Source organism: Bufo gargarizans, chromosome 2 (assembly GCF_014858855.1).
Source record: "Bufo gargarizans isolate SCDJY-AF-19 chromosome 2, ASM1485885v1, whole genome shotgun sequence".
Lineage (NCBI taxonomy): Eukaryota > Metazoa > Chordata > Amphibia > Anura > Bufonidae > Bufo > Bufo gargarizans.
In genome coordinates this window covers 196402800-197556232 of record NC_058081.1, presented here as the reverse complement: position 1 = coordinate 197556232, position 1153433 = coordinate 196402800, and the positions used below count along the sequence as shown (strand labels likewise).

Sequence of the window (1153433 nt, the reverse complement as noted above, 5' to 3'; positions counted from 1 at the left end):
TGTCCTGGTTCATGGTGGATGTAGTTTTTACCGTATTTATTTCCCTCATTTGGGCATAGTAGTTGTTCCCTTTTGCGTGTTTTCGCTAATTGGATACCCCTTTTTATCTGCCTGTTGCTGTACCCTCTTTCTTTGAATCGATTTTAAAATTTTTCGGATTCCTCAAGGTAGTTCGTTTCATTAGAGCATATTCTTTTACGTCGTATGAACTGACCTTTTGGAATTCCGTCAATTGTTGATCTTGGATGCGCGGAGTTGGCATGCAAAAGTGAATTTACGGCAGTTGTTTTTCTATAAATCTCGGTCAGCAATTTTCCTTCATAATCCGCTTTGATCTTTCTATCCCAAAAATTGATTTCACGTCCTGCTTTAAAGGAGAGCTTGATATTAGATGTATTGTTGTTTAATGTCATCATAAATTTATTGAGATCTTCCATGGTGCCCTCCCATATGAACAGTATATCATCAATATATCGAATCCAATTATGGACTCTATCGATATGTTCAGGGAGGCCACCATGGAAGATCTCTCTCTCCCAAGCTCCCAATAACAGATTTGCGTACAATGGGTCACAAGTGGCCCCCATCGCAACGCCCTGAATCTGCAGATAAAATCTGTCTTTGAAGACAAAGAAATTATGATGTAAAAAAAAAATGCAATAATTGTAACAGCAATAGGTTCAAAGAGGGTTCCAGGTTATTACTTTTTAAGAAGTCCGATATGGCACGCAGGCCGTCCTCATGGCGTATACTTGTATAAAGGGATTCTACATCCGCCGTCTCTAAGATCATCTCATCAGTGAGCTGTATGCCTTCAAGTGGATTTAATACAGCTGTAGTATCCTGTACAAAGGAAGGTAGACAAATCACCAGCTGTTGTAAATAAAAATCCACAAACCTGCAGATATTTTCACTTAGGCTGTCTACCTGCCACAATGGGTCGCCCGGGTGGATCAGTGCTATTCTTGTGAATTTTAGGAATTATATAGAAGGTTGCCACTTTTGCGTGCTGAATCATAAGACTGTCTTTGATCTTTTTGGGGATGACATCCTTTTTCAACTGCTGAGTTCAAAATTGCCTCAAGTTTATTCTGAAAACAGATAAGGGGATTGTCAGGTAGGGCCCTATAGCAATTCCTGTCTTTAAGTAATTTAAATGCTTGACATTTCTAATAGCCAAACCACAAAATCCCCCCCCCCCCCTTTTTTTAGGTGACAAATAGCACACCGCCACAGAGCTATAGCAGGGTATAAGGGACCGGACTGAGCTGTGGCTCTCACCACTCAACCTAGAACCAGGCATGGTTGTATCTGATAATGCCCGAAACCTGGTGGCAGCTTTGGAGCTCGGCAAGCTCACACATATACCATACCTAGACCACGTGTTGAACTTAGTGGTTCAGCGGTTTCTCAAAACCTACCCCAATTTGCCTCAGCTACTGGTGAAGTTGTGCCCATTTCCGAAAGTCATCTACAGCTGCCGCCTGTCTGGCAACGCTGCAGCAGTGCTTGCAATTGCCAGTTCACCGACTGTTTTGCGATGTGAGCAATCTCTGGAACTCTAGGTTCCACATGTTGGCCAGGCTTTGTGAGCAGCAGAGGGCAGTAGTGGAATACCAGCTACAACATGGTCGTCGCCTTTCCAGTCAGCTTCCGCTATTCACAAGCAACGCATGGGCATGGATGTCTGAACTCTGTGAGGATTTACGCAACTTTGAGGAATCAACACAGATGGTGGGCGGCGATGCCACTATTATCAGATTAACCATCCCACTTCTGTGTCTACTGAAACGCTCGTTGCTTACAATGAAGGAGGACGCTTTGCATGTGGAAGAGGTGGAAATGGGTTAAGACAGTAAACAGGGTGATAGCCAGACCACGCTGCATTCGTCTTCTCAGCGCAAATTGGATGATGAGGAGGAGGAGCAGGGGGCAGTTGCCTCCGCTACAGAGGGTAGTACCCACATCAGGTTTATTCCATTTGTTCAGCGTGGATAGGCCGAAGAGGAGGAAGATGATGAGGAGATTGAGAGTCATCCTCATGATGAGGACAGCGAAGTCTTGTCTGTTGGGACTCTGGCACACATCGCTGACTTTATGTTAGGCTGCCTTACCCTCATGTTATACGCATTTTGGCCAACACCGATTACTGGTTGTTCACCCTTCTTGACCCCCACTAGAAAGAGAACTTCTCATCTCTCATTTTTGTGATGGAGAAAACTAGCAAAATGGTGCAATACCAGAAGGTCCTTGTGGAAAAATTGCTCCAAAAATTTCCAGCTGACAACGCTGGCAGTAGAGTACGTAGTTCCTTGGGCAACCGGAGGAGGGGAGACGAGGGAAACACACACCAGTTCCAACAGAAGCAAGGCAACACTCTCCAAGGCCTGGGACAGTTTCATGACACCCCACCAACAACCTCACCCTGATGTGTGGCCTAGTGTCACAAGGAGAGAAAAGTTTTGGGAGATGGTAAAGGAGTACGTAGCAGACAGTGTCAGCGTCCTCAGTGATCCCTCTGTGCATTACAACTATTGGGTGTCCAAGCTGGACACGTGGCACAAACTGGGGCTCTATGCCTTGGAGGTGCTGGCCTGCCCTGCCGCCAGCGTTTTGTCAGAGCGGGTATTTAGTGCTGCTGGGGGCATAATAACTGCTAAGCGCATCCGACTGTCAACTGAAAATGCTGACAGGTTAACTCTTATCAAAATGAACAAGGCCTGGATTACCCCTGACTTCTCTACACCAGAGGAAAGAGGCTGAACATAAAGGCACTTTAAATGTGGCTTTTATGGTGTATTGAATACACTGTATTCCCATGCACCCCTTCCACCACAAAAAAAGTGTATATGGTTCAATCTTCCTTTTCTCGTCCTCCTCCCCCTCCATCATATCAACATGCTTATTAGGCTGCCCTTGTTCCTAATGTTTTAGAGCAGGGGTGTCAAACTCAAATTCATCGGGGGCCGCATCAGCAGTTTGGTCACCCTCAAAGGGCCGGGGGCCGGCATCTGCTTTTATAATGACAGCGGGGCCCGTGCAGTGACTGTATTCTACTACACGGGCCCCGCTCACTGTATAATCGTATCTCTAATAGTTAATGGTTACCGTATGTATATAATCGCATAAGGAGCGCTGTGTATTACCGGTACTTACAACTACAATCGCTCGCCGGCAGGAGGCAGGCCGGGAGGACAGGCGCTGGCAGCGTGAGTCATACGTCATGCGCCCACGCCGCCTGCTTCATTCATAAAGTGAGCGGCGCAGGCGCGTGACGTATGACTCACAGACTGCCAGCGCCCGTCCTCCCAGCCTGCCTCCTCCCTCCTCTCGGCGAGCGTTTGTAGTTGTAAGTACTCCGCTCATTATGCGATTATGTACATAACTATTTACTATTAGACATACGATTATACAGTGAGCGGGGCCCGTGTAGTAGAATAGTCACTGCACGGGCCCCGCTGTCATTATAAAAGCAGACGCCGGCCCCCAGCCCCTCCTCCCTCACAGCTGATACACCCGCCGCGCGGCATCGCGGCGGGTGTATCATTGAAAATCGCAAAAAAATTCGCGCAAAAAATCGCACGGAAATTCGCAAATCGCAAAATAAGCTGCATTCGCCGTATAAGACGCACTGCTATTTTCCCCCCACTTTTGGGGGGGAAAAAGTGCGTCTTATACGGCGAAAAATACGGGTATGTTTTTAGGAGAATCTACTGAACCAAAATGATATATAACATTATGTATTGATAAATCGCAGTTAAGGATTATAAGTAGCCAAAAAAAAATATAAAAGACTTTAGTGGGGTGACACTGTTACAATACACTTCAAATGTTTTATATTTATACCTTTTTAGAAAAAACACTGCTGCACTGTCTGCAGGCAGGGCACAGTGGGCACTGGGCTGGGCACTACTTGGGCGCTGGAGCTGGACTGGAGAGGAGAAGAATGATTTCAATTCTCCCTCCCTGCCTCTCTCTCTGATGTCACTTCCTGTATGGACCTGACTTCCTTATCAGAGAGGAGGAGGGAGGGACTAGTCTGGGAGGAGCGAGGAGGAGCAAAGACTGGAGACCGGAGACTGAACACAGTGAGTGAGCAGCTGCGCTGCCTGGAATCATTCACTGTGTAGTGACTGTGTAGACTAGAGGAGGGAGGGAGGGGAGGGACTCGGGGAGGCTTGGGAGGAGCGCTGGCTGCGCTCAGCTGACACCCGGCCCCAGCTGCCGCAGTGAGTGACGGCGGCTAGCTTATTTTGTGTAGACTAGAGGAGGGAGGGGAGGGACTCGGGGAGGCTTGGGAGGAGCGCTGGCTGCGCTCAGCTGACACCCGGCCCCAGCTGCCGCAGTGAGTGACGGCGGCTAGCTTATTTTGTGTAGACTAGAGGAGGGAGGGGAGGGACTCGGTGAGGCTTGGGAGGAGCGCTGGCTGCGCTCAGCTGATCACCCGGCCCGGCTGCCGCAGTGAGTGACAGCAGCTAAGCTTAGGTCGGACAAACACTGTCTGCTACGCGGGCCACATGACGAGGTCTGGCGGGCCGGATTCGGCCCGCGGGCCTTGTGTTTGACACCCGTGTTTTAGAGGGTCAGTTCAGCAGCAGGCCCTCAACCATAATTTTTTCAATGGTCAGCTCAGCAGCAGGCCCTCAACCATAATTTTTTCCATGGTCAGATCAGCAGCAGGCCCTCAACCATAATTTTTTTGATGTTCAGCTCAGCAGAAGGCCTTCAACCATAATTTTTTTCGATGGTTAGCTCAGCAGTGGGCCCTCACCCCTAATGTTTTAGATGGTCAGCTCAGCAGCAGACCCTCACCCCTAATGTTTTAGATGGTCAGATCATCAGCAGGCCCTTGCTCCTACTGTTTTTGAGGATCACCAGCAGGCCAGCAATCATAATTTTTCAAGGGTGTGTATGATGCCCTCCTTTATGTGTAATAAAGGGTGTATTGGGGTGGCGGTCCCTTGTAATTTTTGGCAGCCCTATCACTTAGTGCATAGGCTTTATGAGTGTAGGAGTCCCACTTCCTGAAAAATTGTGTGGTAATGTAAATGAGGCCCTCCTTTATGTGATATACAGGTTGTATCGGAGTGCCTCTTCCTTGTAATTTTTGGCAGCATATGCACTTTATATACAAGTTAATATACAGGAAAGACTGTTTCCTAACAATTTTTCCTCTAAAATCTATTTTATCTTTGGTTTTGTGCGTATCATTGTCAGTCTGTAAAATTGGCATACTAGTCGGAGAGCATCGTTCCCAGCAGCAACCTAGGAGTCCAAGATGCATCCAGACATCCTCACCATGCTGTTCCCGAACCATTTCAGCGGTGTTTCCTTCAATTTCTGACCTTTTCATGAGAACCAGACACCCTCTTCTCTTCAGAGCAGGGGGTGCCTGGTTTAATACTCGGGTTCTTCCATTGACTTCCATTGTGCTCGGGTACTCGGTAGAGCACTCAAACATCCCGAGGTGTTATACTCGAGCACCCGAGCATTTTAGTGCTCGATCAACACTACTCTGTACCCCAGGTAGCTGCTTACTCCACCTATCCCTTTTTCTTGGACCTGTGATTATCCACTGCTGACACCTTGGTATACTGCTGCTCTCTAAGCTGCTTCCTTGGCAGATTCCTATATTGTCACCCGCACAAAGTTCTATTATTCCATTAGAAACTGAATTAAATATGAAACAGTAATATATGCACACAAATATATATATACAGTTGTGTTCAAAATATTAGCAGTCAGACATCACTAACCTGATCAATCACTGTTTTTGGTAGAAATGATATTACTACATGGCAAATAATTTACTAGCAGGTATAGTAGAGTAATAGAAATCCAACAGACCCAACAGTCATGCCATGCATGCTGATAATTCTCTGTAATTCAATCACTTATTGAAAGAGGCATGTTCAAAATAATAGCAGTGTCGAGTTGAATGAGTGAGGTCATTCATTCTTTGAAAAACAGGTGGCAATTATTGTGCTTATTTAAGGAAGGAAGGCAGTAAATGTTGTAAATGCTGGTTACAGTACATTTCTCAATGGGTCGTTCCAGACATTGTTCAGAAGAACAGTCTACCTTGATTAAAAAGTTGATTGGAGAGGGGAAAACATAAAGAAGTGCAGAAAATGATAGGCTGTTCAGCTAAAATAATCACAAATGCTTTAAAATTGCAACCAAAACCTGAAAGACATGGAAGAAAGCGGAAAAACTACCATTCGAATGGATAGAGGAATAGCCAAAATGGCAAGGACTCAGCCAACAATCAGCTCCAGGAAGATCAAAGAAGGTCTATACACCTAAGGGAAGCCAAGTTATCTGCAAGAAGCCCCCCACAAACTCCAAATGTTGAAAAAAACATATCTGCTGCAGAGGTTACAATTTGCCAAAGAGCACATTGACTGGCCTAAAGAGAAATGGCGCAACATTTTGTTGACTGATGAAAGTAAGATTGTTCTTTTTGGATCTAGTAGCCAGAAACAGTTTGTCAGACGACCCCCAAACACTGAATTCAAGCCACAGTACACTTTGAAGACAGTGGAAGCATGGTGGCGCAAGCATGATGATATGGGGATGTTTCTCATACTACGGTGTTGGGCCTATTTATCGCATACCAGGGATCATGGATCAGTTTGAATACATCAGAATACTTGGAGGTTATGCTGCCTTATGCTGAAGAGGAAATGCCCTTGAAATGGATGTTCCAACAAGACAACGACCTCAAGCACACCAGTAAACGTGCAATATCTTGGTTCCAGACCAACAAGATTGACGTTATGGAGTGGTCAGCCCAATCCCTGGATCTTAATCCAATAGAAAACTTGTGGGGTGACATAAAAAATTCAGTTTCTAAAGCAAAACCAAGAAACAGAGAAGAACTGTAGAATGTAGTCCAATCATCCTGGGCTGGAATACCCATGCAACACAGATGTACAGCAGTTATCAGAAACAGTGGTTATACAACTAAATATTAGTTAAGTGGGGCTGGGCCTGACGGTGTATGGAGTAAGACGCGGGTCTCCAGTGCTCCAGTCACGATCCTGGCATAAATCACTCTACAGCTGTTCCTAACAAGCAGCATAAACACAGACCTCCCTAAAAGCTTCCGGGACAGTGATTTACTTACCGCGGGGACCAACATGCCAGGGAAAAGAGGCAAAACACTGCTCAGACCTGAGCGAGAGGAGCGGATCCAAGATGGCGCCGGGGAAGAAGACGCGGCTGACATGCTGACCGCGGTAAGCCAGGGAGCAGTGGCGCGGCTGGAAAGATTTGCCCACAAGCCTCAGAAGTCCCTAAGGGGCACATGGGGAGATACAGAGGGGTCCTATTTGGCCACAGAGGAGAAGATCACAACACCGGAGGGCTACTTCGAGGAGGAACAGCAACCTCTGTCCCCACATGATGCAGTGCCTGGCCATCAAAGTAAAAGCTCTGTGAAGTGCAGTCCTGTGACTGAGGTAGCAGAGCCAACATTAAAAGATATAATGGCAGTGATCGCAAGCTGCAACGCCACGCTTAAGACCATGAATATACATATTGGGAGCCTAAAAGAGGACATAGCGATAATTCGCCATGACCTACACAAAGTGGCGGACAGAACTACAGAGGTGGAACGGAGGGTTTCGGATCTATAATATGGCGCCAAAATGCTGCATGATACCGGTAAAGCAACAGTAAAAGATATAGCGGCGCTGTATGCCAAAACCGACGATCTTGAAAATCGCTCACGTTGAAACAATATTCGGCTAGTGGGGGTGCCGGAGAAAACAGAGGGTCAGAACCCCACAGAATTTATAGAAAAGTGGATTGCTGAGAAATTCCAAGACAAAGGCCTCTCTGCACTATATGCAGTTGAACGAGCACACCGTGTTCCAACCCGACCACTACTGCCCGGTCGCCCACCTCGTCCGATACTTGCTAAGATCTTACACTATAGGGACAGAGACACTGTACTTAGAGCCTCTAGAACCCATCCTGACCTGAAGTTCAATGGGGTACAGATCTATATTTTTCCTGATTATTCACCGGAGGTACAGAAAAAGAGGGCCCGCTTTGTGGATATAAAGAGGAGACACCGTGACTTACAAGTCCAGTATTCTATGATGTTCCCAGCCAAGCTGAGAGTGGTGGCTTATGGTTCTGCAGTATTTTTTGAAGACCCAGATGCGGCACTGAAGTGGTTGGACCAGAATGAACGTGGACTGAGGAACCAGAACGTGGACACTTGAAGCATATACCCACTACCAGGCAGTATGTGATGTTTAAGTGGGAAGGTCTGCATATTATATATATATATATACAGCTGTTGATTAAGTTCAGTTGTCTCGGGCCTGTTGCTGGAGACGTACACTGGGTTGAGCGTGCGATAGACCGAAGCTCCCCGGTATTATGGCAGTCCTAAGTGCTGGGGTGTACGGGACTGTACGTTGTTGTGGACACTGTTGGGCCAGGTTTCTTCTATTGGCCCCAGGTTACAGAGGATATTTTGGTTCAAGATATACAATTTATATGTGTTATCTGCACATGGGTAAAGAGGTGGGGGGGAGGGGGTTACACGGTGTTGGTGATCTGCAACAGGTAAATGTACAACGCTATACACTCACCTAAAGAATTATTAGGAACACCTGTTCTATTTCTCATTAATGTGATTATCTAGTCAACCAATCACATGGCAGTTGCTTCAATGCATGTAGGGTTGTGGTCCTGGTCAAGACAATCTCCTGAACTCCAAACTCAATGTCAGAATGGGAAAGAAAAGTGATTTAAGCAATTTTGAGCGTGGCATGGTTGTTGGTGCCAGGCGGGCCAGTCTGAGTATTTCACAATCTGCTCAGTTACTGGGATTTTCACGCACAACCATTTCTAGGGTTTACAAAGAATGGTGTGAAAAGGGAAAAACATCCAGTATGCAGCAGTCCTGTGGGTGAAAATGCCTTGTTGATGCTAGAGGTCAGAGGAGAATGGGCCGACTGATTCAAGCTGATAGAAGAGCAACGTTGACTGAAATAACCACTCGTTACAACCGAGGTATGCAGCAAAGCATTTGTGAAGCCGCAACACGCACAACCTTGAGGCGGATGGGCTACAACAGCAGAAGACCCCACCGGGTACACTCATCTCCACTACAAATAGGAAAAAGAGGCTACAATTTGCACGAGCTCACCAAAATTGGACTGTTGAAGACTGGAAAAATGTTGCCTGGTCTGATGAGTCTCGATTTCTGTTGAGACATTCAAATGGTACAGTCCGAATTTGGCGTAAACAGAATGAGAACATGTATCCATCATGCCTTGCTACCACTGTGCAGGCTGGTGGTGGTGGTGTAATGGTGTGGGGGATGTTTTCTGGGAACACTTTAGGCCCCTTAGTGCCAATTGGCCATTGTTTAAATGCCACGGGCTACCTGAGCATTGTTTCTGACCATGTCCATCATGTACCCATCCTCTGATGGCTACTTCCAGCAGGATAATGCACCATGTCACAAAGTTCGAATCATTTCAAATTGGTTTCTTGAACATGACAATGAGTTCACTGTACTAAAATGGCCCCCACAGTCACCAGATCTCAACCCAATAGAGCATCTTTGGGATGTGGTGGAACGGGAGCTTTGTGCCCTGGATGTGCATCCATCCATCAACTGCAAGATGCTATCCTATCAATATGGGCCAACATTTCTAAAGAATGCTATCAGCACCTTGTTGAATCAATGCCACGTAGAAATAAAGCAGTTCTGAAGGCAAAAGGGGGTCCAACACCGTATTAGTATGGTGTTCCTAATAATTCTTTAGGTGAGTGTATTTCAGCAGGAGAGGGGGCGGGTTCTGTTTATGGACTGCTTTTCCTTTACCGGATGAGGGCAATAAGGCATCTGCTTAGACAGTTATATAATCGAATAAAATGTGATGGGGCCGGCCATAAGGGTACTTAGTTGGAATGTGAGGGGAATGGCGGATGCCACCAAACAAAAGGGTATTATTCAATGTTTGTCAAGGTTTCAACCTGCGATCTGCTGTCTACAGGAGACACACATTACCAAGCAAAGAATACATTTAATGAATAAGGCATGGATGGGGTACTCTGTGCATTCCGTCTTCTCCTCATATTTCAGGGGGGTTAGTATTTTGGTCAATAGAAATGTGAAATTTGAGTGTCTGAAAGAATGTGTAGATTCAGAATGTAGATTTATAGGAGTTCACTGTAATTTGCAGGGAGTGAGAATGGTACTAGCGACAATCTACATACCTCCTCCCTACTCTTTGGTACCTCTGAGATTGTTGCTGGAGTTTTTGGCAGACTATCCAGAAATTCCAGTGCTGATAGTCGGAGATTTCAACAATGTATTAAGCAAAACTTTAGACAGATGCCATGTATCAGTAAGAGATGGAATTAATAACGAAACTCCCTTTGGTAGGCTAATAAAGGAAGTAGGGCTAACAGATGTGTGGAGAGAGGCACACCCTGCAGACAGACAGTATTCGTGTTGCTCATCGACCTATAACTCCCTGTCGAGAATAGATATTGGTTTATCGAAAGCCCACATGTACCCACTTGTCCGGAAATCGGAGTATCTAGCCAGGACCTTATCAGACCATTCTATATTTAGTGTAGAAATTGATATTTCTGGGGAAGCCAGACTGGGGATAAAGTACTGGCGTATGAACGCTTTTTGGTTGACACTGATAGGGGATACTACCGATATAGCACAATCCCTGAGGGAATATTTTGAATATAATGAAGCTTCGGCCTCTATACATACAATATGGGAGGCTATGAAAGCCTTTCTTAGATGAACTCTGATTAAGACCATTAGTAGGATTAAATCCTAATCTAAAGAAAAAGATATACAAGTACATGCAGATATAAGGCTGGCAGAGGAAGCCTTTGTAAATGCACCTTCCACAGAGACGAACAATCAGTTAAAAGCCAAGCAGGAGGATTTAAGGTGTCATCTCCTGCAGGTGGCCGAGAGGAAGCGTCTCCTCTATAAACAACAATTTAATGCTGAAAGATAGAAAGTGGGACATAGGCTCTCAATGATCGCCAAAGCGCAGCATGGTTCTCTGTGTATTACAGGTCTGGTTGACTCTAATGGAATCTTAAGAAGAGATACTGGGAGTGTTCTGAATATATTGGGAGACTTTTACTCTTCCCTATATTCATCTAAGACAGCATGTACTGACTCTGATATTGATGGGGTTTTGCAGCGTTTGGATCTTTCTCAGCTGTCGCAGGAGGATAGGTCGTTACTGGATGCCCCGATTGAATTGGAGGAATTAAAGGTAGCAATGGGTTCCATGGCCAATGATAAAGCGCCGGGACTTGACGGTCTCCCTGTGGAGCTATACAAGGCTTTCGCAGACACATTGCTCCCTGAGTTGTTGAAAGTATTAAACCACTCTTTAGAAGTGGGTGAGCTACTGTCCTCCATGCAGGAGGCGTTGATTGTGGTCATTCTCAAGCCAGACAAGGACCATTCGCTGCCAGACTATAGGCCGATTTTATTATTATCGACAGATGTTAAGATGCTGGCGAAGGTCTTGGCCAATCGTCTCTCTAAAGTTATATAATCTATTATACACCCAGACCAGACTGTTTTTATGCCCCAAAAATCGACTTTAATTAATATAAGAAGAGTCTTTACTAGTCTACAAATACCCACTGATAATGTGGGGGACAGGGCTATATTTTCTATGGACGCGGCCAAGGCCTTCGACAGTATAGAGTGGCAGTTCCTGTGGCGTACTCTAGAGCATATTGGATTTGGGGGCAAGTTCATTTCATGGGTGAAAGTGTTATATTCTAACCCCAAAACGAGTATTAGGGCGAATGGAGGTGTGTCCGCGAAATTCCATTTGAGGAGGGGCACCCACTGTTGCCCCTATTATTTGCAGTGGCGATAGAACCTTTGGCAGCGGCAATACGCAAATCCCCTAATATTCAGGGCTTTAGTTATGGGGAGGTACATAACAAAGTGGCGATGTACGCGGATGATACTCTGCTATTTTTGGGAGACACTGAATCCTCTCTGGTTACAGTTATGTCTATCATTGACCAGTATGGCAAACTGTCTGGCTTGACCATAAACTGGCATAAATCTGCGCTAATGCTCATTGATGGGCAGGCTAAGTTGCGTGTGATAACAGACAGGAACATCCCCTGCGTGGAATCTTTTAAATACTTAGGAATATATATACAGTCATGTGAAAAAATTAGGACACCCTTTGAAAGCATGTGGTTTTTTGTAACATTTTTAATAAAAGGTTATTTCATCTCCGTTTCAACAATACAGAGAGATTAAAGTAATCCGACTAAACAAAGAAAACTGAAGAAAAGTCTTTTCAAGATCTTCTGTAAATGTCATTCTACAAAAATGCCTATTCTAACTGAGGAAAAAGATAGGACACCCTTGCCCCTAATAGCGAGTGTTACCTCCTTTGGCTGAAATAACTGCAGTGAGACGGTTCTTGTAGCCATCTACCAGTCTTCGACATCGGTCTGAGGAAATTTTACCCCACTCCTCAATGCAGAACTTTTTCAGCTGTGAGATGTTTGAGGGGTTTCTTGCACGTACAGCCCTTTTCAAGTCACCCCACAGCATCTCAATGGGATTCAAATCTGGACTTTGACTTGGCCATTCCAGGACTCTCCATTTCTTCTTTTTCAGCCAATCTTTGGTTGATTTACTAGTATGTTTTGGGTCATTGTCATGTTGCATGGTCCAGTTCCGCTTCAGCTTTAATTTTCTAACTGATGGTCTCACATGTTCTTCAAGCACCTTCTGATACACAGTAGAATTCATCGTGGATTCTATGATGGCGAGCTGACCAGGTCCTGCTGCAGCAAAGCAGCCCCAAACCATGACACTTCCACCTCCATGCTTCACAGTTGGTATGAGGTTCTTTTCTTGGAATGCTGTGTTTGGTGTACGCCAAACATGTCCTCTGCTGTTGTGTCCAAATAATTCAATTTTGGACTCATCTGTCCAAAGAACATTATTCCAGAAGTCCTGGTCTTTGTCAACTTTATCTCTGGCAAATGTCAGTCTGGCCTCGATGTTTCTCTTGGAAAGCAAAGGTTTCCTCCTTGCACACCTCCCATGCAAGTTAAACTTGTACAGTCTCTTTCTGATTGTAGAGGCATGTACTTCTACATCAACAGTAGCCAGAGCCTGCTGTAGTTCTCGAGATGACACTTTAGGGTTTTTGGAGACCTCTTTTAGCATCTTGCGGTCTGCTCTTGGGGTGAACTTGCTGGGGCGACCAGTCCTGGGCATGTTGGCAGTTGTTTTGAAAGCCCTCCACTTGTAGACTATCTTCCGGACAGTGGAATGGCTGATTTCAAAATCTTTTGAGATCTTTTTAAATCCCTTCCCAGACTCATAGGCTGCTACAATCTTTTTTCTGAAGTCCTCTGACAGCTCTTTTGCTCTCACCATGGTGCTCACTCTCACTTCAACAGTCAGGAGCACACCAAACTAAATGTCTGAGGTTTAAATAGGGCAAGCCTCATTCAACATGCAGAGTAACGATCTACTAATTATGTGCACCTGGTGTGATATACCTGTGTGAGATCTGAGCCAATTTAAGAGGGAATACATGTGAGGGTGTCCTATCTTTTTCCTCAGTTAGAATAGGCATTTTTGTAGAATGACATTTACAGAAGATCTTGAAAAGACTTTTCTTCAGTTTTCTTTGTTTAGTTGGATTACTTTAATCTCTCTGTATTGTTGAAACGGAGATGAAATAACCTTTTATTAAAAATGTTACAAAAAACCACATGCTTTCAAAGGGTGTCCTAATTTTTTCACATGACTGTATGTCTCCCAAGATTAAGGAATTTGAGCGACTCAATTTTGAACCTCTGCTGCTTAAATTTCGGAACAAAATTAAGGCATGGTGCAAACTATATTTATCAGTGGCGGGAAGGACAAATCTTCTTAAGATGGTACTAATGCCTCAATTGCTATATATTTTGCAAAACTCTCCGGTATGGCTTCCAAAGGATAGATTTGACAGGATTGACTCCATTTTTCAGGAGCTCATTTGGCGCAAGGGCCAACCTAGGATTAAACTGGAAACGCTGCAGTACGCTAACTCAGAGGGGGGACTGGCGGTGCCAAATCCCTGGTTATATTATTTGGCTGCTCAGAGTCAACACTTCAAGGGATGGTTAGACCACGAGTCTAGGGATGTGACTAGTCAGATAATTCAATATCAACTGAAAAGTCGAGACCTTTTGTTGCTCCTGGAAGTGGCAGAAATAGGTCAGGGAGGAACAATGGGTGCCTTAGGCTACACAATGTATAAAACTTGGAGTAAGATAAAACTGTTAACCTCCCTGGCGGTATGATTATGTCAGGAATTTTGTACCAAAAGTGGTACAATTGTTTGCATGAAATTTGGTGTTATGTATTGTAGGCTTGCAATTTTTAGTAATTACTTACTTAAACCTGACCAAACAAGACTTTAGTAGACATCCCAGATGTGATAAAGTTTCAAACACAAAATCATGAATTATAATCTAATAAATAATATAATTTTATTTAATAATGTAATAAAAATAATGAAATTTGTCAAACACAGAAAATCCAATAAACATCCTGAGTGTGATAAATTTTGAAACATGGGACTGCACAAAGTCCGACGTCACAATCAGGACAATGGAACCTGGTTTCTTTTCGGACTTTCTTTCTATTGCCATCTCTCTTTCAGCAGAAAACCACGCACATCCTGGTAGGTGCTGCCTTTTTTGCGGTTGGCGGGATGAAGTCGATAAAGTGACGACCAGTCAGGCGTTCTGGGTTGACAACGTCAACAGCACGACGTCCAGGTCTGTTCACAGCTACTGATGGCGTCTGGTGGTTGACAAATCCGCTCAACCACCTTCCATATAAACTCAGAATGAACAAGAGGCTTGTCACTCTTTGCAGGATATATGCATTCCAAAGGCATTGTTCCAGAAGATGCCTGAAGATCTTCTTATAATATTTTTTTTGCTGTTTGCGCATAGCCGGATAAAATGTCATTGCCTGATCGGCTCTGTCGACACCTCTCATGGTATTATAATAGTCTATCACGACTTGCGGCTTCAGCACATCTTTCCCACCTTTTGTGTGGACCATGGCAGTAGAGGTATTGTGCACAGTACTCATGAGACACACGTCCTTCTTGTCTCGCCATCGCATTGCCATCATCTTACCCTTCTGCCAGGCAACCATTTCTCCGGTTTTGAGTTTTTTCTTGGCAAACATAGATGGCATGTCACCTCGGTTAGGCCTAACGGTACCATATGCATCAGTCTTGTTTTGTAGCAAAACCTCATACAGTTCCGGAGAGGTGTAGAAATTGTCCGTGGTCACACAATATCCCTGGTTCAGCAATGGCTCCAGCAGTGTAAGGACAGATGATGTGGCCATCCCATAGCCGCTGTACCTGAGGCTGAACTTCGTGCCTTTACCGGTGTAAATGACCGAATTCCAGATGTACCCAGTGGATGACTCGCAAAGCATGTAGGATTTGATGCCAAACCGCACTCTTTTGGATGCAATGTACTGTATCCAGCTTAGGCGTCCCTTGTAGGCCATCAGACTTTCATCTACGCTGACGTCCCTTTCTGGCACGTAGGTCTGCTGGAAATTGGTCACAATAATTTGCCATACCTCCGAGATTTTTTTTTAGTTTGGGCGCAGGATGCGTGGCCTCATCAAATTCTTCATTGTTCATGAAGTGGAAATACTTCATGATGAGGGGAAACCGGTATTCTGACATCACGGTGCCAAAAAATGGAATGGCCAGTAACATATTGGTGGTCCAGTACCATTTCTGGAGCGGTTTCCCCATCACTCCCTGAAGAATGATGAGTCCCAGAAACTGCCACATGTCCTCTTTGGTCACCGGTTCCCACTTTCTGCTTCTGGAAAAGGTGGCATGTAGCGTAGCGGATTTCTGCTCTTGGTAGCGATTTGTCTCCGTGAATTTTTTTTCAATTACCTCCTCAGTGAGGAATAATTGCAGGTATGCCAGAGGGTTATCACGCTCAACATCTACCTTCATCCCAGTGAAAAGGAGGGGGGGGCGCTACCTGGTCCGTATCGCAGTCAATAGGGCACCAAGTGCGTACATGGCTGAGGTCAGTTGCAGGATCATCGCTGTTGTCACTTGCCAGATCAGTGTCAGACGACAAATCTCCCCACGACACACTATCGCTCAGTTCTGCGAGCACCTCCCTGTCACTGTCGCTGTCACTCAACTGGTCCAAAACCGCTTTTGAAGTAAAGTTGCGCTTTTTTGATGCCATGTTATAAATTTATTTTATGGGCACAAATGATAGTAAAATGGCAGGCAAGGGGCACAGTACAGTAATTAAATGTCAGATCTGAGGTTATACAGTGCAATCCTCTCAGATTACAATGTATAACATATTTTATGTGTGTGTGTGTCACTTTGTGTTTATATTTATTTGAATTTCCCGCCCAGTTCGGCCCCCATGAGCAGCTGCTGCTCGCAGGGAATGGAAACAGGAAGTCAGATGCTGGCCGGCGCTCGCAGCGGAGGACATCACCGGATCGCCGGCAGAAGGTGAGGGGGGACTCTGTAATGTTTCCCCGAGCGTGACTCGGGGTTACCGCTCCTGGCAGCAACAATTAACCCCGAGTCACGCTCGGGAATACCGCCAAGGAGGTTAAGAAAGGTTGAAGGAACTACGGAATACACTCCTTTATGGGGTAACCCAGCGTTGCCCGAATTTGTCTCCTTAGAAGGATTTGGAAATTGGAGACGAAAAGGGATTCTAAGAATAGGCCATTTACTAGAGGGGGAAGCCTTTGCATCTTTTACTAAACTGCAGGAATTGTATGGTATACCTAGAGGCCAATTTTACAAATATCTCCAAATACGCCACGTGTATAACACGAGATTCAAAAACAATGTTAGAGTGTCAAAGAGGGATGTGGTTTTGCACCACGTTATCTCCAAAGGGTTGAGGAGAGGGATGATATCCATGACATATAAACTACTGCTAGATAATTATCTGATGTCTTACCCTTTGTCCAGGATGCGCAAGTGGGAACAGGATGTAGGGACTATCTCTAATGACCAATGGTCAGACATTCTGGAAGCGATACCGTTATCCTCCTTAAGTGAAGGGGGTAAGCTCTCGCAGATGTTTATTGTCCACAGAGTCTATAAGACACCAGTCTTTTTGCATCGCTTGGGGTACAGACTCAATGCTGATTGTCCTCGGTGCTCTGTGGACTCTGCAGATCTTATACAAATGCTGTGGAGCTGCGAGAAACTGAGGAGGTACTGGAGAAAGGTACTGAAGGTCATACATGATGTATATAAGGTGCAAATACCGTATGATCCCAAGGTGTGCGTTCTTGGCTATGTGTCAGAGATTGCAACTGAACACATGTATAAAGTAGCAGTGGGTCGGTTATTATACAGTCCTGATCAAAAGTTTAAGACCACTTGAAAAATTGCAAAAAAAATACATATTTTACATTGTTAGATCTTAACAAGGTTCCAAGTAGAGCTTCAACATGCAACAAGAAGAAATGAGAGTGAGACAAAACATTTTTTGAGCATTCAATTCATTTTAAAAAAACTATTAAACTGAAACAGGCTGTTTTTCAGCTGATCAAAATTTTAGGACCACATGCCTTTAAAAGGCCAAATCTGTGCAAAGATGTGGATTCATTGTCATTTTCTGTCAGGTACTCACACGTTGTGATGGCAAAGGCAAAAAAAATCCCTTTTTGAAAGTGGTCGGGTTTTTGAACTGCATAAGCAGGGTCTCTCACAGCGCGCCATCACTGCTGAAGTGGGACGCAGTAGGACAGTAATTTGGAATTTCTTAAATGATCCTGAGGGTTACGGAACAAAAGTCAAGTGGAAGACCCCCAAAAAAATTAATCAGCACTGAGCCGGAGGATCCAGTTGGCTGTCTGTCAAGACACTGGACGATACTCGACCCAAATTAAAGCCCTTACTGGTGCTGACTGCAGCCCCATAACCATCAGACGGCATCGGAGACTGAAGGGCTTCAAAAACAAAAAACGTCTTCAAAGACCTTGTTTCCTTGAAAGCCACAGAACTGCTCGTTTGGACTTTGCAAGAGAGCACCAAACATGGGACATTCAAAGGTGGAAGAAAGTTTTATTCTCTGATGAGAAAAAAATTTAACCTTGATGGTCCTGATGGTTTCCAACGTTACTGGCATGACAAGCAGATCCCACCTGAGATGTTTTCTACGCGCGACAGTGGTCTGGGGTGCTTTTTCCTTCAGTGGAACAATGGAGCTTCAGGAAGTGCAGGGGCGTCAAAAGGCCGCTGGCTATGTCCAGATGTTGCAGAGAGCATTCCTCATGACTGAGGGCCCTCGTCTGTGTGGTAATGACTGGGTTTTTCAACAGGACAATGCTACAGTACACACTGCCCGCAGGACAAGGGACTTCTTCCAGGAGAATAACATCACTCTTTTGGCCCATCCTGCGTGTTCCCCTGATCTAAATCCAATTGAGAACCTTTGGGGATGGATGGCAAGGGAAGTTTACAAAAATGGACAACAGTTCCAGACAGTAGATGGTCTTCGTGCGGCCGTCTTCACCACTTGGAGAAATGTTCCCAGTCACCTCATGGAAACGCTTGCATCAAGCATGCCAAAACAAATTTTTGAAGTGATAAACAAAAACGGCGGAGCTACTCATTATGGAGTTCATGTTTGGAAGTTGGATTTCTGTTTTGGGGGGATTTAGTTTTTTTGGGAAGGTGTGGTCCTAAACTTTTGATCAGCTGAAAAACAGCCTGTTTCAGTTTATTTGTTGTTTTCATTAAATTGAATGCTCAAAAAATGTTTTGTCTCACTCCCATTTCTTCTTGTTGCATGTTGAAGCTCTACTTGGAACCTTGTTAAGATCCAGCCATGCTAAATATAATTTTTTGCCATTTTTCAAGTGGTCCTAAACTTTTGATCCGGACTGTATGTGGCAAGAAAGCTGTTAGCCTTGCACTGGATACAGGCAGAACCTCCATCCCTTAGAGAATTTATACGCAAAGTTGACACAATGTTTGTTTATGAAGAGGCTATATTTCAGAAAAGGGGGTGTCCCACAAAATTTGAAAAGCTTTGGGACTCCTGGCTTTTGTTTAGGCGTTTGAATAACAATATTTGGTAAGGATCACCAACACCAATAGGAAGGGAGGGGGGGGGGGGGCTAAAAGTTATATCATGATATATGCTAAGGGTCTGAGTACAGACCAAGTTTGTATGTGTTATTAGGAAAACATGTCATTGCTATACTCTGCTGTAGGACTGTATTATTACGCTATTTGGCGATGTTAATAAAAAGGATCTGGTTTAAAAAAACATAATATTAGTTAAGTGATTCAAAGGGACGCAAAATTTTCAAAAAATTTTCAGTTTAAATAGTGAATGTTTGAGTTTGTAAAGAAGAATACAAACACTGCAATTTTTTTGAACAGTCCAATATTCACTTTTCTTAAATTTTAGAGGAACAACACAAATGTGATTTTTTTTTTTTCATGTTTTGATTTGGAATAGAATGTATAGTTTTTCCAATGCATTTGTGTGTATGGAAATATAAGCTATTAGAAGGGTTTTGAGCTTTATTCACAATTTTTTCAACACACTGCTATTATTTTGAATACAGATTTTTTTATTATATTCAGTATATACATATATTCAGTACCATAGAACTGCTTATATTCAGTGTTTACAGGGATTTTTTGTATACTGCTACAGTATATAAAGAATGATGCATTTTTTATGTATTTTGGATCTAATTTGATTCTGTGGCACTCAGCTGACAATCTAGTGACTTTCCATTTGTGCAGCTTTTTTTGTATGTGTGGCTGCTTAGGACAGAACACTGAATGTCACGCTCCAGTGGCTAAGTTCACGCAGATGGGGATCTCCCGGAACACAATCTGAAAATAGCAGCTTGGTCCTGACAGACACTACGCCAAATTAGAGAAACCCTCCGGGAACTGCACTTACATTTACCAACATCCTTGTGTGTTGCAAACACTTTAAACGCCACTTAATGTATATATGTAATTATGCTCACTGCAATCCATAGAATAAAATAACTACAAATCATAGATAAAGTTTGGCATATAGTCATGCTGATTTCCTTAGCTATTATTTTATATAACTGTGCAAAATTAGATATTTTAGATTAAATATGCTATAACCATAAAATAGATTCGTTTCAGTGTGTAAACAGGTTAATAAGTAAAATCAAATAGATAACGGTAATTAAATATTACATTTATGATAAGAATAAAATAGTGCATTTCTTCTCTATTACTCACCACATTAAGCAACACTTATTCAGTTCTTTCCCCAGAGAGATCCAGTGTGATATACATTGGTGTTGTAACATGGCATATTCACTCTACCATATACTCACTAGATTTGCAGCCAAGTATTTCTGGTGTAAAGGAAATCGGGGAATACAGTATGTCAATAGCTGCCTCCACAAACAAGCATAACATTAAATTATTAATTTACTACCTTTGCTGTTTTATTACCTTTTTTAAGTATTCATCTGTCATGGTAATATTATTACAAATATATCTGTATCTAGTCTCTCTTCTCTCTCACCATATATGTAATAGGTTCTTGTTTAGAAACACCGAGGACAGCATAAAATAGTGACAGAAATGCTGATGTCAGCGGTGTGTCACTCATGAGCTAAAAGTAAGTGGTTAATGAGAACCAGCATCATGATCACTGCAGCCCAGGCCTTGAAAAGAGTCAAATCTACCTGAGAAGAGTCAGAGTTATTCATAAGCTCCTGCTCTCCTGCCCACCTGCTGATGATTGACAGTTCTCTCCTAGAGAGAAGAGTAAGGAGAAGACTCAATCATCAGCAAATGTGCGGGGAGAGCAGGAGGTTATGAATAACCAGGACTCTTCTCAGGTAGATTTGACTCTTTTCAGGGCCTGGGCTCCAATGATTATGATGCTGGTTCTCGGCAACCACTTACTTTTAGCTCATGAGTGATACACCGCTGACATCAGCATTTCTGTCACTATTTTATGCTGCTCTGAGTGAGGGCAGCATAAAGTTGATGACAGGTTCCCTTTAAGTGGTTTATCCACCCTAGCTGGCACATGCATAGAGCTACAGTCAGGTCCATAAATATTGGGACATTGACACAATTCTAACATTTTTGGCTCTATATACCACCACAATGGATTTGAAATGAAACAAACAAGGTGTGCTTTAACAGCAGACTGTCAACTTTAATTTGAGGGCATCATCCAAATCAGGTGAACGGTGTAGGAATTACAACAGTTTGCATATGTGCCACCCACTTGTTAAGGAACCAAAAGTAATGGGACAGAATAATAATCATAAATCAAACTTTCACTTTTTAATACTTGGTTGCAAATCCTTTGCAGTCAATTACAGCCTGAAGTCTGGAACGCATAGACATCACCAGACTCTGGGTTTCATCCATGGTGATGCTCTGCCAGGCCTTCACTGCAACTGTCTTCAGTTCCTGCTTGTTCTTGGGGCATTTTCCCTTCAGTTTTGTCTTCAGCAAGTGAAATGCATGCTCAATCAGATTCAGGTCAGTTGATTGACTTGGCCATTGCATAACATTCCACTTCTTTCCCTTAAAAAACTCTTCGGTTGCTTATGCAGTATGCTTTGGGTCATTGTCCATCTGCACTGTGAAGCGCTGTCCAATGAGTTCTGAGGCTTTTTGCTTAATATGAGCAGATAATATTGCCCGAAACACTTCAGAATTCATCCTGCTGCTTTTGTCAGCAGTCACATCATTAATCAATACAAGAGAACCAGTTCCATTGGCAGCCATATATGCCCATGCCATGACACTACCACCACCATGCTTCACTAATGAGGTGGTATGCTTAGGATCATGAGCAGTTCCTTTCCATACTCTTCTTTTTCCATCACTCTGGTACAAGTTGATCTTGGTCTCATCTGTCCATAGGATGTTGTTCCAGCACTGTGAAGGCATTATGCAAACTCTAATCTGGCCTTCCTGTTTTTGAGGCTCACCAATGGTTTACATCTTGTGGTGAACCCTCTGTATTCACTCTGAAGTCTTCTCTTGATTGTTGACTTTGACACACATACACCTACCTCCTGGAGAGTGTTCTTGATCTGGCCAACTGTTGTGAAGGGTGTTTTCTTTACCAGGGAAAGAATTCTTCGGTCATCCACCACAGTTGTTTTCCGTGGTCTTCCAGGTCTTTTGGTGTTGCTGAGCTCACCGATGCGTTCCTTCTTTTTAAGAATCTTCCAAACACTTGTTTTGGCCACGCCTAATGTTTCTGTTATCTCTGATGGGTTTGTTTTGTTTTTTCAGCCTAATGATGGCTTGATCAACTGCTCATGCTTCTAAGCATACCACCTCATCAGTGAAGCATGGTGGTGGTAGTGTCATGGCGTGGGCATGTATGGCTGCCAATGGAACTGGTTCTCTTGTATTTATTGATGATGTGACTGCTGACAAAAGCAGCAGGATGAATTCTGAAGTGTTTCGGGCAATATTATCTGCTCATATTCCGCCAAATGCTTCAGAACTCATTGGAAAGCGCTTCACAGTGCAGATGGACAATGACCCAAAGCATACTGCAAAAGCAACCAAAGCGTTTTTTTAAGGGAAAGAAGTGGAATGTCATGCAATGGCCAAGTCAATCGCCTGACCAGAATCTGATTGAGCATGCATTTTAATTGCTGAAGACAAAATTGAAGGGAAAATGCCCCAAGAACAAGCAGGAACTGAAGACAGTTGCAGTAGAGGCCTGGCAGAGCATCACCAGGGATGAAACCCAGCGTCTGGTGATGTCTATGTGTTCCAGACTTCAGGCTGTAATTGACTGCAAAGGATTTGCAAACAAGTATTAAAAAGTGAAAGTTTGATTTATGATTATTATTCTGTCCCATTACTTTTGGTTCCTTAACAAGTGGGAGGCACATATGCAAACTGTTGTAATTCCTACACCGTTCACCTGATGTGGATGTAAATACCCTCAAATTAAAGCTGACAGTCTGCAGTTAAATCAAATTTTTACATTTGAAATCCATTGTGGTGGTGTGTATAGAGCCAAAAATGTTAGAATTGTGTTGATATCCCAATATTTATGAACCTGACTTTATATACTGAAGAGATAAATAAATTGTAGATGTTATGTACTTTTTCTTCTGAGACTAATGCTCGTTAAGAAATAGAAAACATGGGACTATTTTCTGACAAGGTGGGAATCAGAACATGGAGAAAGCAGCACTTGTATGAAGTCATCAAAGGGAGAAAAGCTTTAATCCACAGTGATTCAGTGCAGTAGATACAATGTTTCAGCTACAAAGAGCCTTTTTCAAGCATGCATACACAGTGTAACAAAGAAATATAAATAGAGAGGGTGATGTCATAGCTGTGAAACAGGATGTGAAAATCAATAGCCACAGGTCACCCATAAAAATTGGATAAATACACATAAATGTAATGCAAACTAGATATCTACGATATTAATCACATTGACAAACCGCTTACCCTAGTAGTGTACATCATTATAATAGCAATCATCAAACTAACAAATTACTAAGCAGTTTCACTAGTCCGCATGCATATACAAATTAACAAAGATGAATGAAGGTCATACAGCTCAACACTAAACCAAGGTCCAAAACCCCAGGGGAAGCCACACCAGAAACGGTCTGATAGTGGTAAGAGATATCCCGCACTGTGTCTCGATAAAACAATTATTTTTGGGTCTGAAACATGTAGCATGTGAATTCGCACTTTATGGATCTTTTTAAGAAGTGACCAATAAAGAATCATTTTACTGAGAGGGACCAGTGCTGGATTTCTCTTATCAGCGCATACATATAGTTCTTCATCTACTGTATGTGCCAGTTTGATGATTGTTGTTATAATGATGTACACCACTATGGTAAGCTATCAGGTGTTTAAGGACATATATATCTAGTTTGCTTTACATTTATATGTATTTATCCAGTGTTAAAGGGTGACCTATGGCTATTGATTTTCACTCTGTGTCCCAACTATGACATCACCCACTGTGGGGTATTATGTTAGACTGTGTATGCATGTCTGAAAAAAATGTCTCTTTGTAGACAAAACGATGCATCTACTTTTAATACATTTAATTACTATGACGTAAAGGGGTTATCCAACCCCTATAATTCTCCCTCTAATGCCCGGGCCCCTCATACAGATTGTACTTACCCTGCTCCCTGGCACCCACGTCGCTTCTGATGCCCACACAGCCGCCGCTGCATCAAAACATCCGGCAACGGGGTTGGGGGTGGGTGGGTGGTCGGGTCAGCCAATAGCAGGCCGTGACAGGAACGAGGCTCATTTCCCATTGCAGCTCACTTCTGCCTACTCATGTTGCCCCACCTTCTGTCAATTTGAACCTACCTACAACATGGGGCCACTTTTAGGTTTTCTTTTCAGGGACACTTTAAGTTACCAGTCCACCTCTGTGTCAAAGTACCACACAGGTTAAAAAATATGATCTGACATAGATGTGGATCACCTGGCGGACCCTTAACTTATCTCTTTTTACAATGCCCTAGGTTGGAAGTCCAGTCCCTTATTTTCCAAGTTCTCAACATTTGACTTTCCCTAAACTCCCTGCTTTATCGCCTTAATGTCCCTTCGACCTGAATGTCACATCAGACTGACAGGCTGCGTGTTATGGTTACCTGCACAATTGCTTGTAGAGGTTACTCGAAGAGGGGAAGAAGTCCAATGGCAGCGACACAGGAACAGGGGAGCATGGAAGTGGAATGGATGAATGATCCCGATATGCAGGAATGGTGGTGGCTCAATGGACCCGATAAGGTCCACGTGGTAGATGAGTGCCGAAGAACGAGGAAGGCAAGAGAGTAGTCAGGCAGTCCTGGGTTGGTACACAGGATGGCGGGTACAAGGATTCAGGATGAGGTAGGAGAGTAGTCAATGGAGGCAGAGTTCAGTACATGAGATGGCAGGTACAAGGATTCAGGATGGGGTAGGAGAGTAGTCGATGGAGGCAGAGTTCAGTACACGGGCAGGTTAGCAGACAAATACTGAGAGGCTGAAGCAAGACTATGGCTGAGATAGCTCAATAATCTGGCAAGGGAGGAAGTGACATGGTCTTTCTTAAATAGGACGTACACAGATCTGATTGGTCAAACCAAAAGCAGGAAAATTCAGGTCAAGGAGGTGGTTCAAAAAAGTAACAGAAACTGTCCAGGAAGCTCTGTGGTCTAGTGAGCAAGGCTACAGCCTAGGACGCCGGAGTCTGACAGTACTCCCCCTCCCCTCCTTCACGATGATCTCCGGGCATAACCCTTCCAAAGGATCAAATACTGCAGTTTTCTTCGACAAATTCTAGAGTCCAGGATCTTTTCCACAATGAACTCCTCTTCTCCATGCACCCCCGCCCTGACTGCAGCAAAAAGCGATCAGGGAAAGTATTCTCGACAAATGGTTTCAAGAACAATGGAACACCAGATGTATCCTGAGCGAATCCGGGAGTTTGAGTTTAAATGTGACATCATTAATTTGAGCCGAAATCTGATATGGTCCAATGTATCTTTGACCCAGTTTTTGAGAAGGGACTCTCAGCTTAATATTTTTTGTAGACAGCCACACTTTGTCCCCAATATGAAAAACTGGTGCTGGTCTACGGTCTTTGTCCGCAGCTTGTTTGGAGCGTTTTTGGGCCTCGTGTAAATTCTCCATGATTTTTTCCCGTACCTCTTCCAGGTTAGTTAACCGTTTGGTTACTGCTGGAAGGGCCGTGGTGATTGGCAGATGGGGAATGAAGACTGGATGGAGGCCTGTGTTTGCGTAGAACGGGCTGAAAGAAGTTGGACTGTGTTCCAAGTTATTGTACGCAAATTCTGCAGTGGAGAGATGTTCAATCCAGTCATCTTGTAAATGGGTAATAAAACAGCATAGATACTGTTCGAGGGTTTGATTAGTTCTTTCAGTTTGACCATTAGATTGTGGATGAAAAGCTGATGACAAATTTACTTTGATTCCAAGGGCAGAACAGAAGTTTTTCCAGAATTTGGACGTGAACTGTACCCTGCGATCAGAGACCACCTTGTCTGGAATCCCGTGTAGCCGGAACACTTCACGGATCATGAGTTCTGCTGTCTGTTTTGCAGATGGTATTCCTTTGAAAGGGATAAGGTGTGCCATCTTGGTAAGACGGTCTATGATGACAAGGATAGTGTTCATTCCTTGAGAATGAGGTAAATCGACCACGAAGTCCATAGAGACTGAACCCCAAGGGGAAGTACGTGGCGTCTTCTAGTGTGCACAGGTCAAACATGAAGAAACCTACCTCTTCACATCCCCTTTACAATTATGCCCAAGTATACAGCCAACTTGGAATCATGGGCCAGTTTAAGGACTTCAGGTCGAGCTATTTCGGGAACATATAGTTGATGATCCGGTTTGATCCAATAACCATCCTTGAAGTGAAGGTTAACCTCACTAGTGGGGTGGCTAAGAAAAGAGTCACTCTGATATCTGTCTTTAATTAGTTTCCATAAATCCCCGAATGGGTGGCCCCCAAGAAGTTTCTTTCAGGTAGGATCGTGGTTTGATTCTTATTTTCTTGGGAGGAGTCAGATAACATTCTGGACAGCGCGTCTGCTTTGCCGTTCTTAGAACCTGGACGGTAGGTAATAATAAAGTTAAAATGAGAAAAGAATAGGCGTTATGCAGAAACTCAAGGTTCTTGTGATCAGTCAAGACGGTTACGGGAATGGTGGCCCCCTCCAAAAGGTGTCTCCCTTCCGAGAAAGCTTCCTTGATTGCAAGGTTCCTTATTCCCGATGTCGTATTTTTTTTCGGCTGGGTGCATTTGACGAGAAAAATAGGCACAAGGATGAAGCAACTCTTTATCTCCTGCACGTTGTGACAAAACCGCCCCCATTGCTGAATCAGATGCATCCACTTCTACTGTGAATGGTAGTTCTGGATCTGGATGGATTAGTATTGGTGCGCCTGTGAACAGAGTCTTTAGTTGACTAAATGCGTCTTGTGCCTCGGGAGTCCAGGTAAAGTGTACGGTTTTCTTTGTGAGTTGTGTGATTGGTTTGATGACCCTGGAGAAATTCCGGATGAATTTCTTGGAGAAATTGGCAAAACCGATGAATCTTTGTATGTTTTCTACATTTCTGGGAGTAGGCCACTCCGTTACAGCTCTAATCTTGCTGGGGTCCATCTCTAGACGCTTCGGAGAAATGATGTATCCCAAAAACTGAACAGTTGTTTTTTCAAATTCGCATTTCTCGAGTTTAATGTAGAGTTTGTGTTCCCGAAGTCTCTGTAGAACATTGCAGACGTCCATACGATGTTGCTCCACACTTTCAGAAAAAATTAGAATGTCGTCCAAGTATATTATTACGAACTGATCCAACATGTCCCGGAACACATCGTTAACAAAGTGTTGAAATGTAGCTGGCGCATTACACAGTCCGAAAGGCATAACGAGGTATTCAAAATGCCCATACCGAGTTCGGAAAGCAGTCTTCCATTCGTCACCCGGACAAATACGGACCAGGTTATATGCTCCTCTGAGATCGAGTTTCGTAAATATTCTGGCAGTGTGCAGTCTTTCGAGAAGTTCAGATATTAAAGGAAGTGGATACCGATTTTTTACAGTGATACTATTAAGTTTCCAGTAGTCTATACAGGGGCGTAAAGAAGAATATTTATTTTCCACAAAGAAAAAAGGAGCACCAGCTGGAGAGGTAGAGGGTCAGATAAACCCCTTTTTTAGATCTTCATATAGATATTTTTTCAAAGCCTTCAATTCAGGATCAGAAAGCAGATAAATGCAGCCAAACGGTATTTCCGCTCCCGGTAATAGTTCAAATCGGACAGTCGTAAGAACGGTGAGGAGGAAGCTTATCTGCATTTTTATTGTCGCCAACATCCTGAAAATTCTTGTATGGCAGAGGTAATAACTCACTTGTAGACTGTTCCGGAACCAGAGGGATTGCTGGAGCCGAAGACTGAGGGTCTTACAGGCAATTACACTGACAGAAATCCGACGGGAAGTGTAGTACATGATTTTCCCAGTCAATGGATGGATTATGAATCGCATGGGATCCTCAAGATTATGGGAAATTTGGGTGAAGAGAGCAAAGAAAAATGGATGTCCGCAAGGTGATCCGTGTTGATGCGTATTTGGAGCTTTACCGTTTCTTGCGTAACTGGATCTGAGGAAAGAGTTGAGCCGTCCACAGTGTCCATATCCAATGGTGTTTATGGTGTCTTTAATAGTGGGATATGGTTTTTATGTGCGAATGTTAAGTCCATAAAATTGCCCCCGGCCCCAGCATAGCAGAGCAGGAGATTTCGAGTTCAGAGGTGAAGATCTGAATGGGTACCATGAAATGAGATTCGGGGATAGTAGTTTGGTCTTTCTTCCAAGCAATAGGGGAAATAGAGTTTATTTCAGGGTGTATGGAGTATGGAATTTCTGATTCCAATTGTTCTTCTATCTCTCTGACCGCGTTTATTTTACAGACCCTTATAGGGCAGTGGATAGCATAATGTCCCAGTTTTCCACAGTAGAGACAAAGATCTTCTGAGATGCGTCTTTCCTTTTCCGCTACAGTTATGGATCTCTGTAATGCATCCATTTGCATAGGTTCTGATGCAGGCTCAGGATTACGGGGAGCCGATGGTCTGAAAAAATAGGTGGGTCGGTTTTCCTGCGCCCATGCTTTCTCCCTTCTTCTTTCAGTAAGTCTCTGAACGACTCTGATACAAAGTTGAATGAAGTCTTCAAAGTCCTCTGGAATATCTGTCCCAGCAAGTTCATCTTTCATTTGTTCAAACATCCTCCGCCGGAACTGACTCTTTTGGGCGGCATGATTCCATGTGGTGTCGGTCACCCAGCGGCGGAATTCGGCTGTGTAAATGGCCACTGAATGGTTTCCTTGGCGTAGATTATGTAGTTTTAGTTCCGCAGTAGCACAACAATTGGGATCATCAAACACCTGACTTATGGCAGAGATGAAGGTCTCCAGATCCCGCAAAAGCCTGCTGTCCGTCTCCACATAAGGCGATGTCCATGCGAGAGCCTCATCAGACAGAAGATTGATGATGAACAATACCTTCATCTTTCCAGTAGTGAACCGGTCTGGATTCATTTTGAAATAGATTTAAAAAAACCTCGGAATTGGCGTCGATCTCCATTAAACCTTGCTTGGAGCGGTATGCGCATATCTCCAGCTGGGGCCTGCCCCTCCAGGAGTTGTCTCTGTAGGGCGATTATTACCCCTTGTTGATCTTGTACCACACTTTGTAACTGGGAAAACTTTTCCTGATAAGTGGTTCTGAATTCTTGTAGCTCTATAACTTGTTTTTTCAGGAGCGTCACCGCGGACTCCATTTTTTAGGCCAGATTATTCTGTTATGGTTACCTGCACAATTGCTTGTAGAGGTTACTCGAAAAGGGGAAAAAGTCCAATGGCAGCGACACAGGAACAGGGGAGCACGGAAACGGAATGGATGAATGATCCCGATATGCAGGAATGGCGGTGGCTCAATGAACCCGATAAGGTCCACATGGTAGATGAGTGACGAAGAACGAGGAAGGCAAGAGAGTAGTCAGGCAGTCCTGGGTCGGTACATGGGATGGCAGGTACAAGGATTCAGGATGAGGCTGGAGAGTAGTCAATGGAGGCAGAGTTCGGTAGACGAGATTGCAGGTACAAGGATTCAGGATGAGGTAGGAGAGTAGTCGATGGAGGCAGAGTTCGGTACATGAGCAGGTTAGCAGACAAATACTGAGAGGCTGAAGCAAGACTACGACTGAGATAGCTCAATAATCTGGCAAGGGAGGAAGTGACACGGTCTTCTTTAAATAGGGCGTACACAGATCTGATTGGTCAAACCAAAAGCAGGAAAATTCAGGTCAAAGAGGTGGTTCAAAAAAATAACAGAAACTGTCCAGGAAGCTCTGTGTTCTAGTGAGCAAGGCTACAGCCTAGGACGCCGGAGTCTCCCGGTTCAATCCCTGAATTAGAGGCAATCTTTTTCCTCTTTTAAGTTAGTCATCTACTCGTTTTCTTCAATGTAGTTTGGACCCCTTTTGGGCACCCAATGAATTCTCTGAGGGTCCCAGTACTGCAGTGGTTCATTTTTATTTTAGATGTGTAAGATCTCCCTCTGTTCCTATATACAATATTCTCACTCTTATTAATACTTCCCCTGTCACCTTCATGTGATCTCTGTCTTGTAATAGTTATTGCCCCCACTAATTACTGCCCCAAATAGATTGTGCAGAATACTGGCTTATTCTGCATTTAATCAACTATATGATTCCCTTTTCATATTTGAATTGATGTAGTATTATTTTGGTAGATACAATATGCCCCTTGTAATATTTGCATCTACTAACCATGAGTCTTCTAACACTGTTTGCTTGTTGCATTTATTTCATTTGAATATCTACATGTAATTTGTGTTGAAAATTGTTCAACAAAAAATATAGTAAAACTAAAAACTAAAAAAAAACAAAAAAGTAGACAGATGTTTGACCAACATAACTCTTTGCCTAGGGATATAGTATGTGAGCATTTTTTTCTAAAGCCTTTGGTATATTCAATCCCTGGCATTCCCTTACACTGATATTACAGTGCTTTAGTCAGTTTTACTGGTTTCAATCAGCTGTGATTCAGCGCTTATATATTAGTGCCCCCGTGCCTCTCAGCAGGTCTGCTGATGTCTCTGTGTCACATTGTAGATACAGCTGAAGGTGTTAATTGTATCATCATCACAAGGTTCTTGCTATAATTCACACTAATAACCTGTCAGTGGCAGGCTTACCGTAGGTGTGAAGGTATCTTGTTCAGGGTATTTCTCTGCTGACATTAACCCTTTTATTGATGATATGTAACAGGTGGAGCATGTGGCCCTGTGATTTATCTGTAAACATGCTGAGCTATTTTTGGACTAACATGAGGTTTGAGAGGTGGAGAATAACAGGATTTGAAGGGTTTCGAGCTAAAGGGAATAGATGTGTGTCTCTTAGTTCCTAAACGTGGGATCACCCTACTAGATATGTGAACAGATTGGAGAGGATGAGTGACTTTACTACAGCCAATGGCTGCAGTGATGTAATCCAGACTCAACAGAAGGGGCTGATCGTGTTTTGAGATCTCATGCTAGATGTGACTGTAGTTTCCCTCCCTCCCTGCTAAGTCTCAGAATGAAAGGCATTGAGTAGGTTTGACTAGGAGCTGTCCAGGACTGTGGTGCTGAGACATACTGGGAGCTGTCCATGATTGTGGTGCTGAGACATACTGGGAGCTGTCCATTACTGTGGCGCTGAGACATACTGGGAGCTGTCCATTACTGTGGTGCTGAGACATACTGGGAGCTGTCCAGGACTGTGGTGCTGAGACATACTGGGAGCTGTCCAGGGCTGTGGCGCTGAGACACACTGGGAGCTGTCCAGGACTGTGGTGCTGAAACATGATATTGGGAGCTGTCCAGGACTGTGGTGCTGAAACATTATATTAGGAGCTGTCCAGGACTGTGGCTCTGAAACATTATACTGGGAGCTGGTCAGGATTGAGGAACTGAAATATTTAACTGCACATTTTCCTTGCGGTAATGGTAAAATGCTAACTGGGAGCTCTGCAGGTATGTGGTGCTCACTCAATGTTTAGATGGGAGCTATCCAGGACTGTGGTGCTAGAAGTGCTGAATGAAGCATGCAGCAGTGACACTTCTCTAGACATAAGAAGCTAAAATTCGAAGACATTTTGGACAATCCTCGCTTCTGATCTTATCTGCAGGATTTAACTCAACATGACTGAGAAAATCCATTGAACTAATTAAACTGATCGTACCTGAACCTACAAGCTCTATGCTGAGCACAACACACTGCCCTTGCAAACTTAGTGCTGAGAGGCTGTGAGGTGATTTAAGCAGCTCCTTGCAACATTTTACAGATATTTAGTTGGTTTATTAAACTGACCAAATCTTTAGGTTTTCAATAGCCATGGCTTTTATGGTGAAGACTATGGTGGGTGGTCAACTGAAGAACCTCACTGGAGGTCTGGGGGGCAAAGAAGAGAAAGGCGAGGGAGAGAAATCACCAGCTGAAGCACAAGGGATGACGAGGGAAGAATATGAAGAATATCAAAAGCAGCTTCTGGAGGAAAAGTAAGATTTTTGTTACTTATTTATAATGTATTTTTCTGCAACAAATTGTGAAAAATGGCAGCCATGCCTCTACATATATCACTAGTGACACATTTAAGCAACATTGTAATACTTGTGGTTCAAATACTAAATGCTAAAGTGTTACTTAAAACCATTAAATGTGTAGACCATAGACATCACATAGTAGACGCTGTTCTAGCAGTGAGAAATGTGGTGGTCTGTGATTTTTATGTGTAAATTTGCTAAATATACAGGTCAAACCTATACAATAGTAATCTAGCTGCATTAAATGTGTCATTAATGATATGATCTTTCTGTAAATTCAATAATGATGGCAAATCGACTCATTTACTATTTGTATTTCTGTTTATTGTGTTTGCAAATAAAGTGAATGATATAAAAATGGCAGGAGAAAATGTGTGTATTATATGTACATAGGGCAGATTTATCAAAAGCGGTGTCAAGGAAAACTGTCTTAGTTGCCCTTGACAACAAATCAGATTTTGCCCAAAGGAGCTCTGAAAAATGAAAGATGGAATCTGTTTGTTATGAGCAACTAAGCCAGTTTTCATAAATCTCCCCCACAGTATACAAGTTATCTGTAGGTACTAGTTGTGCACCTGCTTGTATTTCTATCCAAATAAAATGGGCTTTTAAGAGTCCAGTATAACAGAAGGTCCTTCAATAATTTGCATATTGTCCAAGGTCCATCAATAACATATAGTGTAGCTGTGGTCTGTTACCTTTTCCATATAACTTGACTTTTCTTATACCTATTTCTTTACCAAACATGAGCATACTCCCTTTAAAGACCCTTCATTAATGTAGTAGTACCATCATTTTACAATCCACTTGTTCATCAGATAAAGTCAGGTTATGTAGTATATATAGGCAGGATATAAAATGGTGATAAAGAAGATTTGCCATTTAAAGAGAATATCAAGTGCCATGTGCAGACCTGTATTTACTTTCTTGATTGGGGGTTTATAATGTCTTGTCAAGGTCTGCGATTTAAAGCCCCTACACAAGTGAAAGAAACTGTAAATGATCACGCTCTAATCCATACTAAACATAATATATGAATGGGGAAGCATGGTGTCTTCATGTCATAGTAAACAATAACCATAAGAGATAAAGCATCTGACTAAACTGCTGCCAGCAGTAATAACTGTTCTTAGAATTGGCATCCAGATTTTACGGTAAAACATTAGCCATTTTTATGATTGTGACCCTAATATACATTGATGCTCACATGTATTGTTTACATCTGGCTTTGCACAGACGTTGAGCTGTAGTCCACTTAGTATATAATTAGAACATTTATTTTACCTTTATGTACTAATAAAAGGTATACTCATTGCAGTACCCTGTACTCAATGGAGGAACCTGTCCCCAAATCTGTCCCAATGTGCCAAAATTCTGTCTCCAGAGTGCAATTTTGTCCAACAAGAACTTTAAACCAACTTTCAAATTGGTCTACTCTGCCTCACTTTTACTTGCCAGAATCGTGGATTTCAGCTTCACTGACAAAAGCTGGCCATTGTCACATTCTATTTTGAAACCAGAAAATGTTGAGGATGTCAGAGAAAGTTATTCATTTTTTGGCGCAACTGAATAATATTTGTGTCTAAAATGAGGTGTGGCAGAATTTGGGTGCAAACAATGTCAAGAAAGTAGTGAACTTATCATAGTAAATGCGGGACACAGTGTCCATATAAATCAATGGACTGTCCATGTAATGCATGCACGTGCTGTGCCCTCCAGAGAATCTTTGTAGCCTCTCTCCACACTAGCTAATTGATGGACATCCTGAAAAGTGGCCACCTCACGATGGTTTCAGAATTACTTAAAGGGTATTTAAAAATATGTTTCTTAGGCAGCCCCTTTGATATTGAATCAGTCTCTATTTTGCTGCTATAACAGGGCTTTCACTAAATTTGGGTCTTTTTAGAGCTTTGAGGATTTGTGTTAATTCAACCACCAGGGTATTGGTGAGGTGGGACAATGGAAATGGACTGCTAAGCCTGGCTTGCCAGGTGGAGTTCCAGTTAATCTTACAGGTTTATGAGGAAGCATATACAGGTGAAACTCGAAAAATTAGAATATCGTGCAAAGTTCATTTATTTCAGTAATGCAACTTAAAAGGTGAAACTAACATATGAGATAGACTCATTACATGCAAAGCGAGATATTTCAAGCCTTTATTTGGTATAATTTGGATGATTATGGCTTACAGCTCATGAAACCCCAAAGTCACAATCTCAGGTACCCTTTGCTCAGGGGATATGGATGAATTAGCTGACTAGAGTGTGACACTTTGAGCCCAGAATATTGAACCTTTTCTCAAAATTTTAATTTTAAGCTAAATTAATGCAATTCCTTTTAAGTTGCATTACGGAAATAAATACTAAAACGACTTTTGCACGATATTCAAATTTTTCGAGTTTCACCTGTATATAGACTCTTTGCAAGAAAGTAAAGTTATTTTCTTGCAAACTTGGCAATTTTTTTCTGGGTTTTGCTTTGTGCGTAGGGTTATTCTATCACTCAAACAGGAAATTTCCCCAGAAAGATTTTCCCCAAACCAGAAAGACTTTCTCAAACTACTTTTGCAAAGCTGAAAAGACACACAGTTCTTCAAGATCATTGAATGTTGTTGCATTAAGGTTTATCTTCACTTGAACTGATTGACAGATCCCAAACTTGGCACTGCTCATTTAGGCAAGCATTATTCTCCTGGCATCTGCCAACTCATAATCGGATTACTAGATGGTGAAGCATGATTCATCACTTCGGATAATGAGTCTGATGGCTCTAATCTTCACACCATTACAGCTAAAGCTTTCCATTGTGCTTGATAAATTCAGGTGGACATGCAGCTGCCTGGCCATGGAAATCATATCCAGAAATTTCCCAAAGAACAGAACGTTGCTGATGCTGCCACATCACAACACCACATGAGTTCCTGTCCCATTTTGTGACTGGCTTGTTGCTTTATGGCTAGGCTAACAATTCCACTTCATGATAACAGCACTTACAGGTGAATGGGACATACAACATCTAGTTGAGCAGCAACCCAACGCAGAAACTGCACCACTCTAGTACCACCACTCTTAGTAACCCAACCCAAAAACTGCACTCTTGTATATGAACAGTGTGTGGCATTACCAGTCAAGCTCAAACCTTCAACCTCCTTAAAGGGGTTTTGTCAACTCAAGCATTGGTGGCACATTGCTAGGATATGCCACCAATGTCTCATAGGTGCTGGACCTGCACATATCTAGCGAATATAGCCTGCAAAGTGAAAGAGAGTAGACCGCACATGCTTGGCTGTCCTCCATTTATTTCTATGTGACTGCCAAAAAAAGTCAAGTGTTGGTTCGGCTATTTCCGTCAGCCCCATTGAAGCGAATGGAGTGCTGGCCGCGCTTGCACCATGCGCCTTATAGTCAATACTATGGGACTTCAGAAACTAGACAGAGCTCAGCTATTTTCCGAAGTGAATGGAGGGTGGCCACTTTGCAGGCTCCATTTTAGAGACAGCTGCAGGTCCCAGAGATGGGATGCTTGAGATGACACAACCCCTTTAAGAAAAAAGCACACTAGAAGAAATTAAAAATCTCTTTTATTTCAAAATGACTGTTCAATATTAGAAAATTATCATATATTCTGATTATTTCTAATGCTATACTGTTATTATATTCCTTCCTTGAACATTGATTGAAAGTTGTAGCATGGTCTATAGCTTTCTGATGAGATTATCACAGACAATATGCATTTCTGCCAGCTGCACTGATCTGTTAGAGGTGCTGTTCGCACATGTCTCCAGATATGTCCTGTAAAGGAAGCCCGTGATACAGCTTTGGTAGTAACTATGTAACAACAGTTTCAGTCAAGATACTTTTCTGTAACCTATACACAACTGGCATGCATTTTTCTACCTAATGGTGACCATTTTGTACGTACTTATACATCTTATTTTCCATGGAAAAACAAGAGAATCTGCAAGAAAATTATGCCATACTCCAGGACATGCCATATTATACAAGTATAAGCACTGATTGAAAGAAAACTGTGCCTTAGTAATATGGGGCCCTATGTAGGGACCCTATGTGCTACTATACAATGTCCATGCACATAGCAGTGATGCAACCCACAGGCAAAACATATAGGGGGAGATTTATCAAAAAAAGTGGCTTAGTTGCCCATAGCAACCAATCAGATTCTACCTTTCATTTTTGACAGCTCCTTTGGAAAATGAAAGGTGGACTGTGATTGGTTGTTTTGGGGAACTAAGCCAGATCTCCCCTACAGTTTGTTTGAAAGAGAAGTCTATGCAATGTCTTTCTAATGCAAAATGAACAATTATTTACTCTTTCATGACTACCTGCCCATTCACTATAGTCTATTCACACTAGTATGCCTATGTTGCTTTGCTCACTCGTGTTGTTCTTTAACTTCAGTGGCACATGATAAGGAATGGAATATATTGGGCAGCAAGTAAATATTCTGGGGTCATTTATTAAGGGTCTATTCACACTTCCGCAAAATGGGTCCACATCCGTTCCGCAATTTTGCGGAACAGGTGCGGACCCATTCATTTTCAATGGGGCCGGAATGTGCTCTCCGCATTCGCATTTGCGGATCCGTACTTCCGGATCCCGCAATTCCATTCCGCAAAAAAATAAAACATGTCCTATTCTTGTCCGCAATTGCGGACAAGAAAAGGCATTTTCTATGAAAGTGCTGGCGATGTGCGGCCCGCAAAATGTGGAACGCACATTACCAGTGTCCGTGTTTTGCGGATCCGCGTGTGAATGGACCCTAAGACCGACATTTTAGACACTGGTCTTAATAACCTATAGCTGGAGGTGGATCTGCCGAAGTTATAAAGAGGCACCGGCCTCTCCATAACTTTGGCGCATCTAGTGCCAGTTTAAATGTAAGCCAGCTTCCTTGCTGTCTTGCATTTTGACCATTTTCTACACCTAAAACTGGCATAGAAAATGATAACTGAGAAGGGTCTACCGGCCCATTCCCTCCCCTGCCCCCTTTCTTAGACCTGGCGTGGGTGGGCAAAAGTCCCAGATTGTGGCTTAAATAACCTTTGCGCCGCAATCTGCGACATAAATACGCGTTATATTATAGTATAGTATTTCTGGATAGTAAATTACCCCCTTAGTGCCTAAATTTGATGTCTTGAAAGCAGGAAAAACTGCCAAGTGTAAGAATCTGAGTGACTTTGAAAATGGCCAAAATAAGGTGGCTAAATAACTGGGTCAGAACATCTCTAAAATGGCAGGTCTGTGAGGTGTTCCTGGCATGGGGTGGTTTACACTTAATAAAAGTGGTCTGAGGAATGGTACTACCATAGGTATCCAGGGCTTACTGATGCACATGGGAAACAAAGACCAGCCCATTTAGTCTGATCCCATAAAAGAACTACTGTAGCACAAATTGCTGAAAAAGTTAATGATGGCTATGATAGAAAGGTGTCAGAAAACATGGTATATTGCATCTTGTGCATATGAAGCTGTAGCTGCAAAACGTAACAGTTGGCACGTGAACATCAGAACTGGACCATGGAACAATGGAAGTGTCACATCCAGTAAGATTGTGCAGCCCTAACTTTAACCTGCACCACTCTCCCTACTTCCTTGCAAGATTCATTCTAAAGGGCGGCCCCCAACTGGTTGACGGTCCCTGACTTAACTAAATGCATAGGAGCAAAAGGGAAGTCAGTTGCAAATAGGTCAGCAACAAGAGATGCCCAAATTAGATAACTTCACAGCAGACCAATACAAGCCAAAGTCAAACCAGGAGGGATACATCAGGTACAAAACAGAGAACAAGAGCAAGGCCTAAATGCCAGGCAAGGGTCAAAACCACGAGAATATGTCAAGATCCAATATACAAAACAGAAGAGTAGTCATGGTGCATGCCAAGAGTTCATAAATCCAGAATCTACCATACAAGTCGAAATACTAAATAAGCAAAGAAGACCAATTCACAGGCATCTGGATAGAATTCCTGGTTAAATATGTTGCTCAGATCAGTGTGAGATGCTGGCAAGCCGGTGCGGTGCCTCAAATGTTCCATAGTGACATCAACATGCATGGATGCCGAGCTTGAGTGGCTTGGTGCTCCTACATGCTAATAGGCCAAATTGTCCTAATAATACTGGCAACACGGCGGCTCTGCAGTGATAAAGCCTGCCTCCATGTAGGAGTGCGGATAGGTTAGTACATGATAGGAAGAAGGTGGTCTGATTCAAGGGAAGAAGGCAAGCCAGGAGAGGCAGTGTGATGTTCTGGGCAATGTTCTGCTGGGAAACCTTGGTTGCTGGCATTCATGAATGTGAGTGTTATTTTGACAAAAACCACATACCTAAACTTTGTTTCAGACCAAGTATACCCCACCATTGTAACAGTATTTCCTATTGGCATTGGCATATTTCAGCAGGATAATTTGCCATGCCACACTGCAAACATTGTTCAGGAATGACGAGGAGATCAGGGTGTGGTTTTAGTTTCCAAATCAACCAGATCTCAATTGAGCACCTGTGGGATGTGTTGGAAAACAGGTTCAATCCAAATAGCTTGCAATATACAGGGCTTAGAGCATCTGATTCCTTGGCTTATCTATAACAGTATGCTACAGTATTTTTTCAATGTTAAAGTTCATACAGAGGTAAATTTTATAATGCAACTTTTTTCCTCCACTTTCTTTACATGGGTTAATTTTCCTCATCCCAGCACAATTCTATATTGTTGTCATAAGCCACAACTGTCCCTAAACATAATCCTCCCATCTGCTAAAAGCTGCTCCTCCAGAGTACATGCACCTCGCTGTCAGCAGGATTACAGAGATAGGACAGATAGGGAGATCAGATATTTTCTCAGTATATCAGGTTGAAAAGAAGCTGCCACAGGAGTCAATGCTGCATCACACAGCACGTTGTGAACAGAAAGAATAATAGCAGTAACACATACTGGAGGAACAGCAGATATGACAGACACTTGGTCATAAGAAAGGCAAAACAATGCAATCACCTCCACGGTATGGGGGCGAGTCATGGCCCTCCTGCATTCAACTATGTTCCACATCTCACCTCTTAAGAACCCTGCTCCATATATTTATCAGAGACAACTGGAGGAGGAGGAGAGAAATTGACCTCTATTGATGGCCAACTCAGAGGGACAGCTTTTGGGGCAATATATTGTGTGGCACTGTGGTATGTGGTATTTTGGACTATGGTTTTGATGACCCCCTACTTTTATTGCTCTGCCACCTGTTTATTTAGACCCTCCTACAATATGGGGCCAGTTTTAGGTATTTGTTTCCAGGGCCACTTTAGCTTCCCAATCCACCCCCACCCCCATGTACATGTATACACACTTACACAGAGAATGTTATCAATCACTAATAACCCCCCCCCCCCCCCCTCCCCGGTGTACAGCTGTCAGTGACTGACAGCTATCTATTTATACACACTTGCACAGAGAATACTGTCAATCACTATTGACACCTCCCCCGTGTACAGTTATCAGTGACTGACAGCTATCTGTGTATACACACTTACACAGAGAATGCTATCAATCATTGATAACACCTCCCCGTGTACAGCTATCAGTGAATGACAGCTATTTCTGTATACACACACCTTCTCCATGTACAAATATCAGTGACTGACAGCTATCTATGTATACACACTTTCAAAAATAATGCTGTCAATCACTGATAACACCTCCCCCATGTACATATATCAGTGACTGACAGTTATCTCTGTATACACACTTACACAGAGAATGCTATCATTCACTGATAACACCTCCCAAGTGTACAGCTATTGCTGTATATACAATTACACAGAAAATGCTATCAATCACTGATATTGCCACCCCCATGAACAGCTATCTCTATATACACACTTACACAGAGAATGCTATCAATCACGGGTAACGCCTTCATGTACAGCTATGTTAGGGATACAATGATTACGGATCAAGACAGATCAATGGTAATGTGGAACTACTATGCCGAGTAACCGGTTTGACGTTGGGCCAAACCCTAAGGGTGTTATTTTGGCGCTTCTGCAGTATTTACCCTTTAACCCCTATACAGGGATGTGGACTTCACTGCGGGCTAGCAACCAGACTGCTACCTTCTGGGATGGTCCCGGTTTACTTTGCAGCTGACCCTTGGACTCATAAACAGAGGCAGAATCAGAAAACACACAATAGCACAGGCACAGTCTGAACAGGAACCAAGACTAGAATACAGGACTCTGGAACACCACAAAAGGAAGACTGGAACAAGAGCAGGGTAACACAGACCACAGCAGGAACTCAGGCAGGAACAGGTCAGGCATGATAACGGACACAGATCAGACATACGGACTGGACAGAGAACAGAGCAATTACAGACTACTACTACAGACAGATATAGGAACTATTGGTTTCGCTCACCCAAGGGGCAGGATACACAGACAGAAAATATGGCTGAGCTCATTAATCCAAAGCACCCACAGGTGCACACAAACAAAAAGAGGGATTAACCTCTACATGGAACATAGTCACAGTTCAGTTCACACCCACAAGAATCCACGGCCAGTACGCACAGAACAGAGGCAGATTTATGCACTGGCATACTGACACATGGCCCTAGATACACATCACCAGCATCTGGCAACCAGCCCACACAGAAACAATGGCACACAGTGAATTGACATGTAACAGTACTTAACTCCTGACGCCCTCCCTCCAGAGAACAGACACATATAAGCCTCCAATTCACAGAAGGCAAGAAGCATGCTACACCCTCTTACCGAAGGCCATGATTCAGATAGAGCAGATTTGGAAGCAACATACCTTTGGGGTCAAAAAAGACTTAGCAGATTCCAGACACAAACTACAGACAGACGTCTTGGAATGGCTGTCGGTTTCCATGGCTGAGGAAACTGTTACTCATCCACTGATTACGGACCAAGACAGATCAATGTTAATTTGAAGCCACTATGCCAAGTAACCGTTTTGGCATTGGGCCAAACCCGAAGGATGTTATTCTGGCACCAATCCGGTATTCACACTTTAGGGATGTGGACTTCACTGCGGGTTAGCGACCAGACCCCAACTCCTAGGATGGTCCATGTGTAATAGACAGTTAACCCTCAGATTCAGGAACGCAGACAGGATCAGGAAATGCATAAAACCACAAGGACAGGACCCAAAACTAGAACACAGGACCCTGGAACATCACAACAGGCAGACTAGAACAAGGGCAGAGTAAGGCTTTATTCACACATCAGTGTTTGATCAGTCATTTTAATCAGTGATTGTCGGCTAAAACCAGGACTGAAGCCTCCACAGACATAAGATACATGGGAAAGATCTGCACTTGTTCTGTGTGTAGACCCGCACCTGGTTTTGGCTCACAATCACTGATGGAAATCACTGACTGAACACTAATTGTCTGAATAAGGCATAATTCAGACAGAACACAGCAGGAACAGTCCAGACATAACATCGGACACAGATCAGACATACAGACTGAGCAGAGGAACAGAACTACAGTACATACTCAGCTACAAGAATTGTTGCTCACCCAAACGGCAGGATACACAGGCAGAACATATAGCTTAGCTTGTTAACCCAAAAACACCCACAGATGCACACAAACAGAAAGAGGGATTAACCTCTACATGGAACACAGAACAAGCAAGGGCAATTAACCCCTGCTTTTCTGAACAGAACAGAGAGGAGAGATATACACAATTGACAAGTTCACACCACAAAGTGTCCTTGGAGGGACGCACAACACAAAAGTGAATATGCACTGCCACAACGACACACGGCCCTAGATACACACCACAAGTATCCGGCAACCAGCCCACACGGCAAACAATGGACCACATAAACAGATGTTGTATTAGGCTATCTGTGTATACACTCTTACACAGAGAATACGATCAATTACTGATAACACCTCCCCTGTGGACAGCTATCAGTGACTGACAGCTATCTCTGTATACACACTTACACAGAGAATGCTATCAATCACTGATAACACCTCCCCCCATGTATAGCTATTAGTGACTGACAGCTATCTCTGTATACACACTTACTCAAAGAATAACATCTATCATGATAACACCCCCCAATCTACAATTTTCAGCGACTGTCAACTATCTTTGTATACACACTTACACAGAGGATGCTATCAATCACTGATAACACCTCCCCTGTGTACAGCTATCAGTGACTGACAGCTATTTCTGTATACACAGGTCCTATTCACACAGCCATATGAACTGGTCTGCACCCATTCATTTGAATAGGGCAACAAAAGATGAGGACAGCACACCAGGTGCTGTCCGCATCTGTAGTTCTGTTCTGCGGCCCTGCAATTGAGGGCAAGATCAGGCATTTTCTGTGACAGAGCCGGCCATGTCAGGTTTGCAAATAGTGGAATGCACATGGGCCGGCAACACTGCGGTTGTCTGAATGAGCCCTTACAGAATGCTATCAATCACTAATAACAACTCCCCATGTACAGCTATCAGTGACTGACAGCTATGTATACACACTTACACAGAGAATGCTATTAATCACTGATAACACCTCCTGTCACGGCCTTTGGTGTACGCTGTGACACTGTTGCCACACTTGCGGTTGCCCACGGCAACGTGTTGCTGTGAGAGCATGCGGTGGCAGTGTCTCGGTCTTCTGGGTGATTTCCGTGACATGGTTGCCACGCATGCTGTTGCCGGTGGTTATGTGTTTGGCATGCTTGTGTGTGCACTTCCCCTTTAAGTTGTAGCCTCCCTCTGTCTGATGCTGTAAGGGTTAACTCCCTGACTGGGTGTGGTCACTTGACTTATATCTTCTGTGGTTTACTGGCTGGAGTGAGTGGTACTTCAGCTGTTGTTGGTGCTGGAGCTCTGCTCCAGTCCAGGGTGTTCCATCTGTCCAGTGAGGGCCACCCTTGTGGTCATCAATGTCATCCCGGTGTCTCCTTATCTTCCTGTCCCTATCTGTATGGAGTGGGTTATAGTCAGGGTGTTTGTATGTCTAGTTTGGTGTTACATGTATGGTGGTGATTGGTGTCCAGCATGTTTACTAGACATTCCCCTGTCTCATGTTTATTGCAGCTGTGGTTGTCCTGGGTCCCTGCGTGGTTTGTGGTGTGTGCTGTGTCCTTATGTTGGTGTGGACACCAGCACTTGTGCACGGGTTCCAGTCAATGTGTCTGTGGCAGGTAAGTGTGCTATGGGTTTCGCTTACCTGCCATCTCCACATGCTGTATGTGTTCCCCTCTTCTTTCAGCCTGGCCTCAGATAGAGACTCCTGTTCCTCCATTACTGGGATGAACAGGTCGTCTCTTCCCTGCTCCTTGGTGAGGGATTACCAGGGCGACTTAGGGTTTCTAGGATTCCTGAGTATGAGTCGTCCTACCATCGGGGTCCGCTCATATGGTGAGCAGTCAGGGAGAGGATTAGGGATGCTGTAGGAGGTGACCTGCTCCCTTATTACTCCTTTTGGCCAGGCTGATCCCCTTTTACCCTTTGACACCGCACGGTTGGGGGTTTGCCCCACTCCCCACCGTGACACCTCCCCTGTGTACAACTATTAGTAACTAACTGCTATCTCTGTATACATCTAATTCCAGCAGAATCAATATACATTGATATAGTGGGGGTAAATATATCACATAATTTCCAGCCTTGAAGAATTTAAACCCCTAAAAGTTACTTTATTGGTATACGTTAAAAGGATCCTATAAGGGTCCACTAGATACACACTAATTAGTATACAAAAAAAACAAAAAACAATTAAGTGACCAATAACCACATCCAGATAAAAAATTATTATTAACCTGGGGTATGGGAGAATTTGTCCCTAAATCTACCCCTATCCTGAAACCTCAGCCCAGGTAGGGCTCCTGATGGTGGAGGCCCCCTGTCCGCGTACCTATACTGCTAACCCTTCCTGTTCCCTATGGGGGTGTCACCGATACAATAAATAATTATCCCAGGTGTGAGGTATGGATAAAGAATTACCAACTATATGAGTACACTGGATGGGAAAAAAAGGAAAAAGAAACACAAAACATAGTACATACAGACATGAAAATACACTTAGTCAGGGTTGACATTATAGTAATACGCCTCAGTTACCTCGACACGTTTCACCCACGTAAATACGGTGGGATCATCAGGAGGTGTAATTTAAACAGTTAATCTATATAGTGTTTTATATGTGACTAGATAGGTACCGGTACAAGACCGGGTCACATAAGAGAAGTGCTCCAAGATATGTGCCGGCTGAAAAGCCAGATCGCACTCGTGAGATAAAAGCTCTACATATGGTTAAAATAGAGAGAAATTGAGACAGGGGGATATGTCAATGATACTTATGTTTGCTTTGGACTCCATCCAGTGCAGATAATGTTATCCACATCGGTTCAGTAGATAGAGGGGGCCACAGTTAGTTAATTCTCTGCTATTCCCCTGCCATGGTTACTAGACAGACCCCACAATGTTGGAGTCTCCCCTATGCTCAATGTCCCCCTGGTAGGCTGATACCATCCAGTATACTCATATAGTTGGTAATTCTTTATCCATACCTCACACCTGGGATAATTATTTATCGTATCGGCGACACCCCCATAGGGAACAGGAAGGGTTAGCAGTATAGGTACGCGGACAGGGGGCCTCCACCATCAGGAGCCCTACCTGGGCTGAGGTTTCAGGATAGGGGTAGATTTAGGGACAAATTCTCCCATACCCCAGGTTAATAATAATTTTTTATCTGGATGTGGTTATTGGTCACTTAATTTTTTTTTTTTTTTTGTATACTAATTAGTGTGTATCTAGTGGACCCTTATAGGATCCTTTTAACGTATACCAATAAAGTAACTTTTAGGGGTTTAAATTCTTCAAGGCTGGAAATTATCTCTGTATACACACTTACACAGAGAATGCTACCAATCCCTGATAACACCTCCCCCATGTATAGCTATCAGTAACTGACAGCTGTCTCTGTATACACACTTACACAGAGAATTCCATCAATCACTTATAACACCTCCCCTGTGTACAACTAGTAGTAACTAACTGCTATCTCTGTATACACACTTACACAGAGAATGCTATCAATCACTGATAACACCTCCGCCATGTACAGCTATCAATGACTGACAGCTACGTATACACACTCACACAGAGAATGCTGTCAATCACTAATAACACCTCCCCTGTGTACAACTATTAGTAACTAACTGCTAGCTCTGTATACACACTTACACAGAGAATGCTATCACTGATAACACCTCCCCCTTGAACAGCTATTAGTGACATACATCTATGTATACACACTTACGACTGATTTACACAACCCAATTTTTGGGCCGAATGTTGAGACCAAACATTCGTACAAATTCCTGATAATCAGCTCATGTAACGGTGCCACAGATAAGATCATTGGTGCGGACACCTCAATTATCATTTCTGGCCAGCAGATCGTCCTGTGTAAACAACGATCTTCTGCCCAGAAACAATTAACTTCAATGAGGATGAGCTTTAGTGGTAGCCATTGCTCATCCCCATACAACAGAGGCAGCTCTTCACCTCCACTAATGAGCAGGCAATTGTCAGGAAGGAACGCTTCCTTCACAATAATTGTCTGCTCCTCAGGGCAGTGTAAATGCGCCTTTACGCAGAGAATGCTATCAATCAGTGATTGTGTACAAATGAAGTCAGAAACAGCAAAGATTTAAATGTATGTTACAAGTTCTTTTCAAGTAAAACTATATATTAATCCGCTCAGCTCTTCCTGCTCTATAACATGGTGCTTGAAGATTGCACTGCATTTTGTGTTGACAGGTCCTCTTTAACTCTGATCAGGCAATTCTAGACTCTGTGTAGGGCTTTAGTACTTCAATGCAATACCTATGAATGGCAAAAAGTTAAGAAGGGTTAAATCCAATTTTAACGGTTGTTATGAGATGTGTAGATAATCTTGCCACAGGGTCACAGCTTAATTTAGCACTCAACTGAGTTATCGACTTAAAGGAACGTTACAAACACGGTGACATTGACTGATTTTTGTGAATGATTATTAGCAGTACTACGTTGTACAGGAAGTCAGGATATTTTCCATGTACGCAGAGACGAGGATGACATATAAACAGCACGTTTCTATGTGTGATCACAGCTTATAAATACATATTCACTCCAGCACTATGATGACGCGATGTCTTTAAATTTTCCACACCTCCAAAACATGGAAATAATATTAGTCACTTTCTCTCCTCATTTCTGGAGGGTGGGTTCAGCCACAGCAGAAAATAATCCACTACAGATTTGCCACAAATCTGGAGTGACTGCGGCACAAAGCTATAATTGACATGCCAGACTGCAATTATTTTGTTTTTCAATTCTCTTTTTATTGAAATAATTTTGGATATTTTTAGTTTTTACCAATACAGCATATATATACACAATTAATATTTTTGGGGGACACATACAAACAAAGGTGGACATGCAGGTCCCTTCAGTGGTGATGACAAATAATCTTAAGAAACATACAGGGTAACACAACTACTATTCAAATGAACAGTAAATCAAACATAGAATACAATAAATGGAAATAATATGAGTGAACAACTCTGGTAGACCTCAGGGGGTTAAAAGGAATAGTAAAGTCTGGAATATAGGCTGTATTAGGCTACTTTCACACTAGCATTAAAGTTTTCCGGTATTGAGCTCAGTCATAGGGTCTCAATACTGGGGAAAAAAAGGCTATAGTTTTGTCCCCATTCATTGTTAATGGGGACAAAACTGAACTGAACCGAACGGAATCCTCCAAAATGCATTCCATTCTGTTCAGTTGCGTTCCCAGACTGGAGAGCAAATCACAACATGTTGTATTTTACTTTCAGTCCTGGGGATGCAGACCAAAACAGATCATAACCCCAATACAAGTCAATGGGGATGGATTTATTTTCTCTGGCACAATCTGCCACAACAGAAAACAGTTCAGTTCCCCATAGACTTTTCGGATCTGTTTTGGCAATGTTACAAATATGTTAATAATACAACCGGATCCGTTCAGACTTTGTACAATTGTCATGGGCAGTGTGTTGATATGGGTATGAATTAAAAAGTTAAATCGTGATTTTAAATATTATCATCACCCTTAGACCCTGCCAGATCCAGCAAAAACGCTAGTGTGAAAGTAGCCTTACACCAACAGATTATCTGACAGATTTGCTGACCTATAATTGGTCAGCAGCCCCTTTACACACACAGATCTTTTGTTATACACATCAACTATTGGTCTGATTGGACAGAAATTGTTCAGATAATCTGTTGGTGTAATACAGCCCTAAGTGATGAAATTTAAGTAAAGATTAGAGCTCATGCAAACGACCGTGTGCTGCCCGTGGTCGTATTGCGGCCCGCATACGGCGGGTCCGCAATACACGGGCACCGGCCGTGTGCATCCCGCATTACAGATCACGGACCCATTCACTTCAATGGGTCCGCAATCCGGGAGATGCGGAACGGAGGCATGGAACGGAAGCCCACAGAAGCACTACGGAGTGCTTCCATGGGTTTTCTGTCCATGCCTCCGCACCACAAAAAAGTAGTGCATGCACTACTTTTTTGCGGTGCGGACAGATCACGAACCCATTCAAGTTGAATGGGTCTGGATCTGTCTGCGGCTGCCGCACGGATGTTACCGTGCATTGGGGACCGCAAATTGCGGTCCCCAATGCACAGAACGGCCAGCACACGGTCGTGTGCATGAGCCCTAAGAGAGAGACTCCAGTGTTATGGGTATTAGTTGCTAAAATGTTGGTCTTTTCAATAAGACCATGGATCCTAAGTATTCAGAAGGTCAGGTCAGGTCTGGAATGATTTTCCAGGCCAGTAATTTATGAAATCTACAGAGCTCATTGATGTTCAATATCAATTGCTGGATAGTAGGAGGGTCCTGGGATCCCCAAAGATAGATACATGTTCATTTACTACAATTCAATTTTATTATTGCAGATTTCAAAAGTGGAATTCATAATGAAAAGCTGCTACAAATCTGCCACATCTAATTATACCTCCAACCCCTAAGGGCTGTTTCACATGAGCGGATGCCGTGCGTGACATCGGCTGCGTGAATGACAGCCAAGACCCGATGCGGACAGCAGAAGCACGGAGCAGTAACATGACTGATAATGCTCCGTGCCTCTCTCTGATCTCTTTACTACGAAATCACAGTGAGATAAAGTTGTCACTGTGATTTCATAGTAAAGAGATCACAGAGAGGCACGGAGCATTATCAGTCATGTTACTGCTCCGTGTCTCTGCAGTCTGCATCGGGTCTTGGCTGTCATTCACGGAGCGGATGTCACACACGGCATCCGCTCATGTGAAACAGCCCTAAAGGGGTTATCCCAAGAAATACAATTATCACCTGACCACAGGATACCTGATAAATGCACGATTGCTGGAGCCATTTCTTCAGCTCTTCTTCAGGTCTATAGTACAGCACTTGACTATCTCTGTTAATTCAATAGACACTGAATGAGGCTCCCTTTAAAAGTTAGGTTCATACATGTTACTATGACATACACTCCAAAAAGCCTTTGTACAATTGTCATGAGCAGTATGTTGATATGGGTATGAATTAAAAAGTTAAATCGTGATTTTAAATCTTATCCTCACCCTTAGACACTGCTGTTCTGTAAATTTATGAATCACATACTGTTTGTAAGCTCAAGTTCTCAGTCTGCAATATCTGGTAAAATCTGTATATAGACTCCTCATGCAAGTATCTAGACAAAATAATTCCACTGGTTTCCCTCCAAAGAGCTACCATGATTGATTTCAGATGTCATCTTATGAAGACATAGAAGTTCTTGTAACAACAGTTGGCAAAATCTGGTTAATTTAAACCCCCTGCAGTAGAGGTTAACACTCAGGACTTTTTCTATAAATTAAAGAAGTTTCTGGAGGACGGGGCAAAAAAAACTTTTTTAAATGTTCTGTCTATGTGTGATTCTTTTCATGACCTGTCATATACTCTTACTCCTGGAGAAATTATAATAATTTGGAGTATCACAGATAATTGGTTGGATTCCTTGTTCAGGGATCATAGCACAAATTCTACCACAATAATGTTAAAACCTATGTATTTTTGAATACATTGCGTGAGATAAAAAATATATACATTTTAGTAAAACAAGTCAGCTATACTCAAATTATTAAAGCAAAGCAATGAAGTTATGGCAATTCACTAATAAACTAAGAATATATGTACACAGTCCACTTATTCTTCTATTGTAAAGAGATAGTTCCATGGGCGAAGCTATAGGGTGCCGAGGTAGCAGTCGCTACTGGCCGAGAGCGGTCCGTGGTAACCCCGCCAGGATTCCTGCTGACAGCAGGAGCGCACAGCGTCATTGGTTGCTATGACGCCGTGCGCTTCATGCCGCCGCTGCACTACAGTAATACATTCGTATAGATCATACCAGTGTATTACTGTAGTGCAGCGGCGGCATGAAGCGCACGGCGTCATAGCAACCAATGACGCCGTGCGCTCCTGCTGTCAGCAGAAATCCCGGCCGGGTTACCACGGACCGCTCTCGCCCGTGTGCATGAGGCCTTACAGTTCAATATGTGACATACAAATCACTAGATGAATACATGGCAGATTAGCTAGATGGAAAGCATTGCTAATAACCAGGTTTTCAACTACCCTTCGCTTGTATCTCCGGCTTTTCGATAAAAAAGAGTCACTGATCGCCTGATTATTTGACCAATTGCTATCATTACATTGGAAAATAAAGTCTGCTCAATTTTGGAACTTAAAAAAAATATATATAAGTATGATGGCAGAGAGAAAAACAGATCTATGGAATAATGGCCACTGACAACAAGGGATATTTTTCGGCCGTGAATGAATGTATACACTACAGGAATGAAATTATGCCTTGTTCAATACATACATGGCTGGAACATCTCGTTCCAGGTGAGGGAAGAGTGGATAAATGACATACTGGAAGACAAAATTAGAGATTACAGGAGAGAAGGGAACAGAGCTATTGAGGAGGCGATGAGACCACGTTAATTGATAAGGAAAGAAAACAGAAGACAAGGAGTGCTGCTCCATAGCTTGAACTCTCCTGCGTCTCACACAGCGAGAAAAAAAGAGCCCCAAGTTATGATGATGTCAGCAGCAGACAGTACAATAAATAAGCTAAAAATAAAAGATTAAAACCCTTTTTGCCATGTGCGTAATCCTTCTCTTAACATTATTGCTTTTAGTTGTACTGCTTACTAAGGAGCTTTGTGAAGCACGCCTTGCACACATGGTGCATTAAATTAGTAGAGTGAGGGAGACAGGGATTAAACAATGTATACTGACAGGGAAAATACAGGCCACGGTTAGGATCTGTAACCCTTCCACATCCAGAAAAAAGGTGATAACACTGTGATCCGGAAAACGATAGTAATCCTATTTAGGGCAGAGACACCTAAACCTTTGAAGGTGGCCAGACACCTTAAAACAAGAGGAATGATGGTGTTAAGTCATACTGAATAGTAAAGATACAGGGCCAGATTTATCATTTGGTCAAGTCAGAATAATGGAGTGAAAAAGTCGCCAAATTTTGCGCAATCGCTTAAACTGCGCAAAATGTTGCAACTTTTATTGGCTCTGCGCTTTGCTCGGCTGTTTTCTGAAAGTGGGCGTGTTTTCTTATGTAAATGAATCTCTAGACAGATTTACTATTGCGACAATTTAAAATGTCGCAAAAAAAAAAATCGCTAAAATCACTCCAGTGAGGACCATGCTTATCTTATGCGACTTTTTAAAAGAACATGCAACTTTTTCGTAAAGACATGCGACTTTTGTAAAGCTGCTTACTGACGGATAAACTGCTACCGTCAAACCACATTTATTACAGTCTTAACCACCTCCCAACCGCCTAACGCAGGGATGCTTAGATAAATATGTACTCTGCACACCTGGGATACAGTGTGGGTGCCTGTGAGAGTGGTTTAGATAGTATAAGTTTAATCCACGGCACTCTGAAAGTTTTTTGCTAAATAATATCATTAATGTACATCCAGTGCAATTTATTTACATATTGTAAGTATTATGCCATATCAGATAGATAATTCCCGAACGTTTCAGTCTGTGCAACCTTCTTCAGCGGGGTCTGTAGCCAGGGTGAAGAGGCAGGCGCTGGTGAAGAGTGCCGTGGATTAAACTTATAACACAGGGATGCGTCCTGCGGGCAGCCGGGTTATTCCTCTTTCACGCATCTACGCGTCTTCTCGCGAGAGCCGAGATTTCGCGTGAATGCGCGCGCGCTCACAGCGCCAGAGAAATATCTCTGTAAAATGACAACTTTGTATAAAACAATGGGAAAAGAGATTTACAGAGATATTTCTCACACACAGTATGGGTATATGTAAAAATACACCCCAAAACACATTGCCCTACTTCTCCTGAGTACGGCGATACCACATGTGTGACACTTTTTTGCAGCCTAGGTGCGCAAAGGGGCCCAAATTCCAATGAGTACCTTTTAGGAGGGCATTTTTAGACATTTGGATTCCAGACTTCTTCTCACGCTTTAGGGCCCCTAAAATGCCAGGGTAGTATAAATGCCCCACAAGTGACCCCATTTGGGAAAGAAGACACCTCAAGGTATTCCGTGAGGGGCATGGCGAGTTCATGTAAAAAAAAAATGTGGTCACAAGTTAGTGGAATATGAGACTTTGTAAGAAAAAAATTAATCTATTTCCGCTAACTTGTGCAAAAAAAAAAAAACTTCTATGAACTCGCCATGCCCCTCACGGAATACCTTGGGGTGTCTTCTTTCCAAAATGGGGTCACTTGTGGGGTATTTATAGCAGCATTGCCGTTTAGCTGTATCCTAAAAGGGAGAAGCCCATTAAAGATATGGCCTTTGACCTAGTGTACACTGCGAACGATACGGTTTGACTCTGGTACCAACTTATAGTAATGCTATAGCGCAGGAGTATCTGTAGCTGTCAACATATGCAGAAGGCCAAGAATCATATGTTGTTCCTGAGCCACTGGTTGAGTAACACTGATATAGGACCAAAACCGTGACCAGGTCAGGTGTTTAGGAACAACACAGTCTGAATACCTGCAAAGGAGAGGCCTTTAGACATAAAGCCCTCATGCTGCCACCAACATCCATTGTGAAGGTGCTTATTCACAGTAATTGAATCAACTATCTAATATGTATATGTAGTTCCAACTTTCCTGGCTTTGGAGCATTCAATTCCCCACATACACGCTTGGCAAACATGCACGTGTATAGGAAAATCGATTAGAGGTTAAAGAGGTTGTCTGACTACAGCAAATGTCATTTATCATGTAGAGAAAGTTAATACAAGGCACTTACTAATGTATTGTGATTGTCCATATTGCTTCCTTTGCTGGCCGGATTCATTTTTCCATCACATTATACACTGCACTATAAGAAAAAGCACCAGCCTCTCTGGTGGCCTAGGAGTGCGCATAGGCACACATGCGAAGCAGCTTCTGTCCCGGCCACCTGGTATCTGCTCTGCAGCGGTGGTCGTCAGCCTTGGAAACGAGCAGTGTATAATTTTTCTTATAGTGCAGTGTACAATGTGATGGAATTAATAATCCGGCCAGCAAAGGATACAATATGGACAATCACAATACATTAGTAAGTGCCTTGTATTAACTTTCTCTAGAGAAAGACAACACCAATGAAAGCTCTAAACGTATGTAGGCTTAAACAGCACTCCAATATCAATCAGCAAATAAGCCCCCCAGGGGGAGAGTGTCAGTATCTGAAACATTAAATTTTAATTCAATATGCAACGAAAACACACCACTGTGATGCAATATCTAAAAAACAACAACAAGGGGGGTCCAAGCCTGGTACCCCAGCACTGGTAGAGTAAATATAAAAACCTGCTTCACCTGTTGAAAGGTTTGAGCAGTCTTACCAGACCAATAGAGACAATGGGATCAGCGAAGGTGTCCAGGTAGATATGTTCAAGGACCGGATAGGAAGTCGCAGTATTGGGTGGCGTCTGTATAGTCAATGCAGAGCTGTGCCCTATAAAACCCTGCCTATCTATACAGAGCACTCGCCCCGATAGGGGCGACCCCGTCCGAATACCTGTCCCTACTTCAGGCCTGATCCCTAAATCTAATCGTAAGTGTGACCAGTTAATGCATTCCTAATGACCTCCCGACGTGGCACATTTCTGTCCGTGTTGACTTCGGGGGAATAAGTACAAAAAGGAAAAAAGGACAAAGAAAAAGAGGCTGGTGTGTAACTGATCAAGTAAATAAACTTGTGTTTATGATAATCCTATATATGGCAGATCCCCTATGGTTGGGGGAAAAAATAAATCTACCAGCCGCGATAATACACCCAACCAGTGGGATTTAAATACTACATAGCGGGAAATTTGGGAGTGGGTAATTTGCGAGCCCCACTCATATCATATCCTCCTGACCGACCAACATTGGATCACCATCTCCTTTGCAGATTTGCACCCCATCACCCTGGGGTGGCAAACACAAGTTTATTTCCCTCTGTATAGATAGGCAGAATGAAACCAGTCCCCTTCCTCATGTATAGGGTTTTATAGGGCACAGCTCTGCATTGACTATACAGATGCCACCCAATACTGCGACTTCCCATCCGGTCCTTGAACATATCTACCTGGACACCTTCGCTGATCCCATTGTCTCTAGTGGTCTGGTAAGACTGCTCAAACCTTTCACCAGGTGGAGCAGGTTTTTATATTTACTCTACCAGTGCTGGGGTACCAGGCTTGGACCCCCCCTTGTTGTTGATTTTTAGATATTGCATCACAGTGGTGTGTTTTAGTTGCATACTGAATTAAAAGTTATGTTTTAGATACTGAAACTCTCCCCCTTGGGGGCTTATTTGCTTATTAACTTTCTCTACATGATAAATGCCACTTGCTGTAGTGACAACCCCCTTTAATGAAAGCAGTGCTGCAGTAGCCAGCTCCGTTCACTGCACAACAGACAGAGCTGTGTAGTTTCTGGAGTCGGAGTTACTGTAGAACAACTGATCGGAGGGGTGCAGGATGTAAGACCCCCCCACCGATCACATAGTGATGGCTTATGCTGGGAATAGATAGAAGGCACGCAGGTAAACATTGAAGAGGAGGCAGGGCTTGCACAGATCATCATTGAACAACCCATTTAATTGTTGGTGGTTTAAAAGGGAATTTCCATCTCAACATTTTTGGCATATCCACAGGGAATCATGTAATGTCCGATAGGTGTGGGTCCCACGCATGGCCCCATCTTGCGTTCCTTGTGAATGGAGAAGTGGCTGTGGATGTGCAGCTCTCTCCACCCCTATGGAAGTTTCAAAAATAGGCAAGTAAGCATGCACGGCCATCTCTCTATTCACATTGGCCTCAAGATCCTGTGGATAGGCCATAAAAGTCAAGACACACCTACAGACTATGACTAAAGATTGTATCTGAGACACCAGTGGCATATCTGTAATGGAGGCAGACCAGCTCCAGTATAGAATCCCTATCAGCAGTGGAGAAAGCTGAAGGACCTATGATGATGTCATCACAGGTCCTATACATCTAGTAATAGAACTGCACAGAGAATGGTGTAGTTCCCAGGTTACAAAGGTGCATCTTCCAGGACCTGTGATGACATCATCTTCAGCATCGCAGATCCTGTACATCTAGTAAAGGAACTGCACAGTAGTGTAGTTCCCAGTTCCCTGTGACGTCACACCTCATTTTACCCACTCCATTCAATCTTCTTCCTAAAGGCTATTTCCCTCTAACTGTAGCCTCACTGCTCATGTCCAGCAAATCTCAAATAGAGGTGAGACATTTAAATGGGGACAATGCTGCTGCCAGTGGGGGTGGGGTCATGAGGGTACAGTAATGCTGATATTTTGTACTTCATGGTTGTATTTATTTGGCACTGTTGGGAAGACATTTTTGTACTGCAATGTTATATTTATATGGTGAAGCTGGTGGTGGGGGAAATTTGGCAATGCACTCTGGTGTCATGCGCTGCTGTGGAGGTATTTTGGTTTTATCATCACCCTCCCTAACAGCAACACATATAATGCACAGTATGTCCCCGACCACGTGATTAGGCATTTTTGTGTTCCACTTTTATTTCCTTTTTTGCATTGATGGTTTACATAGGGGCATGACCAAGTAAAGTGAAATTTACCTCCGCGGTGTGCATTGTGCCCCAGTATTTTTATGCAGTATCATATGTGGGCCTGGTGGCACGCTATATCACAAGCAAAAGAAAGAAGATTTCGTGGAGCAATGGGAGGGGCCAGGAACGGGTAGTGGGAAGGGCTTATGATTTCTATGTATGCCCCTGTGAGACACGAAAGTCAAGCTGCACAGAATTTGATAGTTCTATAGATATAATAACATGCTCCTATTGTTATAACTAAAAGAATGGCATTATTATGCATTAGTATTTGTAGTACTTTTCATTTTAAACCTGGGGTCCATTTAATCCCTTGAAATACACAACTAGGATTCTTGAAATATGAAGTTTAATCAATTGTTCTTAACAGTTGTAAAATGATATATCCTATCTTGTGTATACAGATCATATGCAGACCCATGTATTTCCAGGGTTACAGACTCCAAACCCTGTATGTAGCCTGATCCTGCAGTCATGTGTTACCACAATGAGGCAGACAGAAAGGACCAGCACCTGAAAATGTGTAGTCTATACAGTACATTTAGGTTTGCATAGGAGCTATATCCACAAAAAAAACATATGATACTTTAATGAAGATTATTTGGAAGTTTCTTCATTTTCTTTTTCATTTTGCATACATTGGAAAGCATATACCATACAGGCTACCTGCTAGGTTTATCACATATATAATCAAAATGTGAAAGTTTACCAGATCCCTTTTTGACTGTAGTATAGAAAGATGTGTTCCATTACAGTTTTTTTCACCTTTTTAAGATCATAAAATACAGAAAATATATGAATAAATGCATAGTATTAACATAATTTGGTTTCATACAGGATGGAACGAGAGGCAATGTATACTCAACGCAAAGCCGAAAGAGCCACACTCCGGACTCATTTCCGAGACAAGTACCGCTTACCCAAGGTAAAACCACATGTATTTGTGGTAATTGGTACAAAAGGAAACTGTAGACAGCAAGGCCAGGGCAATCCCCCCAATGGTCACTGCCTTATTTCACATATCTCCATTTCTAGTACCGTCCTGACGGTGAATTACTGTGACCTCCTCCACCGGCAGGCCTTTACTGCTGTAAGCATTCTACTTTATATTCAGGGGCTCTTTAAAGCTTGGTCAAGCAAAGCATTTTTTCTTGTAGCCCTGAATCTCCAAATACATGAGTCACTATAGTTGTCCACGGATCAGCAACCTCCGGCATGCCAGCTGTTCTGAAACTACAACTCCCAGAATCTTCCTTTTACTTCTATGGGGGGGGGGGGGGGGGGGAGACACAGCCAAGCAAAGGTGCATGCTGGGAGTTATAATTTCACAGCAGCTAGAGTTTCGAAGGTTGCTGACCCGGGCTCAAGGGTCTTTCCTTGTGTCCTCTAAATGTGGGAAAAAAACACTGCCTTGGGAGCGCAATATACCACCTTCTACAATGGTTTAACAGCAACACATTTTTCAATTGATGTTAACAAATAACTTCCAATATCTTGGCCAAAGACAAACCATCTCAGATACAGTAATGACTTGTTGAGTCTTGTATCCATGATACAAGGTAGTTCTTGATCATGTAGTCAATAGAGTTGAGCATATGAGATAATAGAAATGGTATTTGATTGTATATATTGAGGTTCAATACATATACAGTATGTAATCTCGTACCCAGAAGGTCATTACAAGACCTGTACAAAGGCTCATGGAGTCTCTGGAGCTCTGTACTATGGCACAGTGTGTCTCTTAGAACACCATATTACTGAGATATTCTTACCTGACATCAATGGGAGCATAAGACCATTTTAATACAGCATCTGATGAAGCATGATATTTTTCTGTATAATTCTGTATAAAGCCAAAAGGGAAAACCACATTATGCCTCTGTGTGAAAACCAGAGTTATAGTAGGGCACCATAGACTTCCATGTATGACTCATTATTCTTATCATAAGCTTTATCTAGTGTTAAGTGGTGACATGTTCATTCACAGATCTATAAGAATGTGTAACGCAAGTATATCTCTCTCCCTTTCTAGAGTGACGTTGATGAGACACAAATCCAGTTAGCTGGTGGAGATGTTGAGCTACCTAAAGAGTTGGCCAAAATGATTGAAGAGGATAATGAAGAAGAAGAAGGAAGATTATCTGTCATTGGCCAAATCAGCAATATCCAGAATATTGACTTGGACTCAATTAAAGGGAAAGCCCAGTCTACACTGGATGACCTGAAGCAGTCAGCTGAAAAATGCACTCTCATGTGACTTTATCCAAACTATCTAAGTTTGCCGACAGCCATCTTAAAGATCCTAAAATCCCCAAACTGGTTAATAGTCATAAATATTGTTGAGACAATACAATATGCAATGTTTGCTCCCACCAAGTCCTTTTATTTGAAGTTGATGAGTCTTGTATCCATGAGACAAGGTAGTTGAGCATATGAGATAATAGGAATGGTATTTGATTGTATATATAGAGGTTCAACCCATATATATGTAATCGGGTACCCAGAAGGCAATTCTCTAGCCAAGTGAAACTAAAAAAATATTATTTTGGGATCTATTACTGGATAGTAGATCTTATTCCTGTGTTGCTGACAAAGAAGCTAATGTACAGGGTGGGCCATTTATATGGATACACCTTAATAAAATGGGAATGGTTGGTGATATTAACTTCCTGTTTGTGGCACATTAGTATATGTGAGGGGGGAAACTTTTCAAGATGGGTGGTGACCATGGCGGCCATTTTGAATCCAACTTTTGTTTTTTTAATAGAAAGAGGGTCATGTGACACATCAAACTTATTGGGAATTTCACAAGAAAGACAATGGTGTGCTTGGTGTTAACGTAACTGTATTTCATGAGTTTTTTTAAGTTTCTGACCACTTATAAAATGTGTTCAATGTGCTGCCCATTGTGTTGGATTGTCAATGCAACCCTCTTCTCCCACTCTTCACACACTGATAGCAACACCGCAGGAGAAATGCTAGCACAGGCTTCCAATATCCGTAGTTTCAGGTGCTGCACATCTCGTATCTATGCTGTCACATGACCCTCTTCCTATTGAAAAAACGTTCAAAAAAGTTGGATTCAAAATGGCCGCAATGGTCACCACCCATCTTGAAAAGTTTCCCCCTTCACATATACTAATGTGCCACAAACAGGAAGTTAATATCACCAACCATTCCCATTTTATTAAGGTGTATCCATATAAATGGCCCACCCTGTACACATCCTCCTTTAGGGCTTGACGTTACTGAATTGATCATCTGACTGTGTTGTGTTGTGGTATGTATATGTCTAAATTATTTGGGAAGAACACTAAACGGTTTAATTCTAGAAGTTTGAGCATTAGTGAGATGAAATTCAATGTTTTTGTGGTGCACCAAAACATATGCAGCATCTGAAGTGAGGTTTTGGTAATGTTACATCTACACGAGGGTAACTATCATTTCATAAAACTTGACAGTCAGAACTTAGGATTGGTGGGGGTTTGGGTGCTGAGATCCCTATCAATCACTAAAACAAAGAGGCAGAGGAGCTCTGCTGAGTGCTTTGCTGGTCAGCTCTCTTAGGTCAGGGGGGCAAGCAGTGAACATGCTCATAGAAGGTCTCTTAATCTTTACACTGTTCACTCAACTTCACAAGGAGAGCAGATCAAAACCAAATGAGCACAGTGCTTAGCAGAACACTTCTGTCTTATTTTAGCTATCAGTGGTGGTCTCAGTACCTAGACCTCCATTAATGAAAACATCTGACATGCCACTATAATATATCAAAGTCTTATAAAAGGACAGCTATACTTGTACCCATGCCCTATAATTTCAGGTTTAGTTAAACTAAACAGAGGACATATAACTACTTAAAATAATGTTATGTAAAGATGCTAAACCTGAAGCAGTATGTCTATTAACTACAGAGCCTATGTTAAATCGGTTATGAGACCAGGAAAATATGGCTGCTTTCTTTCAGAACCACTGTTGTCCATAGGTTGTGTCTTTAATGTAGTAGAAGAGCACAGCTACTGTATGGATGCTGGATTCATTCCCTCTTTTGAGTAAGCGCGTAACACATTTTAGAACTAAGTTATTCAAAACTCACCCATTGGAAAAGTAATTTCTAGTTTAACTAAACACTTTCTAAAATTTCATGTCAGTCATTCACATTACAAAAACGGATTCATTTAGACTTAGTGGTGGATTCTAATGTATCTGCATTTCATCTGGTGGCTTAGCTATTTTCAGGGAAAGACTGGGAACTTAAAGTGGCCCAATTTTGTAGCCCAGATTGACAGAAGGAAGGGCCACACAGATAGGCAGGGCCAGTAATACAATAATGCGGCACAAAATACCACCCCGGCAGAGCCAAATACCATAGTACATCACAAAATGCTGCCTTAGAAGCACATAATATCTCCCAAAAACTGCCCCTGTGTAGTGGCCAGCTGCCACATTCTGTCCTCCTACTCCACTTGTTTCAAGATGCCAACACAGCTAAATTCTGAAGTCGGTATGCATCAGATGAGTACTTACCATGGCTCGCGGTATGGGCGGACTGGCCATGACCCTGCAGGGAAATCTCCCAGCGGACCAATGCTCAGAGGGTTGCCTAAGCCCTCCTCTGGGCTGACAGCCAGAAACAAAGATTTGATGCTCTCAGCATTAGTTACTGTAGGAGCATCAGGCACTTATGCACCTTACCAGGTGCCCTCCTGAATTCAACTATGTTGCCATCCTCAGGACAATGATACAGTTTCATACTGTTGCGCAGCGGTAGTATTTCGTGCTGCACTGTGGTATCCGTTTCTGCTGAGGCAGTATTTTGTGCTGCATTGTGCTATCGGGTTCTGTTGGGGCTTGTGCTACATTGTGGTATTTGGTTCTGCTGAGACAGTATTTTGTAATGCACTGTGGTATTTGGTTCTGCTGAGGCAGCGTTTTGTGCCGCACTGTGGTATTTGGTTCTACCGGGGTGGTATTAATTTCTGCACTACAGTATTGCTGGCCTTGCCTACTTTTGTTACCCCACCTTCTGTCAGTTTGGATCTGCCTACAACATGGGGCCACTTTAGTTTTTTTTTTTTCCAGGGCCACTTTAAGTTCCCAGTCCACCTCTGGCTAATGGCCATGAGGATGGCTCAGGTGGTCCCCTGGGCATCAGCCTACCCGGAAGTTTCCCTGTAGGGTCTATGGCAAATCCGCCCCTGGCTATTTTAAAGGAGCTGTAACGCATCCCCACACCACACATACCACGTTTCATTGTTGGTATTATGGTTCTTACTGTGAAATCCCTTCACCTTCTGATCTTTTGGGGGCAAGGGTTTTTCTTCAAAGGGAATATGTCATCTATAATTGTCTTTCTGCCAGTTAAAAACAGTGACATCTCCTTTTTTCTAATGTTTTATCTTACGATTGTAGATTTTTTAAAATTCTGTCTACTGAACATGATTATGGGGGCTGCCATCTTGCCTGCTGTTAACAGAATTTAGAGATGCTTTACAGCAACCACAATGGACTTATATGGGATCGTTTTCTAGGCATACTCTAGGACCTCTGCAGACGTAATTTTATAAGGAAGGGGTAGATGAGCTTTGAGAATCACTATTGTGTATGGTGGCATCCGTCATTGTAATCCTGCCTGTATGAGATGACTACTGAAAATGGATCTGTACAGACCAAGTCTATTTTTAGGCCATTTAAAACTGTAGGATTTTTTATTTTATTTTTTTAATATAGACACAGAAAATTAATCCACCGAAAAAAATATGCTTAACGTAAAAATTAGATTTTAACACTGTCATTTTCTGATGATGCATTCCCTTTAAGCATAGGACATGGATCGTATCTTTACCATTTTCTTATTAATCAGCCATTGAAAATCAACAGGCTAAGGGGGCTTCCTAGATGAGTTACCACGGTGCCCTTGGAGTAATCACCACTGTCTTGTTTTAGATATAATGGAGTTCCAAAGCCTTTGCCATCGTCCAAATGCTTTTTAAGCTAATAACTATTCCTCTTGACTCCCTGCCACACACTTGCATGCTCATCTTGGTTGTGTATGTGTTATGCATGGGGAGACCCGCTGCCAAAGACCTCTGGTAGCTTATCTCCCCTTATACAAAAGGAATGGGCATGCTGAAATTCAACAGCCTGATCCTTCAGGGGAACATAAAAATAAAGCCATACAGATGGTCTGCCGGTCCTAATGAAAACCTTGATTTCCGCTGACATTACTCTAATGTGCATGGCCACCCTTAGACCCCTTGCAGACGACCGTGTGTCACGCTGCGAGTCCGCAACGCAGCCTCCCGGCCTGGACTCCCTGCACTGACAGGGTCACATAGCATTATATTGATTTATGATGCTATGTAACCCTTACAGTTCTGCAATGTATTGGATAACACTGGCAGCATTATGTCATTGTTATCCAATACATTGCAGAACTGTAAGGGTTACATAGCATCATAAATCTATATAATGCTATGTGACCCACGGCAGTGCTGGGAGTTCAGGCGAGGAGCTGCGCTGCGGACGCTGGTCGGCAAGGGGCCCTAGGCTGCGGCTACATGGCAACACATGTCCCGTGAAATGAAGATCACAATGTTGCACTGCAAAATTGCATCTATGGGGTCCCCCATGCAACATGCCACAAGATCCAACAGCTAAAAGGTCACGGACGGATATCTGTATTTTTGGCGGATTGAAAAATGTATATGGTCGTGTAGATGAGCCCTAACAATTCATTTTGTTTACAGATGAGACAAAATATGGAACAGCTGGAAAGGAACCAATGCTTTTTCAAAGTACTATATGCAGAATAACGCAATACATATGGAAAGCAACAGAAAATACAATGACTAGGCCCTGGTTGGTAGATCACGGCACAGCAAAACACAGAGCCAGTAACTGAAGAGAACGCCTGGGTTAGGATGCCTCACTCTGCGCTGTCTCAACATGTGTAGTGGTTGTGAACGTTTTGTTTAGATCTGTGAGTCCTTGTACAAGTGGTTTCTACTAGTAACTACATTTCTAATACCTTGTTATTAAAAGAATTATTTGGAAAATGTTGTGTTTTTTTGCTTTCTTTTGGAGTTTTATGATATATGAGATTTATAGAGGATCGCGTTCTGTCCATTTATGAATAACCTATTGTATTTGCATTCACATATAGTATAGTTTCTCATTCTTGTAATCCATCTGCTTTCCTAGAGGCTCTGCTCTCTTTTCCACCGCTGCCCCCCTCTGCACTTTAACTGACAAGGCCGGGCATTATAGACATCATCACACTTGGCCCTGTCAAGTGCAGAAGTTGCAGAGACAGCAGAGCCTCTAGGTCAGGGGTGTCCCAACTTTTTTTTCGAAGAGTGCCAGATTTGATTAAGTGAACATGTGCTAGGGCCGATCATTTTGCCTGACATTCTTTAAACCATTAAAATTAAATGCAAATTAACTATTTCATGCAAAGTTTATTGAAAACGGCATACTTTTCATTTTGTGACTTGGATGACAAGTCTAAACAGGTGTTAAATCACTCTGCCTTTAATATAAAAAAAAAAACACATAACAGGCAGACAATAGTAATTAGTGTTGAGCGAACTTGTTTTTTAAGTTCGGCGTCTAAGCGTTCGGGTCATCGAAGAATCGCGTTATGGATTCTAAGTTCCGTTATGGTCCGTAGTAGCGGAATCCATAGCGCAATTCTTCAATAACCCGAACTTTAGAAGCCGAACTTAAAACACAAGTTCGCTCAACACTAATAGTAACACATCAGATAATGGAATTATAGCACAGTGACGGACAGCCAGGGGTTAATGAAGGGTATGAGAGCTTGCTATAACAGATTCCTATATGCTCCCTTTTCTGCTTTATACATGTATCCTTAGCCCGTCAGTGTGTTGTCTGTGCAGTTACTGCTCCTTGTCAAGGTGTTTGGTAGGCAGAAGTTTTTCTTCTTCTTCAATAGCCCTTAATGGTCGCCCTTGTGGCTGTGTGTGGAGGCGCAGGGAGAAGGAAAACCCAAATCTCGCGAGATCTCAGACGTCGCAAGATTTGGGCTTTCCTTCTACCTGCATCGGCTGATGACGTCAAGTCCCGCGGCGAGAGAGACCCGGAGTCCTGAGCGGCGCTCGGGGACTCACTGGGGGGTGGGGTTGGGGGGGGCCGTAAGATCTATATTTGGGCAACTTATCTGTGGGGCCTTATCAGTCCGGAACGGGAGCTGGACTTTGGACATGCCTGCTCTAGGTGTAACGGCTACACCCCCGTTGCTCTTAGAGGCTCATTTGCATATAATAAAACATCATTTTTCTCAGCAAGGTGGGCACATATGAACATGGGACCAACACAGATGCCTTCAGCTGCCAAGTGCACATGTAACAGGTCAGCCAGTTCCATAGGTACAAATCTGCTGACAGATGCCCATTTAAGGGAGAACTGTATGAGATAGAGGCAGGAGGAATAGCTGTTGGCTGAAAAAGCTGTCTATAGTGTATGGCCAGCTTAAAGGGTTATTCCAGGATTTTCATATAAATGGCCTATTCTCAGGATAGGACGTGATCATCAGCTGCTCCTGAGTAGCTCTGTTGCTGGAACAACACCGCTCCGATCCACTTTAATGGGACTAGTGCTGCAGTAATCATCTCTGTCCACTACATGCTGTTCTAGGAGATGGGAAGATACAACTGGTTAAGGGTATCCCAGGATTTTAATATTGATACCTGAGGGCTGAGGATAGGCTAAGTTCACAGATTATTTCCCCGCTGCCAGAACTGGCTGTACCTTCTGGTGCTGCACAGTAAACTCAAAAGGGGGCTGCATGTTAAATACGTCTTGTTGAAATAATATGCACATTCACCTTAGCAGTAGGTGGTGGAAGCGTAACTGATTTATTCAGCAATCTTTCAAGTGTAGGTTGTGGAGATACAGGAAAAATAATCAACCAGAGATTGGAAAATAATTTAATTTACACATAATATTACTAAGACAAATAACCATATGTAGAGATTTCTGTTCAGGTTAGTGTCCCAAATTGTGGGGCTACTGCAAAGAGCACGCTGAAAAAGAGTAAGAGGAAGGCATTTCAGATATTGCACAGTGATGCTCTGCCTCTATTACAGCATTATTATCCTATATTTCATATGACATTTCCATTTCATGGTATCTATTATTTATTTTAAAAGAAGGTGGAAAAGTAAAAGGTTTGTAGACTCACAGCTTCGCACAGACTCCGATAGCATCTCCTGCCCGAGAGATTCAGACTTCCAATCAGACGTTTTCATCTGCATAAAAGAGATCACCACATTTTGAGATCCTAAAGACCAAAACCAATTCTCTCACATGTAGATGATGTGCCATTTTTTGTACTCTACTTACCTGTTCCTTTAAAAATTCTGCTCTCTTCATGAGTGCCTGAATCTGCAGGATAAACACATCTATATTACCAGAGAGAAGAGAGCTGCAGCTCAAGAACACAATGCCACAATGGGAAACTAACTATAGATCATGGTCTTAAAAGGAATGTACAGTCAGAAAATGATTTATTGTTTAAATCAAGCTTTTACATTGAACGTATTTTTTTTATAATTTTTTATGGTGTTATTTTTAATTTCCCATGCAATTATCTATATTTAAACAAAAACTATCAATTCCTGCAGTTTTCCACTGGCCACTAAGCCTAATAATAGAGGCCACTTCTTGATTTATATAGATCACTTTATTGGGGGAAACTACTTTCCTGAGCATTTAAAAAAAATTGCTTTACGGCATCCCCATCGGCCATAGACACATTGGTCAGGAGGGGACCTCATTGACTTACGGGGCATTTACACAAATGCACACGGTAGCACACAGCATCATAGGTTACAATTAGGAATGAGCGAATAGACTTCGGATGAAACATCCAAAGTCGATTTGCATAAAACTTCGTTCTAACACTGTACGGAGCAGGAGCTTCGTACAGTATTAAAATGTATTGGCTCAGATGAGCTGAAGTTATTGCTTCGCGAAGTCTCACGAGACTTTTGGTAATAACTTCATAAATTAATTTGTACTGTAAAAAAAACATTTCCCAAACTCAGGTTCGGTTCCAAGGTACCACTTGGAACCGAACCCTAATTACAATGATGCTGTTCACGTTGGGCTGCCCGCAGGACTATTGTTCCGCGCTAATATGATCTTATGAGTGGGGGACAATAGGCCCGCAGGCGGCTCGATGTGCAGAGCATCATTGTAATCTATGATGCTGTGTGCTCCCGTGCGCATGGTCAATGCCGCTCCGGGACATATGGCCCGCATGTCTCAGAGGGCATACGGTTGTGTGCAATGGCCCTTACATACGACAGTTTTCTATCCAGGTCATTGTACAAGGAAAGAATAGATAAGCAATTTAAAATGACAAAAATACATGGTCTCAAATGCAGTTGTGCATTTATACTCGGGGGAAAAGATACTGCGCTTGTGGTCTGTTGCTAAGGGTGATCCCCAGCAAAAAATGCATACAGTGGAGGAAGCACACAGCGGACCACAAGTACCACAGATAAATCCTACACCAGATGGCAAAATGTGTGGATGTGGAATTATATATAGAATAAATAAATTACAAGAATAGGTGCACTACTGTGGTGGATGCAAACAGTAACATCTGACTAAACCCTCACACTGATGTTAAAAATGAGACTTTAGCCAGTATATCGTTATATTAAGGATATACCTGAGCCTGCGCACCATGCCAAGGTTTCTCAAGTGGCACAGGACCTAATGCTAAACCTACCTGTACCATATGGGGAGTACCAGGAGCCAGTGGGGAAATTACAGCAGCGTAAGGTGCGACTCACAGCAAACAGCTTAGTGCATGTGGCGGTTTAATGGTCCTAACTTTTTTTTATTTGTTGGGTAACCAAAGTAATATGTTTGTTCTTTCTTACATAATACCTAGGGATCTAATAAAAAAAAATTCTAGAGTTTTTTTTATAATTTTATTTGGGGAAGAGTGTGAAAAAAATCAATTTTGAATTATTATTCTTTAAATATGCACCTGATAAAAAATAAATATATGGCTTCCCTATTTATCTTGGCCATTTTGATATATAATGGGGGTCATTTATCATTCTGAAATACGCCAGGTCTAAATAAGTGGGTGTGGCGTGGGTGGGGAACCACCACCAGCACAGGGCTTTATTACCACCGGAATCTAAACATTGGTCTTAATAAATGTGTATATGCATCGTTTTTCATGAACGGGCGACTATGATGACGGTCAGTTTAAAAAAAAAAATTCTCTTATTTGTATTATAATCTATTTCTTGACTTAATTTTTAGATATATTTGGCACATTATTTTTTTCCCCCCTTTTCCACCTTAATTGGGACATCCAAGTGCCATACATGGTTATGGTTAAATGGTACAGACAACTTGAGATCCTTTTTTTCATGACTGATTCACATGCATTTTGGACAAAAAAAAAAAAATGTATATGGCTTTTACTATAATGTTCGCACCTTTGGCTTCTGCAGCTTCTACGTTTCAAAGTAGATAGCAGCTGCCGAAAACTGTTGTGTGATAAAGCAGACAGGCCATTCGACAGATCCTTCTCCAGCCCTTCTCTCTCATCTACTGGACAATCCTCTAAGCTGATTTGTGATCTTTGATTTGGTCATAAATCAGCTTAGAAGTTCCTTCAGGAGGATTCAGAAGGAGTTGGAGAACAAACCTGATATATTTATCATAGAACAGTTTTCTGCAGTTGCTATGTACTGTGAAACACAGAGGCTGAAGACACCAAATAGTGCATAAGGTTTAATAAAAACCTATTACAGAAATGTTATTTTAGCCCAAAATACATGTAAATTAATAATTGAAAAAGTGCCTGGTGTTTGTGGATTTTCAATAAAACTGAGATATATTTACGTGAGCATATAGAAAACCATTTATAAATAACTATAAAAGTAAACTTTGGGGTGCAATATACTGGAAATATGTACCCTACTATATTTCCTTCAGTTTACGCTTATTTTAAGAGAATACTATAATTCCATCACTGTCTTCTCCGTTGCACTTACTTCAGCATGTAGCAGCTCCCGTCTTCTTCCAGCTAGTTCAGCTACAAAAAACAGAATGAAAAGAAAATCAACTTATGTATTAAATTCCACATACTGCAAGTAGTGAAAAGTTTTCCTTTGCACACAATCATTGTTTTCTCTAATTATTTGTACTAGGAATACCAATGATGTGTCTTTTGTACGAAGACTAGAGAGTATGGCAGATACACAACTGAGGAGACTTATGCTGGCACAATAACTGCTAGGAACAGAATACGGATTGTGGTCGTCACAAACCAGTATCATCATCACTACTGTCAAGCTAGTGTGTACTGTGCTCCTCCCACCAGTATCATCATCACTGCTAGGGATGAGCGAATTTCATATTTTGAAGTTCGTGTGCAGGTTCGTGTTGTGGTATTTACTGAATTGTGTTAGAGGACTCCAGCATAACGTAAACAGGACGAATCCGTTATGCAGGCCATAAACTTCTATTATGACAATGAATAACGGAATGCCTCTAAAAGGCATTCAGTTATGCATTCCGTCATGGAATTGTGTTATGGTCCGGAGTAACGGGATCCATAACGAAATTCAGTAAATACCACAACACGAACTTCAAAATTAGAAATTCGCTCATCCCTAATCACTGCTATTAAGCTAGTGTGTACTGTGCTCCTCCCACCAATATTGCTACCAGGCTAGTGTGTACTGTGCTCCTCCCACCAATATTGCTACCAGGCTAGTGTGTACTGTGCTCCTCCCACCAATATTGCTACCAGGCTAGTGTGTACTGTGCTCCTCCCACCAATATTGCTACCAGGCTAGTGTGTACTGTGCTCCTCCCACCAATATTGCTACCAGGCTAGTGTGTACTGTGCTCCTCCCATCAGTATTGCTACCAAGCTAGTGTGTACTGTGCTCATCCCACCAGTATCATCTTTGTGTCTTGTTGGACCTGATCCAGAGGGAATAGTTTTCTGGTGTAAATGAAGACAGGAATCTGCAGCAGCTCAAAGTCCAGAGACTGCCAGAGGAGGCACCTAATTTATGACGAAACTTGTCATAAATTAGGTGCATCCTCAGGCAGCGCAGAAGATTCCCCCCAAAATCCTTACTAACGCTGGACAGGATGAGGAGTTTACCTTACAGTATGCCCTTTACTGTACAGTAGTGATGCCCTCTTAGTGCCCCCTTTAGGCCTCATGCACACGACCGTTGTGTGCATCCGTGGCCGTTGTGCCGTTTTCTGTTTTTTTTCGCGGACCCATTGACTTTCAATGGGGCAGTGGAAAAATCGGAAAATGCACCGTTTTGCAGCCGAGACCGTGATCCGTGTATCCTGTCCGTAAAAAAAATATGACCTGTCCTATTTTTTTGACGGACAACAGTTCACGGACCCATTCAAGATTGGCATCTTGTCCGTGATCCGTGGCCATAGGTTACTTTCATACAGACGGATCCGAAGATCCGTCTGCATAAAAGCTTTTTCAGAGCGGGGGCGGGGGGGCGCACACTGCCACCAATGTATTAAAACAATAGAGGGAGGAAGGGGGGGGGGCGGGGGGGCGCACACGGCCACCAATGTATAAAAACAATAGGGAGGGGGCCCACACTGTGCCACCAATGCTATTATTACAATAGAGGGAGGGAGGGGGGCGGGGGGGCGCACACTGGCCACCAATGCTATTATTACAATAGAGGGAGGGAGGGGGTGCGGCGCACTGGCCACCAATGATATTCAAACTGGGGAGGGGGGAGGTCTGCCCCCTGCTGCCTGGCAGCCCTGATCTCTTACAGGGGGCTATGATACGCACAATTAACCCCTTCAGGAGCGGCACCTGAGGGGTTAATTGTGCTGATCACGGCCCCCTGTAAGAGATCGGGTGCTGCCAGGCAGCAGTCATGTACACAGTTTGTAGTATATTCTAACTAGAAGCGTCCCCATCACCATGGGAACGCCTCTGTGTTAGAATATACTGTCGGATATGAGTTTTCACGATGTAACTCATATCCAACAGTATATTCTAACAGAAGCGTTCCCATGGTGATGGGGACACTTCAAGTTAAAATATACCATTGGATTGGAGAAAACTCCGATCAGATGGTATAAAGGGACTCCAGACTTTACATTGAAAGTCAATGGGGGACGGATCCATTTGCAATTGCACCATATTGTGTCAACGTCAAACGGATCCGTCCCCATTGACTTGCATTGTAATTCAGGACGGATCCGTTTGGCTCCGCACGGCCAGGCGGACACCAAAACGACTTTTTTTTTCCTGTCCGTGGATCCTCCAAAAATCAAGGAAGACCCACGGACGAAAAAACGGTCACGGATCACGGACCAACGGAACCCCGTTTTGCGGACAGTGAAAAAATACTGTCGTGTGCATGAGGCCTTAGAAGAACTTTTAGTTATGGTAGTGAAAGGGATTTTTCATAATCTTACTTTTGATACATCACAGATAAGACATATATTATACAAGCCTCATCTCTTGTGGAATGCAGTACCTCAAATTAACATATCTCACAACCTCTGGACACAATAGCAGCCTGCCTGAACAAAAGGCTATTTAACATCTCACCTCACATACAATGACAGCAACTTATTTAACTTATTAGCATGTAGAGAAAACCTGCTCAATGTAAAATAACCCTTTCCATGTATTGTATATAGCAGATACCAGTATTGTTTAACAAAGTTTCAACTGTATCTTGACAAACATGTTTCCCAAGGCCTGCTAAGAACTACCAGGATTGTTCCAATTGGATCTTGAGAGACAATATGCACCCACCCCCCAATAAGCCCTAAAAATATGTGCTGGGAAATAAAGATATCACATATTTAACAACCTAAGTTAAGTCTGGGCTGATATTTATCTCCTGATCAGAAGCAAAATGGATATTCATTGCACAGGGAAATATTCACGGGTTGGAGGTCTGATGCCTCATCATATAACTATCATAAACCTGCCTGAGAAAAAACGCTAACAGGTAGAAAAATGGAAATTTTACTTTTCAGATTTCGTTTTAGGGCTCATTCAGATGGCTGTATGCCATCTGCAAAAATGCGGATCCGTTTTTTTGTGGATTAGATGCTGACCCATTCACTTCTATGGGGTCCTTTTCTATTCCACAGTTCCGCAAAACAAATGGAACATGTCCTATACTTGTCCGTGAAAATCAGGACATAGCCCCATTGAAGTCTATGGGTCTGTAAAAATACTGAATGCTATCCGTTTTTTTGTGGCTCTGCATAAAAACGGATAGCATTCAGTATTTTTTGCGGACAGCATACGGCAGTCTGAATGAGCCATTATGGTAAGAGTTCCATTTTCTGCCATAAACAAAATTTAAAGTACAGGGAGTGCAGAATTATTAGGCAAGTTGTATTTTTGAGAATTAATTTTATTATTGAACAACAACCATGTTCTCAATGAACCCAAAAAACTCATTAATATCAAAGCTGAATATTTTTGGAAGTAGTTTTGTTTGTTTTTAGTTTTAGCTATTTTAGGGGGATATCTGTGTGTGCAGGTGACTATTACTGTGCATAATTATTAGGCAACTTAACAAAAAACAAATATATACCCATTTCAATTATTTATTTTTACCAGTGAAACCAATATAACATCTCAACATTCACAAATATACATTTCTGACATTCAAAAACAAAACAAAAACAAATCAGTGACCAATATAGCCACCTTTCTTTGCAAGGACACTCAAAAGCCTGCCATCCATGGATTCTGTCAGTGTTTTGATCTGTTCACCATCAACATTGCGTGCAGCAGCAACCACAGCCTCCCAGACACTGTTCAGAGAGGTGGACTGTTTTCCCTCCTTGTAAATCTCACATTTGATGATGGACCACAGGTTCTCAATGGGGTTCAGATCAGGTGAACAAGGAGGCCATGTCATTAGATTTTCTTCTTTTATACCCTTTCTTGCCAGCCACGCTGTGGAGTACTTGGACGCGTGTGATGGAGCATTGTCCTGCATGAAAATCATGTTTTTCTTGAAGGATGCAGACTTCTTCCTGTACCACTGCTTGAAGAAGGTGTCTTCCAGAAACTGGCAGTAGGACTGGGAGTTCAGCTTGACTCCATCCTCAACCCGAAAAGGCCCCACAAGCTCATCTTTGATGATACCAGCCCAAACCAGTACTCCACCTCCACCTTGCTGGCGTCTGAGTCAGACTGGAGCTCTCTGCCCTTTACCAATCCAGCCACGGGCCCATCCATCTGGCCCATCAAGACTCACTCTCATTTCATCAGTCCATAAAACCTTAGAAAAATCAGTCTTGAGATATTTCTTGGCCCAGTCTTGACGTTTCAGCTTGTGTGTCTTGTTCAGTGGTGGTCGTCTTTCAGCCTTTCTTACCTTGGCCATGTCTCTGAGTATTGCACACCTTGTGCTTTTGGGCACTCCAGTGATGTTGCAGCTCTGAAATATGGCCAAACTGGTGGCAAGTGGCATCTTGGCAGCTGCACGCTTGACTTTTCTCAGTTCATGGGCAGTTATTTTGCGCCTTGGTTTTTCCATACGCTTCTTGCGACCCTGTTGACTATTTTGAATGAAACGCTTGATTGTTCGATGATCACGCTTCAGAAGCTTTGCAATTTTAAGAGTGCTGCATCCCTCTGCAAGATATCTCACTATTTTTGACTTTTCTGAGCCTGTCAAGTCCTTCTTTTGGACCCATTTTGCCAAAGGAAAGGAAGTTGCCTAATAATTATGCACACCTGATATAGGGTGTTGATGTCATTAGACCACACCCCTTCTCATTACAGAGATGCACATCACCTAATATGCTTAATTGGTAGTAGGCTTTCGAGCCTATACAGCTTGGAGTAAGACAACATGCATAAAGAGGATGATGTGGTCAAAATACTCATTTGCCTAATAATTCTGCACTCCCTGTATTCTGCCTTAAACTTTACAACAACAAAAAAATATCACCTTACATATCCCCCTTTGGGAACTAAACCTCAGACCCACTGCATGCCAGACAGTAAAGTTACCGTTACACCATAGAGATTCTGTGCTATAAAAGAGGATTTTCATTTGTGCTTATAAAGCAACAGTAGTGCTATACTACAGTATATTATATGCAATAATATCAGGCTACATTATAGCTTCTGTAGTGTAGTGGTAGGTTTGCTGTTTGTCATCCAGTAGGTCTGGGGTTCCTTTTCCTCCAGGACATGTAAGGTAATTTTTTTTTTTACATGTTATGGTAGAAAAATGGAAATTTTACTGTTTCGCTTTTGTTTTATGGTAAAGGGTTACAGTTTTCTGCCATAATCTTCACAACAACAAAAAATAAAAAAAAGTCTACTTCCCCTCTGGGAATTGCACCCCAGACCTGTTGCATGCTAGAAAGCAAAGGTACCAATACACCATAGAGCCTCACTGCCATAAAATATATATTTTTTTTATGCTTAAAAAGCAACAGTAATACTATATTAAATTATAATGCAACTTTTCTGAAAGTACTCTTTTTCTGCCTGGAAGGAATGGACGGAAGGGCAATGGGTACTGGAACAATAATATTAGCACAAAAAATTGACAAATATACTTGTAAGGTGCATCTCTGCTGTGGGGTCTGGTGCAGACTTCGGCTATAACTTACGTCAGTTTCTGGCGTAAGTTATAGTAAATTCGGCAGGCTGTGTGAAGCCCCGCCCCCTCTTCTCGGCACTTCTGAAAAGCGTCGATAAGCTTTAAAAGTCGCAAAATTATGGTGTACATACAGTGTGCGCCAAAAATTGAAAAAAAATTTATGACATAATAATGGCGTAAAGAGTTTAGTAAATGACCCTCAATATGTAATTGCAAAAATACTTGAATGCACAGGCTCGTTACAATGGGCTAGCATTAATAACTTGGTGCCACCCCTTTAAAAGCGAATGCTTCGTGTGTAAATAAATTAATTGCTTTCCAAAGGAAAAAAAATAAAAAAAATAACAAAGACTTTACCTTACATATAGCTAGTGGGTTACATTTCAACCTCACTGCTGAGAATTTTATACTTTTAAATGTTGCATAAAAAATTGCAATAAGATACATAAATATGATGCAAAGAAAACTGTAAAGTGTTCCTAAGGCGGGTTCTAAATCTCAGATCTGTGGTAAAGAAAAGTCCTTATGCCATTAGCTTTAATACAGGACACATATGTCACCGATGGCTGCCAATATATGGGATGATTACCCCCAAGTTATTCTTTATCAGCTCACTGATCCAAACCATTCAGTCCTTAAAGCAGAGCCTATATAACGGACATCATTTGTGCAGTTTTACATACACAGCTTCAGCTGGAACCAGTGGCTTCATGCTCTAGCTCTATGTAAAAATGTACAGTAAATCAGAGTCTGCTGAGACTGTTATTAGCACTTGAATGCACAACTTTACAGACAACCGGGATCAGCACATTAGGTTCTCTACTGTTTTCATGGCCGTCTGCTCACAATCTGTTGCTTTTCAAGTGCAGTGATATAAAGATCAATGTACATTGTGCAAAGCATTATATGTGCACACACCTAAATGGATCCATGGTCCGAGCAGCAGTAAAAAAAAAAACATATACCACGCAGTATATCATTTTATTTTTACAATGGGAGTCAATGGCTGACATGTCATGGTATGCCTACACACACACAGGCACATGTTTGGAGGCTTCCGTCACTGGTATATGTCAGAGAATACTCTTGATGTATACCTCTGACGGAATAATAGAAAACAAATGTGTACAGACCTTAGCAAGACATGACAACTTTACCTCCAAAGTTCTAGATAGAAATGATAGTAATCACGTACTATAAAAAGTCAGTAAAAGTGTCTTTCGCATTCAAATAACACAGAATAACTCCACGTACCAGACAGCATTAGTATCAATTCCCCTAGACTCTGCTGGTACAGATCCAGGGCATCTGCGGTCATGCCATCTTCATCCTGCATTGATATTGACAATAGAAGGGATGTAAGAAGTTCTAGCAGATGATCTCGCTTTCCACTACTTGTTCTGATGACTTCATACCTTCGCTACTGCAGCCGAGGCCACTTCCAAAGCAGCAAACAGACGTGGCTTGTTCTGGGACATCTCTTCGTTAAAATAGATGTTGATTCGTTTTAGCCAAATATACACATATTAGTATGAAACAACATAGCAATGATAATGTATGAAAACAATATGAATTTCTGTACTGTCCGTGGTTTCTTCAAGATCTCTGTCCATTTACAGCATTTTGAAAACAGCTATTAGACTAACAAGAAATAAAGGCCGAATATTTGGCCTGAGATAAATCCATTACATTCTTTGTAGTACTGCTTCTAGGTAAGAAACCCACTCATAGGCAAGCTACAGTATGCAGAGAGTACAGTAAACTAACAACTCCCTGGCTAAGAGCGGTGCGCTCCGATTGGATGCGCTTCTCCCTGGCTAAGAGCGGTGCGCTCTGATTGGATGCGCTCACAGCCAGGGAGAAGAGAACCGCCCCCAGCTAAACTGCGAGTCTCCGCCTAGTCCACTCATTATAATTTAAGGCGCCAAAATCAACGGGGCCCAAGAGCGCACAAACGGGGGAGTCTTTGGAAAAAATAAATAAAAAAATGCCATGGCATCAGAGGGGCCGCCCTATAAAGGAAAGACCATAATTAGACTAGGGGTAAACTGATGAAAGGTCCTCTTTTAAAGGGCCACTGAGCTTTTAAAGGGTTTCTGTCACCAGAAATATCTAAAATTCTGTCACCAGAAATAAACCTAAACTGGCTGACAGAGGCTCCGTTCTCCCACCTCTGTCACCTCCCTCCAAGTCTTGATTGATGGCTAGGCAGCGCTCGCATCCTCCTGCTGGCCCTGAGTGCATGGTAAATCTTGCACCTGCGCCGTGCATCAATCGGTGGGGGTCTTGGCATTCAGACCCTCATCAATTTTTGATATGTTGCCATGACATATCAAACATTTTTGGAAAGCTTAGTGACCCTTTAAATTCTGCATCATTATTGCTGCCCCTACTGCTGTAGTGTGCAGTTATTTCCTAGTTTTCTTGTCTGTCATTTACTATTATACATTACAAATACATGACTAAAAAGGTCATGGCAAACAAAACAAGAAACTTGTATAAAACAAAATCTGTTCTGAGCTGCCCTTCAAAAGGTTCTGGATCTCACCTTTCAAGAGTTCCCGAGATGATATAGTCTGTTGCAGCAGGCTCTTATTGTTAGATGACACCAGGAACTTTAGCTCCTCAGCTCTGGACACATACTGACAAACCTGTAACATGTGCACATTAGAACTTTAGTCCTAAACAGGCAAGACTGAAAACTCACTTTTCTCATTCGTATCATTGGGGGACACAGTCTTAAACTTGGTTATAGCTATTGCCACTAGGAGGCGACACTAAGCAAAAAAAGTGTTAGCTCCTCCTCTCAGCTATATCCCTCCTGCAGACACTGAGCTAATCAGTGTTAGCTTAGTGTCCGTAGGAGGCAGACCTCCCTGCTTTGCAGGTCTGCTGAATTTTTTCTTTTCATTCTTTAACATTTTTCTCTTTCTTACCTTTAGCTGGGATGATGGCAGTCTCCAAGCTGACTGCATTCCCACCCAGGAGACGGGAGATCAGCTGCTAACCCCTTCCTTGCCTCAGTGCTACTGTGCTGAGGAAAGCACTTCTAGGCTCTCTGCTGAGACTTGCAGTGTCGGTTATTAGTACAGATGGATGTGGGTGCAGTTCCCTTAGGTTAGGTCAGTTTGGTTAGAATTGAGAGATTATATATATATATATATATATATATATATATATATATATATATATATATATATATATATATATATATATATTACACTCATATTACACTCACCGGTAATCCGGTTTCCTGGAAGTCTCCATGACAGCACAACCTGAGATTGACAGGAAAAAACCCAGAGAGGTTAAGAACCCCACCCCTTCCCCTCATCTCCAGTGTATTTTTAACAGAACCAGGAAAGGGGAAAGGAACTATTAAAGGAGTCTGAAAACAATAAAGAAAAAAGGGTGGGATATGTGTGCTGTCATGGAGACTTCCAGGAAACCGGATTACCTCTCTGTTTTTCCTGTCCTATCAGAGGAAGTCAATATCAGGCTGTGCTGTCATGGAGACGACTGGGGAAATATATATTATAATAAAAAAAAAAAGTATTTATATATTATTCACCCTTGGAGCTATTTGGTCTGTCTACGCCTAGTTCCTATGCCATTCTGTAGGCAGAATTTTTTTAAACTACTGCTGGATACATACGTCCTATAGCGCAAGCGGAATCCTGGTTCTACCGCCAGATACCGCACTCCCTGTAGCTTGCCCTCTTTCTCTAGGCGGAGTAGTTACATGGTAGCATTCCCTCCTTCCATAGGCGGAGGTATTGCATGTGCTCTGGATGCTGTACAGCTTGTAGCATACCCTCCTTCCACAAAAGGGGGAGTAATTGCACTTGCACTGGATACCTACAGCCTGTAGCATTACCCTCCTTCCACAAAAGGCGGAGTAATTGCACTTGCACTGGATACTGTCATTCTGTAGAATTACCCTCCTTCCATAAAAAAGGCAAAGTAATTGCACTTCCAATGAATACTGTACATTCTGTAGCATTACCCTCCTTCCATAAAAGGCAGAGTAACTGCACTTACACTGGATGCGGTACTGCCTGTAGCATTACCTCTTTCCATAGGCGGAGTACTTGCACTTCCATTGGGTACTGTATAGCCTGTACCATTACCCTTCTTCCATAAACAGGGTGATAGCACTTCCATGGGGTACCATACAGTCCGTTTCATTATTCTCTTTCCATAGGGGAGTAGTGCCACTAACTCTGGACGCGGTACAACCGGTAGCTTTACCCTCCTCCCCATGGGCGGAGTAATTGCAATTCCAGTGGGTGCCGTTCGGCCGGTAGCATTACCCTCCTTTTTTAAAGGACGGAGTGTCTTCACATTTCTTAGGCCTCATGCACACGACCGTTCTGTTTTTTGCAGTCCGCAAATTGCGGATCCGCAAAACACGGAAGCCGCCCATGTGCCTTCCGCAATTTGCAGAACGGAGCAGGCAGCCCATTGTAGAAATGCCTATTCTTGTTCGCAAAACGGACAAGAATAGGACATGTTATATTTTTTTGTGGGGCTATGTAACGGAGCAAAGGATGCAAACAGCACACGGAGTGCTGTCTGCATCTTTTGCGACCCCATTGAAGTGAATAGGTCCGCATCCGAGCCGCAAAAAGGATGCGGTCCAGAACAACAGGTCTTGTGCATGAGGCCTTAGGCAGAGTATTGGCACCTTCGGTGGGCTCCTGTACATCAGGTTGCATTGTTCTCCTTCCATAGGCAGACTATTTACACTACCACAGAAGTCCTGTAGCACTACCCTCCTTCCATGGCGGAGTAGTTGCACTATCACTGGATCCTATGCTTCCGCTAGCATTCCTCTCCTTCCGTAAGAGTATTTGCACTTACTCCGTATACCTTACATTTTGTGGTATTACCCTCTTTGTATAGAGTGGTTGCTCTACCACTGGTTCCTATACAGGCTATTACATTACCCTCCTTCATTGGGCGGGTAACTGAACTTCCGCTGGGTACCATACGCCCTGTTGCATTACACCCTCCGCAGGCGGAGTAATTGCACTTATACTGGTCTCCTTTCGGCTTATCCCCTTCTATAGGTGGATTAGTGGCACCACAATTGCCACGTAGTTCCGGTAGCATTGCCCTCCTTCTATTGGTGGAGTAGATGCACAACCAGTAGTGCTTACACTACCCGTGGATTAATAAGTTAGAGATACTTGGCAAAACGATTTGCCAAGTATCTCTAACTTATTAGTTCAGCATTTGATATTATGATGCAATTTTGTACTTTATTTGGTTTGCAGTGAGCTGTTGCATTGCTTGTTTTGTTTAACAGTCTTGTTCTCAGCCATAGCAACCTGCCCCTGCGCTTTGGGATGTGCTGACTGACCCCCTTTTTCACTACCCGTGGATTGTGTCGGGTTTCCCTCTTCAGTCAGCGGAGTGATGCTCTATCGCATTTTCCATCTTTCTTAGATGGGACAGTAGCTGACAGGATGTGGACTCAACACGATCGACATCCATTCTCTGTCAGTAGGTGGAACAGATGCGCTGCTTGTCAGTTTCCTTGCTCCTCAAGTGGAGGATGGCGCTAGCACCATGTTCTGGGTGTTTACTGCTGTTTGGCCTCATTCTCAGGGGGAGCCTCTCCTGTGGTCCTGGAAATCATAGTTGGGCTATGGCCTCCCCACTATGAGGCAGCCTTGCGCTGGCCATAGATTTTATGGCTACTCTTGTTCCGTGCCCCTACTGTGGGACTCTGTTTCAGGGGTAGTATTTCTGTTCATAGTCCCCCTTCTAGGGGGTAAAAACCTTCTCGCTAGTTGTAGCTGTGATACTGCCTACATTTCCTTATCACAGCTGGCACTGTGCTCATGTTCTGCCATTACCGGGTGTGATAGCTCCTCCAGGCCTTATATGTATAGGGTTCCTGAGGCGCTGGCTGTCAGGTACTCTTATACTCTTATTCCCTATAGTATGTTCATCTGCCCATACCAGGACAGGTTTCAGCTGGTGGGTTTGCTCACTTCTCATGGATATTAGTACAGCTTTCGGTGCATGGTATAACCTGCCGATTTCTAGGGCGTGGGCTTCAAGCCTTTACAGGTAGTGCATTGCCTCTACCTTCTACTACGGTGACAGCCTAGATGCTGGTTCCCTACTGAGCTGCATCAGCCTTTTCTACTTCTCCCCTTTCGCAGGGAGAGTAGTTGCACTTTCTCCACATAATGTTACTGCCTGCTCGGCTAGCCATTGGGGTCTCGTATGCCCACTTTCTGCTGTGGGGTGCCTGCGCAGGTGTTGTTGGTACAAACTGATTAGCTCAGTGTCTGCAGGAGGGATATAGCAAATAGGAGGAGATAACACTTTTTTTGCTTAGTGTCGCCTCCTATTGTCAATAGTTATAACCAACAGATTTTACGACAAGTACAGAAATCTATTTTTTTTAGTAATATTGCATAATGCATCCTAAAGCGAGATTGCATTTTATCATTCTTTGATAAGCACAATAGGAATGCACTAAGATAAGGCAATGGGCACAGAGGACAAACCTTAGAACGGATGGCTTCTTTTCGCCGAACATCTGTTTCATCTACAAAAAAATAATACAGTAGTTAAGATATATATTTTTTTTATCAGATACAACTTCACTGAATAAAAAAAATTAAATACTATATTAAAAAGAGAACCCGTCATCAGAACAGACCTATTAACTATTTACTGTACATGCCCCCCTATACCAGCTGCACTCTTTCAGAAACTACTTTGGTTGAAGCTCACAAATATGGCGTTTTTTGTGAAAAATCCACTTTGAAAATGTATCTGACGTCATCAAAACCTACTTGCTGGAGTAATTGGGGCGTATCGCTGGATGCAGGGAGTCATGGAGTCATTCCCTTTATCCTGCCCACCTCACTCTCACAGGCCTCCCCTTTCCTCTTTGATGTCAGCGCCTGGCTGTGTGAAATCTCGTGCAGGAGAGGAAATTTGTTCCGCCAATGGGATTCTTGCATGTGCTGTAAGTGGAGGTGTATACAACTCAGCCTCAAGTGCTCACTGTCTTCCACCAGTCTAATAGTCATGTTCAATCTATATATAAATTCTCATACATAAGATGACTCTTTATCGAGCCACAGAACCACTATTACCTTTCTAGCTTGATAGCGAATGCGTTTCAACACAATTTAGATATCTTCCACTAAAGTGAGATTATACACCCACCATACAATACAGGTCAATGGAATCAAAGGAATACGCACGACATACTAAATACAAGACATCATTCCAAAACCGTCCTAATGGAATACCCAAAACATATAAAGTCAGATGGATCCAACCAACATGTAGGACACTGAGCTTCCAGATACATCCAAATCGGGTACAAGAATAAAGGTGTCCAATAAATTTGACTAACAAATACAACTAAGAGAGTTTATGAGCCTCACTGTTATGGTACCTTTATATGGGACGATGATCTAGCAGATTGTTGGGAAGGAAGTGTTCCTTCCCGACAATCTGCTGATCGCTAGCAGAGGAGATAAAAATGCCTATTCTTGTCAGCAATTGCTCTCCGCATCCATTTCATCCCCATAGAGAATGAATGGGTCTACACCTGTTCTGCAATTTGCGGAACGGATGCGGAACCATTATTACGGACGTGTGAATGGAGCCTAAGGCCTCTTGAACACGTTTTTTGTAAAAAAAAAATAAATAAATAAAAAAACACCTATATTCAATGCCAATAAAGCCAAGAGACAGGGACTCACCTGATAATGATGGGGTGTTGTACCAACCAGGATGGCGCTACCCCGATGTGCGTTTCGGCGTGCCCCCGGACGAAGGCACGCCGAAACGCGCGTCAGGGTAGTGCCATCCTGGTTGGTACAGCACACCATAATTATCAGGCGAGTCCCCGTCTCTTGGCTTTATTGGCATTGGATATAGGTGTTTTTTTCGACAACTGGTCATTATTGTGGATTGCCTCCGGTTTGGACATTATAGCACTTTTTCCATATTCTCCTTATATGAACTATTTTCTAATAGTTGTCAATTATATTACATCTGGATACGTTTGTTATTCATTATTATATCTCCTTTTGATACGTGTGCAGCACCAGGATGGCGCCTTCTCGGTCACTCTCCTTCATTTTTTAAACGGCATATTATATATATATATTACCGTATTTTTCGCCGTATAAGACGCACCGGCGTATAAGACGCACCTAGGTTTTTGGGGAGGAAAATAAGAAAAAAAATATTTTTAACCAAAAGGTGTGCTGTGGGTTTGGAACTAGGTGGTCTGTGGATGGCACTGGGGATCTGTGGATGACGGACACTGTTATGGGGGGATCTGTGGATGACGGACACTGTTATGGGGGGATCTGTAGATGACGGACACTGTTATGGGGGGATCTGTGGATGACTGACACTGTTATGGGGGGATCTGTGGATGACGGACACTTATGGGGGGATCTGTGGATGACGGACACTGTTATGGGGGGAACTGTGGATGACGGACACTGTTAGGGGGGAACTGTGGATGACAGACACTGTTATGGGGGGATCTGTGGCTTTCACTGTTACAGGGGGATCTGTGGCTGGCACTGTTACAGGGGGGGATCTGTGGATGGCACTGTTATACATGTGTCATCCACAGACCCTCCCAGCCCATAACTGTGCCATCCACAGATCCCCCGCCGCTCCTGTATACTAATATAATATGTCTTATTCAATTAATAGTTATTAAATATGCCTCTTTATTCCTAAAAGTACCTTAAATCCGAAGCGCTTCAGTACAATGCCGGCAGGCCGGGCAGCCGGCGCGGCGCGTCACTCACTGACGTCACTTGCCTGCGCCGCCTGCTTCATTCATAAAGTAGGCGGCGCAGGCACGTGACATCAGGGAGTTACGCTGCCGCCCGCCCAGCCTGCATACTACTGAAGCGCTAAGGATTTAAGGTACTATTAGGCATAAAGGGGCATATTTAATAACCATTCATTGAATATGACATATTTTATTAGTACACCGGAGCGGCGGGGCGGGCCTTTAGTACAGTGACTGCACCGCCCCGCCGCTATTGCCGGCCCCAGCTCCTCCTCCCAGTCCCTCCCCGAGTCCTCGCTCTCTTTACATCGCTGCCAGCAATGTAAAACTGACTGCATTCGCCGTATAAGACGCAGGGGCATTTCTCCCCCATTTTGGGGGAAGAAAAAGTGCGTCTTATACGGCGAAAAATACGGTATATTTTAATTATAATAAAAATCATATTTTTACATACGGTATTATGAGCTCCGTTCTTTGTTTATTTGCTTGTTTCACTCGGGAGCTAATACCGAGTTATTTGCATAGGTGACCTATTGTTCTGTTGGGTGGACATTGTTTCCACTCCAACCATTTGGCCACCTCTGGTCTCTTTTTCTTACCATAAATGAGGGCAACATATGACAGAAGGAGAAAAGCTGAGCTCTGTGATATAGAGCTTTATATGATTTGGAGAAGGAATAAAATGCAAGAGTAAATCCTGCCAGGACTCTCATGAGAGACAGTTAGAGTCCTGATGACCCCATCCACAAAGGACGATTGACAGCTTTCTCTGTATCAGTGTGTGCACACAGAAGCAATTGCTCTGCTTCTGCAACTACAACCTAAGTTGATTTTAGTAGAAAAAAATAATTGTAAAAGAAATACTTACAGTGTAGGGCAGGGATGAAGTATTCTAGAGCTCGGCAGTACAATGTGAGGGCAGCTGAATGCTCTCCTGCTCCATCTTTCTCTACTGCTTCCACTACAAAGGCAGCCTGTAAATAAAATAAATAATAACAGCTAAAAGTAAAAAGGGACAAATGTATTTTTTAATTGAAATAAACTATATGTATAAAACGATTACATAGTATAGTATTACATAGAATAACCTCCATATATTTGGTATCAGAGGGGCAAACTGTACTACAAATATATACAACTTGCCCTTAAGAAAACAAGACCTAATGTGCTTGTTTAAAAAAAAAAAATGCCATCATGGAAAAATTTAACATTGGGTCTCCCCTTTTAGAACATAAATGGCTGAGTCCAAATGGGGTTAGTTGTTCTTAAAAAAAAAAACGTAAAAGAAAAAATCAAGGATACTTACAGCTTTCTGCAAAGATTCTGCGCATGGCATGTGCGCCAAGTCCACAAATGGGTGGTTGAAGAAGTCTGGGAATGAAATTCGGAGATCTGGGTCTCTTACCAACAGCCGCTGGAGCAAATCACGACATTCTGGGGAAACCCGTGGTCTTGTTGGAAGCTACACAAGTAGAAACAAAAATGAGGTTCAGAAAGCTGTCAGTCTCAGAGGTGTGTATTGGATTATGTCCTGAGAGAGGCACACAAAGTTGGATTACTGTAAAGCTGGTCTCATGCAAGATTATCCACGCCAAAGGGATCCATGGAAACTTAATAAGCAAGGCTGCTTTCACATATGCGATTTCCTTTCCGGGTTTGAGATCCGGCAGAGAATTTCAAAACCGGAGAAAAACGCTTCGGTTTTGTCCCCATTCATCATCAATGGGGAGACAAAACTGAACAAACTAGAATGAAATGCATCAGAATGCATTCCGTTCCGGTTTATTGTGTTCTGTGACCAGACACAAAACTGCTGTCCGGCATGGGAAAATGAACAAGCTGGATCCGGAACAAAAACCCATGTAAGTCAATGGTGCCGAATATTTTTTGGACACTAAAAAGATCTTAGTTTTCGATATAATACAACCGGATACGTTCTGAACGGATGCAACCGGTTGTATTAATCGAATGGAAGTGTTTTACTGTGCTTTTTCTATATGCAGCCACACTTGGCTCAACAGAGCGTGCATGTGTCCTAAACCGGTAGAGTGGAGTAAACTTATCCCATGTACAAAAAGATTAGGTATTTTAAAATCCAATGTGCCTGATCCTTCTTCCTCCACAAGATCTACTGTCAGGGAAGATTCAGGCGGCCCCCAAACATATTAGGAGGTATATAGGTAATGTTATAAATGGTAATGTTTCCTGCATATGATGTGATTTAATAAAGAGGAAGATTTTATGGGAAGAAAAATTAGTGCCGGAATAGTCTTTTTCAATTTCATATTAGGAGGTAAGCTCATCCTGCTGAAATCCATCTAGTGTGTAAGACCAGCTTAAAGGGGTTCTCTAGGTCTAGTATTTAACAACTCACCTATGCCTAAGATAGGTCATCAATATCATGTCTCTGGGGTCTGACACTCCGCACTCCCGACAATCAACTGTTTGGGAATAAAACAGCTCTTTTCAATGTGTAGTGGATGGAGCTGGTTATTGCAGTACTGCTCCCATTCACTGCACTGGGTGCAGCGCTGCAGTATCCAGCTCCGTCCACTACACAGGAGCTGTGCATTTCTAGGGCTTATTTCTCATCTGTCTCATGAAGAAGGGGGGACAGGCTTTGACCATGGATTATAGCTGTTGCCACTAGGAGGCGGACACTAAGCACACAAAGTGTAAGCTTCTCCCTCTTCAGATAAACCCTTCCTACAAGGACCAAGCTAAATCAGCTACAAAAGGTAGCCCTCCCGTTCGGCCTGGCCACGGCTCCCAGGGTCTTTACGAAGGTTATGGCGGCAGTCATGGCCCTGCTCCATGCTAGGGGGATCATAGCCATCCCTTACTTAGACAACATCCTGTAAGGGATGGCTATGATCCCCCTAGCATGGATCTAGTAATCCTCCTCATGCCTACTTATTAAGTTATGAGGCTATACATGTTATATGACCGTTATCTCCCCCGACTCTCTCTTAAAAATGCACAGGCCAAGCATGCATGTTTATTTCAGTGGGGAATAAGCTAATGTCAGATTCTTCTTTCTACCAACATATGCCATCCAGGGGACGGCGGACAGCTTGAACATGGTTCTAGACACCCTGTAGCGCTTCGGATGGATCCTGAACAGGCAGAAGTGTTGTCTTTATCCATCGCAGTGGTTGACTTATCTGGGTATGGTACTGGACACTTGTCAGGCCAAGGTGCTCTTGCCTCCAGAAAAACTATCCGTTCTCAGTCTTCAGATTCTCCCCTTGTTACAGCCAGCTCCGGTTCCCATTCGTCGCTGCATGTGGGCTCTGGGGCACATGGTCTCTGCCTTCGAAGCAGTTCCCTATGCTTAATTCCATACCAGAACGCTTCCGTGAGCCATTCTGTACAGCTGGGATCGCTCCCCAGCCTCCTTGGATCGGCCAATGCGTCTCCTTGCCCCAGTGCGCCGGGCCCTCAGATAGTTGACGTTGGGTTGCTCGTTCCTCCCTCTCCGTTGGAAGGTGTTAACAATGGACAATGGACACAAGCCTCAGGGGTTGGAGGGGGGTGGGGGGGACGTGTTGGAAAATCTCTTGTTCAGGGAGTATGGTCACGCGAGGAGCGCTCCCTTCCAATCAATGTTCTGGAGTTGAGGGCAATACGTCTCTCTCTGCGACATTAAGCCGACCATCACAGGGGTTGTCCGGTGCGGGTTCAGTCTGACAACTCCACGGCGGTGGCATACATCAATCACCAGGGCGACACCCGGAGCCCGGCAATCATGGGGGAGACGGCGCCGATTCTCAGCTGGGCGGAGAAACATGTTCCGGCACTGTCGGCAGTTCACATACCCGGCGTCGACAACTGGATCGCAGACTTCCTCAGCTGGGAGTGTCTCGATCCTTTTTCTGATGGATTTGTTTGGCTATTGTGGAAGCGCACTGTGTTAAGGACCAGGCCCCTTCCGGGTGACTGCTCATTCAGCTCGGGCAGTGGGGGCCTCTTGGGCAATGCATCACGGGGCTTCAACCCTTCGGATGTGCAAGGCGGCTACTTAGTTGTCTTTGCATACTTTTTCCAAGTTTAATAGAATAGAATGCACACCTTTGTGTCTGCCGACGTGTCTCTGGGGTGTAGAGTTTTGCAGATGGCAGTTCTTTGATTGACGGGAGGGTTGCTTGTTATGCCCACGCTTGGGGACGGCTCTGTAACGTCCCATGGTCAAAGCCTGTGTCCCCCAATGAGATGGATGAGAAAACTAGATTTTTGCACATACGGTAAAATCTGTTTCTCTTCCGTTCATTGGAGGACACAGCTCCCACCCATTCTTTTGTTTAAGGGCCTTTTAAGGCCTGTGTGGTTCTGAGTTTGTACATAGTATGATTTTCTTGTGTGGCTTCTCCTACTGCTTTTGCACTTAGGCTGGGTTCACACCTGAGCGTTTTACAGCGCGTTCAAACGCGCTGTAAAACGCTCAACACATGAAAACCAATGCTTCCCTATGGCCCTGGTTCACACTTGAACGTTTTGTCGCGCGTTCCCGTACATAGACTTTCGGGAACGCGCGACAATGGGAGTTCGCTTGTCTCTGTATGCGCGATTGTAAACGTTGGTACAATCGCGCATACAGAGCGCTCCTTACAGAACGCTCAGGTGTGAACCCAGCCTAACTGATCTAGCTTGGTCCCTGCAGGAAGGGTATAGCTGAAGAGGGAGGAGCTTACACTTTGTGTGCTTAGTGTTCGCCTCCTAGCGGCAACAGCTATACCCATGGTCAAAGCCTGTGTCCACCAATGAACGGAAGAGAAACTGATTTTACGGCAAGTACAAAAATCTAGCTTTCTGTCACGGGAGTTACTTCCAAACAGCTGATAGATGGGGGAGCAGGTTGTCGGATCTCCGATGATCTAATATTGATGGCCGATCCTAGCGATAAAGAAGCCAGAGTACAGGATATCAGGCAGTATAAATTTCAAAGTTCTGAACCCTGCGTATCTGCTATAATGTGCCTGAAACCTGGTAATTACACTGCTTCTATTGTGCAGACACACACAAAACATGAACACAATGATACAAAAGGCAATCAACAGTACTACATGTAGGGTTATGTTGAATGGCACCACCACACTAGTATTATGGGTGTATTACACAGCCAATTTAACAGGCAATTGTCGGGAAGGAAGAGCTCCTTCCTGGTAATCGTCTGCTCGCAAGCAGAGGAGACTGCCGCTATAACATGCAGGCAATCTTCTCCTCAGTATAGGGAGGAGCGATTGTTATGCCATCGCTCTTCCCTACACTGAATCATTCTTTGCCAGCAGCAGATCGTAATTAGACACCACGATCTGCTGCCCGCAAACGGCAATTTTTTTTAACATGGCAAAAGATTTGGATTGCCCGATGAAAAAGAGTTTGCTCATTCATCGGCAGCAGTATTACACTGCCAGATGATTGCTAACAAGCATTACTAGGAATGCTCATTAGCAGTCATCTGCCGATGTAATACACCCTTTAGAGTGCTGTATAGTCTCTTTACATGTCTTACCTCAATACTTTGGTTGCTTCTTATTTTTTCTTCCAGTTCTGAGAATGACCTAGATGCAAAAGGTGCTCTCCCAAATAAAGCCTCTAATGTGAAAGAGAAGTGACTAATGACATCCACAGAGCACACATGAAAACAAGAGATATATCTAGAACAAACACTTCATTCTCCAGCTACTATGGAATTCTTAGCACACCATCTTAAGGCAATCATAATTTTACATCAATAAACAGCATGTTGAGAAAGAATGAATACGTCTAGTTTTAAAGGGGTTGTCCAGGACCGTAGAGATGAGTAAATTGATCAGTACAATTTGTCTCATCAACAAGAATTTTTCACTTATGAGGGTTTGTTCCAGCTAGTGGCACATGAACATCTGCTGCTGCTCCCCACTTGCTCCGCTACTCAGGGCAGAGTTGCACAAAGGCCATGTGACTGATGGTTAAGACCAGAAAACAGGCTGAAGAAGAGGATGCAGAGCCACTGCCCAGTCCAACAACTGAGAATCAGATAGACCCCCCCCCCCCTTTAATTCAGGTGGTGCCTAGACAGTAGTACAACATAAATCAGTTTACTTAAAGGGGTTCTGCAGTTTTTTTAGACTGATGATCTATCCTCCGGGACTCCTGCCGATCAGCTGTTTGAGAAGGCAGTAGCGTCGCGGCCTTCTCGCTGTTTACCGCTGGCCCAGTGATGTCACGACTATTATCACTGGTCTGGGTGGGGCTAAGCTCTGTTCACTTGAATGGAGCTTAGCCCCGCTCAGGCTAGTTGATACTAGTTGTGACGTCCCTGGGACTGCGGTAAAAAGCAAGAAGGCCGCGGCACTACTGCCAGCGCTGCTGCCTTCTCAAACAGATGATCGGCAGGGGTTCCGGGTGTCGGACCCCCGCCGATCAGATGCTGATCTATCCAGAGGATAGATCATCAGTTTGAAAAAACTGCAGAACCCCTTTAAAGCTAATGAATTCCTACTCATCTGAGGTCTATTACTATGTTTGAAAAAGAAAATCAACAAAATAGAAACTGTGAATAAAACTGTATATTGCACAAGTTATAAATGTACATAAATGTCAGATACAGAGATAGTATAAAATCAGCATGACAAAATGGGCTGCATTATTAGCCTGAGATTTCTTACCATACAGAATAACCCCAACAGACCAGAGGTCTACTCGAGCGTCATAGTGTTTCCTGCATACAATCTCAGGAGCCATATACAGAGGAGATCCTCGTAGTGACTGAGGCTCATCCTGGCATGTCATGTGCTGGGCAAACCCAAAATCTACAGGAAAGATTAATCATTTATTACCAAATCAAAAATTACTAATTCAACAGCATAGGCTAAATAATGACAACTTGTAATACTGTAGCAGAATTCATCTAGTAATCCTCCTCATGCCTACTTATTAAGTTATGAGGCTATACATGTTATATGACCGTTATCTCCCCCGACTCTCTCTTAAAAATGCACAGGCCAAGCATGCATGTTTATTTCAGTGGGGAATAAGCTAATGTCAGATTCTTCTTTCTACCAACATATGCCATCTGGGGAGAGTTGGGTAGAGAATGAGCTTACTCACCAGCAAGCTTAAGGTGCGGCCTATCAAGACTACTAAGAAGAATATTTTGAGGCTTAAGGTCCAAGTGTGAAATATTTTTCTCATAAAGAAATCTCAAAGCGCTTGCTGAAAAAAAAGGAGAAAAGAAAAGATGAGTTACTTTATATTTTAATCAATCCTGCCTGCCGTTAGTATATTATCAGAAACTAGTCCAGGTCCTGCCTGCCATTAGTATATTATCAGAAACTAGTCCAGGTCCTGCCTGCCATTAGTATATTATCAGAAACTAGTCCAGGTCCTGCCTGCCGTTAGTATATTATCAGAAACTAGTCCAGGTCCTGCCTGCCGTTAGTATATTATCAGAAACTAGTCCAGGTCCTGCCTGCCGTTAGTATATTATCAGAAACTAGTCCAGGTCCTGCCTGCCGTTAGTATATTATCAGAAACTAGTCCAGGTCCTGCCTGCCGTTAGTATATTATCAGAAACTAGTCCAGGTCCTGCCTGCCGTTAGTATATTATCAGAAACTAGTCCAGGTCCTGCCTGCCGTTAGTATATTATCAGAAACTAGTCCAGGTCCTGCCTGCCGTTAGTATATTATCAGAAACTAGTCCAGGTCCTGCCTGCCGTTAGTATATTATCAGAAACTAGTCCAGGTCCTGCCTGCCGTTAGTATATTATCAGAAACTAGTCCAGGTCCTGCCTGCCATTAGTATATTATCAGAAACTGGTCCAGGTCCTGCCTGCCATTAGTATATCATCAGAAACTAGTCCAGGTCCTGCCTGCCGTTAGTATATGAACTTCTGCTCTATCAGTTTTAGGGCCTCTACATTTTACTCCATAAGCTTTATATTTCTATACTGGATGTGGTTTTGCCATCACCATCAAGCTCATGATCCAAAGCCAGAGTTTTTCATGGATCCAATCTGCCAAAGGACACAGCTGTCACCTGCCGCTTGCCCTGGATCCTAACATCTTCGTCGGCTCCAGTGCAGTCCCTAGGCCTCATTGCTCATACCAAGAGGCCGGATCAAGTCTGCAAAGAAGCAGATGCACCCAAGGACAGCTTAGGAAGCCAGGTTACTGCCATTTTTGCAACTTTCGATTTGCTGGTTTGTATTAATATTTTAACCTGCTTTACGTTTCAGCCAGTTTCTAGGTCCTCTGCACCATGATAGGCTCCATGTTTTGGGTGGAAAACCCATGATCAGTCAGTCATATCTATCTTCATATATCTGTTTGGAATTATGGGAAATATAAAATCCAATGCACCATATTTCTATAAGTCACTGCTTACAGTAGGTACAGTTCAGCTAATAAAAGTATATTATGGACCCGCACATAACGCAGGTCTGTAATGTAAGAACTTGTGTGTCCTCTAAGGTGGCGCCAAAGACTACACTAGGATCTGAATAGTTGATAGAAGCAAAAACAGCTTCCTCGTTTGCTTGATCTTCACCTACCTAGTTGCTGAAGGAAAAGTTTAGTAACTTTCTCTGGAAGAATACGCCGGGTCCGGATAAATCGAGAAAGGTCTCCCCCAGCACAGTACTCTGTGATCAGAAATATGTAGTCTCGGTCCCACTGTGCTCAGCAATCCATCCAGCACATGTAAGAAAATAACGGCAAGTGAACACACAATATTTCTCTACAATACATCTCACCTTCAGTAGAATAGGGTGCTTTTCCCCTGCTTTGCTGGTTTTTTTCTTTGGCTTAAAAGGGGTTGTCACAATAAAAAAAACAAGATTTTTGTATAACTTACCAGTAAAATCTCTTTCTCGCTCTTCCTTGGGGGACACAGGAGACCTTGGGTATAGCTCAGCTCCCTAGGAGGCGTGACACTAAGTGAAAACTGTTAAGCCCCTCCTCCAGCAGCTATACCCTCAGCCTGGAGAGAGAGACTGCCAGTTGTGTGTCCAAGTAGTGAGAAAAGGCAATGACAAACAATGTGGAACCAACCAGCCAACTACCCAACGGGGTAAACAAAGTCTGTAACCATGTAGAAAAAACAAATGAATGGGTGGGTGCTGTGTCCCCAAAGGAAGAGCGAGAAAGAGATTTTACTGGTAAATTATCTTGTTTTCTCGCCCATTTTCCTTGGGGGATACAGGAGACCTTGGAACGTTCGAGAGCAGTCCAAGAGGGGAGGAACCACAGCTCCAAGAACCGCCGTCTGCAAAAATCAGGCGGCCCAAGGCAGCATCCGCCGATGCACGAGTATGCACCCTGTAGAACTTGGTAAAGGCATGCAAGAAAGACCAGTGGCCTCCGTGCACAATTGTTCGGGTGAAGCCCGATGTCTATGGGCACAAGAGGCACCGACCGCTCTGGTGGAATGAGCGGCGACCCCGAAAGACGGAACCTTGCCCCGATGCGGTAACCAATTGATGAAGCGGCCGAAAGCCACCTTGGAGGCCAGCAACCCTATGTGCGGACCTTCCGTTACCACAAAAAGAGTCCGAGCGTCGAAAGGAGCCGATGATCTCCAAGGAAATCTTCAAGGCCCGAACAACGTTCAAGCAGCGCAGTGTCCGTTCCCAGGGGTGGAAAGGACGATGGCCTCGTTGAGAAGAAAGGCAGATACCACCGTCAGAAGGAAGGAAGAAAACGGGCTGGAGAACAGCCTTGTCGTGGGGAAGAACCGAAAGGCTCGGAACAAGAAAAAAAGGCCGCTAATTCAGACACCCGTCTGAGAGACATGATGGCCACAAGGAACAGGACCTACAGGACAGAAGGCGTAGAGAGTAGAGATGAGCGAACTTCTGTTTTAAGTTCGGCGTCTAAAGTTCGGCTTCCGGTTAGCGGAGAATCCCGATCTGGAACCGGATATGGATTCCGACTTCCGTTGTGGTCCGTGGTAGCGGAATCAATAATCGGCCATTATTGATTCCGCTACCACGGACCACAACGGAAGTCGGAATCCATATCCGGTTCCAGATCGGGATTCTCCGCTAACCGGAAGCCGAACTTTAGACGCCGAACTTAAAACAGAAGTTCGCTCATCTCTAGTAGAGAGATCTTCTGTAACGGCTCGAAGGGGGAAGCTTTGAGCGCCGAGAGCACAATATATTGTGCCCAGGACGGTACCGAGGAACCAATGACCCTTCAAGGAACAGAGTCCCAGTCCTAGGCCGACTGGAGAAGGGACCGACCCGTGGGGAGAGAAAGGCGGAGTGGGGGGGAACGCCCCGCTTCCCACAGAAACTCAGGTAAGATCTCCAAGACCGACAATAGATCCTGGATGAAGCACGGCCGAGAACGAAAACTAGCGAGCCCGCTGGAAATCGCCTAGGCAAGCAAGAAAAAAACCGACCTGATCAGGCGCAGACCAGTAGCACGGGCGGAAGAGTCCGGCAAAGCTGGTCAATCGGCCCATGAGCAACTTCGTCCCGTAGCCACCCGGAGTGGGGGAGCAGGAGAGCGGACGGAAGGAACCGAAAGGGGTCCGTCCAGTAGCCGACAGATGCCAGGACAAGTCAGGCTAAAGTTCTATGTCGATGGTGCCACCGGAGGAAGGGAATCTTCCATTCCGGTGAGGGAGATTTAAGGACAATCATTGACCGAAGAGTAGTCCTCAAGCAGGGACAACAGCAGGAAGGGATGAAGATGGCCTTGCTGTAGAAACGCAATGCGGCTACCCCCAGTACAACAGGAAGATGGTAGTCGCGGAACAAAATAAAAACGGCAGGTAAGGCAGAGGCAACTAACCTCGATACGGATGAGGTATAATTGAGGGCATCATCGCTACCTCAGACTCGAGCGAACGGACTACCAGTCCAGTGAGTGAGAGACGACGGCCTACCATTTAAGGGCCAATATGGCAAGGAATAGAAGGTAAGTGCCGGAAGCGCTACCGTTACCACTGTAGAGACCCAGATTCAAGCCTAGGGGTCAACTTACCGAGAAGGTAAGTTTACAGCAGGACCCCCGCTTAGAACGGAAAAACGCAATCTGTCACCTAAGCGTGAGGACAGAACGCGGAAGGCACGGCAAGTGGGCACAGCTAGTGTGAGCGAGGGAGACCGAGGTCACAACAGGAACTCCGGAACCATTCAAGTCAACAACCATACTCTCCCGAGGAGAGGGCTGTGAAGGAACAGCCTCTGAAGCCTGACCAGGGCAGAAGCCACATCAGAGGGATATGCTCTGAGCAGGAGCCAAAACAGAGTCGGCGAGAAGAAGCAGTCGAGCAGGAGGAGTGGGTAACAGAGTAGTCAGAGTAGGACAGCTCAAAGGCAGAACACCCGATACTCTGTGTGTCGCCCGGCTCACCGCCTCGCAGAAGGCGAACACCCTGAAGAACCCAAGGTGGAGGTCCCCGGACCTGGCATAACCGAAGCACCCAAGAAAAGTTGGGTGACCTTTCAAAGGAGAGCAACCTAAACCTGGCAGCAGAGCAGCACTAAAGTGCAGAGGGCGCCCAAAGGAAGGACTGATACCACACCACATCCGAAGAGGAGGGAATGGTAGTATGTGAGGGAACCGTAGTCCCGCCAGAGCCAACTTAGAATTCGAAGGGCGCTGCAGACAGCCCTCTCGTCTATGAGACCGCTTGCGCAGGGAAGCAAAGCAGCAGGAGGATGCAATGGGTACACATCCAGCAGCCATGAACACTCCACGGGTGGAAGGGCCAACGAGCATGGTCGATACTGCCACAAGCAGAACCGCAAAATACTGTCCAAACCCGAGAATGAGCACCGCCTAGCTCGGTGCAGGCAGATAGAAAGTAGACAGCGCCCGGACCAGGTGGAAGAAGAATGATCTCTCCGGAGAAGAGAGTAAGGCATGCGGCTAGCATCGTAACCCAAGGGAAACACGTATGTTGCGAAAGGAAGGGGGACATACGTAGGGTCAGCCACGTAATCGGTGAGAATGCCAACCCACCTACGGAAGGAGAAGGCATACACGGCCCATACAATGCACAGAACGCGCATGAATGTTCACCCACTGTAAATATTCACTCTGGGAAGGGGGCCATCGACAGAGCCCCACAGTATCTACAGAAGTGCAATATGCCGCCTGCAAGGGAGTCCTGCACAAGACTAATACAGTATGCGATGTAACGCAAACAGTCCGCCTAGAAAAGGGAGATATGCACCTGGCAGTCACTGCATTCGGCAAGAGTGTAAAGGCCCGTCTAAGAAGGGGGTGATGCTCAAGACCAGTACCGATTTCATCGAAGTAGGGCATACCATATTCCGCCCAGAAGGGGGGGTCATGCACTTGGCCGCACTGAATCCAGTAGGAACACAGGAAGTCCACCTAGGGAAGGGGGACATGCGCATGGATACCATCGCATTAAGTGATGGTGTAATAATCCACCTAACACCGTATCCCGTGAGAGTGCAACTACCCCACCAATGAAGGGGGACATGCACGAGGCCAGCACAGAATGTACAAGGTCAGCCTTGAGTCCCACGAGTGCGCAAAATTCCGCCTATGGAATGAGGGGCGGTCATGCATATGGCCAGCACCGCATCCAGTGGGAGTGCAAGTCCAGTGAGAGTGCAAGCACCCCGCCGAGGGAAGGGGGTCATGCCATTGCCAGCAACGTACCGGCGAGAGAACAACTACAGGAAGTGAGAGCGAATTATGCCGCCGAAGGAAAGGAGGCATGCACATGGCTGACAGCGAATCCAGTGAGTGCGCATAATTCCGCCTATGGAAGGAGGTTACACACGTGGCCAGCACCTCCAGTGAGAGTGCAGTATTCCGCCTATGGAAGGGGGGGCATGCACATGGCCGTCAGCAGATCCCGTGAGAGTGCCGAATTCCACCTATGGAAATCGTGTACATGGCCAGCACCGTAGCCGGTGAAAGTGCAGTATTCCGCCTAAGGAAGGGGGTCACGCACATGGCCAGCCCGCAGCCAGCGAGAGTGCAGTAGTCCGCCTAGGAAGGGGGGAGTCATGCACAAGGCCAGTACAGTAACCGGTGAGTGCGGAATTCCGCCTATAGAAAGGGGACATGCACCCGGTCGACACTGTACTCTGTGGCGGGGTGCAAGATTCCGCCCATGGAAGTGGGCAGGTACTTTAGCCAGTGCCGTGTCCGGGCAGCGCAACATGCCGCCTATGGAAGGGGATCATGCACATGGCCAGCTCTACCGAGATCAGGCTGCAGCATCCAGCGCAGCCAACAAGAATGCCATAGCGTACAAACTTGATACGTTTTTTTTTTTAAGGGCACAGATTCTGAGAGGTAGGAAGGGGCCACCATATAGGCCTATGAGGAAGGCCCAGATCTCAGAGGGCCTCCTCTATATGGGAGCCGGCCCATGGAGATGGTCGGTTCCATAACAGGTTAATTGAGATCCCGCCTGGGGGCGGCGCAGCGATCCCCTGGGGGGAGGAGGAACCTCCAGGTGGGAAGAATTCGCGCCTGGGAGACGTTTGCTCGCCCTGCAATTAAGGCAGGAGTCGCGGCCTAGTAGGCCGCGAAGCTGGGGCTTAAAGTTGCGGTGCCCAGTTGACTGGGAAGTACCGGCGGTCGACCGGGGCCTGGAGAGACCCGGAGCGGCGCAAAGGCGTTCGCATGTGCAAACCGGCCACGGGCCCGGAAGAGTCAGGGGGCCCGGAGAAGAAGGGTCGGAATTGTGGCCTGGTAGGCCGCAAAGCCGGGGCCTAAATTTGCGGCGCCCGGCCGACCGGAATGTACAGGCGGTCGGCCTGGACCTAGAGAGACACGGAGCAGCGCGAAGGCTTCCGCATGTACAAGCCGACCGCGGGTGCCCACCCCGCGGGTCGGAAAAGTCGGGGGGCCCGAAGAAGAGAGGCCGGAATTGCGGCCTAGTACTAGGCTGCAAAGCTGGGGCCTAAATTTGTAGCGGGGGGTACCCGGAGCGGTGCAAAGGCGCCCACATGTACATGCTGGCCGCGAGAGCTCACCCCGCGGCCGAAAGAGTCAGGCGACCGGGAGCCCGTGAATCCCCATAGCAGGGTCTGGCAGAGGAGGGTTTGGGGGTAGTTTGGCGCGGGCCTCCCGGCCCTGCCACAGGAAGAGAGGCAGAGCGGCTATACCATGGCTGCCAATGCCCAAGACCGGAGGAGCGTTGAGGTGACCGCCAATGTCCCATGGAGGTAGGGGGCAGGAGGGGAGGGAAGCTAGGAGCATGGATTGCAGCCCTTGGACACCCCAGGAGCCAGCCATTATCAGCCATTTCAGGGAGAGGATGATTGTAGGACAGGAGACACCCAGGAGCCAGCCTGCCCGAGCATGGGGGTCAGTCACGTAGGAGACAGGGGGGGGGGGGGGACGTAGGGCTGGAGAAGCCACTCTCTCACCATCAGCCGTCTTCACCCTCAGTCCGTTCCAGCAGGGTCGCCCCTTCAGCTACTGGCACCGTAGTGGCAGGACGCTGGAAGAGGGACTTGGCATGCGGGCGACCCTTGCGCTGGCGGGATGCAGGGGAATTAGGCTGCCCTGGTCCACGTTTGCCTTCTGTGGGGGAGGCAGCAGTGCGGATGACTGGCACTGGCGCAGCGACCCCGGGAGAAACAGAGAAGTCTAGTGCGTCTCTGTTGTTCCTGAAGAGAAGAAGAAAAAATAAAAGAAAAAATTATAATGAGAGAAAAAAAACAGCCCTGCAGAGCAGGGAGTGTCTTGCCTCCTTGGACACTAAGCAAAAACTGGCAGTCTCTCTCTCCAAGCTGAGGGTATAGCTGTGGAGGAGGGGCTTAGCAGTTTTCACTTAGTGTCACGCCTCCTAGGGAGATGGGCTATACCCAAGGTCTCCTGTGTCCCCCAAGGAAAATGGGCGAGAAAAAAACAAAACAAAAAAAAAAAAAAAAACTTTGCAGAGTCATTTAGCCCCCTACTGTAAACACTACACTGTATAGCCATTGTACTACCTGGACATCCATCTTAACCCCTTCAGCATCCTGAGATTTTACATCTTCGCATTTATTTATTTTTACTTCCTGGTTTCCCAGAGCCATAACTTTTTTTGATTTTTCCGTTCAGATATGGGGACTTATTTTTTGTGGGACAAATTGTATTTTCTAAAGGCACCATTTAATGTTGCATGAAATGTAGTGGGAAGCTGGAATGAGGTGGAATTGGAAAAAGGCGTAATTCCACCCAAATTTTAGGGGTTTTATCCCTATGCGATAAAACTGAGCTGTTCGCTTCATTCTCTGGGTCAGTACAATTACAACAATACCACATTTAAATAGTTTTTCTGGTGTTTTAATACTGAAAGAAAAGTGGGGGTGGGTTATGTACAGTGGAGAATCGGAGAGGGTTATTGGATGTAGTATCACCCACACCAGCCTGGGGGAATAAACTGATCGCTTGTGGATCTCTGTTAGGCCCCTTTCACACGGGCGAGTATTCCACGCGGATGCGATGCGCGAGTTGAACGCATTGCACCCACACCGAATCCCAACCCATTCATTTCTATGGGGATGTTCACATGAGCGGTGATTTTCACGCATTACTTGTGCCTTGCGTGAAAATCGCAGCATGCTCTATTTTGTGCGTTTTTCACGTAACGCAGGCCCCATAGAAGTGAATGGGGTTGTGTGAAAATCGCAAGCATCCGCAAGCAAGTGCGGATGCGGTGCGATTTTCACGCACGGTTGCTAGGAGACGATCGGGATGGAGACCAGATCATTATTATTTTCCCTTATAACATGGTTATAAGGGAAAATAATAGCATTCTGAATACAGAATGCATAGTACAATAGCGCTGGAGGGGTTAAAAATAAAAAAATGAACTCACCTTAATCTACTTGATCGCGCAGCCCGGCATCTCTTCTGTCTGTCTTCTGTGTGGAGGAACAGGACTTGTGGTGACATCACTCCGGTCATCACATGATCCATCACCAGGGTAAAAGATCATGTGATGACCGGAGTGACGTCACCACAGGTCCTGTTGCTGCACACAGCTAAGATAAAGACAGAAGGAGATGCCGGGCTTCGCGATCAAGTGGACTAAGGTGAGTTAAATTTTTTATTTTTTTAACCCCTACAGTGCTATTTTACTATCCATTCTGTATTCAGAATGTATTATTTTCCCTTATAACATGGTTATAAGGGAAAATAATAGCAATCTACAGAACACCGATCCCAAGCCCGAACTTCTGTGAACAAGTTCGGGTTTGGGTACCAAACATGCGTGATGAGGCCTGCAAATTGCGGGCCGGAATGCAAAAAACAAAACAAAACTAAAAAAAACCTTGGGGCAGCCGCAGCGGATCGTGGACCCATTCACTTTAATGGGTCCACGATCCGCTCGTTCCACAGAAAGACAAAGACATGTTCTATCTTTTTGCGGAACTGAAGTATGGGACGAAACCCCACAGAAGCACTCTGTAATGATTCCGTAGGGTTCCGTTCTTCCGTTCCGCACATTCCGCATCTCCGGACCCATTGAAGTGATGCGGAATGCCCACGGAACGCATATGCGGTCCGCAGCATGGGCAAGGGACACCTACGCGCAATAGGCCTTAGAAAACAGGTTGGCTAGTTTGGCTAACCCCTTAAACAACTTCTTATCCATTATTAGGCCACCATTTATTCCTATTTAGGCTACTTTCACACTTGCGGCAGGACGGATCCGACAGGCTGTTCACCATGTCGGATCCGTCCTTCCGCTATTTCGCCGTGCCGCCGCTCCGTCACCATTGACTATAATGGGGACGGGGACGGAGCTCCGGCGCAGCACGGCGAAAGCCGCCGGGCTAAAAAGTCCTGCATGTCCGACTTTTTAGTCCGGTGGCTTTCGCCGTGCACCGCCATGCTGCGCCGGAGCTCCACCCCCGTCCCCATTATAGTCATTATGGCGGTCTGGCGGCACGGCGAAATAGCGGAAGAACGGATCCGACATGGTGAACAGCCTGTCGGATCCGTCCTGCCGCAAGTGTGAAAGTAGCCTAAAAGAAGTTTTGCAAGACTAAAATACTGATGACCTATCCTCAGGATACCTGATGAATGTCTGATCTTCCTGACTTCTGGAACCCCCGATCAGCTGTGTGAAAAGGCAGTGGCGCTACAGTGAGCAGTATAGCCTCTGCACAGCAAACCCTTAGGACTCATGCACACGACTGTATGTATTTTGCGGCCCGCAAACAATACGGATGAAGTCCATGTGCATTCCGTATTTTGCAGAACGGAACAGCTGGACCTTAATAGAACAGTACTATCCTTGTCCGTAATGCAGACAAGAATAGGACATGTTCTATTTTTTTGGCGGAACAGAAATACGAACATACAGAATGCACATGGAGTACCTTCCATTTTTTTTTGCGGACCCATTGAAATGAATGTTTCCGTATACGGTCCGCAAAAAAAAAGGAGCGGTCACGGAAAGAAAATACGTTCATGTGCATGAGCCCTTAAAGTCGATGTACCCTGTACACGGCAAGCAAGAACATTCACATGGAAGGCCATAGAAGACAGCAGTGGCTGACCTGGAAGTCCTTCAGCTCAAGGATATGTGGATGACGGACAGTTTTCAGGATCTCAATTTCTGTTAGTAGGTTCTCCACAGAAGCTTTATTGAGGCTTTTTTTGCTCACACATTTAATGGCTACTACTTCACGTGTGTTGTGCTAAAAAGGAAAAAAAAAAAAGGATCTGTAACAATACGCAAGTCATGTATGAGCGCCCCTTTAAGTCCCAAGCAGGTGAGAGAAACACCATAAACGACACACTGACTGTAGCGCGTTTCACAGTTTCCTTCTAACTTACAGCTAACGTCTGGTCATGGCAAGTGGAAAATGTGCAGCAGACCAGCCATGTGCGGCACTACCTTATGGGGGTATTCTCCCGTAGAAGCACTGCTTATAGGATAGAATATGATGCCTCATCACTGGTGCTAGGACCAATCCAAAAATGATTGGACAGTCAGACACATCCACTGCTGGTTACACCCAGCAGGACCTTTACTGCAGACTGCTGGCAATTCCTTCATAAGGCCCCTTTCACACGAGCAAGTTTTCCACGCGGGTGCAATGCGAACGCATTGTGCCTGCACCTTTCACACAACTCTGGCCCCATAGAAGTGAATAGGGCTGCGTGAAAAACGCATCGCACCCGCAAGCAAGTGTGGATGCGATGCGTTTTTCACAGATGGTTGCTAAGAGATGTTGTTTGCAAACAATCCGTTTTTTTGTCGCACGCGTGAAAAACGCATCAATGCGCATTTCACCTGTGCGGAAAAAAAAATGAACCACTGAACGCAATCGTAGACAAAACTGACTGAACTTGCTTGCGAAATGGTGCGAGTTTTCCTGAACGCATCCGGACCTAATCCGTATCGTTCGTGTGAAAGGGGCCTAACTTCTAACAGGAATAATTCAAATAATAGATGCTCCAGAACAGTTATTAACCCCTTAGTGACCACCCATGTCTCCTTTTTATGGTGGCCCACACTAAGCGATGCCGATGGGTCTCACATGAGTTAATGAAAGTTATGTGCACCCCAATATGGCGCCATTAAAAACTACAACTGGTCCTGCAAAAAAAAAAAAAAAAAAAAGCCCTCATAAAGCTATATAGATAGAAAAATAAAAAAGTTATAGCTCTTGGAATGTGACGATGAAAAAAGGAAGAAAAACGTTTGGTCAGTAAGGCCCAAAACAGGCTAGTCACTAAGGGGTTAAATGGGCAATGCAAGTAGTTACTAAAATTTGCATGTCAGGTCCCCTTTAAAAAGGTTGTTCTAACGTTTAAAAAAGGGGGGGGGGGGCGGCAATAATATTGTAAAATATAAAAAAAAAACAAAAAAAAACAGCGCTCACCTCATCAGGTGCCGTCAGTAGATGCCTCCTGAGCCGTCAGTCCCCCGTGGGTCTTTGTTTTCTGCCTGCCAGCCATGTATTACAATACTGTACCGTACTGATTGGCATCGCTGCACTGGATCCGTGGGGGATTATAGTGGTGAGTATTTTTATTTATTTTTTTGCTATTTTAGAACATTTGCTGCTCCTCCTCTTTTTTCACACTAAAGAATTGCTGTTGATCGTTACTTCATATTCAGCCTCCTGGAGCATCGTTCCTTACCGGGTCACATGGGATGCCTACAGGGACGATTTAACCAGAAGGCAAATAGTGCTGGCATACGGGGCCCCTAATAGTGGCACCATTCAGCCCAAGGCTCCTCCTGAGGTGGAAAAGATGTGAAGAGGGACAGCTCAGCTCTGACACTATGGGGGAGATTTACCAAATTGGTGTAAAGTAGAACTGGTTTAGTTGCCCATAGCAACCAATTAGATTCCACCTTTCATTTTTCAGAGCCCTTTGGAAAAGGGTTGCTATGGGCAACTAAGCCAGTTTCCTTTACACCAGTTTGATAAATCTCCCCCATAACTTTCTAGACCTTACTGAATATCTGCTGGTAGCAGCCTGTAGCCGTGAAAAACCGCGTGATAATATTGTAGCCGGCAGAGGATCAGGCTACCGGAGTATAGGGGGATACAGCTACACACTATAATGGGATCCCATGGGCTTTTCAGCATATATCTGTAGGCTTTTGGCCACACAAATGCTGCTGCTATGCAGGATACGGTAAATTTCGGAAGTCTGTTCCTCTGCCAGAAGCTAGGTCATTTCTGCTGCTGCTGCAAAAAAAAAAATAAAATCACAGCTGTTTTGCTGCACCAATATTAAATGTTTTTCTGTCCAGGTGGATCACGGTTCCATCACCTCCGTGTGTGAACAATGTTCAAGAGAATCAGAACCATGCCTTCTTCTGGACCACAAATCATGCGTTTATCAGACCACTCATATTCAAAGGGGTTCTCTGCTTCCCTCCAAATTTTAGAGGGAATTGCCCCCTTTCTCATACGTAACAGACAGGATCCTCCCCAACTCACATCGACACGCCCCTAAACTAAGATAGGGAGAGAGCTGCAGCAGAAAGGATACTCCCCATGAGAAAGGACACTCCCTTTAAGCGCTCAGCTTGATCTGAACGTGGAGATCTCTGGATCCATGTGAGGTACAGGGCTGGTTCTAGCTTTGTTAGAGACTGTCATGTACTATATGGTGTCTGGTTTTATTAAAGGATAACCCCTTTACGTTTTGTGTCACTTGTGACAAGATGGCCAAGGAATTCCTTGATATGCAACTATAGCTACATGATTTCTAGATACAGGGAGACCATACATGTTACCTGTAGCTATGATAGGAACTCCCTCCAGCTCAGCCTGAACCTCATAGGCCTGTGCACATTCTACACCATACCGTGCGGTACCGCAGACACACAGGGGGCATGGGGACAATACTGCAGTTACCTTCCTGTAGGCCTTATATACGGTGGCATAGGTGCCGCTGCCCAGTTTATCAGTCAGAATGAAGTCATTCAGCCGAGGGGGAGCCCAGCTAGCCATGTAGCCTCCACCTGAGGCAGGCTCAGTCCGTGCACCGCGGTCTACGTGCCCCCCTCCGGGCACAGGGCTGCCTGACACGCCGGGCACCACCAGGTTGTTGTGGAACTGTCATCCTACAGTACACTTCCTTATTGCTGGGGAAGGAACAGGAAGCGGCGCACAGCAGACTAGCGCCATCGTGTGGAGGAAAAGCTGAACTGCTGACAGGAATCTCCATACAGCAAGCTAAGGAATGCAGCTACTGTAGGTATAGTGTGCTTCCTGTGTGTACATGAGTCACATAGATGGGGTGGTTCATACAAGGCACTGCATGCGCCACTATTCTGCATTAACTTCAAAAGCAGAACAGTAGGAACAGTTCCTACTTTTGACCCAAATCCCATTGTTTCTTGATTTCATCCCAAGTGTTGACATGCTGTATACAGCCAGCTCTAGAAAGCTGTTCCAAACTTCTTCCATTTATGAATTATGGAGGCCACTGTGCTCTTGGGAACTTTCAGTGCAGCAGAAATTGTGTCTCCTTCTCCAGATCTGTGCCTTCACACAATCCCGTCTCTGAGCTCTACAGGCAGTTCTTTCCTCCTCCTCATGGCTTGGTTTTTGCTCTGATATACATTCTTAGCTGTGAGACCTTAGGCCGAATGCACACGGCCGAGAGCAGTCCGTGGTAACCCGGCCTGGATTCCTGCTGACAGCAGGAGCGCACGGCGTCATTAGTTGCTATGACGCCGTGCGCTTCATGCCGCCGCTGCACTACAGTAATACACTCGTATGATCTATACAAGTGTATTACTGTAGTGCAGCGGAGGCATGAAGCGCACGGCGTCATAGCAACCAATGACACCGTGCGCTCCTGCTGTCAGCAGGATGCCAGGCCCGGATACCACGGACCGCTCACGGCCGTGTGCATGAGGCCTTATATAGATGGGGGCGTCTTTCCAAATCATGTCCAATCAGCTGAATTTACCACAACTGGACTCCAATCAAGGTGTAGAAACATCTGAAGGACGATCAAGAGAAATGGGAGGCTCCAGAGCAAAATGGGAAGTGTTTTAGCATAGGAACTGAATACTTACATCCATGACGAAATTTTCACTTTTCCTTTTTAATAAATATGCAAACATTTCAAAAATTCTATTTTCACTTTCTCATTATGGGGCATTGAGTGCAGGTGGATGGGGAAACGTGATTTATTTAAAACATTTTTAATTTTAGCATAAGGCCGCAACATAACAAAATGTGAAAAAAGTGAAAGGGTCAGACACATTGCACATTTCTAGCCTGAGGCCCAGTACGGCACACCGGAAGAGAGTTTATGCCACAAAGGTATTTAATATTTGTCTGTAGAGGGCCTGCCATTTCATGGTCAGTAAATGCAAGTGTGCCAGAACGTCTGTATGGCGGTGTATTTGTGACCTCTGAGTACAGTACATACAGAGGGCGTGTGTTGTGTCTCTACCCCAGCGAATTGCTCATAGTAGAGCTGGGACAGCATGCTTTGGGTTGCAGAAACAATGTTTCTTTTACTCAATCTTGAAGGAATTTAAACTTTTATATAGAGTCCTTGGCCATAGACCCTACAGGGAAATTTCCCGGTGGGCCGATGCCCAGAGGGCCACCCAAGCCCTCCTCTTGGCCGCTGGGTACATAATGATTTGATGCTTTCAGCATTAATTAGGGTCTATTCACACGTCAGTGGAATGGGTCCGGAACGGGTGAGGACCCTTTCATTCTCAATTGGGCAGGAATGGATGCAGAGAGCACACTATGTGCTCTCCACATTTCTGGAGCGTGTCCCCGATCATCCGGTCCACATCTCCGGGAAAAAAATAGAACATGTTCTATTCTTGTCTGCAATTGCAGATAGGCCATCAACATCAGATCGGCGTGGATCCAACACCCCACTGATTAGGTGTTCAGGAGTAGCTCTAGTGTCGGTTGTAGGCGTCAGAACTACATGGCTCTGTCCATTGTGTAGTGAATGAGGCTGATCACTGCAGGGCAGCTTCTATTCACTTCAATGGAAACCGCAATGCAGTAACCCAGCTCACACAGGGCTATGGAGTTCTGGGAACAGACGATCGGCGGCGGTAAGTAGAGTTGGACTCCCACAGATCTGATATTGATGGCCTATCCTGAGGAAAGGTCATCAACATTATACTCCTGAAAACCCCTTTAGGTCGAACAGGCGATTGTGTTGCATTCCTACCTAAGATATGATCTGATTTCATCACCTTTCATTTTGTTCTGTTCCTGTTGTATACACACTAGCAGTCAGTCGGCTGTATATACTCCATGTGGTCTAATGCACTGTATGTGGACACAAACCAGATTTTAGAGTTCAGGTAAAATAAGGCACATGGACGTGCATTCTCCACAGGCAAAAACAGATCGCAGTATGGGTCGTACTGAGAGTGCAGTGTTATACGTGGCCTTGTCACAGGACAATACGTTTGCCACAAGTCACATCTATAAGTGCTGTCAAGCAAAGTTTTAATTGGTACTTTCCCCTTTAATTCCTTGTAACATAGTTGGTTAGTGAGGTCTATACCTGACCGAATTCGTGCAGTATGAAGTAACTGTACATGCGTACTGACCTTTAGGTGGGTCTAGAAAACATTTAGCGTTGTAACAAAGAGCTTGCCTCCATTGAAGACATCATCAGGGTAAGATGCGCCTTGCTCCCATCACCGCTCTTTGCATTATATGGGAGTAGGCCAAGTGCCATGTTGGGCGCTGGTCTTAGTGGAGCTAGCCCATTTGTTTTCATGACTGTTACTTTATCTTTGTATACCTTATACTTTAGTAAACTGTTTATGCATGCGTCAAGTTAATTTGTCCCCAAACCTTCAGATCCTATGATAATACAGTCCTATTATTGAAGTGGAAAGACAAACAGCTCAGCCATGAAGCCATAGATCACACAGACTGGCAGAGCAGGGCCGCCAAGTGCTGAAGAGTAAGAGAAAAAAAATATATGGGGATGGACTGAGTGCTGAGTAACTAAAAATCAAAATGTATTGATAAAATACTCAAAGAACATATGGGCAAAGTGTGACGTGTTTTGAGGGTGTCCCACCTACTTCCCCAGGCACTCATACAAACAAGAATATATGGATTTGATATAAACTAAAAACAAAGCATTTCCCGTAAATTAAAAGGGTTCTTTCACAATTCAGTTAAAAATTAAGATACACACATCTCAGTTGGTAAAAGTTAAAATTGAGTAAAAATTATTTAATATGAAGATACAAGGTCAATATACCCTTTGGACAGTATTGGTGTATATGCAGGATGGATTTTAGTCAGTCTGAATTATTACGCACCAATTTCAAGGAAAAGGGTTCGATTTCCTCTGCATTTTCCAAGGCTAAATCACTCACACAGTGGATTGTTTAGAAAAAAATAAAATAAAAGACCCCGAGAAGTGAATTTATTCACTCAATTCAATAAAGCCCATGCACCATTCATAAGCATTGGTCCATTCTTATGAATGATCCCATTCTGAAAAAAATTACTACTGGCTCAAATAGGATGTAAGTTTAGAAAAAACTATTATTGCCCCTAATGACCTACATCCAATCTAATTATTTGTAGATCATCCTTCCTATTGCACCCCTCCTAACCTAGTTGGATGTTTTAAATGTGGGAATAAGGCCTCATGCACACAACTGTTGTGCAGCCGTTCCGTGCATTGGGGACCACAGCGGGCAACATCTGTACGGCAGCCGGGACGGATCGAGACTCATTCAACGTTTTCTATTTTTTAGCGGTGCGGAGGCACGGACAAAATCACCACTGAAGCAAGACGCAGTACCCATAGATGGAACCCCATTCACAGGGCGTCAAGTCATTTTGATCAGGTGCACAATAGAAAAGTATCTGTTCTGCAGTTGATGAGTCTAGTGCCACTTCCGGAGTTGAGGAGGAACGGAGTGGGATTTCTGAGTAATCAAATCATTTTGGATTTACAAAATTAAAACACATTACAACCAGGGGGACTCAATAGGGCAACATTCAATGTTAAGAATTATTGAGACCCGTCTCATGTATTTATATATATATATTTTATATACATTTAGGGGGACATTTATTGAGACCAGCGGTTTCCACGCCCATCTCAACTCCCTCTGCGATTCTAAATAAGTTTGGCTCTTAGTCTGTGCGACAGACTTAATTGTATGCCAGCCCTCTTGCTGGTGAAGCAGCAAGCCATTTTTCATGCCAAAAGACAGCATGCAAAATTTTGTTAGCCAGGTCTGCCAGCCCGCCCGCTTCCCCACCACACCCCCTTTTTCTCACCACTTCTCAAGTGGCGTGAAGTGGGAAAGTCAGATTTTTCACATAAATTGCACGCAACAAAATCTGCGACTTTAATATGCCACTATTGTGCCATCCATCACTTAAAGAACTCCCACAAACATTTTTATTCTATGTCATGTGACCAGCAATCCGACTTTCCAAAGAACACAGGATCTTATGGGAGGACATGAAGTCAGTTTCTCTATGGATTCCTACGGGAGCCTCAATGTCAGTCTCATAGGAAGGAATAGAGAAGTGACAGACTTCCTGTCCTGTGTCAGTTGGAGATCAGAGAGTTGGTCACATGACACAGCTGAGGATCAGAAGGGAGGGGATAGCTCACAAATAGTCACTGGTGAGAAGATTACATTAATTCCAGATTACATCATGTACCTTTCTAACTGCTCAGAGAATAAAAATGTTTGCGGGAGTTCTTTGTTAAATGCATGTCCCCCTTAATTATGAAATTATTTTATTGACAGTGCTTTCTATACATTGGAGCACTGCAATTAGGTTTTACACATTCACTATATCTACTTTTACATTTTAGTAATGGAACCTTTTTCACTCACACTTCCAGTAAGTTAACCCCATTCAGTCACACACAGGTGAAATATCTCATTCTATTGTTCTTTTCAGGCCCACATACACTAATCACTATTCAGAGGCACTCTGGATGTTGATTCATTAAGAAACCAATTTTTAGCAGTCCTTGTGGTTTGAATTTTTGAGGTAACGTGCCTTTACTTCATGCCAATCATTCCTTCCCTCGACATTACTTTTATCTTCATTTGCTTTTATACATATTATATAATTTTTGGTAAATAATCTACCAACTGACATGTGGCTGAATGTGTATCTGTTCCTGTTCATATAATGTTTAATTGAATTGTAAAAGAACCCTTTCATTTTCGGGTTATGCTTTATTTTTACTTCATATCGAACGCAAATATTCAGCTTTGAATGAGTGTCTGAGAAAGACGGTCCTCGAAACAAGTGGACTGTTCCCCATATGTACTTTATGTGTATTTTATCAATACACTTTCAGGTACTCCATTGGAAGGGCTTGGTTTATCCATATATATATCTTTCTGTAACTTATATCCTGGTATGTGGTTTGCCTGAGCCGGGTGGGGACATACAGCAGCCATAGCAAACATCCATGCGAACCCCAGAGATGTGCCTGTGCCAGTACATCTCTTCGCGGTAAGAATGGTCTGTGGCAATTCTCATCCCTTGAGGTTTTTCACATGAGAACACCAGGTTTTGTCTTTTCATTCTAAAGACTGGGTCATGCAACAGTAAATGTAATTTTATGTGCCATATTTCCAAAGTGCCCCTACAAGTGACATCAGCACTGTATGAACGGGGTTGCTATAGAAGAGCTGCTGTATAGAAGCCTAACATCCCAATGCCAGGCATCAGCTGAAGTGATGTAAAGCTTGCTGCTGCTGTAGCTGTGGAAACGTTCTTTAGGCTACTTTCACACTAGCGTTCGTCGGTCCGCTCGTGAGCTCCGTTTGAAGGAGCTCACGAGCAGACCCGAACGCAGCCGTCCAGCCCTGATGCAGTCTGAATGGAGCGGATCCGCTCAGACTGCATCAGTCTGGCGGCGTTCAGCCTCCGCTCCGCTCGCCTCCGCACGGACAGGCGGACAGCTGAACGCTGCTTGCAGCGTTCGGGTGTCCACCTGGCCGTGCAGATCAGTCCAGACTTACAATGTAAGTCAATGGGGATGGATCCGTTTGAAGATGCCACAATATGGCTCAATCTTCAGGCGGATCCGTCCCCCATTGACTTTACATTGAAAGTCTGGACGGATCCGTACGAGGCTATTTTCACACTTAGCTGTTATATGCTAAAATAATGCAGACGGATCCGTTCTGAACGGAGCCTCCGTCTGCATTATTATGATCGGATCCGTTCAGAACGGATCCGATCGAACGCTAGTGTGAAAGTAGCCTTAAAGTGATTAATCACGTTTCATCTGGCAAACTGATCATTTTTGTTTTGTGGATTCACGGGGAAAAATGCCTAATGAAATGCATAGAGCCTACTGTAAAATTTGGCACAGGAGACCAAAACAGCAAAGGGCTATATTTAAGGGTTGACCCCTATTTCTAGTGAAAGGTAATGTTAATGATACAGCTTACAGCCAGCACCACTCCTGCGAGTACAATAATGTCTCAAATCCTACTTATCACAATCAACTACCTTATGTGTCACCCTTAATTCCTCATAGATTGTAAGCTCTTGCGAGCGGGGCGCTGACTCCTAGTGCTTCAGTTGCAAATTAGCCAATTAGTTTTGTTTCGTACATGAACCCTATGAATTTGTAAAGCGCTGCGGAATAGGTGGCGCTATATAAATACATTTTATTATTAGTTATTATAACAAAAGACATTCTAGACAATAGTAACTTCCAACTTTGGTGCAACAGTTTGGGGAAGAGCCTTTACTGCTTCAGCATGCCGTGTACACCAAACAAGGTTCATAAAGACATGGTTTGACGAGTTTGTTGTGGAGGAAGTTGAGTGGATTCACAACACCCTAATCTCAATCTCATTGAACACTTACAATGCAACCAGAAAGTCTTCAGACCCTTTACATTTTTTATTTTTTTTATTTTTTTACATAGTCATTAGGGATGAGCGAATCAACTTTGGATGACACATCAGACATCGATTTACATAAAACTTTGTTCCAATACTGTACGAAGCAGGAGCTCCGTATAGTATTAGAATGTATTGGCTCCGATGAGCCAAGTTATTCCTTCACGAAGCTTCGCAATACTTTCGGTAATAATTTCATAAAATTTGTACTGTAAAAAACATTTCCCAAACTTGGGTTTGGTTTCAAAGCAACACTTGGAACTGAACCAGAGTTCAAAAAATTTTCCCCATCAATCTGCACTCTGTGCCCCATAATGAGAAAGTGGAAACAGAATTTTAGAATTTTTTGCAAATATATTAAACCTTTGCTATGACACTTGAAATTTAGCTCTGGTGGCTTCTACACCTTGACAAGTCCTCCTGTGGTAAATTCAGTTGATTGGACAGGATTTGGAAAGGCAGACCTCTGTTTATATAAGATCTCACAGATGACAATGTATATCAGAGCAAAGCCAAACCCTGAGAAGGAAAGAACTGCCTGTAGAGCTCAGAGACAGGATTGTGTGGACATTTATGTCAATGCAAAATTTTAGCTTTTCCGTTTTAATAAATTAGCAAAGATTTCAGGCATTCTGTTCTCACTTTGTCATTATGGGCTACTGAGTGCAGAATGATTGGGAAAACTTGAATTTTATTTTAGAACAAAGCCGCAACATAAAATGTGAAAAAAGTGAAAGGATTTGAAGACTTTCCGAATGCAATGTAAGGCTACGTTCACATCAGCATTCAGGAGATCCGGATGCCTGATCTGGCCAATGGGTATCCAGCGGAGATGTGAACTAAGCCCTCTCATCCAACATCAGTGTCTGATCTCACAAATACCCTTGACTGAATAGGCACAAATTGCCAGAGACACACTAAAATCTAACCATAGTTTTGGAATGAGCTGTCCAACAAGTACATAGTGAACAAACATGAAGTATCCGTAATCATCATAGAAAATAGATTTATTTAGATTTTCACTCATTAGGCACTGTAGGGTGACAAAAGTTTACATTGTACAAAGCTGGCAGTCAATTTTTGCATACAGAACAGAAGTTTAGTTTGTTTGTATCTTCAAAAAGCCATCCACTGCCCAGGCCTTCACATCTCTACGTTAAGAAAACCTTGTAAATTAATAATAACAACGTGTCTTTAAATGTTTAAAAAGTATCATTCTTGGATCAGCCAAATGGTTATAATAAATCTGAACCGCCATCATGTAGCCGGTGGTAGAAGAAACACTGGTACATAAAATGGCTTCTGCAGAAATCATAGAAATACAATGACAGGAAACATGTACAGGAGGATAAAGAGGAGTCTACATATTTTACATCTCAGGATGTGTCTGCATAGACCAAGCAATTCATTACCACAGACTTTTGTATTTTACAGACACATCATTCATTCCCCCTTTGCAAGTAAAAATAAAATAAAAAAAATATTCACCCACAAAAAAAAAAAAAAGAAAAAGTCAAGCATTAAGTAAATCCGTTTTCTCATGTGTAAATATATATATTTATGTACATATATATGTAGAATTTCACAGTCCCTTGGTGGAAGTGGCATTATGTGGAGTGCTGGGTACATCCACCAGAGGCAAATTGTTTTAGAGACAATAGATTTCCTCATTGGAGAAGACAAAAATAATAAGCGAAATAGTCAGAAGTGTAAAAAATGGAGAAGTAATGGGATTAAGATGCTCAGTTTTCCTGGAATGCCCCCCTGGCCGCGGCTGTTGCAGCTCCGGAAGCTGCGTTTTGAACCGTGCGGTTGGAAAAGATGCCTTGTGAAAACTCTTCCTGTGCTCTCTGGAAATTTGCACCTGTTCTGCGATACAGCGAGTGAACCTGCGAGAAACAAATACAATGAAAGAAGAGAAAACCCAAACAATATGGCATTATTTTTAGAACTCCAAGGGGGACTTCAACATGGGATCGTAGATCACTTCTACCATATACTGCAATGGTTTACCATTGCAATCCATGGGAACATTGATGTGTTCCTACCGAGTCCTGCCTAAAGCAGGACTCAATAGGAGCTTTGCTTTGGCAAGTCTGGGTACCGTCAACCAAACTGCTCCCGCAATCACATTGTGGAAGCATTCAGTTAAATGATACCTCAGATGCCATGGTTGAAATTAACCACAGCATCTGAGGGGTAAAATGTCTGTAATTGGAGTTGCCCCCCAATGAACAATGACGGCACGTGTCTGCTGTGTAACACAGCAGTCAAATGGGTGCAGTCTGCCATACATGTACTGCGGATTTTGGGAGGGGGTTAGAGGGGACCTATTCTGCCAGTCTTAATAAATGTGCCCCCTAGTGTTTATTTTTCAAAAAATTTTAAAAAAAAATGTGATAAAACCAAGACAACTGCTCAGCAACCCACAAATTAGTTGTGCAAGAGGACTGTTTGGGCAACTTCTTCATCAATCTATCCATTCAGATGCCTTGCATGGTTGCTATTGCCTGATGCATCTGAGGATTTAAACGGCTGGGATTGGAGTTGTCTAATCCCAGCTGCTGGAGGCAGGTGTCACCTGTATAACACAGCTATCACCCACGTGCATAGAGTGGGCTCAGTTTCAATGTAACCAATGACTTGCATGTATGTCATTAGTTAAGAGGTTAAACCAGTCATAGTTATTAGAACTTTAACAATTTACCATCTACAGTAGCTTCCCAGGCACTTGTGATCTGCTTGTGTCAATGGAAACCTAGACTGTATAGAATGTTTTTTGCATCTTGTTAAACACAGTTCTAAACAGTACACCAGAATACCACCAAGAATAGCCCATCAGTGGTGGCGAACCTATGGTACTGGTGCCAGAGGCAGCACTCCGAGCCTTCTCTGTGGGCACCCCCACGCTGGAAAAAGTCTAAGGTGTACCAATATGACTTTTCCTGCCATTCATCAGCGCAGGGCGCACTATGAACAGCACAGGCAGCAGACTGAAAGTAGGCATGCCATTATAGCTAAATGATAAAGTACATCCAAAGATATACTATATTGGACTGTAGTATTTAGGTTAAATTGCCATAGTGGCACTTTGCGATAAATAAGTAGGTTTTTGGTTGCAGCTTGGGCACTCTGTAAAAGGTTCACCATCACTGGTCTATATTAGTGTCAACAAATTCCAAATCAAGTCCAACCAAGGGATAGGAGGGGACAGGAATCCCAGAAGGGAGACTCATTTTCATTAACATTAATGTCAATTACTTAAAAGAATTCACCTAGGCTAAACCATTTTTAAAAAACTGTCCACTGTTCCTGCTCTGACCACATCCTGAAAAGTTTTTTTCACAGATTCAGTTATTACAGTAAAGAAGCTTTGACGTTTCTGGAGACTGAACTTTTTCTTCTCCAGTCAGAGGCAGTGCCCCTTGTCTTTTGAGCACATTTTACATGGAACAGCTTTTCACCATATTTTTTGTATGACCCATTTATAGATTTGTATGTCCCCCTTTAGACGTCTCTTCCCAAGACTAAATAAATTTAATGAATTCACTTTTTTCATGACCAAGACCCTCCATGCCTCTTATCAGTTTAGTCGCTCTCCTCTGAACTTTTTCCAGCTGTAGAGCTTCCTTTTTATGGACTGGTGCTCAGAACTGACCTGCATATTCCAGATGAGGCCGCACCAACGCTTTATAAAGTGGTAATATTACATCCCTGCCCCGCGAGTCCATGCCTCGTTAAAGCATGACAATATCCCGGTAGCCTTAGAAGCAGCTGATTGACATTGTATGCTGTTATTTAATCTACCATCTACAAGGACACCCAAATCCTTCTCTATAAGTGAGTCTCCCAGTTTTACATCCCCTAGGACATATGAAGCACAGAGATTATTACTACCAAAATGCAAAACTTTACATTTGTCCACATTGAACCTCATTTGCCAAGTTGATGCCCAATCACTTAGTGTTCAAATTAGCTTGTAGTTTATGGACATCTTCCATAGACTGTACAGTACTACACAGCTTAGTGTCATCTTCAGAAATAGAAATGGTGCTATTAATCCTGTCCTTGATATCATTAATAGACAAATTAAATAATAGAGGACCCAGCACTGAACCTTGGGGTACACCACTTATAACCTGGGACCATTCTGAATAGGAATCATTGACCACAACTCTCTGGACATGGTCCTTCAGCCAGTTTTCAATCCAATTACAAACTATACTTTCCAATCCTATAGACCTTCCATACCCATTAAACGTCTATGAGGGACAGAATCAAAAGTCTTTGCAAAATAAAGAAACACTACATCCACAGCCGCCCCTCTGTCCAGGCTACTACTCACCTCCTCACAAACAAAATCAGGTTAGTCTGACAACTTCTGTCCTTGGTAAACCCATGCTGGTTATCACTTATATTATTTACAGTCACATACTCCTGTATATAGTCCTTTAAGAGTCCTTCAAACATTTTTCCCACAACAGAAGTTAAACTGGTCTGTAATTAACTGTGGAGGACCTAGATCCTTTTTAGAATATGGGCACGACATTTGCCTTGCGCCAAGTAGTGACATATCTCAGCATTGTGTCACTCATGAGCTAAAATTCTGTGGTTAATGAGAACTAGCTTTATAAATCATTTCAGCTGGAACCTGGAAGAGTCATGGCTGCCTCAGCAGAGTCATGGTGATCCATCATCTCCTGCTCCCCCAGCCCACCTACTGATGGCCATTTTTTTGTTAGTTTTTTGTTAAAGAGAAAACTGGCAATTAGCAGATGGGCAGGGAAAGCAGGAGAACAGCTGTGATTTTTCTTAGGCAGCCATGGCTTTGGTTCCGCATCCAAGGCGCATTTTTTGTGGCTCAGATGCGGACCCATTCACTTCAATGGGGCCGCAAAAGATGCGGACAGCACTGACCGCATCCATTGCTCCGTTCCGTGGCACCGTAAAGATTATAGATCATGTTCTATTCTTGTCCGTTTTGCAGACAAGAATAGGCATTTCTATAATGGGCCGCCCGTTCCGCAAATTGCAGAAGGCACACGAGCAGCATCCATGTTTTGCGGATCCGCAATTTGTGGACCGCAAAACACAGCACAGCCCTTATACTGCTCTCTATGAGGGCAGCATGCAGTTAATGTCTGGTTCCTCTTAAATCTACATATATGCAGGGGATGTTGCTGGCTGATTGCTTCTTTCATCAGTAGCACCTCTTATCCTGTGTAATCAGGGATGTGCTGCCGATAACCAATACAAATAAATGGGGAGAAACACTGTATAGCAACAGTTGTCCGTCCGTCCCCCCCCTCATGATTTTCATCGGCCAGTGAAATAGGCCAATGCAGAGGGATGCCAATCAACACGTTTGTCGATTGCTGCTCGACCTGCCCAAACATCAGGCAGTGTAACAGACTGATGCAAAAAAGCATTGATCGGCGCTCATTCTGCCTGAGCATCGGGCAGTCTCCGTATGTAATATATCGCACACTCACCTTCTTCAGCAGGAACAGAGATAAGACAGCACACACTGTGAAGAATATGGCCACAATCATCATTATCACAGCAACAGCAATGTTCGGTTTGATCATGGTTAAAGCAATTATCCAGCCGCTGCAATGAAGCAGGAAGAGGAGCATAAGATAAAAGTATGAAAAATGGCATTAAGGAAGATAAGCACAAGGACTTCGCTCTCACCTGGTTCCCCAGTGAGGGATGCCAACTGCTTGAATGATGTAAATCGCGATTTGACAGAAGAAGATGATGAAGAAGAAAAAGAAATTGAAGGAGCTGTCAGACCTGTAAAAAAATAAATAAAATATACGGTGTCAGGCTCAGACATAACAGCTTTCAACAACACACGGCACAACTTTGCATCATTCTACCTGTTGAAATCTTCACATCAAATACTGATCATGAGGACTGTGGATAGGAGACAAAAGTGCTGCAGCACCGTTCTGGTTGCCCCCGGGCGACCACCTGATTTACTATATAGTACTAAGCACAATATATGCTGGAGGCAGAAGTGGAAATAAACCACTCCTATTTAGTCCGCAGAGTCTGAAAGGCAGGCACCTGAACTGTCTCTGCTAGACTGCAGGAATTGTAAAACAGCAGTGCCAAGACATGGCTGCAGCCGGTAGGGGCCCTCAATATTTGTGCGGCAGCTAGGTTTTCCTGCCCGTTTCAGTCACAATGCCAGACACTGTACTTCTAGACATGGAGAATAATGCCAGGTCCCATTACCTGAATGCTTTGTAGATTGGCCGGTACCAGCACAAAAAGGCACAAGGTGTGAACAAAACAAACCACAGGATGGACAGGCCAAAATCCACACCACCAGTGTCACTTGCAGAGATGAAATAGGCCAAGCAAGCCAGAAAATTAAGTAGAAGTGTGACTGTGTGCACTAAGGAAAAAAAAGCACAGTATGAATTCAGACATATATTGACACTTTTCTGCTCATAGGTATATTATGCTACATTTCTGCAGACAGCATATAAATTGAACATCTGTAATAAAATAAACTGTCATATGTAAAAAGGATAATTTGCAGTACCCAGTACCAGTTTAAAAGAAGCATCAAAATATGCAAAAATGACGACAAGAAAAATGCAACGCATGCGTAGGTTTCTCAAAACTCCATCCATTAGCACTGTACATTTGAACTGTGTAAAAAATAATAGTGGAAAGAAATAAAATAAAATAAAAAGTGCTGTGTGACCTAAGAGATCAGGATATTTTCTCAAGAGAAGGCTGTAAGGCTGGCCATACACACAGACCGCCACCTCTCCTAAAACACCACACATGCATACTCAGCGTGGTGAAAAGTATATGTTCAATGGGGAGAAGAGTGTAAGCCTCTAGCTTCAACGATGCCTAATCATCTCTGGGAACTTAAAAGGGGTTGTCTAACTTCAGAAAATAGAATTATGTACAGAAAATTTATATAAGCCACTTACTAATGTATTATTATCCATATTGCCTCCTCTGCTGGCTGGATTCACATTATACACTGCTCGCTTTCCATGGTTACAACCACCCAGCAATCCATCAGCTGTGGCTGTGCTTGCACACAATAGGAAAAAGCACTAGCCTATGTGCTGCCCCACGGTCCCGGCCACCAGAGAAAGTGGTGCTTTTTCCTATAGTGTGCAAGCACGACCACCACTGCTGGATTGCAGGATGGTCATAACCGTGAAATAAGCAGTGTATAATGTGCTGGAAGAATGAATCCAGCCAGCAAAGGAAGCAATATGGATAACAATACATTAGTAAGTGGCTTGCATTAACTTCCTCTACATGATAAATGCCACTTGCTGAAGTCAGACAACCCTTTTAAGGATTAGGCATGTTGAAATCCAGCAACTCGATACTTCCCTTTGATGGGTGCATGCTTGGCTAACATTAACTGGATTTTCCCTCTAACACTTATCCCCGATCCACACGATAGAAGATAAGTGCCCGATTCCTGGAGGTCCAACTGCTGTGACCCCCAGTGAACGTGACAATGGAGGTCCCGGACTCCTATTAGAATGGTGCACAAGCATGGCCACAGCGCCATTCACTTCTATGTGACTGCTGGGGATAGCACCAAGCACTGTACTCAGCAGTCCCATTGGACTGAATAAAATTTTGGTCACCCATACTCATCATGGCTCCATTCTTATAGAGGACTCCGGGCCTCATCGGTCAGATTTAATAATGTAGATAGATGATGTGTTATTAGATTTAATTACTTTTTGCGTTTTAACAAGTATAGGCATCTTAACGATAATAATCTGTGCTCCTCAGATACATTAGATAATGGGGAACCCGCAGAATTCTATATGTAACTTTAGACGGGATAAAGCAGTTATTTAACTTTTTAGTTAGACTTTAAAAGAAGACTGATAAATTATGCTTTAAGCAGACATGAATCCCTTCTGAGGCAGTCATTAGGGTCAAATATAAGCATGTATGTGTCAATCTAAATTTCCAAAAATGCAGTGGACATGCAGATACTTACACATCCATAGGTAGTAGAGCATTTTACAGGCGCGCTGATAATCAGCTGGAATGTCTGCTGAGAAGTCCTGGTAGAAGCACGGCTTGATGGGACACTTGGGAGGAAGAGGCGGCCAGTTATTCTGCCTTACTGTAAAAGGAGAAAAAGTAAGTCCAGCAGAATGTATTGCTTAAAGGAGATTACTATGGTTTTTAACAGATACGCTATTGTAGTTGCTTACACCTCATGTACTTTGCCAACCCGTTTTCACCCTGATTACTCTAGCTCCATCCTGTATGTAGCACTTCCTGTTGCTCTATCTAAGGCTACTTTCACACTTGCGCTTGATCGGATCCATTCTGAACTGATCCGATCATATTAATGCAGACGGAGGCTCCGTTCAGTACGGATCCGTCTGCATTAATAACTTAGAAACATTTCTAAGTGCGCAAGATGCCTGAGCGGATCCGTTCAGACTTTCAATGTAAAGTCAATGGGGGACGGATCCGCTTGAAGATTGAGCCATATGGTGTCATCTTCAAGCGGATCCGTTCCCATTGACTTACATTGCAAGTCTGAACGGATCCGCTCGCCTCCGCACGGCCAGGCGGACAGCTGAACGCTGCAAGCAGCGTTCAGCTGTCCGCCTGGCCGTGCGGAGGCGAGCAGAGCGGAGGCTGAACGCCGCCAGACTGATGCAGTCTGAGCGGATCCGCTCCATTCAGACTGCATCAGGGCAGGACGGAGGCGTTCGGGTCCGCTCGTGAGCTCCTTCAAACGGAGCTCACGAGCGGACCGACGAACGCAAGTGTGAAAGTAGCCTAACTAAACCCATGATGCACTTCTTTCTCTGCCACCGCTCCAGCACTTTTGTAGTTGCATAATCAATTATTTTGTATAGCACCGAGCCATTTAATAAAATGTATCTCTGTAGTGCCACCTGCTGTTTGTGCTTTTCCTTACTTCTCCACCCACCTCACTGAAGAGGTCGCACATGCTCATTTTAAATTTTCAACTGCCATAGCCAGAAGCTGTGGCAGCTACAGGGAAAGAGCTGTGGAAGAAAGGACACATCCTCTGGAAAAACACGCTTCCTGAGCAGACAGCCTGCAGAGAATCTATCAGAGCAATTAATGGGGAGATGTCTGGATCCGTGTGGCCATGTTAGAAATCTCTGCTGTTGTGAGCTGAATAGCCAAATGGATTGCCTTATCGGTGACTGACAGCCATCTTTGCATACACATTTACACAGAGTGAAGTATATTTACCTGCTCTGTGGGTCCACCACTGTCCTTTCTGTGCTACAATCCCTGCAAGTAAACTTCTGGCATGCGCAGAGTCACATGTGCCAACTCAGCCAATGTTTGACAGCATGTCTCCAAGTGGCATGCATCTCTTGGGGACACATCAGTGCTGCATCCAGCCATTGACTGCAGCAAGGAACATGACTCTGTCCATGCTGGATGTTTACATGCGGAGACAGAGGTGCAGTAAAATCAGCAGTGGACCGACGAAGCTGGAAATTGGTGTCAGGGCAGGTAACTATGCTTCCTTTGAATGGGGACAGTAAAAAAAATCTATATGAAGTTGGACAACAAAGGGGTTGTATCATCTGTCTGATAGGTGGGGGTCCCACCTCTAGGACCTAGAGATCTGCTCCCTAATGTCTGAGATGGTACTACTGCTTTAAGGAGAACTTCCCCTAAAATCAAAGACACCAGCAAACTTATTTTTTCTGCCTGTAGTTTATAAAACTTTTTTCCCCCAATTGTTTCTGATTCAGGGTATTTGCTTTTACGTGGTATCAGATAATTCACAGATCTCTAGTAAGAGTGTTTCCAGCAAAGAACGGCAATATAATCTCTCAAGACCAGAAGCCCCGATATAGAATATACGGGTATGAGAAGGAAATAAGCACACACCCCGAGAGCTCCGTGTACTCACAGTTAATATTTACATTCCTCGTCTCCTTTTCTTTCCGCTCAATCTCAGCAGCTTTCCTGTCCAGCTCCTCTTGTTGCTGCAGAAGACTCGCTTGTGCTGCCGCTACTACTGCCTATAAGAACAAGGACAAAAGGAGTGAAAAACAAACACTTCACCCTCTGAAAAACTATTACCAGAAAACCTGATATGCATTTATGTACCCGCTGCAGACTGAATGTTACCAAGAGCCGTTACACACAAGCAACCAATGGTGAAGAGAAAAGACTAAGGCCTCTTTCACACGGGCGTGAGTTTTTTTGCCCGGATAAGAGCCGGGTGCGTTGCGGGAAAATGCGCAATTTTTTCTGCGCGAGTGCCAAACATTGTCATGCGTTGCACTCGCGTGAGAAAAATCGCGCATGTTTGGTACCCAAACCCGAACTTCTTCATAGAAGTTCGGGCTTGGGATTGATGTTCTGAAGACTATTATTTTCCCTTATAACATGGTTATAAGGGAAAATAATAGCATTCTGAATACAGAATGCATAGTAAAACAGCGCTACAGGGGTTAAAAAAATAATAATTTAACTCACCTTAGGCCACTTGCTCGCGAAGCCCGGCATCTCCTTGTGTCTCCGCTGCTGATGAACAGGACCTGGGGTGAGCTGCTCCATTAAATACAGGTTAAGGACCTTCGATGCCGTCACTCCGGTCATCACATGGTACGTCACATGATCTTTTACCATGGTGATTCACCATGGTAAAAGACCATGTGATGACCGGAGTGACGTCATCGAAGGTCCTTAACCTGTATTTAATGGAGCAGCTCATCCCAGGTCCTGTTCATCAGCAGAGGAGGCACAAGGAGATGCCGGGCTTCGCGAGCAAGTGGCCTAAGGTGAGTTAAATTATTTTTTATATTTTTTTTAACTCCTCTAGCGCTGTTTTACTATGCATTCTGTATTCAGAATGCTATTATTTTCCCTTATAACCATGTTATAAGGGAAAATAATAATGATCGGGTCTCCATCCCGATCGTCTCCTAGCAACCGTGGGTGCAAATCGCATGGCATCCGTACTTGCTTGCGGATGCCATCCGATTTTCACACACCCCATTCATTTCTATGGGGCCTGCGTCACGTCGAAATCGGACAATATAGAGCATGCTGCGATTTCAACTGAACGCACAAGTGATGCGTTAAAAAAATCGCTCATGTGCACAGCCCCATAGAAATGAATGGGTCAGGATTTAGTGCGGGTGCCATACGTTCGCCGCACGGATCGCACCCGCACGGAAAACTCGCCCGTGTGAATGGGGCCTAACAGTTCATGTCGGCGATGCCCAGTCAGTTTTCTCCTGTTATGGGGGAACCTGTGGTATCCTCAGCAATTGTCATATATACGAATATATCCATATATGGGCTTACTGGATTTACCCATGTAATTTCCACTTCCTTTATTAGTGTAGTTTGCCAAGCAATGGTCTTTTCCACTTACACAGGGTCATTGTAATACTGGTTTTCCCTCTGAAAAGCTGATGGTCGGGAGTCTTACTGCTGGGTGACACTTTACTCATCTGCTTGAATAAGGGTGGTTGACGGTCTGTACTGCCATCTCCATCAGTTCCACAAACTTTGAATAAAGCGGCAGGGCACATGCATAACCACCATTCCCCATTCATAAGCCTTGAGAACAGTGTTCTAGTGCCTGGACACCCACTGGTCATACATAGGTGGTAAACGTCTAAAAACATGGTGCAGCATTCACTGAAATCAATGCTAATCCTTGGGCACTATGGGAATAGTTACGTAGCTTACTTAAAGGGAACCCGTCACCAGTTTTATGGTGTCCTAACTAAGGGCAACATAAATAAGTGACTGATTCTCTAAGCAAAATGCTGGGTCACTTTCTTTAATTGACCCAGCCAATCTGCCAACATCTTGTATTGAAAAGCTCCAGCTGATCATGATGAGTCCTGCATATTCATGAGCTCCTGACTCTCCCCGCCCACCTGCTGCTGAGTGACAGTTATTTTCCATATGAATCAGCAGCAGATGGGGAGGGGAGTGGCTATAGCTCAATTAAATATACGCCGGACTCAATTACATCACGCTGGACTCGAATCAGCTCATTAGCATGCGGCATCTTTGTGTGTATATTATGAGGTAACCATCTGTCACACCAGTAAGTGAATACATCTAAGGCACTTTTTAGTAGTTAATGATTGTATATAATTAGTTAGATTATAATCAAATATCCACATGACAGGTTCCCTTTAAAGGGGCTGTCTAGTCAGCTAAATGAACTGGGAATCAATTGTCTGCTCGCTTTTCTCATAATGATAACTAGGGATGAGCGAATTGACTTCGGATGAAACATCCAAAGTAGATTTGCATAAAACTTCGTTCTAATACTGTACGGAGCAGAAGCTCCGTACAGTATTAGAATGTATGGGCTCCAATGAGCCAAAGTTATTGCTACCACTTGGAACCGAACCAGAGTTCAGGAAATGGCCTTTACAGTACAAATTCATTTATGAAGTTATTGCGTGAAGTCTCGTGGGACTTTGTGAAGCAATAACTTCGGCTCATCGGAGCCAATACATTCAGATACTGTACGGAGCCCCTGCTCCGTACAGTATTAGAACGAAGTTTTATGTGAATAGACTTCTATGTGAAGTCGATTCGCTCATCCCTAATGACCCATTCTCAGTATATAGGTTAATAATATTGTATCAGTGGGGTCTCACTCCCGGCACACTCACCAATCCGCTGTTTCCAAAGGACAGTGCTGCGTTCTATTCAATGTTAACCTGCTCACTGTCGACAATGCAGAGCTGGAGCAGTGTAATTACATTTGCTCTGTCCCAGTCATTTGAATGGGACAGAGGAGCTGTACATACACATGTATATGCTCGGCACAATTGAGTGTGCTGGTGTTCTCAATAGGGAGAGGGGAATAAGCCTCTGCCAGCAGCTTGAATCCACTGAGGACATTTTGAAATCTACAGTCAGAGAAAGGCAGGACACCCCTGATACACTTCTGATAGTCATTCGGTCCTTCCAAAATGGCCAGGTTTGGCCCCTTAACTTGTGACCCGAGATGTGTACAAAGCTTAAAAGTGACAGTGACCACTGATGTAATTTTCCATTCCAATTTGCATCTTCAATGGGACTAATCCACAAGCTGATACCCACCACGGTTTTCTGTCCTTTCTTGGAGTGGTCTGGAAAATGTATGAAAATAAACTGTACTGCATGAATGGCTGTGTGGAGTCTTATTGAAAACTATGGGAGGCACTTTCCACGTGGCTGCCACACAGCTTTTGGTGTAGAATTAGTGTTAAAATCTGTGTATAATTATATATATATATATATATATATATATATATATATATATATATATATATAAAACGTGGACAAGAGGCTCACAAATGCCACTTGCAGCATACACTAGAGATCCACATATGACTACTAGTGGTGTAGCTGTCATCTTTCTGTCTCTACAAGTACAAATATGGGGGCGACACTCTATAAAGTCTTTAAATTTAACCAGAGCTCCCAAAACGTACCTGCGGAGACGGATCTATGGAAGGCTGCAGAACAGCAGGCTGAGAAGGCAACACCGGCTGTATCGGCACCGTTTTCTGATTCGTTGTCTGCAAGCAAGCAATATAGAGGTATGAAATCAAATAAATGAATGGTTGCTTTCAGGAAGGGACAAGTGACCTCAGCAGAGATGACATTTTTCACTTGTCTTGCTGTATACGTAGAGGAAACTTATATATCACATGTGACCAGTTAGGTAGTGGAAATGGATCATATGGTGTGAAATGTCAGACCGTGCATGGCTGATTGATACAAGTACATAATTACTGCTGACAACACGCATGGAGCACAGGAAAGTAATAAAGTGAATACATGGAACCAGCGCGGTGGGAATGGACAGTCTAATATGGTTTATACGCACCAAGCGGGAATTTTCAGAGAAAGGATTGAATTCTTCTATGTTCCCATGGCTGCCGCTTGTGATTTGTGTGACTGCAGGATCCTATAAAAAGAACAGGAAATACGTCAAATGTTATGGATGGAGAGATGCATAACCAAATGACAGTGCATTGACAAAAACATTTCTATGTCAGTGGTAACGCATCAAGCGCTCTTTAGGCTAAATGCACATGATCAGGATTGCGTGCGGAAAATCCGCACGGTAGGTCATGTACATTTTATTCTATGAGAATTTGAAATTCTCAGTGCACACGATGCAGTATTTTTCCTCGCGAATTTTGACCTGCGGTGTGGATTTTAAAATCCGCAGCATGTCAATTTTATTTTTCCTGATCTGATTTTCTTAATCCGCATGCGGAAAATCCGCACCAAATCGACACCAATTAATGCGGATTGACCGCACAGATTTGCCTGCGAACACCTGCGGATTTCAGTGCGGATGCTCCGCACATGAATCCTGAACGTGTGCATGTACCCTAAGGCCTCTTTCACACAAGCCAGAAGTGATGCGTGCAGAGAACGCACAAAATCTGAACTGAACCCTGACCCATTTATTTAAAATGGGTCTGTGTACAGGAGTATCGTTTTTCATGCATCATCTTTGCTTTTCTGTGGTGGGGTGGGGGGTCTTGGTAAATTGCAGCATGTTCTATATTGTGTATTTTTCACGCAACCCTGGCCACATAGAAGTGAATAGGACTGCAAGAAAAATGGATGGCATCCGAATGCTATGCATTTTTCACCGAATGCTGCTAGGAGATGTAGATTGCATACATTTTTCACGCACGCAAAGAATAACAATCTGGGTGGGGATAAAATATATAAAAGCGTAAACTTGCATGCAAAACTATCAGTTTTTCCTGAACAAATCCGACACAATCCGTATTACTTTTGTGAAAGAGGCCTTATTATGTGAATATATGAACAATACCAAAATAGCTCACACCCCCAATGTCAACAAGCAGTATATGGAAGGCAGCGATGCAAAAGACACATGATGATTAAACCAGCTAAGCTGCCACTGCTACTGTGGTTACATACCCTAGCTGTCAATCACAAGAAGGGGTCAGATTGACCTTTTAGGCCAAGATCACATCTGCGTTGGAGGCAGATTCCATTAAAAATATCGGACAGAGAAGTCCTGTATGCAGTACTATTTTGGGTGTGGGTCTGCCCAACGTTGTGGATGCTGGATCTAACAATTGCTTTATTTTCACTGTTCTGCTCCTATAAGGCCAGGCAAAATCCACTGCAGAACGTGTCGAGGTTACTGCAGTAGATTTTTCAAATTGTGAGGACCAGCTCACTGTGCAAACCGACTCCTGCAGCGGCCTCCAGGGATAAGCGGATTCCGTGCTGCTGCAGCTGGATTTTTGTTGCAGGATATTCACCAAAATCACCATGTGAAAAAGGCCTAACTGAGCAGAACAAAAAAATATTAGTGCAAATGTAAGTGCAACCTTACAGCGGCCTTAGCAGCTACATTTACTGTACTTTAGCAGGCCTAGAGAGTATGAGCCGATAGCCGACCATATCAGATGAGGAAAAATAGTAACTCCCTTGGTATATGCAGAACTACTACTTTATGTAAGGTCTCTCCACCTAAAAGGGTTTTTAGTAAAATCTGATTAAAGATCACAGCCTGACATGTGCCAATCCAGCTAAGGCTAATGCTACAATGGCTGTGTGACACCTGTTGTGGCCAGGATCACTGTGTAGAGGTGACCCTATTCATTTCTATGGGATCACTGCTACACCCCTGCAATCCTGGCCACAGCCAGTGTCGCCATGTAGTTGTACCCTAAGGGTCCGTTCATACAAAAAGTCTAAAGACAATACACATCCCATGCATGTGAACGGGATTTCTGCAACGCTGTTCATATGCCACAGAAAATTACCACTTCGGTTTTTGTTAGCACCGTGGATTCTGTGCGGCAGAGGATCAGCCCCACTAAATAACAAAAACGAGGATCATCCTTGTGCAGATTCTGATCAACTATAGATTACTTCCGCAATACACATCAGATATATTGCCAACATGTGAACACAGCCCAAGGCTAGTGCCTTTCATCAGATTTTTGCTACACTTCTACTGTTATTCTATACTCTTATAATTAGGCTACATGCACACGACCGTATGTGTTTTGCGGTCCGCAAACTCTGGATCCGAGAAAAAAAAATAAAAAAATAAAAAAATAGTGCATGTCCTACTTTTTTCACATTTGCGGCAAAGGATAGGCATTTATTACAAGGGATCTGTGGGGGGAAAAAACGGATCCTCAAAAAAAAAAAAAAAAAAAAAAAGAGAAGATGCCGCATCTGTTTTTTGTGCGAAAGCACAATTTGCGGACGCAAAAAACAAGTCGTGTGCATGAGGCCTTACGCAGACGGGGTGACCAAACAGCAAACGCTGAAGTAGAGGAGCATGTTCTGTCTGTATGCACTAGAAAGCAGCCACTCCCTGCATGTTACTAGAACAGGCTTGTCCAGTGCATGAATCACAGGTGACCTAGTGACATGATGCCGGATGAAAGCCACAGCTAATGCTGCCCTGCCTGTGGCCCACTCACTCATTCTGCTTTTATTTTTTTGTATCAGACACAAATTTAAAATGAGTCGCCATTATTTTATTTAATAATTGTATAATACAATTCCATTATCCGTCATTGCACTCTCTATACACACAAGACCTAGTCCACTTTAAATTTTCTTTTTCTTCCTATTTTATAACATTTTCTTTGGCCAGATTTTAAAGGGGGTTTCAAAAGTGAAAATTAAATAAAAATATAATAATTAAAAAATACATTAATAATCCAACGTGGCAAATTTCGTAAATATAAAATAAATTATTTGCATGAAAAATCCCCCGCTGCACTTCGGCGCTCATGTGCTGGACACTGCTGGGGCCAGTGATTCACTGCAGCAGTCATGTGAGTAGACAGGTGGAGCAGTGAGGGATCCATCAGGTCTCTTACGTTGGTTATTTTATGGTATTTTGCGCCCCTTTAGCCAATTTTTTTCTGATCTCTGAAAGCCACTGGAAATGACGGACAACCACATTAATATTACCCTTCAGCAGAACTAAGCCTAGGGGTACATCTACGTCATGATTTAGGTATTTTGTTCTAGCATAGGAACAAAATACAGAACCGCCATATGCCGACACTGCCAGGGCCCTAACAGATCCTATTCACAATAATACTGGCATTTTTCCACGCAAGATACCGCCTGCTAGATTCTGCAACAGAGGCTTCTTCCGGACTCTTCGCTGCAGATGTGAACCTAGCGTAACGAGTCCAGCCTAAACTAGGATCAACACCGGCAACTAGATGGCAAACAAACACAGATCTGTGCTGTAACCTGCTACATAGTTAAGGGCGGTTCTCCACTACGTCAGAGTGCAATGGGCGTGCATGTTTGCACGACAGGTGTGGATGATGTGCCAGAGGCAGTTGGAAACTTCATAGCACTTGCCGTCAGAGCACTAGAAATTCCTATGTACTAAAGCACCCAGTGATCCTGTTGCACGAGTTTGTGTAGCTTACCAACGTGTGGACAGGTGACTGTTACTCCAAGAGGTTTCCACTTCACAATAAGCATTCCTAGACTGTGTTCACACTGGATTTTTTATTTATTTTTTATAAAATCCACAGCAGAAAATTGCAGGTGAAACTGATTTATGCCATGTAATGGCCAGTGGATTAACCCTGTTGTAATTTAATAACGGCAAGTCATGAATGAACATACTATATTGCAGTATGTTCATCTAGGGGGTAAACAACTAAAAAACCTCCAGTCATTAGCATTGCTGAAGGAATTCTGCCAGGATTCTGGCATGGAATCTGTGACAAGATCCGAACAGAATCCTGAATGTGTGAACACTGCCTTTTTGATGACAGAGGCAGCTCTTGCAGGAAAGGAGACCACGCTGTCCATCACTGCACTCTTCAGTCATTGCTGCATAATAATTAGAGGGGAAGTGAACGAAACCAGGTCGAACTTTATCTGGGGCGCATATTTTACAATAAAACGTACACAACCCGTGAATACGGTTTCAAGCTATACTTCCATTCTGTAACTGGACTATGAAAAACAATTTTGTTAGATCAGAGTTCAGACTCTGCTCGATGACCTTATCATGCCATATCATGTTTACTCAGTTGGGTGACAGTGTGACGACTTCATGTGCCAAACCTAGATGGCTGGTTATATATACTCCTCCAAGGAGAAATGTGTGTTGCAATAGTTATCCGATTGCTTGCATATCTTTACTTCCTTTGGAGATCATTACCTTATACTAGATTTGGTTTAAAGGGAAACTCTGTTGGATACAGCTCCCCAAATTACACGGTGTACCTGTTTATTCAGCTCCTCACATCCCCCATGGATGTCCTTAATTGCCTTGACCAGCTCACTCCTTCAAAAATTCACTTTAATACCTGCATGCGCTGTATTCAAATAAGAGTTTGAGTCAGGGAGGTAGAGACCTGCAGACTCAAAGTCAGCCTTGCCAGCCCCAAATCCCACCTCATCCGTCTTTCCAGACATCCCTGTAGGCAGCAAACATCTCGACTCCATTTGGGCGCCGCAAGCCTGACTTTGAGAATGAAAGTCTCCACCTCTGACTACAAACTGCATACTTGAAAACAGCACGAACAGTAACTAAAGTGAATTTTTAGAGCAATGAGCCCTTTAAGAGAAGTGTAATATAGCTGACACCCACCCCCAATGACCAGAATCAGGGATAACTGATCCTGACCTATTGCTGTAACTGTACTGACCTACAGTCATGCAACTGTAAGGACACAGTGAAAGTAAAAACTAAAATAAAAATAAGGCATATTTTTGCAATTTTACCCTATACATTTTTACTCACTTTTCAATACAAAATATGAAAAATTAAAATGGTGCCGTTAAAATTGTCCATAAAAATAAAAAAAAGGGTCAAGTAGGGCAGTTTGAGGGGCTATATACAGATGAATAGGTTTATGGGCTGCCCATTCTGAATATGGAGCAGGTTGGAGCATGGGAGGAAGCCATGACCGACATGCATTTACCATGATGGATGAGATATTGAAGCTGGTATCATTGACATGGATATCAGTGCGAAGAGGCTGACTAGGATATCACTTGGGGTGATATCAAAAGCTACCTTCCATTAATATGGGTTTGATGACTTCTATTTTTGATATGTACGATTTGCTAAATCGGTATTTCCTGTGGTGATATATAAATACATGACACTTTGGCGCTATTGCTTGAGAAAAGCTCGCCATGAGCTAAAACATTGGCCAATAAAATGATCTTCACTGGAGAGCTGCCTGGATCTGTATTAGCTGGCATCTTAACGGGTTGTCCTATCATAAGAACCTACTACATATCCAGAGGATAGGCGATAAGTATGTGACTGGAGAAAGTCCGACCACTGGGACCCGCACCGATCACAAGAATGTGGTTTTGGGGGTAAGAGTCAGACATGTGTACTAACGCTCCAATCATCTTTATGGGACTGCGCTGATAAGCGCTGTACTTGGCTTCTCTTTCCACGGAGAAGAACGATTGAAGTTCTGTTCACTTGGGGCGAAGCTGGCACACCATTCATTACAAGTGCTCATTTACACATAAATTTTATTATCTGGTTTGGTTATGATACACTCCTCAACATTGAAACACCTATTCAGTACAAAGTATAAGCGTAATGCACAAAAATACATGCACTTACATGCCTTGGCATGCTATCAATGGTTGTCTGAGCAATGTTCTGGCACGTTGAATGTACTTGGGCATGCAAATCAGCAAGATCTGCTGCTGGTAGCTACCCTTGCAACTGCCAACCAATGACATCCCAGGTGTGCTAAATGGTAGATAAGGTTAGAGATGCAGCAGGCTACGTTAGGACTTTAACCCTGGTTTCACACCTAAGCGTTTCTCAAACGCGCGTTTCTATGCGCGTTTTTGTCGCGCGTTTTTATGCGCGTTTTTTGTAATAGTAAACGCGCGTTTGACGCGCGTTTGGGTGATTGACAGCAGTGTTATCCAAAGAGTCTATGGCCCAAACGCGCGTCAAACGCGCCAAAAAAAGCTCCTGTACTTGTTTGAGCGTCAGGCGTTTTACAGCGCGTTCAAACGCGCTGTAAAACGCGAAAATGAGAACCAGCCCCATAGGGAAGCATTGGTTTTCATGTGTTGCGCGTTTTACAGCACGTAGGAACGCGCTGTAAAACGCTCAAGTGTGAACCCAGGGTTAGGCCAAGCAGGCTGCTCGCAGAACCACAATCAACATGCGTCCTGCCATTGTCCTTTTGAGCAGTAGGACACTTTGTAGAAATGACCATACCACTGGTTTGACAACCAAATCAATGCAACACCTGAAATAAAGACTAGAGGGGTCCAGCCATTGTACTTTATGCCATCCTACTCCATAATCCTGGGAGAAGGACTGGTGTCACATTCCCTTGTGAAGGCCTGAAGGCCTCTTCATGGTGTTGCCCATGTGGTCTCCAGACCAATCTCCAGCTATAATTGCATCCAAGACAAAAGCCGGACTCCTGAAGAGGACAGATCTTCATTGCCATCTTGCTGTATATCATAACCTTCGAGAGCTGTGGTATGAGGTCAATGGAGTAGCTATAGCTGGAAGTCTGGCACATAACCCAGTGTTGTGCAAAAGCCTTCTGATTGTTTGTGTAGACACCCTAGATTTCACTAGCAGTATAGAGTGGACCACTATGTGCCATTCTTCTAATCAGATTTTAATGTTAAAATTTAAGGCCAAGTGAAGTGAATAAAAACAGCAGCATGGAGTTGTAACACCGCATCCGTAACTTCTATAGGGACCCCACTGTGTACATGGCAGATTTATTACATCAGGTTCAAGTTGAAAAAAATAAATAAAATGGTGACCTACGGCATTGGATGCTGTATTACAGAGGTATTTTCCTTTAGAAGTGTATTGCGTTGTATGCTGTGTGCATGAGGTCATGGGATGTGGGATCCATCGGTGCAGGAGGGACACAAGAGGCCAAAGCATTGCCCAGCTGACATATTAGTATGAGGAGGTCTGCAACTACAAGAAGGGTTACACAACACTGGCATGCACTGTATAAAACCTAGCCGTGATGGTTCATTACTAACATGTACAGTAAGTGGGGGTCCTGCTGGAAGGTGGTAAGGCTGTGGAGACACTGGAGGGGCACTAGGTCATCCACTGCCCTTACACTTACTTACCAACTCAAAATAAATCGCAGCGCCTGGAAGTGCTCTGGGTCTGAAGAAAAGCCTAGCGGTGAGCTTTAGTAGACTGACGAAGAATCTCCTGCCGAGGTGTGACAAGTAAATACTAGCAGCTCATGTGGCACTGTCACATAATACCAGGCGGCAATTCTGCTGAGGCATCCTTTCACAACCAAGTGTTTCATTAGAGTGGTGGAAGGAAGACTAATTTGCTTTCTGACCCAGAGATTCTGCAGAGCAGCCTTCTGTCAGGTCAGCAGCCTCTTTAGCCTGCTGCTAACATGTCTTCTTGTCCAGCAAACTGGACCTGCTGGCCTCCCTTTGCCTTCAGCAGCGGGTCCAGCCGCCAGAACGCCATGTGCATCCTGCTGCGTTGCCTGCATGTAGAGCACACGCTTCCCACAGCTCTTTAACCAACTGGAGCACCCCTTTAAAGTTATCCCCTAACCACAGGATAGGGGATAGCTATTAGATCAGTGGGGTCCTAGCACAGGGACCACCACCGGTCTCGCCCGTACCCCCTGCAGTTCCCCTGAAATGACCGAAGCGGCTGGTCAATTCATTTCTATGGGAGCCCCGGAACTCCCATATATTGTATATGAATGAAGCGGCCACGCACGTGTGTGACCGGCTACTCCAGTCATTTCAGGGAAGCTGCAGGGGGTATGGGGCCCCTGTTCTTGTGATCAGTGGGGGTCCCAGTGGTAGGACTCCCACTGACCTAATCGCTATCCCCTATCCTGTGGATACGGAATACCCCTTTAAGTGCTAGCACACATGAACCCTGGCCACCTCAGGGTACTTAAAGGGAACCTGACCTCTCCATACACCAGCACTCAACCGCCCGCAGTAATGTAAAGCTGAAATCATCTCGTCTCCAATGCTGTATTTTGTTCTGTCAGCTAAAGGCCAAGTTTGCAGAAAATAGACTTTCTTCCCCCGGCTCGGCACATGTAAATGAGGCAGCAGTCTAAGTCAGGCTTGTCGTGCCCCCTTCACATTTCCACAGCTTTTTTTCTTCAGGCACAGTACACCCGATATCTGGCGCTTACACTGTCCTATTTCTCTCAGCGCCTGTGCAGTGCACTCAGCTGCAGTGTACTGAGGCTCACTTACTCTTCCTGGATCTCATATCTATCAGCACCCCGGCTATAAAGGCTCATGTGTATACCTGGATTACATGGATGCACAGGGAAGAATTCCAGACACATGCCTCCGACAGAAGGCTGAAACGTATATCATAGTGTAGGTATACAAGGGCATCACCACCGGGCTACCATGTTTTCTAAGATTATACACCGCACATGGTTCTGCATATACCTCTGTACAGAAGAGCATACTCAACTACTGTTTTCTATAAAAGGTGAAGAAAAGATATTGCATTCCAGCCTGGTAGATTTGGGGGAAGAGGAGGGGGGGGGGACACATTCTTGGTATCAGGCGGCTGGAAAGGAAGGTAGTGCTGAGGTATAGTGTGAACAGTTTCATTTATTTTAGTTCCTTCTCTTTTGATAGCGAGATAATGATTTATTATGTTATGGTTATTTCCCAAGTAACAGGGCGATCTACGTGTCACTTGTACATGCGGTCAGGCTGTGGGACTATGCACCCTACATGGCAGGAGGCTACATTTAATGCTCTGGAAGATACCGCCAGTGCTTTGGCCTGGCACCTTTTTTTTTTCTTTTTTTTTTTAAGGAGGGTGTCCCCTCTTCTAACAGGTCTATTTTAGCAATTACTAGACTTTCAAATATAACTATTCTAGAGCAGCTTTTGTTAGAGCCCTGTATTGTGCTGTTCCTCTATCATTCCTCCTAGAAATGCATGAATAAATTGAGAACTGGGTGTTACCATTACCACTGTCAAAGGAGCATGTCCCTAAATAGTCCGATTCCATCCCCATGGAGACTTACATAAAAACTTGTTTTCTCTTTTATTTAAACCCTTCAGAACCCTGCCATTTTTCACCTAAGGCCCCATTCACACGTCCATAGCGTGTTTTGCGGATCCATTGATCCGCAAAACACTGATACTGGCAAGGTGTGCTCCACATTTTGCTGACCGCAACATCGCCGACACTAATAGATTATGCCCATTCTTGTCCGCAATTGCAGACAAGAATAAAACATGTTCTATTCCCCCCCCCCCTTCGGGAACGGAATTGCGGTCCCGGAAGTGCGGGTCCACAATTCTGTATCCGGGCAGCACATCGTGCGGCCCCATAGAGATGAATGAATGAAATTGCGGACGTGTGAATGGGGCCTTAAAGGGGTTCTCCAGCTCTTTTAAACTGATGATCTATCCTCTGGACAGATCAGCATCTATTTCAGCAGGGGTCCAACACCCGGGACCCCTGCCACAGCTGTTTGAGAAGGCAGCAGCACTCCAGGAGCGCCGCCGCCTTCTCTCAGGCCCAGTGACATCACGAGCAGCATCACTGGGCCTGCAGTAAACAGTGAGAGGGCCGCAGCGCTACTGCCAGCGGCGCTTGCTTTTCAAACAGCTGATCAGCGGGGATCCCGGGTGTCGGACCCTGGCCCATCAGATGCTGATGACCTATCCAGAGGATAGATCATCAATTTACAAGAACTGCAGAACACCTTTAAGGACCAGGCTATTTTTTGGAAATCCGACATGTGTCACTTTATGTAGTAATTACTTTGGAACGCTTTTACTTATCCAAGCCATTCCGAGACAGTTTTCTCGTGACACATTGTACTTCAGAATAGTGGTAAATTTTAGTCCATTTTTTTTTCATTTAAAAAATATAAAAATACTAAATTTACAAAACAAAATTGGAAAAATTCACAACTTTCCAAATTTAAATGTCTCTGCTTTTAAAATAGATAGTGATACCTCATACAGTTATTACTTTAAATTTCCCATATGTTTGAATCATTTTGTGAATTTTATTTTTTGAGGATGTTAGAAAGCTTAGAAGCAAATCTTGAACTTTCAGAAAATTTTCAAAACCCACTCTTTAAGGACCAGTTTAGGTCTGAAGTCACTTTGTGAGGCTTACATTATAGAAGAAAACACCCATAAATGGCCCCATTTTAGAAACGGCACCCCTCAAGGTATTTAAAACTGAATTGACAAACTTTGTTAACCCTTTGGCCTCATGCACACGACCGTTTTTTTTTTAAGGTCCGCAAAAATGGGGTCCGTAGGTCCGTGATCCGTGACCGTTTTTTCGTCCGTGGGTCTTCCTTGTTTTTTGGAGGATCCACGGACATGAAAAATGAAAAAAAAAATCTAAGTCAAGTTTGCCATTGAAATGATAGGAAAAAACGGACACGGATCACAATCTTGTGTGCATCCGTGATTTTTCACGGACCCATTGGCCGTGAAAAAAATAGGACAGGTCATATTTTTTTCACGGCCAGGAAAAACGGATCACGGATGCGGCTGCCAAACGGTGCATTTTCCGATTTTTCCACGGACCAATTGAAAGTCAATGGGTCCGTGAAAAAAAACGGAAAACGGCACAACGGCCACGGATGCACACAACGGTCGTGTGCATGAGGCCTTTAGGTGTTCCACAAGAATTAATAGAAAATGTAGGTGACATTTTGAGAATTTCCCTTTTTTTTTTAGCAGATTTTCAATTTTAATTTATTTTTTCCCCACTAACAAAGCAAGGGTTAACAGCCAAAGAAAACTCAATATTTATTACCCCGATTCTGTAGTTTACAGAAACACCCCATATGTGGGCATAAACTGCTGAATGGCCACACAGCAGGGCGCAGAAGTAAAGGAGCGCCATGTGGTTTTTTGAGGGCAGATTTCACTGGGATAATTTTGAGTTGCCATGTCACATTTGAACACCCCCTTGTGCACCCCTAGAGTAGAAACTCCAAAAAAAAAAAGGTGACCCCATTTTGAAAACTATGGGATCAGGTGGCAGTTTTGTTGGTACCATTTTAGGGTACAGATGATTCGTTGCTCTATATTACACTTTTTGGGAGGCAAAGTAAAAGAAATAGCTGTGTACTACATGCCATGGGCTATTTTTATAGAGCAGGTTGTTACAATACAAAATATGACTTTTTTTGGTTGTTTCAGTTTTACATAAAGCATTTTTTATTGTCTCCATATTCTGAAAGCCATAGTTTTTTTGGGGGGCTATTGTCTTAGGTAGGGTCTCATTTTTTGCAGGATGAGATGACCGTTTGGTACTATTTAGGGGTGCGTATGACTTTTTGATCGCTTAGTATTACACTTTGTGTGAAACTGAAGAGTTAGGTCTTGTGATATTTTAATAGACCTGGTTGTTACGGACACAGCGATACCCAATGTCTACTTTTTTTTAATTTTTTCCCTTTTAAACACAATAAAAGCATTTCTGAAACAAAACAAAAACTAAAAAAAAAAAAATCATGTTTTAGCGTCTCCAAATTCTGAGAGCCATATTTTTTGCCCGATTGTTATGTAAGGGCTAATTTTTAGCGGGATGAGGTGACGGTAAGCTCCCGCGCCCGCCCAATCAGCCCACCGTACATGTATGGCGCTGGTCCTCTATGGGTTAACCCACAATAAAAGTCTATACAATAATAATAAATATTGAGAACAGTGTTTTTTCTTAGAAACCTGTTACTGGTTTATTCACAGACAATATATGATTATAAACAATCCAGTAGTAATTATTACTGTAGCTTTCTAAAAATCATTATTCTTAAAGGGTTTCTGTCATCAGAAAAATCGTTATGTAGTTAACTGACTAGCGATGTGCTAATGTCAGCAGAACATAACTGACATATCTTCCTGCCTGCCAGCGTTCGCGCTAGATAATGACTTAATATGCAAATGAGCATCTAGGTGCTAGCGGGGCGTTGGTGCAGCACCTAGAGGCTCCGTCCTCTCACCCTTTGACACGCCCATGTCCAGTTCTTTGACGCCCTAGTTCTCCTCAGTGCCCCGTACCGTTTAGTATTCGGCGCAGGCGCAGCGAGTGAAGGACGCTCTCCTGTTGCCGGCTTCCCTAACTGCGCCGAATACTAAACGGGACAGCGCAGGATTTACAGGGCACTGAGGAGAACTAGGAAGTCAATCAACTGGACATGGGTGTGTCAAAGGGTGAGTGGACCGGGCATCTAGGTGCTGCAGCAACGCCCCAGTAGCATATTATACATGTCATTATTTAGCGTGAACGGCAGCAGGCAGGCAGTATAAAGCCCACTGGTATGTACTGCTGACATTAGCACATCGCTAGTCAGTCAGCTACATAAAGGGTTTGTCATGAGAAATAACGTTAATATAATAAGGACATAGACTTTTATTAGAGCTTAAAGAGGACCTTTCACTAGTTTAGAAAGTAAAAACGAACTATATCAGTGGGCAGAGCGGCGCCCAGGGGTCCCCCTGCACTTACTAGTATGTCTGGACGCCGCTCCGTTCGCTCGGTATAGGCTCTAGTGAAAGGTCCTCTTTAAATAAAAAAAAAATTAAAAAAGTATCTGGAGTGGATTGTAAATGCCAGTTCTCCATGGATTTTGCATTTTAGCCTATGCATTGCAAAGGGTAATGTGTACAGTAATAACATGCAGTGTACATATACAAGATACAACCACATCACCCCTGTTCTCTCAAAAACACCAAACAGCCTATAAAACATGCTGATAACATCCTAAGGCTTACTAAATAAAAGGTGGGCACTTGTAGTCATGCCAACACAGTATAATCCTATGAAGACCATTCAGCTGCACTCGCAGAGCGAGCGGTCCACGTGTGCTGTGGGCAGAGCTGGGTGTAAATTCAGGCTTGAGGGTTCCTGAACAAGTTTTTCCTGTACAGCCATTTGTAGTCTGTGGGCCCATGTACTTTTTTCCCTTTTAGTTGATCACGCTGCCATTTTCAACTACAGAACAGGATTATTATTCCCTTTATTCTTTCACACGCAGTAATATTGCTTAAACTGGTTTTCCTCTTTTCTCCTGCTGCACAATCGCTTGGACCTCTGCATACAGCTGACCTGGGGGGGTTCCGGGAGTAAGACCACCACTAATCTGATATTAATGGCCTATCCCTAGGACAGGTCATCAATATGGGAAAATCTGAAAACCATTTTAAATGGGTTGTCCGATAGGATTATATATTTTTTTTAACCCTCACCAATCCCCCATTACTGTTGGTCTGCTCTCAGCTTCCTGGTTCATTGTCGACACAGGAAATGGCAAGACGTTTCTGCTCAGCCAATCACTGGCTGAGGCGGGTCACCACTGCCGGCATTAACTGGCTGAGCGGGCATTTCTTGCCATTTCCTCTGTGTTGAGACATGACCAGGAGGTGAAGACCACTGGGAGATCGGTATGCAGATTAATGCAATTTTTAAACCCATGCAACTGCTTTTCTAAAAAGGATATCCTGACGGACATCCTGTTAATACCGAATGTGACAGATGGTACATTGTGATAGATAGGCCATCATAATTGAATGTGACATAACCTGAAAATATCTATACAGATGAATAATATATGTCTGATTGCCTCATTTTGTCATTTGCAGACACTTTGTAAAATACAGCTAGAGCGCCCAACAGCCGGGTGTGCCTGTACCCGCTTTGTTTTCTAGTTGCAGAGCGTAGGTGCAACACGGCAATTAGCAGTAGCCGGGGTGTGGTACCCGCACATATGGTGTAATAGCACCCTAAGGCCCCTTTCACATGAGTGAGTTTTCTGCGCATGTGCAATGCGTGATGTGAACGCATAGCACCCTCACTGAATCCTGACCCATTCATTTCAATGGGTCTGTGTACATGAGCGTTGTTTTCACACATCATTTCTGCGTTGTGTGAAAAACTCAGCATGTTCTATATTCAGCGTTTTTCACACAGCCCTGGCCCCATAGGAGTGAATAGGGCTTCAGTGACAAACACATTGCATCCGGAAGCAAGTGCGGACGCATATCACGCTCATGTGAAAGAGGCCTAAGGCCGAATGCACACGGCCGTGAGCGGTCCGTGGTATCCCAGCCCGGCATCCTGCTGACCGCAGGTTGCTATGACGCCGTGCGCTTCATGCCGCCGCACTACAGTAATACACTTGTATAGATCATACGAGTGTATTATTGTAGTGCAGTGGCAGCATGAAGCGCACGGCGTCAAAGCAACTAATGACACCGTGCGCTCGGCCTAAGGCTGATGCATGAAAAAATAAAATGTACGCAGGATTCAGTGCAGGTACTATACGCTCGCGTCACGCATTGCACCCGCGCAGAAAACTCGCTCGTGTGAAAGGGGCCTAAGGGCATGACCACAAGCAGCATAAACCCATAGGAATTTGCACATTACCACAGTCAGACAGAGGCACAGTACTATGGCTAGACACAACAGATCTGTAACTGGGTGCCTGTGTGGGCCCATAGGCTTTTTTCACATGCACCAATTTTTCCAGTCAAAAAAAAAAAAGAAAAAAAAAAAAAAAAAAACATACCACAAAACAGTTCACAAATAAAGAAAAGGAAGACTACATATACCTAAATTTACTTATGGTCTACAGACATGATTTGGGGGACCATAATTGTACATCCTACTTGCCAACAAAAGCTGCACCACTCCTAGTTAAGGCTGTATTCACAGGGCCAGATTTATCATTAGCTCAAGTCAGAATAATGGCGTGAAAAAGTCGCAGATTTTTGCACAATCGCTAAAACTGCACAAAAATTAGCAACTTTTTTCTGCTCTGCACTATACTCGCCAGTTTTCACATTGTTATAAAGGGAAAATAATAGCATTCCGAATACAGAATGCATAGTACAATAGCGCTGGAGGGGTTAAAAATAAATAATTTAACTCCCCTTAATCCACTTGATCGCGCAGCCCGGCTTCTTCTTTCTTTTTTTTTTGCTGTGTGCAGGAAAAGGACCTGTGGTGACGTCACTCCGGTCATCACATGATCTTTTACCCTGGTGATGGATCATGTGATGACCGGAGTGACGTCACCACAGGTCCTTTTCCTGCACACAGCAAAAAAAAAAAAAAGACAGAAGAAGCCGGGCTGCGCGATCAAGTGGATTAAGGGGAGTTTAATTATATATATTTTTTAACCCCTCCAGCGCTGTATTCAGAATGCTATTATTTTCCCTTATAACAATGTTATAAGGGAAAATAATGATCGGGTCTCCATCCTGATCGTCTCCTAGCAACCGTCCGCGAAAATCGCACCGCATCCGCTCTTGCTTGCACAAAGAGGAGCATGCTGCAATTTTCACACAATGCACAAGTGATGCGTGAAAATCACCGCCCTATAAAAATGAATGGGTCAGGATTCAGTGCGGGTGCAATGCGTTCAACTCACGCATTGCATCCGTGCGGAATACTCGCCCGTGTGAAAGGGGCCTTAGAGTGTTATGTCCCGGCCTGAACTCTTGTGTCAGCCATAAATCGTTGAAGTATCATGAGGTCCTATGTGTGTCCCTGCCTGACATCACAGCATTATGTCAGTACAATTCATTACAGGTGATGTCGAGCAGGGACATACAGCATAAGGCTACTTTCACATCTGCTTTTTGCTGGATCTGGCAGGGATCATCAAAAACACTTTTGTTAGGAGAATACAACCGTCTGCATCGGTTATGAACGGTTGTATTCTCTAAAATAGCAAAGATGGATCCAGCACTAAAACCACTGTAAGTCAATTGAGGACGGATTTTTTTTTTGCGTATCCGAGAAAATGGATCCGGCACCATTGACTTACACTGTGCTTCTTGACTGATCCGTCTTGCTCTGCATTCCATGCTGGACAGAAAAATGCTGCTTGCAGCGTTTTTCTGTCTGCAATGGGAACACAACCAAATGGAACAGAATGCATTCTGGTGCACTCCATTCAGTTCATTCTTGTCCCCATTGACAATAAATGAGGACAAAACTAAAGTGTTTTCTGCTGGGTTTGAGATCCCCTGCCGGATCTCAATAGCGAAAAGGAAAACTGGGATGGGAAAGTAGCCTTATAACGTTGTGGGGTCCTGTCAAGGAGCAGAGTTCAGGCCGGGGCATAATGCCCACACACAGAGCATGTTTCCTGGGGTGCACACTTGTCTGAAACTGGCTTAAAGTCTAAAGCAAATTAGTGGAAAGTCTACATACAAAGTTTTGAATGGAGCAGTTTTTTCCCTCTCTGCTTTTCTGTAGCACAGGGAAAAAACAAAACAAAAAAAAAAAAAAAAGCATGTTTTGAAGCGTTACAAAATAAAAAATAAAAAATATGTAAATCAGATCTAAAAGAGAACTGGACAATCAGCGTGTCCCTGATGCTTGTGGAACTAGCAAGAGCCATACAAAGAACTTCCTACCATTCACAAGCACTTATCATAATTTGGTGTGCACAAAGCCCAAGTCTCCGTAATTTATCATATAGGATTTTGGTGGCAAGAAGCAGTAATCTAGGAGGTAAAGGGGTTGTCTCAGACAATGATGGGATATCACCAACACATCCCATCAATGTCATACAGGTAGGGGTACCAGAGGTGGGACCCCGACCCATCTGCGCAGTGAGCGGACAGCCTCCATCCATTTATTTCTAGGTCTGTTCTGAGAACAGTTGAGCGCTGGCTCGGCTATTTGACAGTCCCATAGAAGTGAATGGAGCGGTGGCCATGCTTGTGCACTGAGCTCTCCATGCACTTTTATGGGACTGTCAGAAATAGACGACTGCTGTTGGCCATTTTCCGAACTTCCATAAAAAATAAGGGGGCCTGTTTTAGAGACCGGTATGGGTCTAAGAGGTGGGACCTGAACCTGACTTTGTCTGGCGGCACTTTTTCTTCTTCCTGAGAGGCCTGTTGATTTGGGTTTTGTTGCTAAATGAAGGCATGCACCATTTATGCAATTAATGGACTTTAAAAAGGGGCCAAATAGTGGTAATTTGAGAAGCTACATTGTCCAATGGACAAGAAGTTTCTTAGGTGCATTGGTGGTGTCAACGTGGTCAGAAGAGCGCACTCACACACAGATGGATTTGGATAGTCAATAGTAGTAGTCAATATAGTAATAGTAGTAGTCAATATAGTAATAGTTATAAAAAAAAAAAAAAAAGGAAGAAGAAGTTAAAAAACAACATCAAAGTACTAAAAGTTTAAAATAGTCCCCTTTAAAAAAGTCACCTCGTCTCTTTTGGTATCGTGACAACCCTAGAGGGCACCCGGTATTAATGGGACCCTGCCTCAATATACTGTATATCCTGCTGCAAAACCCAAATTAAAAAGGGTGCACCGCCTTGGTTATGTGATCATGAACCAAGCATCACTAGTGGTTTATACAGTTTAGGGGTTCTGTCTTCATTTTCTGTATTTTATCCCAAGAACAGATGTAGTAGGAGATTCATTATAACACTAACCTTCATTTTCAGTCCCTGGACTACAGAACAATGAATCCATGTCATGCACCAGAATAGAAATAGGACAGACACTGATTAGATTGCACACCCGGGCCGTGTGTCACAGGATTGGGTGCAGCTGCATCACGCATTTCAGTTTAGTTTACTAACAGGCATTCATTTCCACTGCCTCAAGTCATATAATAAAATGGACTGTGATCCAGGCACATGACAGTGACATACTAACACCTGATAAAGAAAACCACCGAGCTGGGGCTTCTGACGGCTTAGATTCATAACATTATATAACACTATGGAGATACACCTTTATTTTTCACCGTGACAAAATAAGAAAAGCAGAAATGCAGTGTTCACCTCCTTAAAGCCTATACTGTGTGGAGCCACCTTCTGCTGGACTCAGATACGGCTCTCTTGGGGTATGCCCCCATTAGCTCAGCACATCTGGACACTGGGATTTCCGTCCTTTCTTCCAGTCAGATGGGTAACGTGGTGACAGCAGTCTCCACGTCATAGCACAGATTCTTCATTGGACTGAGGTCTGGGCTTTGATTAGGCCATTCCAAGACATTCACGTCTCTCCTTACACCTCTCCAGTGTAGCTTCATCACTATGTTTAAGTCATTGTCCTGCTGGAAGGGGAACCTCCATTCCAGTTTCATTGTGGGAATGGTGTTCTTACTGTGATGGGAAGAGCTGGGTTTGCACCAAACATAGCATTTACTATAATGGCCAAAAAGTCCACTTTTAGTCTCTCCTGATCAGAGAACCTTATTCCATGTGTTTGGGAAGCCCACCACATTCTGTTTGGCAAATTCCAAACTTGCTTTTTAGGCCTGTTTCACACTGCCGACAGGAGTTTCCAGCAAAGAACAACCTGCCAAAGCTCTCTGGATGTTACCAGAATGCCCGCCGGCCCCACTGACTATAACGTGTCCCCCATCAGGTGACTTACAACTACCACATTGATAATGACGACAATGTCCCTACTGGACCGGTGTAATACGTCTCCAGGCACCTCCTGGATGACATGCCGTACATTGTGCACATAATCCAGGCCTGGCTACAACCCACAATATAGGTGGGTTGCACCTTTACAGTTAGGCAGCTTCCGATGCCGACTGTGCAGGTGCAACCCGCATACATTGTAGGTTGTAGCCAGCCCTGAATCACATGCACAATGTACGGCATGCCATCCAGGAAGCTCCGGGAGCCTAATTACAGCCGGAGCCCAGCGCTGACCCTATCAACCTGCCAGAACAGAAATATGTGCCATGTCCAGCAGAACCCGTAGCACTGCCTCTAGGGGTAAGCACAGCTCCAAGGAAGGCTTGTGCAGGATAGAAGATGGGCCTGGGGCATATGCCTATCTCATAAACGCCCCATAACAAAACTTTAAAAGGGTCTGTGCCACGAAAAATGTTCTATATTTTAAAAACCAGCCCCTGGATCTGAATACTTTTTTTAAAGGGAACCCGTCACCAGGATTTTGTGTATAGAGCTGAGGACATGGGTTGCTTGATTGCCGCTATCACATCCGCAATATCCAGTCCTCATAGCTATGAGTGCTTTTATTGTGTAAAAAAATAAAATAAAAAAGATTTTAAACATATGCAAATTAACTTGACTCATCTCAGGTTAATTTGCATATGTATACAATATTTTTTATTTTTATTTTCACAATAAAAGCACACAGAGCTATGAGGACTGGATATTGTGGCTTTGCTAGCGGCCTACTAGAAACCCATGTCCTCAGCTCTATACACAAAATCCTGGTGACAGGTTCCATTTAACTGCAAGTAATAAAAAAAAAAAAATTTATTATTACAGCTATTGAGCTATTCAATAAAATGTATCTGCATAGCGCCACCTGCTGTTTGTTCTTTTCTTTATTTCTCCATCCATCTCACTGAGGTGGTCGCACGTGCCCATTTTCGTAAATTGATGACCTATTCTCAGGGGATGGGGTCTGACTCTCGGCATCCCCACTGATCAGCAGTTTGAAGAGAACACAGCGCTCCTGCAAGTGCTGCATTTTCCTCATTGTTCACCCACCATCACATCAACGAGCAGGTATAATTGCAGCTCATCTGTCTGATCCACCTCAATGGGAAGGAGCAGACTAATTTATCTTCTGTTGCAAGCTGTGGCACTTACAGCTACAGTAGAAAGAACACCCCAACTGAGCTGCCAGCCAGAAATAAATCTGCCAGAACAATCGGAGCAATGAATGGTGAGCTCTCTGGATCCATGTGAGGTACAGGGCTGGTGCTAGAAAGGGATTGTCATGTACTATATTAGGTCTGATTTTAATTTTTTACATCAATCACTGCATAGCCGCTTTAAGTGAAGGATATTATCGATTTTAAAAAAAAGTGTGCTCTGCTTCACCAACGTCACCTGACTTCTATGTGAGAGAAGGAGGAACATGTGCTCTACAAATATGGCGCTCAAGGTACTTACTTTAGACTACTGGCAAAAATACACTGATTAATCCCCTCCCAACAGCTCCATGTCTCCCCTCACACACTATATAATAAAGCTAGCTGCCTGTAGCCACCCCTGGAAAAGCACCGTGTATAGGAATTTATATTTACCACTGAACTCAGTGGAAACTGTAAAAACTCTTTGGCCTAGGCTCCTCTTTGTGGCAGCTGCTAGAAACACGATGTGGATTTATGTTGAGAATGGACAAAGGAGTTTGCATTTATGGAAAGCCAGCCTATAACACAGGCACAACATCCCAATGGTCTGACTGGCTGCAGCGGTAACATAACCGGAGGAACACAATTCCAGACTATGAAATCATGTCCCTAATGTCAAACTGTTCCAAGAAATACATAATATGATAAAGCCTAGAGCAGATCCCCGCGCCGAGATTAGAAGTGACAGCTTCCGCCGCCTAAACGCTTATCTCTGCCCCCTGTCTGTCAACAGAGCTGCACAGAGGCGGCTGATAAGACCCCATATTCATACAGTACAGGGACATTCTGCTACATCTGAAGCATATTTATATATTTAAAAAAAAAAAAAAAAAAACACACCACACACACACACAATCAGAACTTCATTTTCTCTTAGACCCACGTGGGAAACTCAAGGATCACTCTTTTTGAGATATGGTCATCCTGCCAGGCTTCCTCATGACACAGAACTCTGCCCTACTCAGAAGTCCTGGCGCGTTTCACACAAAACAGTGAAAAGTGAGCCTGGAACAGTCAACAGAAGTGTGAGCCGTGCAAGTCTACTTGATTGGTCCCTGTTTGAGTACAGGGAGAGAGCTGTCAGTCAGGTGGAGCAGGGTGAGGCGGAGGCAGCACCGAAGACCCTGCTGCCTGATCCTGGCTCCTTTTTAAGGGTCCATTCACACGTCCATGTTTTGCGGCTCCGCAAAACACGGACACCAGTAATTTGTGTTCCGCATTTTGCAGACCGCACATCACCGGCACTCTCATAGAAAATGCCTTTTCTTGTCCGCAATTGCAGACAAGAATAGGACATGTTCTATTTTTGGGCGTAACGGCACATTCCGGCCCCATTGAAAATAAATGGGTCCGCACCAGTTTAAGTTCTGCATTTGGATCCCTAATAGAACAGTCCTATCCTTGTCCGAAAAAAAAAAAAAAAAACGGAATGGACAAAAAAATAAAGTTCATGTGTATGAGCCCAAATTATACAGCCCACCGATTTCAATGGGTGCTGTGTAATGGTTTATTTTCCCTGTAGAGGCGCTGCAGAGAATCTGAACACTCAGGACCATGTTTCCTTGAACATTACTGCTAATTGCTGGGGGTCCCAGCAGGGGGACACTTACCAACTTGGTGTTAAAGGATTTCTGACAAACGGAAGATGCCCAAAGAAGAGAGCCCTATTAAAAGGATTGTTTCACTTCAGCAAATGGCATTTATCATGAAGAGAAAGTTAATACAAGGCACTTACTAATGTATTGTCCATATTGGCTCCTTTGCTGGCTGGATTCATTTTTCCATCGCATTATACACTGCTTGTTTCCATGGTTACAAGTTACAACCACCCTACAATCCATCAGCAGTGGCGGTCGTGCATGCATACTATAGGAAAAAGTGCTGGACTACGTGCACTCCCACAGTCCCAACCGCAAGAGAGGCTGCTGCCAGGGCCGGTGCAAGGATTTTTGCCAACACAAGCGAAGCTACATTTTGGTGCCCCCCCCCCCCCCACTCTTCTCCTCTCTGTGGTCCTGGTATCTTCTCTCTGCTTCAGACAATGGCTGGTTTAAGGACCATATTTTTTGCCCTCTAAGACACACCTAGGTTTTAGAGGAGGATTACCCCCAATGTTAATCAGACCTCAGATCAGAACCCCATGTCAGACATCATCCCCCAGCCATCAGCCCCCAATGTCAGCCATCAGACCCCCATGTCACATTTTTCCCCCTCCATGTCACATTTTTCCGCCCTCCCCAAGGGTGCGCCCTAAGGCGGCCGCTTGGTCTGCCTTATGGTAGCACCGGCCCTGGCTGCTGCCTTTTCCAATAGTGTGCAAGGATGGCCACCACTGCTGGATTGCAGGGTGGTCGCAACCATGGAAAGCCGTAATTAGCCTTACCGGTAATTCTGTTTCCTTGAATCCACCATGACGGCTACAGATGAGATTGACCCCTTGACCTGTGTGGGGGCAGGAATGCACAGAGAGAGAGTTTAAAAGCCCCACCCAATCTCTCCCTTCAGTGTTTACAAATTACCTAAGTGGGTGCTATCCAGTATTAACCCTTTCAGCCACAGGCCAGCTTTCACCTTCCTGCCAGGCCATTTTTTACAAATCTGACATGTGTCACTTTATGTGGTAATAACTTTAAAACGATTTTACTTATCCAGGCCATCCTGAGATTGCTTTCTTGTCACATATTGTACTTCATGACAGCGGTAAAATTGAGTAAAAAAAAAAAAAAATAAAAAAAAATAATGATTTTTTTTTTTATTTAGAAAAAAAAATAAAAAATTGCAAATTACAATTTCTATACTTTTATAATAAATAGTAATAACTCCAAAAATAATTACTTTACATTCCCCATATGTCTACTTCATGTTTGGGTCATTTTGGTAATGCCATTTTATTTTGAGGACATTAGAAGGCTTAGAAGTTTAGAAGCAAATCTTGAAATTTCTGAAAAATTTCCCAAACCCACTTTTTAAGGACCAGTTCAGGTCTAAAGTCACTTTGCGAGGCTTACACAATAGAAACCACCCAAAAACGACCCCATTTTATTAACTACACCCCTCAAGGTATTCAAAACAGATTTTTACAAACGTTGTTAACCCTTTAGGTGTTCCACAAGAATTAATGGAAAATGGAGATGAAATTTCAGAATTTCCCTTTTTTTGGCAATTTCCATTTGAATAATTTTTTCCGCTAACAAAGCAAGGGTTAACAGCCAAACTAAACTCAATATTTATTACCTTGATTCTGTAGTTAACAGAAACAACCCATATGTGGTCGTAAACTGCTGTACGGGCACACGGTATTGCGCAGAAGGGAAGGAATGCCATATGGTTTTTGGAGTGCAGATTTCACTGGGATCATTTTTAACTTGCCATGTCACATTTGAAGACCCCCTGATGCACCCAAAGAGTAGAAACTACAAAAGAAAGTGACCCCATTTTCGAAACTATGGGATAAGGTGGCAGTTTTGATGGTACTATTTTAGGGTACAGATGATGTTTTTGTGAGGCAAGGCAACAAAAAAAATAGCTGTTTTGGCACTGTTTTTAATTTTTTGCTATTTACAACGTTCATCTGTCAGGTTAGATCATGAGCTATTTTTATAGAGCAGGTTGTTACGGACACAATACCAAATATGACTTTTTTGGGTTGTTTGTTTCAGTTTTACATAAAGCATTCTTGAAAAAAAAGAATTTTTTAGTGTCTCCATATTCTGAAAGCCATTGTTTTTTTTCATTTTTTGGGCGAATGTCTTATGTAGGGGCTTATTTTTTTCAGTATGAGATGACGGTTTGATTTGTACAATTTTGGGGTGCGTATGACTTTTTGATCGCTTGCTATTACACTTTGTGATGCAAGGTGACAAAAAAAAAAAAAAAAAAAAGATTTTTTGACACTTTTTACGGTGTTCATCTGAGGGGTTAGGTCATGTGGTATTTTTATAGAGCAGGTTTTTACAGACGTGGCGATACCTAATATGTATACATTTTTTTGTTTTACATTAAACACAAAAGCATTTTTGAAACAAAAAAATAATATATAATAAATCATGTTTTAGTGTCTCCATAGCCAGCCATATTTTTTTTATTGTTTGGGCGACTGTTTCATGTAAAGGCTAATTTTTTGCAGGATTAGGCGACGGTTAGATTGGTACTATTTTTAGGGGCATAAGCTTTTTTGATCGCTTGGTGTTGCACTTTTAGTGATGCAAGGTGACAAAAATAGCTTTTTTTAACACAATTTTTATTTTTTAATGGTGTCTATTGGACGGGGTGGATGTGATATTTATAGAGGCGGTCCTTACGGACGTGGCGATATCCAATATGTGTGGGGTTTTGTTCTCAATTTTTTTTATTATACAATCGGGAAAGGGGCGTTTTTTTCTTTTAACTTCAATTTTTTTATTGAAAGCATATTTTTACTTTTTTTTTTAACTTTATTTCTGTCCCTCTCTGGGACTTTACCTTTGGGGGGGTCTGATCCCCTCTGCAATGCACTACAATACATCTGTATTGTAATGCATTGCCCTTTAGTGTATGACACTGAGTAGTACACAAACAGGTTGCCTAGGTAGAGACTTAGCCTGTGGCTGGATCTCCTCTGCGCCAGTCGAAGGCAGGTCCCGATGCTGTGCAGGGCATTGGGCAGCCTTTGCACGGCATCGGGCTGCCTTGTCACGCATTGAGTCCCCGCCACAGCAGCGCGAGGACTCGATGGGCTCCCTCAACCACAAACAACGTCTATGTCGCGGTCAGCACGGACCGTGGCCTAGAAGGGGTTAATTTGCCGGCATCGGCAGATACAGCAGGGGCCTGTCTACCAGGGACTGCTGGACCCCTGCAGTGATCGGGCGCCCACCGCTCCGGTGCCCGCCCGATCATCCCGTCGTGCATGTACAGCAGAATGCATTCCGTACATGCATGGCTTTTTGGGTTAAGGGGTTAACAGATCACTACTGCAAGATTTGCATTTTCTTTTTGTAACTTTTTGGGAGTTTTAGCACAAGTTGCACATTTAATATATTTTGATTTGATTTTAGTTTCTTTCACTCCCTAAGAAGAGACGAGCAACCAGGAATCATAAAAGTAAAAATAAAATTTAAAAAAATTAGATTCCCCACAGGGGAACTCATGGAAGGAGCAGCCGCGCATGCCTGCACTGTCCATGGGGGTCCCAGGAGCCTCTGGAGCTGAAATGCTGCTAGAGTCGGTGGACACAGCATCGTCAGAATCGCCTGCTCTTTTTCACATTGAGCAGTGTCTGACGTCATCAGCCGGCCCACTCTCATAGGTCTGCTTCCTCACCAAAAGGAAGGGAGATCATGCAGCAAGGGGCGAGAACAGGCCCCCGATCTCAGGGACGAGAATAACCCTAATTTCCTCTGCGCAGCTTTAGCAGCAGCTGCGGGAGGGCAGAGGAGAAGATTGGTAAGCCAACCTCCGTTATATTTAAAGGAAAAAATATTTAAAAATTATAAAACTAAAAACTCTTCACCTCCCTTCTGGGAGGCCTCTGTGTAATGCCCCCATAGGGACAGGAAACGCTGAACGGAAAGAGTGTGGGGCTTTTAAACTCCATCTCTGTGCATTCCTGCCCCTACAGAGGTCAATCTCATCTGTAGCCATCATGGTGGATGAAATGTCAACAAGCAGTGTATAATGTGATGGAAAAATGAATCCAGCCAGCAGAGGAGGCAATATAGATAATAACAATACATTAGGAAGTACTTGTACAACCTTAGTCTACATAGTAAGTGCCACATGCTGAAGTGAGACAACCTCGTCATGGACAATGGGGGCATATCGCTAGGATATGCCCCCATTGTCTTATAGGTGCAGGTCCCAGCGTACCTATATGGAGAACGGAGCCCCGCAAGTGAAGGAGGACACAGTGAATTCAGTGCTGGCTCGGCTATTTCCATCAGCCCCATAGAAATGAATGGGAGAGGGGGCCGCGCATGCGCAGTACACTCCCATTCACTTCAATGGGGAGCCAGCTTGGTGGTGGCTGGACCGGAGTCCTCAAGCCACCACTTTGCTCCGTTCTTGATATAGGTGCAGGTCCCAGTGGTGGGAAGTGCACTTATGAAACAATGAGATCGTCCATGAAGAGACAACCCCCTTTAAGTTCTCATGCATGTGGCACTGCACTGACCAATGCGCCACTGTACAGTACCTCCAAAATTCTCCTCCAGAAGCAGAGCTATTAGGGGAAAAGCCCTCCATCACGCAGCATGTGATGGAACTGGCTCCAATCAGACGCGGTACGGGCCTTAAGCGGGCGATGGATGCCATAGTACAGAGCCATACTACAAGGTAATAGGGCCATCTAGTAAGCAAAGATGCTTGTAGGCAAGATTCCCATCAGGCCAGGACAACCTCGGACACATTACTACACCTACAGCTTTCAAGAATACCTTTCTGATGACAGAAGGCAGACTCACACCAGCATGAAGGATAAAAGGGCTCCAACCCCTTCAGCACTGCTGAGATAATAGAACACTTCCTGGAACAGAAATCTCTGAGCCAAGTCGAAGAGGTTTAAAGGAATTTTCCAAGACCTCCATAAAAATGACCTGAAGGACGGTTAGAAAGTAGAAGACGACTTAGGCTACGTTCACATGTGCGTTTTGGTTTCATGTTTTGAGATCCGGCAGAGGATCTCAATCTCAAGACCTGACCAAAGCATATCCGTTTTGCTTACACATCAGGATGCATCCGTTCTGTTCGGATGCGGTTGTGGGAAATCCAAACAGAACAAACCGGATCCGTCACAACTGCCTTATATTGTTGTTAGTGATGGATCCGGTTTGTTCTGTTTCAGTGACCGGACACAACTCTGCAGCAGTATTGAGTCCAGTTACAAAACGGAACAGAAGACATCCTGATATGTCCGGAATGGATCTCTTTCCATTCAGAACGCATTAGGACTAAACGGAAACATTTTTTAAAAAGGTTCCCCTGCCTGATCTCAGGCCAAAACGCATGTGTGTAAGTAGCCTTACCTGACCAAGCCCCACTTGTTCCTATGACGACGCTCCTGGCGGTCTTTGTTTCCTGCATTGCAGTGATGATGTGCCCAGCAGCGGTCATGTGGAGTAGCTGGGCACATCACGAAAGCAGTGCCATGAACACAGACCGCCCAGGAGACCCAGCACTAGAACGGCGGGGCACTGCGCAGGCGAGTCAGGCTTGTATCGCTTTAGAACACTCCCAGCCACCTGCTCAAGTTTCAGGAGTCTCGATAAGGGTCTGTTCACACAGCGGCTTCTGTTGCAGTTTTTCAATAGGCCCAGGACGCACTGACTGGAGCTAACCTGCACCCAGTGGCATCTGTCCGGACACAGCACCATGAAGCCTCCTACTGAATATAATGGGAGCCATGTGAACGGGCCCCAAGTACTCTCTCATTCTGGAGCTCCCAGGTGTCACCCATGTCATCATCTCACATGAACCTGGGACGGGTGCTCTGACTGGACTCCCCCCACGGGCAGGCCCTGAGCATGGCGAGCTGCGCTCACTGCAGCAGCCAGAGCGCCCCACCAGCCCCGGCGGATGCACTGCCGCCACATCACACCCTGCAGGCTCCGCCCACGTCCACCTGCCGAGCCCCGGCTCCCCTTCCTGACAGGCAGCCTACGTGTGACTTTCTTCCACCGTCTACGGGGATAGTTCGTTTGTTGTCTTTACCTGGAAAGGGTTAACGTCCACCGGGTCCGCAAACGGGTTGGTATCGAAACCGGCCATGGCTCCTTCTGCAAGGGTCAAAGTGTGGAGCTGACTCCTCAGCCGGGACTCCTCCTCGGACAGGTACCCTCCTGGATGTGACGGGGCAGCGTCTGCAGGGCGGGGCTCCTGTCTGCGACATCTGTGCGGAAGCCAATAGGCAAGCCGCTTAATAGCCAATCATTTAGCGAGTTGCTCCACGAAGAGGCGGGACTTAGACCGTAAACTACAGAGGCGCGAGAAAGGGGCGGGGTTAGTATTGGCCAATATATTTCTGATATCCGGGATGGGCGTGCCCTATCGGTTAGCCCGGTAACGTTTACAACAGGTGAGGCCCCGTGACTTCCCGGTTGCTGTGGTTTCGGTGACAATAAAACGTTATGGTAATTACATGATGTGTCTGTTATAAGCTGGGACCGCCGCAGCGGCACCGAATCTCGTACCGCCCGACAATCCCGAACCCTAATCTTTACTTGGCAAAATTGTAGCCATAACGTCAGCGGCTGAAGGCGGACTACAGCTCCCGGCGTGCTGTGCGGTGTGGCTGCGCACTGTAAACTGGGACGAGGTGGCATCGGCGAATGATGGCTGAACCCAGAGGTGAGCGGAGGGCGGAAGGACATGAAGCCGCACACAGCGGCCTGATCGGGGCAGTAGGGCGTGCTGGGAGATGTAGTCCGACAGCGTGTATCGGTCCAGCAGTAGGTTCTGTGCAGAAGAGCGCTGTACTACTTGGGCTTGTTCACACGACCATTGCCCCTCCGTGCCCGTGCTGTGGAGCGCAAATTGCAGCCGCAAGCACCGTGGGTTCCGTGCCCCCGCACCGCAAAAAGATAGAACTTGGGCTTGGCACACATTCCGCATCGCCGATGTGGACCCATTCACTTCAATGTCCTATCTTTTTGCGGAATGGCCGGACTCATTGCCTCGGCTACATGCACACGGACGTTGTTTGTGTCCGTTCTGTTTTTTTTTTTTTGTGGCTCGGATGCGGACCCATTCACTTCAATGGGGCCGCAAAAGATGTGGACAGCACTCCATGTGCTGTCCACATCTGTGGCTCTGGTCTGCGGCCCCGCAAAAAAAATATAACATGTCCTATTCTTGTCCGCGCTTTGCGGACAAGAATAGGCATTTATATTGCCGACTTCCGTTCCGCAAATTGCGGAAGGCAACACGGACGGTTTCCGTTTTTTGCGGGGAAAAATGCAAAAAAAGGTACAGTCGTGTGCATGAGGCCTAACTCGCACCATTTTGTCAGCTTTGTCTGTGATTCAGTTTTTTCAGTGCGGGTGCGATGCGTTTTTCACACGCATGATAAAATACTGAAGGTTCACAAACAACCTCTCCTAGCAACCATCAGTGAAAAATGCATTGTATCCGCACTTCCGGATGCAATGCGGTTGTCACTGAAGCCCCATTCACTTCTATGGGGCCAGGGCTGTGTGAAAAACGCTGAATATAGAACCTGCTGCGTTTTTCACACAATGCAGAACTGATGAGTGAAAAAAACGCTCATGTACACAGTCCCATTGAAATGAATGTGTCCGGATTCAGTGTGGGTGCTATGTGTTCACGTCACGCATTGCACCCGCGTGAAAAACTCGCTCGTGTGAAAGGGGTTCTCCGGGAGTGATTTAAAATGGCCGCCAGCAACTTGTCCTAGAATGTGAGCAGGACTTTTTGCCTCCACCTGCAGAGCTGCCTAGACGGGTTTGTGGGGTGGGCCTCACACTACGCTCCAGCTCTTGCATATACTACATATTGGTGAGTTATCCTGTCAGGCTGCTCAGCCATGATGACATATCGTAGGTAGGATCACTTCATTACCATCTACTGTAGAGCGATGTAGTGAGGCTCCACCCCCTAGGCAGCTCTGAAGCTGGTCCTTCTCACATTCTAGGACAGGCTGCTGGTGGCCATTTCAAATCATTCCCGGAGAATTCCTTTAAGAGCACTATTCTGATGCCAAATAATTCTATACACCGACAGGAAGCACGAATCAATAAAAGGGTTAAGAATTGCAACACATAAAGCTGTACAGCCCTTCATTGTACAATGATTAGCTTTATTTGCACAAGGTTAAAGGGTTTGGCCAGGATTTTGTCACCAGCTCCTTTCACTATACAATGGATGGAGATGTGTAGTCCTGGCACTGGAGCCACAGCTAAACATCTGATCATTGGGGGCCCCTGCTACGGCCTATCCTGAGGACAACCCTGGGTTTGGCCAGGATTTTGTCACCAGCTCCTTTCACTACACAATGGATGGAGATGTGTAGTTCTGGCACTGGAGCCACAGCTAAACACCTGATCATTGGGGGCCCCTGCTACGGCCTATCCTGAGGACAACCCCTATCAACAGGATAGAGCATAACTAACTGATCTGTGGGGGTCTGACAATGGAAACCCCCTGATCCAAACAACAAGGGTCCCATGTTCCTGTCCTGAGGAAGCAGCCGACCTACCCCTGTATTCCTTCTTTATGGACTGTGGGAAATGGCTGAGCTCTGTACTCCGCTACCCACAGCAGGGCACATGATTGGCCTGGAGCTCCATCAGTACTGGAACATCAGATCCTCGTTCTTGGGATCGGTCCAGGTTGACGATCGGTTAGTTATTCCCTATCCTGTGGGTGACTGTCATACTTGGCACAGTCCTTTTCAGAGTACAGCTATACGCATACAGGTGAAACTCGAAAAATTCGAATATCGTGCAAAAGTTCATTTACTTCAGTAATGCAACTTAAAAGGTGAAACTAACATATGAGATAGACTCATTACATGCAAAGCGAGATATTCCAAGCCTTTATTTGGTATAATTGGGATGATTCTCGATTACAGCCTATGAAACCCCAAAGTCACAATCTCAGAAAATTAGAATATTACATGAAATCAATAAAAAAAAGGATGTTAAATAGAAAAACGTAGGAGCTCTGAAAAGTCTAATCATGCATATGTACTCAGTACTTGGTTTGGGCCCCTCAATGCCGCGTGGCACGGATGCTATCAGCCTATGGCACTGCTGAGGTGTTATGGTAGACCAGGATGCTTCAATAACCGCCTTCAGCTCTTCTGCATGGTTCGGTCTCATGTCTCTCCTCTTTCTCTTGGCAATGCCCCATAGATTCTCTATGGCAGGCATCCTCAAACTGCGGCCCTCCAGCTGTTGTAAAACTACAACTCCCACAATGCCCTGCTGTAGGCTGATACCCGTAGGCTGTTTGGGCATGCTGGGAGTTGTAGTTTTGCAACAGCTGGAGGGCCGCAGTTTGAGGATGCCTGCTCTATGGGGTTCAGGTCAGGCAAGTCTGCTGGCCAATCAAGCACAGTAATCCCATGGTCATTGAACCAGGTTTTGGTACTTTTGGCAGTGTGGGAAGATGCCAAGTCCTGCTGGAAAATGAAGTCACCCTCTCCATAAAGCTCGTCTGAGGAAGGAAGCATGAAGTGCTCCAAAATCTCCTGGTAGACGGACCAACACCAGCAGATGACGTGGCTCCCCAAATCAACACAGACTGTGGAAACTTCACACTGGACCTCAAGCATCTTGCATTGTGTGCCTCGCCATTCTTCCTCCAGACTCCGGGTCCTTGGTTTCCAAATGAGATGGAAAACTTGCTCTCATCAGAAAAGAGGACTTTGGACCACTGAGCAACAGACCAGTTCTTTTTTTCTTTAGCCCAGGTAAGGGTGGGTTCACACTAGCGTTAGGGATTCCGTTATGGCTTTCCGTTATAACATGGTTACAACGGAAAATAACGGAATCCATAAGACCGAAGGACAGATCCTTTCTTCTGCCTATAGACCTGTATTATGACGGAATGCAAAACGGAGGCCTTTAAAAGGTATTCTGTTTGCTTTCCGTCCTAATAGAAGTCTATGGGAATCAAACCGGATCCGTCTGGGAAAGTCCTGTCGACAGGACTTTGTTTTTTGTCTTGCATAATGGGACCCAGACGGATCCGTTATACTTTCCTATAGACTTCTATTAGGACGGAAAGCAAACGGAATACCTTTTAAGGGCTTCCGTTTTGCATTCTGTCTGGGAATTCCGTTATTTTCCGTTATAACCATGTTATAACGAAAAGCCATAACAGAATCCCTAACACTAGTGTGAGCCCACCCTAAGACGCTTCTGACGATGTTTGTTGTTCAGGAGAGGCTTGACAAGAGGAATCTGACATTTGAAGCTCATGTCCGGGCTCTTGATGCATTAACTCCAGCCTCAGTCCTCTCCTTGTGAAAGTCCCCAACACTTTTGAATGGCCTTTTCCTGACCATCCTCTCCAGGCTGCGGTCATCCCTGCTGCTTGTGCACCTTTGTCTTCCACACTTGTCCTTTCCACATAACCTTCTATTAATATGTAGAGATGAGCGAACTTCTGTTTTAAGTTCGGCGTCTAAAGTTCGGGGGCGGGTTAGCGGAGAATCCCGATATGGATTCCGACTTCCGTTGTGGTCCGTGGTAGCGGAATCAATAATGGCCGATTATTGATTCCGCTACCACGGACCACAACGGAAGTCGGAATCCATATCCGGATCCATATCGGGATTCTCCGCTAACCCGCCCCCGAACTTTAGACGCCGAACTTAAAACAGAAGTTCGCTCATCTCTATTAATATGCTTTGATACGGCACTTTGAGAACATGCAACTTCTTTTGCAATTGCCTTTTGAGGCCTTCCCTCCTTATGGAGGTGTCAGTGATGGTTTTCTGCACAACCGTCATGTCAGCAGTTTTTCCAATGTCTGTGATTCCTACTGAACCAGACTGAGACAATTTAAAGGCTCAGGTACCCTTTGCTCAGGGGGTATGGATTAATTAGCTGACTAGAGTGTGACACTTTGAGCCTAGAATATTGGACCTATTCACAATATTCTAGTGAGCTGCAGTACCAAGCACGACCACTATACCTATCCTGGGGATAGGACATCAATATTGTACTCCAGAAAACCTCTTTACAGCTGGCCATACATATTAAGTCTATGTCGGCCAAACCTGCTGATTTTGACAGGTTCAGCCAACGGTCTCGCAATTATCCCCCAAGAGCAGATGTTGGAGGAGATAAGGATCAGGAAAGTTACATTTCAATTGCCCAATTTTTTTTGTCAGCGGGGAGATAAGCTTCCGCCAGATGTGTCTGGGCAGCAGCCTTCTGCCCTGTCCTTGGCCGAGCATGCATTGTATGGGAAGATCAGTCAATTTATCTGATTTTCAAGTCGGAGAAGGAGTTTGGATCCCACTGAGGACGCGGTGCAGATCATGTACAGCATGCAAAAAGGCTATTGGTGCAGAAAATCCCAGCTCCTCATCAAGAGGACTCAGAAGTGATGTTAAAGGGGTTGTCCGCTTTTTTACTATTGATGATCAATCCTCAGGATAGGTCATCAATATCAGATTGCCGGGGTCTGACTGATGAGCACTGCTTTCTCTCCTCTGTTTACCTGCTCACCGCAGCAATTGCACTGGTGAGCAGCAGTAATTGCAAGTATGGTGTTCCCATTCACTTCTATGGGACGGCTCTGTCTGCTCAAGTGAATTAGGCTACTTTCACACTAGTGTTTTTGCTGGATCCGTCATGGATCAGCAAAAACGCTTTCGTTCTGATAATACAACCGCCTGCATCCGTTATGAACGGATCGGGTTGTATTATTTTTAACATATAGAAGACGGATCCGTCATGAACTCCATTGAAAGTCAATGGGGGACGGATCCGTTTTCTATTGTGTGAGAGAAAACGGATCCGTCCCCATTTACTTACATTGTATGTTAGGATGGATCCGTCTTGCTCTGCACCACATCGCGGACAGAAAAACGCTGCTTGCAGCAAGTGTGAAAGTAGCCTTACAGTCCATTCACACGTCCATAGAGTATTGCGGATCGGCAATACACCGGGCCGTCACCCCTATAGAAATGCCTATTCTTGTCCGGTATTGCGGACAAGAATAGGACATGTTCTATTTTTTTCAGGAGCTGCAGACCGGAAGTGTGAATGGACTGTCCACATCCTTTCCGTCCCCATTGAGAATGAATGGGTTCGCACCCGTTCCGCAGAATTGCCCGAACGGATGTGGACCCGTTCTACGGACGTGTGAATGGACCCTAAGAAGGAGCCATCCCATAGAAGTGATAGGTCATCAATAGTAAAAAGCTACAAACCGCTTCATATATACTGCACAGCTTTTGATACATTTGATAATTATAATTATTATATTTTATTTACTATTATTACACACACATCTATTAATTTTGTGGCCGTTTGTGTCTTTTCCATTCCTTAGATTTTATACGTTTAGGCCCCTTTCACACGAGCGAGTTTTCTGCGCGGGTGCAATGCGTGACGTGAACGCATAGCACCCGCACTGAATCCTGACCCATTCATTTCACTGATGGTTGCGTTTTTCACTGATGGTTGCTAAGAGATGCTGTTTGTAAACCTTCCGTTTTTTTATCACGCGCGTGAAAAATGCATCAAAACGCATTGCACCCGCGAGGAAAAACTGAACAACTGAACGCAATTGCAGACAAAACTGACTCAACTTGCTTGCAAAATGGTGCGAGTTTAACTGAACGCATCCGGACCTAATCCGTCACGCTCGTGTGAAAGAGGCCTTAGGCTGGTTTCACACGGGCGTTGCGGATTGGGGCCGGATGCGTTCAGAGTGCGTTCAGTGAAACTCGCACTATTTTGCAAGCAAGTTCAGTCAGTTTTGTCTGCGATTGCGTTTAGTTGTTCAGTTTTTTCCACGCGGGTGCAATGCGTTTTGATGCGTTTTTCACGCGCGTGATAAAAAACGGAAGGTTTACAAACATCTCTTAGCAACCATCAGTGAAAAACGCATCGCACTCGCACTTGCTTGCGGATGCAATGCGTTTTTCACGCAGCCCCATTCACTTCTATGGAGCCAGGGCTGTGTGAAAAACGCTGAATATAGAACATGCTGCGATTTTCACGCAACGCAGAACTGATGCATGAAAAACAATGCTCATGTGCACAGACCCATTGAAATGAATGGGTCAGGATTCAGTGCGGGTGCTATGCGTTCATGTCACGCATTGCACCCGCGCGGAAAACTCGCTCGTGTGAAAGGGACCTTAGAGTTGTGAGTGAATTTGGCTGTAGAGTTCATAACAATCTGCAGAAAAAGGAACAGACATCAGGAATTCTATGGAAATACATACTGTACCTGTCCACACGTTTGAAGCTCAGTAGAGGGGTTGTCTTCCCTAAAGATTGTGTGGTTGTGTATTGAGTGGCATGCTTCACCCTGAGTCCTCTTCTCTCATATGCAGTTTTTCTTCTGTCCTGTGTGGTGCAAGACTATGCATGGGGCAAGCTGGGCAGTGACAGCGAGGTAGCGCAACTATGGGCTAGTGGGGACTCTGGCCGGAAGATCGAGCCAAATAAACCATATGCAGAGGTAAGAGAGAAAGTACACTGTATATCCGTCACATGCACTATATACTGTATTAATGCAAATACCGAAATATTGCAGTCCTGGTCATTGCGCTTAAAGTGTAACCATTTCAGGTAATTTTTGGTACTTGAGGAATATACAGTGTCTGGAATTTCTAGCAGGTTTCCCTCTACAATCTCTCTGGAATTCTCTGTAACGAGCAGAGATTAGCTGGAATTATATCTGTCCATACACAGGGTATTAAGAAACATGGGGTCCTACTCCCTAACTGTATATAGCACACCCTCCGAAGCAGCAGCAGTAATGGAGGGCACTATACAACAGACCTGAGCAGCTTAATTCTAAATCCAGTAATTCACAAACCAGCAGCAGTCTTTATGTCAGTCTCTCTACCTCTGCCTGTCTCCGTCAGCCCCGCCCCTTCTCCTCCTCCTCCTCCTCCTTCTTCTCTCCTTAGATTTCAATGTAATCTGATCCTTCACTGAGCCAGATCTGAGCAGCTAACTGAGAGTAAGGCCTAAGGCTACATGCACACGAACGTTAAAAACGGATACGCTAGTGCAATATAGGTGCCTTCTAGGGGTTAAAAAAAATGATCTCATCCATTTGCACATGCAGAGGCAGTTGCTCCTCTCTTGACTGTGAAGGACCTGCACTCAGCGTGATGACGTCACCATGCGATCATGCTGGGAGAGCGCGGTGACGTCATCACGCTTAGCGCAGGTTCTTCGGCAAGCAAGAGAGGAGCGACTTTGCGTGTACAAATGGATGTGGTCAGCAATATTTTTTTTTTTTTTTTTTTTTTTTTTCTGCTAAAAAAACTAAAAAACATTACAGCTGAGGGTCACGTGGCGGGACCAGTCCCAGTGAAGTATAGAAGGAATCCCTGCACTCACTCTCTGCAGTCAATTAATCTCTTTTATTGTTCATAAATAATGTTATAACGGGGAGGCGTTTCAGCCCATCCTGAGCCTTCATCAACCATAACATAAATGAATTAAATCACACAATATACAGGTATTTACGGCACCTCCTAGATGACGTAGGACGTCCTCGTCTGGGTAACCTTAGTAAACAAGGAAAAAGGGTTCCTCTATCTTGTTATTTCTGCCCAGTCTAAAAAGTAATAAAGCATCAGTAAGCATGCAAAGTTAGGTAAGAATTATAGGTATTAGAAGTATCAATATGTCATAAATAACATCACACAATTCAACTTAAAGGGAACCTGTCACCGGGATTTTGTGTATAGAGCTGAGGACATGGGCTGCTAGATGGCCGCTAGCACATCCGCAATACCCAGTCCCCATAGCTCTGTGTGCTTTTATTGTGTAAAAAAACGATTTGATACGAGTCAGGGACAGGACTCGTCTCAGGTTAATTTGCATATGTATCAAATCGTTTTTTTTACACAATAAAAGCACACAGAGCTATGGGGACTGGGTATTGCGGATGTGCTAGCAGCCATCTAGCAGCCCATGTCCTCAGCTCTATACCCAAAATCCAGGTGACAGGTTCCCTTTAAAGCTAAATGAGCAACTTTATATTCCCTGTTTAACCCCTTGGGTTCCAGGGTCTGCAGTGTATGTATCCCTGCCTAAAGCACCCCATTCTCTGTGTGCTTAAAACTCACTTCTCTGTCCACCTCTGACTGCTCAGCAGAGTACAGAGTACACATTTTATTAATGGGGCCGCAGCAACAGCGCTGTGAGTACTGTGTGCTCCTGCCTGTGCACCCAGGAGGATTACTAACTCCTGGCACCCATGTACTATGCCAGGAGGGTGCACAGGCAGGAGCCTGACATGCAGTTCTCTTATCTTAGCAGAGCAGGAGCCCGCTCCGCTCAGCTTATCCAACTGCGGACAAGAATAGGCATTTCTATAGGGGTGCCGGGCGGGTGTGTTGTGGATCCGCAATTTGCGGGTCTGCAACACACCACGGACGTGTGAATGGAGCCTAACAGTGACACTGTCCTTGTACACATTAGACAATACTTACAAACCCCAGGTGGTCCATAGGAAGATGGCCTGTAAAAGATCAGTTTGCCATAGGGTAGAAAAGAGTCTTTCCTAGCCCCCTTCTGCCAATAGGACTAATCTCTGGATCATCATTATATTTTTTCATCATCTTATTTTTTCCCTTAATAGTTGTGGATGGGAACTCACCCCAAAGGTGATGCTCTGATCACAGAGAACCGTGTTGACCAGAAGACTTTGGGACAATGGATTGCAGCACATCCAGATTGTCTGGGGGCTAAGGTCAGAGAAGTGTTCCAGGACCAGCTGCCTTTTCTGTTTAAAGTTCTATCCGTGAGGCTCGCACTGTCCATCCAAGCTCATCCAGACAAGGTAACAAGAACTGAATCCAACAAAGGGTCCTTTTAGATTTTATACCCGAAATGAGCGCCAATCAACAATACACTAAGTCCATTGTCATCATCCGTACGTTAGGTGCCCAAACAATCGTTCTTACAGTCGTTTTGCTCAAACACTTTCATTATTTATTTTATGCACTTACACTCACCTAAAGAATTATTAGGAACACCTGTTCTATTTCTCATTAATGCGATTATCTAGTCAACCAATCACATGGCAGTTGCTTCAATGCATGTAGGGTTGTGGTCCTGGTCAAGACGATCTCCTGAACTCCAAACTGAATGTCAGAATGGGAAAGAAAGGTGGGCTACAACAGCAGAAGACTCCACCGGGTACCACTCATCTCCACTACAAATAGGAAAAAGAGGCTACAATTTGCATGAGCTCACCAAAATTGGACTGTTGAAGACTGGAAAAATGTTGCCTGGTCTGATGAGTCTCGATTTCTGTTGAGACATTCAAATGGTAGAGTCCGAATTTGGCGTAAACAGAATGAGAACATGTATCGATCATGCCTTGTTACCACTGTGCAGGCTGGTGGTGGTGTAATGGTGTGGGGGATGTTTTCTGGGCACACTTTAGGCCCCATAGTGCCAATTGGTCATCGTTTAAATGCCACGGGCTACCTGAGCATTGTTTCTGACCATGTCCATCCCTTCATGACCACCATCTACCCATCCTCTGATGGCTACTTCCAGCAGGATAATGCACCATGTCACAAAGCTCGAATCATTTCAAATTGGTTTCTTGAACATGACAATGAGTTCACTGTACTAAAATGGCCCCCACAGTCACCAGATCTCAACCCAATAGACCATCTTTGGGATGTGGTGGAACGGAAGCTCCGTGCCCTGGATGTGCATCCCTCAAATCTCCATTAACTGCAAGATGCTATCTTATCAATATGGGCCAACATTTCTAAAGAATGCTATCAGCACCTTGTTGAATCAATGCCACGTAGAATTAAGGCAGTTCTGAAGGCAAAAGGGGGGTCCAACACCGTATTAGTATGGTGTTCCTAATAATTCTTTAGGTGAGTGTATATAGCTCTGCTATATTCCGCAGCACTTTACAGTCATTAGCATCACACTGTCACCAATGGGGCTCACAATCTAAGGTCCCTGTCAGGAATTGTCTGTATAAAATATGCAGTCACCTGCGAAATGAGCATTTTCTCATTTGTCCAGTGATCTGTGGCACGTTCACATAGAGCAATGATTGAGAGAACGGATGTTTGTAGGAATGTTCATTCCTGATCATTGGCTTATGTAAAAGGCCGCTAATTACCCCAGTAAGCCTTGTGCATATGGATGTCAAAGAAAGGTTCCTCTTGGGAAGATCCTCTATTAATCGGAGTGGTAAGCCAAGGAACCTCCGCTCTAGGAGACTCAAATTGGCCATCATGGTTGCCCATTCTTTTGAAAGAGTGCTATGTAGTACTACATATATTTATGGTGGTTTTTTATTATATCCGCTGATTGTCGAGGGTTTCAACAGCATAAACCGAAGATAATTATTGGATGCAGTCTTGAGTTTGATGTTAACTCCAGACAGGTATCTGTTAAAAATGTTATCTGCCATATTCTTTTTTTTTTTTATTGATACACGGTTGAAATTTTACATTTGAACATATACGTTATTAATATTCGTTGTGCAGCCTCCAGCGTGGTTTATTTTATTTTCTTACCTGCGTCAGAGGCTCCGTCCACCAAAAATACCGGACAAAAACATACTGCGTGCAGCAGGACTCTTTTTGTCCAGTAAAAAAAAAAAAAAAAAAGGTTCCCGATTGGAGTCTGTTCTGCTTGGTGTCTTGGGCTACTTTCAGAACTATGTACAATTGATGGCTGGCACTCTACGGAGTATAATATTTTCTTCGGTGCTCAGTGATGGATGTTATCCCCAGAACAATATTATTAGAATCAGTATGAATAAAGTAAACGGTTTTATTTGTTTTGCCACCACTGGCCAACGTTTCGGTCCTCCCGGACCTTGTTCACGGCCTGTTAATTTATAATAACAATGAATCAATATGTGACAAGAGAAATACATAAACATAAGAATTGCATAAGCAAATGCAACCATATGAAGGGAAATCTATAGATATATATACATATATACACAGTATACTCAATTACAGTCTGCATATACATATAGAAAAAGATACATATTCTGGTCATGGGCTAGTCATCACAGAACTACATTCTAGAGATAACAGATAGAAAGACACACATTAAAGAAACACACATTGGGGTTACAAGAGATAATCAGGAAACATCATCATCATCAAGAGAATCTTTTGTCAAGATATATAACCAGATTATGACCTTAATATGCAGGTGGGGAAGCAGCCAGATATTAAATAATGAACCTCAACAGAGATTAGTTCCAAAAAACAGTATGTATCCACACCAGTGTTTTTGCTGGATCCATCATGGATCAGCAAAAACGCTTCTGTCACAATAATACAACCATCTGCATCCGTTCTGAACAGTTCCGGTTGTATTCTCTTTAAAACAGCTATGACGGATGCGTCATGAACAACATTGAAAGTCAGTGGGGGACGGATCCGTTTTCTATTGTGTCCGAGAAAATCCGTCCCCATTGACTTTCATTGTGTGTCAGGACGGAACCATCTTGCTCCGCACCACATCGCGGATAGAAAAATGCTGCTTGCAGTGTTATTCTGTCCGCGATGGGGACGCAACCAAACGGAACAGAATGCATTCTGGTGCACTCAGTTTCGTTCAGTTCAGTCCAGTCCCCCTTGACAATGAATGGGGACAAAATAGAAGCGTTTTCCCCCCGCTATTGAAATCCATCATAGGAAAGAGAAAGCGCAGATGTGAAAGTAGCCTTAGGGCTCTTTCACACTTGCGTTGTCCGGATCCGGCGTGTACTCCACTTGCCGGAATTACACGCCGGATCCGGAAAAACGCAAGTGAACTGAAAGCATTTGAAGACTGATCCGTCTTCATAATGCGTTCAGTGTTACTATGGCAGCCAGGACGCTATTAAAGTCCTGGTTGCCATAGTAAGAGCGGGAGCGGTATACTTACAGTCCGTGCGGCTCCCGGGGCGCTCCAGAATGACGTCAGAGCGCCCCATGCGCATGGATGACGTGCCATGTGATCACGTCATCCATGCGCTTGGGGCGCCCTGACGTCACTCTGGAGCGCCCAGGGAGCCGCACAGACGGTAAGTATACTGCTCCCCACTACACTTTACCATGGCTGCCAGGACTTTAGCGTCCCAGCAGCCATGGTAACCATTCAGAAAAAGCTAAACGTCGGATCCGGCAATGCGCCGAAACAACGTTTAGCTTAAGGCCGGATCCGGATTAATGCCTTTCAATGGGCATTAATTCCGGATCCGGCCTTGCGGCAAGTCTTCAGGATTTTTGGCCGGAGCAAAAAGCGCAGCATGCTGCGGTATTTTCTCCGGCCAAAAAACGTTCCGGTCCTGAACTGAAGACATCCTGATGCATCCTGAACGGATTTCTCTCCATTCAGAATGCATTAGGCTAAAACTGATCCGGATTCTTCCAGCATAGAGCCCCGACGACGGAACTCTATGCCGGAAGAAAAGAACGCAGGTGTGAAAGAGCCCTAAGTTATGTGCTGGCACTTCAGTTATTTTCATTGGCCCTTGGAGCAAAACAACAGAAATTATTAGCAATGATGTGAACTCGCCCCAAGATAGTAACATATGTTTGAAAAAAGACCTACCGTATGTCCAACCAGTTCAGCCTATTACCTTGCAAGGCGATTCAGAGATTCAGAGGAAGGCAAAAAATAAAAAACACTCATATGGTGGAAGGAAACTTTCCTCAATGACGGCCATACGAAATGTAACCTAAAAGTTCTCCAAACTACCTTAGATGGTATCGTGTACATGTTCATAGCAATTGTGAGCGGGTAAAAAGCTGCTGCAAAACCCCTCTGGCAGAGTGGACGTGTTGAATGAGCTCTAACATACCCAATGCTGCTTTCCGCTGATATCTGTTGCCAGAGAAGAATAGGTGGCACCATACACGTTAGTTTGTTGGCCAATGTTGCCAGCAGTAAGATTAATGGGCACAGACTCTATTAAAGCTCATCTACATTTAATTAAATCTTCGTGTTTTTTTTTTTTTGTATCTTGACCACATTCACATCAGTGTTATGGGAGGAATGGAATGGACATGAACGGTACCAACGGGCCCCGTTTACAAGATGAAGTCCATTGAGTTTCCGTCATGTAACCTGGCATCTTACCAGGCAACATAGCACAGCATGCTGACAGAGTCTCTAGCAGATCCTACAACTCCGATGTGAACGTGATCCTACCCTGTTTTCCTTTTTTCACTCTTCTCTCTCTGATTCATTATTTGTTGTTCTAACACCTCGGACATCTTTTTTTTTTGTTCTCATTATCTTCTTACCTAGGCACTGGCCAAGAAGCTGCATGCTCTGTTTCCTCAGCATTATCCTGATGACAACCACAAGCCAGAGATGGCCATTGCTCTCACCCCTTTTCGAGGGCTTTGTGGATTCAGACCTATATCTGAGATTGTAGGATTCTTGAAGGGTATGCATCATACACACACCAATCACCACAACACTGGGCACATACATGGGATGCCCTGTTATTCTCATAACTCTAATACAGATTTCCCTGTGCAGGGATTCAGAGATTTGGGCGTCGTAGTATTCAGTTGTACAGGCCAGAATTAGCAGCTCAGAAACTGAGGGTCACTTTGCTAATGATAGACCTGGCTGACAGAAGGACTGCTGGCGTTCTTCTTCTGAGGAGCTAATATGGCTGTACCTCCTGTCACGTTTGTAAAAATGGCTGCCAAAACTCAATAGCAAAATGCCAAAATGTGAGAGAATTGACAATCTTTTTGGTTATTACAGTAGTCCCAGATTTCCTAACACATGGCAATTTTGTGTTAGATATTAGTCTCACCTCTAGGACCCACACCAATCTCCAGAACCGGGGTCCCCAGATCCCCCTCCTGCCTGTGCTTCTGCTGTGTCTATGACTCCCAAAGAAGTGAATGGAGAGAGCGATGGATGTTGGGACCTCTTCACCAGGCAGGTCTGGGATCTCCGTTCTGGAGATGTGTGCAGACTTGCATCCATCATATATTTATGGCATGTCCTTTGGTTGTGCCAAAAATACCCTTTTAAAGCATACATAACCTTTTAACAAACTCTGCATTAATCAGTAGTGCAGTGTGTGTATTTCTGGCCACTATATAACTTGTATCTGGCATTTTGTAGCAGTTTTCCTCTGTACATGCTGAATATCTGCTTTGCAGATCTCTCGGACATGGTTGGTGTTATCTAGCTGACATCCACTGCACACACAGAAAGTAGAGGAGGGGCTGCTTCCTAACCTTCTTTTAGGCCTCTTTCACATGGGCGTGTGCACCCCGTTGCCGTATTGCGGACCGCATTTACTTCAATGGGTCCTCAAATCCGGAGATGCGGAACGGAACCCTACGGAAGCACTACGGAGTGCTTCCGTGGGGTTTCGTCCCGTACTTCCGTTCCGCAAAAAGATAGGACATGTTCTATCTTTTTGCAATCCACTGCGGCTGCCCCACGGACTGTGCTCGTGCATTGCGGCCCGCATTTCGCGGGGCGCACAGCCCGTGTGAAAGAGGCCTTAATCATTCAGAACTAGTCCCAGGATCATGAAGAACATTACAGAAAAGTACTGAATTTAGCACTTGTGCTGAGATATAAATCTCCCATGTAGCTGTGCAGTCTCTTTGAGTCCAGTCTCACTCTTTTGCACTGTTGCTGCTCACTCCTCCCCCTCCTCTCTCCATAGACTTCTATTGACATGTGTACTATGATACTTCAGCATCGCTGGTCTGTCTTGAGAGGCAATTCAAAGCATTTTTCAACCTGAAAAGCAATTAGCAAGGGGGAGAGGAGAGATAAACAGCTGATAACATGAGAACTAGACATTTCTCAGTGATAAAATATATCACAAAGTTTCCTGTAGTTGCTACTTGCTTGTACTATTGATTTATGTAAAGTTGTGTGAAAGTACAGTGACTCTTTAACTGTACAGCTGCCATTCTGCATAAGTACTTTAAACCAAGTGTTAAGACAACAGGGATAGAATATGCAAAAAATCCACCAAAAATCATAAGCAAAACATGAAAACTGCATTTTCACATTGAAGGAGACGGTATATCAGTTTAAAAGGTGTCCCTCCATTATTTCCTAGCCATTCCAGAATTCCGTGCACTTATTGGTCAGGAGGCGGCACAACTGCTGGAGTCCAGTGCAGAAGATCCCAGTAAGGAGGCAGAGCAGCGGAAGGTGCTGCAGCAGTGCTTCACCTGCATGATGCAGAGCGGCAAGAAAGAGTTGGCAGAACAACTGAATTTACTGGTGCAGCGTGTAACGCAGCAAGGTACCGTACAGGAGTATGGCTAGGGATGGGTAAACACGTCGAGCAGCCTTTATTCTAGCATGTTACTGTACTTTTTTATTTTTATATTTTATTGTCTTTTTGTATGGTACAGGCAATATACACTCAAAGTTTATCTCTGCTCTCTTTAAAGGGATCTGTCACTGCCCCTGACATGTGTGATTTAGTAAGTGCTTGCATCCCCCATGTATCTGGAGCATCTACCCTTATGATTATTTCCAGCAGTCTGCAATAAAGGTCCGGATGGGTGTTACCCAGTTAGGGGGGTGTCTCTGCACAGTCTGACACTGGCAGCACTAATTGGATAATGCGCAGGCACACAACCCCTAACATCCATTTGGACCTTCATTGCAGATGGCTGGAAATAATTTAACAGTGACTGCCACAGTACCCTGCCCCCTTAATAGTGACCTCCACAGCGGGCGCCCCTTTATTAGTGAACTACACAGTACACCGTCTCGGTAAAGTGTATCTATCATTTGACAAACTTACCTCTATACACTACTTTCTACGATGTTCATCCTTTTCTTCCTATTCATTTCGATCCCATGCATTTCAAACCCCTTTTTTTTTTTTTTACGTCTCAATTCAGAGTTTCCGTTACTCCGTCTTCGCAATATCTACATTTCTGCTCTAAGGGGGCGGGACTGTAGTGTAGCCGTTGCCCATACGCAGCGCTCTTCTGACGTTGCCCTCACTTCCCATAATTCTGTACTGCAACTCATCACCAGCAAGGGGGAAACTGGCTAATGAGAGCGCTCTTCGGACAGTGCGGGAGCGCACATTGCTTAACCAACACGTATGCAGTGAGTCAGTCTACGGATTATGCCTGACAACAGAAGACATTTTCAATGTTTGTGAGTAAGACGATTGTAGCAACTGCAAAAGTGAGGACACATATAGAGTATTTTTTAACTACTTTTAAATAGACAATATATTATACATTTGAAGGTTAACATGACAGCTACTGAATTAAGAAAAAAAGATTGAAATGATAGGTACACTTTACCAGTGATTTCCACAATAACCCTCCCCTTAACAGTGACCTCCACAGAGCTCCATTCTGTTAAAATGTGACCTCCACAACACGCCACCCCCTTAACCGTGGCCTCGACAACACCCCGCCCCTAACACTGACCTCCATACCAGACCTCCCCTTAACTATGACCTCCCCCGTTCCCTGCCCCCTTAACAGAGACCTCCACAGCGCCTGCCCCTTTAATAGTGACCTCCACAGTACCCCATCTCCTTAACAGTGATTTCCACAACACCCCGTCCCCTTAACAGTGGCCCCTTAACACTGACCTCCATAGCAGACTGTCCCCTTAACTGTGACCTCCACAGCAGCCTGCCCCTAGAGTGGCCAGAGGTCCAGTTTTAGGCCGGACGGTCTGGCTTTCAGACACAGGGATGTCCTTTTGAACAGCTCACTCTTAGACAGCAGCACTGTGTTGAGTGTGAGCTGCAGGGAGAAAGTCACCCTCCCTCTCACTCCTGCAGCTGACAGAAGTTGATTTTTACCTTAATTTTTTAAATCCCCGTCGGCTGTGGAGTGGGAGGGGGTGTGGCCTAACTTGGTCAGGGCGTGGCTTAGCGGGACCTAGGGGAGGGGTTTTTAAGTCCGTCTTTTGAGGGCAGCCTGAATGGCCACCCTACCTGCCCCCTTAACTGTGACCTCCACAGCATTCTGATCCCTTAACAGTGTCATCCACAGGGCCCTGCCCCTTTAAAGCTGACCTACAGCAGTGAAGAAAAATGGCTGGAAACCTGGTGTAAAACTGTGTGTATGTGGAGACTAAGGGCCTGCAGAGCTTCTATTGGCTGATAAGGGTCATGTGACCAGACTTCTTTTGGCTAATGCATTTTTTGGGAATATCTTGGGAATGGTACGTGCTAGAGAGCTGAGATCTGATGTACCTGTGTGCCAAATTTCGTGATTGTAAATGCGACAGTGCGGATTCCTTTAGCAGACATACATACACCCACATACACTTAGCTTTATATATGATGGGGATCTGTCACATTATACTATAATCGACTCATTTCTTGTTACCTGTTTTTATTTCAGTTGAAAGGGCAGAAGATGTGTCGTACTGTATCGGAGATCTGCTCCTCACACTGCACTCACAGTTCCCTGGAGATATAGGTTGCTTTGCTATCTATTTCCTCAATGTGGTGACTCTTCAGCCTGGAGAGGCCATGTATCTAGGAGCCAATGAACCCCATGCATATTTGGAGGGAGGTAAGTGTAGAATCTGGTGAAACAAAGTCTTTATGCCATAGAAAGCAGTCTTGGAATATCTTACTTATTTATTGCCATTCTGCTAAATAGTATTAAAGGGAGTCTGTCACCTCCATATGGCCATATGCAGTGATTACATTGTCCTATATCACACCTATACATAAATTTAATAGTACCATCGCACTGCGATGCCCATTGTGGGCACGGTATTGCTTTAACTACTGCGCCGGAGAACGGCACGAAACCAGCGGCAAGGAGGCGTTCGCCGGCGCATGCGCAGTAGTTAAAGCGATGCCGTACCCACAATAGGCACCACAGTGCGCACACCCCAGCCAGATGGGGCAGTGCGCAGGCGCGGGATCTCGGCCAGACCGAAGGATGACACAAGGGAATAGGAGGGCAGGCAGAGGCTGGGGCGGGGAAACGATGAAATGAGGCAGAGCAACCTGGGCTCCTACACACTGAACGCCTCCGCTGGGAACTTGCGAGTGCTCATTTGCATATGAATTGAACTTAGTTTTTCAAGCTTCTGCATGTCTAAAGACAAATGTACTATTACATTCATGTATAGGTGTGCTCTAGGACAATGTAAGCACTGTATATGGTCATATGGTGGTGACGGACTCCCTTTAAAATAGTGATGGCTAGACAATAGTACACTTTCCAGTAGGACGACAGTTTATAATGTTGGGGACATCTCTCTCAGAGATTCTGAGTGACATTAATCAATAGTGTTGTGAGATGCATGAACGTAGGAGTCCGTGACAATGGTGCCAATTGCCAACAGATTTGTCAGAACTAGGGCTCATACATACGAATGTATTTTATTTCCTTGTCCGTTCCGTTTTTTGTTTTTTGGCTTCCAAAACTGCATCAGAAAACCTGACCGTGTGGCCATACCCTAATGGCTCTATTGCATGATTTTGTGCCAGTTATCAGGAATACAAGCATTTGTTCCTAATAATAGGCTTGTACATATAATCAAGTAGCTAATCAACGATCCTATGATCCTTAGGCCCCTTTCACACGGGCGAGTTTTCCGTGCGGGTGCGATGCGTGCGGTGAACGCATTGCACCCGCACTGAATCCTGACCCATTCATTTCTATGAGACTGTGCACACGAGCGGTGATTTTCACGCATCACTTGTGCGTTGCGTGAAAATCGCAGCATGCTCCTCTTTGTGCGTTTTTCACGTAACGCAGGCCCTATAGAAATGAATGGGGTTGCGTGAAAATCGCATGCATCCGCAAGCAAGTGCGGATGCGGTGCGATTTTCACGCATGGGTTCTAGGTGACAGTCTATTCACTGTATTATTTTCCCTTATAACATGGTTATAAGGGAAAATAATAGCATTCTGAATACAGAATGCTTTGTATAATAGTGCTGGAAGGGTTAAAAATAATAAAAAAGTTAACTCACCTTCTCCTCTTGTTAGCGCAGATGCCGGTCTGTTCTTTATCTGTGGGCTAAAGGACCTTTGATGACGTCAGATCACATGCTCCATCACCATGGTGATGGACCATGTGATTGGAGCATGTGATCTGACGTCACCTCAGGTCATTCAGTCCACAGCTAAAGAACAGAGTGGCATCTGCGCGAACAAGAGGAGAAGGTGAGTTAACTTTTTTATTATTTTTAACCCTTCCAGCACTATTATACTAAGCATTCTGTATTCAGAATGCTATTATTTTCCCTTATAACCATGTTATAAGGGAAAATAATACAATCTTCAGAACATCAATCCCAAGCCCGAACTTCTGTGAAGAAGTTCGGGTCTGGGTACCAAACATGCGCGATTTTTCTCACGCGAGTGCAAAACGCATGACAATGTTTTGCACTCGCGCAGAAAAATCGCGCATTTTCCCGCAACGCACCCGCCTCTTATCCGGGCAAAAAACATGACGCCCGTGTGAAAGAGGCCTTAGGCCTCATGCACACGGCCGTTGTTTTGGTCCGCATCTGAGTCGCAGTTTTGGAGGCTCTGTTGCGGACCCATTCACTTCAATGGGGCCACAAAAGATGCGGACAGCACTCTGTGTGCTGTCCGCATCCGTTGCTCCGTTCCGTGGTCCTCAAAAAAAAAATATAACCTGTCCTATTCTTGTCCGCGTTTTGTGTACAAGAATAGGCAGTTATATTAAAGGCTGTCCGTGCCGTTCCGAAAATTGCGGAAAGCACACGGACGCCATCCGTGTTTTGCGGACCGCAAAACACACAACGATCGTGTGCATGTAGCCTTAGGCTCCAAGTCTACAATTTGCAGTGTGACCGCAGAGGAAACCATCCATGAAGCGTTGCTGTAAATTTACAGCATAGTGCTATGATTTACAATGGATGGAGAATATCCTAAAAAAAAAAAAAGAGTCAAAAGTGCAGCATTTTATTTGTAAAACAGTGGTGTAACTAAACATAGACTGCTTAAAGGGGTTGTCCAGAGAGCAAAAAGCTTTACAACGGCTCAGCATGGTTTAGATGAGTAAAAAAAATTGTAAACCACCAATAAATATTTCCCTTATACTCACTATATTAATGACCCAATATCACTATTATTAGAACCAAAACCTAGATATATAGATCAAAACAATCATAACTCCACCACTAAGTATATTTAAATAATTATCAATTTTATTAGGTATCTCTGGAGTTACAAAATCTGGCCTCACATAAATTAAGAACATTTAAAATCTATCTCAGACTTTTTCAAGGGGTTATGATTTATAACCCCTTGAAAAAGCTGACGGCGAAACGCGCGTCGGGGCACAGTATGACGGCGTTGTGGTAAATACTTGGGTCAGTATGCTATGTTTTCTGCTAACTATATGATATTGATGTATGGCAGTGTGCTTTGTAATGTCTGTGAGATTTAGGGTCGGAAATTTGGCTCTGTGACCTCCGTATATTGTGGACAGGACAGCACTTTTTGCATGCACTGATTATATTATTCTATATGTACCGTATATATTTTTTTGCACTAAGCACTTTATATGTATGAATTGTAAGTACCATACCCCCGAAGTCTGAGATAGATTTTAAATGTTCTTACTTTATGTGAGGCCAGATTTTGTAACTCCAGAGATACCTAATAAAATTGATAATTATTTAAATATACTTAGTGGTGGAGTTATGATTTATGATTGTTTTGATCTATATATCTAAGTTTTGGTTCCAAAAAAAATTGTATGCTCACCCCACTAAACCCCTTCCCAAGGCTGCCCATTCCTTGATGTTCTCTACGTCCTGCTCCAGCGAGGATGTCCCGACCCAGGCACATGTCACCAGTGATGATAATTTTCTTTCCTGCTGGACAACCCCTTTAATAATGTTCCTAAGACATTATGCACATATAAACTTTTTATTTTTTAATACAGACTGCGTGGAATGCATGGCTTGTTCTGATAACACCGTCCGAGCTGGACTCACTCCTAAATTTATCGATGTGGATACACTGTGTGCAATGCTGACCTACATACCAGCACCAGCCGCTGACAAGCTGTTTACCCCAACACCAGTTAGTGGAGACCCCTACGCCCTCCTCTACAACCCTCCCGTCCCTGATTTCTCAGTCATCAAAATTGAGGTAAATTAGCTCCATGCTTTACTCTTTTCTTCACCTTGGAAGGGTTACTCACAAGACTTTTACTATGTCATAGTGACCCATCAAAGGCTTTGATCGCTGGAAGTCTGAGTGCTGAAATCCCCAGCAGTTGCTAGGTCAAGGAGAGCGGAGCTCTCGCATAATCGGGCTCTTTCTCCTCACTGCGAAGAGGAAGCAAGACAGACTCAGTAGGAAGTCTATAGGCCTGTCTTGATTCCCGCAGTTGAGGAAAGAGTGCAATATGTGAGCGCTTTTCTCTACTCGTTCTAGCAATCTCCCAGTGATCAAAAGTCTCTATGAGCATCTGTCATCCGGATCAAAGCTAGCAAACCAGGCATACTGCCTAGGAGGGTTCATCGTGCTGAGTGGAACGACACCTCAGTTGCAGCAATCAGAGGTGTCGTTTTAGGAAATATATACTTTTATATTTATGTTAATGAGGTGCTCGGAGCACCAAGGGGCTGACCTAGCTCCTCGCATCACTGCTTCACCACTTCCTCCTTCTGGCCCTGAAATCTTGCAAATACAAGAGTACAGTCGGTGTCCCCGCTCTGAGAGCTGAACTGCGCATGCGCTGACTGTACTTCCAGTGCGGAAGCAGAAGTGGCGACGTGGTGCTCAGAGCATCTCAGCATGATCAACCCTAACAGGCAGTATACATGTCTTACTGGGGTTAATCATGCTCTTTAAATCATTGTTTTTTGTCACTACTGTATATTTAAAAAGGAAAATCACACTGGCTTCTAGGCCTAATAATATGTCAAGACTTCCTGCTCTGTATCTGGACAGGTTACTTTTTAGTAGTCATTATAGACAAAATTACGATGACAACTGTCACCTCTGTATAGATAACGCAGCATTCACATAGGTGATATCACAGCTTTCTACTCTATCCTGACCTCTGCACAGGTCACAGAGCATGCCTAGAAAAATCCCATCCCCTATCCCAAGTCAATGAGGTCCTCTCCTATTCAATGTGTCCATGGCCTACATAGATGCTGTCAAAGAACAGGAAGATTGACATATTTTAGACCCACTTGCCAATGGTAAATCTGCATGATTATTTTTAAATTTAGACATACAAAAATAAAATAAAATCAACAAATTAGAAAAAAATATATTTAACATAAAAACTTAGGGGGAGATTTATCAAACTGGTGTAGAACTGGCTTAGTAGCCCATAGCAATCAGATTCCACCTTCCATTTTCCAAAGAAGATCTTATTTACACCAGTTTGATAAATCTCCCCCTTATTTAAAAAATTAAATTTTTCTAATTACGCATTCCCTTTAGGCCTCCATGACCGGGCTGCTGACCGCATACAGCGTTTCCGCAATACACGGGTCACTAGCCGTGTGCATTCCGCATTACGGATGCGGACCCATTCACTTGAATGGGTCCGCAAATCCGGAGGTGCGGAACGGAAGCATGGAATGGAAGCACTACGTAGTGCTTCCGTGGAGTTCAGTTTCGTGCTTCCGTTGCGCAAAAAAATAGAACTTGTTCTATCTTTTTGCGGAATGGACGGATTGCGGACTCCATTCAAGTGAAAAGGTCTGCGATCCGCATGCTGCTGCCCCATAGTCGGTGCCCGTGCATTGCGGATCGCAATTTGCGGTCCGCAGAACGGGCACGGAGCCCTTACGTTCGTGGACAAGAGGCCTTAAAGGGAATCCGTCACCTACTCTGAGCATTTTAGACCTCTCAAATTGCCTTATAGAATATTTTCCCCCCCTTTAAAATCGCACCTCTCTTGTGCCTGTAGAGATTCTGAAAAAAAGTACTTTATTAAAGGGGTTGTCCGTGTTCAGAGCTGAACCCGGACATCCCTCCATTTTCCCCCTGACAGGAGTATCGGAGTAGTTTATGCTCCGATGCTCTCCTTTGCCCTGCGCTAAATCGCGCAGGGCAAAGGCATTTTTTGGAGATCTGGTGACGTACTGGGGCTCTCCATGGGGCTGACAGGAACCCCGGTGACGTCACCGGCACTGATGGGCAGGATCTAGCGCTGCTCTAGCCAGTAAAACAGCTAGGGCAGTGTTAAAGCCCGCCCATCAGAGCCGGTGACATCACCGAACACACTGCCGGGCGGAAGTTTCCACCCGGCAGTGTGTTATTGAAAACAAAAGAGCCTGTGCCCTGCGCGATCTAGCGCAGGGCAAGGGAGTACATCGGAGCATGAGCTGCTCCTATGCTAGCCTCAGGGGGACGGGCTGGGTGAAAAAAAAGGGTATGTCTGGGTTCAGCTCTGAACCCGGACATCCCCTTTTAAGTTATGCAAGTTAGCTGTCGCAAGTGCCCAGGGGCGGAGTTACGGCCGCAAGTGTCGGTTACTGCCGGGCCTGTGCACCGCTAAGATCAGTGCCTCTGCCGATAGTGTGAGATCTCCAAGCCAGAGAAGGAGGACGAAGTAGGAGAGGAGCAGTTATCTGGGGCCTGGGCACTTGCGACAGCTTATTTGCATAACTTTATAAAGTAATTTTTTCAGGATCTCTACGTGGGACAGACACAAGGGAGGTACGATTTTAATGGGGGGCAAACGTTCTATAACACGATCTGAGCGGTCTAAAACGCCCAGAGTAGGTGACAGACTCCCTTTAATGTATCGCCCAACTGTATGTGAACAGAGCCTCAAGGTAGTTATACACATTAGATGAATGACAGCTAACCCCCCGATTTCGGCATGGCCAGCCCACCATCCAACATGCTTTCTGCTCATTGTAGATAAGCTGAAGTGTCTGGCAGGGTATAATTTATTGAGAACAGGCATTTGCTGCATTGTATTACTGGGCTCTCCATACTGTTGGCTGCTAATGATGAATAGTAGAGGCCTGAAGGGATGGTGAAATAATTGGCAATAATTTAAAAAAAATTAAGAATTATATTGTATTTACTCCGAGTATGACTTATTATGGACTTTTCTGTACTTTTATCGTTGCAGGTTCCATCTTCCACATCACAGTACCAGGTCACACCATTAGATTCTGCAAGCATACTACTTCTGATCCGGGGCCAGGCCTCAAGCCAAGGAATCCATGGGAAAATCAGTCTTCATCCAGGCTCGGTTCTCTTCATGTCTGCTAATGAAAGTATAACCCTGACGGTGGACCCATCCCAAAATCTCCTTCTATTCAGGGCTTGTTGTATGTTGTAATGATAAGATCTAAGGGCGAGTTCACACATCGCATATTTGTCCTGGAATTTCAGTTGCAAAATTCTGCAGCAAAGTACCGTACTGAATGGGGTTTTAACGAGCGCCATTCACTCACAGTGTAAAAAATCCACCGCGGATCCAAGGCATGCTGAAGGTTTTTAAAACCGCAACTTGCCCTACCTGTTGTGGAGATGCTGCAAAGTTTCACTGTGGATTTTATACATTGCCATGCAATAAGTGTAATCCACGGCTCGATCTTCATCAAAATCCACATGCGACAAGCTGATTTTATTGTGGATTTTAATACGGATTTGGTTCCACAAAAATGACGCGTTGTGTGAACCCACCCTATTGCTGTTACACAATCCCACTCCTGCACAGAGTTGAGATTAATGAAGTTTTACATATTCAAGGATCAGGGATATTTCTGGAATCTTATTTCTAGGTCTTACTTATGTGGTGCGAGTGCAAAATAAAAATCATTGATTGCTATGAGATTCTTACAGTGTCTTACTCTAAGGCTGGTTTCACACGGGCGTTGCGGGAAAAGGTGCGGGTGCATTGCGGGAACATGCACGATTTTTCCGCGCGAGTGCAAACATTGTAATGCGTTTTGCACTCGCGTGAAAAAAATCGGCATGTTTGGTACCCAAACCCGAACTTCTTCACAGAAGTTCGGGCTTGGGATCAGTGTTCTGTAGATTGTATTATTTTCCCTTATAATATGGTTATAAGGGAAAATAATAGCATTCTGAATACAGAATGCATAGTACAATAGTGCTGGAGGGGTTAAAAAAATTAAATAAAAATTAAACTCACCTTAATCCACTTGCTCGCGTAGCCAGCATCTCTCCAGTCTCTTTCTTTGCTGATTGCAGTCAAAGGACCTGTGGTGACATCACTCCGGTGATCACATGGTCCGTCACATGATCTTTTACCATGGCGATGGATCATGTGATGACCAGAGTGACGTCACCACAGGTCCTTTGACTGCAATGAGCAAAGAAAGAGACAGGAGAGATGCCGGCTATGCGAGCAAGTGGATTAAGGTGAGTAAAAAAAGCGCAATTTTATTCTGTATTCAGAATGCTATTATTTCCCCTTATAACCATGTTATAAGGGAAAATAATAAAATGATCGGGTCTCCATCCCGATCGTCTCCTAGCAACCGTGCGTGAAAATCGCACCGCATCCACACTTGCTTGCAGATGCTTGCGATTTTCACGCAGCCCCATTTATTTCTATGGGGCCTGCGTTGCGTGGATTATCACACCGCAACGCACAATATAGAACATGCTGCGATTTTCACGCAACGCATAGGTGATGCGTGAAAATCACTGCTCGTGTGCACAGCCCTATAGAAATGAATGGGTCCAGATTCAGTGCGGGTGCAATGCGTTCACATCACACATTGCACTCGCACGGAATACTCGCTCGTGTGAAAGAGGCCTAATAGTTTCTAATAAGTTGTATGGCATTTCTGGTTGATAAAAGCAAGTGGACAACAATACTGGACGTGGTTTGTCTTCTTATCTATTCTTCTTTTTTTTTTCCACCATGTGGTCACTTTCCCGTTTGTAGTCTAGTATTATATTACCGTCTTCATGGAAGCCATAAGTTAAATTGTTAAAGATGTCATAGCCAGATGTATTGCTTAAAGGGGTTGTATCACTTCAGCAAATGGCATTTATCATGTAGATAAAGTTACTACAAGGCACTTACTAATGTACTGTGATTGTCTCCTTTGGCTTCATGCACCCTGGCATATTCACATGGATTCTACTGCTTATTAATACCTTTCAATGGGAGCAGACATGTACAGGCGGATCATATAGTGGGTTTTTCTTTCCTCCCCATTTCAGTGCTTTTAGAGTAAACATGGTGCATTATATCCTAAAAAGTATGGAACAGCACATTACGTGGTTGCATATTATGGACTGTGCCTGGGGGCTAAAGGACCTTTAATGGATGATAAACTATAGAACGCCTCCCCAGTCATATTATTAGTGCTTGAATTCACACATTCATGTCCGTGCTTAAATCCGTGAAAAGGTGGTCAGTGAAGCTGCCCGTAAAAGGATCTGTGTGTCCATTTTTTGCTGTCCGTGTTTCAGCACAGCTGAAAAATAATTTCTTATTGCATTTCTTCTTAATGATCCGTGAAACACGGATGGCATCCGTGGTTTTCACTGACCCACAGCCTATAACTGACAAAATAAAGCATGCATCCGTGCTAAAAATACGGACTCACGGTTAAAATTAATGGGTACATGTGCTGTCCGTGGAAACACGAACACCGACATGTGAATGAGGCTTAGGAGGGCAGCTTCACTGCCTATTTCCCCGTGATAACACTTCTTGCTCTTGTGCTCTGACTGTTCAGTGTAATCATAGGCTCACTAGACTCCATCACTGTATAGTACCTGACAGCAGCCGGAATGCCCCCCACTATTCAGACTGCAAAAAGAGAATCCTAACCCCCCACCCCTCAGCTAAAAATGTGTCACAGAGGCAGCGGCAATTCTCAGTCGGAAGCCTGATGATCATCTGAGGGTAATTTTGATAACTTGATATTGCTATTACATCAGTTACAAGTATGTACAGCATGGAAAGATTCATACAGTATTATATACAGTCATGTGAAAAAATTAGGACACCCTTTGAAAGCATGTGGTTTTTTGTAACATTTTTAATAAAAGGTTATTTCATCTCCGTTTCAACAATACAGAGAGATTAAAGTAATCCAACTAAACAAAGAAAACTGAAGAAAAGTCTTTTCAAGATCTTCTGTAAATGTCATTCTACAAAAATGCCTATTCTAACTGAGGAAAAAGATAGGACACCCTTGCCCCTAATAGCGAGTGTTACCTCCTTTGGCTGAAATAACTGCAGTGAGACGGTTCTTGTAGCCATCTACCAGTCTTCGACATCGGTCTGAGGAAATTTTACCCCACTCCTCAATGCAGAACTTTTTCAGCTGTGAGATGTTTGAGGGGTTTCTTGCACGTACAGCCCTTTTCAAGTCACCCCACAGCATCTCAATGGGATTCAAATCTGGACTTTGACTTGGCCATTCCAGGACTCTCCATTTCTTCTTTTTCAGCCAATCTTTGGTTGATTTACTAGTATGTTTTGGGTCATTGTCATGTTGCATGGTCCAGTTCCGCTTCAGCTTTAATTTTCTAACTGATGGTCTCACATGTTCTTCAAGCACCTTCTGATACACAGTAGAATTCATCGTGGATTCTATGATGGTGAGCTGACCAGGTCCTGCTGCAGCAAAGCAGCCCCAAACCATGACACTTCCACCTCCATGCTTCACAGTTGGTATGAGGTTCTTTTCTTGGAATGCTGTGTTTGGTTTACGCCAAACATGTCCTCTGCTGTTGTGTCCAAATAATTCAATTTTGGACTCATCTGTCCAAAGAACATTATTCCAGAAGTCCTGGTCTTTGTCAACTTTATCTCTGGCAAATGTCAGTCTGGCCTCGATGTTTCTCTTGGAAAGCAAAGGTTTCCTCCTTGCACACCTCCCATGCAAGTTAAACTTGTACAGTCTCTTTCTGATTGTAGAGGCATGTACTTCTACATCAACAGTAGCCAGAGCCTGCTGTAGTTCTCGAGATGACACTTTAGGGTTTTTGGAGACCTCTTTTAGCATCTTGCGGTCTGCTCTTGGGGTGAACTTGCTGGGGCGACCAGTCCTGGGCATGTTGGCAGTTGTTTTGAAAGCCCTCCACTTGTAGACTATCTTCCGGACAGTGGAATGGCTGATTTCAAAATCTTTTGAGATCTTTTTAAATCCCTTCCCAGACTCATAGGCTGCTACAATCTTTTTTCTGAAGTCCTCTGACAGCTCTTTTGCTCTCACCATGGTGCTCACTCTCACTTCAACAGTCAGGAGCACACCAAACTAAATGTCTGAGGTTTAAATAGGGCAAGCCTCATTCAACATGCAGAGTAACGATCTACTAATTATGTGCACCTGGTGTGATATACCTGTGTGAGATCTGAGCCAATTTAAGAGGGAATACATGTGAGGGTGTCCTATCTTTTTCCTCAGTTAGAATAGGCATTTTTGTAGAATGACATTTACAGAAGATCTTGAAAAGACTTTTCTTCAGTTTTCTTTGTTTAGTTGGATTACTTTAATCTCTCTGTATTGTTGAAACGGAGATGAAATAACCTTTTATTAAAAATGTTACAAAAAACCACATGCTTTCAAAGGGTGTCCTAATTTTTTCACATGACTGTACTTCTTTAAGCCTCATGCACACGAACGTATTTTGTTTACGTGTCCGTTTTTTTTGCGGATAGGATGCAGACTCATTCATATCAATGGGTCCGCAAAAAACACTGTGTGCCATCCGCATCAGTATGTCCGTTCTGTTGCCCTGCAAAAAAAAAAAATAGTGCATGTCCTATTTTTTTTCTAGTTTGCGGACAAGGAAAGGCATTATTACAATGAATCTGCAATCTGCAAAAAAAAAAAAAAAGACGCCATGAGGAACATCATCCGTTTTTTGGGCAGATCCGCAATTTGTGGACCGCAAAACACATACGGTCGTGTGCATGTAGCCTGAGGCTACTTTCGCATCTGCGTTTTTAATTCAGGCTTTGAGATCCGGCAGAGGGTCTCAAAACCTGAATTGGGGTACTTTCACACTAGTGTTTTCGTTTTCTGGTATTAAGATCCATCAAAGGGGCTCAATATAGGAAAAAACGCTTCCGTTTTGACCCCATTCATTGTCAATTGGGACAAAACTTCTCCAAAATGCATTCCATTCTGTTTAGTTGCGTTTCCAGACCGGAGAGCAAACCGCAGCATGTTGTACTTTGCTTTCCGTCCTGAAATGGGGAGAAAGACTGATCCAGCCTTACCCCCAACGCAAGTCAATGGGGACAGATCCGTTTTCTCTGACACAATGAAAAGTGGATCCGTCCCCCATTGACTTTCAATGGAGTTCATGACAGATCCGTCTTGGGTATGTTAAAGATAATACAACCGGATCCGTTCATAACAGATGCAGATTGTATTATCAGTAACGGAAGCGTTTTTGCTGAACCCTGCCAGATCTAGCAAAAACTCTAGTGTGAAAGTAACCTTAGGTTCCATTCACCCGTCTGTAAAATAGGTCCGCATCCATTCTGAAATTTAGCGGAACAGGTGCAGACCCATTCATTTTTAATGGGGCTAAAATGTGCTGTCTGAATCCGCACTTCCGTTCCGTAAAAAAATATAACATGTCCTATTCTTGTCCGCAATTGTGGACAACAAAAGGCATTTTCTATGAGAGTGCCGGCACCAGCAATGTGCGCTTAATTTTGCGGATCCGCAAAACACATACGGATATGTGAATGGACCCTTAGGGTTCTTTCACACTAGCGTTGTTGGATTCCGTCCGGCAGTTCCATTGCTGAAAATGCCTGCCGGATCCGTCAAACCGCATACAAACGGATAGTCTCCCCCCCCCCCCCACCCCCGGATCAGTTAGTCTGTTACCGGAAATACCTGACAGATCCGGCAAACCGAATGTAAACAGAGTTCTTTTTTTACCGGATCTGGTGAAATAATGGATCTGTCATCCGTTATCATCCGGTTTCAAACGGAATAACGGATCCGGTGTTAAAATTTTCAAAGATCAAAAGAAACAATTTCATATGCAAATTGTACAGTGGCTATAAAAGACAACCGAAGGTCACATACCCCTCAGATGCTGCCTCAGAAGATAGCAAAGATGATGCCAGACCACGCACGCTTTGGATTTCAGGCTCTAATCCTTGTTTTCCGCTGGAGAAGACGTCTTCGAGCCAGACGGCGCCGTCGCTATTGGGTGCATCCGATTACTTCTGCCAGAATAAGAAGGGGAGCATTTGAAGTTCTGTATCCCGAACTGTGGAATTATCTGGAAAAGTTTCATAACTACATACGGATAAGCGTCGATAGTTTTGACGATCTGCTACAAAGGGTGTCACATCGCATCGAAAGACAGGACACCACTTTCCGTCAAAGTGTTTCACCTGCAGAACGCCTAATGCTTACCATAAGGTAATTTTTATTTTTTTTTAAATATTTTTCTATTTTAGTTTTGTATAACTTTTTAACGTTGCTTTTCCTGGTTCAAAGCTGAAATCAGACATATTTCCTTACCCCATGTTACGAAAATTTTCTTTACTTGATACCACAGTAGTCTACCTAGCGCAGCTCTTGATTGCACAGGCCAAAGGCTTTGGAGGCCCTGCATTAGTATTGTTCACTATGACTTCAAAGGCTCCTATGGTCAGGATTTAACCCATATCGCGACCGTTAGAGATGTTGACAGCACTGTGAGCAATGCTAGTCAGAAGCATACGCCTATCGTTCTCCATGGAGAGCCCGTTCCATCACTGGATTTCCAAAAAATGTCATTTGACCTGTGAAAATGACCACAGAACAAAGGAAAACATTTTTGAGCATTTAACGGTGGTATGTCCAGTGTACGGTCCCAAACAAGGCCATCCAAATTATATAGCTTGTATTTAGTTTTTTTGGGTAATTTATTTTACATATTTGCTCATTTTTATTTACACTTTTATTTATTTATTTTTCTTCTGACAATTTCTGGCAACAGGAGAAAGTTTGACGTCCCTCCATTATCAGTTTCGTCTTGGAATATCCACAGTTTCCTCGATTGTTAAGGATACATTCTGTGTTTTGTGGGAGCAGTTGCATGTAGAATTTATTTCACATCCAGGTAGGCAACAGTGGATTGAAATTTCAGAATTTTTTTGGGAGGTGTGCCAGTTTCCCAACTGACTTGGGGCAGTAGACGGGAAACATATCTTTCCTTTACGTCCTACCAGCAGCACAGATGGGGTAAACCAATCCCCGTGGACTGGTAGGACCGGCGGAATGTTTAATAAGCCCAAGCTTAATAACTTAACAATTAAGTATCCCCTTAAAAGGAGGGAGTCAACCCCCAGCCCACTGTGTTCTTTTCTGTCCTCCCAGACAGGTGGACTAGGCGGTTGATCCCCCATTCCCCTTTCTCTTGAAAGGGCGGGGATCCGCAGGTTTTCTTATGTACCTCGTTAGTTGGCCGGCTTATCTGCTGCCAGGACCCGCGCTGTTGCTCCTGGCTGAGGTAGGTTGGCCACATCCTCGTTCCAGGTTTTCGGTCCCTGGGCGCCGCCATCTTCCGGAAGTGATGCAGGGATTCTCTGTTGCGTCACTTCCGGGTATTTCGTTCAACGTGATTTTTTTTCGCACATTTTATTCATTTATTTCACATGTTTCCTACTGTTGGAGGATTTTCAGTGACCTCTGCTTCTGTAGGGATTTTTAGTTAAATCTATAGATTTTTCCTCTGGGGGCAGGGGGGGGGGGGGGGGGGGGTTGGCTGAGCCCTCCCCTTCCTCTATTTAAGGAAGCAGTGTGCACCAGTTCGGTCTCTGGTTGCACATGCTTTTCAAGCCAGCTACCAGAGTCCTGAAGTTGGTGTTGTTCCACTTGTCGTGTCTTTTTTCCTCCGGTCCTTATTCGCAGTTGCCTCCGGTCTGTTTTTCTACCTTTCTAGCTGAGATAGGTAATTTACAAATGTCTTATTTGTCCCTTTTTTTTCCCACAGTGATGTGTTCTCCGCGGGATTCGGAAGGCAGGAAAGTGAGTTCCAAGAGGAAGCATCTATCCTGCTACGATTGCAGCGCCCTGCTGGAGGACAGCTGTCCCTACTCCAGATGTGGAAGCTGCCATTCGAGGGTTCAGAACTCTAGTGAACCTACGATGCAGGAGATGTATCAGTGGGTGAAGACTTATGTGGATGAGCCATAGAGCCTATTAAGGGAGTCATAGGCCTCCTATGCCTGCTCAGGCCCCTATGGAGACCTCTGTCCCGGTGGAGAGACCTTCTGTGGTCTCCTTAGGTTCTTCCTCCTTGGATGAAGAGGAGCCGACAGTGTTTTTCCCCCCCTGAAAAGACACAGAAATTGCTCAAGTCCATCAGGTCGGGGGAGCATGATGTTAACCCTGGGGAGCCTTCCGATCCTGCTAGTCGGGCACCTGGTGTCTTCAAAGCAGATGAGACCCTCCTCTCTGTCATGCGTACAGAGTGGAAAAAACAGGAGAAAGGTCCAGTTTTAACAAAGTTAAACCCTTCGTGGATTCATGGGGCTCCATTTCCAAGGTGGACATGGCTATTGCCAAGTTGTCCAAGCGCACTCTGGTTCCTGGAGACGATGGGTCTAGTCTGCAGGATCCCCTTAACAGGAGAGCAGAGTGCACCCTAAGACGGGGTTTTACGGCAGCTGCGGCTTCCGCTTTCACAGCCATAGCGGCTTCTGAGGTCTCTACGTTCCTCCAGTCTCGCCTGAATCAAATCCAAGTTGACGTGGACCAGAAGGTTTCCCAGGACGACATACTGGCTGCCTTCAAGACCATCAACCTGGCTACGGACTTCTTGTGCGATACGGCACGGCTCCAGTTGAAGTTAGCTGCCAAATCCATGGCCCTGGTGTCGGCGGCCCGTAGGCCTTTATGGCTTAAGCCTTGGATCGCTGACAATTCCTCAAACTACAGCTTATGTGGCCTTCCATTTGAGCCCAACCGTTTGTTCGGTTCGGAGCGGGATAAAATCATAGAGGGCCTTTCAGACAAGAAGGGGAAGAGCCTTCCCCAGCAGTCCTTTCAAGGGAGGGGCATACAAGACCGTGGAGGTAGGTCTGGCCAGCAAGCAAGCTCTCGAAGGGACTCGAAAGTGCAGCAAAGGGGTTTGAGGCGCTCTCGTGGAGGAGCCAAAGATGGAAAATCCACCTCCTGACTACGGGCCTCTTCGAGGCTCTTGGATAAGTCCCGTTACTCCTGCTGTCCTGCCAGTAAGCTTCCCCATTCCTATGTTTCATGTACCTGTCGGGGGTAGTCTCTCCCAGTTCAGGGAAGAGTGGATCAGAGAGATCTCAGATCCCTGGGTCCTGAACATCATTTCCGAGGTATATTTAATCAACCTCACCTCCAGGGGTCAAGTCCTGGGAAAAAAAGTGTGGGAACTCACCCAAGATCCACTGCAACCCCCCCCCCCCCTCCAAAAAATAAAAAAGCACAGAAAATCTAGCATGCTGTAATTTGTGTCGCTGCGGACTAAAAAATAAATTAAAAAAATAGCACTTTTAGAAAAGTTTGTCCTGGGATTCGATCTCATGACCTCTACACAGCAGAAGCAAGGCATATGCCCTCACAGCTATGAAAGCTGTCTAGCTTGCTACTTAAAAAAAATATATATATAAGACTTCTACTGTAGGTAACTTTGCCCACTGTGTATGGATGTAGCAGAGCTGGGTGTGTTGGGGCAGCTGTCATGTGTATGGTTGTACACTAGGTATCAGTACACAAGGTATCAGTAGAAGTATCAGAAAAAGAAAAAAAAACACTTTTAGTTTGTCCTGGGATTCGAACTCATGACCTCTACACATTACAGGCAAGGCATTTACCCTCACAGCCATAAAAGCTGTTGAGGTAGTTGCTTAAAAAAAAAAAATAAGACTTCTACTTATACCTAGTGTACTGATACCTAGTGTACAACCATACACATGACAGCTGCCCCAACACACCCAGCTCTGCTACATCCATACACAGTGGGCAGCTGTCATGTGTATGGTTGTACACTTGGTATCAGTAGAAGTCTTATAAAAAAAAAAAAAACACTTTTAGAAAAGTTTGTCCTGGGATTCGAACTCATGACCTCTACACATTACAGGCAAGGCATTTACCCTCACAGCCATAAAAGCTGTTGAGGTAGTTGCTTAAAAAAAAAAACTAAGACTTCTACTTATACCTAGTGTACTGATACCTAGTGTACAACCATACACATGACAGCTGCCCCAACACACCCAGCTCTGCTACATCCATACACAGTGGGCAGCTGTCATGTGTATGGTTGTACACTAGATATCAGTACACTAGGTATAATTAGAAGTCTTATTTTTTTTTTTTTTTTTTAAGCATTTACCTAGACGGCTTTCATGGCTGTGAGGGTAAATGCCTTCCTCTGATGTGTAGAGGTCGTGAGTTCGAATCCCAGGACAAACTTTTCTAAAAGACATTCTAAATGATCTCGTAGTGAAGGAGATGATGTCATTAGGGGGCGGGGCGCCATGAGAGGAGTCGCAGGCAGCGGCACCGCACAGACAGCTTCCTCTCAACTGAAGCCGCCCCTCCTCCCTTAACCTGCCCTGCACAGTGCGCTCCGTCTCCCCCTGTGAATCTGATTCAGCCGTGTTCTCCTGGCTTGAGGCTGAAAGGGAACGGCGTTCCTGCCATGAAAAAAGTGCAGGAACGCTGTTCCCATGCGTTCCCCCTCCACTCGACCCCTGCTCACCTCTATTCATCTTGAATTTGTCAAGACCAACCTTCTACAAGCTACCAGGCAGGTGATCCTGGAGTCCTACATTCAGGACTACATCTGCAAGGGGGCTCTGGAGGAGGTTTCGGCAGGAGAACGTGGCCTAGTGATCTATTCACCAGTTTTTCTGGTTCCCAAAGCTTCAGGAGATCTCCGGATGATTATCGATCTGAGGTATTTCAATTGGTTCATAAGGAAGGTGAAGTTTCGCATGGAAACTATCAGGTCAGTAGTTCACGTCCTCAATCCTGGGGACGTTATGGCAACCCTAGACCTCAAGGATGCATATCTGCACATCCCGATCCATCCTGCTTCCAGGAAGTATCTCAGGGTCGCGGTCCAGGTTTCCCTTGGGTATTTCTTCTGCCCCTCACACTTTTACCAAGGTGGTGGTAGCTTTGAGACTTCAAGGACTGGCCATGATTCCTTATCTGGACAACAGGCTTTTGAAAGCCTCTTCTCTAGCGCAGTGTTACCGTACCAGTGTGCCTCTAGCTGTTGCAAAACTACAACTCCCAGCATGCCTGCACAGCCAAAGGCTGTCTGGGCATGCTGGGAGTTGTAGTTTTGCAACAGCTGGAGGCACGCTGGTTGGGAAACACTGCTCTAGCGGTCCTAACTCAACATCTTCAGGTAGCAATCTCCTTTCTGTTCCGCCTAGGTTGGATTGTCAACTGGCAGAAGTCGAACGTGAGCCTGTCAACTTCAGTAAGATATCTAGGCTTCATAATTGACTCCGCTGGGATGCCTCTCCAGTTGAACCCAGAAAGAAGATCCCGGATTCACAACACGGCAGAGTTCCTTTCCGTTCCCTGGCGAGTCCCAATCCGGACTCTCATGAAGATGTTAGGGCTCATGTCAGCGTCTGCGGAAGCAGTCCCTTGGGCTCTATGCCACCTCCATCCTCTCGGAGTTCCTCTCCAAATGGGATGGCAGCCCTGCCGGGCTAAACTCCCTGTCTTGGCGAACTTTGTATTCCCTCAGATGGTGGTGCCATCTTTTAGACGGGAAGTCTATGACCCAGCCAACCTGGATCATATTTACTACGAATGCGTCCCAAGTAGGCTGGGGCATTCACCTAGATGACACTCCAGTTCATGGAACCTGGTCTCCTCTGGATATGCTTCTCTCATCCAATCTCCGCGAGATTTGAGCAATCCGGCTAGCCCTCCTTCACTTCGCCCCTCAGATTCGGGGCAAATCTGTGAAAGTCCAGTCAGACAATATGACTGCGGTACTTTACATAAACAAGCAGGGATGCCCAAGATCACTTCCCCTCCTATCAGAGATCTGGGTGATTCTGGATTGGGCAGATTCAAACCTTTCCCACTTATCTGCGATCCACATTCGAGGTTCCCTCAATACGATAGCGGATCGGCTGAGCCGCGGTTTTCCGATGGTGGAGTGGTCTTTACATCCGGAGCTATTCAAGCAGATAGTCCTCAAGTGGGGTATGCCAGAGGTGGATCTCATGGCAACAAGGTTCAACGCCAAGGTGGAGAGGTTTTGCTCCCTTTACAGGGAGGACAACCCCCTGGCGATAGACGCTCTGTCAATATCCTGGAGGTTCAGGCTGGCTTACATCTTCCCTCCGTTTTCCATGATTCCGAGGGTATTGATGAAAATCCATCAGGATCAGGCCTCTGTGATCCTGGTTTACCCAGCTCACCCAGATGAGTCGAGGACAATATTGGTGGCTCCCCCCGCAGCAGACCCTGGTGTCGTGGGACACTCACCTCTGCTCAGATCTACACAGATTCAACCTGACAGCCTGGAGGTTGATCAGTCCCTTCCCGGAGTAGAAGGGCTTTCAGAGTCTGTCCTGAGAACGCTGTCTTATTCTAGAGCGGACTCTACCAAGAGAGCCTACTCTCGTATTATGAGGATATTCTAATCCTGGTGTACCTCAAAGGAGGTGGCGTCTGCAGATCCGCCCCTCTCTGCTATCCTTCAGTTCCTGCAAGACGGCCTTGATAGAGGCCTTGCCCCTTCTACTCTGAGGGTTCAAGTTTCAGCCATCTCAGCTTTCCTCAACAGGCCTTTTTCTCAGGACCCGCTCATCAAACGGTTCCTTAAAGGAGCTGAAAGATTAAAGCCTACAGTACGGAGACCCATTCCTCAGTAGTTCTCAGGGGGTTAGCAATATCCCCCCCCTTTGAACTGTTAGAGGAGTATGATTTCAAGTTCGTCACTTGGAAGCTTGTGTTTCTCCTTGCAGTGACTTCGGCCAAGAGAGTCTCTGAGCTTCAAGCTCTCTCAGCACATGAGCCCTATACTATCTTCTTACATGACCGGGTCCTTCTTAGATGTCTCTCGGTTCTGTCGACATCTTCCACCTCCTCCGGGGAACCTGCTAGACATCCTCTGGAGGTCTCGAGATGTCTCCGGATCTATATGGATAGATCAAAGTAGTTCAGGAAAGATGAAAATCTTCTACTTCAAATTGTTTTTTATTGTTTCTTAGCGATATTGAATATATACTGAAATTCAATAAAAGAGTCGCATTGAGAATGTCTTAGATACATCAGCATGCTTAAGTGACAATCATTACATCTGATACAATGATATTAATAACATCAGTAGATCGCTTCATCAGGCATAACATAACACAACTGTGGGGGATGAACATCCTCCAGAGGGGATGGGATGGGGAGGGGGAAAGATGGGGGTGAGGAAAGTCCAAGGGGAAGAGGGTAAAGGTACAGTAGAGGCACGATAGAACTTCGTGTCCCAGTTATATTTCTAGGCATGGTATATCTCCTTATCACAATTATGTCACTAACTGAACTATTTCTATAGACCTTGTCATAACCATCAGGGGGTACCATCTTAGTCAGTAAATCCCCTAAACTCCTTCTACGGCCTCCATATATCTGCAAAACGTTGGGGTGTCCTGGAATCCCAGTGAGCTAACTGTTCCATTCTATAAATTTGGTCACACTTCAGATACCAATGTTGCATAGATGGGGGTTCGGGTTTCTTCCAATATACCGCCACAAGAATACGTGCAGCAGCTAGTAATATTTTACACAAGATGTTATTCTCCTTCAATCTTTTACCAGCTACTTCTCCTAGTAAACTAAAAAGACATAACTTGGGCGACGCCCGGACTGGTACTCTACTTATACGGGATAAATCCCCACAGATCATTTGCCAATAAGTTTGTATTTTAGTACATGACCACCAAATATGACTCTGAGTCCCGACATCATGATCACATCTCCAGCAAATGGGGCTAACCTCTGGGAACATAGCATGTAAACGTTGTGGTGTATAATACCAATGCGTAAGAACTTTGTAGCTGTTTTCCTGCAGCTTTACACACCGAGATACTTTTCCTGGAGCTAATAAAACCCTCTGCAATTCCCCTTTATCAAACTTTATAGCTAGTTCCTCCTCCCATTTATCAATGAATCTACATCTAGCCGTAATAGTGAAGGAATTAATTGAAGTGTATAACTGTGAGATCTTCTTTTTAGGTTCCAGTTTTTGCAAGGCCATTTTTTCAAATTTCGTATGTTGCGTGCCCCATATTGGAGCTCTAGTCAAGATGAAAATCTTCTAATCCTGTTTGCCGGTAAGTTTAAAGGCTGTAAGGCATCTAAACCTTCCATCAGTCGGTGGATTAAGGAGGCTATTAGGGAATCCTTTGTTTCCCAATCTATGGACCCTCTGGAGTTTGTGAAGGCCCACTCTACTAGAGCTGTGGCTACTTCTTTTGCCGAGAGGAGTCTTCTGCCTCTCGACATGATTTGTAAAGCTGCCTCCTGGATCTCTGAATCGACATTCATCTCTCATTATAGACTAGATGCCAGACTAGCTGAGTTTTCAGCCTTTGGGCAAACTATTCTTAGTTCTGCCAGGCAGGAGGGCCCTCCCTAGGGTTTTTTTCTTGCTATCTCCCCATCTGTGTAGCTGGTAGGACATAAGGGAATCGTTAATTTTTTACGATTATTTGTTTTCCCTTAGTCCTAACAGCAGCACACAAATATCCCACCCTAGTAAGTCTATTTTTTTCTTGCTGGGCTGGGTGTTGACTCCCTACTTTTAAGGGGATACCCAATTGTTAAATTGAGTTTTTATGCTTGGGCTCATTAAACATTCTGCCGGTCCTACCAGTCCACGGGGGGTGGTTAACCCCATCTGTGCTGCTGTTAGGACTAAGGGAAAACAAATTATCGTTAGAAATTAACAAGTATTATCAAGCCCCAAGGCACTGGTTCAGAGTATTTTAACTACAAAAAAATATTTCTCTGTCATATTAATGGCCATCACTGATGCCCAATACCGTTTTGTGGCAATCGATGTGGGGGATTACGGCCGAACCAATGAGTCCATGGGCTTTAAAAATTCTGACATGGGGCAAAGGCTATACAATAGACAATTTGATTTTCCACCACCTCAACCACTACCAGGTACAAATGCTCCTCCCCATGCTCTTTGTGTTAGTTGCTGATGATGCATTTCAGATGTGTGGCAACCTAATTAAACCGTATTCCAGCCGCGGGTTAAACTGGAGCAAACGCGTATTTAACTACCGCCTGACCAGTGCTCGAAGAATGGTTGAATGCACATTTGGGATTCTGCTGGCCAAATGGCAAATTTTCATCAAACCAATTCAACTGAAAATATAAACTGTCGATGAGGTAGTAAAGATCCGCTACATGTCAAGCAGATACCTGAAGACAGCGAGTTGGCCAGTATTGAAAGTTTTGGACCGAGGACCACTGTAGAAGTTTCAGAGACTCCTTTGCTGAATATTTCTGCTCCGATGCAGGAAGAGTGGACTGGCAGGACCAAATGATTTAAATGATTTGTGGGGGGGTTTTCAGGAAAAAATGATCTAATTTGAATGTATTCTTGTTGCAGTTTGGTTGTGTGGTTATGTGGGTGGATACAGTAGTGTGTATTGATTTTCAAAACCTGTTTTGTAAAATTATTTTGTTTCTTAAACTTTTTTTAAAACCATACATTGAGTCTTGTTGCATATATTGATCTCCCCACACTGGAGTAGCGACAAATATGTGTGTCGCTCTGCCAGAGCTGGGAGATTATGTCAGGCCTCTCTTCTGCGCACTACTCCTTGTCAACTTAATGTCTCCCAGTGCTGGCGGAGCGACACAAGTATATGTCGCTCCTCCAGCGTGGGGAGATTAAGGGTTCAAAAATAACCCATTTTGAATCCACTTGTTTAAAAACCCTTTAAACAAAAGACAAAAACAAATACATTTTCAATACAAACATTTATTAAGAATAAATAAAATTTTTAAATAAATATATTCCAAAAAACAGGATTGAGGATTGGGCAGGAGATGGACTTTACCGAGCTAGAGTAGAGGGAGTGGTGAAAGAGGTTGGAGGATAGTAATGAGGAGGAGAGGGAGAAACGTGGTGAGAAAATGGCTTGGGGGTTTGGGACTGGGATAGGGCTGGGGCGGGGGAAGGGATGTGGGGCGGTGTTGCACTTGCCACAAGACGCAGTCCACTTGTCTTCTGGCCTCAAACAGCTGGTCGGGCGTGAACGGTTCCCATCACGGGGAGTAACAATATCAAATATTGATGCACCAGACTCCTTTGCGTCGCCAAAGGGCACAGGTAGGGGAACATTGAGGTCCTGACCAGTTACTTGAGCTGGACGAGAGGGACCCGCGGTGGCCGGCTCCTGGGGAACTTCGGGCGCCCAAGTACTGCTTACTGTTCTGTTAAGCAAAAAAAAAAAAAAAAAAAAAAAAAAAAAAACACAATTAGCAATTGTATTTCAGTGGAGAACCTCTGAATAGAGGTGAGCAAAACGACTTCTGATGCTACATAGCATGCTCCTGAGCATGCCATTAAACTGTTGGGCGAGCTGGCGGCGTCACTAAAGGCTTCTGCCGCTAGCCCGCGCTTCCTTAACAAGACTGCACCAGGGATGGGCGGGCTGGCAGCTTCACTTACTGTGCTCCGCTGCTGCCAGCCCACCCGCTATTATAATAAACTGAACTGAATTTTCTCCTGGTACGGAGATTTCAGAGACTTCTACTTCTGTTTTACCTCTTCTATCTCTTGAATCAGTAACTCTGGGCTTGTCTCCTCCCTTTTGACAATGTCCGCTTCTTGTATGAATTCAGGAAGGAAGAGGAAGGAAGCTCAGGACTTGCTGCTAGCTGCACAGCATCTTCTGCTTTCTGCGTCGCTACTGAATTCATACAAGAAGCGGACATTGTCAAAAGGCAGGAGAGAAGCCAAGAATTACTGGTTCAAGAGGTAGAAGAGGTAAAACAGAAGAGGAAGTCTCTGAAATCTCCGTACCAGGAGATGGTGAATGCAGTTGAACAGATATTACAGTAAACCGTTGGGCAGGCTGGCAGCTTCAATGAATGAGCTCTGCTGCCGCCAGCCTACACTTCTTTAGTCCTGCTAATTAGTGGCAAGCGCAGTGGTGCTGCCCTCACCTCTATCAGCTTCCTTCCAATTTCCTGTTGTACCAGCTCTGCTCCTGCTGTGTACAGCGGTTTTGTGTACCCAGTCCCCGGGAGAGTGGAGCTCAGGGCAATATAAAATTTACTGTAAATGTGTTATATGACTACAACCCCCCCCTCCCTCATCCATAGTTATCCACCCAGGTACTGCAGTATATGAGTGGATTCCTATGGATGAGGGGGGTTATAGTCATAATTAATATAAGCACTGTCCAGAGACTGTTCTGTAATTGGTATGTGTTTATATTAAATATGACGATAACCCCTCTCATCAATAGGAATCTACACGTACTGCAGTATATGAGTGGATTCCTATGGATGAGGGGGGTTATAGTCATAATTAATATAAGCACTGTCCAGAGACTGTTCTGTAATTGGTATGTGTTTATATTAAATATGACGATAACCCCTCTCATCCATAGGAATCTACACATGTACTGCAGTATATGAGTGGATTCCTATGGATGAGGGGGGTTATAGTCATATTTAATATAAACACATGCCAATTACAGAACAGTCCCTGGATAGTGTTTATATTTAATTTGACTATAACTCCCCTCATCCTTGAGAATACACCAATGTACAGTACCTACAGTACACTAGTGTATTCTTAGGATGATGTGCGTATAGTCACATAAGTGTAATCCACAGATCCCCTCCATAACAGTGTCATCCACTGACCACCATTAGTTCAACCCCCCCCCAAAATCACACCTTGGTTAAAAAAAATTTTTTTTCTCATTTTCCTTCTCAAAAACCTAGGTGTGCATCTTATAAACAGGTGCGTCTTATAAAGTGAAAAATACGGTAACTTCAGAGGTATAATCTAAAGCACGCCTCGCTCATCTCTAGACCACAAAATACTATGTGGATGTCCAAGATAGAGTGCCAAATGACAGTTTGCTTGGGCCATACAAAGAATTTGATTGAAAATACTCACATGACCCCAACCGCCACATGCTCCCCAAATTCCTCTGGCAGAGGCTCAACAACCTCTCCGAGAGGCAACGGGACTGTAAAATACAAAAAAGAAATTATAATTTAAGAACATACAATAACCTGTATATTTGAGGGCAATTTTTTTTTTTTTAACACCTACTGTTTGCTGTCCTCCACCCTCGACTTTCTCCTCTGTAGTCCTTTCTTGGCAGGGATGCATCTCCTCCAGAGAAGAAGATGACTGAGAATAAAAAGATTTGAATAATGACACAATATTACAGTTGGGAATGCTACCCAACTTGACATACCGTATCATGTCGGCGAAGAAAGAGAGCTCCCGGCCTAACTTGAATATATGCCTATATAAAAAAATTATAATCATATTTGCACTTTACAGAAGACAACAGACCTATGAAAATACACTGCCTGTCCCAAAAATAAAGTCGCCACCTGGATTTAACTAAGCAAATAGGTATGAGCCTCCTATTGGATAATTACTGCATGGGCGATTATCTTTCAGCTGGCAATAAGTTATTTAACCCCAACTGGTGCAATGAGTTGCTTCTCATTTCTTAAACAACCATGTCAAAAGACACATCACATGGTCGTGGAAAAGATGTTAGTCTGTTTGAGAAGGGTCAAATCATTGGCATGCATCAAGCAGAGAAAACATCTAAGGAGATTGCAGAAACTACTAAAATTGGGTTAAGAACTGTCCAACGCATTATTAAAAACTGGAAGGATAGTTGGAACCCATCGTATTCGAGGAAGAAATGTGGCGGGGAAAAAATTCTGAATGATCGTGATCGGCGATCACTTAAACGTTTTGTGAAATCAAATCGAAGAAAAACCAACAGTAGAACTCAGGGCTATGTTTAATAGTGAAAGTAAGAGCATTTCCATATGAACAATGCGATGGGAACTCAAGGGATTGGGACTGAACTACTGTGTAGCTGTAAGAAAACCACTAATCAGTGAGGCAAACCAGAAAAAAAAGGCTTCAATTTGCTAGGGAGCATAAAGATTGGACTCTGTAGCAATGGAAGAAGGTCATGTGGTCTGATGAGTCCAGAATTACCCAGTTTCAGAGTGATGGGTGCATCAGGGTAAGAAGATAGGCAGATGAAGTGATGCACCCATCATGCCTAGTGCCTACTGTACAAGCCTGTGGGGGCAGTGCTATGATCTGGGTTTGCTGCAGTTGGTCAGGTCTAGGTTCAGCAACAGTATGTGCTCCAAGAATGAGGTCAGCCGACTACCTGAGCACACTGAATGACCAGGTTATTCCATCAATGGATTTTTTCTTCCCTGATGGCATGGGCATATTCCAAGATGACAATGCCAGGATTCATGGGGGTCAAATTGTGAGAGTGGTTCAGGGAGCATGAGACATCATTTTCACACATGGATTGGCCACCACAGAGTCCAGACCTTAACCCCATTAAGAATCTTTGGGATGTCCTGGAGAAGGCTTTGCGCAGCAGTCAGACTCTACCATCATCAATGCAAGATCTAGGTGAAAAATTCATGCAACACTGGATGGAAATAAATCTTGTAACATTGCAGAAGCTTATCGAAACAATGCCACAGTGAATGCATGCCGTAATCAAAGCTAAAGGCGGTCCAACTAAATATTAGAGTGTGTGACTTTTTTTTTTGGGACGGGTAGTGTATTACCGTCTTGTCATTTTTGTAAAATACATTGGGGGAAAGCTGGCGGGCGGTCGATCTTGTGACAGGCTGGCTTTTATTTTTGTTTTTATTTTTTTTCTAAAACATTTATAAAAGGAGTGGTAGTCATAATCTTGTACGCAAGACTACTACTCCAGGCATCCACCTTGTACTTATACTACCTGCAGTCCCTATGCAAAAGTACATAGGGACTGCAGGTAGTATAGGTAAATAGTGGATGCTAGGAGTAGCACTACCTAGGACTACTACTCTTACCATCCTCCATGTTCTTATAATACCTGCAGTCCCTATGTACTTTTGCATAGGGACTGCAGGTAGTATAAGTACATAGTGGTTTCAAGGAGTAGTAGTACCTAGGTACTACTACTCATAGCATAGCATCACCATGACTTATAACATACAGCTCCTATGTATAAGTACATAGGAACTGCTTATATACATTTTTTCTATAGTTGCACCACACACAAAAACTTTATACTCACCTTGTAATGGCGTGCTTCCTTCTCCCTCGCAGGTTGGATCAAAGAGACAAACAGGAAGCTGCACAACCAGCTCCTCAATGCGGCAATTTCCGGAACATTTGGTACCGAATCTGGCATTGATACATTTCAATGCAAATTAATGCCGGATCCGGCATTCCGGCAAATTTTGGCCGGAGAAAAAGACTGCAGCATGCTGCAGTATTTTCTCCGGCCAAAAGACGCAAAGGGATGGAACGGAAGATATCCTAATGCATACTGAACTGATTGCTTTCCATTCAGAATGCATTAGGAGAAACTGATGCTTTTTTTCCCCTGGTATTGAGCCCCTATGACGGAAATTTAATACCGGTGTTAGGGTTAAGACTCCATGTTGTGTCCTCAGCCTCCATGTTTGCATTTCATACTGTCATTTGTTGTGTAATGTACTGTGAGCTTCTTGTGGAAAGTTACTGTAACTTAAAGGTCACTCCTAACCCCCACTAACGCTTGTTAGAAAGGAATCTTAACAAGTGTCGGGAGTACAGGAAAGTGGCTAGCACCCACAGTTAAGATTAAGGAGACGTTCTAGGCGTATAGCCAAAAAGATGCTCATTACAAATTGTGTTTTTAATTGAGTTAATGACGTAAATGTTTGACTACGTCTTCAGTTGGAAATGATCCAGAAAAATCGCTTTATTAACCTCCGTTTTCTTTAATAAAGTTTGATACACGGCTCTATGCCTGTGTTGGTTTTTCTCTATGGATATCCATAACTTCTAATTCAGAGTCCACCGCTCATCTGGCATTGGGGTTTTTGCCCCAACAACGGAAAACTTTAACCCTAGTGTGAAAGTACCCTGATCAATTTTTACTGTAACGAAAAAAAAACTTAGACTTACCAGTAATTCTGTTTTCTTGAGTCCACCATGACGGCTATACTATGAGATTGACCCTTGACCTCTGTAGGGGCAGGAACACACAGAGTTTAAAAGGCCACCACCCACTCTCACCCTCAAAGTGGGTGCAGCCTTAATTTAGGCAATATATACCTACATATTTATTTTTATTTTTTACACATATATATAGTACAGACCAAAAGTTTGGACACACCTTCTCATTCAAAGAGTTTTCTTTATTTTCATGACTATGAAAACTGTAGATTCACACTGAAGGCATCAAAACTATGAATTAACACGTGTGGAATTATATACTTATCAAAAAAGTATGAAACAACTGAAAATATGTCAGTTTAGGTTCTTCAAAGTAGCCACCTTTTGGGGTACTTTGCTGGTGACACTGTTAGGGATTTATTCAAAATTGAAGGCATACTGAACCAGCATGGCTACCACAGCATCTTGCAGCGGCATGCTATTCCATCCAGTTTGCGTTTAGTTGGACCATCATTTATTTTTCAACAGGATAATGACCCCAAACACACCTCCAGGCTGTGTAAGGGCTATTTGACCATGAAGGAGAGTGATGGGGTGCTGCGCCAAATGACCTGGCCTCCACAGTCACTGGACCTCAACCCAATCAAGATGGTTTGGGGTGAGCTGGACCGCAGAGTGAGGCAAAAGGGCCAACAAGTGCTAAGCATCTCTGGGAACTCCTTCAAGACTGTTGGAAGACCATTTCAGGTGACTACCTCTTGAAGCTCATCAAGAGAATGCCAACAGTGTGCAAAGCAGTAATCAAAGCGAAAGGTGGCTACTTTGAAGAACCTAGAATATGACATTTTCAGTTGTTTCATACTTTTTTGATAAGTATATAATTCCACATGTGTTAATTCATAGTTTTGATACCTTCAGTGTGAATATACAATTTTCATAGTCATGAAAATAAAGAAAACTCTTTGAATGAGAAGGTGTGTCTAAACTTTTGGTCTCTACTGTGTGTATATATATATATATATATATATAAATATATTAGGGTTGTTGCGGGTATCGAAATTTCGATACCCAATCGATACTTTTGTCCTGGTATCGATACGATACCGGGATTTCCGTTTTTTCTATACTGGGCTGCGCTTCTGCGCAGTCTAGTATCTCTGAACATGAGCGCGCTGCTATCGGCGCGCTCATGTTCTCTCTCAGCAGCACGGGGAGAAGGAAGCTGTCCTCCCTCCCCCTGTGCTGCTGCCGCTGCCACCAATGAGAAGAGAGGGGCGGAGGAGGGGCGGCAATGAGAAGAGAGGGGCGGAGGAGGGGCGGCAATGAGAAGAGAGGGGCGGAGGAGGGGCGGGCGCACTGCGCCACCAATGATAGGATTATTTCCACACAGAGCGGCGCCCAGCGATGTCCCAGCACTCACCATTAGTCCTGGGCGCCGCTCCGTTCGCCTGCAGTGCCCCATTACTGTCTCCTCTCCTGCTCCACATGCTGCTGATTACTATCGGAGCGATGGGAGGAGACATCAGCTTCACTAGTGGGCGTTCCTTCTCCCTGCGCTGCGATTGGACAGCGCTACAGCCAGGGAGAAGGAACGCCCACTAGTGAATCTGATGTCTCCTCCCATCGCTCCGATAGTAATCAGCAGCATGTGGAGCAGGAGAGGAGACAGTAATGGAGCACTGCAGGCGAACGGAGCGGCGCCCAGGACTAATGGTGAGTGCTGAGACATCGCTGGGCGCCGCTCTGTGTGGCCTGATAGTGAAAGTCTGGACTCATATACAGTAGTCAGTCTTTAACACATACAGGAGGCGGGTGCCGGCAGCAGAATCGCATTGCCGGCACCCTGCCTCTGACAGGGAGCTGCGATCAGCGGCAGTTAACTGCCGCTGATCTGCCAGTACCCGCCTCCTGTATAAAGGGGTAGTTATCATTGGTGGTGCAGTGTGCCCCCCCCCCTCAACCCCCCCATCCCATTAAAATCATTGGTGGCACAGTGCGCCGGCCCCTCTCAACCCCCCAGTATTAAAATCATTGGTGGCAGTGGCCACAGGGACCTCTCCCCTCCCCCTCATTGGTGGTGCAGTGGCAGCTTCTGATCGGAGCCCCAGCTGTGTAAGCCTGGGGCTCCGATCGGTTACCATGGCAGCCAGGACGCTACAGAAGCCCTGGTTGCCATGGTAACATCCCTGATGCTGTGTGCACAAAGCACAGAGCAGCAGGGACAGTGTGGAGTCCTATTCACCCTGATAGAGATCTATCAGGCTGAATAGGAAAAGGGATGAAAGATCCCAGGTTCTAGCCCCTAAGGGGGAAATAGTTATTAAATAAAAAGTGTAAAAAAAAACAAAAAAAAAACACTAAAATATGAAGTATAAATCACCCCCTTTTCCCAATTTCACATATAAAATAATAAACATATTACATCGCCACGTCAGAAAAGTCCAAACTATTAAAATATATTAAAAAAATCTAGGTGGTGAATGCCGGAACAGAAAAAAAAATAAAAAAACTGCGTGATTCGCCATTTTTAAAAATGAGGAATGCACGTGGCTTTTTTTGTTTATTTTTTTTAGCGTGGTATCGAATGGTATCGAGTATCGCAATACTTTTTCATGGTATCGAAACCGAATCAAAAAATTGGTATATATATATATATATATATATATATATTATATATATATATATATATATACACACATACACACATACACACATACACATACACACACATACACACACCAGATTATTAAATAGGGTGGGCAACTGCTTGCAGAACCTTCTGACCGAAGGTTAAGTTTGCAGAAGCCGAAACATTGATTCGGTAATGTTTGATAAAGGTATTTATACTCAACCAGGTGGCCGCTCTACAAATTTTGTCTAAGGAGACACCCCCGTTCTCTGCCCACGAAGAAGCCATAGCTCTTGTAGAGTGAGCTTTTATATTTGTGGGGCTGTTTAGACCCGACTTCTGATAGCAACAAATAATGGTAGATCTAATCCATCTTCCAATGGTGGCTTTGGATGCTTTTTTCCCCTTGTTTGGACCTGCGTATTAAACAAAAAGATTATCAGCCTTCCTAAATTCTTTTGTTGAATCTCGGTACTGTATGATAGTATCCCGAACATCCAGGAGCTGGAACTGATCTTGTGATGGACAATCTTTGGGAAAGGATGGAAGGATAATTTCCTGATCTCTGTGAAAGTCCGATACCACCTTCAGGAATAAAACCCGGATCCAAACTTAAAACTATTCTGTCTGGGAAGATAGTAAGGTATGGTTTCCTGCAGGACAGTGCCTGGATTTCACCCAGTCATCTGGCTGAAGTAATGGCCACTAGGAAAACTGCTTTTAATGATAGGTGTTTGAGTGAGATATCCTGGATAGGAGAAAATGGTGAACTTGTAAGACTTCTCAGGACCAAGTTAAGTCCCATTGAGGCGTCCTAGGGGTTAAGGATGGCCTTAATCTGGAGGCAGCTCTTATAAATCTCCTTATCCACCTATGGCTGGCTAGGTCCGTATCATAGCAAGCTCCCAGGGCCGAGACCTGTACTTTAAGAGTACTTGGTCTGAGGCCCAGATCTAAACCTTGTTGGAGAAAATCTAGTACTTTCTCAATATTTGGGGAAGAGTTTACCGGAGTGCTCTGGCCCAGCCAACTACAGTATTTCTTCCATATTTTAAGATATATCGCAGAGGTGACTTCTTTCCTGCTAGATTTAAGGGTGTTTATAACTTTCTCTGATAGCCCCCTGCTCTTTAGGACCAGGATCCAGGCTGATAATTTGAACAGACCTGGATTCTGGTGAAGAATTGGGGCCTGAGAAATAATGTTCTCCTGTGGGGGGATTCTCCAGGGTTCTTCCAGAGCTAGCTCCTTTAGTACTGGGAACCAATTTATTTTTGTCCAGTATGGGACAACCAGTATTACTGTTACTGGGTCTGACCTTATTTTCTGCAGCAGTATTAGCGGCCAAGGGGAAAAGGCATAGGCTAGATCCTAAGTCCACCTGATTGAGAATGCATCTGTTGCCCAAGGGTCGTCCCTTGGGTTCAGGGAGCAGAAAAGATGGACCTTTGTGTTTTTTCTTGACGCAAATAGGTCTATCTGGGGCGTCTGAGTTTAGGGCCCATTCTCCCGGATCTATGGTCATCCTTCCTGAGGAAGTCCGCCCGTATGTTTTCTGTACCCTTTAAATGGATAGCTGTGATGGAGAGAACATTCTTTTCGGCCCAGGAGAATATTTTTTCCGCCAGTTCTTTTAAGCTCGTTATCTTGTGCCCCCTTGATGTTTCAGATATGCGACAGCTGTTACATTGTCCGAAAAGATTTTCAGGTGTTTTCCAGAGACCTTGTCTTGTGATACCTTCAGCACCTCCCAGATCACCCTCAGTTCTGTTTAGTTTGATGATCTTTTTGTCATGGTGCCTGACCAAGTGCCCTGGTGATTTAGCGAGCCTATTTTTGCTCCCTATCCTGTACCACTTGCATCCGTGTTTATTTGTATCTCTGGATTTTTTACCCAGGGTATCCCTTTTAGCAGGTTTCTCTCTTTCGTCCACCAGTTTAAAACTGATCTTCCGTGATTTGGAATGGGGATTCTTTTTTCTAGAGAGCACCGTCTCTTGTCCCAATTTCTCAGGATCCACGACTGGACAACCCTGGTGTGAGCCTGAGACCAAGATACTGCTGTTATACATGAAGTCATCATACCCTGGAGGTTCATGGCACTGCGAATGGAGCACTGAGATTGTTTTTTGGGTTTTGTCCACAAAGGATGTTACTTTCTCCTGAGGGAGGGATGTAACCTGGGAGACTGAATCCAGGATCACTCCCAGAAATTTCATTTTGGTTGAAGGGACTATACATGATTTTTTCAGGTTTATTACCCAACCTAGGTCAGAAAATCTGCGCATCAGATCTTTGGTAATGCTGGTTGTTTCCCGCTTTGAAGGTCCTAGGACCAGAAAACCGTCCAAGTATGGGAATATTTTTATTCCTTCTGCTCTCAGGGGGGATATCATTTCTACTACGAGTTTCGCGATTACCCTTAGGGCAGATGAGATCCCAAAGGGTAACACGGTGAACTGGAAGTGTTTTACTGCTCCTAAACTGTCCACTAGGGCGAATCTGAGGAATTTTTGAGATGACTTGTTTATGGGGACGTGATAGTACACGTCCTTTAAGTCTATAGACGTCAGGAAGTCTCCTGCTTTGATCAAGGGAATGATGGATGTTATGATGTATGTGACCGCTTTGTTTAGTCCCTTTAAATTTATAATGGTGCGGAAGGTACCATCTGGTTTTTGCACCAGAAATAAACTGAAATAGTAACCCCTTCCTCTTTCCATACTTGGGACTTCGGTCACTACCCCTGAGTCTATTAGCTGCAGGACCCCTTGCCAGATTTTCCCTATAATTTTTGGGCTGTGTGAAGTTATTCTGAACTTTTTTGGAGGGGCTGAGAATTCTATCCGGTAGCCATCCCGTATGAGGTTTACGGCCCATGGATTTTTGGTGATGGATTCCCACCGGGACAGAAAATTCCCCATTCTTCCCCCCACTCTGGCGTCATTGTTTATCTGACTGCTTATTCTGGGGGTTAAGAAGGAACCCTCCACCTACCCCCCTTTCCTTTGCCCCTATAGGGTATAGTCGGGGAATTGAAGGAACGAAAGGGCTTCTTTTTAGTTTCTTCCGGAAACCCCTTTTTATCGGCAGCCTTTTCCAGGATGAAGTCTAATACTGGTCCAAAGACGTATTCCCCAGAAAAAGCTATAGAGCATAGCTTGGCTTTTGATGCTTTATCCCCTCCCCAGGCTTTCATCCACAATGCCCTTCTAGCAGAATTGGTGAGGGCCGCATCCTTAGTGGCGAACCTCACTGACTCTGCCGCGGCATCCGCCAAAAAGGCCGTGGGGTAGAGTTTAATATTGCCTCTCTAGGGGTTTTGTTTTTGATATGTTCTTCTAAATCGTTAAGCCAAAAACACATAGATCTAGCAACCGACGTTGCGGCTATGTTGGTTTTAACCCCAAACATAGATGCCTCCCAGGATTTTTTAGGAGAGAGTCGGCCTTCCTTTCCATTGGGTCCTGTAGCTGTGAGGAGTCCTCAAATTGGAGGGAAGTCTTTTTAACTACTTTTGCTACCTGGATGTCAATTTTGGGGGTTTCGTTAAATAGTTTGACGTCCGCTGGATCAAATAACAGCCTATTTCTAAATTCTCTGGATACCCCCAGCCTTCTCTCGGGGTCAGTCCATTCATCCAGTATCATATCTTTTAGGTTCTCATTCATAGGGAAAACTTTTAATTTTTTGGCTCTGAGTCCCCCAAACATTTCATCCAAGACGGATCTTGGTTTTTTTCACCTCCTTAATCCCCATGGTTTCTCTAACAGCTCCCAATAGCATCTCCATATCCTTGGAAGAAAATAAGTATTTTTTTTTTTTTACTCTTCAATATATTTATTAATGATCTTGTAGAAGGCTTGCATAGTAAAATATCAATTTTTGCAGATGACACTAAACTGTGTAAAGTAATTAACACTGAAGAGGACAGTATACTACTACAGAGGGATCTGGATAGACTGGAGGCTTGGGCAGAGAAGTGGCAGATGAGGTTTAACACTGACAAATGTAAAGTTATGCACATGGGAAGGAATAATGCAAGTCACCCGTACTTATTAAATGCTAAAACACTCGGTAACACTGACATGGAAAAAGATCTAGGAATTTTAATAAACAGCAAACTAAGCTGCAAAAACCAGTGTCAGGCAGCTGCTGCCAAGGCCAATAAGATAATGGGTTGCATCAAAAGGGGCATAGATGCCCGTGATGAGAACATAGTCCTACCACTTTACAAATCATTAGTCAGACCACACATGGAGTACTGTGTACAGTTCTGGGCTCCAGTGAACAAAGCAGACATAGCAGAGCTGGAGAGGGTCCAGAGGAGGGCAACTAAAGTAATAACTGGAATGGGGCAACTACAGTACCCTGAAAGATTATCAAAATTAGGGTTATTCACTTTAGAAAAAAGACGACTGAGAGGAGATCTAATTAATATGTATAAATATATCAGGGGTCAGTACAGAGATCTATCCCGTCATCTATTTATTCCCAGGACGGTGACTGTGACGAGGGGGCATCCTCTGCGTCTGGAGGAAAGAAGGTTTGTACACAAACATAGAAGAGGATTCTTTACGGTAAGAGCAGTGAGACTATGGAACTCTCTGCCTGAGGAGGTGGTGATGGTGAGTACAATAAAGGAATTCAAAAGGGGCCTGGATGTATTTCTGGAGCGTAATAATATTACAGGCTATAGCTACTAGAGAGATATCGTTGATCCAGGGATTTATTCTGATTGCCTGATTGGAGTCGGGAAGGAATTTTTATTCCCCTAAAGTGAGGAAAATTGGCTACTACCTCACAGGGTTTTTTTGCCTTCCTCTGGATCAACTTGCAGGATGACAGGCCGAACTGGATGGACAAATGTCTTTTTTCGGCCTTATGTACTATGTTACTATCTTCCATAATTTCACCCTTTGATAGAGCGTCAAGATCAACATTCCGTCTAGAGGTGGAGGCCTCCTCGTCCACATCCTCTGAAATAGAAGAGGATGGGACTGACAATCTAGGTTTCTTCGCCGGAGGTGTAGGCCGGATTGGTCTGAGGGAGGCCAGAGAAGACTTAATTTCATTTTGAATTAGTGATTTGACCTCTGACAAAATAGACGGTTGCTCCTCTTTTATAAGATCATTTATGCAACCTTGGAGGGCTTCTTTTTATAATTCTCAGGAAGCCTCTTGCTACAAGTCGCACATCTCTGAACTTTAGTTTTTGTTCTAGGCTTTTTAACTCCCTATAAGAGAGGAGCAGCCAGGTATCAAATAGACAAGATAATTAAACAAGTCAAGAAAAAAATGATACAACATTTGTCCTCTCCCCACAGGGGAACTCACTGTTGGAGTAGCCGAGGGGGCTTCAGGGGCAGACATCAGTGTGTGCCACTGCTTGTTTGAAACTGCCGCTTCAAATAGTCAGCACGTTGTCTGACGTCATCACAGTGCACTCCGATCCAAGCTCCGCCCCTTCCGCCGGCCCAGAGCAGAGTGTAGTGCTGAGGCTTCCTACAGGAGTCGGCGTGCAGCATGCTTCTGCTTTCGTGCGGTCAGCTTCCTCAATGTAGGGAAGGGGGACCGACGCTGTGGGAGAGATACAGGCTCCTGCTGACAGGAACGAGATCGGCTCCACATGTATCCTCTGCCCAGCTTTGGACTGGACCGCAGCAGGGCAGAGGAAGAGGACGCAAATCCTCAGGTATTTTGAAAATAACAAAACGTTCTTCACCTCCATCAGGAGGGCCCTCTGTGAGTTGACCCCGTAGGGACAGGAAACACTGAGGGTGAGAGTGGGTGGTGGCCTTTTAAACTCTGTGTGTTCCTGCCCCTACAAAGGTCAAGGGTCAATCTCATAGTATAGCCGTCATGGTGGAGGAAATGGAAAAAAAACGGATCAGGCACCATTAACTTTCTTGCCTGATCAGGTTTGTTTTGTTTTTCAAACTGGACACAAAAATGCAGCTTGCATCAGCCCCAAAATGCAACCGATGCATCCTGATCAGTTTTGTCCCCATTGACAATGAATGGGGACAAAACTGATCCATTTAATTCAGGTTTTGAGATCCTCTGCCGGATTAAAAACGCAGATGTGAAAGTAGCCTTACATAGGGAGAAGGAGAATCTCCTATTAATGAAAGCACAGTGTACATAAAACAGAAAGAGAGTTTATTAAAGATACTTATTTTCAGCTAAACATTTGTATTAGAGTTACTTGTGTCTGTAAGCGCTTGCACATGGCAATGTTTGGTCCGTGTGACAGACGAATTTCCTGGACTGACCTCTGCATATCTGAGCTAAACTCACTAAAGTGTAGTGATCAATGATGCGGTGAGTTCCAGCTCAATCACTGGTGTACTGTCCCATACACAAATGATGCTGCGAGTACAGGACAGTAGACCCCCTGTCGGGCAGAACTCAAGGCATCGTTTGAGTACGGGACAGTAGAGCCATAGTTGGACAGGAACTCACAGCATCATTCAGTGTGATGCAGCTAGTTCAGCTCAAATGAGCCATAGTTGGTCTAGGAACTGTTGCCGTTGCCCGGACCAAGCACGACCGTGTGCACGCAGCCTTAAAGTTAGTTCTTGCTTGTTTTGCAGAGCATTCTTGCTAAAGATATATAAACGCAACACTTCAACGTCTTACATTATAAGCCTATTTCATTGTAAAGGAAGTGTTACTTTACAGTACGTAAACATTCACGTCCACCCTACTTGCACTTACTCAATATAATGTGATGTGGACATTTCCTAAAACTGTAACAGAAGGAACCAATGAAAGATCTGGCTAGACAAATTTCTCAGTTTCTTCAACTGAATCCCATCCGCTTTAACATTACTTAATGTATCACAACTCCCACTGTCCGTATTCAGTAACTCAGTGAATGACCTGTTTCCATGATGTAACAGAGGACAGATCAGAGCATTAACACAGTATGGTGTAGTACATAGCATCAGCCAAACAGACTGTCCCATTGAGAATACAAGAAGGGCATCAAACCCATGAGACTCATGTTCATCAATGCTGATGTCCCCCTTCTTTGGAATCACTGTTAGCTTTCTTTGTACCATTTTAAAAGCACCATAGATAACATCTTTGGAAATGATTGTCACAAGGTATATAGCAGTTTCTTCTATGTTACTTCAAGCTAAAGTATCTGGCCATGAATAGTGTTCTTAGGTGCATGTAACAAAGCCAGGCTTTTCATAGAGGCGTTCTGTATCAAGAGGGCCTATACATGCCAGGTGTAGGTCGTCTATCCATACATGTCAGTTCTGTAGACTGCCTGATCAGTGACCTCCCAAGATTAGAGAAAGCTGAGGTGGCAGCTAGTGGATAGAAGTTGGGACAACATATATTTTTCCCATATTTGATCACTGGATGCAGCACGCCCAAGATTCCCCCAAGCAGCATGAACAGGGGAATGAACGTACAGGCTTGGGGGGAATCAAATCTAGATCTTCATCATCTGGAATCTCATCTAAGCGATAGCCGTCCTGGAGAAGTTGCCTGTTAAGGTCTTGTGAGACCTGCTATAAAAAGAGAAACATGAACCAAATTATAACCTGGATCAAAATGCACTTCCCTTCCTGAAACAAACGCTATGCAATACTAATTACATTTAAAGGTGGCCATACATTTGAGATAATGATCGGCCGCATTGCAAACGATCAGTCATCCATGGGATTGTTCGTACGAACGATCCCACCAACTAAACTGCCCGACCAGGGAGTAATTTGTTTTGTAAAAAAAACAGACTTCCTGGTGCCCGAGCACAAGGCCATCAACATGCAGTTTCAGCCCATGAACGGCAAAAGTTTTGCAGTATGGCGGACTGCATTTTTGGCAGACAAGAGTCTGGCGCCAGAGATTGAAAAACGAGCGCGAACGGTCATCCGCAAACGACAGTCGGCTGACTTTAATCTTATGTGTATGGCAACCTTAAAAAAGTCAATCACAGTTTGCAGTGCATGGTATAGGGGTTCTGATGGTAGACCTGGGAAGCCTTGGAGAATTTAGGTTCCCATTGCCTCCCTGGCAGTCTGTTTAATGGTTATACTGCTGACAGATTCACAGAGCTCTGGGGAGGTTTTAATGGCAGGAATACACTACGTGCAGAATTATTAGGCAAATGAGTATTTTGACCACATCATCCTCTTTATGCATGTTGTCTTACTCCAAGCTGTATAGGCTCGAAAGCCTACTACCAATTAAGCATATTAGGTGATGTGCATCTCTGTAATGAGAAGGGGTGTGGTCTAATGACATCAACACCCTATATCAGGTGTACATAATTATTAGGCAACTTCCTTTCCTTTGGCAAAATGGGTCAAAAGAAGGACTTGACAGGCTCAGAAAAGGCAAAAATAGTGAGATATCTTGCAGAGGGATGCAGCACTCTTAAAATTGCAAAGCTTCTGAAGCGTGATCATCGAACAATCAAGCGTTTCATTCAAAATAGTCAACAGGGTCGCAAGAAGCGTGTGGAAAAACCAAGGTGCAAAATAACTGCCCATGAACTGAGAAAAGTCAAGCGTGCAGCTGCCAAGATGCCACTTGCCACCAGTTTGGCCATATTTCAGAACTGCAACATCACTGGAGTGCCCAAAAGCACAAGGTGTGCAATACTCAGAGACATGGCCAAGGTAAGAAAGGCTGAAAGACGACCACCACTGAACAAGACACACAAGCTGAAACGTCAAGACTGGGCCAAGAAATATCTCAAGACTGATTTTTCTAAGGTTTTATGGACTGATGAAATGAGAGTGAGTCTTGATGGGCCAGATGGCTGGATTGGTAAAGGGCAGAGAGCTCCAGTCCGACTCAGACGCCAGCAAGGTGGAGGTGGAGTACTGGTTTGGGCTGGTATCATCAAAGATGAGCTTGTGGGGCCTTTTTGGGTTGAGGATGGAGTCAAGCTCAACTCCCAGTCCTACTGCCAGTTTCTGGAAGACACCTTCTTCAAGCAGTGGTACAGGAAGAAGTCTGCAAGGTAAGAAAAACATGATTTTCATGCAGGACAATGCTCCATCACACGCGTCCAAGTATTCCACAACGTGGCTGGCAAGAAAGGGTATAAAAGAAGAAAATCTAATGACATGGCCTCCTTGTTCACCTGATCTGAACCCCATTGAGAACCTGTGGTCCATCATCAAATGTGAGATTTACAAGGAGAGAAAACAGTACACCTCTCTGAACAGTGTCTGGGAGGCTGTGGTTGCTGCTGCACGCAATGTTGATGGTGAACAGATCAAAACACTGACAGAATCCATGGATGGCAGGCTTTTGAGTGTCCTTGCAAAGAAAGGTGGCTATATTGGTCACTGATTTGTTTTTGTTTTGTTTTTGAATGTCAGAAATGTATATTTGTGAATGTTGAGATGTTATATTGGTTTCACTGGTAAAAATAAATAATTGAAATGGGTATATATTTGTTTTTTGTTAAGTTGCCTAATAATTATGCACAGTAATAGTCACCTGCACACACAGATATCCCCCTAAAATAGCTAAAACTAAAAACAAACTAAAAACTACTTCCAAAAATATTCAGCTTTGATATTAATGAGTTTTTTGGGTTCATTGAGAACATGGTTGTTGTTCAATAATAAAATTAATCCTCAAAAATACAACTTGCCTAATAATTCTGCACTCCCTGTACAAGTACACCCAGCCTATTGTAATATATGGAAAAATGCAAAAAGCACCTTTGTGGATTTCAGCAGAATCAACCCTATCAAACCAGGCATAATACCTGGTAGGACTGACCCAGATGATCAAAGGGGTTGTTCTCTCCTAAAAACAGCACATCTGTCTGTAGGTTGTGTCTGGTACTACTGCTCAGCTCCAATGAAGTGAATAGGGATGAACTGCAATACCACACACACAAGTGGACAAGTGTGGGGCTGTTTTTGGAAGAAAGCAGCCATATTTTTTATGATCCTGGACAAACCCTTTAAAATCAAAACTGGCCCTAGCCACTTGATGCACCTTAGCACCTCCAGTTGGCACTGCACTCCACTTGAATGACAGGGCTTGGCATCAGAAGTGTCTTTTTGCCTGACCCTGTCACCCTGTGCCATAAAGCACACCCACACTGCATGCGCAGTGGTCTTATATGTAGTGGGACAAAGAGAATCAGATCTACTGTGCATGTGTCAAGGGTGTACTTTGCGGCACAGGATGACAGGGCCAGGCGAGAAGACTCTTCTGATGCCTGGTCCTGTCAAACAAGTGGAGGGGAGAGTGTCCAGCGATGCTGAGCAAAGGAGTTAAGGTGCTCACCCTCTGAGCACTTGAGCCTTACTGTGCATAAAATTTAAAAACAAGGATTGCTCAATAACTGCATAACATATCGTATGGTAATCAGCCGGGTCATCCCTACCAGGCATTATGCCTAGTTTAATAGGATTCATCCTGAAAGAGCGATAGAGGAACATTTACTAAGCGCTTTACGCATGAAAGAAATTGGCGTAAGTTATGGTTAAAGTCTGCACCAGGCCTCTCACGCCAGCGCAGTGAGATTAAGACTGGCATGTGGGTACGCCAGTCTTGAGAATTCCCCCCCACCCACCCTTTCAATGATGCTCGTAAGTGGATCTGTCACCACTGTTATCACAGTGGCTTAGGTTGTATGATAAATCTGGTGCATCTATAAACTTCTGGTCCAAAAATTTAAGCTATATTGTAGTTGGCTTAGTTTACATTTTTTCGTCATAAATTTTGGAGAAAAAAAAGTCATTGTGTTGTAAAATAAATAAATAAAACAAGAGCCAAAATGGACCTGTAGTAAAAAGGACATCTATCCTAGTTTTTATTGGTGTACAATTGCTGGTGCAGTTTTTATCTTAGATCTTTTATGCAATGTAGAAAGAATCCATTGTTACTTTAAGACCCGGAATATCAAGGGGGATGTATTTCTTCAATATAAACTTACCTCTGCTGAGGAATATCCAGAGGAGCATCTAGATTCCAACTCTACATCACTACAGCAGGGAGGAAATCAGGACAGGAATCGGGAGTTAAAGTCAGCAGGGTGTAGACAGGAAATGGAAAAGATGGGGAAAAAGGAAAACATTTCATTTAGCTCTCTCCATCTAAAATAGACCTTTTAAAACTGCAAATCACAACATAACATTATCGCTAAAAAGCTTTTATAGGAACGCCCATTAGCGACAACCTGCTGGTGTAAATGTGCCGCCGATTACCCGATGTGGTAACCTAATTTATCATTTGCCGGCAGCAGATTGTGCTGTCTAAACAGCCTCTGCTGTCGGCAAACTGTTTCTATAGGATGACGAACGATGGCATTAGTGATCACTCCTTTCCATACTGTGGAGGAGATCGCTGCATGAAAATGCTGTGATCTTCTTCACCGATGAGCAGGAGATTGTCGCGATGGAATGCTTTGATCTGCATTTTCCATCAGTATTTGTAAGCCAATGCCAGGCCATAAATATTTCACCTTTTCTCTTTTAGTCCGACTCCTGGTTTTCACTTATAAAATTCCCTTTAGGGTCCATTCACACGTCCGCAGCGTATTGCAGATCCGCAATACACCCGGCCGGCACCCCCATAGAACTGCCTATTCTTGTCCGCAATTGTGGACAAGAATAGAACATGTTCTATTTTTTGCAGAGCCGCGGACCGGAAGATCGGGGCCACGCTCAAGAAATGCGGATGCGGACAGCACACTGTGTGCTGTCCACATCCATTCCGGCCCCATAGAGAATGAATGGGTCTGGATTAGTTCTGCAACGTTGCAGAACAAATCCAGACCCAATTCTACAAACGTGTGAATGGACCTTAATTAAAAGGAATTCCCAGTACTTACTATCCTTAAGTAGGGATGACCGAACTTGTGTTTTCAAGTTTGGCGTACAAGGTTCTAAGAATTCCGTTACCACGGACCATAACTCATCAATATCAAAATCTGTGGTAGAGATGAGTGAATGATTCATCTCATCAGCAGGGATTCTTGACCTGCGGGGAACTGTCACCCTGACCCTAATAATTTCTTGACCTGCGGGGAATTGTCTCCGCAGAAGTACACAGCTCCGGACACTACGTATTAGCCATGCCCACTTACTGCAGCACTGCCCTTTAAGTGATTGCTGTGCTGACTGGAGTATTGCTCCCAACTACACAATGTACAGAGCTGTGTAGTTTCGGCACGGCAACTCCTCAAAACAGCAGTCAGTGGCTCGGGGCCAAAAATGTGTGATTCCAAGCGATCAAAAATACATATGTACCCCAAAATAGTACCAAACAGTCATCTCATCCCACAAAAAAAAAATAAAAAAAAAAATTTATATATATATATTTATTTATATATATATATATGACCCTACCTAAGACAAACACCTAAAAAAAAAAATCTAAAAACTATGGCTCTCAGAATATGGAGACACTAAAACTTTTTTTTTTGTTTCAAAAATATTGTTATTGTGTAAAACCTGCTCTATAAAAATACCACATGATCTAACCTGTCAGATAAAAATTGTAAATAAAAACGGTGCCAAAACAGCTATTTTTTGTTCCTTGCCTCACGAAAAAGTGTAATATAGAGCATCCAATAATCATATGTACCCTAAAAAAGTACCAACAAAAGTGCCACCTTATCCCGTAGTTTCCAAAATGGGGTCTTTTTTTGGAGTTTCTACTCTAGGGGTGCATCAGGGGGGTCTTCAAATGTGACATGGCAACTTAAAATTATCCCAGTGAAATCTAGCCTACAAAAACCATATGGCGTTCCTTTCCTTCTGCCCCCTGCCATGTGCCTTTAATCCAGTTTACGACAACATATGGGGTGTTTTTGTAAACTACAGAATCAGGGCAATAAGTATTGAGTTTTGCTTGTCTGTTAACCCTTGCTTTGTTAGCGGAAAAAAATGGATTAAAATGGAAAATCTGCCAAAAAAGTTAAATTCTGAAATTTCATCTACATTTTCCTTTAATTCTTGTGGAACACCTACAGGGTTAAGAAAGTTAGTAAAATCAGTTTTTTAATACCTTGAGGGGTCTAGTTTCTAAAATGGGGTCATTTTTGGGTGGTTTCTATTATGTAAGCCTCACAAAGTGACTTCAGACCTGAACTGGTCCTTAAAAATTGGGTTTTGGAAATTTTCAGAAAAATTTCAAGATTTGCTTTTAAACTTCTAAGGCTACTTTCACACTTGCGTTCGGAGCGGATCCGCTCCTATAATGCAAACGATGGTATCCGTTCAGACGGATCCGTCCAGACTTTACATTGAAAGTCTATGGGGGACGGATCCGTTTGAAAAATGCACCAAATTGTGTCACCTTCGAACAGATCCGCCCCCATTGACTTCCATTGTAACTCTGGACAGATCCGTTTGCCTCCACGTGGCCAGGCGGACACCCGAACGCTGCAAGCAGCGTTCGGGTGTCCGCCTGATGAGCGGAGCGGAGGACAGACGGTGCCAGACTGAGGCATTCTGAGCGGATCCGCATCCACTCAGAATGCATTAGGGCTGGACGGATCCGTTCGGGACCGCTTGTGAGAGCCTTCAAACGGAACTCACAAGCGAAGCCTCGAACGCTAATGTGAAAGTAGCCTAAGCCTTCTAACGTCTCAAAAAAAGAAAATGTATATTACAAAATGATCCAAACATGAAGTAGACCTATGGGAAATGTAAAGTAATAACTATTTTAGGAGGTATCACTTTCTGTTTTAAAAGCAGAGAAATTGACATTTTGAAAATTGCTAATTTTTCTAAATGTTTGGTAAATTTGGTATTTTTTGTATAAATAAAAATGAAATATTTTGACTCAATTTTACCACTGTCATGGAAAAAAATATGTGACGAGAAAACAATCTCAGAATGGACAGGTAAAAGGGTTTTAAAGTTATTACCACATAAAGTGACACTGGTCAGATTTGCAAAATTAGTCTGTGTCCTGAAGGTGAAAATTGGCCTGAAGGGGTTAAGCCACTGCACAACCCCTTTAAAACTGATATGCAAACTGTAACTATATAATGGCTTTAACACAAACTGAAACTTTTGTCCCTTTCACTTCGCCTAATTCACCCCCACCCTAGACTGTAATGTTTGTCTACCATCAATCATTAACCCTGCACTGAAACCAATGGCCTGTCCCTGCAGCTTTATCTCCCATATAAAAATGTTGTTATCTTCACTCAAAGCTAAAAACCACATTAAGGCGTAGTCTCACACAGTTTTTAGTGGCAGTTTTTGATGAAGGTTTTTGAGCCAAAGCCAGAAGTGGGTTGGAAGGAGTGAGAAATATAAGGGAAGGACTTAAAACTTCTCCTTCCTGCTGAATCCACTTCTGGCTTTGGCTTAAAAAAAAAACTGCATCAAAAACTGTGTGCAACACCGCCCTTAAAGGGAAGTCCCATCTGCGACTAAAATGTCCCAGATGAAATGTAACTGTACCTTAGAAATACATTGCTTTACTGGTTTTGGATCAGTTTCTAGTAATTTCATAGTGTTCTCTATACACACTGGGTGTGTTCATACAGTGCAGTCATATCACATTTTTTGCAAAATTGTATCAAAAGAAAGTGGTCTTTTGTAAAAATGCCGATGTCACTGCACTGTGCGACTATAACCGATATAGAGCTGCTTTGCAAACTTGATAAAAAGGGTGGTCTGGAAGGATTATATTTGATAATTAGATAAAGGTGCAACAAAAAACAAAACAAAACATTATTCATCTCACTGATCTGATCCTTCTGATGCTAATGGACCACTGCTACCTGGTCCAGAGTCAACGCCCAGGAAACTGCTGGAGACAGCTAATCGACTAAGGGCCCTTTCACACCTGCGTTCTTGTCTTCAAAGAGTTCCGTCGTCGGGGCTCTATGCCGGAAGAATCCTGATCAGTTTTATCCTAATGCATTCTGAATGGAGTGAAATCCGTTCAGGATGCATCAGGATGTCTTCAGTTCCGGAACGGAACGTTTTTTGGCCGGAGAAAATACTGCAGCATGCTGCGCTTTTTGCTCCGGCCAAAAATCCTGAAGACTTGCCGCAAGGCCGGATCCGGAATGAATTCCCATTGAAAGGCATTGATCCGGATCCGGCCTTAAGCTAAACGTCGTTTCGGCACATTGCTGCTTCTGGGGCTCTCCAGTCGTACTTTGATTAGGGCATAACTCTGCTTAGGCTACTTTCACACTTGCGGCAGAGTGATCCGGCAAGCTGTTTTGTTGCCGAGACTGCCAGCTAGATCCGGCAATCTGCATGAAATCCGGATCAATCTTAAATTGCGCAGACCGGAAGGACGGATCCGGCATTGCGGTATTTTTAATGCACTAATACTTTTTAATGTAAATTAATGCCAGATCCGGCAACTAATCCGGAATTTTGGACGGAGATAATACCGCCGTTCAAAACGCAGTTCAGTGACTGAACTGAAGACATCCTGAACGGATTATTCTCCATTCAGAATGCATTAGGATAAAACTGATCCGTTCTTTTCCAGTATTGAGCCCCTAGGACAGAACTCAATGCTGAAAAAGAAAACCGCTAGTGTGAAAGTACCCTAAGAAGATGAGAGGCTGGAGAACAAGCTGTTAGAAAGTCAGACGGAGTTTTCACAGAATGGCAATTTGCAGCTGCTATGTTCTGTGAATCACAGACGCTGCAGAAGCCAAATGGTGAATATTTTTTTTTTGTAAAAGCTATTGCAAAACAGTTTTTTAGCCCACAATAAATGTAAATTAATAATTAAAGAAGTCTCAGAAGGCATCCCATAGCCTTTGATACTCAAACACAGAGACATAAAAAAAAAAAAAAAAGGTCACCTGTCAGACTCCAAGGATACTAGCGTTTCGTCAGATGCCTGGCTGAGGGCTGCATATCCCCTGTTAAACTTTACTGACCTGCAATACAGAAAAGGTATTACTACAATACACACATACGACCAGCACACCTCGTATTGTTCAGTAGGCCCTACCTTTTAGGTGCTGCCTTCATTTTTCCTGTTCCTCCAAGCATTCCTTTCTTTCTGAGAGTGGCCCGTGCCATGTCTCGCTGCCTCTCTGAAAGGACAGAAGCTTGGCATTATGCCCTGCACACAAGAGAAGTGCAGCAAGTATTTCTAGTAGTGCCCATTACAATCTGAAAACCTAACACCTGCTCCTTTCCCGTGAACCTGCTCTTGCACAAGTGCAACAAGCCTAAGGCGGTCAGAGTGTAATCCCTGACAGACCAGTTCCTATAACCTGTCTGACATAAAGCAACCCAGAACATTGCAAAACCAATATGGGAGTTGTCATTTGCTGCATCGGATCGGTATATTGTTAAAGTGACCTGTATTTTACTATAAACTGACCTGTATTTTACTATAAACTATGTGCCAGAACGCGGAGGCATCCATTCACTTCCATTGTGTATCAGATCTGCATGAGGATGACCCCAATGGGGCTTCTTGCATAAAATAGGCAGAATGCTACTTATCTGCACAGCAGATTATTTTTCCCATGACATAGCCAAAAAGCCCAGAAATGTTCTGCTGCAGGTGAACAGGTTTACAGGTGAACTCCATTGACAAGGGTGAGCCACGGCTTGCTGATGGATAGGAATCTACGTTAAAATCCTTGTCAAATCTGACACATCTGAACAGACCCCAGGGCTCTGTGCTTCCTACATCAGAGCTCATGTCTGGCACATCCGCCCAGTGGGGGCCCAAAAAGTGTCAGGCCAGTATACATGGATATATTGTGTGTTCTACCGTATAGGAAAGCACAGCAGAATTATCTAGTGGGCTACTGCTTTTATTTAAAATATTGTGGCCAACGGATGATGTATACCAGTGAATGGCAATACGCTAGAGCCTTCCACTGGAGCTGTACATAAGGAAATCTACCTTTAATGGCTTGAATGCAGTGTGCACAGAGCCTTACATGGTCCAAGATATGGCCTTTTTTTTTTTTAAAGAGATCCCACCAATCATAAAAGGGATGGGCTAACATTAATATTTATGGGGATTGGCTGGGCAGATGACTACGGCCAGCTATAGTATTTCACACAATCTGTTACAGCTAACATGTTTATATTACTGATATAGGGTCATACTTTTTAAAGGGAACCGGTCACTGGGATTTTGTGTATAGAGCTGCGGACATGGGTTGCTAGATGGCCGCTAGCACATCCGCAATACCCAGTCCCCATAGCTCTGTGTGCTTTTATTGTGTAAAAAAACAATTTGATACATATGCAAACTAACCTGAGATGAGTCAGGGACAGGACACATCTCAGGTTAATTTGAATATGTATCAAATCAGTGTTTTTACACAATAAAAGCACACAGAGCTATGGGGACTGGGTATTGCAGATGTGCTAGCAGCCCATGTCCTCAGCTCTATACCCAAAATCCGGGTGACAGGTTCCCTTTAAAGACATCTACATTGCCCTGTTGCCTGTAGAAATGTGCCCTACAAAGGTCACAAACATCTGCTGTGGAATGCACTTCATGCACAGGGTGCAGTGTGTAAGGGAGAGGCACCGGCCCGCTAGACCTTGGGATTGCAGTTACACACTGCTCCGCTATAGCTGATCACAATGTACGATACATTGTTTGATATCTGCCTTTCAGGAGATTCTCTGTAGAACATACCCACATAATGCACTGTACTGAAGACCATGAATGGGGGCCAGAAGTGGCTAGTAATGCAATGCTCACGTACATACTAAAAAATCTAGTAAATCTGTACAGACAGTAGTCCTCATGTGGAAAAGGTGTTTTTGAGGCCTCTAGTGTTTATGGGGGCCTCCCAGCACCTTGCCTGATGTCAGGAAGAGAGGAAACAGCTTTTGGATTTCAACATGTCCAACTACCCCTTCAGAATACATGCATACTCAGCTGAGAGTGCATGTGTATGGGGATCGCAGTCAGGATAGTCATCAACCGAAAGAGTGTATAGCTAGATGTAACTTTCCTTGGCGAGAACAAATGATTTCCCAGGGTAAGCGAGGCCCACAGCAGCCAACTTTGCATTTATATTAAAACTACTGATATTTTCTACATGCACTGCCGCCTTGTATTCACTAACAGAGATGACCCCCATCACCCTTTCTGGCTCAAACCATCAAAGAGCTTGGTTCCCTGAAGGCGCATTTACACATACAGAGCCTTCCTTCCTGACAGTCGGCTGCTCGTTCAGTGGAGGAGAACTCTGCATTTACATGCAGTGATCACCTCCACAGTATGAAGACGAGGGATCACTATTGCTATCACTCATCCTCATACAGCTGCATTGTGTCAGGGTGGCAGATCGCTGTTTAGACCGCACAATCTGCTGGCCAGAAAGGATAATTATGGTGCCGCACTAACGATCATTTCACCCATTCAAAAGATGATCTGCGGGACCTTTACATGGGCAGATTCAGGAACGATCGTTCCGGATTATCTGAACGTCTAAATCCCCCTTTACCCTTTTTTTTCCCAACTCATGTACAAGAGAAGGGCAAGATAAAACTTGAAAGAGTGACTCACACCTTGCTTGGTATTCTAGGGGTAAAATCCCACGCTCACAGAGAATGAATAAAGCGGCAGCACACATTCTCAACCAGCCGCTCCATTTGGATGTGGAAATGGGACCTGCGGCAATCATACCCCCACCAATTGAATAGCAATCTCCTATTCTGTGGACAGGGGATAGCTGCATTAGCCTGATTACCACTTTGAGGTAGATCCCTGTGCAGGAACACATGAGAAAGGCTACATGCACACAACAGTATGTGTTTTGAGGTCCACAAATTGCGGATCCGCAAAAAAAAAAACGGATGACGTTCCGTATGGCATCCGTTTTTTTAGTGGATCCATTGTAATAATGCCTATCCTTGTCCGCAAACTAGAAAAAAATAGGACATGCACTATTTTTTTTTGCGGAGCAACGGAACGGATATACTGATGCGGACAGCACACGGTGTGCTGTCTGCGTTTTTTGCGGACCCATTGAAATGAATGGGTCTGCATTCTATCCGCCAAAAAAAACGGATCGGACACGGAAACAAAATACGGTCGTGTGCATGAGGCCTAAAGAGGATAGGGGTTATCCTGAGGTCTTTTATTAATCAATAATTTCAAGCAAGTCACTTAGAAGCCATCGAATCAATGGGAAAATTAAATTGTCCAGACCCAAACTTACCAAAGTGATCTATTTAAAAAAAAATAAAAAATAAAAAAATTTAATCAAATTTTAAAACCCAATTAACATTAAAAGGGGGCAAAAACCCTGGCAAGGTGTCATTTATGGTTGAGGCATGTGGCTGTATTACTTACTCCATGCCTGTTTCCATACTATTGGACCTTGAAAGCACTTCCCAAATTAACAGAACACATCTGACCTTGCTCTAGGCCAGGGGTCAGCAACCTGTAGCACTCCAGATGTTGTGAAACTACAATTCCCAGCATGCTCTATTCATTTCTATGAGAGTTCTTAGAAAATCAGAGGAAGTATGCATGCTGAGAGTTGTAGCTTCACAACAGCTGGCGTGCTGGGCCTGGAGGTTGCCAAACCCTACCATGGGCTCTAAATGTATGGTTCCCACACACAGCCAAAAGGCCACGCTACCCTTTTACTGAGCCCTGTTAGTATTTTGTTTGGCCATTTCTTGGTGTTACTGGGAAAGCTGGGGGACAAACAAGATGGTCGCCATTAAAGATCTTCATGGGGGGGGGGCTCAGCTAGGTTTCACAGCCTCCTGAACAACAAATGTGGCTAACTATGCAGCTAGATACAGTAAGGGGAGGTAGGAGTAGACATGCCATCCAGGAGGCTGGTAAGCTGGGTAGGGCCCCATTCACACATCCGCAATTTCGTTCCGCATTTTGCGCAACGGAATTGCGGACCCATTCATTTCTATGGGGCAGCACGATGTGCTGCCCGGATACGAAATTGCGGACCCGCACTTCCGGGTCCGCAATTCTGTTCCCGAAAAAAATAGAACATGTCCTATTCTTGTCCGCAATTGCGGACAAGAATAGGCATATTCTATTAGTGCCGGCAATTTGTGGTCCGCAAATGCAGAACGCACATTGGTGCTGTCCATTTTGCGGATCCGCAAAACACACCCGCCCGGATGTGTGAATGGACCCTAAAGGTGCATTTACATGTGCTGAGCTAAAGCCGATTGTCTGGAAGGAAGCATTTCTTCCTGACAGTCAGCTGCTCGTTCAGTGGGGGTGATTTACATGCAGTGATCACCTCCACAGTATGAGGATGTGTGATCACTATTGCCATCGCTCATCCTCATACAGCTGCATGGTTTCTGGGCAGCAGATCCCTGTTTAGACCGCACAATCTGCTGCCCAGAAAGGATCATTTAAGTGCCTGCACTAACAATCTGCATTTTTGCAGCCCTGTAGAAATGAATGGCTCTACATGCAGATCCAATATACGGTCGTGTGCATGAGGCCTAAATAAAACACATAGACAAAGAGTTTGCTGGATTTCATGTATAATTCTATATCCTACAGGTCACACTCCCTGGGAATACTCACGTAACTTGGCCTGGATGGTAGGACCCTTGCTCATCAGATATGGTCCCTTTTTCTCCACACCAGCCCCCTTGGACTCCGTCGTCCATCCCTGTCAAGGAGAATTATTACAATCACAAGGAATGGTAATGAAATAAAGCAATCTCATTGGAAGAGCTGCCATATAGATGCATCTGACATGATAAGTCCTCTGTGCAGCACTTACTTACAATGGAGCTTTTGTATTCAGTTATCAGACCCCTGCAGGCACCATGAATACCCCCCTGTCAGTGATTACCAATGCCGACCACACACATAGTATCGCTGGAATGGCGGGGCAATCACCTGTCCATCAGATTGTCCTCCCCCCCATCAAACGCTTCCATTACATCTCCTATACTGGTTGTCAGCTGCCCTATAGTTATTGGCAATGCACAGCTACCCATCTGACAACACAAGGACTTATGTTAAGAAGAGATTTTTCCAGTCCACATATATGTTGTACCCATTTACTGTATACATTCACACATGCCAAGGATGGGCAATGTGGGCTTTAGAAAAAGAGACAAGGAGGAAGTGAGTCAGTAACAAGTGGCAGCCGCTGGGTAATGCCAGCTGATACATCCTAGTACCCCAGCCCTAACACATACAGGAGTAACTGTGACGTTAGTAACTATTCACACTACACCCTGACGTAACACGTGACGACAACAGCCCCGTTACCTGCGCGCTGTCCCCGGCAGAGGAGCGGTGGCCGGTGTCACTCCAACTACCAGGCTCCATCTGTCTCAGGCCGGGCGCTTACAACACCCATGTAAAGGACTGTGCGCGTCTGGGCCAACAGGAAGCTGCCGTTGTGGTCACGTGACCTGCTGTCACGCCTTCTGGGAAAAAATGACGTTTTGGAAGCCGTCAGGGAGTCACGTGACGCCATGCGCTGCGTCTGAGTGTATCGGAGGGTGAGGGCGGTGGTCACAACCTCCAGGGCTCCATGGTAACAGTGATAGATGACATATGAGGTCCGCCATAGAGGGAGAGTCAAGTCTTATTCCAGGAAGAATGATATGTTTATTGTAATAAAGCACCAAAAAATGTATTCATCCCCCCACCACAAGAGCCCATTTGCTTTTCCATGAGGTATCTTTATGAGGGGTGAGGCAGGAGTTGTATTTTTAATTGCATATTGTGGGGTACATATTGCGTATTGTAATTTATTATAAACTTTTTTTAAAATTTGTTTTTAGGGGAAGAAACCCACAAATAGGCAATATTTTGGGTTCTTTGTGTAGTATAAATTATGTTAACTTTAAGTTTTATAGTATTTTGCGCTTTATTAGTATCTGATTGGTGGGGTCCGAGACCCCCACCGATCAGCTGTTTGAGAAGGCACCGGTTCTCACAGTAGCGCCGCGGCCGTCTCCGTGCTCACCAAGCACAGCGCCGTACATTGTATAACGTATGTGCTCAGTATTGCTGGTCAGCCCCATTCACTTTTATGGGGCCGAGCTGTGCCATGTGATCGATGAACGTGACATCTCATAGCTGTGATAGGTGCCGATGCCTTCTCAAACCGCTGAACGACGAGGTCGGACCCCCACCGATCAGTTAAAATATTTCAGAAAACCCCTAAAGGGGTTGTCCAAAACCAGGGACGTAGCTAAAAGCTCATGGATCCTGGTGCAAGGGTTCTGCTCGGGCCCCCCTTCCCTCAGTACTTTGTTGCCAGGGAAGCACATAGACTTCGTGCTGCCTGAGGCAAAAATTTAAACGGCACCTCCCCATGCCAAATCCTTAACCTAACCCCTTCCCACCAGCCGAGGTGTAACTTGACCAGCATGCACTTTCTATAATACCAGTGTCTTATGTGGCACAAGGGTTTTTGGGGCCCCTCAGGCTCCTGGGCCCGGTAGCGACTGCTACCTCTGCACCCCCTATAGCTACGCCCCTCTCCATGACTAATACAGACCTCCAGAGCGGCCAACCAGCGGTGGTGATCATACATACCTGGTCTCTACCACTGGGTTTGGACCACAGGACGCAGCAGTGACCTGCCCCTCTTGCATCACATGACCAGCTGTCGTAACGCAAGGGGCGCCAGGTCCATGTGAAAGCACAGTATTGGAATAAGAACATATAGTCACTGTCGCATACCGCCATCACTTCAGCACCTCCAATCCTGCCTGCCACTGCATTTCTAGAGCTGCAATGACATACCTATATGACATGGGACTGTTGAGGCTGGTGATTGGCTGCCGCAGTGGTGTGTGGGATACGGGCATGTCACCATCAGGAAGACAAAGTCTGACAGGAAGAACAGAGCAGTGATGCTTGGAGGGAGAGGGGTTTGGGATGATGAATATAGAGTTTTTTCATATGAACAGCATCCCTCCCTTTTTTTTTATTGGCTCAGATAACCACCTCTTTAAAGGGATATTCCAGGATTGGGTCTCTTAAGTGCGCTCCCCCCTAGTATGTGGCACCTAGGGAAAGACTCATACTCACCAGCTCTGGTCCTGTGCCCCGTTCAACAATCTTCTGGCTGCTTACCGCACACCAGCAATAGCTGAGATGGTGGCGCTGCCATTATAGATCCCCTCCATACAGTCCTTGGGTGACTGGCACGGCGCTGAATGTCCTTAGGTCCAGCAGCCCACCCAGATTGATTAATTGGCTGTCAGATGCAGCCTCCCTATTTACTGCCAGTAAGGATCTTTGCTGTGGCAACCGTGTTGGGCATCAGCAGTACCAATGTATAAAATTGTCTGTACAAGCATTAGGCCTCATGCACACGAACGTATATTCTTTTTGTGTCAGTTCCGTTTTTATTGAGGACCGTATTCGGAACCAATCATTTCAATGGGTCCGCAAAAAAAAAACGGAAGTTACTCCGTGTGCATTCCGTTTCCGTATGTCCGTTCCGCAAAATAATAGAACATGTCCTATTAGGTTCCATTCACACGTCCGCAATTTCGTTCCGCAATTTGCGGAACGGAATTGTGGACCCATTCATTCCAATGGGGCAGCATTATGTGCTGTCCGGACACGGAATTGCAGGCCCGCACTTCCGTTCCCGAAAAAAATAGAACATGTCCTATTCTTGTCCGCAATTGGACAAAAATAGGCATATTCTATAGTGCCGGCAATGTGCGGACTGCAAAATGCGGAACGCACATTGCCGCTTTCCGTGTTTTGCGGAACTGCGGCTCCGTGGATCCGCAAAACACGTTGCGGACGTGTGAATGGAGCCTTATTGTCCAGATTACGGACAAGGATAGGACTGTTCTATCAGGGGCCAGCTGTTCCGTTCCGCAAAATACAGAATGCACGCGGTCGTCATCTGTATTTCTTGCTGATCCGTTTTTTGCGGACCACAAAATACATACGGTCGTGTGCATGAGGCCTTATTCTAAGTTCTGGCGCCCAGGCAGTGGTCATCTCCAGCTGCACACAACATATTGGGTTCATATCCCACTCCTGCATTCCTGTGGATTAGAGATGGCCAAACTTGAAATTTGTTGTCTACGATTCGTGGAGTTTTTTGAAAATGTGTGTCCAAATCGATTCTACACAAATCAAACATGCTCCAATTGTATTGAAAACATTCCTATAATAACCCTGCATCCATTAAAGGGATTGTCTCATCATGTACAATGGGGGACTATCACTAGGATATGCCCCCATTGTCTTATAGGTGGGGGTCCCACCGCTTGGACCCACACTTATATCGAGAATGGAGCCCTGCAAGTGAAGGAGGGAGCACTGCGCATGTGCAGCCGCCCTCCATTCATTTTCTATGGGGCTGGCGAAAATAGCCAAGCGCTGGCTCGGCTATTTCCGGCAGCCCCATAGAAATGAATGGGAGCGGGGGCTGCGCATGTGCGGTATGCTCCCATTCACTTCTATGGGGAGCCAGCTTAGTGGTGGCCGGACCGGAGTCCTCCAGCCACCACCTTGCGGGGCTCCATTCTCGATATAGGTGCGGGTCCAGCACCTATAAGAAAATGGGGGCATATCCTAGCGATATGCCCCCATTATCCATGATGAGACAACCCCTTTAATGTCCGTTCAGTGTTCTATTCACACACTGCCACCTAGTGGTACTGTGTCTATATTTCATCCTTAAAGGGTTTCTGTCACCACAATTTTTGCTATTAAACAGGCTGACATTATACATGTGCAAATGTCACCTGAATTTAACTCTTCTATTCTTTTTTTTCAGTGTGGCCCCGTTTTTGTGCAATAATAACTTTGATGATATGCAAATTAACCTATAGGAGCAGGGGGCATTGCTCCTGCTCCTAGAGGCTCAGTTCGCCCACCTCATTCCATGCCCTTCTACTCTTGATTGACAGGGCATTGGTCTCCTGCTGCCGGCCCTGTCTGCCGGGGAAATCTTGCGTCTGCGCCGTCCCATTCAGTATTCGGCGTAGGCGCTGTGAGGCAGCCGGCGAGCATCCTTCCCTCACTGTGTGACTAGAATGCACTGGGGAACATTTATTAATCTCTATACACCAGAAAAGTAGTGATAAAAAGTCAAAATGTTTGGCCCACACCAGTATACACTATTCACAAAAAGTTTGACTTTCGGGTGAAATTTATGGAAAACGTAAAAAGTTCACACTACAGTAAAGTAGGGCATCTAAGTAGAAGCATGCAATGGTGATTTCCTTATCTCAAACAATTTATTAAAACACAAGCCAACAACAGTGGTGGGTATAGCCCCACAAAAATGTCAGTCACAATAACTTGTCACGTGGCCTTAAGCAATTGACAATGAAGTCTCATGCTGTTCACAATCCGACTTGTCTGCCGAGGAATGGCATGGCATCCCACTCTTCTTGAAGGGTGGCCCTCAGGTCTTTGAGGTTCTGGGGTACAGAGTTATGAGCCTCTACATGGCAACTCAGCTGATCCCATAGGTTTTCAATGGGATTCAAGCCTTTTACTAATGATGCGACCTCGATGAGCTGGCGCATTATCATCTATAAAGATGATTTTAGGCCTGTGTTGTTCATGCAGAGGCACAAGGACTGGATTAATGATTTTATTTAAGTAGTATGGGCTTGTCACTGTACCATTAACAAAGTATAGGGCAGTTCTGTATTGACTAGACACACCTGCCCACTCTAACACCACCACCACCACCAAAGGCTTGTCTGGTGACCACAGTGGCTGATGCATAGTGCTCTGCTTGACGTCTCCAACATCATTGGCGGCCATCATTTCTGCTCAGCGTGAATCAACTTTCATCAGTGAACAGCACTCAGGTCCACTGGTCCCTCGTCCAGTGTAGATGCTTTCTGGCCCAGGCAAGTCGATGACGCCTGAGCCTGGTGGTGTGGTCAGGTACCATTGCAGGTCGTCTACCACGCATACCACGCATACCACGCTAATGTAAACGGTTGCGAATGGTCTTACTTGACACTTGGGTGCCTCTCACTTCCCTTAAATGTGCTGGAGTTGTGTTGTTCACAATGAAGTGGTCCTCAGTGTTGGATGTGGCCAAAGGATGTCCACTTCTATGCCTTTGGCAGCTTTGAGATGAGCGAGTTGTACACTCCGGACTCGCAGGGAGAGTATGCAGCAACTCCCATCCTGAACTTCCAGGGTTGCATAGCATTATATTGGTTTATGATGCTATGTAACTGTTAGAGGTCTGGACTGTATTGGATAACACTGACATAATACGGTCAGTGTTATTCAATACATTCCAGAACTAAGGGTTACATAGCATCATAAATTAATATAATGCTATGCAACCCCGGCAGTGCTGGAAGTTCAGGACGGGTGCTGCGCTTCAATTCCAGAGAGGGAATTGAAACAGTAATTACACTTACCGGTTATTGTATTTTCTGGAAGTCTCCACGACGGCACCCATGAGCTTATCCCCGCCCTATCAGGGACAGGTAAAACATGTAGAGAGATTAAATTGCCCCCCCTACCTAACTCCTCAGTGAATCACAAAGAACTCCTTTGGAGAAATACATAAAAATTGTTGTTTTTTTCACATTCCAATAAATATATCTCCACTTCTATTGCCTTCTATAAATGTTTTATATATGCATATACAGTCAGGTCCATAAATATTGGGATAGACACAATTCTAACATTTTTGGCTCTATACACCACCACAATGGATTTGAAATGAAGCGAACAAGATGTGCTTTAACTGCAGACTGTCAGCTTTAATTGAGGGTATTTACATTCAAATCAGGTGAACAGTGTAGGTATTACAACAGTTTGCATATGTGCCTCCTACTTGTTACCGGACCAAAAGTAATGGGACAATTGGCTTCTCAGCTGTTCCATGGCCAGGTGTGTGTTATTCTCTCATTATCCCAATTACAATGAGCAGATAAAAGGTCCAGAGTTCATTTCAAGTGTGCTATTTGCATTTGGAATCTGTTGCTGTCAACTCTCAAGATGAGATCCAAAGAGCTGTCACTATCAGTGAAGCAAGCCATCATTAGGCTGAAAAAGCAAAACAAACCCATCAGAGAGATAGCAAAAAAACTAGGCGTGGCCAAAACTGTTTGGAATATTCTTAAAAAGAAGGAACATACCGGTGAGCTCAGCAACATCAAAAGACCTGGAAGACCACAGAAAACTGTGGTGGATGACCGAAAAATTCATTCTTTCCCTGGTGAAGAAAACACCCTTCACAACAGTTGGCCAGATCAAGAACACCCTCCAGGAGGTAGGTGTATGTGTGTCAAAGACAATCAAGAGAAAACTTCAGAGTGAATACCGAGGGTTCACCACAAGATGTAAACCATTGGTGAGCCTTAACAACAGGAAGGCCAGATTAGAGTTTGCCAAACAACATCTAAAAAGCTTTCACAGTTCTGGAACAACATCCTATGGACAGATGAGACCAAGATCAACTTGTACTAGAGTAATGGGAAGAGAAGAATATGGAGAAGGAAAGGAACTGCTCATGATCCTAAGCAGTGAAGCATGGGGGTGGTAGTGTCATGGCATGGGCATGTATATCTGCCAATGGAACTAGTTCTCTTGTATTTATTGACGATGTGACTGCTGACAAAAGCAGCAGGATGAATTCTGAAGTGTTTCGGGCAATATTATCTGCTCATATTCAGCCAAATGCTTCAGAACTCATTGGACGGCACTTCACAGTGCTGATGGACAATGACCCAAAGCATACAGCAAAAGCAACCAAAGAGTTTAAGGGAAAGAAGTGGAATGTTATGCAATGGCCAAGTCAATCACCTGACCTGAATCCGATGGAGCATGCATTTAATTTGCTGAAGACAAAACTGAAGGGAAAATTCCCCAAGAACAAGCAGGAACTGAAGACAGTTGCAGTAGAGGCCTGGCAGAGCATCACCAGGGATGAAACCCAGCATCTGGTAATGTCTATGCATTCCAGACTTTAGGCTATAATTGACTGCAAAGGATTTGCAACAAAGTATTAAAAAGTGAAAGTTTGATTTATGATTATTGTGTCCCATTACTCTTGGTTCCTTAACAAGTGGGAGGCACATATGCAAACTGTTGTAATTCCTACACCGTTCACCTGATTTGGATGTAAATACCCTCAAATTAAAGCTGACAGTCTGCAGTTAAAGCACATCTTGTTTGTTTTATTTCAAATCCATTTTGGTGGTGTATAGAGCCAAAAATGTTACAATTGTGTCCATGTCCCAATATTTATGGACCTGACTGTATGTATGTATTTTCTTTTTTTTTGGGGGGGGGGGGCAACAGGGCGCCGTCGTGGAGACTTCCAGGAAATACAATTACCGCTAAGTGTAATTACCGTTTCCCCTAGTCGTCTCCACGATAGCACCCATGAGATCTAACAGAGATGAAGAAATTAGCGAGGCACCGCTGCCTGGAGGACTTTACGTCCAAAAGCCAAATCTTTTGCGGAAAAAACATCTACCCTATAATGACGAGTAAAGGTGTGAACAGATTTCCAGGTAGCAGCCTTACAAATGCTTTCTAGAGAAGCTGAGGCTGTTTGAGCACATGAGGTGGAATGGGCTTCAATACCTATAGGAGAAGGCTTACCCGAGACGCTGTAAGTCTCCGCTATAGTTTGTCTAATCCATCTATATATGGAACTTGCTGTCGCCTTGTTACCTTTGTTAGGCCCTGAAAATTGAATAAAAAGATTTCTATCCTTCCTCAATGATTCAGTTTTTGGGAGATAAAGGAGAACAGATCTTCTGATGTCTAACTTATGAAACTTTTCCTTATTACTGTGTTGATCACAAAAAGAGGGAAAAATTATGTTCTGGGATCTATGAAAAGATGACACTACCTTTGGGAGAAACAAGGGTTCCAATTTGAAAACAAGCCAGTCTTCAAAGGATTAAAAACACTGGAAAACAGTAGACAGTGCCTGTAACTCACATACCCTTCTGGCAGAAGTAATGGCTCATCAAAAATATAGTCTTCAAAGTTAAAAAATCTTAATGAAATTTCATCAATGGGCTCAAAGGGGGGCCCCATTAAAGCAGTCAGGACCAGCTTGTCTTATAGATACCTTTTATCCAACCTCTGAAGTATTTGAGCATCTGGATTAAGTTTTCTACCTTCTCCAGAGGAAGAAAGTTTTTTTGTCTCGCTGAGGGCTTGTTCACACGACCATGCCGCCCATGTTCCTTCGGTCCGCAAAACAGACAAGAATAGGACATGTCTCAACATCTTTTGCGGACCCATTCAAATGCAAAAACGTCCCGTATAGGGAACGCAAAAAACATTTGTGTGAACGAGCCCTGAATCTAGAATCATTTCCAGGAATTTTTTTCTTTTTGGAGATAGAAAGATCAGAAGTTTTCCAATTTATGATCAAACCTAGATTCTTTGGGATTCTAATAGATCGTCCAAATAGGCCAAAACTAGAACCCCCTCCAATCTGAGAAAAGCCACTACTTCCGCCATGATTTTTGTAAACAGTCTGGGGGCGGAAGATATTCCGAAGGGAAGACAAGTAAACTGGTAATGTCTTATACCTCCCCTTTCTGGGACAGCAAATCTGAGAAATTTCCAATGGTCAGTATGTATCGGGATATGGAAATAAGCGTCCTTTAGGTCTATCGTGACCATTCTTGGAAATCAGAGGAATTGCCGTTTAGGCTGGGTTCACACGGGCGTTGCGGGAAAAGATGCAGGTGCATTGCGGGAACATGCGATTTTTCCCCGCGAGTGCAAAGCATTTTAATGGGTTTTGCATGCTCGTGAGAAAAATCAGCATGTTTGGTACCCAGACCCGAACTTCACAGAAGTTCGGGTTTGGTGTTCTGTATATTTTATTATTTTTCCTTATAACATGGTTATTAGGGAAAATAGCATTCTTCATACAGAATGCTTAGTAAAATAGCGATAGAGGGGTTAAAAAAAATATAATTTTTTTTTTTAACTCACCTTAATCCACATGTTCGCGCAACCCAGCTTCTTTTTGAGGAAAAGGACCTGTGGTGATGTCACTGCGCACAATGGTGATGGATCTTGCGACGGACCATGTGATGAGCGCAGTGACGTCACCACAGGTCCTTTTCCTCCTGGACAGCTAAGACGACAACAGAAGAGAAGCTGGGCTGCGCGAACAGGTGGATGAGGAGAGTTAAATATATATTTTTTTTAACCCCTCCAGCCCTATTTTACTAAGCATTCTGTATTAAGGGAACATGGTTATAAGGGAAAATAATGGTTGGGTCCCCATCCCAATCATCTCCTAGCAACCATGTGTGAAAATAACAGCATCCGCACTTGCTTGCGATTTTCACGCAACCCCATTCACTTCTATGGGGCCTGCGTTGCGTGAAAAACGCACAATATTGAGCATGCTGCAATTTTCACGCAACGCACAAGTGATGCGTGAAAATCACCACTCATGTGCAGAGCCCCATAGAAATGAATGGGTCCGGATTCAGTGGGGGTGCAATGCGTTCACCTCACGCATTGCACCAGCGCGGAAATCTTGCCCATGTGAAAGAGGCCTTAGAGTTCATCTTGAACTTCCTGTATATAATAGATTTGTTCAGAGGTTTGAGATTTCTAATTGTTATGTGGGAACCATTGGGATTTTTGACTAGAAATAGACGAGAGTAATGTCCTAAGTATCTCTCTGGAACCGACTGACTCCTATAGTTTTTACCCCTTTATACAGATTTTTTTTAAAAAATCTGGAGGAAAGGACGCAAGACAATTTTTGAGGAGAATCCAAAAATTTGATTTTGAATCCGTTCAGTAGAACCTGAACAATCCAACTGTTGATGACGAGCTGCCATTGATGTAAAAAAAAAAAAAAATTGGGTAAGGAAAGATCAGCTTTTTCCTCCCTTTCTGTAACTCCACCTCCCAGATTTTGCTTCATCTGATCTGTTTTGGCTCTAAAAATTATGCCGATATAGGGTCCATCGTTGCAAAATGTATAATCCTCATCGGATGCTTTTTCTAATATTTTATCCAGATCGGGCCCAACACATTTTCCATGGAAGGGTATGGAACATAATTTTTAGATGTTACATTCCCTTTCCACAATCTCAGCCATAAAGCTAAAACTGAAGTTCATGCTGCCATAGAAACTGCTTCAGCTGAAGAATCTGCTAAAAACCCTGCAGCCATCTTAAGAATTGGGATAGAAGATAGGCTCTGATCTCTAGGGTTTTTTCCTTTTATGTGAAATTCTAATTGTTGTAACCAGATACAGAGCACTCTCGCGACACAGGTTGCTGACACACTGGGACAGAACAACAAAGTAGCCATTTGCCATGTTTTCTTGATCAACCCTTCTGCTTTTTATTTTATCCATAGGGTCTTTAAGTTTTACATCAAGACACGGAGGCTCCTATTGCTATCTCTTCCTTTACTGTTCCACCAATAGCAGCAAAGAAAATTTACATACTGAACATTGTAACCATGACAACCGTAGTCCCACCCCCAGACAGCCCCTATAACAGGCAACTCCTCCTCTGGGTCTTCCTCTTTCTTTGCTGCTGCCACCAGATAAGTGCTGTTAATTTTACCTTGTGTGCTTTGCATCTTTTTGTAGTGTTTTCTCCTATTATTGATTTATTTCATGCGTTTTTCCTAACTATTGTCCCTCTGCATACGTAGTGGGTTTTGTTTGCACCTGTTTCTCTGGGGCTTCGGCCCTTATGGTTTATATGGGGGGTTTATTTTACCCGGTTTGCGCATTGTGGGGGTTCTTCCCCTGTCTGTCTTGTTGTGGTTCCCTATTGTTTTCCCTTGTTAGCGCCGTCGCGCTTCTTTCACCACCCCGCCGGGTTATTGCCCTTTTCCCCCCCCTCTCTTTTTTACCTTTGCTTGCGTTCTTGCCGGGGATCCTTGCGCTTCCCGCGGCCGGATCTTGTTTCGCGCTCTGCCGGGCTAGCGCGTAGTCTCGCGAGATCCCGGCGGCCATCTTGGTCCTCTATTATCGCGGGATCTCGGCGGCCATCTTAGTCCCCGCCTGCTCTCCGTCCGGATCGGTCGCATCCCTCTGCGCTCCCTCTGCCGCGCTCGCTCCTGCCTCATCGCGCCTGGGTGATTAACCCTTGCGCTCTAATTAGGTATTTTGGCCCATATTAGACCTTTATTATCCCGGCCCTCGCGTGACTTATTGTCACATTATGTCCACTACCGATTTGCCCTCCAGCCAGGCCTGCCCTGCGCCTGCTGAGGAGATGGAGGTTGAGAGGGATGACTCTTGTACTCTGGCAATTCAGCAATCGGTCTCAAGTGCCATATTATCCGCTATGGGATCCATGTCCACTATGCTGGCTACAACCATCTCACAGGCCCTAGCTGCACACCCCCCTCGGGAGTCCCTGCAGCCTGCCCCTGCTATAGTGACGCCGTCTGATGCCATTGATGCTCCTGTTTCACAGGATGATAGAATTGGTGTGCGTGCGGCCACCCATGAGAGCGTGCAACGTTCACGCAAGAGAGCCTTACCGCGCCAGGCAGAAAAGGCGCACACATGGAAATGTGCCAGAGTACAACCAGGTGCCGATTCAGATTCGGATCACGGCTCAGACTTAGAGGCGTTGGAGGATCTGGAGTACCCCTCTGATGAGGAGACCCAGGATCAGACTCCCACTGCTAGGGGCCCCATCCCTTCCACTTCCTTTGCGGTCGGCTCTGCTCCTCCAGCGGTCGATTTGACGTCTGCATTAGCGGACCCTTCCGGCGAACTTATGTTCGACCCTGATACACTCCATCACCCTAGGTCAGCGGAATGGCTCCCATCTGACCATGTGGGTAAATACCTGGAAGCTCGGGTTCGCCACCCGTTAAGTAAGGATGCTCGTAATAAGCTCCGTGCTGAATGCCCTAGGCCCCTGGTCCCTAATAAGGTCTGCGATACCCCGGTGGCCGACCCCAAGATGACCCAGTTTTTGGCCAAAACGGGCTGGAACCCACGTAAAGGGTTGGACTCCGCCTTGAGGAGCTGCCAGGACAAGCTCCTGGATGTGTTTGGGCCCCTCACCAAATTATTGGAGTTGGCAGAAGCTGCCAGAGCAGATGGCTCAAGTATTGATCCCGAGGAGCTTCGGGGTTGGGCTCAAAGAGCGATTTGTGTCGCCGGTAATGTCAACACGTCCCTATCTATTGAACGGCGTAAGGCCATTCTCTTCAAGATTGACCCTAAGCTGGCTAATCTTGCCCTGACCGAGGCAGGTAAGGAGGCACAGGGACTGTTATTCGGCGACTCCTTTATTAAGGATCTTGGCCGTTATGTTGGCGCATTCACTGCATTGGATAAGGCCCAGTCCTCTATGCGCAGAGTGTTTCAGGGACGGGTCTCCAACCGGTCTCCTGTCCGGCCGATCTACCTTCCACGCTCGTGGCGTGGGCCGAGGCTCCTTTCACCAAAGACCTCCTTTCCAAGATCAGAGGGGCTCCTCGACTTTCTTCCCGGCCAGAGGCGGCAATTGGCGTTCCAGGTCCTTCCGTGGGAACCCCAACTCAAGACGACCTTTCGGTAAGTTTTCCCCTAACGGGGGTTTCTTTCCCCATTTACATAGGGGGCAGACTCCGACATTTTTTCCGTGCTTGGTCGGAGATTACTTCAGACCCGTGGATATTGTCCACCGTCAGGGGTTTCATGATCGAACTAGTAGACTCCCCTTTCCGGCTCCCCCCTCCCTCCCCTTTTCTGCTTTCCAGGCCGGATCGATCCTTGGTGGATTTAGAACTGAGGTCACTTTTCCAAAAGGGTGCGATAAAACGGGCTCCTCCGTCCTCTGGGAGAGTCGTCAGCAATATCTTTCTGGTCCAAAAGGGCGGACAAATGCGCCCAGTGATAAATCTTCGGTCATTGAACTCCATAGTGCGCTATCGCCACTTCAAGATGGAGGGGTTTCACCTTCTCAGGGATCTGCTCCTTTCGAGGGACTGGATGGTGAAATTGGACCTAAAGGACGCTTACCTGACGGTTCCCATCGATCCTTCGTCCAGGGACCTTCTCTGTTTTCTATGGGGGGGGGGGGAAGGAGACATGGCGCTTCACTTGCCTCCCATTCGGTCTGTCCTCGGCTCCTTGGTGCTTCACCAAACTAATGCGACCAGCCATGGCCTGGCTCCGCAGTCGGGGTGTTCGTCTGATCATATATCTGGACGACATCCTTATCATGCATCATTCCAGATCGACCTTGCTGGACCATCTACGCTGGACATCGGATCTGTTGTCACACCTCGGTTTTCTTCTGAATCAGGAGAAGTCGTGCTTGACCCCTCTGCAGAGGATGGATTTTCTGGGATTCACGGTGGAGTCACCGTCCGAGTCCCTCAGCCTCCCTTCAGCCAAACTGCGGGCCATTCGGAAGGAATTGAGGCACGCCCTGTCGTCCCCTCAGTTAACCTTACACCACCTTGCCCGCATCATCGGCCTGCTGGCCTCTTCCATCCAGGCAGTGTTTCCGGCCCCGTTGCACTATCGTGCCCTTCAGCGACTCAAGATTGCGCACCTCCGTTCCGGTGCGGCCTTTGCGGACGCAGTGACGCTGGATTCGGAAGCCAGGGAGGAGCTTCATTGGTGGATCACCAACTTAGAGGCGTGGAATGGCAAGGTGATCTTCGGTCTCCAGCCAGAGTTTACGGTGGAGTCGGATGCGAGCCTGCAGGGCTGGGGCGCCCACTGCAATGGCGTTTCCACGGGCAGTCGCTGGACATCGGAAGAATCGAGATTGCACATCAACGCGTTGGAACTATTGGCGGGGTCCTTTGCCATTCAGAGTTTTACCAACGGGATGGCTCATGCTTGCATTCTTTTGCGTATGGACAACGTTTCGGCAGTCCGCTACGTCAACCGATTGGGTGGTACCCGGTCGGCGACGCTGGCTCGTCTTGCGAAGGATTTTTGGTCCTACTGCCCCTCCAAGGACATTGTGGTCCAGGCGGAATACCTTCCCGGTCTCCACAACACTCGAGCGGATCAGAGTTCTCGTTGTTTCTCGGACGGCAGCGATTGGAGGTTGGCCCTGAGGATATTCTCCGCGATTTCAGACGTCTGGGGCCCCTTTGCGGTGGACCTATTTGCGCCCGGATCCGGGGGCGGAAGCGGTGAATGCCTTCCTGCAGGATTGGTCGAGATCGCTTCTGTATGCGTTTCCCCCGTTCGCAATGATTCCGAGGATGCTTCTGCAGGTTCGCCGCCAGACGGCCGAATTGGTAGCGGTGGTCCCCTTTTGGGGGACTCCGAGTTGGTTCCCGTCTCTCTTGGAGCTCCTGGTGGACGTACCATTTCTTCTCCCGGACCTCGCGGATCTTCTTTGCGACCCCAGAGGATTGTGCCACCCCCTTCTACTGGACGGGTCTCTCCAACTGCTGGCGTGTCGGGTCTCCGGATCCCTGGAGAGGTCGAGGGCATTTCGGAATCAGCTAGACGACTCCTGGACAATGCATGGGCTCCCGGCACCAGAAAATCTTATCGGGCAGCTTGGGGATCTTGGTCTAGTTGGTGCATTGCACGGGACTTGGATCCCATTTCGGCACCTGTGAGTGATCTTTTGCAATTTCTTACCTCTTTGTTTGAGGCCGGTAAGGCTTATAGGACGATCAATCTTTTTCGTTCGGCCATTTCCTCTACTCACCAGGGGTTCGAGGGTACCCCTGCGGGCCAACACCCTTTGGTTTGCCGCCTCCTGCGTGGCTCTCGCCGTACTCGCCCTCGGTTTACTACCACTTGGGACATCTCTTTGGTCTTGTCATTTTTGGCGGCTTGGCCCGACAATTCGGATCTTTCTTTACGTCAGTTGTCTGCTAAGTTGCTAGTGCTCTTCTGTCTTATTTCTTGTAAGCGGGTTTCGGATGTGCGGGCGTTGGATCACGACGCCAGATCCTTCACGCCTGAGGGGGTCTCCTTTAATATTTCGAGACGCACCAAGACCCATATCACCACAGTGTCTTATCCTTGTTTCCCGTCTTCTCCGGCTCTTTGTCCCGTGGCTTGTTTGCGGGAATACAAATCTAGGACTAGGGCCTACCGCTCTCCTGCGGTCCCACAGCTTTTCCTCTATTAGTCATCCCTTCGGTCCGGTCTCTAGTCCGACTTTGGCTCGCTGGATGAAGTGGGTTATGTCCCTGGCGGGGATCGATACTTCTGTTTTTACGGCGCATTCGGCCAGGGGCGCATCTGCCACCTCTTTGGCCATTTCAGGGGCTCGTATGGAGGATATCTTACGTCTGGCGGACTGGTCTAGGGTCACGACCTTCAGGGAGTATTATTTTCGCCCTCCTCCTCATTTGTTCGCTTCCGTGATTGTGCAGCTTTGAACTAGCAATAGGAGCCTCCGTGTCTTGATGTAAAACTTATTGATTTTCCTAGTCTACGACGTAAAGTCATAGTTTTATTAAAGACACGGAGGCGAGTGTTGCCCGCCCAGGTGTGTTTTCTCTATTTTCGGAGGAGGTGTGGTTTTTGCTGTTTTACATGCCGGCTCTTATTTATTATTATTATTGATATGCTTATTATTAATGATAATGTTCTTTATTGTCGTATTTGTTTTTTGGTCTCTTGACGGTTTCTCTGCCATTTTCGAACTGCCGCCTTGTGGGTCTGGTCTGTTATTTACGCTTGCCATATTCTTTGTTTCTTCTAGGTTGAGCGACCACTGAAGTGTGGGATCTACGTCCTTCTGTTTTCTCCTCAGGAGTGTTAGCCCGGTTGGCTTCGTTGGTGGAGTTCGCTTGGAGCGGTGCGGTTTCGCTTCCAGTTCCGGTTTCTTGTTGGGCGGTTCCGGTTGAGGTCCGATGTTAGTGTCAGGTCCAAAGAAAGAGGAAGACCCAGAGGAGGAGTTGCCTGTTATAGGGGCTGTCTGGGGGTGGGACTACGGTTGTCATGGTTACAATGTTCAGTATGTAAATTTTCTTTGCTGCTATTGGTGGAACAGTAAAGGAAGAGATAGCAATAGGAGCCTCCGTGTCTTTAATAAAACTATGACTTTATGTCGTAGACTAGGAAAATCAATAAGTTGTGCTGCATCCTTAAAGGGGCACCAAGGCAGCCATCATCGGTACAGAGTCCCAATTTTCTATCCGATTCATTAAAAGGGTATCTGAGACCCTTAGGGAAAATTGATCTTTTATCCGGAGTATTCCATTCCTTATTTATTAGGCCATGAGTATTTTCATGAATTGGAAAAACTATTTTGTTTCTTGCCAAGACCTCAGAACATCGTATCCCGAATAGATTTTGCCTTCTTTACTTGCTCAATTTCCATGGTATTACATATGGCTCTGATTAATGGGTCTAAATCCTCAGAGAAAAAGAAAAACTTTGTTTTCCTCTTCAGAAGATGAATCTCTAAGGCCTCTTTCGCACAAACTATACAGATTAGGTCCAGGGTGCATTCAGTGAAACTCACCATTTAGCAAGCAAGGTCAGTCAGTTTTGTCTGCGATTGCGTTGTTTCCACGCAAATGCAATGCATTTCAATGAGTTGTTCACACGCGTGATAAAAAACTGAAGGTTTACAAACATCTCCTAGCAACCATCAGTGAAAACTGCATTGCATCCGCATTTGCTTCCAGATGCAATGCGTTTTTCCACTGAAGCCCCATTCACTTCTATGGGGACAGGGCTGCGTGAAAAACACAATACAGAACATGCTTCCTTTTTTAACGCAACGCAGAACTGATCTGTGTGTGGGGGGAGGGAACCCACACTTGTGTCACAGACCCATTGAAATGAATGGGTCAGGATTCAGTGCGGGTGCTATGCGTTCACGTCACACATTGCACCCAGATGGAAAATTTGCTCGTGTGAAAGGGGCTTAAGTGTTCGCCTTCCTGTCTATTAAAAAAAAACACATCAGATGAATCTTCTGAATCAGAATCTCTCTAATCCTCTTTAGATTTCTTAGACAATGATGTGGATAAACAAGACATAGCGGACTGTATTTCCTCCTTAACCATAGATCTTATATCATTCATCAAAACAGGAGATTCATCCTGCACAATCTTTGATATACAAGGACACAGGCTTTTTATTTGCTGGATCCTGCTTTCTGTTGCAAATAGCACATTTAACTCACCAAATACTTGAAAACACATCTTCATCCTTTATTGATAAAATGTCATACAACACAACATCTGACATAGTTTATAGACTAGCAGCAATACAGGACAATGCTGTGACAGAAATGCTGTGCACCTGATTTATCACTGGGGCTCAGGCTTGTTCAACTCCTGACGATTGGTTGGCTTATTTTGAGACCATTGTTACGCCAGAATTGGGGTGAAAATTTGGCACAAAATGTTGCATCTTAGGCCTTGCCCCATCCGCAGGCTAGGCACAGAAACTCTATAAACCACATCTGGCACAATTACACCAACATCTAGGTGAATTCACATTAGTAAACGTGTTAAAAGGGTTAACCTAAATTGCCACAACATTTCCACAGGACGGGTAATAAGTGGCTGATCAGTAGGGTCCAACCAATGAGATCCTCACAAGAACAGGACACCCATCTCTCCTATTTCAATGGAGCAGCGGTCATCTAACCAAAAAAGACCTTGTGTTTGGCAGTACTAAAGAAAGGGCTTCTTAGGGTCTTTGTACAGAAGCAGGCATACCAGGCTGAAACGCTGGCCATTTATAGTACATTTGGATAGTGTTTAAAACCTTAGCTTTGCCTAGGCTCCCCATTCACACAGAATGGATCTCTGCAGCTGTGATCTTCGTTTTTTTTATGCTGCATTTATTTCAAAGAAAATTCACTGCATAAACTGTACTGTTGACCCATAGTGTGTCTTAGGTTTACTGCTGCCAGACCTTTCAATTATACCACAGGAGCAAATGACCCAGACATCTCTCAGGCTTATTTCCCTTCCTCTTATAGCAATAAACATGCACCCGCCTCAGCTGATCTGAGCATGCATGTGTATGGAGGAGTTTAAGGAGCGCCATAGACTGATGTAAAGACTAAAAGAAAAAACAGTAACTCAACAATGGCTTAAACAACATCCCTTTATTAAGCCCAATATAATATTACACAAACTGGGACTCAAAAGAGCAGTGTTGCATTTTTACCAAATAAAGATAATAGGTTAACGTCTTTGTATTTCTGGATGGCTGTGTACAATCAAGTAGCATTGATGATAAAACATTTGGATGGATAATCTGTGGGAAGACAGAAGACAGTTATTCTCAGGCATATATTTGCCAAACAGATCAAATGCAATAAATAAAAAGATTATATATAAAAGTGCATTGCACAACACTGGTCTATATTAACCACATTAGCCAACATACAGACAATAACACGGATTACATATGTAAGGGACCCCTTTACATTTTTGGCAGCCCTGCACACATTGCTGTTCTTGCCATCAAAACCAGAAACTCGAACCCATTATCTGTCAATTGTGTTCAAAAGAAATTGCTTGAATCCACCGTGTGATACATCAGGCCCATCTGCAGCAGCCAATGGCTGCATGATTTTGAAGGCAATTCGACTTTATCCACAAAACTGGGCAGCATTTGGCCACAGCATGTAAGCCAATCGTATACGGAAGTCACAATGCATGTTTTACCAGAAACTAAGGGCCTTCTATATCAATCTGATATTGATGAACTATCAAGAGGATAGGTCAAATGTCTGTAGCCCGGCGAGCTCCTTAAAGGGAACCTGTCACGTGGATATTTAATTATAATCTAATTATATACAATCATTAACTACTAAAAAGTACCTTAGATGTATTCACTTACTGGTGTGACAGATGGTTACCTCATAATATACACACAAAGATGCCGCATGCTAATGAGCTGATTGGAGTCCAGTGTATAATTCAGAGCTATAGCCACTCCCCTGCCCACCTGCTGCTGATTCATATGGAAGAAAAAAAAAAACTCATTCAGCAGCAGGTGGGCGGGGAGAGTCAGGGGCTCATAAATATTCATGACTCATCATTATCAGCTGGAGCTTTTCAATACAAGATGTTGGCAGATTGACTGGGTCAATTAAAGAAAGTGACCCAGCATTTCGCTAAGAGAATCAGTCAATTATGTTGTCCTTAGTTAGGACACCATAAAACTGGTGACAGGTTCCCTTTAAGTTACACTACAATGGATATAACTTAAAGGGGTTTTCCCATTTAGACAACTTATCGCCTATCCAGAGTATAGGCGTCTGATAGTCAGGAGCCCCATTCTCATCAGGAGTTGTTCCCCTAACCAAACTTATCCACAATCCGCTTTAAGCAAACTCCACTGAAGTGTAGCCGAACAACCCCTTTAAAGAGGGCCTTTTCTGACATGCATGTTTCAGGAAACACTTGTATTTCTCATGATACAACTCTAGAGCTTCCTGGAACTTTGCATTATGCCATTCCTCCTATAAAACGTACAGTATAAACAAACAAACACTTAACATTTGTTAAAGAAGTGTCCCTACACAGTTCGGTGAGCACCAACTCTATATCGGACTGCCGGCACCCAGTCTCAATGACTGGGATCCTGCCGAACCCCGTCAACCCTCGGGTGCTGCACCTGAGGGGTTAATTGACAGGCAACTGCAATCCCACCGCACCCCATCATTGAGGCCAGGTGTTGGCTCACCCTAAGCATTTTCATTGGTGGCAGCTTCCGATCAGAGCCCCGGCAGTAAAATCGTGTGGCTCCAATCTGTTACCATGACGCTACTAAAGCCATCCTTGGCTGCACAAAGCACGGGGCAGCGTAGTGTAAACTCCTATTAGGACCTTTGATGACATCACTACACTCATCACATGGTCAGTCACCATGGTGACGGACCATGTGATGAGCGTAGAGACGTCAAAGGTCCTTTCCCTCACAGATGAGGGCAGGAGAGATGCCGGCTGCGCGAACAAGTGGATTAAGGCGAGTTAAAAAAAAATTTTTAACCTCTCCAGACCTATTTTACTATGCATTTTGTATTCAGAATGCCATTTTCCCTTATAACCATGTTATAAGGGAAAATAATGATGATCGGGTCACCATCCTGATCATCACCTAGCAACCGTGCGTGAAAATTGCACCGCATCAGCACTTACTTGCGGATGCTTGCGATTTTCACGCAACCCCATTCATTTCTATGGGGCCTGCGTTACGTGAAAAACGCACAAAGAGGAGCATGCTGCGATTTTCAAGCAACACACAAGTGATGCGTGAAAATCACCACTCATGTGCACAGTCCCATAGAAATGAATGGGTCCGGATTCAGTGCGGGTGCAATGCGTTCAACTCATGCATTGCACCCGGAAATCTTGCCCGTGTGAAAGGGTCCTTAGAGTAAAAGATTCCTAGACCTTATTGATATAAGGCTCAATGCATTATAACTTGCCTTCTCATGCTTTATCCAAGCCCAGCTCTTCTGGGGTGGAAATACCAAGCTCATCTAAAGTCGGTCGGAGTTCCTGAATGACATAGGGGTAGATTTCCTTATGAGGTCCGGCTTTATCCTGGGAAAAGACAAAAATGCAGGAAAAAAATAAATAAAAATAAATCATAAAACCATTCACCTACAATGTAAAGAGAAAGCAGAGATAGTAGTGGGTGAGCACCAGGTCAGTTACCAACCAATATGGGTTTTATACACGAGCTTCAAACCATTGTTTATTTGTCATTTTCATATTTTAGTCTATATTTTATTTAGAACTGGATTTACTAGACAAATTAACTGCAAGATAAAAACTGCAAAAAAAATAAGGCAGGTAAATTCCCCACAAAGCCATTATCCAACAAACAGCATTTACCACAGATCCATAGGATAGCTGATAGAAACATAGAATGTGTCGGCAGATAAGAACCATTTGGCCCATCTAGTCTGCCCAATATACTAAGTACTATGGATAGCCCCATGCCCCATCTTATATGAGGGATGGCCTTATGCCTATCCCATGCATGCTTAAACTCCTCCACTGTATTTGCAGCTACCACTTCTGCAGGAAGGCTATTCCATGCATCCACTACTCTCAGTAAAGTAATACTTCCTGATATTACTTTTAAACCTTTGCCCCGCTAATTTAAAACTATGTCCTCTTGTAGCAGTTTTTCTTCTTTTAAATATTCTCTCCTCTTTTACCGAGTTGATTCCCTTTATGTATTTAAAAGTTTCTATCACATCCCCTCTGTCTCGTCTTTCTTCCAAGCTATACATGTTAAGGTCCTTTAATCTTTCCTGGTAAGTTTTATCCTGCAATCCATGTACCAGTTTAGTAGCTCTTCTCTGAACTCTCTCCAAAGTATCAATATCCTTCTGGAGATATGGTCTCCTCTCCAGTACTGATAAATGTACGATCGTTGGGCGGTCAAGCACATGGAACCTGGTGTCACCAAGAATTGTTTGTCCGAAGCTGTAGTACATGTCAGTCTACCACTCCATTCACTTATATGGGATTCATGTACGGTAGGCAGCAATCCATCAGTTCCATAGAAGTGAACGTATCCATGGATCAACATTCTTATTACTGCTCCATTCAAACATGTGACCACCTGAGTGGTGAGTGTCAGGGGACGGGGTGTCGACCCTGACAAATATACCAAGATTTATGCCTGGTAACTACTCCAGTCAGGGACTAGTCTAGTTTTCACACTAGGTGCACAGACTGCCGAAGGTGTGCCTAATTTATGAGGAGGCGCATGCTTTGTCAAATTATCGGCATCCTCTAGCACCACAAAAGGGAAAAAAAGACTGGTGCAAAAAGCTGGTCTTTGTAAATGACCCCCCATGAGTGCACCGAAATGATATGGGCATATCCAACTCACCTTCACTGCTTCCAAAATACGGACACTACTTGCAAAGTCATTTAACCGTCTGCAAGCACGCAATGCAGCATCAAGGATTTTTGGTTCTGGAACTAAATCATAACCGATGAGTGTGTTCACACCTGGTTGGAAAGGGGGGAAAAAAAAAAATTATATATAGAATTTACAGAAAAATATACCAGTATTATATACAGTAGTCAGTGTTGGCCTAAAACCATATTTCTCCAATCTTCTATTACCTTGTGAGCACCATTCTAACCTGGTGGGGGCTTTAGTATATGGTATTGAGCCCCCCCATGTCCAGACCTGTGTGGGGTATATATTCACATTGTCTGCCTCCACAGTAATCAAGACTCTATAGACAGGATACATGAGATCATAAGACTGTCCAAAAAAATACTGCATCAATTTGTCATCCTACAGCCAAGCACAACGCTCCTATCCAGATAAGCTCCTTGCCATGAGGATGGGCCATCAACATCAAAATCCTGGAAACCCCTTTAAAGGGGTTCTTCATTCCCTGGCATTATTTTGGCAGACCCACTCCCCTCCTGGCCAGACCTGTGGAGGGAAACATACTTTCCTGCCGCTAGGTGCCAGCTTTTTAACTTCCCTGCCGGCGCCGCAAACTTTTTTTTTGCATTGTGGTGACCAGCGGCCAGGCACATGGGATGTTGACAGTCGGGAACCCGAGCGCTGCAGCATGAAGGAGCTGGGACCCAGTGGTGGGGGAGCAGGTATCCATGCTTCCCTCCACAAGTTCAGCCACACTGCCAGAAGATCCCCAGAAGCTAAACAATCCCTTTAAGAAACCAGGGATTCTTTATTTTGCAGTATTATGCTAACTTTTTTTTTAAAACTATTTAACCATTTATATACATATTTTAAGGTCCAGTTTAAGTGAAAAGTTATTTAGTATAACAATTATGGGTTGTTAGTAGTGAAAAAAAAAAAAAAAAATCCTATAAAATGGTGTAAACTTAGACAGGATACATGCGAACGTCTAGGACAGGTTTGTTCAACTCCTGGCCATTGGTTGGCTTACTTTGAGACAGAATTTTTACACCAGAATTGTGGTGAAAATTTGGCACAAAATGTTGCATCTTAGGCCTTGCCCCATCCCCAGGCTAGGCACATACACTCAACCTAGATGCGCTAAATTGTTCCACATCTGGCACAATTACGCCGACCTTTAGGCGCATTCACCTTAGTAAACTTGTTAAAAAAGGGTTTACCTAAATTGACAACATCTACACAGGACGGGTAGTAAGTAGCTGGTCAGTGGGGTCCAACAGATGAGATCCTCAGTCACAAGAACAGGACACCCATCTCTCCCATTTTAATGGAGCAGCGGTCGAGCATGCACAGTGCTGCACTATTCGGTATTAATGGGACTAACAAAATTAGGTGAAGTACAGTGCACACTGGACCTCTGCTCCATTAATACGGAGATATGGGGCCTAGGGTTGGGCGATATCAAAAACATTCCCACGATATTAAGAAAAGTATCACGATAATATATATCATTTAGAGGGGAAAAAAAAAACTCAACACATGTACTTGTGTTTCCTTGTTGCCCCCATACATTATAATGTCTCCTTGATGCCTCCAAGAAGTAATCTTAGTTGCCCACCAAGAACGGGGTCAACATTCCCCCCAAATCTGATGAAGCGGCCGTGCCCCCTGTGGCTCCATTCATTCAGAGTGTGCCCACCATAGGTGCACATTGTCAGGAAGGGCACCTTGGCATTTCAATCAAAAACATTGGGGGCCATTTACTAAGGGTCTTAGTCTATTAGGGTGCATAGGATCTCACATGGTCCCTGCTATCCTGTGCTTTGTGCACACGGCAGCAGGGAGATTACCATGGCAGCCATGGATGGCTTCAGTAGCGTCCTGGCTGCCATTGTAACCGATCAGAGCCCTGAGATTTCACTGCTGGGGCTCCGATCAGAAGCTACCACCGCACCACCAGTGAATAGGGGAGGGGACCCTGTGGCCACTGCCACCAATGATTATAATACTGGGGGGCACTGTGCCACCAATGAATGTAATTAACCCCATAATACAAATAGACGCTGGGTGCCAGCAATATTTCACAGTCGGCACTCAGCCTCAATGACAGATCCCACCAAACCGTGCCAGTTAACCCTCAGGTGCCCGAGACCGGGTATGTGACACGGCCAGCACCCGCAGTCTATTTGTATTGAGTGTAATTCTCATTGGTGGCGCAGAGGCCACAGCCCCTCCCCTTCTCATTGGTGGCGCAGCGACAGTCGGATCACAATGGGGGGGGGACGGGGGGACGACACTCTCCCTTCTCCACTGTGCGCTGGACGTTTTAGAGTCATTCAGCACTGTGACGTGTGTCTGCCCCTATGATGTCACTAAAATACCACGGTAATTAAGAAATGGCCATATCGCCATTTCTTAATACCGCAGTATATAGTTGATAGTTAATACCGGTTTATTGCCCAACCCTAATGGGAGCCCGGTCTCATGATCAGTGGGGATAACTGCAGTTGGATGCCACTGATCAGACATGTATCACCTATTTCATAGTGTAAGTGTTAACACAACAGCTTTAATTTCATGCTGTATGTTAACATTTAAGGAAGTGTCAGATATTTAAAGTTTAAAAGGGGTTGTCTGAGTTACATAAAAACGTGGGCAACACCTGTAAATTGTCTAAAACGACAAATTAATGTTTGCACGTTTTCTCCCGTTTCTTCAAGCTCTGGTCCTTCCTTTTTTTTTTCACATCTTCCTGACTGCAGCAGTGACATCTCTACCGAGGCCAGTGATCGGCCGCAGTGGTGACTTAAACGCACAGGTTACCACTGCTGCAGTCAGGAAAAAAAAAGTAGCGGTGAGGACCAAAACTCAACAGGGGAGAAAACGGGTGAGAATCCCCTTAATTTTTTTATTTTAGGCCATTTACAGGGGTTGCTCAGACAATCCCTTAAAGGCCTGGGCACACTTAATAAGTTACATATATACATTGTAAGATGGTTAAAATGACAGATAAAATAAAAAATTATTTAAAAAGGGATTCTGTCAGCTAGTCTGAGTGCTTTTATTCAGTCAAAAAAACAATTATATATATGCAAATGAGGCTAGTAGGGAGCCCAAGGGGCTGTTACCAACGTTCCAGGAGCCCAGCCACGCTCACTGTGAAGGAACCCAGCACCGCCTGCATCCTCCTTGCTCTCCAGACGTTGCAGTTAGAGCACTGTAATCTTGTGCATGCGCGAGTACACAGCATGTCAGTACAGACAGTGTTCCTTCCCTGTGCTGGCATCAGCCTCAAGGAACAAACTGCACATGCGCAAGATTAGAGCACTCTGACGTCAGGACGTATAGGACTGTTACCAATATTCTGCTCCCCTGACTAGTCAGCTTTTGCCATAAAATTACCCAACTGGAGCTTGTTTTCTCATGACTGCCTTGTGCGGTTTCTCTGCTATTCTTATATGACTAGAATGTGAACTGGGACGCATGCCTACATTCTGACAAGGACCGGACAGTGTCTTTCTGTGCAGGTACACCCCCTAACTGGTTACCACCCCTCTGTACCCTTACTGCAGAGTGCTAGCAATTCATTCATAAAGTCAAGTAGAAATAAAGGAATGGCACAACACAGAGCCATGAGAATAGATGTCCCAGAACTATTACATGGGGAATGCACGAAGCTATTAAAAGACATGTCGGGAGTGGTGACAGGTCCTCTTTAACCCTTTCATGACCAAGGGTCATTGATGCCCCAGTGTCCAGGTCAAAATTTTCAAATCTGACATGCTGTCACTTTATGTGGTAATAGCTTTGGAACACTTTTACTTATCCACGCCATTCTGAGATTGTTTTCTCGTGACACATTGTACTTCATGATAGTCATATATTTGAGTCAATATATTTCACCTTTATTTATGAAAAAATCCCAAATTTACCAAAAATTAGGAAAAATTCACAATTTTCCAAATTTCAATTTCTCTGCGTCTAAAACAGAAAGTGATACCTAATAAAATATTTATTACTTAACATTCCCCATATGTCTACTTTATGTTGGCATCATTTTGGAAATGTCATTTTATTTTTTTAGGGCGTTAGAAGACTTAGAAGTTTAGAAGCAATTCTTAAAATTTTTAAGAAAATTTCCAAAACCCACTTTTTAAGGACCAGTTCAGGTCTGAAGTCACTTTGTGGGGCTTACATAGTGGAAACCCCCATAAATGACCCCATTGTAGAAACTACACCCCTCAAGTTACTCAAAACTGATTTTACAAACTTTGTTAACCCTTTAGGCATTCCACAAGAATTAAGGGAAAATGGAGATGAAATTTAAAAATTTCACTTTTTTGGCAGATTTTCCATTTTATATATTTTTTTTCTTTAACACATTGAGGGTTAACAGCCAAACAAAACTCAATATTTATTACCCTGATTCCGCGGTTTACAGAAACACCCCACATGTGGTCGTAAACTGCTGTACGGGCACACGGCAGGGCGAAGAAGGAAAGGAATGCCATACGGTTTTTGGAAGGCAGATTGTGCTGGATTGGTTTTCTGAACGCCATATGTTTTTTATTTTTCTGCCGATAGTCTTGTGCAGGGGCTCGTTTTTTGCAGAAAGTGTTGAGGTTTTTATTGGTACCATTTTTGGGTACATAGGATTTTTTGATCATTCATTATTACACTTTATAGGGCAAGGTGACCCAAAAATTGGCTGTTTTGGAACAGTTTTCATTTATTTATTTTTACAGAGTTCATCTGAGGAGTTAGGTCATGTGATAGTTTTATAGAGAAGATCGTTACGGACGTGGCAATACCTAATATGTATACTTTTTCTTATTTATTTAAGTTTTACACAATAATAGTATTTCTGAAACCAAAAAAATGATGTTTTAGTGTCTCTATAGTCTGAGAGCCATAGCTTTTTTATTTTTTGGGCGATTGTCTTAAATAGGGTATCATTTTTTGCGGGACGAAGTGACGGTTTGATTGGTACTATTTTGGGGGTCATAAGCCTTTTTGATCGCTTGCTGTTGCACTTTTTGTGATGTAAGGTGACAAAAATAGCTTTTTTGGCACTGTTTTTTTATTTTATTTTTATGGTGTTTATCGGACAGGGTCCATCACGTGATATATTTATAGAGACGGTCATTACGGACGCGGTGACACCTAATATGTGTATTTTATTTTATTTTTTCATTTTTTTATAGGAAAAGGCAGTCTTTTTTTTATTTACATTTTTATTTATTTATTGATTTATTTTTACTTTTATTATTTTCACTTTTTTTTTTATCAGTTCCCTCTTGGATCTTGAAGATCCAGTGGGGCTGATAGTTGTACTATACTTTGCAATGCTCTTGCATTGCAAAGTATAATACTTCCAGACTGCCTGTAGGTGGCAGCACTGGACGCCTTTGCCATGGCAACCGGACGCTTTTGCAAAGCGTCCGGTTGCCATGGCAACCATCGGGCGCTGCGATCACAGCGCTGCAGCCCCGATGGTGGAGAGGGAGCCCCCTCCCTCTGTTAACCCGATGGATGCCGCAACCGCAGCATCTATCGGGTTACAGGAGAGTGTCAGCATAGAGCTGACACTCTGCTGATGGCGGCGGCTCAGGAATGGAGCCGCCGCCATCACACACACAGAATGGGGAATCGGGGGGTAGGGACAATATTGAGGGAGGCTGGGGCAGGAGGGGCGGCCAGAAAATTAATGCAGGGGGCGGGGAGGGGGCGGACCGCATGCCAATCAGGGCAGGAGGAAGCACATGAGCGCCGGCTGGGAACAGATCAGCGAGGCACAGATCGGGGTAGGGGGGGACCACAGAGGGGCACCAAAGGCTTGGAGGATCGGGGGGCATGAGGAACACTATCGGCTTTCAGGCTCTGATCTGCAGAGCGCAGATCAGAGCCTGAAACCGGCATTTTTTCACTGCCGCGATCCGATTGGTTAGTCTGTACAGACTAACCAATCGGATCGATTGCCGGCAAGGGGCCACTCCGATTGGTCCCTTGCCGGCATTACTGCACTGTATGCTGTCCGTGACAGCATACAGGGCAGGGGCAGAAGCTTTAATCCAAGCGTTTTGCAGCGCTTGGATTAAAGAGCTGCCAGAACGTTTATATACGTGGTAGCTGCACGGGGTATGTGCAGCTATCACGTATATATACAGATTGCGGTCGTGAAAGGGTTAAGAGAAATAAGCAGATCACCAAGACAGATAAAGCAAATCCTCACATATAACAGTCAGGAATAGAAGCTGGGATCTGTTAATCACTTGCTAGGATGAGGACTGAGGCTTCTTCAGGGTCCTGTATAGCACACAGTGTACCAGAAAATTGAGGAGCTACTAGATAGCAGAAACTGGTATTACCAGAGAAATGGCCATGTCATTTGGTTGGATCTGAGTCAGAGGCATTGTATGTCGAGTCTAGTCTCAGCTTACGATGGTCCAGGAAAGACCACTGTAAGTTTAAAATATTCCATCCCGAGGCCACTGAACTGTCAGGGACCACCGTACACGTCCCTTAGACCACTTACCTTTTCGCAGCTCCCAGGCATCAATGTCGGGCTTGTTGAAGTAGGTCACCCAACGAGCATCAAACTCTTCATCTGACTCCTGTTTGGCGTGAGAATAGCAACGAGCAGCAACTGCAAGTGTGAGAAAATACACGAGATTAAGGTATGGGAAAATTAAACAGAGCTCAGGAAAGCCATGGAGGATACTTCACCTGCTTGCGCATGGCGTTCCATAATAGAGAGCAAGGCTAAAGCTACATAACAGTGGAAAAAAAAAAAATATAAAAAAAAAAAAAAAATCAGTTAAAAACTGATAAACTGTCCATTTTTAACTGACTTTCCACTGATGCATTACTGGGAAATGGACATTAAAAACTTACCCATGCAAGTGTAAGGTGGCTGTCAGTGAAAAACTGATGAGAACATTTTCTATTTTTTGACGTCCGTTATTCACTGGCTGTCATGCAAACTGCCATGTGAATAGCCCCATAGACTACTATTAGTCTTAAAACGGGCGTGTAATGGTTGTTAAAAAATAAAATATCCATCTCATGTCTGTTTTTCACGTGGCCTAAAGTCTACTAAACATGTGGACATAGCAGTCCTGGGATGGGGTGCTTCATTCTTCCTGGCAGTCTCCCCTTTGTCCACATACAGTACCGGCCAGCAGCGCCTCCTAGCCCGACAAGCCTGCTGCTAGGCAGCCGCCAACATCCCGACGTACATTATTCATTAGGTCAGGGCTACATGGCAACGCGTGGCACTGTGGTATCGCACTGCAACATCGCATCTGATTATTAAAGGAGTATTCCCATCTGTGACAATGGGGCTTATCTCTAGGATGTGTCCCCATTGTCCTATAGGTGTGGGTCCATGCATAGAGAACAGAGCAGGAAAGGTGGTGGCCGGAGGACTCCGGGTTTCACAGGGTCCAGCCATCACCAAGCACTCTCCGGATAGTACTTAATAGGAGCGCACTGCGCTTGCACGGCCACCGCTCCCATTCATTTCTATGGGGCCGAAGGAAACAGCCAAGCCAGCGCTCGGTTATTTTGCGACCTCCATTCTCAGGGTACGTTCAATATGCCCCCATTGTCTGAGATGGGAATACTCCATTAATGGTGTCATACTACAGCACACGACATCCCGTGACTAAGTCACATGTGAGTGTCATCACTGACCACAATGCATGTCTGTGACCGGCCTGCTACTTTTCTGAGGCTTTATAATTCCACAGCACTTCACGCAGATTTGCTGTGGATCGTGTATATTCTGTGGGGTTTGCTGAAGATTCCCACTCCCCAGTGAAAAGGGATAAAATCAGGGTGTAGATAGACACTTTGCTGGTATTAAAATACACTGGATTTTCCCCATACACATCTTCTGCAGAAAACATGCACTGTATATTAGGGATGTCCCAATACCATTTTTTTAAGACCGAGTACCGATACTTTTATTTAAGTACTCACCGATACCAATTACCGATACTACCAATTATAACAATTAAATAACACATTTATTTTGTGACCACTGACCAACCAAAAGTCCAAATAAAATCCCCCAGCCTCTCCCTCTCATCAGCCCCCTCTGGTAACTCAACCCCCTAGTATTAGTGGCCACAGGCCACACCCCCCCCCCCCCCCCCCATCATCATTGGTGGCAGTGGGCAGTTCCGATCAGAGTCCCAGCAGTGTAACGCTACAGAAGTCCTAGCTGCCATGGTATGTCAGTGAGCAGCATTATACTCACGTGCGCGGTGGCCGCCCCTTCTGTCTGTGCGGCGCATTGCTAATGCTTATAGCTCACGTGCGCAGTGGCCGCCGGGCGCTCCTTCTGTCTGTGCGGCGCATTGCTAATGCTTATAGCATTAGCAATGCACCGCACAGACCTATGAGAAGGAGCGCCCGGCGGCCATGGCGCACATGAGTATAATGCTGCTCACTAACATACAATGATTAATACTGTGGAGGGGGGGGGGGGCGCACTGCCCACTGCCACCAATGCAGAGACTGAAGAAGATTACCGGCACCTGACCTCAGAGGACGCTGCGATCCGCGCAATTAACCCCTCAGGTGCCACACCTGAGGGGTTAATTGTGCGGATCACAGCGTCCTCTGAGGTCGGGTGCCGGTAATGCGAGTCACAGAATTCCTTCCCCCACGCCAAACTGCTGAGAGGCCGCCGCAAGCGGCCAGCAGGTATTGGCAGTGGTATCGGGGACATTTGCACGAGTACAAGTACTCTGCAAATGTCCAGTATCGGTCCCGATACTGGTATCGGGACATCCCTACCGTGTATGCCATGTCAGGAACACACCCTAGACGGACATAATAGAATTAAAAAAGGTTTTTCCAGGATTTCATACTGATGACCTATCCTCAGGATAGGTCATCAGTATCTGATCGCGGGGGGTCCGACACCCCTGCTGATCAGCTGTTGGAGAAGGGACGGGTGCTCCTGTGAGCGCCACTGGCTGCTCGCAGCTCACCAAGAATAGCGCTGTACATTATATAGCGGCTGAGCTTCGTATCACGCTCAGCCCCATCCACTTGAATAGGGCTGAGCTGTTTCTAGGCCACGTGACTGATGAAGGTGTCACTCTGCCTAAAAAAAAAAAAAAAAAAAAAACAGAAAGACACAGCGCTCACAGGAGCCGATCGGTGGGGGACCGGGAGTTGGACTCCTACTGATCACCTATCCAGAGGTTAGTCATCAGGATTAAAAACTCAGAAAATCCCTTTAAAAGGATAACTGTCATTTTCATCAAAAAAATCTATTTTAGCATATGTTACTGTTGCAGCAGCGTTGTGCATAAAGCAATATTTAGTTTCTTCACATACCACTGTTTTCCTTGAGTTTTCCCCTTAGTTACAGCTGTTTTGAATCCTACATTATGAGTATCTTCTCAAGATGGTTCCTCTGCCAGTTCTGAGGCCAAAACTGCATTCCCACAGGTCACATACAAACAGTTTCCTGCCAGCCAATCAGATTGGATTACTGAGACACACCTCCTCACTCTGAAGCCTAATGCAGGACATGCAGCTGTGAAGGACCGCCCCTCTGTCTTCCTAGCCGGAGACAGATGAGCCCTAGTAATGGTCTTTTAAGGGAGCAGTGGAAAGGGACAGAGGACATTAATGAAAGCTGTTATTACAGATTTTTTGGCAATCAGTTGACAGACTAACTCAGGTATACATGCCTAGCTCTAATAAACTAGCAAATAAAAATGATGAAAGCCATCCTTTAAAGTTGGGTATATAGGGAGGGGTGTGTATTTTTAATTTATTTTAGGCGGCAATTTCAGAAAACAGCAGCTGAATCACAGCTCCAACTCGTGACCACAGAGTAAAAAAGGCCACACTTGTTTACGTTTTTTTCCCAGTTTCTTGAAGCAATTTAATTTATATTATTTTTAAACTAAAACCAGAAATGTATTAAAAATCCACACTGGATTTTGACTTCAAAATCAGATTTTTTTTTAAAAAGTGAGCATAACCTGCAAATGTGACAGCACCCTGATAAGCGTCAGCTTACGGCCGTGGGGCTGGCAAACCATCCTCATCCATACATTTACAGCAGGAGTAATGTTCTACCAGAAGACACCTAGAGGTCAGTTTAGTTCACCATGAAGTTTTAATGGCCACTAGACAAAGCTTGTGGGTATAAAAGGGTTCCTAGCAGAGTCTGACTGTGGGGGGAAGCATTTCCCTGTGAAGCACACTTCCTGTCCAGAGGTGAAGGACACAGCAGTCAGCGACTTGCCAATATGAAAATGGGGGCATTAGACGACACTGCCAAGTACGGGTGTATGTAAGAGCAGGAAAGTCAAACTCGTGGCCCTCCAGCTGCTGCAAAACTACAACTTCCACCGTGTCCAGACAGCCTACAGCTTCCAAGGCATGCAGTGAGTTATAGTTTTGCAACAGCTGGAGGGCCTTGTGTTTGACTTCCCTGACCTATAGGAAACATACGAGACCATGACAGGGTAGCATATCCTACAACCTAAGAGGGAGAGGAATCTGCCGCAAGACCAGATTAGTGCCACATATTTGGGGTTCTGCAGCCTCTCAATATGGAGCTTTATGAAATAACCCCCCCTTCCCCCCCCCAAAAAAAAACTATGAATAAGCCTCAGCAGCAGGTGACGCACCCCTGTTGGTTTTAGATAAGGTTAGCCGCTGCAGGACTTTGTTATAATCTAAGCCACAGTTCAGTGCCAGGCTGATCAGACCTTGGGCACAATACAGAGCATAGCAGAAATTGTAGCGAATGCCCCAAGTCCCTGAAGAGGGGGCGATGGCCGTCACTGTACACACCAGTCAATGTCACCTTGCTTCCGGGATGTACAGCCCCATCAGCTGCTCTGCCGAGCTCACGTCCCACTGGTTAAAGGGACAGTAAACCGGTTACATGGCATGGATGCCACAGTGAAGATGGCAGCAAAAGGTGCACTTAGGATTTACTACAATACAGGTTGGCACAGCCACACACACTGCAGATCTACTGTAAATCCGCACCCATCAGTGCCCAACTGGCTGCATCCAATCACCTTGGTGGCAGATAGAAGGATGACATGAGATGACATCTGCCTGGAAAATCCACACTACAAAGCCCATTGACAGCAGGAAATGAATGAGCAGGCCACTACGGCAGGGTGCAGACAGTGCGGCTCCTGCACTGCAGGGGGAAGGCCCCGAGCCTGTGCCGGGTCACCACAAGGGCACCAGCCAGCGGAGATCACCGGGGGCATGCACCCCTGCCCACAGCCGGAGGAACCCCACACTGCACACAGCCCATTCACCAGAGCGGTCAGGAGCCGGCTAGTCTCCGCTGCCATCCATGTTCCCGCTACATCCCACGTCAAGGACACAATGGCGAAACGTTTGAAAGCTCACCTTGGGAGCAGGCTAGCTGAGGACGGCAGCGAGGAAGGCTACGAAGGCCAGAAGACACGCAGCGCCTGAGAGCAGCTCCCAACATGGCGGCAGCCTGAGCGGTGTGTGAGGTGAGTGGAGCAGTGGCGGCGGATCCGGACCGGAAGAAAGAGGCACGCGCACACTGCACGCTCAATCCGGACGGACACACAAGGGTAAAAGGGGGCGTGTTCTGGGACGTCGGCACACCATAGAGCTGCCCGCTCAGAGTAGAACGAGCGCCACCTGCTGTTGAGCCTTCCACGTGTTCATGTCTCCTTTCTATAGAGACTGCCTGCCCTTATATAGACAGCGTGATGGCACTCCAGCTGTGGTAAAACTGCAACTCCCAAGATGCCCCGCTTGCTTGGCTGCTCTCAGAACTCTATAGAAATAAATGGAGCATGCTGGGAGTCGTAGTTTCACCACAGCTGGAGATCGGATATTACACAGTATTGTACTGGGGTTTCCGTTCTGTGCCGCTTTCTGCCCCAGCATTGCAAAATGCGAACATGACTCTTGAGACCTGACGGTTTTATTAGTTATGGGGGGAGCATTGCATAAAGTCTTTATTTATTAGTATTTATTTTTTTGCAGTATTTCCATTGATTTTGCAGATTTTAAACTATGAAGCAGTGCATGCTCTAATATTTAGAACTTGCATCAAATTTAGACAACCCTCAAAAGCTTCCTGAATTAGATTTTTTTTAGCTGTGGGGTTTTATGGAATGGCCCCCAATGCGAGAATGGAAAATGCGAGATGGGCTCGTGCCGCAGTGGGCTGCCCGATCCAGAGGCGTTACTAAGCCAAAATATCAAATGCAGTGACCGCCGCAGATACCACTGTGTCTCTGTCCTCAGAACGCCAGTACGGTTGTGTGGCGAGGCACAGGAGCCAGTGGTTCCCTGCCCCTCCATAAATCATTCAGTCAGAGACCACCAGGCCTGAAGCCTATGAGGCAGCGCAGGCAGGCACGTCATCGCACTAGGACACAGGAGGCACAATGACTTCAGGGCAACCGGCAACATAGATGTAAGCATGGAGCAGGACTCAGGTGGGGACTAGTACAGGGGGTATTAAAGGGAGACATTATAAGTACGGGGGGATGCAAGTGGAAATTATAACTATTAGGGAGACATTTTAAATACTGGGGACAGTGTAACTACTGGGGGCCCTACATGGGTGTAGTATACCTATTTGGGCACTATAGAGGTTATTGTAATTATTGGGGCACTTTAGACAGCATTATAACTACTGGGGAAACTGTAGGCCAGTGGTGTTGAACCTTTTACAGACCGAGTGCCCAAACTATAACTATAACTATAACCCACTTTATTTATCGCAAAGTGCCAACACAGCAATTTAACCTGAATACTACAGTCCAATATAGTATACATTCCATGTACTTTATCACTTAGCTATAATAGCCTGCATGCATTCAATGCAGTGCCTGTGCTGTACATAGTGCACCCTGCGCTCATGAATGACAGGAAAAGTCAAAATGCTGTGCAACACAGATACCGAGTGCCCAAACTGCAACCCAAAACCCACATGGTAATGTAACCTAAATACCAATATAGTATATCTTCCATGTACTTTATCATTTAGCTATAATATCCTGCCTACACTCAGTGCGCTGCCTGTGCTGTTTATAGTGCGCCCTGCGCTGATGAATTGCAGGAAAAGCCTAAGGCATATTGGTACACCATAGACTTTTTCCAGGGTGCGGGTGCCCATAGACAGGGCTCTGAGTGCCACCTCTGACACCCGTACCATAGGTTCACCACCACTGATATAGGGGGACATTATAACTACCGGTGCACTGCAGGGGTGCACTATAACTACTAGGCAACTATACAGTTTTTTTTTTTTTACGGCTGGGGCACTATAAATGGGCTTTATTATTACTGTACCAACTTTAGGGGACTTTATTACTACTGGAGGCTATACAGAGGCCTTTTGGAGGGGGCTATATTACTACTGAGGGCACTTAAGGGGGCACGATTAGTAATGAGGACACTCTGGAAGAGAATTATAATTGTCAGGACTTTTGGGAGCACTATTAGTATGGGGAACTATCTGTATGGTACTGTTATTTTGTCAGTATAATATTGGGGAGCACAGTGGGTACAGTATTGAGAGTAGCAGCAGGATAACACTATTGGGGCACCGGGAAGGAGGGGGGTTGATGGAAAATGAGGAAACTAAGGATATGGCTGAAAAAAGTCATCATGGCATTCAGGATCGAATGGAGAAGATTAGCAAAGAGAACTTGCATAATCAGAGGATACAGCACTGCAGTAATAGGTAGATAGGGGGAGATTTATAAAACTGGATAAAGTAGAACTGGCTTAGTTGCCCATAGCAACCGATCAGATTTCACTGTTCATTTTTCAGAGCTCCTTTGGAAAATGAAAGGTGGAAACTGATAGTGTATACTCCTGTATGTTTTGTAGTGCTCAGAGGAGACATCACTGCACGTAATAGGTATGTAGTGTATACTCCTGTAAGTTTAGTAGTGCTGAATGTAATTTTCATGCAAATATGCCATTGGCACTGGGGGAAGTGCACAAACATATTTCATATTCACCTCACATTTACCACACAGCAAGTGGACCTGTCTTTTTTTTATTTTTATGCCAGGGCTAAATTTCAGTCCCAGTCTGGCACTTACTGTCTCCATACATATTATACACTCACCTAAAGAATTATTAGGAACACCATACTAATACGGTGTTGGACCCCCTTTTGCCTTCAGAACTGCCTTAATTCTACGTGGCATTGATTCAACAAGGTGCTGATAGCATTCTTTAGAAATATTGGCCCATATTGATAGGCTAGCATCTTGCAGTTGATGGAGATTTGAGGGATGCACATCCAGGGCACGAAGCTCCCGTTCCACCACATCCCAAAGATGATCTATTGGGTTGAGATCTGGTGACTGTGGGGGCCATTTTAGTACAGTGAATTGCCATGTTCAAAAAAACATTTTTCCAGTCTTCAACAGTCCAATCTTGGTGAGCTCGTGCAAATTGTAGCCTCTTTTTCCTATTTGTAGTGGAGATGAGTGGTACCCGGTGGGGTCTTCTGCTGTTGTAGCTCATCCGCCTCAAGGTTGTGCGTGTTGTGGCTTCACAAATGCTTTGCTGCATACCTCGGTTGTAACGAGTGGTTATTTCAGTCAACGTTGCTCTTCTATCAGCTTGAATCAGTCGGCCCATTCTCCTCTGACCTCTAGCATCAACAAGGCATTTTCGCCCACAGGACTGCCGCACACTGGATGTTTTTCCCTTTTCACACCATTCTTTGTAAGCCCTAGAAATGGTTGTGCGTGAAAATCCAAATAACTGAGCAGATTGTGAAATACTCAGACCGGCCCGTCTGGTACCAACAACCATGCCACGCTCAAAATTGCTTAAATCACCTTTCTTTCCCATTCTGACATTCAGTTTGGAGTTCAGGAGATTGTCTTGACCAGGACCACAACCCTACATGCATTGAAGCAACTGCCATGTGATTGGTTGACTAGATAATCGCATTAATGAGAAATAGAACAGGTGTTCCTAATAATTCTTTAGGTGAGTGTATATTGGTGGCGGATCTAATGAGTATGGCCAGTTTTATTAGTATAGGTTATGAAACAGGTTGACAGTTGTTATTATTAATAATTATAAAGTGCCATTAATTCCTGGGAGCAGTGCATCTGTACGAGGGTTGGAAATTAGCCGTGTACCTCTTACAATACAAACTGTATCCTTTACAGTAACTGTTGCTATGGTTTACCATTTTACCCTGTTGTGGCAATACCCCCTAGTTGATCTGTAATGTGACTGTTGCTAGAACATGCCAGCATTGCTATAATTCTGAGTTTATGCATGCTGTGTATATCTCTCAGCACATGAATGTGACATGCACCCATAATGATATACCATGGGGAAGATTTATCATGAAGGGAATTTTATAGTTAATTTTGCACTAGTCTTTGTTTCCAGAAGTTGCACCTAATTTATCAAGTGATACACAATGTTTGATAAATGTGGTGTAGCTTTAAGTCTAGCCCTTCTGTATTGAGATGTTACTCCACTTTCTTGGAGTAAGATTGCAATAATTTTTGCAACTTTCTAAACAGTCAGTAACTCAGCAGGCTTACTCTGCCCACTGCCCACCCACTTTAAAAACTTGAAAAGTGGTGTAAAAATGCTAAATTGTTTTGCACAAATAAGTAGAAAAAGTCTCAAAGCTTTCCTGTTTTTTGGAATTCTGAACATGTGATGATATCTGTTCTGCCATGTACTGTGCTGTGAAACACCAGTACATTTAAGTGGCATTACCGTGCCCTGTAAGTTTTGAGACCATGGTGGGAATGTATAGCGATGATGTCCTGGCCAGACCAAGATGACACTGTAAGAAAGTCATGTACCTTGTACAGGATGTGATGGACATTGTAGAGACCACAGTGGAGATAGTGGAAAACACCCCGTGGATATATAGGTGTATCTCAATAAATTAGAATATCATCAAAAAGTTCAAAAAAGGACTTACACTGTTGCTTAGTGGTCCAAAGTCCTGTTTTCAGATGAAAGTAAATTTTGCATTTTATTTGGTAATCAAGGTCCCAGAATCTGGGAGGAAGAGTGGAGAAGTGCACATTCTAAGTGTCTTGAGGTCCAGTGTGAGGTTTCCACAGTCAGTGATGGTTTGGGGAGCCATGTCATCTGCTGGTGTTGGTCCACTGTTATATATAAAGTCAGCACAGCCGTCTACCAGTAGTTGTAGAGCACTTCATGCTTCCCTCTGCTGACAAGCTTTATGGAGATACTAATTTCATTTTTTATCAGGACTTGGCACCTGCCCACACTACCAAAAGTACCAACACCTGGTTTAATAATCACGGTATCACTGTGCTTGACTCGCCAGCAAACTCGCCTAACCTAAATCCCATAGAGAATCAATGTAGTATTGTCAAGAGGAAAATGAGAGAAACCAGACCCAACAATGCAGATGAGCTGAGAGAGGACCTTTTATGGGTTTGTAGCAAGTGAGATAAATATCTGTACCTGCGGAGAACCCCCCCCCCCCCCCACTGATGCTGCCACCCTGCCTGGTTTTTTAAAACAGCGCTCCTGCTCCCCGTTATGACCCCCCGCAAATTTCTCGCTCAGTATGGGAGCAAGAGCCAGGAAGTATACAGCCAGGGAGAAGGAGACGCCCACGGAGAAAGACTGTGTCTGGGTGGCAGCATCAGCGGGGGGGTACCCCGCAGGTACAGATATTTATCTCACTTACTACAAACCCATGAATGGTCCTCTTGAAGGTCTCTATCAAATAAACCTGGGCTTCCATAACACCTCAGCAACACCACAGGCTAATTGCCTCCCTGCCACGCTTCATTGATGCAGTAATTCATGCAAAAAGAGTCCTGATCAAGTATTGAGAGTATATATAGTACAAACTTTTCAGTAAGCCAACATTTCTGTATTAATCATATTTTTTATTTTGTCTTATATAATAATCAAATTTTCTGAGATACTAACTTTTCAGTTTGAATGGCTGTAAGCCATAATCATCAACATTAATAGAAATAAACACTTGAAATAGATCACTCTGTGTGTAATGAATCCATATAATATATGCGTTTTAACTTTTTGAATTGAATTAGTGAAAAAAGTTAACTTTTCGATATTCTGATTTATTGAGATGCACCTACAGTCTGTACTGTAGTATATAATGTAATTGTGTATAATTAGAACCAACACGTACCTCAGATATAACAAAGAAAAAATGAAAAGGGCCTAGACTTATATAATACTCCTCCTACAACAGCACTCACTAATAGCCCCTAATAAATGGGAAAATAGTCGCATATATATGCGACTATTTTCATATTCATTAGGGGCTATTAGTAATGTAATTGTGTATACTATAAATGTGTGTTGGGAACAGCACTGATGTTATACTGACATCTACTGGCCAATTGTATTATTACTGATGGATAATATCTCTGGGTTTAGATACCTTTTGGAACATGTAACTTAATCGCTACGTACGCCTTTGGGGGCAGTTTTTTTATTATTGCTCCTTTTGAGCTAAAAATCATTTTCAATTGGTCTTTATTAAAAATATTGAACCACTGTCTTAGTGCAACCTTGAGTTTATCTAGTAGTAGCATCTGAATTTTCACTATGTTCCGTCAAGCAGCTCACCTGACGGCTCCTTATCTTTGACCTTATAAACACTCGTTATAGCTCAATCCTTATCTTACTGATAAGAATGTGGCTTAGATAAGTGTTTATGACCTTTTAGTAATTTAGAGGTAAAGTTTATTAGCTGACCAGCACAAAGTGAAAATAAAGACCAATTGAAAAAATGATTTTAGCCCAAAATGAGTAAAATGCAATTATAAAAAAGAAATTGCCCTCTAAGGTGTACATAGCCTTTAATTTGCATTAGTTCCTTCGGTAGTAAGAGAACTGAGAGCATAAATAGTAGTGCTCTGCAGAAGTCTTGGTCAGTAGCAGGTAGAAGATGGAAAAGTGAGACAGGTGCTGCTGCTGGAAACCAATCCAACATTTATTCCTGTGTGTAAATAGATAGCTAAGTGGAGGTGATTGCTACTGAGACCAGCTGAGGTATTGAGGCCAGCACTGAGGGTTAGAGAGAAGCCGGCTAGTCCATGTATCCTAACAGCCAAGACCGGTATAAGAGATAGCACTGTAACAACGACCAACCAGCCTGTATTCTATACTGTGAGAGAGACTGTGTGCAAAACTATGCATTGCATGAAAGGGCATACTGTGACCGAGGAGAGTGAGCCCAGAGGTTGTGAAGTCAGAGATACCGCCACCTGGGAGTGCTTGTTAGAGACTATGAGTATAGTGTGTTACTTCGCCACGTGGAAAGGATGCCGTGGCCTTACATGCAGATGCAACCATCTTTGTTGCTGCCACTCTGAGAACAAAAGTGTTGACACCCACACAAGCAACGCAAGCCAGATGAAAAGTGAGTTATAACTTTTTACATGGACAGTGTCATATTTGTTCCCTCTGACTAAGCCTGTGCCCTCATAGAGAGAATATATACACTAAGCCTGGGGTCTAACAAAGACTGTTGTAACTGTGCGCTCGTTGTCCCACTTGACTAAAGACCGACATAAAGAAACAGATGTGTGGAAGAATACAGGGTCACCATCAGCATTGGACTGAAATTCCTTTGGCCCACCAGAGGAAATTTGAGGGCCCTCTGTGTATACCTGACATGTTCCCACTTTTAAGTAATTCTTGTTATCATTGCACAAGCAGGACTTATTGTCTATAAGGTTTAATAAGATCTGCGGTTCCCAGGCCAGCTCCAAGTGTAACTGTCTTCTGCTAGACCTTAGGTGCCCTGTTTTATTAGGGTTCCATTATTGTGTCAGAGTTTGGGCCTACTGGAGGATCCTCTGGTACTCTGGTGAGCCATTCCTAACCTGGTCACGATCTGGGTCCATGGCCAGTAAACTGAAAATCTTCTCCCCATCTTCCTTCACCACTCCAGTTAGTAGATCTAAGGCTAGCCCTAGGTGTTTACCAGAACCAGCTGCAAGGTCAGTTGTACATGGATACTAGGGACTCAGGTCATGTTTGGGAATAAGGAGGCAGAAAACAGGTGTGAGCTCACATGTAGCAGACCTATTAGATGGCAAGGAATAGCAGGAGCAAAAACAAAAGAGTCAACAGAAACCAAAGCAGACAGGGGGTTAAACCAGAAACAAGCTTAGGAATCAATGCCAGGAGAAACATTCAAATCCTAATCTGTAGACAAGGTGTTAATCCAAAAACAAGTGAGGTCAGTACACAGGAAGGCCCAATAGAAATGCAGCACTGTTCTGAGCAGAATTAACATGAGCCAGGACAAAATTACAGGCAAAACAAACAGACAAACAAGACTTTATTCCCCCACCTAGCTTTGGGATTGGACGCAGAGTCAAGAATCTGATAGGCTTGGGGTGCAGTCTCATAGATAGGTTGGCCAGCTGGGGCTAGGCTGCTCAACACAGCAACCCTCCTAGAATTCTTGGAAACTGCCTCGTTTAAAGGGGTTGTCCGGGTTCAGAGCTGAACCCGGACATATCCCCATTTTCATCCAGGCAGCCCCCCTGACTTGAGCATCGGAGCAGTTCATGCTCCAATGCTCTCATTTGCCCTGCGCTGGATCGCACAGGCCAAAGGCATTTTCTGGATTTCCGGTGACGAACCGGGCTCTCCTTAGGGCTGCCAGGCGGAGGCTTCCGCCCAGCAGTGTGTTCGGTGACATCACCGGCTCTGATGGGCGGGCTATAGCGCTGCCCTAGCCGTTTTACAGGCTAGGGCAGCATTAATGCCCACCCATCAGTGCCGGTGATGTCACCGGGCTCACTGCTGGGCGGAAGCCTCCGCCTGGCAGCCCTAAGGAGAGCCCGATTCGTCACCGGAACTTCAGAAAATGCCTGTGCCCTGCGTGATATAGCCTTTGCCCTGCTCCAATGCACAAGTTAGGGGGGCTACCTGGATGAAAATGGGTATATGTCCGGGTTCAGCTCTGAACTCGGACAACCCCTTTAACCTGTTCCGGACACATGACGTAACGGTACAGCATGATGTCCCGGTACTTAAGGACACATGACGTACCGGTACGTCATGTGTAGTTCCGATCACCAATGCCCGGCGGGCGGTGATCGGAACAAGGTGCCTGCTAAAATCATTGAGCAGGCACCTTCCTTAGGCATCGCACTGCCCACCGGTGACGAGCCTGTGAGATCCAGCCCCCTGGATCTCACAGGCTGGAAGCTCTATGAGTAATACACACTGTATTACTCATACAGCTAATGCATTCCAATACAGAAGTATTGGAATGCATTGTAAAGGGGATTAGACCCCCAAAAGTTTAAGTCCCAAAGTGGGACAAAAAATAAATTGAAATAAAAAGTTGAAAATATAGTCCCCCCCCAAAAAAATTTAAAGTTTCAAGTAAAAATAAACAAAAACTTCATTTTCCCGTATCGACCAGCTCTATAAACAGATAACATGACCTAACCCGTCAGACATTGTGTAAATGTTAATGTTGTAAATAACAAAAAATAAAAACGGTGCCAAAACAGCTATTTCTTGTTACCTTGCCTCACAAAAAGTGTAATATAGAGCAACCAAAAATCATATGTACCCTAAACTAGTATCAATAAAACTGCCACCCTATGCCGTAGTTTCTAAAATGGGGTCACTTTTTTGGAGTTTCTACTCTAGGGGTGCATCAGGGGGGCTTCAAATGGGACATGGTGTAAAAAAAAATCAGTCCAGCAAAATCTGCCTTCCAAAAAACATATGGCATTCCTTTCCTTCTGCGCCCTGCCGTGTGCCCGTACGGCGGTTTTCGACCACATATGGGGTGTTTCTGTAAACTACAGAATCAGGGCCATAAATATAGAGTTTTGTTTGGCTGTTAACCCTTGCTTTGTAACTGGAAAAAAATTATTAAAATGGAAAATCTGCCAAAGAAGTGAAATTTTGAAATTTTATCTCTATTTTCCATTAATTCTTGTGGAACACCTAAAGGGTTAACAAAGTTTGTAAAATCAGTTTTGAATACCTTGAGGGGTGTAGTTTCTAGAATTGGGTCATTTTGGGGTGGTTTCTATTATGTAAGCCTCACAAAGTGACTTCAGACCTGAACTGGTCCTTTAAAAGCTGTTTTTTGATTTTTTAAAGATTTGCTTCTAAACTTCTAAGCCTTGTAATGTCCCCCAAAAATAAAATGTCATTCCCAAAATGATCCTAACATTAAGTAGACATATGGGGAATGTAAAGTAATAACTATTTCTGTAGGTATTACTATGTATTATAGAAGTAGAGAAATTGAAACTTGGAAATTTGCAAATTGTTCCACATTTTTGGCATATTTGGTATTTTTTTTATAAATAAAAATGAATTTTTTGACTCCATTTTACCAGTGTCATGAAGTACAATATGTGATGAAAAAACATTCCCTGAATGGCCTGGATAAGTCAAAGCGTTTTAAAGTTATCACCACATAAAGTGACACTGGTCAGATTTGCAAAAAATGGCCTGGTCCTTAAGGTGAAAATGAGCCCGGTCCCTAAGGGGTTAAGTTACAACTGTCTCCTGATTCTTTCAGACATCCTAAAGTGGGGAGTCAAGCATACCATTCAGGGCCAAAAAGATCATTCCTTAAGGGTCAGAACCCCTTACACATATAAATGAGGGGAGCCTGTAGTTAAAGGAGTTCTTCGCCCTCCTCTATACTATGCTGCTCTGAGATACAGGGCCCAGAGGATAAGGGTGCCCACCGAGCTCCTGCAGTGGTCTCTAACTTGTGCAAAGCTACACCTCCCATAATGTCCTGACAAAATGAGAGATTTTTTTTGCAACAGTTGGAGAACACTGCTCTGCTGCAACAATGGGTTTAGTTGATCATCCCTGAATACTGAGTTCACACTACAGGGAAGCCAAATATTGTACCAATCAGGGTGTGTGACATTATTATTTAGCATTTGAACTCTAGGGCTGGGCTCACATCTGCGTTGTGAACTCTGGCAGTCTGTTCTGGCGGAGGAACAGACTGCTGGAGTTCACCGTATCCGGCATAGACAGATGCCACCATGCACCAGCCACTTTCTGACATATATGCTGACTTTCAGCCAGAAAACAATGTCCGACTAAAAGCCGGTATGTACCCAGGATACAGTGCCAGAGTTCACAACACAGATTTTAGGTGGTCATATCTCAAACAGGCTTTGCTGTATATCTACTCACATAACCCCCTTTTGTTTACATCCAAAGGCTGAAAGCTGATTATGTCAGCTGACACTGGATCAGTCTGGTGTTAAAGGGTCACAAACGTTTCCAATCCTTAGAACTAGGGAAGAGAAGTGTGCGGATAGCACGCTTTCTCTCCTCGCTGCACAAGATGGGCTCCGTAGAAGTCTATGAGCCTGTCTCGATTCTGTCCTCAGCAGCAAGGAGAGCGCGATACGTGCACTCTTTTATCCTTTAATAGAACAGCACTATCCGTGTCTGTAATACAGACAATAATAGGACATGTTCTATTTTTTGGCATAACGGAAATACGGAAATGTAATGCACACGGGGTACCTTCCGTTTTTTTTGTGGACCCATTGAAATGAATGGTTCCGTATACGGTCCGCAAAAAAACCTGAACGGAAACAGAATGAAAATACGTTTGTGTGCAAGAAGCCTTCAGAGGAGAATCGGTAGGCCCCCAGAAACATGTCATTGCTGGTTCCGCTGAAATCAGCTTTGGTCAACATTAACTTAATGTGTGCAGTCAGTTTTACTCCATTCAGTCTACCTCCTCTTCTTAGTAACCTACATAACCTACGTATAATAGAAAGGAACAGATATAAGATAGTAATGCATGACTATGAGAGCAGACTACACACACAGGTTTTGTTTGTAGTCTGTAACCATGGAGACATAGGTGTCATGCCCTGCTCAAGCTATGTGCGGAGGTCTGCCAGGTTAGCAGCACGTGTGTAGCCTTTTTGTTTTTGTTTTGGAATTGAGCTTTATCCGCCTCCCTTCAGGTGCACTGGGTGGGGTCATTGGTTTGAGTTTAAATTACGCCCACTCCCAGTGTCCTGTGCGGGTTATAGCTTCTGTCTGGCTCAGAGGAAGGAAGGAAGGATTTGCTGTTCCTGCTCAGTACAAGATAAGTTGGTTTTGTTTTCTTGTGGTTGTCTATCTAGGCTGTTAGAGAGACGCCTGCTCCCTCCAGGTCCCGAGGGAGCAGGCTGCCTCTTTCCCCCTTTCACCATCTTAGGGATTTTAGGGAATCTTCAGCTTAGGCACGAGGACACGTTCATTCCCACCTTCAGGGTCTGAATGTGGTCATAGAAGTCTAGGGAGAGCTGGTAGGGATTTGTCAGGAGGTGACCTCTATCCCCAGCTTCTTGCCTAGACACTTGTTTGTTTATATCCTGTCTGCCGTGACAATAGGTTAGTATAGGAGCTATTTAAACACATACTGTATACATATATAATAGACTGATTGCAAGGTTGTTTATTTTTATTTTATTATTTTATTGGCATAATAAGAAATGGTGGTTGAAAACGTGTATGTAGATGCTATAAGCAACAGTGAGTGAAGGAAATATCCCTCTCCTCTGCCTCAGTAGTGATTGATTGTTTGCTTTGCTATACAGGGAAAAAAAATCACACAAAAATTCTAATTTTACAGTCATTTTACAGCATTGCAGCAAAAAATTCTTATGCAAGAGCACTAATGTTATCCCATTATCAATAAAGAGGGTTAATTTGATCTTTAAGCATCTAGGCTATAAATTATTGGAAGTCCTGAAGGAATTCCAATATAATCTATGTTATGCAGCTCCTTCTATCTTCATTTTTTGAAGACACTGAGGTATTGTATGCCTGCAATATCCTTCGGGGCTTGGCACATAATAAAACACAGGGGCTGATCAGGAATCGGATTAAAATCTCTATCCTCCTATCTCTGTATTGCAGCTGTGAACTGGGAAACATTCTCCAATAGGCAATTGTCTTCTGGTGTAATAATCCAGTCCTTGTAATCTCTTATCTTTATTTCCTGAAAAATGCACTTCTTACAGTTTTATGGAAAGAAGAAGCAACAGCAGAATGCTGCAGTACATAGAGGCGGTATTTACAATACACAGGGCATATAATGCCGCCTATCTGTCATACAATCACAGTCCTTGTCTACGTATACAGATTTTTACTCACTGTAAACTGGTATTTAAATAATTGCAAGAAGATGTAACTGTGATTGCGCTCTTGTTCTCGTACGCATTGAAAGAACTAAAGCAAAAATAACCTTTCAGAGACTAAACACTTTTCTTATTGCTGTTTTCTCTCTTTTGTTACATAGGCAAATCAGGGTTGCCAACCTGAGTTTTTCCTTTTTCTAGACAACTTATTAAAAAATCACAGGCGGCCAACATTTATTACAAGCAAATTGGAAAACCAGATATGGTGAATGAATGATATGAATGATAAAGTTTATAAGTAATACATACTGATATTAAGGCATGAGTAGTCTGTAGTCTGAGCCCTAAAATGATGATAATTACAATCATAATGACCTGCTCGAGTAACGCTAGGGGGATGCTGAAAAAGTGTCCTATTTTTATGGACTATCCAGGGATATCTGGAGCGTTGTCAACCCTGAGGCAAATATTGGTGTTAAAAATGCTTGAATGGACTTCGGTCTATTAAGGACGATAGATTCAACTTAGAGGTTATAGGAGTTTTCCTTATTAGTAAAAACATCATGTATACATCCTAAGGGCCTCCTGCTCCATCCATTCTCTTCTCACTCATGCGCATCTATCCTATGTGACCAATGAAAGTGACATCACTGACCTAGTAGGAAAGGATGCCAAATCCCCCAAAGGATGCTTGTAGGAAAGGAAGTTCTGGTCAGGCGCAAAATCACTGGTGAAACAGGTCTTTGAAGATCAAATCTTCTTTATTTTCATAGATACTATATGTACATAAAACAACACGTTTCGGGGCTCAAAGTGTCCCCTTCCTCAGGTTATTAGGTAATTACCGTTGTTTTATGTACATATGGTATCTATAAAAACAAAAAAGATTTGATCTTCAAAGACCTGTTTCACCAGTGATTTTGCACCTGAACAGAACTTCCTTTCCTACAAGCATTCTTTGGGGGATTGGGCATCCGATCCCAAAGAAACTTCTTCTGCGGCTGCATTCCTGGACAAAAAGGGTCTATATAGTCTTACAAGTCTACAATAGTGTTGTGCCTATTTTTAGCACAACCCTAAAAGGTGAGCACCTTTTTCCTTCAATCAATTGATACTTGTGTTGAACGTACTATCCTATTGTGCGCTCCCCATCCCTCTTGTTTTCTCTATTCCCCTCATGACCGAGTGGAATTTAGATTCGCCTGTGGTTTCAAGATCACTGACCTTCCTAGGAAAAGGCCGAGGCTCTCATGAAGCACCATGGTCTCTTCAAACAGCTGATCGGCGGGGGTCCTAGGTGTCGGACCCCCACTGATCAAATACTGATGACCTATCCTGAGGATAGCTTATCAATATTAAACACTTGGAAAACCCATTTAACACCAGCCACAGTTATCAATCAGTGCAGGGAAGATAGTGGAGCTGCCATCTAATGACAGAAGGATGCGGCTGTCCTTTGAGAGCTTTGAGGCAATTTATTAAACGCTACAGGCAATCTGGATCAAGCTGCTCACACATGATTTTGTCAGGACCTACCAGCCATCTAATATGTATGGAGACCTCAGATGAGAAAAAAAGGACGAAGAAGATCGATTTTAATATGCCTGATCCTTTTATCTTAGGGCATACAAGCTGCCACCAGAGGTGTATGGCAGTGGCTCCCACTATCCCCATTTAGAAAGCCTTCATGGTTGGCCAGGCTGGGCTTGCATGTGTCTGAGGAAGTATGAAGAGCTGTCATTCAAACAAGTGTTCCTAAAATGTATGGCCAGGTTTTGATCTTCTTCTTGAACATGATTTGAATCAATCATATTTTAATTAACTCCTTATAATCTGCTGCACTCCAAATCTGCTTGACATTTATGAAGACTTTATCAATTACATTGCCAAGTTCATATCCAATAACCAGTATTCCATTGTGGCTTTTCTGAAGCTACTGCAAGAGTCTGCTTCATGAAATGAAGGAAATGATTTGTGAACCTGTTTACGCTCACAAAGCCCACGTAGGAAGGTTAACTATAAATGTAGCTGGTGGCCAGAGGGCAGGTTTAGCGAGGAAATCTGTGAGACAGAGCCCAACTGACACCCTCATCAATAACACTGACAGAAGCTCTGCCACTGAGCTGGAAGTCACAGCTCCAGTAATAAAGTACTGTGGGCCACAGGCTCTTAGTGAACTCAAGCGTCTAATTCCTCGCACAGTTGTAATGATTGTAGCCTGAAAAGTACTTTTCCACTCTGGTAAAACCTTTTCAGTGACTGAGAAAGGTTAAGCTCAAATAGGATTCTGACAGTTTTAATATTCTCTGAATGTATTCATCTTCCTTCCCATTCAGTGTTGAGGATTTATGTGATATTTAGCGTTTCCTTCAGAGACTTTGTCTCTTGTTACAGAAGAAATGACCTTTTATACAGTTGTGTATCGGTTGTCATGTAGCCAAAAATGTCGTGCCTAACCTGCAGATTGTGTTTTTTCCCACCCTCATGCATCTTTTACCATTTTCTCCATAACTGCTGAGTGGACGGCTCTTCCTGGTGTGGAGCTGGAGAGCTGTGCTGTGTCCATTGACCAATAAGATGTCTTCACAGGCGGAGGTAGAGAGACGGCAGTATCGGCCCCTTCTTCCCTCTCCTAACCTGTGTCTTCACTTAGGCTACTTTCACACCAGTGTTTTTGCTGGATCCATCATGAATCAGCAAAAACGCTTCCATCATGATAATACCACCGTCTGCATCCGCTATGAACCGATCCGGTTGTATTATCTCTAAAATAGCCATGACTGATCCGTCTCTAAAACCATTGTAAGTCAAAGAGGAAACGGATCTGTCACCATTGACTTACATTGTGAGTCATGACGGATCCGTCTTGCTCCGCATCCCAGCATACACTCAAAAACGCTGCTTGCAGCCCTTTTGTGTGCGGCATGGGAACGCAATGAAATAGAACGGAATGCATTCTGCATTCTGTATGACGGATCTCAATAGCGAAAAGGGAGAGCGTAGGTGTGAACACAAACTTTTTAGTGACTGGGGAGATTTTTGACAATTAACACAGACAAGTAAAGATTGATTGCAGACTGCTAGAAGATAAGGCATATGTCACTTCCCTTAATAAGATGTGTTACAAAGTTTCTTATATTCACCCGTACTGCTGATTAATGGCAAGCACATTTTAAAAATTGCAATTTGGGAATTCTATTAGAGAAGATAATGTACTTTCCAAGTGGATTCTCTAAATTAACCACCTCTCTAAAGCTTTGTAGAATACTACAGCTGATTTTTCTCCCCACCAAACTAAGGGGCACGTTTATTAAGACCGGCGTTGTAGACACTGTTCTTAATAAAGCCCTAAGCTGGCGGACAGCGACACGACTAGCCATTGCGCCGCCATCTGTGCCTGAAATACGTACTAATATAGGCGTATTTCAGTATAATAAATGACCTCCTAAATATCAATCTGCTCAGCTCCTATCTGTGCTGCCTGCAGGTCAAACTCTAGATTCACTGTGACGGGTTCCATTCAACATGTGGCCACACAGTTTATTTCTAAGCCCATGCCTGTTTGCAGAAGCTTGCTTTGACATACATTATATTTTGTATTTAATATATACAACAGAACATATATCTTACTAAAATTGTCAAAGCATTTCTTCAGCTGCCAAGGTACCATTTTTTTTTTTTAACAAATGCAATAGTTCAATGATAATTTTGATGACCTTTAGAATGATTTAGTATAATCTACAGTAACACTGTACTGATATCCAAATGTAATCTAGATTAAGATTGTTTTATGTACATATTGCATAGTAAAAGCTGGAATAAAATCAATGATTAAAAAACACACAATGGACACAATGTATAACCAGGATTTTGTGCTTCTAGAACCATTACATTGCATACTACTTGGTGTTATTTATCGTAAATTGTACTAGTTACTGACGCAGCCCAAGGCATTCTAATCCTTTCATTTGCAGATAGATCTATATTTATATTGCATGGAACCTCATGAGATATTACTCTTACATCATGTCCCTGCAAGTTCCATGAACCTTCGCCTTCAGTGCTCGCATTTATTTTTCTCTTTTTGGAATCTGATGAACCATGTGATTCTAGTGTTCTCTTTCCGATCTCTTCTGTAGGAAGGTTCTGAGGAGGTTGGTAACCATCCTCTTGTGGATCCAAAGGATACTTGGACAGTAGTATATAGATAGAAGGGCAATTTTTGTAAACAGTTAAACATGGGGCTGGGTTTTTAATGACTGGCCCCTTCTGCTCCCATACTTCTTGCAAAGTTTTGTACTGTATCTTGGTGATTTGGTGTAGACCACCTATTTGCCTCTTCAATATTTCCACACAGGTAATGGCTTTAGTAACAGCCCGACCATAAGCTCCAAAGATTATCTGCTCAGTTCCCTCTGACTCCATATAAGATAATGCATATCCAACTAAATTACGGATTTTACTGCCCTCCTTTACTCTCATCTGTGCCACATGCGGATGAAGGTCCTTGAATGGTAGAGGATTCCCCTCATCTTCAACCATACTTCGCACCCGATGTAAGTTTTCCATTCTAAACAAGAAGACAGGATATATTTTTTAAATCATTTCTGGACAAAGAATGAAATGAACAACAGCAGAAATAATTTGTTTTTTAAAGAAAGAGGTCACCTCTTGACTTGAATATCTACTGAACCTCAGCTGGAAGATGAATGACAGCTGCTAAGAAAGCTCAGTGGGAATATAGACTAACAACGCATGAATGCTAACCATTCTAAGTAAATGTATGCATAATGTTCAAATGTCCAGCCAAGTAAAGATGATAACTATTGAGAACATGCAAAACCAAGGCAAATAGAAAGATTAGAATGGAAATAAGACTGAATATGTGGATTTTTAGGATTATCACATTCAAGTGAATTTCTACATTTCTGAATGTCAAATTCTATATGGAGTTACCGTAAAGTCATGAATATGGTAGTTTCATCTGTAAAATAAGTGTTTGCAACCGGTGAAATGTGACATTGCGGTGTATTTAGTTGTACCAGATTAAAGGGGTATTCCTATATTAGATAGTTATGGCATAGAGGTGGGACCCGCATCTATCAAACATTTACAGTATGGCATATTCTGAGGGTATGCAAGAAATGTCTTTGATGGGGGTACCCCTTTAAAGTACTGCAAGACCAATAACATTTTGGAGGTTCTCTATAGTAAGCTGGTGACTCAGTGGGTAGCACTGCTGTCTAGCACTGGAGTCCTGGGTTTGAATCTAACCAGGGTAACAGCTCCATACAGCTAATATGGTACCCATCTGCTTGTGTAGGCACCTCTAGTTTCTTCTTACACTCCAGAAATACGCTGCTATGGCACCCTATGAAATGGGCACAGCTGTGCGTGAGTACATGTTAACTTGGGCTACATGATTTAGATCCTGATTCCCAATGGAGACATGGGCTTTTGTGAGAGCGTCCATGGGTGACAAAGAATAAAATATGTACTTACTGGGTTCTTTTGGCTCCTTATATTCCTGAGAAGAGATCTCTTCAGTGAATTTCTGGCTGTCAGGAGGATGAGGGGGGACATACGACTTCACAGAAAGTTGCCTGGAGCTGTTCAAGTATTCAGAGCATTTCAGCTCTTTAATTTCTTAACTTCTGCTTTTCCTTAATGAGTTCCCTGTCCATCCTTGTCTTTCCAGTTTCTGTTGACTAGCCCCTACCGAGCGGAGGGATTTGTGGTCTTTCTACTATCCTCTAGCATTATCAGCAAATGGGAGGTGTGGAGCTCCTGTCACTTCTCCTTCTGTGCTCCTCGCTCTGTGAACCTCACTGCTGTGTCTGATGCACTTAGTGAGAGACCCTCCTCCCTCTTCTACCCTATACTGTTCTCTTCAATAGTGGCTGCGAGGGGAAGAAGCATCAGGGCTGTTACTTCTATCCAACCACTTTGCTAGTGGAATGGAAGAGCATAGAGATTATTATCTTTAATTATACCCCTAGTATATAGACAGGCTTAGCCGAACTGTATAATCATCTTGTCTAAGTTGCATTTTCGCTACCTTCTTTTCAGCATCGCTGTCTGCCTGTTTTATATTCTCAAAGCTGCCTGTTCCTAAATCTGCTCTTCCATCTCACAGCTAAATGACTCTCCTCTAAAGCCGCCTTCTCTCTTTATGCACATTACTTTCAGCACTTTTTTGTCCACATCTTCACTACCCTATTCCTTCTGTATAAGTTCTCCTCTTTCTTTTTTCTGTTGGAAGAATACATCAGGAAGATTTCCGAACATATACTTCTGATGCCACTGTGTAGCCATACAGTAGCATCTGTCGCCCATGTAAAAAACGTATACCACGCAGTATATCATTTTTACTGGATGCCTCTATTATTTACAGCAAAAAACAAAAATAGTCCCAACAGAGGCCAAATGGACATTTGTTTGACCCCCATATGGTGAATGGGGCCTATTAATACATCTTACATATGTGCCAGGAGCATAGGGCACACAGACACTGCAACCCCTTGGTTGTCTTCACATCAACGCTAATTGTTTCCTCTGTTCTACTCCGTTATTGGATCTGGCACATAACTGAAACTAATGGTGCCAGATGGATCTCATTGACTGTAACGGGTCCGTTGGGTTTCCATTGGGAGTTTGGCATTTTACCAGACATAATAGTCCTGCATGCATTTTGTCTGGTATAACTTTGCATAATCTGTGACGCAGGCCCCTAACGGAGCCTCTAATGCAGATGTGAACACAGGCTTATTCGTCTTTGGTGCTAGCCTAGTCAAATTCCAATGTTAGGCAGATATTTGCATGCTAAAAATTTGGCATCATAATTTAGCATGACTGCTGCTGCCATTCATGCGTTATAGGGAAAATTAACATTTGCATCTTAAAATGGAAATGTTATTTTTGAGAGATTACTGAAGACTTTTCTATACTATTATATTGCCTTGTAAGGCATCACATATCTTCAATACTTGAAATTTCCCAGGAAATTAAAACCTCCAGACCAGTGGCATAGCTAGAAATGACTGGTCCCCACAGAAATTTTTTGAATGAGGCCCCCCTCCCCCAGTAATTTTTTCGCAACCCCTTCCTTTCATGCCGCCCCCATTCCTGTGGCTAGTAAAGATCGCTTTCTCAGACCAGGGCCGACAGCTGTTCCATCCGTCTATACCAGTGATGGCGAACCTATGGCACGGGTGCCAGAGGCGGCACTCAGAGCCCTCTCTGTGGGCACCCGCACCCTGGAAAAATCTATGGTGTACCAATATGCCTTAGAGTTTTCCTGCCATTCATCAGCACAGGGCGCACCATGAACAGCACAGGCAGCGCACTGAATGCAGGCAGGATATTATAGCTAAATGATAAAGTACATGGAAGATACACTGTATTGGACTGTAGTATTCAGGTTACATTGCCGTGTTGGCACTTTGCGATAAATAAGTGGGTTTTGGGTTGCAGTTTGGGCACTCGGTCTGTAAAAGGTTCGCCATCACTGGTCTATACTGTCACTGTATATAATTTCATTGTGTAATACTGTTGAGGGGGTCCTGACAAAATATTTTAGTCCTCCTCCTCCTGGATGGGCCCTTTCTGGGTCAGGGCCCCAAAACAGCGCTTCCCCTATAGTTACGCCCCTGCTCCAGACCTTATACCTGTGATGGCTAACCTCCGTCACTCCAGCAGTGGTAAAACTACAACTCCCAAGATGCACACTTGCTTGGCTGTTCTCAGAACTCCATAGAAATGAATGGAGCATACTGGGAGTCGTACTTTCACCACAGCTTAAGTGCCGGAGGTTAGCCATCACTGCCTAACATGTTCTGCTCCTGATAGGTGGGCTGTAAAGCCATCAATTTTAATTTCCTGCCGGATAGGAACAATGGGTCCCGCATAAGCATCCATTGACCCCCCTTTTTTTTTATTTAATGAGCTTATTACTGGGGCGAATAACTGTATCCTCCGTATCACTGGCCACTACTACTATTGAAGATGTATTGTTCCTCCAGTATTTTTTCATTTATTTTGTGTAGTCATACATATGTAATGCAGGGATATAGTAAACTGCTTATTTCCTATTTATGCTCTCAATAGGAGATCAGTAGTGGAGTAACTTTGAAGATCTTTGTCCCCATTTCTTCTTCTTTCCATCTCAAGGCCTCACACTTAGGGTCCATTCACAGGTCCGCCATTTCGTTCCTTATTTTGCGGACCCATTCATTTCTATGGGGCCGCACAATGTGCGGCCCGGCTTCGGAAATGCGGACCCGCACTTCCGGGTCCGCATTTCCGTTCCCGAAAAAAATAGAACATGTCCTATTCTTGTCTGCAATTGCGGACAAGAATAGGCATGTTCTATTAGTGCCGGCATTTTGCGGTCCGCAAAACTCGGAACGCACATTGCCGCTGTCTGTGTTTTGAGGATCTGCGGATCCGTAAAACACGTTACGGACGTGTGAATGGACCCTTACCCTGAGCATCATTTATATAATCGCTATTTTCCTAAAATACTGCTGTTTTCCATTCCCTGGGTGACACTGCTACATGTGCATCTGCTATAGCTATACTGCCGGACATCAGAACTGTATTTTTGAAATGGATTAAGCTTTTTATATGAGTCAAAGTAAACTTTATCCAGTTACATTAATAAATGCAAGAAATAGGTACGAAATCCAGCTCTTGACAAACAAGTGTTTTTTTATTTGCGGTGCAGTAAAAACTTCCAACAGACAAACGCAAAAGTACATCTACGCGTTTCAGACCAGTTCTAATACAGCCGTGTCCAGGCTGTAATCTGAGCTCACAACAGGTGGAACAGGTGAGAGCTGCTTTTTCCTGTGTTATTAATAAATGCAAGTATAGAAAACATTGGAGGAGATTTATCAAAACTGGTGTAAAGGAAACTTCCTTAGTTGTCCATGGCAATGCATCAGATTCCACCCAGCTCTTCAGAGCTCCTTGGTTGTTATGTGCAACTAAGGCTCCTTTCACACTAGCGTTCGCTGGTCCGCTCGTGAGCTCCGTTTAAAGGAGCTCACGAGCGGACCCGAACGCAGCCGTCCAGCCCTGATGCAGTCTGAATGGAGCGGATCCGCTCAGACTGCATCAGTCTGGCGGCGTTCAGCCTCCGCTCCGCTCGCCTCCGCACGGACAGGCGGACAGCTGAACGCTGCTTGCAGCGTGCGGATCCGTCCAGACTTACAATGTAAGTCAATGGGAACGGATCCGTTTGAAGATGCCACAATGTGGCTCAATCTTCAAGCGGATCCGTCCCCCATTGACTTTACATTGAAAGTCTGGACGGATCCGTCCGAGGCTATTTTCACACTTAGCTTTTTTTTTGCCATTTTAATGCAGACGGATCCGTTCTGAACGGAGCCTCCGTCTGCATTATTATGAGCGGATCCGTTCAGAACGGATCCGCCCGAACGCTAGTGTGAAAGTAGCCTAAGTCAGTTTCCGTTTGCAGCTGTTTTGATAAATCTCCTCCATTACCCCATAAACATTAAAAGTGGTGGAGATGCCATTCTAAACGCAATGCAATTGAACCTAAATGAATATAGAAATAAGCTGTTCATCGCAGCAAAATCGATGCCACCAGACACAAAAATTACCTCATAGGAAAGTACAAAATCAGTTGTGTCATCAGTTCTCTAGTGTTTTACTCCAATGCATAGGGAAAAAAGACTAGTGGGCTGAACAAATGTGAATGGGGCTTCAAGAGGTTTTCTGGGACTACAGATATGCTCATGTAGTTGCTTACCTCATGTACATCTTCCCCATGCTTTTCTTATTCACTTTGAGCTCTCCTAACCCGTTTCCACCATTTAAACTAATGACTTTAGTTTGTTTCCATCCTGTATGTAGCACTTCCTATTGCTCTATCCAACCAAACCCATGATGCATTTCTTTCTCTGCCACCGCTCCAGCACCGCTCCTAATGCCCAGCTAGTTTATAGCTCCTCCCACCCATCATCTAGTTACATAGACACTCCCCTGATACCACCCACCTAGTTTTTAGCTCCTCCCATCATCTAGTTACATAGACACTCCCCTATCACTGCCCCACCCATGGACATAACATCACAGGAAATAAGAAAGAGCTGCATGGACACGGTCATGTGACCACAGAACCAAAGATAGGAGCAATAAAGGTAAAAGAAATATATCACAAAATTGCAGCCACCTTCCTAAATGATTATTTTACAGGATGCCGAAGCAAAGGAATCTCGAGTAGATAAAAGAGGTCAAGGAATAAAGAAAGCTCAACAGGTCAGGTAATTATACAATTTTCTCAGCTTTTCATGGAATAACCCTAGTAAGCACTGGCCAGAGATGGCCGTAGTTACAGAAACATCTCAGCCAGCTCCTCTCCGCTGTTTCCTTAGCTCCCATTAACTGCTATGGGAGTTATGGAAAAAGCAGAGCCCAACCCAGCCAGCACATAGTAAGGTTATTCCTATATGAAAAGCTCACAAAAGACTGAGCTAGAAACAACCATTTAAAGGGGGAAATCAAATATTATTTTTTTTCATTTTTGTGCATTTTTTTTTTTGTTTAGTGCTTATTTTAAGGGCAGCACAACCTATAAATGCAAGCTTTTTTATTTGCGGCACATACAGTGCCCACAAAGTTATTGTCCTGGCAATTACTTATATGGCACATGGTCCCAGTAGCAATGATTGATGGAATAGATTTCTTTCCCTCCGAAGTAATTGAATTGCTTTGTTACCATAGATGCAAAGATTATAGATGCACAAGGTTTATCGACCACGTGAAGTGAAGAATCTTCCCCTCTCTGTATCTATTATAGTTCCATGTGAAGGGTTTTTACTTGGATGGTGTAAAATATTTTCACATGCTCTACAGACATGGTAAAATATGGCCTCCTGGCCAATGCTGGGCAGGATGGTAAGAATTGACAATCTTTGACAGGCTTTCCACACGACAGGGCTTTTATGATGGGTTTTTTTTTGGTTGTGTCTAACATTCAATGCTTGAGACACTGTTGACCATCCATAAACGGATCGGTTGCTTTATAATGCACGCCATGGATGGTTTTACAGTTCTGCTATTCCATCTGTATAGAGCTGTTTCGTGTATACTAGACCCATGGGGCTGCATGATAAAGAAACAACGCTATTTCAAGCAGGTCCAGAATGCAGACACAGTATTAACTCCAATTCTCTTTCCTCTTTTTTAGATTCGTTCAAGGACACCCACTTTCTATTAAGCCTGCTGTATCAGCACAGCTATCTGACACAGCCCAGTAAGTCTGCCTGTCCTGGCCCAGCAGAAGGCAATTTATTATACTGTCAGAACTCCGCCGAGCCTGTGTACACAGATTGTGACATATCCTAGTCTTCAGATGACAGGGGAAGATGCTTTTTGTTGTTCATACTCAATGTGAGAAACATTCCATTATTGTATACAAATTAACCAATTCAACAAAGATCAAGCAGGAAACAGGGTAAGCTCCAGGATCAGAACTCCTATCATGTCATGTAGGGTATAGAACTGTACAGAATAGGAACTTTCAGAACTGACCTCATCAGCTTCACCACGAATAAATGACAATTCATTAACTTGAGTAACATAGATTATATTGAAAGGGATGTTTAATACTCTACTAGACAAGAAGTTAAATGGCAAGAGTCAACATCAAGAGTAAATTATACTTGTTATGCTATGAAAGGGACACACATGCACCAGATGCAAATGCAGTGCTGAGAATGCTTGAATAGGTTTATTTTCAATGCCGCTATAAAAGAAGAAGAAGATTTTGTGTACCATAGACCAGGGATGCAACCATCACATGATATCATTGTACATATCTGCTTCATTGGTGAGAAGATTATTATTATTATTTTTTTTGCTGCAACATTTTTTCCAGGTCATTAGTGATGAACACTACAATAGAAACATTTACTTAAAGGGGTTGTCTCACTTCAGCAAATAGCATTTATTATGTAGAGAAAGTTACTACAAGGCACTTACTAATGTATTGTGATTGTCCATATTGTCTCCTTTGCTGGCTGGATTCATTTTTCCATCACATTATACACTGCTCACAACCATCCTGTGGTCGTGCTTCTGGCAAAAAAGTCTTGTCAGAAAAGTGGAAGCTGTTTTACGGTACTTTCACACTTGCGTTATTCTTTTCTGGCTCTGAGTTCCGTCCTAGGGGCTCTATACTGGAAAAGAACTGATCAGTTTTATCCCTATGCATTCTAAATGGAGAGAAATCCGTTCAGGATGCATAAGGATGTTTTCAGTTCAGTAACTGAACGGCGATTAGGACGGAGGAAATACCGGAGCATGCTGTGGAATTATCTCCGTCCAAAATTCCGGATCAGTTGCCGGAATGCCGGCATTAATTTACGTTGAAATGTACAAACCGGATTCCAAAAAAGTTGGGACACTATACGAATCGTGAATAAAAACTGAATGCAATGATGTGGAGGTGCCAACTTCTAATATTTTATGCAGAATAGAACATAAATCACGGAACAAAAGTTTAAACTGAGAAAATGTACCATTTTAAGGGAAAAATATGTTGAATCAGAATTTCATGGTGTCAACAAATCCCCAAAAAGTTGGGACAAGGCCATTTTCACCACTGTGTGGCATCTCCCCTTCTTCTTACAACACTCAACAGACGTCTGGGGACCGAGGAGACCAGTTTCTCAAGTTTAGAAATAGGAATGCTCTCCCATTCTTGTCTAATACAGGCCTCTAACTGTTCAATCGTCTTGGGCCTTCTTTGTTGCACCTTCCTCTTTATGATGCGCCAAATGTTCTCTATAGGTGAAAGATCTGGACTGCAGACTGGCCATTTCAGTACCCGGATCCTTCTCCTACGCAGCCATGATGTTGTGATTGATGCAGAATGTGGTCTGGCATTATCTTGTTGAAAAATGCAGGGTCTTCCCTGAAAGAGATGACGTCTGGATGGGAGCACATGTTGTTCTAGAACCTGAATATATTTTTCTGCATTGATGGTGCCTTTCCAGACATGCAAGCTGCCCATGCCACACGCACTCATGCAACCCCATACCATCAGAGATGCAGGCTTCTGAACTGAGCGTTGATAACAACTTGGGTTGTCCTTGTCCTCTTTGGTCCGGATGACATGGCGTCCCAGACTTCCAAAAAGAACTTTGAATCGTGACTCGTCTGACCACAGAACAGTCTTCCATTTTAAATGATCCCTGGCCCAGTGAAAACGCCTGAGCTTGTGGATCTTGCTTAGAAATGGCTTCTTCTTTGCACTGTAGTTTCAGCTGGCAACGGCGGATGGCACGGTGGATTGCGTTCACTGACAATGGTTTCTGGAAGTATTCCTGAGCCCATTCTGTGATTTCCTTTACCGTAGCATTCCTGTTTGTGGTGCAGTGTCGTTTAAGGGCCCAGAGATCACGGGCATCCAGTATGGTTTTACGGCCTTGACCCTTACGCACAGAGATTGTTCCAGATTCTCTGAATCTTCGGATGATGTTATGCACAGTTGATGATGATAGATGCAAAGTATTTGCAATTTTTCGCTGGGTAACACCTTTCTGATATTGCTCCACTATCTTTCTGCGCAACATTGTGGGAATTGGTGATCCTCTACCCATCTTGGCTTCTGAGAGACACTGCCACTCTGAGAAGCTCTTTTTTTACCCAATCATGTTGCCAATTGACCTAATTAGTGTTAATTGGTCTTCCAGCTCTTCGTTATGCTCAAATTTACTTTTTCCAGCCTCTTATTGCTACTTGTCCCAACTTTTTGGGGATTTGTTGACACTGTGAAAATTTGAATCAACATATTTTTCCTTTAAAATGATACATTTACTCGGATTAAACATTTGATCTGTCATCTACGTTCTATTACAAATAAAATATTGACATTTGCCATCTCCACATCATTGCATTCAGTTTTTATTCACAATTTGTTTAGTGTCCCAACTTTTTTGGAATCCGGTTTGTATGAGTGCCGGAACCAGCATTAAAAATACTTCTGCTCAGACCGGTAAAAATGTGAAAAAAAATTAGAAACGGATCTGTTTCTCCGTATGACAAACGGAGAGACGGATCTGTTCTTGCAATGCATTTGTAGACGGATCCGCATCCGGATCCGTTTACAAATGCTGTCCGTTTGCATGCAGATTGCCTGATCCGGCAGGCAGTTCCAGCGACTGAACTTTTTGCCGGATCACTCTGCAGCAAGTGTGAAAGTAGCCTTAGCTGCCAAGGCACCAACTCCATATTAATGCCTATGGATTTAGGATAGCGTGTTATAAAAGCTCCTGTAGGTGTCCCAATACTTTGGATTAACAGATCCATCTATCTATCTAGAGGTGAACCTCTGCACAGATGGATTGTCTGGTTGGAAGATTGGCTCGTAGTGACCCATTCTGTGCTGCAAGTAAAATTGGACTTCACATTCCAATCAGTGTCTACACAACCCATCAGAAGGTGTTTGCACAACACTGGGCTATGAGCCAGATGTCCAGATACAGGTTTACCATTGACCTCATGCCTATGCTCTCAAACACTGTCAGTGTCGGACTGGGGTGGCTAGGGGCCACCTGTAAAATTCATTCAGAGGGCCCACTATACTGATACATGCAAATATTACCTGTTCACATAGAAACAGACAGCAGCAAGACGTTACAAGGTGATTGATTATAGGGGTCCCTGCAGCGACTTCAAGGAGGCGAGTCCCTAGGAAATAACAATACTGGCTGGCCTGCCTCATTGTCTAGAAGTCATCTCAGCCACCCGATCCATCCATAATAATAAACTGTTAAATAATCTACAGAGTTTTTGATATGAACATAGGCTTGTTGAGATGCTGTACTCTGCCTATCTATATGTAGCACAGTTACTCTACCATTTGTGCACAGGGTGGGACATTATGGACCCACCAATGATTCCCCTGTACCCGTGTAGGCCAGTCTGAGCCTGAACAATATCATGCTGCACAGCAAGAAGGCAATGTCCGCTTTTGTCTTGGACACATAGCCGGAGACCTTTAGAGAGGCCTTCAAAAGGGATTGTCAAATTGGTCCTACTCCCAGGATCATGGTGTGGGGTAGCATAATGTAAGGTAGCCATAACTCTCTAGCCTTCATTTCAGGTACACTAACAGCTCGACATTGCATTGATTTGGTCGTAGAACTAGTGGGAAGACCATTTCTCCAAAGTGTCCCAGGAGCTGTTTGTCAACAGGACAACGCCAGGCCATATTTGGCACTGGCTATTGTGAGCAGCCTGGAAAGCCTAAATGTGCTACCATGGCAGGGTCTCTGGACTTGTCTCCCATTAAGGACATCTTGAACATCATTGGTTGGCAATTACAAAGTGAGCAGCCAGCAGCAGATCTTGATGATTTGTGTGCCCAAGTGCTTTCAGAGTGGCAGATCATTCCTCAGACAATCATTATTATTACCCTAATTGATAGCATGCCAAGGTATGTAAGTGCATGTGTTTCTGTGTGTGGTGCTCATACTTAATATTTAATAAATCAAGATGTTTTGAATATTTAGTTTCCATTTTTTAATCCTATTACATATCAACATATCTCAACCCTGTGATTTCCATAACGCTACGAACGGTGTTGCAATTTCAATATTGAGGTATATAGTTACATAATTGAAAAAAAGAAACATGTTTAACCTTTCTCAGATCAATTATAGAACATTAATTGTTAGATCAGTTATACCTATGAATACTGTTTACTATTAGATAAGCATCTAGCCCTCTTGGTGTAGGACATTCCATAGTTTGACTACTTTAACTGTAAAAAAACCTTTCCTGTATTGATGTCGAAATTGCCTTTCATTCTCACATAATGAATGTCCCCTGGTCCTTTGTAATGTTATTAGAATGAATAAATCATGTACCAGTTCTTTGCATTGACCGCACATTTATACATATAAGGCTACTTTCACACTAGCGTTTTTTTTTGCGGATCCGTTATGGATAATACATGGTTATGGATAATCCATTACAATAATACAACCGCTTGCATCCGTCATTAACGGATCCAGTTATATTATGTCTTCTATAACCATGACGGATTCTTCTTGAACACTATTGAAACCCAATGGGGGACGGATCCGTTTTCTATTGTGCCAGATTGTGTCAGAGAAAACAGATCTGTCCCCCTTGACTTACATTGTGTGCGAAGGAGGGATCCATATGGCTCTGCTTCGTCAGGCGGACAGCAAAACCCTGCAGGCAGCGTTTTAACCACTTCAACCCCGCTAGCTGAAACCCCCTTAATGACCAGGCCACTTTTTACACTTCTGCACTACACTACTTTCACCGTTTATTGCTCGGTCATGCAACTTACCACCCAAATGAATTTTACCTCCTTTCATTTGGTGGTATTTCATTGCTGCTGACATTTTTACTTTTTTTGTTATTAATCGAAATGTAACGATTTTTTTGCAAAAAAAATGACATTTTTCACTTTCAGTTGTAAAATTTTGCAAAAAAACGACATCCATATATAAATTTTTCGCTAAATCTATTGTTCTACATGTCTTTGATAAAAAAAAAATGTTTGGGTAAAAAAAAATGGTTTGGGTAAAAGTTATAGCGTTTACAAACTATGGTACAAAAATGTGAATTTCCACTTTTTGAAACAGCTATGACTTTCTGAGCACCTGTTATGTTTCCTGAGGTTCTACAATGCCCAGACAGTACAAACACCCCACAAATGACCCCATTTCGGAAAGTAGACACCCTAAGGTATTCACTGATGGGCATAGTGAGTTCATAGAACTTTTTATTTTTTGTCACAAGTTAGCGGAAAATTATGATTTATTTTTTATTTTATTTTTTTCTTACAAAGTCTCAAATTCCACTAACTTGTGACAAAAAATAAAAAATTCTAGGAACTCGCCATGCCCCTCACGGAATACCCTGAGGTGTCTTCTTTCCAAAATGGGGTCACTTGTGGGGTAGTTATACTGCCCTGGCATTTTAGGGGCCCATATGTGTGAGAAGTAGTTTGCAATCAAAATCTGTAAAAAATGACCGGTGAAATCCAAAAGGTGCTCTTTGGAATGTGTGCCCCTTTGCCCACCTAGGCTGCAAAAAAGTGTCACACATGTGGTATCGCCGTACTCAGGAGAAGTTGGGGAATGTGTTTTGGGGTGTCATTTTACATATACCCATGCTGGGTGAGATAAATATCTTGGTCAAATGTCAACTTTGTATAAAAAAATGGGAAATGTTGTCTTATACCAAGATATTTCACTCACCCAGCATGGGTATATGTAAAATGACACGCCAAAACACATTCCCCAACTTCTCCCGAGTACGGCGATACCAGATGTGTGACACTTTTTTGCAGCCTAGGTGGGCAAAGGGGCACACATTCCAAAGAGCACCTTTCGGATTTCACCGGTCATTTTTTACAGATTTTGATTGCAAACTACTTCTCACGCATATGGGCCCCTAGAATGCCAGGGCAGTATAACTACCCCACAAGTGACACTGTTTTGGAAAGAAGACACCCCAGGGTGTTCCATGAGGGGCATGGCGAGTTCCTAGAATTTTTTATTTTTTGTCACAAGTTAGTGGAATATGAGACTTTGTAAGAAAAAATAAAATAAAATAATTCATCATTTTCCGCTAACTTGTGACACAAAATTAAAAATTCTAGGAACTCGCCATGCCCCTCACGGAATACCTTGGGGTGTCTTCTTTCTAAAATAGGGTCACTTGTGGGGTAGTTATACTGCCCTGGCATTCTAGGGGCCCTAATGTGTGGTAAGTAGTTTGAAATCAAAATGTGTAAAAAATGACCTGTAAAATCCTAAAGGTGCTCTTTGGAATGTGTGCCCCTTTGCCCACCTAGGCGGCAAAAAAGTGTCACACATGTGGTATCGCCATACTCAGGAAAAGTTGGGGAATGTATTTTGGGGTGTCATTTTGCATATACCCATGCTGGGTGAGAGAAATATCTTGGCAAAAGACAACTTTTCCCATTTTTTTATACAAAGTTGGCATTTGACCAAGATATTTATCTCACCCGGCATGGGTATATGTAAAATGACACCCCAAAACACATTCCCCAACTTCTTCTGAGTACGGCGATACCACATGTGTGACACTTTTTTGCAGCCTAGATGCGCAAAGCGGCCCAAATTCCTTTTAGGAGGGCATTTTTAGACATTTGGATCCCAGACTTCTTCTCACGCTTTAGGGCCCCTAAAAAGCCAGGGCAGTATAAATACCCCACATGTGACCCCATTTTGGAAATAAGACACCCCAAGGTATTCAATGAGGGGCATGGAGAGTTCATAGAATTTTTTTTTCGGGGCACAAGTTAGCGGAAATTGATTTTTTTTTGTTTTTTCTCACAAAGTCTCCCTTTCCGCTAACTTGGGACAAAAATTGAAATCTTTCATGGACTCAATATGCCCCTCACGGAATACCTTGGGGTGTCTTATTTCCGAAATGGGGTCACATGTGGGGTATTTATACTGCCCTGGCATTTTAGGGGCCCTAAAGCGTGAGAAGAAGTCTGGAATATAAATGTCTAAAAATTTTTACGCATTTGGATTCCGTGAGGGGTATGGTAAGTTCATGTGAGATTTTATTTTTTGACACAAGTTAGTGGAATATGAGACTTTGTAAGGAAAAAAAAAAAAAACAATTTCCGCTAACTTGGGCCAAAAAAATGTCTGAATGGAGCCTTACAGGGGGGTGATCAATGACAGGGGGGTGATCACCCATATAGACTCCCTGATCACCCCCCGATACATGGATCACCCCCCTGTCATTGATCACCCCCCTGTAAGGCTCCATTCAGACGTCCGTATGCGTTTTGCGGATCCGATCCATGTATCCGTGGATCCGTAAAAATCATACGGACGTCTGAATGGAGCCTTACAGGGGGGTGATCAATGACGGGGGTGATCAGGGAGTCTATATGGGTGATCACCCCTCTGTCATTGATCACCCCCCTGTAAGGCTCCATTCAGACGTCCATATGCGTTTTGCGGATCCGATCCATGTATCCGTGGATCCGTAAAAATCCTACGGACGTCTGAATGGAGCCTTACAGGGGGGTGATCAATGACGGGGGTGATCAGGGAGTCTATATGGGTGATCACCCCTCTGTCATTGATCACCCCCCTGTAAGGCTCCATTCAGACGTCCGTATGCGTTTTGCGGATCCGATCCATGTATCCATGGATCCGTAAAAATCATACGGACCTCTGAATGGAGCCTTACAGGGGGGTGATCAATGACAGGGGGTGATCAATGACAGGGGGGTGATCAGGGGTTCATAAGGGGTTAATAAGTGACGGGGGGGGGTGTAGTGTAGTGGTGTTTGGTGCTACTTTACTGAGCTGCCTGTGTCCTCTGGTGGTCGATCCAAGCAAAAGGGACCACCAGAGGACCAGGTAGCAGGTATATTAGACGCTGTTATCAAAACAGCGTCTAATATACCTGTTAGGGGTTAAAAAAATCAATCACATCTCCAGCCTGCCAGCGAACGATCGCCGCTGGCAGGCTGGAGATCCACTCGCTTACCTTCCGTTCCTGTGAACGCGCGCGCCTGTGTGCGCGCGTTCACAGGAAATCTCGGCTATCGCGAGATGACGCACGGATGCGTCCAGGAGGAATGAATCAACCACCTTCCGGACGCATCCGTGCGTTAGGCGGTCCGGAGGTGGTTAATGTCCGCCTCCAGAGTGGAATGGAGGCTGAACGGGGGCAAACTGATGCATTCTGAGGGGATCCTTTAACATTCAGAATGCATTAGGGCAAAACTGATCGGTTTTGGACCGCTTTTGAGAGCCCTAAACGGATCTCGCAAATGGAAAGCCAAAACACTAGTGTGAAAGTAGCTGTCACGGCCTATGGTGTGCGTAGTGACATTTTCCTTCACTTGGTTGCCCGTGACTACGTTTGGTGTTGTATGCATGTGGAGGCAGTGTCTCGGCCTTCTGGCTGATCCCCAGGACATAGTTGCCACGCATGCCGTTGCCCGCAGCAACAGGTGAAGTGTGTGTTTATGTGTGTACTTCCCCTTTATGTGGCCGTCTTCCCTTGCCTTGTGTTGGAAGGGTTAACTTCCTTCCTAGTGTGTATGCACTGGGTGTGTCTGTGTGCGGGTGTGGCTACATGGGCTATAAAGCCTCAGTTAAGATCAGTAGTCAGAGGGGTACTTTAGCCATGGTTAGCTGGAGTCAGCCTCCTGTGTTATACCATCTGCCAGTGGGGGCCACCCTTGTGGTCATAGGTTCATGTATGGTGTTATGAAGATGTTTCTTTGGTCTCTTTATTTATTGCAGCTTATGGTTTCCTGGGTTCCCGTGTGATGTGTGGTGTGTGCTGTGTCCTTTGTGTTGTTGTGGACAGCAGCACTTGTGCATGGGTTCCAGGTTGTGTGTCTGTGGCAGGTAGGTGTGGTACTAGTTTCACTTACCTGCCATTGCCATATGTCTGTTTATGTTTCCCCTTTCTTTATATAGCTTGGCCAGTGAGACTCCTGTTCGTACGTATCTAGGAGGAACAGGTAGTCTTACCCTGCTCCTAGTCCAGGGCCACCCTGAGGGCTAGCAGGAATATCAGGTACCGGAGTATGAGCCCTCCTACCATCAGGGTCGGCTCATACGCCTAGGAGACAGGGTCAGAATTAGGGATTGATAGGAAGTGACCTGCTCCCTGATTCCTGTCCTGGCCTTCCATCGACCATCCATCTTCTGGCATCGCACGGCTGAGGGTTTTCCCCATCCTCAGCCGTGACAGTAGCCTAAATGAGATCACGTCTAAGACATTTATTAAGGCTTTCATTATTAGAGAGACCTTTCTACCCATTTAATAATCTGGTGTCGGCTGCATCTGATCTCTTCCTAGCTCTCCTATATCACTTATGGTATATAAAGCCCAAAACAGATCCCATATTCGAGATGTATCCTTACGAGGGATTTATAAAAGCGTATAGTATAGATAGATTTGATAGGTAGATAACATTCTCATTGTGCTGGGCTGAAAAATTACAGAATGGGTGAATGAAGGAAGTCTGGCACAAGGACCATCAGAGTCAGAAATCAATACTTTAGCCATAGCATACGTTCTGCCTATATAGGCAGTGTAATACACTACAGGGAAGATGTTTACAAGCTAACACAGACAAATGAGCCACCTTTACCAAGTGCATCTAGACCTTGCCATAAATAACACCAAAATCTGGTGCAAATTGGCACAATTTGGTACATCTAATTTTAGAAATATACACTGTGTCTAGCTAGCCAATGAGACATGGCTTAGTGTGGAAAGGGGTGAGGCTCTATGGGAAAGGGGCAATGTCTGGGATACAACATTTTGTGCCAAAATAGAACCACAACTCTACCGTAGAATTCTGCCATGAAGTTAGCCAACTAATAGTTGGTATAAAGCTTGACAAATGTGTCCATCACTGCACCACACTTATCATCCAGCCTGATACACTTTAATCACTTTGATCAATTTGGTGACATGTCAAGATGGCCTGTCTAAATTCACAATGCCTCCAGGATGAGTAAATCTGTCCCAGTTTCAGCGTCCACTTGACAAATTATATTTAGTGTAGATAAATGTACAGTCATGCATCTGGGGCTAATTATCTGCATGCACCATATGTCCTTACAAACTAAACTGGGAAATCACTAATGGAGAATTATCTGTATGCACTTGGAGAGCACAAAGTAAATAACAGCTTGCAATGCCAGTCTGCTGCTTCTAAGGCCAGCAGGATATTAATATGTATTAAAGGAAACTTAGACTACAGTGTCAGGGACATAAACCTATTTACCAACGTATATTGCATTAGTGTGACCTCATCATGAACATGTAGTTCAATTCTGGACACCAGTACATAAACAATATGTCCCATAGAGTTCATCAAAGTTCATAGTTGTGAAAGACAGCTGCAAAGTTGTAGAACAGCCCATCTATAAAAACTGCTTCAAAATGATTTGGGTTTTGGACATAAACATTTTCAGACAGGCCTTTATGTCTACAATGTTGTCATTATATACAATGTTAGACTACTGTCACACTCGCGTTTGGTGAGGATCCGTCATGGATAATACAGCCATCTGCATTCATTCAGATTGGATCCGTTTGTATTATCTTTAACATAGCGAAGACAGATCCATCTTAAACACCATTGAAAGTCAATGGAGGACGGATCTGTTCTCTATTGTACCAGATTCTGTCATAGAAAACCGTCCCCATTGACTTACATTGTGTGTCAGACTGGATCCGTTTGGCTCCGTTTTGTCAGACGGACACCAAAACGCTGCAGAGCGGAATGGAGACTGATCGGAGGCAAACTGATGCATTCTGAGCGGATCCTTTTCCATTCAGAATGCATTAGGGCAAAACTGATCCGTTTTGGACCGCTTGTGAGAGCCCTGAACGGATCTCACAAACGGAAAGCCAAAACACTAGTGTGAAAGTAGCCTTACCTACATGGTTTAGATCCCCCAAAACAAATTGAGCTGCTGCAGAATGACATGTTCCCTGAACTACAGCAGAAAGGCCACTTGTCTTGAGCGCCCAGCTTCCTGCTAGCGGAGCAGTTGGAGGAATGATTGGGAATATCTCTGGATTAGTGTTGATCGAGCACCAAAGTGCTCGGGTGTTCAAGCAGAACACTTTGGGATGCCTCCCCCGCTGTACTGCTGTCCTCGCTCGGCTTGCCACCTTCCCAGGTTGGGTCAGAGAGTTCATTGTACATCACCTCCTCTACCACTTCCTCACTCTAGTCATTCTCCTGACTTGTTGACCTAACAACAACCTCACTTATTGAAAACTGTGTCTCATCCTCATCATGAACCTCTTGAGACACTAATTGCGGTTTACTTATTGACAACTATGTCTCATCATCATCATCCACCTCGTGAAACACGAATTGCTGTTCCCCATCGTCATCTTTTTCTGACTGTGGATGCTCAAGAGTTTGGGAATCCGTGCACAGGATCTCCTCATGTCCCTCTTCAAGCGGCCTTGGCTAGAGGGCCAAATCAAGGAATGGTGATGAAAAGAGCTCCTCGGAATATTCGAGTGTGGGATCACTTGTTTGCCAAGACTCTCCATGGTGAGAAGAAGGAGGATCAGGGTGAGGATTGTGTTGACCAGACTCTTGGCTACTGAGACTGGACTTTGTGGAAGACAGGGTGGTGCTTAACCGTCTGGAAGCATTATCTGCTGCAATCCAACCGACCACCTGGTCGCACTGGTCTGACTTCGAGAGTGGTGTCCTGCTCCGCCCTGCAAACTGGAAAATGAAGCTAGGTATCGTGGATGAGTGTGTTTCTTGTGCTCTGGCAGTGGGTACAGTTTCACCGCGCCCAGGGCCACGGCCTCTGCGTGCACCATCAGCATCACAGCCACTTCACCGTCTCTTACTGCTCGCCTTGAGCATAATAAATGGTATATATGCTTGCAAGTATGTCACACGTACAGTAGCGCAGGTTTTGTAAGTGTGTGCACAAATAAATTAAACTGAATGTCATTGATATTTAGGATGTGCAAATGTTATACAGGGGATGTAGCGCAGGTAATGTCGCTGTCACCAGCAGCTAACGTTATACAAGAGATGTAGCGCAGGCAATGTCGCTGCTGTCACCAGCAACCAAACAATTGCACACAATTTAGTGCACGTTGCGGGGAGGAGACTCGAGCGAAAAAGGTGTTCGGCCGAGCATGCTCGCCCAACACTACTCTGGATCCATTTTCTGTTTTTTATTTTTTACATTAGTCATTTGATAACCTCTTTAAAGCTGCCTTGATGTTCAAGCCATGTAGGCGTACTTATTTTTTAATCCCGACATATAGTAGAGGACAACATCTGACCTACGTGGGGGCCCTACGGGACACACATTTACAGTACGTCCATCTTGTACAATTCCCTTTACTTCCTGATCATTATATAATACAGGTAAGTATTTTATTGGTACATATTTGTGAATATTCTAAACTGTAGGATGTGGAAATAAATTTGATTAAAGGGAACCTGTCACCTCTAAAAACCATCCCAAGCCACCAGCAGTACCTGACAGTAGCAGCAGCGTGTTTCCGCCCCCTCCCCTGCCCCTTTGCTGTGACTGACAGCGCTTATGCAGAGAGTTCGACAAAGCCAGCAAAACTGACAGCTGTCAGTCACAGCAAAAGGGCAGGGAAGGGGGCGTGGCTATCTTGACTGGAAGCAAGGAGGCCGCTGCCCGCTTGACTTAAAGCATGACTAGAGAAGCGCACCGGGCAGGGGATAAAAGAGCGTTTTCTGAGCTTTAGCCGCATTGGCCTTCAGGAAGAAAATTATCGTTGGAAACACGCTGCTGGCTACTGTCAGGTACTGCTGGGGACTTGGGATGGTTTTTGGAGGTGACAGGTACCCTTTAATGTCTGCACCATTGGATTTACTGGATACCCTAAAGAAAATGTTGTTTTATGGAAGCTGGAATCATCACTTTTGTTTATATCCTTCAGTTTTGACTCATTGAGACATATTTTTGGTTACAGACAGAATATGGCTGATGCTATGCTGCATGACTGCACATAAACATAGCTATCAATCACTGGATAGGTCCACCCACATGACTCCTAAGCTCAGAATGAGAAGATTTAGGCCTCTTGCACACGACCGAATGTATTTTGCAGTCCGCAAAAAACGGATCCGCAAAAAATACGGATGACATCCGTGTGCATTCCGCATTTTGCGGAACAGAACAACTGGCCCCTAACATAACAGTACTATCCTTGTTCGTAATGCAGACAGCAATAGGACATGTTCAATTTTTTGCAGAACGGAAATGGAATGCACACGGAGTACCTTCCGTTTTTTTTGCGAATCCATTGAAATGAATGGTTCAGTATACCGTCCTCCCAAAAACCGGAACGGACACGGAAAGAAAATATGTTCGTCTGTAAGAGACCTGTGCTGGAAGTTTAAATGCGGTGATCAAACAACAGTGTAGATATTAGGTGGAATCGAGAGATGGGGAGCAGGTAAGTATACTACCATTCACAGGTCCTGCTTGGTGGGTGTGGATGTGTGTGTGTGAAGTTATTTAAAAAACACTTGGAAGTTGTACAACCCCTTAAGGTAGGTATAGGCAAAACCAATATGTTGCATCTCTACTTTCTGTATATGGAATCTAAGTGGAAGGCATGTAGATATATGATGTTACAAAATGGTTTTGGGTCATAGATTATGTATAATGTGCTATGGCTACAAACACCAGGCTGATGACTAGAAGAAGACTATGCAAAGCTATAACATGTTCCCAAGATAAAATTTGAAAAGAAAAGTTTCTCCTGACGCTCACTAAGCTATATCGACCAGCAAATGAACAGCTATTGAAAACCACTGGAAGAGCACATTTGTGCAGCATGTACCATTGATTTGATGTCAAGTGTGTCAGCTATATGCAGTATCAATGAGAAAAACTTAATAGGGTCTTATGCAACAAGGCTATATTGCTGCCACCATGACAGGTCACTTACAATAGTCACATTATCAGCTTTATCCCTTTCCTCCATTCATATTGGGGATCACAAGCCTGTGGGTCTTTGCCTGGTCAGTTCCTATGTAGTATCACTTGTATATATTATTGGTATATGGGAACACTCTTTGCACTGAATGCATTAGAGATGCAAACCACATAACTGCAAGTATTAAAATCTCACACATTCAGCCTGTGCCCATAATTGAGATAACACGTGGTACTGTGTTTTTAAAGGGACACTGACAGCCCCAATTAGCATATTTAGGTATATATACGTGAGTACAGGTCTTATAAAGTCTATTAAAATGATCTAAGTATCCCTCCTGTCCACCTTCTAAGTACCAAAATATAAAGTTATATAACCTGCTTGTCCGGTCACCAATCTGCCCAAGGGGCGGCGTTTCATCACAAAATGCGCCCAGCCAGCCGCTCCCAACTGCCAGTCTGAAGCCCCGCCCAGCTCATCAATATTCACTTAGCTGGGTGGCGGCTACAACTCTCCGGACTCAAGTGCTGCAGCCTCTGCTTTAGGCCTCATGCACATGACCGTTGTGTGCATCCGTGGCCGTTGTGCCGTTTTCCATTTTTTTTTCGCTGACCCATTGACTTTCAATGGGTCCGTGGAAAAATCGGAAAATGCACCGTTTTGCAGCCGAGGCCATGATCCGTGTATCCTGTCCGTCAAAAAAATATGACCTGTCCTATTTTTTTGACGGACAACGGTTCACGGACCCATTCAAGTCAATGGGTCCGTGAAAGAGCACGGATGCACACAAGATTGGCATCCGTGTCCGTGATCCGTGGCCGTAGGTTGCTTTCATACAGACGGATCCGAAGATCCGTCTGCATAAAAGCTTTTTCTGATCTAAGTTTTCACTTCGTGAAAACTCATATCCGACAGTATATTCTAACACAGAAGCGTTCCCATGGTGATGGGGACGCTTCTAGTTAGAATACACTGCAAACTTTGTACAAGACTGCCCCCTGCTGCCTGTTAGCACCCGATCTCTTACAGGGGGATATGATAGCACAATTAACCCCTTCAGGTGCGGCACCTAAAGGGGTTAATTGTACTATCATATTCCCCTGTAAGAGATCAGGGCTGCCAGGCAGCAGGGGGCAGACCCCCCCTCCCCAGTTTGAATATCGTTGGTGGCACAGTGTGCGCCCACCATCGCCCCCCCTCCCTCCCTCTATTGTAATAAATCGTTGGTGGCACAGTGTGCGCCCACCATCGCCCCCCCTCCCTCCCTCTATTGTAATAAATCGTTGGTGGCACAGTGTGCCAACCACCATCGGCCCCCCTCCCTCTATAGCAGTAACAACATTGGTGGCAGTGTGCGGCCTCCCATTCCCCCCCCATCATTGGTGGCAGCGGAGTTCCGATCGGAGTCCCAGTTAAATCGCTGGGGCTCCGATCGGTAACCATGGCAACCAGGAAGCTACTGCAGCCCTGGTTGCCATGGTTACTTAGCAATAGTACAACAGTATAAGATTAATACTTACCTGCTTGCTGCTGCGATGTCTGTGAACGGCTGGGAGCTCCTCCTACTGGTAAGTGACAGTTCTTTAGCAATGCGCCGCACAGACCTTTCACTTACCAGTAGGAGGAGCTCCCGGCCGTTCACAGACATCGCAGCAGCAAGCAGGTAAGTATGAATCTTCTACTGTTGTACTATTGCTAAGTAACCATGGCAACCAGGACTGCAGTAGCGTCCTGGTTGCCATGGTTACCGATCGGAGCCCCAGCGATTAAACTGGGACTCCGATCGGAACTCCGCTGCCACCAATGATGGGGAGGGGGGGGGGTCTTGGATCACGGACCCACGGACCCCGTTTTTGCGGACCGTGAAAAAAACCTGTCGTGTGCATGAGGCCTTATGCGCATGCGCCGGGCACTTGAGTCGGGAGAGTTGTAGCCGCCGCCCAGCTAAGTGAATATTGATGAGCTGGGCGGGGCTTCAGAACGGCAGTTAGGAGCGGCTGGCTGGGCGCATTTTGTGATGAAACGCCGCCCCTTGGGCAGATTGGTGACCGGACAAGCAGGTTATATAACTTTATATTTTGGTACTTATAAGGTGGACAGGGGGGATACTTAGATCATTTTAATAGACTTTATAAGACCTGTACTCACGTATATATACCTAAATATGCTAATTGGGGCTGTCAGTGTCCCTTTAAGATTTAATGTAAATTTAATGTCAGTGTAGAGGAAAATGCATATCTGATGTTATTTTCTTATAGGTGTATGTCTGGTGTATTTTCAAAAGCTTTGCTGCATTGCATATTGTGTCAAGAAGATGATGCCAGCTCCATCTGAGAATCCAAAAATACTGTATGATAGAAAGAGGTCACTTCAGGCAAAGAAAGCATGTATGCTGAGCAGCATAGAAGGGTTGTACATATAATACATGGCCAGTATGTGGACACCGGACCATAACCCCATTGATGAGCTTGTTGGATATCCCATTCCAAAACCAGGAACCTTGAATAATGTAAAAAATGAAAATCAGACATCATATAGTCCAGGCATGCTCAACCTGCGGCCCTCCAGCTGTTGTAAAACTACAACTCCCAGCATGTCTGAACTGAGGGTAGCAGCAGGATGGACAATTTCTGTAGGTTTGGGGTAGAGTAGTTACTGTAAAATCAAAGAGCCAAAAATGTCTGGTCACGAAACTCTGCAGACACAGAAGAATGGAGGAAGTCTCTATGGTGGTGGTCAGGGTCATATCGGAAAAGTTACCAACTCCAATCAGAGAAGACGTTATCTGCGAGCCATTGGCGAGCACAGCCGTTTTAGAGCACTTCGTGCTTCTCTCTGCTGACAAGCTTTATGGAGATGCTCATTTAATTTTCCAGCAGCACTTGTCCACACTGCTAAAAGTACCAATACCTAATTTAACTTCATGCGGACACAGGGCGTACCTCTACGCCCTGATGTCCGAGTCCTTAAGGACACAGGGCGTACAGGTACACCCTGTGTATTTACGATCACCGCTGCGTGGCGGGTGGTGATCGGAACAGAGTGCCTGTTGAAGTTATTCAGCAGGCACTCTGTGACAATGCCATATCGGTGATCGCAGGAAACCGCAGGTCAATTCAGACCTGCGGTTTGCTGTGTTTCCAGGTCATTTGGGTCTCCGGTGACCTGATAACCCGGAATAGGATGGTGATCAGTGGTGTGATAATACACCACCAATCACCATCCTTAGATCCTGAGAGGTGGCGGTGACATCACCTCTCAGGATCGCTTCCTATTGCTGGACCTCTCACATTGCTTCCGTGGAGAGAGGAGCATCCGTCCACCTGAGCCCAGCACCCCTAGCACCTCCAGCACCCCCACATGAGCCACTCAAAGTTCGCAGGGAAAGGTTAGATTAGGCAGGGATAATTTTAGGGAAAATAAAAAGTTTGATTTTTGGGCTTCACCCTGATCGGGTGTCTGGGGTCCACAGCACACTCAGCTTTTTTGTGTGTGTGTGTGCGTTGACTCTTAGCGTCCAGCCACTGTTAGCGCATCGCCCACCCCACCGCTGATCAGCTTCGGGCCGCTGATCAGCAAGTTTGAATAATTTTTTATATTTTTTTTCACATTTTTATTTAGTTATATATTTTTTTTCTGTTAGGTTTAGGGTAGTGAACGTGAACACCCGTCCCGCCACACACACGCACACACACACACGCACACACACACACTCCCCTATGGCCCGCCAGACGTTCTCGGCCAAGGAGGCATACGCCCTGCTTGCCTCCGACTCCGAGAGCCCCAGTAAGGACGAGGATGACCCCACTTTCCTCTTGTCATCCACGTCCTCCTCATCATCTAGTGATGATAATGAGCCCCCAAGGTGGCGGAGAAAGGGGACCCCCATGCCAGGGACCCTGTGACCCACACTAGTATGAGCCGCCCTGGGGCTTGTACTAGTTTTCCGGCCCACCAGATAAGTCCACCTGAGCCCCCTACCGGTGAACTTGTCTGGTGTACCCCAGAGGATTTTAAGCCCGTGATTCCTGACTTTGTTGGCCAACCAGGAATCCAGATTCGCACAGTGGGCTTCACTGAATATGACTTTTTTAGTTTTTTTTTCAGTGACCACTTTGTGAATCTGATGGTGGAGCAAACGAACTTGTTCGCCCAACAGTTCATAGCGCAACACCCGGGCTCCTTTTTGGCTAGGTCCGGTGGCTGGACTCTGGTCAGTGCAGCCGAGATTCGGACGATAATGCAGCATGTCCCCCCCCCCCCCGAGGTGATCCTGCCTATGACCGCCTGTACAAAATCATGCCGGTCATCGATCATTTAGGGGGCAAATGTTTGGAGGCCTATGTACCTGGAAGGGAGGTTGCTGTTCATTAGTCTCTCATTGCTTTCAAGGGGAGACTCATTTTCCGCCAGTATGTTCCCTCTAAGCGGGCGAGGTATGGAGTGAAGCTGTACAAACTTTGTGAGAGTACCTCAGGGTACACTTACAAGTTTTGTGTGTATGAGGGGCGAGATTACCGTATTGAACCCCCAGAATGTCCCCCCACTCTAGGTGTTAGCGGGAAACTTGTGTGGGACCTTATGCACCCACTGCTAGATAAAGGTAAGGTAACAAAAATTTAAATTCGGAAATTTCATCTCCATTTGCCAATAACTCTTGTGGAACACCTAAGGGGTTAACAAAGTTTGTAAAATCAGTTTTGAATACCTTGAGGGATGTGGTTTCCAAAATGGGGTCACTTTATTGGAGTTTCTACTCTAGGGGTGCATCAAATGGGACATGGTGTAAATAAACCAGTCCAGCAAAATCTGCCTTCCAGAAACCATATGGTGTTCCTTTCCTTCTGCGCCCCCTGCTATGTGCCCGTACAGTAGTTTACGACCACATATGGGGTGTTTCTATAAACTACAGAATCAGGGCAATAAATATTGAGTTTTGTTTGGCTGTTAGCCCTTGCTTTGTTACTGGAAAAAATTGATTAAAATGGAAAATTTGCCCAAAAATTCAAATTCTGAAATTTCATCTCCATTTGCCAATAACTCTTTTGGAACACCTAAAGGGTTAACACAGTTTGTAAAATCAGTTTTGAATACCTTTAGGGTTTTTCTTTCCAAAATGAGGTCACTTTTTTGGAGTTTCTACTCTAGTGGTGCATCAGGGGGGCTTCAAATGGGACATGGTGTAAATAAACCAGTCCAGTAAAATCTGCCTTCCAGAAACCATATGGTGTTCCTTTCCTTTTGCGCTCTGCCGTGTGCCCGTACAGTAGTTTACGACCACATATGGGGTGTTTCTATAAACTTTAAATAGTGTAACAGGGCACTCAAGAAATCCTGACCATGTGGTACAATTTAATATCTTTATTACTATTGTGAATAATGTTGCCCAAACCAATCAATTGTAATAATCAATAGATGAATCAATAAAATATTTCATATCATTGAATAAAATATTTGATAATATTGAATAAAAATAATCGATTCACACAAGGGCTCAGAACAATATAGTGCAAATATCGACCATCATAAAATAAAATAAAATCTCAAATTCAATTATTCAGTCCAAATTTGGTATAAACATCTGGGTATTGGTGCAGTCCAATCGAATATTATTATGTCCCACTTCCAATTACAGCAGCGTCCCGCTGAACATGAAGTGGATAGCGGAGTACCGCTATAAAATTACTTGCAAGTAAGATTTACCTTATATCAACCGAAGGTTCTCCAGACTTTAAACTTTGGGTCCTCTCCTCTCCTCAGAAGTGTCTGTGACACAATGTATCAAGAGGTTTACCTAGACGACTCTGTGTTTCTGTTGAATTGAACTGCCAAGTCCACCAGATCTCAATCTCACAGAAACTGCAGTGATGTTTGTAGCAGAGATATTTCGTCAAAGGAGGCTTCCAAGTATAGTCTGTAAGTCGGTCGGTTTGGGGTACTTTGTTCCTTCAGTATACAGATGGGGGGTGTAGCACCAGACACGTTTCGGGGTCCAAGTTATTGCCCCTTCCTCAGTGGTACCACTGAGGAAGGGGCAATAACTTGATACCACTGAGGAAGGGGCAATAACTTGGACCCCGAAACGCGTCTGGTGCTACACCCCCCATCTGTATACTAAAGGAACAAAGTACCCCAAACCGACCGACTTACAGACTACACTTGGAAGCCTCCTTTGACGAAATATCTCTGCTACAAACATCACTGCAGTTTCTCCACCAACAGATTGAGATCTGGTGGACTTGGCAGTTCAATTCAACAGAAACACAGAGTCGTCTAGGTAAACCTCTTGATACATTGTGTCACAGACACTTCTGAGGAGAGGAGAGGACCCAAAGTTTAAAGTCTGGAGAACCTTCGGTTGATATAAGGTAAAACTTACTTGCAAGTAATTTTATAGCGGGACGCCGCTATCCACTTCATGTTCAGCTGGACGCTGCTGTAATTGGAAGTGGGACATAATAATATTTGATTGGACTGCACCAATACCCAGATGTTTATACCAAATTTGGACTGAATAATTGAATTTGAGATTTTATTTTATGATTGTCGATATTTGCACTATATTGTTCTGAGCCCTTGTGTAAATCGATTATTTTTATTCAATATTATCAAATATTTTATTCAATGATATGAAATATTTTATTGATTCATCTATTGATTATTACAATTGATTGGTTTGAGCAACATTATTCACAATAGTAATAAAGATATTAAATTGTACCACATGGTCAGGATTTCTTGAGTGCCCTGTTACACTATTTAATATTTACCTATTGCATTGAGTGAGTGGTCTCAATACACAGGTGCACCGATTTGGGGTCCATTTATTCGAGTGCGACATCTTATTTAATTTTTGTTTCTATAAACTACAGAATCAGGGCAGTAAATAGAGTTTTGTTTGGCTGTTAACCCGTGCTTTGTTACTGAAAAAAAATGGATTAAAATGGAAAATTTGCCAATAACTCTTGTGGAACACCTAAAGGGTTAACAAAGTTTGTAAAATCAGTTTTGAATACCTTGAGGGGTGTAGTTTCCAAACTGGGGTAATTTTTGGGTGGTTTATATTAGGTAAGCCTCAGAAAGTGACTTCAGACCTGAACTGGTCCTTAAAAGTGGGTTTTGGAAAATTTCAGAAAAATTTCAAGATTTGCTTCTAAACTTCTAAGCTTTGTAACGTCCTAAAAAATAAAATGACATTCCCAAAATAATCCAAACATGAAGTAGGCATATGGGTAATGTAAATTAATAACTATTTTTGGAGGTATTACGATGTATTATAGAAGTAGAGAAATTGAAACTTGGAAATTTGCAAATTTTTCAAAATTTTGGGTAAATTTGGTATTTTTTTTATAAATAAAAATGATTTTTTTTACTCCATTTTACCAGTGTCATGAAGTACAATATGTGATGAAAAAACAATTTCAGAATGGCCTGGATAAGTCAAAGCGTTTTAAAGGTATTCACACATAAAGTGACACTGGTCAGATTTGCAAAAAATGGCCTGGTCCTTAAGGTGAAAATGAGCCCGGTCCTCAAGGGGTTAATAACCCCTTGAAGAAGATACCAGAGACACCAGACCAACAATGCTGATGGGCTAAAGGTGGCAATCAAAGCAACCTGGGCTTCCATAACACCTCAAAGTGCCACAGGCTGATCGTCTCCATGCCAAGCCCCAACCAAGTATTGAGTGTATATACTGTACAGACTTTTCCGTGGTCCTGAAAGGTGCAAGATAAGTGCTGGAGCTGGGGTGTATGGTTCCTACAGGATGGAGGACTGGATGGGCCGGGTCTCATAAGTTATATGCAGCAAGGGTGGAGTCTGAATGGGTCTATCTATCTTTCTATCTATGTATCTTGTGTATCTATCTATCTATCTAATATCTATCTATCTATCCATCTATATCTATCTATCTATCTATCTATCTATCTAATATCTATCTATATATCTATCTCTCTTATCTATCTCATATCTATCTCATATCTATCTATCTATCTAGCTCATAGCTATCTATCTATATCTATCTACCCCCCTGGGACCACATACCTGCCCCTATTTACCGTTTGATTTGTGATTTGAGACAGCACAGGAAAGAAGATTACGGCTAGTCTCATGGTTATTTGATGGACTTGAATTACAGTGAATGGTGTTGGACTACTTCAGATTTCCTCCTCTTCCATTGTATTATCCTGCTCCATAGGAGAAAAGTTGTTACTTTTGTTGATGTGATATAGGAATAGCTAGAAAACGCACCCTATCATGGGTCCCTGGTGATTATGTTTGTCTTTTTTGCCCCTGGGTACAACAGATGTACATTGCAACAGCTGCGGTGAATTCATTCGTAACAAAAAGACAACAAATGGCAGAATAAAATCCTGCAGGCAATGAGAAACAGCAAGAGTATAATGAATTTATGCACATACTATCCTTAAATACTAAGCACTTCTATTCGATGCATACAATCTGTTTTGTCTTTGTCGACAGGAATGAAAAGTCATTCTCCATCCAGGCACGAGATTGCAAATCTGGTTACTAAGGAAAATGTCTAATTTGTATCTTTTTATAACACAATGCAAGCAAATAAAATTTACATAGATATAAAACATGTTTTCAAATTTGGACTGCAAACACAAGAAATTATCTGCTGCAGTGTCAGGGGCGTAACTACCATAGCAGCAGACCATGCGACTGCTATGGGGCCCAAGGCAAGAGGGGCCCCAGTTGGGATCCTCTTCTACTTGGGGTGAAAACTTGGTCTGGACTAGTGATGAGCAGCAGGGGCAATATTCGAATTTGTGATATTTTGTAAATATTTAGTAGAATATTCGTCATATATTTGCGAATTCGAGATTATTTTCTTGATCGCGAAAAATCGGCAATGTAATATTCGCGTAATGAGCGTGAAATACAGGCGTGGGTCACTATAGCTACATTTTTCAAGCTGCTAGAAGTTTCCTGAGACTGGAGAAAATGGTTGGCTGTCACGGCTGAGGATGGGGAAAACCCTCAGCTGTGCGATGCCCGATGATGTTGTGGCTGCTCGGCCAGGAGAACAGGATAGGGAGCAGGTCACCTCCTCAAGCATCCCTAACCTGACCCTAACTCCTACTTGCATGGGCCGACCTTTAAGGTAGGAGGACCCATGCGCAGGAACCTCGGAGCCCTGACTTACCCTCTGCAGATCCCAGAGCTAGGAGCTGGGTAAGACGACCTACTCCTCCAAGGTACGGAGGAGCAGGAGTCTCAATGGCCAAGCTGCTGGGAAAAAGGGGAACCGAAACAGACTAATGGAAATGGCAGGTGAACTAAGGAGTTCCACCAACCTGCCACAGCCTTGCTGACTGGATCCCTGAGCACACACAGAATCCAGAACCATTAGCTGCACAAACCAAACAAACCAAAGTCCCAACAGTACATCACATACAACATGACATAATACATAAAGTGACATTCTCTTTATGACCACAGGGGTGGCTCTCACTGGCAGGTAATATGCACAGGAGGCTGCTCCAGCCAAGCATGACTGAAGCAACCTACTGAGCCATGCCAAACACCAAGGCTATATAGGCCAAGAAACTGCACCCCACAGTCGGACACACCCAGTGACATCACACACACACTGGGAAGGGAGTTAACCCTTCCAGCACCACAGAAGGGAAACATCAAATAGGAAAAGTGTCCAACAGTAGCAATACACTGTGGTTGTTGCCGCTGGCAACGACATGGGTGGCAACCGTGTCCTGGGAGATAGCCCGGAGGCCGGGACATTGCCACCACATGTACAGACAGCCAAACGTTGTCACGGGCAACCACAGTGCAGGAAGAGTGTCAGTACACACCACACATACTACACAGAGTGCACACAGACATACAAACAGTGAACACAATACACACACCTAACATAGAGGTTGCTAGGTGCAACCGCATGCACAGCAGGAAAGCTGCCACATACATACGTTGTCAGCGGCAACCACAGGTGAGGCAAATACCATTGCCCTCACCTGTGATTGACAACAAAACCAAACCGCTGACCATCGCATGCGGTTGAAGTGTCACGGTCATAGCCATGGCCGTGACATTGGCACGGCAGAACATTAGAATAGCTTTATATGCAGATAGAGTGCTCCAATATATTAGTGATTGCGAAATTGGCACTAATGATGGGAATATTTTAACAGGTCTCACTACTTATTAGTGATTGGTGCACTAAGTATTGTTGTGAACTTGTGACATCACAGCACTATGTCTGTATGTATTCTAGAATACATACATACATAAAGCATTATGTCTGTAGCATGTATGTATGGGCAGCAGAACCTATCAGCTACACTATATCACTATCTAACCTACACTGACGATCTCCCACTAACTATCTGTATTATATATATAAGCTAACTATCTAATGTAATGACACAGGAAAGCAGAGAGCACAGATAACACTGCTGTCTCTCTCAGATCTGTAAAATACTGCATACAATGGCTGCTGGGGAGGTTCTTATATAGTAAGGGGTAGGCAACTTTTGCTAGGAATGTTGCTAAGCTCAGACAAAAACATTGCAGCCTTCTCATTGGCCCACAAGCAAGAAGGGAGGTTACTGATGAAAAAAAAAATCTAGAATATTCGAAATTACGAATATATAGCACTATATTCTAAATATTCGCAAATTCTCGAAGTGCCGATATGTTCACGATTAATATTCGCTATTTGAATATTCGCACCCAACACTAGTCTGGACTCCACCCTCTAAAGAAATGACGTTTAGCAAATTAGGCAGTGGAAAAAATGGCCCAAGGGTCATTGAAAGGGGTTTAGGCAGAAACCCTTCTGTCGTGTATGGGGGGCCTAGTTTGATCCTTGCTATGGGGCCCTTACTTCTCTATGTACGCCACTAGTGGCGTAACCATTTTGGGATGCCACGTACAAATGTTAACAAGATACTTCTATCCGTGCAAAAACTGAACAAATTATTGCAATAAAATACTGCAGTCCTTAAAAGGGTTGTCCGGGATTTTCATAGTAATATCCTATCCTCAGGGTAGGTCATCAATATCAGATCATAAAGAGTCCGACACCTTGCACCCCTGCCCATCAGCTGTTTCATAGTAGCATGTGAAGTGAGTGGGAGTAACACTGAAGTTACAAGCTCTGCCCACTGCGCAGTGGACAAAGCTGGGTATTTCCAGTGCCGACTTTCAGTGTCAGAGCTACGTATTCTGAAACAACTGACTGGTAAGGGTGTGGGGTGTCAGACCTCTGCTGATTATGTATTGATGGCCTATCCCGAGGAGACATCAATGTTAAAATCCTTAAATACCCCTTCAACCTTTTGCTTACTGCTGCACGATATATACAGTATGTTGTGGCAGTAAGCTCTTATCCGTAACCCAACGGGTGACATTATGATCCGATGCCGCCCAGTGGCTCTGCAGATATCTGTCACCAAGCTGTTGTTAGACAGCTGCGGTCTCAGTAAGTATCCCGGAGACTAGCCAAAGTGGCTCCCTGTGTGGTATCACTATAACATGGTGTTACAGTGTTCCAGCGCACTGTAAAGTCAAAAAGCCATCTTGATGTGAGAACGCAACCCGCTGGCTGTAAAATGAATTGTGAACCCGCAGTCCGTGAAATAATTTCTTCCTGCCTTCACTGGGCCAGGAAACTGTTAATTTAATTTTTTCATAAAAAATAAAAAAAGTAAAAATAATAAAAAGTGAAATGAAACTAAAAAAGAAAATAAAAAAGTTATAGCTATAGTTACTAGTTTTAGCAATCGTATAGCAGACTATTGGGATAATTTATCAAACTGGTGTAAACTGATGTAAAGTAGAACTGGCTTAGTTGCCCATAGCAACCAATTAGATTGCACCTTTCATTTTCCAAAGGAGCTGACAAAAATTGAAAGGTAGTATCTGATTGGTTGCTTTGGGCAACTAAGCCAGTTCTACTTTACACCAGTTTGATAAATGACCCCATAGGTACATACACTCACCCTTTTTCATTCCTAAAAAATAAAAATATATATTTATTAGTTTTAAAAATAGTATAGTGCACTTTGTGTGTGTAAAATATACAAACTCACACAGATTTTCTTTTCTTTTAGGTTTCATTTTTTTTTAAATAAAGGCATTTTCCTTTTTTTTTAAAGCCAAAAGCTTAAAATGTCCAAAGTTCCCCAAGATGAATACCTTAGTGGGTCAATAGCAACACAAAAAGCTGCAACAACAATGTATTGTCCCTGGTGCTGAACACAGAACTTAGAACTTTAAAAGTTTTGAAATTTCTGTATTGATAACTTTTGAACCACAAGACATATTGAAAATCTAGTCTTCTTTGATATGCTATATAACCCCCTTCCCATTGGAAACAAATTCCCTTGATCCAATATAGCAGCTTTCAAGATGGCGGCCATGTTCCGGAAATAGCCTAATAGATAGGCCCCTCACCCATTAATTACTGGGGTAGTCATATATTTCATTTTCCCTTTAATTTCTTAAATAAAAGGATGTCCTTCGACTATTAACTCACCCTGTATATCCACAAAACTATACCAAACCACATGCCATAGTGAAAGAATCCACACACCACAAAATGCGTTTCGGACACTGATTCATCAGGGGATGCTGGGTGGTATGTTAAGCCCCATTGCAACTAATTATACTTAACTTAATCATGCTGTGTATCTGTAAAGGAGCCCATATAATACAGATGAGCCCTTATGCAGCTTACTCCCGAACAAACAGCCGATAATCCATAATAAAGCGAATAGAAGATCCCAGTCCCCCAAACATGCGCCGAGACTACATGAAGGGGTAAAATCAGTGACCCTTTATTAGCAGTTGAATCATTTCTTTTATGCCCTGCTCCCATGCAAGGGAGACACTCACAACAAATATACATTAACCAATAACACAAAGGCTACAACCCACATAGAATCCTCCCCTCTGCCTGTGATATAATCATGGTACACCATGGTTAACATAATCATCACAGGCAGGAGAATACACAATGTCCTCTGTCCTGGAGACAACCGAGTTGTAATTTAATTATCTCTCAGGACAGAGGGCAATCGCCAATACACACAGAGAGACAATGGAACAGACCTCCCTACTCAACGTATACAATGTCCCACCCTTTACAATACACATAGATATTTAACATCCCAACATAGCACAAATTAGTTGTAAAAGTCTCTTGGGCCTGGCTGTACTCATGGCTTTTCTGTCCAATACCGGTTCTACACAGTCTTTTGTCCTGGAGACAATTGAGAAGTGATCCACTTATCTCCCAAGGACAGAGGCCAGACTCCATTAGCCACATGGTAGCAATAGCAAGGCAGGAACTCACAAACTGAGTTAAATTTGCATAGGACAAGTAAAAGTAAGCAGAAACCTCCCTTTCTCCACATAGCTCCCCCTTAGTTCCATGGGACGACATACCCGCCTAGACCCTAGAGGGTTGGCTTGGGGATGTCCGGTTTTAAACGTAGTTTTTCCAGTTCTGTTTGCCGAGATAGCCCATCTGCATTGGCATTCTGCTTCCCTAGGCGGTACTGCATTGTCAAATTATAGGGTTGCAGTGCCAATCTCCATCTAAGCAGTCTGGGGTTATCTCCGGCCACCCTGTTGAGCCAGATGAGGGGGTTATGATCCATCATAACGGTGAAAGATCGTCCGTATAAATAAGGCTGTAATTTCTTGAGGGCCCAGACCAATGCTAGACATTCTTTCTCAACGGTGGCATAACTGACCTCTCTGGGTATAAGTTTTCTGCTCAGATATGCCACCGGATGCTCCAGTCCATCATCCCCCACTTGGCTTAGCATGGTTCCCAGTCCAAACATTGAGGCATCTGTGTGAACTAGAAATCTTTTAGCGTGATCCGGTACCGCCAATACAGGGGTTTTACTTAATGCAAGCTTGAGTTTCTGGAAAGCTTCCTCACTCTGGAGACCATACTACCTGCCTAGGTAAGGACTTTTTGGTAAGGTCGGTCAGGGGTTTGGCTATGGTGCTATAATCTGACACAAATTTCCTATAATAGCCAGCGGCCCCTAAGAAAGCCATAACCTGAGTCTTGGTGCATGGTTGAGGCCATTGAGTGATAGCCTCAATTTTAGCGGGTTCAGGCCTCTGCTTTCCTGACCCTACCCTATGGCCTAGATATTGGACCTCCGCCATGCCCACATGACACTTTTCTGGTTTCAAGGTTAATCCGGCCTCTTGAATTCTCTTGAGTATTAATGAAATGTGCTCCAGGTGGGCCTCCCACGTGCTGCTGTAGATGGCTATGTAATCTAAATAAGCACAGGCAAAGCCCTGAAATCCCTCTAGAAGCCGGTCTGCCATCCTTTGAAAAGTGGCGGGGGCATTCTTCATCCCAAATGGCATGACCTTAAATTGGTACAAGCCAAATGGGGTGACGAATGCCGACTTAGGAATAGCATCAGGCTCCAAGGGGACTTGCTAATAACCCTTGCACAAGTCAACAGTGGTCAAGTAATTCCCTCCTGCCATACGGTCTAATAGTTCATCTACCCTGGGCATGGGGTAGGCATCCGTAACTGTTCAGTCATTAAGCCTGCGGTAATCCACGCAAAACCGTGTGGTACCGTCTTTCTTTGGTACTAACACCACTGGGGAGGCCCAGGGGCTCTGAGAGGGTTTTATAACCCTTAGGTCTAGCATCTCCTGAATTTCCTTTAGCATGCTATCTCTAACTGCCTCAGGAATACTGTACGGTTGCTGAATCAAAGGTACCTGACCTGGGGTCTCTACCCGGTGTACAGCCTGGAAGAGCAGAGAACATATCTCAAAGTTCCTGCAATAGCTGGGTAGCCTGTGCCCTTTCCTCTGGCCCCCCGTGGGTTCTTTGTGGAGCAAATTGGGTAAGGGTATACCCTCACTATCCTCAAACTCCAGAGCGCATACTGCAGTGACTTCCTCTGGTCTCTCTAAGTAGGGTTTTAACATATTGACATGAAATGACCTGCAAATCCTTTCATTGTTACAATCTGTTACTATGTATGTGGTATCGCTGACCCTGGCTAATACTTTGTAGGGCCCTTGCCCTTGAGGACTAGCACCTTTTGATCTGTCTCTAGGATACGATCTCTAGCTCCCCTATCGTACCAGTGTTTTTGTCGCTGTTGAGCCGCCTGCAGGTTTTCTCTTACCGATTGAGTAAGGGCCTGCAGTTGGTCTCTCAACTCCAAAACAAATGGTACTATAGGCGTGCCTGATTCCCCATATCCCCTTCCCAGTGTTCGCGGACCAGGTCCAGAGGTCCTCGGACTCTCCTTCCATATAATAGTTCGAAAGGAGAGAATCTGGTGGATGCCTGGGGTACTTCCCGGTAGGCGAACAGTAGGTGGGGAAGGAATTTTTCCCAGTTCGACAGGTCTCTGTGAACATGATTAGCATCTGTTTCAGAGTGCCATTAAAACGTTCGCAGAGCCCGTTCGTTTGGGAATGATATGGAGAACTTAGTATGGGTTTTACTCCGCAGCTCTGCCAGAGCTGCTGAGTAACTACCGCCGTGAATTGGGCCCCTTGGTCAGATACTATTTCCCTAAGGAACCCCACTCTAGTGAATACCTGGATGAGAGCTTCAGCTACGGTTTCAGCAGTGATATTAGGTAGGGCTATAGCTTCCGGATAGCGAATAGCATAGTCCACCACTGTAAGAATATATAAAAAAGGAAGATTTGTCCAGCTTGTCTTGATGGTAATCCAAAGGCACTTTATTCGATATTCAGTATAAAAACATCCAGGTACAGAATGCAAAGTCTACGCGTTTCGGGCAGAAAGCAATTTTAGCCCTTACTCATGATTGTTTCAAATACACTGCAAGATTTACCTTTATAGGAGGGAGGAGGAGTCCCACCTGAGGCAATCAGGTTGGAGAAAAACTCCTCCCTTCCATGAAGGTGTACAAAGATAAAAACATACTAAAGGTAACTTATATAATTGATTTAAATAGATCAAAGAAGTAGGGAAAAATAGATGCTAGTATTGTAAGATTAAGTCCAGTCTTTTATTCAAACCTTGGGGCTGGAGACTTTCTAACTGGAAAATTCAATATGATTCTCTATTTAAGAGTTTCCTTTTTCTGTCACCACCTCTCACTGGTCTCTTAACCTTTTCAATACCTTGTACTGACATGTCCGAGGTATCGCCACCATGGACCATTGCAAAATGAAGGTTTGCCACAGATATATTGCGGTTTTTATGGTGCGGTATGTCTGATATGTGTTTTCTGATTCGTGATTTTATTGCATTGTTTGTGCAACCTACATATTGCAACATACATTTTGTACAGGTTATTAAATAGATGGCATAAGTAGTGTTACAATTCAAAAAGGATTTTATCATAAAAACCTGACCATTAGTGCTAGATTCAAAAGTTTGAGAAATTTTCATATGTCTACAGCAAGTACATATAGAGTGCCCACATTTATAATTTCCTTTTGTCGACAGCCATGTACCTTGTGACATTTGGCACTTCTTACTTTGATAGAGACTCGGGCTCACAGAACTGGCTATGGTAGGTGCCTTCCATGCTGCACATTTAATACCATTCTGTGCTATTGTTGCCCATTTTTTGTCACATGCTAGCACTGGGAAGTGCTTTTTAACAATGTTACAAATTTGTATATATTCATTACTATATTGTGTGACAAAAACATATATTTGCTGTTCTCATCCCTTTTTTGTCCCTTTATTTTCACATGTGTAGCAAGCAATGCATCTCTATTCATACTTAGGACATTTTTGTTGCATTTTGTCATAGTTTTTTTCAGAGTACGCTCTGTGTGTCAGTCTCCTGATGATATCTTGCGCCTCTGTTTCATAGGTTGATTTTTCACTGCAGTTTCTTCTAGCCCTGATGAATTCCCCTTTGGGTATGTTCCTAATAGTGTGAGTGGGATGGCATGACCTCGCATGTAATAATGTATTACCCGATGTAGATTTTCTGTGGGTACTAGTGTATATGGAGGCTGTGGAGGAGTCCCCCCGGAGGCGCAAATCAAGGAACTCGATGTTCGTGGCATTGTGTTGAACAGTAAATTGGATGCTGTTCACACATGCGTTAAGATATTCCGCAAAAGACAGTATGGCCGCCAAATCGCCAGACCAAATAAAAATCAGGTCATCGATGTAACGGCCATACCATCTTATGCTGTTAAAATGTAAGAATATACTTCTTACCTGATGGACTAGGCTTACTAAGGGGTCCTACCAAATCTACTGCTACTCTGAAGAAAGGTTCCTCTATTATGGGTAGTGGGCGCAGTTTCACTCTGGGGTGGTCACCCCTCTTTCCTACTTTCTGACATACATCGCAGGTTCTACAATAATTTAGCAAATCTCGGGTAACACCTGGCCCAAAAAAATGTCTGGGTCAACCTATCCCGGGTTTTCTTGATCCCTAAATGTGCTGCTAACGGTATGTCATGGCTAATCCGTAATAGCTCTGCCCTATATTTGCGGGGTACCACTAACTGCTTCTTTATTACCTGTCGGGCTCCTCCCCCTGCCCCCTCTGTTAACTGATATAGTAAACCTTTCTCCCAATGGAACTTTTCCTGTTCTATGTCTCCCTGAGGATTATCCGCCTCCCTCCTGTACCCACTTAACGTGCTATCCTCCCTCTGCGCTTGCCCAAAGTCAGTAGGGGTGCCCCAATACATGTTAGGACTAGAATTTACAGCAGCATTATCAGTGCCTACCTGGTCATCCGAGAAGTGTGAGGTACCCATAGCGCGTGCATCTGCTGGTAACTCTGGCATGATGCCCACCTCCACAGCCTTAGCCCCAGTACCCCAGTCCATGTGTAACATGGTGGTGGGTAACTTCTGAATAGCCCCTCCCGCCGCCCTTACAGCCACAGATCACCCGGTATGTTGGGACGGCTTAACACGGTGAGGTTGTACTAGGGTGATCGTAGCTCCAGTGTCTCTCAGTCCTCTGGCTTCCTGCCCATTAAGGGTCACAGTCTGTCGATGGTGTGCCCGGTTGTCATCTGCTGCTTGCACTGGATTGACCTCATGTAGCATGGACCAATTCTCAGACGGATTGCGGTCCCCCCCTTGTGTAGAATAGTTGTAATCCTCTTGCACACAATGAGCAGCTGCTCTCGTTGGAGGGGTTGGTGCTCGCCCCCATCGATCATTATTACGGTGGGGACAATTAGGTATGATGTGTCTCACTTGCTTACACCCAAAACACATCGGTGCAGTTTTCTGAACCCCAGTGGCGGTAGGTTGACTCACCGGTGGTACTGGTTTCGGTTGCTGTGTTGGGGCAGGAGTGTGATACTGTGGTCGAAATCCTGAGGCTCCCCGGTTGTTATCTGCCCATCTGCTTTAGTAAAATTCGTCTGCTAAACGTGTGGCTTCTTCTACTGACAGTGGTTTTCTGTCCTTGACCCAATCCCTGGTATCTGTAGGAGTGTGGTCAAAAAACTGCTCCAACAATATTAACTGTAATGCATCCTCCAGTGTAGTCGTCTGGCATCCCTGCATCCAATTACTGGATGCATGCGGAATGCCCACTCTGTGTAAGAGTCTTTGCCCTGTTTCTGGAGGGACCGAAATTTTCTCCGGTGTGCCTCTGGGGTAACTGCATAACGGGCCAGCAATATCTCCTTCACTTTCTCATAATTTTGCATGTCTGCATCAGGAACCGCTCTAAAGGCTACTGCTGCTCTGCCTGAAGGCTTGCTGCTCAATATCGCAGCCCAATTAGTGTTATCCACATCTTCTAATACACACTGTCTTTCAAAGTCCTGCAGATAATTGTCAATATCCATTTCACTTTCTATGAAACTTTTAAAAGCAGCATAATTTATCTTATGTGACCGCCCCATAGATGATCCTGGTAGTGACAATACATCCATTTGTGGTGATCTTTCTCTGGCCTCTCGTGCTTCCCGGCGGCTTTCTGCTTCCGAAGCTTGTGCCATAATCTGTACCACAATTTCTGGTGTAGGATTCGGTCCTACCAAACTGAGTCTCCATCTCACATCTTTCTGAAACTCAGTTTCCTCTGTGTGACATGTTGAATGATATATGCCTGCTGGGATTACTTGCATATTGATTGTGGGGATCGCTCCTTCCCGTGCGGAGCGGACAATGGATCGAGTGTTGTTGGACTGTATATAAAATACTAAAAGGTCACACACACTTATTTAAGCCACATTCCTATCAGTGATATAAGAACTGAGCTATAATCATTACAACCAATAAATCATGCTTTTCCAGGACGTATTTTAGCCCGTCCAGCCTTTCTCAAGTTAAGAAAGGCTGGACGGGGTGAAACACGTAGAAAACCATGATTTATTGGCTGTAATAAAAAATACACTGTGTTGAATGATATACGCCTGCTGAGATTACTTGCACTTTTAGTATTTTAGAGATAAGGTTTATTAGATGATGGGCACAAAATGAAAGTACAGTTCATACAGCTAGACAAACAGGTAACCCTTTGTGACAGGCTAAATATTTTTTAGAAAGACCAATTGAAAGTTTTAACCCAAAATAAGTAAAATGCAATCATAAAAAATGTCCCCCGAATGGGCTTTATATATCTGCTGTGCACATTGATCCTCTGACAAAGCAGTGTGCGAAATGCCTGTTATGGTGCTGGTCAGTGTATGGAGTTTTTCATTATGTGTTGGGTATAGTTTCTGGATATGTATTATGGTATTCTTTAGTGGGTAATTTTGTCCAGTGGTTGCTGGGGAGAAGATTTGTTACACCAGTGCTTCATATACTACAAGAAAATTTAGACTAGCACATTCATATACATAGTCACAGGTGCATATCCATCAAGCAAACCTGGTTGCTAAAAAAATGGCTGCACAACATTTCACATGTAAACAATAGAGCTGAGAAATGGGGATCATTCTAAATTAAAGTGGTATTATACCTATACCTCTTTGCACACATTTTTTGATCAAACGTGTGTCAGGCCCATCTACCAGGCATCAAGGTGGCTTCCGCAGATAGGTACCTAACACTAATATACCGCCTCACGTTTGATCAAAAATGTGCGCAAAGAAGTTCTATTTTTCCACAATGCAGTCAGGCAGGTAATGTTCTTCTGTCATTCACCAATCCCAGACTCATCCATCAGACTGCCAGATAGAGAAGTGTGATTTGTCACTCCATGTTTCCACTGTTCCAGAGCCCAGTGATGCCGGGCTTTACACCACTCCATCCTATGCTTAGCATTGTGCTTGGTGATATAAGGCTTGCTTGCACTGCATGCAGTCATGCAAAAGGGGAGCATGAGGGTGGAGAGCATGGGAGTAGTGGCTGAGGCAATGAGGGTGGTTGTAGTCCTCACAGTGATTAATCCAGACTCTAGTGCTCTCCTGGACTGCACAGGGAGTGAATGGAGAAGCTCAACCCTTCTTCTCCTGGGGTCATAACCTGGACTTTTAAGGTCTCCTGTCTGGTGGTGGCTTGGGTGCCCTTGATGTTAAGGAAGAAAAAACAGTGGGTGCAAGGCAGGAGGACAGGAGTAATATAGAGAGATGGAGAGGATCGGGTATTGAGACCTTAGACCAGGTCGGCTTGATTAGAGCAAAATAAAGTCCTGAAGTATTTTATAGAATAGGTCCTTCTCAAAAGGCTGCGTACAGAAGGTGGCTATTATGATGGTAATCCACCCTAAGTCTCTCTCTCTCTGTAGTGACCCCTCTGATTTACTCAGGAAATACGTCCTTACATGAGGAGTGAAAAGAGTGTTTTCCATTAGACATCACATTAATCATGTAATTTAGTGGGCCCTTCAAAAAATCATTAAGGCTCATTCATGACTGTGTCCTGTCTGTTTAACACTTGAAGAAGAAGTAATTGCTCCCATGAACCTATGCCTGCTAGAGTATGACCATGTAAATGTTGAATTAGTGCTCAATTCTCCTTGTACAGAATGGATCCAGCAAAAGTTAGGGAAAATTTTTGCAACGATTTCTTGGAAAAGTATGCAAAATAGCTCTCCTCCCATGTAATAAAAGGTAAAAGCTGGAGAACCTGAAAGAACATATTACAGTAAATACTTGGATTTAAGGATATTGTGGATGGCAATATGTGTGTTGCTGAAGTACAGATGAGGTCAGATGAATTATTCTGGCAGAAGCAATTAGTGTGACATGGAGGGGAATAGACAGCTAAATGTCATGCCAGCTTGAAAGGGGCATACATTAGCGCACTGATTTCAGAGTACTGTAGGCCTCCAATTACTGTTAATTTGTTGTACACATAATCTCTAGAATGCAGACCTGGTCCGAAATTTGCATACTTTTTTTCAATATTTTTATATGTGAAAATATTAAAGCGTGTTGACTTATCACAGTTGGACTTGGTTTAATGTATAGAAATTATATTGTCACACAAATGAATTGCTCTCAAAATCAGTGGTTGTCATCTGGGCCTATTGTGGGGGCCTCAAATGCAGGCCTTGACTCCAATAGAAGGCTGCACAACACATCCCTACCGCTTCAAAGCAATTACATCATAGATTTAATTACTGATCATAGCAACTGTATCAGCTTCTATTCCTTTTCCTTCCTGAATGCCCTTCTTGAATGCCTAAGGTATGAACATTAGATTGTAAGCTCTGCATGAGCAGGGACAGAATACAATTTCTCTATGTAATGGTAAAGATTTTTTAAGCACGGTATTTAATGGATTGTACACTTAAAGGGAACCTGTCACCAGTTTTATGGTGTCCTAACTAAGGGCAACATAAATAAGTGACTGATTCTCTTAGCAAAATGCTGGGTCACTTTCTTTAATTGACCCAGTCAATCTGCCAACATCTTGTATTGAAAAGCTCTAGCTCATAATGATGAGTCTTTAATATTCATGAGCTCCTGACTCTCCCTGTCCACCTGCTGCTGATTGACAGTTATTTTCCATATGAATCAGCAGCAGGTGGGCAGGGGAGTGGCTATAGCTCTGAATTAAATATACGCTGGACTCAATGACATCACGCTGGACTCAAATCAGCTCATTAGCATGCGGCATCTTTGTGTGTATATTATGAGGTAACCATCTGTCACACCAGTAAGTGAATACATCTAAGGCACTTTTTAGTAGTTAATGATTGTATATATAATTAGTTAGATTATAATCAAATATCCACATGACAGGTTCCCTTTAAGGCCCCATTCACACATCCGCAATTTAGTTCCGCATTTTGCGGAACGGAATTGCGGACCCATTCATTTCTATGGGGCCGCACGATGTTCGCCCCCGACTCCGGAAATGCGGACCCACACTTCCGGGCCCGCATTTCCGTTCCCGAAAAAAATAGAACATTCGCAATTGTGGACAAGAATAGGCATATTCTATTAGTGTCGGCTATGTGCGGTACGCAAAATGCGGACCGCACAATGCCATGTCTGCATTCCGTGGATGTGTGAATGGAGCCTAAAAGGGATGTCCAAGTTAAATAAAAACTCGGACAACCCTTGGAAATGGTCTAAAATACCAATATAATTGATGCTCCTCCCTTTTCTCCCCAGCTTCTTCCTGCTCTGAGCTCAGATCCACCCTGCCACTCTTTGTTTTCCTGGCTACAGTAGTTATGTTCTGTGTACAAAGGAAACCATTAACCCCTTCAGGACCCTGCCATTTTTCACCTTAAGGGCCAGGCCATTTTTAGCAAATCTGACATGTGTCACTTTATGTGGTGATAACTTTAAAACACTTTTACTTATCCGGGCTATTCTGAGAATGTTTCTCGTCACATATTGTACTTCATGACAGTGGTAAATTTGAGTCAAAATATTTCATTTTTATTTATAAAAAATACTAAATTTACAATTTTTATTTTACAAATTTGCAAATTTCAATTTCTCTACTTTTAAAATAGATAGTAATACCTCCAAAATAGTATTTACTTTACATTTCCCATATGTCTACTTCATGTTTAGACCATTTTGAAAATGACATTTTATTTTTTTGTAAAACACTTGTTAAAGGATTTCAAAGCACACATTTGTGAAAATGAAAATTACTAGCAGACCCCAATTTTTCACTTTCACAAGGGGTTAAATAAGAAAATGCACCCCAGTATATGTTCCCCATTTTCTCTCCATTCAGGAAACACCCCACATGTGCTTGTAGCCTGCTGTATGGACGCACAGCAGGCAAACAGAAAAATATGGATTTTGCTTGCAGGCCTGAATTTGCAGACATGGATTTTAGGTGCCATGTCGCATTTAAAAAATACTGAGGTCCCCATTTTGGAAAGTGCACCCCCGTACAAACATTTTAAGTGGTGGAAAGGGCACTTTTGGCCTAACAGGTGTTTTACAGAAATGGATATGTAGTGGTTGGTTAAAAGTGGATCATGCAGACTAAATCAAAGATATAAGGTGGTAAAACTACAGGGTACATGATGGATGAAATTAAATTAATACTCCATGGATAAGTGGTAGATTTTAAAACACTTATGCATGCACAGGATATGTTTTTCAGGGCAGGTTTCGCAGTGGTAAATGGTGTCTTTCCTTATTCCCCTTTTGGAACACATCATGCATCTTTTTTGGGTCCTTCCCTTCCTTCCTGTCTGGGGGACTTGACCTGGAAAATGTTGCCCTGGTACGACACTGGCACCGTGATTTCCTAAAGTACTGGGACCCTCCCCGACCAGGCTTAGAAAAATTAGGGCCTTGATAACCACCTCTTGGAACTAAAGGAAAGTTCCTCTGTGGCCTGCATATTGAAATAGCACGTACGCATTGCCATCTGTACAATGTGAAGCTTTTTGTACCACACTTTCATTTTTCATGTGGCACTGTAGGGCTTCAGAAGTTGATCTGAATGATGATCCACCCCTCCCATGTGCCTGTTGTAGTCCAGGATACAAACTGGTTTGGAGGTAGTGGTTGTGGTACTTCGTACATGAGCAAGGGAGCTGGCGTTAGTGTGAATGTTGGTCAGTACAAGGACGTCCCTCTTGTCCTTGTGCTTAACCACCAGCATGTTCTCATGGAGGAGAACCCTACTTTCACCCATTCTCAGTGGTTGCCCTACCAGGGATCTAGGGAGGCCTCTCTGAATTTTGTGCACTGTGCTGCCCTTATTTAAGGAAGGAAGGCAGCAAATGTTGTACATGCTCGTTACAGTGCATTTCTCTCTGAAATTCAGAGGAAATTGGGTCGTTCCAGACATTGTTCAGAAGAACAGCGTACCTTGATTAAAAAGTTGATTGGAAAGGGGAAAACATATAAAGAAGTGCAGAAAATGATAGGCTGCTCAGCTAAAATGATCGCAAATGCTTTAAAATGGCAACCAAAACCTGAAAGACGTGGAAGAAAGCGAAAAACTACCTTTCGAATGGATAGAAGAATAGCCAAAATGGCAAGGACTCAGCCAACAATCAGCTTCAGGAAGTTCAAAGAAGGTCTAAAGTTACCTGTGAGTACTGTTACAATAAGAAGACGCCTATGTAAAGTCAAGCTATCTGCAAGAAGCCCCCGCAAATACCCACTGTTGAAAAAAGACAGTTTTTTTCAAGGTTTTTTTTTGAAGAGGTTACAATTTGCCAAAGAGCACATTGACCGCCCTAAAGAGAAATGGCACAACATTTTGTGGACTTAGTAAGTAAGATAGTTCTTTTTGGGTCTAGTGGCCGGAGACAGTTTGTCAGACGACCCCCAAACACTGAATTCAAGCCACAGTACACTGTGAAGACAGTGAATCATGGTGGCGCAAGCATCATGATATGGGGATGTTTCTCATACTATGGTGTTGGGCATATTTATAGCATACCAGGGATCATGGATCAGTTTGAATGCATCAGAATACTTGAAGAGGTCATGCTGCCTTATGCTGAAGAGGAAATGCCCTTGAAATGGGTGTTCCAACAAGACAACGACCCCAAACACACCAGTAAACGTGCAACATCTTGGTTCCAGACCAACAAGATTGACGTTATGGAGTGGTCAGCCCAATCCCCGGATCTTAATCCAATAGAAAACTTGTGGGGTGACATAAAAAATGCAGTTTCTGAGGCAAATCCAAGAAATAGAGAAGAACTGTAGAATGTAATCCAATCATCCTGGGCTGGAATACCTGTTCACAGGGGCCAGAAGTTGGTTGACTCCATGAAAACACAGATGTACAGCAGTTCTCAGAAACAGTGGTTATATAACTAAATATGAGTTAAGTGATTCAAAGGGACGCAAAATCTTCAAACATTTTTCCGTTTATAGTGAATATTTGAGTTTGTAAAGAAGAATACAAACACAGTCTAATATTCACTTTTCTTCATTTTTTTAGACGAACAAAACAAATTTGATATATTTTTCTTCATGTTTTAATTTGAAATAGAATGTGTAGTGTTCCCTATGAATGTGTGTATGGAAATAAACGCTATTAGAAGGATTTTAAACTTTATTCACTTTTTTAAACACACTGCTATTATTTTGAACACAACTGTAGCTCTTAGCTTACATGTATGAGTGAGGAAAAATTGCTACTCACTTTTTATGAAGTGCTTGCACTTTCAGTCCTTTATTTGCCAAACATTGAAAGCAGTTTCTAGGCTCGCAGGCCTGTGTTTCTGAGACACTGAGTTGTAACCTACTCGATCATGTGCGACGTTTCGGGGGTCACGCCCCCTTACTTATGCATGGCTATCAGGTGCAACCAGACAACTCAAATACTCTTAGTTCTCATGTCTCAAACATTAACTTTATTAAAAACATATGGTTACGCAAAAGCTGATTCACAAAAATACCCTAAAACTACATATGTCATTTCACCCCTTTGGTTTGAGTGTTTCCATCTTTGTGATCCATCTTGTTTCATGTTGTAATAGGTTACATTTATTTTCTTCTGGAGTTTGTCCAGGGTTCACATATTATAATACTACCCATTTTAACTCGTTCCCTTTGTCTTTTCTTTCGCTGCAGTGTTGCAGTAGTGTAGTCTTCTCATTTTTATTTTTACTTTCTTTCTTACTTTCTTTTTTATCCGCATCATCCATAAATCTTTTTATGCTTGATCTATGCTCGTTAAGCCTTATTCGGATTTCTCTTTTTGCCTGTCGTATGTACCACATGCTGCAAGGACATCTAATGCCATAAATGAATTTTTTTGTCAAAAATGTAGCTGTAACGATAGGTGAGGGAAGGGAAGCAAACCAAACACAACAAAATTAAACAAAACAGCAGGCTAGGCCCCACAGCTAGGGAACAGGGAAAGGTCACCTCCTGACAATCCCTGAGCCTTTCCCTGACTGCTACCAACATGAACAAATCTCGATGGTAGAAGTGTTCATGCACACCAACCTAAGCCCTGCTGCAACTGACACAAACCCTCAGCTAGGGATCAGGCGAAAGACAACCGATTCCTTGCACAAGATGAAGGAACCAGCGTCTACCTAAGGCCTAGCCAGTACAAACAACAGAAGGGAAGGAAGGAGAACTTAATTGAAGACGAACTGGGAGCAGGAGATCCACCAAACACCAGCAGAGATCTCCAGGAGAAACTATATACCACAAGGGCTATAGTGAGAGGCAGAAATAAATAGCATCACTATCTAACTAATGAGCAGAACCTGTGAGGGGGTGGGATCCTGCCCAAAGTCACAACAAAGAAATCTGTGGCGTAGCTAGAAATGACTGGGCCCCACAGCAAATTTTTGAATAGGGCCCCCCTCTTCCAGTAATTTTTTTCGCAACCCCTTCCTTTCCTGCCGCCCCCATTCCTGTGGCTAGTAAAGATCGCTCTCTCAGACCAGGCCCAGCAGCTGTTCCATCCGTTTTCTACACTGTCTATACTGTCACTGTATATAATTTCATTGTGTAATACTGTTGAGGGGGCCCTGACAAAATCTTTTAGTCCTCCTCCTCCTGGATGGGCCCCTTCTGGGTCAGGGCGCCAAAGCAGCCGCTTCCCCTGCTTCCCCTATAGCTACGCCCCTGTGTCAGATAGATTCACGTGCAGCAAGTCTGACAGATCTTCTCAGATCACTCACAGGGCAGGGCGTGACAGTAGCATAATGGTACATAGGTATATTGTATCCTTTTCTAGGATGATTTATTGTATTTCGTTTTATGATCTGATTGCAATTCATACAGGATAAACATGGAAACATCCCTTTTTGCTTGTGGCTAAAAAAGTCTGTTGATCTTTCTTTTGTATTTTTATGTCACCTTTGATTAATCTATTACCTATTGATTTCCATTTTCTATATGAAGAATCCGTTTTTTGTTTAAGGAATTTTCCATATTTTTTATCATGTTGTAGTAAATCCCAATATTTATTCATAGTTTTTTTTAATCAAAGGTGCATGACTGTCATAAGTTCCTATATACATTGGGCGATCATCATTTTTTATTTATTTTTCTAGTCAGAAGGGAATCTCTGGGAATTAAATCTACTTCTTTTTCTATATTACTAACCATTTTTTTTGCTTCTCATAGTCATGATTCGTTTGAGTTATCCGTTTTTTACTAATTAATTGACTTTTAGGTATACTTTTAAAGATATGTGGAGCATGATGACTTGAATATAATAATAAATTATTCCGATCTGTGGGTTTAGAGTATAGTACAGTATCGAACCCTCCTTTGTCGTTTTCCATAACTTCTATGTCCAAGAATTTAATAATCATTGGATGATATTGCAACTGAAATTTGATAGTTTCATGGCATGAATTCAAATATTCAATAAATATTTTCAGTCATTCAGTATGATGTAATTTTCCCTGTCCGAAAATGAATTTTTCTTCATATACAGCCATTAAAATATTTGCGAAACTTGAGGCTGCAGAGGATCCCATCGAAGTCCCCCGCAGCTGCAAGTAATATGTATCATCGAATCTGGTTCTGGTTTCTGGTTAAAACAAATTCCAATAACGTAGTCAGAAAAGCAATGGTGTTATTATCTAATGCAGCGTCTTGCATAGGTGTATCTTTGGCGCATAAAAGGCCTTCATGTTAGGGGATCTTAGTACGGTATATAGACTCTGTACATCCAGTGTGCATAAATATGTGACTCCCTCACTTGTTTCTTTGTCTAAACGTTGCATAAAATCTGTGGTGTCTAATAGATATCTGTTTAATTTTTTTACTTTCTTTTGTAGGAAGGAGTCTACATATATACAAACTAGCTGTAGAAGAGATCCTACACATGAAACAATAGGGCGCCCTGGGGGGTTCTTCTTGTCCTTATGAATTTTGGGTAGCAAATATAGGATCGACACTTTAGTTTGTTCACATAGTAACGCTTGTGCGTTTTTTTATTATTTATAACTGAAGACAGACAAAAAGAGAAATCCGAATAAGGCTTAACGAGCATAGATCAAGCATAAAAAGATTTATGGAGGATGTGGATAAAAGAGATGAGGAGACTATGCTGTAGCGAAAGAAAACACAAATGGAACGAGTTAAAATGGGTAGTATTAAAATATGTGAACCCTGGACAAACTCCAGAAGAAAATAAGAGTATTTAAGTTGTCTGGTTGCACCTGATGACCATGCATGAGTAAGGGGGCGTGACCCCCGAAACGTCGCACATGATGGAGTAGGTTACAACTTGACGTCTCAAAAACACAGGCCTGCGAGCCTAGAAACTGCTTTTAAAGTTTTGCGACTAAAAGTGCAAACACTTCATAAAACGTGAGTAGCAATTTTTCCTCACTCATACATGTAAGCTAAGAGCTATATACAACTGAATTGTATTGAAAGTAAAGAGATACTTTTCTATTTTCTACAACTGGCCTGGTTACTGACTCCAGTACCATTCGCCGGCTACAGCAACTACCTATCTCTTACCTTTAACCTATAGTAAACTTATAACACCAAGGGCACCCCAACTACAATCAGACAGGAGCCCCAACATCAGGGTGTGCCCTGAGGAAAGAAAAGGTGCTTTGGTGTGAGGACTACCACTGGGATTTATATGATTTATTACTACTCCCATCCTCCGCTCCTCCTGAGCTTCTGGCATATTCTACTATAATTAGAAATCCAATTAGATGGATATATTTTATATGTAATTATTAGTTAGGTTATCAGCTACCAACATGGAGGCTCAGGACCAGCACAAGAGATAAGAAATAAGAAATAAGCACCTTGTTTTATGATGACTCAGATTGAAATTTTTTTAACTATATTTTTGAAATATTTTCAATCTATACCTCTTCTTCATCATGATTAATATCCACACAGGGATTGTCAGTACAGTTCTCACATCTAGGATCCTACCCCTTTTAATCTTGTGTTTTTGTAGAGTTCATTCAGTCATCATCACTCCCCCCCCCACTGGCTTGATCTTTGTCTCTGCAGTTGCGCAGTTGTAATAGATTTCATTATTAGCAACTCTATTGCTAATTACCATCCAGAGCTATTCGTTAAGCTGTCAGATTCTTAGCTCGAGGAAATCATACCACGCTGTCTGAATGTGCTTAACCACTTCATTGCATCATGATTGCTTTTGTATCCAACATCATTTAGATCACCACTGTGTAACCATTCAGATGCTGAATACATGGGTTTTAAATGTTTTGCTTGGGTGATCACAGTTATATAATGAATGTGTTTTAGTATGTGTTAGCTTGGTCAGGGACATGTTTCTGAGTCTGAAGGCAGTAATATTCCAGTAGATTATATAGGACCAAGTACTTTTTTGCAGGATCCTTACTGGCAAATGTCCTCTTTACATTCTGTTTTGGGGCCCACAGTTGAAGCAAATATGTAGACTATGGAAAAAATTTGGTATTCATCTCACACAGGTCCCAAATAAGGCCTCATTTACATGGTCCGAGAAAACCCGTCCTGCTGAGTACATGAGTGCATGGCATCATGGCAACCAATGACGCTGTGCGCCTGCACTAATCAGAATGGCAGGCTGGGTTTTCACCGACCGCACTCCGTGAAAATCCACGTACAGTATGTATGAATGAGGCCTAAGAAGTCACTGCATTTCAGTAGGGCTATGCCTTATAATTGTGAAGTTTGTTAGGGTCCATTCACACATCCGTGTGTGTTTTGCGGATCCACGGGTAAGTAGATCCCCAAAACATGGACACCGGCAATGTACGTTCCGCATTTTGCGGACCGCACATCGCCGGCACTATAATATAAAATGCCTAATCGTCCACAAGAATAGGACATGTTCTATTTTTGGGGGAATGGAAATGCGGACCCTGAAGCGCGGGCCTGCATTTCCGGATCCGGGCAGCACATCATGCGGCCCCATAGAAATAAATGGGTCCACAATTCCGTTCCGCAAAATGTGTGAATGGACCCTTAAACATAAATTCTAGAGGAAGACTTGGGATCCAGTGTCTCAATTCACTTAGGGGTCTGGTCTGGGTTCAGAATTTATTTAAGGGTCCATTCACACGTCTGCATGAATGGGTCCACATCCGTTCCGCAATTTTGCGGAACGGGTGTGGAGCCTTTCATTTCAATGGAGCCGCAAAAGATGCGGACAGCGCACGTTCCACAGGCCCGCAAAAAATAGAGCATGTCCTATTCTTGTCCATGGACAAGAATAGGCATTTTTATCATAGTGCCAGCAATGTGCAGCCCGCAAAATGCGGAATGCACATGGCCGGGGGCTGTGTTTTGCGGATCTGCAATTGGCGAACCACAAAACACTTGCGGACGTTTGAATAGACCCTATGGTTGTGGTCTTGGATCTGCATTATTTAAGGGATGCGGTCTGGGGTCTGAATTTATTTATGGGTCTGGTCTGAGGTTTGTGTTGCTGTTAAAACTAGAGATGGTTGCAGAAGCAAAGAACTAAAGATTCTTCAGCAAGATACTGTTCAGTCATGAAAAGTCTGCTTATAGAAAGAAGACAGTGTCACCTGTGAGTCTGGGTTTAAAGGGGTTCTGCACTTTCAATTAACTGATGATCTATCCTCTGGATAGATCATCAGCTTCTGATCGGCGGGGGTCCGACACCCGGGACCCCCGCCGATCAGCTGTTTGAGAAGGCAGCGGCGCTCCAGCAGCGCCGCGGCCTTCTCACTGTTTACCGCCGGGCCGCCCGCCCACTGACGTCACGACTTGTATCAACTAGAGTGGGCGCGGCTAAGCTCCATTCAAGTGAACAGAGCTTAGCCGCGCCCACTCTAGTTGATACAAGTCGTGACGTCAGTGGGCGGGCGGGCCCGGCGGTAAACAGTGAGAAGGCCGCGGCGCTGCTGGAGCGCCGCTGCCTTCTCAAACAGCTGATCGGCGGGGGTCCCGGGTGTCGGACCCCCGCCGATCAGAAGCTGATGATCTATCCAGAGGATAGATCATCAGTTAATTGAAAGTGCAGAACCCCTTTAACCATTAAACCCAGACTCACATTTAACCCCTTCACGACATCTGCCGTACATGTATGGCGGATGTCGGGTATTTGAAGATGGTGCCTGCTCTGGGGTGGAGCGAGCTCCATGGCTAGTGGGTTCCTGCTGTTTCATACAGCAGACACCCATGGCTAATGTTCGTGATTGCATTACCGCAATTGACATTTAACCCCTCAGGTGTCATGGTCAAACGAGAGACCGGAAACCTTGAAGTGTGCGCTTCATGGGCAGGAATGCCTCCCCTGGGCGGATATCAGGGAGGCGTTCCTTGTAAGTAATGAGCCTGAGCCTGTACTAGACTTCCAGGCTCATTATTTGTATATTACAATTCAGGCCAGCAGGTGGCAGCACTGAATTGTAATATAGTGATCTATGTATAAGGTAATAGAGAATATTCCGTTACTCTATACAAATTGTTATACGATGATTGCATATTTTGATCCATTTGGGGATCTAAAAAAAAGTTAAAAAAATATAAAAAAAATATCTAAAAATGTAAATCACCCCCTTTCCCCAAAATAAAATAAAAATACTTAAGCAATAAAAAACATCAACATCATGGGCAGATCGTCCTGATCTCCATAGGCATAATTATAAAAAAGTTATAGGGGTCAGAATATGGCGATGAAAATGAAATTTTTTTCAGTACTAAAAAAGGCAAGAAAATCTATACATATGTGGTATCGCCGTAATCGTACTGACCTGGGTAAGGAACATAACTGGGGAGGATGACAGGCCTGGGTGAACCAGCAGACAGAGGTAGGTGTGAGCCTGAGCGATCCAGGAGGCAGAGGTAGATGTGAGTCTGGGCAAACCAGGAGACAGAGATAGGTGCGAGCCTAGGCGATCCAGGAGGCAGAGGTAGGTATGAGCCTGGGCGAACCAGGAGACAGAGGTAGGTGCAAGCCTGGGTGATCCAGGAGGCAGAGGTAGGTGTGAGCCTGGGCGAACCAGGAGACAGAGGTAGGTGCGAGCCTGGGCGATCCAGGAGGCAGAGGTAGGTATCAGCCTGGGCGATCCAGGAGACAGAGGTAGGAGTGAGCCTGGGCGATCCAGGAGACAGAGGTAGGAGTGAGCCTGGGCGATCCAGGAGACAGAGGTAGGTATGAGCCTGGGCGATCCAGGAGACAGAAGTAGTTGCGAGCCTGGGCGATCCAGGAGGCAGAGGTAGGTGTGAGCCTGGGCGATCCAGGAGACAGAGGTAGATGAGAGCCTGGGCGAACCAGTAGAGCAGGGAGACAGCAGCATATAACGTGAAAGCACATATATATATCATGTGGCCCTGTCGCCACCATAGGACAGATGACTGCAGTGAGCGTTTAGTGACCGCTGGTCGCGTATGGCGTGTGATAACGACCTAGCATACTCGTGGTGATACCCCCAGCTCTCTGTGACCGCCGCACGGAAACTAGTGCCCTTCCAGCCCAACGGGGATCCGGGAGCCCTCCCCCTATATGAGGGAACCGAGGATGACTTTGTCTTCCTCCCACCTGGCGCTGCGTGGCACGGCGGGAGCGCGTATGAGATGGCTGGTTGTTGGATAATCCTGCTGAGGTTTTTTTTTTTTTGCTGTTTGTAGACATGGGCTGTTGTTGCCCAGGGGCTAGATACCCCTATTTACTTCGTATATGGCCTGTTTTGACGTGCGTTCCACCCTGGAACGCACCGCCATCTAGCCCCGGAAGTAGATGGTTCGTAATGGAAATGTGCAGGGGGGTGACCGGGTGGACTGGGGGACAAGGCCCACCCGTCCCGAGTAGTAAGTGGGGCTGGGGACCCGGGTGTGAAGCAAGAATCGGCGTGTGTTCACTCCAAAACCTCGCTGATCCGGACCCCGGAAGTTTGGAACATGGGGCCCGGGCCGGAGGCGCAAGTACTAATCTGTAAAATATAAATAAACAAAAGAAAACTTCTGAAAGGTGTGCCATGGAAAATAGTATCAGATGGCCGTATGACCTACCAATGTCGATGACAATTGTGAAATCCTCTAAGCCAAGAGCCACTCCAGCGAGTCTCTTATGGCGGGAGCCATGCGTGCGAGTCCCTTATGGCGGGAGCCATGCGTGCGAGTCCCTTATGGCGGGAGCCATGCGTGCGAGTCCCTTATGGCGGGAGCCATGCGTGCGGGTCCCTTATGGCGGGAGCCATGCGTGCGAGTCCCTTATGGCGGGAGCCATGCGTGCGAGTCCCTTATGGCGGGAGCCATGAGTGCGAGTCCCTTATGGCGGGAGTCATGCGTGCGAGTCCCTTATGGCGGGAGCCATGCGTGCGAGTCCCTTATGGCGGAAAAAGTATCAGATGGCCGTGTGAACTGCGAATGGCGATGCCAGTCGTGAGGTCCTATATACGAACAGCCACTCGTGCGAGTCTTTATGGGAGGAGCCATGCATGCGAGTCTCTTATGGCGGAAAAAGTATGAGATGGCCGTGCGAACTACAAGTGTCGGTGCCAATCGTGAGGTCCTATAAGCGAAGAGCCACTCGGGCTAGCCTCTTATGTTTTTTTTTTTTTTAAACCACTTATGCAGTACCAGAATGCCTTGGAGACTCGCATAACCATGACCCCCTCCAACAGCAAACCTGGGACACTAACCAGCCTACAACCATGTCGTACCCCTAACAAACAAAACAAAACATGAAAAACGGTCAAGGGGCCCCCGGAGCCATGAGGCCGGATCAGTCATAGGGCCCCCGAAGCCAGAGGCCCCCGAAGCCAGAACGATGACGTTGCGGTGACGATAAGTAATTAAAACGTAAGCCGGACCTGAAGGGATTTGCAGAGACTTGAATGATTGGATTGGCTAGAAGGTGGCCTAAGGAACATAACTGCCAACAGGCGTTGAAAATATAGACATTAGTAATCCGAAGCACGTGCATACATAAAACACTAACCACCGCGAACCATAAAACGTAAACATGAAGGCAGAGACTTATTCTAACAACAAAACATGACATCTAGCGTAGTATCAGCAGCGGCTGAACCTGACGGTCCAGTTGTCACCCAACATTTAGCTTGTCCTGGGCGATCCAGGTAACAAGACAAATGACATAACATGGTATCTGCAGTAGCTGAACCTGGGCGATCCAGGTGACATACAACATGTAACTCGGCCTGGGCGATCCAGGTGACATACAACATTTAACTCAGCCTGGGCGATCCAGGTGACATACAACATTTAACTCGGCCTGGGCGATCCAGGTAACACATAACATGTAACTCAGGCCTGGGCGATCCAGATGAACACATAACATGTAACTTCGGCCTGGGCGATCCAGGTAACACATAACATGTAACTCGGCCTGGGCGATCCAGGTAACACATAACATGTAACTCGGCCTGGGCGATCCAGGTAACACATAACATGTAACTCGGCCTGGGCGATCCAGGTAACACATAACATGTAACTCGGTCTGGGCGATCCAGGTAACAAGACAAAAACATAAAGTATAGTATCAGCCGTGGCTGAACCTGGACAAACGAGGTAACATGCGGCCTGTGCACCTGAGAACACAGCAAAAGTATGAAAAGAAGCGCCCTGAGGAGCTGGGGGCTGGAGCTTAAGAAGGTAAGATGCCCCTCCCACAAATTCAGGCTGACTTTTCAGCCTTCCACCTGTAAAACAAAGCATGCAATGCAACAGCTCTCTGCAAACCAAATAAAGTACAAAAATGCATAATAATTGCTAATGCTATACTTATAAATTAGAGATGCTTGGCAAATACATTTTGTACAAAATTATTTGAGCCCATCTACCGCATGTCAAGGTGATCTCTGTAAGACGGGTTCCTAACACTAAATTCTACCTGTTATGTGCCATGACGGCTACCATACAATTCAGGGACTGTAGGTTCCACATGCATGCTGGGCCTGCTTTAATTTCTGTAATTTTTTAAAAATAAATAGAATAATTATAATACCTGATAATTATTATAATTATTCTATTTATAAAAAAAAAAAAGCTAAGTAATATAATCGCATAGCAAATTAAACTTAGCTGTCTCTATAGTCAACTTTCCTATATGATTGCTAGAATTCGCAAAGTTGATGAATAGGTAGCTAAAACGAAGATGGAGAATATCTTCGTTTTGTGGAATATGACGAATACATTCGTATATTCGTTTTGTGGAATATGACGAATACATTCGTCATATTCGCTAATTCTACCAAGCCATTGAAGCCAACCATAGTAAACCAGGTCCAAATTGAAATCGCAATGCGATTAATATAACTCGAAGTAATCGCATTGCGATTTCAACTTAGCACTGCTATATTCCATATTAGGCTAGAATTAACGAATATGGAATATAGCAGTGTTAAGTTGAAATCGCATTTCGATTATTATAACTTGAAATAATCCAATTGCGATTTCAACGTAATTCTCAAATTCGACAGTACATTCTAGGATATGGAGACGTTCCCATAGTGATGGGGACACTCCATGAGCACGGAAGTCGGCAGAAGCGCCAACAGGCACTGACTGGAGCATAAAAAAAAAAAATAAAAAAAAAATTCGATTTCGCGAATATATAGCACTATATTCTAAATATTCGCGAAATCTCAAGATCGCGATATTCGAGAAAAAAATTCGCAATTCGAATATTCGCGCTCAACACTAATAATCATATGTATTTTAAATTTGGCAACTAACATTTTCATTTGTCACCTGCAGTTCTATGTAACAGCCCAGATAACAGTGATAACTCTGTGTGCAGCCTCTTTGCTCCTTACCAAGCACTGCGCTGTCCATTTGATAGCACTGCGCTTGGTATTGCAGCTCAGCCCCAATCACCCAGATGGGACTGAGCTGCACCTAGGCCATGAGAACGGTGAATGTGACATCATATGGCCTAGGAAGAGACTGTGGCGCTCACGAAGCACCGCAGCCTCTTCATACAGAAAAAATAAATGTAACTTAAACTAAAATGGAAGGAGGGGCCCGAGTTGGGTAGACAGCCCCGGGCCTATCATGCACTTAATCCGCCCCTGGAGCCCACTGTATATAGTGCCTGGTTCTGTGCCCCTGTATATAGTGCTTCTTCTTCTGTGCCCCTATAATGCCTATTCTGTGCTTCCTATATAGTGCATCATGCTCTGTGACCCCTATGGTGTACCTCATACTATAGCCATTCTCACCTGTCCCTGGTCCCAAGATGTCATGCAGATCTTTCCTCTTCTGGCCAGACTTGCATCTGCAGATCATCGCACACACCACCAGCAACACAAAAAAGGTCAAAATGGTGGGGCATCTGCAGAACATTTCAGCGAAGGTGTGTGCCTGCATTAGAAAATAATTGCTGAATGGCAGGGCAGGGAACTAGTAGTTCCCTTGTCCCACCAGTACTGAGGCAAATGCTCAATTATATCTGCGTCTTGTGTACGCAGACACAATTCAGTGCAGGGGCACCTAGAAATCGGGTAATTCACCTAGGTTATTGGGTGCCCAGTAAAAGGGGCCATCTGGCGCCCTCTTCAGGAGTCCAGGGTAATGTGCCCTTGCAGTTTTCTGGTGTACCAAGTTGTCACATTCCCCCGTCTGTTTTACTTGATAGGCATTTTGTATTTTGCTTATTTCAGGGTTGACACAAGGGATTTAACATTAACAGTATAGTACAATAAAATTATGAAAGTGTTTCCAAAGCAAACCCCAAATGTAGGCCTCCTTCACACATAATCTTTGTTTGGCACGTTTAGTCCCAAAAATGCAGAATGTATAATTAAGAGGGCCAGGCAGCCCATGCACCAGAAAGTCAAATACCATATTTACTATTTGTAAAAAAAAATGCCATGGACCCAAAAAATGCCACACAAGAGAAGAAAAAGACTTCAATTTTTATTTATTTTTTGGAAAAAAACAACACAAATTACTTATGTGTGAAACCAGCCTTCGATGTCTCTAGAGCTGCTCTTTCAAGACTTTAAGTTAACACACAATGCTCTATGATATTAATGGTGATGAAATAGAAGCATGTTCTGTACCAGCTTCCCATCCTAATCTTCATCTCTGAAAGGCAATAGTGCCCTCTCTGGGTCATTTACATGAACTTCCAGTTCCAATCAGTTTTTCTACAAATATTGTAATTCATACCTCATAATCAGGACTGATCAGATTCTGTATTAGCAATCAGAGATAACTGCCAATCCAAGTATACTTGATTTTAGTATACACCATTTTTTTTACAATACATTTTCCTGCTGTTTAGAAGAGCAGGAATGGGAAAAATATGTAAAAACAGCAGCTCAGATTTACTAATCCTATAGATGCTATAAACTTAGACAGGCTGTGTAGACCTGCACCAGATTTATCACAGGGGCTCAGGTTGGATGATAAATGTGGTGCAGGGAGAGATACGTTTCTCTGACTCTATACCAACCATTGTTTGGCTTACTTTGAGACAGATTTTTACGCCAGAATTGTGGAAGAATTTTGGTGCAAAATGGTTCATCTTAAGTCCTTCCCCTTTCCATGAAGCACAGCTCCCTTCCACTAAGGCCTCATGCACACGACCGTTGTGTGCATCCGTGGCCGTAGTTCCGTTTTCTGTGATTTTCTGCGGACCCATTGACTTTCAATGGGTCCGTTGAAAACTCGGAAAATGCACCGTTGTTCATCAGCGGCTGTGATCCGTGTTTCCTGTCCGTCAAAAAAATATGACCTGTCCTATTTTTTTTGACGGACAACGGTTCACGGACCCATTCAAGTCAATGGGTCCGTGAAAGAACACGGATGCACACAAGATTGGCATCTGCGTCCGTGGCCGTAGGTTACTTTCATACAGACGGATCCGAAGAGCCGTCTGCATAAAAGCTTTTTCAGAGCTGAGTTTTCACTTTGTGAAAACTCAGATCCGACAGTATATTCTAACACAGAGGCGTTCCCATAGTGATGGGTACGCTTCTAGTTAGAATATACTACGAACTGTGTACATGACTGCCCCCTGCTGAATGGCAGCACCCGATTTCTTACAGGGGGCTGTGATCCGCACAATTAACCCCTCAGGTGCCGCACCTGAGGGGTTAATTGTGCATATCATAGCCCCCTGTGAGAGATCAGGGACTGCCAGGCAGCAGGGGGCAGACCCCCCTCCCTCTCCAGTTTTAATTTCATTGGTGGACAGTGCGGCCCCCCCCCTCCCTCCCTCTATTGTATTAGTTTCATTGGTGGCACCTGAGGGGTTAATTGTGCATATCATAGCCCCCTGTAAGAGATCAGGGACTGCCAGGCAGCAGGGGGCAGACCCCCCTCCTTCTCCAGTTTTAATTTCATTGGTGGCCAGTGCGGCCCCCCCTCCCTCCCTCTATTGTATTAGTTTTATTGGTGGCCAGTGTGCGCCCCCCCGGCCCCCCCCTCCCTCTATTGTATTAGTTTCATTGGTGGCCAGTGTGCGGCCCCACTCCCTCTATTGTATTAGTTTCATTGGTGGCCAGTAGGCGCCCCTCCCTCCCTCTATTGTATTAGTTTCATTGGTGGCACAGTGTGCGGCCTCCCCCCCCCCCCGATCATTGGTGGCAGCGGAGAGTTCCGATCAGAGTCCCAGTTAAATCGCTGTGGCTCCGATCGGTAACCATGGCAACCAGGACGCTACTGCAGTCCTGGTTGCCATGGTTACTTAGCAATATTAGAAGCATCATACTTACCTGCTGCGCTGTCTGTGACCGTCCGGGAGCTCCTCCTACTGGCAAGTGACAGATCATTAAGCAATGCGCCGCACAGACCTGTCACTTACAAGTAGGAGGCGCTCCCGGCCGGTCACTGGCCACCAATGAAATTAAAACTGGGGAGGGAGGGGGGGGGGAAGAGGGGAGGCCGCACACTGTGCCACCAATTAAACTAATACAATAGAGGGAGGGAGGGGCGCATACTGGCCACCAATGAAACTAATACAATAGAGGGAGGGGGGCCGCACACTGGCCACCAATGAAACTAATACAATAGAGGGAGGGGGGCCGGGGGGCGCACACTGGCCACAAATGAAACTAATACAATAGAGGGAGGGAGGGAGGGGGGGGGCCGCACTGGCCACCAATGAAATTAAAACTGGAGAAGGAGGGGGTCTGCCCCCTGCTGCCTGGCAGTCCCTGATCTCTTACAGGGGGCTATGATATGCACAATTAACCCCTCAGGTGCCACCAATGAAACTAATACAATAGAGCACGGGTGTCAAACACAAGGCCCGCGGGCCGAATCCGGCCCGCCAGACCTTGTCATGTGGCCCGCGTAGCCGCCGCCGGCCGCCAGCCTTCACCTTTTTATTATCATTATCACTTACACCCGATACAGGAGCCGGGAGGATCAGCTGTGAGGGAGGCGGTACTTACATCTACAAGCGCTCGCCGAGAGGAGGGAGGAGGCAGGCTGGGAGGATGGGCGCTGGCAGCGTGAGTCATACGTCACGCGCCTGCGCCGCCCACTTTATGAATGAAGCAGGCGGCGTGGGCGCATGTTGTATGACTCACGCTGCCAGCGCCTGTCCTCCCGGCCTGCCTCCTGCCTCCTCTCGGCGAGCGCTTGTAGATGTAAGTACCGCCTCCCTCACAGCTGATTCTCCCGGCTCCTGTATCGGGTGTAAGTGATAATGATAATAAAAAGGTGAAGGCTGGTGATTGTGAAACTTGAAAGGGGGGAAAGACCGTATGTGAATGGCTACTGGGCTGGCGCTGCTGAAAGGGGTTAATTATAACTACTGTGGGAGCAAAGGGGGGAATAATTAGCTACACTGAAGAGGGGACTGAAAGGGGTTAATAAATACTGTGAATGGGGGACTGCTGAAAAAGAGGTTAATAACTACTGTGAAGCCCCTTCACAGTAGTTAACCCCTTTCAGCAGTCTTCACAGTATTTATTAAACTCAGCAGTCCCCCTTCAGTGAAGGGGGGACTGCTGGGGTTAATAACTACTGTGAAGGGGGACTGCTGAAAGGGGGAAATAACTATGAAGAGGGGGCTGCTGAAAGGGGTTAATAACTACTGTGAAGGGGGACTGCTGAAAGGGGTTAATAACTACTGTGAAGCCCCTTCACAGTAGTTATTAATCTCTTTCAGCAGTCCCTCCTTAACAGTATTTATTAACCCCTTTCAGTCCCCTCTTCAGTGTAGTTATTTATTCCCTCTTTTGCTCCCACAGTAGTTATAATTAACCCCTTTCAGCAGTCCCAGCAGGGGACTGCTAAAAGGGGTTAATAACTACTAGGGGGGTGACACCATTTTCTACTGCACCGGGTGACACCAGCCCTAGCAACGCCACTGTCAGCGCTCCTTATGCGATTATATACATACGGTAACCATTAACTATTAGAGATACGATTATACAGTGAGTGGACGCATAGTCCTACAGATACAACCGGCTCTTTGAGGGTGACCAAACTGCTGATGCGGCCCCTGATGCATTTGAGTTTGACACCCCTGCAATAGAGGGAGGGAGGGGGGGACCGGGGGGCCGCACACTGGCCACCAATGAAACTAATACAATAGAGGGAGGGAGAGGGGCCGGGGGGGGGCGCACACTGGCCACCAATGAAACTAATACAATGATACAGTTTGATACGCACAATTAACCCCCCTCAGGTGCGGCACCTGAGGGGTTAATTGTGCTGATCACAGCCTCCTGTAAGAGATCGGGTGCTGCCAGGCAGCAGGGGGCAGTCATGTACACAGTTCTTAGTATATTCTAACTTGAAGCGTCCCCATCACCATGGGAACGCCTCTGTGTTAGAATATACTGTCGGATATGAGTTTCACGATCTAACTCTTATCCGACAGTATATTCTAACATAGAGGCGTTCCCATGGGGATGCTTCAAGTTAAAATATGCCATCGAATTGGAGAAATCTCAGATCCAATGGTATAATAGGGACTCCTGACTTTACATTGAAAGTCAATGGGGGACGGATCCGTTTGCAACTGCACCATATTGTGTCAACGTCAAACGGATCCGTCCCCATTGACTTGCATTGTAAGTCAGGACGGATCCGTTTGGGTCCGCACGGCCAGGTGGACACCAAAACGATTTTTTCTTCATGTCCGTGGATCCTCCAAAAATCAAGAAAGACCCACGGAAGAAAAAACGGACACGGATCACGGACCTACGGACCCCGTTTTTGCGGAGTCTTAAAAAAAAACGGTCGTGTGCATGAGACCTAAGCCTTCCATGTCAAGCATGTTGCAAAATGTGTAGAAATCCTAGATGTGCCAAATCCACTTTTTAGACAGATTTTTGCAGGCACATTCATTAATCTAGCCAGCATTTTCACTGTACTCCTGTAGGAGCAGATTACAAGACATTTCCTAGAACTACTGTATGACATGAAAAAAAGCAATTAAGGTAAGGTAATAAAACAATAAGGCAACAGCATAAATTGTGCTTTCTGTTGTTTTTATAAATTGTTTTTTGCTGCTTGACCTAAGGATTTATGCCTATGGCAAAGTGTGTGCAAGAAGCATATACAGCAGCACATGAAATCCCTACATCATCAAATCACAAAGTTGTAGACTCTTTAGAGACATTTATGAAATGTATTATGCAATTCTGTTGGTGCAAGTTTTTAGTTGTGCAAAATGTTGCAACTTTTACGCTGGGTTCAGACCTGAGCGTTCACGATGGAGCGCTCTGTATGCGCGATTGTACCGGCGTTTGCAATCGCGCATACAGAGACAAGCGAACGCCCATTGTCGCGCGTTCCCGGAAGTCTATGTATGGGAACGCGTGACAAGACGCCCCAAAGAAGCTCATGTACTTCTTGGGGCGTCGGGCGATTCACAACGCGATCGTACGCGCTGTTAAACGCCCAGGTGAGAACCATTCCCATAGGGAATCATTGGTTCTTGCCTGTTGAGCGTTTTACAGCGCGTAGGAACGCGCTGTAAAACGCTCAGGTGTGAACCCAGCCTTAGGGCTATTCACACCTGCGTTCTTATCTTCCGGCATAGAGTTCCGTCGTCGGGGCTCTATGCCGGAAGAATCCTGATCAGTTTTATCCTAATGCATTCTGAATGGAGTGAAATCCGTTCAGGATGCATCAGGATGTCTTCAGTTCCGGAACGGAACATTTTTTGGCCAGAGAAAATACCGCAGCATGCTGCGCTTTTTGCTCCGGCCAAAAATCCTGAAGACTTGCCGCAAGGCCGGATCTGGAATTAATGCCCATTGAAAGGCATTGATCCGGATCCGGCCTTAAGCTAAACGTCGTTTCGGCGCATTGCCGTATCCGACGTTTAGCTTTTTCTCAATGGTTACCATGGCTGCCGGGACGCTAAAGTCCTGGCAGCCATGGTAAAGTGTAGCGGGGAGCAGCATACTTACCGTCCGTGCGGCTCCCGGGGCGCTCCAGAGTGACGTCAGGGCGCCCCACGCGCATGGATGACTTGATCGCATGGCACGTCATCCATGCGCATGGGCGCTCTGACGTCACTCTGGAGCGCCCCGGGAGCCGCGCGGACTGTAAGTATACCGCTCCCCCGCTCCCCTCTCCTACTATGGCAACCAGGACTTTAATAGCGTCCTGGCTGCCATAGTAACACTGAAAGCATTTTGAAGACGGATCCGTCTTCAAATGCTTTCAGTACACTTGCGTTTTTCCGGATCCGGCTTGTAATTCCGGCAAGTAGAGTACACGCCGGATCCGGACAACGCAAGTGTGAAAGAGGCCTTAGCCCGACGGCATCACCCCACACTACTTTTAAAAGTGGAGTGGACTTTAGACCAAGTTTGTTTTGTAGATTCCTTTGACCCGTATGTGTACGGAAGATGTCGGGTCTTTAAAAAGATGGTGCCCGCTGGAGTGAGCGCTTTAGCTACCGGGTGCCTGCTATTTCACACAACAGACACCCGTGCCAAATGTCTGCAATTGGTGATAATGCCTATTGCAGACATTTAACTCCTCTGATGCCATGATAAAATGTGACCACGCCATCTGAAAGGGCAACAACTCAGAAGCTCGTCCTTCCCAGGCAGGAAATTGGGGAAGGTGTTCCATTAAAGTAATAAGCCAGAAACTGTACTGGGCTTCTAGGATTATTACTGGCATATTCCAATTCAGGCCTGCAGGTGGCAGCACTGAATTGGAATACACAGATCTTTGTATATTGTAATCGAAAAAATTCCATTACTTTATACAAATTGCAATCTAACGATTGCATGTTGGAGTCCACTTGGGGGCCTAAAGAAATAGAAAAAAGTAAAAACTTTTTTTTATTTAAAAAAGTAAAAAAATTCAAATCAGTCCCCTTTCCCCAAAATTTTAATAAAATAATGAATGAAATAAACAATGAAAAAAATAAACATCACAGGCATCGCCACATCCGAAAACAACTGTACTATTAAAATATTATTATATTTTTTTTATAAATTTGGCGCAACTGCGAACAGCAACTGAAAACTAAACACTGACTAGAAGCCCCCTTATAATGCAAGCAGAGAAGTTCTCTTGATATCAATATCAGATCTTTTATTCAGTGATATGCATCTTCACTGAATACTGCCAATATTGATGTAGTACTAACACTATATGTCCGCAATAAGCGGGAATTGGCTAAGTATCAAGCCAATTAATTTATATCAATACTACATATAACAAAAATATACATTTCCCAAAGCTCAAGTGATGTGCAGAGTCTCGGGGAAGTCATCTCTCTGAATGTTCTGAAAATTGGGATTTTCTTCCCGGCCTCTTTTCTTTGATCCTGTCATGGTCTTACCTCCTTGCTGTTCTCCTTCGTTTGACATGTGCTGGCGGCCATCTTGGTTTCTGGGTTTCTTGTAGCCTCCCACCCTGCGGCTCCTCCTTCCCACTGGGAGGAGCTGGATGCCTAGCTCATATATATAGAAGGTCTGTGGCTTCAGTTCCCTGCTTGGTCCTCCTGTGCTCACATGCTTCTAAGACTGCTGCTGCTTCTGGTTCCTGATCCTGGCTTCGTCTGACTACCCTGCTGATTCCTGATCCTGGCTTCGTCTGACTACCCTGTTGGTTCCTGATCCTGGCTTCATCTGACTACCCTTCTGGTTCCTGATCTCTGGTTTCGCAAGACCCTGCTTCGGTTTAGCCATCCGTTTGGACTTTTGCCTTACAGCTTTATTTTCAATAAAGCCTTCTTATTTCCACTCATCTCTTGTTGTACGTCTGGTTCATGGTTCCATGACATTAGGACCAAGCCATGAATTCTGACAATACAGGGCCATCCTCGCTACCTACGCTGGTTGCCAGACTTGATCAGCAGGATCACCTGTTGGGTCGGTTCGCTGTGGCGTTGCAAACCCTGCTTGAACGCACGGCTCATTTAGCTTCCGTTGCCGATGGGTCGGTTGTCGCTCCTGGGCCCGCTCCTACTGCCGCTCCGGTTGTTGCGCCAGAGTCTACCCCGACTCCTGTTGCTGCGCCTGCGGTGTTTCGGGGTATGACCGGTTCTTCCTCCCTTCCACAGCGCTTTGGGGGAGAGCCAACTCAGTGCCGAGGTTTCCTTAACCAGGTGGGCATTTACTTCGAGTTGCTGCCACATGCCTTTCCTACTGAGAGATCAAAGGTGGGCTTCTTGATCTCGCTGCTCTCGGACAAGGCCTTGGCCTGGGCCAGCCCTTTATGGGAGAACAACAATCCGGTGGTTGCCGAGTTTTCCGGTTTTGTTGCTTCTCTTCGGAAGGTATTCGATGTGCCGGCTCGTGCTGCCTCTGCTGCGAAGCTCCTTATGTCCATCAGACAGGGTTCACGATCCGTAGCTGAATACGCCATTGAGTTTCGTACCCTGGCAGCAGAGGTGGGCTGGAATAATGAGGCTCTGGTCGCTGCTTTCTCTCATGGTCTCTCGGATGCCTTGAAGGATGAGGTTGCAGCTAAGGACCTACCTGTGGAGCTCGAGTCTCTTATTTCTTTCCTGATTTTGATTGACACCAGACTCAGGGAGAGACCTTCCTTTCAGGAGAGCCTGCGGAGGCCTTCTAACAGATTGGCGCCTACGTTTGCTGTCCCACCCGTGCCTCCCTCTCCTCCCACGCCTCCTGGGGATGACTTGTCTGGGGGTGAACCCATGCAGCTGGGGTTTGCTCGCCTGTCCGAGGGGGAGAGGGTACTCCGGAGACGCGAGGGCCGATGCATGTACTGTGGTCTCGGTGGGCATTTTCGGTTGGCATGCCCGAACCGTCCGGGAAACGCTCGCACCTGAGATCCTGTCGGGGGCAGATCTTGGGTGGAGTCTCCTCGTCCCCGGTTTCCCGTGTTGACAAACCACTGATTACTGTTGTCCTCTCCTGGGTCGGGGGCTCGGTGACGACCCAGGCGTTGGTGGACTCTGGTGCTGGTGGTTTGTTCATTGATGGTGTGTTCGCTGCCGCCAATTCCATTCCTCTGCAGCCTCGAGGTTCCCCACTGGCTCTTGAGGCGATAGACGGCAGACCCCTTCTGCCGCCACACGTGACTCATGAGACCCTTCCAGTGGGGATGGCCATTGGTGCCGTTCACAGAGAGTCGGTCTGTCTCCAGGTTATTTCGTCTCCACACTACTCGGTGGTCTTGGGGTACCCCTGGCCCCAGAAGCATAATCCGACTTTCGATTGGAAATCGGCCGAGATCCTCTCGTGGTCACCGCAGTGTGGGGCTAGTTGCATCCATGGGCCTGTCAAGTTGCTGTGTACTTCCTCGGACTCTCTGTTGCCTCCTGAATACGAGGAGTACCGGGATGTATTCGATAAGGTGCGTGCGGTTGCCCTACCTCCGCACCGCCCATACGATTGTGCCATAGAGTTACAATCTGGTGCCGTTCCTCCTCGTGGCAAAGTCTATCCACTGTCGGTAGCGGAGAATGAGGCCATGGAGGAGTACGTGAGGGAGGCGCTTTCACGCGGACACATTCGCAAATCCTCGTCCCCGGCAGGGGCTGGATTTTTCTTTGTGAAAAAGAAGGGCGGTGAGTTGAGGCCTTGCATCGATTACAGGGGTCTCAATCGCATCACGATCAAGAACGCTTACCCGATACCCTTGATTTCCGAGCTGTTCGATCGCCTCAAAGGGGCCACGGTCTTTACCAAACTCGACCTGAGGGCGGCATATAACCTGGTAAGGATCAAGGCGGGCGATGAGTGGAAGACCGCGTTTAACACCAGGACCGGTCATTATGAATCCTTGGTTATGCCCTTTGGGTTGTGCAATGCGCCCGCAGTCTTCCAGGAATTCATCAACGATGTTTTCCGTGACCTGTTGCAGCAGTGTGTGGTGGTCTATTTGGATGACATCTTGGTATATTCTGAATCCATGGAGGCCCACATTCTGGATGTCAGACGAGTGTTGCAACGGTTACGAGAGAACAAGCTGTTCGGTAAGCTTGAGAAATGCGAATACCTTGAGAAGAGGTAAGGAATTTATTCAGGTGTTTGCTATTGTGCGTTTGCTAATGAGCCTGGCTCATTGAGGTGTTACATTTGTTGCTGGGGGAGGAGCTTGTGAAGGAGTGTGTGTATATATAGAGACAGACTCATTAGCTGGCCTAATTCATTAGCTGCAAGTTCTACCTTCAAGTACTACATTAAGTACAGTGAAGAGATATTGCAGGAGACTGAAGAGATATTGCAAGAGATTGGCTTGGAGTTTGCAACTGGCTCATCTGTGTGTTCTTTTGCTAACCATTGCTTGAGAAGAGGTAAGGAATTTATTCAGGTGTTTGCTATTGTGCAAAGAGTATAGGTTAGAGAGGGCTCACCTACTAGTCAAAAATGATATGGGTGCTCCTACAAGAGGATTCACCCACTCCTCTGAAATTTATGACAAGAAATATAAAAATAGTAGGGCACACCAGCACCTGGATTTCACACGGAGAGTTTAGATACAATAATATGTATTTATTAAACACAAAAAACAATCTATTCCGACATATTATAATGCATAGATAAAATCTATAAAAGACATAGATACAGTGGGTATGTGAATATAAAAATATAAAATATAATATAAAACAGAAATAAAAATTCCTTATATTGACCTATGGGTCAGAGTCTTTTGAGACAAAAGGACTTCACGTGCTCGGCAATAAATTGTTGCTGCAAAGTCAGTAAAATAAATTCACTATTGGTAATAGAATAGATAGGTCGCAGTTGTTTTACTCACTGTTTCGACACTGACGATTTAATTATAACACTGGTGGCGTCCCACTAGTGATACTATTCTTAATGCGTTACGGTGTAATAGGAATTTCCACCGAGTCTATGTGAATATCAGGTCCGGGATCTTCAGTGATGTAAGAAGCTGTGCTGTCGTAGAAGCCGCTCAGTGGTATCTTAATGCTGCGCTGTTTGTTTATATCACGCAAGCTGTAGAGTCACCAAATGCGCTTCCCATAAGTTACCGACAGGTGTCCAGCTTTCCTTTATGAAAGTATATTCTCACCGATCCCTTGGCTGTTGGTTCCTTTTCTTTAAGCGCTTTAATCTTCTAATTCTGTGTCTTATTTCATGGGATTTACCATACGCGTTTCAGAGTGCTCCGACTCCTTCCTCAGTGGCTAAATTTCCCATAGAAATGACCCATTTTTATATCCACCTACACAGGTGCAGTCTGAATTAATTAGCTTCCATTGTGTGCAGGAAATGACGTGAATGGTTGGATTTCACAATATGCCGCATCTTGGATTTCACAATATAAGAACATATATAGCTAGTTTTAATCTATATTAAAAACTTATTAAATAAACAGGTGAATAGATATATCACTAAAAAATTCAATTAATATATGCAATGTCGGAAATGACCTTATATTATACATTTAGTGGGATAGAGTAGGAGAGCTGGATTGAAACCGCATCGCTTACTAGGCGATAATTCTACATTTTACACACTGCGGTTTTCAATGTCTACTTGCGTTTTTACTATAATTCAGCTATTACAATGTAGCAAGACTAAATCAGATATATAGCGTCTTTCCCAAAGGCTTACTACATATACAAAAATACATACACAAATGTAGTATATGTAATTTTTCTTTTTCTTTTCCAAAATAATACGTAAAGGTATAATAATATGTTCACACAGGTGTTCGGGCAAATCTTTGAAGATAGATTAAAACTAGCTATATATGTTCTTATATTGTGAAATCCAAGATGCGGCATATTGTGAAATCCAACCATTCACGTCATTTCCTGCACACAATGGAAGCTAATTAATTCAGACTGCACCTGTGTAGGTGGATATAAAAATGGGTCATTTCTATGGGAAATTTAGCCACTGAGGAAGGAGTCGGAGCACTCTGAAACGCGTATGGTAAATCCCATGAAATAAGACACAGAATTAGAAGATTAAAGCGCTTAAAGAAAAGGAACCAACAGCCAAGGGATCGGTGAGAATATACTTTCATAAAGGAAAGCTGGACACCTGTCGGTAACTTATGGGAAGCGCATTTGGTGACTCTACAGCTTGCGTGATATAAACAAACAGCGCAGCATTAAGATACCACTGAGCGGCTTCTACGACAGCACAGCTTCTTACATCACTGAAGATCCCGGACCTGATATTCACATAGACTCGGTGGAAATTCCTATTACACCGTAACGCATTAAGAATAGTATCACTAGTGGGACGCCACCAGTGTTATAATTAAATCGTCAGTGTCGAAACAGTGAGTAAAACAACTGCGACCTATCTATTCTATTACCAATAGTGAATTTATTTTACTGACTTTGCAGCAACAATTTATTGCCGAGCACGTGAAGTCCTTTTGTCTCAAAAGACTCTGACCCATAGGTCAATATAAGGAATTTTTATTTCTGTTTTATATTATATTTTATATTTTTATATTCACATACCCACTGTATCTATGTCTTTTATAGATTTTATCTATGCATTATAATATGTCGGAATAGATTGTTTTTTGTGTTTAATAAATACATATTATTGTATCTAAACTCTCCGTGTGAAATCCAGGTGCTGGTGTGCCCTACTATTTTTATGTTTGCTATTGTGCGTTTGCTAATGAGCCTGGCTCATTGAGGTGTTACATTTGTTGCTGGGGGAGGAGCTTGTGAAGGAGTGTGTGTATATATAGAGACAGACTCATTAGCTGGCCTAATTCATTAGCTGCAAGTTCTACCTTCAAGTACTACATTAAGTACAGTGAAGAGATATTGCAGGAGACTGAAGAGATATTGCAAGAGATTGGCTTGGAGTTTGCAACTGGCTCATCTGTGTGTTCTTTTGCTAACCATTGCTTGAGAAGAGGTAAGGAATTTATTCAGGTGTTTGCTATTGTGCATTTGCTAATGAGCCTAGCTCATTGAGGTGTTACATTTGTTGCTGGGGGAGGAGCTTGTGAAGGAGTGTGTGTATATATAGAGACAGACTCATTAGCTGGCCTAATTCATTAGCTGCAAGTTCTACCTTCAAGTACTACATTAAGTACAGTGAAGAGATATTGCAGGAGACTGAAGAGATATTGCAGGAGACTGAAGAGATATTGCAGGAGACTGAAGAGATATTGCAGGAGATAGTCAGGAGGTAGGCTGGAAGGTGGAAACAATACAAAAAGAAGGTAAGATTTGTTTGATTTAAATTTACCAATTTTTATTTCTTTTTTTTCTCCTCTTTAAAATGGCAGACTTGGTTCAGTGCAGGAATTGTTGTGCATTTATTTCATGTTCCACTCTTTGGCGATTCGGATGCTGTCAGATCTGTAGACAGTTCTCCTTACTGCAGCAGGAAATTGCATTTTTGAAATCTAAGATATTTACATTATCTGTTAAACAAACTCCAGCTAGGACTGATGCAATGCCACTGCCACAGAGGACCCCCAGAAATGGCAGATGGGTTACTGTAGGTTCTGGAAGACTTAGAGTGGTGGATAGAAGACATGTCCCACAGTCGGTGATTCTCCATAATTCATTTGCAGCACTCTCAGAATGTAAGGACAACATGAATATGGACTCAAGCACAGAGGGTGAGAAACCATCGACTCCTGTGTCTAATGTATGCAAGACTGCAGCCAAGGACAAAAAAGATAAAGTGAAGTCTCAAAGGAAGCAGCTGTTGCTGGGTGATTCAATCATAAGAAGTGTGGAGCTTAAAGAAAATGGTTTTGTGAGATGTCTCCCTGGGGCTACTGCTAGAAGAGATAGAAGACGTATTATTAATATTGTTAAGCAAGCAAAGCAGGAAGGGGACGTGGATGTTCTTGTCCATCTAGGGACAAATGACCTGGCTTGCAATGAAGTGTCAGAGGTGAAAAAATCTTTCATCACACTTGGTAATGATGTACAGGATTTTGCATCCACCATTTCATTTTCTGAAGTTCTGCCTGTGCATAATGTTCAGAATGATAGGCAGAGGCGCATAAAGGAGTTCAACATATGGCTTGGTAAATGGTGTCAAGAGCAAGGATTTGGCTTTGTTTCTCAAAATAGCTCTACTTGGAATAGAAAGGAACTGTACAAAAAAGATGGTTTGCATCTTTCTCTCAAAGGAACAAATGTACTTAGTGAACAACGCCAAGAATTTGCAAAAGAGTATTTAAACTAGGAAGGGGGGGCAAAAGAGTGAAAATAAAAGAGTCCAATTGCCCCCCGAAACAATGCCAGAACAGGTCAGAAGCACAGAGGGTAAGAAATGATAAGCTCCGAGTCCTCTCTACAAATGCTCGCAGTTTAGGTAAAAAAATCAATGAACTTGGGTTAATAATGGCATCTGAGAATGTAGATTTAGTGGCTGTTACGGAGACATGGTTTAATGAAAGAAATGACTGGGACATAACCATACCAGGGTACTCTTTATACAGCAGAGACAGAGAAGGCAAGAAAGGAGGAGGAGTGGCCCTGTATGTGAAAGATAGCATTAAATCTAACCTAATACAAGTTGGTGAGGCCAACATAGAGTCCGTTTGGGTTACGTTGCAGTTTGCTAATCATGCAGTAACTCGTGTAGGTGTGATATATAGACCACCTGATCAAGTTAAAGAACTAGATGATCTACTAGTTGAAGAAATAGCTAAAATGACAATGAAAGGAGAAGTTATCATTATGGGAGATTTCAATCTTCCAGATATAAACTGGAAAACCAAAATAGCAAGTTCTACCAGGAGTACAGATATTCTAAATTCCCTACTGGGGTTATCCCTACAACAAATGGTTGAGGAGCCAACCCGGAGGGAGGCCATTTTGGATTTGATATTCACAAATGGGGATTCGGTATATGATGTCATTGTAGGCGAAACCTTGGGATCTAGTGATCACCAGTCAGTGTGGTTTAATATAAGAACTGTGAAAGAGTCCCACCACACAAAAACAAAAGTTTTAGATTTTAGAAAAACAGACTTTTCAAAAATGAAATTAGTCATAAATGAGTCCTTATCAGACTGGAACGGATTACATGGAGTCCAGGAGAAATGGGACTACTTAAAAGGTGCATTATTGAAGGCAACAGAAAATTGCATTAGACTTGTCAGTAAAAGCAAAAAAAGGAAGAGACCACTGTGGTACTCAGCAGAAGTGGCCCAAATCATTAAAAATAAAAAGCTAGCATTTTGTAATTATAAAAAAACCCAGAGCAATGAAGATAAGGAAATCTACAAGATTAGGCAGAAAGAGGCCAAGCAAGTTATAAGAACTTCTAAAGCTCAGGCAGAAGAAAAACTAGCTCAGTCTATGAAAAAAGGGGATAAGACATTCTTCAGATATATAAATGAAAAAAGGAAATTAAAACAAGGAATAACTAAATTAAAAATAAAGGACGGAAGATATGTAGAAGAGAATAAAGGGCTAGCCGACTGCCTTAATGAATACTTCTGTTCAGTTTTTACAAAAGAAAAAGAAGGAGAAGGACCTCCACTAGAAAGCCTGACTATTAAATCGTTTGGTGCATGTGTCTTTACAGAGGAAGATGTTCTAAGTTTGCTGTCTAAAGTGAAGACAAATAAGTCACAGGGGCCTGATGAGATACACCCAAAATTATTAAAAGAGCTTAGTGGTGAGCTGGCAAAACCGTTAACAGATTTATTTAACCAATCATTAGTAACAGGAGTCGTCCCGGAAGATTGGAAATTGGCAAATGTCGTGCCCATTCACAAGAAAGGTAGTAAGGAGGAATCGAGCAACTATAGACCAGTGAGTCTGACATCAATAGTAGGCAAATTAATGGAAACCCTATTAAAGGATAGGATTGTGGAACATCTAAAATCCCATGGATTGCAAGATGAAAAACAGCATGGGTTTACTTCAGGGAGATCATGTCAAACAAATCTTATAGATTTTTTTGACTGGGTGACTAAAATAATAGACGGTGGAGGTGCAGTAGACATCGCATATCTAGATTTTAGTAAGGCTTTTGACACTGTCCCACATAGAAGACTTATCAATAAACTGCAGTCATTGAGCATGGACTCCCATATTGTTGAGTGGATTAGGCAGTGGCTGAGTGACAGACAACAGAGGGTTGTAGTCAATGGAGAACATTCAAAACAAGGTCATGTTACCAGTGGGATTCCACAGGGATCTGTACTGGGACCAATTTTGTTTAATATCTTCATAAGTGATATTGCAAAAGGCCTCGATGGTAAGGTTTGTCTTTTTGCTGATGACACAAAGATATGTAACAGGGTTGATGTTCCTGGAGGGAAACGCCAAATGGAAAAGGATTTAGGAAAACTAGAAGAATGGTCAGAACTCTGGCAACTGAAATTTAATGTGGATAAGTGCAAGATAATGCACCTGGGGCGTAAAAACCCAAGGGCAGAATATAGAATATTTGACACAGTCCTGACCTCAGTATCTGAGGAAAGGGATTTAGGAGTAATTATTTCAGAAGACTTAAAGGTGGGAAGACAATGTAATAAAGCAGCACGAAATGCCAGCAGAATGCTTGGATGTATAGGGAGAGGTATAAGCAGTAGAAAGAGTGAAGTGCTTATGCCGCTGTACAGAACACTGGTGAGACCTCACTTGGAGTATTGTGCGCAGTACTGGAGGCCATATCTCCAGAAGGATATAGATACTCTAGAGAGAGTTCAGAGAAGAGCTACTAAACTGGTCCATGGATTGCAGGATAAAACTTACCAGGAAAGGTTAAAAGACCTTAATATGTATAGCTTGGAAGAAAGAAGAGACCGAGGGGATATGATAGAAACTTTTAAATACATAAAGGGAATCAACTCGGTAAAAGAGGAGAGCATATTTAAAAGAAGAAAAACTACCACAAGAGGACACAGTTTTAAATTAGAAGGGCAAAGGTTTAAAAGTAATATAAGGAAGTATTACTTTACTGAGAGAGTAGTGGATGCATGGAATAGCCTTCCTGCAGAAGTGGTAGCGGCAAATACAGTGAAGGAGTTTAAGCATGCATGGGATAGACATAAGGCTATCCTTCATATAAGATAGGGCCAGGGACTATTCATAGGATTCAGATATATTGGGCAGACTAGATGGGCCAAATGGTTCTTTTCTGCCGACACATTCTATGTTTCTATCACGGCAGTACTCCGAGCTGTCCGGGGAGGAGTCGATTCCGACTTCAGTCATACCTCCGAATCAGATCCTGGCCGCCATTCGCACCAGCCTGACCTCTCCCCTGGGTGAGCAGATTTTGGCGGCTCAATCTGGTGCTCCCTCTGGGAGACCCAACGGCAGGTGTTTTGTGCCTGAGGAGTTGCGCACTCGGTTGTTGCGAACCTACCATAACTCCAAGGCCGCGGGGCATCCTGGAAAGAATCAGCTGTCCTGGGCTGTTTCACATCTGTTCTGGTGGCCTTCTCTACGTTCCGACATCGCCGCATATGTAGCGGCATGCTCCGTTTGTGCCCAGAGTAAGTCCCCTCGGCACCTTCCGTTGGGCCTTTTGCAACACATAGCCACCGGGGAGCGTCCATGGTCACACCTGGGGATGGATTTCATTGTGGACCTCCCTGCCTCCCGAGGCCATACGGTCATTCTCATGATAGTGGATCGGTTTTCCAAAATGTGCCACTGTGTACCTCTCAAGAAGTTACCCTCTGCACAAGAGTTGGCCTCGATTTTTGCCAGGGAGGTCTTCCGGTTGCACGGTTTGCCCAAGGAGATTGTGTCGGATCGGGGGAGTCAGTTTGTGTCCAGGTTCTGGCGCGCCTTTTGCTCCCAGTTGGGGATTCATCTCTCTTTCTCATCGGCCTACCACCCTCAGTCCAATGGGGCCGCAGAACGATCCAATCAGGCCTTGGAGCAATTCCTTCGTTGCTATGTCTCCGATCACCAAGACAATTGGGTTGACCTTCTGCCTTGGGCTGAGTTTGCCAGGAACACGGCGGTGAACTCTTCCTCTGGGACGTCTCCCTTCATGGCCAATTATGGGTTCCAACCTGCCGTGTTACCGGAGGTATTCTCTCCCCAGGATATTCCGGCTGTGGAGGATCACCTTTCCGTCCTACGTGCTTCTTGGGTACAGATCCAGAGGTCCCTTGAGGTCTCTGCGCAGCGCCAGAGTCTCCAGGCTGATCGCAGATGAGCGCCCGCTCCTTCCTACCAGGTCGGAGACCGCGTATGGTTGTCCACCCGCAACCTCAACCTTCGAGTGCCCACTCCCAAGCTGGCGCCTCGCTTTGTTGGTCCCTTCCGAGTGCTTCGCAGGGTAAACCCGGTAGCCTATGCCCTTGCGCTTCCTCCTGGCATGCGGATCTCCAACGTGTTTCATGTCTCCCTCTTGAAGCCACTGGTGTGTAATCGTTTCACTTCCTCGATTCCTCGGCCTCGTCCGGTCCAAGTGGGCAATCGTGAGGAGTATGAGGTGAGCAATATCCTGGACTCACGCCTGGTCCGCGGCCGGGTGCAGTTTTTGGTCCATTGGCGTGGTTATGGTCCAGAGGAGCGTTCCTGGGTTCCCTCCGCAGATGTCCATGCCCCTGCCTTGCTCCGAGCCTTCCACGCACGCTTCCCTCAGAAACCGTTCCTTACTCCGCGGAGGAGGGGCCCTTGAGGGGGAGGTACTGTCATGGTCTTACCTCCTTGCTGTTCTCCTTCGTTTGACATGTGCTGGCGGCCATCTTGGTTTCTGGGTTTCTTGTAGCCTCCCACCCTGCGGCTCCTCCTTCCCACTGGGAGGAGCTGGATGCCTAGCTCATATATATAGAAGGTCTGTGGCTTCAGTTCCCTGCTTGGTCCTCCTGTGCTCACATGCTTCTAAGACTGCTGCTGCTTCTGGTTCCTGATCCTGGCTTCGTCTGACTACCCTGCTGATTCCTGATCCTGGCTTCGTCTGACTGCCCTGTTGGTTCCTGATCCTGGCTTCATCTGACTACCCTTCTGGTTCCTGATCTCTGGTTTCGCAAGACCCTGCTTCGGTTTAGCCATCCGTTTGGACTTTTGCCTTACAGCTTTATTTTCAATAAAGCCTTCTTATTTCCACTCATCTCTTGTTGTACGTCTGGTTCATGGTTCCATGACAGATCCTTTTTTTTTTCTACCTCCTCTATGTGGGTTATTATCCACAAACTTATCAGTTAGACACACCTTCCTAGTTTGCAACTTTTCAATCACTGTCGCATAGGCGTGTACATGTGATAAGGGTGGTGATGTCACTACATCACCCAGAATGCACTTCTGCTCCTGTTGTAATGTCGCCTACTCATACCTAGGTGGCATTGTTGTATAAGCTATTAGCATCATACTATAAAGAGTTAACTACGCAAGTCTGACTTCATCTTGCATTCTATACATTTGACATCTAGAACCTAAATCAAAGCAAGAGGGATTAATTCTGACACTTCTTACCAATTAAGGACAGACTTCTAGGTGCCCCTTTGAATGTTTCTCACACTCCTACATTTATGTTATAGATAATAAAATGATGAGCTTGTTTTCTCAGAGAGATATCTGTGCCTTCTCTGATATACCAACGGTTAGGCTACTTTCACACCTGCGTTTAGGTGCGGATCCATCTGGTATCTGCACAGACGGATCCGCACCTACAATGCAAACGCTTAGATCCGTTCAGAACGGATCTGTTTGCATTACCATTAACAAAAAAAATTGAAAGTCAATGGGGGACGGATCCGTTTGAAAATTGAGCCATACTGTGTCAACTTCAAACGGATCCGTCCCCATTGACTTACATTGTAAGTCTGGACGGATCCGTTTGCCTCCGCACGGCCAGGCGTTCGGGTGTCCACGGTGCCAGACTGATGCATTCTGAGCGGATCCGCATCCACTCAGAATGCATTAGGGCTGGACAGATCCGTTCGGGGCCGCTTGTGAGAGCCTTTAAACGGAACTCACAAGCGGGGCCCCGAACGCAAGTGTGAAAGTAGCCTTAATTGATTGTGAGTACAAAAACCACATATTTACAGATACTCATTAACAAAGTCCATACCCAAACTCTCTTCATCATATAATAGGAATATATGTGTTCCTAAGAATATGTATACGATAGCAAATACATAAATGTCCTTAATAAGATGTAACAATATAAAACAATACATATGTCTTATTGATTTTCTTATACAAAACTAAGGCTGATTATAAGTGTATATAGGTACTGCAGATATTCTGCCTCATTAATAGATACCAAACTGTAGATGTAATTAGCACCAGCTGCTTCTAGAGCTTACTCTTATCTCAGCCATAAATTTATATGGAGACAAGAAGGCCTCTTTTCAGACTGGTACATCCAAGAGAAGAAATTATCTGAACCGTCCTTCCTATGAACTTCTATTCCACTCTACATGAAGATTCACACAAGATGGTGAATATAATCCAACATGGCTTCTTATAGATATATATAATTAAATCCACTATAACTAGGATAAATGTTTTATACACAACATAATGCCTGCCAGTAAAAAAATACCTCTTTATTATGTGAGCCAGTGCAAAAAATATCCCATTATAATGTGCGCCAGTTCAAAAAGTACGCCCGTTGTAATGTGTGTCAGTGCAAAAAATACCCCTTTTAATGTGAGCCAGTACAAAAAACTTCCTATTGTAATGTGTGCCAGTACAAAAAAATACCTCCTCTTAGTGCCCCTAGTAGGGCCAATGTCCCCATACTGCCCCCATAATGTGTGTGAGTACAAAAATATGCCCCTTTATGTGTTCCAGAACAAAAGGCTCCTTTTAGTGCCCCCAGTAGAAGCAATGCCCCCATATTACTACCCCAGTTTTAATAATGTCCCCCCTTGTGGCCCAACAGCCTGGTGACAAATAAAAATAATAAACACAGATACTTACTTCCATGCAGCTGTGAGTGATGTGGTGTAGGCCAATTATGGCCTGTGTCCCGAGCTGTATGCTATTGCATTATGATGATGATGTCATCATCACACTGCCTGGGCTGGCCTCTGATAGGCTACAGGTACAAGGGCCTGAAGCCTATCAGAGGGAATGGCAGCTCAGGTAGACATCGCTCCAGTGCCCCAGAACAGCATTCCACTGTATTGCCATCCTGAGGATAGCGATACAGTTGAATATGTAGAGATGAGCGCATTCCATCAGAAGTTTGTCTGTGCGCCAAAAACTTTTTCTATCCATCAAAAAATGTGCCCAAGCACCAAAAAACTGTCTAGTCTAAGTCTATGCCAACTATAAGTTGCCGAAGTTTCACTCCAAAAATGCACCAAAATTTTGGCAGATTTTTGGTGCACAGAGGTACATTTAGGCCATGTCCTTTTGTAGTGAAGCCACACCCCTTTCTTGTGAAGCCCAACACCCCCTTATCAGACGAGGCATAAAATAGAGTGGAAAAGAGTGGAAAAATAAATGTGATGCAAAGCATGCACACCATTTTTTGGTGCAGAATACACAAAAAAAACTGGCGCATTTTAAATAGTTAAAAATTAGATTGCATGAAGCTGCACCAATGTGCAGCGGGACGCCGCTCACTCATACGAACAGTTTTTAGAATCTTTACTACACCAATAATCATACGTGTTCAATACGAACGTATTATCTATATGTATGGCCACATACGAATAATTGGTTTACTCTTATCTCTTGAAGACTGCCTCTATGTACCATTGGAGAAATTTTAATACAGCGCATACGATTTTTTTTGCATTTAGTGATATACTGTATGGTTTGGAAGGACCCTTGTTCCTGACCACTGCCGAATTGCTGCTACCTCTCTCAATTGTGCATATTTTCGAACTGCCTTCATATATTTTTGTTGATTTGTTAAGACCTCTTTTTCCTTACCATTGGAGGTTTTACAATATAGGATTGCTGCTACCACTAGTACTAATTGCACATATCATCTTTATTGTTTTTAATTGTATCTATTATATTTAATTTTATTTGTATCAATAAATTGCTTTCAATTGACACATATGTCAGTGAGTGCCCAGATGTTATTTTTATATGCATTTTCAATAGTAATTCTGCCCCATTATGTTTCTTATATTCACCTGTACTGTTGATTGATGCAAAGTTTGTTGAAAGGGAAGAGACCATTTAAACATAGTGGTTTTACTGCTCTCATGTGGTGCAACATTATAGTTGTTACAGTCTTTTGCCAGGCAAAGAGCTTAGTGGTTAAAGTCTTTCAATGAGGGCACCGGCTAAGTTAGAGGCAATAGGTTAATTAGGTACACTGTCTTTTTAAGTAAATAGCTCCATCTCCCTGTGACATGTGTTGCACCCAGCTCCCTGGGTATTGGCATTCTTGCTCTGGTCTCCTCAGAGTGATGGCAATGAAGATTATCATAGTTATCATCACATGGTGCAGTACTACATGATATCAGTCACAGAATACCATAACTCTCAAACGTCCCGGATCCGGTGGGACAGTCCTGGATTTCAGTGGCTGTCCTGCGGATCCGGAACAGCCGCGGCATGTCCCGCTCTCAGCTGATTGTAATAGTGAATCAGGGAGCCGTCCGCTCCCCGCTCCACCATTCAGCTGCTGCCTGGCGCTCCCCAGAAGGAGCACAGTGCTGTCACACGTTGCGCTGATAGTCGGAGGAACCAGGTGTGTATTTGCTGTTTTTTTTTTTCTTCCTGTGAAGGGGGCACATGTGGGCATGACTACTCTGAGGGGACACATCTTGGCATATCTACTGTGAAGGAGGAACAAATCTGGGCATAACTATTGTGAGGGGGCACATATCTGGGCATAACTACTGTGAGGGGGCACATATCTAGGGCATAGCCACTGTAAAGTGGCACATATATGAGCATAACTATTGTGAGGGGGCACATATCTAGGGCATAACTACTGTGAGAGGGCACATCTAGGCATAACTGCTGTGAGGGGGCACATATCTAGGGCATAGCTACTGGGAGGAAGCACATATCTAGGGCATAACTACTGTGAGGGGGCACATCTGGGCATAACTGCTGTGAGGGTAGCACATAACTGGCCATAACTATTGTGAAGGGGGCACATGTGAGCGTTACTACTGTGAAAGGGACATATATCTAGGGCATAACTACTATGAGGGGGCACATATCTAGGGCATAACTACTGTGAAGGGGCACATCTGGGCATAATTACTATGAGGGGCACAATGTGGCCATTACTACTGTGAAGGGGGCACAGTGTGGGCATTATTACTGTGAAAAGGGCACAATGTGGGCATAACTACCATGAGCAGCACATGTGGGAATTACTACTGTGAATGGGGCACAGTGTGGGCATTACTACTATGTGCTGGTACAAAGGGAATAATTACTATATTGGAGCATTAAAGGGGCTCCTCAATACTATAAATATGTCCCTCATATGCCGGGCCTCTCACAGTCCCGGGTGTTGCTAGGGAGGTTCATCCCTGTCCCCGCCTGCCATTGGCTGCTCCCCCGACACCGGATGTTTTCATGGGAAGAAGCAGCGGCGGTGCGGGAACCAGGAACAGTGCAGGGAGTGGGGAGCCAGGTAAGTATATTCATTGTGAGGGGCCCGGCATATGGGGAACATATTTATAGTTTTGGATTACCCCTTTAAGGGGACTGGGTGTGTATAGTTATGCTTTAGGCAGAGTTAGAGGCATGGCCTAGTATGAAAAAAATATGAAAAATCGATAGATGCTCCTAGTGCTTTCAGAGAACTCCAAGCACTCCACTTGACACCGTACGCACTGCAGACCCCACGAACTGCCGAAGCTTGGTTGAGGTCTCACCGTCTCCTACCCACCCTGGACCTATGACAGGGCTCCAGGCTCCAGTGGGTGAACCTCTCCTAAATCCCGAGAGCAGGAACAGCTCTTACAAGAGCTAGTAGTTGCCAGGGGAGTATAGCAAATCTTCAGCGTATAGCAATCCCCCAGTTTTGATTAGTTATCCAAACACCAGCCTCAACATGATGAAGGATAAAACAGGAACTCCCTGTACTTGCACGTACAGCCTCCTTTTATTCACAAACCACAAACATAGTACTGCCCACAGGGTTTTGAAATACAACCAATCAATATATTACAACACATACAATGTAAGTACAGCAACCAATCGTTCACGCCCCTAGGGGACCAGAAGGGAGACTGCGACACAGGACAGATATGTAGCAATTCAGGATACAGACACAACACATCCCCACAATGCATCATGGTTTCCTCCTCTCTGCCCTGGAGACACCCGAGGAGCAATCCAATTATCTCTCAGGACAAAGGGAAATCGCCAATACACATGTGGAGACAACAGGACAGACATCACCATTTAAACACACAATGGGACAATGGCACAATGGGACAATAGAAACACACCCAGCATATTCCTCCCCTCTGTCTAGGAGACAGTGGAGTCAATTTCTGTATCACCCAACTATCTCCTAAGCTGAAAAGTTACACCTCTCATAAATTGCCACAACTTTGTGAGCCTACATTGTACATACACATAACCCACATCAACCCAACCAGTATAACTTGGGGACAAACCCATCCAAAATTCACTTGAATAGGTTCAGGGGTTTTAAAAGTTAGTAAAAGTATCTCAAAGGGCTGTAATCCTGGGGCAGGAGGCTGGCAAACAGCCCCCTCCAAAACACCGTGGCGAGGTTGGTTTCGTCACACACCCCATATTCGAATATACTTTCATTATCTTTTTTTGACTGTATTGTCCACTGGGTATTCCAATCATGTGACACTGTCTACTCTGAAAGCTGTTACTCAGAGTTGGGTCACATCTAGTGTTGATCACGAATATATGGATTGCGAATTTTTATTGCGAATATCGACACCTTGAGAATTCGCAAATATTTAGAATATATGGATATATATATTTGCAATTTCGAATAGTCGAGATTTTTTTAAAACCAGTACACATGATCCCTCCCTGCTTCTAGCTTGTGGGCCAATGAGAAGGCTGCAATATCTTTGACTTTAGGAGTAGTGTTGATTGTGAATTTTGTAATGAGAATCAAAGAGATCGTGAAAACTCAGATCTGATGGTATATTCTAACACCCAGGCGTTCCCATGGTGAGGGGGACGCTTGTCGGGGAGGAGTATGCCAAAGTGGAACAACTGTACAGATAAAAAAAAAAAAAAGACTATTATTCTAAAAAATGAATATATTCGTTTTTTACAATATTCGTAATATTCTAAAACAAGAATATATAGCAATATAGCGAATATTTGAAAAAAATAACGAATGTAGAACAATTTAGCTAATATAGTGCTATAATCTTTTTTTAATAGTTGTAATTTTTTCCAATCTGAATTTCAGATGAGAAACAAATTACAACTATTAGACAAAGAAAATTATAGCACTATATTAGCTAAATTGCTCTATATTCTTTTTTTTTCCGAATATTTGCTATATTGCTATATATTAGTTTTTTAGAATATTCGTAATATTCTAAAACAAGAATATATAGCAATATAGCAAACTTTCGAGATTTTTTTTTAAATCAGTACACATGATCCCTCCCTGCTTCTAGCTTGTGGGCCAATGAGAAGGCTGCAATATCTTTGACTTTAGAAGTAGTGTTGATAGTGAATTTTCGTAATGCAAATTTTTGTAATGAGAATCAAAGAGATCATGAAAACTCCCAGGTGTTCCCATGGTGACGGGGCTGCTTGTTGGGGAGGAGTATGCCAAAGTGGAACCATTTATATTATTGTAATATAATAATTCGCTATATTGCTATATACGGCACTAATGATAATGTATTGCACTGCATGATATGGAATTGCATTGTGATTATGTGTGTTGTAAACAACACTGAGGTTATGCTGCCATTTATATTATTACTGTTGGGTAATATGTGTGGGTGCAAATGGACCTCTTTGAATACGTCATTTGAATGGAAATAGGAGGATTCCTAGAATGGTCCTTTAGGTGCTTTTTTTATTTTTAACATTCATGTGTCTTTTACTGAGGAAAGATTTCTTTCTAGTCACTCTACCATAAAGCCCAGATTGGTGGAATGCTGCAGTGATGGTTGACCTGGAAGATTTTTCCATCTGCAACAGGATCTTTGGAGTTCAGCCAGAGCGACTATTGGGTCCTTGGTCACCTATCTTACTAAGGTCCCTTTCCCCTGATTACTTAGTTTGGTGGGGCAGCCAGTGTCCTTGTTGTTCCAAACTTCTTCCATTTAAAAATTATGGAGGCCACTGTTCTGTGAACTTTCAGTGCAGCAGATGTTTTTCTACCCTTCTCCAGATCTGTGCCTCCGCACAATCCCGTCTCTTAGCTCTACAGGCAGTTCTTCCTTCCTCATGGCTTGGTTTTTGCTCTGATTATATAGACAGAGGTGTCTTTCCAAATCATGTCCAATCAACTGAATTTATCACAGGTGGACTCTGTAGAAACATTGCAAAGATGAGCAAGAGAAATGGGAGGCCTCCAGAGCTATATGTCAAGTGTCATATTAAAGACTGAATATTTTTGCAAGCAAAATTTTTGTTTTACCTTTTTAATAAATTTGCTAACATTTTTAAAATTCTGTTTCCACTTTCTCATTATGGGGTTTTGAATGCAGATTGAGATTTTTTATTTTATTTTAGCACAAGGACACAACATACCAAAATGTGAAAAAAGTGAAAGGGTCTGACTTTCCGAATGTTTGATATCTCTATATAAATGGTAACTATGATTATAATCCCGCCTGTGATGATAATGAGATGACTGCTGAAAGGTGATCACTACAGAACAGGATGCATCAGTCTACAATTAGGCTTAGTGGCCAGTTTAAAAGTTAAAATAAAACTAAATCACAAAATATTCTTGAAAATATACTTAAAGGGGCTGTCCCACAAAAAATATTCTTCAGTTTTCAAACCAGCAACTGGATCTGGATACTTTATTGATTGCATGTAATTCAAAATTTAGCATAGCCACTAAGTTATTCACTGCAATCTATCTGTATAGCGCCACCTGCTTTTTTTTGTTTCTCAATTTCTTTGTCAAGTTCCCTAAAATCGCCACATATGCTCAGTTTCATCCTTCAACGGCCTCCTGAGTTGTGATTGGTAGTGAGCTACAGCAGAATGGACACGCCCCCTGAGCTGCAGCAGAGAAGACCCTCCCCTTGAGCTGTCAGCTTGATATAAATCTAGCAGAGCAATGAATGGGGAGATCTCTGGACCCATGTGAGGTACAGGGCTGGTTCTAGCTTTGTTAGAAAGAGATTGTCATGTACGGTACTATATGATCTCTGATTATCACTTTTTATATTAGTCATGACATAAGCCCTTTAAAGGGATTGTCTCACATCAGCAAATGGCATTTATCATGTAGAGAAGGGTAATACAAAGCCCTTACTAATGTATCATGATTGTCCATATTGTCTCCTTTGCTGGCTGGATTCATTTTTCCTTCTCCATGGATACAACCACTCTGCAATCCAGCAGTGATGGTTGTGCTTGCACACAATAGGTGGACGGGACCATGGGAGTGCGTATAGTCCAGAACTTTTTCCTACAGTGTGCAGGCACGGCCACCACTGATGGCTTGCAGGGCAGTCGTAACCATGGAAACGAGCAATGTATAATGTGATGGACAAATGAATAAAGCCAGTAAAGGAAGCAATATGGACAATCACTATACATTAGTAAGTGCCTTGTATTAACTTTCTCTACATGATAAATGCTATTTGCTCAAGTGAGACAACCCTTTTAACATCAATAAGTGATTTGAACAATAGGTAATTTTCTGATGACACATTCACTTTAAAAAACTGAATGATTTAGACTCTGTTTAGACTAGCAACAGACTTTCTATTTATAATAGAACCATGACTGCTGAATATGTTTTGAAATGGATTTCAACAGATCTGGATTGACTTTAATTGGTTTATTGGGCTTCTGGGATTTTTAAAGGTAGAATTACACAAAGTAGACGCCAACCTCAACTAACCCACCTAAAGGGGTTATCCCATGACTAATGTAAAAAATTAAAATCAGACATCATATAGTACATGGCACATGTCCTGTACCTCACATGGATCCAGCGATCTCCTCGTTCATTGATTTATTTGACGCTGACAGCTGAGGAGTGTATTTTCTGCTGCACCTCAGGGGGCGTGTCCATGCTGCTGCAGCTCTCTCCCTATCACAGCTCAGGAGGCAAGGATAAAAACTGAGCATGTGCGGCCATCTCAGTGATCAGGACAAAGAAATAAAAATAACAAACAGTAGGTGGCGCTATACAGATACATTTTATTGAATAACTCATTGGCTATGCTAAATTTTTTATTACATGCAATTACAAAAGAACTCAGATCCAGGTGCTGGTTTTACAACTGTAGAATTTTTTTTGTGGGACAACCCCTTTAACATAAACGTGAACATACTGTTGTCTGCTGTGGATTCTATTTGTGTAAAAACACAATCAATTCACAGAAAAATCACAGGTAAGTCGCAGTCTTACAAAACTTGAATTATGGTCTATGAGAACAAAGTCACATACAACTTGACGCAACAAATACATCGTTATGGCATGTTGTGTGTTGCATGACAATCATTAGATGTGATGATGACGTGTAGCCCCAGCTTTATCCGCATCTTGCTGCCACATGACTATCTTAAAGCTGTGATTTGTCTGTGGAAACTGTTGCAGGTGTGGTGTGTCATCTGTTACATTGACATTTAGATGAGATATCTCAATCTTTATGTTACTAGACACATGTTGCTGTATAGCCCTAGCCTAAGGCCTCATGCACACAACCATATTTTTTTGGGCTGCATCCAATCCGCTTTTTATGCACATCAGATGTGGACCTATTCATTACTATGCGGCTGCAAAATATGCCGGCAACACACCATCTGCATCCGTATGTCCGTTCCGCTCCTCCACAAAAAAAATAGAACATATCCTATTCTTGTTCATATTGCGGACAAGAATAGGCATTTCTGCAATAGTGCTGGACATGTGAAATGGGAAAGTGCGGGGTGCAAACAGCTGTAGTCCATGTTTTGCGTATACGGTTGTGTGCATGAGGCCTAATGTACAGTGTCCAAATAGTGGTTTTCTTGCCAGTCACCACTAATGGCAAGGTGTTTTATGCCCCAGAAAAGAAACTTATCAAAGGCTCAGTGACCTAACTACAAGGGGCAAACCCAACTATCTCATCCAGGTTAAAAATCTCGGTGAGACACACCCTCCCTCCAGTTTTTTTTTTTTTTTGTGTGTACAATATATATATACTGGATTCTTCGCCCTATAACATGCCCCAGCCTATAAGACGCACCTAGGTTTTAGAGGAGGACAATAATAAACATTTTTTTTTATTAGACCTCAGATCAGCAATCAGACCTCCAATGTTAATCAGACCTAAGTTCACAGCCCCAATCATATTCCCAGTGTTAATAAGATCTCAGATTAGACCCCAGTGTGAATGACCCCCAATCAGACCTCAGATCAGAGCCCATTATAAAACAGACCCCCAATCAGACCTCAGATGAAACCCATTGCCTCATATCAGCCCCCAGTCATATAATCAGCCCCAAGTCTTAATTAGCCCCCAGCCATATGTGAGCAGCCCCCAGCCAAAATTCAGCCTCAGATCACAAAAATAAAAAAAACACTTACCTCTCCTGCTCCTGGACGCCGCCGCTCTTCACATCTCGATCCTCTTCCTCCTGCTGTCGGCTGTGCTGTGAACTGGCGCGCACAGCGTGAGGTCACAGTGTGCTCTCATGCTGTGCGCAGCCCTGCACAGCCGACAGCCGAGGACCAGGAAGCGGTCAGTACAGAGCCTTCACTGCTTCCTGGTTCTCCGTTACTAATGAGCGCTTCCATAATGGAAGTATTAGTATTTGACCTACAAGACACAGGCATTTTTCCCCCACTTTGGTCTTATGGGGCGAAAAATACGATATATATATATATATATATATATATATATATACACACACATCTATTCACGCTATGTTGGCACCTTCTTAACGGGTGAGAATTTTGACACCATGGCAAGTAATGTATGCTACTTTTGATACAGATGATATTTTTTCACGGTAAAGCTATTTTTCCACACTTAATACTGTAAGAAGTTTGTGTATGGGGGAGACATTTTAACTCCAGAAGGAGCAGAGTTAACCTCCTACAGACCAACCCCTGGAAGCAACCAAAGGTAAATTATTCAATGAGTGAGAATTACAAAGCAGATAAACTTGTACCACCATCTGCCACTTGCTTGGAAGGAAGGCAGAACTAACTTGGAAAGCTCCTGCTAATATCTATCTTTCATGAACATTTGCTTGCTCTTTTTGCAAGTTTTCTGCTGATTAATTATTTACACATAAAAGAGTGGTGCATTAGACATTAGCTGAATCCTTGCAGAACCGAAATAAGATGACATATGTGTATGACGGATTTCAATAAGGGTTACTTGGGTGTTTACTGCTATTCTATTATCACATTTGTCACCAAGATTTAAAAGAACAGTAAACTAAAAGAACTTATGAAAATGTAAAGGTTTCTGTGGTTATCTGGAGAAATATATGAAGGCATCATGGGAACAGACATTTTTCCTGGGCTAAAGTACAGTTGTCTATTGTAAGCCGAAATATCTCTTAACGAATTTACTCAATATTAGATAAAACTTAATTAAAGGGGTTGTTTAGTTTAAAAAACCAATTTCCATCCCTTGGCCAGAGGGTGAGGAGTTGAAAAGATCGTCTCTGACTCTGGAGGACCTGGCATGTCCTGCACTTCATAGGCATCCTATTGATTTGAATGGGCACTGTGTAATGCTTCATTTTCCCTGTGGTGGCAGTACAGAGATTGAACACATACTACCAGGTTTCGACACAGATGACAACTAATGGCTGAAATTCTATGGTAGACTTTAATACAGAGGAGCCTAGAATTTTTTTTCAGAGCATTTAACTAACAGTCAGGATATATAATTATTAAAGGGGTTCTGCACTTTGTTTTAACTGATGATCTATCCTCTGGATAGATTATCAGCATCTGATCAGCGGGGGGTCTGACACCCGGGACCACCGCCAATCAGCTGTTTGAGAAGGCAGCGACGCTCCAGCAGTGCCGCGGCCTTCTCACTGTTTACTGCCGGCCCAGTGACGTTACGACTAGTATCAATTTGCCTGGGCGGGGCTAAGCTCCATTCACGTAAACAGAGCTTAGCCCCGCCCAGGCAAGTTGATACTAGTCGTGACGGCACTGGGCCGGCGGTAAACAGTGAGAAGGCCACAGCGCTGCTGGAGCGCCGCTGCCTTCTCAAACAGCTGATCTGCAGGGGTCAAAGGTGTCGGACCCCCACCGATCAGAAGCTGATATCTATCCAGAGGATAGATCATCAGTTTAAACAAAGTGCAGAACCCCTTTAAGTTTTAGAAAGCAAGGGTGTCATGAAGATTTGGGGTAATAGGAAAGAAAGTCTCTAATTGGCAGGTAAGTGCCATTAATATGTTACATGTATTATTATATAAACTGAACCAATTCACTGAAAGTGCAATAAAAATTAACCTTTATTGTTACATCTAAAATACTATTTTAAATATATAACAAACATGGGCCCAAACATGATAACATCAAATCAAAAAGTGAATAAAACAATGTATAGCAGTGTCTGAATTGACATCAGCATATCAATTAAATTTCAGTGACTTGTATTACATAAGCTGACCCAACATGTGATAGGGATTTTAAAAGTAAACTTCTGTATATTTGCCTCCCACCCCCGACCAACTGATTGTATTATTTGATTAGCTCTGTCTGGATGTTATTCTGTACTTCTCACCAGTGGCCAGCAGATGGCTCTGCATCTATTTGCAATGCTCTATCCCAAGCATCCTATTCAAGTCAGGAGGAACAGCTGCATCACAGGCTTGAGACCAGCCTGGCTTGCTGGCTATTTTTCTCCAGGCCCTTTCTACCCATGTAGAACATAAATCTTTTCTTCACCATGCTAACGTAGACAATAGATTCCTCCCCCTGTGCCCACATCATGACCAGGCAGCTTATGCCTCAAAGGAAAACGTAGGATTTTACCAGTTTTCCAAATCACAGCGGCAAAAATAAAATTTCTATTTAACTTTTATTTATTTATTTTATTTATTCCCAAATACCTTTCATTAGTTATAATTGCTCGTTTTATCTACGGAGCAATCATTAGAAGAAAAAAAATGGCCCCCATCCTATTAGTACTAGTGCAGTGCAGTTTCTAGGTAAAATTTCTCTCAGGGCGAGTGTCAAAAAAACTCCCCCCCCATCAAAACTTCTCGATGAAATCATATCAGAACAGTACTTGCAACCGTCTCACCATATTTTTTTTTTTATAATTTTTTTTTTATGCTTAACACAAGATTTATTGAGAGCAAAAGAAAATCATAAATTACTGCTTAAACTGCTAAAAGTTGCAGGCAGAGTGGTACAGGAGAACTGCAGTATAAAGGAAGGCAATACCCTTAGAAGAGTAGTCATGAAATACAATCAATAATGTGCAAAACCAAAAAACTGTCATGTTAGCATTTAATAACTAACTAAAACCCAATCACAGCAGGTCTCAACTAGCACACGCAAGTAAATGTACAAAAACCAAGTAACATATAAAACCAGATTCAAAGCATAGATGGCAAGGCGGATTACTGTATACTGTACATAAAATGTATGGAGGTTAGACCATGCCGGACAATATAACCTCTGTGCCATGCTGTACAATAAACAGTATAACCCCTACACAGAGTAGCGGTATACTGTATATTGTGTGCACAGTGTCGATGTATACTGTATATTGTGTGCACAGTGTAGAGGTATACTGTATATTGTGTGGCACAGTGTAGAGGTATACTGTATATTGTGTGCACAGTGTAGAGGTATACTGTATATTGTGTGCACAGTGTAGAGGTATACTGTATATTGTGTGCACAGTGTAGAGGTATACTGTATATTGTGTGGCACAGTGTAGCGGTATACTGTATATTGTGTGGCACAGTGTAGCAGTATACTGTATATTGTGTGGCACAGTGTAGAGGTATACTGTATATTGTGTGGCACAGTGTATGCTATATGTGTATAACATAAATATACTCCACATGAAAACTTACAATTACTTGGCTTGGCCCTTGGGGATCTCAGACGCCACTTCAACACTTTGGCCAGGGGCTCGGTGGAGCTGATGTTGTGTTTTATCCTAATGAGAAAGATTTCATAATAGGAATTTGGAGAAGGGGCAGAGGGGTCACAGAGCAGGGAGAGGCTGGTGCTGTTACTAGGGGGTCATACCATGGGGGAGTAATAAAGCCCACCATAATACCCCCCAGTAGAAATAATTATCCTTATAATGTGCAAAACATACCCCTTGTAATTCCCCCAGTTGAGCTAATGTTCCCATAATGTGCCAGTATAAAATACCCCTTCTCAGTGCCCCCGAAGATGACCCAATAGTGCTCCTCTCCCCTCTTCCCCATAGTACCCACCATAATGTGTCCCAGTATAAAATGCCCCTATACAGACCCCCCATATAAAATACTCTTTCTTTTTAGCCTCAGTAGATGCCCCTATAGAGCCACCCAATAATGTGCCAGTAATAAGTGCCCCAATAGATGCCCCCGAATCATGTGCCAGTAAGATGTGCTGCCATAGATGCCCCCTAATCATGTGCCAATAAGATGTGCCCCCATCGATGCCCCCCAATCATGTGCCAGTAATAAGAGCCCCCCCACCATCATGTGCCAGTAGCCAGAATGCCCCCTATCATGTGCCAGTAGCCCCCTTATGTGCCAGTAGCCCACCTTATGTGCCAGTAGTCCCCCTTATGTGCCAGCAGCCCCCCTTATGTACAAGTATCCCCCCATCATGTGCCAGTAGTCCCCCTTATGTGCCAGTAGCCCCCTATTATGTGCCAGCAGACCCCCTTATGTGCCAGCAGCCCCCCTTATGTGCCAGTTGCCCCCCTTATGTGCCAGTAGTCCCCCTTATGTGCCAGTAGCCCCCCTTATGTGCCAGTAGTCCCCCTTATGTGCCAGTAGCATAGTGCCCTCTCCCCCCAATGTGCCAGTATCATAGTGCCATCTTCCCCCAATGTGCCAGTATCAAGTGCCTCTCTCCTTCTCACCCACCCCTCCATGTGCCAGTATCATAGTGCCATCTTCCCCCAATATGCCACTATCATAGTGCCAACCCCCCATGTGCCAGTATCGAGTGCCTCTCTCCTTCCCACCCCTCCATGTGCCAGTATCATAGTGCTATCCCCCCCAATGTGCCAGTATTAAGTGCCTCTCTCCTTCCCACCCCCACCCCCACATGTGCCAGTATCATAGTGCCATCTCCCCCCCAATGTGCCAGTATCAAGTGCCTCTCTCATTCCCACCCTTCCATGTGCCAGTATCATAGTGCCATCTCCCCCTTCCAATGTGCAGTGCCTCTCTCCTCCCTCCACCCACATGTGCCAGTATCAAGTGCCTCCCGCTCCCCCCATGTGGCAGTAACAGTCTGGTATTTTAAAACAAAACCACTTATACTTACCTCCATGTCCGATGCAGCCTCTTCCGGCCTGTGTCCCGCGCTGTATGTCCATATATGGAGTCCGTGCTTGTGTATTCTAATTTAGCCTGTATTTCAAAAAGGTTTCTGCTGGGATTCGAACTCACGACCTTCTATATCAGAGGCAAGGCACTTAACCACACAGCTATAAGAACTGCATAGCCACTGACAGCTGTCCCAGCACACTCAGCTCTACTATATCTATATGATAGCTGCCCCAGCACACCCAGCTCTGCTATATCTATACACATAACAGAAGCCCCAGCACACCCAGCTCTGCTACATCTATATACATGACAACTGCCCCAGCACACTCAGCTCTGCTATATATGATAGCTGCACCAGCACACCCAGCTCTGCTACATCTATACACATAACAGCTGCCCCAGCACACCCAGCTCTGCTACATATATACACATGACAGCTGCCCCAGCACACTGGGCGAAGTGCGCAGACAGCTAGTTCGCTGAGGCTGCTGCCAGGACATCGCGCGGGCGCTGACCAGTGGATTTAGGGCGCATGCGCAAGATTACGGCGCACCGTCGGCGATGAGAGGAGTGCATAAATAGCAGTGGGGCGGCGCTGGGCTACGAGATAAGGGGTGCGGCTGGGCAAAAACGGCCGGAGGGACAGCCCCTTGGGCACACTAGTAAGGTAATTAGCATATTAATAAAACCTATTTTTATCCAAAATGATAGGACAGGTGGGAGTAAAACTAGTATATTTTTTATTAGATAATGGAGACTGAGAAGATGATATGAACCCCTCCATATCGAAAATCTTGATCACAGAATCCCTTTAACAAAACTTAAATTGTGGAATCTTGGATAGGGAGATTGCAGGGAATGTGTAGGGAGATCATAGAGAGAGTTTTTACACACTGTAGCGAGAGCATAGGGAGACTGCAGGGACAATGTAGGGAGATCATAGAGAGAGTATCTACACACTGTAGCGAGAGCATAGGGAGAGTATAAAGAGACTGCAGGCAAAGGACAGGCTGTGTAATCCGAAGCTGAAAAGATCCATAGAAGACAGATCAGTTTGCATCAATCCCTGCACAGAACTATCTAATTGAACAGTGTCCACTTTGTTTAATAGATAAGCAATTCTATCACTCATTGCTTCTCAAATTGGAATGAATAGTGTAATTTTACTGTTATTGGGGTACCCACCTTGTTTAATAGATACGCAGCTCTATTATGCCTTGATTCTCAAACTGGGGCGAATAATCTGTCTATTTTTGCTGTTATTGGGGTGCCCACCTTGTTTCTTAGATAAGCAATCCCATAAGGGCCTTGATTCTCAAATTAGGATGAATAAGCTGTATAATACTACTGTTTAGTGGGGTGTCCACATTGACATTGAACAACTTACTTTACATATATAGTTACTGTTACTGTACAGTATGTCCAACAGACTGGTGCCAGAGCCCTCTAAGGGAACAGGCAGTAGCAAAAATGGGTAGTGGTAGCAGCATACGCAGCAGCAGGCCAGAGCTTGAGCAGACCAGTAATCCAGCTGTTCTTGAGTGGTTGACTTGGTCTTCAGCATAATCTTAACTGACATCAGACACCTTCCTCTGACACTTAGTTGGCATGGCCCAGGAACAAGCTCTGTGCCATCACCTGTCCTCAACCTGCCTCTTTTCTTTTCCACCTCTTCTGCTCAGGAAGTACTGTATGCTGCTGACTCTGCTGTGCTTTTCACTAAGGACAAGCTTATTGAGGACAGTCAGCAGCTACTGCCCAGCCCACATTTGTAGGAGAGGTCTGCTGCTTCCTCCTGTAGGTGTTCAAGTAGCGACAATGAGTCGTGTGGGAGCAGGTGTTGCGAGTGGTCAGGGACGCGGCCATGAGACTGGTGAGGGTGACACAATTGAGGAGCAGACAGTAGTGGATGATAATGTAACCGATCACATGTGGGAGCCGGGTGAAGAGGGGACTTCATCATCATCATCAGGGTGGGTTCATAGAGGCAGCGCAGGCTGTCAGCACGTAGTGTGGTGGGGGTAAAATGCCATACTTGCCACTGTGAGAATTTTTCATGAAGTTGCCGGAGGATGTCAACATGGCCATATGTAGGATCTGTGGGCAGAGGGTGAAGTGTGGACAGGGTACCAATTTTGGCACAACGGCCCTGCGTCAACCCATGGAGCATCACCATAAAGTGGCCTGGGAAAACCGTGGTGCTAATGTAGTGGTACAGCCTGACGCAGCAACCGCTGTGTCTCCCAGTTGCCTGCACCCCTTCTCCAGCACTTCAGTTGAAGGTAGCTGTGTTTCCTTCCCATTGTCTACTGGTCCTGATACTCCTGCTCCTACTTCTCGTCACGCATTTTGCCAGCAATTGATCACTGAGTCGATTGCAAAAAGACAACAGTATGTGTGCACTTGTCACGAACCAGCGGGTGTGAACCCATTGTGCCACGTGTCCTACCTCCTCTAAGGGCATTGTCTAAGTGAAACTCTCGATCTTCACAGTACCCCTGATGGTGGGGATAGATTTCCCGAGGGGAACACAAGGACGCTACCTCTTGAGGAGGATTGGCACATAAGGCAGCTGGTCCAGGCGGACAAGGAGGTACCTGGGCAAGGTACCAGAGGTACAGGCATAACCAAGTGAGTCGTAAACAAGATCAACAGTGCAGGACCGAAGGATGAGGAAGAGGCAAATTCAAACAGGCAACAGGTCAGGGCAGTCGGCACAGGTATAGGTCAGGCAATCCAGATCGGCAACAGGAGAGTCAATGCAAGCAGGCAGGGATCAAACAGGTAGCAGAGTCCAGGAATACAAGTATGAGTCGGGAACACAGGAACATGGCGCCCGGTACCACGGTGGTAAGCAGGGGAACAGCGGCACAGAGGTGCTGCCGATTTGAGAGAACTGATGGCTTGTGCCGAGCCAAGGTGGAGAGTCCCAAGCCATCGGTGGGCCAGTCCTTGAGCCTGTCTGTGTCTGCTACAGTTCATGGCAGCACCAACATGGGGAGCTGTAACTATGGTCAAGGACAATATATGTCCTTTAGGGCCCACTGGGTGAATGTAGTTTCTGTCGAGGCACACCATCAACTTGGCAAGTTGATGGCAATGCCGCCTCTGCGTTCTCATGCTGTGATTCTGGCAGCAATGTCCTCCTCTGCCTCCTTATCCTCCACCTTGTCCTCAGCCTCCACTGTAGGCAGAGTTCTGAGTGGTCCTCCAGCATACCACCTATGCACAGCGGCGTCACGCTGTTTCTGCACCTGGCCAGCCTGGGCCAACGGAGTCACACTGGGGAGGAACTGCTCATCAACCTAAGAAATTGAATTTTGACTGTCTCCTCACCAACAGAAGATCGGAACCATGGTCACCCATAACAGGAAAAACATTCTATCCACACTGTGTCAAGGAGGGCTGACACATGTGCCCTGCATGGCGCACGTCTTTAATCTGGTTGCGACCCGGTTCTTGAAGTCTTCCACCCAACTGCAAGACATCTTGAAAATGGCCATGGTCAGTCAGTCATGGCCATGGCCATGGTCAGTCACTTGTACCGTGCAAAACATGCCCTATTGAGCTGCAAAGGCAGAAGGTTGTTCCCCCAACATCGCCTCATATGCAACATTTCCCCATGTTGGAACTCCACCCTCCACATGTTGGACCGACTATATGAGCAGACTTCTTGATGATGCAGGCGGACAGAGGTACTCCCCTGTGTAACTTTGACATTATCCAGTAGTACCTCATGCGTGACACCTGCCGTTTGCTTACGCCCTTTGAGGAGGCCACTTTATTTGTCAGTTGTCAGGACTACGGAATAAATAATTTCATTCCACTCCTTCATGTCCTGGAGCAGGTGCTGATAAATCTGGCTGGCCAGGGGACAGGAGATGTGGTGCCTAGAACTAGGTATTTTATCTGCACAAGTGACAAATGAGGAGAAGGAGTAGCAGGAGGAACTAGAGGGTTATGAGGAAGACCAGGCAGATGACCCTAACAGACCGTGGCAGTATGCAGTGGTGATGGAGGCAGGGAATCCCTCCGACTCCCTTGCACAAATGGCCAGATGCATGCTGAGTTGCTTGCGTAGTGACAGTCGCATTATGACCATTCTGCAGATGGATGACTACTGGCTCTCCACAATGTTAGACCCTCGCTACCAGGCCAAAATGGGGGCCATTTGTACACCTGCTGAGAGGGAGGATAAACTCAACTATTATAGAGACATCCCATGCAGTCAGTTGGTGTGCTCCATCACCCATTCTCATAAAGGTCTGACTGGGGGGACCCTCTGCGCTTACTGCCATGAATTCTGAAGGGGGTGGGGGGGGTCAGAAGCAGCACTAGCTCCCTCAGAAGTAGCTTGAGTCTCCAGTCTCTGATGAGCACGTTTCGTCACCCACCTACTGAAGAAACCAGCCAGCAGCAAAAAAAAAATAATAAACTCACATACTTAAGTCCATCAGGCTGGCAGCAATGCGATGCAGGCCTTTTCCGGGCCTGTGTCCCGTGCCTGCACCGGCCTCTGATAGGCTGCAGGCCTAGTGCCTGCCCCGCAGCATCCATCTGTATCGCTGTGCGGCGGTGCGGCCCTGGTTACATTAAATAAATTTGGTGGCAATTACTCCAATGCAGACTCAAGCAAAACTGACTTCAAATATCACCCTCTTCATAAATTCCCCCTTTCCCCAATCTTAAACCTGCACTTGTTTTACCACAGCAGCTGATGATGATAAATCTGGTACACCTTTAGACTGTCTAGTCTAACTTTACACCACCTATTTGTTGGCTAAGGCTAGTTTCACTTAGTTTACAGATCCAACACTGGCATCTGGCCCCATTAACTATAATGGGGTCTGGTGGAGATCCGGCCACAACCTGGCAAATATGCAGAGAATCGGCCACAAAAATGCAGCATTTTTTGTCTGGCTGATTCCCGGCATACCATGCCAGAACAGCCTGCCAGAAGGCTGTGCCCCCAGTGTTAAACTAGCATAAAGTGCGTACAATGTTGCACTTAAATCATATGCCCCCCTTTCCGCTTCATACCCCCCCTCCTTCGTACCCCCCCCACCTTTCCTTTAAGTCACATTACCCTTGTTGGAGGAGGTGCAAAAGTGTCTAAAATGTCTAAAATGGTTAAAAATTTGACATGTATGCCAGTTTAGCAATTTGTTTCAATGGTAAATTTGCCACATTATATTTTAAAATTTTAAGTTAAATAAAGTTAAAATCTGTAGAACAGAATGATGTTTGTAGTGTCAGCAAAGATCTTTGCTTGGGTAGGTGTCTAATACTAGAGCGTATTATTTTACCAAACCACCACCCTACATAATGTGACAAATCTACCAAAACACATGCAATATTCAAGCATCCAAGATGTGCATAGGAGGAAAAATGTGACTCTTTTAGCCTTCTGCGTGTCTTGCGTTTACCAGTCATGGGTACCATGATCACTGTCCAGATCACTTTACCAGTCATAAAGGGTGATAATAAGTTACAGCAGAAAAATCTGAAATTATTGAACAAGATGTTATGTAAAAGCTCTTCTTGAAAACTTTATTTGTAGCATATATCTGTGAGCCTTGGCAAATTGAATGTCTTACAAAATTGTCATCCAGAAATTTCAGACAGCTTGTTGCTAAAACCAAAGCCTTGTAAAAAGTAAGGTACCATTTTGCCAATTATTGTTTGTCTACATGATTCGGAAAGGGATTGAAACTCAGCTCTTGGCTACCTCTCTCTTAAGAAGGGCAATAATTAGGAGCCATCTGTTACCTGTTAAATTTTTTAACTGTCTCTCTTTGTTTTAGTTCTTACTTAGTCCTTAAGAAGGGACTGCCACAGAGACAAGCCATCTGCCCTTTCATATCAAGTCCAACTAATGCTGGTAGAAAGTACAATCTTCTCAATACAGGTTTCTGAAAATGTACATTCTGCAACTTTCCCACAAAATAGTAACAATACTGAGACAAAAATGCAATAAATTAGTCTATAATGAGGCACTGATTGTCTTTTACTTCTGAGAGGTGAGTGATAGCCAAGTTAGCCAAAGTCAGGACCACAAGACCAATGGCAACGACTAGTCAAAGATTCATTGATTGGTATGACCCATTTCCATATACTGCAGATGTTCAGGAAGCAGGGGCATAGTTGTTAGTGTAGAGATAAAAATTACACCCAGGCTCTGGTGTATCTGCGGACCCAATAGCCCACATAAGAAGATGCTAGTGTTTTAAATGGGACATGGTAGGTGAGGGAAGGACTAGAGCTTCATATTATGCCACTAACATGAACATTTGTGGGAAGCAAAGTTAAAGGACACAGGGTAAGTAGCATAAAACAACACTTCACGTATGCCACCACCTGCTGGTTCAGGTTTTGTTCCATGTCCTGCTGTCTTCTCCTATCAGACACCTGCTCCTACGGCCCAACTCTACTGCCACCCTCCAGTACACTAACCTCATTTGAAGTACACTCTGTTCACATCTACTCTCCCTCCAACCTTCAAGTTGCCATAATTTACTGCCCCCCAGGCCCAGCCACCATCTTTCTTGACCACTTCAACACCTGGGCTACTACACTTTCTTTCTGCCGACATCCCCACTATCATCATGGGTGACTTCAACATCCCTATTGACACCTGCCACTCGGCCGCCTCTAAACTCCTGTCACTCTCTTCTTCCTTTGGCCTATCACAGTGGTCTTCAGCTCCCACCCACAGAGATGGTCACACTCTGGATCTTATCTTTACCCGCCTCTGCTCCCTATCTAACCTTTCTAATTCACCTCTCCCCCTATCTGACCACAACCTACTCACCTTCTTCATTGGTCTCTTCTGCTGCTCCCCCGGTCCACAAACTAGCACCCCCCCCCCCCCCCCGCAGGAACCTTAAACATCTCGACTTTTGCTTGCTTTCTGACTCTCTTCTCCCACTCTCTACCATCTGTTCCCTCCATGACCCAGATGCTGCCACCACCCTATATAACACCACAATAAGTACATCTCTGGACACTGTTGCCCCCCTCACACACAACAAAACCCAAAAAGTTAACAGACAACCCTGGCACACCAACCTGACCAAAAAACTCAGACAAGCTTCCAGGGCTGCTGAGCAGCGATGGAAGAAATCCCATTCTAAAGATCACTTCACCGCATACAAGCAATCCCTCCTCATATTCAAATTTCACTCGCTGATGCAAAGCAGGCCTACTTCTCATCTCTCATATATTCCCTGGCTCACAGCCCTAAACAAGTTTTTAACACTTTTAACTCCCTTCTCCGTCCCCTAGTGCCCCCACCCTCTCCTCTCATCTCAGCTGAGGACTTTGCCAAATACTTCAAACAAAAGATAGTCAACATCAGAGAAAGCTTCAGTACACAGTCCCCACAGACCCTCCACACAACTGCTCGGTCCTCTTCTCCCAAAACCTGCTTCTCCACCATTACAGAAGAAAAACTCTCCACTCTACTCTCCAGATCACATCTCACCACCTGTGCACTTGACCCAATCCCATCCCACCTCATCCCTAACCTCACAACAGTGTTTATCCCAGCCCTATCTCATCTCTTCAACTTATCACTAACCTCTGGGCTCTTCCCCTCTGCTTTTAAACATGCTGCCATTACACCCATCCTCAAAAAGCCTTCCCTTGACCCATCTTCTTTGTCCAGTTATCGCCCTATATCACTTCTTCCGTATGCCTCAAAGCTACTTGAACAGCATGTCCATTCTGAACTGTCCTCTCACCTCTCTTCCTGCTCCCTCTTTGACCGCCTACAATCTGGCTTCCGACCCCACCACTCGACTGAGACTGCCCTTACCAAAGTCACCAATGACCTACCAACAGCCAAAACCAAGAAACAATACTCTGTCCTCCTTCTCCTTGACCTGTCCTCTGCCTTTGACACTGTTGACCACTCCCTTCTGTTGCAAACTCTCTCATCTCTTGGCATCACTGACCTGGGCCTCTCCTGGATCACATCATACCTCACAGAACGGACATTTTGCGTCTCCCACTCCCGCACCACCTCCTCGTCTCATTCCCTCTCTGTTGGTGTCCCACAAGGCTCTGTCCTAGGACCCCTGCTCTTCTCTATCTACACTTTTGGCCTGGGACAGTGCATAGAGTCCCATGGCTTTCAGTATCACTCTTATGCTGATGACACACAAATCTACCTCTCTGGTCCAGACATCACCACCTTACTATCCAGAATCCCACAATGCCTATCTTCCATATCATTATTTTTTCGCCTCTCGCTTTCTAAAACTTAACATGGATATAACAGAACTCATCATCTTTCCCCCATCTTGCTCAACCCCACCAACAGACCTGTCTATCATGATCAATGGCTGCACACTATCCCCGGTCAACCAAGTCCGCTGCCTTGGAGTGACCTTGGATTCTGACCTATCCTTCTGACCACACATCCAAGCCCTTTCTACCACCTGCCGCCTCCAACTCAAAAACATCTCCCAAATCCGCGCTTTCCTCAACTTTGAATCTGCGAAAATGCTTGTACATGCCCTCATCATCTCCCGCCTGGACTACTGCAACATTCTCCTCTGTGGCCTCCCATCTAGCACTCTCTCACCCCTCCAATCTATCCTCAACTCTGCTGCCTGACTAATCCACCTCTCACCCTATTACTCCTCTGCCTCTATGCTTTGCCAATCCCCTTACTGGCTCCCCATTGCCCAGCGAATTCACTTCAAAGTACTAACAAATACATACAAGGCAGTCCATAACCTGTCCCCTCCCTATATCTCTGAGCTACTTTCCAGATACATCCTCATACGCACTCTCGGATCCTCACAAGACCTCCTTCTCTCCTCTCTTCTTATCACCTCTTCTCACAATCGCCTCTAGGATTTCTCCCGTGCATCCCTTAAACTCTGGAACTCGCTACCCCAACATATCAGACTCTCACCAACAGTGGAATCCTTCAAAAGAAACCTGAAAACCCACCTCTGCAGACTAGCCTACAACCAGTGACCCTGCTGCCTCTATACCGCCATGACCAGCTTCACCCTCATCTACTGTGTCCTTCCCCTATACCAGTGAAGGTGAACCTTTTAGAGATCGAGTGCCCAAACTGCAACCCCGAACCCACTTATTTATCTTAAAGTGGCAACACTGCAATTTAACCTAAATACTACAGTCAAATATAATATATCTTCTATGTAGTTTATCATTTAGCTATAATAGCCTACCTGCATTCAATGCGCTGCCTGTGCTGTTCATAGTGTGCCCTGTGCTGATGAATGGCAGGAAAAGTCTAAGGCATATTGGTACACCATAGACTTTTTCCAGGGTGCGGGTGCCCACAGACAGGGCTCTGAGCGCTGCCTCTGGCACCCCTGCCATAGGTTCGCCATCACTGCCCTATACCATGTAGACTGTAAGCCCTCATGGGCAGGGCCCTCTCTCCTTCTGTACCAGTTTGTAACTCGTCTTGTTTATGATTAGTGCAATTGTCTGTATTATGTATGTATACCCCTTTTCATATGTACAGCGCTATGGAATGTATGGTGCTTTAATAATAAATAATAATAATAATAACAATAATAATAATAATAATGTTCACTAACAAATCTCTAAGGCCTTCACAGAACAGCTGTGGTTATACTGAGAATATATTACACACATGGGGACTCAATTTACTATTTAGGAGACTTTTGAAGGCAATTGGTCACACAGTTATTTTTAGGGGTTGAATACAAATGCATGCAACACTTTTTGGGATTTTAAAAAAAATAGAAAGATAAAATCCCAATAGAATACATTTACGTTTCAGGGTGTAACGTAAAACAATTTGGAAGTTCAAGGGGTATGAATACTTTTTCAAAGCACTGGATAACGATGATTATACATAATGATATGATGAAACTAAAACACCAACATAGATAAGAAATACAAGTAAGGGTGGATTTTTAGTGACATTTTTCAGCAATTTTGTATTTTTGTTGAGCAAATTTGTGTGTGAAGGAAGCCTAAAAGTGTATTTAATTTTGCCTTAATATGCATTTGTATAATCATTTCAAGCAAGTTCTATTATGCAATGACATATATCATTTTCTTTTCCACACTGCTTTGTTCCCTATCTTAAGCCTCTGCCTCTTCTCAGCAAATGGCACTTTGCCTGACACATATTTTCTCAGCCTGACTTAAGATTAACGAGCTTGGGGCTCTATGAGACTTTCTCGTACTTGCCAGTGGCTTCCAAAATAGCAAACTATATTTCATACTAGGGGCGCCGGGAGTTACAGTTCAATGCAGCAGGTGCATTACTAACTCCTGTATGCAGAGATGGGGACAGATCCATCTCCTTCCCTCCTACACATGGATGGATGAAGCAGATTACTCTCCAGCGGGGCTGGAGATCACATATGTTGGCTTAAGACATAAGTATGTGATCTATATACAGGACGAGATATGTCTAATAAATAAAAATGGAGGTTATACACATGAAGTCATCATAAGAACATCTCTCTCTGTGTCTCTAGAGGGAACAAGATAATCATGTAGAAAACCTCAATGAAGTTAGCGGAGCCAGCAACAAATACTACAAAAATACACGCTGCAAAGCTAAATGCTGTGAAACTCTCTTAGCTCCACTGGAACCAATGTATTGCTGGACTGGGTTTTTCCATTTTGTCTCTATGAAGCTTAATTGTTTTGGGCCTTTTTTGTTTTTAATTCATTTTTCTATTTAACATGTGGATGAGGTCTAGGTGGAGTGGTAGATGCAGTCTATGGGGGTCATTTATTAAGACCAGCGATTTAGCTGCCGGTCTTAATAAGGCTACATGCACACAACAGTGACAAAAAATGTCTGCTAAAAACTGACATTTTTAACGGACGTTTATTTCACTGATGTCTTTCTGAGAACAGAAGTTAAAAATGGACCCATTCAATTGTATGGGGGCAGTCTGTCTACAGTAGTGAAAAACAGACAAGATAGAACATGTTCTATTTTTCTACGTCCATTTTTCACTGACAGTGAAAAAAACTGGCGTGTGAATAATCCCATAGACTACCATTGGTCTTAAAACATGTGACATGTGATGGCCGTTAAAAAAATGTACATCACATGTCCGTTTTTCACTGTCGTGTGAATGTAACCTAAGGCCCTGTGCTAGCGGTGGATCAGCTGAATTTATGTTGGGACACTGGCCTCTACATAACTGGCAGATCTACCGCTTCTAAATCTATGCCAGCTCCGTTGATTTAGACCATTTTCTACGCCTAAAACAGGCGTAGAAAATAATGAATGAGATGGATCTGCCGGACCATCCCCTTTCACTGCCTACACCATGCCCACTTTTTTATACCTAGCCTGAGCGGGGAAAAGTCGCTAAAATACACAGTTTTTGTGCCCAATCTGCACCAGAAATACTCCTAATATAGACGTATTTCTAGTAGTAAATAACCCCCTATGTCTCTTGTTAGACATTTTTATTCAGTACGGTATATTCACTTAAAGGGGTTTTCCAGTACTTACAGTGCATTCAGAAAGTCTTCAGACCTTTTCACTTTTTTGACTTTTTGTTGAAAATGAAAAAAGTTCAAATATTTCCCCCATCATTCTGCACTCTGTGAGGAATATGGATCATTATTTACTGGCAGCCATGATTTTCATCTAATTCACCTTGGCCAGTGTACATGCAAAATAAGTTCTCACTTCAACCCTCAGCTTGTCAGATAGCAGAGGTAGTGAACTCCACAGGGGTCCTGGCTTCAAGCAAGCCACTTGTTTACAAATTCGCACATCCTCCAGTCAGCCAGGAACCGAGATGATGTGACAGGAAGAATCTCTCAGCATGAGGTCTAAGCCATTCCCCAGTTCAATCCAATCTAGCAGACAGCATGTAACCGGTGATTTATAAGGAATTATGATTCGCCCGGCCATCACAGGCGCAAACCAGATACATGTTTGTGTCCCTGAAGCCCGTGGTCTTAGTCTGGCGGTGGGATGCCAGGGAAGGAAGATATACATATCTCCCCACAGACACTAAATAATGGTACCATGTTTGGACTCCACTTGTAGCCGGAACCCAGGCAGGTCTGTTGGTCCCAGAACCATCTCAGAACCATCCCAGGTACATAGCTCCCAACATAGTCTGGAGCTATGAACCCTAAAGGGTTTTGTGGGTCATTTGCTGCCAGCCCAGAAGAGGGCGAGTGGACCCTTCCCAGAGGCAGGAAGAGGAGGGGCCGGCTACAGTTTAAAAGGCTTGTGCCAGCAAGCAGGCGTGTCTTTCTCTGAAGGAGGGTCACATCATGCCATGTGTTTAGAGGGATCTGCAACCAGCTGACATCACTGCCTTCCATGTGACTACAGCAAAGGACTAATCATAACCCAAAGAAACATTCATCTACCCGGTAACTAACTTGTACTCTGTGTAATCCTGTTTGTACTATATTACCAGTATTTGTAACCTCAGACCACTGTATATATTCCTTGTGTGTATAGTGTTATATCTAGTGCACCCTTAAGGCGATTAAATATATAATTTAATCTTGTGCTGTCTTGTATCTCGATCACGAATCCCCATGTCCGTGTTTCAGCCTAGTTATAAGCTACCGCGGGTTGGTTTCTCACCCTATATAATCCCATTAGCGGACCGGGCTTATATCAAACGAGAAGCTGGTGGCAGTATACCCGGGCTGCTGTTTTACTGTGGCAGTGAAAAGGCTCTCTCAGCTTGTTGCCTCTCTGTGCTTGCGTGGACAGGAGGTGTCTGTGTAAACTGTACCAAGCTGATCTTACATGCTCCTCCGGGAGGGCGTAACGTCACGTCTTGGTAACCAGTGACCATACCGTATCAACGTAGTTAACGTCAGAAGGGCACGAGGGGTGGTATCCCTCACACACTCAATCCCCCATAATGACAAAGTGAAAACAGAATTTTATAAATCTTTGCTAATTTATTGAAAAGGAAAAACTAAAATCTTGAATTGATGTAAGTATTCAGACCCTTTACTCAGGACTTAGTTGAAGCACTTTTGGCAGTGATTACAGCCTTGAGTCTTCTTGTGTATGATACCACAAGGTTTGCACCTGGATTTAGGGATTTTCTGCCATTCTTCTCTGCGGGTCCTCAAGCTCTAGTCAGGTTGGGTGGGGACTGTCGGTGGACAGCCATTTTCAGCCAGAAGCCCAACATGACATGTGCAGTGTGTCACTTTTATTTCACACTTGCCCCTTACACCACCAATCCTACACGGTTTGCCAGGTCAGAAATGTTTTACTGCATACTGTAGTATGGTAGAGGTCCATACTCACATATGTCATGCAGCATTTTTGTGAATTTGGTGCATACCACATAAAACTTGTTCCATTTTGTAAAAAAAAAAAAAAAGAAACTCATGTCAAAATTATACCATTTTGTAAATATACCCTATTGAATATCCAGACTTTTCTGGGGACTTGCTGGACCAGTAGACTTCTGCCCCATGGACTGCCTGCAGAAAGGGCATTTAAGGCTACTTTCACACTAGCGTTTTTGCTGTATCCGCCAGGGTTCCGCAAAAACTCTTCCGTTACTGATAATACAACCATCTGCATCCGTTCTGAACAGATCCAGTTGTATTATCTTTAACATTGCCATGACGTTTCCGTCATCAACTCCATTGAAAGTCAATAGGGGGACGGATCAGTTTTCTATTGTGTCAGAGAAAACGGATCCGTCCCCATTGACTTTCATTATGGGTCATGACGGATCTGTTTTGATCCGCACCCCAGGACGGAAAGCAAACTGCAGCATGCTGCATTTTAGAGCATTCTGTTCTGTTCAATTACGTTTTGTCCCTATTGACAATGAATGGGGACAAAACGGAAGTGTTTTTTTCCTGTATTGAGACCCAATGACAGATCTTAATACCGGAAAGTATTAACGCTAGTATGAAAGTAGCCTAACCGCCTAATAATTGAGGTGCAGGAAGAAGAACAGAAGGCATCTTCAGTCCTAAATATTTCTTATGACATAGCAGACAAAGTTCTCCAGACAGATGCTTCAATGATACTAATTGTTACTGACAAGGATACATTTATAAATAGCTCTTAAGTGGGCTGTGCACAGTCTTCTATGAGACACTGCAATATGGCATTTGTATATCAAAATGGAAGCTCAGACATAAAAGATCAGTTTTCTCTTCAGGATACCAATTTTATTTTTCTTCTCCGTGTTTATAGCTGGCCATTAGAGATAGATATTTGTTGGCAGATCCAGCTAATTTTAGTGTGAACTACTCTGTAATGTTTATTGTGTGCGGTTTTCCAGGAATGGAAATACTGATGACCTATCCTCAGGATAGGTCATCAGTATCTCATTGTTGGGGGTCCAACTCCCGGCACCCCTGCCGATCAGCTCTTTGAAGGCGCCTGGGCAGCAATACCAATCACAGCCATGGCCTCTTCAAACAGCTGATCATCAGGGGTACCAGGATTTGGACCCCACAATCAGATATTCATGACCTATTATGAGGATACGTCATCAATATTCCACTCCAGATAAATCTTTTAAATATTCATGACCTTTCAGCATTAATAGTTAAAGTGATTTTCCACTTTCTAACTCAATTTTCAATAAAGTCAGCCCATAAATGAATTGGTTTCTGGCCCAGGGCCTATGCATTGCCATTAGCCTGTTAATTTACGTGGCGCAAACAGGAAATGGATTAAATGTGATGATCGCATAGTCCATACCATGAGGTGCATCCATGTAATGAGTGTTCTAGAAACAAAGCTAGAGAGGCTTAACATCTTGTTTTTTGGGTATGTGCTTGAAGTGAGCTGTGCAGTTAAGGGCGCATTCACATCATCGTTTTGTTTTCCATTGTTCTGATCCGTCAGAAGAACAGAAAAATGAAAAAAATAAAATAAATATATAGATCTGTTAATTTGAGCATCCGTTATGATGAGTTTGCATCCGTTTCTGTCAGTTCCCTTAGGGTAAGGCCACATAATCATTAATTTGAGCATCAGTTATGATGAGTTTGCATCCGTTTCTGTCAGTTCCCTTAGGGTAAGGCCACATAATCAGGTTTCCTGATGCAGTTTTGGAAGCCAAAATCATAAGAAGACAAAAAGTATAAAGGGCAGATATGACTACTCTTCTTGACCGTGTGGCCGTACCCTTAAGAGATCCATTATTTTAGATAGGAAATAAAAAGTCCTCCTTGTAGGAATGAGGCAAGGAACTGATGCAAACTTATCAAAAAAGATGGATCAGTTATTTTAGTGCAAACTGATTCTGAGCCCAATGGATGCTCAGAATAACGGATCAGAAGAACAGAAAACAGAACCGTGAATGTGAATGCACCGTAATTCAAACGCAGAAAGTATGGAACAATTCTTCTAATCCTTATAAAAAATGCAATGAAGGCAAGAACATGTTAGGCTAGTTTCACACTAGTGTTAGGAGATCTGGCAGGCTGTTACTGCAGGGAGCAGCCTGTCGAAGCTCTTACCACTAGTGGGAAACTAGTCTTTATGTTCTCTGTGCTTATATATGCAGAACAATCCCATATTTGCTATCTTTCAGGTCTGTTAAATCCACTCTGTCACCACATAATCAGGAAGGCAGGTGGCTGTGCTTGCAGGTAGCTACTGAAACACTCAAGAGGACAAGCAGCAGTATATGTTCAGTGGGGAAGTGGAGCAACTTAAAATGAAAACAATGTAATATTATAGGCATGATGACATAGAGTAGAGTAAGAACCACTTAGCAGTCAGCCTTGTCCTTACCACTGAAGCTCTCGCCTTCTACAAGCATCTAGGAGAACTACATTTGTGAAATAACTTGCAAATGAAATTGTTTGATAGAATTACAAAATGCCTTTATCTATTAACACCATGAAGTTCAGACAGGGTTGTCTAAACAAATTCCATGTTGTAGTAACAAAAATTTCCAGATCAAGTCTTGGGCAGCCATATTGCCAAGGTTCCATACCTACTTTTAAAGAGGCTGTCCATTCATATGACACATATGCTACAATATTATCAACTTGCAAAAATGTTGCATATTGACATTTTAGCCGCACTGAAAACCTTAAAAGGGTTGTCTCACTTCAGTAAGTGGCACTTATCATGTAGATAAAGTTAATACAAGCCGCTTACCAATGTACTTAATTTTTCCATCACATTATACACTGCTCGTTTCCATGGTTACAGACCACCCTGCAATCCATCAGCGGTGGTCGTGCTCGCACACTATAGGAAAAAGCGTCAGCCTCTCTGGTGACCTGGGAGTGCACATAGGCTAGTGCTTTTTCCTATATTATTGTCACGGCTGAGGATGGGGAAAACCCTCAGCCGTGCGATGCCAGAAGATGGAGTCGCTGCAAGGCCAGGACAGGAATCAGGGAGCAGGTCACCTCTTATCATATCCCTAACTCTGACCCTGACTCCTAGCTGTATGAGCCGACCCTGATGGTAGGAGGGCTCATACTCCGGAACCTCGAAGTCCCTACTAGCCCTCAGGGTTGCCCTCAACTAGGAGCAGGGTAAGACGACCTGTTCCTCCTAGGCATGGAGGAACAGGAGTCTCACAGGCCAGGCTACAATAAAGGGGAAACATAAACAACTTATGGCAATGGCAGGTAAATGCAACAAATATAGCACCTATCTGACACAGACACAAAGCCTGGAACCCATGCAGATGCGCTGCTGTCCAAAGAACACACACGGACACAGCACACACCACACAACACACAGTAACACAGGACCATAAGCTGCAATAAACAAGCATACCAAAAACACACCTTCATAACATCATGTGTGACATAACTTATGACCACAAGGGTGGCCCCCACTGGCAGATTGTGAATTACCAGGAGGATGTCTCCTGCAAAGCATGGCTTAAGAACCCCTCAGCTTCAGGTCTCCAAAGAGGCTTTATAGCCCAAAGTGGCCACACCCACACAGACACACACAGGAAAGGGAATTAACCCCTCCAACACCAACCAGGGAAGTGAAACCACTTAAAGGGGAATACACACAACCATGTCCTGGGAGTCAGCCAAAAGGCCGAGACACTGCCACCACATGTACAATATAGAACACGTTGCCACGGGCAGCCACCAGTGAAGGGAAGTGTCACAGTGCACACACCTAAACCTCGTGCACACCAAACACATAAAAGGCCCACCTACAAAGACAGGTAGCCAGGGGCAACCGCATACACAAACAGCAAGCTGCCACATAAAAATGTTGCCAACGGCAACCACAGGTGAGGCACAATACTTCAGCCCTCACCTGTGATTGACAACACAACCAAGACCGCAGGGAACTGCATGCGGTTACAGGAGTCACGACCATGACCATGGTTCGTGACAATTATGCAAGCACGACCACCACTGATGGATTGCAGGGTGGTCTGTAACCATGGAAACGAGCAGTGTATAATGTGATGGATAAATTAATCCAGCCAGCAAAGGAAGCAATATGGACAATCACAATACATTAGTAAGTAAGTAGTAAGGGGCATTTAATAAACTCACTTTAGGATTCAGTGTTTTACAAGGGACATCGCCATATGTTTAGCTCATAGGACCAATTTCTCATGACAGAATCCCTTTAAAATTAGCATTTTTTATAGGTGTAGATTGAGAGTGTGGCCCATTTTTCAGGGGTGTTGATGGTATATATCCAAGGTCTAGAAAACTGCTGCTTTCATGGGAGACTTGCCCACCCAGGGCCAAATGCCATTCCATAGTAGAGACATATATTAAGTTATCATAGACTATCACCAGGGGCATACAGAGAAATAATGGAGCCCCAGAGCAAAGGTAAGAGTTGGGCTCCACCTATACAGCTACCCTTGTATATTTACATTTTTATTACAGTTGAAACCAAGACTTGCTGTATGAGAAACAGAAGCCTTTCCAGTTGAGCCTCAGGCTTAACTGTAGGCAGTTAAGTAAAAACCTTAACAGTATTCTTCCCATGCATAACGTACTGGTATCTAGAGATATATCTGTGTATACATCAGTGCATTGTATGGGTTGTTTAAAGGAAAACAGCAAAACTATCAAGGCACTCTGATTTGGGCGTGATGGGCCTTTCAGGGTACCCCTGTATATTTAACTTATATTACTATTTTTCAAGATTGTCATTGCAGGGTCTTAGACCCAGGTCCTGCTGTACTGGGGGCAGAAATCTAACCAATTAAGCCGCAGACTTAACTATAGACAATGGAAGGATTTTCTCTGATTAAAAAGCTAAAGGTTTTTAGCCAGAGAAAATCCTTCTATTGATTATAAGGCCGTACAACAGGTCCTGGGTTCAAGACCCTGCAGTGATACTCTGAAACTAACAATAATAAAAGTTAGGCTGTAGGCTTACAAAAGAGCAGGGACTCCTTACAATGTCCCAGCCAAGCCACCAAACCCCATGGGCTCCATAGCAACTGTGTGGTCTGCCTCCATTGACAGTATGCAACTGTATATCCCCATATTCTTCTGCCAACACAATTGCATTCATGTCGCATGGTTTGTAGATGATAGGGTTACCCAGCTGGTAAGCCTATAAGGCAATGCTCCCTGAGAGCAAAATAGCTTTCAGAAGGAAGAAAACGGTCCTACTGGTGCCATTTTACCACATTGTTATGTTATAAACTGAAGAAATGTTATGGCACAAAGTATGGTCCACAATGAGATTAGTGTCTTCACTGCTCTGCTGAAATAGCACTGAACCTGAATACGAGAAGCTCAGTGTAGTACTCATTGGCTGAAGCCTCTCAGCAAGTGTTACAGTCAAAGTTCAGGTACCAGCTGGTTTATGACTAGGGTTGAGCGAACCCGAACTTTGCGAGTTCGGGTACCCAGACCCGAACCCGGACTTTTTCACTAAAGTTTGGGTTCAGTGTTCGGGTGATTATATTGTTGACCAAGTGGGTGAGTTTTTTAAAATTATTTTTAACCCCTCCATGGTCATTTTATTTAGCATTCTGTCTTGTTATAACTGGGGTCTGGGATCGGGGTCAAGTTCGGGTCCCAAACCCAAACTTTGACCTGAAGTTCGTCCGAACCCGGTGAACCCGAACTTCCACAGGTTTGTTCATCCCTATTTATGACCCATTTTAAATTCAGAACCAAATGCTAAATGATGCAGTCAGAATCCAGTCACTTAATTCATGTCTTAGGCTACTTTCACACTTGTGTTGTTAATTCCAGTATTGAGATCCGGCAGAGTATCTCAATACCGCAACTAAACGGATCAGTTTTCATTTTGCAGATCAGGATGCATCCTTTCTGTTAGAATGCGGTTATGTGAAATCAAAATGGATAAAAAATGATCCACTAAATACTTTAAAAATCAATGGTGACGGATCTGATTTTTTAAGCTCCTAAAAATACGGATCCATCTCCGTTGATTTACATTGTTTTCAGTGATGGATCAGTTTTTTTTTTTTCATTTTTATGACCAAACACAAAACTGCAGCTTGCAGCGGTTTTGTGTCCGGTCACAAACCGGAATGCTGACGAAACGGATACCATTCAGAATGCATGAGGACTAAACGGATATATGTTTTTCCAGTATTGAGATCCTCTGCCGCAAGTGTGAAACAGGCTTTACCATTCCATAAAGCAGAGTACAGTATGGGGAAAGTAAAGGGTGTGACCTTCATTATGTTACCTTGCTCCCTTACTTGTTACCATGTTGATGCCTTTGAGGAGGCGAGTGGTCTGTATGATGGCATATACACTGACTATAATCTGCCACTGATTCAGAAAACAAGTGTTTTCCGCTGCTAAATCCAAATTCAAAACTCCCCATTTTCCCCATTCACTTCAATTTAAAAAAAACCTCAACCATGTGCACACTACAAAAATGCGTGAGAAGTGACATTTTACTTCTTTGAAGCAGATTTGAGTGTGGATTCCATGGAAGTCAAATGGGAATCAGAAAACCCTCAACTAAAAACTCTTATAAAATACTGTAAAAATTCATCTGAAACCACCACCAAAAATACTAATCTGCCACAAAAACGGCCCGTTTTCAGCTAGTAATCTGCTACTGATTTTTCTGCTATGGATTTTAGCAGTGTGAACATACTTTCACACTGAATGGTAGAATTCCAAATTCATGGTCCCTGAAGAGAAATGTGACTGATCTTTTTCCTGCTCTAAATATGTAAAGAATTGTTATAACATCTCACCCACGCACGTTTCAAGTTCCCCCGCTGTGAGTTAGGTTCACTTATGTGTCCCAGGACAGATTCTGGGAATCCCCCAGAACTAGTACAAACATTCTTGCCTTTTTCAGGGTCATTCGGCACAACTGAGTACATTCTTATATGTGACTGATTAAAACCTATTCTTTTTGCTTACTGCACGTACACATACCATATAAGGATGTTCCGGTAGTATGTATATGAGCACCAATGTTTATCTCTATGATTGGTTTAACGCTGTTGTTAAGCAAACTTTTCTACTGCCTATATAAGGCCAAGAGATAGCATAATAAAGTTAGAGTATTTCTCAGTGATACCTGTGTGTGTGTCATGTTATTGCCGACTGAGAAATATCTCTCCTGACGTTAGTGACATCAAACCAAGGTGGTCGTAGAGGTCCAGAAAGGTCCAAATCCTTTCAGTCCCCAAAGCATGCAAACAGTCCCTGAAGGATGGGATATACTTTTGAGTTGTCTGCCAAGGGCAGAAGGGAAACACAGTAAAACATGGTCCCTTATGTAGATTTATATTAGTAGTGGTTTTACAGGGAAACATACATTTTCCTTTTCGACTATAAGCCATCCGGAATTCTAGATGACATTTCCTAAGAGCCACTCACCTTCAACATACACTTTTTGCTGTCCCTTAGAATGAAATGAAGACTGATATGTTACCTGCAGTATATTATTTTCTTTATTCTCCATAAAATAATTACTAATTTCCAGGATCCAGGAAATAATCTTCAGTCAGGTTACATTCTCACCTGAAAAATCTCATTAACATCATTTTCCTCTCTTACACACTTAACTGATCTCATCCAGTTTTAGGCTGAAGGACAAATGAGGTGACCCTGATGATATCTGGTACTGGAGGCAACAGATAGCATATCTTGTCCTCTACCTGGACGTTCTGCCTCATTGCTCTATGACAGATCCCATTAGGAGACTAATAAATAACAGATGGACCAAAGTAAAAGCTTCTCTCGATCCAATCTCTCTGGCCAGGTTTAATGGGAACTTTGTGAAAGTTGCAAAACATGGATAACGTGTAGTATATGAATATACAGTAAAAGTGAAGACTTGTATATATGGAGAATACATACATATGCTGTACCTATGTTTGTATACTGATCAGCCGTACAACCTCTGACAGGAAATGTGAATAACATGAATTAACATATGGCAATGGCATCCGTTAAGTCAGTTCCTAAAGTTGATGTTTTGAAAGTAGGGAAATTGGGCAAGCGTAAGGATGTCAGTAAGGGTGGGTTCCCATGCGTTATATATTCTGTTATACCGTTCCGTTATAACAGGGTTTTAATGGAATATAACAGAATTTAAGGACAGAATGCAAAATGGAACCCTTTAGAGGCATTCCGTTTTGATCCATCCTAATAGAGTTATATGGGCACAAATAATGGTTCCGTCTTCCGTTATGTAAGATGGAAAAAATAAGTCCTGTCGACAGGAAAATCTTCATAAAGATATGAGCAGAAAATCTGCATAAATTACAGTACCCTGTGCATATACCCTATCACTTCTTCCTCTACAGATGTGAATTATCAACAACTAAGGGCCGGTTCACATCATCATTATGGATAACATGGTTATAACGGAAAATAACGGAATCCATAAGACGGAAGTCAAAACGGAAGCCTTTAAGAGGCATTCCAGTTTGGTCCTTCATAATACAAGTCTATGGGCAGCATAACAGATCCATAACGGAAACCAGGACGGATCCGTTGACGGAATGCAAAACAGAAGCCTTTAAAAGGCATTATGTTTTGCTTTCTGTCATAATAGAAATCTATGGGAATCATAACGGATCCGTCTGGTTTTAATTAAGCAGAATGGAGAAAAAAAGTCCCGTCGACAGGACTTTGTTTTCTGTCTTGCATAACGGGAACCAGACAGATCCGTTATGATTCCCATAGTCTTCTATTATGATAGATCAAAACGGAATGCCTCTTAAAGGATAACTGTCACATTTAGACCCTAATTTAAATTTTCATATATGTAGTTACTAATAGCATGATATTCCAGAATCAGTTACTATTAGACTGACTTACCCCATATTTAATAAGATTCAGCCCTTAGCCACCAGTCTGCATAAAACTGCAATTTCACTATTCAGTTAAGATGACCGCCACTGCCCTCCCCCTGAGGCTAATCCCGCCTGCCCTCACTAGCCAGTAACAATAGCCCCCCAAAAGTGTCAGTAACCAGAGCCCTCCCCCTAAAGGGTTAATCTCCTGCAGTACAAAGGGGTCCTCTTACCACATGTTGCTTTCATTTATACACTGAGCAGATGGCAGATCTCCCTTCTCTGGTCTGCGCTGCTTCAACTCTGCATTGTCCCAGTCTGCTAAGTGAGGGAGCGTCTGCCAAGTGCAGGGACAGGGAGAAGTGCACACAGCCCAGGCACTGTTATCAGCTGCTGGGGAGGACCAGGCTTTAATCATTTACTTACAGTCCCTGGCTGTCTGTAATCTGACCTTGCACGCAGCATGCTTCTGTGTCCTCCGTCCTTCAACACATAGACGGACCCTGCATAGCAACCTGATTTTAAGCACAGGTAAAAATAGGCAGTACAGGGAACAAAAATGTGGAATTAAGGGGTAATTGAATAAACAGTGAAAAGTTTAAATAGGGCCACCAAGGTGATATTAATCACCACAATCCAATACACCCAAAAAAATATATACGACAGTTATACTTTAAGGCCTTTGTTTTGACTTCCGTCTTATGGATTCCATTATTTTCCATTATGACCATGTTATAACGGAAAAAAAAAACGGAATCCATAACGTTGATGTGAACCCATCCTAAGAGGAGTGTTGCTCAGGTGCCTATCTGTTCTGACGGCTGGAAACCTGACTGGCGCTGCCCTGTTCTTGATGTAGCTATGATTCTGGTGAGATGTCTCTTTATAATAAATCCCCTTTAACCATAATGCTGTACATGTACAACATTATGTGCCCACATTTGTATGGTAGGGGCCTCTGCAGTGAGCCCCATCCATACTCTGCAGGTGCCAGCTGCATGATACAGCCAGCACCCGGCCGCAATGATGAGGAACCCTGATCACACCACCCCTGTCATTTAACCCCTCAGTTAACATAATCAAAGCTGATCCCAGGCACCTGTGGAGTTAGGCAGAAGGATGCGGCTCCCTCTGCCTTCCAATCGGAGTCCCTGCAGTGAAATCTCGGGGGTCTGATCAGTTGCCATGACAGCCTGGATGCTGCTGAAGCCTTCCAGGCCTGCCACGGCAATCTCCATGCTGAGCTATGCACGAGGCATAGCTCAGCAGGGACAGTGCACAAAATCCTATTCACCCTATTAGGGTGACTAGGATAAGGAATCCAAAGATCCCATGTACTAGCCCCCTAATGAGACTAATAGTTATTAAATAAAAAGTGAAAAAAGTTAAAAAACAAAAACAAAAAAACACCAATATAATAAAAGCTTAAATTGTCCCCCTTTACCAATTTTACATATAAAACGTGGTGAGGAAAAATCCAAAATGCATAAATGAAAATAGGCCTGGTCTTTAAGAGGTTAATGACTGCAGTAAAAGGTATGGTCACCAAAAAGCAGCAACAACAAAGCCCCAAATACGAAAAATATACCTTTTATTAGAAGAAGCAGCACTCTAAAATCTTCAATGACACACAGTGAGGAACTGAAATATTGCTGTAACATAGTACATAAGGCCGAAAAAAGACATTTGTCCATCCAGTTCGGCCTGTCATCCTGCAAGTTGATCCAGAGGAAGGTAAAAAAAAAAAAACTGTGAGGTAGAAGCCAATTTTCCCCACTTTAGGGGAATAAAAAATTCCTTCCTGACTCCAATCAGGCAATCAGAATAACTCCCTGGATCAACGACCCCTCTCTAGTAGCTATAGCCTGTAATATTATTACACTCCAGAAATACATCCAGGCCCCTCTTGAATTCCTTTATTGTACTCACCATCACCACCTCCTCAGGCAGAGAGTTCCATAATCTCACTGCTCTTACCGTAAAGAATCCTTTTCTATGTTTGTGTACAAACCTTCTTTCCTCCAGACGCAGAGGATGTTCCCTCGTCACAGTCACAGTCCTGGGGATAAATAGATGATGGGATAGATCTCTGTACTGACCCCTGATATATTTATACATATTAATTAGATCTCCCCTCAGTCGTAATTTTGATAATCTTTCAGGGTACTGTAGTTGCCCCATTCCAGTTATTACTTTAGTTGCCCTCCTCTGGACCTTCTCCAGCTCTGCTATGTCTGCCTTGTTTACAGGAGCCCAGAATGTACACAGTACTCCATGTGTGGTCTGACTAGCGATTTGTAAAGTGGTAGGACTATGTTGTTATCACGGGCATCTATGCCCCTTCTGATGCAACCCATTATTTTATTGGCCTTGGCAGAAGCTGCCTGACACTGGTTTCTGCAACTTAGTTTGCTGTTTATTAAAATTCCTAGATCCTTTTCCATGTCAGTGTTACCGAGTGTTTTATCATTTAGTATGTACGGGTGACTTGCATTATTCCTTCCTATGTGCATAACTTTACATTTGTCAGTGTTAAACCTCATCTGCCACTTATCTGCCCAAGCCTCTAATCTATCCAGATCCCTCTGTAGTAGTATACTGTCCTCTTCAGTTTAAATTAATTTACACAGTTTAGTGTCATCTGCAAAAATTGATACTTTACTATGCAAGCCTTCTACAAGATCATTAATAAATATATTGAAGAGAATAGGGCCCAATACTGACCCCTGAGGTACTCCACTAGTGACAGTGACCCAATCTGAGTAAGTACCGTTAATAACCACCCTCTGTTTTCTGTCATTGAGCCAGTTACTTACCCACTTACAGACGTTTTCTCCCAGTCCGAGCATTCTCATTTTATATACTAACCTTTTATGTGGTACAGTGTCAAATGCTTTAGAGAAGTCCAGATATACGATATCCATTGATTCGCCGCTGTCAAGTCTAGAACTTACCTCCTCATAGAAACTAATTAAATTAGTTTGGCATGACCGATCCCTCACGATACCATGCTGATATGGCGTTATTTGTTTATTTCTGTTGAGATACTCTAGGATAGAATCTCTCAGAAAACCTTCAAACAGTTTACCCACAACAGATGTTAAACTTACTGGCCTATAGTTTCCAGGCTCTGTTTTTGGACCCTTTTTGAATATTGGCACCACATTTGCCATGCGCCAATACTGTGGGACATTCCCTGTCAGTATAGAGTCCGCAAATATCAGAAATAAGGGTCTGGCTATGGCATTACTTAATTCCCTTAGGATATGGGGGTGTATGCCATCCGGTCCTGGCGATTTGTCTATTTTAATCTTTTTAAGTCGCTGTTGTTCTTCTTCCTGGGTCAGACAGGACACTTAATGGGGAATTTCTTTTTACATTCTGCATGTTATTTTCCTCAGTGAATACATTGGAGAAAAAAATATTTAACAGCTTTGCTTTCTCCTCGTCGCTCTCTGCGACTCCCCCCTCATTACTCTTTAGAGGGCCGACACCTTCAGATTTATACTTTTTAACATTTATATAATTGAAGAACATTTTAGGGTTAGTTTTACTCTCTTTGGCAATTAATCTCTCGATCTCTAGTTTGGACGCTTTTATTTGTTTTTTACATGTTCAATTTTTTTCCTTATAGTTTTTCAGTGCTTCCGTGCTACCCTCCTGTTTTAGTGATTTATATGCTTTCTTTTTGTCATTTATTGCTTTCTTTACAGTTCTATTTATCCACATTGATTTCTTTTTGTTCCTTAACCTTTTATTCCCATACGGTATGTACCTCTCACAATGAGATTTTAGGATGTTTTTAAAGATATCCCATTTTGTGGCTGTATTTTTATTTTTGAGGACTTTGTCCCAGTTATGGCCTCTTAGTTAGCTAAATTTAGCTTTTTTGAAGTTTGGTATTTTTGTTGCCCCCTGTAGAAACGCTCCTTTGAATGATAATTGGAAGGTTATTACTTTATGGTCACTATTTCCCAGGTGTCCACCAACCTGCACATCTGTTGTTCTGTCAGGCCTATTGGTTAATACTAAGTACAGTATGGCCGTCCCTCTAGTCGGGTACCTGAACCAGTTGGGAGAGGTAATTGTCTTTGGTTATTGCCAAGAACCTGTTTCCCTTATGAGATATACAAGTTTCAGTTTCCCAGTCTATATAAACACTCCTCCCACCTTCTAGCCATCTTTCTCCCCAGCACAGCTGCCCCTTCCCCATTGAGGTGCAGCCCATCCCTACGATAGAGCCTGTAGCCGATAGAGAAGCCGGCCCAGTTCTCCAGGAACCCAAACCCCTCCTTCCTACACCAGTTCTTGAGCCACTTGTTAATCTCCCTAATCTCCCACTGCCTTTCTTGTGTGGCTCGCGGTACAGGCAGCATTTCGGAAAATACTACCTTTGAGGTCCTTGCCCTAAGCTTTTGACCTAAATCCCTGAAATCATTTTTAAGGACTTTCCACCTACCTCAACTTTGTGTTTCCGATCAGGGCTAGCCTCCCTGACACTCTTCCCTGTACCCCGCTTTCTGTTACCCAGCTAGCTACCTCACTTTCCTCAGCCTCCTCTCTGTCACCCTCCCCCTCATCTACCCCAAAGAGTGCTTGCTCGGTGAGAAGCAAACTCTTTTGCAAATTGTCAATGCCTCTCAGTGTTGCAACTTGCCCATTTAGAGACTCGATTTGCGATTCCAAATGGGTAATTTTCTCACATCTTGAGCAAAGATATACACCCTTGAACGGCTGTTCCAGGACTGCATACATCATGCAAGATGTGCACTGGACTGTGTTGTCAATTGTGCAACACATACTAATGGGGACTAACTGGGGATTACAACAGTAAAAAAGTAAAACAGTAAATGGGATTTAGAATTAGACCCTGTCTGCTGTAGTTGAAGGACTACCTAGAATTAAGCCAACAACACACAAGGAAATTATATCCAACCTTAGTTTCCAACTCCTTTTCTTAAACTCCTTTTTTTTTACTCCACTTAATAAGAAGCACACTTAGTAGAGCAAGCCTCAGGAAGAGCAAGCTCTAGAGAGTCTAGTGGTTCAATTTATAGTACCTGGTTGCCCAGGCCACTCCCCTTAATCAAGCAGAGAGAAAAAAAGTTTTAAATGGCAGTACTAAAATGCAAAAACTTAACTTTCAAGGAAATAAATACTTCACGTTTCATTGAAGATTTTGAAGTGCTGACTCTTCTCTGCTTTTTATGGTCTTTATGATGATCCTTGATTCGGGTCCTATGTAGCGTTGCACCTATCCTTCGGATATAACTAGGGATGAGCAAATTTCATATTTTGAAATTCGTTTTCTCTTCGTGTTGTGACATTTACTGAATTGCGTTATGGATTCCGTTACCACGGATCATAATGCAATTCCATAACAGAATGCATAACGGAATGCCTTTAGAGGCATTCCGTTATTCATTCTGTCATAATAGAAGTCTATGGCCTGCATATCTGATCCGTCCGTTTTTCGTTATGCTGAAGTCCTCTCCTCTCCGTCATGGAATTGCGTTATGGTCTGTGGTCACGGAATCCATACCACAATTCAGTTTTTCCAGAACACGAAGCGAAAACGAATTTCAAAATATGAAATTCGTTCATCCCTAGATATAACCTACAGTATATCACAATACTGTCCTAGTTAGGCTGCTTTCACACTAGCGTTCGCTGGTCCGTTCGTGAGCTCCGTTTGAAGGGGCTCACGAGCGGACCCGAACGCAGCCGTCCAGCCCTGATGCAGTCTGAATGGAGCGGATCCGCTCAGACTGCATCAGTCTGGCGGCGTTCAGCCTCCGCTCCGCTCGCCTCCGCACGGACAGGCGGACAGCTGAACGCTGCTTGCAGCGTTCGGGTGTCCGCCTGGCCGTGCGGAGGCGTGCGGATCCGTGCGGATCCGTCCAGACTTACAATGTAAGTCAATGGGGACGGATCCGTTTGAAGATGTCACCCTGTGGCTCAATCTTCAGGCGGATCTGTCCCCCATTGACTTTACATTGAAAGTCTGGACGGATCCGTCCGAGGCTATTTTCACACTTAGCTTTTTTTAGCTAATATAATGCAGACGGATCCGTTCTGAACGGAGCCTCCGTCTGCATTATTATGAGCGGATCCGTTCAGAACGGATCCGCCCGAACGCTAGTGTGAAAGTAGCCTTACTGGTGTAGCCACGATCTATCCCTCCAAAATCCTGTCAAACTGGTTGTCAGTCTGAACAGGAATGAATGAGTAATATGCAGTGTTTCGTCCCTATCCCCCCCATATGCAGGTGTTGAGCAATATGCAACCCATCCTATTTACACTATAGAACATGTTTCTGACATAGGATAGTGGCCTTTCTAAAAAAAACATCTTTGAGTTCCCTGTAGACAAAAGGAAAACTTTTTGCTAATTCAAAGTATTTAGGGCTTTATTGATGCATTTTTTTTTCTATTCCGATAGAACCCCTTTAACTAAAGACCAACCACTATATGTTTTCAGTAGGCCATCCAGGTCTCTAAGGCCCATGCCATAGTGTATTTATGGAGTGGGCTTTAACCAGCCACCTAAGCAATCAGACATTTCGGGTCACCCGCTGTCAAAGACTGCAGGGGACTTGAGAGAAGAAAGAAGTAGTTCTCATTGCTCCTGAAAACTCTATTGTCTCGTACACAGCACTTAATGAGCTCTGTGTATAGAATAGAGGCAATGGCGCTGGGTAAATTTCAATGACCTGGAGGAGGAACACGGACCATGGCTTCACTTGGTGTGATCTTTGTGAGAGAATATTATGCCAGTTATTAAAATATATTTATAGTTTCTGTTGATGGTATTCATTTTAGAAAATCCTATATGTCCCATTTGTATATTTTATGAACACTCTAATGGGTCTCATTAGTTTCTACTGAAAGTAGAAATTGGTAACACTGGCAACCTTTCTCAGCATCCTTCTGACATTGATTCATAATGTCTTCTGTATATTTAAATCAGCACAGTGCAAGGTCTTGTCAAGCTTCCTCGTTCCCGTCTGCAATATTAACTGATGTTTCCACAGACATTCAGTAAATGTCAGACAGGAGGAATAACGCAGGACGCCTGCAGCTCAAGCTACAGAGACAGCAAAAGCGAGAAAGACAGATGATACAATCCAAATTAAAATACAACAACTGTACTTGAGGGCTGGCTTCCCTACTCAATAGTATTTAGGGAAAAGACGATAAGAGTCTTTCATGGATCTGTAGGATGGTTGAATGTAAGCCCTTATCAAATATCCTTACCAATGTTTTAATATACAGAAATATTTGTGTAAAAATACCTATGCAATATAATGGGTTTTTTAATGCCACATGTCATCAGTTTAGGAGGGTAAACCTCATATTTCCTGCTTACAATAAAAAAGTGTGTATTTTTATTGTTGTTGCTACCATAATGTGCTCCCACTTTGTGCACTTGTTGGACCAGGGATGTTAACAGGAATCTGTCACCAGTTTAATGGTGTCCTAACCATGGGCAACATAAAGTAGTGACAGATCCCCCTAGCAAAATGCTGGATCACTTTCTTTAACCGACCCAGCCGTTTTGCCAAAATCCTCTATTGAACATCTCCAGTGAATAATGATGAGTCCCGAATATTCATGAGCTCCTGGCTCTCCTCGCCCACCTGCTGCTGATTCATATGGAAAAAAATCTGTGAATCAGAGGAAATTGGGCGGGAGAGCCAGGACCTCATGAATATGGGGACTCATTGGCAGGGCCGGCCTTTGGGGTGTGCGAGCTGTGCAGCCGCACAGGGCGCCTTGGCAACAGGGGCGCCCAGCGGCCGACACAGTTCGCAGTCGGTCTCTTACAGCAGGCCGGCCCGAGATTGTGTGAGACGAGCCTGGCGAGCTGAGCCGCTGCAGCTGCCAGGTCAGGTTCTGGAGCGTGGAGGAGGAGCTTAGGGGAGCAGGTGCAGCATCCAAGTGCTGCGCCTTCACAGAGAGCCGCAGAAGGATCCACTCAATGTGTGAGGGCGGCGGCCGGTGCTCGGCAGACAGAGAGGGAGCAGAAGACTTCAACTAGTGAGTGCCTGTTCTTATAGTTTTTTTTTTTTTTTAACCAAATATCTTTCATTAAATGGGGCAGGGTCTAATTAAGGGGGGCAGAGGACTGGATAAGGGTGATAGACACTGGGTATGATTAAGGGCGCAGGGGACTGGATAAGGGTGACAGACACTTGGTATGATTAAGGGGGCAGGGTACTGGATAAGGGTGACACTGGGTATGATTAAGGGACAGGGGACTGGCTTTGGTTGAAACTGGGTATGATTAAGGGGGCAGCAGTGTCTCCTGCCCCCCTTAATCATACCCTGTCACCTTTGCCCAGTCCCCTGCCCCCCTTAATCAAACCCTGTCACCTTTACCCAGTCCCCTGCCCTTCTTAATCATACCCAGTGTCACCCTCACCCAGTCCCCTGCCCCCTCAATTAGACCCTGCCCCCCTTAATCATACCCAGTGTCACCCATAGCCAGTCCCCTGCCCCCTTTAATCATACCCTATCACCTTTACCCAGTCCCCTGCCCCCTTAATCATACCCAGTGTCTGTCACCCTTAATTTAAGGGGGCAGGGTCTAATTGAGGGGGCAGGGGACTGGGTAAGGGTGACACTGGGTATGATTAAGAAGGGAAGGGGACTGGTTAAAGGTAACAGGGTATGATTAAGGGGGGCAGGGGACTGGCTCTGGGTGACACTGGGTATGATTAAGGGGGGCAGTGGACTGGCTCTGGATGACACTGGGTTTGATTAAGGGGGACAGGGGACTGGGCAAAAGTGACAGGGTATGATTAAGAGGGGCAGGAGACTGGCTATGGGTGACACTGGGTATGATTGTACTTGTTTGCACTTGCACTTAAATTATCTGTAATAAAGATTGTTTTCCTCTTTGTGTATGTTTAGGTGAACCGGGGGGGGGGGGGGGGGGGCACCACATGATTAGCTCGCACAGGGCGCCTGAACACCTAAGGCCAGCCCTGCTCATTGGCATGGGCTGGAGGGTTAGGATTTAAAAGTGAGGGTAGCAGAAAACTGGTGACAGATTTCTGCTAATGGGTGGCAGCTGTCACGCTTCGGTGTGGGAGGGAAACCCACGCCGAATGTAGGAGGGAAAGGGGTGAGAGGAAAAGGTCTGGAAACTAGGGAAAGGAGCAGGTCCTCTCCTAGAGAAACCCTAATTAAAGTCCTGACTGACTGCAAGTATAAACTGACCCCATAGGTAGGTGAGTTCATACAAAGTAACCTATCGTCCTAACTCACCCTGTAGGACCCTGGTACTAATGTCAGGACAAGAGACAACATGTTCCTTCAAACGGTAGGACGAACAGGAGTCTCCCTCAGGCCTAAACACAAATGGCAGGGAAAAGAGCAACACAAGAAAACCCAAACAATAAAACAGGGGAAGGAGACACTTAACTTCAAATGGCTATGGAAGCACAGGAACTCCGCCGAGATCCAAATACTAGCAATCCATAACAAGACTGAATCTATAAAATGACCACATAAGCAACACCTGAGGAAAGGGGTGTGGCCATTTCCAGAAACAACACAGACAAGAATTGATCCACAAGGAACCTTTCATATCAAACCACATGTTGCCAGTCTCACTGATCTGGTACCTGTCACAGGGACGTCCGTGACAGAGCCAGGAGCGTTTGCTTAAGATAGAGTTCTGGTTGGCCGAAGGAAGAAACAAATGTATTCTGCCACCAATACATAGAAATAGTCTCTGATGAGTGTGAGTGGTAATCTCTTGTACAAGCAATGGAAAATATTGAACGCGCTATAATCATTCCCCTAGTGACACCATTTTCATGTAGAATTCCAATGAGGGAGATAAAATGGAGATATGTCTTTTGGTAATTTATTGAATGTACCTTGATAAATAATGATAGGGGTCAAAGGAAAATCCTCTCTCCAGCTCCTTGATGCATGTCTTGAAACAGGAAAAGACTGAAGGAAGCAAGATATGAGCTCACAGAGGAGGAGAAGTTACAGGATGATTGACATAATGAAATTATATACACAACTTCATGAAAACAAATAAAAGAATGGCCATGATACCCAGGGAAAGGCATGCACATTCATATCCAGTGGGGAGATTAGGCAGGTATAACCAAACCAGGATTGTAGCAAGTTCACTAAACACTTGGAAGATTAGGCAAGCAGCAGAGAAAACAACCTTATCTACAAGTAAAGTTTATGGCACTGTAAATGCTTATGAGGCTTTTCTCTATCAAATCTTGCAAGTAGGAGGCAATGAAGAGCAATGTGTCAATATATGATTACAGACAGGGTCAATCACGACAGATAATCATTGAAAGAACTCATCTATAGTATGGTGTCTTATTGTATGGTCACTTATGTAAAGCAGAAATCATATCTTCAGCAGCGAAGGACATAGTGAGGAACAAGGAAGTTGATGGATTTGATACAACGCATTTGGAAAACCTTCAGACCCTTTCACATTTTCACATTTTGTTATTTTGTGACCTTGTGCTCAAATAAAAATAATCTTTTTTATCTCCCATTGTTCTTCACTCAGTACCCAATAATGACAAAGTGAAAACAGAATGTTATAAATCTTTGCAAAATTATTGAAGAGGGAAAACTAAAATATTGCATTGAGATAAATATTCAGACCCTATACTCAGGACTTATTTGAAGCACCTTTGGCAGCCTCCAGTCTTGGGTATGAGGCCACAATGTTTGCACTAGAGATGAGGGAAGTTCTCAAAAATTCGATTAGGCTGCTTCGCCGAATTGTAAAAAAACATTTGCTTCGTGATTAATTACTTTGTCACAAAGCGCATTTCTTTGTGAATAGTGGGTGCAATTAGAGGGAACAGCAATTGAGCAACCCCCCGTCATTGAATGCCTCAGATGCTACGTTCATTGCTGATCGCGGCATCTGAGATAATATTAAAGCATTTTAGTGTTTGCAATAAAATAAAAAAATGAATTGTACCTATCCCATCTGATTGATCGCGAAGAGGCCGCCAGGGCCATCTTCGTCATACGTCACCTTGCACGGGATTTCGCTCAGTATCTTCAAGCAAGATGACTGCTCCAGGCGCGTCTTCTCGCTCAAACGGATGACGTAAGTATGATTTTATTTTTTTCACTGTCATTTCAGGTAAAATCGACTCGTTACTAGTGTTGGTCGAGCACCAAAGTGCTCGGGTGCTCGAGTAGAACACCTCGGGATGCTATGGAAGTCAATGGGAGAACCCGAGCATTAAACCAGGCACCCCCTGCTCTGAAGAGGGGAGGGTGTCTGGTAATAGTAAAAGGACAGAAATTGATGGAAACACCACTGAAATGGTTTGGGAACAGCATGGGGAGGATGTCTGGATGCATCTTGGACTCCCAGGTCGCTGCTGGGAACGATGTTGTCCGAGTAGTACGCCACTTTTACAGACTGACAATAATACGCACCAAACCTAAGATAAAAATCGATTTTAGACGGAGGAAAAATGGTTAGGAAACATTCTTTCCTGTATACTTACTTGTATATAAAGTGCAAGTGCTGCCAAAAATTACAAGGACGAGGCACTCTGATACAACCTGTGTATCATATAAAGCAAGACATCATTCACATTGCGATACAATTGTTCACGTAGTGGGACTCCTAAAGCCTATGCACTAAGGGAAAGGGCTTCCAAAAATTACAAGGAACCGGTACTCCAATACACCCTTTATTACACATAAAGGAGGGCATCATACACACCCTTGAAAAATTATGATTGCTGGCCTGCTGGTGACCCTCAAAAACATTAGGAGCAAGGGCCTGCTGGTGACCCTCTAAAATATTAGGGGCTAGGGCCTGCTGCTGATCTAACTATCTAAAACATTAGGGGTGAGGGTCTGCTGCTGAGCTGACCATCTAAAACATTAGGGGTGAGGGCCTGTTGCCGAGTTGACCATCAAAAAAATGTTGTGGGCGAGGGCCTGCTGCCGAGTTGACCATCTAAAAAAAATTGTGGGCGAGGGCCTGCTGCTGAGCTGACCATCTAAAAATGTATGGATGGTAAGGGTCTGCTGCTGAGCTGACCCTCTAAAACATTATGGTTGAGGGTCTGCTGGTGACCCTCAAAAACATTATGGGTAAGGGCCTGCTGGTGACCCTCAAAAACATTATGGGTGAGGGCCCGCCGCTGAGCTGACCCTCTAAAACATTAGGAGCGAGGGCAGCCTAATAAGCATGTTGATATGATAGAGGAGGACAAGAAAAGGGAGATTGAACTATATACCCTTTTTAGTGGTTCAAGGGGTGCATGGGAATACAGTGTATTCAATACACCATAAAATCCACATTTAAAGTGCCTTTATGTTTAGCCGCTTTCCTCTGATGGAGTAGAGAAGTCAGGGGCAATCCAGGCCTTGTTCATTTTTATAAGAGTCAACCGGTCAGCATTTTCAGTTGACAGGCGGATGCGCTCTGACAAAGCGCCGGCGGCGGGGCAGGCCAGCACCTCCAAGGTGTAGTGCGCCAGTTCGTGCCACGTATCCAGCTTAGACACTCAATAGTAGTAAGGCATACAGGGATCACTAAGGATGCTGACACTACGTACTCGCTCATCAACTTCCAATATTTTTCCCTCCTTGTGACACTAGGCCGTTGAGGGTGCTGGCGGGGTGTCATAAAATGGTCCCAGGCCTTGGATAGTGTTGCACTGCCTGTGTTGGAACTGATGGGTGTTCCCTTCCTCGGTTGGCCAAGGAACTACATACTTTGCAGCCAGCGTGTCAGCTGGAATTTTTTGGAGCAATTTTTCCACAAGGACCTTCTGGTATTGCAGCATTTTGCTTGTCCTCTCCACCACAGGAATGAGAGATGAGAAGTTCTCTTTGTAGCGGAGCTCGAGAAGGGTGAACAACCAGTAATCAGTGTTGGCCAAAATGCATACAATGCTAGGGTCACTGGAAAGGCAGCCTAACATAAAGTCAGCCATAGTTGCCAGAGTCCCAACAGACAAGACTTCGCTGTCCTCATCAGGAGGATGACTCCCAATCTCCTCTTCCTCCTCTTCTACCCATCCACCCTGAACCGATGGAATAAAACTTCCATGGGTACAACCCTCTGTAGCGGAGGCAACCGTCTACTGCTCCTCCTCCTCATCATCCAATTTGTGCTAAGAAGACGAACTAAAGGTCGTCTGGCTATCACCCTGTGTACTTTCTTCCCCCATTTCCACCTCTTCCACATGCAAAGCGTCTGCCTTAATTGTGAGCAGCGAGCGTTTGAGTAGACACAGAAGTGGGATGGTTACGCAGATAATAGCATTATCGCCGCTCACCATCTGTGTTGATTCCTCAAAGTTGCGTAAAACCTCACAGAGGTCAGACATTGTTGAGGAAGGGTTGAGACGTATGCATATATATCCATGCATGCCTGCAAACACGTGCGGGCATGTATGGTATATATGTGCATACATTAACCACAGCATCATGGGACGATGTGCGCAGATGTGCCCAGCATCTGCGCACGTCTGCCCATGGTGATCCCCAGGGGCTCATGGTGACCCCTGTGGGAAATATGTGCCCCCTGGAAGCTGTGCCCCCTTATAATGTAGGGGCCGTGACCGTGCCCCTTATAATGTAGGGGCTGTGACCGTGCCCCTTATAATGTAGGGGCCGTGACCGTGCCTCTTATAATGTAGGGGCCATGACCGTGCCCCTTATTATATATATTGCTGTGGCCCCTTATTATATATAATATATAAATATGCCCCTTATATGTCCTATATACACATATATATATATATATATATATATGTATTCCCCCTCCCTATACCTGAAACCAGGTGCATCGGTGTGAATGTGCCCCAAGCATTCACACAGATGCAATCTGGTTGATTGCATCAGAATGACCGGACTAAGGTCCGGTCATCCTGAAGACTACAAAGAACTCAGATTCAACAGAATCTGAGTCCTTTGTTGTAATTATCTCCAGCACCGCTGGAGATAATTATACATGATAGAAGAAGGGGAGAAGCCTCCCCTCCTTCCTATTATGCGCATTCCGACAGTGCGATTACTATCGCACTGTCCGGAATGCTAGGTGCTGCAGACGGGAGATCAAAGGCTTCTCCCGCCTGTCTGCTAGAAGCGGGTCCCCGATGTGGGCACGCAGGCCGGCGCAGTGACGTAATATCACTGCGCCGGCCCTCGTGGCTCAGATGGGCGTGCGCCCCCTGGTGGGCGGTGCGGCGCGGGAGTGCGGGCCGCCGGGGATAAATGTCCGGCGGCCCCGGCACTCAGGTTAGTTAGGGTCGGGACCCCCACCTTGAGGAGAGCGCCTCCTGCGCTCTGGAGAAGAGAAGGACCGGACCCCCCTTTGGAGAGCGCATCCTGCGCTCGAGTTAGGGGTCAGGGCCCCCACCTTGAGAGCGCAATCGGTGCTCAGTACAAAGCGGCTCCCCCCCCCCTCCGGCTGAAGAGCCCGACTGGACCCTCTGAAGAAGAGCGCAATCGGCGCTCAGGAGCGACTTCCCTCTGGAAGGACTAAGTATCCCCCCCACTATCCCACCAACGAATTAACCCTTTACCCTGCCCTACTGAGTATCCCCTATCCCACCAACGATCGTGACCCCCTACTGCACTACCTCCCCTGATTAACCCCTACACCCCTGGCATATCCATACCCCTAAACCCCTGATCTGATTTCCCTGATTTCCCTAGTGGCCCTGATTAACCCCTGGTGGCAAACCCCTGCCCTGCCACACACACACACACACACCCTTACTGTAACCATTGCTGCTGTCCTTAACCCCTGCTCTGCTGCCACCGTACAGAGCGTTAACCTCTTCAGTGCTCTGTTCTCTGTAGAGCATGCCTCTGCTCTGCAAACAATCCTTTAACCCTGTATTACCTTGGCCTGCAGTTATTAACCCCTGCAGAGCCACTGTTGTGTTTAACCCCTTGTACCCCGTAGGGACAGTGCAGACGGGTGGGTTATTGTTAATATACTTGTATGTGTGAACTGTATAGTTAATTTATGGGTGGAATTTGGGAACGTATAGTGTAGTTTAGGCTGTGTATTTACTGTATATCGTGTGCGTCAGGTGTTAATAAATACTGTTATATTTGTACCCTTTTGTGTAGCGTGTACTTGTTAGCGGTAGTGAGTTAGTTAGGCGCATGCAGCTAGCGTAGTGATTAGTGTAAAGTATAGCGAAAGTATTGTTATTGTTATATAAAGGTATAAATAGGCGGAGTCATCAATAGATGGCTCCTCCTATTTATGAATATTAATTATCGATATTCGCATAATATTGGTGAATAATATTCCCCCCTTTACAGACATCAATGCCCATTCATCGCTTGTGAAGAGCGGAAGCTGACTGGAAAGGCGACGACCATGTTGCAGCTGGTATTCCACTACTTCCCTCTGCTGCTCACAAAGCCTGGCCAACATGTGGAACGTGGAGTTCCAGCACCTTCTCACGTCGCACAACAGTTGGTGAGCTGGTAATTGCAAGCGCTGCTGCAGATTGCTATGGTCTGTGGGTGGGTGGCTAGGTATTTGCGCTTTCATTCAAAGGCCTGTGGTACAGACATCTGTATGCTGCGCTGGGATACAGAAGTGGATGTGCTAGCTGATGGTGCTTGCGAAGGTCCAGATGCATGGCAGGAGGCATCCGGGCCTGCGTCTTGGACAGGGGATTGGCCAGCATGTAACACAGGGCAAGAGGAGGCAGTGGTGTGACCCGTAGACACTGATTGTGGACCCAGGCGTTCAGCCCACCTATTAGGGTGCTTTGATGCCATGTGGCAGATCATGCTGGTGGTGGTGAGGTTGCTAGTGTTCACGCCCCTGCACATTTTAATATGGCACAAGTTGCCAATGACAACTCTTTTATCGTCCGCACTTTCCTCAAAAAAGTGCCAGACTGTGGAACACCTACCCCTTGGCAAGGGAGATTGCTGCAAGTTGGTGCTCCGGGTACAGTTGCGGGCCTGTTTGGTGTGGCCCGCCTTCTCCCTTTTGCCACCCCGCTGCCTCTTCCAGTCTGTTGCGGTGCTGCGGATCCCTCCCCCTCTGTACTGCTGTCCTCGCTCAGCTTGCCACCTTCTAGGTTGGGTCAGTGACTTCATCGTCCAGCACCTCCTCTTCCACTTCCTCACTCTGGTCATCCTCCTGACTTGACCTAACAACAATCTCAGTTATTGACAACTGTGTCTCAGCCTTATCATGAACCTCTTGGGACACTAATTGCGGTTGACTTATTGGCAACTGTGTCTCATCATCATCATCCACCTTGTGAAACACTAATTGCCGTTCCCCACCGTCATCTTCTTCTGACAGTGGATGCTCCAGAGTTTAGGAATCAGGGCACAAGATCTCCTCATGTCCCTCTTCAAGTCTTCAAGCGGGCTTGGCGAGAGGCCCAAATTAAGGAATGGCGATGAAAACAGCTCATCGGAATATCCGAGTGTGGGATAACTTGTTTGCCAAGACTCTCCATGGTGGGAGGAAGGAGGATCAGGGTGAGGAATATGTTGACCAGACTCTTGGCTACTAAGACTAGACTTTGTGGAAGACAAGGTGGTTCTTAACCGACTGGAAGCATTAACTGCTGCAATCCAACTGACCACCTGGTCGCCCTGGTCTGAGAGTGGTGTCCTGCGCCGCCCTGCAAACTGGGACATGAAGCTAGGCATCGTTTCTTGTGCTCTGGCAGCAGGCACAATTTCACTGCGCCCAGGGCCATGGCCTCTGCGTGCACCATCAGCAGTACGGCCACTTCCCCATCCCTTACTGCTCGCCTTGTGCATATTAAATGGTATATAAGCTTGCAAGTATGTCACACGTACAGTAGCGCAGGTTTTGTAAGTGTATGCGCAAATAAAGTACACAGAATGTCACAGATATTTTTAGGATGCGCACACGTTAAACAGGAGGTATAGCGCAAGTAATGTCGCTGTCACCACCGCCTAATAAAAAAATGACACTAAATGAATGTCACTGATATTTAGGGTGCACACACGTTAAACAGGAGGTATAGGGCAAGTAATGTTGCTGTCACCAGCGGCTAATAAAAAATTACACTGAATTAATGTCAGTGATATTTCAGATGGGCAAACGTTATCCAGGAGATGTAGCGCAGGTAATATCGCTGCCATCAGCAGCAAAAAAATGTGCCTGAATTAATGTCACTGATATTTCGGATACGCAAACGTTATACAGGAGATGTAGTGCAGTTAATGTAACTGTCCACAGCGGACGCCATCTACCGAAAAATTACACTGGATGTCACAGATATTTTTAGGCTGCGCACAAGTTACACAGGAGATGTAGCACAGGCAATGTCGCTGCCACCAGCAGCAAAAAATATTTGCTTAATGTCACTGATATTTCGGATACCCAAACGTTATACAGGAGATGTAGCACAGGTAATGTACCTATCCGCAGCGGACACTGTATACGGAAAAAGTACACTGGATGTCAAGGATATTTTTAGGCTGCGCACACGTTAAACAGGAGATGTAGCGCAGATAATGTTGCTGTCTGCAGCGGCCAAACAATTGCAAACAGGTTACGCTAAAAATATATATTGCTGCCAGATACAACTATAGTCCTTAAAAGTACTTTTGGGTCTCTAACAAGTTTTAGCATTTAGCGCAGGTAGCACTAAAAATATATATTGCTGCCACACACAATAGTCCTTAAAAGTACTTTAGGGTCTTTAACAAGTTTTAGCAATTTAGTGCAGGTTGCGCTAAAAATATATATTGCTGCCACACACAATAGTCCTTAAAAGGACTTTTGGGTCTATAACAAGTATGAAAATTAAAATATTGCTATTTCAATCCCTACACTATCTCTCCCTTCTGCTCTCCAGCTCTTCCTGACTAATACTGAGCCGAACATGTGTCATTGTGTGCTATATAGCACCCGATGACACGTTCCGGCCAGCCAATCACTGTAATGCCAGTAGCCAACATGGCTAGGGCATTACAGTAAATGGCAGCACTTACCTGCACGTTTATTAGCTGCGTAGCAGCCGACAAATGTGCGGGGAGGAAACTCGAGCATCACACTCGAGCACACGCGGTATTTGGTCGAACACTGCGATGTGCCGAGCATTGCGATGCTTGAGCCGAACACTACTCGTTACCATGAAGCACAAGGAAATTCGGCTTTGTGGAAAATCATATTTTTCCTGAAATTCAGATCAATGTCCACTTTGTGAACTTCATTTCACTTAAAACTAGTTGCTTATTGCAAAGGCTAACCTTTGTCCCAGTCTGAGGTCTAGATCAAGTTTTCATTAAGAACATCTCTGTACTTTGCTACATTCAACCTTCCCTCAACCCTGACCAGTCTTCCTGTCCCAGCCACCAAAAAACATCTTCATAGCATGATGCTATGGAGCATTTTTGCAAACTCCACGACGGCTTTCATGTGTCTTTTATTGAAAAAGTTAAATCTTGGTTTTATCAGACCAGAGAATCTTGTTTCTCACAGTGAGTCCTTTAGATGCTTTTTTTTGCAACTCTAGGAGGACTTTCATGTGTCTTTTACTGAGGAGCAGCTTCTTTCTGGCCACTCTGCAATAAAGCTTAGATTGGTGGAGTGCTCCAGTGATGGTTGACCTTTTTGAGGTTTCTCCCATGTGCACACAGGATCTTGGAGCTCAGCTATTGGGTTCTTGGTCACCTCTCTTACCAAGGCCCTTCTCCCCCAAATACTTAGTCTCATAGAAACATAGAAACATAGAATGTGTCGGCAGATAAGAACCATTTGGCCCATCTAGTCTGCCCAATATATCTGAATCCTATGAATAGTCCCTGGCCCTATCTTATATGAAGGATAGCCTTATGCCTATCCCATGCATGCTACCACTTCTGCAGGAAGGCTATTCCATGCATCCACTACTCTCTCAGTAAAGTAATAGTTCCTTATATTACTTTTAAACCTTTGCCCCTCTAATTTAAAACTGTGTCCTCTTGTGGTAGTTTTTCTTCTTTTAAATATGCTCTCCTCCTTTACCGAGTTGATTCCCTTTATGTATTTAAAAGTTTCTATCATATCCCCTCGGTCTCTTCTTTCTTCCAAGCTATACATATTAAGGTCTTTTAACCTTTCCTGGTAAGTTTTATCATGTGGTAGCCAGTTCTAGTAAGAGTCCTGGTTGTTCCAAACATCTTACATTTAAGAATTATATAGGCTATTTGAGTGCAGCAGCTTTTTTTTTTTTTTTTTCCTTTTCCAGATCTGCTGTGCCTCCACAATCCTGTCTCTGAGCTCTACAGGTAGTTCTTTCCTGCTCATGGCTTAGTCTTTGCTCTGATATGGATTGTCAGCTGTGAGACCTGATATAGACTGCTTCTTTCTAAATCATGTCCAATCAACTGAATTTACCACTTCAAGTCCATGTAAAACTTATTTTTTTGCAAAAATTTCTAAAATTCTGTTTTCACTTTCTCATTATGGGGTATTGGGTATAGAGGGAAATTCATTTTTTTTTTATTTTACCACAAAAGGCTGTGAGGTACATTTATCAAAACTGGTGTACAGAACAGACATGACCTGCTCAGGAAGTAGTCTCTATCTCTGTGTGCGCAGTCTGCACTTAATGAAGCCTGACTACTTGACTACCAAGACATCCTGTCTACAAGACTGCCTTTAGTTAAAGGGTTCAAAATGTATGGCTGCAACTGAGGTGGGATAAAACTAATTGCAATGCTGGAATATTCCCGGCAAGTTAGCTTAGGTAACTGTTGAGTTAGTTACATGTCCAGAAAAAAATTCCTAAATTGCTTCCTTAACCAGTGTGACATTGCCTCTGTTGTAGCTTCTGTTATTGCTGCTGTTATTGTTGCTACTACTATGCAAGTTGCGTTAAAGGGAACCTGTCACCCAAAAATCGCCTATTAAGCTGTTTACAGTACCTTATAGTGCTGTATAGTCGTTTCCTGATGCACTTTTGTTAGTTTTGCAGCATGTATGCTCAGTCAGAAATCGATGTTATATTCAGCTGCTGCCCCGTGCTTCAAGTCAGGCTTGAAGTCACGGGGGCAGCGGCCTCGGCGTCTTACATGGCCCTCTCCCCGCCCCCTGCCTCTGTGACTGACAGCCGAAATCCGATTCCGGGACCGCGCTCAACGGCCGCATGCGCAGTAAAGGGCGGCAGGAGCGCGGTCCCGGCTGCCGCGCGTACTACGCGCCGTCTTACTTTCGCCGCACTGCGCATGCGCCCGACATCCTGTATCAAACGCGCCCGCGCCCGGCACGTTTGATACAGGATGTCGGGCGCATGCGCAGTGCGGCGAAAGTAAGACGGCGCGTAGTACGCGCGGCAGCCGGGACCGCGCTCCTGCCGCCCTTTACTGCGCATGCGGCCGTTGAGCGCGGTCCCGGAATCGGATTTCGGCTGTCAGTCACAGAGGCAGGGGGCGGGGAGAGGGCCATGTAAGACGCCGAGGCCGCTGCCCCCGTGACTTCAAGCCTGACTTGAAGCACGGGGCAGCAGCTGAATATAACATCGATTTCTGACTGAGCATACATGCTGCAAAACTAACAAAAAGTGCATCAGGAAACGACTATACAGCACTATAAGGTACTGTAAACAGCTTAATAGGCGATTTTTGGGTGACAGGTTCCCTTTAAGGAGTCCTTGAAGAGATGGTGCATCCTTCACAGAATCTTGAACTGTGTAAGTCACCTGGTGCTTTGAGACTACTCTCATGCTTTGAGTATTAACTGCATGCTCACAGCCTTGGGAAGTCAAGCAGTCTTTGTGAGGTAGTAGCAGGTGGTGTAGCAGCCACGGGTAACCACAGATTAGGGTGGGGACGTGGTTTCACCAGACCCATGGTAGTAAAGGTAGATGGGCAAAAGCTGACAGTTACATTAAATTCAACCCTACTGTAGTGAACCTGTAGGAATACCTCACAGTCAGTAAGGTATTGGTTATACCGCCACACGGTAGTGAGTGTGTAGCAGTATAAAATCACACCCAAATTAATGCAGAATTTATATGTGACGCAGGTCCCTACTTCACTTCCGGTGAGCCTACACCACATGATCCCTGCTTCCAGTCTGGTGGAACGCACGCGAGCGGCGCGCGTTCCACAGGCAGTCACAGGCACTCGTGCCGCTACAGACAGGTGAGGCAGGTGATCAGGGGGGGCCTAAACCCACTGGGAGTGGAGTAATAAAAGGAGGGGGGGTACCGACTACTAGTTGCTCACCCAAATCACCACTATTTGAGGTAAGACACAGGCCGTTATGGGACACTTCCCATGATATGGCATGGATATGACTTACTCACTATCCATATTGAAAGCACGAAGGTAAACCACCTTCATCTTTCAGTAAGTAATTCATCTGAGTTTCTCTTTTGCTGATTAACATCTGGCACTCAGTAATATATATGTGACCAATACTTAGTGTATGCTTGTAATCTTGTTTCTAGCTATCCCTGAATACTTTGTGAAGTCCCCTGATGATGTCTGACAAACAAGACTGAAACATGCATGTAGGGCTTTGTAATTAGGGTTAAGTGCAGTACTAGGCCCATACTGAGGGAAAGGTTCCGTATGGGGTCGCCCCTGTCGGGGCGGGTGCTCTGTGTCTGTTAGGTAGGTGTCCAGAACAACCCCTAGCCCTCCTATAGGTAGGGAATTCAACAATAGGGCACACTAGGAGTTCCATTTATGCCACCAGACACAAGCACCGTGGTCACTTTGGTTCCGGTTTAAACTAACTACCAGGGCCTTCCTCCACTGGATGTGGAACCCACAAGACGTGGTAAGATCCACCCTTTTTCTTCACTTTTATGTGATTCTGAAACAGTGGAGTTGAGTATTTTTGTTGTTTCTCACCTAGTGGTACTATATATTTATTTTAAATAATTTAGTAAAAGCTATGTTTTAAGATACCCAGTTCACATATAAATTCCGCATTAATTTGGGTGTGATTTTATACTGCTACACACTCACTACCGTGTGGCGGTATAACCAATACCTTACTTATTGAGTAATTCTTGGATATGGCAGGATTTCTGAGTACAGGCTTTGACTCCGATAGTTGGCTGACAGAAGCCAAGGAGGTTTTCTCGGACAGAACCTTCTGTCAGAAAAAATACACTCCATCATTTGGTGCAGCTTTTAAGGAGCTGGAGAAAGTATATAAAGAGCAGATTGTTTCCTGGTGGGAAGTCCAAAGTCTAGAACACTATTTGGAGCACAATATAGTGCCTCAAGGTTTACAAATTACCCTGACTCCTGCAACCCGCTGTAGGAATGCCTCTTTGATGAGCAAATGGGAATTGGATGCTACAAACAGCTCCTTACGGTTCATGAAATTACTGATTGAGCAGGAACGGCAGACTTTGGCAGGATTAGATACCAAATTGAAAGACCAAATAACTATTACTCAGTATTTTTCACAGGAGACGGATTTTGGGGCAAAGGAGAAAAAACTTGAGGCCTCCTTAGAAAAATTTCAATATCATCTAAAGGAGCGTAAACATAAACAATTCACACGTGACTTGGCTGACTTTAAAGAAAATAAGGTATATGTACAAATAAGTGAAAGAATGAGGGTGACCGAAAGAGACACAGATATTTCATCAACAGAGACAGATCAGTCTGAATCCGATAAAGAACAATACACAGGGAACCGAAAAAGCTCAGCTAGAGGTAGAGGCCGAGGTAGAAGAAACTACCGAGGGGGGTCTTATAATAGGGGTGCACAAGCTTTTTTAGACCAGAACCCCATATACCCCCTAAGGAACCGAGTACAGCAACAATCCCAGGGAGTAGGAGCTATTCTGGTCCCAAAATAATTAATCTGTCGTCCCATACCTTAACAAAGAAATAAGGGTCCTTGAGAAGGGTCTCTCCTTTGTCCCAACACCCAAGTATAATCCTTTTAAGACTGTAGTAGACCTGAATCTCTTTGCTAGCAAATTACGATGGTATAAATATTTTTGCAATATTGAGAAAAAACAAAGTTCAGAGATGGGTGTTCCTAGAGATATGGTTTCGGACGTGAAATTGCTACAAAGTTTGACTGCCACAAATAAACCGGTCTTGGGTGAGGGGCCTTTTTTGCATCTCTTAAAAATAAGAGATACCCCCCATAGGTGAGACCAATTGTGTGGACATGTTTTTGAAACTGGTCAGTACAGACCTGGAAACTACCCATCTTTATTCGGCACCACAAAATTGTACTCAAGATGAACTGTGTGCACTTGATGATTTGTCCCATAACAAAAACTACCCATCTTTATTCGGCACCGCAAAATTGTACTCAGGATGAACTGTGTGCACTTGATGATTTGTCCCATAACAAAAACATTGGACAAAGGTGGTAACACAGTCATCTTGAGTACAAATAACTATGAAATTATGTGTGAAAACCTATTGGCCCCCCGGGACTGCTATGAAATTCTTAATAGTGATATCCCACCATGATATACAAGAATTAATTAAAATGCATTTTAGACAGGGCAAAATTTGCCAAACTAATTAACCAAGAAGAACTGGATTTTCTCTACCCACAGTGTCCCCAAATTGCCACATTCTATAGCCTCCCACAGGTACACAAAGGGTATGAGCCTCTAAAAGGGCGCCCGATTGTATCAGGCGTGGATACCCTAAGCCAAAACCTATATAGACAAAATTTTGGCACCCTTTGTGTTATCTCTTTCCTCCCATGTAAAAGATACCGGTGACCTCCTTAAACAACTGGAGGGGATTCATCTTGACAGTGGATGTATATTAGGGAGTGTGGCCGTGGAGGCCCTATACTCGTCTATCCTACACGAGTGGGGATTACATGCAGTGTCTTACTTTCTATCCACAAGGGGGAGACACTTTCAGGCACATAATGCCTTTGTGCTTGAATTACTTGAGTTCTCATTGAAAAGGAACTACTTCCTATTTAATGGCCATTTCTACCACCAGCTCAGGGGCACCGCGATGGGGAGTCCCTGTGCCCCATCGTATGCAAATCTGTTCCTGGGCTGGTGGGAGAATACTCTAGTATTCAGAGACGAATCCACACTTGAGCTGCTGTCACGGACGGTGTACAGGAAACAAGGCAAAGCAACATGTATAAACGACTCGCTGGATCCAAAAACTAAGGAACCAAGGGAGACCCCTGCAGAAGACCTGGCACTTTCCCTGGCTGCTCAGCCTATGCAAAGATCCGAATGGTGGAGGTTTGCATATCCACGAACCTTGACTATAAAGCCCTGAGCACCCTACAATAGTGAGGGGACACGACCACCGGCTCCCTACACAAGATACGGAGGGAGTCAGGGTCACCTGGGATCCAGCAAACAGATAATAACAGATAAAGGTACAGCACTTAGCTTTGAAGCAAACAGGAGGACAGAGTCAGCGTGCACACACACTCCAGGAAGTAGTATAAGCCGCCCAGAAAAGCCTTCTGGGGAAGAATTTAAAGGGAAGCAATTAGTCCAACACATGACAGCTGAGAGAGGCTGACGAGAGGAGGAGCTGAATACCACAACACAGAAACTCAAGGAGGAGGTTCTGAAAGGCCTCTGTCAGAGCTTCTCAGCTGTCTGGTTGTGACAGTACCCCTCCCTCTACGAGTGGACTCCGGACACTCAGAACCCACCTTCTCAGGATGGGACCTATGGAAAGCCCTGATGAGACGAGAGGCCTTAATGTCCGTCACTGGGACCCACATCCTCTCCTCAGGACCATACCCCTCCCACTGAACAAGGTACTGAAGAGAACCGCGGACAAGACGAGAATCCACAATCCTAGAGACCTGAAATTCAAGATTCCCATCAACCATAATCGGAGGAGGAGGCAAAGGCGAGGGTACAATGGGTTGAACATAAGGTTTCAATAAGGACTTATGAAAAACATTATGGATCTTCCAAGTCTGAGGAAGATCAAGACGGTATGCAACAGGATTGATGACAGACAGGATTTTGTAAGGCCCAATAAACCTAGGACCCAACTTCCAGGAGGGAACCTTCAATTTGATATTCTTGGTAGACAACCACACCAGATCACCAACATTCAGGTCCGGACCAAGCACACGTCTCTTATCAGCCACACGCTTATATCTCTCACTCATGCTCTTTAGATTATCTTGAATCTTTTGCCAAATAGATGACAAAGACGAGGAGAATCTGTCCTCATCAGGTAAACCAGAAGACCCCTCTCCCGAGAAAGTCCCAAACTGTGGATGAAACCCATATGCACCAAAAAATGGTGACTTATCAGAGGACTCCTGACGACGGTTATTTAAAGCAAACTCAGCAAGGGACAAAAAAGAACACCAATCCTCTTGATTCTCTGCCACAAAACAACGCAGATATGTCTCCAGATTCTGATTGACGCGCTCTGTCTGGCCATTCGACTGCGGGTGGAAAGCAGAAGAGAATGACAACCGAACCCCCAAGCGAGAACAGAAAGCCTTCCAGAATCTGGAAACAAACTGCGTGCCCCTATCAGAGACTATGTCTGAAGGAATACCGTGCAATTTGGCAATGTGATCAACAAATGCCTGCGCCAGCGTCTTAGCATTGGGCAAACCAGGAAAAGGGATGAAATGCACCATTTTGCTAAAACGGTCCACCACCACCAGAATCACAGTCTTCCCCGAGGAACGAGGCAGGTCCGTTATGAAGTCCATGGACAGATGTGTCCAAGGACGGGAAGGAATGGGTAAGGGAAGGAGAGGACCTGATGGCCGTGAATGAGGGACTTTGGCACGAGCGCAAGTCTCGCAGGCTGCCACAAAACCCTCAACCGACTTACGAAGCGCAGGCCACCAGAATCTCCGAGCGATGAGATCCAGTGTGGCTCTTACCCCTGGGTGCCCAGCAAGGACCGTATTGTGGTGTTCTTTAAAAATCTTGTGTCTTAAAGCGAGAGGCACAAACAACCTCCCAGGAGGACAAAGATCAGGAGCCTCTGACTGGGCTGCCTGCACCTCTGCCTCCAATTCAGGAAAAAGAGCAGAGACCACCACACCTTCAGCCAAAATGGGACCCGGGTCTTCAAAATTCCCGCCTCCCGGAAAACAACGTGACAGGGCATCTGCCTTCACATTCTTAACTCCAGGGCGGAACGTGACAACAAAATTAAACCTAGAAAAGAACAACGACCATCTGGCCTGTCTCGGGTTCAGACGCTTGGCTGACTCCAAGTAGGCCAGATTTTTATGGTCAGTAAATACGGTAATAGGGTGTCTGGCTCCCTCTAGCCAATGGCGCCATTCCTCAAAAGCCAACTTGATGGCCAACAATTCCCTATCTCCCACATCGTAATTTCTCTCTGCGGAGGAGAGTTTTCTTGAGAAAAAGGCACACGGTCGCCATTTGGCAGGAGAGGAACCCTGAGACAAGACCGCCCCCACACCCACCTCAGAAGCATCAACCTCAACTATGAAGGGTAAAGAAACATCAGGTTGCACCAAGATGGGAGCGGAAGCAAAACTCTCCTTGATATCAGAAAAAGCCTTACGCGCCTCTACTGACCAAGAAGAAAAATCTACCCCCTTTCTGGTCATATCAGTGAGTGGTTTAACAATAGAAGAATAATTCAAAATGAACTTCCTGTAATAATTGGCAAAGCCCAAAAAACGCATCAGTGCCTTTTGATTCTCAGGAAGCTCCCACTCAAGCACAGCGCGGACCTTCTCGGGGTCCATGCGAAAACCAGAAGCGGAGAGAAGAAACCCCAGAAATTGAACTTCTGGAACCGCAAACACACATTTTTCCAGTTTCGCATACAATTTATTCTCCCGCAGGATGAGCAAGACCTGACGTAAATGTTCCTTATGAGTTTTGAAATCGGGAGAAAAAATCAAAATGTCATCCAAATACACCAATACAAATTTTCCCATCAAATGATAAAAAATGCTGTTCACGAAATGCTGAAAAACGGCTGGGGCATTCATCAAACCAAAAGGCATAACCAAATTTTCAAAATGGCCCTCAGGGGTATTGAAGGCCGTCTTCCATTCGTCCCCTTCTCTGACCCTGACCAGGTTGTATGCCCCTCTTAAATCTAATTTGGAAAAGACTTTAGCCCCAACAACCTGGTTAAATAGGTCCGGGATCAGAGGAAGCGGATAAGGGTCACGAATTGTGATATTGTTCAGCTCCCTGAAATCCAGACAAGGTCTTAAAGAACCATCTTTTTTCTTAACAAAGAAAAAACCAGCGGCAACAGGTGACTTCGAGGGTCGTATGTGTCCTTTTCTCAGACTCTCAGAGATATAAGCACGCATAGCGATCCTCTCAGGTTGGGAAAGATTGTATAAACGAGATTTAGGCAGCTTGGCGTCTGGGATGAGATTAATAGGGCAATCGTACTCCCTGTGCGGGGGCAAATCCTGAACTCCACTCTCAGAGAAGACATCCGAAAATTCAGAGAGAAAAGATGGTACAGTCTTAGTAGCAACCTCAGAAACAGATGTCATGAGGCAATTCTCTCTGCAAAAGTCACTCCAACCATTTATTTGCCTCGCTTGCCAATCAATGGTGGGGTTATGCTTAGTGAGCCAGGGCAGCCCCAACACCAGAGGGGTGGGTAAACCGCTAAGGACGAAACATGACACATCCTCAATATGAGCATCACTCACAATTAAACGGATATTGTGAACTATGCCCTTTAATGATTTTTGAGAAAGTGGAGCGGAATCGATAGCAAAAACAGGAATATCCTTTCCCAAAGTGCGCACCTGGAAACCATGAGTTATCGCAAATTGATTATCAATGAGATTAACCGCTGCTCCACTATCCACAAAAAATGTTCTTGCTCTCTAGCGCCACCCTAGCCGGCAGGACAAAACGGGAACTACAAGCAAATGGAAAACCTTCAATTTCCGCCTCAACCCTGCCAATAGTAACAGACGGAACATTTTTAAAAGATTTTTTCCTGTTTGTTTCTTTATTACTCCCAGAAAACTGCCTGAATCTCCTAGAGGGACAAATATTTGCCAAATGATTTATACCTCCACAACAAAAACAAACCCTCCCATGCGAGCTGAATCTTCTATTGTCAGAAGCAATCAACCCCAGCTGCATGGGCTCCTGCTCAGAAGGGGCTGACGGCGACTGAGACCCCTGCGCACAGAGCGGGACCGCTGCACTGTCCTGGGACTGCGTATGACAGGAAGGAGACATCTCTCCTCTCTCTCTAAGACGCCTGTCAATACGAACGGCCTGAGACATAGCAGAGTCCAAAGAAATAGGCCTCTCATGAAAGGCAAATGCATCTTTCAATCTCTCTGAAAGACCATGGCAAAATTGACTTCGGAGCGCAGCATCATTCCAACCAGTATCAACTGCCCATCTCCGAAATTCTGAGCAGTATATTTCTGCGGATTGTTTACCCTGGCATAATAGACGTAGTTTAGACTCAGCCAGAGCAATACGATCCGGATCATCATATATCTGACCCAGGGCGAAAAAGAATTCATCCACTGAACGGAGAGGCCGTGCCCCCTCCGGCAGCGAAAAGGCCCAGGACTGAGCGTTACCTCTGAGCAGCGATATAATGATCCCCACCCTCCGTTCCTCATCACCAGAGGAGTGGGGAAGAAGGCGAAAATGGAGTTTGCAAGCCTCTCTAAAACGCACAAAATTCTCACTACCCCCGGAGAACGTATCCGTGAGCGAGATCTTAGGCTCAGAACAAACTCCATGAACGCAAGCTGAACCGGTCACTTGAAGCTGAGAAAAAGTCTTACGGAGATCAGCTACCTCCAATGAAAGACCCTGGAAGCGTTCAGCCAAAAGTGAAACCGGATCCATGCTTGAGACGGTTATGGCGGCTTATAATGTCACGGACGGTGTACAGGAAACAAGGCAAAGCAACATGTATAAACGACTCGCTGGATCCAAAAACTAAGGAACCAAGGGAGACCCCTGCAGAAGACCTGGCACTTTCCCTGGCTGCTCAGCCTATGCAAAGATCCGAATGGTGGAGGTTTGCATATCCACGAACCTTGACTATAAAGCCCTGAGCACCCTACAATAGTGAGGGGACACGACCACCGGCTCCCTACACAAGATACGGAGGGAGTCAGGGTCACCTGGGATCCAGCAAACAGATAATAACAGATAAAGGTACAACACTCAGCTTTGAGGCAAACAGGAGGACAGAGTCAGCGTGCACACACACTCCAGGAAGTAGTATAAGCCGCCCAGAAAAGCCTTCTGGGGAAGAATTTAAAGGGAAGCAATTAGTCCAACACATGACAGCTGAGAGAGGCTGACGAGAGGAGGAGCTGAATACCACAACACAGAAACTCAAGGAGGAGGTTCTGAAAGGCCTCTGTCAGAGCTTCTCAGCTGTCTGGTTGTGACAGCTGCAGTGTGTACAAAAATGGGCACGCTTTATAGATGACGTGTTTGTCATTTGGAAGGGGAGCATGGAGACTTTCTCTGCTTGGGTCCAAGAACTAAATAAGAATGAGATAGGCCTTCACAGAATGTCACCCAACAAAACTCCCCTTCCTTGACATCTGTGTCATCCTAAATCAAAGTGGTACCCTGGAGACATCCATCTATCGGAAGCCAACCTACACTAACTCTCTCTTGAGGTGGGAGAGCAGTCACCCATACCCCCTCAAGAAAGGGATCCCGCGGGGTCAATACCTGCGACTAAAGAGGAATTGTTCCAAACGCTCTGACTTTATACAACAAGCCGAGGATCTAAGAACCAGATTCCTGGAGCGGGGGTACCCGGCGGGCATACTGACACCAGCCTACCAGGCGACCCTCAACAGGGACCGAGTGTCCCTCCTTACCCCTCAAAAAGAAGTCCCCAGTGTGGATAAGTCAGAGGATAATAGAGAGATTCGCCTTATCAGCACTTATAATGGCTGCTCCGCTGCAATCAGAGATATAATTTCTAAACACTGGCATGTATTACGGATGGATCCAGATATCTGTAAGGTCATAAAGGAATGCCCCAGCATTACCTACAGGCGGGGTAGGAGTGTCCGTGACCTCACGGTGCATAGCCATTATGCACCATCTGTCACCAAAAAAACATGGCTTGAAAGAGGAATTCAAGGCAACTTCAGATGTGGAGGATGCGTGACATGTCCCTTTTTTGACCAAGGCAAAAACCTTCAGGAGTAATAACACCGGAAAAATATACACAGTCAACGATTTTATTAATTGCAAAACCATGGGAGTAGTTTATAAGATCACATGTGACTGTGGAAAAGAATATGTGGGAAAAACAATCAGAGAACTTAGGAGGAGGATAGGAGAACATTTGGGTGACATAAAAAATGGTAGAGACACACCCGTGTCTCGACATGTGATCACTAAACATGGAGGGAGGCCTGAGTGTCTTTCCTTCATGGGGATTGAAAGGATCAAGTCAGGAATGAGACGGGGGGATGTTGATAAGAGGATCCTCCAATGTGAGGCGAAGTGGATCTTCTATCTGAAGACTGTCCACCCCTCTGGATTAAATGAGCAACAGAATTATAGTTGCTTCATATGAAGACAGATTGTGATGGCACCCTACAGTTATAAGTAATGCATGGTGACCTGGTGTTGTACCACCATGCACGAGTGCACTGACTACAAATCTATCTATTTCCATTTACAAGCGTTATGACCATTGTATTTCCCTGTATGCTCACCTATTCATAGATGTACATGAGCAGGGGAACTATAATGGATACTTCCTAAAATAGACAGATAACTAGTAATTGAGGGTGTGGATATAGGTTTACATATGATGTGGCTCACCCAGAATGAATAGGGAAGATGAGCCCCACCGTAATACCTCCCTGGTCACTCTGGGTGCTACTATGTCTGGCGTCTTTTAATGTACCTGGCGATCCTGCCAAACTAAATCCAATATGCGATTCAGCATTCGTTGAACAGCAGGCAAAATATCATTTCCAGCACTAATGGGCCGAGCGTGTGTGAGCTTGGATGTTGCCATGCAACGGGCGACCCTCAGACGCAGGTCCCTACTTCACTTCCGGTGAGCCTACACCACATGATCCCTGCTTCCGGTCTGGTGGAACGCACGCGAGCGACGTGCGTTCCACAGGCAGTGACAGGCACTCGTGCTGCTACAGACAGGTGAGGCAGGTGATCAGGGGGGCGTAAACCCACTGGGAGTGGAGTAATAAAAGGAGGGGGGGTACCGACTACTAGTTGCTCACCCAAATCACCACTATTTGAGGTGAGACACAGGCCGTTATGGGACACTTCCCAGGATATGGCATGGATACGACTTACTCACTATCCATATTGAAAGCACGAAGGTAAACCACCTTCATCTTTCAGTAAGTAATTCATCTGAGTTTCTCTTTTGCTGATTAACAACTGGCACTCAGTAATATATATGTGACCAATACTTAGTGTATGTTTGTAATCTTGTTTCTAGCTATCCCTGAATACTTTGTGAAGTCCCCTGATGATGTCTGACAAACAAGACTGAAACATGCATGTAGGGCTTTGTAATTAGGGTTAAGTGCAGTACTAGGCCCATACTGAGGGAAAGGTTCCGTATGGGGTCGCCCCTGTCGGGGCGGGTGCTATGTGTCTGTTAGGCAGGTGTCCAGAACAGCCCCTAGCCCTCCTATAGGTAGGGAATTCAACAATAGGGCACACTAGGAGTTCCATTTATGCCACCAGACACAAGCACCGTGGTCACTTTGGTTCTGGTTTAAACCAACTGCCAGGACCTTCCTCCACTGGATGTGGAACCCACAAGACGTGGTAAGATCCACCCTTTTTCTTCACTTTTATGTGATTCTGAAACAGTGGAGTTGAGTATTTTTGTTGTTTCTCACCTAGTGGTACTATATATTTATTTTAAATAATTTAGTAAAAGCTATGTTTTAAGATACCCAGTTCACATATAAATTACGAATACCTCACAGTCCCCAAGGACACAGACAAGAGGAGCTAACCCTACAAGTTGGCCTCTGTTCCATCAGGTAAAGTTTTTTTTTTTTTTTTTTCTGGGGGGGGGGGGGGGGGGGAGATTAGGCAGAATAGTGCAACCTCTTATAACGTTCTACTCAGTAAAGCCTCATTCACACGTTAGTGTTTTGGTCAGTGATTTCCATCAGTGATTGTGAGCCAAAACTAGGATTGGAGCCTCCACAGACATAAGTATAAGGGAAAGATCTGCACCTGTTCTGTGTTTAGAGCCGCACCTGGTTTTGGCTCACAGTCACAGATGGAAATCACTGACCAAACAGTGACATGTGAATGAAGCATAAGGCTCTATTCTAAGGATCTAATTTGTTATCTTTTGCTATTCTGCTTAATGGTTCTTACGCAAAAACGTTTGTAATAGCCATATTGATTTTAACTGGATTTTTCTGTCAGGTGCCATTAGTTGTCATTTTTTAAGTTTTTTCCTGGACAGAACAGCAGTACTCCCCTTAGCAATAAAAAAACATTGAAGGCAATTAGTAATGAGCAAATTGTCTGAAATTTGTTTCGGATTCAATTTGGCCAAACTGGTCGGGGCCTAAATAAATGACTGAAATCAAAGGAGCCCCTATCGCCCTTGCATGGCTGCTGGTGGTATCTGTTTTAAGGCAGACTGCACTGTGTGATATTTTTTTTATTGTGATTTTTTTTTTACTTTTTGGTGTCTTCTGTCTTCTAATTTTAAAAATGAATGCCTATGTTTTGAAAAAATCTCCTGAATCGAATTGCAAAAAAAAATTGGATTTGGTTTCAACCAGATTTTTTTCTTTTTATTCGGGTTAAATATGATTAGAACCAAGTCAATTCTCTCTCCTCTAAAGGCAATGACTGAAATAGCATAATGTAATGTGTGTCATATGTATAAGGGATCACAGGTCACTGCTGAATAGATAATGGTTTCTGATTTACTATATGGAGTATTTCAGTTGTCATTTGTATTGTGCAGGTGTTACTGTGGATTTCACTCAGACATTTTTCCTGTATGATGGAGAGAACAAGCCCAGAAGATTTACAGCCTGTTATCTTCTATGCCTTGTTATTGCTACTACTGAATTATAAGAAGCATGATGGAACTTGCCGTTCAGATCAGAACACAAGGCTGCGATTCTTTATAACTTGAGGAACGTCGGACAATAATAAAACGTACTATCATTTGCTTAAACAAAACAAGCGAAACAAAACAATCAGCAGGCTTTTATTTCCTTACATCTAGAAAAAGTTACCGTATTTTTCGCCCTATATGACGCACCGGCCCATAAGACGCACCTAGGTTTTTGAGGAGGAAAATAAGAAAAAAAAAAATTTGAACCAAAAGGTGTGCTTTTGGTGGGCTTTGAACTAATGGTAGCCTGTGAATTACACTATTATGGGGGATCTGTAGACGACGCACTGTTATGGGTGATCTGTTGATGACACTGTTATGGGGGTCTGTGGATGGCACTGTTATGGGGGTCTGTGGCTGACACTGTTATGAGCGTCTGTGGATGGCATTGTTATGGGGGTCTGTGGATGGCACTGTTATGGGGGTCTGTGGCTGACACTGTTATGAGCGTCTGTGGATGGCACTGTTATGGAGGTCTGTGGATGGCACTGTTATGGGGTCTGTGAATGGCACTGTTATGGGGGCTCTGTGGATGGCACTGTTATGGAGGCCTCTGTGGATGGCACTGTTATGGAGGCCTCTGTGGATGGCACTGTTATGGAGGCCTCTGTGGATGGCATGACACTGCTATGGGGGGGATCTGTGGATGACAGATAAATAGCATCTTATGCTATTTGTCATCCACAGATCCCCCCCCCCCCATAACAGTGTCAGCCACTGTAAATGACCCCCAATACAGGGGGCAGGGGCTGGCATCTACACTAGTTTTTTTTATGGCAGTGCAGTCATTGTATTTTATTTCTAACTACACAAAATGAACAAAGGGACACACATAAAATTATCGCAAATTTTATTACATAATTGACATTACAAAAAACATAAAGAAATAGTAATAGCAGCAGCAATGCAGGCTAGTGCTGCGACAAGCAGCTCATTTGCCGAGCAAGGAGTACACCCGATCCCAATATAGGGGAGACTCCAAAAAGAACATAGGTGGCGCATAAAGCAGGCAATATTCGAACAGCCCCCAATAAGATGTGAAAAATCCTACTCAGGTAACAGAGACTACACTAATATAAGCAAATGTGAGGGCTAGATACAAAGCACCTCAGAGGAAAAGACCATAGACAGTGTTAGAGACAACAGTAATAGTAATGACTGGAATAGTAAATACTAAAACATATTACCTAAAGTTTAGTAGGACCACAAAAAGGATCGGACACTGGACCGGCAAAGAGCGCACCCCGACACGACTCCGCTTTTTCAAGGGCTATGGGCCCCTTTTTCTCACACATTTGATTCATCTTGTTGATGATTAAGTAGGTTGTACATTGTATTCTATTGCATCGGGCCCCGCTCACTGTACTAATCGTATCTACGGTAACTGCAGGCAATGTTTAACTATAGAATATGTTCGATCCAGCAGCCTTTACTTACGACTATAGCAGGCATGAGGCAGGAGGCTGGGCGGGCGGGCGGGCACTGGCAGCGTAACTCACTGCGTCACATGCCCGCGCCGCCTGCTTCATTCATAAAGTGGGGGGAGCAGGCATGTGACGTAGGAAGTTACGCTGCCAATGTCCACCTGCCCAGCCTCCTGCCTCCTGTCTGCTTTAGTCGTAAGTACAGGCTGCTGGATCGAACATATTCTATAGTTAAACATTGCCTCCAGTTACCGTAGATACGATTAGTATAGTGAGCGGGGCCCGGTGCAATAGAATACAGTGACTGCATCGGGCCCCGCTGCCATTACAAAACTAGATGCCGGCCCCCAGCCCTTCCTCCCCACTGATACACCGCCGGCCGCGCTGTGCATCATGCGGTCGGCGGTGTATCAGTGTAAACAGCAGCATTCGCCTCATAAGACGCACTGCCATTTTCCTCCCACTTTTGGGGGCTGAGTACGTCTTATAGGGTAAAAAAAACGGTATGTTGTTCCAATTGTATTTTCTAAAAAGGAGATTCTAAATAAAACACATAAGAAAAAAAACAGAATGAGGGTGATTTATTTTTGCAACAGGCAGGGGCGTTGCTAGGTTAAAACATTCAGGGCCTGGGCCCCTGATGTTTTGTCCCAGGCCCTGAATGTCTTGCCTGCCTGCTAGATACAACTGTATTGCTGTCCTCAGGACAGCAATACAATTGAATCGAATCTAATGCACTGCAAGAGCTGAAGGACCTGTGGTGACATCACAGGTCATGTGATCAGTTCTAAATGCAGTAGCTGAAAAGGACCTGGGATGATGTTACCATCATGTGACCAGTGCAGGAGAGGATGGCTCAGCAGTGAAGAGAAGCCCTGGGACGAGGCTGATGTGAGGTCTGCTACATGAGGAGAGATAAGTGAAGATTACTTAGTGTGAGAAGCAGAGCAATGTTGGGAGTTGTAGTTATTTAACTGGGACTGTATGTTAGTGCTGAAGGAATGGAAGTTATTTACATGGGACAGTGAGGTGGAGTGATGTTAATTACATGGGACTGAAATTTGGAAGTGGCTGGGGTAGGGTGATGTTATTTACATGGGACTGTATGTTGAGGGGTAATGTTACTTATATGGGACTGCATGTCGAAGACAGCTGTGGGAGGGAGTGATATTATTTACATGGGATTGAATGTTAAAGGGGTTGTCAGAGTTTAGAGCTGAACCCGGACATACCCCCATTTTCACCCCGGCAGCCCCCCTGACAGGAGCATCGGAGCAGTTCATGCTCCGATGCTCTCCTTTGCCCTGCGTTACATCGCGCAGGGCAAAGGCATTTTTTGGAGATCCGGTGACGTACCAGGGCTCTCCATAGGGCTGCCAGTAAAACAGCTAGGGCAGTGCTAAAGCCCGCCCATCAGAGCCGGTGACGTCACCGAACACACTGCCGGGCGGAAGTTTCTGCCCGGCAGTGTGTTATTGAAAACAAAAGACACATTGCCCTGCACGATTTAGCCTCAGGGAGGCTAGTCTCAGGGGAGCTGCCTGGGTGAAAATAAGGATATGTCCGGGGTAATGTTATTTACATGGGACTGCATGTTGGAGGAGGCTGGGGAGGGGGTGATTTGATTTACATGGGACTGTATGTTGAAGGTGTCTCGGGGAGGGAGTGATGTTATTTACAGTACAGACCAAAAGTTTGGACACACCTTCTCATTCAAAGAGTTTTCTTTATTTTCATGACTATCAAAATTGTAGATTGTTGGCCCTTTTGCCTTCACTCTGCGGTCCAGCTCACCCCAAACCATCTTGATTGGGTTCAGGTCCGGTGACTGTGGAGGCCAGGTCATCTGGCGCAGCACCCCATCACTCTCCTTCATGGTCAAATAGCCCTTACACAGCCTGGAGGTGTGTTTGGGGTCATTCTCCTGTTGAAAAATAAATGATGGTCCAACTAAACGCAAACCGGATGGAATAGCATGCCGCTGCAAGATGCTGTGGTAGCCATGCTGGTTCAGTATGCCTTCAATTTTGAATAAATCCCCAACAGTGTCACCAGCAAAGCACTCCCACACCATCACACCTCCTCCTGCATGCTTCACGGTGGGAACCAGGCATGTAGAGTCCATCCGTTCACCTTTTCTGCGTCGCACAAAGACACGGTGGTTGGAACCATAGATCTCAAATTTGGACTCATCAGACCAAAGCACAGATTTCCACTGGTGTAATGTCCATTCCTTGTGTTGTTTAGCCCAAACAAGTCTCTTCTGCTTGTTGCCTGTCCTTAGCAGTGGTTTCCTAGCAGATATTCTACCATGAAGGCCTGATTCACACAGTCTCCTCTTAACAGTTGTTCTAGAGATGTGTCTGCTGCTAGAACTCTGTGTGGCATTGACCTGGTCTCTAATCTGAGCTGCTGTTAACCTGCAATTTCTGAGGCTGGTGACTCGGATGAACTTATCCTCCGCAGCAGAGGTGACTCTTGGTCTTCCTTTCCTGGGGCGGTCCGCATGTGAGCCAGTTTCTTTGTAGCGCTTGATGGTTTTTGTGACTGCACTTGGGGACACTTTCAAAGTTTTCCCAATTTTTCGGACTGACTGACCGACCTTCATTTCTTAAAGTACTGATGGCCACTCGTTTTTCTTTACTCAGCTGCTTTTTTCTTGCCATAATACAAATTCTAACAGTCTATTTAGTAGGACTATCAGCTGTGTATCCACCTGACTTCTCCACAACGCAACTGATGGTCCCAACCCCATTTATAAGGCAAGAAATCCCACTTATTAAACCTGACAGGGCACACCTGTGAAGTGAAAACCATTTCAGGTGACTACCTCTTGAAGCTCATCAAGAGAATGCCAAGAGTGTGCAAAGCAGTAATCAAAGCAAAAGGTGGCTACTTTGAAGAACCTAGAATATGACATATTTTCAGTTGTTTCACACTTTTTTGTTATGTATATAATTCCTCATGTGTTAATTCATAGTTTTGATGCCTTCAGTGTGACTCTACAATTTTCATAGTCATAATAATAAAGAAAACTCTTTGAATGAGAAGGTGTGTCCAAACTTTTGGTCTGTACTGTATATGGGACTGAATATTGAGGAGGTTATGTTATTTACATGGAACTGTATGTTGAAGCCGGCTGGAGAGCGGGTGATGTTATTTACATGGGACTGTATATTGGAAGGGGCAGGAGAAATGGTGTGATATTATTTACATGGGACTGTATTTTAGAGGGGGCTGGAGGGATGGTGTGATGGTATTTATATGAGACTCTATGGCGGAGGGAGGGAAATAGTGTTATTTACATGGGACTGTATGGCGGAGGTGCTGAGGAATTATAATTTCTGAGGACACTAAACGGAGAAATATAACTACAGGGGGCACTGCAGGCGGCATTATAAATATTGAGGCGCTTCAGGGCGAGCATTATAACAGTAGGGGGCAATATAAATACTGGGGGCACTGTGGGGGCATTTTAAATCCAGGGGACATTGGTCATTCTTATTACTACTGGGGGCTCTATAGGAGGGACTTATAGATCCACCTTATTTCTACTAAGAGCACTATGGGGGCCTTATTACTACTGAGGGGTCTGTAGAGAGCTTTATTACCACTGGGGGAATAAAAGGGGGCCTTATTTCTACTGGGGGCTCTGTGAGGGTATTATTAATACTGAAGGACTCTTCTACTAATGGAGGCACTATGAGAAGCGTTATCACGGTTAGGGGCACTGTAGGGGGCAGTATTACTAATGAGGGCACTCTTGTGGAGCATTATCACTGTTGGGTCCAGTAGGGGGCAGTATTACTAATGACAGCATTCTAGAAGGGAATTACTATTGGTGGGACTATGAGGAGTACTGTTACTATGGGGGCACTTATTTTTCTTCAGAATAGTATTTGGGGTTACAGAAAAGTGAGGAAGCTAAGATGTCTGTGTGTCACACTCTGCAGAGACGAGGCGGCTGAGAGAAGTGTCTACATCAGAGGAGACGTCACCTGCGAGGCCTTGGATGTGAGAGGTATGTGCTGCTGTATAGCAAGTACAGTAAAATGTCTTCAGTGCTAGTGTTTGCTGGAGGGGGATGCGGTTGTTCAACTTAGAGCAGGGATGCTCAACCTGCGGCCCTCCAGCTGTTGTAAAACTACAACTCCCACCATGCCCTGTTGTAGGCTGATAGCTGTACGCTGTGTCGGAATGCTGGAAGTTGTAGTTTTGCAACAGCTGGAGGGCCGCAGGTTGAGCATGCCTGACTTAGAGATTTGGGCCATATGCATTGGTGCTTGGGCCCCTGATCTTTTGAGACCCTAGCAACAGGTGATAATTGCCATGAATTAATTCATTAGTGTTGGTCGAACATCAAAGTGCTTGTGTGCTCTGTTGCTACAGAGCACCCGAGCACAATGGAAGTCAATGGGAGAACCCAAGCATTAAACCAGGCACCCCCTACTCTGAAGAGAGATGGTGTGAAGGGTGTCGGAATTCTAGTTCGGCTTAGGAGTCCCTGCTCTGACTCCATATATAGCTATGTCCATATATGGAGTCAGTGCTTGGGGGCACCCAGTGTATTTAAATCTAATTTAGCATCTATTTCTGAAATGTTTCTGGCAGGATTCAAACTCACAACCTTCTACATTACAGCCAAGAATCGCAACCACTACACTATAGAGCTGCACAGCCAGTTAGTTAAAAAAAAAAATTTTTAATAAAATTTAATTAAATATGAGACTTCTGCTGTAGAGGAATACTTACTAGTAGTAAGTATTCCTATACAGCAGAAGTCTCATATTTTATTTATTTTTAGCAACTGGCCATACAGCTCTATAGTGTAGGGGTTAACATTTGGGCTGTAATGTAGAAGGTTGTGAATTTGAATCCCTTTAGAAATAGAGGTTCAATTTAATTTAAACATATATATAAGTTTTTGGCCATAATATATTTGCATATATTATTATATATTTAGAATATATAATATATTATAATATATGTAAATATATTATGGCTAAAACATCAGTAGTAGTTTCCCACATATTATGCATTCATATATATCAGAAGTATTATATATATATCTATATATATATATATACACACATATATATTTTAGTAATTACACATTTTTTACAATTACAAAAAAAATATAAATATATAAATTTTATTTAGCCTCTATTTCTGACAGGATTCGAACTCACAACCTTCTACATTACAGCCCAGAATGTTAACCACTACACTATAGAGCTGCATGGCCAGTTAATAAAAAAATAATAATAATAATAAAATAAAATATGAGGCTTCTGCTGTATAGGAATACTTACTACTGCTACTTACTACTACTTACTACTGTCCGACAAAGGAGGACTTACTACTACTTACTACCATCCTAAAAAGGAGGACTTCTGGACATCCGTCCGTGCCATCTGATCGCTGCACTCTGATGCTATATCAGTCTTCTATCACATCTCTGGTGATCGGCATCTAGGTAGAGCAGGGGTCAGCAACCTTTGGCACCCCAGGTGTGGTGAAACTGCAACTCCCAGCATGCACACTCAGAACTCCCATAGACGTGAGTGGAGCATGCTGGGAGTTATAATTTCACAACAGTTGGAGTGCCGGAGGTTGCTGATCCCTGTGGTAGAGAACATCCTGCCAGAGTTCACTAATCCACCACTGCTGGTTTCTGCCCTTCACCAGTAGAACAGTTTTTATCAGGACGAAACCCTGCTGGTCGTCTGCCATACTCAATGGCAGGAAAGCTCAACCTGCAGCCCTCCAGCTGTTACAAAACTACAACTCCCAGCATGCCCTAATAGCTTTAGGTTGTCCAGGCATGCTGGGAGTTGTAGTTTTGCAACAGCTGGAGGGTGCTGGTTGGGCATCCCTGGAGAATGGCAGAATCTAGCAATGCTGGATCCAGTCAACTCTGGCAGGATGTTCTCTGTTGGAACGGCCTGCTGGATACAGTCACCTGAGATATGAATGAAGACTAAGGGTCCATTCAGGCGTCAGTAGTGCATAGCGGATTCGGCACCCCCATTGAACTGCCTATTCTTATCCGCAATTGCGGACAAGAATAGGACATGTTTTGTTTTTTTCCGGAGCTGCGGACCGGAAGATCGGGGCCCCCCTCCGGAAATGCGGATGCAGAGAGCACATAGTGTGCTCTCCGCATCCATTCTGTTCCCATAGAGAATTAATGGGTCTGCACCCGTTCCGCAATTTGAGGAAAGGATGCGGACCCATTATACGGACGTGTGAATGAAGTCTTAGGCTGGGTTCACATCACTGTTCCGTTTTCCGTTCTTCTGATCCGTCAGAAGAAGAGATAAATAAACAAAACACTGATCCTGTTTTTTAAGCATCCGTTATGCTCAGTTACACGCATTTTGCAGCCTCTTTAGCAATTTCCGTCTGATATCTGTTTTTTGTAAAAAAAAGTTCTACACAAAGTATTTTTTTCATACCGTCTATAGAATAACGTATCTCAGACAGAAATGGCTAAAATTGATGCAAAATGTGTATAAATGAGCATAACAGATGCTTAAAATACAGGATCTGTATTATTCCTTTTTTTCTTCTTCTGACAGATCTTCTGACAGATCAGAAGAACGGAAAACTAACAGTAATGTGAAGGTGGGCTTGGATGGTAGTGCTATATAGTACATTATACCTACTAATGTCACCCTATGTGTACATGTTGTTTCATAAGCAGTAGTAATGTGTAATGTAGCACCAATGTACCTACAGTTCATGGGTGAGGGAGGGGATGGGCTGGGGTAGAAGGTTGGAGGGACCAGGGATGGTTAGTCAGCGGGGCTTGGAAAGGACCATGAGGGCCCAATTCAGATTCCTGCTATGGGGCCCAATGAATTCTAGGTACTCCCCTGCTTGTCTGTAATGCCGACAATAATAGGACATGCTTTATAATTTTGCGGAACGGACATGTGGACATACAGACACGGAATGCACATGCAGCAGTCATTTCCATTTTTTTTTTGCGACCCCACTGAAGTGAATGGTTTCACATACAGGCCACAAAAAACTAAAATGTTAAGGACACAGAAAAAAAATAAGTTTGTGGGCCCCCAGAATCAGTTACACTGGTGGGCCCTAAGTATCTCAGTCCAACACTGCTTAAAGGTATCTGTCATCAGTGACCTCCCTATGAAAAGACGCACAGTCCCCAACAGGTATTGCTAACCTGATTCTAATGCAGCTCTTATTTTCATGATCCATGGCTCCATTAAACAGAAAATTCGTTATTTATAAATATGCAAATGAGGCACCATTGTTGCTGTTGTTGCGCACAAGCTCCACTCCTTTCTCTGGCCAGCACTTCCCTCTGACTGACAGAGCCAGGTAGTTGTGCAGAAATCCAGCCTGGCTCTGTATTCTTACATATGCACTGTTCAGGTGATTTTTGGTGCATGCGCAGGGCAGCCTGATGTCTCTCCGGGATGTGAAACAAGTCACAGAGCATGTGCCGAAATGCGATTTGACAGCATGTACTCAAAATACAGAATCAGCGAAAGGAGTGGAGCTTATGTGTACCAAGAGCAACTTTGCTGCCCTCATTGTACTTATGCCCTCCTTTGCTTTTTATAAAAAAAAAGCATTTTCTCCAGGGATCGAGCATTAGAATGAGGTGAGCAATACCTTTTGGGGACTGTGCTTTGTTTGTAGGGAGACTCCCATGCCTGTATTTATTGGAATATCATTGTTTATAATTCTTTAGATTTTGCCATTGTCTATTATTCTTGTTAGGTAAACTATACCCAGAAATCTCAGATTTCCAGAAGCTTAGTTGCAAACTGAAGTAATTTGCACAGAAAATATTCTTTTCCTTCTCATCTTTAAACACGTGACTAACGTCTCAGTAGTAACTTCATTTATCTCTAGAGAATTTTGTATATTCCCTGCAGAGCGTGGTTTTGAAACGTCGCTCCGTGGGGTCTTAAAGTTATTAATGGCAGTGAATTAATTGCGTTAGCAGCGTGTTATTTGGAATTGGTATTTATAAGGGAATAAAAAGGAAGCCTTTGCAGAGCGATCTGTGACAGGGAGGCTCCGTCTGATTGATACACTTAATAACAGCTACTTTGCATAGAGTAAAGCACTTTCTACTCACACTGACACGGAATATTTGTGTCCTCCTTTACTCTAGCAGGAACTTTAGTAATTATCAGTGACTGCAGACGAGAGGGGTGTCTGCTTATTTTTAGAAGCTACAAAGAATATTAGCACCATTCAGGCATTTGCAAGAAGTAAAAAGAAATCCTTTTTAATAATAACCATTTAATATTAAAGAGAAGCTCAACTTTTGGGAAACATCTGAGAAACTCGGAGCATAAAAGTCAAAAGCAAATTGCTGATGGCAGCACAGCTGGATTAAGGTTGGTGAAAGGCCCTGGGACTCATGTGCCCCCTATAATCCAGCCCAGGGGAGGACACAGACGGTGTAGACTCCTGGGCAAGGACAGTGGATGGGTCACTCAACAACATGAATAATAATAAATGTATACACTGTAGAAAGAAATATGCTGTTTGCTGGAAATCTCCAGCATGCTGAACAATTTTGTCATGCATTTTTTATGGAATCTATGATGGAGGTTACTAACTGAGCCTCCAACGCAGATGTGAACATGGCATAAGATATCCTGTATACAACATTGAAAATGCAACAACAAGAAAGAAAAGTTGTGGAGTTATGGAAATCATAAATGCATATGATTAAAAAATGGAAACAAAATATTCAGCATCAGAAATAACTGCACTTACATGCCTTGGCATGCTATCAACTAGGTTATTAATGGTTGTCTGAGGAACGATCTGCCACACTTTGGGTACACAAATCATGAAGATCCTCTGCCAGCAGTTTCCTTTCCAATTGTGAGACAATTATGTCCCAGATTTGCTCAAAGGGAGACAGGTCCAAAGATGCTATAGGCCCTCATAGCGCTGTCCTGTTGAAAAAAGTCTGAGAAATTGCTGTACCACTGGTTCCACAACCAAATCAATGTAATGCCATACTGCTAGTGTACCTGAAATGAAGACTAGAGGTGTGTGGATACATTATGCCACCCTACACCATAATCCTTTTTTGATTATACTGACCAACTGTACATTTTATGCTATTCTGTACAGGAATAAAAGGAAAAGTAACTTTAAGGGTGGTGCCATACTATGTTATTTTTCTGGATTTTTGGCATTTTTGGGGAGGCATTTTTTAGTCATACGTTTTTGTTGCCTTTTTTCACACATATTTCCCCTGTAGAGAAAAGTGAACACCAATTAGGCAAAATAAATAAATATCATTCACACATCAGTGATTTACAGAAGTGCGCTGTACATGTTCTTCACAGACAGCACACATACCCATGCATTTTAATGTGTGTATTCAGACATCCGTGTTTTGGCATGGTATGTGGGTCTGTGGTTTTAGCACGGATACATGCTCTATTTTGTGTTCACAGATCCATCATGCCCATTGCCCGGATGCAACACGGATGCCATCCATGTTTCCTCTATGTTTCATGGACCATTACCTTTCAGCTTTACAGTATCCGTGAAAAACAGATGACACATGGAGGGCAAAAAACGGACACATGAACCAAAGACAGATGTTTCACAGACATCTTCAGGGATGCATCACTGACCATCTTATCATGGATTTCATTACGGACATGTGAATGAGGCACTTTTGTCTAGAAAAGCGACTCCAGTTTTCCTACTTCACCCTCCTACTGGAGTGAGGTTGAAAACTATTTTCGCGACTTTTCAAAAAGTCACAGTGACAAATATGGAGTGAAACTCATTAACGTAGCTAACCACGACCACTTTCCCACCCAATTTGAAAACAGGAGTGAGTGGTGTAAAAATACAAAACCTCCCTAAATTTTTTTCATGTGAGCCCAAAAAGTCGCTAAAGACCCCTTTTGTGACTTTTTGAAGCCTGGATTCTAAGGTGAAGGTATGATAAATCAGGGCCAATGTATGTAGGGCATTTTACAGTCTACTACTGGCCAACCCGCAATATCTGGACACAGCGTTCTTCACTGCAAAAAAAGTGCACAGAAAAATGTGATAAAAAATGTTAAAAATACAGCATTCATGAAAAAAGACATAGAGTGAAACCACTATTATATATACTTTTTTCTCATACAATGAAAGTCATATTTATTCCTATGTAGTCCTGTAGATATCATGGCGGAGGGTGTTGGTCAATCCCTATCCAATCCCTAAAATGCCTCCCCATACACCCCGGCCCCTCACAGAGGTTGTACTTACCTGGCTCCCCATACTTGCGCTGCTTCTGATGCCCTCGCGGCCTCCGTTGCATCTCCCTGACGCGCGGATGAAAACATCCAGCTTCCGGGGAAGGGGGGCAGCCAATAGCAGTCCGCGAGGGGCTTAGCCTGATCAGAGAGCATAGAAAATTGCATCTGAAAAAGGAGAGATGTGTGAAGTTGGTGCACTACAGGTTTTAACATACCCAGATAAGTTTAAATCTTGCTGTTAATATGCAATCTTCATGTTCTGGGGCTACATAGCAGAACCAAGTTAGCTTTTATCTTTCCTCGGCGTGCTGGGACTGATATTGCACAAGCTACACTAACAGACCCAGAGCAACTAGACCTAATTTCGGTGCAAGTCAGACCTATATTTACATTTATACAATTATTTTGTGGTTCTCCTAACTTGTGCCCATAAAAAAAAAAAAAAAAAACTTAAAAAAAAATTGTCAAAACCTGTCTGCAGTTCCTCTGTTCCTGTGCAACTGCCTTATTCATTGCTGCTTCTGGTTCCCACTGAACTGGATGTGGCTTAGCCCCGTAAACGCTGTGGACAAGCACTGACCTGAGCGGTCACATGTGCTAGCACATCTCTGGACACAATGCATTTTATTAATCTGCTGTCCAATCCGTACGAGAGGTGAGTGAAGCAATTTAACACTAATCAAATTTGTTACTAATTTTCGAAAAGATTCTAATTTTGACTAATCCAACACTTATTTGACCTGCACAAACCACTTAAAATGGCAGACACCATTTTACAGGTCAGAACTTAGACAGAGAAGAACGCATCTGCCACCAGCGGTGTTTGCACTAGTTTTTGTACGGCCGCGTATCCCTGTTCTCATGCTGGAAACCAGCCGGATCCCCACAAGGTCACATTATACATTCACTCTGCGGTGAATGGCAGTATCCAGTTATGCCAGATATGGTGAACTCCGGCAGGCTGTCCCTCTGCTGCAATAGCCTGTTGGATAGTATAAAAACATACTGTATGTCAAGGGCGTAGCTATAGGGGAAGCAGGGTCCCATCCAGGAGGAGGACTAAAAGATTTTGTCAGGGCCCCCTAAACAGCATTACACAATTAAATTATATACAGTGACAGTATAGACAGTGTAGAAAACGTATGGAACAGCTGCTGGGCCTGGTCTGAGAGAGCGATCTTTACTAGCCACAGGAATGGGGGCGGCATGAAAGGAAGGGGTTGCGAAAAAATTACTGGGGGGGGGGGGGGCATTCAAAAATTTGCTGTGGGGCCCAGTCATTTCTAGCTATGCCACTGCTGTATGTGATAGTATACTTAGCAAGTGGGATCCAGTGGTGTTCATAAATTAGCGCACTGCTGTGAGGACCTATGTAGAGGTAAGAGCAACAACACCTGCAGTAGAAGGGCATGTGGAGCAGGGTAGCTGACTATAGTGCTTCCTAGCCCTTGCACATGCGAGCATTCAGAGGACCTATTATTCAGATGTCCCCAGTTTAGAAGGAACAGATTGGCCAGCTTGCTGCAGTAAGAAAAAAACCTATGTACGTAGATAGCAGCATACCAAACTGTAATAGTAAGACAGGGAGGTTGCAGAGTACTATGATGTTTATAGAGTCTTTGTACCCTTCAAGCCTGTTGCCTAAAAAGAGACTCTTTGCAACTACTAAGCCTGTTGCCTCTTGTAAGAACTGTCACCATTAAGCCAGTTGCCTCTCCTCTGAGATTTTTATAAATCTGTTCAGTAAAGACACTGTTACAGCTGTGTCCACTTGATTTCTTCCACTCTCTTTGTGGGGAGATGTATTATTCATTGGCCAAAAAGACAAAGTAAGGTCTGTCTTCTTACAAGTGCATCAGAATACAATAAATAGGTATAAGAAAAAGGGCACAGTTATGTCCTTCATGATTTTTTTTACACAGTACAGTGTGGATAGTGTGGAGATTTTATGCAAGTTGTATAGCTTTTTGATGGATACCTTATATAGCTTTGAATGATATACTGGGGTTTAAAAAGAGTATCAAAATTGCCATTGAAAATATTATGCAGAGAAAGCAGTATCTGCTTTAGCTCTTGAGCCTGGGGGGGGGGGCCTAAAGGTTTGTCTGCCATGTAAGAAGACGCCATAAATGGCACATGGTAGCCAGGTGCAGAGCATCCAAATGTACAGTGTGCATCAGATGAGAAGTGGTGCGGCCATCTTGGATGGCAGAAGAGGAGCCTGGGAAATGACAGATCTGCAGCTAAAAAGATGAAAAGGAGATGACCATGTAAGTGTACTGTTGGTTCCCCAGTTAAAGTTGGTTTAAAGGCATCTGTCAGCAGATTTGTATCTATGACACTGACTGACTTGTTACATGTGCACTTGGCAGCTGAAGGTATCTGTGTTAGGCCTCTTTCACACGACCGTATGGCTATTTCAGTGTTTTGTGGTCCGTTTTTCACGGATCAATTGTTCAGTTTTTTTGCTTCCATTGTGTTTCCGTTCTGTTTTTCCGTATGGCATATACAGTATACAGTAATTACATAGAAAAAATTGGGCTGAGCATAACATTTTCAATAGATGGTTCCGCAAAAACGGAACGGATACGGAAGACATACGGATGCATTTCTGTATGTGTTCCGTTTTTTTTGCGGACCCATTGACTTGAATGGAGCCACGGAACGTGATTTGCGGGCAATAATAGGACATGTTCTATCTTTCAACGGAACGGAAAAATAGAAATACGGAAACGGTATGCATACGGAGTACATTCCGTTTTTTTTGCGGAACCATTGAAATGAATAGTTCCGTATACGGACCGTATACGGAACACAAAATATGGCCTCAAAACGGAAAAAAAACGGTAGTGTGAAAGAGGCCTTAGTCCCATGTTCCTATGTGGCCTCATTGCTGAGAAAAATGATGCTTTAATATATGCAAATGAGCCTCTCTGCTCTCTCTGCATTTGCCGCATTTGATTGACAGGGCCAGACAGGTGTGAGGGCGCAGCAGTTGTAGAGAGAGCTGAGCCTCTAGGAGCAACAATTGTTTACAATGCTTTGTCCCTGTCAATCAAAGTGGAGTGGGGGTAGGAGTTGCAGAGAGAGCAGAGCCTCTAGGTGTAACGGCAACGCCCCCGTTGCTCTTAGAGGCTCATTTGCATATATTAAAACACATTATTTTTCTTAGCAACGAGGGCACGTATGAACATGAGACCAACACAGATGTCTACAAGTGCACATGTAACAGGTCAGCTGGAATCATAGGTGCAGATATGCTAACAGATGCCCTTTAAACTAACCCTTCAGTCGCTTTAATTAGAGAAAAAACTGAAGACTTACATGGTGACCTCCTTTTTACCTTTTTAGCTGCAGATCTGTCATTTCCCAGGCTCCTCTTCTGCCATCCAAGATAGCCGCATCGCTTCTCACACTGCCTGATACATACTGTACATTTGGTTGCCCCAAACACTTCCTTCTGCCCTTAGATTGGCTATCCCTGCTCATGTGAACAGTGCTGGCCAATCCAAGAGCAGGGCTGGACAAGGAGCAAATGTCTTAGAATACCGATGCCTAGGTGCATCAGTCTGAGAAAATCTTAAAGAGGACCTGTCACCAAAAAATGCTGTGCAATCTGACAGCACTATGTTATAGAGCAGGAGGAGCTGAGTGGAATGATATATATTTTTATGGGAAAATATTCAATAAAACTTGTAAACTTTACATTTATATCTGCAGCCCTGTGAACAGCTATCGGTACAGGAGGGAGGAGTTATCAGTGACTGACAGCATTGTGTGTATGTGTGCATACAGAGATAGCTGTCAATCACTGATAACCCCTCCCTCCTGTACTGATAGCTGTTCACAGGGCTGCAGATATAAATGTAAAGTTTACAAGTTTTACTGAATCTTTTCCCACAAAAATATATATCAACCTGCTCAGCTTCTCCTGCTCTATAACATAGTGCTTTCAAATTGCCTTGCATTTTTTGGTGACAGGTCCTCTTTAAATAGCAAATAGGAGCCCGGTAAATGATGGATCTGCAGATAAAAAGATGAAAAGGAGGTCGACAGGTAAGTGTTCGCTTCCCAGTTAATGTCCTTTTTTTTGGAAAAGGTTGCTTAAAATGTACATGCGATAGGAGTCAAATGTGGTTGAATAAGGGTGTGAAGAATATTCTGCATATGTAAATGCAGAGCTATATGAAAAAGTATGTGGTACGGTTGATGGATCTGCAGATAAAAAGATGAAAAGGAGGGCGACAGGTAAGTGTTCGCTTCCCAGTTAATGTCCTTTTTTTTTTTTTTCTTGAACCTAAAGGTCATGTTAAAGTTACTCCTGTGGCAGGGTCTTATTGTATTGCACAGAACTCTACTTTATAACAGATGGAAATGCTGCGCTGTAAAATAGCAACCGTACCACATACTTTTTCATATAGCTCTGCATTTACATATGCAGAATATTCTTCACACCCTTATTTAACCACATTTGACTCCGGTCGCATGTACATTTTAAGCAACCTTTTCCAGGTTTGATGTAAAACTGGCCTATGAAATGCCGATATAGTAAAGTCTGGGCAACAATGCATGGATCCAGACATCAAAGGGTCAACCGTTGTGCATTGAGAATCCACTTCATGTTATCTAAGCTGATAGGGCTGACCTAATCCTGTCTGGGCTTTTCATATCACACATGCAGCAAAGAAGCAGGTGGAGAATTAAAACCTAGAGAAGAATGAGCAGTGGTCCTACAGGAAGCAGGAAGATGGTATGAATTTCATCAGGCAGACAAGAGTGATTCAGAATGACAGTCCTCTCGCAAGTAAACAGCTGACAATACTAAGCAATAGCTGCAGGTGCATAACACGTAGTAGAGCTCCACTCATCTGCGGGATGGATTACATTGTGCTTGTCAATGTTCTGCGAGAATACTGTAAGGGTGTAGTTTACCACAAGGTGGCGCCGCGCCTGCCAGCATAAGAGTTTACTGTCCGCATTCAGATTTTTGTCTCTCATTCATATTAAATAAATAAAAATACTGAGACTGGTTTGTAAAAGAAAGGTAAGTGGAAATGTTGCCCGTCACATGCAGATTTTTGGAAACAGAATCTTTATAAATGAACCCCTGTTACTTTTGCTTGTTCTTTGACTGTTGCATATGCAAAAACCCCCATATTTGCTAGTTGAGAGTAGTCTGCGAATAGATTAGAGAAATTGATTTGTGTATTACATGCTTAAAGGGGTTGTCCATGACAGGAAAAGGATTTCTATGGAGCCGAACACAATGTAAAATTAAAAAGAAAAACACTCACCTGTTCAGGTCCAGCACCGAGCTCCTGTCTCAGCTGCTTCTGGTCCCAACCATTCCTGCTTCTGGTCCATCCCATTCCAGGGACTGGAATAAGTAAAGACGAGAGTTTGGTGCTGGACCTGGAACAGTAGAAACAGTTTTTTAATTTTTTTTTATTTCCAACTGTGCCCCTTTAAAGGGGTGTCTACTCTCCTGAGCAGAGAGTGGCTACATGGACAGTCTGTTAATATAAAAGGAAACTGTGTACGGGTATATACATGTGCTGCAAATTTGCTGAAGCAACTTCTGTGACTAAAATTCAGCTTCATAGATATTATTGAGGTTGTTTTGGAAAAAAAAAAAAACTGGGAACATGCCGTGGGAATCATATTGATTTTCTATGCGGATTTGTGCATAGAAAATCCACAGAGAAATAGAGTACCAGCAAAGCAGATCAAAATTTAGCAAATCTCATCCATATGCTGCAAAAAATTTCAGCACAGATTTTGACCTGTGGAGCAATTTTTTTTTTTTTTTACATTCGCACATTCGCAGTATGTCAAATTCTGCTATGGATTTCCACAGCAGATTTAATCTCTTTCAATATAAAATGTTGAAATCTGCTGTGAAATCCACTGAACAGGAGTAGCTTAGCAGATTGATATATAGTTTTATGGGAAAAGATTCATTAAAATGAATAATAATTTATTTATCTATATCTTTATTTATCTATAGCTTTTTGTATTATGAGGGAAATAATAGGGGCATTTATTTTGTTGATGCATTCATTTCATATCGACCTAAGGCCTATTGCACACGGCCGGTTTTTTTTCCCGTTTACTGGCCGTTTTTTGCGTTCCGTATACGGTCCGTATACGGTACTATTGATTTCAATGGTTCCGCAAAAAAAACTGAATGTACTCCCTATGCATTCCGTTTCCGTATTTCCGTTTTTCCATTATGTTTTAACATAGAACATGTCCTATTATTGCCCGCAAATCACAGTCCGTGGCTCCATTCAAGTCAATGGATCCGCAAAAAAAACGGAACACATACGGAAATGCATCCATATGTCTTCCGTTTCCGTTCAGTTTTTTCCTGAACCATCTATTGAAAATGTTATGCCCAGCCCAATTTTATCTATGTAATTACTGTATACTGTATATGCCATACGGAAAAACGGAACGGAAAAACGGAACGGAAAAACGGAACAGAAACGGAAACAAAAAACGGAACAACGGATCCATGAAAAACAGACCGCAAAACACTGAAAAAGCCATACGGTCGTGTGCAATAGGCCTAACACATGTACTTAGGGTACTTTCACACTTGCGGCAGAGGATTCCGGCAGGCAGTTCCGTCGCCGGAAAACTGATGGCATTTGTCAAACGGATCAGGATCCTGATCAGTCTGACAAATGTATTGAAATGCCATATCCGTCTCTCTGGTGTCATCCAGAAAAAAGGGCATCCGGCATATATTTTTTTCACATTTCTTGCGGTCTGAGCATGTGCAGACCGCAAAAATGGATTTGTTCTGCCGGAACACTCGGGGCCGGCACTAATGCATTTCAATGGGAAAAAATGCCGGATCCGGCATTCTGGCAAGTGTTCCTGAATTTTTCAACGGAGATAAGCATGGGAGAAAAGAGTACAAATTCCACAGTGAGCCCCTCATGCTAATCCTTGCATTTTTGTTACCTCTAACTAGACATAGTAACTCAAGTTTTTGTCTCCACTATTACACTTCTACTGCTATTTTTAATCTTTGATAAGATGTGTGTGTGTGTATATATATATATATTCACTGTCATTACGAGGAACGCATCTTGTATGTGTCTCTGTGTCGTGACCTCTGGCTGGTTCACTTAACAGAACTTTTAGGACACCACATCACATCAGAAGGTCGATTTCAACCACAGAAAATTGGCACCTAAACAGGGACAGGACATCTAGTAAGGCCATTCGTATCAACAACGGCATGTCCTCCACCGAAATGGGCAGACCATAACGCAGCTGCACGGTAAGAAATTTAATCTTACAAAATGACACTCTGTCTGTCCCTATGTTGACTGTTAAGATCTGGGTGAGTTTTAAATGTTATAAATTGTCCTGTCCAAAGAACTGTTATATGTACAGTACAGACCAAAAGTTTGGACACACCTTCTCATTCAAAGAGTTTTCTTTATTTTCATGACTATGAAAATTGTAGATTCACACTGAAGGCATCAAAACTATGAATTAACACATATGGAATTATATACATAACAAAAAAGTGTGAAACAACTGAAAATATGTCATATTCTAGGTTCTTCAAAGTAGCCACCTTTTGCTTTGATTACTGCTTTGCACACTCTTGGCATTCTCTTGATGAACTTCAAGAGGTAGTCACCTGAAATGGTTTTCACTTCACAGGTGTGCCCTGTCAGGTTTAATAAGTGGGATTTCTTGCCTTATAAATGGGGTTGGGACCATCAGTTGTGTTGTGGAGAAGTCAGGTGGATACACAGCTGATAGTCCTACTGAATAGACTGTTAGAATTTGTATTATGGCAAGAAAAAGCAGATAAGTAAAGAAAAACGAGTGGCCATCATTACTTTAAGAAATTAAGGTCAGTCAGTCCGAAAAATTGGGAAAACTTTGAAAGTGTCCCCAAGTGCAGTCACAAAAATCATCAAGCGCTACAAAGAAACTGGCTCACATGCAGACCGCCCCAGGAAAGGAAGACCAAGAGTCACCTCTGCTGCGGAGGATAAGTTCATCCGAGTCACCAGCCTCAGAAATTGCAGGTTAACAGCAGCTTAGATTAGAGACCAGGTCAATGCCACACAAAGTTCTAGCAGCAGACACATCTCTAGAACAACTGTTAAGAGGAGACTGTGTGAATCAGGCCTTCATGGTAGAATATCTGCTAGGAAACCACTGCTAAGGACAGGCAACAAGCAGAAGAGACTTGTTTGGGCTAAAGAACATAAGGAATGGACATTAGACCAGTGGAAATCTGTGCTTTGGTCTGATGAGTCCAAATTTGAGATCTTTGGTTCCAACCAACGTGCCTTTGTGCGACGCAGAAAAGGTGAACGGATGGACTCTACATGCCTGGTTCCCACCGTGAAGCATGGAGGAGAAGGTGTGATGGTGTGGGGGTGCTTTGCTGGTGACACTGTTGGGGATTTATTCAAAATTGAAGGCATACTGAACCAGCATGGCTACCACAGCACCTTGCAGCGGCATGCTATTCTATCCGGTTTGCGTTTAGTTGGACCATCATTTATTTTTCAACAGGACAATGACCCCAAACACACCTCCAGGCTGTGTAAGGGCTATTTGACCATGAAGGAGAGTAATGGGGTGCTGCGCCAGATGACCTAGCCTCCACAGTCACCGGACCTGAACCCAATCGAGATGGTTTGGGGTGAGATGGACCGCAGAGTGAAGGCAAAAGGGCCAACAAGTGCTAAGCATCTCTGGGAACTCCTTCAAAACTGTTGGAAGACCATTTCAGGTGACTACCTCTTGAAGCTCATCAAGAGAATGCCAAGAGTGTGCAAAGCAGTAATCAAAGCAAAAGGTGGCTACTTTGAAGAACCTAGAATATGACATATTTTCAGTTGTTTCACACTTTTTTGTTATGTATATAATTCCACATGTGTTAATTCATAGTTTTGATGTCTTCAGTGTGAATCTACAATTTTCATAGTCATGAAAATAAAGAAAACTCTTTGAATGAGAAGGTGTGTCCAAACGTTTGGTCTGTACTGTATGTGATGCTGGTTTAATGTTATGCTGCTAATGTGGACTTGAAACAGTCTCAACAGACCGGGGTATGTCGCAGGCAACCGGTATCGTGTCTCACAACTGTTTTTTGGTAAGCGGATTGGGGCGCCCCACAAGTGTAACGAGGAGCGCCCCAATGTTGTGTAGCAACATTGTTAAGTCTAGAGTTAAGACAATCTACAGACACTAGCGTTAACTTTTGAGTAACCAGTCTGCGTGTCTCACGGCTATGTTTTGGTAAGTGGCTCTGGGCGCTCCCAGAGTGCAGTGAGCATTGTAGCCCCATAACAAAATTAACAACCAAACTGTATGAATTATACATTTTTGTGAGTTTTGTCAAATATCTGTTAGGGCTACATACAGTAATGTATGTAGCCCTAACAGATAAGGACCGCCTCTATGTTGATTTTTTTTTTGACTAGGTGTACCAGAAAGACTTTTTGTCTGAGGGAGGAGGACCTAGACTAGGTATACCAGAAGGACTGTTGTCCGAGGGAGGAAGACCTAGAGGAAGTCCAGTCGGCAAATTATGTAATTTAGGATTTGGGGTGTGAAGTGCCTTGTGAGCCAAAACCAAATCCTGCGATTTGACTGAGATGGACCATGGGGACCGCACCAAGTAAGTCCAGGGATCAAAAGAGGAAAACTGCCAGGCAAATAGTGAAAATAGTGAGCGAGAGTGAGTAGGAAAGGATGTCCTAAAAGGATGTGATAAACTTTAAAAAAAAAAAAAAGAAGCTGACTTGTTCAAGGATGAATATCTGGATCTTGAAATGGGAAGTGGTACTGTTGGTCATAGTAGGTTGTGCAAATTGGTTTGACTTTGTTATTTGTCTGGCTTGAAAATCTGATAGGAGCAGCAAAAAGGCAAGTGATGGTCGGGTTAAGGCAATTTTTCTGCAATTTTTTCCCCATAGACTGTTCTAAAGCAGGTGAAAAACACCACAAAAAAAACATATTTACTGTAAACTGTTTTAAGATAAACACCTTTAACACTTTGGTGACGCAGGACAAGTAAACTAGTAGGTAGGAGGATTCTCATCCTGCAGTTAGCCCCCTTTCCCACAGGCGCTGTTGCAATTACCGGCTGTATCAGCCAGCATCGATGAAAACAAAGATGCCGGTGGATTAACCCCCTATATGCTGGGATCAACGCTGACTGCATACAGGAATGGACTCTCTCTCTCCCCATCGGGTCCTGATGGTTACCTTGCAAAGGCCTTAGGGCCTGGCAGCTACGGAGGCCTATGAGGCCCAGCCCCCAGGCTGAATCTGATAGGCAAACTGTCAATGTCATACACTGGCAGTCAATGCAGCATGTATTGTACTGCATTAAAACACAGATCAGACCCTGAAATGTTGGTCCCATAATGGGACATAAACAAAAAGTAAAAAAAGTATTCTTTAATGTAACGGCATACAAGAGGATGCTCCAAACTCCCGAACGGAACCTCACGAATAGCTGCTAGCAGACGATTAGGAAATGCACCCAAGCGGCTTACACTCCTAGCAATCAGTCTCTAACAGCATACAGTGAATCCCCCCAAGAACGAGACAAGGCTCTGTGTTGAGGGTCAAGCAGTGGACAGTTAGAGCTGTGCTTATTTTTCTTATATAACATTGTTACACACTAGTACCACCCACAGGGTTTTGTAAAAACAACCAATAAACACGTACAATACAGTAAAACACTCCCACACAAAATCCTCCCCTCTGCCTGTGATACAATTACCTTACACAATGGGTTGATGTAATTATCATAGGCAGGAGAATACATAGTTTTAAACAATGTCTTCTGTCCTGGAGTCAACCGAGGAGTAATTCAATTATCTCTCAGGACAAATGGAAATCGCCAATACACACGTTGAGACAATAGGACAGACATCACTACTCAAATATACAATGTCACAACCATTACAGTAAACATAGACATTTTACATATCCAAAAATGGCACGAATTAGACCAGGGGTTCAAAAGTTAGTAAAAGACCTTTATGAACAAAGGAAGCATGGCTTTTCTGCCCAAAACCAGTTTTTACAGAGTTAGGCCTCATGCACACGACAGTTTTTTTTCACGGTCCGCAAAAACGGGGTCCGTAGGTCCGTGATCCGTGACCGTTTTTTTGTCGGTGGGTCTTCCTTGATTTTTGGAGGATCCACGGACATGAAAAAAAAGTCGTTTTGGTGTCCGCCTGGCCGTGCGGAGCCAAACGGATCCGTCCTGAATTACAATGCAAGTCAATGGGGACGGATCCGTTTGACGTTGACACAATATGGTGCAATTGCAAACGGATCCGTCCCCATTGACTTTCAATGTAAAGTCTGGAGTCTCTTTTATACCATCGGATCGGAGTTTTCTCCAATCCGATGGTATATTTTTAACTTGAAGCGTCCCCATCACCATGGGAACGCCTCTATGTTAGAATATACTGTCGGATATGAGTTACATCGTGAAAATGGGGACGCTTCTAGTTAGAATATACTACAAACTGTGAACATGACTGCCCCCTGCTGCCTGGCAGCACCCGATCTCTTACAGGAGGCCGTGATCAGCACAATTAACCCCTCAGGTGCCACACCTGAAGGGGTTAATTGTGCGTATCATAGCCCCCTGTAAGAGATCAGGGGCTGCCAGGCATCAGGGGGCAGACCCCCCCTCCCCAGTTTGAATATCATTGGTGGCCAGTGTGCGGCCTCCTCCGGCCCCCCTCCCTCCCTCTATTACATTAATAACATTGGTGGCAGTGTGCGGCCTCCCCCGCCCCCCCCTCCCTCCCTCTATTGCATTATTAACATTGGTGGCAGTGTGCCCCCGGCCCCCCCTCCCTCCCTCTATTGCATTATTAACATTGGTGGCAGTGTGCGGCCTCCCCTCTCCCCCCCCCCCATCACTGGTGGCAGCGGAGTTCCGATTGGAGTCCCAGTTTAATCGCTGGGGCTCCGATCGGTAACCATGGCAACTTAAGGACGCTACTGCAGTCTTGGTTGCCATGGTTACTTAGCAATAGTAGAAGCATCATGCTTACCTGCTGGCTGCTGCGATGTCTGTGTCTGGCCGGGAGCTCCTCCTACTGGTAAGTAACAGGTCTGGTCGGCGCATTGCTGTCACTTACCAGTAGGAGGAGCTCCTGGCCGGACACAGACATCGCAGCAGCCAGCAGGTAAGTATGATGCTTCTACTATTGCTAAGTAACCATGGCAACCAAGACTGCAGTAGCGTCCTGGGGTTGCCATGGTTACCGATCGGAGCCCCAGCGATTAAACTGGGACTCCGATCGGAACTCCGCTGCCACCAATGATGGGGGGGGGGAGAGGGGAGGCCGCACACTGCCACCAATGTTAATAATGCAATAGAGGGAGGGAGGGGGAAGGGGGGGGGGCGCACACTGCCACCAATGTTATTATTACAATAGAGGGAGGGAGGGGGGGCACGCACTGGCCACCAATGAAATTTAAACTGGGGAGGGAGGGGGGTCTGCCCCCTGCTGCCTGGCAGCCCCGGATCTCTTACAGGGGGCTATGATAAGCACAATTAACCCCTTCAGGTGCAGCAGCTGAGGGGTTAATTGTACGGATCACAGCCCTCTGTAAGAGATCGGGTGCTGCCAGGCAGCAGGGGGCAGTCATGTACACAGTTTGTTGTATATTCTAACTAGAAGCGTCCCCATCAGTGGCGTACCTACCAGGGAAGCAGGGGAAGCAGCTGCTTCGGGGCCCGGGCTGACAAGGGGCCCGGAGCAGTAGTAAACAGTCAGACTGGCCACACCCCCTCTACACTCACTTCACTGCTGCTTGGAATATCCTCGGAGCAGAGCAGGGAGCTAAGCCCCGCCCATCAGCACAGACCATTAATAGAGGAGCCTGGCTGCTTAATAGTGCAGCCAGGGCTCAGGACAGTGTGCTACAGGGAGATCCTGTCTCCCCTCCCTCTCCTGACTATTAGTACAGCCCAGCTTCTGCTACAGAGAGTGCTCTGTAGTCGGCAGTAACAGGAGGGAGAGGGGAGACTGAATAGTGACAGGAAGTGCTGCAGAATGAAGATGCTGTGTCACTATCAGGAGCCCATACATTCCAGGCTTATGCCTGCCAACCCTAGCTGTCCTGCATCTCATGTAGCCTCCCCAGCTGCATTCATCTGCTGTCCTTTCAGAAGCCCCCCCCCCCCCCCAGTTCTGTCCTGTGGGCCCCCTACTTATCTGATGCCCTGACCTCTAGGCCCCCTATCCATCTGATGCCACACTCCTCTGGGCGCCCATGTGCAGCTTGGGGACACCAGTATGAGGCCAGAATGGGGACTGGAAGATCACGGAGCGGCGTAGAGCAGGCGAGTATGGTTTTTTCCACAACTGTACAATGCACCACTAGTTCACATCACATTTTTGTCCAACATTTAAAGGGGTTGTCCGGGTTCAGAGCTGAACCCGGACATATCCTTATTTTCACCCAGACAGCCCCCCTGAGGCTAGCATCGGAGCATCTTATGCTCCGATGCACTCCTTTGCTCTGTGCTAAATCGCGCAGGGCACGGGCTCTTTTGTTTCCGCCCGGCAGTGTGTTCGGTGACGTCACCGGCTCTGAGGGGCGGGCTTTCGCTCTGCCCTAGCCATTTTACTGGCTAGGGCAGAGCTAAGTCCAGCCCATCAGTGCCAGTGACGTCACCGGGGTTCCTGGCAGCCCCATGGAGAGCCCCGGTACGTCACCAGATCTCCAAAAAATGCCTTTGCCCTGCACAATTTAGCGCAGGGCAAAGGAGAGCATCAGAGCATGAACTGCTGCGATGCTCATGTCAGGGGGGGCTGCCGGGGTGAAAATGGAGGTATGTCCGGGTTCAGCTCTGAACCCAGACAACCCCTTTAAGGCTGGGTTCACATCACGTTTTTCCCATCCGTTTAACGTATACAAAAAAACATATTCGGATGCCTCATACTGATGCCATGACAGTGACATCCGTTCACCATAGAGTTTCATTGTAAAAAAATAAATAAATAAATAAATATATATAAAACATTTTTTTTACCGGATTGTGCAGAATACAAGAACGTGGAGTACTGCATTTTTGTATTGTGTACGTCATAGTCCAGTAAAAACACATGTATGTTAAAGAATCAAATGCCACTGTATGACGCCTGCCTGCCCGTTTAAAAATTTGCTGTGGGGCCCAGTCATTTCTAGCTACTCGACTGGTTACCAGGGGCTCAGACCATGGGGACAGACTACAGTCGATGTCAGCCCTGCAGCAATACATAGAATGGGTGCCTATGCTACAGCAGGGGTCATACTGTACATACAGTGTAGTGTGATGTCATGTTCACCTCTCTGGGTATATTACCCAGGAAAGCACAATTCTGCAAAAAGGACATGTTCTATCTTTTGGTGGAACGGAAGTGCGGAATGGAACTCCACGGAAGCCCTGCGTAGTGCTTACATAGTGTTCCGTTCCGTGATTCCGTTTCGCACCCTTCTGCATCTCTGGATTTGCGGACCCATTAAAGTGAATAGGTCCGCATCCGTGATGCGGAATGCACACGGAAGGGTGCCCATTTATTGCTGATCCGCATATGCGGTCATCAATACGGGAATGGCTGGCCCCTTTCACACAAACGATACGGGTTGGCTCCAGATGCGTTCAGGGTGCATTCAGTGAAACTCGCACCATTTTTCAAGAAAGTTCAGTCAGTTTTGTCTAAGATTGCTTTCAGTTTTTTCTGCGCAGGTGCAATGCGTTTTGATGCGTTTTTCATGCACATGATAAAAAACTAAAAGTTTACAAACAATATCTCCTTGCAACCTGGTGGTGACGTCGGCGCAGGTCCTGCTGAATGAAGATAGAAGATTACTATCTTCATTCAGCAGGACCTGCTCCGACGTCACCACGCTCACCACGTTGTGAGCGCGGTGACGTCACTAAAGGTACTTTTCCTGCCAGGTCCTGAAAGAAGACGAGCCGGGCTGCGCGATCAAGTGGATGAGGTGAATAATTAATTATTTTATTATTTTTTAACCCCTCAAGCCACATGTTACTTAGCATTCTGTATTAAGAATGCTATTATTTTCCCTTATAACCATGTTATAAGGGAAAATAATAAAGTTCGGGTCCCTATCATCTCCTAGCAACCATCCGTGAAAATCGCATTGCATCCGCAATGCTTGCGGATGCAATGCAATTTTCAAGCAGCCCCATTCACTTCTGTGGTGCCTGCGCTACGTGAAAAACGCAGAATATAGAGCATGCTGCGATTTTTACGCAACGCACAAGTCATGCGTGAAAATCACTGATCATGTACACAGCCCCATTGAAGTGAATGGGTCCGGATTCAGTGTGGGTGCAATGCGTTCACATCACACATTGCACCCGCGCGGAAAACTCGCCCGTGTGAAAGGGGCCTAAGACTTTGACACGGCCCCCACAACAGTATGATAGAATGACACTACATGACAGATAGGGTGTGTGTGTATGTATATAATATATATAATAGGAAAAGGATGGCATGGCAGCCTAGTCTGGTTTAGATCGTGACTAGCCAAATTTGCTGTGGGGCCCACTTACCTCTAGTTACGCCCCTGGTCCCCATCACCATGGGAACGCCTCTGTGTTAGAATATACTGTCGGATCTGAGTTTTTACGAAGTGAAAACTCAGCTCTGAAAAAGCTTTTATGCAGACGGATCTTCGGATCCGTCTGTATGAAAGTAACCTACGGCCACGGATCACGGACACGGATGCCAATCTTGTGTGCATCCGTGTTCTTTCACGGACCCATTGACTTGAATGGGTCCGTGAACCGTTGTCCGTCAAAAAAATAGGACAGGTCATATTTTTTTGACGGATAGGATACACGGATCACGGTCTCGGCTGCATTTTCCGATTTTTCCACGGACCCATTGAAAGTCAGGGGGTCCGCGAAAAAAAACTGAAAACGGCACAACGGCCACGGATGCACACAACGGTCGTGTGCATGAGGCCTAAGGCTGTGTAAGATAATTGGCTTAACTGGGTGTGGTAAGCCAACTAGGTACAGAAAATACCTCTATTCACAACAGCAAAACTACACATAAATACATAACTCCTATCAAACTGAACAGAACCCCCACATTCAACTTATCCCCAGATGGCTTGGATCTGAGCGCTCAATATATCCGAACAGCGCTCAGATGCCACAGATGCTCAGATGTTTAAGTTTAGCATGGGCTGATGAGAGGGCCCATAATCCTGGGCAAGAGGCTGGCAACCAGGCTTCTCCAGTACCCAGTGGCGAGGTTCATTTTGCCACATTTAACAATAAAAAAAAAGTTTAAAGTTAAAAAAGTGCCCTTTCCCATAATCAACCCATGTACAATTAAAAAAAAGAAAAAAAATATATATTACATATCTCCGCGTCCATAACAACTGGCTCTATGCAAATATCACATGATCACAAATCAAATAAAAATGGTGCCCAAAAAATACAAAACAAAATAACAAAAAATATGTAACACAAAAACTGTTTTTTTTTTAAATAAATGCTTTTATTGTATAATATTGCATTGCATTACATTGCATTACAAAAAGTGTAATAGAGTGTGATCAAAAAGTAATATGTACCCCAAAATAGTAGCAGTGAAAATGTCAACTGGTATCGCAAAAAACGAGCCCCCAAACAAGACGGCCAGACAAAAAATAAAAATAATAGAGCTCGGTAAGATGTAAAAAAAAAACTGTATAAAATTGGTATCTCTGTAATTGTACTGACCAGCAGAATAAAGATAATGTCATTTTTCCAGCACTGTGTTCGCAGCAATAACAAAACCCCAAAATAATTGCTGTCTTTTGTTTATCCTGCTTCTAAAAAGCTAAAAATAAAGTCATCAAAAAGTTGTTTGTGCCCAAAAATAGTACCAATGATAATGGCAACTCACCTTCCCCCCTCTGTCGAGAGAATTTTTTTTGTTATGGTTCTCAGAGAACTACCCCAGAGGCTGTTTAATAGCAACATGGCGCCTGTAAACCAATCCATCAAAATCTGCGCTGCCAAATGGTGGTCTTTCCCTTCTGAACCCTACAGTCTACCCAAACAGCTGTTTACATCTACATTTAAATTATTTCAGAAACCAGTAGAACCCATCTAACATTTTAAAGGGCCCAGCGTGTCTCAGATGGTACACACTGGGCACAGCATATTGGGAACTGAAATGTGAAATCTGTGGAAAACTCGCAATTTTCACTTTGTATGGTCCGCTGTGCATTAATTTCTGCAGAATATCTGTGACATCAAAATGCTCACTCCACTTCTCAATAAATACATTAGGGGGTGTAGTTTCCAAGATGGGGTCACTTCTCTGGGTAATTTCACCCCAGAGCCTCTACAGTTGTCAGGACAAGGTACGTAAATCACCACAATGCTCCTCAAATGCACTTGGCACTCTTTTACTCCTAAGCCCTATGGTATGTCCAGGAAAAAGTGTAGTGTCACATGTAGGGTCCTTATAAAACCAGGAAGCAAGGCATAATAATAAAGGGGCATGCATTGCACACTACCATGCATATCTGTTTAAAAATTGAAATTTTCACTTTGCACCATCTGCTGTGAATTAATTTGCAGAACATCGGTTGTGTCAAAATGTTCACGACACCCCTTTGTACATACTGTGAGGGGTACGGTTTCTAAAATGGGTCACTTCTTGGTGTTTTCTTTTTTATTTCACCTAAGAGCCTCTGCTGTTGTCGGTCAGTGCTGTATAAATCACCAAGCTAGGTCTCAAATGCACATCACACTCTTTCTCTTCTGAGCCCTCCTACAGCAGTTTATGACCACATGTGAGGTGTTTCCATATTCAGGAAGAAATGGGTAACAAATTGTGGGGTCCTTTTTTTCCTGTAGCCCCTTAAAAATGAAAAATCTGAGCCTAACGCAGCATTTTCTTGTAAAACAAAGTGTTTCTAAAGTCTATGAAACACTTATTAGGTCAAAGTGCTCACTACACCCATTGATAAATTCATTGGGGTGTAGTTTCCAAAACGGGGTCACTTTTTGGGGGTTTCCACAGTAGGGATACCATTACAGCAAAATCTTCCCTCCAAAAGCATATTGCGCTATTTCCCTTCTGAGTCCTGGGGTGTGCCTATACAGCAGTTTATAGAGTTAATTGGACGGCATTCCTCGGTTCTTCAGTACACGGTGCTCAATGGTAATTGTGATAAATATAGTGAGAATCAACCACGGCACTCGTTATTTAAAGTTGAATCAATTATGCTTTTTTATTTTTTATCCATCCAGAAATTAATTATGAAAACTGGCCAACATTTTGGTCTTACCACAAGACCTTGCTCACGGCCTTAGTTTAGTAGACATACTGTGTGTTGGGGTGTCATTTCCAAAATAGGGTCTTTTTGGGGGGTTTCCACTCTCTGGGTAACTTACAGTCTCTTCAAAACTGACGTGGTGCCCAAAAACCATTCCAGCAAAATCTGCACTCGAAGATACATATGGTGCTCCTGCCCTTCTGTGACCTACAGTGTGCCCATACATCAGTTTACGACCATATATGGGGTTTTCTGTAAACCGCCGAATCAGTCTATTAAATATTGAGGTTTCTTTTGTTGTCATCCCTTGCTGCCTTACAGGAAAAAATGGATTAAAATGGAAAATCTACAATTTATTAAATGTAATTCTTGTGAAACATGTAAAGGGTTAATAAAGTTTATAAAAGCAGTTTTATAAAATGGGGTATAGTTTATAAAATGGGGTAATTTATGGATGGGTTCTACTATGTGAGCCCCATAAAGTGACTTTATAAAGGAATTAGTCCTTACAAAAGTGGCTTTTGGAAATCTTTAAATTTTTTAAAAGTGCTTCTAAAATTCTAAGCCTTTTAATATCCTAAAAAATAAAATGACATTTACAAATGATGCCGACATAAAGTAGACATATGGCGAATATTATCTAATAACAAATTTATGAGGTATCACTATCTGTCTTAAAAGCATAGAAATTCAAATTAAGAAATAATTCTGCATTTTTTTTAATAAATAAAGGTGAAACATATTGACTCAAATTTACCACTAACAAGAAGTATGGTAAGTAAAAGAATTCCAAAGTTATTACCACATAAAGTGACACATGTCAGATTTGCTAAATTTGGATTGGTCCTTAAAAGGGTTGTCTCATCATGGACAATGGGGGCATATCGCTAGGATATGCCCCCATTGTCTTATAGGTGTGGGTCCCACCGCTGGGACCCACACCTATATAGAGAACAGAGCGAAAGTGAAGGAGGACACACTGCAGTGGGACCGGCACCTATTATGGGGCAGCGATATGTCCCCATCCTAGCGATATGCCCCCATTGTCAATGATGGTGGGTTAAAAACTCCATTAAAAAACATGAAATCCACTTGAATTATATTAGAGTGCCTTCACATGTGGCAGATTTTGTCTGCCACGTGTAAGGAAACCTTGAACTTCTGCAACAGTTTCCTGGTATAGAAAAGTCACAAATTTTGGTACAGGTACTGTTTTGAACCAAAATCTGTGACTTTTCTCCCTTTTCCGACAATCTTGCTACTTACAGTTGCAAGAAAAAGTATGTGAACCCTTTGGAATGATATGGATTTCTGCACAAATTGGTCATAAAATGTTATCTGATCTTCATCTAAGTCACAACAATAGACAATCACAGTCTGCTTAAACTAATAACACACAAAGAATTAAATGTTACCATGTTTTTATTGAACACACCATGTAAACATTCACAGTGCAGGTGGAAAAAATATGTGAACCCCTAGACTAATGACATCTCCAAGAGCTAATTGAAGTGAGGTGTCAGCCAACTGGAGTCCAATTAATGAGATGAGAGTGGAAGTGTTGGTTACAGCTGCCCTGCCCTATAAAAAACACACACCACTTCTGGGTTTGCTTTTCACAAGAAGCATTGCCTGATGTGAATGATGCCTCGCACAAAAGAGCTCTCGGAAGACCTACGATTAAGAATTGTTGACTTGCATAAAACTGGAAAGGGTTATAAAAGTATCTTCAAAAGCCTTGCTGTTCATCAGTCCACGGTAAGACAAATAGTCTATAAATGGAGAAAGTTCAGCACTGCTGCTACTCTCCCTAGGAGTGGCCGTCCTGTAAAGATGACTGCAAGAGCACAGCGCAGACTGCTCAATGAGGTGAAGAAAAATCCTAGAGTGTCAGCTAAAGACTTACAAAAGTCTCTGGCATATGCTAACATCCCTGTTAGCGAATCTACGATACGTAAAACACTAAACAAGAATGGATTTCATGGGAGGATACCACAGAGGAAGCCACTGCTGTCCAAAAAACTGGCAAAATATTCTGTGGACAGATGAAACCAAAGTTGAGTTGTTTGGAAGAAACACACAACACTATGAGTGGAGAAAATAAGGCACAGCACACCAACATCAAAACCTCATCCCAACTGTGAAGTATGGTGGTGGGGGCATCATGGTTTGGGGCTGCTTTGCTGCGTCGGGGCCTGGATGTATTGCTATCATCCAAGGAAAAATGAATTCCCAAGTTTATCAAGACATTTTGCAGGAGAACTTAAGGCCATCTGTCCACCAGCTGAAACTCAACAGAAGATGGGTGTTGCAACAGGACAACGACGCAAAGCATAGAAGTAAATCAACAACAGAATGGCTTAAACAGAAGAAAATGTGCCTTCTGGATTGGCCCAGTCAGAGTCCTGACCTCAACCCGATTGAGATGCTGTGGCATGACCTCAAGAAAGCGATTCACACCAGACATCCCAAAAATATTGCTGAACTAAAACAGTTCTGTAAAGAGGAATGGTCAAGAATTACTCCTGACCATTGTCCACGTCTGATCTGCAACTACAGGAAACGTTTGGTTGAAGTTATTGTGATTGTCTATTGTTGTGACTTAGATGACGATCAGATCACATTTTATGACCAATTTGTGCAGAAATCCATATCATTCCAAAGGGTTCACATACTTTTTCTTGCAACTGTATGTAAAAAGTTAGTGGGGTATGGGCAAGGTGAAAGCCGTGGGTAGGACCTCCGAGGCCCCACAGAGTTAAGAAAACTGGCGCATATTACACCAGAAATCTACACCAGTATCATCTGGTTCATGGACCTCCTGAGGGAGCACAAAATTATTAAGAAGCTGTTCTTTATTAAGTCTTAATACATTCCCACCCCACTCCCGTAGTGTGTGTGAACTAGGAGCAAAGTTTTTATATAGTTAACATTTCTACCAGATATAATGTATTGCAGGCATTTATGAGAAAAGGCTAAACTATGTGTTGAATACATTCTCGGGGCATTTCAACTAATCCACAGTTAGTAATAATCTGTGGAAGGAAGATGTTTTACATAGTACTTACCCATTCCTCACTCTGCCGATGCCGCTTTCTGCACTGCCCTCACATAGCCTGCAGGCTCTTCCGCCCTGGTCCCGACTGAATGTGGATTAAAGTATATGCATCTGAACAAGAAAAGAAGGATCCAAATCTGGTCGGGACCCAGGCAGAACGGATTATCTGAACGGATCCGTCTGTGCAGATCCATGATGGATCCGCACCAGACGCGAGTGTTAAAGAAGCCTTAATGAACTCCTGGTGCAGCAGTGCAGTAGTGCGTGAATGGATGCTGCAGAGTTTATGTAGTGACAGGCCAATGTAGCAGAGTTGAGTACAGCAGAGCTGATGCAGAGTCATGATAAACAGTTGCACTGATTTCTACAAACACCACACAAGATTGATTACACCTCATCTCTTTAAAAGGCTGCCATGGATAGCCCGTTAGCACAGAGCAGAGGTAAGAACCGTAGAACTCTAGAGGCCATTCATCTGAATATGGCTTGCAGAAATCAATGTGGCAGATTGACTAATCCTATAGATGGTGTAAACTTAAACAGGTTGTCCTGACCTGCACCAGATTTTCCCCTATGATATGCAGAGGACCAAATCTGAGGCAAACCTTCATCAAAATCCATTTATGCGCATTTTCCAGGCCAAAATACATCCTGTCTGGACTTACTTGAATTCTCTATTCAGATACCGTAAGTCATTTTAAAAGGAACCTGTTACTAAAGATCATGATTTGAGAGGGAGCAGGGCTCCAAACTTGATTAGCTACAATTTTTTACTGACAATTTGGAAAGCCATAATAAATCATAAACATGGTAAGTGAGAAATGTTCACAGCCCAGAATATGGTAAATAACATGAACACATTAGCAGCATTCACTGTGAACTGTAACATGATGATAATTACATATCACAATAATTTATACATGTTCCTCAAGATAAAAAAAAATAAAAAAACATTATGAAAGTGTCCGTTTTTTCACAGGCACTAGAAATAGTCCCTTATTTTTAGGGTGCCCCAAAGCAACAGATCTAGCTCTGCTCCACATGTACTATACTGTACATCCCTTTAATAAATAGTTATCTCTTCAAGAACTACAATCAAAGTCAAATGGTTTCAGATGTTTCCCTAGCTGTCAACATTCAGCTCCCCAGAGAGGTCTTTGCTGACACCAGCAGGCAACATGCTTGACACAATACACTTATTTTTCTTTCATCATGTTCAATATATCAGTCTTAAATCTAGTCAGTAGCATAGTTGGTTGTTTCATTTGAAATTATTCACACATTCTTTTTTACTTGAAGGGGTTCTCTGTAATGATTTATATCTCTCTGTAAGTGAAGTCAAAGCTAGATGTGCTTTTACATTGCAATATAGGCAGGGGAAGATTTACTAACCCTATAGATGGTGTAAGCCCAGGGGTGGGATTCAAATTTTTAACAACAGGTTCCCTACTCAGCGGTGGATACGCAGCGCGTCACGAGTCATGACACATATATACATACACCATATATATGCAACACAGTCACGACATATTTACATACACCATATATACACTACACACAAATACACTATATATACACTACACACATACCACTCAACTTTTAAAAAGCCTTAGGCCCCCTCTTTGTTATTACTGTAATGGCCCCCTCTTTATTATTATTATAATGGCACACTCTTTATTATTAATATAATGACCCCCTCTTTTTTATTAATATAATGGCCCCCTCTTTATTATTAATATAATGGCCCCCTCTTTATTATTAATATAATGGCCCCCTCTTTGTTATTACTGTAACGGCCCCCTCTTTGTTATTACTGTAACGGCCCCCTCTTTGTTATTACTGTAACGGCCCCCTCTTTATTATTATTATAATGGCCCCCTCTTTATTATTAATATAATGGCCCCCTCTTTATTATTAATATAATGGCCCCCTCTTTATTATTAATATAATGGCCCCCTCTTTGTTATTACTGTAACGGCCCCCTCTTTGTTATTACTGTAACGGCCCCCTCTTTGTTATTACTGTAACGGCCCCCTCTTTATTATTATTATAATGGCCCACTCTTTATTTTTAATGTAATGGCCCCCACTTTATTATTAATATAATGGCCCCCACTTTATTATTAATATAATGGCCCCCACTTTATTATTAATATAATGGCCCCCTCTTTATTATTAATATAATGGCCCCCTCTTTATTATTAATATAATGGCCCCCTCTTTATTATTAATATAATGGCCCCCACTTTAATAACAAAGAGGGGGCCATTACATTAATAACAAAGAGGGGGCCATTACATTAATAATAAAGAGGGGGCCATTACATTAATAATAAAGAGGGGGCCATTATATTAATAATAAAGAGGGGGCCATTACATAGTGGAGTACCGCTTAAAAAAGCTGCTCTTACTCTGTGGGCAAAATAGATGTGTTTCCCTGTGTGTGGCCACCTTAAATATTGTCATCAACCCCATCCATAACTCTTGTTTGGCTAAAAGAATCTAAACATTGGGTCAGGATGAGGGGAAGGTGGAGTAGGCACCTGCTTAGGAGAAATAATTAATACTTACCTCTCTCTCCTTCACAGCTTGTGGCATCCTGGTACAGGCGGTCACCAATGCCTCGCTCACTGTGCCTTCCCGCGCCGCGTCATCGCGTCATCTCGCGAGATCCGCCGCAGGAGGTCACAGTGAGGTACGTGACTAAGTCCTGCGTCGCACCTCAACTGAAGCCGCTCCCCCGGCCCCTCCTCACTTCGCCTGCCCAGCTGCCCTGCACAGTGCGCGTCACACAGGGCCTCTCCTCTCGGCTTCCGCTCCGCCCCCACCCCTATAGCTACGCCACTGGTGCAGGCGCAGCTGCAGGACCGGGTCGGGATCCCTGCTTCTCACCGGTCCTGCGAACCGCCTGTAATTTTAACAAACGGTTCGGCAGAACCGGAGAGAACCGGCTGGATCCCATGCCTGTGTAAGCCTCAACAGGTTGTCTAGACCTGCAGATTTATCATAGGGGCTCAGGCTGGATGGACACTTTCTCTGACTCTATACCAGGGGTGCACCACCAATGAGGCCAGATGAGGCGAGCACCAGGAAGGGCCAGAGGGAGACAGCAGAAGGGCCATGGGCAATGAGCGCTTTCATTGTGGCAAAGGGGTTAGGTTAAGAAATTGGCATGGGGGGGGGGGGCGCCGTTTCAGTTTTCGCCTCAGGCAGCAGAAATGCTAGGTGCACCCCTGCCCTATACAATCTATTGGTTAGCTTAGTTTGTGACAGTATTTTGAGCCAGAATTGTGGGGCAATTTTGGTGCAAAAAGGTGCATCTTAGGCCATACCACTTTCTTGTAAAGCCATGCCACTTCGCTCTTAGCCCATTCCCTTTTTGAAATATTGGAGAAACCCTAGTTGTGCCAAAATTGCACGAATTTGCACCACTTTTTAGAAATATGCTCGTAGCAGACACATTAGTAAATGTGGGCCATTGTGTAAGATAACTAAGGCAGCCAGTGATAGGTTGGAGATGATGGCATGAGATATGTACAAAGATTCCAATGAGTCGTGCAGTATATAAACACACTGGAATGTACACCATTTGTCCCCATAGAATATTCGCAGTGGTACCCATGGAGAGCCTTTATAAAAGTTAATGCTTGCCATTCCATTTTTAGGCTTAAATCTCTGTGCTGATTGTATGGTATGGTATAGGGGAGCTCTATTTTAATAAATTTATAAATTATATAATTCTAGCTGCATGAGGCCACCACTAGGGAAGCGATCTGCATAGGGGAGTGTTGGGGGCAAATTTACTAACATTCAGCCCAGGCTTAAACGTTGGTGACAAACTTTGGTAGCCAGGGGCTGGAGTAGTTTTCTTGCCAGGCATAAGGACTGCCATAGATGCTCCTAATTTATAGCAAGATGCATGCCTTGTCATAAATTAGACAATAAGACTGTTGTAAAAAGCCAGTGAATTCAGAAAAGAGGCGATATCATATCCGTCCTTTATACGTTCTCTCCTTTTATGATCCACTCCTGATTTTGGCTCCCAAACCTGCATCAGAAAACCTGACCGTATGCTCGTGCCCTTAGGCTGCATGTACACAATGCTGAGCCGCACCTGTGCATGCTATTTGAAACAAACAGCATGTATATGTGTGGCCTGGAAACTACAGCTGCGGCCCGGCAATTAGTGGTGATCTGCAGATTCTGTTACTTGCTAGAAAATTCATTCTGTAGATAAGCTTATTAGGTTGTTCTTTATTGTTGTGCCCTTTGTGAATTAGCTTAGATGATGGCAATATACTGTACATAGAACCTGCACCAAACACTCTCTGAATACAGCATGTGACCAATAAAATCTGTTGCTAGGATTACAGTTGTATTCATTTATCCTTTTAAAAGGATATAAACTTTGTCCACTAGAGGGCAAATCCTATATTGCATTATGTGATTCATTAGAAACTAACAGCATTAGAAAATATCTATCTGCTAGACTGAGATAGCACCAAACAACATGAATTATAACTGCATCCATTGAAAAACTGGTAGTCCCAGAAACATAATTATCTAAATAAAACTAAAATAAAATTTACAAAAATAAAACAATGCTTTACAGGGTGCGTACCTCCCATGGACAATTAGCTGCAGAGGTATAAAACTCCCCTGACACTGTCTGCACAATCTGTGTGTGCTGTGTGCATAATCTCCTGTGTATCCTGTGAAATAGAGCTTCACACTGCCCTCTCCTGCCTCTTGTCTGTGAAAAAGTAACATACAAGCAGAAGGCAGAGCAGACATGCTGAAGCTGCCTTATATAAGATACACCGATACTCTGCAGTGTAAATTAGGTCACTGATCTATCAGAGTGCTGCCTTGGGATAGGACTCAAAGCAGAACAGTAAAAGTGTGATGATACTCTGCTCCCTCTGTCTCTGTCCATGGACATAGTGCAGAATGTAGGCTGCATTCGTATATTTAGAATATAGTGCTATATTTTTTTTTTTTTAACAGTACACATCAGGTGATCATCCTCCCCTTCTTCTAGCTATCATAGGGGAAGGAGACAACCCATAAATGGCACATCATTCTCCACTATCAGCAATCGATAGCAGTAAGTAATAAAGCTAAAACTACTGATGCATACGCAGTCTAGGAACCACAGTGTACCAACCAAATAATAGCACCCACAGCCCCAATGACATTTCACAGTCGCTTCTCCCGAAGAAGGGATAACTTATTAAACAAATTATTTCACTTTTAAAGTGAATTTGCCGGACCACATCTTATTTAGGGATTTCACAGCAAAGGAGGTGAAAACATACATATGCACACAGTTGTTCAGTTTTTATTAATTTATTTCCAAACAAGGTATTTTTTACACTCCACTGTATTTGGGCTATTTTCTCAGGTCCATGGCATAAAATCTTATGTAAAATACATTTTAATTCCAAGGTATAATGGAACAAAACAGGAAAAGGGGGTGAATATTTTCACAAGGCACTGTATGTATATGTCAGTTTAGACCTACATTGTATGAATCCGCACGCACATGCTGAACTTAAATTTTAGGAGGTGTGGAGTGCTTAAAGTTTTGCTTGGGTTACACATTTAACTACAAATAGAAAGCTTTTTTCAAGATAAAATACAGTTTGACACAAAATTTTATGAAGGTCCCTGTTCTGCATAAAGTGCTATTGTGGCATTTTAACAATGTTCCAAGTGTCTACTTTCAGAAAACATATACAGTCAGGTCCATAAATATTGGGACATCGACACAATTCTAACATTGTTGGCTCTATACATCACCACAATGGATTTGAAATGAAACAAACAAGATGTGCTTTAACTGCAGTCAGCTTTAATTTGAGGGTATTTACATCCAAATCAGGTGAACGGTATACGAATTACAACAGTTTTCATATGTGCCTCCCACTTGTTAAGGGACCAAAAGTAATGGGACAATTGGCTTCTCAGCTGTTACATGGTCAGGTGTGTGTTATTCCCTCATTATCCCAATTACAATGAGCAGATAAAAGGTCCAGAGTTCATTTCAAGTGTGCTATTTGCATTTGGAATCTGTTGCTGTCAACTCTCAAGATGAGATCCAAAGAGCTGTCACTATCAGTGAAGCAAGCCATCATTAGGCTGAAAAAACTAAACAAACCCATCAGAGAGATAGCAAAAACATTAGGTGTGGCCAAAACAACTGTTTGGAATATTCTTAAAAAGAAGGAACGCATTGGTGAGCTCAGCAACACCAAAATACCCAGAAGACCACGGAAAACAACTGTGGTGGATGACCGAAGAATTCTTTCCCTGGTGAAGAAAACACCCTTCACTACAGTTGGCCAGATCAAGAACACTCTCCAGGAGGTAGGTGTATGTGTGTCAAAGTCAACAACAATCAAGAGAAGACTTCACCAGAGTGAATACAGAGGGTTCACCACAAGATGTGAACCATTGATGAGCCTCAAAAACTAGAAGGCCAGATTAGTTCACCAAATTACATCTAAAAAAGCCTTCACAGTTCTGGAACAACATCCTATGGACAGATGAGACCAAGATCAACTTGTACCAGAGTGATGGGAAGAGAAGAGTATGGAGAAGGAAAGGCACCGCTCCTGATTCTAAGCATACCAGCTCATCAGTGAAGCATGGTGGGGGTAGTGTCATGGCGTGGGCATGTATGGCTGCCAATGGAACTGGTTCTCTTGTATTTATTGATGATGTGACTGCTGACAAAAGCAGCAGGATGAATTCTGAAGTGTTTCAGGTAATATTATCTGCTCATATTCAGCCACATGCTTCAGAACTCATTGGACGGCGCTTCACAGTGCAGATGGACAATGACCCAAAGCATACTGCAAAAGCAACCAAAGACTTTTTTAAGGGAAAGAAGTGGAATGTTATGCAATGGCCAAGTCAATCACCTGACCTGAATCCGATTGAGCATGCATTTCACTTGCTGAAGACAAAACTGAAGGGAAAATGCCCCAAGAACAAGCAGGAACTGAAGACGGTTGCAGTAAAGGTCTGGCAGAGCATCACAAGGGATGAAACCCAGCTTCTGGTAATGTCTATGCATTCCAGACTTCAGGCTGTAATTGACTGCAAAGGATTTGCAACTAAGTATTAACAAGTGAAAGTTTGATTTATGATTATTATTCTGTCCCATTACTTTTGGTCCCTTAACAAGTGGGAGGCACATATGCAAACTGTTGTAATTCCTACACCGTTCACCTGATTTAGATGTATATACCCTCAAATTAAAGCTGACAGTCTCCAGCACATCTTGTCCTTTTCATTTCAAATCCATTGTGGTGGTGTATAGAGCCAAAAATGTTAGAATTGTGTTGATGTCCCAATATTTATGGACCTGGCTGTAGGTTTGGGTGGCTAGTATGATTTTTTATATTTTGTGATTTAGGTTTTGTATGCACATAGTGAAAATATTGTCCTGGCTACCAGAAGTGCAAAATGTCAAAAACAACAAAAAGTTTAAATGGGTTATCCCATGAAAATGTTTAGTACTCCCCCCCACCCTACCCAAATTTTTAGGTCAAGTTCACACTTCAGTTATTTGGTCAGTAATTTCCATCAGTTATTGTGAGCCAAAACCAGGTGCGGGTAAAAAACAGAACAGGTGCAGATCTTTCCATTATACCTGATCTCTGAGTAGGCTTCACCACTGGTTTTGGCTGTATCTAGTGGCGGCTGCATGAAAATGCTGTGTTTTCATGTCAGGAGAAGAGTTGCTGGACCCCCTCCCCCAGGCCTCATCACGTGGTCTGCATTCATTGAAGGTACACCACTGCCTAAGATCCCTCATAATCCCAAGAATAAGGGTTCCCCAATAGTGTTGAGCGCGAATATTCAAAAAGTGAATTTTTTATTTTATTTTTTAACAGTACACATCAGGTGATCATCCTCCCCTTCTTCTAGCTTGTGGACCAATGAGAAGGCTTTGTCACAACTTAGCAACATCCCTAGCAACCAATAGAAAAGTTGCTTACTCCTTACTATATAAGAACCTCCCCAGCAGCCATTTTCTAAAGTTTATTGCAGTTATGAAAGAGACAGCAGTGTCATTGCTGTGCTCTGTGCTTTGTGCTATTACATTAGACAGTTAACTTATATATATAATTCAGATAGTTAGTGGTAGATAGTCAGTGTAGGTTAGATTGAGCTATAGTGGAGCTGATCGGTTCCAGTGTAGGGTGTTAGGCAGTGTGATAGGTTCTGCTGTCCATACATGCTACAGACATAGTGCTGTGATGTCACAAGTATTGTGAAAAAATATGCGCATCATTAATTGCCGAAAATTTGCAAGTGCAAATATATTGGAACACTGTATCTGCATATAAAGCTATTCTAATGTTCTGCCATGCCAACCATTTTCTCCAGTCTCAGGAAACTTATACCAGCTTGAAAAATGTAGCATAAGTGACCCACGCCGGTATTTCATGCGCATTACGCGAATAATACATTGCTGATTTTCGCACTCAAGAATATAATATTGAATTCTCGAATTTGCGAATATATGACGAATATTCTACAAAATATTTGCGAAATATTGTGAATTTGAATATTGCCCCTGCCTCTCATCACTAGTCCCCAAGTAGAATAGTATTGCAAATGTTGTATTCTGATATGGGATGTTTGCTACACCAGGACATACAATTATTAACTGGTGGTGTGTTTGTCTAAGTCTCATCTGCACAGTAACCGGGCTAACAGGTTCTTCCCTAACAGCAGGCAGCAAAAAGAATCCTGTTCCTACTGTTAAAAGTCATTTTACAATTTACTGCAGGTCACTATCTATGAGCAAAGGAATATTTCTTTCCTCCTGGTATGGAAAAAGTCTATGTATGGATCACCAGGGTTTTCTGAAAGGTTAGGGTCTCATAGGTTTCAGATTGTGCAAATTTTTTTTTTGCTGAAAAACCGCTGTATAATACTATACCAGAAAAGTGAATGAGATTAGACAGACCTCAAGTTTGCGGAAATTGACCTGCCATGTGAAAATTTGAAATCTGCACCTTATAAATTGTGTGTATTTCAGCAGTTGGAATTGTAGTGTCCCACTCTGTGATAATCGGGGGGCCCTGTATAACTTTGGGCATATGCATTATACCATGTTAATGTATTGCTGTGTGAGCTGTAGTTCCTTATAACAGGCTGTTTTATTTGAGCATGTCATTACAACCATTCACCCCTAGGTGGTGCTGGCACCACACACATATATATACTGTGTATATATATATATATATATATATATATATATATATATATATGTGTACATATACAGTACAGACCAAAAGTTTGGACACACCTTCTCATTCAAAGAGTTTTCTTTATTTTCATGACTATGCAAATTGTAGATTCACACTGAAGGCATCAAAACTATGAATTAACACATGTGGAATTATATACATAACAAAAAAGTGTGAAACAACTGAAAATATGTCATATTCTAGGTTCTTCAAAGTAGCCACCTTTTGCTTTGATTACTGCTTTGCACACTCTTGGCATTCTCTTGATGAGCTTCAAGAGGTAGTCACCTGAAATGGTCTTCCAACAGTCTTGAAGGAGTTCCCAGAGATACTTAGCACTTGTTGGCCCTTTTGCCTTCACTCTGCGGTCCAGCTCACCCCAAACCATCTCGATTGGGTTCAGGTCCGGTGACTGTGGAGGCCAGGTCATCTGGCGCAGCACCCCATCACTCTCCTTCATGGTCAAATAGCCCTTACACAGCCTGGAGAGGTCATTGTCCTGTTGAAACATAAATTATGGTCCAACTAAACGCAAACCGGATGGAATAGCATGCCGCTGAAAGATGCTGTGGTAGCCATGCTGGTTCAGTATGCCTTCGATTTTGAATAAATCCCCAACAGTGTCACCAGCAAAGCACCCCCACACCATCACACCTCATCCTCCATACTTCACGGTGGGAACCAGGCATGTAGAGTCCATCCGTTCACCTTTTCTGCGTCGCACAAAGACACGGTGGTCGGAACCAAAGATCTCAAATTTGGACTCATCAGACCAAAGCACAGATTTCCACTGGTGTAATGTCCATTCCTTGTGTTCTTTAGCCCAAACAAGTCTCTTCTGCTTGTTGCATTTCCTTAGCAGTGGTTTCCTAGCAGGTATTCTACCATGAAGGCCTGATTCACACAGTCTCCTCTTAACAGTTGTTCTAGAGATGTGTCTGCTGCTAGAACTCTGTGTGGCATTGACCTGGTCTCTAATCTGAGCTGCTGTTAACCTGCGATTTCTGAGGCTGGTGACTCGGATGAACTTATCCTCCGCAGCAGAGGTGACTCTTGGTCTTCCTTTACTGGGGCGGTCCGCATGTGAGCCAGTTTCTTTGTAGCACTTGATGGTTTTTGTGACTGCACTTGGGGACACTTTCAAAGTTTTCCCAATTTTTCGGACTGACTGACCTTCATTTCTTAAAGTAATGATGGCCACTCGTTTTTCTTTACTTAGCTGCTTTTTTCTTGCCATAATACAAATTCTAACAGTCTATTCAGTAGGACTATCAGCTGTGTATCCACCTGACTTCTCCACAATGCAACTGATGGTCCCAACCCCATTTATAAGGCAAGAAATCCCACTTATTAAGCCTGACAGGGCACACCTGTGAAGTGAAAACCATTTAAGGTGACTACCTCTTGAAGCTCATCAAGAGAATGCCAAGAGTGTGCAAAGCAGTAATCAAAGCAAAAGGTGGCTACTTTGAAGAACCTAGAATATGACATATTTTCAGTTGTTTCACACTTTTTTGTTATGTATATAATTCCACATGTGTTAATTCATAGTTTTGATGCCTTCAGTGTGAATCTACAATTTTCATAGTCATGAAAATAAAGAAAACTCTTTGAATGAGAAGGTGTGTCCAAACTTTTGGTCTGTACTGTATATATATATATATATATATATATATATCTGAGGGTGTGCTAAGGCTAGTTTCACAGTAGCGGCAACGGAGTCCGGCAGGCTGTTCCGGCAGGTGAACAGCCTGTCTGATCCGTCCTGCTGCTAGTTCACGTGTGCCCACAGACTGCCGCTTCGTACCCATTGACTATAATGGGGGCCGAGTTCCGGCAGCAGCATGGCAGCGCACAGCGAGAGGCAGCCAGACTAAAAGTACTGCATGCACCAAGGGCACCTCAACCACCATCTGGTGGGAGTCCCTGGACAACAGAAGGAACTGGTGCTGCTGTCCTTCCATTCACTGGCCCAGGGAGCTCTACAGAACAGTGAGCAAACAACTACTACCCCCATCGGCCCACTAACACTCACATATTGCCCCTACGGCCCAGTCGCTGCAGAATGCAATGGATGAGATCTGTGGAAAATCTGCATCAAATATGCAACAGAAACCGCAAGTAACTCATGGTGTGGGTTGGCACAAAAATCTGCATGAAAATCAATGTTCTTAAACCCATTCTAGATCTGCTACTGCTTGCCAAGCAACCGAGATTTACAATGTTTAGGCGCCAATGATGTCATTCCACCCAGATCTAAAGCTTGTGAGCTACAGTGTAGGTACCAGAAAACAGGGCAAGATAACATATCTTGCCCTCTCAGTGAAATGGGAGGGTAGAGTGTGGGTAGAGTGTACTGAACACTGGAGTATAGCCGTAGTGGTGCTCCTAGCACTATAGACAGCCCCTCTGTGTTACAACTAACTAATTTGCATGAATATAAAAGTATTCATATCTCTGTAAGAGGCAGCCCTGATCATCCAGCAACATTTCCAACACATATATATATATAACAGACTGTCATGTTTCCCTCCAGCCACCAGAGGCCACTGTGGCTGAGTAGGACAGTGTGAGGAGTTGTTTCCAGAGGACAAGGAGTTAAGTGTTTTTCCCGGGCTGAGCAGAGAGCCTGGGCTGAAGGTGTCTGAGTACACAGGAAGAAGGACGCTGTGCACTGAGAGGGAGATCCACAGGGAAGATTAGAGTGATTTCTACCTGCCAACCTGCTGTGACATGGTATCTGGGACATTAGAGTGTGTTTGCTCTCTGACTGAGCTGATGTGTCCTGGTGTAGAAGAGAGACTGCTGTAGTGTGAGGCACTTACCAGAGGAACTGTGAGTGAATTCCAGGCCCTGCCTGATTACACGTCCAGAGCTGCTGATTATCTCTACCAGAGTTACAGAGACTACAAAGAGAGGCCAGAGCTGAGCCACGCTGAAGCAAGCAAGCAAGCAAGCAACCAGATCGGGACCCAGACTGTATCTGCCTGCATGTGCCGGACACCGAACTGTGAGTGCACTGATGCTAACCGGAGCTAGGACATAGTGGAATAGGATTTAGTTTAGTGCACCGTAGAGGTGCACCCCGGGTAGCGGGGACAGATAGGACTACCTAGAAGAGAGTAGCCTGCTATTGTCTGTACTTGTGTTTGTGATTCATTTGTTTTCTTTATGCAAATTTCCATTATCTTTGTTGTGAATTCTCAAGCTGTTCATATTGTAAATCTGCTTCTCCGGCAGTTAGAGTTCTCCTTTAATAAAGCCGGTTTCTACTTCAGCCTCCTTGTCTGCTGCACTGTACTTGAGTCCTGCTCTACGGTCTCTTCCTCTGCTGACCGTTACAAGTGGCGCTGCGAGCAGGGTACAGTCACAGAGATGGAGGTGGCTGAAGGCAATGTGCATGATGTTAATGTGAGTACCTCAGGCAATGGTGGAACCCTTGCAAGGGCCCTTCCTATTGGCACGTTGTTCAACTTGCTACCCAAATTTGATGGCCAGAACATGACACTGTCAGACTGGGTGACAAGGTTACAGAGTGCTGTTAGGATTTACAATGTCAGCCCAGAACTACAAGTAGAAATTGCTTTGGCCGCTCTCGAGGGTGAGGCCCGAAGAAATGTTCTCCTACAACCAGAAGCCACGCGCAATACATTGCAAGAGATGGTGAGATTCCTGGAAGAAATATATGGGGAAACAGCCAGTGCAGGGCACCTCCGGGCGAAGTTTTTTTACCGGATTCAACGGGAAGACGAAGGTGTCTCTCAGTACGCTACAGCCCTACAGGAAGTGTTGGCCGAGGTACAAAAAAAAGAGGCAGATGGGGTTACTGGCATGGGATCCATAGACCGGATACTGCGGGAACAATTTATTCTGGGGCTCTACAGCAATCCCCTGAAACAGGCTCTGCGGGAACGAGTCAGAGTAGACCCTACCCTAACCTTTCGACAAATTTTGGCAGAGGCCGTGACGCGAAACAAAGAAGACGGCTATGCTTCTGGAGTAATACGGACCCAGACCGTTGCACCCCCCGGGGTTACAAGAAATGAGGAAGCCCTGGTCAGAGTGGTACAAGACTTGCAGAGCTCCCTGAGTGCCATGCACGAAAAGTTGACACATCTGGAGAAACGGATAGAGTCGCGCCATACTACTGAGGCTGCCTATCCAGCCCGACAACAAACCTATCAGGCGACTCCGTGGGTTCCTACACCCGAATGCCCTTATGCTAGTTTACCATACCATCAAGCCCCTCATTACCCTTCAGTGGGGCCATCCAGCCAAGCTCTGAGGGCACCTCCCACTCGCAGGCAAAAAGTGGGCCGTCAAGGGGCACAGTGTTGGCGGTGTGGAGATCTAGGACATTTCGCCAGAGAGTGTCGGAATAATCCAGCTGGACGCCAAGAGCCGCCGTTAAACTACCGACCCCTGCAGTAGTGGGGCGTACTGCAGGGGAGGTGGAGAGCCAAGTTACCCAGCAAAGCTCCGAACACCTGGTCGCAGGGTGCCCCACTATACGAGCTGAGTTCGAAGGTGTTCCTGTCGACTGCTTAGTGGATACTGGGTCTCAAGTGACAACTATGCCCGAGTCATTCTTCTACCGTTACTTTCAAGCGCTGGCCAAGCCAGAACGAGAGACACTGGTCCGGGTTACAGCGGCTAACCAACAACAGATTCCTGTCACAGGGGTCGTGTGGATGAATGTACGGCTATGTGGACAGGAAGTGGGGCGGAAAGGTATCTTGTTGGTCCCCGAAACGTTCAAAGAAGATGTGCCGGTGATAATGGGCATGAATATCCTGCGAGAATTGGATCAGATCATGTTCACCAAACGGGGGCCGGGTTACTGGAAACAAGCCACCCCGCACAAACCTACCCAGAAAGCATTTCAACGGCTAATCCGTTTTTGTGGAACACAGAAAAGTGTACCAGCACACCAGGCGGTGGGAACGATCCGAGCGCCAGGAAAGGCTACCTTCACCCTTCCCCCTGGTCGGGAGACCGTGCTGACGTTACCCGTGGGAACTTTCCGTAATCTGGAAGGCATGGAGGTGTTCGTTGAACCAACAGGCCTAGGAGAGCTGGGTCAGGACGTCCTGGTGGCCCGGACACTGGGAGTGGTCCAGAATGGACGAGTACCCATAAGAGCTGTGAATGTGGGATATCTAGAAGTTCCCTTGACGCCAGGGGTGGAACTGGCTCATGTGTACCTACATCAGGGAGAAATCCTGAGTCAGAGAGAAGTGACTCTAGCTCCGGTAGGGGATGCTGGTTGGACCCTGGCAGTTACTGCCAGTGCAGAAGAGGCGCCGACCCCAGAATGGAATGGGGGAACCATCTTGGATCAAATGGAGATAGATGTTAAGGCTCTCAGTTTAGACCAACAGCGAGCAGTTGAAACCATGCTGTGGGAGAATCAGGCTGCGTTTGCCCGCCACGCCGATGACTTTGGCTGCACGAATGCTATCACACATGATATACCGACGGGGGACACTCCACCAATTCGGGAGAGATATCGACAGATTCCGCCCAAGTTGTACCAGGAAGTGAAGACGCTATTGAAACAGATGATAGATTCCGGAGTGGTGCGGGGGAGCCAGAGCCCTTGGGCAGCCCCAGTGGTGCTTGTCAAGAAGAAGGACGGCACTATTCGATTTTGTGTGGATTACCGGCGGTTGAATGCTTGCACTGCGCGAGACTCATATCCTCTGCCACGCATCGAGGAGTCTCTGACGGCTCTAGGACGAGCCAAATACTTCTCCACCCTGGATCTAGCAAGTGGGTACTGGCAAGTACCAGTGGCTGAGCAGGACAAGGCAAAGACAGCATTCATACTCCCCATGGGGTTATTTGAATTCAACAGGATGCCATTCGGACTGACTAATGCCCCTGGAACCTTCCAGCGGCTGATGGAGAGATGCCTGGGAGACCTGAATTTTGAAGCCACTCTGATATACCTAGACGATATCATCGTATACTCTGCTACTTTTCATGAACACTTGAATCGGCTAGGGCAGGTACTCGAGCGACTGCGATCCCATGGCCTGAAGGTAAAGCCAAAGAAGTGTCATCTCTTCAAGAGGGAGATCGAGTACCTGGGCCATAGGGTGTCCCAAGACGGAGTGCTACCGTCCCAAGACAAAGTGGCTGCAATACGACAATGGATAGTGCCGAGAACACTGCGTGAGTTGAAGGCCTTCCTGGGACTGACTGGGTACTACCGGCGGTTCATCAAAGACTACGCAAAAATAGCGGGCCCTCTGAATGAGTTGTTGAGAGGAACGGCTGGGCAACCCAAGGGCCAAAGTATCCCCTGGGGACAGAAACAGGAAGAGGCCTTCCAGGCCCTGAAAGAAGCCCTGACATCGGCCCCCATCCTGGCTTATGCCGATTTTGATAAACCATTCATCTTAGCTACTGATGGCAGCCTCTACGGACTTGGGGCAGTCCTGTCGCAGGTACAAGATGGACATGAGAGAGTGATCGCTTATGCCAGTAGATCCTTGCGAGATACGGAGCGAAACCCCCATAACTACAGTTCCTTCCGGCTGGAACTCCTTGCCCTGGTGTGGGCTATGACGGAGAAATTTGCAGGATATCTGACAGGAGCTAAGATCTTCGTACGGACGGATAACAATCCCCTGGCCCATCTGGGTACTGCCAAGTTGGGAGCCCTGGAGCAACGCTGGGCGGCTCGCCTCGCAAAGTATGACTTCTCAATTCGCTACCGCTCCGCTACAGAGAACACTAATGCTGATGGTCTCTCGAGGGTTACTTTTGAAACTCCAGTAGGGGATATGGATGAACAAAAGGAAGAAGATGAAACTCCTGACTTCCGCAAGTTCGCTCCCCCAACAGTCGCGGCCCAGACAAGTGGGGAGGCCCGTAAGTTGCCCAAAGCATTGGGGAGAACTAATGAAGAATGGGGCAGATTGCAAGATGAAGACATTGGACTGCAGCAAATGAAAAGCTGGGTAACCCAGTGCAGGAAACCCAACAAAGAAGAAAGGACTGATCTGGATGCCGAGATGAAGTCCGTTCTACATCAATGGGACAGACTGGAAGTGCATGGAGCTGTTTTGTTCCGCAAGTGGCAACAGCCTGCCGACCTAGAGGCGAGGTGGCAGGTAGTGATACCCAGAAGAATGGCACGGGAGATAGCCAAAGAGGCTCATGAGTTTGGAGCTCACTTCGGGCCAGTCAAGACATACCAGTGGCTGCAGCGTTATGTGTATTGTCCGCGACTGGAGGCCACAGTTGAAGAAGTTTGCCGACAGTGTCGAGTGTGTGAACTCACGAAGAGTACAGAACAGAGAGCACCCCTACAGTCCATCCAGACCACAGAACCGCTGGAAGTGTTGATGATAGACTATCTTCTTGTGGGACAATCGTCAAGAGGTCCACAGTATTGCCTGGTCATGATCGACCACTTCTCCAAGTTTGCAGTAGTCACCCCAACTCGGGACCAGACGGCCGAGTCCGCGGCACGAGCCATTTGTCAAGACTTCATTCGGGTCTATGGGTGTCCAAAGCGGATCCATTCAGATCAAGGGGCGTGCTTTCAAGGAAAAGTGATGGAAGAGCTACATCGACTGTACGGCATTGAAAAATCCAGGACAACTCCTTATCATCCCCAAGGAAACGGAGCCTGTGAGCGCTTTAACCGCACATTGCTGCAAATGCTGAGGACACTAGAGGAAGACAAGAGGGCACACTGGCCTGACTACCTGCCAGAATTAGTCTGGGCTTACAATAATCGTGTCCACACCACCACCGGTTACACCCCATACATGTTACTGTTCGGTAGGGCTGGTCGAGAGATCGTGGAATTAAATCTAGAACAGCCAGAAGACCTAATAGAGCGATCAACCACCTCATGGGTGAAAGAACACCGTCGGCGTCTCCAGACCATTCGCCGGTTGGCAGGTCAGCGGTTACAGGAGAGAGCTCATACAGACCGTCCTCCAGTTCAGGAGGTTCCATTGCAGCCTGGGGATCGGGTACTGGTACGAGAGAAACGTCCCAGAGGCAAGTTGAGTGAGCGTTGGGAAGTACAACCGTATAAAGTGATCAAGAGAGTGTACCCTAATGGTCCGGTCTACGAAGTGCAGGTTGAGAATGAGGAATTTGCTTCACGGACTCTACATAGGAATATGTTACGGCCATGCCGGTCCAAAGATCCCGCACCTGTTCAGAGGACACCTCCTCCTGCCCCATACTCAGAACTTGTTATCTCTGATGGAGATTATGGTGAAGACTGGTGGACTGCTCCCAACACTGAAGAAGCCTCCCAGGTTACAGGTGATGAAGGCACTGTCACAGAACCATTGCCAGCCCGTAATGGAGAGGGGCCCTCGGACACACCCGAACCTCCTATTGTGGTGGATGAATCCAGACTGGCAGTTCCTAGTGGAGAGAGTCAGGTCGTAACAGATAGCCAGGACCTCCGGAGATCCAGTAGGCTTACTGCAGGGGTTCCACCAAACAGGTACGCTGCTGATGAGTTCATTTGGTCCACCTGTATGTATTGTGGACAATGTTGTACTGCTGTATAAAAAGTTACATTAACCATTATTTCTATGGACTATATAGTAAGGCCGAGGACGGCCACCTTTAAGTGGGGAGGCATGTAAGAGGCAGCCCTGATCATCCAGCAACATTTCCAACACATATATATATAACAGACTGTCATGTTTCCCTCCAGCCACCAGAGGCCACTGTGGCTGAGTAGGACAGTGTGAGGAGTTGTTTCCAGAGGACAAGGAGTTAAGTGTTTTTCCCGGGCTGAGCAGAGAGCCTGGGCTGAAGGTGTCTTAGTACACAGGAAGAAGGACGCTGTGCACTGAGAGGGAGATCCACAGGGAAGATTAGAGTGATTTCTACCTGCCAACCTGCTGTGACATGGTATCTGGGACATTAGAGTGTGTTTGCTCTCTGACTGAGCTGATGTGTCCTGGTGTAGAAGAGAGACTGCTGTAGTGTGAGGCACTTACCAGAGGAACTGTGAGTGAATTCCAGGCCCTGCCTGATTACACGTCCAGAGCTGCTGATTATCTCTACCAGAGTTACAGAGACTACAAAGAGAGGCCAGAGCTGAGCCACGCTGAAGCAAGCAAGCAAGCAAGCAACCAGATCGGGACCCAGACTGTATCTGCCTGCATGTGCCGGACACCGAACTGTGAGTGCACTGATGCTAACCGGAGCTAGGACATAGTGGAATAGGATTTAGTTTAGTGCACCGTAGAGGTGCACCCCGGGTAGCGGGGACAGATAGGACTACCTAGAAGAGAGTAGCCTGCTATTGTCTGTACTTGTGTTTGTGATTCATTTGTTTTCTTTATGCAAATTTCCATTATCTTTGTTGTGAATTCTCAAGCTGTTCATATTGTAAATCTGCTTCTCCGGCAGTTAGAGTTCTCCTTTAATAAAGCCGGTTTCTACTTCAGCCTCCTTGTCTGCTGCACTGTACTTGAGTCCTGCTCTACGGTCTCTTCCTCTGCTGACCGTTACATCTCTGCAGCTGTACAAGCTAAAAACAAAAGAAACATATTGTTTTAATCAGAATGATCAACCCTACCAGTCAGTATGCCTGATTTAATAGGGTGTCACGATGAGGATACCTTAAGTCCACCCGCACCACTGTCCCTGCTGACTTGTACAATCCGTCCTAGGTGACGGTCCTTATAAAGGGCTGGGACCTATTAGGGAACAATACCAGGGGAAAATAACAAACAAAGACAGACCGTGACCAGAAGGAATGAAAAACTACACTACGAAATTACAAAAATTTAATTTTATAATTGTTTATATCCTTTAAAAAATGCAAATACAATGTACTGGTGTATATAGAGATGTATCTGTAGACAACAGTACATTATGCATGGGAAGAATATTGAAGCTTTTAGAAAGAGAAAATCCTTTCATTGGGGAGGAACTGAACTGTGACTGCATAGAAAAGGCCAAGGACCAGTGGCGTACATAGAGAAATAAGGGCCCCATAGCAAGGATCAAACCAGGCCCCCCCCCCCCCCCACACACACAGAATAGAAGGGTTTCTGCCTAAACCCTTTTCAATGATCCTTGCACCATTTTTTCCACTGCCTCATTTGCTAAAAGCTGTTCCTTTATAGCAGGGTTTCTCAACTCCAGTCCTCAGAACCCTCCTACCAATATTGATTTCATGACTTCCTTAGTATTGAGCAGGTGATATAATTAGTGTCCATGCATCAAGACTTACCATAGGTATTTATTCTGTGGGATATTCTCAAATACCGACCGGTAGATGGTTCCCGAGGACTTGAGTTGAGAAACCCTGCTTTAGAGGGTAGAGTCCTGACCAAGTTTTAACCCCCAGTAGAAGAGGAGATGATCCCAACTGGGCCCCCTCTTGCCCTGGGCCCCATAGCAGTGGCATGGTCTGCCACTATGGTAGTTACGCCCCTGCCAAGGACTCCTTACAGCCTCAGAATACGGTTGGGAACGCCTGGCCTCACCATCGGTGTGAGTAGTAATCCACCATTGACTGCGTGCCACTGCATCTTCAGATTGTTGTTCTCTGCCTAACACTGAATCTGTCAGAGAGTTGCTCTAATGGCTTGGTCTCTAGCCCTTTCTCTGAACTCCTGACAGCTCATATACACTAATTTAAGCCATGTTCTTATCAATTTGATGATTGTGTTCATGAGCTGTCAGAAGTTCAGAGATAAGTGCTACAGATCGAGCTATCAGAGCACCTCTAAGGGTACTTTCACACTTGCGTTGTTTGATTCCGGCAGGCAGTTCCGTTGCCTGAACTGACTGCCTGATCAGGCAAACTGTATGCAAACGGATGTCATTTTTTCTGACTGATCAGGCATTTTTCTGACTGATCAGGATCCTGATCAGTCAGAAAAATGCCTGATCAGTCAGAAAAATGCCTGATCAGTCAGAAAAATGCATTGCAATACCGGATCCGTTTTTCCGGTGTCATCAGGCAAAACGGATCCGTTTTTTTTTTTTTTTTTTCATTTTTAAAGGTCTGCGCATGCGCAGACCGGAATGACGGATCCGGCATTCCGGTATTTTGAATGCCTGATCCGGCACTAATGCATTCCTATGGAAAAAAATGCCTGATCAGGCATTCAGGCAAGTCTTCAGTTTTTTTCGCCGGAGATAAAACCGTAGCATGCTACGGTTTTCTCTTTTGCCTGATCAGTCAAAACAACTGAACTGAAGACATCCTGATGCAAACTGAACGGATTACTCTCCATTCAGAATGCATGGGGATATGCCTGATCAGTTATTTTCCGGTATAGAGCCCCTGTGACGGAACTCTATGCCGGAAAAGAAAAACGCAAGTGTGAAAGTACCCTAAGATATTGATGAGCGGCAGGGGCGATATTCGAATTTGCAATATTTCACAAATATTTTGTAGAATATTAGTCATATATTGGTGATTTCGAGAATTCGCTATTATTTAATTGATTGCGAAAACCGGCAATGTAATATTTGTGTAAAGCGTGCGCAATACAGGTGTAGGTCACTTTTGCTACATTTTCCAAGCTGCTAGAAGTTTCCTGAGACTGGAGAAAATGGTTGGCACGGCAGAACATTAAAAATGGCTTTATATGCAGATAGAGTGTTCCAATATATTCGTGATTGAGCTAATCGGCAATTAATGATGCACATATTTTGGCGCAATACGTGAAACTTCAAATTTTAGCAGGTCTGACTACATATTACTGATTGGTGCACTAAGTATTGTTGTAACATCACAGCACTGTCTGAAGCATGTACAGTCGTGTCAGGGCTGGAATAGTGGATCAGGTATGGAATCCTTTGGCAGGGATGAAATAATCCCAAAAATTAGCGTAGTACAAAAAAGGTCAATCCAATCGGGTAGTCGGTTCCAGTTCCGGGTCGTGGCGGGCAGCAGAAATCGTAATCGAGGAAACAGGCAAGGAGTCGGTAGCTGGGAAGTCAGATTAAACAACAGGTTCACAGGAGGGAGCTGGGTGTTCACCATAAGGTTGAATAACTCAGCAATGAGTCAAGGCTCTGACTGGCTTTAAGTACACAGGGAACCCAGGACCGCCCCCCTGGTTGCCGGGCAACCAGGAGGCTTCCTTAGTCAGAAGCCAATCATAAGGCTGAGGGCGGTGACGGAGGCTGAAGCCCTCCCCTAGCCTTAGTAGTACCTGTGGTCTGGAATGGAGCATGTGCACTACGCTTGTATCCCCGCGCACGCGGCTTGTGTACCGCGCACCCGGCGTCCGACTCGCGCAGGCGCACTGGCCACATTGACGTCAGGTGTCCTGTCAGGAGGAAGAGGAGGAGCTATCTGCGCCCGCCGCCCGCGCCTGCAAACCCGATGCGAAACGGCCCCCCTGGTTCCCTGACAGAGCCCCCCACCAAGGAGCGGCCGCCGGACGCGAACCTGGGATGGCCGATCAGGATGAGCCCTGTGGAATGCGCGGACCTTGGCGTCTGCATGAAGGTTACCTGCTGGTTCCCAGGAACGCTCCTCTGGCCCATATCCCTTCCAGTGGACAAGGTATTCCAAGACTCCACGGCGTCTGCGGGAGTCCAAGATCCCCTGGACTTCATATTCATCATTGTTATCCACCTGAATGGGAGCGGGTGGCATCAACACTCTGCCCACAAGGGTGTTGGCACGGTAGGGTTTCAGTAGTGATACATGAAACACCGGATGGATGTTAAATGAAGTGGGCAGGTTTAGTCTCGCCGCGACGTCGTTGACCATTGAGGCGATAGTGAATGGTCCCAAATAGCGAGGGCCCAATTTCTTGGACGGGCAGGTCAGTTTAAGGTGCTGAGAAGATAACCATACCCTATCCCCACTTCTGTACTTGGGGCTCTCGGTGCGTCTCCGATCCGCCTGAGTCTTTTGCTGTTGCTGGGTAATGTGGAGCTTCTGCACTAGGGTACGTAGCAAACCCCGGAGACGACGGAGGCGCTGGGCCACTTCAGGTACGGGAATGTCCACCGGAAGGTCTGGAAGCGTCAAGGGATGGTACCCGTAATTCGCATAAAAGGGTGAGAGTCCCGTAGAGGTATGCTGCTGTTGATTGTATGCATATTCTGCCAGAGGGAGAAGGTCCACCCAGTCGTCTTGTAGGTACGACGAATAGCAGCGAAGATACTGCTCCAAGGTTTGGTTCGTCCTCTCCGTCTGGCCGTTGGACTGGGGATGATAAGCAGAGGACAGGTTGCGGGTGATGTGGAGGCAGCGGCAAAATTGGCTCCAGAAACGGGAGGTGAACTGCGAACCCCGATCAGATACAATAGAGGAGGGGAGTCCATGTAGGCGGAACACGTGCTGTAAAAACAATTTTGAGGTATGTTGGGCTGTTGGAAGGCCGGTAGTTGGAATAAAGTGGGCCATCTTGGTGCATCTATCTACTACAACCAAGATCGTAGTGTGGCCCTGTGAAGGAGGTAAGTCCACCACGAAATCCATTGCGAGGTCCCTTCAGGGCACCATTGCCACGGGTAGAGGTTGTAGTGGGCCGACTGGCCGGGTGTGGGGTCTCTTGTGCATGGCACAGATAGTGCATGAGCCCACAAAGGACCGTACATCCGCCGCTAGGGAAGGCCACCAGAACTGCCTCTGCACGTACTCTAAGGTATTGCGTATTCCCCTGTGACCTGCGGTTGGGTGGTCGTGATGATGTTGCAGGACCGGAACCCGATGGGAAGTAGGCACGTAGATTTTTCCCTGATGGTAACGTAGACCCTGCCTTTGTGGCAGGTGTGCTGCTTCAGACGGTACGGTCACGCTGGCTTGTCGGATCTCTTCGAGTAATGAATGTTGCGTGGCCAAAAAGTAGGTGCTTGGAAGGATGGTTTCTGGAGGTGAAAACACGGCATCGGTGTCATGAAGACGGGAGAGGGTATCGGCCTTCCCGTTCTTTGATCCAGGACGATATGTTATCTGGAGGGTGAAGTGGGAAAAGAAGAGGGCCCACCTGGCTTGCCGGGGCCGTAACCTCTTAGCAGTACGAAGGTATTCTAGGTTACGGTGATCAGTATAGACAGTTACCGGGTGCTTGGCTCCCTCCAGCAGATGCCGCCACTCCTCCAGCGCATTTTTTATGGCCAGTAGTTCCCTCTCGCCCACATCGTAGTTTCGTTCCGCCTTGGTTAACTTGCGGGAGTAGAACGCCACTGGGTGTAGGAGTTGTTTCTCCCCTTGTCTTTGGGAGAGAACTGCCCCGACAGCTTTCTCTGAGGCATCTGTCTCCAGGTAGAAGGGGAGAGCAGTGTCAGGCTGTGCCAATACCGGAGCTTGTGTGAAGAGCCTTTGGAGGGTTTGGAAGGCCTTATGAGCGGCAGGGGTCCATACAAATGGAACGTTGTTCCCGGTTAGGACCGTAATAGGAGCGCATATGGCCGAGAAATTCCGGATGAAGCGACGGTAGAAATTCGCGAAACCGATGAACTGTTGGACCATTCGTCGGTTTCGTGGGATAGGCCATTCTAGGATGGCCTGCACCTTCTTGGGGTCCATCTCCACTTTTCCGGGGGACAGTATGTATCCCAAGAATTCAATAGAAGGAACCTCAAAGATGCTCTTCTCCAGCTTCCCATAGAGTCGGTGTGTCCGAAGGCGCTGGAGGACTACCTTCACATGTCTCTCATGCTGCTGAAGTGTGTGGGAAAAAATAAGGATGTCATCCAGATACACTACCACATATGTGTCCAGAAGGTCGCGGAAGACATCGTTGATAAAGCTTTGGAAGGTAGCTGGGGCGTTGCAAAGCCCGAAGGGCATCACCAGATACTCATAATGGCCGAATCTGGAACGAAAAGCCGTCTTCCATTCATCGCCCTCACGGATCCGCACAAGATTATAGGCCCCCCGGAGGTCGATTTTGGAGAACACTTTGGCATCCTTCACTCGGTCCAGGAGATCAGGGATGAGAGGGAGAGGGTATTTATTTTTCCTGGTGATGTTGTTAAGGCCCCGGTAGTCCACACAGGGCCGAAGACCCCCGTCCTTCTTCCCCACAAAAAAGATACCTGCACCGACTGGGGAGGTGGACGGGCGGATGAAGCCCTTCGCCAGGCTTTCCTCAATGTAATCCCTCAGCGCCTGGGTCTCGGGCTCAGACAAGTTGTATAACCGTCCGTACGGCAGCGAGGCCCCGGGGAGTAGATCAATGGGGCAGTCATAAGGTCTGTGGGGAGGTAAGGTGTCTGCCCCTGCTTTCTCAAAGACATCTGCATATTCTTCGTATTTAGCAGGTAATACCCGAGGAGATGAGGCCAGGACCAGCAGAGAGCCAGGAACGGAGGAGATGCAGTGGGAGATGCAATAAGAGGACTGAAATGTGACACGTCCCAGGGCCCAGTCAATTTGGGGGTTGTGCTTTTTAAGCCATGGGATGCCCAAGATAACAGGAAATAAAGGAGAGGGTACGATGTCCCACACGATCTCTTCACGGTGGTGGCGACCAATGGAAAGGGTAAGAGGGTGTGATTCCAAGGAGACCGGTCCGGTTTTTAATGTACTGCCGTCCACCATGTGGAGTCGGGATGGGTGTTCCTTGGAGCGCAAGGATATTCCTAGCTGCGTGGCAAGTTTGGAATCAAAAAAACAGCTGCTTGCGCCCGAATCGATTAAGGCCGTGAGTTCATAGCCAGTTCCGTTCAGCTGTAGAGAAACACATAGAGTTAGATGTGAAGAACCGTGGTATACAGGTATGTTCAGGAACACAGCGGAACTGACAGTCCTACCTGTAGGTGGTTTGACAGGACAGTCTCTCAACATATGCCCGGATTTGGCACAGTAGAGGCAGAGATTGAGAGTCCGCCTTCTGGACCTCTCAACTGCTGAGAGTGGACCCCTGACTACTCCGACCTGCATTGGTTCGTCCGGGGTGAGGTCTCCCACTGTGGAGGATTGCCCAAGGACTGAAACGGGAAGAGGATTGGATCGCCGTGCAGGAAGAGGCAAAGCAAGCTGTCTCTCCGTCCTTCGTTCCCGGAAACGGCGGTCCAGTTGGGTAACCGTGCTCATCAGCCCTTCCAGGACCTCTGGGATCCCGATACGGGCGAGTTCGTCTTTTAATTGGTCCGACAGTCCGATCCGGAACTGGTCGATAAGGGCCACTTCATTGAGCCCGGTATCTGGTGCGATCTCCCGGAACTCTGTAATGTAGTCCTCCACTGGACGCCTTCCTTGTCGCAGGGAACGGAGAGTGTCCCTAGAGGTGGAAGCGCGCAGGGGGTCGTCAAAGAGTGCCTGCATGGTGGAAACAAAGGAGCCCCAAGAGGACAGCACTGGGCTATCAGTTTGCAGGAGCTGATGGGCCCAGGTCTGTGGGGGTCCCGTGAGCAGGGAGATAGCTGTCCGTACTTTGACATAGTCCGAGGAGTAAGTGCGGGGTTTCAAGGAGAACAGTAGCTCGCAGGAAATAATAAACGAACGGTATTTCTTCCTGTCTCCAGAAAAGCGTTCTGGTAGGGCTACTGCTGGTTCACTGTTCACCACTTCTAGTGAGGTGCGTGGAGCGGGAGGAGGTGAGGGTGGTAGTGCAGTGAACTGGGCTTGGCGCAGCTCCTGGGCACGCATTCTCCCTAATAGGTGTGCATGGCTGGCCTGCATGTCCTGAAGGGCTTGCGCCATCATCGTCAGTTGTTCGGACAAAGAAGGGGCACCGTCTGCAGGTCCCGCGGATTCCATGGTTCGGCTGAGTTATTATGTCAGGGCTGGAATAGTGGATCAGGTATGGAATCCTTTGGCAGGGATGAAATAATCCCAAAAATTAGCGTAGTACAAAAAAGGTCAATCCAATCGGGTAGTCGGTTCCAGTTCCGGGTCGTGGCGGGCAGCAGAAATCGTAATCGAGGAAACAGGCAAGGAGTCGGTAGCTGGGAAGTCAGATTAAACAACAGGTTCACAGGAGGGAGCTGGGTGTTCACCATAAGGTTGAATAACTCAGCAATGAGTCAAGGCTCTGACTGGCTTTAAGTACACAGGGAACCCAGGACCGCCCCCCTGGTTGCCGGGCAACCAGGAGGCTTCCTTAGTCAGAAGCCAATCATAAGGCTGAGGGCGGTGACGGAGGCTGAAGCCCTCCCCTAGCCTTAGTAGTACCTGTGGTCTGGAATGGAGCATGTGCACTATGCTTGTATCCCCGCGCACGCGGCTTGTGTACCGCGCACCCGGCGTCCGACTCGCGCAGGCGCACTGGCCACATTGACGTCAGGTGTCCTGTCAGGAGGAAGAGGAGGAGCTATCTGCGCCCCCGCGGCCCGCGCCTGCAAACCCGATGCGAAACGGCCCCCCTGGTTCCCTGACAAGTCGTGGCCAAAAGTTTTGAGAATTACATAAATATTGAAAATTGGAAAAGTTGCTGCTTAAGTTTTTATAATAGCAATTTGCATATACTCCAGAATGTTATGAAGAGTAATCAGATGAATTGCATAGTCCTTCTTTGCCATGAAAATTAACTTAATCCCCCAAAAAACTTTCCACTGTATTTCATTGCTGTCATTAAAGGACCTGCTGAGATCATTTCAGTAATCGTCTTGTTAACTCGGGTGAGGCTACTTTCACACTAACGTTCGATCGGATCCGTTCTGAACGGATCCGCTCATATTAATGCAGACGGTGGCTCCGTTCAGAACGGATCCCTCTGCATTATAACTTAGAAAATTTTTCTAAGTGTGAAAGTAGCCTGAGCGGATCCGTTCAGACTTTACATTGAAAGTCAATGGGGGACGGATCCGCTTGAAGATTGAGCCATATGGTGTCATCTTCAAGCGGATCCGTCCCCTTTGACTTACATTGCAAGTCGGAACGGATCCGCTCGCCTCCGCACGGCCAGGCGGACACCCGAACGCTGCTTGCAGCGTTCAGGTGTCCGCTCACTGAGCGGAGCGGAGGCTGAGCGCTGGCAGGCGGATACATTCTCAGTGGATCCGCCTCCACTGAGAATGCATTAGGGCCAGGCGGCTGCGTTCAGGGCCGCTTGTGAGCCCCTTCAAACGGAGCTCAAGAGCGGACACCTGAACGCAGGTGTGAAAGTAGCCAATGTTGACGAGCACAAGGCTGGAGATCATTATGTCATGCTGATTGGGTTAAAATGGCAGACTTGACCTGTTAAAAGGAGGGTGATGCTTGAAATCATTGTTCTTCCATTGTTAACCATGGTGACCTGCAAAGAAACGCGTGCAGACATCATTGCATTGCATAAAAATGGCTTCACAGGCAAGGATATTGTGGCTACTAAGATTGCACCTCAATCAACAATTTATAGGATCATCAAGAACTTCAAGGAAAGAGGTTAAATTCTTGTTAAGAAGGCTTCAGGGTGTCCAAGAAAGTCCAGCAAGCGCCAGGATCGTCTCCTAAAGAGGATTCAGCTGCGGGATCGGAGTGCCACCAGTGCAGAGTTTGCTCAGGAATGGCAGCAGGCAGGTTTGAGCGCATTTGCACGCACAGTGAGGCGAAGACTTTTGGAAGATAGCCTGGTGTCAAGAAGGGCAGCAAAGAAGCCACTTCTCTCCAAAAAAAACATCAGGGACAGATTGATCTTCTGCTGAAAATATGGTGAATGGACTGCTGAGGACTGGGGCAAAGTCATATTCTCCGATGAAGCCTCTTTCCGATTGTTTGGGGCATCAGGAAAAAGGCTTGTCTGGAGAAGAAAAGGTGAGCGCTACCATCAGTCCTGTGTCATGCCAACAGTAAAGCATCCTGAGACCATTCATGTGTGGGGTTGCTTCTCATCCAAGGGAGTGGGCTCACTCCCAATTTTGCTCAAAAACACAGCCATGAATGAAGAATGGTACCAAAACACCCTCCAACAGCAACTTCTTCCAACAATCCAACAACAGTTTGGTGAAGAACAATGCATTTTCCAGTACGATGGAGCACCGTGCCATACGGCAAAAGTGATAACTAAGTGGCTCGGGGACCAAAACGTTGACATTTTGGGTCCATGGCCTGGAAACTCCCCAGATCTTAATCCCATTGAGAACTTGTGGTCAATCCTCAAGAGGCGGGTGGACAAACAAAAACCCACTAATTCTGACAAATCAGGAATTGGCCCAGAAGTTGATTAAGAGCATGCCCAGTCGAATTGCAGAGGTCCTGAAAAAGAAGGGCCAACACTGCAAATAATGACTCTTTGCATAAATGTCATGTAATTGTCGATAAAAGCCTTTGAAACGTATGAAGTGCATGTAATTATATTTCACTACATCACAGAAACAACTGAAACAAAGATCTAAAAGCAGTTTAGCAGCAAACTTTGTGAATACTAATATTTGTGTCATTCTCAAAACTTTTGGCCACGACTGTATGTATGGACAGCAGAACCACTACCTAACACACTACCTAACACCCTGCACTGCAACAGCTACACTATCTAACCTACACTGACGATCTCCCACTAACTATCTGTATTATATATATAAGCTATTTAACTATTTTTCTAATGTAATGAGTGGAAAGCACAGAGCACAGCAATGACACTGCTGTCTCTCTCATAACGTTAAAAAACTCTAGAAAATGGCTGCTGAGGAGGTTCTTATATAGTAAGGGGTAGGCAACTTTCCTATTGGTTGCTAGGGATGTTGCTAAGCTCAGACAAAGACATTGCAGCCTTCTCATTGGCCCACAAGCAAGAAGCTGGGAGGGATCATATGATGGTTCAGATGAAAAAAAATCTACGGTATTCAAAAATACGAATATATATCACTATATTCTAAATATTCTCAAATTCTCAAAGTGCTGATATTCGCAATTAATATTCGCTATTCAAATATTCACGCCCAACACTACTCTCCTGACAGATCCAGTGTGAGGCAGAGATCAGTAGTCTGTAGATGCACTGAAACTGAAATCCATAGAGAGAAAGACCAATTGAGAGAAAGACCAATTGAAGTGTCTGCTTCTGGTCACTCATGCAGACTGGCAGAGTCTTCCACTGTAAGCATTGACTCCTAACTGCAGAACACTGCAAGGGGCTCTGACTTCTCTCTTTATATACCATTTCTAGCTAGACTAAAACCTTCTAGTGGGATGGGTGAAGTGGAGAAGCTCAGCACAAACAATTACAAACTTACCACTCCCATCTGGCATAAACTTACATTACTCAATGGCAATAACACTGCAGTTTTTCCAAACAAAAACAAGTTTCCAGACATAACATCATAGCTAAAACCAGACATTCAAAAGGTCAAACTGTCTGATTCTGGTGGTAAACAAGTCTAGCTTTTTCCCTCCAAAACATAGTCTTCTTTAAACCCTATTATAGCTGTGGAAAATTAGCAGCTTCCACAAATGTCCAGACTTCTAAGTACCCCTTGCTCCAGGGCACTACTTGTGTCTTTTCTAAGGGGGGGGGGGGGGGGTGCATATCCTTTCTGCTGCTGTTCTCCCCTATCACAGCTCAGGAGGTGTGTCCTTTCTGCAGCAGCTCTCTCTCAGTAAATATATATGTCTGGTAGTTGAAGGATGGAACTGCTCACTCAGCTCAGTGGGTGGACATGCTCAGTACTGTACAGATTAAACACCAGGAGTGTCATTAAAATTAAGTAAAAAGTAGCATGCAACTAGAACATTTTTGTAAAGGAATATACATTACAGAGGTAAATAGTTAACATTCGAGCAACATTGGCACAACCCCTTTAAATACAGACTTTATGGTTCTGTGGTTGCAGACTGGTATAGCCATTTATTGAGGACAGGTTGTGTTCTGGGACCATATGGTTTATGGAACATTATGGGTTTTATGGGGCTAATTCATTAAAAAGTTGTAATTAATATGTAACTGTATTTTCCATATGAACATTTGTATTATAGGCTGCCAATTTCTGGCATGGGCAATGATGCACTTCAGAATGTTTAATGGAGGTGTGCCCTTCTATATTTGCTTTCCATACAAATAGGCAGATTAGTACCGTTACACTTTTTCCAGTTGGTAAATGGCCTTTAATAATATTACTTTACAAGCCAGCAAATTATAACGTTAGCACTGGAGTTTTCATATTATAGACAATGGTTTCCACACTATTACTAGCAATGCAAACCAGGAGAATAATGTACCAAGTGAAAAACGTCACAGAGTTCTCTACATTTGATGCAATGCAGATTTTGAGGTAGTGTGCAAAAATGGTCTACTAAGAAATTATTTTTTACTTTTTTTCTGCGAATATGGAGACTGCAGATTTTATTTATACCAGACATAACGACTGAAGACACCAAGGAGGGACCTTAAAAATGTTGAGGAATTTATACATAAAGTATACTGGAACATTGAGTCCCGCTGGATCCAGGGCAGTTGGGAGGCATAGAGACAGTGTGCACTATGTGCCATGTTTCTTTGACTGATGGTGCCTGAGCAGCCACTTAAAGATGACCTGTCACCACTCCTGACATGCCTGTGTTAGCTTCATGCATTCTCCATGTAATAATAATTCTGGAGCATCTATTCTTATGCTCTATGTTGTCCCATTCCTCTATTATTCCTTCTAGAAGTTATGAATGAATTGCTAGCAGTGTGCAGTAAGGGTACAGATGGGTGGTAACCAGTTGGATGTGTGGCCCTGCACAGACTCACCCTATCCAATCAGTGCTGCCATTGTCAGACTGTGCAGGTACCCCCCCCCCCCAACTGGTTAACTCCCCACAGTGTCCTTACTGCAGACAATTCATTCATAACTTCTAGTAGAAATAATAAAAGAATAGAACATCATAGGGCCATAAGAATAGATGTTCCAGAATTATTACATGGGGAATGCAAGTGGTTAGTAAAACAGGCATGTCAAGAGTGTTGAAAGGTCCTCTTTAATGCCCCTGCTTCGCTGGGATGAATGGCGGTGTGCTGGACTCCACGTAAGGCACAGTGGAGTATTGGTCTTGGCTTACTTGCTTCATAAATGTGTCTGAAATGAGATGCGCTAAATATGTGCCACTTTGCCAGATTTCAAGGCAGCCACAATAATAAATGTGGGCTTACGTATTTTGAGTCTGATATTACAGCTCAGCTCTATTCACCCCCTTTAAAAAAAAAAAAACATTTCCTAACCCTGACACTGCTTATATATAAGCCTCACAATGTTACACATAACCCCACTCACATGTCCACAAGATACACGTCAGACAAATCCTTCTGCAATCTTTTTCCACACAATACAGAAGATTGATCGGTTCTGCCCTACATTTAGACATACAGAGACTGTGCCAGCTTTTCATTCTGCAATTTGAGCCATACTGGCACAGTTTGCTTAGTAAATCTCCCACAACATGTTGGGGTGTTGTTCAATACACGATGAGCCCCCAGGATGGATGAGATTGGTTTATACTTCTGATGCCTACTTTACAGCCTGAATTGTGACATTTCTCACCACCCACACTGTTTATACATAGGAATAAAATACACAATTGTATCCTATTTATACACAGAGTAGCATCACTGATTGAGCGCAATAGTTACATAGCCACCTAGTGACTTCTACAGACCTTGCTTCACCCATCTGCTGAGTGGAGAATAGCTGCTGTCTGGTTAATAAATAAAACAAAGTTCAGCTGACCATTCTAGAAAAGTAATAATAATAATTATTATTTATGTAGATCTATCTATCTAAATATCAATATCTATCTATCTATCTTTATCTATCTTTATATTTGTCCATATCATATTATCTATCTATCTATCAAAATATCTATATCTACCTATCTTTCTATCTATCCATATCTATCTATCTATGTATCTGTCTTTATCTATCTTTATATCTGTCCACATCATATTATCTATCTTTATCATCTTAATATCTATCTATCCATATAAAATATGTATGTGTGTGTGTGTATATATATAGAGAGAGAGAGAGAGAGAGAGAGAGAGAGAGAGATCATTTAACATAAAGTATTATATATTGTCACAATCTTAAAAAGCCTGTTTATCTTTATCTATCTGCCCATATTATATTATATTATCTATCTATCTCATCTAAGTATGTCTCTTTTATTGTATCTATCAATTATCTATCTATCATCGATCTATCCATTTAAAATATGTATGTGTGTATATATAGAGAGAGAGAGAGAGAGACAGAGAGAGAGAGACAGAGAGCGCTAAAGGGCATCCTACATAAAGATCACTGAGTAATATATTTTGTCACAATCTTAAAAAGTCTGTTTATAGCTATCCCGACTCCTGAATGGCACATCAGACTGGGTAAATATACTGTATTTCTGTATATATTAGTATATAACTAGGCAGATTATTCATTCTCAGGAAAACACATTTCCAATGATCACTTATGTAAAATACCAATTTCTATTTACTTGATAGAAAGCAAAAACTCAAGAACTTTTTTTGTTTTCGGTGGCAGAGCTGCGGCTCATAAGGAGTCCTCATCAGCATGTTCCTGTGCATTAGGCGTCTGTGACATGCACTGTCTTGGTGCGCAGACATTTAAACTGTCTGTGTATACATGTGTTCTTCCATAATCAATCCCAGCACTTCTCTTCGCTTCCCTCCAGCGCTGTCAGTGGCCACATGTGGTAACTGCTCTTATCTCACACTCTTTTCCCTGTGTCTCTCTCCCTCCTTCCTTTCCTTACCATAGAGTTGCATTGACACAGAGACAGAGGGAGTCTATGAGCCTCCTCCCAGCAATATCTAACATTGGGGGGGATCCTGATCCTCAAGACCCTACTACATCATTCTTTTGGGGGGAATAATGGATCCTTGTTCTCCTGCAAGCCCTGATCCGGCTTTGGAAACAGAAATCAGCAAGCCAGCCCCCCAGCCCAGAGACCCCCAGGAACCTGCAAGAAGAGGGGATCATACAGGAGCTGCAGGAAGACACAGCTACCCTATAACCACCACCAACAGAGGTACCATCTCCAAACCAGTGTGGGCTTCGATGGTGGGGGGGGGGACAGCGAGATGTGGCAGAGGCAATCTGGGGTTTTCATTCCACATTCATGGAGGGAGATAGAAGCAGGGATAGGAGACAGCAGAGCAGCCTTGGAAAACTTTGACAGCTTTTTTTTGTGGGAAGGAGGGGTGTTAATTAACCTCTTCAGCTCTGAAGCCATCATGCAGCCCTGCGTTCGGTAGCATTCATTTTAGTAGGTGCGGCATTTGCAGAAAGTACAGAAAAGTTTGAATTGCAATGATTTCCACTGACAGATGCAATAATGTTAGCAGGGGTTTGGTTTGACCTGGGTACCACTCCTCCTGATTCCTCTTCCCCTGCTCCATCACATCGCCTTTCCCCACGCTAAAGTCAGTACAAAGCTGCATGGGGGTCAGGTACAGTGCAACTACTTTCCGTTCTTACCGCCAGCTAATGAATGTCAGTAACCCTTTAAACACTGGACAATTTGACAACCTATGGGAGGCTATGGGTGCTATCTTATGAATTAAAAAAGGCTGACCCCGCAGATTCCAGAGGGCGCAAGAAAGCCTGTACTTTCAGTTAGCATTTGAAGGGTTAATGCACATCGGTATTATCTCTGTGTGGCTCGCTGTTCTTTTTTTTTTTTTTGGGGGGGGGGGGGGGGGGGTTTCATTAATATTATTATTTTTTCCTCCATAAAGGATTAAGGGTTAACCCTGTGTGGCTTTGATGGCAATGGTGCATTTTATTATAGTAGTGCGAGAAGGCTTGACTGTGTTTTAAGTAGTAAGCGCAGTGGGTTATGTAATATGTAATTACATTTATATGATAATTATATGTAGTGTTATTCAAGGAGATTATTCAGGATAGATAGGTGTGTAGTACATTTCGTGCCGGGACAAAATCAAATATGGCAACGTAAATCTCTTCAGGTGTCATATGTAAACTATATCCACATTTGGCTGAGGGACTGATCCCACCGTTCTGTGAGTGCGTGATAATCAAGTACAAGGCGCTGTTTTTCTTCATTGTAGAATGTTAAACGGGATTCAAAAAGTGGTTTTTTTTTTAATAACTTGTAAATTTGGAAAGTGTTGGAAGCATTGTACATGACATATTTCCCATTGGAATAGCTTTTATTTGGGCTAAATATTACACGTGATATCGGCGCAGAGCACTGGGAAGAATGAGCAGCTTTGTGAAAGTAGATATTGTCGCATACTTTGATATTTTTTGTGTTTCAGGAGGACTCAAACTCAGCTGTTAGAAGTCACTCAGAGGCCTAAACTGTTTTTCATTAAAGGGGTTGCCATGCTTTTTTTTTAAACCGTCCGCTGTACCTGTGGGGAAAAAAAACCTACCTGTTCCATGCCAGCTCCCTAGCTCCATTCACTGGTTGCTAGGCTTTTAGGCTTTTTTTTTAAAAATTTCAACCCCAGTCTGCTGTATCTGTGGAAAAAACATACCTGTTCCCAGCCGCTCCAGCAGTCCAGCTCCTGCATGGGACAGATGTGGTCACATGCGCTGCTGCAACCAATGACTGGCCTCAGCGTTGATATGTCCTAAGAGATCATGTAACTGCTGGGTCACATGCCACTTGCGGACATGAGCTAGTCATTGGCTGCAGCAGAGCATGTGACCCTGTCCATCTGGAGGTTTATAGACAGGTAGCTGGAAGCAGAGGAGCATGGTTTTTCCACAGGTACAAAGGTTGAAAAAAGTCAAAAGAAAAGCTGGATAACCCCTTTAAGTGCTATTGTATATTAACTGTCACCACCAAAGGCTAGGGTTTGAGTGACCCTTTAAGATGTTCTTAAGACAATGTGAAGACAATTCTAAGTAATTTGGAAGACCGTTGGCCATAATGATAATGACTCCTCACATACATGAGAGGTTATAACCTTGTGTCCTTTACTTTGATGTGCTGCCTAAAATGTAGGTTTAAGATGGTGACAAGGCCTGCTACATACACAGCCTAAAATCCCAGCTAAGGATACAAGGAAAGAACTGTAGGTTGTCCTGTCACAAGAACCAAAAAGCCAGAGATATTGTGCAGCATTAGTGCCACCGGTCCTACGTGATGGTCCTGGCCTAAAGGTCCAGCCAGGATGCTGGTTGTGATCCAAATATGTACTCTGTCATCAGGCCCCAGTGTGAGAACTGTATGTATGACCTTTCTCGCCTCAGTGGGACCTACCGTATATACATTGGACCCACTCTGCACACATTACACACACCACTCTTAATACCCTCTTATGCATCGACGTGTTTCACATTCGCCGTATGTTGGCAGTATTTTCATTACTCCCTAAAAATGTATGCCAGACACATTACAGGGACACTATGGCAGTGCATGCATCAGAATTGTCTCAAAAGTTGCTGTAAAATATTAAATATGAGGGAGGCACATCTTCATTGCTCCTTAAAATAAAATCTGCTGATTCCTTAATTTTACTGTCTGGCTCCGCGCCGTTCATTTGCAGTGAACAGACACAGGCCTCAGGTGAGGCAGGAGCTGAAAAGACATGGACATGCCAAGGACAAGCATATACAGAAATTTCTGTCATTTTTCATTTAGGATTTTTGCCTCATGTATGCCCTTTTCATGTGTGCTCTTCAAATACACTTTTACACCATGTGAGGTGTAGTTCTGTTCAGTTCCCTGTCTGATGAGCACAAACGATGGACTGAGGAAGCACCAAAAGAAGAAGACAAAACATGAATTCGAAGAAGCTCACTATGGACGTAACGTACACATCTGATAATACATAGCAATCCGCATCTACAAAAATGAAATAGGATTCTATTCTACTTAGGCTGAGTTCACACTTCAGTTATTTGGTCAGTTATTTCCATCCGTTATTATGAGCCAAAACTAGGTGCGGATCGGAAACACAGAACAGGTGCAGATCTTTCCATTATACCTGATCTGTGTGGTCAGTACCAGTACTACCTACCTATCTATTAAAGGGGTTTCCCTATCACAGACATATCACTAGGACATGCCCCCATTGTCTGATAGGTGCAAGTCCCATCTCTGGGACCTGCGCCCACACTGGGAACAGAGGGGAGAAAGGTGGTGGAGGGTGCATACCCAGCGGCCCTCAATTCATTTCTGTGGGGCCGCCGAAAATAGCCAAGCACTGGTCACCACTCTCCCCGCTCCGTTCTCGGCATAGGTGCATAGGACCCGCACCTATCATAAAATTGGGGCATATCCTAGCTATATGCCCCCATTGTCTCAGATGGGAATAACCCTTTAGGTGTAGTTATATGACTGATGAAGCCTTATAATTTGTCCGATATGTTGACAAAATGACCACTCTCCGCACCTGTTGGGTTTCCCATGCAGTTTTCCTTGGACTACTATATCCTGCAATCCAATGTTGTATAATGTATTAGTGATGCAGTCATAGAATATTATAATAATAATACGGATAAGAATAATTATTATAATCGGAGATGCTGAATGACCAGATGTCATTAAATGTGTCCACTCATGTGTCTGGCCAAACTGCAGGATTATACAGCTCTCCAATTTAAACAATTTCCTTGCAATCCTAATTCTTACCTGTTGCACAAAATATATAACATGTGTATGAAGTAGGCATTAGGCACGTGCAGTGCCTTGTGCGCTGAGGCAAGCAGCGACAATAGAGTCCATGTGGCTCTCTATTACGGAGCTATATGCACTCAATGAGAAGCTGTGTGTGGCACCACATTACTTCATATTAACCTAATGTGTCTGTACGAAAAATTGCTAATGTGTCTGTACCAAAAATCTGTCGGAAAAAGTGAATCAAAATGGCGCAATTTGGCGCGTCTATAGTTTCTACACTTTTTTCTGACATGTGTGACAAGGGGCAAGATTTAGCAAAAAGTGGGTGGGACTTTTTGGGAAACGGGATGGGCCTATGCACCAAAATTTTGGCATAAAAAACTGTTTAAAAAAAAGTAATCCAACCAATAAGTGGTAAAGAGTCAGTGTCTATCCCTGCACCAGATTTATCATCCAGCCTTAGCCCCTGTGATAAACCTGGTGCAGGTCTAGACAGCTGGTCTTAGCTTACACCATCTACAGGATTAGTAAATCTGGGCCTATCTGTACAAGGATGTCTAAATCATTGTTTGCCGGCAGCAGATCGTGCCGCCTACACAGCCTCTGCCGCCAGCAAACAATAGTTCTGTATGGGGACGAGTGATGGCATTAACGATCTGTCCATACTGAGGAGGAGATCACTGCATATAAATGTAGTGGTCTCCTCTATTGATGAGCAGGTCTGACAATCATTTGCTCCATCGGGCCATATAAAGGTGTCTTTATTTGTTTTGTTTTTAACTGAAAGGCATACATACTGTATATGGTGCCTTAAAAAAGTATTAAAACTTTTCCACATTTTTTCACGTTACATCCACAAACTCAAATATATTTTATTGGGATTTTATGTGATAGACCAACATAAACTGTCAAGTATGTGCGAAGTGGTTTTCCAATTTTTCTATAAATAAAATTCTGAAAAGTGTTGCATACATGAGTCAAAGGGCCACCTTTCGCTGCAGTTACAGCTCCAAGTCTTTTGGGGTATGTCTCCACCAGCTTTTCACATCTGGAGGCTGAAACGTTTGCCCATTCTTCTTTGTGAAATAACTCAAGTCAGATTAAATGGAGAGCTTCTGTGGACAACAATTTTCTAGGGATTTAGGTCTGGACTTTGACTGGGTCATTCTAACACATGAGTATGCTTTGAGCTAAACCATTCCATCATAGCTCTATAGCAGGTTTACCTCCAGGATTGCCCTGTATTTAGCTGCATTCATCTTCTTATCAACTCTGACCAGCTCCCCTGTCGCTGCTGAAAAAAAGCATCCCCACAGGATGATGCTTCCACCGCCATGTTTCACGGTGGGGATTGTGTGTTCATAGTAATGTGCAGTGTTAGTTTTCTGCCACACATAGAGTTTTTGCATTTAGGCCCAAAAAAATTTCTTAGGTCTCATCTGACCAGAGCACATTCTTCCACATGTTTGCTGTGTCCCCTACAGGGATTTTCGCAAACTTCAAATGGGACTTCTTATGACTTACTTTCAAAAATTGCTTTCTTCTTGCCACTCTTCCATAAAGGCCAGATTTGTGGAGTACATGACTAATAGCTATCCTATGGACACATTCTCCTACCTGAGCTGTGGATCTCTGCAGCTCCTCCAGAGAGACCATGGGCTCCTTGGCTACTTCTCTAATTATTGCTCTCCTTGTCTGGGCTGTCAGTGTAGGTGGGCAGCCATGTCTTTGTAGGTTTGCAGTTGTGCCATACTCGTTCCATTTTCGGATGATGGATTGTAACAGTGCTCTCTGAGATGTTCAGAGCTTGGAATATAAAAAAAAAAAACGAACCCTGCTTTACCCTTCTCCACAACTTTATCGCTGACCTGGCTGGTGTGTTCCTCAGTTTTCATGATGCTGTTTAATCACTAATGTTCTTTAACAAACCTCTGAGGCCTTCACAGAACAGCTGTAGTTATCCTGAGAGTAAATTACACACAGATGGACTCTGTTTACTAATTAGGGGACTTCTGAAAGCAATTGATCACACTGGATTGTATTTAGGGGTATCAGAGTACAGGGGGCTCAATAAAAATGCACGCCATGCTTTTCATATTTTTATTTATTGTACATCCTACCGCTATCTCTCCCAGTCCCCAGCATGCAGAAGTATGGTCAGCTTGGCCTACTGCATTCTCAGTAGGAAGAGGGGAGGAAACCAGTATCAGAGACTTCTAGTGGTGGTTTATCTCCATGAGAACACAAGGATTGAGCCTGTTGAAATCTAACTTCCCAATCCTTATCTGACATCTGCTTTTACGGGAGAGTAAGGAGACCCCCCCCCCCCCATACACATTATATAGTTAGGTTGTTGTAACAAAATTGACATGTTTTGCAACATTAATCTATGTATGTGTATGGCCAACTTAAGCCAAGAACTTCTGGAGCATGGAAGTACTTTACATAACATCTTTTTGTCTCTAGTCAGTTCAAAGAGCCTCTCAACGGGACTGGCTCCTTTTACATTTCTCCTCCGTAAGCTGAACTAATGTGATTGAACACACTAAATGATCCTTCAATCAATCAGTCAGACAGAAGAAGCACTCCTGTCTACTTACATATGGGGCTCTAAGATGTCATGGACCCAGGAGTGTGTCATATGACCTCTTTTGATTCAAAATGGCCTTGAAGGGTCATAAAGTAGAAAGCATAGGTGGCACGCTCTCATTTTGTCATTAGGGCATCTGATATAAAGGTGAGAGTCCCGTTCACTTGTTTCTTTTATATTTTGATACTGGCTATATTGTACATGTATGTTTTGAAGGTTGTCATCGCATTTATGGTAGCTGTCCTATTCAGTGTTCATGTTGAGCTTTTCTTGAAAGAAATGAGAGGAGAGAACTTATAAAGGACAGATACTGCCTCTCCTCTTTTTCATATTCTCTCCAGGTTTTGGTTCCCAAAACTGCATGCAGAAACCTGACCATGTGGCTGTACCCTCGTATATAGAAACATGATACATGATTTTTCATAGTAAAAGTATGTCTACATGAATAAATGCTGTACTAAAATAGAGCATCCTGTAGGCCCAATAGGTTGGGACCATTTGCCTGTTGTTGCTGCTGCTGTTCGTTGCCCTCTCCCCTGTACACAGTAGTATAAGGAGGTGGAATAGTTTGTATAATATTATTACATAAGTACGTGGGTAGCGTGGTGCAGCAATGCCAGCATATACCACTTACATTAGCCTTTGAAACAATGTTTTAATCAAATATACTCCCACATTTCACTTAGTATACCTGTGACTCACATGCACTCTTTTTGATGCAAATTGCTTTCTCTTTGATGCAGCTCATTAAAAAAAGATGATTTTGACACTATTGGCATACTCCTAAAAAGCTGCATGTCTGTAGCTAAATGAGTAGCGACATTGTAATGTGTGGGTAATTTGTAAAGACCATCTGCGGTTTAGGGATTGTCATATATATATATATATATATATATATATATAGCACCAATTAGATAAGGAGAGCTTTGTGCCATCCTCTGGTGTAGAAGTACATTCACTCCTCTCTGTTGTTTCAGATATGTCTTTCCAGTCTAGAAAGAAGAGTTGAAGGGATGTGCCATGCATAGTGGGAAAAATAAGCCTGCAAGTTTAATTATTCCTATAAATAATGTATAAATCAACTCCAGCTTTCAGAGAACGCTTGTCTTCTCGTGGCAAAAGGAAAAATATGATGCTTAACCCATTCATCCTGCATATTATTAAGAGGGTGGCTATATAGTTTGTAAAAGTGCATGTGCTCTGAGACTGTAAATTGTGCCAAATTGTGGTGCAGTTTGGCACATCTGAGTTTTAAGAATCTGCGCCTAGGCTGAAAAGGGCATGGAATGGATTCACAGGAAAGGGCCATGGCCCAATATGCAACATTTAGTGCCAAAATTGCATCAAAGTTCTGTCTTAAAGCAAGCCAACCAATAGTTGGTATAAAGTTAGACAAACCAAATATATCGTCCAGCCTGAGCCACTGCGATGAATTGGTACATATCTGGACAGCCTGCCTAAGTTTACCCCTTTTACAGCAGGAATGGGATTACAATTTTTAACATCAGGTTCCGTACCTGGCTGACAAAGATGAGTGTGTGGGGTGTAGCTAGGGTTGAGCGGTAAACCGGTGTCAGCGGTATACCGTGGTATTAAAAAACAACGTTATGGCGATATCGCTGTTTCCTAATAACCGCAGTATTTTGTGAGGTCATAGAAGCAGTCACGTGCGCTGACAGCTTCTAAATCGGTGCCCATCCTGCATAACAGTACTCACAACCACATTACTACCCGCAGCGGCCGCCCCGGCTCCTCCTAGATCCCCATATTCATGTCTCCGCCCAACAGCATCGGAATCGGATAACAGCAGAGGCGAGCACAACAGCCAGGCGGGAAAAGTCTCTCCCACACACAGAGTTTGGCCTGCGAGAAGTGAGAGATGAGAGGTTAAACATAGAATAGAACTGGACCGGGTGTCATACATAAAGGTCCTCTGTCTGTCTTCTGCGGCCCTGTGGCCTGGTCCTTCCTTCCTGCCTGCAAGCTGCAGTCTGCACACTGATCTATAATAGCAGGCATTAGGGAATAATGAGTCCTCCATACATGAGCAACATTACATTATTATATTGAGGTGGGGGGGGGGGGGTCGAAACTTGCTCATACAGTATAATGTCTCCTTGTGGCTGCCCCCATACAGTATAATGTCACCCTGTGGCTGCCCCACACAGTATAGCGTCTCCTTGTGGCTGCCTCATACAATATAACGTCTCCTTGTGGCTGGCCCCATACAGTGTAACGTCTCCTTGTGGCCCCCATACAGTATAATGTCTCTATGTGGCCCCCATACAGTATAACATCTGCTTGTGGCCCCCATACAGTATAACATCTCCTTGTGGCTGCCCCTATACAGTATAATGTCTCCTTGTGGCTGCCCCATACAGTATAATGTCTCCTTGCGGCTGCCCCCATACAGTATAACGTCTCCTTGTGGCTTCCCCATACAGTATAACGCCTCCTTGTGGCTGCCCCTATACAGTATAACGTCTCCTTGTGGCTGTCCCCATACAGTATAACGTCTCCTTGTGGCCCCCATACAGTATAACATCTGCTTGTGGCCCCCATACAGTATAACATCTCCTTGTGGCTGCCCCTATACAGTATAATGTCTCCTTGTGGCTGCCCCCATACAGTATAACGTCTGCTTGTGGCTGCCCCATACAGTATAACGCCTCCTTGTGGCCCCCATACAGTATAACGTCTGCTTGTGGCCCCCATACAGTATAACATCTCCTTGTGGCTGCCCCTATACAATATAATGTCTCCTTGTGGCCCCCACACAGTATAATGTCACCTTGTGGCTGCCCTATACAGTATAATGTCTCCTTGTGGCTGCCCCCATACAGTATAACGTCTGCTTGTGGCTGCCCCATACAGTATAACGCCTCCTTGTGGCCCCCATACAGTATAACGTCTGCTTGTGGCCCCCATACAGTATAACATCTCCTTGTGGCTGCCCCTATACAATATAATGTCACCTTGTGGCCCCCACACAGTATAATGTCACCTTGTGGCTGCCCTATACAGTATAATGTCATCTTGTGGCCCCCATACAGTATGATGTCTACTTGTGGCTGCCCCACACAGTATAATGTCACCTTGTGGCTGCCTCCATACAGTGTAACGTCTCCTTGTGGCTGCCCCATACAGTATAACCTCTACTTGTGGCTGCCCCACACAGTATAACATCTCCTTGTGGCTGCCCCTGTCCCCATACAGTATAAAATCTCCTTGTGGCTGCCCCCCATACAGAATAATGTCTCCTTGTGGCTGTCCCATACAGTATAATGTCACCTTGTGGCTGCCCCCATACAGTATAACGTGTCCTTGTGGCTGCCAAATACAGTATAACGTCTCCTTGTGGCTGTCCCCATACAGTATAATGTCACCTTGTGGCTGCCCCCATACAGTGTAACGTCTCCTTGTGGCTGCCCCCATACAGTATAATGTCTCCTTGTGGCTGCCAAATACAGTATAACGTCTCCTTGTGGCTGCCCCCATACAGTATAACATCTCCTTGTGGCTTCCCCCATACAGTATAATGTCTCCTTGCGGCTGCCCCATACAGTATAACGTCTCCTTGTGGCTGCCCCCATACAGTATAATGTCTCCTTGTGGCTGCCAAATACAGTATAATGTCTCCTTGTGGCTGCCCCCATACAGTATAATGTCTCCTTGTGGCTGCCCCATACAGTATAGTGTCTCCTTGTTGCTGCCACCATACAGTATAACGTCTCCTTGTGGCCCCCCATACAGTATAAAGTCTCCTTGTGGCCCCCCATACAGTATAAAGTCTCCTTGTGGCTGCCCACATACAGTATAATGTCTCCTTGTGGCCCCCCATACAGTATAAAGTCTCCTTGTGGCTTCCCCCATACAGTATAATGTCTCCTTGTGGCTGCCCCCATACAGTATAACGTCTCCCTGAGGCTGCCCCATACAGTATAGTGTCTCCTTCTGGCTGCCCTATACAGTATAATGCCACCTTGTGTTTTTTCTTCTTTTAAATAGGTATTCATACGTTATCGCAATAAATTTCTTAATAAATATCGTTATTGTTTAATATTTTTGATATCGCCCACCCCTAGGTGTAGCGTGCTGTGTAGAATTATGCCTAGCTTAAAGGGCATCTGTCAGCAGATTTGTACCTATAACACTGGCTAACCTGCTTGGCAGCTAAAGGCATCTGTGTTGGTCCCATGTTCATATGTTCCCACATTGGTGAGAAAAATGAAATAGTTATATATGCAATTGAGGCAACAGGGGCGTTACCGTTACATCTAGAGGCTTGGCTCTCTCTGAAACTTCTGCGCCCTCTCTACTTTGATTGACATAGCCAAGCATTATGTTTTCACTGCCTGGCCCTGTCAATCAAAGTGCAGAGTATGTGGCAGTTGCAGAGAGAGCAGAGACTCTAGGAGTAATAACTTCGCCCCCATTGCTCCTAGAGGCTCATTTGAATATATTAAAGCATAATTTTTCTCAGCAACGCAGGCACATATGAACATGGAACCAACACAGACGCCTTCAGCTGCCAAGTGCACATGTAACAGGTCAGCCAGTTTCATAGGGACAAATTTGCCAACAGATGCCCTTTAAAGAATAAATATAAGTATTCCAGTATTCCATATTTGCTATATAATAATACGGGAACTACAAAAAATATGCACAAAGAAATTCAGCATTGATGAGACGCAGTCAGAGGAGGAATACATTTACCTTTAGTCACTCACAAGTGATGTCTCCTCTGATCGGAGTCATCCACTTCCCTTTCCTTCTCCATCTGGACCAGACCATCATAATGACATCTGAACATAACTCATCGCTGCAGAGTTTTCTTCCAGATGTGTTCATATAACAATGTTTGCTGGCTTGCTGCGGTTTCCTACTCCTATATTAGCACAAACTCCTCACCGTGCCACACACTGTGCCCCCTGAATATAATTACCGCTATATCAATATATTGTCATATACAGTATTACTGCCACAGCCTACCCTATTGAAAAACATGCCACGTACAGTATCACACATATCACTCTCTGAAAGTCTCAGAGATAGGCCTCTTTCACACGGGAGTCCCGGGTGCATTGCGGGAAACCTGCGCGAGTGTGCACGCAATTTCAATTAGTTTTGACTGCGATTGCGTTGCGTTGTTCAGTTTTTTCCTCGCGAGTGCAATGCATTTTGCACGCACGTGATAAAAATCTGAATGTGGTACCCAGACCCAAACTTCTTCACTGAAGTTCGGGTTTGGGTTCGGTGTTGTGTAGATTTTATTATTTTCCATTATAATATTGTTATAAGGGAAAATAATAGCATTCTTAATACAGAATGCTAAGTAAAATGTGCCTTGAGGGGGTTAAAAAATAAAAATAATTAACTCACCTCATCCACTTGATCACGCATCTGGCATCGTCTTCTTTCTTCTTCCTTCAGGACCTGCAAAATGACCTTTGATGACCTAATTGCTCTCACAACGTGGTGAGCGTGGTGACGTCAGGGCAGGTCCTGTTGAATGAAGGATCTTCTATCTTCATTAAGAAAGACCTGCGCTGGCGTCACCGCACTCACCGCGTCGTGAGCATGATTACATCATCAAAGGTCCTTTTGCAGGTCCTGAAAGAAGAAGAAAGAAGACGATGCCGGCTGCGCGATCAAGTGGATGAGGTGAGTTAATTATTTTTATTTTTTAACCCCTCAAGACACATTTAACTAAGCATTCTGTATTAAGAATGCTATTATTTTCCCTTATAACAATGTTATAAGGGAAAATAGTACAGTGAATAGACTTTAATTGAATAGACTTTAATGGGGTCCGGGGTTTCTCATCCCTAGCAACCATGCATGAAAATTGCACATGCAGCCCCATTAATTTCTATGGGGCCTGCGTTGCGTGAAAGATGCAGAATATAGAACATGCTGCAATTTTCACACATTGCACAAGTAATGCGTGAAAATCACTGCTCATCTGCACAGCCCCATTGAAGTGAATGGGTCCGAAATCAGTGCGGGTGCAATGCACCCGAGCGGAAAACTCTCCTGTGTAAAAGGGGCCTATTTCTGTCAAATATTGTGCCCCTGGCAACATTTCTGCCAGATATAGCGCCCTCTGACAATTTTTGCTACATATTGTGCCCCTGTTCCTGTGTTGTCTTCTTGAAATGCAGGTCAGGACTATTCTGGCCAAGCCCCTGCCGAATGGTGCAGGTGCCATGCCTGTGTCACACTGAAAGCACTAAACGGTAAAGCAGGGAGTTCAGAAGGGGTCCTTTGTACCCATGTGTGTCACTGTCATGCTCAACTGCATCCATATCCTAAGAACATGGCTACAGTTGACTGCAGGATTGAGGATCAGATCTGGATTCCTCTTCTCCCTGGTTCTGGGAACCAGCTTTTGTTTTAGCAACCGTTTTAGGAGATCTGGAGAGAACCAACCGATTCCCACCCTTGCTATACAGGATTAGTACACCTGCCCCCAACTTATTGCCCCCTGACTGTGATAAGTGCTTTGCCACAAGGATCTTTATACTGAATTCCTAGGAGACACGGAAGGCTCTTCACTGAAGATTTTATAGAGAGTACAACGCAACGGTCAGCAGGAATTATGGCTACCATATGTCTGGACAATACAGAGAATAGTAATAAGCTAAAAAAACAAAACAACCTTTACTTCAAAGAGAAAAATTTGGCTGATTAACAAATATTACAAATGTTGCCTTTAAAGAGGATCCATCCTATTTAAAGGGAGCCTGTCACACTGAATTAGCAATCCTAGCTGCCAGCTACAATTTTCAGAGCAGCCATTTATTGACATTTATTCTTTCTATTCCCAGTCCAGTGAGCAGTCCTGATCAATGATTGACAACTATGTGTGTGTCCATGCTTATACAAGAAAGTCTGGCGATCATTGAGTGAAATCACCCACTGGACTCCGAAGATTAGAAAAAGTAGATATCAATAAATTACAAGTTTTACTTAAAGGGGTTTTCCCCTTAGATACTAATGACCTCTGGTTAGGTCATTAGTATCTAAACGGTGGGAGTCCGACACCCCGAACCCCAGCTGTTTAAGAAGGTAGCGACGCTCGCAGTAATGCCACGACCTTCTCTCACTCACCAAGAACAGCGCTGTACATTGTATAGCAGATGTGCTTCGTATCACCCTCATGGGGGTGAGCTGCGCCTAGGCCATGTAACTGATAAACGTGACATCACATTGCCTAGGAAAAGCTGGAGAAGGCCACGGCGCAACTGAGAGACTGCCTTCTCAAACAGTTAATCGTTGGAAGTCCCGGGTGTGGTGCCCCCACTGATCAGATACTGGTGACCTATCCTGAGGATAGGTCATCAGTATAAACCTCCTGAAAACTCCTTTAAATGTTTTCCCACAAATGATATATCAATCTGCTCAGCTCCTCCTGCTCTATTACATGCTGCCTGTAGATTGGATAGCATTCTCATAGTGTCAAGTTCTTTTTTTATTGGTTCACATAGGCGTACTGTACTCCCTAAACATCTCCATCTCTCAAGTTTTTGGACTGCTAAGTACATGATCCCATCCTAGTCAATCAGCGGATTTTTTCAATTATGGTAGGACAAAATTTTATGGCTGGCGGGAACTTGAGGAGCAGCCGTCATGCAGCCAGTATCTGCAGACCATGTAAGCTACAGCTTGTTCTATAGATTATTTTTATTTTTTAACCCCTCAAGACACATTTAACTAAGCATTCTGTATTAAGAATGCTATTATTTTCCCTTATAACAATGTTATAAGGGAAAATAGTACAGTGAATAGACTTTAATGGGGTCCGGGGTTTCTCATCCCTAGCAACCATGCATGAAAATTGCACATGCAGCCCCATTAATTTCTATGGGGCCTGCTCTATAGATTATTATAAATTGATTATTAATCAGTTGCTAATTGTTAATGGCCATGCTGTTTTGTGCATCATGGTCCTATCTCAACCATCTATCTGCCACCATGTCTAATCTTACCCTTACAAGTGTCTTAATACTATCCAATCATCGAGATGGATGTGTTAGAACAAGCCTTTAAATGACTGCCTAAATGCGAATAGTAGCATGCATAGGGTTCAGAAACCCCATTCACATGTACAGTACAGACCAAAGGTTTGGACACACCTTCTCGTTCACAGAGTTTTCTTTATTTTTTATGACTATGAAAATTGTAGAAGGCAATTTTATACAAAAATTAGTTTCGCAAACAGTCGGTTGCTGCTGTGCATAGGGTTCCCACCCCAGGTAATATTTTTACAAAGATCACAGCAGATAAGTGAGATATTCTTTGTGTTTTTCGTTTTATTTTGTTTCAAAATAAAGTATAGTGACATACGGCATATAGTGACATTGGAGCACAGCTCCGTTTCTATTGGCATAACCATCACTCTCTTTTCACCATATCCACATCACACTGCGGCACAGTGTCTGAGGAAGACTTTGCATAGGCGAAAACATTTACACACGTACTGCCGTATGTCACTATACTTTATTTTGAAACAAAATAAAAAGAAAAACACAAAGAATATCTCACTTATCTGCTGTGATCTTTGTAAAAATATGAAAATTGTAGATTCACACTGAAGGCATCAAAACTATGAATTAACACATGTGGAATTATATACATAACAAAAAAGTGTGAAACAACTCAAAATATGTCATATTCTAGGTTCTTCAAAGTAGCCACCTTTTGCTTTGATTACTGCTTTGCACACTCTTGGCATTCTCTTGATGAGCTTCAAGAGGTAGTCATCTGAAATGGTTTTCACTTCACAGGTGTGCCCTGTCAGGTTTAATAAGTGGGATTTCTTGCCTTATAAATGGGGTTGGGACCATCAGTTGCGTTGTGGAGAAGTCAGGTGGATACACAGCTGATAGTCCTACTGAATAGGTGGTTACTTTGAAGAACCTAGAATATGACATAATTTCAGTTGTTTCACACTTTTTTGTTATGTATATAATTCCACATGTGTTAATTCATAGTTTTGATGCCTTCAGTGTGAATCTACAATTTTCATAGTCATGGAAATTAAGAAAACTCTTTGAATGAGAAGGTGTGTCCAAACTTTTGGTCTGTACTGTATGGAAGAGAATTTCCGGAGCTGAACTTCTGTAACAAATCTATCTCATGACCATATGCTAGTTCTTTGCTGCTGAAACTTTCAAGGGGACTTGCTGGGGTTTTGAAGGAAATCATAAATATGTATAAAGGTAGAAGAGCACATTATGTGCTGTAAGTGTGTAATGAAAGGTCTCTAGCATTGATCTTGGGAATCCGTTGAATATTTGTTTTTCCCCCCTTCGTCCATGAATGGAGGACAAGTGCATGGTCTTACATTTAAGCTACATGTGGCGCTTGCACTTTTATGTTTCTGCAGTGTAAGAGGAGGCAAATACCTCTGATGTGTCATTCTTCCTCTGCTCAGCAGGCATAAATATCTTGGAATTAGACAGAAAATCTTAATGCAGCTAGATAATTAAGCATACGGAATGATGGACTCCATCTGTCAAGCAGAGTAAACATTAGCACGTGTGCAAAGGCCGCTGCCGTGACGTGTAAAAGCCCTGCAAAGCAACATCGATGCATTCATATAATGGTAGAAAAAAAAAAAGTCCTGAGTGTTTGGAGAATATTCTTCTGCTGCTCGGAGACATTACGGATTTTGTGAACTCTTTTGCTTTCAGACAATGCATCTGTTTTCCAAACTACATTTCATAGAATTCTTAAAATATACCTTTTCTTTGAACGGCAAAGAAATAGCAGAGAAGGACAATGCTGGCGTCTAGGTAGTGCCCAGCAGTAAGGGCCACCTGCATATAGAGTATTGCTATATTAACAACAATTTTAAAGATGGCTGATGCAATATCAGGGGCTACAGACTGCACTAAAGAAGAGATTTAATATGGGCAATGTTTGAGAGGGAATTCAGCAAGCGGCATTCTGCTGAGATTCCTGGCTGATTCTCTTTCTGCAGGGGGAGAATTTAAGCCAGAGGGATTTGGGTGACTGAAATGCAGGATTTGGAAAAGCTGGTCTGTTATGTAACCAGGTTCAGGAGGGGAGAGAGACAGGAGGAGAGAGAAAGCAGGAGAGAAAGAGAAAGGAGGGGGAAGAGAAAAAGGGAGGGAATGAGGAAGACAGCAAGAGAAGAGGGAGACGGATTAGCAGCACATAGACTAATGTATATAAATAAATCCACTACAAAAGAGTGTGTGCATGCATGTATGTATGTGCGCGTGTTGTATCATGTACATGTGCAATTATATGTCTATGTATGCATATACTATAAGCCTCACGTCATCTATGTGTGCATATAGAGAATGGTGAAATAGCTAATGGCTATGTTACAAAAGTCATAGACAAACATAATGACTTTCTCCTTATAGAAATGAAATGTGCCAAAAGCAAAGATGTCGCTAGCTCTGCCATATTCCCTCTTCCATACATACATCCCTTCAAAGGCGGCTCTGTGGATCACATTGAATCATGTGATTGCCTTAAATAACTCAGCCTCTACTTCAGGATGCGCCCTTGAAATCATATACTTTTTTTTCCACCCCCCCGACTGTTTTTATTTTTTATAAACGACTGGCAAAACCTCTTTTGCCCTAATCCTTTAGCTATTAAGACTATATAGATACAGATGTAGGAGGATGTGAAAGGAATTACGACACCCAGCCATCAACATATATGCACGTTGTCTGTTTCCTACTTGTGGCAGCACTAGTCTCTGGGATCAACCATAACGCCTCAGCGGTAGCAGATACAATTAAAATCTTATATTTCCCACCACTGGCGGAGAACAGTGACACATTCAGTAAAGCTGAAGTCTTGTGAAAGATAAATCCCAATATATTCATTCCCTAACACTAGGTAGACAGCAGCTGATGCTAGCTCCACATTGCTTAGCTAAATCTGTGGAGCACACATTGGACATTTTATGTCTTCATTTTACCATGGGCTTGGAACTGCTATGTTTCTATTTAGAAGATAATAGTTATTTTATGTCTTGACTTATGTCCTCACCTGCCGTCACCAGCCTTGAAAACCAAGCGGAAGGCCTTGTGCACGTCTGTGTGATGCCACTATTTTGTATGGAGTTGTACCTGTGCACTTATGAGATGTGGTCTGTTTGCTGTGGACCCTAGAAGCAATGCTTCAAGTGTAGGTTAACTCTGTACATAAGTCACATAATAAAGAGCATGGTATGGCTATAGTCCCATAGTACAGATGCATGCCGAAGTCTATGTAATGCCCCCCTGCACACGTCTGTGTGATGCCACTATTTTGTATAGAGTTGTACCTGTGCACATATGAGATGCGGTCTGTTTGCTGTGGACTCTAGAAGCAATGCTTCAAGTGTAGGTTAACTCTGTACATAAGGCACATGATAGAGCATGGTATGGCCATAGTCCCATAGTACAGATGCATGACAAAGTCTATGTAATGCCCCCCTGGACACGTCTGTGTGATGCCACTATTTTGTATGGAGTTGTACCTGTGCACATATGAGATGTGGTCTGTTTGCTGTGGACCCTAGAAGCAATGCTTCAAGTGTAGGTTAACTCTGTACATAAGTCACATAATAAAGAGCATGGTATGGCTATAGTCCCATAGTACAGATGCATGCCGAAGTCTATGTAACGCCCCCCTGCACACGTCTGTGTGATGCCACTATTTTGTATGGAGTTGTACCCGTGCACTTATGAGATGTGGTCTGTTTGCTGTGGACCCTAGAAGCAATGCTTCAAGTGTAGGTTAACTCTGTACATAAGGCACATAATAAAGAGCATGGTATGGCCATAGTCCCATAGTACAGATGCATGCCGAAGTCTATGTAATGCCCCCCTGCACACGTCTGTGTGATGCCACTATTTTGTATGGAGTTGTACCTGTGCACATATGAGATGTGGTCTGTTTGCTGTGGACCCTAGAAGCAATGCTTCAAGTGTAGTTTAACTCTGTACATAAGGCACATGATAGAGCATGGTATGGCCATAGTCCCATAGTACAGATGCATGCCGAAGTCTATGTAATGCCCCCCTGCACATGTCTGTATGATGGCACAATTTTGTGTGGAGTCTTACCCATGCACATATGAGTGTATGTGGTCCTTTGTACTGTTACATGGGGAGTTTGGACCCTAGAAGCAATGCTTCAAGTGTAGAATAACTCTGTCCATATGGCCCATAATAGAGCATGGTACGGCCATAGCCCCATAGTACAGATGTACATGCCTGTGAAGTATTCATGAGGCCTAAAGTAATACACCAAGTTTTAAGGCAGAATATAAGAATATAATATTATACTGCATACATAACATTTGAATATAATATTTTTTATATAATGCTCTTTTTAACTATGGGGGTTCTAGTTTTTTTGTGTGAACACCCACACCGGTCAGCAGAATACAGGCTGCCATTAAAATAAACATCTGCAAGCATTGTTCTGACAGCTCTGCAGCTCAGTTCTTGTGGCTTGGAAGATATTATTGGAGAGCTTAGTAAATACAGTCACCAGTTCACTCATTCTGCAGCTGAACAGATGCAGAGCTTTGTGGGAGACTTTCATGACCTTCTGGGAGCCTCCTTGATGAAAAATCTGAGACGGTGAGCAATTCTGATTTAACATCTATGTATTAGTATTCCTGTACAACAAGTCACCACAGCACCACCTTCAGATTTATTTTATGCACTTACAGTGCCTTGCAAAAGTATTCACCCCCTTGACCTTTTTCGTGTTTTGGTGCCTCACAACCTGGAATAAACATGTTTTGTTTGAGGATTTGCATCATTTAATTTACAGAACATGCCCACAACTTTGAAGATATATAATTTTTTTTATTGATAAGCAAACACAAATAGGACAAAATAGCAGAAAAGGCCAATGTGCATAACTATTCACCCCCCTAAAGTCAATACTTTGTAGAGTCACCTTTTGCAGCAATCACAGCTCCAAGTCGCTTTGGATAAGTCTCTATGAGCAGTTGCCACATCTTACCACTGGGATTTTTGCCCATTCCTCCTTGCAAAACTGCTCCAGCTCCTTCAAGTTGGATGGTTTGCGCTTCTGAACAGCAATCTTTAAGTCTGACCACAGATTTTCTATTCGATTGAGATCTGGACTTTGATTAGGCCATTCCAACACATTTACATGTTTCCCCTTAAACCACTCAAGTGTTGCTTTAGCAGTGTTTTTGGGGTCATTGTCCTGCTGGAAGGTGAACCTCCATCCTAGCATCAAATCACGCACAGAGTGGTACAGGTTTTGCTCAAGAATATCCCTGTATTTAGCACCTTCCATCTTTGCCTCAACTCTGACCAGTTTCCCAGTCCCGACTGCTGAAAAACATCCCCACAGCATGATGCTGCCACCACCATGTTTCACTGTGGGGATGATGTTCTTTGGGTGATGTGATGTGTTGGGTTTGCGCCAGACATAGTTTTCTTTGATGGACGAAAAGTAAAATTTTAGTCTCATCAGACCAGAGCGCCTTCCTCCATACATTTTGGGAGTCTCTCACATGCCTTTTCACAAACTCACAATGTGCCTTTATGTTTTTAACTGAAATTAATGGCTTTCTTCTGGCCACTCTGCCATAAATCCCAACTCTAAGGAGCGTACGGCTTATGTTCTAAACCATCACATAAAATTCATATTAACAAAACATTGAACTTAAGGCTCCAATGTAACAAAATACAAAAAAAGTCAAGGGGGTAAATTTTGCAAGGCACTGTATAAAGCACTACTATATCCTGCAGCGCTTCACAGACTTTGCATCAGGCTGTCCCTAATAGGGCTCACAATCTAAGTGTGTCTCTTGAGTGTAAGAGATAACCAAAGAGGAAACACACACAAACACGGGGAGGACATACAAACTCCATGCAGATGCTGTCCTTGGTCAGATTCGAACCCAGGACCCCAGTGCTGGAAGGCACTAATGCTAACCACTGAGCCACAATAAACCAAATTGGGTGGACTGAGGACCCACAAGATGCTGGTGCCCTGTAACCAATGGAGTGTCAGCTTCTTCTTTTTTTTTTTTTAACTTAGTCCGCACCGGCTGTCATCTGCTGTTTACCTACTAGAGTTCCTATAGAGTTGGGAAGGGTTGAGGGTTGGGGAGGGTTTCTTGTATTTATCCGCTTTTTCTGTGTTATTGTTCTAGCTAGGTCGTCATTTTGTATTTGAAAATAATTCAAATATTATTATAAAAAAGACGTTCCTGTAGACTAACGTCAGCCTGCTACAGAGAGAAATAGTGTAGCATGAATATACGTTATAAAAACAGTTGAGTCATATTATTATGACCACTTCCTACTTTCAATGTCAGCAGCTTATGAAGGAAGTCACTTGAGGTGAGCTGGCTTGGTGGGTATACAAGGTCTGCTATGGGCTGCCTGCATAGGGGTGATTTCTCATAGTTGCAAAAAGTGATGTTTATTAGCTTTCAGGCCAAGGGTGGCAGTATATCCGAAACTGGGTGGTTTGTGAACTGTTTGTGCTGCTGTGGGGAGTGGACAAATGGCACCTTTGCAAATAAGAGAGGTGGAAACTGCAGAGTACCATGTGCCATTAATGTGAGAGGTGAATTTTAGCTATGAAGGTGTTTGAGAGCGGACCGACACGCTACAGTGGAGAAGCTCATTGCCAAAATGAACCAGGGGGCAACCAGACGTGTGTCTTAAACAGCAGTTCAGTGAACCCTACTGCATATGCGGCTCTGAAGCAGATGGATGGTCTTTGCACTTCTGTTAATGAAGTTGCATCAGCAGAAAAGGCTTAATTTTTTTGCGGCAGTGTCGGAATTGGATCTTCACTGATTGGCAGAGGGTTGTTTTCTCCCATGAGTCACGGTTTCTGCTTCATCGAATGGATGAATGTTGGCATTTCAGGTGAGAAACATCAGAGAACAAACACCCTGTGACCTTTCCTGGAAAAACAAAAGCTGGTGGTGGCAGTGTTATGGTCTGGGGAATGTTTTCATGGCATTCTCTAGGCCCACTTATCCATGTGGAAGGCACTCTTAACCTTTGGATATGAATTTATCCTTGAAGATTACGTATATCCATTCATGCTGATTTTCTTTCCTGGGGCAGATGGGAAATGTCACATGGTTGAAAATGTCCAGCATTGGTTGGAAGATCATGAACAAGACTTCCAAGTACCACCCTTGCTTCCTAATTCCCCAGACTTGAACCCAGTTGAGCTGTAGAGCCACCTTGATTGTCCTATTCACGCTATGGATCCTCCCTCACTCACCCTCCAGCAGGTGAGGGATGCACTGCAGTCATGGCTCCACATACCTGGGAGAACATACCAGGACCTTACTGAGTCACTCCCAGCCCGTCTACCTGCTGTCTGTGCTACACACGGCGGTTACTCTGCATATCGGCTGGTGGTCATAGTAATGTAACTCAACTGTGTAAATAATTCAGTTCTTTTATTAATATTCAGCTTAGGGACGCACAGATTTTCACACAAATTAAAATCACATAGTGACTTTAATTGTTGTTAACATTTACTTATCTTGTAATTCCTTTTCTTGCTTGGTAAAACATCTGTTAAAAATAAGAAAACAGAATACTGAATGAGATAGTGCTCTTATTTAATAGTTATTAGATTAAAGAGACAATTATGCATATAATATGAACACGTGTAAGTGTACCCCATAATAAAAAAGGGGACTAAGGTATGAAAATGTTGTTAAATATTCAGGGCCAGATTAATCATTACACTTACATCTTACTCCACTTTTACATATGTCCAAAGTCAGATTTATTAATGGTCCTTTAAGGCCCCATGCACACGGCCGTTGTTCACGGCCGTGTGCGGGCCGTGGAACCGCGGCCTGGATCCCTTCCTGTGAGCTGGAGCGCACGGCGTCACTGGTTGCTATGACGCCGTGCGCCCCCTGCTGCCGGCACAGTACAGTAATACACTGGTATAGATCATACCAGTGTAGTACTGTATTGCGGCGGCAGCAGGGAGCGCACGGCGTCATAGCAACCAGTGACGCCGTGCGCTCCAGCTCACAGGAAGGGATCCAGGCCGCGGTTCCACGGCCCGCACACGGCCGTGAACAACGGCCGTGTGCATGGGGCCTAATACTGTGATAAATGTGGTTTGACGGTAACAGTTTATCCTTCAGTAAGCGGCTTTACAAAAGTCACGCGTATTTATGAAAAAGTTGCATGTTCTATAAAAAATTTGCACAAGATAAGCATGGTCCTCACTGGAGTGAAATTGCGCAATTTTTTGCGACTTTTTAAATTGTTGCAATAGAAAATCTGTCTAGAGATTCATTTACAGAATAAAACACGCCCACTTTCAGAAAACTGGCGAGCATAGCGCAGAACCAATAAAGGTTTGCGACTTTTATAGACTTTTTGCACAGTTTTAGCGATTGCGCAAAACTTTTTCACTCCATTATTTTGACTTTAGCTAATGATAAATCTGGCTCTCAGTCTTTTACTTGGTACTTTGTTAAATGGGTTGTCAGAGCTGAACCCGGACATACTCAGAATTTCAACAAGGCAGCCCCCCCTGACAAGAGCATCAGAGCAGTTCATGCTAAATCGCGCAGGACGAAGGCATTTTGTGGAGTTCCGGCGATGAACTGGGCTCTCCTTCGGGCTGCCAGGTGGAGGCTGCCTGGATAAAATCATGGGTATGTCCAGGTTCAGCTCTGAAGTGGTTAAATGACTTGACTAAATAAAATAAATGATAAAACCAATGAGGTACCTCTTGATTTCAGAGGTACAATTCATTCAAAATGGATGCAGTACCCTACCAGTAGGTACACCTGGAGGGTCTACATTCAGGACTACCACACAATTCATTATGTTACAGAAGACAGCCTAGACAGAAGAATAAAACCCAAGGCGGTCATTTATTAAGCAGAAATATGCCTATATTAGGCGTATTTCTGGCGTAGAATGTCATTTGCCCCGCAATCTACTACTTTTCCCCCCTCACGCCAGGTCCAAAAAAGTGGGCGTGACATAGGTATGGAAGGGGTGGTAGGGTAGTCTCATTTACCATGTTCTACGCCTGTTTTAGGCATATAAGATGGTCTAAAAGTAAGACAGCTAGGAAGCTGTCTTACATTTAGAAGCAGCAGTGGAACCGCCGAAGTTATGTAGAGGCCTACATAACTTTTCAGGTCTCTCCAGAGCTCCAGAAATGTTCATTTCCTGTTGGTAAGTGAATCTTATACCTAGTTTAATTAGTTTATGCCATATTTTAAACTTATGCAGTATCTGTAGGGGGTGATTGGCAGGGTTTTATTAGGAACAAGAAAGGTGGTTCTTTTTCTTCCCGTATGAATGGAGTGGTGGTCGAGCATGTTTACTGGTGCGCCATTCACCACTGTGCAACTGCAGAAGATAAGGCCTCATGCACACGACAGTATTTTTTCACGGTCCGCAAAAACAGGGTCTGTAGGTCCGTGATCCGTGACCGTTTTTTTCGTCCGTGGGTCTTCCTTGATTTTTGGAGGATCCACGGACATGAAAAAAAAGTCGTTTTGGTGTCCGCCTGGCCGTGCGGAGCCAAACGGATCCGTCCTGAATTACAATGCAAGTCAATGAGGAAGGATCCGTTTGACGTTGACACAATATGGTGCAATTGCAAACGGATCCGTCCCCCATTGAGTTTTAATGTAAAGTCAGGAGTCCCTTTTATACCATCGGATCTGAGTTTTCTCCAATCCGATGGTATATTTTAACTTGAAGCGTCCCCATCACCATGGGAACGCCTCTATGTTAGAATATACTGTCGGATATGAGTTAGATCGTGAAACTCAGATCCGACAGTATATTCTAACAGAGGCGTTCCCATGGTGATGGGGACGCTTCAGGTTAGAATATACTAAAAAACTGTGTACATGACTGCCCCCTGTTTTTAACTCATTGGTGGCCAGTGGGCCCCCCCTCCCTCCCTTGTAGTTAACTCGTTGGTGGCCAGCCCCCCCCTCCCTCCCCTGTAGTTAACTCATTGGTAGCCAGCCCCCCCTCCCTCCCCTGTAGTTAACTCGTTGGTGGCCAGTGGGCCCTCTCCCCTCCCTCCCCCTCCTAATTAAAATCATTGGTGGCAGTGGAGAGTACCGATCGGAGTCCCAGTTTAATCGCTGGGGCTCCGATCGGTAACCATGGCAACCGGGACGCTACTGCAGTCCCGGTTGCCATGGTTACTTAGCAATTTGTAGAAGCATCATACTTACCTGCGAGGTGCGATGTCTGTGTCCGGCCGGGAGCTCCTCCTACTGGTAAGTGACAGATCATTAGGCAATGCACCGCACAGACCTGTCACTTACCTGTAGGAGGAGCTCCAGGCCAGACACAGACATCACAGCTCGCAGGTAAGTATGATGCTTCTACAAATTGACACAGGATTCCTGTTCTCGTGATCTGTGGAAGTCCCATTGCTCAGAACCCCACTAATCCGACTCTTATCCCATATCCTGTGGGTAAGAATAAGTTTAGAACTTGGTACAAACCTATTAATGTCCAGAACACTCTACATCAATTTTTCATCAAGGAGCCTTCTGCAAGTACCATGTCTCATGACAGAAGTGGTGGTCATGATTGGTGCTAGGTTTTCTCTGGACATGCCAATCGACATTGAGTCTGAATTGTTTAATCTTGGTTTCGTGAGATCAGAAAATCTTGTTTCTCAGAGTCTGAGAGTTGTTTAAGTGACATTTAGCAAACTCTAAATTTGCTTTTATGTGCCTAAAAGCGCCTGTGGCTTGCAGGATATTTTAAATGGCAGCAGTAATGAAAGCTGGACACAGGATGGTTGCAAGGGACAATTTTCTACTCGCAAACCAGATGACAATGGAAAAAAACTTTTCCTGCAGAGAGGCATCATACTTTTAATGTTACTTTAGAAGGCAACAAACTGGGTGCAGCATGGTCGGGTTGAAACACAGCTAACTTTGCTCTCCAGGAACCAATAGCTGTCTCATTTGTTCAGCTCTCAGACAGCTCTCTAAGCTTGCTTTAGCAGCACCTTCTCACACACAACAGATTGGCTCTGTGCTACTCCTGCAATGTGGCCAGCTAACTTGGAGGGAAACCGGAGTTCATTTTAAATGCTTCTCAACATCTCCCCTGTGGGTGACATGATCATGCACTTTGCACCCACTCTGATGTGCTAGCTGGGGCAACAACACTTTCCTCCCTGCACAATATGGCATCAAAACTACCCATCAGCAATGGTAGCTGGCCAAACCAACCTCCACTACTGCACCTTCAACAAGCATTGCACACCTAATGAAATGACACCCATATGTACAATAATAGAACCAGAAGGTCTCCTCATCAGGTCTACACGCCCTTTACTGAGGTGTGGCTTTTTTTTTGCCTGCTTTACAGTAAAGGTCTGACTGACAGAGTGTTGCACTTATAGTTGCCCTTCTGGAAAGTTCTCAGCTCCACTGCAGAACAATGGCACTTTATCAAAGTGACTGTTGCTTACCCCCTCCCTAAGGTTGTTCTCCCCCAAATGCTCGGTTTTGCTGGCAACCAATCCTTGGAAGAACCCTTATGGTTCTGTATGTAATTATTTTTATAAAAATTTTTAAAGGGGGTTTCCAAGTGTTTTATACTGATGACCTATCCTCAGTATAGGCCATTAATAGTGTTGAGTGAATATGCCTTTGGATTAGAGATCCGAAGTCGATTTGTTCAAACACTTTGGTTTTAATGCTATCTCCATACACCATTATAATGTATTACCTCTGTGTAGGCAAAATTGGTCTCACCCAAGGTTGAGCGAGACTTCAGTGAATTAATTCGGTAATCACATCTGCGTCTTTAAAAACATTTTAAAATAGCTATCCAAGTCGGGTTTGGTACCAAGGTACCAGCCAGTACCAAACCCGTCAAGGGTGACAGATCCGTTTTCTATTGTGTCAAATTGTGTCAGAGAAAATGGATCTGTCCCTATTGACTTGTATTTTGGGTCATGACTGATCCATCTTGCTTCGCATCCCAGGGCGGAAAGCAGATCGCAGCATGCTGCGGTTTGCTCTCCGGTATGAGAACGGAATGGAATGCATTTTGGAGCATTCCGTTCTGTTTAGTTTTGTCCCCATTGACAATGAATAAGGGCCAAAACGGTAGCGTTTTTTTTCCTGTATTGAGACCCTATGACGGATCTCAATACCGGATAATATTAATGCCAGTGTGAAAGTAGCCTAAGTCAGTTTGTTAGATTTCATGAAAGATTTTTTTTTTATTATTTGTTCATTTTTGGCTTTTCACAGATCTGCAGCTACATCTATCTCCTCCCTATATTCTCTTTACTCTATACACTGACATCTTTTTGGAAAACTGAGTAGTCCCACAAGGAAAGAGAATCTGCTGGATAGTGTGGAATATGCTACTTTTCATGTATTATTCATGTATGCTGTCTGGCTTGCTTATGTATACCTATCAAGGCCATGGCATCACCATAACTATAGAAGTAACACATAGGTGGAGATTGCATGCCTCAATGTAAAGATACCTTTCACTTAGCGTTCCGTTGCTTCATTCATACTTCATGACTATGTGTGTGCCAGTGTCACTGTTACTATACTGCATGACTTGTGCCCTCTTTTTGTGCACATTTAATAAATAGTTAATTTGCAATGTTGTACTTTTGGGACACTATAATTTATTCTAGTTCATGATTTTACATTAGTTACATGGCTATACATTATATTATGTAAGTGCTGAAACCAGTTGAAAACTAAGGACCTCCTTACATCTCTTTTGGCATACAGTGCAGTGAAAAAGTGTTTGCCTAATTTCCAACTATTTTTGCATGTTTGTCACACTTAAATGTTTCAGATCATCACACGTCCAGTGAACCACAGCAAGAGCCATTATCCACAAATGGAGAACATTTTCAATAGTGGTGAACCTTCCAGGAGTGTCCGGCCGGCAAAATTTAAACAAAAAACTCAAGTGCATCGATGACTTCTCTAGGAGGTGACAAAAGAGCCCAGACAAACTTCCTAAGAACTGCATGCCTTACTTCCTCAGTTAAAGGGGTTTTCCAGTTTTCATCAACATCCTGTAAAATAATTATTTATGAAGGTGGCTGTAATTGTGTGATTTATTTCTTTTACCTTTATGGCACCTATTGTCCTTTCTTGGATGTGGTCACATCACCATGTCAATGTAGCCTTTTCTATTTTCTTGTGATGTTATGTCCATGGTGGTGTCAAAGCAGTGATTGGAGAGTGCCTGTTTAGCTGGGTGGAAGGAGCTATAAACTAGTAGGGTGTTGTTAGTAATCCTTAAGGTCATTACAAAAGACACTGGCCAATAATTGCATCCATGGGAGAGTTGCAAGGCACAAACCACTGTTGACCAAAAAGAATACAAAGGTTAGTCTTGAATTTGCCAAAAAAAACATCTAGATGACTTCCAAGACTTAATAATATTCTATGGATTGATGACTCAAAAATGGAACTTGTTGGATGACATGGGTACTGTGACATTAGGTGAAAAGCAAACACTGCATTCCACCATAAGGAAGTTGTCAAACGTGATGGTATTGTGTTGGTCTGGGGTCGCTTTGCTTCTGCAGGAACTGAATGACTTGACATAACTGATGGAACCATGAAATCTGCTCTCTGTCAGAAAAGGTCTTGGAGTGGCTGAGTCAAAGTCCTCCACGTCAATGGAAAAGACTCATTAACTGCAAGTTATTACAAATTTTTGATTGCAGTTGTTACTGTTAAGCAAGGCCCAATCAGTTCTTAGTCTTACATTCCTTTCTTTCACATGTGTGATTTAGGTTTTGAATAAATCTTTATCTTCAGTAAATGGAATGATTATTTCAACGTGGCATTTTGTGTTTACTCGTGGTGTCTTTATCTTATATGAAAATTTGTTGGATGATCTGAAACAGTTAAATGTGGCAAATTAGTAAAAAAAAAAGAAGGAATCGAGCAAAGGGCAAATACTTTTTCACAGCACTGTATATGTCTATGTGAACATGGACTATCATAGCTAAATAAATGTCATTCTATACATTTGTATAACTTTTATTTTAACTATACTGAAAAGATTAGTGGACTGTACATTTGAATACAAGGGGATCACACAAAAGACATATATCATGTTTTTTTCTTTTTTTTCTTACAGTGGCAGTCAATGGCAAAAGTATACAACTATAGTACAAACCGGATTCCAAAAAAGTTGGGACACTATACAAATCGTGAATAAAAACTGAATGCAATGATGTGGAGGTGCCAACTTCTAATATTTTATTCAGAATAGAACATAAATCACGGAACAAAAGTTTAAACTGAGAAAATGTACCATTTTAAGGGAAAAATATGTTGAATCAGAATTTCATAGTGTCAACAAATCCCCAAAAAGTTGGGACAAGGCCATTTCCACCACTGTGTGGCATCTCCCCTTCTTCTTACAACACTCAACAGACGTCTGGGGACCGAGGAGACCAGTTTCTCAAGTTTAGAAATAGGAATGCTCTCCCATTCTAGTCTAATACAGGCCTCTAACTGTTCAATCGTCTTGGGCCTTCTTTGTTGCACCTTCCTCTTTATGATGCGCCAAATGTTCTCTATAGGTGAAAGATCTGGACTGCAGACTGGCCATTTCAGTACCCGGATCCTTCTCCTACGCAGCCATGATGTCGTGATTGATGCAGAATGTGGTCTGGCATTATCTTGTTGAAAAATGCAGGGTCTTCCCTGAAAAAGATGACGTCTGGATGGGAGCATATGTCTTTCTAGAACCTGAATATATTTTTCTGCATTGATGGTGCCTTTCCAGACATGCAAGCTGTCCATGCCACACGCACTCATGCAACCACATACCATCAGAGATGCAGGCTTCTGAACTGAGCGTTGATAACAACTTGGGTTGTCCTTGTCCTCTTTGGTCCGGATGACATGGCGTCCCAGATTTCCAAAAAGAACTTCGAATCGTGACTCGTCTGACCACAGAACAGTCTTCCATTTTGCCACACTCCATTTTAAATGATCCCTGGCCCAGTGAAAATGCCTGAGCTTGTGGATCTTGCTTAGAAATGGCTTCTTCTTTGCACTGTAGAGTTTCAGCTGGCAACGGCGGATGGCACGGTGGATTGTGTTCACTGACAATGGTTTCTGGAAGTATTCCTGAGCCCATTCTGTGATTTCCTTTACAGTAGCATTCCTGTTTGTGGTGCAGTGTTGGTTAAGGGCCCGGAGATCACGGGCATCCAGTATGGTTTTACGGCCTTTACCCTTACGCGCAGAGATTGTTCCAGATTCTCTGAATCTTCAGATGATGTTATGCACAGTTGATGATGATAGCTGCAAAGTCTTTGCAATTTTTCGCTGGGTAACATCTTTCTGATATTGCTCCACTATCTTTCTGCGCAACATTGTGGGAATTGGTGATCCTCTACCCATCTTGGCTTCTGAGAGACACTGCCACTCTGAGAAGCTCTTTTTATACCCAATCATGTTGCCAATTGACCTAATTAGTGTTAATTGGTCTTCCAGCTCTTCGTTATGCTCAAATTTACTTTTTCCAGCCTCTTATTGCTACTTGTCCCAACTTTTTGGGGATTTGTTGACACCGTGAAAATTTGAATCAACGTATTTTTCCTTTAAAATGATACATTTACTCTGATTAAACGTTTGATCTGTCATCTATGTTCTATTACAAATAAAATATTGACATTTGCCATCTCCACATCATTGCATTCAGTTTTTATTCACAATTTGTTTAGTGTCCCAACTTTTTTGGAATCCGGTTTGTATATATTATACTATATTAGACTTAAGGTGGCTATACATTTGAGATAATGATCGGCCTCAATCGTCCATGGGATCGTTCGTACAAACAATCCCGACAACTAAACTGGCCGACCAGGGAGTCAGAAAGTAACTGCAGCCCCTCACACAAGCCTCTCTCCATCTACAAGTCAATGAAGCCTGCGCATAGTAATAGCGTCAAACCCTGAAAGAGCATTCACCACACTGCGCCTCTGCCACGTCCTGTAGCTGTGGTTTGTGTAAGCTGCTCTAGTAAGGACGGGCACTGTGGAGCATGGCACACAATGTGCAGAAAGTAACGCTGGCACTTACCCTTCCCATTAACTGCTACATCTGCATCTCTGGCCCTTGAGCACAATGGCAAGTGATTGGCCGAATTTGGCCGCTCATACCATGAACATGCATTTTCATCTGATGAATGGCCAACGTTTTTCAGCATGGCGGCTCATTCGCGCTAACGCCTTTTATCTCATGTGCAAGGTCTGCTTTTAGGTGAGAAGAGTGCTACACCTCTGACACATGATAATTAGCCTTGTTCCACAGAATAAGCCTGTAGTTCAGTCTGCTGAATTTCATGAAAGATTGCTCTTTTTAAATTTCTCCTTTTTGGATTTTCACACATAATATTAAATATAAACAACAGCAGATGGTGAAAGAGGGAAAGATAAGGATTATAAGGTGTTAGGAAGAAAGGGATCTTTAGAAAGGACATGAGGGAGTTTACAGGTGGAACAGATCCAAGCATGTTCAAAGTTTGGTCCAATTTTTGAGTAAAGTATTTTTATACAATGTTTTATATGTTTTTATATGTTTTAGTGATTAAGTAGAGCATAAATGTTCGGTTAGGTTGAGGAGGTACGTAAGAATGGAGGAAAGCAGCATGGCAAACAGTGTAATATGAAAAATGTATAGGCTGTACAATCAAATGAGTGGTACTTGATTTATTTTTTGGGTAACCACCACTCACTCCATGCAGACAATATAAATAGTGTGAATAATAATGCTCACTAGAAACAAGAACAACAGCAGTAGTAACATAGAATAGTTTAGACTGTACAATTATCATAGCATTAAGGGTGGTCTTGAGTTCCCGGGCTTATCTCCTCTACATTTATTTTCGTTTTGTAACAAGTGCAGCCGTCATTTTAGGAAAACCTGATTCGTTACCACAAAGCGCGAGAAGGTTTGGATTTGTTTCTAAGCAAAGTTTTCCTGAACTTCGGGACGAATTCTGCTTCGAATGCTTTGCTTCGCTCAACCCTAGTGAAAATACTCAAATAATGTAGAATACTTGAGTACTTTGAGATTTTTTTCTTTGCTTATGAAAAAAATAAAGTCACACAAATAGACATAGGAAAATCTATGTGTGAGGTGAAGTTGCGAAACGTTGCTTTAAATAGTATTTAATTCGGCAGATCCTGAACTATTTTTGCTTTTCCATATTTTAACACTGCCTATCAGAAAGCTTTGAAAACATATGTTGTCTATTATTAAATGCTTTTGTTATGGAAGGAAATAATTCTGTAAAATATATGAAAGGGGGTGGTTAAACTATGCAGAAAGTTTAATATGTAGGACAGTGCATTAAAAAGTTGTAAAAGTTAAAAACGCATTTACCACATTTGTGTTCAATGTAATCTAATTAAAAGGAAGAAGAAAGCTTGCGTATAAAACAACCCTAAACTGTTGGACACAATTTATGGTTTCTATACCATACAGATGGAATCTACGTATTACTTATTTTCTCTTGCAATGTTCATAGCTTGCATTTAGTCAAGACTTCCATTAACGAGCAATTAAAGGGGTTATGCCATGATTGATATAAAAAATGAAAATCAGACATCATAAAGTAGATGCCAACACCTTACTAACAAAGCCAGAACCAACTGCAAATGGGTTCAGAGATCTCCACATTCACTGCTCCAATTGCCCTGCTAGATTATCTTCAGTCTGGCAGCTCAGGAGGTGTGTCCTTTATCAGGGGGTGTGTCCTTTCTGCGGCAGCTCACCTATAACTATACCTATAACTTTCACAGCTTCTAACGGAACGTATGGCTGGTGGCAGTTGAAGATTTAAACTGAGCACGTTCAACCATCTCAGTGAGGTGGCGCTATACAGATACAGTTTATTGAATTGCTCAAAGTTGCTGGTTTGAAAAATGTAGAATATGCTTTGTGACACAACCCCTTTAACAGTTAAGAACGTTGTCAATTTATAAATCCCTAACATCGTAACTGAGCATCTACAATGTCTACAATGTCGTACAATGTTAGAGATATCAGCTTATTGCTGACATGATACCTCATGTGTATGATGAATGGCAGATCATACCAAGACACCTGCCGAGGGGGGGGGGGGTATAGGGATTAGATAGGTAAAATTTTATCCCATCTGTCTTGTCCATTGTGTCACGAGGGTGTCACGACCTATCGCTGACCCTGTTGTGTCTCGGTTTCTCAAGAGATCGCTCCATAACCTAGTGGTGAGAATGGATTCCGGTCCAGGTTTTCCTGCTTAGGTTTGCAATCCTTTTTGTCCCATTTAGGAATCTGTAGCTTTTCCTATCAGCTGTTCTCTGTCAGCCACTCCCAGATACTATATATTCTCCTTTTCTGCTTCCCTTGTTGCCAGATATAGACCTTTTTTCCAGATCTTCTAGTCTGACCTCTGGTCGAGTTGGAGTTGCTGTGGAGCCATTGGAACTGGAGCTGTTGGATCTCTGGTTCACTCCTGTTGTTGTTTCCTGTTTGTTGTCACCCTTTGGGGATTGATTGTTGTGTTTGTGTTGTTTGTCCTTTCCCTGTTGTTACCCTAGATGTCAGTGGTGAGGACTATGCTCCCACTACCTAGGGCTTATTTCAGGGTAAGCCAGGGACGAGGCACGTGATCGGCGTACGGGTTAGAAGCCCGCCTAGGGACGTCAGGGCAGCCAGGTGCCAGTGCTAGGTGAGTTAGGGGTCACCACTCCTCCCTCTCCCTAGGGAAAGGGTACTCCTCTTCCCTCCCCTCTGCACTGCACATCTGTTACTTGCCAAATCAGACGTGATACATTGTTTCCTGAAATAAATTGGTGGTAAGGGTGTATGGCAGTTTTTCTTTTCAAGACTCTCCTCATATATGGTGTGCTACTTTATAGTGCTCCAGATACTGAACCAGTAGAGTATGCTGGGAGATTTCAGCTCTGAATCTTGCAGAACTGTGAATGTAGCTCTGGACTATTATGCAGGCTGTAAATGAGGATAAGTGGAATAAAAGTAATGTTTAAGCCATGCCAACAGTTAAGTATCCAGTGTTACCTAATATCCCAGTCTCTCCAAAGCCTTACTAATCCAAATGTTGATTAAAGGTAGATGGACGTTTTCACTGTTTAGCAATACAAGATTTTACCGTAATTATAAGAAGAAGTGTCAGGTCCCATTACATTGCAGTAAACTATTATTCACATTGATTCATCATCTACATACATTTGTTCTAAGCAAAAACAAAGCCGTTATAAAGCTGTAACATAAGTATATATGTTATAGCAGAGTATCCATTTATATGTTAATAATTATACATATATTATTCTTTTATTCATTTGTATAGTGCCAACATATTCCACAGCACCGTCATCGCTCAAATTGGTACCGGTTTACATTGGCATTCACAATCTAATTTACATATTAAGTCATTATGTTTTAGGGAGTGTGGGAAGAATCCCACACTAACATGAGGAGAACATAAAACTTTGGGGAATTAACATATTTTTTGCCCTATAAGACGCACTTTTTGTCCCCTCAAAGTGGGGGGGGGGGAAATGTCAGTGTGTCTTATGGGGTGAATACTAATGAGCGAGTCCATTATGGAAGCACTCACTAACTAGTACAGGAGGACTGGTAAGCGGAAAATTATGTGCTCTCCGGGCTCTGTACTCACCGCTTCCTGGTCCTCGGCTGCTCGCTTTGCTGTAACTGCATTAGAAAGTGCCGGAAAAGCAGGAGCTGGATCCCTGGAGCGGCGAAAGCATCTGGAGCAGGAGAGGTACAGTAAGTTGATTTATTGTTTTTGTCTGATCTGAGGTCTGAATGGGGGTCTTATCATTGGGTGTCTGATCTTAATGTCTAAATAGAGGTCTTATTAACATGGGGGTGTGATCTGAGGTCTGAAAAGGGTCCTAACATTGAGGGTCTGAGCTAAGTGCCTGTATGGGGGTCTTATTAACATGGGAGTCCAATGTGAGGTCTAATTAGGGTCTTATTAACATTGAGGGTCTGATCTGAGGTCTTATTAGTATTGGGGGTCTGATTAGGACTATGAGCTGTGGTCTGATGAAATATATATTTTTTTATTATTTTCCTGCTCTAAAACCTAGGTGCGTCTTATGGGCAGGTGTGTCTTATAGGCGACAAAATACCGTAATCATTGTATGTGTATTTGAAGTTAGTTTTAAGATTGGAGTTGCTATACTAACCTGCGAGCATGGTTTTTAAAATTTGGCACAAATGCAATGCAATGACAATATGCCTGGGAGATACCTGGTGTGGAGTTGCAACTGGCTGCAACTTTTCAAAAAGTCACTTTTCATAAATGTCAGAAATTTTCAATTTCAGAAATTTTCCCTTTCATGTAGATGTTGCCCTTGGTCAGATTCAGACCTAGGACCCCAAGCCAACAATGCTAGCCACTGAGCCGCTGTGTTTTCCAGTATCTATTATAAACTCAGTGGACAGTTTATTACACTACCTAATTAAAGGGGTTTGCAAGAACCCCCCCTCCAAACACACTCTAGGCTGGACCTGGAAAGGAAAGATTATGTACCTGCTTGCCAGCGCTGGCTTCCCGCTCTTTCTCCTCCTGGGTTCCCTCGCAGACATCTGGTTTGACTGCGACCAATCACTGGCTGCGATATAACCAGATCCTCATGCATCATGTGACTATTTGTAATGACATAAGGGTAGCCAGTCATCAATGCGGCTACTGCAGGCAGGGTTAAACTAGATGCTTTCAGCAAGGCAGCCCAGTATTCTTAAGATCTTGGCAAAAGTTATACGTTTTAAATATTTTTTGTTAAATCGATATAAATTTTCAAATACGGTTCTGTTCAATGTACCCTTATCTACAGCTTTGAAGTTCTAAACGTCTGTCTGGAAATGTACTCCAAAGCAGAAGTGTCACAAGACGGTGAAAGTGAAACAGCTCTATACTGTTGTATGGATCAAGTATTTTTGCAGAAAATAATGATCAAGTGACACCCCTAAAAATATAACCCTTTTTCCCAAATTTTTTATAATTTTCTTTGTTAAAGGAAATATACTTTGTAGCATCCAAATGTATTAGTAAGTATAAATGAACCAATTCTCTGAAAAAACACGTAGCAATGTAAAGTGAATGGTGTCGAAACACTTCAGCACCTGCACTCTGTGCTTAAAGAAAATAAGCAGGGTTTAGGCTACCTTCACACTAGCTGCAGCCTTCTCCTGCAGACATGTCGTAGTTTTATTCCGGCTGCCTCTCGGCATGTGTGCCATGCTGCCGCCGGAACTCTGGCCGGCCCCTATTATAGTCAATGGGGCCGGAGCAGACCACCGGCGAAAAAACATGCACTAGCTGCAGCACGGATCCGGCAGGCTGTTCACCCGCCGGAACAGCCTGCCGGAGACGGGTGCTGCTAGTGTGTAACTAGCTTTACTAAAAGTCCTGTATTTGTGTTATAAAAATTTTTACTCCTATAAGAATGTTCTTCTGTGTTGTTCAACTTTCAATAACCTAGATCAGGGATCCATTAGAATGATTGGGCAGTAGTCTTTTATTTCATTTTTAGGGTACAGTATTTTCATACACGGTGAATACGCTACATGTGAACAAATCCTAACATCCTCGTTTACAGCCATTTTTTGTTTAGGATTCATTCACATGACCGTATGTATTTTGCAGTCCACAAAACACGATCCAAAAAATACGGATGACGTCAGTGGGGCGTATGTATTTCTTTGCTGACTCATTGACTTCAATGGGTTTGTGCTCCGCATTTTGTGGCCAAGAATAGGGCATACTGATGCAGAAAGTACACGGATGATCAATGTGCTTTCTGCATCCGTATGTCAGTTTCGAAAAAAGAACATATCCTATACTTGGCCTCAATATGCAGTTCACAGACCCATTGAAGTCAATAGGTCTGAAAAAAATGAAAGTCACATGGACGTCATCTGTATTTGGCGGATCCACGTTTTGCGGACTGCAAAATACATAGAGTTGTGTGCATGGGGCCTTAGGCTGTAAACAAATTATTCTACAGTTTTCAAACCAGCACCTGGATCTGAATACTTTTGCCAGTGAGCTATTGGATATATATGTATCTGTATGGTGCCACCTGCTCTTTGTTCTTTTTCTTATTTCTTTGACCTGCCCACTGAAATGGCTGCACATGCTCAGTTTTATCCTTCAACAGCCTCCTGTGCTGTGATAGGGAGAGCTGAGACACGCCTCCTGAGCTGTGATAGGGAGAGCTGAGACACGCCCCCTGAGCTGTGATAGGGAGAGCTGAGACACGCCCCCTGAGCTGTGATAGGGAGAGCTGAGACACGCCTCCTTAGCTGAAGCAAAAGGGCACCCCCTTCCTGGATTTAAATCTAGCAGAGCAATGAATGGTCAGATCTCTGGATCCATGTGAGGTACAGGGCTGGTTCTAGCTTTGTTAGAAAGAGATTGTCATGTACTATATGTCTGGTTTTCATTTTTTACATTACTCATGGGATAACCCTTTAAGTATTGATGACCTATCTTCAGATCAGTGGGGGTATGACTCCTCCACTGATCAGCTTTTTGAAGAGGTTACAATGATCAGAGGAGCGCTGTGGCCTCTTTATACTATACTAGCAGAAGGACCGGCTTCGCACGGATATATTTCATGCATTTAATTTAATGTTTATGTGTGAGTTTAAAAGATATCCACAGTGTTCTCTATCACAGTGACCTCTACAGCATCCCACCCCTTTAACAGTGACTTCCACAGTACTCTGGTCCCTTAACAGTGACCTCCACAGTAGACCGCTCCCTTAACAGTGACCTCAAAGTACCATGCTACCTTAACAGTGACCTCTACAGCAGCTTCCCCTTTAATGGTGGCCTCTAAAGTCCCCTGCCCCCTTAACAGTGACCTCCATAGTGCCCATCCCTTTAACAGTGACCTACACAGCGGCCTGCCCCCTTAGCAGTAACATTCACAGCGATCGCCCCTTTAACAGTGACCTCCACAGTGGCCGCCTCTTAATTAGTGACCTCCACAGTACCCCTTCTCCTTAAAATGGATTTCCACAATAACCCGCCCCTTTAAGAGTGACCTCAACAGCGGCCTGCCCTTTATTTGTGACCTCCACAGTTCCCCGTCTCGTTAACAGTGATTTTAATAATAAACCGCCCCCTTAACAGTGACCTCCACAGAGCTCCTTTTCCTTTAAAATGTGACCTCCACAACACCCTGCCCTCTTAACAGTGACCTCTACAGCACCCTGCCCCTTAACACTGACCTGCATAGCAGACCGCTCCCTTAACTGTGACCTCCACCGTTTCCTGCCACCTTAACAGAGACCTCCACAGCACCCACCCCTTTAAGATTGACTGCCACAGTCCCCTGCCCCCTTAACAGTAACCTCCACAGTGCCTGACCCTTTAACAGTGACCTCCACAGCATTCCGCCCCCTTAACAGTGACCTCCAAAGCACCCGCCCTTTTAACAGTGACCTCCACAGTGGCCGCCCCTTTATTTGTGACCTCCACAGTACCCCATCTCCTTAACAGTGATTTTCACAATAACCCGCCCCCTTAACAGTGACCTCTACAGCACTCTGCCCCTAAACACTGACCTCCATAGCAGACCATTCCCTCAACTGTGACCTCCACAGCAGCCTTTCCCCTTAACTGTGACCTCCACAGCAGTCCGCTCCCTTAAAGGGGTTGTTCAAGTTATATTTATTGATGACCTATCCTCAGGATAGGTCATCAATCTCAGATCGGCGGGGGTCCGACACCCGGCACCCCCTCCGATCAGCTGTTTGAAGAGGAGACTCGCACGGTGTCAGCGCTGCCTCCTCTTCACTGTTTACCTTCTAGCCGTTGCATCTGCAGTGGTGAGCAGGTGTAATTACACCCAAGCCGTCCTATTCATTTCAATAGGAAGGCTTGGGTGTAATTACACCTGCTCACCACTGCAGATGCAACGGCTAGAAGGTAAACAGTGAAGAGGAGGCAGCGCTGACACCATGCACGGCTTCTTTTCAAACAGCTGATCGGAGGGGGTGCCGGGTGTCGGACCCCCTCCGATCTGATATTGATGACCTATCCTGAGGATAGGTCATCAATAAATATAACTTGGACAACCCCTTTAACAGTGTCATCCACAGTGCCCTGCCCCTTTAAAGGTGACCTACAGCAGTGAAGAAAAATGGCTGGGTTGTTATGGAAACCTGGAATAAAACTGTGTGTATGTGGAGACTAAGGGCCTGCGAGCTTCTATTGGCTGATAAGGGACATGTGACTGTGTGTATGGCAGTTGTGTTGGCTAATGCAGGTTATATTTTTGGAAAATCTCAGGAACGGTATGTCCTAGAGAGCTGAGATAACTCTAAAACCTTCCCGGACACCTGATGTACCTGTGTGCCAAATTTGGTGAAGATCGCTCCAGTCGTTTGGTCGCGCATAAAGAACAGACAGACAGACAGAAACTCGTTTTTATAATATAAGAGATAAGAGACTAGGCATAGCACCGTACATTGTATAGTGTCTGTCCTTCGTATTGCAGCCCAGGCTCTTTCATGTGACTTATAAATGTGATGTAATTGGCTAAGGAAGAGGCTGTAGCACTCGCCCCTCACCTGAGCACCATGTCCCTTTCGAAGAACCAATTGTTGGTGGTGCTGATCAGATACTGATGACCTATCCAGGGGATATAAAATCCTAGAACCCCCCTTATAAACAGTAGCCCAGATTAAATCAGTGATGATCAGACATAAGACAATGCAGAGGGTCCACTCTGTCAGGGGATTCAAAAGGCGTTCTACCATGTTGAAGAGTTTAAAAAAGCGGACAAATCATAAAAACTTTTTTGATGGAAATACCAAAAATGTTAGGTTTTATACAGAGGCATGTGAAAACATCGATAATTAGGTGGGCCCGGTTAAATAATTGCCTCTGAGGCATAGAAACTTTATGGCTACCTGCACATGAGTGAGGGTCAACGCACATACAGTAAGATCCGCATTAATTCCGTACCGATTTATGTGCATTTTTGCAGCATATCTGAAACAAAATCCGCAATTTCTATCAGCAGCTTTTGGAGCGGATTTAATACGGTTTTGCAGTAGATCTCATCCTTCTATTGAAAAGGGTGAAATCCGCAGCTAAAACTACAGACATAATTGACATGCTGCAGATTTTGAAATCCGCACGGCAGGTCAATTTCTGCACGGAAAACATCTGCAAAGTGTACATGACATTTGTGTAATTTCATACACTTTTCTGGTACTGTAATACGCTGAGGTTTTTCTGCACAGGAATCCACTCGGAAAAAACACACGTATTCCGCAACATGTGCAGATGGCCTACCTAAAACCTTTGCACTTCTAACTATGTCCACAGATCTGACAGATCTCCTTCAACTACTCTTGTATGATTTGGATTAGGCCTCTTTCACACTACCGTTTTTTTTTTCCGTTTTGCGGTCCGTTTTTTGCGTTCCGTATACGGTCCGTAGACGGAACCATTCATTTCAATGGTTCCGCAAAAAAAAATTAATGTGTTCCGTATGCATTCCGTTTCCGTTTTTCCGTTCCGTTGAAAGATAGAACATGTCCTATATTTGGCCGCAAATCACAGTCCGTGGCTCCATTCAAGTCAATGGGTCCGCAAAAAAAATGGAACACATACGGAAATGCATCCGTATGTCTTCCGTTTCCGTTCCGTTTTTTCTGAACCATCTATTGAAAATGTTATGCCCAGCCCAATTTTTTCTATGTAATTACTGTATACTGTATATGCCATACGGAAAAACGGAACGGAACAACGGAACGGAAACGGAACCACAACGGAACCAAAAAGACGGAACAACGGATCCGTGAAAAACGGACCGCAAAACACTGAAATGGACATACTGTAGTGTGAAAGAGGCCTAAAGCTGTGATCCTTTTCATATAGAAAGGTACACACATATAATCTCTCCACCTTTCCCTATTTGATTACATTTGTTGCATAACCTAAAATTCCCTACTGCATTAATAAGCACATCCTGTACATGATTTATCTCTTAAGAACTGTCCCTCCCTATAGTTACAGTCTACCACTATAATATAGCTGTTTGCTTGCCTTTACATGAAATTAAAGGGGTTGTGTCACTTCAGCAAACAGCATTTATTATGTAGAGGACATTAATACATGGCACTTACTAATATACCGTGATTGTCTATATTTCTTCCTTTGCTGGCTGCATTCATTTTCCATCACATTATGCACTGTTTGTTTCCATGGTTACGACCAACCTGCAAACCATCAGCAGTGGCTGTGCTTGTACACTATAGGAAAAAGAACCAGCCTATGTGCACTCCCACAGTCCCAGCCACTAGAGACGCCAAACTCTTCTTCCTATAGTGTGCAAGTATGACCACCACTGATGGATTGCAGGGTGGTCGTAACCATGGAAACAAGCAGCGCATAATGGGGCGGGAAAGTGAATCCAGCCAGCAACGGAAGCAATATGGATAGCAACAATACATTAGTAAATGGCTTGTATTAACTTTCTCTACGTAATAAATGCTATTTGCTGAAGTGAGACAATCCCTTTAAGAAGACAGCTAAGAAGCTCCACAATTACAGAAATATGGATATTTTTAGTACTTTTGGAGGGCAATATTGGGCTATTTGCATTGTGGGTTAGATGTGATCTCAGGTACAGGTTAAGGCCTCTTTCACACTACAGTATGTTGAATTCAGTGTTTTGCGTTCCGTTTTTCACGGATCCGTTGTTCCGTTTTTTGCTTCCGTTGTGGTTCCGTTTCCGTTCCGTTGTTCCGTTCCGTTTTTCCGTATGGCATATACAGTATACAGTAATTACATAGAAAAAATTGGGCTGGGCATAACATTTTCAATAGATGGTTCCGCAAAAAACGGAACGGATACGGAAGACATACGGATGCATTTCCGTATGTGTTCCGTTTTTTTTGCGGACCCATTGACTTGAATGGAGCCACGGACCGTGATTTGCGGCCAAATATAGGACATGTTCTATCTTTTCAACGGAACGGAAAAACGGAAATACGGAAACGGAATGCATACGGAACACATTCCGTTTTTTTGCGGAACCATTGAAATGAATGGTTCCGTATACGGACCGTATACGGAACGCAAAAAACGGACCGCAAAACGGAAAAAAAAAACGGTAGTGTGAAAGAGGCCTAAGACTACTACTGCCAATCTTGAGCATGCTTTAGCACATCTTCATCATGTTCAACCCAGAGCAGCAAGCAGGCACTGAGATTAATGATCTTGATGCCTGTATGACAGGAAAGTGTTAAACTGAGTTCCAAAAGGAACATCACATGAGCAAGCTTGTGCTCTGTGCTAGTAAGCTGCTTGTCTGAACGAGCCCAAAGGAGTGCTGCATATATTAAACATTTATATACCATTTCAATTGAGAGTTGGTAAAAGCGAGTACAGTACATATATTGTAGATCAGGCAAATACCATGGGATCACTCTTGGAAGATGTGTGTACTGTAGGTTCATCATTTTCCAGTTTAGAATGTGTCACACACACACACACACACAAAACATATGAAGCAATGCAAGATATAACTTAGGATATACCAGTATCTAACTCTGGATAGGTCATCAATATCTGATCGGTCGGAGTCTGATTCTGGGCACTGGTGCCGATCAGCTGCTGGAAGGGGCTGTGGTACCGGTGCCCTGCTTTACTGCAGCTCAGTGCAGTTTAAAGGGGTTGTCTCACTTAAGCAAGTGGCATTTATCATGTAGAGAAACTTAATACAAGGCACTTACTAATATATTGTTATTACACAAATTGCTTCCTTTGCTGGCTTGATTCATTTTTCCATCACATTATACACTGCTCGTTCCATGGTTACAGACGGCCCTGCAATCCATCAGTGGTAGTCGTGCTCGCACACTATAGGAAAAAGCGTCAGCCTCTCTGGTGGCCGGGAGCATGGGGGCGCACATAGGTTAGTTCTTTTTCCTATATTGTGCAAGTACGGCCACCACTGATGGATTGCAGGGTGGTCTGTAACCATGGAAACGAGCAGTGTATAATGTGATGGAAATATTAATCCAGCCAGCAAAGGAAGCAATATGGATGATAACAGTACATTAGTAAGTTGCTCTAATTTACTTTCTCTACATGATAAATGTCACTTACTGAAGTGAGGCAACCCCTTCAAGTGAATGGGATTGAACTGTAATGCCAAGCACAGTCTCTATACAATGTACAGCTCTGTGCTTGGTATATAATAAAGAGGATGCAGCAGTCAGAGAGGAGGCCGGGAGTCAGATCCCCACCAATCTGATATGGATGCTGAGGATAGCGTAGTAACCTAACACCTAACTTTTATTTGGTGTTTTTAAAAATATCACATAATTTTCATATGATAATTCACAGGGAATAATGACCCATGACCCACGTACCAAAAACATAAGGAGAACTATGGTGCAGATGTGGATGGGGTAGTGTGACAGTTGTTAAGGCCTGAAAAATACTAGGCCTAATGCTGCCTTTACTGATGTACTTTATAATGGGGTAAGAGAACAGTTCCATGCAGAACCGTGGTGAGGGCAGGGAGGAGACAGAGCCAGCAGGCCCCGCACATTTATCTTCAGTTTTGTGATGTAGATAAAGACAGAAAACAACAGGAGCACCGAGCTACTGTTGATTTCTGTGTAGGTGCATGGACTGTCAGAGGTGCCCCTAATTTATGACAAGGCCTGTGCCTCACCATTAATTAAGAATATATTCCGGTAGAACACATCATAGATAATAGACCAGCATAAAAGTGCTGGTCTATGAGAATTCTCCCCCAAAGTTCCAACTTGTTTTCCCATCATATATAATAGAACATACTAAGCCAATATATATGGCAATGTGTGACTGGTTTGTAATGGTCACACAAAGGATTAACAAGACCACGGGTTCAGGCCTCCCCTGTCAACACTGTATGTACTGGCATCCTGCATGGGGCCATCATTTTTTGGGCTCGTCTTACATCAGGGCATCCGTATAGAGCTTATTACGTCTTGCGTTATGGAGGCCCCTAATACAGTTGTCTCATTATGTCATCCACATCTGCTCCTTGGTTCTCCTTGTGTTTTTGGTATGTGTGTCATGTTTTCCTTTACTTTACTTGAATTTTTTTTTATGACAAATACTGTAAATGTTAGGTGTTGGGTTACATTTAATTTATAATTATCTAATTATTTCTGTCCTGAGAATTAGTCATCAATATTTAATTCCCCGAAAACCCCTTTAATTACTTTCCTAGAAATCCACACTCCAGCGCTGGCAACCAGCAGCCACCTTAATCTCCGTGCAGCCTGGGTATGCACCAACACTGCCAGTAGTTGCTAAGCATAACCCAAACATATTTGGGTTGCTGGTTAGAAAACACTGCAGACAAAAGATTGTTCATCAGGGAACTTGTAGGACTCCATAATGATTACAATGGGATACTGATGAGTCTCTAAATACAAGATGGCTCTGAATTCAAATTACGTCAAGACTGTGCCATATATACAAGGCGTCAAATACAGATAAATCTGACATAGAAAAGATCTGAAGTGTGTATGCACACTGACAAAGAAAGATACTATCCTATAGTCAGTTGGTAGTAACGTCTAGGAGCCAACAGGGTGTGCTTTGGTTGCCATCTATAGAGCTGGATACTAGCATTTTTGCTCTACCAATCATTTCTTTAAAGGATTTTTTTCTTTAAAGAGTACATAATTGATGGCCTATACTCAGGGATGACTCCTACCACCCCTACAATGCGATATTTGAAGAGGTCATGGCACTCCAGTGAGCACCGCAGTGTGTTCCTAGACCAGTGAAGTCACGTTCATTGGTCACGCGGCCTATTTGCAGCTCAGTCCCATTCAAATAAATGGGTCTGGGCTGCAATACCAAGTACAGCCACTATACAGTGGACGTCACTGTGCTTGGTATGATGTGCGAAAGCTGCAGCACTCTTCACACAGCTGATCGGCGGGTGTGCCGGGTATCAGACCTCCAGCAATCAGATATTGATGACTTAGGCTGAATTCCCACGTCCGTGGAACACGGTCCGTAAGATACTGGACTGGCATACTGCTTAGTGCAGAAGCGCACAGCGTCATTGGTTGCTATGACGCCATGCGCTTTGTGCCGCCGCTACTGTACAGTAATACACTTGTGAAGATCATACGAGTGTAGTACTGTACTGCAGCAGCGGCACAAAGCGCACGGCGTCATAGCAACCAATGACGCCGTGCACTTCTGCACTAAGCAGGATGCCGGTCCAGTATCTCACGGACCATGTTCCACGGACGTGTGAATTCAGCCTTAGGGCTCGTTCACACTAACGTGTGGAGCCCCTGCTGTGGACCGCAAATTGCAGTCCGCAATGCTCGGGCACCGTCCGTGGGGCAGCCGCATGGGGATCGTGGACCCATTCACTTGAATGGGTCCGCGATCCCTCCGTTCTGCAAAAAGATAGAGCATGTTCTATTTTTTTGCGGTGCGGAGGCACGGAACGGAACCCCAGGCAGCACTCCGTAGTGCTTCCGTAGTGTTCCGTTCCGCATCTCTGGATTTGCGGTCCCATTGAAGTGAATAGGTCCGCATGCGTGATGCGGAATGCACACGGAACGGTGCTCGTGTATTGCGGATCCGCAAATGCGGTCCGCAATACGGCAACGGGCAGCACGCGTTCGTGTAAACGAGCCCTTAAACTGAGGATAGGCCATCAATATTGACCTCCTGGAAAATCCTGTGACAGATCCTGGTACTTGCTTAGCCCTGAACAGGATCATACATCCCCATTCTACAGAAAATGTCTTCATGCAGTGATGAATCAGGTGTTCATACCCAACCTTTCTGTTCCTCATTGCTTGACAGATTGACTGCACAGCATACATCATATATACTTCAGCCTACCACAGATGATGTATGTATACGTGCTTTATATTAGCCTGAACTTCATTATATCCTTCCTTAGCACGCCTCCCGTGCTAATCTGACGGGCGGGGGGATATTTCTTATCTTCACGCCGCAAAATTACACAGCCTGTCTCTGCTGGCTGTTAAGAAGATTAGGAGGGAAAGCTGGATTTAAACTGGCATTATGGCCTTGAGAAAAGCACTCACGAGTGTAACATCATGTCTGCTTTCCAGTGTCATCCCATCCCCTGACACTTCCCTTACATGATTGAAAAACACAGTGGACCCTTTAAATGTTCAAAAGCTTTGTACCACCTAAACATCTTCAGTTTAGTAACCTATAGCATGTATACCACTAGCACATTAGTAATCATGAAACCACCATCTACAGTATATTGACACTGCCCAAGAAAGTGGCTTCTTCAACTACGGTCTTTGTTAGAGGTATCCTTTGTCAGTATAATGTTTGTTCATCTCTGACATCACTAGTTGACCCTTAGGCCCCTTTCACACGGGCGTGTTTTCCGTGCGGGTGCGATGCGTGCGGTGAACTTATTGCACCCGCACTGAATCCAGGCCCATTCATTTCTATGGGGCTGTGCACATGAGCGGTGATTTTCACGCATCACTTGTGCGTTGAGTGAAAATCGCAGCATGCTCTATATTGTCCGATTTTCACGCGACGCAGGCCCCATAGAAGTGAATGGGAAGCGTGAAAATCGCATAGCATCCGCAAGCAAGTACGGATGCTGTGCGATTTTCACGCACGGTTGCTAGGAGACGATCGGGATGGAGACCTGATCATTATTATTTTCCCTTATAACATGGTTATAAGGGAAAATAATAGCATTCTGAATACAGAATGCATAGTAAAACAGCGCTAGAGGGGTTAAAAAAAATAAAAATAAAAATTTAACTCACCTTAGTCCACTTAATCGCGAAGCCGGCATCTCCTTGTGTCTCCTCTGCGCTGAACAGGACCTGGGGTGAGCTGCTGCATTAAATAACGGTTAAGGACCTTTGATGAGGTCACTCCGGTCATCACATGGTCTTTTACCATGGTGAATCACCATGGTAAAAGATCATGTGACGTACCATGTGATGACCGGAGTGACGTCATCAAAGGTCCTTAACCGGTATTTAATGCAGCAGCTCACCCCAGGTCCTGTTCAGCGCAGAGAAGACACAAGGAGATGCCGGCTTCGCGATCAAGTGGACTAAGGTGAGTTAAATTATTTTTATTTATTTTTTAACCCCTCCAGCACTATTATACTATGCATTCTGTATTCAGAATGCTATTATTTTCCCTTATAACCATGTCATAAGGGAAAATAATACAATCTTCAGAACATCAATCCCAAGCCCGAACTTCTGTGAAGAAGTTCGGGTTTGGGTACCAAACATGCGCGATTTTTGTTACACGAGTGCAACGCATGACAATGTTTTGCACTCGCGCGGAAAAATCGCGCATTTTCCCGCAACGCACCCGGCTCTTATCCGGGCAAAAAAACTGACGCCCGTGTGAATGAGGCCTTAGAGATTTAGCACAATGAGACTGCATGAATTTACCACCGTTCTATGGGGTTTTTTCCTGTCTAGCTTTATATAAATGTACTTGATTTTGTGAGATTATCTCATGGACTTTCAGGTCAATATGGCACCATCTGTAGGACAGCGAGGGTTTCAGATTGGATGTGGTTGGGTGGTACAATGACATTCTACAATCTACATATTAGACTCATGCAGAGAGGCATAATGACTAGAGTTGAGCGAACACCTGGATGTTCGGGTTCGAGAAGTTCGGCCGAACATCCCGGAAATGTTCGGGTTCGGGATCCGAACCCGATCCGAACTTCGTCCCGAACCCGAACCCCATTGAAGTCAATGGGGACCCGAACTTTTCGGCACTAAAACGGCTGTAAAACAGCCCAGGAAAGGGCTAGAGGGCTGCAAAAGGCAGCAACATGTAGGTAAATCCCCTGCAAACAAATGTGGATAGGGAAATGAATTAAAATAAAAATTAAATAAATAAAAATTAACCAAAATCAATTGGAGAGAGGTTCCATAGCAGAGAATCTGGCTTCCCGTCACCCACCACTGGAACAGTCCATTCTCAGATATTTAGGCCCCGGCACCCAGGCAGAGGAGAGAGGTCCCGTAACAGACAATCTGGCTTCATGTCAGCAGAGAATCAGTCTTCATGTCATAGCAGAGAATCAGGCTTCACGTCAGCCACCACTGCAACAGTCCATTGTCATAAATTTAGGCCCAGCACCCAGGCAGAGGAGAGAGGTCCCGTAACAGAGGATCTGGCTTCATGTCAGCAGAGAATCAGTCTGCATGTCATAGCAGAGAATCAGGCTTCACGTCAGCCACCACTGCAACAGTCCATTGGCATATATTTAGGCCTAGCACCCAGGCAGAGGAGAGAGGTCCCGTAACAGACAATCTGGCTTCATGTCAGCAGAGAATCAGTCTGCATGTCATAGCAGAGAATCAGGCTTCACGTCAGCCACCACTGCAACAATCCATTGGCATATATTTAGGCCTAGCACACAGGCAGAGGAGAGAGGTCCCGTAACAGACAATCTGGCTTCATGTCAGCAGAGAATTAGTCTGCATGTCATAGCAGAGAATGAGGCTTCACGTCAGCCACCACTGCAACAGTCCATTGGCATATATTTAGGCCTAGCACACAGGCAGAGGAGAGAGGTCCCGTAACAGACAATCTGGCTTCATGTCAGCAGAGAATCAGTCTGCATGTCATAGCAGAGAATCAGGCTTCACGTCAGCCACCACTGCAACAGTCCATTGGCATATATTTAGGCCCAGCACCCAGGCAGAGGAGAGAGGTCCCGTAACAGACAATCTGGCTTCATGTCAGCAGAGAATCAGTCTTCATGTCATAGCAGAGAATCAGGCTTCACGTCAGCCACCACTGCAACAGTCCATTGTCATAAATTTAGGCCCAGCACCCAGGCAGAGGAGAGAGGTCCCGTAACAGAGGATCTGGCTTCATGTCAGCAGAGAATCAGTCTGCATGTCATAGCAGAGAATCAGGCTTCACGTCAGCCACCACTGCAACAGTCCATTGGCATATATTTAGGCCTAGCACCCAGGCAGAGGAGAGAGGTCCCGTAACAGACAATCTGGCTTCATGTCAGCAGAGAATCAGTCTGCATGTCATAGCAGAGAATCAGGCTTCACGTCAGCCACCACTGCAACAATCCATTGGCATATATTTAGGCCTAGCACACAGGCAGAGGAGAGAGGTCCCGTAACAGACAATCTGGCTTCATGTCAGCAGAGAATTAGTCTGCATGTCATAGCAGAGAATGAGGCTTCACGTCAGCCACCACTGCAACAGTCCATTGGCATATATTTAGGCCTAGCACACAGGCAGAGGAGAGAGGTCCCGTAACAGACAATCTGGCTTCATGTCAGCAGAGAATCAGTCTGCATGTCATAGCAGAGAATCAGGCTTCACGTCAGCCACCACTGCAACAGTCCATTGTCATAAATTTAGGCCCAGCACCCAGGCAGAGGAGAGAGGTCCCGTAACAGACAATCTGGCTTCATGTCAGCAGAGAATTAGTCTGCATGTCATAGCAGAGAATGAGGCTTCACGTCAGCCACCACTGCAACAGTCCATTGGCATATATTTAGGCCTAGCACACAGGCAGAGGAGAGAGGTCCCGTAACAGACAATCTGGCTTCATGTCAGCAGAGAATCAGTCTGCATGTCATAGCAGAGAATGAGGCTTCACGTCACCCACCACTGCAACAGTCCATTGGCATATATTTAGGCCTAGCACACAGGCAGAGCAGAGAGGTCCCGTAACAGACAATCTGGCTTCATGTCAGCAGAGAATCAGTCTGCATGTCATAGCAGAGAATGAGGCTTCACGTCACCCACCACTGCAACAGTCCATTGGCATATATTTAGGCCTAGCACACAGGCAGAGCAGAGAGGTCCCGTAACAGACAATCTGGCTTCATGTCAGCAGAGAATCAGTCTGCATGTCATAGCAGAGAATGAGGCTTCACGTCACCCACCACTGCAACAGTCCATTGGCATATATTTAGGCCTAGCACACAGGCAGAGCAGAGAGGTCCCGTAACAGACAATCTGGCTTCATGTCAGCAGAGAATCAGTCTGCATGTCATAGCAGAGAATGAGGCTTCACGTCACCCACCACTGCAACAGTCCATTGGCATATATTTAGGCCTAGCACACAGGCAGAGCAGAGAGGTCCCGTAACAGACAATCTGGCTTCATGTCAGCAGAGAATCAGTCTGCATGTCATAGCAGAGAATGAGGCTTCACGTCACCCACCACTGCAACAGTCCATTTTCATAAATTTAGGCCCAGCACCCAGGCAGAGGAGAGAGGTCCCGTAACAGAGGATCTGGCTTCATGTCAGCAGAGAATCAGTCTGCATGTCATAGCAGAGAATCAGGCTTCACGTCAGCCACCACTGCAACAGTCCATTGTCATAAATTTAGGCCTAGCACCCAGGCAGAGGAGAGAGGTCCCGTAACAGACAATCTGGCTTCATGTCAGCAGAGAATTAGTCTGCATGTCATAGCAGAGAATGAGGCTTCACGTCAGCCACCACTGCAACAGTCCATTGGCATATATTTAGGCCTAGCACACAGGCAGAGGAGAGGTTCATTCAACTTTGGGTAGCCTCGCAATATAATGGTAAAATGAAAATAAAAATAGGATTGAATGAGGAAGTGCCCTGGAGTCCAATAATATATGGTTATGGGGAGGTAGTTAATGTCTAATCTGGACAAGGGACGGACAGGTCCTGTGGGATCCATGCCTGGTTCATTTTTATGAACGTCAGCTTGTCCACATTGGCTGTAGACAGGCGGCTGCGTTTGTCTGTAATGACGCCCCCTGCCGTGCTGAATACACGTTCAGACAAAACGCTGGCTGCCGGGCAGGCCAGCACCTCCAAGGCATAAAAGGCTAGCTCTGGCCACGTGGACAATTTAGAGACCCAGAAGTTGAATGGGGCCGAACCATCAGTCAGTACGTGGAGGGGTGTGCACACGTACTGTTCCACCATGTTAGTGAAATGTTGCCTCCTGCTAACACGTTGCGTATCAGGTGGTGGTGCAGTTAGCTGTGGCGTGTTGACAAAAGTTTTCCACATCTCTGCCATGCTAACCCTGCCCTCAGAGGAGCTGGCCGTGACACAGCTGCCTTGGCGACCTCTTGCTCCTCCTCTGCCTTGGCCTTGGGCTTCCACTTGTTCCCCTGTGACATTTGGGAATGCTCTCAGTAGCGCGTCTACCAACGTGCGCTTGTACTCGCGCATCTTCCTATCACGCTCCAGTGCAGGAAGTAAGGTGGGCACATTGTCTTTGTAGCGTGGATCCAGCAGGGTGGCAACCCAGTAGTCCGCACAGGTTAAAATGTGGGCAACTCTGCTGTCGTTGCGCAGGCACTGCAGCATGTAGTCGCTCATGTGTGCCAGGCTGCCCAGGGGTAAGGACAAGCTGTCCTCTGTGGGAGGCGTATCGTCATCGTCCTGCCTTTCCCACCAGCCACGCACCAGTGATGGACCCGAGCTGCGTTGGGTGCCACCCCGCTGTGACCATGCTTCATCCTCATCCTCCTCCACCTCCTCCTCATCCTCGTCCTCCTCGTCCTCCAGTAGTGGGCCCTGGCTGGCCACATTTGTACCTGGCCTCTGCTGTTGCCAAAAACCTCCCTCTGAGTCACTTCGAAGAGACTGGCCTGAAAGTGCTAAAAATGACCCCTCTTCCTCCTCCTCCTCCTCCTCCTCCTCCTGGGCCACCTCCTCTTCCATCATCGCCCTAAGTGTTTTCTCAAGGAGACATAGAAGTGGTATTGTAACGCTGATAACGGTGTCATCGCCACTGGCCATGTTGGTGGAGTACTCGAAACAGCGCAACAGGGCACACAGGTCTCGCATGGAGGCCCAGTCATTGGTGGTGAAGTGGTGCTGTTCTGTAGTGCGACTGACCCGTGCGTGCTGCAGCTGAAACTCCACTATGGCCTGCTGCTGCTCGCACAGTCTGTCCAGCATGTGCAAGGTGGAGTTCCACCTGGTGGGCACGTCGCATATGAGGCGGTGAGCGGGAAGGCCGAAGTTACGCTGTAGCGCAGACAGGCGAGCAGCAGCAGGATGTGAACGCCGGAAGCGCGAACAGACGGCCCGCACTTTATGCAGCAGCTCTGACATGTCGGGGTAGTTGTGAATGAACTTCTGCACCACCAAATTCAGCACATGCGCCAAGCAAGGGATGTGCGTCAAATTGGCTAGTCCCAGAGCTGCAACGAGATTTCGCCCATTATCACACACCACCAGGCCGGGCTTGAGGCTCACCGGCAGCAACCACTCGTCGGTCTGTTGTTCAATACCCCGCCACAACTCCTGTGCGGTGTGGGGCCTGTCCCCCAAACATATGAGTTTCAGAATGGCCTGCTGACGTTTACCCCGGGCTGTGCTGAAGTTGGTGGTGAAGGTGTGTGGCTGACTGGATGAGCAGGTGGAAGAAGAGGAGGAGGAAGCCGAGAAGGAGGAGGTGGCAACAGGAGGCAAAGAATGTTGCCCTGCGATCCTTGGCGGCGGAAGGACGTGCGCCAAACAGCTCTCCGCCTGGGGCCCAGCTGCCACTACATTTACCCAGTGTGCAGTTAGGGAGATATAGCGTCCCTGGCCGTGCTTACTGGTCCACGTATCTGTGGTTAGGTGGACCTTGCTACAGATGGCGTTGCGCAGTGCACACTTGATTTTATCGGATACTTGGTTGTGCAGGGAAGGCACGGCTCTCTTGGAGAAGTAGTGCCGGCTGGGAACAACATACTGTGGGACAGCAAGCGACATGAGCTGTTTGAAGCTGTCTGTGTCCACCAGCCTAAATGACAGCATTTCATAGGCCAGTAGTTTAGAAATGCTGGCATTCAGGGCCAGGGATCGAGGGTGGCTAGGTGGGAATTTACGCTTTCTATCAAATGTTTGTGAGATGGAGAGCTGAACGCTGGCGTGTGACATGGTTGAGACGCTTGGTGACGGAGGTGGTGGTGGTGGTGTTGGTGGTACATCCCCTGTTTGCTGGGCGGCAGGTGCCAACGTTCCTCCAGAGGCGGAGGAAGAGGCCGAGGCGGCAGCAGCAGAATAGGCCGAGGCGGCAGCAGCAGAAGAGGTAGCAGGGGGAGCCTGAGTGACTTCCTTGGTTTTAAGGTGTTTACTCCACTGCAGTTCATGCTTTGCATGCAGGTGCCTGGTCATGCAGGTTGTGCTCAGGTTCAGAACGTTAATGCCTCGCTTCAGGCTCTGATGGCACAGCGTGCAAACCACTCGGGTCTTGTCGTCAGCACATTGTTTGAAGAAGTGCCATGCCAGGGAACTCCTTGAAGCTGCCTTTGGGGTGCTCGGTCCCAGATGGCGGCGGTCAGTAGCAGGCGGAGTCTCTTGGCGGCGGGTGTTCTGCTTTTGCCCACTGCTCCCTCTTTTGCTACGCTGTTGGCTCGGTCTCACCACTGCCTCTTCCTCCGAACTGTGAAAGTCAGTGGCACGACCTTCATTCCATGTGGGGTCTAGGACCTCATCGTCCCCTGCATCGTCTTCCACCCAGTCTTGATCCCTGACCTCCTGTTCAGTCTGCACACTGCAGAAAGACGCAGCAGTTGGCACCTGTGTTTCGTCATCATCAGAGACATGCTGAGGTGGTATTCCCATGTCCTCATCATCAGGAAACATAAGTGGTTGTGCGTCAGTGCATTCTATGTCTTTCACCGCTGGGGAAGGGCTAGGTGGATGCCCTTGGGAAACCCTGCCAGCGGAGTCTTCAAACAGCATAAGAGACTGCTGCATAACTTGAGGCTGAGACAGTTTCCCTGGTATGCATGGGGGTGATGTGACAGACTGATGGGGTTGGTTTTCAGGCGCCATCTGTGCGCTTTCTGCAGAAGACTGGGTGGGAGATAATGTGAACGTGCTGGATCCACTGTCGGCCACCCAATTGACTAATGCCTGTACCTGCTCAGGCCTTACCATCCTTAGAACGGCATTGGGCCCCACCATATATCGCTGTAAATTCTGGCGGCTACTGGGACCTGAGGTAGTTGGTACACTAGGACGTGTGGATGTGGCAGAACGGCCACGTCCTCTCCCAGCACCAGAGGGTCCACTAACACCACCACGACCATGTCCACGTCCGCGTCCCTTACTAGATGTTTTTCTCATTGTTATGGTTCACCACAACAACAAATATATTATTTGGCCCAATGTATTGTATTCAAATTCAGCGGAATATAAATTTGAGGCCTAGTATTTAGGCGCTGGGTGACCGGTATGGATTTAGTGACAGAATTAGACTTGGAAATGCACAGAAGCGTGTGTGTGAAGTTATTCTGAATGACCCTATGTGCACCTTGAATATTATATACCCTTTTAGGGATAGATTTCAAATAGCTCTGATATAGCAGGAACCACTAAATTATGAAATTGCTAAATTGGGAATTGTACTTCAACCCAGAACAAAAAATGTGCTTTGACGGACACTAAATAACTTTCCCAGCTACAACAGGACAGCGGTAACGAGAGATTTAGCGGGATATAAATTTGAGGCCTAGTATTTAGGCGCTGGGTGACCGGTATGGATTTAGTGACAGAATTAGACTTGGAAATGCACAGAAGCGTGTGTGTGAAGTTATTCTGAATGACCCTATGTGCACCTTGAATATTATATACCCTTTTAGGGATAGATTTCAAATAGCTCTGATATAGCAGGAACCACTAAATTATGAAATTGCTAAATTGGGAATTGTACTTCAACCCAGAACAAAAAATGTGCTTTGACGGACACTAAATAACTTTCCCAGCCACAACAGGACAGCGGTAACGAGAGATTTAGCGGGATATAAATTTGAGGCCTAGTATTTAGGCGCTGGGTGACCGGTATGGATTTAGTGACAGAATTAGACTTGGAAATGCACAGAAGCGTGTGTGTGAAGTTATTCTGAATGACCCTATGTGCACCTTGAATATTATATACCCTTTTAGGGATAGATTTCAAATAGCTCTGATATAGCAGGAACCACTAAATTATGAAATTGCTAAATTGGGAATTGTACTTCAACCCAGAACAAAAAATGTGCTTTGACGGACACTAAATAACTTTCCCAGCCACAACAGGACAGCGGTAACGAGAGATTTAGCGGGATATAAATTTGAGGCCTAGTATTTAGGCGCTGGGTGACCGGTATGGATTTAGTGACAGAATTAGACTTGGAAATGCACAGAAGCGTGTGTGTGAAGTTATTCTGAATGACCCTATGTGCACCTTGAATATTATATACCCTTTTAGGGATAGATTTCAAATAGCTCTGATATAGCAGGAACCACTAAATTATGAAATTGCTAAATTGGGAATTGTACTTCAACCCAGAACAAAAAATGTGCTTTGACGGACACTAAATAACTTTCCCAGCTACAACAGGACAGCGGTAACGAGAGATTTAGCGGGATATAAATTTGAGGCCTAGTATTTAGGCGCTGGGTGACCGGTATGGATTTAGTGACAGAATTAGACTTGGAAATGCACAGAAGCGTGTGTGTGAAGTTATTCTGAATGACCCTATGTGCACCTTGAATATTATATACCCTTTTAGGGATAGATTTCAAATAGCTCTGATATAGCAGGAACCACTAAATTATGAAATTGCTAAATTGGGAATTGTACTTCAACCCAGAACAAAAAATGTGCTTTGACGGACACTAAATAACTTTCCCAGCTACAACAGGACAGCGGTAACGAGAGATTTAGCGGGATATAAATTTGAGGCCTAGTATTTAGGCGCTGGGTGACCGGTATGGATTTAGTGACAGAATTAGACTTGGAAATGCACAGTAGCGTGTGTGTGAAGTTATTCTGAATGACCCTTTGTGCACCTTGAATATTATATACCCTTTTAGGGATAGATTTCAAATAGCTCTGATATAGCAGGAACCACTAAATTATGAAATTGCTAAATTGGGAATTGTACTTCAACCCAGAACAAAAAATGTGCTTTGACGGACACTAAATAACTTTCCCAGCTACAACAGGACAGCGGTAACGAGAGATTTAGCGGGATATAAATTTGAGGCCTAGTATTTAGGCGCTGGGTGACCGGTATGGATTTAGTGACAGAATTAGACTTGGAAATGCACAGAAGCGTGTGTGTGAAGTTATTCTGAATGACCCTATGTGCACCTTGAATATTATATACCCTTTTAGGGATAGATTTCAAATAGCTCTGATATAGCAGGAACCACTAAATTATGAAATTGCTAAATTGGGAATTGTACTTCAACCCAGAACAAAAAATGTGCTTTGACGGACACTAAATAACTTTCCCAGCTACAACAGGACAGCGGTAACGAGAGATTTAGCGGGATATAAATTTGAGGCCTAGTATTTAGGCGCTGGGTGACCGGTATGGATTTAGTGACAGAATTAGACTTGGAAATGCACAGTAGCGTGTGTGTGAAGTTATTCTGAATGACCCTATGTGCACCTTGAATATTATATACCCTTTTAGGGATAGATTTCAAATAGCTCTGATATAGCAGGAACCACTAAATTATGAAATTGCTAAATTGGGAATTGTACTTCAACCCAGAACAAAAAATGTGCTTTGACGGACACTAAATATCTTGCCCAGCAACAACAGTACAGCGGTGGGTAACGAGAGATTTAGAGGGATTTAAATTTGAGGCCTAGTATTTAGGCGCTGGGTCACCGGTATGGATTTAGTGACAGAATTAGACTTGGAAATGCACAGAAGCGTGTGTGTGAAGTTATTCTGAATGACCCTATGTGCACCTTCAATATTATATACCCTTTTAGGGATAGATTTCAAATAGCTCTGATATAGCAGAAACCACTAAATTATGAAATTGCTAAATTGGGAATTGTACTTCAACCCAGAACAAAAAATGTGCTTTGACGGACACTAAATAACTTTCCCAGCTACAACAGGACAGCGGTAACGAGAGATTTAGCGGGATATAAATTTGCGGCCTAGTATTTAGGCGCTGGGTCACCGGTATGGATTTAGTGACAGAATTAGACTTGGAAATGCACAGTAGCGTGTGTGTGAAGTTATTCTGAATGACCCTATGTGCACCTTCAATATTATATACCCTTTTAGGGATAGATTTCAAATAGCTCTGATATAGCAGGAACCACTAAATTATGAAATTGCTAAATTGGGAATTGTACTTCAACCCAGAACAAAAAATGTGCTTTGACGGACACTAAATAACTTTCCCAGCTACAACAGGACAGCGGTGGGTAACGAGAGATTTAGCGGGATATAAATTTGAGGCCTAGTATTTAGGCGCTGGGTGACCGGTATGGATTTAGTGACAGAATTAGACTTGGAAATGCACAGAAGCGTGTGTGTGAAGTTATTCTGAATGACCCTATGTGCACCTTGAATATTATATACCCTTTTAGGGATAGATTTCAAATAGCTCTGATATAGCAGGAACCACTAAATTATGAAATTGCTAAATTGGGAATTGTACTTCAACCCAGAACAAAAAATGTGCTTTGACGGACACTAAATAACTTTCCCAGCCACAACAGGACAGCGGTAACGAGAGATTTAGCGGGATATAAATTTGAGGCCTAGTATTTAGGCGCTGGGTGACCGGTATGGATTTAGTGACAGAATTAGACTGGGATATGGCCAAAAAATAACCACACTATTGCTGGTTAAATGCACTTGGTGACGGGCGCAGCTTGCCCCTGATGTAGTATATGGCCAAAAAATGAACAGACTATTGCTGGTTAAATGCACTTGGTGTCACAGCTTGACCAACCACACTACTGAGGGTTAAATGCACTTGGTGACGGGCGCAGCTTGCCCCTGATGTAGTATATGGCCAAAAAATGAACAGACTATTGCTGGTTAAATGCACTTGGTGTGACAGCTTCACCCTGATGTAGGCTTTAGCCAAAAAACAACCACACCATTGAGGGTTAAATGCACTTGGTGACAGGCGCAGCTTGCCCCTGATTTAGTATATGGCCAAAAAATGAACAGACTATTGCTGGTTAAATGCACTTGGTGTGACAGCTTCACCCTGATGTAGTCTTTAGCCAAAAAACAACCACACCATTGAGGGTTAAATGCACTTGGTGACAGGCGCAGCTTGCCCCTGATTTAGTATATGGCCAAAAAATGAACAGACTATTGCTGGTTAAATGCACTTGGTGTGACAGCTTCACCCTGATGTAGGCTTTAGCCAAAAAACAACCACACCATTGAGGGTTAAATGCACTTGGTCGCAGCTTGGATGCACTTGGTCGCAGCACCGCACAAGACACAAAATGGCCGCCGATCACCCCATAAAAAAGTGACTGACAAACGGTCTGGGCAGCCTAAAAACAGTGAGTGAGCATTTGAGTATCAGCAGCTCAATGATGCACAGCTGCAGATCGATCGATTAATCAAGTGAAGTCCTTTGGAGGAGTTAATCTGCCTAATCTCGCCCTACTGTCGCATCCGCAACCTCTCCCTACGCTAATCAGAGCAGAGTGACGGGCGGCGCTATGTGACTCCAGCTTAAATAGAGGCTGGGTCACATGGTGCTCTGGCCAATCACAGCCATGCCAATAGTAGGCATGGCTGTGACGGCCTCTTGGGGCAAGTAGTATGACGCTTGTTGATTGGCTGCTTTGCAGCCTTTCAAAAAGCGCCAAGAAAGCGTCACAAAAGCGCCAAGAAAGCGACGAACACCGAACCCGAACCCGGACTTTTACGAAAATGTCCGGGTTCGGGTCCGTGTCACGGACACCCCAAAATTCGGTACGAACCCGAACTATACAGTTCGAGTTCGCTCATCCCTAATAATGACTGAATGGAGCCCTAGGCAGTATATTAGTTGAACATACTCTCTTGTCTACTCCCGAGCCTTTTTCCTACCTATCTGCTTATCTGAAAGGATCACTAATGCTTTGATTGATGCCCACAAATAAACATACCCACTTACTGGTTATTTATGTGAAAATTGTAAGGGAGTTTCTGAACTACTCATCACTTTTCCCATAAATAGAGATTTTATTCTCACAACCATATTTTATACTTGTTTTTATACTATTTTATACGTTATGCTCACAAGGAATCATGTATCAAATCTGCTGCTTTTCTGGCATAAAAAAGTTGGAACTGATGCCCGTGTGTGACATTTGGTGAGCCTCGTCACTTTTAGAAGTGGGGTAAAAAGTAGGTCAGGGCTTCAGAATACCTTTAAAGCGTCAATAACCTTTCACGTTATAGAAACATATCAAAAGTTGTGATCTGTGGGAGTCTGAGTGCTGAAAACCCCATCATACTCTAGAACAAGTGGAGAGAAGCACACACATATCGTGTTCTCTCTCCTTACTGCATGAAATGGAGCCCATAGTCCATGGGCCCATCTTGAGTCCGTCCTCACCAGCGAAGAAAAAGAGCATGATATGCTTCTGCTTCTCTCCCCTCAACACTCAGACCCCCACCGATCACAAGTGTCTTTATGACATATCGAAAGTTGTGTGAAAAGTTAGTGACTCTTTAAGTCTCATTTATGATGAGCAGTGAAATTGTTGGACCGCAGCATTCTAGGGGCCTGAAAGGCTCCTCAGCACTGAGATTGAGGGAGACATTCAGTTGCTATGGCAACCTCGGGCCTTCTGAAGGCTCTGAGGCCTGCCACAGTGGAGTTCCTATGAAGCCCTGCATAAAAAGTGTTCAAAAAGTCTTACTCCAAAATGATATTTGTAAAAACTACAGATCACTCATAAATGTATGGCTCTGGGAAGGCAGGGAGTTAAAAAACAGAAAATCTTTTAGAGGTTAGTTTACAAAATCCCTTTATGTAGTGTATTGTGTGACTATGACATAAAAATGGGTTGTCTAGCCATTCAATAAAAAAAACTTCTAAGAATGTCTTAATTTAATAAAATAACTTTACTGAACCCTCACCTCTTATTTTTTAATGCGTCCCATATCCCCCAATAATCTCTGTACTTTCTGAACCCACGTTAACACCAATGTGACCACTCAAGCAATCACTGGTTACAGCGGTAGTAGGCAACATTACATATTGCAAGACATTTACTTCTGAGGCCCCTTCCTTCCTATACCATGTACAGTTCCTCAGGGGTAATTCATTTTAACCCTTAAAAGGCCATTTACAGCCTGTACAGGTTGTTTCATTTCTTGTTCTCGATGTTTGCTATGATGTGTCAAGGCAGGTAAAATGTATATAATTTTGGCTTTTTAGCTCACAGAGTATTTTTTAGACTGATATTAGTCTACATAAATTGGACAAACAAACTTAGGCATTGTTATGAAGTTTAAGTGGAACTTCTGTGTCACTCCTAAGGGTGTTATCCCCCCCCCCCCCAGTCTTCACCATTTAACCCTTATACAGGGATCTAGACTTCGCTGCAGGGGAACTACCAGGCCACTGCCTCTTGGTGTAGTCTCTTTTCAGGTGAGGGCTGCCAGTGCTGTGCACTGAGGGATCAGGAAAAAATTATAGGCAGCGTTTGTGCAATCCAATAAACAGTCTGAGGTCAGCTTATGGTCATAATGGAGTCGAGGCAGAGGTCAGGTCAGACACCTAGGGGTCAGAATCCAGGAAATAGGCAGAAGTTGATACACATGTAGACAAATGTAGAACAGCACACCTTAGAAGACTAGAACCTATTGCTCAGACACTTTCCCATAGATAAAGGTGCCTTAAGTACCCCAGGGTAGCAAGCCATTGATTGGGAAAGAATAGGGTTCTCGCTGTCCCTTTAGGAGACAGAGGGAGCAAACCCACACCATATGGGCAGAGAAAATGTCCTAGCTGGCAAGAAGCAGGAACAGACCAGTGGCCACTGAGATGACATACAGAGAGGCCTGAGGGTCCGCACTGCCGAAGCCTTGGAGAGACAATGCTGTTGAACAGAGAGTTGGCCACGGCAACCACTGTGGCAGGCACTAAGGGGTTACTATGGTGTCAGGATGATTTTTCCATTGATCGTAATTTATCATCCATAATAGGAGGTTTTACTGAAAAATGTTTCCCACCCCACTTCCCAAATTATGTTGGGCACAACAAACTTTCTCAACATCATTTTAAAACAAATCATTATTATGGATTCACAAATCCCACACAACATATGTTTATATGACAGTACATGATAGCTTCATGTAGCAAGAAATATTATATTTTTCCAGTAGCTAATTAAGGCAGCGTTGGAGTTTTCTGGCTCTTCCCTACTGTTAGTGGAAAGCTTTCAGAGCTGGGCTGATGTCACTATGTGTTGTGTATTGAACAGCACAAGTATTTGTTACCAGATACTGAGATATGTTACTGCCAGGAGAGCTGCCTGCATTTATGTTGTTCCTCTGGACTTAGTCTTCTCATTATAAAATCCACTCTGAAAAGCAATTGTGACATATAGAGAAAATAAACTATTAGGATTAGAAATATATATGGATTTATAATATATGAATTAATAATATGGATGCCATGTTTCAACTACCTGACTTGTCTAAAAGTTACTCTGTTTTATTCCTTTTCTGTCTGATCCCTCACCTGCTCCTCCATTGCATGTTCTCATCTTGCCATGCTATCAAGGGATCACTCCAGAAGGGATCTTAAAGATGTACTGAAGATTATCTAACCTCGTGCAGCACCCCAGGAGGAGCAGGAGCGGAGGATGGGAGTTGTAGTGGCTCTAGCTGTAACAGTCAATCACAGTGGCTTTCCATTGCTCTCTAGGGCCGTGCAATGAAAAGAGGGCACATCTTTTCTCCCTCCCAGGGCACACCCATATGTTGGGGCTCCTGCCTGGTGGTAGTCAGGATGCCTGTGATGTTAAGTGTTTGCATGTAGAGTACAATGTTTGGATATTGTGTAGGAGTCAGTAACCAGGCCAGATGTAGCAGAATAAATGCTTCTCTTTACTGTAGTGCAAAATAGGAGTTGTGGTGCATCCATCTCCACTGATGGTTTTGTATGGATTTCAGAAAGTATGGAAATTATTGTACTCTTTCCTCGCTCATACAATAGTGCTTGTAATTCTCAACTGAGGCATACAGGTTTTAACATATGAGCGGCCAGGTCATATCCAGGTGTGAAGGGTGTCTTAGCAGTGTCCCTCATTGCAGCAAAGTCTGAAAAGCTGAAGTAGCAGGTTACCTTGATGACTCCTATGCTTGGACATGCAGATTCTGAGTTCTCCTCTTTCTCTGTAGCTTGAGAACTAAGAAGATGGAGCACAGGTCACTGCTTTCCTCTTCCAACCACTCTTACTCAGAATTGACCTAAATTAGGAGTGGGGCCAGCATACCTCTAACCTTTAATGACAGGTTTTGACAGGTTTTGCATATAACTGCTGCAAACAGAGCCTAACAGATTCTTCTGACTATAATGGGATCAGTTCAGTTCCCATTCTGGAGAATATTTTTTTAGGAGAGAAAAAAGTCCTGCAGGACTTTTCTCTCCAATTTTTTTTAAGAACTCTGACAGAGGCTCAGAAGGAAGCCTCCAATGCAGATGTGAACATACCTTACATGACAAACCATTTGCTCTGGGTACTCCACACATAGCTTTTTGCATATGGTTTCCTAAGCACTTTTGTACTGGTTTAAAAAGAGAGTGCAGTTCTTAAAATGTTGTTAAAGGCTGGGATGCTGCCACTGAATGATGTGCAGAACGATGTGCAGAACAGCGTCACACCGCCGTGCCCTGCACATGTGGTATGCTGGAGGGGCACTGTGACTTGTCCCTGCAGTGGAGGCTGAGGATATGGTGATTTGGAGTCAGAGGCGGACATTGTCGCAGGACCAACGGCGTGACAGTGTGGAGGCGGAAGCGGCGTGACCTGGCCAAGTTGCTGGTGTGGCTGTGCAGGAACCACATTCACCCAGTGGGCCGCAAAGGACATATATTGTCCCTGACCGTAGTTACAGCTCCACACGTCGGCGCTGCCGTGCACTTTGGCAGACACTGACAGGCTCAAAGACTGGCCCACCTTCTGTTCTACATATTTGTGCAGGGCTGGTACTGCCTTTTTCACAAACAAATGACTGCTTGGGACTCAGCTCGGCACAAGCCATCAGTTCTCTGAAAGGTGCAGAGTCCACCACTTGGAAAGGGAGGGACTGCAGCACCAGCAACTTGGACAGAAGCACGTTCAGCATCTGCGCCATTGGATGCGTGCACGCATACTGCTGTCTCAATAGCTTCGGTGATCGATTGCTGACGGAGTGACTGACGAGGAGTAGGAGGAGCAGGAGCAGGAGCATCTGGACCAGCAGAAGATGGGAATGACAGACAGCTCCCTTCAGCTGAGGTGGTGGAGCCTTGACTGGCTGAAACCGGGTGCATGCCACTGGCTGGACCACCACATCGGAGCCATAGTTCTCCCAGGCAACTTTATGGTGACGTTGCATATGTTGATGCAGGGCTGTGGTGCCAACATTGGCACCCTGGCCACGCTTCATCTTCTGGTCACATATTCTACATATGGCCATATTAACCTCCTCCGGCGGCTTAACAAAAAACTGCCACACAGCCGAGTAGGTGATTTTCCTCCCAACAGTCCGTACTGATTGACTGCTGCCGCCACTGCCTCCGTAAGCCCCTACACCACTACCTCCCGGGCAGGTAGGCTGCTGCGAAGCAGGTGGTCTACCCCGGTCACGTTTGGCTCCCGACCTCCCACTTCTGTCACCCTGCTGACGCCCAGTCATGCTACCACCTTGCTTGCTCAGCCACTGCCTCACGGGCAAGCTGCCACCCTCTTCTCCTGATGATGATAAAGCCCCTTATGCACCCAGCTCCCAAGTGCGATCGGCTTCATCATCATCGAGTAGTGTCGGCACATCACTGATGTCCTCCTCAACGGTCTCTGGGTCAGGAGCCTGACCGCTCGCAACACCACCTCCCATGCCACTCTCCTCATCACTACTTGCCCACCTAGTGGAGGAAGCGGCGGATGTCTCCTCCAGATCTTGGCAGTAGCTGCTCACCGCCCTCTAGTAGCTCTTCCTCACTGAAAAGTGGAGCTGAGCCTACAGCATATAATACTTCTCGCGGTGAGAGAACAGAAAAGGACAGAGGCAGGTTGAGGACAGGTGAGGGCACAGGACCTGCTCCTGGGCCATGCCAACTAAGGGTTGTGTCGAACCCACCGACTGTTGGCTGGGGGTGTCTGATGTCACTTGGGATGAAGTGGATGACCCAGTTAACCAATCAAGAACCGCTGGGATGCTGGTGAATACATGACCGCTAGATGACACCGGGAGCTCAGGCCTCTCGCTGCAACTCCTGCTGACACACCACCTTACTCTGCTGCGACCTCTGCCTGCGCCAGAAATATTTAGGCCTCTGCCACTCCTCTGCGCATGGCCTGGCGCTTCTCAGTCTGACAACTAAATAAATTAAAAGCATATTAAAACACCCCTAAAAGCTACGAATATATTTTTCTTTCTTTACTGAAATAGCCCACTAAACGCTTTTACCACAAATAACTGCAACAGTGAAGTGCGTATATATTTTTCTTTATGTACTGATATAGGCCACTAAATGCTTTCGCCACAAAAAACTGCAACAATGAAGTGCGTATATATTTTTCTTTCTGTACTAAAATAGGCCACTAAACGCTTTTACCACAAATAACTGCAACAGTGAAGTGCGTATATATTTTTCTTTATGTACTGATATAGGCCACTAAATGCTTTCGCCACAAAAAACTGCAACAATGAAGTGCGTATATATTTTTCTTTCTGTACTAAAATAGGCCACTAAACGCTTTCACCACAAATAACTGCAGCAGTGAAGTGTGTATATATTTTTCTTTCTGTTCTGAAATAGGCCACTAAACGCTTTTACCACAAATAACTGCAACAGTGAAGTGCGTATATATTTTTCTTTCTGTACTGATATAGGCAACTAAATGCTTTCGCCACAAATAACTGCAACAATGAAGTGCGTATATATTTTTCTTTCTGTATTGAAATTGGTCACTAAACGCTTTCACCACAAATAACTGCAACAGTGAAATGCGTATATATTTTTCTTTCTGTTCTGAAATAGGCCACTAAACGCTTTTACCACAAATAACTGCAACAGTGAGGTGCGTAAATATTTTTCTTTCTGTACTGAAATAGGCCACTAAATGCTTTTACCACAAATAATTGCAACAGTGAAGTGCGTATATATTTTTATTTCGGTACTGAAATAGGCCACTAAACGCTTTTACCACAAACAACTGCAACAGTGAAGTGCGTATATATTTTTCTTTTGGTACTGAAATAGGCCACTAAACACTTTTTCCACAAATAACTGCAACAGTGAACTGCGTATATATATATTTCTTTCTGTACTGAAATAGGCCACTAAATCCTTTTACCACCAATAACTGCAACAGTGACGTGCGTATATATTTTTCTTTCTGTACTGAAGAAGGGCACTAAAGGTTTTTACCACAAAGATCTGCAACAGTGAAGTGCGTATATTTTTTTCTTTTGGTACTGAAATATACCACTAAATGCTTTCACCGCAAATAACTGCAAGAGTGAACCGCGTGTATATTTTTCTTTCTGTACTGAAATAGGCCACTAAATGCTTTCAACACATAACTGCAGAAGTGAACTGAGAATATATTTTTCTTTTTGTACTGAAATAGGCCACTAAATGCTTTCACCGCAAATAACTGCAACAGTGACGTACATATATTTTTTCTTTCTGTACTGAAATAGGCCACTAAGCGCTTTTACCACAAGCAACTGAAACAGTGAAGCGCGTATATATTTTTCTTTTGGTACTGAAATAGGCCACTAAATGCTTTTGCCACAAATAACTGCAACAGTGAACTGCGTATAAATTTTTCTTTCGGTACTGAAATAGGCCACTAAATGCTTTTGCCACAAATAACTGCAATAGTGACGTGCATATATATTTTTCTTTCTGTACTGAAGTAGGCCACTAAAGGTTTTTACCACAAAGATCTGCAACAGTGAAGTGTGTATATTTTTTTCTTTTGGTACTGAAATAAACCACTAAATGCTTTCGCCACAAATAATTGCAACAGTGAAGTGCGTATATATTTTTCTTTTTGCGCTGAAATAGGCCATTAAACGCTTTCAACACATTTAACTCCAGAAGTGAACTGAGAATATATTTTTCTTTTTGTACTGAAATAGGCCACTAAACACTTTTTCCACAAATAACTGCAACAGTAAAGTGCATATATATTTTTCTTTCTGTACTGAAATAGGTCACTAAACACTTTTGCCACAAATAACTGCAACAGTGAACTGTGTGTATATTTTTATTTTAGTACTGAACTATGTCACTAAACGCTTTCACCGCAAATAACTGCAACAGTGAACTGCATATATATTTTTATTTTTGTACTGAAATAGGCCACTAAAGGCTTTCACCACAAATAACTGCCACAGTGAAGTGCGTATATATTTTTCTTTCTGTTCTGATCTTGGCCACTAAACGTTTTCACCACAAATAACTGCAACAGTGAAGTGCGTATATATTTTTCTTTCGGTACTGAAATTGGCCACTAAACGCTTTTACCACAAATAACTGCAACAGTGATGTGCGTATATATTTTTCTTTCTGTACTGAAATAGGCCACTAAACGCTTTTACCACAAATAACTGCAACAGTGATGTGCGTATATATTTTTCTTTCTATACTGAAATTGGCTACTAAACGCTTTTTCCACAAATAACTGCAACAGTGATGTGCGTATATATTTTTCTTTCTGTACTGAAATAGGCCACTAAACGCTTTTACCACAAATAACTGCAACAGTGATGTGCGTATATATTTTTCTTTCTATACTGAAATTGGCTACTAAACACTTTTTCCACAAATAACTGCAACAGTGAAGTGCGTATATATTTTTATTTCTGTTCTGAAATAGGCCACTAAAAGCTTTTACCACAACTGCAACAGTGAAGTGCGTATATATTTTTCTTTCTGTACTGAAATAGGCCACTAAATGCTTTTGCCACAAATAACTGCAGCAGTGAATTGCGTATATTTTTCTTTTAGTAATGAACTCACTAAACGCTTTCACTGCAAATAACTGCAACAGTGAACTGCGTATATATTTTTCTTTTTGTACTGAAATAGGCCATTAAACACTTTTGCCACAAATAATTGCAACAGTGAACTGCGTATATATTTTTATTTTTGTACTGAAATACGCCACTAGACGCTTTCACCACATATAACTGCAGAAGTAAACTGCGCATATTTTTTTCTTTTTCCACACATATAAGCCACTAAAGGCTTTTCAACATAGCACTTGCACCCCAAGAACAAATTGCTGGAATGATTGAGCTGTATAATGGCTATTTGGATCCCCAAATAAACTTTTGTAAATCGCTTTTCTAGCACTATCCCTAGTGCCTTCTGACATCTCTCCCTGCACTAAGATGCTGTGAAATGATTCCTCCCTATCCTTTCCCTGCACTTATAAATCAATTTCTCAGTTTTTTTTTTCACAATGAAGTCTTTCCTATTGCTGTCCCTAGTGCCTTCTCACATCTTTCCCTGCACTCCGAACGCTGGAAAATGTCTGAATCCCAGATGGCTGCTGTATTTATAAGGCTGTGGAATCACAGGGCTGGCTGGCTGCTGATTTGCTGCATGCAGGCATGTCAATCTGCGTGATCCGGGCTTCCCAGAATTCCTTGCCCCATGTCCTCAGTCCTCACACGTGTAGCCGCTGTTTTAGGAAAAATTGTGATTCGTTACCACGAAGCGCGAGGAAATTCACATTCGTTGCTAATCGAATTTTTCCTGAAATTCGGATTGAATTCCACTTCGTCTGATTCGATTCGATAGTGTCTAATATTGGCTGTAATATTGCAAAGCTAAGGATTAGTACAAGAAGATTGGATATTGACAGCTATATAATTATGACATAAATTTGTCTCTTTTACATGGGTCTCAGAATACTATTGGTGCTAGTAGAAAGTTTAACCAGCCAAGTAATTTGTTTCTCGGTGTTGCTACTGATAGACCAAAGGTTTATATTGTTAAAACATCTTGTGGTGGGGAATTGTTTGATATATTTGCCCGCTGTATCGGTGCCCTAGATTCAATTGGCAAAACTCTTAGGTGTTCTGGGTTGTGTTATGTGTAACTGAAACAGTCAAGCATTAATATGAAGAGAAAGCTTAGAACATCCAGCGTTTTCACCGCTTACAGCTTTACAGCTGTTTCTGACTACTTTGTAGATCATTTTCTTGGTAGATGGATAGTTGTATTTGGTTATGACGACAATTGTATCTGTATACAAGTTTATGAATTCACCTCTAGGCCAATTCATCCAATCTGTATTTCTTTAACTGGGATATATCCACCATGTATACTACTGTTGGATATATCCGGTAGCTAAAAATTGTTTAGTGGAATTTTTTTTAGCAACTACTGGGTATTTTACCTGGAAAAGTTGATTTCAACATTTGCAAAATGTCTTCCTTTTTGGCCACTTGACCCTTTTGACCTTATTGTACCAAGAACTGATGGTATTCAATTGGCAATAGCAGTGGCTGAAGGGTCTCTTGCCAGTGAAAAGTAAAGAGGATGTGCAAATCCTACTAGTTATGACACACAAGTACATTTTCTTAGAGATTAATGGGTGGAAGTATCCACAATTTCTACCACAAATGCAAGAAGCGGTCCTATTCCTAGAAAAATACAAGCTCTTGACAGAAAGGTCTACTCCTGTTGAGCTTTAAGGGATTATTCTGTAAATAGCATCTACAGAATAATTTACAGTATAGTCCAAGGACAGAAATGGCTATACGAAGCTGCTGTGGCATAAATCTCTTCTGCCCTCCAAAACAAGATGGCTGGTGAAGAGTATGTATACCAGCATGCTCTGAGCTGCATATCCTTTTAGTTACCAGAACATGACCGCCTTTAAAATAATAAATTTAATTTCAAGCCATAGCACACCAATTTCTAGCATGCACACTTCCACTCTACCTTTCTCTTGTTCCTGTGACACTTTAAATACCATGCAATGGGCAAGATTTACTCATCTAAATACTGGCACAATTTGTGCTGAAAAACTGGCACACATGCTCTGCTCCCCATCTTATAAAAGAGAGTTTTTTCAACTTGTACAGAGGGCATATGGGCAGGGGCGGACTGGTAACTTAAAGTGACCCTGGAAAAATGCTAAAAGTGGCCCTGTTTTATAGTCGGGTCCATATTGATGGAAGGCACGGCAAAAATAAACTAGGCAATGCCAGCAATACCATATTGTGGCACATTACACCACCCCCAACAGAGCCAAATACCACAGTCCATCACAAAATACTGCCAGCAGCACAAAATACATCTCCAAAAACTTCCACTGGACGGCCATCAGGAGAGCTCAGGTAGCCCCCTGGGCATTGGCCCACCGGCAAATTTCTCTGTAAGGTCTATAGCCAATCCGCCGCTGGATATGGGCTAGGAGGCGAGGCACGTAAGCAAAAATAAAGTGCCTATGATTGCCTTTATGGTTGTCCACCAATTTGTTAATAGTAATGGAAAAGTAACATGGGAAAGATTGAACAGACTCCTAATGCAGAACAGAACACAAAGCAGAAACCAGTAAAGAAAGAATATATTGGAAGACGAGCGGTATCATGGCATACAAGGTCATTTGGTGGCATAGAAAGCAATGCAGAAGGCTAGAAGGACATTCAGATGAGTTGGTCAGACATGTATACAGTATGTGATATTCCTGCAATCTTCTTCTGCAAAGAAGAATACATCTTCAAAAGCAAGAATGTGCAATACTTAAAGGGAACCTGTCATCAACTTTCTGCTGCCCATACTAACGGCAGAATAAAGTAGAGACAGGTGAGTTGATTTCAGCGGTTTGTCATTTAAAAGTAAATGGTTGCCGAGAACCAACATCACAATCATTGCAGACTGGGCCTGGAAAAGAGTCATGGCCACCTGAGAAGAGTCCTGGTTATTCATACATTCCTGCTCTCCTGCCCACCTGCTGATGGCTGACAGTCTTCTACCTAGTTGTCTCCCTTTCTCTCTTGGAGAGAACTGCCAATCATCAGCAGACGGGTGAGAAAGCAGGAGATTAGGAATAACCAGGACTCTTCTCAGGTAGATTTGACTCTTCTCAAGGCCTGGGCTGCAATGATTATGATGCTGGTTCTCAGCAACCACTTACTTTTAGCTCATGAGTGACACACGGCTGAAATCAGCATTTCTGTCCCTATTTTATGCTGCCCTCAGTGAGGTCAGTATAAAGTTGATGACAGGTTCCCTTTAATGAGGTTGTCACTGCTGCAGGTCATCAATATGAGATCAGTGGATGTCCAACACCAGGCACCCAGTAGTCACGGCACAGGAAACTATACAGTTTACAGTGCTGGAAGCAGACAGCTCCATACACTGTCTAGTACCAGGGTATTGCAGCTCAGCTCACATTTAAGTAATTCCGAGCAGATCTGCAGTATGCTGGCGCCAGAAACATCATAGCATTCTGCTTCAATTCCATAGACTGTATAGTTTACGGCCCTGTGGGTGCCCTAAACAACAGATCGCGTGGTGGCCCTATGTCGGACCCCCACCAATCTGATATTGATGACTATCCTAAGAATGGATCACTAACATCTGTAGCCTAGACAACCATAATTGTCAATTAATCTCTTATTGCTGTTATAACGGCCCCTTAAAATATAATATACATTATTGTTCACTGCGGCCCCTTCATCAAAGTGATTTTTACATAATAGGGTGAATATTTGCCTTTAGCTATTACAACGTAGCTTACATTTCCAATTTATGTCATGGAAGAGGCCAAAGACCCCACCATACTTGTACTAAGAGATTTATGGACAGTGTTAAGAAGCGTATGTCTGATCATCTGTCCAGCAATGAACACCACTATTTATATCCATTTAGGCCTCTGATGAGGCAGTTATACACAAATTGGATTGTAAACCAGTGTAAAACCCTGGGGAATGCACATATGTACGCCGACTTTCTAGTAATACCATGAACACAAGGGTATATTAATAGTATAGTACCTATGGGGCTTGTGTAGAGAAGAATTCAAACTCAGGTTGGGGCCCGATCATCTGTGGAGACAATATGGGTAAAAGTGTCATATGGTCAGGTATGAGCCATTTGGACTTTCCTATGGGGTCACCTCTCATCTAAGAAAATCCTTTAGTTAATTAGAACATTTAAAGAGGATATGACACCTCTCCTGTCTATGAAATAACAGTTCTGGAGCCACCTTTATAGAACGCTTCATTGTGCATTTCCTCTATTATTCCTTTTAGATGTCTGTGAATAAATTAGCAACTGGGTGTTACCATTCCTCTTATCAAAAGGGGGTTTCTCCCTGCGCAGTCTGGTAGTGCCAGCACTGATTGGACAGTGCCAGATTGTTTAGGAACACACCTCGAATTGTTAACACCCAGTTATCAATTTATGCATACATTTGTAGGAGGTATAACAGGAATGGCAAAATACATAGATTTTATAAAATAAGCTGCTGAATAATAAAAATTATTTAGTAAAATAAGACATAAAAGTGGTCTTCTTGAAATGAACATCTTATTAAAATTTTCTTTGCAAGGTAAAAAGAACTAAAGTTACTAAAATTGCCACTTTTTATTTTATTACTGCCCCTGTTTCCCCGCTGTCAGTGCTGCATTGCCAGGACTGCTGTGCATGCGCAGTCTGGACTGTGCATTTTTCATCAGTTTTGAGTGCTGAGAGCAAGGGAACAGGGGGCAATAGGAACATAAAAAATAGGTATCTGGACTCCTGACGTGCAGCACTATTCATGTCTTACTGCACATAATAGTCCACAATCGCTATGACAGGTTCTCCTGATATGAACTGACCACTTTGCGTCCGTGGTACAAATGCTGTATACTGTGCATCCTCCCATTCATGACTGAGAAAATGCCATTAAAGAGATACTTTTATAAAAAAAATTTAGAACATACTAACACCCTATATATGAGTATTGTGTTATGTTTTTTTCTTAATATCGTTTCTGAAGTAATTCTACTTCCTGTCCTGGCTCTTTAACTTCCTCTTTGTTTAGACTTTTAGCATAGCAAACTGTGTCACTTGACTTTTTACCTCAATTATAGCATCACACGTTACACTGATAAGTCCAAAGCTCTTCTGTTGACATCTTTATCTAGTCCTATGAATAGAACAATAGAGCTGTTAAATTGTTATCCCAATTCTACCATCTACTATTTTACTGTCAGATAACACATTTTCCTTACATCATCAGTAAACTTTATCCCTCTGTGCTAACTGCTACATGAGGGCAATATTTTGTGACAGACCTGCCAAAATAAAAAACTGTCAAAAATGTAAAAAAAAATAAAAAAGTTTTCTATGAATATTGAATTAAAAGCATCTGTCAGCAAATTTGTACTTATAAAACTGACCTGTTACATGCGCTCTTGGCAGCTGAAGGCATCTGCGTTAGTCCCATGTTCATATGTGCCCACATTGCTGAGAAAAATGAACATTTAATCTATGCAAATGAGCCTGTAGGAGCAACAAGGGCGTCGCCGTTACACCTAGATGCTCTGCCCTCTCTGCAAATGCCGTTCCCTCTTCACTTTGATTGACAGGGCCACGCAGTGTAAATGTCATTATGTCTGGTCCTGACTTCTGGCAGTTGCAGAGAGAGCAGAGCCCTCTACATGTAATGGTAACGCCCCCGTTGCTCCTAGAGGCCCATTTGCTTATATTTAGACATCATGCTTCTCAGCAATGCAGGCACATATGAACATGGGACCATCACAGATGCCTTCAGCTGCCAAGTGCACATGTAACAGTTCAGACAGATTCATAGGGACAAATCTGCTTTAAGAGGAAAATAACTGGAAATGTCCCTTTAACTGCTGGGATTTGAACATCCACTTTTGTAGCAGAACTAGGCAAATGTCGATGACAGCCTTTGAAGTGGGGACTGAAAAGCTCTTCTTTGAAAAACCAAATTGCAGATTGCAGCATTTTACCATCGCCGGCGTTAATATATCTTCTGTTCATTCTATCATTATATGTTGATTTTCCATGAGACCAACCCAGATTGGTGTCAGCTCAGGTGACTCATTGAGAGAGCGGAGCTGGTGATTAACTCATTTGTGCTAATCTAGGGATGTCACCAAACCCTGAATGGAGGTAGCATACCAGGGCCGTTCTAGCACTACTTAGTGAGCCTCTACCCACAATCACTAGCATTCTTCCTCGGCTGCTGGATCCGGCTGTGCTTCTAACCTGCAGCCTTTTGGATCAGCGAGCTGGCGTTACATAACAGTAGTTACTGTCTTTCATGTGGCGCTCGTAGAAAAGGCAAGGCAGGGCAGACTGGGAGGAGGAGAGGAACTGTTTAAAGGCACATTACCCAGTAGAAGTGGCTGCATGTATAACAGCTTTCTGTCTGGGGATGGACAATGTCAACCTTAGTTTGCACACTTCCATGTCTAGTTACAGTTAAAGCTGCCCTTTGCTCCTACGTTCTGGTTAGTAGGTGAGAGCACCGTCTGGAAGATAGGTTCACCCCAGGTAATGTGGAAAGAGCAAAAACAGCAGAGCCTGCCCTGTACACAGTTGTAAAAGATCTCATTTTTCTACCCAAGGCTGTTCCAGCAGAAATGCATCATGGTCTTAAAATTAAGGACCATAAAAGATATTGTCATTTTTTCCCCCAATAACATTCATCCAATATCCTTACAAGATACTGATTCCATGTACACCGTCATTTATGCAGATAAGGCGGTTTTGTTATCACATTTAAAGGGAACCTGTCCCCACGAAATGCAGCGCATGTTATAGAGCAGAAGGAGCTGAGCAGATTGACACACAGTTAAATCTCTGCTCTTTCTGTGCTCAAGACGGCCCACTTCTCTGTCAGTGTACATTTATAGATAGCCGTCAGTTACTGGTGAGGCAGCCCCTGTGTACAGCTGAATTCAGAAAAAGTAAAGGTATAACTGTATAAATGACAAGTTTTACTGAATCTGCTCAGCTCCTCCTGCATTATAACCTGCTGCCTGCCTTGCATTTCGTTGTGACAGGTCCTCTCTAAACACTCAGAAAACCCAGCAGCCATATCATTGTTAGTGATGAGCGGCATAGGCGATATTCGAATTTGCAATATTTTGCTAATTTTGGGCCGAATATTCACCATAAATTCGCAAATGCGAGAATTCGTGATCCCCAGTCATTAATTTCTTGATTGTGAAAATCGGCAATGTAATATATTTGCGATAAAAATGTGCGATTAGAATATTTGCGATCAACACTAAGGGGTAGGCAACTTTCCTGTTGGTTGCTAGGGATGTTACTAAGTGCTGATATTCACAATAAATTCGCGAAAAATAGAACATTCGCGATTAACACTATTCGCGAATACAAATGTATAGCACTATATTCTAAATATTCGCGAATTCTCGATGTAGCGATATTCGCAATTAAAATTCGTGATTCGCATATTAGCGCTCAACACTAATCATTGCTACATTGACATTACTAATACTAACTTAGTATGAAAAAGCTTGAAGCGAGTTGCATACAGTGCTAGGAGACCCCAGAACTTTTCATAGCAATTGCAGCACTTTCTATTCAGGTCAAATTTATTTGGACCCGAACTGAATCATCCAATTGAATTGGCCGAATCGAATCCAAATTGAATTTCCTTCATCGCTAAAAAACAATAGTCACTTCTCCAATATCCCCCCCCCCCCCCCCCCCTTATCTCCTCTTTCCATAGAGCACAGAAGCTCTGGCAATTCTTTCTGTATGTGTTTAAAAGCAGCTAGAAAACGACCTCTGCCAGTCAGTGGCCTCAGTAGTTAAGGGCCATGCTGTATCACGGCCGCCATCACAAAACAGTGATGCCAGTAGATTGTCACATAACCACTGAGATCACTAATTGGATGCAGCCATCGTGCTGGCCTCTCGTAAACAAAGATCAGAGGGACTGCTGGTGCTTTTGTGCTGGATCGGTGGGGATTCTAGAGGTGAGTGCTATTTTTTATTATCTTAAAATATTTGCTGCTATTTTTATTTTATTTTTAATTAAATAACGCCTTCAAAAGGTTTATTTATTTTTTTGAAAATTGATGGCCTGACCTTAGCCAGATTCACTTGAATGTGACAAAGGCGTATATACCATTGTAAACAGTGAAAGGTCTCGAGTGCCGTGGTCCCCTCCATTAGCTGATCAGTGGGGGTGCTGAGAGTATGACCCCCACCAATCTAATATTGATGGGCTATCCAATGGATGTCATCAATTTGAACTACCCTTTATGTTTGCATGCACAGGTTGCTGGCTTCATGATCTCCAGCAGATGGTAAGAGGATAATTTGATCTATAATTTCATAGCGGGAGAGAACCATGTTTATAGTACCATATATAAATAAAGGACGCTAGATCAGGGCTGGCCAACCTGCGTCTCTCCAGCTGTTGTAAAACTACAATTCTCACCATGCCCTTCTGTAGGCTCATAGTTGTAGACTGGGCATGCTGGGAGTTGTAGTTTTACAACAGCTAGAGAGCCGCAGGTTGGCCATCCCTGCGCTAGATGCACATTGTAGATGTCTCTGTATCTCATCATGGCTGACTACTGAGGTTGCCTCCTTATCTCTAAGGGCACGGCCACACGGTCAGGTTTCTGATGCAGTTTTGGAAGCCAAAATCAGGAGTGGATCATAAAAGGAGAGAAAAGTATAAAGGACAGATACAACTCTTTTTTCAAATTAACTCCTGGGTTTGGCTTCCGAAACTGCATGCAGAAACCTGAGCGTCTGGCCGTACCCTGACACTGGGACGCAGACTTTATTAGAAATGTCCTTACGTTGACTCCTGCTGAGTTAGAAAATAAAACAGTCAAATTCGAAAAGGTCAAAAATATGTCTTGAGTGGACGATACACACATTTTTCACAGCTGTCAAAATTCAAACAACTTTTCTTCCTACGGCCTGTAAATGTGAATTTATTTATCCATTGTTCTTGGCTCTTCATTTATCAATCCCGGAAAGGTCTCCATTAAAAGCTCCCGGACGCTGGCCCCAAAATCTGAAACACTTTGATATTTCTGTTGCTGTTTGAAATGAGTTTGCTGTCTTTAACTGTTAATTAATAGCTCTTGGCTTTGTGTTCTCATACACGGGCTGTCGGTCCCCGTGGTTTGCGGAGAGGTAGTTTATCTCTGTCAGGGAGGTACCGGGATTGGATGAAATGCCCTTCAAAAATCCTGGTGGGCTAAAAAAAATGTCTGCCAGGATATCGCTGCTCATGTTTTCTCTTTTTGATTTGTTGTACCGCCACATTAACTCTCTCAGTGCCTGGGTATACAGTGGCTCTGCTATACTGGTTTGGATGGGAAGGAAGTGAGGCAACCATAGTAAATACATCACTGTCATTACAATTCTTTGGGTGACTGGCCCTTCACCCATTAAACAAGCCACAGTCATTAGGTTAGTACATGGTAGTGACCCATTAAATGTGTCATTAAGACCCTGCACAGTCTAAGTCGAGCTTTACACATGGCTTCCTCAAAATATCTGCTCGCTCAGAGAGCCAGCAGATTAAAAATAGATTGAGCGCCAGTTTGGTACAAACCCCCTCGAGGGATGCAGGAGCACAGACCTCGCAGACGCTGCCTGATGCCAATTAACCCCTCAACAGCTACAGTGGATTAACACGGTTGCAAAATCGCATTGTCCTCACATTTACATGACATCATTTTTGCCAATAATGTGTGCATTTTTTTGCAAAATAGACTATATCACAGGGGAGAGTAATATAGCGCGTCAACCTCGTGGACTGTGGCACAAAATGTGCCATATGGTTGGTGCTACACAGTTAATGTTTTAGCTCCAAGAGCATCTTAAGGTCTCATGCACACAAACGTATTTTCTTTGCGTGTCCGTTTTTCGTGGACCGTATGCGGAACCATTCATTTCAATTTTTCACAAAAAGAAAAATGGAAGTTACTCCGTGTGTATTCCGTTGAACTTTTCTATTAGGGGCCAGCTGTTCTGTTCTGAAAAATACGGAATGCACATGCATGTCATCCGTATCTTTTGCGGATCCGTTTTTTTGCGAACTGCAAAATACATACGGTCGTGTGCATTATCCCTTACTCTGTGGCTATACACCGGTCTTTCTGCAGATTTCAGTTGCTTCATTTTTTGCATGTGACTTCATGCTTTTGGATGCAGTGGGGCAGATTTAGAAACATAGAATGTTTCGGCAGATAAGAACCATTTGGCCCATCTAGTCTGCCCAATATACTGAATACTATGGCTAGCCCCTGGCCCTATCTTATATGAAGGATGGCCTTATGCCTATCCCATGCATGCTTAAACTCCTTCACTGTATTTGCAGCTACCACTTCTGCAGGAAGGCTATTCCATGCATCCACTACTCTCTCAGTAAAGTAATACTTCCTGATATTCCTTTTAAACCTTTGCCCCTCTAATTTAAAACTATGTCCTCTTGTAGCAGTTTTTCTTCTTTTAAATATTCTCTCCTCTTTTACCTTGTTGATTCCCTTTTACTAATCAAAATTTCCATGAATTCTGGCTCACATGCCATGCTCCACATATAGGGGGCTGCCACATATTGTTTTGTGTTGGGCATTTTTTGGGGGGCCTCAAAAACTCCTGACTTGATCGTGTTTTGTGTAAAGTCTTTAGGTGTTTTTGAGGCTTTTTCCCCATGTAGTGTATTTTACCACCTGGGGACTTTTATTGGTGTTTTTTTTTTCTATTGAAAAGAACTGATTGGCACTCAAAATATATGGAATTACTTGTGTTAAAACAGATATATGATTTATTGCAATATAAAATCCTCAAGATTCCTAAAAAGTAATACAATATGTACTAAAATCCCTAAAAAGTTTTTTCTATGCCTTGGATTTTTTTTATTTTATAGGATTGTATGTACCCCCTGTAATGACACTTCCCATATAGACTTCCATGTAAGATTGGAGCTTGTGTTTTTTGTCACAAAAACTACCCAAAATACATGAAACCCCTAAAAAATGCCAGCCTAATTTAAGGAAATCTGTCACCAGCGACCTCCTTATCCAACAGTTTGCATGGACACATAGCTGTAGTTCACCTGATTAAATGCTGTTGTAATGCAAGGCACCAACAAACAGACCAGTGATGAAAGCAAAAAGGTGTTTATTCACCAGAAACATAAACGTCCAGGACACTTGCTGGTAACAAGGAATAATAACAAAAAACCAGGCAAGGAGATTCCAGGAATAGTCCCAACCAGTGCTGAATGATGCTGTGCACTTGGCAGTCGAGTCACTCCAAAGCTTGGGTCCGCTGTAAAGGACAAAGTTCCTGGCAGTCTTCAGTCACTAGGAGTTGTGACCTATACCTGGCTGAGGGAAAATAACAGTGGGCACTGATCACCCTGAGAGACCTCCTTTTAAATGCCTGCTGACCAATCCCAGGGTGCCAAGTGTCCACTACCATAGGTGAACAAATTGCCCTGCACCTGAGTACAAGGCCTAAGGCAATCACAAGTTGATTAACCCATGGCTGGCTCCCTAATCCACTTTGCTCTTGTGAGTCAGTATAATATGCGCCACTGGTCGACGAAGTGCATAAGAAGCGCGTACTCGCGACCGTGTATCCCTTTGCGAACCTGCCCTCGTGCGTACGCACGGACGCATGATTGACTCAGCGCGAGTATGCGAGCGCGTGGACCCAGATGCGGAAACGGAAGCCGCAGGAGACACCGGAGACAACCCTGGCCGCGGCGTCTTGTCACTCGCCTGGCCACTCTGTCCCCGGGACTCCGACGGTCCTCCCCTCCGATGTCCACGCGAACGCATTTCCGCACTGGCTCGCAAAGGGGTCAGCGCTGGTGCATCAGAGACACGCATAACCTGTCCCGCAACTCCACGAGGACCCCTCTTGGTTCCCCTGGAGTGCAAAGCAGGTGAGGATCTTACAGCTGTTTTTTTGTTTTTTTATCTGAAGCACAGTTCCCGAGTTTACTTTTTTAATATGCAAATTAGGAATTTGGTGCAATGAGGGCATCACCATTGCTCTTGTTGCACCCAAGCTCATCTCCTTTCTGTTACCAGCCCCTCCCTCGCTGCTTTACCACTGCCTATTCCTGTCAATTAAAACTGCAAGGGAGGAGCTGACCGTAGAAGTGAGCGGAGCTTGGGTGCAACAAGAGCTATGGCGACACCCTCCTTGCACCAAAAGCCTAATTTGCACATTAAGAAAAAATATCATAACTCAGTAATTGAGCCTTGGGCTAACAAAAAAACAACAACTGTGTATTAATCAACAGAACCACAGCTATGCATCTATGCAAACAGTTTGATAGGAAGGTCGCTGATGACAGATTTTCTTTAATTAGGCTGTTGTCAAACATAGGTTTTTTGAGGGGGTTTCACATTTTCAGTTAGCTTTTTTTTTCTGGTGTTTTTCTGACATTTTTAAGCAGAAAAAAACCCAATCCAATTATCCAGGAATTTATATTGATGACCTATCCTCTGGATAGGTCACCAATATCAGATCGGTCAGTGTCCTGGTCGAACACCGTGACCTCTTCCTAGGCCATGTGATGTCATTGTACATCAGTCACATGGACTGTTGCAGCTCAGCCCCATAGAAGTCAATGGGGCTGAGCTGCAATACTAAGCACAGCCGCTATATGATGTACAACGCTGTGCATCGTTGACTTGAATGGGGCTGAGCTGCTCCTAGGCCATGTGACACATGTGCAGTACGCAGCCCTGCAGGGTGAGGCGAATGGTGAGGTCACAGGGGTAGTTACTAACCGAGGGTGGTTATAGTACTCACAGTCTTTTATATACCCTGGGCAGACGTACAGCAGTGATGGAGAGGCTGGCACAGGGGACCTCTGGGGCACTCTCTGTGTATAGGGACCAGGCCTGATGGTAGGTGAGGTGCCCTGGATGTTGCAGGTTTGTTTAATGTGCCGGTGGCAAGATCCCTTTAAATTTGTGACGCCACTGCCGGTAACCGTGGCACACCGATTTATTGTATTAATAATTGAGGAACACGATGTTGTGGTGAACCAAAACCTCTGTTTACTAGTGTTGAGCGCGAATATTCGAAAAGCAAATTTTTTTCGCGATTTCGCGAATATTTCGAATATAGTGCTATATATTCGTAAAAACGAATATTCGTTTTTTTTTTTTCCACAAAATTACAGTACACATATAATTGATTGTTTCCCAAAGGTCCAAAAGCTCAGATCTTACTCACATTGCCTAGAAAGTGATTGAGGCGCAAATCTTCGTAAGGCGAAGAACAGAACAGAGGCAAAGGGCTTTGCATTCATACATTAGTGATTGAATTGAGTTGCGAATCTTCGTAAGGCGATTTTATTAGCGCACATGCGAATATCTACACTTGTCCCCAGAACAGAGAAGGCAAAGGCCTGTGCATTCATATAGTATAGCACCATATTCGCGAATACTTAGAACTTCGTAAAATTCGATTTACGAATATTCGTATTTTTTATTTTACTTTCCACCTTACAGATGACATTGATCTGTACTCTGTCAACTACTGTCATCACCCCCCACTGTATCTCGATTGATTCCCAAAAGTCCAAAAGCTCAGATCTTACTCACATTGCCTAGAAAGTGATTGAGGCGCGAATCTTCGTAAGGCGATTTTATTAGCGCACATGCGAATATCTACACTTGTCCCAGAACAGAGGCAAAGGGCTTTGCATTCTCACATTAGTGATTGAATTGAGTTGCGAATCTTCGTAAGGCGATTTTATTAGCGCACATGAGAATTTTGCATTGCATAATATGTATTATGCGATGCGAAAATTCGAATTATCGCATATGCGAAATAATAACGAATTCGAATATTCGTGAATATTTTACGAATATTCTTTCGAATATTCGCGAAATTTCGCGAATTCGAATATGGGACATGCCGCTCAACACTACTGTTTACTAGAACAGTTAACTATATACAGTCTTTGGTCAAAGTTCCATATGGAAGAGGTAGTAACATGCAGGCTTTGCATCAATTGGCAGGCACAATGTTCTGCACTGTACTTTGTAGGAACTTAGTTTCTCTCATGAGGCAACTCTTCCCCTGGTGGCAAGCTAGGAGCCTGTGCTATCCAGCTCCATGTCAGTAGTTGGCCTTCAGCTACACTCTGGCTAAAGTAGACACTCTGAACTCTCAACTCTGCTGACTCTTAAAGGGAGTCTGTCAGCAGATTTACCCCTTTTTAACAGTTGCCATTATGCTGTAGCCGCAAAACAGACGATTAACACGGTACCTTTAAACGCTTTGGTGGACTTTTAAATCTGCAAAAAACGAACTTTGATGAGGGCTCGCAAGTGCCCAGGGCGGAGTCCACCGTGTTGGAGCCCAGGCAGCTCTGCCTCTTCGGCTCTTATCCCCGCCCAGCCTCCTCCTCTGCTCGCCTATCTGTTGTCTTTCCCCCTCAGCGAGATCCCGCGCCGACGCGATAACTTCCTTGGCCGGGGCATGCGCACTGCCATGCCCATTGCTGACACGGCATCGCAGTAGCTTATGCGCATGCCCCGGCCAAGGAAGTCATCGCGTCGGCGCGGGATCTCGCTGAGGGGGAGAGACAACAGATAGGCGAGCAGAGGAGGAGGCTGGGCGGGGATAAGAGCCGAAGAGGCAGAGCTGCCTGGGCTCCAACACGGTGGACTCCGCCCTGGGCACTTGCGAGCCCTCATCAAAGTTCGTTTTTTGCAGATTTAAAAGTCCACCAAAGCGTTTAAAGGTACCGTGTTAATCGTCTGTTTTGCGGCTACAGCATAATGGCAACTGTTAAAAAGGGGTAAATCTGCTGACAGACTCCCTTTAACTCCTCCCTGAGCTGAGCCTGACTATAAATACTAGGGGTTCCCTAGCTCCCTCTACTGTCTAGGAGGAGGCACTACACCCTAACAGGCCTGATCGACAGATAACAGGGAACACACACAATAAAACATTATATAAAATACAATGACCCTGTCCCGCAGGAGGTGGGAAAAACGTGGCCCAATTGACCCTTGTGTAGTGCCCACTTTTACCTAGTGGGACACTACACATGAACATGTCGTCACTCGGCCTAGGAAAAGCAGAGAGAAGCACTGTTGCCTCCTTAAACAGCTGATCGGCAGGGGTCCTGGGTGTTGGATCCCCACAGATCAGTATAAAAATCTTGGAAAAACCCTTTAACCAATCAGTGAAACCCACATAAACATTTAGAGAACATACAAACTCCACACAGATGTTGCCCATGGTTGGATTTTAACCCAGTGCTGCAAGGCATCAGGGCTACCCACTGAGCTACAATGTTGCCCACATAATGAAATAGAACCAATGGATATCTATTTTGACCACAAAAGTTCTGATGAGAGTTGCACTGGATGGCTTTAGCTAGGAACATTGGTTCTAAAAGGCATTTTAATAGGCATTCTTTTAATGGTTAGGTTCAGAGGTTGGGAGTCTCATCTCAGCCTTTCATGGCGAAGATGGGAATAACCATGATAGGTGACGGCCATGGGAGGCAGAGTTATGGAAATGGCTGAGCGACCGATGTCACGCTGTTGCTATAACTCCCATAGCAGTGAAAGGGAGCTACTCAAACAGCACAGGAATATATGCTGTTTTGTCACTTGTCCCATTTTGGTTGACACTTATGAGGATTACTTCAATCTCGGTCATGAAAGGCCAGGGTGGAAAAAGCCATTAAAACAACGTCCCCTTTATTGTTTACATTTTAGACCTTGCCCACTTTTCACCATCAGAGTAAAACAACCTGGCCAACCTGAACCTCTCCAGCTGTTGCTGTTGCAAAACTACAATTCCTAGCATTCCCAGACTGCCTACAGGTATCAGCCTACAGCAGGGCATGGTGGGAATTGTAATTTTACAACCGTTAGAGAGCTGCAGGTTGGCCATCCCTGGTCAGTAAAACTAAGGCAATCTCGTCCTCATTTTGCTTATTGCTGACTCTATTTAAAGAGGACCTTTCACCAGAATTAAACTTCTAAAGTAACTATACAGGCATGTAGAGCGGCGCACAGGGACCCCCCTGCACTTACTGTTATACCTGGGCGCCGCTCCGTTCTCCCGTAATTGCCTCCGGTATCTTTACAGTTAGGCTCCACCCAGGGGAACCTGCCGGCACCTCCTTCTCCCATGCTGCAGCGCTGGCCAATCACAGCGCTCAGCTCTCTCTCAGGCTATGAGCTGAGCGCTGTGATTGGCCAGCGCTACAGCATGGGAGAATGAGCTGACGGCAGGTTCCCCTGGGTGGAGCCTAACTGTAAAGATACCGGAGGCAATTACGGGAGAACGGAGCGGCGCCCAGGTATAACAGTAAGTGCAGGGGGGTCCCTGGGCGCCACTCTACATGCCTGTATAGTTACTTTAGAAGTTTAATTCTGGTGAAAGGTCCTCTTTAACCCTGTACCACATGGAACAAATATTATATCATCTTTAAATATAATTTCTTATAAAACTGGGTTTGGTCTGTGTATCTTGCAATAGTCAGGCGTATGTGATGGTGCTGACAGGTAAGACAAGTTTTTGGCATCAAAGATTGTGGGTGAAGAGAACAGCAATTACATTTGGAACTACTAAGGGCTCATTTACACGTCAGTGACTCAGGACCTGTGCTTTCCATGTTCTCCACGGCGGGACATGTATACATTAATTTGAATGTGTTTATTTATACATTCTTGTTTTTCCACTGACTGTGGGTCAACGGAGACATGCACTAATTTGGTCCGTGATGCGAACCAACCAAACATTCCCGTGGAAGTCTACGGGTCGGTGAGAACCACTGATAGAACATATATTGCATCCATGTTTTGTCAGAGATTTTCAGTGACCATTTGTAGGTGATGCTCTGAAAATCCTCTTTTCAGACTAGCAGTGCATGTGGAATACGGATGACACACAGAGGGTATATTTTGTAAGCTATCCCCTCCCTTCTGATCCTCAGCTGTGTCATGTGACCAGCCCTCTGATCTCCCACTGACACAGGACAGGAAGTCGGTTACTTCTTTATTCATTCCTCTGAGACTTCCATTGAGGCTCCCATAGGAATACACAGAGAAATGGACTTCCTGTCCACACATCAGATGCTGTGTTATTTAGAAGGTCTGATTGCTGGTCACATGACACAGCTGAGGATCAGAAGGGAGGGGATAACTCAAAAATAGTCACTGGTAAGAAAATAACCTTCACTACAGATTACATCATGTGCCTTTCTAGCAGGTCAGAGAGTAACATTTTTTTGTGGGAGTACTTTAAATTGTTTATATCTTGGTTGTGCATACAATATACTGAACTAGTAATATCTTTCGAGGTAACTTAGTTTTGTTTTTTGCCATTTGTTCGTAGGGTGTATTAATTTCACTTTTAATGGTATGGGTGTATTTTAAGGGGTGGAAATGTTTGTGGTATGGTTTAAAGACCAGCTAAAACTGAGAATTCAATGATCTCACATTACCATAAGCTCTACTTGCTTGTAATCTGGAATTTGAGATAAGAATGTAATAAGGTTTCTGGGGTTTCTTGAGTAGTATTGGACAGAAGTGCCCAATTACAGAAATGATTCTAACGACCCGGGCGGACTGGCCATAGACCCTACAGGGAAATTTCCTGGTGGGCCGATGCCCAGAGGGCTGCCGGAGCCTTCCATCATGGCAACCGGCTGGGTACATAATGCTCTCAGCATTAATTAATGTAGGAGCATCTAGTACTTATGCACCTGAACAACATCCATGGGTGTCCATCTAAATTCAACTGTATCACCATGCTCAGGACAATCATACAGTGAAGTACTGTGGCAAGGGCAACAGTATTTTGTGCTGCACTGTGGTATTTGTATCTGCTGAGGCAGTAGTCTGTTCTGTACTGTGGTATATGGTTTCACTGGGGCGGTATTTTGTGCTGCACTGTGGTATTGCTGGTTTTGCCTACTTATGCTGACCCTTTCTACTTGTGTTGACCCACCTTCTGTAGGGGGCGGCTTTTATTTAAATTTTTTCCAGGGCCACTTTAAGTTCCCAGTACGTCCCTTCTAAGGACCCACCCTCCAGCTATACATACTGATTAATAACAATGATTAGGTTATTTGGGAATAGCCTGGAAACTGTACATTTCCTTATTTTTTGATGGTACCGTTTGATCCTCTGGTAGACCACCTTCAGTTAATATATAATACTTTGATTGGACTTTTTGTCTGCAGCGTCTGACTTTATTCCAGATATTTGTTCAGCGTCTGTAATTCTGCTGTGCATGCACATTTAACATACAACGTACAAAATAATATGAGTAAAAGAATCCTGTGGTGGAAACTTATGCGACCAGCAGGTACTTGTAACATCACAAGAAGCTTCCCTCATTTGCAGCAATTCCATTACCATCTGGACCGCTTGCTGGATTATAGATAAATGCAGCACATGCTGCAAGTGATAAATCTGCAGGCCACACTGACAATACCAGTGTAATGTGCTGCCTACTGAGAGCTACACATACCATGCAGCCAGGGAAGAGAAATGTGAAAAGAACTTGCAGTAAAAATTCTATTGAGGATTAAGCTGTTACAGTTCATTTGCGAAATCTAAACAAAATGCATAAAACCAGTTATTGTAAAAATGTACAGGTTATTGTAGAACAGGTGAAAAGGATCTCGCTAATACGGGAGGCGAAATACTCCACGGTAACAGTGCGCAGAAGTTCTCTCTTTTGTGTTGTAGAAAATCTTTTAAGAACATTTAATCCTGAAAAGCAAAAATCCACCTGTATGTACAAGCCTTTCAATTGTCAAGATGTAAAAAAAAAAAAAAAATCTGCTATATTTCTTCATATGTGAAGCAGCGGCGGCTTAAACGGATGACTACTATTATTTTATTATGTTTATGTGGTCTCAAACATTTTATACACTGGCCAACCCTTTAAGTACATCTGTGGTGTTGCATCAGACTTGGACTGGCCTACAGGGACAAAGGTTATTCTCCCGGTGGGGCCCTGAACATGGTGGGCCCCTAGGCCACATACCTTGCACAAGTGGCACATGGCACAATAGATTGACTGCACTACATATACTGTGGATATGCAACGTACGGCATCCCAAACTGTGTAGATTATGTAACGAATTACCCAGTTTATTATTATAGATGCATCAGTTGGCTGAGATGACTTCTAGGTATAGAGGCAGGCCAGCCAGTATTCTCTTTCATCAGGGACCTGCCTTCTCGAAGTCACTGTGAGGACCCCCATAAGCATCTTCTAGCGTCTTGTTGCTGTCCACTACATTGCTAACTGAAAGTATTTGGATGTAGTTATACAGTGGGCTCCCAAATGAATTTTACTGGTGGGCCCTAGGCACCCCAGTCCAACACTGTGTTGTCTTCTATCTAAAAAATGGCTTGTATTTATGAGACAACCTTTTAAGGGTGCGTCCAGTGTATCAAAATGTTTGTCTTTTGGGACATCTTTAAAATAATAAAATAACATATACTTACCTGTTTAACCAGCCACCGGTCCAGCATTGCCACCGCTATGGTCCCTGCCAGCTCCGTTTCCTTCAAGTAGTATCTAAACACGTGACTACTGAGGCCAAGCACTGTTATCTGAAACCTGTGATTGGTCGAGTTGGTCATGTTCTTAGAGACCACATCACTACTGTCCAGAGCAACAGCGACCTAAACAGGTCACTATTATTATTTTATTATTTGAATTTGGTCCCAGCCTTTAGGCATACGTTTTATACACTGGACAACCCCTTTAAATGCATCTTTATCTTAAAGACACTAAGGATACGGCCACAGCCATGCTGAGGTAGGAAAGAGGCCCCCTTGCTCCTGAGTACTGTGCAGCTATACAACCCACAGCAGCATCATATTAACTAGGCTTGAGCTAATTGGGCTCGGATTGCTCTAGTCCAGGCATGCTCAACCTGCGGCCCTCCAGCTGTTGCAAAACTAGAACTCCCAGCATGCCCGAACAGCTTACAGCTATCAGCCTACAGCAGGGCATGTTGGGAGTTGTAGTTTTACAACAGCTGGAGGGCCGCAGGTTGAGCATGCCTGCTCTATCCAAAACCGATTTGTTTGAAAACTTTGTTGTAGTGCGCTAACATGTACGGGCTAAGCTGAGGCCTGGAAAATCTGCAAATAAAGGGAGACTTGCTTCGTCTCACGTCTATGACGTTACACTTCGGTTATGCACATAAATTACTGTTCCAAGATCCGAAGTTGAACTCAGATTCGTTAATGAGATTTTGAAACCGTAACTTAAATAATTTAAATGCGCATAACTGAAATTTAACGTTATAGACATGAGACGAAGCAAGTCTCGCGATATTTGTAGCGAAAATTTCCAGGCCTCAGCTAAGCCCATATATATAAGCGCACTACAGAGGAGATATTGTAAAAGAGGTTTTCAAACAAATCGGACTTGGATACAGCAATCTGAACCAGATTCGCTCAAGCCTAATATTAACTAATTAGAACCCAACAGTTTTTTCAGTGTTCATTGTTAATGGCCGCACAGTTTTGTGGGTTACCGCACAGCCATTAACAATGAACACTGGTTATAATTAGTTATGATGCTGCTGAGGCTTGTACAGCCATGTGGTACTTGGTCACAAGGTGGTCACGTCCCAACCACAGCATAGTCGTGCCATGTGGCATACCTTTAGTTAGGGATGTAGAAAACCTGGTCAATAACCCCTAGGCTATAATTATACTGCTTTTGAGATTTTCATTTGGGAGGAACATTTGAAATGGCTCTGCAACTTCTGCTAAGGGGCAACATATGCCATAAGCTGCCATTAAACCAAGGTATATTGAGGGAGATATAGATTAAAAAGCACAACTACAATTGGGTCTTTGGTATATTCCATATCCTGGCCAAACCTATGCTGAAAGGAGACCCATTTGGCAAACTTCTGTGGGCACATTGATGTGTGTGTTCGGGGACTTTCCTTTTCTAGCCTGGGGGAAAAGCTTAACGCGGGTGTGAACGTAGCCTTAGATGGTATGCCTTGTACCGCTAATAAGCTAGTAGATAAGTAGCTGACTTAGATGTGACCATTTGACACTGACATGGGAATTCTGCCTAAAATGTGCTGTTGCACTACATGGTTTAGATGAACATAACAACAATCCTCTGAGACATATATAGTATGTGGACCTTGATAAAAAAAAAAAAATCCGTGTACTGTGAATGTGGCAGTGAGTTATCCCGCCAATAATGATGATGATTCCTTTCTGACCAGGGGATCTTGGCCATTTTTTAAGACCTGTAGGCTACACACAGGGAGATTGTCATGCGCATGTGGCCACCATTAGTACCAAGGTAGAACCTTCTTTCTGAACACTATTGTTTGCCATTGATATGGCTGCATCAGAGTTTGCAGGAGGGCTGGAGAGCACCTACTGCCATCATGCATAGTGCGAAGACACACAGGACCAACACCAGGTGTCATGGTGAGGGGCACCATTAGCTACCATTTCTTTTCATGTCTGGTATCAATCATTATTGTTATAATTATGCTAATATCATTTTGTAATTTTTCCTATAGTCTTGGTTCCACTTTTCTTTTCTAGTGGCCACTTGTTTCCCATTGTTTAGCAGGGGCAGGTTGTATGTTGTCCTCTTTCTCTGCTTTTACCTTTATGTATTGAAGGTTATCTTTATTTCAATTCACTAGTTTCATTATGCAATATATGACTACAGTCTAAATCGTCTGTCTAATCTTGTGATCGGATGAGTCAGTAATTTCTGACTGTATCATTTTGGTTTTGTCTTAAATTAATTTAATAAGGTTTCTTAATAGTTTAATCTTTTATCTTTCAATGCCATTAAAAGAGCGGGCACCTAGATGCTATAGTCTAGAATATAATTGAATAATGTGATTCCTGCATTCACTACAACCATCATATTCCACAGCACTTTATGGTCATTTTGTATTTGTACATTCATTGTAGCAATTGTCTCATTTCTACAATTGTTTAAAAACAATTGGATCTATTAAATACAAGATTACCATAATCTGCACGGCTATATATTTGTTACATTTTTATGTCTTCACACGCTGCAGATTTTGTTGCATGGACCTTTTTTTTATTGTCAGAATGTGCAACAAAATCTGTTGGGTGTGAAAGCAGCATAGATTCATGGGTGTAAAAAATTTTGTTTTTTTTTTGTTTTTTTTTTGGGGGGGGTGGGGGGGTGTCATAGGACTGACATATTAATTAACATGAAAATTGCTAAGAAAATTTTCTTCTTACTTTGCTTCCACCCCAGCCTCCAGCACACACAGCTGATACTCACTCCTATCATTCAGGTGGATATTCTACCTCTTCTTTTTCTGCTTTTGGATGCTCAGAAAGGCAGATATTTTAAAGCAGAGGATCCCCCTTATTGAGGCTTAATTGGCTCGTTATATGTGTGTGCCCGTTATGGTTTTCTCTATGGTCATATACTTATCATAATTTAAAAAAATTCTATCCTTTCTTTAACATAAATAAGCTCTTCATGCACTGGTCTCCAGGTAAGCATCTGCTGGACTAGACCAGTTACAAATTTCTTACAGGGGTTATCCCATGATTAATGTAAAACATAAAAAACATCAGACATCATAAAGTACATGACAACCTCTTTCTAACAAAGCTAGAACCAGCCCTGTACCTCACCTGGGTCCAGAGATCTCGTGGGAGGGTCTTTACTGCTGCAGCTCAGGGGGCGTGTATCAGCTCTCCCTATCACAGCTAAGGGGGCGTGTCTCAGCTCTCCCTATCACATCTCAGGAGGCAGCTGATGGATAAAACTGAGCACGTGCGACCTTCTTAATGAGTCGGTCAAATAAATAGGAAAATTAGTGGCACTATACAGATATATTTTATTGAATAACTCAGTAGCTATACAAATTTTTTAATTACATGCAAATACAAAAGTTTTCAGATCCAGGTGCTGGTTTGAAAACTGTAGAATATTTTTTTGTGGGACAACCCCTTTAAAGGGGTATTCCCATCTTAATGATCACTGTTAAATCTGTTAATTATTTAACAGTGATCATTTTTCTAAATATATTTAATTAACTAATTCCCACCCCTTAGAAGATAATGAACATATACTTACCTGACTGTTGTCTTCCGTCTCCCCTGGTTACGGCCACCGCTCTTCTCAGGAATCGCGGTGGCCGCACTTGCGCAGACGACTTCTTCTCTTCTCCCGGCCGGCCGCCCGCAGTTCCGAGGGCGCACGCCGAGGCTGCGCATGCTCTATGGTGATTTCTTCCTGGCCAGTATAGTATACTTGCCAGGAAGAAGTCACCAGGGCACATGCGCGGCGGCTTGCGCGTTCAGTCCAGTGCGCGGCCGGGAGAAGACTTCAATCAAGATGGAGCCCGCCCCCTGCCGAAACCAGCAAGTGGACAGCGCGCCAGGAGCAGGTAAGTATAAAACAGCGTAATGAGAATACCCCTTTAAGTATAGTTTTTACTGGTACAGTATGTTCTGATTTTGCAGAAGTCCCAGCCACCTCCTTTTAAAGGGAACTTGTCAGCATGAACATGTAGTGCGGTTTGAAGGCAGCATGTTATAGAGCAGTAGGAGCTGAGCAGGATCATGTATTAGTTTGTTTTGGCCTTAGCAGACATGTGGGTAGCCCTAATCAGTGACTGACCTCTCTATATGTATGAACACTCACTAGATAGGATCGCCCATATGACTCCTAGTCCTAAGGCCAAAATTAGAAGAGATAGAAATAACAAGTTATACTGGAACCTTTCTAACAAAAGTATACACCCATCTGCTCAGCTCATCCTGCTCTATAACACACTGACTGCAGATTGTATTGGATTTTCAGTATGATGGGATCGCTTTAAGCCCCTGTCTTGTTGATTTGGCTGTGCCTATAGTCACACAGGGACTAATTAGTATTGCTTCAAGTTTGTAATAACATTATAGGTTTTGAATAATGGCTGAGAATGGAAAATTTTTAAATCAAAGCTGTAGTAGTTCCTATATTATATTAAGATGACTGCCAATTCTTGCACAACTGAAGGTCTTAAAATGTGACCCTGACCTCTGCCAAATGACCATGGTTATGATTTACAATGTGTCTTCCTGGGATTACTACATGAAATATGGAAAATTTACAATAATGTTCATTCTATCGGTTCACGTTTGTCTCTGAGCTGAGAAGATGAGCAATGTGCTGACATCACGGAACGGCATGATACAGGACTGGTGTGATTGTGCGGCTGATACTGTTGACGCGTCACATCTCTATCTCCACAGTGATACTCTGAGGGTGGTGGATATGTTAGTGTCATAGTATTCATAATATGTTTGTACTTAATAGACTTCTGTATATTAACTAAACTTAGCTTCTCCTAAAACTGTGTACTGGGGGTAGAAAATGATCAGAATTAAATGCTTTAAAGGCTATGAACACCTCCAGGGCAATTTTCTTTAATGATTGCATTTTACTCATTTTGAGCTAAAAATCCTTTTTCTATTTTTTTTCCCATTTTTCATATGTTCAGCCATTTTTGAGATACAAGGGTCCATATGAGGGCTTATTTGTCGCAACACAAGTTGTACTTTCTAATGCCACCATTTAATATGGCATACAATGTAGTGGGAAGTTTTATTTTTACGGCGTTCAGGTCAGTACAATTACAGCAATACTTCATATGTATTGTTTTTCTTTCATTTTAAGGCCTCATGCACACGACAGTATTTTTTCACGGTCCGCAAAACGGGGTTCTGTTGTTCCGTGATCCGTGTCCATTTTTTCTTCCGTATGTCTTCCGTGATTTTTGGAGGATCACCAGACATGAAGGAAAGTAAAAAAAAAAAGTCGTTTTGGTGTCCGCCTGGCCATGCAGAGCCAAACGGATCCGTCCTGACTTACAATTCTAGTCAATCCGTTTGAAGTTGACACAATATGGTGCAATTGCAAACGGATCCGTCCCCCATTGACTTTCAATGTAAACTCAGGAGTCCCTATCGGAGTTTTCTCCAATCCGATGGTATATTTTAACTTGAAGCGTCCCCATCACCATGGGAACGCCTCTATGTTAGAATATACCAGTATATTGAGTTACATCGTGAAAACTCAGATCCGACAGTATATTCTAACACAGAGGTGTTCCCATGGTGCTGGGGACGCTTCAAGTTAGAATATACTAAGAACTGTGGACATGACTGCCCCCTGCTGCCTGGCAGCACCTGATCGCTTACAGGGGGCTGTGATCCGCACAATTAACCCCTCAGGTGCCGCACTGGCCACCAATGAATTTAATACAGGGGAGGGAGGGGGGCCGCACTGGCCATCAATGAATTTAATACAGGGGAGGGAGGGGGGCCACACTGACTAACCAATACATCATTGTTTAAGCATTTTGATTTTGAGGAAAGGGAGTTATTTGATTATGGGAATATTTCCCAACTTTTTTTTTTTTTTTTACTTTTTATTAGTTCCCCAAGTAATGCACAACATGCAAATTATCAGATGGCAATTTGTGTAAGGTAATGGAATTTTCTCCATTATCCTATACAGAAATAGGTACGTATATTACAGTTCATTGCTCAAACCTGCTCAGGCTCATTACTTTGAATGAACGCCTTCCCTTGTCTCCGCCGGGGGGAGGCAGCAAGCACCCGCTAGCTATGGCACTCGCTCCACTCTGGAGCGGGCGCCATCTTTATAGTCTCGACATCCTCCGTACATGTATGTCGTGAATGGGTTAATGTTGTGTAAGTATGGATGATGTCAGACCCTCCTGTGCTGTGACTGGAGGAGACAGTGAAGATTCAAGTGAAGAATCTCAAGCTCCAGGGAACAAGCCAAAAGGTTCTCTCTTTTGTCTGTCTTTCTATGAAGCGCGCTTGTCAATTTGCTATTCTCTCTGCTCTAACAATGCAGAGACACAAAGAAATTGTAGGCTTATTGGAGAAATATGTTAGGGCTCAATGTTTAGCTGGTTAGGTGGCAAACAAAAAAAAGACTTATGTTCCAGAGGCTGTGAGGTGGCAGTTATTAAAGAATCTTGTCAATCTGAAATGCTACAAGCCAATAATATAAATAATATATACTGTATGTATATAATATATTTTCTTGGACTTTATATATTTATACAGTACAGCCCAAAAGTTTGGACACACCTTCTCATTCAAAGAGTTTTCTTTATTTTCATGACTATGAAAATTGTAGATTCACACTGAAGGCATCAAAACTATGAATTAACACATGTGGAATTATATACATAACAAAAAGTGTGAAACAACTGAAAATATGTCATATTCTAGGTTCTTCAAAGTAGCCACCTTTTGCTTTGATTACTGCTTTGCACACTCTTGGCATTCTCTTGATGAGCTTCAAGAGGTAGTCACCTGAAATGGTCTTCCAACAGTCTTGAAGGAGTTCCCAGAGATGCTTAGCACTTGTTGGCCCTTTTGCCTTCACTCTGTGGTCCAGCTCACCCCAAACCATCTCGATTGGATTCAGGTCCGGTGACTGTGGAGGCCAGGTCATCTGGCGCAGCAACCGATCACTCTCCTTCATGGTCAAATAGCCCTTACACAGCCTGGAGGTGTGTTTGGGGTCATTGTCCTGTTGAAAAATAAATGATGGTCCAACTAAACGCAAACCGGATGGAATAGCATGCCGCTGCAAGATGCTGTGGTAGCCATGCTGGTTCAGTATGCCTTCAATTTTGAATAAATCCCCAACAGTGTCACCAGCAAAGCACCCCCACACCATCACACCTCCTCCTCCATGCTTCACGGTGGGAACCAGGCATGTAGAGTCCATCCGTTCACCTTTTCTGCGTCGCACAAAGACATGGTGGTTGGAACCAAATATCTCAAATTTGGACTCATCAGACCAAAGCACAGATTTCCACTGGTCTAATGTCCATTCCTTGTGTTCTTTAGCCCAAACAAGTCTCTTCTGCTTGTTGCCTGTCCTTACCAGTGGTTTCCTAGCAGATATTCTACCATGAAGGCCTGATTCACACAGTCTCCTCTTAACAGTTGTTCTAGATATGTGTCTGCTGCTAGAACTCTGTGTGGCATTGACCTGGTCTCTTATCTGAGCTGCTGTTAACCTGCGATTTCTGAGGCTGGTGACTTGGATGAACTTATCCTCCGCAGCAGAGGTGACTCTTGGTCTTCCTTTCCTGTGGCGGTCTGCATGTGAGCCAGTTTCTTTGTAGCGCTTGATGGGTTTTGTGACTGCACTTGGGGACACTTTCAAAGTTTTCCCAATTTTTCGGACTGACTGACCTTAATTTCTTAAAGCAATTCTAACAGTCTATTCAGTAGGACTATCAGCTGTGTATCCACCTGACTTCTCCACAACGCAACTGATAGTCCCAACCCCATTTATAAAGCAAGAAATCCCACTTATTAAACCTGACAGGGCACACCTGTGAAGTTAAATCCATTTCAGGTGACTACCTCTTGAAGCCCATCAAGAGAATGCCAAGAGTGTGCAAAGCAGTAATCAAAGCAAAAGGTGGCTACTTTGAAGAACATAGAATATGACATATTTCAGTTGTTTCACACTTTTTTGTTATGTATATAATTCTGCATGTGTTAATTCATAGTTTTGATGCCTTCAGTGTGAATCTACAATTTTCATAGTCATGAAAATAAAGAAAACTCTTTGAATGAGAAGGTGTGTCCAAAATTTTGGTCTGTACTAGGGTTGGGCGATATACCGGTATCACGATATACCGCGGTATTAAAAAAACGGCGATATGGCGATATCGCCGTTTCCTAAATACCGCGGTATTTTGTGACGTCATCAAAGAGGTCAGCGCACATTGAGCGCTGACCTCTTCTAAACGTGCGTCCGCCCGCTTCTACCAACTCGCCTTCAGGAACTGACTGATCACTTACCGCCCGCCCCTGCACCTTGCTCTTCCTCTCGCTCCTGGCCTGCCTCCTTCTTGCTCCGCCTCCCTTAGTCAAGTCTCCACCCACCATCTGACATAATCACCGTCGTCACCCACCAGTGCCGGGCGCCGTGTGAGTACTGTGTGAGTACTGTGTGAGTACTGTCTCTGGAGAGACTTTTCCTGCGGCTGCTTCACTAGTGCGTTCTGTCTGATGACAAAGTTATAAACTTACTACTTCCCGCAGCGGCCGCCCCGGCTCTCCCTCCTCCTCGCTCCCATAAGACCTTATTATAACGCTCCTTGTGGTCCCCCCATACAGTGCAACGCCTCCTTGTGGCCCCCCATACAGTGCAACTCCTCCTTGTGGCACCCCATACAGTGCAACGCCTCCTTGTGGCCCCCCATACAGTGCAACGCCTCCTTGTGGCCCCCCATACAGTGCAACGCCTCCTTGTGGCACCCCATACAGTGCAACGCCTTCTTGTGGCCCCCCATACAGTGCAACGCCACCTTGTGGCCCCCCATACAGTGCAACGCCTCCTTGTGGCCCCCCATACAGTGCAATGCCTCCTTGTGGCCCCCCATACAGTGCAACGCCTCCTTGTGGCCCCCCATACAGTGTAACGCCTCCTTGTGGCCCCCCATACAGTGTAACGCCTCCTTGTGGCCCCCCATACAGTGTAATGCCTCCTTGTGGCCCCCATACAATGCAACGCCTCCTTGTGGCCCCCTATACAGTGTAACGCCTCCTTGTGGCCCCCTATACAGTGCAACGCCTCCTTGTGGCCCCCATACAGTGCAACGTCTCCTTGTGGCCCCCCATACAGTATAACGTCTCCTTGTGGCCCCCCATACAGTATAACGCCTCCTTGTGGCCCCCCATACAGTATAACGTCTCCTTGTGGCTGCCCCCATACAGTATAACGTCTCCTTGTGGCTGCCCCCATACAGTGCAACGCCTCCTTGTGGCACCCCATACAGTGCAACGCCTCCTTGTGGCCCCCCATACAGTGGAACGCCACCTTGTGGCCCCCCATACAGTGCAACGCCTCCTTGTGGCCCCCCATACAGTGCAACGCCTCCTTGTGGCCCCCCATACAGTGCAACGCCTCCTTGTGGCCCCCCATACAGTGTAACGCCTCCTTGTGGCCCCCCATACAGTGTAACGCCTCCTTGTGGCCCCCCATACAGTGTAACGCCTCCTTGTGGCCCCCCATACAGTGTAATGCCTCCTTGTGGCCCCCATACAATGCAACGCCTCCTTGTGGCCCCCTATACAGTGTAACGCCTCCTTGTGGCCCCCTATACAGTGCAACGCCTCCTTGTGGCCCCCATACAGTGCAACGTCTCCTTGTGGCCCCCCATACAGTATAACGTCTCCTTGTGGCCCCCCATACAGTATAACGCCTCCTTGTGGCCCCCCATACAGTATAACGTCTCCTTGTGGCTGCCCCCATACAGTATAACGTCTCCTTGTGGCTGCCCCCATACAGTGCAACGTCTCCTTGTGGCCCCCCATACAGTATAACGTCTCCTTGTGGCCCCCCATACAGTATAACGTCTCCTTGTGGCCCCCCATACAGTATAACGTCTCCTTGTGGCCCCCCATACAGTATAACGTCTCCTTGTGGCCCCCCATACAGTATAACGTCTCCTTGTGGCCCCCCATACAGTGTAACGCCTCCTTGTGGCCCCCATACAATGCAACGCCTCCTTGTGGCCCCCTATACAGTGTAACGCCTCCTTGTGGCCCCCTATACAGTGCAACGCCTCCTTGTGGCCCCCATACAGTGCAACGTCTCCTTGTGGCCCCCCATACAGTATAACGTCTCCTTGTGGCCCCCCATACAGTATAACGCCTCCTTGTGGCCCCCCATACAGTATAACGTCTCCTTGTGTTTTTTTTTCTTTTAAACGGGTATTTATCGCGATATATATCGTTATCGCGATAAATTTTTTAATATCGTTATCGTCTGAATATTTTTGATATCGTCCAACCCTAGTCTGTACTGTATATATATATATATATATATATATATATATATATATGTTATATATATGTGTGTGTTTTGGTATACTGTATAGCAGCCATGCCACTCAATTTTATTTTTACCATTAACAGATTTTTTTTAATTGTATTTCCTGTTTCAATAGTGTTGTTTTTAATACATTATACATTAATTATTAAGTACATTAGTTATACAAACCGGATTCCAAAAAAGGTGGAACACTAAACAAATTGTGAATAAAAACTGAATGCAATGATGTGGAGATGGCAAATGTAAATATTTTATTTGTAATAGAACGTAGATGACAGATCAAACGTTTAATCCGAGTAAATGTATCATTTTAAAGGAAAAATACGTTGATTCTAATTTTCACGGTGTCAACAAATCCCCAAAAAGTCATGGCAACATGATTGGGTATAAAAAGAGCTTCTCAGAGTGGCAGTGTCTCTCAGAAGCCAAGATGGGTAGAGGATTTTCAATTCCCACAATGTTGCGCAGAAAGATAGTGGAGCAATATCAGAAAGGTGTTACCCAGCGAAAAATTGCAAAGATTTTGCATCTATCATCATCAACTGTGCATAACATCATCCGAAGATTCAGAGAATCTGGAACAATCTCTGTGCGTAAGGGTCAAGGCCGTAAAACCATACTGGATGCCCGTGATCTCCGGGCCCTTGAACGACACTGCACCACAAACAGGAATGCTACTGTAAAGGAAATCACAGAATGGGCTCAGGAATACTTCCAGAAACCATTGTCAGTGAACACAATCCACCGTGCCATCCGCCGTTGCCAGCTGAAACTCTACAGTGCAAAGAAGAAGCCATTTCTAAGCAAGATCCACAAGCTCAGGCGTTTTCACTGGGCCATGGATCATTTAAAATGGAGTGTGGCAAAATGGAAGACTGTTCTGTGGTCAGACGAGTCACGATTCGAAGTTCTTTTTGGAAATCTGGGACGCCATGTCATCCGGACCAACGAGGACAAGGACAACCCAAGTTGTTATCAAGGCTCAGTTCAGAAGCCTGCATCTCTGATGGTATGGGGTTGCATGAGTGCGTGTGGCATGGGCAGCTTGCATGTCTGGAAAGGCACCATCAATGCAGAAAAATATATTCAGGTTCTAGAACAACATATGCTCCCATCCAGACGTCATCTCTTTCAGGGAATTTTTCAACAAGATAATGCCAGACCACATTCTGCATCAATCACAACATCATGGCTGCATAGGAGAAGGATCCGGGTACTGAAATGGCCAGTCTGCAGTCCAGATCTTTCACCTATAGAGAACATTTGGCGCATCATAAAGAGGAAGGTGCAACAAAGAAGGCCCAAGACGATTGAACAGTTAGAGGCCTGTATTAGACAAGAATGGGAGAGCATTCCTATTTCTAAACTTGAGAAACTGGTCTCCTCGGTCCCCAGACGTCTGTTGAGTGTTGTAAGAAGAAGGGGAGATGCCACACAGTGGTGAAAATGGCCTTGTCCCAACTTTTTGGGGATTTGTTGACACCATGAAATTCTAATTCAACATATTTTTCCGTTAAAATGGTACATTTTCTCAGTTTAAACTTTTGTTCTGTGATTTATGTTCTATTCTGAATAAAATATTAGAAGTTGGCACCTCCACATCATTGCATTCAGTATTTATTCACGATTTGTATAGTGTCCCAACTTTTTGGGAATCCGGTTTGTACATTATTATTTTGCATACATTAGGGATACGCAACTGACAGACCCACAGCAGGCCTGCTGCCATACAGTTATATTCTATGTTGCTTTCACTTGATTGGCTAAATGAATGGTGATCATGTAAAGTTGATAAAATAAGCTGAGGGCATATTGTACCCTCCCATAGAGATGAAGGGAGCGGCAGTGAGTTTCTCAGTTCATTTTGGGGGGCGGCGGGGCCCTATAGGGTATGGACCCCTATTCTTATGATAGGTGGGGGTCCCAGCTGTCGGACCCCCAATGATCTAGTACTGTGATGGCTAACCTCCAGCATTCCAGCTGTGGTAAAACTACAACTCCCAAGATGTACACTTGCTTAGCTGTTCTCAGAACTCCACATAAATGAATGGATCATGCTGGGAGTCATAGTTTTACCACAGCTGGAGTGCCAGAGGTTAGGCCTCACTGATTAGTAAATATCTCATATCCTGTAAATAAGGGATAACTTGATATAACCAGAATACCCCTATAGTCTTAGGCGACTGGTCTGGAGTTCGAATTCATTGTACAGATCTGTTCTAGGCTTTGAATGAGTTTAGGGGCTAAGGGTCTTAATCAATTCTGTGGTCTGGTCATGTAAATAGTTCCACAAAATTTGCCAAAAATTACCAAGCAGCATATTTACAGTTGGTATTCAGCTCGGACCTTTGCCAATCCCGGTATGTGGGCCTTTACTTAGTTGAGTATCCTGGTATATATAGTATCCTCTTTTGCTACAGTATACTGCTTTACATATTACTAAATGTAGCAGGACAGCAGTTTCTCTTTTGAAAGTCAGTCCACATTTCATAATATTCAGATCAGAATTTATATAATTTGAAGTTCTAACATTTATACAACAAAATTTGCAGCACAATTTGTGGCAGTTAGCTGCATTTCTGGGTTTATACCCATCTATCGTACTGTTGGAGAATAGTTCCAGATCTTTGTCTGTAGCACGTTACTGGAGGCTTTCATTGCTTAGATTCAGTGTCCAGGTTCAGATCTCGTTCCGTTCGCTCAGGTGATTCTAGCCAGTACTCTGTAATATCTCATCATACCGTTTACCTGACATCCAGGTAGCTAATATGTACCTATAGATGAAGAATTGGTTAACTCACTCACTGCACATTAAATAAGCAATTACAGCAGATGTTATTTTGACTTTCAATGGCTTTTATTGCGTTAGGTGTCAATTGATAAGTGCACCTGTTCCTTGAAACAGAAGATTTATACTGACCTGCTCCACCTGGCTCTGGTCATCCGTGGTGCCTCCACTGTCTCCATATTTCGGTCACTGCACTGTTTACATTCAATGGTGCATGGACCTGGTCACACGCACAACTCCAGCCAATGACTGGCTTTAGCGGTGATGTGGCCATGAGCAGCATGTCACCGCTGAAGCCAGTCATTGGTTGGAGAGGTGCATGTGACCATGCCCATGCACTGCCGAATGTAAACAATGCGGGGACTGAAAAGGCAGGGTGGAGGACCAGAGCGGTGTGGAGCAGGTAAGTATAAATCTTCTGTTCCAGGAGGTAGGCTGTGGGCAAATATTAATACCGGAAAGCTGAGAGAGTTGGATCAGATCAAGATGTCTGGTCAGCTTGATAGTGAGAAAAGAACTCAGAGATGTGAAAAAGATTTGTAATTAAAAGTATACGATTTTCATTAAGCAATAATTAAAGGGCTTTAACTCCAATTTTCAGTTTGGCCAGGGCAGCAATGTACATAAAGATAAAAATGTACTTGCTCCCTGCCACTCTGTCCCAGCACCTAGGGTCCAGTCTGGCTATTTCCGGTCCTCAGCATGTAAACTTCCGGACAGGGTCATGTGTGCTGCTGCAGCCAATCACTGGCCTTAGTGGTGATGTGTCCCTAAGCAGCACTTCACTTCTAAAAGAAGCCGAATTGGACCCTCGGTGCTGGAAAGAAGCAGCAGAGAACAGATGAGTGTTTTTTTATTTATTTATGTACATTTCAGTGCTCTTCTGGCAAAATTGAAATTTTGGGTTCAAGCTGGACAACCCCTTTAAGCCTTTGATTAAAACTTTGCAACCCAGTTTAGTTATTACTATAGTATATTGTACTAGATATTACATCAAAAGCTATCTGTTATCATGTTTCTGAAGCCATCTATCCATTTATATAATCTTTAAAGGGTTGTCTCACTAAGACAACCCATGTCCATAAGGCTTCAAGTAGGTGGCATGTCCGTAAGTGGGAAGAAGTTCAATTGGTTATTTAAAGGGGTACCCATGCGCAGTGCACCATCCAACACTTTCGGGGCTCCGTACTCAATATACGTGCGGGTCTCACCACTCGGCTATTTCCGTCAGGCCCATAGAAGTGAATGGTAGTTGTGGCTGGTCATGTGCGGTGCGCTCCTATTCACTTCTATGGGGAGAGCACTTCGTGGTGGCCGGACCGAAGTCCTCCAGCCACCACCTTGCGGGGTTCCATTCTCCATATAGGTGCGCGTCCCAGCGGTGGGACCTGCACCTATAAGACAATAGGGGCATATCCTAGCGATATGCCCCCATTATCTGTGATGAGACAACCCTTTTAAGACAGGTCTTGGCCTCTGGAATAAAATTTGTGACGAAAAGAGCCACTACACTGAGCAATAACATATCACCCAGCTTATATAAGAGCTGCGGTCATGCAAATAATAGTAAAATATCCTGCTAGGAGATGGTGGGTCATATAGTTGTGGAAAAAATCGTTGTGGCTTATGAGGAAAACTAAAACTTCAACATCTTGTAGCACTAAGCAGTCCTTTCTGGTTAGGAGTTATATAAATTGCAGTATGACGTCATTTATTCAATTGTGTGTGAACTGTGCTATATACAATGTATTTGGTGCACTCTAAAGACATTAATAAGGACATTATCCGAGCGTTTAAATGAAATACAGAAGACAGATAATCATGGTACTGTATATCAGCGGCTTCTAGACCCTTCATACAGGTGCATGGAGGGGATATCTATTTCATAAGAAAACACTATCATAAATGGGTCATGGAAGGTAGGGGGCTGTTATAAACTTTGCATTGTGACCATAGGAGCTTGAAGCTACCTTTCTTTTTTTCGTAATAGGTGTTTATTAAAGAATAGCTCCAATCACCTAATATGCTGTACAAGGTAGGGAGAACATCCACTGTAAGGGTGCATTCACACGACCGTAATAAATGTGTCCGCATCCGTTTCTAAATTTTGCAGAACGGATGAAGACCCATTCATTTCAATGGGGCCGCAAAAGATATAGTTCCATTCCATGGCCCCACAAAAATATAGAGCATGTCTATATAACGCTGGGTATGTGAGGTCCGTAAAATGCAGAATGCACACTGCCGGTATCCGTTTTTTGCGGATGCTCAATTTGCGGACCGCAAAACACTTACGGTCATGTGACTGCACCCTTAAAGTGCATTTACATGCACTGGCAGAGCAGCTAATTCATGAGAAGGAACTGTTCCTTCTCAATAACTGACTGAAGAGCTATATTTACATGCAGCGATCACCTCCACAGTAGAAAGATGAGCGATCACTATTGCAATCGCTCGTCCTCTTACAGATTTCATTTTTCTGGGTGTAACACCCCAGAGTTGTGTTATTGCACGCCTCTACCCCGCTACTGTCTTCTAAGAGATTTTATACTGTCATCTGATATAATTTACATTATGTATCCACAAATGTGCATGTAAAACCTATGTTAAATTCAATTTCCTTGTAATTTTCCATGTTCACCAGCAGGTGGCAGAAATGCGTTGGTAAGGAACTAGTTACAGTTTAGTATATCTAGGCTGGAATGGTTTGTTCCAGCTTACTTCCCCCTCTGTGGAGATGTGGACTGTTCCCACATGCTGCACTATGGGAGGAGAAGGAAGTTAGGTCAGTGTGCCAGCCACCCCTGTTGATAAAAAAGGCTGTGTGATAGCGTTCAGGAGATACCCCTGCATAGGGAAGAAAGCCAGGATCTTGTCTCGGCTGAGACATTGATCAAATTCCAAGTCTGAGCCCTGCAGCCTCAGTTGGATGACAAGAAAGCAGACAAACTCCAGTTCCAGGAAGAAAGCATTCCCTGAGAGCCTATCTGTGAGTAAAGTCCAGAGACCTAGGAGAAGCCATATTCCTCCTCAGCTAGTCAGTCCCCACAAAGCAGGAGATAAAGAGAAGTGCAGAAGCCAAATTCCTGCCACAGTTGCAGAGCTACTAAGCAGATGTCTTCTCCTGCAAGCTCCAGATTTATAGTGCAGAAGATTTATTCCTATCAACCATTGCCAAAACCTGCTGGAACCAAAGACCAAAGCTGTATACTGCTTGGATACAAGTTATCTTCAGTAAAGAAACGTTTGAACTAAATCTAAAGGTCTGGACATCATTTCTGCTGCAAAATTCCTCTATTACTCCTACTATCACTGCACTCAAATTTATTGCAAGTGAGCCAGGAGTCCAGCCGTACCCAGGTAGGAGACACCGTTGACACAATTATCACCACCATACAGAGACATTATAGGCCATTACACCACTCTGGCATACCTAACCTGGGATGTGCGTTATAACACCTTGGGAGGACCCAGTAATAGTACCCTGTGCATGCTGCAATTGGCGTCACAAACAAACTATAGACTATTAACCACCCATATCCTGACCCACTGCATAAGTGGTGTCAGTGTACCCGTTCCTGCTCATTGCATGGGCAGCAGAGTACTGTTCACACAGCATAATCTGCTTCTCAGACACAATGATTTGCTGTATGCTGCATGAAAGATTATTTCACCTTATGAACAAGCGCTTTGCTCCTTCATCAGATGATCGGCAGCACATTTACACAGGCCTAATAATGAGAATAAGCGTTTCTAGTAACTACTGTTGAGCGAAGCATCCCAAGGGGAATTCGGTCCGGAGTTTACGAAAACTTTGATTCTAAACTAATCCAAATTTCCTTGCACCTCGTGGTAACTAATCAGTTGTCCTAAAATGGCAGCTGCACGTGTTAGAAAGTGAAAATAAGTGTAGAGGAAACAAGTCTTGTAACGCGAGATCACCCATAATGCCGTGCAGCCAGCCAACCCCTGTCACAGCTAGACAGAGCACTATAAAACCCTGATCCTGTGCGGTCACCACCATTTTCCTGTGAGCTGAGCATAGAGAGAGACGTGACAAGACGCTCATGCACTGTCACGGCTGATGGGGAAAACCCTCAGCCGTGCGGTATCAGAAGGCGGATGGTCAATGCCAGGCCAGGACAGGAATCAGGGAGCAGGTCACCTCCTACACATCCCTAATTCTGACCCTGTCTCCTATCTGTATGAGCCAACCCTGAAGGTAGGAGGGCTCATACTCCAGAACCTGATATTCCTGCTAGCCCTCAGGGTGACCCTGGACTAGGAGCAGGGTAAGACGACCTGTTCCTCCTAGACACGGAAGAACAGGAGTCTCACTGGCCAAGCTACATAGAAAGGGGAACATGAACAGACATATGGCAATGACAGGTAAGTGAGACTAGTACCACACTTACCTGCCACAGACACACAACCTGGAACCCACATGCAAGTGCTGCTGTCCACAAAGGACACAGCACACACCAGACATCACACGGGAACCCAGGAAACCATATGCTGCAATAACCAATAGACCAAACAAACATCTTCTAAACACCATACATTAACTTATGACCACAAGGGTGGCCCCCACTGGCAGATGGAATTACACAGGAGGCTGCTCCAGCTAACCATGGCTGAAGTACCCCTCAGACTAGTGATATACACTGAGGCTTTATAGGCCCAAGTAGCCACACCTAACAGACACACCCAGTGTTCACACACACAGAAGGGAATTAACCCTTGCAACACAAGGCAAGGGAAGACTGTTACTTAAAGGGGAAGTACACACATAAACCCATACTTCACCTGTTGCCGCGGGCAACGGCATGCGTGGCAATCATGTCCTGGGGATCAGCCATAGGGCTGAGACACTGCCACCACATGTACACAACACCACACGTTGCCACGGGCAACCAAGTGAAGGAAAGTGTCACAAAACACAGCATAGGCCGTGATATGCACTAGGGACAGTGTTGCTGCAAACTGTTAACAGAGAGTGTATGACAATATTGGAGTGGGAACCTGCAGGGAGAGTGCAGAGAGACTGCAGGGAGAGTGCAGAGAGAGTGCCGGGAGAGAGGAGGGAGAGCGTAGTAGACTGATGAACTACAGCAGGGATGACCAACCTGCGTCTCTTCAGCTGGTGTAAAACTACAATTCCCGCCCTTCTGTAGGCAGTCTGGGCATGCTGGGTGTTGTAGTTTTGCAACAGCTGGAGAGCCGCAGGTTGGCCATCCCTGAACTACAGACTCTGCTACAATTTATCTCCGTGTACATAACTGTGCAGTGCACAGCTATAGAGCTACTGTGCCTCCTGTATTACAGGCAGGGCTAATTTATCGCTGTGTACATAAGTGTGCAGTGTACCAATATTCATAGTTAATCCGTTCTGTTAGCTGTAGAGCTACTGTGTGTCAGTATTACAGGCCACTGTTACCTTTAGGCAGATTGGACTGGGTATATCTGATTTACAGCCATTCCTGACAAATTAATTCGTAATAAATGGAATTTCTTGTCAAACTTCATTGAAGCTCTGGAATCAAATTTTTCAAAACTTCGAACTTCGCTCATCTCTACCAGTAATGTTTATTCCCGATAATCGACCCAACATGGCGCGGTATAAATCCACCTTTAAGCGGTTGTCCCATGACATCAAGTTATACCCTAACCACAGAATAGGGGATGTATTTGATCAGCAGGGGTCCGACCGCTGAGGTCCAACCAAGTGGTAGATTGGGGGCCCATGTTCCCCTATATGCGTATCCATTGTTCCAGTCTACTCTGAGGGGCTGCTGGCGATAGCTGAATGCAAGCACTCAGCTATTTCTGGCAGTCCCATAGAGTTTAATGGAGCAGAGGACATGTATGCGTTTCTCCCACTCAAACGAGGGATCGCAAGCTCCCATTCCAGTGACTGGCAGGAGCCTCCGCAGTCGGACCCCTGCCGATCAGACACTTACCTCCCCCCCTGTGAATAGGATATAGATTGTTTAATGGGACGACCCCTTTTCCATCTTATCCATCCAGTTGAATTCTCCAATTTAATACTGATTTATGGTGTTCAATAAACTTCACCATTTCCCCGAAGACTTTCTCCCTATATCCGCAGTCTGTGGGGCCGTGTCTTTGATTTTGCCTCCAGCCTGTTTTCCTACTGACAGATCAGCATTTCAATGAGATCCGTATCAGCAGTGGGATGGTGTGGTGACAGAGCAGCTTCACATCTCCTGTATTTCTGCATTAAGACCAGGTCTGTTGTTATGTGTAGAATGCTTACTGATTTCCTTGGCACATACCATGAAAAATTGTCACAAGATATTAACGTTCTGTATAAACAAGTGTCCTACGGCTGATCAGAAATGCAAATTTTTTTCAGCAGATCGTATTTTGCACTTTTTAATGAATATGTACTAGAGATAAAGATAGAGACAGCAACATAACATATAATACATTGTGACAGTTATTTTCTACACTCAGTATATAGTCAAATATATTGTTATAGTCATAAGAACCTAACACATACTGTATATCCGATTATCCAGAAAGTGTGGATCTGATAATCCAGAACAAAACTGCAATAAAATGTGGAATGTCACAAGTTGAGAAGCAGAAGGATTAGTAATCTATTTTTCCTGGATTGTACTGTAATTTGCACTTGTTGCTATGGTCACTTATTATCATTTTTGTTCCCTGATGGACCATACTGTGGGGTACTGTGTCATGCTTTATGCGATTGATCATCTGGATTTGCAGGGACCCCCTAAGGAGCTGAGTTAAAGGTTAAGAGTGGTAGTGGCCCGATGAAGTGTTGTGTCACGGTGAACTCCCTCACGCCGTTGCTCCCTGCGGATTGGTGCAATGGAAATATAGTTCTGAAGAATGAGGCCAGAGTTAAACGCAACAAAGTCTTTTTTATACTAAGTGCAACGTAGAGCTTGAACTCCATACAGTAGCAGCAGGCTTTAGTGCAATTATTCCTTGGCAGCAGCAAGGATATTGAGGCAGGTTGGTTGATGGCAATTCAGTAGGTGATACTGGCCTAGTGGCGGTTTGGTGATGGGTAGGTTTGCTGTATTCCCTTACCGCAGTGTCTGGAATCTCAAGCCTTTACCTCAGGAGCATTTGAAATGGTTTCCTCTGAAGATTAGGTAACAGGAGCAGGAGCTTTGCAACTTTCTTCCTTTCCACACTGCACCCCTCCACTCCACCTCTTGGCAGGGAGAAGGTCCATCACACTCCCACCAAGAGTGGAGGAACAAGGTGGTTAAACCTGTTTCTGCCAACCTTTGCCATTACTTCCTTGCTGGTAGTAATGGCCAGGAAACAAACAGTAAAATACACAACATAACAATATACAATTTGTAGTAACCCCAGATCTGAGGTACTACGTATTTAACAGTGGGACTGCTGGTTAGTGCCAGCTTCTTTATCCTCTTCACTCAGTTCATGGTCCTACCAGTGCAATGAGCAGGACCGTGGTACGGTTAGGCAGACGCCAAAGTATGCAGTGGGTCCGAATATGGGTATAGTTAATAGTTTTTGTTCGTGGCGCCAATTGCAGCGTGCGCAGGGTACAGTCTCAGTGCCCTTTAAGGTGTTGCAACTCACGTACCAGGTGAGGAATGCCAGAGTGGGGTAATGTCTCTGTATGGTAGGAGGTATAGTGTCAACGGTGTCTCCTACCTGGGTACGGCTGGACTCCTGGATCCTGGCTCACTTGCAATAAATGAGTGTGTTGCTAGTAGGAGTAATTGAGGAATGAATGAGATCCAAACTTGAAGTATAATTCAACTTGTCTTTAATGAAGGCAGCATAAATCCATATGAGACACAGCAATAGTCTTTTAGGTGCCAGCAGGTATTTGGCAATGTATGGCAGGGATCACTATCTCTTCTGCTTCTATCTTGTGCCTGGAGCTCTCTTGCAGGATTAGTCGTCTGCTTATGGCTCTGTAATATATGGCAGGAATCTATCTTCTGCTTTATCTATAGTCTGCTTGGTATGGGACTGACTAGCTGAGGAGGAATTTGGCTTCTCCTGGTCTCTGGATAGTTACTCACAGTACTGCTCGCAGGGAATGGCTCTTCCTGGAGGTCTGGAGGTGCTGCTTTCTGGTCAACCAGCTGAGGCTGAAGGCTCAGACTGGGGATGAAGATCTTTGGTCTCAGCCGAGACTCGATCCTGGGTTGGGATCCCAATTTCTTGGAGCTCCTACCAGCACAGCCTTCCCCGAATCGGGGTAGCTGGCACACTAACACTAACTTCCTTTCCTCCCCATGAGGCAGGATGTGGGAAGATTCCACACCGCCTCAAAAAGGGGGAGCCAGACTGGAATGTACTATTCCAGTTTAGAAACACTAAACTGACACTAAGGCCCTGCTAACATTGCTGCCACCCGCTGGTGTACATGGAAATTACAGCAAATATATGTAACAGGCTTAGAATATGCACATTTGTGAGGAATATTAAATAAATCACATTAGATGACAATGCACATGTTACCAACCAATAGTAGCGGGGAAACGGACTTTAGTAACATAACTCTGGGATGTTACACCAGAACAATGCCGAACTAGGTTCTGGTGCAGGCCTGCCCTTGTCAGGGGGGATACTGTGCTTTACCTTTTTAGGCCTTAGTGTTAGAGGGCCAAAATGTGCCAATATGTTCTATGCGTGCCACTGCAATTTGTTTCATACTGGGCCACGCCTTTAAGACAGATATGTGCCCCCCTCATAGTAGTTATGCCCAGATATGTGCCTCCCTGCTTCATCATTACAATCAGCTGTCTCTGCGTCCTATGGAGACAGAGGGACATACCTCAGCTATTGTGGGACCGCGGGACAGCCACTGAAATCCGACAGTAGGCAGTATACAGTATGATTTTCAGCAAAATCACATTGCCACTGTTTGTCCTTGGTTTCCATTAGCAGGGGACCCTGGTTTTTACTTTTTTTGCTTTTGTCTATGTGCGCACCTTTGTGTGTCAGTGACATACTTTCACTTATGGTTTTAAGCTGAATTAAGAAAAGTCATATTTTAGGTCGGACATATTCTGTAAGATGTTTTGTTGCAGAGCACATTACATTGCAGTGATTTGTTACCTGTTCTTACTAGTAGGTTTAAAAACATTTCTATGAATATTTGATAATCAAGAATATCTATCTATCTATCCATGGTAAAAGCATGATGGGCGCCTGAGGTGATATACCCTTTCCACTAGCAGAGGGGCCTGTTGCTGTATAAACCTTATTGCACTTACTGTCTATCCTTTGCACCAGTCCTATAAATTTGCACCTAACAGTCTGTATATTCTGTACTTTTTATTAAGACCAGCGTTTTAGACGCCGGTCTTAATAAAGGCCCATAGCTAGCGGCGGATCCACAGACCTTTCCATTATTTCAATGCATCCAGCACCAGTTCTAAACGTACAACAGCTTCTGAGCTGTCTTATATTTAGACCATTTTCTATGCCTAAACCAGGCATAGAAAATGATAAATGCGAGGGGCCTGCTGGCCCGACCCCTTCCCCGCCCATAGCAAGCCCACAATTTTAGAACTGGTGTAAGTGGGGCGAAGTCAAACATAGTGACGCAACTAACTGTTGTGAAATATGTCTAATCTAGCGTATTTCAGCTTAGTAAATGACCCCTTTAGTGTTTAGATCTCTTTTATGGTGCAATTACTATGTACGACCTTTTCAAAAGTTGCAAAAAAGTTGCATCTCCTTGCCAGGCAACCTCCTGGTGTACTTTCAGTAAGGCCCCCTTCACACAGGCGTCGCTGATGAGGGCCGGATGCGATGCAGGTGCTTTTAGGGAAAATCGTGCGAGTAGGCACGCAATTTCAGTCAGTTTTGACTGCGTTACATTATTAATTTTTTTCACTCAATTAGTTTTGCACGCGCGTCATAAAAAACTGAATGTGTTACCCAGACCCGAACCCTGACTTCTTGATTGAAGTTAGGGTTTTGGTTAGGTGTTGTGTAGATTTTATTATTTTCCATTATAACATGGTTATAACGGAAAATAATAGCATTCTTAATACAGAATGCTAAGTATAATGTCAATTGAGGGTTAAAAAATAAAAACATAACTCACCTCATCCACTTGATCATGCAGCCGGGATCGTTTTCTTAGTTCTCCTTGAAGGACCTGCAAAAGGCCTTTGATGACGTAATTGCGCTCACCACGTGGTGAGCGCGGTGACCAGTGGCGACTCTAGGAACAATATATAGGGGGGGCACAAAGATACCACAGTCAAAAATGGGGGGGCACAAACAAAATAAGTATATATCAATAAGATTACAAAATACGAGAGAATTGCGATATGCAGGGATACAGTTATAATAAAGCAATTTACTTACAAAAGAAGCTATTCAGTCGTCTGCAGTGCCGTCCTCTGCTTGCTTCCACGGATTCTTTCCCCTTCTTTCTGTCTCTCGTCAGTGCACAGGCGCACTGTTATGGTGGATCTGTGGAAGACACACTGTTATGGGGGCATCTGTGGATGACACATTATGCCTCTCATTAGCCCTCATTATGCCTCTCATATCAGCCCCCATATCAGCCCTTATGCCTCATTAGCCCCCATATCAGCCCTTATGCCTCATTAGCCCCCATATCAGCCCTTATGCCTCATTAGCCCCCATATCAGCCCTTATGCCTCATTAGCCCCCATTATGCCTCTTATTAGCCCCATTATGCCTCTTATTAGCCCCATATGCCTCCTATTAGCCCCCATATGCCTCCTATTAGCCCCCATATGCCTCCTATTAGCCCCCATATGCCTCCAATTAGCCCCCATATGCCTCCAATTAGCCCCCATATGCCTCCTATTAGCCCCATATGCCTCCTATTAGCCCCATATGCCTCCAATTAGACCCCATATGCCTCCAATTAGCCCCCATATGCCTCCAATTAGCCCCCATATGCCTCCAATTAGCCCCCATATGCCTCCTATTAGCCCCCATATGCCTCCTATTAGCCCCATATGCCTCCTATTAGCCCCCATATGCCTCCTATTAGCCCCCATATACCTCCTATTAGCCCCATATGCCTCCTATTAGCCCCATATGCCTCCTATTAGCCCCATATGCCTCCTATTAGCCCCCATATGCCTCCAATTAGCCCCATATGCCTCCAATTAACCCCCATATGCCTCCTATTAGCCCCCATATGCCTCCAATTAGCCCCCATATGCCTCCAATTAGCCCCCATATGCCTCCTATTAGCCCCCATATGCCTCCTATTAGCCCCCATATGCCTCCTATTAGCCCCCATATGCCTCATATTAGCCCCATATGCCTCCTATTAGCCCCATATGCCTCCTATTAGCCCCATATGCCTCCAATTAGCCCCATATGCCTCCAATTAGCCCCCATATGCCTCCAATTAGCCCCCATATGCCTCCTATTAGCCCCCATATGCCTCCTATTAGCCCCCATATGCCTCATATTAGCCTCATATGCCTCCTATTAGCCCCCATATGCCTCCTATTAGCCCCCATATGCCTCATATTAGCCCCATATGCCTCCTATTAGCCCCATATGCCTCCTATTAGCCCCATATGCCTCCTATTAGCCCCCATATGCCTCCAATTAGCCCCATATGCCTCCAATTAGCCCCCATATGCCTCCAATTAGCCCCCATATGCCTCCAATTAGCCCCCATATGCCTCCTATTAGCCCCCATATGCCTCCTATTAGCCCCATTATGCCTCATATTAGCCCCCATATGCCTCCTATTAGCCCCATATGCCTCCTATTAGCCCCATATGCCTCCTATTAGCCCCATATGCCTCCTATTAGCCCCAAATATGCCTCCAATTATCCCCCAAATATGCCACCAATTATCCCCCAAATATGCCACCAATTAGCCCCCATATGCCTCCAAATGCCCCCATATGCCTCCAATTAGCCCCCAAATATGCCTCCAATTAGCCCCCATATGCCTCCAAATGCCCCATATGCCTCCAATTAGCCCCCATAATGCCCCCAGCAGCCACATTTTCTATAAAATAAAAAATAAAAACACTTACCTCTCCTGCTCCTGGACGGACGCCGCCTGCCATTTTCTCCTCAGTCGACTGTGCTCTAAACTGGCGCGCACAGCGTGAGGTCACAGAGCGACCTTACGCTGTGCGCAGCCCTGCACAGCCGACAGCCGAGGACCAGGAAGTGGTGAGTACAGAGCGTTCACCACTTCCTGGTCCTTCGGTACTAATGAGCGCTTCCATAATGGAAGCGCTCATTAGTATTCACTCTGGGGAATCAGCGGGGGGGCACCCGGGGGGGCAAGGGACAACATAGCGACGCCACTAGCGGTGACGTCAGCTCAGGTCCTGCTAAATGAAGATAGAAGGTCATTCTTTCTTTACTCAGCGGTGATAGAAGGTCCTTCTATCTATCTTCATTCAGCAGGACCTGCGATGACGTCACTTGGTGAGCGTGATGACGTCAGCGAAGGTCCTTTTGCAGGCCCTTCAAGAAGAACAAAGAAGAGGATACCGGCTGCACGATCAAGTGGATGAGATGAGTTATGTTTTCATTATTTTTTAACCCTCAATTTACATTATACTTAGCATTCTGTATTAAGAATGCTATTATTTTCCATTATAACCATGTTATAACGGAAAATAATAAAGTAAATGGGGTCCCGGGTCATACATCCCTTGTCTCCTTAGCAACCATGCGTGAAAATTGCACTGCATCTGCACTTGGTTGTGGATGCTATTTTTTACGCAGTCCCATTCATTTCTGTGGGGCCTGCGTTGCGTGAAAAACACAGAATATAGAACATGCTGCGATTTTCACGCACAAGTGATGCGTGAAAAACATCACTTATGTACACAGCCTAATTGAAATGAGTGGGTCCGGATTTAGTGTGTGTGCAATGCGTTCACCTCACTCATTGCACCTGTTCGGAATACTCGCCCGTGTGAAAGTGGTAAAACCATATCACACTTGCATCAAATATAATAAAACCAAGCACCATTTCATAAATTAGGCAACACAAACCAAAGACAGACTTAAAACTGACACCAAAAACACTGCAATTGATTCCCCTCCATATACTGCTCCATTAGGGTGGGGGAACGGGACCCCCATTCTCAGGATCGGTGGGGGTCCCAGTGGTTGGACCCCCGTCAATCAGTTAATTATAACCAGAATGCCCTTTAAATGTTTGTTGCCAGATTGGGTTTAAAGTTAGAGTCATCTTTGTTCTATATAAATGTAGATACATTGGCTCTAGCCGTAAAAGAGAAGCAGTGCATCAGTAAACTATAGGAGTTTGTGTTTTTTCATGTCACTGGGCCTATGTGACGGACCAAGTGCTCTGTGATGGCTTCCCATCTCATTCACAGTAAAGGGATAAAGATCTCTTAGAATCACTGAAGGAGCCAGATTAGTTTATTCTAGTTATGTAAGATCCTCAGCCTCAGCTAAGGCTTTGCAAGTTTCAAGTAAAGACTTGAACTTCATGTGCATGTCATGGCGATAAAAATAACACACCTGACAACACAACCCACGTGATAATGTTCTGCTTTGGTTTTTCAGCAATTCTAAGTGATTTAATCTTACCAAAGTGAATTTAGCCCAGTCTATTGTAATGGGAACAAAACCAGAGGGAATCAGGAGGAGAACATTACCATATGTCCATCATCTGTTAAAGTTAAACAATAAAGTAACACTCTGTAGGTACCACAGTAGGTAAATGGGAGAGAGAACGCATGAACGTGCTGCGGAATGAATGTAAGAGTGAATTGCCTCAGTGGCTAAATGCACCCTAGAATGTTGTTTCTAGTGATATCATATGGGATATGAGATGACCCTGCCAGCGACTGCTTCATTCAGTGTGGTTAGGCCTTACCACAAGTGCTGAGTAGGCTCCTGTCTGTCAAGTTTGTTCTCCTAATAGCTGCATACGAACAGCTGCTCTTTACAGTGACATACAGCATCGTAGTGGTAGTTTTTCTATAAGACATAATTCCATTTGAGTATAAAACCTTTCTTACTACTGGACAGAACAGAAACTAGAACAGAAATGCCAATATGTTGTTTCCTCACCAACTTGTCTTTAGGAAATAAGATAAATACATATCAAGTGGACTATACAAAAGTTATTAGACTGTATTGATGATATAAGGGTTGGGCCTTGAGAATAATTTCCTCTGGTGGGCCCAAGGAACCGCAGTCCAACCCTGCATGAAGCATTCATGGTAGAACATAGGTGAGCAAAGAGTTGTGACCTCCACGATCACCAGACTTAAAGAGGGTGTTCACCTCTGGGGCAGGGGGCTTTGGGCAGACCAACATACAAACATTCGGTTTGACACAGGTCACGTGACGTGTTCCAAATGCATCATGTCACTAGGTCACGTTATGCATGCAGGACACGTACCCACTGAGGCCAGTCATTGGCTGCAGTGGCCACATAGTCCATGTCAAGCCAGATGTTGACATGGGGAGATCAGAAGTGGTGGCAGGGGAATGAAGGAGTAAGAACCCAGCAGCGTGGAGCATGTAAGTATCCTTATTTCTGCAGATCTGGCCACATAGTGGGGGTCTGCCCGAAAAGTAGCTAGAGTTGAAGAACCTCTTTAGTATTGTACGAGGGTAGAGTTTATGGAATATGAAGTGTTGCAGAAGGTCTTCCTGTATATGATATGACTCTACCATTTTGGTTTTGTCTTTACCAATTATTTTTTCTTTCATTCCCCTTATTTATCCCCCTCGTTTAGGTTTTTAAATTAAGAGGTCCAGTCCATCTATTTAATTGCCACCAATAATATTAATATGGTGAACGTGCTTAAATACAAATGAACACAAATACTATTAGGGACTGAACATTCTAGGGTTAACTCGACCGAGCAGGGCAGAGCACGGCTGACACTAGTCTATTGAGCGCTATGCATCTTACTCTGCATCCGGCATTAGGAACGGCTTGCGTTCCACCACATGCGCTCCACCAGACTGGAAGTGGCTCGACTTTCTTTCCCCGCGCACTCCCGGAGTATTTTAACTCCAATAATTAAAAGTCTGTCCCCACAAAACCAGAGGGAGTATCTCCTGCTCCCCTACAGACCCCCCTGATTATTCAATATTCAGTTCCACAGGTACTCAACTAGATACTTCCAAATAATGATGCGTTCCACAGTGGAACGCATCACTTCTGGGTTGTCCCGAAAACGGAAGTGAAGTCACACTGGCGAATATTTGGCGGGTTTTCTGCCCCTATATGTACTGCAAGCTGGTCATTCTCTTTACATGGTTATGTCATTTTATTGCTCTTGAGGAAGGGGGAATTATAGAACCCCGAAACGCGTTGAGCTTTTATGGAATAAAGTACCTTGTTTATATGTTGGAGTCCACCGGGTCATCTATTGGAGGGACCACATGAGAACTATTATTCTACACACGATCTCGGCGAGGGAGGATTGGCAGAAAGTGTCTTGAGCTTTATCTTGTGCCATCCTCCCTGGTAAAGTGAGTAAAGACTTCTCTGTTGATAATGACCCTGAGGGGTTCAAATTGAGTAGAACACTCTTATACTAATAGTTATGTAATTTTATGTTTTTCCCTTTTAATGGATCAGTCCACACCTCTCTAGTTTGCAGTATCTCCTTTACTATAAGGGGTTACTTTTAAGAGACCATTGATTTCGAATTATTCTATTAGGGCTGTCCGGCCACATTTGCTCCTAGAATCTCTAATACTGTGTCCAACACCCTATTAGGGGATTTCTGACTTATCCACTGGTGCTATATCCATCAGCTGCATTCCGTCTTATCTTCTCACTTTCTGGTGCTCCACTAGTTCTTTTTCATTTTTTCCTTGTATTTTTTCTTTGCATTTGTATGTTCTCTTACAACAAAATTAAAAAAAAAGAACTGAGGATAGGAAAATTGTTGGGAGAATAGAATCCATTTTATTGTATCTTTTTATGTAATCAGTCTAGCTATCGATTTATATTCTGTGTCTGCACTGTTGACACCTTCAATTTTAGGCAATTTTTTAGTTTTCTAATAGATTAAGATTTCACATGTAATTTTGGATGACGCACTAGATTATGTAACAACACGTACTTACTGCAGCAGTGCCTCTTTTTGCCATGTACTTTATTCAAGTTATTTCGCTTTTGAAGTTATGTCAAGTCTCATGAATATTAGGTAGAGGTTATTAGTTTGCAGCAATGTGATTCAGGTTACAGAGCGGATGTTTTAGCTGAATATATTATTAAGGAGTCCCAGATTTTTCCGGTCTGCTATATTTGAAGTCCCCTTCACCAGACAATTTGGCATTGTACCTCCCAGAGGTTTGGGTTTTACTATTGACATTGATAACCCATACATATGAATAAAAATCACATGGCTTGGCCAAAAGCAGGTACACAAAAAACGAGTTGACGCTCTTTGCGTCTGGGTATGTAATATACCAAGGAAAGCGTTGAGAATACGTGTTTTTTTCAAGGACAAGGAAAGCAGGTAACATTTAATGAGTGACAATATACGATGGCTAAGTGCTTTATATTTGCTGAAACTGCATTGCAACTTGGTAAGAAAAGCATTAAAGTCTTTCCAACAGGATGAATTATAAATGAAAGAATGAGTTCTGAAAAAATATTCCAACTGTCAGCTTGTCAAAGCACAACGTCCTGTGAACTGCAAGCTCTACTCTTTTCAGCATCCTGAATCACACAACCTCTCTTTCTCTCTTTCTTTTTAGCCTGTGTGCTCTATTCATGTCTGACATCATTTCACATGGATGTAAGGGGGAAAAAATTGCAAATTAAAAAAATATAATGCAGCCCTTTGTAGCTAAACCTTTGGAGCTGAAGAGGAACCAACCTCGCTAAATAATGCGTGTATACTTCTGGATGTCTTTCCTAGTGTTTGCACCATTTAAAATGCAATATAGAAGAACATGAAACGCATAACACAAAACAGATCACATTTGTGCATGAGCAATCTTCAAAGATAAATCATTTAATAATAATGGATTAGCGGATATCATACCTCGAGTTGACATATCTTGGTTGGTAACCTTGGTATAGCTGTATGACAAGAATTACTATAACTTGAATCTGCAGGTTCGTATTGCCAATTTGGCACCGGGACAGGATGGCATGAAGATAATTAAGGTGTCAGAATGGCTGAAGGGATACTTAGATGACTTTGTGTCGCTAATTAAATAAATTTGTTGTGTCAGTGCCTGAATATATAATATACAACTAGAATTTCTCCCATGTGTCCCTGATATCATATTCACCATTTTATATATTTTATATTATTACATTCTGTTGACTTCCATTGTAAAAAAAATGCAATCTTGATTTGGGACAGGAACCAGAGGGATATTATCTTGTTGCATTCCTCTTGAAAACATACATTTGATTTTTAAACTGCAAAAATATGACACCTGAACAGGACAACTTATTCTATGTCGCTTGGCATTGCAAATGTTATGTCAAATTTACCTTTCCTTTGAATGCAAAATGCAATAATAATTGTGTGCAATATTGTTAGGGCTGGACTGACCATAGACTCTACAGGGAAATTAACCAATGGACCAAGGCCTTGAGCCCTCCTCACACCCACTGGCTGGGGGCATTATAGTCTGATGCCGTCAGCATTGTTAATGTAGGAGCATTAAATACTTATGCACCTGACCAACGGCTGTGGGTGCACTTCTGAATTCAACTGTATCACCATCCTCAGGACATTCATACAGGTAAATACTGTGGCAAGGGTGAGAGACTACTGCTGAGCCAGTAGTCTGTGCCGCACTGTGGTATTTGGTTCTGCTGGTGGAGTTATTCTGTGCTGCACTATGGTATTGTTGGCCCTGCCTACTTCTGTTGTCCCTGCCTACTTATGCTGGCCCTATCTACCTGTGTTGACCCACCTTCTTTGTGGGGCTGCTTTTGGTTTTTTTACAGGGCCACTTTAAGTTCCCAGTCCATTGCTAAATATTGTGCAGTTTTGAAGAAAGGAATTGTGGCAATTCCTATTCGCTGCATTCTCGAATAAAAAATAAATAAATAAAACTCCTTTCCAGCACCACACCTCCGGGCAGTCCTTGTTGGGCCAGAAGTGACAGGTACCGATTCTTGGTCATGATATCGCTGGATCCAATAAATGGCCTCAGCATGTCACATGTGCAAGAATGACATGTCACTGCTGAGGCTGATGCCAGCAGGTTGGATGGGTGGTGTAGCCTCATAGATCTTCAAAATGGTGGAGGCCCTGGAGCATGACCTCCCTTTGTAACCGACTCTTCTGTGGAAGAATGGCATGTCACTACTGAGACTAATGCCTCATCAGTGGTGTGCCATTCTCGTTCACGTGACCGCTGCCACCATTGATTGGCTGCAGCAATCTTGTGACCAAGAAAGGTCACTTTTGACCCATCAAGAGAAGCAGCACTGGGGCGGAGGGTGTAAGTAAAGGTGAGTCAGGGATATAGTTTTTTATTTTTTTTTAACACATTCGTGCCTGATATTTATTTATATAATTTTTTGTTAGGATGGACAACACCTTTAAATGCATTAGGAAATAATACAGGAAAATTTTCCCTACTAATGTTTTTAATATGTATTAACTATATAAGTAGTGTAGTAGATGAAAAAGAATGCGGCACTCACCACTGTCAAGCGAAAAACTTCAATGCTTTATTGAGCAAGGTCCATGAAGATAGGTAGGCTGGGGAGCGGGTATGCCCTTCACTGCTGGTCGGTGGTGACGGCCATTTCGCGCTGCAACTAGCGTTTCCTCGGACCACTATGACGTCCCTGCGCACAGCTATGCTTCAAATAGGCGTCACCCGACCATCGCTATGGTGACGGCAAGACGCTCCACAGGTGAGCAGGGATACAATTAAAACAAATACAAAGAGACTACGTATGCGCCCATATGAAGTGCAACAATGTATACAAGCAAAAAAGGAACAAAGTCCAGGATAGGGAGAGTTAGGTATGAACAGATAGTAACTTTATACCTCTAAAAGCATACAGGGTGTATTTAAAGAAACACAGCCATATCGTTTTTGTCATTAAGACCATGCGGACCTATGGCATTAGTCCTGATGATCCAGCGCGCCTAGGCATAGGTCCCACAGCCTCAATACCCGCAAAGGAAAGGCACGACGGATCACCGCCATGGGCTGCATGAACATGTTCCACTAGGTGGGGGGACCCCAGTCCGTCCCGTTCTAATAGAGCCCAGGTGTTCTCGCACCCGCTCTAAAGGGGGTCTTATAGTTTTTCCAATATAGAACATGCGACATGTACAAAAAATGACATAAACCACAAAGGATGTACGGCAAGTAATGAAATCTGTAACTTTGTGTGTGACCCCCTCCAAGATGCAACATCTTGTTCTGTGAATTGTATGGACAAAAAGAACAAGTGCCACATTTGAAGTTCCAAAGTGGCTTCTTACTTTGTAGCCAATCGAAGTGTCCAGGTCGTCTCACCACGCTGCAGACTAATTTATCTCTAAGGGTGTGGCATTTCTTGAAAGTAACCAATGTTTTTTTGGAGACCACATCACCGAGACTAGTGTCACCTTTGAGTAGGTCCCAATTACTTAACACGGCCTGTCTTACTATATCAGCAGCCGGACTGAACTTAAAAGCAAACGCAAATCTATCACTGTCGTGTTCCTTAATCCTATCATTTTGGGGATTGTGGCATGTTTAGTGACTAGCACGGTGTAGGGCATCAAGGACGTCCCTGCGTGGGTAACCCCGCTCTAAGAGTCTCTCTTTTAATTGATAGGCCTGACTAAAATAGCCTAATCAGTGCTATTAATTCTGCGGAGACGGATGAACTCCCCAAAGGGGACCGCATCCTTAACCGCAGAAGGATGAAAATGTATTAACTATATAATTGTCAGGGCTGGATTGAGGAGGTTCTTCCCACCTCTGAGACTAGACTGGGCCTGATTGGTGATTGGTTATTTGTCATATATACTGTGGCGGTGCCACAGGTGAGAAGTGTATACACAACGCATATAAATAGGCTCTGCTAGGGGCATAACTACAAAATGCTAGGTGGGGTAGATCATAGGAGTAGGCTTCAGCAGGTTGGATGAATGATGCAGCCCCCAAGATTCTCAAGTTGGGGGAAGGCCTGAAGCATGTGCCCTTTTGACCTCCCTGTTATCCGGCCCTTGTAATTGAGGGGGCTTCATTTGGACTATGCTCAGATGAAGTGTAAAATGTATACAGGTTGTGCTGTGTTAGACTGTAGAAAGGGAAGAGAGCATACATATAGGGAAGAGACATCACATAAGCTGTGTCTTGGTATACAGAATGAGGAGAGAACCCATGGTAGACTATGCAGGGGAGAGAGGGGAAATCACCCACTCCTCGGCATCAGTGTCTGTCAGTACAAGGGGCAGAGACTCTTGTGCTAAAGAAGAAGAAATAAATACAGAAACTATGCTGTTCTAATACATGAGAGCTGGTGAAGACAGCAGCATTCTGGACAGATAGAGCTCACATGCAACATAAATTATTGAAGAAACATGTCCAGATGAGAAAAGTCTTACATTGGGAGCAGGTTGCAAAATTCATACCAGGACATCTGAAAATGACTGAAGGAATAAAGATTACAGACTGACACTTATTGTAAACTTAACTGAAGATGAGCATCACATGGAAAAATATTTTTTTCCATGTTAGTGATCTTTAAGTTCTTGAACTATTACTAGATTTCTTTAAAGAGGTTTTCTGATTATATAATGTCATCTGCTATCCATAGGATAGGAGATAACTATTAGATTGGTGGCGTTCCTACCGCTGGGACCCCCACCTTTCACGAGGGCCGAGACATTATACCCTGTAGAGGCCCCAAAATTAATGGAGCAGTTGGTTGGGCAAACACATAGCCACTCAATTTATTTCTACGCGAGTTCTTGCCTTGTCTGGAGACAGCCGAGCCAATCGCTTTGATCAATTCAGGGGGGTTTATTTCCCAGCGGTAGGAAGCCCACCGATCTAATAATCCTTTCTCTATCCTATGTATAGGGTATAATTTTACATAACCAGTATACCCATTTAAGAAAGTCATCCATTGCTAAAATGAAAAACATAACCACATAACCATTCCCTGTAAAATCAAATATATATGGAATCATACTGCATTATACCACAGGTTGAAAAGAGTTACAGAATAATTATTAAAAGGGTCTTCTCAGCATTATGTCAGTGAAGAACTGATGGAGAGGAGGTTGTGTGCTGCCACTCTTCATTGAAATGAATTGAAGCTACAGATGAGTGACAGTGATCCAGGCATCTACAGTGAAAATGTGAGCAGAGAAATGTACTATAAAGGGGTTTTAAACGTGTATGTAAGTATGATTACCAATACTGTAGTCAGTCCTCTTCCAAAGCCTAAAATATAATAGACAATACATTGAGCATAGACCTCGGACATTGTAGCCGAGAAATATTCTTCTGTTTTCCCTGTTCTACGATATGTAGAAGTTTTTTTATGTACATATTCCATGCCACCATCTATACACCGAAACTGGTATTGTACTGTATATATTGTATTACAGGGGTGGCCAACCTGTGGCTCTTGAGCCGCATGTGGCTCTTTGCTTCTTCAAGTGAGGCTCTAGCTGTGGAGCCGGGAAGCAGTCAGGCCGGCTCACTCTCCACCCCATGCTCAGGTCTCTTTTCCTGATCGGGCACTGTTACTACTTTGCAGCTCTAGCTCACTCTCCTCTACGTCCTGATGCGCACAGTGTGAGAACGTTGTACGTAGAGACACGGACTATGACCTGATGTTGTGCTCGTCAGGTCACAGTGGAGAGCATGTCAGACCTGGAGAGTAGCAGGTGCCCGACCAAGCAGGAGCCCAGTGCCAGATCAGGAGAGGGAAGAGATTTTTTTAAATTATAGAACTGAGCATGGGGGTCTGATCTAAGCATGGGAGGTTCTGATCTGAGCTTGGGGGGATGTCCTGATCTGGGCAATGGGGGTCTGATCTGAGCATGGGGGGTCCTGATCTGGGCAATGGAGGTCTAATCTGAGCATGGTGGAGTTTCTGATCTGAGCAATGGGGATCAGATCTGAGCATGGGGGGGATCTGAGCATGGGGGTTCAGATTTGAGCATGGGGGGCAAATATGAGCACTGAGCATAGGGGGCAGATCTTAACATGGGGGGGTCTTGTTTGAGCATGGGTTGGTCAGGTCTGAGCATGGAGGGTGAGATATGAGAAGGGGGGAGATCTGAGCAGATTCCTTGAACTTACTCAAGTAAAATTGTGATGTGAACCTCAAAGGGGACACACAACTTGTACAGAGCTTGGCCGTTACACACCAACACGTGAGGCAAAGAGCTTGGTGATTATCAAAAGCAGCAGAATAGTCTCTCTAAGGAGCTCAAGCAGCTGAGGCAGCGGCCAAGAACAGGTCCACTGCTTAGGTGGTGTCCATAAGTGCCGTGTTGAATGTCATGGTCTCTGCTTCCCTCAGCAGATGCTACTCTGACTTACGATGAGTACACTTTGGCTCAGCAGTACTCTGACACACACTGACTGAACACGAGGTGCTCCTTCTATTTATGACCTGGCTCCACCTAGGACATAACCTGTGTGGCTCAATGCTACAGTGTCTGCACATGTGACCCCCTGACTTTAGCCAAGCTGGATGTCCACCACTATGGTCTTAAAGATACATTATAACATCAAATACAGTACCTGCAATAAAATAAATGTTAGAGTTCATATACAGTAAGATAACCTAACTATTCATATTAATTGATCCATATTTAATGGATTAGTTGATGGTCAGGCAGAAGCAATACTCACCTACTCAAACTCTTGCAGGACTCAAACTCCTGCAGGACATTCTACTGCTTCAGCAATTACGTGTGCAACTATTCTACATGACTGCTGCAGCCAATCGCTGGCCTCAGCAGTTAGATGGGCGAGTTGAGTAGTTCATTGCTGCGGGGGGGGGGGGGGGGGGGGGGGCACGCAAAACCACTTTAATATGAATAGTTACTTTTGCTTGTCCTCCCTACTGTAAGAAAAGAAAAAAAAATACATTTGATAAAAGTAGCACATGTTTATGTTGAATGTCTTATTAATCGGGTTGTACAAGATAATTAAAAAATCCAGGCAAGCCTTCAAATACTCAAATACCCACCAGCCGCTGTTTGTTTTGCATACCCTAGCAAGGTTGAGTTGGAAGACTCTGCAGAGAATGATTTTTTTTTTTTATTTTGGAGGGCTTTCCTGAGATTTTAATGATCTCAGATAACCCCTTTAAGTAATATCGACCCTCCTTGTACTGCTTTCATCTCCAGGAAACTGTACATAATAAATAAGATTTAATAAAGGTAAATATTTATTATACAAGAAAGTATATTTTGGCCCTTGAAACAAAAGACTGACATTACATGTTTTTTTTTATCATCTTAGGCTACTTTCACACCTGCGTTCAGGTGTCCACTCGTGAGCTCCATTTGAAGGGGCTCACGAGAGGCCCTGAACGCAGCCGTCTGGCCCTAATGCATTCTCAGTGGAGGCGGATCCACTGAGAATGCATCCGCCTGCCAGCGCTCAGCCTCCGCTCCGCTCAGTGAGCGGACACCTGAACGCTGCAAGCAGCGTTCGGGTGTCCGCCTGGCCGTGCGGAGGCGAGCGGATCCGTTCCGACTTACAATGTAAGTCAATGGGGACGGATCCGCTTGAAGATGACACCATATGGCTCAATCTTCAAGCAGATCCGTCCCCCATTGACTTTCAATGTAAAGTCTGAACGGATCCGCTCAGGCTACTTTCACACTTAGAAAATTTTTCTAAGTTATAATGCAGACGGATCCGTTCTGAACGGAGCCACCGTCTGCATTAATATGAGCGGATCCGTTCAGAACGGATCCGATCGAACGCTAGTGTGAAATAGCCTTAATGTGTGCATTCACACATCCGCGTTTTAGCAAGGTCCGTGGGTTCGTGGTTTTAGCATGGACGCATGCACTATTTTTGTCCATGTTTACAGATCCATTACGCTCATTATAGTATATGGGTCCGTTAAAAACATTATAGAAGATGTTCTGAAAATTAACAGAAAGCAAAAAATGAACACACAGATCAAAAAAGGATTCGTCGTGGAATACTTGATTCTCATATTGAGGTGAATAACCTGGGTTATATAACTGATATTGGCGTGTCCACCTTATGGCATAAATAAGCAATTCAATTAGGCCTTGATTCCTATATTGGGGCGAATAACCAGTGTAATATAACTATTATTCAGGTGTCAACCTTATTTCATAGATAAACAATTCCATTAGGCCTTCATTCAGCAGGGTAGTAGCATTCCGCTGATCCAGCAGGGTGCAAGCATGGCCTTGAGCCAGCAAAGTGGCAGCAGTGTGAGATCTGGAACCAAACGTGCCTGGGGTAGACTGTCTGCTACTCAGGAACCTAACTGTCTAGAAACAACTAGCCCTGCACAGCTTCATAGAGGCAGAGGCAGGCAGTCATCAGGCAGTGGTCGGGGTAAAAGGCCATTTTTGCCGGTGTGGGAATTTTTCATCAAGACGCCAGAGGATGTCAGCGTGATCGTATGCAGAACCTATGGGCAACTGTAGAGCTAATGTAGTGGTACAGCCTGATGAACCTCCCAGCGCCCCCACCCCTTCTCCAGCAGTCTGGGCTCCACCACCTCAGCAGAAGGGAGCTGTGTATCCTTCCCATTGGTTCTGATGCTCCTCCTTCTACTCCTTATCACGGGTTTCACCAGCAAACGATCGCTGAGGTGATTCTAAAAAGACAATTGTATGCGTGCACTTATCCAACAGGGCAGAAACTGAACCTGCTCCTGGCCAAGTTGCTGGTACCAATTCTGATAGAGGCCATTAAAGTCCTGCACACAGGGCTTCTTTTCCATCTGAATAAAACCGATTTCAGGTGCAAATGGACAAAACTCATGCAAATTGAGCATAAGGCCTGTATCACACAGTCAATATATTGCATCAGGATTTGATCATGATTTGGAAGCCACAAGCAGGAGTGGGTCCAAAACACAGAAGACATGCAAATATTCCCATCACAAGTTATCTCTGTTTTGACCCACTCCTGTCTTTTTTGGCCTTACCAGTACTGATCAATTACTGACCGAATACTGACCATGTGAAGGCAGATGCTCAAAAGACAGGATCTGTTTTTTTGGGGTTGTTCTTCTGATGGATGAGAAGAAGGGAAAAATAAACAGTGACGCCAACACAAACACCCTCTCCACTGTAACAATGACCTGTAAGGCAGACCAAGTAAGTGAACTGTGAACTGAGTCTAAGAGTGACGCTTGTAACCTGTCTGTCATACTGACCCACAGTAACTGTTTCACTACCACAACGGCCTAGCTATGCATGTTTCTGCAATACACAGTGATGTACACCGGGATACACTCTCCCTGCAGGCTGGGAAATAGCTTATTTATAGCGCGCGTCGTGATGAATTGGATTGGATCGAATACAATTTTTGAGAATGACGCTCATCTCTAGTCCACACACCACGCTAGGGAGGGACATGTCCCTTCTTGAGGCGATCGCGGCTTTAAACTGCTGACCTGCGAACTGCAGCACTGCTCTTCATTGAAAACAATGGAAAACAGACAACAACCGACAGAATTTTGGCATAGCGTCCACTCCAAAATTCCGCCAGCAAAGTGAACGGGCCCTTACAAAAATTATGAACAAAGAAAATTTCTGACAAACTCACAACTTCTCAATGTGGTCCTAAGGTTTGAGTATAATTATCACGTCACACAGAGGGGCAGTTAAGGAATAAAAAGGGACACAGGGATTTTGTTTTAAAGTAAGGACACTCCAAAAGAGGACCACTTGGAAGTTCTAATAAGATTGTTGCCTGAATTTTGACTATTTTCTAGTTTCTAGTAACTAGTTACTTTGATGAACATTTATATTTGGTATATGTTATTCTGCATTTCTGTTTCATGACTCCCTCCCTGCTGTGACTTTAACCCTTGATTTATAGTTTATTCGGAGAATAAACTATTCTTTGACGTTCATGCCATTTTAATAAATGGACATGAACATCATTTTGCAGTTTATAATTCATGATAGCTGGATAGTTATATTTACTTCATATTTCAACAAACTACAGTATGATTGACTTATGCTATAAAATTACATAATTGGGCATAATCTGGGCAATAACTAAGCGTATGTGTACTGAAAAGTGAATGTAATGTGCCTTACAAATAAAATGCACCATACGTCATGCACGACAATGCATTGAGAGCAGTGTTTATGTAACAATGGTGACCTCCTGTGGTCACCACTTATTTAATGGCATGATGGTCCCGGGTGTACAGTACATGTGTCTGTGAGACTAGATGGGAAGATCTGTGCGTCATAAACAGCATGACGTGAAAGTCTTTGTGAAGCTCTTGGTTGTGCTCAGTATGAAATGGCGTTTAATTTATAATGCAGTGACATATGCAGTGCAATTTACCAGAGAATTATATACTACCCAGGTCATTGCTGACGTAAGGAAATGAATCACTGTGGATCTCCATGTATAAAGCCTACTGTGGAGAGAACATGGAGAACTTGTCCATAGCAGCCAACCATCTTTTTATTTTCCAAACCAGAGCGTAGGCTTGCTACATGCTGCAGAAGTGGAGTGCTGGACGGTATATCAGCGGGGTGCCTTGCTCATCAACCAGTCAGCATCACATAGACAGATGAATTACAATAGCAGAAATATTATCGGGGTCATTTATGAAACTAGTGTAAAGTAGAACTGGCTTAGTTGCCCATAGCAGCCAATCAGATTCCACCTTTCATTTTCCAATGGAGCTGTCAAAAATAAAAAGGTGGAATCTGATTGGTTGCTATGGGCAAGTTATACTTTACACCAATTTATTAAATGACCCCATATACAGTGGATATAGAAAGTCGACACACCCCTGTTAAAATGTTAGGTTTCTGTGATGTAAAAAAACTGAGACAAAGATACATCATTACAGAACTTTTTCCACCTTTAATGTGACCTATAAACTGTACAACTAAATTGAAAAACAAACTGAAATCTTTTAGGTAGAGGGAAGATAAAATATAAAAATAAAATAATATGGTTGCATAAGTGTGCACACCCTTAAACTAATACTTTGTTGAAGCACCTTTTGATTTTATTACAGTCTATCAGCATGGTACATTTTGACTTGGCAAGATTTGCCCACTCTTCTTTGCAAAAACACTCCAAATCTGTCAGATTGCGAGGGCATCTCCTGTGCACAGCCCTCTTCAGATCACCCCACAGATTTTCAATCGGATTCAGGTCTGGGCTCTGGCTGGGCCATTCCAAAACTTTATTCTTCTTCTGGTGAAGCCATTCCTTTGTTGATTTGGATGTATGCTTTGGGTCGTTGTCATGCTGAAAGATGAAGTTCCTCTTCATGTTCACCTTTCTAGCAGAAGCCTGAAGGTTTTGTGCCAATATTGACTGGTATTTGGAACTGTTCATAATTCCCTCTAGCTTAACTAAGGCCCCAGTTCCAGCTGAAGAAAAACAGCCCCAAAGCATGACGCTGCCACCACCATGCTTCACTGTGGGTATGGTGTTCTTTTGGTGATGTGCAGTGTTGTTTTTGGGCCAAACATATGTTTTGGAATTATGACCAAAAAGTTCAACCTTGGTTTCATCAGACCATAACACCTTTGCCCACATGCTTTTGGGAGACTTCAGATGTGTTTTTGCAAAATGTAGCCTGGCTTGGATGTTTTGTTCGTAAGAAAAGGCTTTCGTCTTGCCACTCTACCCCATAGCCCAGACATATGAAGAATACGGGAGATTGTTGTCACATGTACCACACAGCCAGTACTTGCCAGATGTTCCTGCAGCTCCTTTAATGTTACTGTAGGCCTCTTGGTAGCCTCCTAGACCAGTTTTCTTCTCGTCTTTTCATCAATTTTGGAGGGACATCTAGTTCTAGGTAATGTCACTGTTGTGCCATATTTTCTCCACTTGATGATGACTGTCTTCACTGTGTTCCATGGTAAATCTAATGCCTTGGAAATTCTTTTGTACCCTTCTCCTGACTGATACCTTTTAACAATGAGATCCCTTTGATGCTTTGGAAGCTCTCTGACCATGGCTTTTGCTTTGGGGTGCGAAATTTCAGGAAAGACCAACTAGAGCAGCTGAACTTTATTTGGGGTTAATCAGAGGGGGCTGACTCCTATTTAACATGATTTTGAATGTGATTGCTTAATTCTGAACACAGCTACATCCCCAGTTATAAGAGGGTGTGCACACTTATGCAACCACATTATTTGTATTTATTTTTTTGTTTTCTTCCCTCCACCTAAAAGATTTCAGTTTGTTTTTCAGTTGAGTGGTACAGTTTATAGGTCACATTATAGGTGGAGAAAGTTCTGAAATGATTTATCTTTGTCTCATTTTTTACATCACAGAAACCTGACATTTTAACAGGGGTCTGTAGACTTTTTATATCCACTATATGTATATATATATATATATGTATATATATATATATATATATATATACACTACCCATCCCCAAAAAAAGTCGGCACCCAAAAAATTTCATTGGACCGCCTTTAGCTTTGATTACGGCACGCATTCGCTGTGGCATTGTTTCGATAAGCTTCTGCAATGTCACAAGATTTATTTCCATCCAGTGTTGCATTCATTTTTCACCAAGATCTTGCATTGATGATGGTAGAGTCTGACTGCTGCGCAAAGCCTTCTCCAGGACATCCCAAAGATTCTCAATGGGGTTAAGGTCTGGACTCTGTGGTGGCCAATCCATGTGTGAAAATGATATCTCATGCTCTCTGAACCACTCTTTCACAATTTGAGCCCGATGAATCCTGGCATTGAATTATGCCCGTGCCATCAGGGAAGAAAAAATCCACTGATGGAATATCCTGGTCATTCAGTATGTTCAGGTAGTCAGCTGACCTCATTCTTGGAGCACATACTGTTGCTTAACCTAGACCTGACCAACTGCAGCAACCCCAAATCATAGCACTGCCCCCACAGGCTTGTACAGTAGGCACTAGGCATGATGGGTGCATCACTTCATCTGCCTCTCTTCTTACCCTGATGCGCCCATCACTCTGGAACAGGGTAATTCTGGACTCATCAGACCACATGACCTTCTGTGATTGCTCCAGAGTCCAATCTTTATGCTCCCTAGAAAATTGAAGCCTTTTTTTCTGGGTTGCCTCACTGATTAGTGGTTTTCTTACGGCTACACAGCTGTTCAGTCCCAATCTCTTGAGTTCCCTTTGCATTGTGCGTGTGGAAATGCTCTTACTTTCACTATTAAACATAGCCCTGAGTTCTACTGTTGTTTTTTTATTTGATTTCACCAAATGTTTAAGTGATCGCTGATCACGATCATTCAAGATTTTTTTCCCGACACATTTCTTCCTCGAATACAATGGGTTCCCACTATCCTTCCAGTTTTTAATAATGCTTTGGACAGTTCTTAACCCAATTTTAGTAGTTTGCTTGATGCATGCCAATGATTTGACCCTTCTCAAACAGACTAACATCTTTTCCACAACCATGTGATGTGTCTTTTGACATGGTTGTTTAAGAAATGAGAAGCAACTCATTGCACCAGTTGGGGTTAAATAACTTGTTGCCAGCTGAAAGATAATCGCCCAAGCCGTAATTATCCAATAGGAGGCTCGTAACTATTTGCTTAGTTAAATCCAGGTGGCAACTTTTTTTTTGACAGGCAGTGTGTATATATATATATATATATATATATATATCCCTTGTATGTCTGTAGATACTGTATGTTTCCAAAGTCAAGTCTCCAGTCTTGACTGTGTAAACACACATATATATATATATATATATATATATATGTATAATTACATTTATAGGCACAGCATAATATACTGTAGATATGCCCTCAAACTCACTTAATTATTCTTCAGCAACTCCGCTGGCTGAGTGGCTCCAGACTTCTCCCTTGCTGTTCTGCTCACTACTGGTGGAAGTGGAGGGTCAGGAAGGTTGTGTCACGTGGTCTAGGGGCGGGGATAAGGACACACAGAGCACACAGCATCTGGGAGAGAGAGTGGGGCAGACGCTGAGTTCAAGCTGCATCAAACTCCAATAAAGCACAGAACAGGCCGTTTAAACTGAGAATTCTGACCTGACATTAGCACCAACAGCACCACACCACTTTCTGCAGTTTGCTGAGTCCTGCCGATCAGCTGTCCTGACACATGCAGGGGTGGCAGCCAGCAGCTTTCCTTCATGTTTGTGGCTCCAAAGCCCGGGCCGCCATGCATATTGCCTTAGTCGCTCCAACTTTCCTGTAGGTGGCGCCGGCTGAGGCAATAGCCTCACATCGCCTCATTAGCGGTGCGCCCCTGCCTACATGTCACTATATGCTGCAGAGTTACATCAGCTGATATTTGTAGACATCGCCCGGTTTACTAGATATTGTTTGATATTATTTTTATTTTTTGGGGTGTTTTGTGGATTATACCTGCTATCTTGCTGATGCAGCATTATTTTAAAAGATCAAAGGGGCCATATTCTTATGCTCTGCTCGGTATGCCAGGTGGTATTTATATTTTATATATAACTGAGCTAACAATTGGTAGGTAGTGTGTCTGACTAGCCTTATATGTATAACTTTCTATATTGAGTGTGTCTGGCCTATATACCTGTGCGGTTTCCGCGCTACAGGGGTACAATGGGGGGGGGGGGGCTTTTATATTCTGTCCCCTTCTGTTTTTCACCTCCATTATATTTTCTGTAATTATGTTTCAATAAATTATTTTAACATATTTTATATAATATTTTCTGTTTATTTGAGTTTGGGCTATTAGGGCTCTTTCACACTTGCGTTGTCCGGATCCGTTGTGTACTCCATTTGCCGGAATTACACGCCGGATCCGGAAAAACGCAAGTGAACTGAAAGCATTTGAAGACGGATCCGTCTTCAAAATGCGTTCAGTGTTGCTATGGCAGCCAGGACGCTATTAAAGTCCTGGTTGCCATAGTAGTAGTGGGGAGCGGGGGAGCAGTATACTTACAGTCCGTGCGGCTCCCGGGGCGCTCCAGAATGACGTCCGAGCGCCCCATGCGCATGGATGACGTGTCCATGCGATCACGTCATCCATGCGCGTGGGGCGCCCTGACGTCACTCTGGAGCGCCCCGGGAGCCGCACAGACGGTAAGTTTACTGCTCCCCCGCTCCCCACTACACTTTACCATGGCTGCCAGGACTTTAGCTTCCTGGCAGCCATGGTAACCATTCAGAAAAAGCTAAACGTCGGATCCGGCAATGCGCCGAAACGACGTTTAGCTTAAGGCCGGATCCGGATAAATGCCTTTCAATGGGCATTAATTCCGGATCCAGCCTTGCGGCAAGTGTTCAGGATTTGTGGCCAGAGAAAAAAGCGCAGCATGCTGCGGTATTTTCTCCGGCCAAAAAACGTTCCGGTCCTGAACTGAAGACATCCTGATGCATCCTGAACGGATTTCTCTCCATTCAGAATGCATTAGGATAAAACTGATCAGGATTCTTCCGGCATAGAGCCCCGACGACGGAACTCTATGCCGGAACAAAAGAACGCAAGTGTGAAAGAGCCCTTAGTTTATATTCATAGGAGTTTTTTTTAGCTATATTTGTAGGCCCTCTATTTATTATTATTTGTCTGAGGTACTGGTTGATTTCATAAATGTATCTGTAAGGAGTCATAGTGCTCTATGAGCTGCTTCCATTGGGGAGACTCCAACTGCAGGAGAGAAATATAGATGGAGGAGAGAGGGAGAAATATAGAGGGAGGGAGGGAAAGATTTTTTTTTTTATAAGAGATGTGAGATAAAATAAGAGTCCTAGGAGACCTCAGAGCGTTATAGGCAAATTTTCAGGCCAATTGGACCATTTTCATTTTGGGTAGAATACCACAGAACTGACAACACAGTCGGAGCAGTAGTAGGAGACATAACTCTACGCACGGGAGCACATTTACAAAGTCATATTTGTAGCCTGCATTGCATATTTGCGTAATATATTCTGTCAAAAATGAAAGTCAGTCACAGGAGAAATGCTTTCCTTCGTCCCTCGGCAGGATTTGACTCTTTTTGGTTAAAATATATAAACTCCACAAACTATCACTGTACACCTGATTCAGCAGCACCAATTTTAGGTCATTCAAGGTCCGTGAAAAGCTGCTTGATAACCCTTCTGGACACTGTTATGTCTGTCAATAGCGGTCATCACCTTTGGAAATCCATTATCTGCTGGAACACCTCCGAGACAGCTGTGTTAAAATAGTTCACACAATAGAAAATGCAGTCACTTTTTCATTTTAGGATGAAATGCCCTTTAATCAGCTTGTTATAAGGGATGTGGCGTGGACCAATAGCTCCACCGCACAACATTACCAAATGGGTTTAATGCATCTTTAATAACTGGCGTAGCCTCTCAAATGTACGCTTTCTTCTCCATTAATTAATAAAAGATTCTGTTGGAGGGCATGAGCGCGGCGGCTGGTATAATCATACATGGGGAGACTTGGAAAAATGCTGGAAGACTGATGAGAAGGGAGAATAGGGCCCAATTTACTGCTAATATAGCTCTAATCTTCTCTGCACAAGGAGATAGTAAGTTGCGTCTAAGTTGCAAAACAGAAGCTGATATTCAGGATTTCTGCTGATATTTTTTGATCAAGTAAATGGGGTTAGAGTTTTGGCTAGAGTTTTGATCAGCCGCACCTGGTTTGCCCGATCCACTCCAAATAAAAACACATGGATAAATTTAATCGATAAGGTAAAGAACTACGAAAAAATTTTATATAGACGGAGGGAAAATGAATACCAATGGACCAGGATATGGGGTGGTTGGAGGTCTGGTTAGCTGAGATCAAGTTGTTTTATTTATAAGGGGTCCTACTTTGACGCACCACAAACTGGGAGGGAGGGAGGGGAGGGTTTTTCTAAATATTTTGAAAAGATGAGTGGAATATACGCACATATAATTACTTGGGTTACTAAGAATTGAGAGATTGTAATAAATTTTTTATTGTAAACGTTATGTAGTTTTCCCAATAAAAAGGAAAAAAAAAAAAAAAAAAAAAAAAAAAAGTAAATGGGGTAAATTTTTTCAAATTGCATTTAAGTCAGTGAAGAAAAATGATTACCCGCTGTGACATTAACTGGGAAAGGTTAGCAGCTATTAAAAAGTGTATGTGTTTTTGACCTGGTCTCCCATTATGTCATCCCATTATTAGAAGTTGCAGTGGGTATAATTATCTCTCTCCTCCAAGGTGCCCGCCAGAAAAGCCTCACGTTTAACTAGTTGCTCACAGCGTCATTTTCCTGGTGCCAAAATCCCCTTAGGACAACCCTAAAAATAGAAGTGTCCCGTCCTATCCTTTTACACGTGTTCTGTAGAGAAGTTCTCTGAGAATCGGAATCTTCATGCGGCAGATCAGCTAGCTAGGGAAATAAATTGGATTTTCATACACAATTAATTCCACAATTTCAAATGTTTTTTGGTTTAGAAATGAAGATCTGCAAAGTATTAACATAGAAGCACTAAGTATGTTAAAAAATGTCAAGACTGTGTGTAATCGATCTATAATGTAACAGGGGAAGTGGTACACTTAATATTACAGGAATTGTATTACATTATAATACCAGTAGCAAGTCACCTTAAAGGCTATGTACACCTTTGGAGGAAATTTTAGTTTATGCTTGCATGTCACTCATTTTTGGCTATAAATCATCTTTTTCAATCGGCCTTTATTAAAAATATTAAGCTGTTCTGTCACAAAGGGTTAACTGTTTTTCTAGCTGTGTGACTGGTTTCATCTAATGAACCCTATCTCTAAACTACTAAGAGGTCATAAACACTTATTTAAGCCACATTCTTATCAGTAAGATAAGAACTGAGCTATAATGAGTGTTTATAAGGTCAGAGAGCAGAGATAAGGAGTCCATCTGCTCCTGGTCTGGCGGAAAAGACAGAAAATCCGAAGGGTTCTACTAGAGCATGGCAGCTCTGTACGGGAAAAAAAGGACTTCATATTTTTAATAAAGACCAATTAAAAAAATTATTTTTAGCTCAAAAAGAGTACAATGCAATAATAATAATAAATCCCCCCAAAGGTGTACATAGCCTTTAAATTGTACTTTGTAAACACTGTAGGCCCATAGCGGGCAATATACTATACAATTCCCCTCTATCAGACAAGATGGCATTCACTCCTGCATTGTAACTTTTTATGACAGCTGTCAGATCTGTAATTGATACAGATAGAAAAGATTGCTGGAAATTAAAATCTATGCCAGCCTAATACATAATATTACCTTTTTTTTTTTTTTACCTTTTTCTTTCTTATCAGTAGTACCCTTTGAGAATCACAGGAGTGCATGTTCTCCACAGACAGCACACGGATCCGTTGATTTAAGCGTGTTTAGTCACACTTTATTTGTTGGTCAATGGAAATACAACAGGGTCTGTGTTGTAAACCAAACATGCCTATAGACGTCTATGGGTTTGTGAAAACCATGGGCAGAAAAATCATAACAGGTTTGGAAAAAAAGGTTTCCATTTTTTGTAAGCACGTGAAGAAACATGGAAATACGTCTTGAACACGGACATTTGTGAATGCAAAACTCCGATTCAACACAGTTTACGTCTTTGCTTCTGCAAAACAGAATCAATGCAGCTAATGAGTTTATTTGACTCAACACAATATTTTTATTATTATTTTATTTTTTATTTTTAAGCGTCTTAAATTTCAGGGTGCTTTACATAAAAATAAAAATAAAAAAAGGGTAAACATCCATATAATATAACATAAAAAAAGTACAATAAGCATGAACGTATCATATCAACAGACTGCTACAGAGGGGCAGAGGACCCTGCACACGAGGGCTCAAAATCTACAAGGGAAGGGGGAAGGAGACAATTGGTGATTGGTTCATGACTGTACGACATGTAAACCAATTTATTATGAGAAATAGAGAAAGTTGCAAAAGCAGTGTAATACTTTCATGGCAATTTTCAGATTTTTTTAACATCTAAGCTTTTTTTTACAAAGTGTTTTTTTTTCTTCCGCAAATGAAGCAATATTATCAGAGTGAAAAGTGTTAGGCCGCTTTCACTCAGTAAGTGTTTGATCAGTGATTGTGAGCCAAGTCCAGGAGTGGAGGCTACACAGAACAGGTACGCATCTTTCTCTTCTACCTTATCTCTGTTTAGGTTTCACTTTCAGTTTTGGCTCCGAATCACAGATCAAATCCTGACCAAATCCTGACTGTGTGAAAGCATCCTAACTCATACAAAACAATACACACTATATACTGGGAAAATAAGGTAAAAGCAGTATTATAGCACAGTCTAACATACACTATATATAGCTTACTTAATGTATAATGTATATTATGTGATTATATTAATATACGCTACATATCTCGTACCCATATTTCATACTAATGAATGTGTATGACCAGACATGGTCTCCCACTGGTCCTTGTAGTCAGGGTCTCAGGAGAGGAAGGACCATCTGCCAGAATAACCCTTTAATGATTGATGCACCCCTGTTCTTGTAAGTACCCGCTGACGACATGCAGCTTGCAGATTTACAGATGCCGTCCGTCATGTCTGTCGGTTGTCCGCAGAGACTGTGCCCTCCTTATTAACAACCTTACGTCAGTGTTCACATTTGCTTCTGTACATGGGTTCATATACTTTGACTAGAAAATAGGTAGGAAAGTAAATATAATATTTGCATACATGCATTTGATAAAATACTTTGCCCCATTCTGTTATCAGTGGGATTGAAATAATGTTTATTCCAAATCTAGGACTTTGGGAGACGATATTAGAGCAAATAATTTTGTCCAGAACAGGGTTCTATAATTTTACAAGAATATCAGCGATCAGTTTATCAAAAGAGAGAAAATTCTAGATCTGAGGTGTTTTGCAGCATGTAAATGTTAAACTTTATATCATCTCCCAGGGAGCAGTGCCTATTATTTTTTCCCTAAATTGGCACTTTTTAGATTGTGAGTACCTGTCGGTGCAGGCAGGGGACACTGCTTGCTTATTAAACTAGAATATATTACAGTCAAGACGCCTAGCATTTTGATAAAAGCAGATTTATTTTCATCGCTCAGTATACTGCTTACCATTGAAGTTGCTCTGAACTCACAATTTCTACAGCCTCTCCAAAAAGGTTTCAACTCTCTCCATGACCGAATAGAAGATTTGCAATGAGGATCAATTTTAGAATTTAAATGGAAGGACTTACAAAGAACTTGTTTCCTAGTGCAGAAGAAGAAATGATATGCATGTGTATTCAGGACACATGGAATGGACAATAGCGGTCAGACTGAAGTACCTTGGGCCCACCAGATATGGGCTATCCTTATAGACTGCAAAGGGCCCCTGTGCAAGAAAAAATTATGGGCCCCTGTCATGTAACAGCTACTGTAGTTTGTTGAGGGCAGGGGTGCATCTACTCTTTCTGCTGCCTGAGGCGAAAACTGAAATGACCCCCCCCCCCATACCAAATGCTCAACCTAACCCCTTCCCTTTTAAAGGCATACCTGGAAAACATTACATATAGTGCTACAAACATACTGGTTAAAATAGTGATACAATTGACTATGCAGAGACGAATGCTTCCACAATGAAAGCACTCATTGTCCTAGGCCAGTGATGGCTAACCTTGGCACTCCAGCTGTGGTAAAACTACAACTCCCAAGATGCCCCTCTTGCTTGGTTGCTCTAAGAACTCTATAGAAATAAATGGAGCATGCTGGGAGTCGTAGTTTCACCACAGCTGGAGTGCCAAGGTTAGCCATCACTGTCCTAGGCCTTTCCTCTATCCCCCACTTGTCCCTACCTGGTGCTGCCTAAGGCAGTTGCCTCACCTCGCCTCATTGGCAGTGCACCCCTGGTTGAGGGTAAGAGGGTTATCATAGAGCTCCTTCCTGGTAAGTTGTTTAGTCATATACCAACTTCTCCTGTGGATTTTAATCCACCAGTAACAGCTATGACGAGTTAAACATTCCTTTACATGCAATGAAGTAGACATTAGGTTGCATTGGTGTTGTCTTGATCCAATGGTGGTAGCCCCCTTTCTCTACTGGGCTCCTGTGCAGCTCTTCTATGTCCACCCCAATCTTATTCCAAGGTCAGCTCCAAATGAAATTGTCTTCTGCTAGACCTTAAGGGTCCATTCACATGTCTGCAATTTTGCGGAACGAAATGCTGCTTTCAGATTGTGCAGCTATGTCATTATTGAGGATTACACATTTGTTTGATGTCTGAAACGCGTAGACTTCACAAAACATTTTCTGCATTGTGTCACTTTTGGATTTTATCTATTTGAAAAATAAAGGTTAACTATGCTTTTATGGAGCGCTATATTTTCTTGTTTTATTTTGGACACTCTTTCTAATGGTTGCATTGTGAACCGTGCTGTGGGGGAGAGAGACTCCAATTCTTATATCTTTCTGAGACACTTGGGCCATGATTTATCATACCTTCACTCCAGAATTCCGGCATCAAAAAGTCACAAAAATAGGGCTTTTGTGACTTTTTGGACTCGCTTGTGCAAAATGTAAGCAATTTAGCAAAATATTTATACTTTTTTTGCACTTGTTTGCGCAAAAGTTTTAGACTTTTTGCATTTTTACACCACTCACTCCAGTTTTGTAATGTGGATGGAAAAGTGTGTGTGGTTAGCTATGTTAATGAGTTTCACTCCAGAGTTATCATTGAGACTTTTTTTTTAAAGTCGCACTCTCACTCCAGGAGGAGGGTGGAGTAGCTTCTCTAGACAAATTTGTGTTATCTAAGGATAAGACAAATTTATTAAGTAACATCAGACATTTGATAAATGTGGCATAAAGTACTCCAATGCAGACTCAAGCACAACTGACTTCAAATTTCCCCCTAATGATAAATTTCCCCCTTTGTGCAGTTCACTTTGTGGTGTTTTTAATTGTTTTTAATTTTTTTTTGAAAAAGTCACATTTAATTTTACTTACTTGGTGTGCATCCATTTTTGACACTTACCTCTATTTGTATGTAATTGTGTATACATGCAGATAGCACCCATTCTATCCTTTGGTGGTGCCCATCTCTTGTTGATTCTTTAGATGTTCAGCTGACAGCTAACTCTCGCAACTCACTAATACACACATGCTTAGTTTGGCCAAACATGTATCTGTATTCAATAGGAAGTGAGGCTAAATCCTGTAAGAGGTGTCAGACCCTAGCAGGACAGATCGTTTTGGCCCTGAGTGGCTCTCCACTCTAGGATGGTGGAAAGAATCAGGCGGACAGAATGGTAGCAATAAAAATGGTTGTATCTGCATTTATCACCAGGTTGCAGCCTCTCTGACTTCATAACCACTGTGTGCACTCTTATCAGTCATGGTATGCCAGCCACATGACACACAGTACTGCACACAGTCCATCACACAATATTTGCTTATAGGCTGGCTGGTCTTTGTTATGGGCGTGTCACTTCTACAGGACTTCACTTCTTCCAGGGTGTATGGACTGGGTGGTTTTCCTCTACTTTTCTGCCCCCTAGGTCTTTAACCTTCAACTCCTCTGTGATATTTGGCTTTAAGTCCCCTAGTTAATTACTGACCATGAGGTCTACCATGTTCCTTCACAACAACTTAAAGGCTATGTACACCTTAGTGGGCAATTTTCTTTTAGTTATTGCATTGTACTCTTTTTGTTTTTTTTTATAACAAATTTGGAGCCATTTCCTCTGTACAGGGCTAAGTTCCTCTAGTAACAGGATCTGATTTTTCTCTCTGTTCTGTCAGGCAACAAAATCTTCAGGACACAGGGCGTACAGGTACGCCCTTATGTCCTGGTACTTAAGGACACAGGGCGTACCTGTATACCCTGTGTATTTCTGATCATTGAGCAGGCACCTCGGCTAAATGCCCGGGGGTCCCGTGACCCTCCCCCCCATGTCAGCGATTGCCGCAAACCGCAGGTCAATTCAGACCTGCGGTTTGAGGCTTTTACCTATTGCGGCGGCGATGGGCGGTGCCATCGGGTCCCCATGCGGCTGTAGGGGGGACCCGATGGCATGGAAGGCAGCGCGATGCCTAAGGAAGGCATCGCGCTGCCTTCCGGTGAAGAGCCTGTGAGATCCAGCCCCCTGGATCTCACAGGCCGGAAGCTGTATGAGTAATACACACAGTATTACTCATACAGCCAATGCATTCCAATACAGAAGTATTGGAATGCATTGTAAAGGATTAGACCCCCAAAAGTTCCCAAAGTGGGACAAAAAATTAAGTGAAAAAAATGTTCAAAAAATAAAGTTTAAAATAAAAATAAACAAAAACGTCATTTTCCCCAAATAAAGTTAAAAAAAATTGGTAAAAAAATAGGGGGAATAAAAAGTATACATATTAGGTATCACTGCGTCTGTATTGACTGGTTCTATAAACATATCGCATGACCTAACCCCTCAGATGAACACCGTAAAAAAAAAAAAAACCAGTGCTAAATAAGCCATTTTTTTGTCACCTTACATCACAAAAAGTACAACAGCAAGCGATCAAAAAGGCGTTTGCCCACAAAAATAGTACTAATCTAACCGTCACCTCATCCCGCAAAAAATGAGCCCCTACCTGAGACAATCGCCAAAGTAATTAAAAAAAATATGGCTCAGAATATGGAAACACTAAAACATCATTTTTTTGTTTTAAAAAAGCTGTTATTGTGTAAAACTTACATAAATAAAAAAAAGTATACATATTGGGTATCGCCGCATCTGTATCGACCGGCTCTATAAAAATATCACATGACCTAACCCCTCAGATGAACACCGTAAAAAATAAAATCTGTGCTCAATAAACTATTTTTTGTCACCTTACATCACAAAACGTATAATAGCAAGCGATCAAAAAGTCACACGCACCCCAAAATAGTGCCAATAAAACCGTCATCTCATCCCACGAAAATCATACCCTATCCAAGGTAATCGCCCAAAAACTGAAAAAATTATTGCTCTCAGACTATGGAAACACTAAAACATGATTTTTTTTGTTTCAAAATCATTGTGTAAAACTTATATAAATAAAATAAAAGTATACATATTAGATATCACCGCGTCCGTGACAACCTGGTCTATAAAAATACCACATGATCTAACCTGTCAGATGAATGTTGTAAATAACAAAAAATAAAAACAGTGCCAAAACAGCTATTTTTTGTTATCTTGCCTCACAAAAAGTGTAATATAGAGCAACCAAAAATCATATGTACCCTAAACTAGTACCAACAAAACTTCCCCCCTATCCCGTAGTTTCTAAAATGAGGTCACTTTTTTGGAGTTTCTACTCTAGGGGTGCATCAGGGGGGCTTCAAATGGGACATGGTGTAAAAAAAAACTGTCCAGCAAAATCTGCCTTCCAAAACCGTATGGCATTCCTTTCCTTCTACGTACAGCTGTTTACGACCACATATGGGGTGTTTCTGTAAACTACAGAATCAGGGCCATAAATATTGAGTTTTGTTTGGCTGTTAATCCTTGCTTTGTTACTGGAAAAAATGGATTAAAATGGAAAATTTGCAAAAAAGTTGAAATTCTGAAATTTCATCTCCATTGGGTATCTGCACAAGGCAACAAAACTGGGACGCCTTAACTCTGATCTCTGACCGTATTAACACTCATTATAGTTCAGTACTTATCTTACTGATAAGAATGTGGTTTAAATAAGTGTTTATGACCTTTTTGTAATTTAGAGATAAGGTTTATTAGAAAGGACAATTCACACAGTTAGACAAACAGTTAACCCTTTGTGACAGAACGGCTGACTATTTTTTAATAAAGACCAATTAAAAAGATCAATTATAGCCCAAATTGAGTAAATATGCAATCATAAAAAATGCAAGGTGTACTTATCCTTTAAGAACAGTTAGTCAAAGGTTTTTCCTACTGCAGTAATAGATCTCAGTATCACACCAGTGTTGTTCTCAACACACACATACAGTCCACACAATTATATGTGCATACATTTACACAGTATCACTGCATTTCAGTGAGCTACTTGTAGTATTGTCCATCACATCCTGCCCAAGGTACAGTATATGACTCTCTGAGTGTCAGTATTCTGTTATGGCCAGCCCTATAATGTCATCACCATACCTTCCCGCCATGGTCATATCATCATTAAAACATGGCATATCATTATGGGTGCAAGTTACATGGCACACCTAGGTGCTGGGAGATATAATAGCATAAAAAAACATAATAATATAACAATGCTGGCATGTTCTAGCAACAGTCACATTACAGTGCAACTAGCTGGTATTGTCACCGCAACAGGGACAAATGGTAACCCCTAAAACAGTTACTGTAAAGTATATGGTTTTCTTTATAAAAGGTACAAGGCTGATTTCCAACCTTCTTACAAGCCGCTGACAGACACCTCTGGCAGTGTCTTATCTTCTGGGAGGGCAAATGAATCAGCCATTGAAAATCAAAGTTTCTGAACCTTTTCTACCCCTATCGTCATCTAACAGAGGGAAGTTGTGAGATCCCCACACATTAGCTGATAATAAATAAATTAAAGGGTTTTTCTTAAACCCGGTAAAATTTAGATAAATGCAGGGATGTTGTAAAAGACAACAAATGAAGACTTACCTGTATGATCCCCCGCCTGTCACAACCAGACAGCTGAGAAGCTCTGACAGAGGCCTTTCAGAACCTCCTCCTTGAGTTCTCTTTGTTGTGCTGTTCAGTTCCTCATCTCGTTAGCCTCTCTCAGCTGTCATGGAGTTGGACTGATTGCATCCCTTTAAATTCCGCCCCATAATGCATTACTGGGCGGCTTATACTTCTTCCTGGAGTGTGTGTGCATGCTGATCTTGTTTTCCAGTCTGCAACAAAGTTAAGTGCTGAACATTTATCTGTTATTTTCTGTTTGCTGGATCCCAGGTGACCCTGACTCCCTCCGTGTCTGGTGTAGGGAGCCGGTGGTCGTGTCCCCTCACTATTGTAGGGTGTTCAGGGGTTCTATAGTCGAGGTACGTGGATATGCAACCTTCCACCTTTCGGATCTTTGCATAGGCTGAGCAGCCAGGGAAAGTCTCAGGTCTTGTGCAGGGGTCTCCCTTTTGGTTCCTTAGCTTTGGATCCACTCAGTCATATATGCATGTTGCTTTGTCTTGTTTCCTGTACACCATCCGTGACACCGCCATTCCAGCGCAGTTGCTCTGGTGCTTCTAGTTCTGAGGCAATAATCCCCCCAACTACCCTATATCAATGCTGTAGCCAATCACTGGCCTTGGGTATGTTACTGCTGCAGGGAAACCGGTGCTGTATTCAGTACTGTACAGTATAAATTGGTACAATTGATGGGTATGCATGGTGGAAGATGAAGACTATAGAAAAAATACTATATTAAAGAGGTTATACAGGATTTTCAAAGTGATGGCCTATCCCCAGGATAGGCGTTCTGTGATCGGCAAGGGTCCGACAACCACACCCCCACCAATCAGCTGTTGTACAGTAGCCAAAACGACACAGCTCCATCTATTATGTAGTGTATGGAGCTGGCAACTGCAGCGTTGTTTCCCTTTCACTTAAATGGGAGCTGCACTGCACTAACCAGCTGTGTAGTTCCAGTGCCGACTTCCAGCACCAGGACTAATCGGAAACAGCTAATCGGCGAGGTTGTGGGGTGTTGGACCCCCACCAAACAGACAGGCTTATCCTGAGTATAGTCCATCAGTTATAAAATCCTGGACAACCTTTATAATTTGGTAACCCATGTCGACTCTTGGTCTCCTATTGTGAGGAGTGAAGAATGTGAAGTCATTGTATTGAGTAAGGGGGTATTAGTACAGATTTTTTTAAAGCCACCACTTTACCTTTTCACTCTTTGATAATAATGAGAATGAGGACATTTAAGGACAGTCATTACAACCCGTGCCATATTTGTGTACTTATTTTTTTATTAAATTGGCTTTTATTTGCGAGTCCTGAGTAGGGGAAATGATTGATACAGATATACAATCGTATGAGATCCAAAGGAACAAACATTACAGGGAGTTTTGACCCTGGCAATCATGTGTTCACTGTTTGCAGTATAGATAATCTATTGTAGAGTCCAGATAAAGAGAGGACATAGTGTTCAATTCTGATATGGGCTGAAGCTTAGCTGACAGGTACGTTGTATTATATATAGCAATAGTATCTTATCAAACATTAACATTAATTAAGACTATTTCCACAAACCTGTAATATTTCAATGTCTCCCGGTTTACCAGATGGAGAAATCAAAAGGCTATGACTTTCGATGTGTCATAAAGACCCATCTGGGGGTGGTATGCTCTGGGATAATATACACTTTTTGTGTAAAATAACTCTCAAGGTTTTACAATAGGAAAGAAGACACTTATGCAGTAAGAGCCATAAAATACTGTATGATATTTTCTACAGTATGTAACATTTAAAGGGATTGTCCTATTATAACGATATATCCACTCGTTACAGGTTAGAGGATGAGTGTTTGGTCTGCAGGGGTCTAACCGCTGAGGCCTTGGTTGGTCACAAGAACAGAGGCCCATGTTTCCCCAACAGACACACATGCATATCCGCTGCTCCAGTAAACTCTATGGGACCATTGAGGACAGGTGGCTCAGTGGTTAGCACTGGGGTCCTAGCCTCGAATCCAACCAAGAACAACATCTGCATGGAGTGTGTATGTCCTCCCCGTGTTTGTGTTGGGGTTTCCCCTGGGTACTCCGGTTTCCTCCCATACTCTAAAGACATAACAGACCTTGGATTGTGAACCGTATTGAGGACAGCTTGATGGTAATGTCTGTAAAGCGCAGCGGAATATAGCAGTACTATATAAGGGAGTAAAATGATAATGTAATAATAAATAGCCAAGTACAGAGCTGAATAGAGAAGCAATGCACATGTGTTTGAGCTTGTTCATTCAAACTGAGGAACACGGCCCCCATTCTCAGGATTGATGGGGGGCCCCAGCAGTCACACCCCTGTATGACACAGGAATTCAAAGACTATGGGGGTCATTTATTGTTATCTAGAAATACGCATATATTAGGCATACAGATGTAGCAGGGGTAACACACACACTCTTAACTCAAATTTCTTAACTCATTGCGTTATCTTGAAACAAAATCCAATGAAAAGCAATTGCTTAACGCATTTAGTTTAGATAACATGTCCATATTTCTGGTGCAGATTCCGGCGCAAAGGTCAAGGAGACGGTCCTATCAGTGACTGACAGCTATCTCTGTATACACAGTCATAGAGGGGAAGCTGTCAATCACTGATAGGACCGTCTCCTGGACTTCAAACCCTAGAATGGGCAGAATATAAATGAATAAATTATGCGCTATACTGAATATTTTCCCATAAACTATATTTACAATCTGCTCAGCTCCTCCTGCTCTATAACATGCTGCTTTCAGCTCAGACACCAAGTACAGGTCACCTTTAATGTTTAGTGACAGACTGATCAAATGTGTGTTAAGATATCACCTGCTCATAAATAAATAGATGAGCCATGAACTGTACGAAAAGTAAACCATGCATCTAAAATTTGTATTACCCTTCCCATCCGATAGACCTCTTTCACCCGTCCATGTCTAAGGTGATATCCCTGACAGTCAGTGGTTCATCCGTGAACATGTCCATGAAGTATCTGGTTCATGTATCAGTTTTTTGCTCTCTGTGTCTTCCGTATTCCACAGACACTGCTAGGCTGAAAATTGGTTTCCAGAGCATCTCCTAGCAACAATCCATGAAAACCATAGACTAAACACAAATGACATCTGTGTTCTGTCCGTGATTTTCATGGACCCATAGACTATAATGTGCATAAGGGATCAGTAATCACGGACTAAGGCCTCAGTTTTTTCACTGTCAGTGATTTGGCTACAGCGGTCCGTGTCCGATTTAGCTTCAGTTGTGTTTCCTTGTGTCTTCGATTTTTTTTGTCTGACAGGGTAAAAAAAAGGAAGGTTAATGAAAAGTGTAATTTTATTGCACCAAGGTCTTGTAGAAAAAAACGGACACGGACGTGGACACGGATGACATAACAGTTGTGCATCCTTTTTTTTTTACGGATGCATTGACTTGAATGGGTCCGTCCTCCGTTTTCCACTGACAAGAATGGACTATCCGTTTTTTTTCACAGCTCCATAGAAATGATTAGGACCTCCGCTAAACTGTGAAAAATGACGGAACGGAGGCAGATACACACTATGGTCGTGTGCATGAGGCCTAAAATACAGCATGCTTATGTGGTGTCACTGCGAATCCACGGAACATGGAAAACCACTGATGTGTGAATACACACATTAAAGTCAGTGGGCACGTGTGCTGTCTGTGGAGTACACAGACAGAACATGTCCACAATTCACAGAAGTGTGAAAGAGGCCTTAAAGGGGTATTTCCATCTCATACAATGAAGGCATATCGCTAGGAAATGCCCCCATTGTGTGATAGGTGCGGGTCCCACCTCTGGGCCAGTGGCGCCATAGAAATGAATGGAGGGTGGATGCGCCACTTTCATGGATCCATGGAGGCACATCGCACCCTCCTCCTAAGAACTTACTAACAATAAATAAGACATCACAATTTGGGTTGGATAAACAAAGGCCGCAATGCTTTATTATGAGTTACCTTAATTAAATTAACACCAGAATAAATTATCGTAAATAATTAAATAATTATAAATACTTCTCCAATAAATAATTAATTAAATAACCCATAAGCATAATCAATTAATTAGAACTACATCCACCCAGCTACACTGAGTGATTCTGCCCCACTAACTCAGCAAAGCGACAAAACCTCTTCTTTTTTTTTTTTAAAGGGGAGGGGGGGTGCGGGGCGATGCTCCTCTTCTCTCTTCAGACTGGCCACAAACCACCGGAGTAGCTGCAATATAAAGGAGACAAAATTCCCGCCGCAAACATCAGAGCAAATCAAATCGCTGGAATTCTCCCCCAGCAACCGCTCTGCACCAATCAGCTCCCAGGATTCTTCAGCCAGCCAACAACCCAGAACAGGAAAAATCCGGTTACCTCAGAACACCTTTACAGGTACCCTAAAACAAAAGAGCGGGAAAGAGAGAGAAGGGGGGGGAGAAGCACTACCTATACATATAGACATATATATACAGTACAGACCAAAAGTTTGGACACACCTTCTCATTCAAAGAGTTTTCTTTATTTTCATGACTATGAAAATTGTAGATTCACACTGAAGACATCAAAACTATGAATTAACACATGTGGAATTATAAACATAACAAAAAAGTGTCAAACAACTGAAAATATGTCATATTCTAGGTTCTTCAAAGTAGCCACCTTTTGCTTTGATTACTGCTTTGCACACTCTTGGCATTCTCTTGATGAGCTTCAAGAGGTAGTCACCTGAAATGGTTTTCACTTCACAGGTGTGCCCTGTCAGGTGTAATAAGTGGGATTTCTTGCCTTATAAATGGGGTTGGGACCATCAGTTGCCTTGTGGAGAAGTCAGGAGGATACACAGCTGATAGTCCTACTGAATACACTGTTAGAATTTGTATTATGGCAAGAAAAAAGCAGCTAATTAAAGAAAAACAAGTGGCCATCATTACTTTAAGAAATTAAGGTCAGTCAGTCTGAAAAATTGGGAAAACTTTGAAAGTGTCCCCAAGTGCAGTCACAAAAACCATCAAGCGCTACAAAGAAACTGGCTCACATGTGGAGCGCCCCAGGAAAGGAAGACCAAGAGTCACCTCTGCTGCGGAGGATAAGTTCAGCCGAGTCACCAGCCTCAGAAATCGCAGGTTAACAGCAGCTCAGATTAGAGACCAGGTCAATGCCACACAGAGTTCTAGCAGCAGACACATCTCTAGAACAACTGTTAAGAGGAGACTGTGTGAATCAGGCCTTCATGGTAGAACATCTGCTAGGAAACCACTGCTAAGGACAGGCAATAAGCAGAAGAGACTTGTTTGGTCTAAAGAACACAAGGAATGGACATTAGACCAGTGGAAATCTGTGCTTTGGTCTGATAAGTCCAAATTTGAGATCTTTGGTTCCAACCACCGTGTCTTTGTGCGACGCAGAAAAGGTGAACGGATGGACTCTACATGCCTGGTTCCCACCGTGAAGCATGGAGGAGGAGGTGTGATGGTGTGGGGGTGCTTTGCTGGTGACACTGTTGGGGATTTATTTAAAATTGAAGGCATACTGTCACAACCAGACAGCTGAGAAGCTCTGACAGAAGCCTTTCAGAACCTCCTCCTTGAGTTTTCTTTGTTTTTGGTTTTCAGTTCCTCATCTCGTTAGCCTCTCTCAGCTGTCATGTAGTTGGACTGATTGCATCCCTTTAAATTCCTCCCCATAATGCATTAGTGTGCGGCTTATACAACTTTCTGGAGTGTGTGTGCATGCTGATCCCATTTTCCAGTCTTCTACAAGATAAGTGCTGTACATTTATTTGTGATTTTCTGTTTGCTGGATCCCAGGTGACCCTGACTCCCTCCGTGTCTAGTGTAGTGAGCCGGTGGTCGTGTCCCCTCACTATTGTAGGGTGTTCAGGTGGTATTTAGCAGGGGTCAAGTCCTGGGAAAAAAAGTGTGGGAAATATATATTTCGCTGAAAATTCAGTGCAACATTTATTGTAAAGTGCCAGTTTACACAAACAACTGCAAAATTAACATGAAATAAACAAATATATATAGGGACCTGCACCTATCAGACAATGGGGGCATATCCTAGCGATATGCTCCCATTGTCTGAGATGGGAAAACCCCTTTAAAATACAATACATGTGAATGGGCTTTTGAAAGCTACGTGTAGCGGAAAAAAAAAAAAAAAGCACAGAAAATCTAGCATGCTGTAATTTGTGTCGCTGCGGACTGAGCCAAATGTACACATTGTGATCAAAACAAAACAAAAACTCCCCTTATATATAATTTACTTACAGTTCTGAAGACTCAGGGGTGCTGACAGGCTTGGCCAAGCAGAAGGAGTGTGGGACGGTGAGGCCTTTTTTCTCCAAGCTGCACCGGATCAGTGCTCTGGGCAGAAGTGGGCACAATAAGAAAAAAATATTTTCATCCAATATCAGACCCCAATATGAATGACCCCCAATCAGACCTCAGATAAGAGCCCCAGCGCCTCTCATCAGCCAGTAATAACAGCCCCCGCAATCATGTGCCAGTAATAACAGCCCCCGCAATCATGTGCCAGTAATACCAGACCCCCCCAATCATGTGCCAGTAATACCAGACGGTCCAGACCCCCCCAAATCATGTGCCAGTAATACCAGACCCACCCAATCATGTGGCAGTATTGTAATACCAGACCAGACCCCCCAATCATGTGCCACTATACCAGACCCCCCCCAATCATGTGCCAGTAATACCAGACAGACCCCCCAATCATGTGGCAGTAATACCAGACACCCCCCCCCCCAATCTGTGCCAGTAATTCCAGGGCCCCCCCAAATTCCCCAATCATGTGCCAGCCCAGTATAATACCAGCCCCCCCCCCCCAAATTCCCCAATCATGGGCCAGTATAATATAGTTAAAAAAATAAACACTTATACTTACCTCTTTGGAACGATGCAGGCCTCTTCCAGCCTGTGTCCTGACTCCAGCGCTGTACGGCTCAGGCCGGCGACGCGATGACGTCATCGCGCCGCCTACGCCGGCCTCTGATAGGCTGCCGGCCTAGTAGTGCCGGCAGCCTATCAGAGGAACAGAAAAGGGACACACCTCCCTGCCCTGCTCCTCCGCAGCCTTCTGTTTGTATCGCTGTCCTGAGGACAGCGATATAAACAGAAACAGATCACCATGGAGATGAGCGCTTCGCTTCCACAATGGAAGCGCTCATCTCAATGCCTGCCGCCGCCGCACACTGCCTGCCCCGCCGCACACAGACCATGATGAAAGGGAACGGCGTTCCTGCCATGAAAAAAGTGCAGGAACGCCGTTCCCACGCGTTCCCCCTCGACTCGACCCCTGGTATATAGTCGAGGTACGAGGATATGCGATCATCCACCATTGGGATTTTCGCATAGGCTGAGCAGTCAGGGAGAGTGCCAGGTCTTATGCAGGGGTCTCCCTTTTGTTCCTTAGTTTTGGATCCAGTGAGTCATATATTCATTTTGCATTGTCTTGTTTCCTGTACACCTTCCGTGACACATACTGAACCAGCATCTCTACCACAGCATCTTGCAGCGGCATGCTATTCCATCTGGTTTGCGTTTAGTTGGACCATCATTTATTTTTCAACAGGACAATGACCCCAGACACACCTCCAGGCTGTGTAAGGCCTATTTGACCATGAAGTAGAGTGATGGGGTGCTGCGCCAGATGACCTGGCCTCCACAGTCACCGGACCTGAACCCAATCAAAATGGTTTATGGTGAGCTGTACCGCAGAGTGAAGGCAAAAGGGCCAACAAGTGCTCAGCATCTCTGGGAACTCCTTCAAGACTGTTGGAAGACCATTTCAGGTGACTACCTCTTGAAGCTCATCAAGAGAATGCCAAGAGTGTGCAAAGCAGTAATCAAAGGAAATGGTGGCTACTTTGAAGAACCTAGAATATGACATATTTTTAGTTGTTTCACACTTTTTTGTTATGTATCAAATTCCACATGTGTTAATTCATAGTTTTGATGCCTTCAGTGTGAATCTACAATTTTCATAGTCATGAAAATAAAGAAAACTCTTTGAATGAGAAGGTGTGTCCAAACTTTTGGTCTGTACTGTATATCTATATATATATATATATATATATATATATATACATATATATATATATATACATATCCCACACATATGTATATATATATATATATATATCCATACCCACACACATAAAAACATACAAGCGTACCTATATATACCTATCCTACATATATAACTGCGGTGCATGTGCCCCCCAAGCTAAACGCTCTGGGGGGCTATTCATTCTTAATGTAGGTGCGGGTTGTCTGAGATGGGAATACCCCTTTAAGGTGTCCATATAATTTCAATGGGTGTGTTCCCAACCCCCACTTATACACATGAATGCATGACTCTGCAGCCTTGACCAAAGTGGCAATATGACAACAGATAAATGAGAGTTTGTGACGTGACAAGGATGCATAGCGAGAACTGAGATATAGGGAATCATGAGGCTTAGTATTTTACAAATTAAAAATATGTGAAATACAGCTAAAAGATCTGATGAGACTGGAGGAGAGGCATGTAAGTGAACGAGAGGACGTGCTGCCGCCAGGCCCCATCTCATTAGCGACTTGAGTTTCTCACTTGGCTCTCAGTTCTTGGCAGTTTTGCTGTTTCACTGAACAAGGCATATGCAGGAAATGAACAGCCTGGTATCCCAGACACTGCAAGGATCAAATCAAACAGTACAATCTGTCTGTGTATCAGTGAAAACAGGGAATAGGGATTGTACTATCTCCTCTCTAATCCTGCTGCTGCCAGAAGGACTACCTTCCAGGCCCGTTCAGTTTTAGAAGATTGGAGATGAATGGTTGCTTTTCACATATGTGCAGCCATGTGCTTAGATAATTGCTATTGACAAAAAAGCTTGCAATCTAATCATGCAAATCGTCACTTGTAGTAGAACAGGTTGAAAAAAGTAAAGCTTTTGTTTTTCCAGCAAAAAAGGTATTGCCTTGTTTAGGCCTCCTGCACACCAAAGTTTCTTTTTTCCCGTTTATGATACTTTTTTGCGTTCCGTATACGGTCCATATACAGAGCCATTCATTTTAATGGGTCCGCAGAAAAAAAACGGAATGTACTCCGTATGCATTCCATTTCTGTTTTTCCGTTCCATTCAAAGATAGAACATGTCCTATTATTGCCCACAAATCACGTTCCGTGGCTCCATTCAAGTCAATGGGGCTGTAAAAAAAACGGAACAGATATGGAATGCATCCGTATGTCTTCCATATCTGTTCCGTTTTTGCGGAACCATCTATTTAAAAAATGTTATGCCCAGCCCAATTTAGCTATGCAATTACTGTATACTGTAAATGCCATGCTTCCGTTTCCGATCCGCAATAAACGGAAACCAAACAGAACGGCAAAACGGAAACCAAAACACTACTGAAACAAAAAATGAAAAATCGGATCCGTTTAAAATGGACCGCAAAACACTGAAAAAGCCATACGGTCATGTGCAGGAGGCCTTAGGGTACAGCCACACGTACAGGTTTTTTATGCAAAACCAGGTGTGGATTTAAGGAAGAGACGCAGAATCGTCCCTTCTTCTACGTATAATCCACACCTGATTTTGACTTCAAAAACTGCATACAAAACCTGCCCATGAGACTGTACCCTTACTGGCTTTTATGTGAACTACATGTTGCAGCAAACCCTGTAGTGCTTAGTGTACTGGTCATGTTTAGAAAATTTATTACAATGAAACATGTCAAATGCATTTGGAATCCAAACGGCTGAGAATTGGCCATGGTGTGGCCAAGAACTGTGCAGTCCTGCAACTCCGGCCAGTGTTCAAGTAATTCATTGTAAACTGATAGATTTTTCACTGCGCATTGCAAGTTTCAGGCGAGCGTGTTCACTGCATGAAACACGTTCCATGTGGGAGCGTGAATTCCCATAATACACTGGGCTCCTTTGGCCAGACCATAAGGCATTATAATGATTTAGGGTACGACCACGCAGCATGGTCGTGATGCAGTCAGGTTATGGCGGTGCTGCGGTCAGCAGTATGTCAGTACAAATCATTACAGATGAGATCAAGCAGAGATACACAGCATTATAAATCACTGTAGTGCCATGCGGTCTGGAGAGTTCACTACAGGAATTAGTGAACACGCTTGTCTGAAACTGGCCAGTGGTCGAGTGGTAACCTACAAAACCACGTAGCCATTAATAATGCAGACTTACAAATCTGTGTATAATGAGTTACTTGAATATACTGTTGTGGTTTGCAGGGCTGCATGGTCCCTGCCACATTATGGCCAATTCTTAGGTGAGTTTCACACTAGCTCTAGCAATCCGGCAGGATCTCCGCTGGTCCCCATGCAAAGAGATCCAGCAGGGTGTTTCTGCCTGGATCGCTAGCGATAGTGCGAAACTAGTCTAATAAATGGCCGTGATGTGGAGTAGAGAAAATTTCTTAGTTTCAATGCGAAGGAAGATCAATGACAGTTTTGCCATCATTAAACTGATCATTTACATTAGCAATCAGTAATGGCTATTGCCGTCCAGCCCACTTTGTCAGGCAACAGTGACCACCGATCCATTATTTGTTGTGTGTTGTTGTAATGGGGCCACAGTATTGATATTTGGATGGTTGGATACTCAATCCAACCATCCAAATATCAATACTGTGGCCCCATTACAACAACACACAACAAATAATGGATCGGTGGTCATTGTTGTCTATGAACAAAAATGTGTTCCCAATTATTCTCCAATAAAACCCTTGTATTTTCCATAATGGTATTTACTGGTAGATTGACACTAACAGACTACAATCACACATCAGTTTAGAGTAACACTGGTCCTTTTGTCAAAAGAGGGGGGAGAGAATGAACATGAAAAAACAGCATAAAGGACCATTTAAAAAAAAAAATATATTTTTTAGAAAAATTTGGATTTTATAAATTTCTATTCTATAATGTTAACTGCTGGCAGAGGGCAGGGTTTTTTCCTGGTTGATGGAGATTGCCATTGCCCAACGACGGCTCTCTCTAAAGACGGACATTTAAACCGTTACGATTCTCATACATACTCTGCTCTTCTCTAATACAAACGGTATTGAGTATTGCAATACTTTTTTATGGTATTAAATTCAAATCAAAATTTTGGTATTGTGACAATCCTAGTCTGGTGCCACGCTGGGGCCAGAACTTCGGCCCAGCAAATTTACTGGCATTGGTTTTCAGACAGGCGCACAGACTGCCATATATGTGCTTAATTTATGACAAGGTGCACACCGTGCAGGGGGGACTTTAAGATTGGTGTAAAAAGCTGTCTTAAAAAATGTCCCCCAGTCTCTTAAAGGGGCAACAGCTTACTCTACCTCTGGGTTTCATTGATTCCTAGGCAAAAAGTACTCTGGCTCTCGTCTCTTCAGAGTGGCAGCAAATAAGATGTTTGTATCTGCAGTTACCACCACGGTTATCTCTCTACATGGTGCAGTACCACACAATATGCACAACATGCAGTCCCAAATTGCATTAACTCACAATATGCACAGTCTCTAGCAGGAACTCCCAGGTTGCAGTAACTTCATTATCACAACCACTGTTCACACTCTATTCAGTTGCAGTATGCCCTTCCATGTAACATACAATATTGCACACAGTCTTTCACACAATGTTGCTTACAGGCATCAAATCTGCAAGTCTTCGTTAGGCTATGTTCACATATGTGATCCATCAGAGGAACAGACTGCCGGAGTACACCATATCTGCACCTCTGAATTCCTATTGACTACAATGGAATCAGACAGAGATTTGTCTACTTTCCGGCATAATTGCAGGCTTTCGACCAGGCAAAAAGTTGTGCATGCAGAACTAGTCTCTGAGGTGTTGTACCATTATTTCTAGCACCTCCACGATCTAGATAGCTACTGACAGGATTAATGCTGGCTTTAATTACAGCAACGACTCGCTCTTACATCTCATGCTTCCATTGACCATGTGATCTGCAGAGTACTAATATTTATAATAACTCTGCCATGTGCTCTCAGATCTCTTGCTAAATTCTTAACCTTATGCAAAACAGATCAGACAACTTAAAAGGTATTTGCACGCACACATATGCATTATTAATACAGTTGGTCAGTAGGTGTCAGCATAACCTCAGTTTTGCCCACAATACACATTTTCAACTACATTTATATCACAGTGCAGTATACAGTGCCTTGCAAAAGTATTTACCCCCCTTGACTTTTTTCATGTTTTGGTGCCTCACAACCTGGAATTCACATGGATTGAGGATTTGCATCATTTAATTTACAGAACATGCCCACAACTTTGAAGATTGTTTTTATTTTGATTGTGAAGCAAACAACAAAGAGGTCAAGATAACAGGAAAAAGTCAATGTGCATAACTATTCACCCCCCTAAAGTCAATACTTTGTAGAGCCACCTTTTGCGGCAATCACAGCTCTAAGTCGCTTTGGATAAGTCTCTATGAGCTTGCCACATCTTACCACTGGGGTTTTTGCCCATTTCTCCTTGCAAAACTGCTCCAGCTCCTTCAAGTTAAATGGTTTGCGCTTGTGAACAGCAATCTTTCTGACCACAGATTTACTATTGGATTGAGATCTGGGCTTTGACTAGGCCATTCCAACACATTTACATGTTTCCCCTTAAACCACTCAAGTGTTGCTTTAGCAGTGTGTTTGGGGTCATTTTCTTGCTGAAAAGTGAATCTCCATCCTAGTCTAAAATCACGCACCGAGTGGTACAGGTTTTGCTCAAGAATATCCCTGTATTTAGCTGTATTTAGCACCATCCATATTTCCCACAACTGACGAGTTTCCCAGTCCCAGCTGCTGAAAAACATCCCCACAGCATGATGCTGCCACCACCATGTTTCACTGTGGGGATGGTGTTCTTTGGGTGATGTGATGTATTGGGTTTTCGCATGACATAGTGTTTTCTTTGATGGACGAAAAGCTAAATTTTAGTCTTATCGGACCAGAGCACCTTCCTCCATACGTTTTTGGAGTCTCCCACATGCCTTTTTGTTTTTTGCTGAAAGTAATGGCTTTCTTCTGGCCACTCGGCCATAAAGCCTAACTCTATGGAGCGTACGGCTTATTGTCGTCCTATGTACAGATACTCCAGTCTCCATACTCCATGAGTTTTGGTGAGCGCTCATCTCTTGGCAGGTTTGTTGTTGTACCATGTTTTTTCCATTTCGTTATGATAGATTTGATGGTGCTCCTGGGGATCATCAAAGATTTGGATATTTGTTTTATAACCAAACCCTGACTTGTACTTCTCAACAACATTCTCCCTTACTTGTTTGGAGAGTTCCTTGGTCTTCATGGCAGTGTTTGGTTAGTGATGCCTTTTGCTTAGGTGTTGCAGCCTCTGGGGCCTTTCAAAAAAAGGTGTGTATATGTAATGACGGATCATGTGACACTTAGAGTGCACACAAGTTGGACATTATTTCACTAATTATGTGACTTCTCAAGGTAATTGTTTGCACCAGAGCTTTTTATGGGCTTCTGAATATATACGCACATGCCAATTTTCTGTTTTCTATTTCTAAACAATAATTTTATTTATATATTTTTCTAATTTCACTTCACTGACTTAGACTATTGTGTTCTGATCCATCACATACAATTCGGATTAACAAAACATTGAACTTAAGGCTGTAATGTACAAACCGGATTCCAAAAAAGTTGGGACACTAAACAAATTGTGAATAAAAACTGAATGCAATGATGTGGAGATGGCAAATGTCAATATTTTATTTGTAATAGAACGTAGATGACAGATCAAACGTTTAATCCGAGTAAATGTATCATTTTAAAGGAAAAATGCGTTGATTCAAATTTTCACGGTGTCAACAAATCCCAAAAAAGTTGGGACAAGTAGCAATAAGAGGCTGGGAAAAGTATATTTGAGCATAACGAAGAGCTGGAAGACAAATTAACACTAATTAGGTCAATTGGCAACATGATTGGGTATAAAAAGAGCTTCTCAGAGTGGCAGTGTCTCTCAGAAGCCAAGATGGGTAGAGGATCACCAATTCCCACAATGTTGCGCAGAAAGATAGTGGAGCAATATCAGAAAGGTGTTACCCAGCGAAAAATTGCAAAGACTTTGCATCTATCATCATCAACTGTGCATAACATCATCCGAAGATTCAGAGAATCTTGAACAATCTCTGTGCGTAAGGGTCAAAGCCGTAAAACCATACTGGATGCCCGTGATCTCCGGGCCCTTAAACGACACTGCACCACAAACAGGAATGCTACTGTAAAGGAAATCACAGAATGGGCTCAGGAATACTTCCAGAAACCATCGTCAGTGAACACAATCCATCGTGCCATCCGCCGTTGCCAGCTGAAACTCTACAGTGCAAAGAAGAAGCCATTTCTAAGCAAGATCCACAAGCTCAGGCGTTTTCACTGGGCCAGGGATCATTTAAAATGTAGTGTGGCAAAATGGAAGACTGTTCTGTGGTCAGACGAGTCACGATTCGAAGTTCTTTTTGGAAATCTGGGACGCCATGTCATCCGGACCAAAGAGGACAAGGACAAGCCAAGTTGTTATCAACGCTCAGTTCAGAAGCCTGCATCTCTGATGGTATGGGGTTGCATGAGTGCGTGTGGCATGGGCAGCTTGCATGTCTGGAAAGGCACCATCAATGCAGAAAAATATATTCAGGTTCTAGAACAACATGTGCTCCCATCCAGACCTCATCTCTTTCAGGGAAGACCCTGCATTTTTCAACAAGATAATGCCAGACCACATTCTGCATCAATCACAACATCATGGCTGCGTAGGAGAAGGATCCGGGTACTGAAATGGCCAGTCTGCAGTCCAGATCTTTCACCTATAGAGAACATTTGGCGCATCATAAAGAGGAAGGTGCAACAGAGAAGGCCCAAGACGATTGAACAGTTAGAGGCCTGTATTAGACAAGAATGGGAGAGCATTCCTATTTCTAAACTTGAGAAACTGGTCTCCTCGGTCCCCAGACGTCTGTTGAGTGTTGTAAGAAGAAGGGGAGATGCCACACAGTGGTGAAAATGGCCTTGTCCCAACTTTTTGGGGATTTGTTGACACCATGAAATTCTGATGCAACATATTTTTCCCTTAAAATGGTACATTTTCTCAGTTCAAACTTTTGTTCCGTGATTTATGTTCTATTCTGAATAAAATATTAGAAGTTGGTACCTCCACATCATTGCATTCAGTTTATATTCACGATTTGTATAGTGTCCCAACTTTTTGGGAATCCGGTTTGTAACAAAACATGAAAAAAGTCAAGGGGGTGAATACTTTTGCAAGGCGCTGTATATCTACAATTCCCTAGACTGTTGAAATGCTCTGAGACCCACACTGTCATGGCGCCGTGTGGGGAATACACTCCATACCGAACATAGAAGGGCAGGGAAAATGTACTAGGCCTGGAAACTAGGAATGGGGGATGGTCACAACCTAGTGAGTTCCTACGTCAAGTCCTGACTACTATCAGTATGAACAGACCTGGATGGTAGGAATGTTCATACGCAGGAACCTAAGCCCTCTTTCACCCTAACAGGGCCCTGCAGACAGTGTCCGGACATGGATGGCCTATCTCTTCCCAGATGAAGGAATAGGAGACCCCCTCAGGCCTAATACCAGATGGAAGGGGGAAACAACAAATAAAGAAGGAAAGGCACTTAACTTCCGAAAGAATGCGGACAAGCAGGAACTCCGATAAGAACTAACACCAGAACTTCCACAGACAAGGAGCTATCAACCACAAAGCATGATGGGTGATACCAGACTAAATAGAGGAGGAGGAATGACTGCTTAAGCTACACCTGAGACCAGAAGTGTGTTCATCCCCAGCAACAACACAGAAAGTTAAACTAAAGAGGCTGTCAATCACGTGCAGCCAGTCTCCTCGATCTTCTAGTCCCTGTCACGGGCAGGACCATGACACACACCTATTCGACATGTGTGGCCCTCAAATGCCATAAAATGTTAAGATAGGAGAGCCCCTGTAAAAGTATATCAGCAGTCAAGCATTCAGCTAGGTGGTGTGTCCATCACAGCAGGGTCAGCATTAACCTATAACAACAATGCTTTATGTAAAAATATTAATTTTCTTTCAACCCTCGTACATGTCCTTATTGCAAAACTCTGTTATCTGGTAAAGGCTTCCACTGAAAAGGCAAAATAGTAACATTCCAGTTGGAGTGTTAGAATTTTTTTAAAGCCCATAAGAATATTTTGGACTCAATGTATGTCATCCTCTTGCCAGTCTATCCCTTACTGAGCAAAAACAGCACAAAAAGATGGCACTTGCAAAATAGGCATCTATGTTTGCCAGCCTATCGCATATAGCATGGATATGTTCAAATATTAAAGACATATCTGGCAGCATGTTTTCTGCCTAGTATGACCATTGCCAGTGTTTCTTTCTTTTAGATGTTTCAATATTTTATTCTTCCTGGTATCAAATAAAGGTTAAATGTGAGCAGTGGGATCCATTTGGGGGATTTTTTTTCAGATCATTTATGCAAGTGCAATGTGCCACCCCCCAGGGCCAATTGTGTTTTTTGTGTGTCATGGTGCTCCTACATGGATACCGTCGCTCCCCAGGGTCAGGCTTCAAAGTAAAAAAGGGGAGAGTGATAAGTGGTGGAATAAGAGTCTAGACTTGGTAAAGGTTCAACAGCTTTACTTGAATAAGCTTTCATGCAGACAATATTTGGTCTCTCTCTTGGCTCCAGCAGGTTTTGGGGTAAACTGGCAGGCAAACTTGTATAGTTTGTTTTATTTTTCTTTGCTGTGCTAGACTCTGGCTTCGGTCTGGTGACTGTTTTGGCACCTCTTGATCGGGGTGCCTTTGACTGTTGACCCCCTCATCATACTCTGTATCTGTAAGGAGTCATGGTGCTCTATGAGCTGCTTCCTTTGGGAGACTCCTGCTGCAGGAGAAGGGGGCCATTCCCCTCACTGCCCCATGACTTGACTCTTCTGCTTCCAACTCTAGTCTCATCTCTAGAATGACTATAGCTTTCTGCAACCCCTCCCTTGGTAGGACTAGCCCACTTCTGACCAAACGGGGGAAAATGGAATGGTACGTTTCATTCTATCTAAAGGACCTGGAATAACTACGCACATATTATTAGTTAGCCATTAGAGACAGTAGCAGGGTGTAGGAAGGGTAGTGCCCGCTCTGGGTAAGTACACAAGTGAGAACATTTTTCCTCTATTGTAATTAACTGGGTGCATGAATACAATGGCATTTTCATGTTGAGGATCTATAGTTCACCCTGCCAGATAAGACAACAGGATCACATGAATGTTAGACTGAAGTGCAAGACTTCCAAGCCACTACTTCTTTAAAGGGATTCTGTCACCAGGTTTCACCCCTGTCAGCTAAACATATGCTGATGTTCAGGGCCTCATCAGGATTCCTAATGTGGGCTTCTAAATGTGATCCGTAGCCTTATTTTGCTAAAAAAAAAACAGGTTTTACTAACCTGTCACTCAAAGAAATAAGGTGCACAAGGGGATGTCAAGGGATGCAAGGTGCCGGCCGCACCCACCGCCGTTCGTGCCCAGCGCCGCCTTTCCAGACTTCTGCACCGCCTCCTAATCCTCTGTGCCGCCTCTCGCTCTCCCTCCCTCCCCCCTCCTCCTGCTGTAAGATCTCGCGCGTGCGCACAGGGCTCTGAGAGGCTTGCGCCAGAGTTCAGGTCATACCTGGGTTGAGTGAAGTGCCGGCGCATGCGCACTTCGCTTTAAGAAGCCAAATCGAGAAGTCCGCACAGGCGCATCAGGCAGAGCCCTGTGCGCACGCGTGAGATCTTACAGCAGCAGGAGGAGGGGGGATGGAGGGAGAGTGAGAGCGGGAGGCAGCACAGAGGATTAGGAGGCGGTGCAGAAGTCTGGAAAGTCGGCGCTGGGCATGAACGGTGGTGGGTGCGGCCGGCACCTTGCATCCCTTGACATCCCCTTGGGCACCTTATTTCTTTGAGTGACAGGTTAGTAAAACCTGTTTTTTAGCAAAATAAGGCTACGGATCACATTTAGAAGCCCACATTAGGAATCCTGATGAGGCCCTGAACATCAGCATATGTTTAGCTGACAGGGGTGAAACCTCGTGACAGAATCCCTTTAAGGTCATGTAAGGCTACTTTCACACTAGCATTAAAGAGATCTGCACAGTGGTATCTGTCTGGCCAATTCTCAGCATATTTGCCGATTTGTGGCCGAATCTCTGCTAACCCCCATTATAGTTAATGGGGCCGGCGAGCAATCAAGCTGTGTCTGGCAATGCCGGTGTTCTGCCAGATTCCTATACCTTGGCAGAATGCTATACCCGGAAGTGATGCGGCCGCACCGGAATCAGCTGGAGGAGGGTGTGTGGATCTGCGCAAGCGCAGATCCACTGGATTCATAAAAATAATTGCACCTCCGCGGGAGAAGCACCTACTTAATTTGCATGCGCAAAACCATACACCGTACGTGTGCACTCAGGGACCGCACTCAGCTCTGCAATGTGGTGACCCCACCACCCCAATATCCTGCAATTACCTCTGCTATGTGGTGCCCCCACCACCCCAATATCCTGCACTCAGCTCTGCTATGTGGTGAGGTTGAACTGCTCCAGATGATGTGTCTGCGCGTGCGCACTCAGGGGTAGGGAGATCTGATGGAACATTTTGCACTGAAAAATCTACCTACCCCTGAGTGCGCACACACACCCTCCTCCAGCTGATTCCGGTGCAGCCGCGTCACTTCCGGGTATAGCATTTGGCCAGGTATAGGAATCTGGCAGAACACCAGATCCAGAGAGATCTGGCAGGGAATAGCCTGCTGGGTCTCTTTAACACTAGTGTGAAACTAGCCTAAGGACATGGTCTTTGGAAAATCATACATTTTGTTATGCACAGAACACACGGCCGTCCATCAAATACTCTGCAGATGCATCCTGGGGATTTGCAGGAGCAATGCCCAGATTCCTGTATAGCACTTAAAGGGAACCTGTCATGTTAAGCTAGGTGTCTGACCCCAGGGTAGCATGATATAAAGCAGGTGGAGCTGAGCAGATTGATATGTAGTTTTATGGGGCATTCATACGCAGTAAAACTTTTAATTTATACATTTAAATTCCTGCTCTTTCTGGGCTTTGAAGTCGGGGAGACGGTCCTATCAGTGATTGACAGCTATCCCTGTATACACAGTCATAGAGGGAAGGTAGGTAGCTAGGAACTTCAAAATGAATGAATCTGGTCAGAGGTCTACTAGGTAGCTACTTATCCTGATGACCATAAGAACTTGAAGGATGGGTTCCAATCTTGATGCAGTTCCCAGTTTCAGTAGTAGATGACCAGGCATGGAGAGTTGGGGTATGTTCACGCATGGCATATATGTTGCAGAAATGTATACATCTGTTTTAATTCACCTGAATAGAGGATGGAGAAGCATATATACTTACTTTAGAAACAACCCTGATAAAGTGAATGAAATGGATTATCCAGCTGCAGAAATTTCTACAATGAAACAGCCTCACATGACCATAACCTTTAGCTTATATTCACATGCAGGCATTTGTGTGACTGAAAATCAGTTCCGTTCATCTGAATGGGGTTGTCTTGGTGGCAAGTACATGGATTTCTGCAAGCTCCAGCCTTAAAAATGCGGCAGAAATTTGTGGCAGAAATTTATGCAAACAAATCTGACACATTTGACCATGCCCTCGGTCTCCACCGAACTCTCTTCCTGCCTCTCGTGTCTGATGATCTGTGAAGAAGATACAGTTTTGGCATTATCATGCACAGCCTTTTCTGGACCATGCTTGCCTCTGGTGATGTGAGTTCAGTTTTAATGTGTTTCTGTAAAAATTCAGTTACAGGCCCCGTACCATGTATTACCGGTAAATTATTCTGCTGTAGATTATCTCTCACATTTCGTTTCTAAACTTGTGGAGAACAGAATTTGGGATTGTGCTATTAATGCCATTGTATAAACCCCTAGCATGTTCATCAGGCAGAGGTGAGGTTCAATCAACCATGATGCCTAAACTGAGATGTGCAATGGATTCTGGGAAGTTAACCAGCAATAGAGATAAAAATCATATATTATGTAGGGTGCTCTCTCCCTCCTCTTTCAGTTCTATCTGAAAGATCAGACCATCTTCTCTCCTACCGGCAGAGACAGACGGCAAACTCAGGCCTTTGAAGTATTCTCCGACAGAAGCGTCACTCCAGGGATCACTCTGTTCTTCCAGACCGTCTGTGAGAACCTTTGAGTGAAAGGTTAATACTTCTCGTTTCAAATTCTTACATGTAAAGCCGTGTAATCTAAATCCAAGTGGAGTGGGCGGCCATTAAACAAGTCCCGAGTTTCTGTCGTTGATTTGGGATGAAAGCAATTGTTCTTTGCCAGATAAATCCTTAGTAACATTACACTTTGTATCTGTCGCCTTGGGGTGAAAATTTTATGAATGCCACTTAATATACAAGGTGACAGCAGAAAGCATCTATTTGGCTCAACAGACCTGTGATTTCTATACGTACAACAAAATCTTTGTGGAGGTCATGCTCAAAATAAAAAAGGGCTATGGAGCAAGACGTTTTTTTAACAGCGTCTTGTTTATACAATTAATCTGAGGATCTGAGGGCTTTCTAGTAGGATCCTCAAATATATAAAAAATAACAATTGGGGAAATTAATAAGTCAGTTTTGGCCAGTAATGGTCAGTTCGCAGTGTTCGCCAGCGGGCTGCCATCTTTAGTAAGGTAGACTCACCCGTCTGGCGATGCACAGATAAGCCCTTACCTGTGCCTGTGCCGGGAGCCGGTCTGAAATCAAATGCAGTCACTGGGAGCAGGCAGTTCCAAGAACAGCCGCCGGGGGCCTTCATCAGGCTGTTCTCGGACCTGCCTGCTCCCGGTGACTGCATTTGATTTCAGACCGGCTCCCGGCACAGGCACAGGTAAGGGCTTACCTGTGCATCGCCGGAAGGGTGAGTCTACCTTACTGAAGATGGCAGCCCGCATGTGTTCTATGGCGAACACTGCGAACTGACCATCACTGGTTTTGGCAGTTAATTAAAATGCATCTCAAATTTAAAATAATTTGTGACTTGTCTTGCCTCTCGCCAATTTTGAAAAGTGACATGTGAAAGTGGGTTGGGTTAACTGGGAGAGGTGTGGCTTCCATTGGACCAACAGATTTATTATTACTTAAAGGGTAAATAATAATAATAATAATAATGATAAAAATACAGGGTCACTGAATGTTGATTTTTTTTTGACATGTTACAGCGTCATATCTAAGGTTTTGATCGATGAGTCCTGAGACCCCCACAATCTCTAGAGAAGATAGAAGCGCTAACATAGCATGGTCTCCTTGTAGGAGACAGAAGTGAGACAGACTCAATAGAAAGTCTAGGAATCCGTCTTGCTCTAGCGATCAGTGGGGGAATCTTGGCACTCAGACCGGCAACCCGGCCTTGCATTATTCCTTACGGCTTTATTTTTTTCTTGCTCTGTTTTCAATATTTGAATTAAACATTTGCGTTTTTATGGTTTAGCACTGTTTGGATTACAGACATAAGGTCCCTTTACATGTGACAACAGAGCAGCAGATTGTCGGGAAGAAAGCATTTCTTCCCGAAAATCACCTACCCATCAGCAGAGAAGAGCACTGCATTTACATGCCATTGCTCTTCCCAATAGAGACTCGTTGTTTGCTGGCTGGCAGCAGATCGTGTTTACACAGCACAATCTGCTGCCAGTAAACGATAATTTTTGTGTGCGTATAAACGATCGAATTAACCGATAAATGAGCTTTTCAACCGCCCCCCCACTTACACTTCCCACCCAATTTTATTAGATCAGAAAAAAGGGATAAAATCAATGCTAAGCCACGCCTCTAACTCCGCCCAATGCATAACTGTACCCGACCAATCCCATCCAATTCCCTTAGGGTTATGGGTAAATAGATTAAAACATAACTTTTAATACAATCCATCCAAATATTTTTACGCCTGGTTTAGGAGTAAAAATATTCACAGGTTTCCTTTTTGCAGCTATTTAGGAGTGGTGAGGGTGTGACGGAGACTTGGACTCCAGTCCCGACATATTTACTATCTTTTACACCAGAAAACAGGCTTAAAAGAGGAGTTAAAACAACTCCAGGTACACATAATTCATAAATCAGGCTAATCCACTGGCAGTGCAAAGGGGGAACAAAGATCAATGCAAAAAGCCAGTCTTTGTAAATGACCCCCAATATATTACCTGATCCAGGGTTTTGCTGGATTGTCGGGCTGATGTCCGCTGAACCGAAACAAGGTACCTGTGGTGAGAAAAAAGAAGAACCACATAATGAAGGGTCGTTAACTGTCCCTGGTAAATCCCTAGCAGGGGGCGCTGTGCTGCCCTCTAAGACTGAGCCATCCCAATGTATAACAGGGTAATCTAGGACATTTCCCCTTAGTGCTGCCACACAGTACTAATGCCCACATTGTGCCCCACTCACAGTAATAATGCCCACATTGTACCCCTCTCACTGTAATAATGACAGAATTGTGCCCCCTCACTGTAGTAATGCCCAACTTGTGCCCCCTCACTGTAGTAATGCCCACCTTGTGCCCCCTCACTGTAGTAATGCCCACCTTGTGCCCCCTCACTGAAGTAATGCCCACCTTGTGCCCCCTCACTTCACTGAAGTAATTCCCACCTTCAGTTCCATTAATAAAGTTAAAAAAAGACAAATACTTACTTGTTCCCCTGATGATCGGGCACATCCAGTGTTACCCTGCAGCAGCACGATGCGGTCACACACACGTCGCTGCTGGCTCTGCGTTTGTTAACCCTTGGTACACAACCAAAAACAGCAGGACTAACGGTAGAGACTCCAAGGTATAATAGGCTCTGGAATTTTACCAGTATTACAATAACAGAGCAAGTAGGTTAAAGTGATAAAATATAACTTTTCATAAATATTCTTAAAATCCTGATACAATGAATTAAATTATTAAAGTCCTGGCCAATTCAATGACAAATATAAAAAAATTGCAAACAAGGAGCATATCCAAGTAGGAGACATACCGGTACATGGTAACTCCCTCCTCCCATTATCTGTTTGGAGTATTTCCTTCACTGGAGGAACAAGCATCCGGCATGATCTGGTGAGACTATCCCAATTATGTGTTTCTTCACCACAACATCTGGCCCATCACATTGCCTTTGGCTCCTAATCATTAGTTTATGCAGCATGTAAGGTTTGGATCAAGTGTTAATGAGAAGCACGGACCAGCAATTTCAATATGTAATCTGGTGATGGACGTGACTGGAGGAGGCACTCATTCATGACAACGGACTCTTGCCTCCCAATACTGGTGTTAGTGCCTTTTGCCAAAACTACTTAATCAGATCAGTAAAAATTGCTTGTTTATCATGTGGGATAGAGGAGTAAATGTAAAGCATATGTTCATTTTTAACCATTCCAGGGAGATTTTTATGTTTTTGGGTTGCTGTTTGTTGTTTGTTTGTTTTTACAAAAGGGACAATTGGATGGTAGAGAAGTGCAGAGTAGTGGGGACTGAAACAGCAGTGGAATGGTAGTGGAAATCAGTGGAGGTACCCATTCTTTGTTATTTTTCATAACTTCTACCCTCCTTTTTTATTTTTTTAAGTCTCCCTTTAAGGTGAATTTGTACAGTTAGTAATGTACAGTACATGGTGGGTAGTGTGTGAGGCAGGTCGTACAATTCATTCTCACTATTATTAGTAGACATAATATCACATTACACCGATAGCTATAACTGAAGTCTTCTTTTGCTTGAGGTACAGTTTTTGAATGACCCTAAAAAATGTATGCAGTGGGTTTTTAATAAACCCTGTCGTGATTCCACACCCCTAACTTTTTTTTATAAAGCGGTCCCATTGTCCAAATATTTGCTGAGATATCAGAATGGAACAGTTAAAATCTGACAGCCAAGAACAATAACTAATAAATAGAAAGCAGATGTCGTCCTGTGCACAGAAAGATCAGGGGACACAGACATATGCCTCTAGACTATGGTAAGTTGTCTGTGTGACAGGCGGTAGTACCAGCATCAAGCTGTCCTGTAGCAGCACATAGGAGCTGTAGTAGCCTAAAGGATTTAGTCACATTTAGTACACTGAGTGACGTATTGTAAATTTATAGAAATACTGGCAAATCAACATTTTTTATATAACTTTTGGCAATAGGTTATACAGTGCCTTGCAAAAGTATTCACCCCCTTGACTTTTTTCATATTTTTTTTACATTGGAGCCTTAAATTCAATGTTTTGTTAATCTGAATTTTATGTGATGGATCAGAACACCATAGTCTAAGTTGGTGAAGTGAAATGAGAAAAATATATAAATAAAACTATTGTTTAGAAATAGAAAACAGAAAATTGGCATTTGCGTATGTATTCACCCCTTTTGTTAGGAAGCCCATAAAAATCTCTGGTGCAAACAATTACCTTCAGAAGTCACATAATTAGTGAAATAATGTCCACCTGTGTGCAATCTAAGTGTCACATGATCTGTCATTACATATACACACCTTTTTTGAAAGGCCCTAAAGACTGCATCACCTAAGCAAGAGGCGTCACTAACCAAACACTGTATGAAGACCAAGGAACTCTCCAAACAAGTAAGGGACAATGTTGTTAAGAAGTACAAGTCAGGGTTAGGTTATAAAAAAATATCCAAATCTTTGATGATCCCCAGGAGCACCATCAAATCTATCATAACCAAATAGAAAGAACATGGCATAACAGCAAACCTGCCAAGAGACGGCCACCTACCAAAACTCACGGACCAGGCAAGGAGGGCATTAATCAGAGAGGCAGCACAGAGACCTAAGGTAACCCTGGAGGAGTTGCAGAGTTCCACAGCAGAGACTGGAGTATCTGTACATAGGACGACAATAAGCCGTACGCTCCAAAGAGTTGGGCTTTATGGCAGAGTGGCCAGAAGAAAGCCATTACTTTCAGCTAAAAACAAAAAGGCACGTTGTGAGTTTGCGAAAAAGGCATGTGGGAGACTTCCAAAATGTATGGAGGAAGGTGCTCTGGTCTGATGAGACTAAAATTAAACTTTTCGCCAATCAACGAAAACGCTATGTCTGGCGCAAACCCAACACATCACACCACCCAAAGAACACCATCCCCACAGTGAAACATGGTGGTGGCACCATCATGCTGTGGGGATGTTTTTCAGCAGCCAGGACTGGGAAACTGGTCAGAGTTGAGGCAAAGATGGATGGTGCTAAATGCAAGGATATTCTTGAGCAAAACCTGTACCACTCTGTGCGTGATTTGAGGCTAGGATGGAGGTTCATCTTCCAGCAGGACAATGACCCCAAACACACTGCTAAAGCAATACTTGAGTGGTTTAAGGGGAAACATGTAAATGTGTTGGAATGGCCTAATCAAAGTCCAGATCTCAATCCAACAGAAAATATGTGGTCAGACTTAAAGATTGCTGTTCACAAGCGCAAACCATCCAACTTGAAGGAGCTGGAGCATTTTTGCAAGGAGGAATGGGCAAAAATCCCAGTGGTAAGATGTGGCAAGCTCATAGAGACTTATCCAAAGTGACTTGGAGCTCTGATTGCCGCAAAAGGTGGCTCTACAAAGTATTGACTTGGGGTGAATAGTTATGCACATTGACTTTTTTTAGTTATTTTGTCCTATTTGTTGTTTGCTTCACAATAATAAAAAAATAAAAAATCTTCAAAGTTGTGGGCATGTTCTGTAAATTAAATGATGCAAATCCTTAAACAACCCATGTTAATTCCAGGTTGTGAGGCACCAAAATATGAAAAAAGTCAAGGGGGTGAATACTTTTAAAAGGCACTGTATGTTATTGTTTTCAGCATAATGACACCTTGTCCCAACCAGGTTTTACTTTCATACCTATTCGTACTACAACTGCTGGCAGAGGAGCTGGACTTGTGCAATTAGACCCTGTGGGCACATAGATAGCATCATAAGAACCTCCACATATATGCCATACCTTCTGTACACAGAACATTCTGTCATTCTGGTGGATCGCCCCTACCCAGCACAGGTTATTCTCTCTTCAGAAAAATCCATTGTCAAGTTCAACTTCCAAATGCGTGCTTAAAGGGAACCTGTCACCGGGATTTTGTGCAAAGAGCTGAGGACATGGGCTGCTAGATCGCCGCTAGCACATCTGCAATATCCAGTCCCCATAGCTCTGTGTGCTTCTATTGTGTAAATAAACCGATTTGATACATATGCAAATTAACCTGAGATGAGTCCTGTCCCTGACTCATCTCACATACAGGACTCATCTCAGGTTAATTTGCATATGTATCAAATTGGTTTATTTACACAATAAAAGCACACAGAGCTATGGGGACTGGGTATTGCAGTTGTGCTACCGGCCATCTAGCAACCCATGTCCTCAGCTCTATACACAAACTCCTGGTGACTGGTTCCCTTTAATTCAACAAAGATAGCTAGATAACGGATGGATAGATAGATAGATAGATAGATAGATACGCTAGGTAATATAAGATACATCTAGTAGATAGATATGATAGATAGATAGATATGTATTCTGTCACCGATGTACATAAGATAAATCACTGATGAATGTGATTAGCAATCTCTTGTACAAGCAATAGAAGATAGTGAACTCGCTAGACTCATTCCTCTAGCAACACCAGTTGCATGTAGAATTTCAATGAGGGATATGCAATGGATATGCATTTAGGTAATGAATGATGAAAGAGGTCAAAGATAATTCCTCTCTCTAGCTCTGTGAAGCATGTCTGACAAACAAGAAAAGACTTAAAGGGAATCTGTCACCAGTTTTATGGTGTCCTAACTAAGGGCAACATAAATACGTGACTGATTCGCTTAGCAAAATGCTGGGTCACTTTCTTTAATTGACCCAGTCAATCTGCCAACATCTTGTATTGAAAAGCTCCAGCTGATAATGATGAGTCCTGAATATTCATGAGCTCCTGACTCTCCCCGCCCACCTGCTGCTGAGTGACAGTTCGTTTCCATAGGAATCAGCAGCAGGTGGGCAGGGGAGTGGCTATAGCTCTGAATTAAATATACGCTGGACTCGATGACCTCACGCCGGACTCGAATCAGCTCATTAGCATACGGCATGCGGCATCTTTGTGTGTGTATTATGAGGTAACCATCTGTCACACCAGTAAGTGAATACATCTAAGGTACTTTTTAGTAGTTAATGATTGTATATAATTAGTTAGATTATAATCAAATATCCACATGACAGGTTCACTTTAAGGACACAGGATGCGAGTTTACAGGGGAGGAGGAGTTATAGGATATAAAAAAAACACGGAAATTACAGCACAGATAACTTACATAAACAAAATATAACAATGTTGACTAGATGGCAGCAAAGTGCACTAAGTAAATGGATAACAGATATAACACCGCAATTAATATGAATTCTTGTTGAAAACCATTAGCTGGGGCAACACTATATGACATGTAAGTAGACAGATACAGTAGATAGATAGATAGTAGCTATTTGGGGCATTGGCCCAAGAATAATGAAGGCAGAAACACTAGGACCTTCTGCCTGTGGTGATAAAATGTGTATTATATAAACCATAAAAACAATAATAAATAATTGTAACAATTATTTGCATTCCAGAAAATGTATCTGCTCAGCATTTTTGTTCTGTGTTCTGGCATCCAGCAGCATCCAGACATTATATACAGGGAGTGCAGAATTATTAGGCAAATGAGTATTTTGACCACATCATCCTCTTTATGCATGCTGTCTTACTCCAAGCTGTATAGGCTCGAAAGCCTACTACCAATTAAGCATATTAGGTGATGTGCATCTCTGTAATGAGAAGGGGTGTGGTCTAATGACATCAACACCCTATATCAGGTGTGCATAATTATTAGGCCACTTCCTTTCCTTTGGCAAAATTGGTCAAAAGAAGGACTTGACAGGCTCAGAAAAGTCAAAAATATTGAGATATCTTGCAGAGGGATGCAGCACTCTTAAAATTGCAAAGCTTCTGAAGCGTGATCATCGAACAATCAAGCGTTTCATTCAAAATAGTCAACAGGGTCGCAAGAAGCGTGTGGAAAAACCAAGGCGCAAAATAACTGCCCATGAACTGAGAAAAGTGTGCAGCTGCCAAGATGCCACTTGCCACCAGTTTGGCCATATTTCAGAGCTGCAACATCACTGGAGTGCCCAAAAGCACAAGGTGTGCAATACTCAGAGACATGGCCAAGGTAAGAAAGGCTGAAAGACGACCACCACTGAACAATACACACAAGCTGAAACGTCAAGACTGGGCCAAAAAATATCTCAAGACTGATTTTTCTAAGGTTTTATGGACTGATGAAATGAGAGTGAGTCTTGATGGGCCAGATGGATGGGCCCGTGGCTGGATTGGTAAAGGGCAGAGAGCTCCAGTCCGACTCAGACGCCAGCAAGGTGGAGGTGGAGTACTGGTTTAGGCTTGTATCATCAAAGATGAGCTTGTGGGGCCTTTTCGGGTTGAGGATGGAGTCAAGCTCAACTCCCAGTCCTACTGCCAGTTTCTGGAAGACACCTTCTTCAAGCAGTGGTACAGGAAGAAGTCTGCATCCTTCAAGAAAAACATGATTTTCATGCAGGACAATGCTCCATCACACGCGTCCCAGTACTCCACAGCGTGGCTGGCAAGAAAGGGTATAAAAGAAGAAAATCTAATGACATGGCCTCCTTGTTCACCTGATCTGAACCCCATTGAGAACCTGTGGTCCATCATCAAATGTGAGATTTACAAGGAGGAAAAACAGTACACCTCTCTGAACAGTGTCTGGGAGGCTGTGGTTGCTGCTGCACGCAATGTTGATGGTGAACAGATCAAAACACTGACAGAATCCATGGATGGCAGGCTTTTGAGTGTCCTTGCAAAGAAAGGTGGCTATATTGGTCACTGATTTGTTTTTGTTTTGTTTTTGAATGTCATGTTTTTAATGTCAAATGTATATTTGTGAATGTTGAGATGTTATATTGGTTTCACTGGTAAAAATAAATAATTGAAATGGGTATATATTTGTTTTTTGTTAAGTTGCCTAATAATTATGCACAGTAATAGTCACCTGCACACACAGATATCCCCCTAAAATAGCTAAAACTAAAAACAAACTAAAAACTACTTCCAAAAATATTCAGCTTTGATATCAATGAGTTTTTTGGGTTCATTGAGAACATGGTTGTTGTTCAATAATAAAATGAATCCTCAAAAATACAACTTGCCTAATAATTCTGCACTCCCTGTACAGAGATGAGCGAATTTACCCACAATCCTTTAGGATCCGATTGATCGAATCAGCCATCAGATTCGATTTGGTCCAAATACATTTGGCCTACATCAAAATTGCTACAGTTGCCTTGAATAATTGTATGACACTCAGGTCTCCCAGGACTGTATCCAATCCCTTTCAACTAAGTTTGTTCTTCTTTGTTTTTTACTTTCTCTCATTCTGTGACGTCTTCTTTCTCCAATGTGTATCATTTCCTGGTTGGACTGTTTTATGGTGCTATCAGTGGCTCACACCTCTAGTACCTCATGATTGGTTGAGCTAGAGAGAGTGTTTCCTGCTAGGCATTAATGGAAAGCCCACCAGGCTGCCAACCGAGGTCATGTGATTTTTCTTCTTTGTCTCATGACTATAAAACGGTGTCCACCATTTTGAGCAATTTTGATGTAGGACAAATCTCAAAAGTTTAGGATTTGTTGAAATATGAAACTTTGGAAACGTTTAAAAATCATTTTCCTACACAAGGCCATCCATTTTTAATTATGTGTTTTCCTTCAATCCATAGCATGCTCTGTGCTTGGCAATTTGTGGAGCTCGTTTGCCCCATTGGGAATAATGTAGCAACAGGCTGAACATACAGTACAAATGATTTTACATGAGTGATTGTAGTGTCCAGTAAAAGCTGTTTTATCAGTGTTTCTTAGAAACCGTACTTCTTTGAAAAAATATTCACAAGCATACAATGCATTTGGTAAGTCTTCAGACCCATTCACTTTTTTTTTTTTACATTTTGTTATAGTGCAGCATTGTGCTAAAAAAAAAAAAAATCTAGTTGTTCGCCATCATTATGCACTCAATCCCCCATGATAACAAAAGTTAAAACAGAATCTTTGAAATCTTTGCTAATTTATTGAAAAAGAAGGAAAAACTAAAATCTTGCATTGATATAAGTATTCAGACCCTTTACTCAGTACTTAGTTTAAGCACCTTTGGCAGCGATTCCAGCCTCTAATCTTTTTGGATATGATGCCACAAGGTTTGCACACCGGGATCTGGGGATTTTCTGCCAATCGTCTCTGAAGATCCTCTCAAGCTCTTTCAGGTTAGATGGGGACTATCAGTGAACAGCGATTTTCAGGTATCTCCAGAGATGTTCAATTGGGTTTAAGTAAGGGCTCTGTCCAGGCCACTAAAGGATATTCACAGGATTGTCCATAAGCCTATGTTGTCTTGGCTATGTGCTTAGAGTCATTGCCTTGTTGGAAGGTAAACCTTCGGCCCAGTCTGTGGTCCAGAGCACTCTGGATCAGGTTTTTCTTTATTAAGAATATCTCTGTTCTTTGCTCCATCCAACTTTCCCTCAACCCTGGCCAGCATCCTTGTCCCAACCAATAAAAAAACACCTCCACACCATAAGGCTACCACCACCATGCGGCTACCACCACCATGCTTCACTATAGAAATGGCTTTGGGCAGGTGATGAGCAGTGCCTGGTTGCCTCTAGATACAATGCTTAGAATTGAGGCCAAAAATGTTAAATCTTGGTTTCATCAGATTAGAGAATCTTGTTTCTCACAGTCTGAGAGTCCTTTAGGTGCTTTTTTTTTTGCAAACTCCAGGCTGACTTTCTTGTGTCTTTTAATGAGGAGAGATTTCTTTCTGGCTGCTCTGCCATAAAGACCAGATTGGTGGAGTGCTGCAGTGATTCTTTCCCCCTCATGGCTTGATTTTTGCTATGACAAGCATTGTCAGCTATGAGGTCTTACATAGACAGGGATGTATATTTCTAAATCATGCCCAACCAACTGAATGTACCACAGGTGGACTACAGTCAAGGTATAAAAACACCTCAAAGATGATCAAGAAAAAGGGGAGGCCCCAGAGCTAAATTTCAAGTGTCTTACCAAAGAGTCTGAATACTTATGTCCAGGGGCGTAACTACCATAACGGCAGACCATGCGACTGCTATGGGGCCCAGGGCAAGAGGGGGCCCAGTCTTAGTTCGGATTATCTCCTCTTCTACTGGAGGTGAATACTTGGTCAGGAACAACTTTTAGCAAATGAAGCAGTGAGAAAATGCCCACGGGTCAATGAAAGGGGTTTAGGCAGAAACCCTTCTGTCTGGTGTGGGGGGCCGGTTTGATACTTGCTATGGGGCCCTTACTTTTCTATGTACGCCACTGCTTATGTCCATGCAACATTTTAGATTTTTCTTTTTAATAAATTTGCTAAATCACTGTGTCATTCTGGGGTATTGAGTGCAGATTACTGGATTATTTGTTTTTAGCACAAGGCCACTACATAACAAAATGTGAAAAGGTATAAGAGTCTGAAGACTTTCCAAATGCATTGTATGCATTATCATGTGTTTTGTATCAAGTGTGGTTCAATTCTCTAAAACTAGTGTAAAGTGTAAATATAGCCTAAAAGTTAACAACTCTAGATAAGGGATGAACAGATTGTTTCCTTCAGTGGGCGAGGACAGATTTGTCTTAGGGAACGAACACATGCCGGGGTTGTGATATGGTTGCAACATGGCCATACTGTAGTTGAGTATCATGCAGCTGTATGATCCAATTAAACTAAATAGGATCACGCTGTGTGGTCGGTCTGCATTGTTAAAGAGTTTGTCCGTTAAGGATAGGTCATCAATATCAGATCAGCGGGAGGGGACACACTAGCCAATCAACTATTTGAAGAGAATGCAACGGTCGTACGAGTGCTGCCTTCTCTTCATTGTGTACTTGCTTGCCGTCGCAACTGCATCGGTGAGCAGGTTAATTACAAGTACTCTGTCCTATTCACTTTAATGGGGCGGCTCCTTCCTACTCACTTGAAAAGGAAGGAGCCATCCCATAGAAGTGAATGGCATGGCTGAAATATAATTACAACTGCTCACCTCTGCAGTTGCGATGGCAAGCAATGAAGAGAAGGCAGCATCGTACAGCACTGCATTCTCTTCAAACAGCTGATCGGCAGCGGTGCCCCCGCTGATTTGATATTCATGACCTATCCTGAGGATAGCAGACAACCCCTTTAAACTTTTAGAAAATGAATGTGCTCTGGGCTTAGTTATAGCTGATCGTGTATCTGTGAAGTCTTTCCTCAGCAGGCCATTAGGAGGAGCTCTTGGCCTAGTATATAAGATGTGAACCTGAAGCATTGCATTTCGTGGATGACACTAAGACATAAAGATCAGTGCACATCACAGTCTAGAATGCAGTAAGATCAAATTGTTTGAATACAGCAAAGTAGTGTAAAGAATGCGCAGTAATAACGGCAGGATCATCCAGCTCCATCTAGGCAAAAGAAAACTGTTCTATCTATTTGGAGTGTGCGAAGTTGGTAGAATCAGTTATAAACTACCCATACAACATATATATTAGGTATGTACCGTATACGTACTATAGTCACATACTAATATATACTAGTATATAATATATATACTAATTCATCACTGATCGCAGTATTTGATGCTACAATTGACACCTTTCATAGGTTAAACAGGTAAAAAAAAACACATACTCACCTTATTTATTTGCTTGCGGGGAGGCTGTCACGGCTTGATTGCTTGCGGGGAGGCTGTCACGGCCATCTTGATTGAAGACACCGCACAATATCTCGCACGGTGACATCATCATGTCATCACGCTGGTTGGGCAAAGTGACGTCAACGCGGCCGGCCAGCGCGCTGGAATGGTGATGTCACACATCACACGGCATAATATTTTGCACGGTATCTTCATTCAAGATGGCTGCGACAGCCTCTCCGCGAGCAAATAGATGAGGTGAGTATGTTTTTTTGGTTTTTTCTTTACTACAATTTCAGGAAAAATAGACTAGCTGCAAATCGAATTTTTCCAGAAATTCAGATCTAAGTCAATTTGTTTGGCTTCAATTCGCTCAGAACTAGTCACCACCAACGGTGTTTGTGTGTTTACAGAGGTTGTCCATGTAAAAAAAATATATGTTTGAATCTTGAATCATTGTCACACTAAATATAAAATGGTATATACACCTCAACTGTCCCCCACCACTCCTGTTCCAAGTATGCCCGATTCTCCGCACAGTCTGCATAGCTTTATCCAAGTGTCCATCCACAATGGTGGCTACCACAGTGACCACAGAATGCAGGCTACCATAAGATACACACAGTGGCGTAACTACAGTTCTATGGGCCCCAGGGCAAGCTTTGAATTGGGCCCCCCCAAACACCCGCCCACTATAGGTTTGAATGCGTTGTAGTAGATTATTAAATAGTCGAGGTAGGTATTTAATTTTTGTTATTAATTTTATTTGTATTATTTTGCCCCCTCTGTTTATATATATCCATTTCCTCCCTCTGTATATATATCCATTTTGCCCCCTCTGTATATATATATATATATATATATATATCCATTTTGCCCCCTCTGTATATATATCCATTTTGCCCCCTCTGTATATATTAGATTTTTTTATATATTTGCCCCTATATTACATGATATTGCCCCCGAGGCCAGGCCCCTATAAGGGTTGGCTGCCAGTGCCATGCCAGCGTGCCACTGTGCCGCACTGCCAGGTGCCCCCCTGTGAGTATGAAGCTGGCGGTGTGTGCACATTTACACATCCCAAAAAAAAAAAAAAAAAGCCTTTGAGTCTGCTCCGCTCCCGCCGTCTTGTTCTCGCACAATCCTATCATCCGGCGTGTGCCGCGGGCCTGCGTGATCCCGCGAGACCCACCAACGCTGAGGTCACAGGTCTGGATCATTCATCATAGCAAGAATGGCACAGCGCCGGATGGGTGGGGGCGGGGCTGGGGGTGGTGGTTAGCAGGGCAGGGGGTAACTAATCTGTGCAGTGCTGCGGCACTGGCCAGGCACAGAGGCCGGGGCCACAAGGCCTGACCATTAAAAATTTACTTGCGGCAGCTTGCGGGGCTGCGACCGCGATCGTTATGCCGCTAGATACACAGTATACAGGCTACTATAATAAGCACCAGTATTCTGTTGACTACAGTAGCTTATTAGCAAATCACTGATACAATAAAGGATACCTGTAGGGGTTTATCAAGGCGCTATATATAGGAGCAAGAAATATTTCCCCTTTAAAACATAACGTTTAATTATTATTATTATTAAAATCCCACTTAAATTGCATTAATACAACAACAAAAATATAAATTTTTTCCTAGGATTAGTGTAATCAAATCAAGTTGTAGATACGTCACCACCATGTGGTTACTCAGGGTATTTTTTGTTGACCAAGGGCAAATATTTGCATCGACATGAGTACAAGTCCCCAAATATACAATGGTTTCTCCAGTGGATACAGGGTGAATACCGTCTTGTCGGACTTTGTTGCTCTTGAAGAGTCTTGATTGTATTTCAGGGAGACAGGACCAATTGAACTGTTTTTATTCAAACTGTGTACAAGTCCGCCTATAGGCAGTGTGCTTTTTACCTAGTTAGAGCTCATTCACATATCAGTAAGTAAGTAATAAAAAGCTTTGAAAATAAAAGTGTTCCCACCCAAAAATTAAATACAACCACAGTAAAAAAAAAAAAATGCATAGAAACATCAGGGACTGTGAATAGGCGCTATAGTACGGGTAAAAAGACATACTGTATGTCCATCAAGTTCAACCAAGGGATGGGAGAAGATGTGAATGAAGGGAAGGGGTACGGCTAAGGAATTAGTTTCACTTTTTTGATCTAGAAAAACGTAGGGACCCATAATGCATGAACCAATCTGCCTTCAAAAGGAAAACATTTCCTCCTCATCCCTGGTGACAACCAGATCGGGTCAACATTCAGAACAAGAATTGTACACATTTCCATCAGCAGTGGTGCAACTGACGTGTGGGTCGGTATTCATATAAATTATTCCGTGTGCACATGTTGGCTGTACTCTAGTGGTTAGCCTCTTAGGTAATTTTTTCCATGGATAGGGATGTATGTAGTTTAACCTGGGCTATCTTGGTATATTTATTTTTTAGTTGATATCATGAAGATATGAATATATTTTAATAGAGTTTAGTGTACTTGTGCATGTTTTGTAGGGGTACATTTCCATAAGCGTGAATGTTATTCTGTTCTAAGAAAGCATTGAAGCCTTTTCAGAAGTCATCAACTGTTCCTGCAGTTACCACCTCCTGAGGTAGACTGTTCACAGGTCTTACGGTGAAGAAGCCTTGTCGCCTCTGGAGACTGAACTTTTTCTTCTCCAGACGGAGGGGGAGTGCCCCTTGTCTTTTGAGGAGATTTTACATGGTACAGCTTTTCACCATATCTTTTGTAGGGTCCATTAATATATTTGTATGGGTTAATAATGTTCTCCCTTTAGACTCCTCTTCTCAAGACTAAATAAGTTTTGATCTTAAATATCTTCTCACAACTGAGACCCTCCATGCCTCATCAGTTTAGTCGTCCCTTCTTCATACTGTTTGTCCTTTTTATGGTGCCCAGAACTGAACTGCATATTCCATATGAGGCCGAAGTGGTAATATTAATTCACTGTCCCGCAGGTCCTTGTTAATTTAATGCACAACCAGGCTTGGACTGGCGAACAGGGGAATCCACCTGTGGGCCACTAAACATGGTGGGACCTCTTGTATAAGTAGCACATGGCACAACAGACTGACAGCACTACATAGAGAGGCAGCCTACAGCATCTTAACCAACGTAGATGTCCATATAAAAAATTGGGTAGATTATTTAAGAAAATAACCAGTTTATTATTATAGATACATTAAAGGGAACCTGTCACCTCCCAAAACCATCCCAAGCTGCCAGCAGTACCTGCGTATAGCCAGCAGCGTGTTTCTGATGATGCTTTTCTTCCTGGAGGCAAATGCAGCAAAAGTACTTAAAACGTTGTTTTATCCCCTGCCCGACGCGCTTCTCCACACATGCTTGAAGTCAAGGGGGCAGCGGCCTCCTTGCTTCAAGTCACGGTAACCACGCCCCCTTCCCTGCCCTTTCGCTGTGACCCGACCTGTCACCACTAGGCAAGTAAAGTAAAATTCCTGGGAATGGTGGGCTATTAGGGTTTGTTCCCCACTGTGCTACGGTGGCCGCGCCATTGACAGGGCTCTTGAAGAGACACAAGTCAATGATGGTTCACTGGGATGATCGGGCGCAAGAGGCTTTCTCTGCTTTGAAGTCGGCCCTGTGTGGGTCCCCAGTTTTGGTCACGCCCGACATCAAAAGGGAGTTTATAGTATAGACCGATGCCTCTGAAGTAGAAGTAGGCCTCAGTTCTGTACTGTCTCAGGAGGTCAACGGGGAGGAGCATGTTGTCTTCCTCAGCAGTAAGCTCACCCCAGCTGAGACCCGGTATAGTATAGTGGAGAGAGAGTGCCTGGCTATCAAGTGGGCACTTGAGTCTCTCCGCTATTATTTATTGGGGAGAAAATTCCGCCTGGTGACTGACCACTCCCCTCTCAAGTGGATGAGCCAGGCCAAGGACAGAAATGCCCGGGTCACCAAATGTTTTCTCTCCCTACAAAACTTTACGTTTTCGGTGGAACACAGGGCAGGCCGGTTACAAGGAAACGTGGATGCCCTGTCCCGGGTACACTGTCTGGCTTATGTTCACCCCCTCAGGGTTGTACAAAGGGGGGGATGGTAAGTGACACAGTGATAAGTTTGGTTTGGGAAAACAGGTATTTTCCTCCCAGCATGTGCTGCTGGGATGATTTACAGCCAGGTGAGGTAAAATACTGGACTGGATTTTTAGTGCCGGTCTGGGTTTTGGCAGCACCTGGCTGTCCTTTAATAGGCAGCTGGGCTCAGAAGCCATGTCTGTGTGCTAGGATCTGAGACCTGTGCTAGGCTGGAGAGCTGAGACCCATGTGTCAGGGGAACAGGCCGCCTAAAGCCTGTATTTGGACTTTCTGAGGCAGAACTGCCACCAAGGTGACTTTTTGTTATATTAACTTGCCATTGGGTGTCAAGTAACACCAACACTGCAAAAGTGACGTTTTGTTTTTGGCACCATGTGTGAATAAACACTGAAGTTTGAATTACAAACTTGTATTTTGCCTCTGTACTGCGCCCGCTTATCCTAACTACCAGAGAGAATCCTCACACCATCTATAATTGAGAATAGTGGGGTGTCTTGCTGATCATGGGAGATAGGAGCAGTAGTGTTCATGTTTGGATACTAAAGAATGTGTTCTGTGGTTCTGGAGTGCGGCAGCTGTGATTTAGCATCTTTAGGGTCTAGGGTGGGTATAATAATGTGAACATATGTCACAGTAGCTGTGGTGTATATACTCTGATGATTGATGGTTAGGTGGTTTGTTTAAGGGAGACAAGTGGAACTTGTTTTATGATAGATGAAGGCCACAACCCGGCTTATGATGATAGGACATGATCAAAGATATTAAGACCATATTTATTATTGACTTGTAACAAAGATATTAAGGCCAGGGCTAGTAGGATGTCATATAATCAGTGACTTCAAAGACAATTTCAGGCTACAGACAGGATAGGCTAAAATTCAAACCATTTGAGAAAAGAAAAGAAATATTCATTGGTTTTATATTGGTATTATATTTATAGCCCATCCTATCTGTAGCCTGAAATTTTCTTTAAAGTCACTGATTATATGGCATCCTACTAGCCCTGGCCTTAATATCTTTGTTCCAATTACACTTTACAGAATAACAATGCCCAGTTGTGCTCATGATAGGTGGAGGTGACATGTATCTTCTTTTAATTGGTCACTAGGTGAGGTCCTTCACCATGTCTTAGGGGTATCCTCCTTAACAGAGACATTGCAGCCTTTTGACATGCCTCTTGAGACTGAACCTCTCCTGTAGGGCATCTTATATGACTGACAACAAAAAATGTAGTAACCTTTACCTAAGAGGATGTTTGCAGCATAGATGAGGAGAGCTGGAATGGTCCCTGTGTTTTTCTACTATTTGTCATGGAGTCATAAAATCAAGTAGCCATGTATACTGACAATGCCGTGGTATCTACTAAACTTAGTTTACAACGTATTGTGGATTATATTAGACATTGTTTTCGTTTACCTATATTATATAAAAAGCATGCTTGACATTAAAAGACATATTTCACATTCATGCACTTCAGGTATAGTAGAAATACAATGTACATAATAAATACAAAAGTCCCTTTTAGAAATCAACAGAAAAATGGCAGACAACACAAATACGAAACGCTAAATGCAATACAGCTAAGTGGCCACATCATTGAACACTGGGTTTTATAAACTACTATAGATGCATTATACTGCAATACTAAAGATACTGTCAAAGTGAGAGTCACGGTTCTCTGCCGTGTAGACTGGCTGCTGAATTGCGTGCTGGCTGCCGGCTTCTCTGGCTGTATGTTAACTTGTATGATTCCTGTGTTTGAGTATGATGTAAGGGTTAATGTTTCCCTGGTCTGAGTGTCTGAACATTAGTTTGCCTAATTAGGGCTCATGCATACGACCGTAGCCTGTTTTGCTTTCCACAAATTGTGGATCTGAAAAACACGGACACCGGCCATGTGCATTCTGCATTTTTCAGAAACGGAACGTCCTGCCCTCTATTCAACAGTCCTATCCTTATCGGTAATGTGAATGGGACATGTTCTATTTTTTTATGGGTGCCACGGAACGGACATACGGATGCAGACAGCGCACGGTATTCTGTCCACAAAATGTGGATCGGATGCGGACAAAAACGGTTGTGTGCATGAGCCCTTCAGTGGCGTGCTAAGGGGGGGAGGGGCGGTCCGCCCCAGGTGCCCGCTCTCCGGGGGGTGCCAGAAGCAATGAGCGCTTCCATTAATACAGCTGGAGCGCAGGGAGCTGGGTCCTGTCACTCTCTGACAGCTCAGCTCCCCGTGCTCCTCCCCTCCTTCAGCCCAGCAGCGCTCTGAATGATGAAGCAGGAAGACTTCTCCCCACTCCACCATTCTGCCTACAGGCACAGATCTCGCTGCTGGCCTGTGTGGGCGGAGCCTGCAGCCCGGAAATCTGCATAAGTCTGCCCACACAGTGCTGCAGAGCGATCTGTGCCTGCAGGGAAGAGAGGTATGTGAGCTTCAGGAACAAAACTAGGTGAGTAGTTACTGTGTTTTTTTATTGTTTGTTTGTTTGTTTTTTATACAGAGGGGGCAGAGAGGACTTTATTACTATGGAGGGGGCAGAGAGGACTTTATTACTATGGAGGGGGCAGAGAGGACTTTATTACTATGGAGGGGGCAGAGAGGACTTTATTACTATAGTGGGGGCACAGAGGACATTATTACTATGGAGGGGGCACAGAGGACTTTATTACTATGGAGGGGGCACAGAGGACTTTATTACTATGGAGGGGGCACAAAGGACTTTATTACTATGGAGGGGGCACAGAGGACTTTATTACTATGGAGGGGGCACAGAGGACTTTATTACTATGGAGGGGGCACAGAGGACTTTATTACTATGGAGGGGGCACAGAGGACTTTATTACTATGGAGGGGGCACAGAGGACTTTATTACTATGAAGGGCGCACAGAGGACTTTATTACTATGAAGGGGGCATAGAGGACTTTATTACTATGGAGGGGGCACAAAGGTCTTTATTACTATGGAGGTGGCACAGAGGTCTTTATTACTATGGAGGGGGCACAGAATGCATTTCTACTATGGAGGGGGCACAGAGAGTATTACTAATATGAAGGGGGCACAATGGGCATTTCTACTATGGAGGGGGCACAGAGCCAGAGGGCATTACTACACTGAAGGGGGCACAGAGAGTATTATTACTGTGAAGGGTGCACAGTGGGCATCATTACTGTGAAGGGGGCACAGTGGGGATTTCTACTATGGAGGGGGCACAGAGGACATTACTAGCACAGCGGCCATTACTACTATTAAGGGGACACAAGGGGCATTATTACTGTGGAGGGGCACAGAGGGCATTACTACTATTAAGGGGGCACAGCAGGGATTTTTACTGTGAAGGGGGCACAAAGAGGGAATTACAACTGTGAAAGGGGCACAGAAAGGGCATAACTACTGTGAGGGGCACAATGTGGGCATAACTACTGTGAGAGGGCACAATGTGGGCATAACTACTGCGAGGGGGCACACATCTGTACAAAACTACTGTGAAGGTTGTACAATGAGGGCAATACTACTGTGAGGGGGTACAATTTTTTTTTTAAAGTATTGGTGTGGGGGTGCCAGAGAAAGGACCCGCCCTGCGTGCCAAACACCCTAGGCACGCCACTGGAGCCCTTACTCGGCTATTTAGACTTGTGGCGGTCTGTCTAAGTGTGCAGGATGCTTGCTATGGGTCTGCTTTCATCATGTGGTATGAGCAAGCTCCAGTCTCCTTCAGCATGTGGAGTGAACTTGCTCTTGCTGTTGTCAGCAGGGTTTGTGCGCTCTGCCATTATCTTCCAGTCTCATGAGTATGGCGCTCTGCTATTCTGTTCTGAGCAGTGTGTTTGTGACTTTGGCCCTGATTCGTGTGGTCAGCCTGATTGTTCATTCTGTCACATTCAGGGGTTAAAGGGAACCACTAAGCTTATCACAATCATTCGCAGACAAAAATTCGGAACACATAATAGGTAAAAAAGAAAGGTTCAACAATATTTAAAAGTACAAGACATAATCAGAATCAATTTGGACATATGGGTAGGGACAGTGGTCGTGGAGATTAGCTTTGCACTGCTCCCTTACCATATGTCCTGTTTTATTCTGATTTAGTTTATGTATTATACTTGTAACTATTGTTGAATAAACAAATAATTTTTGCCTATTCTGTGTTCAGAAGTTTTGTCTGCAAGCGATTGTGACAGGTTCAGTAGTTATCCTTAACCCCTGAATGTGACAGATACGCTACCAGACCTCCCAAGTGTCCCTCTTTTGGAGGGACAGTCCTTATTTTTGACCCAAGTCCCTTTGTCCTTCTTTGCTCCTTAAATGTCCCTCTTTGCTCCTTAAATGTCCCCCTTGAGGTATAGATTTGCATTATTACATTCATAATATTGACCCAGAAAGTGTTTGTCTGGTTCCTCTATTTCATTATTTGATGCAGTTGGGATTTTAGAAATGTCTATATTCAGATTATTTCTGCCCCATTTCATAAGAGAAAACTATTGCAGTGTATACATATGCAGGAAGAATTGATCTTTCACACAATGAAACACAAGTGTCTTTAACCATCCAAAAAGTTGGGAGGTATGCACTAGACTTAGGCGCGTACAGAAAAATCACTGGGCCCCATAGCAAGAATCTGAATTGAGCCCCCATGTACAGATGCCCAGATCCGGCTGGGCATCTGTACATGTGATTTTTGTTTTTTGTGTTCCTATGACGGAGCAGAACAGTGAATGTCACTGATATACACCTCAGCTGCTACAGAACATTATAATAGTGATAAAAGAACTATAAGTCTCATCATGATCAGTTTAGGCCTGTTTCACACTGCAAGCTGTCCCGGCAAATTATAGCCTGCGTGAGCTCTCTGAGTTCAATGAAATTGGCTGTCACTCCAATAGCCTCTAGCAATGTTGGATCCAGAGAGCTACGGCAGGTTGTTCTCTGCCAGAACACTTTGCTGGAACTACTGCCAGCAGGGTAAAACAGGGGAAAATTAGTGGGCAATATATGGATAGGTGAAAGCAGGGGTGCAACTAACCTTTCTGCTGCCTGAGGCAAAAAATGAACCCCCATGCCAATTTCTTAACCTAACCCCTTTGCCACAATGAAAACACTCATTGCCCAAGGCCCTTCTGCTGCCCCCGTCTTGCCCCTTCCTGGTGCTGCCTGAGGCGATCGCCTCACCTGGCCTCATTGGTGGAGCACCCCTGGGTAAAAGAGGAGAGAACTACAACTCCCAGCATGTATGGGGTGTTATTATGGAACACAAGCTGCCATATAACAAAGGGTGTATAAGAGGAAAGAACTACAACCCCCAGCACTACTAGACTGTTATTATACAGCATGTTGATATTTTAAGAGGAGAGAACTACAACTCCCAGCATGCCCAGACTATTATTGTAGGGCATCAGTAAACATTACATAGAGGGAAATTCACTAGGACAAAACTACTACTCCCAGTATTAGAATGTTATGGGCTATTCCAGGACACCACTCACTTGTCCTCTAGTATAATTGGGTGTAGGGCTTTCCTGCAGTGCCGGGCCCTCTTTCTCCATGGGCCCCATAGCAGCTGCGTGGTCTGCCTCTTTTAGAGGTATGCCACTGACTACACTGCTATACTAAAGATACACTACACTAACACAGTGTCTAGTAAAGTACTGGAGGGGGGTTATATTTCACCCAGAATGCATAGATGGTTGCGTCAGCAAAGTGTAGTTTGCTGAGGTACTTGTTCAAATTTGTTTATTTGACTGGATTTTTACAGAATGGCAGGTAGGTTGGTAGTGGGACCTGCCATTCCCTCTCCACTCCAGTGCCACACTTTCCCCTGGCCCAAGGCAACCCTGGTGTAGCTGCTGGGCTCATTACTGAGAAGAATAAGTACAGGGCTGAGAGGCTCATTCAGTGCCAGTGCCCTGAAACTGTACGTTTGCTTAAGATGCACTATACTGCTGTACAAAAGATTCACTACAGTGCTTTACTAAAGCAGAGGTGTAGCTAGGCTTTCCGGTACCCGGGGCAAGGATTCAGTATGGCACACCACCACCCCCAGCACTTGCCACTCAAGTTTCTTAAATAAAAAAGCTGGACAATATTAGCGGCATGCAAAAAAAATGTGTATACTAAACTGCGCCTCTAACACTGCCCAATGCATAACTATACTTACCCAATCAACTTAGGGTTAAAGAGGAATGGCTTAAAATGTACAGTAACTTTTAATAATATCCTTACAAATATTTTTACACCTGTTTTAGGAGTAAAAAAAAGTCGGAAATCCGCTTTTTGCAACTATTTAGGAGTGGAAAGGGTGTGGTGGGACTCCGGCCCCAGCACATTTACTATCTTTTAGGCTGGAAAACTTGCGTAAAAGAGGAGTAAAAACTATTCAGGTCCCTGGACTTCTTCTACACCTGTTTTCAGGCACATGGTGTGCCAGAGGTGCACCTAATTCATAAATTATACTAATCTGCCAGCAGTGCAGAAGGGAAACAAAGATCGGCGCAAAAAGCCAGTCTTTGTAAATAAACCTCAATATGTTATCTGATGAATTCTACTATCTAATAGGATACACAGTGGTACAAATACACTTGTGATAAATGAAAGAACCAATTGGTCCTACCACATCCAGGGTTTTGCTGGCATGTTGGCATGATGTCCGCTGGATCCGGAACAAGGTCCCTGTGGTGATAGAGCAAAATGAATAACCTGTGCCTGCTAAATCCTTAGCAGGGGGCACTGTGCTGACCCTGCAAGACCTAGCCATCTCTATGGTATAAATGGCATTGCTTTCCCCTTAGTGCTACCACACAGTACCAATGCCCACATTGTGCCCACTCGCAGTAGTAATACCCACATTTTGCCCCCTCACAGTTGTAATGCCCCCACATTGCGCCTCCTCACAGAATTAACATCCAGATTGTGCCCCCTTACAGTAGTAATATCCACATTGTGCTCCCTCACAGTAGTAATGCCCACATTTTGCCCCTCGAAGTAGTAATATCCACATTGTGCTTCGTTCACAGTAGTAATGCCCACATTGTGCCCCCTCACAATAGTAATGCCCACATTGTGCCCCCTCATAGTAGTTATGCCTACATTGTGCCACATCACAGTAGTTATGCCCACATTGTGCCCCTCACAGTAGTAGTAGTGCCCATACTGTGCTCCTCACAGTAAAAATGCCCACACTGTGCCCCCTCATTGTAGTGATGCCAATCTTGTGCCCCCCCCCCTCAGTAGAAATGCCCACATAGTTAGTCCACATTGTGCCCCCTGACAGTAGTTATATCCTTCTTGTGCTCCCCTCACAGTCGTTATGTCCTCTTTGTGCCCCCCTCACAGCAGTAATGCCCATATTTTGCCCCTAGTGCCCCTCCAGCTCTATTAAGAAAGCTAAAAAACACACACACACACACACTCACCTGTTTCTCTGATGATCAGGCACATCCGGTGTTCCACAGCAGCAACACGATGCAGTCACCCACACATCGCAATGCTGGCTGTGTAGGAGGCTAATTCCCGCTCCTCCCAAATACCCAGCATCGCGCTGTAGATTCTGCTGAGGAAAGCTGGATCTTAGCGGAACGGTGATGCAGGGGGCAGATGGCTTTCTCTTCACCATTTAAATTAACTTGTAGAGTAGTGTATCTTTAGTATAGTAGCATAGTGTATCTTTTATACTAAAAAACACAATTCTACTGTACTACAGATACACTACCTGACTACACTAAAGTTACCATACTCTACTATACTAAAAGTACACTACTCTACTATACGTACTAAAGATACACTACCTAACTACACTAAAGTTACCATACTCTACTATACTAAAAGTACACTACTCTGCCATCTCCCCTCAATAGCCTCCCTCCTCACCCACCTTCTGTATTTTTCATAGACCCTTTAGGTCCAACCATTGCGCCACTTCCGACTGTGTGGAAAAAAACCGCACAGAATCATTGTGTACCACTCTCAATTTAGCAGGATATAGCATTGAATAGGTAATCTTTGCTGCAATCAATCTTTTTTTCACTTCAGAAAAAGATCTTCTCTTATTTTGTGTCTCACGCGAAAAATCGGGGAAAATTGATATCAGATTACCATTAAATTGTATATTTTCTACTTCTCTTTTACGTCTAAGGACCCAATCCCGATCCTTTGAACAGACAAATTTTGCAAGGATTGCCCTGGGAGGGGCCCCTGGAGGTGGTTTTTTAAAAGGGATTCTGTGGGCTCTTTCCACACAAAAGGTAGATACATCATAATCAGGTCCCAGACTTTCTACCATCCACTTCTGTATGAAAATCGACGGGTTATCGTGCTCTACCCCTTCTGGAAACCCTACTAATCGCAGGTTATATCTACGAGACCTATCCTCCAACTCTACCACTTTTCTTCTTAACCAAGAGCGATCTTCATCTACCTCCTCTAGTCTGTTCTTTAATAGATCATTCTCTACGGTGACAGAGTTGACTGCAGACTCCAATTCCTTCACCTTTAATCTCAGCTTTGACATTTCATCTCTTATTATAGTAACATCGCCTTGAACTACTGACAGGGAAGAAGTCAACTCTGGTTTGGTGGTAGGAGTGAGAGGTTGATGGGTATTGTAAAATGCCCTGTCAACCATGTAGGGGGTCGGGTGGGGCTGGGTTTTAGGGAGGGATTGGCTGCTGTTCTCTGGTATCTGGTTTCGCGTGCTTTGCGTGCCTCTTCGGTGAGATTAGCGATACCTCTACTCATATGATATGCCGTGTAATATCTTATGTTGGAATGTGAGAGGGCTGGGAGACAGAGTAAAGAGGACAGTGGTCTTTGACCGTGTGGTCCGCCATTTGCCCGCAATTGTGGCACTAATAGAGACCCATGTAACAGTTGATAGGATTTATACATTGAAAAGGAAATGGGCCTCTTTGGAGTACCATGCTTGTTATTCCTCTTATGCAAGAGGTGTTAGTGTGTATATTCATCGAGGGACGGAATTCCAGCCATTAGATAGCTCCATTGATAAAGAAGGTTGATATGTATTTTTACATGGGTATTTGAAAAGACAGGAGGTGATATTGGCGTTTATTTATATCCCCCCCCCCCCCATTTAAAGCAACGGTTCTTTCTCATTTAGGCCAATATATCTCTACCAAAAATCATTGTTCTTTACTGGTGATGGGGGATTTTAATGCAGTCCCGGACCCTGAGTTGGATCGGTTTTCTACATTCTCTGGGCACGGTCGCAGTGGGTCCCCGTTAACTGCTGTGTGCCAGGAGTTGGCGCTGGTAGATATCTGGCGCTACCTATATGGTAATAAGAAAATGTTCTCATGTTTTAGCCAGTCATACGGATCTATGTCCCGTATTGATTTGGCTTTTGCAAGTTGGGACCTGTGCGGTCGGATCCAGAGGATGAGGTATGAACCCCATGGAATTTCGGATCATTCCCCAGTTTTGATTGTGTTTGTGGAGGCTACATCCGTAGTAAGAACTTTTAAATTGAATTCGCATTGGCTTGAGGTGATTGGAGAGCAGTCCCGAATAGACCAGGATATTCAGGAATTTTGGGGCTTCAACGTAGGCTCTACGCATATTCATTATGTATGGGATGCGTTGAAGGCCCATATTAGAGGTTTATATTTTAATAAAATTCATAGGTTTAGAAAGGAATCACGACAGAGGGAAAATCAATTGACAGATTTCATAAGGAGTCTACGGGGCGCACTGATTGACACTCATAATGAACATTCCATCACTCAATTAAAGGAAGCTAACTCTCAGCTTAAGACACTTTTATATAAGAAAGCACACCATAAGCTGTTATTTCAGGGCCAGAATCGTTTTTGCGAGTCTGGTAAAACGGGTAGGTTTTTGGCCCGTTTGGTGGCTAACCAGAGAGAGGAGGGTAGTATAAAAGAAATTAGGAACCTACAGGGAGTTGGAGTGAGATCTGCAGAAGAGATTAGAGAAGTATTTGTGAAATACTATTCTACCCTTTATGAATCTGAGTCTTCTCTTAGTCGTACCGATATGGATCTATATCTTCAACAACTGGCGCTCCCCCAATTAACTATTCAGGATAGAGAAATACTGGACTCCCCCATCCTTTTGGAAGAACTTCAAGCGGTTATTCCAACTTTAAAGTATAGTTCCTCTCCTGGACTAGATGGATTGCCCTTCGAAATATATAGGTACCACGCCAGGTCTCTCCTTCCAATCCTCCTTCGGGTCTTCAATGAATCTTGCGCGCTTGGCTCTCTACCGCCATCATTCAGAGAGGCAGTGATGGTGTTGGTCCTAAAGAAGGATAAGGATCCATGCGATGTGGGGTCATATAGACCTATATCACTTTTAAATACGGACTATAAGATCTTTGCTAAAATTCTGGCTTGTCGATTAAAGAGGGTTATAGCTGATCTGGTCCACCCTGATCAGACGGGCTTTATCCCGGGCCGCCATATCCAGTCCAGTATATATAGGGTGTTTTTGAACTTGTCGGTGGGGGGTAGTGTGGACCACTCCATCCTGTCATTAGACGCCGCAAAGGCGTTTGACAGGATGGAGTGGTCTTTTTTGTGGGCTACAATGTCTCATTTTGGTCTTGGGAACTTATTTTTGGGAATGACTCAAATGTTATATGAACAGCCGGTTGCATATATTAATATCAACGGTACTATTACTTCTCCTGTCATGATGCGGAGAGGGATGAGACAGGGTTGTCCCCTGTCTCCTCTCCTCTTCGCCCTCTTTATAGAACCGTTGGCTTGTCAGATCCGTTTAGAGAGGGGGATAGACGGCTTTGGGGTGGCGGGAGTCAGCGATAAAATAAGCCTATATGCAGATGACGTGATCCTGTTTTTAGATCAGGGTTGGAAAATCCTTCCGTATGTCATAGAGGTAATAGAATATTATGGTAAATTATCAGGATATATGATTAACTGGGCAAAGTCATCGCTCCTCCCGTTGAATCGGAAAGCCGTAGATGTAGGGAGCCGAGTTCGTGTTTTAGCTCCTAATGATACCTTAGATTATTTGGGGATTAAGATAGGGGCCCCTATAAGTAGATACTCTGAGCTTAATCTGACCCCAGTGCTGGATAAGGTGAGGACGAAGGTTGGTGCCTGGCGGAAATTGACATTGGCACAGATAGATCGAATCGCATTGATCAGGATGGTTATTTTGCCTATGGTTTTGTTTCCGATGTGTGCTTCCCCCATTTGGATAGAAGACATTTTCTTTTATAGACTGGAGACTTTGATTAATGACCTAATTTGGGGCAGGAAGAGGGTGCGTATAAAGCAGAGATATCTATGGTTGTCGGAGGCAGATGGTGGGCTGTCACTCCCTTTTTTTCGTGGTTATTATTTCTGTACACAGATTCAGCGGTGTTGTAACTGGAAACAGAGTTTACTTTCACGGTATTTGAATAAAGTCATGGATAAACCAATAGAAAATATTTTTTCATGTTTAGAAACGGGGGCTATGGGAGTGAGAAAAACCTTGTTGATCCCTTTCTCAATACAGAGGGTGTGGAATAGGCTGAAGGAGCTTCTTAAAGTTCCCGGCCCATTTGTTTTCACCCCTCTGTGGGGGAATGGGGAGCTGGAGGAATTTTCTAAAATTACAGAGTTTGGTTACTGGACACGTAATGGCATTAATAGGGTGTCTCACTTATTTTATTTAGGTCGATTTAAATCACCTTTGGAATTTGGGTTAATTGATACTTCACCATTAGATTTATTCATGTATGCACGTTTAAAGCATGTATTTGAAGCCTCTAGGAATAGGGGCCGTATATTTCCACAAGAGAATATTTTTTTCGATTATTGTGACGCTCAGAAGGACCAGAAGGTGAAACTATCCCGATTATATGCTAAACTCCGAATGGCACTGGCTATTGTAACACCTTTTAAGGCCCCAGGTAAATGGGAGCAAGAGTTAAATTGCCCCCCTTTACAGTGGCCTATTATTTACAGGAACGTGAGAAAGGTGTCAGTTTCCAGGGCTCATAGATTGATCCAATTTAAGATTCTCCATAGACTGTATTATACGCCCAAAACCCAGGGAAAGTTCCCTCAAAATAGGGATCGGGATTGCTGTTGCCCTAAATGTGGATATGTGAACGCTGATTTTGTACATATGCTTTGGAGTTGTAGTAAAATAAGAAAATATTGGGAAGAGGTTTTTTTTGCTTTACAAAAGGAATCCTCTATGAATTATAATCCGGGGATCCCGATAGTGATTTTTGGAGACTACACTTCGTAAACTGAAGTTCCCCCTCAGGTTAGGCGGATCTGGATGAGGGGATTGATGGTAGCGAAAGCTATAGTGGTCAGATATTGGGGCTCTGCTTCCCAGCCCTCGTCAAGGGAGTGGAGTTCATACCTTCAACAAATTAAAATTTATGAGGATAGTGATAGGAACCGGAGAGTTGCACGCAGAGCCACGTAGAAATATATAATGTAAGTGTTGTACGCTGTATTTTACGGAACTGAGGGGAACAGCAGCCAAGGGGGGGGGGGGGGGAGAGGATATTTATGATTCATAGAGTATATACATAGATGCGATGGATATGATGTTTATTGTTACAACTTATATACTAGTGTGATGGATATTTGTCTATGTATTAACTTTATGTTTTTTGTAAAATAAAAGAAAGAAAAAAAAAAAAAAAAAAGTACACTACTCTACTATATGTACTAAAGATACACTACCTGACTACACTAAAGTTACCATACTCTACTATACTAAAAGTACATTACTCTACTATATGTACTAAAGATACACTACCTGACTACACTAAAGTTACCATACTCTACTTTACTAAAAGTACACTACTCTACTATACTAAAAGTACACTACTCTACTATACGTACTAAAGATACACTACCTGACTACACTAAAGATACCCTACTCTACTATACTAAAAGTACACTACTCTACTCTACTCTACGTACTAAAGATACACTACCTGACTACACTAAAGTTACCATACTCTACTATACTAAAAGTACACTACTCTACTATATGTACTAAAGATACACTACCTGACTACACTAAAGTTACCATACTCTACTATACTAAAAGTACACTACTCTACTATACTAAAAGTACACTACTCTACTATACGTACTAAAGATACACTACCTGACTACACTAAAGTTACCATACTCTACTATACTAAAAGTACACTACTCTACTATACGTACTAAAGATACACTACCTAACTACACTAAAGTTACCATACTCTACTATACTAAAAGTACACTACTCTACTATATGTACTAAAGATACACTACCTGACTACACTAAAGTTACCATACTCTACTATACTAAAAGTACATTACTCTACTATATGTACTAAAGATACACTACCTGACTACACTAAAGTTACCATACTCTACTATACTAAAAGTACACTACTCTACTATACTAAAAGTACACTACTCTACTATACGTACTAAAGATACACTACCTGACTACACTAAAGATACCCTACTCTACTATACTAAAAGTACACTACTCTACTCTACGTACTAAAGATACACTACCTGACTACACTAAAGTTACCATACTCTACTATACTAAAAGTACACTACTCTACTCTACGTACTAAAGATACACTACCTGACTACACTAAAGTTACCATACTCTACTATACTAAAAGTACACTACTCTACTATACTAAAAGTACACTACTCTACTATATGTACTAAAGATACACTACCTGACTACATTAAAGATACCCTACTCTACTAAAGATACACTACTCTACTCAACATACACTATCTGTCTACACAAAATATACACTACTCTACCATGCTAGAGATACACTACAGTACTAAAGATACACTACATAACTATAATAAAAATACACTACACTGCTATACTAAAGATACCCTACTGTACTGTACTAAAATACATTACTCTACTACAGTATGTTAAAGATACACTACACTGTGTTACTAAATATAAGCTACATTACTGTACTAAATGATAAAAATGTAACTATTTGGGCATTTCATGTGTATCATTATAGAAAAAAAAATCTGCATCTTCTAGGGAGAAGAATTAAAGGTGAAATCACGTTTACACGTTGTTACAGATCTGTATTTTAGACCAGCCTTCCTAGGTCACATCGTCCTGTCTGTACGAGTCTGTTCTCTCCAGACAAGGAGATGCAGTAAGGAGACACCTTGTACAGAACAAAGAAGCTGCATTTGGGATATAATTAGAATATTCCAGAACTCTAAGGGGAGAGAAGCGCAGCTCACCTGCAATGTCTGCTATAACAACCCAGCTATCATTGCCGTTTGTTTAGATTGGTTGATATCATGTTACAGTCAACAGTGCAATTTTATAATATGAATAAGTTGACAACCATCAGAAGTTCAGAAGATTATCTAGGTCCCATGGCATTAAAGACAACCTCTCATCACGAAATGCAATGCAATCTTAAGACCGCATGTTATAGAGCAGGAGAAGCTGAGCAGATTGCCATATAGGTAGTTTAGTGGGAAAAGATTCAGTAAAACTTGTAATTTATACATTTTAATCCCTCCTTTTTCTGACTTCATTGTTCACAGGGGAGGGGATATCAATGACTGACAGCTATCTCTGTATATATACACAGAGAATGCTATCACTGATAACAGCTCCTTATGTACAGATATCAGTTACTGATATCTATCTCTGTATACACACTTGCACAAAGAATGCTATCAATCACTAATAACACCTATCCTGCGTACAGCTATCAGTGACTGACATTCATCTCTGTATATACAATTACATAGAGAATGCTATAAATCACTGATAACACCTCCCCCATGTACAGCTATCAGTGACTGAAAGTCATCTCTGTGTATACAATTACATAGAGAATGTTATCAATGACAAATAACACCTCCCCATGTACAGCTATCAGTGAATGCATAGAGAAATCTATCACTCACTGATAACACCTCCCTGTGTGCAGCTATCAGTGACTGACAGCTATATCTGTATACAAACTTATACAGAGAATGCTATCAATCATTGAAAACACCTCCCCACGTCCAGCTATCAGTGACTGACAGCTATCTCTGTATACACACTTACACAGAGAATGCTATCAATCACTAATAACAACTCTCCCATGTACAGCTATCAGTGATTGACAACTATCTCTGTATACACACTTACATAGAGAATGCTATCAATCGCTGATAACACCTCCCCCATGTACAGCTAACAGTGATTGACAGTCATCTCTGTATATACAATGACATAGAGAATTCTATCAATCACTGATAACACTTTCCCATGTACCGCTATCAGTGACTGACAGCTATCTCTGTATACACACTTACACAGAGAATGCTATTAATCACTGATAACACCTCCTCCGTGTACAGCTATCAGTGACTGACAGCTATCTCTATATACACACTTACATAGAGAATTCTATCAATGACTAATAATACCTCCCCATGTACAGCTATCAGTGACTGACAGCTATCTCTATATACACACTTATATAGAGAATGCTCCACTGATAACACCTCCTTGTGCACAGCTATCAGTGACTGACAGCTATCTCTGTATACACACTTACATAGAGAATGCTATCAATGACTAATAGTACCCCCCATTTACAGCTATCAGTGACTGACAGCTATCTATATATACACACTTACACAGAGAAAGCTTCACTGATAACACCTCCTTGTGCACAGCTATCAGTGACTGACAGCTATCTCTATGTACACACTTACACAGAGAATGCTACACTGATAACACCTCCCTGTGTACAGCTATCAGTGACTGACAGCTATCTATATATAAACACTTATACAGAGAATGCTATCAATCACTGCTAACACCTCCCCCATGTACAACAACTTGAAGTCAGAAAAAGCAGAGATATAAATGTATAACTTACAAGTTTTACTGAATCTATTTCCACAAAACTATATATCAATCTGCTCAGCTTCTCCTGCTCTATGACACACTGACCTTTTTGTTTTGCCTTTGCTCTACTGTGGGCCTGCCCTCCTGCTACCAACCCTCCCCTGCTGTACAGCTCCTGATGCCTTGCTGGTAGGAACACCATCTCTTTGGGGCCCATGTGCAACTCAATTGGCTACACAGGTAGTATGTTCTTTCCTTATGTATGACCCTGCAATGGGTTAATGATAAGGCATAATGCTAATAATAAAGCAAAATGAATGAAAAATGAAAAACTGTGTATATTTTCAAAAGTAGCAATAGCGTATGCAGTACTAGGAAAAAATATAGGACATTATGGACTATAAAGCTGAAGGAAACCTAAACAGGTACATTAAAAGTGAAATGTTCTCGATGGTTTCCTCATCTGATGATAAAAAAAAACAGCACTGAAACCTACTAAGATCACATACACGAGATAACACTCACCCAGAAAGGATCCAATCAGGATTACTACGTTTCCAAAGTCAGTCTGATTTATGCCAAACATGGTTTTATCTGAAACAGCTCTTAAAACTACCAACCCGATGACGAAGTTGAGATGGTCTACTTTACCAAGATATAGGATCTATTTTTACATCTACACAGGAATCATTCTGGAAGCCTTATTATCACACTGAGTGCTCCTTCCCTGCCATCTGATGTACGGCTGCAGTCCTGGAATCATCTCAATACACATTTGAGAAAGAGAGAGCCAAGTTTTATTGTGACATTTATTTCCCCTTGATCATTAAGTGATGTGCAGCTAGAAAGGAGGAGCCCTTTGGGACAGTGGCTGTGTGATGTCTCTTATATGGCCGGTTTGTAAGTTTTCCCATGACAGACAGTGCAGCACTTTAATCCCTTCCCTCAGGAGCTAGATTCCCATTGCTCTGATTCTTACAAATATTCATATATCTTATGCTGCTCCCAGGAGATCTTTTTGTTCAACTTCGTTCCTTCTAGATACGCGTTCAGATTTAAATACAAAATCTTTGTACCCTGTGATAGCGATCTATGTATTCTTTGTGCTATTCCAGATATAGCCGCTGTGTGACCTTATCAGCCCACCATGTACTGCTCAGCATTGCCTTTATTTCCCCCATTATTCATCTGCATTCTTTGCAAAATATCAGATAAATGTGAGGATTAGTTATCATTTCGACGACTTGAAATAAGCATTACATTCCATCATATCATTCTCTTTATAGCCATCATTGTTGGAAAAATCTTCTGCCTGTATTCTTCTACAGCTCTCGGTGAATGCGTCCAGTTCACCCAAAATTCTATCTGCCAGTTAAAACCACATATCAACACATATTCTTTCTTTCTAATCTGTTTTATTTTCTGATTGTAGATTTTTTTATTCTATTTCCTGGATGTAACTATGGGGGCAGCCATCTTACCTGAGCTGTTCTTAACAGGATTTAGAGAGGATTAAGAAAATTGCTTTACTGGAGCCCCATGGTCCGTAGACACAATGGTCAGGAAGGGACCTCAGTGACTTCTATGGGAGAGTCTTCTAGGCATGTTCTGTGCAGAGGTCATTGTACAAGGAAAGAATAGATAACATGTGACAATCACCTATCGTGAATGGAGGATCCTGTCTTATCTATACACATAGGTGATATTATTACAGGCAGGATTAGAATGACATATAAGCAGGGAACTGCAGTAAAGTGATCTGTGCAGGATTTTAAGGTTTTTGTAGATACTGAAATGGAAAATTTTAAATCACAAATTCTTAAATAAATTGTTAAAAATAAAAACGTAATTTAAACAATAGGTCGTTTTCTGATGACAGATTCCCTTTGAGAGCTACTTCTGCTTCTTGATCTTCTATCTATAAAAAAAATAATCACAATAAAAAATAAGATAAAAACATCCTACACGGTATGATAAATAAATGTGCGGATGTCCCTGGCCATATTCATGAAAAAAAAAAATCACAGAAATAAGGTAATAATGCACTTAATAAAATAGACGCAAGCATTATATATGGACAAAGTCCTCACTCTGATGTGATAAAATCTGAGACACTTAGCCAAGCCAATATATTTTGATCAAAACACATCTGTGCCGGCCTACCAAGCGCCAAGGTGGTCTCAGGTCAGGCGGGTCCTACGCTAAACCTACCTAAGCCATTGGGCTTCTATGCTCAGGAGAGCAGACGCCGCACATATGGTATGCTGCTCCTAGTTAATCTTCTATCTAAATATCTATCTATCTAATATGTGTCTAGTTATATAACTATATATTTATCCATTTTCTATTTATCTATTATCTATCTTTCCATCTATGTATGATTTTATCTATCTTTTATCTATTTCATATCTCTCTTTCTAAGGACCATACAGATGTATTTTAATCTCCTGTAAAATGGTCTTGAACAGTTTTGCTTATTCTTAGTTCTTCTAGAGAAGAAAACTTTGTATTTCAATGTGTAATTTTAATGGAATCGCACTGTAACCAGGCAGATAATTACATTATGTGTCAATTAGCCTCTTCTATAGGGATGGCCAATTGCTTCTTGAAGCTAACAGCATGTCCCAGATCAGGATAAGACTATGGAAAAAGGCCCCACAGTACAATGACACAATTAGTTTATATATATTACAAACCGGATTCCAAAAAAGTTGAGACACTATACAAATTGTGAATAAAAACTGAATGCAATGATGTGGAGGTGCCAACTTCTAATATTTTATTCAGAATAGAACATAAATCACGGAACAAAAGTTTATACTGAGAAAATGTACAATTTTAAGGGGAAAATATGTTGAATCAGAATTTTATGGTGTCAACAAATCCCAAAAAAAGTTGGGACAAGGCCATTTTCACCACTGTGTGTTATCTCTCCTTCTTCTTACAACACTCAACAGACATCTGGGGACCGAGGAGACCAGTTTCTCAAGTTTAGAAATAGGAATGCTCTCCCATTCTTGTCTAATACAGGCCTCTAACTGTTCAATCGTCTTGGGCCTTCTTTGTTGCACCTTCCTCTTTATGATGCGCCAAATGTTCTCTATAGGTGAAAGATCTGGACTGCAGACTGGCCATTTCAGTACCCGGATCCTTCTCCTACGCAGCCATGATGTTGTGATTGATGCAGAATGTGGTCTGGCATTATCTTGTTGAAAAATGCAGGGTCTTCCCTGAAAGAGATGAGGTCTGGATGGGAGCACATGTTGTTCTAGAACCTAAATATATTTTTCTGCATTGATGGTGCCTTTCCAGACATGCAAGCTGCCCATGCCACACGCACTCATGCAACCCCATACCATCAGAGATGCAGGCTTCTGAACTGAGCGTTGATAACAACTTGGGTTGTCCTTGTCCTCTTTGGTCCGGATGACATGGCGTCCCAGATTTCCAAAAATAACTTTGAATCGTGACTCGTCTGACCACAGAACAGTCTTCCATTTTGCCACACTCCATTTTAAATGATCCCTGGCCCAGTGAAAACGCCTGAGCTTGTGGATCTTGCTTAGAAATGGCTTCTTCTTTGCACTGTAGAGTTTCAGCTGGCAACGGCGGATGGCACGGTGGATTGTGTTCACTGACAATGGTTTCTGGAAGTATTCCTGAGCCCATTCTGTGATTTCCTTTACAGTAGCATTCCTGTTTGTGGTGCAGTGTCGTTTAAGGGCCCAGAGATCACGGGCATCCAGTATGGTTTTACGGCCTAGACCCTTACGCACAGAGATTGTTCCAGATTCTCTGAATCTTCGGATGATGTTATGCACAGTTGATGATGATAGATGCAAAGTCTTAGCAATTTTTCGCTGGGTAACACCTTTCTGATATTGCTCCACTATCTTTCTGCGCAACATTGTGGGAATTGGTGATCCTCTACCCATCTTGGCTTCTGAGAGACACTGCCACTCTGAGAAGCTCTTTTTATACACAATCATGTTGCCAATTGACCTAATTAGTGTTAATTGGTTTTCCAGCTCTTCGTCATGCTAAAATTTACTTTTTCCAGCCTCTTATTGCTACTTGTCCCAACTTTTTGGGGATTTGTTGACACCATGAAAATTTTAATCAACGTATTTTTCCTTTAAAATGATACATTTACTCGGATTAAACGTTTGATCTGTCATCTATGTTCTATTACAAATAAAATATTGACATTTGCCATCTCCACATCATTGCATTCAGTTTTTATTCACAATTTGTTTAGTGTCCAAACTTTTTTGGAATCCGGTTTGTACAAGAACAAGGCATTTATGTCTACACTAGAACCACACACTTCGCCAACCACTGCCGAGAACGAGCTGACGCCGATTCATTTAATTGAAAGTAAAATGTCAATTCATGTCAAGTGTACATTATGGTAACAAAAAAAATGCATTTTATTATACCAATCTTGGAGTCTTACTGGCATTTCAATTCTGTCTTGGCCATAATCCTAAGAATCTACTTATGCTAGACAACATAGGATGGGGCGCTGCTATAGGCCTTGGCATGAGATCTAGAGTTGGCACTCCTGAGCCTATGCAAAGGTGGCTGCACAATATACAGTTGCATTCCTAGTGTAGTGACCTTGGGGGTGATCAAGACAACCCCACTCAGTAGTCAGAAATCAAGGAGAGAAATGCAGAAAAATTTGCAGCATGGGCTTTTTCAGTAGGTATGACACTGGGGGCAGGCGGCTTACTCAGGTGTAAAAATTTAGTCTTGAGCATGGTTTACATCCCCCTATTACCTCCTCGCAAACAAGACTTTAAAACAGCCAAGATCACCATGTAGCCAATATTTCAGGCAATTATTGGAAACAAACCAAAAGTTCCTGAGGACGGTAATACAGTTGAGTTTAGGAGGGCAACATCGGCTGATGAGCATCAGATCATTATATACCTGGCCTCCCAGAGCAGCCGACCCACAGTTCAGATAATACTAAACTGGTCCCTGCGACTGGGTTCTGTGTCTAACGCTCCTGGGCCAGCTCTTCCTCTCCCAGCCACGCTGAGATCAACATCCGTCGACAGGACACATTGTGACCTGATCCCCAGCCTGTGATTTGTTGCAGTGGTCATGTGTGCCCCCATCAACAGATGTTGATCACAGCGGGGCAGGGAGAGGAAGAGCTGGCCCAGGACCGTTAGACACCAGGTAAATGTGATCTCCACTGCTGGTCAGCCACTCAGGGAGGTATGTCCAACTCTTGGACAACCCCTTTAAATGCTCTCTTCCCTTACAAGTGAGTTATACGTACATTTCTATGAATGTCCGATCATCTACCATTTGTGCAGGTAAAATAATCAGCATTTAAATGTTGTCATCCATAGATCATGTCAGTCACATCACATGACCACTGACCGTCTGATTCATCATCTTGTAGAAAAGATTATTCTATGTTTAAGCAATATTGGATATAAGCAATCTTAGAATTTGGTACAAAAGCGATAAGGTGCCTTCCGGAAATGATTATTTTATGTGTTTTACTAAGCGCCCCTATACAGACTAGACTACGCAAATGTTCACAGTCAGTGCCACGCCACGATTAAAATATTCTCATAATAATTAAAGAGCAATAAAAAAGAGCGGTTCCATGTGCTGGATCAAATTTTAGAAACCTGATTCTGTGTCGAATCCCTTTTAAATATTTTGCTTTCCAAAAGATGTTTCACCCCCTCCCTTTATTTGCCATTTCGACAAACAATTAAAACCCAACATTAAAAATAAATTGAATATTTTGAATAAATAATGCTGCAGAATCCCGACCGCTGATAAAGAGACTGCCAACCCGAAAAGAAGTTATTTCATTAAAAATTAATAATGCAAATTCATTTGCAGTTTGTTAATAAGTGCCTGCAGATACATCCGTTACCCCGTCGCACCGCAGCCCATTTATTGAAGAGATAAATTAGAGGTTGGTGTCAGTGTTTGAAAAATGTTGTTTTATTGGCTGTAATTTGTCATGTTACCTGCTGGGTTCAGCTGACAGGTAACCCACTACTTTAGGAAAAAAGGCTTTTTTTAGTGTCATTGTCAGGGGAATATCCTAAACATGATTTATACATCCCTGCACCGTGACAGCTCCAGGCCGGGGGGACAGAAATGTACTGATGTTGACACAGGGCGCTTAAAATGGAGAGTTTCTCTGTGCATAGAAAGTGAGCTCGTGTAAAAAGCAAGATTTCACAGCCGAGGGCCCACCCGGCATGTCTTATTATACCTCCTTCATCGAAAGGTAGAGCCGGAGATATATGGGGGACAAGACAGAAAGTAAGAGTAATTTAAAAGAAGCATGTAAAGAAAAATTAAAGGTGTACAAATGTGTGCATTTACAAGACATGTGATCCCAATTTCTAACCTTAGTGTCAGTACCAGAAGCTATTTTCCCAGTAAACCAGGGGCGTAGTTGTAGGTGAAGCAGGGGAAGCAGCTGCTTTGGAGCCCACCCAGGAGGAACGCTAAAAGACTTTATTGTCAGGGTCCCCTCTACAGTGTTATACAATGACATCAGGGGTGCACCACCAATGAGGCCAGGTGAGGCGATCGTCTCAGGCAGCACCAGGTAGGGGCAGGAAGGGGGCAGCAGAAGGGCCATGGGCAATGAACGCTTTCATTGTGGCAAAGGGGTTAGGTTAAGAAATTGGCATGGGGGGGCACCATTTCAGTTTTTTCCTCATGGAGCAGAAAGGCTATGTGCGCCCCTGAATGACATTATATACAGTGACACTGTAGGAAACGGACGGACCGGCTGTCGGGCCTCGTCTAAGAGCGCGATCTTGACTAGCCTCAGGAGTGGGAGTTGCACAGGAATCGAGAGTTGTGAAAAAGTTGCTGGGGGAGGGGGGCTCGTTTAAAAATTGGATGTGGAACCCAGTTATTTCTAGTTACGCCACTGTGGTAAACCATGATTGGCTCGCTTCTAACCTTTTTGCGTTATTAGGCTACTTTCACACTTGCAGCCGAGTGTTCTAGCCGGCAGGTCCGACAGACAATGGCGGCAATCAGCTGGACAAAAACCACTGATTCTCTGCATATTTGGTAGCAGCCAGATCTTTGCTATTCTAGTTAATGGGGACCGGTTGGAAGGTGACAGTATCCGGCAATGCCAGATCGGGAGAACTCCGGCAGACTGTTTTCTACCGGACCAGCCTGCCGGAAGCTCTGCCACAGATGTGAAACTAGCCTCCAGGTGCCTTCACACGTGACATAAGAGAAAGTCAGTTTTGTCATAATATGCTCCAAAATGCATGCATCGTTAAGAGTGGGTTCACACGTAGGTTTTTAACGGCCGTCTTTGTGCACATTTGCAGTTTATATGGCGTTATTTGCACCTGCGGTCTTTGCGGTCTTTTTTTGTGCCAGCTCCAGATGTTTCTGTGGGAAATATGAAACTCAGGACGCACAATTTGCTACTGGTGTTTTTTGGGTCTTAGAAACACAGTATGTTGAATCTTTTGGTGTTTGTTTTCTGGCGTTTTGACATCTCCTTTTCCACCAGACAAAAAATTTTGTTTAGCAAAAAACGCTAAAAAAATGTCATGCGGTATGGGAAAAACCACAAGCTGTTCTATGGAATTTTTTTAATAAGGAAAAGTTGCCTGACAAATTTGTGTGGCAAGGAGCCTTAATCTAATACTTTTGTCTTGCACCTGGATTAAATCAGCTGAACAGGCTAAGGCTACATGTCGACATGTGTCGCGCGACGCATAGAGCACAACTACACGACGACATGTGTCGCGCAACATTGGTGCCGCCCCAATGTCGTGCAACAATTTTTATAATGATAGTCTATGGTGTCGCACTGCGACCAGCGACATGCTGTGACTGCGAAGCGACATCGCGACACCATAGACTATCATTATAAAAATTGTTGCGCAACATTGGTGCTACAAAATGTCGCGTGACACATGTCGTCGTGTAGTCCTAGCCTGTTAACACTTTCCCATCCAATGTTTAATGTCACAATTTATTTTCAAAAATATCAAAGACCTATTTGAGTTTTGGAGTGCAGGATTTGATGATCCATTTCCCCTGTATCTCACTTAGTCTATATGCACACGACGACCGTATGTGTTTTGCGGTCCGCGATTTGTGAATCCGCCCCCAATTTTTGCGGATCCGTTGTAACAATGCCTAAAATGGACAAGAATAGGAACGGACACACGGTGTGCTGTCCGCATTTTTTGCGGATCCATTGAGATGAATGGGTCAGCATCCTATCCGCAAAAAAAACGGAACAGACACAGAAACAAACAACGTTAGTGTGCATGTAGCCTTATCTTGTATTTGTAAAATTGACTTACATTTATTCACCAGTCACATCTGGAGATAAATTTTGAATTCTACTGGTTTCCTGCCATTAAAGAGCGGTACATTATGGAAGCACAGATGACAGTTAAAGGGTGCTTTCACACGTATAGGTTTTAGCTATACCAGCCCAGATGTTAGCTTAAGGTCTATCTATGGGAAATTTGAAATGCAGGACACACATATTATTTTTTTCCTGATGTTTAAGGGTACTTTTACATTTGCGGCAGAGGATTCGGATCCGGCAATCCGGACGCAAACGGATGGCATTTGCCAGACCGATCCGGATGCAGATCTGTCTGACAAATGCATTGAAATACCGGATCCGTCTCTCCGGTGTCATCTGGAAAAACGGATCCGGTATTTATTTTTTTACAGATTTAAAGGCATGCGCGGACTGGAAGAACGGATCTGTCAATACGGCAATTTTAAAGCCTGATTCGACACTAATACATTTCAATGAATTCCGGCAAGTGTTCAGTATTTTTGGTAGGAGAGAAAAATACAGCATGCTGCGGTATTTTCTCCGGCCAAAATACGTAAGAGGGACTGAACTGATGCATCCAGAACGGATTGCTCTCCATTCAGAATGCATTAGGATAAAACTGATGAGTTCTTTTCCGGTATAGAGCCCCTAGGACGGAACTCAGTACCGGAAAAGAAAAACGCAAGTGTGAAAGTACCCTTATGTTAATTAGCAGGTGGTTTGTCTTTCTGGCTTCTTTTCAAAAATGCAGCATGCAGTAGCTCTAGGTGTTTTCTCAGGCATTTTCACATCACCTTCTCTATGGGGAGAAAAATGCCATGAAGTAAGATGCCATTAAGGCCTCATGCACACGACCGTTGTGTGCATCCGTGGCCGTTGTGCCGTTTTCCGTTTTTTTTCGCGGACCCATTGACTTTCAATGGGTCCGTGGAAAAATCGGAAAATGCACCGTTTTGCAGCCGAGGCCGTGATCCGTGTATCCTGTCCGTCAAAAAAATATGACCTGTCCTATTTTTTTGACGGACAACGGTTCACGGACCCATTCAAGTCAATGGGTCCGTGAAAGAACACGGATGCACACAAGATTGGCATCCGTGTCCGTGATCCGTGGCCGTAGGTTGCTTTCATACAGACGGATCCGAAGATCCGTCTGCATAAAAGCTTTTTCTGATCTAAGTTTTCACTTCGTGAAAACTCATTTCCGACAGTATATTCTAACACAGAAGCGTTCCCATGGTGATGGGGACGCTTCTAGTTAGAATACACTGCAAACTTTGTACAAGACTGCCCCCTGCTGCCTGGCAGCACCCGATCTCTTACAGGGGGATATGATAGCACAATTAACCCCTTCAGGTGTGGCACCTAAAGGGGTTAATTTAGGTGCCGCACAGCCAGGCGGACACCAAAACGACTTTTTTTTCATGTCCGTGGATCCTCCAAAAATCAAGGAAGACCCACGGACGAAAAAACGGTCACGGATCACGGACCCACGGACCCCGTTTTTGCGGACCGTGAAAAAAAACTGTCGTGTGCATGAGGCCTAAGAATGTGATAAAAATTGCAGGTGTCCCCCAAAAAAAAAAAAGAAAAATAATGCAGTTATGCTGGCATTTTTTAGTGTTAAAAGAAATGGTAGACAAACTTTGTGTGTTTATGGGACCTATAGGGCAGTTTCACACTAACTATTTTGTGCAGAAAATAATTTTTTTAGCAGCATTTTTTGTGGAGTTTTCCTGTGTGTACAGTGAAAAATGCACCGTTCAGATGTCGGCCAATAGTAAAATATAAAATGTCCTACAAATACTGTGTTTTTTGGTGTTTTATGAGTAGTTTCCTGGTGTTTTTTGTTTGTTTTATTGTGTTTTCCTATAGATTTTCCTAAAAACCCTACACCCAAAAAAGTTTGTAAAAAAATGTATACATTTCATGGCAATAAAAAGAAATGGGAGAGTTATCTAAATTGGTGCAAACGAAAACTGGCTTAGTTGCCCATAGCAAATCAGACTGATCTTTTAATTTTCCAAAGGAGCTCTGAAAAATGACAGATTAAATCTTATTGGTTGCTAGGGGCAACTAAGACAGTTTTTGCTTGCACCAATGTTGATAAATCTCCCATTTCTTTTTATAAATGCCCCCTCTCCCCAGTATAGTCTTGCAGTACCCAAAAGTGATGACATATGAGGTCATTTACGAACAGATATATGCAGAATATACGGAAAATCTGCAATTTATTTCCCGCTCACTCCAGGTCTAAAAAATGGGACATGACATGGGCGAGGAAGGGGACAGGTCAGGAGGCCTGCCTCATTCACTATTTTCTATGCCTGGTTTAGGCGTAGAAAAAGGTCTAAATGTAAGACAGCTAGGAAGCTGTCTTACAGTTAGAATCGGTGGTGGATACGCAGGAGTTATGTAAAGGCCAGCGCCTCCTCATAACTTCAGCGAATCCACCGCCAGTGCAGGGGCTTATTAAGACCAGTGGCTAAAACTCCAGCCTTAATAAATGTGCCCCATAGTGCTCTGACCTCAGCTGAACATGGCTTGAATGCAGAAAGCTGCAACTGGATAGCCAGGAGCACCAATTTGTAAAGAAAAACAGTTAGGCCCCTTTCACACGGGTGAGTTTTCTGTGCGGGTGCAATACGTGAGGGGAACGTATTGCACCCTCACTGAATCCTGACCCATTCATTTCTATGGGGCTGTGCACATGAGCGGTGATTTTCACGCATCACTTGTGCGTTGCGTGAAAATCGCAGCATGCTCTATTTTGTGCATTTTTCACGCAACGCAGGCCCCATAGAAGTGAATGGGGCTGCGTGAAAATCACAAGCATCCGCAAGCAAGTGCGGATGCGATGCAATTTTCACGCATGGTTGCTAGGAGACAATCCTGATGGGGACCCGATCTTTATTTTTTTCCCTTATAACATGGTTATAAGGGAAAATAATAGCATTCTTAATACAGAATGCTAAGTAAATTAGGGATGGAGGGGTAAAAAAAAAAAAATTAAATTAAACTCACCTCCATTCACTTGTTCGCGCAGATCAGCTTGTCTTCATTCTTCTTCTTTGAGGACCTGGGAGAAAAGGACCTTTGGTGATGTCACTGCGCTCATCATATGGTCCATCACCATGGTGATGGGCCATGTGATGGCTCTGTGCATATTACATGGTCCATCACATGGCCCATCACCATGGTGGTGGACCATGTGATGAGCGCAGTGACATCACCAAAGGTCCTTTTCTCCCAGGACAAAAAAAAATCACAGAAAAAACTAAGATAAAAGCATCCTGCATGGTATGATATAGAAATGTGCAGATGTCTCTGGCCATATTATTGAAGAAAATCACAGAAATAAGATAATAATGCACAGTAGTCTCGTCTAGAAGCAATGCCTCCAGGAGAGAGCTCCTCCATAATGAGTGATCTGTTTTGTGCATGAAGTCTAAGGCCTCTTGTACACGAACGGGTCCGCAATACACGGGTGCCGTTCCGTGGGCATTCCGCATCACGGATGCGGACCCACTCACTTTAATAGGTCCGCAAATCCGGAGATGCGGAATGGTGCGGAACGTAAGCATGGAACCCTACGGAAGCACTACGGAGTGCTTACGTGGGGTTTCGTCCTGTACTTCCGTTCCGCAAAAAGATAGAACATGTCCTATCTTTTTGCGGAACGGCCGGATCGCGGACCCATTAAAGTGAATGGGTCCACGACCGGCTGCGGCTGCTCCGCGGACTGTGTTCGTGCATTGCGGCCTGCATTATGTGGGCCGCAGCACGACCATGGGGCGCACACGTTCGTGTGCAAGAGGCCTAACGCAAACCTTTTAGTGGATTTTATCAGTCATGTCTTATTAAAAGAAGATTTATGGTTTAAAATCAAGGATTACTAATTTATCCAGAGTGTGGTTTTCACAGGACAGTCCCTTTAAACGAAACTAGTGAAAGTAACGCTGCTATCGAAAATAGCGGTGAGTAATGAACAGTGTTAGATGTGCTGATAAAGAGGTATCACTGAGGAGAGAAGCGCTTTCACGTTTGCTAACGAACATATGGTTGACCACTTTATTCTGTACGAACATATGGTTCACACTAAATTCAGCCCCAATGGTGGCATCCATATTGTAATTTTAAGGCATCTTCCCTGGTGAAGGAAAGGGAGTCATCGTGACAGGACAAGTAGTAGAAAATCACTAGTTATGCAGCTGTTATATTTTATCCAAATTTTATCGAGTTTCAAGTCCCATGCCTTGAGGTAGACGGCACGTCTGTTTGATATGTACATTATCAGCATGCTGAACTGAGGGGTTAATGATTGCGTGTCACATTGAACTAAGTTAATTCTGAATATTACATTTGGTGTGAACCTTACTACAGTTTTCAAGCTGTTACTAGAGATTTTTACAGCATAAGTACACTAAATCCCATAGAGACCCATGACAACTGCTGTGAATATGAAAACTAATTCACACCTAACAGAAAGCGGAAAGACTGCCTCCTAGTGGTGCAATGTATAAACTTCAGACCGGAGCCACAGTACAGAATACAGCAGAGTCCAATGACAGTATGGCGAAACTGCCTCTAGATAGAATATAATTGTACAAGCTTTCCTTTTCTGTGCTTTCTATTCATTGATAAAGTAGAGGTTAAAACATTTACTATATTGTGGACTGAATACAGATTTGAGGTGGTGATTGCCCTTAGGGCCTGCTCTCATGATGCCATGGACGTCCATTTCATATATATATATATATATATATATATATATATACAGACGTGGACAAAATTGTTGGTACCCTTTGGTCAATGAAAGAAAAAGTCACAATGGTCACAGAAATAACTTTAATCTGACAAAAGTAATAATAAATTAAAATTCTATAAATGTTAACCAATGAAAGTCAGACATTGTTTTTCAACCATGCTTCAACAGAATTATGTAAAAAAATAAACTCATGAAACAGGCATGGACAAAAATGATGGTACCCCTAGAAAACACAGAACATAATGTGACCAAAGGGACATGTTAATTCAAGGTGTGTCCACTAATTAGCATCACAGGTGTCTACAACCTTGTAATCAGCCATTGGGCCTATATATATGGCTCCAGGTAATCACTGTGTTGTTTGGTGATATGGTGTGTACCACACTCGACATGGACCAGAGGAAGCAAAGGAAAGAGCTGTCTCAAGAGATCAGAAAGAAAATTATAGACAAGCATGTTAAAGGTAAAGGCTATAAGACCATCTCCAAGCAACTAGATGTTCCTGTGAGTACAGTTGCACATATTATTCATAAGTTTAAGATCCATGGGACTGTAGCCAACCTCCCTGGACGTGGCCGCAGGAGGAAAATTGATGACAAATCTAAGAGACGGATAATCCGAATGGTAACAAAAGAGCCTAGAAAGACTTCTAAAGAGATTCAAGGTGAACTTCATGCTCAAGGAACATCAGTGTCAGATCGCACCATCCGTCGTTGTTTGAGCCAAAGTGGACTACATGGGAGACGACCAAGGAGGACACCATTGTTGAAAACGAATCATAAAAAAGCAAGACTGGAATATGCCAAACTACATGTTGACAAGCCACAAAGCTTCTGGGAGAATGTCCTGTGGACAGATGAGACAAAAATCGAAGTTTTTGCCAAGGCACATCAGCTGTATGTTCACAGACGAAAAAATGAAGCATATCAAGAAAAGAACACTGTCCCTACTGTGAAACATGGAGGAGGCTCTGTTATGTTCTGGGGCTGCTTTGCTGCGTCTGGCACAGGGTGTCTTGAATCTGTGCAGGGTACAATGAAATCTCAAGACTATCAAGGAATTCTAGAGAGAAATGTACTAGCCAGTGTCAGAAAGCTTGGTCTCAGTCGCAGGTCATGGGTCTTGCAACAGGACAATGACCCAAAACACACCGCTAAAAACACCCAAGAATGGCTAAGAGGAAAAAATTGGACTATTCTAAAGTGGCCTTCTATGAGCCCTGACCTCAATCCTATTGAGCATCTTTGGAAGGAGCTGAAACATGCAGTCTGGAAAAGGCACCCTTCAAACCGGACACAACTGGAGCAGTTTGCTCATGAGGAGTGGGCCAAAATACCTGCTGAGAGGTGCAGATGTCTCATTGACAGTTACAGGAAGCGTTTGATTGCAGTGATTGCCTCAAAAGGTTGCGCAACAAAATATTAAGTTAGGGGTACCATCATTTTTGTCCATGCCTGTTTCATGAGTTTATTTTTTTACATAATTCTGTTGAAGCATGGTTGAAAAACAATGTCTGACTTTCATTGGTTAACATTTATAGAATTTTAATTTATTATTACTTTTGTCAGATTAAAGTTATTTCTGTGACCATTGTGACTTTTTCTTTCATTGACCAAAGGGTACCAACAATTTTGTCCACGTCTGTATGTATAGTACTTTCGCCGGAAGGCTGTGACCTGTTCCAGTCAGCATACAGCCGGATATGCTGGCCAAAAGGACCCATTGTACAAAAAAAAAAAAAGTTTATTGCATAGTTTACATTACTATTCCATGTTTTTTTACTGTATATTACTGTATATATTGCATCTTTTTACTGTATATTACTTTAAACATATTTCATATTTTTTTTACTGTATACATATGTACATGGGCAGCACAGTGGCTCAGTGGTTGGCACTGGTGCAGGGGCGTACCTATAGGGGAAGCAGGGGAAGCTGCTGCTGCTTTGGGGACCAAACTCAGAAGAGGCCTACTTAGGGGGAGGACTAAAAGATTTTATTGTCGGGGCCCCCTCTACAGTATTATACAATGACATTATATACAGTGACACCTGTAGGAAACGGATGGAGGGGCTGCCGACCTCGTCTGAGAGAAGAGCGATCTTGACTATCCTCAGGAGTGGGGGTTGCACAGTATTCAGGAGTTGTGAAGTAGTTGCTGGGGGGGGGGGCCCTTTCAAAAGTTTGCTGTGGGGTCCAGTCATTTCTAGTTATGCCACTGCACTGGTGCCTTTCAGCGCTGGGGTCCTAGGTTCAAATCCAACCAAGGGCAACATCTGCATGGAGTTTGTATGTCCTCCCCGTGTTTACGTGGGTTTCCTCCCAGACTCCAAAGACATACTGATAGGGAACTCAGATTGTGAGCCCCATTGGGGACAGCTTGATGCTATATAAGTGCATAAACTAAATACATATTCCATGATTGTTACTGTATACATATTCCATGTTTATTTCACAGTATATTACTATATACATATTTCATATGTTTTTTTTTTTTCTGTATCTGCCTGAATGAGGCCAAAAAGAAACTGGCCTCTACTCGGGTGACTGGAACCCTATGAATATACTTAGCATGTACTAACTTTGGAAGCTTTTAGCCACACACACACTAACAGTACATCATTACCATGATATGAACAGAGTCTAACTCTCCAAGATCAGGTGTTCCCTTGTCTGGGATAAAAAAAAAATCTCTTTGTATTTTATTTATATGCATTTACCAACTCAAGAGGCTAATTTTTGGTTCTCCACTATCTACAATCCTTGACCAACCTCCACAAATTCACAATGATATATTTGTTTTGAAAAACCAGGACCTGGGCATCGACCTTTACTGTATGTGTATGGTTTTAGTGCACTGTATGACATTAATAATGTTAGGCAAAATATGCCTCTGGTATTTAGGCCCTGTGGTAAAATCCTTTTGTGCACTGGGGGCAGCATTACTTGCACCCTATATACTACTGTAATTTTATTGTAAGTGTGCACCTGTTTATCCTTATCCTTGTTTGTTTTTATACTGTGAACCCCACCCAATTTTTGCTGTCCCTGTCTACTGTACACTGGAACATGAGCACTGATTTATTTAGTGTATGCCCAGTGGCGTACATAGTGAAGTAAGGGCCCCATAGCCAGGTTCAAACCAGGCCACCTACACAGGACAGAAGGGTTTCTTCCTAAACCCTTTTCAATGACCCTTGGGCCATTTTCCCACCACTGCTTCATTTGCTAAAAGTTGTTCCTTTAGAGCAGGGGTACTCAAGTACTTTTTGTAAAGGTCCACATACCCGAGTCTGCCATAGGATGAAGGTCCGAGCTGCAAAACAAAAAAATATATAAGGACACCATTGGGGTGTAGCGCTGCATTATCATTTTTTTTTACAATAATCCATACCTCCAAGTCTACCTAATCTCCTTTCTGCCGACCAAACAGTAAGAATGTCCTTTCAGTGCCCCTAACAAAAATTATGCCCCTTTAATGCCCCTTAGACAGTATGATATCCCTTTAGTTCTCCACAGAGTGTGATACCATTGGTGCCCCCACACATTATGATGCTCCTTAGTGCCCCTGACACATTGCAATGCCTCCTTAGTTCCTACCCACAGAGTATGAAGACCCTAAGTGCCCCCTCATAGTAGTAATGCCCTCTCTTTGCCCCTTTCACAGTAGTAATGCCCTATCTGTGCCCCTTCACAGTTGTAATGCCCTCTTTGTGCCCCTTCATAGTAATAATCCCCATTGTACCCCCTTCACAGTAATAATGCCCCTTAATAGTAGTAAGTCCAATTGTACCCCCTTCAAAGTAATAATGTCCATTGTGCCGCTTAATAGTAATAATGCCCATTGTGCCCCCTTAATAGTAGTAATTCCCATTGTGCCCCTTCACAGTAATAATGCCCATTATGCCCCCTTCACAGTAATAATGCCCATTGTCCCCCTTCACAGTAATAATGCCCTCTGTGCCCCCTCCATAGTAGAAATCCCCATTGTGCCCCCTTAATAGTAGTAATGCCCTCGGTGCTAGTAATGCCCATTGTACCCCCTTCAAAGTAATAATGCCCATTGTGCCTCCTTAATAGTAGTAATGCCCACTGTGCCCCCTTCAAAGTAATAATGCCCATTGTGCCCCTTCACAGTAATAATGCCCTCTGTGCCCCCTCCATAGTAGAAATCCCCATTGTGCCCCCTTAATAGTAGTAATGCCCTCTTCGCTAGTAATGACCATTGTGCCCCCTTCACAGTAATAATGCCCTCTGTGCCCCCTTCATAGTAGTAATGCCCTCTGTGCACTGTGCCCCCTCCATAGTAGAAATGCCCATTGTGCCACTTCACATTAGCAATGCCCATTGTGCCCCCTCCACAGTAAAAATGCCTATTGTGCCCCCTCAAGAGTAGAAATGCCCATTGTGCCCCCTCAAGAGTAGAAATGCCCATTGTGCCCCCTCAAGAGTAGAAATGACCATTTTGCCCCCTCTGTGTTAAAAAAAAACCACACACACAGTACCTACTCACCTTGTCCCATTCCTGAAGCTCACAGTTCTCTCTCCCCTGCAGACACAGATCGCTCTATAGCACTGTGTGGGCGGAGCTTATGCAGATTTTAAGACTGCAGGCTCCGCCCACACAAGCCAACCGTGCGATCTGTGCCTGCAGGCTGAATGGGGGAGCAGGAAGAAGTCTTCCTGCTTCACCATTCAGAGAGCCGCCGGCCTGAAGGAGGGGAGGAGCGCGGGGAGCGGAGTGGTAAGTGACAGGGCCGCAGCTCCTTGCCCTCCAGCAATGAGCGCTTCCATCTGTATAGATATTGATGGAAGCGCTCATTGCTTCGGGACTGTTGCACCCCCTGAGAGATGGCACCCGGGTGCATGCAGAGGTCCGGACAGCTGGCAACCACGGTCCGGATTCGGACCGCGATCCGCCAGTTGAGTACCCCTGCTTTAGAGGGTAGAGACCTGATCAAGTTTTCACCTCCAGTAGAAAAGGAGATAATCCCAACTAAGACTGGACCCCTCTTTCTCTGGGTCCCCTAGCAGTTGCATGGTCTGCCGCTATGGTACTGACACCCCTGCGTATGCTGTATATGTTTATTATATATGTATAGTGTTATCCATGCACTGTATTGCACTATATATTCCTGGTATTCGCGCACTCCAGTGCTGTATGGTGTTATTATTTGGACATTGCATGCGTGGGACTGATGTTAAGTACATATTTATCTTATCTACCCTTCCGTTTAGAAACACATTAGGACAGATTTACTAATCCGTCGAATATTTATACAGCTTATCCAGGCAGGATAAAGATGTCTGATAAATCTGATGCATTTTATGACATGTTGGACACTTTTGTCTGAGTTTACATTACCTATTGGTCTACTTCCTTTTGCTATTAGAAATCATTTGGTTGTATTTACAGTAGCTCGGTAAATCATCCCTACTGTCCAGGGGCTTCCACAAATTTTGCATAGAACTCAGAGGGTTTGTGGCAAGTTTAAAACCTATCCTCTATCCACGTGTGGTCAGCGAGGTTTACCAAGCACAGCGCCATATATTGTATGCTTGGTATCACAGCTTAATCCTTTTCACTTGAATGGACCTGAACGTCACAAAATCCTTGTGACCAATGGGCCTAAGTCACACTAGCGTTATTTGTGGAGCCGTCATGGATCTGCAAAAACGCTTCCGTTACAATAATACAACCGCATGCATCTGTCATGAACAAATTCTGTTGTATTATGTCTTATATAGCCATGGCGGATCCGTCATGAACTCCATTGAAAGCCAATGGGGGACTAATCCGTTTTCTATTTTGTCAGAGAAAACGGATCCGTCCCTATTGACTTACATTGTGAGTCAGGACATTTCGCTCCCAGGATGGACAGAAAAACGCTGCAGACAGCATTTTGGTGTCCGCCTCCAGAGCAGAATGGTGACTGAACGGAGGCAAACAGGCATTCTGAGCAGATCCTTTTCCATTCAGAATGCATTAGGGCAGAACTGATCCGTTTTGGACCGCTTGTGAGAGCCCTGAACGGATCTTACAAATGGAAACCAAAATCCTAGTATGAAAGTAGCCTTACCTAGGAAGAGGCCACAGTGCTCACTTCAGCACCATCATCACCAAACATCTTATCGACGGGGATGCCAGGAGTTGGACCCCCACCAATCAGATATTTATGACCTATCATCAATATTTAAATCCTACAAAAACCCTTTAATAAACTGTATACTTTTAAAATAAATACATGTAAGAGTGTTATATTGTAGTGTCTAGTCCACCAAGAGTTTTGGATTGCAGGATAAAACTTACCAGGAAAGATTAAAGGACCCTAACATGTATAGCTTGGAAGAAAGACGAGACGGAGGGGATATGATAGAAACTTTTAAATACATAAAGGGAATCAACAAGGTAAAAGAGGAGAGAATATTTAAAAGAAGAAAAACTGCTACAAGAGGACATAGTTTTAAATTAGAGGGGCAAAGGTTTAAAAGTAATATCAGGAAGTATTACTTTACTAAGAGAGTAGTGGATGCATGGAATAGCCTTCCTGCAGAAGTGGTAGCTGCAAATACAGTGAAGGAGTTTAAGCATGCATGGGATAGGCATAAGGCCATCCTTCATATAACATAGGGCCAGGGGCTATTCATAGTATTCAGTATATTGTGCAGACTAGATGGGCCAAATGGTTCTTATCTGCCGACACATTCTATGTTACATACTTTGCACCACATTTAATAAGTATTTTAGGCTTTTCTTCTGACTCATCTGAAAATGTGGCATAGCAATAGTTTGTGCCAAAATTATGTCACAAAGTTCTGCCTTAGGCTACTCTTCATATCTATGGCAGAAAACTCCAGCAGGCTGTTTCAGTAGAGAACAGCTTACTGGAGTTCTCCAGATCTGGCATTGCCGCATACTACCATCTTCCCATTGGACCCAGGGGTGCACCACCAATGAGGCCAGGTGAGGCGATAGTCTCAGGCAGCACCAGGAAGGGGCAAAAATGGGGCAGCAGAAGAGCCATGGGCAATGAGATCCTTCATTGTGGCAAAGGGGTTAGGTTAAGAAATTGGCATGGGGGGCGCCGTTTCAGTTTTCGCCTCAGGCAGCAGAAAGGCTAGGTGCACCCCTGACCGGACCCCTTTATAGTCATCAGAGATCCAGCCACTACCTGGAAAATGCCCCAAAAATCGGCCCGACAAAAACTGCTGCGCGCACACCTGGCCACAGTTGTGAAAGTAGCCTTAGAGTAAGCCAATGACTAGGTGGTATAAACTTAAACTAGACAGGCCAAATGTGCGCTAGGCTTGTGATCCAGCATCAGCCACTGTGATAAATTGGGGCGTTTTTAGACTGTCTAAAAATGAGACCGTATTAGTATATCTGCCATATACCACGTGCGGCATATTTGTGCCATAATTTGAGACTTTTTGAGCTTCTCGACACTTTTCCAAAGTGGCAATAAAAGAGAGCGGGATTTAGTGTGAGGGTACATGACTTCCAGCACCCTGCCCGATTTACGATTACTTATGCTCAGTTCTACGGCAACCCCTGGCCTGTGTAGATTTGGGCCAGAGACACACCTAACTTATTAAAAGGAATGTGCCTCCTAATCAACATGGGGATCAAGACTGGCATATGGGAATGGCAGTTTTGATAAATCTTTCCCCAAGTAGTTATTCTGCTCTGTAGTTTGCGGTTAGTTAGAAAATAATTCCCATAGGAAGCAGTAAAATTCACATAATGTATTTCCTGGCTATATAGCGCTGACATATTCAGTAGTGCTTGGCAGAGAATGCACTCACACTCATGTGAAGGGGAATCAAACAAGTTCCTTTGCACTTGTTTCCATTCTGTGTGATGGGCTCCAACATTTTGCCCCTTTCTGTCTCATCTCTAACTTTTGTCTTTCTCTGCTTCACACGTGACTCCCAGGAGCACTGGGCCTAGTACACAGATTTATGTCTGGACAGTCCGAGGAGCTGCACTTTCTTCGCTAGAGATGATGCGCCTCAGGTTATAGATAGTTTAGATCCTGCTCCTCGCTCCTTGGTGAGAGGTCCATCAATATCCAGAGAAGCCGGGTGCGAGAGGCCCTTACACTCCGTCTATATCTTCACCCACATTACAGCTTCCAAAGATTATTCTTCCAAAGGGCGGCATTCCTTGGTATGGTATAAATCAGGAAAGATGAAGGAGGAAGGGCAGAACCATTTTTACAAGCTCCCCTGGGGACTCGGGGTAGGGATTCACTCGGTTTTGGCCGTGTAATGATGTACACTGCAGGCTGGGGACATTTCCTCTAATCCATCTTTGCTGGGCTGGAAATATATAATAGAGAGCGTGGACTGCGTTATTCACTGAGACCAAAATATCCTTGTATATATCCTTTTTTTTTCCTTTTTACTAATTAGCTTCATATTATTCCTTCATCATGTACCTTACAGTGGAACCCTCTGGCGTGTTCTGCTTTAGAAGGTAATTGATGGAATGAAACTATTTCTGAGGCTTGTTAAAATGGCTATTGTCATTAGTATTTTACAGAGGAGAGATAAGGGAACTTAACTCTTTTCTACCAAGAGTTAGGTATATTGACACAAACATTTCATTGGCATGTACTTTACATACTGTACACGTTTAATGTCTACCTGGGAGCACAGTAACACTTTTATGTATTTATATACTTAGTATCGTCACATGGGGATTTAGGCTTCATCAAAGAGGCATGGGCACTCAAGTGCCAGCCTTCTTCCCATCACCTGTTGCATTAAAGGGGTAGCGGAAAGTATGAATATTATCCCCTATCACAGCACTTGGCTATTTCCAGCAGTCCCCCAGAAAATGAATGTAGTTGCAGGGCGCATGCTCGGCCTGCCACTCCATCGGGACAGGAACATAGGACCCCTCTTCCCAGGATCAGTGGGGGTCTTGTGGATAGGGGATAACTTTCATACTTGGCACAATCCCTTCAAATAATTATTTTTTCCATTTTCCCCCTATTCCTTCAGGTTGCAAAGATGACAGTGAGACCCTGTGACTCCTTCCAAGGGAGGGGTAGACATTCCATATGCAATCATATTGACTTTCTGTGGTGCCCTGTAGTTCTGCAGTGCCACAACGGATTCATACACATGGAACCGAAGTACATTATGTCGCCACAGAAGTCTATGGAAGTCCTATTATGGTTATCTACAACTCAGAGGTTGGACAGAGCGGCATCCGGCTATGTGCATGACGCCTGTTTGTATTAAAGGGAACCTAATACCATGAAGTGCAAGGCTCTTTCTATGCTTCGTCATGTGGGGGGTCCTATAAGTGACCGATAGCTCGGATTCACTAAACATACAAAGGTAGATGTCAATCAGTGTGTAGGACTGCCCACATGACTCCTAAGCATAAAAAAGCAGAAGTTTCATGTATCCATTTGAAATGATACTGAATCATTTCCCATAAAAAATATATCTGCTCTATAATCTAATGCTTGTAGGATACTCTGTATTTCCTATTATGTATACCACAGACGCATACAGGTGCATCTCAGTAAATTAGAATATCATTGAAAAGTGAATTTATTTCAGTAATTCAATTCAAATAGTCAAACTCATCTATTATATAGATTCATTACACACAGAGTGATCTATTTCAAGCCCGTATTTCTTAATGTTGATGATTATGGCTTACAGCTAATGAAAAGTCAATATCTGAGAAAATTTGAATATTATATAAGACCAATTAAAAATTATTTTTAATACAGACATGTTGACCTACTGAAAAGTTTGTACTGTATATGCACTCAATACTTGGTCGGGGCTCCTCCTGCATGAATTACTGCATCAATACAGCGTGGCATGGATGCGATTAGTCTGTGGCACTGCTGAGGTGTGATGGAAGCCCAGATTGCCTTCAGCTCATCTGCATTGTTGGGTCTGGTGTCTCTCATCTTCCTCTTGATAATATCCCATAGATTCTCTGTAAGGTTTATGTCAGGCGAGTTTGCTGGCCAATCAAGCACAGTGATACCGTGATTATTAAACCAGGCAGGGCCGGACTGGAGATATAAACCAGCCCTGGGAAAAGTTGCATACCAGCCCTACAGCATTGCGTCATTATTTATTTGTTTATAATAGGAGAAAGCATTCATTTTAAAATGCGTGTGTAAACACGAATATGAACTTTGCCCCACGATAGCTCTTTTGTAGAACCCCCATAAAAACTTACAATTACTTGGCTTGGCCCTTGGGGATCTCGGACGCCACCTCAACACTTTGGCCGGGGGCTCGGCGGAGCTGATGTTGTGTTTTATCCTAATGAGAAAGATTTCATAATAAGGATTTGGAGAAGGGGCAGAGGAATAGCAGAGCAGAGAGAGGCTGGTGCTGCTACTAGGGGGTCATACCATGGGGGAGTAATAAAGCCCACCATAATACCCCCCCAGTAGTAATAATTCTCCTTATAATGTGCAAAACATACCCCTTTGTAATGCCCCCAGTTGAGCTAATGTTCCCATAATGTGCCAATATAAAATACCCCTTCTCAGTGCCCCCGTAGATGACCCCCATAGTGCTCCCCCCTTCCCCATAGTACCCACCATAATGTGTCCCAGTATAAAATGCCCCTATACAGAGCCCCCATATAAAATACCCCTTCTTTTTAGCCTCAGTAGATGCTCCTATAGTGCCCCCCAATAATCTGCCAGTAAGATGTGCTCCCATAGATGCCCCCAATCATGTGCCAGTAGCCAGAGCCCCCCCATATCATGTGCCAGAGCTCCCATATCATGTGCCAGTAGCTGCCCCCCTTATGTGCCAGTAGCCGCCCCCTTATGTGCCAGTATCCGCCCCCTTATGTGCCAGTAGCCACCCCCCTTATGTGCCAGTAGTCGCCCCCTTATGTGCCAGTAGCCGCCCCCTTATGTGCCAGTAGCCTCCCTTATGTGCCAGTAGCCCCCCTTATGATGTGCCAGTAGCCCCCTTATGTGCCAATAGCCCTCTTATGTGCCAGTAGCCGCCCCTTATGTGCCAGTAGCCCCCCTTATGTGCTAGCCCAGTAGCCCCCTTTATGTGCCAGCCCAGTAGTCCCCCTTATGTGCCAGCCCAGTAGTCCCCCCTTATCATGTGCCAGCCCAGTAGTCCCCCCTTATCATGTGCCAGCCCAGTAGTCCCCCCTTATCATGTGCCAGCCCAGCCCAGTAGTCCCCCCTTATCATGTGCTAGCCCAGTATTGTACCTATATAAAAAAAAAAGAAAACACTAATACTTACCTCCAGCGATGCGATGAGATGCAGGCCTCTTCCGGCCTGTGTCCTTCGCTATACGGCCCAGGCGGCGCGATGACATCATCGCGCCGCCTGCACCAGCCTCTGATAGGCTGCCGGCCTAGTGCTGGCAGCCTATCAGAGGAACAGGAGGGGACACACCTCACCCTCCCCTGCCGCAGGACGGCAATACAGATAACTATGGATTTGAGCGCTTCCACAATGGAAGCGCTCGTCTCCTGCTCTGCCCTGCCGCCGGCCGCCACCACTTGACACCAGGGCCTCGGCCTTGCGGCACTCAGGCCTGCCGGCCTACCGGGAAATTTCAAGTCCGGCCCTGATACCAGGTATTTGTACTTTTGGTAGAGCAGGCAGGTGCCAAGTCCTGGAAAATGAAATTAGCATCTCCATAAAGCTGATCAGCAAAGGGAAGAATTAAGCATGCATTGACTTTGGACTTGATATAACACAGTGGACCAACACCAGCAGATGACATGGCTCCCCAAACCATCACTGACTGTGGAAACTTCACACTGGACCTCAAGCAAGACCTCAGGTGCCTTTGCACTCTTCCTCCAGATTCCGAGACCTTGATTTCCAAATGAAATGCAAAATTTACTTTCATCTGAAAACAGGACTTTGGACAACTGAGCAACAGTCCAGTCCTTTTTCTCCTTAGCCCAGGTAAGACTCTTCTGGCATCTTTGGGTCATCAGTGTCTTGACACAAGGAATACAACAGTTGTAGCCCAATCCCAGATACTTCTGTGTGTGGTGGCTCTTGAAGCACTGACTCCTGCTGCAGCCCGCTCCTTGTGAATCTTCACCAAATTCTTTAATGGTCTTTTCTTGACAATCCTTTCAAGGCTATGGTTATCCCTCTTGCTTGTGCACCTTTTTCTACCACACTTTTTCCTTCCATTCAACTTTCCATTAATGTCTTTGGATACAGCACTCTGTGAACAGCCAGCTTGTTTAACAATGACCTTTTGTGGCTTACCCTCCTTTTGGAAAAAAGTCAACTCAGAAGTCTTCCCTATGATTGTGTAGCCTACTGAACCAGACTGGGAGACCATTTAAAGGCTTAGAAAACCTTGGCAGGGGTTTTGTATTGATTAGCTGATTAGAGTGTGACACCATGAGTCTACAATATTGAGCTTTTTCACATTATTGTAATTTTCTGACTTTTGGGTTTTCATTAGCTATAAGCCATAATCATCTGTGTGTAATGGATCTATATCAGTTGTAGTTTTGCAACAGCTGGAGGGCTGCAGGTTGAGCATGCCTAATCTATAGAAAATACGAGTTTCACTTTTTTTATTGAATTACTGAAATGAATTAACTTTTCAATGATATTCTAATTTATTGAGATGCACCTGAAATGACAGAATGGCATGTAACAAGATACTGGGATGAAGCCCTGAGCAGTCAGTGATTAGATACTCCTACCAGATGGACTACTGGCTTTGGAAGTCTGTCAGGTTTACCCTCTCTGGGAGATTTGTAGTTACATAATCTGGAAGATTATTAAGTAAGTATAAGTGTTGGTCACACATGCTAAAATCAGAGAACATAACTCATACAATGTATGAGAAATGCTTTTTTTTTTTTTCATATCAAACAGAGTATTCCACTAGGAATTTGGAGGTTATGTCCTTAGAATATGATCATATTTGTCTTGTTTTATGTGATAGCACAATTTAGTATGTCTGGGCCATGATTTGTTTTAAGTGGCTGTGATTTCTCCGAGGAGACCCTCTCCCTACTCTCTGCCAGCACTAATTTCACAGTCTTAAAACAACTCAGGCAACAAAAGGAATTGGTAATGAACTGCCACTAGATACTATTGTTCCTTCTACTAAGGGAAAGATGTTGCTGTGCCAAGCTTATTAAAAATCACTTCTCAATTAGGGTAGTTACACATTTTAACCATTCATGAGTTGTTAGAATACAGAGAGGTGATGAATTCATTCCTTTCAGGGTAAAATTAATTCTGTCATTTGAAGGGACGGTCAGTGACATCGACTAATGTACTAAAGATTTGCATTCACTGCCATATGATGCGTTAAAGTGTGACTCCACTTAAAAAAAGGTGAGCCTCATACAAGGTGTTTATGAAGTTTTGAATAATGTATCTTTAAAACAAAAGATTTTCAATTATTTTTGCCCATACCCCACCACAAAAGTGGTGAGTGTTTTAGTAAAGGGAGAAAAGTCAGAAATTTTGGCACAAAATTGGACTTGAGCCAAAGTTTACAACTTTTCTACACCTTAAGACTGGCGTAGATCTTTGATATATTGCCCCCAAAGTATTTAAAATCCCTTTAACCCCTTCCTGACATCCACCGTACATGTACATGATGAGTATTTAAAGATAGCACTCGCTGAGGAGATGATCAGGCACCATAGCCACCAAGAGCATACACTCAGTGGCAGAGTATGTGATCACAGATAACGCTCATCACTGACTTTTAACCCCTCAGTTACAGTAGTCAGTTGTGGCATCTGAGTGGTCAATTATCGGGAGCACTGTGCTCCTGGTGACTGAACAACACCCCCACAATAAGGAGCAGTTCAGTTACTATGACGGCCTCAGGCCTTCTGAAGGCTCCAAGACCTGCCATATCGAAGTTCCTATTGCTCTGATTCTCTCATAGGCTGCAATGGTAAATCACTGCAGTCTATGGGAGATGTGATCAGACGTTTAAAAAAAAAAACATACCCCTAAGAATATAAATATTTAAATCACCCCCTTTCCCTATTTTAGAAATAACCAATGTCACTTCATCCCAAAATGCAAGCACTATTAAAATATAAAAGTATCCTGTAGAATCAACGACATAACAGAAAAAAATCAAAATGGCTGTTTGGTTGCTTCACTTCCTAAAAAAAGGAGTAAAAATGTATCAAAAAGTCATAGACATCACCAAAATGGTATCAATAAAAACTACAAATCACCCTAAAAAAATTAGCCCTCCATAGATATAAATATATAAATGTTATGGGGGTCAGAATATGGCGATATAAAAGTTTTGTTTTTTATTTTTTTAATTATGAAAAACAAGAAACTATATGTGGCATTGCTGTAATCATATTGACCCAGAGAATGAAGGTAACAGGTCAGTTTTACAGCATAGGGAAAGCTTAAAAACAAAACCAATAAAACTATGGTGGAATTACATATTTTTCTTTCCAATTCCATACCATTTAGATTTTTTTCCAGCTTCCCGGTATATCATATTCAGTTTTAAAAGGTGCTACTAGAAAGTACAACTTGTCCCGCAAAACAACAAGCCCCTTGTCCCACTGTGCGAATGGAAAAATGAAAAAGTTATGGCTTCAGGATAGCAGGGAATAAAATGAAATCAAAAACAAAAAAAATGGAAAATCGATGGAGGGGGTTATTGAATGATCACTTCTCGGTGTGGAGAATTAAATCTTTGTGTAATCAGTATATAGCTACACCGTGCAGATTTCATTTACCTCTTCATAGCAATAGGTAAAATCTGCAGCATAAATTGACTTGCTGCAGGTTCAAAATTGGCGCCTCAGGTCAATTTATGTTGCAGATTATTTCTTTTTTGGCTGCATGTGCATGAGATTTCTTAAAATCTCCAATTTACTGGTACTGTAAAATTCAGCAAATTTTCTGCATGCAAATCTGTGGTTGCTAATCCCCAGCATATACGTCCCATGTCAGTCCCCTAGTTGAAAGTTTGAGATCTAGATACTATTTCATATGTATTTATAATAAGATTTTTGAATAGTCACTTTTGCAAAACTACTCTATCATTTTGATAAGTGGTTGTGTTTTCAGGTATGTTTGCATGATTTATGTAAAATGGTGATGTTTTTGGAAGTAGATACAATTTGGGGGATATTTGGAACTTTACACATTTTTTACCCTCTTCTTAGCCCTAAAATAGAATGACCAAAAAAGGTAATAAAGTACTTGCTGGCAGCATGCTATGTATGGCTATTGATTACTTACCTTATGTGTGGACTTTACAAGAATCTGAATAATAATTCAGAAACTTAAAAAAAAAATATTTTGCATATGTGTTTTGCAACTTTTTTTTGTAAAATCATTGTGGTTTTGCATTCGATTTACCCATACGTTCTTGATGGTAATCTTGTAGTCATTATTTTAGGACATTGTGATTCACGCAGTAACGTTTGAACTGACAATATCTGTATGTTATCTTGTGTCGGTGCACGAAGCATTGTGGTTTGACAACAAAGGGCAAGGGAATTCTCTCTGTCAACCCCTTCTCTAGACGTATTCATTATGACATGAGTGCTTACTCATCCCTGGAACTGGGAAAGTTTGAGGCTTCCAGCTGACGTCACAGTAAAACAGGTCGCCTACTTATTTCACACAAAAGGTCTGATTATTTGGTTGAATTACTTCCTAAATGTTTGATTTCATGGAACTAGGCGACTAACATAGCTTTTAGCTCACAAATAGTTAACTAATAGGCAAAGCAAGTACTCCCGGGGTTAAAGATATTACTTTATATATTATCCTCACTACGTCAGATCTGATTATTCCTTCCCCTGTTGCAGTGCTGAACTCAAATCATTAGAAATCTAAATGCATTCATGCAGGAATTGCAAAGTGCGCATGGTGCACTCTACAGCTTTTTTGTATTGCACTGAAATAAGATAGGTGGGGGCACATACATTTTTACAGTAAACATGAACTTTACTGTACAATATGTTACATATGGTAACTTTTAACATGTGCCATTAACATATTCACACATTCCAAACATTTGGCCGCCACGTTACTCAGGATAAGGGCATAAAATCTAAACAGTTACAGTGTCTGAAAGGGCACATCAAGCACAGTGGTTCTCATGCAAAGGCACAGTCTTTCATACAGTATATATACAGTCCATATATACACTAGTACTAGTCCCAAGAGGAACCTCCCTGATGCAAGGATAATATTCGGGCTCTCTACATGCACAATTTTTAGACAAGCACTTGTGAGTATAAGGCCTCTTTCACACTACAGTATGTTGCATTCAGTGTTTTGCGTTCCGTTTTTCACGGATCCGTTGTTCCGTTTTTTGCTTCCGTTGTGGTTCCGTTTCCGTTCCGTTGTTCCGTTCCGTTTTTCCGTATGGCAAATACAGTATACAGTAATTTCATATTAAAAATTGGGCTGGGCATAACATTTTCAATTGATGGTTCCGCAAAAAACGGAACAGATACGGAAGACATACGGATGCATTTCCGTATGTGTTCCGTTTTTTTTGCGGCCCCATTGACTTGAATGGAGCCACGGACTGTGATTCTCAGCCAAATATAGGACATGTTCTATCTTTTCAACGGAACGGAAAAACGGAAATACGGAAACGGAATGCATACGGAACACATTCCGTTTTTTTGCGGAACCATTGAAATGAATGGTTCCGTATACGGACCGTATACGGAACGCAAAAAACGGACCGTATACGGAAAGCAAAAAACTGTAGTGTGAAAGAGGCCTAAGGGCTTCTTCACATTTGTATTGGAGGCTCCCTTAGGGGCATCTGCCACAGATTTTGGCAAAAAGATGGGATGCAGGACTTTGTGTCCAGTAAAAAAAAAAAAAAACAGGATCCTGAATGGAAACTGAACAATTTTCATTGTAGTCAATTCAGCTCCATTTGTGTTCCATTATTTTCATTGTTCATAGTTTATTGGTTTAATTTAGATTGCTTTTTTGTCCATTCACTTTGCATTTGGTTAAATAATAAAAAAAAACTATTATCACTTGTATATTTGAAAGCATTCTTACTTTGCAGAATTTTTTCCGCAGCTGGCTAAAAGTTTTGCACAGTACCATATAATTTACTAACGTCAGTGTGCTTTGACGCAGTAGATCAAAGAGTTAGGGTCCATTCACACGTCTGTGAATGTGTCCGCACCCGTTCCGCAATTCTGCGGAACAGGTGCCGAACCATTCATTCTCTATGGGGCAGGAATGGATGCGGATAGCACACAGTGTGCTGTCTGCATCCGCATTTCCGGAGCGCAGTCCCGATGTTACGGTCAGCGGCTCTGGAAAAAAATAGAACATGTCCTATTCTTGTCTGCAATTGCGGACAAGAATAGGCAGTTCTATGGGGGTGCCAGCCGGGTGTATTGCAGATCCACAATACACTACGGACGTGTGACTGGACCCTAAGGCTGAGTTCACGCTTAAGTTATTAGTCCATTATTTCCATCAGTTATTGATGGACCAGTAGTGAAGCCTACATAGAGATCAGGTGTAATTTAAACTTGTTCTGTATTTTGGATCATCTCCTGGTTTTGGCTCACAATAACTGATGGAAATAACTGACCAAATAACTGAAGAGTGACCTCGGTCTTAAAGAGTTGACCTTATGCACCCTGGTTATAGAGTGTCTAGTCATCAGAGCTAGAGTGTTTGAGCTCCTGAGAAGTAGGCCTAAAGAGAAGCCCCATCCAGGAAAACACTATTCCTAAGACTACTCTGTGATGTATCTCAGAACTATGTCTGTTGCTGCTATATATACTACTATTCCCATCATCTATTCAGTAAAGAGAGACTCTAGTTATTGCTCCAATTGGGCCTGGTCATTGACTCCATCATCATCCACCAGGCCCTACCTATCTCTGCCCTCCTCTCCTGCCAGGGGTGGATTGAGAACCTCAAGTGGCTCTGGAATTTTAAATTAGAGGGGCAACGGTTTAAAAGTAATATCAGGAAGTATTACTTTACTGAGAGGGTAGTGGATGCATGGAATAGCCTTCCTGCAGAAGTGGTAGCTGCAAATACCGTGAAGGAGTTTAAGCATGCATGGGATAGGCATAAGGCCATCCTTCATATAAGATAGGGCCAGGGGCTATCCATAGTATTCAGTATATTGGGCAGACTAGATGGGCCAAACGGTTCTTATCTGCCGACACATTCTATGTTTCTATGGAAAAAAAAACTAAAAGTGGCCCCATGTTGTAGGCGTGACTAAATTCATAGAAGATGGGGCAACATAAGTAGACATGGCCTGCAATACCTTAGTGCAGAACAAAGTACCACCCCAGCAGAATCAAATACCACAGTGTAGCACAAAAAACTGCTGCCTTCTCCACAGTATTCTACTGTATCACCGTTCTGAGGACAGTAATACAGTTGAGTTCAGGAGGGCAACTGCGGCTGGTTAGCATCAGATCATTATATGTACCTGGCCTGGAGCCATCAGGAGAGCTTGGGTGGCCCCCTGGACATCGGCCTACTGGGAAATTTCCCTGTAAAGTCTATGGTCAATCCGCCCCTGTCCCTTGCACCCATCTACTTAACATCAAGGACACTCCAGCCACCATCAGACAGGCGCCCCAGAAAGCCCAGGGTGTTGCCGAAAGGAAGAAAGGGTGTGACCTCCATTCAATGCATGACCCAGGGAGTGTAGGAGTGGAACCACCACCACTCTTATCAGTGCCATAACTACCAGTCCCCTCCTCCTGGTTCTCTCCCTTTGGGTTGCTGCAAGTGCACCTAGACACTGTTCTAAAAATTGGGCCAAAATTTGGCACAAGTTGGTGCAGACTGGTGCAAACTGTCCAAATTTGGCGCATCTAGTCATTGAGATATTCTCTGTACCTAGTTCAATAGGTGGGCATGTCTTACCAGAAAAGGGGCGTGGGGCATGGGTTAACATGCAACATCTTCTGCAATAAATTCTGTCTCAAAGTAAGCCAACCAAAAGTGCCTATCCCGTAACCAGATTTATCATCCAGGTGGAGCCCCTTTGATAAATCTGGTGCAGGTCTAGACAGCTTGTCTAAGCTTACACCATCTTTAGGATGAGTAAGTCTGCCCCAGGGTGTCTAAAGTATGTTCTGAACTTTTCCATAGGTTTAGGCTACATGCACACGACCGTTGTGTGTTTTGCGGTCCACAAATCATGGATCCGCAAAACACGGATGGCGTCTGTGTGCGTTCCGCAATTTGCGGAACAGCACGGACAGCCTTTAATATAACTGCCTATTCTTGTCCGCAAAGCGCGGACAAGAATAGGACATGCTATATTTTTTTTGCGGACCACGGAACGGAGCAACGGATGTGGACAGCACACGGAGTGCTGTCCGCATCTTTTGAGAACCCATTGAAGTGATAGGATCCGCATCCGAGCTGCAAAAACTGCGGCTCGGATGCGGACCAAAACAACGGTCATGTGCATGAGGCCTTAATATAAAGTACCACTGATTGGAAGTAGTTTTTTATTTAGCAATAGTAGTCAGCTTTATTATTGGCAACTGTATTTACAGTATATTAACACAATAGATTTACTGAGCTACATGAACTCGAATTTTGTCAGAAATTGCATTAAATTATGAGTTTAAGATTTTTTATACCTTTTCAGTTAAAAAAATTCTCAAAATAGTAATATAAAATCCTCCAAACTAGAATATTTAAAGGCTACAATATGTCTGCCTTTGCAGTCATTTTATTATTGCTCCAAATGCATCTAAAATGGCAAATGAGGCAACTTTTCAATAGCCCTTAGTTAAAAATGTCATATTTTGTTTCTGCAGCTTTTATACAGGCCTGTGTGTCGCCATGGTAACAGACAACAAACAAACCCTGCGTTGTCTGTTCCTGTAGTCACACTCCCTTCTAGCTGTCCTGTACTGCCCCCTCTCTCTCTATCAGTGGTGTTCTAGGCAATTTCCTATTTTGCCTACTCCTCATACCGACCCTGAGTAATAGTTGCAGAACACAGGATATCTCCATGTACTTCAACTATCAATTCATTTTGAAATGGGAAAGCTGTGTGAAAGCTACAAACTGTTGTCATGGATCCTGTTATTAAAGAAAACAATTTAACAATTTGGAACGTATCAGAATATCATACATTACAAAAAAATGGACCAGAAAAAGCACAAGTGGCTGTTCCCAGATGGTTTAGGGCATTTAGGCTATTAAAATGTTGGCAAATATGGAATATTAGGAAATTGCTGTTTGTGCAATTCTCTATTACATCTTAGTAACTATATTTGGCAGCAAGTAAGTGATTGAAGAATGAAACTTGGGTAGACAATTTGATTAATATAAAATGATATTTCCCATTCGGCACCGGTAGGAAACGTTTGGGAGAGTATATGGACGCCGGAAAACACTGCTTGTACGTTATGTTGTAGAAAAGGATTTGTCTTTTAACATTAGAGAGTTGAAGGTGACTGTGATGAGAATGACATTAACAATGTGTTGATGATTCAAGTCTGTAAAGCTAACTCGCATATAAAAATTCATTGCTCCTCATTTCTGAAACTCTCTACCCATTTACATCTGTATTGTTATATCATAAGAAAACGTTTCCAGTAGCACCACATATCTGTCTGTAAGATAACCTTTGCATATTGTGCCACAAAAATTCTGGCAAAAAGTGAATTTGCAATACTGATTTCAAATATGGTGGACTTAAATGTAAAAGTTCACATATAAACACCAGTCTTTAGACTTGTAGTTTTGTGGGTAAATATTCAGTATAATTTGTATTTTTTTTATATTCTGTAATGCAATATGACATACCTGTGCATCAGAAGCGTTAAGGGGGATGTATGGCGCTCACTCCACACACGGCAGCTGCCTGCTGTATAATACAGCCGACTGGCAGTGACCAGAAACAGAGATGACTCAGATCCCGGTCATTTAACCACTGAGATGTCACTGTCAATAGCGACTGTGGCATCTGTGGGGTTGAACAGTGTGAAGTATCTCTCTTTGTCCTCTGATTGGAGCCCTTATGGCAAAAGCTGTCTTCAAAGCTGCTCCCAATGCACAGCCTGACAGGCAGTCTTACAGAAAAACATAGACTGCAAAAGTATATTATTGCAGTTTATGGGACATGCAATAAGAAAATTGCACGTACAAGTCCCCTAAAGGGACTAAACAATACAATAAAAAGTGAAAAGAAATGTAAAAATAAAATAAAAAATAAAGTATTAAAAATTCAGATCACACCCTTTTTGAAATTTCACACAGAATAATAAAGAATAAGCATAATTAGTATCATTGCACCGGAAAATTCACAAATTATTAAAATATAACAATATATAGTGTGCTGGGAATGTCGTAACAGAAAAAAATAAAAAATAGCCAATTTTTGGGGTCAACATTTTTGGTTCTCCCCAAAAATTGAATAAAAGTGATTGAAAAGTTGTATGTACCCCCAAAATGGTACCAATAAGAACCACAGGTCACCCTGCAAAAAATGAGCCCCCCACACAGCTCTTTAGAAAGAGAAATAAAAATAATTATGGCTGTCAGAATATGGCAATGCAATGAAAAATTTTAAGGTTTTAATTTTTTTTTAAGTAGTAAAACAAAATAGGAACTATATAAATTTGGTACAGCTGTAATTATACCATCCTGCAGAATAAGGTTATAATGTAAATAAGCATTGCAGAATTCCAGGGCTGCGTCCATTGGGGTTAAATCTCAGCTTTTTCTATGCTTAGGAGTCTGATAGGCAGCTATCTCTGTATGTATGCTCATATATGGAAGGCTGTCACTCCACCCTCCGGACTCTTTGAAAAAGCAGTAATTTCAGTAAATAAATTTTGTTATTCTGAATATCTTCCCATACGACCATATATCAATCTGCTCAGCTCTTACTGTGCTTTAATATCGTACCCATAGCTGGAAAATTATTTTCCAGGTGACAGATTCATTTTAAAATGTCTGATTGCCAGGGGGACAGAAGGGATGGACACTGTAGGTCAGTTATCAAGGGCTAAAAACATTTCCTTCCCCAGGGAGCCGCTATTCCCATGCTTTCCTTGCAGCTTGATGGATGGTAGAAAATAAACCATATGGATCTGAAAGAGGGGGCTTCCCCTGATTGGCACCCACCACTATTAGCCAGAGTACAGTTGCTGTCCAGAGAAGTTCCACTGTAGAGGACTTGGCATAACTATGGATGACATGTTTGGAAGTTAACGCATACTGTACAATGTAGGGCCAGTCAGATCTGCAGTAACCTCATGGTTTTAAAAGGAATGTGTCATCAGAACATGACCTGCTGTTTAAATCACATTTTTATGTATACCGTAATATATTTTTAAATAAATTTTAATGATGCTGTTTTTAATTTTCCATGTATTCCATATATTTAAACAAAAATTGTAAAATCCTGCATTTTTTGCACTGGCCACTGTGCCTAATCATTTTCTTAAAGGGATTGTCCGGGTTCAGAGCTGAGCCCGGACATATCCTAATTTTCACCCAGGCAGCCCCCCTGACTTGAGTATCGGAGCAGTTCATGCTCCAATGCTCTCCTTTGCCCTGCGCTAAATCATACAGGACAAAGGCATTTTCTGGAGTTCTGGAGACGAAACGGGCTCTCCACAGGGCTGCCAGGCGGAGGAAGCCCAGCAGTGTGGTTAGTGACGTCACCGGCACTGATGGGCAGGCTGTAGCGCTGCTCTAGCCTGTAAAACGGCTAAGGCAGTGCTAAAGCTCGCCCATCGGAGCCAGTGTTATTGTAAATAACAGAGCCCTTGCCCTGCACGATCCAGCGCAGGGCAAGGGAGCGCATTGAAGCATGAAATGCTCCGATGCTAACATCAGTTAGGCCGCCTGGGTGAAAATAAGGGTATGTCCGGGTTCAGCTCTGAGCCCGGACAACCCCTTTAATGCTATGTAAATGCTGTTAAGAACATAATCACGTTCAGGAAATAGAATTTAAAAAAATCTGCAAACAGAAAATAGAAACAGATTAGAAAAAAAAGGATATGTGTTACTATTTGATTTTAACTGGCAGAAAAAAAAATTTGGGTGACACTTTTCCTTTAAAGGGCTTCACCCCACTGCGGCTGGCCCAGTCAATCAACACAAGGAGGGGGCGATTTTCTACGGCTTTTACCAGCAAGTAGACGCCCTACTTGCTGGTAGAAAGGTAATTAGCATATCATAAAAGTACGTTTTTGGCTAAATCTACTGAACGAAAATGATTAATAACATAATGTATGGCAATATGGCAGGATAGGGATTATAAGTAGGCAAAAAAAAAATGCGTTTAGTGGGGTGACAGAAGCCCTTTAAGTCCACATTGACAACTCCTTTAAGACATGTAATTTCCATGCTAGAAACTGGAAGCTGGAGCATAAAAAAGTCTGGAGCATAACGTGCTTACAAGAAATTTACAAGATTTAACCAATCTTTGTCATCTTGAAAGTTGTCCTATCAATCAGATTATAGTTCAGGAAGTAAAGTGGTTGAAGATAAATCCTATGGTGTATGATGGAAACTAAAAAAACTCAACATTTTCTACTCCCAACTATTCGGAAAGACCATAAAATAACCATGTATTTCTCTGTATTTATATTGGATTGAATGAACCCTTCATAATCTCTGAGCACTCTGTCCGCCGCTCATGAATTACTGTGGCCCATCTCAGAGCTGCATACTTTGTATTTATTCTACTTACAGTATCTACAATGCTTTTATATAGTAGTAATGCTCTACGTTCTCAGTATGTTTCCTTTCTATTTTTCATATTTATAATCACTTTCTTTAATTGTATTCATGGAAGTAACCAGTGTCAGCCCACCAGAGGAAATGATTCTGAGGGCCCACTCTCATATACACATTCCTTTTTAAGTACATTTTCTTATCATTGCATATTAAGGAGATATGTTTAAGATTTATTAGTATATCTGGTGGCTATTTGTTCCAAAATCAGTTATATATTATAGTATAATAACCATATTATTATGTTTAAGCTATTTTATTGACTTTACATATAGTATAACATCGTTAACTGCAAGCCACAATAAAGATATTTGTAAATCAGCAAGACAATGTCAGTACAATTTTAGTTTTACTAATTCAAGCGTAAAATGGGTGACTGTCGTTGGTTGCTATCTATCGGATGTGGCCTAGTAAAGACACCAAATCGACTGATAGAGACTTTCTTAGAATAAAGAAAGTAAAATGGGAAAGATAAAAGAAGAAGAGAGAAGAAAAGAGGAGAAGAGGGGAAGAAGAGGGAAAAAGGAACAAAAAATAATAATTTTAAAATGGGGGGGGGATTTTTGTTTGTATTTGATAATCTCTGGGGTAAAGACCTCACAATACTGGAGGTTCCTGAAGGAATTTTCGCAATTAGAGAGCAAGTGAAGGAAGTCTGGAGAATTCTGAAAATCTATCCAAGTCGGCCAGATCTTTATATATCTGGAGGACTGATATTTGCTTCTGCGGAAATCTCTTCCATTCTAGCAATATATAGCATTTCTTGGTACCATTCTCTCAGGTTAGGTACATGTGTCGAACATCAATGTCTAGGTATTACTGATCTTGCTGCCGTGATACAGAATCTCAGCAAGCTCTTTTTCTGAGATGGGATGGAGCCCGGCAAGATGGAGCGGAGCGCTATCTGAGGGGAGCTGTGAACCGTTTTCTGGGTGATACTGTGGAATATGTCAAAAACTTTATCCCAAAATGGTTTAACGAGTTCACACTCCCACCAAACATGTAACATTGTACCTTTCTCTTTGCCGCATCTCCAGCAAAGATCAGAAACCTCGGGGAAGATCCTATGTACTCTAACTGGGTACGTGTACCACCGTGACATGATCTTGTAGTTTTTCTCCTGTGCCAAACATGCCATAGAGAGCTTATGAGAAAATATGAAAGCTTTTTGCTAGTCGGCACGATCAATATCTGCTCCTAATTCTTGTTCCCACCCTGAGGCAAAGCTTGGAGTGTCTCTATAAAAGTCTGCCAATAGGTTCCGGTAGAGCTGAGAGATCAGGTGTGTCGGCCGAGATGACAGTGTAAATAATTTTTCTGTCTCTGTCAGAGATCTCCCAAAAGCGCACTGCTCTCCACCAGAGGAAGCGTATGACTTCAGTTGTTCATATTCCAGCCATGAGATCCGTACATTAGGTAAATTTGCCACTAACTCTGAAAAAGAGGACAGGGGGTTCCCCAACAGTAGATGGTGGAAACGAGGATCATTTATATAGCACGCATGCCAAGGAAAAAGTCCCTGCCTGTACTAGTGGGGAAAGCTGGCTTGTGAAAGATCGGGGTAAGTGGGCTTAGTCTTCTGGCGCAAATGCCTTTCTGTGTCAAGGAATCCCACAGTTTAAGAGTTTGTTGTAGTAAGGCGTTCTTTTTGGTCAATTGTGGGCGGGCTTCAGGAGCAATCCACGGGGTATATTTAAGAGGAAGAGGATATAAGGACTGTTCTAATCCTACCCACTGTTTCCTTTCCCCATTGTACTGCCAATCAAGTAATCTTGTAAGGGATGCCACCGTGTGGTATAGCTTAAGGTCAGGGAGACCTACTTCCCCTTGAGACTTGGGTCTAGTTAAAGTAGAGAATCCTATTCAAGGACTAAGGTGTCCCCAAACAAATCAGGTGATGGCTTTTCTCAATTTCTGGAAAAAGGATGAGGGTGGTGTTAGTGGGATGGTCTGGAAGATGAACAGGAATTTTGGTAGGATGTCCATTTTGAGGACGTTTATTCTACCGAATCATGACAAGCACTTTTTATTAAACGTAGCGAGGTCTTTCAGCGTTCGTTTAAGCGAGGATGGTTGATGTCTAAAAGGGAATAAGGTGAGGAGTCTCGCAAACTCACTTTGAGGAATAGATATATTGAGAATTTCAGATTTTGTGTAGTTAACCTTGTAGTTAAGTTGCTTAAATGGCCAAATCGTTCGAATTCACTTAATATCGAGGGAAGGGATATGTGGGGCTGAGTAACGTATAACAAAAGGTCGTCGACATATAATGCCGTTTTGTATTCGGACCCCCTGAGTGCGAAGCCATGTATTGACGAATTGAGGCGGAGAGCGTTGGCTAGTGTTTCATCACTAAAATATACAGCAAAGGGGATAACAGGCATCCCTTTCGAGTTCCATTTCTGAACGATATTGGAGGGGATAAAAGCCCATTACTCTCACCTAATCCAATTTGCTGTAATGTGGAATCTAGGAAGGTCCAGTGGACCCTGTCAAATGCCTTTTTGGCATCTACCGAAAGCAGACATAGTGGGGAAACATCAGATTTTGCAATACTGGTGAGGATTAGGGTTTTGATTGTGTTATCTCGTGCCTCCCTTTTACGTACAAAACCTAACTGGTCCGTGTGGTATAAGCTTCGGAATTAGAGGAGCTAACCTATCTGCAAGAATCTTAGAGTATAGTTTAATGTCAATGTAAATCAATGACATTGGCCTATAGTTAGCTGATATAGTGGGGTCTTTTCCTGATTTAGGTATTACACTGATATGAGCCTCCAGCGATTGAGTAGTAAACTGGAACTCTGAGCTAATGCTATTAAAGAGCTTTGTCAAAATGGGGGAAATAAGGTTGTTGAATCGTTTGTAGAAAGCGGTTGTAAATACATCGGGCCCTGGGCTTTTCCTAGACGGTGAATTCTTGATAATGGTCATCACTTCTCTGTCAGAAGAGTTCATGTCTAGTCCTTCTCTATCCTGTTTGGGTAATGTGGGTAACGCTGTTTCAGAGATATATACATCTATGCACGTAGAAAGAGCAGAATGTGACATGTCTGAGAATTGGCCTTTGATGTTATAAAGGTGCGAGTAATAAGATCGAAATACCTCTAATATCTCTACGGGGTTATTTGTGGCTTTGACATTAGATTTCTTGATATGAGGAATAAAAGTTAGTGATGATTGAGGATGTAAAAGGCGGGCTAGCGGTCTGCCACATTTGTTAGAGTATTCATAAAAGAAACGTTTCCCCGATCCCGAAATTTTTTATATTGTAGGTCTATCTAAGCTTTAATGGATTCTCTGACTTTAAGTAATTCTACACGAGTCACAGGTGAGAGTGTTTGTTTATGTAGTGCTTCTAGGGTATGAGCCTGGGCGAGGAGGTTAGTGAGTTTATGCGCTCTTTCTTTTTTCAACCGTGTGGCATGTTTTATAAAGATTCCCTTAAGGACGCACTTCAGTGCTTCCCACTGCATGGGTAGAGAAGTAGCATCAGTGGCATGAATCTGCAAAAAGTCTTCAATTATTTTTTGAATGTCTGCCACATATACTACATCCTTAAGGAGGTTGTAATTTAACCTCTAGTTCCATGGCTTAGGGGCTGCATCGGTTAGTTCTACCGTCAGATAAATCGGTGCGTGGTCAGAGAGCAGTATGTCCCCGATAAAGGGCTGTGGTTTCCATGCTAGGGTGTGGTGACTAACAAGGAAGAGGCCTATGTGGCTATAGGATTGGTATGGGGGGGGGGGGGGGGAATGTATAATCTTTACCTTGTGGATGAAGAATCTGCCAAATATCTACAAGCTGGAGAGAGTGTAGATGTAAAAGTAAGGATCTCAGTTGCTGGCGAAGAGCTGCGCTCTGACCTGTAGAGGAATCCATAAGTGGATCCATTGTAAAGTTAAAGTCTCTACAGACTATCACCTGTGCCTCAGCAAACTCGGACAGTTGGCGTTGGATAGATCTGCAAGTAGAAAGCTGTCTCTGGTTAGGCAGGTACCAATTAACCACAGTGATTAAGGTCGAGTTAATCCGCAACTTAAGAAAAATAAAGCGCCCCTCTCCATCAATCTCCACGTCCACCACAATCCTGTGAAGGGATTTGTGCAAGCCCATTGAGACTCCCCTCGAACGCGAGTCGGAGCTTGGGTTATGATGCCATTGTGTAAAGTACCTATCCCGTAGCACCGACACATGCACTTTTTTAAAATGTGTTTCCTGCAGGAGCACGATTTGTGTTTTTCTGTTTATGCATATGGTAGAGGATCTGAGACCTCTTCTGAGGAGTGCTGAATCCCCGAACATTCAGGGATCCTATTTTTAAGGAGGTCGTCTTTCTTAGGTACAAGTGGGATAAAATAAATTGATAAAGTGCAAAAGAGAAAAGCAAAAAAAAAGGGGGTGGAGAAAGGGAAGAAGAGGGAGGGTGGAAGCAATGAAAAGTGGAAAGAAAGAAGGAAAGGAAACGTTAAGACAGGTAAAGATGATGAAGAGTAAGACTTGGGAGATATTGAATTAAAGAGAAAATGGCAGGAGAGATTGCCAAGTCAAGTCCAATACTTAGGATAGTGCTAAGGACATAGAAAGGAGGGAAAAATATATCTCACATCAAGAGAGACGTGAGTCCCTATGTGGAAGCGAGCTTTCAACAGAGGAGCTACCTCCTCAGAACAGGTATGATAATCTGCAGAATAATAATAAAATATGAACATCACCACTATATAGCCATTATCGTCTAGTGAGCCATAAGCCCTTACTCATAAAGTTATTCTATTAAGATAAACATGTCTCAAGGGATAGTAACATCTATATGATTTTTGACACTATGCCCATGAGTGCTAGCCCCCAAGGGACCCGGCCCCCCAAAAAAGGAATCTGCGTCCCCCGAAGCCAACCAGCACGGGAGGGCCATGATAACATCTCAACATTTGCGAACATATAACAGGTCCGAACCAAGGCCCCACTTTGAATCTTGCTGTTAAATTCAACAACAACTTCAAATACAGGTGTATGTATCAACTACACATACATCTAAGTCTAGAATGTTTGACGAGGGCCCTGAGCGGCCTCAGTACGTAGAGCCCTCAGCCCCCCGCCAGACCCCCCCTCTGGGCGCCAATTTAGGTTGTGTATATCACTAGGTTTAGCATCGCTCGTACTAAGCATGACGCCATGTTCAAGAGGGTATACCGGCCGGACACCCCCCACCTCCATGGAGAGCCAGGATCGGCTAGGAATTGTAGCCCTGTAACAGGGCCTAGCTCGGCTAAACCCAGGATCAACAATAAACATTATTTTAAAACTCTGAGACAGCTTTTAAAGTAAACGTATTGAGCAAATTGCCAGAGTATCCTCCAACAGGCATAACCATATTATTATAAGGCGCCGATTATTGTGTCCGAACTTGGGCCCATTGGATGATCCTCTGGTCCGGCCATGGGCATAACTGCTATAGAGTCCTTTTGGAAGGTGGTGTGTAAAACCTGATTCATTTCTATAGCAGTACTTGTTGCATTATCCCTGTACTATAATATTATGTGTACATTACAGCATGTGAGATTATAATGGTTGTTTTCCCTTGCTGTGAGGTCATACATACATGGTGACCTTTTCCTTTGACATCACTATGAGTATTACCCCAGTACTGTGACATCACTGTGAGAATTATTCCCTTACTGTGACATCACTGTGTACTTTATCTATGTGCACTGAGAACACCAAAATAACCATTCAACTTTCCATCTTCTGGATTTGCTGCTATAGGTGGCTATCGTGGAGTGGGGAACCATTCCAAGTTTTGCTCTGGGCCCCCATAGTTACTTGTTACGTCCCTATGTTTAGTATCTATATTACAGCATTGTGTAAAGCTTTCTCCTGATATAGTAGAAGAAAAAAGCAGGATGGATAGGGGGCGCTGTTCCTCTGAAGTTAAAACACAATGGTTTATTTGTTTAAAAAATCATAAAAATTAAAATCCTTGTGTAATGTGTTTTGAAAGGGGGAAGGGGGGGGGGGGCTCCTTTCTTCATCAGACTCATCAGAACATAAAACAACTTTCTCCTGTCTGAGCAGGTCCTGCATCACTCATTCATTCTAATGTTCCTGTTTCATGAGTAGAATGCCAAAAATACAGTAAAGACTGCTACTTCTGCAGGCAGGACTGCGGAATAGATTGAGCAGGGAAGAATGTAGATTTTTGTACCAAGGCTGATTGTGGGGAAACCTAAGTGACAACATCCACATATGTTAGAGCCATTCATGCTTGTTATCCCCAAGCATCTGTCGGAAAAGGCTAAACAGGATATTATCAGACATCATAGTAGAGGACAATTGATTATTCTGGTTTCTGAGTGGGACATAGCGTACACAGTGTTATTATTGCTACTATGGTAAAGATGCACACGAGACACATCAGTAGTCCATGCCTTTCTTATTCTGTATGGTTACCCTCTGCCGGCGTATTCTGCCGTGGTTTTATTTATATTCCACCAGACTTAGTCCACAGATTTCACTGGAGGTAACGCCCCTCCTCCATCTCTGTCTACAAGGATCAGTATAATCCATGTTATGCTGATTTCTGTAACTAATCTACACCCTCTAATCATTCCCATCATCACACTGCTCCTCATGTGAAGGGAGCGCCCCAAAATTCTGCCACAGTGCTTTCTGCATTTCAAATGAAGATAGTTTGACATCTTTTTTGAAACATTTCTGGCTCTAGACAAACAGTATGCTGCATGCGGAAGGCTCACGCCATGTCCGGAAATAGCCAAACAGTAATTATAGGCGTATAGTACCTGCATGCTCTGATAACATGTTGTCCTGTGTGTGTACCACACAAGAGTGTACTGGCACACTACTGAAGGTAACTGATCATAATAATTAAAAGGTTTTCCAGGCATTTTTAGAGAATCCTTAAGTCTTCTCACCTGTAAACGAAAGATTGTTTTGCCAGCATTTACTTGGCCGTCACGCCACCAATGCCGCCATATCCTCTGTGCTTAGACTGGCTGCAGGATCTACTGTTCTGGTCCTGACTGTGCTCCTAACATTATTTCTTACCCTACTGGAAATCAGTGCTCCCCACCTGGATCCCGCCCCGATCCCCACCTGGATTCCAGTCCCCACCTTGTTTACTTCTGCCTGGTAATGGACATGGTCAAGTGCATCACCAGTGATTGGCTTCAGCGGTGACATGTTCCCAAGTGGCACATCACTGCTGAGTCATATGCCGCTTGGGGACATGTCACCACTGAAGCCAGTCATTGGCTGCAGCGGGCCATGTGACCATGTCCATACCCAGCCAGTAGTAAACAAGCCTGGGAATGAAAAATGATAGAATGGGTACTGCAATTACAGTATGTCGGGTGTACCTCCAATCAAATAAAATCTAGAATTCGCAAACACATTTCGGATGTTCCCCACTATGAGAACCGCAACGCGTCTGCGGTCAGTCTGCACTTTGCAGTTGTGCATGGCGGAAATACATCGGGACTCAAGGCGCAACGCATTGAGAGAGTAACTACTCCTGTGAGAGGGGGTGATCATAAAAGAAAATGACTGAATAGGGAGGCGTACTGGATGTTTCGGCTAGCTACTTGTCATCCAACTGACCTCAATTAGAGGCATGATTTAATATTGCAATATCAATATTAATCACTGCTGAGTCACTGCTGAGGATAGTGAGGAGCATTGCTGCTGAGGATAGAAGGAGCATTGCTGCTGAGGAGAGCGAGGAGCATTGCTGCAGAGGATAGTGAGGAGCATTGCTGCAGAGGATAGTGAGGAGCATTGCTGCTGAGGAGAGCGAGGAGCATTGCTGCAGAGGATAGTGAGGAGCATTGCTGCAGAGGATAGTGAGGAGCATTGCTGCAGAGGATAGGAGGAGCATTGCTGCTGAGGAGAGTGAGGAGCATTGCTGCAGAGGATACTGAGGAGCATTGCTGCAGAGGATAGTGAGGAGCATTGCTGCAGAGGATACTGAGGAGCATTGCTGCAGAGGATAGTGAGGAGCATTGCTGCAGAGGATAGTGAGGAGCATTGCTGCAGAGGATAGTGAGGAGAATTGCTGCTGAGGAGAGTGAGGAGAATTGCTGCTGAGGAGAGTGAGGAGCATTGCTGCAGAGGATACTGAGGAGCATTGCTGCAGAGGATAGTGAGGAGCATTGCTGCAGAGGATACTGAGGAGCATTGCTGCAGAGGATAGTGAGGAGCATTGCTGCAGAGGATACTGAGGAGCATTGCCGCAGAGGAGAGTGAGGAGCATTGCCGCAGAGGAGAGTGAGGAGCATTGCTGCTGAGGAGAGTGAGGAGCATTGCTGCAGAGGATACTGAGGAGCATTGCTGCAGAGGATAGTGAGGAGCATTGCTGCAGAGGAGAGTGAGGAGCATTGCCGCAGAGGAGAGTGAGGAGCATTGCTGCAGAGGAGAGTGAGGAGCATTGCTGCAGAGGATAGGAGGAGCATTACTGCTGAGGAGAGTGAGGAGCATTGCTGCAGAGGATACTGAGGAGCATTGCTGCAGAGGATAGTGAGGAGCATTGCTGCAGAGGATACTGAGGAGCATTGCTGCAGAGGATAGTGAGGAGCATTGCTGCAGAGGATAGTGAGGAGCATTGCTGCAGAGGAGAGTGAGGAGCATTGCTGCTGAGGAGAGTGAGGAGCATTGCTGCTGAGGAGAGTGAGGAGCATTGCTGCTGAGGAGAGTGAGGAGCATTGCTGCTGAGGATACTGAGGAGCATTGCTGCAGAGGATAGTGAGGAGCATTGCTGCAGAGGATACTGAGGAGCATTGCTGCAGAGGATACTGAGGAGCATTGCTGCAGAGGATACTGAGGAGCATTGCTGCAGAGGATAGTGAGGAGCATTGCTGCAGAGGATAGTGAGGAGCATTGCTGGTCTCTCTCTATTAAACTATGTCAAGATGAGACCCCCATCCCCACCTCCAATTTTTACTAATAAGTCCAGTGGGGGCAGGAGTTTATTGGGGCAGCTTTAAACTGAGTGTGTGATATAGATAACGCACACACAGTTGAAAGTGACTCCGGTGGGTGGGAAGTTCTGACAGGGGGCCTTGTGCAAGTGAACTGTGCGTCCAATGGATAAAGCGTAGCATACTATGGTTTTACATCTTTTTGTATATGTTAAGATTGGGACAAAAACATGATGTCACCGTCCCTTCCAGGGACATATTGTGTGATAATAATGTTAAAATCACAGTGCTTGCCCCGACCTTAGAACCGAAAACTACACACCCCTTATATGAAAATATGTGACAGAAATCTGCAGGGTATTTCTATATTCAATATCACATAATTTTGCATAGGAGCTGCATACGCAAAACAGTGCAATATTTTTAATCAAGACTATTTGCAAAGTTGTTTTTATTTATATTTTAGATGCATTGGGACAACAGTGTGTGCCTTGTCCTTAGTTTTCTAAGGTCTTTTTCATGATGGCCTTTGACCCTGATGATCTTCTTGAGCATTAAACACAGTACGGTAATATTAAGAATGGTAGATATGATATTTAGAACTATATTTAGTGAACTTATAGAAACTGGTACTTTGTTCTGAGTAAGCAGGGCTCTAACCTGCTACATTTACCAATGTTATGCAATAATCACGCTTACTGATATAGATAGGATGCCAAAGCGTGTTAACCAAAGGAAGCAGGCCTAGCAGGGGATGATGGCGGATGCCTGATGGGAGGTGTTTGTGGTCTCATGCTTGTGTGATGAGGGGCTCCCAGAATTTAGAAGTCAGCACAAATATTGATCTCATCTCAAAAACAAGCAGATTATAAGGGTCTCGGGTTTTGTAGATGTGGTTAAGAACGATACATTGTAACATTACCTTTATTGTGGTGAGCAAAGAGTGACTGCTGCTTCACATGTCAACTTCTCGAATAATCCCAATGATCAGTGCTCGCGAAAGTGCCACGGTTTAGGCTACTTTCACACTTGCGGTAGAGTTATCCGTATGCCAACTTATTGCATTTTAAGAATGATCAGGATCCTGATCCGTCTTACAAATGCATTGCAAGAACGGATCCGTCTGTCCGTTTCGATTTTTTTTTCACATTTTTACCACTCTGCGCATTCTGGCATTTTGAATGCCGGATCCGGCACTAATACATTCATATGCCGGATCCGGCATTCAGGCAAGTCTTCTGTTTTTTTTTGGCCGGAGATAAAACCGTAGCATGCTGCTGTTTTATTTTTTGCCTGATCAATCAAAAAGGCTGAACTGAAGACATCCTGATGCAAACTGAACGGATTACTCTCCATTCAGAATGCATGGGGACAGGGGCGTAGCTAGAACTGACTGGGCCCCATAGCAAATTTTTGTACTGGGCCCCTCCCAAACTTAATGGACGCACTCATACACACACTCGCCACATACATGGACGCACTCACCACATACATGGACGCACTCATACAGGCACTCACCATATACATGGACGCACTCATACACGCATTCACCACATACATGGACGCACTCGTACAGGCATTCACCACATACATGGACGCACTCATACAGGCATTCACCACATACATGGACGCACTCATACACGTACTCACCATATACATGGACGCACTCATACAGGCACTCGCCATATACATGGACGCACTCATACAGGCACTCACCACATACATGGACGCACTCATACAGGCACTCACCATATACATGGACGCACTCATACAGGCACTCACCACATACATGGACGCACTCATACAGGCACTCACCATATACATGGACGCACTCATACAGGCACTCACCACATACATGGACGCAGTCATACACGCATTCACCACATACATGGACGCACTCATAAAGGCACTCACAACATACATGGGCGCACTCATACAGGCATTCACCACATACATGGACGCACTCATACACGTACTCACCACATACATGGACGCACTCATACACGTACTCACCACATACATGGACGCACTCATACACGTACTCACCATATACATGGACGCACTCATACAGGCACTCACCACATACATGGACGCAGTCATACACGCATTCACCACATACATGGACGCACTCATAAAGGCACTCACAACATACATGGGCGCACTCATACACGCATTCACCACATACATGGACGCACTCATACACGCATTCACCACATACATGGACGCACTCATACAGGCATTCACCACATACATGGACGCACTCATACACGTACTCACCACATACATGGACGCACTCATACACGTACTCACCACATACATGGACGCACTCATACACGCATTCACCACATACATGGACGCACTCATACACGTACTCACCACATACATGGACGCACTCATACACGTACTCACCATATACATGGACGCACTCATACAGGCACTCGCCATATACATGGACGCACTCATACAGGCACTCACCACATACATGGACAGACTCACATACGCACTCACCACATATATGGACATATATACTGTGTGTATATATATATATATATATATATATATATATACACACACACACACACACATTACATACACATGAACTTTCAAGTAGTTATACACCTATTTCTACAGACAGACACTATTTCTACAGACAGACACTTACCTTTCCTGTAGACAGCTGATGTCTGGTCCTCACAGGCAGCCTGGAGAAGTAGGTGCCATCACCCCTCTGTGCCATCCAGTGACAGCAGTAGTAGGTTTTAGGCGGGACCAGTCTCCCTCGTCCCACTCCCAGTCCCTCCTCCACACAGCAGGACAGGTAACAACCACCCCCAACCCCCCCCCCCGGCCCCGCCCCCTCCCCCGCCTGAGTCCGCCTCCTACTAACTAGAGGAACTGGGTGGGAGGACTCAGGAGGCGGACTCAGGCGGTGGAGGGGGCGGGGAAATTCATTCTTTTCCTGCACTGCGGTCTGCGGGCGCCGCTGGTGCCAGCCTGGCTCCGCCTCCGCTACGCCCCCGTTCCGGCCCCCTCCACCGCATCCGCCGGCCTACCTCATGTTGGACCGCCCGCGCCCCGCCCACTACACTGGGCGGGCGGTCGGCCCTGGCTGCCTGTGAGTGCTGTGATTATAAAAAAAAAAAAAAATGATGCGGTCCGGACGGGCGGGCCCCTAGTGGCGTAGGGCCCCATAGCCACTGCTATGGTTGCTATGGCGATCCCTACGCCACTGCATGGGGATAAAACCGATTAGTTCTTTTCCAGTATAGAGCCCCTAGGACGGAACTCAGTGCCGGAAAAGAAAAACGCAAGTGTGAAAGCACCCTAAGATGAGGTATATTTGGAAGACAGATATTCATACTACAATTCTCCCCCGTCTACACCTCACTGCACCTCACTCTATACCACTAGTATTGCTAGAGTAAAATGTGGGAGGGGGTGCTACAGCGGATCTCTCACAAGAAAATCACCTTTCAAAGAAGTCCTGTTATCCTTCCTGACTTCTGCTCTAGAAATTACTTGCATTCTCCGTAATCTAAGAATCCTGCAGCACCTTTCTTAGAACTCGTTGCATCATTCCTCTCTTATTCCTACTATAAAATATATGAATAAACTGACAACTGGGCGTTAGCATCCCCTTTGTCAAAGTAGGGGTGTATCCCTGCAAAATGATACTGTCAGCACTGATTGGATAATGTAAAATTGTGCAGGGAAACATCCAAACTGGTAACACCCAATTGTCCATTTTTTCTCATAGTTCTAGCACGATTCATAGAGGAACAACACAACATAGACACCTTCCTGAAGGCAAGTTTCATACCACAATTAGAGATATACAATCTGCTCAGCTCCTCCCGCTCTATAATATGCTGCCTGCAGCTCAGGCACCATGTACAACCTGATAGGTTCCTTTTAATCTAAACCTGGCTGAAGTTGACATTGGCTAAAGCTATATTGTTCCAGTTCTGCTTAGTCCCTCGCTGTTAACATGGAGGTTTATGTGTGGTAACCAGGGGTGTAATTATAAGGGGTGCAGAGGTAGCAATCGCTACCGGGCCCCGGAGCCTGAGGGGGCCCAAAGTCTCTTTAAGAAGTCGCTGGTATTATAGAAAGTGCATGCTGGGCAAGTTATACCTCTGGCTTGAGGGAAGGGGTAAAGTCAAGAATTTGACATAGCGCTGTCGGGTGTGGGAAGGGGGGGCTGCCGTTTCAATTTTTGCCTCAGGCAGCATAAAGGCTATGTGCTTCCCTGCCCCTGGCCACAAAGCACTGAGGGAAGGGGGGCCTGGGGGTTACATAGAGATGCTGGAAAATAAGAAGCTGTCTGTATTAATGCACATTTCTGAGAAATGTATTTATAAAAGGGCAAATGGGTTTTACCAATGCGTCCCTACACAGTCCGTCCAGTAGGTACTATGTCAGACTGTGCACAGACCCTCTGCTTTGACAAGGGGAATGGTGGCATCAAGTTGTCAGTTCATTCATTATTTCAGAAGGAATAACAGAGGAACGGCACAACACAGAGTATTTAGAAAAGGTGTCTAGAATTATTATCTCATGGAGAATACAGGTATTTACTAAAACACACATGTCAGGAGAGGAGACGTCCTTATCTGTGTATGGCAATTCAAAGGCAAGAGATCAAGGCCGATGTCTTCCAGTATTAGAGCTGAAACATCTGAAACACTGCTGTTCTACTGAACCCAATCAGGTTCTAAGCTGGGGACAGTAGGACTTGTAGTAGTAGCCGCGTCCAGGCCTTAATAAATACCCTAAAGTACCGCCATAGTACCTCTGTGTGAATAGGAGATTATATAAAATGCTGCTGATGTACACACAAGCGTAATGCAGCTTTGAGAAGAGACACTTGGCATCTTACCGCCTGTCAGAGTGAGAATATTCCCAGTTCAGGTTATAGCTGACAGAGCACGTACATGGGTAATTTTGGCTTGTTCTTCAAAGACGAGGAATAAGGTGATTAATTAGAGGAAAACAGACACAGAGATTTAGCAAGTTGTGCAGAATATAGCTATTTAACTCTTACATTATCAGTTACCATTTTATGGCCACTGTACGAAGCTGGACAAGAAAACCTTTCCAAACTGGAAAGTAAAACACATGGGGCAGATTTACTAAGACTGACATTTCGTACGTCAGTCTTAGTAAAAATCCTGCTGGAGTAAGATGCGACAAATGTATAAAGAGGCACAGGCTTTTTTGTCAATTTGGTTCATCTTCCGGCAGTCAGTGCGCCAGAAATTAAAATCTACCCTAGCTATGAGCTTTCTGGGGTAAATGATAGTAAGTCTGGAGCGCTGTGCCTCGCCCTGCCACCTCCCGCCAAGTCTCTCCCCTTTTTGAACCACTTTTGACAAACAGCAAGAAGTGCTTGAAGGAGTTTTCCGGATTTCTAATCAGTGGGGTCTGACACCTGGGACCCCCGCCAAATCAGTTGTTTGAGAGGGCACTGGCACTCACAGTACCGCTGTGACCTTGTCTTAGCTCATGGGCACAGTGTTGTACTTTGTATAGCAGCCGTTCTTGGTATTGCAGCTCAGCCCCATTCACTTGAATGGGGTGAGCTGCGCCTGGGACATGTGACAAATGAATGTGACGTCACATGGCTTTGGAAAACCTGATCGAAAGCCCCAGACTCGGACCCCCGAAGATCAGATACTGATGACCTATCCAGAAAACCCTTCTAAATACTTAAAAGGATTTTCAAAGACTTTTTTTTACTGATCTGTGGGGGTCCAACACCTGGGACCCCTGCTGATCAACTGTTTGAGAAGGTACCAGTGCTCCTGTGAGCGCTTTGGCCTTCTCTCTGCTTTTCCTAGGCCAAGTAACGACACCATCATGTGTCATGTGGCCTAGGAGCAGCTCAGCCCCATTCAATTAAATGCAATACCAAACACATCCACTATACAATGTATGGCGCGGTGCAAGAAGGCACTGGTGCTCACAGGAGGATAGGTTATCAATAAAAAAAAAATCTTGGAAAACCCCTTTAAGTAAGTTTGGCCCATGGTAATCTGAAGGATCTATTGACCTTGAGATCCTAGTTTCAGTCCGAAAAGTATGATTAAACCCGACTCACACACCCATTAATTTACAGAATGATGGGTTACACTGCATTGTCTGGTGCCTTTCCTATGAAATAGGGAGTCTCATATCATCATCCTATTGTCTAGCTACTATATGGCTAGTCTATGGCTTCCTCACAGCTAATTTTGCTGGGTAAAGCTACAGTCAGCCATGCTTTGCCCCCTCAGTGGCCACTGCAGGTAGTTATACGTATATGGTGGTCATTCACATAAATTACTTTGGATGAAATACAAAGAAGGCTTGAGTGTAGCATGGCCAGGCGTCCGGCTTTAGGTTGGACAGTCCGGTCTCCTGACACCATGTCCTCCATACGGCACAGGGCCTAGACGGTCGCTGGGGTGTCCTCCTTTACAGTGGCTCGGCGCTCAGACAGTGCACAAACTGACTGACTTAGGCTTCTCTCACTCCCAGTCACTCACTAGAGCCGGCCAACATGTCACTCTGTGATTTGGGTAAGAGAAGCACTCCAGGCCCACTGGGTCTCTAATGTCTAGCTTTTTGGGGTGAAGCAAGCGGCCACCCTACTTACTCTGTCAGGAAGATCATGGATTCCTGCAAGCTCTATTCAGATGAATGGAACTGATTTTCAGATGCAGAAAATATTTTGCAACAAGATCTGCCACGTATGAAGGGGCTTTAATTTAATTCTGAATAGCTTATAGGATTCTTCAGGAATAAAAAAAAATGAAAATACTTAAATATTATTTTATAATAAATATATTCACAAATACCTTTCATTACTTAGAATGGCTTGTTTTGTCTAGGGAGCAATCATCGGGGGGAAATAAAATGGCTGCCGTCTTATTAGTACACACAAAACCTGTTCTAATCACAAAGGAGGGCAAGTTACTTCACCACAATGAGCCATAGTGCTGCCTCATCCTCCTCTCTGCTCTGCTTGTAAGGAATCCTGATCCTGAATACAGGTGAATCTCTGTGGGAATGGAGAAGATGAGAAGACATGAGAGGAGAGTGAGGTGGGGCTAATGTGCAGCAGCACTTGTTTACAGTCTCCATTATCACAGCAATTACCACAATCTGTCCTGTCCGTCCTCACTGTACTTCATGTCTCCTCATGCACTAAATTCCCCAAAGATTCAGCTACATTTCTTATCATCTGTATTCAGGATCATAATCCCTGACAAGTATAGAGGAGGAGGAGGCAGCTCTTTACCTCAGTGTTGTAAAGTAACTTGTGTGATCAGGACAGGTTTTGTGTGAACTAATGGGACAGTGGCCAATTTGTTTCCCCTGATGATGCTCCCCAGACAAAACAAGCCATTATAAATAATGAAAGGTATTTTAGAATATATTTATAATAAAGTAATATTTAAGTATTTTCATTTTCTTAATTCCCGGAGAACTCCTTTAAGTTACAAAAATGAGGGCAATGCTAGTATCCGTACAGCGCCCCTGGATACAGCAGGATGGAATCAACTAGTCTTCGGACAGCATTCTATGACGAGGAGGAGGAGGCAGCCGCGGACTACAGGGATGCAGACAGAAAGTAAATCTGGTATGATGCCCTGGAAAATGCCCAGCGGCGGCGAGGTGAGAGCCTCCCCAGTTATGAGCAGCGGCTACAGAAGCGTGTGGCGATGCGGATGGGTCTTTTGGGAGAGCAGCACCTGGATGAGTGTGTGACAGAACTGGAGAGCCTGGTATGGAAGGAGCTTTGGCTAGACAACGCCTACCAGACACTCTGGTGGTATGTGATTCGGCACTCCCCTGGATGGCTGAGCACAACAGACCCGAGGGTGAGGATTATGATGGCCCTGGCCTGTTGTTTAAGGCCTTCGCAGAACCGGAATTCGGAGATGCTGGAGAGTCCCGGTTCTGGGATATCTATGACTACAGGGAGGCTATACATGATTGGGCTACAGCGAGAGAGGTGAGACAAGACCTGGCATCTCTAGTGACAAAGGAGCGGGAGCTGGAGCAGCTCAATTCGGTCCCAAGATACACTGCCAGAGAGCTGGGTGGCCGTCCCAGACCTACAACCCTACAGCTGGGAAGACCCGACTGAAGTATCCCCTGCTTCAGTACCAGCTACAGAGTTAGGGGACCTCATAGACTTGTCCTGGGGGGAAACCCATATGGCAGGTGGAGATGGGACCGAGATCTCTCCACCGGCCCTACAGGGATCCTGGGCAGTTGGCCCAGATCCCCAATGGCAGCCAGAGTTTCAGGGAGTAGGGACAGTTGGTCCTGCTCCCCAGCAGCAGTATGTTTTGCAGGGAGAGGAGAGCATCGTCTCCATTCCCCAGCGGCAGTGTACCTTGAAGAGAGAGGAGACAATCGGTCTCTCTCCCCAACCACAGGGGGACAGCACCCCTAACTCCGATGGGGCAGATGGGACCGCAAGGACTTGGGGGCAGGATTCCCTGATCCCATCCCAGCGGAAGAGCTGGCATCTGGGCAGAGCGCAGTTGGCCTCTGCCCTCCCATATCCTCTTGTCCAGAGGCTGACTCCTCACAGGCTACCCCAGCGGAAGAGCTGGCATCTGGGCAGAGCGCAGTCAGCCTCTGCCCTCCCCTATCCTCTTCTCCAGAGCCGGACTTCCCACAGGCTACCCCAGCGGAAGAGCTGGCATCTGGGCAGAGCGCAGTCGGCCTCTGCCCTCCCCTATCCTCTTCTCCAGAGCCGGACTTCCCACAGGCTACCCCAGCGGAAGAGCTGGCATCTGGGCAGAGCACAGTCGGCCTCTGCCCTCCCCTATCCTCTTGTCCAGAGGCTGACTCCCCACTGGCTACCCCAGCGGAAGAGCTGGCATCTGGGCAGAGAGCAGTCAGCCTCTGCCCACCAAGTACCTACAGCTCCAAGCTAGGGAACACCAATGAAGCAAGGAGTAGCAGATGCCCACTCAACAGCTGGGGACGTACAGAACAGAGCAAGGCCCCAAAATTCAACAGGTCCAGTATTTGGTTGTGGGTGGACTGCCAGACTAACTCAGGTACCGACCGGCGTGAGGTCAGGTATCTGGTTAGTCTTCCCTGGAAGGGGGAGATGTGTTGCGAAACCAACCTTGCCACTGGGTTTTGGAGGGGCCTGGTTGCCAGCCTCTTGCCCCAGGATTATGGCCCATACTAACTTTAAGTAGTGAGGTTTGTGTGTATTGGCGATTGCCCTCTGTCCTGAGAGATAATTGAATTACAACTCGGTTGTCTCCAGGACAGAGGACATTGTGTATTCTCCTGCCTGTGATGATTATGTTATCACAGAGGGGAGGATTCTATGTGGGTTGTAGCCTTTGGGTTATTGGTAATTGCATTTTGTTGATTGCGTCTCAGACAATGCCAGTGTGTTAGTTAATTGCGTCTCAGACAATGCCAGTGTGTTAGTTAATTGCGTCAAAGACAATGCTCATTGTATTTTGTTGATTGCGTTACAGACAGAGGGAACGGGGTTTTGTGGACAATTGCTGGGAAGGTTTTAATACTGTAAATGCATGTGATTGGCTAAAATATAAACTGTCACAGTCTTCTACAAGGGCCCCAGGGGGGAGTGTCCCTTGCTAGGAGACCTGCATAAAAGGCTTAAAAATAACCCATTAGAGAGTTCCTGTTTTACATTCAACATAGAGCCTTGTCTCATGTGTGTGGGGATTGCTATGCGTGTATACTCCCCTGGCTATTACTTCTAGCTCTTGTAAGAGCTGTTCCTGTTCCTGGCTCCTGTGGTGGTTTTGGTGTAGAGCGGAGTGCTTGGAGTCCTCGGGAAGCACTGGGAGCATTCATCAACTGAGGTACCTGGTCGGGGTGCTAGGAGATCCGTTACAGTGCCATCCACAGATTCCCCCATAACAGTGCCATCCATAGATCCCCTCCATAACAGTGTCATCCACAGATTCCCCCAAACCAGTGTCATCCACAGATTCCCCCATAACAGTGTCATCCACAGATTCCCCCATAACAGTGTCATCCACAGATTCCCCCATAACAGTGTCATCCACAGATTCCCCCATAACAGTGTCATCCACAGATTCCCCCATAACAGTGTAATCCATAGATTCCCCCATAACAGTGTCATCCACAGTTTCCCCATAACAGTGTCATCCACAGATCCCCCATAATAGTGTCATCCACAGATTCCCCATAACAGTGTCATCCACAGATTCCCCATAACAGTGTCATCCACAGATTCCCCATAACAGTGTCATCCACAGATTCCCCATTACAGTGTCATCCACAGATTCCCCATAACAGTGTCATCCACAGATTCCCCATAACAGTGTCATCCACAGATCCCCCATAACAGTGTCATCCACAGATTCCCCCATAACAGTTTCATCCACTGGTTGTCATCGCCAGTTCTGTGAGAAGGTCTGGCAGACATCCTTCTCTACCTCTTTCATGACGTTCTTTGTTTTAGTTTCACTTTGTCATCTCCTTTCCTTCTCCCAGGTGTCACCTATTTAGACTAATCGTCTCCCTTTATATTCCCTCCCATACTGCCTCACTTTGCGGTTTATACTACTTCCTGGATGAAGTGTTCACTGCTGGAGGCTGCTGCAGCTGTTTGCTCAGATAAGTCTTTTCATGTATTGTGTTTCCTTGCTGGCTTGATTCTAGGTGACCCTGACTCTGTCCGTATTAAGTGCAGGGAGCCAGTGGTCACGTCCCCTCACTATTATAGGGTTTTCAGGTGTCACACAGTCTTAGGTACGTGGGCATGCAATCGTCTACCATTGAGATGGGCATAGCAGTCAGGGAGAGCTCTTAGGATTTTATAGGGCTCACCTATATGCTCCTTAGTTTGGGATCAAGCCAGTCGGACGTTTATTCATAAGTTCCAGCTGTCTGCAACATCATCAGTGACACTGGTATTCTTAGCTAGTGTCCCCATGACTATGAAAAACACAATGCTGACGGTTCTTTTATTACTGTATTTTGTTGTAGAAAACTACCGTACTGTAGTCTCCTTCTGCATCCAAATTTAGAAAGATTTCAAGGCAGAAAATGCTTTCATATAAGATCCCTTTAAAACTGGAGGTGATAAAATACGCCAAAGAACATAGAAACAGGGCAGCTGAGAGACATTTTGGGCCTCCTCCAACAGAAAAAATGATACGGGAGCGGAGAAAACAGGAGGATCAGCTGCAAAAAGTAGATAAAAGAAAACACACTTTTCGTGGGCGTACTTAAAAATGGCCACATATTGACGTGGAAATGAAAGAGTGGATCACACTTCACAGAAACAATGGCTTCTCAGTATCTACAAAAATGATCATATATGAAGCCAAGCGTCTAGCTGCAGAGAAAGGCATTGATGAGTTGACTGAATCCCCATCATGGTGCCACAGATTCATGAGGAGATGTTGCCTTGCTATGCGCACCAAAACTAGAATTGTGCAAAAAATGCCAAAAGAATATGAGACCAAGATTCTCTCTTTTCACAAATATGTGCTGGATGCAAGAAAGAAAAATGGCTATGATTTGTCCAGATTGGGAATATGGATGTCCCATTAACCTTTGACAGGACCGTTGATGTGAGAGGCGCAAAAATCGTAACGGTGAAGACCTCACGACACAAGTAAACCCATTACATGGTTGTGTTCTCCTGCTGCGCAGACGGGACCAACTGCCACCAATGCTGATTTTCAAGAGGAAAAACATGCCAAAATAGGCAATTAAAAGAGGCATAATTGTGCATGTACATGACAAAGGGTGGATGGACGAGAGAGGCATAAGAATATGGATCAAAGTGTGGTCCAAACACCCTGGAGGGCTTCTGAAGAAACTTGTGCTTGATCAGTTTAGGGCACAAATCAGTGAATCCACAAAAAAGAGGTTCAAGGATATTAACACTAATCTAGTGGTCATTCCTGGGGGCTTACAAGCCAGCTGCAGCCTTTGGATGTGTCAATCAACAAGCCATTTAAGATTTTTACGAGAGAGAAGTGGAAAGAATGGATGGCTGCTGGGAATCACGATCTTACACCCAGTGGACGGATGAAAAGTCCCACTATCACCCAAGTCTGCAAGTGGGTAAAGTCTTCATGGCAGTCAGTGAAGGATGAAACTATTCTAAAATCCTTAAAAAAAATGGGCATCAGTAATGCCCTGGACGGTTCTGAGTATGGTGTCCTGTATGAAGACACCAGTGACAGTGACACCACTGAGTGATACGCTTGAGTTCGGACAGTAGTGAGGACTTTTTGGGGTTTCCAGATGACTAGAGGTGTATTGTTCTAAATATTTCCTCTACTGTTACCGTTAATTACAGTAATAATGTTTCCTAATGCTGCTGTTGGTTGTTTGGTAATGTCTACACATTACGTGTTATTTTATTAAAATGTTTTAGCCCACCGTTTAGTTCAAATTATTTTATTCTCCATTTTCCTCCTCTGAAAACTAGGTGCGTCTTATCATCAGGTGCGTCTTATAAAGCGAAAAATACGGTAATTACGGCTGCAGTCAAAAAGCAACACTACCTGTCATATTCATAGCTTGTTAAAGAGGATATGTCGCTCTCCTGATATGTCTTATTTAGCAAATGCATGCATTCTCTATAAGGGTACGGTCACAGTCAGGTTTCTGAATGCAGTTTTGGAAGCTAAAATCTTGAATAGATCATAAAAGGGTATAGTATACAGGACAGCTACGACTTCATTTTTTAATTCATTCCTAGTTTTGACCAAAACTGCATCAGGAAACCTGGTGAGTTACATATCCATTGGTCCACTACAAAGGGTGATATCGGAAGTGGAAAGCCATGGTATAAATTAACATGCTGTGGATTTAAACAGTTTAAAAAAAAGAAAAGAAAGATACTCTAGTATGTTCTTTTATTGGAAGTAAAAGTATTTGGCAAAACACAAATCAGGAGTAGTGTAACCTGCAACAGAAAAATCTTTCATCAGATTTTACCGCAGATCCACAGAGTTACATGTGCATGTGTTGCAGATTTATTGTACGCACATCCCGCCGGCACATCCTTTGTGTATCCGGCCCATGTGGATGTACCCTAGAGCTTTTTAAGAATAGCATGGTAGACTGAGCTATTTTGTCTGGCAAAAAATACGTAAGCAAACAGAATGCAGGTCAAATGGAGTCCACAGATGAATTATTTGCAATCTGTTTGACCTATTAAAGTGAATGTATACATTGCAGCATACATTTGAATACGGTTTGCAGGTATTCAAAGTATAACCCTGATGGTCAGCCCAATTGAAGGCTAAAACCCAATGTGAACCCAGCCATAGAAAGGTTGCCCAAAGGTACGGCAACACGTTAAGGTTTCCTGATGCTGCTTTGGGAGCCAAAATCAGGAGTCGATCATAAAAGGAGAGAAAGTATAAAGAACAGATATGACATCTCCTCTATTCTGAAGTCACTCCTGGTTTTTCCAAAACTGCATCAGAAAGCCTGACCGCATGGCTCTACCCTAACAGATAGCAGTTAATGTGCTTTGCTTTTTAACACTCGTTTTGTATCATACTTACCTGTACAGGCTCTCCAGCGGCGCCATCCTCAGCCTTGCGAAGATCTAGAATATAGTGCTATATCTTCGTAAATGCGAATATTCTCAATTTTCTTTCATCAGTGATTGAGCTGACTGGTTCTGCACATGCGCAGGATTTGGGACGTGAGTTCGGGAGGAGGGTAGGATCTTTAGATTCTGTCACTCTCATAGCAGGAGGTGGGGTTAGGAATGGGAAGTGATGAGGTAAGCATTTAATTACATAACTTGAAAAAAGCAAAAGTGGACTGTAAAGAAGTACTTGGAGGTGTTTAAAAAAACCAAAAAACCCTAGGATGATTAGGGTGGGGGGAGAACTATCTCAGGATGCCGATGATTCTTATGGTTAATGTCACGAGGGTGTCAAGAACCTCGCCTGACTCCGTTATACCCGAGGTCAGGAAGTCGTAGCAGTTGGCTGCGCGCTCTATGTAGAAAGATAGGACTATTTCTATATGGTAGATTTCTGGTTTTGCTTTGCAACCCTTTTTGGCTCACTCAGGGATCCGTAGCTCCTTCTCCTCAGCTGTTCCTTGTCCAGCACTCCCAACCTCCTTATATTCCCCTCTCCCACTTCTCTGGTGGCCAGATATAATGTAATGACCAGCGTCACGCAAAGGGAGGGAAAAGGGAAGGCCCTGCCCAAGGGAGAGGGAAAGGTGGTGACCCCTGACTCACCTTGCGGCTGGCACCTGACTGCCCTGACGTCCCTAGACGGGTTCCTCACCCGTACGCCGAACACGTGCCTAAACCCTGGCTTTCCCTAAGATGAGCCCTAGGTAGTGAACGGGCCGGTGGGATCGCTAGTCCGCACAACTGACACTAAGAGGAAAAACCAGGGAGAGGACAGACAATACAGACAAACACATAAACCCAGGTGGGCGACCACAGCAGACCACAAAGGCCCAACAGGGATCCGGAGGGTAACGTTCTGGAACAACAACCAGGGAACACAGCAACACAGCTCCAGTGGGTCAGTATAGAAGTTCAGGCAGGAAGCTCTATATCTGGCAACCAGAGAAGTGGGAGAGGGGAATATAAGGAGGTTGGGAGTGCTGGACAAAGAACAGCTGAGGAGAAGGAGCTACGGATCCCTGAGTGAGCCAAAAAGGGTTGCAAAGCAAACCCAGAAAGCTACCATAAAGAAACAGTCCTATCTTTCTACATAGCGCGTGCAGCCAACCGCTGTGACTTCCTGACCCCGTGTATAACGGAGTCAGGCGTGGTTCTTGACACCCTTGTGACAGTTAAAAACCGGTGACAGGTTCCCTTTAAATAGCATAGGGACCGTCAACCAGTTGCGGTCTAGCTATCTAGTGTTTGTACTGCAAGTAGGTAGGGAAAGCAGGCTGTGGTCTATTCTAAGTCTCACTGTCCTTGTCTATCCGAACCCACAGTTACACATGTACTGCTAGTATCCTCATGATGTTCTGCATAGTAGCTTGAACAGAGCTCCATCCACCAAACTTAAGACTGTAATATCGCAATGTCCTTATGTGGCACATCTGGGTTAAATTTGCTTGGCATGGAAAAAGCACAGCTGTCATAGGAAGCTGCCACAGTTTAGGTGTGCCATAATAAACATAACATATGTCATCATCCAAAGTAACAGAGTCTTGTTAGCAAAAGCCATTGCTCAATAGCAGATCAGCACTCTTATTTAAAGAGGACCTGTAACCTCTTGTTTAGTAACTGCTTGCATATGAATGCAGCTTGGGCAGGATACTGTCTCATCTTAAAGAGACCAGATGTGTATGGATACTCATTGGCAATGCTCCATGGGAAAATAATATGTTAAGAGGTATCTCCAAGGGCAAGAAGAACTATTCCTTTTGCAAGTGGCTCCCTATGACTCAGTCTAACTTTTTAACAAGCCTTGGGACACGACAAGGGATAATAGCCAAACCAAATATCTATCTGTACACAGCTGTTTCGGAGTGTTTGCCCCTCATCAGTACGGAGTAGGATTATGGCTGGCATATTAATGTAAATATGACTCCCAAGTTCTTATGACTCCATTCTTCCTTCCATACAGTTCCTGCTAGAAGTTAGGAATTAATTATTAGCAGTTTGCAATGAAGGTCCAGCTGGGCATTACCAGTTGTGGGCAAGTCCCTGTGCACTCTGACACTTTCCTATCAGCATTGCCAGTGTCATACTGTGCAAGAACACACCCCCAACTGGTAATATCCATCTGGACCTTCAATGCAAACTGCTAGCAATTTATTTATAACTTCTAACAGGAATAACAAAGTGATGGCACATCATAGAGCAGTAAAAATAGATGCTCCAGAATTGCTATTACATAGAGAATGCACGCATCTACTAAAACAGACATGTCAGGAGCGGTGACGGGTCTTGTTTAATTTTTGGAATTAGGTTAAACATTTTACAGGTTAGGTATATACGAAATCATTGCTATATCAATAACTTGTCATGCCCAAAGCAATGCCAGGAGTGCATTATGTGCAACCATGCAATATACATGCCATCTAGCTCATTAATCTAAGCATTACGCCATATGTGTCCAGATTTGCAGTGTGATAGCGCTACATGCATTACACATATAAAGTGTCAGAACTGTTCAACGTCTATGGAAGTGATTTTACAGCATTAGCCGGTATGGGTTAATTACTCTGTTGCTTTCATGCGTGGTCCCCCCTCGCACTGTTCTAGTGACCCAGTTGTGCAGTATGTTTAGAAGAGACATGAGGAGCAGAAGGGGAGAGGGAAAGGTTGCTGTGAACTGAACAAATCCTTTCTTGGTTGTATAAACGCAGACCACATTATGTAACGCGCCTATTCATTTATTTTATGCTAATGGTAGTTATAGGAGGAGCTGAAAGGGAAGAAGGATGGGGAGGAGTAGTCACACTTTGGGCATGCTAGGGCTGAGGCAAGAGGAGGAATGTAAGGGCTTTGAGAATGTTATGGGTGCAGGTACTGATTAAAGGAAACGTACAACTTAATAAAAATGGATGCAATCACTTGTGAGAGAAATAGAAAGGTGCTTAATCGGATAGACCAGGGGCGTTGCTAGGGTCTCAAAAGATCCGGGGCCCAAGCCTCAATGAATATCCAGTGCCTCCCAGGTGACGTCCCAGGTGATGTCTCCTCTGATGTAGACCTTGTCTGTCATCATCTTCTCTATTTGGTCCGTACAACTTCTCTCAGCCGCGCCTCGTCTCTACAGAGTGTGACACACAGACATCTTCGCTTCATCACATTTCTATCATCATTCCCCAACCTCGAGTCCCCACAGTGTTATCCTGCTGCTCGCTGTGCTCCCCAGTACCCCCAAATACTATCCTGAAGAAAACTCCATGACCCCCATAGTGACAGTGCTCCTCCAAGTCCCACCAATAGTAATTCCCTTCTAGAATGCCCTCATTAGTAATATTGCCCCCTACAGTGCCCCCAACCGTGAATCCCCCATTAGTAGAAAATCCCTCCAGTATTAATAATACCCTCACAGAGCCCCCAGTACAAATAAGGCCCCCCTATTGTTCCCCCAGTGGTAATACAGCTCTCTACAGACCCCTCAGTAGTAATAAGGCCCCCATAGTGCTCTCAGTAGAAATAAGGCAGATCTATAAGTCCTTCCTATAAAGCCCCCAGTAGTAAGAGGAACGCCTAATGTCCCCTGGATTTATAATACCCCTACAGTGCCCCCAGTATTTATACTGCCCCCTGCAGTGCCCCCTATAGTTATATTCCTCCCTCCACCATACAGTCCCATCTAAATAACATCACACCATCTCTCCTGCCCCTCCAAAATACAGTCCGTTAAAAATAACATCAGCCCCTCCCTTCAGCTCCTCCAATATACAGTCCCATGTAAATTACACTATTTCCCTCCCTCCGCCATAGAGTCTAATGTAAATAACACCACACCATCTCTCCAGCCCCCTCCAATATACAGTCCCATGTAAATAACATCCATCTCTATCTACAGCCCCCTCCAAAATACAGTCCCATGGAAATAACATCACCTCCTCCCCAGCCGCCTTCAACATGCAATCCCACGTAAACATCACCCCTTCGACATTCAGTCCCATTTAAATAACATTATTCCCCCCACCAGCCACCTTCAACATACAGTCTCATGTAAATAACATCGCCCCTCAACATTCAGTCCCATGTAAATAACTTCACTCCCTCCCACAGCCACCATCAACATACAGTCCCATATAAATAACATCACTTCCTCCCCCAGCCCCCTCCGACATACAGTCCCATGTAAATAACATCACTCCCTCCCACAGCCGCCTTCAACATCACACTCCCCCAGCCCTCTCCAACATTCAGTCCTAGATAAATAACATCACTCTCCTCCCTTCAGGCCCTCCAATATAGTCCCATGTAAATAATATCTCTCCCTCCTACAGCCGCCATAAACATACAGTCCCATGTAAATAACATGACACCCTCCCCAGCCACCTCCAACATACAGTTCCATGTAAATAACACCCCTCCCTTAAGCTCTAACATACAGTCCCAGTTAAATAACCACAACTCCCAGCATTGCTTTGCCTCTCCCTTCACTTACCTCTCCTCATGTAGCAGACCCCACCACAGCTTCTTCCCCCAGCTCTTCTCCTCTTCACTGCACTAGTCACATGATGGTGACATCATCGCAGGTCCTTCTCAACCACTGCCTTTTTTACTGGTCACATGAACTGTGATGTGAACACAGGTCCTTCTGCTCTTCCAGTACATTAGATTAAATTGGTTAGCCGTCCTGAGGACAGCAATACAGTTGTATTTAGCTGGCAAGTAGGACATACAGGGCCTGGGACAAAACATTAGGGCATCAGGCCCCGAATGTTTTAGCCTAGCAATGCCCCTGGGATAGACAATGAGTGAAATTAAAGGGGCTGTCCGAGTGTTTAATACTGATGGCCTATCCTCAGCAAAGGTCATCCGTATCTGATCGGTGGGGGTCCAACTCCCAGCTCTCCCACCAATCAGCTGTTTGAAGAGACCTCAGTGCTTCACGCTTCCTAGGCCAGTGACATCACATGCATCAGTCACACAGCTTAGGTGCAGCTCAGTCCCTAAATAGGCCTGAGCTGCAGCATCAAGCAGAGCTGCTATCTAATAGACAGTGCTTAGTAAGCTGCGAGGAGGCCGCAGGGCTCACCAGAGCACCACAGCCTCTTCATACAGCTGATCAACGGTGGGTGCACCATGGGCAGGGACGAATTGGCCATAGACCTTACAGGGAAATTTCCCGGTGGGCCGATGCCCAGGGGGCCCCCTAAGTCCTACTCACTGCCGTCCAGTGGAAGTTTTTGGGGATGTATTTGTGCTGCTGGCGGCAGTATTGTGAAATGGACTGTGGTATTTGACTCTTTTGGGGTGGTATAATGTGCCGCAATATGGTATTGCTAGCCCCACCTACTTGTGTTGGCCCTGCCTTCTATCAATTTGGACCTGACTACAAAACTTTTAGCATTTTTTCCAGGGCAACTTTAAATTCCCAGTCCGTCCCTGACCGAGGGTGGGGATCACATACTGATGACCTATCCTGAGGATAGGTCATCAGTATTAAACTCTCGGACAAACCCTTTAACTATTTTGCTGTAATTTTGTACTTTTGCGCATTATATACATCCCACCCTTATATAAGCAAAACTTTCTGGTCAACTTTGCGTTTTACTTGGCAAAGGAAAATTGGGCAGAGCTGTTAATAACTTTACAGGAAATACAGCCAACTCGAAAGTACTTTGATCTTTTTTATTGTTTTCATATTTATTGCTCTGTCACTCATCATCTCGGGGAATGTCACATACAGCAGAGGCCCCCTCATCATTGAGCAATTCCCTTCCTAGCAAATCCCCCACAAAAAGGTCCATTTCTCCGGTGGCTTTCAATCCACCAGTAATTGAGAGCCATGAAATTCATTAGCATAGACCCTTACATGCAATGTAATAGTACGAATTGCTGTTATTGTCCTTCTAAGGTAGCCGTGGGCCCTCTTGTCTATTGGCCCCTTGTAGAGCTACACAGGTTGCAGATATGGTATGTACAATTATGATGGATCAAGATAGGGCATAAGTATTAGATTGGTGGAGGTCTAACAGGTATCATTCTTGTGATCGTTGGGGTCCCAACGGTTCGACAGCTACCAATATAATAGTTATCTCCTACCCTGTGCATAAGGGATAACCTGATGTAACCTGAATACCCCTTTAATAAAGGTCTCACCACAAATGCTTTATGACCATTATAAACCCAAATGTGAACAAACAAGCATTACATATTTAAAGGGATTCTGTCACCAGGATTAACGCTATAGCGATATTTATATGTGCCCATTAGTCTTCATGCAGTGTTTAAAATGATCCCACTGTTAATGCTCTGTGTGTGTTAGATTCTTATAAAAACCGATCTTATTGATATGTAAATTACCTCTGTCAGGAGCCCAAGGGGTTGTCCCACGATACTTTGGAGCCCAGCCGCGCCCATCGATCCGGAGCCCAGCACCTCCTACCACTTGTGCGCAGAGGGAGCAGGCGCATGTGCAGTTGACTCGTCGAAGCCGGTGCCAGTAGTCTGCACAGGCGCAGACTACAGTGTCCACTGCTCCTGCACGAGATTACGGCACTGAGAAGAACTGATGTCGGGGATAGTGGAGTGAATAAATTAAGTGCCAGGCGGTGCTGGGCTCCAACATATTGTGGGACAACCCCTTGGGCTCCTGACAGAGGTGATTTACATATCAATAAGATTGTTCTTTATAAGAATCTAAGACACACAGAGCAGTAACAGTGGGATCATGCTTTTCATATTTTGTTCGGTAGCTGCCCACAGACATCCTGGTGACCTCTAATATTTTGACTGTTACATTTGGCAGACATTATGTAGTGCAGGAATTCTTCCCTTTGGAGCCTATGACCTTTATTATCAATGAGTTGGTCACTGTAAACGTCTGCAATATTCCACTTTTCAGGTATTATGATGCCTTAGAGCTAGAGAAAAGATGAAGCATGAAACAAACAAAACAGATAATGTCTGTGGTGGCAATTTTCAATGCCAGTCATGGGAGAGCCAAGGTATTTGACAACACAAATTGTTGAAAGGTAGAACAAGAGAGAAAATGTGTAAAATAAAAGCAGACAATACAAGTTAATATTTGCAATGTTTCTAGCTAAAAAAAAACTTTTCATTTGTTTTCCTGTTTCCTGTGGCCTCCTTGATGCTGCTAATCTGAGCAGAATCAGTCTCCTCCCCCCACTGGCAGATGACAATACATACTATTTTGTGACATTCACACTATGCACTTTGTAAAAGGGCATCTGTCAGCAGTTTTGTACCTATGAAACTGGCTGAGCTGTTACATGTGCACTTGGCAGCTGAAGGCACCTGTGTTGGTCCCATGTTCATATGTGCCTGTATTGCTGAGAAAAATAAAGTTTTAATATATGCAAATGAGCCTCTAAGAGCAATGGAGGCGTTGCTGTTACTCCTAGAGGCTCCTCATCCTCTACAACTGCGGTACCCTCTGCACTTTTATTGACAGGGCCAGGCATGATGACGTTTTTACTTTCTGACCCTGTCAATCAAAGTGCTGAAGGCTCAGTAGTTGCAGAGAGAGCAGAGCATCTAGGTGTAATGGCAACACCCCTGTTGCTCCTAGAGGCAAATTTGCATATATTAAAATCATTTTTCTCAGCAATGAGACCAACACAGATGCCTTCAGCTGTCAAGTGCACATGCAGCAAGTCAAGTGCAATCAGCTGACAGATTCCCAAGGTGCTGTCATATGTGGAGGTTTTTTAATGCAGTTTTTGAACCCAAAATCAGGAGTGAAATGGAGAAAAATTATTAGGAAACAGATAAAAATTCCTGATCTTGGCTTTAAAATCAACATAAAAAACTTGAACTTGTAGCAGCAGCGCCCTTAGAAGCGAAGCGGGGAGGCTAGGCAGAAAACTACTTTTATTGGCTGGTCTGCAGTGAACAAAGGATCACTAAGCAGGGACCTGGCTGTGTGGAGAGTGACTGAGCATGTGTGACCAGCAGCACTCATCACTAAATGGACATGCACATTGCTATACACTTTGAACACTAAGTGGCGCCATACTATATAAGTAAATGTTATAACTCTTCACTGGATCATTTTTAACAGCATGTATTGGCAAATATATTGAATTTTTTATAATCTTTACCGTGAATATGATTATTAATGGTGGCCAACACCTTTGATATGCAATCCTGATTAAAATTATATATATGAAAGTGACATATTTATCAGCCTATAAAACTGGATGATAAGAGACATGACTACTGGTGAGCATAGTTAGACTGATAATTTTGCTAGGCAACATCTGAATAAATTTGGAATATTGCCAAGAAACAAGCACAGCAGGAGATAGGTGAAAAGTGTAGGTTGCGTTGCTACTTCTCCCTAGAAGATTCCAGTCCTGCTGTGGACAAAAAGCTGCAAAAACAGCGCAATGACAACAGTTGGATTAGGCCTCGCAGATTATTTAATTTTATTTTGTTAGTTGCACTGTTTAGAAGTAGGCCCTTGCAAGTGCTCAGACTCTCCCCAGTAAACTGTCCATCATGCCGCCCCTTGGTCTTGATTTGAAAATTTCAGGACTGTTGTACATCACTCTTTATTCTGCGCTGAAGTCCTGGGATCGCATGGCACATGCGCAGGATTTTAGCACAAGAGAGTGTGGCATAGAACAATGTTGAAACCAACATTCAAGACCAGGGGCTTAGGGTGTGGCAGGATTTACTAAGGAGAACCTGCCGGACTTGGGGCCACCACTGAGCATGTGCAACCTCATTTACATATTTAAGGGTACTTTCACACTAGCGGTTTTCTTTTCCGGCACTGAGTTCCGTCAAAAGGGCTCAATGCCGAAAAAGAACTGATCAGTTTCATCCCCATGCATTCTGAATGGAGAGTAATCCGTTTAGGATGCATCAGGACGTCTTCAGTTCAGTCTTTTTGACTGATCAGGCAAAAGATAAAACTGCAGCATGCTACGGTTTTATCTCCGGCGAAAAAAACTGAAGACTTGCCTGAATGCTGGATCCGGCATTTTTTTTCCATAGGAATGTATTAGTGTCAGATCCGGCATTCAAAATACCAGAATGCCGGATCCGTCCTTCCTGTCTGCGCATGCGCAGGCCGATAAAAAGGTGAAAAAAATAAATGTCGGATCCATTTTGCCGGATGACACCGGAAAGACGGATCCGGCATTTCAATGCATTTTTCTGACTGATCAGCCATTTTTAAGACTGATCAGGATCCTGATCAGTCTTACAAATGCCGTCAGTTGGCATACGTTTTGCCGGATCTGCTTTTTTTTCTGCAATTAGAACTCTCTCCATGGCCACAAAGGTATGTTTGCACATGTGCTTCAGTGCTTGAATTAGTTTAATGTGTAGCAAGGCATAGACAGATTCCCTTTAAAGGGGGTTTTCCGATTGTTTTATACTGATGAGCTGTCCTCAGGATAGGTCATCGGTATGTGATCGGTGGGGGTCAGACTCCTGGTACCATTACTGATCAGCTGTTTACAGAGGCTGGAGCACTCTGGTTTGCGTCGTAGCCTCTTACTAGTCCATATGGAGAGCGTCTAAACGATGTGAGTAGTCTTACAGGCCAGGCAACACTTCTCTGGAATTCGGGGAAGAGGGTACCCAAATGAGTTCTTAGCAAGCTCTGCCTTCAATGCCACCTGATGTAATGCAGCTATCCTATACAGTAACGTTAGACCTCTAGAACAGGTCTTGAGACACGACTTGAATAACGGTTGGATTGTACCTGGCTTAATTATTATCCACATTCATTGGTCACATACCTTGGGGAATCGAAGTCCTATTTAAAGAGGACCTTTCATCTGTTTAGCCCTAGTCCTAACTAAGGTCTTACTTTATAGGGCGGCCCCCACTGATGTCATCGCACTTTTTTTTGGGTGCGCTCACAGCCAGGAAGAAGAGAACCACTCCGCCTAGTATAACCAAGTCGGCTAATTAAAATATAAGGCGCCAAAATCAATGGGGGACACAGCGGACGAACGGGGGCTCTTTGAAAAAAAAAAAGTGCGATGACATCAGTGGGGGCCGCCCTATAAGGTAAGACCCTAATTAGACACTAGGGTTAAACAGATGAAAGGTCCTCTTTAAGTGAATGAGGCTGAGTTGCAATACCAAGCACAGCCACTATCCAATGGATGGCACTGTGCTTTTCTAAGCTGAGAGGAGGCCTCATCAAACAGCTGATCGACAGAGTGATGGGAGTCGGTCCACCACCGATCACATACTGATGACCTATCCTGAGGTGAGGTTGTCAGTATAAAACACTCGGGAATCTCTTTTATGCCTTTAATAGTTAAAAAATACACACATATTAATATAAAAATGTGTTTATCAATGGGTTAAGTCTGAGCAGGGTGTGAAACATTGCTTTTAGATCAAAGGAGTATGATGTAAGATCCACTGATGCTGTTGTTCTTGTCATCCCCAATGCATGTGAAGAAAGCAACACACTTGGCAGAGCTCAGGAAACCAGAGGCAGGTAAATACATACTCTGCTTGAGGTTTCTTCGTGCAACAGGAAGCCTTCATCTCGCATGCACAGAGAAAGTATGGGATTTTTTTTCTTTTTATGCTTTAAGCAAAGGGGAAGATTTTGCAAGAGTTGTCTCTCTCGCCCCACAGCATGATTTATGTTATGCAGAATGTGAATGGAAACCCAGCTGTAGTCAGTGTTAGCTACTATTTGATATGGCTCGAAAATGCTCACCAACTGCGTTCCAACGAAAATAGAAAGTGATCAGACCATGAGAGTCTGTGGTCCATTGAGGAGAACTCATTCTGCTGACCAGAGCAGTTTGGTTGGCTCCATCTACTGCTGTGACCTCAGCGTCTAGACCAGAAATAGGCAATCTGTGGCTTTCTGTCGCCAGCCTACTAGTTTCAGTATGGCTGCTAAGCAGTAGTGGAAGTACTGTACAAGTCTCTGCAATTAGACGTGCTAATTTTGGTATTTCTGCAGCGCTTACATAACCCTGCCATCATCTTAACCTCGTCTGTTGTGGCAAAGAGTGACTTTACTGAGTCTCAGTCAAAATGCAGAAAGACAAAGATAGTGAGCTGCAAAAACGAATAAGCAAAATAATTGTGCCAGCCCAGACCATCATAAGGGAGTCATGTGCTCTGGACAATGCTTTTTTTGTTCGATGGACCCATGGAAAATAAGCATCTCACATGGTGTCCTACCGCTCTTGTGACCTGGTGTAATCTAAAGGGAACCTGCAGTGCCACCACAGGGGGAAATATAGCATTACATTGTGCCCATTGATATCAATGGGATGTGCATGTAATGCATAAACATGCTAGGTCCTCCAGACTAATGCCTCATTCACACATCAGTGTTCGGTCAGTGATTTCCATCAGTGATTGTGAGCCAAGCCCGGGTGCGGCTCTAAACACAGAACAGGAACAGATCTTTCCCTTATACCTTAACTCTCCTGTCCTGGTTATGGCTCACAATCAGTGATGGTCAGTTTGCAGTGTTCGCCAGCAAACACATGCGGGCTGCCATCTTTAGTAAGGTAGACTCACCCGTCCGGCGATGCACAGGTAAGCCCTTACCTGTGCCGGGAGCCGGTCGGAAATCAAATGAAGTCACCGGGAGCAGGCAGTTCCGAGAACAGCCTGATGAAGGCCCCCGGCGGCTGTTCTCGGAACTGCCTGCTCCCGGTGAATGCATTTGATTTTAGACTGGCTCCCGGCACAGGTAAGGGCTTACCTGTGCATCGCCGGACGGGTGAGTCTACCTTACTAAAGATGGCAGCCCGCATGTGTTTGCTGGCGAACACTGCTAACTGACCATCACTGCTCACAATTACTGATGGAAATCACTGACCAAAACACTGACATGTTAATGAGGCTTAAGGGGCACGGTTAGTGGCTGCTGTCTGCTCCGCGCATGCTACGTATGCTATAGCTACATGGATGGCTTCCATCATTGCTTCAAAAGTAAACAGAAAATGTCTTGATTATGTTGGGTACCTAGTAGTGAAAGAAAACAGAATCTATTGCAACATTGTGCAATTCCTAATCAAGTTGTCCTATACAGTATATAGATTATCCTGCCATAGGCGGTTGTTTTGGTTTGTGCCAAGTCAGACTGTATCCCCTATAAGTATCTGATCATTTGGTGTCCAAACACTGAGACCTTCAACGTTCATAAAAACGGAGGTCTATCAGAAATGATCATTTACTTGTCTGCACCAACAACTGTTTCACCTGATGAAGGAGCTTTTCGGGTAATCGGCTGCTCCTTTAGAAGGGCAGGTTGTTGGGAAGGAGCATTTGCAGGAACGTTCGGTCCCCCATGATCTGCTCGACAATCGGACCGTGTAAACCCAGCATTAGATGCAGTAATTTACACTATATATAGTATATATTGCTCACTACCTCATTTTTATCAGTATACCGTATATTTTCTGATAAGAAGTGTGTTTACCATATATAAAGAGATAGTATAGTAATCAGAAACATAAGTTAATAATAACGGAATGACAAAGAATTCAATCCAATAATGACAACAATGATTTTTGGGATAATAATAAGTAAAGAGGCATCTCCCAGAGAAAGAGAACCATCTAGCTAGTGGCACCTTCTGGAAATGACTTCCTATGAGTCAATGTCCAACTTTTTAGTCTGGGAACATATTAAGGGACAATATCAGCAGACAGCTGTTCCTGGGTGTTTGCCTCTCATTAGAGTAGGATCTAAGGGGCAAATTTTAAGACCAGGGTTTTAGACGCCTGTATTAATAACCCCTATACCTGGCAGTGGATCCGCCAAGTCATGAAGAGGCGCAGGATCCTCTGCCACTTCTAGATGTAAGACAGCTTCCTAGCTGTCTTACACTCAGACCATTTTCTACGTCTAAAACAGGTGTAGAAAATGGTAAATAAGAAGGGCCTGCAGCCAGCCCCCTTCCCCAACCAATGCCACGTCCACTTTTGTAAACCTGGCATGGGTAGAAGTCAAGGAACGCCACAATATGTGCCAGAAATGTGCCTAATTTACGCGTATTTCTGTTTGATAAATGACCCCCTAAGTCTCCATACGTGGCTGGTCTACCTAAAGAGAGTCAGTACCTCCTCTAGGCTGCATCTCACTCAGCCAGCCAGAGTCCTACTCCATACTAATGATGGGCAAACACCCTGAAACAGCTGTCGGCAGATGGATATTTGGTTTGGCTATTATCCCTTGTCATGTTCCAAGCGGTTCAAAAAGTCAGATAGTGACTCATAGGGAGCGCTAGCGAGATGCTTCTCTTCAACTGGGAGATGCCCCTTTCAAACAGTGATTCTTGAATGTCTCTGCTGTAGCAAAAAAGTTAAAGTACAAAGATGGAAATATGAGGGCAGAAAAAAAGATGTAAACACAAAAAAATCTAAGGCATGATTAAAACCCCATAGCAAGCACTTGGCTTTAGCTGGCTGTTTGTGGCCACAAGCACTTCCTTTGCAGTTATTATAGAAGTGACCACAATTATGAATAATATGTCATCATACCCGTTCTCAAAGATTCAGAAGTAAAATATTACAATTTGTGACAGACACATAAAGGTGGCAGTGTATGCAAGCACAAAATTAGAGAATGAGGACTGCATGAGATTTCTTCATTCTTCAAATTTGCTTACGAGAAAAACAGTGGCACATAGAGTTGCCTATTTCCAGGCCGCAGTTAAAGCAATGTCATTTGGGAACTGGAAGTTAATAAACTTTTTACCAAACTCTGTGCAAACGCTAATTCTTTGCAAATACCAAACTTTTGCAAGCCCGACCACCAATTCATTCACCATTATGGGACTGCCAGAAATAGCCCAGCGCGTGCTCATCTATTTTCAGCCCATAGCAGTGAAGGGAGGGTGGCCCCGCATGTACAGCTGCTCTCTGTTCACTTGAGGGGCACCATTCCAGAGGTGGAACCCGCACCTAGCCATGTGGGATCCTAGCGATATGTCATCAATGTCTGAGATGAGACAACCCCTTTGATAATTTTCTTTTATTTTGTTTCCACATTCATACTGCCTTTTATCTTTAAGGAGAAAGATAAAATGGAGTTTGACTGAAGGATCAGACTACACAGTTTGTTGTCTGTTACCATGGAAATGAATAGGAAGCATAGAAGCCGTAGAAAATTATGTTTTATCACTACATATTGTAAAGTTAAAACCTAATTTTTCATAACAATGGTTAAGACCAGTTAAGATCATTGGGTCTGGAGTAGAAAGAAACCATGTGACTCTTTTTTCCACATATAATTTCATACACAGGTATAAATGACAACCATCAGCCTGGGTAACTGACCACCATGAGTCACTGACTTTGACCATATGATTATGCCGTAAAGAAAAGGTCACATTAGGTGGTCTGGCTCGGTATATGGAGTATTGTACAGTATGTTGACAGACCAATATATGTTACTGAACAGAGGGTTGCCGCCTCTGGTTAATCTCTACAATACTCTCAGAGGAGACTCAGCATGAAAGGGAATAATAAAAATTCTCCGAGCTGGAGCAATATATTGAGCTGTAAAATACTCATGAAAAATGAATGTATCAGACAGATCTGCATTAACTATCTCCTGCTATTCAGTCATAGTTATTTTATGGTTGTATTTACTATAAGGGCAATGGAAAAATCCCGAAACAATGTGTATGAACTATAACATATAGGAGCCTATGGCTGTGTTAAGCAGAGCATAAGATTTTATTTTCTGTGGTATGACCAACATGGTATTGCATTGTCAAGTAAGGGACTCTACAGTATGTGGGAAATTGATGAAGACCGGAGTTTCAGGACATGAGGGATACATTATCTGCTTATGGAGAGCGCCTTAAATGACGTGAAGAGTCTTATAGACCAGGCAATGCTCCTCTGGAATTCTGGGAAGAGGGCATGCAAATGAGCTCTTAGCTAGATCTGCCTCCAGATACCACCAGATATATGGTAGCTAACTTCTAAGTCAATGATTTACTTTTTAAAAGGCCTTGAGATATGACTCAGATCTTAAATAAGCCAGCACCTCATCTGCAGACAGCTGTTTCGGGGAGATTGCCCCTCATCAGTGCAGAGCAGAGAGCACTGGCTTAACTGGGTGGGGGGCCTAAGTCAGGACTTGGGGAATACAATATCTCCTATTGGATAGCGCCTTAAACGGTGTGTGAGAAGACCTATAGGCCATGCTTCTCTGGAATTCTGGATAGAGGGTATGTAAATGAGCTCCTAACAAGCTCTAATGCCACCAGATTTAAGATAGCTGTCCTATAAGTCAATGTTCAACATTGTAAATTGCCCTAAACTTAATTATTATCCAAGTCATGTCTCAACTTTCTGGCACAGGGGACTTGATAAATTTCCCCCATTGTGTTTGCCGTTCACTGCTAAATAGAACCTGTAGTTGCTGTGCAGTCTGAACCCTCATAAAATTTAGTAGGAGGCAGCCTGTCATGAGCTTTTTTTGGTTATTAAATGGATGGCATGGTGCACTCTCCAGAACTTTGGGCGCTCAGTTCTAGTGATAGGTGGTGGGACCAGCACCTTACTGACATTGGTGGTATATCCTAGCAATATGTTCCAGGTGAGACAACCCCTTTAATAATGGCACTTGATGTACATGTATGCAAGTAACATACCTAGTGTCACAAAGGCAGTGCAGAACCCTGGAAGTCGCAAAGTCATCTCTGTAAGTACACCTACTCCTCGATGATTGACATCACCCTTGTGTCACGGAAGGTGTACAGGAAACAAGACAACACCAAAGACAATGAATATACGACTCACTGGATCCAAAACTAAGGAACAAAAAGGGAGACCCCTGCATCAGACCTGGCACTCTCCCTGACTGCTCAGCCTATGCAAAAATCCCAATGGTAGATGATCGCATATCCTCGTACCTCGACTGTATAACACCTGAACACCCTATAATAGTGAGGGGACACGACCACCGGCTCCCTACACTAGATACTGAGGGAGTCAGGGTCACCTGGGATCCAGCAAACAGAAAAACACAAATGAATGCACAACACTTATCTTGTAGAAGACTGGGAAGAAGGATCAGCATGCACACACACTCCAGGAAGTAATATAAACCGCAAACTGATGCACTATGGGGAGGAATTTAAAGGGATGCAATCAGTACAACTACATGACAGCTGAGAGAGGCTAACGAGATGAGGAACTGAAAGCAAAACAAAGGAAGCTCAAGGAGGAGGTTCTGAAAGGCATCTGTCAGAGCTTCTCAGATGTCTGGTGGTGACACCTTGATGCCAGTGCTAGCGGCGCTGAAATCTCACTCATGTACTCTGATTTAGCAGAAGACTCTGGATATGGTCAGCGCACCAATAGAGTGGAGGTATGTGCACCTCATCTCACTGCACATGCATGGAGTGTTTGGAAGAGAAAATTGACGATAATTTGTAGACAGCCAAGCAAGATTTCCCAAATTCTGCATTTTGTAATAAATATTGAAGCCACCAGCAAGTTATGGAATTGCCGATATTCAGATTCAGTAATATAATGATACTATTAGAATGTCTCTAATTCTGGATGGGGAGCATTCAGACAATCTATAGGGAGCAGCTTCCACTGGTGTGATCTGCAGATTGTATGGCACAGTAGCTTGTGTCTGCAGTCCAATGACAAGCTGAAGTCCATAAGGTAAAATTTGAATGAATGAGTTTAAATCAAGATTTTTAAATAAAGGAATTATTATTGAGGAGGTGTTATCTTTCCATTTCCCTTATATAATCTGGAATGCTGCTCCAAACCACAATGTCTTAAGGTACTTTCACACGTGCGGCAGAGGATTCGGGCAGGCAGTCCCGTCGCAGGAACTGCCTGCCGGATCTGTCAAAACGTATGCAAACTGATGGCATTTGTCAGACGGATCAGGATCCTGATCCGTATGACAAATGCATTTTTTTTTCTCATTTTTTGCGGTCTGAGCATGCGCAGACCACAATGCCGGATCCGTTTGCTGGAACACTCGGGGCCGGCATTAATGCATTTCAATGGGAAAAAATGACGGATCCAGCATTCCGGCAAGTGTTCCGGAATTTTGGACGGTGATAAAACCACAGACATCCTGATGCATCCTGAACGAATTACTCTCCATTCAGAATGCATTAGGATGAAACTGATCAGCTATTTTCCGGTATAGAGCACCTAGGATGGAACTCAGTGCCGGAAAAGAATAATGCTAATGTGAAAGTACCCTTACACATGTATTTACTGGCCCTTTAACTGTCCTTTGTGGAATTATGATTATAAAAATCACCACTGGTAAGATAAATACTTTCACTACAAATTACATTATGTACTTTTCTAACAGACCAGAGAATAAAACATTTGTGGGAGTATATTATATACTGATATTAATTACCATAATTTCATTTTCAACATAATGGTATATGCAGCATCTCTTCTTTATCCAACATTCATCACAGATTTTGGGATCCCTTGTGGCTGAAATACTGAAGTTTCTGTAAAAGTTTCATAGTAAAGTTACCTGTATAATTAGTACGTTCCTACAGAGGATCGCTCCCTTTTTAGAAATGCCCTTTTACTTGCTCCTCTACTGTTTAATTTCCTCCCTTTCCCTCCTTGATAATTTCTCTGCTTCCCTCGGGGGATGAACTGAAACACAATTAATATATCACATTTTCCATTTAGAATGGGTTTCAAGCAGTTAACCCTATGTGTTATTTATCCTGCCTTTATCTGCAGTTTAACCACTGCATCTCCAGAGTGAATGAGATTGTACATAGATGTGTATTGTAGATGACAAATACCATATATTTAAAGGGGTTCTGAGGCTTTTTAGGATATCAATCCTTTCTTCCGTCCTGTGGAAGAAAGGCAGTTTAGTTAGCACTTACCCCTCCGATGATGCCGCCTTCTTCCCTGCACTCACACAGGCTGCGCCCTTGTGTGCCCTTCTTTTCCTGTTCAACAGCAATTACTATTTTGCAGCTGAACAGGACGAGGTGGGCACATGTGTGGACGGGACCCGGTGTATGAGTGCAGTAGCATTGGTGGCGTGACGGAGAGGTGAGTACTAACTAAACCATCTTTCTTGGATTGATTTCCTAAAAAGCCCGGAGAACCTCTTTAATGTAATTGATATTCTTGTGATCTTAGAAAAGAATATAGGCTCAGATTTATCAATAGTGTCTAACCTGTTGTGGGACATATTTATTGACCACTTGCTCTAGAATATTATTGCCATGCCTGTGAGTTTCTAAAAGTAGAGTAAAAAGTTTCTGTGGTATGTTATCTAACCACGTCTAAAAAAAAAATAATTTGAAGTGATTTGTGCCAAATGTCTTTTAAAAAGAGGACACCCCTTAATATCTAGGAATGTCTAAAAGTCAGAAAACTGCACCATTTTCTGTCTCTTTTCTTAATAAACCTGTCGGGAACTTGGAGATCACACTTACTCCTTCAAGACAATGTCCATCTTTAAAATTTGGTGAAAAAGTCAAAAAATATTATGCAAATTTAGTGAGTGTGCAATTGGTGCATGATTTGCAACTTTTCTAGTACAGGTAATCCCAAAAGTTGGTGCATATGTAGTACCTTGGAGCAAATGGTTTGTCAATTCAGTGTTACGTCTTAAGGGCTCTTTCACACCTGCGTTGTTCTGTTCCGGCATAGAGTTCCGTCGTCGGGGCTCTATGCCGGAAGAATCCTGATCAGGATTATCCTAATGCATTCTGAATGGAGTGAAATCCGTTCAGGATGCATCAGGATGTCTTCAGTTCCGGAACGGAACATTTTTTGGCCGGAGAAAATACTGCAGCATGCTGCGCTTTTTGCTCCGGCCAAAAAAACGGAAGACTTGCCGCAAGGCCGGATCCGGAATGAATGCCCATTGAAAGGCATCCGGCCTTAAGCTAAACGTTGTTTCGGCGCATTGCCGGATCCGACGTTTAGCTTTTTCTCAATGGTTACCATGGCTGCCGGGACGCTAAAGTCCTGGCAGCCATGGTAAAGTGTAGCGGGGAGCAGTATACTTACCGTCCGTGCGGCTCCCGGGGCGCTCCAGAGTGACGTCAGGGCGCCCCACGCGCATGGATCACGTGATCGCATGGCACGTCATCCATGCGCATGGGGCGCTCTTACGTCATTCTGGAGTGCCCCGGGAGCTGCACGGATGGTAAGTATACCGCTCCCCGCTCCCCACTACTACTATGGCAACCAGGACTTTAATAGCGTCCTGGGTGCCATAGTAACACCGAAAGCATTTTGAAGACGGATCCGTATTCAAATGCTTTCAGTACACTTGCGTTTTTCCGGATCCGGCGTGTAATTCCGGCAAGTGGAGTACACGCCGGATCCGGACAACGCAAGTGTGAAAGAGGTTATGTTATCTTATCCATTGTAATGCCTTCTATACTCCCAGCATAGCTCTGTATAAAAGGGACAGACTTAACCTACCCTATTTCAATCCTTTGCATTAGGGTTCTGGGTTGTGACTGGCTCCACCCCTAGCTCTAGTGGGTTTTAGGAGAGGCTCAGGGGAGATTTCAGAGTGGAAGTAAGCTGTGTCATGTGCTTTTTCTTCCCAGGCCCAAAAAAGCTATAGAAACTAACAGATCTCTGTGTGATTGCTGCAAGATCCATAGCAAGAAACAGAAAGAGAGACGGGAGATGGTTCAGAAATCTGCATGGCCGAGTAAAGACTGTTTAGGGCAATGTAGACTTGCCTGGGAGGGATTACTGTTAAGACGCCCTACACACTTAAGGAAAGACCCAGCCAGTCATATCATTCAACCTGTATGCTGCTGTGAGCATTACATGCATAATTGCAAAAATACAGTGGCCTGCCATAGATTCTACTGATAGAGAGACTTTAGCAAGATAAAGAGCCAAAAGAGCCACAATTTCCAACCCTACCTGAATGCATACACAACAATCTGGGATCGAATTGCATTGTGTACAATTGGAACTGTGTTTTTGCTATCATTGGATATACAACTTCCAGTGCAGTAAAGAGAGACATTTATCCTCCTACCTCTGGCCTGATTTCCTGACTCCAACACTATATGTTGGCCATTGTAGCCTGCACACCCTGCCTTGCGCCCATACAAACACCTAACATCAAGGGCACCCCAGCTACCATCAGGAAGGATCTCTGGATTCAGGGTGTGCCTCGAAGGAAAAAGCTCTGGCTCCCCACGGGTTGCTGCATATACTGCTTTAAAAGTGTGAGCTAGAGACCCTGGCGTAACAACCAAAGTAAAGGAAATGTGTCACCAAAATTTTTATCTGCTAGTTAAAACCAAATAGTAATACATCTCTTATTTTTCTAATCTGTTTTTATTTTCAGATTGTATATTTTTTTTCCTTTTCTGAACATGATTATGGGACGGCCATCTTGCCTGAGCTGTTCTTAACAGCATTTAGAAAGCATTAAGAAAATTGCTTTATGGCAGCCCCATATGGCAGACCTCATTGACTTCTATGGAAGAGTTTTCTAGGCATGCTATGTGACCTGTGCAATTTGACAATTGCCCATTGTGAATGGAGGATGCCGTATTATCTATACACAGTAAAGTGATCTGTATAAAACAAGAGGTGGCGCCAATTATTAGACATAGTTTCCAGAGCAAAAACTGCAGGAATTTTTGTTTTATTTTAAATTTCAAAAGTGACATGGAAAAATTAAAAATAACATTATCAAATATGATTCAAAAATACGTTAAACATAAAAAGTGATTTACATAGCAGGTCATTTTCTGATGACACATTTCCTTTAATGGCAGTGATGTATGCTGTGACAGATTTATAGAGTAAAGTCCATACATAAGAATTTACGTATAAATTACATAACGGAACATGCTACCTGGCATTGTTTTTCTACTGCTGTTGGAAAACATTGGGTTATTATGGTCTGGCAGTGGCCTGGTCAATCAGTCGACTGATACTAGACCAGAAAAAGTAAGGGGAATAATGTTACTTAGATTGGTGCAGTCTAAACCAAAGTATTGGGTCTAAGGAATATTTTGGTTGTCACATTTAAAGAAGCAAAAATGTCTGTCACATTAGAAAGAAACATACTGTATTTTTCCCTTTATGAGATGCACCTGATGATAAGACACACCTAGATTTTATAGGAGGAAAATCAGAAAAAAATATTTTTCATAAGACCCCCATACCAGACCTCAGATATCAGACCTCAGATCAGACCCCATATCAGATCTTCAGATCAAACCCCCATATCAGATCCCCATAATCCCATATCAGACCTAATGTCAGACCCCTATCTCAATACTCAGATCAGACCCCCATATCAGACCTCAGATCAGACCCCATCAGAAATAAAATAAATAAATTAACTTACCTCTCCTGCTCCGCCTCCACTCTGCAGGTCCGTCAGTCTCTCCTGCAGTCAGGTCACGGTCTTCTCCGGGCCCACGCTGATTGTGACCAGAATATGTACAGTACAGACCAAAAGTTTGGACACACCTTCTCATTCAAAGAGTTTTCTTTATTTTCATGACTATGAAAATTGTAGATTCACACTGAAGGCATCAAAACTATGAATTAGCACATGTCGAATTATATACATAACAAAAAAGTGTGAAACAACTGAAAATATGTCATATTCTAGGTTCTTCAAAGTAGCCACCTTTTGCTTTGATTACTGCTTTGCACACTCTTGGCATTCTCTTGATAAGCTTCAAGAGGCAGTCACCTGAAATGGTCTTCCAACAGTCTTGAAGGAGTTCCCAGAGATGCTTAGCACTTGTTGGCCCTTTTGCCTTCACTCTGTGGTCCAGCTCACCCCAAACCATCTTGATTGGGTTCAGGTCCGGTGACTGTGGAGGCCAGGTCATCTGGCGCAGCACCCCATCACTCTCCTTCACGGTTAAATAGCCCTTACACAGCCTGGAGGTGTGTTTGGGGTCATTGTCCTGTTGAAAAATAAATGATGGTCCAACTAAACATAAACCGGATGGAATAGCATGCCGCTGCAAGATGCTGTGGTAGCCATGCTGGTTCAGTATGCCTTCAATTTTGAATAAATCCCCAACAGTGTCACCAGCAAAGCACCATCACACCTCCTTCTCCATGCTTCACGGTGGGAACCAGGCATGTAGAGTCCATGCGTTCACCTTTTCTGCGTCGCACAAAGACACGGTGGTTGGAACCAAAGATCTCAAATTTAGACTCATCAGACCAAAGTACAGATTTCCACTGGTCTAATGTCCATTCCTCGTGTTCATTAGCCCAAACAAGTCTCTTCTGCTTGTTGCCTGTCCTTAGCAGTGGTTTCCTAGCAGATATTCTACCATGAATGCCTGATTCACACAGTCTCCTCTTAACAGTTGTTCTAGAGATGTGTCTGCTGCTAGAACTCTGTGTGGCATTGACCTGGTCTCTAATCTGAGCTGCTGTTAACCTGCAGAGGCTGGTGACTCGGATGAACTTATCCTCCGCAGCAGTGGTGACTCTTGGTCTTTTTTCCTGGGGCGGTCCGCATGTAAGCCAGTTTCTTTGTAGCGCTTGATAGTTTTTGTGACTGCACTTGGGGACACTTTCAAAGTTTTCCCAATTTTTCGGACTGACTGACCTTCATTTCTTAAAGTAATGATGGCCACTCGTTTTTCTTTACTTAGCTGCTTTTTTCTTGCCATAATACAAATTCTAACAGTCTATTCAGTAGGACTATCAGCTGTGTATCCACCTGACTTCTCCACAACGCAACTGATGGTCCCAACCCCATTTATAAGGCAAGAAATCCCACTTATTAAACCTGGCACACCTGTGAAGTGAAAACCATTTCAGGTGACTACCTCTTGAAGCTCATCAAGAGAATGCCAAGAGTGTGCAAAACAGTAATCAAAGCAAAAGGTGGCTACTTTGAAGAACCTAGAATATGACATATTTTCAGTTGTTTTACACTTTTTTGTTATGTATATAATTCCACATGTGTTAATTCATAGTTTTGATGCCTTCAGTGTGAATCTACAATTTTCATAGTCATAAAAATAAAGAAAACTCTTTGAATGAGAAGGTGTGTCCAAACTTTTGGTCTGTACTGTACATCGTCAGGTCATAGTGTGCGCACTAAGTCCTGACGGTGTACACAGTCAAGACAGTTCAGTCCAGCTACCGGAGGAAGACCACGGAGTGGTGAGTTCAGCAAGTGCTAGCAGGGTCACAGTCACCACCACCCCGCATACTAGTGAGCGCTTCCATAATGGAAGTACTCACTAGTATTAACTTTATAAGATGCACAGATATGTTCCGCCCCACTACACTGTTGTTCTGCCCCACTACAAATTGTAGTTGTGAGTTATCCACTTCCTTCTGGTCCTCAGCTGTGTCATGTGACCAACACTCTGGGGGGAATTTATGATTTACATATTAGAAGTCAGTTTTACTTGAGTCTGCGTTGGTCGTACGTTGTTTTATAAAATTGTCTCATCTGGAAACCTAACACTTTTGTTTAGAAAAGCTACTCCAGTTTTCCTACTCCACCCGCCTACTTGAGTGGGAATGCAACTTTGTTTGTGACATTTTTTTAAAAGTCACAAAATATTTATGCAATTTATGCCAATAATGGCCATTGTGCCTGTTGGAGAGTCAGATGGGGTCATTTACTAATAGTTTTACTCCTTTTTTGACGTAAAATTGTCACATGACCTCTATTTTGCGACTTTTTAAATGGCCAGTGTCACACAGTGTTTAACACAAAGGAGCGTCAAGGGCCGGGAACCGCCCCAACAAATGTACTAAGTTTTCATCTGGAAAAAGTCGTTGAAGTCACCAAAAAACTACCCCTGCCAGGGGAGCACAGGCTCCCAAAGATGTGCCTAATTTATGAGGAGGCACACACCCTGTCATAAATTAGGTGCCTCGACCAGCAGCAACGCCAGCATAAATGGTAGTAAAAACCCTGTAAAAAAATTACGATCTTAATAAGTGATCCTCAGAGTGTTGGCCACACAACACAATAGAGGACCAGAAGTGAGTAGATAAATTAGAAATACAGTCACTGGTAAAAAAACAACACACTACAATAACAACAATAAGAGAGTTAATAATAAAAAAAAACATGGGACAGGACACTTTAGTTTTATATTTTTTACGTACTTTGCATTCAAATATATTAACCAAAGCAAGCAGAAAGCTACTTTATGAAATCTGTAGTGCACTAAAGAGGGCCATTCTCCAGCTCTGATCGCCCAAAGCACACTATATCACCACATGGTAGAAGGTTTACAAGGACTACCAAACATGAAAGGAAAGCTTTAGAGGGTCATAAACTGGAGCGTAACTCTGGTCATTTCTCTAAGTTAAAACACCATGTTTCATTTGACCCACAACATAAAAGACAAAAGTTTTCTGCCTTGGAGAAATTGTACCAATGAATTAAAGCCACAGAATCCCGTATAAGATGTGTGAGCACCTACACAAAGGAAATAGTGTAAATCACTGATAGGTGATCATCTGTCGTCTGTGATGTGTAAGCCTGTGCGGTGATAAACCGCTTTTAATGTAATGTTGTGGACGAGTTTACTGCGTTACCTCTTTGTACTTCTTGAAGAGGAGGTGTGAAGTTATGGAAAAAGAGGGATACGGTCTGGAACTCTAATAAATATTATAGACTTCAGTGGTAGCAATTAGCTTAGTGGTTAGCACAGGTGGCTTGCAGTCCTGAATTCAAACCCAACCAAGGTCAACATCTGCATGGAGTTTGCATCTTCTCCCTGTGTTTGCGTGGGCTTCCTCCGGGTACTCCGGTTTCCTCCCACACTCCAAATACTGATAGGGAACTTAGATTGATAATGTATGTAAAGCACTGCTGAATATGTCAGCGCTTTATTCCGTAATTGGGGAAAATAAATAGTAAATAAATACGAACATGTAAAAGAGAATTTTCCGTACCTGCCGTATGCCATACAGCATACTTACCAACACTGTAATTAGTAAATTCACAGCATACAAGCCCTGCCCTGAGAACGACCAAACCCATCTGGGAATGCCCATTTATGCTAAATTAACCCCCTCCTACTTTTGGCCCAGGACAGTCCCTGCAAATTCGAGCATATATGCATAGAAGGAAATAAAAAGGTTCTGAAGCAGAAATCCTGGGTTAAAACCCCAGAAACAATTTTGCCATAAAGTGGACACAAGCTGAATAAAAATGTACAATACCTCTCAGCAAATAAACTGTTTGTATACCCAAGTAAAACGATCTTCACAGTACTAGATTAGCATACAATGGATTTGGTAAAACACAAAAGGTAAGTGAGAAACAATTGCTTTATCTGTTTGCCAAAGAAAAATACACAAGTCCTTGCCATAAATATGTTGTCCCAGGGTAAACCTATTAACTTACAGCTAGAAGGAACTCCTTGACAAGAACCTAAGAGGAAGCTCTGTCTTATTCACTCAAACTACATAATTTTCACAATGCATTAACCCCTTCACTGCACTAGACCACCAGGGACTATACCCTCCAATAACTGTAGACCACTGGGTTAGCCAAACACGGGAAGCAGCCATTAACCATTACATTACCCTAGACAGCCTAAGAAACTGCATTTACCCCATCCCTAACCTGCCCCATCACTACTCTTTGAAAGCAGTCATTAACCCCTTAATGTCCCTAGACCACCAGGGAAACAGACAGTAATCTATCTACTGCTGTAGAGCACAGTAAAGAGTTAAAGGGCATCTGTCAGCAGATTTGTGCCTATGAAACTGGCTGACTTGTTGCATGTTCGCTTGGCAGCTGAAGGCGTCTGTTTTGGTCCAAATGTTCATATGTGTCCACATTGCTGAGATATATGCAAATATATGCATTGCCATTTCTCCTAGAGGCTCTCCTCTTTCTGCAACTGCCGTGTCCTCTCCACTTTGATTGACCGGGCCAGGCATGATGATGTTTACACTGCCTGCCACTGTCAATTAACGTGCCCTTTAAATGAATTCATTATATGACAAAAACTGAAACCATAGGTTTAGCCCTTCAAAGACCTGGTCTATGACAGGAAAATTGGCAACTCCCTAATATGTTACTCTCATAACAGCCTTTAACTCCAGGAGCATTGTGGCACGGATATTCAGATTTCCCTATTTGCCCTGCAGGCCCTTCTACATATTATCTTGATGTTACTATGACTGAAGAAATATACTGATTATAGAAAGGAATTGCTCTTTTTGCCATCCTCTAATATTTCACTGACAGTGGCTAAAATTGGATCTTCATTTTAAAACTGGCTAGATGCCTTCAACCCCTACTTTGGATGAAATGTGTGCCCATCTTTTGAACCTCTGCTGTGCCATCTAGTACATTCCTTTTCTATGAGAGAGAAGAAAGGTTGCCCAATGTGGACATTTATGGAATATCCAGGGGTCCATTAGGTGAGGGTCCAACCTTTGGGACCAGCTTCTATCTCAAGAAAAGGATCCCATCGTGCCGTGCAGTGAATGGAGATATGGTTGTGTATGTGCAGTTCTCTCCATTTACTTCTATGAGACTTTAGAAATAAGTGGAGTAAGCGTGCCCAGTTGGGAATACTCCTTTAAGGTTCCTTTACACAATCAATAATTGTGATCATTGCTTATGATTGTCTCAATGTGGAAATACATGACCACTTTAGATGGTGGAAATCACAACTGAAGATCTTCAGGCATGCTAAAAATTTTGATAAGATCTGCAAATCATTATATGCAAATGCAATCACCTGAAGGTCAAACAATTAACTCATTCATCTAGACTTTGGTACTCCACTATTTCAATTTCATTGCATTATCAAGGAATCACCACATGTAAAGATATTTTTCCATAACTGGTGGCAGATAGCTGTGTGAGCAAAACGTTGCCAATCATATGCATTATCAAAGTGCGTTAAGGCAGCTTTAGATGCTTATATGTTGATGTAAATACAATTTATGTAATAAGGTGCCCATTGATTGCTGAAAACCCCCCACATGACATCTTTAGAAGTTCTCTCCAGATAGACTAGGCGGATCTACTAGACACGGATTGATTACCCCTTTTCCTACTACTTTCGGTATCATCCCACAAGATCTTATGGTTCAGTCTTGACTGGTATACAGCTATGTGTGGATGATTTACTTTGCGCAGTCGGGCACAAGGTGTCAGGGGCTTTCAGTCTAATTTCAGTAATCAAGTATTTGCCTTTCTGGACAAGGTCACATAATTACCCAATATTAGATTGTAATCTCACATAGATAATGATTTATGCTATAGGGACATGTAGGAATAAAAAAAAATTGCAAAAAATAATGACCGATTTGGACAATTTTTTTGTAAAAATGAAATGGATGCTATGGCCAACATCTTCTTCACATTTTATTTATCCTAGTCTTTAAAAAAATGCTATGTTGCAATGCAATATAAGGTGTTGTGCCATAGGCACTCAGCATGCTGCCATATGGTGTCATGTAGTGCTACCTCTGTAATATTACATGTGATGGAACATGGCACATACCAAATGAACAGGTATATAAAGCTACAGTATGGCCTTATAGATTATTATATAAAGCTACAGTATGGCCTTATAGATTATTAACATTCCATACAAATCTATATAACCACAATGTGCATGAAGTGTAAGTGTGATGTCTGTACTCAAAGGGGTTTTGCAGGACTTTAATAAAAATGACCTTTCTTTATGGTATGGCTGCACTGTCAGTATTTCTGATGCAGTTTCGGAAGCAAAAAAACAAAAGTGAATTAAAGAAAAAATAAGGCATTTTATCTGTTCTTATACTTTCTCTCCTTTTATGATCCACTTCTGATTTTGGCTTCCAAAATTGCATAAAAAAATTGACTGTGTAGCCTTACCCCTATCCTGTGTTTCTAATGGGTCAACCTCTTTAAATCTTGACACACATGTTCCTTCTGTGCCATACTCTATCATATCGCCACCCAAATTTATTGTGCTTAGGTTCTTGCCAATATATATTACTGTAACCAACGTTTTAGTATACAAAGAATATTTGGGTCATAGCCCGGGGCTGTAAAGGGAGCCAGACCTTCCCTGCTCACTTTCCATAACCTAGAGGTAATGGGCTTGCTGTATATTCCAGCTCACGGCTATTCATGATTATTGCAAACTACGTGAAGAGTCTTACTATATATGTTAATACAGCTGGGGTGAAGGATGGCTGAATCCTATGAAAATGTGTACAATGGTCAGAGCGTCTCACTTTTTCAGCTTTTTTTTAGTCCAAAAATAAAACTTTTTAGACAAGAGGCCAGAAATCTGCACCTGTGTTTTCTCCGGGACTGAGGGATTTCTTCCATGAGGTCTGTCCAAATATGCACGGAGCACAAAATATACTGCATTTCACACAAACTACTACAGTTTAAAAGTACCTGTTGTAATATGTTTTATTATCTTGCTGTTTTCTAATTTGGTAGTAATTTGGACTTCTTTTTATCTAGGTTTTTTATTTATGTAGTACTGCTGTAAAACATATGCCCTAAAAACTTGTGTATCTACTGTATTTCCATGTACATATAAAAATGCTTCGCATCTGGGAAGCAGGATAGCTGTAAAGTCGAAGATGTATATTTGCAAATAGAGTTAAAACACTGAGTTACTTAAAAGAAGTTCAACATACAGCAAGTTATTCAAAGTAGAATATTTGTTGAGTTTCTATGTACATTTATACTGTGAAAGGTAAAATGTTGTTGAGTTTCTGTTTAGAAAGCTAGGTCAAAGTTTTTACTAATCCAGAAACTATGATGGTAAAAGATAAAGGGGTATTCCCATGTTCAGCATTTATAGCCATAGAAATACCTTTTTAATGTATTGTGAGTTACATGTGCCCTGTGCCAGTGTGAGGCCTACAAGAAGAGGTTCTCCATCCCTCTGAGGACAAGTGTCTGACCTCTGAGAGAGGGAAGCAAAGAAGCTATAGACTGTCTAGGATCACATTGGATTGTGTGTGTTAGCAAAGGTAATGTTCATTTATGGCCATGGACTTTGCTGCTTGTGGAGAGGGTATATTGCTTCGGCACCCACCACAATGATATAATATTATAATAATATACTCCCACTGTGGGAACTACAGTTTTGATTGTGAGAGTTTTGCATGCCTGTGGTTGATTTTGGAAAGAATGCAGTGTTTTTAGAAACAGACTCAGGGACTACTACTGCCATAATTGTCACTGCCTATACACAGCCATTGGGAAAAGCAAGCTCTTTGAAGTACTTCAGAATTGTGCCTGATATAAGTAAAAAATAAGCCCTTTGTTATCACTAAACTAGGAACGGTCATTGACTCCACCAGCCGTCTGCCGTCCCCCTCCATCTAACCTCATGGTTTGCAATCTGCCAATCATCCACCATAAAGGACACCCCAATTGCCACCAGGCAGGATCCCCTATGCCAAAATGTGCCTTGAGGGAAGAAAGGCTGCACCATGGTGAGGACTACCACTCCTCCCATCCTCGTCTACCTTCTGGGTCGCTGCACAAAAGTCTATTGCAAGGACAGAAAAAGCCATCACTCAGAGCACAGACATCTGCTTATCCTGTCAGTTGGCCGTTCACCAATCTAATATCTACCACCTAGTCAGTAAATAGGCGATAAATGCTTCTGGCTGGAATATCCCTTAAAACAGACATACATTTAATTCTCCAGATATTCCATCCCAAGTTGTAAAACTTTCTGCTGCAGATGCCTTATATTTAGAGGCCAACTGCTTGAAAAAAAATATTCAAAGATGATTGATCTCCACGTCACCAGCACCACCTTTAACCTTTAGAGAAAACTGAGCTAGTAATTTCAGCTAGTGGTGATTATATTTATTTAAAAAAAACAGAACTCTCTATCTTTTGGACATACTGTAGTAATGCTGGTCTGTTTCTGATAAATGTGCATTTTCGCAGCTAACACAAGAGGAAAAGGTTGAGCTTAGGTGAAGTTCAAAGACCACAGATGTCAGATATGGGTAACTTCTTCCCAAGTTAGGAACACAGTGTTTCTTGCTCTTCTTTCACACAAGCAAATATTCTGCGCGGGTGCAATGCGTGCTGCCCACACGGAATCTGGACCTATTCATTTCAATGGGGCTGTGTACATTTGCTTTGGTTTTCACGCATCACTTGTGCGTTGCGTGAAAATCGCAGCATGTTCTATATTCTGCGATTTTCACGCAACGCTGGCCCCATAGAAGTGAATGCATAGCAAGTCCAGATGCAATGCGTTTTTCACGGATGGTTGCTAAGAGATGTTGTTTGTATACAATCAGTGTTTTATAATGCTTGTGCAAAACGCATCAAAACGCATTGCACCCACGCGGACAAAAATGTATAACTGAACACCATAGCACGCAAAACTGAATGAAATCTGGACACGCTCGTCTGCAAGGGGCCTTAAACTAACTCTTTCACCCTACATTACAAAGCACTTGACAATTGATGAAGCTATTAAATGTGCATTGTAGAAGCCCCTTCTAAATTTTTCGTTGGTTTTAAGGGGTTGTAAGGGTAGCAGTTTTCATTTTGTATCCTTGTCTCGTTCATGGTCCACCATACCACCTGTGTAACATGGACAGCTACAGAGGGACCCAAGAGACCCTATAGGGACTGCAAAATTAGAAAACTACAGTCCCTATTGCTGTTGAATAGAATGCATGCTAGGAACTGAACTAACGATTCCTATGATTCACATGGCTTACTGGCACACACTTTGTGACATGCCTATGAGATGTTGGAGAGGAAGGGGGACTTATTGTTTTCTTGCACAGACTCCATTCACTGACAGTGGTATCCTGTATATGTTACATGATATACCCTTATCTACAGGTTAATAGTTACTACCTCTTATATAACTCTCTGTTTCTTCATATCAATTGAAACGTCTTGAAATATGACAAAATGTATTCATCTAGATGTAATTAAGTGTTATCACAGCTGTAAATCAGCCAAGGTAAAGCTAGACCCAGAGTTTGTGTAGGGTTAACATGATCACTCTCTTTAATGGTACTAATTTACTGGAAGAGACTTTGACCGGAAACTGCTCTAAGCACGTATGTCTGTGGAACCCCTTCTCTGCATCAATCAGGACTGAAGAACACGATGAATCGCTCTTCATTGAATCCCATATACATTATAGTGATGTTTGACTATATATCTAGCACAGGTTAAATGAATTGTTCCCATTAGTGGAACGCACTGGCTGAAGGAGATTCTGCGCGCCTGAAAGTCACATGGAGGGAGGGGGACAGAGCTCATGTGGAGGGTGACAGGCCTGCTAGCGGTCATATTTTACTGTCATACTTAAAATGCTATAAAGTGATGGCTTACAGGAAAGCCTCTCAGTTTATAATGATTGCAAGACCTTTGCCAGAGAGAGTGGAAGTGGCCCATATTCACTAAGTAGTGTTTTTTTTTATTTTTATAAAGGATAACTGGTAAAAATGAATCACCACAGGTTATACTTATGGAGCATTGTATTACATGATCAATACATGTGTGAGATCAGTTAAAAACAAATTTTCTATCTTTATAGTTAGAAACAGTAGAAATGTTAAATACAGTAGGTTCTCTAGGACTCTGATATTGATGACCTCTGGTCATTTACCCCATCTGATTACATATAATTCTTTATTTTTTTACTATTGTGTATTGTGTAGAGCAGGCATGCTCAACCTGTGGCCCTCCAGCTGTTGCAAAACTACAACTCCCAGCATGCCCTGATAGCAGTAGGGCTGTCCAAGCATGCTGGGAGTTGTAGTTTTGCAACATCTGGAGGGCCGCAGATTGAGCATCACTGGTGTAGAGAATATAAAATCATTAGGTATAAAAAAAAAATAAAAAATTACTGCCCATCTGGCATGTTATAATTGGATGTGAGCTGAAGGATGTTTGGTATTAGACATGAGGCACTTCGCTGGGTGAAATGTCTATAGTCCCAAGTAAACATTCCAAACTGGACAATCCTTTTAACTTTCTCTTATCCACGAACTTTATGTTGCAATACATATATACAGTCGTGGCCAAAAGTTTTGAGAATTACATAAATATTGGAAATTGGAAAAGTTGCTGCTTAAGTTTTTATAATAGCAATTTGCATATACTCCAGAATGTTATGAAGAGTGATCAGATGAATTGCATAGTCCTTCTTTGCCATGAAAATTAACTTCATCCCAAAAAAAACTTTCCACTGCGTTTCATTGCTGTCATTAAAGGACCTGCTGAGATCATTTCAGTAAACGTCTTGTTAACTCAGGTGAGAATGTTGACGAGCACAAGGCTGGAGATCATTATGTCAGGCTGATTGGGTTAAAATGGCAGACTTGACCTGTTAAAAGGAGGGTGATGCTTGAAATCATTGTTCTTCCATTGTTAACCATGGTGACCTGCAAAGAAACGCGTGCAGCCATCATTGCGTTGCATAAAAATGGCTTCACAGGCAAGGATATTGTGACTACTAAGATTGCACCTCAATCAACTATTTATAGGATCATCAAGAACTTTAAGGAAAGAGGTTCAATTCTTGTTAAGAAGGCTTCAGGGCGTCCAAGAAAGTCCAGCAAGCGCCAAGATCATCTCCTAAAGAGGATTCAGCTGCGGGATCGGAGTGCCACCAGTGCAGAGTTGCTCAGAAATGGCAGCAGGCAGGTATGAGCGCATCTGCACGCACAGTGAGGCGAAGACTTTTGGAAGATGGCCTGGTGTCAAGAAGGGTTGAAAAGAAGTCACTTCTCTCCAAAAAAAACTGTCAGGGACAGATTGATCTTCTGCAGAAAATATGGTGAATGGACTGCTGAGGACTGGGGCAAAGTCATATTCTCCAATGAAGCCTCTTTCCGATTGTTTGGGGCATCAGGAAAAAGGCTTGTCCGGAGAAGAAAAGGTGAGCGCTACCATCATTCCTGTGTCATGCCAACAGTAAAGCATCCTGAGACCATTCATGTGTGGGGTTGCTTCTCATCCAAGGGAGTGGACTCACTCACAATTTTGCCCAAAAACACAGCCATGAATAAAGAATGGTACCAAAACACCCTCCAACAGCAACTTCTTCCAACAATCCAACAACAGTTTGGTGAAGAACAATGCATTTTCTAGCACGATGGAGCACCGTGCCATTTGACATTTTGGGTCCATGGCCTGGAAACTCCCCAGATCTTAATCCCATTGAGAACTTGTGGTCAATCCTCAAGAGGCGGGTGGACAAACAAAAACCCACTAATTCTGACAAACTCCAAGAAGTGATTATGAAAGAATGGGTTGCTATCAGTCAGGAATTGGCCCAGAAGTTGATTGAGAGCATGCCCAGTCGAATTGCAGAGGTCCTGAAAAAGAAGGGCCAACACTGCAAATACTGACTCTTTGCATAAATGTCATGTAATTGTCGATAAAAGCCTTTGAAACGTATGAAGTGCGTGTAATTATATTTCACTACATCACAGAAACAACTGAAACAAAGATCTAAAAGCAGTTTAGCAGCAAACTTTGTGAAAACTAATATTTGTGCCATTCTCAAAACTTTTGGCCATGACTGTAGAATATGTATTCTCATTTCTGAATATGTAACATTGTACTGGATGGGATTAGATACTTTGGCCCTAATTCATCAAGACTGACATGCGCTACACCGGTCTTGATAGGGCCTGCCCCACTGGAGCAGGCATTTAATGTATGATGGGGCATCATAATTTAAATGCCTCCTCTAGCAGTCCATGTGCCAAAATGAAAGCTGCCATAGATTCCAATCATTATTTACGCCAGATTCTGGAGTAAATAATTATGAATGTGTCGGGGCTGATGGCCCTGATCACACCCCACCCTGTCCACACCCCTTTTTGGAAAGCTGGTGAGGAAGGAGTAAAAATACCAGTCGTGACTAAAAAGTCACAATGCCATTTTAAGAGTTGCAAAACCTGGTTTTGTGACTTTTTATCACCAGAAAACTGGTGTGGGGGAATGATACATAGTTAGTAAATAGTCAAGAAATGTTACAATTTGATGTTGATGGACGTGCAAAGCAGCCAATCTTATTCAGCTCCCACTGTATATGTGTAATTCAAGAAATAAAAGCTGAACTTTTCATTGAATCCTGAATTCTGTAATTTTCAATTTCCACTGAATCCTGGTGCACAGGAAAACCCAAAAATGCACAATTACCTGACCTCACTTGGCTACAGCAATCACAGTTATTGTACTTGATGATTCACTGTCATTTAATATTTTTTACCTAGATCAATAGTACAACTGAAGATAAGCAACATTGCAATATATTTTATTTGAAAAAATGTCTTTCTCCATGTATGAGCCACTTCTCCTCCCTGATCATTCATTCTCAATGAACTGCTAAATCTTTCTTGAGAGATGAGCTGGATTATCAGCTCACGTAGGGTACTGCCACATGGTCAGGTTTCCTGATGCAGTTTTGGAAGCCAAAGTCAGGAGTGGATCATAAAAGGAGAGAAAGTATACAGGACAGATTCAACTCCTCCTCATTTTTGAATTCACTCCTGGTTTTGGCTTCCAAAACTGCATGCAGAAACCGGAGCGTCTGGCCATATTCTTAGGGATCTGGTTACATTCTGCACATGGAAGACTATGGAGAAGGGATGAGGACGCAGCTTCAGAGTGAGCTCGAGGAAGAGACACACACACATAGATAAAACTAAAGACTAATGGGGGAATTTACCAAAGAACAAGTTTTAACGCCGGTCTTTGATATCCCCTGTGCTGGTGGAGGTTACGTTTAATTTATGATGAGGTGCATGCCTTGTCATAAGTTAGGCATACCCTTCGTCAGTCCCTATACTGAAATCAAAGGCAGCTCTGAGTTGCCATAGATTTCAGTCTAATTTTAAACCAGAAAACTGCCATACAAGAAGAAAAATGTGTTAAGCCCCATGGCTCTAGCTAGCCCCTCCCTGTCCTCACCAGACCCCCATCGTGGAATGAGCCGACAGCAGCACAGCAATTCTATTTATATCTAGATTTAGGCACAATGGCATTTTAAAACGTGGTTTGCACATTTTTTTATGCCAGAAAACTGTTGTAGGGGAATGATAAATTCCCCTGAAGTTTTTTGAATCTCTAACCAGTGCTGCATTTACAGCTACATTATTCAATACTGCTGTATAATGTCCTCCATGCTGCTGCTTCTGAGAATGTGCTACAGAGATAGGGGAGCAGGATTTTCCCCACTCAGTGTGCTGTGTATAGGGGACATCAGAGCAGCCAGTGTGTATAACTCTGGAGCTGAGCTCACAGACACTGGACATTTAGAGATGGAGCCTAGAGAAAGGTCAAACTGGTCAAATGATATAATGTCCAGAAATTGTGCTATTCCTCATATACACACATTACAGCTCATTCTGAAAAGTCACTTGAAACAACAGGAACACTTTAAATTACTATTGTATGCTTTAAAACTAGAATTAAATTGTCCAACCTACTTAGAAAATGTAATTTATACATTCCAACAGGTTGTCATAACTGCAGAATGTTATACAAGCTGTACTCAGTAACTCAAAATTGTAGAATGTGAGACTCCAGACTGTTTTCAGAAGTTTGTTTCCTAAATACAGATTAAGGTACATGTATCAATATTCGGGTAATTTGCACCAAAAAGATACTAACATTACATTATTTCTCTCAATTTGCAACATTTTAACGCCAATAGCACAAAAATGCAACTTTTTTTTAAACCGAATGCGCCATTTCAGCCAACCCTGCCAGACCACACTTGTGACTTTTGAAACATATTTGTGACTTTTGAAGCATATTTGTGACATTTCCCGTGGTAAATTGCAATTTTTGTCTCAGACTCGGGACGTTTTTGTTATTGTTTTGGTTGAATGTCAATTTACTGACAAAACCCTGCTGTTTAGCTCATTTATATTAGATAAAAATAAATGCAACCTGTTTTATTACTTCCCTATGACTTGTTCCAACGACGAGTTGTTTTTTCTTTTCATAAATGTGAATTTTTGACAAAAAGTCGCATCTTTCTGCCATAAATGCGACTTTTTACACAAAATACCACCACATACGCTGGCTTAATTGTCCGCAACAAGTTTAACCATTTCTGCCGATAAGAGGATGATAAATGAGGTGTAATATGTGCCAATTTGATAGCCCCGCCCACTTTGACATTTATAACAAAATTCTGGCGTGATGCATTCTTTATGGTGAAAATTCTAGAGAAAACAGTTGATATATTTGGCGCCTTTTTAAGCCATAATTCTGGCGCAACATGCTTAGTAAATGTCCCTCATTGTCTTGTTGAGTAGGGAACAGTGCCGCCCTGTACTCCACCCGCAGCACTGTCCCTACCTACTTGCATGATCTGCCCTAAATGGTGGGCTACAACTTGGCAATGGTCCCTAACTTGACTAAGGGATAAAATAGTCCAGAGTGGCCAGCAGTTGCCTGTTTAAATAGCTTTCTGACAGGAAGTACATCACTCCGGCGCTGAGTCTGATTGGCCCGGTGTCCCTGCTCCCTGATAGGCTGATCATCCCCCGTGTCAGTGGGGTTTGTTGCTGTGGCAACTGTGATGCAGGTAAGTACATGATACAGATACTGTAAATTCCGTGCACATTGATAGCTTTACAATCAAGCGATGAGAAGTCATCTTCAAGGCCATTATTTAAATCCAATATCAATTATTTGTGTCATTCCCATTGCCTGGATGCATACAATGTCAGCCCTATTGGGGGCAGTGTTATAGCAGCGCTATATAAATGCATAAAATAAATAAATAATTGCAGGCTGAACACAACTTGAACATTCCGTGACAAGGACTCTAGAAAAAAAAATGCAGGAAAGAAAAGCAGTCATAAAAAGATTCAATATAGAATTTATCGCGGCTGTGCTGTCATGTATATTCTAACAACCTGGATGAAATTCACTGCCTAATGTTACATACTAAACCTTTCCACTTCAGCATAAAAATGTAAAAAAATTAGTTCAATATAGTTGTTTTATTGAACGGAATGAAGTCAACAGGTATAAGACTCCTTAGTAGACATAAGACTCTGGCATTACATTGGTGAAACTGTATCCGCCGATTGTCCCTTGTCCTTGCCCCCAACCCATGATTTATGTCGCTTAGTGAACATTACAACTCCATTAACAATTCGTGAAACTAAACTCTAAAATTACTCAATGCACTTGAAGTAACGGACGCTGATTATCATTAATGGCCCCATTGTCCTACACAAGGGCATTCATTGTCCAAGCTGATGCTTTGGAGCTGCGTTTGGCACCGTCGCTTTGCTTCCACAATCTTATAATTTTCCCTTCTGCATTCTCGAGTGCTGCCAAATTTTTGGAAGCTGTGCTGAATTTGTTGGTTTTTATTATTGTCAGTGTTATCAGTGGACAAATCAGGCAGGAGAAAACAGTGCATCCCAAATTTTCAATGTTTAGTCATGCCAAACTCATGAAGGTGTACATCATCTGGGCTAGACAGCAGATGTGGAGGAGGCCGATGCTACAGGGTCTTACCATGGGGGAAAAATTTGAGGATGACTGGGTGCAATATTTTTCACTTTAAAGTATGACAGAATATGTACCATTATGTAATTAAAACGTATTATGTTATTATTGCTGTTAAAGGGGGTTTTCAGGATTTTCTAAAATTTGCATACAAGCAGAGAATGGTATAAAATAAAATAAAAATAACCAGACATTGATCCACAAAGTATCACTGAGGTCAGTAGCAGGCAGCAGCATTCATGTGAATGATGTACGTATTGAGCACCATCGCTACAGGACAGGCAGGGAACATTAAACAACAGTGGATTTAATAGAAGAGTGTTTATTTTTATTTATTTATTATACCATTTTCTGCTTGTATGAAAATTTCTGAAAATACTGAAAACCCCTTTAATAATGAGAGAGATGAAATTTTGCATTCAATGATAAAACAGTTTCAACCTCGTATTCAAGAAAAAAAATCTTTCCCTTTATTTCAGGGAAAATATAGACCTGAGTCTGGACAAGCACCCAACCCTAAAACCTTTGACTGACCAGTACAAAAAAATATAAGCAACATAAATAAAGACTTTTGGTGTACTGGTGTGTTTGGTCACTTTATTGTCGCCTAAATTTTGAGCATACATAGCAACATCTCCAAAAGTCCACTTTGAGAAGATGAGCAGAATTTCAATTCTCTTATATTTTGTATAGTTTGGATTTCTTCTGTGAGAAGTTTTGATGAGGTTTCACTGTAATCATCAAGAAGTTTCACCAGCTACACCAGCTGGTGTAGATTTGGACCATTTTCTATGCCTAAAACAGGCGTAGAAAATGATAAGTGAGACGAGCCTGCCTGCCCATCCCCTTCTCTGCCCGTATTACGCTCCCTTTTTTAGTCCTGGCATGAGCAGGGAAAAGTCGCAGATTGTGGCGCAAATAACTTTTGCGCTGCAATCTGCGACAGAAGTACGGCAAAAAGTGGTGTATATATTTTAGTAAATGACCCCCTATGTTTCTATTACCCATCATAAAATATGTACAGTAGTACTTCTATCGCAATATTATATTTTGCTAAATAAGAATTAATCTGGTAGATAACAAACTTGAAGAAATCTTAGGCGCTGTACAAAAAACAAACCATAGTCTAGAGGAGTTGTCCCTAAAGATCGCCTCAGTCCAGGTGGACCTCTCCTTCATAAAGGAGGATATGAATAAAGTTAGGGAGAAAGTGAAAGAGCTGCAGATATCCTCTGGAATGATGAAAAAGGATTTAGAGGGACTAAAAAAAAGAGTTGATGGGATAGATGATGAGAAAAATACCCTTCTGGAGAGAATTACTATAATGGAAGATAGGTCCAGGAGATCAAATATCAGAATAGTGGGATTCCCAGAGGGAGTGGAAGGAGAGGACACAACGGGCTTTATACAACAATGGCTGCAGGATAGTTTTAAAGAGAATGTCCTATCTCAATGGTTCTCAGTGGAAAGAGCTCATAGAATACCAGGGAGACCCCCGGTAAAAGGGGGCCTACCAAGGGCAATCTTGGCTAAAATACAAAGCGTTAAGGACAGAGATGTAATAATGAGAACCAAAAGAAAGATGCAGACAATTGAGTTTAATGGAAATAACATAGCGATATATCCAGACTTTTCTAGAGCCACTCAGACGAAAAGGCGTGAGTTTAAAGAAGTGAAGAAGAGACTTGCAGAAGCTCAGATACAATACTCCCTGCTGTACCCCACTAAGCTTCGTATAATATATCGCGATCAGGTCAGGTTTTTCATCTCTCCAGAAGAGGTAGTGGACTGGTTAGACGCTAAAGGAATATGAATATGAAGGCACCATATCGGCCCGGGGGAGTATGGGGGTAGGGGTGGGAAGAGGCTGAATGTAAGAGGTGGGGGAAATGTTCGATTTCTACCGACCAGATAGGGGGGGGGGGTTGGAAAAAGGGGAAGGGGAAGAATGGTTGTCTTGGGAGGTCTAGCAGGGTTTGAAAAAAAGAAAAAAAAAAAAAAAAAAAAGCAACAGATTTGAATGAGTAGTATTATGACATGGAATGTACGGGGGCTCGGAGATAGGGTCAAAAGGGTAATGGTTTTTGATAATGTTACCAGACATCTCCCGGCTATAGTTGGATTAATGGAGACGCATAGCACAAAAGATAAGATAAATTTTTTAAACAAGAAATGGGCCCGGTATCAATATCATTCATGTTTTTCTACATACTCATCTGGAGTTAGTGTATACATTCATCACATGGTAGATTACCTCCCATTTGACGAGAAAATAGATGATAGGGGTAGATATGTATTCCTTCATTGTCAATGGAATGGGATTGTGTGTATTTTGGCTTTTGTGTATATACCCCCCCCTTTTTCTTTAACGGTCATCCATAGACTAGTGGAGTATGCAGACTCAAGAGGCAAGTGTCCCATAGTAATAATGGGGGATCTTAACAATGTTATGAATAACGAATTGGATAGATACTCTGTGATCCCGAAGGACAAACAGCTGACTGGGCGACAATCAGTGCTGGGGAAAATATCGCAGGAACTATCATTAATAGACGTATGGAGATACTTATATGGTGATAAATTAGGGTTTTCCTGCTTTAGCCGGGGAAATAAAATAATGTCCAGAATAGATCTGGCACTGGTTAGTGCAGATTTAGTAAATAAGATCTCCAGCATGAGGTATGAAGCAAATAGTATCTCAGATCACTCCCCTGTTTGCCTGCGGTTTAAAACAAATCAAAGAGTAAAAAGTCGTGGGTTTCGTCTAAATCCACACTGGCTGAATCTAATTAAGGAGGAAGACGATATTAAAGTGGATATAGAGGAGTTTTGGAAATATAATCTAGGATCAGCAGGTTCAGGGTATGTCTGGGATGCTTTTAAAGCATTTCTACGTGGTATTTTGGTTAGCAAAATTAAGGGCTTGAAGAGGGGATTTGCAGAACAGGAGAGAGAACTGACAGAGAGGATAAAAAAAATAGAAGTAGAACTCATGATGAAGAAAATCCCCGAATTGATAGACCAGCTGGATCAAGCTAAAAGGGCACTGAGGAATTATCAGATGGACAAGGCACAACAAAACGTGTTTTTTGAGGGGGAACAATATTTTAGGGAATCTGGAAAGTCAGGAAGACTTCTCTCCACACTCATACAGAATCAAAGGGCGGGAAATAGGATTGGTAGTGTTGAGAGGAGAGCTGGGGGGATGGCATCCAGCCAGAGAGAGATAGAGCGTGAATTTATTGAATATTATGGGGGCCTCTACTCCTCGGAGGGAGGGGGGGGGGCTTGAAGAATTTAGAAGCTTCCTGGAGGGAGTACCGATCCCTAAACTCTCGGAAGAGGAGAGGGACTGGTTGAACGCCCCCATTGAAGTTGAGGAACTACGAGAGACATTGAAAACTATTCAGGGGAACTCCAGTCCTGGGCTGGATGGCTTCCCTTACGAGATATATAGAAGATATGGAGATGTCATTCTTCCAGTGTTAGTGCAGGTCCTAAACGAGTCAATGGACAGAGGCGAACTTCCGCCCTCCCTTTCGGAAGCGGTAATAAGTTTAATAGGTAAAAAGGGTAAGGATGAGAAAAAGGTGGATTCGTATCGCCCCATCTCTCTTCTCAACACCGATTTTAAAATATGTGCTAAATTACTTGCAAACCGCCTAGGAAAGGTTATCGCGAAGTTAATACACCCAGACCAATCAGGGTTTATACCCAAACGCCAGGCTCAGACGAATATTCGACGGACATTACTGAACATGCAGATGGTAGGGGAGGGTGCCCATTCCATCCTGTCCTTGGACGCTGAAAAAGCGTTTGACAGGGTGGAATGGGCATACCTATGGAAGGTCATGTACGAGTTTAATCTGGGAGAAAAATTTATCAAATGGGTACAGCTTTTATATAAGAACTCGAAAGTTAGGATAAAAATTAATGGAGAAATTTCAGAACCAATACCTTTGCAGAGGGGAACTCGTCAGGGGTGCCCTCTCTCCCCATTATTGTTTGCTATATTTGTGGAACCATTGGCTTGTAAGGTCCGGGTAGATGAAAAAATAAGGGGGTTTGGGGGAAATGGTGCATTGGATAAAATCTGCCTTTATGCAGATGATATTCTGTTTTTTGTGGAAGGAGGGGTACCAATGATACTGTATTTGATGGAAATAGTAAATCAGTTCGGCCTTATCTCCGGCCTTAGGGTGAACTGGACAAAGTCGGTATTACTTCCAATTGGCCAGGAAATTGGACCAGAGGAAATCAAGGTCAAAATTCTGAAATCCACGGAGTCGTTTGAATATCTGGGCATTAAAGTTAGCTCAAGGATACAGGAGTATTTAGAACTTAACATTGAGCCTCTTCTAAAAAGAGTTAGGGAAAAAACAAATACCTGGCAAAAATTGCTGATACGACAAGTGGACCGAATAGCGATAATAAAGATGGTCTTACTACCACAGATCCTGTATGTTATATCATCCTGCCCAGTCTGGATAGGGGATCACTTTTTCAATGCATTAGAAGGAGTGATAAATTATCTTATTTGGGGGAGAAAAAGGGTCAGACTGAAACAAAAATATTTATGGCTAGATGAGGAAGATGGCGGCCTGTCCGTCCCATGCTTTAGGGGTTATTATTTTGCATCCCAGCTTCAATGGTTAATGATGGAGGATGACAGACTGCGCCGCTTTTTGGAAGGGGAACTGAAGGGTCTCCAATATAATATCATTAGTACCTTAGAAACAGGAATGATAAAAATAAAGGGTAGGCAGTGCCCAATTAATAATATGATACACTTAATTTGGGTTAATGTTAAAAAATTATTAGGAATAAATCACTCATTAGAGATCTCCCCCATCTGGGGAAATATAAATTTGAAGGAATTTTGGAAGTTTGAAGACTTTGTATTTTGGGATAAAAAGGGTATTAGGTTTGTGCACCAGATGGTGGTGGAAGGAAGGTTGAAGACACCAGAGGAAATGGGTCTAAATATAGATAAAGATTGTCTCACATGGCTTAGATATGCTAGATTAAAACATGCTTTCGATAAAACGGAGAATAGAGAATATTTTATCACGAAACACTCAGATTTTGTTGAATTTTGTTATCAGGGAATAGGGAGTAAAGTTTCAATCTCACAGATTTATAAAAAAAATAAAGAAGGGATTGGGAGGGGTGATTAGATTTAATAGTGAAAAAAAATGGACACGAGAGGTCGAACCCGCAATTTTAGAAGTATATATAAAAAGTATATATAAAAATGTTAAAAGGAGTACAATTTCCAGTGGCTTCCGACTGACACAGTTTTTTATCCTTCACCGGACCTATGTTACCCCCATGGTATTGAGTAAGATGTACAGAACAGGAGAGGCAAAATGTTGGAAATGTGGAGAGGAAAGGGCTGATTTTGTGCATCTGATCTGGCTCTGCCCGACTGTACAGGGGTATTGGGTTAAAGTTTTTGAGGACCTTGAGAGAGAGACAGGGAGATAGGAGGGGGGGGGGAAAGCTTTTTCTTTTTTTCTCTTCAGGGTTACGGTATAATTAATAAAAAGGGGGAAAAGTTGCTAGGGTATGTTCTTATTGAATATGAGGATGTATATTTGTGATTTTTGTATTGACTATTTCCTATCTATGTTTTTCTGTTTTAATGAGAAGAAGAAAATGATAAATAAACTTTGAATTTAAAAAAAAATAAGATTTTTTTTTTATAAGTTCTCTCTTTTCTCCCTCTTCACAGGTCTGTCCATAACCAAGAAGACTCACACATGTAAGTAATCTCACTAAGTCCTGAAATTGCAATTGTATTATAAATGCAAATTTTTTTCCAACGTCCAGCAGTATGACCAGGGTTGGTTTACTGACATTATGGACCATTTATTTTTGTAAACAGTAAATCATGGGCAATTCCTTAAAAGAGGATATCTCAGGGGCCTACATAGAATCACTGGGCCCCATAGCAAGAATCCTAACCACACCCACTACCCACCTCTGGCCCATCCCACCTTCTGTCCTGGCTCCTCCCATGCCACACCCACATTTGCCATTAAAGAAATGTATACAGTGCTGAATCTGCATTTTTTCATGCATTTTTTTATGCAGTTTTTTTAAATGTCTTATTTTTTAACCAATGGGTATTCACTTAAACACAAAGCTCCATCTTCAGCTTGAGTTTTTTTTTGCCAAAGAACTGCACCAAAGAATGCACGGAAGATGCACAAAATCGCCTGGACTTACATGGAACTGTTTTTCTATGCTTCCCACTCATTTCAATGGGAGATTCAGCACTGATTCTGCCCCAAGATAGGACACACCAGGGGCGTTGGTAGGGTCTCAAAAGATCCGGGGCCCAAGCCCCAATAAATATGGCCCAGTTCTCTAAGTTGCCAACCCCCCTCCCCCCACACATCGCATTTTGCTGTACTTGCTATACAGCAGCACATACCTGTCACATCCAGTGCCTCCCAGGTGACGTCTTCTCCAATGTGGATCTTCTCTGTCATCATCTTCTCTATTTGGTCTGGACAACTTCTTTCAGTCGCGCCTCGTCTCTGCAGAGTGTGACACAGACATCTTAGCTTCCAAACTTTTCTATCATCATCCCCCAACCTGGACCCCCACAATGTTATCCTGTTGCTCACTGTGCTCCCCAATACCCCCAAATACTATCCTGAAGAAATATGAGTGCCCCCCATAGTAATAGTGCTCCTCCAAGTCCCACCAATAGTTATTCCTTTCCAGGATGCCCCCATTAGTAATACTGCCCCCAACAGTGATAATGCTCCCCAAGAGTGCCCCTGTTAGTAAAAGAGCCCTCTGGTATTAATAATGCCCTCACAGAGCCCCCAGTAGAAATAAGCCCCCCTATTGTTCCCCCAGTGGTAAAGCTCTCTACAGACCCCTCAGTAGTAATAAGGCCCCCATAGTGCTCTTAGTAAAAATAAGGAGGATCTATAAGTCCCTCCTATAGAGCCCCAAGTAGTAATAAGAACACCTATAATGTCCCCTAGATTTGCAGTACCTCCTGTAGTTATATTCCTGCCTCCACCATACAGTCCCATGTAAATAACATCACACCATCTCTCCTGCCTTCTTCAAAATACAGTCTTATGTAAAGAACATCACTCCCCTCCCTTCAGCCCCTCCAACATACAGTCCCATGTAAGTAACACTATTTCCCTCCCTCCACCATAGAGTCCCATGTAAATAACATCAAACCATTTCCCCAGCCCCCTCCAATTTACAGTCCCATGTAAAAAACATTCCTCTCTATCTACAGCCCCCTCCAAAATACAGCCCCATGTAAATAACATAACCTCCTCCCCAGCCGCCTTCAACATACAGTCCCAAGAAAATAATATCAACCCCTCCGGAGCCACCTCCAACATGCAATCCCATGTAAACATCACCCCCTCAACATACAGTCCCATGTAAATAACATCGCCTCCTCAACATTCAGTCCCATGTAAATAACATCACCCCTGTAACATTCAGTCCCATGTAAATAACGTAATTCCCTCCCACAGCCCCAATCAACATACAGTCCCATGTAAATAACGTCACTCCCTCCTCCAGCCCCCTCCGTCATACAGTCCCATGTAAATAACATCCCACCCTCCCCCAGACCCCTGCAACATACAGTCCCATGTAAATAACATCACTTCCTCCTACAGCCACCATCAACATACAGTCCCATGTAAATAACATGACCCCTCCCCAGCCACCTCCAACACACAGTCACATGTAAATAACATCCCTCCCTTCAGCTCTAACATACAGTCCCAGTTAAATAACCACAACTCCCAACATTGCTCTGCCTCTCCCTTCACTAACCTCTCCTTCTGTAGCAGACATTACCACAGCTTCTTCCCCAAGACTTCTCCTCTTCACTGCCGTCCTCCCCTGCACTGGTCACATGATGGTGACATCATGGCAGGTCCTTCTCAACTACTGCCTGTTTTTACTGGTCACATGACCTGTGATGTCACCACAGGTCTTTTAGATCTTCCACTGCATTAGATTCAATTGTATTGCCATCCTGAGGACGGCAATACAGTTGGATCTATCTGGCAGGCAGGACATTCAGGGCCTGGGACAAAACATCAGGGGCCCAGGCCCCGAATATTTTGACCTAGCAACACCCCTGGGGCTCACTTCTTCTTTTTTACACGTTTATTTTTTACATGTGTACTGTAAAAAAAAGTGCTGCTTCCCATTGAAATGAATCGGAGACTGTTTTGGGGTGTTTTTGGAGCTGATTTTGAGGCAGAAATGGTCCAAAATCAGGGAATGTGTCACCATGAAATGAACTATTGTTTAAATAATGTTTTTAGGTTAAACATATTTTAGAGAATTTTTGGTGATAATATTTTTAATTTTCTATGTCAATATCTATATTAAAAAAAGATTAAATTCCGCAGTTTTTGCATTGGCCACTAAGCCTAATAATAGGCGCCACGTCTTGGTCTGTACACATCATTTTACTGCAGTTATCAGCTTATCACAGGCAGGGTTAGAATGACAGATATTACCTAGATATGCAGATATCCCAGGATTCACCATTCACAATAGATGATATCACAGCTTATCTACTCCTGTCTGACCTGTGCACAGGTCACAGAGCATGTCTTGAAAACTATCTTATAGAAATCAATGAGGTCACCTCCTGTCCATTGTGTCCATGGCCTATGGTGGCTTCTGTAAAGCATATCTCCAAATTCTGTTAACAACAGCTCAGGCAAGATGGCCGCCCCCATAATCATGTTCAGGAAATCAGATTAGAAAAACAGATTAGAAAAAAAGGATATGTGTTGCTTACTGGTTTTAACTGGCAGAAAAAAAATTAATGGACACATCGGGCATGAATCATGGATACAACAGGCCAAAGTGTATAACTCTATGTGGACATCTATTTTGCATTTTTTTGAAAATGAAGGCTACTGCTAGTCTCACTTAGTAAAATATATCTATCACTTTGACCTCAAAATCCCCTTTTCAGGCTGATCATGCCCTTTTATCTAATTTCGAATAACCCATTTAAAACACAAAATATTTATTTTATTAGGGAGTGGAGCAATGTGGTTCCTTTTATAAATGTAAAGCATTTCTAATATTCTAATAGTAGAGCGAACCATACAGATCATTCATTTCATCAGTTTGGAGAACCTACATCTACAATCAGTATTGTGAAGAACTGATTAAATAAATTTTAGCATGGCCGCTGTCTCAAAGAATAAACTATCTGTTTTTCTGATTTCAGGGAATGTTCACACGTTAAAAATACACATGAGAAAAAATGATAAAGAATCTGCTGCAAAAATTTGGGGGTTCCTGAATTTCTGCTTCGGATTTGTATGGTCATCTGATCATAGATGAGCCACATGATTTGCATGATGTTTCCACAACTAGGGTTTTCCATTTCATAGGAATGGGAGGTGGAATCCATGCGGGTATCAATACGGATTACCCTAAAAGTAATTACATGCTGATAATTTCCGTCCACTATACTTGTTTTCCTGTATTACAATATAAAATATTTGAAAGTAACTGTAGGAAACAAACGTGCATAGGTTTTTTTCATATCTCTCAGAGATTCTTCACAAAACCTGTATTTGTGTCCACAGAAAAGACAGCTCTGTAAATACAGAGAACTTGCATGTGCATAGTGTTTTCTTATCATCATCATCAATAGAATGATGCAAAAATGGACGAATAGGATATGCAGTGAGTTTCTCAGATTGGGCATATAGATTTCGAAAATACAGTGTGTGAATACTCTTTTGATTTGTATTGGTCTGTGTGCTGTCCTTTTTTATAAAAGGATAGCACATTGAAGAAAAATATGGGCTCAGACTCCCTTGTGAGATAGTTGTACATGGGGGAGGTGTTATCTATACCTGCATACACAATTACACAGAGAATGCTATCAATCACTGATAACACCTCCCCATGTACAACTATCAGTGACTGCCAGCTATATCTGTATACACGCTTACACAGAAAATACTATCAATCATTGGTAACACCTCCCCGTGTACAGTTATCAGTGACTGACAGCTATCTTTGTATACACACGGAGGAGGTGTTATCAGTGATTGATAGCATTCTCTGTGTAAGTATGTATACAGAGATAGCTGTCAGTCACTGCTTGTTCCCAGAAACTTAAGTTCAGCCCTTCTCACACATACTTTATCCAAACTGTGTACATGGAGCTGAAAAATTGGTAGGAAATCTAGACTGGAGAAGGGGATCGTCTTCTCAAAGATGTGGTTTTGTGGAGAATATTCGCTGTATTTTTTTATGCATTCTTCTTTATTATGTTATCTTTACTAGCTCCATGGTATATGCAGTGCACTGATTATTAGTGGAGAAAACCGTTACTGAAATCATATATTGCATTCTTCTTTAGTTGATAATAGAGATCTTAAACTGCTAAATTTTACTATGTGGTGAAACTGGTAATAGGGAAAGAGCTGGGCACCTCTTAAAGGGGTTTACTGGTAATAACTATTAGTCGAGGACCCCTAGCCTGCATCACCTGCTGAAAGATTCGTACCTGCTCCCCACTGTTTTGGTCCTGCATACTGGCTCCATTTCCTCTGTCTTCTGGTCCTCCGCTTGTTTTCATGGTCTGGTGTACTGCGGCAGCCAACTACAGGTTCAGCAATAATGTGTTGTTTGGGAACACATCACCACTGAAGCCAGACATTGGCTGTCCATACCTGGCCAGAAGAAAACAAGCCGGGGACTGGGAGATAGGGGGACGAGGGACAGGAGCCATCACACAGGACTGAAGCACCAGGGGGTAGGTAAGTATGAATCTTTTTAGGAAGCTATACAGGTTAGAGGCCTTCAGTTAAGGCCTCATGCACATGACCGTTGTGTGCATCCGTGGCCGTTGTGCCGTTTTCCGTTTTTTTTTCGCGGACCCATTGACTTTCAATGGGTCTGTGGAAAAATCGGAAAATGCTCCGTTTTGCAGCCGAGACCGTGATCCGTGTATCCTGTCCGTCAAAAAAATATGACCTGTCCTATTTTTTTGACGGACAACGGTTCACGGACCCATTCAAGTCAATGGGTCCGTGAAAGAACACGGATGAACACAAGATTGGCATCCGTGTCCGTGATCCGTGGCCGTAGGTTACTTTCATACAGACGGATCCGAAGATCCATCTGCATAAAAGCTTTTTCAGATCTAAGTTTTCACTTTGTGAAAACTCATATCCGACAGTATATTCTAACACAGAGGCGTTCCCATGGTGATGGGGACGCTTCTAGTTAGAATACACTACAAACTGTGTACAAGACTGCCCCCTGCTGCCTGGCAGCACCCGATCTCTTACAGGGGGCCGTGATCAGCACAATTAACCCCTTCAGGTGCGGCACCTGAAGGGGTTAATTGTACTATCATATCCCCCTGTAAGAGATCAGGGCTGCCAGGCAGCAGGGGGCAGACCTCCCCTCCCCAGTTTGAATATCATTGGTGGCCAGTGCGCCCCCCCCTCCCTCCCTCTATTGTAATAATTTGTTGGTGGCACAGTGTGCGCCCCCCCGGCCCCCCCTTCCTCCCTCTATTGTAATAATTCATTGGTGGCACAGTGTGCGCCCACCCGCCCCCCCCTTCCTCCCTCTATTGTAATAATTCGTTGGTGGCACAGTGTGCGCCCCCCCCCCCCGCCTACCCGGCCCCCCCTTCCTCCCTCTATTGTGATAATTGGGCGATCACAATAATAATTGGTAATATTGTGATAATTGGGCGATCACACTGTGCCACCAACGAATTATTACAATACAGGGAGGAAGGGCGGGGGGGCGCACACTGTGCCACCAACGAATTATTACAATAGAGGGAGGGGGGGCTGCACTGGCCACCAATGATATTCAAACTGGGGAGGGGGGGGTCTGCCCCCTGCTGCCTGGCAGCCCTGATCTCTTACAGGGGGATATGATAGTACAATTAACCCCTTCAGGTGCCGCACCTGAAGGGGTTAATTGTGCTGATCACGGCCCCCTGTAAGAGATCGGGTGCTGCCAGGCAGCAGGGGGCAGTCTTGTACACAGTTTGTAGTGTATTCTAACTAGAAGCGTCCCCATCACCATGGGAACGCCTCTGTGTTAGAATATACTGTCGGAAATTAGTTTTCACGATCTAACTCATATCCGACAGTATATTCTAACATAGAGGCGTTCCCATGGTGATGGGGACGCTTCAAGTTAAAATATACCATCGGATTGGAGAAAACTCCAATCCGATGGTATAAAAGGGACTCCAGACTTTACATTGAAAGTCAATGGGGACGGATCCGTTTGAAATGGCACCATATTGTGTCAACGTCAAACGGATCCGTCCCTATTGACTTGCATTGTAATTCAGGACGGATCCGTTTGGCTCCGCACGGCCAGGCGGACACCAAAACGACTTTTTTTTCATGTCCGTGGATCCTCCAAAAATCAAGGAAGACCCACGGACGAAAAAACGGTCATGGATCACGGACCTACGGACCCCGTTTTTGCGGACCGTGAAAAAATACTGTCGTGTGCATGAGGCCTAATAGTTTATTATTCCTAAAAATCCCCTAATCCCTGACCTGCCAGTTCACTTTGGCTTGTTGATGGTTGGCTCATTCGGGATTTGATGTACAAATGATTGGATGCAAGGTGACTAATCTTAATCTAGTGTGCAAGAGTAGCTATAATCTTTATTTGTCAAAAAGAAGTGGCGTGGAGATCACTTTTATTATCACTAATTAGCTTGGTATTTTTGGGAAAACCCGAGTGAAAGGCATAAGTGATGTAAATGTAAGCCAATGATAAACTAGTAATGTATGGGAATTGTTAGGAGGAATTACAGGGGTTGTCTTATGAATACAACACGTCTCTATGTCCTAGGACAGGGATGGGCAAACTGCGGCTCTCCAGCTGTTGTAAAACTACAACTCTCATCATGCCCTGCTGTAGGCTGATAGCTGTAGGCAGACTGGGAATACTGTGATTTGTAGTTTTGCAACAGCTGGAGAGCCGCAGTTTGCCCATCCGTGCCCTAGGACAAGCAGAATTTCAGGGAAAAGAGCCCCCACTCATGACCCCTTCTTTGAGCCAGAACGAAAAGCCACAATGTACGAGTGACTCCTATTCTGATGGCTTGAGTCTTCCTTGTATTATCAGACCAGCCATTCATTTGAATGGTCACCATGGAATATTATATTTTCACTACAGCGTCTGCTGCAGGGAAAATGCCTGGCTGGCCACTGCTTCCCCCAGCAATATCAGCTCTTTGCCACAAGTGCTATGAGCTGTACCCAGGTTAATCAGCGCAGGGGGCTGCACTGTGATGCGATAACCCCTTTAATGTGATAGCTTGTTAAACCAAATTCACTGGCAAATAAACACCTATAGGGTCATTTATTTATTAAGACTGGCATTTTAGACGCCGATCTTAATGAGCCCCTGCGCTGGCGGTGGATGCGCCGAAGTTATGTAGCTTAGGAGCATCCACAATTGTGACATAAAGTATGCCAACACAGAAGCAAAACTGACTTCTAATATTCCCCTCATGATAAATTTGCCCCAGAGTGTTGGTCACATGACACAGCTGAGGATCAGAAGGAAATGGATAACTCACAACTGTAATGTGTATTATTGTATTTTTCGCTTTATAAAACACACTTTTTTCCCCAAAAAGTGGGGGAACATGTCAGTGTGTCTTATAAAGCAAATACTAATGAGCACTGTCATTATGGAAGAGCTCACTAGTATGCAGGGACGGATTTGCCATAGACCCTACAGGGAAATTTCCTGGTGGGCCGATGTCTAGGAGGGCCACCCAAGCCCTCCTCACTGCCGCTAGCCAGGTTCATAATGATCTGATTCTCTCTTATGCACCTGGTCATCAGCCCAAGGTCCCTCCTGAATTTAAGGCTCCATTCACACATCCGTGGTGTGCAAATTGCAGATCCGCAACACACCCGCCCGGCACCCCTATAGAAATGCCTATTCTTGTCCGCAAGCTGCGGACAAGAATAGGACATGTTCTAACTTTTGCGGAGCTGCGGACCCGAAGATCGGAGCCGTGCTCCGCAAATGCGGATGCGGACAGCACACTGTGAGCTGTCCGCATCCATTCCGTCCACATAGAAAATTAATGGGTCCGCACCCAACGGATGTGGACCCATTTGCGGACGTGTGAATGGACCCTTACTGTATAAATGTCCTCAGGACAGCGATACAGTGCAATCCTCTGGCGCAGGTGGCAGTATTTTCTGCTGCACTGTGATATTTGGTTCAGTTGGGCCAGTATATTTCCCTGCACTAATGTATTGCTGGCCCTGCCTACTGTTGTCCCGCCTTCTGCCAATTTGGACCCTCCCACTTTTCCTGGGCCATTTTTAGTTCACAGTCCGTCCCTGCTAGTATGTGGGGGTGGGGAGTGCGGGTGGTGACTGTAATGCTGCTAGCGCTTGCTGAACTCACAGCTCCCTGGTCTTCTGGGCGCTGGACTGCGTACAGTGTCAGGACTTAGGGGCACATTTATTAAGACCGGCATTTTAGACGCCAGTCCTAATAAGCCCTATACTTGTCGGTGGATCTGCCGGAGTTATGAAGAGGCGACAGCTAAATGTAAAACAGGTTCCTTGCTGGATTAGATTTTATTAATTTTATATGCTTAAGGCATAAAAAATTATAAATAAGACGGGACATGTCCCCTTTTTTAGACCTGGTGTGAGCTGGGAAAGAAAAGCCGCAAAACCTCTTTGTCACAGAATCTGTGACAGATATGAGCCAAAAATTGGCATATATCTGATAATAAATGACCCCCTTAGGCCCTGATTTATGCCTTCACTCCAGAATTCTGACTTCAAAAAGTAGCAAAATAGTTTTTTTTTTAACACCACTCACTCCAGTTTTGAAATTTAAGTGAGAAAGTGGTTGTGTTTAACTATGTTAATGGTTTTCACTCCAGATCTATCATTGAGACTACATGTCGTAGTTTTATTCCGTCCGCCTCTCGGCATGTTTGCTGTGCTGCCGCCAGAACTCCGGTCCGCCCCCATTATAGACAATGGAGCCGGAGCAGACCTCCAGCGGCACGCGCGCACTAGCGGCAGCATGGATCCGGCAGGCTGTTCACCCGCCAGAACAGCCTGCCGGAGAAGGCGGCCCCTAGTGGTGTGAAAGTAGCCTCATATGTATTATTATTCCTAAACTTCTAGCAGGAGTTATAGAGAAGCACCACAACATACAGATATAAGAAAAGATGCTCCAGAAGGGGTTTGCAAGTAGTTACTAAAACAGACATGTCAGGTATATTTGACAGAGATAAAGTGTGTCTGAATGAGGAGGTCGGGGTACTAGCTGTCAGCAGAACACTGTAGGCTGTCGGCTATCGAATATCTATGCCTAACATCAGTGACGTGCTCTTGTGACAGTTAAGAAATTACGTTCTTATCATAGATAACTATTGATCTGTACATTTTTCTAATTGAGGGGTTTTCTCGTTTACTACCAAGTAACTCTTTATAGTAGCCATTTTGGACCATCACTAGCATTCTAGATTAGGTATTGCTAGACAGGCTGGGTAATAATTCCCTGCCCGCGTAATTTCAGCTCACATGGAGTGTGGCTAATAGCAAGCAGAAATAATCAGATCCCTCCAGAGTACTTTCTGAATCTAAGCTTCGTACTTCCATCCCCCCTGAGGCCCAGGAAAATAGCAGTGGAGGTCCCAAAAGTATTGCTTCATAAATGTCTTAACTGGGCAGCCTTGGGATCCCTCACGGAGCTTTTTCCAACTGCCAAATTACTTTCCCTTTCTCTCAGCGGCTTTAAAAAAGGCTTATTAAAAATGATTCTATAATAAAGCTGCGAGTTCTCCCTTGGTTGTCCTTGAGAAGGAAGTGCGATATCTTGCAAACGGCTGTGCCAATTTGAGGGGATTCTTAATTCTTCAGGCAATATAAAGGTTAAAAAGAAATGGCATTTTCTTCTGATAATTGGGACAACCTCACATTTGGTGCAATACAAGAGTCCAGGTATATTTCAGCTGTATGCCCAAGAACGGACTGGTTTTATATCCCGCACTGACTACAGCCATGATTTTAGTACTCAGTACTGAGATAGGGTATGGTCTCTTGTTTCAAGAAATTGGACCGATATCAAGTATTCACTAACATTAAAGTTTTGAAAAATTTGATTCGACAACTTTGCCGAATTTAGCCAGGAAATTGGATTCGCTACAAATTAATTTGTCACGAATCGCTATAAGTCAGGTATACCCAGGCCACTATGCCTTAGGGTACAGCCACACGGAGCAGCTGTGCTGCTGCCGTGCGGTACCTTTAAACAGGGGCTGTTGCTGGTATGGGGTTTGGCTGGTTAGGTGGGGGGACAATATGTATATTATTGCTATTCTGGCCTGCAAACTCGTGCAGGTTATTTGACAGTAAACACAGAATATTATTCAGCTCTGGCATACCCAGTTCTCCAACTCCAGCGCTCTCCTGCCCTACAGGTGGGAGCCCTTCTGTTATCTGCTTTTCCTCCTTTTCCACATGATCTAATATCGATGAGAATAGTAACACCCAGCTCCTCATCTCTCTGCATCTTGCTGACTTTTCTAGGACATGGATAATTTTGAAGAAGTAAATCCAGCAAAAGATGGGAATGGTCATCATTAAGACCTGGCCCCCCTAAGGCCCCTTTCACATGGGCGAGAATTCCGTGCGAGTGCAATGCATGAGGTGAACATATTGCACCCGCACTAAATCCGGACCCATTCACTCCAATGGGGCTGTGTACATGAGTGGTGATTTTCACGCATAGAAGTGGATAGGGCTGCGTGAAAATCGCAAGCATCCGCAAGCAAGAGCGGATGCGGTGCGAATTTCACGCGTGGTTGCTAGGTGACGATCAGGATGGGGACCCGATCTTTATTATTTTCCCTTATAACATGGTTATAAGGGAAAATAATAGCATTCTTCATACAGAATGCTAAGTAAATTAGGGATGGAGGGGTTAAAAAATAAAAAAAATAATTAAACTCCCCTCGTCCACTTGTTCGCGCAGTCCGGCTTGTCTTCTTTCTTCTTCTTTGATGACCTGGGAGGAAAAGGACCTTTGGTGACGTCACTGCGCTCATCACATGGTCCATCATAATGGCATTGAATTACATTTACGGCTCATGTAGGTATAAGTAAATGTAGGAATAAATAAATAAAACTGACGCAGAATAAGTCTCCCTGTCCTTTCCCTGCAGTCTCCCTGCACTCTCCAATATTCTTCTATTAATCGTTTTCAGCAAGACTGTCCCTAGCCCATGAGCGCATACGTCGTGTCTCCTTATGCTCAGTGCACAGGATAATGGCAGAGAACATGTGCATTGGCTGGCTACATGGCAATATGGGTGATCTCTCGTTCCTGGGCTTCTTACTTTCACTTTGTAGCACATTCAGCCACCATTTAAAAAAAATACTGATTCGTTACCACGAAGCACAAGGAAATTCTGATTTAGTGAATTGAAGTTTTCCTGAACTTCAGACCAAATTCCAATTCGAATACTTTGCTTCGCTCAACACTAATTATTCTCTATAATGTGTGAAAATTAGGAAATTAACAGATCACAGTGATAAAATGTTCTGGGGTATATGCTGTCCCTTTGTTATTCCTCTTGGACGTGTATGCCTAAATTGACAGCTGGCTGTAAGCATTGCCCTCATCAAAGGTGTGTGTCCCTACACAGTCCAACACCATCCAATTGCTTCCGTTCTGACCGTGTCATTCTATGTTGGGACATGGGGAATAGTTCATACCAATTTGATATACAGTATGTCCAGCAAGAATAATGTATCATATGCTATGCTGCTTTGATCAATGCCTTGTTTGTCTATACAGTATATTAATAATGGTTTGTGGCCATATGAAATTAACTGTTCTTTTTAAAACAAGGTCTTAGCAGATGTTCACATGTCAAGGTTTTTGATGCAATTTGTGCACAATTTTGACAAACCACATAATGTTACCACATTTTTTGTGATTTTTTTTTTGTTTTAATCACCATTAGGATACATTCACATGGTCAATATTTTTCACCAGTATTTGTAATCCAAAAGTGAAATCTACAGAGAAAAAGTATAATGGATAGATTTGTCCCTATATGTGTTTTTAACTAAATAATGCAACAGCACTCTGCAAACATTGACTATATACTGTAGAATATCAATTTTACTAATGCTATATTGACTTTATACATGAATATGAGATATGTAGCAAATACATTTTAATCAAAATCATTTGTTCCCATCTACCACAGTGAGGTAACCTCTTTTAGAAGGGAACCCTACTCTATAATGACTTCTCACTTTGTGTCAACAGGCCAAATGAATTCAGGGAGAGCAGGTTCCAGCTATATACTGCACTGAATAATAGCAGCGTGTGGGAAAGATGGGTTTATTAGAAGTGGACAACCAAAATGGAGGCAGTCGAACCTCCAAATGCATACTGCAAAAACAAAACACAAAGTTAGTCAGCACATCCTGTAAAATGAAATAAGCATAAGTGTGAGTCACTGAAAATCCAAATCCAAACACAATACAACAGCACTCATTGAATATAGAATATATGAACTAATGTCATATTCAAGATATAAATTAATATGAGGTACTTAGTAAATACGATTTGATCAAAATAATTTGTGCCCATCCACCATGACAAGGTGACCTCTGTTAGATGGGATCCTATTATATAATGACACCTCTCCTTGTACCAAGAGGCCTTAAATGAATTCAGGAAGAGCAGGCTCCAGCTATATACTGCACTAAATATAGAGAACCCTCAGCATACAATGGTCTTTTCTGACCCATTGTACAATGCTTCAGACTTAGCACCGACCAATCAAGGCAACTTCTTTGGTAAAATAGTTGTATTAGTTGCAGGTTTGCAGCTATTCCTCACTGTTATATGTAAGGATTTGTTTTATCTTAGTTATCTGCCTATTTTTCTTAAATTTTTATTTTATCTTATCTTGGATGATATTTTGAGGCTTTGGAACCGATTACTCAAGTGACAATAGTTTCAACACACAATGCTCGTCCTGGAACCAATTAATATTGTAACCTGAGGAACCAGTATAATGTGTTTTGGATCAACTCCTGGTTTTGGCTTACAAATATTGACAAAAAGTAAGGTACTGACCGTGTGAAAGTGGTTTTGGTGATGGTCTGACTGTGACCTTCAGTTGTAAGCGATAGGTTCAAATTGTTTGTACTGAATGCAATGCACTCCAATTATGATGGTTCTTGACATACAGAGGAGGAGTGTCTGGGGTTATCCTAGAAAGCAGTTGTCTGTTAGCCAAAATAAGAAAAGGATGCTGTTAGCCTTGCCCAGGAGTTGATCCAAAAACATAAATCTTTGCTTTATACTTTTCTTTTCCTGGTTTTGGCTAAAATTAAAACACATTCACCCAAAAAGCGTTATGTTAATAAATATTTAGAAATGTCAAGTTATCACAAAATGCATTTTACCGTATTTTTCGCTTTATAAGGCGCACCTGCACATAAGACACACCTAGGTTTTTGAGGAGGAAAATAAGAAGAAAAAAAATTTGAACCAAAAGGTGTGCTTTTGGAGGGTCATGAGCACACACACACACACACAGACAGGGGGGAGGGAGTGACCACTGCGCTCCACCCTCACCCCTGACCCTGCCTACTTGCCTCGCAAGTCCTAATGACAAGGGACAACTGGACGGCAGTCCCTAACTTGGTGTAAGTGCAGGGAGGACAAACAGACAACAAACAGAACGAATACGGAGCGAGTCAAAACCAGGAAGGCAGCTAAAGGCAGTACATGTCAACGTTTACTAATTTAGCGAGCTAATTGGTGCTCCACCAGGACCTAAATACGTCTTTGGATCATGTACTGTTTTTATTATCTAAAACTTTACTTTTATTTATTAACTTTTTAATGACGTATTTAGGTCCTGGTGGACCACCAAATAGCTTGCTAAAACCAGGAAGGCAGCGCAGTACAAAGGAACAAGCAGAGAATGGTCAGGAGAAAGCCGAGGTTGTTTACCAGGAGCAGCTAGAAGTACCAAAGGAGTAACCAGGGATCGTCTGGAGCACAGCACAGCAGGAACAGACAGGGAGACGTCAGATAAACAGGAGGTAAGCACACCAGGAATCCAAGGAGACAAAGGTGGAACCTGAATAACCGGCAATCTGTGGCCAGCAGATTACCTGTTTAAATAGGGAGCCAGAGGGGTCATGTGATGTGGCCAGTGTCACATGACTCCACACAGACTACACAGCGCTCAGCCCTAAACCATTTGCATTAATGCGCATAGACTCGCTGGGGGCGCGCATAGTATTATCAGGAGCATGGGCGATGCCAGACGCACTGATGATACGCGCGCGCTCCGGACGTGCCCGCCTCCTAGACCACGCCGTGACAATTTGGGACTAATGGTGGCCTGTGGATGACACTATTATGGGGGATCTGTGGATGACACTGTTATGGAGGGGATCTGTGGATGACGCACTGTTATGGGGGATCTGCAGATGACACTGTTATAAGGGATCTGTAGGTGATACTGTTATGGGGGATCTGTGGATGACACTGTAATGGGGGATATGTGGATGACACTGTTATGGGGGGATCTGTGGATGACACTGTTATGGGGGGATCTGTGGATGACATTGTTATGGGGGGGATCTGTGGATGACACTGTTATGGGGGGATCTTTGGATGACACTCTTATAGGAGGGATCTGTGGATGACACATCTTATGCTATGTATGTGTCATCCACAGATCCCCCCCATAACAGTGTCCCTGTGTAAATAGTGACCCCAATACAGGGGGTGGAGTCTAGCAACTGGTGTTGGAATCGTGGCGGGGCCCGGTGCAGTCATTGTACTCTATTACACCAAGCCCCGCTCATAGCAGTATTCATATGTACAGTGTAGGCATGGGAGTTTTGTTAAAGTATTGCAATCCTCTGCAGCAGTATCGCAATCCACTGTAGTACTCACTATAAAACTATCGTAGCAGGCAGGCTGGCCGGCAACATAACATCACTCACTTCGTCACGCGCCTTCTCCGCCTGCTTCATTAATAAAGTGGGAGGAGCATGCAGGTGACGAAGTGAGTGAGCGGCCAGCCTACCTGCTACGGTAGTTTCATAGTGATTACTACAGTGGATTGCGATACTGCTGCAGAAGATTGCAATGCTTTAACAAAACTCCCATGCCTACACTTTACATATGAATACTGCTGTGAGAGGGGCCCGGTGTAATAGAGTACAATGACTGCACTGGGCCATGCTGCGATTCCAACACCAGTTTCTGGCCTCCAGTCCCTCCTCCCTCCCCACTGATACACCGCAGGCCGTGCTGTGCTGCATCACGGTCGGCTATGTATCAGTGTTAGCAGAGTAAAAATAGCAGCATTCTCCTCATAAGATGCAGGGGCATTTTCCCCCCACTTTTGGGGGGGAAAAATGTGTCTTATGGGACGAAAAATATGGTAACTACAATTTTATTCTCTTTCTATACTATTATAATGGCTTCAAAAGACTAAGTAAGGCTCAGTGCAAACTGCATCTTAGCCCTACATTTATGGTGTATGAATATATACATTAATTGAGAAGAAAAATAACGCACCAAGAAGGAGTTGTTGGAATCGAATGAAACTTTGTGAATCTAATAATGATATACAGTGCATTCAAGAAAGTTTTCAGACCCTTTCACTTTTTTCACATTTTGTTATGTTGTGGCCTTGTGCTAAAATAAAATAAAAAATCAACATTCCCCCATCAATCTGCACTCAACACCCCATAATGAGAAAGTAAAAACAAAATTTTAGAAATGTTTGAAAATTTCTAAAAGAGGGGGGGGGGGGGACTAAAGTTCACATGGACATAAGTATTCCTTTGCTATAACACTTCAAATTTAGCTCTGGGGGCCTCTCATTTCTAAAAATAAAATAAAAATCAAGTTTCACCCCATCAATCTACACTCAATGTGACCCCTGAATCTACACCCATAATCTGAAAGTAGAAATGGAATTTTAGAAATATTTGCAAATTTATAAAAAGGAAAAACAAAAATTTCACATAGACATACCGTAAGTATTTCTTAGCTATGACACTTCAAGTTTAGCTCTGGGAACTTGTCATTTCTCTTAGGCATCTTTGAGGTATTTCTACACCGTGATTCAAGTCCACCAGTGGTAAATTCCATTGATTGGAAATTATTTGGAAAGACACACCCCTGTCTATATAACGTCTCACAGCTAAGAATGTATATCGGAGCAAAAAACAAGCCATGAGGAGGAAAGAACTACCTATAGAGTTTAAAGACAGCATTGTGTGGAAGTACAAATCTAGAGAAGGATACAATTTTGCTACACTAACAGTTCCCAAGAACTCAGCGGCCTCCATAATTCTTAAATGGAAGAAGTTTGAAACAGCAGGACTCTTTCCAGAGCAGTCTGCCGCACCAAACTAAGTAATCGGTGAAGAAGGGCTTTGGTAAGAGAGGTGACCAAGAACCTAATGGTCACTCAGGCTGCGCTCCAAAGAACTTGTGTGCAGATAGGAGAGACCTTCAGAAGATCACCATTACTGCAGCACTCCACCCACCTGGGCTTTATGGCAAAGTGGGCAGAGATAGTTCTCTCTTCAGTAAAAGACACATTCAGGTCCACCTGAAGTTTGCAAAAAAGCACTGTGAAAAACAAGATTCTCTGGTCGGATGAAACGAAGATTGACTTCTTTGCCCTCAATTCTAAGAGTCATGCCTAGAAGAAAGCAGGCACTAGTCATCATTTTCACAATACCTTCCCTACAGTGAAGCATGGTGGTGGCAGCATCATGCTGTGGGGTTCTTTTTAGTGGCTGGGACAAGGAGACTGGTCAGGGTTTTGGGAAAACTGAATGGAACAAAGTACAGAGATGAAGAGTGCTCTAGACTTTATACTGGGCTGAAGGTTCATCATCCAACAAGACAATGACCCTAATTACACATCCCAGAACAACACAGGAGTGACTTAGGGACCAATCGTGAATGTCCTTGAGTGGCCCAGCCACAGCCCTAATTTGAAAATAATTTAACATCTCTGGAGAGACCTGAAAATAACTGTCCCTGAATGTTCCTCATCCAGGCTGACAGAGCCTTAGATCTGCAGAGAAGAATGGCACAAAGTCCCCAAATCCAAGTGTGCAAACTTTGTGGCTTCACACCCTAGAAGACTGGAGACCGTAATTAGTAATACTGAGTAAAGGGTCTGAATGCTTATTTCAATGCAATATTTTAGTTTCTCCTTTTCAATAAATTAGCAAACATTGTAAACATTCTGTTTTTACTTTCTCATTAGTAGGTATTATGGAATAGTGGAACCCTTGCTGTTTATGAGCCAGCGTTATCCTCCTGACAAATGTCATTGACATTTCTATTTGGGTGCGTTATTTTTTTTTTGTCAATTAATCTATATTAAGGAGGTTCTTCTGTCCTTACCCGTCTATCACACCCCCAATGCCACTGTCTCCACTGTGCTTAGATTGGCTTCAGGCTCCCGGGCTCTCGGGTCCCGACTGGTTCTGCTGCTGAGTCTTCCTGTTCAGCTGCATTTACATTATGGAATAGGAAGACTCCAATGAAGCTGTGCCTCTCGCTCCAATCAGAGTGCTGGTTTACAGCGCCAGAAGCTGCAGGTACCCTCACTGAACAGATATTGATGGCCAATCCTGAGTATAGCTCATCAATATCAGGAGCCTGGAAAACCCTTTTAAATTTTACAAATTCCATTTAGCAGTTTGAGTCACTTTTGCCTGCATTTGCCCAGGACAGCTGTGAGAAAACTAAGGTCTTTAGCAAAGTTTATACCTCCCACCCTATTGGTTGCACAACTGTTGTGGTGAAGCGACATGGTTTGAGATCCTGTTTGTGACCACTTCCTGTCATTTTCTCACTGCCCCTGAAGCCATATTGTATATGTACTTATACCTGGAGCTCTGTTATACTAATATTACATTTCGAAGTGTGGTTAAGGTGTGGTTTAAGCGTGCATCTCTGCTGTCTACGCTAACAAACAAACAAAACATTTCAGTTGTCACTTATTAGCTAAAACTTTTAATTTACTGTAAAGATTTTCAAACCACCAAAGCACAGCATGAATGCAAAGCATATGCCCATATTTACCATTGTGGCTACACCTGAGTTCACATGTAAAATATGCCAAACTTTGGTGCATCTTATTTTAAAAATATTTATGAAGCAAGTAAGCAGGAAATGGGCGTATAATAAGATGGGCCATTTTACACCAACATTTTGCATACAATTCTAAAGCAAAGCAAGCCAATAGGTGATATAGGTCCATCAGTTTTATCATCCAACCTGAGCCCCTGTGATAAATTTTGTGAATCTATAGACTACCAATTTATGAAGTTTTTTCAAAAATTTTTATGTGGTTTGTGCCATGGCCAGCAGTTTTCATTTACTAAGGAGCAGACAGATGTTTGGTGGGCAGAGCTACATTTTCAACCAAATTTATCATTGTGACTTTAATAAAAAGTGTACTCCAGTCCCTTTGTGGAGTAAAAACTCATGGAACCTTTGTAATAAATAAGATTAGATTTTCGACTGGAAAAACATTGGGTAATTCGTGTAACATTTTGTAAATTTGTCCCAAAAAACCTGACATTCCCCAAAAAACTGTACAGGAAGTTGCATCTCAATACATTATCCCTAAGTTTACACTGTCTGCAATATAGGATTAGTAAATCTGGCTCAGAAAATTATAAAATGGCAATACAGTATATAATTAAATATGCCTCTAGTAAATGAATTCACTTACATTGCTATTGTCTGCTCTGTAGCAGATATAATGGAGATGCTTCCTGGTCAAAGTTAATCTATATAAGCCTCTTATACTTGCCGTGCCTCCCAACCACCTTGTTAGTACACTCTTTCTTTCATAGCATTGAACACCTGCTTGAATCAGTGCCTATGCTGCTGTAATCATCGGACTTTACTTTTATTAGGTACAATAGAATCTGGACCCACACCTCATCCTTGATAAGAAAGACACTGATCTATTAGTCTGTATGTTGATAATATGATACTTTTATAAATAAAAGCTTTGACTGCCCAGCGGTATTCTTCCAACCAATTCTGTCGGGTTTTGGACAAATCTGCATTTGTCCCCATTATAGTTAATAGGGCCGGATGTAGACATTCAAGTTAATTGGCATATTTGTTGGGTTGTGACCGGATCTCTGACGGTCTCCATTATAGTTATCGGGGTTGGACGAAGACATTCAAGCTTCCGGAATGCAGAGAGATCCAGCAGGCTGCTGGATACCTAGCGCTAGTGTGAAATTAGCCAAAGCTAGGTGAGATGCAAAGAATAAGTTAGAGGCCAAGTGGGATCAGATCAGTAGGAAATTACAACTGACAGAATGGCAGGACAAAGGCAAGTCAGACAGTCCAAAGGCAATTCCAATACAGATATGGAACAAATAATCTGAAAGAGTAGTCAAATGGGGTCTGGGTGAGAAACTGTGAGTACAGTCAAAAGACAAAAGTGAGCACAAACCAAGTTCAAATGGAGTGACAGGAACTCAGATTGGTTCATCTCCTGAGCAGCCGCCAGCTGGACCTCTAGCTTGGTGGAATTGCTGAGCTGTCAGTCAGACGGCCTTTCATTATGTGCACCCACCACCCAACAACCCTACCATTGCCACTAAGTAGACTGTAGTGGGACAACTGGCAGGGATACCGTATACTGTACATCGTGGGAGTGCAGACAGTTAAGTCGGTAACATAGGTACAACAATTGATGTTGATGTAGAAGTTTCAGTTGACACAATAGTGAATGCTATAGTAAATTATGATATATAGTATAGAAATTTGGTAGAATACTGACAAAAACAGTCCACTTTAACAGTATGCTTTATTTATCATGTTTTTTTTAGCACAAGGCAGAGCCTGAATTAGTACTTACAGTGTAGTACAAGATGACATGGACAGGGTATAAGTATTGAATGAAGTATAAGATGCTAGCACCCACTACATGAGGTTTAATACAACCCTGACCTAAGACCTGTCGAACTATCCTGCAGGGTACCCTTAGGCATGGGCTTCTTGTGCCTAATGACTGAGATGGCCTGGCTTATGCTTTCTAAAGATTATTGACATCAACATTTATGAAGCAATTTTTCAAAACATCTTGGAGGAGACAATGTTGTGGATAAACGTACAGGTTCTGCAGTGGCCGATTAGATTTTCAGACCAAGATTGATTGATGATATTTCAGCCATTAAGTTGCCTTTTTTAATGCTTTGTTGGAATCTTTCCATAAGGAAATCAAATGAACTTACAATGTAATATATTATAAAAATGACATATAAATAGACAGACAAACATGAGATAGATATGAGATAGATTACTTTCCATAGACAGATGGTAGAAGATGGATGGAAAGACGGGCCGACTGATAGATACATAAGATGGGTGTATATAATGCATGCTGGCCCACAGGGGCAGGAGGGCCAGGAGCAAAGAGAAGATGGAAGTAGTGGCTGAGGCCATGAGGGTGGTCGTATTCCTCACAGAGGCTGATCCTACTCCAACTCTTCCTCAGGCCACCCAGGCAGAGAATGTAGAGGTGCAACCCTTTCTCCTGGACTTGTGGGATATCCTGCCTGGTATTGGTCTTGATGCTGGAATGTATAGTGGGGTGGAGAACAAGAGGTGGATGATAATGATCAGATATAGAAACCACAGACCAGGCCAGCTTGATTATGGCAAAATAATGCTCTCCTTTACTGAATAGATGATAGGAGTCACAGTACAAACAGATGCAGCAGGTACAGTCCTGAAGCATTTCACAGAGTAACATCTTCCCCAAAGACTGTATATAGAAGGTGTCAATGATAGTAGTAGTCCAGTCCTCCCTGAGTCTCTCTCTAGAAAAAACAGCAATCTTCCCAAATGACCAGGCATGCAATTCCAAAATGTATCTGCAATGGCCATTCTGTGGGGTGCAGTCCTAGATTGGATGTCCAGTCAATCTCAGAAGTGTGGCTGGTGTGAGAAGCAATAAAGTCCAAAACCATAGTTGGGTGTTACCTTTATTGACTCAGTCCAAGCATGGTGTGCATGAACCTCCTCAACCATTTGCAAAATTACAATGCTTCTTTCTTCTTTCTCTCGGTAGTAGTCCTCAGCAAAGTTGCTTTTTCTGGCAGCTTCCAATCACAGAGGTGGCGCTTTTCTGGAGGAGAGTTCTTTTAGGGCCAATTTGGCAGAGCACACCAAAACAGGTCTTCTCTTTAGCTTGGCTTGCTAGGAACTCCCTAATGCTAGCCAGGGAAAAAATAGGACCATCCCATAATCTGCCAACTGTTTCCATTGCCTCTTTGGGTCACATTGTACATAGATCATTTTCAGTAACAGTGAGCACTTTAACCACTTCAATAATAAATCCTAATATTAAGCCTTTAGCAGTGAACCTGGTAGTAACCCTTTAGTAGATAGATGGATAGATATGAGATAGATAGATGTTATATACCTATTATACCGCATAGTTTTATATTTTACAGGACATAATGAACTTCTACTGGCCCATTATACACTTATGTAACAGATATGTGTCTGTACATTCTATTGGTTTTATTCCAGAAGAATATCTTTAGTTTAGTCACTCAGTAAACATCTTTTATCTGTCCTGAGGGCTGAAATTTGCAATCCTATTAAGGATGATAACCTGAGGGAACTTTGATTATCTGTACTGTATGCGTCCTCACAGAATGAACAGTGTATATCTGGGATGAATATATTACTTCTCTACCTCGATTCTCTTGCAATAGTTTTCTGTGACATTTTAAAATCTATGGATATTATAATTGTAGAGTTTCCATGAATTTTTAAAGAATACCTACACTATTTTCTTCTGTCTATGACCTGAAGTACATATACTGTAGTAATAGAGAGTAATACATCTGTTTTGCTCACAGAATCAGCTACGGTATATGTGCAAGACAAGCTAACCATCAAGCATCCCCCTCTCAAAACCTCCTCTAAGTGCCCTTTTGTAAGACGGCTTCCATTCTGGAGTGCGCTGGGCCTACAAAATTAGACACTAGCCACATTACATGTACATTTTCAGTCAGCAGACCTTTATCAGGGCCTCTCCAGTGATTATATCACCATGCTTTCCTCATATCTCACTGTCTGGGCAATTAGATGGCTTGAAGAAAGTCTGATGACCAAAACGGTTTCTGACTATAATCTGATTTACCCCTTAAAAGATAAGAAACCAATAAAAAAACATCTTAAACATGAGTTTGGAGTGTGTGGAAATTTCAGCTGTCAATTGTTTTGCCAGTTTGGGAACCTACTACCAACCAGCACCTCCCTGATATATGGAGTGTCAGCTGTACCCATGAGCACATTGTGTGTGTGGTGTTGGGACTTTTCGCCATAATCATGGTGGTAGCTTTGTTCCTGGGTGTGTGGACTGTATGTGGTATTTAGTATATTTTGCTCATTTTGTAGTCTGAGAGAAGAGTGTGAGACGGAGCTGTGGAATAGTGTTACCTCCTTACAGTCGCACCCACATTGTTGTGGTGGAGAGAGGCCTTCTGCCACAAAGAAGAAAACACATAGGGCATACAGTGCCTAAAAAGGAATCTTAAAGCAAAATAATTAAAATGATGCACAAATGTATTTTACACATTGATATTCAGGCTCCATTCATCACACATTTTGCAGATAGAGCTACTAAACTCAACTATGGTGTTATCTCCATTTTGTAGCTGCAAGAAGAAACAATCAGCCAATAGAAAAAACTCATTATTAAGGGGCATTTAGACTTCAAGAACGTCTGGACTGCAAAGAAGCCCACCCCTCTTATTCTGTTCGGTCATGCTGTGTGCATTATACTCAAATTTTGATGTTGTGCATTATATTAAAATTTTAAATACACTGTAATTATCGTTTGACTTAGGCCTCATGCACACAGCCGTAGTTTTGGCAGCTCGGATGCGGACCCATTCACTTCAATGGGGCTGCAAAAGCTGCGGACAGCACTCCATGTGCTGTCCGCATCCGTTGCTCCATTCCGAGGCCCCGCAAAAAAATATAGAATGTCCTATTCTTGTACGTTTAGCACACGGACGGCTTCCATTTTTTTGCGGACCACAAAAAACGGCACGATCGTGTGCATGTAGCCTTACTCTGTACTGTCCTTTGTATATGTATGTATCTGTTACACCGACGGTCCATGCCAATCGTAGGGGACTTGTTGGCAGATCACTTACCTAGACTTCTGTTCCAACCGTCCAGCAGTACAGGTCCACCAACGTCCCCCTGCCCATCCCCAGCGGGCATCTCTAGAATGCTGCTCTGCCACTCCATGCTGCCACTGGCCTTCTCCTGCTTAACTGCCAATTCTGCCTCTCCTTCTGCAGCACGTAGGTTGCACTCATGTGCCCTGTCTGGCACTTAAAGGGGTTGATGTAAAAAATGAAAATCAAACATTATATAGTGGCATGCAACCTCTTTCTAACAAAGCTAGAACCAGCCCTGTACCTCACTTGGATCAAGCAAATTCCCCATTCATTGCTCCAATTATTCTGCTAGATTTATTTTAGCTATAAAAACTTAAATGTAAAAATGTCTAGCTCTACAAGTATTTATTTATTGTGTTTTTCATAAATAGACATCTGATATATACCCCAAATAGTTAATAATTACTGGTATATAAACAATGCAAACAATCAAAGGATCCATAAAATAAAATAAAAATGAAATCCATAGGGTAATAATTCATAAAACAACAATATGATCCTGGTCCACTCAGCTGCCAGTGCGGGGCCCAACCGCGCATTAAATGGCCGATATATACTGCATCCATTGCTAGTATCCAGCTAGATAAATGTAATCCTCTTGTAAAGATGATGGCCACAGTTTGTTTGTTAAAGGTGTTATCCCATGGATACTGTAAAAAATGGAAATCAGACAACATACAGGTCCTTCTAAAAAAAATAGCATATTGTGATAAAGTTCAATATTATCTGTAATGTACTGATAAACATTAGACTTTCATATATTTTAGATTCATTACATACCAACTGAAGTAGTTCAAGCCTTTTATTGTTTTAATATTGATGATTTTGGCATACAGCTCATGAAAACCCAAATTTCCTATCTCAAAAAATTACCATATTTCATCCGACCAATAAAAGAAAAGTGTTTTTAATACAAAAAAAGTAAACCTTCAAATAATTATGTTCAGTTCTGCACTCAATACTTGGTCGGGAATCCTTTTGCAGAAATGACTGCTTCAATGCGGCGTGGCATGGAGGCAATCAGCCTGTGGCACTGCTGAGGTGTTATGGAGGCCCAGGATGCTTCGATAGCGGCCTTAAGCTCATCCAGAGTGTTGGGTCTTGTGTCTCTCAACTTTCTCTTCCCAATATCCCACAGATTCTCTATGGGGTTCAGGTCAGGAGAGTTGGCAGGCCAATTGAGCACAGTAATACCATGGTCAGTAAACCATTTACCAGTGGTTTTGGCACTGTGAGCAGGTGCCAGGTCGTGCTGAAAAATGAAATCTTCATCTCCATAAAGCTTTTCAGCAGATGGAAGCATGAAGTGCTCCAAAATCTCCTGATAGCTAGCTGCATTGACCCTGCCCTTGATAAAACACAGTGGACCAACACCAGCAGCTGACATGGCACCCCAGACCATCACTGACTGTGGGTACTTGACACTGGACTTCAGGCATTTTGGCATTTCCCTCTCCCCAGTCTTCCTCCAGACTCTGGCACCTTGATTTCCGAATGACATGCAACAGTCCAGTGCTGCTTCTCTGTAGCCCAGGTCAGGCGCTTCTACCGCTGTTTCTGGGGAATGCGGCACCTGTAGCCCATTTCCTGCACACGCCTGTACACGGTGGCTCTGGATGTTTCTACTCCAGACTCGGTCCACTGCTTCCGCAGGTCCCCCAAGGTCTGGAATCGGTCCTTCTCCACAATCTTCCTCAGGGTCCGGTCACCTCTTCTCGTTGTGCAGCGCTTTCTGCCACACTTTTTCCTTCCCATAGACTTCCCACTGAGGTGCCTTGATACAGCACTCTGGGAACAGCCTATTCGTTCAGAAATTTCTTTCTGTGTCTTACTCTCTTGCTTGAGGGTGTCAATGATGGCCTTCTGGACAGCAGTCAGGTCGGCAGTCTTACCCATGATTGCGGTTTTGAGTAATGAACCTGGCTGGGAGTTTTTAAAAGCCTCAGGAATCTTTTGCAAATGTTTAGAGTTAATTAGTTGATTCAGATGATTAGGTTAATAGCTCGTTTAGAGAACCTTTTCATGATATGCTAATTTTTTTAGATAGGAATTTTGGGTTTTCATGAGCTGTATGCCAAAATCATCAATATTAAAACAATAAAAGGCTTGAACTACTTCAGTTGTGTGTAACGAATCTAAAATATATGAAAGTCTAATGTTTATCAGTACATTACAGAAAATAATGAACTTTATCACAATATGCTAATTTTTTTAGAAGGACCTGTATAGTACATGACAGTCTCCAACAAAGCTAGAACCAGCTCTGTACCTCACATGGGTCCAGAGATCTCCACATTCATTGCTCTGCTAGATTTATATCAAGCTGGCAGCTCAAGGGGAGGGTCTTTTCTACTGCAGCTGGTGGCAGTTGAAGGATTGAACTGAATGTGCTTCCGTCTTAGTGAGCTGGTCAAAGAATTTTGAAAAAAAGCAAACAGCAGGTGGCACTATACAAGTAGAATTCACAGAATAACTCTACAAAAATTTTAATTACATGCAGTTACAAAAGTATATTGATCCCACATTATAGTAAATACTGTGAATATATTCAAATCCACTCGGTGGGCCACTGATATTAATCCAGTGCTGATAGCAAAGAAAGTTCTGTTCAAAATGCATATACTAATTGTAGTTACAATTCATACTGTCACTCAGCAATTTTCCTTTAGAATAGACATATAAAGACTGGTCACACATCACAGTATTATTATGGCTCATGTTCTGGAGCACTTCTCACCTGCTCCTGGCTGCTGGATATCTAACAGCACCGATCACAGCACATAGGAACCGGCAAGCAAGCAGTGACAAAGATACTGCGGTATACCTAAATATCTAAATGCGCATCCTAAATATCTGTGACATTCAGTGTAATTTTTTCTTAGCCGCTGGTGAAAGCGACGTTACCTGCGCTACATCTCCTGTATAACTTTTGCGCATCCTAAATACCTGTGACATTCAGTGTAATTTATTTCTGCATACACTTACAAAACCTGCGCTACTGTGCGTGTGACATACTTGCAAGCATATATACCATTTATTATGTTCAAGGCGAGCAGTAAGGGAGAGGGAAGTGGCCGTACTGCTGATGGTGCACGCAGAGGCCGTGGATTGCAGCAGATAATGCTTCCAGTCTGTTAAGCACCACCCTGTCTTCCACCAAGTCCAGTCTCAGTAGCCAAGAGTCTAGTCAACAGAATCCTCACCCTGATCCTCCTTCCTCCCAGCATGGAGAGTCTTGGCAAACAAGTGATCCTACACTCCGATATTCCGAGGAGCTCTTTTCATCACCATTCCTTGATTTTGGCCTCTCGCCAAGCCCTCTTGAAGAGGGACATGAGGAGATCTTGTGCACGGATTCCCAAACTCTTGAACATCTACAGTCAGAAGAAGATGACGGTGGGGAACGGCAATTGGTGTTTCACGAGGTGGATGATGATGATGAGACACAGTTGTCAATAAGTCAACGGCAATCAGTGTCCCAAGAGGTTGATGATCAGGATGAGACACAGTTGTCAATAAGTGAGGTTCTTGTTAGGTCAACAAGTCAGGAGAATGACCAGAGTGAGGAAGTGGAAGAGGAGGTGATGGACGATTAAATCACTGACCCAACCTGAAAAAGTGGCAAGCCGAGCGAGGACAGCAGTACAGAGGTGGAGGGATCCGCAGCACCACAACAGGCTGAGGAGGCAGTGGGGTGGCAAAAGGGAGAAGGCAGGCCACACCAAACAGGCCCGCAACTGTTCCCCAGAGCACCCCTTTGCGGCAATCTCCCTTGCCAAGGGGTAGGTGTTCAGCAGTCTGGCGCTTTTTTGAGGAAAGTGCGGACGATAAAAGATGTGTCATTTGCAACCTGTGCCGTACCAAAATGAGCAGGGGCATGAACACTAGCAACCTCACCACCACCAGCATGATCCGCCACATGGCATCAAAGCACCCTAATAGGTGGGCTGAACACCTTGGTCCACAATCAGTGTCTGCAGGTCACACCACTGCCTCTTCTTCCCCTGTGTTACATGCTGGCCAATCCCCTGTCCAAGACGCAGGCCCGGGTGCCTCCCGCCATGCACCTGGACCTTCACAAGCACCATCAGCTAGCACATCCACTGTGTCCCAGCGCAGCGTACAGATGTGCATACCCCATGCCTTAAAACGAAAGTGCCAATACCCATCCACCCACCCACAGACCATAGCACAAAATGCGCACCTTTCCAAATTGCTGGCCCTGGAAATGTTGCCATTTAGGCTTGTGGACACTAAAGCTTTCCGCAGCCTGATGACGGTGGCCGTCCCTTGTTACTCAGTCCCCAGCCTCTTCCTTGTAACTTTTGGCAGCACTAGCACTTTATATACAAGTAAGTATACAGGAAAGAATGTTTCCTAACAATATTTCATCTAAAATCGATTTTATCTTAGGTTTGGTGCGTATTATTGTCAGTCTGTAAAATTGGCGTACTACCCGGACAACATCGTTCCCAGCAGCGACCTGGGAGTCCAAGATGCATCCAGACATCCTCCCCATGCTGTTCCCCAACCATTTCACTGGTGTTTCCATAAATTTTTGACCTTTTTCTGTGAACCAGACACCCTCCCCTCTTCAGAGCAGGGGGTGCCTGGCCTAATGCTCGGGTTCTCCCATTGACTTTCATTGTGTTCTGGTGCTCTGTAGAGCACCCGAGTATCCCAAAGTGTTTTACTGGAGCACCCGAGCATTTTGCTGCTCGATCAACACTATACAATATTAATTTTGTGGTTTAATGATTAGTATCATTATAAACTGCTGGCTTACAATGTCTATTCATTTTGCAATCCATTTTTATCTTAGGCCTATCAAGAGGACAGTAGAGCTGTCATACTCTTATCTCAATTCTGCACCTAATATTAGAATAAAGATTAACTTGCAGATTATATCTTCCCTATACAGCAGTATTATAAACTGATATAGCGCTCCTGTTCTTTCTCTGTGATTACAGCTAGAGAAGAACAATATTTTGTATTTAATTTTTAATGGCCAGAAATTCTAAAAATAAAATATTTTTTATGATGAACATTGAATTAAAAAATATCCCTTTCTAATGGAAGTGTCCTTCAATGACCTGGACCATGCAGCTGGTATGGGGGTGGGGTCGGGGGACTGGATAATTGCCCAGAGCCCCCATCCTTAAAGCGAGACCCCTCAGCTCCACAAAACCACCTCTATTGCCCACTGCATTTCAGCTGCCTGCCCTGGCTAACAGTTTTGTAAGGTAACGAGCGGGCCAGGCCTGCAGCTGAACAGAGCAGCGGAGCAGAGAGGAGAATGCATGATCTGCAGTCTGTAAGGAGTCAGTGGAGCAGAGGCAGAACTCGAGCACTGCATGCCAACATTGCATCACTGGGTCCACCTCTTGTATGTTGTACTGATGTAACATAAGTGCAATAAATGGAGCTAGCCAGTGATGTGACACATGCAATGCAGGGATGTCCATACCCCTGCCTTACTGCCCACACGTCGCATACTGTGACCCGGGGGTGGGGACTGGATCTGACTCCTGACCCGCAACATCATCCACCTGACCACCTCAGCATCAGGTCAGGCAAGGACAAGAGAAGTGTTTTTGCTGTCGAGACCAGCAGATCGCAGTGCAGGAACTCAGGAGCGGTAAGATGTGCACTGGGGTGGGAAATTGGGGTTAATGTTATAGTCAATGGATCCATGCATTTCACTAATTCTGCACAGCCAAAACCCACCAAGTGCAGGATGGTACCACTTTCAAATCAAGCACAGCTAAAAGCAGTTTGATAGCAAATGGCCATGTAGTCTTGCAGCTAATACCTCCAATATAGCATATGCATTTACTGCTTGCAGCTATGCTTATTTTGATAATCATACCCACTTGCATGTGATACACTTTCAGCCTCATTGTGAGCACACATTGGACTTGTGGTGCTTGCAGCATGTGTACACAGCCGTCAAAGGTTTCCTAGCTGTTATTAAGCAATGACCTAACCTCAGGATAGACCATCACTAGCTGATTGGCAGGGATCTAACAGTCCACACCCTTGCTGTTCGGAGGTAGCTCCTCCGCTAGAACAGCGATTCACAAATTGTGGATCTGCAAAACACGGATACCGGCTATGTGCATTCCGCAATTTGCAAAACGGAATGGCCGACCGCTAATAGAACAGCCCTATCCTTGTCCGTAAAACGGACAAGGATAGGACATGTTCTATATTTTTACGGGGTCGCGGAATGGACATACAGATGCGGACAGCAGGCGAGAGTGCTGTCCGCATCTTTTGCGGCCCGATTAAGGGTGAATGGGGCCATGTGCATGAGTCCTGAATGTGATGGTTGGTTTGAAAATAGAAATATAAGGCAGGTAATACTCCCCATTCTGTACATTTCATAGGGGATGTATAGCCTATTAGATATATATTATCTTTTTGTAAAAACAGTTTATAGACTTGGAGTCTTATAGGCCGAGGATTTGAGATGGAGACAGAATTTACATTTTATTATTGGCTGTGTCAGTGATGTGCAACATTGTAGCCTGCTAACATTCACATATCAATAGAAATTGCCGATAAATGACATGAATATGTTCCAGTTTATGTTGCATCACAGTACAGATTGTCCTAGAATGTAAACCTGACAAAAGCTAATTGCCTGAGTTATTCTGGCGAAACAAAACAAGTATTATGGTATCACCATCTGTTAGGGGGGCGCTGTTATTGCATCCGCATATTTTACACTCTGGAGATATACACAGACAGGCTCGGACTGGCCCACCGGGGAGGCGGGGGATTCCTCGGTGGGCCCCCAGTCTCCTGCGCCCGGAGATAAGATGGAGGAGTAATTATTTATCCTTTCTCAGGAGAGATAATTATTGTAGCCACTAGGTGGCAGTATCGCAAAGTGATGCAGGCTCCTACTGGTGTAAATTGTACAGGAGACCCCGCAGTATCTTCTAAACCTCTTGGGCTGCTGGCAGTGAAGGAGTAGAGAACATGTCTGGCCATCCTTCTGCCCTCCCTGCTGTTAGAAAACTGTGGCTGCTGGAGAGAAAGACTCATCTGTGGTGCTGGGCTGATTTCTCAGGTGTGTGACAGTAGTGAGCTGTAGGAGACTGTAAGGGGGAAATAGGGGATTTGTTTATAGCAGACTTAGATCTGTGTATGTGTGCTGCTCTCTGCAGAGTTCAAAGTAGCATTGGGGGGACTCTGCCCTAGGTCCCCCTAATAATGCCTCTGCTTTAGGTTCACCCCCATAAGTGCCCCAGCTCCAGATGCCCCCACTCTAAGTGCACCCTGCCTCAGGTGACCCTAATGCCACTGTTTCAGTTATGACCCTCTGTTTGTGGCCTTTTCTCACGTTGCTCCTCTAGCGCCTTTGCTTGGGCTTTGTTAAAGGTTGTGACCTGCAAAGAGGGTTGGACTTATTGCCCGAAAATTCTGCACAGTGCGTCACATTCTCCAGTATTGACACATATGGTTTACATGGCGGTAGTGATGATATTCCGCATTTATAGGCATCACTGCTGCCATGTAAAGAGATACTGGTGGTGGAGTGGTGGAGGATCTAAAGGGGTTGTCCAAGTTTTCAAGTTATCCTCTCTACACCATAGGGCATAACTATATGATTAGTGGGGTCCGATTCTGTGACAGGCTACACATACGTCCTGCTGCTCCATTCATTCTCTTTGGGACCACTTGAATTAGCCAGCGCTGTACTCTGCCATCTCCAGCGACCCCATAGAGAATGGATGCAGAGGCAGGGCATATGCCCGACCTGCCACTCAGTCAAAAGTGGGGATCAGTGGGGGCTCCAGCATTGGGCCCCCATGGATCTTAGTTATCCCTGATCCTGTCGATATAGGATAAATAGAAAAGTGGACACAGTCCCTTTAACAGGCGAGCGTTTCTTTTTTAGTTTGACACATATTTTGGGTCAGATTTTTATTTTTTACAACCAAAGAAAACATTTAAGGATAGGAAAATGTGAAAAGGTGAAACAACTATGACACGATAAGTGTCTGATTGATGGGGATCTGACTGCTGGGACCCCCATGATCAAGGGAATTAAGTGCAGGATATCCATATATGTGTAAGGTTACTTTCACACTTGCGCTAGCAGGGTCCGACAGGCTGTTCAACCAGTTACACTGGTGGGCCCTAAGTACCCCAATATAACACTGTACACAGAAAAGCTGTTATTGCTTTTTGATATGTTAGATGTTGTAGCTGCCCACGTTTTACAATCAGATCTAAATGTTCTTTTCTGAAAAAAATGGATGCCAATGTGGCAGTAGTGGTCTAAATGAACATTTACACGAATAGGTGCACTACTGTGGTGGATGCAATCAACAAAATCTGACTAAACCCTCACACTGGTGTTAAAATCAGACTTTAGCCAATATATCCTTGTATTAGGGACATACTGGAGCCCGCGCACCCCTTCATGGTATCTCAAATGGCACTGGATTAACCTATCTGTGCCATATGGGCAGTACTAGGGGCCAATGGGTGAATTACAGGAGCGTAAGGTCCAACTCACAGCAATCAGCTCCCAGTTGCCTCCAGTGTGGAGGAGGCTGTGAGTCCCACCCAAGGCTGACTAAATCGATGCAGGCGTCACAGGTGCACCTAAATGTTGCCTATGGATGAAAATCAAGGCACATTCAAATTTGGAGTTTATACACCTCCAGGCAAACATATACAAACTACATGACAAAATAACGTGGTCTTAGGAGGCAGGAAATGCTCAACCCCATATGCAGTTGTGCATCTATACCTGGGGAGCAAATCCTGCACATGTGGTCGGTTGCAAATGACGATCCCCAGCAAAAAATGCATGCAATGGAGGATGCCCGCAACAGGCCACAAGAACCACAAAGACACCCTACACCAGATAGCAAAATGTGTGGATGTAGTTGACTATATGAAATAAACATTTACAAGAATAGGTGCACTACTGTGGTGAATGCAATCAATAAAATCTGACAAAACCCTTCCTTAAAGGGGTTAGCCCACTTTGCGTTTTTATACTTACCTGCTGCCACCGCGCGTTCACTTCCTGGATTCTGGCTGGGGGCGGGCTTCATCTTGATTGAAGTCTTCTCCCGGCCGGGCCGCGCATGCATGATGGTGACTTATTTCTGGCCAGTATAGTACAGAGCCGGCGTGCGCGTTCGCAGCTCTGTGCTATTCTGGCCGGGAAGAAGTCACCGTCGCGCATGCGCGGCAGCGTGCGTGTTCAGGACAGCGAGCGGCCCGGCCGGGAGAAATGAAGGAGTCTTCTGGGCAAGCGCGACCATCGGGATTTTGGAGAAGAGCAGTGGCCGTAACCAGGGGAGACCGAGTCACAACAATAAGGTAAGTGGGGTGAATTTTATCCTAAACGGTGGGAATTTGTTAATAAAGTATATTTACAAATCTGTCAAATTATTAACAGATTTAACAGTGATCATTATGATGGGAATACACCTTTAAGGTATGTCCTTAATACAAGGATATATTATATTGGCTAAAGTCTCATTTTAACACCAGTGTGAGGGTTTAGTCAGATTCTGTTGATTGCATCCACCACAGTAGTGCACCTATTCGTGTAAATGTTTATTTCATATAGTCAATTACATCCACACATTTTGCTATCTGATGTAGGATGTCTTTGTGGTACTTATGGTCCGTTGCGGGCATCCTCCATTGGGGATCGCCATTTGAAACACACCACATGTGCAGGATTTGCTCCCCCGGGTATAGATGCACAACTGCATATGGGGTTGAGCTTTTTCTGCCTCCCAAGACCACGTTTTTTTGTTATGTAGTTAGTACTGGTCGAAACAATCCACCGTGGAGAGACAGCTGGTTATCAATATTACATAACATATTGAATGAATGATGACAATTTATTATATAACTGGTCTACATCGTTTTGGGCATAAAGCACTACAGCAAAGTCTTAGAAGTCTCCATTTATAGATTCAGACCTAAAAGAAGATAAAATAGTGGGGGTAATCGTAAAAAAAAAAAAGGGAGAAGCAGATTTAATAAAATTTGGAATCGGTACCACCTGTATTAACTTCTTAGACGTCTATTAATGAGGATTTCATTTCTTTGGGGTGCCTTCACATATGGCAAATTTTGTTGCAGAAATTGGTGCCAGTCATGTGGATTTCAGGTGAATAGAACAGATTTTCAGTTGCAGAAATTTTCTGCAACAAAATCTGCCCTTTCTGAATTTGATGCTGCAACGGTCATTTGGTCCTGTTACAGTTCTATCCAGCTAAAGGGATTTATGAGCCCCAAAGAAAATTGACTAAATTGGGGATTGTGGCATAAAATAATAAAATAATCTATATTAATGTGATAAAGCCACTACCGTTCTGGTCATCCCCAGTGCAGCGGTGATGACAAGCCCATCTACCCCTTTGATTGGTGCATCCAACCACTGGCATCAGTAGTGTATGGCTCAAGAAGACCTCTAAGGCCCCTTTCACACAAGCAAGTTTTCTGCGCAGGTGCAATATGTGACGTGAACACATAGCACCCGCACTAAATCCTGACCCAGTCATTTCAATGGGTCTGTGTACATTTTTTTCATGCATCAGTTCTGCGTTGTGTGAAAAACGCAGCATGTTCTATATTGTGCTATATTGTCACGCAGCCCTGGCGCCATAGAAGTGAATGGGGCTTCAGTGAAAAACACATTACATCCGGAAGCAAGTGTGGATACAATGCGTTTTTCACTGATGGTTTCTAAGAGATGTTGTTTGTAAACCTTCAGTTTTTTTTCACGCGTGTGAAAAACGCATCAAAGCAGATTGCACCTGCGTGGAAAAAACTGAACAACTGAACGCAATTGCAGACAAAACTGACTGGACTTGCCTTCAAAATGGTGCGAGTTTCCCTGAACGCATCCGGACCTAATCTGTCACGCTCGTGTGAAAGAGGCCTAAAGCCAGTAATTGCAGCAGTCAGGTAGGTACATGGGCATGCCATTGTGGCAGCAAGGTAGACACAGACCTGCAGGAACCACTGGAGCAGTAGTGCATTTATCAGGTTAAGTAAAGGTTCTTTTGTTATTATGTCATTTTATCCATTTTATCAATTTTCTTCAGAATTTGGAAAACCTTTTCAATTACTTTAATGTTGCAGGAGCAAACATTGACTGCATAGGGCAAGTTTGTTGAAAATGAGATGCTCCTCATAGTCCTTGAATGAATGCATATCTCTGCTATAATTAGATGTTGTCAGGTAGACCGTAGTAAGTCTTGTACATTAGGGGGTGGAGGGCCCTTTTACCTGTGCAGTAGACTGTGTTCCTCTATTACAAATTATGGGGGACATAAACTGGTGTGGAAAATGATGAATGAGACTGGCCAGCTGGCCCACCCTCTTCTCCGCCCATGCCACGGCCTCTTTTTTCTGCCACTTCGGAAAAGTGGCTTGAGAGAGGTAAAGGCACAGGTTTTGTTGCAAAACACCTCTGTTTCAAAATCTGCGACCTTAGAATGCCACAAAGTGGCGTAAAACAAATAATAAATGCCAGCCTATATGTTTAAAGGCTATGGACACCTTTGGGGGGAATTCTTTTCATTATTACATTCTACATATTTCAGGCTAAAATTCAATAATTAGTCTTAATTTAATATTTTCAACAGTCTGTCCTCTGCAGCTTTCAGTTTCACTGGATCTGTAGACTGTTGTTTCCCCCTTCTCAATGAATCAGTTAGAAAGCTGCTTGTCTTTACTTTCTTAACAGTTCATAAACACTGATTAAGCCAAATTCTTACCAAACTGATAAGAATTTAGCTTGAATGAGTGTTTATGAGCTGTCAGCAGTGGCGTAGCGGGGGGATGGGGTGGGGGGCGTTGCCCCTGGCGCAAAATTGCTTGGGGCGCCAGGCAGCAGGAATTTCAATGTGGGCCATGTGGGCCATTTCTAAATATATAGAAAGAATGGGGGCACTATGGGGCTGGAGACATTATACAAAGGAGGCAATGATATATAGAAAGAATGGGGGCTATGGACTAGGGGCACTATGGGGGTGAGGGACATTGTACAAAGGAGGCAATAATATATAGAAAGAATGGGGGCAATAGACTAGGAGCACTATGGGGGTGAAGGACATTGTACAAAGGAGGCAATCATATTGTCACGGTCTTTGTTGTGCGCCGTGACACATTTGCTGTACATGTTGGTTGCCAGGGGCAACGCGTTGTTGTTTGCAGCATGTATGGGCTTTTCTCCCCTTCTCCTGGTTCCTCCCCTGTCTGGTGCTGGAGGGGTTAACTTCCTGGCTGGGTGTGGCCACTAGGGTTTTATCTCCTGTGGCTTCCAGACTGGAGTCAGTTATGCAGCCTTTGTTGATGCTGGAGCTTTGCTCCTTTCCTGGGTGTTTTATCTCCACAGTCCTTGGATGGAGTGGCTGCACACACATGCGGTGGATAGGGGATAACCTGAAACAACCAGAATACCATGTTAATACTTCCACTTGTTATTTAATAAATTACTTGTTAAAGGAAATTGGCACCTCAGAATCTTTTCTGCTACTCCCAAGATCATTCCAACTTTATAATTCCAGAAGGATAGTGGAAGTGCGAAAGAAACCAGGATGACGTAAAGACCCTGTTGCCGAGATCAAGAGCCAAGACAAACCAAAAATATAGATGCTAGGTCTTTGTTCACCAGACAAAAGGACTAATTCAGCCCAGAAACATGTTAAATAGTTTCACACCTGAATAAGGATGGAGGCTTTGCATTATCTCAGTTTGTGGTTCTCACATCCAAATCCTCGCACCAGCACTCTGAAGTGGACTTTGTTTTTGCACTTCTAATATCATCACCTAATGATGCCATAGGTTGCCATAGTATCCCGCCGGCAGCTGGTGTTTGTTTCCATATTTGGTGCACTTTGATCAAATTAAGCTTTGTGTGAAGCGGTTGGGTAATAGGGGGCCCCATTGAAGTGTTTTCTATTACGCGGGTAGACTTATTGTTACAGTGGCAGCTCGGCTCCAGATACACTGTGTCTACGCCTGCTACAAACATGGCTATTCCACGTGCTGAGTTTATACAACTTACATAACTTGCATTGACTGGACATTTTACTCAGTGAGACAGCCAGGAAGTGGTTAATATAGGAAAAAGACAACAACAAAAAAAAGCAAAAAGCAAGCTTATAATGTTTGCATTTTACATTTCCGGTACCTTTCTTTTCTCACTGCCACTGGGATGGTCAAGATTGTTTTACTGTCTTGTGTCTTAGTACTTTATCTTTTACGGGACATCGCATAGATGTAGTTCACAATGTTTTTATGGATATTAATATTTTAGCAATTATTAAGAGTATCTCATGTCAAGAAGATAAGCTGGGCACCATAAAATGATGCTGGGTCCCAGTGGGACTGTGTGGACCACAATCTCTACTCTTGTCAAGTAACGGATGTGGTAGATAGGGGAACCACTGTGATTGTCATCTGAGGACCTACATATATCTGGAGCTGGGTGTGAAGAGTCAGTTTGGAGTAAAATTACTTGAAGTGCTTAAAACAAAGGGATTTTTAGGGTTTGATAATGATGGCCTATTTGGCCTCAGGAATTTTTTTTGTGAACCCATTGTAACAAGGCCAATTCTTGTTTGCAAACTGGACAAGCATGGGACATGTTCTATTTTTTATTTATTTTTTTGGGGGGGGCGGGGGGCTGCAGAATGGACATATGGCTGTGGACAGCACACGGTGCGCTGTCTTCATTTTTTTGTGGGTAAAAAAAAATGCAGATTGGATGCAGAGAAAAAATATGGTCATGTGAATGACCGTGTAAAATCTGCATGTGAACAGTAACATGACCTCTGATTGTCTATGTTGGGTCTCGTGTTCTGACTTGTAAGCTTCAGCCTCATTGAAGCAGGAGCATTGCACAAACTGCGAATATTTCTTCAGGGATACTGTATTAACAAAGGCCGGGATATGTATATGGTTGATTGCACACTTTTATTAATATATAAGTAACAATGCCCTTAATTAAACTTTTTAGCAGAAGAGAAGATGAGGTTAAATGCTTCCTACCTTCATGCCTCATTACTGAAAATTTCAATTAGGTGATCTGGAAGGTTATAGTAAAATGTATCCAGTCAAATGAGATTCAGGAGAGACGTGTTGATCGACGTCTCCTTCCTACTTTTCACTTGTTACCTTCTTAGGGCGGGTTCGCATTCGTGTTATAAATTTCGTTATAGGGTTCCTTTATAACGCAAATTTAGGCCGGAATGCAAAACGGAAACCTTTAAGAGGGCTTCTGTTTTGCTCCGTCCTAATACATGTCTATGGGCACATATAACTGTCTACAGGAATTTTCTTTCCATCATGAATAATGGAAAAAAAATTGAACCATTATATGTGCCCATAGACATGTATTGGAATGGAGCAAAACAGAAGGTCTCTTACAGGATTCCATTTTGCATTCCATCCTAAAATTCCATTATACTCCGTTATAACTCTGTTATAACGGAACCCTATAACGGAATTCATAACGCAAATGCGAACCCACCCTTATATGTCTTAAAATAGATTTTTCATCTTTCACGGAATGCTTTTTTAATGCAGTATAATATTTAATGTAGTGTTCATCCGCTGTAGTAAATGATGGTGGTCTGCTTCTGTGCTGACTCACGTTGGGGGAATCTGATGCAATCTGATGGTACCAAAGAAGTGACAGCTACAGCTGGTTCAAAACAACCAAGTATTATAATGGTCACTTTTACACTAGGGATTCATGTTGACAGTAAACTAACGTTGGCATTGCCTTAGTCACTCCTGCTTTGGCACCATACTGACTGTGCTATGTTCTCGCCTGGTAAGGTGGATCCGGTAAGCTGTTTGTCCAATAGAGCAGATCTTGAGCAGGAGTATAGGTGCAGCAGAACTGGAGAGCCAATGAATTAGAGCCAGATAACCAATGTAGCAAAGCAGGTGACCGCTGTCCCCGAGTTGTAGATATGATGCAGCAGAGCTTGTGGTCCAGTGCATAACAGTTCTGGAGACTGGTGTATCCGACTGGAAGTAGTATAGTTACTGGAGACCAGTATAGCAGAGCTGATGTAGCAGAGTTACTGGAGATAAGTATAGCAGAGTTGATGTAGCAGAGCTCCTGTACAGCAGAAAAGGAGAGTGATGTAGCAAAGCTCACGTGGAGTGCTCTGGAGACCAGTAAAACAAGCTGCTGCTGTAGAGATAATGAAGGAACTAGGGAGCACATGCCAGAGCTCCTACCCTAAAGCTTGTTACTCCATACCCCTATGAGACCAGCAGGGAGATCAGGTGCCAGAATCCGCACTTTGTTCTTAATACTGCAGGGTGTCAAAGCATGATTGTTCCACCTCCTAGTTTGGGTTCAATAGAAATCGATATGGTTGCTGGATTAGGAAATAACCGAATGGAGAAAAGGTAAGATGTAGGATTTTAGCATACGCTTAACAGTGTTGTTTAACTTAAAGGGAACCTGTCATCAACTTTATGCAGGCCTCACTGAGGGCAGCATAAAATAGTGACAGAAATGCTGATTTCAGCGGTGTGTCACTCATGAGCTAAAATATTAATATAATCATTGCAGACCAGGCCTTGAGAAGAGTCAAATCTACCTGAGACTGAGAAGAGTCCTGGTTATTCATATCTCCTGCTCTCACCCGTCTGCTGATGATTGGCAGTTCTCTCCTAGAGAGAAAGGGAGACAACTAGGTAGAAGACTGTCAGCCATCAGCAGATGAGCAGGAATTCATGAGTAACCAGGACTCTTCTCAGGTGGCCGTGACTCTTTTCCAGGCCCAGTCTGCAATGATTGTGATGTTGGTTCTCGGCAACCACTTACTTTTAACTTATAAATGACAGACCGCTGAAATCAACTCACCTGTCTCTACTTTATGCTGCCATTAGTACGGGCAGCATAAAGTTGATGACAGGTTCCCTTTAAAGGGATTGTGTCACTTTAGCAAATTACATTTATCATTGTTATTATCCATATTGCTTTCTTTGCTGGTTTAAATAATTTTTCCATCACATTATACACTGCTTGTTTTCATGGTTACGATCACCCTGCAATCCATCAGTGGTGGTCGTGCTTGCACACTACAGGAAAAAGCGCCAGCCTCCCTGATGGCCGGGACCATGGGAGCGCACATAAGCCTTTTAAGGGTAGTCTGCTGTAGGCAACTTCTTTCTCATGCTTTATTAGGGCATATACATGTAATAAAGCAGGGTCCCCCTCCAAAGACCCTCTTCTATAAAAAAAAAAAAAAAAAAAAAGAAGTGGATAGGTGCTATGAAGAGCAGCTCAGCAGGCAAATTCATTTCAATCATTTCAATTAAAGGAGTTTTCCCAAGATATAACTTAGCAGGTAGAAGATACATATCTGATTGGTGGGAGTCCAACTGTTGGCACCTCCATTGATCACAAGAACAGGTGAGGCCTTTAGTTCCCTGAATGAATGGAGTTGTGGCCAAGCATGCACGCTGCCACTGTATTAATTTTCTATGGAAGGTAGCCAAGTACAATATTTGATTATCTGTATCTGTCCCACAGAAAATAAATGAAATGGCATTGTGCATGCTCGACCACAACTCCATTTATTCAGGGTACATGGAACCATAGGATATGTCATAAATGTATGATAAGTGCAGGTCCTACCTCTAGGACCCACTCTTATCTCAAGAACTGGACATGGCCGCCTACATTCACTTCTATAGGACTTCCGTAAACAGCTGAGTGTACTTACTTGGCTGTTTTAAAAAATCCTGTTGAAGTGAATGGAAAATGCCACACATGCATGACCACCTACACGTTCCTGGCAGCGCATGACATGGTCCCATTCTTGACATAGCAGCTGATCATAGAAACTTCATGACTAACTTCAGTCATGTTTTGGAGATATGGTACAAATGTGTGCCAAGGTTCCCAGGTTTGTTAGGAGTTGTAGAAGTTTTGAGGGGATATGCCGAATGTGCCTACAGTATGTATGATCAGAGTCTTCCGATTAGCCTGCCTAATGTGGATGAGGTTAGTACCTTTCAAGCATTAAATTTCTTCCTGTGGTTGGGTCCCAGTGATCTGATGCTGAGTAAGACCTGGGGACCTAGAAAGGACCCAAGGACTGTAAGTTCAGTAATCCTGCTCTTAGGGCACACTAGTGTGTCCCTAACGGCACCATGTGCCATAGAGACATACAGCATAATGTACATTGCCTTTCAAGGAGTATGCTGATATATTACGAGTCTAAAAGAATTTTGTAAGAGGGTTATTCCTTAATCGAATTATAAAAAAAAAAATTTAATTAAAAATGTATTTAAAAAAAGTAAATAAAAAAAGTTTGCAAAAAATAATTATATTTTATTAAATAGATTTTATTCTGCAAAAAAAACTATGCCATTTAGGTATTTACACGACCAAAATAACCTGAACAACATATTTAACAACTAATCGAACTGTGTGCGGTATAAACAATAAAAAAAAAAAAAAAACATTTCAAAGATAGCTTTTTCTATATTTGCAACACAAAACATGTATATAAATTAGAAAGTAACTTATACAGTATGTACCCTCAATCAGCATAAAAAATGCAAAATCTCTAGCAGAAAACTAGGCTTTATACAGCCATTACAATGAAAAAATAAAGTAATGGCTGCAGAGAGGCAAAAACTGAAAAAATAGCTGGTCAATGAAGAAATGTTAAAATATCCTCCCATGTTAGCCTCTCATACAGTATGTCACTGCAAAGTATTGTAGATTCTGCATATTCCAGTGTACCCACACCATAGAAGCAGTGCTTAGGGTTCTTGGCTTCCCAATTGGTATAATGCATGGAGAACATGACAGGAAGATGCAAAAGGCTACTTTCACACTAGTGTTATTCTTTTCCGGCGCTGAGTTCCGTCCTAGGGGCTCTATACCGGAAAATAACTTTTATCCTAATGCATTTTGAATGGAGAGCAATCCGTTCTGGATGCATCAGGATGTCTTCAGTTTAATTTTTTTTTTACTGATCAGGCTTTTTAGAAAACCGTAGCATGTTGTATTTTTACCTCCGGCAAAAAATCCGGAACACTTTGACTGAACGCCGGATCCGGCATTTTTCCCATTGACCTGCATTAATGCCGGATCCGGCGCCGTGTGTTCCGTCAAACCGGATCTGGATTTTGCATGTTAAACCCGAAAAATGTGAAAAAAGTCCATAAATGAAGGATCCGTTTTTCTGAATGACACTGTAAAGACGGATCCGGCATTTCAATGCATTTTTCTGACTGATCAAGCATTTTTAAGACTGATCAGGATCCTGATCAGTCTTACAAATGCCATCAGTTGGCATACGTTTTGCCTGATCCGGCAGGCAGTTCCGGCGACGGAACTGCTTGCCAGATCTCTCTGCCGCAAGTGTGAAAGTAGCCTAATAGGAAGAAGGAATGTTCTCTCCACTGAATCAACAAGGAAAAATATGTCGTCTGCCAACAAGTGGGAACCTGGTGCTGGTTGTGAAACAATAGCTTGGACACGTTCTCATCTTTTGTCCTAGCTTGGGAAGTTTTACTTATATACTTGCAAAGAAAAAAAATGCTAATTTACTTTATAAGACAGCATGCACCACTAAGTGCTCAGCCTGACTTTTTACAAGGAATTTATCATTTGTTCCGATTTCTTTTTTCTGCCTTAGAAAAGTTGCAAATTTTGCGACCCATCAAAAACGGGCATCTTTTCTTTTGAGCGTGGTTAGTTATGATAATTAGGCGCATGGAAGATTCATCAACTGGGACTTTGTAAAAAGATGCAAAAAAAGGCAAAATGTGTGAACAAGCCACTAGGGTGGAGTTTTTCATTTTGTAACATTGAAAACATTTTTTTCTGGTGCTTTTCAGGACTTTGGGAAAAATGTTACACCCAGAGCATCAGAGCATGCTGTTTTTGAAGGAAAAAAAAAAGGGCAAAAATGACAAACATAAAAATCTATGGACGGGAATTCATTAAGGCCTCTTGCCTCTTCCATTTACATTCCATTTTTTGCGTTCCGTATACGGAACCATACATTTAAATAGATCCGTATGCCTTCCGTTTCCGTTTTTCCGTTTTTCGGTTCCGATCAAAGATAGAATATGTCCTATTATTGTCCGCATAACGGGCAAGGATAGTACTGTTCTATCAGGGGCCAGCTGTTCCGTTCCTTAAAAAACGTAATGCACACAGACATCATCCGTATTTTTTGCGGACTGCAAAATACTGAAAAAGCCATACGGCCGTGTGCAAGAGGCCTAAGAGTGGTGTTTCTTATGCCAGTCTTAATAAAGAAATGATGAACGATACATCCAAGGCACAGGCTTCTTAAAGGGGTTCTCCAGGCAAATAGACTTCCTACATGCTTACACCACTGATTCCGCCGAATCTGCTGTGCGCATGTGACCAGGACTGGATGCAGGCTCTTCTGCTTAAGGCTTCATTCACACGCATTTTTCGGAACGGAATTGCGGACCCATTCATTTCTATGGGGCCGCACGATGTGCTGCCCGGATCCAGAAATCCCCCAAAAAATAGAACATGTCCTATTTTTGTCCGCATTTGCGGACAAGATTAGGCATTTTCTATTAAGTGTCGGCGATGTGCGGTCCGCAAAATGCGGAACGCACATTGCCGGTGTCCGTGTTTTGCGGATTTGCAGATCCGTGGATCTGCAAAACACACACTGATGTGTGAATGGACCCTTAGGCCTCTTTCAAACAACCGTTTTATTTTTTTTTCGTCTACAGGCAGTTTTTTTAGTTCCATATACAGTCCGTATATAGAACCATTGATTTCAATTGCTCCACAAAAAATACGGAATGTACTCCGTATGCATTCCGTTTCCATATTTCTGGTTTTCCATTCCATTGACAGATAGAACATGTCCTATTATTGCCCGCAAATCACGTTTCATGGCTCCATTCAAGTCAATGGGTCCGCCCAAAAAAAAGGAACACATACGGAAATGCATCCATATGTCTTCCGTATTTATTCTGTTTTTGCGGAACCATCTATTAAAAATATTATGCCCAGCCCAATTTTTTCTATGTAATTCCTGTATACTGTATATGCCATTAATATAACACCATAAGGTCTGGATTAGCGTTAGCTGCGGTGACTGGGATACTCAAAAACTAATATCTACACACCATAAAAAACCAAATTCCCATAAAAGTACTGTTTATTAAATAATGCCGATAAAATTACATAGCATTTTTTGCAATAAATACATTTTCGGTATCAACATCCGTAGAAGTATCTAATGCATGGCGCCACCTTCATTCACAATTAATAAATAATTACGAGCTCTCTTGGATTATATATATAAGATAAATAATCAATGCAAGCTGAAGTGACATCTAGAGAAAAACATCCTCATTAATAAGATCAGCCCCTGCACAAATCTACAAGTGTACAAATCCAAATGACTGCTAAATGATTTAGAAGATGATGGTAAGGCACATCATACCTTTAAAATGGTTGGAAAAGTGGTCGCTGGCTTCTCGACACGCGTTTCGCCGTCTCGCTTGCTCAGGAGGAGTAAGTGGTTAGAGGGGAATGTATCTGATTTTAAAGGAAGTAACTCAATGAATAGTGGCGTTTTGTGTCATGCGATTCATGCAGTGATTGCCGATCAGCTGGTGTGGCGCATGACGAATCCTATATCGCCATGTAATATCTGCTTCGGAAAACAGAAACGGAAACACAACGGAAAAAAAATGGACCGCAAAACACTGAAAAAGCCATACGGTCATGCGAAAGAGGCCTAAGTCTCAGGCTCCACTCACACATCCGTATCGTGTTTTGCGGACCGCACGTTGCCGGCACTAATAGAATATGCGGACAAGAATAGGACATGTTCTATTTTTTTCGGGAACGGAAATGCGGACCCGAAAGTGCGGGTCCGCATTTCCGGAGCGGGGCCGCACATCGTGCGGCCCCATAGAAATAAATGGGTCTGCAATTCCGTTCCGCAAAATGCGTAACGAAATTGCGGACGTGTGAATGGACCCTTAACTGGATGTGTCCCTACGTTTTCATACATCCCCAAAAACTTCAACTGGCCGGCCATGAGGAGGTCTCAGGCAGCCCCTTGGGCATCAGCACAACGGGAAATTTCCCTGTAAGGTCTAGGGCCAATCCGTCCCTGCCTGCCTTAAAGGGGTTATGCCATGATTGATGTAAAAAATGAAAATCAGACATCATATAGTACATGACAATCTCTTTCTAACAAAGCTAGAACCAGCCCTGTACCCCACATGGATCCAGAGATCTCCACATTCACTGCTCCAATTGCTCTGCTAAATTACCTTGAGCCTGGCAGCTCAGAGGACATGTCCTTTCAGCTTCAGCTCTCGCCTTGTAACTGCCACAGCTTCTAATAGAACATATGGCTTGAACATTTTAACTGAGCACATTCTACCAGCTCAGTGAGGTGGACAAAAAAATAAGGAAAAGAACAAACAGCAGGTGGCGCTATACAGATACATTTGATTGAATAGTTTACTGGCTCTACTTAATTTTTAATGACTTGCAATTACAAAAACATTCAGAACCATATGCTGGGTTGAAAACTGTAGAATATGTTTTGTCACAAATCTCCTTTGAAGGGTTTTTTCTGCTTCCATCAGCATCCTTTAAAATAATTTATGAAAGTAATTTTGTAATGTTTCTTTTAACTTTATTGCGCCTATCTTCTGCTCTGGGCTGCAGTCACAGCACACGGATCCATTAATTTAATGTATGTAGTCACACATTTGCCGAACAGTTCGCAAACGCGATCAAATGTTCGCGAACCGCAAGTTTGCAGCAGGCCCCATTCACTATAATGGCAGGCGAACCTGAAAAACCTTCAGCATATATTTACAGCCACCAAATACTTAGTAGAAGTGCACAAATAGTCCCACAAAATGGACAGTGACATACTAGAGGGGGATCAATGGCAAAAATTCCTAAAAAAAAAAGTATCTTAATCAGGGGACATTTTTATGCATCTTAAAAAGAAATTCTCTGAAATGTGCCCTGTTGGAGCCTAGAAAATTTTATTTTAGGCCACGGGAGTATGGGAAAATTAGGCATTCACCTGACATAAAATAAATTCTGATTATGTGGCTCGAGGTACATTATGCGGTCAATAGATAAAATTTTTACTGTAGGCCACTGGACTACAGTCCCCAAACATTAGGCATTAACCGGACAGAAAAGATTGAATGATTATGTGGCCGGAGGTATATTACACAGTCAATGGATATCAATTTTACTGCAGGCCAGTACAAATACAGGTCAAATACATATGTTTAAAAGAAAAATAGATTAAAAACATGGCTAACGAAATCCCCCCTCTTGAAAAAAAAAACTGTTAAAATTTGATAACACATGGTCGGCACTGGTGTTAAATTCCAACAAGACCGCCACAATTATTCATTCAGCGTACATAAAAGAACAAGTAAGTATGTGGCTGTAGGTAGATTACACGGTCATTGGATATCAATTTTCCAGCAGGCCAGTGTACTACAGGTCCCCAAAACTATGCATTCAGCGTACATAAAAGAACAAGTACTGTAAGTATGTGGCTGGAGGTCTATTAGATGGTCAATGGATATCAATTTTACTGAAAGCCAGTACAAATACAGGTAAAATACATATGTTTAAAAGAACTAAAAATATAAAATTGGATTAAAAACATGGCTAACAAAATCCCCCCTCTTGAAAAAAACATAATGATAATAGTTGAAACATTTGGTCGTCACAGGTGTTGAATTCCTCTGAGGCCCAAAACATTAGGCATTCAACGGACAGAAAAGGCCTTTTATGCCGCTGTATGTACCTAAGACAGGGACCAATATTTGTTCTGTGTGGTGGCAGATATTTGTGGGCTGGCATGAGGAAATTAAATTAAACGTGGTCATCACAGGTGTTGAATTCCTCTGAGATCCATGCCTCATTCATTTTTAGAAATGTGAGGTAGTCCACACTGTCGTGAGCTAGGCAAGTGCGCTTATCAGTCACGATCCCCCTGCTGCGCTGAATGTCCTTTCAGACAGGACACTGGACGAGGGGCAAGCCAACAGTTCCATGGCAAATTGTGCCAGCTCTGGCCACAGGTCAAACCTGCACACCCAGTAGTACAGGGGTTCCTCGCTTCTCAGAGCATCCACATCGGCTGATGTAGTCGGACACCTGTCGGTCCAGGCATTCCCTGAGGCTGAATCAGGAGGGTGGCTCTCGATGGGTTGGCTGCAAGAATTATCTCATATCCGAAGTGACCAACACATCTTCAAACCGCCCTCTTCTTGCATGCGCTGTTGGATTGGTACCTGTAACTGTTTCTCTGTGAGTGGAAATTTCTCTGCCAGCGCTGGAAAAAGCAGAATGCAGCATTTCTCGAAGCAAGGCCTGGAAGTGCTGCATTCCGACAGCCCTCTGTGATGCTGGTAACATGTCCGCCATTTTGTGTTTGTACTGGGGGTCTAAGTACGTTGCCACCCAGTACTGGTCCTTGCCCTTTATGCTTTTTATACGGTGTGTCCCTTTTCAAACACTGGAGCATGAAGGCCCCTATTTGCACTAAACTGGAAATGGTGGAGAGGCCTGGCTCCTGCTCATCGTCCAGGATAATGTCGTCCTTGGTCTCCTCCCCCCAGCCACGGACAACACCAGGGATCCCAGAAACGTTAAAAGCATATTCCTCTTGCTCCTCCTCCGCCCCGGCACCATCCTCCTCTGACTCCTCTTCAGGCTCCTTTTAACTTGTCTCAGATGGGAATTCATCGAGCATTGCGACTTCCTCATCTTCCTGCTCCTGCTCCTCGACAGCTTAATCAATGACACAACGCAATGCACGATCCAGAAAGAAGGCATAAGGTACGATGTCACTGATGGCGCTCTGGCTGCGACTGACCAGTTTGGTGATCTCATCAAATAGGCGCAGAAGTTTGCATGTGTCGCGCATGAGCAGCCACTGGCGCGGTGAAAAAAAAACAAGCTCCCCTGAACCTGTCCTGCCGCAGAGTTCGTACAGGTAGTCGTTAACTGCACGTTTATGCTGGAGCAGCCTATCAAGCATATACAAGGTGGAGTTCCAGTGCGTCGGGCAGTCACAAATCAGACGTCTGACGGGCAGGTGGTGTCGCCGCTGAACATCAGCAAGGCGAGCCATGGCCGTGTAAGATCTTCTAAAATAGCCAGAGATTTTCCTGGCCTGCCGCAAGACCTCCTGGACCCCGGGGTATTTGGCAACGAATCGCTACACGACTAAGTTCAGGACATGTACCATGCACCATGTGTGTCATTTTGGTTCAGTGCGCTCAGCAGATTGGCACCGTTGTCACACACCACTTTACCAACTGTCAAATTGAGTGGGGTTAGCCACTCATCAGTCTGTGACCGCAAAGCTGAAAGGAGTGCAGGACCGGTGTGGCTTTTGGCTTCCAGGCACAATAGCCGCAGCACAGCATGGCAATGTCTCACCTGGCACGTTGAATAGGTTCTGGGGAGCTTGGGGAGCAGAGCGGAAGAGGTGGTAGGAGTGGAAAAGGAGGAGTCAGCCGAGGAGGAGATGAAGGATGGAGTAGGAGGAGAAGAAGAGGCAGGTCTGCATGCAATCTGTGGCGGCTGTCAGAAGGTTCACCCAGCGGGCAGTAAAAGTTATGTACCTTCCCTGCCCGTGTTTGCAAGACCACGTGTCTGTGGTCAGATGTATCTTTCCACCAACACTGTGTGCCAGAGATACATTCACTTGCCGCTGAACGTAGCCATATAGCTCCGGGATGTCCTTCTGGAAGAAATATTTCCTTCTGGGGACCTTTCATTGTGGTGTGCCAATGGCCACAAATTTTCTAAAGGCCTCTGAGTCCACCAGTTTATATGGCAGTAGTTGGAGGGCTAACAGTTCCGACAAGCCAGCGGTCAGCCGTTGTTCAAGACGGTTATCCGGCGTCATCATCTTTTTTCGCTCGAACATTTGCGCCACGGAAGCCTGCCTTTTGCCAGATGAATGCGACGACGGCGCGGTGGGAGGTGGAGTGGAGGACAAATGGGAGGAGAGAGGAGAAGAAAAAGTGGCAGGACATGGAGCACCAGGAGTGTGTCTTTGTGGGTTCTGACGGTGTTGCTCCCACTGGGCTCAGTGATGGGAGGCCAGGTGCCTTCTCAAGGCGGTCGTCCCTAGGTGAGTGTTGGGCTTACCGCGACTTATGCGTTGACAGCACAGGCTGCAGATGGCAACACTATTGTCAGGAGCGAACACTTAAAAAGAAAACACACTGTGGAGCCATGTGCCGGCGTCCTGGGAGCACCAGATGTGACCGTGCATGGTGGATGGCTCGTTCCAGATACATTAGCAGTCTGCTTTTTGCCTCCTGTGCACTGTAAGTTCTGCCTGCTTCTCCTCCTTCTCCCCTCCTCTTCCTCTCTTGTTGGCACCTACGTGACGTTGATAGACACGTCATCATCGTCCCCTTCACCACCACTGACATTAGAGATCTCGGAGTAGGCATAAACAGTGGGGACCACCCTCCTTGGGCTGATCTGGGTACTGTTGTCAGACCGCTGGGTGGCACCGTTGCTACCTCTTCTTTCTCATTGGATGCCAAGAATGGCTGCGCATCGGTAAGGTCTGGTAATGGATGGGAAAATAATTCCTCTGACTCGAGTGGGGGGCTATGGTGGTGGTGTCTTTGGAGGTGCACACAGCAGAGAGTGAAGAGGGTGCAGATAGAGAGGATGACGAGGGTGCAGAAGCGGAAGGCTGAATGGGCCACTCAACCAAGTCTGGGGCGTCCTTTGAAGTAATAGCACGCACCTTCTGCAATTTCCCTCTTAGGCTCTGGCCTGGTGCCTGACCCCTACCACCTCTGCGGAATTGCCTGTCTCTTCCTCTGCCTGTCATTTTCAAAATTACCCTGTGACAAAAGTACCTATAGAAGAGAAGTATTTGTGGAAGAAAAGATATCATACCCCTGCTTCAATCAGTTTTTTTGGGGGGCAACTGGTATATCACACCAGTAGAAATTATTTGTTCCAATGGTGTTTGTCACTCTGTGTGGATGCGGTAACGCAGAAAAACCTCAAACAAATGCTGCACTACCTAAACGCACTATATAGAAAGTATATTATTGGTATATAACACCCCTGCCTCAATCAGTTTTTTTGGGGGGGGCAACTGGTAAATCACACCAGGAGAACTTATTTGTTCCAATAGCGTTTGGCACTCTGTGTAGCAGAGGTAACGCAGCAAAACCGCAAACAAATGCTGTACTACCAAAATGCACTATATAGAAAGTATATAATTGGTATATAACACCCCTGCTTCAATCAGTTTTTTGGGGGGGGCAACTGGTAAATCACACCAGTAGAAATTATTTGTTCCAATAGCATTCGGCACTCTGTGTAGCAGAGGTAACACAGCAAAACCGCAAACAAATGCTGCACTACCTAAATGCACTATATAGAAAGTATATTATTGGTATATAACACCCCTGCTTCAATCAGTTTTTTGGGGGGGCAACTGGTAAATCACACCAGTAGAAATTATTTGTTCCAATAGCGTTTGTCACTCTGTGTAGATGCGGTAACGCAGCAAAACCGCAAACAAATGCTGCACTACCTACATGCACTATATAGAAATTATATTATTGGTATATAACACACCTGCTTCAATCAGTTTTTTTGGGGGGCAACTGGTAAATCACACCAGTAAAAATTATTGGTTCCAATAGCATTTGTCAGTCTGTGTAGCTGAGGTAACGCAGCAAAACCGCACACAACTGCTGCACAATACAATTGCACTATAAAATACTTTCTATGTTAGAAAGTATATTATAGGTATATTACACCCCTCAGTAAGTCACACCTATCGATAGTCACACCTATACCAGTCCTTAAAAGGACTTTTGTGGCCCTATTAGATAGCGATTTGTGTCCCTAACAGCCTGTCCCTGCTCCACACAGCAACCTCTCCCTACACTGACAAAAGACTGAATCTAAAATGTCTGCCAGCTCAAGGGTGGGGGTGTGTCCATGTGCTGAAACGTCTCAATTGGCTGTCCTGTACCACCTGATGGAGGTGTCATGGGTCAAAGTTCTTCAAAATGTAAAAGAATATGGCGGGCGTGAATATCGCCATATGTTTGCATGTTCGGCGAATCACAAACTCGCAAAGTTCACCGCAAAACGACTGCCGGGTGAACCGCAAGGCCATCTCTAGTCCCTAGGAAGAAATAGAAGCATGCACTAATTTGATCTGTCTTGCGGACCAAACACATTGATTCCATAGAAAATTGCTGCAGATTTTGTTAAAAAAAATAAATACAAGATTTTCGTGGACTCAAAAGATGGGTCAATCACGGTGAAAAAACTGTGAAACATGTCCTCAATTTGAACCTTTGTGGATGCAAAACGGTCCTAGTTTGTGCATCTGTAAAATGGACACAGACATACAAATAAAGCCTCATTCACATGTCCGTATCAATGCTCAAATCCGTGAACAGTTCAGTGATGCATCCGTGAAGCTGTCTGTGAAGGAGCTGTATTAGGTGTGTGTCCGTTTTTTTGCTGTCCATGTTGCATCCGTGTTACACTGACACTGCACAGCTGAAAAATAATTTTCAAAGCATCTCTTCCTAATGATCCATGAAACACGGAAGCAACCGTTGCTTTTACCCACCCCCTAGACTATAATGGATGTGATGGATCCGTGAACACTGACAAAATAGACCATGCATCTGTGCTGAAAACACGGACCGTGGTAAAACATCGATGTCTGAATACACACATTAAAACTAATGGGGACATGTGCTGTCCGTTAAGCTTATAAAATTGCCTCTGATGCCAGAAAAGTGGTGAGAGATTTAATAAGTATGGTGTTCAGCATGACATCCATTTTTTTTCAATGTACTGACGTCAGAAAAATGAAAAAATAATTGCATTGATAAATGTGCCCCATTGTCTCATATTAGCTGCATTATCTGTCTGCCTACAGTTTTCTTTAGTCATACGACATTAGTTTACAATGGTATTAGTCACTGCAGCGTTTCTGCACTAACCGAGCTTTCATTAAATCACAGAAAAGGCAAATGGCTTATTTTCTATAGTATGCATGATGTATTACCATACGGTAATTTACTCGCACTGTGTGTGTGTGTACCACTACATCCACCGGTCAGTCATAATATTAAAAGGGGTGGGATATATTAGGCAGCAATTTAATAATCAGTTTTTGAGATTGATGTGCAAGAAGCAGGTAAAATAGACAAGCGTAAGGTTCTGAGTGACTCTGATAAGTGCTAAAGACTAGACGGCTGGGTCAAAGCGCCTCCAAAATGGCAGGTCTTGTGGGGTGCTCCTGGTATGCAGTGGTTAGGACAACTGGCGAACTGGTGGCAGGGTCATGGACATTAATCCAAATAGGGAGCAAAGGCTAGTCCATCTACTCTGATCCTACAGAAGACCTACTGTAGCACATATTGTTATGATAGAAAGGTGTCGGAGCACACAATCCATCACAAATTGTATTGTTTTAGGCTGCAGAGCAGTCAAAATGCCCGTGATGACCCTTGTTCACTGCTCATCGGCAACAGAATCGGACAATGAAGCAGCACCAGAAGGTGGATTGGTCTCATAAATCCAAACTGCAAAACCATTAGTGACCACAATACCATATAAGATACCAATAGATCTTCCACTGCTCTTCATATAATCACCAGTATTTTGAGAAAATGGGAGTGCCATCCCGAAACACTGCATGTGTCTTTTCTCTGCTGCCCGGTCGCCAGTAGACTGTGCTCTAACTTTTATCCTACTCTGGCTAATGCACACTGAACAGATATAGAAAATGCAGGATAGTGCTGGATACATCAACTTAAATGACATTCCAAATACCTATGGACTCGGGTTTGACATATATTTATGTATGCTGGTATGCAAGTTGGCACGTTGAACCCTCTTATCAATAAAATGAGGAGATAAAGAGACACGTGTAACTGAAGTATGCACTAAATGTCGGGGAACACAAATTATTGCTGGTCTGAAGACACGATTATAAGTGTCCATCTTAAAGACAACTAAGTTATATGTCATGCAAATCAGCAAAAATAAAATTAGGAAGAGACTACTATGGTTTACTAGAGGGGTAATATGTGTAGGTTTCGCTCTGGTAGATAGGGTAAGCGGGCGTAGTACAAAGGCAAAATACAAGTTCTTAACTTAAAATGTCAGTGCTTATTCACACTTGAGGCAATTGCACAAAACAGCACGTAACTTTGCAGTCTTGGTGTTAATTCACACACAATGGAAAGTTTATATAACACAATTAACCTTGCTGGCAGTTCTGCCTCCAGTAGTCCATAGCAAGCTTTAGGGGGCCTGTTTCCTTAGCATGATCCTAAAGCCTCAGATCCCACAAAGCCTCAGATCCCAAAAACAGAGACATCTCTGCTGAGCCCAGCTGCTTTTTTAAGGACAGCCAGGTGCTGCGAAAACCCGGAGCGGCACTTAAACTCCGGTCTGGTATTTGACCTCACCTGGCTGGAAACCAGCACAGCATCACATGCTGGGATGAAAAATACCTGCCTTGCCAGACACAACCCCTCACTGTGTCACAAATGAGAAAAGAAGGCTGCTTAAAAGCGAGGCCAAACATACTATTAATACTGCTAAACCATCAAAGGAAGAAGTTGCCAAGTCTGTTAAGAAGGTGGATAAAACCTTCTTCAGGTGTGTTAGCTATTGAAAGAAGAGAAACTATGGGATTACAAAAAAAAAGAAGGGAAAAGTCACTATATTGAATGGGACAAGGCTGTCTCTGAGCATTTGAATAATTACTTGTATTCAGTATTTTCAGAAGGTGGCTTTCATAATCATAAATTGTATGGCTATGACATTACTGCTACCTGTAAAGACTCTGCCCAAGTGTTTTTGGAGGCTGGTGGTATGGGTGAATTGGCACATTTAAAGTCTAGCAAGGCACTATTTTCAGATGGCTTTTTCCCCCGGTTAGAATTCTGGTCTGTTTTTGCTGCTCCTTTTACTGATTTGTTTAACCAGTCAATCCTGACAGGGAATGTCCCTAAATATTGAAATAATGGCGAATGTTGTATCCATCCACAAGAAGGGTAGCAGAGAAGAAGATGGAAACTACAGACCAGCTTGACTTTGGTAGTAGTAAAAAAGATAGTTGACCGCCTAAAAACCAGCAACTTTTTGGAGCCAAAGCAGCATTGCTTCACTAAGGGCAGATCTTGCCAAACTATTCTTATTGATTTGGTTGACTATGTCATAAAATTGTTAGACAAATATTGTGCTGTGGCTATCACCTACCTGGACTTCGGCAAAGCCTTTACAGTGTCACATAAAGAGCTGATCCATACATTATTGAGGATTGAACTTCATCCTTGGATAGTTGAGTGTATTCACAGTTGGCTGATGAATAAATATCAAAGTCTGCATTCTAAGGAGAGACAAGTTACAAGTCATAGACCTCAAGGGTCTGTCCTGAGTCCTATTCATTTTCATACCTTGTAGGTGACATAGGAGAAGGTTTAGTAGGCAAAGTTTGCCTGTTTGCCGATGACACAAAAGTGTGTAATAGGGTTTATATTACTGGAGGCATTAGTCCATCGAAAAAGATTTAGCTTATCTGGATAAATGGTCCAAACAATAAAAAAAAAAGGCATTTTAATGTTTCAAAAATTATAATAATGCACTTGGGGAGAAGGAACCCTCTATCTGAGTATCATATTGGCAGTTCTGTGTTAGGCATGACTCAGAAGAGTAGGATCTAGGGGCCCTGATATCAGACAGCTTTAAAATGAGTGCACAATGTGGGAAGGTGGCAGGGATAGGAAACAGGATGCTTGTCTGTATAGCTAGAGCACTAGTAATACCACATCTGGAATACTGTGTCTATACAGATAAAATGGAAAAGGTACAAAGGCTACAAAAATGGAGAGTCTGAAGCATAAAACATATCAGGAGAAACTTAAAGAACTTGAGGAAAGAAGGGAAAAGGGGGGCATGATTAAAACCTTTAAATGTGTAAATAAGATATAAGAGAGGAGTATTTTAATTTAAAAAAACGAAACACAAGAACAATCAGGCACAGTGTAAAATTATTTGAGGGGAAGATCAGAACCAATGTCAAGAAATATTATTACACCAAAAGAGTAGTTCAGGAGAACAAACTACCAAAAGATCTGGTTGGGAAATTGACAGCAAGTGAATTTAAACCTGCCTGGGATCACACATGTCTATCCAAATATAAATAAGAAATACTATAAGGGCAGACTAGATGGACCAGGTAGTCTTTGTCTGCCAGCAATCTTACATGTTTCTATGTTTAGTAATGCAGCCAGGTGCACATACATTGCTTACTTGGGGAAGAGATTGCACCTGGATGGACTATGGAACTTCCTTCCAAGCCAGGAGAGGCAGTGTGATGCTCTGGGCAATGTTCTTCTTGGGTACTGGAATTCATGAGGATGTTACTTTGACATGTACCACAGAACTAAACATTGTTGCAGGCCAAGTGCACCTCTTTAACACCATCCCCTAATGGCAGTGATCTTTTTGGCAGGATAATGCACTCTATCACACTGTACACATTGTTCAGGAATAGCTTGAGGAACATCACAAGGAATTCAACATGTTGACTTGTCATCCAAATTCCCTAGATGTCCATCTGATACAGCATCTGTGGAGTGTGTTGGTTAAACAACTCCTATCCACGAGGACCACAAAACTTATAGAGCTTAAAGGGGTTTTCTGGGTTTCTTATATTAAAGGCCTATCCTCAGAAAGTGAATGGAAGCATCACTGCAGTTACCAGCTCCGTCCACTACACATCGCACAGAGCTGAGTAGTTCCAGATCCGACTTCTGCCACCAGAAATGATCTGTAACAGCTGATAGGTGAGGGTGCAGGGTGTTGGACACCCACTGATCAGATATTGATGCCTTATAATGAGGAAAATCAATATTAAGTAGAACCACTATGTTAACCAACAGATTTGACTTAGGACTAATCCTAAGAGTGTTATCTTGGCAGTCACCTGGTATTTACCCTCTAACCCTTATACAGGGATCTGGACTTTGCTGCAGCGGAGCCAGCAAACCACTACCCACTGGAGTAGTATCTGTGTGGTTAACAGCTGACCTATATGTATCAGAAACAGCAGTACCTGGCACCTAGGGGTCAGGAAGAATCGTAGTCAGAGATGGGCCAAGGTCAAGGCTGGCAGGGTATATACAATACTGGAATGTCCAAGGCCATGGAAGGCAGCCTAGTATCAATACTGGTAAACATTTTCAGGTCAGATCAATATGGTTAAATAGGCAGAGGTCAGTACATGGGCAGACAATAGAATACAGCACACTTTTGCAAGAACCTGTTGCTCAGGCACCCCCAACTGGGGCACAGGAGGAGAGGCTTTTCCAGAAAGAAGGCTAAACCCTGCAACGAGAAAAACAGAGACAGCTTCCAGTCGCCACTATAACAGTGCTAGATGACACAGGACACTTCAGAAGTGCTTTGATGTCAGAGAGCCAGAGCAGTATTTGGTGGCATGAGAGGAACCTACCCAGTATTAGGTTTTGATGTTATGACTGATTGGTGTATACAGTATATGCTGCTGAAATCATGTCACAAACCAGCGGGTGTGAACTCACCATATCACACGTCCTACCTCTTCTAAGGGCGTAGTCTAAGTGAACCCCTCGTTCTTCACAGTACCCCTGATGGTGGGGAAAGGCTTTACCGAGAGGACCACCAGTTTGCTACCTCTTGAAGAGGATTGGCACATGAGGCAGCTGGTCCAGGCAGACCAGGAGGTACCTGAGCAAGGTACCAGAGGTACAGATATAGTCAGCAGGCTGAGTAGTAACCAGGGGCAACAGTGCAGGACCAAAGGATGAGGTACAGGTGACGTCAAACAAGCAATAGGTCAGGGCAGGTGGCACAGGTGCAGGTCAGACAGTCTGAGTTGGCAAAAGGAGAGTTAAGGCAAGCAGGCAGGGATCAAACAGGTAACAGAGTCCAGGAATACAAGCACGGGTTAGGTACACAGAAACACAAGGCATCTGGGAAGGGGGCTGAGCCACTTATATACATGCAGAAGGGCTAGGATTGGTCAGCGAGGTCACATGCTCTATCCCATAAAGCACAGGAAGTGACGCGCTTCGGCCCTTAAGGAAGTGCTGCAGGGAAGAAGCAGCAAGCATGCTTTGGCCAGGGCTGAAAGGAACTTGTGGATCAGATCCCAGAACAAAACAGTACCTGCAAGGACAGAGCCCAGGACTGCAGCGGTAAATGGGGAAGCACAGGCAGCAGATCACTGCTGAACACGGTGCCCAGGACCGCGGCGGTAAGCAGGAGAACTACGGAGCACAGCAGCCGCTGTTACAAATCATCAAGTTAGGCTACTTTCACACTTGCCCTTTCCCTTTACGCTATTGAGATCCATCATAGGATCTCAATAGCTGGGGAAAACGCTTCAGTTTTGTCCTCAATCATAGTCAATGGGGACAAAACTGAACTGAACGAAACGGCATGCACCAGAATGCATTCCGTTCCTTTGCGTCCCCATTGCAGACAGAATAACACTGCAAGTAGTGTTTTTCTGTCCGTGACGCGGTGCGAAGCAAGACTGATCTGTTGTGACTCACAATGTAAGTCAATGGGGACGGATCCATTTCCTCTGACAAAATAGAAAAAACTGATTCGTCCCCCATTGACTTTCAATTGAGTTCATGACGGATCCGTCTTGGCTATTTTAAAGATAATGCAACCGGATCCATTCATAACGGATAAAGACCGGAAGCGTATTATGAGAACGGAAGCGTTTTTGCTAATCCATGATGGATCCAGGAAAAACGGTAGTGTGAAAGTAGCCTTAGGTCTCATGCACACGAACGTATTTTGTTTCCGTGTCCGTCCCCTTTTTTTTGCGATACGATGCAGACCTATTTATTTCAATGGGTCCGCAAAAAATGCGGACAGCACACTGTGTGCTATCTGCATCCGTATGTCCGTTCCGTAGCCCCGCAAACAAAATATTACATGTCCTATTCTTGTCCGTTTTAGGCATTGTTACAATGGATCCGCAAAATAAAACGGATCGCATGCGGACCGCAAAACACATACGGTCGTGTGCATGTAGCCTTAATCTCACATTCTCATATCAGTGTGCACCTATTTCCTGATTTTTAGCATTGACAGAAAGTACAGGTTTCCCAAATCAAAAGCTCATTTCTGTCCCATCAGGAAGGGTCATGGGCGGTGTTTGTTCTCCTCAATGTCTTTTTGCTTGAATAGTCATGGCAGCCTGAAGCCGCAGCCTCACGCTGTTGAGATTCCTGCAAGGCAAGCAAATTGAATGTCAGTTGAACAGAAAGTTTAGTCCTCATGGGATCTCTGCATAAAATAACAAAGGGGCAGGTAAGTACGTTTGTTAATGTAACAATAAACATATTAATTGGGTCTGGTTAGACCGGTTCCAAAAGTACATTATGTAACTGATAAATGAACCCGCTTTATAATTACCTAAGAATATCTTTCGGCTGTTTTCACACCTCCTAAAAATTTCCCTGTTCTTTCCTCCCTAGAATGTTATTGATATTTAACAATGGGAAGAATAATAAGAAAACTATCTCGTAATGCGTGTGAATAATTAGCTAGAAATGAGTCCCCCTATTATGTACATCGTATTCCCAGAGGTATTTAAGTAAAATGTCTAGCGCGTTTGTTATTCCTGGCACTATAGCTATATTTCATCCACAAGTGCACAGCGCTGAAGCTGGATATGGGATTGAAGAATTGGGTACCATTCCTGTCTAATAAGGTATGTGCTTCATGATTGCTTGCTATATAAAATTAAAGAGCATCTGGCATGCCCTTGGTGTAGGTAACGTGCCAGCAAATGAATAGTGATTAAAGATCTGCACAGGGCTGTCTACAATGACTCTGTTCACATCAGCAATGGTGCCCTGTCCATACAGTTTTCATTGTTTTTAGGTCCCCCTTCACATCATGTATGGGATTGTATGGGAGATAAAGCAGGACTTTTTTTTTTAAAGAGAATGTCCATATGGGGCAATAACGTTGCAGATTTTCTGGTGCAAACAAAATCCACAGCATTTTACAGTAACGGTAAAGTAGATGAGATTTAAACCGGTTTTGCGGTAATAATTATATTTTACCAAGTGCCAAAGCCTGCCCCCTGAATCAGATGCCTCCTTACCCGCTCCATCTGTTCCAGTCCTCCGCGCTGCCCCCACTTTCTCCATATTCTGGTCCCTGCACTGTTTGCATCCAGTGGTGGACTGGAGTGGCATGGAGCAGATAAGTATTAGGCCTCTTGCACACAAAACGTGTGCTGGTCGTGCCTGTGCTGCGGACCGCAATGCACGGGCACCGAACGCGGGCCAGCCGCATGCGGATCGCGACCCCATACACTTGAATGGGGTCCGCGATCCGCCCGTTCCGCAAAAAGATAGGGCAAGTTCTATCTTTTTGCGGAACGGAAGCACGGAATGGAACCCCACAAAAGCACTTCCGTGGGGTTCTGGTCCGTGCTTCCGCACCGCATCCCATTTAAGTGAGTGTGTCCGCATCCGTGATGCGGAATGCACACAGCCGGTGTCCCGTGTATTGCGGACCCGCCGTATGCGGACCGCAATATGGCCACGGGGAACACGCGATCGTGTGCAAGAGGCATTAATGTTCTGTTTCAGAGGGCAGGTTACGGGCACTGGCTAAAAAATTATTATTACCCGAAAGGCCCCTTTAAACAACCTCATTTAAAGCTTATGCACATGGTATCTGCATGGAAATTGACATGCGGAGTGGATTTTAAATCTGCAGCATGTCAATTCATGTTGCATAGTTCACCCTTTGAAATGTATAGGGTGAAATCCACTGTAAATCTGTAGTAAATAATCCAACAAATACACATGTAAGGCTACTTTCACACTGGCGATAGCCTTTTCCAGCAGGCTGTTCCGGCGGGTGAACAGGCTGCCGGATCCGTGCTACCGCTAGTCCATTGTGCCGCCGGAAGTCCGCTCTGGCCCCATCCACTATAAAGAGGGGGCGGAGATCGGTCGCAACACAGCAAACATGCCGAGAGGCAGCCCGACAAAAATTACAACATGCTGCGGTTTTTGTCTGGCCGGCTCTCGGTGTGTTTGCCGTGCTGTGGCTGGACTACCGTCCCGTCCCCATTATAGTGAATGGGGCCGGAGCGGACTTCCGGCGGTGCAGTGGACTAGCGATATCACGGAACTGCCAGGCTGTTCACCCGCCAGAACAGCCTGCTGGAAAAGGCTACCACAAGTGTAAAAGTAGCCAAACTCATTGACTTTGATGTAGATTTTCTTTTAGCGGTTTACATCGTGCATGAATGTACCCTAAAAGTCTTAATCACAAGAAGGACCAGCTCTCAGCACAAGGGGGAGGAGACACAATCTGAGAGCCCAACTGCCCAATGTACAGTTAGGTCCATATATATTTGGACACTGACACAGATTTTGTTTTTATTACCTGTTTACTAAAACATATTCAAGTTATACAGTAGTTATATCATAGACACGGACATAAAGTTCAGACTTTAACCTTTCATTTGAGTGTATCCACATTAAAATTGGATGAAGGGTTTAGGAGTTTCAGCTCCTTTCCATGTGGCACCCTGTTTTTAAAGGGACCAAAAGTAATTGGACAATTGACTCAAAGGCTGTTTCATGGCTGTTTTCATTCTCAAATAAGCACATAAAAGGCCTGGAGTTGATTTGATGGGCGGTGGTCGCATTTTGAAGATTTTGCTGAGAAGTAAACATGTGGTCAAAGGAGCTCTCCATGCAGGGGAAACAAGCCATTCTTCATCTGCAAAAACAGAAAAAAAACATCCGAGAAATTGCTAGACTATTAGGAGTGGCAAAATCTACAGCAATAAACAAGCAATGATCAGGAATGTTTGGTTCATTCCCAATCATTGCCCTTTAGTTTATTTACATAAACAAACATGGCTATGAGAGAATAGCTACTTAACCCCTTAGTGACCACTTAGTGATCACTAAGGCGCCTTAGGCTGTGCCGCCACCTTTTCACAGTGGCCAGGTCTAAGCACTGCACAGGTCTCCGATGCAGCAGAGAGTGAGGGCTCGGCTCTCGGCCTGGACTGGCAGGAGCGCTGATACAGGCTGTTTAACCCCTTACATGCCGCAGGCAATAGTGCCTGCCACATGTAAGCATTGACAGAGGGATCGGACTCCCTCTGTCTCCCAAAAGAGATCGCGGGGGTGTGCCGATGTGTGTATAGGCAAGCTGGGACCTTGTGGTCAATGTCAGTATAGTACTGACATTAAAATGCAATGCACAATAGGAATATTGCACTGTATTTTAGAAACAATCAAAAGACTGCAAAAATCTCCCCTACATGTTTGGTATCACTGCATCCATAACGACCCAAATATCATGTAACTATACAAATATCATGTAAATTATCCTCTACGGTGAACGGCGTGAATTTTTTTTTACAAAATGGCAGAATTTTCTCATTTTTGCTTAGTTGCCACCTAAAAAACTTATTAACAGGCGATCAAAAACTGTTATTTACCAAAAAATGATACCAATGAAAATAAGTCGTCCTGAAAAAATCAAGCCCTCACACAGCTCCTTAGAAATAAAAAAAAAGTTATGGGTCTTAGAATGTAGCGATGCAAAAAGATTATTATATTTTTTTTTTTTAAAAGGGGTTTTATTGCTTAAAAGTAGTAAAACATAAAAAAAAACCACTATATATATTTGGTATCGCTATTATCGTACTGTACCAGAGAATAAAGTTGCCATGTTATTTAAGCCGAGAAAGGAATGGAGCAAAATTTATAACGTAAAAGTTCAGTAGTAGTATTGCTGTTTTTTTCCAATCTCCTTCCCAGAAAGAGTTAATAAAAGTTAATCAGAAAGTTATGTGTACCCCAAAATGACACCATTAAAAACTATGGGGGTCATTTATTATTCTGAAATACACCTAAGTTAGGTGTTTTTCTGGCGCACATTGCGGTGGAACATTTAGTTGCGCCGCTATCTACGATTTCGCTCCACTCACGCCAGGTCTAAAATTGTTGGCATGGTTTGGGTGGGGAAGGAGACGGGACGAAATTCTGTTTTAGGCCCCTTTCACACGAGCGAGTTTTCCGCGCGGGTGCAATGCGTGATGTGAACGCATAGCACCCGCACTGAATCCTGACCCATTCATTTCAATGGGTCTGTGTACACGAGCGTTGTTTTTCATGCATCAGTTCTGCGTTGCGTAAAAATCGCAGCATGTTCTATATTCTGCGTTTTTCATGCAGCCCTGGCCCCATAGAAGTGAATGGGGCTGCGTGAAAAACGCATTGCATCCGCAAGCAAGTGCGGGTGTGATGCGTTTTTTAATGATGGTTGCTAAGAGGTGTTGTATGTAAACCTTCAGTTTTTTATCACGCGCGTGAAAAACGCATCAATACGCATTGCAGCCGCGCGGAAAAAACTGAACGCAATCGCAGACAAAACTGACTGAACTTGCTTGCAAAATAGTGCGAGTTTCACTGAACGCACCCTGAACGCATCCGGACCTAATCCGTCACGCTCGTGTGAAAGGGGCCTTAGGCGTAGAAAAAGGTCTAAATGTAAGACAACAAAGAAGCGGTATTACATTTAGAACTGGCGCTGGATGTGCCCAAGTCATGTAGAGGCCAGCACTATTTCAAAACTCCGGCAGATCTACTGCCAGCTATGGGGCTTTATTAAGACCGGCGTCTAAAACGGCGGTCTTAATGAATGTGCCCCTATAAGCTGTCTTTCAAAAAAAAAGCCATATAGATGGGGAAAAAAAGAGTTATAGCTCAACAAATTAAAGACGACAATGAAAACACTTAGGCCTCTTTCACACGGGCGTCTTATTTTTGGCCCGGATAAGAGGCGGGTGCGTTGCGGGAAAATGCGCGATTTTTCCACGCGAGTGCAAAACATTGTCATGCGTTTTGCACTCGCGTGAGAAAAATCGCGCATGTTTGGTACCCGAACTTCTTCACAGAAGTTCGGGTTTGGGATCAGTGTTCTGTAGATTGTATTATTTTCCCTTATAACATGGTTATAAGGGAAAATAATAGCATTTTGAATACAGAATGCATAGTAAAACAGCGCTGGAGGGGTTAAAAAAAATAAAAAATAATTTAACTCACCTTAGTCCACTTGATCGCGAAGCCCGGCATCTCCTTGTGTCTCCTTTGTTGAATAGGCCTGTGGTGAGCATTAAATACAGGTAAAGGACCTTTGATGACGTCACTCCGGCCATCACATGGTCCTTTACCATGGTGAATCACCATGGTAAAAGATCATGTGACGTACAATGTGATGACCGGAGTGACGTCATCAAAGGTCCTTTACCTGTATTTAATGCTCACCCCAGGTCCTTTTCAACAAAGGAGACACAAGGAGATGCCGGCTTCGCGATCAAGTGGACTAAAATGAGTTAAATTTTGTATTTTTTTTAACCCCTCCAGCGCTGTTTTACTATGCATTCCGTATTCAGAATGCTATTATTTTCCCTTATAACCATGTTATAAGGGAAAATAATAATGATTGGGTCTCCATCCCGATCGTCTCCTAACAACCGTGCGTGAAAATCGCACCGCATCCGCACTTGCTTGCGGATGCTATGCGATTTTCACGCTTCCCATTCACTTCTATAGGGCCTGCGTTGCGAGAAAATCGGACAATATAGAGCATGCTGCGATTTTCACTCAACGCATAAGTGATGCATTAAAATCACCGCTCATGTGAACAGCCGCACAGAAATGAATGGGTCCGGATTCAGTGCGGTTGCAATGCGTTCAACTCACGCATCGCATCCGCACGGAAAACTCGCCCGTGTGAAAGGGGCCTTAGTAAGGCCCAAAACAGGCTGGTCATTAAGGGGTAAAGGGAAGCTGTCATAGGAAAATGACCTATTTTTCAAATCAAGTATTTATGTTAAATATATTTTTGTTAATTGTTGCAATTTATTTTTATATATCACTAGCTATATAAAGAAATTACTAAAATCCTGCAGTTTTCACACTGGACCTAAAATGTATTAAAACTTCCTGTTCTTTCAGAGCAGCCACATGGGCCATAAACACACTAGACTAAAGAGGACCTCATTGACTTCTCTGGGACATTTTTCTAGGTATGCTCTGTGACCCGTGCAGAGATCAGGAGGGAGTAGATAAGCTGTGATATCACCTACTGTGAATGGTGATATCTGTCATTTTAATTCTGACCGTGATAATAATGAGATGTCTGCTGAAAAGTGATCTGCACAGAACAAGACGTCTTGACATACTTTAGGCCTAATGGCCAGCGCAAAGACTGCAGGATTTCGGTTTTTATTTTAAAGTATAGTGACATGGAAAATTTGAAAAAATCAAAAATTCCCAAAATATATTGTAATTGAATAATAGGCTATTTTCTGATACATTCCCTCTAAGGCTTGTTTCACATAGAATGTGCAGATTAACTATTATTTTACGAATGAAATGTGACAAAAAGAGCGGATGGTGTGCGTCATACAGTGTCTAGAAAAGGTAGGCATGGTTCTGCAGTGCTGAAACATGTGAAAAATCCAAGACGTGAAAAAAAATTGCATAAAAGAGTAAAACATGCCAACTTTAGTATAAAGCATGTGATTTACAGACTGAAAATCAAAATAATTGCAAAAACAAAGCTCACAATTAAAGGGGTTGTGTCACTTCAGCAAATGGCATTTGTCATGTACAGAAAGTTACTACAAAAGCAACTTTACTTGGAACTACTTCTGAGAGAAAGAAGCATTGTAATATTGCAGATGGTTGAGGACTGTGAGGACAGTGCTTGGACGATAACGTACACATATGGCTTTGGACTTTACTGCCCGTGGTCTGGGTTTATTGCTTCTGGCGCCTGCTATGAACTGGCCATCCAATCTAGGACTGCACCCCACAGAGTGGCCATTGCAGATAAAGTACAGACTAAGGCCTCATTCCTACGTCCATGATGAAATCCTTGATAAGATAGTTCATGATTTATCCGTGAAGATTTCTATGAGGAATCCGTGTGTGGTCCATGTGTCCATTTTTCGCTTTTCGTGTTCCACGGACCACTGCACAGCTGAAGATTAAAGGGGATGCCTCACTTCAGCAAATGGCATTTATTATGTGGAGAAAGTTAATACAAGGCACTTACTAATGTATTGTGATTGTCTATATTGCCTCCTTTGCTGGCTGGATTCATTTTCCCATCACATTATACACCTCTCGTTTCCAGGGCTGGCGGCCACTGCTGCAGATATGAGGTGGCTGGGATGGAAGCTGCTGCACATGCGTGCCTAAGTGCAAACCCACGGTCCTGGCTATCAGAGAGGCCGGTGCCTTTTCCTATAGTGTGGAAACACGACCACCGCTGCTGGATTGCAGGGTGGCCGTAACCCCTGGAAACGAGCAGTGTATAATGTGATGGAAAAATGAATCCAGCCAGCAAAGGAAGCAATATGGACATTCACAATACATTAGGAAGTGCCTTGTAGTAACTTTCTCTACATGATAAATGCCTTTTGCTGAAGTGATACAACCCCTTTAAGTGAACCGTAACTTGATGTGGTTTTTTCCATTCCTGTTACTAAAACATTTCCTGACACAGATTGCTAAAGATTAACCAGTTAAACCAGCTCTCAGCTGCTTGTCCACAATGGCCCAGTTTGGCAATGACACAATGTTGTAGGAATGTTGTAGTAATCCAAATGTTTAGTCCACTTCTCCTGAGTCATTTACATTGTGACTTGTGGGACATATAAAGCTCACCTTGACACCCCATCTTTCCAGGACTATTGAGTATCTTTAAAGGGATTCTCTGGGAAACTAATTTAAATTAAAAAAAGATATATTATGTCATAGTAAAAACATTCCTAAGTACCTTTATTTATCAAAAGAAGCTAGTTTTTTCCTAGGGAGTTATCATTGTGGGACCCCCTAAAATGGCTGCCATCAAGTCATTGCGTCAGAAACACGTCCTAGAATGCCCAGTAACTCACTAGGACGGGCTGCGTCCACACCAGCAGCATCGACACAGTTCAGCCTGAGGTAACAGCTGCTTCCTGGTTGAGCTGACTGCTAGTGAGGCGTGAACGCGCATATTAGAGCAGGCGCACTGTGCTTAGGCAGCTCCCAGGGAAGTGCTGGGCCTATATGTTGTAACCCTTTTTATACATATGTTGGAATAAAGATTTTTATAGGACTTCCTTCCTGTGCTGGATTTACCTGGTGCAGCTCGAGAACAGTCTTGGAGGAGGAAGTGAGAGGCTCAGATTATAGAGGATGTTAGGCTACTTTCACACTGGCGTTTTGGCTTTCCGTTTGCGGTCCAAAACGGATCAGTTTTGCCCTACATTCCGCCCCCTGGAGGAGACACCAAAACGCTGCTTGCAGCGTTTTGCTGTCCGCTTGATGAACCTGAGCCAAACGGATTAGTCCTGGCACACAATGTAAGTCAATGGGGACAGATCCGCTTTCTCTGACACAATCTGGCACAATAGAAAACGGATCCGTCCTCCATTGACTGTCAATGGAGTTCATGACGGATTGGCTATGTTACAGATAATACAACCGGATCGGTTCAGGATGGATGCAGGCGGTTGTATTATTGTAACGGAGCCATTTTTGCAGATCCATGACGGATCCGCCCAAAACGCAAGTAGCCTTAGTCTGAAATCATTTGCAGAGCGTAGAGTGAAGGTTGGGTGGTAGACATAGATGTAGGAGGTGCAGCACTGTGGAGAGCTTTGTGGGTGAGAATGAGAAGTTTAAATTGAATCCTATACTGTATGGGCTACCAGTGCAATGACTGGCATAGGGTGACGGTATAGGAGTAGCAGTTGGTCAGATAGATTAGCCTGGCTGCTGCATTCAGGATGGATTGGAGAGGGGAGAATTGAGGGAGGGGAAGACCGATTAGTAATGAGTTACAGTAAGTGTCTACTGGCCCTTAATATGTAGACAGTGTAGATACTGTAGGTAGTCTAATGATGTGACAAGTTTATCACAGAGGCTCACACTATATGTTAAATGTGGTGCATCTTGCTAGGCATGTTAGACATTTTACATCACGTATTGATTGGCTTATTTTTTAAGACTATCACTGACACAGTGGGAAAGTATGATTATCCAGTCAAACACTGGAATTTTAAGACTGTTTTAAGCCGATTTTATGGCATGTATGCTATACTTGCTATGGAGTTTTCACCTTTTTAAGTCACTGGTGAGAAGCCATAGTCCGCCATCGGCCCTTACTGTATTTTCTTGCACCTCAGATTTTACACTAATGTGCATAGGTTATTCTCATGGATTCCATGACCATATTAAAGTGCATCAGCAGATTTGTACCTATGAAACTGTCTGACCTGTTACATGTGCACTTGGCAGCCAAAGGCATCTGTGTTGGTCCAATGTTCATATGTGCCCACGTTGCTGAGAAATATGATGTTTAATATAAGCAAATGAGCCTCTGGTAGCAATGGGGGCATTGCCATTACACCTAGAGGCTCTGCTCTCTCTGCAACTGCCACCCCTCTGCACTTTGATTGACAGGGCCAGGCAGTGTAAATGTGATCACACCTGGCCCTGACCACTTAAAGTCAACCAAAGTGCAGAGGATGCAGCAGTTGCAGGGAGAGCTGAGCCTATAAGTGTAATGGTAACGCCCCCGTTGCTCCTAGAGGCTCATTTGCATACATTAAAATATCATTTTTCCCAACAATGCAGGTACATATGGACATGGGACTGGCATGAACATATGCTTAGAGCTACCTCAAAGTATAAAAAGATGAAGACAAACAGTAGTAACTTGGCTCGAATAATACCAGACAAAGAACTTGCTTTGAATACCAAGCTTTTAAAAACAGTGTCAGGTATCTATTAAATGGCTCATGCCGGTAAAGTGCTGCCTCACTACATCATTTTATTGGCATAGTTATGGCCATAAAATTCATGTGTTTTTACAAGCATTTTTGGTGTGTTTTTTTCTCACAGTTTTTATTACGCTATAGAGAATTCTATGGAAAAAATGCCTAAAAAACACAAGACCCAGAGTGTGCTACAATATAAAAAAAACAACACTAAGGGACCAAAAAATGCCACAAAACTTCTTAGAACACTCATTTTATTGAACAAATAAAGTAGATATAACAGACATTGAGATTGTCATGTAAGTAGCAGACGAAATATTTTACTGTTGTACATTGGTGATCAGTACATAATAATGTACTTGTATACATAAGCCGCAGGTTTACAAATGCATCAGCACATATAAATCAGAATATAGGCAAGAAGCCAAATTACTGGACAAGTATATAATAAAGGTTGTTGCCCAAACCTAATGATCTATGAACCTGAAGGTAATTGGGTTTGTATAAAAGACATAGAATGCAATGTATTTGGAGAAGAACACCAGGCCCCCCAAACTTTTTCAAACTTAGTTTCACACTTTCTATGCTTATAAACAATATTTTCGTACGGGATAATTGTATTAATTGAACTTTTCCATTGAGAAATTGAGGGAGCACGATCCCCCATCCGTCTTAGAACTATCGCTTTTCTTGCCAAAAATAATGTTTCCTGAAGGAAGGTTTTAGTATAGTGGGTATATATTTCATCGTCTAGTATGTTTAGAAGACATAGCTTAGGGTCCTTGGGGACCGGTATATGGATCAGTCCAAAATATGACCGGTATATGGATCAGATCAAGCCCATATGAGATGCCAGAAATCTGCGTTCTCTTTGGCACATCTATGGCATCTAGTGTGATTCAATCTCCCCATTTTATTTAACCTAAACGGGGATAGATAGCTCTGATGAACAATGCACACCTGTATGAATCTATTATTTATTGCCGGGAAAACGTACATAGCTGATTCCAAGACCAAGGATATATCATCGTCCGTTAAGTCAGGCAAATGGCATCATGAAATGACAATGAACCAGAAAAGAGAGGGTAATCCCATAGTGGAAGCCCCTCCATTACGTCTGAGTACTCACATAATTTCTTCGCTGCCGTACATACTTGGATGGCTCCTCTGTGAATGGGTAACAACTGACGTGGAAATAATTGGGGTTTTTCTAACACCGGCCAAAGGTATTAGATATTCAGGTAGAAAGTCAAATGGGCCTCTGAGTTTGGCATCTGGATTCTAGGGAGTAACCAGGATTTCAAATATCTCAGTTGGCTAGCCATGTAGTACAGATGCATGTCGGGTAAAGACTTGCCTCCATTGGGTCTAGGATGAATTAGAGTGGATAATAACAATTTGGGTCATCCTGATCCCCAAATAAATGGTGAGAATAAGCAGTTCAGCTGCTGAAAAATCTATTAGCGACAGTATAGGGGGCATGTTCCAAAATATATAGGCATTTGGGTAGCACTATCATCTTTATAAGGTTTATGCGGCCCGCAGCTGACAACGGGAACGATCCCCAAAGTTTGAACTTATCTCTGCAATATGTCAACAATGGAAGTGTGTTTAAGGAATGAAAAGATCCTGAGTCTTTGGTAATTGTAATTCACAAGTATTTAAAATAAATTGTTGAACGATAGGCAACTCATAAAAAGTGGTTCTATCATGGACCTTGTATAATGGAAAGAAAAAAGATTTCGACCAGTTTATACAAAGACCAGAGTATCTGCCAAAATTGTTAATTAGTCGCATTGCCTGAGGTGAAGTGTCCTCCACATCGGACATAAATAATACCATATCATCTGCGTACAGACCCACCCTGTCCTCTCTGTCTCCCAGGAGAATGCCACGAAACATTTCATCTTGTCTTATACTAATCGCCAAAGGTTCAATGGCCAACGCAAATAATAGGGGTGATAGTGGGCACCCTTGTCTAGTGTCCCTACCAAGAGTGAAGTAAGAGGAGGGGATACCATTCACATTAACATTAGACCTGGGATTCTTATAAAAAAAAATGATACCCATTTGATGAAGACTGGGCCAAAACCAAATCTTCTGAGAGTTTTCAGAAGATACGGCCATTCAACCGAATCAAAAGCCTTAGGCCCATCTTTGTTGTTGTGGGATACCTATTTGTGCTAGAACCTGGACTCTTCTAATGTTCTCCGATGTTGATTTCCCCGGCATAAAGCCAGATTGATCAGGGTGGATGACACTCAGGATACACTTATTCAATCTGTTCGCAAGTATTTTCGCTAAGATCTTATAATCAATATTAAGCAGAGATATTGGTCTATACGGCCCACATTCTAGGGCATTTTTGTCCGGTTTTAAGATAACTATTATAGTAGCATCATACAATGACGAGGGTAGGGAGTCTTCGGAAAGCGCCTTGGCATACATCTGCTTGAGGAGCTCTATAAGAGGGTCTATATATTTGGTATACACTTCTAATGGAATTCCATCAGGCCCTGTGGACTTCCCATTGGACATAGATAAGATTGCCAATTTAATTTCCTCAGACGTAATAGGGGTGTCCAGAGAGCCCACATCTTGGGAAGAAAGTTGAGGTAAAGCCAATGCAGAAAGGTATTCCTCTATTTTACTTATGGGGACCTGTAAGTGAGATCTATAAAGATCTTGAAAAAACTCATGGAAGCTGTGTGCAATCGCCTCTGTTTCGATCAACGTGGATCCTGTGGTATTATAGATTTTCAACACCGCAGGGGAACGTTGGTTTTGGTGTACTATGTGTGCTAATAATTTACTAGACTGATTACCTAATTCAAAATATGATTGCTTAGTGAAGAAAAGTTTACGTTGAGCCTTTTCTTTCAGGAGGTTGAGGTACTGGCGGCCCTGGGAAAGCCATGCATGTTTGTTGGGATCAGAAGAATTAGCGACATATGCAGCCTCCAGTCTGACGCAGTCCGCGCCATATCAGACTCCTGTCTGGCAGAAGCTTTTTTAACATATGCTATGGAAGATCTCAGACAACCCCTGAGATAAGCCTTCAGTGTCTTCCAAAGTAAAAGAGGATTCTCGGAGGGGTCCTGACAAGCCAGGAACACTGATAATTGATCAGGAATTCGATCATGTGGCGTCAACAAGGTCAACCAAAAAGAGTGGCTTCTCATACTAACAAAGGGACTCATTGTAGTTGCAGCGACAACTAAGTATAAAGGGGAGTGGTCAGAAATGCCTCTAACCCCATATTCGACCTGGGAGATACGATTATGTAGTGATGAATTGCTGAATACATAGTCAATGCGAGACAGAGTTTGGTGGGAAGAGGAATGGCAGGAATAGACGCGGTCGTGCGTGTGTCTGTGTCTCCATACATCCACCCATCCCATCTCACCCACCAAGCTCGCCAGCAGAGTGGGAGCGACAGGAACGTCTGTCGGAGCCCCCTGTGTAAATCTATCCAACAAGGGGTCAAGTACCATATTACACTCGCCCATACATAGAGTCAAGGCTTGTGGATGCGCTGCAGCGAACACGGCTGCTTGGTTGAGTATCGCCATACTAGCTGGTGGGGGGATATAAACAGCTATAATAACATAATTCATGAAATTAATAAAGGCTGAGACGAAAATATATCGTCCTTCCAGGTCCACAACCAAACTCTCCACCTCCCATCTGACAAACTTGTGTACCAAAAGGAACACGCCTCTGGAGTGTGTAGTGTGACAAGCATGTCTCGCCCACTGGACCCAAGGTTTTTGTAGTCTGCTAGAATGGTCTGGAATGAGATGTGTTTCCTGGATACACAAAATACGAGGGTTGTAACACCTGATGTGTGAGAAAACCATCGATCTTTTCCATGGGGAGCCCAATCCTCTAACGTTTCATGACAGAATACGTATTTCAACCATAACATTGGTAAAAAGAATCTTAATAATGAGTAGTCCAATGAGTAGTCCAACCAACAATGTGAGATAGGGGTATGCAACCAGTATGTATCGTGTGACACATCCTACCGCATAGGACAGTGATGGCGAACCTACAGCGCCCTGAAAAAAGTCTATAGCGTACCAATATGCTTTAGACTTTTCCTGCCATTCATCAGCACAGGACGCACTATGAACAGCACAGGCGGCACACTGATGTACACTGAGTACATGAAAGATATATTGTATTCAGGGTAAATTGCTGTGTTGGCACTTTGCGATAAATAAGTGGGTATTTGGTTGCAGTTTGGGCACTCGGTCTCTAAAAGGTTCACCATCACATAGGACATAGGCATAGGACATCATATCTAATTGTGGAAATGGAGACATGTACGAGTGCATATAGCAAGATATTGTTATCTGAATAGTAATCATAATTCGCCCAAATTTTGAGAAAATACAACCGACATATAAACTATCGCACATAAATGCGACTTGATTAAAACTCTAAGCAGATGCTAACTAGTAACAATTTAGAAATCTAACAGCCGTGGCTAAAAGCTGTACGGGGAGTGCAGATAACTAACATCAGTGTCCACACTTACATAGCCACGTGATAGGACAGAGGTCTACGTTGGAGCTCTAGCTCTATTTGGGGAATATAGCCGCCTTCGAATTTAGCTCTGAGTTTAGGCCCAGATTCCATATATTATGGCATAGGTTTTAACCATGTGGAGTCACTGCTGGGATCAGAAAATACCTGTTTTAGGAAAAGGGTAGACAGGGTAGAGGGGGAGGGGTGAATGAAGGGGAGGGAGAAGGGAAAGGGACCTGAGCAAGAAAAGGGGGAAGTATAAAATGAAAAGTTAGGTCAAATATCCCGCCAGAGAATACACAAGTAACTCTGGGAAAGCTTACAAAAAACTGGAATGAGTGGTCCGCTCTTAGTACAAGGGTGAGCCTGAAAGAAATTATATAAGCGGGCTGTGCATTCCGTTGCTGAGTACACACATAATCATAAGGTATTATAGAAAAGAGAAAGGCCAAGCCTCCCACCATTAATACACAGATGGTCACGGAATAACAAATGGGAGCAAGGCTAAATAACCAGGTGTTAAGTAAACGGTTAAATGCAAAATATGGTAATATAGGTAAGGAAGACTGAATAGTCCCCTGCTGAATACACAAAAGGTCATAAGATGACGTAAAGAAGCAGGACTGAATAGCCCAAAGCTGAACACATGAGTAAATTAAAAAAGGCGAGGTCAAACATACCGCCGCTGAATACACTAAAGGTTATATAGAACCATACTGTGGAGATGTCTCACAAACAGGCTTTCGGAGTAAATTCAAAGTCCCAGCATACCGGATAAGTAAAGTCGAACTTTATATGAGAAGAGCTCGGGGTCTGTTCTGTCCTCTTCTGCCATCCGCCAGGCAACAGCCTCCGCCGGGGTGTTAAAGAACCTGGTATGTTCCCCATCAACGACGCGCAATCTGGCGGGGTACGCCATGGAGTACGGGAATTTCAGTTCTTTGAGGCGTCTTTTGACTTCAATAAAAGTGGCCCTCCTTTTCTGTAAATTAGCAGAAAAATCCGGGAACACCATAACGATGGTATTGTCATAGCATATTTCTTGCTGCTTCCTAGTCAGCTGCAATACCAGATCCCGGTCATTGAAATTTAGGAGCCTGGCAAGAAGCGGCCTGGGTGGAGCGCCTGTGGAGGCAGTTTGGCGGGAACCGGATGCGCTCGCTCAACGGCAAATTCTGGAGAAAACTTAGCTCCTGGGAAGGTGTCCACCAGCCATTTCGATACAAATTTCCTGGGATTCGATCCTTCGGCACGTTCGGGTAACCTGATTATTCGCAGGTTATTTCTTCTCTGGTGGTTCTCGTAGTTGTCACATTTTTGCTGCCAGAAATTAACCTTTGCCTCCAGGGCGGTGATTTGCACAGGCAGAGGAACGGTGTGATCTTCCAGCTCGGAGACCCGGGTTTCCGCCTCTTTAACTCTGTCTTTTTAGATTATGCATATCTTCCAGCAATCACTTCCACTGTATGGACACTAACAATCACTACAATGATCTCTGGTTCCCATCCACATTCATTGTTTCTGGGCAGCAGGTCTGTATTTATACAGCATGATCTGCTGCCCAGAAACAATGATCTAGGTGACCACACGACAGCACCTTTACATAGGGCAATTATTAGGAAAGAGCATTCCTAGAAATGCTCCTTCCCGATATTTGCCCTGACGATTGGTCAGTGTAAAGGGGCCTTCAGAAGCAGTGGTCAAAGATAGCAAATGTAAGAAAGACCACATCTAGCACACTTTTATTATCAGTCTTTGCATTCTGGCCTTCCCAGTTCTGTTTCTTTCTGACTGGATTGAATTTGATAAGATTTTATTTAGCATGAAGAGATAAGGTGCAAGCAGTCTTAAATTGGTAATAGACATTCAATAGATTTTGGCTGAATTATCGGTCGGCTGAGCAGAAAGTGTAGAAAGCCGCTGTCAGACACTTTTGGCAGTGGCTTATTTCCTGGGAAGACAGAAGGATCGGATGAAAATATTCCCTTTGCCTGATCCTTCTCTTCTCCAACATCATCTTTAAGGGAGAGTCGGGAGCTCCCCATACTTATAAGATGTCCCAGATGTAAACTGATTTCTGACAGCTAGTTCTACCTTCCCTCTTTATTCATCACTAAACTATACTTCAACCTTATAGGCCATTGTTCTCCAATCAGAGGCATAGGAGCCACATGTCACTTTAGGGATCTATGTACAGTATGTGGCTCTCCTGTTGTTGGCAGCTGTATATACTATTGTGTGGCACCAGGGATGTAATATGGTAGCATTGCTAGAACTTGGTACTAGTGTCAGAACCATATCAGTGGAAAATATTGTTTATAGCTAAATACATTTTCTGCATTTACTCTTAAAAATGCCTATATCTCCAGATAGCCCAGGAATAATGTGTTACATCGGGGGCCTGTGTCCGTTGCTGCCCCACTACTTCTATTCTGAGCATTATTCATTGAGCTACTACTGCTCCCATTTTTGCCTTCACCATCACTCCGCTCCTCTCCTTGCTGTCTGTGCAGTTACATGGCTGCTTCTAATTGGTAATCAGCTTTTGCTATAAATGCTGGACTACACTCCACGACTGAGCTTTTGGTTCCCAGTATACGAGTGAAGATCTGCTATTCTGATTGTCTGCTCATGTTCCGAATTTCTGCCTGTTAACCAACTATGATACTCTGCTGCTTGCCCTGACCATAGCCTGTCTACAGTACAGAGCTTTTGCCGCCTGTCCTGACCCGGGATTCGTTTCACAGAACTGCACGTACTCTACCTGACCTGACCTCTGCCTGTTTACTGAGTATGAGTATTGCCTGAACTCTTGATGCTTCTCTGACCCCCGTAGGCCAACTACCAACTACACTGGGACTATTCTAAGTGGTATCAGAGAAGGCCACTTCCCAATATAATATAAGGGTTAATGAGTGAACACCAGGGGATAACACCCTTAGGATTAGCCCAAAGTCAAATCGGTTAGTTGGTGCACTGTCCCAAATCCACTGCCGTCACATAATGTTAGTATAGTGCTACCTGCTGTTTCAATTGAACAGCCTTTCTGTGTCCACCTCAGTAAATGCACCAAGGTGAACACACATGCTCAGTCTTCCCCCTCTCTGCTCCTTTGTTTGTGGGGGATCCCTGGTATGGTGCATCGGCTGCTTCTGAAGCTGCGCAATTACAGTAACTCTGTCTCCCTCTCTGATCACTTACTCAGCATTTCCTATGAGAAGCAGAAGCAGCTGGCTCGCCACACCAGGGATCCCACTGCATACCCAATACAGTAAAGAAAGAGGCAAAACTGAGCATGTGTGTCCACCTCGGCACATTTACTGAGGAGGACACAGAAAGGCTGTTCAATAGAAACATGGAATATCTGAGGTTATAAGAATTTGATAACCTTTTAGTGACTGCCCATACATGTTTTTATGGCTGTACATAAGCCTTTTTACAATGATGCAGGTTTAACCTAGTACTGGTGTCCTGTGCTGGTTGGAGCAGGTGTATTGCCGTCTAGTGACAGCCGGGCACCTTCTCTAATGGCCAGGATCAGAGAAACCTCAGATCCTGGCTATTTAATCCTTTAAATGGCACAGTTAATAGCGACCAAGGCATCTAAGTGGTCTCAGAGGGAGCCTGCAGGGTGCCAATGTCTGTACATGTCAGCTGGGGGTCTAATGAAGGCCCCCAGGTCTACCTATATATGCCTATTAGGCCTGTCAGTTTTCTACTGACAAAAAATACATCGATGTACATCATAACTAACAAATGGGTAAGAATAACAATCAACTAAAGTAAAAAAAAAAAAAAAATCCCCAAGATGAAAAATACATTGTTTTCCAAGAAAAAGTTAAAAAATATAAAAATAAAGTCCCCTCCACATATTTAATATGCTCCATCTGTAACAACCTGAACTATATGACTGTCATGTAATTAATCCTGCACAGTAAATGCATATATTTATTATGCAAAAGTAGTAAAACGATACTGGCCTAGAGAATAAGGTTATCGTGCACAGTGGACGCAGTAAAAAATAAAGGAGAAAAACTATGACTTTAAAAAATTATTTCCAGAAAAAAAAATTTTTTTTGTTAAAAAAAAAATACCTAGAATATTCACATACAGGCTGTTAATATGTGAGAAAAAAAATTGATGGCAGTGTCCCTTTAAGGAACTAATTACAAGAAATGCACTCCGAGACAGGTTTACATGGCGCAGTATTGATGCGTTTTTTAAACTGAAGCAGGTGGTGGACCTTTTAAAAGAGAATAATATTTCACTTATGTGTCCTTTCTCCTCTATGAGCCGCTCCGCGCTTTCCTGGCCTTCACATTATTGTGATTTAAGAAGTTTGTTCACATTTTGCCAAGCAGTAGTTATATAAGTGAAAAGGCACTCTGCGACTGCATAGGAACAAGTGTTCTTTAAATTCTAATTGTAGTCCACCTTCTTCTTAAGGATTGATATAAGAACTAAATAATGATGTGTGTTTGTAAAACCTCCACCCTTCCCTAAACAGGGCGTCTCTTCTCCGCACTTTGTTTTCTGTTCTCTCTATTACCAGTGTACATACCACGGAAGTTATAAATAACCAGCACTGAGGCCACGCTTTATTCTCCTCTATATTGAGATTCATTGGTCATTCATTTGACACCTTTTTTGGTTACTTTATGTCGGGCTGTCAAAGGGTTAAAAGATATGCACCCATGCCATATTCATACAGTCTGGAGATGATATCAGCACAGTAACAATACACCATGATTGATGCACCGAGGCAGTATTTGCTTTCTGATTGTTGCCACGTGCCCAGTTTCTGATACTCTTAATGCATTCTTATTTGCCTGAGGAGTATATCCACGCAGGCACTGTGCGCAGGTTACGGTCTACTGCCAGCTCTTACATAAGATCTGTACTCTGCTACACCCTGTCTCCATTCCAGCTTACTGGATCGGTGCCACTAGAGTGATTCAGGCAGACGCAGACAGGCGCTCACTTACCCTCACTGCCAGTATACCCAGGTATAGACTTATATGCAGTAGAGTACTGGATTACAGATTCCCTCAAAATGGCATTAGCTCACCAAAAATGTATTTTTATAAGGTACTAGTATAGTAACAATACAGTAATAATATCTGTAAAGTCTTTTTCTGTTAGGGTACAACCACACGGCATGGGTGTGCTGTGGTTGGTTTGCGGCAACTTCAATAACGCGTGAACAGTGAAGACCAACTAAACAGTGCAGTCTTCATTAGTTAAACTAAAGCCAACTGCAAGCTAACTGGCCGGGCGGTTCATGACAGCAGCATGGCCGCAACCTGACCGCAGCACGGCCGTGTGGTCGTATTCTAAGAGTAATGTACTCTAATCCACTTCTGTGGTCTACTGTCAATTTATACTCTGGGAATATCTGCCAGTTTAACTGTTAAAGGGGTTGTGCAAGTTGGGGGGGAAGGTGAGGTCCTCCTGGTCAGAACTGAGAAAGAAAGCATGCTTACCTACTTCCCAACGCTGGCTCCCAGCTCCGCTCAGGTCCCTGAATGTAAGTTTCCTGTTTGATGCCACTGCAGCCAATCACTGGCTGCAGCGGGGATCTTCTCCCCTTGTGTCATGTCAATACATGTCATGTGATACAAGGACCCGAGCGGAGCAGCAGAGGCCAGAGGGGGAAGGAGCCAGTGCAGGAAGCAGGTAAGATGCTTCCCTTCACAGGTTTGGGGTTAGTTTGCAAAAAAAAAAAAAAGTGCACAACCATTTTAAGGATCATGCCAATTTTTGCTCTTGTATTTTTTTCTTCCTACTTTCTGAAAGCAACAACTTTTTTATATTTTTCATTTGATATGAGGGGTTATTCTTTGCGGGACAAGTTGTATTTTTTAATGGCACCATTTTATTTACCATATCTTGCATTGAAAATGGGAACAAAATTCTTTGCCAGGTGAAATTGAAAAAAACCAAGATATTTTGGTTTTATTAAGGTGTTCAGTATGCGCTAAAAATGACATATTGTCCTAAATCTGCGCGACAGAACGATTACTAAAATGCAGATTTTCTTTGCATCATCAGCACCATGATTTTTTTATATATATATCTGTCTATAGAGATGATTGAGGGTTTGTTTTTGTGGGGCAAATTGTAGTTTTTTTTGGGGGGGGGTATGTACAACTTTTTGATCACTATTTATTCAAGTTTTTTGGGGGGATAAGTTGACAAAAAAATTGTGAATCTACCATTTTTATTTTCATGTTATTCTGATGCGGCATTCACGCAGGAAAAATATTTAGATTTTTGTTATTTAAATACGGTGATAACTATTAGGTTTATTTTTAATTGTTTATTTTTATATGTAAAATTGGGAATGCGGGGCTGATTAAAATGTAGAATATCTTAGTTTTAAAAAAAAAACTGGCATGTGCGGCCCGTGGTTGTGCTGCGGCCCGCAAAATACGGGCCGCAATGCACGAGCACAGTCCGTTGCGCAGCCGCAGCGGATCGCAGACCCATTCACTTGAATGGGTCCGCGATCCGGCCATTGCGCAAAAAGATAGGACATGTTCTATCCTTTTGCGGAACGGAAGTACGGGACGAAACCCCACGGAAGCACTCCGTAGTGCTTCCGTAGGGTTCCGTTCCGTGGTTCCGTACCGCACCATTCCGCATCTCCGGATTTGCTGACCCATTCAAGTGAATAGGTCCACATCCGTAATGCGGAATGCCCACGGAACGGCGCCCGTGTATTGCGGCCCGCAATACGGCAACGGGCTGCACATGCCAGTGTGAAAGAGGCCTTAACTTGTACGATATATGCCATCTTCTGATCACTTGTAACCATCAACTGCAAAAAAGATACTATTGCAGTCCATGGAATTCTGACAGGCTGCCTGCTGAGCTGTGCCTCAGACACAACTTAGAAGGCAGGTTGGTATGACAGCACTAGGAGCCGATTGGAGCTCCGCTATTTCGTCGTTGAGGTTCCAATTGGATGATAGAAGGAGCCCCCCTCCCTATGTCTATCCGTGCAGATGCCAGAGTCACTGTTGACGGTGGAAAAAAAAAAAAGGGTTAAATGTCACCTCATCCACTTGTTCGCGCAGCCGGCATCGTCTTCTTTCTTCTTCTTTCAGGACCTGCAAAAGGACCTTCGATGACGTAATCGCACTCACTACATGGATTACATCATCAAAGGTCCCTTTGCAGGTCCTGAAAGAAGAAGAAAGAAGAAATGCCGGCTGCTATATAAGGGATGTTTATAAGGGAAAATAATACGGTAAATTGACTTTTATCAATTTACTAACATCATCTCCTTAGCACTTGCTTGTGGATGCTATGTGATTTTCACGCATCCCCATTCATTTGTATAGGGCCTGCGTTGCGCGAAAAACGCTGAATATAGAACATGCTGTGATTTTCACGCAATGCACAAGTGATGCGTGAAAATCACCGCTCATCTGAACAGTCCCATTGAAGTGAATGGGTCCGGATTCAGTGGGGGTGCAATGCGTTCACATCACACATTGCACCTGCGCAGAGTTCTTGCCCGTGTGAAAGGGGCCTTATAGTTTTATTAAATTTTATTCTTGAACTAGTTTGTAGCTCATTCAAGTGAGAGAGACTTGGTTGCCATACCAGGCACAGCCCAGGGACAAGAAGAAATGCAGGCCTTCTTTCTAATCCTGGGCCAAAATAAAAATAGGCTGTGATATAATAGTTGTATGTCTTCTTCTTTACCTGCACATTTTTTTTCACACTTGCATTATTGGATTCCAGCAGGCAGTTCCGTTGCCGGAACTGGCTGCCGGATCCGGAAATCCATATGCAAATGGATAGCATTTGTTTCCGGATCCGGATGCGGATCCGGCCGACAAATGCATTGAAACACCGGATCTCTCCGGTGTCATCCGTAAAAACGGATCCAGTATTTATTTTTTTCACATTTTTAAAGGTCTGCGCATGCGCAGATCGGGAAACCGGATCCAGTTTTCCGGAACACTTGGTACCGGATCTGGTATTAATACATTTCAGTGGTGTTCTGGAATTTTGGCCGGAGAAAATACAGCAGCATGCTGCGGTATTTTCTCCGGCCAAATACCGTAAAAGTGACTGAACTGATGCATCCTGATGCATACTGAAGGGATTGCTCTCCATTCAGAATGCATTAGGATAAAACTGAAGAGTTTTTTTTCCGGTATTAAGCCCCTGTGACGGAACTCAATACCGGAAAACTTTAACGCAAGTATTAAAGTACCCTTAGCTCTAATTGCTGTAATTTCCTCGGCAAACATTTATCCAGTACTGTTGTTGCACCAAGAAAAAGGTGTCAGATTTCACCCACTTTGACTGAGCAGAAACATCTCCAATGTTGGGAACATATAGAAGAAGCCCTGATTGATCCTGTAACTTAGGGCTCATGCACACGAACGTATTTTCTTTCCATGTCCGTTCGGTTTTTTATGCGGACCGTATGCAGAACCATTAATTTCAATGGGTCTGCAAAAAAATGGAAGTTACTTCATGTGCATTCTGTTTCCGTATGTCCGTATTTCCATTCCGCAAAAAAATAGAACATGTCCTATTATTGTCCGCATTACAGACAGGGATAGTACTGTTCTATTAGGGGCCAGCTGTTCCATTCCGCAAAATACGGAATGCACATGCACGTCATCCATATTTTTGGCGGATCCATTTTTTGCGGACCGCAATATACATAGTCATGTGATAGAGGCCTTAAAGAGGACCTGTCACCTCTCCCGACATGTCTGTTTTAATAACAACTTGCATTCCCAGTGTTACCAGTTGGGGTGTGTCCCTGCACAGTCTGTCATTAGAAACACTAGTTGGATCATACTAGTAAAACTATGTAGAAATAATGATAACTGCAGTTTCAGTTCCAATAAAAAAAAATCATAAGGGCTCATTGAAACGAACTTGTGCTGCCCGTTGCCATATTGCGGACCGCATTTGCGGGCACGGGCACCGTTCCGTGTGCATTCCGCATCACGGATGCAGACCCATTCACTTCAATGGATCCGCAAATCCGGAGATGCGGAACGGTGGGGAACGGAAGCACGGAACGCTACGGAAGCACTACAGAGTGCTTTCTGGAGATCCATTCCATGCCTCCGCACCGCAAAAAGATAGAACTTGCTCTATCTTTTTGCGGAATGGACGGATCGCGGACCCATTCAAGTGACTGGGTCTGCGATCCCCATGCAGCTGCCGCACAGACGGTGCCCCTGCATTGCAGACCGCAATTTGCAGTCCACAGCATGGGCATGGGCTTCACATGGTCGTGTGAACAAGCCCTAACATTTATCCTTGTGTTTAACCACATTGTGTATCTAATATGCATTAAACTTCCAAAAGTTGTTCTAATATATTTTTTTAAAAAATTACCTTTTTTTTTCCTTTGCAACTTTTTATTTTTAGAAGAAACATGCTTACAAGTTGTTAAAATAAACCTGTGATCCACGGAATGTTGCCCTTATCGAGGACGGTATAAAGTAATGACACACAGAAGCTTTATAATTAGAGATGAGCAAAGTTTTCAAACACTCAATTTGAATATTTCGCCCAATTTTTCCAGAAAATTAGCTTTGTTCCGAATTAATTTGCTACGAAGAGCGTCAAATCAGCTATATCCTGGCCTGCAGGGAGAATGTATCTCGGTGTACATAACTGTGCATTGCAGCAACATGCATAGCTAGTTCTTTCTGGTAGTGAAACAGTTACTGTGTACACTCCAATAACAGTAAAAATGACAGTTTATTCAGCCCAATTTGATAATCAAGGCGTAATAGAATTGCTTATTAAGGTGGACACCACAATAACGGTTACATTACACAGCTTTTTCACTCCTATTTGAGAATCAAGGCGTAATAGATGTGCGTATCTATTAAACAAGGTTGACACCCCAATAACAGTAGTATTACACAGCTTATTCACCCCAATTTGAGAATCAAGGCGTAATAGAATTGCTTATCTATTAAACAAGGAGGACACTGTTTAATTAGATAGCTCTGTGCCCCACACAGGGATTGATGCAAAGTGGGATTCCTTCAGCTTCAGATTACAAAGCCTGCACTGTCCCTGCAGTCTCCCTATGCTCTCCCTACAGTGTGTAAAAACTCTCTTTATGATCTCGTTACACTGTCCCTGCAGTCTCCCTTTGCTCCCCCTACAGTGTGTAAAAACTCTCTCTATGATCTCGTTACACTGTCCCTGCAGTCTCCCTTTGCTCTCCCTACAGTGTATAAAAACTCTCTCTATGATCTCCCTACACTGTCCCTGCAGTCTCCCTTTGCTCTCCCTACAGTGTGTAAAAACTCTCTCTATGATCTCCCTACACTGTCCCTGCAGTCTCCCTATGCTCTCCATACAGTGTGTAAAAACTATTTTTATGATCTCCCTACACTGTCCCTGCAGTCTCCCTTTGCTCTCCCTACAGTGTGTAAAAACTCTCTCTATGATCTCGTTACACTGTCCCTGCAGTCTCCCTTTGCTCTCCCTACAGTGTGTAAAAACTCTCTCTATGATCTCCCTACACTGTCCCTGCAGTCTCCCTATCCAATATTCCACAATTAAAGACTTCTTGAACACTGTCCCTAGAGCTTGTCACATCTCTCCTTATGCTCAGATCACAGTGAAATGGTGGAGAACGAACGGGATGAGGCTTTTAAAGAGCTGTGACATCACAGGGGGTGGCCATCTGCTGATTGGCTGCCTGCATGACATTATGGGTCATATTGCTTTCCCGGGCTTTTTACTTTCACTTTGGAACATGTGTAGCTGCCATTTTAGGAGAAAATTGGTTTGTTGCCATGAGGAAATTCGAATTAGTTCTGAATCAAAATTTGCCTAAACTTCCGATCAAATTTCACTTCAGATGCTTCGATTTACTCAACACTAATTATAATCATCATAGCAGTGGCCTGGAAAAGAGTCAAGTCTGCCTGAGAAGAGTCACAGTTAGGGCTCATGCACACAACCGTATGTTTGGTCTGCATCCAATCCGTATTTTTTGTGGATTGGATGTGGACCCATTCATTTCAAAGGAGCCACAACAGATGCGAACAGCTCGCAGTTTATTCCGCGGCCCCGCAAAAAAATAGAACATGTCCTATTCTTGTCCATTTTGCAGACTAGGATAGGACATTTATATCGAAGTGAAAAAGAAAATGCAGCATGCACACAGCCAGGATCCGTGTTTTGCGTGAGCCCTTAGCCATAAGTTTCCTCTCTCTCCACCTACTTGCAAATGATGGACAAGAGAAAACTCCAATCATCAGCGGGTGGGCGGGGGAGCAGCACATCATGAATAAACATGACTTTTTTCTGGCAGCCATGACTCTGATGCTGCAATAATTGTAAATCTAGTTCTCGGCAACCACTTAATATTAACTCATAGTGACACAACGCTACAGTCTGCATTTCTGTTGATGACAGGTTCCCTTTAAAAGAACCTAATTGTCAATAAAGTATAATAGAAGTATTCTATTTTATAAATATATATATATATATATATATATATATATATAGAGAGAGAGAGAGAGAGAGAGAGAGAGATACAAAAATTGGACTGCACTCCAAGCAATTCTTTGAAAAAATCTGTGTTTATTCACCCATCAATGGCAAAGTGACGTTTCGGCTCCAACTGAGCCTTTCTCAAGCTCAGTTGGAGCCGAAATGTCGCTTTGCCATTGATGGGTGAATAAACACAGATTTTTTCAAAGAATTGCTTGGAGTGCAGTCCAATTTTTGTATCTCTACTACTGGGTAAGCACCTGCTGCCGTACTTGGATTTTGCACCCATTTCTTACGTCATATCTGGAGGGTGGTGCCGCCTGTTGTTTTTCTTTTTATATATATATATATATATATATATATATATATATATATGAAGGAAGAAACTCCACGGCACTTCCAAAAATAATGTGCGTATTTTATTCCACCAGATGCGACGTTTCGGTCCTCTCAATGGAACCTTTTTCAAGGTTCCATTGAGAGGACCGAAATGTCGCATCTGGTGGAATAAAATACGCACATTATTTTTGGAAGTGCCGTGGAGTTTCTTTCTTTATATTTGCTTGGTGTCTTGATTGCGGTGCTACCCGGTGTTATAATATATATATATATATATATATATATATATACATATATACAGTCAGGTCCATAAATATTGGGACATCGACACAATTCTAACATTTTTGGCTCTATATACCTCCACAATGGATTTGAAAGGAAACGAACAAGCGGTGCTTTAACTGCAGACTGTCAGCTTTAATTTGAGGGTATTTACATCCAAATCAGGTGAACGGTGTAGGAATTACAACAGTTTGCATATGTGCCTCCCACTTGTTACCGGACCAAAAGTAATGGGACAATTGGCTTCTCAGCTGTTCCATGGCCAGGTGTGTGTCATTCAGAGAGTGTTTATGTGGAAGAACGGGCCCAAATCACACCTGAGCGATGCATGCGACTAGTTTCCTCATACAGGAGGTGTCTTGAAGCTATTATCATCAACAAAGGCGTTTGTACGAAGTATTTAAAAATTTCAGTAAGCATGTTCAATACTTTTTCCCTGTGTCATTTCTCATTATTACACATAATTTGTGGACATCTATGGTTTGATTTCTTTGCCTGTGTGGATAGGATGGGTTGTTACTGACATCTGGTGAGAATTTCATGTCAATAGCAGCTTTAGTAATATACTGTATTGACGTGTTCCATACTTGTTTCACCCGCTGGGTGCCTATATGTATATATAGATATTTATATAGGATTTACATACCCAAAGACTAGAGTTGAGCGAACACCTGGATGTTCGGGTTCGAGAAGTTCGGCCGAACATCCCGGAAATGTTCGGGTTCGGGATCCGAACCCGATCCGAACTTCGTCCCGAACCCGAACCCCATTGAAGTCAATGGGGACCCGAACTTTTCGGCACTAAAACGGCTGTAAAACAGCCCAGGAAAGGGCTAGAGGGCTGCAAAAGGCAGCAACATGTAGGTAAATCCCCTGCAAACAAATGTGGATAGGGAAATTAATTAAAATAAAAATTAAATAAATAAAAATTAACCAAAATCAATTGGAGAGAGGTTCCATAGCAGAGAATCTGGCTTCCCGTCACCCACCACTGGAACAGTCCATTCTCAGATATTTAGGCCCCGGCACCCAGGCAGAGGAGAGAGGTCCCGTAACAGAGAATCTGTCTTCATGTCAGCAGAGAATTAGTCTGCATGTCATAGCAGAGAATGAGGCTTCACGTCAGCCACCACTGCAACAGTCCATTGGCATATATTTAGGCCTAGCACACAGGCAGAGGAGAGAGGTCCCGTAACAGAGAATCTGGCTTCATGTCAGCAGAGAATCAGTCTGCATGTCATAGCAGAGAATGAGGCTTCACGTCAGCCACCACTGCAACAGTCCATTGGCATATATTTAGGCCCAGCACACACACAGGCAGAGGAGAGAGGTCCCGTAACAGAGAATCTGTCTTCATGTCAGCAGAGAATTAGTCTGCATGTCATAGCAGAGAATGAGGCTTCACGTCACCCACCACTGCAACAGTCCATTGGCATATATTTAGGCCTAGCACACAGGCAGAGCAGAGAGGTCCCGTAACAGACAATCTGGCTTCATGACAGCAGAGAATCAGTCTGCATGTCATAGCAGAGAATGAGGCTTCACGTCACCCACCACTGCAACAGTCCATTGGCATATATTTAGGCCTAGCACACAGGCAGAGGAGAGAGGTCCCGTAACAGAGAATCTGTCTTCATGTCAGCAGAGAATCAGTCTGCATGTCATAGCAGAGAATGAGGCTTCACGTCAGCCACCACTGCAACAGTCCATTGGCATATATTTAGGCCCAGCACCCAGGCAGAGGAGGGAGGTCCCGTAACAGAGAATCTGTCTTCATGTCAGCAGAGAATTAGTCTGCATGTCATAGCAGAGAATGAGGCTTCACGTCAGCCACCACTGCAACAGTCCATTGGCATATATTTAGGCCCAGCACACACACAGGCAGAGGAGAGAGGTCCCGTAACAGAGAATCTGGCTTCATGTCAGCAGAGAATCAGTCTGCATGTCATAGCAGAGAATGAGGCTTCACGTCACCCACCACTGCAACAGTCCATTGGCATATATTTAGGCCTAGCACACAGGCAGAGCAGAGAGGTCCCGTAACAGACGATCTGGCTTCATGTCAGCAGAGAATCAGTCTGCATGTCATAGCAGAGAATCAGGCTTCACGTCAGCCACCACTGCAACAGTCCATTGTCATAAATTTAGGCCCAGCACCCAGGCAGAGGAGAGAGGTCCCGTAACAGACAATCTGGCTTCATGTCAGCAGAGAATTAGTCTGCATGTCATAGCAGAGAATCAGGCTTCATGTCAGCCACCACTGCAACAGTCCATTGGCATATATTTAGGCCTAGCACACAGGCAGAGGAGAGGTTCATTCAACTTTGGGTAGCATCGCAATATAATGGTAAAATGAAAATAAAAATAGGATTGAATGAGGAAGTGCCCTGGAGTCCAATAATATATGGTTATGGGGAGGTAGTTAATGTCTAATCTGGACAAGGGACGGACAGGTCCTGTGGGATCCATGCCTGGTTCATTTTTATGAACGTCAGCTTGTCCACATTGGCTGTAGACAGGCGGCTGCGTTTGTCTGTAATGACGCCCCCTGCCGTGCTGAATACACGTTCAGACAAAACGCTGGCTGCCGGGCAGGCCAGCACCTCCAAGGCATAAAAGGCTAGCTCTGGCCACGTGGACAATTTAGAGACCCAGAAGTTGAATGGGGCCGAACCATCAGTCAGTACGTGGAGGGGTGTGCACACGTACTGTTCCACCATGTTAGTGAAATGTTGCCTCCTGCTAACACGTTGCGTATCAGGTGGTGGTGCAGTTAGCTGTGGCGTGTTGACAAAAGTTTTCCACATCTCTGCCATGCTAACCCTGCCCTCAGAGGAGCTGGCCGTGACACAGCTGCCTTGGCGACCTCTTGCTCCTCCTCTGCCTTGGCCTTGGGCTTCCACTTGTTCCCCTGTGACATTTGGGAATGCTCTCAGTAGCGCGTCTACCAACGTGCGCTTGTACTCGCGCATCTTCCTATCACGCTCCAGTGCAGGAAGTAAGGTGGGCACATTGTCTTTGTAGCGTGGATCCAGCAGGGTGGCAACCCAGTAGTCCGCACAGGTTAAAATGTGGGCAACTCTGCTGTCGTTGCGCAGGCACTGCAGCATGTAGTCGCTCATGTGTGCCAGGCTGCCCAGGGGTAAGGACAAGCTGTCCTCTGTGGGAGGCGTATCGTCATCGTCCTGCCTTTCCCCCCAGCCACGCACCAGTGATGGACCCGAGCTGCGTTGGGTGCCACCCCGCTGTGACCATGCTTCATCCTCATCCTCCTCCACCTCCTCCTCATCCTCGTCCTCCTCGTCCTCCAGTAGTGGGCCCTGGCTGGCCACATTTGTACCTGGCCTCTGCTGTTGCAAAAAACCTCCCTCTGAGTCACTTCGAAGAGACTGGCCTGAAAGTGCTAAAAATGACCCCTCTTCCTCATCCTCCTCCTCCTCCTCCTGGGCCACCTCCTGTTCCATCATCGCCCTAAGTGTTTTCTCAAGGAGACATAGAAGTGGTATTGTAACGCTGATAACGGTGTCATCGCCACTGGCCATGTTGGTGGAGTACTCGAAACAGCGCAACAGGGCACACAGGTCTCGCATGGAGGCCCAGTCATTGGTGGTGAAGTGGTGCTGTTCTGTAGTGCGACTGACCCGTGCGTGCTGCAGCTGAAACTCCACTATGGCCTGCTGCTGCTCGCACAGTCTGTCCAGCATGTGCAAGGTGGAGTTCCACCTGGTGGGCACGTCGCATATGAGGCGGTGAGCGGGAAGGCCGAAGTTACGCTGTAGCGCAGACAGGCGAGCAGCGGCAGGATGTGAACGCCGGAAGCGCGAACAGACGGCCCGCACTTTATGCAGCAGCTCTGACATGTCGGGGTAGTTGTGAATGAACTTCTGCACCACCAAATTCAGCACATGCGCCAAGCAAGGGATGTGCGTCAAATTGGCTAGTCCCAGAGCTGCAACGAGATTTCGCCCATTATCACACACCACCAGGCCGGGCTTGAGGCTCACCGGCAGCAACCACTCGTCGGTCTGTTGTTCAATACCCCGCCACAACTCCTGTGCGGTGTGGGGCCTGTCCCCCAAACATATGAGTTTCAGAATGGCCTGCTGACGTTTACCCCGGGCTGTGCTGAAGTTGGTGGTGAAGGTGTGTGGCTGACTGGATGAGCAGGTGGAAGAAGAGGAGGAGGAAGCCGAGAAGGAGGAGGTGGCAACAGGAGGCAAAGAATGTTGCCCTGCGATCCTTGGCGGCGGCAGGACGTGCGCCAAACAGCTCTCCGCCTGGGGCCCAGCTGCCACTACATTTACCCAGTGTGCAGTTAGGGAGATATAGCGTCCCTGGCCGTGCTTACTGGTCCACGTATCTGTGGTTAGGTGGACCTTGCTACAGATGGCGTTGCGCAGTGCACACTTGATTTTATCGGATACTTGGTTGTGCAGGGAAGGCACGGCTCTCTTGGAGAAGTAGTGCCGGCTGGGAACAACATACTGTGGGACAGCAAGCGACATGAGCTGTTTGAAGCTGTCTGTGTCCACCAGCCTAAATGACAGCATTTCATAGGCCAGTAGTTTAGAAATGCTGGCATTCAGGGCCAGGGATCGAGGGTGGCTAGGTGGGAATTTACGCTTTCTATCAAATGTTTGTGAGATGGAGAGCTGAACGCTGGCGTGTGACATGGTTGAGACGCTTGGTGACGGAGGTGGTGGTGGTGGTGTTGGTGGTACATCCCCTGTTTGCTGGGCGGCAGGTGCCAACGTTCCTCCAGAGGCGGAGGAAGAGGCCGAGGCGGCAGCAGCAGAATAGGCCGAGGCGGCAGCAGCAGAAGAGGTAGCAGGGGGAGCCTGAGTGACTTCCTTGGTTTTAAGGTGTTTACTCCACTGCAGTTCATGCTTTGCATGCAGGTGCCTGGTCATGCAGGTTGTGCTCAGGTTCAGAACGTTAATGCCTCGCTTCAGGCTCTGATGGCACAGCGTGCAAACCACTCGGGTCTTGTCGTCAGCACATTGTTTGAAGAAGTGCCATGCCAGGGAACTCCTTGAAGCTGCCTTTGGGGTGCTCGGTCCCAGATGGCGGCGGTCAGTAGCAGGCGGAGTCTCTTGGCGGCGGGTGTTCTGCTTTTGCCCACTGCTCCCTCTTTTGCTACGCTGTTGGCTCGGTCTCACCACTGCCTCTTCCTCCGAACTGTGAAAGTCAGTGGCACGACCTTCATTCCATGTGGGGTCTAGGACCTCATCGTCCCCTGCATCGTCTTCCACCCAGTCTTGATCCCTGACCTCCTGTTCAGTCTGCACACTGCAGAAAGACGCAGCAGTTGGCACCTGTGTTTCGTCATCATCAGAGACATGCTGAGGTGGTATTCCCATGTCCTCATCATCAGGAAACATAAGTGGTTGTGCGTCAGTGCATTCTATGTCTTTCACCGCTGGGGAAGGGCTAGGTGGATGCCCTTGGGAAACCCTGCCAGCGGAGTCTTCAAACAGCATAAGAGACTGCTGCATAACTTGAGGCTGAGACAGTTTCCCTGGTATGCATGGGGGTGATGTGACAGACTGATGGGGTTGGTTTTCAGGCGCCATCTGTGCGCTTTCTGCAGAAGACTGGGTGGGAGATAATGTGAACGTGCTGGATCCACTGTCGGCCACCCAATTGACTAATGCCTGTACCTGCTCAGGCCTTACCATCCTTAGAACGGCATTGGGCCCCACCATATATCGCTGTAAATTCTGGCGGCTACTGGGACCTGAGGTAGTTGGTACACTAGGACGTGTGGATGTGGCAGAACGGCCACGTCCTCTCCCAGCACCAGAGGGTCCACTAACACCACCACGACCATGTCCACGTCCGCGTCCCTTACTAGATGTTTTTCTCATTGTTATGGTTCACCACAACAACAAATATATTATTTGGCCCAATGTATTGTATTCAAATTCAGCGGGATATAAATTTGAGGCCTAGTATTTAGGCGCTGGGTGACCGGTATGGATTTAGTGACAGAATTAGACTTGGAAATGCACAGAAGCGTGTGTGTGAAGTTATTCTGAATGACCCAATGTGCACCTTGAATATTATATACCCTTTTTGGGATAGATTTCAAATAGCTCTGATATAGCAGGAACCACTAAATTATGAAATTGCTAAATTGGGAATTGTACTTCAACCCAGAACAAAAAATGTGCTTTGACGGGCACTAAATAACTTTCCCAGCTACAACAGTACAGCGGTAACGAGAGATTTAGAGGGATTTAAATTTGAGGCCTAGTATTTAGGCGCTGGGTGACAGGTATGGGTTTAGTGACAGAATTAGACTTGGAAATACACAGTAGCGGGTGTGTGTGAAGTTATTCTGAATGACCCAATGTGCACCTTCAATATTATATACCCTTTTTGGGATAGATTTCAAATAGCTCTGATATAGCAGGAACCACTAAATTATGAAATTGCTAAATTGGGAATTGTACTTCAACCCAGAACAAAAAATGTGCTTTGACGGACACTAAATATCTTGCCCAGCAACAACAGTACAGCGGTGGGTAACGAGAGATTTAGAGGGATTTAAATTTGAGGCCTAGTATTTAGGCGCTGGGTCACCGGTATGGATTTAGTGACAGAATTAGACTTGGAAATGCACAGAAGCGTGTGTGTGAAGTTATTCTGAATGACCCTATGTGCACCTTCAATATTATATACCCTTTTAGGGATAGATTTCAAATAGCTCTGATATAGCAGAAACCACTAAATTATGAAATTGCTAAATTGGGAATTGTACTTCAACCCAGAACAAAAAATGTGCTTTGACGGACACTAAATATCTTGCCCAGCAACAACAGTACAGCGGTGGGTAACGAGAGATTTAGAGGGATTTAAATTTGAGGCCTAGTATTTAGGCGCTGGGTCACCGGTATGGATTTAGTGACAGAATTAGACTTGGAAATGCACAGAAGCGTGTGTGTGAAGTTATTCTGAATGACCCTATGTGCACCTTCAATATTATATACCCTTTTAGGGATAGATTTCAAATAGCTCTGATATAGCAGAAACCACTAAATTATGAAATTGCTAAATTGGGAATTGTACTTCAACCCAGAACAAAAAATGTGCTTTGACGGACACTAAATATCTTGCCCAGCAACAACAGTACAGCGGTGGGTAACGAGAGATTTAGAGGGATTTAAATTTGAGGCCTAGTATTTAGGCGCTGGGTCACCGGTATGGATTTAGTGACAGAATTAGACTTGGAAATGCACAGAAGCGTGTGTGTGAAGTTATTCTGAATGACCCTATGTGCACCTTCAATATTATATACCCTTTTAGGGATAGATTTCAAATAGCTCTGATATAGCAGAAACCACTAAATTATGAAATTGCTAAATTGGGAATTGTACTTCAACCCAGAACAAAAAATGTGCTTTGACGGACACTAAATATCTTGCCCAGCAACAACAGTACAGTGGTGGGTAACGAGAGATTTAGAGGGATTTAAATTTGAGGCCTAGTATTTAGGCGCTGGGTCACCGGTATGGATTTAGTGACAGAATTAGACTTGGAAATGCACAGAAGCGTGTGTGTGAAGTTATTCTGAATGACCCTATGTGCACCTTCAATATTATATACCCTTTTAGGGATAGATTTCAAATAGCTCTGATATAGCAGAAACCACTAAATTATGAAATTGCTAAATTGGGAATTGTACTTCAACCCAGAACAAAAAATGTGCTTTGACGGACACTAAATATCTTGCCCAGCAACAACAGTACAGCGGTGGGTAACGAGAGATTTAGAGGGATTTAAATTTGAGGCCTAGTATTTAGGCGCTGGGTGACAGGTATGGGTTTAGTGACAGAATTAGACTTGGAAATACACAGTAGCGGGTGTGTGTGAAGTTATTCTGAATGACCCAATGTGCACCTTCAATATTATATACCCTTTTTGGGATAGATTTCAAATAGCTCTGATATAGCAGGAACCACTAAATTATGAAATTGCTAAATTGGGAATTGTATTTCAACCCAGAACAAGAAATGTGCTTGAACGGACACTAAATAACTCGCCCAGCTACAGCACTAGGGACAGATTTAGCTGGATATAAATTTGAGGCCTAGTATTTAGGCGCTGGGTGACCGGTATGGATTTAGTGACAGAATTAGACTGGGATATGGCCAAAAAATGAACAGACTATTGCTGGTTAAATGCACTTGGTGTGACAGCTTCACCCTGATGTAGGCTTTAGCCAAAAAACAACCACACCATTGAGGGTTAAATGCACTTGGTGACAGGCGCAGCTTGCCCCTGATTTTGTATATGGCCAAAAAATGAACAGACTATTGCTGGTTAAATGCACTTGGTGTGACAGCTTCACCCTGATGTAGGCTTTAGCCAAAAAACAACCACACCATTGAGGGTTAAATGCACTTGGTGACAGGCGCAGCTTGCCCCTGATTTTGTATATGGCCAAAAAATGAACAGACTATTGCTGGTTAAATGCACTTGGTGTGACAGCTTCACCCTGATGTAGGCTTTAGCCAAAAAACAACCACACCATTGAGGGTTAAATGCACTTGGTGACAGGCGCAGCTTGCCCCTGATTTTGTATATGGCCAAAAAATGAACAGACTATTGCTGGTTAAATGCACTTGGTGTGACAGCTTCACCCTGATGTAGGCTTTAGCCAAAAAACAACCACACCATTGAGGGTTAAATGCACTTGGTCGCAGCTTGTGCTGGCGCACCACAAGACACAAAATGGCCGCCGATCACCCCAGAAAAATGAGACTGACAAACGGTCTGTGCAGCCTAAAAACAGTGAGCAATTGAGGATCAGCAGCTCAATGATCCACAGCTGCAGATCGATCAGTTAATCAAGTCCTTTGGAGGAGTTAATCTGCCTAATCTCGCCCTACTGTCGCAGCCGCAACCTCTCCCTACGCTAATCAGAGCAGAGTGACGGGCGGCGCTATGTGACTCCAGCTTAAATAGAGGCTGGGTCACATGGTGCTCTGGCCAATCACAGCCATGCCAATAGTAGGCATGGCTGTGATGGCCTCTTGGGGCAAGTAGTATGACGCTTGTTGATTGGCTGCTTTGCAGCCTTTCAAAAAGCGCCAAGAAAGCGTCACAAAAGCGCGAAGAAAGCGACGAACACCGAACCCGAACCCGGACTTTTACGAAAATGTCCGGGTTCGGGTCCGTGTCACGGACACCCCAAAATTCGGTACGAACCCGAACTATACAGTTCGAGTTCGCTCATCCCTACCAAAGACATATTGACTTCAACTTCTGAAAGGTTTCTTGTGACTAATGGCTCTAAATGTGGCATCAAGGGCATCGCAAAGTTTTAGTTGATATACTGTAGGAGGATGGACATGGTAGAATGGCCACAGTGAAGCACTTATAATGGGATTGGCCCAAAATTAGAAGGCTTAAAGGGTTTGTCCAAGTTCAGTTTGTTTTTTTAAATACCTGCAGCACAATTAATCAGCTCACCGCTCCAGCTGGTCAACGGTCCCTGTGCACAGACTAGAGGAAGCGATCCGCCTGCAGGTAATAAATGAAAATGTCGAGCACAAATGCGAATCATATGAAAAGCCAGATGAAAAGATGATGGTGCATACAAGATTCCCCAGGTCAACGCGTTACCGCGACTCAGTCCATACTCATAACAAAAGCTGTAATGCTGAACTGTTTACCTCAGCACCCTCAGTCACGTGGGGTTAGCACATGACTGCAAGAAAATACATTGATTGGTTAGGAGGTAAGTTCAAAATGTGCAACTGACTCAGTAATAATAACTCACCTTTTATTCAATCCTATTGGTTGCCATGTAAAAATATCCAGTAAGTTTGCTGGTTCATTAATTTTCGATTATGATTGCCTCTTCAATGGGGCAGCGCAGCCTTTCGATCCCCTGATCCCCTGAAAGATCATCAATACCCTCAGTGAAGTGTCCTCAGTGATACCAAAGAAATATTTAAAAGGTATATTCACCATAGATTTAGTAAGCCAGGAGAGTAGGGTGGTTGTCTTCTTTTTCCTCTTCTCTATGTTGAAATGAAAAGGGGGGGGGGGGGGGGGGTTATCACACCCTTACTCCAGAATTCGAGCTTCAAAAAGTCACAAAATGGGGCTTTTGAGACTTTTTCTGCTTACTTGCTTTCTTACACCACTCACTCCAGTTTTGAAATATGACTGGGAAAGTGTGTGAGGTTAACTATGTTAATGAGTTTTACTCCAGATTTATCACTGAGACTTAAAAAATAAAGTTAATTAAGTTAAAAAAAAGTCCCAATCTCACTCCAGTAGGAGATTGAGTAGGAAAACTGGAGTAGCTTTTCTAGACAAAGTGTTAAAGGATGAGACAAATTTATCAAACATGCAACATATCATAAATATGGTGAAAATTATGCCAATGTAGACTCAAGCAAAACTGACTTCAAATATTCCTCTCATGATAAGTTCCCACCAAAGAGTTCACTTTGGAAAATCCCTGCCTCTGGGACATGGAGCAATCATCTATAATCTGTGAAAGAATATGGACTGGCTTCACTTCCCTACAGCGCCACCTCTGGTGAAATGAGGCATTACAAAATACTTTTGAAATAATGTCCATGCATAGCAAAGATGTGCTGCGTCATCCCGAGTGAGAGAAATTAAGTGTAGCTGCTCTTGTTCTGGTTATTACATAATGGACAGAAACGCGTCTCCCCTTATTAACTGAATGTATGTGGCATCTGTGATGAAATGTTATAGGTAAATATAATTCTAATATTTTACATACAATTGTGGAATATTTACATGTACACTGTGAGTGTTATACATAAATAAGCATCAAGGTATATACACAGAAGTAATGGATAATGCATAAATAATATTAAAAGCTGTTTATAAACAGCACGTTGCAGTTGGGTTCAGCAATTCTCTCCATGCTCTTCACGACTTTTCAGACATTTACTTTTTATTAGAAGTAAAAATTGCAAAACTTTTGCACTTTTCAATATTTACAGATGATACAACAATACAATACTAAAATAACATAGGAGATTTACAGTATACACGGTATAAGAAACCATTTGTAAGGGTGGCGTAAACTGGCAAAACTAGGGTTTAAACAATTTTTTTCCGACTTGCTCGAAAAAAGGACGGGGCTTTGTTGGAAAAGGGGGCATGGCCTATGATGCTATTTTTTGCACCACAAATCTAGGGTAAAATTATGTCTCAAAGTAAACCAGCTAATATTTGGTATGGTCAGAGAAACGTGTCTCTGCACCACATTATCATCCAGCCTGAGGCCCTGTGATAAATCTGGTGCAGCTTACACCATCGATCGGATTAGTAAATCTGCCCCGCTGTTTATGAAATCACCCTACACAGGGTATTATTTATAAAGCTATTCATCTTGCTCTGTAGGGTTATGTTCACACATGGAAGTTCTTCAGTTTTGAATGGGGTTTGCATTGAAATGTATGGAATGGATTTTTAATAACATACATTTCTAATAGCATAAATTTCCAGTTTGTGAACATACCCTAAAAGTCATGATTTGAGTGTGATCTTTTATACTGTATATTAGAATATGATAATTGGACCAATTACTCCATGTTTGAAAAATCACTGAACAAAAAGCTGGAGAGATTCCATTAAAGTGTCCGGAGTGATGCAGTGACCTCTAATACCTCCTGTTACCCTGCAGACATTAGACATGTACAGTATATGGCTACCATGCTCAGGTATTAAACTGCTCACAGAAGCTTGAAACATGCTATCTGGACATGTTGGGTTAGTATACCGGATTCAGGGACATGATCCTATAGTAATAGGTAGTGATATAATTCTATAATATATGAAAAGTGTCTTCATTAACTTCAAAGGGTTGGCTGACCTGGAACATTGGTGGCACCCGTACCTATTTCTAGAATGAAGCTCCCAAAGAGAACAAGAGCGCATACATGGCTGCCCCCCATTCATTTGTAGGGGAGAACTAATAATAACCGAGCAGTGCGCTCAGCTATTTTCGGAAGTCCCATCAAAATGGAGAGCACACCACCCCATTCACTTCTAAGAGCGGCTATATTTGCACAGCTATTTTTGACACTCCATATCAATGAATAGAGGGCAACCGAGCATGCACGGTGCATTCTTGTTCTCTTTGCGACCTTCCTTCTAGAGATCCAGACGTGGGACCTGCACCTATCTGACATTGGGTGGCATATCCTAGCGATAAGCCACCGGTGTTCCAGGTGAGACAACCCTATTATTGACCTTTTCTGGAGGAATTGAGATTAACAGACAGTTGGACGTTGGTATCGAAATGCACTTGTCCAATAATAAAATGACTATGGATAGCTGAGGCTCTTACATGTTATCATTTTCATATCAAAGAAATAGTGAACTCTATAAGCAGTGCTCCTCTGTGAAATCCAAATAATGCAGCAAAGTCTGCTCCGTCTGTGAATGAAACCAATGCGGGATAATTTTGTGCTCCCCTGAGGATTGATGCAAATTATATTACAGGTGCAAAACGGAGGACAGCACAGTTCTCCCCCAGCACATCAGTGCTTGTCATAAATCTGTACATTTCCTGCTGTAGCATGAAATAATATTGGGTTCTGCCCAGACGTATGGAAGACAAGAGCCATATTTCCACTACCATGTTTCCTAGGGCAGGTCCTGGTCTATACAGTAATTAAACTTGCTGAGTATTGATGAGCTTGGTAGATAATTACTGGGACCCTGTGACACTGGGACAGATACAAAATGTATGTGGGCAGCACACGAGCCCCTCGCATTAAGCATTGCACGTCAATAGGTTTTGTTAGGATAATTGTGCAGAAGCAGGTGCTATGGTACAGGACATTCATTTATCACATAAACCACATATCGGTTACTAGTAGCTCGGTCTACATGTTAGTACCAGACAGATATGCTCATTCTTTCCCAGTTGTTAGAACACTTAGAATGTCAGTGATTTCCCGGATCTGCCGCCCTGCAGGGATGCCCTAAATATAATTTCAGAGGTACATGAGATGAGAAAGTTGGACAACCCCCATCTATCATTCTCCCTGGGAGGTCTTTCTTACACATGGCTCTACCAGATCCCCCAAATCTCCATGGGAATTTCCTGTTCGCTCAGAAAGGTCGTCTCTGCTTCTCTTATACTGAAATAATGAGCTACTGCTCTCGCTGAATTATCCTGCTTCTACAACCAGGCAGAAGTGTAATAGGCCCCGTGCCAGCTCTCCATAATTATCAGGTTTTTAATGTGGTCTATATACCTGGAAAATGCCACTGGTTTTCATGTGGCCTTTGATGATTAAGGGCACTTTCACATTAGCGTTAAAGTTTTCCGGTACTGAGTTCCGTCCTAGGGGCTCAATATCGGAAACAAACTGATCAGTTTCATCCTAATGCATTCTGAATGGAGAGCAATCCGTTCCGGATGCATCAGGATGTCTTCAGTTCAGTCACTCTTACAGCATGCTGCTGTATTTTCTCCGCACAAAATTCCGGAACACTTGCCAGAATGCCGGATCCGGCATTAATTTCCATTGAAATGCATTTATGCCGGCACCAAGTGTTACGGTTTTCCGGTCTGCACATGCGCAGACCTTTAAAAATTAGAAATAAATAAATACCGGATCCGTTTTTCCGGATGACACCAGAGAGACAGATCTGGCATTGCAATGCATTTGTGAGACGATCCGCATCCGGATCAGTCTACAAATGCTATCCGTTTGCATACGGATTTCCGGATCCGGCAGTCAGTTCCTGAGGCCCATTGCTGTGCCATTCATCCACGACCATCACCTCATGTTGCAGCATGATAATGCACGGCCCCAAATTGCAAGGATCTGTACCAATATTCTGCAACTTCGCACAGCTATTGAAGAGGAGTGGACCAACATTCCACAGGCCACAATCAACAACCTGATCAACTCTATGCAACGGAGATGTGTTGCACTGCGTGAGGCAAATGGTGGCCACACCAGATACTGGCTGGTTTTAAAACCCCTCTCTCCCCCACCCTCTTGATGGATTTATGTATTTTTTCAACCGAATTAACTATGTAACTATGTAATATATGTAAAGGGAATCTGTCAGCTCCGAAACATAAGTGTTGTATACTGTAAGTGACACCAAGCCTGGTTATCAAGGATAAGACCGGCACTAACTCAGATGCAACTTATTTTCTTTATTAGTCCCATATACAACATCTGTGACGCGTTTCGGCTCAGGGAACGAGCCTTTCTCAAACAATCATTCCAAGCCTGGTTATGTCATTTTTATCTCCATACTCACTTTCATTCAGACGCTGTACTCTCACCACCAGCAGTAAAATGCATTGAGAGGACTCCTGAGCTCACACACATAATGGAGAGGACTCAAAGAGGAGTCTCTCAAGGCATTTTACTGCTGGCTTGTTGGAGCACAATGTCTGAATGCAAGTAAGTATGAAGATAAAAATGTAATAAACCGACTCAGCATCACTTACACTGCACATCACTTCATTTGGGGAGGAGTTTCAGTGCTGACAAATTCCCTTTAACGGCCCACACCCAGACAATTTTTGCCCTTGATACAGTAGAAAAATCTAAGCTGCTCAGCCAAAAAGTCCAGATCCTTTTTTTATCAGTTTCTAAGCACAAGCATCTATACAAGTATAGTGCAAAAATGTATTTTCACACCATCAGACAAGACATTGTTTCTAGTGATTATACCACCCTTCTTCAGGCAGATTAGTAGTAACGGTGTCTGTCGGAGTCGGTGGGTTCCAATTAAGAATTATTTAGCTTTTTCTAACAGATCAAATGAATTATTTAAGCCACAATTCCATCAGAAAGGAGTTTATATTGAATTTTTAGTTGTTTTTCTTTATGCGTTTTTCACGCATCATTTCTTATGAAATCCTTTTGGTCGGCGATGATTACTTTGTCGGCCGGCCATAGAAATATAGTAGACAATATACCAGATGTTACTAAAAATGGAGACTGGCACTCAAACACGTAAGAGACTCAATAAAATAAAATACAATTTCAATATCTGGATTCAAAAATAAAGTAATCGAATACAATACAGCATAAATAAAGTATTAATGGACAAACAGAAATAAGATGTATAAAATCCTATGTATACAATCCTATGTATGTTTCTTAGTGAGTTCTTCCACTAATGTTAGTGGTTAGTATCTGCAGCATGCAGATTAATATGGCTGATAAGTCTGCAGATTAATATAGCTGATAATTAGGTGAGCTGAGATGCGAAAAGTTTAATTAGTACCACAATTGTTAGCATGCAGGTGTTAAAAAAACGTCCTTTTCGATGGTGAGTTCAGTCTATGTTCCATAAAATTTATAACGGTATATGGCAATGTATAGCTCGTTGGTACTCACTGTTTGGTAGCTCGCATTTTGTGGCGTTCCACGTATAGGAGCGCTTACCTAAGTGTCGGGTGGATCGGCTGCATACGGCGGTACTAAGTATCTCGCTGGTAGGGTAGATCAGAGTTTCGGCAACCCGTTGCCTTATTTCGTCTGGTGCCATGAATGACTACAATCCACTGTGGCTCTCGCTCGTATTAATGCGAGATAAGGAGTTACCTTGCTTGAGCTTATACCGTAGCGTCACCACGATCTTTGGCAAATATTTTTTTAATAATGCATGGCCATGCTTGTTGTACAGGACTCTTTGGGAGTAAATCGTAAATACTCACAAAGAATCCTGTACAACAAGCATGGCCATGCATTATTCAAAAAATATTTGCCAAAGATCGTGGTGATGCTACGGTATAAGCCCAAGCAAGGTAACTCCTTATCTCGCGTTAATACGAGCGAGAGCCACTGGTGGATTGTAGTCATTCATGGCACCAGACGAAATAAGGCAACGGTCTATCTCACGAGAATAGGAGCGAGTTGCTGGCACTCCGATCTACCCTACCAGCGATACCCCACATCCCCTGAAGAAGCCACAATATGTGGCGAAACATGTCGGGAGGGGTGTTGTAGTGTAGTTTCTTTTTAGGCAGCTTCAGTGAATGAGTCTAGTGGACGCGAATTAGCGGCATAGAGTGGTACATAGTGAGGGATAAGGTCACCAAGCATTGCTACACTGACCTCTATCAAATGTAATAGAGGTCTTAAGTGTAGCCACTACTAGGGAAGCAAGCATACTCCTGTGTATAGTGTCAACCTATAGACATGGTATAACCAGCAGCAACCTTAAAGGGACAGTAATACTGTCGTCACAATTGGAACCCTCTGTACAGGGGTCAGATAGGGGAGGCTCTCACAGTTTGACACAACCATTACACAGGTGGAGGAGCCCTGAATAAGGGAATACCTGTATGCACCATTAACATCATAGCAAATAGAGTGATTATTATCCCAATAAATTAAGTTGGACGACATAAACCAACTAGGGGCCCTCACAGAACAAATGTGAACAGACCACTACAATTCCAATCGGAATACACTCCTCTCTATGCATCCCAAAGACATCTAGGAATAAAAAGTAGGTTGCCGGCAGCAACCAGTAGTAACAAGAATTACCTCATACTTCACTGAGTACTGATAATTATCAGCTATATTAATCTGCATGCTGCAGATACTAACCACTAACATTAGTGGAAGAACTCACTAAGAAACAGGAATAACTGTTCAATAAGAGCAGATCTTGCACTAAGTACCTGATATGCTCCCTATATAACCATCATTTCCTTGGATTTTATACATAGGATTTTATACATAGGATTTTATACATATTATTTCTGTTTGTCGATTGATGCTTTATTTATGTTGTACTGTATTTGATTACTTTATTTTTCGATCCAGATATTAAAATTGTATTTTATTTTATTGAGTCTCTTACGTGACCCTTAATGCCGGTCTCCATTTTTAGTACTATTTTACCGTTTTTGATAGGGTGATTCATACCAGACACAGGCACCTAGCCGTGGTTACAGGGAGTGAGCCGTCTTACAATAAAAATAAGATTAGGCAATCAGTGGTTTTACTGTGTAAAGTGGTCTAAAGCAGCGACAGATTTCTAGATATACAATAAAAGGTAAAAGTAAATGTGTGAAAAGTGTTTCCTAACTGGGGCTGTGGTGGTGCTAGAATGGAAAATTACTTCAACCTAAAAACATGTCTGTTTTGCCTCGGTATAGGTGCTGATGTCGAAATAGTGGGGGAGATTTATAGAAATTAGTGCAGAGGAAAAGTGCAGGACTTCCCCCCGACATACTGTAGCGGTGTGGCCACTGCTGTCATTTTCCTACCTGTCTGAGAAGAATAATATCTTTAATCTGATTAATTACCAACACTAATCTTGTGTTTGCTTTCACATTTATTACTATTTATTATAGTTTATTAGATGTGCAGATACGCCAGCAAGAAATGGACAGTAATATAATGTGGCCACGTGGCTGCTGATCACACTGAAGGCGCTTAGTACCTTGAACTCTTCTAAGTACTTTTTCCAAAATGTATGATACCAAATATAATTATTGAGATTTTGAGAAATATTGGTTTGGTGATCATGTAGTTTTAAGAACAATTCTCATCATTGCTTTACTTGTTATTGGACAAACACTGTCGTAACTGATGACAGAACAGTCTTACCCGTTAGAAGAGTGCTACCAAACATATACTCTGAAAGTATGCAACTCTAACAGCAGCATACATCTGCCATTGACCCCCATTGTAAAAGAAAATGTATTGTTTTAGCAGGGGTGCACCTAGCCTCTCTGCTGCCTGAGGCGAAAACTGGAACGGCGCCCCAAACTCCCAATGCCAATTTCTTAACCTAACCCCTTCCCTCCAGCCCTGTTAAAGACATACTTGGAAAACATTACATACAAAGCTACAAAACATACAGGGTAATACAGCGCCACATGCTGTGCCCACTGTGCTTCCCAATACTATACTGCAGAAACAGATAATCCCCCTTCCGATGCCCCCCTCTTGCCCCTACCTTGCCTCATTGGTGGTGCACCCCTGTACTTTAGTCTTTTCGAAACAGTTAAAAAAACAAAGGTAAAGTGATTACTAACCAAACACGTGCAAAAATGACTAACCTTTTGTCCTATGTTTGGCTAATAATCTATAGCCAAGTTGATGTATATGGCAGAATGTTTACACCAAAATACAGGATAATCATAAATGTAATGTGAACATAGCCCTAAACTTTCGGGATCATTTTATTAAAAAGTATAGGAAATGGGGAAAAATGTAATATTTGTAATATTTGTATTTTTGTCATGCTTTAGAATCTGTACACCCGCTGTGTATGGGAGCACGGACTCTCTCCCTGTGGCGGCACTCTAAGCGCTGGAGCTCCACAGCACAACGTTTCTCTGTACCCTCGCTGCTCACTAAAGCCTAGCATAAAAGTGCCAGGTCAGGATTTAGCAGAGCGGGCACAAGCAGCAGTAGCGATGTAATGTATCAGCTCCTGCCCTGCACTCACTCCGTTCTGCTAGGTCCATTTATCTGAATGGGGTAATTTGGGATTTTTGCAAGCCCCATTCAGATGAAAGGAACTTATTTCAGTCGCAAAAAAAAAACTGCACAAATTCTGCCACAGCTTGCTCTGGTGGATCTGGCCAGTCCATGCATTATATAGCCAGCAATGCTACTTACTGAACTGTATGCATTTTGAATTCTTAGCTCATTTGCTTTGATGAAAAGCATGCAAGGTGGTGGGAAATTCAAACTACTCATTTTCTACAGTTTAACTTGTTCTTGATACGAAATTCCAGCTTATATACAATGAATTGCAAATCACTGCATATCCAGTGCTTAATATCCTAGTAACAAAGACATATTATGGTAAAAAAAAAAAGACTATCAACAAGTTCAATCAAGGGATGGGTGGGGATGTAAATTTTATGAAAGGGGAGTGAGCATTAACATTATTTAATTTTTAAGAATTTATCTAAGCATTTTTTTTAACTGTTCACTGTTCCTGCTGTGACCACGTCCAGAGGTAGACTATACTACAGATTCACAGGTCTTACAGTAAAGAATCCTTGATGCTTCTGGAGACTGGGCTTTTTCTTCTCCAGTCGGAGGCAGTGCCCCCTTGTCTTTTGAAGGGATTTTACATAGAACAGTTTTTCACCATATTTTTTGTACGGCCCATTTATAAATTTGTATAGGTTAATCATGTCCCCCCTTAGACGTCTCTTCTCAAGGCTAAATAAATCTTTTAGTCTTTCCTCATAACTAAGAGCCTCCATGCCTCATATCAGTTTAGTTGTGATAAGAATAAAACCCTGCTCACAGATGGCAAGGCAATGCAGCACCCTCCAGCACAGATTCAGTGATTTCACACCCAGAATAACCCAACACAAAAAAAAGGAACTAAATCCAATAAGAAAAAAAAATCACAAATCTTCTTCATATCAAATATTAAAAGAGTCAGTCTATGAGAAAATTATTTAGACAGAAATGCGTCAGCTTGCTGGTAACTGCTGGTCACAGTTTTTTTATATTTGATATGGAATAAATTTGTGATTTTTACACGCTGGATCCAGTTCATCCTACTTATGGACTGGTGCCCAGAACTGAACTGCATATTCCAGATGAGGCCGCACCAACGCTTTGTAAAGTTGCAATATTACATCCCTGCCCCGAGAGTCCATGCCTCGTTTAATACATGACAATATCCTGTTTGCCTTAGAAGCAGCTGACTGACATTGCATGCTTATTTAATCTATGATCTGCAAGTAACACCCAAATACTTCTCTGCAAGTGACTCTCCCAGTGTTACTCCCCTAGGACATATAATGCTTGTAAATGATTTGTACCTAGATGCATAACTTTACATTTATCCAAATTGAATCTCGTTTGCCCAGCACTGAACCTTGGGGTACACCACTTATAGCTGGAGACCATTCTGAATTTAAATCACTGACCACAAAATTCTCTGGACACGGTCCTTCAGCCAGTTTTCAATCCATTACAAACTATACTTTCCAAGCCGATAGACCTTATTTGATCTATTAAACATCTATAAGGGACAGTATCAAATGCCTTTGCAGTTAGGCTTACTGGGTCTGTAATTACTTGGGGAAGACCTAGAGCCCTTTTTGAATATGGGCACCACATTTGCCTAGTGTCAGTCACTTGGCGCTGTACCAGTAACTATAGAATCTCTAAAAATTATGAATAGGGGCATAGCAATAGCTAAACTGAGTTTTTTAAGAACTCTTGGCTATTATCCATCTGGACCTGGAGCCTTGTTCACATTTATCTTTAGCGGCTTGCACCACATCTACATTCAGCCAATTTAGTATGTTACTGGATGTACTAACAGCCCTGGGACCACCTACATCAACACCCTTCTCTTCTTTTGTATATATAGAGTTAAAAAACCCAATTAGTAGCTCTGTCTTTTCCTGATCCTGGCCATCTACCCGTTACCATTTTTTAGGAAACCTAACTGCTCTGACCTTGTTTTTTTGTATGGATTTGTTTTGCGGTCTTTGGCCAACTGCCATTCATTTTGCATTTTTGAAGATTTTATCTTTTTACAGATTTTATTAAAGGCGTTGTCAGCTTTTTACTATTGATGACCTATTCTCAGGATAGGTCATCAGCATCAGATCAGTGGGGGTCCGACTCCTGGCACTCACACCGATCAGCTGTTTGAAGAGAAGACAGCTCTCGTAAATCACTTCTATGTGATGGCTCTGTAGTATTCACTTGAACAGACGGAGCAGTCCCATAGAAGTGAATGGGGACGCCATACTTGTAATTACATCTGCTCACCAATGCAATAAACAGAGCAGATAAACAGAGCAGAGAAGTCAGTGATCATATGAGCAGTGCCTTTTCTTCAAACGCCTGATCGGCGGGGGTGTCCTGGGAGTCAGACCCCCACCGATCTGATTGATCAGTAGTAAAAAAAGGACAACCTCTTTAAGCCCTTTATAAATTTCAAAAGCTACAGCTGACCCCCTTGAACCTCTATTTTTTAAATGCCCTTTTTTGTCATTTATTGTCTTTATTTACAGTAGGGTAATATAGGGTTTAATTTTAGGCGCTTATACTTGTTACCCTTAGGAATACATTTTGTAGTACTCTGTATTATGTGAAAATAGCTGCTCCCAGACTGTGCTGTAAAGTGGTTCCCTCAACCTAGGGAACATGGCCTTCTTAAAATTAGGTGTTTTTTCCCTCCCAGCCAGAGTTTGCTTTTCACAATATAGGGGGAATATAATGGTATTGTGGTCAATATTACCTAGTGTTTCATGAACACTGACATTCCCGACAAGGTCTGCAGTTAGAATCTCCCATTGTGACCACTGTATCCACCTGTGTAACCCTATCTATTTGGTTATACAGCTGAACTTCTACCTCCTCAGTGATATTAGGGATTCTATAGATTACACCAAGTATTATATTTTCATATTTCCTTTTGTAATTCCACCCATAAGGTTTCAGTATTCTCACCATCTTTACCCACAATTGATTCTGTCACAATTGAAACGTATGACTCCTATGACTCCTAATATACAAACATAAGCCACCACCTTTTCTATTGGTCCTGTTTTTCCTAAAGAGTGTAAAATCCTGAAGATTAACTACCCAGTCATGTGAAGAGCCCAGCTATATCTTAACCACACCAACCAAATCAATGTGTTCCTGCAGTAAAATGGATTCCAGTTCCCCCATTTTGCTTGCTAGACTTCTGGCATTTGTGAATTATAAGTTACTATCTAATTTTTCACATTCAGTTCCTGGATTGTGAATTCTTTAGATTTTGTGGGCACCTTGGTTTTGATTGTTGGTTTGTAACAAGTGTATGTTACCAGCAGCTCTGTTTTTCATGGGTGTGCACTAATTTATAGTCACCTCACTACTACCAGCCCCCACTAAGTCCCCACTGTCCCCTCCTATATCCCACTCTCTATCTATTCTATCTACCTGGTGTGGCCACACTTCCTCCCCCAGATCCTAGTATAAAAGCTCCTCCAGCCATCTAACTATTATTTCCCCATTCTTTCCCCCAGCACAACTGCACCAACCCTATTAAGGTACAGCCTGTGCCTTCTGTAGAGCCTGTAGCTGACAAAGAAGTCATCCCACTTCTCTATGAACACAGACTGTTTCTTCCCGCACCAGCTTCTGGGCCACTTATTACCTCCCCAAGCTCCCACTGGCTTTCTAGTTATGCTCCTGACAATGGTAATATTTCTTAGAATACCACCTTGGATGTCCTAGACTTGAGCTTCTCTCCTATTTTCCTAAAATCATTTTAAGGATCTTTTAGCTCCCCCTGATTTTGTAATTGGTGCCAATGTGTACCATATATCTAAAACGACATCTTTTATTATATTCACTTTAAACTGCTATTATATAAAAAAAAAAATGCGTATGATTAAAACTATCAGAACTAACCAGAGGGTATCAGTTTTAACACCAGTATATGGCAGTACTAAGATATGTGTTTTTTGTTGTAACACTGTGTTTGATAATAAATGCTGCTTGTTGAAAACGGAGTGGTGTGTCGTTTTTTTTATTATTATAATATCGACACCTCCATATATAACCTTTTTGTATATTCACTTTTGCACCCTATATGGTAATGCGGTGTATAGTGTAATATGTTGCTGGTAACAGCAACAATAAGTTCTGGGGGTGGTTATTAGCAGTGCGATCACCTACACATTTTTAATCCACTACTATGTTAGTATAACAGTAGTCCGTTCAATGCTTTATTTTATAGCACTATGTTGTTAATAAACACTGTTTTCAAGGGACAAACAGTGTGTTATTATTATGTGATATCAACACCCCCACATGTAGCCTTCTAATGTATTGACATTTGCAGCCTGTTTAGACTTGCAGTGTATGACACGTTGTGCTATGGGGGTGAGAGACTCACAGTATAATGCTGCTGCGGTATCACCGCTAAGTGTGCTATTACATGAGCACTGATTGTACACTCGTTGCTTGTTCACATATGCTATGTGGATTGTGATTTAAAGCACTGGGTGCATTGGTCACATACACAGTTCACTGCACACACAACACTCTATCTATCTAAATTCTCCCTATCAATTCCAATTGGTGCCCTCTGCTATTCCCTGTCTAAAATACAAACAGCAAACACTACCCCTCTCGACATGTTTCACCGCTGCTTGCGGCTTCGTCAGGGGAGTGGGGTAATAGCGATCACGCGCCTTGATGCGCCCTAATAAATAGCCTACCTCCCCTCCCTCTTAGACATTTTCCTCCAATGTGCGCTCCCATTGGTGCTAGATACGGGCCGTGCGTCATCAATGCTCGCGCACCCTGTCTCCTCCCCCCTGTGTCCTCCCCTCTCAGCGGGCTGGACGCGACGTATGTTCGTGAGAGGAGAGATAGATCGCGATCACAAGACCAAGCATGCAATAACCATTGCATTGTCGCCTGTATGCCCTATGTCATTAGATGCTTTGTAACAGTTGGCCATGTCATTATCAATGGTATGGGCACATGAGGGGGGCGGGGGCACATTCAGAGCTCAGCATCAGAGCCACTAGCCTCATAATAATATTAATAGGGGTAAATGAGAGGAAAATGATGATTTTAGCTCTGGTTCTCAGACCATATGATTATGATGGCATAAACCTAATATACAACGTGAATATAATGGCATGATCCTAATATACAAATATAAATATAAGTATTAACCAGTAAATTAAAATATACTATGATCCTACTATACAAATGTAAATATAAATATAATTATCAACCAGTGAATTAAGATATACTATAAACCTTATATCAAAGTACTACATACAGTATGTGATTTGTGACTAAAATTGGAATTTCTTTTATATTACAAGCTACAATTTCTAAAATTAAGCGATTCTACAATATATATTCAATGGCGTATACGCATTGTGGATCATATATCTACTGTCCCTACTTCATTGCTGTCTATGTTTTAGTGACACAACTGTCATGCAACAGGAGAGTGCTGTAGAATCACTGGGCGCAGTGAAGGCAGGGAAAAGTACCTGATTTAGGGTTCTTGATTATCTGCCCGAACTCACCTATCCCTAATGTTTGTAGAGCGTCTGTAGCATGTTAACGGTGGGGCTTGGAATTCCTGTATATTAGGGTATGCCTGGGATAATATGTGCCATTGTTTTCGGATTGTCTGTTGGATTTTGGCTATAAAGGGATGGTATGTCATGATGCAGGGTACCTGTTTAGTCGCATCGGATGTAGGATTTAGTGATGAGCGGCAGGGGCTATATTCAAATTCGCAATATTTCACGAATATATGGGCGAATATTCATCATATATATTTGTGAATTCGAGATTATATTTTTGATTCCCAAAAATCGGTAATGTAATATTCGCGCGCGAAATACAGGCGTGGGTCACTTTTGCTACATTGTCCAAGCTTCTAGAAGTTTCCTGAGACTGGAGAGTGCTCCAATATATTTGCTATTGCGTAACGACCTGCTCTATAAAACTATCACATGACCTAACCCCTAAGGTGAACACCGTCAAAATGTTTTAATAAAAACTGTGCAAAAACACTTTTTTTATCACCTTATATCACTTAAAAGTGCAACACCAAACGATCAAAAAGGTGTATGCCCCCCAAAATAGTACCAATCTAACCGTCACCTCATTCCGCAAAAATGAGCCCCTACCTAAGACAATCGCTCAAAGAATAAAAAAAAAATAGGGCTCTCAGAATATGGTGACATGAAAACATCATTTTCTTGGTTTCAAAAATGCTGATATTGTGTAAGTAAATACATTTTTTTATACATATTAGGTATCGCTCTCAGAATATGGTGACATGAAAACATAATTTTCTTGGTTTCAAAAATGCTGATATTGTGTAAGTAAATAATTTTTTTTATACATATTAGGTATCGCTGCATCCGTAAGAACCTGCTGTATAAAAATATCACATGACCTACCCCTCAGGTGAATACCGTAATTTTTTCTACTAAAAACGGATGTTAAAAAAGCTATTTTTTTGTCACCTTACATCACAAAAAGTGTAATAGCAAGCGATCAAAAAGTCATATGCACCCCAAAATAGTGCCAATTAAACCGTCATCTCATACTGCAAAAATGGTACCCCACCTAAGACAATCGCCCAGTAAATAAAAAAAAACTATGGCTCTCTCTCTCTAAATAAAGTAGACATATTAGGTATCGCCACGTCCGTAAGAACCTGCTGTATAAAAATATCACATGACCTAACCCCTCAGGTGAACACCGTAAAAAAAAGAACACCGTAAAAAAAAAAGTGTGTCAAAAAAGCCAATTTTTCTCACCTTACATCACAAAAAGTATAATACCAAGCGATCAAAAATTCATTTGCACCCTAAAATACCGTATGTTTAGTCCCATAAGACTAATGGAGGGAAAATTACCCTGCTCTTATGGGGTGAATACTAATGAAGCGCTTTCATTATCGAAGTGCTTCATTAGTACCGGAGGACCATGAAGGCTCTGTACTCACCGCTTCCTGGTCGACGGCTGTGAAGGCTGTGCACAGTGTGAGGGCGCGCTGTGACCTCACGCTGTGCGCGCAAGTTCACAGCACAGCATACTAGGAGGAGGAAGACCGAGCGCGGGCTGTGAGGAGCGGCGGCGTCCGGAGCAGGAAAGGTAAGTGTTTTTTTTATTTTATAAAACATGAGGCGCTGGGGGCAATATGGAGATGATGGTGGCAATATGGACATGCTGGATGTTAATATGGGGGCAATATGGACATGCTGGAGGCTGATATGGGGGCAATATGGACATGCTGGAGGCTGATATGGGGGCTATATTGAGATGCTGGGGGCAATATGGACATGCTGTAGGCTGATATGGGGCAATATAGAGATGCTGGGGGCAATATGGAGATGCTGGAGGCTTAAATAGGGGCAATATGGAGATGCTGGGGGCTAATCTGGGGCAATATCAAGATGCTGAGGCAATATAGGGCTGCTGGGGGCTTATGTGGGGCAATATGGGGCTGCTGGGGGCTGATATGAGGCAATGGGGGCTAATATGACAGGCAAAGAGGGCTGATATGAGGCAATGGGGACTGCTAGGGGCTGATATGAGATTGCTGGGGACCAATGAGAGGCATGAGGTTCTTATCTGAGGTCTGATTGGGGGTCTGATCTAGGGGTGCATCAGGGGGGCTTCAAATGGGACATGGTGTCAAAAAAATTATGGCGTTCCTTTCCGTCTGTGCCCTGCCGTGTGCCCGTACAGCAGTTTATAACCACATATGGGGTGTTTCTGTAAACTACAGAATCAGGGCATCAAATATTGAGTTTTATTTTGCTGTTAACCCTTGCTTTGTTACTGGAAAAAAATTGATTAAAATGGAAAATCTGCACAAAAAATGAAATTCTGAAATTTCATCTCCATTTTCCTTTAATTCTTGTGGAACACCTAAAAGGATTAACAAAGTTTGTAAAATCAGTTTTGAATACCTTCGGGGGGTAGTTTCTAAAATGGGGCAACTTTTTGGAAGTTTCTACTCATGGGGTGCATCAGCGGATCTTCAAATGTGACATGGCAGCTTAAAATTATTCCAGCAAAATCTGCCTTCCAAAAACCATATGGCGTTCTTTTCCTTCTGCGCAATGCCGTGTGCCCGTACAGCAGTTTACGACCACATATGGGGTGTTTTTGTAAACTACAGAATCAGGGCAATAAGTATTGAGGTTTTTGTTTGGCTGTTAACCCTTTCTTTGTTACTGGAAAAAATTGATAAAAATTGAAAAATCTGCTAAAAAAGTGAAATTCTGAAATTTAATCTCCATTTTCCATTAATTCTTGTGGAACACCTAAAGGGTTAACAAAGTTTGTAAAATCAGTTTTGAATACCTTGAGTGGTGTAGTTTATAAACTGGGTGGTTTCTATTATGTAAGCCTCACAAAGTGACTTCAGACCTGAACTGGTCCTTAGAATGTGGTTTTGGAAATTTTCGGAAAAATTTCAAGATTTGCTACTAAACTTCTAAGCTTTGTAACGTCCCTAAAAAATAAAATGGCATTTACAAAATGATTCAAACATGAAGTAGACATATGGGGAATGTAATGTAATAACTATTTTTGGAGGTATTACTATCTATTATAGTAGAGAAATTGGAAAATTTGCAAATTTTTCAAAATTGTTGGTAAATTTTGTATTTTTTTTATAAATAAAAATGAAATATTTTGACTCAAATTTACTAGTGTCATGAAGTACAATACGTGACGAGAAAACAATCTCAGGATGGCTTGGATAAGTAAAAGCGTTTTAAAGTTATCACCACATAAAGTGAAATGTCAGATTTTCAAAATATGCCTGGTCCTTAAGGTGAAATATGGCAGGGTTCTTAAATGGTTAAGTGTCTTGGACACTTATTACGGCTCACTTGACAAGGGAATGTGACTTAGCGGGAAAGTGTTGTGACTTAAGGTCCCTTTACACAGGATGACAGACCAGAAAATGATCAGGAAGGAAGCGTCCCTTCCCGACAATCTACCGTTACATGCAGCGATCTCCTCCACAGGACGGGAAGGGGCAATCACTAATACCATTGCTTATCCCCATACTGACTGCTGATTTGTACGCACAAACAATCAGATTATGCAATGAACGAGCGTTTCGCTTCTTCATCGGGTAATCGGCAGTACATTTACACCGCCAGATAATCGCTAATAAGCATTCCTATATACACTTGTTATCTTTAATATTTTTGGCTTGTGTAAAGGGCCCTTAAAGGGATTCTGTCACCTCCCCTCAGCCAAAAAACGATTTAAAAGCAGCCATGCAGCACAGCTTACCTGGATTAAGCTGTGCTGTTTAATCTTGAAATCCGTCCAGCAGTTACTTTAAAAAACGACTTTGATCAATAAGGAAATGCGTCCTGAAGGTGCCCAGAGGGGCGTTTTTTTCTTCCTAGTGAGCCCAGTACCGCCCCTCTTTCAGTGCCCAGCCCGCCTTCCTTGTATTTTCTAACCGCCGCCCCCAGCCTGCCACAGCCTCCCCTCCCTCTCCTCCCCCTCCCTCACGCCGAACGAAGTCTCGCACAGGCGCAGTACCCACTGAGGGCTGCGCCTGTGCGATCATCAGGAGACTGAGGGCGGCAGCTTCATCTTCGTCACTGGGCATGCGCCGAGCCCAGTGACGTCCGATGCTCGCTCTTCCCTCAGTCAGCAGGAAAGAGAGAGCATCCAGGTAAGCTGTGCTGCATGGCTGCTTTTAAATCGTTTTTTGGCTGAGGGGAGGTGACAGAATCCCTTTAAGATAGAAAGGGACATGGTCAACAATACAAAATAGTGCGCTACATTTACTGAGAAATTTGGGCGCAAAGTTTTGTAGCAAAGTATGCCGACCAATAGCTGACAAAAGTGTGTAAAATGCACCAAATATATCATCCAGCATCGGTTACTGTGAAAAATTTGGTGCCTCTTTAGACTGTCTAGTGTAAGTTTGCACTGTCTAAATATTAGACAGGATTACTACATCTACCCCATTGTTTTCAGATTTATTTAGGGCAAAATTATAACAGGTGGGTAAATAATGATCTCAGACACTTGCCAAGCCCAAACATTATACTTTTCATTGAGCTTTATAGTTCTGTTTGCTGTCATAATATCTCCATGTGCATTGTTACCTTCTTTTTAATTTACAAAATAGTTGGAAGATGGTATTACAGAAATAAATAGAAGCCGCCGACCTGCCAGCATTTATTTCCCCCAGAAATCCGGCACTTCACCTACTCCGCTGACCGAGGTCTGTGGTGCTGCAGGCATTGTCTTATTCCTTTGTGACCTTGCTGCTCACTATCACACCTTGATGACAGGTGTCAGTGGAGATGCCGGTGTCCGCCCTGCTCCTCTATGAAGGTGACAACGTGTAGGCAGTAAAGGGATTAATGGCTATAAGGAAAAGAGGGGAATAGGTGACCTTGTAAAAAGGACAAAGCAGCTTGAAGGTGTATTGTGAGGCTGTCTGCAGGGACGGTTATCTGCCAGCCAAAGCCATGTCCTTTCACTCGTCTGCAGAATGGGAGTAGTGAACAGACCAAGCATCCGCTGAGTACGTCACACAGCTGAGGATCAGCATCACAGTCCGAAAAGTAGTGTCTATGTGATTTCTGTCATATTGAGGGAACACAGGCAGATAGATTCAAAAAGCTATATTGGAGCACCGTGTTACCGGCTGAGTCCCGATCCGGTGCTCTGGCGCCAGCAGGGCAGCTGGAGATGTTCGCTTCCATTGCTTTGAGTAAAAACTCATAGTTTAGCCCCTTAGTTGGGTGGTATGTGTGTGTATTTATGTATGTGTACCTTGTATATGGTGTATTTATGCATGTGTACCATGTATATGGTGTATTTATGTATGTGTACCATGTATATGGTGTATTTATGTGTATGTGTACCATGTATATGGTGTATTTATGTATGTGTACCATGTATATGGTGTATTTATGTGTATGTGTACCATGTATATGGTGTATTTATGTATGTGTACCATGTATATGGTGTATTTATGTATGTGTACCATGTATATGGTGTATTTATGTGTATGTGTACCATGTATATGGTGTATTTATGTGTATGTGTACCATGTATATGGTGTATTTATGTATGTGTACCATGTATATGGTGTATTTATGTATGTGTACCATGTATATGGTGTATTTATGTATGTGTACCATGTATATGGTGTATTTATGTGTATGTGTACCATGTATATGGTGTATTTATGTGTATGTGTACCATGTATATGGTGTATTTATGTGTACCATGTATATGGTGTATTTATGTATGTGTACCATGTATATGGTGTATTTATGTGTATGTGTACCATGTATATGGTGTATTTATGTATGTGTACCATGTATATGGTGTATTTATGTATGTGTACCATGTATATGGTGTATTTATGTGTATGTGTACCATGTATATGGTGTATTTATGTGTATGTGTACCATGTATATGGTGTATTTATGTGTACCATGTATATGGTATATTTATGTGTATGTGTGTTGCATCTATATTGTTAAACCTGTTATTAAAAATTTGAATCCCACCGATGCACTAATACATCTAAAATGAAAAATTAAGAATGTATTTTCGTCTACAGATTCTATGCAGATATGTGTGTCTCTGTGGTAACAGACTACAGAAAGTCATAGTCACGTCATGTAGTCATATTCCCTGCTTCAATTCCCTTCCCTGTTTTGATAGTTTACACCATGGGTCAGCAAGTAAGGACCTGATGGAAGTGAGTAAAAGAATCCCAGTAAAGGTGTACATACCCAGCAAATATCATTAGGCTGGGTTCACACGGGCGTTGCGGGCGTTACATGAAAATCGCACCGCATCCACACTTGCTTGCGGATGCTTGCGATTTTCCCGCAGCCCCATTCATTTCTATGGGGCCTGCGTTGCGTGAAACACTCAGAATATAGAGCATGCTGCGATTTTCACGCAACGCACAAGTGATGCGTGAAAATCACCGCTCATGTGCACAGCCCCATAGAAATGAAAGGGTCCGGATTCAGTGCGGGTGCAATGCGTTCACCTCACGCATTGCACCCGTGCGGAAAACTCGCCCGTGTGAAAGGGGCCTTAAGGTCCCTTTCACACGAGCGTGATTTCCGCACGGGTGCAATGCGTGATGTGAACGCATAGCACCCGCACTGAATCCGGACCCTTTCATTTCAATGGGTCTGTGTACATGAGCGTTGTTTTTCACGCATCTGTTCTGCGTTGCGTGAAAATCGCAGCATGTTCTATATTCTGCGTTTTTCACGCAGCCCTGGCCCCATAGAAGTGAATGGGGCTGCGTGAAAAACGCATTGCATCCGCAAGCAAGTGCGGGTGTGATGCGTTTTTCACTGATGGTTGCTAAGAGATGCTGTTTGTAAACCTTCGGTTTTTTATCATGTGCGTGAAAAACGCATCAAAATGCATTGCACCCGCGCGGAAAAAACTGAACAACTAAACGCAATTGCAGACAAAACTGACTGAACTTGCTTGCAAAATAGTGCGAGTTTCACTGAACGCACCCTGAACGCATCCGGCCCCAATCCGCAAGCCCGTGTGAAACCAGCCTAAGGCTAGGGCTACAGCAGGTCAACAGTAAGTCCCCTTTCACACGAGCGAGTATTCCACGCGGGCGCAATGCGTGATGCTAACGCATTGCGCCCGCACGGAATCCGGACCCATTCATTTCAATGGGGCTGTGTACATGTGTGTTGGTTTTCACGCATCACTTGTGCGTTGCGTGAAAATCGCAGCATGTTCTATATTCTGCGATTTTCACACAAAGCTGGCCCCATAGAAGTGAATGGAGCTGCATAAAAAACACTTCGCATCCGATGCGATGCGTTTTTCACGGATGGTTGCTAAGAGATGTTGTATGTATACATTCAGTTTTTTATCACGCGCAATAAAAACTGAGCAACTGAACGCAATCGTAGGCAAAACTGAATTACTCTACCTGCGAAATCCCGCATTTTTCACTGAACGCATTCGCAACGCATCCGGACCTAATCCGGACACGCTCGTCTGCGAGGGGCCTAAGTCTTATAAAAGTCACACTACCAAAAATATTTATGCAACTTCAACTGACTGCCGCGTGACTGTTTTAGAACTGTTAAATTTGCCTGTAAAAAGGCTGCAGGCAAATCAGTTGGATGTATCTTGCTTTGTGGCCTATGATGGCAAAGTTGCGTGTGATTTCTACCTGTGCCTAAAAAGCCGACAGTGTTTTTTTGTTACGATCGAGTAGTAGGTATAGCAGGTTGCATTGTGACTCTATGTGGTGTCAGTGCTATCCAATGTCAGACTGAGCAGGGACACCCCCCCAATTGGTAACACCGGGACCCTCATTGCAATTCATTCACATATTCAAGAAGGAATAATAGAGGAATGGTACGACATAAGAACAGATGTCCAGAATTATGATTGCAAGGGAAGTATTTACTATAACAGACATGTCAGGAGAGGTGACAGCACTTGGCTGCCCAGCGTCTTCTCTATCACACTTCTGGCCACCATCAGCAGGTTAGAATCATTTTAAAGCCATGTGAGAATCCCCAGCGATCGGCTGCATCTGTCCGTGTCTCTTGAGTCCAATAATACAGATTTCACTGTTTTAATCTCAAAACACTGTAAATTATGCTTTCAATTAGTTCAAAAAATATAAAACCAGTAAAGAAAACCGCTTTTTTAATTTTAAATTTAATGTCAAATTTCTTGTCCGGGTTGTGTCCTGTCCTTTGTACACTCATAGCATAGACTGGCCCATAATCACCTAAACACCAGCCACTGTTCAGGTTACATCTACCTGTAACTTTTGCACACCTAAACTTATTAACAGGAAGAAAACCATTTATTCCCATAATGCATTGCAGCGCAGACTGAAATGTGTCAGTGGCGTATTTATTGCAAATGGCAGAACTAGGAACTGAATAATGCCCACCATGGAAGTTTCGGAATGCACCCCTCTTCTAGGTGTCTGTCGGATAGACAACTGAAGTATGTATATCCTATATGAGTATATCTACATGTAAATATAGATAAAGATACATACCTTCACATAGGGCTCATACAGTGAGATTGACTGTTACCCTCTAGTTTTGGGGAAGCGCTCAATGAACCCCAATACCCAGCAATATCAAGTGCTCTAACATAGGTTGGTATTAACTAGAAATGAAAGGCAAAGCATTACTCAGTGTGTTTTTTATTATTAATTGCGCCTTCCTCAATAGACAGTAGATGCACCAACTCTTGTCTCAGCCCTGGGGACAATTATCAGCATTTTCCTGTAATCCCTATTCTAGCACAGGTTTTTTATACATACATATTTTTTATACATATTGTGGCAGATTTACTAATCATGTAAATTTATGACACATTTGCGTTGTTTGTGCAGCGCCCATCAGTTTACGTTTACTAAGGAGCGCCTTTTTTTTGCTTTTTATAACCAGATGTGTCACTGCAATTTCATTGCAAAAAATTGCAAGTGTACTCCAGTCCCAAAGTGGTGTATAAACTGACAGAACCTTTGTAATAAATATGACTATACTTTAGACTGAAAAAAGTAACTTTGTGCAACAAATGTAACAAATGAGGTGCGACATTTTGTAAATCTGTTGCAAAAATATGGCTTCAAACCAAACAGATAGTTAATTTAAAAATATGCAAAACAGTTACATTACCGCCTTAGGCTACTTTCACACTTGCGGCAGTGTGATCCGGCGGGCAGTTCCGTCGTCGGAACTGGCCGCCGGATCCGCCGATCTGCTGCTGCCTGAAAGCATTTGTGAGACGGATACGGATGCGGATCCGTCTCACAAATGCATTGCAAGGACGGATCCGTCTCTCCGCTTGTCATGCGGACCGACGGATCCGTCTTGTACATTTTTCTCATTTTTACCGATCTGCGCATGCGCATGCCGGAACGACGGATCCGGCATTCCGGTATTCTGAATGCCGGATCCGGCGCTAATACATTCCTATGGGGAAAAATGCCGGATCCGGCGTTCAGGCATGTCCTCAGTTTTTTTGGCCGGAGAGAAAACCGTAGCATGCTGCGGTTTTCTCTTTTGCCTGATCAGTCAAAACGACTGAACTGAAGACATCCTGATGCAAACTGAACGGATTACTCTCCATTCAGAATGCATGGGGATATACCTGATCAGTTATTTTCCGGTATAGAGCCCCTAGGACGGAACTCTATGCCGGAAAAGAAAAACGCAAGTGTGAAAGTACCCTTAGATATATCACAGGGACTCAGGCTGTGTACAGGGAGAACTAGTAGGGAAGTGCAGGCCTCAACAACAGCATAGATGGCAGTAAACAAAAGGCAATTCTTGAGGAAAACCTGTTTGTCTACCAGAAATTTGAGGCTGGGAAGGAGGTTCACTTTCCAGCAGTACAATGACCCTAAACATACTGGTAAAGCTACGTTGGAGTGTTTTAAGGGGAAACATGTAAGGGTCCATTCACACGTCCGCAAATGGGTCAACATCCGTTCCACAATTTTGCGGAATGGGTGCGGACCCATTCATTCTCTATGGGGACAGAAAAGATGTGGACAGCACAAAGTGTGCTGTCCGCATCCGCATTTCCGTGCCGCGGCCCCGAACTTCCGGGCTTCGGCCCCGAACTTCCGGTCCGCGGCTCTGCAAAAAATAGAACATGTCCTATTCTTGGCTGCAATTGCGGACAAGAATAGGCAGTTCTATGGGGGTGCCGGCCGGGTGTATTGCGGATCCGCAATACACCATGGATGTGTGAATGGACCCTAAATGTCTTGGAATGGCCTAACCAAAGCCCAGACCTTAATCCAATGGCGAATTGGTGGCAACTACAAACCAGTAGGGGCAGTGAAAGCATCCATTTTGTATGCAAGAAGTAATGTCCTGTATACAAAACTAAGCAAATCTAGTAAGGGAACTACAGACAGGCCCCCTTTTAAAGTGTTGATTCAGTTAGGATCTTGCTTAACCACTTCCCTACCACTGTATGACTATAAAGGTTGGAGGTAAGGTCTTTAAAGATGGTGCCTGTTCCAGAGTGGAGTGGGAGCCATACCGCCAGGTGCCTGCAGTTTCATACAGCAGACACCCAGCGCCAATGTGACCACAGCATCTAAGAGCTAAAAAACCTAGGAGTACGCTCTCCCTAGGCTGGAACACCTTCCCCTCGCTGATCTCGTGGAAGATATTCCTTAGTAGTAATAGGCCTGAGCCTGTACACGGTTTCCAGGCATATTACTAGTATATTCCAACGCAGGCCTCCAGGTGGCAGCACTGCATTGGAATATACTGAATTTTCTAATAGAAATGGCAATCTGAAGATTGCATGTTGAGGTCATAGGCATCTCTGCATCCAAAAATGCCCATACTGTTAAAATATAAAAATATCCCAATCAGCGAACAGCGCGGCAGCAAAGAAAATCAAAATAGATGATTTGCCAGTTGTTTGTCGCTTCACCGCCACAAAAAATGAAATAAAAAGTGATCAAAAAGTCATACACACTCCGGAATGGTATCAATGGAAAGTAAGAATGAAAAGTTGTGGCTCCAGGAAGGCAGTGAGTGAAAAATGGAAGATCGCCCAGTAAGGAGGTGGTTATTAGAATATTATTAAGGTCTCATGCACACGGCCGTTGGGCGGCCGTGGCCGTATTGTGGCCCACAAACGGCGGGTCGGCAATCCACAGCCGCCGACCGTGTGCACCACGCATCACGGATGCGGACCCATTCACTTGAATGGGTCCGCAATTCCGGGGATGCGGAACGGAGTCATGGAACGGAACACTAGCAGCACTACGGAGTGCTTCCATGGTGTTTCTTTCCATTGTTCTGCACCGCAAATAAATATGACATGTCATATTTTTGGGCGGTGCGGACAGACCACGGACCCATTCAAGTTGAATGGGTCTGGCCCGCTGCACGGATGTTGCCCGTGCATTGGGGACCACAATTGCGGTCCCCAATGCACGGAACGGCCACACAACGGCCGTCTGCATGCGGCCTAATAGATAAGCTGCAGCTAAACATGGGGGCAATCCAACACTACAGCCAGGCACCATCTTCATGGGCAGATTATAAACCCCCTACTATTAGGCTACATGCACACGACCATATGTGTTTTGCAGTCCGCAAACTGCGGATCCGAAAAAAAAACGGATGACATCCATATGCCATCCGGTTTTTTTGCGGATCCATTGTAACAATGCCTATCCTTGTCCGCAATACAGACAAGAATAGGACATGTTTTATTTTTTTTGTGGGGCTACGGAACGGACATACTGATGCGGATAGCACACGGTGTGCTGTCCGCATTTTTTGCGGACCCATTTAAATGAATGGGTCCGCATCCTATCCGCAAATAAAATGGAACGGACACGGAAACAAAATATGTTCGTGTTCATGTAGCCTTAGGGCTTGTTCACAAGACCATTGCCTCTCTGTTGCCGCATACGGCAGGTCCGCAATACGCGGGGCACCGGCCGTGTGCATTCCGCATCAGGTATGCGGACCCATTCACTTGAATGGGTCCGCAAATCTGGAGATGCAGTGCGGAACAGTACGGAACCCTACGGAAGCACTACGGACTGCTTTCGTGGGTTCTGTTCCGTGCCTCCGCACCGCAAAAAGATAGAACTTGCTCTATCTTTTGGCGGAACAGACAGATGGCGGACCCATTCAAGTGAATGAGTCCGCGATCCGCATGTGGCTGCCCCGTGGTCGGTGCGCATGCATTGCGGACCGCAATTTGCGGCCCAGAGCACGGCCACGGGAAGCACGCGGTCGTGTGAACAAGCCCTTACTCTGCTTTTTTACCAAACCTGCTGCTATGTCAGGGTATTCCCGGAGCTGAAGTTTTAAGCATAATCTGTAGGGACTAAAGGGGGAGATTTTTCAAAACTGGTGCAAAGGAAAACTGGTTTAGCTGCCCATAGCAACCAATCAGATGCCACCTTTCATTTTCCAAAGGAGCTCTGAAAAATGAAAGCTGGTATCTGGTTGCTAGGGGCAACTAAGCCAGTGATCCCAGCCAGTTCTGATAAATGTCCACCTAAGTACTGGGCAGCTGTGGAAACCCCTGTGCTGAGCGGGTCCACTACCTCCAAACCCTAGGCTGTAAGCTAAGCTGGTCTCCTGTCACAGACGCAGGTGGGGGTCAGACAGTGTCTAAGGCCTCATGCACACGGCCGTTGGGCAGCCGTTGCCATATTGCGGCCCACAAACGGCGGGTTGGCAATCCATGGCCACCGGCCGTGTGCACCACGTATCACGAATGGGTCGGCAATTCCGGAGATGCAGAACGGAGTCACGGAACGGAACACCGGAAGCACGACAGAGTGCTTCTGTGGTATTTCTTTACGTTGTTCCGCACCGCAAATAAATATGACATGTCGTATTTTTTTGCGGTGCGGACAGACCACGGACCCATTCAAGTTGAATGGGTCCGGCCCGTGCACGGATGTTGCCCGTGCATTGGGGACCACAATTGTGGTCCCCAGTGCACTGAACGGCCGCTCAACAGCCGTGTGCATGAGGCCTTAGGAAGGCAATTTAGACATCAGAGGGTAGTCATTAAGATATTGCAGGGCCATTGTGATAATAGGCGAATGGGGGAGCAAAATAATAATAAAAAAGGACATAAGATGAGATAACGTCCAATGTTCTTTTATTCATTATGTGATTTTTATTTTGTAGATTACAGAACATCTGTCAGCAGATTTGTACCTATGACACTGGCTGACCTGTTACATGTGCACTTGGCAGCTGAAGGCGTCTGTGATGTTCCCATGTTCATATGTGCCCACACTGCTGAGGAAAATTATGTTTTAATATATGCAAATGGTGCTTTAGGAGCAACGGGGGCGTTGCCATTACTCGTAGAGGCTCTCTTTGCAACTGCCACGCCCTCTGCATTCTGATTGACAGGGCCAGGCATTGTGATGTCTTGAACTCTTTTAGTGTACTCACCATCACCGCCACCCCAGGCAGAGAGTTCCATAGTCTCACTGCTCTTACCGTAAAGAATCCTCTTCCATGTTTGTGTAACAATCTTCATGGTTGCGCATGCGTGCCTATGTCCACTCCCATGGTCCAGGCCACCAGAGAGGTTGGTGCTTTTTCCTGCTGCTGGATTGCAGGGTGGTCGTAATGTGTATAATGTGATGGAAAAATGAATCCAGCCAGCAAAGGAGACAATATGGACCATCACAATACATTAGTAAGTGCCTTGTAGTAACTGTCTCTACATGATAAATGCCATTTGCTGAAGTGACACAACCCCTTTAGGTTTGCTGTCCAAGAAAATTCCTAAGTCCTTTTCCATGGCAGTGTTACCCAGGACGTTGTGTGGCACTGTTTATACGGATAATATGCACCACTTACACATAGTTGCCAACTGTCCCAAATTTGCCAGGACTGCCCCTGATTTTCAGAGACAATCCCAGCAAATTTGCGCTATCCCGGGTCAAAAGTGGGCATGGCTAATGCCAACCCTGCCCATAAATGGGTTTTTCCGAGCAGGTTTGGGGCATTCCCAGGGGCGAGGCTTATATGCTCTAATTTTACCAATTGAAATGTTGATAAGTATGCTTACCGGACACTACATGGCACTGTGTAAAGGGAACCTGTCATCAGATTTGCGATCGGCAACTGATACAGTGCTGTAGGTCACCCACTCACCCCACAGCAAAACCATTGCTGTCAATCGCAGTGAGATGGGCAGGCTTGCAGAGGTGACTCAATGACTTGGGCAGTATAAGAAGACACTTGATGTCTTAACCTAAATGTCCAGGGTGAGACAGAGTCTAAAGCACTAAATCATTGGCTGCATATCGCAAATCTGATGACAGGGTCCCTTTAAGCACTGAAGATGGCGGCTGATGTTGGGCACTCTGTATAGTACTATTTAATCATGAGTAGAAGTGACAGACAGTGGTGATACAAGTCAGCTCCGGGCGTACAGAGACGCTTAAAGTCACCCTCCAATCCAAACCTAAAATTTTACTATACATGTCACATATACAGTCAGCATACCTGGTGCAATGCCTTCCAAACATGCCTCCATTCCCGCCCTCCATCAGATTCTCTTCAAGATGGCCGCCCTCCTGCACTGGCCTCAGATGGACAGCGCTGGTCCAGCAGAGTGCAGTGGGGAAGGGGGGCCAAGTGTAGACTTTCCTACATTGCTCTGCATGTAGAAGTCTGAAATGACGTCCACCATGAAAACGATCGGATGGGTGACCTGAACGGAGGCGGCCTGAGAGGAGCGTTGACCATACACGTGTCATGTACACTTGAATTTTAGGTGGGGACCGGAAGGGTTGCTTTAGGAGAAACATGACTTCTTGCAGTATTCATGAACGTTCTCAGGCTGTCACTGTTAGGGTAGAAACATAGAAACATAGAATGTGTCGGCAGATAAGAACCATTTGGCCCATCTAGTCTACCCAATATACTGAATACGATGAATAGTCCCTGGCCCTATCTTATATGAAGGATGGCCTTATGCCTATCCCATGCATGCTTAAACTCCTCCACTGTATTTGCAGCTACCACTTCTGCAGGAAGGCTATTCCATGCATCCACTACTCTCAGTAAAGTAATACTTCCTGATGTTACTTTTAAACCTTTGCCCCTCTAATTTAAAACTATGTCCTCTTGTAGCAGTTTTTCTTCTTTTAAATATTCTCTCCTCTTTTACCTTGTTGATTCCCTTTATGTATTTAAAAGTTTCTATCACATCCCCTCTGTCTCGTCTTTCTTCCAAGCTATACATGTTAAGGTCCTTTAATCTTTCCTGGTAAGTTTTATCCTGCAATCCATGTACCAGTTTTGTAGCCCTTCTCTGAACTCTCTCCAAAGTATCAATATCCTTCTGGAGATATGGTCTCCAGTACTGAGCACAATACTCCAAATGAGGTCTCACTAGTGCTCTGTAGAGCGGCATGAGCACCTCTCTCTTTCTACTGGTAATGCCTCTCCCTATACACCCAAGCATTCTGCTAGCATTTCCTGCTGCTCTATGACATTGTCTGCCTACCTTTAAGTCTTCTGAAATAATGACCCCTAAATCCCTTTCCTCAGATACTGAGGTTAGGATGGTATCACTGATTTTATATTCTGCTGTTGGGTTTTTACGCCCCAGGTGCATTATCTTGCACTTATCAACATTACATTTTAGTTGCCAGATTTTTGACCATTCCTCTAGTTTTCCTAAATCCTTTTCCATTTGGTGTACCCCTCCAGGAACATCAACCCTGTTACAAATCTTTGTGTCATCAGCAAAAAGACACACCTTACCATCAAGGCCTTCTGCAATTTCGCTGATAAAGATATTAAACAATATGGGTCCCAGAACAGATCCCTGAGGTACACCACTGGTAACAAGACCATGGTCTGAATATACTCCATTGACTACAACCCTCTGTTGTCTGTCCCTCAGCCACTGCCTAATCAATTCAACAATATGGGAGTCCAAGCCCAAAGACTGCAATTTATTGATAAGCCTTCTATGTGGGACAGTATCAAAAGCCTTACTAAAGTCTAGATAAGCGATGTCTACTGCACCTCCGCCATCTATTATTTTAGTCACCCAATCAAAAAAATCTATAAGATTAGTTTGACATGATCTCCCTGAAGTAAACCCATGCTGTTTTTCACCTTTCAATCCATGGGATGGCACTCCGCTCTTACTATTTCATGGGGGGGGGTAAAAGGATAAATGTATCAAAGCGTTTCCTTCACATGCCTCTCATCTAGACTCTTACTAGAAACTTTTCTTAAAGGGAACCTGTCATCTGGATTTTGGGTATAGAGCTGAGGACATGGGTCGCTAGATGGCCGCTAGCACATCCGCAATACCCAGTCCCCATAGCTCTCTGTGCTTTTATTGTGTAAAAAAAAAACGATTTGATACATATGCAAATTAACCTGAGATGAGTCCTGTCCCTGAGATGAGTCCTGTATGTGAGATGAGTCAGGGACAGGACTCATATCAGGCTAATTTGCATATGTATCAAATCGGTTTTATTACACAATAAAAGCACACAGAGCTATGGGGACTGGGTATTGTGGATGTGCTAGCGGCCATCTAGCAACCCATGTCCTCAGCGCTATACACAAAATCCCGGTGACAGGTTCCCTTTAAAAGTGGCCATCTATTTAAAGTGCAACCATTGGAGCAAATTGTTTGGAGAGGGGAGAGTTGAGTGTGCCCCACAACGTGCTAACACCCGCCCATGGGTGCGCATCCAATGAGGCCAGATAATGCGACTGCCTAAGGTGGCGACACCTAGAGACAAGTGGGGGAGGTGGCAGGGCCATGGCAAATGAGCGCTTCAATTGTGGAAGTGCTCATCTCTCTATAGTCAACTGTATCACAGTATGCCTTTAACAGTAGGGCTGGAGGGGGACGCCCTTTTAATTTTCGCCTCAGGCAGCAGAAAGGCTGGGTGCACTCCTGCGTGACCTGCCTAGCAATATAGGATGCAGAGGTAGCAGGCAAGGGCCACAGAATATAACACAGGTTAGTTTCCCGGTGAGCCGATGCTCAGGGGGCCAACTTTGCCCTCCTCACAGCCGGCCGGTGGAAGTTTTTGGGGATGTATTTTGTGCTGCTGCCAGTATTTTGTGATGGACTGTGGTATTTGGCTCTGTTGGGGTGGTATAATGTGCCACACTATGGTATTGCTGGCACTCCCTTCCATTAATTTGGATCCGACTACAAAACGGGGCCACTTTTACTATTTTTTCCAGGGCCACTTTAAATTCCCAGTCCGCCCCTGGTAGCAGGTACACCCTTCAAAACCCTTCTGCACATAAGACACAGGTATTATCAATGGCACAGCAGTAGCATGATTGGCACCAAACTGGGCATTCCCTGGTACAGATTTGCACTATAGCTTCAGGTTACCCCCAGTAGTGGAGTAGGCTGCAGGATGGAAGGGGCATATTGGGCATATTATTGCAGGCATGAGGGCACAGCTGCAGGGTGCATGGGGGCGGGGCACACTGCCGGCTTTTGGACCACCTCGTCTGCCTCTTTCCTCTGTTCTCGCCGCTGTCACCAGCCAGCCACGTGTAAGGCGGGTACGCTCCCCGGTGGGCGTGCCCTGATAGCTGCACCCCCGCCGCCCATTGGTCAGAGCTGGAGAGGTGGGCGGTGCCCGCTGTCAGATTTCGGGGCGTGTTTGGAGCGGGTCACATGGACTCTCATATGGCAGCCGCGGGCAGAGGGATGCGGCAGAACGGAGCTGGCAGCTGAGAGCGGTGGAGTGTGCGGGGGGCTCCGGAGCGCAGCACGGTGACCATGTATTATGTGATCGCGGCCATGAAAGGTGAGAGACTGCACCGAGGTCACTGGTATCCGCAGGGCATGGGGGGGGGCACGCTGGCACTCTTCTAAAGTAAGGCAGGGCAAATGCTCAGAGAAAGACCCTGGCACCGGGGGTAGAGCTAAAGCGGCCTGGCATCTGCAAGCCTTTGGAAGCGGTGAAGTTGAGATCATGGCTCTCTGGGTAGTGTCTTCGGGAGAAGGTGACAGGCACTTTAGGCGGCTGCTGTGGAGTTAGCAAGGCTTGTGCCAGCAGCACCCCTGCCAGGGCAGAGTTGGCATATACAGCAGGAAGTGTAGGGATGTTGTTCCCTGTCACTGCCCGACGTCATGGCAGAAGGGTTTATGAAGTCAAGGGGCATGAAAGTCTACATAGCTGCAGACTATTGCTCTGTGTTATCAGCCACTTCAGACTGGGACTAGTCCTGGACTGTGGAGAAGTTCAGAAAATGCTCTGTCCCGAGGATCACTACCTCATCTAGAGACACTATATATATATATATATATATATATATATATATATACATACATACTGCATATTCTATATTACTGCTCCTATTTTCTGTATTGCACCCAGTGGTATCCTATGTACTACTTTCCCTGGTGATTATTGCAGGACTGGGTGTAGGTGGTTTATGTCCTTGCATGTCACTCTTCTGCAGCTACAGTGGTCCCCCATGTGTGTGCACCTATCAGCATGTACCCCTGGCGTTCCATCAGCTGTCAGAGGCCTGGTCTCTAGGCTGGAGGTATTGTGTGCTAGTCCTGGAAGCCACAGGGACATTATCAGCATAGATGAGCTCCAACTGCTGATGGAGTGGAATTTGGTGTTCCTGCAGAAAAGAAGCAATTTCTTTCAGGCGTAGAAACTTGCAGCTCTGCTACATCCGCGCAGGACTGAGGTGATGCTTAGGCCACCGGCCTATTATAGTGCGTCCCAGTCGGAGAGATTAGTGGCCTGTGTTTGTACAGAACCGCCATTATTATCAATGGGCCATATAATTATAGATTTCATAATGACTTAATGAGTTTCTCTTGTACGCGCTGACGTCTGATTGCTCTTGTCCATGAAAACACATCACTTCTTCTCTGTGAATCCCAGGGTGCACTCGCTCGACAGTGGTATAAGGGAAATAGATTAGAACCCACTAAAAGCTACAGGTACCTGTGACACCGAAGCATTCCAGCACAGTCCCCGCTACATTTAGATGGTTAAATATTAATATAAGAAACACCACGGTCTAAATTTCCTCTGCCACCTAACTAGGCTGCTGCCGTCCAATCAGAAGTGGATTTACGCTGCTTCTGTAGCCATTATTTTATATGTTCTATAACATGATATAGGATTCTGAAATTGCAGTATCATCACAGGTGTGAATTGTGTCAGAAGTTTCTTTGAGTAACCTTGAGAAAGGTCAAGAAAACTCCTGTACCTTGGAACGCCTTAGAGTCAGACCATAATAAAAGCATCCTATAGTATTTTTTAATACATCACAGTGTATATATATATATATATATATATATATACACACACACTCACAGTGTGTATATAGTGAAATCTGTCCAATAACCACCTCTTCAAGATTTTCTAGGGCAGATTTTCACTTCTACCATTCTGGTCATCTTCTTTAAGAAGACAATCCCCTGGAAGTTATATGTGTGTGTGTGTGTTTGTGTGTATATATATATATATATATATATATATATATATACGGTATATTTGTATATACAGTACATACCGTATATATATAGTAGAAGTATGACAGCACTACAGATCAAATGTGTGTGTATATGTATATATATATATATATATATATATATATATATACGGTATATTTGTATATACAGTACATACCGTATATATATAGTAGAAGTATGACAGCACTACAGATCAAATGTGTGTGTATATGTGTATATATATATATATATATATATATATATATACGGTATATTTGTATATACAGTACATACCGTATATATATAGTAGAAATATGACAGCACTACAGATCAAATGTGTGTGTGTATGTGTGTATATATATATATATATATATATATATATATATACGGTATATTTGTATATACAGTACATACCGTATATATATAGTAGAAATATGACAGCACTACAGATCAAATGTGTGTGTGTATGTGTATATATATATATATATATATATATACGGTATATTTGTATATACAGTACATACCGTATATATATAGTAGAAGTATGACAGCACTACAGATCAAATGTGTGTGTATATGTGTATATATATATATATATATATATGGTATATTTGTATATAGCGTACATACCGTATATATATAGTAGAAGTATGACAGCACTACAGATCAAATGTGTGTGTGTGTATATATATATATATATATTTATAGTGCTGCTTATGTAACGCACAGTAGTATAAATCTTGTAAGGACATCAATTTATGGTACATATTTAATACATCATTATTAATCATATTACATTTGGAACTAAATGTTGGGTTTCCTGTCTAAGGACAAGCCTTTACATGACATTACCTTAACCCTTTGTGCTATACGCTGATGCTCTACACATGAGGCCTTTGTGAGATGATGTCGTTTCCGGTGTGAGGCTGACCGTTGCTGCCGCTTCCTAGTGTGGCGGTAACGAGAAGCCTAGCTGTGAGGGTCCAGGCCCAGCAAATAAAGTTTTAGCGCATTGATGTGTACGAGGCGCTGGCACCTAGTGATTGCTCTCTGCACAGTGAACTGCGGAATTTGACCCTATGAAGAAGTGAAAAGCTCCCAGTTTCTCTGCGGCGCCTCCTATAGTGAGGAGTACTTGTAATGATTTCACCTTCTGGTTTGACCATTGAGGTTATTCTCATTTGTTACGATTTCAGACCCCCTGTAAAGCACCTTGTGCGTGATGTCCTACGTAATGCTTCCTACCGGGTACGATTAGAAGATGGTTCTGTTTTCCGGACACACCATTCACGTTACAGTGCTTTCCATTATTACATCAGTTTCATTCAACTTCTCATATGGCATCATTTATTGCCTATTTTTTTTTTTCCAGAGGTAACATTTTATATTTCCTAGAGTGTAAGCTCTTTGGCCCAAGGTTTATCTCAGTCTTCATGCAGGTAATATCTTTTGTTCCTAATTATGTCCTGTTGTGGACAGTTTATGAGTTCACTTTTCTCATTCCTTCCTAAGAGGTTGTTGGACTTTCTGCTGCTACGTCTTCTCATTACAATCAGATGTAGTAGAGTCGAGATTGTTACATCATTGTACATCGCAGTGAGATGTATTTGTGTTCCGTAAGGCTGTTAGTAATCTCTGTTATTATTTTCAATTTCTTTTTTTATATCCAGAAAGCCTCTGCATCAAATGACAAATTCCGCTCTGCTACATCTTTAAACGTAGGAGCTGTAATAATTGCAGTATCCTTTACCTATGTCTAAAGTAATTGTAATGCGCCATTATACGGTGACCCAGAATGCCATGCGCCATATACCATTAAGAGTCCAAGTAGTGGGACATATTCAGCAGATGGTTGTTTTAGTCTCTTCTCTTCACGTACACCATGCAGAATTCAGTCATAGTAATGAGAGATGGCATACACTCATCCTATTGTGGCTAGATGAAAAACCAATATGCGTCTGCATGGCAGGATTGCATATTTGGGGGAAATAAAGTGGTACGCGGGTCATAAAACTTAGCATCCAATGAAATATGTGATTTTAATGCTTCAGCTCAAACAGTGACATTTACAATGTGACTATTTGCTTTGCTTTATGAACAGTTTTCATAGAGATACACCAAAGCTGTATTTTACCCCCGGGGCAGAATAGCTTATGTATTGTCAAAAATCTTAGAATTTAGATTATGCAGAAGGTTCACACGTCCTCTTATTTAAAAGCAGATACCGAGAATACTATGAGCGCTGAACAACAAACTCAGCACTGCTACATCCGACAGACACAGATCTACTTTGCATGACAAACTCAGCTGTGTTGTGTCTAATTAACTTAATTATGCACGATTCCTGACCCTGCTATATCGGACAAGTTCATATCTGCTATATCTGATGCTCTGACCTGTATTACATTTGTGCATTTGTATCACATACACTTGTTAGGGAGCATTAGCGTGTGGATTTAAACCCGTCTTTTTTTACATAAATGTATTCTGCGTTCTCCATTGATGATACCCGCTGGGTTTTTGGGCTTCAGGACGAGGAAGCCAGAGAATATTATACAACAGGGTTATTGGAGGCAAAATTATGAATATATATTTTGCCGAAAGCAAGAAATACTTGTTTCTCTTATTCAGAGGAATAGACATTCTCTATAGTCAGCAATTATAAAAAAAAAAAAAATCATTAAGGCAGCAACTAAGATCATAGATTCAGTAGACCTACGCACGGACACATTGATTAGCATCATGAAAGATTATTACATAATAGTGACGGCCTGGTTGAAATGTCATACCCTGATAACAGCATCCTCGATGACATCCTATTTACAAAAGCTAAAATCTGAGACAAAACAAAAAAACAAAAACATTTTCTAGAAAGTAGAAAGCCATTAGACATTACTAAGAAGAGAAATTCCAAGGTAGGCTAGGCAGCCAAGGCGCAAACAAGTTTGCTAAGACAAGTTCACTTTTTGGACCCATTGACTTTAGTGGGTCCGTGGAACGGGCAAAAATAGGACATGTTCTATTTTTGTGGAGAACATACGGATGCGGAAAGCAAACGGATCGTCCTTGTGCTTTCCGTACCCGTATGTAAAACATCCCCTATACTTGGCTGCCAAATGCGGTTCATGGACCCATTGAAGTCAATAGGGCCGCAGAAAAGAATGGATGCAACACACACGGGCATCATCCATATTTTGCAGGTCTGTGTTTTGCGGACCGCAAAACGCATAAGGTCGTGTGAGTGCACCCTAAACCCGTAGGTCTGATTTGATCAGCGGAAGTTAAAGAGAACAAACCTAAGTAATAAAAGTGATGCCCAAGACTGACCTGTTCTGTGGTTAAGCTATAAAATAATGTAACACTGTGGAGATCTGTGTGGCCTTGGCAGACCGCTTACTAGAAACCTTCTGAATAATAGAGATTGTAAGCCTGCGCCCAGATCTTCACCACTTCCATGAATCAGCCTCAATCTTACTTCTCTTACTTTATTTATTACTGTCATCTTCACTGTTGCATCATTTAATAATGGAATGGATCTGAAATTGGGTAAAACACATAAAAAGCCCCCTTGGCATTGGCTGCCGGTTACTGTGCCCTAGTCTGTGTTAGAGCAATATTACATGAATTTTTCAATGACCTTGTAGTCATTACTGTTCTTATGTAATATAAATCTGGCTACTGTAATTTACGTGCGCGTTGTCCATTAGTAGGTTACTTCTGGGATACTTTAGACTTATTTGGAATAGATTTATATAGTTTTTCGTTACTTCGTAGGAAATGCGGCCAGGGTAATATATGAGAATGAGAGAGCACAAATCTATGAATTCCGTACACGCCGAATGCGTTAGCCAGCAGATGTAACGGGAAGGGCATCGAAGTGACGGGGACTTTAACGAAAATTCAGATTTAGTTTACTGTCTTATACAAAGTGCTATTACCTGATGTTATGATACTGTTGCGTGGATGCCAATTAACATAAATGCATATGTTCTTTTCCAACTATTTAATGACGTGAGTTAATGAATAATAATTAGGGGAATATTTGATATTTGCCACTCCTGTCCTTCCATCATGTGCTCTCTAGCCATTCTCATAATGGGGGGATTTTATTCTTTTGAATGACTATATAAGTATATTTTTATTTGGAGTAACATCTCCAACCATCATTTATCCTTTTATCAGATAAATCCTTCAGAATATATACTTCTCTCAGAGATACCTAATATATGAAGCCTCTAATATTTGTCAGTATAGTCGTGATCATAAAAATCACCATTGTCTTTTAAAGCATATTTAGAGTTGATTCTATTTTAGATTTGATTTTATTGCACAAGCATTGTGTTCTCACGTTTTCTTACATATTCTTACTATAGACAATTTTCGTCATCATCATCAACTACATTTAGGTTCACATTACAACATGCCATTGAGGCAGCTGTGAGTGTTACTTCCATGGGTCACTACATGGACTTTCTTACCGTCTCAACATGTTGCCGTTGAATGAAATCAATTTTTACTCTCCGGATTTACATGAAATATCATTACGATGGTGTTACAGGAACACTTAAAAGGACAAAATTATCATAAATGTGTCCGATTTTAGATTGTGATGGATGGAAAGTTGAATTCAATAGTTGTATGTCTTTATTTCCAACCTTACTGTGCTGATGTCCTTAAACTTTGTAATTATATCATAATCATATGTTTGAGGGTTACCATGTACCCAATATAACATGTACACGTCAAACATGACTGCTTTAGTGGAAAATTTTACACTGGAATGGTTTTATATAGTAATAAAAGTATGGTAAAAAATGGCTACAATCCTTGAATTGGAATTTATATATCCTGCATAGTCAAAATGGATTAAGCCATCGGTTTATCCAATGGATGGTCCGATAAAAGCCCCTGTTAGCTAAATAAACTATTAAAGGGATATAGCAGCCAAAAGTACAGCATATCCATGAACTTCCACTGTTTATTACACATCCTTCACCTAAAATGTCCTTAGCCGGAATAGACCGTATAGTCTAGCTCTTCTGTATAGTAATGCATGGTATTTTTATTACACTGCTACTGCCTGTAGCATGTTATTAGTTTAATAAAAACTTTTGACTATTTTAGCAGAGCTCTGCAAGTCCCTATTTTATTCATCATGTAAGGAATTTGATGTTTGAGGTAAGCTAGAAATCTTCTAATGTTATGCATAAAGGCTTCTCAGTAGGCCCCTACCCACTTAAGTTGGCACTTTTGTCTTTTTATCAAAAAGCCATAGAAACTTATGGCTTTTTCAGCAGTATTTTCTTTCTAGACAACTGTGTTAACCATGTTTTTTAGTGTTTTTTCCCTATAAAGAAGGAAATGTTAAAGAGCCTGAGAAAATCACCTTCAGACCCCACCTGATTCACAAAAGTAGCAAAAAAATGCTTGTATGTCTTGCTTTTCACGCTGCTGTTCATAGGCTTTCAGCTAACATCTAGAACTCGTGTTTTTACTGGAAAAACCCCCCACCAAAAACCACCAGTACTAAAGACGCAAACATACCAGAACACTTATAAAAACCTGTGTGAACCCACCTTATGTAGTTGCTGTCTCAACCCTGTTCTTTTATTGGAATGGATAGGTTGAAGAAAGACATTAATCTGGAGTACAGCAAATGCATGCAGAAAATATTTAATTGTGTGTATTCTTATCTGTATAATTACAGCTAAGAACAGTAGGTCTTGATTTATGGTCTGTCTTTAGGGTTTTTCCCTAAGTAGCCCATTTGCATCATTTGGCTATTTTGAGCTATAGACTTGCACCTTGTTGTTGGAGGGATTGTCCAGCTGGTAATTTTTTAAAGGGTCAGAATTGCATAAAAAAATAAAATAAAAAATAAGTGATCCTTAACTCACCAGTTCACTAACGCTTCTGTTTCTGTGCTTCCCGGGTCCTTACTAATCTCTACCTTCTGGTAGGAGATGACCTATTAGCCATTCACTGTCAAGACAAGCCAGGTAGAAAACTTCCACAATGCGAGTGGCAGGGTGAGGTAACTTACTTTTTCTGAGGCTGTTATAACTAATTTTACTGCCCGGAAAACCACTTTATACTGCTGTGTGGTCCTGACCCATAACACTCATTGTCATCAAATGTCCACACATAATCTAATTTTCTAGAAAATAGCCAACTTTGTCTCAAAATTTGGTTCATGATCCCAAAGTATTACATTTAATGTTTGTTAAGTAGGATAAGTTCTTTAGGCTCAAACTTTGTGACTAAAAGTCATGAAGGAAATGTACCGTAGTTCTTTGTCCAGGGTGGCATTCTGTATGAGAGCTGGATACTGTGTCTAAGATTTACCTAACTGATAAAATTGCAGGATCTTAAATGTTACCTTAGCTAACTGTTAGTAAAATGAATGGGTAGATGGAAGATGGGTTTCTTTTTGTCCATCACTAATGACCATTAGGAAGTAAGTTGACCTGTAAGACATTTCCTACTTATGTCCACTTCCCGTATGGTCTAATTGGACCATATTGAATCTAAGACTATATATAAGTCCTGATTCATTCGGATTGCTCCATAGTTGGCATTCATAGGTACCAGAACAGCTGGGCACTCGCCCGAGATGATGTGTCAGCGGCTTAATACACGTCCTGATATAAACTGTGTCAAATATGACTCAATTATTAATCACCACTGTTTTTGTCTTTTCTCTGTATTATAAATGGGCCAAGTATTACACTTCAGTTTTTAGTTGTACAACTGCGCATTGATGAGACAAGAACAGACGAAACTGCCAAAGTCAAGGAAAGTAGACAGATATGACCTTGATTCCCATAATTAAAATGAGTAACATACCAGATACAAATCACTAGCATGTTAAGATTAAAATCATAGAAATATATTAGACGGAACTGGGAGGTTCTACAGTGGTAGGAAGTTGGATTGAGGTTTGACATACTGTGCCAGTTCATAGTTTTCCACCTCTGCCCACTTTTGTTTTTGTGCAGGTGTTCCTGAAATTGGAACATAGACCTGCCTGACGTACTAGGTGGACCATTCAAGTGTATGATGGCAAGACCTCAACCGTTCCTGTTCTTGTTTTGTCTTTAATAACTAAAGATGTGGAATTATTTATAAACACTGAATTACACATTGGAAACCAGTAACTCATTAGTTACTATGGTTTCCGACCAGTCACTAGTGTCCTTGGTAACCTGAAATTGTGCAGAGGCCCTTACAGCACAGAGGGCAAATCTAAAGCAAATGTCCTGGAGCTATCGGGTCTCTTGGCAGCAGTTTCTTGCGTTGCAGAGAGGCTGGCGTTGTACCTCTTTAAGATCATCCGGAGAGACCACTGTGAACGAAGCAGATTTCCATTTGCAGTTTATGATTGGGTCTGTGGTGGCTATTTGTCCTGACATATGCAGAGCAGTCCCGATCTCTGTGCAAGTTCTCTCAGCAGAAACCTTTGTGGTTTGTATTTACTATGCTCTAATTATTTGAATTCATAGAGAAATTAAGAGAAAGGGTTTATGATAAGACGTCTATATTTAGTGGAAATGCATATTAATACTGAAAGTAACTTTTTTTCCGCACAAATTGTTGCTGCTCTGGTTTTATTCGATGTAAGTGTAATGATGTGCCTTGTTTACTGGCACTTGTCAAGGAGCACATGACATGTATCATAGATGATAAGGTATAACTGACCATGACATGGATACCACCCACATGGCACATTAAAGTGAGCCTAATTCCAGGGCTTTTCTTCTGTCATCCAAGATGACCACACCACTTCTCAGACTACTTAGTGCACACAGTGTTTTTGGTAGCCCAAGACACTTCCTACTTGTCCAGTCCTGCTCTTGGATTGGTCAAGACTATTTACATGAGCAGTGCTGGCCAATCCAAGAGCAGCAGGAAGTGTCTTGGGCTACCAAATAAACTGTGTGCATCAGATAATCTCAGAGGCAATGCATCCATCTTGGATGGCAGAAAAGGAGCCCAGGAATTGGCATATCTGCAGCAAAAAGATGAAAAGAAGGTCACCATATAATTTTTATTTATTTTTTTCATTTCCCAGATAATGTGTTTTTTTTTTTAAATCTTGAACTGGAGGGTCGCTTAAAGATACATTTTACTCTTTTTGGACTCCTACTGGACTACTACACATTTTGCTAGTGTAGTTATAATCTTCTCTGATACTTTTCTATGTCTTGATATTTTATTTATTTGTCAATAATTTAAATAGTGTCAACATATTCAATAGTACCATATAAAGGTTACACCCGTCTAAATTTCTGAGCCCATAGGCTCACAATAACTCTTCAGTTTTGGAAATCAGATCAGTTTTGTTATAAACCATTTAACAGTAGTTAAAATTGTATCATAGTAAAAGCAGAGGAAATCCAAGCAAATACTTTCTTGGGCATGGAGAACTTGCAAACTATATACAGTTTAAGGGATCGCTCTCTCTCAAGGGGTCGCAATCACAGACTTCTCCTCTGACAACGGGGTTCAAGTCCAAAAGGTGCTTTATTTTGGCACTTCAGCACCATCACACACAGAAACATCGAAAATAAACACCTGCCCGTCTGGGCTCTACCTAATACACGTGTTGTCTCTACCTCACCAATATAGCACCGTTCACACACAGGATAAGATCTGGCTTTGTCAGCCATATATGGTCCAGCAGCCTCCAGGCTGTGACCACACCAGCACCCTTAGGGGGAAATGGTCCAGAAGTCCTCCCGACTCTGACCGTGTGACCCTCTTTCCGTAGGCATCGCTGGGCCCCCCAAACTTCAGGCTTTACAAAGCCTCGTAGCCCCTCAGCCCTCCTGGCTGAGACCACACAGAGCCTCTCAGGCTTCCTCAGCCTTTCTCCCTATAAGTCATACACAGAGGGTTGTTTTATCCCTCCTTAATTACAGCAGCAGGCCTCACCTGCGATCATATCCGGCAAAAGACAATACATGTAGTGGAAGGGTGTGGACTGGCAGATCCCACTACCAAACCTATCCCCCAGTACACATGAAATCCAGCCCAGAACAACATCTAGACAAAACTGTCTCAGCAAACTACACTTTGCTGAAACCACTGCAGCCTTCTGGATTTCAGTTATATCTCCAGGCTGAGGTATCTGGGGGGGATATACACGCCTCCCAGCACTTATACTGTACACGTCACCACTACAGATATTGTCCTGGATAGTTTCTAATGAATGGTTTCAAGGTATAGTAGCAAAAATAGTGGTCATAGTTGATACTCACTGCAACACTCCCTATGCAGAGGTAGGAAGGGTGCACCTGTCTTCCCATCCTGACGCAGTCTGAATCCTGGAGTTCTTCTGATGGCCTGATGGTGATTCAAGGTGCCCTTGGTGGTGACAAATTCTGAAGTGCAAGGCAGGGTCCAGAGCAGACACAGAGAAGACAATGATGAGCAGTTTTGCAGTAGAACAATTACTTACAGAAGATTCAAGTTTAAGCATGTAATTAATTTACAGTTCTCAACATGCATGGACCAGAAGATGTTACACAGTTGCACTTTCCACAGTTTTTACAGGTTTTAGTTAATACTCTTGGGTGTCTCTTTTAAGCAATTCTCCTTGCACTATATTTCTCTAGCAGAATCTTGATGTGGATATTTTACTTACGCAGGTGATGAATCTGCTTCTCAAGTGCTTCAGGCACCATAAGACTTTAAACTCTTAGAACACATGGCAATGAAGACTCTGTGTCCTTTTTCAGACAGCAATTCTCCAAAGAGCTTCTTCCTACACCTCCTCTTTTATATCTGGCCTGCTTTCTGAGTATGCAAAGTTCTTGTCAGGATACCAATGAGCAATAAAGCACAAAACCGGAATACAGTTGTACAGCACGAATAAAACGCAAGTGTCAAAAATGAATAGCTCCTAGATGGGACAAACCCAGGCACTCAGCATATACAAAAATATATCTTTATTGAACTTGATAAAACAAATATTTAGATGCATAAATTGACAAAGACAAACACAACCACATGGAGAGTGCACAAAACACGTCGGGACATCAAGCTATAGAATTACAAGTAGTGGAAAAGGTGGGATGGAGAAATAAGTATAAATAAATACAAAATCAAACCATGTGGCTCCCCCACCTAGATTAAAAAAACATGATTCACAATATATACACAATACAGACCCGGCTAGAGGCACCTCCAAGAGACCCCTTCTTGTTCTTGTCAGGCCTGGCCTTGGTTGGCATCTAACACAGGGCTGGGTCTTCCGTTTGCTACCACATTTAACATGTGCTCACTCCTCAAAGTCTAAACTCAGACCACTCTAGCTCCTTGCTGATTTACTTTTCCCTACAGAGAAAGAGAAAACAGTCCGACCTAGTGACTGGGAGTGGACTGGGGGCTTTTAACTATATGCAACTCCTTGCATACAGTTAAAGTACATTTTAACCCCCTTTGCAGTGTACCACATTGGTTGCAGCCATAGTAATGCTTTGGTTTGTACTCAGAGTCCAACCTACTTTAGCCAAACCAACGTTGCCAAAGTTTTATGCGGCATAATACAACCACATGATTTTTGCAATCCAAGATCCCAACACATTTTGGAGGTGGTGTCTTAGGCTGTGTTCACATTGCGTTCAAAACCGTGTATTTTCAGCCTCCATTGTGTATGATTTTTTTTTTACTGTGCAGAACAGCGCACCAGACTGTGCTTACTATATAATGAGCCGCCATAAAAAATACCCATCTTCTACATTATATACTTTTTTTTTGTGTGCATCGCAGCCAATGTCTCTACAGGGACATTTGTCAGAGATATACACCAGCGTATACTTCCAATGTATACCTCCGAGAAGTGTATCCAAAACAAGATGGGGCAGAATTACTAATCCGACAGATGGCGTAAACATATGATAAACCTATATCTATTCTTAGATAAAAAATTAGGTCAGACTAGATCGAACATTTGGTCTTTTTCTGTTGCCATGTTTTTATGATAGTTGTCCGCAGCCACTTAAATTCTGAATACATAAGAATTAAAGGGGTTGTGCAGTGCAAAGATATTGATGACCTGGAGGCGCTCGTGTGAGTGCTGATTCTGCTTCAAAATTACCGTACCTGTCTCGCTTGTAGAGATGGCGTATTGTAATTAGAACTTCTTGTCCCATCCGAGTGAATGGGAAAAGCAGTTGTACTTAACTGCAAATGAGACAGTGCACACACAAGTCCTGTTACCCTTTCAAACACCTGATAGGTGGGGGTACCAGGACTTGGACCCCTGCCGATCTGATGTTGATGACCTAGTCTGAAAATAGGACATTAATATCTTTGCACTGCACAACCCCATTAACAGAAGATGACTGATTTAAAGGGAGACGGAGGCAAACCCTCTAAATAGTGTCCGAGCCAAATTTGTTGGAACTCAGATGTCATGGCAGAGTGGAAAATTGTATTAAGGAATGGTGATGACGCTGGGAATAAAAATGGAGGGTGGCGTAAAGTAGCCAACGTCTAAATATTCAGACTGAGCAGATGTTGTACGAGGACACCAGCGATATGCAAACACTATGGAGATTGCTAGGGTGTGTGCATGTATAATTGTTAGGAAGAATGTACTTATCCTGGAATGTTTTTATAATGTAGGTTGATGTAAACCTGCCTTGCTTTTCTGGCATCTTTTCACTCACAGAGATTGTGTTTCCCTGGAATAATAGTAATATACTTCTGCTTCAGCTACAGCTTCTCTCTCTGACACCCCAACAACTACTACACACGTCTTCTCTCCTGCCTTAATTGCCAGCAACTCGCTAACCAGAATGGTGGGACCAGCCCACCAACCGGCAACTGTCTCTTAGGGCTGCCTCCTTTTTCATATACAGCCTTTTTAAATACAGATACATCTTAAAGCCAGATTAACCTCTTTTAACACTGGAAGTGCATTTTCACCATATGTTAAGCCTTTTCTCACAGTAAGGCCTAGTTTTGCGAGTGTACGGGCCGTTTTTTTGTGTTCCGTATACCGTCCATATACGGAACCATTCATTTCAATGGTTCCGCAAAAAAAAACTGAATGTACTCCGTATGCATTCTGTTTCCGTTTTTCCATTCCGTTGAAAGTTAGAACATGTCCTATTATTGCCCGCAAATCACGTTCCGTAGCTCCATTCAAGTCAATGGGTCTGCAAAAAAACCAGAACACATACGGAAATGCATCCATATGTCTTCCGTATCCGTTCAGTTTTTTCTGAACCATCTATTGAAAATGTTATGCCCAGCCCAATTTTTTCTATGTAATTACTGTATACTGTACATGGCATAAGGAAAAACGGAACGGAAAAACAGAAAGGAAACGGAAACACAACGGAACTCAAAAACTGAACAAAAATGTGGATTTATGTATCTTGTGCTTACAATGGATGTAGCGGATTCAAATACTTGAATAAAATTTGGTTTAAAAAAAAAAAACGGAACAACGGATCCGTGAAAAACGGACGTTCGTGTGAAATAGGCTTAAACATGTTGACAACATTAGCAGTGAACCACTGGGTTACTGCACACTTATATGGTGACCTCCTTTTCATCTTTTCAGCTCCCAGTCTGCTAATACCAGCGCTCTTCCACTGTCATCCAAGATGGGCGCATTGTTTCTCAGACTGCCTGATGTATACTGTGCATTTGGTCATCCAAGACATTTCCTGCTCCCCTCGCTTTGGCTAGAACTCCTCATTTGAAGGAGGTGTGTTGGACTCACAAATGCACAGTATGTATCAGGTGGTGCGGTCATATTGGATGGCAGAAGAGGAGCCCAGGAATCAATGGATCTGCAGCTAAAAAGATGAAAAGGAGGTCACCAAGTAAGTGTTCTGTTCATTCTCCAGTTAATGTGAATTTTTTCTTCAACCAGAGGTTTGCCTTAAAGGGGTTATCCCATCACATACAATAGGGGCATATCGCTAGGATATGCCCCCATTGTCTGATAGGTGCGAGTCCCACCTCTGGGACCCGCACCTACAAGGAGAACGGAGCGGGGAGAGCTGTGGCTGGAAACCCCGGGGTCCAGCCAACGCCAAGCGCTGCTCCCTGCTGCTCCCATACAAGTGAATGGGAGCACACTGCTCACGCACAGCCCCTGCTCCCATTTATTTCTATGGGGCAGATGGAACTAGCCGAGCCAGCTATCGACTATTTTCGGCTGCCCCATTGAAATGAATGGAGGGCCGGTGTGCATGCGCAGTGCGCCCTCCATTCATTTCTCTGCTCCGTTCTTGTTGTAGATATGGGTCCAAGAGGTGGGATCCAAACCTATCAGACAATGGGGGCATATCCTAGCGATATGCCCCCATTGTATGTGATGGTAAAACCCCTTTTAAGGGATTTCTGGCCCTAGTCACAAAACGTCAATGTCTCTCATAATAGAAGTATTTGGATTTCTGCTTGCCTTGCAGTATAGTTGCAGGTATATTTCAAGGACATCTTCTTTTCCTAACTGTCTTTATATTTTGGACTGGTGTTGCCTGCGTCGCTCAGCTCAGTGTTCTGTATATATTATTCTACATCTATTTAGATATAAAAAGAAAGCTCGGTTTCCATTGATGTCTTCTTTCAAGGCCTTGCTCACAGTTTTTGGCACAAGCCAAGAATGTAACAAAAAAGGAGAATTATACTTTTCATTTATTTTGTATCTTCCTCTGAATTTGGCTCTAAAACTGTATGATTTATATGTGTGATTTCAGCCCAAAAAATAATGCATCAGAACTGAATTTATTATTAGATATACGCCAATTTTTGACATTTGCGGCCGAATCTGTGACTTTTTTTAAATCTGGCGTGAGGGGGGGAAGGAGACGGGCCAGCCGGCCTGTCTCATTTATCATTTTCTACGCCTGAAACATTCGTAGAAAATGATCTAAATCTACGCCAGCAAGGGAGCTGGTGTAAAATTAGGCCAGCACCTCTACATAATTTAGGCGCATTATGCACCAGCGCAAGGGGTATCAAGACTGGCGTCTAAAATGTTGTTCTTAATAAATAACCCCACAAGTCTTTTATGTATACTCTATTTTGATAGAGTATTTATAAAATAATACAGTTAAAGTCTGCAAAACAGGAAGAAATATTCCAAGGAGTCTCGCAGGACCCCATTACATAGAGCAGCATATAGTAATGTAAAGCTTATTACATGCCGCTTTATAACAATATTATAAGTATATCTATAAACCAAAAGCAGCCTGAAAATCTTGAAAACAATTCTATCTGCAATGCAATACGTAACTTCTGTGTATACCAGCAGTTTCAGGATTCCCACAAGTCTTACCAATAGCAGTACTGAATGGAGATTAGGGACTTTGGAGACCAGTTTCAGGCAGAGAACATAAGAAATCTCTGACATGGATTCTAGTATTTTCATTGTATGAATTTTATCCACTTTGAACTTTATTTGCAAGTGATTAGAATGGAAAACCAGAGCTTTGCTACTCACGCAATAAAGAGAAATGGTATGAGCCCCTTTAAAGAGGTTGTCCCAAGATTTAACCTATCCATGGGAGAATGGACCCCCCAACGACACGACTGGGGGTCCTGTATCCTCCTGCTGTATGAACGGAGTGGCAAACACATTCAGCAGCACTCTGCAAACATTTAATATGTGGGTTGTAAACTTTACTAATGCTATGTTCGCTATGTGAATGAATGTGAGGTATTTAGCAAATGATCCACCATGACAGTGAATGAATGGAGTGGCTGCGGAGCATGCTCGCTACTATTGCACTCAGCTGTATGGGACTACCAAAGAGAAGCCGGGTACTGTCAGATGCATAGAGATGGGAGCGGCATTACTTATGCTGAACCTCTGCTCTAGTCTTATAAGGGGACACACCTGTTCTCATGATCCATGGAAGTCCCAGCGGTCAGACCCCCACCCCCTCACCTATCCCGTAGGACCGCATCTAACATAATCAAACTTGTCTGTGTAATCAATGAGAAGATAATATCTCATAATATCTGAAGTCCAGGGAGTACAGCATTCATGGTAATTCTAGCGATTGGAAGAGGTCTCCACTACCAGACCCCTCAACATCTTCTGACCTATTAAAACAAAATATCAGAAGATGTTTGAAGGTGCATAGGTGGGGCTGTGACATCCTTCAGCCTTTTTCCAGGTAGAACGCATTGGAGATCACTCGATGGAAGTATTACACCTAATGAATGTTTGTTTAAAGAGAAAAATGGCTATCACCAAGTGTAAGCCAGGGAAGAAGTTGCAATATTAATCAAGTGTTTGGGTGAAGTCAGCACTTATTTTTAAAAATGGACATGCAGATTGCTTGTGTGTATCCATACTTGATACCATTTAATTCTACAAAACCTAACAAAATCCCTCTGTCTGATGTACAGATAAAGGAGAGGAGGATATAGCCTTCTAGCCATAAAATCCTTTATACTGGTGCTGTTTGAAGGAGGCTCTGCTCCTGACTTTACGGATCAGCTATATACCGTGGTGCCTATGTGCCCGGTTCATACACACACTGGGCTGTTTTTAATGTAAGCCAGTAGTTTTCGATATTTTATGTCCTAGTCCAGATTTACAAATTAATGGGGTCATTTATGATTATACATGATTTTATATATATATATATATATATATATATATATATATATATATGCCAATTTTTGTGTATATCTGTCTCAGATTCGGTCGCAAAGGGGATTTGCGGCCGAATATGCGACTTCTTCCCCTTCCACGCCACGTATGCCTGTTGTAAAAAATGGGGACACAGCGTGCGTGGGGGAGAGGGCAGGTTAGGCCCTTCTCATTTATCAGTTTCTACACCTGTTTTTGGTGTAGAAAATTATCTAAATCTACACCAGCAAGGGAGATGGCATAGATTTAAGGCTGTTAGGCGCCGCCGGTGGATGCGCCTAAGTTATGTAGAGGCCGGCATCTCTACGTAACTTAGGCGCATCAAGCGCCAGTGCAGGGGTATTAAGATAAATAAATAAATACATTAATAAATTGCCCCAAAAATGTGTGCTCTGTTAGGGCATAAGGATGTGAAGGATCGAGGTCTCCTTTTATGACCCGTTGTATGAGCTGTAACAGAGAGCCAGTAATAAACAGCAGCCTTCGCTCTGGCGGAGATGGGTGATCCAAGTATTACATTGATGGCCCTTCCATCTGAATATCCGTTATGTAATATTACATGTCCCCTGCAGATCAGCTAAGAGGGTGTCGGTTACTGGACTCGAAGCTCTCATTTTAAAGGGGTTGTACTGTTGTGTGTGTAGCATACGTGTATTTATTATGGATGCACGTATGGTGATGTCCATTGATAAACCTCATGATGTAAAGACTGACCTCTCCTCTATTTGTAGACCAGCTGTGATGACTTGGCCCTGTGTATAGTACTGTATTTGTCAGGCTAGGACTACAGCTGTGTTGAATTTCTTGCGACCGTTGCGGCGATCCCTGGCCATGACAGTTGTCGCACGACCAGTGCTGCCGTATTGCCCTAGCCTTAAGGATTGCTATTTCAGCAGTTGTTCTTTGGATGACTCCATTTCATATTGGAGCAACCCATCACCGATGATCACATGGCCGGTGTCTGACAGACATAACTCCCAGTGCTTAGTTATCGCCAAGTGAACGCAACAGCAGAAAAAAAGCTACAAACCTATATACGGCCCTTCTGAAAAAGCAGAATTGTTTCCAGGTGGTATCTCACTGCTGATGTGTTGGTTTACTTCGCTAACGGTATAATGTTTTAGAGGTCAAATAGGAATGTGAAGTATTTGTCTTATCAGGTCCATCCATTTCTTTAGGTTGGGTTTACACACAATAGATTTTGTTTTGATCTGACTGAAAATGTTGGATCATTATATTAATCGCACAATGGTTGGATCTATTGTATCATCTGGCTGAAGAGAATTCTTGCTTTGTCAGAGTTAAAGGGGTTTTCCTGGTTATAGATATTGAATTAAAGCAATTCTTGTTGGGATCATCCAATTTCATATTGGAGCTCCTTTGAATGGGAGCTGAGCTGCAGTAACCCGGTACGGCCACTACTCAACAGATGGCGCTGTGCTTCTGTCACCATTCTCTGTGTTAGTTCAGCTGCTGGAGGTGCTGGGTATCGGACTTCCACCAATCTGATATTTCTCACCTATCCTAAGGCTACATCATCAATATCTATAACCTGAAGAAAAAAAATTTACGCTCCTGACATAAACTGTGAATGGAAGGTAAAGCTCATAAAGGTGAACTCAAAGACTTTACATTACTGTCATAGGTAAATACTTTTGATGCCAATGCAGAACTTGTACCAGTATCTAAAATAGGAGATTAGACTGAGACCCCCGGGGGGTTACAATCTGTGTACAGAGCTGCACAATAGAAGTGTGTTATGTAATGCCAAGAAGGACATGGACGTAGTAATAAAGTATGTCTTGGATCCAGCTTAACTCTTACAATTTCTCACTGCTGCACTTATCTTTGAAGGAACATTTGGAGGACTGCGGAGAAGTCTTGCATGGCGTGTGTTTTCACCTTTCTTGTCTGAATGCGTTTTGGTATAATGTGGTTGTGATGCACTGCCAGAAATAATGCAGTTATGTAAGTTGCGTCTACCTGTTTAGTATCATCCTTATAATTATGTGTACAGTACACACAGTTTAATAAATTCATACACACCCTTTGTACTTATACGCCAACTTACGCATGACATTGGTATCAAGGCATCACGCCTTTATGTAGAATGCTATAAAAAGGATTGAATTTAGATTTTCTTTTACTTTATATGGCAAGCAGTGGCTACAACTAAAGAGGCGCTGCAGAGGTCGTGGTCAAACTCACATTTTGGTACTCTTTTACTGGAGTAGAAGAGGGTCCAGGGACTCTAAGCTTTGCCCCTTTTTGATTGTCTAACTTTCGAGTCTGTTTTCTTGTCCTCCTGTAAAAATGATCTGCAGCTGTTTCTGAATTATGTTTGTTTCTACCACAAAAAGGAAAGGTTGAGTGACAAGGCCCGGATCAGACTATTGTCAGCCGTACCCACCATTTTACGCAGGGCGGTCTGACGATCTAATTTATATGGGAGTCTCCCAAGTCTTCCCCTCACAGGTGATATAAAAAGAGGTTGGTTGAATTTCTCCAGGGAGATAAGCCACCAACCAGCAGTGTCTGGTTTCTCCTGTACCCTGTTTCCCCATTGAAAAAACATTCATGCTCGCAGTCTATGTGTATGAGGTGGTTGAAAGGGACAATGGTGGGCGCTATTGAAGGTGTATCGGCACTCTGGGCGTCATTTATCAAACCGGTGTAAAGTAGAACTGGCTTAGTTGCCCACAGCAACCAAGCAGATTTCACTTTTCACTTTTCACGGCTCCTTTTGTAAATGAAAGGTGAAATCTGGTTGCTATGGGCAACTAAGCCAGATCTACTTTACACCAGTTTGATAAATCTCCCCCTTTAAGTCTAAATGGCTATAAAGATATATTGAGCAATTTATCAACATACCATGTTGAACATTAATACTACATGGTGTTAAATTATTGTTAAATGTTCACACAAAATATCCCGGCACCTCCTCAAGTCATCTCCTCCTTTCTTTTGCTGCTGTTATATCCTGTGTCTGACTGTAAGGCCGAATGCACGGCCGTGAGCGGTCCGTGGTAACCCGGCCTGGATTCCTGCTGACAGCAGGAGCGCACAGCGTCATTGGTTGCTATGACGCCGTGTGCTTCATGCCGCCGCTGCACTACAGTAATACACTCGTTCACCGAAACACGCCCGTGTGCATTTGGCCTAAGACAGCAGGCCGCAGCAGGAGACACCCCCTCTGTCCTGTCCTCAGCAGGCTACAAATAAAGTTAAGCCACACCACTTTGATAAGGTCTCCCCCTTGACGGCCCCTTGGAGCAGATTATGCAGAAAATTCTGCTGACTGCCAAACACTTAAAGGGGTATTTCCATCTCAGACAATGTGGGGATATCGCTAGGATATGCCCCCGTTGTCTGATAGGTGCGGGTCTCAGGTGCGGGGAAAATGAACAGAGGGCGCACTGCGCATGCACAACCGCCCTCAATTCATTTCTATGGGGCCGCCGTCTGCCCCATAGAAATGAATGGCAGCAGGGTCCGCGCGTGCTCTGTGCGCTCCCATTCACTTCTATGGGAGCAGCGCTTGGTGGTGGACGGACCCCGGGAAATCGCCACAGCTCTCCCCACTCCGTTCTTCTTGTAGGTGCGGGTCCCAGAGGTGGGACCCACACCTATCAGACAATAGGGGCATATCCTAGCGATATGCTCCCATTGTCTGTGATGGGAATACCCCTTTAAGTTTAGGCCCAGCTTACGTTTCTCATCTATTCCACAGTTTAGTGTTTCTTTTAGGGTGGGTTCACATGTAGGTTTTTGCTGTCACTTTTAATGGCATTTTTTGGTGTGTTTTATTTTGCGTAAGAAACACCAGCTCCAGATTTTCGCTGAAGGTCTGTGAGATGTATGAAATGCACAAGTGTTTTTTTTGTTTTTTTTGCTCCTGGAATTTTTGTTAATTAGGTAGCATTTTTCTTAGTTTTTTTTTTTTTTTTTGCTTGTTTGCAAATATGTAGCATGCTGTTGCTCTTGGCATTTATCAGGATCTCCCATCACCTCTATAGGGGAAAAACACCAAGAAGAAAACGCTAGCAGTAAGACACACTGGGGGATAGTTATTAAACCTTTTACAACAAAAGAGTTCCAAATTACGGCACACGTCATATTTACACCATAATTAGGTCTTTTTTGAGCTTTGCGTCACTTGTAAAGGGGTGAAAAAAGAGGTGAGGCTTAACAGGAGGGATGAGGCTTCCACGGCTAGCTGGATTGACTATAACTGGTGTAAGTTATAGCTCAAGTCTACACCAGGATCTAGATGTCCAGAGATGTGGGAATGCCAGTCTTCATTAATCTCCCCCATTGTGTGCAAAAAAAATAAAGACATTTGTGTGATATTCTTGTTTGTATGCAGCAGACATCATACGCTGTATCTTCCTGCACATTAGAACTGATGTGATATTTATTTTATATTTCCACTCTCAAAGCATGTAAATAGCATGTTCTATAAGACAACTTGTTATTAGTGGTACAACCCTTTTAAATTCAATTCTGAAGTTTTTTAGCTATGTTAGTTTTTAGAACAGTTGAGTGACAGCTTACATGGATTACTCTGCTTTCCCAGAATCCTGGATGGCATATCTACATTCATTTCCATATGACTGTATAACCAGACCAGTATTCTATTTGGAAATCCTCCACGTCACTCCCTATGGAATCTGTCATGGTGAGCACATTTGGTATTACCCTTTCAACACATCTAACTAAAAAAAAAAAGAAAAAGGCTGAACAGATGTAACACAAGAACATGGCTTCAGGACAGTTTTTATTGGATTTTATTTTTGTAGGGGAAAGTGCTCTTTACGCATAATAGTGTATGGGGGGATTATTCAAATTCTCCGTCAGCACCATGGACAGAGAATGGGATACCAGCCTCTTTACAAATATCCTAGAAGAGTAGTTGTACATATGTATATTTACTATACATGTATTCGCCGTATGTACCGTATATGATTGTGTGGCAGTATCTTTTAGATGGCTTTAGTTGTAATTCATAAACTTCTAATCCTATATTCCTGCATTTGATAATCCAGAATTTTTCTTCCAGCATGAAAGTTTAGGCCAGACACAGACGAGCGAGCTCAGTGCGAGAAACTTGCTGCGCGTGGCAGTGAGAGTTCCCGTTCTGATCTCTGCCCCCCTTATAATGATTTTGCCTACTTTCACACTTGCGTTGTCAATTCCGGTATTGAGATCTGGCAGAGGATCTCAATACCGGAATTAAACTAATCCGTTTTGATTTTACACATCAGGATGCATCCGTTCCGTTAGGATGCGGTTGTGTGAAATAAAAATGAAAAAAAAAATTTGAAGAAAAAAATACACTGAAAGTCAATGGTTGACAGATCAGGTTTTTTAGGCTCCTAAAAAAATGGATCCGTCACCTATTGACGTACATTGTTTTCAGTGCTGGATCAAGTTTTTCCCCCGTTTTTTTTATGACCGGACGCAAAACCGCAACTTGCAGTAGTTTTGTGTCTGGTCACAAAACAGAATGCTAACGGAACAGAAGACATCCTGATGCATCCTGAACGGATCTGGGGGACAAAACAATTTTTTTTTCCCCCCAGAATACCAGAAAGCAACAACACAAGTGTGAACGTAGCCTAATAATGCTTTTGCGTCACTGCCAGACCTGTATCTACTGAATTAGGCTACTTTCACACTAGTACTTAACATCTCCGTCAGGCGGTTTCGGCAGGGAGATATATGAAACCGCGCAGCGGTTTTAGTCCGGCTGATTCTAGCTTTCACTGACAGCATTATGTCAGAACAATTTGCTAGATTCAATGTTGGGCAGGGACTATCGGTATTATAAATCATTATAATGCCGTGCGATACTGTCAGAGGAGCAGAGGTCAGAATGGGAAATCACGCTTATGCCGCATGCACACGACTGTGCTGTTTTTTTGCGGACCGCAAATCGCGGATCCGCAAAAAACGGAAGCCGCCCGTGCGCCTTCCGCAATTTGCGGAACGGAACGGACGGCCCATTGTAGACATGCCTATTCTTGTCCGCAAAACGGACAAGAATAGGACATGCTATATTTTTTTTGCGGGGCAGCGGAACGGAGCAACGGATGTGGACAGCACATGGAGTGCTGTCCGCATCTTTTGCGGCCCCATTGAAGGGAATGGGTCCGCACCCGAGCCGCAAAAACTGCGGCTCGGATGCGGACCAGAAAAACGGTTGTGTGCATGAGGCCTTACACACTCAACGAGTTTCTCGCATTTACACTCGCCCTACTGAAACTAGCCTTAGAATCTCCCGGGACCAGAGATCTGAGCAGACACAGCCAATTAAAACGCTGTCTGTACATTTCAGATAGCTGTAGATCAAAGACCTCTTTCAACTCCACAAACACATACACACAAAGCTGAGCTTGCAGGTGTTCTGTATGGGGAGAGCTGGGATCAGCTGCTCGATCCTGTTCTCCACTGACATCAGGACACCCCCATACACATAAGGTTATGTTCATATCACGCTTCTATCATCCGCCTAGCAGATCCATTTAACAAATACCCAAACAATTTATAAAAATAGATGCCAAAGAAAGAGCATTCATTTTACATAGACATCAATGTAAAAAAAAATCATCTATTGCAGGTTATTTTTTGGTTTTAGCATACACAGAATAGAGTCTACCATGCTTTTGCGTTCCACAAAAAAATAAAATAAGACAATGACGGACATTTTTTTAACATTGACACCCTTCACATTTGTATCCATTTATGGGGTATCTGTTAAATGGATCTGCTAAGCAGATGATAGAAAATTTGATGTGAACCCGGCCAAAATCGCCTGCTTGAGTTGACCATCTCAGGCTACTTTCACACCTGCGTTTAGGTGAGGATCCGCCTGGATCCGCACCTATAATGCAAACGCTTGTATCCGTTCAGAACGGATCTGTTTGCATTGTGAAGAACAAAGTCAAAACGGATCCGTCCTGACTTACATTGAAAGTCAATGGGGGACGGATCTGTTTTCAATTGCATCATATTTTGTCAGTGAAAATGGATCCGCTCCCATTGACTTACATTGTAAGTCAGGACGGAGCCGTTTGGCTCCGCATCGCCAGGCTCTCACAAGCGGTCCAAAACAGTTTTGCCCTAATGCATTCTGAATGGATAAGGATCCGCTCAGAATGCATTCGTTCAGTCTCTATTCCGCTTTGGAGACTGACATTAAAACGCATGCTCGCTTGATAATACTGAGCCAAACGGATCCGTCCTGGAACACAATGTAAGTCAATGGGGACGGATCCGTTTTCACTGGCACAATAGAATACGGATCCGTCCTCGACTGACTTTCAATGATGATCGTGACGGATCCGTCTCGGCTATGTTAAAGATAATGCAAATGGATCCGTTCTGAACGGATGAAGACGGTTGTATTATCTGAACTGATCCGATTATGACTGATCCGCACAAAACGTGAGTGTGAAAGTAGCCAAAGAGTTAAATATAATAGCATTTTAATATATTTTTCTTCCTTCTATTCTGGGCTAATTACTGGATATACTCCACCCTTTAAAGTAAATTATTCTTATTTCTTATTATCCAGAATATTCGTTAATCTCACGCCTATCATGTCTTGTGCGTGCCGGATTCAAGCTTCTTTTACTGTACCGTGGTACTGTATATCTTTATCAATTGCATATAACTAGTGGATGTTGTGACCTGTAGATAGCAATACCTTGCTGGTGAGTGCATGGCCTCATTTCTCTTACCAGTAGTTTGCTTAGTAGTTTAAGGGATTCACACATTGCGCATTTCTTGCTGATCTGCCCTGAAATTCTGCAGCAAAGTACAGTGCAATGTTAGTGAATGGGGATTTAACAAACTCCATTTACTCCCAGCGAAAATCTACTGCGGTTTCAGGCCTGACCTACCTATTGTGGCAATGCTGTGGATTATCACAACCGATTTTATTCGTTGCAATGCAGTGAATAAAATCTTTACGTAACGTATGCAAATGTTATTGCTAATTTTGCCATTGATTTTTTTTATTTATTTTTTTATCCAGATTCACGCTGTGATTTTTATACTGTGTATGTACATGCCCTAAAGAAGCCTACCAGAATTCTTGGTGTGAACATCATGAATAATATTTAGACAGATTTTATATCTTTTTGGATGAGCGCTTGTATAATGTCCCCATGACATTTCCTATGTGAACCTAGGTTTCTTTGTCCTTCTCATAGGGACATTGTGCAGATCCAAATCAGTAATAATAATATTACCTTGGACATGATGAGGGAGATTTATCAAGATGGGGTGCAAAAACTGATTTAGTTACCCCTAGAAACCAATCGGATTGATCCTTTCATTGGTGGAACATGTGAATCCAGTTTCCCTTTGCACCGGTTTTGATACATCTCCCCCAATGTTTTTCAGTATGGATGGCGTTTGTATAAGGATGACTTTCTCAAAGCCGTATCCAATATAGGACTCACCGATGTTAGAATCAGCAAAGCCTTGAGATCGTATGCTAAAGATTTGTTTTGTTTTAAGCTATGATCTGAACCTTTAGAACGTATACCCACACTAATGCCAGTGATTGCTGAAGGTTAATCGAACTTTACAGTCCTGCACGCATCAGATATAAAGAATAATTTATTGCATTACTGTAATTAGTTTCAGGGCTCTGGGCAGCTATTTAACTTGGTGAATTTACCCTGGAGTATTTTTATCGGTGTACAGACATTAATTATTAATATAGTCTCTGATTATTATCATTGCCTTCGTTCTAAGTAAAGCCATGAGAGTGATGTGTTTATTAGGCAGAGGATCTGTGTACAGACTGTATGCATATATGATATATTTTCTTCTTTATATGCTAAAATATGCGCTGGAAACAAGAGAATCTATAAGATGCCCAAAAGGGTTAACAGAGTAAACCCTGAAGAGGGAATGTATCACGTTTTTTATAGGGCAATTTTTGGTGCAAGTGCTCTCTTCCACCTCCCTTGCCACTTTTACAAAAAGGCATCGGGAGTTGGCAGGCTGCAAGTGCAACCTACGTGGCCCAACTGATTTCCAGTAAACCGCATTACACCGGAAATATACAGCAGCTCTCCTCCTGGAGTAGATTTCATTTTCTCATCAGAGGACCCCAAGGCGCAGTGAGGTTTGCAATCAAGTCTGGAGTGAGAAGCGCCAGTCTTAATCAGGGGTGTAGCTAAAGGCTCATGGGCCCTGGTACAAGAGTTCATCTTGGGACCCCCTTCCCTTAGTGCTTTGTGGCCAGGGGCAGGGAAGCACATAGGCTTCGTGCTGCCTGAGGCAAAAATTGAAACGGCACCTCCCCATGCCAAATCCTTAACCTAACCCCTTCCCTCCAGCCAGAGGTGTAACTTGACCTGTATGCACTTTCTATAATACCAGTGTCTTCTTATGCAGCACAAGAGTCTTTGGGCCCCCTCAGGCTCCTGGGCCCGGAAGAGACTGCTACCTCTGCACCCCCTATAGCTACACCCCTGTACTTAATACATTCCCCTGCTAAGAGCTGGAACCACCAGGGGATGTATACTGGATTCGCCATCCAGTATACAGTGGTTTTCACTGTCGAAATACTTCCTTTTCCTATCTTCTTCCTATGGTCAGGATCTGCTCATATTTTCAGATTTCTTTTAACACAAGCTCATTTATACCAGTGTTTGTGGTGTGTATTGCCCTCTGTACAGAACAAGCGTAGAGAAGAAGGAGACATTTTCCCAGTTCTCTCTACTGGGACCAATATATTTGTTCTATGGAGCTGAATTGGAGGACATTTATGCTGTGGAACCGGGCAGATTGTCCATTGTGTAGGTAGATCTATCAATAGATCTATTATATAGCTCTAGAACGTGAGCTAGTCTGTACATGCTTCTCTTTCCTGATACATTGTGTCTGGTACATATTCTGCTTATGCAATTGTAATTATAGTGTATGTAATTCTGAGCTTATTATATGGAAAGCAGTTATGTGGGTGTGACCGTAGGCAGTGGGTAGAGCCCGCATATTTACAACTTGCTTGTTTGCCTGGCATTTGAACACACAGTCCTAAAATGGCAAATCGTAATGAACTTTGTCCATGATTTTTAAAGAGGACCTTTCATGTTTTTTTATTAATGTAGATAAATACCTTAATACTTTAAATACTTTAAAAAATCAGGCAGGGTGGCAGCATCAGCGGGGGGTACCCCGCAAGTAAAGGTATTTATCTCCATTAACAAAAAAACATGAAAGGTCCTCTTTAATTATATTAATCTTGGATTCCAACCATTAGGCTGCTGTTTGGTCTAAGCCGTCTCTCGGTTTCAACATACACCGCTATGCTTGGTCATAATTAGCACTGAATACTTATAAAACAGTTTAGTTGCCTAGTTAAATCAGTAAGCTCTTGTGTACTGAGGTATTTAATTTATTAAAGTAAATTGTAGTGTATTTGTCATAGTTTTAGGGGTGGGGTGGCAACTGACTTAGGCAATATGAGTTTTTCTAATGTACAGTAGATTTATTGAAAATAAGGTAAAAAATAAGGTTATTTTTAAACTATATGAATCACAAAACCAAAATGCACAGCTCAGGCTATAATTATGTTCATTTAATAATCTGTTCACCAGATGATGCCACCGTAGTTCAGAAGTTATTATTTTTCAATGTCTTTCCCGGTACTTTATTGCACCTTTGTTTTAATGCTGGTGGGGTATCAATGTGAGGTGTTACAGTTCCCATATTTCCTTTCCTCTGTTACAATTTGTATGGTAGTTATGCTCAACTGACTCTGCATTATTTGCTGCCCAGCATGAGAAACAAATCCAGAGAGCCAGAAAGCAGTGGAAATAAGAGGCACGTGATGTGTGGAGGGTAGATAACCATGTGTCCATTGTACGGGATGTCACACAAGCAGGAGATAAACACTAGAAGCATGGGCATGTGACTATATGTGAGATCAGTTTACAGAGGCATCTCAGCTATAGACAATACATTAGTAAGTGACTATTCTTACTGTAAACTATTTGCACAATTCTTGAAGATGGTAATACCCTTTAACTATGAAGTATGTATCTATAATATCGTTTCCACTTATAAACACTGATATATACTAGTTTTTAAAAGTGTAGTCACTATTACTAGGTTCTGACATAATGTCTGTGTCCCATAGGGCTTGCAGTCTGCTGTCCCAGGTTCCTTTCTCAAAAAAAAGTGCAAGTAGTGGCATGAGTATACGTCCCCTCTCTGCTAGCTTCTTCCTCTTGTCAGTAAGTGAATGTCCTTTATTGCTACACCCTATATGCTTCCATTGGGTGCAACAAAACATGTAAATGTAGAGAAAGAGAGATCAGCAAAGCATACGTCATATGTAGTGGAAGATAAAAGTCCCATCAGGGCACTAACTAGATCTTTCCTACTGCAATGTCTTCTTATCTAAGGAAGTTTTCTGTTGATAGCTGGCAAGCAGAAATCTGAGGTACTGAAACAGAAATCTTAAAAATGATGAGAAACTGAAACGCAAAGTATACTAAAGTTAATTCCATTTCCGTTATAAAATTATTAAAGGACATAACATTGATTTCCTTTCCTTAGGATAAACCATCAATGTATGATTTGTGGTGGTCCCACCCCCTAGGGTACAGTATATAGACAATCGTCTCAGTCAATCAGATTTATTTGAAATTGACTGGTTTCGTAAACTATCCTTTACATGCACATGTCCAGTCTGAATTTAAAGGGAATCTGTCACCTAGTTTTACCCTATAGAGCTGCGGACATGCACGGATAGATCTCTGCTAGAATGTCCGCAATATACCTGTCCTATAGCTCTGTGTGTTTTTATTTAGTTTAAAAAATGATTTTATAGATACAGTTGTGTTCAAAATTATTCAACCCCCACTGAAATTAAGTGTTTCGGCCAGTTTGACATTGATTTTGATCATTTCAGTCATCTTGTTTACAATTAAATCAAAGAGGCACTTGTAAGTCAGACAAATATAACATAACATTTATAATGAAATAACCACAAATGTCTTTTCTGTGCTCACATCATTATCAGTTTTATTCAACCCCCAAGTGACATTCAATCTTAGTACTTAGTACAACATCCTTTTCCAGTTATAACAGCATTTTAAACAGTGAAGCATAGCTTGACTACAAGTGTCTTGCAGCGATCTACGGGTATCTTCGCCCATTCTTCATGGGCAAAAGCCTCCAGTTCAGTCACATTCTTAGGCTTGCGCGCTGCAACTGCTTTCTTTAAGTCCCACCAGAGGTTCTCAATCGGATTTAAGTCTGGTGACTGCGATGGCCACTTCAAAATGTTCCAGCCTTTAATCTGCAACCATGCTCTAGTGGACTTGGAGGTATGCTTGGGATAATTGTCCTGTTGAAAGGTCCAACGTCTCCCAAGCCTCAGGTTTGTGACGGACTGCATCACATTTTCATCCAATATCTCCTGGTACTGAAGAGAATTCATGGTACCTTGCACACGCTGAAGCTTCCCTGTACCTGTAGAAGCAAAACAGCCCCAAAGCATGATTGACCCCCCGCCATGCTTCACAGTAGGCAAGGTGTTCTTTTCTTCATAGGCCTTGTTCTTCCTCCTCCAAACATAGCGTTGATCCATGGGCCCAAACAGTTCTAATTTTGTTTCATCAGTCCACAGAACACTATCCCAAAACTTTTGTTGTTTGTCCACATGACTTTTGGCATTCTGCAGTCGACTCCTATTCTTATTCTTTGGAGACAGCAAGGGGGTGCGGCGCCTGGAAGTTCTGGCATGGAGGCCTTCATTACGCAGTGTGCGCCTTATTGTCTGAGCTGAAACTTCAGTACCCACATCTGACAAATCATTTTTCAGTTCCTCAGCAGTCACACGGGGACTTTTCTCCACTTTGCGCTTCAGGTAGCGCACAGCAGTCGAAGTCAGCATCTTTTTTCTGCCACGACCAGGTAGCGTTTCAACAGTGCCCTTTGCCTTGAATTTGCGAATGATGCTTCCTATGGTGTCTCTTGGTATGTTTAACATCTTTGCAATCTTCTTATAGCCATTGCCCTTCCTGTGAAGAGAAATCACCTCTTCTCTTGTCTTCCTGGACCATTCTCTTGACTTCACCATGTTTGTAAACACACCAGTAAATGTCTAGAAGGAGCTGAGTATCACAGTCCTTTTAAATCTGCCTAATTGGTGCTTATTATGCTTGATTGCTGCTCCTTGACATCCACAGGTGTTTTCAATACCTGATCGAAAACACTTGAATGAACCTCTGTTCTTAAGAGTGGTAGTCTTTAAGGGGTTGAATAATTGTGTCAATGAAGAAATCACAAAAATAACATTTAATACTGTATTATAAAAACAATTGATGTCATTTTAGTTGCATTTGGTTCTTTAAAAAGTCCTTGTAAGATTTCATTCTGAACACAATTACAAATGTACACTAAATTCCCTAAAACCCTTTACAGCATTGGGGGTTGAATAATTTTGAACACAACTGTATGTAAATTAGCCAAGTAAGGAGCCCAGCCACGCCCCCTGTGAAGGAGCCCAGCACCGCCTGCATCCAGGAATCTCCTCCTTGCTCACAAAGTTACAGTGCTGTAATCTCATGATGCGCAAGCTAGCGCATGCGCAGTTCATTCACTGAGGCTAATGCCAGCAAAGGGAATGAACACTTTGCCGACACTGTGCATGCGGTAGCTCGCGCATTGCGAGATTACAGCACTGTAACTTCGTGAGCAAGGAGGAGATTCCTGGATGCAGGCGGTGCTGGGCTCCTTCACAGGGGGCGTGGCTGGGCTCCTTAACCGTAAGTAACCACGCCTTGGGCACCTAGGGAGATGTATCAAACTGATGTAAAGGAAATGTCTTAGTTGCCCATAGCAAGCAATCCGATTCCACCTTTTATTTTCCAAAGGAGCTCTGAAAAATGAAAGGTGAAATCTTATTGGTTGCTATGGACAACTAAGTCTGTTCTCCTTTACATCAATTTTGATAACTCTACCCCTTTGTGATGATGTGGCTTTGGCCATGACTATTATTACCACTGCATTGCATAAACAACAGGAGGGAAGAAATATTTTGGATGATTACATGTACCGTGTAATTAATATCTTACGTTTTGATTATAAGGTACGCCGTGACTCAGCATGACATGTATTCATATTATTCTTTTGCATATACCTTTAATCTGCTAGATGTGAGTCTTATGATAACAAATTAGCATGAATGCTAGTTTTGTCCTTTCTTCATCTTGTGGGTGCTCATCTGCAAACTTATGGCCATGTGTCATTCCTCTGTGGTTATAAATGTTAGATGTCTGTATGTTAGCACTAAATAGGGATTGGATTAGAGTCGAAGCGTCTGAAGGTTAGCATGAATGGTAAAACAGCATATCTCATATAGCAAGATTCCACTTCTCCTGCCTCCGACCACCCGGTGTAGAGGGCCTGCAATTCATGTAATTGGGCACAGCAGAAGGCCGAGAGTGGCGCGCTATGCATGGAAAATCTGTGCAGGAGTCTCCTTGTGGATTTCATTGCAAAAGGGTGAAATCCACAGTGGAAACCCAAATTGCAGATTTATAATCCACACCACGAGTCAATTTCTTCTGAAGATTTTTTTTTTCGACATGTGGACGAGGTTTGGTAAATCTCAATCATTTTTTTTAATTTTTTGCTGATGCTGTAATACTCTGCTGATTTTCTTCCCAAAACTCAGTGATGCACAATACATAGCGTATCCAACAAGTGTGAACCTCCCCTTAAAGTGTATCAACAGTTTTGCTCTTTAGGGCTCCAAGCTCTGAAACCCCCGCCGATCGCTAGAACGAAGAGAGAGACACATTCACACACTGCCTCTCCTTGCTGCTGCAGACTGCACATGGACTTTGTATTGAGCCTGTCTCCTGCAGTAAGGAGAGTAAGTGCGATATGTGAGCGCTTATCTCTCCTCGTTGTAGCGATCGGTGAGGGTCTCAGCACTCAGACCCCCACCAATACAAAACCTTTCATATGTCGCTATGACATTTCAAAAGTTTTTTTTAAAGTTCAGGGACATGTTAAAGTGATAACCGAGAAAGCATCTGTTTCAGCATCTTCCTTAGGGCTCATTCACACGACCATATGAATGATTTCCCATCCGTTCTGCAATTTTGCGGAATGGTTACAGACCCGATAATTTCAATGGTGGGGCCACAAAAGATGTGCTGTCTGCATCCGTTGTTCCATTCCGCGGCCCCACTAAAAAGATCTGCAATTGTGGACAAGAATAGGTATTTCTATAATGGGCTGCCCGTTTCGTTCCGCAAATTGCAGAATGCACACGGGCGGCATCCGTGTTTTACGGATCCGCAATTTGCAGACCACGAAACACGGCACAGTCGTGTGAATGCAGTATTTTTAAGGCACTGTTAAGGGTAGGGATGCACAATCTGCAATGTCAAATTTAACCAGTTAAAAGCATCACAATAAGATTTTGACAGAGTGCATCTTATATTCAAACATGGAAATGTACATTAGGAGAAATATTACTTTAGGATTACATTAAGGAGTTTTATTCATATAACTATAACTAAATTTGATTTTGGAGCTTCGAGTTAAATGGGGTTTCCCATCAGCATAATTGTTGTTCATATATTTTAGGTGTCACGAAAGGGAGGGAAGAGTGCAGCCCTGAAATCCATCAGCACCTCTATCCCTACCTACTTGCACGACCCGTCCTAACTGACAGCGTACAACTTGGCGGCAGTCCCTAGTTTATATACAGTACAGACCAAAAGTTTGGACACACCTTCTCATTCAAAGAGTTTTCTTTATTTTCATGACTATGAAAATTGTAGATTCACACTGAAGGCATCAAAACTATGAATTAACACATGTGGAATTATATACATAACAAAAAAGTGTGAAACAACTGAAAATATGTCATATTCTAGGTTCTTCAAAGTAGCCATCTTTTGCTTTGATTACTGCTTTGCACACTCTTGGCATTCTCAAAAGGTAAGTCACCTGAAATGGTTTTCACTTCACAGGTGTGCCCTGGCAGGTTTAATAAGTGGGATTTCTTGCCTTATAAAAATAGGGTTGGGACCATCAGTTGCATTGTGGAGAAGTCAGGTGGATACACAGCTGATAGTCCTACTGAATAGACTGTTAGAATTTGTATTATGGCAAGAAAAAAGCAGCTATGTAAAGAAAAACGAGTGGCCATAATTACTTTAAAGAAAAGTCAGTCTGAAAAATTGGGAAAACTTTGAAAGTGTCCCCAAGTCCAGTCACAAAAACCATCAAGCGCTACAAAGAAACTGGCTCACATGCGGACCGCCCCAGGAAAGGAAGACCAAGAGTCACCTCTGCTGCGGAGGATAAGTTCATCTGAGTCACCAGCCCCAGAAATCGCAGGTTAACAGCAGCTCAGATTAGAGACCAGGTGAATGCCACACAGAGTTCTAGCAGCAGACACATCTCTAGAACAACTGTTAAGAGGAGACTGTGTGAATCAGGCCTTCACGGTAGAATATCTGCTAGGAAACCATTGCTAAGGACAGGCAACAAGCATAAGAGACTTGTTTGGGCTAAAGAACACAAGGAATAGACATTAGACCAGTGGACATCTGTGCTTTGGTCTGATGAGTCCAAATTTGAGATCTTTGGTTCCAACCACTGTGTCTTTGTGCGACGCAGAAAAGGTGAACGGATGGACTCTACATGCCTGGTTCCCACCGTGAAGCATGGAGGAGGAGCTGTGATGGTGTGAGGGTGCTTTGCTGGTGACACTGTTGGGGATTTATTCAAAATTGAAGGCATACTGAACCAGCATGGCTACCACAGCATCTTGCAGCAGCATGCTGTTCCATCCAGTTTGCGTTTAGTTGGACCATCATTTATTTTTCAACAGGACAATGACCCCAAACACACCTCCAGGCTGTGTAAGGGCTATTTGACCATGAAGTAGAGTGATGGGGTGCTGCGCCAGATGACCTGGCCTCCACAGTCACCGGACCTGAACCCAATCGAGATGGTTTGGGGTGAGCTGGACCACATAGTGAAGGCAAAAGGGCCAACAAGTGCTAAGCACCTCTGGGAACTCCTTCAATACTGTTGGAAGACCATTTTAGGTGACTACCTCTTGAAGCTCATCAAGAGAATGCCAAGAGTGTGAAAAGCAGTAATCAAAGCAAAAGGTGGCTACTTTGAAGAACCTAGAATATGACATTTTCAGTTGTTTCACACTTTTTTGTTATGTATATAATTCCACATGTGTTAATTCATAGTTTTGATGCCTTCAGTGTGAATCTACAATTTTCATAGTCATGAAAATAAAGAAAACTCTTTGAATGAGAAGGTGTGTCCAAACTTTTGGTCTGTACTGTACGTGCAGGGCCTAAAGATGATAAGAGGGAAAAACAGTGAACAGAGTCAGGGAAGCAAAAGTCAAAGCCAGGAGGTCACGCAGAGGTACACAGGGAAAAACACAAGGTCAATACAATCCAAAGTCTGAAGCGAAGAGGTCACATCAAATCCAAGGAGGTCACAAGGTCGAGGTCAAAAACATAGCTGAGGTCAGAACACACAGAGTACACAATATAACAATATGTTGGCGAGGGTAGCAAGACCAATCACAGGCAACCTGCGGTGAGCAGGCTGCCTGTTTAAATAACCCCTACAGGTGAGTCATGTGACGTGGCCAGCATCACATTACTTGTATTGCGCATAATACAGCTGAGCGCTGATTCATTATTGTCGGCGCTCAGATCCCCTGCTGCTCGTTGCCTAGGGTACGGAGGACACCGGCCACGCTGAGGAGGCATGCGTGGCTGGGTCCTCCCCGTCCCCTGGTCACCATAGAGACGAGGACGCCGACCACGTCCTCACTCCGCTATATGCACGGGATGCCGGCGGCGCTGAGAAGGAAGAGCACACCACCAGCTCCCCATGACAGTACCCCCCCTTCCACGAGGGGCCACCGTTCCCATAATGACTGGAGTGGGTTTCTCCAGGTGAGCTAAATGGAAATTTTTTACCAACCTTTTAGCATACACCTTGCTAGCTGGTACCCAAGACCTCTTCTCAGGACCATAACCCTTCCAGTGAACCAAATATTGCAATGAATTCCGGACCTTTCTCACATCAAGGATTCTAGAAATTTTAAATTCTAGTTGGCCAGCAACCTCCACTGGCGACAGAGATTCCTGAGTAGGGGATGCAGATGATACGTACTTTTTGAGTAATGCTTTATGTAAAACATTATGGATACGAAAGGAGTCAGGTAACCGTAACTTAAAAAAGACATGGTTAATGATTTCAGAAGGACCAATAAAGCGCGGTGCAAATTTACTTGAAGGTACCTTGAGAGACAAATTCCTGGTAGACAACCACACTTTATCTCCCAACCCAAAATCCACTCCTCGTGAGCGCCTCCTGTCAGCATTAACTTTTTGAATCTCCAGAGCTTTTTTCAGGTTCAACTGAACCTGGGCCCAGACTGTGCACAGTTCTTTAATTATTACATCAGCTTCAGAAACCTGCGAGGAGGATGGCGAAACTGAACTAAATCTCGGATGAAAACCAAGATTACAAAAGAAAGGAGACCTAACAGTAGACAAATTTACCTGATTGTTAATGGCGAATTCCGCCACAGACAAATATTCCACCCACCGATGTTGGTTGTCGGAGACATAACACCTCAAAGTTTGACCGTTGGTTTCAGGATGAAAGGCCGAAGAAAAAGACAAAGAGATATTAAACTTATGACAAAAAGCCTTCCCAAACCTTAAGAACGAATTGAACGCCTCTATCCGAAACCACATTCTCTGTGATCCCGTGTAAGCGTATCACATGATCTACAAACAGGGAGGCCAAGGTCTTAGCATTGGGCAGTTTTGATAGAGGAATAAAATACACCATCTTACTAAATCTGTCAACAACCACCCATTCCACCGACTTACCCTCTGAAACCGGTAGGTCGGTGATAAAATCCATGGAGATATGGGACCAAGGTCTAGTAGGGATGGGCAGCGGTCACAAATCACCCACCAGACGGGACCTAGGAGTCTTGGACCTGGCACATAACTCACATGAGGACACATATGAGTGGACATCTCTGGACAAAGTGGGCCACTAGTAAAACCTGGAGACGAGTTCCTTGGTGGCATTAATACCCAGATGTCCGCTAAACACAGAATTATGGCACTCATCCAACAGTCGGAGACGTAAATGACCAGGGACAAATAATTTATCAGTTGAGGATTGTACCGGAGTCATGTGTTGTCCCGCAGTTATTTCAGTCGTCAGATCGGAGGAGACCAAAGCCGCAATGCTGGTAATATCGAATCTGGTGGAGTATCAGGAGATAGAAAAGCACAAAAACTCCAGGATAGGGCATCTGCCTTGATATATATACTTTGTGGCCTGAAAGTAATACAAAAGTTAATACGTGTAAAGAATAATGCCCCCCCAGCCTGTCTGGGATTCAAACGCTTAGCAGATTCCAAAAACAATAGATTCTTATGATCCGTTAGAACCGTAATACAATGTTGAGCTCCCTCCAAAAAATGACGCCATTCTTCAAAGGCGCATTTAATAGCAAGTAACTCTCGGTTTCCAATATCATAATTTCTCTCAGTGGAAGAGAACTTACGAGAAAAGAACGCACAGGGCCTCAGATTAGTGAGAGTTGATGAACCCTGAGAGAGTACTGCTCCTACCCCATCCTCGGAGGCATCAACCTCAACTACAAAAGGCCTCTCTTGGTCTGGTTGAACCAATATTGGGGCGTTAAACAAAACACCTCTTGAGTGTTTTGAAAGCTTTTCTGGCCTCTGGCGACCAATTCACTAGATCTGCCCCCTTCCTGGTTAGGTCGGTGAGAGGTTTGGCAATAACAGAAAAAAAAGTAATACATTTTCGATAATTAGAAAAACCCAAAAATTGTTGTAATGCTTTAAGGGAGGAGGGTCTTACCCATTCCAGAATAGCCTGCACCTTTCCTGGATCCATCTTAAAGGATTGGGGTGTGACAATATATCCCCCCCCCAAAAAAATTGCTGTACCCCAAAGATACACTTTTCACCTTTAGCAAATAGTTGGTTTTCACAAAGAACCTCCAGTACCTGTCTAATGTGGCTAATGTGAGAATCCCAGTCAGGTGAATAAATCAAAATATAATCTAAATACACAATCATGAATTTACCAATAAATTGTCTAAAAATATCATTGATAACATTTTGGAAAACCGCCGGGGCATTACTTAAACCAAATGGCATTACTAAATATTCATAATGGCCCTCAGGGGTATTAAAGGCCGTTTTCCACTCATCCCCCTCCTTAATTCGAATGAGATTGTAATCCCCACTGAGATCGAGTTTGGTGAACCAGTGAGCTTCAAGAACTTGATTGAACAGGTCAGGAATCAACGGCAAAAAGTACAGATTTTTAATAGTAATTTTGTTTATCTCTCTGTAATCAATACAAGGTCTCAATCCCCCATCTTTTTTCTCAACGAAGAAAAATCCTGCCCCCATAGGAGACACTGAGGGTCTAATATGACCTTTTTGCAAACTCTCCTTCAAATAATCCCTCATAGACTTCCGTTCAGGACTGGACAAATTATAAATATGACCCTTAGGGTACTTAGATTCCGCAATTAGATCTATGGCACAATCATTTGGTCTATAAGGGGGAAGAAACTCTGCATCGGACATGGAAAAAACATCAGCGAAGTCACTGATGTATGGGGGAAGAGTTTTCAACTCAGTAGTGATTCCAGCCTGAATAACAGGTAGACAGTATGAATTACATTTTAGTCCCCATTTCTCTAAATCACCCGTGGACGAGTTAATGGCTGGGTTATGAATCTGGAGCCAAGGCATGCCCAAAACTACCTCCACGGGTAAATGTTTTAGTATCAAAAAAGAACAGATTTCAGTATGACAAGCCCCCACAGTCAAGGTTACTTAAGGAGTACAAAATTCCACAGTTCCACCCACCAAAGGAGTAGAGTCAATGGCAATAATATGGATAGGGTTAGGAAGAGACAACATGGGTACCCCAACGGAAAGTGCAAAATTATGGTCAATAAAATTAGAAGCGGACCCAGAGTCAATAAATGCCTTCCCAGAACTCTTGCAAGAACCCAAATAACCACCGGTACTAATACTTTCTCTTTAACCACTTCTGGGAGTACCTTACCCTTCAAGATGTCCGGCCGTGAGGATCTCCGGGAGAGAGGAGTCTTAGGGCATTGTCGTATCCAGTGGTCAAATTCTCGGCAATAAAGGAAGGCACCCCTTAGACGTCACTGATCCCTTCTGGTCATTCTGAGCTGCATGAGTTCTCCAGGATAATTCTCTACCTTGACTCCCATGGGTAAGGAGTCTGGCTTGACCACCACCTGTGGAAAGGTCAGATGTTCTCGTTGCCTTTCCCTAATATGTCGGTCCAGTCTAACAGCTAGAGTCATAGTCTGCTCTAAGGTGTCAGGGCAGGGATAACTGACCAACATATCCTTAAGGTTTTCAGAGAGCCCTGATCTAAACTGGCACTTAAGCGCTGGCTCATTCCAGCCAGAGGGAACACACTACTTCCGGAACTGAGTGCAGTATTCCTCCACCGGTCTGTCCCCCTGAGTGAGAGACTTCAACTGAGATTCTGCCACAGTTGACTTATCAGGTTTATCATATAGTACCCCTAAGGCCTGAAAAAATGCTTCCACAGAAGCTAGACAAGGGGAGTCCGTGGGGAGGGAATGGGCCCATTCTTATCGGTCCCCCTGCAACAAACAAATAATTATTCCTACTCTTTGCTGTTCGGAACCCTAATAATGAGGGCGTAAACGAAAATACAACTTACCTTAAACGTCAGAAAATACGATCCCCGGAAAAAACGATCAGGCAGGAAAAACACAACAACAAGGTCAATACAATCCAAAGTCAGAAGCCAAGAGGTCACGTCAAATCCAAGGAGGTCACAAGGTTGAGGTCAAAAACAGAGCTGAGGTCAACTCATATTGCACATAATACAGCTGAGCGTCGATTCATTATTATCGGCGCTCAGATCCCCTGCTGCTCGTTGTCTAGGGGACGGAGGACACTGGCCACGCTCAGGAGGACAGTCCTCCCCGCTCCCTGGTCACCATGGAGACGAGGACTCCGGCTGCGTCCTCCCTCCGCTATATGCGCGGAATGCCAGCTCCCTGTGACATTAGGGCAAATGGACATCTGCACTGTGCACAGCGGTTTTAGTCTAGACGATTCTCGGCATATTTTCTAGGTTGCGGCCGGGTTGCCATCAATGGGGCCGGTCGGCAATCATGTAGTTTTCAGGCAATGCCAGATCCATAGAGACCCGGCAGGCTGTTCCCTGTCTGTCAGATCTCAGAAATGCCCTGTAGTGAGTCCTGTAGACCCATAGTGGATCCAGTATATATATTGACATCAAATTGATATATATTTGGTAGCAATATCGCTTTTTTGGCGCCATTTAGGATTACTATTTTTATTTTTTCAATTTTATTATTTTTATATCTTGTTTTTAAATTGTATGTAATCGGATGCAATTATTGCATAATAAATGCTTGTATAGAGGGTGCATTCTTTCTGGATGATTTCAAGTGAGGATTGCCTGTCTTAGATATATTCTATTCATGTGTAGTTGATGCTTAGCTGATGTGCGTTCGGCAGATGACAGGAAAGAAAAGGATTGGGCATGTTCGAATTTCGACATGCCTGTTGCTTTGTTTTCAAGGGAGATAAGCTGTGGCCAGAGGTGTTTGGCAGGACATACTCTCCTCCATCAATTCACAACTCATCCTTGCTCAGATGAACTAAGTGGCCATGTGTGTGTTTGGAGATCTGGGGAAACGTTCTCCCATTTGTCTGAATGAACCTCCACGATCCAGTCAGGTTCTTTGCATTCCCTTTTACTTTTGCAGAATGCAGGTACACTGGGCACAATATGATACCGGAGAGTGCTTGCTCTGTGCTTCTGCAGGTTTACTTGCTCGCAGGATATGGTTTATCTGAAAGTGAAGATTGGTCTTCACAGGACATTGCCAGACGAAGGTTTCAATTCCTGCTGCAGCGATAGTCACGAAGGGGTAGTAGTAATAATGAATCCTGGTGTATTAGTAATGAAATGCCATGTACACTGTGCAATTGCACAATATCAAATGCCATGAGGTAATTGGAGTCCTAGGACTCAGTACGGTGCCGGCAGAGCGTTGTCTTACTGATCAGGATCTTCTGCGTGCATCCATCATGATGAGTGTACTTTGCACCATGATTTTATGTGGGGCAGCGGGCGTGTTATGTAGTGTGTTCTCCTGCTCTGGATCATTATACAAATGGATTTCTTCATTAGCAGTGTAACTGTGCATCATCCTAGAGAGCAGCGTGATTAATATCTGTGTGAAGATACTCAGCATCTCAGTAAAGAGCGTATTCATCATCAGTGTGCAGTGTGATGGCGAACACATCATACATTCTCACCATGATGACTGATTACCAGCCGCAAATGGGGTCCGCTGGGACTAGGCTATTAGATATGATCAGCCATTTTATATATATATATATATATAGAGTATATATGTATATACAGTGAGGAACAGAAGTATTTGAACACCCTGCGATTTTGCAGGTTCTCCCACATAGAAATCATGGAGGGGTCTGAAATTCACATTGTAGGTGCATTCACACCTGAGAGACAGAATTAAAAAAAAAAAATCAGGAAATCACATTGTATGATTTTTAAAGATTTTTTTTGTCTTGCACTGCTGAACATAAGTATTTGAACACCTGATAAAATCTGTGTTAATATTTGGTACAGAAGCCTTTGTTTGCAATTACAGAGGTCCAACGTTTCCTGTAGTTCTTGACCAGGTTTGCACACACACCAACCGGGATTTTGGCCCACTCCTCCACACAGATCTCCTCCTTGCCACGTAGCCCTTTCCAGCCTTGTGGAGGTCCACAATTTTGTCTCTAGTGTCTTTTGACAGCTCTTTGGTCTTGCCCATGGTAGTAGTTGGCGTCTGACTGACTGTTGTGGGGTGGACAGGTGTCTTTAAAGAGCTCAGACAGGTGCTACTAAGTTAGATTAATGAGTGGAGTAGAGGTGGACTTTTTAAAGGCACAGTAATAGGTCTTTGAGAGCCAGAATTCTTTCTGTTTCTCAGGTGTTCAAATACTTATGTTCAACAGTGCAAGACAAATAAATTCTTTAAAAATCGTACAATGTGATTTCCTGATTTTTATTTTTATTTTTTATTCTGTCTCTCAGTGGGAATGCACCTACAATGTGAATTTCAGACCCCTACATGATTTCTAAGTGGGAGAACTTGCAAAATCGCAAGGTGTTCAAATACTTCTGTTCCTCACTGTATACTGCAGAGCTATTAGGCTTGTAGACAGAGACATCTATAACATTTGCTCTATTGTTTGTATAGTCGGGGTTATCCTTTACCTGTCAGTCCCGGGGTCAGCTGAGATTTGTTAAAGCTTGAATTTCTTGTCGCCTTTTCAACAATAGACAATAGCAATGATGTTCGCTTCAGTTCCTGGTATGTGAATGGGTAAATATATGCTTTGGAAGGGTTTATATCTTCTTGGCAATAATTTAGACTAAGAAGAACACACTTGGTGCACGGGAATTTAGAGGCACACTAGAGCCTGCGCTCCTTGTTATCAACCATTACAGAAAATGTCGGCCTTTGAGATCGGACACATATCTTCTGTTGAGAATCTCCAGACACAATCGTGGACATGCCAGTGAATCAGATTAGCAGATGGGTTTTATCTGAGAGAACGCTCCAAACACAGTGAAAGCTAGTCGCAGGTCATCACTCTTATCTTTTCTGACAGGCTACCTATGCGTAATTTTGTATGTTGCTTAAGGAGGACCTGCCATCTCTCCTGACAAGTCTATTTCAGCAAATATCTGTATTCCCCATAAAATAACAACTCTAGAACATCTTTAGCTTGTGTTTTCCTCTGTTGTTCTTCCTAGAAATATGAATAAATGGACAGCTGTAAAGCGAAGAAGAACCGACACTCACTTTCTTGATGATATGAAGAAACTTTTGTTCAAAGCATAATAGCATCATCAGTGACTAGTTTTGGCTCAAATTGCAGTTTGAAAAAGGCTCAGACTTGAGCCGAAACTTGTCAAGATAGTGAGTGCCGGTCCATCTTATACCAGTGGGACGCCTTCCCTGGACGCGCGCATCAGGTGCAAACCGCAGTGCCGGCCCATCTTCTATGATGAATTGACAGCTGAGTGTCACAAGTTGGGGGGTGCCTGACATTGTCCAATCAGTGCCGAAATTGCCAGATTGTGTAGGGACACGCCCCTTGACGTAACGGCCAGTTATGAATTTAGTCATACATTTCGAGAATGAATAACGGATGAACCTATCAGCCCAAAGTTTTTAGAAAAAATGCTGCAGAATTGTTATTTTATGAGAAACAAATATATGTACAAAAACAGACATGTGAGGAGAGGTGACAGCTCCTCCGTCACTGTGTTTTTGAGGAAACAAATACCTGTTCATGCCATAGTTAAGATGTTGTCAGACGGGGACGGCCAAGGTTACTTCCTTCCTTATATGATCCAGTCTTAACCTAATACTTGAATTACCACATAGTTAAATTTGTATATTTATGCATAAATGTATATGTTCTAGGTCTTTTGGCACCTCGTCTGACCCATTTTAATTACCCAAAAGCCTTTTGATAATGAGCAACTATAATTTTAGATGGGAGCCCTAAGGGGGGGAGCAGGCTCACGTCGCTGCCTGGAATATTTAGTATGGGTTCATCTTGTACATCTATTAAAATGGAAGGTAATTAACTCTGCTCTCTCCTCTCATTCCTCAGCTCAAATCGAAATAATTCCGTGCAAAATCTGTGGAGACAAATCATCAGGGATCCATTACGGGGTCATCACCTGCGAGGGTTGTAAGGTACAGTATGTGACAACGTTGAAATACTGTCTTTATTTTGAGCCCACCATATAGGCAGTCAGTGACTGAACACGTGATAGAATAAGATTTAGGAGCAGCAGTGATACACGAGAAGGGAAAATAGTGGGGGGAGAGTTATCCAAACTGGTGTAAAGTAGAACTGGTTTAGTTGCCCATAGCAACCAATCAGATTCCACCTTTCATTTTTCAGAGCTCCTTTAGAAAATGAAAGGTGGACTCTTATTGGCTGCTACGGGCAACTAAGCCAGTTTTCCTGTACAACAGTTTTAATAAATCTCCCCCATTCTGTTCAGAGGTGGATTATTTTATAGCCAGCTATGCAGGGAAATTTATAAAGTTGTATTGACACTTGTCCCAATCTTAATTCTGGATTACGTCCCCGACATGATTAAAGGTGGACTTACACGTACAGCTATTCGGGAAGATTATAGTGAACGAACGTTCCTGCGAACACTCGTTCCCGACAATCTGCCCGGGTAATGGTGCAGCCGATCACCTGTTGAATGAGCGAAACGCTCATTTATCGGGTAAAATGATCGTTAGTGCAGGCACTTAAATGATCCTTTCTGGGCAGCAGATTGTGCGGTCTAAACAGGGATCTGCTGCCCAGAAACCATGCATCTGTATGAGGATGAGCGATGGCAATAGTGATCACACATCCTCATACTGTGGAGGTGATCACTGCATGTAAATCACCCCCACTGAACGAGGAGCCGACTGTCGAGAAGGAACACTTCCTTCCAGACAATCGGCTTTAGCTCAGCACATGTAAATGCACCTAAAGGATGGATCTCAGATTTAGGACTTATGCACACGACCGTTGGTTGTTTTGCGGCCCGCAAACTGCGAATCCGCAAAATATGGATACCGCCCGCATATGCGGCACAAAAAACAAACAAAACGGAAAAAAAACATTCATGTGCATGAGCCCTTAGAAATCCTTTCGCCATGAGCAGTGCTTTCTTCTCTGATAATTTTGTCTGGCTGCTGCAGGCACTTTGTATGGCATGGTCACAGCGTTGGGGGAGGGGATGCAACAACTGCTTTTTGTTTCTGGATTAGAAAGCTCGTAGTCCAACACAAAGCTCTATTCTACGCTAGCGTTCAAGAGGACCTTTCACCTGGATATCCTTAATCTAATTATTATCCTACCGTATAGTGCAGCCCCCACTGATGTCTTGGCACTTTTTTTTTTCTCTAAAGAACCCCCTGTTCGTCCGCTGTGGTCCCTGTATCTTTTGGTGCCTCATATGCTAATGAGGCGACTTGGTTATACTAGGCGTGGATTTGTATTTCTCCTGGGCGCGGTTATCTTCTCCCTGGCTGCGAGCGGATCCAATCAGAGCGCCTCACTCTTAGCCAGGGAGAGGGAGCTCAAGTTCTCGCGAGATTCGCAAGAACTTGAGCTTTTACACATCCCGAGCCGGGCGCCATCTTGGAGTCCCCGGAGGAGAGCATGGGGACTCCAAGATGGCGCATGTGGAAATTTCCATCAGCCCCATAGAAATGAATAGGAGCGGGGGCCGCGCTATAACTTCTATGGGGGGAGCTGGCTTGGTGGTGGCCGGACCGGAGTCCTCCAGCCACCACCTTGCAGGGCTCCGTTCTCGATATAGCTGCGGGTCCCACCGGTGGGACCCACAGCTATAAGACAGTGGTGGCATATCCTAGCGATATGCCCCTGTTGTCTATGATGAGACAACCCCTTAAGGAATGCACAGTTTGGCTCTTCCTTCCATTCTTGTGTTGCATCTATTTTGACTGGAGTGTAAATTACAGCAACCTGTAAACACAGATCACTTAGGGCTCATGCACCTTCCGCATTTTGGGGAACAGAACGTCCGATCCATAATAGAACTATCCTATACTTGTCCGTAAAGCGGGCAAGAATAGAACATGTTCTGTATTTTTGCAGGTGGAACGGACAGACGGATGCAGACAGCACACGGGGTGCTGTCCGCATCTTTTGTGCCCCTAACTAAAGTGAATGGGTCCACATCCGACCCGTGTGCATGACCCCTTAGTCACGATGTGGAGACCATGATAATGAGTGCTGTTTCTATGATTGCTTACCCAAACAGTGACTCTCCCGAATGTAGATGCCGGCAAAATATGGAGGATAGATCCAAAAAGTGGGTTCGTAATAAGTCACTTGCTGTTTCAGGAAGAGTCAAGAAATGGCGTCTGAATGAACTGCAGTATGGACTAAGAAGAAAGCGGAATAACATGCACAAGCAGCATTGTAGTCACAGAGTGAGGTGGTTCACTGCATAGTTAACTTACTGGTTAATGCCCGTTGTATACAGTGGCCTGGGGGTGGCCATCTCTGGCTGCAGCATATGGCAGGTTCTCCAATCTCTACCTTGAATAGCTGTGATCAAAATTCTCATTTATATATGAAAAATGCCCACTCATCAGACCTTTGCATTCGGCCCACAAATGTGTTATAACAGCTCTGCATGTGGCAGGCGCGGTGTGTGAATCCAGCCTAATGAGCTGGTTGAGAACATATTTTAAGGTGTTCTGTGTTCTCCTAAACATCCGCCGCATAGAAAAGAGTGAAGAAAAGGCCTTATCTTCCTAATTTGTAAGTATTGAGAGGCGTACGCATTACATCTACAGTACAGGAGCTTTGATGACGTTCCATTCTAAATTCATAGGCATGTCGTCTTTTTAAAGATGGCACCTGCACAGACTTTTAACCCCTCAAATGCCTTGGTCGATGTAATACAGGGTAGCTAATTTTCTCCAGCATTCATCAAACTTGGACTCATCCATCAGACTGCCAACGACAGAAGTGTGATTCATTATTTCCATTGCACAAGAGTCCAGTCTAGTTTTCTGGGATAAAAGAAGATTAAAATCTACGGCAGTAGATTTCAGTCCTGGCTCATGGACTGCCAGAGGTTGCGCCTAATTTCTGACGAGACGTGTGCCTCATCATAAGTTAGGCATATCTTCCAGACCGGCGTAAAATGCTGGGCAATAATACATTTCCTCCTATGTTCCTCAGCCCTCGGCAACCCCATCCTGTAACTTTACGTGGTCTGTCACTATGTGGCTGAGTTGCTGTGGTTTCTAAATGCGTCTACTTTGCAATAATACCTCTCTCAGTTATTGGTGGAATATCTAGGAGGGAAGAAATTTTACAAACTGACTTATTGCTCTGGTGGCATCTTATTACAGTATTCAGTAAGCGTTTTAGAATGATCCATTCTTTCATAAATGTTTGTAAGGGCAGACTGCATGTTTAGGGGCTGGATTTTATACACCTGTAGCAATAGGACTTAATGAAACACCTGAATTCAATGATTAAGAAGTGTGCCCCAATACTTTTCTCCATATAGTGTACATTTATCCTGATTCTACCGCTAACTAAATGCTAAAATCCTTTTGGCTGATAACTAAAACAATCAAATATTCTAGCCAACTCCCTAGTGTTAAGCATCGGAACCCCCTTTCACCCGCTACTACCTTGATCAGGTAAGAAGTCTTATTGTAAAAACATATAAAAGTCTGTTCATAGACAAACAACAGTACTAAATCGAGCTCTAGGCTGTAGTAAACAAGGCCAAAAGCTGACTCTGGATGTATGGAAAAAGCTTTAAAGTAAAACTGTCATTCTATTTTTATTTGTGTAATGTGTAGGGGCAGTGATGTTAACCATTTTTGTAATATACTTTAATTACCGAACTCGTACATTTCTAGTAGAAAAATAGCTCTAAAGTGGCCCATTTTGAGCCTTAGCAACGCTCCTCTGTCTAATGTTTACATAACAGTGGAGACTTGCTAACACTGACTGTGTTATGTAAACAGAAGACAGAGGAGCGTTGCTGAGGCTCAAAATGGGCCACTTCCGAGCTATTTTTCTAATAGAAATGTACAATTTCAGTAATTAAAGTCTATTACAAAAATGGTCAGTATCACTGCCCCTATACATTGCAAATAAAAATAGACCTGCAGTTACACTTTAAGAAACAATTTTTTTTCTGAAACACTGAACTGCAGTTTAAGCTTTAGACTAGAAAGGTGATTGACAAGGGTTGTCTGAAAGTAAATGTTATACTCCTTGAAAGATACAGTATATTCCTGATATATGGAGAGCATCGTGTAATAGATAGCAAGTATATTACACACATTGCTGCAAGATGTCTTAGGGACTGTACTGTATCTCTGTGTGTCTCCAGTTTTACATGGCTGTCTTGGGGCACTAGTTCTCCTTGTCGAACGCAACAAAGCTGGAGTAGGGAGTCTAATAGCCTCCTAGGCAATGTCCCCTTAAAAAGGATGTGCTGATTAGCTTTCTTTCAAGAGAATGAAAGCCATCTCCACTGTAGTGGAGGTAGCTATCCTGTACTCACTAACTGACCCTTGCTACATGACTAAAGATATTAGCCAAACCAAGAGTCTTCTCCAAAAGGAAAGTGGACCCATCTGCATACAGCTGTTTGGGGAGTTTGCCCTCTTCTGAACTGAGCAGAGTGCTTGATTGGTTAGGTGAGAGGGCTTAGACATAGGTCTTGGGAGGGGTTCTGTTTCTTATTGTTGGATATTGGTTTATTGTTGGAGCAAAGCCTATTAAGGAGTGGGATTTTGACTGTAGGTTAGTTGCCTCCATTAAACTACAGAGACAGCTGGGGGAATTTATCAAGGCCTGCACGTCCAAATTCTGTCTTCAAAAAGTTGCATATAATAAGGCTTTTGCACAAAATTTGGGTGACCTTTTGCACTTTTACATCACTCCAGTTTTGAAAAGTAGGTGGAAATGTGGGCATGGTTCGCTAAGTTAATGAGTTTCATTCCAGTACAGGCCGGGGGGTAGGCCTGGCATGACAGAGGCTTGGAGGGAGTGGAGTTTTCGGGACCTATGGGGTTAATTGGCGGGGCTGGTGGAGGGCGGTGTGCTAGGGGAGGGGTATAGGGTTTATATAGGGTGGCAAAGGCGGGAAAAGGGCCATCTTGTGGGGACAGCAGATTTGCAGCAGCCCTTGTCAGAGCTGCTGCGTACCTCTTGTGTAAGCTGTTCCTCTCCCAGGATGCCTTCAGTGGAAGTGCTGCTGGCGCAGCTGTGGGCGGCAGCGAAGAGAAGGGGATCCGAATGGTTGCAGGCTTCAGTGCAGGGCTTGCTTCCGGGGTGGGGGGATTCGGCCTCCGCGGCTTCCCCTATTTGCCAACCTCTGAGGACTAGGCCTTCGGCACGCCTTAGTCCAGAGGAGTCCCCTCCAGGGACCCTTCGGCACACGCCGCAGGTAGGAACAGGCTAACCAGGCGGTCGTGTGCCGGGAGGAATTCTGTAGTGAGGCGGGATCCTGGGTGGGGGAGACAGGACAGATACAGTCTTCGGGACCGGGATCGGCAGGTGGGCCGGGACCTTGCCCGGCGTGGGAGAGAGGTCCAAGCTCCTTCATCAGGACGGCGGGGTCAAGATGGCGGCCCTGTGCTGGGTACAGTTATCAGGCAGCGCGTGGCTGGCTCAGAGTTGGCTCCAGCTTTGGCAATGGCGGCCTCTAGTGGTGAAGCTGCAGATATGCAGGCTCTGGCAGCGGCAGCAGCAAGAGGGGGCACAGGCGGTGTTGAAGATCTGAGGACAGCCAGAGGGGAGACCAGCGCCGGCAAGTTCCACTACTTCACGATTCGGCTGGTGGAATCACAGCATCCATGCAGCCAGGTGAGTTATGTGGGGAAACCTCATTAACGGTTGCTTGTCTTGGGGGGGGGGGGGGGGATGTTGTGTTTGGGGTTATGGAAGTTAGTGAAAGGGTTGGTGGGTACGGGGTCAGGGATGAGGTCACCGGTGGCGGCGTGGAGTTTACAAGGATCAGGAATCAGGAGCGCAACGGGTAGTAGTGGGGCAGTGGCGGCAGAAGGGGACGGGGGATAGTAGGGTTGTGGGTACGGGGGCCAGCGGGTCGTCGGGGGTATCGCCGCAAGGGTCGATGGATAAGGACGGGTTAGGAAGAGGGAAGGGGTTAAGGAGAATGACTGAGGGAGCCGCCTTTGGATGACACGGCGAGAGGGGAGGTATGTGTTTGTTTTGATGGACCATTTGAGACAGGGGGTGAGAGAAAACATTTGGAAAGGGGAGTACGTGGACATATTTTCGTTACTCCCACTAGAACGGTTCAATTTAGATAGGGATAGGAAGGAGTATAAGAAGATGGAAGATGAGGACAAGCGGCGGTACCGTTTGATTCCGTGGACTTTTTCCAACTGGTTGCAGGCGTTTGTGTTGCGGGCCAGTGTAATTAGGCAGAAAGTGCCAGAGAATCGTTCCGTGCTTTTCTGTAACATAGACGCGATAGGGGAGGTATATCGGGTATATGGGGGGCAGGGGTGGATGAGGTACGACGAGCAATTTCGGCAATGAAAAGCGGCTCAGTCTAGCATTCGGTGGGATCATAAGGACATTGGCCTCTGGATGAGAGTGATGCCTCCAGTTCAGGGCGGGGAAGTCCTTTCCGGGGGGCGCCGGGAGTTCTGGGCAATCAGAGTGCTCAGCGGCCTCGTAAAAGGGGTTATGTTTCCTGTTTAATAGAGCGGATGCAAGTATGGGGACAAGTGCAAATTTAAGCACGAGTGTTCCTCATGTGGTGGAAATCATGGAGCGCAGAGGTGCTTCAGAGGTCGTAAAAGAAAGGGTTGGGGTAATGCAGCTGGAAAAGGGGAGGACGCCAATTTGGGTAACCGAGATGGTGCCTATTCTAAATAGGTACCCGAATGCGGAGGCGGCGGAGTTTCTGTTAATAGGTTTTAGGGTGGGTTTTCGTATAACGTTCGTTGAGAGCGATTTTTGACAAGGGAGGAAGAATTTGAGGTCAGCAAGGGAGCTTCCAGGGGTGGTTAATGAAAAATTGCGGAAAGAGGTGGAGTTGGGTCGCATGGCAGGGCCCTTTGGAGACTTTCTGATGCATGATCTGCGGGTGTCAGCGTTGGGGGTCGTGCCTAAGAGGGAGCCTAATAAATTTCGCCTTCGCAATTACCATTCATTTCCAAAAGGGGGTTCGGTTAATGACGAAATTGCGCCTGAGTTGTGTTCGGTGGTGTATACATCGTTTGATGAGGTGGTTCATTGAGTTCGAAATTATGGGCAGGGAGCTTTGTTGGCTAAGGTTGAAATTCAGGTGGCATTTCGTCTTTTAACGGTGCACCCAGAGTGTCAGAATTTGCTGGGTTGTTTTTGGGACGTTTTTTTTTTTTTTGGTCAGGTTGGGGTTCTATTATCCATTATTTGGAGGATTTTTTGTTAATTGGGCCACCGAGTTCGAAGGGATGCTCAGTTATGTTGCATTCTTTCGGAGCCCTGTCGCAACTTTTTGGGGTTCCATTGGCATCGGAAAAAAAGGGAGAGCCCTACGACGGTGTTCAGTTTTTGGGGATAGTCATAGATATTGAGGCTATGGAGTGCAGGTTGCCTGAGGACAAAGTTGAGGATTTACGGCGGGGGTTCAGGCTCCTCATCACTTTGTGCGGCTTAATCGGGAGCTGTGGCACAATTTGAGGTCTTTATGGATGGCGGAGGGTGTGTTGGCAGCAGATCTGGACTTGTTTACGGATGCGGCAGAGGGTGCGGTTTTGGGGTATATTTACAAGGTCGTTGGTGTGTAGAGGAGTGGTCGATGTGATAAAGAATTTGGTGTTGCTGGAGCTCTTTCCCATTGTGATAGCGGTGTCCATTTGGGGGGATTTTTTCCGAAATAGGAAGGTGCAATTCCATTGTGGGTGTGGTGGAGGTCATTAATCGCATTTCGGCTTCGTCACCGCCGGTTGTGTGTTTGCTTCAGCATTTGATTTTGGGTTGATTATCATTGAATGCTTGGATAGTAGCATCCCATGTGCCTAGGGTGAGTAACTCAATTGTGGATGCTTTGTCTCGTTTTCAGTGGGATCAGTTTCGGGTGTTGGCATCGGAGGCGGACGAGCAGGGAGCGAGCTTTCCCCAGGAGCTGCGGAATCGCCATTTGGTCGGTTGGAAAGTTGATGAGGGAATCCTTATCGGCAGGGACCTGGGCGGCTTACAAGAAGGCATGGGGTTTATGGGAGAAATGGAGGCAGCATTTTCAGGGGTGTGGGTTAGATGGAGGGGCTTTGATGTTGCTGTTTGTGGAGCACTGCAGAGAGGAGGGATGGTCTGTGTCCAGAATAAATACGTTTATGGCAGGGGTGGCTTTCGGTTGTAAGTGTCGGGCTACAACGGATGTAACAAAATCATTTTGGGTGTTGCAGGCATTAAGGGGTTGGAGGAGGCGGTCGCCGGGGGTGGATCAGCGTCAGCCTGTTTCCTATGCGTTGTTGGTGGATATAATGGAACACTTGGGGCGGGTTTGTGTGTCAGTTGGCAAGGTTAGGTTGTTTAAGTTGGCCTTTTCTTTTGCTTTCTTTGGAGCATTGCACATTGGGGATATGGTTAGTCGGAGTAAGAGCCGAGCGGGTGGGCTTCAGAGAGAGGACGTGTTTTTATTCCATGATAGGGTGTCATTTTGTATTAGGAAGTCGAAAACAGATCAGTTGGTTCGGGCTTGTCGGATGGTTTTGTGTCAGGTGGTTGGGTCGGCCGCGTGCCCGGTCTTAGGGAGTTTGGGGGGCAGGAGGTTGGGGGGGATGGACTGTTGTTGGTTTATGAGGATGGGTCGTTTCTTTCTTGTTTCCAATTTATCGCTGTACTGCGAGCTTGTTTAAAAAGGTTGGATAGGGATCCCCTGTTGTTTGGGGGTCATTCTTTTCGGATCGGCGTGGCCACTGAAGCGGTTTGGGGATGGGGGATGAGGTCATTTGTAGCATTGGTCGTTGGGAGTCTATCCGGTTCCGGTCATAGGTTAGGCATGCGTTGTTATAAGGGGGGTGATGTTTTTTGTGGGGATGGGGGCATGTTGAGGGCCGTTTTTGTTGATGATGTGTTGTATTTTGTGTTCCTTGCAGGTGGTTCAGTGTGCCTGGTCTGGATTATGGGGCACTCTTATGTGTTCTGGGGATTGTTGCGCGCAGCGGTCAGGGTGGATGGAAGACAGATGGGTTTTCCAAGAGAGGTGGCGGTGATTCACTGGTTGGGGATGAGAGGAATGCTGTGAAGTCGCGTTCTTCTGGAGTTTCACAAGTTTGCGAGGTTAGATACATCCCTGGGGCCTTGGTGTTGCATGTAGGGGTTAATGATTTGGGGGTGCATCCCTTTCGAGAGAACACAAAGAACATTAAATTTGATTTGCTGCGTTTGTGGGCTCAGTTTCCAGGAATGGTGACGGTCTGGTCGGATATGGTGCCGCGTAAGCAATGGAGTGACGCTAGCTCAGTGGAGAGGCTGAACAAAGCGAGGATAAAAGTTAATAGGGCGGTTGGTCGTTTTGTGGTGAGGAATAGCGGTATTGCGGTTCGTCATAGGGAACTGTTAGCGGGGGAGGGGGCTTCTGGAGGGGGGATGGGGTACATCTGAATGTGGTGTGTATTGACTTATGGTGTTCAGGTTTACAGGACGGGATTGAGTTGGCTTTGCGGGTGTGGCGGGACGCAAGGAGGTGAGGTTTCCCCCCTTGTGTTGTGGGCAGTGGTGGGTTCTTGGAGTTGGTGGGGAGGGAGCCAAGGGGGCTCTGGACTCCCAAGGTATTGGATTTTGGGGTGTGATTATGATATGGTGGGTATCTGCCCACGTTTGTTGCCCATGGTTTCCGGTTTCTGCCTCTGAGCTGGCGTTTATCGGCTAGAGGTAATTTAATTGAGGGGTGGGGCAGTTACCCGTCAGGTTTACGGACCCTCTTCGTGTTGTCACGTTTTTCTCAAGGTTTTTTCGGTGTTCTTAGGAAGGTTCTTGGGCAGGCCTTCAGGTGGGAAGGCCTTGGGTTGGTTATTATTTATGTTATTTATTGTAATTATGTTATTAATAAAATGGCTAATGTGGCCAATAAAATCCACTTGCGGCGTTGTGTCCTTTATTGGGTTGGGAATGGGGAGACTGGTAGGGGAACGACTCGACAATATGCTGGTCAAGATTCATGACTTGGACTTTTTTTTTTTAAGTTGCCAAAAAGGTCCACTCCAGTATGTAGCGTAGTACAGAAAACTGGAGTAGCATTTGTAGACAAAAGTGTTAGGATTAAAGATGAACCAAATTTAACAATGTTTGCCATTTGATAAATTTGTCACAAAGTACGCCAACGCAGACTCCAAGAAAGTTGACGTTCCACATGATAAATCCCCCCCTTTGTTCTTTCTCTTGGAAGAGAGCTATTCTGCATAGACAGTTTTACACAGAGGCATTCAGAGGGGTGCTATGCTACACTACATGCCATATTACAGACGTATTCACACAGGCCTCATACAGTTGCACGTGTACAGGGTCTGTGCACATTGCAATGTCATATTTTTTTTTTAGCATGACTTGTTAATACTGTACCTCTTGAGATTATTCACAATTTTTTTGTTACGTCCTTTATGCATTTTTAGATTGCTACAATGATCAGAAACTAAACTGTTGTGGATGGTATTTTCTAAAAATCCAAAAAGAAAGTGATTAAAACCACAGTCTGAACCACATAAAAAATTTAATATATTTGTTTTTTTCTGTGTTATTTTTTTTTTTTTTGCAGTGTTTTTGTTGTGTTGGCTGTGTTTTAGGCTGTGTTCAGATGTGCTGGCTCTGCCAGATGTTATACTGGAACAGATTTAAAATAATACAGTTTGCTTAATGCATTACTGTACTGAGCTGTACCATATGTAGAGTATGTTGTGTTTTTATTCTACCAGTTTTTTGTGTTTTTGTTCTCCTTACCTTCACCGGTAAAATATATCCCAGTAACTTAATCACAATTTTTTTTTATAGATACCAGGGAACATATCCTAAACCTTTTTGATTTAAAGTGTCCCGAGACATTCCCATATATGTATAATACAGGTGGTCACATAATCATTATAGGTATATAGTTACATAAGTTGAAAAATGACACAGGTCCATTAGGTTCAATCTTTTTCTGATGAACTCATCTTCTAAGACCTAGCATCTGTCGTGCTATCACGAATTTGCACCTAGAAGTGACTTTCGTCCATACCCGTGCATTTTCTGCTATGTTCAGCAATAGGAATGTCAATGTCAGTGGTAATTTAGCACATCACCTGACAGTATGGATGAAGGGATCTCCATTTTTTTTGTCTTTTGTCAATTGGCTCTCTTTTTTTTTTTCTGACCTCTTCCACAGTTTTGCTGGGACCGATAATCTCTGTAGCACAAACATGAATGTGTTGCTGTGCGTTGCCATCTGCTTATCTGTCATTTCTGCTATGGCAGGGGCATCTGTGACATTAATCATTTCCTAATCTTTTGTTTGATTGAAAGCAGGTCTTTCTATGAGGGAGGACTTCACGCACAATGAATTTATAGGCAACATGTATGGAATAATAGATGTCCTACCGTGACCATAATCACAATCAGGTGACATATGAGCCAGGGTGGGGTTATGTACAGATGCATGAAACCCAGATATTAAATAAATGACTCAGGCTTCTTTCACACTAGCGTTAGGCTTGTCTGGCAGACTGTTCCCCTGCCGGATCCGAACTAACGCTTGCATATGTATGCTCCCGGAAGTCCAGCCCGACCCCATTCACTATAATGGAGACGGGCAGGAGATGCAGCCTCAGCAGGGCAAACATGACGAGAGGCGGCCAGACAAATACCGGAACACACAAGACTTGCTTAAAGGGAACCTGTAATCAACCCCTACTATCGGCAGAATAAAGTAGAGACAAGGTGAGATGATTTCAGCGGTCTGTCGTTTATAAGTTAAATGTAAGTGGTTGCCGAGAACCAACATCACAATCATTGCAGACAGGGCCTGGAAAAGAGTCCCGGCCACCTGAGAAGAGTCCTGGTTATCCATGACTTCCTGCTCTCCTGCCCACCTGCTGATGGCTGACAGGCTTCTACCTAGTTTTCTCCCTTTCTCTCTAGGAGAGAACTGCCAATCATCAGCAGACGGGTGAGAGAGCAGGAGATATGAATAACCAGGACTCTTCTCAGGTAGATCTGACTCTTCTCAAGGCCTGGGCTGCAATGATTATGATGCTGGTTCTCGGCAACCACTTACTTTTAGCTCATGAGTGACACACCGCTGACATCAACATTTCTGTCACTATTTTATGCTGCCCTCAGTGAGGCCTGCATAAAGTTGATGACAGGTTCACTTTAAATCTACGCCAGCCCCCTTTCCATAAACAGGCGTAAAAAAATGATAAATTAGATCAGCCACACCACGCCCCCTTTTCGGCCACCTCAGAAAAGTGGCGTAAGCGAGGAAAAGTCGCTGATTCAGCCGCAAATCCCCTTTACGACTGAATCTGCAACAAAAGTACGCCAAAAAGATGCTAACTTAACTTCACAAATGACCGCCTGTATGCCTGAATTACAGTGACGGCATTATGTCAGTACATTTCAGTAGATGAAAGATCAGCCTGAGACACACAGCTTTATATCAATCAACCATATGGAGTGTGTTTGCCGCGCTGCTATTCACTGGTAACCGAGCCTCCTTAGCTCCAGCACAGAACCATTCCTCCCTCCGGACATGGAAAAAGGACCATCAAGCTACACAAGTTGGCGTCTCTCCTCCACAGTAGTGTCCTGTTGGATATCGGTGCTGTGCATGCAGTTTGGGATTTTATATGCTTTGAAACAAGTGTTCGTCTGTAAGTATAATAAATTATTTTAATATACGTAGGAAGTCAGAGCTTCACTATGGTTGCAAATTGCGATCCCTTGATATCCAACAGGACACTACTGTGGAGGAGAGACGCCAACTCGTGTAGCTTGATAGTCCTTTTTCCATGTCCGGAGGGAAGAATGGTTCTGTGCTGGAGCTAAGAAGGCTCGATTACTAGTGAATAGCAGCGCGGTCCTTTGATAAGTACTTTGGTTCAATTTGTGATTTTTTTTTTTCTTTCCCACATCACAGTAAGGACCTGCAGCGCGAAAACCACGTACCTGAGTAGTTTTTATCTTGATTTGTATAGTAAACTAACCTACATGTATTTGATATTATTTTTCACGGGACGCCTTAGACCTTCTTTTTTTTGTGCCATCAGATGATGGATATAATATTTTTACAAAATATTTCAGAAAAAACTGAAAATTATGAAAAAATATATATTTTTCCTTTCTTATAAAAAAAATTTCTAACTATTACAAAAGGTTTAAAGACCAAACATTTCTAGAACTATTCCTGTACGCTTGTACCCCGAAAATAGATGCTATTTATGTAACTTATCTACTGGCTGGGCCCGCCGCAAGACTTCAAAAGACTGGAACGCATTTTGGATTTTGGCAGCCTATTTTTCTATTGCTGGTTCTTTGGCACCGTACTACCAGAAAACTGTTGTACAGCGCCAAAACATTACAAGCCCCTTCAAAGTGACTTTTTTAAATCTTATTTACCTAAGGTATTCATCTCAAGTTATTTTGTTTTGTTTTTTACATTTATGCGTGCGTTTGTATATTTTACACAGAAAAAAATCATGCTAAACAAAATATAGCAAAAAAAAACTAGATTTTTTAGAGAAAAACAAATGTGTGTATGTTTGTATATTTTACACATACAAGTTCCACTATACTATTGCTAAAACTAATAAATAGTTATAAATATTATTTTTTTATTTTATTTTTTATAAACGAAAAAGGGGCAGGATGTTTGTATGGGTGTGTACGTAGTCTAATTATTATTACTAATACTAGTAACTATTGCTATATCTTTTACATTTTTATTTATTTTTATACATTTTTTTCAAAAATTATTATTATATTTGTTTTATGTATTAACAACTTTCTGCCACAGTCAAGGAAGGAAGCAGTTAATTCTCAGCCTGCAGGCTGACATTTCATTTTAAAGCCAACATGTGGCGCTCTTACATAAGAAAAAGTGCTCCCTGCTGGCTTTCAGCTGCTTCAATGTAATACACGATTGTAGCAGAGTGCTACAAGCGTGTATTACTGCCTGACCCCTCCAGCTAGCTTCCGGACTTCTCCCTTTGACCGCAGCTGTCTAATGACAGCGCGGTCGAAGCAATCTGCGGTGGCAAGGGCCGCTGGCAGATCACGATGTAGCCCGACGTTTTTATACGTCTGGTTACAGATAAGAACCTACCTCCGCGAAGTACAAGTCATGTGGCGGTAGGCAAGTGGTTAAAAGGAAAAAGTACAAAAGACAGCAAAAAAAAATCTTTGGGTTCTTAAAGCGGTTGTCTGCCTGTTACGGCATAAAGATGTATTAGAGTGGGGCCACAGCGGCGCCCATCCTGCTAGACTTGGTGTACCCATGTGTTGCATGATCACCCATGTCATATTCCATCAGGCTTTATAGTTGGCACTTTGCAGTTGAAAAGAAAACTAAAATGCTATAAAGTTGGTGAAGATCATTTCTTGTGCTGACATTTTTTCAGTTTAGAAGTAGAACAAGCGAGCACTGCAGTACTGGCCCTTTGTGTGGCCTACAGCCTTACGGTACACAGATTACCATTTGTTTATAGAGCTTTTATAAGTTTTATAGTTATACACTGCATTTGATGCTCCTGTTGGCCAATATTGTAACGTGCATATTTCTGTGGTGCCACCACCTTTCTTGGCTCTGTGTAGCGTGTTTCTCCGAAAAAAATATTATATTATTTTTTTCTCCGAAAAAAAAAGTTAGGGCTTATTATTGGGGTAGGGCTTATTTTGGCTCCATGAACATATTTTATATAGACACATGCCAATTACAGAACAGTCCCTGGACAGTGTTTATATTAAATATGACTATAACCCCCTCATCCATAGGAATGCACCCATATACTGCAGTACATGGGTGCATTCCTATGGATAAGGGGGGGTTATAGTCATATTTGCCACACATTTTTCGTTCTGGTACCGTATATTGCCCCTGAGCTGTCCGTACCCAAGGGACCTAGGCAGCAATCTACGGTACCAGAGAGAGCAGATACGGCACGGGAGAGATGTAGGGAGCTCCTCCCTGCAGCAGAGAGGAGAAGGAGATCCTCCTGCTGCCTCCTTCATGTAAGTAAGAACGTGCGGGCTGGTGGCAGTACAGGGCATACAGAGAAGCCACCAGCCCGCCCAACGTGAATGCGAAGGGAAGTGCGGGCTGCCGGCATAATTTAGCATTTAGTGAAGCTGCCAGCCCGCCCGTCAGGTGCTGCTTAGTGCCGCGATGTATACGCGGGCTGGCAGCTTCACTGAAGGCTAATTAACTGAAAGCTGATTATCAGGGTAGGGCTTATTTTCGGTTAAAATTATAAATTTTTCTTTGAATTAAATGCTCTCCTTTGATGTATATTATATTAACCCCTTTGGGACCAGGCCAAAATTGTAAAGTCAAGGGGACATTTATTAAGACTCTGAGTTTGATTCGTTTCCCGTTGGTGTCGGGTGCACCACAGTTATTAAGAGGAGCATGCTTCTTAAAGGGAATCTCTCACCTGCACTATGCTGTCCTCACTGAGGGCAGCATAGTCTTGTGACAGACTCTCTGACTTCAGTGGTTTGTCACTTCTGTGCTGGCTGTGAGTACTTTTCTAGTACTGATTGATGAGACTCGCTGCCCCCCCGTCCTCCCCAGCCCCTACTATCACTACACTGGGGAGGCATGGTGGGCCAGTTTTTAGGTGTAGAATATAATAAATGTGCCAAGCTTTTTGTGGAAAAGTGGAGCTCTAAGTCACCAAGTTGCAAAATTTTGCGCATTGTGTGTGCCAAACTTTCCGACTCTTTGACACCCAGTTTTCAAGCTTACAGGGGATAATAGATGTCCTCTTATGATATATTTCCTCGCCGCCTTCCAAGGAGCCATAACTTTTTTTTTTTTGCTTTCTTTTTACGGAACAAATTGCACTTTTTGGTGGCACAATTTAATGATCCATGTAATTATAACTTGTAAATAAGTTTTTTGTTAAAAAGAAAAAATATGACATTTCTTTGTGGGGTTGTTTTTGTAGCTTTCATGACAGCCTTATACTGCGGGTCTGTGTGATTACGTTGATACCAAATTCATATGATTTTTATTATGTTTTACTACTAGTAAAAAAAAATGAAAACCTTTTCTAAAAAAAGTTACTTTGTGTTGCTATATTGTAACAACCAGGACTTTATTTTCCGTCTTGCATAACGGAAACCAGACGGATCCGTTATGATTGCCTATAAGACTTCTATTGTGATAAAAATGGAATGCCTCTTAAGGGATTCCGTTTTGACTTCCGTCTTATGGATTCTGCTATTTTCCGTTATAACCATGTTATAACGGAAAATAATAACATAATCCATAACGGTGATGTGAACTCACCCTAACTGAGTGGTTTGAAATGTTTAATACATTTCAGTTTTTTTTTTATATTTTTAAGAACAATTTGAACTTTTTTTTAACTTTTATTTTCAGTTTCCCTAGGGAACTTGAACATGCAATTGTTCAATCACTTATACCACATACTACAACAAATCATTATGGCAGTCTATAGTCAGTATATGTGAAGTCTTCCTATTAAGCCTTGCCCGTGGCAGACAGGCATGGCATGTGTAAGAGCCCCCCACAAGGCCTTAGGCCTTCATTCAAATCAATCGGAATCCTACAATTTTGCCATAAAGGGACAATCTGAGGTCAGAGGGAGCCCTCTTCCTCTGACTAATGGTTCTGATGCTGTGGTCACTATTGATTTTAGCATGTGACGCGTCAGGTTATCGGGATCGGAATTATCTCTGCGTGCAGTTGGAAGCTGTATTATGAAGCTGGCACCCACCATGTATGGAGTGAGCCCAACTCCAATATGCTGTAAGTGTCTAGCAAATGTTGCCAAGGGTTTAAAAAAGATCTAAGAGTAAGTATTGTTATTAAGTAAGTGCATCTTAGACAGGGTACTGGCTCTCGTTAAAAGGACCAGCCCTGAGTGGGGACTTACTGGAACCTCATGGGACCTCAGATCAAGACCCCCAATGTTAAGTAGACCCCAATAAGACCTCAGCTCAGACCCCAATGTGAATGACCCCCATTCAGACCTTAGATGAGACCCCCATGCCTCAGATGAGACCCCCATGACACAGATCAAACACTCATGTCTGCATTCACCGCTTCTCGATCCTCTGGAACTAATGAGCTCTTCGATAATGGAAGCTCTCATTAGTATGAGTGCGTCTTATGGGGCAAAAAAATTGGCTAATTAGGTTTTCACTGCAAACTGCTGGCAATTCATAAACTTCTGGTAGGAATAACAAAAGAAGAGCACAACACAGATTCATAAGAATAGATGCTCCAGAATTATTATTACATGGGGAATGCAGGTAGTTACTAAAACACAAATGTCTGGAGAGGTGACAGGTCCTTTTTAAGTTAACACCAGATATCTGCACCCTGGACAGACTAATCTATGTGATTTGTCTGTATTGTCCTGCCGTGGCGTGTTCTAGAGGAAGTCCTGTGTCTCATCATCTGCCCACACTTCTCCTTCCACCATCAGAGTGGCAGCCGCTGTGTCTGACCAAAATCTACATCAGAATGAAAGCGATTAGAAGAGCTCGTATCAGATGGAGACTTGAGAGATGTGTAGGAAGATATGTCAGCAGTACTGTCTTTAGATATTACCTACCTTGTTCCTTCTAAAAGGAAAGTGCTTAGAAGACCCATGCAGATGTACACAAATCAGATCCATGTAACACGAGCTTGCTTCTTAAAATACTATGCTTTATGAACCCAAAAGCCTCTTCCTGTGTTATGGAAATGCCTGAATGCTTTTTACATGCTGCATAGTGTTTTGGTATTGATGTCCTGTAACATGGTGACCCACTCATTCAACCTACCTGCATCAGTTCTGCTGGGGATGCTAGTTGCAGGCTTTGTACATAGCAACTCCAACAGTGGCACCCATGGATCATGCACATGCAGCAGACCGGGGCGCACGTGAGTGTGGGTGGCCGGATGGGTGCAATAGTCAGTTTCCTGAAGTTCCCTGGGCCAGCCTGTAGTGAAGGGCACACCGGTTCTTCCCTTCGGGCAAACTCCGGTTCTGGGGTCCTCTTGCTTGATGGCAGTAGAGGTGCTCTTGATGTTGATATTTTACGGTGTGAAGCACGGTCCTTGTTGTGTTGACGCCAGCACCTTGAGGTGAAAATGTAGGATAGAAATAATAGGGGAAATATATCAAACTAAGGTAATGTGGAACTGGCTTAGTTGCCCATAGCAACCAATCATAATCCACCTTTCACTTTCCAAAGGAGCTGTGAAAAATGAAAGGTGGAAGCTGATTGGTTGCTATGGGCAACTAAGCCAGTTCTACTTTACACCAGTTTCAGAAATCTGCCTCAATGAGTCCAGGTTAAGGGCCCATTCACACGACCGTATGTACGGATCCGTAGCCGTTCCGCAATTTTGCGGAAGGTCTGCGGATCCATTAATTTCTATGGGCGCTCAAAAGATGTGTGCCGTCCGCATCCGTTATTCAGTACCGCGGCTCCGCAGAAAAGATAGAACATGTCCTATTCTTATCCGCAATCGCGGACAAGAATAGGCATTTTCTATTATGGTTGCGGACATGTGCGATCCGCAAATTGCGGAACACACATGGCCAGTGTCCGTGTTTTGCGGATCCGCAAAGCCATACGGTCGTGTGAATGGGCCCTAACAGCAAATTCTTTACTGAAGTTTCAGATGCAGACAGTTCAGGACAGGTCTTATTTGTTATAAGAAATGCATTCTCCTCAGATACAGTTCTCACAGCAGCACAGATAACCATAGGCCAAACCAGTGTCTCTTTAAATGTTTTAAGCAATGTCCCTTAGGCCACATTCACACAAATGTGCCTCAAAACACGGATACCGGCCATGTGCATTCTGCATTTTGCGGAACGCAAAGGACTGGTGCTATATAGAAAATGCTTATTCTTGTCCTTGATTGCAGACAAGAAGAGGACATGCTCTATATTTTTGTGGGGCCGCGGAACGGAACTACGGATGCGGACAGCACACGGTATGCTGTCTGCATCTTTTGCGGCCCTATTAAAATGAATAGGTCCGCACCTGTTCCGCAAAATTGCGGAACGGATGCATACCCATTCATATGGTCCCGTGAATGAGCCCTTATCCTGCACTTCTCTAGCTGACACTACACACAAGCATCCAGGCATGGGTCAGGGGTGCACCACCAGTGAGGCCAGGTGAGGTGATTGCCTCAGGCAGCACCAGGTAGGGGCAAGAGGGGGGCAGCAGAAGGGCCATGGGGAATGAGCACTTTCATTGTAGCAAAGGGGTTAGATTAAGAAATTGGCATGGGGAGGGGGGGGCGTTTCAGTTTTCGTCTCAGGCAGCAGAAAGGCTAGGTGCACCCCTGCACGGTGTGTACACTTTACTTCTGGCAACCAACAGGGCGGTTCTCTCTAACGACAGGCAAACTCTTCTGCTCCATTATTTGACAGGTGGCTTATCCACTCTTCCACTGTGGGATGTGGAGGTACATACAGGTAGGCCAAACTATATTTGGGTGTGCTTAGGCACCAGAGGCTTCTCCTGAACACAGATGAACCACATACAGTCCCCTCTATCGGACTTCCACTACACCTCTCTATTATTTGGTCTGCTTTTGGTAGTTGTTCCGTTCTCCTTCAGGTTTCCCCCTGGCTGGTACCTGGGTCCAGGGATGGCTAGGGTGTCAGCTTCACATCTTTGTGCTTCCTCTAACACTGCGCTGTCTCTGTCTGAACTGGTTTATTGGATTAACACACTGAACTGTACGCTATGCTGACTCACGCCTCTCCTTATATAGAGGGTGACACCAGCCCCATCTAGCGGTGTCTCTGAGATATGGCCTAAAAGTACCATGTGCTTACAGAAATGCACAGTGAATACCTACATGACAATATACTTTTGCTCTTTGCAGTATACGCAACTTCTAGGAGCAGGATGCTGCACATATAAAGCTTATTTTACTTGTTACTTTTCAGAAAGGATGTAAGGCCTGATTCAGACGGCCATATTGTGTGCTGTGTGCTGTCCATTCAGCTCCGAGACTCAGAAATAAATGCTGCTACACCAAAGTCTGTTTTTTCCCCCACAGTGACCGAAGATCCATGCAGAGAACTTAAAGGGAACCTGTCATCAACTTTATGGTGTCCATACTAACGGCAGCATAAAGTAGTGACAGGTGAGATGATTTCAGCGGTCTGTCATTTATAAGTTAAAAGTAAGTGGTTGCCGAGAACTAACATCACAATCATTGCAGACAGGGCCTGGAAAAGAGTCCCGGCCACCTGAGAAGAGTCCTGGTTACTCATGAATTCCTGCCCACCTGCTGATGGCCGACAGTCTTCTACCTAGTTTTCTCCCTTTCTCTCTAGGAGAGAACTGCCAATCATCAGCAGACGGGTGAGAGAGCAGGAGATATGAATAACCAGGACTCTTCTCGGGTAGAACTGACTCTTCTCAAGGCCTGGTCTGCAATGATTATGATGCTGGTTCTCAGCAACCACTTACTTTTAGCTCATGAGTGACACACCGCTGACATCAGCATTTCTGTCGCTACTTTATGCTGCCCTCAGTGAGGTCAGCATAAAGGTGATGACAGGTTCCCTTTAAAGGGAATGTGTCATGAGAAAATTACCTACTGTTTAAATCACATTTTTATGTTTAACATATTTTGAAAGAATTTTTGATGATGGTTTTTGATTATTTTTAATTTTCCATGTCAATATTTATATTTAAACAAAAAACATATAACCTTGTAGTTTTCACACTGGCCACTAGGCCTAATAATAAGCGCCACTTCTTGTTCTGTACAGATCATGTCACTGCAGTTACCTGCTTATCTGTCATTCTAATCCTTCCTGACATTATATCACCTCTGTGTATAGATAAGACAGAATCCATAATTCCCAATAGGTGATTGTCACATGTTATCTATTCTTTCCTTGTACAATGACCTCTGCACAGAACAGGTCTAGAAAATTCTCCCATAGAAGTCAATGAGATCCCCTCCTGACCATTGTGTCTATGGACAATGGGGCTGCCATAAAGCAATTTTCTCAATGCCCTCTAAATGCTGTTAAGAACAGCTCAGGCAAGATGGCCGCCCATAATCATGTTCAGGAAATAGAATTAAAAAAAAATGTGGAATCAGAAAATAAAAACAGGTTTAAAAAAAAAAGTATATGCGTTGTTATCTGGTTCGTACTGGCAGAAAAAAAAAATTTGTGACACATTTCCTTAAAGGCATGCACTACTTTGGTCTGTTTGTCTTGGAACATGGGCCTGGAGACCATTGGAGATAATTGTCTCCAGCGGTCACCAGATCTGTCTCTTATGTGGACATATGGACCTCACTGTAGCATCCATGGGTTGCTGCTAACAATTTTTTATGTTAATGTTGTCTGAATCAGGTTTACGTTTGACATTTTGGATCTGATGAAACCAGTTTCCCTGTAATGGGAATAGTTTCACTGGAAAAATATGCTTTTCCTGTCCCATTACTATTTATAGGCCGCTATTATATAATTATGGTGCTCAGAACGTTCATTTTATTAGAGCAGCAGATAATTTATCTTTCCTACAGATATGACCATGCTGTACATTTACTCAGAGCAGTTACTGCCACAATCGGCACTTTTCTGTAAGATGTCTACTTCTCTGTGCTTAAAGGGGTTTTCCAGTTGGTAAACCCCTATCACTTCCACTCCAGGACTTGGGTTCCTGCTGGTCTCTACTTCCTGGTCCCTCTTAACACATAGAATATGACCACTCTGCCAATCACGGGCCACAGCATTTACCCTCAGCTCATGAGGGGTCGTTTCCTGTGTGTTAAAAAGGACTTAGAAGTAGGAGCCAGTGGGCCACTGGAACAAAACAGCAGGAGATTGTTGAGGTGGATGTTCACTTCTTTTTTTTTTTTTTTTATGCCATTCTGTACCATCAAAAAATGATAAATCACCAACTAGACAACCCTTTTAAATGAAATCTGTCACCCCGATTTTGGACTATTATCTGAAGTAATACATGTGTAGTACTGCAGATATGGAGCTCAGATCAATGCCCCCCAATCCCCTGCTGTTAGCACTCAAAGCTGCACTGAAATACATTGTTAGGACTGCTGTGCTATTCTAACACAATAAAGAGGACTCATGTGCTCATGCACAACAGTCCTAACAATGTATTTCATATTAATGTATTTCAGCGCAGCTCTGAGTGCTGACAGCAAGGGAACTGGGGGCAGAAGGAAAAAAATGTGATCTGGACTCTTTATGTACAGTGCTACTCTTACGGTAGATAATGGTCCAAAATCAGAGTGACAGATTCCCTTTAAGAGGTGCACTTCAGTGATCATACAAAGGGTTGTTTCGGGTATCGATACGATTCCGGGATTTGTCTTTTATCGATACTAGGCTGTTTGCCACATCTGAGGGGTTAACTGCCGCTGATCGCAGCGCCCTGTCAGAAGTCGAATGCCAGCAATGTGTTTCTGCTGCCGGCTGTATATGTATATTAAACGTTAATTATCATTGGTGGCGCAGTGCGCCCTACCTCCCCCTGTCCCCAGTATTAAAAACATTGGTGGCGCAGTGTGCCCTCCCCCCCTCCTCTCCCCAGTATTAAAATCATTGGTGGCAGTGGTCACAGAGTCCCCTCACCTCCTCTCATTGGTGGTGCAGTGGCAGCTTCTGATCGGAGCCCCAGCTGTGTAATCCTGGGGCTCCGATCGGTTACCATGGCAGCCAGGACGCTACTGAAGCCCTGGCTGCCATAGTCTGCTCCCTGCTGCTGTGTGTACTATGCACAGGGCAGTAGGGAGAGTGTGAAGTCCTATTCACCCTGATAGAGCTCTATCAGGGTGAATAGGACAAGGGATGAAAAGATCCCAGGTTCTAGCCCCTTGGGGTGGAAATAGTTATTAAATAAACTGTAAAAAATAAAATAAAATATTAAGTATAAATCACCCCCTTTCCCAATTTTACACATAAAATATATAAACAATAAATAAATAAAATATTACATATCGCCACGTCCGAAAAGTCAAAATTATTAAAAAAATATCTCCTATGCGGTGAACTCTGTAAAAGAAAAAAAAGAAAAGAAAAACTGCGCATTCCATTAAATGCGGAATGCATACGACTTTTTGGGGCATTTTTTTTTTCTAATGGTATCGAGTATCGCAGTATTTTTTATGGTATCGAAACCGAATCAACGTTTTTGTATCGAAACAAACCTAGATCGTACTAGGTGCTCTGAATGTCAGGGTGAATTATATGTGACTAAGGCCAGAAAATTGCAACCTAGAAATGTACACAGGATAAGGAAATACACTTTGTTACAAAAGTTTTTGCCAGAGAATCACACACAAAGAACAGACTCCATTAGTAATAAATAGTCGTACACAAAGGAAAAACTAATTGGAATAAATAGAATAGCCTAAACAGTACCAAGTGGAGTAAAGAATGCCATAAATAGGTGAATATTTGTAACCTACAAAATTCCAGGAGTGACCCTTCAAATAACATGTCTGCAGACCCAAATGGTGATGGTGAAACGCATGTTGGTCTGTATACACGCTATTTTTATGTGTATCCCTATTAATCACTAATATCATTCAGAATATCATTTTGGCTTCCATGTTTGTGTGCCAGGTATTATCTAGTCTCCATATATTCTACATCCTCCAGATAGATCGGTAGGTGACCAACAACTGACACCTCCACAATCAGTTGTTTTAGGGCCACAATGGAAACTATACAATATCGGTCATCAATAGCTGTAGCCCAGAGAACCCCTTTAACGATATCTGTTTTAATGGCTTTTTCTAATTATTTCACTCTGGGCACATTTTCTGTAAGTACTAATCCTGTAGGTAGTCTTGGTTATAATTATCCTTTGGAGCCCAACTTTAATAGGTGTTTCAAACCAGAATATGTTCTATAAAAAACTTTTTAGGTCACGTTATCAGACTACGGATCCCCTCATGGTCCCGAACGGATAAAAGCATTGGTAGAAAGTATTCTTTTAAGTATTAGCCTTCTACACTGGTATAAATTGATGTACCCCTGACCTTCAACTTGTTGGCCTTAATTGACATGTGCATACCATGCTAACATGGAACTCAAGCTGATAATGATAATCTATAACCAAATATCTCTGGTCTTGAATTGGCTGTGTCTGTAACCATCGAGATTAGGACTGGCCCTCATGGCTGGGAAAGATGAAGAAACCCGTCAAAAAGGCCTACATTTTAATTGCTGGTCCTATTTGAGAGATTAATGAGCCAGAGGATTCTGCCACAGCCAGCCATAAATCACAGAGCTTTCAGAGAGTCTCCTTGTCACCCACCGGAGCGGAGACTTCTCAGCATGGCCGCTGGTACAGAGAGGCCTGGCAGCTGGCAGCTGCTTTCTTGTAATTAAACAGCCAATGAGCAGCTAATTAAGACATATGTGTATACAGGAGTGGAAGTGGATATGGTAATGAATTGAAGAAGTCTATTCATTAGGCAGGAATTGTCAGAAGACTGCAGGGAGGCCTGGGTTATCCCATGCCTTATATACCCACACTGATGTGGTGGGATTGGACAGACGTGGAGGGAGGATTCACCTAGAGCTCTAGATTTCTCATGGGTAACATGCACAACAGGTGCAAAGTATACATCCACAAATGTTATGTACGTACATATACTGATAGATAGACTGAGAGATAGATAGAGATAGGAGATAAAGAGAGATAGATAGGCTCGGTGGTTAGCACTGGTGCCTTGCAGCGCTGGGAACCTAAGTTTGAATCTGATCAAGGACATCTTCATGGAGTTTGTATGCTCTCCCCATGTTTGCGGGGGTTTCTTCTGGGTACTCCAGTTTCCTCCCAGGGGGGGGGAGCTAGAACTGACTGGGCCCTACAGCAAATTTTTGCATCCCCCCCCCATAACCATCCTGGCATTGCATATGTGTGCATATGTAAGAGTGGGTTCACATCACGTTTTAGCCATTCGTTTGACGTATATACTGAGAAAAAAGGGATACAAAAACATAGCACACTGCGCTTTTGTATCCTGCATAGTCCAGTAAAAAAAAACGTATACTTCTTTTTACAATGGAACTCTATGATGACGGATGCCACTAGTATCAGTCTGAGGCACCCGTTGACATATACGTTTTTTGTATACATTAAACGAATAGCAAAAACGTCATGTGAACCCAGCCTTAGTGTGCCAAAATAAGCATTAGTACACTGTGGAGCAGCAGGGCAGAGAGGGGAGGCTGCCATGTCATGTACGCTATAGTATAGAAGGCTGACAGAACGCATCGCCTGGTCCTGGTGGTCAGTGGTGAGGACTGTGTTTTACAAGGATCATTGTACAGTATAATATACTGGAATCGACAGTGTATATACTGTAAAGATATGAGCCCTACCCCCGAATAATAATACATTAAAGTGGCTATATATTACCAACATACAGAGACTAAATAATATTGCTATACTGGATAATAGCTCATACTATGACTGGATAACAAACCCTGTAACATTATAGCCCCTTACCATGACTGGATAACACTGTGATATTGTGACTGGATAACATTGCCCTACAGTGACTGGATAGGACCACCCTACAGTGATAGGATAACACTGCCATACAGTGACTGGATAGGACCACCCTACAGTGACAGGATAACACTGCCATACAGTGACAGGATAACACTGCCATACAGTGACTGGATAACACTGCCATACAGTGACTGGATAACATTGCCCTACAGTGACTGGATAGGACCACCCTACAGTGACTGGATAGGACCACCCTACAGTGACAGGATAACACTGCCATACAGTGACTGGATAACACTGCCATACAGTGACTGGATAACATTGCCCTACAGTGACTGGATAGGGCCACCCTACAGTGACAGGATAACACTGCCATACAGTGACAGGATAACACTGCCATACAATGGATAACAGGCTATAAGGGGCCACCGTACAAGGTAAGAATAGGGGCATAATGCAGGGTATGAAGGCATAGTACAGGTTAGGGGCACATTCATGTGACCCTGTGACGTTAGGAGGTCCTTATGGTGCGTGCGATTCCAACACTACCATAATGAGAGGGAGAAGAGCGAGACAAGATAGTGTCTGTAAAGAGCTGCAGAATATATTACTGCTACATAAATACAATAAATATTATCTAGATATTAGATAGAACCTCTTGTCCATTTGAGCAGAACTTTAGATTATCTTTCTTTCCAGGGTTTCTTCAGACGAAGCCAACAAAGCAACGCCACATATTCATGTCCACGGCAGAAGAACTGTTTGATCGACAGGACAAGCAGGAATCGATGTCAACACTGTCGGCTGCAGAAATGCCTTGCTGTGGGAATGTCACGTGATGGTAGGTGACAGCTGTAATGTATTTATTGCTTAAAAGTAATCAGAAGTGGTGTGATTTTCACAGCTCGTGTGATTGTCACGTTTACACATAGTATATTTTTTGCCTACCTGTCTGCACTTAGGGCTCAGGGTGTGGGAAATCGGATGGCGTTTTTCATAATAAACTAAGGCTAGTTTCACTCTAGCATTAAAATCTACCTCTGCCAGAACAGCCTGCCGGTGTTAATTGTACCATAGCCGGAAAAGACGGGGGCAGCACTAGACCCCATTAACTCTAATGGGGCCCGGCAGGGATCCGGCCTGTTTTCCGGCATTAGTGTCTGGATCAAAACTGGACAAAAACCTGTGTTTGCTGTGATTTTTCCATTAATGCCTGAAAAAGGCTGGATCCCCGCCGGGTCCTATTATAGTCAATGGGCTCCAGTGGGGAAAGGCAATATGCGGCTATGCCTCTGCTAGAATAGCATGCTGGAAAATTTTAACTCTAGTGTGAAACTAACCTAAGCAATAATTGTTATGGTTCATTTTATGTTTAATTGCTAAAAATTTCACAGAGAAGCAGAGTGGAGGATTGGCGTGGTAGTGGCTCTGGCTGCAATATTCATTCACAGTAGCAATCCTCACACTGGGGCGGGCAGTGATAGGAGGGCACACCCTTTATTCCCTCGGCGCACACCCTGATGTTGGGGCTCCTTCTTGATGGTAGTTGAAAAACCCTTGGTGTTGTGAGTGTTGGATGGGTGCACGGCACAAGGTGTAGGTGCTGTGGCCAGCGAATGGTACTGGAGTCAGTAACCAACACTAAAGTGCAGAATGGGATTCGTAGTACATCATACAGTATCTAAGCACAGTTCCAAGCAACTGACAGTGCAAACCTTCCCAGATAGCAATGTATGGATATAGGCCAGGATGAGGATTGTGGTATCCCTTTCTTCTATCTCTCCAAAGTCAATTTCTGCAGAATCTAAGGCTGTAAAGATTATTCTTGCAATGGTGGCTGTAATTCCCAGCTGAGGGGTATAGGAGCGTATACAAGTGTGTAGGGTGTCTTAAAAATGTCCCTCGCACTGCAGTAAGTTTCTGTCAGGCTCAAACAGCAAATACCTTAGTGACCGACTCCAGTGCTCGGCCATGCAGATTCGGCACCTTCTAGTTATTTCTTTTCTCTCTCCGGAGCACTGTGAAGAAGGGATGTGTTTCTCTCCGTGGATATCTCAGAGGTAGTGGTTCTCTGCAGTTCAGGCCTAGTACTCTGAGAAACTGACTGAATGAATGGGGGCAGATCCAAGTCCATCTTCTAGAACCCTACAGGGACAGAGTCAGGATTATTGACCCCCAACCGATCCATAGAGTAGTGCATAGAGGGTACATTACAAGACATTAGAACATTAAAGGGGTTATCCAACCCCTATAATGCCCCCCAAAATGCCCGGGCACCACATATAGATTATATTTACCCTGCTCCCTGGCACCCGCATCGCTTCTGATGCTCCCACGGCCGCCACTGCATCTCCTTGTCAAAACACCCGGCAACGGAGGGGCCATCCAATAGCAGGCCACAATGGGATGAGCCTCCCTAGAATGGGTGATGCTAGGAAGGCTTGTTCCTGTCGCGGGCTGCTATAGGCTGCCCTGCCCCACCCCCACCTCGTCGCCGGATGTTTTTATCTGTGCCACAGTGAGATGCAGCGTTGGCCATGTGGGCATCGGGGTAAGTATAACCTGTATGTGGTGCCCAGGCATTTTGGGGAGCATTATAGGGGTTGGATAACTCCTTTAAAAACCATTATGCAGCAACAAATTGCTTGTATCCTATTTCGAGGTACTGCATTCACATTTGCAGCGGTTCTTTAAAGCTATTTCAGCAGTTAACTTTATTCAGATAACATTCAATTTAGGTAACCTAGGCTGTGATCACCTGTGTGCTACGCAGACAGAAGATTTGAAAAAACAAAAATATCTAGAAAAATCGGATTTTTGCTATATGCTTTTTTGCCCACACGTAATGTATAATGATGTAATGTGGCAAAAACTGTCTGTAAAAATACATGTGTATGTCCTACAATTGGGCGGTTTATGAGAGTTTTCTGTGCATACTATACGTCGGCAACTATGTGAATACGCCCTAAGGCCGTGCTTAAATTAGTGCTGTGCATTATTGCTGTTTGTCCTGCATTGAACAGAATGTTCAGAATGTTCAAAAAGCAGCCGGCTCAGTGGTTATTATTATTACCTTGGGCTACTAAAATGTAATCTATTCAGGGCAACATGTGCATAGAGTTTGTATGTTCCCCCTGTGCTTGGGCTTCCTCCAGATACTCTGGAACCCCGCCTTACTCCAAAAAGATACTGATAGGTTAATTAGCTTAATATGAAATTGGTCCTGATAGACTTATATTAGAGTGTGTGCCCAAATGGGGATAGGAACATGTGCGTATGCATTTTCAGCCCTGCACAATATGTAATAGTCAGGCGAGGGGAAGGTATCAGTATTTTGTGAATCTGTTGTTTGCGAACCAAAATACGGCCACAGCTGTCAGCATGAAGCCTTAGGTTTACAGTGCAGTGCTCATCATAACCAGTAGGGGGCAATCGCTCTGTTTTGCATATGTTAAGATTTTTTGAATTGCCCGGTAGTGAAAGTTTGCAGTCCTTCCAGAGGGTACGCCCCTTATCATTAATATAAAGCTATACTCATCGTTCATCAGAAATGTGTTTCTGAATGCCAGCGTTACCCCATTCATATCCTGCTTGTCAATTTTCTCTGTGCAGCTGTAAAGTTTGGCCGGATGTCCAAGAAGCAGAGGGATAGCTTATATGCCGAGGTGCAGAAACATCGCATGCAACAACAGCGAGACCACCAGCAGCAGCCAGGGGAGGCAGAACCACTGACCCCTGTCGGATACGGCCTGACTCCTAACGGGCTGACAGAGTTACGGGATGACCTAGGGGGATACATGGAAGAGCACACGCCAGACGACGGCAAAAATGAGTCCGCAGTAAGCAGCTTCTACCTAGATATCCAGCCATCCCCAGATCAGTCGGGCTTGGACGTCAATGGCATCAAACCAGAGCCTCTCTGTGACTACACCCCCCCATCATCCTTCTTTCCCTACTGCTCATTCACTAACGGAGAGACTTCCCCGACCGTATCTATGGCAGAACTTGGTGAGTAAAATTTAGACTCCTTCCCTTATTCTCTATGGAATTGGTCATACGTGGACATACCCTTTGTATATATTTAAAAATAACCACTGTTTTAGAGCTTTTCTTTTTTGATCGCTAGGATTAAGAATCAGGGGTTTTATGCATTGATCAAATTCAATGTATTTTTCCTGTTTTGATCATTGTTACGTTTTATAGCATATAATAGATCAATTTTTAGGTAAGGCAAGCAGTCTGAAGAGTGTCCTCAAGTCGCCGGGTTTCCTTTTAATTTTAAACCCCCTTACTTCCAAAGGTCACAGTTTAGAGGACGCCTTGCTTGTCACGTAGATGCCCTGACTCCTTTTCTTTCTCATTGTCAGAACATCTTGCTCAGAACATCTCGAAGTCTCACATGGAAACCTGCCAGTATTTGCGCGAGGAGCTGCAGCAGATAACATGGCAGACCTTTCTCCAAGAAGAGATTGAAAGTTACCAGAGCAAGGTACACAGTGGGCATGGGCTTCTAGCTTTAGAGGAAACTTGTCACCAGCATCCATGCGACAGGTTCCCTAAAAAAGAAATGTCCCTTATAAAATAATTATGAGTATGAAGTATGAGTGTTTCCTCTAAAGGGAACCTGTCATCAACTTTATGCTGCCCATACTAACGGTAGAATAAAGTAGGGACAGGTGAGTTGATTTCAGCGGTCTGTCACTCATGAGCTAAAAGTAAGTGGTTGCTGAGAACCAGCCTCATAATCATTGCAGCCCAGGCCTTGAGAAGAGTCAGATCTACCTGAGAAGAGTCCTGGTTATTCATATCTCCTGCTCTCTCACCCGTCTGCTGATGATTGGCAGTTTTCTCCTCGAGAGAAAGGGAGAAAACTAGGTAGAAGCCTGTCAGTCATCAGCAGATGGGCAGGAATTCATGAATAACCAGGACTCTTCTCAGGTGGCCGGGACTCTTTTCCAGGCCCAGTCTGCAATGATTGTGATGTTGGTTCTCGGCAACCACTTACTTTTAACTTATAAATGACAGAACGCTGAGATCAACTCACCTGTCTCTACTTTATCCTGCTGTTAGTATGGGCAGCAGAAAGTTGATGACAGATTCCCTTTAAGGCCTCGTTCACACTTCAGTGTTTGGTCAGTGATTTCCATCAGTGATTTGTGAGCCAAAACCAGAAGTGGAGCCTCCACAGACATGAGGTAGAAGGGAAAGATCTGCTCCTGTTCTGTGTTTAGAGTTGCACCTGGTTTTGGCTCACAAATCACTGATGGAAATCACTGACTAAACACTGAAGTGTGAACAAGGCCTAAAGGCGTTTTCCAAGTTATTTATATTGATGGCCTGTCCTCAGGATAGGTCATTAATATCAGATCGGTGTTGCCTTCCCTTCATTGTTTACTTCGACATCGCAGCTGTAAGCAGGTGTAATTACAAGCTCTCCTATTCATTTCAATAGGATGGCTTGTTCTTATACACTTTGAATGGGAACGAACCGTCCCATTGAAATTAATGGAACGGTGTCGGTGTAATTACACTTGCTCACTGCTGCGGTTGCGATGGTGAGCAGGTAAACAATGAAGGGGAGGCTGCCTTGGCATGACGCACACCTTCTCTTCAACTAGCTGATCGGCAGGGGTGCCAGGTGTCGGTCCCCTGCCGATCCGATATTGATGACCTATCCAGAGGATAGGTCATCGCTAAAAATAACTTGGACAACCCCTTTAAAGATTACTTTAAAGATGTCTCCTGACCTGTCTGTGTTAGTAACTACTTGCATTCCCCATGTAATAATTCTGGAGCATCTATTCTTATGACCCAATGATGTTCTATTCCTTTATTATTCCTTCTAGAAGTTTATGAATGAATTGCTAGCAGTGTGTAATGAAGGTCCAGATGGGTGTTACCCATTGGGGATGTGTCCCTGCACAGTTTGACACTGGCAGCACTGATTGGATAGTGTCAGACTGTACAGGGACACAGCCCCAACTGGTAGGACCCATCTGGACTTTCATTGCAAACTGCTAGTAATGTATTCATGACTTCTAGAAGGAATAATAAAGGCAAAACATAACAATACAATAAGTGGCAAAACATACAGTCAGTAGATGTTCCAGAATTGGTATTACATGGGGAATGCAAGTAGTTACTTAAACAGACATGTCGGGAGAGATGATAGGCCCTCTTTAAGGTACATCCACATGGAATGGAAATGCTGTGGATTTTGTGTCTGAAGATACGGCCGGAAAATCCAAAATGGAACACAGTGGTCGCAAAGTGAGACTTGAAGCAAATCTCATCCACATGCTGCAAAAATTTCCACATAGGAATTGACCTGCACTGCTGTTTTTTAAGTCTGCAGCATGTCAATTTTTGATTCAGATTTTCACCATCCAGATTTGGCTGCTATCAATGTAGAGGTTTAATATCCACCACAAATCTACAGCAAAGTCCACAAGTTGGAATTGTACTTTTCCACTACGTGTGAATGGACCTTTATGCTTGACCTCTATTGGTAAAGCTGAAAAACACATGCAAAATTGGCACCAGATCTGCCAGAGAACTATGCTAGGGAAATCGGCATTACTATGGAAATGGGCATTACCTCTTGAAACGCCTTTTTATATAGTGTATAGTGTTCTAATAGCTTTTGCCCTGAATGAACATTACTGTCTGTCCAAGCTGTACCAAAACATTTCTGCTTGAGGCGGCCATTTGTAGGACACTGGTGCCCCCCAGTGGAATAAGAAAAGTATTACACAAAGTTTACAGAACTGTAGTCATATGCAATGTACATAGATTAGGAAACCTATTGAGTGTTGCTTTGTGTCTCTGTATACAGCAACGGGAAGTTATGTGGCAGCTTTGTGCAGTAAAAGTCACAGAGGCCATACAGTATGTGGTTGAATTTGCCAAACGCATTGATGGGTTCATGGAGCTGTGTCAGAATGACCAGATAGTGCTGCTGAAAGCAGGTTTGTATTTACAAAACAATATATAATAATACGTGTATAAATATATAACATGTAATCAAAAATTATACCAACTTAGAAAGGAGTTTTAGAACTGGCCAGGCAGTGCCGCTCTGCCAAGCACCCACTGGCACCCTAGCTTACTGTTACTAGAGCCTCTAATCTATGAACTCATTTAAAGATTTCTATCTTGTCTTAACACCTTGAATTACCCAGGCCAGAATCTCTAGATGTCAACTTGTCATACATAATAGTATTTGCATTGTGCTCATTCTAAGGCTACTTTATCACTTGCGTGTGTAATTCCGGGATTGAGATCCGGCAGAGGATCTCAATACCACAATTAGGATAATCTGTTTTGATTTTGCACATCAGGATGCATCCGTTCCGTTAGGATGCGGTTGTGTGAAATCAAAACGGGAAAAAATGGATCCGTCACTACATACATTGGAAGTCAATGGGTGACGGATCCAGTTTTACAGGCTCCTAAAAAAACTGATCCGTCACCACTGACTTAGGCCTCATGCACATGACCGTTGTGTGTTTTGTGGACCGCAAATTGCGGATACGCAATACACGGATGGCGTCCGTGTGCATTCCGCAGATTGCGGAACGGCGCGGACAGCCATTAGCATAACTGCCTATTCTTGTCTGCAAAACGGAGCAACGGATATGGAAAGCACACGGAGTGAATAGGTCCGCATCCAAGCCGCAAATACTGTGGCTCGGATGCGGACCAAAACAACGGTCGTGTGCATGAGGCCTTACATTGTATTCAGTGACGGGTCCGTTCTTTTCTGTTTGCAGCTTGCAGCGGTTTTGTGTCCGGTCACAAAACGCGATGCTGCTGGAACAGAAGGCATTCGGATGCATCCTGAACCGATCTCTTTCCATTCAGAATGCATGGGGACAAAACGGAAGCTCTTTTTTTTTTGGTATTGAGATCCTCTGCCGGGTCTCAATCCTGGAAAACAACGCAAGTGTGAAAGTAGCCTAATCCCTAAAAAATGTACAATATTCCAAGTTACCAATCCATGATGAGAATGTCAGTATGTGCTGTGATGACTTATGTACTTTGTCTACTTTCAGACCATTAACTTGTAACAACTGTTGAACTCCTGACCATCATTACAGAGCGTTATTTTGTTATTCCAGGCTCATTGGAAGTTGTCTTCATCAGAATGTGTCGTGCCTTTGATTCTCAGAATAACACGGTGTATTTTGATGGTAAATACGCAGGCATAGAGGTCTTCAAAGCTTTAGGTAAGAGTCTTTAACTAAACAATGTAATGTGAAGATCATGGATTCCACTTTCCATATTATCCTCACGGTAGAAGACCTATACATATAGTAGACTGTAGACCGACTTAGCATATTGGCCATTTAAAGGTGTGTCTGGCTGTATACATTTTTTTTTTAAAAAAGGCTCCCCATGGTTTACTATAAGTCAATGTTAACCTCACCAATTCCCCGTGGTTCTCATTCCAACTCCTCATGGTCCCCCACAAGCCCGCTCAGCCAGTCGTTGGCAGTTCTGGCATATCAAAAGGCTAGCAGGAAGCAGGGACTAGCAGGGACTATGAACCATTTTAAAGCTGCAAAGTGTGCATCAGTGCTTAGATTTTGGTATTCTGATCTGGCATAGGAACAGAATTCTAGAATCGGCGGATCCAGCATATGCCGGACACCCCCACCGCAAATGTGAGCCTAGCCTTCCAGCCTTTTGGTATGCACAATAAGTAAGAGCATGTGATGGGCTGTCCATCCTTATTCAGGCCTTGTTTCTACTGCAGGTTTATTACAAGAGTACATAGTTTGTCTTTTGTTTTGTGAGTGGGGGAAATATAGTCTTTTAGGTATTACTATATTTTAAATACTGGTCAAGTAGTTTCAAGAAGAATGCAATATGTCTGATATATCTGCATGTGTCTTATTATTTGGAATCTCTCATCCCCTCTTCCACTGCAGGTTGTGAGGACTTCATGAGCTTTGTGTTTGAGTTTGGGAAGAGTTTATGTTCGCTGCACTTGACGGAGGATGAAATTGCTCTATTCTCTGCCTTTGTGCTCATGTCAGGAGGTAAGTGTACAAAGGCCATCACTTAGTTAAAGCAGGAATTCTACTTCCTAAAGGGGCTAACCCAAAAACAGTCCCCATATGAATGGAGCAGTTCTGCACATGTCTGCCCACTGCTCCATTCACTTATCTGGGGCAGTGATCCTACATTTATCACCACTCCTGTGGATAGGTGATTGGGATTGTAAACTGACTATGTGGGAAGGCCACAATTGTTAGTTTTCCTCCCACTAGGAAAATCAAATTACAAAAGATGACTTCAAGTTTAAGGGGATATAGACAACATTCCAAACACTGACCATGTAATATTTTTTGAAGATCGCTCATGGCTGCAGGAGAAATTGAAGATCGAGAAACTCCAGCAGAAGATCCAACTCACACTGCAGCACGTTCTTCAAAAGAACCATCGTGAGGATGGAATCCTAACAAAGGTATCTTCATGCCCCCTTCATCAAACCTTCTGTTCTTCAGGGCACGAATCAGCCAGTTAGAGGTTGTAGGAAATCTGTGCACCACACACCATTGCTGTTCTAACATGACCCCTTGTGCCAACTAGGACCTTATCATTCCTTGTTCACACTCCCCTTTCACTCTCGGAAGTATCAGAAGTCAGCTAGGCTCATATTGATGATGACAGCCTCTGACTAGCTTTTCTCTTATCCCCCATGCTTTAATCTTGCTTCCTACTTTATCATGTGTCTGCTGTCCCGTCATGCCTTATAGCAGTGAGATGTGTCCTGTCATCAGCAGATCATGTGACACTAACCACACCCCTTGTTCTTACCAATGACACGTCCTACTTAAAGGGAACCTGTCATTGGGATTTTGTGTATAGAGCTGAGGACATGGGTTGCTAGATGGCCGCTAGCACATCCGCAATACCCAGTCCCCATAGCTCTGTGTGCTTTATTTGTGGAAAAAAAAGATTTGATACATATGCAAATTAACATAAAGGAGTCATATCTTACTTGTGTGACCAGAGAGGAGTCATATTTTCAAGCTCTGACTCATCTCAGGTTAATTTGCACATGTATCAAATTGTTTTTTTTTACACAATAAAAGCACACAGAGCTATGGGGACTGGATATTGCGGATGTGCTAGCGGCGATCTAGCAACCCATGTCCTCAGCTCTATACACAAAATCTCGGTGACAGGTTCCTTTTAAGGCTCCAATGCAGGACGTAACCTACAGCAACTGAAATCAAAATGGATTTGCCCCATGGTGCAGTGGTGGGTTAATAACTTTAGAATAAGGCAGTTTTGATAAATGGTGGTATTTGGGGAAAGTGATACAACAGCAATATCTGTAATACGGGATACATTTATATTAGTGGCACAACCCCTTTAATGACCTATCCTAAGGATAGGCCTTCAGTTTTAAAGCCCCAGTTAACCTATAGTTATTATGGATGATGCACTGTAGAATCCACTCTCTAGAACAGGGATGCCCAACCTGCGGTCCTCCTGATGTTACAAAACTACAACTCCCAGCATGCCCGGACAGCCTACAGCTATAAGCCTACAGGAGGGCATGATGGTAGTTGTAGTTTTACAACAGCTGGAGGGCCGCAGGTTGAGCATCCCTGCTCTAGAACAACTTCTTTATTACTACATGGTTACTTGTAGCAATTTCTTCTAACACTGTATACATTTAGTCTGTGGGCATTTACTCCAAACAGCAGTAGACAGCAAAGCGTCTAATAAGCTAATAATGGACACAGTATGTCAGCATGGGTAATATAAAGCTAACCTGCAGCAGAAAGTAATTAGGCTATTTATGTTGCCTGGTATCTTTATGGTTTTGTATAATTAAACTCCAGGGGTTGATATTGTTTTTTTGTTTTTTTTTTGTATAATAAAATCTTTGATTTTTTTTTTTCCCCAGTTAATATGCAAAGTCTCCACCCTGCGCGCGTTATGTGGGCGTCACGCAGAGAAACTCATGGCGTTTAAAGCAATATATCCAGACATTGTGAGACTTCACTTCCCTCCCCTCTACAAGGAACTTTTTACCTCTGAATATGAGCCAGCCATGCAACTGGAGGGATAGAAGAGTCTGTGGTTGACACCTGGAATACACAGCCCTTTCATGAGAGTATAGTCGTGCGCGCACTCGTGTATGTAAACATGGGGAAGAGGAACCAAGACACTTTACGCAAATCTGGGTACTGGAGGAGAGGGCGAGGGGTGACATGCAGAGACATTTGACCTTGACCTCTCACCCTCCCGCCGGGGATATTGTTTACAGGATGTTTTTGGAGAGAGTTTAAGGACCAATCACAAGGCAGGCTGGTAAGAGAGCCACACCTGCATTTTTAACCATGAGACTTCTGAGGTCTCTAGCAATACAAGCAAAGTAATATTTATATATATATATGTATTACAGGGTACTTGGGCATGAACATTTATATGGCTAAAGAGATCTTGTTTAAGTGTAGGGGCCGGATGTAGGCTTCTTCTGGTCTGTTTTAATATGGCACTTTTTTGTTTTGCACCTTTTTACTAATTCCTACTGCTCTTCTCCCTATGTTTAGTGAATTGTGTTTTTTGTTGTTGTTTGTTTTCTTTTTGTTTGTTGTTTTTTTTTTCTTTTTAATTTGTATTTTTCTGTGCACATCAGGAAAATCGAGACTTAGTGAAAAAAGCAATAGATCTTTGGGAGTGTGTCGGAGCGGTTCCTGCTGCTGTTTTTTGAGGGATTGGTTTAGGGAAAGGCTGGTCCAAATAAGCTGTTTACGGTTCTCATGAAGATGGTACCTACAGGATTTAACCTTGGCCCTATGCCATGACAATGGGATCTGTAACCAGCCAGGTGTTTGAATATGTAAAGGAACAGTTGGTGTGTAACACTGCAATAGGATGGACAAGGCACATCTGCCGCTGATGCTACATGTCTCATTGTGTCACCTTGCATCACCATTACAGAACAACCTTGTTGAAATAATGCAAATTCCTCCTCGTCAGATATAACTTCACGGTTTTATTACCACTAAAATGTATATAGGCAAATATGGACTAGCAGCCTATCGTAACTCTAAACTTTAAAGGGATCTGTCATTTACAGATACGCCTTTATGTGCTTATCAATCTTTTCCAGCCCCTGAAAAACAGCTTTTTATAATTATACAAATGAGTTGAAAAGAGCCAAAGGGGCTGCACTTATCTGTGATGGAGCCTACCTGCGCCCATACGAACGAAGCCCCTGGAAATCTCAGGCAGGCGCATGCGCAGTTCAGTTATTGAAGCTGCTGCCAGCAGCAGATGGAGCAGGCACACACACAGAAAGGAGATATGTGCCTGCTCGGAGGAATAGTATAGTATAGGCGAAGGCTAAGCTCATCTCCAGCTTGGATCAGAATAGGATATGCTTTAAAGTTCAGCATAAAACAGCTGAAGTGTGAATGACCGCATTGATTACAATGGGGTATGTGTGCCCTCCATGACTAGTCTGTGCAGACTCAAATAGCACATGGATGGGATCATCGTCCATCAGAATGGAGCCTAAGGCTTCTTTCACATATGTGGTAGCTCTCTACTGGATCAGCACGCTGGAGCTCTCTTGATCCGGCATAGCCAGATGTTACCACATCGCCCGCCAGCCCCATTGACAAAAAAGAAATTGTGTGCAACGGTTTTTATCCAGCCAATTCCTGATATATTTGCGGATCTCCACCGGATCCCATTATAGTCAATGGGGCCAACAAGTAAGATGATCTTTTTCATCAAATTTTATTACCATTCTGATATCCAAGCTAGGAATATCAATAATCAACTGATAAATCTCAATCGTTAGTCATCATAACTATGAAATCTCATGTCATACTTAAGAGGTGCCACTAGTTCTTGAAGGGAATGTATGACCTATAGATAGTTTTTTTTTTTTATATTTACATGATTATTAGGGCAGCCATCTTGCCTAGGCTCCCATTAGAGCATCCACATATAGGATCATGTAGACAGTAGATGTTAATTGACATCTGTGTAGAGGTGCACAGAGGTGGAGTAGATAAGTTGTGTCATCACCTATCGTGAATGGTGGATCCGGTGTTATCTATATTTAGGTGTTATCTGTCATTGTGATCCTACCAGTGACTGCTAAGAAATGATCTGTTCAGAACAGGACATATCAAGGTATTATTAGGCTTAGTGGCCAGTGTTAAAACTGCACGATTTCAGGATTTTCTTTTACTTATATAGACATGGAAAACAAACTCTTAAAAATATGTTTGGCGTAAAAACTTGATTTAAAAAAAGTGGGTCATTTTCTGATGACATTCCCATTGAAAACCCAAGTAAGGAAACTTAAATCTTAACATTAACACTTTATCTAAACATTTGTGAAAAAATTATTACAATAATTATAATTGTAAGAATTTGAGTGTAAATGACTACATAACTACATAACCCATGAAGTAATATTTCACTTTACAAAGCAAACAAGTATACCAAAATACTAGTCTATACTTTATAAAAATACATTGAAAGCTCTGTTAAAGTAGCTGCTACACACAGTTCGGTGTCCTGGGAATAAGTCACATTGGGCCAGATTTATCATTAGCTCAAGTCAGAATAATGGAGTGAAAAAGTCGCAAATTTTTGCGCAATCGCTTAAACTGCGCAAAAATTTGCGACTTTTTTCTGCTCTGCATTATGCTCGCCAGTTTTCTGAAAGTGGACGTGTTTTCTTATGTAAATGAATCTCTAGACAGATTTACTATTGGGACTATTTAAAAAGTCGCAAAAAAGTCGCAATTTCACTCCAGTGAGGACCATGCTTATCTTATGAGACTTTTTAATAGAACATGCGACTTTTTCATAAAAACGTGCGACTTTTTCGTAAAGATGTGGGACTTTTGTAAAGCTGCTTACTGACGGATAAACTGCTACCGTCAAACCACATTTATTACAGTCTTAAAGGGCCGTTCATAAATCTGACTTGGCTAAAACTGACTTTAGCCATATGTGAAAGTGGAGTGAGCTGTCAGAGTCATGATAAATCTGGCCCATTGAGTTTTTACTAATGACTTTGACCTCTCCTCACATTTACCAGATCCCCATGAATTGCAAAACAGCATTATATACTCTTCTATGCTGCTTCTTTGCATATAAAAAAAATCTTCTAGTGTTTTACATTGCAGTTCTGGTGCTACACATTAAAGCTCATTACAAGATTATGAATGCAGGTTACAGGAGGCACTGGCAGTGGGAAAATAGTATGTAAAGAGGAATCTCCCAAAGAAAGAGGAGCATGTCGCTAGCTTCACCTTCTAGAGGTGGATCCCTATGAGTCAGTGTCTGACTTTGTAACAAGCCTTGGAACATATCAAGGAAAATGGCTTGGATATATTTCCTTGTTGCTTTCAAAGGCTTATTAAAAAGACGGACATTGACTCGCATTGTAAAGAGTAGAGTGTTCTGATATTTAAGATATATTTCTAAAGCTGTAAGCCACAAAAAAGAAAAAGAGCAAGCCAAAAAATATTGTATTCATACAAAATCACAAATGTATTAAAAATATTATTGCTGTACTGTGTTTCAGTGCAGATGGCATAACCGCATCAATCTGCAGCAATTATGCAAAGTGTCAACCCATCATAACCCATAGTACTTGATGGGCACTGTTCCTAGGATTGGGGAAAGTGCTTAAAAATGTATCTCTACTTTCATTATGTCACCCATTGACCTTCATGAAAAAAAATGGATCCAGTAAGAAAATTATCCCTTAGAAATGAAATAGGATTGGTCAAAGGGTCCAATATAATGTAATAATATCTACGAGTTGAAAACAATTATATACTACACACTGGTTTTACGATCACGGCTTTCTCAAGGGCATAAAGTATAAAGTCCTGTGCCACATCATCCCCTCGCCACTTTCTAGAACAACATCGCAGATTTAGACAGATTTAACAATCCAAATACATATTGCTCGTACATTTGGTACCAATTAAAAACCTGCACAGGTACAACATTCTGGGATAAAATAAAGCTGCCCCAGTGTGTTTTCTATTCTTTTAAATGTTGTGGCTATTTTCCTTGGGGGCAGCCATATTGAAGACGCTCATCCTTCTTGCTGCTGCTTGTTTACCAACTTCAGCGGTAATGTGCAGGTATATGGCACAGGACCGCTGCAGCTAATCACTGTCCTCAGCCATAGAGGACGGTGATTGGCTGAAGCAGCCACGTGCCATACGCTTTCATGTCACCTTATTAGTAAACAAGCAGATGGACCTGAGGTGATGGAGAAAAGACAAGTGTACCCTCATATTTAGTATTTTATAACTTGGAAGCTACAGAAGAATCACACATAGCTCATAGTGCTATGCTGTTTCCATAGCTCATTTTTACTTGTTTGGGACCTACTTAAACAATAAGCACAGCCATCTCAGCTGTCTCCATAGCTATGCCCTATGCCTAAGAATAGTATGTTGATCTAAGCCATGAATGACTGAGATTGGAATACCAATTTAAATCCATGTCCTCTAATGAGATGACTCTGCTGGCTGTGTTCCAGTCTACGCAACAAAGCTGAAAAGTAAGCTGCAGAAAACAGGAAATGTCCGAATATTCCTCCAGTGAGGAAGATTTTTTTAATTTAATGAAAACCACTTGATTTGACCATGTCAGTATACCAGCATCTGTTTTTTGGGGCCAGAGATTAGTGCATTTTATGTGAACCATCTGTTTGGAGAAACCAAATTAGGATCCAGGAAAGAAAAGACTGACACTAACATGCTCTACCATAGTGCAGTCAACAACATCAGGTTGTCAATTGCTCTGCATTAGACCGTGTTGCTATCCACCTTATGGTATTATAATGGCTAGTAGTTCTGTCCCCGTACCGTACCTTGCTTTGTGACACAATGACACAGAAAGGATGTACTGGCTGATGGCTTCAGTGTTGATTGTACAATCCCAAACAGCTATGTCCATTTAACTGTTGCAGTTGTGTGTCTGTGTGTATGTTCTGGCTGCTTTAAGTGTTAAGATGCGTATAATTAAAGTGGGGATGGGATAATATTACAATATTTAATACAGAGCCTGGACCACTTTAGAAAGCATAATAATAAAAAAAAAGTATATTTTTTTAACCCTTGTATAAATATTTAAAGGCACTTGAACTATTCCTGCAATAAAAATGTGATTTGTTTAGCGGTCATAATGATAAACAGATTTTTTTGTAATGTGAAAAAGTTCCAAAACGAAACAATTATTGTAAAATTTTATAAGAAAAGGAAAAAAAACATTCAAAAGCTAAAATTTGTATTTTCAAGAACTCTCTCTGGTTTAAAAAAAATGTAAAAAAAAAACCTAACAAAAAATGTTTAAGTTTCATAAATGTGCCATAGCCAAAATGTCACTTAGTGGTATTTCGATGTTGTTCTAATAGTGTTAGTGTTTCGGTTAATGTGCTGTGATGGATATGCTGCGATAAATACAAGGACTGAGCGCAAAGCTAGAATTTCAGTATACACGTGTGGAATCTTAATTAGACTGCTTGACAGAGGGTTTCCAGATACGATTTAGATCTTTACATAATTTACAGTATAGGTATAGGATGACCTAAACAGCATAGAATAATAGCTTTATTACCCTTATTACTACACCTCGCCTGATCTGTAGTGCTGACAGTCCCTCTTTAAAGAAAAACTCCACCGGTTTTGAGAAGACCTGCAATGGAGGTTCTTGAGGGAGCTTTCAACACAGATGTGAACAAAGCCTAAGCAATACTGCAGCTTCTCTCCCTCAGTCAGACATTACTAAGCAATAAAAGCAGGAACTCCCTAGAAATAAGTGCATTGTATATCCATATGTAACGGGTAACTGTCAGAAAGATGGAGGCATACTGGTCTGTTGTCACCAAGAGTAGCAATCATTTTCATCCCTATCTAGATCTGCAAATATGGCGACCATAAAGTCCAATCAGACCCTTGAACTCATTAGTTTTAATGGCATGCGTTAAATCGGTTTGAGACGACTGAGCACTTGAATACTGCCCGCTCAGGAGTCCGATGGTCCTTGCTATTCATTGCGGCATCTTCATTTTGCATTGTTCCCTGTTTTATTAATTGTATTTGCTTTTTTGACATTCCATGGAAATCCTTCTGTAATTGTTTATTAAGATCCATTTTGTTTGCACTTTTCCCCGTTCCTTCTAATGTGCACTATGTATATAGAAGATGTAAAATATATAAATACACCTTGCTCCCTCAGGGAATTACTCATCCATCTCGCTAGGCTGTCACATTGGAGAAGATGCCAGAAAGGGGCAGTCATGATCCTGCAATTAAACTTTTTCGTAAAGGGAAAAAAAAATGTCAGTTATCCTTCATTGCACCGATGAAATTCTACCCTGGATGTTGTCCAGATGATGTAGTCTCACGTTGTTGGCAGTGTTAATGCAAAGATTTTATTTTTCTTTGTGGGTTGACGTTCAGAATTTCTAAGCAGATGATCCACAGAACTAGAAAAACGATAGAAAATAAGCTAGCAGAAAAGCCTAGTCCAGCACAGTATGGAGGCAGTTGATTTTATTTGGCTGGCTCTACATTGACTACTATTATTTGTGTCATTTGGTGCCAGAGGGTGTTCTCTTCCAAATGCAATACCTATGTAAAGGTGGAAATGATTTGCATTGATTTAAGTCTGACAATACATAGTTATCCATTTGTACACAATGGGACCTGCCAACAGTGTGTACATGCACATCGCAGACTCCACTGACTTTTTCATTGTTATACCCTATGATAAGTGGTGCCCAGAAGCTGCTCATCTTCTCATAAAAATCATATATGTGTTAAATGGAGTGGGCATGTTAAAGGGGTTGTCTGGAAGTAAGATATTGATGACTTATCCTCAGGATAGGTCATCAGTATCTGAATGGTGGGTCTTGGACACCCGACACTATTTGAAGAGGCTGCAATGCTCCAGTGATAGCATGCCAAGGACAGTGGGGTACATTGTATAGCTGCTGTGCTTGCTGTTGGAGCCAACATCCATTCCCTTGGCCATGTGACCAATGACCGTGATATCACTGGCCTAGGAGGAGGCCGCAGTGTTCACCGGGGCACCGCAGCTTCACCACAGCCGATCAGAGGGGTACCCGGAGTCAGACCCCCTACCAGTTAGATACTGATGACCTTTACACGGGCCGAGAATCCTAAAGATAATCGCTAACGAGCGTTCCTATGATGTAAATGCACTGCCATTTACCGAATGAACGACCAAAACGCTCGTTCGTTGAGTAATTGATTCATTTGTGCACAGACAAAAATTGTTGTTTGTCGACAGCAGATAGTTCTGCGAAAGGGTCCATTCACACATCCGTGTGTGTTTTGCGGATCCGCAAAACACGGACAGCGGCAATGTGCGTTCCGCATTTTGCGGACTGCACATTGCCGCCACTAAGAGAATATGCCTATTCTTGTCCGCTATTGCGAGCAAGAATAGGACATGTTCTGTTTTTTTAGAAATGTATGGGTCCGCAATTCCGTTCCGCAAAATGCGGAATGGAGTGTGAATGGAGCCTAAACATGATCTGCTGCCAGCGAACAACGGGTCAGTATGGGGAAGAGCGATGGCATTAGCGATTTCCCCTCCCTATACTCTGGAGGAGATTGCTGCATGTATATGCACTGGTCTCCATCAGCGAGAAACGTTTCCTTCCTGACAATCTGCCGCTCTGTCGTCCCGTGTAAAGGGACCTTTGGAATCTATATGGAAGTTTAGTTTCAACTTGCAGGAAGATGTCTGCTCAGTCTTTGGATAGACATTGGGTTGGGAAAGTAGGTGCATAGCAAGTGTGAATGCATCAAATATTCCATACGTTGTCATCATTTTTGATGAGGAAATCCACCTCAATTTATCTTCTGTTCTGTCATGCATATGTCAGCAGGTAACATTAGGCCTCTTTCACACGAGCGTGTCCTGATAAGGTCCGGATGCGTTGTGGCAAACCCACGCGAGTAGGTTCGCAATTGCAGTCAGTTTTGACTGCGATTGCGTTCCGTTGTTCAGTTTTTATCGTGCAAAATGTGGTGCAATGCGTTTTTCACACGTATGATAAAAAACTGAATACAGAATGCATAGTACAATAGGGCTGGAGGGGTTAAAAAAAAATAAAAAATCATTTAACTCACCTTAATCCACTTGTTCGCGCAGCCGGCATCTCTTCTGTCTTGTTCTGTGAGGAATAGGACCTTTGATGACGTCAGTACACTCATCACATGGTCCGTCACATGATCCATCACCATGGTGATGGACCATGTGATAAACACAGTGACGTCATCAAAGGTCCTATTCCTCACAGAACAAGACAGAAGAGATGCCGGCTGCGCGAACAAGTGGGTTAAGGCGAGTTAAATTATTTTTAATTTTTTTAACCCCTCTAGCCCTATTGTACTATGCATTCTGTATTCAGAATGCTATTATTTTCCCTTATAACCATGTTATAAGAGAAAATAATAATGATCGGGTCTCCATCCCGGGCTCCTAGCAACCGTGCGTGAAAATCGCACCGCATCCGGACTTGCTTGCGGATGCTTGCGATTTTCACGCAACCCCATTCACTTCTATGGGGCCTGCGTTGCGTGAAAAACGCACAAAATAGAGCTTGCTGCGATTTTCAGGCAACGCACAAGTGATGCGTGAAAATCACTGCTCATGTGCACAGCCCCATAGAAATGAATGGGTCCAGATTCAGTGCGGGTGCAATGCGTTCAACTCACGCATTGCACCCGCGCGGAAAACTCGCCCATGTGAAAGGGGCCTTAGGGACGGTCCCCCGTCAATACTCTACCAAAAGGCTGATAAAGCCTGAGGAGCAGCTCATGGCTGTGATAGCTCAGACCTTGCCCTCCAATGTGGAGTCCACCTGAATAGATCTGGCTTACTTTTTCAGACATGCAACACACCGAGAGGATTCCAATATTTAAGTGACAGATTCCCTTTGGTCGATTCTCCCTCTTCTGACTGGAATGTAGCACCCTCACATAAAGCCACTGAAACATACTAAAATTAGCAGTGTTAACATTGTAGATAGTTTGATTTTATTGTCCAGCGGTTTATTCCGTTTTTTTTTTGTTCATTATCTTTCTGCATCTAAACCCATTTTATGTCTACAAGTATATATCAATCTATACATATGAACATAAGAAGTCCACTCGGAGAGCTTATCCAGCCATAAATAACTGAATGTTGAAGCAATAAATCTACGTTGTCTTTATCTCTTGAAAATACACTGGCATGTTCAAATCTCTTCTGCTCTTTGTGTCAATATGAAATATGGTTTTGTCTTGGATGGTTTTTAGTCTTGTGCAATAATAGTGTATTTTATTTTTAGAAATATTTTTTGGAAACTGGACAGATGAGTACAGAATCAGATGATAGGCAGTACAGAGTGTGGCTGTCCAGACAGGATCCCATACAATGCATTGCTTGACTTGTACAATATTGTTTAAGGTATTGGTGACAAATAGGATATTTGATAAGTTTTTAAGCTAAACCATGTATTGTGAATACACTATATTCTCCCTTTGAAAATGTATTTGAGACATTATTTTTATACATTTTGAATCAACCCTAGAAGTATTAAGGACCAAATGTAAAATATTCTCTAAGCCTTGGTAGAAATCATGTCTAATAACAGTGAGGTTAAAGGCATGATGAAAAGCTTTCTGTGCCCTCAGATTATTACATTTATGACTATTATTACAGTGGTATTTCTGTCGAAGAGCTGATCTGGATCAGCGGTCTGAATGTCCATTCACGTAGTTATATAGATCAGGCCCACCAGGTATAATTTCAGTGCAGCGGCTTATAAGCAGAAGGCTTAGTTTCCAGAGCTGTTCCCTCTATTTTGTGTTATAATGCATGTTCTGCTGACGTGGCCAGCCATACCTCTAAATGACTTACAAGTACGATTATGTTCACACTACTGAACCACTACATGGTGAGGATAGAGATCCATGGTACTGAAGGCATACAGCTGGGAGCAAAGGAAGCACTGCAGATTTAGTCACTTAGCCTGTGAGAGTCTGTCTTTGTTTTCTACTTGGTAATGGTTAAGCATAACCAAACTGGTGGCCAACTTCTTCATACAGGAATCGTCAGCCATTACTTGAGATGGGTAAACTGATTTTGAAGTTTGATTCACCAACGTCTAGACCAGGCATCCTCCAGCTGTTGTAAAACTACAACTCCCACAATGCCCTGCTGTAGGCTGATACCGGTAGTCTGTTCGGGCATGCTGGGAGTTGTGGTTTTGCAAAAGCTGGGGGGCCGCAGTTTGAGGATGCCTGGTCCAGACATTTGTGACTAGGCCATCTCTTGCAGTGGGGAAAGACTACATTCCCATATTGTGAATTACTTTACTTATTTCTAGCAGTCTTAGGACACCCAAAAGAGTCATCAATTAATGTCTGTTCTCACACATTTAACAGGTCTGACCAAGTAGTTTAGAGGGAAGGTGTCATCAGAAAATGACCTATTGTTTAAATCACGTTTTTATGTTAAACTTTTTTTTAATTTTTATTATTTTAGTGACTTATCAGAAATTTTCCATGGCCTTAACAGATCCTAAAATCATGCAATTTACACACTAGGCTATGCAGAGGTCAGGAGACTAGGCTATGCAGAGGTCAGGAGGGAGAAGATAAACTGTAATATCAACTAGTGTGACTAGTGGATCTTGTGTTATCTATACATAGGTGATATCTGTCATTTTAATCCTACCTGTGATGACAATGAGGTGAATACTGAAAAGTGAGGCTACTTTCACACTGGCGTTTCTGGGTCCGCTTGTGAGATCCGTTTCAGGGCTCTCACAAGCGGGCCAAAACGGATCAGTTCAGCCCCAATGCATTCTGGATGGTTTGGCTGCGTTTGGTCTCCGTTGTGTTTTTAAGCCGCTCACTAAAACGCAGCGTGCAGCGTTTTGGTGTCCGCCTGACGATGCGGAGCCAAACGGGTCTGTCCTGACTTACAATGTAAGTCAATGGGGACGGATCAGTTTTTCACTGACACAATATGGTGCAATTGAAAACGGATCCGCCTCCCATTGACTTTCAATGTAAGTCAAGACTGATCCGTTTTGACTTAGACTTTTTTTTAGAATGAAAAATGCAAACGGCTCCGTTATGAACGGATACAAGCGTTTGCATTATCGGTGCGAATCTGTCTGTGCAGATACCGGACGGATCCGCCCCGAATGCCAGTGTGAAAGTAGCCTTACCTGTACAGAACAGGAAGTCTCAACGCATTATTAGACCTAATGTCCAGTGAGAAAAGTGGACATTTTTAGCTATTTTCATATAGCTAGTGACATGAAACATTTAAAAAACCACCACCACAAATTCTAAAAAAAAATAACAATAGGTCATTTTCTGATGACACATTCCTTTTAAATGAAAGTTCATCCTAATCTGTCTTCTGCCATTGACAGAGAAGAAAGGATTATCGAGAGTCGAGCTTAGATACCCCCCATTATTATAATTCAGGTGCTACAGAGCTTCAAGTACTGTGTCCTTTTGACATTCCTCTGATCTTTCCATACCTCCTTGTATTGTCCATAATGCTGACATTGGAATGTGCATTGTAGTCCCATAGATTTCAATAGGAGTACCATTGTTTGGACATAGATAAACTGAAGGGGCATAGTGGTACAGCCAGTTCATTATAGCATTTCGTGGGGTCTCATCCTACCCCGCTTAACCTGTCCTAAAAATATACTTGAACCTTCCCCTTTGGAATAACTCAAACCAGCTAATGAATAGACCCTGAGCTACCACTGACGGCACTTTCCTTGCCTCATGTTACCATATCACATCAATATATACTTGAATCAAATGCGTTCTTTGCCAGTGACCAGTTAAGTAAACTAGGATTGAACTACTGACCATAGCACAGATCATTGTAAACCACTCACTGAGGAGTGAATTGACCAAATGCTAGGCCAGGTTTGTGGACATTTTTGTATTACAAAATTAGACTTTTTCGTACAAAGAGTATGCACCATAGCAAAGATCGATGCATATATTTTAATTACGGTAAAACAAATCTTTTGTGTGCTGGAAATAAAGGCCTAATAATCATGCAGTCCAATGAATATACTATGTACATGCAATCTGTACTCTGGCAATATACAGGCTCTTTGTATCTACACATTCTACGTTTCTACTCAGTGACACTATATCTTTGTTTGACTCGCTTTCTGTAAAATGTTTGCCGGCTAAACTTTGCAGGCATCCTTGGCAGATACCGAGGGTATTACTCTCACTATATGCTGTTAAATGACATTTAAGTATACTCTGTTATAGGCTTGATGGAGCCTGATCTGTTAATTCTTTGTGTTCTTCTTGTGTGGTGCTAGCTTATGGTACATATTTTGTGATCAAAATTTAAGATCCCAGTTTTTTGGGTCTGTTCATTTTTGGCTGACTATATAAATATATACATAAATATATATTTATAGATATATATATAACAAAACTCTGCACCTATCTGGCAGGTATCTGTATCAGACACTGAGTCCAGGGTATTCTCTAAATACAATCAAACTGTAAATTATTCTGCAATAAATTTAATCAGGAGCTGACGCTTGTGTCCGTGTTGGTTTGTAACCTCTCCTCTTCTTTACGTGGATACCACCCAACTTTTGGACAGTCAAAAAAGGACACCATCAGAACTGCAGCCGCAAGGGATAGGTAAGGTGGGTATAAATTATTACGTTATTTTTTAGACCATGTGCAGCCCCTGGGACAGCTTTTTCTTTTTTTACTGGAATACATCTCATCTGATTACATTTTAAATTGCACCAAATAATGAAAAAAATATTTAAGGTGAGGTCATATACTGGGAGAAACCAGTTCATTAAGTGTATTAATGCACATTTATTTCCCAGGTCAAAAAGAGGGAAATTTAAAAAGGTACCTAATCCTTCATACAAAGCACATAAGGCGATCTACACCTTCCCCCTGCATCGGCTCTGCTCTGCGTTTGCAGCATGTGGAGTAAGAATCCATAGAAATGATATAGGATCCGTACTCCACATGCTGGAGAAGCAGATCAGAGCCAATGCAAGCAGAAGGTGCGGATAGCTTTGAGAGGCGCCGCTGTACCTTCCGTGCTTTGCGTGAAAGTTTAGGAGCAAGACGGACAGAGGGACTTGGATTAGATGGACATTTAGGAGGCATGCATTCTGAAGATTCCAGCAAACAGGACAACACGTAGCGCCAAAGACATATAACATTAGAACAGCATAACGCATTTAATAATAAATGCTGGTTTGTACGTGTACATTATTTAGAATAAAAACAAATTGGTACAGATGACCCCGGAAAAGTCTGGTCTTGCTTACCTACTAGCTTTCTTCCATCTTGTACTTTTTCCTAATATAAATTTGGTAGATTAGGATTAACAATTGGTGGGCTCACCTATCAGCAAAACAATGGAAAAACGTAAAGTTGAATGCAAAAATATCTTCTATAGCACAAGAACAGTGGTCGGCAACCTTTTCAGATGAAGAGCTCAGTGCGCCGCGCAATACAAGAAAGTATTTGAGAGAAACCAAATAATCAGTTTAATTTACCATTCAGTGTGACCATTGTCCCTGACTTTCATTGCAAAGGCGATCCAGATGTGGTTCATAGGAGGTGACCTTCAACTGGACTGAGGCCTCAGAATGGCCAGCGGTAAGCCTGCTCCCCGAGGATGGCGTTCATGTGATCTGCTCACAAAAATTTGTCCATCCAAAGACAGCATTGCAAATGCCATTTTCTTCAGAGGTTTCCACCTTTTTGGTAAAAGTGCCTTCCAACAAATATATGGATGCATAATTAAACATGTCAGTTCTCCTTTGAATCAACTTAAAGAGGACCTTTCATGTTTTTTTTTTTAGTTTAGATAAATACCTTTCCTTGCGGAGTACCCCCCTCTGATGGTGCCACCCTGGTTTTTTTTATAGTTCCTACGCCGCGCAGTTTTCCCACTAAGTATGTTAATACTGAGCATCGGTACAGGGAGGAGGGGACGCCAGGGTTTCTCAATGGGTGTCTCCTTCTCCCTGGCTGTGCCGCGATCCAATCACAGCGGAGATCATCACAGCCAGGGAGAAGGTGAGCTTTTTTTTCTCCCTGGCTGTGACGCTCTCGGCTGTGATTGGACAGCTCACAGCCAGGGAGAAGGAGACGCCCACTGAGAAACCCTGGTGTCTCCTCCTCCCTGTACCGATGCTCAGTATTAACATACTGAGCGGGAAAACTGCAGGAGGGCACAGCGGGGCGTAGATGTTGGAAAAAATAAATAATTCACAGATTATCCCTCATAAAACATAACCTTTATTAGGATTATTATTATTATTATTAAAACTTCCCAGGAAAAACAACACAAAACACAAATTAGACACTGTTATCACGGTCAGATATAGTTTGGTGGATGGTTTTGTAGGCAGAGTAGAGATGAAGCACTCGGGCTCTATCCCTATGTTTGACCGTGAGACTATATGCCCTGACTACAAAGACAGAATAGCCGCCCCGATAGGGATGCCTTAGGATGTCCCTGACTCGGGATCAGCTACAATGATGGCCTAACACTAAATATATGACCAGACTAGCATACGTACAAAAAATAATAAAAAACCAAAATTGTGCACTTGTGAAATCAAAATGTGAACACAGTTAATAAATACCAAAAATACTGCAACTAAAGCTTAAATGGTACAACCATACAATCAAAGTGGTCCATCCATCTGTGGTTAAGATGGTTGTTGGTAAAATATTATATATATAAGAGATCAAATCTCTTTAAATATGGTCCCAAGTTCCAACGCCTTTCGTCCTGTTCAATCTAGGGCTCATCAGGGGACAGAAAAAGGCAGTACATCACAATCGGTGTCACCAACACAGATCTAGTGCAAGTCAATCATGCCCCAGGTGTCAGAACATTGACGATAACAGCTGGGTACATAATCACTATATGTCCAGATTCCAATCTGGATCACATTGTTTATGTAAGCTAGTTAATTGCTGAATAAATATTGTTTATACTGATTATAAGCTGATTACATATCGATCAACGTCACAAGGATGAGGCTGACTACAATTGCACTCCCTACGACATCAACAATGCAATTATCCCACCAGTGTGACCACAAATGTGACTATATGAGACCTAATGAGCTCTCTAAGTTGAAAACATAGATATAAACAAATATAGAGTTGGTCACATATATTTCTTCAGCTCTCCATTGAAAGTATAAAGGCCTGATCCAGTACTCATTTAATAGTAAATACTAGATATCAATCTTATGGGGTGTTACCCCACAAGCCGCAGCGTACCACAGCTAGAACCTAGTTATAAAATAATAGATGCAAGTTGTAAAACCAGGTAGCGGTTAGTGTAGATTATTTATGATTATTATACACTATTAAACGGTCAGCGATAGACATATGCAGTAACAGTCACATGCATTCGCACTGTACAGAGAGGACCGCTAATAACATAACTATGTGGTACTGGTCTCGGCCGGTATGGCCGGTTACTTGCGTGCCACCAGAGCTAGATGTATGCTGTCACAGCAGGAGACCTTCAGACGGGGTCTGACATGATGTAGCACGGACGCCAGGATTGCGGTAAAGTCAGCATACCATATCAGTACCCCCCGTACCCCGCAGGGAAAGGTATTTATCTAAACTAAAAAAAATCATGAAAAGTCCTCTTTAAGTAACCATTATATGGGGAACTCCCTACCAACCATACACTTACTGACAAAGATGGGGGAGAACTGTCCCCCACCACTGTTAGTACAGTGCCTTGCAAATGAATTCACCCCCCTTTTTTCATGTTTTGGGGCCTCACAACCTGGAATTAACATGGATCGTTTGAGGATTTGCATAATTTAATTTGCAGAACATGCCTACAACTTTGAATAACAGAAAAAGTCAATGTGCATAACTATTCACCCCTTAAAGTCAATACTTTGTAGAGTCACCTTTTGTGGCAATCACGGCTCCAAGTCGCTTTGGATAAGTCTCTATGAGCTTGCCACATCTTACCACTGGGATTTTTGCCCATTCCTCCTTGCAAAACTGCCCCAGCTCCTTCAAGTTGGATAGTTTGCGCTTGTGAACAGCAATATTTAAGTCTGACCACAGATTTTCTATTGGATTGAGATCTGGGCTTTGACTAGGCCATTCAAACACATTTAGATGTTTCCCCTTAAACCACTCAAGTGTTGCTTTAGCAGTGTGTCTGGGGTCATTGTCCTGCTGGAAGGTGAACCTCCGTCCTAGCCTCAAATAACGCACAGAGTGGGACAGGTTTTGCTCAAGAATATCCCTGTATTTAGCACCATCCATCTTTCCCTCAACTCTGACCAGTTTCCCGATCCCGGCTGCTGAAAAACATCCCCACAGCATGATGCTGCCGTCACCATGTTTCACTGTGGGGATGGTGTTCTTTGGGTGATGTGATGTGTTGGGTTTGTGCCAGATAGCGTTTTCTTTGATGGACGAAAAGTTAAATTTTAGTCTCATCAGACCAGAGCACCTTCCCCATACATTTTGGGAGTCTCCCACGTGCCTTTTCACAAACTCACAATGTGCCTTTATGTTTTTAGCTGAAAGTAATGGCTTTCTTCTGGTCACTCTGCCATAAAGCCCAACTCTCTGGAGCGTACGGCTTATTGTCGTCCTATGTACAGATACTCCAGTCTCTGCTGAGGAACTCTGCAACTCCTCCAGGGTTACATTAGGTCTCTGTGCTGCCTCTCAGATTAATGCCCTCCATGCCCGGTCCGTGAGATTTGGTGGGCGGCAGTCTCTTGGCAGGTTTGCTGTTGTGCCATGTTCTTTCCATTCGGTTATGAGAGATTTGATGGTGCTCCTGGGGATCATCAAGGATTTGGATTTTTTTTATAACCAACTATTGTGTTCTGATCCATCACAAAATTCAGATTCAAAACATTAAAATTAAGGCTGTAATGTAACAAAAAAGTCAAGGTGAATACCTTTGCAAGGCACTGTAGGTGCCTGGTTAGTGAGCAGTCCACCATATACTGATGTCCCATACACTGGTTACCCCCCACAGTAAGTTGGCATGTAGGTCACATGCAGGCTCACCACCCTAACCACATCCCTAAATAGTCACAATGCTTCCTCCCATCCCTCAGGCTCTCCATCATCCTTCCACTCACCTCCACCTGGGTTGGAGAAGTGGGTATGCCAGAGCTGATTAATATTCAGTGTTTACTGTCAAACAACCTGCAGGAGACTGCCGGCCAGCACAGTAATAATATGCATATTGTGCCCCCACCTAACCAGCCAAACCCCATACCAGCAACAGCCCCTGTTTAAAGGTGCCGCACAGCCATTAACAATAAAGACCAACTATACAGTGGGGTCTTCATTATTAAATGAAAGGACGCTGAGGGCTAATTGGCTACGTGATTCTTCACCACAGCATGGCCGGTCTGTGTGACCATACCCTAGGACAGTGATGTCGAACCTTTTAGAGACCTAGTGCCCAAACTGCAACCCAAAACCCTCTTATTTATTGCATAGTGCCAACACGGCAATTTAACCAGAATACTACAGTCCTATAGTATACATTCCATGTACTTTTTCACTTATCTATAATAGCCTGCCTACATTCAGTGCCCTGCCTGTGCTGTTCATAGTGCGCCCTGCGCTGATGAATGCCAGGAGAAGTCTAAGGCATTTGGTACACTGTAGACTTTTTCCAGGGGCGGGTGCCCGCAGAGAGGGCTCTGAGTGCCGCCTCTAGCACCCGTGCCATAGGTTCGCCACCACTGCCCTAGGAGGAGTGATAAATTACCCCCAAACGTCCACAAGATGTTTTCGTGATTGTTCGTGCATATGTAAGTTTTTTGCCACTTTTTAATATCTAAAGAAATTTCACCCCTACTTAGGCATAAAAAACAGCTTAGAATACTATGCAAGGATTACAAAGGCCACATGAAAAAAAATAAAGCCCTTTAGGGGAGTAAGACAGAACAGGCAAAAAGAAGCACATAATAAACTGCAAATAAATCTGGAAATGATGCTACAAGATGCCGCCCCAATAAAGTACACCCACAAAGTTTCACCATATGGTGAATATGTAATGTAAGTAAAGCTACTTTCACACTCGCATTTTGGTTTTCCGTTTGAGAGATGCGTTCAGGGCTCTCACAAGCGGTCCAAAACGGATCAGTTTTACCCTAATGCATTTTGAATAGATAAGGATCCGCTTAGAATGCATCAGTTTGCCTCCGATCAGTCTCCATTCCACTTTGGAGGCAGACACCAAAACGCTGCCTGCAGCGTTTTGCTGTCCGCTTGACGAAACTGAGCCAAACAGATCCGTCCTGGCACACAATGTAAGTCAATGGGGACAGATCCGTTTTCTCTGACACAATCTGGCACAATAGAAAACTGATCCATCTCCCATTGACTTTCAGTGGAGTTCATGACGGATCCGTCTTGGCTGTTACAGATAATACAACCAGATCCGTTCTGAACAGATGCATGTGGTTGTATTATTGTAACGGATCCATTTTTGCAGATCCATGACGGATCCGCCCAAAACGTAAGTGTGAAAGTAGCCTAAGACATTAATACAAAAAAAAGTTGCTTGAAAATTTGTGACCTATTAAGAATGTTTTATATTTCTGCATACGTTTGACCTAAAACTAGATCAGACTTTCACAAAAGTCCTAAAAGTAGATAAAGATAACCAAATCAAACAAATGAGTCCAAATATTCGACTTGGTCAATTTTTTATTGAGGCAAACGATCCAATATCACATTCCTGTGAGTGGCAAAAGTAGGTGAACCTTTAGGGCTGTTTCACCCGAGCGAGTCCATTGCGGGAATCACGCTCCCTGTGTGAGTGTGATCCTCCGCTCTGGACTTGCAGGAGCGCACGGCATTATCATGATTAATAATGCTATGTGTCTCTGCATGGCCTTTTTTCCACAGAATCATAGTGACATAAAGCTGTCAGTATTATTCTGTAGATATAAGGTCAAGCAGAGACACATAGCATTATAAATCATGATAATGCCATGCGCTCCTGCGAGTCCAGAGCAGAGGATCACACTCACACAGGGAGCATGATTCCCGCAATGGACTCGCTCGTGTGAAACAGCCCTTAGGGTGAAGTTTTTTGGTAAAGTTATTGAAGCCAAAACCAGACATAGATTGAAAAAAGTGGAGAAGTTGTAATACTTTCTCTTCTGTTATGATCCATACCTGATTTTGGCTTCAAAAACTGCATCACAAAGCCTGACCATATGGCACCACCCTTAGGATTACCAGATAATTTGTAGGTAAAATTGGAGTCAGGTAATTTCAATCTAAAGGATGACATTCAGGTGTGAGTGAGCAACCTGATTTATTTAAAGAACAGGAATCTATCAAAGTCTTATCTTTGCAACACGTTTGTGGACGTGTATCATGGCATGAACAAAGAAGATTTCTGAGGACCTTAGAAGAAGAGTTGTTGATGCTCATCAGGCTGGAAAAGGTATCTAAACCATCTCTAAAGAGTTTGGACTCCACCCACTCCATTATAGAGAGGCCTATATAAACTATTGGGGCACTATAGAGGGGTCTATGATAACAACTGGTGCACTATAGAAGAGTCTATATCAACTACTGGGGCACTACAGAGGGGTCTATATTAACTACTGGTGGCACTATAGAGGGGCCTATATCAACTACTGGGACACTATAGAGGAGCTTTATTACTGCTGGGCTGCTATAGAGGGGCCTATATTAACTATTGGAGCACTATAGAGGGACCATTATTAACTCATGGGGGCACTATAGAGGAGCCTATATTAAGTATTGGGGCACTATAGAGGGCTTATATCAATTACTAGGACACTATAGAGGAGCCTTTATTAACTATTGGGGCACTATAGAGGGGCCTATATTACTGCTGGGGCACTATAAAGGGGCCTATATTAACTATTGGGGCACTATAGTGGAGCCTATATCAAACGGGTTGTCTGGGCTTCCAATACTGATGACCTATCCTCCGGATAGGTCATCAATAGGGATGAGCGAATTGACTTCGGATGTATTGGCTCCTATGAGCTGAAGCTATTACTTTGCGAAGTCTCGCGAGACTTCGGGGGAATAACTTCAAAAATGGATTTCTACTGTAAAAAACAATTTCCAGAACTTGGGTTCGGTTCCAAGGTACCACTTGGAACCGAACCCGAGTTCGGGAAATAGTTTTTTACATTAGAAACCGATTTATGAAGTTATTACCCGAAGTCTCGCAAGACTTCGCAAAGTAATTACTTCTGCTCATCAGAGCGAATAAATTCTAAGATTGTACGGAGTACAGTATTGAAACAAGGTTTTATGCAAATCGACTTCGGATGTTTCATCTGAAGTCGATTCGCTCATCCCTAGTCATCAATATCAGATTGGTGGCGGTACGACACCCAGCACCCTCGCCGATCAGCTGTATGAAGGAAAGGTGTGCGTAGTGTGCACGTGCAGTCTCCCGTCTCTCTTCCTGTTAGCTGCTGCTTTGTCATAGACGTAACAGCAGCAGGAAAAGAGATGGGAGACAGCACAAACACACTGCGTGCGCCGTCTCCTCATACAGCTGATCGCGGGGGTGCCGGGTGTCGGATATAGTGGAGCCTATATTAACTACTAGGGCACTATAGAGCGGCATATAATAACTACTGGGGGCACTAAAAAAGGGGCCTTATTACCACTGGGGGCACTATAGAGGGATATATAGTAGCTACTGGGGCACAATAGAGGGGCCTATATTAACTACTGGGGACACTATAAAGGGGCCTATATTAACTACTGGGGCACTATAGATGAGCCTATATCGACTACTGGGTCACTATAGAGAGGCCTATATTAACTCCTAGGGGCACCATAGAGGGACCTATGATAACTATTGGGGGACACTATAAAGGGGCCTTATTACCACTGGGGGCACTATAGAGGGACCTATATTAACTCCTAGGGGCACCATAGAGAGGCCTATGATAACTACTGGGGGACACTATAAAGGGGCCTTATTACTACTAGGGAGTGGGACACTATAGAGGAACATATAATAACTACTGGGGCACTATCGAGAGGCATATATCAACTACTGGGGCAATGTGGATCTTCCATTGAAGCGGGTGAAATCCACACAAAATAAACATAAACATAATTGGCATGCTGCAGATTTCAAAATTCACACAGCAGGTAATTTCCACATGCTAAAAAAAAACTGATTTGTCTAATTTAATTTACTTTGCTGGTACTGTATTATGCTGCAGTTTTTCTGCACAAGAATCTGCGCAGCAAAACTAGCATAATCCGCAACGTGTGCTGGTACCCTTGGAGTTGTAGGATGTTTCCTGTGATGCTGACTATGATCTATGTATTTTGAAACTTTAAAAGGCTATATATGGGTAGAAACCATTAACTGGCAGCTTCTCAGTATTAGTGCCGGATAGTGTGCTGGCCCAAACCACTGAAGTGAAGACCTGTTCGGTGCATGCTACTGGTAAGTAGGCCAAGACTAATTCTGCTCAAGGTAAAATACTATACTTGTCAGTGAAAGCTGCCAGAAAAACAACTTTACTTAGAACTACTTCTGAGAGAAAGAAGCATTGTAATATTGCAGATGGTTGAGGACTGTGAGGACAGTGCTTGGACGGTAACGTACACATATGGCTTTGGACTTTACTGCCCGTGGTCTGGGTTTATTGCTTCTGGCGCCTGCTATGAACTGGCCATACAATCTAGGATTGCACCCCACAGAATGGCCATTGCAGATAAAGTACAGACTAAGGCCTCATTCCTACGTCCATGATGAAATCCTTGATAAGATGGTCCATGATTTATCCGTGAAGATTTCTGTGAGGAATCCGTGTGTGGTCCACAAATGCCATTTTTCTCTTTCCGTGTTCCACGGACCACTGCACAGCTGAAGATTAAAGGGGTTGTCTCACTTCAGAAAAGTACATTTATCCTGTAGAGAAAGTTAATACATGGCACTTACTAATGTATTGTGATTGTCCATATTGTCTCCTTTGCTGGCTTGATTCATTTTTCCATCACAATACACTGCTCGTTTCCATGGTTATGACCACCCTGCAATCCATCAGTGGTGGCCATGCTTGCACCCGATGCCTAGGAGGCCACTCAAACCCTCTTGATGGCCACAGGCCGGGTACATAATGAGCTGATGCTCAACGGCCACAGGTGCCCTCCTAAACTCAACTGTATTACCGTCTTCATGTATCCTGTGCTGCACTGTGGTATTTGGTTCTGCTGGGGCGGTATTCTGTGCTGCACTGTGGTATTTGGTTCTGCTGGGGCGGTATTCTGTGCTGCACTGTGGTATTTGGTTCTGCTGGGGCGGTATTCTGCGCTGCACTGTGGTATTTAGTTCTGCTGGGGCGGTATTCTGCGCTGCACTGTGGTATTTGGTTCTGCTGGGGCAGTATTCTGTGCTGCACTGTGGTATTTGGTTCTGCTGGGGCGGTATTCTGTGCTGCACTGTGGTATTTGGTTCTGCTGGGGCGGTATTCTGCGCTGCACTGTGGTATTTGGTTCTGCTGGGGCGGTATTCTGTGCTGCACTGTGGTATTTGGTTCTGCTGGGGCAGTATTCTGTGCTGCACTGTGGTATTTGGTTCTGCTGGGGCGGTATTCTGTGCCGCACTGTGGTATTTGGTTCTGCTGGGGCGGTATTCTGTGCCGCACTGTGGTATTTGGTTCTGCTGGGGCGGTATTCTGTGCCGCACTGTGGTATTTGGTTCTGCTGGGGCGATATTCTGTGCCACACTGTGGTATTTGGTTCTGTTGGGGCGGTATTCTGTGCCGCACTGTGGTATTTGGTTCTGCTGGGGCGGTATTCTGTGCCGCACTGTGGTATTTGGTTCTGCTGGGGCGGTATTCTGTGCCACACTGTGGTATTTGGTTCTGCTGGGGCGGTATTCTGTGCCGCACTGTGGTATTTGGTTCTGCTGGGGCGGTATTCTGTGCTGCACTGTGGTATTTGGTTCTGCTGAGGCCGTATTCTGTGCCACACTGTGGTATTTGGTTCTGCTGGGGCGGTATTCTGTGCTGCACTGTGGTATTTGGTTCTGCTGGGGCGGTATTCTGCGCTGCACTGTGGTATTTAGTTCTGCTGGGGCAGTATTCTGTGCCGCACTGTGGTATTTGGTTCTGCTGGGGCGGTATTCTGTGCTGCACTGTGGTATTTGGTTCTGCTGGGGCGGTATTCTGTGCTGCACTGTGGTATTTGGTTCTGCTGGGGCGGTATTCTGTGCTGCACTGTGGTATTTGGTTCTGCTGGGGCGGTATTCTGTGCTGCACTATGGTATTTGGTTCTGCTGGGGCGGTATTCTGTGCTGCACTGTGGTATTTGGTTCTGCTGGGGCGGTATTCTGTGCTGCACTGTGGTATTTGGTTCTGTTGGGGCGGTATTCTGTGCCGCACTGTGGTATTTGGTTCTGCTGGGGCGGTATTCTGTGCCGCACTGTGGTATTTGGTTCTGCTGGGGCGGTATTCTGTGCCGCATTGTGGTATTTGGTTCTGCTGGGGCGGTATTCTGTGCCGCACTGTGGTATTTGGTTCTGCTGGGGCGGTATTCTGTGCTGCACTGTGGTATTTGGTTCTGCTGAGGCCGTATTCTGTGCCACACTGTGGTATTTGGTTCTGCTGGGGCGGTATTCTGTGCTGCACTGTGGTATTTGGTTCTGCTGGGGCGGTATTCTGCGCTGCACTGTGGTATTTAGTTCTGCTGGGGCGGTATTCTGCGCTGCACTGTGGTATTTGGTTCTGCTGGGGCAGTATTCTGTGCTGCACTGTGGTATTTGGTTCTGCTGGGGCGGTATTCTGTGCTGCACTGTGGTATTTGGTTCTGCTGGGGCGGTATTCTGCGCTGCACTGTGGTTTTTGGTTCTGCTGGGGCGGTATTCTGTGCTGCACTGTGGTATTTGGTTCTGCTGGGGCGGTATTCTGTGCTGCACTGTGGTATTTGGTTCTGCTGGGGCAGTATTCTGTGCTGCACTGTGGTATTTGGTTCTGCTGGGGCGGTATTCTGTGCCGCACTGTGGTATTTGGTTCTGCTGGGGCGGTATTCTGTGCTGCACTGTGGTATTTGGTTCTGCTGGGGCGGTATTCTGTGCCACACTGTGGTATTTGGTTCTGTTGGGGCGGTATTCTGTGCCGCACTGTGGTATTTGGTTCTGCTGGGGCGGTATTCTGTGCCGCACTGTGGTATTTGGTTCTGCTGGGGCGGTATTCTGTGCCACACTGTGGTATTTGGTTCTGCTGGGGCGGTATTCTGTGCCGCACTGTGGTATTTGGTTCTGCTGGGGCGGTATTCTGTGCTGCACTGTGGTATTTGGTTCTGCTGAGGCCGTATTCTGTGCCACACTGTGGTATTTGGTTCTGCTGGGGCGGTATTCTGTGCTGCACTGTGGTATTTGGTTCTGCTGGGGCGGTATTCTGCGCTGCACTGTGGTATTTAGTTCTGCTGGGGCAGTATTCTGTGCCGCACTGTGGTATTTGGTTCTGCTGGGGCGGTATTCTGTGCTGCACTGTGGTATTTGGTTCTGCTGGGGCGGTATTCTGTGCTGCACTGTGGTATTTGGTTCTGCTGGGGCGGTATTCTGTGCTGCACTATGGTATTTGGTTCTGCTGGGGCGGTATTCTGTGCTGCACTGTGGTATTTGGTTCTGCTGGGGCGGTATTCTGTGCTGCACTGTGGTATTTGGTTCTGCTGGGGCGGTATTCTGTGCTGCACTGTGGTATTTGGTTCTGCTGGGGCGGTATTCTGTGCTGCACTATGGTATTGAAGGCCCTGCCTACTCCTGTTATCCCTGCCTACTTGTTTTGTCCCATCTTCTGTCAATTTGGACCCACCTACAACATGGGGCCACTTTTAGTTTTTTTTCCAGGGCCACTTTTAGTTTTTTTTCCAGGGCCACTTTTAGTTTTTTTTCCAGGGCCACTTTAAGTTCCCAATCCGCCCAATCCGGATGTCATCTGTGTGCTGTGCGCATCCGTTTTGGGGACAAGGATAGGCAGTTCTAGAGAAGGTAGTGTGAAAAATGCAGCATGTACACGGACGGTATATGCATTTGGCAAATCTGCAGTTTTGAGACAACAAAAAGGATACGGTCATGTGCATGAGGCGTAAGTTATAGTGTGAAACTCACATTAATTAGAACAAAACATTGCAGGTCACACAATGGACAGTTTCACACACGACAATTCCGTGCAGTTTTTGATTTGATCATGTTCATTGTCTCTAAAAGTTTGGAAATAGTAAAAAGAAAAAAATCAAATAATTGCATAAGGCAATTACAAACATTACAAAACATTGTAATGCGTTTTGCACGCACGTGAGAAAAATCGCGCATGTTTGGTACCCAAACCCTAACTTCTTCACAGAAGTTCGGGTCTGGGATCGGTGTTCTGTAGGTTGTATTATTTTCCTTTATAACATGGTTATAAGGGAAAATAATAGCATTCTGAATGCAGAATGCATTGTACAATAGCGCTGGAGGGGTTAAAAAAAATTCTAAATAATTTGACTCACCTTAGTCCACTTGCTCGCGTAGCCGGCATCTCTTCTGTCTTGATCTTAGCTGTGTGTAGCAACAGGACCTGTGGTGACATCACTCCGGTCATCACATGATCCATCACCATGGTAAAAGTGCAGCACGCCAGACCTGCAGGGTATTGCGAAGTGAGGTCACGGTTATTGGCAATCGAGGGTTACTCACTGTTTGTAGGAGAACCCTGGGCAGGCATGCGGCAGTGAAGGAGAGGCTGACACAAAGTTCCTCTGGGGCACACTCTGTATGTAGGGACCAGGCCTGATGGTGGATGAGGTGCCCCCCCCCCGTCCTCAGGACAGCGATACAGATGCCTGCCTGTGCTGCGGTAGGGGAGGGCGAGGCGTGTCCCTTTCCCTTCCTCTGATAGGCTGCCGGCCTAGTGCCTGCAGCCTATCAGAGGCCGGCGCAGGCAGTGCGATTACGTCATCGCGCCGCCTGAGCTGTACAGCGCGGGACACAGGCCAGAAGAGGCCTGCATCGCATCACTGACATGGAGGTAAGTATGTGTTTTTTTGTTTTTTTTATTATATACAATACTTTTACTGGCGGGGGCTGTTATTACTGGCAAAGGGAGGCTGTTATTACTGGTGGAGGCTGTTAATACTGGCAAAGGGGGGCTGTTATTACTGGCAAAGGGGGGCTGTTATTACTGGGGGCTGTTATTACTGGCAAAGGGGGGCTGTTGTTACTGGCACAGAGGGGCTCTTATTACTGGGGGCTGTTATTACTGGCACAGAGGGGCTGTTATTACTGGGGGCTGTTATTACTGGCACAGAGGGGCTGTTATTACTGACACAGAGGGGCTGTTATTACTGGGGGCTGTTATTACTGGCACAGAGGGGCTGTTATTACTGGGGGCTGTTATTACTGACACAGAGGGGCTGTTAATACTGGGGTCTGTTATTACTGGCACAGAGGGGCTGTTATTACTGGGGGCTGTTATTACTGGCACAGAGGGGCTCTTATTACTGGGGGCTGTTATTACTGGCACGGGGGGGGGGGGGCTGTTAATACTGGCACATGATTGGGGGCACTATAGGGGCATCTACTGAGGCCACAAAGAAGGGGTATTTTATATGGGCTCTCTGTACAGTACAATTTTATACTAGGACACATTATGGTGGGTACTATGGGGAAGGGGGGAGAGGAGTACTATGGGGTCATCTACGGGGGGCACTAAGAAGGGGTATTTTATACTTGCAAATTATGGGGGACACTGAGGGCATCTACTGGAGCATTTTATACTGGAACATTATGGGGGCACTAGGAGGAAGGAGGGTGTGGAGCACTATGGGGTCATTTACTAGGGGCACTATATAGGGGTATTTTATACTGGTACATTATGGGGGCACTATGGGGACATTAGCTCAACTGGGGGCATTACAGGGGAGTATTTTGTGCACTGTCACATTATAAGGAGAATTATTACTACGGGGTGGGGGGGGGGGGGGCATTATGGTGGGCTTTATTACTCCCCCATGGTATGACCCCCTAGTAGCAGCACCGGCCTCTCCCTGCTCTGCTATCCCTCTGCCCATTCTCTAAATCCTTATTATGAAATCTTTCTCATTAGGATAAAACACAACATCAGCTCCGCCGAGCCCCCGGCCAAAGTGTGGAAGTGGCGTCCGAGATCCCCAAGGGTCAAGCCAAGTAACTGTAAGTTTTCATGTGAAATATGTTTGTTATACACATAAAGCCTACACTGTGCCCCACAATATACAGTATACCGCTACACTGTGGAGTCTGTTCTATAAGCACCATTGTTTTGTGGCAGCGGACAGAAAATAATCTGAAAGTGCCCCTCCCGAGACCAGGCTCTGGATCCGCCACTGCCTTGATGTTGCAGGTGTTTTAAGTGCCTGGGGCAAGGTCCCTTTAAGGATCGTGACGCCAGTGCCTGTAACGGTGGCACACCGATTTCTATCAGTAATAAGTGAGGTACACAAGTTGCGGTGAACCAAACTTTGCTTTACTTGGAACAGTCCAACTTTGTATAATAAAATGGTAAATACAGTCCCTTGCATCAAAGACTTCACAAGCAGGCTTAATTTCAATACTGGCAGGTATAATCTTGGCAAGATACTCGGAGGGTAATAATAATACATACACTCAGACCAGGCTGTACCTTCTCCTCAGATATAGTGTATACTGTTCCTTTGAACTCCTGTCTGGTTTCTCTCCCAAGGCCCGGACGCCTAAATGCTGGCTTTTATCCTTGGCAAATAATCTTCCTCCCGTATTTATCCTTGCACTATCTTTATAGTTCTTCTGCCCATCAGCTTACTTGTTTTTAGCTGGATACACTGTCTCTGCTTGGCTGGAGGGTACTGCACACTGCAGGTTTCTCCCAGGAGGCACATCTCTTCTACTGGGGTTGATTCTTCTGAGCTGGACATAAACTCAGGAATACTTCAGGCAGGCTGTACTCCTTCACTAGCCTCCCAGTGGCAACTAGAAACCAGGACTGTCTAGCTGCATGTCAGGAGGAGGCCCTCAGCATATCTCTGGCTGGTGCCTTCTCACTTCTGTCTCCACAGACTCCTGACTAACTCACCGATTTCTAGCAGTAATAAGTGAGGTACACAAGTTGCGGTGAACCAAACTTTGCTTTACTTGAAACAGTCCAACTTTATACTATAAGATGGTAATACAGTCCCTTGCATCAAGTGCTTCACAAGCAGGCTTAATTTCAATACTGGCATGTATAATCTTGCAAGATACTCGGAGGGCAATAATAATAAACACACTCAGACCAGGCTGTACCTTCTCCTCAGAAATAGTGTACACTGTTCCTTTGAACTCCTGTCCGGACGCCTAAATGCTGGCTTTCATCCTTGGCAAACTAATCTTCCTCCCGTATTAATCCTTGCACTATCTTTATAGTTCCTCTGCCCATCAGCTTACTTGCTTCTAGCTGGATACACTGGCTCTGCTTGGCTTGACGGTACTGCAGGTTTCTCCCAGGAGGCACATCTCTACTACTGGGGTTGATTCTTCTGAGCTAGACAGAATACTTCAGGCAGGCTGTAATCCTTGACTAGCCTCCTGGTGGCAACTAGTAGCCTGGACTATCTAGCTGCATGTCAGGAGGAGGCCCTCAGCATATCTCTGGCTGGTGCCTTCTCACTTCTGTCTCCACAGACTCATGACTACAGACTAACTCCTCCCTGTCTGGGAACTGAACATTTATACTAGGGGCTCCCTATCTCCCTCTAGTGTCTAGGATGCTACACTACACCCCAATAGGCCTGCTATACATGTCACATGGGAACAATACATATTAAAATACATTAAAAATACATTAAAATGCATAGTTACATATAACTCCACTGTCCCTTAGGAGTAGGAGTAACACGTGACCCAATTGACCCTTGTGTAGTGCCCACTCCTACCTAGTGGGACACTACAAAAGATCATGTGATAGATCATGTGATAACTGTGATGTCACCAAAGGCCCTTGCTGCTACACAGAGCTAAGCTCAAGACAGAAGGAGATGCTGGGCTTCGCGATCAAGTGGATTAAGGTGAGTTCAATTATTTTTTTTACCCCTCCAGCCGTATTTTACTATGCATTCTGTATTCAGAATGCTATTATTTTCCCTTATAACCATGTTATAAGGGAAAATAATAATGATCGGGTCTCCATCCCGATCGTCTCCTAGGAACCGTGCGTGAAAATTGCACCGCACTTGCTTGCGGATGCTTGCGATTTTCACGCAACCCTATTCACTTCTATGGGGCCTGTGTTACGTGAAAAACGCTGAATATAGAGCATGCTGCGATTTTCACGCAACGCACAAGTGATGCGTGAAAATCACCGCTCATGTGTCACGGACGGTGTACAGGAAACAAGACAAAGCAACATGCATATATGACTGAGTGGATCCAAAGCTAAGGAACCAAAAGGGAGACCCCTGCACAAGACCTGAGACTTTCCCTGGCTGCTCAGCCTATGCAAAGATCCCAGAGGTGGATGGTTGCATATCCACGTACCTAGACTATATAACCCCTGAACACCCTACAATAGTGAGGGGACACGACCACCGGCTCCCTACACAGACACGGAGGGAGTCAGGGTCACCTGGGATCCAGCAAACAGAAAATAACAGATAAATGTTCAGCACTTAACTTTGTAGCAGACTGGAAAACAAGATCAGCATCCACACACACTCCAGGAAGTAGTATAAGCTGCCCAGTAATGCACCATGGGGAGGAATTTAAAGGGAAGCAATCAGTCCAACCACATGACAGCTGAGAGAGGCTAACGAGATGAGGAACTGAACAGCACAACAAAGAGAACTCAAGGAGGAGGTTCTCAAAGGCCTCTGTCAGAGCTTCTCAGCTGTCTGGTTGTGACATCATGTGAACAGCCCCATAGAAATAAATGGGTCGGTATTCAGTGCGGGTGCAATGCGTTCAACTCACGCATCGCATCTGCGCGGAATACTCGCCCGTGTGAAAGGAGCCTAAAAGTTTTTTATCCATTATTTTACATCTTAAAAAACAGCCACACTGATTTGTCTTGTAAGGCTACATTCACACGATGATGCCTTTATCAGAAATGGACGCTAAGAACGATCCTATTATATTGCATGGAATATGTTGGTAAGTGAAAACGGACAAGATAGAACATTTTTTGACGTCCATTATTTACTGGCCTTGAAAAAAACTGCTGTGTGAATAACCCCATTAGACTACCATTGTTCTTAAAACGGACATGTGATGGCCGTTAAAAGAATGTCAATCACACGTACGTGTGAATGTAGAGTAATGGCTTAGTGCCTGTGCTGCGGACCACAAATAGCAATCTGACATGCATTGGCACTGGCCGTGTGCACTCCGTTTGCGGATGTGGACCTATTGACTTGAATGGGTCCGTGACCGCAACGTTCGGCTAAAGATAGAACATTTTATATCTTTTTTGCGGTGCGGAGGCCCAGAAAGCCATCGGAAAGGCTTCGTAGGGCTTCCATGGGCCTCCGATCCGTACCTCCAGTCTGCAATTGAAGGTGTAGGTGAAGTCCTATCTTCGGTCGTATCTTGCGGATCGTGTACCCATTGAAGTCAATGGATCTGCATCCGCAGCACGGAGTGCACACAGCCAGTGCCCGTATACTGTGGACCGGCCATTTTCGGGCACTGAGCCAGTACAGTCGGGTACAATTGTATTTGGACATTCAAAGAGATTTCTGTCTGTATTATATTTAAACTATACCAACAATTTTTAGACTGCATATCAAAACATTAGTTATTTCAGGAAAATGAGAATGAAGTTAAGAGAAAAAAAAAAAGAGAAAACCGACATCAAATTATCAATATCATTGGCCTTTTTTCACAAACTGTACAATTGATTTACTTGTGCAGTTTGTAGGGTCGCCCATAGGTGGCGATGGAACACCTCTAGATGTGAGCAGGGAAAAGACAAGCCCCCGGCGGCTGCGCACTGGAGGCTGTTATGAGCTGATGACGTAGATGTTGTGAGCCGCACGTGGTGCCGTAGTCGCACACATAGAGTCAATGGAGGCGGCTGGAGAGCTTAGATGGTAAGTGGACAGGGTCTGTACATATGCTGCCGCGGGGGGCTATGAGGGGTTTAATACTTGTCTTATGGGACTAATGGTGTTGTGTATATATATATATATATATATATTACAATGGGAACCGGGTTTCCTGTCACGTTTAATGTCAGGACTGACAGCAGCAGCAGGAAGAGGACAGATTGCGACATTCTGCAGCTGGAAGAACTATGGTGTATGTGTGTATATATATATATATATATATATACACACACACACACACACATCACTGGTATATAGTGACATAGGACTAATGAGGACTATCTCTTAAAGGGGCTTTCCACTTAGTGTTTGCATGTCCTCCTAAATGTCTGATTGGTGAGGGTCCAGTCGCTGGGACTGTATCATAAACTATAGCGTGGCCCAAGAAACCAGCACAGTGGGGATTGTTGGGCGCCCCTGCTGTTGTCACCCCAGTGATTGGTTGCTTATGATGTATCTGTTAATATTTTCTATGGGGATCACCGTCCTGTTTACAGCTATAACACGGGTATCACTTCTGACATGTTCTACCTGGGCTCCACACTGGTAAAAGCATCATCTGTTCCCAGGCCACAGAAGCCATTGTCATCTGTTTGCTAAGGGATCCTGACTCTTGTCATCTTATAATGGTTTACAAGTTGTATTTTCCTTTTACTGGTTATTCTTATGGCAGAGGAAATCCGAATAATGAGTCTGATTTCTCAACACCAGCATGTGCTTCCCTGGTCGTGATGGGCCCTATGCTACGGGAGGAGGCATGTCATTTATGATGAGGCTCAACACCACTTGCTACTGGATTTAGTCGCAATGGCATTTAAAAAGTTGCAAAACCTGGTTTTCTGACTTTAACACCAAAACTATGGCGTATGAGGAATAATTATTATCCCCCAGTGTCTTTCACTTTTGATGACAGGAATAGTGCCACACTTTTAATGCAGCGAAGACGACAGAACCATAACCATAACATTATACATCAGTGGTAGGGGTGTGTACCTTGTGCAGATGCACAGGGACCCAGTATGTAAGGAGTTCGCTTCCACATTAAGGCCCATTTCAGACAAGCGAATGTCACGCTCCAGACTCGCAGCGCAGCACCCGGCCTGAACTTCCAGCACTGCCAGGGTCGCATAGCATCATATCAGCTGATATATTAGATCAGCTGCAGGGGTCCGGCAGTCACTGATAGCTGGACCCCTGCTGTATGCGCCAGCATCGGTGAAAACACAGATGCTGGTGCATTAACCCTCGCACTATCGTGGCACATGCAGTATCCTCACTGCTCCCATCGCGCTGCTGTGACGGGGACCCCATGGCTTGGACGACAATAAAAAAATTAAAACCGTGCCAAAACAGCCATTTTCTGGTCTCCTTGCCTCACAAAAACTATAATACCAAGTGATCAAAAAGGCGTATTTAGCCCAAAATGGTACCAATCAAACGGTCATCAATAATTGAGACCCTACCCAAGACAATCGGCTAAAAAAAACTATGGCTCAGAAAATGGCAACACAAAAACAAGATTTTATTCTGTCAAAAAAGGCTTTCACTGTGTAAAAACAAACACAAATAAAAATGATAGACATATTAGGTATCGCCGCGTCCGTAACAACCTGCCTTATAAAAATATAACATTATATGCCCCTCAGGTGAATGCTGTAAAAAAAAAATATATATATAAAAAAAGCTATGCCAAAACAGCATTTTTTTTCACCTTGCCTCACAAAAAGTGTAATACCAAGCAGTCAAAAAGTCCTATGTACCCCAAAATAGTACCAATGAAAACATAATCTCATCCTGCAAAAAAATGAGCACCCACATAAGACAATCACTTAAAAAATAAATACCTATGGCACCCCTAAACCAATCTATCAAAATCTGCGCTGCAAAAGCCATATTGTGCTGCTTCCTTTCTGAATCCTACCATGTACCCCTACAACAGTTTGCCACCACATATGGCATGTTGCCGTATTCAGGAGAAAATGGGTATGAAATTATGGGATTCTTTTTCTCCTGTTACCCCTTGTGAAAATGAAAAATTTGGGGCTAAAGCAACATTTTATTGGAAGAAATTAAACTTTTGATTTTCATAGCCAAGTGTTTCCTAATACCGTAAAACGCTTAGTGGGGCAAAGTGCTCAGTACCCCCCTTTATATATTCTTTAAGGGGTGTAGTTTCCAAAATGGGGTAACTTTTTAAGGGTTTCCACTGTAGGGGTAGGTCATCGTCTCTACAAATACAAAATGGTGCCCAAAAACCATTCTAGCAAAATCTGCCTCCAGAATCCATACAGCACTCCTTTCCTTATGACCACTGCCGCCTGCCCATAGAGCAGTTTACCGCCATATATGGGGTATTTCTGTAAACTGCAGAATCTGAGTAATAAATATAGAGTTTTCTTTGGCTGTTAACCCTTGATATGTTACAGGAAAAAAATGAATAAAAATGGAAAATCTGCCCAAAAAGTGGAATTTAAACATTTCAGCTCATTTTTAAATCAGTTTTGAATAACTTTAGGGGTGTAGTTTCTAATATGGGGTCATTTATGGGTGGTTTCCATTACGTAAGCCCCCCAAAATCACTTTATAACTGAATTGGTGCTTAAAAAAATGGTTTTGGAAATTTTTTTGAAATGAGAAAAATTGCTTCTAAGCCGTCTAACGTCCTAAAAAAATAAAATATTTACAACATGATGCAGACATATGGGGAATGTAAAGTAATACATATTTTATGAGGTATCACTTTCTGTTTTAAAAGCAGAGAAATGGAAATTTTGAAAATTGCAAATTCTTTAAAAACTTTGGGTAAATTTGGGATTTTTTTCATAAATAAAGGTGAAATATATTGACTAAAATTTATGACTGTATGAAATACAATATGTCACGAGAAAACAATCTCAGAATGGCTTGGATAAATAAAAGTGTTCCAAAGCTATTACCACATAAAGTGACGCATGTCAGATTTGCAAAAATGGACCTGGGATTTAAGGTGAAAGGTGGACCGGTACTGAAGGGGTTAAAAACCAAGCATTTGTTTTTGTTTTTTGTTTTTTTCTGTCAATGTATAGTAGCTGAGGGCTTATTTTTTGTGGTTTTGCGAGTTGATGTTGTTACCATTTTAACCATATAACTGTTTTTGTAGTTTTATTTTTTCTTATGGCGTTCAATGTGCTTCCTAAACACTGTGATAATTCCATTGTTTATGTTGTTACAGTCACGGTGATGCCAGTTACCGTATTTTTCGCCCTATAAGACACACTGACCCATAAGACACACCTAGTTTTAGAGAAGGACAATAAGATTATTTTTTTACAAATTGGACATCAGGTCAGACCACCAATCAGAAGTCGCAGTACACGCCTGTTCAGGCCATTTTACTCCCTGAAAAAAGTCTAAGGCGTACAGATACGCCTTAGACTTTTCCCTGCCATTCATCAGCACAGTGAGTGCTGTGAACGACACAGGCAGCGCAGCGATGCTGCTGCTGTTTGAAACAACCAATCACAAAGCTCTTTACAGTAAGGAGCTTAGTGATTGGTCAGTATGGCGCGCCGCTCTGAAGTTAGGAAGAAGGCGCACGATCGTCACTGGCGGGGTAAGTAGCCTTGCTGCGTAGTAAACTTTAGCGGGCATACCAGATCTGACCTTGTTTTTCTCTAAAATGATGAGTCTGAAGCGCTCAGCCGAGCGCCGTATCTCCTCCCTGCTGAGTGCGGTACTGAAGACGGCCTCAATAGTAGGTCCAGGGGACCGTCTTCACTACCGTGCTCAGCAGTGAGAAAAGTGGCTGAGTGCTTCAGACTCCTGCTTATAGAAGCCTCAGGGCAGGTCATTCTATGGTCCCGTAGCCAGAAAAATAAAGGAGGAGCAGCTTATAGATGCAGCACCCTCTGATGTACCTGTGTACCCGGTGCGGGGCCCAGCATGAGCCTCCTGGCTGATACACAGATGTCACAGCATGACTGACTTACAGATACACCTACTCTCATTGCCAATGCTAATCCTGCAAGCACCATGGAACAGGAGGCTGCATGAGGGGTAGGGTCCGGTTCACACACAGACAGTAGTGGCCAAGAAAAAGCATCACTGTCCCACTATATACCGTACACTATTAAACTATGTGCGCTATAGTCCAGGACACTATTGCACTATATACCGTAAACTGTGTACACTATAACAGTATATACTGTACATTATCACACTATGTACACTATAACACTAGCTACAACTACAGGCCTGTTTTGACTGCACAGACTGGGGAGCCCTAGAAGAGAATGACCTGGGCGGATGTTGTCTCCTCGTACATCAGTTTCTGCGAAGACTCCTGCGTCCCCTCAAGACTATACACGACTTACCCAAACAATAAACCGTGGTTCACGAACAAGCTCAAACAACTACGCAGGCGCAAGGAAACCGCGCATAAATCCTGTAATCAAGTAGTGTACAGACTGGCCAAAAACTGACTTAGACCTCATGCACACGACAGTTGTGTGCATCCGTGGCCGTTGTGCCGTTTTCCGTTTTTTTTCGCGAACCCATTGACTTTCAATGGGTCCGTGGAAAAATCGGAAAATGCACCGTTTTGCAGCCGAGACCGTGATCCGTGTATCCTGTCTGTCAAAAAAAATATGACCTGTCCTATTTTTTTGACGGACAACGGTTCACGGACCCATTCAAGTCAATGGGTCCGTGAAAGAACACGGATGCACACAAGATTGGCATCCGTGGCCGTAGGTTACTTTCATACAGACGGATCCGAAGATCTGTCTGCATAAATGCTTTTTCAGAGCTGAGTTTTCACTTGGTGAAAACTCAGATCCGACAGTATATTCTAACACAGAGGCGTTCCCATAGTGATGGGGACGCTTCAGGTTAGAATATACTAAAAGAACTGTGTACATGACTGCCCCCTGCTGCCTGGCACTGGCCACCAATGAGTTAACTACAGGGGAGGGAGGGGGGGCCGGCCGCACTGGCCACCAATGAGTTAACTACAGGGGGGGGGGGGGGCGGCCACACTGGCCACCAATGAGTTAACTACAGGGGAGGGGGGGGGCAGCAGGGGGCAGTCATGTACACAGTTTTTTAGTATATTCTAACCTGAAGCGTACCCATCACCATGGGAACGCCTGTGTGTTAGAATATACAGTCGGATCTGAGTTTCACGATGTAACTCATATCCGACAGTATATTCTAACATTGAGGCGTTCCCATGGTGATGGGGACGCTTCAAGTTAAAATATACCATCGGATTGGAGAAAACTCCGATCCGATGGTATAAAAGGGACTCCTGACTTTACATTAAAAGTCAATGGGGGACGGATCCGTTTGCAATTGCACCATATTGTGTCAACGTCAAACGGATCTGTCCCCAATTGACTTGCATTGTAATTCAGGACGGATCCGTTTGGCTCCGCGCGGCCAGGCGGACACCAAAAAGACATTTTTTTTCATGTCCGTGGATCCTCCAAAAATCAAGGAAGACCCACGAATGAAAAAACGGTCACGGACCTATGGACCCCGTTTTTGCGGACCGTGAAAAAATACTGTCGTGTGCATGAGGCCTTAATCGGGAACTGTGTATGGCGAAACGGGCATACGCGGAACGCATCCATCATTCTCTACAATCGAACGACCAGAGGGCGATCTGGAAGGGCCTTAGGTCCGCGACTAACTACAAACACCCCCCACCCCCCCCCCCCCCCCAGCGCTCACTACTCCCTGTCAGGCACTGGCAGAGGAGCTGGGCAGATTCTACTGCATATTCGGCCAATGTCCCCCCGAGTGGGCACCCCAGTCCCTGCTGCCACATTATCTTGCCCGTTCGCTGACTCCCCTACAGTGAATGTGACTACGGTTCGCACCCTGCTGTCCAAGCTAAATGCGAGGAAAGCCCCCGGTCCCGATGGTATCACTCCTGTGTGTCTGAAATACTGCTCAGACTAACTGGCCCCGCCCTCGCCCCCAATCTTTGACAGATCCCTTAAGGAGGCACATGTCCCCACCTGCTTTAAGAACTCAACTATCATCCCTGTGCCGAAGAAACAGGGCATTTCTGATCTAAACAACTTCCAGCCCGTGGCTCCACTGATGATGCGATTAACATGTGTCTAGAGTACGTCACTGAACACCTTGACAAACCCAACACATACGCAAGAATCCTCCTTCTAGACTTCAGCTCGGCTTTTAATACCATCTCCCCCAGCATCCTGCTGAGGAACCTCACGGCGCTTGATGTCCACCCTACACTACGACACTGGATCATGGACTTCCTCACTAACAGGTCCCAGGTCGTCAGATTAGGCAATCTGTCCTCCAAACCGAGGGTCACCAACACTGGCGCTCCTCAGGGATGTGTACTATCGCCGTTCCTGTTCTCTCTGTACACGAATGAGTGCAGATCGGAGGAGGCCTCAGTTAAAGCCATCAAGTTCGCAGATGACACCACACTCGTGGGCCTGATTAGCGACCGCGATGAGCAGGCCTACTGTAAGGAAATCGACAGGGTTAGCAACTGGTGTGGCGTGCACAATCTGGTCCTAAACACCACAAAGACGGTCAAGCTGGTCATCGACTTCAGGAAGAGAAGGATAGTTTCCCCCCCCCCCCCCCCCCGACCTACATTGACGGATCTGAAGTCGCAAGAGTACCCATCGTCCGCCTCCTAGGCACGACAATATCTGAGGACCTATCCTGGCGTCCTAACATCTCGTCCATCATAAAGAAGGCTCACCAGCCGCTCTACTTCCTTCGATAACTGAAGAAGTTCGGAATGGCACAGGACCTACTGAAGTCCTTCTACTCCTGCACCATCGAGTCGGTACTGTGCTCCTCTCTTCTGGTTTGGTATGCCGGCTCATCAGCCAGTGACAAGCGCAAACTACAAAGGGTCATCAGCTCGGCGGAGAGAACTACCCGACTGCCACTACCACCCCTTGACTCTATCTTCCCTGACAGACTGCTCTCCAGGGCTCTGAAAATATCCAATGACCACTCCCATCCGGGCCATCATTACTTCAGACGTCTAAAGTCCGGCTGCAGGTATCAGGCCATCCCTGCCAGGACATCGAGGAGGCAGAACACTTTATTCCTAACGGCCATCAGACTGCTGAACTCACCACGTCCCATCACCCGCAGAACCCCCCCCCCCCCCAGTACTATGCCTGTACCTGTGCCAAACCCAATTCCGAGCACGATCGATTGTGTCGTGTTTGGCAAATAAAGCTGATTCTGATAACAGTATATACAGTACATTATCACACTATGTGCACTATAACAGTATATACAGTAACTTATTACACTATGTACACTATAACAGTATATACAGTACCTTAGCACACTATGTACACTAACAGTATATACAGTACATTATCACACTATATACACTAACAGTTTATTATCACACTATGTACACTAAGTATATACAGTACCTTATCACACTAACAGTATATACAGTACCCTATCACACTATGTACACTAACAGTATATACAGTACCCTATCACACTATGTACACTAACAGTATATACAGTACATTATCACACTATGTACACTAACAGTATATACAGGACATTATCACACTATGTACACTAACAGTATATACAGTACATTACCACACTATGTACACTATAACAGTGTATACAGTACCTTATCACACTATGTACACTATAACAGTGTATACAGTACCTTATCACACTACATTCTACTATGTGCGATACAAGCAGTACATTACCACACTGTGCTACCCTAAGCTTACCACCCAGACCCTGCAGAGCTCTCTGTGCCATCCTGAGACTACATAGCATTAGCATCCAATCTGAGACCACTGCAGAGGGGGAAGCTCTCATGAGCGCGGTCCTTTGTACCGAGTTGCCCCTAAACTCCATTTTCGCTGAGTGTAAGGGTCCATTCACACGTCTGCAAAATGGGCCTGGATCCGTTCCGCAATGTTGCGGAACGGATCAGAACCCATTCTTTTTCAATGGAGCCGCAAAAGATGCGGACAGCACACAGTGTGCTGTCCGCATCCACACTTCCGTTCCACAAAAAAATAGAACATGTCCTCTTCTTGTCTGCAGACACGGACAAGAAAAGGCATTTTTATTTAAAGAGGACCTTTCATCTGGAAAAAACATAGTGAACTAAGTATCCTGACATATACAGCGGCGCCCAGGGATCTCACTGCACTTACTATTATCCGTGGGTGCCGTTCCGTTCTCCCATTATGTCCTCCGGTATCTTCGCTCAGTAGGTTATAGTAGGCGGAGACTTAGGACTCTTGGTTATAGTAGGCGGAGACTGCACTTGTTCTGCTGGGCGTTTCCTCCTCCTAGGCAGTAGAGCTGGCCAATCGCAGCGCAGAGTTCACAGCCTGGGAGTTTTCTTTTTCTCCCAGGCTGTGAGCTGTGCGCTGCAATTGGCCAGTGCTACAGCCTAGGAGAAGGAGATGCCCACAGGACAAGGGCAGACACCGCCTACTATAACCAAGTCCCCGAACATACCGGAGGGCATAACGGGAGAACGGAGCGGCGCCCAGGGATAATAGTAAGTGCAGTGAGATCCCTGGGCGCCGCTGTATATGTTCGCAATGTTTTTCCAGGTGAAAGGTCCTCTTTAACCACCTCAGCTCCCCTAGCTTAAACACCCTTAATGACCAGACCACTTTTTACAATTCTGCACTACACTACTTTCACGGTTTATTGCTCAGTCATGCAAGTTACCACCCAAATGAATTTTACCTCCTTTTCTTCTCACTAATAGAGCTTTCATTTGGTGGTATTTCATTGCTTCTGACATTTTGTAGTAGTGTGATAAGTAGTTTAAAATCAAAATGTGTAAAAAATGCCCTGTGAAATCCTAAAGGTGTTCTTTGGAATGTGGGCCCCTTTGCCCACCGAGGCTGCAAAAAAGTGTCACACATGTGGTATCGCCGTACTCAGGAGAAGTTGGGCAATGTGTTTTAGGGTGTCTTTTTACACATGCCCATGCTGGGTGAGATAAATATCTCTGTCAAATGACAACTTTGTATAAAAAAATGGGAAAAGTTGTCTTTTGCCGAGATATTTCTCTCACCCAGCATGGGTATATGTAAAAAGACACCCCAAAACACATTGCCCAGCTTCTCCTGAGTACGGCGATACCACATGTGTGACACTTTTATGCAGCCTAGGTGGGCAAAGGGGCCCACATTCCAAAGAGCACCTTTAGGGTTTCACAGGGCATTTTTTACACATTTTGATTTTAAACTACTTCTCATGCATTAGGGCCCCTAAAATGCCAGGGCAGTATAACTACCCCACAAGTGACCCCATTTTGGAAAGAATACACCCTAAGGTATTTCGTGATGGGCATAGTGAGTTCATGGAAGTTTTTATTTTTTGTCACAAGTTAGTGGAATATGAGACTTTGTAAAAAAAAAAAATATAAAACAAATCAGCATTTTCCGCTAACTTGTGATAAAAAATTCTAGGAACTCGCCATGCCCCTCACGGAATACCTTGGGGTGTCTTCTTTCCAAAATGGGGTCACTTGTGGGGTAGTTATACTGCCCTGGCATTTTAGGGGCCCTAATGCGTGAGAAGTAAAGTTTGAAATCCAAATGTGCTAAAAATGCCTTGTGAAATCCTAAATGCCTGTGTGCGTGCATTCACAGGAAATCTCGCGAGATGACGCGTGACTGTGCCTGAGTGAGCCGCCTCCGGAACGCGATCCTGCATTAGGCGGTCCGGAGGCGGTTAAAGTGCCAATTTGCGGACCGCAAAATACTTGCGGACATGTGAATGGACCCTAACAGTGTCCCAAGCTTTAGGCGTTGGAGGAATGACTGTAATAAGGAGTCTACTGTTCGCATCTATACCGGCAAGAATTGGTGGCACTGTTTAGGTGGCAGTGGTCTTATGTTTAGTATATGATGTCAGCTAAATAAAAAATTGGCTAAATTTGCTTTTTATGCATGAAAGACAATTCTAGAGTACTAGTATTGGTTTTAATGCATAAATAGCACCCATTAATGTTATTGTAGACCTTCGTATTAACTATTTGAATTACTGTAACTTTCATACTTCTCATCGGCTAAAAATACTAGAGGAGTATTTTTACTCTTCCAACAAAAATGTGCCCCATTGCCTCATATCAGCCCTCAACAGCCGCCATTGCCTTTGATTTTAGCCCCCATTGCCTCAAATCAAATCGCCCCCCAGCAGCCTCATAGTGCCTCATTTTACCCCCCCAGCAGCCCCATAGTGCCTCATGTTTTATAAAGGAAAAACTCACTTACCTCTCCTGCTCCTGGACACCGCCACTCCTCAACTACATTGCGATCCACTTCCTCCTGCCGTCGGCTGTGCTGTGAACTGGCGCGCACAGCACAACCAACAGCCAAGGACCAGGAAGCGGTGGGTACAGAGCCTTCACCGCTTCCTGGTCCTCCGGTACTAATGAAGCGCTTCCATAATGCGTCTTTATGGGGCGAAAAATACAGATATGTTTAATTTTTTATTTTGTGACATAATAAACCAACTGGGGGAAAAATTTCTTGAGTTTTCTTTCCTTAGTCATATGCACATGGCAGACCTGGAGGCCATTGTGAGGCCCTCATCTGCCATAGCACCACATATTCTCGTCGATATATTGTCTACTACAGTTTTGAGCTTCTCATCTGAAGTGTATTATACAGGGAGTGCAGAATTATTAGGCAAGTTGTATTTTTTGAGGATTAATTTTATTATTGAACAACAACCATGTTCTCAATGAACCCAAAAAACTCATTAATATCAAAGCTGAATATTTTTGGAAGTAGTTTTTAGTTTGTTTTTAGTTTTAGCTATTTTAGGGGGATATCTGTGTGTGCAGGTGACTATTACTGTGCATAATTATTAGGCAACTTAACAAAAAACAAATATATACCCATTTCAATTATTTATTTTTACCAGTGAAACCAATATAACATCTCAACATTCACAAATATACATTTCTGACATTCAAAAACAAAACAAAAACAAATCAGTGACCAATATAGCCACCTTTCTTTGCAAGGACACTCAAAAGCCTGCCATCCATGGATTCTGTCAGTGTTTTGATCTGTTCACCATCAACATTGCGTGCAGCAGCAACCACAGCCTCCCAGACACTGTTCAGAGAGGTGTACTGTTTTCCCTCCTTGTAAATCTCACATTTGATGATGGACCACAGGTTCTCAATGGGGTTCAGATCAGGTGAACAAGGAGGCCATTTCATTAGATTTTCTTCTTTTATACCCTTTCTTGCCAGCCACGCTGTGGAGTACTTGGACGCGTGTGATGGAGCATTGTCCTGCATGAAAATCAGGTTTTTCTTGAAGGATGCAGACTTCTTCCTGTACCACTGCTTGAAGAAGGTGTCTTCCAGAAACTGGCAGTAGGACTGGGAGTTGAGCTTGACTCCATCCTCAACCCGAAAAGGCCCCACAAGCTCATCTTTGATGATACCAGCCCAAACCAGTACTCCACCTCCACCTTGCTGGCGTCTGAGTCGGACTGGAGCTCTCTGCCCTTGATCAATCCAGCCACGGGCCCATCCATCTGGCCCATCAAGACTCACTCTCATTTCATCAGTCCATAAAACCTTAGAAAAATCAGTCTTGAGATATTTCTTGGCCCAGTCTTGACGTTTCAGCTTGTGTGTCTTGTTCAGTGGTGGTCGTCTTTCAGCCTTTCTTACCTTGGCCATGTCTCTGAGTATTGCACACCTTGTGCTTTTGGGCACTCCAGTGATGTTGCAGCTCTGAAATATGGCCAAACTGGTGGCAAGTGGCATCTTGGCAGCTGCACGCTTGACATTTCTCAGTTCATGGGCAGTTATTTTGCGCCTTGGTTTTTCCACACGCTTCTTGCGACCCTGTTGACTATTTTGAATGAAACGCTTGATTGTTCGATGATCACGCTTCAGAAGCTTTGCAATTTTAAGAGTGCTGCATCCCTCTGCAAGATATCTCACTATTTTTGACTTTTCTGAGCCTGTCAAGTCCTTCTTTTGACCCATTTTGCCAAAGGAAAGGAAGTTGCCTAATAATTATGCACACCTGATATAGGGTGTTGATGTCATTAGACCACACCCCTTCTCATTACAGAGATGCACATCACCTAATATGCTTAATTGGTAGTAGGCTTTCGAGCCTATACAGCTTGGAGTAAGACAACATGCATAAAGAGGATGATGTGGTCAAAATACTCATTTGCCTAATAATTCTGCGCTCCCTGTAGACTGTGTAAATCCATAGAGCTTATCTCCTCTTTAAAAAAAAGAAAAATGGTAATTCAAACCTTTTTAATTTATGAATTTCATAAAAATGAACCTTCAATATATTTTCTCCACAGGGATATTGAACCTTCCAATGGCAGAAACTGTTTCTTCACACGTGAGTCTTATGAGAAATATTGCTTGGGTCCAACACTGGCTGAATTGTTACTCATCACCAACAAGTAAAACTTTTTATTTTTATTTTATTTTTTTTATTTTGATTATGGCCAAAGAAAATGCTATTAATGTGTTTGCTTTGTTTTATGCCTTCATAGTTTTAGAATACATCTAAGGCCTCTTTCACACGGCCGTGTGCTGGCCGAGCCTGTGCTGCGGACCACAAATTGCGGTCCGCAATGCACGGGCACCGGCCGCGGGGCAGCCGCATGCGGATCGCAGCCCATTCACTTGAATGGGATCCGCGATCCTTCCGTTCCACAAAAAGATAGAACAAGTTCTATATTTTTGTGCAACGGAAGCACAGAAAGGATCACCACGGAAGCACTACCGTAGTGCTTCCGTGGGGTTCCGTTCCGTGCTTCCGTTCCGCACCGCATTTCCGGATTTGCAGACACATTCAAGTGAATATGTCCGCATCCGTGATGCAGAATGCACACGGCTGGTGACCCGTGTATTGCAGAACCGCCATATACGGCCATGGAAGCACTACGGGCATGTGAAAGAGGCCTAAGGGGCATGTCCACCTTTGCACCATTTTATTGCTCAATTGCAGACCTGTTTACCTGTATGTCTTCAGTCTTGCCTTGAAACGCTGTATATTAGCCATACTCACAAAACAATAGGATTTTTTTTTTTATTAAGACTATTTGCAAAGTTGAATACTTTTGTTGTATTTTTGGTGTGTTGGAGAAACAAATAGTTGCAAATGTCAGGGACCCACTCCTGTCTCAAGAAAGGGGCCTGTAGCACCGCTGGCAATGAAGAGGGGACTATGCATGTGCGGTTCTTGCCAGTCACGGCTACTGTATGGAACTTCCAAAGAGTAGAATAGAAATCGGATCCTAGATGGTGGTTGTTGTTTTTTCGGTTCCTCACCTCTGTTTTATATTGTTCTTGTTTTTAGAATTTAAACAGTAGTGTAAACATGCTGAAGAAGAGGACTAGCTGTATACCAATGACCTATTACAGGGAACCTGACAGCAGATCCATGTTGCCCTAAAAACAGGCACACAGGCTTCCTCACTACAGCGAATTACGTTTTACTCTGTAACGCTGCAGTTATGTTTTCTGTAAAACATTAAGAAAAAGATGGGCTCATGCACACGAACGTATTTTCTTTCCGTGTCTTTTTTTTTTTTTTTTGCTTACCGTATGTGGAACTATTCAGTTCAATGTGTCCACAAAAAAACAGAAGTTACTCCACGTGCATTCCGTTTCCGTATGTCCCTTCTGCAAAAAAAATAGGACTAGGGTTGCATCGGGTATCGAATTATCGATACCCAATCGATACTTTTGTACTGGTATCGATTCGATACCGGGATTTGCCCTTTGCCTATACTGCCATGTTCCCTCAGCAGAGAGGGGCGGAGGAGCAGACTGTGGCCACTGCGCCACCAATGAAAATAACAAACGGATATTACAAGTACAGGAGGAGGGTGCCAGCAGCAGAATCACATAGCCGGCATCCGACCTCTATGACTGGGAGCTGCGATCAGCGTCAGTTAACCCCTCAGGTGCCTATGTTGCTTCTAGTCACTGGCCGATAGCAGGCACACTGTGATGACTGTGCCATTTATTTCATGAGGTTATTATTTTCTGATTCTTTTGCATTCATTTAGTCCCTGCTGCTGCACCCCTGAGTCAGCGTTTTTCTCTCCGTGATATGATTTTCCAGCTTCTGTCTCCCGGACTGACATCCTCTTCTATGTGGAGAGACAGCTTTGAAGTGCTGATGAAGTCCACTCTCCATGGCTTTAGTGATTTTTTTTATTTTATTTTTGCTTCTGTGTGCTTAAATAAAAAACAATAACACTTTTTGGAGAACTTTTATAAAGCGTCCTCGTTAGTAACTGATTGTGTAGAGAGGCAAGCCTGTTGTTTTACTAAATCAGACCGCTCACCCATAGGATGCCAAACTCATTTGACTGTTATTTTCTTTAGTTACTCTGGTCAAGAAAATGTCAAATGTGAGAAAGAAGGTTGCCCATTGGTCTATAGGCGGTCTTTCTTTTAGGCATTGTAACCTGCAAGCTACTGCGATACAAAAGTCACCAGAAATGAAGCCTCCTGGATCACACGCGACCACATTCATTGTCTTTATGATGCAATGTAGCATGGCGATCTGTTGTGCAGTTAAAGTCTCCATGTAGCCCTAGCCTAATACTTTCTACAGTTCTACACTGTCTGCAAAAATGTTATATATTACATTAAAACTCCCTTCATATTTCCCCATTTTCTCTTAGACCCCCTCCAGCAGGACCTACACAAAAAGAGGCTTCCAGTTCCCAAGCGCCTGTCCCTGACAGTCAGCCTGTTGTCCCATCTTCTACCAAGCAGCTCCTCCCTTTTCCCGAGCCTCGTGTGCCGTACCCACGGTTCTCGTCCCTCACAGCATTTGAACAGGATGCCTACGTGAAACTGATGATCAAATTCCACAACAAGAAAAACAGTAACGTCTCTTTTGGACAAGTCAAGGACTACAACCATTATGAAGTAAGTGAGAACTAGATGTGTTATATTGTGGAAGAATGAAAGGTGCTGCAGGGGTCACTTCTCAGTGAGGACTCCTGGAAACAACAAATTTATTAGCATTTATTCTTTCATTTTTAATGTTTTAAAGGGAATGTTTCAGGTGGTCGTTATGGCCACCTTTGGGACCTGCTCCTATCATAAATGTGACTTATTCTGTAGATATGCCATAAGTGTCCAGAGGGAACAATCCCTTTAAAGGATAACTGTCATATTTTTATCAAAAAAATCAATTTTAGCATATGTTACTGCTGCTGCAGCATTGTGCATAAAGCAATCTATAGGTTCTTCACATACCACTGTTTTCCTTGAGTTTTCCCCTTAGTTACAGCTGTTTTGAATCCTACATTATGAGGATCTTCTCAAGATGGCCAGTTCTCTGAGGCCAAAACTGCATTCCCTCAGGTCACATACAAACTTGCTGTAGCAAGCAGTTTCTTGCCAGCCAATCAGATTGGATTACTGAGAGACACGCCTCCTCACTCTGAAGCCTAATGCAGGCATGCAGCGTGAAGGACCGCCCCTCTGTCTTCCTAGCCGGAGACAGATGAGCCCTAGTAACGGTCTTTTAAGGGAGCAGTGGAAAGGGACAGAGGACATTAATGAAAGCTGTTATTATAAGGTAATTACAGATCTTTTGGCAATCATTGACAGACTAACTCGGGTATACATGTCTAGCTCTAATGAACTAGCAAATAAAATAAAAATATGACAGTTATCCTTTAAATGTTTATGTATGTTAATAAGTTTATTGGGGAAAAAAAACTTGCTAACGTTGTCTAGGTGACATCTCTTTCCCTCCGCTCCATGAACACAAACCGGACTGGAATGTACTTTCTATGGTTGCGATTACCTTTTGTTAAATAATGACGTTGCTAACAAAACTCATGATTTGCTGTGGTTGCCTCCTTCCCTACCGTTCACTGTAGTAGTGAGCGACCACCCATACACAACCACACCTCTATGTTATGGCCTTTTCATATCCAAGTTTGTAGACAATGATCCAAATGCAATTGCCACCTTGACTAGTCACATTGAGAATTGTAATCCTGTGTAATCTTTGTGACAGCCTGTAACTGTATGAGGTGTTGAGCTCAATAACTATGCCTCATGACTTATTTTCTGTATTATGTGGAAAGGCTTATTATGTCTCCACTATGTCATTTTATTTAGTTCTTGAAATCTAAATCAAGCCTTGAAGTTCCAGAGTTTCAGAAATTTCTCCAGAATGCAGCTCGGAGTTGTGCTGAGGACTATGATGTGCTTTGTGCAGATGCTGACCTCTATGTTCAGGTTAGTGTGTTATACTTTAACTCTGTACACTTCGAAGCAGTGATGGAAAGGCAAGAGTACATTTCCATATGTATTCCCATACAGCTGCTCACCATCCTTCAGGCATTGTTGTAGGAGTTCTGCCATGTGTTCCTCCTCACTGTCAAAGGGTAAAGGTGGAGCCAGACAGCCCGATTTTCAGAAGGATTAGGAATGACCGTTGTTCCCGACAATTTTCCCATGTAAATGTGCTGCCGATCACCCGGTAAACGAGCGCCCCCATAGAACTGCCTATTCTTCTTCGCAATTGCGGACAAGAATAGGACATGTTCTATTTTGTTGCGGAGCCGCGGCCCGGAAGTTCGGGGCCGCGCTCCGGAAATTCAGATGAGGAGAGCACATAGTGTGCTTTCCGCATCTCTTCCGGCCCCATAGAGAATGAATGGGCCCGCACCCGTTCCCGATATTGCGGAACGGATGCGGACGTGTGAATGGACCCTCATACTGTGAAGGAGGTCTCCTTCACTGAACGAGCAGCCAACTGTCACTATGGAATACTTCCTTCCCGACAATCGGCTGTATCATCTTGCGGTGTAAACCTTCCTTAAGGGCTTATTCACATATTTCTTAAACCAGTACGATCCTTCTGCCAGCCTGGTATACATACAGCAGAATGCATGATGTCTGATCAACATTGATTATTTCTGGTTTCATCCACTCTAATTCCTGTAGGCAATCCTTTTATATATCTTTTTATCTGCTTCTAGGAGATGTTAAAGATCTGCCAAACTTATGTGAAGAATTACCCTCCAATTTACACTGTCCATGAGATCACCAGCATTTTGGGTGGAAAGTTTATTCCAGACTTGACCTTTAAGCTGGAGAAGTGCCTTCTTAAAATGGTAAAAATTATATAATACGAACTCTGTTCATCTGGGAACCAGATAGTTACATTAAGGGTCCATTCACACGTCCGTAGTGTATTGCGGATCCGCAATACACCCGGCCAGCACTGCCATAGAACTGTCTATTCTTGTCCGCAATTGCGGACAAGAATAGGACATGTTCTATTTTTTTGCAGAGCTGCGTCCCGGAAGTTCGTGGCCGCTCTCCGGAAATGCGGATGCAGAGAGCACATAGTGTGCTCTCCGCATCCCGTTCTGCCCCATTGAGAATGAATGGGTTCGCACCCGTTCCCTATTTTGCGGTATGTATGCTGACCCATTTGCGGACATCTGAATGGAGCCTTAGGATGTTTTATAAATGTATAGACTGATGTATGCTCTTTGGACAAAAGTATTAGGACACCTACAGGGGCTTTTAAGACATCTCATTCTAATCCATAGGCATTAAAATGGAGTTAGTGCCCCCACTGCAGCTAAAACAGATTCCACACTTCAGGGAAGGTTTTCTACAAGATTTTGGCGTGTGTCTGTGGTAATATTTGCCTATTCATCCAGAAGAGCATTTGTGAGGTTACACACTGATGTTGGGTCAGAGGGTCTGGTTCGAAATCTCCTTTCTACTTCATTACAAAGGTGTTGGATGGGGTAGGGTCAGGGCTTTGTGCACGTGTCGTCTCCCTTCTCTCTTCCTGTTCGCTGCTGCTTTGCCATAGACGGCACCTGTGAGCAGGAAGAGAGACGGGAGACGGCACGTGCATACTGCGTGCACCTTGCGTGCACCTTCCCTTTATACAGCTGATCGGCAGGGGTGTCGGGAGTCTGATCCCCGTCAATCTAATATTGATAACCTATCCTGAGGTCAGAACCCCTTTAAGATTTCCCTTCACTGTAACTAAGGGGCCTAGCACAACCCCAGATAACCAACCCCATAACATTATCCTTCCTCCACCAAACTTTACAGTTGGAACAATGCAGTTAAAGGGTTTCTACCACTTTGATTTCACATAATTAGCTTTCAGACACTAGCGATCCGCTAGTGTCTGCTCTGCCAAACAATCCTGCTATAATAGCTTTTGGGGCAGCTGTTTACCTAAAAAAAGCACTTATATTGATATGCTAATGACCCTCTAGGTGCTATGGGGGCGTTATTAGCACCTAGAGGATCGGTCTACCTTCACAAGATGCCGCCGCCCAGCGCGTCCCTCCAGCCCGCCCATCTCCTCCGGAATGCGATCAAACGGACGACTTCACGCGCATGCGCCGTGCGCGGCTGTATTCGGCGCATGCGCAGTGAATGTCCGACCGCTTCCCTGCTCAGACATCTCCACTGCGCCTGCGCCGATGGAGCACTATGCCACCACCAAGCCGGCTCGCCATAGAAGTGAATGGGAGCGTACCGCGCATGCGCGGCCCCCGCTCCCATTCATTTCTATAGGGCCATAGTAAATGAATGGAGGGCAGCTGCGCAAGCGGTGGGACCCTCGCCTATAAGACAATGGGGGCATTTCCTAGCGATGTGCCCCCATTGTCCATGATGAGACAACCCCTTTAAGCAGGTAGGGTTCTCCTGTAATTGATCAAACCTAGACTCGTCTGTTCTACTGCCAGATGCAGAAGCCTGACTCATCACTCCACAGAACTTTTGTCCGTCGTGTTTATGTACTGCATTGCACGAGATGAAAAATATAATACTCGAGAGGACAAATTGTTTTGGTTGTTGGAGCAGTTTTATTTGTATCTGCTCCACATCTTAGCATGGTCATAGTGCGAAAAGGTTTTGGCTGTGCCCAGTTAGGCTATACCGTCTGTACAGACATTGTTAGTCTGACCAGTTTTAGTCTAGTGTCCATAGGAGGGAGATTTTTTTTTTTCTTCAGATCTCAGCTATTTTTCCATTTTTTTATTTTTTATTTTTTTTCCTTTTCAACTCTGCCAGGGGGTCTTCTTCGTGGGCCACAGCTTTATTAGTAGTTTCCCCAGTGTGGGTACTGAAGCAGTACTCACCGGTCACCCAGTCCATGTTACTGAATCTCAGTGGATTGCCAGAAATCCTAGTCGGGTGCGAGTTTGCCCAAAGGGTGGCCCTGCTGTGCCCAAAGAGTCCAAAAGGTAAGTACTCCCTACCACTGGGGTTTTGCCTAGCCACCTTTTCTTCTAAACTTTTGGTCTCCTGCCTGGCCTAGGTTTCACCGCTCCTCCTGTCCTCCATTAGCCCCCTTCATCACTCTAGTCCCAAGCTGCTGCCGGGGTTAGGTCACATGTTGTCTCTTCTTCCCTCCGGCTCCTGGGGCATCCTTCTCTCCTACACAGGGATTGCTTGGTCCCCGCTACCCACTCTGGCCTCCAACTTAATTTTTTTCCTATTTTTTCCTTCTCTGGCAGCCCACAGCTTCCAGTCACCCGGGGTGAGTCATTTTCAACCTTCCTAACTTCTCCAGTTCCCAGCTTTTTCCAGGACTAGGCCGCACTTTGTCCTGCCCTCTCTACATTTTCCTTGGTATCCATGAAGATCAGTCTTCTTCCACTGGGTACGCGGACAGCTCTCCTGTCCTACCTAATCCTGTTATAGTGTTGACTTTGTGGAGGGAGGAGTTTTTTCTATTTTAGTCTTTTTCCTAGAGACTATTTTCTCTTCTCCTTAGAAGATACCTGCTTCAACTTCTGCTACAGTGGGTAAAATAAGTATTTGATACACCGGCTATTTTGTTAGTTTTCCCACCTACAAAGAATGGAGAGGTCTGTAATTGTTATCATAGGTACACTTTAACTGTGAAAGACATAATCAAAAAAAAAATCCAGAAAATCACAACTTCATATTTGGTACAGAAACCTTTATTTGCAAATACAGAGGTCAGATGTTTCCTGTAGTTCTCGACCAAGTTTGCACATATGGCAGCAGGGATTTTGGCCCACTCCTCCATACAGATCTTCTCCAGATCTTTCAGGTTTCGCTGGTGTTGCTGGGCTACATTGAGTTTCAGCTCCCTCCAAACATTTTCGATTAGTTTCAAGTCTGGAGACTGGCCAGGCCACTCCAGGACCTTGAAATGCTTCTTACAGAGCCACTCCTTAGTTGCCCTGGCTGTATCTTCTGATACATGGTCCCATCTATCCTCCCTTCAATATGGTGCAGTTGTCCTGTCCCCTTTGCAGAAATGCACTCCCAAAGTATGATGTTTCTACCCCCATGATTTATGGTTGGAACAGTGTTCTTAGGGTTGTACTCATCCTTCCTCTTCCTCCAAACACGGCTAGTGGAGTTGATACCAAAACTTCTATTTTGGTCTCATCTGACTACATGACCTTCTCCTATGCCTCCTCTGGATCATCCAGATGGTCATTGGCGAACTTCAGATGAGCCTGGACATGTGCTGGTGTGAGCATGGGAACCTTGCGTGCCTTGCAGAATTTTAATTTATGACGGCGTAGTGTGTTACTTACAGTAATCTTTGAGACTGCGGTCCCAGCTCTCTTCAGGTCATTTACCAGGTCCTCCCGTGTAGTTCTAGGCTGATTCCTGACCTTTCTCAAAATCATCCTTACTCTACGAGGCGAGATCTTGCATGGAGCCCCAGACCGAGGAAGATTGACAGTCATCTTGTGTTTCTGTTTTGTAATAATTGCGTCAACAGTTGTTGCCTTCTCATCAAGCTGCTTGCCTATTGTCCTGTAGCCCATCCCAGCTTGTGCAGGTCTACAATTTTGTCCCTGGTGTCCTTAGACAGCTCTTTGTTGGGTGTTTTGCAGTCCGCAAATTGTGGATTCGCAAAACAAGGATAAGGACAATGTGCATTCCACATTTTGTAGAACGGAAGGACCGCCCCCTAATAGAACAGTCCTATGCTTGTCGGTAATGCGGACAATAATAGGACATGTTCTGTTTTTTTGCTGAGTAGACATACGGACACAGAATGCACATGGGGTCATTTCCGACCCCATTGAAGTGAATAGCTCTGGAAAAATGGAAAGGACACAGAAAAAAATAAGTTTGTGTGCATGAGGCCTTATTGGAAGATACCACGCAAACAGCCTGAGCCCATTTGCTCTGTCTCTTACTCCCAAACCCCCAAGATCTGCTTTTACCACAGCTGTATTTAACTGCATGGCTATTGAGACTGTGGTCTTAAAGGAGTTTATTCAACCCCTATAATGCCGTGCGTGTATCAGGAGTGACGTGGGTGTCAGGGAGCGTGGTAAGTATAACCAGTATGTGGTGCTATTGATGACCTAGTATCTGTTTGGTGGAGATCTGACTCCTGGCACCCATGCCATTCAGCTTGAACAAGTGCTGTGACCTCCTCATAGTACTGTCAATTGTGTAGCAGCTGGACTTGGCATTGTAGCTCAATTAATTTACTTGAAAGGGACTGAACTACAGAAGAGCAATGTAACTGATGGACGTGACATCACATGTCAAGAAAGAAGCCAAAGTGATTGCCTGAGGACCACGGCCCCTTCCAACAGCTGATCGGCAGTGATACTGGGAGTCAGACCCCACTGGTCAGATATTAATGACCTAACCCGCGGGTAGGTCATCAGTATTTAAGTATTGGAAAACCCCTTTAATGACATCACTCTGCTGACAACTTCCATTTATTGCTACTTATTACTGATAACAGCATTTGTCTTAATTTGTAACATAGGACCTTGCCTTTAATGTTCACAGGGATCTGTGAAGTTTGTGAAAATGACATTTCCATCTGATGGTATTCCTCTGCTAGCCTCGTATAAAAAGGGGTGTCAGATGATGCCCCCAGTGAAGAAGGCTAGTCATGTGCATGCGGTGAGTCTGTGACTAAGTGATTTTACTTTACTGTTAAGGTGATGTTACAAATAATACTGTGTGTTCCTACAAACCTCTGTACTTACATGCTTGGTAGCATATGGGCTCATTTATCAAACCGGTGTAAAGTAGAACTGGCTTAGTTGCCCATAGCAACCAATCAGATTCCAACTTTCATTTTGGACAGCTCCTTTGGAAAATGAAAGGAGGAATCTGATAGGTTGCTATGGGCAACTAAGCCAGTTTTACTTTACACCAGTTTGATAAAAGACTCCAATACTTTGTAAGGCTGAAAAAGACATCCGTCCATCCAGTTCAGCCTATTGACTCGCAAGTTGATCCAGAGGAAGCCAAAAAAAAACCATGAGGTAGAAGCCAATATACATACATACCATAGCTCTGAGTGCTTTTATTTAGTAAAAAAAAATATTTATATATGCAAATGAGGCTAGTAAGGAGCCCAAGGGGCTGTTGCCACTGTGAAGAACCCCAGCCACACCCACTGTGAAGGAACCCAGCACTGCCCGCATCCTCGAATCTCCTTCTTGCTCCCCTGATGTCACATAGTAGAAGCTACCGTAATCTTGCGCGTGCCAGCTTGTGCATGCGCAGTTCATTCCCTGAGGCTGATGCCAGCACAGGGAAGGAACACCATGCTGGCACTCACATGCGGGCATACTTGCGCATGCACGAGATTACAGCGCTTCAACTCTGTGACGTTGTGAGAGCAAGGAAGAGATTCGGAGGATGCGGGCAATGCCGGGATCCTTCACAGTGGGCGTGGCTGGGCTCCTAAAACTTTGGTAACAGCTAGTGTTGAGCGAACTTGTGTTTTAAGTTCGGCGTCTAAAGTTCGGGTTCAGGTTATCGAAGAATCACGTTATGGATTCTAAATTCCGTTATGGTCCGTGGTAGCGGAATCCATAACGTGATTCTTCGATAACCCGAACCCGAACTCGAACTTTAGACGTCGAACTTAAAACACAAGTTCGCTCAGCACTAGCTGTTACCAAAGTTTTAGGAGCCCAGCCCCTTAGGCTCCTTACTTGCCTCATTTGTGTGTGTGTGTGTGTATATATATATATATATATATATATATATATATATATATATATATATATATATATATATATATATATATATATAGTATATTTTTTATTTTATTTTTACTGAATAAAAGCACTGAGCTATGGGAAATGTATATTCTGGACGTGCTAGTGGCAATCTATCAGCGCATGTCCTCTGCTCTATAGGCTAGCCCTTCTAAAGTCCCTTATCTGAGTCACACACTTCGTACAAAATTGCTATCAAACACGCGCACACTCCCAAACTCATGGTTTTAGTCTGCTTAGATAGCTGCTGCTCCCAGACAACTTCCAACCAGTTGAATTCAAAGGGTGAAGCTTGTTGGTCCTATGAACATCAAGCATATATTCGGAAATCTGTGAGCCATGTCCACTACTACTGGTTTGATAATGATATGGTTAAAGGCCCTGTTATATGGAGCCAGTTTTTAAGTGACTGACAATTGTTAAGTCTGATAAGTCATTGCTGAGGAAATAATGGATGGATTCCATCAGGATGATCTTTGTTTCTGGTGGGATCGATTTCGAGGAGCCTCAGTTTTCGTTAGCGGCAGCTCTCCTAGAAACCTTGCACCAGATTGCAGTTACATCGACCAGTTGTACTGTCAATATGGAGAATTTTAATGGCGACTCAATCGATTTTATTATATTTATTGTTGATTGTCGTCATACACACTGGAAAAAACATGAAGATCTCTGGTTTGGTTGATATCCCTAGTCATGTTTCAAGTCTCTTTGATGGGTCAGACATTGACTTACAGTATATGTGCCTGTAGGTGGCACCAGAGAGATTTTTCTTCCTGTTGAAGGAGAGCTAATGTGCATACCTGTAAGACTCTGTGCATCGGTAGGAATATAATGACCACTATTCACAATAGGTGATGGTAATAACTTAAGAGCCTTTTAGATCATACTACTATTGGTAAATTATCAGGAACAAGTGTTTCATAGGAACGCCGTTTGCATTACATGGCTCATATAATTGAGCAAATGCTCGTTAGTCCGCAAATGGTCATCTTTCATCAGAATAAAAGATGCCTGATATCTTCCTGTCTAATCAGTAACGAGGGAGGAACGACTGCAGTAGCAATCATTCCTCCAGCATTCAGTTTGCATAGGCCTATGTAATCAGTCCAGTGCAAACGATCGCCAGTGGATGCGTTCTCATCCATTGGGGCTCGCACTGCCTGTACATCGGACTGTGTAATAGCACTCTTATATACCCAACCCCTGCACAAAGATGTCTGCATAGGTCACAGAACAGGTCTACACCGCTTTCCAAATTATTATGTAAATTATTTTTTTCTCCAATTTTCCAAAATACTTGATGCAAATGAGTCTGTATAATTTTCAAGTCATCAACCTTTAGAGTGAAAATCTAATTTTATTGAATAAACCTCCCAATGATAACAGTATTTTTTCACAAGTTAAAAAACTCGAAATGCACTGTTCCAAATTATTATGGACAACAGAGTTTCAAAACATTTTATAGGTTGTAAAGAACTGAAGATGGTAATTTGTTGAGTTTACAGCATTGAGGTCACATTTACTGAATTCCAAAGCTATTTAAATCAAAAACATCTGAACAGGCCAAGTTACATGTTAAAGAGGACCTTTCACCACTCCTGACATGTCTGTTTTAATAGCTCCATGCATTCCCCATGTAATAACAATTCTGGAACATCTATTCTCATGGCTGTATGTTGTGCCATTCCTTCATTCATAACTTCTAGTAGAAATAATAAATTGCTAGCAGTCTGCAGTAAGGGTACAGAGGGGAGGTAACCAGTTGGGGGGGGGGGGTGTACCTGCACAGACTCCTTCTATCCAATCAGTGCTGCCATTTTCAGACTGTGCAGGTACACACCCCCAACTGGTTACCTCCCCTCTGTACCCTTACTGCAGACTGCTAGTAATTATTCATAACTTCTAGTAGAAATAATAGAGGAATGGCACAACATACAGACATAGGAATAGATGTTCCAGAATTGTTATTACATGGGGAATTGATGAAGCTATTAAAACAGACATGCCAGGAGTGGTGAAAGGTCCTCTTTAACATATGCTCCCTTCTTTGATGCCACTTGACAATTCTTGCATCCATTGAACTTGTGAGTTTTTGTAGAGTTTCTGCTTGAATTTCTTTGCAGTATCTCAGAATAGCCTCCCAGAGCTGCTGTTTTGATGTGAACTGCCTCCCACCCTCATAGATCTTTTCCTTGAGGATACTCTAAAGGTTGTCAATAGGGTTGAGGTCTGCGGAGGATGTTGGCCACACTCCTTTTGTGATCGGCATCGATCGTGCGCACGGGAGCACACAGCTTCATAGATTACTATGATGCTGTGCACATCGGGCCGACCACGGGACTATTGTCCTGCACTCATAAGATCATATCAGTGCGGGACAATAGTCCCGCTGGCGTCCCGATGCGCACAGCATCAAAGTAATCTATGATGCTGTGTGCTCCTGTGCGCACGATTAATGCCGCTCCGGATATAGGGCATACAGTCGTGTGCAAGGGCCCTTAATCCGATGAACTGGTTCGAATCATCCACAAATGTCTTCACAGTACGATGATCACACTGAAGTTTTCGTGAAATATCTAATGTTTTCATATTTTGTCCAAGGCATTGCACTATTTGACACTTTTAGTCAGCAGAAAGATCCTTTTTCTTTTCTATATTGCTAGAAACCTGTGACCTGCTTAACCCCTTAAGGATCGGGCTCATTTTCACCTTCAGGACCAGGCAATTTTTGCAAATCTGACCAGTGTCATTTTATGTAGTGATAACTTTAAAACGCTTTGACTTATCCAGGCCATTCTGAGATTGTTTTTTGGTCACATATTGTACTTCATGACACTGGTAAAATGGAGTCCAAAAAAATCATTTTTATTTATACAAAAATACCAAATTTGCCAAAATCTTGGAAAAATTTCCAAGTTTCAATTTCTCTACTTCTATAATACATATTAATACCTACAAAAATAGTTATTACTTTACATTTCCCATATGTCTACTTCATGTTAGGATCATTTTGAGAATGACATTTCTCGTACATTCCATTGGGGGACACAGACCATGGGTATAGCTTAGAGGTATTACTAGGAGGGACACTATGCAAAAACGAAGCTCCTCCTCCTCGGGCTATACCCCCAGACACCTCCAGGAGGACTTCAGTCTTTGCTTAGTGTCTGTCCAAGGAGGTGACGCTTACTCTTCTCCTGTTTGTTATTTTTTTTCTGTTTTCAGATGGGGACGCAGGTCAGCATTGCGCTTTCCTGGCCCCCGTGGAGTGTCTGCCACCGTCTTTCGACGTGTCCTGGCTACCTCCCATCCCCCCACAGAAGAAAAGTGGATCCAGGCTCAACATGTCAGCTCTGGCATCCCACCAGCTGCTGGGACGCCTGCTGCCTACCCTCCTCCAGAGCACTGTTCTCCTGGATTGGAGTCAGAAGTCTGAAGAGGCGCATCCCTGCTGGTCTGGACATCGAGGGAGCATGCTGAGCAGATAAGTATTGCCCAGTCCCTCCCCCTCCCTCTGTGTCTGTTTGTCTGTGGCTACCTGGGTGAGCTTGAAGAAGGATCCTGAACTGGAGTACTGGCATCTCTTCCCCCTTAAACTGTGGGCTTCAGCGCTTCTCTCGTCGGGCCTTGGCTGCTGCGCTCTCTCAGCGCCCGCCGGCAGGCCGCTCCTCCATGGCCTCGTTAACCCCTGCTGCACCACGTGTTTGTTTAAATCGCTTGTTTCGCGCGCTTTTTTCGCGCCATAGTGATGCGTTCGGGGGGCGGAGCCTCGGCATGCCGCTCTGACTCTCCTTACATCGGAGACTCTGTTTGCTCACGGCTGTGCAGCTCCTCATCTCTCTACACCGGAGACTTCTGCTAGCGTTGCCTGGGTGGTAGGAGAACAGCTTGCTCTGCTCCTGATCTTTGCAGCAACTGGTAGGAGATCTTTTACTGTGGGGTTCCATCATGCCAAAGCCTGGGGCACTTAAATCTGCCAAGGCCTCCTCTCAGGCTCTTTTGGGGTCATGCAAGGTGTGCCTTCTGCCTTTTTCTGCCTCTGGCACCTGTGACTCATGCCCTGCTCCTGGACAGGATCAGCCTCCTTCTCTTGCTCAGCCCAGTCCTCCCTCTGCCCCTGCGGAACCGGCGGTACCCGCCTGGGCTTCCGCCATGTCTAGTGCGGCAGCGGATCTGGCCCTAGTTGCCAAGGCAGCCATGTCCTTCATGGAGCATATGGCAGCTACTACTCCAGTGGCGTCCACCGCTCCATCTCCTCTCAGTGATTCTCACAGGGGGCGTCTGACGTCTAAGAGGCAGCGTGAGCGGCGGCATTCCTCATCGGATGACTCCGCTTCTCCCCCACGCCTTGAGTCATGCCCGGTTGACTCTCCCTCTCGTGGGGAGCGCAAATCCGAAGGGGAATTGTCCGGATCGGACGAGGCCACGTAGCGGGAACCCCTGCCTAAGCTTTCCACCATGGTATCCGAATTGGTGGAGGCTGTCCGTGACACTTTTAATATCCACGGAGATTCCACTCCCTCCACTAGTCGGGAGTTCTCCCTCTTTCCGCCCAAAAGGCCCGAATCCGCGGTGTTCCCCGTTCATGAGGAATTCACAGCGGTCATATCAAAGGCTTGGGACCGACCCAATCAGAAATTTTCGGCCACCAAGCGCATGGATACGCTTTACCCTTTCCCCTCTGACTCGGTGGAAAAGTGGACTTCTTCCCCTAAGGTAGATCCTCCGGTGGCCAGGTTGGCCAAGAACACGGCCCTTCCTGTCCTAGACGGTTCCTCCCTGCAGGATGCGGTGGACAGATGCCTGGATTCACTTTCCAAGTCCATCTTCTCTCTGGCGGGCACTTCCCTGCGTTCTTTTGCGTCGGCTTGGGTTGCCAGAGCCCTTACGGCGTGGTTGCGGCGCCACCACCAGGATCTGACGGAACAGGGCGCCCCTGCAGACACTTTGGAATTTATTCTCCAAATGTCTCAGGCTTCTAAATATCTCTGTGAGGCTTCAATGGATATCGGTTCCCTATTTGCCCGTATTTCGGCCCGCTCGGTCATTCAGCGTAGAGAGGTTTGGTTGAAGGTGTGGGATGCTGATGCTTCTTCCAAGCGTTCCCTCGCTAACCTTCCCTTTGAAGGATCTAGACTCTTTGGAGCCCAGTTGGACGAATTCATTTCTGCCGCAACGGGGGGCAAGAGTACTCATCTGCCTCAACCCAGATCCAAACGGCCCTTTTGATCTCGGGCTTCAGGGTTCCGGGGCCAGTCCTTTCGTCGCTTCTCCACAGCCAGAACGTCTTCGTCCTCGTCGGCTGGGGGATCCCAGGAATCCCGCAAGAAGCCTTTCTTCAAACCCCAGCCCTCTTGGCGACCACGGGCACAGTCAACCCGTCCCCCTGCTCCCAAGCAGCCCTCCGCATGAAGGGGTGCCCCCACCCCTCGTGGTGGGGGGCCGTTTGCTCTCCTTTCAGCAGGTCTGGAGGGCTCACGTTCAGGACGCCTGGGCTCTGGAGATTGTGACGTCCGGTTACAAATTGGAGTTCGCGTCCAGCCCGCCGGAACGCTTTTTCCCGTCTCGCGTTCCGGGGGATCCAGCCAGGGCCTCGGACCTCCTTTTGGCGGTCTCCTCTCTTCTGGACCGGGGTGTCATTTTTCCCGTTCCCCCGGAGGAACAGGGAACAGGTTTTTACTCAAACCTGTTCGTCGTTCCGAAGAAGGAGGGGTCGGTGCGCCCGATACTGGATCTGAAGCTTCTGAACAAGTTTCTAAGGGTGCGGAAGTTTCGCATGGAGTCCCTTCGCTCCGTTATTGCTTCTCTGCTTCCGGGGGAATTTCTCGCGTCTGTGGACATTCAAGACGCCTACTTACACGTCCCGATTGCGAAGTCTCACCATCGCTTTCTGCGTTTTGCCATCTGGGGTCGTCATTACCAGTTCGTCGCCCTGCCTTTTGGGTTGGCGACCGCCCCTCGCGTTTTCACCAAGGTTTTGGCGCCTCTCATGGCGCTTCTTCGCACCAGGGGCATCTCGTTGTTGCCCTACCTGGACGACATCTTGATAAAAGCCCCGTCTCTTCCACAGGCCGAGGACAGCGTCCGAATTACCGTTCAATCTCTAGAACGGTTCGGGTGGCTGATCAATCTACCAAAATCCTCTCTGCACCCTTCCCAGAGACTCTCCTTCCTGGGGATGATTTTGGACACCTCGAGTTCTCGGGTGTTTCTTCCGGATTCCAAGTCCTCTCAGATTCGGAGGGCGGTGTCGCTCCTTCTACAAGCTCCTCGTCCCACCATTCGGGAGTGCATGCGGGTTCTGGGCCTTATGGTCGCCTCCTTCGAGGCGATTCCGTATGCCCAGTTCCACACTCGACCGTTACAACAGTGGATTCTTGCCCTATGGGACAAGACCTCTCGTGGTCTGGACGCTCCCGTCCGCCTGTCCCGGCACGTTCGGTTGTCTCTCCCCTGGTGGCAGGCCTCCCCGAATCTCTCATCAGGGAGGTCCTTCCTTCCGTTCTCCTGGACGATAGTCACCACCGATGCCAGCCTCATCGGTTGGGGAGGCGTTCTCCGGAACCTCACAGTTCAGGGGGTCTGGTCGACGGAGGAATCCGGTCTTCCGATAAACGTTTTGGAACTAAGGGCGATCTTCAACTCCCTCTCCCACTGGACTTCCCTCCTTGCGGCTCGGCCGGTGCGTGTTCAGTCGGACAATGCCACGGCTGTGGCCTACGTCAATCATCAGGGCGGAACGCGCAGTCGGGCAGTGATGCAGGAGGTGGCGAGGATCCTCCTATGGGCGGAGTCTCATGTTCCAGTGTTGGCGGTGTACATTCCGGGCGTCGACAACTGGACGGCAGATTTTCTGAGCCGCACCAAGGTGGATCCGGGAGAGTGGTCCCTACATCCGGAGGTGTTCGAGGACATCTGCCGCCGATGGGGCCGTCCGGACGTGGATTTAATGGCGTCCCGGCTAAACAACAAGGTGCCCGTGTTCCTGGCCCGCGCTCGGGACCCAAGGGCGTGCGGAGTGGACGCGCTGGTGTCTCCTTGGCAGCGATTCGACCTCCTCTATGTCTTCCCTCCACTTCCTCTGTTGCCGAAGGTGCTGCGCAAGATCGAGGCGGAGGGGATATTAACCATTCTTATCGCTCCGGATTGGCCTCGCCGCGCCTGGTTCTCCAACGTCGTCCGAATGTTACCGGACGTTCCGTGGCCTCTTCCCGACAGAGAGGATCTTCTATCTCAGGGACCGCTCTTCCACCAGAATTCACGTCAGTTGCGTTTAACGGCGTGGCTATTGAGACCTACATCCTGAGGAAGAGAGGCTTCTCTGATGCAGTGGTGAGAACCATGATCAGAGCTCGAAAGCCGGCTTCTTCGCGGATCTATTATTGCACCTGGAGGGCCTATCTAACCTTTTGTGAGAAGTCGGGTTTTCCGCCGCTTCGTTTCTCTGTTCCGGTGGTGCTGGCCTTTCTACAGTCCGGCGTTGAGGTGGGGCTGTCGCTCAGTTCTTTGAAGGGTCAGGTTTCGGCCTTGGCGGTCTTTTTTCAACGGTCTATTGCCTTTTTGGGGCCTGTGAGAACCTTCCTGCAGGGGGTGGCGCATTCGGTTCCTCCGTATGTTCCTCCCTTACCCCCCTGGGATCTTAACCTGGTCCTGCGCGCCCTTCAGGATGCGCCTTTTGAGCCTCTGAGGGAGGTCTCCCTAGTCTTCCTCACCTGGAAGGTGGTTTTTCTGGTGGCCATTACCTCCATTAGGAGGGTTTCGGAGCTGGCCGCGCTTTCCTGTCAGGAGCCTTTTCTGGTCTTCCACCAGGATAAGGTGGTGCTACGGCCGGTTCCTTCTTTTTTGCCCAAGGTGGTTTCCCCGTTCCACCTTAACGAGGATCTTGTCCTGCCCTCTTTTTGTCCTTCTCCGGCGAACCCCAAGGAACGTGCTCTCCACTCCCTGGACGTCGTCAGGGCCCTGAAAGTGTATCTGGGGGCCACCGCCTCCTTTCGTCGTTCGGACTTCCTCTTTGTGGTTCCCGAGGGGTCTCGTAAGGGTCTGGCGGCTTCCAAGGTTACTGTGGCGCGGTGGATCCGTTCCGCTATTGCTGCGGCCTATCGCGCTCGTGGTCAGGTTCCCCCGTCGCGGATTACCGCTCACTCCACAAGGGCAGTGGGAGCTTCCTGGGCCAGACGCAATCGCGCCTCCGCCTCCCAGTTGTGTAAGGCTGCCACTTGGTCATCCTTGCATACGTTCACAAAGTTTTATCGGTTGCACTCGCTGGCTTCGGCTGATGCTGTCCTCGGGCGCAGGGTATTGCAGGCCGTGGTGCCCGTTTAACGGTTGGACGTTTTTTCTCCTGGCGGTGTTGGTTTTTCCCACCCCATGGACTGCTTTTGGACGTCCCATGGTCTGTGTCCCCCAATGGAATGTACGAGAAAAGGAGATTTTTGTGAAACTCACCTGTAAAATCTTTTTCTTGTCTTTTCCATTGGGGGACACAGCTCCCGCCCGCTTTTTTTGTTTAGTTGGTGTGTTGGTTTCCATTGTGGTTTTTTCAGTTCTCCTTCTCCTACTGCTTTTGCAACGACTGAAGTCCTCCTGGAGGTGTCTGGGGGTATAGCCCGAGGAGGAGGAGCTTCGTTTTTGCATAGTGTCCCTCCTAGTAATACCTCTAAGCTATACCCATGGTCTGTGTCCCCCAATGGAAAAGACGAGAAAAAGATTTTACAGGTGAGTTTCACAAAAATCTCCTTTTTATTTTTGGGGGACGTTACAAGGCTTAGACGTTTAGAAGTAAATCTTGACATTTCTCAGACATTTTCAAAAACCAACTTTTTAAGGACCAGTTCAGGTCTGAAGTCACTTTGTGAAGCTTACATAATAGAAACCACCCAAAAATGACCCCATTCTAGAAACTACACCCCTCAAGGTATTCAAAACTGATTTTACAAATGTCGTTAACCCTTTAGGTGTTCCACAAGAATTTATGGAACATAGAGATACAATTTCAAAATTTTAACTTTTTGGGCAGATTTTCCATTTCAATATTTTTTGGGGGAGTTACAAAGCAAACAAAGGGTTAACAGCCAAACAAAACTCAGTATTTATGGCGCTGATTCTGTAGTTTACAGAAACACCCCATATGTGGTCGTAAACTGCTGTACGGGCACACGGCAGGCCGCAGAAGGAAAGGAATGCCATACGGTTTTTGGAAGGCAGATTTTGCTGGACTGTTTTTTTTTTTTTTGACACCATGTCCCATTTGAAGCCCCCCTGATGCACCCCTAGAGTAGAAACTCCAAAAAAGTGACCCCATTTTAGAAACTACGGGATAGGGTGGAAGTTTTGTTGGTACTAGTTTGGGGGACATATGGTTTTTGGTTGCTCTATATTACACTTTTTGTGAGGCAAGGTAACAAAATATAGCTGTTTTGGCACAGTTTTTTTTTGTTATTTACAACATTTAACTGACAGGTTGGATCATGTGGTATTTTTATAGAGCAGGTTGTCACGGACGCGGCGATACCTAATATGTATACAATTTTTTTTATTTATGTAAGTTTTACACAATGATTTCATTTTTGAAACAAAAAAAATCATGTTTTAGTGTCTCTATAGTCTGAGAGCCATAGTTTTTTCATTTTTTGGGCGATTATCTTAGGTAAGGTCTCATTTTTTGCGGAATGAGAGGACTGTTTGATTGCCACTATTTTGGGGTGCATATGATATTTTGATCGCTTGCTATTACACTTTTTGTGACAAAAAATTGTTTATTTAGTACAGTTTTTATTTTTTACGGTGTTCACCTATGGGGTTAGGTCATGTAATATTCTTATAGAGCCGGTCGATACGGACGTGGCGATACCTAATATGTATACCTATTATTTATGTAAGTTTTACACAATAACAGCTTTTTTAAAACAAAAAAAAATGATGTTTTAGTGTCTCCATATTCTGAGCCATAGTTTTTTTTATTTTTTGGGCGATTGTCTCAGATAGGGGCTCATTTTTTGCGGGATGAGGTGACTGTTAGATTGGTACTATTTTGGTGGGCGTACGCCTTTTTGATCGCTTGCTGTTATACTTTTTGTGATGTAAGGTGACAATAAAATAGTTTATTTAGCACAGTTTTTATTTTTTACGGTGTTCATCTGAGGGGTTAGGTCATGTGATATGTTTATAGAGCTGGTTGATACGGGTCGACGATACCTAATATGTCTGTGTCTTTTCCCTATTTTTAAAAAAATTTTTGTTACTTTATTTTTTGGAAAGGACGCTTTTTTTTTTTTAAACTTTCATTTTATTAACTTTTTTTTTTTCTCACTTTATTATTTGTTCCACTCTGGGACTTCAACATTAGGGTCTGATCCCTGTTTCAATGCAGCACGATACATCTGTATTGTGCTGTATTGAACTGTTAGTGTCTTACACTGTAAGACGCTAACAGTTGCCTAGGAGACCCAGCCTGGGGGCTGGGCCTCTTAAGCCTCCGTACATGCCAGGCCCCAAACCTTGGAATGGCTTGAGGCTGCCATGGCAACCATCGAGCCCCCGCAGCGCGGGGACCGATGGATGAGGTGAGGGAGCGCAAACCTCCTATATGCCGCAATCAGCACTGACCGCGGCATATCAGGGATAATCCACCGACATTGGCATCATCACCGATGCTGGTTAATGCAGCAGGGATCCGGCTGTCAGTAACAGCCGGATCTTTGCCGCTGATCACTGCACTGCACGTGGGGGAGGAGAAAGGACCGCAGGACTGCTCGTCCTCTAGCGCTAAGTGCCGCCAGTTTAGGATGAGCATTCTCGTCCTGGGTCGTTAAGCTGTTAATAATATAGAACGTCTTTAATTGGGCTCACCTGGCAAACTAATTATCACAGGTGTTTGAGTTTAATTGAAAAGCTTAGAATTACATTTTTATGACACTTAAAGTGGTTATCTGAGTAATGGGGAAAAATAAACTTTATAAAACTCCTCAGGACTTGCATATACATTAGTTAAGCTTGATTTCTTGAAAGAAAAACATTCTTACACCTTTGCATAGTTCTGGTATTCTTGCATTGTTTACATGTGGGGGCGTGTAACAACAATGCCTGAGCTCTCCCTCGTGAATATTTGTGGGCGTGAATAATCTGCCCTTCCCCTCCCTCTGCACAACCTAACCTAGCATACAAAATCTGTCACATGATCATCTCCTAGCTCACACAGGCAGTATACATTACACACTGCAATACATACATCGCACACATATATAATCACACGCTGCCCCGCACACATCACACGCATGTATGTGGTGCAGTATGTAGTGAATGCAGACAGGCTATTATAGCCAAGTGATAAAGTACAGGGAAGATCCGCCATATTGGACTGGGGCTTTATACTTGGCTATGATTGCCTGCTGTTAGACAAGTAATGGTTCCCTGCATAAATCCCCACCTCTTGTGGCACATTCACACCAGTGCTAGTCGATTCGCTCATCCCTAATAGTGACATGCAAAATTCAGAAAACGACTAAATAGTTTTAAAAAAGTTTAACATAAAAACGGGTCGGTTACTGATAGCAAATTCTCTTTAACCCTTTAAGGACCCCTGCTGTACATGTACGTCACAGCTGGACGTGATGTAAGGACCAGCGTCGTACATGTACAGCACAAGGTCCGCCGTGTGCTGGGAGGGAATCGCAGAGAAATCGTGGCACCATGGCTGCTCTTACCGGCAGGCATCCAAGCGCTGTGATTGGCCAGTCAATGAAGACTGGCCTATCACAGCACCGGAAGCAGTATGGAGCTGCGGGGCAGGTCAGGGGGGGGGGGGGGTGACCAGTGCTGAACCGATCAGCACATGTCTCCTCCGAGGTGAGGTAGGGAACACCAGTGTTTGGCGTCCCCTGCCAGCGCTGCGATTGGCTGGAACAACGCTCCAGCCAATGGCGGCGCTATAGCAGCACAGGAAAGGGCTGAACCTCCCTGCATGCAGCCATTCTAGCTGGTGACTGCATGCAGAGAGGTTCTGTGCTTTTCTGTGCTGCTTGTTGACTTGCTGGGACTTGTGGTGCACCACCACTGCTATTTCAGCTTTTCCTGCTGAATCAAGAAAGAAGAAATAAACATAATCATCATCTGGCATTGCTGCACTGATTAAAAAAAAATTATTTATTTTTTTTGCAGCTGTTCTAGATCCCTAAACCACCCTCTGTCCCTACCCCTTCATTTTTTTTTTTTTATATTCGTTTTTCAACACATAATCTGTGTGCGTGCATGCTGCAGATCACCGATCAGTAGTGTGCTCATTTACATCTGCACATTTTTTTACATTTTTTATTTTATTTTTTTGTGTGAAAAAAGGACTGCAGTTAGTGGTAGTTAGTCTACTAATCGCGTCCGCTCAGTTTGCACAGTTTTTTCCTCCTTTTTTTTTCTTCTAAATTTAATTTCAAATTTATTACAAGCCCCAACATACACACCCCTCACACTAAATAAAGGTTTACACATTTCACACGTCACACCCCAATAAAATAAAAATGGCCTGTCCGTTCAACGAGCATACTCTGCTGAATAGGCCTATCTTGCCTCCGATACGGAGTCTGCCACTGAGGGAGAAGAGGATGCCACTTTCATCTACTCCTCTACCCCCTTATCATCATCATCCACTGATGAGGGACCCTCTAGAAGGTGCCCCAGAACAACAGCGGAGGCAGCCCTTCCCCCCCGAGTGACCCCACCCTCTGACAATTATCAGCCCCAAATTCTGGATTTTGAGGGCAGCTCCGGAATACAGATAGACTGTGCTGGCTTCACTGAACTATAATTTTTTCAAAATCTTCTTATCTGAAGATTTTGTAAATGTAATGGTGACCCAAACCAATTTATACGCATAACAATTCATTGATCAGAACCCTACATTGGAATACGCTAGACCCCTTGTTTGGACCCCAGTAAGTGCAGCAGAGATTATGACGTTTTTGGGACTCGTGCTGCATATGGGCGTTGTAAAGAAGCCAAACGTTAGACAATATTGGAGTTCGGACATTTTCTACCAGACTCCAATTTACAGTAAGACCAGGACCCGGAAGCGATTTGAGTCAATTCTGAAATTCCTACACTACAATGACAATGCACAGTGCCCACCCCAAAATGACCCAAGATTTGACCATCTGTTCAAGGTTAGGTCTGTCATTGACCAACTTAACACCAAGTTTGTTGAGGTGTACAACCCAGATAAAAATGTCAGTGTAGATGAGTCCCTATTACTTTTGAAACGGAGGATTAGATTCCACCAGTACCTGCCTAGCAAACCGGCAAGGTATGGCATAAAGATTTACAAACTTTGTGAGAGTAGCTCCGGGTAGACCCACAAGTTCCGCATTTACGAAGGGAAGGATTCCCGACTAGAACCCCCAGAATGACCCCCCACCCCATCCTAGGAGTTAGTGGGAAGATCGTGTGGGACTTACTGCACCTACTGTTGGATAAGGGTTACCACCTCTATGTGGATAACTATTATATCAGCATACCCCTATTCATGTCCCTAACTGCCAGAGGTACTGTGGCTTGCGACACAGTATGCAAAAATCAGAGAGGCCTCCCTAGATCCCTGGTAGGGCAACCACTGAGAATGGGTGAAAGTAGGGCTCTCCTCCATGAGAACATGCTGGTGGTTAAGTACAAGGACAAGAGGGAAGTCCTGGTACTGACCACCATTCACACTAACACCAGCTCCCCTGCTCCTGTACGAGGTACAACAACCACTACCCCCAAACCAGTTTGTATCCTTGACTACAACAGGCACATGGGAGGGGTGGATCATTCAGAGCAACTTCTGAAGCCCTACAGTGCCACACGAAAAATGAAAGTGTGGTACAAAAAGCTGTCCGTACACATTGTACAGATAGCACGTACGCATTGCACATTGCCATTTCAATCTGCAGGCCACACAGGAACTTTCCTTCAGTTCCAAGAGGTAGTTATCAAGGCCCTAATTTTTCAAAGCCTGGCCCGGAAGAGTCACAGTACTTCAGGAAATCATGGTGCCCGTGTTCTACCAGGGCAACATTTTCCAAGTCAAGTCCCCCACACAGGAAGGAAGGGAAGGACCAAAAAATGTTGCAGGGTGTGTCACAAAAGAGGGATAAAGAAAGACACCATTTACCACTGTGAAACCTGTCCTGAAAAACATGAGTGTTTTAAAATCTACCACTCATCCATGGAGTATTAATTAAATTTCATCCATGATGTACCCTGTAGTTTTACCACCTTATATCTCTGATTTAGGCCTCTTTCACACGACCGTATGTAATTTGCCGTCCGCAAAAAAATACGGATGACATTCCGTATTTTGCGGAATGGAACAGCTGGCCCCTAATAGAATAGTACTATCCTTGTCCGTAATGGGGACAATAATAGGAACGGAAATACAGAAACAGAATGCACACGGAGTAACTTCAGGTTTTTTTGCGGACCCATTGAAATGAACGGTTCCGTATACGGTCTGCAAAAAACCCAGAACGGAAACGGAATGAAAATACGCTCGTGTGCAAGAGGCCTTAGTCCGCATAGCTTACAGATTCACTTTTCGCCAACCACTACATACTCATTTCTGTAAAACCCTGTTAGTTCAAAAGTACCCTTTCCACCACTTAAAATGTTCATACTGGGGTGCTCTTTCCAAAATGGTGTCTTTAATTTCTGGGGACCTTAGGAATTTGTTAAATGCGACATGGCACCTAAAATCAATGTCTGCCAATCCAGGTCAGCAAAATCCATATTTTGCTGTTTGACTCTAGATCCCTGTTGTGCGCCCATACATCATTTTTTTAGCACAAATGAGGTGTTGCCGTATTCGGGGGGGAAATGGGGAACAAAATGTGGGGTGTGTATTGTCCTGTTACCCTTTGGGAAAGTGAAAAATGTGGGTGTAAAGCAACTTTTTTTGTGAAAAAAAGCAATTTTTCATTTTCACTGTTAAGTGTAATTCTAGGAAACACCTTTGAGGTCAAAGTGCTCACTACACACCTTGAAAGATTCCTTCAGGGGCGTAGTTTCCAAAATGGGGTACTTTTTGGGGGTTTCCACTGTAGGGCCACCTCAGGGTGTCTTCACATGCGACTGCGACATAGCTCCCAATTACTATTCCAGCTAAATCCACTCTCCAAAAGCCATTTGGTGCTCCTTCCACTCTAAAGCTTGCTATGCGCCCTTACATCATTTTTTGAGCACATATGGGGTGTTGCCGTATTCGGGGGGAAATAGGGAACAAAATGTGGGGTGCATTTTGTCCTGTTACCCTTTGAGAAAGTGAAAAATGTAGGTGTAAAGCAACTTTTTTGTGAAAAAAAAATTCGATTTTTCACTGTCAAGTCTAATTCTAGGAAACACCTTTGAAGTCAAAGTGCTCACTACACACCTTGAAAGATTTCTTGAGGGGTGTAGTTTCCAAAATGGGCTCACTTTTTGGGGGTTTCCACTGTAGGTCCACCTCAGGGTGTCTTCACATGCGACATAGCTCCCAATTACCATTCCAGCTAAATCCGCTCTCCAAAAGCCGTATGGTGCTCCTTCCACTCTGAGAGCCTGCTGTGCGCCCATACATCAGTTTTTGAGCACATATGGGGTGTTTTTGTATACTCCATATTTTGAGTTTTGTTTGGCTGTTAACCCTTGATGGGTTTAAAAAAAAAAAATAGATTAAAATGTAAAAATGAGCTTTTGAAATTTCATTACCATTTTCCTTTAATTCTCGTAGGACACCTAAAGGGATAACAAAGTTTGTAAAATCTGTTTTGAATAGATTGAGGGGTGTAGTTTCTAAAATGGGGTGATTTATGGGTGGTTTCAAATATGTAAGTCCCAAAAAGTGACTTCATAACTGATCCTTTAAAAAATTGGGTTTTGGAAATTTTCTTAAACATTTTAAGATTTGCTTCTAAACTTCTAAGCCTTTTTACGTCCCAGAAAAATAAATGAAAAAACATGAAGAAGACATATGGGAAATGTAAAGTAATAACTATTTTTGGAGGTATTACTATATATTTTAAAAGTAGAGAAATTGAAATTTGCTAATTTTTCCAAAATTTTTGTAAATTTTGTATTTTTTTTTTATAAATAAACATTTAATATTTTGACTCAAATTTACCACTGTCATGATTTAAAATATGTGACGAGAAAACAGTCTCAGAATGGCCTGGATAAGTAAAAGTGTTTTAAAGTTATCAGCACATGTCAGATTAGCTAAAAATGGCCTGGTCCTTAAGGTGAAAAATGGCAGGGTCCTGAAGAGGTTAAAGTTTTGTTCAGATGGCTGTAATAGATATACAGTCCTCACAAGTAGATGTTAAACAACCTTCTGAATAGGCCCTTTAGTGCATATAATTGTCTTTTTTCCCCCCTCAAAATAAATTGCAGTATTGGTCATGTCTGTATATTTTTAACATCAAGGGGAATACTTTGTTTGCTTGCTGATCTTTATTGTCTCTTGCTTCTCAACAGAGTGTAAGCTCAGATCCGAACATTTCTAAACTGGCCCCAAAGTATTGTCCACAAGTGGTACTTACGTCACAGGCCTTGTTTGCCCTCCTTAATAACCATGCCCCTGGCTACAATGAACAGTGGGAGATTCCTGTATGTGTGGAGACTGGTACTGGTACAGGTGAGATGTTTTGGACTGTTTATAATAGAAGCAGAATGGCCAGACTTGTACATTAATGCAGCGTACTGACTAATTGTCAAACATGACAGGCCTGAAGGGCCAATTTACCACCATTGCCTCCGTGTGTGAGCTGCATTTATATGTATGAGGATGAGCAATTGTTACTGCGATTGTTCATCCCTGTACAGATTTACAGTTTTTTGGAAGCTCATCCCGGTTTACACAGGATGTGCAGCAGACAAACTATGATGTGAAACTATGTGCTGCATAAACAATCTGGTCACCAGACAGACAAGCCTTTTGTGTCGCCAGCACATTTACATGCATCAGTTTTCGAGAATGAGCATTTGTAGAACCATTTGTTCCCCATAATTGGCCCAATCTTTGGCCCATGCAAAAGGTTCTTAAAGGGTCACTCATTTTTCACAAAACTTTTGATATGTCATAGAACAAAAAAAGTTTAAAATGTTCAAAAATTTAAATCAGTAGGGGTCTAAGCAATCCGATCCTTAGAACGAGGGGAGGGAAGCATGGAAATCTATGGGCCTGTCTTGTGCAGCGAGGGGGAGAGAAGCGTGCACTTGTTCTAGGGATTGGTGGGGGTCTGAACGCTCAGAAACCTCACCTTTCTAAACTTTAGATATTTCGCTATGATATATCAAAAGTTTTGTGGAAAGCTAGTGGCCCTTTTAAGACATTGTTTGTGGATCTGTATGGTTCTATTAGTTGGAGGGGAGGCTGGGATTTGTTTGAAGTGTAATGTTGCAGGGAGTGACACATTACACTGGTCAACTTTACAGGTAATTATGGGGAATTAAGGCCTCTTTCAGACGGGCATTGCGGGAAAATGTGCAGGTGCGTTGCGGGAACACCTGCGATTTTTCCGCGCGAGTGCAAAACATTGTGATGCGTTTGGTACACAAACTCGGTGTTCTGTAGATTGTATTATTTCCCCTTATAACATTGTTATAAGGGAAAATGATTGCATTCTGAATACAGAATGCATAGTAAAATAGCGCTGGAGGGGTTAAAAAAATAAATAAATAATTTAACTCACCTTAGTCCACTTGCTCCCGTAGCCGGCATCTCCTTCTGTCTTCATCTTAGCTTTGTGTAGCAACAGGACCTGTGGTGACGTCACTCCGGTCATCACATGATCCATCACCATGGTAAAAGATCATGTGATGGATCATGTGATGTCACCAAAGGTCCTTGTTGCTACACAAAGCTAAGATCACTCGGGCTGCGCGAGCAAGTGGACTAAGGTGAGTTAAATTTTTATTTTTTTATTTTTTAACCCCTCCAGCGCTATTTTACTATGCATTCTGTATTCAGAATGCTATTATTTTCCCTTTATAACCATGTTATAAGGGAAAATAATAATGATGGGGTCTCCATCCCGATCGTCTCCTAGCAACCGTGCGTGAAAATCGCACCGCATCCGCACTTGCTTGCGGATGCTTGCGATTTTCACGCAACCCTATTCACTTCTATGGGGCCTGCGTTACGTGAAAAACGCTGAATATAGAGCATGCTGCGATTTTTCACGCAACGCACAAATGATGCGTGAAAATCACTACTCATGTGAACAGCTCCATAGAAATGAATGGGTCGGTATTCAGTGCGGGTGCAATGCGTTCAACTCGCGCATCGCATCCGCGCGGAATACTCTACTCGCCCGTGTGAAAGGGGCCTAACTGTTTATTTCTGATAATTGCCTGCGCGTCATAGGAGGGGAGAGCTAAATTTGCATGCAGCAATCATCGCCTTTGTATGAAGACTAGCGATCACTACTGTGATCCTTCATCCCCATGAAGAATCATTGCTTCCAGGCAGCACATTGCTGATTAGACAGCACAATCTATTACTGAAAAACAATGGTTTAGGTGACCGCAGGAGTCATGCTTCCACTGGACGAACGAGCATTTACTCATTCATTGGGTGATTGGTGGACCCTTTACATTGGGCAGTTATCAGGTACAAGCGTTTCTACTAATGCTCCTTCCCCATAAAGGCCCTGATTGTTGCCCCATGTGAATGGGCCTGAAGTATGAGGAATTTTGCAATTTTTTCCCCACACAGTTAACCTTTAAAATGGAGATGATGGTTACCTCCATGAGGTCCTGATTCCTATACAGCTAGCTGCCTGTGGCTTTTATTATTATTTTAAAGCCCCATTATTTTATGATCACTGTACCCATGAAAGGTGCTTACATACATAATATAAAACGGATGAACTAACTGAGTGTCAGACAGAGGGCCCTGCCTGCGAGGGCTGAAAATCTAGAGGGGAAGGAGACAGTAGGGGAGGCAGGGTTGTTGTAGGTTGCAGGCTTTACTCAAGAGGAGGTAGATTTTCAGGATGCTTTTTAAAGTTTGGCTGGTTGGGGAGAGTCTGATGTGTAGCAAGTTTTGATTATTGATTGAGGTTGTGATAAGGGAAGCCCCTGCTGACTTTTTGATAAATTGAAGGTGTTTGGCCATTATAAAAATAACATAATTACGTAGTAACTTACATGTCCCATCCCATGCTGCCTTTTGTAATGCACAGTGAGCTATGATGTGTCATGGCTTTGCAAGGTCCTGTCATTGTTGTTGTCACTAAGGGTGACCACCTCTCAGGAACACAAATAGTAGCAACTGGGACAAATAAAAAAAAGTCCAAACCCTTCCTAATATCCTGTTTTGTTTCCGACTTGCAATCTAAAATGAGAACTACATAGAGACCTATTCTATATTTGTCCCAGAAGAACTTCTACTTCTTTACAATTCTGGCTGTGGCAGGAGACTATGTGGCTGGGTTATTCCCATGTTAGACCATTATGGAATATCTGCATCTGTGACCCATAAACCTGTACCCATCTTGTGAGGTGGCAGCTAACCACTACATCCAGGTAGAGATTGAATGGAGAAATGTTTGCACATACAGTGCCTTAAAAAGGATTTATACCCCTAGAACTTCTTCACAATTGTTCACATTAACCGACAAACTTGAATGTATTTTCATTGGGATTTAAGGTGATAGACCAACAAACGGTAGCAAGTATGTGTGAAGTTAAAAGAAAAACATGGTTTTCAAAATGTTAAATAAATAAAAGTCTGAAAAGTGTGGTGTGCATTTGTATTCAGCCCCCTGTACTCTGATGCCCCTAAATAAAATCCAGTGGGACCAATTGCCTTCAGAAGTCACCTAATTAGCTAATAGAGTCCACCTGTGTGTAATTTATGCTCATGTAACTACAGCTGCTCTGTGAAGGCTTCAGAGGTTTGTTAGAGAACATTAGTGATCAAACAGCATCATGAAAACCGAGGAACACACCAGACAGGTCAGGAATAAAGTTGTATGGACGGAACATGGCACAACTGCAAATCTACCAAGACATGGCCGTCCACCTAAACTGACAGCCCAGGCAAGGAGAGTACTAGATAGAGAAGCAGCCAAGAGGCCCATAATCACTCTGGAGAAGCTGCAGAGATCCACAGCTAAGTCCAGACTTAAATCCCATTGAGAATCTTTGGCAAGATTTGAAAATTGCTGTTCACAGACACTCTCCATCCAATCTGACTGAGCTTGAGCTATTTTGCAAAAAAGAATGGGCAGAAATATCAGCCTCTAGGTGTGCAAAGCTGGTAGAGACACATCCCAAAAGACTTACAGCTGTAATTGCAGCGAAAGGTGGTCCTATTGACTCAGGGTGGCAGAATACAAATGCACATCAAACTTTTCAGATTTATTTTATTAAAATTTTGAAAACCATGTATCATTTTCTTTACACTTCACACATAGTTTGTGCTGGTCTATCACAGAAAATCTGAATAAAATACATTTTGTTGGTGTAACATAAACAAATGTGGAAACGTTCAAGAGGTATGAATACTTTTTCAAGGCACTGCGTGCATGTCTCTCTGTTCACTTGTATGGGAGCATATTTGGCTGTTTCTGTGACTCCTGTTGAAGTGAATAGAGAGCTGCACACTTTAATGGCCACTTCTCCATTCATTTTCCACCTGCATCATGGTACCAGCTGCCACCTTACTAAATAAGTGAGAGGACCCCTCCTCTGAAGATAGGTGCAGGTTCTAGTGGCGGTGGTTTAAAGCAGACACCATGCTAAGGAGGGACATGTCTTTTTGGAACAGTGTACGGATGGAAAGCCTCTCCGGGTGTCTGCCCTGTGGTTTAGCTCTGTTAATTGTATTTTGCATGGAGGAAATGTTCAGAATCTTAGACAATGGGGGCATATCGCTAGGATATGCCCCCATTGTCTGATAGATGCAGGTCCCATCTCTGGGACCCGCACCTACAAGGAGAATGTTTTGGCTGGGGTCCGTCCACCACCAGGCGCAGCTCCCCGCCTCTCCCATTGAAGTGAATGGGAGCGCACTGCACATGCGCGGCCACCGCTCCCATTCATTTCTATGGGGCCGACGGAAATAGCCGAGTCAGCGCTTGGCTATTTTGGGCGGCTCCATAGAAATGAATATAGGATGGCCGCGCATGCGCAGTGCGCCCTCCTCAACTTTCTCTGCTCTGTTCTCCTTGTAGGTGCGGGTCCCAGAGGTGGGACCCGCACCTATCGGACAATGGGGGCATATCCTAGTGATATGCCCCCATTGTCTAAGATGGGATAACCCCTTTAATACGCACAGAAAATCTGCAGCATGTGTGAACCTGAGTAAAAGCAAAGCGGATAGGTTTTTCAAAAATCTCATCTACACATTCTGGAAAAGACATATGTCGACTGACTTTCAAGCCATAATTGTAAATTTATGCTGTGCCTTAACTTGTGTCTTTTAACCTTTTGCAGTGCAAAGGCTGAAGCGGCCCACTGTGATTCCCACCACAATGCCATCCCAAAAACTAGTCCATTTCAGGAGGTTTTTGCAGTGCCAGAGTTCAGAGAAACCCACTGCTGAATTCCCATGTGGATGAACCCTTAGTGTTGATTTAAAGGGCATATCGCTAGGATACGCCCCTATTGTCTGATAGGTGTGGGTCCCACCGCTGGGACAACACCTACAATGAGAACAGGGCCAGGGAAATGAACGGAGGGCGCACTGCGCATGCGCAGCCGCCCTCCATTCATTTCTATGGGGCTGCCGAAAGTAGCCGAGCTATTGCCGCCTGCCCCATAGAAATTAATGGGAGCCAGGGCCGCCATGCGCGGTGCGCTCCCATTCACTTCTATGGGGGCAGCGCTTGGTGTTGGACGGACCCTGGGAAATCTGGGGTCCTCCAGCCACAGCGCTCCCAGCTTTGTTCTCGTTGTAGGACCTGCACCTATCAGACAATGGGGGCATATCCTAGCTATATGCCCCCATTGTCTGAGATGGGAATACCCCTTTAAGTAAATTGTAATACTCATATAGAATACCAACATCTTCAAACTTCATTGAAACAGCAGAGTTTTGTTGATGTGTAAACACAGATGAGTTGCTTCTTCTAACCAGAAGCTGGGCTGTCATTGAAAAGCGTTCTGTTTTGGCTAATTCTCAGGCATATAATTCTTCTGGATTAGGTTTAGATTGGCCTAGCTATGAAACTATGAGTGTCACTGATGTAACTCCATCTCCAACTCCATCTCTTCTACTAGATGGTAAACCATGTAAAGTAGTATACATCGATTCCCCTCTTCCCAAGAAAGAGCTGAGCACAAGAGAGAGAAGCCAAATGTTCCATGAGGTTGTTTTGGACAAGTTCATGATGAGAAATTATATGATTCCGTTGAAAGGACTTTTTCTGGACAGAGACCAGATGGATTTGCATGTGAGTACGGTATATTTCTCGTGCTTTTTTCCATTGGGGGACACAGACCATGGGTATAGCTTAGAGGTATTAGTAGGAGGGACACTATGCAAATGAAAGAGCTCCTCCTCCTCGGGCTATACCCCCAGACTCCACCAGGAGGAACTCAGTCTTTGCTTAGTGTCTGGTGAAGGAGGTTGACACTCTCTGATTCTACTCCTTTTTGTTATTTTTATTCTAGATGGGGACACAGGTCGGCATGGCGCCTTCCTGGTCCCCCGTGGAGTGCCCGCCGCCGTCTTTGGGACGTTGCCTGGCTGCCTCCATTTCCCCCCAAGAAGATAAGTGGATCCGGGCTCGACCTGTTAGCTCCGGCATCCCACCAGCTGCTGGGACGCCTGCTGCCTACCCTCCTCCAGAGCACTGTTCTCCTGGATTGGAGTCAGAAGTCTGAAGAGGCGCATCCCTGCTGGTCTGGACATCGAGGGAGCATGCTGAGCAGATAAGTGTTGCCCAATCCCTCCCCCTCCCTCTGTGTCTATTTGTCTGTGGCTGCCTGGGTGAGCTTGAAGAAGGATCCTGATGGGGCACTTTCTTCATTTTGGCACTGGAGTACTGGCATCTCTTCCCCCTTAAACTGTGGGCTTCAGCGCTTCTCTCGTCGGGCCTTGGCTGCTGCGCTCCCTCAGCGCCCGCCGGCAGGCCGCTCCTCCACGTGGTGTTTGTTTAAATCACGCGCGCGCTTATTTTCGCGCGTGCGCTTATTTTCGCGCATATTTTCGCGCGTGCGCTTTTTTCGCGCATATTTTCGCGCGTGCGCTTATTTTCGCGCATATTTTCGCGCGCGCGCTTATTTTTCGCGCGCTTTTTTCGCGCCATAATGACGCGTTCGGGGAGGCGGAGCCTCGGCATGCCGCTCTGACTCTCCTTACACCGGAGACTCTGTTTGCTCATGGCCGTGCAGCTCCTCATCACTCTACTCCGTTTTGTGCCAGGCAAGCTGGTAGCTCAGTGGTACTGCTGCTGCTGCCCCATGTCCAGGCTTTCTGAGTTCAAAGCCCCTTTCAGCCTTCAAAAATTGTTTATATTATTCTAGATGGGGACACAGGTCGGCATGGCGCCTTCCTGGTCCCCCGTGGAATGCCCGCTGCCGTCCTTGGACGCTGCCTGGCTGCCTCCATTGCCCCCCAAAGAAGACAAGTGGATCCGGGCTCGACCTGCAGCTCCGGTATCCCACCAGCTACTGGGTCTCCTGCTGCCACCCTCCACCAGAACACTGCACTCCTGGACAAGGAGTCAGAAGCCTGATGAGGTGCATCCCTGCTGGTCCTGGAGTCGAGGGAGAAGTTCTGCAGGAGCAGATAAGTATTACCTGCATCCCTGCCTTACCCCCCTCCTCCACCCCTCCTCCACGTCCCTGGGGGCCTGCGGTCCCCGCTTGGGCATCTGCCATGTCCAGCGCGGCCGCTAAATTGGTCTTAGTCGCCAAGGCAACCATGTCCTTTAATCCTGTGGCGCTAACGACTCCATCTCTCTCAGTGGTCCCCACAGTGGGTGACTGACTACGAAGAGGCAGCGTGAGCGGCAGCATCCCACCTCGGATGTCTCCGTCTCTCCACCCCCCTCACCTCGCCGGTGGCGCTTGCGGACTGCTCTTCCCCCTCCCTAGGGAGAGTAATCCGAAGGAGAATTATCCGGCTCGGACGAGCCAGGTCCTTTTTGGACTATAGGGCATTTTCAAATCCTGTGACGCCAACCACCTCTCTAAGTGGTTTTCCACAGAAGACGCCCGACTACTAACAGGGAGCGTGAGCTCTGGCTCTCTCCCCACCCCCCCCCTCGTCTAGAGGCGCGTTCGGGCGACTCTCCCCTCCCTTAGGGAGCGCAAGTCTGAAGGAGAATTTCCGGCTCTAATTAGGTCATGGAGCGGGACCCCTCGCCTAAGCTCTCCACCAGGGTGGCTGACTTAGTGGTGACTGTCCGAGACACCTTTATTCTCCAAGGGGATTCTCCTCCTTCCACTGGTCAGGAGTTCCCCCTTTTTCCGTCCAGGCAGTCGGAGACTACCATGTTCCCGGTCCATGAGGGATTTTTCCGCGGTCATGTCCAGGGCCTGGGGTGGTCTTAATAAGGTTCTCGACCACCCAGCGCATGAATATACTTTCCTTTCCCTGCTGACGGCGAGGAGAGGTGTCTCCTCCCCCTAAGGTGGATCCTCCGGTGGCCGGATTAGCCAATTATGTGGCCCTTCCTGTCTTAGTCAGTTCCTCTTTCCAGGATGCTGTAGACAGACGCATAGACTCTCTTCCAGGTCCTTTTTTCGCTGGCAGCGCGTCCCTGTGACCTACCTTTCACTCAGCAGGGGTAGCCAGTGCTCTCTCGGTGTGGTTACAACACCACCACCAGGAACTGGCGGTACGAGATGCGGCTACTAACACACTGGAGTTGGTTCTCCAGATGTCTCAGGCTTCTAAGATTCTTTGCGAAGCTTCTAGGGACATTGTTTCCCTCTTTGCCCGCAGGTTGGCCATCTCTGTCACTCAGCGCGAAGAGATTTGATTGAAGGTGTGGGATGCTGACGCCTCCACCAAGCGTTCCCTTGCTAATCTCCCCTTTGGGGTTTCCAGACCTTATGGGGATCAGCTGGACGAGTTCATCTCTGCATGCCTTTTGCCGTTTCTCATCTGGTAGGCCGTCGCCTGCTTCCTCCGCCGGGGGTCTCAGGTCGCCCGCAAAGAGCCCTTCCTTTGCACCAGCCTTCCCGGCACTAGAGGGCCCAGTCAGCCCGCCCTGCTGCTCCTAGGCCTATCACATGTCCCGATTGCGGAATCCCACCATCGATTCCTGCGCTTCGCCATTATGGGTCGACACTGTCAGTTTGTCGCCCTTCCTTCGGGTTGGCGACCACCCCGCGGGTCCTTGCCACGGTCCTGGACCGCTCATGGCGCTTCTTCGTACCAGGGGCATTCCTTTGCTGCCCTATCGGGACGATATCCGGATAGAGGCCCCCCTCTCTACCGCAGACCACGGACAGCGTCCGGATCACTGTTCAGACCCTGGAACGGTTCGGCTGGCTGGTAACTTTCCCAAACTCCTGCCTCTTCCCGTCCCAGAGGCTCTCCTTCCGGAGGGTGATTTTGGACACCTCGGCTGCCTAAGTATTCTACCAGCCTTCAAGTCCTCCCAGGTCCAGGGGGCAGTGTCGCATCTGCTGCGCTCCCCGTGCCTCTCCATTCGGGAATACTTGCAGGTCCTGGGTCTTATGGTAGCCTCTTTCGAGGCCTTCCATATGCCCAGTTTCACACTCGCCTGGCGCAACAGGAGATCCTTTACCTTTCAGCGGGTTCGGGCAGCTCTCCCTTGGTGGCTGTTCCCAAAGAACCTGAGGTCGGGGAGTTCCTTTCTCGCATTCTCCTGGACTATCGCCGCCACCGATGCCAGCATCCTGGGTTGGGGGGGGCGTTTTCCAGTCTCGCACGGTTCAAGGAATTTGGTCGGCGGCAGAGTCTCGCCTTCCAATCAACTTTCTGGAACTGAGGGCGATTTTTTCCGCTCTCTCTCTCCTATTGGACCTCTCTCCTTGCGGGCCTCCCAGTGCGGGTTCAAACGGGCAATGCCGCGGCCGTGGCCTATATCGACCATCAGGGCGGGACCCGCAGCCGGATGGTGATGCAGGAGGTGAAGAGAATTCTGACGTGGGCGGAGACGCACGTTCCGGTGTTGTCAGCAGTTTGCATTCCAGGAGTGGACAACTGGACAGCGGACTTTCTAAGCCACAACACGGTGGATCCAAGCGGGTGGTCTCTGCATCCAGAAGGGTTCGAGGAAATCTGCCACAGATGGGACCGTCCGGATGTGGACTTAATGGCGTCCGGGTTCAACAACAAGATCCCAGTGGTCCTGGCTCGCGCCCGAGATCCGGAGGCGTACGGATGGATGCGCAGGTGTCTCCGTGGCAGGACTTCAGCCTCCTCTGTTTTCCTCTCCTACCAAAGGGTCTACGCCAGTTCGAGGCGGAAGGGACTCCGACCGTTCTCATCACCCCAGAGTGGCCTCGCCGCGCGTGGTTTTTTCGGACGTGGCTCGGTTGCTGGCGGACGCCCCATGGCCTCTTCCCGACGGACAGGACCTACTGTCTCAGGGCCCGTTCTTCCACCGGAATTTGCGGTCTCTTCGTTTACCGGCGTGACTGTTGAAACCGCCATCCTGATAAAGATGGGGTTCTCGGATTCAGTGGTTAGGACCATGATCAGTCCGGGGAAGTCTTCTTCCTCCCGGATTTACTATCGTACCTGGATGGCCTTCCTATCCTTTTTTGAGGGTTCGGGGTTCCCTCCCCTTCGGTTTTCCATCTTGATGGTACTGTCTTTTCTTCAGTCTGGGCTTGTGCAGGGACTGTCGCTTAGTTCCCTGTAAGGTCAGGTTTCGGCGCGGGCCGTCAGAGGTCCCTTGCTCTTAAGGGTCCGGTGGTGACCTTTCTTCGGGGGTGGCGCATTCGGTTCCCCGTATGTTCCCCCTTTGTCTCCTTGGGATCTCAATTTGGTTCTGCGCGCTCTGCAGTCGGCCCCCTTCGAGCCTTTGAGGAGGGTCTCTCTGACTGTTCTCATCTGGACTTCCTTGTGACCATAGCTTCTGATACAGCTACATAGCGTAGTGATTAAAGTTCTGGGCTATTATGCAGTGGCTGTGAGTTCACGTCCCATCACGAGTAGGGATGAGCGAACTCGAACTGTATAGTTCGGGTTCGTACCGAATTTTGGGGTGTCCGTGACACGGACCCGAACCCGGACATTTTCGTAAAAGTCCGGGTTCGGGTTCGGTGTTCGTCGCTTTCTTCGCGCTTTTGTGACGCTTTCTTGGCGCTTTTTGAAAGGCTGCAAAGCAGCCAATCAACAAGCGTCATACTACTTGCCCCAAGAGGCCATCACAGCCATGCCTACTATTGGCATGGCTGTGATTGGCCAGAGCACCATGTGACCCAGCCTCTATTTAAGCTGGAGTCACATAGCGCCGCCCGTCACTCTGCTCTGATTAGCGTAGGGAGAGGTTGCGGCTGCGACAGTAGGGCGAGATTAGGCAGATTAACTCCTCCAAAGGACTTGATTAACTGATCGATCTGCAGCTGTGGATCATTGAGCTGCTGATCCTCAATTGCTCACTGTTTTTAGGCTGCACAGACCGTTTGTCAGTCTCATTTTTCTGGGGTGATCGGCGGCCATTTTGTGTCTTGTGGTGCGCCAGCACAAGCTGCGACCAAGTGCATTTAACCCTCAATGGTGTGGTTGTTTTTTGGCTAAAGCCTACATCAGGGTGAAGCTGTCACACCAAGTGCATTTAACCAGCAATAGTCTGTTCATTTTTTGGCCATATACAAAATCAGGGGCAAGCTGCGCCTGTCACCAAGTGCATTTAACCCTCAATGGTGTGGTTGTTTTTTGGCTAAAGCCTACATCAGGGTGAAGCTGTCACACCAAGTGCATTTAACCAGCAATAGTCTGTTCATTTTTTGGCCATATACAAAATCAGGGGCAAGCTGCGCCTGTCACCAAGTGCATTTAACCCTCAATGGTGTGGTTGTTTTTTGGCTAAAGCCTACATCAGGGTGAAGCTGTCACACCAAGTGCATTTAACCAGCAATAGTCTGTTCATTTTTTGGCCATATACAAAATCAGGGGCAAGCTGCGCCTGTCACCAAGTGCATTTAACCCTCAATGGTGTGGTTGTTTTTTGGCTAAAGCCTACATCAGGGTGAAGCTGTCACACCAAGTGCATTTAACCAGCAATAGTCTGTTCATTTTTTGGCCATATCCCAGTCTAATTCTGTCACTAAATCCATACCGGTCACCCAGCGCCTAAATACTAGGCCTCAAATTTATATCCAGCTAAATCTGTCCCTAGTGCTGTAGCTGGGCGAGTTATTTAGTGTCCGTTCAAGCACATTTCTTGTTCTGGGTTGAAATACAATTCCCAATTTAGCAATTTCATAATTTAGTGGTTCCTGCTATATCAGAGCTATTTGAAATCTATCCCAAAAAGGGTATATAATATTGAAGGTGCACATTGGGTCATTCAGAATAACTTCACACACACCCGCTACTGTGTATTTCCAAGTCTAATTCTGTCACTAAACCCATACCTGTCACCCAGCGCCTAAATACTAGGCCTCAAATTTAAATCCCTCTAAATCTCTCGTTACCCACCGCTGTACTGTTGTTGCTGGGCAAGATATTTAGTGTCCGTCAAAGCACATTTTTTGTTCTGGGTTGAAGTACAATTCCCAATTTAGCAATTTCATAATTTAGTGGTTTCTGCTATATCAGAGCTATTTGAAATCTATCCCTAAAAGGGTATATAATATTGAAGGTGCACATAGGGTCATTCAGAATAACTTCACACACACGCTTCTGTGCATTTCCAAGTCTAATTCTGTCACTAAATCCATACCGGTGACCCAGCGCCTAAATACTAGGCCTCAAATTTAAATCCCTCTAAATCTCTCGTTACCCACCACTGTACTGTTGTTGCTGGGCAAGATATTTAGTGTCCGTCAAAGCACATTTTTTGTTCTGGGTTGAAGTACAATTCCCAATTTAGCAATTTCATAATTTAGTGGTTTCTGCTATATCAGAGCTATTTGAAATCTATCCCTAAAAGGGTATATAATATTGAAGGTGCACATAGGGTCATTCAGAATAACTTCACACACACGCTTCTGTGCATTTCCAAGTCTAATTCTGTCACTAAATCCATACCGGTGACCCAGCGCCTAAATACTAGGCCTCAAATTTAAATCCCTCTAAATCTCTCGTTACCCACCGCTGTACTGTTGTTGCTGGGCAAGATATTTAGTGTCCGTCAAAGCACATTTTTTGTTCTGGGTTGAAGTACAATTCCCAATTTAGCAATTTCATAATTTAGTGGTTTCTGCTATATCAGAGCTATTTGAAATCTATCCCTAAAAGGGTATATAATATTGAAGGTGCACATAGGGTCATTCAGAATAACTTCACACACACGCTTCTGTGCATTTCCAAGTCTAATTCTGTCACTAAATCCATACCGGTGACCCAGCGCCTAAATACTAGGCCTCAAATTTAAATCCCTCTAAATCTCTCGTTACCCACCGCTGTACTGTTGTTGCTGGGCAAGATATTTAGTGTCCGTCAAAGCACATTTTTTGTTCTGGGTTGAAGTACAATTCCCAATTTAGCAATTTCATAATTTAGTGGTTCCTGCTATATCAGAGCTATTTGAAATCTATCCCAAAAAGGGTATATAATATTGAAGGTGCACATTGGGTCATTCAGAATAACTTCACACACACCCGCTACTGTGTATTTCCAAGTCTAATTCTGTCACTAAACCCATACCTGTCACCCAGCGCCTAAATACTAGGCCTCAAATTTAAATCCCTCTAAATCTCTCGTTACCCACCGCTGTACTGTTGTTGCTGGGCAAGATATTTAGTGTCCGTCAAAGCACATTTTTTGTTCTGGGTTGAAGTACAATTCCCAATTTAGCAATTTCATAATTTAGTGGTTTCTGCTATATCAGAGCTATTTGAAATCTATCCCTAAAAGGGTATATAATATTGAAGGTGCACATAGGGTCATTCAGAATAACTTCACACACACGCTTCTGTGCATTTCCAAGTCTAATTCTGTCACTAAATCCATACCGGTGACCCAGCGCCTAAATACTAGGCCTCAAATTTAAATCCCTCTAAATCTCTCGTTACCCACCGCTGTACTGTTGTTGCTGGGCAAGATATTTAGTGTCCGTCAAAGCACATTTTTTGTTCTGGGTTGAAGTACAATTCCCAATTTAGCAATTTCATAATTTAGTGGTTCCTGCTATATCAGAGCTATTTGAAATCTATCCCAAAAAGGGTATATAATATTCAAGGTGCACATTGGGTCATTCAGAATAACTTCACACACACGCTTCTGTGCATTTCCAAGTCTAATTCTGTCACTAAATCCATACCGGTCACCCAGCGCCTAAATACTAGGCCTCAAATTTATATCCCGCTGAATTTGAATACAATACATTGGGCCAAATAATATATTTGTTGTTGTGGTGAACCATAACAATGAGAAAAACATCTAGTAAGGGACGCGGACGTGGACATGGTCGTGGTGGTGTTAGTGGACCCTCTGGTGCTGGGAGAGGACGTGGCCGTTCTGCCACATCCACACGTCCTAGTGTACCAACTACCTCAGGTCCCAGTAGCCGCCAGAATTTACAGCGATATATGGTGGGGCCCAATGCCGTTCTAAGGATGGTAAGGCCTGAGCAGGTACAGGCATTAGTCAATTGGGTGGCCGACAGTGGATCCAGCACGTTCACATTATCTCCCACCCAGTCTTCTGCAGAAAGCGCACAGATGGCGCCTGAAAACCAACCCCATCAGTCTGTCACATCACCCCCATGCATACCAGGGAAACTGTCTCAGCCTCAAGTTATGCAGCAGTCTCTTATGCTGTTTGAAGACTCCGCTGGCAGGGTTTCCCAAGGGCATCCACCTAGCCCTTCCCCAGCGGTGAAAGACATAGAATGCACTGACGCACAACCACTTATGTTTCCTGATGATGAGGACATGGGAATACCACCTCAGCATGTCTCTGATGATGACGAAACACAGGTGCCAACTGCTGCGTCTTTCTGCAGTGTGCAGACTGAACAGGAGGTCAGGGATCAAGACTGGGTGGAAGACGATGCAGGGGACGATGAGGTCCTAGACCCCACATGGAATGAAGGTCGTGCCACTGACTTTCACAGTTCGGAGGAAGAGGCAGTGGTGAGACCGAGCCAACAGCGTAGCAAAAGAGGGAGCAGTGGGCAAAAGCAGAACACCCGCCGCCAAGAGACTCCGCCTGCTACTGACCGCCGCCATCTGGGACCGAGCACCCCAAAGGCAGCTTCAAGGAGTTCCCTGGCATGGCACTTCTTCAAACAATGTGCTGACGACAAGACCCGAGTGGTTTGCACGCTGTGCCATCAGAGCCTGAAGCGAGGCATTAACGTTCTGAACCTGAGCACAACCTGCATGACCAGGCACCTGCATGCAAAGCATGAACTGCAGTGGAGTAAACACCTTAAAACCAAGGAAGTCACTCAGGCTCCCCCTGCTACCTCTTCTGCTGCTGCCGCCTCGGCCTATTCTGCTGCTGCCGCCTCGGCCTCTTCCTCCGCCTCTGGAGGAACGTTGGCACCTGCCGCCCAGCAAACAGGGGATGTACCACCAACACCACCACCACCACCTCCGTCACCAAGCGTCTCAACCATGTCACACGCCAGCGTTCAGCTCTCCATCTCACAAACATTTGATAGAAAGCGTAAATTCCCACCTAGCCACCCTCGATCCCTGGCCCTGAATGCCAGCATTTCTAAACTACTGGCCTATGAAATGCTGTCATTTAGGCTGGTGGACACAGACAGCTTCAAACAGCTCATGTCGCTTGCTGTCCCACAGTATGTTGTTCCCAGCCGGCACTACTTCTCCAAGAGAGCCGTGCCTTCCCTGCACAACCAAGTATCCGATAAAATCAAGTGTGCACTGCGCAACGCCATCTGTAGCAAGGTCCACCTAACCACAGATACGTGGACCAGTAAGCACGGCCAGGGACGCTATATCTCCCTAACTGCACACTGGGTAAATGTAGTGGCAGCTGGGCCCCAGGCGGAGAGCTGTTTGGCGCACGTCCTGCCGCCGCCAAGGATCGCAGGGCAACATTCTTTGCCTCCTGTTGCCACCTCCTCCTTCTCGGCTTCCTCCTCCTCTTCTTCCACCTGCTCATCCAGTCAGCCACACACCTTCACCACCAACTTCAGCACAGCCCGGGGTAAACGTCAGCAGGCCATTCTGAAACTCATATGTTTGGGGGACAGGCCCCACACCGCACAGGAGTTGTGGCGGGGTATTGAACAACAGACCGACGAGTGGTTGCTGCCGGTGAGCCTCAAGCCCGGCCTGGTGGTGTGTGATAATGGGCGAAATCTCGTTGCAGCTCTGGGACTAGCCAATTTGACGCACATCCCTTGCTTGGCGCATGTGCTGAATTTGGTGGTGCAGAAGTTCATTCACAACTACCCCGACATGTCAGAGCTGCTGCATAAAGTGCGGGCCGTCTGTTCGCGCTTCCGGCGTTCACATCCTGCCGCTGCTCGCCTGTCTGCGCTACAGCGTAACTTCGGCCTTCCCGCTCACCGCCTCATATGCGACGTGCCCACCAGGTGGAACTCCACCTTGCACATGCTGGACAGACTGTGCGAGCAGCAGCAGGCCATAGTGGAGTTTCAGCTGCAGCACGCACGGGTCAGTCGCACTACAGAACAGCACCACTTCACCACCAATGACTGGGCCTCCATGCGAGACCTGTGTGCCCTGTTGCGCTGTTTCGAGTACTCCACCAACATGGCCAGTGGCGATGACACCGTTATCAGCGTTACAATACCACTTCTATGTCTCCTTGAGAAAACACTTAGGGCGATGATGGAACAGGAGGTGGCCCAGGAGGAGGAGGAGGAGGAGGAGGAAGAGGGGTCATTTTTAGCACTTTCAGGCCAGTCTCTTCGAAGTGACTCAGAGGGAGGTTTTTGGCAACAGCAGAGGCCAGGTACAAATGTGGCCAGCCAGGGCCCACTACTGGAGGACGAGGAGGACGAGGATGAGGAGGAGGTGGAGGAGGATGAGGATGAAGCATGGTCACAGCGGGGTGGCACCCAACGCAGCTCGGGTCCATCACTGGTGCGTGGCTGGGGGGAAAGGCAGGACGATGACGATACGCCTCCCACAGAGGACAGCTTGTCCTTACCCCTGGGCAGCCTGGCACACATGAGCGACTACATGCTGCAGTGCCTGCGCAACGACAGCAGAGTTGCCCACATTTTAACCTGTGCGGACTACTGGGTTGCCACCCTGCTGGATCCACGCTACAAAGACAATGTGCCCACCTTACTTCCTGCACTGGAGCGTGATAGGAAGATGCGCGAGTACAAGCGCACGTTGGTAGACGCGCTACTGAGAGCATTCCCAAATGTCACAGGGGAACAAGTGGAAGCCCAAGGCCAAGGCAGAGGAGGAGCAAGAGGTCGCCAAGGCAGCTGTGTCACGGCCAGCTCCTCTGAGGGCAGGGTTAGCATGGCAGAGATGTGGAAAACTTTTGTCAACACGCCACAGCTAACTGCACCACCACCTGATACGCAACGTGTTAGCAGGAGGCAACATTTCACTAACATGGTGGAACAGTACGTGTGCACACCCCTCCACGTACTGACTGATGGTTCGGCCCCATTCAACTTCTGGGTCTCTAAATTGTCCACGTGGCCAGAGCTAGCCTTTTATGCCTTGGAGGTGCTGGCCTGCCCGGCAGCCAGCGTTTTGTCTGAACGTGTATTCAGCACGGCAGGGGGCGTCATTACAGACAAACGCAGCCGCCTGTCTACAGCCAATGTGGACAAGCTGACGTTCATAAAAATGAACCAGGCATGGATCCCACAGGACCTGTCCGTCCCTTGTCCAGATTAGACATTAACTACCTCCCCATAACCATATATTATTGGACTCCAGGGCACTTCCTCATTCAATCCTATTTTTATTTTCATTTTACCATTATATTGCGATGCTACCCAAAGTTGAATGAACCTCTCCTCTGCCTGTGTGCTAGGCCTAAATATATGCCAATGGACTGTTGCAGTGGTGGCTGACATGAAGCCTGATTCTCTGCTATGACATGCAGACTAATTCTCTGCTGACATGAAGCCAGATTGTCTGTTACGGGACCTCTCTCCTCTGCCTGGGTGCTGGGCCTAAATTTATGACAATGGACTGTTGCAGTGGTGGCTGACGTGAAGCCTGATTCTCTGCTATGACATGCAGACTGATTCTCTGCTGACATGAAGCCAGATCGTCTGTTACGGGACCTCTCTGCTCTGCCTGTGTGCTAGGCCTAAATATATGCCAATGGACTGTTGCAGTGGTGGGTGACGTGAAGCCTCATTCTCTGCTATGACATGCAGACTGATTCTCTGCTGACATGAAGCCAGATTGTCTGTTACGGGACCTCTCTGCTCTGCCTGTGTGCTAGGCCTAAATATATGCCAATGGACTGTTGCAGTGGTGGGTGACGTGAAGCCTCATTCTCTGCTATGACATGCAGACTGATTCTCTGCTGTCATGAAGCCAGATTGTCTGTTACGGGACCTCTCTGCTCTGCCTGTGTGCTAGGCCTAAATATATGCCAATGGACTGTTGCAGTGGTGGGTGACGTGAAGCCTCATTCTCTGCTATGACATGCAGACTGATTCTCTGCTGACATGAAGCCAGATTGTCTGTTACGGGACCTCTCTGCTCTGCCTGTGTGCTAGGCCTAAATATATGCCAATGGACTGTTGCAGTGGTGGGTGACGTGAAGCCTCATTCTCTGCTATGACATGCAGACTGATTCTCTGCTGTCATGAAGCCAGATTGTCTGTTACGGGACCTCTCTGCTCTGCCTGTGTGCTAGGCCTAAATATATGCCAATGGACTGTTGCAGTGGTGGGTGACGTGAAGCCTCATTCTCTGCTATGACATGCAGACTGATTCTCTGCTGACATGAAGCCAGATTCTCTGTTACGGGACCTCTCTCCTCTGCCTGTGTGTGTGCTGGGCCTAAATATATGCCAATGGACTGTTGCAGTGGTGGCTGACGTGAAGCCTCATTCTCTGCTATGACATGCAGACTGATTCTCTGCTGACATGAAGCCAGATTCTCTGTTACGGGACCTCTCTCCTCTGCCTGTGTGTGTGCTGGGCCTAAATATATGCCAATGGACTGTTGCAGTGGTGGCTGACGTGAAGCCTCATTCTCTGCTATGACATGCAGACTGATTCTCTGCTGACATGAAGCCAGATTCTCTGTTACGGGACCTCTCTCCTCTGCCTGTGTGTGTGCTGGGCCTAAATATATGCCAATGGACTGTTGCAGTGGTGGCTGACGTGAAGCCTCATTCTCTGCTATGACATGCAGACTGATTCTCTGCTGACATGAAGCCAGATTCTCTGTTACGGGACCTCTCTCCTCTGCCTGTGTGTGCTGGGCCTAAATATATGCCAATGGACTGTTGCAGTGGTGGCTGACGTGAAGCCTCATTCTCTGCTATGACATGCAGACTAATTCTCTGCTGACATGAAGACAGATTCTCTGTTACGGGACCTCTCTCCTCTGCCTGGGTGCCGGGGCCTAAATATCTGAGAATGGACTGTTCCAGTGGTGGGTGACGGGAAGCCAGATTCTCTGCTATGGAACCTCTCTCCAATTGATTTTGGTTAATTTTTATTTATTTAATTTTTATTTTAATTAATTTCCCTATCCACATTTGTTTGCAGGGGATTTACCTACATGTTGCTGCCTTTTGCAGCCCTCTAGCCCTTTCCTAGGCTGTTTTACAGCCGTTTTAGTGCCGAAAAGTTCGGGTCCCCATTGACTTCAATGGGGTTCGGGTTCGGGACGAAGTTCGGATCGGGTTCGGATCCCGAACCCGAACATTTCCGGGATGTTCGGCCGAACTTCTCGAACCCGAACATCCAGGTGTTCGCTCAACTCTAATCACGAGCTTTTAAGTCAGACTGGTGTCGGAGCTGGCCTCTCTTTCCTGTCAGGAGCCTTTCTGGTTTTCCACCAGGATTAAGTTGTGCTCCGTCCAGTCCCCTTCTTTTTGCCCAGGGTGGTCTCTCCCTTCCGCCTTGATGAGGATCTTGTCCTGCCTTCCTTTTGTCCTTCTCCGGCTAACCCCAAGGAATGCACTCTGCATTCCCTGGATGTTGTACGGGTCCTGGAGGTGTGTCTCGCGGCTACTGCTTCCGTCCGCCGTTCTTGGCGCTCTGGATCTGCTTGGCTATTTCCGCGGCTTGTCACGCTTGTGGTGGAGTTCCCCCGGCTAGAATTGCCGTTCTCTCCATTGGGGCGGAGGGGGCTTCCTGGGCAAGACGCAGTCGTGCCTCTGCGTCTCAGCTGTGTACGGCGGCCACCTGGTCGTCCTTGCATACCTTTGCAAATTTTTGTCAGTTGCATTCACTGGCTTCGGCTGATGCGGCTTTGGCCGCAGGGTTTTGCAGGCTGTGGTTCCTGTTTGACCGTTGGGGCGTTCCTCCTGGCGGTGCTGGTATTTTTTCCCACCCCATGGACTGCTTTTGGACGTCCCATGGTCTGTGTCCCCCAATGGAAAAAAGCACGAGAAAAGGAGATTTTTGTGAAACTCACCTGTAAAATCTTTTTCTCGTCTTTTCCATTGGGGGACACAGCTCCCACCCATTATTCCTGTTGCAGGAGGGGTCTTTAGTTCAGTTTTTCTGTTTCTGGTTGGACCTTATGGCTTGGTCCGATGGTTTCCATGATTTTTTCTTGCTCCTTCTCCTACTGCTTGTGCAACGCCTGAGTTCCTCCTGGTGGAGTCTGGGGGTATAGCCCGAGGAGGAGGAGCTCTTTCATTTGCATAGTGTCCCTCCTACTAATACCTCTAAGCTATACCCATGGTCTGTGTCCCCCAATGGAAAAGACGAGAAAAAGATTTTACAGGTGAGTTTCACAAAAATCTCCTTTTTCTGCTGCATATATTGGATTGGGCAGTACTTATTCAGATCCTATGCTGATGAGTAATAACAGACACGTGTAGTGTCCAGCAGTTTACACTGCGCTTGATGCTCCTATCCTGTGGATAGGCTATCAATGTCAAAACTCTGGAAAACCCCTGACAGTGTTGTCATCTCATCAGTATTGTGCCATCAACCTCTCATTGTACACTAGACTGATTTTCACCAATAGTCTCCACCACTTTCACTGCTGTCATCTCTCTCCAATCCCTTGAGCACCTGTCTCCCTGCAGTCCATGGTCCAGGCTGCTGTCATCATAGCTAAGTCCCAAGTTACCAGGACTAGCGCGCTCTAGTGCTTGTGTCCCTATTACTACCTCTAGGTTTTGTGCTGCCCTCCCAATATACTGTACCTTCTAGTCAGTATTGGTAGTGATTATAATGATGCGCGTCCACTCCTCTCATTCATAACACACATAGCTGTTAGTTCTTTAGCAGCTGATTCTCCCGCCAGTGCAGCACTGACATGGCGAACAGCATAAAATGTCACTCCTGGTCACTCGTCCAATTGAAGAGGACATTTCACCACTCCTGACATGCCTGTTTTAATAGCTACATGCATTCCCCATGTTATGGCTCTATATACTGCCATTCCTTTACTATTACAAGTACAAGTTATGAATGAATTACTAGTAGTCTGTAGTAAGGGTACAGATGGGTGGTAACCAGTTGGGGGGGGGGGGGTGTACCTTGGAACGGGAAAAGGTTTTTAACAGTAGAAATTATTTTTTTAAGTTATTCTAAGTCATCTGAGCTAATACATTCTATAATACTGTACAGAGTGCTCACTCAGTACAGTATTCAAACAAAGTTTTATGCGAATCAACTTCGGATGTTTCATCCGAAGTCGATTCGCTCATCCCTAGTCATAGGAATAGGTGCTCCAGAGATATTCCATGCATGTATCTATTAAAACAAGCATGTCAGGAATGGTAATAGGTCCTCTTTAGGTGTATGACGGCTCTCAGGATCTCTCACCCCTGAGGAAGCTCCATCTACAGCGATACACATAGGGTTTCTTCCCACAGCACTCTTGGGTGGGATACTTATGCACCCTTTGGTTTCACAGGCCTTTTTTTTATGCTCTCTAAGTATTCAGATTTCTTTAATTGCACATTTCATATGTTGGTATGTCATTTGATCTCACATTATTATTCCTTGACAACATGGATATACTATCTTTTTTTTTTTTTTACTGGTTAGTTGGTAAATGTATTTTTTATAGTGATTTTTTATTTTTTGGAGGATTTTTTTTTTTTTTACTATATAGTGAGGCCTGACAGTATCCCTTTTTACACCTTATTAGGAGTCAGTGCTGTATTAAGTGGGTGATTAGCTATATATTTGGCACCGCTCCATGTATGCATCAGTTGTATTTAATCCTATGTCTTTTCATATGTAGAATTTGATAAACCCAAAATATGTATTTTTGTTGTACATCGCCTTTTTTTTCTTTTTTTCTTCTACACATTTGCGCATACTTTCACACAAGCGTTTTTGCTGGATCTGGCTGGTGATTAGCATCCCTGTTCCTGTAATTCGGGGTGCCCGCCTCCATTATTAATAACCACCTGGTCACTCACAGCTCTCTGGATAGGCTATGAAATTCTGGATGAATGAGCAGCATGCCCCAAACCAGCTATGAGCTCTGTTTGTCACACTGACACGAAGCTGTACGGGACACACTATGGTGGATAAGATGGAACACTACACAAATGCACTGCTGCTCAGGGTCTCTCTCAAGCTACTTTCGCACCTGCGGGATAGAAATCCGTCTGCCTGATCCAGCAGAGAATGTCGGAAATCGACCGGACACAAACCACAGCATGCAGCAGAATGTGTCCGGTCGGTTTTTCCCGGAATGTGGCCGGATCTCTGCCAGACCCCATTATACTTAATGGGGCCGATGAGCATTCCAGTTGCATCCGGCAATCACGGATCTGGAGAATTCTGGCAGACTGTTCTCTGCCGAAATACACACTGCATTCCGGCAAGAAGCAGTATGTTTGGTGGTCCAGTTGAGTCACCAATTCTCTGCAATCAAACTACTTGGCTGACCACAGCTTGTAAAATTATTCTCTCTGCGGTGCTAAAAGTGCACAACAAGGGGCAGATAAAGGGGTAAAAGGAGGTAGCTTACGAATTTTATCATGAAAACCAACCACTAATAAAAAAAAATAAAAAAAACGTCCTGTATATTAGTCTTAAATAGCCTGTTAAATGGGTTTTCAATTTCCTTTGTATTGATAACCAGTGATGGCCAGTTTGCCGTGTTCGTCTGCGAACACATGCAGGCTGCCATCTTAAATCACAAGTCCGGTGATGCACAGGTAAGCCCTTACCTGTGCCTGCGCAGTGAGCCGGTCTCAAACAAATGCGGTCACCGGGAGCAGGCAGTTCCGAGAACTGCCACCGGGGGCCTTCATCGGGCTGTTCTCGGAACTGTCTGCTCCCGGTGACCGCATTTGTTTCAGACCGGCTAGCAGCGAAGGCACAGGTAAGGACTTACCTGTACATCGCCGGACTTGTGATTTAAGATGGCAGCTCGCATGTGTTCGGGGGCAAACTGGCCATCACTGTTGATAACCATCTCTCAAGGTAGACTATCACTGGATCAATTCTGGTGTAAAATTCTGTCACAAGCTAAGCTAACCAATAATTGATACACTTTTTTCTGACTGTATATCTCCCTGCACCGGCACATGTATCATCCAGCCTGAACCCCTGTGATAAATCTGGTGCAGGTCTAGACAGCCTGTCGGTACTTTTAAACCATCAGATTATCACTAACGACTGTTTGTACGAACAGTTGTTAGCGATAATCTGCCCAGTGTTCAGGCAGTGTAAAGAGGCCTTTAGGAACTAGGAAATTATGGAGGAGACAATCATTGTTCATCCGTTACTGATGGTCTCCAGCTCACAACCGTCTCAACCTCATTGTCAGCAGATGTCACATCAGATCTCTAAGTTAGCGCATGCAGTTCCAATTTCCAGTCAGTCATATGAGTTGATGGTATATACCAGGGATGCCCAACCTGCGGCCCTCCGGCTGTTGCAAAACTACAACCCCCAGCATGCCTGGACAGCCTACAGCTATTAGGGCATGCTGGGAGTTGTAGTTTTGCAACAGCTGGAGGGCCACAGGTTGAGCATCCCTGGTATATACCATACAGATATGTCTTGTCCATGCTGGCTAAAAGAGCGCATCCAGACCGGGCCAGCAGGGGAGAGATAATCCACTATAGCTAGTTGCAACTGCCAGAAGCACATCTCTAAATCTGTACATCTAAATGTACAGCCATTACTGAATGTAATGCCTAGGACCCAAGCACTGCAAAGTACCAGTGCTAACCACTGAGCCAGCGTGCTGCCTATCAATATTATATTGATATCCTACTGTTAGGATAGGTCATCAGTATGAAAGTCCTTGGAGTTTAAATTTCCTATTCCGTGAAAATTCTGAACCCATGCCTCCCTAAGAATGTATACGAACCTTCAGTGCGTTTACCTTGTAATGCAGCATATTACACAATTGAGATACAGCTGTCACTTCCCCATTTATACTACAGTTATTATGTCCTGCATAGGAAACATCTGACTGTGCATGAATGTGTCTTTTCAGTCCAGATTAAACTTCTTGCATAAAATGAACCCAGTCTGTGCAGATTTCTCTGCGTAACCTCATCAAAATCAACATGCATTTGCAAAGGGTGAAATCTGTGCTTAAAATCCACAGAAACCATTAACATGCTGCAGGAAATCTACACGGCGGGTCAATTTCTGCATGTAAAAAAAAAATCAGTGTCCTTATTCACTTTGCAGGTAGTGTATTATGCTGCCTAATACAGTACCACTGCATATTCTGCAATGTGTACAGGTAGTCTTTAGGCTTGGAAGTTGTGGTTGTCTGCTTTAGTCTTTAATTAAAGACAGAGGGATTGGTTGTGCAAGGGAATACGTTAATCTGTTAGGGTGGGTTCACATCTGCGTTCTGGATTCCGTTATGACTTTCCGTTATAACGGAAAATAACGGAATCCTTAGGACGGAAGGACGGATCCGTTATGCTTCCCATAGACTTCTGTTAAGACGGAATGCAAAACGGAAGACTTTAAAAGGCATTCCGTCTTACTAGATGTCTATGGGAATCAGAACCGATCCGTCCCGTTTCCGTTATGCAGAATGGAGAAAAAAGTCCTGTCTGATTCCCATAGTAACATAGTAACATAGTACATAAGGCCGAAAAAAGACATTTGTCCATCCAGTTCGGCCTGTCATCCTGCAAGTTGATCCAGAGGAAGACCCCTCTCTAGTAGCTATAGCCTGTAATATTATTACGCTCCAGAAATACATCCAGGCCCCTCTTGAATTCCTTTATTGTACTCACCATCACCACCTCCTCAGGCAGAGAGTTCCATAGTCTCACTGCTCTTACCGTAAAGAATCCTTTTCTATGTTTGCGTACAAACCTTCTTTCCTCCAGACGCAGAGGATGTCCCCTCGTCACATAGACATCTATTAAGACGGATCAAAACGGAATGCCTCTTAAAGGTTTCCGTTTTGACTTCTGTCTTATTGATTCTGTTATTTTACATAATAACCATGTTATAATGGAAAGCCATAACTGAATCCAGAACGCAGATGTGAACCCACCCTTATCAACAGAAAGGTTTTTCCTGGGTCACCTTAGAAAAATACAAAACCTATGAGAAGCCGCATGTACTCGCCGTCCTTCTCTCAGCTCACCAAGCACAGTACATTGTATAGCGGCTGTGCTTGGTAATGCAGTTCAGCTTGAATGGGACTGAGCAGCGCATAGGCTATATGACCAATGACCGTGACGTCAGAGGCCTAGGAAGAGGACACAGTGCTGACAGGAGCACTCCAACCTCTTCACACAGATGAATGGGGGGGGGGGGGGGGGGGGTGTGTGCCAGGAGATAGACCCCCAAATATGTGATATTGATGACCTATGCTGAGGATCAGCATTTTACTCATTTGGCATTATATGAGTCCGATACCCAGGGGAAAATATCCACAGCAATTCCACAAACAATCTGCAAGGAAATCCACTAGATATTTTGCCGTTGTGTATTTTCCTGCAGATTATGCATAATAGATAAAAGCAAAAAAAAAAAAAAAAAGGATCTTTTTGGTTATATCTATTTATCGGGAGAGGTGCCTTTTTTGTAAACGGTATAAGCTGCCTACTCAAATGCTTCTGAAGCCTCTTACACTATAGAAGGTATATTATTCTTGCATCTCACACACATTGCTTCCTTGGGAGTTCTCTCCATAAAGCAAGATTCTATAAAAAACTGGATTTAATTGCTTATACTGAGCCATGTTCATACCATTGTCATTTTGCTAATAATTTATTGTGAATTGCTTTCATCATTTTAGATTGTTTCCCTTTTCCAAATGTTGCTGTCCCTTCATTTCTATTTTTTTCCCCCCTTGCAGTATAAAGAACATTACACAAACAGGAGTATTTATCACGAGGATAAGGAAGTGGATTTTGCTTCTGATGTGACAGAACTGGAAACTTTTTTTTCTGTGGATAAGGATGTAAACTCAAGTAAAATGTCCTCTGATTCCGAGTCTCTGGAGTTAAGTCAGACCTCCCTTAAAAAGTCTCTGCTAGACAGATTACATATGGAAAAACAGATCATCAACTCGACCCCAGCTTTGTCTCGTAAGACCACCATTGCTAGAATATTTGTCTCCTTAGGATTTCTGCACACTGTGTTCAGCATATCCGCTCTCCTATACCTCTCGTTTTGTCATAAGGTGAAACACATCCTAGTACAGAGGAGAAGGAGGCATTCCTAAACCTTTCTGTAAGGGTCCATTCACACGTCCGCAGTGCTTTGCAGATCCGCAAAACACCGGGCCGGCACGTCATCTTGTCCTGCAGCGGAGCTTTTTTTTGCGGAGCTGCAGACCGGAAATGCGAATGCAGACAGCACACTGTGTGCTGTGCGCATCTTTTCCATCCCCATTGAAAATGAATGGGTCCGCACCCATTCCACACCCAAAGTGCGGACGTCTGAATGGAGCCTAAGGAGTGTTTCTCCTTTGTGATTGGGTCCTTTTACACTTTTTCTATATAAAAAGACATACAGGAGAGCATACAGGAGTTATGTCTAGTGTTCTATCACTAGACAGAAAAATTACCACTGACATTAAAGGGAATCAGTCACCAGAAAATTCACTGTTAAAATAGGGCTGGACCATTAATCAAACTGACCAAATTAACCGCCATTTAAGTTCAAATCAATTTTGATTTGAACAAAATTGTAAGTTAATATTAACTCCACCCATACAGGTGGGATGAATATTGGGACGCACTAACACAGCAGGAGCCTTCTGGGATTGGAGGCAACTGCAGTCAAGGCCATGTAAAACCCTAAATGCTATTGTTAGGATGATATCTAAGGCCTCTTTTACACGGAGGAGTGCACCTGAGAAGGATCACTGAGGGTCCATGGACCCCAAGCAGCAGTGCAAGAGCTGGGATGTCTACATGTGACCAACCGGACGCTCCATCACACAAAGGGGCCAAATGACTGACATAGGGCCACAGAGGACAAGCACTTCGGGGTACAGGACAATAACACGCTGACACTTGGGGTTCAGGGCAGTGGCAAACTGATAATTGGGGTTCAGAGCAGTGACATGCTGACACTTGGGGTTCAGGGCAGTGGCACACTGATAATTGGAGTTCAGGGCAGTGGCACACTGATAATTGGAGTTCAGGGCAGTGACACACTGATAATTGGGGTTCAGGGCAGTGGCACACTGATAATTGGGGTTCAGAGCAGTGACATGCTGACACTTGGCGTTCAGGGCAGTGGCACACTGATAATTGGAGTTCAGGGCAGTGGCACACTGATAATTTGAGTTCAGGGCAGTGGCACACTGATAATTGGAGTTCAGGGCAGTGGCACACTGATAATTGGGGTTCAGGGCAGTGGCACACTGATAATTGGGGTTCAGGGCAGTGGCACACTGATAATTGGGGTTCAGGGCAGTGGCACACTGATAATTGGGGTTCAGGGCAGTGGCACACTGATAATTGGGGTTCAGAGCAGTGACATGCTGACACTTGGCATTCAAGGCAGTGGCACACTGATAATTGGGGTTCAGGGCAGTGGCACACTGATAATTGGGGTTCAGGGCAGTGGCACACTGATAATTGGGGTTCAGAGCAGTGACATGCTGACACTTGGCGTTCAAGGCAGTGGCACACTGATAATTGGGGTTCAGGGCAGTGGCACACTGATAATTGGGGTTCAGGGCAGTGGCACACTGATAATTGGAGTTGAGGGCAGTGGCACGCTGATAATTGGAGTTGAGGGCAGTGGCACGCTGATAATTGGAGTTGAGGGCAGTGGCACGCTGACAATTGGAGTTGAGGGCAGTGGCACGCTGACAATTGGAGTTGAGGGCAGTGGCACGCTGACAATTGGAGTTGAGGGCAGTGGCACGCTGACAATTGGAGTTGAGGGCAGTGGCACGCTGACAATTGGAGTTGAGGGCAGTGGCACGCTGACAATTGGAGTTGAGGGCAGTGGCACGCTGACAATTGGAGTTGAGGGCAGTGGCACGCTGACAATTGGAGTTGAGGGCAGTGGCACGCTGACAATTGGAGTTGAGGGCAGTGGCACGCTGACAATTGGAGTTGAGGGCAGTGGCACGCTGACAATTGGAGTTGAGGGCAGTGGCACGCTGACAATTGGAGTTGAGGGCAGTGGCACGCTGACACTTGGAGTTGAGGGCAGTGGCACGCTGACACTTGGAGTTGAGGGCAGTGGCACGCTGACACTTGGAGTTGAGGGCAGTGGCACGCTGACACTTGGAGTTGAGGGCAGTGGCACGCTGACACTTGGAGTTGAGGGCAGTGGCACGCTGACACTTGGAGTTGAGGGCAGTGGCACGCTGACACTTGGAGTTGAGGGCAGTGGCACGCTGACACTTGGAGTTGAGGGCAGTGGCACGCTGACACTTGGAGTTGAGGGCAGTGGCACGCTGACACTTGGGGTACAGGACATGGACAATCTGTCACTATTACAGTAATTAGGTTATGCATTGCTATGAATAAATAAATTGCAACAAATAACAGTAGTTATCCATTACCATTCCTCCAAAAATTATTAAAAACAAAGTTATATGTACTCTACTCCAAAATGGTGTCACTATAAAATGGTGCCCTGGCAAAAATATAAATGGCCTGAAAAAGGACTGAATGCGAATGATACTTTTTCATTTTGTGATCCATATGCAAATGGTCAGTAAGTGCACTGGGGTTGTCCCAAGCCATTCTGTGCACCGTTGCCAGCAATCTCCTTGCATGGCAGGGCCAAGCAGGATGACTATACAGGCCCTGAAGGGGAAGGAGGGTCTGGCAGGGGAAGGACAGGAGAAGGGGTGCACAGAGTTTGGCTGAGCCCACCCTTGGTGTAACTGCTCATCTGCATATGGATCAAAAGTACTTTATCTGCAGAATGAAGCAGTGGATCACCGAGTGGAAGGTGTCATTCCATTCAGCTGAGCTAGACATTGTGCCTGGTTTAACAGAGAATTTCCTGGTAACAGATTCCTCTTAATTACCAATCTACATTTATAATTTTCTCAGACTGCTTCTATACAGTTGTAATATTGTACTTACAACATCCTCACATGTTCATCCCAGTTATAATTGACAAATGCTCAGTATCATGTGCAGTGAGTATGGTTCTTTGTATACATGGCCATATTTACACGAGGGTATCATCTGCTTTCATGGAGCCTATATGGTGGCACACCAAGGAACTTCTGCTTCATACTGCCCAGCTTTAGACCCTCCAGTGCTGCTGTATAATGCTTCCTTATGGCACCATATTATGCAGGAATGCAATACTGCGTTCCTTAGACACAATACTTCTAGGGGTAAATACCGCCATAATATGACATCCATCTAACAGGAGAAGGTGCTATATTAGATTGGAAGTGTACAGAGGTACAGTTTTGATTAATAATCTGTGGATGCCATTTTATGACAACGTCTACAGAGTAGTATGGAAGTGTTCATGGGTCCTTGGTTGGGCAGACTTCTTAGGATGGTTGTATGGTTATTACATCACAGGCAGTGAGCACTGCTCATGTACATACATGTTCCTTGTTATAAAGGTTTCAGTTCAGATGAAGGCAGCGATGTGAAGAAGAAAAAGCTGAGCAATGAAGAGGGGACAGATATGAGATTTGACACTGAGAACAAGCTGAGAACATGCTCTGCGTCAAGTACTGGAGCCCAAGCCACCACCAGCAGCAATGACAGCGACTCGGATAACGAAAAACTTGTGATCGATATTGACTGTAAAATGAGTGAGGGCAGCAATGTGGTGGTCACACCTTCTGTCAGTACTACTCCAAAGGCCCCCAGGCGGAAAAAGCCCTCTAGGAAGATCCCTAAAGATATCGATCCCTTGGGGCAGATTCTGAAGATGCAAGAACAGCTTCTAAAAGTCGACACAAAGAAGATGGAGCAGATAAATCCTGAGAAAAGTGAACAATCGTCTCCGCATGCACCCAGTTTTCAACAGAACGCCTCAAGTTCATGCCTGGAGTCACAGAGGAAGGTGGAAGTTAGGCCCTCAAGTAATGACAAATGTAGGTATTATGGTCAGTAGTCTAAATAAAGCAGTTATCTTTAGTGCCCCACGCTCTCAAGGCATGCTCAAAAGGGCATGGCTAGTGGCTAGACAGGGTACCCAGACTGAGCCAGAGCTAGACCAGGGTTACAGTATCAATTATGATTTCTATACCCTGTAGACCTTCTATTTTTATTAGACAGTGACATAAAATCACCACAGACCACACACTCTCCAGTGCACAGAATTTGCCAAGCAATTCCCCAAATCTTATGCCAAACTTACAAAATATCTGACCACCAATGGTCACATCAGGCTATTCCTGCAATTGTGCTGCGAGACGTCTAAACATAAATGCTTCCTGCATGGCTCTTGAGGGATGATTTGATGGTGCTTCTGGTCTGGAAGAGGAAACCAGTGCAGATGTAGAAATCTATCTCACGCTAGAATCTGCTGCGTTGTAAAAGATCTAGTAGGTTGTTAGGGGTATCCTGCCTGCATAAGGGCCCATGTGCACTATCATTTTGAATGTTTTTTTTATTGCCTAAAATACACATGCAGTTTACACATTTAGAGTATGCTCTACCTTTTTATGTGCTGCTGCTCTTTTTGACAAGATATAGGGCCTATAGTTACAACGCATCAAGTAGACAACATGTCCTCCTGGTGGAGCAGTGGAGAGGGGAGGAAATAGGTATGAATCAGTAAGTGTATTGCAGAGTTTATTACTTTTATTTGACACTATTAGAGAATATTTTTCTTTTGAAGCATATAAGTAGTCACATAAGAGTTACCACTTCATGCCCCATCGGAGCTGTGTGTAATAGTAACAGGGCCACTGTGCTCAAGTATATCAATGTATTTATTTGAAAGCCTCTGCTATTAGTAATTGGAGACTGTGACACTAAACGTTCCAGTCAGGAGTCCAATGTATTTAGAATATAAAGTCCCCCTATTAGTGCTTCATCTCGGGGGTTCCGCACACATCGGGAGGCTTCATCTGATTGATTGGTTCTGCAGGTCTTAATTTGTTTAGACCTTATGTGGTGATCATTTGCTTTCACAGTGCCTATAGAACTTGTCAACCAGCATTACCTAGTGCCATGGTTTGATCATATGGTGTTAGGCTCTTGGGCATCTTATGTGTATATATAGTGTTTTTCGGGGCACTCGCAACAATGGTTCACTCAGAGAACAGGAGATTTAAATAATTAAAATCCTATTTTATTGTTCTATAAACATATATATTAGGTTTGACGATAACAAAATATACTTAAAAACACGAAATAAAAGATAAGTAATATATAAAACTTTGAAACTTCTATGACACACTGTTGGTATACTCCTATAGCATACAATTAATAAAGCTCCTATGATACACTGTTGGTGAGAGTTGGTGGTATATTTTTCTTATGACCCTAGATGACGCTTGTGTTCTACTTTCAGTTTGAGCTGCAATGTATTTCTTATCAGCCAGATGGCGCTAGTCCTTGCAGTAATAGGTAAGTTCAGCTGTGTACAGATCCAGATCCTAGATGATTACTTGCAGAGTTTAGCTGGAAATTTTATATGCATATCAAGTGTTACTCAAGATTATTTGATGCGTTTTTTGTGATAAATCACTTTGTGCTTCAATATACCTTTCCCAATACATTTGTGGTTGTTGCATATGCGGTTTTTCTGTTCACTATGCGTTTTTGATGCGTTTTTTGTGATAAATCGCCCTGTGCTTCAATATAACTTTCCCTGCTCACTTACCTCCACATTGGCCCGTATCAAACATTGGCGTGAAGTCAGCATATCCAGGAATCCCTCGGATTTACTTCATATTAAACCCACATGGAGGCATACATACAGGAACAATAGAGACCTGAAGCCAAGCCGACCTATTGGGAATGAGAACTAATAAACCTGGTATCTAGACAAAGCCATCAAGGGCAACAAGAGGTATTTAATATTATAATCACACGTGGGAAGCCATGACAGTTAAAAGGCTATATAGCATATTAAGACTGTGCACTTAAATTACTTACCTCCATGGACAGATCCATATAAAATGCACATGTGCACCTCTCCATAGAGGATAAATCAACATTTTGACTTTTGAATAATCTTGAGTAACACTTGATATGCATATAAAATTTCCAGCTAAACTCTGTAAGTAATCATCTACGAGTAGGATCTGTATACAGCCTCCATTCCGCTCTGGAGGCGGACACCAAAACGCTGCTTGCAGCAAAACGATGTGGAGGCAAACGGATCCGTCCTGACACACAATGTAAGTCAATGGGGACGGATCAGTTTTCACTGACACAATAGAAAACGGATCCACCCCCTATTGACGTTCAATGATGTTCAAGACTGATCAGTTTTGGCATTGTTACAGATAATACAAACGGATCCGTTCTGAACGGATGCATGCGGTTGTATTATCGGTGCGGATCCGTCTGTGCAGATCCATGACGGATCCGCACCAAACGCGAGTGTGAAAGTAGCCTAACATTTTTTCGACGACCACGAGATGTCTTTCGACATGGTTGTTTAAGAAATGAGAAGCAGCTCATTGCACCAGTTGGGGTTAAATAACTTGGTCTTTTGTATGTTCAGCTGACTGGCTGACCGTCTATTTATGCTGTTTTTTCAACTCCACTGTAAATGTGTTAATCTACACTGATTGGTATTTGTTTTAACATGAACTATACCTCCACAATCTTTTTTAGTGTCCCCTGATGAGCCCCCCAAGTGTTTGGGCGAAACTCGTTGGACCAGGGACATGTGAATCCCACACCCCCTATAACATTACCACTAAACAACTGTGGTATTTGTAAAAGCTACCATGTGACTCATCCCTTGCTGATGGGATTTGATATGCACTTATCTGTGTCACTGGTTATTATTTTTGGTACGTTTATTTTCTTTTGGTAAAGTCTAGACTAGCTAATTGTAGCTTGTTCTATACTCCCCGATCAGGGCCGTCCTAGGGCGTCCAGGAGGTTCCTGATCACCCGGCTATTCCGCCCACCATTGTGAGGATTGTCTCTTTCACAAGAGTAATTTTCTTTTGTTTTTTGCATTATGTTTATTGGTCTATTAGGGGTATCTTATGTGCTTTTTTTTATTTTTAAATATTAATAAAGGCTACGTTTTAAAGGATGCTCATCTGTGATTATACCTAACCTCATTAGACCATCACGATTTATATTACCCTCTGACGAGTTACAGTCTGTACTGTGTTTTTTTATTTCTTACCATTGATTTATTCACTTGAATGTAGCTCTGTTGGTTGTGCCCTGCTTTGAAAAGTTTATGCAGATCAGTGTATTGATGCATATATTCTCTTATAGATCTGCTATCCAGTGATCTCATGGCCATGCAAGAGGATGCGGCTGAGTATACAGTGGAACCTGAAGAAAATTGTTCCTATAAAATGTTTAGCCTGGGTGATATGCTTCTGTTACTTAAAACTACTGTGCACACGGCAAAGACTCGGCCAGCAGTCAAAAAAGCATTCAAATGTGTTAGTAATTTTTACAGGTCTTCCTTAGCATTATTAGGACAGTTACATCATCTCTACTTTCATTGTGAGAAATTATGTCATTTTTTTGTTGCCCTGAATACTGAGTTTTTTTTAAGTAGGTGCTTGGGTTGGACTTTGGTTCTTGCGCATCTAAAAACTCTTTGAAAATTAGCTAGGCTAAACATGAATGCACATTTTTTGTCTTTTGTGTTTAAGGCTATTTTCACACTTGCGGCAGTGTGATCCGGCAAGCAGTTCTGTCATCGGAACTGCCTGCCGGATCCGCCGATCTGGATGTGACTGAAAGCATTTGTGAAACGCATCTGGATGCGGATCTGTCTCACAAATGCATTGCAAGAACGGATCCGTCTCCTCGCTTGTCATGCGGACAGACAGATCCGTCATGTATCTTTTTTCACATTTACCGGCATTCCGGTATTTTGAATGCCGGATCCGGCACTAATACATTTCTATGGGGAAAAAAATGCTGCATCCGGCATTCAGGCAAGTCTTCAGTTTTTTTCACCGGAGATAAAACCGTAGCATGCGAGAAGTCTATTGCCACTGCGGTGCTTCACTCTTTTGGGTGTTTTTAGTGCCGAGAGGCGAGTAAGCTGCTGTCAGTCACAAGGCGATGTGACTCCAACATGCCCGATTCTTCCTGGAAAGCAGTGGACAATCTTTTAATGGCATGCAGCAAAGGCTACCTTCACATCTCCGGTTTGAATTCCGGCAGGCTGTCCTGGGAGAAAACGACACTGCCAGATGCGGATGGAATGTCCGCCAGCCCTATTAAGATCTGTACGTATTCCGGCAGACAAAAGGAGAACCGGCCGGACACAAACCAATGCATGCTGTGGTTTGTGTCCGGACAATCTTCCGCTTGCCTGCTGGAATGGCCATGGCGGAGTTTCACATTGGACGTGTGAAAGTAGCCAAAGGCCTTTAGTATTGATAGTAGCTTTGGGCTGTTTCTGTCCCGTAATGCTGATAATAGTCTGGCTTCATTCTTGTATCTGTCTGTTAATCAATTGCTGTTTATCTTCTATACTAGCAAATCCCGGTTTTTGTGCTTGCCAAGGTGGATTATCAGACTTGCTATGGTGTGGAGTCGCTAACAGAAAGTGAGAGGTGTCGGCTGTGGACCGAAAGCCTTATACACTCTAAATGTGAATTCTTTGTTGGTGAGTTACGTCCCTCGTGCCTTTGTGATTACAGCTTCTTGTTCATGAGATTGATATGCTTAGATATACATGAATCCTAATATTGTGTACATTAATACATCCTACCGTATGTATAAAAGGCAAAAGAAAAGTATGGCTGGAACTGAAGCTGATCGAGTAACTATATTTATTACATGCTGTGTCCCATATAATATTCATGCAGCAATTTCTATGGGCCATTAATAACTGACATGGGGTGGATTGGGAGTAGTGAACGGTTACGGGGACAGGTCTGGTGAATTGTATTTCTGTATGAATGTGGTTACTTTGGTTAAAAACCATGAGTTAGGTCCAGGAAAAGGCATAACAAAACCGTAACTGGGGAAGAAAATGACTCTTCATGATACCATAAGAGGAGTCCGATAACTACCTTCTGAAATAAATTAAGGCAGAGCTGACATTCGTTACTGGAGCAGAAAAGCAGAGCGAGTGATAGACCCAAGCTGTGAGTGATAGACCCTATTGACATATAATGGTTCCGTCAAGATCCATTATGATGTCTGTCACGATCAAGCACACATGCAACCCGACAGGCCACGAGGGGGACTGGCATTCACTGCACTCATGCCCGTGGATGTGACTGGAAGGGGGAACTACACTTCCACCCTTGGTTTCACATTGACCTAATGCATTCGCCTACCAAGGAGTGACGCACATCGGCAAAAACTCATCCGCACATCATACTCTTCACGTGAACACGCCCATCATTTTCTTTAGGCCCCTTTCACACGAGCGAGTAATTCCGCGCGTGTGCAATGCGTGATGCGAACGCATTGCGCCCGCACGGAATCCGGACCCATTCATTTCAATGGGTCTGTGTACATGGGCGTTGGTTTTCACGCATCACTTGTGCGTTGCGTGAAAATCGCAGCATGTTCTATATTCTGTGATTTTCATGCAACGCTGGCCGCATATAAGTGAATGGGGCTGCGTGAAAATCTCATCCGCAAGCAAGTTAGCTGTCAGTCACTGATTGGACCGCCTCCTTGACTGCAAAGCCAAGAATGAGCTGGAATTTAACAGCATTCTCTGTGCAACTATATATACAGAGATAACTGTCAGTCACTGATAGTTGTACACAGGGAAGGTGATAGTAATGATTGATAGTATTCTCTGTGTAAGTGTGTATACATAGATATATGTCAGTCATTGATAGTTGTACACAGGGGAGATGTTTTCAGTGATTGATAGCATTCTCTGTGTAAGGGCTCATGCCCACAAACGTAAGGGCTTTGTGCCTGTGCTGCGGACCGCAATTTGCGGTCCGCAATGGACGAGCACTGACTGTGAGGCAGCCGCATGCGTATCGCGGACCCATTCACTTAACTGGGGTCCATGATCCGCACCGCAAAAAAGTGGGGCATGCACTACTTTTTTGCGGTGTGGAGGAACGTACAGTAAACCCATGAAAGCACTCCGTAGTGCTTCAATGGGCTTCCGATCCATGCCTCCGTTCCGCATCTCCCGGATTGTGCCGATCTGTGATGCGGGATGGACACGCCGTATGCGGGCCGCAATATGGCCCGGAAGCGGCCATGTGCATGAGCCTTAAGTGTGTATACAGATATAGCTGTCAGTCACTGATAGCTGTACAGGGGGAGGTGTTATCAGTGATTGATAGAATTCTCTGTGTAAGTGTGTATACAGATATAGCTGTCAGTCACTGATAGCTGTACAGGGGGAGGTGTTATCAGTGATTGATAGAATTCTCTGTGTAAGTGTGTATACAGATATAGCTGTCAGTCACTGATAGCTGTACACTTGGGAGGTGTTATCAGTGATTGATAGAATTCTCTGTGTAAGTGTGTATACAGATATAGCTGTCAGTCACTGATAGCTGTACATGGGGGAGGTGTTATGAGTGATTGATAGAATTCTCTGTGTAAGTGTGTATACAGAGATAGATGTCAGTCACTGATAGCTGTACAGGGGGAGGTGTGAAGCCCGTGCTGTGGACCGCAAATTGCGGTCCGCAATGCACAGGCACCGACCGTGGCCTAGCCTCATGGGGATAGTGGACGCATTCACTTGAATGGGTCCGCGATCCCTCCGTTACGCAAAAAGATAGCGCATGTTCTATCTTTTTGCGGTGCGGAGGTACGGAATCCCAGAAAGTACTCCGTAGTGCTTCCGTAGTGTTCCATTTCGTGCTTGCGTTCCACATCTCCGGATTTGCGGATCCATTGAAGTGAATGCGGTCCGCAATACGGCAACGGGCAGCACACGAGCCCTAAGTGTGTATAATGAGTGTATAATGTCAGTAACTGTTAGTTGTACTTTAAACTCATTTTCTCGCCCAATTCCTTGGGGGACACAGGAACTCTTGGGTATAGCTTATCTCCATAGGAGGCGTGACACTAAGTAAAAGACTGTTAAGCCCCTCCTCCAGCAGCTATACCCTCAGCCTGGAGAGAGAGACTTCCAGTTTTTTGCTTAGTGTCAAGGAGGCAAGACACCCTCTGCACTGCAGAGTTGTCTTTGTGAAGATTTTTTGATTTTTTACTTTTTTATTTTATTTTCACTTGATTTTTTTCACAGGGACAACAGAGTCGCAGCAGACTTCTCTGTTTTCCCGGGGTTGAGCTGCGCCAGGGCCGGTTATCCGCCCTGCTGCCTCCCCCACAGAAGAAAAGGAGGACCAGGGCAGCTCTTGCTCCCCTGCATCCCGCCAGCACTGGGTCGCCCACCTGCAAGCCCCTCTCCAGCTACTGTCACTTCTGTGCCAGTGGCTGAAGGGGCGGCCCCAGCTGGATGGACAAGAGGGTGAAGACATCACATGGTGAGGTGGCTAGTGCAGCCATTCCGCTCCCCCGCTCCCCCTCCCTCCCTCCCTCTCCCTTCCTTGTGACTTCCTCTCCTCCGCTCTGTCTGTACTCCGTTCTGCTGACCTTGTTGCTCCGACTCTGGGGCGGCCTGTCGGCGGTGTCTTAATGTTACTTGTCAGTACTAGCGGCGCTCATGGGAGGGTTGTTAGGAGCGGCCGGGTCTTGTGATGGCCGTTCGCGCAGGGCCGCTATTCTACAGGCCCCTGTCTTTTCGGCTCCTGCCTTTCGCTTCGCTGCGGCGTGGGACATGTGGTGATTGGATGCGCGGATTGAATCGCGCGCGCGCGCGCGCGAAATTGTGTTCGGCGGGGGGCGGAGTTTTTTTCGTTGCCGCGTCCTGCTGGTTTTCAGTCAGGGGCCGGATGTTCTTCTTCCCGCGCCTCACTGGTCCCGCCTCCTCTCGTGCCTGCGTGATTCTGTGATCCTCACTTCAGAACGGACCACTGCTTGCCGCCGCTGATCTGCTGCTGTTGCCGCTGCCGTTCTGCTCCTCTGTGACCTGGTAGGACTGTTGACCCTTTCCTCCACTGCAGCCCCCTGGCCTGGACGCAGTTTTTTTTTCCACCAACATGTCTGACCCCTTAGTGCCTGCGGGACCCTGGTATCATACCTGCACCGCATGTAAGGCGCCCCTTCCTCAAGGGCAGCCTGACCCGCATTGTTCGCTTTGCAAAGACCCATCGCAGGGTCCGCCGTCTGTTGTGTCACCCCCTGGCCTGTTGGATCCCCCTGACTGGGCTAGATCCCTCTCCCAGGCTGTGGTTAGTCTCACTAGCGTTGTGGGCCGACTTGCAGATGTGTTGCCCTTGTCGCAGCCGGATGATTCCCCTGCTGGGCCCTCCGGGTCCGCTGTCCTGGCCGACCCGTCTGAGTCTCTCTCTGCAGGCGATTCCTCCAGAGTCCGCCAATCCCAGAAGCGGTCTAGGGCGGATCACCGGTCATCCTCGGATGCCTCGGTATCCCCCCCAAGGGTGCGTTCTCAGTCGGGCCCTTCCTCCTTGCAGGATTTGCCCTCTGAAGGGGAGCTGGTTGATTCCGATTGGGATATGGATTCGGCGCTGCCTTCAAAGCTGGCTTCCGCTGTGGGCCACCTCATAAACAGTATCCGTGATACCTTTAAAATTCGCGATGATCCTCCTGATCCTGAGAAAACCAGTGTTTCCTTTTTTCGCCAGAAGCAGGCTTCAGCGGTTTTTCCTCTCCATGCTGACTTTTCGTCAGTGGTTTCTAAGGCCTGGGCCCGTCCTGATGCACGGTTTACCCCGCCAAAAAAGTTAGATGTTTGTTATCCGTTTCCTGCGGATTGCATCACAAACTGGGCGTCTCCTCCTAAGGTCGACCCCCCTGTGGCCCGTTTGTCCAAGAGCACGGCTATTCCCGTCGCAGATGGTTCTTCCTTACAATCCACTGAAGATCGTCGTATAGAGGCCCTTACAAAGGGTGTCTTTTCGGCCTCCGGATCCGCGCTTAGGCCAGTCTTTGCTTCCGCTTGGGCGGGTAAGGCGGTTTCAGAATGGGCATCTCAGCTGGATCTGGAGCTTGAATCTGACGTCCCTATTCAAGACCTCCGTGCCCTGGCTCAACTTATCGTTCAGGCTGGAAAATTTGTATGTGAAGCATCCCTGGATGCAGGGGCTCTTATTGCCCGTTCGTCTGCTCTGGCCGTGGCGGCTAGGAGAGAGCTTTGGTTAAAGGTTTGGTCGGCGGACGCCGCGTCAAAGCGGTCTCTTACTAGCCTTCCTTTCTCTGGTGCTCGTTTGTTCGGAACCCGTTTGGATGAAATCATCTCGGAAGCCACGGGGGGGAAGAGTACCCATCTTCCCCAATCCAAGGCTAGGAGCTCCACTCGTGGTCGTCCCACCTTCTCCCGTTTCAGGTCTTCTCGTAGGGCTTCCGCTCCTCGCTCCGCCTCTGGTCCGTCCGCTAACCCTGTCCAGGACAGGCGTAAGAAACCCTTTTTTCGGACCCAGCCCTCCTGGCGCAAATCTCAACCTGCTCGCGCTCCCGCGACCAAGCAGCCCCCCGCCTGAAGGTGCGCCCCCACCCACCCGGGTGGGGGGACGTCTCCTCCTGTTCAGGGACTTCTGGCAGGCGCACGTCTCCGACGCCTGGGCTCTCGAGGTTGTGTCTTCCGGATACAAACTCGAGCTTGCGTCCCTTCCCCCAGTTCGGTTCTTTCGCTCTCGGGTTCCCCGGGATTCCCGAGGGGCGGCCGATTTCTTTGCTGCCGTTCGGACTCTTCTAGACAAAGGGGTCATCATCCCGGTTCCTATGGGAGACAGGTTCAAGGGGTTCTATTCGAACCTTTTTGTGGTCCCCAAGAAGGAGGGTTCGGTGCGACCCATTCTGGATCTGAAACGGCTGAACCGATTCCTTCGTCTTCAGCGGTTCCGGATGGAGTCTCTCAGGTCGGTGGTGGCCTCTCTGGAACAGGGGGAGTTCCTGGCCTCCATCGACATCCAGGACGCCTACCTTCACATTCCAATCGCACGGTGTCATCAGTGCTTTCTGCGTTTTGCAGTGGGGTCCGAACACTACCAGTTCGTTGCCCTTCCCTTCGGGCTGGCGACGGCCCCTCGTGTTTTCACGAAGGTCCTGGCCCCGGTCCTCGCCTTACTTCGCTCCAGGGGAGTTTTTCTGCTTCCATATCTGGACGATCTCCTAATCAAGGCGCCTTCTCTGTCACTGACTTCAGCCAGCGTGGATCTCTCGCTGCAGACCTTGCGCCAGTTTGGTTGGGTTATCAACCTACCCAAATCCTCTCTTGTTCCTTCCCGGCAATTGGTCTTTCTGGGGATGCTGCTGGATACCGATTCTGCGGTGGTTCGTCTTCCGTTGGAGAAGCGCCTGCTCCTCCATCGGTCGGTTCGGAGCCTTCTGTCCCACCGCCGTCCTTCTTTCCGGTTCAGCATGCGGGTCCTGGGTCAGATGGTGTCCTGCTTCGAGGCGATTCCTTACGCGCAGTACCACTCCCGCACCTTTCAGACGGCCATCCTGTCCGCTTGGGACAAGTCCCAGGAGAGTCTGGATCGGCATTTTCCCCTTTCCCCCCAGGTTCGCTCCTCTCTCCTCTGGTGGCTGCGGACCCCTCTTCAGGGGAAGTCCTTCCTGCCATTGACTTGGCTGGTGATTACCACCGATGCCAGTCTGCGGGGTTGGGGGGGAGTGTTTCCTCCCCGGTCCGTCCAGGGCACTTGGTCTCCGTCGGAGTCCAGACTGCCGATCAATGTTCTGGAGCTGAGAGCCATTCTTTTCTCGCTCCGACACTGGACTTCGTTGCTGCAGGGTCGCCCTGTTCGGGTCCAGTCGGACAATGCCACGGCTGTGGCGTACATAAATCACCAGGGGGGCACTCGCAGCGCGGCGGCGATGAGGGAGGTGTCTCTGATCCTTCGCTGGGCGGAGGTTCATGTTCCGGCCCTTTCGGCCATTTACATTCCGGGGGTGGACAATTGGGCGGCGGATTTCCTCAGTCGGACGACGATCGACCCGGGGGAGTGGTCTCTGCACCCCGACGTCTTCGAGTCTCTTTGTCTCCGTTGGGGTCGTCCGGACGTGGATCTCATGGCCTCCAGATTCAACCACAAACTTCCCATCTACGTGGCCAGGGCCAAAGATCCGGACGCTTACGGCGCGGACGCGCTCGTCCTCCCCTGGACGGAGTTTTCGCTCCTCTACGTGTTTCCGCCCCTGCCTCTTCTTCCGCGGGTCCTTCGGAAGATTGCGGCGGAAGGCACGCCAGCAATCCTAATCGCCCCGGACTGGCCGCGTCGTCCGTGGTACGCCGACCTTATGTTGCTTCTGGCAGACGCTCCCTTGCCTCTGCCTCTCAGAGAAGACCTCCTCTCTCAGGGGCCGATCTTCCACCAGCATTTAGGGTCGCTACGTTTGACGGCGTGGCTATTGAAACCGCGGTCCTGACGCGGCGGGGGTTTTCGGCTGACGTGGTCCGTACCATGATTCGTGCGCGGAAACCGGCCTCGGCCAGGATTTATTATCGTACCTGGCGGGCCTATTTGGCTTTCTGTGAGGCCTTGGGGACTCCCCCTCTGAGGTTTTCCCTTCCTACGGTCTTGTCTTTTTTGCAATCTGGTCTGGTTCTGGGCTTGGGTCTCAGTACCCTGAAGGGTCAGATTTCGGCTCTTTCGGTTCTTTTTCAGCGTCCGCTGGCTCCGCTCGGTCCGGTTAAGACCTTTCTTCAGGGGGTTGCTCATTGTGCTCCCCCCTATCGCCCTCCTGTTCCTGCTTGGGATCTAAACATTGTGTTGGCGGCTCTCCAATCTTCCCCTTTCGAGCCTCTGCGCAAGGTTTCCCCTCGCTTGTTGTCTTGCAAAGTTTTCTTTCTCGTCGCTATCACGTCTCTTCGGCGTGTGTCTGAGTTGGCGGCTCTTTCTTGCGTGGAGCCCTTCTTGGTTTTTCACCAGGACAAGGTGGTTCTCCGTCCTGTTCCGGAATTTCTTCCGAAGGTGGTGTCCGCCTTTCACCTGAATGAGGATATTGTCCTTCCTTCTCTGTGTCCGACCCCGTCGCATCCCCGGGAGCGGGAGCTTCACCGTCTGGATGTTGTTCGGGCTCTCAGGATCTACCTGGATGTGACCAGACCCTTTCGGCGTACGGATTCTCTGTTTGTGGTTCCGGAGGGTCCGCGCAGGGGGCTGGCGGCGTCTAAGGTGGTTGTTGCCCGCTTTCTCAAGATGGCTATTGTTGAGGCTTACCGTGCTCGGGGCAGGGATCCGCCCTTTGGTGTTACCGCTCATTCTACCAGAGCGGTCGGGGCTTCCTGGGCTCAGCGTAATCGTGCCTCGGCTGAACAACTGTGCAAGGCGGCCACCTGGTCTTCTTTGCACACGTTCACCAAGTTTTACAGGGTGAACACTTATGCCTCGGCGGATGCTGCTTTGGGCCGCTTGGTCTTGCAGGCGGCGGTGCCTTAATGTTTACGGTGCCTGGTTCGCTTTGATTGTGGTCCCTCCCTGTTTGTGGACTGCTTTTGAACGTCCCAAGAGTTCCTGTGTCCCCCAAGGAATTGGGCGAGAAAACGAGATTTTTGTATAACTTACCAGTAAAATCTCTTTCTCGCTCTTCCTTGGGGGACACAGCGCCCGCCCATTATTTTTTTTTGTTGGCCTTCGGGTGTTTTTTTCGGACTTGTTGGTATTGGTTTGGTTACTCCTTGCCTTTGTCTTGCACTACTTGGGCACATAACTGGAAGTCTCTCTCTCCAGGCTGAGGGTATAGCTGCTGGAGGAGGGGCTTAACAGTCTTTTACTTAGTGTCACGCCTCCTATGGAGATAAGCTATACCCAAGAGTTCCTGTGTCCCCCAAGGAAGAGCGAGAAAGAGATTTTACTGGTAAGTTATACAAAAATCTCGTTTTATCAGTCTAGTCGCATGCCTTTGAAACCACTCCAGCTATCTGGCTCTCTCTATAGTGCTTTTTACAGTGGCAGACATCATCAAAATACCATATTAACTAAATTCACGCCACTTCCTCAGCCAGCATTCCTCCTCTGAAGCCAAGCATGCAGTGTGCTGGCTAAAAGGTGGCAGTTTAGCACGCATGTAGTCCTGGATGCAGGAAGGTTTCGTGCAGTATGAACCATTTGCTTTGACTGTATGTAAGTAGTTGGGAGTGCTGCCTTGTGTCTGGGCCGTGTATTGAGTGTCCATTTGGAAAGCCTTGCTACTGCATGCTATTTGGCAGAAAAGCAACTGTGAAGCTTAAAGGGGTTTTTGGGTGTTGATTATTGGCTGAACTATTCTGTACTGGGGCAAGTTCTGCATGACACCTATCCTGAGGGTCCGACAATTTTTGAAGAGGCGGCCTCCTCGCAGCTTACAAGCACAGTGCCGTACATTGTTTAGATTCTGTGCTTGGTTTTGCAGCCCAGTCCCATTTTCTTGAATGTGACTGATAATGTGACGTCACATGGGCTAGGAGGAGGCCGCTCTCACAGCTGATTGGCGGGGTGCCTGCGGTCAGTCCCCCACTGATCTGATACCGATGAGATCATTGATATTAAACATCTGGACAATCTGCTCCAACTTGGCTAAAGTGCCCAGGCACATGTAAAGCTGCATTCTGAGTCACACTGCTCACTCATCCTGTGTCATTACTGCACTTCCTCTTCTGGAAAGTTATGTGTTTTGTTTACTGGTTTCCAAGGAAAAGCCCCTCCTTGTGGGGAAGGCAAACATTGCTGTGTTGTGGCTTTTGTATCGCTACCCCCTCCCCAATCCACATTGCTATTAAGTTACAGCAACAGAAAACTGGAAAAGCAAGTGTGTGTGAGGGGTTAAAGCTTGTGATTTGGTAGACGTGTGAGGCTGTAACAAAGCCTTCAGCACAGGACCTGTATAGGCCGTGGCTCATGTGTGCAGCCTTTATGGAAGGAATCTATGGACTACCATAGGGCCTCTCTGTCAGAAATGTGTTTTGGGCCTTTTGCCTTCAACACCCACAAAGCACACAAACATAATACTATATTAGTCATAATGCTAATAAATAAAACTGCACTACACTGGACTCATGCGCACTCTCATTACCACAAGCAGATATATGCCACACATGCGCCACTTCCATACTGGATGTATGCTGCACATACACCACTCGCACAGGATACATGCAATATTACACAAGCTACGCTGGACACGTGCTGCACACTTATACCCTGGACACATGCCACCAACACGCAACTCACATGTTGTGCACATGCCACCCTTTTGCCGCCCACTTGCTGGACACATGCCGCTCATGCACCTATCACGCTGGGCACATGCCATACATGCTAGACACATAACTCCCACATGCCCTGTACACACAATTCACACTCTGGACACATACTATCCATGTACACGCTGGACATGTGCCATGCACACACCGTTCATACACCTGCTGATGTCACACTGCTGTGAATATATGCCCGACTTCTTTGATCAGTGTTGACCCTTTGCAGAATCAATGCAGGATAATGACCTCTCCAAACCTATACAGAGGTCACCATTCAGCCAGTGAAAGTTGAAGGATTATCTTTTTGCCTTTGTGAAGCCAGAATACGTTGGTATTCCTTTTTTTGCTAAGGGTCTATGGATGTTCCTACCACCGTATGTCTATACAGGTGCATATGTCAGAGGTATCAATCGTTTACATTGAGGATATTCTCCCGATGTATAGCTCTGACACATCCTGCAAACACAGTGTCAATGTACCCTAAGGGCTTATGCACACAGCCATATCCGTTTTTATGGTCCGCAAATTGCGTATCCGCAAAATACGTATACCAGACGCTTGAAATCTGTATTTTGCGGAACGTCCAGCCCATAATAGAACAGTCCTATCCTTGTCCGTAATGCAGACAAGAATAGGACCTGTTCTTTATTTTTGTGGGTGCCACGGAACGGACAAATGAATACGGAGAGCACACGGTGTGCTGTCCGCATCTTATACGGCCCTATTGACGTGAATGGGTCTGCATCCGACCTGTAAAACATGTGGATCGGATGCGGACCCAAAATACGTTTGTGTGCATGAGCCCTTAAGACTGACCCCCTGCAACCATGCTCTAACTTTTAGAATCTCCATAAATGTCACCCCTGTAAACTTTCATCTTTTGAACTTTTGATTTTGCAATCTTTTAGTTTAGTATGTCTGAAACCACAGTGCCACGTGACCATGTATAGAGCCGATACCTTGCCATTCCAGATATCCTGAATTAGCATTTTGCTTCTGTTCAAAGCTCTATCTCCGCTGCTATAGTACAGTTTATCCTTAGAGTACTTTCACACTATCATTTTTCTTTTCCGGTATTGAGTTCCGTCACAGGAGCTCAATACCGGGAAAAAACTGATCGGTTTTATCCTAATGCATTCTGAATAGAGGGCAATCCGTTCAGGATGCATCAGTTCAGTCCCCCTTCTGTTTTGCGCAGACCTTTAAAAATTCTTTTAATTTTTTTTTTTTTTTAAATACTGGATCCGTTTTTCTGAATGACACCGGAGAGATGGATCCAGTATTTCAATGCATTTGTCAGACGGATCCGTGTCCAGATCCGTGTGACAAATGCCATCAGTTTGCGCCCGGATTGCATCCAGCAAGCAGTTCCGGCGACTGAACTGCCTGCCGGAATCCTCTGCCGCAAGTGTGAAAGTACCCTTAGTCTAAGTCAGGCATCCTTAAACTGCGGCCCTCCAGCTGTTGCAAAACTACAACTCCCAGCATGACCGAACAGCCTACAGGTATCGGCCTACAGCAGGGCATTGTGGGAGTTGTAGTTTTACAACAGCTGGAGGGCCGCAGTTTAAGGATGCCTGGTCTAAGTTGTGAGCCTGACACCAGTTAATAATATAATGATACGATGTTGCCCTGCTTCAGCTGAAGGTCATTCATTTGTAGACTGTGTATATTCAGGCAGATTGTTATGGCTAGTCTGTTTTGCGTCTTTTTTTATTGATGTCCTTCACAGTATTACCATATTACTAAAACATAACTTTTAATAAATCATTAATAAAAGCCAGTGACCCCTTGTAATACAAAAAGAAAATCTAAATAGTGAAATAAATCAAAAAATCTAAATGTGGAAATAATATTCCACTCGCCTATGTTTGCAGGGCAGCAGATAATCTAGCAGAGACTCATGGGGCGATGTCCCTGATTCTAGCCCTATTTCATGTCTCCCTGCCTGCAAACGGAATAGCCGCCCTGATAAGTGTGATCCCTTATCTCGTGCCTCCTGGTAACCTGGTAACACCTGGAAGACCCTGACGCGGGGATAGATGTGGAATGCTGGTCCAAAGATGAGACCTAGGCTAAATACCCAAAAATAATAAACAATATGCACTAATAAAACCTCATGGTGGAGTGGCAAGAGAGCCACCCAATGACATACAATAGAAAATAAGTGATGCAACAGTTAAATGAGTCTAGTGTCAATCAGACACTTAATTCGCTCCTACGCGTTTCGCCTAGTTGGTTACAGGCTCCTCAGGGGACATAACATATATAACTGAACGGAGTGTCCATCATCAAAAATTTTGCACCAAAGTAGGAGAGAGGCCCAAGTGTCGCTCCTCCCATATATCAATAGTAATTTATAGAGACTACCACTGTATGTTTAGGAAGCTTTAAATAAGCTCAAGACCTATATGGAGAAGGCCAAGGTATTGCTTATCCTATTGGTTAGTGAGCATTAATATGGAACACCATTGCTATATAGGATTATCAAATAAATTCTGAAATAAAGGTATTCAAAACCTAGATAAATCATCATGTCCGAGTCGGCATTATTCTGCTAAGCCTCCGCTCAATCACTCAATAGTGTTGATAGTATGGACGAGGACAGACAGTTGCATAACACAAGACAATCAACACATTTGGAGGCTCGTAATAGACCCTACCCATACCTTTCTGATATTATAAGATAGCTAGATACAAGAGAGGAGGAGGGTACAATATACGTACATATACAATAGATGTATAGGTTAATAATTGTCAATGCACATTAGAACAATGATTTACATGGGTGCCGAAGCGTGTTTGGGGATAAATATCCCCCTGATATAGATGTATCAGCTGGTGGCCACCAGCAGTACTTGCTTGTCCATACGATATGTCTGGCAGCTTATTAGATGTCCGTGGGGAGAAGGCGGCATGCGGTCATTCCATGTGGATACATGTTAGGCAGCCCAGAATCTCCAGGATGCGCAGCAGGTGGAGGCAGCACAGAGTAGGGCGCGCTCACGCTATTTAAATCCCCCTTCCGGGTATGACGTATGTACAGTTGACCAACCTTCATGTGATCGCATCAACGGGTGACGCGAATGATCACGTGTCTATATCCCGATCATGTGACTCCGCCTTCCCATTCAATGCGCCTATCGTCAGGGTACATAAAGATCGCATAGTCAGATTATACACGCTGGACAAGGTGACGTATCTACTAGCTCATTTGGAAACATATATATTTATATTAATTGTCACAGACAATGTGTCTGAAGGTGATGGACGGATTTTCCGGTAGAACGGTCGTTAGATCCGGATCCGTTTTAATTAGTGACCAATAGCGACTCAAGATGTCGCGGCCCTGTTGTGATTCAGAATCAAAGGTCCCAATTATCCTTATAGGTCCTTTTGGAGGTCGTTTTCTTTGATTGTGGTCACAGTAAAGAGGAGTGGTCCCTAGATTTGGCCCAGTTCCATGCTTCATAGAAGCACGGACTGGGATACCCCCTCTCCTTGAAGCGATGGAATAGCTTAGATGCTTTGAGTGTAAATGTCTCAGGTTCAGAACAGTTTTGCCGCACCCTCAGGTACTGTCCTTTAGGAATCCCTTTCTTTAGGGGCTTAGGGTGAAAGCTCTCCCATCGTAATAGGCTATTGGTTGAGGTCTTTTTTCAGAATAACGTTGTTTTAATATAGTTGTTATCTCTCTCTAAAACAACGTCCAGAAAAGTAATTGTATTGCGGTGGATCTCTGAAGTGAAGAATAAACCTATCTGATTAGAGTTCAATTTGTTCATAAACTGTTGGAACTCCCTTTCAGTTCCTGACCAGAGAAGTAGAACATTGTCTATGAATCTGGACCAGAGAGATATGTGTCTGGTCCATTCTATCATAGATTCCGAGAAGACCACTGTGTCCTCCCACTAGCCCAGGAGCAGATTAGCGTAAGTCTGTGCACAGGGGCTCCCCATCGCGGTGCCCCTTAGCTGTTCTTCAAACAGAAAATAATTGTGTTAAAATGAAGTTGAGAAGTTGCAAGACAAATAGGTTATGGTGGTACATATCCTTGGATCTGGAGTCTAGGAAATATTTAGCTGCTGTAGAGGCAAAACCAACTCTCTGGTTCCATAGTTATACCCTCCACTCTTTTTAATAAATCTGTCGTATCACGAAGATACGACGGTAGGAATGACACAAAGGGGCGTAGTACATGGTCAATATAGGTCCCCACATGTTGAGTGAGACTGTCAAAGGGGACGGTCCTTTTAAGGGGACGGTCCCCTTATGTATTTTAGGGAGTCCGTAAATGTTGCTATTTTTGGATTGGCGGGTATCAGAAATTCAAGTTCTTTCCGGCCTATGCATTTATCTACCAGACCCCCGTGCACAATTTGGAATAACTCGGCCGAATATAGGCTGGTAGGGTCCCACTTTAGTACTTCGTAACTATTCTTGTCTGACAGTAGAGAAAGACACATTCCTCTATATTGTTGAAGGGAGAGACTCACGGTATTTCCCCCTTTGTCAGATGGCTTAACTTATTTATTTATTTTTTTATTGATGTGCAGCGCGGACCAGAGAATTTTGTAAGGATATGAAGTGCCTCAGATGGTTTGGGGGGATTTTTACATCTTTTTCTCGCCCATTTTCCTTGGGGGACACAGACCTTGGGTATAGCTCAGCTCCCTAGGAGGCGTGACACTAAGTAAAACTGTTAAGCCCCTCCTCCATCAGCTATACCCTCAGCCTGGAGAGAGAGGCTGCCAGTTTTAGCTTAGTGTCCAAGGAGGCAAGACACTCCCTGCTACTGCAGGGCTGTTTTCTCCTTGTTATTTTTACTTTTTCTTCTAATTTTGTTGTTTTATTTTTTCCTAGGGATACCAGAGACGCATTAGACCTCTCTGCTCTCCCGGGGTTGAGCTGCGCCAGTGCCAACTTATCTGCACTGCTGCCTCCCCCACAGAAGCAATAGGAGGATCTGGGCAGCAATGGCTCCCCTACATCCCGCCAGCTAGGGGGTCGCCCGCACGCCAAGCCCCTCTTCCAGCTTCCTGCCACTGCGGTGCCAGTGGCTGAAGGGGCGACCCTGCTGGAAAGGACGAGGGTGAAGACGTCGGACGGTGAGATGGCTATTCCAGCCCATACCCCGTCCCTATCTGCAGCATCTACCCCTCTGGGTAAGGGGGGCACCCGTGGTCGCTCATTCTGAGCGCTCATCTGCAGGACAATGCAGCACAGCAGCATCCTCAGCACCCCCACGCCGTTCCCCCCCACGCTGCTATCTTCCATCCCCCCCTCCCCCTCATTCGGGGCTGACTCCATTTTTCTCTTCTCTCTCTCCCCCTTCCCGCCGCCGCCCGCTCCGTTCCGAGAACGGGTGGCGGGGCTTAGCGGTCCCGGAAGGGGGCGGGGCTTACGCGTGCGCCATTTTGGGGGCGGAGCTACGTTCTCCTTCACAGGAGACATTTCAAGCGCTGGAGGGGGCGGAGCTTGTTCCCCGCGCTTTCTGCTGAGGTTTCCCGCGCTTCCTCACTCCTGACAGGAAGCTGGGACACGGTGGGGGACTCTAACCTCCTGTGTACATCGCTCGGCTTCTGTGGGCGCTCTCTGCTGCTCTCTGCTGCTCACTGCTGTTCACTGCTTCTCTGCTGCTGCTGATCTGGGCCATCTCCTGACGTTCTTCTGAGGCACTGGTAGGACAGTTAACCCTCCTGGTCATAGCTGCTATAACCCTTTGTGGTCTCTATATTAGAGTACAACCACACTTCAGCATGTCAGATCCCACAGGTGCCCCCAAACCCTGGTACCATGCCTGTACCGCCTGTAAGGAACTTTTTCCGCGTGGGCAATCTGAGCCGCATTGCCTTGCATGTCAGGCCCCGGTGCAGGGCCCGCTTCCCGCTGCGCCCCCCGGTGCCTCTGAACTCCCTGACTGGGCTAGGTCTCTGTCTCAGGCGGTGGAAAGCCTTACACACGTAGTGGGCCGTCTCGTGGATAGACCGCCTCTCCCGCAGGCTGCCACAATCCCTGTCGCACCCGCTGGGACTACCGTTTCTGCCGCCCCCACTGGTTCCCTGCCTCCCAGCGAATCTTCCAGGGCCCGGCATACTCAGAAACGTTCAAGGGTTGAGCGCACATCTTCTCCAGATGCTTCGCTCTCTCCGCCATGCGTGCGAGCTCAGTCAAGTCTATCCTCTCAAAGGGATACGCTTTCTGAGGGAGAACTGGCGGATTCGGACGTGGACATGGACTCAGAGCTTCCGTCCAAATTGGCGTCCGCGGTGGGGCATCTTGTCACTAGCATCCGTGATACCTTTCAGCTACACGATGACCCCCCCAGCTCTGAACAGGCCGGCGTGTCCTTTCTCCGCCCCAAACAGGCCTCCAAGGTTTTTCCCATACACGCTGATTTTTCTTCTGTGGTATCCAAGGCTTGGACTCGGCCTAACGTCCGCTTTATTACACCCAAAAAGCTGGACATTTGTTATCCCTTTCCAGCGGATTCTGTGACCACGTGGACATCCCCGCCTAAGGTTGATCCTCCCGTGGCTCGCCTGTCCAAAAGCACTACTATTCCTGTACAGGACGGATCTTCCCTCCAGTCTGTTGAGGACCGTCGTACGGAATCCCTCTCCAAGGCCATATTTACTGCCTCTGGTTCGGCCCTTAGACCGGTCTTTGCCTCCGCCTGGGTTGGCAAAGCGGTCTCTGAATGGGATTTGCAACTGGAACGGGAGTTAGGGTCGGACGTCCCTGTTCAGGACCTCCGTTCCTTAGCCCAACTAATTGTTCAGGCCGGAAAATTCGTCTGTGAGGCCTCCCTTGATGCGGGTGCCCTCATTGCCCGTTCCTCTGCCCTGGCAGTTTCTGTCAGGAGGGAACTCTGGCTGAAGGTTTGGGCGGCGGACGCCGCTTCCAAACGCTCTTTGGCCGGCCTACCATTCACGGGTTCCCGCCTGTTCGGAACCCGTCTGGACGAACTTATATCAGAGGCCACGGGTGGGAAGAGTACTCACCTCCCCCAGTCCAGGCCAATGGGCGCCCCCCGTGGTCGCGCTGGTTCGTCCCGTTTTCGGTCCTTTCGCAAGCCCACCGGGTCTAGACCCGCAGCCAGTTCTTCTTCCTCTGGCCCAGCCCAGGATAGACGCAAGAAGCCGTTTTTTCGGACGCAACCTACCTGGCGCAAGTCCCAGCCTGCACGGGCTCCCACAGGCCAGCAGCCCTCTGCCTGAAGGTGCGCCCCCACCCACCCGGGTGGGGGGCCGCCTTCTCCTATTCAGGAACGTATGGCGGGCCCACATCTCAGACGCATGGGCGCTCGAGATTGTATCTTGCGGATACAAAATCGAATTTGCGTCCATTCCGCCAGACCGTTTCTTCCGATCCCGTCCTCCGCGAGATCCCGTACGAGTGGCCGCCTTCTTCGCGGCCATTCACTCTCTAATGGACAAGGGTGTCGTCGCCCCCGTGCCTCCGACGGAAAGGTTCAGGGGGTTCTACTCGAACCTCTTTGTGGTTCCCAAGAAGGAAGGCTCAGTGCGTCCGATCTTGGACCTAAAACGCCTGAACCGTTTTCTCCGACTGCAGAGATTCCGGATGGAGTCTCTCAGGTCCGCAGTGGCCTCCCTGGAAAGAGGGGATTTCATGGCCTCAATCGACATTCAGGATGCATACCTCCACGTTCCGGTTGCTCCATGTCATCACCGCTTCCTGCGCTTCGCGGTGGGGGACGATCACTTCCAATTCGTCGCCCTTCCCTTTGATCTGGCGACGGCTCCTCGAGTGTTCACCAAGGTCCTGGCCCCTGTCTTGGCCCTTCTACGTTCAAGAAGTGTTTTTCTTCTCCCATACTTGGACGACATCCTGGTCAAGGCACCCTCCTTCTCTCAGACATCCCGCAGTGTGGAACTCACTCTGGAGACCCTGACGCGGTTCGGTTGGATTATCAACCACCCCAAATCTTCCCTTACCCCCTCCAGACGGCTGATCTTCCTGGGGATGCTCCTGGATACAGAGTTGGCGGAGGTCCGCCTTCCGTCGGACAAGCGTCTGGCCCTTCGCGGGTCGGTTCGCAGTCTCCTCCGTCATCACCGCCCTTCCCTCAGATCCAGCATGCGGTTGTTGGGAAAGATGGTTGCCTGTTTCGAAGCGGTGCCGTTCGCACAATTCCGATCCCGCACCTTTCAGAGGGCAATTCTGTCGGCCTGGGACAAATCACCGAGGAGTCTGGACAGGACCTTTCTTCTGCCTCCCCTGGCTCGGGCTTCCCTCGGCTGGTGGTTGCATATCCCTCTAAGGGGGAAGTCCTTCCTTCCACTGAACTGGCTGGTGATTACCACAGATGCCAGCTTACGGGGGTGGGGGGGGGGGGGGTTTCCCTCCCCGGTCCGTCCAGGGCGTTTGGTCTCTATCGGAGTCCAGACTTCCAATCAATATTCTGGAACTGAGGGCGATTCTTCTGTCCCTCAGACACTGGACCCATCTGCTGAGGGGCCACCCTGTTCGGATCCAATCGGACAATGCCACGGCTGTGGCATACATAAACCATCAGGGAGGCACTCGCAGCGATGCAAGAGGTGACCCTCATTCTCCTCTGGGCGGAGACGCACGTGCCGGCCTTATCTGCGATTTACATCCCGGGGGTGGACAACTGGGCGGCGGATTTCCTCAGCCGGTCCACCATCGACCCGGGAGAATGGTCCCTGCACCCAGAGGTGTTCGAAGCCCTTTGTCTTCGCTGGGGTCGCCCCGACGTGGACCTCATGGCCTCCAAATTCAACCACAAGGTCCCCCTATACCTGGCCAGGGCACGGGACCCGAAGGCATACGGCGCCGACGCGCTCGTCCTTCCGTGGCGCGAATTCTCCGTTCTGTACGTCTTTCCTCCTTTTCCCCTCCTGCCACGGGTTCTTCGGAGGATCGCGGCAGAGGGCGTCCCCGCGATTCTAATCGCCCCGGATTGGCCCCGCCGGTCTTGGTACGCCGACCTAATGTTGCTGTTGGCAGACGCACCGTGGCCACTGCCCTCCAGGGAAGACCTTCTCTCTCAGGGACCGATCTTCCACGAGCATTTAGGCTCGCTACATTTGACGGCGTGGCTATTGAGACCGCCGTCTTAACGCGACGGGGTTTCTCCGCGGACGTAGTCCGCACCATGATCCGTGCTCGTAAGCCCGTATCCTCTAGGATCTACTATCGGGTTTGGAGGTCCTATCTGGGGTTCTGTGAGTCCCGGAGCATCCCACCTCTCCGGTTTTCTCTTCCCACAATCCTGTCCTTCCTCCAGTCGGGTCTGGACCTGGGGCTGTGCCTCAGTTCTCTGAAGGATCAGATTTCGGCGCTGTCTATTCTTCTCCAGCGTCCCCTGGCCCCTCTAGGGCCAATTAAGACCTTTTTACAAGGGGTGGCTCACTCTGTTCCGCCGTACCGCCCTCCAGTTCCTTCCTGGGACCTGAATGTGGTGCTCTCGGCGCTCCAATCAGCCCCCTTCGAGCCTTTACGGGAGGTCTCCCTTCGCCTTCTGTCCTGCAAGGTCATCTTTCTTGTGGCCGTCACGTCTCTCCGACGGGTGTCGGAGTTAGCGGCTCTTTCTTGCTCCGAACCTTTCCTGATCTTCCACCAGGATAAGGTTGTGCTTCGGCCTGTCCCGACTTCCCTGCCAAAGGTGGTCTCCGCCTTTCACATCAATGAGGACATCGTCCTTCCGTCGCTCTGTCCCTCTCCTTCCCACCCCAGAGAACGGGAACTGCACCGTCTGGATGTGGTCAGGGCGTTGAGGATTTACTTGGAGGTCACCGGGTCCTTTCGGCGCACGGACTCCCTATTTGTGGTTCCGGAGGGTTCGCGCAAAGGGTTGGCGGTCTCCAAGGTGGCTATTGCCGTTTCATTAAACTGGCGGTGTCTGAGGCTTATCGAGCCAAGGGCAGACCTCCGCCTTTCGGCGTCACTGCTCATTCCACCAGAGCAGTCGGAGCTTCCTGGGCGCAGAGGCATCGGGCCTCGGCTGAACAGTTGTGCAAAGCAGCCACTTGGTCCTCTCTGCACACTTTCACAAAGTTCTATAGGGTGCATACGCATGCATCAGCGGATGCTGCTTTGGGCCGCCTGGTTTTGCAGGCAGCGGTTTCCTGATGCTCTGGTGGTGTTCCGCCTTGGGTTTGTGGTCCCTCCCTTCTTGGACTGCTCTTGAACGTCCCAAGGTCTGTGTCCCCCAAGGAAAATGGGCGAGAAAAGGAGATTTTTGTATAACTTACCAGTTAAATCTCTTTCTCGCTCTTCCTTGGGGGACACAGCACCCACCCTTCTGTGTTTGGTTACAGGGTTATGGTCTGGCGCCCCGTTGGGTTGCTGGCTGGTTGTTTCCGTTATTGGTTGTTATCCTTTCACTACTTGGACACGCAACTGGTAGCCTCTATCTCCAGGCTGAGGGTATAGCTGATGGAGGAGGGGCTTAACAGTTTTACTTAGTGTCACGCCTCCTAGGGAGCTGAGCTATACCCAAGGTCTGTGTCCCCCAAGGAAGAGCGAGAAAGAGATTTAACTGGTAAGTTATACAAAAATCTCCTTTTTTCTCAAATGTTATTTCCTATTATTGTATCCTTACCTTATTCTGTGCTATGTAAACTGGCCATAGGGTTCACAATTTACCTGAAGGGGTTCAAGATCAAGTCAAGCTAACTTTTTTTTTCTTTTGCCTTATAGGACATGTTGATGCTTTAACTTCTAAGTTTTTCATGCTGGAAGAAATCACTGCTGAAAATTTAAAGGAGAGCATGAACAACTTCAGGTAGGTTTAATTACTCTTTTGCCGTGTGACACTTTACATCACTGCTGGGGGATGGCCCAGAAGGACAACTAATTTATGCACAAGTTAAAGTGGTCCTTTCACCTGTTTTGACATTACAGTATCAGTACCTGGCACTGTAGAGCATGTTTACTAGTCATATCGATAAAAAAAAAAAAAAAATCAGATACGTTCTGATTAGCATACAGGACAGCAAAGCAATATGGGGGGCAGAGCGGGGCAACAGCGGAGCGTTCCTGCGTTTGGGTAGGTGATAAGTTGTCTGGGACCACCCCTCTAAGTAAATGACTGGTTATATTTGAGAAAATGTTGTATATAGTAACTCTGTCTTTTCTGTATTTCTAATGCAAGCCTGAGTAGCATACGAACTAATGAATACAGATTTAGCAGAACTAAAGGGGCCTTTACACTGCCCGAACATTGGGCTGATCATCACTAACAAGCGTTCATAGGAACGCACGTTAGCCACAATTTGCCTTTGTAATGGTGCGAAATGATCTTTCATGCATTCACCTAAATCATTGTTTGCCTGCAGCAGATTGTGGTGTCTAAACAGCCTCTGCTGCTGGCAAACAATGATTCTGTATGGGGATGAGCGATGACATTAGAGGTCAATCCTCCTCACAATGTGTAGAAGATCGCTGCATGTAAATATAGCGGTCTCCTTCACTGACAAGCAGACAATTGTCGGGAAGGAGCGCTAATCTTTAGTGCGGACACCTCAATCATCATTTCTGGTCAGCAGAAAATTAATTAGTAAGTGAACAAGAGATCACAATAGCCATCGCTCATCCTCATACAGTGGAGGTAATTGCTGCTTGTATTTGCAGCTCTTCACCTCCACTGATGACCAGGTAATTATTGGGAAGAAATGGTTCCTTCCCAATAATTGTCTGCAGGTTGGCACAGTATAAAAGCGCTTTAAGGGCTCATGCACACAAACGTGCTTTCTTTCCATGTCCGTTCTGTCTTTTTAGCAGACCTTATGCGGAACCATTCATTTCAATGGGTCTGCAAAAAAAAAAAATCTGAAGTTTCCGTATGTCTGTATTTCCGTTACGCAAAAAAATAGAACATGTCCTATTATTGTCCGCAGTACGGACAAGGATAGGACAGTTCTGTTAGGGGCCAGCTGTTCCGTTCCACAAAATACGGAATGCAGACGGACGTCATCCGTATTTTTTGCTGATCCGTTTTTTATGGACCGCAAAATACATACGGTTGTGTGCATGAGCCCTAACAAAAATGAATAAAAGATAACCATTTACTGAACTACAGAAAATGGACATAGGAGTTCCTGGGTGGTGCATGATCTCTTGAAAGCACAGGATTTGATCGTAACATACAGCTTACAGAAATGAAATGCAGCATGATTGGCATGTAGTGACATTTTGAGGAAGGAAGAAAGGGATGTGACAACCTGATATGGAGCTGTAGTGACGGTCTTACTTTGTGGTCATGGCGGGGCCTTTGTAACGATTTGCGGTTGTCTTTCTATACAGGCCAGCTAACTGTCTCAACTCTCTTCACCATATCTTAAAGTGGGTGACCGGGTAAGTATCAGATGTTAATGGCTGTATGTATGAAGGCCCTTTAAGCTTTCAAACTCTTTCCCGTAAATGTTTCTCATGGTTGTAAATGGTCAGCATTGGGGAATACGAGCAGTTATTGAAATGTCTGCAAGGGTTTCATTACCGCCTTGCTGAGCGCTCTTATTGATTTTATCTAAGCTAGCATATTGCATATTTGTAATGTAAACCAGCACAGCCAGCCGTATAGAGGAAATGTGTATTTGGCAGGATGAGACATGTATCCGTACAAACAAGGCACTTGTCTGAAAATGGTGACTCACACAGGAAGTCGTTTGAATCATCGTTAATATCGCAGGTTTGGCTACACACCTGTAGTAGTATGCTCACACAGTGCTATGGATGAAACGCTTGTATGGCTTATACAGATATATGGAGGCTGTGCCATATCCCACTGTACAGGCTTACAGTGGCATGCGGTGCTATTGTATACCATTGTATGGAATAGTGTAATCTACAACGCTATTCCGTACCGGAAAAAAAAGTTTACCAGTGTATTTTGGCATGATAGAGGTGAAAAGGACATTCTTTTTGGCTTTGGTCAGGTGAATGACCCCCTATGGATACACTTGGCACTAGGAACGGTTTCAGCCATATACAACAAACATAGGCGCCGAATGTGATCTAATAGAGCTCCAAATAGAAAGCAACGTACCAAGAATAGCAGCAAAAACCAGAAACTTACAAAGATCTGGTGCTAGTCACTGACAGTTTTCATGCAGCACTTCTTCTCAATGATATTGACAAGACTAAAGGTCCTTAAATTTGGAGATCCAGCATTGTTACACAGTCTGCTTAGCTGAAAAATGCTGATTTTGAAGAAAAGCCATAGAGATTATTTATTTTGTAGGGTTCTACACAAATTATTTTATTTTTGTTCTTTTTAATGCAGTCTCCAGGATGGATCCTACCTCTTGAGCCATGTGTCTGGAGACTCCTCTGTCTGCCTCTATAAAAGTACCAAGGATCAACAAAGAGGAGCCTATAATTTGCATGATGCCCACTGTAATGCTCCTGAACCGCCATCATCTCTGTCTGTTCCCTGGGTGCCTTTAAATCCCAATCTGTTATTGAAGTATCACATTCAGCATGGCCGTCCACCTTGCACGTTCCCACCTGCAGCAGAGGTGGATACAGGAATAAAGAAAGTAAGTGTTTAAGTAGTAAATTGCTGTCATCGTGGCGCTTACTGCCAGCTGCTTGTGGATTTCTGCACATTCCTGACACTGGGGGTCGTCATTATCCACTGTGTAGGAGGTGAAGTCTCCAGCAGCCAATGTTCATGGAAATTCTGACTCTGCTCGGCCACTTCAATTAGCAGAATTTTGTTTCAATTTAAAAAATAAAATCTAAAAGAAGTTGTATGTGACCCACCATAAAATATAGCGAGGAAACAGACGGTTTTACAGCCCTAACAGTTAAAGGGGTTATCCGAGACTGATGCGGGGACCAGAGGCAACGCAGGGAGTGAGGTAAGTATATTTATTGTGAGGGGCCCAGGCATATGGGGGGAATTTAATAGTCTTGGAGAACCCCTTTAACATTACACGGCTTTCGTATTTCAGTACAGTCTGTTTTTAAAGAGGTTGTCTCACGATTAAGATTTTTTGACATGCCAGTCTGGTTGGCATATATGTCTGCTATACCACCCCTATGTAATACACAGGCATCAGAAATCACACTCAGTGGAGGATTGGAAACTCAAAGTGGCCCTGGAAAAAAAAAAACCATAGAAGTGGTCCCATGTTGTAGATGGAGCCAAACTAGCAGCAGGCAGGGTCAGTAAACCAGCCCGTTTTGCACATTTTCATTGTCATTATCCAAAAGCTGTAGCTTTTTTTTTTTTTTTTTTGTACTTTCTATTGGCCCCAGTTAATATGTAGTGGGAAGCTGGAAAAAATTCCAAATGGGGTGGAATTGGGGAAAAAATGCAATTCCACCATTGTTTTTTGGATTTTGTTTTTTACAGTGCCCCTTATGTGGCCTGTTAACTTCATTCTGCAGCGTTACCACATTTTTATAGTTTTCCTTGTGTATTAATATATTAAGGAAAACTTATTCTGACCCCCTCATACTTTTTTTATTAAACTGATTTATTAAAAGAAGCAGGTTAAATCAACAATTTAACGACTTATCACAGTGAACAGGCAAGGATAATATACCTATATTAGTAGCATATTCAGCTACAACAGGTATTAAAAGTACAATTTGACTATAAAGAGTTATATCCATGACAAGCAAAGCAGGCCATTACCGCTCACATAACTGTCAGTGCAAGGAATTATATGGGGAAAGGGTTTAATTTACCTGGGTACACAGTAATAAGTCACATGACAGTGAAAAGAAAAAGTGATTGGCCTATAAGTTATCGTTCTACCAGATCAGTACATAATTATGTATTAATTTATGGGCTATGAAATATTGAGTAGATCACACATTTGTGAAATAGTATAATTTGTTGTAGATCTCATCCATAACCCCCACACTCATCCATAAGCACCCCCCCTCCCCAGTTCATTGGCATGATTCCTATGTTTGAAGATGACAGCTTTATATGGATAGCTTGATTTATATGGGATTCACCATAGCTTCTTTATATTTACGTCTTCGGAGCTGGGTGAGAGCTCATTTTTTTGCAGCGCGAGCTGCTATTTTTATTGGTACCATTTTGGGTGTGTATGACTTTTTGATCACTTTTTTTATTCAAGGCAGATGAAGCGACAAAAAACTGCGAATCAGGTAGTTCGACTTTTTCTGTTATGCCATTTACCATATGGGATTTGTACATTTATATTTTCGGACTTTTGGGACCAGCAATACCAATGATTTTTTTATTGTTTATTTTAATATTTTTAAAATGGGGAAAGGGGGTGATTTGAATTCTTATCTTTAAACTTTTTTTTATATTTTCAAAACCTTTTTTCACAGTTTTTACACTTATTTTTAGCCCCCTATAGGGGACTTTAACATGATCATTTGATTGTTTTTCCTATAGACTTCAGCAATTTAACATTGCAGTCTATAAGTATTCACTGTGTTCCTATAAAGCCCTGCCGAGGGCAAGACTTGACAGAAACTTAGCTATGACAGGCCTCAGAGCCTTCAGAAGGCCCAAGGCTGCCATAGCAACAGAAGAGCTCCTGCAGTCTCGGCACAAGGTGGTCACTTGATCGCCAGAAGCAAGCTCTCCGAGGATGACTGTTCAGATGACGTGGTCGCAATTGACTGTGGCATCTGAGGGGTTAAATGTCCATGATTGGCGTTATCGCAGATCATGGACATTGCCTCTGGATGTCTTCTTTGTAAAACAGCAGGAACCCAGGGGTTATGGTATCAGCTTCTGAGCTGGTGCTATATTTAAACCCTGGACTTCCTCCATACATGTAGAGAGGAGGTCCAGAAGGGATTAATCGGATTAATTGTGGATAATTCATTATGAATATTACCTGAGTCGCCTACAGGTAAAATGTATAAAGTTGGGGAGGAACATTCTTAGTTCTGAGCAAAAATATGTTGCATGATTGTCTAAAATTCTTTTTTTTTTTTTCTGTTTGTGCCTCATTTCACTACCATATTACTAGATACTTTATATGAAAATGTCAAATCCATCTAAACCTAACTCATGGTCTCGCTAAAGACAAATTAGAATGGATCACCTGTTGATTTTAGAAGCTTCCTTTTAAGAACTGTGCTTTTAAATTAGAAAAATATTCTGGAAAGCCATATATTATGAACAGTATTAATGATGAGTTAAGTTTTTAAAAATTTCATTTGGTCAGTTTACCGAACTTAGGCCTCTTTCACACTTGCGTTGTCCGGATCCGGCGTGTACTCCACTTGCCGGAATTACACGCCAGATCCGTAAAAACGCAAGTGAACTGAAAGCATTTGAAGACGGATCCGTCTTCAAAATGCGTTCAGTGTTACTATGGCAGCCAGGATGCTATTAAAGTCCTGGTTGCCATAGTAGTAGTGGGGAGCGGGGGAGCGGTATACTGACAGTCCGTGCGGCTCCCGGGTCGCTCCAGAATGACGTCAGGGCGCCCCATGCGCATGGATGACGTGATCCATGCGCGTGGGGCGCCCTGACGTCACTCTGGAGCGCCCCGGGAGCCGCACGGATGGTAAGTATACTGCTCCCCCGCTCCCCACTACACTTTACCATGGCAAACAGGACTTTAGCGTCCCGGCAGCCATGGTAACCATTCAGAAAAAGCTAAACATTGGATCCGGCAATGCGCCGAAACGACGTTTAACTTAAGGCCGGATCCGGATCAATGCCTTTCAATGGGCATTAATTCCGGATCTGGCCTTGCGGCAAGTGTTCAGGATTTTTGGCCGGAGCAAAAAGCGCAGCATGCTGCGGTATTTTCTCCGGCCAAAAAACGTTCCGGTCCTGAACTGAAGACATCCTGATGCATCCTGAACGGATTTCTCTCCATTCAGAATGCATTAGGATAAAACTGATCAGGATTCTTTCGGCATAGAGCCCCGACGACGGAACTCTATGCCAGAAGAAAAGAACGCAGGTGTGAAAGAGCCCTTAGAAAATAAATTTGATTCGTTACTAATTAATTTGTCACAAATAGTTATAAATCTGGTGTACTTGTACGTCACGGTGGCTGAGGGAATATATAGAGCGGGCTGCTGGCTTGAGTTTTCTCCATACGCGGTGGATGCCGGCTGTATCATACCGCGGAAACCCAGCCACAATGACAGGGAATGATGATTAGGGTGGATGGTGGATAGGGTTAAAGTTGTACACTGTAAAATGTAAAAAGTTTAAATCACCCCCCTTTCCCAATTTTACATATAGAAATATATAAACAAAAAAAAAACATATTCGGTATTGCCTCATGGGAAAAATCTCACATGCACTGATTGCCATAATGAAGAAAAAAATAAAAGCAACATGATTTGTCGTTTTTTTTTTGTCAATTTACCCCCCTCCCCCCCAGAAAAAAATGTCATAACAGTGATCAAAAAGTCATACGTACCACAAAATTGATACCAATAAAATCAAAATTTCATCCCGCAAAAACATGCCCTCATATAGCTCTGTAGACTGAAATATAAAAAGTGGTTATCCGAAGAAAATTTAGATTTTTTTCAAAGGTTTTAATTTTTTTTATAGTAGATAAAAAAAATTTTTCAAGTTGGGTATCGCCGTATCTGTATTGAGCCGCAGAACAAGGACGTTATGACATTTTTAGCACATAGTGAACACTTTTTCCCATTTTGCAATAACAGACAGGTAAATTAAATGGTGCTCTTAAATAGTACAACTTACCCCCCCCCCCCCCCCCCCAAAAAAAAAAAATATATATATATATATATAATAAGCCCTCATATGGCTAATTGAATGAAAAATGTAAAACGTTATGGCTATTGGAACATTGGCAGGAAAAAATGAAAATGCAAAACAAAAAATGGGCCCCATGCTATATGCTCTGAAAACAATACGAACAATGAAGAACTTTCAGAGACGGACTGAGAATAAATATAAAAATGTACACAATAAGGCAACATGCACGCATGTTTTGCGGTCCGAAAATTGCAGATCTGCAAAAAAGAAAAAAAAAAACGCATGACATCGTATGCCATCCGTTTTTGTTTGCGGATCCATTGTAACAATGCCTAAAACGGACAAGAATAGGACGTGTTCTATTTTTTTGCGGGGATACGGAATGGACATACTGATACGGACCGTGCTGTCCGCATTTTTAGCGGATCCATTGAAATGAATGGGTCCGCATCCTATCCGCAAAAAAAAAAAAAAAGCGGAACAGACACGGAAACAAACAACATTCATGTGCATGAGGCCTAAAACTGTAAATGGCTCTGTTCTGTCAAATGGAAAACTAGTGAAAGACCAGAAATTATTTTTTAACACTGTAGATATGATTTACTTATTTCAAGTGTAAAGTCGAAAACTGTACAAATATATATGATGAACTGGATGGTATTTCATTTTAAACATGTATTACAGTTAAGGACAGAATATTGTGCATGGATCAAACGTGGCTGGAGCATTAGTGCCATAAAGGATAGGAGCCTGAAAACTAGGTGCCATATAATATGTTAGCCAAACAGGGGCTGTTACTGGTATGGGGTTTGGCTAGCTAGGTGTATGGCATAATATGTAAAGTATTGCTGTTGTGGCCTGCAGTCTCCTGAAAAATCCCTTTTTCTATGAGAATTACATTGGGCCATATGGGGCCAACAGTTGACCGCTATATAGATTTTAACCTAATAATTAAAGTTACACTTACCTTTAACCCTTGCACCCTGAAACTACATATGAAGAGTACCTCAAGGTGCAGCAGGTGACCGGCAGTTGGATTTGGCTAACTGATTAAAGAGAGAAAAACGGTCATGGGGTATTCCCAGAGTGACACAAGAGAGAGCCCCCACCCCCCTAGTTGTGAACCCACTTCTTCAACCCTAACTGCTCTCCTCCCTTACAGGCAGAACCCTTCTGCCATCTGCTTTTCCTCCTTTTCCACATCATCTAATACCAATGATATGTCCATATGTCCATCTCCTCCTCTCTATGCATTTTGCAGACTTTTCTAGGACATGGAGACTTTGAAGAATGATTTGGAAGAAGTAAAGCCAGCAAAACATGAGGATGGTCATCATTAAGACCTGGTTCCTCTAAGGGGAGCATAAAAAAAATGATTTCTATATTCTACTACACACTACTTCCATATTCAACTACATGAAAAGGGAGGGACTGTAGTACCAGTAACTTGGCCAGGTGCACATTCAGCTTCTGTGCTGTCGGATGAGTGCATGCTTACTGTTGTATTTTTGCAATCGCCTCGATGATCGATTGTTGTTGAAACAAGTGATAAGGATTAGGAGGAGGAGGAGCATCAGGAGCAGTGGACGACATTGAACTCAATGGGAAGGAATAGCCGCTTCCTTCTGCTGACGTTGAAGAGCCATGACTGCTGGAGAGGGGGTGCGGACCAATGGCAGATGCAGCGGTTCCTTTGGAGGGCCCAGGCAATTGTCTGTTGGCCATAGTGTACAGTAACTGTATCAGTAATGTAAAGGGTTAACTATGAATGTAACAGCGGTTCAATAGGATGCATGGGTCGATATATATGACCACCCTTTAAGGCACAGTAATTCTATATATAAACTAAGAAATTAACTGCGAATGTGCCAGCAGTCGGTGATATATTAGACTGTCCTTTAATACTGAGGCACAGTAATTCTATATATACCGTATTTTTCACCGTATAAGACGCACTTTTCCCCCCCCAAAAGTGGGGGGAAAATAGCAGTGCGTCTATATGGCGAATGTAGCTGATTTTGCCCAGTTTTCAATGATACACCCGCCGCGATGCCGTGCGGCGGGTGTATCAGCTGTGAGGGAGGAGGGGCTGGGGGCCGGCATCTGCATTTATAATGACAGCGGGGCCCGTGCAGTGACTGTATTCTACTACACGGGCCCCGCTCACTGTATAATCATATCCCTAATAGTTAATTGTTGTATGCATGTAATCACATAATGAGCGTTAATGAGCGCTGTGTATTACCGTACTTACAATTAGAAGCGCTCGCCGTTCGGAGCAGAGAGGAGGATGGAGGCAGGCCGGGAGGACGGGCGCTGGCAACGTGAGTCATACGTCACGCGCCTGCGCCGCCCACTTTATGAATGAAGCAGGCGGCGTGGGCGCATGACGTATGACTCACGTTGCCAGCGCCGGACCTTCCTCCTCCCTCCTCTCTGCTCCGAACGGCGAGCGCTTCTAATTGTAAGTACGGTAATACACAGCGCTCATTATGCAATTACATGCATACAACAATTATCTATTAGGGATATGATTATACAGTGAGCGGGGCCCGTGTAGTAGAATACAGTCACTGCACGGGCCCCGCTGTCATTATTAAAGCAGATGCGACCCCCACCCCCTGTATTAGGGGTCATTCACACCGCAGGGACACTTATGGAGGGGATCTGTGGATGACACATAGCATAAGATGATCTATATGTTTCATCCACAGATCCCCCCCATAACTGTCATACACAGATCCTCATAACAGTGCCATCCAGAGAGGATCCCCCATAAGTGTCACCCACAGATCCCCCATAACAGTGCGTCACCCACAGATCCCCCATAACAGTGCGTCACCCACAGATCCCCCATAACAGTGCGTCACCCACAGATCCCCCATAACAGTGCGTCACCCACAGATCCCCCATAACAGTGCGTCACCCACAGATCCCCCATAACAGTGCGTCACCCACAGATCCCCCATAACAGTGCGTCACCCACAGATCCCCCATAACAGTGCGTCACCCACAGACCACAATTAGTTCAAAACCCACCAAAAGCGCACCTTTTTGGTTCAAAATATTTTTTTCCTTATTTTCCTCCTCAAAAACCTAGGTGCGTCTTATACGGCGAAAAATACGGTAAACTAACAGATGAACGTGGATTGCAGTTCAAGATGCAGACGGTGATATATTAGACCACCCTTTAAGGGTCCATTCACACATCTGTGTGTGTTTAGCGGATCTGGAAAACACGGACAGCGGCAATGTGCGTTCCACATTTTGCAGACCGCACATTGCCGACACTAATAGAATATGCCTATTCTTGTCCGCAATTTCGTGCTGCCCCATAGAAATTAATGGGTCTGCAATTCCGTTCCGCAAGATGCAGACGGCGATATATTAGACCTCCCTTTAATACTGAAGCACAGTAATTATATGTGTAAAATAAGAAATGACCTGGGATTGTTGCAACAGTTCAACAAGATGCACATGGCAATTACATTCAACCTGTACTGTCCCTGCAGTCTTCCTCTTCTCTCTCCCTACAGTGTCTAAAAACTCTTCCTACGATTTCCCTGCATTGTCTCTCTACTGTCTCTGCACTCTCCCTATCGAATATTCCACAATTATAAGCTTTCTGCGACACATAAGCGCCTTTCACGTCTTTCCTGAAGCTGAACTCACAGTGAAATAGCGGAGACCACGCAGAATGAGGCTTTTTATGGGGCTGTGACATCTGCTGATTGGCTAGCTGCACAGCATTATGGGACATATCGCGTTCCTCTGCATCTTACTTTTACTTTGTAACATGTGCAGCAGCCATTTAGATAGGTAGGCTGTTACGACATAGAGCAGCCTGCCGGATCTCACAAGATCTGGCATTGCTGGATTCTCTCCTTCACTGCCGGATCCCCATTGATTGTAATGAGATTTAGGGGTGATCTGACCACTTACCAGCATGAATGCAGGGTTTTGGCTGGACAAAAACTGTTGCATGCAATGTTTCTTTGTCGTCCGACAGCCAACATTTGCGTCAGATCAGGCAGTTGGATTTTCTTAACGGAGAGGTGAACGATCCCTAAGTTGCAACAAAGCAGCAACACTTTTTGTACAAACAGCAGTTTTGTTGCAGTTACAAAAGTCATGATAGACAAGATGTTCTTTAAATTCACCCTGAAAGAAATGCTATGGGTGTGTTAATGAGAGCACAGAGTGGGGGTTGGTGGGTGTAGGGATTGGTTTTATTGTTGCTGGAAAAAGTCAGGAGACCCCTCCCGTGTCAGAAGGGGGAGCTGAATATTTGCAGAGAATGGGGGTTTTATGTCATTCTTGGATCACGCACCGTGGCAGCCTGGGATAATTGCTGAAGTCTAGAGAATTGCTGAGCTCTGCCAATTTCCAGTTTCTGTAATGCACTGAGAGAATGTGTACTGGATCCATTTGCCAGAAGGAAAATTTGTGGTAGCTTTGAGCTTTGTCTTCTGCGCTGTTATGTGAATTGTAGGAGAGCATAGAGCTCTCTGTGTTCTACAAACTAAGACAGTATAGCTTTCAGAAGGGGATCCCTTTCCCTGTGTAGTCTGGATGTGACCTTTGTTCTGGGAGAATCCTTCCAACAGTTGCTGAATTGAAAAAGATAATGGAAAAGTGCTAATATTCTCCACCATGTAGTGCAGTCTGTCCCTTTTATTACTAAGTGTTTTTTTTATGAACAATTTAAAGGGGCTTCTCATGACTGTTTCTGCCAAATACAGCAAAGCTATGGATGATAGTAAAATAAATAGACTTTGTCATTGTAATTTCTTACAAAGAGGTTTGTTTCATAGCTCAAAGAATAAGGGCTCTTGAACACGAGCGAGTCCATTTCGGGAATGAGGCCCCGTGTGTGAGCGTGATCCTCCGCTCTGGACTTGCAAAATGGTGTCTAAAAAACATATATGGGGGCTATGGTGGTGCTACTGCCATAGGAGGCATCCGTTAGCTCAGCAGAACCCCCCTAGCAGTCAGAGCCTGGTCTCGGGAGGGGCACTTCCAGATTATTTTCTGTCCGCCGCCACAAAACAATGGTGCTTATAGAACAGACTACACAGTGTAGCGGTATACTGTATATTGTGTGGCACAGTGTTTGCTATATGTGTATAACATAAACATATTTCACATGCAAACTTACAGTTACTTGGCTTGGCCCTTGGGGATCTCAGACACCACTTCAACACTTTGGCTGGGGGGCTCGGTGGAGCTGATGTTGTGTTTTATCCTAATGAGAAAGATTTCATAATAAGGATTTGGAGAAGGGGCAGAGGGATAGCAGAGCAGGGAGAGGCTGGTGCTGCTACTAGGGGGTCATACCAAGGGGGAGTAATAAAGCCCACCATAATGCCCCTCAGCAGAAATAATTATTCTTATAATGTTACAGTGCAAAAAATACCCCCTTGTAATGCCCCCAGTTGAGCTAATGTCCCCATAGTGCCCCCATAATGTGCCAGTATAAAATACCCCTATATAGTGCCCCCAGTAAATGCCTCCATAGTGCTCCTCTCCCCCTTCCTCCTAGTGCCCCCCATAATGTACCAGTATAAAATGCCCCAGTAGATGCCCTCAGTCTCCGGCCTCTGATGGGCTGCCGGCCTAGTGTCCCCCATAATGCCCCCCAATAATGTGCCAGTAAGTGTCCCCATAGATGCCCCCCATCATGTGCCAGTACCAAGTGCCTCTCCCCCCCCCCCCACATGTCCCAGTATCATAGTGCCATCTTCCCCCCCCATGTGCCAGTATCAAGTGCCTCTCTTCTTCCCACCCATGTGCCAGTATCATAGTGCCATCTCCCCCCAATGTGCCAGTATCAAGTGCCTCTCTCCTTCCCACCCCCCATGTGCCAGTATCATAGTGCCATCTCCCCCCCCCACCAAAAAAAAGTGCCAGTATCAAGTGCCTCTCTCCTCCCCCCATGTGCCAGTATCATAGTGCCATCTCCCCCCCAAATAAAAGTGCCAGTATCAAGTGCCTCTCTCCTCCCCCCATGTGCCAGTATCATAGTGCCACCCCCCCCCCTAAAAAAAAAAGTGCCAGTATCAAGTGCCTCTCTCCTTCCCACCCCCCATGTGCCAGTATGATAGTGCCAAACCCCCCATGTCCCAGTATCATAGTGCCATCTCTCCCCCCAAAAAAAAGTGTCAGTATCAAGTGCCTCTCCCCCCCATGTGCCAGTATCATAGTGCCAAACCCCCCACCATGTCCCAGTATCAAGTGCCTCTCTCCTTCCCACCCCCCATGTGCCAGTATCAAAGTGCCAAACCCCCCCATGTTCCAGTATCCTAGTGCCATCTCCCCCCCCCCCCCCAAAAAAAAAGTGCCAGTACCAAGTGCCTCTCTCCCCCCCCATGTGCCAGTATCAAGTGCCTCTCTCCTCCCCCCCCCCATGTGCCAGTATCAACAGTATCAAGTGCCTCTCTCCTTTCCCCCATGTGCCAGTAGCATAGTGCCACCCCCCCATGTGCCAGTATCAGATGCCAAACCCCCTTCCCCCCCATGTGCCAGTATCAAGTGCCTCCCGCTCCCCCCCATGGCAGTAACAGTCGGGTATTAAAAAAAAAAAAACACTTATACTTACCTCCATGTCAGCGATGCAGCCTCTTCCTGTGTCCCGCCCTGTATGTCCATATATGGAGTCAGTGCTTGTGTATTTCAGAAAAGTTTCTGCTGGGATTTGAACCCCACAACCTTCTGTATCAGAGGCAAAGCACTTACCCACACAGCTATAAGAAGTGCATTGCCACTGACTGAAAAAATATGAGACTTCTACACTTAGCCAGCTATAACAGTAGATCTATACACATGACAGCTGCTCCAACACACCCAGCACTGCTATATCTCTATATGACAGCTGTCCCAGCACACTCAGCTCTGCTATATCTCTATATATGATAGCTGCCCCAGCACACCCAGCTCTGCTACATCTAATACACATGACAGCTGCACCAGCACACTCAGCTCTACTATATCTCTATATATGACAGCTGCCCCAGCAAACTCAGCTTTGCTACATCTATACACAACAGCTGCCCAAGCACACCCAGCTCTGCTACATCTATACACATGACAGCTGCCCCAGCACACTTAGCTCTGCTATATCTCTATATATCTATCTACTGTATAGCAATACTTAGAGATATATAGATATAGCAGAGCTGAGTGTGCAGGGGCAGCTGTCATGTGTATAGATGTAGCAGAGCTGGGTGTGCTGGGGCAGCTGTCATATATAGAGATATAGTAGAGCTGAGTGTGCTGGTGCAGCTGTCATGTGTATTAGATGTAGCAGAGCTGGGTGTGCTGGGGCAGCTATCATATATAGAGATATAGCAGAGCTGAGTGTGCTGGGACAGCTGTCATATAGAGATATAGTAGTGCTGGGTGTGTTGGGGCTGCTGTCATGTGTATAGATGTACACTTAGCCAGCTATAACAGTAGAAGTCTCATATTTTTTCAGTCAGTGGCAATGCAGCTTTTATGGCTATGTTGTAAGTGCTTTGCCTTTGATACAGAAGGTCGTGGGTTCGAATCCCAGACACATCCTCTCCTAAGGATGGCAATACAGTGTCACGGAAAGTGTACAGAAAACTAGAAGACACAAAATGAAGATCCGACTGACTGGATCCAAAACTAAGGAACAAAAGGGAGAGCCCTGCATCAGACCTGGCTCTCTCCCTAACTGCTCAGCCTATGCGAAAATCCCAATGGTAGATGATCGCATATCCTCGTACCTCGACTGTATAACACCTGAACACCCTATAATAGTGAGGGGACACGACCACCGGCTCCCTACACTTGATACGGAGGGAGTCAGGGTCACCTGGGATCCAGCAAACAGGAAAACACAAATGAACGAACAAAACTTATCTGTAGAAGACTCAGTAGTAGGATCAGCATGCACACACTCCAGGAAGTAATATAAACTGCAAAGTGATGCCGTATGGGGAGGGATTTAAAGGGATGCAATCAGTGCAACTACATGACAGCTGAGAGAGGCTGACGAGATGAGAAAATGAAAGCAAAACAAAAGGAACCTCAAGGAGGAGGTTCTGAAGGACGTCTGTCAGAGCTTCTCGGGTGTCTGGTGGTGACATACAGATGACTATGCCTGAGATTCGTAAATGAGAACGCTGCCGGCCGGCCCTGCTGGTGTCACCCGGTGCGGGCCACACCCTCCTTGCAACACCACTGATAATAATGCCACGTGCTCCTACAAGTTCAGAACAGAGGATCACGCTCACACACGGGGCATGATTTCCTGCAATGGACTTGCTTGCGTGAAAAAGCCCTAAGGATATGGCTACACGACGATGTCACACTCCTGCGTACTGCGTGAAGTTGGATTTTTGTCCGACTGTCGCGTCACAGTGCAACACCATTGACTATCATTACAAAAAATGTTGTGGTGTAACTGCACGCTTTTTGTTGCGTGACAAATGTTGACGTGTAGCCCTAGCCTAATGCAAACAGGCTTGTATACTTTTTCCTATATAAAGAACCATATTTTTTTTCCATAATTACAAAGTGCATATGTGCTATCCCCTACTCCTAACCCCTCCAAAAAAAAAAAAATATATAAATCACAACATAAATCCCATACCTCCCCTATATCCTCCATTCCAACACCCACCTATACAGCATCTCAATCAAGCCAATCAATTTCAATTACTCACTTATTAAAGGGGTTGTCCGGGTTCAGAGCTGAACCCGGACATACCCTTATTTTCACCCAGGCATCCCCCTGAGGCTAGCGTTTTACTGGCTAGGGCAGTGCTAAATCCCGCCCATCAGTGCCGGTGACGTCACCGGGGTTCCTGGCAGCCCCATGGAGAGCCCCGGTACGTCACTGGATCTCCAAAAAATGCCTTTGCCCTGCGCTCATGTCAGGGGGGCTGCCGGGTTAAAAATGGAGGTATGTTCGGGTTCAGCTCTGAACCCGGACAACCTCTTTAAAGTGCATGTGCATTTGTGCAAACCAGTTTGGTTATTTTTGCAGAACTTTCACTCATTTTCCTAACTTCGGTCCCCCAGCACTCTGTATTGTGGCACTATATCTAAATTGGTTAGCAGGCTCATAGCCCTTTCCACACATGATGCGATTCAGATCTTACAGCTTCAAATTCCTAGGGTCACAAGCCAGCACAGCATTCATTTACTAAGGATGATTCAGATGAACTCTGAAATAAGCTACGTCTACCCTGCCTGTGTGCACTGTGCGTGCCTGGAGCGGACCACCGAGTGTCTGTGGGTTATAGGACCGCATACAGAAATCTGCCCATGGCCCGCCACCAAAGGGACAAGTCCACAGGTAAGAGCTCAGAGAAGACCACATGAATTCTACACTGAAGGATCACTCTGGACTCTAGAAATAAAGGGCCATTACTGTTATTTCATATGAAGATTGATATCAATGAACCATTGATTTGCTGCATTTCAGAAACGAGAAAGACAGTGTTATATCTGTGTTATTCTATACATTGCCTCCCTGCTGTTTTTCCAGGCTACATCCTTCCAGACTGTTGTCCCTTAAAGGCGTTGGCCACTATCTGGTTATTGTTGACCAATGTGGACTATATGGCACTTTTAGCCGTTGCTGAAATTCTGCACCATTTTCTATATTTCATAACGTATATCCCCTTGTTTACAAAGTCTTTTGTGCTGTCCACACAGGAGTCCTGTCCATAAAATGGCTGCTGGTGGAGGGTCATGTGACCAGGCAAATCACCATCATTTGATGCCTTCTGTCGTGTTCTGTTGGGCATTTAGGGCAGGTGCAGTGCGTTTGAATGGAGGAGACATCACATGGCAGTGATTTGCCTGGTCACATGACCCTCCACCAGCAGCCATTTTATGGACAGGACCTCTGTGTGGAAAACACAAAAGACTTTGTAAACCAGGAAATATACCTTAGAAATGATGGAAAATGGTACAAAATGTCAAAAAGGACTATGTAAGTGTCATATAATCATCTCATAAACACATTGGTCAACAATAACCAGATAGTGGCCAACCCCATTAATACAAAGTAGCCCCAAACCAATCTTTCTCCTGTTAGTAAAGCACTTTAAGGGTGCCTGCACACAGTGCAGATTTGTATGTATAACCTGCATGAAATCCGCACCAAAACTGCACATAAATCTGCCCTATTTGTCATGATTTTGGTGCATTTTTTGTGTGTTTTTTGCTGTTTGATGGATTTACATGCCAGTTTTCTGTTTATGTTAACAACCCCGTTGAAGTCTGTGAGGAAAACCACTTTACGTAAGGTGCAGAATCGCACAAACAATTGACCTGCTGCTGATTTTCTGCACATTAGGTCAATTTCTGCATGGAAGAAAAAAAAAAGAAAAGTATACATGAGATTTGTCAAATCTTATTCACTTTGCTAGTAGTGTATTACATTGCATTTTTTCTGCACACAATCTGCATAATGTGCAGGTAGCCTTAAAGGGGTCGTCTCACCTCAGAAATTGGGGAAATATCTCTAGGATATGCCCCCAATGTCTGATAGGTGTGGGTACCACCTCTGGGACCTATGGCTGTATGTCACCAACAGATTATCTGACCATTTTCTGTTCAATCAGACCAGTGGTTGGTGTGTATAACAAAAGATCTGTGTGTGTGATAGGCCATCTGACCAATTATAGGTCAGACAATCTGTTGGTGTAATAGAGCGTTGTCTGCAAAGTGCAGGTGGGTGCACCATGCATGCACGGCCACCCTCCATTCATTCATGGGAGTGCCAGAATAGCAGAGCGCTGGCTCGGCTATTTCCGACAGCCCTATATGCAACAGTGGCCACGCTTGCACAGTGCGCGTCCCATTCATTTCAATGGCACTGCCTAAAAATAGCCGAGCGCTCCCATAGGAATGAATGGAGGGCAGCTGCACATGCATGGCGCTCCGTTGTAAATACTGTGGGCACTATGGAGGGCAACTTATAATACTGGGGGCACTCTGGACAGCCATTATATATACTGAGGGCTCGGCCGTTAAAAATTAAAGGGAGTCTGTCACCTCCATATGGCCATATACAGTGCTTACATGGCTCTGTAGCACACCTACACAGGAATGTAATGGTACCTTTGTTCTTTTCTTTAGACTTGCACCAGCAGGAAAAGCGAAGTTTAATTCATATGCAAATGAGCACTGGCAAGTGCCCAGGGGCGGCGTTCAGTGTGTAGGTGCCCAGGGTGCTCTGCCTTCTTCTCACTTTACTCCTCCCCAGTATCTCCCTTTGCCCGCCCTCCAAGTCTCTTGCCTCATCGATAGGTCCGGACTTGGAGGGCGGGCAAAGGAAGAGGCGGGGGAGGAGTAAAGTGAAAAGAAGGCAGAGCAGCCTGGGCACCTACACACTGAACGCCTCCCCTGGGCACTTGCCAGTGCTCATTTGCATATGAATTAAACTTCGTTTTTCCTGCTGGTGCAAGTCTAAAGACAAAGGTACCGTTACAATCCTGTATAGGTGTGCTACAGAGCCATGTAAGCACTGTATATGGCCATATGGAGGTGACAGACTCCCTTTAATGCAAAGTGGCCATTAAAAATGGATAGACGGAAAGAAAATGGATGCAAAATCTGACAGTGTATCTGTTTTTTTTCACTGTTGTGTGAACGTACCCTTGTTCAGGTCATTCCTCTTTCCTTCTTCCTTCCTTCTTAGACTTTGATGGGTAGCATGTAATCTGATCCCTCATTAAGTTAAAGGTCTGTCTTGTGTTTCAAGATGGGGTTAGCAGTGAATTCAGAGTAAGTGAACAGTTTAGAAGAAGGGAGACTGATAAGTGAATTTTTCTTTGAGGTATATACATTTCTTACATTTGCCTGTTTCTTGAAACAACTGTGACCGTTTAATAGTGGTACAATGAATAAGCATAAAATACTTCTTTTGAGCAATAACAGAGAAAGGGATGGTCCGGTTGTAAAACAAAATTTAAATGTTATGAAATGACATAAAAATAAATAAACTGGCAACTGGTTAATACATACAAGCTGCCAGCATAGACATTTTTTTTCTTTTAACTTAGCAGGTTTTGGTATGTGTTCAGGATGTGGCAAAAAAAGGAATACATCTTAAAGGGAGTCTGTCACTTCCAACATCAGTTTCAAAGTAAGGCCTCATGCACACGACCGTAGGCGGCCTGTGCCCTTATTGCGGCCGACACACAGCTGTCCGCAATATACGGGCATCGGCCGTGTGTGCACCGTATCACGGATGTGGACCCATTCACTTGAATGTGTCCTCAATCTGGGGAGATGCTGTGCGGAACAGAGGCACATTTTGGAAGCCCATGGAAGCACTACGGAGCGCTTCTGCGAGTTTTCTGTCCGTTCCTCCGCACCGCAAAAAAGTAGTGCATGTACTACTTTTTTTTGCAGTGCGGACCGTCTGATGCGGATCGCAGACCCCATTAAAATTAATGTGTCCACAGACGATGAGCACACAGTGAGACCACAATTTGCAGTCCACAGCACGGGCATGGCCGGCACTTCGTGGTCGTGTGCATGAGGCCTAAGGCTACATTCCCATGCAGGTTTTAGAACCAATCAAAGTCTAAGGAGATATTCACATGGCCGTTTTCATAATGGCCAGTGAATAGCGGCTGTAAAAAAAAAGCCCTATTTTTGGCCATTTTCACTGCCAGATGGTTAAAATAAAAATAAAACTATCTATTTGAATGCGCAGACACTCGCTCTGCGCTGAAGAGAATTGTAAGGGCCTGAAGCTCCCAGCAGGTCTCTCATGACAAACGGACAGACGGATCCGTTCTTGCAATGCATTTGTGAGATGGATCCGTCCACAAATGCTGTCCGTTTGCATGCAGATTGCCGTATCCGGCAGGCAATTCCGGCAACTGAACTGCTTGCCGGATCACTCTGCCACAAGTGTGAAAGTAGCCTTAGGGATAATGATCCTGTATACATCTTATAAAAACTTAAGTTGAATCTCTGTAGGGATGGAGCTCATGAGGAGACATGAAATACAGAGAGGACGGACAGGACAGACTGTAGTAATGGAGACTTCATACACCTCCACCTCCTCTCTGTACTTCGTCTCCTCATGAACTCCATTCCTACAGAGATTCAGCTGAAAATCTTATAAGTATTATTCAGTATCATAATCCTTGACAAGTAGGAGAGGAGGATGAGGCAGCTCTTTCACTCAGTGTTCTGAATAACTTGTCCTGCTGTGTGATTAGGACAGGTTTTCTGTGTGCTAATAGTACGGCTGCCATTTTATTTCTCCTTATGATTGCTCCCTAGACCAAAAAAAACATTATAACTAATGAAAGGTATTTGGGAATATATTTATAATAAAGTAATATTTAAGTATTTTTTATTTTCTTAATTCCTGGAGAACCCCTTTAATGGCCATTTTTTCACTGTTGTATGAATGTAGTCTAAGCATACTGCCATGTGGGTAGGCACCCTCAAAACATAACCATACCTTTCTCTTCCTCTAATCCTGAAAGATGCTTCTTTTTATGTGTATGCAGATAAGGGTTTTGGTGCACTGTGGGCAAATCTGATCTGTTTTGTGTACCTGGTTTCCCCAGCATCATTGCCACCAGCTCTGAAATCTCAGGTACTATCAATAAAACAGGAGGGGGGAGGCAGTGACAATGAATTCTCAGGATTAGGCTACATGCACACAACTATATGTATTTTGCGGTCTGCAAACCATGGATCCACAAAATACCAATGCTGGCCATTTGCATCCCACACTTTCCTTGGTCCCTATAGAAATGGGTATTCTTGTCTGCAAAACGCACAAGAATATAGGATATGTTTTATTATTTGCGGAAGAGCTGCATGGATATGGACAGCACATGGATGACATCAGTGTGCTGTCCACATTTTCTGCTGCCCCGTAGAAATAAATGGGTCTACGTGTGAGCCTCAAAAAATGCTAGAATGTGGACCAAAAATCTGGTTATGAGACCTTAGGGGACTGGATTTACTTTTACTGGTTTACTTTGAAATCAGTTTTGGAGGTGACAATACTCCCTTTATAGGGTTATCTGTTAATTAATATTGATGACCTATCCTCAGGATAGACGTTCAAGCAAATGCTTGACAAAGACTACGCAGTAGTCAAAACATTGCTGCTTTTATTGGCCTTTTTTGTACATTTGTCATGGACTAACTATTAATAAAGAATTTATGGAGAAAGATGCTGCCATCACCTACTATCTGAACGTTTATCTAAGGGCGACCGTGGATCTGGTGCCAGAGACAGGCTGTTGCATATCTCCAGAATTGAGTCAGTAAGGTACAGAAGTGCTGCTCTACACAGAAAATTACCCTATCCTCAGGATAGGTCATTAATATTAGAATGGCATGGGTCCAACACCTGGAATCTCCATGATCAGCTGTTAGAAGAGGCCAGTGCTCCTTGAGTGCCGCAGCCTCTTCCTAAGCCAGTGATATCACCATATATTAGTCTCATGACCTAATTGCAGTACAGCCCCATTGAAGGAGGATGAACGGCAGACCCAAACACAGCGATGTACTAGCTGAAGGACTCTGCTTCACTCGGGTATATTTCATCTATTTCATTTCATGCTTGTGTGTGTCGTCAAAAGATATCATCAGTATTCACTATAACAGTGACCTCCACAGCCCCCCGCCCCACAGTGGCCCATCTCCTTAAAATGGGACCTCCACAGCAGCCCTCCCCCTAAACTTTGACCTTCACAGCAGCCCTCCCCCTAAACTTTGACCTTCACAGCAGCCTGCCCCTTTAACAGTGAATTCCTCAGCACCCCACCCCCTTGAAACTGAACTCCACAGGGGCCCGTCCCCCCCAGCAGTGACCTCTACAGCACCTGCCCCTTTACACTGACCATAGGTTACAGTCCCCTTAACTGACCTCCACCATTCCCGGCCCCCTTAACAGAGACCTCAACAGTGACTGCCACAGTACCCCGCTCCCTTAACAGTGACCTCACAGTACCCTGCTGCCCCTTTAATAGTGGCCTCCACAGTCCCCTCCTTCCTTAACAGTGACCTCCACAGCGGCCTGCCCCCTTAACAGTAACATCCACAGCGCCCTTCCCTTTAACAGTGACCTCCACAGTACCCCGTCTCCTTAACAGTGATTTCCACAATAACCCACCACCTTAACAGTGACCTCCACAGAGCTCTGTTCCCTTAAAATGTGACCCCCATAACACCCCGCCCCCTTAACTGTGACCTCCACAGTTCCCTGCCCCTTAGCAGAGACCTCCACAGCGCCCGCCCCTTTAACAGTGACCTCCACAGTGGCTGCCCCTTTATTAGTGACCTCCACAGTACCCCGTCTTCTTAACAGTGATTTACACAACACCCTGCCCCCTTTACAATGGCCTCTACAGCACCCTGCCCCTTAACACTGACCTCCATAGTGGATCATCCTCTTAACTGTGACTTCCACTGCAGCCTGTCCCTAGGGTGGCCAGAGGTCCGGTTTAGGCAGGACAGTCCGGCTTTCAGACTCCCTGTCCTCCATCTGGCGCAGGGCCTGGACGGACACAGGGATGTCCTTTTGAACAGCTCACTCTCAGAGCTCAACGGGTGAGCTGCAGGGAGAAAGTCACCCTCCCTCCCACCCCTGCAGCTGACAGAAGTTGATTTTTACCTTCATTTTTTCAATCCCCGTCGGCTGCTAAGTGGGAGGGTGTGTGACCTAACTGGGTCGGGGGCGTGGCTTAGCAGGACCTGGGGGCAGGGTTTTTAAGTCCGTCTTTTGAGGCCGCCCCCTTAACTGTGACCCCCACAGCACTCTGCTTCCTTAACAGTGTCATCGACAGCGCCCTGCCCCTTTAAAGCTGACCTACAGCAGTGAAGAAAAATGGCCGGGTTGTTATGTAAAACTGTGTGCATGTGGGGCCTGCAAGCTTCTATTGGCTGATAAGGGTCATGTGACCAGGCTTCTATTGGCTAATGCATTTTTTTGGAATGGAGGTTTGGTAGTAAGACAGCTCACTCTCTATATTCACGGATAGGTGCCAGTGTCTAAAATGAATCACCCTTTCAAAATGAATAAAAAATGTGTACTAAAATAGACCGGCACTCAAAGATATGGGTTCACGTGAGAGACCAAGCAGATATATGTTGGTAAAAATACGATGCAATTTAATAATCAATAAAACTCATTGGCATAAAACATAAATTAACATAAAATGGGATACTAGATGCGCAGTCTCCTCTGTGAGATCGTAGATGAACTGTTTCATAAGTAGAATCCGCAGTGACGCATACTGATCTGTGCGTTGCAGCTGTTTGAATATATATACCAGGTAGGTATGTAGCTATATGGATAACGTCCCGCTATGTAGATAAGTCCTATTATGCTGGTAAATCCTATTTAATAAAGTTTGTAGCAATCAATCACATTGTATGACTCTTTGAGTACTCACTGTTTGGTAGAGCGCATAGTTGTTGCGTCCAACGTGTCAAGGCGCTTATCTGGATGTAGATTGGATCAGGTACATAGGGCAGAATATAGTTGCTCACTGATAACATGGATCGGAGCACCGATTAATTACTCTTGTTCTCGTGAGATGAGCTGTTGCCTTTCTTTCGTATGGTACGTAATTCAGACTCAAAATCACAGTGAATCTTCGATCTTTTTATCACGGAAGTAGGAAATTATCTTACTTTCGTATATTTCTGTAAATAGATTGCCGTAGGTAAATTCGATCCCCAGTGAGTCTTCACTTGTTTTTTTGTGAGGTCTTTTTAGTAGATATCTTTCAACAGTGCATGGCCATGGTAAAATGTTGGACTCTTTGTGAATAAACCATAGGCCCCAGACGCGTTTCGAAATGGATCACTATTTCTTCCTCAGTAGGTTTACTTAAACCCACTGAGGAAGAACTAGGGATCTATTTCAAAACGCGTCTGGGACCTATGGTTTATTCACAAAAAAACTAGTTAAGACTCACTGGGGATCGAATTTACCTACAGCAATCTATTTACAGCAATATACAAAAGTAAGGTAATTTCCTACTTCCGTGATAAAAAGATCAAAGATTCACAGCGATTTTGAGTCTGAATTACGTACCATATGAAAGAAAGGCAACAGCTCATCTCACGAGAACAAGAGTAATTAATCGGTGCTCCGATCCATGTCATCAGTGAGCAACTATATTCTGCCGTATGTACCTGATCCAATCTACATCGAGATAAGCGCCTTGACACGTTGGACGCCACAACTATGCGCACTACCAAAACAGTGAGTACTCAAAGAGTCATACAATGTGATTGATTGCTACAAACTTTATTAATTGCATGATTTTCCTATCTTATGACGTAAAGTCATGATTTTATTAAAGACACGGAGGCGAGTATTGCTATCTCTTTCTTTACTAAAATCATATAGCAGCAAAAAACGAACAAATCAATCAAAGTGGAAACCATGGCAACTGACTCCTCCCCACGGTGCCAGTATAACAGTTCTAGCCACTGTCGACTCCTCCTCTTTCTTTGATGGTGATAGTCCACTGGAAAACTGATCTCGATGAGCAAAACTCCATAGAAACTGAAGACCAATCAACTCTTTAACCGAAGAATAAAACTGGAAACTGAAACGATAGCAGCAGCTGGGAAGTAGTAAATTCATCCTATGAAAAGAAAGAGACAAAAGGTAGAAAAAACGTCTAAATGAAGGTAACAATCATCAGTAACGCATTGCAGTGTACATATAGTATCGTAACTGTCAAATGTAGACATAATATAGAACCACAGTTATTCAAATCCGAAAACATCAGGGGGGGAAATAGGGCGGGGCAATACTCGCCTCCGTGTCTTTAATAAAATCATGACTTTACGTCATAAGATAGGAAAATCATGCAATTTTATTACATGACACGGAGGCTCCTATTGCGAGTTCAAAGCTGACTTACCACAGAAGAAAAAACATGAACCGGAGGCCGGAAATAGAATTCACGAAAGGTAGAAACTCGTGACCAATCCGCCATTTTCATAATGTCCTCCAAACGGGCGCCTGCCATAGTCATTGAGGTTGCCGAAGCCCCTCTAGTGGAATGTGCAGAGAAAATCTCCGTATTCACACCTGCCAAGGACATAACCCACTTCACCCAGAGGGCTAGAGTGATTGTTGATACCGGTCCAAAAGGGCGACGGTATGATAGAAAAAGCTGTGGACAATTAGGCGAACGAAAAGGGAGAGTACGTATCTCATATTCCCGAAGGCAGGTCACTGGGCAGAGGGCAGGGGAGTCCGGAAAACATGGATAAGAAACGGACCTGATACTAGTCTTGGTGCGTCGTGTGATGTTGAACACAACCCCATTGGGAGTGAAGGATCTAGCGTCGTAATCCAAAGCGAGGACGTCGGACACCCTCTTGCAGGAGATCAAGCAAAACAAGGAAACCAGCTTAGCAGAAAGCTGGCGAAGGGTAAGGTCCGTATTTGAAGGCCAGGAGGAAAAAAGGGACAGCACGGAGGAGACATCCCACGTAGAGGAAAAACGAGGTCTGGGTGGACGGGAAAGATGGGAGCCTCTAAGAAGACGGCAAACTAGGGGATGCTGACCCGCCGGGCACCCCCCAAACCCGTGGTGAAAAGCAGAAATAGCAGAGCGGTACAAGTTGATGGTACGGTATGCTTTACCGTCCTCAAAAAGCGAAGTAAGAAATTGAAGCACATCTTGTTACAGGGGCTGAAACGGGATCCAGGTGCCTAGCCAGGCACCAATCAGTCCAAGATCTCCAGGCTGACCGATAAGACCGTCTGGTCCCTGGAGCCCAAGCCTCGTCCAATAGGCGTCTAGCTGAGTCCGAAATTCCAGCAATGTTCCTGGGTTCCCTGAAATTCTGCACGCCAGAAGTTGGAGGGAGCCTTCGAGGATAAGAGGATGCCCGAGACCCGAAGGATCTAACAAGAGGTCCGGGAAGAGCGGAAGAAGTAGAGGACACTGAATTAAGCACTCCAGAAGTTGGGGGAACCACGACTGGGTGGTCCAAAACGGGACTATAAGAACAAGATCCGCTCCCTGAAGGCGGGTTAGAGTTAAGACTCGTGGGATCAGAGCGAACGGAGGGAAGGCGTAGGAAATGTGACCTGTCCAATCTTGAAGGAATGCATCTACCGCCTCTGCGTCTGGATCCGGACGCCAGCTGTAAAACCGTGGGAGTTGGGAGTTCAGACGAGACGCAAAGAGGTCTAAATAGAAAGGACCCCAACGGGATGAAATGGATGAGAAGACTGTGGTGTCTAATCTCCAATCGCTGGAGTCCGACAGAAAACGAGAGCTCCAGTCCGCATGGGTATTGTGTAGGCCCGGTATATACTCTGCCGACACCGTGATCTCACTGGCAAGGCAGAAAGTCCAGAAATCCCGCGCCAGGTGGGATAGGGTTGTAGAATGCGTGCCTCCCATGGCATTGACATACCTGACTGCAGAGATGTTGTCCATCCGTAATCTGATGCAAGCCTTGGTCAGGTTGCTCGCGAAACTGCGAACTGCAAAAGAACCCGCCAGCAGTTCTAAGGCGTTGATGTGAAGGGCAGACTCCTCTACCGACCAACGACCTCCAGTAGACACACCGTTGCTGTAAGCTCCCCAGCCTAGAAGGCTGGCATCTGACTCTATCGTGATATCCGGACGGGGTCGAAAAATCGCCTTCCCATTCCACACTTCCAGGTTGTGGACCCACCAAGACAACTCATCTCTGGTGTCTTCGTCTAAGGTGATCAAATCCGCGTAGGATGCTCCCGATTGAAGGTGGGCAATCTTGAGCCTCTGCATGGCCCGATAATGTAGAGGAGCTGGGAACACTGCTTGGATGGACGAAGAGAGAAGGCCTATTATACGGGCCAGGTGGCGTAGGGAGACTTGTGGAAGAGAGAGGGAATGAAGGAGCTCCTTGCGGATGGCTCGCACTTTGGAAGGAGGGAGACTGAGGGTCTCCGTGGATGAATTGATGGTGAAGCCTAGAAACTCTATGGACTGGGCCGAAGTCAAAGTCGATTTCTCTAGATTGAGAAGAAAGCCCAATCGAGATAATAGGTCCATGGAACATTGCAGATGTGTAAGCAGGACGGAAGGGCACTGGGCCATGATGAGGATATCTTCTAGATAAATAATCAGACGAATCCCTTGACTGCGGAAACAGGAGATGACCGGCCGTAGAAGTTTGGTGAAGCACCAGGGGGCCGAAGAAAGTCCGAAAGGTAGACATGTGAATCTCCATATCTCCGAGCCCCAGAGAAAACGAAGAAGATCCCTGGACGACTCGGCTACCGGCACTGTCAGGTAGGCATCTTTCAGGTTTAGTTTGACCATCCAATCGCCATGGAGTAGCAAATCCCTGAGAAGGTGAATGCCCTCCATCTTGAAGTGCCGATACCGCACAAAAGCGTTTAGGGCCCGAAGGTTGATTACGGGACGCATTTGACCTCCTTTTTTGGCCACCAGGAACATACTGCTTAGGATTCCCTCCGTGGATACGGGAGCTCGCTCTATGGCACCCTTCTGACATAGCGCCGTCAGCTCCTGATGCAACAACCGGCGCGTTGAGGACGGGAGAACTACAGGATGTGGAGGGGGAATTTGGATCTGAGAGCAAATCAGTTCTATGTGGAATCCCCGTACAGTAGAAAGAACCCATGGGTCGGCAGTGATGGTTGACCAGACATGGGAAAAAATATGGAGTCTGCCCCCTACCCAAGGGGTCAAAGAAGATGTTGGAAGTCGACTTACCGAAAGGGCGTCGGTTAGATGAACCCCTGGCTCCGCGGGAACGCCAAGTTGATCCTCGGGTGGGGAAGAAGGCGGGTGGCTGCCGGAACTCTTGTGTGTAGGGACGATAGGGGAAGGAGCCTCGACCCGAACCACGGGTCTGGTAGGAAGAACGGCCGGACAGGCGGCCCCTGGAGCTGCCGGCCCTGTGAGAGACCCTACCCTGGAATACTCGTTTCATCGAGGTCTGGGCCTTGTCAAGGGCAGTGAAGGCTCCTACGAACCGGGACAGGTCCTTTATAAAGGAGTCCCCAAACAGTAATCCCTGGGCCTCTTTACCTGCCTCTGTGAGGGCTAAATTAGAGAGTTTGGGTTCTATTTTGAAAAGAATCGCCTTTCTTCTCTCTATGGAGAGTGACGTATTAACGTTGCCTGTTATGCACACAGCCCGCTGAACCCATCCCCGGAGTTCCTCCGGATCCACCAGTGAATTCTGGGATTTGGCTGACTCAGCCATTTCAAAAATTTTTGTTAGTGGGCCCAATAGGTCTAACAGCTTGTCCTGACAGGACTTTAAGGCCGACTCTAAACCCTTCTTTGGGTTCCAGCCCGATTTAGAGAGGAATTGACACATTTTCGGGTCAACAATAGGTGTCTCACAGACTTTATTTGGAATAATGGGTCTGGGGCACTCAGCTTTCATTTTATTGCGCGCCTCCTTAGAAAGAGGCTGGCGCACTCGGGCTTCTAGGTACTTTGCCACATGTGAGGACGGGAGCCAATCTGCAGACCTTGGGTGATGTAATGTATCGGGATCAAATAGGGGCTCACCCTCGGGATCTAAAATGGCTGAGGATTCCAAAGGAACCTCCGTGGAAGCAGACCGTGGCATGATAGATCTTGAGGATGGACCTGGAAGGTCCGAATCCAAAAGATCGTCCTCCTCCAAGTCCTCAAATTCAATAGAACAATACTGAGCCTCCTCATCTGAGTCGGGTTCAGAGCCCGAAACATAATCTTGTTGCGCTCTAGCGCTTTTCCACTGCCTCGCCTTTTCTGCCTGGCGGGCATAGGCTCTTTTGCGTGAACGGGGCACGCCATCTTGGGTGGCTTCAGTTCCACCAGTGTTAATGGTTCTGGAGGCAGGTAGTAAGGTCTCAGATGGATGGGACCTAGAAGTTTTGGAGGAGGAGGGGCCGGCCATAAGGGCTTCAGAAATTGAAGTGGATATGGCCGTGGACATAGACCCCATGGCAGCCTGGATAGCTGCAGTCACTGAACGCTGAATAGCCGAAGTTTGTGCCTCTACAGACATGGCAGCTTGTTCTTGTGTATTAGAGGGCACCTCCACAATTTCAGGGGAAGATTCACACCCACCCATATTCACTTTGGACATTGTATAAAAACGGGGTATTATTAATAGAGCCTAATGTGGCTTATCAACAACAGGCTAGTATTAATAGGACCTAATGTGGCTTATTAAACAGGGCAGTATAAATATATAGCCTAATGTGGCGAAATGGCAACAAAAAACCCTCAAGTATAGATAAATATAAACTAGCGGAGATACACTGAGGCTCCGGCAGCTCTTCTGAGGAGAATCGGCGCAAATCTCGCGAAATACCGCGAGATCACGCTCGATTCAGAGAGGAGAGAGCGGGATGCGCGCGAAAAACGCCGGAGACCTGGTGAGGTAAAATGGCTCGCGAGATTTCGGCCGCCCAGAAGGAAGAAGAAGCGGAGCGGCGCAGAGGTGGCGGTGGGTGACGGGAGTCTTATGAAGCGGCGAAATGGCCGCACAGGGAGTGGGGTCGAAACCCAGCAGCGCTACAGGTGGGAAACTGAAAAACCTAAAAGGGAAAACTTTTGCCTAGGGGAAAAAACCAATAAGGGCAGAAAGGAAAGAGTGGGGAGGAATGACACACCTCACCGAAAGGAAGACTACAAGGAGAAGCATAAAATATATAATATATAATATATAACATATAATACAATAATACTAATAAAGCTCAGCCCACAGACAATGAGACCACTGTACTTATCTGTGAGGAGAGCAGCAAAGAAAGAGGAGTCGTCGACAGTGGCTAGAACTGTTATACTGGCACAGTGGGGAGGAGTCAGTTGCCATGGTTTCCACTTTGATTGATTTGTTCGTTTTTTGCTGCTATATGATTTTAGTAAAGAAAGAGATAGCAATAGGAGCCTCCGTGTAATGTAATAAAATTAGGATTTACCAGCATAATAGGACTTATCTACATAGCGGGACGTTATCCATATAGCTACATACCTACCTGGTGTATATATATTCAAACAGCTGAAACGCACAGATCAGTATGCGTCACTGCGGATTCTACTTATGAGACAGTTCATCTACGATCTCACATAGGAGACTGCGCATCTAGTATCCCATTTTATGTTAATGTATGTTTTATGCCAATGAGTTTTATCGATTAATAAATTGCATCGTATTTTTACCAACATATATCTGCTTGGTCTCTCACGTGAACCCATATGTTTGAGTGCCGGTCTATTTTAGTACACTTTTTTTTTTTTGGAATATCTCAGGAATGGTACGTGCTAGAGAGCTGAGACCCAGTATAAAACCTTCCCGGACACCTGATGTACCTGTGTGTTAAATTTCGTGATTTTTAAATGCGACAGTGCGGATTCTTTTAACGGACATACACACACACACACACACTCAGCTTTATGTATTAGCTGAAGGACGCGGCTTCGCTCGGGTATATTTAATCTATTTCATTTAATGTTTGTGTGTGTGTCGTTAAAAGATATCGACAGTATCCACTATAACAGTGACAACTACAGCACTCCGCCGCCTTAACAGTGACCCCCCCCACAGTGCCCCGTCTCCTTAAAATGGGACCTCCACAGCAGCCCACCCCCTTCACTTTGACCTTCACAGCAGCCTTCCCCTTTAACAGTGAGTTTCACAGCACACCACCTCCTTGACAATGACCTCCACAGGGGCCCGCCCCCTTAACAGTGGCCTTTACAGCAATCTGCCCTATAACACTGACCTCCATAGCAGACCATCCCTTAACTGTGACCTCCACAGCAGCCTGCCCCTAGGGTGACCAGAGGTCCAGTTTTAAGCCGGACAGTCCGGTTTTCAGACTCCTTGTCCTCCGTCTGGCGCAGGGCCTGGATGGACACAAGGATGTCCTTTTGAACAGCTCACTTTCAGACAGCAGCACTGTACTTAGAAGTAGATTTTTAACTTAATTTTTCAATCCCTGTCGGCTGAGGAGGGGGAGGGGCCTAACCGGATTGGGGGCATGTCCTTTTCAACAGCTCACTCTAAGACAGCAGCACTGTGCTGTCTGAGTGTGAGCTGCAGGGAGAAAGTCACTGTCCCTCCCACCTCTGCAGCTGACAGAAGTTGATTTTTAACTTCATTTTTTTCAATCCCTGTCGGCAGAGGAGTGGGATGGGTGTGGCCTAACCGGACCAGAGACATGGCTTAGTGGGACTCTCGGCCGTGTGCATGAGGCCTTAGGAGAGGCTGTCAAGTGTCTCAAGTTTATCTTGTACACCCCCCTCCCTTGTGAAGTAAGTGACATATTCGATTCAACTATCCTATTCTGATTATGATCCTATTATAATTTTTAGCGTATGTTTTAGGGTTATAATTCTAAACATTGTGTATACCTCCTATGTGTATACCTTCTGTGAGCTAAAAGATAAGATTTCTCTTTTTTATACTAATTGTGCCGTTTCTATTCACTTGGAAAACATACTGTGACGCCCCATACACTTGTGTTTTTATTGATCAGCGGGGGTGCCAGGACTCGGACCCCCACCAATATGATAATGATGACCTATCCTGAGGAGAGATCATCATTATCCATTCCTGGATAACCCCTTTAAGTGCTATTCCTTATTGACCCAAATGGGGACATAAGATGGCAGATATGGGTTGATTTATTTTTTTCTGTTATGGTGTTCACCTTGCTTTATATTTTAATTGTTTGGACACAAGGTAATACCAATTATGTATTATTATTTTTTTTGTTTATTTTATGCCTGGTTTTATTACCTTTTATGTTAAATTGGAAAACATTAGAATTGCAGCCTATGGTGATTGTTACAGACAGGGGCTTAATATTAAGATTGCAGTGACAGGCCTGGGAGTGTTCACAAGGCCCCAAGCTGCCATGGCAACCAATCAGCACTCCATGATTTTGACACAGGAGAGGGGGTTTGGAGGACAGAGGGAGTTGCCCTTCCTGTATCTAAGTGCCGAGATGCACTGTCATAGAAGGCAGCAGACAGAATTGATAGGCATGACAATTACAGGGCCACACATTAGTGTCTAACAATAATGGATACTATCCCCAAAGGCAGGTATAATGACATAGCCAGATTCCAATCCTTAGCTGAGTGATGGTATTCTCCGATGGGCAGAGGACATTTGTGATGCGACTTCCTATTGCACCAATAGACATGAATGCAGGCTCGGACTGGCCCACAGGGGTACAGGTGAATCCCCCCCGTGGGCCCCTGAGCAAAGGGGGCCCCTAGTCTCCCACCTCATGCACAAGTGGCTCATAGCACAGTAGACTTACTGCACTACATACATATATTTAATGTACAGCATCTTAACCAGCCTATGTTCATTTAGAAAACTCGATGGATGCATGGATGGAATAAGGTTAAGAAGGCAGACAACCTTGCTTCCTCAAATGCCCATGATGACCCAGGTCTGCAAAGGATCGAGTTACTTTTATCTGTTCCCTTCTGTGATGGTCCACATCATTGTTTGAATCATAACTTGTGCAGCTTTGGATGACGGTCTGTTTTTGTCTTGTTGCTTATCAATCAGTAGGTCAGGCCTCTTCATATTTATTACCATTTGATGGACCACACTATCCCTGTGTGGCCGAAGCACTTGGTACCAGTTGCATCTTATATACTTCTAGTGTGCGCATGTGTCATGACATTTTGATTCACAGTGTGTACCAATTAGGTGATTTACTACTGTATACTAACATTAGCCCCTGATAAACCCTGCTTGTTAGAGAACCGCTCACCTCTCCTGACATGCCCAGTTTAGTGACTACTTGCATTCCCCATGTAAAAACATTCCTGGAGCATTCATTCTTATGACTCTGTGTTGTGCTATCCCTGTATTATTCCATCTAGAAGTTTATAAATGAATTTTCAGCAGTCTGCAGTAAGGGCTCATGCACACAACTGTATTTTTTTTGTGCACAATTTTGTGGATTGGATGCAGACCCATTCATTTCAATGGGGCCACAAAAGATGCGGACAGCACACCTTGGCCCCTCAAAAAAGCTAGAAAATGTTCTATTCTTGTCCGTATTTGCAGACAAGAATAGTCATTTCTGGCCTGAAGAACGACTTTCCGATCCGCAGAAAGCGGAACGCACACGGCCGGTGTCCGTGTTTTGCAGAGCCACAATTTGCGGTCCGCAAAAATGTATACGGTCACGTGAATGACCACTGAGGGCACAGATAGGTGTTATCAGTTGTGGGGGGTGTATCTCCACAGGTTGCCATTATTCAATCAGTGTTGCCAGTGTTGGACTGTGCAGGGACACACGCCCTCTGGTAACACCCTCTGTACCGTTACTGCATACTGCTGGAAATTCTGTTATAATTGTTCTAATAGAAATAGGAAAGGGATGGCACAGCATAGAGCCATAAGAATAGATGTTCCAGAATTGGTATTACATAGAGAATGCAAGTTGTTACTAAAACAGACATGTCAGGTGAGGTGACAGGTCCTCTTTAAGTAGGAAGGATGTCAGGCTTTTTGCTTTTTCTGTAGCCATATATGTGTATAGTAGTGACCATTGTCTGTGACTTTGCTGTGGTACAATCACATGCATGCATTAAACTATCTTCCTGGTATTAGGGACATGTACAGGGCCTAAAGGTGCATTTACATGAACCGAGAATCGGGCAGATTATCGAGAACGACCGTAAATGTGCCACCGATCACCCAATGAACAAGCGAAGTGCTCATTCATCAGTTGATCCTTTCATTCATACAGGCACCACCAATCATGGCTGCTGGGCAGCAGATCGTGCTGTCTAAACAGTAATCCCTTGTCCTCCTACAATGAAGGAGATCTCTGCATGTAAACGTGCTGTCTCCTTCACTGAATGAGCAGCCGACTGTCGAGAAGGAACGCTTCCTTCCCAACAATCGGCCGCTCAGTCGCCTGTATAGGTTTTGGATAGCGGGATCCCCCTTATCAGGGTGGGCATTCCAGGGACTTCATAGGGGATAGAATCATTTTCCCTTTCTCTGGCTTTCTTACAGTTCAGTGTGCACCATTCTGTTTGGTTTGACTATTTTGACCTGGTTTCATTTTACTAGACTATTAAAGGTATATTTTATGAGTGATTATTTTCTGTGATTTGCCACGGGTGGGTGTTTGCTGTAAAACATATTCTGCATCTGCCGTTTATTCAGCAGTCTTAGTTCCTGAGCCCGCTTTTTATATTCCCTTGTGATGTACATGTACGTCACAGTGAAGGGGGAAAAGAGCTTAAATGACATTATTCCTTATTTCCTTTATATAGTGTCAACATATTCCACAGCACTGTACAGAGATTCTCATCTCACATCGGTACCTGTCCCCATTGGGGCTCAGAATCTAAATTCCAGATGAACCCATCAGTATGTTTTTGGAGTGTCCGGGGAAGTGCACACAAATGTGGGGCAAACATAAAAACTCCAAACAGGTATTGCTCTTGGTCAGATTTAAACCCAGGACCCCTGCGCTGCAAGGCAACAGTGCTAACCAATGTACCACCACGCTGCCCAATTCATCATGAGAATGAGGGGGGGAAATAGCAGCATAATACATTTATAGTGTTGAAGAGACTCAGCAGAAGATTACGAGATCCTCAAGATCTTTTAATAAACCTCTTGGAAAAGATATCATGGGGTGCAAACAAAAATGTCCAAAATGTGAATATAAGAAGGCAGGCCTGGTTTACTGCCTGTGGCAAAGTCCTGCAATTAAGAGGTTTTGGGAAGAAGTAAAAATCCTTATACAGCGCGTTAATGAGATGTGATTATCATTATTCCATTAGGATCTAGATATATTTTGTCATAGAGGCATAATTCATTGGATATGCTTGACAGCTAAAGAATCTATTATGAATATAGGGCCATCAGTACATCTGCCTAGAGAAGATAAAACTATTTTTTTAAACCTGTCAATGGTTAAAGGGGTTGTCCCACGAAAAATATTCTACAGTTTTCAAACCAGCACCTGGATCTGAATACTTTTATAATTGCATGCAGGACTTTTGTCTCCGCTTAAAAATCATCTTCTGAGCGGAAACATAACGGACCCCATTATAATCTATGGGGTCCTAAGGGCTCTGTTTGGCGTCAGTTATGTGCCTTTTCTGTCCTTTCCGTTCTCCTGCTCCAAGACGGAGAAGGAGAACGGAAAGCCAGAACGGTGATGTGAACGAAGCCTTAGCGCGGTGTACTCACTTTTGTTGCCAGCGGTTTAGACATTAATGGCTGTGAGTTGAGTTATTTTGAGGCCACACCAAATTTACTGTTATACAAGCCATACACTGACTACTTTACATAGTATCAAAGTGTCACATCTTCAGTGTTGTCCCATGAAAAGATATAATAAAATATTCACAAATATGTGAGGGGTGTACTAACTTTTGTGAGATACTGTACATGCATATCTTGGGAAGAAAAACTCCATAAATCAGCCTAATGAATATCATTTTCTTTTAAATATGTTATACATTTATGATTCTCTCTCATTTTAAAAATATGTGGCATTTCTTAAAGGGAATTTGTCACCATGATTTTGGTCTATTGCCTACAAAACCACCAAAACTGATGGAAAGTAGAACTGGCTTAGTTGCCTCTAGCAACCAATTAGATTTCACCTTCCAAAGGAACTCTGAAAAATGAAAGGTGGAATTAGGGTTGGGCGATATCAAAAATATTCAGATGATAACGAAATTAAGAAATTTATCGCAATAATGATATATATCGCGATAAATACCCATTTAAAAGAAAAAAACACAAGGTGACGTTATACTGTATGAGGGCAGCCACAAGTAGACATTATACTGTATGGGGCAGCAACAAGGAGACGTTATACTGTATGAGGGCAGCTACAAGGAGACGTTACACTGTATGAGGGCAGCCACAAGGAGGCGTTACACTGTATGAGGGCAGCTACAAGGAGACGTTACACTGTATGAGGGCAGCCACAAGGAGACATTATACTGTATGGGGCAGCAACAAGGAGACGTTATACTGTATGAGGGCAGCTACAAGGAGACGTTACACTGTATGAGGGCAGCTACAAGGAGACGTTACACTGTATGAGGGCAGCCACAAGGAGGCGTTACACTGTATGAGGGCAGCCACAAGGAGACGTTATACGGTATGGGGCAGCAACAAGGAGATGTTATACTGTATGGGGCAGCCAGAAGGAGACATTATACTGTATGAGGGCAGCCACAAGGTGACATTATACTGTATGAGGGCAGCCACAAGGTGACATTATACTGTATGGGGCAGCAACAAGGAGATGTTATACTGTATGGGGCAGCCAGAATGAGACATTATACTGTATGGGTGGCCACAAGGAGACATATGAGGGCAGCCACAAGGAGACGTTATACTGTATGGGGGCCGCCACAAGGAGACATTATACTGTATGGGGGCAGCCACAAGGAGACGTTATAATGTATGGGGGCAGCCTCAAGGAGATTTTATACTCTATAGGGGCAGCCACAAGGAGACATTATACTGTATGGGGGCAGCCACAAGGAGACGTTATAATGTATGGGGGCAGCCTCAAGGAGATTTTATACTCTATAGGGGCAACCACAAGGAGACGTTATACTGTATGGGGCAGCCAGCAGGAGACATTATACTGTATGGGGGCAGCCACAAGGAGATGTTATACTGTATGGGGCAGCCACAAGGAGATGTTATACTGTATGGGGCAGCCAGAAGGAGACATTATACTGTATGGGTGGCCACAAGGAGACATTATACTTTATGGGGATAATGGGGGCCACAAGGAGACATTGGTTTGGGGCAGCGGCCAGGCAGCCACAACTTGGAGACATTAATTGTCACACTGTATGGCAGTGTTCGCCGGGGCAGCAGCCACAAGGAGACATTACAGTATCAGGGGCAGCAGCCACATGGAAACATTACAGTATGGGTGCAGCAGCCACAAAAGGAGACATTACAGTGGGAGCAGCAGCCACAAGGTGCTGCCCCCCCCCCCCCCCCCCATGTCTTATGGCCACCTGTGTGACCTGCCTGCCACCATTATACAGTAATTCCTTCTTGTTGGTCATGGAGGAGGGAGGGACTCGTGATGGCTCATTTCCTGCCTGCCTGCTGGCTGCTATTTCAATGTGCAGTGCGGAGCATGCAGATAGTTGCATTGCAGGCAGGCATGAAGGACTGACGACTGAGTAGGCCAAGGTCAAACAGAAGACATATAATTGGGGCAGAGACATTGCACCTTTAATAGCTGCCCGTCCGGCAGCTGTGATAAAGTTCAACTTCTGACTGACTTTCCCGCCACTCGCTCGCTGCTACTGCGCTGCTCAGCCTGGGCGTCATCTGATTCCGACGTTAGACGTCGGTGGGCGGAGACTGCACCATGGGAGTAAGCGAGGAGGAGCCTGGTTGGCCGCTGCGGGAGGCAATTGGTGTGTAATGATGCAGGGGCGGGCGGCCGCAGTTTTTGAAGCGGTCAGCGCACATGACCGCTTCGTGTGATGTCACAAAATCCAGCGGTAATTGGGAAACAGCGATATCGCCATTTTTTTTATACCCCGGTATATCGCCCAACCCTAGGTGGAATCTGATTGATTGCTCTGGGCACTTAAGCCAGTGTTCATTTACACCATTTTTGATAGATCTCCCCTCTTATCTGGAATACTAATGTAGTACTACAGATAGAAGTCCACAATTATGGCGAAAGATTCCATTTAAGGGTTGAATGGCGCAGTAACTAGTGTCTGTGGCCGCTAATCACGATCGCTACAAGCATGACTTGTGTTCAGAAGTGGCACATTTAGGGAAATGCAGATGTCGCAAAAATCTTTATTATGTACTCGTTTCCATGGGATATTGAGTCATGAATGTTCTGTTTCTGAGCCAACTTGCCCACGCTGTCAATTTTCTACATGTTCCTAAAACAAAAGTTCTTGTAGAAATCTTTCAGAGAATGAACTTGTAAATCTCCTCCCTTTATGGCTGGCTGCCGGCGGGGCTGAGGGAGTTGTCCTGCTGCAGCCAGTGGTTTTACAAACTGCAATAGGAGACAAAATCAAAATTCAAGAACAGTTTTCTTTCTTCTTACGAGCAGGATGCATGCTTCCTTCAGCTTTCTGCCCTCCCCACTTCCACCTTCCATCTCTTATCTACAAGGGGGAGGTGTGTGGAGCTTTTCTCAGGTGAAGCACATAATGGCAGCGCTGCAAGTTTCAGCCCATCTCTGGCACTGCAGAATAAAGAAGCCTTTCTTCCTCTAACACACCTGAGTTAATGATGGCAGAGCCTCATGTTTGTGTATAAATAGGATTAGATTTCTTCACAGGTAACGCAGACCTTCCTGTAGACCGCAGCAGTTCTCGGGAAAGGAACGCCAGAGAGAACCCGCTGTCTGTGATCACTGCTCCCTTTTACTTTTATTTGTGGTGAATTGTAGCACATCAGTGGAAATGAATCTATGTGACCAGATAGCTGTACACATTAGAAGGCCAAATAATCTTGATCTGGAGGGAAGGAGCAGACAGGTTTTCCAGAAAATCATGAAGATCTGCTGTGGCCAGGTTTAAAGGTCCCTTTACGCCGACCGATGATCTGGTAGATTATTGGGGATTATATTGTTCTGCTGGCATCAAAAATCATCATTCCTGTGCAGCAAATTGTGCTCTCTAAACAGGAATAATGATTTAAAGAATTCCTGTACAATGGTGAAGACAGACACAGGTATGTCCAAGGAAAGGCGAAGAGAATACCACTTCACAATGCATTTGGAAAGTCTTCAGACGCTTTTAGTTTTTTCACATTTTGTAATTTTGCAGCCCCCCCATCATCCTGCACTCAATACTCCTTAATGAAAAAGTGAAAACAGAATTTTTTAATTCTTTGCAAATTTATTGAAAAGGAAAAAAATAAAGTCTTGCGTTGACATAAGTATTCAGACCCTGTACATAGTTGAAGCACCTTGGCAGCGATCATGTACCTTTCCCATCTAAAGAAGGGACTTTGTCACCGAAACGCGTTGTGGTTTTATAATCAGTAAAGCTTGGACTTTCTTCAACTGGTTTAGTGCTGGAGTCCATATTTTCCACTGTGGTTCCTTGAAGTCCCCCAGATCTTACAGTTTAAGGGAGAGTCCAGGTTGTTCCAAACTTCTTGCATTTATGAATTATGAGGACCAGTGTGCTCTTGGGAACTTTAAGTGGTGCAGAAATTGTTGTGCCCTTCTCCATATCTGTGCCTCTCATGTCTCCTCATGGCTTGGTTTTTGCTCTCTGATATACATTGTCAGAGATCTTAGGTCACCTGCACACTGTGTCACAGCAGTGTGGCACAGTACCAGCAAAGTGTGTAAGATTACTTATATCTCATGTCCACTTTGCAGATTTTCCCATGCAGAAATTGACCAGCTGCACAGATTTAAAAATAAATAGCATGTCAAATGTTTGCTGTTTTTAGCTGCGGATTTCACACATTTCAATGGAAGGTTGAGATCTGCGGCAAAAACGCATCAAATCTGCACAAAAATCCGCAGTTAGACATTGCGGATTTCAATGCGGATGTGCTGTAGAAATGCACGTAAATCTGTGTGCAGGTGGCCTAATACAGACAGGCGTGTATCTTTCCAATTCATGTTCAGTCTACTGAATTTACCTCAGATGGACTCCAATCAAGTAACGGTGCATGCACGAGACTCAGAGAGTCTTGCCACAATGGCAGCCATCCTAATACAGCCTCATCGGAGCCAATCCATTTTACCGCATGTACGGAGATAGAGATTTTGATTAAATTAAGTGATAGTGATGAACAAATCGGGTTCATCCAAAGCATTGAAGACTTTCCGAATGCACTGTATATCGCCTGACAACAACTATGAGAACTGTAATGGTTGCCAAATTTGTATTTTTTTTCATTTAAAACATGTGTTTTATCAATATCAGACACTGGTTTCATTGTGTATTGTTTATTATGTTCTTAGTCACAGCTACATGAACCACAAAAAGCTCCCTGCAAAGAAAAGACCAAAGTTTCTCCAGCAACCTATGCATCTAAAGTTACCAAGGCAAAGCAGAAAGGAAGAAATAGACGAAACAAGCTGAAGGCGAGACAGAAGGCACAGAAAGCCGCAGCTGCATTGCAAGGAAATAAATGAGCAGTGATGGTCAGTTCGCAGTGTTCGCCAGCGAACACATGCGGGCTGCCATTTTTAGTAAGGTAGACTCACCCGTCCGGCGATGCACAGGTAAGCCCTTACCTGTGCCGGGAGCCGGTCTGAAATCAAATGCGGTCACCAGGAGCAGGCAGTTCAGAGAACAGCCCGATGAAGGCACCCGGCAGCTGTTCTCGGAACTGCCTGCTCCCTGTGACTGCATTTGATTTCAGACCGGCTCCCGGCACAGGCACAGGTAAGGGCTTACCTGGGCATCGCCGGACGGGTGAGTCAAGATGGCAGCCCGCATGTGTTCGCTGGCGGACACTGCGAACTGACCATCACTGTAAATGAGTCCCTGTATAACTGAAGATAGTGCTTCCAGGCCACGCAAGGTCTTTGTATATTGTGTAAGAAAAGACTATGGCAAGCTAAAACGTTGATAATGTATTGGGGGCTCTATCATGTCCTGTCTATATAAGCCCTTGTAAAGTCTCTTGTTACAAGCCTCAAATGTGAAGACCTGTTCGATTACAAGAGAATATCAACTTGCAACTACATCATCACTTCATGAAAAAATCTGAGAAAGAAATGCACCTCCTGGAAGTATAAAGAATCTCTACCTGTCCAACAAGACAAAGATAAGGAGGTTTCTGGTACAACTATCCAGATTATATTCTGCATTTATTCAGAAAAATATTAAAAACGAATTTGTATTATTCATGGAAGTCCAGTGTTATTGATCACACTATTGAAAGATGCCAGTCTAAAGGCTCTATTAGACCTATTTGGACCAATAATGGGGAACTAGTGCTCACAGGAACGCTCATTCTTGATAATTGGCCCGTGCACTCGTGCCGCCAGTAAACAAGCAAATGGTTGTTTGTCGACTGATTTGCATCAGGATGAAAGATGCACAATTATCGAGCAGCACTTCTCCCTGTGTAATCAGGGATGTGCTGCCGATAATGGAACTGAATGAGGGGGAAATGACTGTAATAGAGTACCCATGGACGTTTTTATCGTCGATTTGTTGCTAGACCTGCCCAATAAGTCCAGGTGCAGGTGGCAAATAGTGGTCAATTAGAAGTGCTACCTGTAGCCGCTGATGTGCACATGTAAAAGCACCCTCAAAGTTACTTGGGTTAGAGAAGGAATGCCCAACCAGCGGCCCTCCAGCTTTTGCAAAACTACAATGCCCTGACAGCCTACAGCTATCAGCTTACAACAAGGCATGGTGGGAGTTGTAGTTTTTTAACAG

At 44.0% G+C, this 1153433-nt stretch overlaps 9 protein-coding genes and 2 long non-coding RNA genes across 18 annotated transcripts; 5 read left to right on the top strand and 6 right to left on the bottom strand.

The window, feature by feature from the left end:
* Positions 1-32058: 32058 nt before the first annotated feature.
* Positions 32059-57740, top strand: CPLX3 (complexin 3). The gene is made up of 3 exons (XM_044283370.1): positions 32059-32222; positions 56321-56408; positions 57516-57740. The coding sequence occupies exons 1-3, from the start codon at positions 32059-32061 to the stop codon at positions 57738-57740; spliced, it is 477 nt and encodes a 158-aa protein (XP_044139305.1).
* A 6600-nt stretch (positions 57741-64340) lies between these two features.
* On the bottom strand, positions 64341-102476 carry ULK3 (unc-51 like kinase 3). 3 transcript variants are annotated; one of them, XM_044279872.1, is made up of 16 exons: positions 102250-102476; positions 99424-99564; positions 90472-90592; positions 89030-89134; positions 88588-88731; positions 87450-87532; positions 83244-83399; positions 82806-82911; positions 79665-79705; positions 75686-75788; positions 74553-74617; positions 74392-74467; positions 67531-67571; positions 64847-64888; positions 64686-64752; positions 64341-64527 (listed from the first exon to the last, which is right to left on the bottom strand). In XM_044279872.1, the coding sequence occupies exons 1-16, from the start codon at positions 102343-102345 to the stop codon at positions 64511-64513; spliced, it is 1404 nt and encodes a 467-aa protein (XP_044135807.1). In that variant the 5' UTR covers positions 102346-102476; the 3' UTR covers positions 64341-64510. The 3 variants fall into 3 exon arrangements, with proteins under 3 accessions (XP_044135807.1, XP_044135808.1, XP_044135809.1); XM_044279873.1 differs by lacking the exon at positions 99424-99564; XM_044279874.1 differs by lacking the exons at positions 74392-74467; positions 74553-74617.
* A 7772-nt stretch (positions 102477-110248) lies between these two features.
* Positions 110249-150834, bottom strand: SCAMP2 (secretory carrier membrane protein 2). Its single transcript, XM_044279871.1, has 9 exons — positions 150625-150834; positions 123136-123216; positions 122738-122824; positions 119188-119299; positions 117265-117393; positions 115503-115665; positions 114954-115055; positions 114752-114869; positions 110249-111148 (listed from the first exon to the last, which is right to left on the bottom strand). Exons 1-9 carry the CDS (start codon positions 150679-150681, stop codon positions 111002-111004), a joined length of 996 nt encoding a protein of 331 aa, XP_044135806.1. The 5' UTR covers positions 150682-150834; the 3' UTR covers positions 110249-111001.
* Positions 150835-150969: 135 nt separating this feature from the next.
* On the top strand, positions 150970-176372 carry MPI (mannose phosphate isomerase). Of its 3 annotated transcripts, none has more exons than XM_044279869.1 (8): positions 150970-150988; positions 157955-158082; positions 160225-160425; positions 164880-165021; positions 166681-166869; positions 168956-169129; positions 172500-172708; positions 175668-176372. In XM_044279869.1, exons 3-8 carry the CDS (start codon positions 160231-160233, stop codon positions 175878-175880), a joined length of 1122 nt encoding a protein of 373 aa, XP_044135804.1. In that variant the 5' UTR covers positions 150970-150988; positions 157955-158082; positions 160225-160230; the 3' UTR covers positions 175881-176372. The 3 variants fall into 3 exon arrangements, with proteins under 3 accessions (XP_044135804.1, XP_044135803.1, XP_044135805.1); XM_044279868.1 differs by lacking the exon at positions 150970-150988 and adding an exon at positions 151008-151260; XM_044279870.1 differs by lacking the exon at positions 150970-150988 and adding an exon at positions 154327-154345.
* Positions 176373-191483: 15111 nt separating this feature from the next.
* On the bottom strand, positions 191484-193727 carry LOC122926060. The gene is made up of 2 exons (XR_006387650.1): positions 193655-193727; positions 191484-191952 (listed from the first exon to the last, which is right to left on the bottom strand). It is a non-coding gene; the product is annotated as an uncharacterized LOC122926060 (long non-coding RNA).
* Positions 193728-205470: 11743 nt separating this feature from the next.
* Positions 205471-220650, bottom strand: FAM219B (family with sequence similarity 219 member B). Its single transcript, XM_044279867.1, has 6 exons — positions 220515-220650; positions 219816-219903; positions 215265-215349; positions 215113-215190; positions 210256-210304; positions 205471-206854 (listed from the first exon to the last, which is right to left on the bottom strand). Exons 1-6 carry the CDS (start codon positions 220572-220574, stop codon positions 206696-206698), a joined length of 519 nt encoding a protein of 172 aa, XP_044135802.1. The 5' UTR covers positions 220575-220650; the 3' UTR covers positions 205471-206695.
* A 17568-nt stretch (positions 220651-238218) lies between these two features.
* Positions 238219-253621, bottom strand: LOC122927734 (cytochrome c oxidase subunit 5A, mitochondrial). Its single transcript, XM_044279866.1, has 5 exons — positions 253420-253621; positions 248546-248656; positions 241996-242117; positions 240572-240689; positions 238219-238389 (listed from the first exon to the last, which is right to left on the bottom strand). Exons 1-4 carry the CDS (start codon positions 253502-253504, stop codon positions 240576-240578), a joined length of 432 nt encoding a protein of 143 aa, XP_044135801.1. The 5' UTR covers positions 253505-253621; the 3' UTR covers positions 238219-238389; positions 240572-240575.
* A 16462-nt stretch (positions 253622-270083) lies between these two features.
* RPP25 (ribonuclease P and MRP subunit p25) lies at positions 270084-270743 on the bottom strand. The gene has a single exon (XM_044277112.1). The coding sequence runs from the start codon at positions 270741-270743 to the stop codon at positions 270084-270086; it is 660 nt and encodes a 219-aa protein (XP_044133047.1).
* A 4147-nt stretch (positions 270744-274890) lies between these two features.
* Positions 274891-278348, top strand: LOC122925412. Its single transcript, XR_006387625.1, has 3 exons — positions 274891-275004; positions 276396-276463; positions 277390-278348. It is a non-coding gene; the product is annotated as an uncharacterized LOC122925412 (long non-coding RNA).
* A 205654-nt stretch (positions 278349-484002) lies between these two features.
* Positions 484003-987284, top strand: RORA (RAR related orphan receptor A). Of its 2 annotated transcripts, XM_044279864.1 has the most exons (11): positions 484003-484256; positions 780305-780334; positions 949528-949613; positions 975850-975991; positions 978763-979158; positions 979518-979639; positions 981986-982118; positions 983271-983378; positions 984084-984194; positions 984510-984622; positions 986078-987284. In XM_044279864.1, exons 1-11 carry the CDS (start codon positions 484100-484102, stop codon positions 986240-986242), a joined length of 1563 nt encoding a protein of 520 aa, XP_044135799.1. In that variant the 5' UTR covers positions 484003-484099; the 3' UTR covers positions 986243-987284. The 2 variants fall into 2 exon arrangements, with proteins under 2 accessions (XP_044135799.1, XP_044135800.1); XM_044279865.1 differs by lacking the exons at positions 484003-484256; positions 780305-780334 and adding an exon at positions 906252-906364.
* A 29995-nt stretch (positions 987285-1017279) lies between these two features.
* Positions 1017280-1152290, top strand: ICE2 (interactor of little elongation complex ELL subunit 2). 3 transcript variants are annotated; one of them, XM_044279861.1, is made up of 16 exons: positions 1017280-1017344; positions 1029708-1029748; positions 1032054-1032303; positions 1033513-1033632; positions 1034379-1034513; positions 1039183-1039299; positions 1056885-1057044; positions 1062639-1062811; positions 1082887-1083118; positions 1086595-1087074; positions 1090400-1090572; positions 1091627-1091756; positions 1112040-1112124; positions 1113645-1113695; positions 1114624-1114879; positions 1152002-1152290. In XM_044279861.1, exons 3-16 carry the CDS (start codon positions 1032232-1032234, stop codon positions 1152173-1152175), a joined length of 2358 nt encoding a protein of 785 aa, XP_044135796.1. In that variant the 5' UTR covers positions 1017280-1017344; positions 1029708-1029748; positions 1032054-1032231; the 3' UTR covers positions 1152176-1152290. The 3 variants fall into 3 exon arrangements, with proteins under 3 accessions (XP_044135796.1, XP_044135795.1, XP_044135797.1); XM_044279860.1 differs by having other exon boundaries at positions 1017293-1017344; positions 1029708-1029812; XM_044279862.1 differs by lacking the exon at positions 1086595-1087074 and having other exon boundaries at positions 1017293-1017344; positions 1029708-1029812.
* The last annotated feature ends 1143 nt before the right edge of the window (positions 1152291-1153433 follow it).

What these genes read in the sequence shown, in the direction of transcription:
- LOC122927734 (XM_044279866.1), bottom strand. Translation starts at nt 253,504, where the DNA reads ATGTTGGGAGCTGCTCTCAGGCGCTGCGTGTCTTCTGGCCTTCGTAGC. An exon ending in TCAGCTAGCCTGCTCCCAAG is followed by an intron (nt 248,657 to 253,419) that starts GTGAGCTTTCAA and finishes TCACACTTGCAG; the next exon opens with TTGCTGCTCGTTGCTATTCT. An exon ending in GTATTTTGGAAGCAGTGAAG is followed by an intron (nt 240,690 to 241,995) that starts GTGAGTTGGATA and finishes GTCTTTTCCCAG; the next exon opens with GATAAAGCCGGACCTCATAA.
- ICE2 (XM_044279860.1), top strand. Translation starts at nt 1,017,319, where the DNA reads ATGGAGGCGGCTGGAGAGCTTAGATG. An exon ending in AGGACTACAACCATTATGAA is followed by an intron (nt 1,032,304 to 1,033,512) that starts GTAAGTGAGAAC and finishes CATTTTATTTAG; the next exon opens with TTCTTGAAATCTAAATCAAG. An exon ending in TAAATGTGAATTCTTTGTTG is followed by an intron (nt 1,091,757 to 1,112,039) that starts GTGAGTTACGTC and finishes TTTGCCTTATAG; the next exon opens with GACATGTTGATGCTTTAACT.
- CPLX3 (XM_044283370.1), top strand. Translation starts at nt 32,059, where the DNA reads ATGGCTTTTATGGTGAAGACTATGGTGGGTGGTCAACTGAAGAACCTC. An exon ending in AAGCAGCTTCTGGAGGAAAA is followed by an intron (nt 32,223 to 56,320) that starts GTAAGATTTTTG and finishes GGTTTCATACAG; the next exon opens with GATGGAACGAGAGGCAATGT. An exon ending in ACAAGTACCGCTTACCCAAG is followed by an intron (nt 56,409 to 57,515) that starts GTAAAACCACAT and finishes CTCCCTTTCTAG; the next exon opens with AGTGACGTTGATGAGACACA.
- SCAMP2 (XM_044279871.1), bottom strand. Translation starts at nt 150,681, where the DNA reads ATGGCCGGTTTCGATACCAACCCGTTTGCGGACCCGGTGGACGTTAAC. An exon ending in TCTCTGAAAATTCCCGCTTG is followed by an intron (nt 122,825 to 123,135) that starts GTGCGTATAAAC and finishes GCTTGCTTGCAG; the next exon opens with ACAACGAATCAGAAAACGGT. An exon ending in CTCTGTTCCTGCTGAAGAAG is followed by an intron (nt 111,149 to 114,751) that starts GTGAGTGTGCGA and finishes TGTTTCTCGCAG; the next exon opens with GTTCACTCGCTGTATCGCAG.
- RPP25 (XM_044277112.1), bottom strand. Translation starts at nt 270,743, where the DNA reads ATGGAAAACTTACATCGGGTGCGAAGTATGGTTGAAGATGAGGGGAAT.
- RORA (XM_044279864.1), top strand. Translation starts at nt 484,100, where the DNA reads ATGGATCCTTGTTCTCCTGCAAGCCCTGATCCGGCTTTGGAAACAGAA. An exon ending in TATAACCACCACCAACAGAG is followed by an intron (nt 484,257 to 780,304) that starts GTACCATCTCCA and finishes CCCTCTTCACAG; the next exon opens with GTCTGTCCATAACCAAGAAG. An exon ending in GATAGTGCTGCTGAAAGCAG is followed by an intron (nt 982,119 to 983,270) that starts GTTTGTATTTAC and finishes TTGTTATTCCAG; the next exon opens with GCTCATTGGAAGTTGTCTTC.
- MPI (XM_044279868.1), top strand. An exon ending in TCCAAGCTCATCCAGACAAG is followed by an intron (nt 160,426 to 164,879) that starts GTAACAAGAACT and finishes CTTCTTACCTAG; the next exon opens with GCACTGGCCAAGAAGCTGCA. An exon ending in TCTCAGTCATCAAAATTGAG is followed by an intron (nt 172,709 to 175,667) that starts GTAAATTAGCTC and finishes TTATCGTTGCAG; the next exon opens with GTTCCATCTTCCACATCACA.
- FAM219B (XM_044279867.1), bottom strand. Translation starts at nt 220,574, where the DNA reads ATGGAGCCTGGTAGTTGGAGTGACACCGGCCACCGCTCCTCTGCCGGG. An exon ending in CTGCCGGGGACAGCGCGCAG is followed by an intron (nt 219,904 to 220,514) that starts GTAACGGGGCTG and finishes TCTCCTTGACAG; the next exon opens with GGATGGACGACGGAGTCCAA. An exon ending in GTATCCTTGGAGTCTGACAG is followed by an intron (nt 210,305 to 215,112) that starts GTGACCTTTTTT and finishes TCCCTGCTGTAG; the next exon opens with TGATGTAGAGTTGGAATCTA.
- ULK3 (XM_044279872.1), bottom strand. Translation starts at nt 102,345, where the DNA reads ATGGCTAGCTGGGCTCCCCCTCGGCTGAATGACTTCATTCTGACTGAT. An exon ending in GAAGCAACCAAAGTATTGAG is followed by an intron (nt 83,400 to 87,449) that starts GTAAGACATGTA and finishes CTACTTGTGTAG; the next exon opens with CTTCCAACAAGACCACGGGT. An exon ending in ATTGATACTAATGCTGTCTG is followed by an intron (nt 67,572 to 74,391) that starts GTACGTGGAGTT and finishes TGTTTTTTGTAG; the next exon opens with CTGAACTAGCTGGAAGAAGA.